This window comes from Puma concolor, chromosome D2 (assembly GCF_028749965.1).
Source record: "Puma concolor isolate L17-30 chromosome D2, mPumCon1.1.hap2, whole genome shotgun sequence".
NCBI classification, from domain to species: domain Eukaryota; kingdom Metazoa; phylum Chordata; class Mammalia; order Carnivora; family Felidae; genus Puma; species Puma concolor.
The window spans coordinates 63,415,735-64,569,167 of record NC_141677.1 but is presented as its reverse complement, the minus strand read 5'-3'; the positions used below and the strand labels follow the sequence as shown (position 1 = coordinate 64,569,167).

Below are 1,153,433 nucleotides of genomic sequence, written 5' to 3'. Positions count from 1 at the left end.
AGATGATTAAAGGTTAGGTATCTTCTGTGCAAGGTCATTTTCTATATTTAACAATATTGCATTGTGCACTTAAACATTCAAGAGGGTAGATCTCATCTTAAGTGTTCCTGCCACAATTTAAAGATCTAAAAGCAGCTTGATTCAAACAGAAAATTAAAATGTTCATTTTTATTAAGAAAATACATTTATAAGAAATTGGTGAAATACGAACACAGTGTAGATATTAGTGGAAATCTTTTCCAGTAAAAATAGTAATAATAACACTTAGTCAATATTAACAATTAGCTAATGGCTTTGGATTATTAGGGATTATTGTCTCTTAGAACGATAAAAAGTTACATATCTGTATGATAAACACAATATATAATTTAAGAGAGAGAAAATAAGATTAGCTCTATATTGCTAATTGGAAAACCTGGATGATAAACACATGAGGGTTTAATATATTAATATCTATTTTTGAAATTTTTATAATAAAATGTTAAACAAAAATGAACACCAATTTCAAGAAAAAAAGGCACAAGTTGCCACCTCAGTAATAGATCAATAAATTCACCAACACTCAGCCAAATATAATTTGCAGGTCCTAAGACGACTCAGGATGGAGACCAGAAAGATATATAGATAAGTATAGATATACAAATATATCTATATATCTTATTACTGAAGTAATAAACTACCTTTGTGACTGAAAACAAAGGTGGTAATGGCAGCAGAGTTGAGAGTTTTGGGAATCAAAGTTAATCAGAGAAAGTGCTTCGAAGAAATAAAATTGCAAATAGCCAAATGTATAGTCTTATAATTAACAGTGCATAGACAGTTTGGAAATTAACCATAAATTGTTTGAAGGGTTTTTTTTTTAAGTCCTTTTTCTCCCCAAGAGTGATTGATCTTCCATGCTTTATTAAAATTACTCTCTATAGCTTCTCTGTACCCTTTAAGTGGTAACTTCGGTAGACAAGTCTCAGATTTTGCCCACTGTACCAAGAAATGAAAGCCATGATGTGGAAATGGAGCCAGCAGCCATGATGCTGGGACAGGTTCAGATGAAGCCCATCACTTGAGTCAAAATTGATAGCCCTGCCTGTGCTGTGCTGTGCATTTCAGTTCATTGCCAAGAAGAGATTTGTCAAAGGAACGTAACAAGATGTATGGAAGCAGCAGGTTAAGAGTTTTGAAAGCCTTTATAAACTAGAGTAAATCTTGAAACTTTGGGCTTAATCTCTGAAAGTTGGGCTTCTAGGTGTGAGTACAGGTTGGGGGAAATGAAAGTAAGGCAAGTACTTAGGAAAGCAGGTCTCTAATAAAAACAAGAAGTTGCTATCACACGGCACGTGAATAGAGACACGCTTGGGAACCAGACGAGTACCATTACTGGCATGGCAATCAGCATTGGGGATTGAAAGAAACAGATCACGTGTTTTTTTTGTTTTTTGTTTTTTGCTTTTTCCTCTAAGAAAGTGCCCCCTGTGGCTCGTTCCCAGCCCATGGTGACTGTGCTAAAACCCAAGATTTTGTGTACAGTTTTTTTTTTTTTTCTAGGAAGAGCCAGAGATTTAGATCAGCGTGTGAAATCTTCTGTTTATATAATGTTGGCAGGATGTCCAAATTTATTAAGTCTTTGTGGGCATGCCTACCAAACAAAACCCAACTACAGGTCATGTTCCACCTGAAGTTGGCAGGTGTGCAAACTCAGGTCCATGTTCATTCACTGTTTATCCCTGTCTTCCTATATCCCCCCATCTTTAACTTGGTTCAGGACCAGCTATAATATTTTTCCCACATTGAATTTGTTTTCTTGGACCTTTACTGTTGTTTCAGACTTAAAAAAAATGTTATGTCTGAACCCTTCTGCATTTTCTTTGTTGACTATTGTTCCAGAGAACATAAAAGAATGGAAACAAATGGAGAAAGAGTTAATGGTAGAAATTGTGGGGCTAATCTGTAAGCTTCCTTCTCTTGGGCAGGTTAGAGCCTGGTGCTAATGAAACCCACATGAACAGTCCCACTTTTGTGTGACCTTTCAAAGAATAAACAATGTGTTTCTGTAACCAGAGTCAAAACAACTGTGAATCACTGTGTATAACCTATACTTCAACAAAAAATAAGCCAAAATGACCTTACCACTGGTCAGGTAATGCTATACTCACGTAAGATGGCAACACATGTATCTCTGATTTTGAACTTTGGCCTAGCTCAGCACCTAAGGGAAACATTTGGGAGTGAACCTGGCAATGCCATGGTGATTATTTATTGAGTCTTCCAGACCACAAGGATGTAAAGTGGGAGACCCACAGTTACCTGGGGAAAACAGGATGCTATGGAGAGAGGGTTGGGCTTGGAGTTGGAAAGTAGGATCCAGTCTCATTTCTGCTGCCAAGAAGCTGTAAAAACCTCTCTGCTCCTTGGCTCATTATTTATTTACTATTTATACCTTGCCTATTTCCAAAACAGATTGGAGGTGGCTTTCAGTAAAAACCACTAATGTATCAGAACTCTTTTACAAGGTAATAACCTGATATTAAAAAAAAAAAAAAAAAAAAAAAAAGATACTTACAGCAGCAAATCTAAGCTAAGGGAATATACTGTATTGAGCACCAAATGCTGCCGTGAGCTCTGTGGTTACAGAGCAAAGCAGGAAACAAATCCCTATCCTCATCTGTGGGTCTCAGTTTTCTTATTTATAAAATGGGTGGCAAATGAGAGCCGGATGAAATCACTTTTTAGGTCTTTCGAGGGTTAACTGTTTCTGTTACAAAGTGATACATATGTTTCCAAAAAGAACTAAGCACTAGCAGGGCTTATGGGAGAATTGGGGGTCAGGTACTTCACTCATAACCTATGTAACTTTGTAACCAGAGAACCATAAGAATAACAATGCTAATGAAAATGCTGGCACAGTTTAAAAAGAAATTTAAAATCCCAAGTGAACAGATAGAATGATATTTAGAAGGCTTTACCAGGCAGAGTCCTTCAGATCCGGCAATATAAGCCCATGTAAAGAAAAGTTGAGACTTATGGGTTCAAGGACAAAATGCACACAGATCAGGTGAAACGTACAATTAGAATTTCAAGATGGAGCAGAGGCCATGGTGTTCACACCTCAGCAGACTTCTTGTGGACTTTGAGTTCGGCCACAGAGGAATCTGTGACCAGGAATTGATCAGGCTCACACGACCTGTGTTTCTCAAAAGACATCTGAGAGTTTCTATATTCTAGACACTCCTGGCAGCTTTAGTTACACAGAATATTGATTTGGCTATTAGTGGGAAGAGAAGGTCTGTAAGGCTCATAAGTTGTAATAAAACAAAAGCCACAGTAAGGATATGGCCACAAGGAGGTTATAATCTAAAATGATGGTTGGGAGAGAGAATGTAGGGTAACTTTGAGAAAGAAGGGAGGAAGCATGAAAGGGCATTAGGAAATGGAGAAGATAATGAATAAGTTCACAGTGGGTGTTGCGACAAACTGAATAAAGAAATCTTTTGGTTTGACCAAAAGAGAATTCATGGAATCATTGAAAAAAAAATATGGAAGGAATTATCTAGCCACTCCCACATTAGGGGATAAAATCCCTTGATATCAGTGTTTCTCAACCAGGGACAATTTTGCTCCCCGGAGGATTTTGGGAATGCCTGAAGTGGTTTTGGCTCTTGCAACTGGAGAGGTGCTACCAGCACATAAGAAAACAAGACAAAACAAAACAAAACAAAGTTACACAACACACAGGTGAGACCCCACAAGAGTGAATTATCTGACCCAAAATGTTAGTACTGCTGTGGTTGAGAATTGCTTCTTTAATTTTTTAATGTTTATTTTTATGTTTATTTATTATTTGGAGAGAGAGAGTGTGCAAGAGAACGTGCATGTGCATTGGGGAGCGGCAGAGAGAGAGGGCGAGAGAAAGGCTCCTCACTGTGAGTGCAGAGCCCGACTTGGGGGCTTGAACTCAGGAACCTCTGAGATCATGACCTGGACTGAAATCAAGAGTCAGATGTTTAAGTGACTGAGCCACCCAGGCACCCCAAGAATCCCTGCTTTCAATAAAGATAGGGCCACTTTTGCAGTCTGGAATCAATGCTTTAAACATGATTAATAAGTTCTTTTATCAAAGGCAATTTTCCATGGCTCATTCTGCTTTCCATGGAAGTTGTACAGATTTTTTTCAATCCCTTATGTGATGGTGTTGAGGCACATCTACTCTCACCAGCTTGATCTTTGAAGCCTTAAAATGCAGCTTGGTTCAACCCTAATCCATGTGTAAATGTCTTTAAAACTGTTCCCATTTAGATTATTTTCTGTCCTTTTCTATGATTTAGATTTTTTGACCTTGTGCAGATTGGTGTTTTGACTTCTAGAGAAATGAGCTTCTAGTCCTGCTTATGAGTCTTTCTCTTCCTTCAGTTTGAGCTTTTTCTGATGCCCTGAGTTTTATCACTCTCAAGTGGTATTCATGGCAGTCCATTAAATGAGGGAAAACCCTCTAATTTTGGTATTTTCAGTGTGCAATCAGGTTTCTGAATATTTGATGGCCCCTGTGTACATCTTCAGGTATTAACTTCATGCCATAGTTTTAACTGCTAAAATTATGAAAATAGCCCTTAGATTACTAACACTTGGCTTGAAGATGAAGTGAATCAGAAGAAAACAAGAGAATTGGAATCAAAAGCATTGTTTCTAAGAAAGCAGAAGAAATAACGTTCTTACTGTCATATCAGGGGAAAGATATCGGCACAGTCGACATTGGCATCTCATTTTCTCTGGGATTTAGAATAAGTCGCTGCATACTTGAAGTTTACTTAACCTTGAATCTTTAGTTTGGAAATCAGTTGAGAACTCAGTTGAACCTTTTGGGTGACCCTGTGTGCCCATCGTGGATCTGATTTGAATGGAACATTATTACGGAAAAATCTGCCCTTTTCCAACTGTTTCAAATGCCAGTGGCATCTGAGACTTCTTCTATAAGGGGACATTAATGTCTTTTTCTGACATTTTTCCTCATGACTGACATTCACCAGAAATTTCTCCTCAGCCATTGGTTTCATTAACATTATTATTGCTTTTGCTTGGCGCTCTTCCCTCTCTCTAATCCTGTAAAAATCAGATGGTGTTTTTTTTTTTTTTTAAAGATAAAATTCTCTTTCTCAGGCACATGCTTACCACACAAGAAACCCACAGGAACACAGGGTATTGTAGATGGAGCAGATAAGAGAATGTGCTCCCAAACTCCAGGCAGAGGAAGATGTTTACAGTGATAGCCTATACTTCTCACTAATGTTCCAGAACAGGAGAGAAAGAGAACATGCTTCCACCTCTGTACAGTATCTGTCCCTTGTTCTGAGGATGACAAAGGGCCATCTCATGGACATCACATCCACCCTTTCTATAGCCTATAAGGAAAGCAGCAATACACAGTTAACTAAAGGTACGTCTAGAAAGGTTCACGAGAGCACAACGAAAGGATATTGTAGTGCTTTCTTCACTGGTCTCTTCAAGTACAGGCATATGTGAGCAATTTTATGCAAGCCTGTCTGCATACAGAAATGAGTGCATCTCACTTTTTTGTTCTTCACAGTGGATCCTGAATTTTAGGATTTATGAGCTGTCAGAATTTCAATAAGTGAAAATGTCATCTTATCTCTAATGATATATTTGATTAAGCTGTGCGGATATGTAATAGAGATTCTTCAAAAGTTTATTGAGACCAATGAGTATGTAAAATTCTTTCTGTATTGGTAACCAGCATTTATGGAATCCCTCCTACAGACATCAGACACTATGCTGAGGGTTCTACATATGTTATTTAATTCTCCTGTGTCTTAGAATTACATGTTCACCCAATCACTCCTTTCAAGACAAACCTATTTTCCAGTCCTCTTGAGGTTAGGTGGGACCATGGGACTGTTCTGGTCAATAAAATGTGGGCAGAACTAATACATGCCATTTTCAGAGCTTGCCTTTAATATCTGTCACATGCTCCTTTGCACATGTGCTCTTTTTTTTTTTTTTCCTTCCTTGGTTGACTGGATAGAGAAGATCCAGGGGAGGATTCTAAGGCCCATGAGGGGACTGGACTCTGTGAAGCCACTCAAGGAAGGTGGTGGTGATGATACTAACTGATGAGTTTTTACGAGAAATAAATAATGCTAGGCTACAGAGATATCATTGCCGTGTCTACAGAAGCTAAATTATTTAACCTGATACAGCAAAGTTAACTGTAAAAAGGGTGCCGCTGTAAAACAAGACTGAAATATGTGATTGTTGCCTTGTAGGTTGGGTGATAGGCAGGAAGGAGAGCGATGATAGAGGTTGAAGGGATGGGAACTCATGTCATTCAATGGCAAAATATTTGGTGTAACTATCTCCTGTAGTAGCATAGGAGGTAAACCACACACCTAACGAGCCAACAGCTAGTACGCGTCCAATTCTAAAGGCTGATCTGATAAGGCTTTGCGAGGAAGAGATGAATGTGGGAAAGATCTGGCTGGTTTGTGAGTAGAAATGAAAGGGAATCAAGAGTCAGAAAGCAGCTGCCTTGTTTCCAGAAAACCATCCGCTTTAGACACAATAAGAGGTGGAAATTAAAAGGGGGCAAGTGTCAGTGGTCCACTAAGACTCAGATGAGTAAAACGTGTAAGGAGAACTATTAAATTAGGAGTGTGGCTTCTCATTCAAGTCTGGCAGCCACCATTATCTTGAAAGAGAAGGGGACAATAATAAAGGAAAAATAAAGGAAAATAAATACTAAGGGAAAGGATAAAATAAAAGAGACATGAAACTTAGTTTAAAAGAAATAGGAGGGGGAGTTTGGCATGTGGAATTGGCTGTAATCAAAAGATCACGTGCACATAACTAACAACCACAATGAGATCAACACCTATTAGAAAGGGTGCAATGAAAAAGACTGAGTATACTAAGTGCTACAAGGATGTGCAGGGCCTGGGACTCTCATATACTGCTGCTGGTAATTTAAGAGGAGGTAACCACCTTGGCAATCACTTTGGAATTTCTTAAAAAGTTAAACATACACCTACAATCTGATCCAACCATTCTGCCCGTAGGCATTTATCTAAGAGAAAAGGAGGCATGTGGCCATCCCATGGCTTCTAACAAAAGTTCATAAAATGGAAATAACCTAAAATGTCTATCAGTGGATGAATAAACAAGTATCAGAGAAGTATGCTCAATACAGAAGATAGATAATAAACAGTATATATATATATATATATATATATATATATATACATATATATATGTATATATATACACACATATATGCAGTGTTATGAGTTGAAGTGTGTCCTCCAAAATTCATCAGTTGTAGTGAAAATGAAGGAAGACAGTAACTCAGAATGTGACCTTATTTGATATGGAATATACACAGAGGTTAACAAATTAAAGTAAGGTCATTAGGATGGGTCCTAACCCAATTGGGCTGGTATCCTTATAGTAAGGAAACACTTGGACACAGACATGTATGGAACAGAGACCACATGAAGACAAAGAGAAGATGGCAAAGAAACCAGTGAATTCTCTGCTTTCCCTTTTTAATTTTCCAAATGACAGTATCCCTCTGGTTAGTTTGTCCCTACTCTTCTATCATATATTAGGTGTGTGAAGAGAAAGGAAACAGGTTGTCTTTGAGAATCAGAGGTATTGGGGTGCTTGGGTGGCTCAGTCGGTTAAGCATCTGACTTTGGCTCAGGTCATGATCTCACAGCTCATGAGGTGGAGCCCCATGTCGGGCTCTGTGCTCACAGCTCAGAGCCTGGAGCCTGCTTCGAATTCTGTGTCTCCCTCTCTCTCTGCCCCTAACCCACTCACATTCTGTCTCTGTCTCTCTCAAAAATAAACAAACAAGAAAGAAAGAAAGAAAGAAAGAAAGAAAGAAAGAAAGAAAGAAAGAAAGAAAGAAAGAAAGAAGAAAGAAAGAAAGAAAGAAAGAAAGAAAGAAAGAAAGAAAGAAAGTCAGAGGTATTAAACCAAGAAGAGCTACATCTATGAGCAGAAGGATGTCACTCATTACCCAGATATGCTGCTGGACACAATGCCTGGATGGAGCTTTGAGGTGGCAGTAAGAATGATCTATGCATGGGAAGAGCATAGCTGAGTCATTGTTCTAATCTCTCCACACCTTTTATCTCCTCTTGGGCTATACTGCCTTTGCATGTTGCCTTACAGGTGGTGAGACAATGTAACTCAGGTATGGGTTAAGGAATATCAGTAAAATAATAAATGACACTTCTAATAATGCACTCCAAAAATCTCTTTCAGATCCCTTACAGCATTTCTCTCTTCTCTCCTGCCTTCTCCTGTCCTTTCCTCTCCTCCACTTTGTCTAGACAGATAGAGGGGATAGAAGGGATCCAGTGAAGAATTGCAGGACTTTGGGAGGAGAAGAATTTCTAGAGTAGATGGAAGGAGCCCAAATCCAGAGCCACTGCTTCCAAGAGCCAAGAAAAACTGTCCATTCTAAGACACTCCTAATGGAATTTATGGGAACTATAAGTAAAATATATATATATATATATATATATATATATATATATATATATATATATATATATATATATCTGACTCATATGCTTTCCAATAATCTAGAAAATTAACAATAGCAGCAGCCTTATAGGATAGTCTCTGAAAGATTATAAAATTGCTCGTTTGTACAGTAAATTAGTTAACATGTGGTGGATTAATCATGTCTTGGTGGTTTAGTTTTAGCCCCAGAATAAAGACTGAAGAAATTTTGATATTATGTCATTGTGCAAACACATGGAAAGGGGATCTTCCTGAGCCATGACAGGAGTATACATTTGATCGGTCAATACTGTGTGCACACATGCATGTGCGTGTGCACACACACACACATACACACACACACAATTCATATGAAATTATTTCTGCAACCATGTGACCAATCACAGTGATTCAAATGAGTTAACAATGAGGGGAAATCACCAACGTCAGAAAAACATTAGTTGACTTGTATCCACGCCCATTATACAGCAAGTATAATGGACTGTGAACATGAAGAAAAAAAGGGGGGGGGGGAGTCACTGCAGTGTTAAATGGCAGTTGCTATAGAATATGTCTGAACAGAAAAATTACTAATGAGGTGGCCCAGGTCTCAAACCAGCTACCAAATGCCAAGTATAAGTGAAATAGCACTGCAGAGCTGGGATGCAGTGACAACACAACCCCAGCCAACAGACTCACAAGACCATAAAGACAGCTGAATGGGCAAAGTGGGTTACCCAGGGGTGGAAGTGTTAGAAGACCATAGTTTACAACGTGCATTAGCGTCCTAATGAAAAACCTAATCCCAAACTACTTGCCTTGTGATTATTTCCCAGGATGACTAATCACAGAGGAAATTAAGAAATGAAATGCATTAGAATTAGCATCATCATAGAAATCAAAGTGTACTTGTTTAAGGGGCGGAAAGTAACAACCAAAAGAGATTTTTTACCAGGAGTGTGCATAGATTCACTACTTTTTTTTTTCTTTTGAATGTTGGAGTTATATTCAATTTTACTGACAGTATATTATGATCAGACAGAATTGGATCTTTCCTTTCTATTCAGTCATGATTAGATGCTGACCATAGACGTGAGCAATGGGCCACTGGTAACAAATGGCCCCAACATCACAGGAGAGAAGAAAACAGAGATCTATGATTCTACTCAGGAGGTATTCAACAAAGCCTGATTTTAGTCATTGCAGAAGGACCAGTGGGTATATGTATGGTCTGTGCTTGCCTTTACAAGGTAATTCAGCCATAATTACGAGATCATGAACAACCTGTTAGGGTTTTATTGGGCCTTCCTCTCCCTCCCTCCCTGCTTTCTTTCCTTCTTAATAGATGTGGCATATATTGCAGTTAATCTTAAAAATACCTTAAATGATCAGAGGCGTTGTTGTTTTACAAAAATGAAAATGCTTTATATAGTTCCAGAACAAGAAGAAACAACCTAAGACACTCAGATAGTACAAGAAACAAACAAACAAAATTAGAGACTTTCTCCCTCCCCTCCACAGCGTCTTCCTCCCTTCCCATTCTCCTCCTCCATTCTTCTTACTTTTCTCCACTCTCCCCTCACGTGGCTTTGTTACTTCCACTCTCTGTTCTTGTGGTGGTTCCAGAGACTAACCTAGGCAGTTTCTACTTCTTAGCAAGGGGTTTTATCCCCTTTTAATTTAACTCCTTTTTGGGGGGTAAGCTTTCCTCAAATTCCCCCCAGACTAGGTCTTTTTTTTTTTTTTTTTTTTGCCTTTAAATGGTCTTTTGATTATACCTTCTTAAGATGCAGAGAATGTCTCCCCTTAGACCCAGTGTTGCTCTTTCTGCCCTCCTGGCACTGCAAAGGCAGCTGGTGGGGTGAGATGGGCTGTGTTTTATGCAAATCTGGGGTAAGTCCCAACTCTGCCATGAATTCCCTGTCCTTAGGCAAATTTCTTCACCTCTGAACCTCTACTTTCTCAGCTATAAAACCAGGTCAATGACATCTGCTCCTCAACTGAATATTACAGAATATAAGTGAATGACCTAAACACATGCTGTGGCATATTGTAGCGCCCCCCCCCCCCAATAGATACTAACTTCTCGGCAACCTGAGCCTTTCTTCTCAACTTTGCTATTAAGAGCCAGCATACAGGTTTTTAAAACATTTTCCTTTTTCTTCTCTTCACATCCTAGTTAATCAGTTGGGGATTCTTCTCTCTATGTTGCCTTAGATTTAGATTAAGACTCTTCCAGGCCCAGGATGGTTGGTAAAAACAACTTCCCTCTATTTGCCTGCCTAACAAGGATGAATGACTCTATCTCTGTGGTTTATGTTGAATGCCCGATAATGCATCTCCAAGAGAAGCACTTAGCAAGAATACCCATAAATATAGCTATAATGTTTATTCAAACTACTCTATTTGCAAGGCCAAGTATACAAATGAATGATGAAAACAGACAAAATGTGTCACTAAAATTAGCCTGCACTGTTTGTGAGGTGGGTAATAGTAATACAGTGTGTTGTCTCTTAACAGCCTGTGTTCCAAAGAGCTTTAGTTACGTAAGAAAGATTTATTATAAGAACAAGAAATTTATTCTCTTCTATCCTAATGTGATGTCTGCTGGTTGGGGAATGCAGGTCACAAAGATATATTGCTCAAAGAGCGCTCTGGGGAAGGCCCTTTGCCTCCAAAACCTTGACATTTGAATATTACATAAAGTCGATTTATATTCCTTAATCATACAAAAACATAGAATCTCTTTCCTTTAGCACCATCACAATCATGTCCTATAGAAATGGAATAGAACTCAGAAGTTATTTACCATTAACAAGAGAAAATGAAAGGGAAGAGAATCGTTGTCTGATCATGAAAGAGCAACTCAACTTAATCCATATCGATTCCAGAGCTGGATGGAGGATAAATGCTTGAGACACAAGAACGCTGATTTTTGCCTCAACAGAAGGAAGGAAGGAAAGGAACAGACTAAAAATATTAACTACCCATTATGTATGAACAGCTGTACCTAAAATATTCATATTTTATCTCATTCATTTATCTTTACAAGTTGTCATTTTACACTTGAGGAAAAGAACAGACCAGAGATATTTATGGGGTTTGTGGTGGCCACTCAGCTAGTGAAGAGCCTAACTGACATTCATCTCCATTTATGATTGATTCTAAAACACTTCCCATTCTACCATTCTGTGTCTATAACCTCAGAGAACACTTCCATACCTCAAGCTGCTGAAAAGTGCAATCAGTGACCAAATGGGTAAACACTCTCAATCACCAGAAATGGGTGTCCAGAGCCTGTAGGAGCAGAGCATCAAGGAGAAGTTCCTACAATGGGTGGGGGTTGGACTTCCACTTTAGTTTACTATCTTTCTTTTTATGTCCCTCTCTCTTCCTGCCACCATTCGTGTGGTCAACCTATTGGAAGTTACAGCTGCATCCTTTTTTTAAGACAGCAACAAGAGCAGTTGCTTCTACTCTCTGTCCTGGTTAGCGATTAGTCCTTCACATTTAGGATATTGATACTTGCATATCATTCATGGCTGCATTTAATCCTTAACACTTACCTCAAAGGTTGTTTCCTTGTCCCATTTTTTTCTAGGTAAGGAAAGCTCATTTCACGAAGGAAAGACTCTTGTGTGGGGACAAATAGCTGAGACATTTGTAAGCTGGGATTCCAATCCGGATCTGTCAGACTCAGCCTCCAAGATCTCAACATTCTTTGGAAGGAAATTTATAGTAGAAACAAGAAAATCAACCCTTTCTATGTGAGGGATTTACCTCAACATTTTTCTTGCACAAGTTAGCTTAGAGGATGATAGAAGTGCTGAACCTAGCCCTGGTTTTTAGGCATGAGATTAGTCTTATTCATTCTCTTCTTGCTTAACTATCCACAAGAACTCTCCTTTTTCATTCATCAACTTGTCAAGCTTCCTCTTTGTCTACCAGGGGAAATATGACAGGGAGTTAACACCTTGTATCTGTCCATCAAGCTAAACAAATTGGCTGCAACTATTGAAGGAAAACAATGGACTTGTCCACCCCTATACAAATCCTTATCACCCTCTTTATCTTTGAGGGGATGGGCATCACTGCTGCATGCAACTTCATTTATATTTGGTTCCTCAATGCCTAAGCAAATGCATAAACACATGAATAAGTAAATGAACAAATAAGTAAATAATCATAACCTCAGAACATTTTCTTTGTTTTTATCCCCAAACTTGCCTTGCTGAAAGGAAAGCCACAGGACAACTTGCAAATGCATGGAAACTTCTGTTTGATCCTCACACTCCCTAAGATTGCAGAGAGAGGTAAGCCAATGCACCACAACTCGGGCTCACGTAGACCCACTTAGAGGAGAGCAACGTTTAAACAGGGGGTCTTTTTTATGGGGGTCTTCGTAGTCTCTTTCAACCCTCTTGCTGCCTTCCTCTCATTTCAAACAGAGAGGTCTGGGAAGGGATCTCTCACCTGCTCTTCTGGCTTTAGAGTAGAGTGGAGGTTGGTTCAAATCTAACAAAACTGTGCATCTGAAACACTTTTATGACCTCATACTGAATGATGTTTACCTCTAACTTGTTTGCCTTCAAGTTAACTATTAACTTTCTATATAGAAATGGGCTAGGACCCTATACTAAATAAACTTGCTATAAATTAAATGTATCTTCTCCGTTATTCTAATATGTCTTCCCTCTCACCTCTTAGTCTATGTGTCTTAGCTAGTAACCCAAAAGGTAGCAGATGATACTCCTGCATTAGAATAATTCAATGAGAATTTACTAAAGAGACTAATTACAAATATGTGGGCAGAGTTTAGGGAAATCACAGGGAACAGTAACATTCTGTGCCACCTCGGTAACTTCTAGGCAAAAGGGGAGAAGGGAGGAAGTGGTAATGAATGCCAAAAGGAGAGAGAGTGGGAAGCGGGTCCATAAGAGAAGCTGTGCTCTCTGCCAGAGGAAAGCTACCAATTACAGTCTCAAAAGGAGAAGGAAGATTCTTCTCCAATTTACTCTTCTTCCTTCTGGTCTCTTCCTGGAGCTCCTCTTTGGACAAAAGCCATAAGAGGCTGGAAGGCAAAGGAGCTCATTAGTGTAATCCAAACAAATCAGCCTCTTGGAGTAGAGTGGTAGATTAAAAAAGGGTGGAGAGTGAATCTGGAGGGGCCAACAAGATGTCCATCACACTCATCTTCAAACTATACCCAGCGGCTCCACACTTACCCTGGAACCCTGACTGTACTACTGGAACAAAGACCTGTCTCTCCCCTCTACTGCAGATTAAGTGTGATTTCACCGCCTAATTGCTTTTGTTTCATATTTGGCTGATTTTCCTATTAGATTATGCCCTCCTGGAAGGGCTGGGACTACATCTAATTTCTCAGGAAGTCTGGTGTTGGCCAATCAGGGAGCAGACTGTTGAGGTCTAATGTAATGTGAAATCATCAAAACCTGTATAAACTTTACTTAGAGTGTATAAATGAAATGTCAATGGATTTAAGCAAATTGACCAAAGTCTCTCACAGGGAATGAAGTTGATAAAACACTTAGACTTATTCCAGATTTAATGCATTTAGGTTTTGTGGCTTTAGTTTGCAACTGGGACATCTCTCTCTCTCTCTCTCTCTCTCTCTCTCTCTCTCTCTCTCTCTCCCTCCCTCCCTCCCTCCCTCCCTCTCTCTCTCTCTCTCTCTCTCTTTCTCTCTCTCAAAAACACACACACAATTTGGGCATTATCTCTCTGGGTTAAGATAATTTTTGGAAAGGCAATGTTCTTCTTCTCCAAGAATTCACGTGGGAGAGGTTGATATTCTACATGAATGTAGCAGGAAATAATAATATCCTGCCTTTTATTTTGAGTCTCCCTACCGTCTCACTCCCTCTAAATCACCGTGTAATCAATCTGAAGCAGCAACATGCAACAGCATTAAAATTAGGGATGTTTGGAGAGGGAATTAGTCTACTCACTCATTATTCTTGATTAATAGAAAATTATCCTGCTAACATTTACTGTGCTATTCATTTGTTATTTGGAAGTGATTAGCTACAAATAGCAGTTAAGAACAAGCCAGTTTTGGAGTTTCAGCTACAGCTGTAATTACCTCTGCAGTACCTCTTCCTTCAAACACGCCTTCTTCCCTAGAGCATAGCTCATACCCTTCCCTACACACCACCTCCTCTCAGATATTAGCCTTTTCTGTATCTCAGCCAGTGTGAAATCAGTTATGCCCACATTCTCCCCCTTTATGAAGACCTGAAAATCATCAGGGAAGGTTAGATTATGGCCCAGAGCTGGGAAAGCTCGGGGTGCAGATGATTCTGTTTCCCAGATTTCCCCATGACCTGCTTACATCTTCAGTCTTCAGCACATTTCTCATTTACCAGTGTTTCTCCAAGAAGGAAACTGAGGGCCCCAGGTCAGCCAGGGACCTAGCCCCACTGGTAGGCTCTGTGATCTCTGCACTCCTTCCTTACTTTCCCTTTTAAACACCCCACACCTGGACATTTCTTTTCTGTTCCTCAGGGTGTGCTCATGATTACCAGTGTTCCCCTGGGCTTTTCTGGTTGTTCACTTTGAATTCTCCCGTTTAAATTTCCACTTTTTTGCATTTTGCTTCTGGTGGGGAACTATCACCACACTGGTGGTTACTTAAGAGCAAATGAATAATTTACCCTCAGGTATTAACAATGACTGAAAATGGGCTTGCTAAGGTGTTAATCATCCTGAGATATATACATTTTGTCACTTTTAGGGCCCTAACTAGTAATTCTCAGCCCAAACTACTCATTATTATCATCTCAGGAGCTTTTTGAAACTTTCAAAGCCTGGGCCTCATGTCAGAGTCTCTCCCAATAAGTCAGGTGGAGGCTAAAGCTAAGAGTTGGCTCTTGTTGGGATTTCAGGAATTTCTAACAAGATACTGAGGGAATTGTTATTATCCAGTTCATCCGGCCAATATAGTGCACTTAAATTCATAGTTTGTTAGGTGCTAGGTCTTTCTTCTAAGTCTAAACCTTTTGCCTACTTTTACCATTCGACACATTTTTAGAGCCTGTTCTAAATCATTCAGAGTGAAGGTATCCCACTCCAGAACTCTGCATTAGATTCTGCAGAGATCCACATTTTAACAAATTCTTGTGACAGACGAACACACACTCAAGTTGAGAACCACTCCTGGTGTTAGGCAGAGCCAAGGCCCAGATCTACCAAAATTACAAGCCGATTTGATTGTGAGTTTCCCTTTCCTTTCTTTTTTCTTTTCTTTTTTTTTTTTAGTTATCTTTCAGTGGACCATTGGTCCCAGCCATAAAAATATACACTCCAAGTGCACCTTTGACTTATGTTAGAGAATATGATTTAATAGGACACAATCAATGAATTGTTTGATATGACATTTACATTGCCTTATGTTCAGGTATGTTTATTCAACCCGTCATTGAATTCAACATGCATCTGGCGCCATCCAGCATGAGTCACTGCATGGCAATGAACACAGACAGACTCAGTTCCCTCAGGGAGCTTAGAGCTTAGTCTCCTCAGGGAGGATGTTGTGCACTCAACTAGCACAAGGCAGAAGACAACAGGTGATAAAGTCAAGATCTGAAACAAGAATAAGCAGGAGTATATTCTTTTCATTTTTTAATTTTTCATATTTGAGAGACAGAGAGAGACACAGCATGAGCCAGGGATGGGCAGAGAGGTTGGAGACAGAATCTGAAGCAGGCTCCAGGCTCTGAGCTGTCAGCACAGAGCCTGATGTGGGGCTTGAACTCACAAGCAGTGAGATCATGACCTGAGCTGAAGTCGGGTGCCTAACCGACTGAGCCACCCAGGCGCCCCAAAGCAGGAGTATATTCTAAAAGACCTCCTGTAAAGGAGATAATAGATGAGTTGAAAGTGGCAGAATGGGCTAGTTTACACTGGGGGCTTAGCACCCAAAGCAGATTGATATTAACCAGGATGAGCCTTGGCTTGTATTATTCCCCCTCCTCAAGGGGCTTTCACACAGCAGGTCTCTCTGGTGAATTCTTGTTTATCCTCCAAAGCCTTGCTCTCCCTCCATCTCCTCCATGAGGTCTCCTTGCTGCCCTTAGGGCTGAGATCATCATCTCTCCTTTGTTCCACTACTTCGTTTGTGACTGCTGCTATGCTAGAAGCATCATGCCAATCATTTGTAGGAATGATTTATTTAAATAACTGACTCCACTAGATTGTGACCAACTTGGTAGCAGAAAACATGACGTATTCATCTTTGAGTGTCCAATGCTTAGCAGACCATCTGGCAGATAGAAGGTGTATAATACATGTTTGCTGATTTAACAATTATATTGCAATGATTAATAGCCTAACTGACCAGTTTGTATCCTGACTCTACAGCTTGATATCTATGTGACATTCATACAGTTATTTAATCTTTCAGTGTCTCCGTTTCCTTATCAATTAAATGGGGACAAAAGAACATTCTGATACTATTTAAAATACTATTTTGAAATAACAAATGTCACTACTGCTGATACAAGGATACAATGATTTAGTACAGCAAAGTGTACAGGTGTGGGCCTGGGGCATTACAAGTGTTCAATAAATATTTACTAATATTTTTATTAGTACTAAAATTGGATAGATCTTTCTTCCCTACATCATTCTCCTTGGAATTCATTTTATTCCACTATGGCAGGGGAAGTGCTTGGGCAAGTGGCTGGTCATAAATGCATCTGTGACATCTTATTTTGATATAGGACTCCCATTCTCAGCACTTAAACCTTTTATGGATATTGCCTTGCATCACTACATGGCATTAGCAACTGACATAGAGAGGTCTCAGGTATTGTCACAAGTCACCCAGTGAGAAAGCAGAACAGACAGATCAGACGTTACACGTTTAGGTCAATGCCTCCCGCTCCCCTACTAAGGACTGAGAGTTTTGCACAACAGGTCCTACCTTCTAAACTACATGCTTCCCAAACCCTGAGGTCAATTTCAACTTTCTACCCTAAATAATGGAGTTTCTCTCAGCCTGAGATATTGTGCAGGTTTTAAAAAATTTCCTCTTCTACTGCTGAAGAAGAGCTTTCAAGCAAACTGTCATAAGCTCTCTTACAGATGGCACTGATCAGTCCACCAGCTTCCACCTCCAAAGCAGTGACTCTCTACCTGGAGTGTTTTTGCCCCTACTTGGGGACTTTTGGCAAAATCTGGAGATGTGTTTGGTTATCACAGCTGGTGGGTGCAACTGGCAGCTAGTGTGTACAAGCCAGGGATGCTAAACATCCTTCACAGGCAGTACAGCCCTGACAACAAATAATTATGCTGACAAAATATCAATAATGCCAAGGTCAAGAAATTATGCTCTAGAGGCAGGTTCCCACCTGAGCATGAGTTTAAAGAAATGGTATAAATTTTAAACATCTCATATGCTGGCTCAGCTTGGGGTAGTAAAACCCACAAGAGGAAAAGACTAAACAAAGTGAAAGGTGAGGACAACACAGAAGGGCACAAAGACCTGCTTTGGACAATAGCGTGGACTCCAGTTTGATGCACTGAGCTTTCTTTGTTCCAGCAACCCAATTTACTGCCTTTCTCTGACAACAGACATGCTGCACAGTCATATGACCATTGGCTCCTATGGTGATGATACCCAGCAAGAGGAGTGAGCCTTAAGAGCAGCTCTGTGGATTCTGTGGTCTGACCCACTGCCCTTCAATGAGGCTAAATTCCCTTTGTGACTCTCAGTTGGCAAGGATTGGGGTACTGGGAGCAGAAGCCTCATTTTATTCATTTTACCTTCCAGTTTTCTTTAAAATTGCACACGTCATATTGGAGGGCCCCAGGTGAGAAGAAAAGAAGCAGGCATCAAATTGGATAAAATAATAAAGCAACTGGAGTCACAACCCCTCTCCTCCCCAGCTGCCTTCCTGCAATATTCACTTGGTTTTCTGCCTATAAAGCAAAATCATCTGATGGTCCCTGAACCATTCCAACTTAACATGCATGTCACACTTTAGTAATTATTGGCCATAATTGCAAATAAGCCATACTATATTTTTATAGGGAGATTATTTCAGCCTTCTAATCCCAAAGCCAATGAGTTGCCCTAGAGTTATGTAGATAGTTTGTGTTCATGCATTGGTATTTCTAAGGAATTTGTTAAGAGGAAAGGATAGAATGTTTTGTTTTTGCAACTAACTCCTTCTTAATACCCCAATTTTATAATATTTAAGATTTACTCCATTTAAAAACTTATTCAATCGAAAATGAATTATTACTTCTCAGATATATCCAAATTTGATTCTGGAATTTTGGTTTTAATAGATAAGTGAAGGTATGAATTTCCAAAAATAAATGATGATCTTTCTCTATCGAGATATATCTTCCTCGTTAACTTACCTAGTGTTTTGTAATTCAGTTTCATGGCTACATTTTTGGAGGTTTCATCTGCTGAAAGGTTTGCAGATGTTTAAATGTATTCCCTTCCTAAGAAATTGTTTTCCTGCTGGGTTACTGGGAGCAGTCTCAGTGGAGAGAGCCATGAGCCAGTGGAGTCCAGAGGCCATTGCAAATATTGTATTTCCCACTGTTATTAAAGGTTAACTCATTTGCTCCTCAATGCCTTTCAAATCCCAGCACCAAAAGCCTGTGCTGCTGAGTACAGAGACACAAGACAAACAACCCTGCAACACACCAATTAAAAAAGAAAAGCATTAAAAAAAACATTGTTTAAAACATGGAGATAACCTCTCTTTAGCAACGATTTGCTTTTTGGTTCAAACATATAGACAAAGGGTGTCTTAGTTAAGAATTTTTTATGTACCGTAAGTGGAAAAGACCAGCTCATATTTTCCTAATCAAAGAAATGGAAAATGATGACTTCTAAAAGTGACCGCGTTAAAACTTAAACAGTTCATGCCATTCCTTTGCTCAAAATGATCCAATGGCTTCCTAACACTTTCAGAATAAGACAGACCAGGAGAGCTTGTTGTAACCATCATCTCTCTGATCTCACCACCTCTTAACCCCTTTCCTCACTTACTCTCTTCCACGCCTGTAGGGAAGCTCCTGCACTGGTTCCCTCTGCCTGGAAGGCCCTTCCTCATTACTTCAAGTCCATTCCCTTCACTGCACTGAAATGTCATCTTCTCACTGAGATTTTAACTAGTCAGCTAATCATAATTGAACTTCCAGCCATGACGCTTCCTACCACACTTTATTTTTCTCTTAGCACTTATCACTATCTATCATACCGTGTACTTTAAACACCTATTCTCCTTATTTTGTATTTACCCCACTTGCATATAAGCTTTGTTAGGGCAGAGGTCTGGGGGAAGAGTTGGCAGAATATTCCAAAGGCAGAGGAGAGGGTGAGTAGCCTCCAATTGCCTGGGTGCAGCTCGTGGGTCCACTGATGGTCAAGTCCTTTTGATGAAAGAGGTTAATCTAGGATTCACAAAGGGCTCGGAAGCTATTAGAAACTTTGAGATCTTCTATCGATTCATAGGTCTTCTTTTTGTGTCATTCATCTTACCATTTCCGTAGATTCACTTTCATTGATTCAATTTGTAACCACTGAGTTCCATTACCACAATTCCAGACAAGAACTCCACTAGTTCTCTAAATCTCAAAATTTCTGGAAGAGAGAATTTGATTGGCCAATACTGGGTTAAGGTGTACCCCACCTCTTAGTGGCCAATGAATGGTAGTCAAAAGAAGGGGACCACGTAAGGCAACAACAGAACTAGAAGAGGTTCATACCTATGGATGTGGGGCAGGGTTTATTTCTTAGATTTTGAGGTATTTTCCAAACTCATACTTGTATCCTTTCATTAATATATAAAAACACAAAGAACAAATAAAGATAAGTGCAACAGGAAATGGAGATGGCTGTCTCTATTCTGGCCTTATTTAAATGAACAGAACCTGTTTTGGGAAAAAAAAATCCAACTCTGTATAGACACACCTGATATGGTTACAATCTCACAGAACCATAGCTATTACTGCCCACAGTAGTAACTCTACTCTTAAGAGAGTATTTTTCAGCTTTCTATGTGTGTGTGTGTGTGTGCGCACGCCCTTTCTCCCTTAATGCTCAGGAACTTCATGGACACTTCCCATGACCTTCTCATAACCATATTAGCCACTTAATGGAAAAATAAATGACAAGGAACTATTAAGATTTAAGTAAAACCTTCAAGAAATGTTATGCTTTCGAAATCACAACAGTATCTATATACAGTTAAACAACAGTATGTCCATGAATGAGAATAACTTCTTTTGTTAGCAGACATTATTTTGCAGATTTCCGACAATAGATATGCTAGTCCTTGGGGTCAATGATGAATGGGTTAGGGGCACCTGGGTGGCGCAGTCGGTTAAGCGTCCGACTTCAGCCAGGTCACGCTCTCGCGGTCCGGGAGCTCGAGCCCCGTGTCAGGCTCTGGGCTGATGGCTCAGAGCCTGGAGCCTGTTTCCGATTCTGTGTCTCCCTCTCTCTCTGCCCCTCCCCCGTTCATGCTCTGTCTCTCTCTGTCCCAAAAATAAATAAACGTTCAAAAAAAAATTAAAAAAAAAATGATGATGGGGCGCCTGGGTGGCGCAGTCGGTTAAGCGTCCGACTTCAGCCAGGTCACGATCTCGCGGTCCGTGAGTTCGAGCCCCGCGTCGGACTCTGGGCTGATAGCCTGGAGCCTGCTTCCGATTCTGTGACTCCCTCTCTCTCTGCCCCTCCCCCCTTCATGCTCTGTCTCTCTCTGTCCCAAAATAAATAAACGTTGAAAAAAATTAAAAAAAAAAAAAATGATGAATGGGTTGGGAACTATAGGGCTATACCTACAGCCTTCAGACCTTAAAAAGTTTGTTCTCCCCTTCATTGAACCAATATATATTTACATACGTATTCTTTGCTGCGTACTATGCTAGTAGTGGTACACTAGAGAGACACGATCTCTGCCTACAGTGTCATACATGATTTCCCATCATTTGCTGGTACTCTTAGGTCCTTGGATGATAATAATAAATAAGTATTTGAGCACTTATTGAATAGCAAGTTCCGTCATCTCATTTAATTATTCACAAAATGTCATGAAGAGGAAATAATTATATTTATGTTCCATAGAGAAGAATGTGTCCAAATGATTTGACCAAATTTTAAAGCTCATAAATGATGCAGCCAGAACTTAGAGCTCCAACACTCTCAAAGGAAGCAGGCAACTAGGTAAAGAGAATATTAAAATACAAAGCAATAAATTTTCTAATATAGGATTTGACAAAGTTTTATGGGAGATCATAGAATACAGTGACAATCTGTCAGTCCCTGCAATAGATAGGACCAGGGATGGGAGAACATTGGGAGGCAGAATTGGGTTCAGGCTCAGTCTCTTCACTAATAATTTATGCCATTTACTCAATCACTGAACTTTCTGTTGTTTTCATCAGAAAACTGGAAATAGCAGCACATACATTCCATCTTTTGTTCTGGTAAATACCTGATAAATGATGAATGCCAAATATATGCCAGATACATACTATAAGACCACACATGGAAATTATGCATTATGTATACATTCAATGTTATTAATCTCCTTCCTTATTTTTTGTCTTTCCTAACCACCTCTGAATGTGTAAAAGTAAGAATTGGGTAAAAACTGTCTTTTCTATTTCAAGAACATGTGTTTCATTTCGGTGTCTGTGAGACAAAAAGCAGTTTTGACTCATTTCTGTGCCATGGCTGTCTTTAGTTCGCTGGTCTATAACAGTCATAAATATCACTTTGGCTGGGTGCCCTGGAGTCATAAGAAGTGAGGGGCTAATTTTAGGTCTTGACTACTCTGTTGGTAACAAATGCCTTAATTGGCAATCAATGTGTGTAAGGCCATTTAGGAAAGAATGAATGGGCTATACGTGGACACCAGCAGCTCATACATTGGGATCATAGAGAACTCTAAGAATCTGGTGTTAGAGTATGTTTTACACTTCCTGCTCACCTTGCTGAAAGGAGAGCTACATTTTTACAGAATAGGTGAATAACTCTGCCAGTTTTGACACTGACATCATCCCCAACTTAGTTATTTCTTACTAAAGACATAGTGGGTCGTACCTGAAAGAGTTCTGGGGTGCTGGCTAAGCTCTATGTGATTGGGTAATTCATTAGCATCTCTGGGCTTCATTTTCTCCCTTCACAAATGGACGAGATGTGTATTGTGGCATACTTGGTCTGTGCTAGTTGAGAAAGCTTGTGTACAAAAATGAATCAGGACATTCATACATGGACGATTTTCTACATGTGGAAGACATGCTGGATCTAGGCATATATTTATATTGGCATTTTCTTGTTAATTAATTTTCTCTTATTTTCTATTTTTGGTCAGGGGGAGCTGCACTGTACTAAAGAAGAAGGGAAGCAGTTTTAAACAAAAGGGGACAGGTATAACTTGGTATGAAAATCTTTTAAGTTTTAGAGAAAAGGAGAGGAGGGTACAAGATTTCAAGAGAACTAGGAATTTTGATAATTGTGTTAATGTTTTTGTCCCTGTCTATAATTAATTGGCAAGTCTTCAAGGAATGTATCTTGGGCTCTAGGCTAGGTGTTATGAGGAGAAAAACAGATCTCTGTCCCTTTCTCTCCTCAAGGGACTCAGATTCTATCTAGCTTGAGAAGTGGAACAGAGCTGCCAAGGTAAACAAATCATTTCCCCCATGAGGCAGTGTATTCTCAAACTTGGTAAGTGACATGGACATTGGGCTCAGATGTAGGAGATATGGGGTGACAAGGAAAAGAGTCTGAGCAAATCTAGGCATTGGAGAAAAGTAAGTATGATTTAGCTTGTCAACAGTTGAGGAGAGGGAAACTGCCTTCCAAGTTGAGGAGTAAGGTGAGCCAAAATGCACGATTAGATAATCACGGTTGGATAAATTCTTGTTATGAAATAGTAGACAATGAAATGAAAAGGTGTGTATTAGTTACCTTGGAGATGTTTTTCAACATCAGATTGTAAGACATCCAACTGGGAATCAATGAGAGTTACTTATGATTGGGGCTGCAACAGGTGAGCCCTAGGTGTGAAGCACCCAGTGATGTGGCCTTCAGCACTATTCCTCCAACCCACCCTCTTCTTTCCTCTCTATCTTCATTTAGACAAGGCTAATGAACTTGGCCAGAACTTGCCTTTAGGAGAATTTGAAAGTAGGCCATTTGCCATTGGCCCATTTACCAGGTCTACCGGGTCTACCAGGTTTATAGGGGCCTTTGAGCACTACCCCATATCCCTACCCTTTTTCACCTATTGAATTTCAACCAAGCTGATCTGTCCTGAAGCTCCCATTTGGCCTCCCACTCTGCTCCCTAAGACTCTAGTTGGCTAACCTGATAAAATGATAAGAGTTCATGGCTAGTAATACATTCAAAAGCAAAAGATCTCACACTTTTTAGACACTGGATGTCACGTATGATTCTGGTCACTAGAAGTAGTCCCTCTGCACATGTCCAAAGGAGTGATCCTAATAGTAAGAAATGGCTGGAAGGGACGGAGGACCTGAGAGAGTATGCCATCTTTCAGCTTTACCTGAGGCTGAACACAACTGGTGCTGTGCTCATGCTACATCAGCTTGGACATCTTTCCCACAACTGTCTCCCTATCAAAAACACTACTCCCTTTCAAAGGTCAACTAAAATATCACCACCCCTGAAAAGCCTTCTCCAATCCTCCTTTATAAGGGCAACACCTAAAATTAATTGGCTACTCGTTCTTCATATCATCCTTAATAAAAGTGCTTTTCTTATCATCTTCAATTTATAAGGGAGAAAGCCAAGGGTTAGAGAAGTTAAGGACTTGTTCAAAGTTGCAGAAATTAGTGAGTGATTAGAGATGTTAGCTCAAAAGTCTCAACCAACTAATCCACTAAAATTTAATTTCTTCCTCCTCTATTCCCTCTTAAAGCATGTTGTTGTGTCTTTATTGTGATAGCAACTAGCAGTGTGTGCTTTGTACCATGGTAAGGTGTATATACGTCACAGTCTTCTTCAATAAATTATTAATTCTTTGAGTTTAAAGGCCATATATGACTCATCATTTTATCATCCATAGCACCCAGCGCGTGTCTGACGAGAATAATGTGCTTAACAAATTTTATTTGAATTATAGAAAACAAGAGACAAGAAAGTGTGTTAAAATTAATTTTGTTTTTTAATTTTTTCCACTTTTACCTGGTGTGTGTGTGTGTGTGTGTGTGTGTGTGTGTGTGTGTATTTATGTGAAGTTCAAGGAAAACTTACCAGACTAAGTTCATGTTGGATGCCTATTGTTTTGCTCCTTATGAATGGTGTAAAGGTAGGAAATATAACAGAAATGGGTACGGAAAGCCACTGTTATTATTTTCCAGAGGGAAAAACCTCAAAATATCTATAGGCTATGTCCACAGAACTCCCAGAGAACAAAGCCAATGAAATTTCTAATATGCATTCCTAACAGAATCCCCTCCACATTTATTATTTGGTGTAAATTGTTTGGTAATGTTTTTTTTTTTTTTTGTTTTTTTTTTCCAGCTTTATCCCTTCTGGCTTCAGCTTTTAGATAAAAAGCATTTCATATTCCTGGCTGCAATAGCTCCCAGCAAGTGGTAGGGATTTTAGAGGGGTTTTATCTTCCCTTTCTCTTTCTCTAGCAGTGTAGACTATGCAGATGGGCTTTTTATGATCAAAAACTTCCTAGTCCAGGACCAAGGGAGTGGTGGCCTTCTTCAGAACTCAATGAAGAAAAACAACCTTCAAAGGAGGTGTTAGGTCTTTTCTTGGTCCAAAGTGCCAATACAGACAAATAGTTACCTTGTAGGAGAAAACCCAGAGCTAGACACTATTTAAGAGCCTCTTTGCTGAATATTAGGGTGATGCAATAACATCCTCCAGTTGGAAAAGTTGTTCTGAATTTGCTTCTAGAAGTATAATTTCCCCGCTTTCCTCAATAATTCTCTCTCTCTCTATTCCTTAAAAAGTATAATATTTGTCCATAGCCCATTGGAGATTCTTAGATTAGTTGTAGCCACAGTTTGTTTCTCCTTAGCAGGTAACCTATGCACCCAACATGTGTCATCTTCCAGAGAGAGTAAAATGGAGTCCCAAATCAGCTTTTTATTTGTAGTACACTCTGTCTCTGTCAAATTCACAACTTATGCATCCTTGGCTCATGTATCACAGGCTAATAAACAACAGGGAGATGGTTTAGTGTACAGAATCTGAGGTCAAACAACTTGAATAAAATCCTAGCTCTGCAGTGTTGGCTTCATAAGATTAGACGAGTGCCCTGACCTCATTGAGTCCAATTTTATAAAATCGGTACAATAGTGCCTACCTCATGCAGTTTTTGTGAGGATTAAATGAAATGATGGCTATGAAGGCACTTAGCATAATACTGAGATAAATGTGAGCTATCTCACAGTGTTTTTATTATAACAATCAAGTTCTTTCCATCACCAGGTCAAAGTGAAGAAGCAGCATGGGTTGGGTTCAGTTCCTCAACTTACCACATATCAGATAAACGGGCTCAGACAAGTTTGTCAATATCAACAAAACTCAGTCTCTTATCTTTCCATCTGTAAAGTTAGGCTAACAATAGTAATTATTTCATTGGGCAGTTGTAAGCATTACATACTAATGTGTTGTAGACTCTAAATCTAAAGTTCTGGATTGAAAGCAAGAGATGGCTAATGTCCGGGAAAAGACAAGAGCCCTGAATAAGGGTCTTTGCCCCATATTTATTTATTAGGCTCAGAAGGCTTACAAAGATGGTGATGGACATGCACAAAGGGACTATGAATCTGTGAACATTAACTTGTGGATGTGAGGGAAAGGGAGTCTTGAGGATATTTGTGGCTAGGGGTTTGGGTTAATACAAAACAAAATCCAGGCGCCAGGCAGTTGGGAGGCAGGTTGTTTACCACGGACATGAGGCAGCACCGCTGTTTACCTTAGCTAGCCTAGGGGATGAGACAGGTAGGGGAAATAACCTCAGGGTTGACAAGACACCTTTTTTTTGTTAACCATCTCCACTCTGGGCTGCTTTGCCTGCAGTGCAGCGGTCTGTGGTCCAATGTCACCAATTTACCCAACCTGGCCCTATTCTCCTATGAAAGCAACTTTTCTGCCATCATACTAAATTGGGGGTGCTTCCATCCCAAATATCTAAACTTGTTTATTTCATATACCTGAGTATTGGGTACCTTTGCGCCGTACCTATTTTAGGCCTTTGCCTCTCCCTATTTTGGGGACTCTGCACTCCGTCTCTATTTTGGGGTGCCTGTGCACCTCCATAATCCTGGCACCTTTGTACCTCCCTATTCTTGGGGTGTCTTTGCACCTCCCTATTCTTGGAGTGCCAATCTGGTTTACCCAAACTCAGGTGTGAGCATTTTATGACTTTGTATTTCTTTATGCCTTGTCAACCCATTGGTGTAAGCCCTGGGGATTCCTAAGCTTATCCCCCACACTAATGAAAATAAAATCCTTAGCATAGAATTTGGCTATAGTAATACACTTAATAAATAAATATTATCATTAAAAATATAGTAAGATATGAGCATTATTATTATTACCAGTCAATTGTATGCTTTTTGAAACAAGAACAAACTTCCTTAGAGCATCTATTCTCAGTTCTCCTTAACCATTCAAGCAATTTCAGCCAACCCAGATGCCAAGTTTCTAAAGCAGCAAACCAGGTGGCATTATTTTGCCATAGGGAACAAGATGCCAGTGTGCCAACAGAGTGGCCAGCCATTTGGCTGAGAAGAGTATTATCATAGAAATTCACAACTGTGCTTCTCAGTCCTGGGACTTGTTCTCTCTCCTCCCTTCCTCACTCACTGGGTCCATGAGCATTCATTATTAATAGCAAGAACTTTGATCCTAGGTTTAAATAATCCCCATTAGGGGCGCCTGGGTGGCGCAGTCGGTTAAGCGTCCGACTTCAGCCAGGTCACGATCTCGCGGTCCGTGAGTTCGAGCCCCGCGTCAGGCTCTGGGCTGATGGCTCAGAGCCTGGAGCCTGTTTCCAATTCTGTGTCTCCCTCTCTCTCTGCCCCTCCCCTGTTCATGCTCTGTCTCTCTCTGTCCCAAAAATAAAATAAAAAACGTTGAAAAAAAAAAATTTAAAAAAAAAAATAAAAAAAAAAAAATAATCCCCATTAGACTTTCTTCCCCAGAGTTTTTAGTTTCTCTTGGTCTCTCTCTCTCTCTTTCTCTCTCTCTCTCTCTCTCTCTCTCTCTCTCTCTCTCTCTCTCTCTCCATGAGATTTATTGGGGAGGACAGGTACCCTACTCTGACAACAACCCTGTAGTAGGCACCTCTTGTGTGTTCCATGCCACAAATCAGAATAAGAGAGAGAAAAGACATTTGTACTCACTCTCTCTCTTCCCCCTCCTATCCTATTCTCTTGTCAACAAACATCTGACCACCTCCAATACAATGTGTACAAACCTATGTAATTCTTTTTTCTCAAATCCCCTCTTCCCTGGATGCTGTGACAGGAAGTTCTTCTGCTTAACCTCCTTCCTCTTTGGCTATTCCTTCTCAGTTTTTCTTACAAGCTCCTCTGTCCCATCCTAGGGAGATTTCCTCAAAGCTCTACTTTTTCTTCACAAATATATGCTTTCCCCAGGGCACCTTATCTCTACAAGTAGGTCCACCCATTTTCTCAAGCCAGTAATCTGGGCAGCATCACTGAATTCTTATGCTTGTTCATCAAGATGAACCTCCCCACAAGAAATCATAAAGTTCTGCTGAGTTTTCTGCCTTATCATTTCTTGAATCCACATGCTTTTCTTTTCCGTACTCCCGTTACCCCAATTCAAACCCCATACCACTTACTTGAATTACTACAGTAGCTTCTGAACGTGTCCCACCATTGCCAAACTTGTTCCACATCCTTCATATTCATTGCTGTACAGCCAAGGTGATTTTTCTACAATGTAATTGTGATCATGTCAGAGCACCATTTAAGACCTGCCGATACTTTCCTTGCCTCTCTAACCTTTGTCTATTTCAGCCCCATTCTCTACCCATAATGGATGGTGTCCATGTCCCAGCAAGCTAGGTCAACTTTTTCATACATACCAACTTTTGTTTTGAGAGAAAGACAGAGAGAGCTGGGGAGAGTGGCGGGGGGGGGGGGGGGGGTGGAGGGAGAGAGACAGTCTTAAGAGGGTTCCACATTCATGCAGAGCCCAGTGTGGGACTCAATCCCATGACCCTGGGATCATGACCTGAGCCAAAATCAAGAGTCAGACACTTAACCAACTGAGCCACCCAGGCACCCCTTGCTCTTCTTTAAAAATCTCCATTTCCTTACCTCCACACACAGCATAATTACTCAACCTCTAAGTTTGGGTGGAAGAGTGACTTTCTCCAGAAAGCCATCCCCATGCACCCAAGTTTGGATCTGGTAACTTTCCTATGTGTTCACTGACTTGCCTCCTGAGAGCATTATATTGTAATTGCCAATATACTTTCTGTGTCCTTCCCTATGTAATCATTCATGGCCGACAGACAAAGAGCAACTGTATCGCTCATATTCATCCACTTGTCCCCCACATTGTGACTGGTTCCTGCTCAGTAAAGGAAGGAAAGAGGGAGGAAGAAAATGAAGTGGCAGAAGAAATGTAAAAATTTCACAAGTAGGAAGAAGAGAGGGAGGCTCTAACAACCTGCCAGCACAGAATACCTCCAAAGACATAATTTATTGGTATCTAAGTGAGTTTTATGCCTGGAAATTCACTGTTGCTTGCTTTACTTTATCACTGCCATCTTTTGATTTTTTTTTTTTCCCTGTGTGTGTTTAATTGCCTACTGGCTTCTTTACTCCAAACAGGTAAATAGATTTGCAGTTGAAAAAAAAAAATGAAATTTCAAGCATACCTGTAAACAACCATTAAATGCACTTTTGTTTACAGAAAATAGCCTGAGCCTTCCCCCACTCACAGTATTTGTATTCTTGGATGCTTTATTCAACACGAGCACTGTCCAAACTCTAAACAAAATGTTCTAATTATCCTGTGCTTATGTCTCAAAAAGCACTAACTCCTACCTGTTAAAGGGCAATTATATCCTATTAGCATGAGTGTCTTCACTTTGAATCACTGTTTTTTTTTTTTTTTTAGTCCCTAATTACGAAATTGGGGAGGAAAAAAATCTACCTCACAAAAAGCTGACAACAAAATGAATGAGAATATAGCCATCCTCCAGAAATGAAAACAGATCGTCATAAAGATGATCACTGACCAAAGTCAGCTGCTTTGGTGTATTTAATTTGACAAAGGTTCTGATGAAGAGTGACAATCCTGATGATAATTATGGTGACAATAAGGATGATGAGATCAGTGTCCAGGTGGCAGGCTCCTGTAGCATGTGAGGCAGGTTGACAGGCCTTTTCAGATGGATCATCTTTAACTAACCACTGTCATAGGCTCAGAAGGTAGATACCATTACGTTCGCATTATCATTTCTATTTTATAGGTAAGAAGGTTAAATTTCAAAAATGTTAACTAATTTGCCAAAGACCCTGCAGTTAATTGAGTGGGTGGGCCAGAATTCAAGTTCGGGCTCCTTAACGCAAAAGACCTGTGACTGACCCCACACCAAAGAAATTCTGTCAGAGTGAGATTAATAATCCTGAGGCTTTATCATCTTTTGTTTAGGTTTGCCCACCTTGGCAGGTCATCCTACTCACTTTCTATCTGGTATTTTCCTCACTGTGAGGAAAGAAATTAGCAGTTTCCACTGACTGCTTTCTTAGCTCAAGTATTCTTCGTTTAAAAATCCAAACACGATTTTTTCAGAAGTCATTTTATCAGATGGCATTTTTAATACATAATAAACATTTGGACTTTTCTAATATACTTAAGTATAATTTAGTTTTACATGCAGTTTCTTAATTTGTATCAGAAGGTCATGATTTCTCATCAGTCTTCTGCAAATCACATAACCTCTTTATTCTGCCATATTCTGATGTATGCCATACAATAATAATATCAAACCCATTGGGTTATGGTGAATGTTAACCAGTATAACAAGTAAAGCATTTAGCACAGCGCCTGGAACACAGGAGGCCCTCAGTAAAGGCCAACTGTTATTATTATTAGAGTTTACAGACTAGAAACTCCTGTTGGTATTTACCCTGTATAGATTCAAATACTCTATAAAGTGGTTGCAAAGCTAGAAAGCAGCCTGTTGAAATGATTCCTTGTGGCGGCTTATCGTGTATCTCAACAAGCCACTGCAGTTGTCTCCCTGAAAGATTCAGAAATTTAAATAAAGGCTAAGTCTGGCTTTGCTTTCCTAGTTTCTAATTAACTATAAAGGTCTACCTTTCTTTCCGCCCACCTTGCTTATTCACCCACATAGCAAAGAACAGAAAGCTACGTGTAGACAAAAGCGGCACGAATTCCATGACGATTTTTAAAACTGAGTTTCTTGGTCATTTCTTTTTTTTTCTTTTACATTTTCATGCCTCGTCTGCCAGAGGGTGCATGTCTATTTCTTATGCTTCGTTTGCATAGGACCCACTAACGTGCACAGAAAGACACAAGCTTCTGCCTTTTTGGACGCCTGTGGGAGCCAGAGTGTGTCGAGGCTTCAGCCTGGCTGGGTCCTGGCTTTAACTGTTTTTATCAGAAATTTTCCTCTGTAACTCGTGATTTTGCTAGCTGATATTTAGCTTCCCTGTGATACTGTTTTCACATGGATGTTTGATGCCTACAAAAATTCAGAGGTGGTAATACTCTTGTACCTTTTTCTTATGCTTAGGCAGGTCAGTCACACTTGACAGTGTGCAGCAAGAAGAGGTGACGTGTCACTTCCAGGCTGACACAGTGAGAAGCACACACTCATAGCTCCCCGGCCTTGGCGTACCTGCAACGTTGACAAAAGAGGCCATGTATCCCAGATGGTACAGCTCTTCCTTTGGATGTTTAATCAGATTGGATCCATGACTCTCCACATGGAGAACTGCTTGAAACGACAGTAGACTGTGGGTGAGAGATGAATACAGGATAAAATGTTTGATGTGTTATTCTAGTGATTTGGAAGATCTGATCACTGTAACATAACCTATCCTATCCTGACTCGAAGGAAGACTATAGGTCTTGCCGTTTACAAACCTTAGAGCAAGAGAGTGTTTCTCTTAGTATTTTTGGCAACATCTTAGATAGGATTCCCACAGTCCCTTTTGAGTCAGTCACATGACCATTCTTGAAGCATCACTGTGACCATGTGACGGAGTGATCTTGTTGGCTCGTCCTCTGTCATGACCCACACCCTAGGTGGAGAAGAAAAGAACAGAATATACATACTATCATCACCTGGGCTGAACAGGGCTACTGTGGAGTGATAGAGGAAGTGTTCTCTAATGCATGCTCTAGCTACAAAATGGGGCACAGATAGCTTCTGAGACCCAGCTCGTGCTGACATACAATCATTTTGCCATGATAATGTCGTGAAGGGAGTGGAACATTTGCTTTTCCTAAAATGCTTACAGGACAGTTTGGCTTTTTACTCTTGTTTTCAAACACTTTACTAAAAAGGTAAATACACACAAGTTGACAGTGGAAAAGCTAAGTCATAGGAGTTAGACCTAATCTTTCATTTCCTTCTATCAGCTATCTAATGTGTCACTAATGTGTGCTTCAGTCAACAAAACTATACAGAGAACTTGCTGAGTAAAATATCCCGTGTTAATGCTCTGGGAGGGCGCAGGCCAGTGGGACAATCTGCCTAATAGAACTCAAGTGGGACAAGGGGTTCTGATTTTCAAAAGCAGGAAGAAGTGCAAGAATAAAGAATAAAGAATAGATCAGAATGAGCCTTGCATGATTAGAAGAATGTCTATAATTAGAAAACGGATAAAATGGCATTGCCATCTCAGAGACCAACTGGAGGAAAGAAGCAAAAGTTTGTGTTGTGGCTGGGATAAGGCATTCACAGTTCCAGAGGATACAGGCATGGTCCTAACCATCCACATGTGGATGATTAAAGAGAGTCTAATAAGAACTTTTGCAAGGCACTGGCAAGGGCTACTGAAATTCAGCAAAGGCTTATACAACATGTCATGGCCATCAAGAGCAGGAAGCAGTTAAGACATGAAAAGACTGTTGCAAAACCTAGGAAAATCTGTAGCTCTGGGAGGAGGCCACCCGCCAGGAGTTGTGGATTTTTGTAGAAGAATGACCCCATCACCAACATGAGAGAGAGAGAGAGAGAGAGAGAGAGAGAGAGAAGGGGGGGGGGGCAGGGGAAGGGAGGAAGAAAAATAGAAACAGGAAGCCAAGGGAGCACATGCCCAGGAAATAATTAGGCCAGACTCCAGGCCTCTTACCCTCTGATATTTTTCTGCTTTCTCCCATTGGCCAAACCCAGCTGGAGGCTCAGTTGAAATCAGCCTCTTGGGTCACACAACAAGATGGACAAGATGCAGATATGCAGGGACAAACAGTGAATTGCAGTGCAGATGCACATGGGGTAGAGTCATAGGTGAACCTGGAAAGGTAGCTGGTAATAAGAATAGGGAAGGCAGTGGACTGAAAGAAGGGGGGCAGCCTGCATATTTGGGGAAATAAGCATCCTAGGTTTTATAACTCTGGAGAAAGTACAAGAGATATATTCCACATGGCATTTCTGAAAAGCTCTCTTGGGTGAGTAGTCACTTTCTGGAATATTATCAGGTATAACACATTGAAAAAGACCCCAGCATCAGAAAGTCTGCAGCAACACTGGCACTCATCAAGCTAAATTAGTGATTATAAGACAGAGTTGCTCAGGTCTTTTAATATGCTAATGTACACCAGGAATCTGAAAAAGTGAAATACAATAGTGTAGTATTTCCAAAATGCATTTGATTATGTAACTTTTTTTAAAAAAATTAGTGTCAAGTTAGCTCACATACAGTGTATACAGTGTGCTCTTGGTTTTGGGGGTAGATTCCTGTGACTAATCACTTACATACAACACCCAGTGCTCATCCCAACAAGTGCCCTCCTCAATGCCCATCACCCATTTCCTCCATCCCCTGCCTCCCCCCATCAACCCTCAGTTTGTTCTCAGCATTCACGGGTCTCTTATGCTTTGCCTCCCTCTCTGTTTGAAGTTATTTTTTCTCCTTCTCTTCCCCCATGGTCCTCCATTTTCTCAAGTTCCACACATGAGTGAAAACATATGATATCTGTCTTTCTCTGACTGACTCATTCCACTTAGCATAATACCCTCCAGTTCCATCCATGTTGTTGCAAATGACAGGATTTCATTCTTTCTCATTGCCAAGTAATATTCCATTGTATATATAAACCACATTTTCCTTATGATTGCATAACTTTTTTTTTTTTTTCAACATTTATTTATTTTTGGGACAGAGAGAGACAGAGCATGAACAGGGGAGGGTCAGAGAGAGAGGGAGACACAGAATCGGAAACAGGCTCCAGGCTCTGAGCCATCAGCCCAGAGCCCGACGCGGGGCTCGAACTCACGGACCGCGAGATCGTGACCTGGCTGAAGTCGGCCGCTTAACCGACTGCGCCACCCAGGCGCCCCAATTGCATAACTTTTTTAATAGAACATCTCTTGGTACTATATAGAGTTCAGTGGTGCTAATTCAAGAATTATGACCCGGAATAAATTTGCTTATTCTGTTTTCTCCATGATGTATTTTATACTTATCTAACTATATTTTAAGTTACTGGAGAACAGTAATTCTTTTCTCTTCTACATCAAATTTCTTATTGCTAGCAAACTGGAGATGAATAGAGAAAAGAATCAAAGAGTCACCATGGGAGGGGTGCTTGGTTGGCTCAGTGGCTATAGTGTGCAACTCTTGATCTCAAGGGTCAGCAGTTTGAGCACCACAGTGGGGATAGAGGCTACTTTTTCAAAAAAGAACCCACATACATATACTGTATAAGAATGTAGAGTTACTCCAGGTAACTCTGGAGTGTAAGTAGGGGTGTTATGGAACAGCCTCATGGAGGAATCAAGTTGGGAATGAAAGTGGTAAAGACCTCCAGAATGGCATGATAGCCACACAGAGAGGAAATGTGACCAATCTGCCAAAGATGTAAGCAGTTCAATGGGACAGAGAAAAAGAAAAAAAAAATCCATAAGGATGAATGGAATGTATTCCCCCAAAGCATGTGCCTTTTCGTGTTCCAGGCTCTTCCTCCCCTGGTCATTTATTTTTTATTCTAAATATATATAGGTTGAGTGTTATGCTTAGGGCATAGTTCCTGAAAACAAAACAAAACAAAACAAACATTTTATCTGATGGAGATTCAATAATCATTTTCCATTGATTGAGGAAAGACATAACAGTTTATCAGTCTGTCACTCAATGATTCAATGAAGACAATATTTACTAAGTTCCTACTATTTACACAGAACTGTGTTATCTACTCCCTTCCCCTGTGTTTTGTAAGTGAAAAGAGTAAAACAGAATCTACAGAAAGCCAGAAAAGTTTGCGAATGAGTGATCCAGAAAGGCAGAGAAAAAAAAATACTTTTTGGCATATATGTGGTTAGAACAGGACATCCATCGTTTGTCTGTCTGTGGCCCATGTACAGAGTACACGAGAGTGCACACAGTGTGCACAGAGCCAGCCAATATCTTCTGCCTTCTCATCCCTCAGAGGTCCCACCCCAGCTCAGGGAACCTGCCACAGGCCACAGTCAACAGCTAACCCAAAGGAGTCACAGAGGTCTAGAACTGCAGTTTTAAGGGCAAAGCGGCAATGCATTTGGATTGTGGTCAAAGTAAAATCCAGATTTGGAGAAACTTTCTTGTGGAAACAGTGTAAGACAGGATATTGCCTGGTGATCATACAAGTTAAAAAATCATGTCAATTTCACTAAAATTGCTTACAACCTCAACTCTGGTGAACTGCAGGTGAGAGTATTTTAAACTACACCGTTAACATTAGAGGGACTTCGGCAGAAACGGCACTGACCCTGAGATGACTGAAAATTTGGAGTAAGAGCTTTGATGTAGTTCATAAAATTGGATTCAAATGAGAAAGCTAATGTGGGGCCACATGAGTACAACACAAAGAGCTTATCCTTGAATTCAGAAAATAAAGCAGGTGAAACGTGCCAGACTCAGTAAGAACGAGGGTTATCGGTGGGAAAAGTGAAGAGGAAAGTGTTTTGTCTTTGTTTTTCTCCTTACTAAGGAATAGAAGGTGGATGGCTTTATGTCTCAGGTAATGAAGTATTTCATCAATTTGGAAATGGTCATCTGTTCATATTTTAAATATGAACATCTCAGAAATCAGTGTGAAACCTCACAATTCTGTAAGTAATGGAAATGCACAAAGTGGTGGTCGTCATTGCTTGGGCACGTATGAACTTGGGTATAATTCCTGATGCCCTAACTAGACTCCTTGACACTTTGGTTAAAAAACCATTTAAGGATCATTTGAAGAAGGAATACGAGGTTGTTATCTTTCTAACAACTTGTTATTATCCAAAAACCTTCCACTGCCACTTTCTGGTAATCAGCAGCATTTGAATTTACTGATTGGGCATTAGCATCATAGAGAAATTCTGGAAGAGAATAATGGAGTACTGTTAAGAAAAGCTGTATCATCCCCGGGGGCGCTTGGGTGGCTCAGTCCACTGAACATCTGACTTCAGCTCAGGCATGATGTCAAGGTCTGTGAATTCTAGCCCTGTGTGGGGCTCTATGCTGACAGCTCAGAGCCTGGAGCCTGCTTTGGATTCTGTGTCTCCCTCTCTCTCTGCCCCTCCCCCTCTCATGCTCTGTCTCTCTCTGTCTGTCAAAAATAAATGAACATTAAAAAAAAAGCCGTATCATTAACATGCTTATCACATTTAATGGCATAAAGGAACATACTGTATAGAAAAAAATATGGATATTGAGGAATCTGAATCAGAGTGATTCCTGGAGAGCTGGCAAAAATGGACAGGCTTGCAACAATGAGTCAATTTTGTTGTTATGTGAAAGGTTTCAGGAAAAACATGTTGGTATCTAGAAAGGAAGGCAAGAGTCTGACATTAACAGTGCTTACTGCTTTTGATAAAAAGGGGAAATTAAGCTGTTTAAAGTTATATCACTGGCAATATTGAGCTTCAGACACTTTGTGATAGGCAACTTTTATGTGTTTGTTTATTTCTGCAACAAGTCAGCAATCTATCTTTTATTGCATGTCTCTTAGGGTAGAGTGATCTGAATAATTAAGCCTTTACATAAAAGAAAAACTAGTAAATATAGATGACCAATGAGAACTTAATTAAAATGTATTAATATGTCCCTAACTTAGTTAAGAGTATAAATGGATCATATTTCACTTTTCAAAGATGACAGCATCATTATATACATAAATTATTGTATATCCTTTGAGAAACCGCTCCCCATGTCTGGTTGTCAGTTTCCTGGTCAGGGAAGTAAGGAGAGGAAGGATTAAGTGGGCAATTTTAAAGTCATTTTATGTTTTGAGTATCTATGCTTTTATTGTGTTAAGAACATTAACACGTTAGACTGGGATAAAGCCATTACTCTTCTCCCTCTACATGGAAACTCCAACCTAAAGTGTATTTATAGGCACACCAGAAAAAAACATCATTAACTAAGTCCGGCACCTATATGACTTTGGGCAATTCACCATTTCTGGGTCATGATTTCCTTATCTGTAGGAAGAGCATCCATATGAAGGGCCCCAAGCTCTCAGCACACAGGGTTTAGCAAACAATTGGAATCTCAGAAACTTTGGCTTACTCATATGGAAAGCAATTCTCAAGTCAAATCTCTAGTGCTTTTCTGAGCAAACTTCAACCGTAGCATATCCGTAGAGAGTAAAACTTTTGCTGCCGTGTTCTCTCCTGCCCTTTCAATGGCTGCCCAACTAACAGACCTCTCCTACTTCCTGCATCAATAATCTGATCCATTGGTAAATATATACCAAGTGCTTATTTTATGCATGGTATAGTTTTAGAAGCTGGTTTTCCTAATGTAGAGGGACACGGTCTGATCAATGTGTTCAAACTAAGGGACTTCTACAAAATGTTGCAGGTTACTTTCTGTAGGGAAACCATTAGAAACAGAGATGACCCTTCTGGTAGTCTGAACTCTGCTTCCTCTATGATTAACAGGCTAATTAACAAGGCTAGTTTAGCAGTTCGAGTAGAATTACTTGCAGGTGCAAGTATTTGTGAAGATAATTATAAGCTGGCTTAGTTTTTGCCTAGTCAGTAATAATCATGTATAAGTATTTTTAAGTTCCTCTTGTGGGACCATTTGAGGCACAAAAATGCTACCTAAGTTCCCAGGATATTTAAAACCAACAAACAAAAAAAGATTAAAAAAAAAGAAGTACAACCCAAACTTTCTATTGTTTTCAGATCAAAGGAATACTTAGAGAAGTTCCACCAATTATCATTTGGGCACTTTAAATTTCTTCTTCTTCAACCATATGTAAGTATTCTAAGTTATAAATCCCTTAAATACCAATATTCCTGCTTCCATTTTTCAGTTTAATCATTTAGTATTCATGTGGCACATAGGATTTGTAAATCACTTTACAATAATTAATTGGTTGAAGAAAAACACAGATGGATATTTTGGTATTCAAATTATATTGCACCCTGGTATTTCCTTTAAATATGTATAAATATATATATATAACCAAAATGTTTTTATAATTATGAAAATTACAGTGAATTATTTTTTTCAAACTGACTTTCTATTTCTGTCTTCCAAAACTCTATCATTCTTCTCTTCCAGTTGTGATTTATTTTGGCAAATAAATATCTACAGTTCCTACTGTATAAATTTGTTATTATCACAGACTTTGGTCTAAAAGCATTTTCATACAACCCTCCATCAAAGGGTTTAGTGAATATTTAAGTAGACTCTCTTGAACCAAAAAATTAATAAATGAATGCATTATTTTTTCCAACACTTTCATTTCTATATTGCTTCATGTTCCTATGGGCTCTCCCTTCACACCCCTAAACCAGCTTTCCTGATTGGTAATAATGTTACGTCTCCATCTATTTTTGTCCCCTCCATCTGTTCTCTTTTCTTTAGATACAGATCTTTACAACAAGAGAAAATAAATACTACATAACATTAGTTGATTAGACATATAGAGTAAGAGAAAGTACGTACACAAAAAAATGTTTGTTAAAAGACACACAAGATTTTAAAAATGGAAGTAGAAATTAGTGATGTGGATTATATATTTCAAAATAAAGCCAGTAAATTTGATCAAACCTCCAAAAAAAATGGCTGAGAAAAAGGGAAAGGGAATGCAAAATATAAACATTAGGAAAAGAAAAACAATATGACTACTGACACATAAGCTACTTGAACAATTATAAGTGAATACTGAATGGTATCTTATAAGTCTAAGCTAGAAAATCCAGCAGATCTATTCGCAATAGGAGTTAGAAATCTAAATGGATAAGTGTGAGATAGAGATAGTCCTACATTTAGTACCTTCCCCCAAAAGGAGCTAAACCTAGTTTGTTTTACCAGAGACCTACAGCATATCACCAAAGGTGACCTAATTCTTAGATATTTAAATTATAATAACAAGTAAAATACAAAAAGTATCTCAATCAAAAACAAAATAAGCCTGAAAACAAAATTAAATAGACAGCATGGGCATGCACACACACACTATATATTGCACAAAGTTTCTCACATTTTAGTAATATGTGAATTACTTTCAATAAAAAAAATAAATCCTAGGGTGCATGGGTGGCTCAGTGGGTTAAGCTTCTGACTTCGGCTCAGGTCGTGATCTCATAGTTTGTGAGTTCAAGTCCCTCACCTGGCTCTGTGCTGACAGCTCAGAGCTGGGAGCCTGCTTGAGATTCTGTGTCTCCCTTTCTCTCTGCCCCTCACCTGCTCCCACTCTCTCTCTCTCTCAAAAATAAATAAATAAATAAATAAATTAATTAATTAATTAAAATATGCATAAAAAAAAGGAAAAAATCTTACAGAACCGCATTTTGATTTACATATTTATTATGTTCCTTATATATGTATAGGCAAAAAGTAACTTAAAATTCCATATCAGTTATAGTTGTTTTATCTAAAACCCCAAAACAAATGCACATAAATTACATGCGTACTTAAAAATGATACAGTATAAAGTAATATATTCTTAGCCACTCAATCTCAACCGTTACATTAAGTAAGTGGGAGAGTATTTGAAAGAAGAAAGGTCTATTTTTTTCTGTTTTTAAGTTTAATAAAACTGATAATGAGTATGCTTGTTCACATAAATATATTTTTTAAAGAATTACTAATTTCAGGGTTTGATTTAGTAGTTACAAATCATCACAACTCATAATTTTCCAAAAACTGCTAATGAGCAATCTTGTACTCTTTAAACATGAATTTTAATGTTAATCAGGTGCCATATAACAAATCTGTTGCTATGCCTAGTTCACCTGAAAATAAATCAGCATTGTGGAAATATTAAAGCAGGCATTAAATGGCTATTTTACCTTTTATTGCTAGAATAGGAGCAGACAAAAATCTTCATTACTTATTTATAATTTCATTTATTTTTACAAATTAATATATATTGGGGAAAAATTTACATCTGTTCTCATTTCTGGCTGCATATTAGAATTATTTGTAAAGATTAAAAATATATATTAATGTCCATACCCCGACGTTATAGATTCTAATTCATTTAATACAGAGTGAGCCCAGAAATGTGTTGGAAGTGCCAAGGACTTCTGATCCACACAGTGCACACAAAAGTAACTTTAATAAATTATTAACTGCCACAATTAAATTTTTCTGAGCTTGGTTTTCCCATATTAATATGTTCTTCAAGGTGTTGGGTGGGAGCATGGGCTAAATGGGTGATGGACATTAAGGAGGGCACTTGTTGGGATGAGCAATAGGTGTTATATGTAAGTGATGAATCACTAAACTCTATTCCTGAAACCATTATTACACTATATGTTAACTAACTTGGAATATATATATATATATATATATATATATATATATATGCGCTTATATGTTGGTATTACATATGATGTATCTGGAACTATATAGAAAATGACCATAGCAGTTTCTGTGGGAGAGAAATTAGGTGGCCAGAGGACACAGATGGGAGACAGACTTGTTTATAACCATATATATTTTGAGCCTTGGGGAAAAAAAAAAAAAAGAATGACCCAAGTCTCTCACTTTTTCCTACCCCTTGTTGTCTGTGTACCTTGTGATTTTTTTGGAGCCAAATGCCCTACACTGAGCTATCCCCTGAAACCTTATTTTTTTAATCTATCCTTGGTGAGAAATCCATCTTAAGCACAAAGGCAAAGTAGGACATTGGACTCACATATAAGTTCTCAGTTGTAGGGTGGTGACCCACATTTTCACGATTATGCTTAGATGTGTATAAATTTAGAATATCAGCAAACTAGGACACAATATGAGACTAAATGTACGGAATACTTGGTCCATGGATCTCAGTTTGAGAAATACAGTTGGCAACCAAAATAATTCATAAATATGCAAATATTCTAGGTAACTAATATAAAATTGAATCCAACTATACTTTAAAATATGAATGGGGGTGCCTGGGTGGCTCAGTTGGTGAAGCATCTGACTCTCGATTTCAGTTCAGTTGAGGAGACTGAGTCCCACATTGCACTCTGTGCTGACAGCATGGAGCCTGCTTGGGATTCTCTGTCTCTTCTCTCTCTCTCTCTGCCCCTCCCCACTGCTTGCACTCTCTCTCTCTCAGCGTAAATAAACATTTTAAAAATAAGCATGAATGGTATATTATAATTAATGAAGATTTTCATCAGGAAGGTTATATAGCTTACCATTAGGAAATCTACTAATATAATTCACAGTATTGATGATTAAAAAAGAAGGAACATAAGACAATCCAAATAATTTTTAAACACTTTGATGAAATTCATCCATTCCTAGAAAGTAGGAATAGATAAATTCCATTAACTTGATACAAAGTTTATTCTAGAAACTAATCTAACTAACCTAGAGCAAACCTTGTATTTAATGGTGAAATACTAGAATCATTGGAATTTAAACCAAATACAATATTTTACTTGCTTTAAACTACTATTAATTCAATGGTAAAAATATTGTCAGTGAAATAAAAAGGAAATAAGATTTTTGGAAATTAAGTAACAATGTTTGTGTTCTGCAAGTGATATTAACTATCACCCTAGAAAATCTAAGAGGATCATTTGAAAAATTCTATGAATAATAAAAGACTTTCATTTGGTAAGTTATCCAAACATAAAGGTAACATATGAAAATTAATAGTCTTCCTATATGCCAGTAATAACAAATCAAGGAGCATAATGGGAAAAAAAGGAGTCCTTATTCATAATAAAACAAGAGCTATAAAATAAGTAGACAGCTATCAAATAACTACTTAAAGAAAGGTTTAAGGTATTTAAAAGAAAACAACAAAAATGTAATTCTGGTTTCTGGCCAAGATGAAGTGGAACTGAATTTACTCAATTGCCTTAGCCAAATAGAAAAAAACTAGAAAACATACATAAAACAGAGATTTTTTAAGTACTGGAAAACAGTGCAAGACAGAGACCCCAAAGTGATGAACAACAGATGAGATGAGACCTATAATTGCCTCTCATCTTACACCTGGACTGTGTCTCTAGGCTGTGGTGCAGAGAAAGAGAACCCAGGAGACTACTGGTGTCTTGGAGTTAAATATGGAGCTTGAGTTTCCAGGGAGACCTGTATAGTTACATTTATAAGGAAGAGTATCAAAAAGAAGAGAGAGAGAGCACTCTGGCAACATGCAGAGGCCTCACTCTTAAGTCTTCAGGTGAATATGGATCAAAGCATGTACATGAAGCAACTACTTAATGCTGGGGAAAGAACAATCAGTAAAAAGCAGGCAATCAGTATTTGACACACAGATTGTTAGACACATGGTCTGCATTGACACTGATGCTCATGATCCCCTGTTAGAGTAGGGAGCACATGTGATGCAGGTAACAAGTGAAGATCTAACCTAAATCTGGTTCACAACGGACACACTGGGTCCACAGACAAACCTGGTAATCATTTTCTTGGTCTGTTAATGCATATTTGGAATGGACATACTTGAAGTTTTAAGAATCCTAATATTGGTTCTTAGACCTAGAATAAGAGCTACTATATTGGGGTAGATTAAATACATACCTTTGAAATTCCCTCTCCCCAAGGATAATAAATAAATTAAAAAAAAAACAACAATAATGCATCCTAAGTGAAAGGATATATAGTGTCACCTTCAAAAAACAAAGAATGAAGGGAGATACTTCCTGTCAAATCTTCATTTATTTCACCGCTCCGGTTCCTAAAATACAATACGGATCACACTATGGGAAAGAATGTTACTATGGAATCCATCCAAGTATTAGTGAATGCCTATTTCCCATTCCTATCAGGAAGAAGAATCAGAAGCAGTTTATGTGGGGCATTATATATTTGTGATGCTAACAGGATTATGTTAACACTCCCAACCTTTGTCATAACATTGTCAAAGATAGTTGGATCATCTGCACATTCTGCAGAGCAGTGCATTGAAACACTGTATCAGGAATATGACTACAGGAAGCCTACATAGGCAAGAAGTGGCAAATTGGAGACTGTGGAAAACATGCATGCTCTAGAGGCTGACATCAGTGCAGTTCTTAGGAATCTAGTGCTCTGGGACATGTGAGGACATTCCCTTCACAGTAAGAGACAAGTTTTTATATTTAGAACTCCCATTAGTAAGAAAAAAACCAAAATATTTTATAGGTTTCTTCAGATTTTGAAGGTAGCATATTCCACACTTGGAAACATCCTTCTTATTCATTTGCTAGATAACATGTTCTTTCCAGTAGTAATGAGACTTAAAAATAAATAAATAAAGGGCCCCATATACCTGGCCCAAGTTATCATACAGACAATCCTGCCACAAGGGCTATATTACCAACACCTTGATGTATTAGGGGCAAAGACACCACGTGGAGTTTATGGAAAGCCCAAAAAGAATAATCACAACATAGACATCCATGGTTTGGGAACAGGTCCATCTGCAACAGAGATGTACACACTGTTGGAAAAGCATGAGGCATGATACAAGGTCCCTATAGGCAATGAGCTTTTGGACATGAGACATCAAAGGACAAGATGGTCAGAGCTGCCCAAGAACTGGATTCTTTCAGACCAACAAGTCACAGATCATGTGGGCCACACAGCAGTCTATTGTAATATGGAAGTGGTGTAGATTTCCTAGAAATCAATGAAAATAAAACTCCTACAGCTCATAAGGTCACAGGATGTGATATCAATATACAAAAATGGTTTATTTTTTATTATTTTATTTTACTTTTTAAGTTTACATCCAAGTTACTTAGCATATAGTGCAACAATGATTTCAGGAGTAGATTCGTTGATGTTCCTTACCCATTTAGCCCATCCCCCCTCCCACAACCCCTCCAGTAACCCTCTGTTTGTTGTCTGTACTTGAGAGTCTCTTCTGTCTTGTCCCTGTCCCTGTTTTTATATTATTTTTGCTTCCCTTCCCTTATGTTCATCTGTTTTGTATCTTAAAGTCCTCATGAAGTCGTATATTTGTATTTTTTTGATTGACTAATTTTGTTTAGCATAATAGTCTCTAGTTCCATCCACGTAGTTGCAAGTGGCAAGATTTCATTCTATTTTTTTAATTAAAAAAATAATGTTTATTCATTTTTGAGAGACAGAGACACAGTGTGAGTGGAGGAGGGGCAGAGAGAGGGAAGCACAGAATCGGAAGCAGACTCCAGGTTCTGAGCTGTCAGCACAGAGCCTGACATGGGGCTTGAACCCATAAACCATGAGATCGTGACCTGAGCCAAAGTTGGAGGCTCAACTGACTGAGTGACTCAGGCACCCCCAAAAGTGTTTGTTTCTCTGTTTCTAAAAATGAACATGTAAAGACTGAAAATTAAACATATTACCAATTATAATCACACAAAAAAATGAAATATTTTGGTATAGATCTAACAAAATATGTACCTGTACGGTGAACACACAAAAAAATGATGAAATGAATCAAAGATAAATAAATGGACAGACATACTGTCTATATATATATATATATATATATATATATATATATATATATATGCAACTTCTGGGTTGAGAACTGCTGACTTCTTGTTGCATTCTCATGTGGCAGAAAGAAAGTTTACTAGCTTTCTGGCCTCCTCTCAGTACAGTACTAATCCCACTCATGAGGGCTGCACCCTCATGACCTAATTACCTCCTAGAGACCCCACCCCAAATCCCATCATATAGGGTTTGAACATAAATTGCGCGGGGGAGGGGGACTCAAACATTCAATTTATGGCATGCCTGCATATAAAACCACTTATACTCATTTCAATCATAAAACTTTTGTTTGTGCATATATCTGAAAAAGGATGCTAATTTGCAGAATAGTTTATATCCATTCACATTTGGAACTTTTCTTCTGCCCCTGGGTCTGGTTTTCTGGGTATTTGGCAGGAAATCAGCTTTTAATGGACCAACTTTCTATGACATACACAGCACTGAATGCAAGGTTTTACCAAAAGGAAAATAAAGATGGGGCAGAGAGGAAATCACTGTCTCATTAAGCAGATGATAATTGCAATTATTCACCAAGAATTATGAATCACAAATGAGGATTGCTAAGTCAATTGGGAAACAATTTGGCTATAAATACTCATATTAAACAGCCTAATGAAATCCGCTTTGCTTTAGAAACTTCCACTCTTGTTTTCATCAAGTGCTTTGCAGAAGTGCAAATCTTGATAAATTATTCCTGTCTTTTGAAATGCAGGAAAAAGCAGCAATGTACTATAATAATCATGTTGGTTGTTGCAAGATCTTCTGATGGTAATAATATCACCTATAGTTCAAATGCACAGGGTTTGTAGTTCTCTCACTCCTCACCCTTACTTCATGTGGTCTCACGACACCATGTAATATCAGTTAAGGACAATATTTCATTGCAAATGTACAGCTAAGGAAAATGTAGTATAGAAAGGCATAATGACTAACCTGAGGTCATACAGTCAGTTGCTGGAGTAGAATCTGGGTTTGTGTACTTCTTCTAAGTCTTGTCCCTAAATCGCATTGCCTCCACTATCAGTTTCGAAGCCTTTAGTTTTCACATAACTGAAAATTGAGCTGAAATTGACTTGAACATTAACAGAATGTATTGGCTTATGTAAATAATAATTTCAAAAGTAGGTGGGTAGATATGGCAATTGGTTTGATCTAGTAGTTCAGAAATGTCACCTGATTTTTTCTCTCTTCACTCTTTTTCCTGCAGTGCCCCCCACCCTTTTTGTCTTAAGAACAAAGCTCACACTGTCACAGCATAACTCTTAGCAGCTTCTAGGTGAGAAAGATAGTGGCAGGGAAAGAGGGAGGGGGAAAATGATGGAGAGAGAAGGAAACCCTACTACAAACATAAGGGCAGGGCCCTTATAATTTACATGGGCCAATGTAATTTAAATGCTCTTTCCATATCCAAGCAATATGACTAAGGCAATTCCATGAACTGATTGGTTTCAGCCAGTGTTTATGTCCATTTCTTTAACTATCACCATGGCAGAGAGTTGAATTAATGCTGATTGCAGAACAATCACAGCCCCATTCTAGAGTCAGTGTAGAGTAAATCACACCCAAATTCAAACCACACAGACGCTTACAACGATGTGTGGAGAGCATTCCCCAAAGGAAAATCTGAAGGCTAATATACACAGATCTAAACCATGGAAGATACAGGCTACAGGTGGGGATTAAGAGGGCTGTGAGCATACATTAGTTCTCATATAAACTCAAGATTTGAAATGGGGTGGAGAATGGGAATTTAGGCAAGAGGTGGTTTGAAATAAATCTATGAGGCCAGTGATGCATCTTCATTGATGTTCCATGGTTTACCTACACCCACTTCCTCCTTATTTTGCTCCATTTTTGTGTCTCACGGCTTTCTCCTAATACTAGGTTGTGTTGATAATTACAGTGCTGACTATTAAACTTATCCAAAGCCATCTAGCTGCACCCCCAGCTGTGTGATCTTATAAAAATGATTTGACTTCTCTGGGCCTCACCTTCCTCTTTCATAAAATCAGTGGTTTTCTAAAGTTAGTTATAAACCACTTCATCATCTCTAAGGTCCCTTCCAGTTTTAATATTCTAATAACTCCCCTGCTCTAGAGATGGGTTCATTTAGCTTGAACATTGTATTTGATTCTGCAAATATGAAGAAGTTCAACAAGACTTGGGATGGATGCCTGTATTTTCCGTTTCATCATACATCACACTGACTTGCTTGGCTGGGGGACAACTTAAAAGACTCCTTGAGCTTTCAAATTGACCTGGGTCTTTCTACCTCCATCTGCTGGCAGAAGGAAGGTTACATACAAATAGGCTCCCACTTTCTTGGGCAGGACTTAGTTTAGTTTTTACAGTAGCATGTGGTAGCCTAAACCAACGATACCCGCTGTTTTGACCAAAAATGCTTCTGGACTGATACCTGAGGTTCACTTTCAAAAACTATTTATTAACAACTAACTCAGCAGCTCCAACCTTGGATCTAATTTTTTGTTGTTCCCAATTCTTCAATAAATATGATTTGTATTTCTGTGCATGTAATCTTTGCAATAGATTCCTAAAAGTGGGATCCATACTGTGACCATGAAGATGAAACAGACATGTTATTTTGCTAGATGTTACCAAATTTTTTACCATAAGTATTCTATCACTTTGCACCCTCAGCAGCAAAGTATGAGAGTACCTGTTTCCTCAGAGCTCACAGAGTATGCTAAAACAAAACAAAACAAAAACAAAAACAAAAAAAAAACAAAAAAGAAAAACTTGGAATTCTGGTCCATAGGCAAGAAATTATATTGCATTGAAGTTTTAATTTACATTTCCCTTATATATGTGAGGGTGAGACTAGCTTCCTATGATTAAGAGTCATTTGTAACTTTTCCTATGAATTCTATTCATTTCTGTAATCTGTCATCCTATGGAATAATTGGAATTTTTCTTCTTCTCGTGTTTTAAAGTTTATTTATTTATTTTGAGAGAGAGAGAGCACTAGCAGGGGAGGGGCAGAGAGACAGGATCCTAAGTAGGTTCCTCACTGTCAGTGCAGAGCCCCATGGGGGGCTGGAACTCACAAACCATGAGATCATGACCTGAGCTGAAACCAATCCAATCACTCAGGCACCCCTCTTTTGTCTTTTTTGAAGTTCTTTAAATATTAACTTTTGTCAGCGACATCAGATGCACGTTTTCCCCCAGGACACCATTTGTCCTTTTGCTTTGATCATAGTGTATTTTTCTTGGAGATATTTTTCTTTATGATATAATCAAATTTATAGTTACTTATTCAAAGAATCCTATAAACAAAGTGCTGAGAGAATGTCTCTCTTCAGAGGAGACATTAAATCCCAGAAACCTGAAGGTAGGGTGACAACACATCCAGGTTTACCCAGGACCAAGGGGCTGCTTGGCAATGGGACTTTAAGTGCTAAAGCCAGGATAGTCCCAGACAAACCAGGCTATGTTTATCACTCTGTACAAAAGTTGAGGTTTTCCATCTGGGGAGGCCAGGAAAGAGTATTTGGGATACAGTGAAAATCAAGGACAAACTTTAAAGCAGAAAAAAACACGTTTCTTAAGAAGTGCCATAAGACCATTGTAGAGGGAGTCCAGAAGAGGGAGAAGACAGTATCCTAATGAATGGTTAGATAGAAGAGTCCAATCTTGAAAGATCATTACACCATGGGTGAAGTGGGGGTAACTTGCATTTGTTCTAAAAGGTTTGGGATGTTATTGACAGCCTTTACTACAAGAGTGGCATGACCCATTCATACCATTTGGAACTTGGTCATCTGTCACTGATTGAGTGTTGTCTTTTGGTTCAGTTTTTAATCTTTGCACTCTGATCTCTCCATAGGGTATAGGGGAACCTTTATATGCTATACTGAATCTTTCCTCTTCACTTCAACACACATGGTGTCTCAAGCCAGGGCTTGCACAAAGAGTGATGACAAATTCTTGCTGGATAAACAAATGGCATTGAAGATTGAAAAGTGGCCCATGTTCCCCTCATATCAATCCTACAAAGTGCCTTCTCAAGGGAAACGAGATAGGAAAGATTTTAAAGGCCAGAAATGCCCTCCAATGTAATACATTCCCTTTAAATTTACAGCACCTTTCTTTTTCTAGGTCTCTTTTCTTAAGGCTCAAGGGGAAGTATTTTTAGGTTTACCTGATAACTGGATATTTCCTGTTTTATTGAACATTGTGAACTTTAAGTATAAAAATAGAATGGTTTAATTATCCTTTTTTCAATTCCTGTGTTCAAACATATTCTGTCAAACCACACTTTTTTGATCCCCTAGGTAGATTCTGTGGCTTTACAGTCACTTTAGGTCATTAGAAAATGCACACAGCCCAGACTGATTTAAGACTCTGGCTTCAAATACAATTCAAACACCAACTCCTCCCTTCCGTGCAACAGCCCCACTGCAGGGGATGTGGGATGTGAATGGGATGTATGGTTTTATCTTAGATCCTCACATCCCAAAACCTTAGAGGGGTGGGGGTTGCACGGTCTGATTATGGAATACCTCGCCTCTCCTCCCACCTCTGTGTCAAGTCCCTCTATGTAGAGGCAGAAGAGAGAGGGAGTAGGAAAGAAGGAAGAGTGTCAGTGGCAGGAAGGTATCTACAGACTTACCATGAGTCAGGCTAATTCCATTTGTTACTGATGCTATCTACCAATATGGTGATTTTCTGCAAACATAGGAGTTGTTTTCATGAGGCTGAAATTAAGTCACACTCTGGTCTCTGGTCCATTCAATGCTAAGGACTCTGAGAGAAATAGCTGTATCTCCTTACAACCCCGAGATTTCCGCACACTTAGTCCTCTCTCTCAGAAGCCACGTGGGCAACCACATGGCTCTTGCCCTTGCTCTACTCAAGGTTTTTTTACTTCACTTGAAAGCACAAGTGACTGCTGAGATGTTGTTTCACACCCTACAAGTACAGAACTCTGGCATTCTCTCTGTCATCCATGGTCACCCACATCCATTTGCTAATATCACTCAAGTTTTCCTTTGGAGAATGACTGCTCCTCCGTTGTGGTAACACCTGTGTGGTTGGCTTCAGTTTGGTAGGTTTTGCTCTACCTCTGCTCCAGAACTGAGATCTGATTGATCTAATGTAATCACCCTTAATGTAACTCTTTGCCATATGAAATAGGTTGGGTGTGAGTCCTACCCCCTTCATCCTAAGCATACTATCAAATGATTCCAGCTTGTTCTATTAACCTGAACAATTCTGCCTTCAAATATCTCCAGGTGAGAAGCAGTTCCTTGTCTCTTTGGGAACGTCTCCCAAGTCTAGGGAAGAAATTTTGGCCTCCAGCAAGACCAGAAAACATATTTCTACTCCTTTGCAGTGCCTACACATTCCGTAACTGAACAATACCAGGAAGGAGTGACACGCCAGTGTACCCTTATTGTTGATACTCCAAGCACTCTTCCTTTGTATAGTTTGGAGCCCCTCTCACTTAGCTTTGATGAAGAAAAATGTCCCCAGCCTCCACAGGGAAGAAAAGTCTTGCAGATTCTCTCTCCTCTCCTTAGTTCAGGGATAGGTATGGACTAAAAAGAGATGAGAAGGAACTGGGGTACAAAGGGATGGGGTGAAGTGAGACACTAATAGAGATACTGCTGGTCCATATGGCTCCTTCTTATGAATTAGAGCAAGGCATTTCCATTGTGAGAGGGTGTAGCCCATGTGCACACAGCCAGGTTAGCAGGGTGTGGGCTGGATTTCAGTCCTCATTACCTTCTTGGCTGTGCACATTTGAACAATGAACAACCTATACAAAACAACTATGGGATGTGGTCCCGACACTGCAGTGATAATCAGGGATAGCATGGCTGGTTTGGCTATTGCTTAATAAATACTGAAGAAGGGGGTCTGGCCTCAACTGCTATTTGCTCTGTGTCAGCTGTGACATGAAAATGAAAGGCCAAAGACAATTACCACCCAACTTCCTTCTGAATAAGTATAATTAAATAGTATTGGACATTGTGCTCAGTGACTTGTACAGCTGCTGGAAAAATTGTAAAATCATATCCAAGGGCAATTTGAAAGAGAAGCTATTGCTTATAACCATTGAGAGGAACTAAGCACTTAAGGAAACTAAACTATACTATAAGGTTAAGTCACATTATCTTCACATAACATACTCAAAATAGCAGGAACATATTTCAATTAAGAGAACTAAACTCTGGAACCAAATATGAAATGCATTAAGAAAATCATGAAAAGAAAGAGTAGCTAGTCTGAAGCCTAATGAGAATTGAGATATGGCCAAAATTCCCTTCATATTTTTTGTTTTTTCATTTAAAGGCTTTTTTTCTTCTTTTTCCCTTAAAATAGTACAGATGGAAAGTTACTCATAGTCCTTAATTCAGGACACCATCTTTATTGGTTCCTCCATTGTCTACTTGTTTATTTATGTATTCTCCCCCTGTGTCCCGATTGTAACTAGCATTCTTCTGCTCACAGGTCACTATTTTAATGGGTTCTAAATATACCTGGGAATTTCTTTATTTTATTGTATTTTTTTTTTAATTTTAGAGAGAGAGAGAAACCATGAGCAGGGAAGAGGGGCAGAAGGAGAGAGAGAGAGAATCCCAAGCAGGCTCCACACTGAGCATGAAGCCTGACACAGGACTCGATCCCCAATTCTGGGATCATGACCTGAACCAAAACCAAGAATTGGGCACTGAAAAGACTAAGTCACCTAGCCACCCCTATCTGTGAATTTCTATATATTGTTGTAGAGTGCATGCATTTGGGGGGGGTATTTTTAAGCTTTTAATTTTGAAAATTTTTGAAATATTTTAAACTATTCTTCTATTTATATACTTAATTTTTACATTTTTCATTACATATATTTTTTTAATTTTAATATACTATAGAATTCTATGTATCTTTTTTACTCTTAACACCATTTTAAGATCTTTAAAAAAGATCATTTTTATTGTGTATGCATGATTGTGTGTGATTTTTGCTTCTACTTGGAACACAATATCCCACACTTTGCATTTACTACATTATAATTGTCCTGTCTTTAAATAATGGGCTGCCTGCATCTCTAAATATTGTGATCCATGTTTCCTTATGAACCTGCGTAAGACTTGGATCTCTGTGTCGTAGGGTTCTGCACACTTAATTTGACTCAGTACTACCATGATGTTCTCTAGAATGGCCACCCTAGTGGCCCTAGTGAATTATGGGCTCTCTACTTTGCCAACAAATATCACCTTTACAACTGGTTTGCCTCGATTTTGTTGAGGGGATATGAAGAAGACTGAATCTACTTAATGAATCTACTTAATGAATCTACTTACATGCATATTCTCAGCAATCAGAGAGAAGAAACTGGGGCGGAGATGGCTGTAGGGTGTGTTGATGGATACAGAGAGAATATTATAATTATTAATGAAGCTGTTGCAAATTGAATAGACTAAATAGATTGACAGCATGAAGACAGACTCATTCCCTTTCTCTCTCTTTTTAGATTAAACGTTAGTTTATGACTAAACATTTGAGAAGAAAATGTCTCAAATGACTGTGGGGAAAGCATTTTTATAATAACACCAAAAAATAACCCCCTCTGGAAAACATCTATTTTATATTTCTCTTCAGGTTCAAAAAAATGTTTGTTTATTTATTTATTGGGGGGGGGGGAGAGGCAGAGAGAGAGAGAGAATCCCAAGATGTGGGGCTCAAACTCATGAAGTGTGAGATCATGAACTGAACCAAAACCAAGAGTTGGACACTTAACCAACTAAGCTACCCAGGTGCCTCTGTCTTCAGTTTGCTTTTATATTATTTTTAATATACATATATGCATCTTTATGCAGCATTTCTTAAATTTTTTATGATTGTGGTAAGAAAACATGTAACATGGGATCTCCCCTCTTCAACAATTTTTAAGTGTAGAGTATGGTATTGTTAACTGTAAGCACAATGTTGTACAGCATCTCTCTAGAACTTTGTCAACTGCATGTCTAAAATTTTATGCCCATTGAACTCCCCATTTCCTATCACCCCAAGCCCTAGCAACCAGAATTCTAATTTCTGCTTCTCTCTTACTCTTTTAAAACTATTTTCCGATTATCACAGTTGTATGTACCCAGACTTCTTAATCTCAAAATCACTTTTGAATTTATAATCCTAAATTTTGATTGAGATTAGAAGTCCCTGAAAATAGATAATATATTATAGTAAAATTAAAAAAAAAAAAAAGGAGACAGTCCTCTCATATCACTTCCTGACATCTCCTTTGATCCAAGAATACAAACAACATGAATTCTTAACCTACATTCTAGCAATCCAGCTCAAATACTTGGTATTGAGATGGAACTTTTGTTTGTTTTCTTCTAGGGAGAATATAACTTAAAATGGAAGATCAGGGAATCATGACAGGTCTTGGGAAGGAATCCCTAAAATTTTACCTTACTGGATTATTAGGAAAAAGTCATTACAGAGGGGTGGAGGGCAATTGAAGGAAACTACAAGGACTTGTACGTTTTCTCTTTGGCATTGCAAAAAGAAGAGCAACGTAAGCTAGTTTTAATTTGATCTTCTCACTGAGAAAAACGGAATTATTGGAACAAAAAAAATCATTTTAGCTTTTTGAAGTCAGGGAACTACCAAGACAGTGAGAATTTTTAGGGCCAATGTTCCAGAAAGCAGAAAAGCCCAAAATGGTGAACCCAACATTTGGTATAGTTTTTCCCTTTGAGCATTTGCTGGTTTGAAAACACCAAGTGAGAGGTTAAAAATCTGAGCATAAAATAGAAGCTAATATGATGGGCAGTCTCATAGGTCTGGATCTAAAACTGGAATTGAGAAGCCATCCAAACAGAGGGGCTCTTGTTCACAAATGAAACTTTACTGGGGGACTTGAAAAGCTATATTGTAAACCTAAGTGTGAATTAGATAGAAACTGGCTCCTACTGCAAGTTAGCTTTGAATTAGCTCAAATCCCAATTAAAATACCTCCCTAGCAAAAGGCCTCCTTGGACTTTTGTTTGTAAATGGTATAATGCAAAATATCTAGCATCCATTAAGAAAACAACAGTTTCACTGAGGGTCCATTCAAGAAGCAGAGACCATACAATGAATTTCAGTAGAAATGATTTCATATAAAAAATTTTTCAGTGGAAATTGAAGAACTGAAAGGCAAAAGATAGGACTCTCAATGTCATAAGTTAAAATGTGCAGAAGCAGCTACCTTATTTACAACTGGAAGAACAAGAGAAAGAAGCTGGAAATATTTCAAGGAAGTTTGGAAGAGAGGTCTCTCAAATAAAAATTAAGATATTAAGAAGGGATTAATATTGGCCAGTCATGTCTCTAATCTTGGAAGAGGATTCTTTGGGGACTGAGACCCAGGCTTTTCAGGCCATAATCCTGCCTGGCTGATGCTGGACTCTCCAAGCAATTGTATTAAGGCTGGTTCTTTGTCTGAAGAACTGGAAACTGGATTCAATTGCTGCTACCTAAACCAACATCTGCTCTCTAGTGAAGAATCACGAGGAAAATGATAGTGATAGAAAAAGAGAACAGATAGGAAGCAAATTTGCAAGACAAATTCCCTTCTTCTCCCTCCAACCTTCCAATCTCCCTCTAGTGCCTTTATGGGCAGATATTAATAGGAAGTTAGAAGGCATTTCAGAATTTTTTTTTCTTTTTTTTTTGCAGATTCCCACCCTTGGAGCATAATACAGAATGGTGGGTTTCAGGCTGAGAGATAATAGCTTGATAACTGTCATAGCAAGCATGTAAAAGAACGTGACTGACCAAGAGCAAGTGAAAAGCAGACAAAACAACAGAGTCAGAGGGGATCCAGATATTGGAGTTGTCAAACAATCATTTAAAAATAATTGTGATTAATAACATGCTCACAAAGTTAAATGACAAGATGGGGAGAATTTTGGCAAAGAACTGGCAACTATAAAACCAAATCAGATGGAAACTGAAAAGCGTAATAATTGAAATTAAGAATTCAATGAAAGTTCAACTTATGATTAGCAAATATAAGAATATTAAAGACCTTTACTCCCACCAAACTGTCAAGAAATAACAGGGGGGGAAATCACATTTTTTAAAAAGCCATTGAGATCTGAGGTTAAAAAGCATCTAAACTCTAGACTGACAAACCCTTCTTAGTGTTACCTACGTGGTAGATTCTTTCCTTACTCAATACCATTCACCAAATAGACAAATAACAAAACAGTATTTGATGGTAAGCAGGTAATTTATTCAATGGCTAGACAATGGAGAAGGGGATGTCATGCTCTAAAGGCACCTTCTCTCCATTAGGTCTCATGGGCAGTGTTTTATGGAGTTAGGGCAATTAAGGGGCTAGTAAGCAAGCTGATGTCAGGGTTTTTCATGAAATGGAAAGGAGTTTTCTTCAAATTAGAGCTATTTCTTTTCTTCCCTTAAAGGAGCACAGTTGGTTCTGTCATGGGCTGGTAGGTGTGTGGGTTTTTTGTTGTTGATGTTGTTGTTATTACAATTAGATGGTAATGATCTTGAGCTCATCTGGAGGGTTAGCAAATGGGTCAAAAACTGGGTCAGAAGGGCTTATTTGGAGCTTTGGGCTTCTGACATCTGGTCTTACGTTCTGGTGGTAAGCAGCACCTATAAAACATGGCTGGAAAACCGGGTTCTTTGGAGCTTGTTGTTGAGTCCCTGGTGATACTAGGTGAGTAATACAAAAGAGATTTTCAAGCTTGGCCAGTTGCTAATTTTGGAGAAGGGCAGGGGAAAGACGAATTTATAACCAAATGAATGGTTGATGAACATGTATGTGTATTGGGTTGTAGAATTTGAATCAAATGCAAAAATAATCTGTCAAGTAATTTTCTTATAAGGAAACTTTTCAGGTGTAAATAGATGTGGAGGCAAGGCTGAAAATTAGAAGTATATCTCTTAAAAGTAGAAGTAAAGTTTCAAATTCTCATAATCTCAAAATCTCACTGTCATGTGGATTTACACTCACATCATCTCAGAATCTCATGGTTCTGCAGTCCCAGACTCCACAGTATTGCAACATTAAAGTTTCCAGGAATCATAGTCTTATGGTCTTACAATCTCCAAGCTTGGAAACTCATGGTCTCAAAATCAAAAAGTCTCCCTAAAAATCTATCAGTTTTACAGTTTTGAAGTCTACCAACCTTGAAGTCTCACAGTCTTGAGGTCTAGAAATCTTACAGTCTTTGGTCCTAAGGTCCTTCTAGAAGAAGTCTGAAACAAATTCAAAGCACTTAATTTGGGGATAAAATTCGTCCAACCAAAACTGTAATCAAACCTCATTCAAATTCAATGATTTATAAGACTAACATTATCAGTCTATGGCAGTGTAAGAAATTCAGAGTTGTACTGTTAAAAAAAGAGAGAGAGAGAGAGAGATTTAAAAACTCCCAGCGCTCAACTTATAAGACCATGCAAAGACAACTAAATGTTGAATGTAAAGGTAAAAGGAATAAGAGTGTATTATGGAGCTGATAACATATGGAATTTAAATATATAAAGATAAGAGCATGAAGCACAGGGACGCTGCTATAGTATTATAATGTTGTTTGCATATAATTTAAATGTAGGCTGAGAAAAGAAAAATATATATATATATATACATATAATATAAACTCTAGAGCAAACACTAAAACTTAATGGGAACTGTAGAATTAAAATGTCAATACATGAGATAAAGTGGTATTCCAAAAGCACACAAAAGTAGCCAAAAATTGACAGGGAAGATACATAGAACATAAATAGGACAATAGAAAACTAATAGCAAAATGGTAAACTTGAATACAATCATATCACTAATTATGTCAAATCCAAACAGACTAAATATTTTATTTGAAAGGCAGGGATTGTAAGACTGGAAGGAAAAGACCAGCTATAAAGGCAAATATTCTTACACTGCATAAAAATCAGATATACATAAAATAGGACAGAAGTTGAAAGTATGTAAAAGAAAAAACTTAAACTGTGAAAGTACTAAGCTTAAGAAATTGGATATACTTGGGGCACCTGGGTTAAGCATCCGACTTCAGCTCACATCATGATCTCGCGGTTCTTGGGTTCAAGACCCATATCAGGTTCTCTGCTGTCAGCGAGGAGCCTGGAGCCTGCTTCAGATTCTGTGTGTGTCTCTCTCTCTGCCCCTCCCCTGCTTACACTCCATCTCTCTCTCTCTCAAAACACACACACACACACACACACACACACACACACACACACGAAAAAGAAATTGGATATACTTCAAGACAAAGAGTATTACCAGAGACAAAATGGAACATTCCAGAAAGAAGCGTCAATTGATCAAGAAGGAATAACCAATTGAAGTGTGTATGCATTTTTTTACAAAAAGTAAAAGTGGATAAAACCAACAAGAGAACAGACAAATTTATGTTATAGAGCTGTAATATCTTTTCCTTTGTAATAGATAGGATAATAACTTAGTGAGAATATTGAAGGGTTTTTTTAATTCTTTTAATGTTTTTATTTATTTTTGAGAGAGACAGAGCGTGAGTGGGGTAGGGGCAGAGAGAAAGGGAGACAGAATCCAAAGCAGCCTCCAGGCTCTGAGCTGTCAGTAAAGAGCCTGAAGCAGGGCTCAAACTCAGATCGTGACCTAAGCCGAAGTCCGATGCTTAACTGACTGAGCCACTGAGGCATCCCATGAGAATATGGAAGTTTTGAACAATCCTATTAACTGACATGAACTAATTGGCATTCATAGATTACTACACCTAACTCCTGGAAAATAAACACTCTTTATACATGCACATGAAATATTCACCTATAAAGAGCAATAAAGAGTCATGTAACAAGTCTTAAAAGTTTTCAAAAATTGAACTACAGTACCGAACATTCTTTGACTATGGTGAGATTAAAACACAAGAACAAAAAGATCTCTAGCACATCTCCAAAACTAGAGCAAAGCAAAAAATTCCTACATGGTCCATGAATGAAAGAAGAAATAAAAAAGAAAATTACAAAGTGTTTTTAACTGAGTGATGATTCACAATATATCAAAATTTGGGAGATTAATTTGTAGTCCTTCTTAGAGGAAAATAATAGTTGTGATGATTATATCAGGAAATGGAAAAGAGCTACAGTCAATGCTCTAAACTTCCACCTTGAGATGAGGGAACAAAGAAAAACAATTTAAACGTAAAATGAATCAATGAAGGGAAATACATTTTAGAGCAGAAATCAATGTTATGAGAGACAAACACAAGATAAAATTAAAAAGCCAAGTTGTTCCTGTAAGAAGGTGAATGAAATTGCTATCCTGTAGCTAACTTGGTCAACATAAAATAGAAAATACAAGTTAGTAAAAATGAGGAATAAAAGATACATTGCTACCTATTTTACAGTCATTTAAAGGAAAACAAGGTACTATTAAGAACAGTATTATTCCAGAGGTGCCTGGGTGGCTCGATTGGTTAAGCAACTGACTCGTGATTTTGGCTTAAGTCATCATCTCACAGTTTGTGAGATGGAGTCCTGTGTCTCTCTCTGCCACTCCCCCACTCATCACCCTCTCTTTGTCTCTCTCTCTCTCTCTCTCTCAAAATAAACTTAAAAAAAAAGAAAGAAAGAACAGAGTATGCCAGTAAGGTTGACAACTCAGATATGAGATGAAAAATTTCTCTTTTAAAAGCAACTTTGAAGTATAATTGATATACAAAAAAAAACTGTACACATTAAATGGATACGATTTGATGAGTTTGGACACAGGCAAATCCATGTGAAACCATCTCAACAATCAAGGTAACAGACATACCATATGCCTCACTAAAAGTTTTCTTGTGCCTCCTTGGGTATTTTGTTTTTGTTTTATAAGAATACAACATGAGATTTTCCTTTTAAAAAAGTTCTAAGTACACAATACAGTAATGTTAACTATAAGCACTACGTTGTACAAGAGATCTCTAGAATTTATTCATTTGGTATAACTGAACCTTTATATCCATCGTTTATAGATTTTTAACATATTTTGCTTAATTTTTTTAAAAAAATCTTTATTTTTGAGAGAGAGAGTGCGAGCAGGGGAGGAACAGAGAGAAAGGGAGACACATAATCTACAGAAGGCTCCAGGCTCTGAGCTGTCAGCACAGAGCCTGATGTGGGGCTTGAACTCATGAACCATGAGATCATGACCTAAGCCAAAGTTGGATACTTAACTGACTGAGCCACCCAGGTGCCCCTGACATATTTTGCTTAGATTGTCAGGAAGTTTTTATAGTGTTTTAGGTCTCCTCATATATTGACAGAAATGCTGAAATAGTAAGCAAGCTTATTAATTTTTGTCTACGGTCTCTCATTTGTTCCTACTGCAAAAAAACAAGTTTTGGTTCAAGAAAGCATTCAATAAAGATTTGAACTGAGTACTATTTGAAATAGAATGGTATTTAAATTTGTAGACTGGTCAAAAGAGAGTTAACATTTTTGAGGACCCAGAAAACATCTGGCACTGGGCAAGGTCATTAGGTATATTATGTGTTTGGGAGTTTTACATGCACTGAATGACAACTTATTACTCACATCTGAAGTCAAGTGAGGAGTATAAACAATCCCAGGACACTTACATTGTAAAATGGTATGTAGCTGCATCTATGCCTTTAAATGGCTTTTCTTGTATCCCCTTTTTCCTCTGACAGAACAGTAACAACATGATGATATAAACGGTATCAACATAACCTTCTGAGACTTTCCTTCATCTGAGTACCAGTCTCAGCATGGACTAATGATGTAACCTCTACCTCTACTTCCTCCTCTGTAAAACAAATACATAACAGAGTGACAGGAAAAATTGAGATAACATAGGTAAAGTGCTTTCCACTGTGCTTGGCATCTAACATATACTCAAAATATGTTACATATTTTAGTATTAGTCTTAGACAAGTATTAGTATTAGAATAACAGGTAAAGCAGCAGAGGATACTAACAGTGTGATCTGTAGCAAAGCATGTGGCCCTCTGAGGACATTAGCTCCCAGATAGGTAAAGATAATGCCTTGGCTTTGACTTCTTAAGGCCCATCCAGTGCCAAAACTTATACAATGCATGTTTTTACACCAAGGTGCATACATATATACATCACTGGTCTTTATCTGAAACAATTCTATTTTCCATTTTCATGTATTTGATTGTTTTCAAGGCACCTTGTCAGTAGCCCAGCATAGTAAGTTTTAGAAAAAAAAAGATGTATATTAGAAGAGACATGGCTTATTTTCTACCTACCTACTTACTTACCTATCATCATCATGATCTGTCTACAGAATGTATAATCATTAAACAATATTTGCCTTCTCATGTAGTTCACAAGCTCAACCTCAGTAAAAAAAAAAAAAAAAAAAAAAAAAAAATGTCTACAGTGTTCTCCAAAGCACATTCCTACAAAATTTTACTTTTCAATCTATGGGCTCCCAGTAGCTTTGTACAATTACCACTTAATCCTATTTTTGCAGGGAAGATGGCAAAGTAGGAGGATCCTAGGCTCATCTTGTCCCATGAATACACATAGATAACAGCCATATCAGTGTAAATAACCCCAAAAGACTGGAAGAACAGACTCTCCACAGCTGAATGCAGAGAAGAGTCCACATTAAAGAGGTTAGGAAGGGTAGAGACATGGTTGGGAGGCAAACTGACCCATAAGACTGTCGCTGGGAGGGAGGGATGCCACAGGCATGAAGAAGGGAGAGGAATAGACCCCAAACCAGGTACTCTAGGCACAGCGGACCCTCAAGAGGAAGAAAATACCCATAATATTTGACTTTGAAAATCAGAGGTGCCTAATTTTGTGAGTTCTTACAATTACTGGGCTTTAGCACGTGGAACTTTAAAAAATCAGTGGGCTCAGCTCTGGGAGAGCCAGGAGGGTGAGGAAAATGAGTCCTTGCCCTTTTAAAGAGACAGCACAACAAAGAGCCCCAGTGAGATACAGCACAGAAACAGCAGTTTGAAAAATGATAGGGGTATACAGGAAGGAAATTTAATTTACTCATCTCAGAGCATGTGCAGGAGGAGCAGACATCTTTGGGAGACTTCTCCAAGAACAAAGGAGCTGCCAGCACCATTTCCCTCCCCGACCTCTGAGCTAGATATACAATCACCTGCTGAAACTAGCAGAGGTATGTGGGTGATGGGTGAAACAGGTGAAGGGGACTAAGAGTACATTTATCATGATGAGCACTGAGTAATGTATAGAATTGTGGAATCAATAAACTGTATGTCTGAAACTAATATGACACTGTGCATTAACTTCACTGGAATTAAAATTATATATCTCTATGTAATAATAATTATATTAGAATGAAATTATGTATAGAGAGATCTCTATGCTGGGTGTGGAGTCTGCCTAAGATTCTCTTTTCTCCTCTCCCCCTCTGTCCCTCGCCCACGTTCATGTTCTCTCTCTTTGTCTCAAAAAAAAAAAAAAAGATTGTAAAACTTCAGTATTTACTAAGTTATAAATTACTTGTGGTGTATATTCTAATTGGAGATGAAAGACCAGGATTTAAAACACCAACGGTAAGAATGATTAATCTAATCAAGGCAAATCATGCTGGCACAAGCTTGAAAAATAAATTTCTTATATTCAAGTCCTGGATTCAATACTAATTATTTGACCCTGTACATGCAACGCAACTTCTTTACTACGCCATTTTTATATATGTAAAACGGGAATTATTGAAATTGGTCAATATCAGCCTAAAGCTCATCGTGATTTCCATGGCAAATTCTGATTAAATACAAGATTTTCCTTTTTTAAAAAATTTTTTCATGTTTGTTTTATTTTTGAAAGGGAGATTGACAGAGCATGAGCCAAGGAGGAGCAGAGGGAGAGGAAGACACAGAATCCAAAGCAGGCTCCAGGCTCCGCACTGTCAGCACAGAGCTGAACAGGGGCTCAAACCCACGAACCATGAGATCATGAGATCATGACCTGAGATGAAGTCAGGGGCTTAACCGACTGAGTCACCCAGGTGCCCCAAATACAAGATTTTCTTTTCGTAATATATCAATCACTGTAATTTGAAATAATTTGTGTGATTTGTGAAGTATGAAAGAAGACATTGGGAACAGAAGTTGGGAGAGTCCTGAAGGATTCTTATCTGTACTAACAGAGGGTTTACTACTTCTACACAGTTAACCAGCCAATATCTTTTCTAGCCCTGATTTCTAAGCTTTTTGTTTTGGAGACTCATCCCTAGCCATTTCTCATTTCTTATGCTCCCAGGTGAAGGTAGCTAAACTTGATTTCACCCTATCATTGCAGTTTGTTCAAATCCCAACTACTATGTATATTCTGATTATTTTCTTACAGATTGTTTCCCAGGCAAACTGAATGCATCAAACATAAGGATCACTACTTAGCATTTTTCTATCAGTTCCATTAAAAACATGGATTGTGTTTGTTTATTTATTGCTATATTCCCAGTGTTTAGCACAGTGCCTGCCATATGATATTTGTGGATTAATAAACTTATGATTTCAATGTGTAATACTTTCTCCCAGAAAACTTTTGGGGAACGTGTGAGTGACAGAGGAAAGGGGATGAAGAGAGACAGATGGTTCAATTGAGTCAAAGCTTATACACGGAGAGAAAAATGCCTCATCCAAATCTGTATAGAAAAGTTAAAAATATCCCAGAGGTTACAAAAAGCAGCATACGATCCCTGGGATGGTTTAAATAATATCAATCAAGTCTCTGGTTTCATTTAGGTTATTATTTTATGATATAGAATCCAGATTTCTATGTATTGCATTAAAATCATTTACTCATTTCTTAGCTACACGGACATAGAGGATTTGCCTTTTCTTTTAGCTTGGTACATGTTAAATCAAGCAGTTTCAGAATGGCATTATACACAACTTTAGAAATAAGAACTCCCTAAAAACAACTAATAAGCATCATATTGTCTATGTTTGCTTTATTTTGGACATTATGTAAGTCTTAGTAGGGTCAGTGCCAAATATTCTTAACATTTTGCTTAGTACATTATAGATTATTGATAAATATATGTTGAACAAACACTACAGGAAAAAGTGAAAGCCACAGATATTTTGATTTAGCAAAGCAGAAAAACACAGAGCATATATTTTGAAAATAAGTGTGATATTTTAAGAAAAATGCATGTATAATCCCATTAAGATATATGGGGCAATAGGACCAGGCTAATAGGGAAAATTCAAGAGTAATCATAACTGAGATTTCCACTAACATGATCTGATAGACTCAACTCAGAAAGTTGAGTCCCAGATTAACACACAAGACAAGAAAGGCCAAATATTTAGAAGTTTCCACTGTCCAGGTCATTAATATACATTGTAAAGTTTGGGTCACAAACCAAGATACTACTTTCTATCTATGCCCATATTGTCTAGTGGGTTAAAGTAGCTTGGGTCAAGGGGTATCCATCCATCCATCCATCCATCCAACCATTAATCCATTTGTTGAGTAAGTATTTAGTGAATATTTACTAAAGACACAGGCAATAGACACTCAGGGGTTGGTATCTATCTATCTACCTTTCTATCTATCTTCCGTCCATACTTGCAAACATGCACACACACACACACACACACACACACACACACACACACACACACACCTGCCTTCAGGATCTTAAAGGTTAGAAGTATATCAAATTATCAGTAATAGTAAAATTTGATAAATGCTATAATAGGTACATCATATGGAAGAAAGAAAAGGAACATGTTACATATTCTAGAGAGAATCAAAAAGTGGTCCCTGGAGAAAATGATGTCTGAGTTGAGAACTAGAAGATAAGTAGCTTGTGAGAAATTGTTTCAGATACAGAGAATAGCACCTGATGGCATCAGGAAGACAGTCGTCAGCCTGAAGATGAAGGCTTTCTCTTATTTGGTAGATAGAGAGGGACTGTGGTCACCTCAAGACCATCAACAAATGGAAAAATGGATACGGCAGGTTGGAAACTATTTCATCTTCCTATTAGTTATTATTACCAAAAAGTCAGAGAAGTTCACTGTAAGCATGAATATTGATATCAGCATTCTATCAAGGAAGGCAAGTGAAAATCTGTGAAATGATTGAATACCACTTGTCAACCAAGAAGTGAAAAAAAATTGAAACAAATTTTAGACAGGTACATAGGTTCTTTTATGCAGAGGAGGATTATAAGACAAAAAAGTCAAGTTACATAAAATTCAAACTCAGGGATAGGTGGAATTTATTTTTAGATACTCTGTATAATTGAACTTCCTGATTCTTTTAAGTGTCTGAGCCAGTGAATTCACTGTAGACAGCATTTGTACAGGGAGGCATAAATGTATTGGCCACCGACTATTCTTTGGTGCCCCAAGTATGTCTGTCTCAAACATATGGGTCAGGAAAAATGCTTTATTCTGAGATATCTTCCAGTCCTACTGATTTCAATGACAACATCAGAACTCTATAAAATTGTTATTCTCAGGGGTTCACAGGTACTCTTGGCCCTCATAGATAAAATAATCCAGCAACCCAAGATTTCTGCCTGCCTCAAAGCTCTTCCATTATCTCTGAAGACTTTCTTTGTAAGCACAAGAATTATGGTATCATGTCAGGAATTACTTTCTCAAATTGGTTCAGAATAAGTCTATGCAATTGCCCTGGGCTCTATGTTTTGCTAGTATTGATGAAATTCCAGGAAAGATTTTCTCTAGAATAGACTTTAAGCCACCTTTTTGTACTCATTGTATTTATTAACCTATTTGGGTCTTTAATATTTCCAGATTAAAAGATACTCTTACCCAGAGGTATCTGCTGAAGAGAAGATAGTGCCATAAAATTCTTTATAAATGTGTAGCTGATTCTGGCCTTGCATACTTGGTTTTATCACTTTAAAAAAAAAGTTTTCCCTTAACTTTATAAATGTGTAGCTGATTCTGGCCTTGCATACTTGGTTTTATCACTTAAAAAAAAAAGTTTTGCCTTAACTTAAGTTTTATTAAAAAATAACTATTGTCCAAAAAAAAATAGGTAAGAAGAGTAGCATTGCTTTACATTTTTGCCAATTTCTTTTGTGACCTGCTTAATAGAAGACAGCTGGATTCTCATAATAACTGCTTCTGCATTCAATCTATTGTGGTTACTGTTGTTTTGGCTGAAGTATATGAAGAAATTATAGCTTCACACAGATAAGTAGTTGAGGACTAGAAGACCGTATAGATCCTCCAAAAGATTTGAGGGACCTTAGGGTCCTCAGAGCACACTTGAAAGATGTTCATCTAACCCACAGTGGGCAGTGAGTCTTTACCAAGTTCAAAGATGAATTAAATAAACTCTGGATAGGGAGGGAGAGGAGTCAGAGATATTTAATTGTAAAATTTCATTAAAGTTAAACACGGTTTCCTCTTTATGGTGCTGTTTGTGTTTTATCTGGGAGGAAACTGATGCCTCCATCTTGCCCCCTTTGTCTACCCAATTGGTGGTTTTCCTATGCTTGCGTGGGCAAAGGTGTCAGTGAACGCACAGCATCATTATTGGACAACAACACGTTCTGGGGCAGTTTCCATAATACCGTTTATAACACCATTTCCTCAGAGAATGGCATGTCTGCTCTTTGATTATTTAGAGTGAAATATAATTTGTTCATATTCTAAGACGTATAGGAAACATTTTATCTGTTGGTTAGTACATTTGTGTATATGATACTTTATTTTTTTAATTAAAACTTTTTGCTTTCTTTCATTAAGAATATAATTGGCATACAACATTTTTCTTTTTTTTTTTAACGTTTATTTATTTTGAGACAGAGAGAGACAGAGCATGAACGGGGGAGGGTCAGAGAGAGGGAGACACAGAATCTGAAACAGGCTCCAGGCTCTGAGCTGTCAGCACAGAGCCCGACGCGGGGCTCGAACTCACTGACCGCGAGATCATGACCTGAGCCCAAGACGGACGCTCAACCAACTGAGCCACCCAGGCACCCCAACATTTTTTTAAGTTTAGGGCGTATAACATGTTGATTTGATATATTCATATATTTCAATATGATTACCACCATGGTGTTAGCTAACACCTCTATCATTTCACATAATTATTATTACATTTTTGTGGTGAGAAGAATTTGCATCTGTGAATAAGCTTGAAATTTATAATACAGTATCATTGACTATTATCACTTTGCTGTGTATTAAATCTGCAAAACTTATTTATCTACCAGTTGCACGTTTGTAACCTTAAGCATCTTCCCAGTTCCCCCGCCTCCTAGCCTCTGGTAACTACCATTCTACTCTTTGTTTCAATGAATTCAGCTTTTTTAAACTCCATGTAAGTGGTATCACTAATATTTGTCTTTCTCTGTAGGACTTATATCACTTAGCATAATGCCTTCAAGTTATATTCGTGTTGTCAAAAATGGCAAGATTTCCTTTTTTTTCTAATGGCTGAATAAAATTTCATAATATATGTAAATATATACACATACACCCCATATTTTTATCCATTTATTTGTTGATAGGCACTCAGGTTGTTTATGTACATCTTGGCTATTGTGAATAATGCTGCAAGAAACATGAGAATGCAGTTATCTTTTTGATATCCTGTTTTCATTTCCTTTGGGTATACACCCAGAAGTGGGATTGCTGGATCCTACTGTAGTTGAATTTTTAATTTGATGTGGAACCTCCATACTGTTTTCCATGGTGGCTGAACAAATCTACATCCCTACCAACAGTGCATAAGGGTTCCCTTTTGTCTACATTCCCACCAATATTAGCTCTCATATTCTTAAAGGTAGCCATTCTAACAGCTATGAGGTTATATCTCATTGTAGTTTTGATCTGCATTTTACCAATGATTAGTGATGTTAAGCATCTTTCAATGTATCTGTTGGTCATTTGCATCTGTCTTCTTTGGGAAAAATGACTATTCAGTTCCTCTTCTCATTTTTTAAAATGATTATTTTTATATGAATTATAGGAGTTCTTTATATATTTTGGATATTAACCCCTAATTGGATATATGGTTTGCAAATATTTTCTTCCATTCTTTAGGTTGCCTTTTTATTTTCGTGTTTCTTTTGCTGCTCAGAAGCTTTTTAGTTTGATATAATAGCATTTGTTGATCTTTGCTTTTGTTGCTTGTGCTTTTGGTATCATATCCATAAAATCATTGTCAAGACCAAAGTCAGGCAGCTTCTGTATGTTTTCCTCTAGTATTTTAATTTATTTTTTTATTTTTTAAAAATTTACATCCAAATTAGTTAGCATATAGTGAAACAATGATTTCAGGAGTAGGTTCCTTAATGCCCCTTACCCATTTAGCCCACCTCCCTCCCACAACCCCTCCAGTAACCCTCAGTTTGTTCTCCCTATTTATGAGTCTCTTCTGTTTTGTCCCCATCCCTGTTTTTATATTATTTTTATTTCCCTTCCCTTATGTTCATCTGTTTTGTCTCTTAAAGTCCTCATATGAGTGAAGTCATATGATTTTTGTCTTTGTCTGAGTGACTAATTTCACTTAGCATAATACCATCCAGTTCCATCCACATAGTTGCAAATGGCAAGATTTCATTCTTTTTGATTGCTGAGTAATACTCCATTATACACACACACACACACACACACACACACACACACACACACACACCACACCTTCTTTATCCATTCATCCATCAATGGACATTTGGGCTCTTTCCACACTTTGGCTATTGTTGATAATACTGATATAAACATGGGGGTGCATGTGTCCCTTTGAAACAGCACACCTGTATCCCATGGATAAATGCCTAGTAGTGCAATTTCTGGGTCATAGGATAGTTCTATTTTTAGTTTTTTGAGGAACCTCCATACTGTTTTCCAGAGTGGCTGCACCAGCTTGCATTGCCACCAACAATGAAAAAGAGATCCTCTCTCTCTGCATCCTCACCAAGGTCTGTTGTTGCCTGAGTTGTTAATGTTAGCCATTCTTACAGGTGTAAGGTGGTATCTCATTGTGGTTTTGATTTGTATTTCCCTAATGATGAGTGATGTGGAGCATTTTTTCATGTGTCGGTTGGCCATCTGGATGTCTTCTTTGGAGAAGTGTCTATTCATGTCTTTTGCCCATTTCTTCACTGGATTATTTGTTTTTTGGGTGTTGAGTTTGATAAGTTCTTTGTAGATTTTGGATACTAACCCTTTGTCTGATATGTCATTTGCAAATATCTTCTACCATTCTGTCGGTTGCCTTTTAGTTTTGCTGATTGTTTCCTTCACTGTGCAGAAGCTTTTTATTTTGATGAGGTCCCAGTAGTTCATTTTTGCTTTTCTTTCCCTTGCTTCCAGAGATGTGTTGAGTAAGAAGTTGCTGAGGACAAGATCAAAGAGGTTTTGTCTGCTTTCTCCTTGAGGATTTTGATGGCTTCCTGTCTTACATTGAGGTCTTTCATCCATTTTGAGTTTATTTTTATGTATGGTGTAAGAAAGTGGTCCAGGTTCATTCTTCAGCATGTCGCTGTCCAGTTTTCCCAGCACCACTTGCTGAAGAGACTGTCTTTATTCCATTGGATATTCTTTCCTGCTTTGTCAAGGATTAGTTGGCCATACGTTTGTGGGTCCATTTCTGGGTTCTCTATTCTGTTCCATTGATCTGAGTGTCTGTTCTTGTGCCATCTTCTAATAATTTTATGGTATCAGGTCTTAGGTCTACGATTTTAATACATTTTGAGTTAACTTCCATAAGTTTTAGGAGATAGGGATTCAATTTGATTTTTCTGCATGTGGTTATCCCAATTTTCCCAACACCTTTTGTGAAGAATTTAGTATATTAGTATATATTTTTTCATTACTTGTTGACATGCATGGAATAGGGATGGTCTGTACTTTTCCTCTACCTTCTGTTGCTACACCAAGTCAGAAGTTAGCTCGGTAGAAATAAGCATAGTATTCAATAAATATTGGTTAAATCAGAAGGTTAAAGGGTTGGTTTGAGGATGAATTGCTCTACCCAAATGTTCTTCCATGCCTAGTTTTTTTATTGCTTGTTTTGATTCATTTTTATTTATATTCTGAAAGAGATAGAGAGCTAGTGGATAAGAAGCATAAGGGGAGGGAGACAGAATACCAAGCAGGTTTCACACTGTCAGCACAGAACCTGATGTGGGCCTCAAACTCATGAACCATGAGATCATGATCTGAGCTGAAATCAGGAGTTGAACACTTAACCGACTAAGCCACCCAGGTGCCCCATTCTTCTAAGCCTAGTTTAAGCTTCAACTTTTGTCTGGAATTTTCTTGTTATCTCAGAATGAGTCTGAATAATGTGGTATCCTATCCTGTAGCAGGGGTGAATACTTCAGACTCTGGTTCTTCTCCTTGCCAGTCTCAAGTGCTGTGATACTTGTTCTCTTTATTTCCAGCAGCTTCAGGTTTGCTGATATAAAATAAATATCATAATAATTCCCTAAGGATGTTGGGAGCCAGAAATTTAATATTTTGAAAATATTTGAAGGAGTTTTTTTAAGATAGAAGCAGAAAATAATATTAATAATGAAATTTAAAAGAGATGAAACATTTATAAATAACACAGCTCCTTTGATCATGTTAGATCAAACCCACTTCATTTGAAAATATATTTACTCCTTATTTTCATAGCACTTAATGGTACAAGTGCTACTTTCTTTATATAAAAGTAAAAATGTTAAAGCAATTTCACTACATTTGAGGAGACCAAAGGACACTGATCAGTGCTACCAACTTGACTACAGGTAAAACAATATGATTTGGGATGTGGGGCTCCAAAATATACCTGAAGAATTTTTTGGGTAAATATATAAAAAGATGTTAGTCTAAGGTCAGACTTATTTTTTAGCTTGTTAACTTGCTTATTTGTTAAATATCCATTTATTGTTTTAAATTCACTGTTTCACTTAAACTCCTTGAATATATATATATGTGTGTGTGTGTGTATATATATATGTGTATATACATATATATATATATACATATATATATATGTGTGTGTGTGTATATATATATGTGTATACACATATATATATATATATTAAGTGTCTCATTTATTGAATATTTGGACTATTCCAATAATGATATTCTCACTACCCACTATTATGGATTGAAGTTATAGCCTTTTCAGCTTCTTCAGCCACATAAAATCATTCCAATGCATTTATTTACCTCCAGTAATAACATTCAGCTACTCCCACAGCATTACTGTCTTTGAAGGCAGAGGAATTGACAAATATTTGGGTACATAAAATCTGGTTAAAAAAATATAAGGAGGGGAGCCTGGGTGGTTCCAACAGTTGGGCATCCAACTTAAGCCCAGGTCATGATCTCATGGTTCGTGGGTTCAAGCCCCATGTCAGGCTCTGTGCTGACAGCTCAGAGCCTGGAGCCTGCTTTGAATTCTGTGTCTCCCTCTCTCTCTGACCCTTCCCTACTCACACTCTGTGTCTCTCTGTCTCTCAAAAATAAATAAACATTGAAAAAAATTTTTAAGTATATAAGGAAATATCTGTCCACCCACAATGCCCAAAAAGGCTTAGAATATAGGTAAATACAAGTTTGGTTAGGAATAATGTTCCAGATTTTCTAGGAATCTTGACATAAAATATGGAATTAGCCTACTTAATCAACCATCAACTATTCGCTGGGTTCCTATTCTAGGTATGGTACTATATTTAAAGTTGTGGAAATTATAAGAAATCATAAGACTCTGTCCTAGAGGGACCTACAATAAAGTAGAAGGAGAAAGAACATAAGTGTTTTAAAAGCTAAGAAAACAAGGCAAAATAAAAACCTAGAGTTACAAGGCTACATTGTTTAAAGTAGAAATTAGAAAAGATGATATATTCCTTCCAAATCTTATCTCAATGATTAAAAATGAACAAGTGCAATAGAAGATGCTTATTTTAGAGCTTTTAATTTTTACTGATATTGTGTTTCCTTGGACATTCATCTTCTCTATTTGCACAAATTGAATAGATTCAATTACTACCTGTATGCTAACAAATAATAAATATATATATTAACGTATATTTCAGTCTTAATGCTAGTCTCATCTCTTATCCACTTACGAAGTGCCAGCGCCCCAGTGGAAGTACTTGGTGAATAAATTATTTTATAAATAAATCCATCAACTGTCACTTCCTTCACAATTTTGACCAAAAAGGAAAAACTAGCTGATGATTCAGGAGAAGGTATGATATTTTGAAGAAGTACCATAGAAGATCAAGAAATAAACAAAAGAAGGGGATAGATCCATGTTCAACGTTTGGGAAAAACAGATTCATGGAAAAGGTTAATAGTACGCTATAGCAGATACCATTAAAGGAAAGGATTCTAAGGAATCATTCAGCAGTATTTACTGAGCGACTTTCATGTGCCATTGTACTAGGTGTGGAGACAATTTCTGAAGAATGAACTGTCCTAAAAATGAAGTTCTGATGAAAAACTGATCATGAGAAAGCTGATTTCTCAGACATCTTTCCAACCCTAACATTATGTCCTTGAATAAGAAGTCCCAAGTAAATGGAGGAACCGCTGTAGATCTCCAAGAACTAGAAATTTCACAACCCATCCTCCCTCGATAACCTTTGACCTATATCAGAACAATGTCTCAAACAAAACATCAGTGTTAGACGTGGTATCACTAAATTCGAGATAAAAGTTATCTTACTGTAAGATTATTCACAATCAATTCTTTCTTATCTGCATGTAGCTTCTCTGGAACAAGATATTATTGCTATCATTTTAATAATATTTTTATCATTTTACATCATATCATATTTTGAATAAAATGAATGTTTATTGAGTAAAATTTGGAAAGTATAAAGAATGTAAACAATAAAAAGAAAAAAAAAGTATAAAGCATGTATATTGAAAGGGTACCAGTAATTTTACTATCTTACTACAAGCAGAATTATGTATTTTATTCATGATATAAAATGGTAATGTTGCATGTATGTCATTTATTTTTGTGTAACAGTATGATTTGTGTATTGTTTAATAATTTTTAGAAGTATAACTAAATATTATAAACACTTTTCTACTACTCTATTAGGATTATTTACAAAATTGTATCACATAGATATTAACTTATTGATTTAAGATATAATATGACTTATTGACTGGTTATTCTACTGTTGAACATTTAGGCTGTCTCATTTTCATAATCGAGAATAATGCTTAGGTAATATCTTAAGCCTTTGGATAGATCTCTGATGACGTTCTTACGATTAATTTCTAGATGGAGTATTATAGGGTTAAAGGGTATGAATACTTCTGAGGATTTTGACATATCTTAGCAAATTGCTCTGGAAAAGGATAGTTCTACAATCCTTTCCACCCTTTTTAAGATTACTTCCTTCTTCATACCCCAAAAACGACCCTTTCAAATGTATAGGTAAAATGTTATTTCAGAATTTGCATTTGTCTAATTAACCTATAAGGCCGACTACATTTAAGTATTGGCTATCCTATGAAGGTTTTGGTTTGTGATTTGTTTGTGAATTGTCTGTGATGTTCTTTGCCAATTTCTTAAAAATTTTAGAGAGGCAGAGATGTGGTTGGCAGGGGAGAGAGGCAGAGGGAAAAGGGTAGCGGGAGAGAGGGAATGTTAAGCAGGTTCCATGTTCAATGTGGAGCTGGAGGCAGGACTTGATCCCACCCCCCTGGGATCATGACCTGAGCTGAAAGCAAGAGTCAGTCACTCAACTGACTGAGTCACCCAGGTACCCCACCATCTATGATCATTTTAAATCAAAGAACATTTCTCTTGCTTATTTATAATAGATATTGGAGGTTAAAGATATTAACTCTTTGCCTATTATGTAGACTTGAATTTTCCTTTGTTGGCATTTACTTTTCAATTTTATTCATAGCAATTTTAGATATACTGACTTGTCATTTTATGAAGTATGGTGAAGATAACAATATTTATTAATATTTACTATATGTGGGAAATGTATGAGTTTACTATATGCTTTATCTCTTTCCCTCTTAAGTACATGAAATAAGTATTAGTAATTCAGAAACTAAGGTTTATAAGGATTAAATAATCCAAATGTCCAGTGGGTAAGAGGCAGATGGGACATGCTGAAGAAGATATGTCTGAAGCCAGAACCCTTATTCTTGGACTCTCCCTTCCAACATCTCCCCTTATACATTATTGCAAAGACTTTACCCACCCAGATATCAGATAAACACTGATCTATACTTTCTTTTCATTGTTTGATAGCTTTATTTTTAACTTTTAAAAATAAACCCAGAATATGTTGTGAGTTAGAGATCTCCCTATGATAATGTGTTTATAACTTGATAATCGTCTTCTAAATAGTTATTACTTAGTTCTCCATTGATATGAAATGATTTGCCATCTTTTATTAGCAGATCAGATACCCTCCTTTTAGGATCCGCTGCCTGGATACAGGTCTATGTTCTGGGAAAATAGATTTTATTCAAAACGTGAACTAACAACTATAATGACAATGAAATCTATTTGTGCGTTAAAGTCCAAATCCAAAGAGAAATCAGTCAGACACAGTCTGTTCTTTCAGAGTCTGATGCCAGTAACCAAGGATTGACTCTGTTGTTTTGGCCTCTGTAAGGGTGAGTATGAGCCCAGCTTTCATTCACTGAGCAGTTATTAGGTGCCTGGCATGGCAGTGAGCATAATGCATGTTCTGCATAGTTATATTCCTGAGTTCTAAAAAAACTGACACCCAATTTAACACACTGATGGGGATATGGGGATTAGGGGAGCATGTGTTAGAGAGCCTCTGATCTAGGAAGATGAGGTAAATGGAGACAGAGGAGGCTTTTCCATATTAACTGAATTCTCTCCAGGGCAATTCTCACATGCCTAGAGAAATCATTTATTTCTTTTTTAAAAATGTTCCAATGTTTGTTTATTTTGAGAGAGAGGAGAGCACAAGCAGGAGAGTAGCAGAGAGAGAGAGAGAGAGAGAGAGAGAGAGAGAGAGAGGAAGAGAGAGAATTCCCAAGCAGGCTCTGAACTGTTAGCACAGAGCTCAATGCAGGGCTCGATCCCACAAACTGAGATCATGATATGAGCTGAGATCAAGAGTCAGATGCTTAGCTGACTGAGCCACCCAGGCGCTCCAGAAATCATTCATTTCTAAGGCAAGATCAAATTTAACTGCTGTAACCAGAAGAGGCTGAGTCAAGCCAGGCTCATCAAATGGAAGGCCAGAGTGTAAAGGATGGGGCTCTGAGACAGCCTAACCCATACCCTGACCCCTGTAAACAGCTCTTTTGCTGTCCCCTCACTTCCAGGCCCTCCTTCAGGGATTGCTAACATAGAATGTGTTTATTCCTTTTTAAAAAATTACTGATTACTCCAAAAAAGAGGTAGATTTCAGAGGGAAAGCATGTTAATCTCAAAGGATGAAGAACATGTTTCATTGACTGTGGTCTAGAGACATGCCTAGCTGGACAACCATTTAACTTGCAAGTGTTCTTTTATTCAATGGCTAAAATATTTCATGGATAAAACTGAAAGCTTATGGATGCAGATAAAACACGTTTAAGAGATTTAAATCGTCATCCTAATGATAGAGGCAATCATTGAGTAGACAGACAGAAGAGAGAGATGGATCTAGAGAAGGGCAGTCCTTTTTATAAGTGTAGGGCAAGTAAAGGTGATAAAAGAGAGCTGCAAATGAGGTGACATTTATATAGCTAAGGGTCACAATACGGAACTGGTCAAGCGGAGTCAGGAGAGCAAAAAGAAGGCTTGGTGCCTGTTGAATGGACACCACTGCCTTGGCTAATTCCTCCTCACTCTTGTGTCTCAGCTTACTCGACATGTTTCTGGAAAGCTTGAGTTATGAGTTATTTGTACCTTCAACATGTTTCTGGAAAGTTTGAGTTATGAGTTATTTGTCCCTTCAGTGATCTCTTATGGAAGCCTGACTGCTTACTTCTAGAAATTGCCATAAGAATGTAGCATTTTAGGGGGTAACTCTGCAACCCACTGATCCTCAGTTCAAATCTTAACATCATCATTTACTAACTGCGACTTTGACTCAAATACAATTGTTGTTTCTCAATTTCTTCATCTATACAATGAAGATAGTAGCACTATAGTTCTAGTTCATCATGAGGACTAGATGAATTAGCATCATTAACACACATTAACACTTGGGAAAGGGTATGATAATTAATCATTGCTCAATAAATGTTGGCCACTATTGTGGCCATTCTTATAGCTCATTTTCTTGTTTATATTCTGCACTAGATAGTAAATTCATGAAAGCCTGGTTTAAATGTTCATTACTGAAGATCTTCTGAAACCTTAACATGCATAAAAATCTCTTGAGAATTTGTAAATGCAGATTCTATTTTAGAAGTTGGTTGGAATCCAAGTTTCTGTATTTCTAATATTTCTAATAAGCTTTCAGGCAATGAGCTATCCATCTACTTTGATTAAGAGCAGTGAAAAACAAAACCACTTGGGAGAAAATAATCCAATTCCTGAATGATTTGGTCAGCACCACAACCCACTACTCCTTTTTGCTTTGGTTCCCTGGAATAACTATCTCTGTGAAGATGGTTGGATTGCCCATGTTACTTTCTCTCTCCTCATCAGACATGGGCTCCATATATAGGTAAAGTTAGTTTCACTAGCAGAATACAATCTTAAATCAGTTTCTCTGTGCAGTGGGTTTCCTAAGCTCCTGTTTCAGCATCTACTTCAGGCAATCAGGTTACCAGAGACCTTGGGGGAGAGTGAGTTCGTTCTATGAGGTGAAGCCAGCTTGTTTTTTTTTCTCATTTTCTTCTGGTCCAGCAAATATATGGAGATCTGAGCAGTAGCTGAGAAGCTAGTTCTCTACCAGGAAAGTGGGATCCCTGATGGCCATAGGTGAGGTCCTTTATGGCCTTTATGGTCCTTTACATCTGTCTAGAGTCCATGTTTCTAGAGGCTCCCATTTGATGGCCTAGATTTCCATCTATTGGTGTCTGCTTTGTGGGAGTAGGCAATACTGATTCTTCAATGGTAGTGATACAAACAGGTGTTCACAGTACCTTGCACAAATAGATAATAGTAGTACCTTGCATAAATAGATAAATAGTACTTAAAAGTGTCTGATTGATTGCAATGATACTGTACTATATAAGAACAGGAATGAGTATGGCTGTGTTTGCAAAAGTCCGTCGGGAATGTTTCCTTGATTGCTAGAATCCTTAGCATCTTCTTTCCCTTAACTCATACTACAAAAATAATCCAAGTAATTAAAATTTGGCATTTGATTACCTTTTGTTTCCCTCATTGCTGCTTCATACTGTTATTTTCATTCTATTGAAATCTTGTTTCCATGGCTGGACTATATTTTCTTTGAGTGAATAAGAGAGTCTTTGCCTGTATCACCCATCTATCCAAGTGTTCAACAAAGTGCTGGACACCCAAGGCCTACAGTGAAGAGCTGCTCAATCTTTGAAAGTAGTTACTATCTTCCTTCTGGAAATTAGCAGCAACTAGTTGATAAAGCAACTGAGACTGGAATCTTCAAACTTTTCTCTCTTTAAATGAAAAGAAAGGCCTTCTAGAGTGTGAGATATAAATATTGAATTAGACCAACCTCAAAGGGAGCTTTGCTGCTTAGGAAAGCCCAGCTACCTCAGGCTTCTTTCTCCAGGAATTTAGGACTCTTTCTTGACATACAAGACATGTATAACATGAGTGATGAAAAAGGAGTTCTGTGGCTTGGACAATGCCATCTGATAATTTGGTAAAACATACTGAATACATTGCATGTTACTTTTGTGTGTGTGTGTGTGTGTGTGTGTGTGTGTGTGAGAGAGAGAGAGAGAGAGAGAGAGAGAGAGAGGGAAAGAGAGAAAGGAGTGAAATACAGTGGAAGAGACAAACAGAAAGTAACAGGAGTGGAAACTATTAACTATATAAACTATATAACATGTATGGAAACTATTATTACATACATATAGGACATAAATATACATTACATATATTTAATATATATTACGTGTGTATATATAATATATGTATATCACTTTTTTTCCCTAGTCCAAAGGGACCATATGTAAAAGTAGTAATATGACTAATAGGTTTATTGGTAAGAAGATTAGCCTGTACTTAGAGCAGGAATACCAAGCGAGTAAAACAAAGGAAACAATATGATAATTAATACTTTCAAACATCAAAATTGTCCTGGGGAAGCTTAGGTCTATATTGTCCTTTTTTCAGTTTATTTTACGGTTTAATTTTATTTTTGTTTTGAGTTACAGATGGCCGCATACCCCTCTCTGTTATTGGGAGCCTGAAGATCTAAACAGAGTCCTAAGAAGGTGAGGAATTATAAATTAGCAGATGAGAGATGAAAGCGGGATAAATATTTGTTTGGAGTTTTCAGGTTGGATCCCAATTTCTGAACTAGTACTATCACATGTGATATGGGACAAATCAGTTCACATTTCAAAGCATTATTATTTTTTTCATCAGATGTTAAATGACAATAGCGATAATGACCTTCTATTTGTGGCAAAGTTTTGAGAAAAAAAACAGGTTAAAGGTTGTCAAAGAAAATGATTTGAAAAGGAGAAGGTTCTGTACAAACAAAAGCTCTTGATCATTGATGGCATGTGAGAGACAAGGGGAAGAGAATGTGAAAAGAACTTTGAAGTTTCCCACTTCAATCACTGGAGGAGGACAATATCATGACAGTAAACAAAATAAGGGGTTCGCTCCAGACAATTTAGAGAACTGTAATAGGCATCAGGTAATAGGTTCTACCCAAGTAATATTCTGAGCGCTCTACACAACACAATTCTTATAGATTTCTTTTCCTAGAAAATAGCCAATGCTTACATACCATCTCTACTACATTATAAAGCCTTTTGATGGCAAAGATTGTCTTATATGTTTGTTTATTTGTTTCTTTGTTTTGTACTTTTTTAGGGACAAGTTCTCAAAATGAGCAAGATTTGTTGGGTTTGAGTAGTTTTTCATCATCTCAGATGCTAGCCTATTTTGAAATTTCTTTCTTCTTGATTCACTGTCTTGACATAGTTCTTGGGCATCTGGTGTAGCCAAGAAGACAGCTGTAGTCTCCTTTCCTAAAGGAGATCCTGTCTGTTAAACATTTACATAGTGCATAGTATATAGTAAGGGATGTAAGTACTAAACATTATTACTCTTTTTAGAAAGAAGTGCTAAAATTATAGGACTATGAATTTTCCTCTGAATAAGTGTTTGGCTGCTTATTGTTTGGCTGCATTTTGAATCACATAATTTTTAATTTTTAGTCATCAGAGATTATATGAACCACCATGCTCACTTTTTAAAAGAAAAAAAACCATAAAATGGAAATGGATTAACCAATATCACACAATATCACCGTGTGTGTGTGTGTGTGTGTGTGTGTGTGTGTGTGTGTGTGTGTATACTTGGTGCAAATCAACCAGGAAAAAATAAATAAATCTTCTTTAAATTGTCCTATGACTATATTTTGCAGGATCTTATGTGTAAATGTCTGAAATTATAAACAACTTTACTATTGCTATTTTTAAGGAAGCTCTTCTTTAACCAAATAAAAATGAAAAATCATGTAAATGAAAAAGCAAATAAAAATGGAAAATCTCACTTCCATGATGTCCAAATGGGTATTAATTTTATAGATTATCCTAACAAAAGCCAAGATGTTTTTGATTACCTGGATAATTATTGAATTTTCAAAACTATTTTGGAAGTGCCAGATCTAAGCCTTCCTATGTTACATAAGCAAGGAAGACTTGGACAATATTAGCTCCTTAATTTCATTCTTAAATGTCAGTTATGAGAAGAAACTGCTACCTGGTTGTAGATTCATATTTTTAGCTATTTGAAAATCTTCAGCCACTCTGTGGCAATTCATTCCTTTTTTTGTTATATAATCATTATCATTATTATGGGCATAGGCTGGTTTTCCCTTTGGAAATCTAAAAGAAATCACAGAGACTAGCTATGTAGAGTTGATATGCCCTTCACAAAGTCTCCATTAGGTGTCTCATTTGGAAAATGTGAACCAAGTGAACAAAGTATAGATTTAATTTTGTTTCATTAGATTGTGAAGAGACCAACAGGAACTAATTAGTGTTAACTACAACACGCTTCACTAATATCCTGCCAAAACAAAGATTTCCTACAGTGCCAAGATGAGAGACATGTTCAGGATGATAAGAGAGAAATGTAAGCGGGTTAGCGCAATTATTATTACAATTATAGCTGCAAAGAGTTCTAACTGAAAGGGGATTTTGCTCTGGGTGGGGGGAGATTGGTAATAAGCTCCCTTAAGATCCTGGGCTAGACATTTAATTTCGATTTAATGGCATAATTTTATATGAAATGGATGCAAATTAATTATTAAGCCATATTTATTGTGATTATTCATACAGGCAACATCTTAAAATGACACACAGGGGTTTATGAAGGGTAACCCAGCTACTCAGCCCCCCTTGGGTGATGGTAAACTGAGAGGTTTTGGACGTAAGTGTCCCTTAATGTGGTGAAGGAGAGGTTCTGTCCATATCAGAGATATGCCATTGGTAAAGTGTTGCCTTCAGGTTATAGCTCTGGCCATTTAACTTGAGTGCCTCTTGTTATTAGAACACCTGTTGTATAAATGATGAAAAATTTTAACCATCTGAAAGTTGTTCTTACTCTCCATATTGCAACATAAATCACAACAATGTTAGCAAATTAGTGGTAACATTTTGTCCTCCAGGCCTCCTGGAAAGCAAAATACAGGAACCAATGGCACAAAGGCAGGATGCAAACCACCAGGGGTGCTAGATAATGTATACTTATGTGTATGCACATACAAAAATTACACATTACAGTGATTTCTAATGATTATCCTGTGCATTAAAACTATATCCCACAAAGTAATGTAATTCACCTCTTATGTCTAGCAAGTGTTTTCTGTGATACTTCTAGCTGTCACTCAGAGGTTGTAATGACTTAAAATATTTAAGGTTTTAGAAAGACTTTGTGCACACCCCACCCCATACATCCCACACAAGTATACTATACACACAAAGTTGGTAAATATTTCCTGATCATTTTAGTATTTTCCTAACACATAACTCTTTGGGAGACACGGAAGATCTCTGTGGCTTGGCCTCTGCTCTTGACTTTCTAATGATCAATTTAGGGACACTTGAACACATTATTATAAAAAAAAATAATTATATGCTAAGCATTTCCATGATGTGAGATAACAGTCGCCATTGACTTAGGCAGTTTGGAAAGTGGTTAATGGAGGATTAAATTATAGGTATAGGAATTAGATAGGCAGAGAGATCACAGAATGTTCCGGGACAGGAAATGATAGCAGGATTAGAGGAGACTTGGACTTGTTAATGAGACAGTGAATAGAAACAAACCTTCATACGGGGAAGTAAGAGATAATAATGTCAGATGGGGGGGGGGTTTAGACTTTGGTTTATTTTGCTGGCAGATAGGAGGACTAATGTATGAGGGATGATATGCGTACTATGACATTTTAATATAAGCCTTTGCCTAATATCTCAAATGCAGGCACAGCCACTTCCCAGGAGAATTGAAGCTTTACTAAAGGCAAGCCATTGCTCAGACAGGTTTCCCAGGCACTGAGATCTCTTAAAGTAAAATATCCAAGAGTAATATATCCAAGTAAAATCCAATATATCCAAGTCATATCCAAGTAAAATATCCAAGCTTAGGAGTAAATTTCCAAATCTGATTTCCCTAAAGAAGCGTGGCGTAGAGCTCTCGGAAGTTATACACAACAAAAAGATTTTTATGAAGAATGAGCTGCAAACCAATATGGTTTGTACTTCATTATAGAAAGAATTTGAAAAGATCTGGCTTGATGATGCTTGTATAACGGTAGGGGACTTCCAACATCACCCCACACCACCACTTCCCTCACTTTACAAGATAATTATAAACATTGTAATTCTCACAATTCTATCATTTGGACAATGGCCAACCGCATGAAACCATTTATGCCCATGGATGCCTAGAATAATGAAACAAGTCTTCAGCACTAAAATCCTAAAAATTCTAAAAGAGGAGATGGCTGCACTATGGAAATCGAACTTTATCTCCACAGCTGTGCACACTTCAGAAAACTTTACAGAATGCGAAAACACTTTTGTTTTCCTCCTTTGGAATTATGAAAAAAAAATTAAACATTTATGGACATTTTAAATTCAGGGAAAAGTTGAAACATGTTCAAAATAAATTTTGACAACATCTGTTCTTTTTGTGTGTGAAAACTCACTTTTACTTCTTTAATTGAAGTAATGGTTGTTGCTCTTACTTGCTCTTACCCCTACAAGAAAAGAGTCAATACTAGACCGGTATTAGACGCCAAATATTATCTGACCTCTGACATAACTTTGACAAACTTCAAGACTGTTTCCTTGTTCCAGGACTATCTTCTCTCTCAACTTCAACTCTGTCTTCTATCTTCTTTGATAGAAAGAAGTTGCTCATATGTTAGAAAAATGTATATCTATTGTTTTCTTTCTAAATAAATAAATGTTTACATTCCTTACTGTATGTTTGAAACTCATGATGAAGTAGTTAATTTTTTATGATATCAAACGCAAAATAATTTGCTCTTTACCCCCGGAGCTACCCACTCATCCACACCCCCAACTGTTCTGTCCCAGTTTTTCCCTGCTTGCTTGTTTAGTTCTTAGTAGAAAAGATATTTGTTTCTGCCACTCTTATAACTAGCTTTTTAACCAAATGAATCATGGTAAGTGTGTGCACCCTTATGTGATTTGTAAGCACATTTCATATCCTAGTCTTAAAACAGAAATGGACTTCTACACACAGAAGAGGTACCTGCCTAGAATCAATTCATTTTTATTATTTATTATCACCCTTACAAAGAGGGGAAAATGGTTTTCCTATCCTCTGTGTTTGCAAAGTCTAAGCTGACAGAGTCAGGAAATGGATATGAATTCCCAGAATTGCCATATGGAGGGCAGACAGGGGACAGTTTCCACGTCTGCTGCTGTCCACTTTCATTCAGGCTGTGAACTTCCTTTGGCTGTTTGCAGCCACAGAGGGTCAGAAGCTTAAGTTAGCTTCTGAGTGTAATGTCTGTTTACAACATTTCACTCACCATGACAAATGGGACCCGGTCAGGTTCACTGTATTTGGAGCCCATTCCTGGTGGGTTTCATCATTTTGTTCTTTGACCGCAAGTACAACTCTGAATATATATCTGTCAGGATACAATTCTACAGAGATGCTGAACATTTAACCCTGAGTTAGGCAGTGCTAGAAATGGAACTGTAAGATAAATTAACAAAGTGCATTTTCTGATGTTAAATCTTGATTTTTCTCCTTTCAGAGAAATCATTGACTTGTCAGTTCATAAAAATAGATTTATGCCTAAAACCTCATGGCACTCAGATTGCCCTGGTCTCTTCAACAATAGTCCTCAGTCCACAATCCACTAATTTATACATGTTTCTTCCTTCTCTGTGTTCACCATCTTTCTGCCTGTATTAGAAGATATTCCAGGGTAAGTAGTCTCTTAATTCACCGCCACATGCCTTCTAATTCCCTCATCCTTAACTCATCCCCTTCTTTCAACTTGTGAAAGATTTTTTTTTAAATTCTCCATTCAGTAAACATTAATTGACCAACTCATTTCTTTTGTTTTCAAGTGACAGTATTTCTAGTTATTTATTTGCTTACATAACTGAAATTGGGGGTATGGAATAATCTCATATGTGGCTGCAGCCCAGGTGTTGGAGAGAGGGACAAAATAATCTCTTCTCTTCTCTCTCAATTCCATCCTTCCCTGTGAGTGCAGTCTCTGCTTATGTTGAAGCATTGCCCTCAGTGTCTTATTAAAAATGGCTTTCTCCATTCAGAAAAGGAAATAAACCTAAGATGTTCAGCTCGGATATTCTTACAGCTTCAGACTCTAGAAGAAGAGAACTTCTTTCCCAAAGCTCTTTCTCAACAGTTTGGGGGAGGCCTCTGATTAACCTAGCCTGGTTTTATGCCCATCGCTAGATTTAAAAGGTCCAAGGTCAGACATACCAGAATCACATACAATGATGCCCACATGATTTCTGAAAGGATTCTAGTCAGTGCTCTGCAAATGAACCCATCATTGTATCAGTCACTGGGCTTGCAGAGGTGAAAGACAGGACTGTAAGAAACTTGTAGCGGGTGAAGGAAGCAGACTAACACAACAAAACAGGACAAACAGTTCTAATTTGATGCGATAATTATTGAATATCCTTATGCTCAAGATGTTCTTGAAGCACAGATGTAGGCAAATCAGAAGAGGTGTTACCTGAGGATTCCTGGAGGAGCTAAATCTTGCAGAATGCTAGGAGCTGGGAAAATCTGATGATGTGCATTTGCAAACAATTGTGAAAGCATGAGGAAAATATTATAGGCAAGACTGCCTGTCATAGTCTACAATATGTAAGAAGTCCTGGAAATGAAGAGGAAGGAGCAGGAGGAAAGAGGGAAACAATTAAAAGTTGTAACATAATCCTATTCATATATTAGTAAATTTAAGTCTAGGAACAGTAGGAAGAATGAACCCAGAGGTAGGAGAGAAGCGGGGGCAGGGAGACATGTCCCAGGGCAACTGCACTGAACTCAGTGCAGGTCCATAGGAAAGAACAGCAATACAGAGGATACCTCAACTGAAGAACTATGGAGAGGCTCAAAGGGACAAATCTGAGTGACAAATTAGATAGGCTGGAAGAATGTCCACACTGGTTTCCAAGTTTCTGACCTCGATGCATAGAATAGAATCAAGCTCTGGAAGGCTAGAAAAGGAATAATATTACCCTGTCATTTACTGTACATCTACTCTACCAGCCAGCTAGTCTTCAAGCATTGCAGAGTTTCAAGGATCATGTACTTGAGGTTAGTTACCACATTCTTTTTCTCCGTCCTCTGTTTTTGACCCACAAAACTCTCAATTTCACTAGACCTCATCTAAAACGGAGGCCCAAAATGCCATATGAAAAGGTATGATCTACAAGTGGATTGAATCATGGGTCTGAGGGAGAATTCTGACTGAGGGAGCCTGGTCAGGGGTTGCTGTAGACATGGAACAAGCACTGGTATATAGGAGCTTTAGGGGTGGCCAGAAGACCCCAACAGTATCAGTCAGCTCATAACCAAAGATCAGAATGGCGCTACTTGGCTACAAAAGCAGTTAGAACAATCTGGTTTCCCTTTAGATTATATAAATATTTTGACTTTTATACAAGCAATTAGAAAATGTGAAGTGATCTACCTTTGAATTGTGTATTTACTTGTTAATCCACTTTACCCTCTTTAATATACATTTATCTTTTGTTTCTTTGAAAACTCTTCTTTCCATCTCAAAACTTCTCAAAGCTTCAGGTTTCTGAATAAAAAGTGAGTATGAGATATCCACCTCTAATTCAATTTTCTTTAAGAAATAAACATGCTTGAAATAAATATGCCAAGAGTCTGTCAGACTTTTCTTTTTCTCATTGTTTTTATCTCCGCCTCTCCCATTCTTTTCTTTCAATCACCCTCTTGTTTTTCTATATCAAGACATTTTCTTTCTTTACAGAATAAACAAACTGAAATGCTCATAGTCTAACATCTTTCTGACATTCTATAGAAAAAGCAGGCTGTAAATCACCGTGCTGAGTTACCTTAAGGTGAGAAAGAGGAAAAGGGAAAATTTATAGGATGATAGATCATTGTCACTGATTTCTGTCCATGGGGCCAAAGAATCGTACAGTTCACATGAAATACCATGTGAGCAAAGGCTGCACAGATAAGGCTAATCTTCAGGTGATATTCTCAGAGCTAAAACTAAGAACCTTATGGCAAATCAGCATCCTTAGACTCTATGTCTAGATAAACTCTCCCTCCAGACCTGTGACTCCCTGATCCTCATTCTGACCTCCATTCCATCCATACTTAGTTCTTGAGGTACCCATATACGAAGCTCCTCACCTTTCTCCACTGATTCCATCAACTGGTCCCTTTCTTCTTCCCATATTCCCTTTCAACACCAGGCTCCATATGCACTCCCTCCAGGCAAAAATTTCAGATTAACTCCACCTTATAAAAACATTTCCAATCAAGAATACTCTGAGCTTTTATATATAAAACTGCAACTTTCTATGCACAGCTATTTGTTAATTGTTCCGCATTCTTATTCTAGCTCATTCATCCACCAGCCATTAGATCAAGTATTTGTATAAACATACAAGCCCTGGGTGTACCACTGGTGACATAGAATATATTAAAAGAGATATGCTCCCAGGCTTCACGGAATTTTAAGTAAATTGACAATGTCTATTCAGTAAGTTAAGTTCTAGCTGGAGACATGAAGAGAATGTTATGGGAACACAGAAGAGATGCAGGGCTTTCAGGCTTGGCGGGGCGGGGACAAGAGGCTTGCTGGAAGATAAGGGGCCTCAGCTGAGTTTGACAGAGACAGGAAGTATTACCTGGTTGGGGGATATGGTGGGACATTCCAGAAGAGTTGGAAACACCTCAGATACTGAGGGAATTTTAAACAGGTTTGTGTGGTTGCCGCAGAGAATGCCATCAGTGGTGGGAAACAGGATGGAGAAAGTCTCAAGTACAAAGTCTCAAATGTTGATACACATCAAATCACCCTGGGAACTAACTAAGGGATCAATTCTTGACAGGATCCAGGAAATCTGATTCAGTGGGCCAAGTAATCTACATTTTAACCATCTCTTTTCCCATGGTGTTATTCTGGATCATGAAGAGTCTTGAATGTTGAACAAAGACATTTGAAGGGGAGCTTAAAAGATTCAGGGAGCCCTGTAGGGTCTTAAGTAGGAGGACAGATCCAACTGATTTAGCAGTTGATTAATTGAGGACTGTTTGAAAGACCATTGCAGTGATTCACTTATTAGATTTATACACAATGGAGATATATGTCATATTGTTTTGTTTTGTGTTTTTCCAATACTCCAAAGCAGTGTGTCTAAACTACATCAAGTCATGGTGGCCTGTTATATTGAAAAACAAAAACAAAAACAAAACTCCTGGGCTTTATTCCTTACATACTAGATTAAATCCCTGGGTTGGGACCAGTGGTCCCATTTTAATAAGTTCCTCAAGCAAGTCCTATGTGCCACACATAGCATCCCTAGAGCATCTTAGACTAAACTTGTCAGTACCTTTCAGACCAACCCTTTAGGTGACCATGGTGGGCTGTGTCTAATCTGAATGCTTTCTAGCATCTCAAACACAGAAATAATAATAGACTGCATCATTCTTAAACTAATATTTTGTCAGAGCAGGGGTTTAGTCTGTTTAATTCAAAACAAAACACAAAGTCCTGTAAACTTTTCAGGCTCATACTGGAGGAACGGCAGCTTCTGAAAGTCACATGGAAATAACCACATATTAAGACGTATCTTTGAAAAGAGCTGCCAATGCTTCTGTGAAGCTTAAGGAGCTTTTCCTTAAAAGAAATCAGGTAATTCATTTTGAATTAAAGTTAAGCACTTGGCTTAGTTCTCTTTCATTTTTCTTCTTGCAAATCTCTGACTAAATTAATTAATCTGGTGTTTAAAACTGGCAGCCAACCTGACACAGGGGGCCGTGTAGCAAGCTGGGTGCCGACAGTGAAATTAGAACAAATGTTAGAATCAGCTCCTTGGGAAGAGGGGCCTGCTTTTGCCCTGACCCTCTCCGCCCACCCATGACAACCCATGACACACATGACTGACTGCCATGATCTCCCATGCTGAATGCTTCAACCCTGAGTCCCACAGTTGACTTTCTTGCCTATTATACAGAAGGGATGACAAATGCATGAACAATAAAAAGAAAACTCAAATTTTCCACTCACAAACTTAACAGCATGAACAGTTGCTGCTAATCCCATAATCCCAAACTGGATTAAGTCAGAGCATTCAGGCCAATGAAAACAGAGAAACCCACCAGTAGTGGAAGCAGAGGTGGTCCTGAGATTATTTTTCACACCAGGTATGATGGTTAATTTGATGTGTCAGCCTGACTGGGACAGGGACTGCCCAGAGAGATGGTAAACATTATTTCTGAGTGTGTATGGGGGGGTGTTCCAGGAAGAGATTAACATTTGGATCAGTAGACTGTGTAAAGAAGATTGCCCTCAGCAATGTGGGGTGGGCATCATCTAATCTGTTGAAGGTTTGAATAGAATAAAAAGGTAGAAAATGGCAAATTTGCTCTTTTTGATTGAGATGGGACCTCTATCTTCTCCTACCCATAGGCCTCCGCGCTCCTGGTTCTAGGATCTTCAGACTGGACCTGGGACTACACTCTCCACTCCCCTGGTTCTCAGGCCTTTGGACTTGGACTGAATTACACCACTGGCTTTTCTGGTTCTCCAGCTCATGCAAGAAAAATTGTGGAACTTCTGAGTCCCTGTTACACATGATCGTGCAAGCCAATTCTTATAAGAAATCTCCTCTTGTAGATTTCTATATATAACCTTTAAGTTTTTTAATTTTTTAATGTTTATTTGTTTTTGAAAGAGAGAGAGTGGGGGAGGGGTAGTGAAGGAGGGAGACACAGAATCTGAAGCAGGCTCCAGGCTCTGAACTGTCAGCACAGAGCCCAACGTGGGGCATGAACTCATGAACTGTGAGGTCATGACCTGAGCTGAAGTTGGACGCTTAACTGACTGAGCCACCCAGGAGCCCCATAACCTTTACGTTTTTATTTAAATTTCAATTATGTACAGTCTAATGTTAGTTTCAGGTGTCCAATTTAGTGATTCAACACTTCTATACAGCAGGCGGTGCTCATCATAACCAGTGCCCTCCTTAATCCCCATCACTCATTTAACCCATCCCTCCACCTCCCCTCTGGTAACCGTCAGTTTGTTCTCCATAGTTAACAGTCTGTTTCTTGGTTTGCCTCTCTTTTTCCCTGTGCTGGTTTGTTGTCTTTCTTAAATTCCACATGAGTGAAATTATATGGAATTTGTCTTTCTCTGACTTATTTTACTTAGCATAATACTCTCTTGTTCCACCCACTTCATTGCAAATGCCAAGATTTCTTGCCATTCTTTTCGTGGCTGAGTAAATAACATAGCTGACAAATGGTTAGTATCCAAAATATATGAAGCACATATAAACTCAATTTTCCAAAAATAAATAATCCAATTAAAAATGGGCAGAAGACATGAGTAGATATTTTTCCAAAGAAGACCTACAGATGCCCAACAAACACGTGAAACAAGGTTCAACATTACTCATCATCAGGGAAATACAAATCAAAATTACAATTAGCTATCACCTGACACCTGTCAGAATGACTAAAATCAACAACACAAGAAACAACAAGTGTTGGTGAGGATGCAGGGAAAAGGGAACCCTCTTGCACTGTTTGTGGAAATGCTAACTGGTACAACCACTCTGGAAAACAGTATCGAGGCTTCTCACAAAGTTAAAAATAAGACTTCCCTATGATCCAGCAATTGCACTGCTAGGTATTTACCCAAAGAATACAAAAATATTAATTCAAAGGGATACCTGCACCCTGATGTTTACAGCACCATTATCTATAATAGCCAAATTGTAGAAACAGTCTAAATGTTCACTGACTGAATGGGAAAGATGTGTCTATACACACACACACACACACATACACACACAATATTCTATATATATGTCCTGTTGGTTTTCAAGTTAATTTCTCTTTATACTTCCTCCCTTCTCATTGTCTTTCATCTTTCTTTTCTCTCCCTCCTTTACTCACTCTTGTCCTGCCTTCTTTTTCTCCTTTCTTCCTCTTTACTTAACTTAATCAAGCACCTACCATGCAGGTGGCATGATAAATCAGTGGTGACAATAGAGGCCAAGTCCCTGCCCCCTTAGGGATCTTGCATTCTAGTGGAGAAAACATATCAGATTCAATTAGAAAATTAATGAATACAGGGGCGCCTGGATGGCGCAGTCGGTTAAGCGTCCGACTTCAGCCAGGTCACGATCTCGCGGTCCGTGAGTTCGAGCCCCGCGTCGGGCTCTGGGCTGATGGCTCGGAGCCTGGAGCCTGTTTCCGATTCTGTGTCTCCCTCTCTCTCTGCCCCGTTCATGCTCTGTCTCTCTCTGTCCCAAAAATAAATAAACGTTGAAAAAAAAATGTTTAAAAAAAAAAAAAGAAAATTAATGAATACAAATAATTAAAGATCAGGACACCGCTAGAAAGTAACAACAAAATGCTATGGGAGAGGATAACAGAGGCGACATTCAATATGGTGGAGTTGGTGATAAGTATTTTTGAATGTTGACATGCAGTGTGGGAAGGAGCCCAGAAAATGGGAGGAGGTGTTCCTGGCAGGAAGAGGCAGTAGTGAAGGATCGAGGGATGATGCTCTGAAGATTTGAGTGGAACTTGTTTGTTTCTTGGAGGCCACTGTCTCTGTCTCTGTCTCTCTTTCTTTCCATTTCTTTTCAATGAGAAATCACATTTTTCTAAGAGTTCTAAGTGGAAATTTCACAGGGCTCTGTAAGGGAGAGGTTGCTTTCAAAGCAAATTGTTTACCCTCTTTCCTTGTAAGTTTCAGACATGAGTAGCTTGAGTGCCGAGGATCAAGGTACTCAACAAAAAAATTGTCACTGGAAAAGGAATCAGTGTGAGCAAAGCTGTTCTCTTGTCATAAATAACCTTCATCACAAGCTCAACATTCAGCACAAGATCCTCCTAGAGCTGACTGCGGGAGAGAGGAAGGTATCTCATCATCTGCAGTAATTATATAGGTTCAGTTATGTGAGTCCTGAAATTTGTTTGACCTGAAAATTAAGGCAACTTAAAGAAAAATTTGTTTTGGTTCTAGAATGGGACAGGTGGTGGGGGTGGGGGTGCAAGGGTCCTAAATGCTAAATTGTGGCAGTTTTGAAATGCCAGCTGGGCCCTGGTGGGGCAGATACTGGGACAACCCTTTGCCTGTCTGATTTGTGCCTGTCTCTGCAATGCAGGTGATGTGATTCGACACCAATTAGCTGCCATGCACAGAAGTCATCCGTTTCCCCAGTTAGTGGTAACCGTGGACTATCATGCACCTCTTCAAACATGACAAGCGGCACACAAGTCATTGCCTTCGTTAATGCTCATCAGAGCTGACAGGCAGTGAGTTACAGAGAGATTCTGGAGAGGCAGAAAATGTGATTGGCCACACACAGTATCAGGGAGGACAAACCTCCTGATGTTTTGATCAGGAGAAATAACCAGGCAAAATTTAAGTTTATTACTACCCTAAAGCATAAACTCAGAAGGTTTCTATAAACATCCTGTGCATCTCAGGGGACTTGGACCAGGAGGAAATAAGATGCTTCCCAGAAGACTCCTGGACTCAACTCTCTTGTGTAAGTCTGACATGTTAACTAACTTCCAGAGAACATGGAAGTTTGTAACATTCCAATGTTTTACAAAATTGTGAGCATTCTCACAAACAAGAAACAAACAAAAACTTAAGTGTGGCTTTGATGGGCATCATTTAAGAATTCAAACCTATGTTTACTTATTTTATTTAAAAAATTTCATGTTTATTTATTTTTGAGAGACAGAAAAAAAAAGACAAAGCATGAGCAGGAGAAGAGCAGAGAGAGGGCGACAGAATCCGAAGCAGGCTCCAGACTCTGAGCTGTCAGCACAGATCCCAACACAGGGCCGGAACCCACCAACTGTGAGATCATGATCTGAACTGAAGTCGCCTGACTAATCCACCCAGGCACCCCTATGTTTATTTATTTTAAATCATGACCCTCCAAGCATAAAAAGATGAACTTGCCTTGTAACAAATGTACATTGTGCCTCTCACTGCCAGAACTGGCCTAAAATTCTGCTGTCTCATGATTTTGCCAGTATAGGAACCATAGTGCTCCCCATTTCCTATAAGATCCCCCAAAACCTCAACCCAGAATTCTATAAATTTCTTATCTCTCTGCAAATTTCTCTTTATATATCACATTTTGTAGTTACAGTGGTCCTCTTTGTGTCTATGATCCAAACAGAGAAGAGACAAAGAAATTTTTTTTTAAGATACAGAAGCCAGGAATGAATATATATATATATCATATGATCCTGTTTTTTAAAAAAAAATTTAATGTTTATTTATTTTTGAGAGAGAGAGGGCACACCAGCAAGCAGGGGAGGGGCAGAGAGAGAGGGAGACACAGAATCCGAAGCACGTACCAGGCTCTGAGCTGTCAGCACAGAGCTCGACGCGGGGCTCAAACTCACAAACTGAGATCATGACCTGAGCCGAAGTCAGACACTTAACTGACTGAGTTACCCCAGTGCCCCGATCCTGTTTTTTAAACCTACTTATTTGTACAGTCAGTCAAAGAAATCCGCAGAGAAATTATAGGCTTGATGAAAATGAATTTTTTCTTTGTATACTTTAGAATTTTGGACTTTGTACAATTAACATGGATATGAATGTACTGATGTATCAACTTGTACTGATGAACATCAGTGTTATGGAGCAGGAATGGTACCTGGAAGTTGTTTAAGACTCCACCCAAATCCCACAGAACAAACACTCAGGAGAAAAAATAGTGACTTACATATATAACCAAAACCAGTTTGTTGGTTTACCATGATATAAATGAGTCAATGAATGTCTTCCTCAGTCCCTTCAATATTTACAGGAGAAAGTCTATCCCCTCTTCCAACTAGGCTGAGAAATAACACGATTCACTCAAGTCAGACCACAGATGTGCTCAAACTCTAAATTAAAACTCAAAAACTCAGTTGATAGCAACAATATTTATGACCAGTTGTCTGGAGGAAGTGTGATTCTGTCACCTCCCTCAATCAGCATTTCCTAAGTGTGTCTTTTGGGACATAAATTCTACAAGATGTCCTGTCCAATGAAGAAAGAATCCTTTGGTCAACCAAGTTTGGCAAATGCTGCATATTATTGCCCTCTCCGGAAATTCAGAATACACAACAGGGCACAAAGAGCTCTGATAATTCATGAAGTCAAAAAAAGCCTTCCATTTATTAAACTGGAATTTTCCAAACCTATTCTGTGCAAAATCCAGTGTAACATACACAAGGGAAATGTTTTGTGCACTATGCCCAAATGGACTTCCCATTTACACACAAAACCTTCTCTAGTCCTTGTTGCATGCTCCAACCTCCCACTCATCTGTAGAATTGCAGGTAGGAAACTGAAATCCTTCTTGATGTTTTCTATCACTATCTATCTATACATTTCAAAACGTTATTTTGACTAATGGGGAAATTACTGTGACTATTTTTTTCTTACATCAAAGATCGAAAGTCACTAAATTTGAGCTATTGTTATGAACAAGCAGAATGCTGAATTCTTTCATAGACTACCTAAGATCATCCTCAGAATGATCCTATGTGGTGAGCACTGCTGTGCCCAATTAGTGATAAGGAAAAGAGCCGGAAGGATCTCGCGCAGTCTTGCCCAAGATGACGCAGAGGGTAAATTTTAGAGCTGGGATTCAAACTCAAGCACCTCGGTCCCTCAGCTCACGCTTGTAACGTCCATCTGAATGCAGTGTCTAAGAAAACCCATGAGGATTAGTATCCTGTTCTTTGTATTTTCTCTACCAGAAATATTTGACTCCTCAACACTTGCTTTTTTTTTTTTTTTTGGTAAATATTTTGTTCACAATCTGTTATGAAATGGGTGTGTTTCCCTTTTCCCATTGGTGCCTAAATATCTTCAGTGCCAAGTGTGACATAGCAGATGTACAGAACTTCAAGGTACGTGCGTGGTGGACCAAAATTATATTGGCACCATATGACATTTCTAATCTTATTTTCCCTTTGCCTCATTTTACCTCATGTTGTTTCTCATCAGCTTTAATTCCTGTTTTTATTGTTATACCGTGCCTAGGCTATACAAATATAAGGTGGCAAGAGAGAAACATATTGCATCTCTAGCATTTCCTAAACATCTAACTGCCACAGACCTTTTCTCTCCAGCTGCATTGTCATAAAGTATCATTATGAAAATGAGCCAGGATTGAGTTTCACTCATAAACATACTTTCTTTACCAGAGAGCTTTCACCCAGCCAATTAGCATCCAGTGCATCACACAGGAGAAAATTTGTCAAGAGCCCAGTTTGTCATCGATAGCTAAGTGAAAGGTAGCTAACGCGAACTGCATTTCTAAAATTCATTCCACTTACGGTTCAGGAAGGACCTTGAGACTGCAATCTCAAGATCGCAGTAAGAGTAGTAACTCTCCATTTACGTGAGCATCTTTCTCCAGAGAGCACTTTGGCGTTGTCCTATTTACTCCTCCTCGTTACACTTGTTTGGTTGCTCTGGTGTGTTACAAGAGCACTGAAACCCGACCAAACATTAGTGGCGGTCCCCCAGAGCACTTGCTTAAACTGTGTTAAGAGATCTGGTCAAACCAAGCTCATAGAAGTACTGATTGCCCTGTGTGGGGAAAGGCCTTCATTTCAAAGATGGCTGACCACGTGAGGAGCTGATTTAATGCACCTGGGTAGTCGTAGGCCCCACGACCACCACATGGCCCATCTGTTTTCAGTTGCCAGGGTAATGGAACTAAAGATCAGACTTAGAGTGCAAATATTTAACCAGCTGTTTTAAAACAACAGCAAAATAATGTTTTGTTGTTGTTGAAAACAATAAAGTTTCGTTGTAGAAAATTTAAAAATAGATATACAAAGAGAAGAAAATACACAGCACCAAAACGGTCCTCTGGGCCATGGGAATGTGAGTGACTTATTTCCAGACCTGGATTCATACACAAATAAACATACACACACATGAAGGCACACACAGTGTAGGTATGTATGTGTGTATGTATGCATGTGTTTGAATGTGTGTGTGTGTGTGTGTGTGTGTGTACGTTTGTAGTTTCACAAGTCAAGCTCAGAAGTCAGGAATGTAAACTTCCACTTAATTAACTGGTTGACCATATTCCTCTTCACCATTACCTAGTTCCTCATCCTGCAGGAAGATTTTACTTGCCTGCCACCCTGAAGTCAGACATGACTGTGTCACTTCTTACCTTAGCCAATGAAACATAAGGAAACTGACACGGAGAAAGGTAACAGCCGGCGCAAAATTCACCACATTGTCTCTTTTCTCTCTTTCATGACAGCTCCCTGCCAGCCTGCACTTCAATGTGATGACAGTGACAACACTGTAGTAGAGTGCCTGGCTGACCCTCTGTGGACGTGTCATGTGGCTGGGAAATAAACCTTCTATGTAGAACCGCTATGGTTTGGGGATTGTTTGTTACCACAGCATAATCCAGCCTGTCCTGGCTGCCACACTGCCTTCAGAGAAACCAGTTGCAATCACTTTCAAATGCCTATCTCAAAGCTATAAAAGTTAGCACTTCTTAAGAAGATAACACTAAAGAGCCACAAATATCTATACCAGAAGTGGGACTCACCAGTGCTTTCCATGGTTCTCTTAGAAGGACATGGGTTTAAGGTAGGACCTTGGTTTTTGCTTCACCTGTGACATACCTTCAGGTGAGGCAAAGGTGATTCATTCTTATCAATACAGTAACATTCTGCCATACATTAATAAATGGTATCCCAAAAATTCAAATAAAATGTGGTATTGCGTTCTTGCAAGAGTAACTGAAATGATCAGGCCTCAGTCCCACCTCCATGTTCCCCCTCCTCCACTCCAAAATAAGAGAGTATTTGACATTTCTTGTTTGGGAATGGGCTAGGCAGCAGTTAGGACCTACATGCCAGTTAAATCTGATATTGTGCTATCACAAAGTTTGTGGGATTTCTTGTTTACTGACATGCACTCAAGTTTATTCCAGATTGGGTTGTCTGGACTTATTTTTCCGTGTTTCCCATTTTCTACCGTTCTACAATATTGTCACTGGGAAAATTTATTAAGAGGCTCTCTGGGTATTCACATGATGAAACCCTCCTAAGTAGTTAGATAGTTTCCTTGATGTGTTTGTTTTAGAGAAAGAGAGAGCATGAGTAGGGGAGAAAGGCAGAGGGAGGAAGGGAGAATCCTAAGCAGGCTCTATGCCAAGCTCAGAGCTGATGCAGGAATCGATCTCACTAGAGGGAGATAATGTCCTGAGCCAAAATCAAGAATCAGACACTTAACTGACTGAGCCACTCAGGCACCCCAAAATTAGATACTTTTATAGTGGATTTGATAACTGTTGTTATAATAAAATTTGACTGTAATCCACACCAAGTAGTTATATGAATAAAAGTAACCCCACATAAACTAATTATGTCAACCATTACCTGAAATCATTTTAAAATAAAAGCTGTAATACCAAAAATAATAGTGATAATATAATAATAGAATTTATTATGATGTCTTATATTTACTGTTAACCATTATGTTCTGGTGAATAAGCCCAGATGATGTTTTAGCAACTAACTCAAAATCATACAGCTAGCACAGGCTTTGAACACAACCTGTGTGACCCAGACTTGTCATCCCATCTTAAACTGGCCTTCGGCTATCCAAAGCAAGGTGAAATAACTTATAAATAAAAGAGGTATAATTTCTATGGTTTCAGAAAGCTTGTGGTATCTCCAAGCATAATAGTCCTTTTTTTTAAGCTTATTTATTTATTTTGAGAGAGTAAGAGAGAGAGAGAGAGAAAGCAAGCTCAAGTGGGGAAAGGGCAGAGAAAGAGGGAGAGAGAGAGAGAATCCCAAGCAGGCTCCACATAGTCAGTGCAGAGCCCGATTCAGGGCTCGAACCCATGAACATTGAGGTCACGGCCTGAGACGATACCAAGAGTCGGACGCTTAACCAACTGAGCTACTCAGCATAAGAATCTCTAACAAACTGTTGATGAGATGGAAGAGAAGGGAAAGAATGTTTTATTCACTTGCTTTATCAGTTAGTCGGGAAATCATTAAGTCTAAAACATTTATTGAACACATAGTATATGCTAAAGATGATGCTAGGAACTGCAGATAAAATAACATCCCTACCCTAAGAGAATTTAGTCTCATGAACTAGAGGCTAAATTTAAATAAATAAATGAACAAGCACATAAATGAGTACTGTTTCTAAGTCTGTAAAGGGAGTAAGCAAAGTGGTGCCCTGGGGACATCACATCGGGATGGATAGATATGGCTGAAGGCACAGTTTAGAGAAGGTAATGGCAAAACCTTGATATCGGACAAGATATCACCTGAACAGAGGGTGAAGCACACTTGAACAGAGGACTGAGGGATAAAGGGCTAACCACGAAGAACCAGGTGAAATAAAACTTTGTGCAAAAGAAACAGCCAGGACCTGAAACAGGGGAAACCTTGAATAAGCATGAACCAGGGGGAGCAGGGCGGGGTGGGAATGAAAGGGCATCACATGAGTCAGAAAGGTCAATGGGACCACATGATGTGGGGACTTCAGGCTGGTGTTATGAAGCTTGATTTCCATTCTAAGGGCTCTGGGAATCCCCTGACGTCTTCAGTGAATGTTTCTCAAGTTGTGAGGACAGCACCCAGAAGCATGGGAAGAACCTTCAGAAATATTTGACACAGGCATGCAGAAGCTAGTTATGGCCAATGAATTCAACCTCATGATATATGTCAGGTGTGTAGACATAGCCCAGAGTTTCGAAGCTGCTTGTTTTATGCAAATCCTCTTCCCTTTCCCCATCCCTTCCAACCGAGCAAATCTATCTGCTGTTTGCTAAACGCTCGCATCCGAGGCATCTGCTCCTTACCCCAGCCTTCAAATGTATCCCAAACACCCCAGAATGCTATCTTTGGATTCCTTGCTGGTCTAGTTTGCAATTAATTTAAGCCACGGTGTTTGCATGCATCTTGCCTAGATCAGTAATCTTTCATACAAACTAAACCGTGTTAAATATTTAACAGTTGCACAAAAAAATATTTATAAGGAATCATCCCCCTTAGCATAACTATTTACATCTCTCTATACACACATAAAATTTCACATCGTTGTAATCAGTGTTTACATAAAGTTGTGTGGCATTTTTATATTTACATCTTTTGTAGGCATTTTTCATGCTTCTATAATTTTCATATTCATCATTTTTATGGGTGCATACTACTAACAGGTTCATGTATCATAGTTTAATTAATTCTTACTTAAGAAACAGATATATTATCCATGCACTTTCCTAGTCCAAATTGGTTCCTAGACCCTTCTTACTATGTTTCATGGATCTTCCATGTTTCTGGAACACTTACGACCTTTTAAAAAACAAGCAATAATTAAGGGAAAATGATCTTTTAAAACGACTATATATTCATGACATTTAAAGAGGTTTTTTCTCCTCAACTTTTAAAATGTTTTTACAAAGTGTGTCTTCCTCCATTAGCTTTTCTGACTTTTTTCCTACAAACTCCTACCATGTCTTTGTCTTTCTCTTTAATCTTAGCTTTTTCTCTGGTTCCATTTCCTTTACACCGAAGGCCTGGAGCCAATACACCCCATTGTATTCCCTCGTGCTTCTGTTCGAATATTTTCCTCCAGGGCCTGAAGCTTGCTTACACTTTCTCCTCCTGCTCCTCCCTCCTCCTCCTCCGCCTCCTCATTCTTCTTCTTCTTCTTCTTCTTCTTCTTCTTCTTTTAAGTTTATTTATTTTTAGAGAGGGCACGGGAGGGGCAGAGAGAGAGAGAAAGAGAGAATCCCAAAGAGGCTCTGCACTGTCAGTGCCCCATAGACTTCTTCCTTCTAAAAAGTAAACATGGTTTTTGGTTTTGGGGGTTTTGCTTTGTTTTGTTTTGGGAGGTAGCTTGTATTTTAAAGAAAATGTAGGAGCGCCTGGGTAGCTTAGTTGGTTGAGCGTCTGACTCTTGATTTCAGCTCAGGTCATGATCCCAGAGCCAAGGGATCGAGCCCCATGTCAGGCTTCCCACTGAACACGGAGCCAGCTTAAGAATCTCTCTCTCTCCCTATGCCCCTCTCTCCCACTCATACGTGCTCTATCTCTTAAAAAAATAATTTTTAAAATGTGGAAAATATGGAAAATCATAAAGAGGAAATATATATGAAGTTCTACCACTTAGCTGCACTAGATTATTTATTTATTTTAATGTTTATTTATTTTGGGGAGAGAAACAGAACACAAGTGGGGGAGGGGCAGAGAGAGAGGGAGACACAGAATCAGAAGCAGGCTCCAGGATCTGAGCCTTCAGCACAGAGCCCAACGCAGGGTTCGAACCCAAGAACTGCAAGGTCATGACCTGAGCCAAAGTCAGACTCTTAACCGACTGAGCCACCCAGGTGCCTAGAGATTTAACATACTGGCAGATATTCATCCTTTCCTCTAGGCACAAGTCTGACCCAGCTGTAATCATTCTGCTTTTCAACTTTTGCATCCTTCTCCCGCTCATCATGTGCTAATAAGCATTTTTCATACTATCACAATTTTTTCACAGCCAACATTTTATTTTTTTTTAATGTTTTATTTATTTTTGAGACAGAGCATGAGCAGAGGAGGGGCAGAGAGAGAGGCAGACACAGAATCCGAAGCAGGCTCCAGGCTCCAAGCTGTCAGCACAGAGCCCCACGCAGGGCCCCAACTCACAAACCGTGAGATCATGACCTGAGCCCAAGTCAGACGCTTAACCGACTGAGCCACCCAGGTGCCCTACAGCCAACATTTAAATGGATACATCAACTTCCTTTGATTGGTGATCTCACAGTCAACATTTTCCTATTTTGTATCTTTTAAATTTGCTCAGCGCTCTTGTTGAAAATCGGTTTGCCACGAAGCAGAGAAGATCCTGTAGGAGCTTGGAGCAGTGTTTCTACTGTTTCCATCAACTGATGCTGCCTTTCAGGTGTTTGCATTTCATTTATCAGACTGAATTTTGTCCTTCTCCCAGCTCTTCTTTTTCTCCCATGCCCGTTCTGCCTTCCCACCTAGCTTGGAATTCCCTATGACAAGCACTTGATTTGATTTCCCCCTGGTCACAAAGCACCTTCTAATCTGTCAGGAAAGCTCATGCTGTACATTGCTCACCCCGTGAGCCGACGCCTAGCAAGGCATCAATGATCATCAGACACATCACACACACAGGCCAGAGGGTGTTAATTCAGAGAGAGAGATGGGGTGGGGGGGAGGAAGGCACACCTCCTCTGTGACAGAGGGAAAGAGCAATGGTAAAGAGACGTGGAAGGGGAGCTTTGGCTTCCAGGAGAAACATTCTGCAGTGAGAAATGTTGAGGAGGGAAATGGACTTCCATGATGGATCTTCCCACTTTGGTGAGGGAGACCTGGAAATGGCATTGGCTAAACACCACTATCCATTCAGTGCATTAATGAGACAGCTTTCAGAATTCCCTTGTATAAAGAGGGCCATCAATACTGGAGAAGTCCAGAGGTACTGCAGCAGATTACAGCAAGATGGATGTTTGCTGAGGGGATGGGGGTTTTTCATGCTGTTCCTCCCTTTCCCGCACATTACCGTCAAAACGCGGCAGCGCCCAGACATCAGAAGCCTCACCGCACACTTGTAAATAATCGTATGATAATTCCATTGTATTCAATGTGAAAAACATCAGTGGATCATTTACACCGGTCAGCTTTCAAAGCTAACCTGACATTCTGGTGATGCAGCCTCCACAAAGCCCTTAAAGTCAAAACATTTCATTGCTCAAACAGCTGTCTAAAGACCACAACTGTATTTGATGGGAATTTTTTGTTGTCGTTGCTCTACTATGTTAATAAACATCAGGCATTCATTTATTGTTCATTTATTCATTCATTTCTATATACCCTACTACATATTCCACAAAGGATTTGAGGCATTTACTACCATTATTAGAAAATCTTAGAAGGTGAAAAAATTCAGTTTACTAGTAGTGAAATTGTATGTCCTGTGATCACTTTAATTTTATTGGTAGTGGCTACAGCACTCTTCCTACTGACTGAAAATGTATCCTGTTACATAGGATATAATTAACATCTCCTATAAGAATGGTGCACATGTGGCTCTATAATTATGTAAAAGCTGACAATTTATGTATTTGTTTTAATTTTTTTTAATGTTTATTTCTGAGAGAGAGACAGAGAGCGAGCGGGGAAGGGGCAGAGAGAGAGGGAGACACAGAATCCAAAGTAGGCTCCAGGCTCTGAGCTGTCAGCACAGATCCTGACATGAGGACCAAATCTACAAACTGTGAGATCACAACCTGAGCCAAAATTTGATGCTTAACCGACTGAGCCACCTAGGTGCCCCAAATCTGACAATTTAGAAGAAAATTTTAAAGATTTCCAAAAGTACATTGCCAATGTCACATATGAATTAATCTTTGTACCCTCATGAAATCTCATTAAAATATAATAAAATAAATAAAAATAAGCTATACATGTATAAAAGGAGCAGGCCAGGAGATGAGATTTCAAGAATACATTTTCAGAAATGCTAGGCCTCCAGATTCCCTCTCGTGTATCATTCTGAGGAAACCACTTAAAGTTTTACCTCTCCAAAATGACGGAGTAAACCAAGAAAGACAAAACAGACCATTTCATCCAGGAAACATCAGATCGACCACAAAATGAGTGAAAAAAAAAAGTCTCAAGAGGCTAGATACACAGTTTAGAACACAACATTCTAGTTTAGGCTAGAGTGGGAGGGGAGGGTGGAGGGCCCGGGGAGGAGGACTGTTTCAGAGGAAAAAAAACTGCATAAAATTAGCTCATTCTGCGGAAGAAGGTACTCCAAAGTATTTTCCGCTTATGTAGAGTTTGGGGAAAATGATTTTATATTGAAAATTAAGCACATTTGTTTATAAAGGCGATCATTAACTCCAATATAAAAAGTGGTACCAGAAAGGAAAAGGTAGTCATAGTACCCTACTAGTGAATAATACCTATGTAGTCATATAATGTAACAAGTAATATGTGTTTAACCAAAAGTGGATTACAATTGTATTGTGCTAATGGCAGGACAAGAAGGGTGTATGGAGAGGACTCAGCTAGAGCTAAGGGCTAAATCCTCATTTCTCACACTATGAAATAAAGGTCTGATGCTCAACAGCACAAATCAACAATTGTTAATAGTATCAGATTACTTAGAAATATGGAAGAGGTCAAACCAATATATATCAATATAGATAGATAGATAGATAGATAGATAGATAGATGATAGATAGATAGTAACTGACTCTGAGGACCAAGGTATTCAGGAACAAAGTGAAGTCGGGAAGGCAAAGAGAAACTGGTGGAAGCTTTATAGTACTGATTGATTCTTTTCTCTCCTTTTTCTTCTTCTTTTTTTTTTTTTTTTTGTACTGCTTGATTCTTAATTTGCATGTTCTACTTTCATAAATAATTTCTGGGGGAAGAACACTTTTTTTAAAAGGGGGAAAAACAGTAGACACCTTCATGTCCTGAAGGTTAAGATATTTACATGGGGGACTGGAAAAAAAGAGACATGTCTGTTGGTCACACTATTCCTGTGCATTTTTGTGTGTTTGAATTGTTTTGTAATTAAATCCTTAAGAGTTATAAGGGAGGTCGATTCTACAGAACTTGTTGACTTCTTGATGAATGGTTGGTGAGAGAAAGGAATAAATCAGTCCCTTGCTGTGAGGATGGAGGCAGTGCTGTTTGAAGAATCAAACACATGAAAAAAGAATTCAAGTGGTAAATCTGTTATTATTTTTCCCCAAATTCCTTCCTACTTTAAGGTTTCATCTTGTCCATTTGACCTAAGAAGCATTCCTGAGCCACTGTAACTCAGAACTCTCAATCTTTCTTGAAATAATAGGTCCTTTGTCCCCATCTTTGGAGCTTAACATTATCTATCTATCATCTCTCTCTCTCTCTCTCTCTCTCTCTCTCTCTCTCTCTCTACCTATCAGTATATCTATCTGGCTCTCCCTCATTCTCTGTGTTAGTTATACACACAAGTGTGTTACAAACACGCGCGCGCGCACAAACACACACAGGCCCTCTGATGCTTTTACATTCACCCTCAGGCACACAATTAGACACACGATGTGTTCCATTTCAGCTCTCTTCCCCGAAATTCCAGACACCAGGACTGGGAGTCTTATTGTTCTCAATAGACTATTCAAAATAGTAACAGCAAAACTAGCCCTGACATCTAGGAACTGCTCTGACACAGCTGGGCCTCAGTGTTTTTAGAAGCTGGTCTGTTGAACACCACAAGGCCTTTACTGTTCTGGACATAAACAATCTTACAAAACACCAACACCAGACAAAGCCACTGTGACACCAAGATAAAGTGAGACAAAACAGGGTCACTTCATAACCTTGCATAAGCAGAGACAAGACAAGGTGAAGTGCAACCCACTAAATGCCAAACCTCCCCCTCCCCGCCTGTGTGAGTGACAGATGCTTCTGTTGACTACAGCTTTATCCTAGCTCTAGGTTGCTTCCGGCAAAAATGCAACTGAGTTACCAGATCAAGGGATTGTCTCCCCTTCCTAAAAACATCCTACTCAGAGTAAATTCTTGCTTCCTTAAACTTAAAAAAAAAAAAAAATCTCCCAACCAAAGTCCAAATCTCATACAAAGTTCTTTTTAGCACTGTCTTACTGAGATATTTCCTAGTCCCCGTGGCATATGACCTCCCTTGTTGCAATGAGTAATAAATAAGACTCCTCAACTCCCAGGGTGTTCAGGCTGAGCTTTGGCTGCAGGGCACTGATATGATGGAGTTCTTTTCTCCATGGAAGCTTCCTGGACTGAGCAGAGATGATTCTTCATGGGAACAAGAATCACTTTCCTCGGGGCACCTGGGGGGCTCAGCTGTTTAAGTGCCTGACTCTTGATTTTTGCTCAGGTCATGACCCCACAGTTGGTGAGATAGAGCCAGAGTTGGAGTCTGCTTCCTGCTTCCGAGCTTCTCTCTCCTTCTTCCTCTGCCCGTCCCCCACTCTCTCTCTTTCAAAACAAAATAAATGAAAACACTGAAGAAAATAACCACTTTTCTCCTACAATAGGCATAGTGTGCCTTCGATGAGGAGTTCTTCAGTTCACACAACACATCCCGCACATTTCAGGTACACTTGCTTCCTCCATCATGACTAAGAAGTGGGGTTTGGATTCAGATATCCAGATTTCAAATGCCGGTCACACTGCTTACTGTTTCTTTAGTCACGTAACATGTTGGGTCTCAGTTGCCACATCCTGACACTCGGGTAATACCAGTTCTACCCACACTGGGTTGCTATGAACACGAGGAGACAAGGTTATACATAAAAAGCCAAGCAAACCACCCACCACATGTTAGTTCTCACCAACTATTCATCATTACTCATGTCATCTTTTTCCACCACCAAAACTGTTTTGCGCAAAGGAATTGAAGATTAAATTGTCGACGAGAGGATTATTTTAAGATCTTTTAAAACCGTCTAGCACGTACTAGCCATTCGAAAATGTTTTTGAACAAAGGGGTTACAACTTATTTTGTCTTTTTGTTTTTTGTTTTTTCCTCCTGCTGAACGGAGTATCATTTTTACAAAGTGAAAGCTAGGCATGTTCAAAGTTTCCTTCTGGTGTATTTTTAGTTAGTGTGAAGGAACACAACCACGAAACTGATTTTAGGTTCGGGATTTCCTTCACATTAAGGGCATATCTGGAGTATGGTCAAATACTGAAATTTTTAGAGAAATGATGTATCATTTAATACTTTTTTATTGAAAAAATATTGCTTCTGCCTAAAACTGGAAAAAACTCCCACCCTGATGACATCCTACAATCATTTTAAATGAGGGAACTCCCAATGAGATTTTTCCCAAGTCTTACCAGCAGGTGGAATATTTTCACACGAGCCCACCCACTCAAGTATCACTTGTTTCTAAGTATATTTCTTGTTTATACTTTGAAAGGAACACATCCATCTATCATTCTGTTGAGATTTGGGGAGGAAGATGCAAAAGTCAGCAAGATCCACCCCTGGCAGCCATGATTTAGAACATATTGCAACAATCACATTTGACATTGCTAACAGTTTATCTGGCTCAACCTTAATTCTGATGTATTGACAAGTGCAAATCTGGCAATGCGGAAGCACGGTGTGCAGACTCCCTAATGTTTCAAGTGCTCAGCGAAGCTTCTTTCCAAATGATTTCAGCTTCAGTCTTTGCCTTAACTCTCTCTTGGAACTGTGTATTTCACAGGCTTTCAACTTTGTTTTGTTATTGTTACGCAAGACCAAGTCAGGAGTTAAAAGGATTTAAACGGATCTGTATGTCTGTGTTTGTGTACATGTGTGTGTTTACCTTTTTATCCGTCAATATAGCTCTAGTAAAATCTCAATGCTGGATTTTTTTTTGAATCATGATCTACGTAATAATCTCTTGATAGAAACGCTAATTTTGATTTATGTATGAAAAAAAAATCCCAAGTTAATACATAGCAGTGGTTCTCAAACTTTTCCGCATATTAGAATAAGCTAATTTTAGAAGTTCTGATGCTGAGGCTGCAGCCCATTCCAATGAAATATCTGAGAGTGGAAAGCAGTCACCCATATTTTCTGAAACCCCCTGCCAAGTTGATTCCAACGCACAGCCAAGTTTGGGACCAGGGATCCACACTGGCTATTCATAGTGCTAACTATGGGTTAGGTTAGCAGCACAGGTGCTATCTGGGAGTTTGTTAGAAATGCATTGTCCTGGGTCCCTTCCTAGTCCTACTTGTTCAGAATATGATCTAGACCAGTGCTTCCCAAACTTTAAGGTGCCTTCCAATCATCTAGGCGTCTTTGTCAAAATGTAGATTTGGATTCAGTTGTTAAGTCCTAGAGCCTGAGACCCTGCATTTCAAATAAGCTATAGCTATTCATCTGACAAATATTATTTATAATTACAAACAGAATAATTATTTATGGTTATGGCTTTTAAGTAACTACTGCATACCAGACAATGAGCTGAGAGGTTTGTTCTTTTTTCTTTTTTTTCACAAGCTCTATGTAGAACGATGATAATTTGCATTCAAAAAATAAGTTTGAGGTTCAGAGAGCTAAAAAACATGGCTCAAAGCTGCTCACCTTACCTCGTGTCAAAGACGCTCATCCTTCAGAGTGGTAACGAACCACCCAATGTGTTCATCATATACATAAATTATGAAATACTCTGTTTCAGTGCAGTTGGGGGAGGAGACCCAAAATCTATTATCACCCAAGGAGATGGCCCTAGTCTCTTCCTAAGTTTCAAATAATGGCATCGAGGCAACAGGATAGAACTGTAAAGTGATTCTCAAAGAACATGCCAAACTAATCCAGAAGGATTTCTACTTAGCAACGCTTTATTAGTATTGGTAATATACAGTTAACAGTATGTACTTAAAGTAACAAGGCATACTATTGAAATGAATTTTTCAAGGGATGAGATTCTTAGATTTTTAACAAATGGCAAGATACCATCACTGTGCTTACCACTCTGGGACATTCAAAATAAGTGTAATACTCAGCACATCCATGAAAACCACTTTTATAGGAGACAACTATAAACCCATAAAGTAGTTCAATAATAACACAAAGTGGCATATGGTAGATGCCAATTGAGCAACAGAGGCAGTACTCATAATGATAGTAGCTACCACTTATTGAATGACTATTATGTAGCAGATGTTTTATATAAATTGCCTCGTTCAATCACTACAATCTGTGTAAGGTTATAATTAATATTCCTATTTTACAGATAAGGAAAAGGAAGCTCAAGGAGTTACGTGATTTTTCCCAAGGACTTACCGATACTAAATGCCAAACTGGGATTGCAAGCCCAGGTCTGTGCGACTCCAAATGAAATTCTATTTCTAGAAGGCCTTATTGCCTCTCCTACATCATACTGCCTCCTCCATATTCTTGGAGGTCAGTGAAGGAAAATACGCAGCAACAGAGAAAGCTTTGAGGGGAGATTTTACATGAGCTGTTTTCATAAAGACTGCTGGGATTTAGGTAAACAGAGAAGGGGCAGGAAGAGAAATTGAGCCAGGAAAAGAATGGTCAGGAAGCAAGGGGCTGTTCAAGTTTAATATGAATAGCTTGTTTGGGGAAAAAGTGTTGGGGTTCATTTTGAAGGACCTTAAAAATCAATCTTAAGGATATTGGTCTAAGGACAATGTGGTCTCAGAAGTTTTTAGGTGAGGGAGAGAAATGACTGGGGAGTTTACATAAAATGAATAAAACTCCAATGTGATGGTTTATAGGGTGAGAAAGGAAGGAATTTGTGAAGTACTCTAATAAACCACATTGAAGCTTTGAGGGAATAGTAAGACAATCAAATTTTCAGAGCAGAGGGTTTCTTTATGGAAACTGGAAATATAAAGCAGTAATGTCTTGATAGTTCCAAGTTGTAGAGATCTAAGGGATTTGGAATTTGCTCTAGGCAGTGGGAAGCTGTTATGAAAGTCAGTTTAGGAGAAAGAGGAAACGGAGAGACATCCTAGAAAACAATGAAATTTTAAATTGAGGTGTTGGCCATGGAAATGGGAAGGAAAAGTATAAATAATAGGAACTAAGAATCTTTAGGAGATCAGGAGGCAAAGGGTGACTGATTGGAACTTTGGTTTTCAGAGAGAGGTCAGAATGGCCAGGAGATGGTAATGCCTGGAAGATTGTGAGTTGCTTATCTATTTACTTGGACTTGAAATCTAGACTTGGAAATGTAGTGTGAAGGAAACTCAATACCAAGTAGAATGTATTTTTCTTTCAAAACATCCAGAGCAATAATAATAGTTTGTACAATTTCTTAATTTTTATTTATATGTCTTATTTGTTGTCTTATTCAAATGACTCTCACATAAATCACCCCACTGAAATCTTACTTCTCCATAGAGTCAGGGTGGAACTTGTCACCCACATTGTATTTGTGAGGAAAGTGAGACAGAGAGAGGTTCAGGCACTCTCTTGAGCTTACTCGGTATGTGAGTGTCCGAGCCCAGCGTGTTGTGTCTCCAAGTCCGAGATCAGCTTCCTACAGCATAGACAGCACGTGTCAGGCAGGAGGAGGCTGGGCCGGATGGGATGAGCACACGCATCTCTGTAGTGATGTGTCATTTCTTCAATTAATCCATAAAACAGAAGACAATTCAATAAAAGTACGTAATGGCTTTGCACTTTAATTGTCATTAGGTTTAAATTATAGAGGTACTTCTCGTCAGTTCCAGAAAAAGTAAAAGGGCAAGAGAAGTGGAACTTGAATTAAGGTGTGAGGGTGTTTTTTTTCTCTTTTCTTGTTGAAGTGCAAATGACATGTATCTAAATGTGGATACATTCCTGCTTTGCGTGAATCACTGACCCTTTCATTACTGAGCTTCAAAGCTATTTATCTGCCTGTTCAAAAAAGTCCACTCCAAATGAAGGCTGTTGGGGTCAGCAACTCTCAGATCCTCGTCAGGACCTATCTATGGCACCCAGGCATGGAGGTCACTGTCACTCAACACTTGAATTGTATTTAAGCTTTCTCTGACTACAACTGGGCAGGGAGATGATGAACCTTAAGGTTGCATAAGCCTCTGCTTACATCCCACACTGTTTTCAGAAAGGAAACAAATACATAAATGAAACGATGGAATTCTGGAGACAGGGATACACCATCTGTAAATTGCATCCACCTGAGCACATCATTGGATCATTCTGTGCTTCAGGTTCTTACCTCAATGGACAAGAAAAGGCAATAATTTCTCAATCTATTTACTGATTTATTTCATGCATTGAAGATCTTACTGTATGCCAAAGATTGAATTTGGTGCTGAAGGACAGCATGGAATAACACAAATTCTAACCTAAATGAATCTTAGAGATTATCAAGAGAGACTATTATTATCCAGAAAATTATAAAAATAATTCTCTTCAATAAAAGTAAGACCTCAATGCTTTAGTGAGCTTTTCTAGAGTGAAGAGTCTCTAAAAATAAGACATGATGGGGGCGCCTGGGTGGCTTAGTCGGTTGAGCATCCAACTTCGACCCAGGTCATGATCTCACAGCTCATGAGTTTGAGCCCTGCGTCGGGCTCTGTGCTGACAGCTCAGAGCCTGTAGCCTGCTTCAGATTCTGTGTCTCCCTCTCTCTCTGCCCTCCCCAACTCATGCTCTGTCTCTCTCTGTCTCTTAAAAATGAATAAATGTGGGGCACCTGGGTGGCTCAGTCGGTTAAGCGGCCGACTTCGGCTCAGGTCATGTTCTCACGGTCCGTGAGTTCGAGCCCCGCATCGGGCTCTGTGCTGACAGCTCAGAGCCCGGAGCCTGTTTCAGATTCTGTGTCTCCCTCTCTCTCTGACCCTCCCCCGTTCATGCTCTGTCTCTTTCTGTCTCAAAAATAAATAAACGTTAAAAAAAAATTAAAAAAAAAATGAATAAATGTTAAAAAAAATTAAAAAAAAACATGATTAAAACAAGCAATTTTAAGGTCAGGGGAAGAAGGATACATTTTATTTATTTTTATTATTTTTAAGTTTTTATTTATTTATTTTGAGAGAGAGAGTGCAAACCAGTGGTAGAGGGGCAGAGAGAGAAAGAGAATCCCAAATAGGCTCCATGCTGTCAGTATAAGCCCAATGCAGGGCTTGAACTCAGGAACCGTGAGATCATGACCTGAGCCAAAGTCAAGAGTCAGATGCTTAATCAACTGAGCCACACAGATGCCCTAAATGCTACATGTTATTGAGCACCTGCTATCTATTAGGTACTTTACTATGATCTTTATATGCATATTCTAATTTAATTGTTCCCTCAAACCACACATTATTTGCTATTATATATATTTTCCCATAAAACAGTAAAATCTCAGGAAAATTAATTAATTTGCCCAAATTCATCATATTTTGATACTAAAGAACCCAAATTCTGGAGTTAGACTATATGGGTTCAAATTCTAGCTCTGTCTCTTACTCTGTGAATTTGGAAAGTTACTTACCTTTCTTATATCTTAGTTTTCTCACCCATAAATTGAGAATAATAATATTATCTATATAAAATGGTTGTTGTGAGAATTAGATGAGTTCAGTGTACCTGACAAATATAACGTGTTCTATAAATATTAACTAATATAATATTTTCAATATTAGCTGCTTTGACAGTCAATTTCAGGCATTACCTTGGCAAGGCCATGGTGCCCATTTGCTTCACCAAACATAAATAAGACTAGAGGGGTGCCTGTTGGCTCAGTTAAATATCTGACTGTGTCCCAGGTCATGATCTCATGGTTTGTGAGTTCAAGCCCCACATTGGACTCTGTGCTGACAGCTCAGAGCCTGGAGCCTGCTTCAGATTCTGTGTCTCCCTCTCTCTTTGCCCCTCCCCTGCTCTCTCTCTCGCTCTCTCAAAAATAAATAAACATTGAAAAAATACATCAGACTAGATGTTGCCGCCTTGGTATTTTTAAGATGTAATTAACATCTAAGTCAGTAGACTTTCAGGAATGCAGATTACTTTCCATAATGTGGGTGGGTATCATCCAATCAGTTGAAGGCCTTAATAAGAAATATTGAGTTTTCATGAAGGCAAAGAAATTCAGGCTCAAGACGAACATACAAACCCATTTGAGTTACTAGCCTGCCTGGCTTACTCCATGGATTTTGGACTTACCAGTCCCTATAATAGAGACTATCTTCTTGGTTTGGTTTCTCTGGAGACCCTGATGAATACAGCCATACAGCCTGAATGTGAATCCCACTCTGATTGCCAAAGCTGGTTTTAAAGTTTCAATGGACTTTCCTATAGTTATACTTGAAGCTGTTCAATTTGTGCTGCTCTCCCTAACCAATCTGGTTTTCAAAAAACAAACAAAAGATTTTGATGAATTTTTCCTGAAAAAGGCAGTGGCAGTCATGTCGAAAGAGACCTAACTACAGGTCTTTTCTCTTCATAGTCCAGAACGTTCCTTCCCCAAGGGCTTTGTCACGGTGAATGGGGGCACATGTGACAAGTCATATTTCTTTCATAATAGAGAGAAAACTTTAAAATGAGATTCTAGACTTTCATTAGTTTTTGTGCTGCCCTAATTTCTTTTTCTCCTTTGCTTTCACACCAGCTGCAGACTTTAATTAAACTGTGGCAAGTCTCCTAAACTTGGCATGCTTTTCCAGAGAAAACAAGGGCACCTCCTCCCAGGGCAGATCTTTCCCTGAGCCTTCCAGCTTGCATTTATTTTCTCAACTGTCTGGATTCGTGGCTAGAAACCTTATGCGACCTCACATCTCATTTCTTCCTCCCTTTGCTCTCTTCCATTTAGTGGATTTTGCTAGAAGTTCCTGAGCTGTGTATTACTGCCATGACTGACTCAAAGTAGTATTTCATTGCTGTAATTATGGTAAATTACTACACCGGTTTATCATTTTGGTTCTTTATTTTAAAGCACCATTCACAGCCACAGGATAAAACCATCATATCTTGTATTTATGGATTAAATTAATGCATCCCTTTATTATGGACAATGATAAAATGAAAGATGAAAAGGAAGCATAATCTTATTAGGCTGTAGACAATGACAAATATGTGAGAGACCATCTCAGAGTGCTCCTGGAACCCAGTGGCTGAGTACGTGGGGCTCTCTTTTCCACACCTGTTTTGTGATCATCAAACTGTGTAGCATAGGAAGCTGAAACTGACAGGAAGCTCAGCACTGCTTATGTGGTAAGGTTATTTAAATAAACCAGTATATTTTTTACTTTAAAAGGCCATTTTCTTTTTTAGAGAGAGAGAACAAGCAGGGGAAAGGGGCAGAGGGAGAGAGAGACAGTCCCAAGTAGGCTCCGTGCTCAGTGTGGAGCCTGACACAGGGCTTGATCTCATGACCCTGGGATCATGACCTGAGCCAAAATTAAGAATTGGGTACTCAATACACTGAGCCACCCAGGCGCCCCTAAGAGACCATACTTTTCTGCAAAGCTTATTTTGTAATCTGCCTCACTGGACAAACTCCTCTCTTCCACCTTTAAATAATAGCAGACAGTTTATAGGAAAATTCTACAAAACAATGATGTAAAGATACTATCAACTGAATAAATGAGGAGGTTCAGTACCTGCACAAATGGCAGGGGGAAGGAAGGAAGCTAGAAGCAAAGACTGGGAAGAAAGACATGTATGTGCCCTGTGCTCAAGAGTGGTAATCCAGGGAACTGGGGCACAGGACACTACAAAATGAGAAGAAAAGGTTTCCACACCCAAACAGGTGAGATCAGAAGGTCCAGGAGAGCAAGAAGTGAAAGAAACCTGAAACCAGTCTTGTTCTAACACCTAACCAGGATTTGCCTACATTAAAGGGCATCTTTTACCAGACAATAATCTCAAGTGATCGGGCATCAGCCTATACATCTCGGTTAGACACTGGATACAAGTAATTTAATTAATAGTCCCCAAGATTCTACCATGCGTCTGGCTCTCAACTAGGCACCAGAATGGAGATATGAACAAGAGAGATACAAAGATTGTATACATGATGCTAACAGTTTAATTAGAAAGAGGCACATCAATAATCTTTAAAGAGCTGATTATATTTAGAATTGTTAGAAGTGCTATTTACCAAAAAAAGCACACGTGAGCGCACGCGCACACACACACACATACACACACACACACACACACACACACACACACACACACACACAGGATATACTCACCTGACAGGGGAGATGCCATGATCACAAAGGTGGTTTTCCCAGGGCAAGTCTTATACACTGCACTCCCAATGTGCTGAGCCCTGTGATTTCCCCAAATGTGGGAAACTCGACTGTATAATTTGGAGGTGGGGTGGAGGTGGGAATGAGTTCCTGCTTTCTCATGTTTTGTTCTGGCCAGAGAAAGAGAGCTTCATTTCCTGCTTTGGTGTGGGTTTTCTTTTTAAGCGTGAGCCCTTTTTGGCTCATTTTTGAAGGAAACAAATTTGTTTCAGAAGATGAAAAACAAAAACAAAATCAAACACAAGATTTTATAAAAACACATCACATGGGATGCCTAAGTGGCTCAGTTGGTTCAGTGTCTGATTCTTGATTTTGGCTCAGGCCATAATCACAGGTTCAAGCCCTGCATGGGGCTCCACAGCACAAAGCCTGCTTGGGATTCTCTCTCTTCCTCTCTCTCTGCCCCTTCCCTGTTCATGGGTGCTTTCTCCCTCCCCCATCTCAAAATAAATAAATAAAACTTCAAAAAAAATGAAGAAAGCACATCATAGATGGGGGTTGTTTTGGCTGGTCAAAAATCTCAAAGAAAACCCTCCTAAGTGAATTTTCAAACTTACAAATGAGTAAGGCTTTGCACAGTCTGTTCCCTCTGCCTGGAACTCCTCTTTTCCCTGAAGACGGCCAAGGACCTAAGGTGAGAGCAAGCCTGATAAAAGAGAATGGCAGTGAGCCTGAGGATAGTGACGGAAGAGGAAAGGGGACACAGGTAAGGGGTCAGGCGGCCCTTAGAAGAGTGTGACAAGGATTCACCGACCACATGAAGTTTGGACTTGATTTTCAGAACAGAGAAGCAACTTAAACATTTTAAGGTGAATCACATGCTTGAATTTGCAATGTAAAAAGATGCCCTCTTTGGAGAATGGTGCCTGTAAAAGAGCAGGTTTGGGACAATTTGAAGATCATCTCAGCAACTACTTTGCATCAAGAGCCTGTTATATGACAGGCAGTGCACTCTGTGTATATTAACTCTCTTAACCTTTGTCTCCATTCTGTGTGGAGAGATTCAGGGCTGGGTTCATGGGCATGCTGCAAAGGGCCCCCCACTTAGCTCAGTCAGAAAAGTGCCTGACACCCAGAAGGGCTCTGTACTGAGGGTTTAAGGCTCTGTGGTGTCTGACTTGAAATTCCTAGTAATTTGTTCATGGATTATCTAATTTAAAATTTAATGTTATTCATTTTTGAGAGAGAGAGAGAGCATGAGTTGGAGAGGAGCAGAGAGAGAGGGAGACACAGAATCCAAAGCAGGCTCCAGGCTCTGAGCTGTCAGCACAGAGCCCGACATGGGGCTCGAACCCACGAACTATGAGATCATGACCTGAGCTGAAATCAGATGCTTAAACGACTGAGCCACCCAGGCACCCCAAGTCATGGACTGTATTTTGTAAGAGGAGTTCAGTGGGAAAATGGAGCATGCACAGGGGCTAAGAGCCTCAGCTCACACAAGGTCCTGCTACCCCCAGGCTGTCTGCCTCGCTGGGTTGGGTTGTCAGCACCTTCTCCCAGCACCCTGGGCCCCACCAGACCTACCCCACTCTTTCCCAGCCCCATGACCACTGACACTCTCCCACCAGGCAGTGACCAAGAAGTACAGGCCTGGAAAGACTTGCACCCCCCATCATCCTTTGTCCTAAGCAGAGGCCATCCCTCCTCTGGAGTGTCAGATGGAGCTCAGGCACTTGGTGGCCACTGTCCCTGCTCACTGCCTGGGGCTGGCAGCACCGCAGGGTGTTTGGCAGGCAACCTGTCAAAGACAATCTTCTCACCTACCCCAATCCAAGTACCCAGACATAACTGAGATTTAGAACTCCCTCTATGTCTGTTTATGAAATTCTGACATATAGACAGATAAATAGATAGATAATAGATAATAGATAATAGATAGATAGATGAGTTCTAAATCTCAACTATGTCTCATAAGAAAATTATGGGAGCCAATTCACATGTGAACGACCTTGGGGATCTTTCAAATGGGGATGATCGTATTAATAATGAGCATATTGAACACTTTATATGACTGACCTAAATCTAAGCTCATTGCATGCATTATTTCTATTTACTTTTATAACTAACCTTAAAATCTGTTACCTCCATTTGGCAGATAAAGGACCAAGTCCTAGATAGTTAAGTAACTTGCCTGAGAAAACACAGCTTCATTTGCAGAAATAAGATTTAACACCAATCTAGCTAAATTCCAGGCCACATCTCATAACCAGCTTGGGTACCAGTTCTAATCGGTCCAGCCTGCCCTTTTAACCAGTCAGGAAGACCAGAGGCAGAGAGCCTAGAAATTTTCCTACAGGTCTTACAGGGTAATAATTGGACAATCAATACTAGAACCCTGTCTGCTTCTTAATGCAAAACCTTTTGCTTTATAAATGATAACATCCCCAAGCCCTGCAGAGCCATTAACCTCAGCTTTACCTGAGAGCATTTCTGCTAACAGGCATTAAGGACCTACTTTGTCTGTGTCCACAGATAGCAAAGGAGTGAGATGGAGCCCCTCTTCACTAGTTCACCTTGGGAGGAACAAGAACGAGAGCCGGAGTTAAACTAGCCAATGTGTGGCACTTCCCAGAGTGCTCTGGGTCCAGAGCAGATCCCCTGATGAGTGGGACAGCTGGGGTCTCCAGTATACTCCAGCACTGCCCTAGCCCAGAAACTGATGGTTTTGCTTTTGTCTTTTCTCTCTTGATATGGATGAGTGTGATACAGCTTTCCTTTCAAGGGCCATGTTGAGCTGACTACACTGACAAGGAGTCTTGAACTCCCATGTCCTCATGTTGACCCTGCCTCCATGTAAACAAGCAAGAATAAACACAAAGCAAACAAACATACAAACAAATACAAAGGGTATAGATCGGTGCTTGTGGACCTGTAATGACTTCCAAAAAATCTTCATGGATAAACTAACTCAACTAGTAATAATCATTCATTCGTACATTCATTGATTTTTTAAAAATATGTATTTATTGCCTTTCTACTAGGTACCACACCTTGTTCTGGGTGCTGAGGATTGTAGCAGGGAACAGAACAGAAAATGGAATGCTCTCCTGGATCTGATATTCTGGGTAAGAGGCGACATGATAGTTAAATATATAATATGTTGAATGGTGATCAATGCTATGGAGAAAAGTAAGCAGGTAAGTGCAGAAAGGAATGCCGGGGAGCATGGCAAAGGGCTATTTGTATTTATCTATCTACCTATCTATTTATTTATTTTAGAGAGAGATAAAGAACAGGAGAGAGGGGCAGAAGGAGATAGAATCTCCACTGAGCACGGATCCTGACACAGGGCTCAATCCCATGACCCTGGGATCATTACCTGAGCCAAACTCAAGTGTGGACCACTCAAACGACTGAGCCACCCCGGTACCCCTAGTGTTATTCTAATGGGGGATCAGAGAAAGCTTATCTCTGTTGTATTTGGGAAGAAACCTGAAAGCAGTGAGGGCTAAGCTACATACTGACTCAAGGGAAAACAATTCCAAAAAGCATTCCAGCAAGTGCAAAGCTCTGGGATAAAAGCTCACTTGTCATGTGCAAGGAAGCCTAAGGAAGCCAGGGTGACTGGTGCAGAGTGAGCAAGTGCAGGAAGAATAAGACCACAGAGGTGATGGTAGAAGGGAAGGGCAGGGACATCACCTAAAGCTTTATAGGCCAAGGCAAAGACTTTGCCTGTATCTTTTTTTTTTTTTTTAATTTTAACATTTATTCATTTTTTTGAGAGACAGAGAGACAGCATGAGCAGGAGAGGGGCATAGAGAGAGGGAGACACAGGACCTGAAGCAGGCTCCATGGTCCAAGCTGTCAGCACAGAGCCAGACCTGGGGCTCAAACCCACCAACTGCGAGATCATACCTGAGCCAGTCGGACGCTTAACCAACCAAGCCACCCAGGCACCCCTGCCTGTGTCTTTGAGATGGGAAGCCACCAGAGGGTTTTGAACACAATGGTCACGTGATCTGAATAGACTCACTCTGGCCATGGTGTTGCCAGGGTGGGAATGGTGAAGACAGAAACAGGGTAGCCAGTTGAGAAATGATGGTGATGATCCACGTGAGAGCTGATGGCCCCAGTGGCACCGATAGGAGACTTGAAAAGGAGGTATGTTCAGGGTCTGTTTGAAGAGATAGCCCATAGAATTTTCTCTGAGGGTTGGCTGTGAGGAGTAGGAGGAAAAAGATGATTTCCTGAGTTTGGGCCTGAGCCATCAGCAGTGATGGGGAATAGGATGTGAGAGCTGTGTCGGACGTGTTCAGTGTGAAGTGCCTATTAGAGATCAAAAGGAGATGTTGAGTAGACAAGGTTATTTATAGTCTGCGGTTCAGGAGGGATGTCCTGGCTAGGAATAAAAATTTGTAGTTTTTAGCATATCGATTGTATTTAAAGCTATACCACTGAATATAACCACACAGGAAAAAATGTACTCAGAAAAAAAAAAACCCATAATTAAAATGTGAATAACATGCTATATATATATATATATATATATATATATATAACACATTAGGATATATATTACAGGTATAATGTATATAATAGTTTATGAATCTTATAATAACTGCAAGATAGGAAGTATTCATCTCATTTCACAAATGGGAAGCGCAGGAAGGTTAAATGGTTTACCTGAATTAATTCAAGGAGCAAATGACAAAATGGGGCTCTGATTCAGGATACTACACTCCCTGAGTACAACTGCCTTGATTACCATATGCTCTGGACACCGCAGTTTTTCCTAAGTGTAAGTTATTTTCTTGCCCGAGGTTGGGATCTGTCTTAGGCACCAATCCCCAAGTGCAAAGCATCTAAGAGAGGGTGCTGAGGATAGTGATCATTGTTTTAACATCCTTGACCCTCTTTACAGGCACAATCTCCCTCACATTCAGCCTCCCACCTCGCCAAGTATCCAGGAGGGATCTCAAGAAAGGAGGCCACCGGAATTAAATGATTTTGTTGCAGAAGAAAAGGACCACAGAGTTTTATGCACCTCCCAAACCTGAGTGTTCCTGAAGTTTATAGCTGATGCAGAAAGGACAGGCTTGCCCTAGAGGCTGCTGTGAGCACAGGGAAGCAGGGCTGGTAGGAGAATGCATCTGACTCCCTGGGGGCTATGTCTGCGTGCAGCGGGGTGGCCACCAGCCCGCCCTCCCCAGGGGCGGCTCCCTCTGCTTCCTAACCTGGACAGCCTTATGGGATTCTTGTGTTCGGCTAATTGTAACTGCCCCTGTCTCGTTCCTGAATGCACCAGTTTTTACAGTGTTCACAGCTGTTAATTAATGTAGAGCTCTCTTCCTGAACAGCCGCTGGCGTCTTTAGTGAAGTTATGGATTTTCTTTCTCAATTGCTCTAGAGTCACCCCGAGGCTATTAATTTGGGCTATTAGCCGTGGGTGATTTCAAAATCCATATTGATAATGCTGGGGCTGTGGTGGCTGCCTGCTACATGGGCTGTAAGTAAACAAGCAGTAGCCTCCTCAGTTATTTCTGCAGCAGCCAGAGTTTTCTGGGATTCTTTCTGGGAGCTAAGCTGGTCAGGTCACTGCAGTAGGAGTCCTGTGCCGTGGATGACTCAGAGACAATAGCTGGCTTTCATAATATTAAAAAATGTATCAATAGTCATAATGACAATAACAATACGTTAATATAATAAAGCAATAATACTATATGGCTAATAATATTAATTTTCATTGACTAATAATTTGTTATTTATATCAATAATTTTAAGAAACAAAGATGACAGCTGTTACCATGATAATTCGCTTATTGAGTAACTACTACTTGTAAGGGATTGCACTAAGCAATATTTTTTTTCATCAAATCTTCCTACTTCCTTTTTAAGAGTTTATTAGTACCACCATTCTGCAGATGAGAAATCTGAAGTTAGAAAGTTTATGCAAATTGTCCCAACACACAGTGAGTGGCCAGAGCTCAGAGTCCCAAGTATTCTTGGGTTTAAACATTAGTCCTGCAGATTGGCCACTCCCCAAGTACTTGAAGGCACTTGTTAACACACAGATTACCATACTCCTCTCTAGATTCATTCGGTCAGGACCTCTGTGGCAGACCCCCAAAGCTACAGTAGTAACAAGGTCTCCAAACAATAATGCCCATCTGGTAACCTCTGTTTAATGACTTTTGGCCAACACATTATATAAGTGTGAGCTCTTGACCCCGACTGCTTGACTATGAATCCCAAATGCACCACTTATTTGGTGTACATCATTGAAAAAGTTACTTAATCTGAACTGTGCCTCAGTTTCTTCATTTTTAAATGTATATTTTTGAGAGAGAGAGAGAGAGAGAGAGAGCAAGCACACAAGCCAGGAAGGGGCAGAGAGACAGATGGAGACACAGAATCCAAAGCAGGTTCCAGGCTCTGAGCTGTCAGCACAGAGCCTAATGTGGGGCTTGAACTCACAAACTGACAGATCATGACCTGAGTCAAAGTCAGACACTTAACTGACTGAGACACCCTGGCGCCCCCCCCCCCCCTTTTTTTTGTTTGCTTGTTTCTTTTTTAGTTTCTTTATTTTTTAAAGGAAGGATAATAATAGTACATACTTAACATATTTTTCAATACCCATGTTTTGAACATGTACTGTGTATCAGGCTGAATGTGGTCGGGAGGAGGTGAATTAACACATATGGTTTTCTGTCAGTTCCAGACAGACAGTGAGTGTTTTTTATCATCAATACACCAGTCTAGTATTGTGGATCAGAGGCCACAGCTGCCTATGCGCTCAAAGCAAATGCCCTTGTGCTTTTAATTCTTGAAGATAAAACTGGAGTTTAAGTGTGGGCAGACTAGATGCCTCTCACATTGAAAACTGAGAAGGATTTGCAATCCAGGGACCTGAGTCAGAACTTTATTCTGCCTCTTTCTATCCTGTGACTATAATAAAGTCAGTCACAGAATGCTTTTTAACTCAGCTGTAAATGGGTTAATAGCACTTACCATGCGCTACTGTGAAAAGACAAACATCAAAGTGCCTATCCTGATTTTGATGGTGGCAAAAGGTGGCGCATGAACAATTGTTGACTTCCAGAAGCACTGTTAAGGGCTCTGCCTATGGTAAACCTGAGCTCCCCACCATGCAAGCTTGCTCCCCTGCCTTTGGAATCCAGCAGGAAGAATTTATTATTTGGGGTTAACGTGTTATTTCAGGTTAGACTGTAAATAAAGCATATATTTTACACGAGAGGGCCTCCCAACTGAAATGAGCCAATAATCAGACATGGATTGCTGGAAGGATCAGACATAGATTCCACCCAATCTAGTTAACTAACATTACAGAGGAATATCAGTGCAGACAGCATGCACAGCAGAGTTAGCATAAACATGCTCCAATGGGGGTCACTCAGCACATAAACCTGCTGAAAGTTTTTTTTTTTGTAGTTTTATAGTTTGTTTGTTTTTTCAGAGAGAGAGAGAGAGAGAGCATGAGTGGGAGTGGGGAAGAGAGGGAGGGGGATAAAGGATCTGAAGCAGGCTCTGTGCTGACAGCAGCAAGCCCAATGCAGGACTTGAACCCATGAACCTGGGGCTTGAGCCCATAAACCATGACCTGAGCTGAAGTCGGAAGCTCAACTGACTGAGCCACCCAGGCTCCCCCTGCTGAAAGTTTTTACATCAGTGAGTAAAATGTCCCACTTTTTCCCTCCTTTGCTTCTTGAAATTATCATTTGTATGGTTTTTGGTGGTATCTTCAAGAGACGTTTTAAGTGTTTATGTTTTTCCTTTTGGTTTCTGTTTTCAAGCTGGGCATGGCTGGTGTGGTGTTGACAAGTGAGACTAGAAAATCTAAAAGGAGGAAGTCAAAACCACCTCTAAACTCTCCACACACAGATACCAGACTGTTTTCTTCTGATTATTTTCTATGATTGTATTATCTTTGTAATGCCAAGGTCTCTCTGATGTATAATGTTGCTTTCTTCTTTTTTCACATATCTGTATCATGAGCTTTCCTCATCTTTGCAAATTATTTAAACACATCATTTTATTGACAGCCACAGGGTAGATGTGTCATAATTGACTCAAACAACCTACTGTTGTTTGACGTTTCAGTGGTTTCAAATTTATATTCTTTGTAAAAATGGTTGCATTCAACATGATAATGTGTAAATCTTTGTCCTCATCTGCATTTCTAAATATAATATTTACTTAGGAAAGCTTTCTTAAAATAGGGCTCTAAGGTCCCTTTGTTTAAGGCTACTGATACCCCAACCTACTTTCCAAGAAGATGGTACCAATCTCTGCTCCCACCAGCAGTATATTAAAGTGCCCAATTAATAAAACTTTCCAGGAAACAATCTTTTTACAAATGGCGAAACGGTTGAGAGTATCATAAGACTCGAACTGGCAAAAATGAAGTTAACCCAGCTTTACTATATATTTATTTGCTGATTATTAACCACATGCATTAACCTGTCTAATTCTAATCCTGCCCACAAGATTTGGGACAGAAATAAATGACTGAGAATCAGACTGGAATAATCTAAGTTTACCTATTAGGAGAATATCCAACCAACCTGATTGTGTATGTGTGTGTGTGTGTGTGTGTGATTCTCTGCTTCTCTCCCCACACTCTATTCTATTCACTTATTCCACAATTATTTATTGAGCACCTACCAGAATCACCTTTTGATTCATTAAGTACTTTCTAGAATCTTATTATGATACCAACCAGATTTTAAGGCATCACAGGAGCAAATAAGGCAAATATGTCCTCGAGGAGCTTCCATCTAATTGAACAAATAATTACAAGTCTGATACATCTTAGGCGAGATAAAGACAGAATGCCAATTCTCTCTGGGATATGAAGGATGATTAGTGATGGGTTAGCTGCAATGTAGATAGGAAGAAGGAACAGTACATACAAAGAACTTGAAAAGGGAAAGCAGGTGACCTACTTGAGGAAAAGAGAGAGTCCTGGTGTGGCTACAGCACTGGGAGAAGGGATGATGCAGAGTGCCAGGTTTGGATGAAGAGGACGTTGGCATAGGTCACACTTTGCAGGCCATTTAAAACTCAACATTTGGCTCAAACACAAACACGATGGGACGCTTGAAGTATTTTAAGAAGAATGAAATGATCAGATTTGAATTTCAAAAGACAGCTCCACCTTCTGTTTAGAGAATAAGTCAAAGACAGAAGACTGCAGAGATAGTGGTCCTCTACCAGGTTCATGCAATCCAGGAGAGAGGTGGTGATTGTTTGGACCCAGGAGGCGACAGCGATGATGGAGACAGATGGGTGATCTTAGTATTAATAATCGTGGTGGCAAAGCTTTTTGCTATTAAATCCATTACACAGCTGCTGAAAAATCTTCCTTCTTGTCCCTTCTTCCTTGCTCAGTGAGGATAAAGGATTGCTGATCACCATTCATTCTGTAAGATCTTTTTTCCACATAAGATCTATATTATAAAATTTCTCTTGCTCTTTCTTTTCCTCAGGTCACATAATTGCATTTCCTTTTATCTTCACTCTCAGGGTATACCAATTCTAATGCTTTAAACTGTTGGTTTTTTTTTTTTTTTAATTCCTTTAGGGGATGGTGGAGGGAAAGCCTCAAGCTTTAAAAGGTGCATGTGAATTTGTTATTTTCCTATTATGCAAGGTACTTGCACGCTATTTTCCTTGGTTATCGTAGAAACACTGTGTATGTTTACTAACCTAGTCATGAAATACTAGAATTTTATAGTTTGTAAAGCAATATTTCTATTCTGTTTGCTTCAATGTGATGAAAATGTGATAGGACAGGACAAAGTTGTCTGCAAGTGCATTTCTTTTAAGGCATGAATATAGGACTTTCCTCTGTTGGGCGAGGGGGGAAGCTCAGAATTGTCACTTCTCTGGGACGTATCCAGTTATTGCTATGGAGGTAGGAACAATATTGATTCCTCAGACACTTCCACTGGCTTGATCTTCAATTTTTTGCCCCATTTCTGCTGATCACCTCATCTCACAGGCAGAGAAGTAAGGATTAAGGAGATACCTTGTGTGACTTTATATAGCTCCTCAGAATAAAAGGGCTATATATATTCAATGCATTATGAATCTGATTGTGTTTGTATTCATGATTTTTGCAGACATTGACTCAGCCCCAGAAACTTCTTGTTTTCTAATTCAGCATGAGGAGAGGAATCCAGAATTAACCCTCCTAGCAAGATATTTTTGTTACATAAGGAGAAACAGGCAGGGAGCCTCCATCGTGGTTTGTCTTTTCAACAGTCAATCCCTTTCTTTTACCAAACGGTCAGTCTTTGAATCCTTTCTCGCACCTCATGCAGCCACAGCCCTACTTCTAAATGACTTCACAAAAGAAGTATGTACCCCTTAGTCACTGCTTTTTACTCTTCCATGGTCTCCATCCAACAGTTATGTTTGCTTCTGTTAATTGTATGCTGGCTCTGGGGAATTAAGAGAGAAGAATACCACAGGAAAGTCAAAGAGAGTGATATATTTTCTGCTGTTTGCCTCATGGCCTCGTACGCTGACCTCTCACTGAGGGCTTCTGTATTGTATCTGATGTTGCCGGTTATGTTACTTTTGATGGAAGTGCCAGGCTGAGAGTGACATTTCGCCTAAGTGTGTCAGGCAGCCAAGAGTAGCAAGAGGTTGCTTCCAGTGATTCATGAAGACACCTCAACCCTGACCTTTAATTGTTTTTACAGTCCTCAGCCGTATCTCCCGTGACTTAAAACAATGAGACGGGTCCACGTTCAAGGTGGTTTTGTCAAGCTCAAGGAGTACCCAGACAAGTCTCACGTTCCCGTTTCTTTACTCTTTGCCATCTTTTCAGTGCTGAGCTATATGGGATAGTAGAGCAGGAGTCAGATGGGGGTGGAAGGGGGGATGAGAACTGAGCTTCCCCAATATTCCTGCCTGGAGCATTGTTTATACCTGTAACAATGAGGGCTCTACAAACCTGTAGCCATTTGTATCACCTCCCATGGCCTGCACTAAAGCTTGAACTCCGCCCGTTCAGCCTCCCGGATGAAACTCCTGCGTTTACTTGTTTGTGATTTATAAAATTGTACCCTTGGCAAACCGCTGGCTGTGGGGGGCAAGCACACAGTTGAAACCAGCCACTAAGTCCCATAAAGACCAGTATAGCAATCAACAGCCTCTGTCAGCAGGAACTGACTTAAGGATCCCACTTCGTTCCCAGCAATCAGGGCAGCTTATTTACAAAGATGGGGCCTTCTCTGAGTCCCCAGAGGAGGGAGGTCAGGTTTTCTTCTCTTACGACTCATAAATCCTCTTAGAGCAATTCTGTGTTCTTTTTCCTCCTGAGACTTGATTCCTGATAGCCAAGAGAGAAATTCCACTCCTAAGAAGTCTGGGGAAATCTCAGCAAAACCAGTTTGATAGAGCCCCCTGCGCCTAACCTAGGGTGGTGCATGGGGCCGGTGAACACTCTTGAACCTTTTATTGAATGAGGGTCTTCTGTGCAAAGATAGACATTATATCTCCTTTTGATCCTTATCTCAAGGACTTTAAAAGGGCATTTCCCATGGCCTCTTTCCCTGACAAGATGAGCAGGGGAACCAGCCCCAATCAGGCTGTTGGCTTTGCGAATGAAGGAAAATAGCAAAGAGCTTGCCAAAGAAAGGGTGGTTGGGGAATCTGTGACATTTTTAAAGGGTGTCATGCTGTGCCCTTTGTCTAAAAGACACTACGCAAAAGCTGCCTGAGGATAAGTCCTCTTTGTGCGTAGTTTTCATTGACTGTCATTAGGGCTGAAGAAGGGGAATGGAACTGGCTGCTTCAGCCTCCCCACCCTCAGCGTTCCCACCAGCCACAAACACATCTCTTCCCTTTCATTCTCCTCGTCAAAGGAGAGAATGAGGGGATCAAATGTGTATTCATTTAGAATCAGGCACACAGTTCACGGAAATCTGGACTTTCTACTTTATTGACTTTGTGACTTTTGGCATTTCATTGACAGATGTCTTGGGCATGATGATTAAGGAATGGTGGCTAGCTTTCTTCGGTATTATAATTACGGATGCTATATTCTCTGAGCCTGTTTCTTCATCTGTAAAACAGGTTAAAATTTTACCAAGCAAAACTAGTGTGAAGACTAAGCGAAATAATGCAATATGACTCTCTCTGACATCCCCACAGCTACATGACAAAGCACCCATTTCCTGTCCCTTCATGAATCCCTCTGCCCCAATGGTAGCTCTTTCCAATTTGATCATAGTTGTCTGTATACTTGTGACCACAGCCATGAGACTAATCTCTTGAGGACATGTGTATTAGTCAGTTTGGGCTTCTATAACAAAAACACCATAGACTGGGTGGCTTAAACAATATTTATCTCTCATAGTTCCAGAGGCTGAAAAATCCAAGATCATGGCACCAGTAACTATGGTGTCTGGTAAGAGCCCACTTCCTGTTTGCAATAACCATCATGTCATTATATCCCCACATGGCAGAGAGGAAAGCTCAGATCCCTCTATCTCCCTGTAAAAGTACTAATCCCATTATGAAGGCTCCATCCTCAGGACTTAATCTAACTCTGATTGCCCCCCAAAGGCCCCACTTCCAAATACAATCACATTGGGTATTAGGACTTCAACATATGAATTCAGGGGGAACAACCATTCAGTCTATAGCAGCGGGGAAAATGGTTTCTAGATTGGACCCTCAGGGATCAACATAGTAATTAACAAGTATTCAAAAATATATATTGCATGGATGGGTGGATGGATGGGCAGATGGACAGATGGACAGATAGAAGAACCAATAAGTTTTCTGGCACTTAATATAATCTGAATAAACACAGTGATATCCTTCCTCCTAATATTGCCCCCAGCATACTCTATTAGTATGCTCCCAACAGTGCTTCTCAGATAAGGCTCAATTTCTAGTCTTTCTCTTTCTCTCTCCTGTAGTCATCAGACCCAATATGTGTCTTATTCCTAACAGAGAGCTAATGGCAACTGGCTGTCTAGGTAAGAAAAAAAAAAAAAGCAATCTCACAGCCATACTAGCACTAAATTGCTAATGACCAACACAGTTTAATATATTTTCCCATTTAGAGATATTTGCATTTTAATCAGTGACAGTGCCTTAACCAAAGGATGAGTTTAGAAAGTGGCTTTTCAGGACTCAACATTTATAAGCTGGAACTTTCTATAGTATCCAAAAGTTAAAACTACCACCCACCTACCTATCCCAAGACTTTTAAGTAAAAAGTTAGTTATGAACCAGAATACCCATGAATCTGCTTTATTCCTCCCTTGCTCAAAAAGAAGCCTGTCACCCAGCTGTAGCATACTCCTGACAACTTGAAATACACACTTATGAAATGTATTTGGATTTTTTTCCCATATAAAATGAGGGCTGGAAGGAAAGCTCTTTCTGGTTCTTTTATTCCTGCAACCAAACACCTGGTCCCCGTCCAACCAGGGCCAGCCCACCATCACTACAACCATGTGGGTAGCCAGACCAGAATCACTCCACCTGGACTAACAATTAGAAGAGGACTTATAGGACGTAGGGGTGGGATCACTGAAATCTAGACTTTCCTGGAAAATGTTGGACATGGAATCTCCTGCACCTGTGTATAGCTAACGAGGCTGCCTTTGCTCTAGAGTAGTATCCCCTCAATAGACAAGTCTGGTCATGTGCAACCAGCCCTACATGCAGCTTAGGACACAAAGGCACTGTCCCATGTCAACAAACATCTCAGCAAAATCCGTTTAACAAAGGGATGTTCTTGCTCCCGATGATGTTGAATAAGGGAAACAGAGGTTTATTTTTGTGGTCACTAAAGTGATTTGCCCAAGGTCACCCATCTATTAAAATGGAACAGCCCCATGTTCATGCCTTTAAAAATGGTACACAAGACTTTTAAAATACTTTTTAAAAATGACATTTGATTACAACCAACTGATGTGGCAAGCAGGGCAGAGTCATCACTTCCATTACAGTGATGATGAAAAGGAAGATCATAGTAGCTTAATCACATAGAAACTTCTAGATGACCTAGCACAAGAACTCCATTATACCAGCTCATACTCCCGTGGATTTCTTATGTTTTTGTATTTTCTTTGTTTTGTTGGCTATTTTTTTTTATAAAATACCCTCTTATCCCCTTTTTGCAGTATGCATAGGAGATCAGCACAAGTCCTGAGCCATCTCAGCAGAACCTGTCCTTCCCTGCCAGAATTTAGCAGGTGACCTTGGGCATTCCAGGTGGTGACTTTGGGCCATTGATTCTCCATCTTACATAGGGGGAAGGGATGCACCATGTGGTGTCTAAGAGACTTCCCAGCTGCCTTTAAAAAACTATCACAATCTTTGTTCATATTTCTTCCTGGGCAATGTCCCGGCAGCAAATTCATACAGGGTCTGTCTACAGTCTTCTCCTTGCCCCTATCTGCATTTCTATTCTCAGTGGTGAGGAGGATGGCTCACTATCACCATCACAATTCTGATCTCCTAATGCTAATTACCTTTGTGTTTGCATTGGATGCTCACAAGTGTCCTGTCAAGAAAGTAGCACTAATGTCACTGTCTGTACCTGCAGGTCCTCTGGCATAATAATTTAGGATATGGGGTCTTGAGTGAGACAGACCTGGGACCTGAGTCCAAGGTTCACTAAAATCTCAGCAGTGGCCTATAAAGAGTAGTACTAGAGTAATATGAGTATTAGTATTCAGAAATTGAGACCTGCGGGGATTTTCTGCTTTTCACAGTGGGCCAGCACTCAGCTTGGTATAACAGGTCTCCAGCACAGGGAGCCCTAACATAGAGGTAATGGGAAGAGGAAAGGGAGGGACCATATTCAATATTATAATTATTAGATTCTATTATAATTTACATTTGCAAATGTACATTTCGTCTTTGCAAGTATACATTTTCAAGTATACATTTGTCTTTGTAACATACAAAACAAGAAAAATTCTGCCAAGTTGTTATGGCTTCTGAGGACACTTTGCACAAGCCAGACTTTGCAAGGGAAAAGGGGTTTTCTGTTTCTCAGACGCAGATGTAGGGTTTCAAAACTGAAAAATCCAAGTGTAACTTTGGCACTGTGAGATCTTTGCAAGTCACTGAACTACTCATGGCTTTAGTTTCCTCCCTTTTGAAATAAAAACTTGTCTTTCAGTTTTGCAGAACAGAGCATGGGGAGGAAGATGGGGGTCAGGGGGAAAGGGACAGGCAGTGGTAGGGCCTGCTGACTTGTCCCTCCTCCCCAGCCAGATTCCCCATCCAGCCCTCTCACTGTCTTCACATCCATCCATGCCCAGTGAAGCCGCCCTACTCCCCCCTCTCTTTTAGGCTGGGTGTTTGCTGCCCTGACAGAGGGAGCGTTGATAACTGCTACCTGTGTTACTTCTTTCTGGAAGGCAGGCACCAGGGATGCCAGCCACCGAGCCTTGACCTGGCTGTCTTAGCCAGAAAATGTTTCTCTAGGCCTGGCTGAGAATAGCACACCTCATCTTCGAGATTTTTGACCTTTTCTCAATGTCTCCTTGCTGGTTGCCTCTGTCCTTTCTAAAAGCTTCATATTGATGTTTGGCCCTAATAGAGGAACGTAAACAAGAGATAGATAAAGGTTAACAATACCCAATCAATGCTGCAGAGAGAGGCTGCACAGGGAGGGATGTATTGAAAGGCCAAATGTAAGGAGAGCTCTATTGACAATTTAATTGCATTTATTCTTTCCCCTTCTATGTTGAACTAATAACAGAGCTGCCTGATACCTTTTCATTTTAGTGACTTCTTTTTGTTTTAACAGAAGAAAAGCTGACATGCAAATAGATACGGGATCATTTCATTAATTTTTAAAAACTCTTTCTCAAGTGTACTCACCGATTGCCTGTTTCCCGTGGCATTCTAAGGACAGTATTCTAAGTTACTCTCAACTCCTGAAGTAAGCTTTCCTATCTCTCTCTTCCTTGTTTTCTGGTAAACCTGATCTACCTAGGGAAGCCCAGCTCTCCTGCTGGCCTTCCTGGGAAGCATTTCCTGAGGCCCACATTATTAGTGATGCCCCTTCCTCTGCCAAGGCGCCCCTATCTTGGCCCCATTGGCATCTGTGCTCCCTCAGACCAGAACTTTCACCCAAACTCAAGGTGAGCAAGGCAGATGTTAAACCATTGATAGAGGAGTAGAGTAAGGCTCAAAAGGGTAATTTGCATTTCTTGGGATCATACAAAATGTCACAAGATTTGGGGTGAGAAATTCATCTTAAGATTTAATTTCTATTATATTTGTCTACTGCGTTATGTACTTCATTTAGTTTCTTATACAAACAGCACGCAATGAACTAGTCAATAGTCGATACCTTATCTATACCTAGAACACACACACACACAGGAAGTAAAAAGGAAGGAAGGAAGGGACAGAGGGAGAGAAAAAGGGAACCCTACCATGACAGAAAATGAACCATTCATTGGCAGAATCCTAAGGATGAGGACAAACCTCTCTAATTCCAATATTACTTTTTCTTTATAATAATTTCTTTTGTCTTACTCCTGGTTTCCCACACCTCTGGATCTCTATTACCCAGCTTACAGTGTTCCAAGAGTGAAAAATAAATATTCTCTTTTTTCAGAAGAGTCTAGTAGGTAAGAACCTGGAATTGAAGAAGAAAACACGAAGACAGTAGGAGTGTGGCTTAAGAAAAACAACAAACTCTACAATGATAATTGTTCCTTTACTGCATGTTTATATGATTGGGATTCCCAGCACTTGGCTTACCAATTTCAAATTATGAAATTGACAAAATATCAGGATGACTTGGACAGAAAGCCTGTGCTTTTTATACATCATCCATTATGAAGCTTGTGGCTTGTAAATAGCATAAGTCATGTCTAACAACCTTATATCCCAGGACATGTGTACAGAATAAAGGTTGTGTTTGAGCAGAGACCCTGCAATCCAATAATTGCATGGCTGTTTCCAAAAGTACAGAGAAGGAAACCCGGGTCTCTGCTCCCTCCAGAGTAGGAAAGGAGGGCAGAGGAGCCAACAACTGGGAACCGATCTCTTTTCTGTGTTCTTCTCCATTTATATGCTGCAGGAAGAGAAATAGCAAAATACTGTTGCATCAAAGAAAATTGCATCAATTTTTAATTATGCACTTAATCATCCTCTTCTAGAAGGGTAAGCTGTCTTTCATGACATTTTTTACATATTTGAAGGCAGCACTGAGTGAGCACAGGGCAGGATGTTGGGTTTATTAGATGTCACAGACAATTTCAACTGACACTGATGGGTTGATTCAAGGGACAAGAGCCTTTCAAGGGGTATGAGTGCCAGACACTGAAGAGACATGTAGTGCCTGGCCTCAGAGTTTTTCTTCTTTTGTTTATTCACTCAGCTAATTTGTTAAGACTAATTCTAGGAGGTATAATACTGTAAACGTTAGCAATGTAGGGATGAAAGACAGTACCTGCTCTGAAAGAGCTCACAGTAAAATTTACTGATGCAAACATCAATAAGTAAGTTAAAAGTAAGAGCGATATTAATGGAGCCATAGGGATTGTCTGAGATTGTCTAGATTCAGGGCAAGTAGCCGTGTATGTTGCTGGCTTCCCAGAAAAGATTTGGAAGGTTCTTAGCAGGGTTTTGAGGGACAGATAGGAGTTTGGAAAGCAGGCAATGCAGTATTGTGGTTTGTCTGTGTGTCTCTTTAATGCATGCTTTGGAAGAAATGGGGGTAACCTCCAGTTAGAGGGAATGATACCTGCAAAGGCCTATAGATATTTTTTTAAAGGTAACCTTATACCTTTCCTGCTAGGGCTGACCAAAGTCAGGTATAGTATAAAGATGCTGAATTATTGTCCATAGATCTTTCAACATACAACCATTGTTTCTGTAATGCAATTGAATGCAATCAAGGTAAAATATCAGGATAAAGCTGGGATCCTTGTGATTGACTGTATTCTGACTCTTAAACGTGTCATTTTTTAAAAGTGCCCTAAACTTTTGTTGTTGTTATTGTTCATAGGTTGGCTTTTTTTTTCCATTGTGGCAAAATACATATAACACCAAATCTGCCATCTTGACTTTTCTAAATTGTACAGTTCAGTGGAATTAAGTACTTTCATGGTATTGGGATACCATCAGAACCACCCATCCGCTAAACTCTTTTCATATTTCAAAACTTAAACTCTGCCCATTAAACAGTAACCTCCACGTCCCTGGCAACCACCATTCTAATCTCTTGCCTTTATGAATTTGACTGTTTGACCACTCTAATCACTTCACGTAAGTGGATCATACACTAGCTGTCCTTTTGTGACTGACTTCTTTCACTTAGAAAATGTCCTTAAGTTTCATCCATGTTGTAGTACACATCAGCATCTCCTTCCTTATTAAGGCAGAATAATGTTTCATTGTAAGTGTACGTCACATTCTGTTTATCCATTCGTCCATCAGTGGACAGGTGCATTGCTTCCATGTTTCAGGATCGCAGATAATGCTGCTATAAACATGGGCGAACAAGTATTTCTTTGAGACCATGCTTTCAATTGTTTGCATATACATACAGAAGTGGAATTTGTGGATCATACGGATTTTTGTTTTCACAGTGAAGTTTGGGGTGTAGCTAGGATACCTGTTTCTGTCCTGTGGGGATCTCTGAACTCCAAGTGAGAAAACATGGACCATCATCAAATTTGTACCATTAACTTGACATGTAACCTTGAGTAAGTCACCCTACCTTTTCGGACCTTAGTTTCCTCATTTATTAAAAAAAGGAGGTTGAATTAAATATTACCTGAGCTCATTTTAGCTCTAACATTCCATGGTTCTACACTTGTGGCTGTGGCTCCAGTCTAACTGATGAAGACCATGAACTTGGTTTATCCATTATGACAAAGGCACACCCTACCTTGTTCGAGATAGGGAGGAATGACACACAATGACTACTTGTAAGGGTAGGGAGAGTGAGCAGACTACTTAGGAAAGCCAATTTAAATGTGCATCAATTAAATCACACTGCATTTTGTTGTCTGGTTATGGGCTAATACTATCTTATGCACATGAGGTCCTTGGACAGAAGCAGTTATTAATTTGGAGTGAAGTTTCTGGAGCAAGACCACCTGGGTTTGAATCCTGGGCTTCCACTTACTAGCTATATGATTTAGGAAAGTCGTGTAATATCCCGTGCCTCAGGTTCCAGGATGTAAGAATAATATACACAGCACAACACTGTTGTGTTAAATAAATAAAACACCCTGAACAGAGCCTTCTCCTTGCCCATGTTCTTCTCGGCCTTGTTCATATTTATCTCCCTCCTTGATAAAGCCTCCTTCTCTTTGGCAAATGTAAGTGTTGGGGATTTATTCTGGAGCTCTCAGATTCTTTGCTCTCACCTTTATTTTGACCCCTGTTTCTCATTCCCTTGCTCCCATACACACACCCTTCATTCCTCCCAGCCATGTTATTTTTCTTGATTTTATTCTTTTGTCTCCTCACTTCTTCATTCATCCTTCTCATTTATCCAAATACCTTCTGATCTTTCTCTCATTTTCTTTATCTTTCTCTGGCTCCTAAACAGAGATAAGCTCCTCTCTGCAGGTAAAGCACTTAAGATTCTCAAATAAAATGAGGTCGTGGATAAGATTCTAGCTCCCATAAAGGTCCAGGATACTCCATGGGGCTCCTCTGGGGTCTTGAGGAAAAGAGACAAGAAGCTTCATTTTATTTATTTATTTTTTTAACATTTATTTATTTTTGGGACAGAGAGAGACAGAGCATGAACGGGGGAGGGGCAGAGAGAGAGGGAGACACAGAATCGGAAACAGGCTCCAGGCTCTGAGCCATCAGCCCAGAGCCTGACGCGGGGCTCGAACTCACGGACCGCGAGATCGTGACCTGGCTGAAGTCGGACGCTTAACCGACTGCGCCACCCAGGCGCCCCAAGAAGCTTCATTTTAAATGGTTCTACCTGCTTCTCAAATCTGGTATCAGACAATTTTGCTTAATCAATTTATTCTCTTGAGTAAAAAATGTTTTATTCAAGACTTTTTCTCTCAAAAAGAAAGATTTTATTACATAACAGCAAGACCATTTTCAAACCTAAGAGCATTAGCTGTATTTTTTAAATAGCATCTGATACCTATGATTATCCATGATCATCCACAGGAGGCCTTTTTACAAGTAGTTTCTTCAGTTGGTGTGTAAAGAAAATGTGTAAAGAAAATGCCCATTGTGACATTTGATAGCTGTCTCTTAAATTTCTTTTCAGTCACTTTCAACCTAAAACAGAACCTCTTTTCCTTTCCTTTGTTTCTTTCTTTTTTTTTTTTTTTTTTTTTTTTTTTTTTGTCACACTTCTTATATTTTGAATAAACTGGGTTAATTGTCTTGGCAAAACTTCCACGTTCTGAATTTGGCTAATTATTTCCTCATAGTGTCATTTACCTGTCCCTCTATCCCCTGTGTTTCCTCCATTGCCTGCAGACTGTACATTATTCCTAAAGGCTTCGTTAGATCCAGGTTAGGCCATTTTGGCAAGAATGCCTCACAGGTGGCGCTATATGGTTTAGACTGCAACACCCCAGTAGGCACGTAATGTCTGTCTCACTTTTGGTGATACAAAGATTGATTGGTGGGTTCAGGTGGTGACAGCTGTATCTCTGCATTGTTCTGTGATTTTCCAGCAGAGCCTAGATTAGGTAATTTGTTTCAACTATCATGGGCAGTGCCTGTCTAGCCTTCATGGAGACTCAATAAATAGTAAATGACCTGCATGGATAAACAAACGCTTCCCTCCTGCCTGGAGCCCACTCTCTCCTTAGATATTAACAACGATGCTGTCATTTCCTGAGTGTGTGCCATTGCCAGGGACTATTCTAGACACTTTATAAATCTGAACCCATTTATTCTCACAGCAGTCATCCACATTTTACAGATGAGAAACCTGAGGTACAAAGAAGTTAATTAACTTGCCAAGTTCACATGGCTGAAACATGAAAGCTCAAACTCAGGTAGGCTTCAAAAGCCCGCTCTTAACCCTCCCCCCCACAATTCCTGTCCAGGTCACCTCAAATCTCACTTGTTCCAGGAAGCCAACCTTGACTATTCCAGTCTTTTCTATATTCCATGTGACACAATGTAGCACCGACATTACAGAATGTTCTGTAGTCTGTATTGCTATGCAGCAGAGAGTATAACCCACCTGAAAACATGAGATGTGGAACCAGGAGGGAAAATCTTATTTTGGGTTGCCACTTTGTAGCTGTTTGTCTTGGGGAAATTTAACTTCTGTGGGTCTAGTTTTCTGCCATAGCAGTATTTTTCTCTTGAAATTCTTACGAAGGTCCAGTCAAGAGCTTTGTAACTTTGAGGCATTGTCCCAATATTTCACTCCTCTCATTCATTCATTCATTCATTCATTCTCTCTCTCATACACAGCCTCCCTATAATTAAACTCTAAGTTATCAAACTCAGGGGCCACCTTGCCTCTTCCTTTTTTCTCTCCAATAACTTTCACAATTTTTCGTTGCTTATGACCTTTGCTAGGACACCAGTAGCTATGTAGACTGTCTTTACTAACCATCAAAGCCTTATTTCCCAATGGATCCCCATACCAAAGACAACTCAACATCCCAACAGGTCTTCCAGCCCTGGAGAGCTGCCAGGCCTACCACTCTGACCGTATCTAATAGCAAACAAAGAACACCCTTTATATCAAAGTCACATTGATTAAGATTCTACCGAGTTACATCATTCAGACATGGGAAATGTGCTTCTCATTCAGAACCAGCCTTGAGCAGCATGATGAGGTTGGCAAGACCTTCTTTGGAGTCTGATATTTTCAGTCCTCTCCCTTCCAAGTCTGAGTATAGAATTCCCTGATTCCTGGATCTTCTTTAGGGTAAAACAATCTTTCATTTGTGTGTGTGCATGTGTGTTTCTATAAAATGAGGTTTATATTTTATTTATCTCTAGTGCAGATAAGGAATTTAATTGAGATCTTTAGCTGACTATAATTTTACACAAGGAATTAGCTCTAAGAGGTGGAAACTTTAGGCATGCCTATTAGTGTTAAGGTCATATGTGAAGAGAATTTGAGACAGAGAGACATTCTAGAACTCATTGAAATGACTAAGAAACAGATAATGCCTATTCTACCTATCTATAAGTCAAGTCCATTCTTAATGTACAGACTGAGAAGTTCTGAATAATTATTTCTGAATCTTCAGGGATTGTTATTCTAGTTTGAAGTTTATTTACTTCATTGCAATTTGAATAAGGCTTCTAAAGTTTATTAGTTGGGTCTTCAACTTACAAAATGACACAACTATTAGGTGTTCATTAGAGTCAATGTAATAACATTTTATTGAGCACCTAGGTACAGTAGGTCATTAAAGCCAAGAGAGACATAAGCTGCCTTTCTCTAGATGTTGCATATGCAGAGCCATGAAATGGGTACAGATAAATGGGAACAGATAAATCAGAGTTCAAATCTTGGCACTGAAACTTACTAATTATGAAATTATTTAACCTTTCATACCTCAACTGTTCTCTCCATAAAATGGAAATAATGAGTCTAATATACCAAATATTCTATTTTTTGAGTAACTTAAAAGACAATATAAGAATCACTGTATTGTTAACCTGAAACCAATGTAAGATTGTGTGTCAAATATGCTGAGAGAGAGAGAAAGAGAGAGACAGTGTAAGAAAGTGCATGACATATAATCACCTCTCAAGAAATACAAATTTCCTTTTTTTCCATAATATACTGTACCTTGTGATAAGTTTCATAACATTAACATAAGTGCAAAGTGTCACAAGCCTATGGGAGGAGATTAATTCTGACTGAGAGATATTCAATTGTCAGTATGTATCATTATGTCCAATGGGGACCCTTATATATGATGCTTTTTAAAAATATCACTTAACTTTATTTCCTAGAGTCCATTAATCTCTCAGTTTCAAATATGGATAGAGGTTGGTTTTAGAAAAATGCCTTCAAAGAAGAAAGTTTCTAATTGAGACTCTGCACCAAGTCAGAGAATCTGAATGTTTGCCCTTGAGATGGAGTTTTTCACTCTTGATTCTCTTTACCATTTTCTCAACCAGACAGCCAGCTGGTTGGGATCCTTGGGCATTATTCCTAAGCATTACTATGTATCCCCCACAATCAAAACCTATGCAACTTTGAAGGCTACCCGTGTTTCAAAGGAAATCTCTCTCTCTCTCTCTCTCTCTCTCTCTCTTCTCACACACACACGCACACACACACACACACACACACACACAGTTTTTAGTAAAGTTTTTGTGGGGTGGCTTTGTTTCATTCGGGAGGAGTGACCATTAACTCACATTCCTGGGCTTGCAGTTTATGTTTTCTATTTAGAAGAAAACATAGATCACGCCATATTTCCTCACTCATTCCTTCTTGTGTTTGTTTTCTTTTTGTTGTTATTATTGCTTGATTTTTTTTCTCTCTTCTGTTTTTCCTGTTACTTTTCAGTTAAATTCACTCTCACTGAATACTTAAGTGTTCACTGTATGCTCTTAAGTGCTCAGACATAACCAGATACTTTCCACATTCTCTGGTGTTTCAGATGAGTGAATGAATGGCTGGTTGATGCACATTGGAATCTATACATCCAAGAAGAGGTTTCCATAAAGTGCACATGGATTCTCAGAGTCAAAACCACATTGCCAGAAAATACCCACCCTCACTTTGTCATGTGCACAGATGTTTATTTGTTCCTTATAAAAAAACAAGGTAAGTGACTGAGTGAATATTTAGGTTCCCAGCAAATGCAAACATTCACTGGCCTACCCTGCATGAAGAGAGATCCAAGCATATGCAATGGACAGGCTTATACCATTTTGAAAAGTTTTGTTGGGCAGACCCCAATTGACACCTAAAATTGTGTGCATTGAAGAATATATCTGTGTCTGAAGTAGGGTGACTTTACTCCTGTCTCTAGCTTCATTGCTTATCCAGCACGTAACCTGTGCTGCCTTGTGTGTTTTGTTATTTTTATGACTATAAAACTTGCTTTCTGCACACAAGACCTTGTGCCAAATAATAGAAACCACAAGTTTCTATGTTTTCCATTTTATATAGTCTGTGATTAGTTTTTGGTTTACAAACAGATATGCATTACAGATTTAAAAATCCACCCTTGGGGCGCCTGGGTGGCGCAGTCGGTTAAGCATCCGACTTCAGCCAGGTCACGATCTCGCGGTCCGTGAGTTCGAGCCCCGCGTCAGGCTCTGGGCTGATGGCTCAGAGCCTGGAGCCTGTTTCTGATTCTGTGTCTCCCTCTCTCTCTGCCCCTCCCCCGTTCATGCTCTCTCTCTGTCCCAAAAATAAATAAACGTTGAAAAAAAAAATTAAAAAAAAAAAATCCACCCTTGCTACTTTTTATATTGCTTGCAACTACCTGACTCTCATCCAATAAGACCCTTAATATGGTCATCTTACCCCACACAACAGAAGAAGGAACAAAGAACATAATTACAGAATGCTGTACATTTGCTTATCATATGTTGGTCTTCTCTCTGTGTCCAACCTTACCCCATACAAAGACAGCTCTGATAAAGTAGGATTTTCTTGACATTCTTGACCAGTAGTATTCTGCTCTGTAATTATTAGAATAATTATTTTCAAACCTCATGGTTATAATGAGGACTGAAGGAGGAGGTTTTTTTGTGAGCTATAGATAGCAATGTTGGATTGCTGTCATTTTATTTTCCCACCTATTTTTATCAAACTTGTGTCTTTTTTTCTTTCAAAGGCTAAGATCCTTAAGATTTACCCAATTCACTTATGAATCCCTATAACCACTGTTATAGGCTTTGTGGTCTAACAGATAAAATGTAGAAACTCTCAGGGAAGATAGCAGAGTAGGTGGAACCTAGGCTCACCTTGTCCCACAGATACAACTAGATAATACTCACATCAGTGTAAATAACTCAGAAAACTACCTGAAGATTGACAGAATAAACTCCACAGCTAAATGTATAGAAGAGGCCACATCAAAATCAGTCCAGGGATTCACAAAATGAAAGGATATATTTCTGACACCATATACCTAAAATGTGGGGAGGAGAGGAGTAAAGAATGGGTTCAAACTTAAGTGATCATCAACTGAAGACATACTGCTATATGCAGAAGATGTTATGTGCAAAATGAATGATAATCCCATATCAAAAACCAGTAATAACTATTAAAAAAATAAAGAAAAAGGAATCAAAGTATATCACTAAAAAAAGACAACTTATCGTGAGAGAAGAGAGTAAAAGAAGAAAGGAACAGAAAAAAAACATAAAATAAATTAAAAATGACAGTAAATACATACCCATCAATAATTACTTCAAATATAAATGGACTAAATGCTCCAATCAAAACACATAGAGTGACAGAATGGATAAAAAAATCAAGACGTATCTATGTGCTGCCTACAAGAGACTCATTTCAGACCTAAAGACACATACAGATTGAAAGTGAAGGGATGGAGAAGAATTTATCATGCAAACGGATGTGAAAAGAAAGCCAGAGTAGCACATTTATATGGAACAGAATAGACCTTACAACAAAGACTGTAACAATAGACAAAAAAGGACACTATCTAATTATTCAGGTGACAAGCCAATAAGAAGATATAACAATTGGAAATATTTATGCACCCAACATGAAAACACCCAAACACTTACATCAATTAATAACAAATGCAAAGGAAATAATCAATAGTAATACAATAATAGCAGGGGACTTTAACACCCCACTTACATCAATGGACAGATCATCCAAAGAGAAAATCAACAAGGAAACAGTGGCTTTGAATGATAGATACATTGAGCCAGATGGATCTAACAAATATATTTAGAACAGTCAATCCTAAAACAGCAGAGTACATTTTTTTCAAGTGCACATGGAATATTCTCCAGAATAGATCACATATTAGGCCATAAGACAAGACTCAACATATTCAGAAAGATTGAAGTGATTTCATGCATATTTTCTGACCATAATGCTATGAAACTAGAAATCAACCACAAGAAAAACTCTGGAAAGAGCACAAATACATGGAGGTTAAACAACATGCCAATAAATAATGAATGGGTCAACCAAGAAATCAAAGAGGAAATAAAAAATACATGGAAACAAATGAAAATGAAAACATAATGGCCCCAAATCTTTGGGATGTAACAAAAGCATTCATAGAGCAATAAGGCCTACCTCAAGAAGAAAAATCTCATATAAACAACCTAACTTTATATCTAAAGGAACTAGAAGAAGAAGAACAAACAAAACCCAAAACCAGCATAAGGAAGGAAATAATAAAGATTAGAGCAGAAATAAATGAAATAGAAACTAACAAAAAAAACAAAGCAAAAACAATAGAACAGGTCAATGGAACCGAGAATCTAGTATACATAAGTGGCATTAATTACCTCAAAAGTTGCCTTGTACAATTACATTCTCTTCTGTTGTATTTCATAATTACTCTACCTTCCAGAAAGATTCTAAGTGTGTACAGCACCATGTATGATGAGTCAATAAACCAAGAAGGCATATCCCTTTCTTACACATACTCCACAACCACCATAAATGCAGTGCTTATACTTGAGAAATATTTGAATGCTTAATCAAACCCAAGCATGCTGAAAAGACACACTGACATAGACTATATACAGGAAAAACAAAAAAATATAAATATATATTGAATATTTTCATATTAGGAAAATATGTAACGTATATTGAATATAGCTATAATACACACACACACACACACACACACACACACAATTTTAAACTTTTAATTTAAGCCAAGATCTCAGTGGAAGTAAACCATGAATTATCTACAATTCAGTACATTGGGAAGAGGCCATAAGGCTGAGATGAGTGTCCTTTGGGTCAGATGAAAAGGACAAGGGAAACTCAGCTGATGACTGTCCATCTTTCCTATGGGCCATATCTGAAAGCCCTCACTTAATATGTTTCATCATAAAAAGTCCATAGACTGGGGAGAATGTAAGATGAATGGAAGCCTCCCTATGAACATCTAAGATTGCTTCTCCCTGCAAAAATGAGAAATCCTGAACTTAGGCAAAAAGGAAAGGACTTGGAGAGAGTATTGTCCTTCTTCCTTAGATCACCCTTCCAAAGGGCAAGTGTGCACATTTCAGTTTTGCTATCCATTTCCTTTGACTTCTGAATCTCTGTCATGGTGGATTTATGAGACTTTAAATATTTACCATTATAATACATGCCATAAAGATGCATTATTATTTTTTAACCAACATTAAAGTTTAAAAACTGAATAAAAGCTTTGCTCCACTATCGACCAGATTCTCTCTCAGAACAAAGAAATGGAAGAACAAATCATACAGCAAGATTTAGAGTCCATGGGGGACACATTTGACACTGTTTCTTTTGAGGGTATCTGTATGCTTCGCTGCACAGAAAGTTCGGAAAAGAAAGTGCTGCTGTAGGTTTTATAGTTAATTGGGTTTAGGACATTTAAGTTTCCAAACTGGGAAAATGACAAACTAAATCAGATTGCTAGTTAGTTGTCTTTGGATACGATCCAGTTTGTACAGTATTGGCCTATTCGGGGACTTTAAAAATTAGAATTGATTGTCAACATTTAAAATCTGTCATTGTTACATAAGTATTTGGATTTGTAGTTTCATCTTAAAAATTCAAGAGATCTCTAATCCTGTGCAACAGGTTGGTGAGTTGAGAAGAGGCTGCTTCCTTTAGCTCTCCTACGTTCTATGTTTATCATAGTGCCTCTGTTGTCTCATGGGAGCTGAGATTTGCATGTCAATGGTCATTTAACATAGAAGAAGGTGGTTGGGTTCTTTTCCCAGGATTCTATTCAAAGAAAAAAACAGAACAAAAAAGAACTGAATGACCATATGTTTCAAGAAAAGTTGGAGACAGCATATGTCTTTGTGGAGATATAGAACATTCTTCCATTTGTCTAGGCAGATAATCATGTAATATAATTTAAGTCATCATTATAAAATAAATCTGGCCTGCTTTACTCATTTATTGAATGGCAATAGGGACCAGGTATTTGATTCATGGATTTATTGGACATCTGCTGTTATTCTACAGTATGTTCTAGGCGTGCTTTACCATTTTGACAGACGTAACAAAATAATTTCCCTGTGGGTTTATGGAAATGAATAGTGGAAGAAGAGATAATGGTGTTCTATAAAGAAAAGGACACAAAACTAGAAATAGGAACCATATGCTAGAACTCAAGATCCCCTAGGTCGCAGCCCAAGACTATTTCTGCTATTTCTACTGTTTCTACTGTTTCTGGATACATTAATTAATAGCAAAGGCATTACTGAGTTCTGCATGTCTCCAAACCTCCTTTCACTTAAGAAAAAAAAAGTACAAATTCTTAAACTTCACAGGAACTTCTTTTTCATTCTCTCAATGGCTTTACATTTTGCAATGATGGTGTATATTTTTTCTCTCTTCTCCATAATCCCTTCTCAGATCCCTTTGGAACAGCCTTCTCTCTTCTGAGCTCTTAGAGTATTTAGTTTTTACTGTCACTTAAACTAGAATTGAACATTTTCTTAGCTTAACAATAGGATAGGCTTGTTTCCCAAGACATGTAGTAAATTGTGTTTGGTGCAAAACTGCCTACTGAATTTTTACCATTAATGATTCATGATGCTTTCCATTCTACTTGCAAATGTTGAGTTTTATACATCCCAGGGAAATCCAGAGTTTCTCCATTTTTCCAACCTGGAGAAGTTACTTGATCAGAACCCACAAGGGCTAGCGGTTCATGAATTTCATTAAAGAGCAGAGAAGAGTACATTTTAGGAAAGCAATATTTCAAGGAGCTCAAGGAAGACCCTCCAGAAAACATGTACCCCCACTCAAACACAGAGCAGAGCTAAGGCTCAGAAAGAGGCTCCCTTAAGAGAAGAAAACACTGAAAAGTTTAGTGCTACTGGAACCAATTCTCAACTTCTTACTGTGTGTTTTAAAGTGAAGTAATGCTGTATGAAACTAGGTAGAAGAATTTTTGCTACAAGAAGACTTGTCTAAAGAAATCCTGACCCATAGACTCACTAGATGATCTGACTGCAATTTTCCACAAATCTCTCAAAACCTAACACTAGGAAATGCATTAATGAATGCAAAATAGCCAGATTCATATCTGAATCTGCTAAAAGTCTGCCTGCATTTGGAAGAAGTCTGCAAGGTCAAATGAAACCCCAAATGTTGGGGTTTCTAAATAACAGAAAACACACATTATCTTTTCTAGGAGAGGGAAATTAGTACAAGACCTGTGATTTCATTTACAATTTAAGGGGACAATTTTTGTTTCTTAAAATGAATATATTACCTAAGTTAAGTGAATGATATATTTCAAAGGCTATGTGGAACAAAAAGAATGACTCCAATTATATGCAATGTATTTGGTAAATAAAAACCCATTAGTCCATAATAATAATAAAAGGAAAAAATCAATCATTTAGTACTACTGGAGGTGACTATTATGCCAATTCCACACTCTGAAAATGGGCAATGAAGAATGTAGAATAATTCTTTCAACAATCATATAAAGGAAACAAGATAATAATAAAATTGTTAGATAAAAAGCTGACGGGGAATGGAATATTTGTGCAGTTTTTAAGTATCACCCCAGAGATGTATTTGATTAATGCGACTGCACCACAAATTACCACAAACTTAGTGGCTTTAAATGACACACAATATACACCATAGGGTCTCACAAGGCTGCAGTCAAGGTGACAGCTGGGCTGGGTTCCTTTGGAAGCCACCTGTAGTTCACTCCCAGGTGACCTTCTCAAAGACCTCTCACAACCAGGCAGCTTATTTCTTCAGAGACAGCAAAGGACTGCGGGGAGAGGGAGCCGGGGAGTTGTTGTTCAATGGGTATAGTTTCAGCTTTGAAAGATGAAAAGATTCTAAAGACCTGTCATACAACAATGTGGATACAGTTAACACTACTGAATTGGACCCATCAAAATGTTTAAGATGGTGAATTTATATCATGTTTTTTTAGCCTAATTTTTTTTTTTTTTTTTTAGCATTTCTTTATTTTTGAGACAGAGAGAGACAGAGCGTGGGCAGGAGAGGGGCAGAAAGAGAGGGGGATATAGAATCTGAAGCAGGCTCCAGGCTCTGAGCTGTCAGCACAGAGCCCAATGCGGGGTTCCAACTCACGAACTGCTAGATCATGACCTGGGCCGAAGTCGGACGCTTAACCGACTGAGCCACCCAGGCGCCCCTAGCCTAATTTTTTAAACCCATAAAAAGGAAAACATAAAACAACTTTTGATTTTTGAGGATTAATATTGTAGAAGTAAGTTAACACCTACCTTTATTAGATGACCTGGCATTGTTAGCTCTTACCAGTCTGTGTCACAATCAATGGCTCAGATCCTAAAATACTCTCAATGGTGTTGACTCCGTAGGGAGGGTTTTCAGTTTTGGTTTTGGTTTCGGCTTTTTTGGCTCCTATATTTTAAGTAGTTAGAAGCACTAAGAGATAGATAGTTTCTAGGGAGAGAGCTTTCCGGGCCTCCAAATGTCCAAGAATAGGTGAGGAGGTTTTAAACTGGTGCTTCTTGACATTTCATATGCATAAGAATCACCTGGAGTCTTGTTAAGGTACAGACTGCTGTGCAGTTAAGTTTGCAGTGGGATCCGAGGTTCTGCAATTCTAACACTCTCCCAGGTGATCTTGATGCTGCTGTTTTGAGTCGTGAGAGCTTAAAGAGATTTAAATAATTAGCAAAGGTTGAACTATGCAGCATTTACCAATTTCATGTAGTCATTAAAATCACCTGGTACTTTGTTAATACCAATGTCTAGGCCCCTACCCTGGAGAATATGCCTTAGTTGCTCTTCAGTGGAAGTCTGGTATTTGTGGTTTTAACCTCATGATTTTTACGATCAGTCAGTTTGGCGAAATGCTAAATGATCTTTAAAATTTCTTTCAACGTTTTTATTTATTTTTGAGAGACGGAGAGAGACAGAGCATGAGTGGGGGAGGGGCAGAGACTGAGAGGAAGACACTGAATCTGAAGCAGGCTCTAGGTCTCATCTGTCAGCACAGAGCCCGACTTGGGGCTTGAACCCACAAACCACAAGATCATGACCTGACCCAAAGTCAGACGCTTAACCGACTAAGCCACCAAGACTCCCCTAAATAATCTTTAAAACAGTTTTTGGTATTGACTTCCCACAATTCTGCTTCTCGATATTTCTCCTAAGGGCTAGCTATAGACGAGGTTTTCGACAGATGCCTATGTCCACTATTGGCCTGGTATGTTGTTTCATCCCAGGGACATTAGAACACCTATTACATGGAATCACCTTTTACTGCTCATAACCAAGAGTAAGCACTCTACATGTGAACCTGCTTTCATCACTTGGCTAGATGATTTCGTTAAGTGATAGACTTTCATTTTTATAACAACTCTGTGAGATTTTCATTATTTCTCTCATTGTGTGGATTAGAAGACAGAAGTCTATAGAAGTCAAGCGACTTGCTAAAGGTCGTACAGACGGACAAAGTTGGGGGGTATGGATATGACTCTTAACTCAGTCCTGAGCCTGGTCCCTCAGACAACAGATGCCCCATCACCTGTTCCACCTCCCCCTCTGTGTGCCTGGGAGGCACAGGGCCTGCAGGCTCTTCGCGTCTTCTGCTCTTCTCTACTTGATGTCTCCATTTACTTCGGCTTTCTGCCTCGTGGTAGGACTTCACTCTCTGACTTTTGCATCTGCTCTCCTCAGGCCCTCCAGCAGGGGACCTCAACCCAGATTCACTCTTCCAGTATCTTCCTCTGGTCTTCTTGAACATGCACACTCATCTCAGTCTGGAGGAAAAGTCAGTTGTGATATAATGAGGCTCCTGACATTAGGCTCTTCAGAACAGCAATCAAATACACTTCCTGAATTATTCTTCAGTCAGAACCAGCTGCTCTGTGCAAAGCCACGTGGTGGGATTGGTAGGGTGGGGAAATCTGTACTCATAGGCGATTAATAGAAACTTGCTGATTCTTTTCTGTTCCTTGGTTATCATTAGTACAAATTGCATGGAAGTCCTTTTGCCTAACAAATATGCATTGAGCACCAGCCCAGAATTGTTCAGGGTACTTGGAGGATGCAGGGCTGAGCACAAGTGGCCATGAATTGTGTTCTGATGGAGCTTCTGGGTCAATGAAGAAGATAATTTTAATTAAATAATCATAACAATCCATGTGTGATTACAAATAGAGATCAGTGCTGTGAAGGGAAAAAACACAAATATTAGAATAAAGTCTCAAATGTGTGGTAGAAATCAGCAAAGATCTGGTCAGGTTAATCTCATTTTTCCTTTTATTTTCTTTAGTGGAGTTGTGATGTTTATAGTTGTAAAAAGAGCTCACATTTATTGAGTTCTTATTATGGACAAGTGGTTTCTTGTAAGTGCTTGATATGCTTTATCATATTGTATCTGCCCAGAAACTACATTAGCCCTATAAAACAGCTATTCTCAATCCCCTTGAGTTTCTTCCTTTGAGAGTTTGGGACAGAGTGCTTAACAAACCTTAAGCATCATACAGCTAAGGAGAAATGGGTGCAGAATTGAACACAAGTCTATCTGACTCCACTGCTCAAGCTTTTAACAATTGTTGATTGCTCACTGCCTCAGGGAAATACAGTAGACATTGTGTACTGAGAGCCAGTTGTCATAACTGGGCCCAGGATGGAGAGACAGTGGCAAGAACAATGTAAGAACAATTAGGTAGACTGGTAATTGGTTGAACAAATAGACCCAAAGGAGATATTTTGATGGATGACAAACAGGAGGAGGGTTCATAATAGCATCTGCCTGAGGCTCTGTCCTTGGCCCTGTCTGAAACAGTTTGTCAGTGGACCTAGGTAAATGCATGAAAGGGAAGGGTTCATCCCATGTGTGGACAAAAACTGCTGAGAAGAGGAGCAAATATGTTGGATGACAAAATTAGTATTCACAAAACTCCCACTGAGGTCTGCTTCTCTTAATTTGAAATTTAAAGCAAATGAAAGTGAAGACTTGCCCTTTGAGTCCAGGGCATCAACAGTATAGCTATTGACCTGGGGACATGGAACTCCACATTTTGACATAAAAATTTTCGTGGGTGGGATATTTCATGTGGCAATAGCATGAGGTGACAGGTAAAACACTTAATGAGATCTGTGTTTCACTCTGGGATTATAAAATCTGGGTAAAAAATATAAAACAAAGGAAAGAAGAGACAGCATTTGCTTTATCTGAGTAGACCATTTATGGAAAGAAGCATTCCACATAGTCTGGCACCTTATAGTGAGGTTATATAGAGAGCAATTAAGTCATCTGGAGGAAAGAAGCAGGATTGTAAAACGTTGGAAATATTTCATGTGAAGAGCAGTCAAAATGTAAATAAACAGCTAAAACTAGGTTGTGGAGGTGCCCAGGTGGCTCAGTTGGTTAAGCATCTTACTCTTGGTTTAGGCTCAGGTCATGATCTCACGGTCTGTGGGTTTGAGCCCCGTGTCGGGCTCCATGCTGACAGCAGGGAGCCTGCTTGGGATTGTCTCTCTCCCTCTTCCTCTGCTTCCCTGCTCCTCCCAAAATAAATAAATAAACATTAAAAAAACCTAGGTTGTTGACTGTAGGGCAGATGAAACTCAGGACAGCTGACAAGCTGTCACTAGCACTTGGACTCTCCTGCAGAGGTAGCATGACATCATGTTGGGGGTTCCCATGGGGAGTGTCGATGAGGCCACTGAGCACAGGAAGATGAAACTATGGGAGAATAATTCTTAGTCTCTACTTTACAGATGAGAAAACAGAGGTCTAGAGAGCTTCAGTAACTTTAGCTCAAGTTAAGGGTTTGCCAAATAAATCAGGAGATAGGGAGGGCAGAGTGGGTGAAAGATTTTAGGACAACCTTCAAAAAGCAAATCAGAATTCATTACAAATAGGTACTCATTGACAAAAATAGTTATAGGTAAAAAATGTATTGCTGGTATTTTACTCTGTTACATGCTTTCCATACTTGGTCTCATTTCATATCCCTAGCAATCCTTTCTCCATTTTAAAGATGATAAAACTGGGGCGGCTGGGTGGCGCAGTCGGTTAAGCGTCCGACTTCAGCCAGGTCATGATCTCGCGGTCCGTGAGTTCAAGCCCCGCGTCAGGCTCTGGGCTGATGGCTCAGAGCCTGGAGCCTGTTTCTGATTCTGTGTCTCCCTCTCTCTCTGCCCCTCCCCCGTTCATGCTCTGTCTTTCTCTGTCCCAAAAATAAATAAACGTTGGAAAAAAAATTTTTTAAAGATGATAAAACTGAGGGTAGGTGACACTAAGTAATTGTGTGTGCATGGCTGAGACCCAGCCATATCTGAGTTAGACTCCAGAGCCCATGCTAATAGACAACACCTTGATGATTCTAATAGTGTAGAACAGGAGTAAATCAGGAGTTTGGGGCAGAAGGAGAAGAGAGATTGGGGCCAAGAAAAGAGAGGTCTTTGCTCAAGGGGAGGAACTGGCAGCCTCTAGTAAGAACTGGACTGAAGACACAAGTAGCCTGGATGGGAGAGTGATAATGTGGGGAATCACAAGTCCCTAGAATAATTAGGAGTGTGGCAGTTTCTGGAAAGCAATGGCTGTAACCAACTGCAGCTAATATTAGCCTTCCCTGTGGTGGGATCGTTAGCCACAGCCTGTCAAATATCCTTAGACAAATGCCTTCTGGACAACCTCATATCCATGCCCTTTCAGGGCAATATCACTCTGCTTGAGTGGTGTTTTCACCTTCATCTGCCGAGACAGGTTGTCTACACTCAGTCTTTAATGTAAAGAAAAAAAAAATTGTTAAGGACTAACAGAACACATACAAAGTGCTTCTGACAACAGGGCTATCATACCAATATGTAATTTGTATTGGTGTAATGTCTCCCTGCCCAAGCTTTACATAGTTTCTCTCTTGTAGACTTCACACATTTAGCTCGATAGACATTATCTTTCTCCCTAGCTGATGGGGAAAGAAAAATCACCATGCGTTCTAATGTTGGACTTTGTTCTAGAGCAACTGAGGCTGATAGGATATGATCTGAGTCCTCAACATCAAAGACCAAGTCTAGACTAGACTAGACTCGACTCTGCTCCTCAAAACTTATATTCCACACCTTAACCTCCAGCTTGCTGCCTCTGCTTCTTAAACTAGAGGAATCATTTTGTTTTCCAAGTTCTTCATCCAGAAGGTAATAAGGCCGCTTCTGGAATGGGGTAGGGGCTGTGGTGGAACAAATGCCCCAAGCCTACCCTGCTGGGTTCTGGCAGCAGAGGTCTCTCCCGAGCACCAACTGCCGCATGAGCTCATTTCTTGCTCCCTGGCATCTTGCTGTGCACTGCTTTATTAAGAGGAATTTACTCTTCAATTTCCTGTAGTGATTTCAAATTCCCAAGGTTACTGCAGCGCCTTGCTTTATAGCAACAATTACACACCACTCCCTAAGGTCGTAAAGGATTTGGAAATACATCCTCAGAGGAGCCTTTGGATGTCAGATGCCACCAGCTTGCAACAACATTAACTCTGTCATTAGAATCTTGGGTGTGAGATGCTTGGAGGTGGGAGAAGAGAAGGAGCCCAAAGAGAACAAGGAGAGGGTTCTTTAAATATCCTGGCCTCGTCTCAACACTCAGGGAGTGCTGTAAGAAGGGGGGATCACAGCGATGGTAAGGAGCATTGGTTTTCTCTTGCAGAGAGCAGTTTCATGTCTGCAGGGGGTGGGGTTTCTCTTCTCCAGCCTCTGATCACAGAGCCACATAACTCTCTTCACAGAGTAGTTATTTTAAATGTGTACCATTTTCAAAGAAACTTACTGCTGAGGCTCTTTTAATCCTCAGAGCCAGTTGGCGGGGGGCCTGCACAGAGCTTATTTTATGGCATCCTAACAATGCATACAGGGCAGCATCTCAAGGAATCACACTCTCCAAATGTGAGTTGAGGATAATGCTACAGACCATCAAATGCAGGTCCTACATTTCATAAAGAGGAAAACTGATACTCAGAGTAATTCAGCTCACATGGTGTCACTCTGCAAGTAAACTGGAGATATTTTTCTTATACTTTTATTGCTCATAAATCCCACATTCATCACAGAAATAAGAGCAATGCATTGACTGCCTCACAGGTTCCTTTTTCTTAAAACTGATACATCCATTAATTCAGTTCGGTTTGCTAACAACCCAAATTTGGGAGATTTACGAATAAAATAAATCAGGAGGGAGCAGCCTCTGGTACTTGAGTTAATTTAATTTGTTTAAGAGGAAAACAAGATGTGTAATCCCCATTTATGACAATAGTTGGGGAAAGGCCAAGACTTTGTTGAAGGGTATAGTGGCAGCATCAGCAGGAAACCTGAGATGAGAAAGTCACACCGTGAAATTATAACCTCCCACTGGCCTTTCCCAGGCAAGAGAGAAAGAGGGAACCCCCAGATGACATGACTCAAAATTCCCACATCTGTCTCATTTGTTATGACCAGTCCCTTGCCTCACTTTGATGATGAAATAGTGGTTTGTAGAAATATCTATTCGTAGGTGAATAAGTTTGTATTGCACACGACTACTTTGTAAACAAAGAATATAATACTTGGTTTCTCCCTCGAGCTCTGTTGGTAATAGGGAACAAAGGAGGCTCGGGAATAAGTTGAGGTGTATAGATAGGTGACTTTGGTTTAAAAAATAGTCCCTGCTGGAATTCAGATTAGGAAACTTGGAATCTGCATCCTGGTCAGAAACTTTGCCAAAAAATTCACACATTTATTTATCCAACAAGCAGCTTTAGAGTAAGTACTCTTTGCATGGTGTATATATGTCGCAGTCTTTACGTTCGGATGGGAAATGCAGAGACCCAAATTTGCCAATGGTCATGAAAATGCACATGGGACACAGTCACAGCACAGCAGCATACTAAGAAATCAAAGAAGAAAAGTTTAGGGGAAGATATGAAAAAATGAACATCTGCTGAGCCCCTGCTCTGACCAAGGCATTGAACTGGATGTTCTATTAACATCACAATATTTTCATTCTGAAAGGAATTTAAACTCTGCATGCCCTTTGATGCAGAAAAGTTTAATCACATGAAGTAACGTTCCCATGGTCTCATCTCTATAAGGTGGGTCTGGGGTGGGAATCCAAGCTTGTCTGATTCCGAAGCCCAATATTTTCCATTTTTCTGCATGAAGTGCTCACCGGTACAAGATTTATATATACGTGAGGCCTAATACATTCCCCAGAATGTTAAAGTTACTTTCATAAAGTCCATCAGAGCAGAGTTTAGTCTGTAAGAGACCAGTTAAACTGAGCTCCGCATCAAGTATGTAGTCACAGATTTTATAGGGCAGTGTAACATAGTGCTTACCAGCCTGGGCTCTGAAATCCATCCTTGTGATTTTGAGGCCTGCTTTATTTAACCCCTTGGCAGTTGTGTGCTGTAAGCATGCCATTTCATCACTCTGAGTCTCCATTGCCCTGTTGTATTAGTCAGAGTCCCGCTCGGAAAAAGACTGGGGGATTTAATGGGAGTTTAATAACGGTATTGTTTTACAAAGGTGTGGGCAGGTTCCTGGAAACCACCAGCAAAGACTCAGTATCTTCAGCAAGTAACAGTACCAGGAGCTGCTACCTCCCCAAGGCTGCAGAGGCTAATGGAGTGAGAATGTTGGAACCCACAGGACGAGGGAGGGCTGCATGGAGAGGGCTGCCTGGCAGAAGATGCAACCTTCTGTCGAGACATGCTTCCATCCAAAGGCTAGACAGGAAGTACCCCAACCTCACTCTCACCCTTTCCTCCAGTAATTCCCTGCTCCCCGTCGGCGGAACCGAAATGGAAGCCAGAGAAAAAGAATAGCATTCACACTGGATGCCCTCCAAAATCTTGCGGCAGGACACGGAATAATGGGAAAATGCAAAAACAAGCACACATCCGTCAAATGGGGGTGGTAGTCGTAGAACCCACTCTGAGAGTCGTCGCAAGGATTACATGAATTAAAGTATATTAAGTACTGAGATTGATGCCAGTCGTGTGATAAGCTCCTGTATAAATCCAGAGCTGAAGTAGACTGAGAATGAGCTACTCCAACATCTTTATTTGACCAATGAGCACACAGAGGTCCAGAGAGAAGTGATTCGTCTCAAGTTACATAAATAACTTGCCCCAAGTTGTATATAAAGACTAAAATTTGTCCTTCCATCTAGTTGCTAGAGATCTATATCTGTAACTTGCCTGCCTTAAAGGAAGGCACAGTCCCAATTTCAAGTCCAAAAAGGTGAACAAAATGGGTTCTATTACCTGCAGAACTTACATCTCTCTGAGACTTCCAGCATGTTCCCTCTAATGGTCTGCATTCTACAAAGTGGACTGTGATTTCTTGAAATAATTTGTGCACTGGCTGACTTGCATTTTTCTCTCTCATGGGTTTTTCTGTGTAAAAATAAGAATCTGACATGGTAAATCTTAAAGGACCAATAAGCAAAGTGCAGGGACTCCTCATTTCAAACCGAGCAGTTTAAAGAACAGATCTCTTCTGGTCCACAATGACCATCCTGGAGCAAGAAGCAGAGCCAGGATGTTTTTAAAATCAGCCTCCCCTTTCCAGGAAAGATAAATGCTATGCAGGAGCAGCTCTAGCCAAGGGTACCTCATGATAACTGCAGCCAAATAGGTGATGACCAACCATCCCAGTTTGCCTGGGATTATCCGGTTTTATCACAGAAAGTCCCTCATCCTGCAAAAACCCCCACCCATGCATCCCACCCCATCCTGCCCAGTCCAGGGCAAACCAGGATGCTTGGTCACCCTAGATGATTTACAGAGTTCAGACCAGACAAGTGCCCTGTCCCTAGGTTCTTGCCTGGTGCTTAATTGCATCATTTTGGAATTTAAACAGTTGCATTTCTAAGCAATACTCTGCATTTACCCCTGGGAATTCTAATAAGCATATGCTAATAAATCAAAGAGTGGTCACAAAGATAGAAACAAAAATTAAGAGGCAGCTTAAAAACAAAACAGAGAGCAGATGCTATGACTACTTTTAATTATAAAGCACTAAATTCCTTCACAAGACTGTTCAAAGCACCAATCTATCTGGTGAGCAAAGACTGAGGTAGCAGTCACCAGAAAAGTAGATGGGAAATACAGAAGATTTCAGACCCACTACTGACTGGGGCCAGTGACATCAAGGACTGGATATAATCGCTTAAGGTAACCTCTGTGGTATCTCATAAAGAACTTAGGCTGCTAAAGTGTATATTAACTCCTGGTGAATACATGAATAAGGAATAAAGGAAAAAGAAAAGTGCATCCAATGGTACATTTTGCGAAGGGTCTTTGGAGTCATTATTTCTAGATGTTTCTGAACTTAAATTTAAGTCAGTCTCCTTGGCCAGTCTGCTTGCATCTGCAGCATCAGGACGCATCACGTCCGCAACGAGGAGCGTTGTACATCCAACGTAAGCTCGGTGAGGCTCCAGTTTGTACTTATGACGGGGGAAAAACTCCAAAACAATCTATGATGACCTAAGCCTTTCCCCTTTCCTGAATTAGGTAGTATTATTCTTAGCCTTTATTTTTTGAATTTCACCATCTGAAGGTGAACTCTGTTGTGCCAGATCAACTGTTGAGATCTTTGTGGTAGAAAATCAGGTGGGAACTAGGAGGGGTGGTTTTTGGAGAGTGATTCAGTATAAGAGTGAAATGGGGAGTTTTTAGAGACGTGAAAGAAAGTATGATTCACCTTCATAATATTCTAGAAATATGAATTAGAAAACTGAATTAATTCATGATTAATATTGTTGTATGAAATATGTTCTCCTAAACATGGCACATTATGGGATAGAAGAATGTGGGTCATGATCTGTAAGTTTAAGATAATATTCTATGCGGTACTATTTTATACTACTGATAGAGTATGGAAAATAGGCTACTCTGGTATTTCCACATCAATGCAAGCGGTTACTTTACATCTGCAAACATAACCTGCCCTCACATAGTCTCACATCTACATAACAGCATACTATTCTGTTATATATTCTGTTCACGAGCTAGCACCTAAAATTTTATATGCAATTATTGCATTTCTAAGCAAGGTTACAGTATCAGCTAGTCTGAATCATAAAACAGTCTCATTCATTTAAAGTAAATAATGACAATTTTGTTTAGTAGGAAGTACATAGAATCAAAAATCAAAAAGTCTGTGTGGCACTCCCAGTGGGGCCACTAATTTGCTGTGTGAATTTGAGAACCTTCATTCACTGCTTAGGCCATAGCGAGTGAGAATTACAATACATAGAGTCTACTCACAGATTTGGGGGATGAGACTGGACCCAAATACATCCATTGACAAAAACTCAAAATCCTACATAAATGAGAAGCTACTATTATATGCACTGCATGAATGGAGACTTGCTAAACAATCAGAAAAATATCAAGCGTACCTACTATTAAACGGGCTCTACTTTTTGTCTTCTCATGATAGTACAGAAAGGATAAGGTAAAACAGCCCGACAAACTGTAACAGGGCACTTTGGTTCAACGGTAGTGTTTCTATTTTGGATTTGACCATCAACGTGTTACACATTTTTAATTTGCATTTAAATTTCCTTGAGACCATTTCTCGTGGCCCAATGATTTAGAGACCATTTCCCATGGCCTCTGTCAGCTCCTCTATACACACTGCTCCAACTTTACTGGCCCCAGAATACATTTACTAGAGCAACCACTGCATGCAGTCTCGAGCCAGGCATGCCTTGGGCTCCTTATTTTTTTGTACCTTTAGCCTCAGTGTTAGCCGGCACATGGGAACCCTGGCAGAAAACCCCTGCTTGTATGAGGACCCAGCAGTAGCTTCTGCATTAAATCCATGATTGCAGGATTTGTTGCTACCATGACAAGACAAAGGAGTCGCCAGGAGGAAGCTTAGGTGGTCCATGGGTGCACGTTCTGGGATTAGACATTAGCTTCTTGAGCCTCAGTTTTCTCACCTATAACAGGAGGTAACTTTCTTGTATGGCTGTTTTGAGGACACCACAAAATGACTCATGTTTGGCATTTAGTACAAAGTGGGATACATAGTAAAGCACCTGGTACGTATATTTTATCTATTATTATTTCCTTATCATTTAGATTAAGTCGGTTTCCACAGTTCTACAGCTCTGAGAGAACCGGATCCCTTTCCTCCATGACCCTGATAACGGCTCACAGTTATACCTTGGTTATTTGATTACTTGCTTAAAAACGTGCTCATCACCTTCTGGGCCCAGCATCCTCATTTGCATTTGCTCGGTTTTATAACTCCTGCTACCAGCACACTGGCGCATGGGATGCATTCAATGCATACCTATTAAATAAATACATGAGATCCATAGAATTTAAACTAATGACCACTGAGGAGCAGAAAAGAAAATCAGCAAAAGCCATTATTAATCATCTACAAGGCCTACGTTTCCTATCCCAACATCCCCACCAACCCCACCATGTGACTCTGCACAGTATGGCCGATTCTGACTAAAGAATAGTTCAGGGAATATATTTTATCTGGTCCAAAGAGCCTGTCCTCGGGAACCTCAGGCATCAGGATGTGCTTTTCCTCCAGACCAAGATGGATGTGGATGTTCCTAAAGATCACAGAGAGATACTGAAGTGAGCAAGTCTGACCTGACACTGATCACAATGTCTGCTCTTCCCTTGATAGCTTAATGTCTTTGTGTATCTTGGTTTCATGTCTCCTGACCAGGACTTTACTTTTGCTTCTGCTCCGCCAAATCTTCTAGCACCGAGCATCAACCCTGATCCTCACCAGGGTGCTGTACAGGTATACACATGGATACCAGTGGGATTGTAAGTCTAGTGTCTGAGTGACCAGGATTCAGACAGAGATGGGAATCCACTACTGACCCCACAACTTCTTCCATCTGTGTGACCTTGAGCAAGTCACTTGAATTCAACTACCAAAACCAAAACAGGAAGAAATAGAAAATTTGAACAGACTCATAACCAGTACAGGAATTGAATCAGTAATTAACAATGTCCCAACAAACAAGAGTCCAGGGCTGGATGGATTTCCAGGGGAATTCTAGCAAACATTTAAAGAAGAGTCAATGCCTATTCTTTTGAAACTGTTCCGAAATATAGAAATGGAAGGAAAACTTCCAAACTCATTCTACGAGGCTGGTGTTACCTTGATTCCACAACCAGACAAAGACCCCACTAAAAACGAGAACTACAGACCAATTTCACTGATGAACATGGATGCAAAAAATCTCAACAAGATACTAGTCAACCAGATCCAACAATACATTAAAAGAATTATTCACCAGGATCAAGTGGGATTTATTCCTGGATGCAGGGCTGGTTCAATATCCACAAATCAACCAATGTGATACATCACATTAATAAAAGAAAGGATAAGAATCATATGATCCTCTCCATAGATGCTGGTTTCTGATCCACATGATGAGGGAAATAATATAAACCTCACAGAGTTGTTATGCAAATAAAATTTTTAGTTCACAAAATTGCTTAACCACTAAATGATCATAGCGGGTTCATGTATTGAGTGCTGATTTTTGATTATTAATAATATGTAGGAATCTTACTGTCACTGAGATTTAAAAAAAAGACAAAAGAATAAGGCAAAAATTAAAAACAATATTTTCAGGAAAAAATATAATCAATCGTTAGTTCTATGGGAAAAAAATAAACAGAGAAATAGTATCATGGAAAGCTTATGAAGATCATCTAGTTAGTGTTTCCCAAATTTACCTGATCATAAATAGTTCCTTGTTAAACACACAGCTTCTAGACTTCCACCCAAAATCAACTAAGTCACAGTGTCTAAAGGAAAATGATAGAAAGTTAGATTAAACAGGATATCAGGGGGTTCTTACAACCAAAAACAATTGGGAAACCCAGCTTTACTGAGTTCAACCTTTCCTAACTCTTTGAGAACCCTTACATGTGTTCCACAGACCAGCAGTATCAATACTACCTGGGGACTTGATCGAAAAAATATCGAGCCCCATCTCAGACCTACTGAATCAGAATCTTCATTTGAAGAAGATCCTCAGGTGATTCTCAGGGTCATTAATAGTTGAGAAGCATTGGTCTAGGGTATCACACCAACTCTGGGACACCTTCAGTGACAGAAAACACCCTATCTCTCAGGAAAGCCTTTTCCACCGTTTGGAACCTCTGGCTGTTTGAAATATAAGAGCCACTCCCTTCTCTAAAAGTTTGCTTGCAGACAACACATTAGGACTTAAGTCAAAGGTTTTAACACACACTGGGTGGCAGCTGACATTTCCAGGATACCTAATGACAGTTGGCTATTTTTCCCCTTCTTGTGTTGTTTCCTGTTATATTTAATGAGCAGGGCAAGATATTCCTGTATCATTTAATTATAAGTTAAATGTATATTTCTTATCTCGACATTATGACTTTACACCGATTTTAAAAGCTACATGATAAACACATCAGTTTTATTTTGCATAATTAAAAAAACGACTAAGAAATTCTTCAAGAGCTGCCTGGTGGCTCAATCAGTTAAGCGACTGACTCTTGGTTCCGGCTCAGGTCATGATCTCACGATTCATGAATTCAAGCCCCACATCAGGCTCAGTGCTGACAGCATGGAGCCTGCTTAGGATCCTCTCTCTTCCTCTCTGCCCCTCATCCACTCACTCTCTCTCAAAATAAATAAACTTAAAAAAAAAGAAATTGTTCAAAAATACAGGTAAGTTGAAGAGTAGGACAGAGTAGGAAACACTTCTATACTTGTACTCACTTATCTTAAAGTAAGTTATATTCATCAGGCTAGTTAGCCCTTGTACACTTTATTATGCACTCCCCCAAAAAGTACCCTTTTCTACAATAATCATACTTAAGAAAATTAAAGATAATTCCCTAATACCATCATCTAATACTGGACAAATATTTAAATTTTCTTAATTTCCACAAAAACAAGTTTTTGTATCTGGATATCTCTAACATCCAATAAAGTTTCACACATTACACGTAGTTGTTTTATATCTTTGGTCACATTTAATATAGAATAGTTGTTCACAAAATTTTAAATCTAAAGACCCCTTTATACTCTTAAAAATTATTGAGGACTCAAAGAGCCTTTTGTTTTAATGTTGGTAATACTTACCATTGGTTAACATATTACAAATTAGAACTGAGGATTTTTAAATATTAGTGCATTAATCCCTATAAAATAGCAATAATTATCCTGTTATACATTAACACAAAGAACACTTTTTAATGAAAATTACTATATATTTTTTCCAAAACAAAACATAATATAGTAAGAAGGGTGATATTGCCTTACAGTTTACAAATCACTAACATTTGGTTAAACAGAAGAGAGCTAGATTCTCATCTGTTTCTGTGTGCTTCTGATTCAATATATTGTTTGGTTGAAATATAAAGAAGAAAATATGGCCTCATACAGATAATCATTTAGAAAATTGAGAAGTCTTAAAAAAAATAATGTTTATTTTATTTTTGAGACAACAAGAGGGACAGAGTGTGAGTGGGGGAGGGACAGAGAGAGAGGGAGACACAGAATCCAAAGCAGGCTTCAGGCTCTGAGCTGTCAGCACAGAGCCCGACGTAGGGCTCAAACCCACAAACCATGAGAGCATGACCCGAGCCAAAGTAAATGCTTAACCAGCTGAGCCACCCAGGTGCCCTGAGAAGTCTTTCAATAGCCTTTTGAATAATTGTGGATATTCTTTTTTGATACTACACTCGAACCAGAAAAGTGGTAGTTTATCACATATTAGTTACAATGTAGAATCTGAAACCATATCAATGAAATTTTACTGCTCTCTTACATTATAATTGATTAGTCTATCTTGCATTTTATACCTTTGAATAAAAATATAGGTTCACTGGGTTATGCAGATATTGCAAATATTGACACATTTCCTTATAAAATATCAAACAAGTCACACATATTAATATCACCACTGATCTCATCAGGAAAGTCTTCAAATTGTGTTACTGTGTCAAGGCCACAGTGGCTTGCCCATGATTTCCAGATTTCAATATTCTTAAATTTTTTCATTGGTGACAAATATGTTCAGTTGTTTTCCATGAAGTGACATTCTTATAACATTTATTTTTGAAAAGATGTCTGCCAAATACTTGAGCTAAATAATCTTAGTTTTCTTCTGCCAGTCATTCTTTCAAGGAAAATCAGTGTTCTAGGAAACAAGAGGCTAATTCAGCTTGCAAAACAATTGTACAAGTGATTTTTCCTGGAGGCAACCGCAGTCTCTCACATGGCGGCAGACATGCTTTATGCATACCTAATATTTATTTATTTTTATTTTTTAACGTTTATTTATTTTTGAGAGACAGAGAGACCAAGTGTGAGTAGGGGAGGGGCAGAGAGAGATGGGGGACACAGAATCCAAATCAGGCTCCAGGCTCCAAGCTGTCAGCACAGAGCCCGACGCGGGGCTTGAACTCCTGAACCACGAGTCATGACCTGAGCCGAAGTCAGTTGCTCAACCGACTGAGCCACCCAGGTGCCCCACATACCTAATATTTAGAAGTCAAGTACTCAAGTTCTGATTTAATAAATGTATTTTTTTCTGTTTTATCAGGATATTTTTAAGTGGATCCCCATCTTTTTTTTTTTTTACTATAATTGTATAGTAGTGAAGCACGATTATTCTGAGTGCAGTTTGGCGCCATTGCCTTGATTTGTATTTTAGAGTTTTATCCACCATTGCATTTTGCACCATGAGTGCAACTATCAACAGAGTAAAAAAAAAAAAGCAAATAATGTCTTAGTAAAGTTGTGAAGATAGTTTTGACTTTGTGGACCCCAAGGCCACTCCTTGAAAACTGCTGTAGTAATTTGTTCTCTGAGGAAATATTTTCTCCTTCCCTGCCTCTCCCTCTCTCTCATCTACTGATATATCTATCAATCAATCTACCTATGTATCATCTATTTATCTATCAGTCTTTTCATGTAGTATACTTGCCTTGCTTTGATTTTCTGCCATTCCTCCCTTCCTTCATAATTTGACCATTATAGAGTTTACTGAAAATATAGATGAGGGGTGACTCATCTCTGTAACAACCTGTAAAATCTCAGTAATTCATTACACTTACATCTGCTCTAAAGTATTTTTACCTACAGTGATTCAGTAGTAGGAAGTTTCTACCAGTAACCTAAAATGAAAGACATGTTTGGAAACATAAAGTTTATACATTTTTATTATCCTTGTGTATCAGATAGTGTTCTTCTAAGATAACAAAAGTCATTACAGGTATTGAGAATGTTATTTTAATTTAATAAAAGCAGATGGTGACAAAGGTTATGGAAAAACTGGGGAAAAAATGTATAAATCAGTAGGGAAATCCAGATTTAGCCACATTAAAAAGCCATCACCATCCCTAGACCCAAGGGAAGAAAGAAGCATACAGTGTTGTTCTATCCCAGGGGCTAGAATAAGTTTAATTCTTAAAAGTTAACAACCTAAAGCAGAAAGTGCCTATATAATCACAAAGAGTTGATGTTCAATAGATTGAATGGATCTGAGAGAAAACAGGTCAAGGATTGGCACACCTTGGCTTTGTTGTGATATTGCCATAGAAGAGTTTTATTTGTTTCTTTTCAAATCATTTTGTAGTAATTGAGTAACTACTATGTGCTGGCCCCTACTGTGGGCAATGGGAGATTAGTAGCGCATAAGAGAAAGACATGGCATGAAACTGATGTGCTAATGAGAAAAGACAAATAACAACCCCACAAATAAAAAGTAATATTAGCTATGTAGAAATTTAAAATAAGATGATGTGACAGAGAGTGATTATGTTACTCTTGTAGATCAGGCATGGGACAAGGAGGGTCACTGAGGAGGTGATATTTAAACTGTAATATTGACGTGAGGGACAAGGCCTTGAAGACCTGAGGACATCATTTTTCAGGTCTTAAAGGCAGAAATAAGCTGGGCATATCAGAGAAACAGAAAGAAGGCCAATGTAGCTGTGATTCATGGATAGAATGGAAAGTAAGAATGTGAGTTAGGCAGAAGCCAGACTGGGTAGGGATTTATCAGTCTACAAACCTTTCCACTGTAAGGCTGTAGAATTTCTTTTTATTCTAAATGCACTGAAAAGTCATTGGAGGATTTTAACCGTGGCCATGACATGATATGGCTTATTTTAAAAAGTTCTCTGGAGGGCAAGAATGGAAAGGGGTAGCTAAGCTGCTGAGGGATCCAAGAGGAAATCCTACACTGAATTTAAGTGACTTGAATTTAAATTTAAAAAATGATTTTAAAAAGGAAGTTAATGAATGTGGCACTTGCTGTGTTCTAAAATGTTATAACTTACTGATTGAGAAGAGAAAATTCTGCGAAGTATGCTGCATACTTGAGTATTTTCCTTTTCAGAAATAATCCTGTAATAATAACCTGAGATGGTTTTAAATAAGAGTGGCAGGTAGCTACCCCACTTTGATGCAAATACAGGTTTTGGGACATTTTTTTTTTTCTTTTATAGTTGCTTCTACTCCAATGTATCATACATGTAAGTCTTAATATCTTTACAGTAAAAGAAGAATAGCTTATATTAAAAAAAAAAAAATGGTCCCAAGAATCAAGATGGAAAAGAAGACAATGAGACAGCCATAAAGAAGTTTGTCAAGGCATGAAGGAATAAGGTAATTAGAGAAGGGTATAGGGCAAGTCTGATGGCATGAATTTCACAGAAACAATGGTTGTGAAGGAAGACTAAAGAAGTGGTTTATAAGTTGCTTTGAGGTTCTTGGGTAAATGCATTGCTTTCCGTGAAGATTTCTCTAGAGAAGATTATTGTTGCTATTTATTTCTTTAATGTTTTATTTTATTTTTGGGAAAAGAGAGAGAGAACGAGTGGGGGAGATAGAGACAGAATCTGAAGCAGGCTCCAAGCTCCGAGCTGTCAGCACAGAGCCCAACAGGGGGCTTGAACCCACAAACTGTGAGACCATGACCTGAGCTGAAGTTGGCCGCTCAAGTGACTGAGCCACCCAGGCACCCCTATTATTGCTATTTTTTTATAAGCGGACATCCATATTTCTATTAGGGCAAGAAAGTGAGGAGAAAGTTTAGGGAACGGGGGATGGTATAGGGTATTTCACAGCTAATAGATCATAAATTCAAAAAGAACAACAGAAAGTTCTGGGGGAAATAAGAATTAATTAGTAACTACAGAGAGTAGTCTGAGGATTAAAGTCCTGGCAATGAATAGTTTAGGTGCTGTGAGGACCAAAGAGAACAGGGATATGAGACATGATTGCATTAACCCCAGAAATGTTCCAAGTCAAGCTGGACATCTAGTACTCCCACGCTCAGGGGGCGTGGCAAACCAACAGTGAGCCAATGGCCTGTCAGGGTTGCTGTTGGTGACTGTGATATGGCAGGCAGCACAGGATGGACTGTGGGGGCTGGTCTTAAGTCTGAAGCCCTCTCAGCTGTGACAGCACATGTGGCCTTTGTCCCTGTCTCTTCTCACCAAGGCACGTTCATGGTGCATGAGACACTGAACAAGAATGAGTGTCTCAAACTTCTCAGCTGTAGGACCCTTTCTTTAAAAAAAAAAAAATTAATGTTTATTTATTTTTGACAGAGAGAGACAGACAGAGCATGAGCGGGGAAGGGTCATAGAGAGAGGGAGACACAGAATCTGAAATCGTCTCCAGGCCCTGAGCTGTCAGCACAGAGCCCGACGGGGTCTCGAACTCACAGACTACGAGATCATGACCTGAGCCAAAGTCAGCCGCTCAACTGACTGAGCCACCCAGGTGTCCCTGTAGGACCCTTTCTTAATGAAAGTGAAAGGCCCGACATGAGGAGTTGAAACCAGACTCACCCTACACTCTCAGCTCTAAGACTCCAGGAGCGCTTAGGTCCACTGGGGTCCGTGAGGCATGCTCAGCACACCCCTAAACAGTGCGAATTCCAAACAAGCTACAAATTTCAGATTCGGTGTTGGTGTTATTCACAGTATTCTGGCTGACGTCTGCAGCCACGACATACGTGGTAAAGCCTCACTAATTTTGAATAATGAGACTAATATGACTCACTAACAAAACTAAATTACAGTCGTTTTGTTAACAAAATGCAATTTTATTACTCTCAAGTAGAGAATGTGTTATAAACTGAGCTATAAATGGATATTATTAAGCTAAATGGAATAAGTTTATGTAAAATTACAACTCACAACAGGCCGACATAAAGTGGTGATGTATCACAAGCGTGTAAATCCTTTGGCATAAGGGAAATCATTGCTGTGGTTGAGAAATTGAAGGCAGAGCAAAGAGACTTTGATTTATTGAGTCCTTGGTTTTCAAAGGTAGTACTTATAGTTTGAATTCTCCCTTATATATAAGACCCTGAAGAATCAAAGGCAAAGAAATTATTTCAATATTTACTTGGAAAAACTAAAGTGTAAAAATTATTGGAAATCTCAAGTGAGTCCTCTTGGCGATAACAAAATGCCATTGTATATTTAGGTCTGGGTCTTTGATGATATTTGAAGACAGATACTAACTTAAACAAGATCAAATAATTTATATGGGTGCAGGACTCCTCAAAAATTTAATATGCTAGCACAGGGTGTCTCAAACTTGAATGTGATTACAAATAACCTGGGGATCAGGCTAAGATCCAGATTCTGATTCTTTGGGTCTGAGATGGAACCTGGATTCTGACTTTTCCATGCAGATTCATGTACCACACTTTGAGTAGAAAAGTGCGATAGTTCATCCAGACTTTATGTGTGAGAATTTACAGCTATAGTGTAGCATTTTTGCTATGGCATATCTTTTGTGGGAAGAGAGATTAGTGAGAAGTTTAAAGATTTTTGTTTAACCACAAATTTTTGTACATTTGATTTGCCTTTACTGTGTAGGATCATCTTCTAATTTCAGCTCCTTGACTGTTTTGTCATCTACACTCTCCCAAAAGCACTTAGAAGGGGCCTTTCATTACAAAGCACTAAGCTCCATAGTTGACATAAGAAAATCGAATACAGAATTCTCTAACCCACGTACTCTGCTGTTGGCACAGGTGTCCTGTAATTGGCTTGTTTTACATTATTTTTTAATAGTGCATTTACTTTAGGTCAATTAATTTTATTTCACTAATGTTGTTTATTTAGCGGCTCCACCTAAACATGCTTTTACAAAATGAGAATTTGCTTCACTTAAGAGTAAAGCCAGAAATTGCTCTTTGGGTTCACAGACTTACAGAATTTTTGGGTGAGCAGGTTATTAGAGTGTGTGTCATCTGAAACTCTTGCTTTTCAGATGAGGAGATAGAGGCATCGTGTAGCCTGGTAGAGCCACATTTAGTTCCCCTACCTCCAGTCTTTTTTTTTTTTTTTTAATTTTTAAGGAAAACGCGAGCCTCGGTGGCTCTTGATTTTAAACTCCAATATTACTTATCTTGTGTATTTCTGGATTATTAAAATAGTTATACTATGTTTTAAGTATATCAATATAGAATACATGACTTTCATGCTCCTACTTGTGACCTTTTCTTTACTGTTTTTCAGAGGCTAAAAAAAAAAAATGTGTGCCTTGAACTGTGTCAGGATGAGTAGCTTGAATATTGAGTGTCCAATTGCCTCATCTTTCCTGTCCATGTCATGTTTGGGTCTATATGAGCCTTCCTTCCCAGATAGGTTTAACAGAATGGTCATATTGTTCTAGAAAGAGATGTGTTCAGGGAAGATGTACCACAGGTTCAGGACCACAGACTTATGTAGCCTCTGATTATTGTCCATACAGGGTGCTGACCATCCCCAGTAATCTGTGAAATATGCAGAAGGCACGCTCTCTAGTTCCAGTCGCTTGCCACTTAGCCCCGGTGAGCTGGCTGGGCTCCAATTCAGGTAATTGCATCCTGTCTGCTCAAATTTCCTCTGCAATTTCAATCAGATATGTTATCCTCTTTAGCATGGCTGCCCAGAATGATAGTTCAGGATTCCCTTACAGCTGCTAAACAGCTGTTGTGTTCAACCCAAGAGGTGACTACGTTTCAGTAGTGGGTAAAATGATTCTTTGTTATTTCCTTTTGCCATCACAGAGGCATTCTGAGGCTTAATTAATTAAGATGTGCACAGCTTCCAAGGTGCAAGTTATGGTAAAGATGGCAGACATTCATTATTAAGCATTTTTAAACAGTTCTGCACCTGCCCTCATCCTAAAGTGGAGTCTGGGGATGATGTGTTTCTTGTACTACAATACCTCCTGCTTACATTTAATAAGAAAATTGTTATCAGAAACTGGCTTTGGCTGAATTTGGAATTATGCAACCTATTACCTCTTTTGATCACTTTAAATGATCTCTGGTTCTAATGAAGCAAACATCTTACTTAGAACTGCATTAATAAACTTTCCACTGATGGTTTCACATTACTAATTACAGATTCTACAAAAGTATTGATTTTTTTTGCCCATAATTCCCCCAATTTTGACACATGGCTTTCTGTGCATGCACCTTGTTCATGAGAATACACTGTATTTAAAAAAAACTATCCCAAAACTTAATGGCTTAAAACAACCATCATTTTATTACATCTCATGATTTTGTTGATCAGGACTTTGGGAACAGCTAAACTGGGAAATTCTTCTGTGCCACATGATATTGACAAGAATCGCTTGTTAGTATTCAGCTGGACTGTGCTGGATGTCCAAGATTGCTTTATTTACATGCCCCGGGCCTTGTCAGAGTCAGATGAAAGGCTGGGTTTCACTGAGTCGCTCTCCACTTAGTCTCCAGGCCACTTCATTGGTCTTTCTAGCAGGATAGTCAAACTATTACATGGAGACAAAGGACCTCAAGAGACTGAGACAGAGGCTGACAGTTCTCTCAAAGGGTCTCAAAGGTTGGATCCAGAAAAGATAGTGTCACTTTAATTATTCTTTTTAGATCAAAGCAGTTACAGTACAGCCCAGATTCAAAAGGAGGGAAAATAGATTTACCTCTCAATAGAGGAATGTCAAAGAATTAAGAACATCTTTAATCTACCACATTGATCACATTGACAATGTCCTTATCCATGGTAGTTTCAACAAAGAGATCTGAGGTTTCACAAGGAACACCTCTACAATTCAACATCCAGATATAAGGACAAATTGGATACCAACATCTTAGCTGTAACATTCACCTAAAATACCTTTGGAAACATAGCAAGAGCAGGTATGTTTTATGCCAGCATTGGCACCTAATGAAAGGTGATAGCCACAATAATTCCTGTTTCTGCTCTCTAAAGGATACAGGACTGTTCCCCCTGCACTATTATTTCAAATAAAATTGCAAATAGTTTTAATTATATCAAGTGAATTTACACCTAGAATTCTCAAAAAGACTTGCAGTGGAGACAGCTCAGATACAATCCCTTCTATTTTGAGGCTAAAGAGCTTGAAATAGAGAGATGTAATTGTTTTGCTGAAAAGTCTGCATATAATGAGTATAGGACCACTTACCTACTTTACTCCACATTCCTTATCTCCATTAAGATGTGACTCACAAACTCACAACCTAAAAATCTTTGATGAGGTTCAAAGTTCCTGACTTCACTATAATGGAGATGTTTTTGCAAGAGGGTAAAGCAGTTCTCAAGCTAGACCCACATATTCATTGAGAAAGTTCTCAGTTGGAGCTTCTGCTGTTGTACCAAGTTTATTCCTTTCTCTGGGCGTGGAAAGGAGAGTCTTCCATGGTTTGATGATGTATGGTTTGCTCCAATTGGTCACAATGCCACCAAAGATGTAAGACCATTCCAGTCCTCTGGGTTTTCTCTTCCTTAAGGAAAATACATCATGTGCATTATTCTTGCCCTTTTCTCTAACTCCTGAGGTCATTCTCAGTCTTGAAGACTCAACTCAGTTTTCCCAACTGTTCTAGGAAGACTTCTCCCACTATTTGAGTCACTCTTTCCCCTGAACTCAAAGAATTTTACAATCCAACACGTGTATTATCAGAAATTAATCACATTCATTCTTTCACTCATCAACATGTTCTAAGCACCTTCCCTGCGTATATCTCTAGGAGAGCTACTTTCCTAATATAAACCAATCATATGTGTGTCTTGCTTTAAAGAGCTAACAGCATTTCAGAAGAGAGTGCTGAAGAATCACTATGTACCACTTACTATGGTATAAGGGCATCACTTATGTTATCTTATGGATAGCTCATGACAATCCCCAAGAGTTTTATAAATAATGAAACTGCAGCTCTGCAGTCTAAGGTCACATTCCTAGTAAGTGACAAAGACAGTACTTAAGCTCAGAACTGTCTAACTCCAGAAACAAAGCTCTTGGCCATTTGTCTATAATGCTCTTAGGTAATTGTATCATATGCCTACACCCCCATGTATCTGTATGTTTGTGTAGATATAATTATTCAAGGAAATGTATGGTGACATTTATATTTCAGATGTCATACGTAGCATAAAAAAAGACATAGTAAAGTTGCTAGGAGACCTCGGATGGAAGCAAAATAATTTGACCTGAAATAAAATGTATGGAACTTGACATGAGCCTTATCAGGACAATAGTGAGTAGTTTGGTTTAACATGAAAAATGGGTTGGTAAACATGGTGAGTAAGAACACAGCAGGACAAACACGTGAAAAATATGTTAAGAAGCTTGAACTTTGTCATATGGTCATTGTTAAGTTTTTAAAGGTGTTTAATATAGGTTGACAAGACCAGAAATTAACTCTTAGAGGATTAATCTGCCAGCCTAGGCAACAGGATATATTGGAGTAAGACCATGTCAGTGATATAAATTAAGCCTCGCCCTTTTAATTTCTTCCAAAAGTAATTATAAGTCTATTACAAAAGTCCAAGTGAAGTAAAATGATAGCAGTCTGACTTCATCATATACCTAATCTTGGCTTGTTTGTTGATGGTTTTAAAAGTGCATTTCTTGAATTGTTGACTATTAATAATAAAAACAGTAACTGACATTTTTTTCAGATACTTTCCTCTTTTCATTAAATTTCCACATAGATGATCCACTGAATTTTAAATGGGCTACCAACTCCATAAAGTTCAGGACTATAGGCTAAAAAAGTGCTAAGGACACAATTGACATTCAAAATGTTTGGTTAATTTACTAATTAATCTATAAGCAGCCATTGTTCCTCTATTCTCAGAGCTGTTCTCCAAGGTGCCTCTAATCATAGTTATTAAAGCACAAATAATGATCACAAAAATGATAATAGTATCCAATAAACAAAGTAATATTAAGATTCAACATGAACCAAATAACTTAAGCACAATCATATAAGACATATATTATTATGTGCAGTTTATACCCTAAAACTGGGAGCAGATAAGGTTAAATAATTGCCTGGGGTTATCTATCTATTGGGGATGAGTCTGGAATTTAAATGCAGGCATGATGATTCTAGTATAATTACTCACCAAGCTCCCAAATCCAGATTTTCTAGTCTCAGTTCCCAAGTTTGCAGGAGACAAGAGATCTTTTACTAAGGGCACAAAAAAGAAAGCTATATGCTTTTTAAAAGTATTTTTGGACTCTCTAATCTAAATAGAAATTGGCCATGCACATCTATATTTAGGATATAATTTAAGGACTGTCTACATTGCAAATCACGAGTTTCAACTTAACTGTTCTCCCGAGTTTAACATGTCTAATGGCAAAAAGGGGAACTTGAAAACCAGTAGGTGGAAAGAATCCAAGCTCCCTTATCCAAAATGAGACTCAATTTCTAAATCCCCAACAGGTTTCCCTCCTCCTAGCAGCTGGCTGCCAGGAACAGAGTGAGTTCACCACAGCCCTGCACAAGATTTAATGGGGTAATTAAAAAGTGTGCTGAGAATTTGGCCCAGGCCTTGGTTCTGTTTTTGCTCTGCACATTTTGTGTTGGTGGAAACAGTTCAGGCAATTCATCATTTGTGCTTGGCAATGCCAGTGACATAAGTCAGTTCTTGGAATGCAGTAGGGGACAATGGTATGGTACCAAATGGGGAGCCAAGGTTTGACAGCATCCTATGGAAGCTTTAGGGACCTTTTGGCTGTGGCTAGTGTTCCTCTCAGATAACTGTTAGCAGCAAGTGGTGGGGAAAAATTGGACTGCCATTCCCCAATCTGCCTAGACTTTGGGGTTTTGTTGTTGTTTTTGAGGAGGTTTTCTTGGCTTATTTTGCTTTTATATCCAAATGCCGACTCTCACTTCAATAAGAAAGCTTCATATGATATCACTAATCTGATGTAAATAAGAAATGCTATCTTTATGTACATGAATGAATAATTACGAACGTGATAGATCATCTTTTCAAATGTTGGAGAGCCATTTCCTTTTCCATGAACCGTCTATTCATGCCATTGAGCAGAGATCCACAAACTTCCGTGATGAGTTATGAAATGGGTGTCCACATATGATGATTGTGGAATTATAAATGGGTTCAGCAATTTGTTAAGATGTGGTGAAAAGTTTATAGCGTCTGTTCCCGGCAATTACACTTTAATGTGTTTACCTTATAGATAAACTCATATATGTGGAACATGACATACTTATAACACCTTTCTTGTAGCATTTTGGGTAAAAATAAGATAGAAAACAACATGAATATTTATTAATAGATGCCTAATTGAATAAAGTATGGGAGGACTATTTGTAACCATGATAGTTGTAACTAGTATATGCTAGTTCCCCAGCCTAACTTAGAAGACTGGATGAAATATATGAGGCAATATTCCTCATCACTAGACAACAAACAGCACAAGATTATGACTCCTGAGGGAAGAGAGAGTGAAAAGTGAGGCCCACAGTGGTCCAGGCTTCTACTTCAGGATAATTTCCTGGCCACGGTACAGATAGGTGGCCTCTATGCAGACTGTGGAAGTCCTTCTGAGTTGAGGGGACAGTGATCAGAATTTGGGGAGCTGAGATGGCTGGGATTTGTGGTGTGGGGTATCAGATAAAAGGGTAACTATGTTCACAGAAGGTTCCAAATAATCTACACAAAAGTTACATTTATATTTATAAAGGCAAAGAAAAATTGGGGATCAAAATTAAAATCAGTACTATTTACAACAGCACACACACAAGAAAAACTTGTGAAATACTGAGGTATTTCAATATGCCAAATACATATAATATTTTTAATCTGAAAACTACAAAACATTGTTGATACAAATCAGAGACTACTTTAAAAACATAGGCATCTACCACATTAATGGATTGGGAGTAATAGTGTTAAGGTGTCAATTCTATAACTCATAAATAGATTGTCACTCCAATTATGTGAATGTAAACATGATAAAATTTATGTGGAAAAGCAAAGCAACTAAAATACCTTAGTTTTTATAATGAAGAACAAAGTTGCAAGTCCCACATTATCTATTTTCATTATTATAAAGATAATAAAAATCAAGACATAGATTAAAAGAACACAAAAGAGTCTAGAAACAGACCTTTATATATGGTCAGCCGATTTATTACAAAGGGGCTAAGACGATTTGATCAAAAGTGGTTAAGTTTTTCAACAAAGGATGCTGGAATAATCTGGTATCCATATTAAAAAAAAAGAAAAGAAAAGAAAAACTGATTCTGTAGCTCACACTACCATAAAACTTGACCTAAAGTAGATTCTAGGCCTAAATACAAAACCTAAATCCATAAAACTTTTCACAATAACACAGGAGAAAATCTTTGTTACCCTATATTAGACAAATATTTCTTGAATGAGACACAAAGAGCATAAACCATAAGAGGAAAAAAAAAAATATATATATATATATATATTTTACTTCATAAAAATTAAAATTGAAGCTCCTTGAAAGACACTGTGAAGACAATTAAAAGATAAGCTGTAGACTGGGAGAAAAGTATTTGAGAAACATACCTGTATCCAGTATATATAAAGAATGATCACAACTCAATAAACAGGCAAACAATTCAATTCAGTTCAATGGGCAAAGGGAAGAATTTTCAACAAATGGTGCTAGGTCAATAGTACATTCATGATATAACAAGAGGGGAGTGGAATGGAATTGACTGCCATACCATATGCAAAAGTTAACTTGAAATGACTCACAGACTTAATATATAACTTAAACCTATAAAGCTTCTCGAAGAAAATACAGGAGAACCTCTTTGCAACTTGAAATAGGCAGAGATTTCAAACAAACACAAAACATTTTGAGAGATTGAACTTCATCAAAATCAACATCCTTTGGTCTTTGAAATACACTGTGGTAGACAGAATTATGACACCCACCCCCAATAAAAAGAGATCCCATTTCCAAATCCCCAGGAAGACTGAATATGTTACTCCATGACAAAAGGAATTTTGCAGTTGCTAAGTTATATTACTAACCAGCTAACCTTAAAATAAGTAGATTATCCTGGATTTCTGAGTAGGCCCCAATGTAATCACATGAGCCCCTTAAAGCTGAAGAGGAAGACAAGAAGGAAAGATAAGGAAATGTGAAGCATGAGAATGATTTAATGTTGCTGGCTGGAGCATGGAGGGAGCCACATGTCAAGAAACAGGGACCCCAGTCCTGCAACAAGAAACTGAATTCTGACAACAACCTTAATGAGCTCAGAAGCACATACTTCCCCTGAAGTTTCTAGAAACAAACACAGACAACCCCACCAACACTTGAGTTTTGTCCTCGTGAGACCCTGTGCAGAGAATCCAGTCACATGGTGCCAGAATTATGCACTAGAGAACAGTAAGATAATAAGAGTGTTCCTTTAAGAGACTCTGTACGTGGTATTTTCTTACACAGCAACAGAAGACTAACCCAGACAGCATTACAAAAATGAAAAGGTAAGCCACAGATTGGGAGAAAATATTTGCAGCACATACACAAAACAGAGAACTTGTAGCAAGAATATAGAAAGAAATCCTGCAATTATATATAAAAAAAAACCCAATATTAAACTTAGACAAAAGATTGGAACAGATAGTTCACAAAAGAATATATGTAAATGCCCAATGAAACTACGAAAACATATTCAACATCATGAGTCATTAAGATTCAAGTTAAACACACATTAAGGCATTTTTGAATGATGATTAGAAGGGCTTCAATTTAAAAGATTAGCTATACCTGGAGTTGGAGATCATGGTGGCAGTGGAATAATTATACATTATTGGTAGAAAAACAAAAAGTACACTTTGGAAATTGCTTAGCAGTTTCTTAAAAATGTGAACAGACAATGACCACGCAATCCTGCTATTTCATTCTTCGATATTTACCCCAGACAAGTAAAAACGTAGGTCTATGTATGAAAGTATTCATGGCAGATTTATTTGTGACAAACTTGGGGTGGGGGGGAGCCTGAACGCCTACCAACAGTTGAATGGATTTCAATTTTGAAATTATGGTGTATCTATACAATGGAGCACTACTAAGCAATTAAAAGGAACGGACTACTGACGCGTACAGCAAAATGATTTAGTCTCAGAGGCATGATGCTAAGTGAAAAAAAGCCAGACAAAACATAGTATATAATGTAAGATTGTAATTATGTAAAATGCAAACAAAACCTTAGTGACAGAAGGACAGTGGTTGCCTGAGCATGGCAGTGGAGGGAGAGAGAGATTACAAATCGGCATGCGGAAACTCTTGAGGTGACGGAAAATTTATTATCTTCATTGTGATGATGGTTTCATAGGTGTATACATATGTAAAAACGTATCAAATTGTACACTTTAAAATTCGCAATTATTGTACTTCAATTATGGCTCTATAAAGCCGTTTAAACAATTATATGGCCCACAAAGCACATCTTCCAGCAGGGCGGTCTGGCTGTGCTCCAACGGTCTGAATTCTCAGATGTCATGATTATCATAAAAGTCAGAAGGACAGTCAGATAATTAGGATTCTGTCCCAGAACCATCCAAGTCAGGGTACTTACGAGAGGCAGGTGGGAAAAGGAGGAATTTTCCTTCTCCATCTCCATTGCTGATTCGAGGGAAATTAGCCTCCTGAAGAACCATGTTGCTGTGCTCACTCTCTTAATCCACCTTGTTACAAGCCACTGAATTATAATGAGTTTGCCAGCACTGGGTCCTGCAAAACCAGAGGGATTTCTCAAGGACAGGACTCAGTTCTGGGGATTCTGGGAGATTTTATATCTGGGCCCCCATTGTTATCCCACATTGCATTTGAGATCATTAGTGGTGGCCAACAGGATTAACTACTGACAAATCTCAGGGACTCCTTTGGTTTAAAAGATAAAGGAAAACCCCTGAGAAACGTTTTTAGCGTGACTGGATCACATCTGTGAAAGAAAGAAAATTGTTCTAATCACATATTTTGAATTTTTTATTCCAGAGCCCACTTGGAGGCCTGTCTATCTGGTGTATGTGCCTTGCAGGGCCAGTTTCCCAGCTCAGGGCCCTCATGAAGCATAGCTGATTGCAGAGCAGAAATCTAGGAACTGCCAGCACAGGGGAGAATCTGGCTCCTCCCCATGGAGGCACCCACAGCATAGCGGAGCAGACTGACCTCCATCCCTCCTGCAACGTGCTTCAGCCCGGGCACAGGCAACAGCCAGCTGCAGAGGCTCTGACCTTGTCTCCATTAACAGAGTCAGTGCCAGTTTGGGAAACAAAAGAGGATTTAATCTCTTCACTGTCACGGGCAGCCAGATCAGTGAGTACCTCCGATCAGGGTCTTCACGTGACAATATTCCTGTCAGCCTCAAGACCTCCTCCTCCCAATCCTTATTGTCCAGGAAAAGCATTTTGTTGCGTCTTGAGTAGGACAAGTCGTTCAACCTTCCTCACCATGCAAGTTAGACATTACAAGAAGCATTATGTAATTGACAATACAAAGGTTGAGGAATTCACCCAAGCCACCAGTTTAATAATTGTCCAATCTGTAATTTGAACACAGTTTAGGAAATATCTCAAACCCATGTGCTTTCCACTTTAGCAGGCACCTTAGTAGATTACATAGCCTGTTTTAAGTGATTTTTTATATGGTGATGCTTCCTTATTTTAGAACTTCAACAAACGTATTCACACTATTATCTCTGGCACATGTGTAAGGCATCATACCTGTAAGATGGCACCTGGCTTCACAGGCCCTTGGTGGATTCCCATAGTCTAGTTTGGGGTTCTCAGTCTATTTTTTTTTTAGTTTATTTATTTATTTTGAGAGAGAGAATGAGCAGGAAATGAGCAGAGAGAGAGGGAGAAAGACAGAATCCCAAGCAGGCTCCAGACTGTCAGCACAGAGTCTGATGCGGGGCTTAAACTCACCAACCCATGAGATCATGACCTGAGCCAAAATCAACAGTCAGGCACTTAACTGAGAACTGAGTTCTCAGTCTTTAGATTCAGAACTCAATGTTTTCCATTATCATATAAACTAATTTACTAGCTTCACAGGAATCTGATTTGTAAAGAGTTCTAATTCATTCCAAGTCTAAGTAGGCCCAGAAAACAGACTGGAATGTTGGTATACCATCTCATCCATTCTACATATATTGATTTCACACTAGGTGCCAGCAGAGCTCTAGGTGCTTGGGGTAAGACAGTGAATATGAGCAAGGTCCACACTTTCATGGCGATTACCCTATGAGTCCTGATCACTTAAATTGCCAGTTGAGGGGGAAATAGTCACGTGAGCCATGGGATGTTCAGCTTTGTGTAGAATTTGAAGGGTCTATGGGTTAATCAAGAAGACACTTCCAGCAGAGGCAATGGTGTGCTGGAGTTGGCTCATGCCAGCTCTGGGGAGCCAACTGTTAAATTTTCAGCTATTTTGTGAGCTAGTTGATGCCATGGTCAGGATATTTATGTTGCAGGGATTGGCAAACCTCAAATCAGAGCTTTTCTTTCCTTTTTCCATGAGAGACAATTGTTAAACAGTAACTAGCACATTACTGGATAGAGCAGCAGAGGAATGCGTATGCAGACCAGGAGAAAGACTTTAACCTCCTTGGATTCTAGAGCCTGTAATTAAGTTTAGGGATTATTAAATACTACATATGGTACTAAAAGCCTTAGGATAGACACACTGGCCCAGGGAAGAGTGATAAAAGCAGAAGACTGAGAAAAGAAATTAAAACACAACAAGTAATTTTAGGGGTGGAGCGCAGGAGACAAATGGCCCCCAAAGAGATTAGTTAGGTTTGAAGTATCAGGAAGGAGATTCACAAGGGAAAGTATACTGAGACATTTGCAGAAGGAAGTGTTCCACTTTGTTTTGTTAATCTTTTTAAACTATTATCTGAAGTGTATCAAGTGCCCAAGAGTTTCAGTGTCTGGGGTGAGGTGAATTGGTGATACACTTGGACAAGGCATTTTCAAGGAGTTGTGGGGAATGAAGTCAGGTGCATGAAGTGAATGTAGGTGGGGACCGAAGTGAAGGTAACAAGGAGACAGAACCAGAGAGCCCGCATCTGGTGGTGAGGAGGCCCTCTCTCCTTGAAGAAGGGGATCTGGGTATTCTCTTCCAAGTCTCAGCTCTTGGATCTCCATTTTCTTTTCCTCATGCAGGAAATACCCTTCTGTTAACACATTCCTTCTTCACATGGAGGATGAAGAAGGTGACAGCTTTAGCTCTGCTAAGCAACCATACTCTCCTGAGATTGATGACACCCAAATCACTGAACCTGGAAGTTTACTCCTTATCATTTAGGATTGCTTTTTCTACAGATGGCTAATTTCATTTCCCGCATGTTGAATTTTTCTTAGCTCTCTGCTCAGAAGGTAATCTAAATTTCATGCTTAGGGAGTACCTTTCTCTTATCCATGAACATATGCTCCAAGAGGGAGTATTTCCTCTGCTCATTTTTAACTCATAAAAGATTCAGGAGGCTTGTGGCAAAGGAGGAAGAAGAAAGGAGCCTGAGACTTACATTGCCTGTTTAGAAGCCACCACACCATCCCCATCTCTGAGAAGCTGCCTTATGTGCATGTGCACTGAGAGGGATGGTCAAGCCCTGTACCATAATACCCCATATCCAGGTCTCAGCTGACAGGCCTTGGATGGACAACTGTTCAACAGATGGTCATTTCAAAATCTGGACAGAGACAGTGACTTGCTGGCTCAGAAAGACAAGCTGCTGTAATTAGATTCCCTATCTCTGAAACTTCCCTGTAGGAGTCTTAGTTTGAATCCTGTCAGTTGCAACAGCACAGGCTGGAAGAGAAAGTAAACAGAGAGAGGAGTAAGTACAGGCAGGCAGAGGAAACCAGAGGTGAGAGAAGATGCACTTCCTGAGAGACAGAAAGAGTGAGGTTATCACTGACCCTCATGAGAACTGGAAAGTCAGAAATCAAGAACAAGGTCTTAACCAGAGATAATTTACTCAGTATCTTAGCTCATGACAAGAGCCCCGATTGACACAGAACATGTGTTTTATCCAAGATACTATTTTTCTCATGATTGCAACTTGATGTCCTCAACACAAGTTTATTAAGAACTTACTCTGTTGTTAATTTTTTAAACTTTCTGAGGAGGCTTCATGCTGTTTTCCACAGTGGCTGCACCAGTTTACGTTCCCACCAACAATGCAAAAGAGATCCTCTTTCTCCGCATCCTCGCCAACTCTTGTTATTTCTTGTGCTTTTGATTTTAGCCATTCTGGCAAGTGTGAGGTGATATCTCATGGTGGTTTGGATTTGCATTTCCCTGCTGATGAGTGATGTGGAGCATCTTTTCATGTATCACTCACATGTGGAATTTAAGAAACAAAACAAATGAACAAAGAAAAAAGAGACAAACAAACAAACAAAAAGAGAGACTCTTAAATACACAGAACAAACTGACAGTCACCAGAGGAGTGGTAGGTGGCAGGTGCGTGAAATAGATAAGGGGATTAAGAGGACACTTATCATGATGAGCACTGAGTAATGAGTACGATTGTTGAATCACTATATCGTATACCTGAAACTAACATAACACTGTATGTTAGCTATACTTGAATAATAAAAAAAAAGAACTTACTCTATATCAGACATATAGAGCATTAGGCCTTAACTTCACTGTCCTCCAGTAGTTGTCAATAGTGGGAAAAAGGAAAGAAAAGCTTCTGTGTTATGAGTTCTTTGGGAAAAGTAGAAAAGGAAAATCTGAAACAACAGCTAAAGTCACAATGTAGGGGTGGAATATTTCTGCAATAATTTAAGGACATCCTGATTTTCTATCCACAAATTGAGGGCAGCTCAGATTCTAAAAGCCAACCACAGGGTACTTGGAGCTTCTATGTGTGTATAACCATCGGTTCATCATTTCAGATAGTATAGACCATTTAGTCCACTTGATAGACCGGATGGTTTCTCTCTGCTAAAAAAAAACCATAGTCTGAACACAGCCAAGAGGAATATGTTGATTTGGGTTGGCTAATTCCTATAAAATTCAAACACATTTTTCTTCATTGAGAGCCCCAAACAAGACACAAGAATAATGTACAGGCCAGAGGCACCCGGATTAGCATTTGATAAATGGGACGTAAGTGGGATGCAAGAACTAACTGTCTCATAAAATCCTCAAATACTACCATGAAGTGCACAGTATTATTACTTGCAATTTAAGATGAAACAAAATAAAGGGCTTAGTGATGTTAAGTCACTTGCTAAAGGTGACAGAGAAGACCCAGTTTTGTTTCTGCGTTTTTCTTTATTACGCAATGCAGAAGACGTTCTCCATACTTCTCACCCAGACTAACCTATACTTTGGCAATAGCAAGATGACCACAGTCTAAGTTACACATTCACCAGTCACCCTCAGAGTAGCTATGGCTTAGGGGAAGGACAGTTGTAAAGAACAACCTAGAAAGCCTGGGCTCCATAAGTAAAAGATAATGTATGAATAACATGGGGAATGTAGTCAATACTAAGTGTGGTAATGTTGTATAGTGACAGATGGTAACTACACTTATTGTGATGCACAGTCTAATGTAAAGAATGGAATGACTATGTTTGTACACCTGAAACTAATATAATATTGTATGTCAACTATACTCCAATGCTTGTCAATAAAAAAGACAATGTATGAGTGGATATTCAATTGTGTGAATGTGTGTGTGAAGACGTATTCAAAGCTACTGAAGCAAAACAAAAACAAAAACAAAAAACACAGAACTTAAAGCAACTGCTGGGAATGGTGAGCTGGTCTTAATTAGCAATATTTGAACAAGGTAATATGGCAGTGTTTGCCCTGGCAAACAGAGTTGCTGGAAACTTTTAATTAGCAGGAAAATCTCGCAAGATATGGCTTGTATCCCTTCCAGCCAGGCAAGGGCAGTGTGAAAACAGTTTGTGCAGTGACGAAAGCACAGAGTTAAATAATAAAGCAGTTCTCCAGTCCTTGGAAGGGAAGGAGGGCCGACTTTTTAAAGTATTCACTTAGTGTTGACTGGAGGGAGAGAAGAGAAAAATAATATATAAGCCATTCACACACCAGATGTTCCCACTCAACAATCAGTTTCAAGGAAGTTCTGTATAGATGGCAATCACTCTTGAGTTTGGGGGCTCCGTGGCCACAGAAGAAAATTCCTGGTAGAGGCAGGATTGCCCTCTAAGGCCCACTGCTCTTACAGGCCATGGTAGTCTAGTCTTGGGGCAGGAGGGCTCCACCATGCTGTGAATCCCATCGCCCCCCCCCCCCCCCACCATCTTTCACAGGTCCTCTGTGTTGGCTCAGGGCTGGAGACCGGGACTGCAGCACTCAGCTAGCTGTGTTGGGGGTTGGTCAAAGAACTCAGTTCTCCTGCTCCCTGAGATATTATATCGAAGAAAGTGTAGCTGTCCTACATATCTTTTATCTGTGTGGACACTTTCAATCACAGGAATGGGGATGTCTTGTTTTGTGATCTGACCACCATAGGATGGTGTCTTCGGTTGGCTTTCCAAGAAGGAGAGCCTGAGACAGAGACTTGGGGCAGGTAACTTATTAAGAGGGTGAAATCTAAGGGTAGGAAGGAAAAAGGATGAAAAGGGAACAAGAGTCGAGCAAGGATGTAGTTTCAGGTTAAGTTTCATTTTGCCTCGAACCCCAAGGGGCTCAACAGCATAAATGATACCACAGACGTGGCCCATCAAAGAGTGGGGTCAGGGTGTTGTGTCCAGGAGAAACGAGGATCCCTCTGGGGCAGGAGCAGCTGTGAGACGTTAGCAGCCAACACTCACAGACGCCGGTGCCGGGTGCACTGCTGCAGGCAAAGACGAGCAAATACAGGTGTAGGGAAAAGCCAGGAAATTGCCTTCCAACTCAACTCATCGTGGTGGCAGCTCTGAGCCAGTATATTAAATTCATTACAGGATGGGGTGTCTCATTTGATACACACAATGACCTGATAAGATAGGCAGGGCAAACACAATTTCTCTTCAATACTGACTCCTATTTCACAGAAGAGGAAATGTGTGCAGATAGACTGAATTACTAGCCTCAAGAAGCCAGATAATATGAGAAGAGTTGGGACTAGAATCTAGGACATCTGCATTCAAGTTCTGTGTGCTTTCTGCTACATCTGTCTCTTAGCTCTCATGGTTAAAGGTGAGAAAAGTCAAACAGTGACAGCAAGCATGCAGGAGGTGGAGCGAGCAAGTGCCACGGGAAGCAGGGGCAGATGAGCGGAATTGAGCTGGCCTCATCAGGAAGCCTTGTTGAGAGGTTACATCGGTGCTGAGCCTCTTCTATGGTGGTTAGGATTTAGATGATCAAGGGACAAAGGCCTTCCAGGCTCAGGTAGTCCAGAAACTAGAACGACCCAGGGTGCATCTGGAGTAGAGCGTGTGGGTCCTTCTGGCAAGGGGCTGGATCTGCACAAGCAATGTTGGCCTGTGTGCGTATGTTAGAAAGAGGGTCCCTCCATCTCTGAAGGCTGTCTGTGTTCTCGGGCATCTCACATAGTCCCTCCACGTACCCACTGCACATCCTTTGCCAGCTTGTAAATCAGCTGTGGTTTCTGAAGTGTTAACTCCTGAAAAACTGGCCCCAGACTGTGGAGAGCTGCATGAAATTGCTTTCCATGATCAGATGAAGAGGAACAAAGCCCTTTAAACTGAATATGCAGTTTCTATCAAGTCAGGGTAGGATTTTATAGAATTAAGATGGCTTAGGTGAGGTCCAAGTATTCAAATGCCCCACTCTTATCTCAAACACTCCTACCCCAGGGGCTCAAGGAAAAAGACAAAGGAAAACAGGTCTTGTTCCTAAGACCTGGGCCACAAACTCTAATGTAGAATGTTTTGAGAAATCTGAACGTTACATGTGGCCCAGCCTAGACACTGATGAGGCCTCTCCCTTCTCCTTCAAGCTCCAGTGAAATCCCAGGATAGTATGGCTCATTCCATTTCATGAAAATATGGAAAGCTGCAAGAATGCAAGAAACGAAAACTCTTTTTTTTTCTGCAGGATGGCCTTATTATAGTGGCACAGTGACCCCGACAAGTAGCCAAGGAGGCCTGATTTGTATCCTAGAACCTGAGCAATTGGGTCAGTCTCTCCCCCTTCAGACACAAGTGGGGGTGCAGGTATTAATGGGAACTGTCTTGTTGATAATAGACCATGAGGCTTATGGGATTAAAGGACTTATAAAAGTTATGGTGTCCAATAATAGTAATAGCTTATAAAATGCAGACCAGAGCAACAAAGTCATAGTAGACAACCCAGATTCACTTTAGAGAGCAAAAAACTGGACCACTGGCCTGATAAACTTTGATGGGAAGGATCATGGGGCTTGGCCTTGGATGCTGAGAGCTAAGGTGGATCACCTTAGCTGGATGATGATCCCAACTTTTATTTCTTTGCCTAAATCTTTATCTTTTTTTCAGGAATAGGCCTATGGTATGAGCTGAACTGATGGCCCTCCAAAAGATATATCCACTCAGAACCTGTGAATGTGATGGGTTTCTTACTTGGAAAAGGGATCTTCCTGGATATAATTAAGGATCTTTGGATGAGATCATCTTGGATGAACTGGGTGTACCCCCTAAATGTGACACATTTAAAGGATATGACACATATCCTTTACGAAATAAGGAGAGGGGTGCCTGGGTGGCTCAGTCAGTTAAGCGACTGATTCTTTATTTCAGCTTGGGTCATGATCCCAGCATCGTGGGATCCAGCCCTGCACTGGGCTCCATGCTGAGCATAGAGCTTACTTGAGATTCTCTCTTCTTCTGCGCCACCCCTTCGCTCACGTTCTCTCTCTAAAATGAAGGAAAAATGTGGGGAGACAGCACACAGAGGAGCCATATGAAGTTGGAAGCCGGGGTCAGAGTGAAAGAGCTATAAGCCAAGGATGAACAGCAGCCACCAGAGTCTAGGAGAGAGGTGGGATATGAGTCTTCACTAGGTCCTTCAGGAGGAACCCATGCTACTGACACCTTGATTTTGAACCTCTGGCCCTAGAACTATGAAGGAAAAAATTTCTGTGGTTTTTAGCCACCTGGTTTGTGGCTCTAGGAGACTGTAGCCTGTTAGGTGCTAAGCCTCGGGAACCCTCTTAGTAACAACAATGTAGATGGATGAACCACCAGACTGCCCCCAACCCAGGTACTTCAGCTACCAGGGCACGAGCATATGAACCTGCATTCTAATCTCCACTCACATATGGAGGCTTCCATACTCTCCTGGGGCCAGTGACCCCACACAGAAGCTTCTGTCTTTGGCCTGTGCACCAGCATCACCGCTCAGAAACATTCCATTACACCAGGCTTAAGCACATCTCAGGGCCCCTGGGAAATATGTTCAAATGACAAAGCTGTTCTCCTTTTTGGCAAAGGTCTTTCATCAAGTGATACAGAGTATATTTTCAATCCTTCCCATATCACAATGAAGAGACAAACCCTGTTAGCGTGTGTTCACTGAGAAAGAAGAAACAAAACAAAACAAAACAAACGTAAAATGCCGCAGCTTGGTACACCCAGGGACTAGCTGGCTTTGAACCTCCATGAATCTTAGCGGTAGCTTGTGAAGTGTAATTTGATCTTTTTAACTTCATGATATATATTCATGTCAGTGGCTTTCAGATAAGGAAAAGACTTTAGTGAAAAATGAAACTTCTGATGAATAACTTGGAGGGCGGTGAATAATATACAAATATTTTTTGCCCCTCAGTCAGAGAGATTCCAAATCCTGCTGAACTTCCATCCCTGCCACTGCTTTTCTCTTACAGGGAAAAGAATTTGGGAGGAGGAAAGAAAAGAAATTGGGGCACTCGGGGTAGGAAGAGGGTGGGTGGAGAGACCAGGGAAAAGAAGGGGAGGAAGAACTCAGCATGTAGTAATTGAAAGATCTTAAAAGATGCAGGAAAATTGGCACATTGTTGATAATCACCATAATAACGAAGCTAATGATAGGCTCTCAGAAGGACCTCCTTGGTCTCGGATTTGTTATAAAGAAAAAGAGCTGTTCAGCAGGCAAGCGTGGCTGAGTTTAGCAATGTGGCGTTCATCAACCAACAGCCCAGTAGCCTGGTCTGGGGCTGGCTACTTGTCTCCTGCACCGTCCCAGCCTCATTTTGCTCCTACAAACTTAGTATCTAGCCTCTTCTCTGAGACTTGACAAAAGAACAGGTGTAAGAACATTCATGGGATGGTGGGGATGGTTTAGAAGAGAGGAGAGGCAGCACTGGGCTTGTTAGAGTAGTGCACACATGGCCTAGGGGGACGAGGAACACGCTTTGGAGGGATGGGGATGGTCTGAGCCTTCCCCTGTTTCTGTCCTGGTGAGGAGTCACCTCCCTTTGCCACGCAGGTGTCCTAGGGAAGCACAGAGGAAAGTTGGGGGCAGAGGGAATGCTCCTTTATGGTGAACCTGTGATGCGCTAGATGTTTTCTATTTAGCATTTTACTTTCCTCATAAGAATACGAGAGAAAATGATGTTTAGGGAGGTTAGAGACTTACCCAAGACCACACAGCTAATAAATGCAGAAGCTGCCACTGAACCCGGGTCCATAGCTCTTCAAATGCAAAATCCCTGTGACAACATGGTGAGCCTGCCTCCACAGGTGGAGGCGGTTCCCTAGATGAGTCTGGGATGGGAAGTGAGCCCTTATTTCTGAGAGCTGAGTGGGAGAGACTCCATTCAAAGGCAGGAAGTTTGCATGAGACATCGATAAACACTCATAAAAAGCATATACTCTAAACAGAAAAACATTTGGAGAACATGCTCTTTCCCAAAGCTGGAGGCGCTAGTTTGAACCTGCTCACCTTCCATTTCATGTCTTCCACAGGTGATCTCATCCAGGCCTGTGGCTTCCAGAATTCCAGTTCGGAACCTTTAGCTATTCCCCTGTCTCAGAGCATCAGGTGGGTCCTAAAGCTTAGGCAAGAAACCGGGTCCTAGTTTCCCTTCTGTTTAGCATGTTTTCCAGAAGCAGGCAATGCCTTCCTCAAGCTAACTTCTTCATCTCACAGTTCATGCACAATCTCTTGCCACGTCTGATAACCACTTAAAACCTTAATTGGTGGTGTTTTGTTCCAACATTTATTAACAACAGCAAATTACTTATGGATGGGACATTGCCAGTAAAACTGCTAAGCAGAGAAGTTTCTCCACTTTTGTGAAAGAAATAAAGAGTAGCAGAGAGCAACACAATCTCCATTTCCTTTGCCAAGAATCTTGAGTAATGATTTCCTGTATCTTTAATACTCATTGTGAAAGACCTAAGTAATTACAGTTTCTTTTTCCATTTATAAAGACCAATAAACCATTCTCTAGCAGATATTATGCTACCACAGTCTCTTTTGAAGTTATTGTTCATCTTTGACCTATGGATGTTCTTATTTTAACTATGCTTAATAATCAGTATAACAGAACAATCTCACTACAATTTTTTTTTTAAGTTTATTTAAAAGAACTTGAACGAAGTACCGCAAAACCTGCTACATCTGGAAAACCATTATGGACATTTGATGTGATTCTTACTTTCTTCTTCTTTTTTTTTTTTGTCTTTATGAAATGAACATATGCTCATCATAAAAAATTTGGAATAACACGGAAAATACAAACTTTGTTGTATGCAGATTAGAAGGTCGACATTTTTTGTAAATCCAAATCTCTGATTTTTTTAATGACTTTTTTAATTTAATTTTTTAAAAATTTACATCCAAATTAGTTAGCATATAGTGCAACAATGATTTCAGAAGTAGATTCCTTAGAGCCCCTTACCCATTTAGCCCATCCCCCCTCCCACCCCCCTCCAGTAACCCTCAGTTTGTTCTCCATGTTTATGAATCTCTTCTGTTTTCTCCCCCTCCCTATTTTTATATTATTTTTGTTTCCCTTCCCTTATATTCATGTGTCTTGTCTCTTAAAGTCCTCATATGAGTGAAGTCATATGATTTTTGTCTTTCTCTAATTTCACTTAGCATAATACCCTCTAGTTCAATCCACATAGTTGCAAATGGCAAGATTTCATTCTTTTTGATTGCCGAGTAATACTCCACTATATATATATACATATATACACACATATACATATATATATATATATATATATATATATATATATATATATATATAACACACACACACAAACCCCACATCTTCTTTATCCATTCATCCATCGATGGACATTTGGGCTGTTTCCATACTTTGGCTATCGTCAATAGTGCTGCTATAAACATGGGGGTGCATGTGTCCCTTTGAAATAGCACACCTGTATCCCATGGATAAATGCCCATGCAATTGCTGGGTCATAGGGTAGTTCTATTTTTAGTTTTTTGAGGAACCTCCATACTCTTTTCCAGAGTGGCTGCACCAGCTTGCATTCCCACCAAATCTTTGATTTTTTAAATTTATTTTATGCTTGTTTTCAGAGTCCATTTCTCACCATTCCCCTGTTCCTACTCATCCTCTAGTTCTGCCACTTCCTCCACATTCAGGGTTCTAGGACTGTGCCAGGAGAGAAGGGAAAGGAAGATTCTAGGTGGAAAGAAAAGTGTAAGCCCCAACATTTGTAAATGTCCTTTCCTTTGACAGTCCGTCCTTCTGGTCACCACCTTTCCTCTGGGTGGGGTGGGGTGGGGGCCCATCTCTCTGTTGGGTAACTCCAACAGAGTAGGAGGGTAACTCCAACAGGGTAACTCCACCTCTCTGTTACCTTTCTAGAAATGATCCAAGTACTTTGTCTCCCCATCCCCCAAAGCGTGATTTAAAAAATGAATAAATACTCACAAGACTTCTCCTTAAATTATAAGTTCCACCAGGACAGGACATGGGCCACAAATTCTTATCTCAAATTTCACCACCTATAACACCAGGTACTTCGTTTCTTGGTTTATGCTCAATAAATATTGAAAGAATCGTGATTTTTAAAATGACTTGAAAGCTTGTCCTCTGTCCACTATCCATTCTGCCTTCATTACCACTCACTTCTGTTCACTGGTGGTGGAGGAGGGAGGACTTGTCTCCTCGTGTAGGGACTCCCCACAGGGTAGTAGATCCAAATGCCTCTAAATCTTACTTCAAAAGCCAGAGCAATACTTACAGGTTTATTTCCCCAGATAGTTTTCCTCACCTTTAGTTTTGGAAGGCTGTTGTAATAAGTACCACAGGTGAGGTGGCTTAGACAACAGAAATGTATTTTATCATAACTGTGGAGGCTAGAAGTCAGAGATCAAGGGGTCAGCTCTGCTGGATTCTTCTGAGGCCCATCTTCTTGACTTACAGATGACTGCCTACGTCTGTGTCTTCACGTGGTCTCCTCTCTGTAACTGCATGTGTCCTCATTTCTTCTTAAAAGGATATTAATCAGGTTGGATTTGTATTCACCCTAAGACCCTCGCTGTAGCAGCCTCAGTGTAACACACTGTAATCACTTCTTTAAAGGCCCTCTTTCCTAATAGGGTCACATTCTGAGGTGCTAGATGTTAGGGCTTCAACCTATGAATTTTAGGATGACCACAATTCAGTCCATGTATCATGCAGTGAGCATGTGACCCACACTTTACCAACTGGGAAATTTATCTGAAACTTTGAATTTTCAGTAACATGAAGATAGGAGAGATAATTAGAGTTCATTCCCTCCTGAGGAGACAGACCCCTGGTGAGATACAATCTACCCAGAAAACATCCCTGTACTTCTTGATCCCCATCCCTCCAAAGCTGCCCTAGCTCCTGCCTCTTTCCAAGGTTTGTTCCTCAAACTTGAGTTGATTCTGTGGGCTTCTGATCGCCTCTCCTTAAATTCCTTTTTGCTTGAATTAGCCAGGAGAAGTGACGGCCCTCTGAATTTTAAGTTAGGGCAACCACACATCCTGGTTTGCTTGAGACAGTCCCGCATCATGCTTGTTTTCCCAGAGTAATTATGAATAGTGCTCCATTCACCCCCAACTGTGTAAAATGATATGGTCACCCTCTATTAAGTGTGTTCCGATCATTATTCTCTGTATCCAAAAAGAGTCTGGTGGAAAGCAAGTTCTCAATAAATACTTTTTATTTATTTTTTTTAAAGTTTTTATTTAAATTCTAGTTAGTTAACATACAGAGTACTATTGGTTTCAGAATTCAGTGATTCATCAGTTACATGTAATACCCAGTGCTGATCATAACAAGTGCCTCCTTAACAGCCATCACCCACATAGCCCGTCCCCCACCCACCTCCCCTCCAGCAATCCTAAGAGACTATTAGCTATAGAGCTTAATAAATACTTTTTAAATGAAGAATGAACAAAAGGGATCTTGCCCCATTATCATCTACAGATGCACATTTAATTATTTATTTTCTTGTCCCCGATGTCACTTGCTGTGTCTGTATCATTAAGCCAAGAGGTTTTGGAAGGACAGCATCTTGCTAGGAGAGCTCTTAAGCAGAGAGAGACACGTGTTTGGAAACCTGCCATATTTCTGTTAGCACCCATGGTAGTGGTGGCTGCTTCTTTAACAGGGATGCATTTCAAGGCAAGGTGTGAAGCCCACCTGTTGTTAGAAAGTCTGCCAAGATCTAAGCTCCATTGGGCTCAGAGTTCTTTCTCCCCCTACCTTCCCTCCCTGCTGCCTGGATGAGGCTCCAACTTGATCAGTAGGCAACCAACATGCCACTAATTAGGAGGCACAAGGCATAGCAGAGGATGATTAGCTCATGATGAGCACACACTGCCTAGAGTTGTCTTGTTACTATTATAAATAGATTAGAAATCTGGGGAGCATCTGCATTTTCCCCTCACAGAGGAGAATCTGAAATTGACAGGTTGAAATGAGAATGTGTCAAGTAAAGCTTTGTAATTGACAAAGATTAACTTTATTTCTCTAGGCTCATTTCTCTCCTCTTCCTCCCTCACTGGCCCTCCCACAAAGTGTCCCAGCTGCCAATGGAAGAAGCCCAGAAATTCTCTAATTGAACCATAAGATTTTGGAAGGTCAGTGCAAGAAAACCATTCTGGCGCTCCAAGGACCAGGTGTGTGTTTATGGAGACAATTAAGTGCTTCCCAGGTGATTCTGCCCAGAAACCAAGGAAGATAGATTAGTGACAAGAAAAACAATTCTGTTCTCTGTTGCTTCTGGGTGGCCTCCTTTCTCTTTCCATCCACCATGCTTGGACATACTCTTAATTGCAACCAGTTCCTGGAATGCTGACAGCAATAACCCTCTGCAAGGGAGAAGCAACAAAGGACTTTGCATCATAAGAAGAGGCTTCTGGGAGAGGCTTTAGGAAGAAGTGGGGCCTGCTTAGTGGTGAGAAATTCCTGGAGCCTAGCAGCCTTCAGCTCATGGGACACTTTGGGCACAGACATTTCATCTTAAGAAGTCTCTGTTCTTCAGGGACTAGACTGCATACTTTCCCAGGAGCAAATCACTAAAGGCCCCACTTTATCTGGTGCATTTCTAGTGGCTGCAAACAGTGCTGTTCCCCAGATACTGAGCCGTAATGACAGACAGCATGTGTGCCTGTCATCATCTATTTTCCTCTGTCTTTGGTGACATTTTGTAAAGAATCTGCATCTTGAGCTCCCTCTCTGAAAGAGCTCTCTTTGAGCTGTGACCAGGGTTGAAGGCAAGAAAGGTGTCCTTGGTACCTGCGGATATAGAAAATGTGTGTTTTTACAAATAATTGTTTTCTCTGATTATTTTTCAAGGTATGGTGATGAAGGAACTCACGTCAGTGAGCCTCAGAGGAGCTTTGAGGGACCTCAGGACCTGAACTGCACACATCCTCACAAAAGCTTTGTACAAGAAGGGAGAATAAACAAGAAGCAAGTTACTTATAAATTCTGAAGACAAAAAACCATAAACAAGCAAGGCCGAACTGTTTTGAACCCTGAGCGTCAACACATTTGGGAAGAGCATATTTCAGAACCCAGAAGCCTCTAGTTGTTAATTTTATGAGGCATTTTAGCCACCCTGATTCGAAGTATCCATTTCTCGCAAATTTTATATAGTTCAAGTGTTATCGGAATCAGGTTCTTGGGCCCACAGTAATAGCAACAAGGCCAGACCCCAAAATCAAAGATACAGGAAAGGCTTTACTGGAGCTACAGCTCCAGGTGACAGGAGACACAGCAAGAATGAACACTTAGATCAACCTCCCCAAACGCAGTGGAAGGTCCTGCTTATATAGAGAAAGTCCCTGTCCAAGTTCCCGTTCCGGTCCATTATGCTAATAAGTGGAAAAGAAAAACAAACAAACACCTCATCCCGATTGGTTGGAAGGGTCTTGTCCTGACTGGCTGATATTGGCAGGCAACACCGGCGGCTCATTAGTGATTTTTGGAGCCACGGTCCTTTAAGTCTGGCTTGTATTTGGAGCCACATCCTGGTTCTGCTCTGTAGAAGCGTTTTGACAATAACAGCCAATAGAAAGTGCCCCAGGTGCATATTTTTCACTTGGGGCTCGTTCCCGTGGTCCCTGTCTCACAAGGAAAATTAGATATGTTATATATTTTTAAACAAGCAATAAAAGTAGCTGTGACTTTTGGCATCAGGTATAAATAGCTGATTTTTACCAAAATTCTCTTCCTTCTGAGGGGTAATGGAGGGGGATGGTATATTTCCCCAGGTAATTCTGATTCTTTCCCTGAAAGTACAGCCCTAGGTGAGAGTAGGTAAGTTGTCAGATAGTTTTTACAACTGGAGGGCAGGGAGGACAGAGAAAGGAGACCCAGCACAAAAGAACTCAGGCCTCTCAGGTTCAATTCATTATTTGTCAAGCCCTAGTTATTTTGTCTGTTTTTACCCAAATTATCTCATTTGATCTGGGTTCCAACATTGTGAGGTAGACAGATGTCATTATTGTCAATTTATAGATAGGGAAATTGGAACCTGATTATGTGATTATATCCCTCTGGGCCTCAGACAATGAAAAAGTAATGGAGTTTTATTGAGACTTTTTAGTTTCTGAATAAATTGAACTCTAGCTGAGGTTCTCCTCCCATTTTTGTATACAACGTGCCATTGATTCCGCTCTGAATGAACCTATATCTCATCATGATATATGGTCTAAGAACACAGAGGCGAAGAGCATTTTAAAGGGAACTCTGCTACTGTAAAGTTAATGGTAATTAAACTAAGTTTAAGGGACATCAAGACGCAGTACTCTGGAGGTAATTGGGCTACATCTGGTCCCCCTTGGCAGTAATGTTGGAGTAGACGAGAATTTGGCAGGGTCTGGTGTGTGTGTCAGGATGAGGCATTCCCATTGCTTATGTTTGCTCTCTGGCCTTCTTCCCTCTGAACAAGGCCAACTGCTTTAAAAGGCAAGCAGCCTAGCATGTGAAGCTGGGGCCTGGCAGCTGTCTATTGAGTAGCCGTATTTCAGTCCAGTGAGGGAAGCAAGGGAGGGCATCGGGCCATGGGCTGCTAAACAAGTGGGTCAGGAGGGCAATGACAAGTGGAGGGCTGTGAGCCACTAAATGATGAACATACTTGGGAAGTTAGATGCTAAACCATTCTGGACACTATAAATACAGGAGCCATATTGGCATAACCCTTAGGCTTTCCACTGAAGCTCAGTCATGTGCAGTTCAACCAAGTTTGCTTTTGTCAGGAAGGGATGTGGTGGAAAGAACACTGCCCCGTTATAAAGAAGACATGGGTTCTGTCTCCAGCTCCACACTAACTTGTTATATAACCATAGGGAAGTCACTTTCCTCTCTCAGTTTATCCCCCTACACAAGAGAGTTTTCCTAAGTACGCCCGTACTAGTCATCTATCAACTTTGGAATTGGCAATGTGTTCTTCACACCTCTGTAAATCAGAAGTAGCCAGTGAGGCAGGCCATAAAGTGTTCTCCTTTTACAAATAAGAAATCATGGTCCAGAATGACTTGCTGAAAGTCAGAGATCTCCTAATTCCTGGCTTAATATTCTTTCCAACGTCCAATCCATCACCACCTTGACTCGCAGTGTGTTTTTTGTCCCAGATAACTCAATTGGGTGACTCTCTCGGAGCTGCAGCTGTTGCCCAGGAGGAAATGAGCCAATTTGGAAGTGGTTCTCACTTCTGCAGATTAAGGTGCCTTGTATCATGGTAACAGGAACCAAGGGAGGTGACTTTTCCCCAGTAACTCTCCCTGAGCTATTTTAGTGGCAGACAGAGCAGTTATTCTCAAACTTCAACAGACAGGAGAATCCTCAGAAACTCCAGGCTCCAGCCTGAGCACTTCTGCAGGCTTATCAGGTTTCAAATCTCCTGAGAGAAGACAATTCTGGTGCAAAGAGTGTCCCCACCACTTGTGAGAAACCCCGCATAGAAATAGCTACAAAGCCAATCACATTCTCCGCCATCTGCCTTTGGCTGTCTGCTAGGAGAAATCTGGCAGGCCCATGTGCTGGTTGCACAGGCTATATTCCTAGCAGGGCTTAGCCCAAATGAACCAACTGACTCATTCTGTTTTACCACTTGATTTCACTGTCATCCTTTCTTAATCTGGTGGAGTTTTATCAACCCCAACATAAATTAATATGGGAAGAATTCAGATCCCCTTGGAAAGCAAAAACGACTTCATTTAGAAAAATCACTTTTGACGTGGGATAAGGATATTAGACACTTTACACTACTGGGGAAGCTTAAAACTATTAAAAATACCTTAAAGATGTACAGGCACCTTATATTATGAACCACTAGTTAGACCAAAAAACACTTCATTATTTCTTTTAGAGGCACTATAAATGGCATCCCCCATTGAAGAAGTTACTCCGACAGTATGAATTTTTTAAAAGGTGAGCATAACTCATCTGATGCCAAGAATAATAATTTTTAAATACATTCACCAATCAAAAGAAAACTACCTTTGTTTCATCCTACATCTTTCGTTTGAGTTACAAAAAATAAGATTCTGGAATGGTCAGCTAGTATCCAAAATATAGGAACAAATTATTGACCAAAGTTTTAGGGTTTCCTTGGCTTCTGGGATCCGTGGAAATTTATTACCTATTTTGAACACTAAAAAAATAATTAAAACATCTAACTTACAGCCCTTATTGTAAGTACTTAGCTCACCTAAGTACTAATGTTAGGGAAGAGCCACTCATTCATCCCTCCAATTCCTTACTCAGCAGTGGACAGAAGATCTATTGCTGGTTTGATGCATCAAACAGCATTAAAAAAGGTTAAAATAGGGGTGCCTGGGTGGCTCAGTCAATTAAGTGTCTGACTCAGTTTTGGCTCAGGTCGTGATCTTGCGGGTCATGAGAAAGGGCCCCACATCAGACTCCACACTGATAGTGTGGATCCTGCTTGGGATTCTCTCTCTTCCTCTTTCTCTGCCCCTCCCCTGATCATTCTCTTTCTCTTTCTCTCTCTCAAATACATTTTTTAAAAAACTTAAAAAAATAAAAAGGTTAAAATAATAATAATTAATAATAATAATAATAACAATAAAGAAAATACATCTCCTTGCTTCCTTCTCATTTCCTCTGCTAAAATCTTCAAGGCCCGAGTTGGAGTTCTATCTACCACCCACTGGGATCTGATGCCAGCCTCAAAGGCCTTGTGGTTACCAAGCCTTCTGCTCAGAAGTCCTGGCCACAAATATTGGGATCGAAACTTGGAAATGGGCCATCTAATGAAAGTTCCCCACAGGACCATAGAAAATGAATAAGTATGGTAAGTTGAACTGTTGTTAACTACTGTTCTCAATTCTTTGTGCCCTCCCCTAAATTGAAATTATATACCCACACCTTTGCCATGTGACTTAGTGGTGCCTTACACCAGAGGAGGCAGAGACTGTTTCTGGCCACTGATGCTGGATGTGGCTATGCGGTTTTCTTTAGACAACAGAATGTAGATGATGGTAAAGAGAGTGACCATTTTGAGCCAAGGCCTTAGAGGCATAGAGTATTCCGCTGGCCTCACTTGGAGTTCTGTAATCCACCATGAAATGCCATGCCATGGGTAGCTTCTGGTCTCAGAAGATGACAACGCATGAAGACGACCTGGACCGAACTGAAGCCTGCATCTGAACTAGTTCAGGAGAGATCGGGCCGTCCCAACTGAGTTCAGCCAAACCACAGCCAACCTGGAGATTCACGAATAAAACATAAATATCTGTGTTGTAAGCTATTTGTTTTTGTTTGTTTTGTCTGGCCATGTAGCATTGGTGCAGGAACAGTTGACTGATAACAATAATGAGAACTGCCCAAAGAGAAAAATGTCAGCCAAGTATGTAGCTTTGATGTACAAAAATACATTTATTTTCAACAATTTCAAAACCACTGTCTTTTTTTTTTACAGTAGAAATATTCAAATGGAACAATAAAATCAAGAACAGTATATATACATATACTGTATATATAGACATGACTCATGCATTTGTATTCCAGTATTTAGTACAAGTATTGCAATTGTCTGCCCCATTTAACCCTTGAAACAAAAAAGCAGGATCTTTAGAAACGCTCCTTATCCTCATCTATGCTGTAGCCAGTCAGATCTCTCTAGGTCACATTCTCTCGGGGTCTCACAGAGAAGAATGTGAACAATAGCTCACAAAAATCAACAGGTACAAACTCCAGCCTTTCCTCGTGTATATATACAGTATATCATTTTTTAAAACAAGTAGACTCAGGCTGAGCCCGAAAAGAAAACAATGCTTACGGCATGGCTTAAAGTGACCCTATGGAAAAGAAGTAGTGTGTGTGAATGCATGAAGGGGCCGGGGTGCTGGAAAGGAGAAGCTGGCTTTGAAAGCCACTCGCCCCAGAGGCAAGAACTATCTTAAGGGAACTGAAGGCAGACATTTGACTTTAAGGAAGTTGTGTACATCTGACAAGCAAATAGCACAGCTTTGCTAAAATCATCTTTGACTAATATCATTAAAGGCTAGCCCCCTATTTGGCCTGCAGGGCTTACATGGACTCATGATGCCACAAATGCCACATCCCTCCCAGCCTCTTGGACTCCTGTGCCAAGACGCGCTCGCTAGGCCTAACCTAGTGCTCAGGGGCTTTTCTGAGCTAAAAATAGCCCAGGAATTCTCCATAAGCATTATACATTTCCATGGAATCTGACCAGAAAGCACAAAGACTGTTCCTCTTAGATGTGTGGCCTAGCTTCTTCAGGGAAAACCACCTTCTCCGGCTGGTAAGTACCCTCAATGCTTTCCTTTTGGAGGGGAAGCCTTGTTTCCCCACCTGGGTCTCAGTTAGAAGTCTCTGGTGGGCTTCATCGTGCAACTTCTTCCACGTCACTGATGGAACAGAAAGACCCTCGTTGTTCTAGGATGTCACTCTAGTCCTTCCTTTACTAATTGTCCCAAAGAAGCCCTCCCCGTCCCGCCCTCCCCCCCTTTATATACATAGGTAGAAACCAGCTATGCATGGACACAGAGATTCAAGAGTTAAGTGTGACAGACAACTGGAGAGCATCCAGAACCCAACACATCTAGCAGGCCTGGGGGTTGGTCAGCTCGGACGGTGAGTGCATAAGCCAACACACGCATCTTTCTTTTTTCGGTTTTCTTTTTTACTAAACATTAAATTATTTCTTAGGAAATAAAAAGCTATTTACACTGTAATTATATACAAGAAGCCACCTGTAGCCTCGCTATCGACATGCACGAGGCAGGGCCTCTTTCATAAAGATGTGCACGCTTTCTGCAGCTACTTTCACTCCCCACCAACCCACCTCCTGCAGATCTAACTGGGGAATGGTTTGTGTTCTAGGGGTGTGTGCTGGGGGTGGGGGGAGGGTGTTGGTGATTGTGGGGGTGGGAAGCAAGACATGGGAGGTTAATGAAAAGCCAACCCAACTTAACAAAAACCAAAACAAAAAACCCAAAAAACAAATAAACGACAAAGGAGACCACAGTAAAAAGAGTCCTCACACTGTCAGCGGCAGAGTAAAGCCAAGGAGGCCACGGGAAGATGCATCCTTTGCCCTCCGCACAAATACGGCCATTTATTCTTTTTGTCTCATTTTAATCAGCTAAGAACGCCTTTGCCTCCCACAGCTAATAAGCATCTGCCTGCTCTTTATGAAGGGGCCCTTGGTAAACAAAAGGTAAAAAAGCCATTTTCATTTTTCCATAACAAGAGTAATAGTAATCATCAAAAATAAGGTCAGAAAGATGGTTGACCACGTGACTTGTGGATATTAAACACTAGTGCAGTTGGGGATCTCCTTTGTGCTTTCGCTGTTTGCAATGGTGGCAATGCCTCCTGCAGGGAAGAGAACACAGAAGGAGAGAGGATGTCAATTTCACAAGGGCAGGAACCTGTGTCTATTTTATTTACTGCTAAATACCAAGCCACCTTGAACAGGTACCTACTATGTATTTATTAAAAAGGACACCTGGACAGGCTATCCTACTAGCTCATTGGCTTATGCCGTCTATGTGAAGGTGCGCTATCTCCCACATCAGCACGCAAGGTAGGAGCAATGCCTTGCCCTCTTCCACGCCACTAATGACAACGGTCATAGTCAACGTGCACTGAACACGTACTATGTGGCAGGCACTGTGCTAATGATACACCATCATTTCATTATCACAACAATTTTGGAAGGTAGGTACAATTATTCCCATTTCACAGATGAGGAATGTGAGGTACAGAGGGGTCACAGAGCAAGCAGATTGATAAAGCAAGAAAATGCACCCAGGGCCCTCTGATACCAGAGCCAATATTCATGTGGTTATGAATTACGATATCCACTTTCGCTTCAGAGAAAGAAAGACAAATCCCAACAGTAATGCATAGGTGGCCTTATCCCTCCCCTACTCCAACCCCAGCACTTTCTATCCTGGTCTACTTTTAAGGGGGAAAAAATAATCTACCAATTTCATGTGGCCAGAGGTGGCAGACAAATTTTAAAACATGAGTATGTTTCTGTAGCCAGCTGTTTCCCACCCTGCTCCAGTCTGGTACTAGCTGAGGGACAGGCCACACAAGCCAGCTGACCTCGGGTTTGGAGGACAGAGGACACAGGAGCTTGGTGGTACCAGCACACATACCTATGACCCGGGTGTCCAGCTCTTTGTCCAGCAGTTCCTCAGGCTCGGTGAAGTCACTGAGTGTGATTTTGGGGGCGTTTTCACTTTGGCTCACTGACCCAATCATCTCCTGCTCCTTGTCGTGTTGGACTTGAGCATAGATGTTAATCCAGGGGATTTTCCTATAAAAATCAGATTATGATCACAGGGTACGCCAAACTTGGGCAACTGGGAGATCCTGGGTCATAAGGGGGTGGAAGAAGCTATTTATAGTACAGGCCCATGTCAGGGAAAGGGGCTGGTCATGCCGACACTGCAGCCAGGAGGCCAAGAAGCAGAAGGCCAGAGAGCAGATGGCCCAGTGGAGATGTAAACCGCAGAACTCCGTGAGGGCTGCACCTTCTTCTGGGGTCAAAAAAAACCCAAAAAACAAAAACAAAAACAAAAACAAAACAAAACAGGTGTAAACAGAAGGGCAATGCTGTCGATCAGGTTGCACTAAAACCCTTAATGTACTTATCTGCCATGAATCTTTTCAAGGAGCTGGACTTTGAGACTCAGAAGGTTCTACCACAGTGAAAAGACAGCTTTTCTCTAAGGTTGCATCTACTGCATCAATTTACATTGGTTTCTTTATGAGTAGCCAAGAGAGAAAAGGCTTCCAGCCATTGCTACCATATTCAGAACACCATCCATGGGCCAAATATCTTAAACAGTTGGACAGTTTCCTCATCTGCTTGATGGGAATAACAATAGCTTCCTTTCAGGATTGTGGAGAGGATTAAGAGAAGCGAAATAACTTCCTTCAAAGTCACAAAGGTTGTAGGTTTGGAAGCCAGGCAGAAAGACTTGAGGTTGGAAGAGTGGCTGGTTCAGATTGAAATCTTCTTGGACTCATCTCCTGACCCATCTCCATTATCCCCTGACCCACTGTGTTCCAGTCCTGTGGCCTCCTCTGAATTCCTCTAAGCCAGGGCTTCTCCAACTTTAATGTACTTTTTATCACCCGAGTTCTTGCTAAAATGCATTTGTGACTCTATAGGTCTGTACGCGATGGGGTGAAATTTCTGCATTTCTGCCAAGCTCCCAGGAGATTCTGAGGCTGCTGCTCTGAGCCCCAAACTGTGAGGTGTAAGAATCTAGGACATCAAACTGGTCCCCACCATGGGCACTTTGAACCAGCTGTTCCCTCTAGAACACTCCTTCTATTCTTCTCATGATGGTGTGTCCTTTCTGCCCTTCAGAACTTGGCTCTGAGAGGCCTCTCCTGACCATCCAACCTCTCCTGTTAAAATGATATAATTATGGGATAGTGTTTATGAAAGAAATGGATAGGGTCCTGGGTTTAGGGTAGTGGAATAGTCAACTTTGCCAACTCGTTTTCTGTCTTTGTCTCCATTGCCTAAAAGTCCCATGCGTTCTGGGTCTATGTTCTCTGTCTTCACAGCTACACACACAACTTAGCACAGTGCTTGGCACATGGTTTATCTTCAGGAAGTATTTGTTAAATGAATGAACAGATGACCTCAAAGCATGTGCTCTTTCTACCTTCATATATTATGTTCTCAAACAAAAAGACCACATTTTCACCTTGGAATATTATATCTAGAAGAGACCCCTCATAACCCATTGAATGACGGGGAGATTGGATTAAAGTCCAGACATTTCACGAAGCTGATCCCTGGCAATGATATTATTAAAACTTAAGGCATCAGGCGCCCATCCTAATCTAGAATGTTCTGTGCCTTTCTAAAGGAGAATCACTCTGTTGCCCTGGTATCAAGCAGCGGTATTTTCAAGCTTCTGTATTCCCTTCCCCACTCCAACCCCAATGAAGTAGAGTGTGGGGATTTAATAAGATTTACTTGTAGCTAATTTGTTAGAAAAGACCCAAAAATGGGGATGAAACATGGGTGGTTTCTACCACTCCTTTTCATTCAATTCTCATTTCCTCCATGGTTGTTTTACATACATTAAGAGAGGTGTCCTTGTGATTCCTACTGGTCTAACCCAGCTTAACATAATTTACAAGAACCTGAAATAAATAGATTCTATGTGAGGCAGCAAACCACAGGCTCTCTAAATACGTATAATTAAAAATTCATGCTGGCCCTTACTTTCTTCTTATCTAAATAGACATGCAGCTAACAACTTAGATTTCTTCTAATCATAAAAGTACATATTACTCATGAACGCTGGGATCAACTGTAATATTTATTAGGTGCTGGAGGCGGTCACACTGTTCCTCATCACACAAGTTTGCAGACTTCAGAGCTGCAGCCAGAGTTCACTGCCTCCCCTTTTCCTGCATTCCTAGTGATACCAGTGAGGATTTGGAAAAATTTTCCCTTATAAAGAATGTTCACTTTCTTGCAATCTCTAAACAACAGGCAGATTTTTTTCAACATTTTCAACAGATGGGTGGAAAGAATTTTATATCATAATGGGCACATTTAAAAAAAACTGTCAGGGGCGCCTGGGTGGCTCATGATCTCGCAGTTTGTGAGTTCGAGCCCCGCATTGGGCTCTGTGCTGACAGCTCAGAGCCTGGATCCTGTTTCGGATTCCGTGTCTCCCCCCTCTCTCTAACCCTCCCCTGCTCATGCTCTGTGTCTCTCTGTCTCTCAATAATAAATAAACATAGAAACAATTTTTAAAAATTGTCAAATTGTTTTTCATTTCTTAACACATGCACTTCAAGGACTGTTGAGAATATCAGACTAAGGCCCATTTTTGCAGGTAAAAAGGTTAACAATTAAGACATTTAGGGGCATGTCTTCACCTCCACATTCATATAGGTTTTAATAAGAGAAGGACGATGGATCAACCCAAGTCACCCATAAAAAATCCAGTTTTTGGGGCGCCTGGGTGGCGCAGTCGGTTAAGCGTCCGACTTCAGCCAGGTCACGATCTCGCGGTCCGGGAGTTCGAGCCCCGCGTCAGGCTCTGGGCTGATGGCTCAGAGCCTGGAGCCTGTTTCCGATTCTGTGTCTCCCTCTCTCTCTGCCCCTCCCCCGTTCATGCTCTGTCTCTCTCTGTCCCAAAAATAAATAAACGTTGAAAAAAAAATTAAAAAAAAAAAATTCAGTTTTTGTTTGCTCCAACTGTAAGTGTTAGGAGCCTGTGGGAGAAGCTCAAAAGTATTCTTGGATAACCAGAAAAAACAAAAACAAAAAACAGATTTACCGTATAGAAAGAAAGTCTTGTTAGGTAGAATTTTCAGAAAATAAAAGCCAGGTCATAATGATTTCTAATTACTGTCTAAAACATTGTCTAAAACTTCAGAAAACAGCTACCCAAGAATAAGATCATATGTGAGAAACAGGGTGATATTTATTTAAAGGAAGCTTGAGGCTGATGGTAGCTGTCTTCTCCTTCCCCTGGTAAGTGACCACTTGGGGCACCGAGATTGTTTTCACTGCCTGGCACACAGTGAACCCTCAGTAAATGTCTGTGGAATGAAAAGGTGGTTTGGTGAGCTAATGCTGATGATTACACAGAGAAAGTTTTGTGTCTGAAAACTCACCATGGCCAGTGATCTGGAAACAGAAACAGAACTGCCCTTTCTCTAGATGTGCTCAATGTTTGCAAACCAGGTGCAGACACTTAAATTTAAATTAATCAAAGTTAAATAAAATTTAAAGTTCAGTTTCTCAGTCATACTAGTGGTTACCATATTGGACAGTACAGGTTACGGTGCATTTAAATCATTAATACCAAAAGTTCTATTGGACAGTAATTAGAGAAACAAAGGAGCCTCTGGGAATAACGGATAAGAACCTGGCCTTTACTTGATAGGAAGCCAGCCACCTCCCATACAGCCATCACTGGAGTTCCAGGTGATGTGGAGGGAAAAAGAGACCAAAGAAATAAAAGAAAATCCAACAGGCCCTCAGCCAAAGAGCTAGAGCATTGAGAAACAAACTTCCAGAAAAGGTAGCTAGAAAAGAAAAGATAACTGATGATTGGTTACCTTAACTGACTCTACTGCTTATCCAGTTTGAGTGGTGTTTGCTTCCTGTAGCTTTAGGTTCATGATTCACTGTCAGGGACACAGAAAGAGTTGGCTGATATTTGGGGACTATAGAGGTAGAGTAATTCAGAGATGTCATTACCTGGCAGAGATTCAAGAATTCTAATGTACACATTTAGAGATGCCTATTTTAATAAGCTGACTGTCTAGGGAGTTTAGTAGAATTTATAAGAGAACAGAAAACTTCCTAAGTCATGAGATGTCTTGCCTTAGTTTGGAGATGCCTGACACAAATACGTTTTGCAGGACTTCTACCTGGCCCTTGTCCTCAGCAAGCATGGAGCTCTAGAAGCCAGATGGTGATAAATTTGGTTTAGTTGATCTTCCAGCTCTAGCAAACATCAGGTTTCCCCATAATCAAATCCTTGGATGAATAAAAGTGGGCTTTGCATGTAAGTGAAGTACATCCACAAATGGGTGTTTCCCTGACTAGTCTGTTTCTATATGGAATCTTTGCTCTCTACTTGTTCCTTTTTAATTTTTTTTTTATGTTTATTGTTGAGAGAGAGAGAGCGAGAGAGAGAGAGCGAGAGCAGGGGAGGGGCAGAGAGAGAGGGAGACACAGAATCCAAGCAGGCTCCAGGCTCTGAGCTGTCAGCACAGAGCCCAACACGGGGCTTGAACTCACGAACTGCGGGATCTTGACCTAAGCCGAAGTCGGACGCTTAACCGACTGAGCCACCCAGGCACCCCGCTCTTTACTTGTGATATGAAGGTTTGTGCCCTTCTTCAAAGGAAACATGGGCAGGTGGGTTGACATGTCTTGATCCAAGAGGACATACTGGTCTATTAATTGGGTAGGAAGGTAAACCTCCTTCAGAAGGAGGACAGTGTTGAAGGATTCCTGCTGAGATGTGTACTGAGTAAAACTGGTGTTTTTAAGCCTGAGGAATCCACTAGAGAGCAGCTAAAGAGGGTTGGGGGAAAGGGTGGAGCCAAGCACCTTTCCTGCTGATTTCTTTCAAAATCTAAAAGCATTACCTTCAGGGGCCAGGAAGACTCTCAGGACTAAATTTTGCTTTCAGAATAATTAATGATGTTTTCACTTTAACCAGTATTTCTATGAAGCACTTCTCTATGCCACTGATACAATCTTTTGCGAGCCGACCATGCGCCAGTTGGTGACACAGAAGGGACCTTTGGAAGGCATGTTATCTGTTATCTATCATAGGTTAGCGTTTTTGATTATTTAGTATGTACCAGCTATCAATATTATTACATTTGAACTGTAGAGCAAGCCTATTAAGTATCGTTGTTTTTTCCACTTTACAGATAAAGAGACTAAGGCTTAGGGAGGCAAATCCAATTGCTCAAGGCTACAAATACTAAGTAAAACTTGGGTCTATCTGATTTTCAGAGTTCATGCTCTTAACCAGGACACCTCTTGGTAGAAGTATTATACTATTCAAATAATGGTACAGCATTATTGATTTCAAGTTCATGTTTTAATAAGTATCCTGTTATGTCACCTCTCCTGTGGCCTTCAAAAGTAATATCTGAATACATGTGAAGTTTGGTTTGCCTGATCAACTGCCCTTCAGACACAGGAAAAAGAGGGAGAGGGGTAAAGGTTGAATATTTTTAGCATGCAAATTTACACAGAAAGACCAGGTGGCTGCAACGCAAGGTAAGAAAGCATGTGTGTGTGTGTGCGTGCATGCATGTGTGTGTGTGTCCATGTGTGCACCAGATTTCTGCTGCATTTTGTCTGCTTAATCACCCTCAATGGGTGTTAAGAGGCAGAAAATATCTGAATATCCAAGACTTTACTTAAGAAATTTAGGTGAGGTCTGAAAAATCTTTCCACTTCTCTTGAAGAGAAAAAAAGAATTGATTTCATAGGCTACCCCTTACCTTCCTAACTCTTTATATCTATAAATTGGATAGAGTTCAGATTCTTAAACCCATTTATTCCTTCCTGGACCTTCCACCATTCCTGCTGTCCCCCAGTGCCAAACAAAACTTCAAAGAGAATCAATTTCACATATTTAGGATTGGTGTAGGAACTCTGGTTATAGGAAGAACCAGATCCCATGAATCTAGCCCCAGTATCAAAACTGAGTGATAGTAGAGCATACCTTTTAAACTTGTAGATCAAAAATACAGCCAGGCCGACAAACACCACTGACAAGAGCATAAGCATGGCTGAGCTGCTGTGCCCGGCACTGGAGTCCACCAATGGAGCTAGGAGGAAAAAGAAGATGGCTCACTTGGAAGCTACCACATGGAGGGAGATCCCACTGGAGAAAGGAGGCCAGCTGATGTTCATCCTCATATCCAATCTCCAACTGCCCTGCCCTGCGTGCTATCCGGGCATGGGAAGCTTGGCTTCCATGATGAAAATAGTATCCTCAATCACAGCTTCTTGGGACAAGTCAACTCTTCTACTCTTCCTGGGGACATTTACTGTTCTTGGTATGAGGTGAGCAATGTGTGTCTAGCTAAGGGGAGTAGAAGGAGGGTTTGAATGTTCTTTCTCTTAGCCTGAGTGCCTGTTGACATAATGATGGGTGGCCCATCGGGAACCTTCGATTGAATACTGATGCAGTGTTTCATTCCCCTCCTCTACACTCCTTTTGCTAAAACACTGCAGAGTGGGCACATCTGGAACCTCCACATCTGCAAAGTCTTATATTAATAAGAGCTATAATAGGCTCTCCCAGAGAGCCAGTAGTGGATGCCCAATGGGACATGCCTTTTCAAATTTCTTTTACAAATCAATCACTAGAGCTTGTCTCTGTATCAACTTAGACTTACCAGATGTAAACCAAAGGGTTTTTTTTTTTTTTTTTTACATTACCTGATCTGACCTCCCAACCAAGATTCATGGAATTTGAGAATCATAGAAATTAAGAAACCTTGAGGACTATATATAATTTTGACCATGGCAGATTAAAAATCAATCAACCAACCAACCAACCAAGTCAAAGCCTAAGAACATTGTAGGTATTCCCCAAGGTCACACAGGGATTTAATAGCAAAGCCACTTCTAATGAAGTCTTCTTGCCACCTTGACAGGAAGCCCCAAGAAAGATGTGATTAATCTTTCTTGTAACCATCACTACACAAAAGAGCCCTGCCCTCAAAGCTATTTTCAGGGATTTGTGGAGAAGTGTCTGCTGATTATCTCCTCCCTTTTCTTCCCATTTCCCCCTGGATTCCAGCAGGCACTCACCTAATGTCAGTTGCGTGACATACACAATGACTTGAACCCCTGGCTTCAGCTCAAACTGAACCAAGTTTTGGTTTAGAGCATTAAACAGCATCTCTACAATCTGAAAGAGAGAGAGAGAGAGTTTCACAGGAAGACATGAAATGAAATAATGCTTCCTCGTGGAGTAAGAAACCAGGGTCAATAAGCAAACAGTGACCACATTCAATCAGAAGACAGGATATTGGGACATTTTCATCAATTTGGTTCTCACAGCCCTTGGGAGCCCTCTGTGCCCAGGGAAGTAGTTGGTGGTATTTGCTTGGGCTGGAGAGGAAAGTGAGACAGAGAGAGTATGTCCAGAGTTACTTAGTGAATTACAGTTGATAACAGACATGGATATCTCCTTCAATTCCTGGTTCAGTAATTGTTCATCCATGCCTTTCTAATTCACCATAGCACAACCTATTATGAAATGAAAGAACATCAACCCATTATTAGTTCTTTAATCTAATGAAGTAACACACACAGGGCAGAGACACCCCTGCCAGGACTAAAGCAGGCATATATGTCCCCAGCCCATTCCTCTATTTTTTTTTTTCTTTTGGAGACAATTGAAGGCAGACATCAAAGCAGAAGCTGCCTTCTTTTTATGTGATAATTTTTCCTCTTTACTTTTCCCTAGCAAGTCTCGGAACACATAACATCGATTTAATCACTCTGTAATTCCCACATGAAAGCCGAGGCCGACTTGGGCTGTTGTCCCTAACTCTTATCTGGCTGTACGCGCCTTAATATCACAGCTGCTATTCATCACCGTAATTACCTATTTATCTAAATGGATGGATATTGTAGCTTCCAAATATAGTTCACACATGCCACTTGCTATTTCAGAATAAAGAGGTCTTGTAAAAGTGATGTATGCTTTGAGAAGCTGAATTTATTTCTGGCCAACTTCGATATGCAGCCCTACAAGGCAAGGATCTGCTGCATTTTCCAGAGAAATGGACTGTGCTGGTACCTGTGCAGCTGGAGGATGACTGTGGATGGCCGTATGGAGGAGGGGATGGCCAGGTGAGTAGTATAGGGACAGAGAAGATGTCCTCAGGTGGGAGCAAATGCATGATTTGTGCTGATGTTTAGAAGCCCATTCTTACTTTAAAAAATTATTTATTTTTGAGAGAGAGCATGAGCGGTGTGGGGAGCAGAGAAAGAGAATCTTAAGCAGGCTCCGCATTGTCAGTGCAGAGCCCGACCTAGGGCTCGATCTCACCAATGATGACCTGAGCTGGAACCAAGAGTTGGACGCTTAACCCACTGAGCCACCCGGGCACCCCCTATTCTCACTTTCATTTACTTCTCCTGACTTAGCATCACAGGAGGGCGGGGGCAGTAGGTTAGTGAGGGAAAACCGGCCCCTTCACTTCAAGAATGGTGTGCCCATCACAGGAGCCACACGCCCATTTGATGAGGACAGTAAATCACCATCCCTTCGGACACGCTGCTGCCTTAGTCAAGGCAAGATGAAGCAATCCATCTCTCACCAAAGAAACATGGTTAGAAGCAGTTCATTTTCTCTCCTGAAGCAGAACTGAGGTTGACCGGGATGTTTAAGGACAAGAAGCACATTTTCCTAGAAATAGAAAAGGAAACTCAAATTCCTCCCTCCCCCTCCTGAGTCTCCCCCAGGCCAGGTCACCGGGCGGGAGAACCGAGTAAGTTTGCAGGGATGCCAACTGTTGGAATGAGTGCTGCCAGGGACGCTTTCCCTTCTTGCGCACTGAATGTTCCAGTCTGTGCACTCGCGCTAATTCTGGGCCAGGCTGGCTGCTGGCACCGCCCTGGGGGCTGTGCAGACCCACAGGCTGCTGGGCCTATGGGAGAAAGCTCCCCTCCCTTCGTGGCTGGAAAGATCACTGTGTGCCTTCAGACTGTGGGGGGCAGGCAAGTGTCCTGGCCAAGTGTTCTGTCACTTACTTGTTCCAGGTCCTCTTCATTGCCTTTCCTCCTCTCCGTCAAGTTCTTGGGGGGAAGGATGAAGAGCTCTGCCGAAGTGGGGAGACCAGGGAACACGGCAACTAGGATCTGGTCTTCCGGGACACCGGTTACCTGCAGGGACGTTCAGACCACAGAGTGGAGCCCCGGAGCAACTGGCCTCCCCGAGTCAACCACAAGGAGCAGGGTGCACATGGGTGTAAGGCTCACGTTTGTTTTTTAAACACAGCATTTTAGGCACACATTCCAATATTCCTCTAGGCTTTCTTTCTGTTTCCCCTTAGAAGTGCTATTATTAGTTTCACTACCTCCTTTGGCTCTTACATACATTTATCCTGAAACTAAAATACTATGATGATTTTCAAAATATTAGTTGCTGGGAACAGTGGCTAAAGCTCCTCCCCTCTTTTCCATTTTTCTGCACTAAGAGGACTAGAGCTTCTGGCAAAAACATGGATATGCAATGCAAACAAGGAATAAGAGGTTACAAGCAAATGTGGGGAAACGCAAATAAAAAATTAAAAAAAAAAAAACCAAGAAACCCTATTTCACTTACAAAAGCAGGATTTTTTTTTTAAGTTAAAATCACTAATGTCGGGGAGGCTTAAGAGGCTCCCTCATTTGTTGCTGCCAGCCCTACAAATCAATTCACTTTGCCGATTTGCTTTTCAAAAGACTACTTTAAGGCCATAAAAATATTCAGACCCTTCATTTAGTAACTGTAATTTGGAGTGTTTGTCCTAAGGAAATGATCCAAAATATAGAAAAAGCCACACACAGGAAGAAAAACATTATTTGTAATAGCAAATAAATAGAGAAAAACTCGAATTTTCAAAAAAATAAGTAAATAATGGTATAATCATCCAACAGAACGTTATTTTACCATTACGATGATAATTAGTATAGTCAGCCAACATGGAAAAACACTTATGATAGCTGCATTCTGATCTATTTCCTTATATTTCTTTGGTTACAACCCTATAAAAATAAAAATGTATAGGAGTAAAAAAGCAAAATAAAATACTAAAAGTTGTGTTAAGATGCTGAGATCGTGAGTGAAACTTTTTTTATTCCTGAATGTTTAGTAAAAGGATTATATTACTTTTTGATAAAAACTTAAAATTAAGTGCCTCTCTGGAGGCAAATTCCTGAAGAGAACAAAACTCTGAGCTCCCCCTACCCTGGAAAAGAGTATGGTTATTCTTTCCTATGTGTCCCCTGAAGGTCTTTTATCCAGAACACCTCCTCTTCTGCTGCCAATCCAAATAGGGTAGTTTTTGATTTGTCAGAAATACCTGCCTCCTCCAAGAAGTCTCCCCTGACTATATCCACTGGCAGTGACCTCCTCCATGTTAGTCTCTCATGCCAACACTTCCAGATACCATGTCTACCAAGTTTCAGGGACTTAGATCATCTCACCTGTGACATGAATATATCTGGCTGGTATAAGCTTTTCCCTGAGAGGTTCTTATGAATGCTAACCCAGACATTCCTGGGAGTCTTTGTAGTTAGCTCACTGTTCTGATGATGTTTGCAGAGTACAGACTCAATAAACAGTCGCTAGACTGAATAGAAGTGGAGGGGTTGTATTCCATTTGCTCAGCTCTGATTCCTATTTGGGACTAGGCTCACAGATTGGAGTTAATTCCCAGGGATGTGATAAAAGTGAGAGCACCAACTTGCAGAGAACTAACAAGCAGCAATCAGAAACCAGAAGAGTCTACCAGACACAGAGGATCCCTTGGAACTGGCCAGACATCTCCGTTTCCTGTTGGGACGCATGACCCGAAGTAGCTGAAAGTCTTGGTGTCCAAGTCTATGGGGCAAGAAGGCCTCATACTAACCAGCCAGGGGAAGCAAGTCTCCAGAGACCATTCTGGAGGGCAAAGCACAGAGGATCACCCAATGGTTGGGCTGACCCTTTGTCCCAGTGAATAGTGGTCTCAGGGGGTATCAGTCAATTAGCAACCTTGGAGAGACTCTGGACCCATCTGTCTAGATTCACTTAATCCCATCCAAAGGGACACTGAGGGACAGATCCTCCTGAGATTTAAGACCCAGGCATCAATCAACATGTCTGATTATTATTTACTAGTATTATTATTACAATTACCAAGTCATTTGTTAAAAAGTTAGTATGTTTTTAATAAACACAATCATATAAAATACAACAGAATTGTGGATGTTTCTGTGAATAGGCACATAAGATCAGGGGCATTTTCATCCCTTTCTATGAAAAATGTTTTTGTAAAAAGATTTCAGATGAAGAGCATCTGGTAGACAACTCCCCATAGGAATGCTCTCTTAAATCACTCTCTTTTTTTCCTCCTCCTCCTTCTCCTCCCCCTCCCCCTGCTTCTTCTTCTTTCTCCTTCTTCCCCTCCCCCCTCCCCTCCTCCTCCTTCTTCTTCTTCTTCTTCTTCTTCTTCGTCTTCGTCTTCGTCTTCGTCTTCGTCTTCTCCTTCTCCTTCTTCTCCTTCTTCTTTTTCTTCTCTTGCTGGCTCCTTCTCCAGGTCCTTCCCTAGATTGTCCTCCTCTGCCTTGGGGAGCATTGGCATTCATGTCTGCCCTGCATCCCAGTCACCTGGGGGGCCTAATCACCTCCACAGTCACTGCTCCACATTTCTGCCTTCAGGGGGAATATGCACTTGACCTTCAGATCCATAGTTTCAACTCCCCTTGTTATCTCACCCAACTGCTCCTCATGTGCTCCAAACTCACATACAAGATCATAATATTACCGTTCCTCAAGCATGTTTCTCCTACATGGCCTAAGGGCAAGGCCATCACCCCTCTCCTCTTGGAATCAAAAAGCTTCTCTCTCCCTCTCATTCACACTATATTCTATTAGTCATCAATTCTACTGTTCAACTTCCTAAGTGGCTTTTGAATCTTTCCTCTTCAAGATCTTGTTATCTCTGGTCTAGAGAACTATAGCACTCTTTTAACTGGTCATCTTTTGTGAAATTTACTCCCTACCTTATTCACTTCCTACCTCAGCAGCCCAACCTCTGCACTGTTACCAAAATGAGGGTCTGAATATAAATGAATCTATTCTCAGTATTTTTTGCTTAAATAAAATCCAGTTCCCACTGCCTACCAGATGTATGTCAGACCCCTTTTAGCTTCTGTGATGCTTCACAAGCTGCCCTAACCATTCTAGCTCAAGTCTAGTCATACTTGCCTTAGAACCTATAGACTGGCTACACTAAACTCTATCATTTCCCCAATATGCTCCACTCTTTCAATAGTCCATGGCCTGCACATACTGTTCATTCTACCTGAAAGACACCACAAACTCTGTTAACCATTATGTGCTCTTTAAAACAGAGTTCAAGTATTCCCTACAAAGACCATCCTAATAGCTCACAAGTATTTATCAAATCACAAATAATGTGCTAATCCTGCATTTGTCTGGGTAGAGCGAATCCTACTTTTCGTCATGCTCTTTTGTAATGCTGACCATGCCTCTGCCATAGAACTAATCATGTTAGACTTATCTCTGCATTTGAAAACCTATGTTGTACTCATCATTATGTTCTAGTGCCTAGTTCTGAGAAAAGGGTTAACAGAACTGTTTCAAAGCTCTCTAAGGCCAGTATGACCTTGGGTTAACTCTAGAACTCTATTACCCTGAAGGTATGTTCTTTATTCTGGCTTGTAGCCTTCTGATCGTCACGTATAGCCAATGGTAGTCTTGTGAGTCCACATATGTGGTTAAGAAACCCCTTTGGTGGGCAAAGAACAAGCCTAGTGAATGATAATATCTGTATAGATTCAATGAGTGCCCCCATCCATTAGTTCATTAAAGGGGTCAAGCTCTTGTCTTAGAAAAATTTGGTATACAGACAGGGCCAATTCCCATCCTCAAACACTGGTTCCCATCTCTCTCTCTGTGTGTGTCTCTCCTCCACTGTCCCCACTTCCCTCCATCCTTGCTTTACCCTCCTGATTCTTGTCTCTCTTTTTACAGAGAATTCTCATATAACTGTAGAATGGTGGTTTTAACCCATGAAAATTTATTCTAGACCAGACACTCTTTTTTTTTCGTTATACACTAACATGTAAGCAAAGATAAAACCAACTTACTTTAACCAGAGCTCTCTTGATGACATTGCCAATATCTTGCCTCCACTCAGGAATGTCAGGGTTGTGGTAATCCAGGTTTGGAGAGAAGGACAACAGTTGGGACTGGAAGTATTCTGCAAGGAGAGAGGGTGTGTGAGTGGGGCTGAGAGAGGGGTGGTGGATTAGCAGATGGCATGATCACTGTGCTTTAGGGAAAGGGTCCAGTCTTCTACGTGGCCTCAACTAAAATTCCTTCTTATCAGTGTGTTTCTTGGCTTCTGAAAAGAAGGTGGAGCTTGGTGACTGGAAGTGGATTTGTGCTCCTACCAGGTAAGAGTTCCTAGCATCTTAACTGAAATGAAAGATAAATATGAAACTCCAGAAGAAGGAGGCATTTGTTACCGTCGGTGGTATCATGTAGAGCCAACGATAAAGTATTTACAACCTGTGCTTGTTTGAATGGAAACTTGTCACTTGCCCTCCCTCATTTCCTGTGACCTTCCTCCTAGAAACTGTCAGGGGATTAGATTGAAACCCTGTGTGTAGGGTGTGGGCCATGTTCAGTTTCTTGATTTGGCTGATGGATACAGAGGTCTGTTTATGTTGTGGCAAGTCATGAAACTAAACACTTATGATCTGTGTACTCTTCTGCATTAAATCTACACTTCAATAGAGGCACCTGGGTGGCTCTGTCAGTTGGGCATCTGACTCTTGATTTCAGCTCAGGTCATGATCCCAGGATCATGGGATTGAGCCCTGTGTTGGGCTCTGTACTGGGTATGAAGCCTGCTTGGAATTCTCTCTCCCTTCCTCTGCCCTTCTCCCTGGCTCACACTTGCGCGCGCTCTCTCTCTCTCTCTCTCTCTCTCTCTCTAAAATAAAAAATTTTTAAAAATGTACACTTCAATAACAATGTTTGCTTAAAAAAGGCTTCCAGCTGCCTGATGAGAGAGCCAGAGTATCAAATTTGCAGAGATGTAGGAAAAGGCACCCACCTGAAGTGAGGCTGAAGAAATATGGTCTGAGTCAGAGGATCACATACCTTAGTACAACCTTTTAGAAAACCCCAGGTATAGTAGTAGTCTTTAGGTGCCTGGGGGAGGTTGTGTGGGATGGTGCTAGAAGAAAATGTGATTAAAATAAATTCAATAGCTAGGAATGGTTCTCCAGGATTGAGAACAGTATGGTAGCCCTATTTACCACTCTTCTTTCTAGCTCTGCCCTCATATTCTTAGTCTTGTTTTTGAGCCTTTGCAGCCAAGGATGTTAGAATTTCCAACAATTGGTTATGTGTAGTTAATCTCAGTAATTTATCTATGAGTTCTGCAAGGTCAGGGGCCATGACTCCTCTTTTGAGATCACTGGTGCCCATGGCCACAAATGGTAGGTGATGCATACATGTTGTAGATACTTCAGCAGGACATCAGGTATAGATGGTTCTATGATAGTCTTTCTAGCTTGGTGTCCTTCCACTTATGATATGTCTTTGTCTAATGAGAACCCTGTCAGGATGTGATGCAGTTACTTCTAGGGGAGTAATAAGGGCTTTTCTATGCCATTCTGTGCCGGTTTCTCTTAACCTCAGTGTCTATTCAGGAACAAGGTAGAAAGTGTGTTTGGAAAACTTGTTGACCTATGTAATTTTTTCCCAGCCTGCGGAATTTCCAAAGCAGTCAGGGATTGCCATCAGGGTGAGCAGAGAGGACTGGTTGAGCAGGAGGGGGCATCACAGAACAATTTTTAGGGCTTACCATGAACAGCGATATCTTTTGTGTCCTGAATAAGGGCATTTCCAGCAGCCACCTGGACAGTGATGCTGTTGGTTCCCTCTGCCAGGAAGGTGAAGGAAATGCTGCTATCCAGGGTGATGAGGGGCTGAAAGACAAGAGTAGGAATACCCACTTAGTCCTCTGTGGGATATCAGATTTTCTTCCTTTCTTATAAATCTCAGACTGTCACAAATCTGCATAGTATTTGTGTATCCCCAAGGGATCCTCACTTGAAAAGGGGAAGAAGAAAATGACTTTTCATAGCTTCCAAAAACTGTGATTATAGCCGGTATCCAGGAAGAGTACTAATATCCTTGAAATGGACTGTAACATGTAATCTTGAAAGATGAAGATAAGATTGGACACTCTGGATTTTGCACATCACTCTGGTCCTTCTCCAGGGGCCAAGTAGAAGCAACATTAGTAACATATTCCAGCTGGCTCTGGAAACAGATCATTTATTTCTCTTCTCCAATATTCTGTGTCAACTGCATTTTCTCCTATATGCCACTGGACTATAAGACCTTTCAGGGAGGTGATCACACTTTATTTACTTCTGTATCTCCATCCTTCTGTATCTCCATCATTGGCACACTGCCCTCATATAGTAGAATATATATGTAAGTTGGATGCATGGTCAGATCACTGGCTTTTTGTTTTATTCTGTGTTTTCCATTGCCAGGCACTCCTAGCATTTTAAGTAGGTTGGAAAACATATAAACATACACATCTATGACCATTTTAGTTATTCTCTTCTGCTTTATTTTCATAACATATGGAGCTTCCCAAGGATAGAAACAGAATAATTATATTATTTTCCTGAGAATTAGGATCTTGATATAATTAGGTGCTTATCAAAGAGAAGAATGAAGATCCCGAGGTTGAAGAGTCATTATTCAGTGGTCATCTTAAGCCTGTGCCTGTCCAAGTTCCTGTTGTTTATGAGATAAGACATAACAGGAGAAGGCTGCTGTAAGGCAGCTCTTAAAGAGAGGTCACAAACACAGATGAGCAGACTCCCTCTCCTCTCTGTATGTCAGGACAACAATGGGATGGAGACCAAGAATGTAGTCAGTTGGGGATGCATAGAGCAGCTCTTTAAGGGGGTGAGTATGGGTCAGCACTTACATAGCACACACATGCACTCTAAACTAGACATGGCCTAGATATGTGTGTCAGAGCCCTGCAGAGGCTCAAAGATGCAGCTTTCAGGCAGTGTCTCTGCAGCAAGACTGGAATTCCTTTCTAGCTCACAATTTTCAAGTGGGCTTCTGAAACATAATTTGATTTCTTCTGCTTTAAAATTCTGGACTCAGACAGACTACCACTGCACCACAAGTATTATGCTAAGTAAAATAAGTCAGTCAGAGAATGACAAATAACATATGATTTCATTCATCTGTGGAATGTAAGAAATAAAACAAATGAGCACAGGGGGGACAAAAGAGAGAGGCATGCCAAGACACAGACTCTTAACTACAGAGAACCAATTGATGGTTTACCAGAAGGGAGGTGGTGGTGGGTTAAATAGGTGATGGGGATTAAGGAGTGCACTTGTTGTGATGGCAGCGAGTAACACACGGAGGTGTTGAGTCACTGTATTGTACACTTGAAGTAATATTACACTGTATGTTACCTAACTGGAATTTAAATTAACAATTTATTTAATTGTATGCTTGAAACTAATATTTTGCTGTATGTTAGGTAACTAGAATTTAAATTAAAACTTAAAAAATAAAATAATAAAATAGAATAGAATAAAATAAAATAAAATAAAATAATAAAGTATAAAATAAAATAAAAATAAAATTCCGTAACTCCATTATTTTATGGCCAGGCAGATAGCTGGAGTTGGGCAAGATTAGAGATATTGCCCTAAGCTTGTGACACACTTTCTTTTTTGTTTGCTACATGAAAGAAGTGAGTGTAGAAATAGATACACTCTTTCCTTTAAGGACAGATCCCAGAGTTCAAGTATTAAGACTCAGCAACAATATACACAAAGGTACAGCCTTCCGAATAAAACAGTGAATCAGTTGCAAGTAGGTTCTGTGATGTATGTCAACTCCCATGGGCAGATGGTTGGTGTTTAGTGTCCTGTGTTGAGAAGGAAGCTGAAGTCAAGTTGGGTTCAGTACACCAGTGTTGGCCATGACCATGGAATAACAATATGTACACCACAGAACTGCCATCTCTAGTGTAAGAAGAACAAAGATTTGAAACTCTGGCTTTATTAAATTAATGTTGTAATAAATTACCTTGGGCAAAGTTTGTCCCCATTATGGGCCTTCGTACTTTATCTGTTAAACGAAAGCTTTGGGTCAGAAGAGCTGTGAGAACTTATTCAACAATCAGAATACAGAGGATTGATGAATGGCTTTTGGCAAACTTTCTAGTCCCTACTGGTCAACCCATTCCATCTTATCTGTTAGGAGACTTTCAACTGCTTCATTACCTAGTCATATTTTGTGGACATACCCAACTGAATGGCTAAATTTTCTTTAAAAATGATAATATAAAACATTAATAAGGATGCAGAGCCACTGGAACTCTCATACATTTTTTGGTGGGCTGTGAAATGACACAACAACTTAGGAAAAAGTTTAGTTTTATAAGAAACTGCAACAATTTTTCCAAAGTAATTGTACCATTTTCTGTTTTATGACTTAGCAATTTCAGTCCTGAGAATTTAGTCAAGAGAAAAAACGTATGTCCACAAGTAAACAAAAATGTTCATGGAAGCTTATTCATAATAGCCCCAAGATGGAAACAGCCCAGGAACTCCCCAATAGGAAAATAATAAAAAAGCCATAGTGTATTCACACAATGAACATAAAGGAAAAAAATACTGATATATACAACAGCCTAGATAAATCCCAAACCTATAAGAAAGAAACCTTACATAAAAGAATTCATATGGATGAAGTTCTAGAACAGGCAAATCTAATCTATGATGGAAAACAAAGCAGCGGTTGGTTTTGGGGATTGGGGGTGAGTATTGACTAAGAAACGGAATGAGACAACTTTTTGGAGTGATGGTAATACTATGTATTTTGACAGGAGTTTGGGTTACATGTGAATGTGTTTGTCAAAACCTAGAAAGTGCACACTTCAGATTTGTGCATTTCATTATTGATACATTTTACACTGTCATGGGGAAGCAAATACTGCACTCTAGTTAATGACTTGCAAGCTTAAGCATCGAGGACAAAGTATATGGGTGTCTAAATTTGAAATAAGTCAAAAATTAAGATCGATTGATGGATGGACAGAACAGAAAGAAAGACAGACAGGTGATAAAACAAGCATAGTAAATGTTAATGGTAGCTACAGCTGGTGGGTATATGGATGTTCCCTGTAAAATTATTTCAACTTTAGTGTATATTTGAAGTTTTCCATAATAAAATGTTGGGAGAGAAAACATGAAAGGAACAATCAATATGATTTTACTTTTCCTGATTCCATGAATGACTCTCTCTGATCGTGGCTATATTCTATTGTCCTCCATTTTGGTTCTCTACCCTCAGCTATCATCTTCCCACCTCTCATCACCAGGCATTTTTCTACCTTAACAGTGTTCTCTTCATGAAACGTTCACTACTTCCTTGTCATCTTCCTTAGCTGTCAGCGGTCTATTTGTGCCCCCTTCCTTTCTCTACACACTCCTGTAACCTTAGACTTGGGTAGCTGCAATCTGTCAGGCAAAGGCACCTCTTTTGAGAGTGGTGAAATTCCTCTTGTCCCTGAATATTTGATCTTCTCTCCATCTGGCTGTTTCCCTAGGAGATCCAGGGACCAAACAAGGGTGCAGGGCTGCAGGACAAAGGGAATGCCATCTGTGGTGGGAGAGAGTGTGCTATCCTACCAGCCAGTCAGGGCTCTGAGTCACAGCAAATAGTGCTGAATGGGAACACTTGGTCCCCAGATGGCAGACCACAAGCTTCCATACTAGGGAAGAGGCAGGAGCTAATTTTGTTTTCCAAATTGCTTTTGTTTTTCATCAATTGATATGGCATCATGGCTGATTTCACCTTCCTTGCAAACCTGGAACACTCAACAGGATTCCTGAATTCTTTGTTGGCTACTGATATCTAGTGCGCAATGCTAAATTAAATCAAGTATTTTAAGGTTCATTTACTAAATCTATTAGGCAAGCAGACACATTTATTAAGCCAGACCTCTGTTAATCCCAGCAAATTGGCCTTTCAGAGCCCTACAAATCTAACAGGCAGCCGATTGACTTCTCTATCTCTGTGCCTTGTCCAAGCTGCAGTGGCAGCCCACAGTGAGACCCTTTGGAATAATACCTCATTCCTGCCTGGGTTGTGGGATACATCCCTGCCCACAGAGAATCCCTCATGTGTGACAGGTCACATATTATCCACTGAGCCCAGAAAGATATTGACAAAACTCTGAGTGACTATTTAGTTATGACATTTCCACTTGACTAATGGAACAAGGAGTTTCAGGGAAACCTTTGGATGCAGCCTATACCAGTTTCCCAGATGCTGTAAGTCAAGTTAATATTGAACATAATAAAACCTCTACAATTTAAATATATACTTTTATAAAAGCTACCATTCCCAAATTGGAAAGACTATGCAATGACTATGCCTGCCTTACTTAAAACTTCAGCAGATTATATAGTTACATGTAAAATGTGTTCATCATATGAAGTTGAAAAGGTAGAATACATAATTGAGGATATACTATGATTCGACCTATGTAAAAAAAAAAAAACCCTAAAATATACACAAAGACCAGCAAAATAGCATCTATACAGGTGTTAGGACTAAGGAATTAATGTGAAAATTCATAGGGGAAAAAATTCACTCAAACACACAACACACAAACACATCAAAAAGCTCATCAAAAGTATCACTGTCCATGAATCTGATTCTATCTTCTGTCATCCTATCGTAAATCTGAATTTCTATGACAAAAAACAAAAAACAAAAAAACATCCATTTGTGCCATTGAAAGCCACCTGTCACCTATCTTCCCTACCTTTCAGTGTCTTGTCTCATTTCTACCAAAATGGACCCTCTGTTTTGTCTGAATCAGTCTACACAGAATACAACCATTCCTTACTTTTCCATACAAATCTCTTTCCCCTTCTCTGCCTCAATTCTGTTTCTTCAATGCCAGGTTAAGACCAACTTCATACGTGACTCACTCCATGACCAACAAGGTGTACATCCATCACCACCTAGGCTGCTTGACTGGGCCAATAATATTACATCCCTACCACCTTCCCTTATAGTACCTATGCCTTCATATTCTCCAAAAGATCGCTTCTTAAAGATAAAAAATGGAATTTACACAGATTTGTATTCCTCAAAACATCTAGCACAAAATATGGGCTCTTGAATAAGATCTATGGAGCTACTGATGCAATTTCACGTCTCCTGTGATAGGTTTGTGGGTATATGAGACTATTGTTGGATTTGAGGAATGTTTATTCTCTTCTATTTACTTGTACATCACATGGGCTCGCCAATCATTGCATCTGTGTTCATCATGCCTTCTCATTTGAACTTTGATCTCCTTGAAGGTAGGGACAATGTTGTATGTGTTCCTCTATTCCTGACACCACCGAGTGAAGGGCTAGGTATAAAGGCAGGGGTGAACTGATTCTTGATTTAATTCGACCATCTGGGTAAACTTGCGTAATTCACTCAGTCACAACTCTCTCTCTCTCTCTCTCTCTCTCTCTCTCTCTCTCTCTCTCACACACACACACACACAGACACACCCATAAAACATTACTTTACAAGGTTATTAGCCTAAGTGTTTTCTCTGAAAAATGGGATAATTTTCTCCATCAGTAATGTTCTAATGATTAAATAAAATGATGTGTATCAACAGCTCCTACAAAGCTGTAGTAGAAATAAATGCCTGAAATTAGTACTAGCTCCTGGGGCGCCTGGGTGGCTCAGTCAGTTAAGTGTCCAACTTCAGCTCAGGCCATGATCTCATGGTTCATGAGTTTGAATCCTGCATCAGGCTCTGTGCTGACAGCTCAGAGCCTGGAGCATGCTTTGGATTCCGTGTCTCCCTCTTTCTCTGCCCCTCCCCTGCTTGTGCTCTGTCTCTCTCTCTCAAAAATAAACATTAAAAAAATTAGCATTATCTCCTTTTACAGATAAGTTTGCTAGTTAATGGGAACCAAATAGCACCAAGTCAGAGCCCTCACCAAAACATTCAAAGACACTCATTAACTTGCCAAATATAATGCTCACTGGATCAATTGGGCGATGAGGCCCCCTTGATATGCTTCTGGTATGGTGCTAGCAAAAACAAAACAAAACAAAACAAAATAAAACAAAACAAAACTGAAAATATATCTCTTTCACCTGGACCAAATAACCATTCTTAGATGGGGGAGAGAAATCTAGGAAACCAAGTCAGATACACCATTGAAATGTACATGCCGTTGATGCAAATGACAAGCACCACCCTGACTGATATTTTCAAGGGCTATTAGATATATTCTAAGTACATCTAAGTTACTAATATTAATTATTACTGGTTACTACTTGTTCACTATTAGTTACTAGTAGTTACTACTATTATTACTCTGATGTTACAAAGACCAAAACTGAGGTTCAGAGAAATTGCATGATTGACTATACACATACAGCCAAGAAGAATCTGATTCTGGACTGCAACCCAGATTTATTATTTTAAAACTGCTCTATTCTGGGCATTTGTGTAGCACTTCATGCTCAAGCTTATAGGTGGAAATTCCTAACCAAAGAAGACCTCAGGTTACCATCAACCCAAACCAAAACAAAACTGTAATGCCATTCTGTAATTTAAAATTTCCCTTTTCCTAATATGGCAAAATATAGATTAGCTAGATGTATATTTCAAATAATAACTCAGTGATGTCTGTGGATTAGATATTAGTATCCTTGCTCTACAGAGAGAAAAAGCACTGATATTTAGATCAGGTGATTTGTTTAAGCAAACAAAGAGAATCATTAGAGAAACAGAAACCTGACTCCCCAGTCACTTTGCCCACTTCTGTGTTTATTTACCAAAATTTAAGAAACTAGATTAAGTAACTGCATTAAGTAGATTAGATTAACTACTAGTCTAGATTAACTAGACTAGATTAAGTAACTAGTAAAAGCCTTAGAATTCAGGTCTTAGAATACTCAAAGGAAAAAAAAAAAAAACATATTCAAAGGGGAAAAATGGTGCTGTAGAGAAACACTGTGTCTCCAGCTCCTTGTGGGCTGCTGAGTAAATCACTGTGTTGACAACTGCGAAGAACTTCCCTCCTTGAGCACAGCAGCCTCAGTAAAGATCACCTGGTAAATGAACACTAACAGCAAAGAATTCCCTGGCCTGACAGCCAAAAGTTCTCAGCAGATAAAGGCACTTAAAATCCTCTGTTTCTAATTTTCTCCTCCCAAATGATTCTCTTTCCTCTTTCACTATATATGCCTGCTGGTGATTGAAGAAAGATTTTAGGGTCTGTAACCTCTAGAAGACAAACAGAGCGATGCAGCTAATGCATCCTGGGGCTGGGGTGGTGCATGGTAGATGGGAGTTAGGAGACCTGGCTCCACAATTAACCAGATGTTTGACCTTGGGATGCTCATCTCACGCAGGAAACTTCACTTCTCTAATGTACCAAATGGGGATCTTAATAACTAACTTCTGTATCTCTTGTCCTGGTGAATAATCTTTCCAGAAATGCAAAAGCATCACAACCTATATTAAGAAACTGACTTGAAAGTATATAGCATGAACAATGCAAACAGAAAAGGGTCCCTTGGGTCCATAAGTCTGTCTTTTATCAACCCATCCTAACTCCAAGTTTTTATAAAAAGCATCCATTTAGTGAGTACCTAGCATGTACTAGGGAGATACATAGCATCTTACTTAATTTTCACAACAATTAAGATGATATAGGCATTATTCTCTCCAATTTGCGCTGACTGAATTAAATTTTAGGTCAAGTGACCTCATCAGGCTCACACAGCTGGCACTGTCACTGTGACTCCAAGGTCTATGTTTTCATCACAATGTCATGCCGCCTCCCTAAAAAAGAGCAGGGTGAATCATCTCCCACTCTTACCATGCAGGGACTGAAGTTCTTTTTGGTCATCTTGAAACAAACAAAGCCATCATTGTTCATTTCTTTTTTAAAGGAATTACTACATAGAACTGAATATTTGCTTCCCCTTTCTTGAGATATCCAGCATTACCAAGTATGATACGATATCTTTCTTACTTTTTAAAAATGAAAGGTCTAAGATGGTTAATGCCAATCACATCAAGAATGACCAAGCAAAATGTAGACAAAATCAGGAATGGAGAAAAACATGAAGCCCTTACATTTAGAGACCCTCAGCCTAACTGCTCCCAGCTCCTATCATACAAGTGTAGTCACTGTTGACACAGGTATCACCATCACCAGTTGCGGGGAGTAGGGAGGATGTGCCAAGTTCAGAGTTTAGCCCTCTTAGTCCTCTTCTTAGAGGCTTGGCATCATCAGTCTAAAAAAGAACCTAAAGAAAACCCTGGGCTTCATAGAACATCTAGCAGGTCTTGGAGAAGGGTTCTTTACGTGCATTATTTGATTTGATTTTCACATCTCTGTATTTAGAGATAGAATTCACATTTCCAGATGGAATCACGGGATCTCAGAGATGCTAAGTGGCTTCCTTTACATAGCTAGTGAGTGGAGAGCCCAGGATTAAAAAAAAAAATAGAGCAAATGAAGTTTTAGAATACTGATTATGGAAGTAGGTTTGTATAGCTTCTCAGAGTACTCTTTCTTCCTCAGGATTGTTTGAACTTTCCCTACTATAATAATGAATCTGATATAGAGACATATGTGATATTCAATTATGTGGATTCATAGATTCAGGAAATACTCCCTATTGCCCACATCTCTGATGTCCCCAACGTCAACATGGACGCTGGAAGATAGAAGAATTCAGCACAGATCTACTCAGACATGGATCAGAAAGGGCCGAACCTTTGTGCTATTGCCAAACCACCAGAAATAGGTGAGGGTCCCCAGTTGACTGGGCCACACAACTGCACTGATGTTGACCTCCTTATTTCTTATAGCAACAAATGGAACTCGGAGATGAACATGCTCCACGGGACCTGTGGGAACAAGGAAAACAATATGAGTGTTTATATCCTGGGAATAAACGAACTTCATCGCACTCCCAGATTCTTAATCTTAACCCCTATTACCATAAACTATAGTAAAACAAGGATCACAAACTCACAAATATTGAGATGTGGGCGTGTGCTTGAAATAAAGCACCTTGTATAAAAGGGAACATAAATCAGACTTCAGACTTTTTGAATGACATCCGAAATACATTTACATCTGATGTGCCTAACCATGAATACTTATGAACCTCCAATCCAAGGACAAAGCCAGTTTATTAGACACTTAGCCAATAAATAGGAAGATAAACAGCAGTCTCTTTCATTTCTGACAATTAGCCTGTATTGTCATGTGGGGTCAGCGCATCATATGGAGGGCTCTTCCATTATCCTTGATTGTTAATTGGTTCCATCCTCTTCAACAATCCGCCATTGTGCCCATCATCTGCAATACTCAGTGGGCATCATTCAGAAGCTGGCAAGGCTGTTTTACAAAAAGGAAAATGTGTATCTCCCTAAATCAAAGGAGAAACAAATTCCAGGTTCCCAAATAATAAAAAAGCTGCTTGCAAAAAGGTGAGCAAATTTCTCTTTTTTTCCTGCAGAAAACTGATATAAGCAGCAAGTCAGAGAAAAATATATGAACACATCAATGAGGATTTTAATTTAATTCATTTCCAAAATAAAATGAGAAGAGGAAAAGCTGCTGGAAAACATTAACAGGTCAGTGTTGCACTGTGGGGTGGATATGTTATCTTTTTTAACTCTGTGGGGTTTTCCTCTCCCCCCCCACTTCCACTCCTTCCTCTTTTCCTTTCCTTTTTCTTTCTTTTCCTTCCTTCCCTTTTCTTCCTTTCCCTTCTTTATATCTTTGCTACTTAACCAAACCCAATTAAAGTATTCCATTATCTGTTCACACTATGCTAGCACAAATATTCCTGGTTTCCATCATGATAGTGTCAAGAATAACTAAAAGTCAAGACTGCAGTCCACACATCTTTTTATTGGGGGCCTTGAGTTCTTCTCATAGGTGGGACATTTTTCAGGCCACTCAACCTTCGCTATTTACATCTTGGGTTATTTTGGAGGCAGCTCGGTTTAAAGGGAAGAAAACAGATGGCTTTTTCTCATTTCTGGTCTGGTTTAAATTTAGCTGTATGATCTTTTCCTCTTTCTTACAGAGCCTTGACCTTACACAGTCCCTTACCATTATGTCGTCCCGCATCTTCCTTATAGGAATCAGAACATGTGAATGTGATATCTGGATGTTAAAAGTACCATCCCGTTAATTCTGGGTGGGCACTATTTCTACCACCACTATCGCTGTCTCTGTGTACCATTGCATAGAAGTCCCTCTAAGACAGCAGAAGTTCTTCTGAGTCTCACTGGGCATCGCCGGTATTGTAGGTAGATTTATGCTGAGGGAGAAGGTGTTTGGGTAAAGACAAATGCTGAAACTAGGAGAGGAGTCAGGCCTGCCTGCCACTGTCCATGCTGTACTTTCCTGAACAGTCAACACGTGTTCGAGGACCTGCGTATCTACAGCTTGAAACTACTCATTGATTACAGCTCTCTGACCTGACCACAGACATACAACCCTCAAGGTTTCTTCCAGCAAATAGTCTCTTCTAGCAAATAATTTCAACCTTGTCACTTCAGATACACATTTGGCTAAAGGTTTAATTATTTTCCTTAAAATTTTTTTAAATGTTTATTTATTTTTGAGAGAGATAGAGAGAGAGAGCACGAGCAGAGAAAGAGGGAGACAGAGAATCCGAAGAAGGCTCCATGCTCTGAGCTGTCAGCACAGAGTCCGACATGGGGCTCGAACTCACAAACCACGAGATCATGACCTGAGCTGAAGCTGGATGCTTAACTGACTGAACCAGGCACCCCCGAAGGTTTAACTATTTTCAATAAGAAATTCTGCTCAATTATTTTTGTATGGTTTAATTGTTGGTGAAAATACAAATACCCACAAGTTATGAGAAAGCACTGGCTACTTTTGTGACTTAATTACTCATTTTTAGGACCTTATATGATTTACCTTTCTTTGTTGTTTGTGTTTTACTGATTCATGGGGAGGAGAATGAGACAGTGGGAAGGAGCCCCTAGCCAGCCATGTCCTAGGAGGGAGATGAGAACTCTATGTTTACAATAACACCCCAGAGTCTTTCTCTGTGCCCAGATACAGAGCTCATTCCTCCCCTGCTGGGAAAGGGACCATTTACCCTTAAAGTCAATTCTCCTGTTATATCCCTCCCTCATAATGCAGGAAGCTTATTCCCCTGGCCAGCTCATCAGAATCCCAGGCCTTTCCACAGTTAAGTGATGATACTGCTAATGGCTTGTGGCCCTGGCACTTCTTCTCAGCTTCCTGTCACTCAAGGGCCTTGGCCCAGCTACACACTGTCAGGTACTTTGATGCCCAAAAAGATAAAAGGAGATATCCTTCTCCCTAAACTCATTGCAAACAAAGGGATACAGTTTCCATGAATTGGCACACCATCAAACATAATCACATTTTTTCCAAATTCAAGACAAGCATGTTTGGGTAAACAGAATCTCAAGGAACAACAACACATAATAGTTTTTTTTAATGTTTATTTATTTTTGAGAGAGAGAGAGAGAGAGAGAGAGAGAGAGAGAGAATGGGGGAGGGGCTGAGAGAGAGAGGGAGACACAGAATCCAAAGCAGGCTCCGGGCTCCAAGCTGTCAGCACAGAGCCCTATGTGGGGCTCAAACTCGTAAACCGTGAGATCATGACCTGAGCCGAAGTCGGATGTTTAACCGACTGAGCCACCCAGGCACCCCAACATGTAATAGCTTTGTAGGGCAAAGAACCTGAACCAGATGCTCCGGGCTTCAACCTAGGGATATACCAATGACCAGAGAGAAGGGAGAGGAAGGATTCAGGAGGGAGCACAGCCAACTCATAAAATCCTCACTGTCAAACAGTGCTCTTTTTGATAAAAATCTAATAATTTGTGCGAGATTGGTTATTATGGGTGGCTAACAACTACTTTTGTTAGCTAATGGCCCAAGGTGAGGCCAAGAGCAGTTTCCACTATAATAACTGTCTGGTAAATGCAGCCATGATTGATTTGGAGGGAATTACGAGCATGATAAAAGTTTCAAGGAACATTTCCTCCTTCATGCACATAACCCACAGTATAAATCAGTTCCTTGCTGTTGTGATTTTTGCCACTAAGATACACTGGTCTTTGCACCCTTCGGGCAAGGTCCGCTATTGTTAGAATTAGGAACATGGGTGGGAGAGAGGAAAGTAAATTTTCCCTCTTTGTCTTCATTTTTAAATGCAGCAGAAGTGTCAGGCAGAAAGTTAGTAGGTAGTACTTAGTAATTACTATAACAGGTAACATTCATCATGTGCCAAGCTGGGTGGTTAAGTGGCATTTTGCATACTGTGCAGAAAAATGTTAACATAGACCTGAAATTGCCATCCTTGGAAAGACTTGTGTGCAAGATTGGCTCTTGATAACATCTGGAAACTTGGCTTTGAGAGTATTTCCACCCAACAGTTAACTGCTAAGAGTGGTTCACTATGTCTAGATAGTTTATGCCAACAATATGGTTTATTCTGAGAATGTATTTTCCTTAGGGTGTCTGGAATTCTGGCATACACTAGGCAGGAGATGCCTACCTGACCAGTCCTTCCCAAAAAATCATGGGTACTGAATTTCTAAGCAGCTTCTCTGGTAAAGAGCCCTTCTCATGTGCTTCTAGAACTCCTTGCTGGAGGAATTATCCATGTTGGGTGACACCATGATAGGGGCTGACTCTTTGGAGATCACGACTGGCTTCCTCCAGATTTTGCCCTCTGGCCCTTTTCCTTTGCTCATCTTATTTTGTCACCTTTCACTGTAATAAATCACAGTCTTGGGTATGACAATATGTTGAGTCCTGTGAGTCCTTTTAATGAATCAACAAACCCAAGGGGGTGGTCCTGGGGACCCGTGAACCATATTCATAATCCAATTTGATTCTCATAGCTTCCCTAAAGCCTAACTATTAAAGATGAGCAATCAGAAGTTTGTAAAGTAAGAAGGTTGATCAGTATTAGATGTTTAACAAAGGGATATAATCAGATTTCAAACAGAGGTCCCTTTGTTCTAAACCCTGACTCATGAACACCCTGCATGCCACCTACCTGGGTTTTGGATCTGGTGCTTCTGGCACAGAATGAGTATAATTGGTGTAGTATGGTTATTACCACTAGGGCTATTGATGGCCCATTTCTAGCAGCACCTGCCCTCACCCACCAGAATGTAAAGTCTTCAAGACTCAGGCCATATCTGTATTGTTACTTCCCCGGTGCCTTGCTGAATGCCTTACATATATTCAGATCCAACAAACATTTGTTGAATAAATTAGTAAATAATTGGGTGTTTTATTTACATTTCCTATTTGTTACAAGAGCCATGTGAGGCAAAGTACCAGTTAGAATTAAGCCATTTTGAAATTGGAGTTCAGAAGATCCAGAGAAGAAATAATTTATCTTGTGGCCAAGTATCCTGGCATCTTTAGGGATGTAACTGATCTATCATCCAGGTGTCCCCCAGTGCTCTTCCCCTATCACTGGTGGCCCTTGTGCTACCACTATGATTAAAATGCTAGACGACTAGATAGCTTACTGTTTTCCAGAAACCTTTTAAATGTAGGCAGCTTATAAAGTGGAGTTTACGTCATCACTGAGGTGGAGATACTTCTTGCATTCACCTAGACTCTTTGGGGACATATAATTTTTACCATATATAGCATATTACTCCCCAAACATCATGGGGTATATAAATTAGAACCACAGAATTCCTTAGGCCCATGAGTATCACTGAGAAAGGCATAGGAAATCAATACCAGCCCCATAACATGTCTTGACCCAACATGCTAAAATCATAATATTTAAGTTTCATTTTACATGAATTAAGTCCCAGGATAGCAAATACACAAAACATATCCATTACACACAAAGTACTTTGGAACTTCAGCTGTTGTTTTGATTTGGGCCAAGCGACAGTCAATAGTAATGCAATACATTCCAGGTCAACAAAAACATTTTGGAGAGTCCTTAGAATTGTTTACGATAGGAGTGAACTTACAATAACCTTGGACATAAGAATTAGGTTCTTTTGTGTGCTCAGTTCTACATTTTCAAAAACCCATACATGTTTCTTTAACCCTTCTTTGGTTCTTCCAACAGAGATTAGAAATTTACTTTGATTCGAGCTGCCTTCACTCATAGTAGCTTGGAAGTGACCATGTGGCCACGAACCAGGTGAGCTTCCTCTTCCTATATTCTTAGGACTCTCCAAAGCAAAGTGAAATGACTTTCACCTGAATGTGTGTCTGCATATGCATACGTCCATCAGGACGTAGTGGGACTGAAAAGGAGGGGCCGATTGGTAATGCTCTCCAAACTTTCAAGATATGTAAACTACTTCGGTGTCAGAAAACTGAAACACAAATGAGCACACATCTCAGTCTCTCCACTTGGGCCATTACAAAAGGGTGGCAGTCATACCAAAGCTAGTCTCAGCTCTGCATCCCAGAAGTCTTGACACCAGTTGTCAATTGGGAGGAACATAAGAAAGGAGAAGGCTCATGCTACTTACAAACCACGTGCAGGAAGAGGACAGCTGTGTCTGAGCCCAGGTTGTTCTCTGCATAGGCCGTCACCTGGAAGATGCCCGCACTCTTGTACACGTGCTTGATGCCATCCTCGATGGGGCTGAAGTTAGCATAGGACACTGCAATCCCATCCCCAAAGTCAAGCTGGATGTTTGTCCTTTGGAGATCACCCTGCACAGGGGGAATAGCAGTGGGCCTGGGCTCACTCACATGTCCAGTCTGACTCCTATTGGATGCTTGGTCCTGTGCCTTCTGCATCACCCTCTTGAGGACCTAGAGACTCTCTCAGGGCTGAAGCATCCTCCACACAACCATCAGACTCTTATATGATATCCACTGGGCATCACGGGGAGGTCCTATGGATCTGTTGTCCCTGTAAGCCCAAGCTCAGGGCAGCCTCTGACATGGGCCCAAGGGGACAAGGTAAAGCCTCTAGGGAGTTCTAGGCACACACATGCTTTATTATTCCTCTCCTGTGTCATAAGAATAACAGCAATAGTAGTAACAGCTAATACTTACAAAGTTTCTTTTCAGTTCCAAGCAATTGATCTCCTCACAACTTTCTAATGCAGAAAGTATTACTTTCCCCATTTTATAAATGGGGACAAAAATAAATAAGTAGACCAAAGACTCACAGCTAGTAGTGGAAGAGACCAATTTTGAACCCAGCCAGTCTGGTTTCAACACTAATGCTCTCAACTACAATGCTAGAACTATATACAATTATTCCTATGTTTTAATATTTATTATTATGTTCCAAGCATTATGTTTATCACCTAACACATATTCTATACCACACCTTCAAAATAACTCTGTGAGGTAGGATGATTATTCCCAGGCTACACATGGATACTACATACCAGTTAAAATTACATCCGTGCTCTGCTGACCTTGGGTTTCCCTAAACCTGCCTAAGCCCCTCTTCCCTGAAGCCTTTTCCAATCATCCCAGCTCACAGATCCCTCTGCCTCTTGGAAGGCCAAGAGCCCCCTGGGAGACACCTAGAGGCATGATGCCATCAGTTCGGGTGAGGTCATCCGAACGCCCCAAGCCGATGCTCAGCTTCTTAAGAACGGATACTAAAGCTCACCCTCCCTTGTTCTTCCTCCCACTATATTGGGTCAGCGCTTTGGATAAATGCAATTGAACCTGACCACAAAACAAGGATCCTCGATGAAAAAGAAGAATTGGATCTCTCTGTTTACAAACATAGTTGATGAAATTTAAAAAAAGGATATACATCATTTTGGAATTATGAGCCAATCCTTCTGTCCAGTGAAGGTGCATTGATCACAGTTTCATGTTCCATCTCTTCCCCCATGGCAACCCAGATGTGAATGAAATATTGATAGGTGTTCCCTTGCCCCCTGCACAATGTTAACTACCCTTGGGTTTACGAATATAAATTGAAGTGGAAATGAACTAGAGGCAATTCAAATGGATAAGATCATGGCTCTTCACATCCATTCAGGAGAAGGTTTTTATAGTGCTGGTCCTGGAAACTCCCTAGTGGAAATATGATAGTGACCTCCTCTGAATCTTAAAGTCCTTTAATTCAAGTGCCCAGTGTGGGCGAAGGCTGAAGAATCTGTCAACCCAGGATAAGGAAACTTCACCATCCTGTTCAGTATGGCCCAGACTTTAAAGGTTTCTAAAGTATTCACATTTGGGGAAAACAAAAAACAAAAAAACAAAAAAACCCTCCTGGCCTGCTGTGGTCTCTTTCCAAGATCTGAAGAGCTCAGAGCAATTTGCATACACATTTAGAGGTCTTTGTAAATCAGGCAAGCTTTTTTGCCCCACCGCCTCAGCAAGGAGTGCCTGAAAAGCTCTCTGGTTTGGGAAAGGGATAAAGTAGTTCATGTAGGGAGCAAGAAGCATAAGACAGAGCTGTTTCCACCCTGGAATGAATGGATGCAGGCTGATTTTACTGCCTTAATTGCAAAAGACACTAAAAAGTGAAATAATGGAGCAGCCAGTTGATGGAAAAGCAACTAATGTGACCTTCTTTACACATATATGTTTAAAAGATTGCAATAATCTTCCCCCACACTCACACTCACTTTCAAGACTCTTTGAAAGCCTTGTGGGCTTTTTTTAATTAGGGGGGTTAAGTATGAGGAAAAAAGCAAAAGAGGCTCCTGGGAGCAACAGAAAAAATACGAATTCCCTTCTTCTGGCAAAGTTTAGAGCATATGGTCTTATGGTGATAAATATTCCTTCAACAAAGCAGGCCCTAAAGGGGAATCTCAAAGAACATATCCAGATCTGCATCTTCCCTGAGCCAAGTGGGTCTCCTGCAGCCCAGGTCTGTGCCAAGCGATGGAGGGAAGAGGGTCCCTAAATGTCCAAGCCTTCTTTTATCCCTTCTGTCTTCTGACCATTGACTCTGGTACAGGCACCTGGGGGGATACATCGTCTTTCTTTTCTTCCCTCCCTGGGAGCAGTGAGTTATGACCTCAGAGACCCAGGACAACACCTACCTCCTCCATGAGAATGATGAAAGTCGCATTATGCCCCTGCTCTGCTACTAGGCGCCCGTCGGTTGTCACCACATGCAGGCCTCGAGGGGCTTTTCCGGGACACATCTGGGCCTTGGCCGTGTACTTCTCCCTCAGCCCGTCCGTGCAGTTGTTAGATACAATTCTCCGGTACCTAAAGAGTATTGACAGCTGTTGGCAGTGTGGGGTGAGTGTGTGTGTGCATGTTAGAAAAGGATACCAGAAAGCTAGAGTGAGAGACGTTTTGCACAGCTGCTCCTAAAAACTGAGTCTCAAAGAAGACAGCCCTTTAAGAAGCCAAACAAATGCTGAGGAACTGCTATCCCTCCATCTGAGGAAGAGCAGCTCTTTAAACATTATTATTGATCCTACCTGGTGAGCCACGAATCAGATCAGTGTCTAAACTAGCCAAGAAAAATCAATGCGTGACTCACATGCAAGAGGGAAGGAGGCTGACCCACTGGACGAGGGAAGTAAGAAAAGCAAGTGCTCCTTTCTGTGAGGGAGGAAGGGACTTGTTCGGAGTTATCTAAGGTCATTTCCAGTTTTCTCTGTACCGAAAAGCATCTAGAAGATCAGACTTCTTTATTTTTAATATATGAAATTTATTGTCAAATTGGTTTCCATACAACACCCAGTGCTCATCCCAAAAGATGCCTTCTTCAATGCCCATCACCTAGAAGATCAGACTTCTAACTCTGATTCATCAGGAAGCCTCTTCCTGTCTTCCCTCGACCCGCAGGACATCATTCCATCCTTTAATACCTAATAGCCCTTGCTCTGAAGCCACGGGGCTCTTTCACAGCACATTTTCTCTCCTTACTAATATTCCACTTCCCACTCAACACAAATGCCAATTCCAAAGCACAAATTTGAAATGCCTGTTAAATCCTGCTGAGGAAAAATCAGCTCAGAGAAGAAGTGGGCATGGGGAAAACTCCTCACAAAGCAGTGTGGCCTTTCAGGACAAGAGCATCTTTGCACATAGTGATGCCACGTCATCTCACTTCATCAGTGATCCCAGCATATGAAGCCAAGAGCTTGTCCACAGTCCTGACCTGCACGGAAAATATTATTTCCACTATCTGTAAGACTGCATATAATCAACATTCTGGTAAAACCACAAAATATAAATGTGCCACCACCACCATCATTATATCATGTCTTCTTTCACCCTGTATGTCAGGAGTAATTAACCAAACCATCCATGCTGCCTTCTTCTGATTGCCTTTCAATTGAAAGCAGATGAGAGACAATTCTTTATGAATAATATTGATCCTCCACTATACCTGATATTTCCCCCGGTCCTCTCTCCATCCGTCACCCCCCAAACACTGCTGAACTACCAACCCTATCTCCACCCAAAGATCTCAGGAGGATGTTAAGCAAATGCTGTGTGTAGTTACTGCCTCAGATAGAATTACAATATACCCCTTTGTAGATACATAATATTTTTTTAATTGCCAACTGAGCTCATAATGGGTCTTCAGATGTGCTGTCCAATATGCTAATCACTCTACCTGTGCCTACTGTGCACTTAAAATGTGGTTAGCCTTGCATGTTAAAATGATACTATTTTGGATATATTAGGTTAAGTAAATTATCTTATTAAAATTAAGTTTTCATTTAAAATTATTTTTAATGTAGCTACTAGGAAATTTTAAATTATATATGTGGCTCATATTATAATTCTTTTGGTCAGCACCAGTCTACATCATCAAACTTTTGTAACCAATTTATACTTTCTTGCTGACTTTTAATCATTTACAAGATATTTAATTTTTACTTATGGCAGATATTTTGGTGGGTACCATATCCTAATGCAACCTTGATATCATCTACTCTTTCTCTTCAACCTCAACTGGCCAGCTGGTTGACCACCTATAATATAAGCCAACATTTAAGCAACACAGAGGTATGTGTACACAGTTGTAGTAAATCTTTTGGAAAAAATTGAATTATCTTTCCTTTTCAGCTTCCTAATTTATTTGGTTGGCTATCTGGGATTTTGGTATACCTAACTTGCTTTAAATTGGGTGTACATATACATGTCACGTGATCATATGTGGTGTTGTGATGTAATTCTCCTCCAGTTCCGTCCAAGGTATGCTCTGGCTTGGGATTTGGTGGCCCAGCTGATGACTTGTGCCTATCATATTCTTCTTCCTCAAACTTGATAGCACTGTGTTCTCTTCTACCATATCTCTGAAAGTTCATGCTTCTGGATCTGTATTTTGAATGGCTTAAATCCCTGAACTAGACACCCACAATAAAATTGCATCAAAAGTGCTTAAGCCCCAGCTCAGGACGCAGCAACAGCTCCCTAAGAACCAAGTATTTAGCTAAAAGTTCTTGTCTTTCAGTAGCTCAGACCACTCAACACATCTCTTCCATCATTTTCTCCCATCACTTAGGTAGATTGTACCTTTTCAGGATTTTACAATCAGAGAAGGTAAAAGTACTGAGGTGGTGAGTAACTTGCGTGAGATGGTAGAGGACCCATTGGAAGAGTTGAGACTGGAGTCCAGAACACCTAGTCCTCCACTACTCAAAGCCCTAGGACCAGTAATGGCAATGATGCCTGGGAACTTCTTAGAAATGAAGAATTTCAGCCCCACCCTACATCTACCAAATCACAAGCTGCATTTTAACAAGATCACCAGGCGATCTACAACACATTAAAATTGGAAAAGTGCTATCTTAGACCCCCAATCCACTTGCCAAATCCGTTCTGCACCATGGAGGTAGCAAAAGATGGGAAGATAAGTCTTCAAGGAAATATTTTTTTCCCCACAAATCTGAGTAACTGTAAGTGAGCAGAGAGAAACACACACATAGTGTGACAATTAGACAAAGTATGCCTTGACCTTCTTATTCCAGGAGGTTCTAGAATGGGACCTGTAAATTTTCATTTTAAGTTGCCAGCATCACAGTCTAGGAGAGCTTCTGTTCGTCTATCACTAGAGAGCACTGTAATATCTGCATACCACTTGTGTTATTTCCTTAGGGGCTCAAAAAATAAGGTGGCATCTCTTTCCAGCAAAGAAGACCCAACTGAAACAATAGCTATGGTCTGTCAGAGGCAAATGGAAAAAAGTATTGAAATCTGGTAGATTTCTGATGTTCCCCCTAAAGCTACTCTCAGCTAAAGAAAGCCTCAGCTTTCCTCAGAAGCCACCTATAAACAAACTATCCATACTCTCTCTTGCTTCAGAAGAAATGCTACCTTTGATCCCAATCTAGGGAAACAGGAGACTAGTGAATAGAGTTCCTTCAGGTGTTTTACTTACCCAGTGCTGTTAAGGTAGCTTTGACCAAGGCTGCAGTCCTTTGATGGGGATGCTGGGTTGTACCAGAAAGCTGGGACACACTGGCTCTCTCCGTGTCTCTCATAGCCATAGTCACTGTCCAGAAAATGAATATTGCACACTAGTACAGATGTACAAATGCCAAAACACCCACAGACACACACAAACACCAATACATCTCTACGGTCTTGCAAAAAGCTGCATTACATTCTTTCAAATATTCCCAGTGACAGCAAATATTCATATGAAGTTTTAGAGTTAGAAATAATCTCAAATCATTGGAAATCCAGTGCACAGAAGAAATAATGCATTGTCAAACAAATATTCCAGGTTAAAAAGAGGTATGGATATACATCATGTAGCAGGTACACTGGCTGGTGTTGGGTGTCAGGGATGCTATGAGCTGAAAAGCATATTCTGGATCACAGTGGAATTACTGACATAAGAAGGTGATAAGCAAGAGGATGATTTTAAAGGTCAAGATTCATTTCTGGATAAAATTCCACAGGTGTTATTCCAAAATTAATTTCATAGATTTTATTTTAATTTTTCCTACAAATTCCTTCCCAAGGAATATATATATATATATATATATATATATATATATATATATACATATATATATATATATATATATATATATATATATTTGCATCCACATATATACAAATTGTCATTCAATTTGTCCCCAATACATATAACACAGGTCTCCTGTTTCCCTACAAACAACAACAAATTGTGGTTCTTTTCCACATTTTCATAAAAGCCTAGCTGTAATAAAATAAAGAAAATCAGGTATGATTGCCTCCTGCATTCCTCCCATTCCAAAATGAAGTAAAAGACCAGTGTGTAGAGAGGAGGGCCCCCCTCTGAAATGTGACTGGTGTTTCCTTACTTCTTGGAGTTTCATAAGGCTCCCAGGTGCATAAATGTCAGGGTAGAAAAAGAGCAATAAAATAAGTATTATTGCTCTTGAAACCAACCAGAGGTCATTGAGGGTGTCTTCACTTGGCAGGAGAATTCATGCTTCTAAGTTAAGCACCCAAGGGTTTCCTGAAACCCACAGACTGGGCAGAACAATCTGGACATTTGAATATTGATCCACTGAGTGTTAATAAAACATAAAACAGCAAGGAAAGTCACTCTCTCCAGACCTACCCTTCCTTTCTTTTTCTGTTCCCATGTTCTTTGAGCCAAGATTTAATTAAAGTCCAATGAAAATAGAGGCAAACGGTCTGTGACTAGGGTAGGAATGAAAGGGAGGTAGGAATACAAGTTTAACTCTAGATTTATTTATGACTCAATATGTACACTGTCCTCAGGAAGAAGTATTACAATCCTTGCCTACAAGGACTTTTAGTCTTTGGAGAAAGAGACCTAACATGCCTCAAATCCAACCAAAGAACAGAATAATACAGCATGAGGCAGAACATGAAAACACAGTATGAAGCAGTACAGTTAGGAAGCACCGACTGATGGAGGAGATTATAGAAATTGTTCTCTCAGTTCCACATCACCTTACTTCCTCACCATATTCCTCTACACCAAACTCATACCTGAACAGTCCAGGCCAAATTTTCAACCCTTTGTCTCTGCATATGTTATTCCCTGGGCTTGAAGCACTCAACGTTGTCTGTGTTTGGTAGTTTGCTTAGTGTTCTTCTTCAGTATCTAATCAGAGGAGGCCTTCGCTGATCCCCAGACAGAATCTTTGTGACCACAGCATGTTGGAAACATTGAAGATACAGAGATCTCTGTTGGTTTTGTTTGGCAATATAATAGTTCAGAGCAGTACTTAGGACATTGTCGGTGTTGAATATTTACTGGGTGAATGAATACTCCAATTATGTTTTAAAAGTAATCACACTTATTATTCCATTACATTGGGTCTATCTCTGCAGGGAGATGTGAACCCATAGTTCACCTTCCAGTGTGGACCACAGAAAACATCCCAAGTGCTTGACAGATGCCTAAGCCAGAAAGGTGGGACTCAAGACCAGCTTTGATATGGCCATGTTTAAATGAAAATGGAAGAAAATAAGGAGCAAGGGACGTGTCTGTCAAACAAATCTTTTGCCATGCCTCCTGATCAATGATTAGAGATCTCCCAGCCCGCACGTTCAATGCAGACTCAGTATTGTGACAGTTGGTAACCACCAGTGGGAACAGACTTAAAATTTCAGGAATTTTCCAGCTAATTAATGGTTGTTAAACACAGCCAATATCAAAAAAATAAGTTATATCAAATTTCAATTAAATAAATATATTTTAAAAATAAATACATAAAGCACAGAGACCCCTTATATTTTGCTGCATTTGTTATAATAATAATAATAATAATAATAATAATAATATATTGTTATATATAAAATGTTAGGTATTATTATTTTATCTATGCTCCTGAGGTCATTTGCATCTATGTACCTGTATGGCAAAAATACTACATAATGTGCTTCTGTACATCTCTTCTCAATTCTATATTCACTGGCGTCATGCTGGTAGCTTGAAATTGGCCACATTTGGGGATATTTAAAGCAATCAGCAAATGCTACAAATGAGGGCTTATTTATTTATTTGTTTCAAGAGAGCCAGTAGTTAAATATTTACCAGCACAGCACTGAATATCTGATTTATTTAAAAAAATTTTTTTATGTTTATTCATTTTTGAGAGAGACAAAGAGAGAGACAAAGAGACAGAGAGACAGAGAGACAGAGAGCATGAGTGGGGCCAGGGCAGAGAGAGAAGGAGACACAGAATCCAAAGCAGGCTCCAGGCTCTGAACTGTCAGCACAGAGCCTGACATGGGGCTGGAACCCACAAACCATGAGATCATGACCTGAGCCGAACTTGGACACTTAACCAACTGAGCCACCCAGGCACCTCCAGAATATATGATTTCTAAGCATTGCTTATCATTAGAAACATTTGGGCTGTGGTGTGTCTGCAATGCTTCTAGACAATTCTCCAACTGCTGGATAAACTAAATCTACTGAATGTCCTGCCAACCCTAAGAAATATTAGTAATCTCTGCAGGAAGGGTGCTCTCCTTAATAGCTTTGGGAAGGAAAGGAATGTCTTAATGCTCTTTCCTAAATCTTTAACCATCTTTAGCAGTTCTGTTCAGCTCTGCTACCTGTTAGCAATGCAGTAATTAAAAAAGGTGCGTCAGGCATGCTCTTTTGCCCCAAAGAGAAAAAGCACCTCATTAATATTTAATAACATTAATGGAAACATCACTGGCTGCCTCCAAGCTGTGGACTTCTTCATTAACTTCTGTTAAATGTATATTAAAATCTCATTCTGCCCAACCTACCCCCCAGCTCTGGAGTTTGCATGATTTCAAAAAAAAAAAAAAAAAAAAAAAAAAACAAGCAGTTCCAGCTGCTGCTCCAACTTCCTGGGGAAGAGGTGTTTTTCTGTTGAATTGTGACATTTGGAGAGAATGTACCAGAAAGTCTGATTTGCCTCAGGGAAGTATGCTGCCACAGCTTCTGCAAACACACCAGCAGTTTCCTTCCAGAAATAAGTCACCTCTGCATCTTTCTTAACTATAAAAGGGTTTAGAACTTCTAAAAGTTTAGGAGGAAACTTCTCCATTTCCAGGAGACGTATGTCCTCCAAATCCCATTCAGGGAGAAGCCTTAGACCATCTAAAGAGGGAAGAGACAAGCTTCAGAAATCACAAAGCTTCTGCTTGTCAATGACACTTGTATTCCTTGGGTCTAATCCTCTCAACTGGTAGGTTGAAAGGGAGAAACAAAAGAGAAGTGACTTGTTCAAGACTGTACACAGCTGGAAATGGCAGATGGAAGTGATACTTGGGACTCCTGATCCATGGCTCAGATTTAGTAAATGAAGCACCCATTTAATCATCATAAGAGAGAGCCCCCTGGTCCCCAGGAATGACATTCTGAGACTCTGGGAGCCAGCCCAGAAGTCATGCTTTCTGTTGGCCCAGTTGCTGGGGCTTTTCTACTCTTAGACCATACAGAGCCCTATCACGGCCTCAGTGACCCCCAGGCCCTCCATTCTCCCATTTGGCGGTTGAGATTCCAGGAATAGTACTCCCCGGATGTCTCTGTCCCACTTAATGAGACAGGATCACATGCTGGTTTGAAATGGGCAGATAGAAGGTTTTGGCAGATGCAGAGTGAACACTCAACAAACAGAAGCAACTGCAACAAAAACGATGGAATAATAATTAACATCATTAACATTTTGCTAAGGCATAAGCCTAAATACAGGCAGAAAGAAAGGTGATTACATCCAAACTCTTTCAGAAATTGTATGAAAAACCCAACAAGCATCCGTCAAGTATTTCTTTTTATCAAGCCTCATGCCCTCTAACAACCTTTTCACACAACTGCATTCTCTGAAGTGCTGCCCTTTTCCCTTGTGCTTGGCAGCAAGTCTACACAGCTCCATCACAACCTTCCACAGTAAGCCTTCTGTCATTACTCCAGTCCTCAACACTCCTTGCTCTGATCATTTCTGGCACTTGCAGGTAGGAAGGACCAGGGCTGTCTGAAAGACCTTGCTGTTTTACAACTATGCTATCCAATATGGTAGCCACTAGCCACATGTGACTATGAACACCCAGAATATGGCTAGTACAATTGAAGAACGGAATGTGTAATTTAATTTCATTTTAATGCAAATAACCACATGTGACTAGTGACTACTATATTGGATAATATAGGTCTGGATTATAAAATTCAGCCCCTAGTTATGTTCCTTATTATTTGCTATTATGCCTTCTTTCAGTTCAAAACTCTGGTTTACACCTTTGCTTTTTCTACAATGCTAGTCTATAGAAAAATATACTTGATTGTACTCTAAATGCAGAATACTAATGGTTGGATAGATTTCAGACACCCCTGCACTTATGCACTGCGGCATCCCCATCTCTCTTCCCCTCTATGTTACCACTTGATAAACTCCCTCTATAGATGTGGAACCATACTGCACATGGAAGGAAGCACTAAAACACACCCAGACTTTGAACTCTCAGGTCAGAATATTATCATTTTGAATGAGTTACTTAACCTCTCTGTGTATCCATTTCTTCATCTATCAAACGCCTACAGTAACAGACTCTCCTTCCAGAAGCTAGCTGAGAAAAGTAAGATAATCCATCTAAAGGACTTAGTGAGTAGTAGGTGCTCAGCAAAAGGTATTGCTGAGTAAGTGGTTGGATGAATAAGAAAAGAGAATGACTAAACATAATTTCTGGTTCAACCTGGTTCTCCTTGAACAAAGGTACTTGCATCTCTCAGAGGGCCACTCCTTCCTAGAAGCCTCATTTGACTTCAAAAAAGGCCCTTATCCTCCCTTTTCTGACTATTCACTAGCCCTTGACAAACTTAATTCACAGGGATGATTCATGCCTGGCCCTTCACCAGTGCCACAATGGAAGTGGCTCTCTAGAATAAGCATGAGGCTAACTAAGTAGAAACATCAATATTTATGCAAAATTCATGCTTAATACTGATATGCGCTCCTGAGGAAAGGGTGAATATTATTCTACAAATAAATGCTTCTGAGAATCTGTAAAAGCTTCCCTCTTCAAACAAAGAAAAGATATAGGTTGAAAATACTCTCCCTTTGTGGATCTAGGCTATACTCCTAAACTTTTCAACCAAAATCAAGACGTTTAATGCATCCTCCCCAGCCCATAAACAACCTCCCCACACACACACTAATCTGATTAAAACTAGGTTATACCCTCTCCCTGCTGTCTCTGACACTTAAAAGTTGCTTGAACCAATCAGATGAACATGACCTGATTTGGCTTAGGCAAACAACTAGGTAGAATGCACATAATAATTACTTATACTAACTGAGCTGGGCTTTTCAGATTCTTTAGCTAATAACGCTTCCTGGTAGGAAGGACCATTGAGAAGGAGATAGGGCTATGAAACTCCTGCCATGCACTGATTTCCAGCACTGAAGACAAACAAACTGTATTTGATGGGAAAAAAAAAAATATTTTTAAATCAATACCTATGCTTACTGAAGACGCCTTAAAACAAAACAATTTTAAATACTCAGTAGTTGTTTATATAAAATATTGTAGAAAAACAACAGAAATTTCAGAAATGAAACTTTCTTCTCTACTCAAAAGTAGTGCAAAAATATTTTTAGGCCACACGATTTTTTTTTTGCTTTTGTTCTCAGATTCTGACCACTAACCCAGCCTCAAGTCCTGGGTGTTTGTTTGCTTATCCTATCTCTGACTCAAGTGGTTCATTTTTAAATTATTATTATTCAAGTATAATCAGCTTTCTTTGTTATATAAATTTTAGGTGTACAATAAAATGATTCAACAATTCCACATATTTCTCAGTACTTATCAAGATACATGTGCTCTTAATTCCCTTTATCTATTTTACTCATCCCCCTCACCACCCAGCTTCCCTCTTATTTTCTCTGTATTTAAGAATCTGTTATTTTTTGTGTTTGTTTCTTTGCTTTCTTTTTTAAATTCTACAAATTAGTGAAATCATATGGTATCTGTCTTTCTCTGACTCACTTATTTAAATTAGCATTACACCCTCTAGGTCATCCATGTTGTTGTAAAAGGCAAGATTTCATCCTTTTTTATGGTTGAGTAATATTCAACTGTGTGTGTGTGTGTGTGTGTGTGTGTGTGTGCACGCACATGCACACACACACACACACACACACACACACACACACACCACATCTTTATTCATTCAACTATAAATGGACACATTTGCGTTGCTTCCATATCTTGGCTATTTAAAATGCTGCAATTGGGGCACCTGGGTGGCTCCATCAGTTAAGTGCCCGACTTTGGCTCAGATCACGATATCACAGTTTGCAAGTTCGAGCCCTGCATCGGGCTATCTGCTATTAGCATAGAGTCTGCTATGTGTCTTCTGTCCCCCTTTCTCTGTCCTGCCCCCCTTCCTCCCTCCCTCTCAAAAATAAACATTACAAAAATTATAAAAATAAAATAAAATAAAATAAAATAAAATAAAATAAAATAAAATAATGCTGCAATAAATATAGGAGTGCATACGTATTTTCAAATTAGTGTTTCTGTTTTCTTCAGGTAAATTACCCAGTAGTGAAATTACTCAATCACTCAATCATTTGGTAACTCTATTTTTAATTATTTGAGGAACATCCATACTGTCTTCTGTATTATTTCTAATATGAGATACAATTGGCTGTAAAATATAATCACATAATGCTTCAAATACCATACTCCCCAAAATTCTATAAGGTCCTCTTGAACACCATACACCTATTACAATTCGAGTACCAATGGTCAAAACTACATCATCTGGAATTTTGTTAGAGTTAACGGAACATTCTAAATAAAAACATATCAACAGCAGTTCACCCAGGTTATTTGAGGATGTTTTAATTTTAGAATAACTAAACTTGGGGACCTGTTTCTTTCGAAACATAAAGTGACTCTAATAAGACTTGTTTGATTTCTTGAGAAATAGCATGATACAGAGAAGAACATAGGATTTAGCTAGACTTGTATTTGAGCTCCAAATTTCTCTGTTATGTGACCTTAGTCAAGTAGCTTACGTTCCACATGCTCGTTTTCGTCTCATTAAAAAGTCATAGTAACAATGCTGATGTTACAGAGCATTGGGTCCGGGTGGTACCTCTGTAAATTCAAGTGTGAGAACCAAAGGACACCTTGCAAAGGCTTTTTTCTTTTTAATTTCTTTTTTTTTTTTTTTTTTTTTTGCACTGCTTCACTTACAGATGGATTCTGATAGCAGTTCCCAAAGAAAGGCTCAGAAATATTTTAAGCAGTACCACCTACAATAAATGAATGAAAAACACCCAAAGGTATGACTTTGTAGACAGGGCTCATTTGGATGTATAAGCTCTGGTTTACTTGCTAAAAATACCATGGGGACTACTTAACTGTGGGGTACAAGATTAACAGCAGCAGCAGCAATAGCTACCATATGGATGCCTACACCACTAGGATGAATGCCTTACCTACATTAATGATGTAGATTAATTCATTTATTCCTCTCTAGCAACCAATGAGATACATGTTATATTATCTGTATTTTACTGCTAAGAAGGTTAAATCATAGAGATTAAGAAAATTTCCCAAGGTCAAAATCTGTGAATATCAGAGCTGAGATTTTTGTTTCCAGACTAGTAAATGTTAGCGGAATTACTGGAAAAAAATATTTATGCTATAATTCTTCTTCTTTCTCCATTGTGAGGTTTCCCAATAGCAGACAAGGGTCTATTACAGTTCAGAGAGACACAGGAGAGAATAGTATGACATGAAAGGGCAGTGTGCCTCCATGGAGTCAGTCTTCAGAGGGACCCAAGGAAGACTGAAATTCATATTCAGAATATTCAAGCTGACATCAATATGTCACGCAGCATAATCCTGAGGGGTCTATGACAATTTTTCTGGGTTGTGGTTAATAATTGAAAATTATTCTTCCCAAGTGTGAAAATATCCTCTGTTTCCAAAGGGTCAGAAGTGCCACAGGTAGGACCCTGACATTCAAATTAAATTCCATTCAGCATATCCCATTTTAATGATTCTCACTGAGGTCAAGCTTTCCAAGGCATGTGTTCAGGGATGCAGAGTAGCTAGGGAGCAGTCATAGCCATCTAGCTGGTTTGCAGTTACCAGTGATAATGCTAGCAGAAAGGGGGGAACAAAACATGGGTTCCAGCACAAAGCAAGCTTCAGGAAGAGGATGAAATGAGGCTGAATGAGGTTGCTGGGGAGGGGCAGCTGTTCTGCATCCATATGGATTTACTTCTGTTATGTGACACTAGAAAAGCCCAAATGCAACTCTGCTGCTGTCCTGCCAAGTTTAGAGGGTGATGCCTGAGCCCTTAGCTTTGTCTTTTAACCTGGAATGGGTTATGAAAATATCTAAATTGAACTTCACCTTTTGACTGTCCTGAGAAGGAGGAATTCATCTAATAGGGATCAGTGTGGGATCACTAGCAGGATCCCCCATCCCCAGAATTGAGATACTTTTTTGACTCTCCTAAAAGGGACAATGTTCAGGGAATATGGTGCAACCACTTAATTCTTACTATGGGATAGGCACTGAAGAAAGTCTAAAATTCCTGCCCTCATAGCACTTGTAGTCTACTGGGGAAAGACAGACAATAATAAAGCAATCAGAAAACATGATCACTCCATGTGGTGACTAATACTAAGACAATGAACTAGGGTGTCAGAGTGTCAGGGTGTAGGAGAGATCAGATGGCCTCAGAAAGCATTTCTGAAAAGCTGATGTTTTTGCTGAGATATGACTCATCCAGAGGTTCCAGCCATGCTGAGATTTGGAAGAAATTCTGCACTTGCTATTGTCTTTGATAGGCATAAGCCTAGATTAATTAAGGTACAGAAAGGAGACGGTAGTGTGGCTGCAAAACAGGGAATGAGGGCAGAATGGTAGGAAATTAGGGCACAATGGTAGCAGGCCAAATCGTGTAGAGTAGAATAAGCCAAGGAAGGAAGACTGCATTGTATTTTGTGGGAGAGAGGAAGCTACTGGAGTGTTTTAAGCATAGGAATAGTAATATATGATTTGAGTTTTCACAATCTCATTTTGGTTGCTGTCAGGAGGATAGGTTTTAGGGCAACAAGGGTGGAGGCAGAGAGAGTTTGTAGATTGTGGGAGTGATCCAAGTTGTGGTCAACATGGGCAGAGGTACTTTGGGTCAGAACGTGTTCTGGAGGTGAAGACTCACAAGGACTTGCAGACGGCCTGGGCCTTAAGGGAAGTGGAAGGGGAAGGGAAAATCAAGCTCTCCTGAGATTTTGACTTAAGCAACTATATTTTTTATTGAGTTTGGAAAAACTGGTCTGGGAAGAGGGGTTCAAGAAGAGCTGAAAAAATTGCTTTCTAAAGTAGAAGATTCAGGAAGAGCTCCACTTTGGCCACATTGGGTCTGAAATCCCTACTAGCAATTCAAGGGGAGATAGAGGCTGAATATGTACATGGACACACATGTCCCATCCTAGAGGATAGTGAGGCCAGAGCTGGAGGTATATATTGGAAATTTGTGAATTATTGGCTAATAGGTGAGACTTAAAGTTGTTCTTTGTGGTTGTCATTAGAGGGAGAAAAAAAATGATGAAAGGAGAGAGTACACATGGAAAATCACAGTTTGAGGTAATGTATCTGGAGGTAGCTGTCCAAGGTGGTAGCTCTCTGAGCTTTGTCACTGCTCAGACCAACCTCTCCGGTACTTGCCCAGGGATGCTAACTGAAGATGACAAGTTTCCTCAGACATATTGCTCTGACAGAACAGTGACCTCCCCTGTGAAAATATCTCCTCCTGTCCTCCTTCCAGGGGTACAGAGTTACCCTCGGGCCCAGGAACTGAAACAGGCCCATAGGCCAGCAAACACACCTCCCACCTGTGGGTCATGACTCCCCTTTCCCCAGCTCGATCTTCATCCTCACCCCCCAACAAGTAAATGTCTGGTTGAAACTGACAATGAGATGCCATGGGACTCACCATTCAAAGTCCCAGTCAGCACAGACACAGGGCTCTGAAACCACTGTCCCTGAGGAATCTCGACCCAGGGCACACTGAGCTCCTGGCTTGCGTTTCTTGAATATTTTTCTTTCTCCCATGACGCAAGGCTCCCCCTTAGAAAGAAAGTCCATGGTGAGAAAGGAAGAAAAACACAAAGAAGGTGAAATAAACCAGCTTCTCTATAGGAAGCACTGGTCTTTCCATTCTCTTTTGGTCACTCTGTCTACCAATCTCATCCCTAGTAACCATTCAGGAGTCTCAAGGGAAAAAGGGCCAGTCTTTTACTACGACACAAGAGGAACACCATGGAGGAGGTGCTGGCTCATCACTACCTCCCACCCAACTTAGCCAATGATGTCTATTTCATCTTGTTTCTCTTTCACCTCTGGAGAGAAGGCAAAAATTCCAAGTCATTGTCACAGACTTACAAATTGCCCAAATGACTTCAACAGAAATTGTGGTGGAAAAGAATCAAATTCTGGCATATTTTTCATATCATCTTCAGAGTAAAACTGAAGTTGGCCTGAAAAGTTCTCTCTCTATGATAAATAATCATGCCCAAGTCCTTATTTCCAGTCAAGGGCAAAGAAAAGCGGAGAAACTGGTATAAATCACATGATTGCAATGGTTCTGAAGAATGCAGAAGTCTTACCTATGCTGCAAAGCAACAAATATCTAGAGGCACTCACCCCAATCCCTCACCCTTTATCTGTGGCCCTGTTTCCAGGGCTCTTGGGGATCTCACTGCAGGCTGGCCTGACAAATATTCTCACCCTCCCCACTAACAGGTGAGATGATGAAACCACTGAAAGTCCTCCTGGCTGTCTGGGTTTATTTCTCCACAGATAGAGCAAAGGCCCGAGGTAATACTTGCCTCCCTCACCCCTCGACTATTCAATCATCTCAATGGGTTGATCAGGATCACAGGGTGAAAAATGGTCCTTAAATACCATCTTTGCATGCTTGACCTGTGTGTGTGGACTCCAACCCTTCCCCCAAATCCATCACTATCTTCAGATGCCCCACTACCTTCTTCCTCCAAATAGGAAGGCCCAGAGATGACCAAATAGCCCTGTGGTAGTTCCTTTTCCTAGAAGCCAGTATGCCCCTACCACATGGTATACCTGATTGAGCAGGTGCCAGGTCTGATAGTCTTCCTTGGTGCAGCGTCGGCTGAAGATAGATTTGTAGTCCACTTTCACCAACTGCCATTCAGAACGGAGGCTGAAGTGGCCGAAAACTCTAAGTGTTTAGGGGAGGCAGGGGAGAGACAAACAGAGAGGTCCCACTAGTCAGTCACTAATACACAAAGACTGGAGGGAGAGAGGACTAAATTGCAGCCTGGACTCAACAGGTTCTTCCAAATTGAGGTCTTGGAAGGTCACCAAGGAGAAAGTCCACCATTTACACAACTCTAGCCAACTGGCATGGTATTCATAGTGGGTTTAAAACTAACCATTTTTTAATTGCAAAAGTAATATATGTACTTTATAGTAAGCAATGAGAACACAGAAAGATATGAAGAAAAACATCACCCAATAGTTCAAAACCTTACACAGAAAGATATGAAGAAAGAAAAAAATCACCCAATAGTTCAAAATCTTACACTCAACAGGTAGAACTGTTGTTGATATTTTGACATGTAGCCTTCTTGTTTCTCCTTAATGCAAGCACAGGTATTTTATCTACTGATGTCTACTGACAGGGACTCAGTTTCCTCATCTGTAAAGTAAATGTGTATGTGTATGGTGGGAATGGGGGCAAATTAGCTAATCTGAAGTGTGGCTGCCAGTTCCAAAATTCTGACAGAATCTAAGTGTGCTTTAGTTGAAATTCCTATTGTTTAATTCACATGAATAACACCCTCCTTTCCTTTCCCTGAAAAATCACAGTAGCCCCATAAAAGGAACTCATATTTATGTATAGTAAAGAAACACACCATCTATGTGACTTAGATAATCAATACTGACCTTTTCAAAGCCCAGTAGTTGATGGCCCTATACATATGAATGACCAATGGTTTCTAGAAAAATGGAAAAAAAGACTGATCACCCATACTCTACTTGGGTGGCATGTCTTATAATTCCAATGCAAGATATCTATCATAGTGCTATAAAGAGGAGACCAATCACTCTGGGAACCTAAACCAACTGAAGTCTTTCAAGGCATTGGATGGATTACATTTCAGCAAGACTTAATCATTTTATCAGCCCCGGATTCTCATCTCCTTCCAGTCATATGTTCTTGTGGTGACACCTAAGAGACTACTCCTCAAGGGACAGTCCCTTCTTCTTTCTGAAGGATGAAGATGCTTTGCGAGTGGTGGAAGTTGACTAAAATTGTGAAATGGATGAAGAAATAGGACTGTTTAGTAGATCGTACAACTTATATATTACACCTTGAGAAATGCCTTTTAATGTTCTATCAATTTAAAAGTTAAATACAACTTTTTATAGTCTTTTCTAAAAGATCAAACAGACTTTGGGGTGCCTGGGTGGCTCAGTTGGTTAAGTGGCCGATTCTTGATTTTGGCTCCGGTCGTGATCTCGTGATTTGTGAATTAAAGCCCAGTGTCAGACTCTACACTGACAGTAAGGAGCCTGCTTGGGATTCTCTCTCTCCCCCTCTCTGTCTACCCCTCCCCGACTCATTCTCACTCTCTCTCTCTTCCCCCTTCCCTCCCTCTCAAAACAAATAAATAAATAAATAAAAACATATAAAATTAAAAAACCAGACTTTGAGGTGAATAAGTCATAGGGATAACAGGCACTGCATAGGAAATACAGTTGATGATACTGTAATAATTTTGTATGGTTACAGGTGGTAGTTGCACTTGTAGTGAGTGTAGCATAACGTATGGAGATGCTGAATCACTATATTGTACACCTGACACTAATGTACCATTGTGTGCCAACTATACTAAAAGAACAAAACTAAAAACGTATGATCTTTATAAGAATCTTAGCTCACCACTGAGTAGCAGAAGCCATGGGGCTAGAATATCTTGGGTTGTGTGGTCAATACCGTGTGGAGCAGAGTGAATGTAAGCATCCCTCCCCTAGGCTTACTCTGATCTCTTGCATTTTTGCTGTATTCATTGGTCTCCAAATCCCATACGTCCATGCCAGGTCACCATTGAGGTACTTTCTCCTTCTAATCCTGATTCATTTCATGGAGAGTTCACTAGTCAGTCCATTTAAAATCTCTAACAAAGCAGTTATGTCTTTTTTTTTTTTCAACGTTTATTTATTTATTTTTGGGACAGAGAGAGACAGAGCATGAACAGGGGAGGGGCAGAGAGAGAGGGAGACACAGAATCGGAAACAGGCTCCAGGCTCTGAGCCATCAGCCCAGAGCCTGACGCGGGGCTCGAACTCACGGACCGCGAGATCGTGACCTGGCTGAAGTCGGACGCTTAACCAACTGCGCCACCCAGGCGCCCCCAAAGCAGTTATGTCTTAAAAGTTTCTACTTATTTGAAGAGAGAAGAGTTAAACTGAAAGACTGTCAGGAGAAACAAACAAACAAAAACCACTGGGAGAAGACCTTGATGAATGTCTTCTTCTGTCTCTATCCAACCTTTCTAAATCTTTTCATATTCAAATATCACCTCCTCTAGTCTTCCCTAATTGGAATACTCTGAGTAGAAGAATAATAGTGATGCTAAACCAAACACTTCCACCTACTCCAAATAGTTTACAGTTATTTCATGGATCATAAAATACATCATGTCTGATTAATGCCATTCCTTTCCATGGAAGGATTACTGGACAGACAGAAGAGGGAAATATGAGGCACACAATTTACCTGGGTATCAGCAAGGCATCTGACAGTAAAATTATGTGACTGAACAGTACCTAATTAAGGCATTAAAATCGAAGAGGGGGGAGGGCATGAGTAGTCAGCTGCAAGGTTCTGCTGTCTGCTCTTTCTTGTTCATCATTTTTATTAATGACTTGAAGACATGAAAATAATGGTTATCATTGGAAATCACATTTTCTGATGACACAAAGCTGGAAGAAACAGTCAATATGCTTGATGGCAGAATCAGGACCCAAAAAGGTCTTGACAGACTGAAGGGAAAGGCTGAATCTAATAATGTGAAGTAACAGAAAGATATGTCAGGTCCTTCCCTGGCAACTACATAAGTATTGAATAAAGAAAATGATGCTTGATGCAGTTCAGGTTAAATAATAATAATAATAACAATAATAATAAAAAAATAATAATAATGTGGCATCTTAAGAGTTTTCATACACAATGTGATTAATGTAAGTAAATACTTCAGAGAAACCAAAAGTACTTGAGATGATCTTACAACACATTAATTAAGAATTCTATATATTATCAAGAATGAAAGAGGCAATATCCAGGCCTATTCTACATTAACTAGATCACAAAGAAAAAGGCAGCCAATTTTGGATGTCACCATTCAAAGATATACACTAAGTGTCTCAAACTAGAGTACATGTATGGGTTTTGGTGGTCATAGTAAAGTTTGAATCTCCAGAAATTTTAAATAAAAATAAGCATTTACTGGAACATGTGTATTTATTATGGAGAAATTACATATATTTTATCATATTTTTGAAGTGATTCACAGTTCCTAAACCTTAAGGACCATTGAAATAGACACTACATAAGATGGCATACTGTATTGAATAGTGACTCCCCCATGGGACATGAGCATGTTCTAGTCCCTGTAACCTGTGAATGTGACCTTATCTGGACCTTTGCAGACATAAGCAAATTAAAGATCTTGAGATGAAAACATCCCAGATTATCAAGGTGGGCCCTAAGTGCCATGACATGCATCCTTGTAAGAGAAACATGCAGAGAGGAGGAGGCCACGTGAAGAAAGGGCAAAGACTGGAGTTATGTGGCCACATGCCAGGGAACACCTGGAGCCCCTAGAAGATGTAATATGCATAGAAGGAATTCTTTCTCAGTGCACTAGAAGGAGTGCTACCCTGTTACCACTTTGATCTTGGACTCTAGCCTCCAGAACTGTTAGAGAACTAATTTCTGGGTTTTTGGCCCCCTAATTTGCAGCAATTTTTTATAGCAGCCACAGGAAATTAATACAGATGGTGATGTGATTCAAGACCAATTTTGGGGGTGCCTGGGTAGCTCAGTTGGTTAAGTGTCCAACTCTTGATTTCAGCTCAGGTCATGACTTCATCGTTCATGAGTTCGAGCCCCACATCAGGCTCTGTGCTGATGGTGTGGAACTTGCTTTGGACTCTCTCTCTCTCTCTCTCTCTCTCTCTCTCTCTCTCTCTCCCCCCCCCCCACTCATGTGCAGGCTCTATCAAAATAAATAAACTTAAAAAAAATCACTTTTCACCTCTCTATCCAAGAAGTGCTATAAAAACTATGGCTGGTTAACCGGGAGATGACTTAGGAAGGGCAGGGGAGGGGAAACCAAAAAGTGGGCCTTCTGGGGAGATCACGTGAGTATAAAAAAAACTAACAAGATAGAAAAACGTGAAAGTTTACAAAATATGAGAGAACTTTCTAATAGATAAACTTGCCCACAGAGGAAAGGAATGCTCAAGAGTTAGCAAACACAGAACCTCAAGCTCAGGCTTCACCATCTCCCAGGGCTGCTTTGGAGGAGGATGCAAGCATCACCCAAGTGCCCAGCCTAACTGACCCTGACCCTCTAAGGATGCCCATGTTGTTGGTCCTCCCAACTCACTGGGATACCTGTTTCCAGTCTCAGAGAGCTCATTTCAGAACTGACCACAAAAATAGGTGCCAAGTTAGGACTTGGGGACTAATTCAGCCTCTGTCTTCTGCAATCTTGCAAGGCATATCCTTTCATCTATATTTCTTTGGCTTCTAGCCCAGATGTCTTTACACTGTGTTTCCCAGGTCCTTCCTCAAACTGTAAATTGATACAAAAATATTTTTACTTGGGAGTGTGCTAGTCTAATCTCCCATGTGATCACTTACGTTTGCCAGATACAAAATTTTAAACACTGAATGTCAGGACTATAATCTTTGCTCATTTTCTCATTCAACCCCAACTAAGATCAGTGGACCCTAACTAAAACCCCTTAGCAACTTTCAGATAGTAATGTACTCCCCATCTCTCTATCCATTATTGGTTCTGGGAAGAAAAATGTTCAATATGGGCCCCCGCCTATGGGACATAAGTGACTGAAATGGTCTCTTGGATGTATCTGGCTTCCCTAATTCCATTCAATATTGCATTCATTCACAGTTCTTCTGATTGGAGCCCATGGAAGCCAAGGAAATGACAGAAATGCAGCAAACTTAGCAGGAGATAAAATAAGGACTAATTTAAATTTAAGCATTTATCATCCCTTTTCCTAACTACCCTTAGAACAGATGTTAAAATTCACAATAGGATTTGTAAAAGTGAGAAGCCAGCATAGAAAGCAGGATGACCATCATGAGAAACCATGTACCTTACTCTGGGATGATAATCACCCACAAGGTGGATTAGGAATAGAGAAAGCCCAGACTACTTCTGATTAACAAATAAAAAAACTTAATTTCCCAGATAAAAGTTTCTTATTCACTGGAAATGCTCCTCTAAAGTTACAGATCTCATCACCAGTAAGTAGGCACTGCATATTCATCCCATTTGTTGTAAATTTTGGGGGAAACAAAGTGGTTTACATATCAATTTAATATGAAAACCCAAGAGAGGTAGGGTGAAAGAACCCAAGACATGGAATATCTCTAAAAGGATAACGTGATTCCAAAATCAGGTGATACTTCTTTCAGAAAGACTTCTATGACTGTTCCAGCAACACTGAACTGTTTCCTCAGAAGCTCAAATGGTCCTATTATCTCTAGATAAGAGGTTCTCCACTGTCTCCATCAGAATCACAGAGGGCTTGTTAAATATAGATTGCCTTATTTTCTTACTTTCTTATTAGTATGTTTTGGGTGCCTCATTGCATTTCTTTCTTTCCTTTTTTAAATGTGTAGTTATTTATTTATTTATTTATTTTAATTTTTTTTTAACATTTATTTATTTTTGAGATAGAGAGAGACAGAGCATGAACGGGGGAGGGTCAGAGAGAGGGAGACACAGAATCCGAAACAGGCTTCAGGCTCTGAGCTGTCAGCACAGAGCCCGACGTGGGGCTCGAACTCACGGACCGCGAGATCATGACCTGAGCCGAAGTCAGACGTCCAACCAACTGAGCCACCCAGGCGCCCCTGTAGTTATTTATTTTGAGACAGAGAGAGAGAGAGTAGGTGCCACTTAGTGCAAGTGGGGGAGGGACTGAGAGAGAAGGAAAGAATCCTAGGCAGGCTCTAGTACTGTCAGCACAGAGTCCTCTGAGGGGCTCTGTCTCACCAACCACGAGACCGTGAGACCATGGGATCATTACCTGAGCCAAAATCAAGAGTGCTAATGACTGAACCACTCGGGTGCCCCTGATTATTTGCATTTCTAAAAGCTCCACAGATGATGCTGATGCTGGTCCCAAGACTATCCTTTAAGAAACATAGCTCTAGACCCCTTATCTAGAATTTAATTTTCCTACCTTTGGTCAAGTTTGTGTTAACCAATTAGAAAGCTCCTTATGGTTTGGAAAACTTCTTATGCTTCTTTTTCTTCTTTTTTTTTTTAAAGATAATTTATTGTCAACTTAGCTAACATAGTTTCTACAGTGTGCTCTTGGTTTCAGGGGTAGATTCATACGGTTCATCGCTTATATACAACACCCGATGCTCATCCTAATAAGTCCCCTCCTCAATTCCCATCACCCATTTCTCCTCTCCTTCACCCCCTCCCCATCAACCCTCAGTCTGTTCTCTGTATTTAAGAGTCTCTTATGGGTTTGTCTCCCTCTCTGTTTGAAACAATTTTTTCCTCTTCCCTTTTCCCATGGTCTTCTGTTAAGTTCCACATAGGAGTGAAAACATGTGGTATCTATCTTTCTCTGACTGACTTATTTCACTTAGCATAATACCCTCCAGTTCCATCCTCATTGTTGCAAATTGTGGGATTTCATTCTTTCTAATTGCTGAGCAGTACTCCATTGTGTACATAAACCACATCTTCTTTATACTTTTTGCATGCCATAAAGCCTTTCAATGGTAGGTGCTTGATAAAGAAACACTAATTGATTATTGAAGAACGAGGAATTCTAGAGTGTGGTTTCAATCTCAAGTCTTCGGCAAAAAAAAAAAAAAAAAAGATAATTTCTAGCATGCACAAATCCTCTATCATCCGTAGTCCCACTTCCTTGCAATTACCAAGGTAAACTATTTTGACCCTCTGCTGCAGAAATGTATTCCTAACCCCACTTCTTAACTTAAAGTGTATTTTCGCCAACATATAAAAAACCTATCATGTGAGATAAAGATGTGAAAATCCTGAAAATTCCACTGAACAACAAATGTTCATTACCATCACCATCACTCCTATTGCTGGAACCCCCAGAGATACACATCCAAGTCCCTGCTCATCAAGAGCTTTTGACAGGTTTGGCTCACTATCCCCTTTTTTAAGATACATACTAACCTCAAATTCAGGGCTTTGCCTTTTGTGTGTGTCTGTGTGTGTGTGACATTTTACACAGAGCCTTGGAGAAAGTAGATACCTCATACATAAATAGAAATGACTGGAAACAGGTAGCCTGCCCATTAGTTCCCTCGAAGAAGTTGCTCCTGACCAAAGCAAAATTAATGAATTCTCTAAGCCATTCCTCACTATATGGATTTTCAGGAAAAATCAATTAAAATTTATTACTTCTGTTTTTCTTTTTACCTTGTCACCTGGATTTTTTCACAAGCGTTTTTGGCTTAAGATTCACCCTCTTCTTTGGCTCTATCAACCTAAAAGACTGTCTCTTCTTTTTTTTTAAACTCCTCTGGTATCAAATGTCTAGATTACTAATGTGACTCTGGTCAGAGAGTGCCCTCATGTGCTCCTGTCCTGTTGCTTGATTTTTAACACGCAGATGGTTTAGTCATGGTGACAAGAGTATGAGGCAAAGAAATAGAAAATATCTTTCCCTATTCCTGGTCTGCCACTAAATTAGCTAAATAACCTTGAGCAAATAACTTCATCTTTTAAACCAGCAGCTTCCTTATAGAAGATGACTTTAATCAGTGACACATATACTCAAAAGATGGAATGCAGAAACAGTCTAGGTGGAATGTGGCCCTTTTAAGATAATTTCCAAGAGTTTATTTTCTTTCAATCCTTATGCCTACCTCCAGGTGTACAAGCAATCTATCTCTTGGTGACCCCATACACAAAAGATTTATCTTTTAGAGTCATTCGTCTTTATCTCCACTGGCACTTCTTCCATAAAACAGATGCTCATTAAAGAGTTCTGGGTTGATTAATGGATAGAATTAATCCATCAAAGTCATTCACTTCTTCAAAATTGGAGTAATAGCTTTATCTGCCCTTATTTCTGGGCCAAAGAACACGGTTGATCTGTGTGTCCTTTGGGGTTTAGAAAGACAAAAACAATCTTGAGAGAGAAATAGCAGCAGCTTCTCCGTCCTTTGTTATCCTGGACTTCCACAAACAATTGATTTTCTGGGACCCTAACATACCTTCTCTTACCCACCATCCAGACTTGAGTGAGACTTCTGGGGAGGGGAGTGATTAATCTGAGGGACGGAAGTGGTTCTCAAAAATAAAAAGAAACTTCATTAGAATTCCATACACATAAAGGTTTAGCTACTCATTAATTAAATGATTTCAAAGGGGATCTGGTTATATAATTGCTATAATTTAGGTGGAAACAATGCCACACTAAATGTAATTAGAGAAGCAGGCTCTGTGAAGATGTTTTTCTCCTTACAGGAGAGCAATTCTGGGTCACCTGATTCTCCCCTGCATAGTTCTTTTTCCTGACCTCCAATTATACCAAACTTTATACACAGTTGTAAAAGCTGAGAGAAGATTCTAGGAGAGAGTGGTTGATCACAGTCCTTCAGAGAGGAAAAGGACAAGGATTCAATACTAGAAAGAAAGGCACTAGAAATGTGCAAAAGAAAGAACAAATGATGCTTGGGGTGGTCCGATTAAGACTTTACTGTGGACTAATTTTTGAAAGAACATCTGATTGAACTCAAGTAAGATGATACAGTGTTATCATCGACCTGCCCCAGAACCTGCCCTTTCCCTTATCTTCCTCAGGGACTCTTACACCTGCATCTCGAGCTCTTCTAACCACGAATTCCCCCATTTATATCTGCCTAAGGAAAATTTTAAGAGAAGAAGGCCAAAGATGACTTGACAGGTCCTTCCTGACTCTCCTCTCTCTGTGGCTGACTTAGCCAAGTTCTCACTCATTAGGCTAGAAACCTGTGTGTCAGCAGAAACTCAGTCCTCGACTTGATCCTCTCTCTTAATCTCCTGCCTGACACTCATTCCTTTTCATTGCACTTCTAAATAATCTCTCATATTCACCAACTCAATGGGAATCCCATTTCCATACCCTGATAACAACAATGGCTACCACTGATGGCTATATTTGACAGCATGCTTATCATTTTCCAGGGACTCTGCTAAATGCTTCACGGTTTTTATAATCTGGAACCCCACACACATTCCCTGACAATCATGGGTATAGTCATTTCATGTAAAGAAACTGAGGCACTAGGTTCATTTTCAAGATCAAGGTTGAACTAGGATTCAAGTTGGCATCCATGTGAAGCCAACTCTTACTGGATGCTCATCCTCCTGCTGAAGAATGTAATCCAGGCTCTTGTACTTACTGCCTCCTCACTGGTTTCACTTGTTTATACCATATATCCATATTCATGAAACCAATTTTCCACCAGTTTCCACTAGTTGTCTTTGAGCATGATTCCAAAGACACTACATGGCTGCTCAGAAACTAGTTACAGAATAAAATAGAGATCACATTCCTAGAACTAGCATTCTATCCCAAATCTGGACCTCATAATTCTTTTCCAAACTGTTCTTCCTTCTTCCCTCTGTTCCAACCAAACTAGTCTACTTTATTTTCCACAAATGCCTACTCTACACAGATGCTTGCATACATGTGCATTATATAGATATGCTGATGGTAATTGCTGTGGAACACTTAGCAGAGTTCCTGGTGGTGCATGTGCATGTTCATGCATACACACACACACACACACACACACACACACACATTTTACTAATTCAACACCTTTTTTTGCCATGCTATTTGCTCCTTCATTCTCTGCCTGCCCCAATCCCATTCTAAGCCCCCACTGAAATGTCACCTCCTCTTAAAAACATTCCTTAGATATTGCAAGTGTAAGGGATCTCTCCCCTCTTCTAAGCCTTTGACGTCCTGTATGAGCAGATGCTGATCTTCTCCCCCAGAAACAGAGGCTTTTCCTCAGTTTCTCTAGCTTTCTGCTTCAGTGACACCATATTCTCCTTTCCTTACTGGTACTTCTGTAAGTGTACTTCTCACCTATCTCTTTTTCCCCTCATTTCTGACTGTGGTAACTTAAGTCTTTGTCTTCTTGGTTCTTACACTTGACCTTGGCAATCGTATTTATTTCTGCAATTTCAAACTCTTTGTAAAAAACTCCCAAGGTACCTACTCTTGTCCTTGAACTTTCATAAGCTCTAGTCATGACTATCAGGATAATACCTTTGAATTTGATTTAAAAGCCACCCTACAGTATCCTCCATCTATCTTTGTAATATTATCTCCTGCTCTCCTCCATGTTACTTGCACTCAAGCATAATTTTGTTCATTCCACCAAAAGCAGCATGATTTCCTAGTGCCTGATTTTCCTCTGCTTGGGGATGCTATTCCCCACATCTGATTTTGTACAATTCCCACTCATTCTGCAGGTCTCAAGTCAAACGGTAGAGGGGGTGATGGGAAATAATGCATTGGAGTGAAAGGAAAGGAGGGATAGTTTTTCAAATCTAAATATTTCATAGTGGCTGTTTAGATTTCTTCTTTAAAAAACAAAACTACCCCCAAATGACCCAGGCTTTTGTTTCCAAACATATGATGTCTTTTCCTTTATTTTCTTTATCATAATTCTATTTTAATATTTTGATCTAATTATAACATTTAGAGAGAATATGACCTCAATTATATCAGCTCTTTGGAATTAGTCCATAATTTCCATGGGGCCCAGTGTATGGTCAATTTAAAAAAAAAAAATTAAATGTTTGCTTAAAAAAATATATATTCTCTATTTGTTGAGTAGAAGTTGTATACAGGTCTTTTAAATAAAACTTACTAATAGTATTCACACCAAAATCATACTCCTTGATTTGACTCCTTGTTTGACTCCTTGTTCTATTGATTTCCATGTGAAAATTATTAAAATATTTCCTATGATACTGCAAATATTCCATATCTCCTCAAGTTTTTTGTACATTTTTGCATTATGTAATCATAACACTACAGATTTTGAGATTATTCTATCTTCTTGATAGATTATTCTATTAGGTTTAATTCAAATGCTAACTTTTCTATTATGTTTTCCTTGATATTTCCTCCTCTTCCACTCCTTTCCTTAAGGAGAAAAAAAATATCTTTCCTCTGAATTTTTGTAGCATTTTTTCTGTACTTTGGGTATTACCCTTAGTACTTCCAGAAGGTATCAAAATTAATACACTATGTACATAAGTGTGTTATCCTCCTTGCTAGATTTTAAACTCTTAAAAGTTTGCAACTTATGACAAGCCATCCTTGTCATATATTTATTGTCTGAGAGCCAGCAGAATGAACTAGTTAAACACACAGGTGTTATTATCAGATAGGGCAAGATGTGAGTGCCAATCCCAGACCCAATGAAAGTCTTTACACACATTAATTAGACTTCCGTTTTCTCATGTGCAAAATGAGGATAATAACAGTACCTAACTGAGTGCTGAGGTTTAAATGTGTCATATATTTATAGTGTTTTGTATAAACTAAGAACTAAATAATTTTAAATTATTAATATTTTTATGTAATAGCATCTAATTATGATAATTTGCTTTATGTCCTTTGTTGGATGACTGAGAACTTTGTTGGCAGATAGTGTACCTTATGCTTTTATATACCCATGATCTCTACAAGACTGCAAACAGTAGGCTCTCTAGTAGAAGTCAAATAACAATAATAATCAGGAATATCAATATTTGTGATTATTTATTGAACCCTTACAGTTCATTAACCACTTTGTATGGATTATGTCATTTCATTTATTATTCTCATTTAACAGATAGGGAAACTAAGGCTCAAGTTAAATAACTCATCCAAAAAGAATTATAGAGCAAGTAGGTGTGGCAGCCAGTCCGACTTAGGCAGTTGCTGCTAATATTATAACACAGTTTTCAGCACTGTGATTTTAGCAAGGCCCATATCTCTTTTAAGTATTTCATGATTCATTAGCAATCATGGACTGCACAGTTTGTCACTGAGGTTTGGGCATGGGGGTCCCCTTAACAACAGCTCATTATAGGCTGCTTGCACAAAAGACAAAAACCCCATGAAATATATAAAACTGAAAGTCCAATTGGAGGAAGAAAGAAAAATCTGCAGAGAAGATATATCCAGAGAGCTTCAATTATGACCCAATTTGTCTCAAGTTCTAAAGCATCAACTATGTGGATGATTATGTACTTGAACCTGAACTATGACAATCTTTATTGGTTCTGCCTCTATCTGGGAGTCCTTTGGGCATGAAAAAGGACAAATAGAATTATACAGTCTTAGTCATCCAAAGGTCATTAGGGACATATCATTGACCCAACCCCTTCATATGCTGGCTACAGAAAACAATGATGTACTGGTTTGCTCAAGAACACAAAGAACTAGGACCCAGGACTCCTGGAACCCAGCTCTTCCTCCCATGTTGACTACTTTTCACGGGAAGCCTTTGCAGCATGCAGGCTGAGCCATGATTTGCCAGGGGTGACAGTAGTGCATTACTGGAAGAATGAAGGGTACACCAGAGACCATATTCAGGGCTGTGGCAAACAAGGAAGTCTTCAGCCAAGACTTTCCTTCTACATTTTGCTTGCTTTTCCTTCAGGCTTCTGTGTCTAAAGGATGCTCCAGGTTTTCCAAACTCTAGCCTGCCAATCTGGAACTACAGATAAGTGCTCCAGGTTCTTTTAAGAGAGAGAATTTTTCTTTGATTTGTTAAGATATAGCATTCCTCTGTACACTCTACTGAATCAAATGAATCATCAGAATGACACAGACAATGATATACCCTGGTTTCTGAGGAAGTGAGCCTGCTTTCCTCCAAAGGCAGCTTAGCTCTTCTCACTAAGTTAGGTGAAGGTCAGAGATCCCATAGGTGAAGGTCAGAGATCCCAGAGTGATGGAGTCTAAGTTCAGCTTCACAGGTAGCTGGCAACCAGGCTGGAGGGTAGACACAGACCTTCAATTTATAAATGAGGGAGAAGGACTATGGTTACCAGGGAAAAAGAATTTTCCCACTGGTCCAGGTGTTACCTCCACATGGATATGCAGAAAAATGTTCCCTAAATAAAATATTCTGCAATAAGCTAGTCTGGCTACCTACAATTTCCCCTATTGACACACTGGATTTATTTCTCTAAGTAAACAGTTAAACCTGCTGTGGATTCCTGTGAGTCACACACCATCTTCGCTGCCAACCCCAACCAGGACTTAGAATTAGCCATTGCTAGGAAACCGCAAATCCCAACTCAATCCTTTTACTCAAGCTTGACTCCTTTCACTGGCTGGATGTCATTAATTTGAGAGCAAATTATTAGAAACCTGGAAAACAGTTCTGAAATGCCTGCAGATTTATGATGAAGTCATTTCACAAAAGGTCACAGGCAACCCTGCTATAATTAAATCTTTCATTAATTTTTAAAATACACAATAACTTACAAATGCATCATAAATTAACCAGATGACCTTGAAGAAATTATTTAGAGCACTGCTTCATCAGAAGCCACTATCTAGCAATTTCCTGAATTTTTATTTTATGAGTGGGGTTTGTCTATTTTCCATTCTTGTTTTTGATTGGGTTCCAGTAGCCTATTTATTTGAAATGTTTAGTATTAATTTACTCAGGGCACTAGTTAGCACTGAAAAGTGATGGTGGGTAGTTAAGACTCTCCCTTCCTTTAGGTCACAACCTCAAAAGTAGAGTGTGACCTACAAAATCACCAAAATATAATTAAATGCAGCTCCTTACATTATCCAGGAGATACTTTTTTCTCATATGTATATTTTGATAAATGATTTCCCTTTCCTCATTATCAAAAATTAGAAAACTATAAAAAATGTATAGATGAGAAAATAAAGGACCCATTGGAGGTAACCACTCTTAATAGTCTGTAATGTTCCTTTCAATTCATTCACAGTGTTGTTTTTTCTCAAACTAAGATACAAGTAATAATGAGAAACCACAGCCAGGGTCAGAATTGCTGAAAGTTAGAGGTGCCCTGAGGTTTATAGCAATCTCTCCTCTCTTCTCCTCTCCTCTCCCTCCCCTATCTCATGTGCGCCCACATCACCACTACCACCATTAAAAGCTCACAATCAGATTATAGAACAGATTCCATAGCATTAGACCTGAAATAAACCTCATACAAAACTGTTCTTTCTTCTGTAGGGTGTGGAAGAGGCTTTAGAACATAAACGTCCTATCAGAAGAGCCTTTGACTACCTTGTGTATGTCTTAGACCAGCTCCTGGAACTCTTAGAACAGTGCCTATCTTGTAGTGAGCATGCAATGCATCCTGTTGAATAAAGATCTAATAAGTTCTTGTAATAGAGGCTTGATACATGTGGTTCCCTGAGTCCTTTTCTAAATATCTAGTTCTCTGTGGAAGGCCCAGGCTCCCCAAGCCTTCTCCTGCTTCCTGCCCCATAAGCCTTCCTTTCTACTTCCATGGAGTAAGCTCCTGAGGACCTATTTCAAATCAAAGCGGAAAGAGCAGTGTTCTGAGAAGGCCAGCCATCAGCAGCCCGCAGTTGTTGGTCTCCAGAAATTTAGGCCACATCCTTGGCTACTGGTGTGTGTCCATGCCACCTGATTGTTTTCCCATTAGGGTGTAGATGGGCTTAGCACTAAAGGAGGTCAGCAGCTGCTTCAGAATTACACTGAGTGAAAGTGAGACAGGAACTAGACCTTAATAGAAATAGGCAGGGGATCAGCAGCAAGGGATCCTGCACACAGAGCCTGTATTAGCTGCATGATGCTCCAATCTGTGAGATGGCAGACAGAGGCAGGGATTAGCAGGCTTGGAAGTAAGTCCTGGAAGAGGCAGAGGGTGGAGGGGAAATTGAGAAAGAAACTGAAGGTTTAGCATTGGAACCGACAAGGCAAAGGGAAGAGAGTTGATTTTTTACAAGTATTTAAAGACTCTTTCTGTGTCCAAACAACATTGATTCCTTTCTCAAATCTTAGTTTTGACATTTTAAAGTTTTAACATTTGAAATTTTGAGTTTAATATTTGGAATTTTAAAGTCTGTATCAGTGGGTGAGAAACCAGTCATCTGTGGACCTGTGAAAGATGAGTCAGGAGTTGGTGGATGAAGGGGGACCTAAGAGATGCAAACAAGGAGATGATGGATGTTCAAGACAAGAGGGACTACATGGGAATAGAAAGAGCTGGAAGAAAGGAGAAGGAGTGCCACCTGGTTTTCCCATGGCATTATATTTCTCAGCCTCCAACTTTGTGTCAAATTCTCAACCAAGAGATAAAAAGAATCCTAAAGAGAATAAAATTCAACCCCTACCCTTAAATATTTGCCAGTCAGTCCAATGGTATCATTCAATCCCTATGTATCTGATGAGTACCAATCGTGCACAAGCCTCCATGTCCATGGCTCTGGGAGATGATGAGTAAGACAGTTGTAAACTCTATGACTCTGATGGACTAAAAAATCCCTCACACTCCCACCACCAAAATGACCAATGCGTAAAACAATTAGAAAACCGTGCAAAAGTAAAGATGATGATAACAATACGCCATGACCCAGCAATTCCACTTGTAGGTCTGTAGCTCTGACACTTCTATCTAGGCACTTGGAGGCATGCACAGAGATACAAGAATACTGTTTGAAATAGTGTAAAACACTGTTTGAAATAAGCTAAAGGTCCACTGATAGGAGAATGGAGACATAAGCAGCACATATTCATATCATGACAGAATGCCATACAACATTAAAAGTGTCTGGGCCAGATGGATATGCCCCAAGATAGATAATATTGAGTGACAGACTCATGTAGGAGAATGATAGCATTTAGATAAATTATGCACCTTAAAAACAAATAAAGCAATACTACATATATGTTTGTGGATAATTAAATATGTACTAAATGTGTCAACACGCACTGCAAGGATATATATCAAATTAATGGCAGTCACTGATCTGTGGAGGAAATAAAAAAACAGGGTCTGAAAATGGGCAATAATGAGAAGACAAACTCTACTGGGATGCCCTGTACATTGATTAAAACAAATCTGAAGCCAGAGTCATAGTGTGTTAACATAATATTAATTCCAAGGGGTTGGTACACAGGTGCTCATGAGATTATTCTTTGTATTACTGCATTTTTGAAACTTTCAAGGAGAACTTCAAGAAACAACACAGGTATGAAATTGTGGATGTAGAATCTATATTGGAAATCACAAATGGAAACTCTTAAAGGAGCCAGAAGGGCAGCTTGAATGGACCATGAGTGAGCTGAAGAATTGGAGCAGACACATGTACATCAGGAGACAGGTGGGGCAGGAAATAGCATGTCCAGTCCAAAGGGCAGCTGTCATACAGCTCTAGAAAACTTCTGGACTATGAGCATTCAGGTTCAATGCTGCCACATATTTCCAACTTTGCAAATTTTGACTCCATTAAAAATAGTGCAGACCACACTAAATACACCTGTGTGCCAAACCCTGCACCTTAAGAAAGGAAATTCAATGAAAGGAAACGAGTAAGAGCTGAAGGAGCTGAGGAGGGCTTCCTGAAAGAGATGAGCTGCCTATGTGGGTAGAATAAGAAATGAGGAAACTTCTAAGTCATTCCAAATGATTTGCCTATTCAATATTTCATAAAGGAACGCAATAGAGATAGAGTTTGTGGGAAGGGAAGGTTTGTAGAAACTGTGTCAAAGATTCACACTAGGTTTGTAACAAGCCACAGTAAATTAAGCTCCATGTGCCCTGTCCTTCAGAGTCAACAAATTACAACCTGTGGGATAAATCTGGCCTGCTATCTATTCTGGAAGGTCTACAAGCTAACAACAGTTTTTAAATGTTAGGGGAAGAAAAGCAAATGAATAATGGTATTTTATGACATGTAACAATTGCATGAAATTCAAATTTCAGTGCCTATGAGTGAAGGTTTATTGGAATACACTGAGGCCCATTCACTTGCATATTGTGAATGGCTCTGGCTGCTTTCACACTAGATTGGGGATCAAGTAGTTGCATCGAAGACCCTGTGGCCAGCAAAGTCTAAAATCATTAGGGAAAATCTTTGTGGACCCCTATCTGGTTGGCCAAAGTTCTTCCCTGCAAGTGACTCACATCTTGTTCATTAGACTAGAGAGATTACAAACATCTCTAACGTTCCTCTGTGGAGCTTATTTCCACTTAATTCTCACATCCATGTCAGGAAACCCAAACTCAGAGGGAGAGCAGATAAGGCTTCCAAGGTCACATGGATGCTAAGTGGAAACCTGAGCCCTGTCCCTGGAGTGTGGAGCTCTAAAACCCATGCTCTTGGCCATCACCCCATCACACACAGTCGTTTTTTGGTCAAAATAAATCTTTTCCTTCCAGGCTATTGCCAGCCTCCCGTACACCTAAAACCCCCTACAATCGGCATACATTCTGCTTCTGTGTTCCTTGGCACAAGGAGGAGTGTGCTTCTGAAATGATGGACGTCTGCTGACAACCTGAAGAATGTGAGCCTGGCAGCCAGCCTTAGAGGCAGTGACTTCAGAGTTCCACTGGATTTACCGATTACTCGAATGACTTACTTTGGGCAAAGTAAAATCGGGTTCTTCCAGCAAATAGCAGAGAACTGAAAAACAGATCAATGGAAGCAGCATTGGTTCATTTCCAACGACTTTATCAGATGCAGTTACCAGAGGCTAAACAATGCATTTATGCTCAGGGTTGGGTCTCTGCATGGCACTAAGGCTATATTTAAGGGCATGTTCCCTGCTAAGCATGTGGTCACAGTCTCATGAGTGGAAAGAAGGTCTTCATTTTTTTTAACCTCTGCAGTTTTGGGGTTTGTATAATTTTCTAGGTAAAATGTTCTTTCTCCCCCGTCACTATGGCTATTAGTTCCGCTAGTGGAACAATGGATCTGAGATTTATGCCAATTACAATTGGATTTATACAAGGAGTCAGTGAGGTAATTGGCCCTAGACAATTTGCTGCAAGTATCTCTACCTCTCACTGTCCCCTCTGCAGGACAGGCATGGTCTACTGCTCCATGTTTGCTCATAATGCTCCCTGTCTCCTTCTTGTCTGCAGAGTCACAAAACCTTTTCCAGCTATTCTATCTTCAATCTCTTCTTTGATGTCTCATAGCAACTACAATTTGCCCCATACCTTCCAATGTAATCCTTCTCCAGTTCTAGCACATGTTCACCATATCTTTTCAAACAGGTTGTGTTTGAATGGGTCTTCTGTGACTTGGTGCCTGGAGGACAGTGGACATCCATCAATACTTAGTGAATAGCTAGCATCCTGTCACTCTTGTTCCCACACACCACGGTCCTTTATTGAACAAACCTTGGAGAATTCTACTACCTTTCCTCAAATTTCAGCTCTTAGCCTGACATTTGAAATTCACAGTCCTTGCTCTCAATTTGCCTCCTATTGAACTTGTGAGGTGAGCAGTGAATTTCTCTGAGCCTCAGTGTCCTCATCTGCTGAGTGATGACAATCTGATCTACACAGCAGGGTTGTTGGGAGAAATCTATAAAATCCAATTTGAGAAAGTGCTCAGGTACCTAACAAAAAAGGTGTTGAACAGACACAGACAGGTAAGAAGGTACTTCTTACGCCTGGCAAGAAGCATCCACTTTCTTCCAGGGAAGCAGGACTTTCCTTTTGGTTTATTTTTTTTCCCCTGAGAGACTATCAGGTTCTCCCTTGCTCTTGTTAGAGATCAGCTAAATCACAGCCAATGGGCTCAAATATTTTATATCAAGAAAGAATTTCAAATGTAGCTTTGAGAATGTAGGAAAGCAGTGTTTCTCCATTTGATTCAACATCTGAGTCAAGCAAAAGAGAGTTCTCCTTAGCGTGCTAATCTGGGGGCAAATACTACACCAAAGAGGCCCAAGTACTCCAGCAGCTGCAGGCAACTCATCCCATCAGGTAGAGAGCCACTGTCTGAGGTGGCAGTAGGCCCTCTGCTTGTCAATCATCCAGTCCCATTCTTAGCCTTCAGTAATAAGAATGGTCACATTTCACAATGAATTAGGCTAGACTAGATGGTTCCTGTCAAGGTTACCAGGGAGATGCCGAAATAATAACATTTGAAAAGACGGTGGGAAAAAAGAGCAATGAAAGTAAGTAAACCCCATGCCTGCAAGCTGGGGACTGTCTCTCCCACACGAATTCCCTGTAGAGCTCATGTTCGAAGGTACCATGCTCCCCAAGCACTGGCCTTCAGGAGAAGTGGTAGCCGGGCAGACTCTTGTGAATGGTTGGGGAAATTCGGAATCACCCCCTTTTGGTTCTCGTTCTCCAGCTGCCTCTTGGTGGCCACACATCATTCCATCCCTTGTGTCATCATACTCCATACACACCTCTGCACACAGAATGCTGATTCCTACTCAACTCCCAGACCTTCATTACTTGCAACTAGTGGATTCTGATCATAGCACTTCAGAGTCCAGATAAGTCACTACAATCACAATAGTGGTGAGATTATTGGGGACCATAAAATGCATTTGTTAATTCATTCATTTATTCATTTAATCACTGACATATACACCATCATATCCTAAACACTGGTAAACATATAGCACTCAAAGAACAACATATACAAAGATCCTCCCTCACAGAACTTAAAGTCATATGTGTGTGTTTACACACACACACACACACACACACACACACACACACACACACACACGTGTCTGTGGATCAAGGGCAGATGAAGGTGGAGGAGGAAGCTACTGAAAAACAATGCCATTTTCATTAATATTTATTGTCCAAAGCATGGTGAAGGAAAACTACATAGGGCTAAGACAGCATGTGGCATGAGGGTCCTCAATGTGATCTGGTGGGCTAAAGAATGTGCCAGAAGAGCTGATACTTAAGCTGAGACCTGAAAGATATCCAGAAGTTTGGTTGTTCAAGTTCAGAAGGCAAGCACATTCCAGACAGATATACAAAAACCCAGGGGCAGGAAGGCACCAATGGATCAGAGAAAAGTAGTCAGTGTTGGGGACAGAAATGAGATCCCAGACGTGTGATCAAGTATAGACATTTATAGACTATTCAATGACTGAATCCTAAAGGCAATAGAGAGACTTCCATGGGCTTCGAGAAGAGGAATGGCATTACCATATTTTCAAATTCAAGAACATCACTCTGGATACAGGTCAAATTCTTAAACATAATTAAAGACCCTTCAAAATATCAATCCCTTGAGACCCAGCCATGTGCTCTTTTGTGGCACTTTGCTTTGTTTGGTTCTTTGTCTTGAAATCAGTCATTGTTTCAACAAATAATTACTGACCTTCTACAATGTGGCAATTCCTCTTTCAGGAGGAGTACTGAGGTTACAGTACTCAATAAAACTGAAAAAAATCTGTGCTTTCTTTGAGCTTATATTCCATTACCTATTAATTGGTTCTCCACTGGTGAACTGCTATGAAATTTCAAGACCAACTCAATCATCACTTTTTTTTTTTTGTATGTGTGAAGTTTTCACTTCCTTTTACTCATATCCTGGTTATACAACCAGGGTTCTTTGATGATTGGTATATCTCCTTCCCCAAACACATTGGTGTGAGTGTTCTTTGAAGATAAAAAGAATTGTATTTACCTCTTTAATACCCTCTAAGAGAGTCTGAAACATATTAGAAGCTCATTACACAATTTTCAATTATAAACTGTGTATTATTCAGAGCTCTCCAGAGAAACAGAACCAATAAGTTATACATATACAGTTGACCCTTACCCTTGAATAATGCAGGGGGGGTTAGGGGCATCAAGCCTCTGCAGAGTTAGAAATCTGTGTATTACTTTTGGCTCCCCCAAAAAACTTAATTTTTAATAGCCAAATGTTGACTGGAAGTCTTACTGATAACATAGTCACTTAGTACATATTGTGTATGTTATATGTATCACATAATGTATTCTTACAATAAAGTCAGCTAGAGAAAAGAAAATCACAAGGAAGAGAAAAAATACATTTATAGTACTGTACTGTATTCATTGAAAAAAAAATCCACATATATGTAGACCAGTGCAGTTCAAACCTATTGTTCAAGGGTCAGCTGTATATGTGTGTATATACATACATACAGAGAGAGAGACAGAGAGAGAGAGAGAGAGAGAGAGAGAGAGAGAGAGAGAGAGAGAGAGATTTACTTACTATAAGGAACTGGCTTACACAATTATGGAGGTTGACAAGTCCCAAGATCTGTAGGGTGAGTCAGCAAGCTGGAAACCCAAGAGAGCTGATAGAGTAGTTCAGGCTCGAAACCCAAGTGGATTTTTTAGTTGAAGTTCAAGGACAGAAAAAGCCATGTCCCTCAGTTCAAAGGCAGCCAGCCACTCAAGAGGAATTCTCTCTTGCTCAGGGAAAGCTCAGCCTTTTTGTTCCATTCAGACTTTTAACTGACCGGATAAGCCCCACAAACATTAGGGAGGGCAGTCTGCTTTATGATTGAAATATTAATCTTACCCAAACACATCCTCACAGAAATATGTGCGACCAAATATCTAGGCACCCAGAGGCCCCAGTCAAGCTGACACAAAATTAACCACTGTATCCTGATAAATATTTACATCCTCTAAATGAAGGTAGCAAGATAAAGCGATATAACCTCAGTGAGAATGAGCTAGCCTTTCTTTCTCCCTGACCAAAGCTGAGCTACAGTTAGGGTTAAGCCCGAGGAGAAAAATCCAGAATTCAAACAGCCTACATCATTAGTAAGTTTTTGGTTAAATGACAAGAGGAAGCACGTTTATCCCCAAATGGACTCCCTGCCCTCACAGTGCTTAGGGAGTATATCAATTTTTTTTGAGCTCCTGCTTCCCTCCATGTCCTTGTCATTCCATGAGGGGAAAGCACTGGTTAGCCAATTGGGCCACCTGGGTTTAAAGTCCTTTTCAAATCTGAGGGAGAGACAAAAATTGCCTCTTGGCAATCCTTCCAGGGCTCACACTTGTGGCTGTCTGAAGAACCCTGACAAAACCTCAATTATTTTCATACTAGAGAAACTCTGAATTTGATGAAAAGTTAAAAACAGGAAGCCTGAATTGTTCATACTTGGTTGGACAACTGCTTCCAAATGCATCTTAATTTCATGAAAATACCTGCCTGTCCCAAACCCCATGTAAGGCAATGATGCCCTCCCCTAGTTCCTGCTACTTACTAGCATTTAAAGTATCTTGATAAAGAAGGTAGAAGGGGCAGAAGCTGTGACCGCTCTTGCGGAGTCTTGGTGGGGAGGAAAGAAAAATAGGAGTGCTATCTCGTCTTTTCGGTAAATGGTTTGGCCCTGAGGTCAATCTCCTTCGTATCCATGTGATGAGCTAAACTCTATCTGAAGCTGAGAAAAAAATTATTACCATGTAAGATTAGATGAACACAGAATTTAAAATGTAGCCTTAAACTTCCTGGGGAATGCCAGGTCATGTAGAGACTGGTGTATATATGATATCGTTCAAAGCAATGCCCACGATAAGCATGCAATGCATTCAAAGAGGGCTCATACAAGAAAATGCAGGATCAATCACATTATGGGATGAGAGGAAAACAAAACAAAAGGGGGACTGGTATCTACCCTTGGTACAAAAGCAGGAAACACCTGACTTTAGGACCATGTATACCTTCACTGCCCAAGTTCTAGGACTATGTCAGGTTTGACTATGAAATGCAGCCATATCTGGCTTGATAAATTCAAGCAGAATCTACAACCTTCTTGAATGCACACTTGCCTTATGGAATTTAGAATTCAATACTTTAAATCCTTGATGGACATGTAAAGTCCTAGAAAAGGGGAAGGTTTTCTTTCTATAGCTAGTGATTAAGTGAAGGATAGGAAATAATTTGGAAAAGTTAGTTCATGTCAAAGATCTTCATGAAAAAAGATGACGGTATTCCCAGTATCCCATATGCTTCCCAGAATTCACAAGAAAACATTTTAATCTCTTGGCAGAGTATTCTGGGTAAAATGACAGAGTCATTATTTATGTCACATTTATTTAATGTACAATCAGGTAAACTTTATGAAGACAGGAATTTCTCTGATTTGTTCATCTAGAACAGTATCTACCACATAGGCACCAACGATGTTTTTAACTTCTATTACTATTTTTTTTTTTTTGCAGTATAACTATAAAGGTCATACCAGGCCCCTAGATCCTTGAGATTTCTCTCTACTTGTATCTGTTACCTATCTCTCTCTCTATACATACATGTATAGGTAAATGTGTATGTGTATGCGTCTGTATTTATATACACTTGCATATACATATTTGATAGATGTATATATATATATAGATTTACTAAATCATTTGTATCTTAGAAATACAACTTATATTATGATGCTTCCTTTGAACATCCAGAACTTACACTTCCACCATACATTATTGCTGCATATGCAACAAATGGTGAAGCTTTAGACTCTAAGCATCAATAATATACTGTATCTTAAATACTGTGTATGCTTATACAGCTACACTTGAATACAGAATTGTTAACTTTTAATAAAGTGATTTCTCAGCTTAGCAACAGAGTCTGTTTGTTTAGAAACTTTCATTAGAAATTTGGACAGTGAGACAGTTCTGTTTAGGGTGTATTTTAAGAAAATGGGAAGAAATTCCTGGACAAAACTCAGATTACAACCTTACATCCTGAACAACAAACTCTGCAGGAAATCCTTGCTCATCTTTTATGACAGAACTGTCCAGAGAAGTCTTACCATAACACAGGTTCGCATCTACAGACATCAGTTAGTAACATAATATACCCCATGGAGAATCAGAGCAGCTCTTCATAGGGTTTGACATCGTATCTTTCAGTTTTCAACCACAGAGCTCCAGGATCCAACCCAGCACCTAAGACATAGCAGAAGCTCAAAAATGAGCATTGAGTCTTTAAAAGACACAGTTCACCGCCCTTGGAGTTAAGAGATAATATTTTCCTGGCAATTTGGGAAATTCGGAGAGAATTAAAGAGAATTTAAAATCACTCTTTGTGGCACTTGTCCAAAACATTTTAAAGGTATTCTTGTGGAACCATTCAGATTTTCTATTATAAACCTTTTTTTTTTTCCCCCAGTAATGAGGATACTGGAAATCCTAGACTGTTTCTGTATACAGGTCCTGTAGACATGACACACTTACAGGGCTTCTGCTAAATTTGCTAAAAAGGCAAAGAGTTTTAGGATTTCAACATTTTTAAAAGAAGCAGGAGTGATTCAGTCTTAAAATGAAGAAATGAATATATAGCGTGGTTAGCTACCAGACAGTTAATCCACAGCCACAGGATTCTATAGAATTCTAACTCGGGTGCCCTAAACCTGGGATCAGATTTTGTCCATTTATTATATTTGTTTGTTTTCCCCCACTTGTGAACCATTTCTTCTGTCATTTTTTGTCAGTTTTTTTTTCTGTCACTCTGAAAGCCCAGTGTGCGTGTGCGTGCTGGTCAACACTTTGGGTGTGAGAATGGAAGTAGAGGGGTGGAACACGGCAGAGGAGTCAAGTTGGTGGCCAGTTTATGACCCCTGATCACAACTGCATAGCTGTAGTTAAGACCGATTTTTTAAATGATACCCTGGGAAAAAGATAAGACATGGAACTAGCCATTTGCTCCTGTATCTGCCTTCCCTTCAAAGCCGGTTAAGGAATACCGGAAGAGACTGATTCAAACCATAAAGACATTTGTAACACAAAGTTTCAAAGAACAGCAGTGTTCCCTAGAGGAGGAAGACCAGACTCTTCTCCCAAACCAGCAGAGAAGCATTCTGGGAGCCCTTCTGTGCCAACTCCACGACACGGCAGATTCCCCCTAATCTTACCCAGAAGACTCCCTCAATTCCATTCAGTGATAATTAAGGCATAGAGTGTTCTAGTCACTTGAAAGTGAAGGAGGCGAGGGTGGTATTGGCTGGTAGAACGTTACCATAACTATCTTCCCATATCCCTCACGTACACACATGCACACAAACGCACATAGGTGATCAACTTTTTAGGAATTAAAATTATATAGAGTTTTAAAAAATCGTAGCAACTTACTATTTTCTTTAACATTCAGAAAATATTTCAGGAATTGTTAAAGCCTTAAGATGATCTATTCTCAATGTAAAGGGATACACAAAAACGTTCACAGCAAATTAACTTGAAGTAGAACAACAACTCCGTGGTGTGTGTGTGTGTGCGCGCGCGCGCGCCACAGGCTCCAGGAGTACTTAAAATATTCTCTTATTTCAGTATGTGGGCTATTTTGTTTGCTCTGTCCCTGTGCCTCGCCCCCTACTGGACAGTTTTGGAAAGAAAACATGTCTAAAGACTGAAGTTTTCCATTTGCTTGGATTTTGGACACATGGAAATTTACAATATCTTAAATTCTGTTAGAAATCTTAACTGCTCAGTTAGAAGCCTAGCTTCTCAGACGCTGTCAGTAGCCTTCCCAATCGGTGGGGTATAAGGTTGCATATTTCCATTTTACAGAGGAGGAAACTATGGACCAGATTGAAATGCTTTGGTGTTGGATTCCCTGGGAAAACCCGTGGCCTCAGTGGAAACAGAACCCAGTTCTTGAACTCCTTTCGGCCACAGCAAAACAAGTACTCACGTCATGATTTGGGTCTCCACTCCCGCCTCCACCAGAGCCCCGTCAACAAAGAGAGGAACCGAAGTGAAACCATACTTGTCCCAGGAGTGGCCCTCGTCAAAACTCACCCTGGGTTGGAAACAAGTACATGGAAGAGACAGCTGAAAATAAAACCATACTCTTTTGCAACAATTTTTCAGGTTATTAAATTCTCCTCTGTATCTCACTTTCTGGCAGTTTGAATTATCAATAGGCATTAATCTTCAGCATCTCCCTATATTATTATGAGATTTGATCAAAACTGTAATTCCTGTCCCAGGCAGAGATAGCACCAGACTGCAGAAATATTTCAACATATTAGAATCAAAACACACACACACACACACACACACACACACACACACACACACACACCCCGACACCACCAACCAACCCAAGCAGGAGGACTTAGTGGATGGAGTGTAACGTTTCAAGTACTCAGAATAGAACTGAGGTTCAATTTACAGCACAATCAATTCAGTCCCTGGAGTTTCTGACACAGATAAATTGAGTAGTGTGGGGTGTAGCCTATGGGAGGGGAGGTGTGTGTCTTTCAGATCAAACCTTAAGAAAAGCAATTTCCTATTTGTTCAGAATGAAAGTTAGGATCATTTTCCCTCCCCAGTGCCACTTTAAGGAGCTGTTAGAGATGAGTGCTGAGTGTCAAAGACATTCTAGACAATACTATCCCTCTTTTGTCCAGTGCTAAGAGAAAGGTCTGGCCCTTTGTGGACACAGCACCTGAAACTCTTTAAAGAGAAGGTTACTAGTGGAGGAGACTGGGGCAATTCTGAGTGCTTGCTTCTTTTCCTTTCTTGATATTGTCAAGTACCTGACCCTCCTTCTTCCCCAAAGGAGCTTTATTTGCTTTATTCCCTGTGCTCCCTCCTCCTGGCCATATTAATTCTTAATTCTTCCCTGACTTCATAACTCAGGATTCTCTGAGTTCAACTATAGGAACTCTGTAGGCTTTTCCTCTCATAGTGCTGAGTGATAACTTCTTAATGGATCTTAAATCCACCAGTTCAAAACGATAATCTTCAGAGTTCAGGGGTCATGTATGTCTTGTTAATTGAATGCTTTCCTAACACCACCCACATATCTTTATTATAAGATTTCTTACATGATATTACATATACATTTAGATAAATACGTGTCTGATTTTTCCACTGAACTGTGAGCTTTTTGAGGTCAAAGTCCATATTATTCATTTTTGCATTCCTAGCACCTAGCAGAAAAACAGACACCTAGTTGGCACTATATAAATGTTAAATGAATAAGTTAATGAAAGAAATAAAGAATGATTAATGGCACTCTTCCAATCCATCCACTTTTTTCAAGCATGATTTATCTTGGCATTCATGTACTGGCTGCAGGAATCTCTCCATTACTGGTCAACCTACTCAGCCTGTTCTCTACATATCTACTTCTTTGTCTCTCTCCGACTCTCTGTCTCTGTCTCTTTCTCTTTGTCTTGTCCTTTCTTAACCAATTTCTGAATTTATGATATACCTAAGTCTATATTCACACAAAAAACGAAAAGCAGACAGCCCAAACTTAAGTTTTTATGAGTTCACAAATTGTGTCTCTCTTGACTTTTCTAAAATATTGAGTTATTTTTGACACGTAAAAATTATATACATTTAAAGTGTGCCATGTGATATTTTGATATATGTATATATTATGAAAAGATTACCACAATCAGGCTGGTTTCCAGGGGTAGTGGTGAGGAGGCAGGAGGGAGAAATGAGATGTTGCTCAATGGGTTCAAAGTCTCAGTTATGCAAGATAAATGAGTTCTGGCGATCTAACATGTAACATGATGATGATAGTTAACAATACTGCCTTGGGGCACCTGGGTGGCTCAGTCATTTAAGAGTCTGACTTCTGCTCAGGTCATGATCTCATGGTTATGATTCGTGAGTTTGAGCCCCATGTCAGGCTCTGTGCTGATGGCTCAGAGCCTGGAGCCTGCTTCAGATTCTGTCTCCCTCTCTCTCTGCCCCTCCCCCACTCACACTCCGTCTCCCAAAAATAAATAAACGTTAAAAAAAAAACCCAAAAAACAAAAAAACAATACCTCCTTAACTTTTAAGAATTTGGTCATTTCAGACTTTTTTTTTTTTTTTTTTAATAGGCTGAAAGCTACATAATCATCCAAGCTGACCTAGAGAAAGTTGGGTAGATATGAACTGCTTTTCTTAAAAATGAGTTTCTTATTTCGAAGGTGAAGATGAAAGCACAATTGGGAATGAACTTCATACCTTTCTTGCCATTGACCTGCTCAGTTCCTAAAATAATCATAGTTGTTTTCGAGTATGTCCTGGCCACTAACTAGTTAACTAGGCAATAGCTCTAGGAGATAAGTAAGCATTTCTTTAGTTATTTGTCTGGGTGACTTTGGATAAACTGGGTTTTATACTGATAGGAAGAAGCCAAAGTGAGATGAAGGCCTCTGTCCTATCTCGTTCTCTGAATTTCCTTACCAGTGAAGATCACTTATTAACACTAGCAGAGAAAATAATGGTGGGTGCTACCAATGTCCCAGGGAAGGAGGAGCCTTCCTACCACTGCCATTGAGAACAAGGCAGAAGATAGTCATTATTACTTTGTACCGTGGATGAGACACCACAGAGTAGACACGGAGGGACCATCCTAGCCTTCTAGCTCTGAGATGGAAGTTCCAAGGAAAAGCCAAGCCCAAGATGAAAAGAAAAACTGTTGTATGAACTGAGTTCATGTGGAAGGAGTGGAAGCATGGATTAGATGGAAGAATGAGATCAGAAGAAAGACTAAGAAATGCCAAAATCCACGTGGGAAAGCTAGCATATACAATAACCAAAATCCAAAGACTCCATTACAAACCATGCTTATAAACATAAGCAAGGAGACATCCCTATAGAATCAGGGTGAGGAATGGATCCCGTGATTCTCATTTATGGTCAGCCTACCACTTGGAAGGTCACGACTGTGCCATACTGGTGACTTCATGAGATCAGGAACTTCTAACACTTGAATATTGTGAACTGAGATAATTATTAAAAACAAAACAAAACAAAACAAAACTCCTGAACAAACTCCAAAAAATAGGACATTAGAAAATTTAATCTCTTGGGTATCAGAAATTTGGGTCTGGATGGCCTGCCATTTATGTGAGCTATTCTTTTTTGATTACAGGGAGGTTTTTTTAATGTTTTGAAGTAACTATAGTGAATGGTATCCCCAAGGGATGCACCTTCTTTTCCCTACTCAGTTCAATAACTCATTAATGGCCCAGACAAAGGAATTGGGAATTCTTTATTAGATCCACAGGTGAAACTGAAAATTGTTAGGGTCTCCAATACTTAGACAGGTGTAAAGTTCCAACTGACCTCTAAATAATGGCAAGACAAGAATACAAAATCAAAATAAAATACACTTCCTTTATAAATATATATGATGCTTAACTGTACCTGGTCTGGCAGTGGCCTCTGTTTAAAGGATCTAGGGGTGAACAAGAAAGGGAAGGCCCTAGTGTAAGTGGAACTTACATTCTAATTTGAGGACACAAACAATATTCAGACAAATGGATTAAAAATATGAGTTATAAAAAATATGAGTTACAAATAGGTGTCATGAAGACAATTAAAACAAAGTGATGTGGTAGAGAGTGACCACAATAGCTACTTTGTATTGAAAGTTTAAGAAAGTCCTCTTTGAAGAGGTTATATTTCAACTGAGGTCTGAATGATAATAAGGAACAAGCTGATTAGACCCTGGTAAGAGCCATTCCAGAGGTAAGACCTAGTGTGAAAGGAAGTTGCTTTCACAAGGGAGAGCAGAAAGATTGCCAATGGCTGTAGATCAGTGGGAAAGTAGATTATAGAAGGAAAACAGAGTCAGAAAACAAGACCAGAGAGACTATGAAGGACCTTGTTTCCATCTGCAAGGAGAGAGATATAATTTGCTTTAAATTTAAAACATAATTTTCATTTCTTTATAGTGAATGGATTGTCAGGACTCAAAGTGGATGCAAGGAGATGAGCTGAGGGAAAGTGTAACAATTGTAAGATACCAAGTAAGAACAGGGGCCTGGACAAAGGTTATAGTAGTGGAGAAAGAGATGGAAAAGATACTTTTAGAGGTGGAGTCAATATAATGTATACAGGTTGCTTCAGCAAAGGAAATAAATCATGGACAACAGATTTTTAGGGTTAAGCTGTTGAGATGGGGAAAGGGGATGGGGAAAAGGATGGGGAAAAGCTTTTTTTGTTTGTTTTTATTTGGTCCACATCAAGGTTTAGGTGCTTTTTGAACTTCCAGGTTGAGACATTGTCAAGGAGACTTTTGGATGGATGGATCTAAACTTCTGGGGAGTAATAAACGTTGGGAATGTAGATTTAGAAGTCACTTATAAGGTAGGACCAACTTAAAACAGAATGCTTAATTAGAAAAAAAAAAAAAAAAAAAAAAGCTCCACAGTCAGAGAAAGGAAAAGAAGAACTAATGGTAAGCTCAAGCTGAAAACAACTGGGGTCATTGTCAATCATACTTTCTAGAAATGATGCTATTATAAGAGGTAATCAAGCCACGGTGAGTCTATGTGAGTCTACTATGTGTTCACAGATAGCTAACATGCATAACAGAAAAAACTATCCTTCTATTAAATCCTAAATACTGTGTTTAGTTACAATCATTGTAGAGAAACTGACATTCAATGTGATTAAAGGTAAAAAAAAAAAACAGGTTGTTCTGAAAACAGTTTATATGAATTGAGGATAGCTTAGGGTAAAGAAGAGTAGAGCTGAATTAATTATCATGTCTTTTACTTTTTTTTTTTTTTAGTAAGAAAGGTTTAGTTAAACAAAACGCTATTTGTTGACTACTGAAAAGGGGCAATGTCTGTGAAAGAAATAAGTAGTTGAATGCATAAAAATATCAATTAAAATACAGATAAAAAAGAAAATATTTCCACTCTCATAATGGTTTTAAAGAGAATAGTCAAATATTTTTGCACAATAATTTAAGCTTCCAAGTATTTGTCTTGTTCATTTTTATAGCGCAGCCCTTAAACTAAAGCTGGATAGATAGTATATGCTCAAGGAATGCATGAGGAGTAAGTGCATAAATGCATAAAATCAGTCTTGAGCTGCATATCTGCTCATTTTCTAGAGCTGAGGAAGGTTAGACAAAGAGATCTCTTGAGGTCCTTTCCAGCTATATAATTCTTTAATTATGTGCAGTGCTGGATCCCACTTATTCAGTATAGCTCTGGGCAGCAGAACAGGTAATGATGGACATTAATTATAGTAGGTTCACTACTGCTCAACCTAAAAACATTGTTTTAACAGCTAAAGACATTATACAAGATGGGGAAATCTCTGTCTTGGGTATATGTGAGTTGCTTAGCACTGCGGTATTGTGGTGAAGTAGGGTGATCCTCTGGGGTGTCCAAGAGGTGTCTGCTACACTAGGTGTGAAACCAGACTACACATTCTCTAAGACCCTTCCTTATTCCAGCATCTATGACTTTATAATACTGAGATGAGAGCCACTAAAAGGAAGATACCTTCCAAGGACAACGAAGTCCTCCCCAGAGAATCAGTGTCCTCCCTTTGGTGAGGTACATTGTTCCATCTTATTTTGTCACAAACACATGAGGTGGTAACATTTTAGCCACCTGGAAGTTCTTCACAATAGCACACATACTTTCCCTTTTCAGAGGCATGTATGGTTGGAACTGTTGTTTTCATGTGAATGTTTTTCTGAACAAAATACTAACACTCACAGCCATTTATAGAAAAACAAAGGAACAAAAAAGGCCAGGTGATGTTTCATTTCCTGTTTCCAAGAACATCCTATTGAAAGGAGACACTGACAGCTTGTCAGGGCAAGCAAACAGTAGGACCCCAATCTACCTGCAGATTAGTAGCTCTGACTATTTTGAGTTTTCATTAGAGCACTGCATTCCATAGGGCTCCATTATTCACTTTACCCTAATGCATCTATGGTATAAAGATAATGCTGGATGCAGGGCTTACCTGAAATAGCACTTAGGTTCTAATCTCTATGCATCCAAGAGTACACGGTCACAAATAGATGGGTTCATTTGTATGCTGTTTTGTCTTCATGCATATCTAGCTACCTATCATTTCAATTTATGGGAAACAGCATGCCTTATTAGCCTAGCTAAAGTTTCCTCAGCTTTTCAATTATGACTCCTATTTTCTCTGAAAGGCAATGTAGCTATTATTTAAATTTGAGAACCACTATACCCTTGTGTGAGAGTGTGTAGGCTGGTGTTGTTGTTTTTTTCTATGTGAATATATATACATCTATGTACAAAATAATGTCAGTTTGAGGCCTACACAGAAAATGACAATGAACTGATTAGTTAACTTTTCTTCCACTTAAAATGAGCTACTTGTTTCCCTTGAAAGCTGTGACTTAATTAGAAGCTACTGGTGATGAAGAAACTGCTTGTGTTTCACAAGCTTGCAGTTCATAAGCAAGAGACAAATATCAGTCAAGAATTTCATAAGGGAACACTGATGATAATGACATGGTCAAGTCCTTACAAAATACTCACTTAGCCTTTGAAAGAGAAGTGCAAAGGAGAATTCTTGAATAAGGTATTTCTTATTGTGTTCTAACACATGACCCCAATAGCTGGTATTTAACCATTGCAGAGATGATTTCAGAGACTGGCATTCATAGGTAGGCAAGCAAGTAGAAATCATGGGTGGCGTCCAAGTTCAGGGAAATATTTGTAGCATTTATGACAAACAGCAGTGTCAACATCCTTTAAATGGAGAAAATGCTATCTCAAAAGTTTCATTTGAAAAATACTTTGTAACTTGGAGTAGGCAAGCAAATGGAAGGTAGTATTATCACTGTTACTGTAAGAGGAAGTTCAATGCGAATGCAGCTATTTTCTCCTGAGCTTTGAAAACATTTTCTAACAAAAAAACAGATATTTCACGGAACTAGGGAAAACTCAAACTTTGTATTGAGGATTTTGAGAGACATGATTTTGTCCTACTTACGTATCCCTGAAAGAATATTAAGAAGTTTTCCCAGCATGCATGATTTCCCTCCAAAAATTCCCAGATAAATGCTCCTTTGGGAAGTGATCAGGTCTTGGGTGGGAAAGAACTGCAGAACAGACTCAACAGTCAGACGTAAGGATGGTAAGATGAACCAAAACCAAAACTCTCTAGTTCATGCCAAATATCTTCTCCTTTTCTGTACCCCAAAGGAAACAACACCACCAAATTCCTCTTTTCCTTAGAATAAGGAAACTGTTGTGCAAAAGGGTCTAGAAATCAACCATTAAGTAAGTACTAGGTTCCTATCATAATGGAGAAAGAGCAGAAGGGTGATGGTCAGGTGTGAGATGGGGCTATCAGCCCCCTTCTCTCAAGACTTAAGTGGAGAAAATCTGCTCAGCTATATCTGTCTGCAGGGCATTTATCAATTCTCTTATTGAGACATAAATGCAATTTTTTGGTAGGGGCTAAAAATGTTGCCTTTCTTGGTGAAAAAAACAAATAAACAAATGAATGTGTTTTAAGAGTCAAGTAATCCTTTCTGAGAGTGCAAGTCCTACTCTATCCTCAGTGAAGAAACTCTTCCCTCCACAAAGAGGCAGGTCTTTGCAATAAAAGAGATTACTTACAGGTTCAACCTGGGATTTAAGCTCCAATGAGTCCTACCCACCCTAACTTACGCACATTCTTGATTCCGATCAGATATATTTTCTTAACACTCCCCAATTTTCCTGAATCCCAGGTTTTGGTAGGGGTTTCCCTTCCCTTGACTGCTTTCATCAGTCCTCTGACTCCTGGCATCTTTTTCTCAAAAATCAACTCTCCTGTCACCATCTGCACGAAGATCCCTTACACACTGGGCAGGACTCCATCCTGCACTAAGATCCCAACAACGCACCGGGCCAGCATGCTTTAGCAGGCATTGCTTGGATTTCTGGTGACATATAGACTGTCTAAGCTCCTTATCTTGACTATGATCTCCTAGAGGGCTAGGACCATGTGATAAGCCTCTGTACACTCAGTAAAGATCTGGAAAATTCAGTTAAAACAGAAGAGCATCCATAGCAGAGACCCAACCTAGCGCTGCCAGGTACTAGCTGTGTAGCCTTGAGCAAAGTATTTATTATGTCTGCATTTCAATGCTATTATAATTATGTGATAAAAAGAGTACCCACATACCTAGCATTGTGTCAAGAACTAACTTAGTTAACTTGCTAAAGGGTTTAGAATGCTGTCTGGAATGTAAGAATTCCTCAAAAAATTCTGTCATTAGTATAAGTAATTTCGGTCTTCTGATTGTACCCAAAAAGTATATAATCAGTAGTAACAGGGTGGTAAACAATTACAATGGGAACCTTTACACGTTCATTCATCAGTTAGTACTTTTCCTTACAAATGGCTCCATGTATCATTTCAAAATTCAATCTCATAATCTCATAGGAAAATATAGCAGTTGGTAAAACCATTGGACTTCATGCTAACTTCAGCTCTAAGAAACTGACAGTATTTGACTATTTTCACCCCCCAAAAATGGCAAGTTCATATGGTTTAACCCAATAAAAGGACAAACTGAGAGAAAACTTTTTAAGTCCTTCCAAGGTGGCTGAAGCCTAAATTTGGCACCTGGGAATCCTATGCCTCTTCCTGATTACAGTCTGATACTTCCCAGTAAAACTCTTACTTTAAAAGGGATAGTCTCCCAAAATCAAGGGTCTGGGAGTTAAGCCAGAGTCCATCCTCCAACTTGTGGTTCACCCCAACAACTGTACTCTGGATAGTACCCTCTACTCCCAAATATTCAGTCTCAAATATTCACTTTGCTGCATGTGAAGTCTGAAATCCTTTCCCTTCAGCATGTAAACGCACATGATACTTATTTATCTCCTGCCAAAAGCAAGAACAAACAACAGCATCAGTCGTCATCACCATCATCATCATCATCATCATCGTATATTCTCACAGATCTTTGTACTCACTGGAGGGTCTTGCATATATACACACAACCTCATTCCATAATCTACTTTACTGAGAAGAGTTATCTCCACTGTCTCCATTTTACTCCATTGCTTATCATTCATTCATTCATCACTCATTTCATTCATAAATCTATTACAATCTATCTTTCAACCCCACTTCTCTTTTGAATCTACTCTGACAGAGTTTGAACTCCTCTACTACTCTACATTGATTAATCCTACATTGTTTTTCATTCCATAACTAATTTGGTCCAATTATAGAATTTGGTGCTATTGATCACCCCTTTCTTCAGCATCCATGAAAACATTTCTCCTGGGTTTTTTTTTTTTTTTGGTTTTTTTTTTTTTTGCTTTTTTTTTTCTTTTTGGCTACTTCTTCTTTGTCTGTTCCATAATTTATTTCCCATTCTGTATGTTGATATTCAACCATGTCCATATAAATACCTGATTTCTCCTTGTTGTACCTATCCTCCTGAGCCATTGAGCCCACTGCCATGGCTTTACCTATCATCTAATGGCTAATGACTCCAAGTCTAGAGTGTCAGCCCAGACCTCTGTCCTGACCTTCAGATGAATATATCTGACAAATAATCATCATCTCTGCTTGAATATTCACAGACATCTCAAACCCAACTTATCTAGAACTGAAATTAGTATCTGCTACATGAACCTAAGTTCTTGCAGCAATTTCTATATCCTGTATTTTGGATTCTTAATCTTGGCTGCTTGAACCCACAGGTCCTTCCAGCTCTTTTCTGCCTTATCTGAGCACCATTTCTACCACTCTACTCTATTTATCATACCTCCCCATCTAAATTATCTGGTCTACTACTGCTACCTAAGAGTTAGATGATGGAATGTATATTAAATGGATGGATGGGTGAATAAATGGATGAGGAAATGGGTAGATGGGTACAAAGTCATGCAGAAAAACTTGTCCCAACACTTTCCACTAAAAGGAAAAAAAAAAGCTTATTAATAGGGTAGGGAGCTGTCCTTACCACAAATGCCTGACTGGCAGAGGTGTGTGTTTCATGGCCACGAGGGCGCCACCCCAGTCTAGGAACCAGACATTGTACTCTTCATCAAAGATCTGGAACAACAACAACAACAACAACAATCATAGCAATGCCTCACATTTGCACAGGGCTTGTTACAAAGTCTTTCACATACATCGTTTCCTCTAGGTTCTGAGTCTTCCAACAACCCTACCAGGGAGTTTGGCAAGTACTATCATCCTCACTCAATAGATAAGGAAATGGACTTGCAGAGAGCAAATAACTCTCCCTAGCTCACTGAAAAAGAATTTCCAGGGATCCTTCCATTAGTACTGTGTCCAGTGTGTAGTACAGTGTGCTACAAGAAGACGAGACAACAAGATGCATGCTCAACTAGGAAACCCAAAGGAAAATATGACTTAAAAATGCTTACCCATCTTTGCATTTTGAGTAACTTACTACTCAGTTCTCTCCTTTCTCAACTATTCAGGTTTTTGCTAACTTATAAATGGTCTGTCCCTTACAGTGTTGTTCATAAGTTATCTAGGAATGTATAGACAATTTCTCTAGACAGTCTCGTATACATGATGACTGAGTTCTTAGACTGAGACACTGCCTCCTAGGTTTCCGTGCAAGCTGGATGAAGGCCTAAGTTTGGCCCTTGCAGATTCTGAAGGTGTATTGGAATACAGTGCTTCCAGGGATGTAGAGTTATCCATTCTTCGATTCATCCTTTTGTCCATTACTCATTTCATGCAACCATTAATTCATTCAAGCATTCAGTGATCCATTCATCCATAGGCATTTCCTAAGCATCTACTATGATGCCAGGCTCTGAGCTATGAGAACTTCAAATGTAATCCCACACAACTCAATGCTTCTATTATATACAACTATCATATCTCCAACCTGAAACAGGAAAAAAAAAAAAAAAAAAAAAACATTTCTCTAGCAGAGAACCAACCTCCTACCATAGATCTTCTAGAGGAAACTAGAATTGGATAATCCCTCTAGCTCTTAACCACTGGTGGTGGCTCTTACAGCTTAGAAGGAGAGGTTGGGATGCTGGGTTAAGTGAGACATAGTAGAAAAAGTGAGGAGTCTAAACATATTTAAAAGGGAGAGAATAGGAGGGATGGGGTCTGCCTTAGGGAACACCATGGAGGAAAACCTAACCTCCCAACTGGTTTCCTTTCTCACATTTGTCTTTTAAGAAAATAAGAATGCCCATACTAATGGTAGTATTAATACAAAAAGGACCTCAGGGTGATTCATTTATATATCATATATAAACATGAACTTTGGGCTTACAATGACAGCATTTTCTTTCCCGAGCTCAAAGGTAGGCTCTGTGATAATCCACATAATGGAGATGCTGGATTTAAGTATGAGGCTGAGGAGTAGAAGAAGATTCTTGCCGTGGGGAAAAGAAAAAAGTCATTATCTACACTTTCCTCTCTATTATTTTGGCCAATGCTAACAAGTGTCCTGTACAGTAAGGGAGTGGAAACTGAAATCCTTAGCTATTTACAAAAAGAGAAAAGAAAACCAAAGTAGTGACAACACAAGGAAGGGATGTTGCGGTGGTCACCTGGCCAGGTGAGCTATTTCTTGAGTTGGAGGGACAATGGTTTGTTGTTGGGAGTTTATATACCAGAAGAGTTGATGTTCCAGTTTCCCTCCAAATTTGACACTTAAAAGAGTTTATCTTGGGGCTCCTGGGTGGCTCCATCAGTTAAGTGTCCATCTCTTGATTTTGATTCAGGTCATGATCTCGTGGTTCATGGGATCAAGCCCCGTGTCAGGTCCACACTTACAGCATGGAGCCTGCGTGGGATTCTCTCTCTCTCCTCCTCTCTCTCTCTGCCCCTCACCTGCTCACACTTTCTCTAAAAATAAATTCAAAAAATTATAAAAAGTGATTATCTTATATTCTGAAGGTATGTTCTTAATTATGTGTCCTCTCCTCATCTGCCTGATTCTGGCCTTGTGGGTAGGAACCTTAACTTATTCTTTGTCGTATGCCTTATAATACTTAAAATAGCTGGTTGTAAGTATTAGTCCTAGGTAAATTTTTCTCTTGATAGTGGTAGTGGTGACAGTGGTGGCAATGGGGGTGGTGATGATGATGCTGGTGATGGCGATGACATTTCACTAAGGGATCCAAACAGGAACTTGTCCAACTAGACTGCAGATGATGGCTTCCCCTTTGCCAAGACATTCAGTGCTCTTCCTTTGTCTTCCTCAGGTAAAAACCTTCTCATCTTTAAGACTTACTAAAATGTCAACTCTTCTTGTTAAGTCTTTCCCATTTTCCTCAAGTAGAATCAATTCTTCCCTTTACTCTGCAGGCTAAAAATGCCACAAAAATAATTCAATCACTCTGAACTACAGTTAGTTATTTATGAAGCTGTTTTATCTACTTAATTTTTAACTCATTGAGGAAAGGGACCCCAAAATATTCAACTACCTCCTCAGGTTTGTACTTGACACCTAGCTGACACTGTATAAATCTGTGTTGTTCAATACAGTAGCCACATGAGACGATTTAAATTTAAATTGATTAAAATAAATAAAATAAAAAAATTCAGTTCTTCTGTCACACTAGCCACATCTCAAGTGTTCAGTAGCCACTTGAGATGGCACAGACACAGAACATTTACATCACTGCTGAAAGTTCTATTGGACAGTGTGCTACAAATGTGTACACAATTGAGTTAACTTTTCATGTAGTCATGTATCTATTAAGCTGCTTCATACTTACTTAAGGCTGGGTCTACATATTATTTAAATCACCAGAGATTTCAACAGCCTTGGGTTTTTATTATCCTAACCTATTCATCTTGTAGATAAAGAAACAGACCCAGAAAGGTAAAGGGACCTATCTGGGCAGATAGGTCCCATGGCACATTAACGATAGAAACTATTTCACCGGTTGTATCCCCAGAAACTAGCACAGTACTTAGCGTCTGGTGGCTGTTCCATACTTATCATTGAATGAAAGAATGGAAAAAAATGGGAAAATTCCAGTTCTTCATATTCCTTACCCAATACTTCCATTTTACTCCCCTGTCCATCTGTCAGGAAAATGGACCAAACTGAACAGGTGCTTCAATATTTTTTGCAACCACAAAGTCATAATGAGCCCGAGAATCTATAGGAAAAAGAGATGTTGACAGAACTTGCCCTAAATGCCTCTTCCCTGTTCCCAATTCTCCCAGTTACCTGTCGCCATGTGTTGCCCCCATCAGAAGAGATGAACACACCAATATCAGTATATGAGAGCTCCGGGCCAATGTTGCCTGAAACATAAGCACATCATTTGTAATTACTTGCAGATTTGGGACTGAGGGTAAGGGTCGCAGAGGGTAACGATTTTCTAAGTATGTTTAGAGTTGATTTGTGCAGTGTCTTTATTGGTGTCATATCAAAAACACAGCAAGAAGAAAAAATGTAATATGGGAACATAAGTAAATAATATTACAGGAATTCATCTTTAAATGGTAAGACTCAAAGACCCAGTATTAATGAGCTTGGATCCCTTGAACTATTCATGCTTTTACCAATAGTCTCTTAAAATTTATCTTTATAGGCATTTTCTGAAGGTGGCAAAGAGTGGAACAATAGATATGCATGGAGAAGTTGGGCCTAAGGATACCTTCCTCCTCATGATAATTTTAGCCTAAGGAAAACTGGTGTGTGTGTGTGTGTGTGTGTGTGTGTGTGTGTGTGTGTGTGTGTGTTTACATGTGAGTGTATATCCAACTCAAACATGTCCACCTGCCTCTTGGGTGCCACACAGATGAATGACCCCATATTATCGACCACGTAACCAAATTTATAGGGTGGCCAGAATAAAATGACTATCCTCAGCATATCATGGCTATCGAGCACTGCAGGAGAAATCATCTGGTTTGTGCCACACTTACTGCCTCCTCCATCACTTCACAACTTCATGCTTTCTCACCTTCTTTTCCTTCCCTTGAGCATCATCACCCAGTGGTTATACTTATTAAAAGAGGAAATGATCAAGATTTTCTGGTTTACCTATGTTGCCCAAGGTTCCCCAATGGGCATCCCCCACCTCAGAGCCCAGAATAGTGCCCCAAATGCAGTAGTTAACTGCTCAATAAATAATTGTGGAATGGATGAATGAGTCAACAAATTATTAAATCACATTCTGATATTGATGTGTATTTGGGGACATATCAAGCACCAGGAGAGTACCCTAAAGATGTAAGAATTTATCATTTTGGCTGATATTTTTTTCTTTAAAAATAGCAGGAAAGGAATGTTAGCTCCCACACATCTGTAGTCTAAATAAGAGCACAATAAAAATGCAATAATGAAAATGTTAATTGAGCTCCTGACATTTAATGCTTCAAAATGAGAAATTAAAGCCAGGCTACAGCTTGTCAAGCTCCCATCAGCAACAGGGAGCACACAGCTAGCCAACTTGTTTTGACACTCTGGCTTCCAAAAATAACCCCAGGGCTCAGGGCTCAGGCAGTAGGTGTGAGTGGAGCGAAGAGAGGCACCATGAGCAGCTCTGTGGAGATCTGTCTGGAATCTGGAATTCAACTCTCTAGATACAGGTTTTAGAAGAAAGAAAGGAGGGATGGGGCAGACAATATCAACTCGTGTCATTTGGGGATGGCTGCCTGGAGCATTGTGACAAGAAGGATTCCGAAGTCATATTTAGTCTCAAGAGAACAGAGTATAGTGATCAATCAGGAATGTCTACCAAGGTGGCAAAGAGCTAGAGACAGGCACAGGAGCACAGTCACCCTTGAGCTGGAATCTGCTATTCCTGTAATGGCTTCTTAGGGTCTGTCTCATCACCTCGTACTCTCTGTAGGAGCTGGTTATGTCATCTTCCTAAGCCCCTCTCTTTCAAAGCTCCACCAGACTGACTTTGGAGGTTCTGTGGTGATGAGAATCCAAGGCTCACAGCAATGTCTTTTTCTGGAAATATCTTCCACCAACTGAAAGGAGCCCTTAAAAAATTGCTACTGAGCACAAGAACCAAAAAAGTTGGTTCCCAGATGAAGGGGCAGAAAAGATGTCTCCAAGACAACTGGATCTCAGAACACAGGCAGTCCCTAAGTGGCCCTATGGGGAATCCCTGACAGGAAGAATCTGGGTTATGGCGTCAGATAAAGAAGATTTGAATAAGGTGCCTTACTGGCTGACGTGGGACTGCGAAGCTCACCAAAGTGACCTCTGATCTGATTAGAAGAGGATGTAGCTGTTCCTCACTTAAGAGATGTGATGGCAAAGGGGAAGGGGAGAGACACAGAGAGGAACACGAAGCCTCTCTCACCAATGGCTTAGCTGGTCAGTCCTGGAGGCTCTACTGCCCTTTTGGCAGCTTTAAACAACTTGTAAAAATTCCCATTTCCTCTCAAAGCTACCTTTCTCTGCTCCTTAAACACTTGTGCTAAGAAAAAAAAAAAAAAGGAAGAAAGAAAGAAAGAGAGAGAGAGAGAGAGAAAGAAGAAAGAAAGAAAGAAAGAAAGAAAGAAAGAAAGAAAGAAAGAAAGAAAGAAAGAAAGAAAGATAATTTTGGGGTCTCGCTAGCACAGATACCCATTCAGGGGACTGAGGGCTCAGTGAAAAGTTAGAAAAGGAAGCAGACGGGGCACAACCCACTGCAGGGAGGAGAGCGCCCCCATGGAGCTTCAGTTCACAGGAAGCTTTGTAGGGAGCCCGGGATATCTTGCAACTGGCAGGTGAAGGGGCTCAGGACTAGACTTGGAACCAGACAGAGAGTTGGTGTGGGCACGATACCTCTTCCTCTTCCTCCTCCATCTCCTCATCTGTAAATGGAGGAGAGTCATCACCTCTTTCACATCCTAGCACTGTTGTGCAATGGAGGCATGGAGAACGCTTTGCACGCTGCAAGGCACTGTGAAGATGCAGGGTCTTGACACCTTGCTTGAAAACACAGTGGTAAGAATATTTAGAGCCCTAGTGTCCCCGCTCTGCTAAAAGCAACTGTCAAACTCTCCAGACTGGCATTCTATCTGCCCTCTGAGATGGACTCAACAGGAGTTGGAGACGAATCCTTTCCTCCATGCAGCTCCCCCAAGAATACACCTCAGGGCAAAGAGGAAGAGGCAGTGAGCACCAGGGGTGGAGGGAAGGGGGCCCAGGGTCACAGGCACCTGGAGGCAGGTGAAATGCCTGGACATGGAAAAGGGCCCTAGAGACAGGCTCCATGCAGGCCACTGAGGGCACCCGTGGCTGACTTCATAATTGTTTTCCTGATAACAAACAACCTCCCAGGGAGCGCTGGCAAGCAGGCTAAGCAGAAGCTGAGAACATGAAGGCATGTGCTAGACATCTAGCTCTGGCTTTTCGTCAGACTCTCCTCGGCTGTGTTATAGCCTTCCCAAAGTCCCAGGGACATTTGTATGGCAAAGAGCCATACAAAGTTATGAGAGTTACAAAGGGGAGAAAAAAAGGCATTAGTAAATTCTGGTACACAGTTGACCCTTGAATAACATGAATTTGAACTGCGCAGGTCCACTTATGTGTGTTTTTTTTTTTTTCCAGTAATACAGTACAGTGCTATAAGTGCATTTTCTCTTTCTCATGATTTTATTTTTTTAATATAAAATTTATTGTCAAATTGGCTTCCATACAACACCCAGTGCTCATTCCAACAGATGACCTCCTCAATACCCATCACCCACCCTCCCATCCCTACCACCCCCAATCAACCCTCAGTTTATTCTTTTCTTAATAACATTTTCTTTTCTCTAGCCTACTTTATTATAAGAATACAGTATGTAATATGTATGACACGCAAAATACATGCTAATCAACTGTTTGTTATTGGTAAGGCTTCTGGTCAACACTAGGTTATTAGTAGCTAAGTTTCAGGGACTCAAATGTTACATGTGGATTTTTGATGATGCAGGGATTGGTGCCCCCAACTCCTCCTGTTGTTCAAGGGTCAAGTGTCTACAAATAAAAACTTTCCAAAACAAATCTATAATGCCTCCATGTGTGTCAATTTATAAAGACTTAACATTTGACTAATTTAGAAACACATAATGGCCACAGGTAATAACTAATCCTACCTCACTGTATTCTGAGTACTCTGCTGGGGGTCTTGTGGACACTCTCTTCTAATTCTTACGAACCCCCCACAAGGTAGGGGGAAAAAGTCAGCTTTATAAATAGGAAAACGAAGCCCAGTGGTTGAAGAACTAAGCCAAATTCATAAGGCTAGTGAGTGTCAGAGCTCATCTCGGAAAGCAGGACAACAAGGAGTGTATTCATTCATTCAGTGCATGCATAGTGTATGCATATGATTTATGGGTTCTGTTGAAGGAGATGCCCAAATCATACATAGTCTTCTGATGCAAGATGAACAGGGGTAAACTTCTGTAATATTACTGATAATAACAGGTAACGTGTATTGAGTACTCGCTATGTCCTAGGCACTGTTCGAGTGCCTTAAATCCAGTTCTTCATTGAATCATTCAATTCTGTTATGTCAATACTGTTAATCCCACTTCACCAAGGAAAACACTGAAGTTCAGAGTGGTTAAGCCACATAGGACAATGCCTGGCTACATAGTTGACATGCTAAATAATATTACTTTGATTATTGATTACTGTTTTCCATGTTCCTCCTACTCCACCCCAGGATGTCCTGTAGGCCTTGAGGAAAAGTAGAGAGTATTGCAGTCCCTGAGTTGAGAGGTTCATCCCCCAAGGATTGGGGGTTTGGGGATCACTCCCCAAGCCAGAATGGTAACAGAGCCTGCCGTCATCACTCATTATCTTGGGTGGAAGCCAGTCCTGAAGCCAATGGTGTTAAATATGGGGATCCAATCCCTAAGGGGTTGAGAGAAATGGACTGGAATGCTAGAGGGCTACACTTGCTGCAAATGTGATCAGTGTGGTCAGTCATGGATGGTATTTAGAAGTTCATGCAGCTGGAGCCAAGGAGAAGGAAGTCCTGTCTAGGAGAGCAGTAATTCCAGGAACCAGAGCTTTGAGTTGATAAGACAGGACAGAATATACCATCTCAGGAAGTCACTGTGAATTTATCTTCTCTCATTAGAAAAGAGCCTAACACCAGAGCTCTAACTTCTGAGATTAGAAGCCTGCCTTGCTTTATGCCATCAATGTATTCCTGAAAAGGTACATGTAAATCAAATGCATGCTAATCAGAACACATTCCCCAGAGACTTTCATTTTTCATTTCAGAGTTGCTTTATCTTCATTTCTGATTGATGTTCAGTGGACAGTGGTTCCAACAATGCAACCTTAGGTTTTTCTGCCCTTTTCCCCAGGCTCTTAGCCAAGTGGTTAATCATGTGTAAACAAACCTTTACATGCACCAGAGACCTCCTGATTAAAAACAGCTCTGGGGTGAAACCCTTTGCAAAGAATCCTCTGTGTAAAGAGAAAATGACCTCAACTTATATTTGGTGAGCTGGAAAGTTCATATATCACGATGTCTTAAAGTGAGAATTCCCTATTACAAACAAGCCTTCTGATCAGTCAGTTTACTTTGAGAGGAACTCTGGTCTCTTTCTAAGCCCAGGGGACTGCTCTGTGACTGTGTGGGATGCTCATTAACCTAGAAGTGTCAAGTGTCTGGAGTTCTTTTCCTGGGTCATTAGACTGGCCCTGGGGTTCCGTAACCCTGCCTATTTTCTGGGGAGAGCACCCATTGCTTTCCCCCAACACTCAAATGATTCCAAAGAGGTGATAAACATATTCCAGAAGCCCTCAGAGAGGAAGAAGCCCCAGGAATGTCTTCCTTACCTGTAGCCACCACAATCCCCGGGGCTGTCTCCTTACTGGAGATTCTTCCTGAGGAATACGGATTTTCAGAGATCTCCAAGTGCAGGTGTAAGGAGCAGAAGGGCTACAACGGAGAAGAAAACAGCTTCATTCCAGCAAACTTCTGACACACACCCTGCCCGACCAGAGACGAGCCTTCCAGATGCTCAGCTTCCAGAAACAGCCACATATTCAGATTTGGGCAAGGAGACATTTCCCCCTGAGACAGCAGGTATGCTCACATCTGCAGCTGCCCCTCCGCCATCACAACTGTAGCCCCCGCCCCCTCTTCCTCATCACCCCTGCCCCATCCATCAAGGTCCAGTTCACAGTCAGCATTAGGAAGCCTCCCTGACCATTACTTCCCACAGGATGATCCCGACCTTCCTCTGTATCTGATCTTGACATTCACATCCTGCTTTTTACAGGTGTAGGTGGCCACTGGGAGGGAGGGAGAGAAGCTATGTGAAGCAGTCTCCACGCCCTCTACCCTCTTGTTCAACCAGATTGTTTCAGTTCCTCTTTTATTATGCAATTCCTGTATATGATGTTACTCGAATTTTACCTGAAATGTTTGAAGCCATTGTCTAAAACTCATATAAATGTATTTACTCATTTATTCATATTTAGGTGTTTTTAAAAAGGATTAGGCATTTATAGAGATATATCTTGTATAATAAGTAAAAACAAGAAAATGATGAAAATTGGGAAAGGAGAAAATGAGGTTAAGAAAATAAGAGAAAGCCTTGGGTAAGGCCTAGGGAAAAATAAAATTCATTCTGTGACCAGCTCCTAGAGGTGGGTGCACATTGGTCTCTGATCTTCCTGAGACCTCAAGCAGAAAACATGGGATTAGACTGTAATCCACAAAAGAGGAAAGGCCCTGTATGTCCCCACAGCCCCAGTCTTTGATATAATGTCTAGAATACAGTAAATGCCTAATAAACCTTTTTAATAAGTGGCAGAAGGCAACTTTTGGCTAAGGGGACACATAACCATTTCTGGGGCCTTAGAAGAGAGCATCCTCTCTAGGAGAGCATGAAGGTTGTGAATTTCACTGTTAATGATGGGTCTTCCCTCCCCACCAAGAGTTGTCACACCTGAGGGCAGAAAAAACTTCTTATACAGCATGTCGTCCTTAGTGCCAACCTCAATATTCCATACACTTGTTACCCTGGGAATGTTGCTAGATTAGCTCCTATCCCATGTAGACACACCTGACCTTTTCTGGGCTTCCAAGGCAACTTTTGCTTCCCTTGACATCTATCAAACATTTCTCAAACTGTATCACAGCGGTATCAGTTAACAAATGTGTTTCTATCCATGAGCTCTGTCTGGGGCCCTGGAACACAGGCACTTTCTCTTAAATGTTTCTTTATCTTAGGAGTTGGAGCACATAGTACATTTTCAGTAAAAGCCTGTGGGTTTCAACTCAACTTTCCATCCAGGTGGTATGGCAATCTGAGTCCATAGATCATCTCCCTGGGAGTTGTGGGAAATCCCTGCTCGGCATCACCCAAGTTCCTACGAAGCCCGTGCTGGAAGAAAGCCCCTGATGCAACATCCCAGGTGACCAGCTTGCCCATGGACCTCATGTGAGACTGAATGACTAACCAGCAGGCAGTGTACTGGACTTCCTTTCAGGTCCACATCTGGAGCTTGAAGTAGGCGCCAATCTCTGCCCTTGTTGTATGTGATGTATGTCTTCACTTGCTCATCCACCTTCTTGTTTGCCAAGAATATCCCTTTGATACCTGCTACCTAGGAAAAAGGGCAAGAGATGGAGAACCATGTTGGGCCAAATGCTGATACTCTTGGAGAAGACTAGCACTTTCCATGGGGTTTTGGGAGTACAAAAGAATAGAAGAGGAGGAACATGGTGAGAAATGCCATACGCCATGTGGTCTTTGGGAGAAGTATAAATTAATCTCTGTACTCTCCTCACCTGACACCAACCCAGATGTCCCATTGCCCTTTTACTGATATGCTTTTTCCCACTTTACATGTTTCTACACTTTGTTTATAGGATTTTATCCTTCCTTAACTATTAACATTCCCTCTGAGGTGGCAGTGGTTGATAATACCCGAAGGAGTTATCTCTTCTAGGGAACATGCACTTTTGCTCAGGAGGAGCTTGTAGGCAGATTTTGAAAGCATAAAGGTATAATCCCTAATGCTAGAAGTTTAGGCACCCTAATTAGTAGTGAGACATCTATTTGTAGGCAGATGACCCAGCTTGGTGACCTGGCATCCATCTTTGGCTGTGCACCGGCTCTCTGTGTGACTTTGCGTAACTTCCACATCATCTTTGGGTCTCAGCCAATGGCCACTTTGAAACAGACAGAATCAGACCTGCCCTTCCTATTTTCCTCAGTTGGCTAACAATGGATACATGAGATAATGCACAGCACTCTTGCCAAAGCTCCTGATGTATTGGAATTTGCATACCCTTGATATTTAGAAGATAGAAGAGCATCACCACAAAATTAAAAAAAAAAAAATTATGATCCAGAAAGGTTCTGGAGTAAGGACAGATTCAACTCAAACTTCTATTCCTTCTATGTCTACATTTTGGGCAATGAACTGATATTCAGAATAACAACACTCTATGTCAAAGAAAGATTCCCTAACTTCCTGTATAATCCCAGCATTTTCCAAAGCCAAAAGAGAAGTCAAATCATTTAAATACATATAAACATGAGGTTGAATGGTAGATTTTCTGGAAATAGATACCTCAGAATTTTAAGTGTATTTATTCCCCATTCTTTTAGGATCCTGGTTAACTTGCAGAATAACAGTGGGAAAGAATTTCACAGAAGTCAGGTCTTTTATTTGTTTAATTACATAATTCAGTTGATAGAAATAAGAAGTTTTGGGTTTTTTTTGTTTTTTGTTTTTTCTTTTAAAGTAACCTGACTGCCCTTGAAAAAGAATGCCAACCCAAATAAAAACAAAAACAAAACAAACAAAAAAACAAAACAAAATAATGGACAAAGAATGTCAAGCAGAGAATAGAATTTATCTGGGAAGGACACCACCAGGAGAATTTGACAAATGACCAACAGTGGAATTGATTAGATTCCTAACTTGAACAGAAGGTGGGTACAGACAGAAGCTGAAGTAGGGGGAGGGGCACTGGTGTCAGAATTCTGTCCTTCCCAAGACAAACCCACCCTGCCCTCACTGCTTAAACTCAGTGCCATTGCAGGAAGACTGGTGTCTTACATGCTCATCCAGGGGCTCTGAGTCTCTCAGACCACCTCAGTCTTTAAAATCAACTTCAAAAGTGTTTCTCTTAAACCTGACTATCAATCATTCTTCACAGAGAGTGGACTCTCTGTTTCTTTCTTTTTCTCTCTTTTTTTTTTAAATTTTTAAACATTTATCCATTTTTGAGAGGCAGAGAGAGCACAAGTGAGGGAGGCGCAGACAGAGAGGGAGACACAGAATCTGAAGCAAAATCTAGGCTCTGAGCTGTCAGCACAGAGCCTGACACGGGGCTCGAACCTACGAACCGTGAGATCATGACCTGAGCCGAAGTCAGATGCTCAACCGACTTAGCCACCTAGGCGCCCCGGACCCTGTGTTTCTTTAGAACCATCTGTGTGATGGAGGACTTTTGGTATTATCTTCAGACACAGAGCTGGTACCTTTTCTGTTGGACCACCAGATAATGATCTAGAGAACTGTCTCATCTAAGCCAGCTGGCCCCTTCCAACACAACACGTACCTAGGGCCTTGCTGTCTACTTCCTGGGACAAAATATACAGGTCTGATTTAGACATCTCATGTGGGGCTCCTGTCACCCCCATCTGCTGCCTCCTAGCTGGATGCCTTACAGCATGAATTACTAGCCATTCAGCTATGTCCAGTTCTTCTGGATGAGTGTCTTTGGCAAATGGAATGGTCACTACCATAGTTTCCCAATGAGCGCTCCACATTCAGATGAGCAATTTTTGCAATCCCGACATATTAGGAGAGAAAAATTAGGAGAATGGGGTCTGAAAAGATATAGGAAGGAGAGTTTTCCAAGGAACCCATCTGCAGCTCTGAAGGTGTTTCTCCTGCAGTTACAAAGGAGCCACAAGCAATCTCCCTCCAGTCTGAAAGAACAGAACACTGCCCACTTGCATTTGGATTGTTTAAAATCCTTACATTATTACTGAGTTGCTTCTTGGCTCTGTATCGTGTATAAAGGACTGTAAGTTTGGAGGGCCCTTTGCTTTTGCATGCCCTAGACCAACAGCTTTCAACCTTTCTGACTGCGGCCCAAGAATGAAATATGTTTATGCTGCAGTCTAGTCCTCACGCCCACATATACATGCATGAGTATACATGTAGATCCATATATGTCTCTGATGCAAAAGTATCATGAAACACTACTTACCCTCACTACATACAACATAAAGGGATTAGGGAAGGAAACATACATTTTAACTCTTCCATCCAAAGAGATATTTGGCATCTGATAAACTCTAACCATGTGACCTCCCACTGTTATTTGAAATCAGAAGCATGGCCGCAGCTGCTGGCCCCAGAGTTCAAAGAGAAGGGCAACAGCTTGTGATGGTGCCCACAGAAGAGGGTGGGACAAGTGCAGGCCTGCCTGGCCCACTTTCCTTCTGGGAATCAATTTGAGGTATGAAGGGAAACTGACAGCGGCCTCTTGGCAGAGTACTAAGTCCAGGTGGCATGATCATCTGTTGCTCACCTCCCTGGGCCCTTAGGACAAGGAAACCAGGGCTCTGCTGAGAAAAACAATTATCATGGTCTGCTGTGGGCTGTCCCTACAGTGGCACCTATGGTGAGGGGCGGGTCAAGGTGAGTTTGGGAAAGATGGCCCTGTGGAATCTAACAGCAGTTGATCATTTAGCCCAAGATGGGTCACTTAAAGTCATGATAAAGCAAAGGCGGGGCACAGACACAAGGGACGGGGAAAGCAAGGAAACATCAATAAGATGGGCAAAGAAAGCAAAATACTATGGATGACTCACAGGGTCTCATTTTATCCATCCTAGGGAGGTCAACATAGTCATTAAGAAATTCAAATTAAACACACAATAAGGTGCCATTAGGCCCCTTCACAGTAGCTACACACACACACATACACACACACACTCACTCAACTGATAATGCCAAGTGTTGGTGAAGATGTGAAGCAACCAGAACTCTCATACATCTCTGGTGGGGATGCCACTTTAGAAACACATTCAATCCCACAATCCTACTCCTAGGTGTATAACCATGAGAAATAAAAAAAAAAAACTTATGTTCTGGTGAATGTTTATAGAAGTTTTATTCATTAGCTCACAGAACTGGAAACAACTTAAATGTCCTTCAACTGCTGAATGAAGGGATAAACTAGGGCATATCCACAAATGGAATATTACTCAGCAATAAAAAAGGAATATCTACTGATATTCAACAACATGAATGGATCTCAAATGCATTATTATTTTTTTTTAATTTTTTAAAAATGTTCTTTTTTACATTTTATTTATTTTTGATAGAGAGAGACAGAGCACAAGTGGGGGAGGGGCAGAGAGAGACAGAGACACAGAATCTGAAGCAGGCTCCAGGCTCCGAGCTGTCAGCACAGAGCCCGACATGGGGCTCAAACTCAGGAAGGGTGGGATCATGACCTGGGCCGAAGTCGGACGCTTAACCAACTGAGCCACCCAGGCGCCCCTTAATTTTTTGAAGTTTACTTATTTATTTGAGAGACAGAGAAAGAGAGGGAGAGAGCGTGCGCACAAGTTGGAGAGGCACAGAAAGAGAAGGAGAGACAGAATCCCAAGCAGGCTCCACAGCATCAGCACAAGGCCCAATGTGGGGCTTGAACTCACAAACCGTGTTATAATGAACTGAGCTGAAATCAAGAGCTGGATGCTTAACCAATTGAGTCACCCAGGAGCCCCTCAAATGCATTATTCTAAGTAAAAGAAGCCAAATTCAAAAGGCTATCTACTGTATAATTCCAGTGACATGAAAATCTAGAAAAGGTGAATCAGGAGAGAGAAATAAATCAGTGATTTAGGGTAGGAGGATGGTTGACTACAAAAAGGAAATATTTTGGTGTGACAGAACTGTTCTCTATCTTGATAATGATGATAGTTACACAACTGTGTATCCCTGTCAAAACACATAGAACTGTATACCAAACAGGGTAAATTTTACTATACATAAATTATACTTCAATTAAAAAAAAAAAAACATAAATGTGAAAAATTGCATAGTGGAAAGAGCCTGGGCTTTTTAATCAAATAGACATGGAATGGTTTAAACACAGCTCCACCATTTTACTATCTATATGATCTCAGCCAAGTTACTAAATTCTCTGCATCTCTGTACTCTCATAGGCACAAGGGAGAATGATACCTGCCACAAAGAGATAGGGCAATTGATAAATAAGAAAAAGTATATACATTATTTAGGGTTATGCAATTCAGTACCATGGCCACTAACTACATATGATTACTGAGCACTTGAAATGTGGCCAGTGGGACTAAGGAAATGATTTTTAACTGTATTTGATTTTAAGCAATTTAAACTTCAATTTAAAAACTGACACCCAATTCTGTTATTGGCAAACTTTAAGTATGTTTGGAATAAATTGGGTATGTGAATCTTCTTTTTCTACTGTAAATTTTATGAAATGTAAATACTGATCAAGTATTTCTGATGAAAATTTAGCATAGGAATTGAGATGTGTGGGAAGTGTAAAATACACCCTGAATTTTGTAGACTCAGTATGGAAAAATATAAAATATCTCATTAGTATTTTTCAAATGGAACACATACTAAAATGATAATATTTTAGATAATTTTGTTACATAAAACATATTATTACAATTAATTTCACCTGTTTATTTTTACTTTTTAAAATGTGAGTAGTAGAAAATTTAGAACTGCATCTGTAGCCTGTATTATATATTTATTCAACAATGCCGGTCTAAGGCATTGTCTCATATGCTGTTGTTATTATTATGATGAGGTACAAGTTGGATGCTTAATATCCAGGAAAATATTGAAAAAAAAAAAACGCATCCGACTAGCAGCTCAGAGCATGTTTCTGTAATATAATTGAGGGCGTTGGAAAGGATATTTGTTTCTTGATTTATCTGTGGAAAGCAACTGAGAAGCAATGAAGTTTAGAGTTAGTAATGTGTGATGTAAAGAAACCACAACAAAGCTCTATGTGAAACGAGTATCACAGAAGAATGGTGAACACACATAATAGATTACATTCATTGTCAACACCAGACTTGTTTTGATGGAACAGGGTCTGACACCTTAAAAAACATTATTATTTGTCCTTCAAGAATTATTTTCTCACCTGATTATGTAATTACAGCCATGAAAATATTGTACTTTGAAGCAGGGATTAAAGAATGAGATGGGACTCTCTACAGTAGGAGACTGCTCCAACAGATCAGGAAACACACAATGTCTCTGCTCTACTTGGTTTTAGGACATTCAGTGGGGTGGATTCCCATTGGTTTCCAAGGTCTTTTAGAGACAAGACCTGTAAGGTGAATTCTCAAGTAAGTTCTCATTTTCTTTGTCTCCTTTCCGCGGTCAAGAAGAAGCTTGAGAGGGCCACATGCAAAATAGAGTGATACACTAGTAAGTAGATTTAAGTGGCTGTGCTCATTCTGAGCCACCTCACATTAATATTACCTAAAGGCATCCCTGACATTTCAGACAAGGTTAAACAGGTATAATACCCTATTACATTATAATATAAAGTTAGACATTAATGTGGCATAGGGGACTATGTCATGCATCTAAATATCATTTTTTAGGTATGTAAATGTAGGGGAAAAACACAGAGAAATGTTAGCCCATCAAATAAATGCGCAACTCTTCAATCCAGCTCTTTACTAGTATAGTCACAATATTTATCCCCAGTGTTTCCAAAAATCTCTCCACATTCCATGAAAATGGGCATCTACTCATCAGACTCTAGTTCTCGTCTCATGCTGGGATTCCACCAGACCTGTCTTTCTCTCAAGCTCCAGTAATTCATCCTTTAAGCCAACTCATTTAAAGGACTCCCCAAATTCCTCAAGTTAGAAGTAACCTTCCTCCTTATTGATCCTACAACATGGAAAATCATAGCCTTAATACAAGTTAGTCTATGATCACTACCCTAATAGAATCACATATCTTTCCAGTAGATTGTGAGTCTCATGCACTAGCCACATCTCATCAAACAAAATACACTCTATGAAAGTGTATTCAATTTAGTTGAATTGAATGTGAAAGCTTACTAGTTTTCCCAGCTGCACTACTCAAGGGCATTCAGAGTCCAGAAAAATTATAGTCTCTCTGCTAACTGGCCATATGGTACACTATCTCAGTTTCTGTGAGAATCTCCAGTGAAGAAGGTTAAAAACTAATGACCCCTAGAGACCAATTAAATTTAGCTTTATCTCCAAATCACAGAATGCATCTCCAGGTGCAAAACAGCATCACCCTCTAAAAACCTTAATATGGTCATAGTCTAGGTAGCGTGAGGATACAATTTATTCCCTTGGTATTAAATGCCTTATAGAATCTGAAATCCAACCATTTATCTGGCACTCATTCTCGTACCTGACAATAATCTATTCTATGCAATTAGATTGGCTAGTTCATGGTCTTGCAAATCTACACTATCCATCTAGTTCTTGGCTCCTGCCACTCTCAAAATATGGAATGCCTTCTACTTCTTCCTCCCCAGGGCAAAAAGACTTATAATAAGATTGGTAACATTGCAAAAGAATAACTGGGCATGTATGGCTCATCCCCATGTTCACTATTTTAGGGCTCTGCCTGCAAAGATCACATTCTCTATATCTCACTGCAATGATGTTACAGGAAGAGGCTTCCACAGAAGAGCATTTACTAATTGTGCATGTGACTGGATGGGTGTATCCAGTTCTGGGGTGCAGTATTAGCAAGCCCACTCCCTCCTACATAACTTTTAAAAAGAAGTAACACTGACATCTGATCTCCAATTCTCTCACCCTTTGTCTCTGTCTCAACTGATTCCAATCTGGGCAGGTAAAAAAGGAACTTCGTTCAGTGACTTCCTCAAAGTCCAACAAGCTACATGGCCAGCTTCCTGAGGGTACGAACTAGTATCTCTCCTCCCTTGCTCATGGGCTTTAACACAAAGTAGGGGCACAATGAACCTTGATAAAATTAAATGGAAAACGAGCTCAACAGAACTGGTTTTAGAGAAGTCGCCTTGCCTAGTATGTCTTGCTTCTCTATAGATAAAATGACACCATGCATTTTTCCCAATAAAACTGAAAATGCAAGACTGCCTTCAGCAAGACAAAAGAGATTACATGTATCTAGGCACATTCTTCACTTTAATCCTTGTTCTACTTCAGATCAGAGTGGCTCACTATTCACAATGACCAAGGGGTTTTAGGTGCCTTTATTAGAAAAGGAACAGCACAGTGCCAAACTCACCTGACTTATCAAAAGGACCAGAGACAAGACACAGGGAGTTCACAATTGAAAGATCATCTGCAGCAATGCCTACTCTGTCCTACTGGAGTCTAACTGCAGGAGTATGAGTAATCCTCTCACCTCGATAGCCTCACTTACGCAAATAGGAACTTGGTTTGGAATGTTGGTTGGAATGGCCTGAGTCCTGGGAACATTTCATCCAAACCTTCCCACTAGATGTGACTTACTGCCCAATAACAATGTATATTTCTTCTTCCAGGTATGAATAGAGGCATGCAAATGTAAGCTTCCCAAAGCCCTTTACACACCTTAGTCATCTTTGCCCATTTTCATGGGCAAGAACTCTGAGAAGAAATCTGGACAATTTTCCAAACTGGGACCTTGTTTGTTAAGGGAATTCTTTCAGTACTTGTCAACTACCTCCTAGGAAATCACAGTTATTTCTACTGATTTTGTTTTTTACACCCAATGACATTCACTTCACCCCAGACCTTTGTGTAATCCTGCCTAACAAAATAACTAGAATCGCATATGTTTCCACTGCTCTCAATAACTGAAGAGCCAACTTAGATACCAATACAGGGATGCTGGAAGTTTGACGGGCGCTGTTCAGAAGAGATCACTGCAAAGTAGAAGCCCCTGCACTGATCCGTCTCTTCTAAAAGCTGCTCCCACTCCCCAAAGATGAAAACTCCTAAGGGAGCAGCTCACGCATACCATCTGAAGCTACCACTCATGATAGACAACTTCCCCCTCCACAAATGAATGTCCTCAACCGGTGTAACACGTGTAGGTTGACCACTAGTTACGAGTGAATGCTGGATAATAAAATACATCCCTTTACTCAAATAAATCCATCATACCAAGGTGGGCACTGTGGCCAGGACCATCAAAGGTCATACACAGCCACTAGAGATATAAAAAAGTACCATAGTCTTAGGGGCACTGAAACAATTAGTTTTTTTTTTTTTCTCTAGTTCCTATGAGGAGTCACTTGTTTTCCTAGATAAATTATTCTTTAACTGGTGATCACATTTAAAAACAAACCTCAATATAACTGAAAACTCAGTAAGGTGATGCTGATATTAAACAACAATAACAACAACTCAACATAAGTCAAGGCCCGTTCTTCCCTCATGCGCAGAGGTTGGTATCTGGTGGCATTTTAGGGAAACCCTCATTCCAAGTGCTGATATTCACTTTTATTTTCCTATAAAATTTGTTCATAGGATGGAATTTTCCAAATAACATATATAAGTAGATACGTGCCTCCACTCTGAGTCCATAGAGTTGAAAGGGGAACTTAAGTGAGCCTATCTAGGTCAAATACCTGCATGTCTGGCTTGTAATCATGCTTATACACACAAGAATATCAACTTCAGCTACCATTTGTTAAAGCTCACTGAGTCAACCACCACACTGGATGATACATTATCTCTCCTTCTCACAACCACCTCATTAGGCAAATATTTTACAGGTGAGGAAGTTGAGGCACAGGTAAGTTAGTCCCTTGCCTCAAGTCACACAATTGCTAAAGGGTGCAGCTGAGGTCTGAACCCAGGACTAGTTGACTGCAATGGTTATGTTTATACCATTAAAATTCATGAAAAAGAGAGGCAGATCCAGGTGCAGGATAGTCTTGGCTACATACCTCATACAATTCAATAATAATGTTTCCCATTAGACCTCGGCTACTCTTAATGTTCTCCATGGCCAGGGTGAAGTAGATGCCACGCGTGTCTGAGATGTAGAGGTTGTACGTGTCATTCTGGTTCCATTCTTGGACGGCTGCAAACACTTGGTTCTCATCGGTACTGATGATGTGCATGTCCTGTAAGAAGATGGAAAACTTGTAAGGACTCAGATCTCCATATCTCTCTGCCCAGTGGGACCCAGAGTAATTACCATGACTTATTGAGAGGTTGAGAAAATGCCTGAGTTATAGGCAACGTTAAACAATTCTGTGTCGGACCAAGGCTATATATTAAGAGCTTTGCGATTTCTGTTCCTTGCTAAGTGACAGTAAGATGGGTGTAAGGGGCTTTGGTGGGTATCATTTTCTATGGCTCCAAGGGATTCATCCACTTTCATTTTTTAGTTTTATATCTGAGAGTTAGTGTTAGTGCTAACAGAAACATACAGCCCTGCAAGAGGAAACACACATGCAAAGAATACAGGGCTTATCCCTTCTTTAGATCTTCATTTATGTTTTCAAACTTTTATTGTAGTGGTTTTGAAACTTGTCATTGGAATCTTCAGAGTCATGGGGATTGCAAGAAGGATGGCATGGAGGCATAGCCAATGAGTGGGATTCTGGGCTTCCAACTCTGTTTCAACCAGAGCAATACCACCTGAATCTGTTTTATACTGGAGTCCCATGTAATATTTTGGGAGTAAAAGGTGAGGGAGGTTCTGCTGCTAATAGCATAATATTTGAAAATCACAGATATGGCAGAAAGGATACTCAACCTGGAATTTAGTGTTCTGGGTCATAATAGAAACTCTACTAAAAGTTAGCTATATGGTGTGGAATGTATCTGGGTCCCTGAGGTTTAATTTTCTCACCATAATACTGAAGAGGTTGGGCTACTGATAAAAAGAATAGCTAACACCTGAGCACTTATTCTAAGTCATCTAAATGTATTATTTTAGTGAAAAATCCAAATAATTCTACAGTGGAGGCAGTATTATTCCCATTTTACTGAGGAATAAACTAAGGTACACAGAGGTTTGCCAGCTTGCTTCATATTTATTACATAGCTAGTCAGAGGAAGAACCAAGTTTTGAACCTTTGTAATAGGAGTCTAACCTGTTAGCTTCTAAGCATTTGGACAGACAGCCTCCAGATCAGAAGTTGTAATCCAAAGACCCATGAGATGAATATGAATCACAAATATTTGGTTCAACCACAGTCTCTGTTCAATACCTGACTGCGCAGTCTTTTAGGTAAAGTCAGCACTCCCGAAGTCTCAGCCTCAAGTACCCAAATGTTCTTATGACCGGCCACTTACATATTAATATCAACTTCCTGATCTCTGAAGTCAATTTAGTCTGCATACCTGGACTAGATCATTTCTAAAATCAAATCTAATCAGTTCACAATTCAAAACAATTTATAAAAGCCAGTTTTCATATGTAGCTAGGCACTATACAAAGATTATCACAAACTCAAGTCCTCCTCTAGGGAATTTGCCCTGTCAGGAGGAGATGTTGACACAGATGAACACTTGACATAATGGAAGCAGTTAAAAAATGCATTAATATACAGATATATATTGCAAAGAGTAATGATATCCTGGGAAAGCAGGAGAGGACCCTTGTCACTGTGGTGGCAAGCACTCATAGTAGGGGCACAGGCAATTGGAGTTGACAGTAAGTAAATCACCAAGCTGGGTCTAGCTTTTACCTTATTTGGCCAACCTTTCCCAGAAATGATTTCAGCAGCAAAAGGAGGTAGCAATGTCTATAATGACACAACTATGGAAAGCTTCTCTCAGGATGATTTTAAAAAAGAGAAGCTCATTTGATTTGGACAACCAGGATGTGGGAAAGTGAGAAGAATTCTGGATCTTTTTATTGGTGAATCTGTCAGATCTCAGCCTCTGGCCTTGAACTCCCTAGGTCGCCTTGACTAAGACCTCAGTAGCTCATTTGTGCTTACGCACCTTATAGAATTACAGGTTCCCGCTGAGCTTCTTGAAAATGGAAATAAGGCTTCCTTTTAAAAACCATGTGATGAAATTGTGTTGTGTTGGTGTGGAATGAAAGCCCAAGAACCCGGTAGGAGGGGAAATAGCAGCTGCAGGAAATACGAATTAAATTCACTTACCCAGTTAAAAATGCAATAGAAGTGCCGGGCTTTTCCCAGATGTTTTGGTTATAAAAATGAATGAGCTAAGTTATTTTAGACTAAACTAATGTAAAATAAGTGGAAAAAAACAACTTAAAACACTGGGGCATGGTCAGGATTAAAGGCAGCCAGATTTGCTGTGAATGCATCTTAGTTTGGAGCTGTACTGGCGCGTATCACCTGGCCAACAGGTATTGCAGTCTCTGGGAGAGACAGACAGCGCTCTCTAGCACCTAGGATTCTGGGAAGTCTGCTTGTGAAATTCTTAATTCCCCTATGTCACTTAGCTAATAAATGATATTACTAAGATTTAAACCCAAGACTATCTGAATCAAGAAGCTAGCCTCCGTATCAGTGGGAGTATAACTCAATATGCATCAAAATTACCTGCAGATTTTAATAGCATGTAGACTCACATGTCCCACTGCCTACAGTTCTGATTCAGTACATCTGGCTTTGGAGCCTTAAATTCTACCATCTGAACCAGCCTTGCAGGCAATCCAGGTGCATGCAGTCTGGGGAATCAGTCTTTGAAAAAGCTCTAAACTATGTGTCCTCTCTCCAAATAGATCTTACAGTTGAATAGGGATCAACCAATAATAACCAGAATAGTAAATCTTCAAGAACAATAAAAGCATTATCAGGATTATTGGTCTAATAGGGATCTGATGATAATAAAGCATATTTCTTGAATCCTGTGATCTCAAGCTAACCCCAAAGCACGTGTCACCTCCTTCTAAGACAATGAAGACATTTTTGCTACTCCTGAGAACATGCAGGGAGAGATCTGATCAGTGATGAAGAGAGAAACCCAAGAGGGGAAAAATCAGTAAGTAAATTCTGATTGGGACTTTACTAAACTGGAATTTGGGCAGCATCAGATGTTACCACCTTCATGTTTTTATTTGGAAAACATGATAAGTAGCATTCCCTCTAAACCCTTCTACCATTAATTTGGAAGAATCATAGTTGCCTTTCACAAACCTAAACGTGCGACTTCATAGGTGAGCAGTGGTGGAAATACTTCCCCGTGACTGAAACATTTTCGTGTAATCTGGGCCGACTGTTACTTCATTCACTGTAAAAACACATATGATATTCAGCATCTGCCACGTGCCAAACGTTATAATAGGAATACAGAGAAGAAGGTGTAGAACCTGACCTCAAGCAGATGTCCAATGGTGGTGGGGACATCCCTCACTCCTGGCCTTTTTGTTTTTAAAAAATTTTTAGGGGCGCCTGGGTGGCGCAGTCGGTTAAGCGTCCGACTTCAGCCAGGTCACGATCTCGCGGTCCGTGAGTTCGAGCCCCGCGTCGGGCTCTGGGCTGATGGCTCAGAGCCTGGAGCCTGTTTCCGATTCTGTGTCTCCCTCTCTCTCTGCCCCTCCCCCGTTCATGCTCTGTCTCTCTCTGTCCCAAAAATAAATAAACGTTGAAAAAAAAAATTAAAAAAAAAAAATTTTTAATGTTTATTTTTGAGAGAGAGAGGCAGAGAGAGTGAGTGGGGGAGAGGCAGAGAGCGAGAGAGACACAGAATCCGAAGTAGGCTCCAGGTTCTGAGCTGTCACCACAAAGCTCAACATGAGGCTCAAACTCATGAACTGTGAGATCATGACCTGAGCTTAACCAACTGAGCCACCCAGGCGCCCCAACTCTTGGCCTTTTGTGAAACTGACGAAGGTCCCCCACACAAGTACTGACAGGAAGAGGGGCGGGGCATCCATGGAAATGTGTGGAACTTGAATGGCCTGAAGGCAGTTTTCCCCTGAGGGAGGTGAGGACAGACAGTGACTGCATCTTAAGGGGTTGTGTATGGCACACCTAAGTTTCGCCCAGAAAAGAAATCCAAAACTAGCACACGATTTTAAGCCCGAGAAAATAATTCGAGTTGATCAGTGCAGAGATTTGGCTGGGGAACACCAGCTGCATTGTGTGATCTCATTCTTTGTGGAGGCAGTGTGAAAGGTGAATTTCAGTGGGGCAGAGAGGAAGGCTTAAGAGGTCACTGCAACAAGCTCCAAAGTGACACATGGGGGCCTGAGCTAAGAAAGCAGGTATTCTATGAGAATCCTGTGAAATGGCTGGTGAGATATTAAGAAGGCAGAACCCACAGGGGGATGAAGGAAAAGGGCATATCTTTAATAATATATCAGATATCCAACTTACAAAATTCTCTGCTTCTTTTTAGCATGTTCACACAATCATAACTAAATACTCGTAATTAAATACTTGTGTAATCATTTAGTTTATGTCTGTCTGTCTCACTAGACTGTAACCTCCCAGAGGGCAGACACTGTGCCTTTCTTAGTTATCACTTCATTTCTAGCACTTACTAAGTATCTAGCACACGGTAGATAACCAATGAAAGTTTAGATGGACTAAGTAAACAGAGGAGAAGGATGAAATATTAGGGATATCATATAGAGACTCTGAGCTCAGTTCCAGATTTTTACAATGAGATCATTTAGGGGAGGTACTTCAAATAGGCAGTTGGAGATACAGTCTAGGGTTCAGTGGATATGGGATGGGGCTGTGTATACAGATGTCACCAATATGAAGAGAAGTGATGAGGTCACCAAGGAACCATGCAGAATACCAGGAGAACTTAGGATGATCAACATTTAATGGGTGGCAAGGGAAGGGGATCCAGAAAAGGAAATCAGAATAAAATATTCCAAAGGGAAGATTATCAGGTATGGATTTTTTTTTTTAACACTGTCAAATGCTCCAGAGTGGTTAAAAAAAAAAAAAAAAAAAAAAAAAGAGTTATACAAATGTCTATTGGATTTGGTGTGGAGGTGGTCTCTGGTAACAATGGCCAAAGGATTTTTGGTGGAATAGTGGAGAGAGGGCTGTGGGAGAGCACAGGGCATCTGGCAGTGGATGGAAGGGTGGATAAGAAGCAACCAAAGAGATAAGAATTACAGATAACATTTTAAGAAGTATGGCTGTGAGGGAGCAAAGAAGGATAAATCAGTATTTGGGGAAATGTAAACATTAAGGAAAACTGTCCTAAGGAAATTAAGGAAAAGGTTAATATCACCGTCATTATCATTATAATAAATTTTCTCAAGCATATTTCCCTCTCCTCTCTTTTATTATTCAAAATGGGATTAAACATATTCTACTGTCAACTAAAAGCAAACCCAGACTTAGGTAGGGAGAGACTTTACTTGCAAAGGCTATTGCAAAAGGGGGAACAGTCTGGCTGTCATATCTAAAGTCCCTCAAGAGTAAAGGCAGAAAAGAATTACTTTTATGAAGTGATTAGAAAATAAAACGAAGCTAGAGAGAACTGGGTGTGGGGAGAAGGGGGAGCAGGTGGCAGCAGAGAGGGCCATTAGACAGGAAACCACCTTCCTTAAGCTTTGTCACGTCAGGTGATTTTCAGAAGGGCTGTTAACGGGTTGTTCTGAGTTCCAGTGACTGCTTAAGCCCTCAATGCTTGCATCTGCTCAAGAGTGGGCAGAGTTCACGGGTTTGGGAGAAGGTGAAAGGCCAGACTAAATCTGATCGAGTGAAAATAGCCAGCATTTTGTCCAGATTGGTCAGTGGGGACAAAGAGTTCAGGTAATCATTTACGAGACAAAGAAGGGGAAGTTGGTCTTGTCAAAGGCAAATAGGCAGGCATCTGTGTCTTAGCGAGGCACACTGGGAAGAGTGGTTCTTTGCAGGGAGCCACTTCCAGCAACATAAAAGAGTGGGGGAATTTCTTAAACCTTATTGTTCTCCAGCAGCACCGGGCTCAGTAATGTTCAACGATATTATGATGCCCATTTCACAGATAAGAAGACCTGGGCTCATGGATAAGCAAGTGGTAGAGCTGGAAAGAAAGCTCAGGGCTTCCAGCTCAGAAGCTTCATTGCCTTTTCCCCAGTCAGGCATGGCCCCCTGTCTTCTGCCTCCCCACCTTGCTGGTGCATGCCTTCCTTGCCAAGCCGACACCCAGGAACTGGTTCTGGAGAACTCAGCACAAGGCTGCTGCTCCTAATAATGCCACTCGTTATTAATGGTGTTCATTTCATTCTCTGCAAAATACTCCAAGCCACGGAGTGCCCCAGGAGAGCGCGTTCTGAACAGACAGGCAGGGAGGAGAGGTGTGAGGGCAGTGACGACAGGAGCTTCTCCTTGTTTTTGTTTTTTAAGTAAGAGGCCCAGCAGCAGCCGCAGCTCATGGAACAGCAACAACTTGCTTAAAAGCCATTTCCACTTTTAAACACTTCCACCCCCTCTGTCCTCACCTCCTCAGCCTAGGCTATGAAAATCTGAGCCAACGCTGGCTAATAAAGGGGATCGATAACCATCCAGCTATTTTCACAGCAGCCCTCATATTAATGAAGCTGCTGTGGATGAAGTTCTATAAAAGGGGCCGCACGGACAGTACTCCACCACAATAAACTGCCATGGGGTTGCTGATCGTTAATGGAGTGTCCCAGCGTTCTGATCAATTCCAGGCTTCATTTGTCCCCACCTGCAGCCACACTGCCCAGGGGAGCGAACTGTTTGTTTTCCTCAGAAGGCTGAGAATACATAAAATATGCACACAATACAGAGATGAAACAGGCCTTACACTGGAGATATGGTTTGGAAAGTTCCCAAAATACTTCTCTCCTGCTCCAATACATAGAAATCATCAAGTGACTACAAGGGGTCTTTCTCCTTCAGAAAGAGCATGATTATGAACTTTCCCTTCCTCATCTTCTGCGAGCAGGGTACCACTTTCCTGCTTGGGTTTAGACCATCGGATGGGTACACCCTGCAACCACAAAGCTGTATAATGGTCCCACTCAAACCAATCACAGAGAGGGTAGAGAAAAATGAGAAATTGATTCCCATGGTTCTTCAGGCTACTTTATACAGTCCCTGTTCATCTCATTAGCCTCTCCACCTCTCTCTCTGCAACCCAGTCTCTTGAGATGGTGTTTTAGTTTGTTGAAAGAACGATATTATCTCTTTTAAAATAGGGCCTCTGCATATATGTTCTATTGGCTTCCCAACCCTTGCTTGCAGGGTTAACTCCTTAACCCTCTTAAATCAGCTTAGACATGACTGTCTTTAGGACACTTGTCCTCACTATCCATTTTAGGTAAGCTCCACTTATTATGTCACAATGGGGTTTGAGCTTCTATCCCCCTAACACTCCCTACACCTACAATTGCTTATTCAGTGTCTCTCTTCTCTCCCAGAATATAAGCTCCATGAAGGTAGGGACCATTTGCGGCTTACTTACTATTTTATCCACAGAGCTAATTTCGTGCCTGGCACAGAATAAAAGCTTAAATGGGAGAAACAACAGTTCAATGGGTGAATAAAAGAAGGATCAAATGAATGAATGGATGCAAGCATGCATATATGAATAAATGCATGAATAAAACAACCAGCGGGTAGACAATTACCCACCTTCTTATTCCATAATCCCTTCCACCTCTGTACTCACTTAGCTTTTTTCCCAGCACCAGCCTACAGACCCTTTACATCTGATATGTGTCCACCCAGAGACTTGGCTTTTTTGCAGCTACAGTAGGTGATGCAAGTGCATCCTGTCCATGTTCAGATTTAGGTTCCAAGATCCATCTTCTGCCAGAAGCCATCGTTCACAAGGGATGGAGCCCACAGGGTAAGTTTTATAATTTTTCAATAGAGGAGTTAAAATGCCATTATCTGAGATTAACATTATAGTAAACTATTCCTATTTTAACTACTCATAGTGGCAGAAGGGAGCAGAAAACAGGCAGTGCATTTATATTTAGCATTAAAATGCAGACAGAAGCAAGAACACCACAAGACTCACCTGTGTACCTTTATGCATGCATATATATATATATTATATATATAATATATATATATAATATATATATATATATTTTATATATATATATATATATATATATGGAGGAGGCAGAAAACGGGGCCATGCTGGACTGGGGAAAAGGCAATGGAGCTTCTGAGCTAGAAGCCCTGAGCTTTCTTTCCAGTTCCACCACTTGTATGTGTGTATACACACATACACACACCCACCCACCCCCCCACACACACACACACACTCCACATATCTGGGCTCCTGCCTAGGCCCTTCTGAGCCTGTCCCTCTATTTGGCAGTAAGGCCCTTGCAAGAGGGAGGAACCCCCAGAAGAGACTGAATACTAGCTCTCCTTTCCTTACGGCCCCTGGGAAATGGCTCCAGTCCCATACAGGATGTTTGAGACATAGGGAATCAAAGCTCTTGCCTGCATAACCTACTGAAAAGGGAATACAGAACCCATGTTCGGGGACATAAGCAGAGGCCAGACCCCAGCAGTGGTATGTCAGGCTGAATGCCAGCTGTCTCCCAGGCAGAAGTCAAACCTCCCCAGAGCCCAATATGGCAGCCTCTCCCTGCTGCTTTGTCTGGCAGGACCCAGGACAGAGGTTGTGCATACCTTGGGCAGTGAGTACTTGGGCAGCTTTATCTGGGCGAAGGCCTCTCTTCGATAGGACACGTAGTAGCTGGCTCTTCCACCAGTTGTTACCTGGATCACAGGGGAAACACAAAGAAGTCAGATGGGGCCAGGGGTCAGATGGGGCCAGGGGTCATGGCCAAGTTGAAAGTACTAGCTTCTCCATCAACAGCCACAATAGGTTTGTGATAACCTTTTAGAGAATAACCCTTGCTGGCAACACAGCACTGAGTTGCTCCCATGTCATAGCACGTAGACCACAAATGAGCAATTACAACAGACTTTCCCAATGGTTGACACTGTCTCTGAGAGCAGGGACTCTATTTGGTCACTGTGCTCTGCATATATACACACCCAATAAGTATTTTTAGAAAACAGAAGCCATGACATGGGATGTACCCATGATCTATTTATTCTGCCTTAAAAAACAAGTTTCTAATCCAATGCAGTCATGACATGATTGTGAAATGAATTTTTTTCTGATTCTAAATAATCACTATTGCTCAAAAACTCTTGTTACTTTGAAATTTCACTTCTGATCTGAGCACATTTTTTTCCTTCCTATTGACAAATCTATGCACTAAGCAGATATGTTTTGGTCCGTTTCACATGCAAGTTATTTAAAGGAATCAAGGCTCAGAGGAAGAACTCTAGATTGCAAAGTGGGAAATCCTGGGTTTGAGTCCCAGCTCTGCTACCTGATGGCTGGGGGAGTCAAAATCTGTAATCATCTCACTTGGGAAGGATGGATTCTTAGAAGAGTCTGGAAACCACTTCAAGAAATGGTCTGGCCTGGGCTTGTTGAAAAGTCCTGCCAACATGGCACAGTTCTGCAGATGGCTGCTGTCAGCCCAATCGTCCTAACTTGGGGGGAATTAATATTCACAAGAAAAGATACCATAGACTGTTCAGAGAAAATAGCAGGACGACAATAGCAACCAGGCCGCTGTGCTGAGGAGGCAATTACTGGAGGCACCCACTCTGTTCTCACCAAGCACTTGCTGGAGACGGGCCAGCCCTCCCAATCCAGTCGGAACCTGGCGCCCATCCACAGCGGGAGGTGCAGGGAGCAGAAATGTCACGTCCCTATTGAAAGCCGCCCATCGCTCCCCATCCAAGAGAGGGCATCTCCCACAGCTCCCCCTTGCTCTGCACAGATTGGGAGCCCACAAAGCAGACAGTGCAAGCTGCCAGGTGGAGCAAATGTTAGAGTCTGTGGGGAGGCAGAACCTTGTAAAAAACTCGGTGCAAAGACAGGCTGTGAATCAAGAGGAGAGACTGATTTTGTCCCCACTGTTCAATGCTATCCCTACATCTCTATTTCCTCATTAGAGCCATTCATGTTTTGTATTCCAGGACTTTGGGGTTTTGTTGTTGTTGTTTAATTTGGGTTTTTGTTTGTTGATAAAGACATCCGTTCTCAGTCTATATTGTGCTGCACTGGCTTAGAGATGGGGTGTTCACATATTAAGATCAATGAGTTGTTGAGTAGTCTTTTCCTTTTTAAATCTCAACTGCATAGAACAGATTAAAATATAATCTTTGGTACTAAACACACAGTCACCACTAGTCCTTGCTTGATCCTATTTGTGCGTTTCATTTCATTTATTTATGTTTTAAATTCCAGTCCAGTTAAAATGAGGTGTTATGTTAATTCCAGGTGTACAATATAGTGATTCACCAATTCTATATATTCCTCAGTGTTCATTATAAGTGTCCTCTTAATCCCCTTCACCTATTTTTTTTTTAATTTTTTTAATGTTTATTTATTTTTGAGACAGAGAAAGATACAGCATGAACAGGGGAGGGTCAGAGAGAGGGAGACACAGAATCTGAAGCAGGCTCCAGGCTCCGAGCTGTCAGCACACAGCCTGACACGGGGCTCGAACTCATGGAGTGTGGGATCATGACCTGAGCCGGAGTTGGATGCTTAACACAGTGAGCCACCCAGGCGCCCCTCCCCTTCACCTATTTTACCTGTCCGCCCAGCCACCTCTCCTCTGGCAAATATCTGTTTGTTCTCTATAGTTTGTTCTGTTTTATGGTTTGTCTCTTTCTTTCCTCTTCATTTGTTTTGTTTCTTAAATTCCACATAGAGTGAAATCATATGCTGTTTATTTTTCTCTGACTTATTTCATTTAGCATTAAATCCTGTGGATCCATCCATGTTGTTGCAAATGGCTAGATATCATTATTTTTATGGCTGAGTAATATTCCATTATATATGTATATATATAATTATATATATTTTAGATAAATATAGATATACATTATATATATATATATATCTCACTTATTTATTCATCTACTGATGGACACTTGGGCTACTTCCAGAATTTGGCTGTAGTAAACAGAGGGGTGCATATTATCTTTTTGAATTCGTGTTTTAATTATAAATTATAAAACCATCATATGTATACCTGTCAACCCCAGAATTGGAATAGTAGTGTTTGAACTTTAGCTGCATCAGAATCACCTAGAAAGCTGCTTAAAACTCAGACTCCTGGGTCCCACCTATAGAGTCTTTGAGTTCATCAGCCTGGGGTAAGGTCCAAGAATTGTCTTTTCTAATGAGTTTCCAGATGATGCAAATGCTGCTGGTTTAGGGGACTCACTCTAAGCAGGTCAGATCCAGAACTTCAAATGACAACTGACATACACCTCTGTGACTCTGTGCCTTGCACCTGTCCTGAGACCCTTGTCTCCCTCTTAGATGTAGCTACTGTCCTCATTTTGTGTTGACAATGATGATAAAGTTTTATTTTAGGGGAAATTCCTGTTACATGAAATTAGTCATTTTAAAGTGTACAATTCTTGGGGCACCTGGGTGGCTCGGTCAAGCATCCGACTCTTGATTTTGGCTCAGTTCATAATCTCAGGGTCATGGGATTGAGCCCTAAGTCTGGCTCCACACTACACATGGAGCCTGCTTAAGATTCTTCCTCTCTCCCTCTGCCCCTCTCCCCAGCTTGTGTTCTCTCTCTTTCTCAAATTAAAAAAATAAAAAATAAAGTGTACAATTCAGTAGCATTTAGCACATTTGCAATGTTATATAACCACTATCTAGTTCTACAAGTCTTCCATAACCCCAAAGGAGACTTGATACACAACGATGAAGTTTCTAAACCACAAAATACATGTTCTGGTCACTTATCATATGCTTAAAAAACAATTCTCTCTGGGACACCCTGAACATCACCAAACTTGCCTTGGGGAAGGAAACTGGCATCAGAGTAGGCTAGTCCTGTCAGTGAATGCCAGCCAGAGCTCAGCAATGAAAAGAAGTTTCTCCTAAAAAGACCCAGTGGGCTCCCGAGGGAACAAGATGAGAGCATTGCCAAGCCTCTGATAAGCACCATAGAACTGCAATGGGTCCCTTGTGGTTTCCAAATCACCAAGAGCCAAAGGAGAACAGAGTGGTCCCCTCGTTAGGGTGATCAACCCCACCAACTCGGGAACTCAGTCTAGCCATTCCTGATACAGCCCTGCACAAGTACAGATTCTCTCTCTCACAAGCTCACACATACAACCTGGGAGACACTGTGCTCGAGTAATCAAAGATGGAGATTACACTTCAGATACACAGTGGGATGATCCAAACTACTAAGGGGCTGATAAAGCCCCAGGAGCCCAGAGGTTCTCCCACTTCCAAGGACATCAGAAAATCTTCCAGTGATACCAAGACGACTCCCGCAGTTATGCTTTTGTCCTGGTGATATCCTTCTCTGTACCTACTGAGAGCCGACTGATGGTTTCACGTCACTGTACCACCTATGAGATCATGGAAGGATTTTGGATGCCACCAGTTCATTACAATTTCTCTCCTCTCAACTTTTCAACCCTATTCTTCCTATTTCTACAGCCCTTTCAACATTTTTTTTCTTATGGTACACATATTCCTATAATCTTCCCTCCATGTCTTATTATACAGTTGCAACCTCCCTGATTCCTAGGCAGTGCTGGTCTTGTGGCAAATGATTAGTGAATATGTGATAATAAGAGTAATGATACAACGGTCATTGATTGAGTTCATCTACCATGTTCCAGAACTGCATGTAGCCATTATATAAATTATCTAATTCAATTCTCATGACAACCTTTCAGAGACTATAAGGTACTGACTGACTTGCCCAAGATAAGACAAATTGGAACCTAGCAAAGTTTGGCTCTAAACCTGTTCTCCTCCTCCTGTGATTGAGAAGGGTCTCCATTCATCTCACCTCCCTATAACAATACATTTTCCTGACTCCAAGGAAACATATTTTCATTTTTTAAGAAACATATAAAAATCTCTGTAATTGGCACATGTATATATGTTTATTATTCTTCATATTCCCAGAAAATCTGTGATGACATTGATGATGTATGTTAAAAATGATGTCTTCATAGAAGAGAAGGGGTGAGGTAATAAAAACAAGATTGATAATTACTACCATGAAATGAAACCTTATTACATAGAAAATGGTACAATAAGCAGTTGAAACACCATCCCTCATTTGAGTCTAATTACATACTATATAATGTATAGAGCCTCCACAGGTCAGGACAAGATTGTTACAATCTATGACTCCAGCCTATGCCCGAGCCCTTAATTATGAATAAGTGTATCCCCACAATGTCAGGCACAGAGCAGGGCTCAATACCTATTGACTAACGGAATAACAAATTGTGGGGATTAAGCAGCTCAACCAGAGATGCTTTGAGTTTGATTTCCTCCATTATTTAGTGACTAAACCATGCATGTAGAGAACTGTCCATTCCCACCCAGCTTCTAGATGGTTGCAGGAACTTATCTCTAGCACTCCTCCTTGGGAGCAAAATCCTCACAATGTTGGGATGATACAAGCTGATGCACTTGCTGCCTCTCCAATACTATTTGCACAGCTCTCTGGCAACCACACAAGAAAAGAATAAAGTTTAGCGACTATTAATCTATTTTGATGAACTTTTCTCTTCCTTACAAGCAAATATGCTGGCATTGTAAATCCCAGAGATTATTACAACTTTCCTTTTCAGTGACACCTTTTATTTTACATATGATGAATGTCATCCAATTATTTGCTCTGGGCCCATCCGTCATGCTAAACACTGAATTAGCTGGGTCTTTTCCTCACTAATGACTGGCTCGTTAATCTGATTTTCTGGATTTCCATTTTACAGGTTTAATTGGGCTCCTGGCCAGTGAAAATGATTCCTTTGGACAAATGCACTGGCCATTAAATACATCTATCTCTTCTGACTTATTCCCATTCTTGCTGTAACCAAGTCTAACCTGACATATCCTTTATTATTTTTTTTCATTTCTCCTTGCCTTTAGATGATGGCTTGCCCTGGAGGAGAGGAAGAAATCTGCCAAAAAAAAAAAAAAAAAAAAAAAAAAAAAAAGAAAAAGGAACCAAAGGGCCTTGAGTATGTTGAGCCTGTTTCTGCCATAGATAGAAGAAAACTTGTAATATCTCTAGAACTCATAAATGGGCATGGTAATCTAAAAAGAGAAGCAAAAATGAACATTTTTGAGTGTTTACTATGTTGGATGCTTTACATTCATGATATTATTTAATATCCACACTATTAATTACTACTATTATTATTGTTAGTGAAACTATTAGTACCCTACAAGGCATAAATATTCATAGCATAACATTCTCTGAGTCTTTACTACATGCCAAGCACTGTCCCTATGTACATACTGGCCTTCTCTCTTATGTTCAGGTGAGAAATTGACAGGTGCAGAAGTTATGCAACATACTCAAAGACACACAGCAAGTAAATGGTGAAGCTGGAATTTGAACTCAAATTTATCTGACTGCCAAGCCCATGCTGGTCCTTCAGGCTGTGTCAGGTTTCCAAACTTCTGGGTTGGGGAATGGATCCCGTGTCACCTGACTTCCAATTTCCCAGGTAAGATGCCTGCCAACAAAGCAGATCCTTTTATGTGAGGGATCGTAATAGTTTCCCAGCCTTGAGACATCACTGCTCTGTTGTTGGACTGGAGTGAACAGTGCTGCTCCTGGAACTTGTGAATAGGAGGGGCCACAGTGGAAACAAACTGGGCTTGCACAAGAAATGAAGGAAATGGCACTTAGAAGGTTTGTCGACTAGAGGACCTTGCTGGCCCCACGCAATGTGAATAACCAGCCTAAGCAAGAGGAGTGACCACCTCTCCAGGTACATGTTAGTGACTTCCCACACAGCCTCTGCAGTGCTTCTTCCTCCTTAAAGAAACAAAAGTGAACCACACAGTTGTTAGGATGCACAATTAACTTTTCCAATTTCTTTGCTCATTAATTCTATTCAGATTATTTGAAATAAATCTTGACATTGTTAGGCCTTTCTCTTCCTCTCCACCTACATACTTCCTTCAAAGATCACATTTCTCTTTCAAGAACAAAGAAGCAGGATGCTGACTGCTGGACCACAAGAGTTGATAAAGAGCCGTAAGTCTCATCAGGAAGTTGCTCTAAGCATCGGGATGGCCCTGAGGGCTCCTGCATGGCAGGTTATGTTGACTTTGCCATCTTAAGCTCATTTTCCAAAAATGTTTTGCTAAGGCACCACACTACGTGTCTGAATCAAAACTGTGAGATGGCACTTGGAATAACACGGCATCTTACCAGCAAGTTGTCTCCTCTGCTAGACCATTTGATGTTGAATTTAGTGTTTGTCAAACTGGTGTTTGCTCATTTTATGTCCTGGAGGCTGTGTGATATTAATGTAATATGCAGTTTTATCTGCCTGTTTCTAGAAAGAGTGGGTCTATTACCTACTACACATACACTGTGCTGAGGTTGAACTCCTTTGAAACAGATTTGCACATAAAATATTTTATTGGGCCCCTAACATAATAAAATCTTTTACTAGGACCCTAACATAACAGCCCCAAAATAACCTCACTGAGAACAGATTTCGAGTAAGATAGTTGACATTGAAGCCAATATTGTTCTCTCAATTTGGTGTGTGTGTGTGTGTGTGTGTGTGTGTGTGTGTGTGTGTGTGTGTGGTGTAGGGGAGGTGTTGGAGGGGAGATGTATACTGAGGTTGCCAGCACACTTGTCAGCCAAAACATATTGATAAACAATTGCCACCTTCTCCAACCCTACTAAGAAACTCCCTGGAAACTTCACTGCCCATTTGGAATGATAGTAAGGGAGAGAAAAGGTGGTGAGTTAGAAAAGCATGGGATAAAGACCTTGTGTCTACACCACACACAGCACTAGAAGAGGAATCAGCATGCCTGACTCTGAGCCTGTTTGTCAAATACAGTAAAGGATCTGGACTTGATAAGTTTCCGATTACATATTTTCAAAGAGGACTCTTCCTCTTATTTTTTAGCATTTTACCAGTTTGGTTGGGATCCTAGACCTGTGTTTAAATTCTGCTTCTGCCACTTGCTGGCTTGGTAACTTTGGACAGGTAATTAATTTAACCTTCCTAATTTTTCTGTCTAGAAAATGGAGACATCAGTACAACCTATTAACATGTTATTTTGAGGAGTAAACACAGAACACCATGTAAAGAGCTTTAGCCCCAAAGCTGGCACATAGTAAATGCTCATTGTATATGACTTGTCCCTGCTGAGCTAGAGGTACAGAGACCTGCACCAGTATAACATCATGGGGGCCTAATGGGGATTGACCATGACCATAGTGGCAGTTTATATATACAAACTGGAGGCTTCAGGAAGTGCTGGGCTAGCCACATCGTGCACCTGGTCAGGGATACAGGACTGAAATTCTTCTTGTTGCCCTCAGGCAGGATGACTTTATGGAGAAGACACCTATGGAGACCACATAGCCAACATGGTCTATGCCAGAGATTGAACCATTAAAGGTTGCAAGCTTTATCTTTGTGTTTGGGCTTTCATGACTTAGAGGGAGGACAAGAAGTTCTTGGAATTCCCCTAAGACCCTTCAGGATGAAAGTCCTTTGCCTTCCCTCTTTTTTTTTTTTTTTTTTTTTTTTTTTTTTTTTTTTGCAGGGGGTGGGGATATAAAAAGGCAAAGGTAAGTGTAGAAATAAAAAAGAACAGATATGAACTTGAATTGTTGTCTTGGAGAACAAAAGTTGGGAGTATCAAGATGCTCAAGATCAATATAATAACAGCTAAAAGCTAAAACCCAGTCCATCTACTTTGTCCCAGAGCTTCATTAAAAAAGAAAAAAATCACTACTCATGGAACCTCTAAAGAAACATGTTAAAACTCATTACCAAAACATCTGCTCCTTCATCTCTAGGGAATGGTCCTGTTCCTTGTGGACTGTGAGTTTAATATGATTTTGTAAAAGATGGGACTGAGGAGGCTAGAGCAGATATTACAAGGAGACTTGCTTCTACCATCTTCCTACCCTTATGTAAGTTTTCTCTTCAACTTGAGACCTCACGTCACCTGTTTCCTTTGCACAGGTAGATGCTATGAGGCCAATTAATTGGCTGAAATCTTCCCAGGCCAACACCAGCCTCTGTCTTTTTTTCTACTATTCCAGAATTTTAGAAAATAAAAACAAAATAGTGGGAAAGGAGAAGAAGGAAGAAGGGTGTAAGGTGCTGGTGTATAGAACATCTGTCTTTCTAGTTTCAGCTTAGCCAGGTATCACACAGGCAATTCTGGCATGGTAACTAATCTCTTGGAGTTTCAGGGTTATTGTTTTATAAAAAGGGAGAAAATAATTACCCTTTTCTTAGGGAGAAGTAAATGAGATAACAAAATGCTTTCATGTAACTGTAAAGTGTTCTACAGCTGTAACGATGAGAATGTTATAAGTGACCTGTGGTATGTACCTAAAAACCCAAAGATCTTAGAAGTATTTGCACTGGGAAATTGCTATAGACTGAATGTTTGTTTTCCCCTAAAATTCCTATGTTGAAACCTAATCCTAGGTGTGATGGTCTTTGGAGGTGGGGTCTTTGGGAGGTGATTGGGTCATTAGGGTGGAACCCTCATGAATGGGATTAGTGCCTTTATAAGAGACCCCAGCAAGCTCCATTTGCCCTTTCTACTATGTGTCTATGAACTAGGAGATGGGTTCTCTTTAGCCACCAAATCTGCTGGTTGCTTGAGTTTGGACTTCCCAGCATCCAGACCTGTGGGAAATACTCTGTTATCTGTACATAAGATTCTATTATATGCTATATCTGCTGTAGCGGTCTGAACAGACTAAGACCGAAATCAAAATGATGATCCAAATACCCAATCTATTGATTGTGTGGGGGCACTGAAATTTCCCAATTAGGCTATAGCTATCCACAAACCAATGGGGAATAAGGAATGTGAGAAGAGAAGCAAGAAATGGATGGGCAGAGATATAGAACAGAAGTGTATTCAGCCACACAAGATGAATGGCAGGCATATAGAGCCACTTAAAGAATGATTAATTTTATTGATATGCTCAAGATATTTTACATAACATAAAAGGGCATGACAAACAAAGTCATTAATTTTCTAGAGAAGCAGGGATGCTTCTTTGGGACGTGGGATTTCCAGACGGTCTTGGAAATATGTGTGGGCTGCTAGATATGACGGCAAAACTTCGCCAACATGGGATTTGTGTGCCTCATGAGTGAAGTTTGGGACAGCAGTGGACAGATTTAAGCCATCTGTCAAGCTTTTTCTCAAGAAACACTGCCACCTCCCCAAGAGAGCCATGAATATTTGTGAAATGCCACCTGCTACTTGGAGCCTCACCATTGCACTCCGCATGTCGTGCTGCTCTCGTCCTCCAGCAGAAGCACCACCACTGGAGAGTCAAGCTCTGTGCTCACACTTTGGATGCACTGCGTGCTCTCATGCACAATGACCACACAGAGAAGATACTATACAGCCTCTCTCAGTACTTAGCATCCATGCCATAACAATTAATATTTGTAGGGTATGCTCTTCTATGCATTAGTTTTATTATTTGACTGAACCTCATTTGGTCAGAGCACAACCCTTTGAGGAAGGTCTCAGTATATTCCCATTTTAGAATTAAGGGGTCTTACTTAACTTACTTAATTAAGGGGTCACCTTGTTACTAAATGGTGAGTCTCAAAGCCAACCACAGAACTTCTGACTTTAAACCCCAGGCCTTTTTCACATTGCCAGGCTGCTTCAGACTGTGTCTGCTGAGTCAAGATCAGAAAAACACAAAGTGGAGATAATTGCATGGGTTTTTACAAGTGGGTCGTGATTTTACATTAAATAATCCTTTGAGTGTTTGGCAACACCACAACATGGAAAACCAGAGGCGATAAGAGAGTGTGCTTCCCTGTGGGAAATAGAGAAGCAGATTACAAGATGTTCTTCCCCACCTACTGCTGACTCCACATACTAATTAAAGGTCTGGCCAAACTCACATTATTCCTCGAACATTGCTCATGTTTACACATCTCATTACGGATACTGGCCCCAATTCTACCATATGTTACATTTATCAAAACTTATTCAGCACTTTTGTGCCCAGGCTGTATCAGGTACCATGGGAGTCATAGGACTGTGACCTCATGGAGTTCACCATTTCTCTGTAAAAACAAGCCTAGCATAGAAGATGTACAAATGGCCATAGAACACCATAATGCTATGGTACCCTGAGCAGGGTGAAGGCTATGTGCCACAGAAGAGAGAAACACCAGCTCAGAACCACAGTAATTTACTCCACTTGTTTTCATGCTCTGTACAGAAGTACTAACAAATCAGTGCACATACAACATGCACACACACATACATAGAGTATATACATATATATGCACATAAACTATATACATATATATAGAGTATATACATATATATGTACATAAGTGTATAGTGAATACAAATGTAATATATATATAAAATATATGTTATATATATGCATATATATACATATATATACATATATATGCATATATATATACACATATATATATATATACACACACACACATATATATATATACTATGCAGCTCCACTTTACTCGTAAGTAAAGTGACATGCACAGGAACACACAGCTCCAAAGCGGCAGAGCCTGAATTTGAACTTGGCTCACATATATTACACACACACACACACACACACACACACACACACAGGATTTGAACTTGGCATATATACATACACACACACACACACACACACACACATATATGTTTTCTGTTTGTTGAATGGGATGATAGATTTGAGGATGGAACACTAGAGAAACCAGGATATAGCTGAAGTGTTCTATTTAATCAAGGGAGGGATGGAAAGAAACGGTGGGGATAAGGTGGGGATGGATCTTGAAGGAAGAAAAAGATCACAGCAAATCTGAAGGGGTTGCAGGAGGTGAAATCTAAGAAGGTGGGTCACTGGTGGTCAGTTCCAGAAGAGGTGCTTTGGAGGAATGCCAAGAAACAGTGGGTGTGTGTAGGTTTTATTAAGTGTTTTTTCTGTGCAGTATCTGACACAAACACTCTGCTTCATTTTTGCTTGACATTTCCAATAAAAAGTCTACACCACACTGCTCAATAATCTTATTAAGATTTTATTTATTTATTTGTTTCTCTTTGCAGAGGTGGTTCATATCAAGAACATAGTTCTGCTTCAAGAAAATACTCAAGACTTATAGCGGGGTTACCAGAAATTCATTTTTCTGAAACTTTTCAGCCCTTTGTTTAGTTCTTTGTTGGGAAAATTAACAAAGAGCCTTGCATCAGGAGCCTAGACATGGATTCCAAACCTCCCTCAGCCCTACTGGCTATTATGGATCTTTGGGAAAAGCACTGAGCTGCTTCTGGACCTCAGTTTCATCCTCAAACAGGTAAGGCACACTCACAACATACAGGCCCAACACATGCCAGACACAAAGCAGGGACTCAAAACTGTCACACCTCTGTGTTCTTCATTCCTTCACATCCTAGGTCCTGGCGTCCTCGGCATAAGGATCTTCTTCAACTCTTATATCCTAAGATTCTATGCTGCCAGTTTATTTTGCGCTCATTAAATGACCCCACAAACACGTTGTAGGCTGCTACTTTGTGTTAAAGGTTTCTGCTCTTACTTACTGCCCCTTACATTGTTCTTGACCCAATTGCCTCAAAATGTAAGAACATTTAGGTTGTGACTCTCATTTAAAAAGCAGAACAAGTGTACTGGTATCAGACAGCCTGGGTCAAAATCTCTGCTCCACTCCTTACTAGCTGTGTGGTCTTAGGAAAATGACTTCACCTCTCTGTGCCTCCTGAGAGAAATGGAGGTAAGAGTAGGATTTACCTCATAGGATGTCATAATGCCCAAATGCATTAATACTGTGCCTAGCTCACACTAGCCACTCAATAAGTGTTAGCTCTTACTATTATATGAAATTGACTCCCCAAGAACTACAGATTATTCAGTAAGAAAATTAGCCAGGAGGTAAAAATCACGGAAGAATGTTAAAGGACAAATCTTAAGTAAGGAAATGCTGAGAATCACAGTATTTCTTATACAGAAAGTCTCCATATAAGGTTCAATCAACTCCACAAGGACTCATACCAGACATTTCAAAGGAAGTAAGGAAGCCACCACTTCCACGCCTTCCCTCCCACGCACACACAGAATACCTAAGAAGCAATTACACAGCAGAACGAAATAATAAACACAATTGTATTAACAGCACTTTGATTATTTCTCCATCCTGCAATCTGGAAGCAATCGCCACCTGGGGCAGGCAGTTAAACCGCAGGCATTTATTCCAGAGAATCGGACAGAAGGCCTGGGGTACGGCAAGCAGATTCTCCACTCTAATTGGGTTCGGTAGGGTGGTGGAATCACCACTGCGCATTACAACAAGGTGTGCCTCCCTTCCCAAAACATTTTTCAGAGGAGGAGGTGGAAGCGATTCTGCCTGGCCTCTAGAGGTTGCAAGGCTCCAGGGAGAGGGGAAGTGGCTAAATTCATGGTCCCATCACACACACGCTGGATTAGAGAAAAACAAGGAAGGAGAGAATGGAGATTAAAGACAGACCATTTTAAAGCCCAAGAGCCCGGAGAGGGAAAAGCCAATCAATTTCTTTTTTTTTTTTTTTTTTCTTTTTTCTAGTTCACAACAGATGTTTCACTTGCAGTTCCAAATCTAATAGCAGTTGGTGTAGTAAAGATGAAATAGTTGGAGGAAGAAAAAGAGAGAGCTAAAAAGGAAAGGAGGGAGGGAGTCAGGCTGTAGAGGAGAAGTGAATCTCCAGCGCCTCCCTGTCCTTGCAGGCTTCCTGTCTCTGGCTTCTGCCCACTGGGGACAGGCAGCGTGTGTCCCTGTCTCCCCTGCCCTATGGTTCTCCTGGGCTCCTGCAAACGCAGCCCCCTGCCTGCAGGCATCTCTCACCAGGAAGGCAGGGGTAATCAGGCCCATCCTTCAAACATCTTCATTCTATTACGTTCATAATCGGCTTCTAATGTTCTGTTCGATAGATGTGGGGCCGACCAGACCAAGCGCTTGAACAGCTGCTCAGGCCATGGAGCTATTCTCTGTGCCATTGATCACAAAGACAAAAATCAATCCTGGCTAAGGAGAAAGAAGTTAAAAATAAATTGCTGGGATTGATTTCTGTTCAGACCTTCTGACTCCCAGTTTAGAAAGGGGGAGGGAAGAGTGCATGTGGATGCACCTGTCATGAAATCACTTCATATGTCCCAATCTCAAAAGCAAAATCTGGAGATATTTTACACACACACACACACACACACACAAACACACACACACACACACACACACACACACACACAGGCATGTATGCACATAGTTTTCTTCTAATTTATGCTCTTATTTTTGCCTCCCAATAACTATCAGAGATGAGAATCCATGTAAATCATAAACTCCCAGGAGAAGAGGGCTGGGTTTGTCTCCTTCGCTACAAAATCTCCAAAGTGGGGTCCCATGCTTTGTGGACTGTAGTAACTCCAGAGATATTTATTGAGGGACTGAGAGAATAGATGAATTAATGAAGTGTCTTTTCTATGATTGGCTCTTGCAATTATGTTTATTTCATCAATTTATCACAGCATGTAATTATTTTTCTTCTTCACTGTTTTGCATAGGTATTATCTCTCTCACTAGACTACAAACCCTCTTATGGCAGGAATTTTACTTGTTTGCTTTTTAATTTTTGACCTATTGTACCGCTTCTACCTTGTGCCCTCAGTAGATGTATGTGAAAGGAAAGGAGGAAAGGATAGTTCAGCAACTCTGTTAAGGGACGGGCTGCAACCTAAATATTTTTTGTTTTGATTCCAACACTGAAGAAATAACTTGGGAAATACTCCTGAATAACAGTCACCAGCCCATGTTTAACTAAATGAAGCATCCTGTAGAGTGAGCAGACTTCTGGAACTGCAGCATTAGAAGGGAACTCTGGAATCATATACTCCACTGCCTTCCCAACTGGATTCTATGGAGTTTGGGAATCCTACAGTGATGCCTTGGGAGTGTCCAAAATGGATGAAGAAGAGGCTGAGTGGGTAGGAGAGCTCCTATAGCCCCCTGACCCTCTTTAAACTAGATCATTCCCTTGTATCTGTTTCGCATCTTGGAATTCCTTGGAAAGGTTGTATGAAAAGCAGTTCCCACTGTTAAGAACCACAACAACAAAAGGTTAAGAGCTCTTCTTGGACGCAATTCTTTCTTTTTGTGACAAGGAAACTGAGCTCTAGGGAGGAAGGTGGTGGCCCAATGTCACTGAGTGAGTTAATGATGAGAACAGACTTACATCTAGCAATGCTGTACTGCCCACCCCCACATCCCCCACCAACCTGCACCCCCATCTGGTGGCAAACTGCTTCCTGCCATGGAAGGGTCTCTTCCTTAGAGCATTTGCTGTTCTGAAAATTAGACTCCTCAAGTCAATTCTCTGCTTGGAAACCTAGCCTGAGCCTTGCCTTCTCCAGGAAAGTATCTCTGATCATATCATGCCTCGTGGATCTCCCTCATTCTGAGAAATTGCCTAGCACTTTCTCAAGAGCTTTTGAACATTGCTTAGAGAGAGTGTCAGGCCTTGTAGTCCCACCACCGCACCTAGTCTGAAACAGAACGAGGACAACATTGTCAGTCTTGTTTACCAATATATTCCCTTCGTTGAGAATAACAGGAACATATCAAGTGCTTAACAAATGGTTGTTGAATGAATGAATGAATGAATGATCAACACTTCTGTCTCAGACAGAACCTCTCACAGCCCTGGGTACATAGTAGGTGCTCAATCAAATTAAGCTATGATCAGCCAATGGCTCCGCCACTTTTAAACTCCAAAAAGACCTTGTTCTGACTGACCATGAGGGCTTTTGGAATCAGATCCTTAAAAGTTGCTTGCAGAAATCCAAAGCATTTGTTTACCCCATTAGCTAGCTATGGAGTTAAAGGCAGAGCTATTAAAAATTGTAAAAGCTGAAACTCTGAAATAAATAGATATGTATCCTCGTTATAATGGTAATGGGGAGAGGACTGAGTTTAATAGTCTGCTTCTCAGTCCACAGCCCAACTGTCTTCATTATCGGCACTGTTGTTTTTACAATACAATTATCTTTAATAGGAGAAGGCCCCAGAAAAGAGATCCTCCTGGGAGCTGTGCTTTAGAAGAGGGGGTATTGGGAAATTGCTGGGACTTAGAAAGGGAAGGACAATGGGGAGACCCAGCTGGGTCATGACTCAGTAGCTCCTCTGTACCCCAGAATGGAACTCAAGAGAAGCTGTGCCCAGAAACACACAATGGAAACTGGATAATCCATGGCAAGAGGTACATGGTAAGTGGGGAAGGCTGGAGAAAGTGGAGCTGGGGATGGTAACTATGATTAACCATGCTGCCACTCCCCCTCCTCTGCACCCTAGTGACGAGTGTTTGAATAATCCTCTAAGTGCATGTGAGGGACGACTCTCAGAGGTGCGGGCATGATTACATTGTACTGAATCCCATTAAGCCCTTCTTTGGTTAATGGTGCAGAAAGTTTCTGATCTGAAACAAAATAGAAACAGATCCTGACAAACAGTCCACTGAACAAGGAGGGAGTAAGGCTTTCCTGCCCCTTGTGTCCACCAAGAATGGGACAACAGCTGCCTCTTTTTTACCTGTACAGTCATCCGGAAAAGTTCTGGGAACACCAGCTATTCGGTGCTAATGCAAACATCTTCCGATTGGGAAAATGAAATGAGAAATAGATCACTGTCCTCTTTTGTTATCCCTTATGAAGCCAGACAGCTCTGATGTCATATCCTGACCCTGCCATCTACTGAGCTATAGGACAAAGGGGGACTCTCTAACCCTCTCTGAAATTCAGTTTCCACCCTTAAAAACTAAAGAGAATAATATCCATCACACCAAGATCCTGGGAAGATTAAAGTAGAATTAAAGAAAAGAAAATGCACACATAGCAGACATGCATTTGGCATGAAATAAACATGAGACACAACAAATAAACTGTGACAACAGTTTCACTTTGCTGACTGGTGGGTAATAACTGGTGGTGTGGCGAGGTGGAAACCGCATTCTGAAGCATCACTGCTTTGGAAACAGGAAATTACAGATTTTCCAATAGTGGAGGAGACTGAGAGGTGTGTGGCCGATCTCATTCTTTTGGGCTGAATTACAGAAACACTTGTGGTCCCCTGGACAACATATCCACTTTCCAGGCCAGCATTCACAGGCTGCACCTAATCATATGAGGCTCCCGGATAATTAAACACCATGAGTGCCACCTTTCCTATAAAATACACTGCACAGCATACACGCCACGCCACGACTCTTCCTTCTCATGCCCATGGAGACACTACTAATTAACGGCAACAGTCTTTCCTACTGAAGCACGACAACACAGCCTTCTATGCAGCTATTAGTAATTACTCAAAGGTGATACACAAAATGGAAACAATTCGACACCCTGGGGCCAGACATATCCCCATGTACTACTAGAAAAGCAAATACCTGTGTTATAATATGGGGCAAATTACAGAACAATTCGCTGAGATTAAGGGAAAACATTCCTTGCTATGCTGGCCTAGTAAATAACAGTATGTAACTTTCACAGAGCCTCAGCAGATCTCCTGGGAAATAAACAAGTCGTCACCATTTATTAGGGACATGCACAGCAAAGCTCTGAAAGGAGCAAAAAGACACCAAGCCAAAAGGATTGATGGGCATTCTGTAAATAAAGAGCCCCTCCTGGAGCCTCTCTGTCTCAGCAGGAGACACTGGGGAATCATCAGCATCTGGATGGTAATTGATGCCACGCTGTAAGAATCAATGAGACAGGATTGCTCAGAGAGCACAGGAAGTGAACAGAGAAGAGGAACCTATGAAAAGCTCTGAGAACAACCCATATTTCAAGGGTAGACAGAGGAAGAGGCACCTGTTTAGGAGAGGAAGAAGATGCTAGATACTGGAGAAGTAGGAGTAGCTGAAGCACACATTGTCAAAGAAGCAAGGGTGAATGTGCTTCCAGAACGAAGCAGCAGCCAAGAGACCCCAGTGCCGCAGATGGGTCAACTAAGTTAATTATAGAGAGGTGTTGTCTAGATATAATTCAGAGACATCTTTGATGAACTTGGCAAAAGTAATTTCAATGGAGTGGACAAGGAGCAAGTCAGTCTCAAGTGGGTTAAAGAGAAGGAAATGAAAAAACGGGACAATGAATATAGATAGCTCTTAAGAAATCTGCTTGCAAATGAAAGATGGGACATTTATAGACAGGAACATGGGATTCAAAGAAAGTTTTCTTGTTTTTTTTTAATTTAAGGATAGTATATATTTAAAAATATTTAAATACTGATGGTAAGTCTGAAACAGGAAGGAATATTGAAGAGATAGGGGAAGAAGGATAATGGGTAAAGCCAGGTGCCTGAGAAGTCAGAAGGGATGGGATTGGGCATTTGGATTGAGAAATTTTATATAGCCATGAAGATGATTCTTTTTACTTTTCTTGGATAGTTCAATCTATCCACATCCTGGATACATAGTAAGGACTCCATAAATTTGAGGGGTTTTTTTTGGTTTTTTTTGTTTTTTTTTTTAGTTTCTTTGAGTTGGGTTCCATCTGCCTTGAAATGTAGAGCCTGAGACCAGGGCTTTTATGCAGGTAGTGCTTGTTGTTGTTTTCTGTGGGAGGCTCTTTTGTCTGTTTGTTTGCTTGAGTTTGAGAAATGATCCTAGGGAACAGAAGTGGCAGAACTAGAGAGTGGAAAACAAGGAGGGAGAAAAAGCCATCCCAGGGAGTGTCACTCAACTGGTTATTACTATGAGTAACTGGGGCCCAACCCCACTGGGGACACTCTAAAGACCCCTAGAGAACGAGGCTCAGTATCGCCCTCCTGACACAGGAAGAGAGGAGTGAGTATCCACTGGCTCCTGACTCCTATCAGTCCAATTGTCCAGGAGGGTCTTGACACCTTTGCACCTCAAGGTTTGTACCTGCATCAGGATGGCTAAGGGGTCTCTCATAAGTATCCCATTTAGGGAGGAATCAGCCCATAACAAAAAGCAAGAGGTTCACAGTGCAGCTGAGGCAAGGTGACATCAGGCCACCTGTGTGCACAGCTAGCTGCGGAGCAAATAGGAGCCAGAAGGACGTGAGATAGGACCTTTGCGATGCCCAGCACAAAGATCAACTAAGCATCATGACCTTCACAATCAGGTTGCTCATTTGTTTTTGTACACTGAGGCATTTGAAATACTAACAGCAACTTTTACATCAAGCCACTAAAATCATTGCCTGTACAGGAGACACATCCCAGTAACATGCTATTTAAGGATCTTCCATTAGCGCTGGCTGTTGAAAACAACTCACTTAAGATTCTGAAAGCGCTTCAAGAATATTCACCTGAAGATGTCTTTATTGAATTTCTTTTGAAGATGGTGTCTGCAACTCTTTCATTTTCCTTTAAACTCCTGTGTTGTAAATGTGTCCCTAATGATGAGATTGCTATTTATTTAACATTCAAATCTCTCCCATTAAGGCCAAATTAACATCACTTAAAATATTGCCAAATAGTTTTTCTTTGAATAATTACACTCTATTAATTTCTGCCTCAGGGCTTTTTTTTTTTCTTTCAGAAAGATAACTCTAGAGTGGCCATGCCAGAGAGGCTTTACTACCTCCCACAGTCGTGCCTAAACCAGGTTCTTAAACAACTATCAAAACCCAGGGGAGCTGGGGGCAAACATGCTACAAGAAGGTACTCAAGAGTCTGGCAAGGGGGCGCCTGGGTGGCGCAGTCGGTTGGGCGTCCGACTTCAGCCAGGTCACGATCTCACGGTCCGTGAGTTCGAGCCCCGCGTCAGGCTCTGGGCTGATGGCTCGGAGCCTGGAGCCTGTTTCCGATTCTGTGTCTCCCTCTCTCTCTGCCCCTCCCCCGTTCATGCTCTGTCTCTCTCTGTCCCAAAAATAAATAAAAAAAAAAAAAAAAAAAAAAAAAAGTTGAAAAAAAAAAGAGTCTGGCAAGATAATTAAACCCCAGAATATCTACAGTTACATAGCTGTCATTAGAAGCTGGTTTCTTTGAAGCACTATGGAAGGTATGTGGGAAGATTCTATCACGCACGTATGTTGATACATGAGTTGAATCCATGAATAATTACCAAATGAATTTGGGGAAAAGATTTAGGAATCTCCTATATGACAGGCTTATAAAAACTCTTAAATGAGAATGTGCATACACAAATGTTGCGAGTCTGATTTTTGCATGCGGATTAATCTCTTGATCCTTGCGTTTTATAGGGTTCCGTAGTTTTCAAAGCATTTCAAAGCCATTATTATCTCCCTTGATCCTCACAAAAACCTTCCAATTCAGGCAGGGCCAGGGGCATCGTTCCATTCTCCAGAAATGAGAAGATGAGCGTTCTGAAAGTCCAAATGAGTTGCCCAGTGTTCCCTGGCTGGTAAGGTGGCGGAGCCCCGACTACAACCCAGGTGTTCAAGTTCAGGATCCTCTGCCCCACATCAAACCACAGGCTACTTGAATCATAAACTGTCTGAGAGCAGGAACAATGCCTTCTTCCTCTGCCACGCTCCAGTGTACCTGGCATACATCAAGGACCTCAAGAAGCATCTGTTACCTAGCTACTAGTACTTGTTAATTGCTAATACTTCTAGAACATCTTTCCAACTCTTCACAACAGCAACTTGTGTCAAAATTGCTGACTGGCTTCACTGTAGCCCTGGAGTTATCCTAGGACTTCTTTTCTGCATGCCATTGATCCGCACACAGAATTCCTTGCTGTAGGGGGGCCTTCTCTCCTGACTACACCCACACATTACCAGGAGTTGAAAGTGTGGATCTCCACACTGACACTGGTCTAGTTGTGGACGTTGAGAAGGATTTGGCAGAGTTGGGATGACCTTCCCTTTGAATTTTCTGCTTTATCTACACCTCTAGAAGATGTAGTGTGTGTATATGTTAATTATGGATCGGTCAGTGTTTTCTCTTGTGTTTTAGATATCTGTATTAGAACTGTTTTTTTCCCCCCACAACTGCACTCACAATAAAACTTTATTCAATGAGTAAATGAATCCTCATTACACTGAAGGCCACCTCCCATGCCATGAAGGGAGGATGAGGCCAGGCTTTGCATAGTTCAGTGAAGACACACAAATCTCTTACGATGGCTTATTAGGGCTCTGTTCCTGTTTCTTCATCATACCTCCTAATAGCCAGGGTATCAATCCTATCACTGAAGGGATTTTACTGCTATCACCGCTGAAATACCTATTTTCCAGGATAATCATTAGAAAAGCTACTCCATAAGGAGAAAAGACAGGATTTCCAACCTTCTTGGCTCGGAACACAGAAACCAACTTATCTCTCTCCCCTTGCCCCTACAGAGGAAAGCCGATTTCTCTTTTATCCATGTGGAACGGAGGCATTTCAGGCAGACGCTTTCCCATTAAAACAAGGGCTCTTCTGGGAAGGATTAGCTCCTTTTGATTTCACTATGAAACCCCAGGCCCCCAGGCCCCCTGCACAGAAAAGGCATTGACAGATTAACAAATTTCACAGTGTTCTGTACATCTTCAGCTCGGCTGAAAGCTGGAGATCAAACACTAGGCCCCCTCAAGCAAAACCATCAAGATGACTATCTTTACCTCTTTGTCAATGGAAAAATAAAAGGTGAGGCAGAACCTTCGGGGTCTCTTCTGAACTGTAGGAGCCACATGAGTAGTATAGGGACCCTTCAACGACACACAAGATACAGATCAAAAATAATCATGTTGAAAAAAAAAAGAAAGAAAGAAATGACTGGGCATGAGGAGCTTTCCTTTAGGAGGGCAAAGGTTTTTTTTAAATTTTTTTTTTTTTCAATGTTTATTTATTTTTGGGACAGGGAGAGACAGAGCATGAACGGGGGAGGGGCAGAGAGAGAGGGAGACACAGAATCGGAAACAGGCTCCAGGCTCTGAGCCATCAGCCCAGAGCCCGACGCGGGGCTCGAACTCACGGACCGCGAGATCGTGACCTGGCTGAAGTCGGACGCTTAACCGACTGCACCACCCAGGCGCCCCAGGAGGGCAAAGTTTTTTAAGGGTGAATTTTTTAATGCAAAATTAATGGGAAGTTTATTATGAAGTAGTTACCTGGGTTTTTCATTATTAACTTTACTCTCGAATGTGTGCATATACATTTGTATATGACTCACTAATGGGTAAACAATTATGCCTTAAACACACACATAACATTTATTAATCTGCAGAGAAAGGAAATGGATCCATGTCACATGAATCCCGAATGGTTTGGTTGTCCACACCCAAAAAGCCTGACCTGTGACCCATGGAACCAACAGTGCCACAAAAAGTTGGCAGTTTCAAACATTTCTTAGCAGCAGATTGCTTTCGTCAGATGCAAAAAGTATTAAGAACCCTGACATACAGAACAAACAAAAGCTGAGGTGTGCTATTTAAGGAGGGGGTAAGAGGGCCAGATACCCTCTTCCATTTTTCCATAGCTCCTGTTACAAGTTACCTAAGACTCCATGTAAAAACTGCCAAGAACCACATTTAGCAGGGCGGCGGGGGCGGGGTGGGGGGGTGGGCGGGGAGCCAGAAAGAGTGAAGGGGATGGACTGGCGATGGACTGGTGTCCTTTTCTGTAAGATTCTTCCTCAGGTGTATGTCTCTGGTGGCACTAAAACGAAATAAAAGATACCAATACTCTACAAAACTAGAAAATTCAAGTGAATAGACCCCTTAAAGTTATGAAAAACCAAACCCATCAAAGTCCTTTATGCTCCTCCTATTGTTATGTAGCTGCTCCAACTGCAGGCAAAGAAAATAATGTGGCTGTACAAGGCTCCCCTTTGAGACCCCAACTATGGAGTGACAGCAAGCATCTTTCAGAAAAGACACAGTTCTCAATGTCCAGCTCTACCTTAGCGGTACTCCCCAGAGAGGTCACCCATGAGGGGGCGTGCTGGACCCAAGCCTCTCTGCACTACAGCTTTTGAGATCATTCTTTTCAGTAGCTTGCTGGTAGGGTCGGCAGAATGCCATCTACCCTGATGGCCTGATGTCCTGCTGACATATAAACCTGTGGGTTTAAGCCCTGGAGTGAGAAGCTACCGTTGCTCTGAGGAGTTTCTGCCCTCCCAAAAGCCTTCTGCGGCAGCTTTACTTCCATGAACAGAATGAGGCGTCTTTGCCTTTTCCTTGCTTCTGAGATAGACATTAGGCACTGCAGTGCAAATCTCGCCTTCCCCACAAAGCCTTTCCTGATGCCCATTTCAATTTTCAAAACCCATCCCCTCCAAGAAAGATTCAAAACTCGCACTGATTTCAGACATTTCTCCGAGGTGGCTTCCAATAATTAAAACAAAAGCAATAAGCCACAACAACAAATCAACAGATAAAGGAAAGCAGCCACATAAACACAAATGGCCAGCAGTCGAGGAGAAAAGGAAGAATAATAACACACAATGTGATGCAGGGAAGCTGCTATAATTGACACAAAACTTAGTTGTGAGCTTTTTAGCACTACAAAGAGGGAAACGCGCAATCACCTAGATTTAAAGAAAGGAAACAGAAAAGGTTCACCTCCCCAGGACTGTCCTACCTGACAGTCCTGCCACTTCACTCCCTCCCACAACTATACCTAACCTTGGACAAAGAGATCCCCGGGCATTGTTTTCTCTTACTTTCTTAACTTCATCCCTGCCTCCCTTCTGCCTGGAATGCTCTTTTGCCTTCACTTACCCAGCTGGTACTCCTAGTCTCCCTTGCTGGAAAGCTTGCACAGACCCTCCTTCCGAAGCTCCCCCCACTTGCTTTAAGAGCAACATGTGCTTTGCGCTAACACAGCTCTCATCATGCTACATAATAATTGTTTAGCTGTCTGTGTTCCCCACTGGGCTGACTGTATTTTAATATATTTAAATGAATGAATATGAAAAGGGTACTGAATAACATAATGGATAATTGTTGGACAGCAGTTTTATAAAAATGCAGAGACATCCTACATACGGTCATTTCTCGTGCAGTGAACAATTGGCAATTACCCAAAGTTGTCTCATATTGTTAGCTGGGGAAACAAGATTCCCTTGCTTTAAAAAGATAACTAACCGCATTCCCTGAGAATAAGGACGGTGTCTTATCTTCTCAGTTCAGTTCAGTTCAATAAACATTTATTGAGTACCAGTCATTATGCTAAGTGCAGGAGAAACAGTGATGAATAAGACATAGTCTTGTTCCTCTTAAAGTTTACAGACCTGGCTGGGGAGACATAACACACGTGGATAAGTAGTCAGCAAAGGGGCTTGGTCCAATCCTGATCAAGGATGCCAGGGAAGACTTTCTACAGGCAGCAATGCCTAAGATGAATCTAAGGATAAGTTTGTCCAGTAAAGGGACATTCCAAGCAGGTGGGAAAATGCAAGAAAGGCATGTTAGGCAACAAATGACATGATGTGTGTATGGAGACCAAACAGGTTTATCGTTTATGGGAGTGTAAAATATAACCAGGAAGGTATATGGGGATTCCCATGAAGCTAATGGAGTATGCAGGATCCAAATCGTACAGGGCCTTGTAGGCAATGTTAAGGAAATTAGATTTTAACCTATAGGTGATGAGCAGCCACTGAAGACAGGAACATTGATTTTTGTTGTAAATAAATTACTTTGAAAGTAGTGTTGTGAATGGATTGGGGGTGGGGGTTGCTGGTCTCGGAATGAGAAAATCAGTTTGTAAGCTTTTGTGACATTTCAGAAAATACATGATTAAGGTTTATAAATGGTTTTAAATAGCCAAGTAATAATGGTGCTTCCCTTTTCCTCTCATAAATCACCCTAGAGCAACAAGGAAAACAAGAAATAAAAATACAAACTCAATACTCAATGAAAATATAACCCTGAAACACAATATATGTGGAAGCCAAATTCAGTGAAGAACAAACAGAGTACCGACAGGCACCAGGGCAAAAAATGCCTACAGCTACAAATCTTAGATCAAGCTAGAGAAATAGCATTCTCCAAAGATGACATTTCCCAAGGAGCAAAACTAACAATCAATTATTTGGAACCTAGGGACTGTGGCCCAGGAATTGGCAGTTTATTTATTCTTAGAGCTGACTAATGACAAGAAGTTGGAGAGGTGTGGCTGGATGAAGAAGCAGCCAGGTGGTTTTACCTTTTGTAAAGAACTCATTCACAGACAAACTATCTTTAGTTATATGGAACCTCACTGAGAAACAAAGAAGATTCTTGTTAAGCTGAAAGAGTTCTGGTCTGTCACCAAGAAGAATCTCCTCAAATAGTCCAGAAGAGCTCATGTCATAAAAAAAATGAATAATGGTTAAGAACCTAAAGATAAAAGAAAATATTGCAGGGATTATAAAATACTATGGCAAAATGAGAGAGAAAGGGACAGAAAAAACAGCAGACTCAGAAAATAAATCTGCTTCCAGGAAGCAAATGAAAATTGTGCCCATACTGCTATGATTAAAAATAGCCTGTATGATGAGGAGATTACCTCTGTAAGAGAAGACTTCAAAGTAGAAATACAAGAGCTAAGAATAGATACGCTGGGACAACAAAAGTGATAAAATATAAGCTGGCAAAGTTCAGAAAATAAGTTCAACAAGAGCAGCAAAAAAATATAAAAAAGAGCCTGGACACTGCCAAATACTTGTTCAGGGATAATGTGGGTAAGACTTTCCAGTATTTTTTTTTTAATGTTTATTTATTATTGAGAGACAGAGAGAGACAGAGCATGAGCAGGGGAGGGGCAGAGTGAGAGAAGGAGACACAATCTGAAGCAGGTTCTAGGCTCTGAGCTGGCAGCACAGAGCTTGATGCAGGGCTCAAACTCACAAACTGTGAGATCATGACCTGAGCCAAAGCCAGACACTTAACTGACTGAGCCACCCAGGCACCCTTTTGTTTTGTTTTGTTTTGTTTTGTTTTGTTTTGTTTTGTTTTAATATCACTTTGCTCAGTGAGTTAAAACTGATTAGAAGGGAAAAAAAAAATAATGACTCTCCTTTGATTTTCCTGTCTACTGCACACATCCTAAATGTCCTGGAGAAAGAGAACCAAAATAATTAAACTGAAATAAAATATATGTTTCAAAATATAAGCAACAGAAAGTTCTGAGATATTAAAAAGGAAGGAGAAATTGAACCAACTGAATGAGACTTACATTTCAGGAAAAGAAACTCACACAGTATGATCAACCACAGAACATACATTAACAAAGCAAATAGTATTAAAAATAAATATTTTTAAAAAGGACTTTTAGGTATCAAGGGGGAAAAAATTAAGATACCCAAAAGGGAAATATCAGACTAACCTGACACAGTAACATTCAGTAAGTTAATGGAGCAAAGTTATCATGGAAAGCAAATAATACATGCATTTTATAGCTTAAAAAAGGAAATTAAACCTAAAGAGGGAAACTGTTTACAACATTCAAGAATTCACCTTTTTTGTGGGATGCCTGGGTGGCTAAGTCAGTTAAGCATCTGACTCTTGATTTTGTCTCAGGTTATGGTCTCACTGTTCATGAGATGGAGCCCCACATTGGGCTCTATGTTGTCAGCTGCTTGGAATTCTCTTTTTCCCTCTCTCTCTGCCCCTCCCCTTCTCACACTTTCTCTCTCTCTCCCTCTTTCTCTCTCTCTCTTTCTCTCTCACAAAATAAATAAACATTTTTTTAAAAGAATTTACCTTTTTTGAAGACATTACTAAAAGACAAATTTCAGGGGCACCTGGGTGGCTCAGTCAATTAAGTGTCCGACTTCAGCTCAGGTTTGAGTTGGAGCCCCACATTGGGCTCTGTGCTGACAGCTAAGAGCCTGGAGCCTGTTTCAGATTTTGTGTGTGTCTCTCTCTCTCTGCCAGTGCCTTTCTCATGCTCGCTCTCTCTCTCTCTCTCTCTCTCTCTCTCTCTCGCTCTCTCTCTCAAAAATTAATTTAAAAAATTAAAAAAAAAAAGAAAAACTGAAGGACAAACTTCAGACAACCAAGAAAAAAATGCAAAAACTACAGAAAGGAACTAGATTTACCCATATAACTAAGATCAAAATAAATGCAGGAATGATCATTCACAGCAGAATGTAAATGTTCTGAATGATTTAATTAACAAAACTAGAATTGGATACAGGTCATAAACACAGGCTAGTTTTTTCTACCTTTGTTCAACAGTACTTCGTAAAATATTTAAGTCTAAGAGAATTATATTTGAAGATAGAAAAGCAAACAAAGAGATAATATGACCAACCCAAAACAGGTGGTGAAGGAATCTAAGAGAGAGGGGAGGAAAGAGAAATGTATGGAAATTGTATCACGGCTCACAAAAGGAAATCAATAGATATTATCCAGAAATAGAAGATTTGCTGTTATATTCATAAAGCTAAGTAGCTAGAACAAATATTCAAAATTATCAAAGAAACCCAGAGGCAGGAAAGCAGGAAAAGAGATCATATAATGACTTTTTTAAAAAAGAAGCAATTTTAACTAAAAGCTAAGCGTACACTGTCAGAAATAAGACACATCTATCATACTGATCAACGCATAAGGCCAAACTCACCTATGAGAAGGAAAGGACTCATTAAATACTGATGGCCAAACAACACACAACTATACCTTCAGTATGAGCAGCGGTTCATATGTAACCCACTCACAGTCTTTTACCTTATTTTAAATTTAGCCAATTGAGGGGCGCCTGGGTGGCGCAGTCGGTTAAGCGTCCGACTTCAGCCAGGTCACGATCTCGCGGTCCGGGAGTTCGAGCCCCGCGTCAGGCTCTGGGCTGATGGCTCAGAGCCTGGAGCCTGTTTCCGATTCTGTGTCTCCCTCTCTCTCTGCCCCTCCCCCGTTCATGCTCTGTCTCTCTCTGTCACAAAAATAAATAAATGTTGAAAAAAAAAAAATTTAAAAAAAAAAAAAAAAAAAAAAAATTTAGCCAATTGATAGTTGCAAATAATAGCATTTAATCTGTGTTTGGTGGTTGATGAAATTCCATGCTTTTCTCAAGAGTATTGGCCTTTTGCATTATTTGGGGCATTGTTATTCCATTGCTTCCCATCTCTCTCATAGTTTTCTTTTTAAAAATCTGAAAACGGGGGCACCTGGGTGGCTCAGTCGGTTGAGCATCCGACTTCGGCTCAGGTCATGATCTCGCGGTTCGTGAGTTCGAGCCCCGCGTCGGGCTCTATGCTGACAGCTCAGAGGCTGGAGCCTGTTTCAGATTCTGTGTCTCCCTCTCTCTCTCTGACCCTCCCCCGTTCATGCTGTCTCTCCCTGTCTCAAAAATAAATAAACGTTAAAAAAAAAAAAATTTAAAAATCTGAAAACAGCCTTCAAGGTCCTGGAATCTAATACCCTTGGTCTTTCTGTGGTTATCTCTAAACTCTGTTTCTAGGTCTCATTTACTCCCTCTTTCTCATCTCCCTAATATTAGAGTGCCCTCTGCCCTAGTCTATGAATTCCTTCTCTTTTCTGTCTATATTTATTCCCTTGATGACTTCAATTTTGCAACTCAAAAGTGACATCAACATGCTGACATGCTTCCAACTTATATCTTCAGCCCTGGTTTTCCCAACACCTCTGCTCCTAAAGCCAGCCTCAAATCTCTACCTGTTCCTGACACATCGCCATGTGGGGCTCAAGAAAGTACAGGGCCTAACACACCTGGCTCCACGTGCCCATCTGACTGCTGACTCCTGCCACCCTCTTCTGGTTCACCACTCACCGAATGAGACTTTTTCAGGTCATCTTAAAAAAAAAAAATAGTAGTATCTACAGATGTCTAACATTCACATTCCTCATTAATTTTCATCTAAAACATTATCATCATCTGATATATTTGGTAGATAGATGAATAGATGATAGCGCAAGATAGAAAGATAGAGAGCAACATTTACAGAGCACTGTATTTGTGTTTTACAAATGTAATTAACAAACAGAATCTGCCCAGCAACTAATAAACTAAGTACTCAATTATCCTCTTTTTACAGATAAGTCAAATGAAGTATAGCTCAAGACCACCCAGCTAAAGTGTGGCCTGCCAAGGCTGGGATAAATGCTGGCCATTGGACTCAAAACCGCAGCATCTCAACCACTAATGTTTCACAGGCTTTTCATACCTATGTATATATGGATGTATATACTATATACATATTTTCCCATGTCTTCCACTGGAATATAAATACCACTTGGGCAGGAATTTTATTATGTTCACTGTCTTAACCCCAGCTTCTAGAACAGGGGCCTGAAACATAGCAGGCTGTCAATAAAATTTTATTGACTAACGGGAACTCCTATCTCTTTCAAACAAAATAAAAATTGATGCTTATCAAAGAAAAAACTTTTGCTGGCTTGCAGTACAATAATAATAAAAAGACACTTCAGAATAGTTAGGGAAAAAATCTGGATGTCTGCTGGCAGAGTTACAGAAAACTTTATGCAATAAAAGGAAAAATGAATTTTAAAAAATCTGAACATTTAAAATTCTAAGTCATGTTTCCCAGAAACGGTCCTGTCATGTTCATCATTATATGCAGTATTAGCATTAAGGAAAGGGCAATAAGATTGGTAAATTCATAAATCATCTCTGTGCTTCTACCTTGAAAAAATTAAATAGAGATAAAGAAATAATAAAGCCTTAAACTGGGACCATGGGAATGGAATGAAAAACAAAAAACCATCTGAGACTAAGGGTGATATTAGCAGGGACCTGGATTCACTGAATTTGTTGTCATAGACAGATTTCCAGGTTTCTACCTTGAGTGACCAGGTAGAGGGTAATGCCACCAATGCATCAGGATCAAGGTGGACATGTTGATTTTATTCTAGCTGTGGAACATGCAAGTTGAGATATCAAGATGACTATTAGACAAGAAGGTCTGCTTTCCAGGGCAGAGGTTATAGCTCCCTGGCTTGAGATTCATCAGAATATGGAGATAATACTTAAGACCCAAGACGGTATATACTGGGTGCAAAGAGTTAGGGAGAGTTAGGGAGAGCCAGAGTCATGCCTAATACTTTGTTGACTTTACTTTGCATTGTATGTGTTCAATAAATATTCATGAATAAGGCAATAATAGTGCTAATGACCTGCCAAGATTTAGACAAAAATATTCTTAGATTCTGGCTTTTACGCAAACTTAGACACAGGGATTTTCTGGAGCCACACAGACCTCTCTTTCCCTCCCTTTTTCAAGCTGGTTTTTGAGTGGATGGCTACATGTCATGTGTTTCAGACCTCAAAAGTCTACACAACTGATTTTTAAAAAGAAGTGACTCCTACATCTACAATCTATCAGTAACACAAGTAGTCACTGAGTACCGTGGATTTTCAAAGGCTTTCTGTTAGGGCCAAGGATGAGGAGAAAAATTTGTGTATAAAGTATTGTCCCTATCCTCAGATAGTATAAAATGCAATTTGGAAAGACGAAGACAAATCCACTAATATTTAAGTAACAATTCCTAATAGCCCATGTGCTAAGGGAATAGCAGACAAGAACAGCTGCAGTGGTTCAGAGGAAGAGAGGCATACCCAGCTCCCGGGAAACGGGGCTAATCTGGACCAAAGAAACAGGAGTGAGGCAGAGAAAGTCATTCAGGTGCATAGGTCTGAGTAAACTCAGGAGAGTCTAAAGATCAAGGTTCCTATAGGAAACAGCCTACAAACACAACTGGCAGCAGAAGGGTGGGAAAGCAGAGTGGGAGAAATCAAAGCTGCTCTCAAAGGTCAAGTATGATTACACACACTCATAGACACACACACACACACACACACACACACACACACACACACACACTGTAAGTCACTCTGGAGCAGAAGCATCACCTTTTCTTTTTCCTCATTTTTGTTCTTCTTTGCATCTCCTTCGAGGGAAACTCAACACCTAAAACAGGGCTTCCTGTTCCTGCCTAAAAATGTGAGTCACACCTAGTTTTCTCCGTGAGTCAGAGCTCTTGGGAGTGAAGGATTTCTGGACTCAGGACATATCAGGGAGTGGTCAGCACTGTAAAGGGAGGGCAAGATTTAGGGAGCTCTACATTTTTCTAGAAAGAAAATCCTAGAGATGCTTCATTTCTTGGGGATTCTCACTCCCAAATGAGACCGGTCACTTTGGACAGCAATGGATCATGGCTTTGATAAACTACTGAAAGTCAGATCCAATGGAGATGTGGCTCTAAGAAACTTCCAAGCCCTAGTCTAAATCCTGGTCATTTTAAGACCCTTTTGGTATAATAAAACAGCAACGAGCTGAGGATTCAGTGGGCCACTAAAGACCCCATCCGTGATACTGACCCATAACATCTTCATCTTTCACCAGAAGTCCTGGATCCCCCAGAGAATGGGTCACCAAAGCAGAGACTCACCCCAGCTCCACGTGTTCACAACCTCGGGAATGCTGCCCTCATTTTCCTGACTTCACCTAAGCACCCCCACCTCTACCACTGAATGCATTTTCTGGACTCACCTGAATGAAGATATATTCATCCTGAACAACCAGGGAACTGATGTCAATGGAGCGGACAAAAGGCCCACTCCGAGTGGTCTCAGCACATTCCTGGATCCTGCAGGTGAGGTAGTGAGCATCTGAAATGGGAGAGCGACACTTAGACGCAAAGAGAAATGGTGACAAAGCTCTCATCAGTACACAAGGCTCTACCCCATGGGAAATCAGTGATACAGTTCAAAGCAATGAGATTTCATTCTTCACAAAATTTGTAATAATTATTAAACAATGGCAATATCTAGATGAGGCAAAGGAGTGGAAGAAAGAGTTAATCTTACATCCTACTGACAAAAGGGTAAACTGGTATAGATTTTTGGAAGAACCAATTTGAAATATCAGAATTTTAAATGTGCATATATTATACCAGCAATTCTAACGCAAGGAATGTCTTCTGGAGAAACACTCGTATATTTTCCCAAAGAGTCAGGAGCAAAGATGCTCACTGGGGTATTGTTCATAGCAGTGAAAAATCAGAAACAGGCTAAAGGTCCCTGAACATGTCAATGAACTAAGGTACACATATTACAGAATGCTATGCTATAATTAAAAAAATTAACTAGAGGGGTGCCTGGGTGGCTCAGTCACTTAAGCAACCAATTCTTGATTTCGGCTTAGGTCATGAGCTTATAGTTCATGAGTTCAAGTCCTAAATGGGGCTCTGTGCTGTCAGCACAGAGCCTGCTTCAGATCCTCTGTCTTCTCTCTCTAACCCTCCCCCCATCATGTGCACACACTCTCTCTCTCAAAACTAAACATTAAAAAATAATAAGTAGATATGGACACATCCACATCCTGATTTCTCTAGAATCCTTGTTCCTTTTCAAATAACCTTTGAAAAAATTACTTGGCAGTATGGTAGTATGATACAATTATGTCCCCCCAAAACCTTGCCTTTATAAATGTATAGGTTTGTGCCACAGTGCAAAGAAAAAGTTTTAAAGGAACCCATAAAAATTAGCTATGATTACTTTTGGGTGAAAAGAATGGAAATAGTGTTGAAGTGAGACCTTTCCTTTCCATATTATATACATTTTTATTATTTTTACAATAAGAATGTATTCACCTATTACTTATATAAAACCTATAAATCCTCTATAATTACTTGTAAAATCTTCGAAAGATCTCAGCAGGTCAAGAGCCCCTCAAGCAAACCAGGAACATGACAGCAGAAGCTGTTGCTGAATGGGAAAATCTCTGACTCTAAAATGCATCCCAATTATGACTATAGGGTCATCCAAGAAAGATAACTTATTCAGTTATTTGTTACTGGGGAAAAACTACAGGTAAGTCTCTGTAAAGAAACCTGTGTATATATGTGCTTTTATTTTTTTTTTAAACGTTTATTTATTTATTTTTGAGATGGTGGGGAGGGGCAACGAGGGCAGGAAAGAGAGAGAATCCCAGGTAGGCTCCGTGCTGTGAGCACAGAGCCCAATGCAGGGCCCAAATCCACAAACCATGAGATCATGACCTGAGCCAAAACCAAGAGTCAGACACTTAACTGACTGAGCCACCCAGGGGTCCCCGTACATTTGCTTTTAAAATGGTTATAATTGGGGGACCTGGGTGGCTCAGTCGGTTAAGCAACCGACTCAGAACATGATCTTGTGATTTGTGAGTTGGAGCCCTGCATTGGGCTCTGTGCTGACAGCTCAGAGCCTGGAGCCTGCTTTGGATTCCATGTCTCCCTCTCTCTCTCTACCCCTCCCCTGCTCACACACTGTCTCTGTCTCCCAAAAATAAATAAACATTAAAAAAAACTAACTAAATAATAAAGTGGTTATAACTGAATAGTACTTAAAAGTAGTAAGTGGGAAAAATGAGAAGTAGGAGTCATTTCAGTATTAAAAGTAGAGAAGTCTTTGTTATCACCTAAAACCATGTTTATTACTACATGTATCTAATGCAATTGCTCCCTTGAATGTGTGCACAGGTGTCACGGGTGACAGGGAAGGGGAGCCTGCAGGCAGCCGAGATAAAGGCAAACAGGTTAAATAAGAAAAAAGCTAATTGAGTTAAAACATGAATACATTTAATTATCCCTGTTTATCTTTTTTTTTTTTTTTTTTTTTAGTTTATTTATTTACTTTGAGAGAAGGAGTGCATGAGCAGAGGAGGAGCAGAGAGAGAGGGTGACCAAGAATCCCAAGCAGGCTCTGCACGGTCATACAGAGCCTGACATGGGGCTCAGTCTCATGAAGCATGAGATCATGACCTGAGCCGCGATCAAAAGTTGGACGCTTAACAGACTGAGCCACCCAGGCACCCCTCCCTGTTTATCGTTAATTAACTAATTTACTGATGGCTTCAACAAGTTTTTCTGGTGTGTGAACAAAATACTGGGTATTGCTTAGGTACAAGGAATACAACAGTGAATGAGACAGAGGTTTTTGAATCAAAAGGACCTGCTGACTAGGAAGGGGCTTACTCATATTATTTGCAGCTAGCTATTCCACACATTTATGTATAAACATGATGCTAATGTAACAAACACATGTGGGTAAGAAATGAATTCATTATGTGCTACATCCCTACTTCCCGAACGTCCATAGCTGAACAAAGCCTATTTGCGTTGGTATTCTTAATCCAAACATGTCAAACATGGATCTCATTCTTTCTGTCAGCAGTCTTTTCACCCGCCCGTGAGCACATGCCTCTTAACTTTTCTTTCCTCCATACGCCATGTAATCCAGTTGGTTCCCAGCCCCGACCATTCTGCCTCTGACATGCTTAGTCTCTCCTCTTCTCTCCACAAGCCCTGCCACTTGCCTGGGACAAGTCCTTCTCATCGGTGTGGCCTGTTGCATCCATTTCATGACTAGCCTGCATGTACATGATGGACTGGGAACTGGATGGACCCGAGGCAGGGAGCCAGAGTCATCTCTAAAACCTAAACCTGACCTAGTCTCTCCCAGCTTCAAAACAGTTCTGAGTGCCCTGGGACAAAGCCCAAACGTCGTTCTATAGAACGGAAGGCTTTTTACAAGAAGCCGAATAAAATCAAGTGCCTAGGGAGGCAGACAAGTAATGTGTAAGAATAAAATGAGCTGGGTGAAAATGACAAACAGCAGTTGGCACACGGCCTCGGCGGCTGGGATCACTCGGGAGCGGTGGGGACTGCAGTGAAATGGCCAACACTTGACTCTTCATGGAGGAGAAGCTCCTCAGTGTCTGTTCATCATTGGCACACAGGAGTAAGATGTTCTGTGTCTTATAATAAATCTAACTGTCTCTATTTTTTAAATGTGAAAATGCCTGATTTAAAAAAAAAAAAAGGACAGCTATTCTACATTTAAAATAGGGTGCGGGCCAAATACCGTAAAGCCAAACAAAACAAGCCTACATCCAAACATGTCACCTGTTCTGTAATTTGGTCCCTATCTTCCTCTCCAGAGAAGAGACCTTCTTCCCCCTCTTCCCTGCCCCATTAGCAAACCCAGCTTGTTCACCGTTCTGTACGTACAGCCTGCCCTTGACTTCCTCTTTGTCTCTGCGCACACAGAAAGCTAAGAATGGCCTGGCTTTCCACTTCTGGGTGTGAGAGCGAGGGAAGGCCGAGAGCACAGGCTGTGCCGAGCAGCACATGGCCTGCCCACCAGGAATACTCTTGGACCCACAAAGCCTTAGTAATTTTCTCCTAGAATAAGGCACTAAAAGCCAGTGAAAAGCTGCAGTAAATACACATAAAGAAACCACAAGTGTTGACATGACAACCTGCTTCCTTCTTGCCAGCCAGTGTCTCAGAAAGCTCCTTATACTGCTAATCAAAGGTACGCACAGGAGGACATCTGCTTATCCCCCGCCCCCCCACAGGCTCATTTTCTACTGTCTGTTTACTATTCACTCTCCCATTTGGACACTTTGGGGGAAAAAAAAAAGAATCAAGTGTATTCAAGGCCACCCCAAACAAAATCAAAACCTACCTAAACCTTGGCCCACAGCAGGTGAGCTCTTGTGCCAAACTCATCCTACTTCTTGGCTCTCCCCCTGCTTGCTACTGCCCAGCATGGAACGAAAGGTCCAATTTAACAGGAAAGCAGCACTGAAATGAGTTTTTCAAATCCACTTAAAATTCAGGGGACTTGCAGTCTTCAGCTGGACTCATATATTGGAAGTCTCAACACTCTTTTTTTTCAAACATACAGAGACATGATAGTAAGTGCTAAGCTACCCACTGCCTGGTGAAAACTCAGAATAGAGAAAAAGGGGAGACTCAATTACCGGGCAGGCCTGGCTACCAGATGGAAGTGACCGAGGGTGACGAGGGACTCAGGGTGTCAAAAGTGAGCAGGGGACACCAAGAGCCTCACATTTGCAAAAGTTCTCAGATTCGGGCTTTGGACGTTATCCTGAAATGAAGCTGGGTACAGTCATGGAGATTTAAAGATGAAACGGAAGGATATTCATCATTTAACTTGAATCCCAAACTAGGCTTCTAATACCTGTGGCCTTTTTGTTTGCTTTTAGTAACACCAAACGCCTGATAAGATGGCAGGGGTCCAGAGCTCTTGAGCATAGTGTGGTATTTGAAAGCAAGGCCTCTGAGGTCACGATCTCGCGGTCCGTGAGTTCGAGCCCCGCGTCAGGCTCTGGGCGGATGGCTCAGAGCCTGGAGCCTGTTTCCGATTCTGTGTCTCCCTCTCTCTCTGCCCCTCCCCCGTTCATGCTCTGTCTCTCTCTGTCCCAAAAATAAATAAAAACGAAAAAAAAAAAAAAAAAAAAATGAAAGCAAGGCCTCTGAAGCCAGACTGGGCTGTGTTCAAGTCCTGGACCTGTTACTTGCTTATCACCCTTGAGTAAGTAGCACGGCTCTTCATCTGTGAAATACCCGCAAGTTAGTATCTGCCTCCAGGGACTGTCATCAGTATTGAATAAGATTATGTATGAAAAATGCTTAGCATATCATTGGATACATTTTAACAGACTAATAGATGGTACCTCTTTCTTAATATGGAACGAGAAGGAAGGGAATTTAACACTCGGCATCTCTCAGACCCTCCATTAATAACAAGTAATGTTTGTCTGTGGAGAGTCAAAAGACCATATCACAGGTCCTACTAGTAAAGTCATAGTCCAAATTTATACCCCTGTTTAATTTCTTCAAGTGCTTTGGGTGTGCAGATAACAAAAAAAAAAAAAAAAATCTGAGCCTGAATAAAAAAAAAAAAAAAAAAAAAAAAAAAATCTGAGCCTGAATAACCAAGGAGGACTTGAAGGAGAAGGCAGCCTTTGTGTGTAGACAAGATGGAGAAGTATATTATGTGAGAAGGAAATTCCTAAAAAGGGAGTGAAAACTGAACATGGCCTTTTAGGTAGGCAAAGCTCATGGAAGGCACTATATAATCACATGTTAATGGATTAGCTTTGATTAATCCATATTCTTAATCTTTTATTTACTATCCTTTCCTTTGAAATGAAAAATCAGAAAGACCAGATTGAATGAAGAACTCATTTGGATATCCCTGTAAGAAAATTAGAGAGTGATTTCCCTAGGGGTTGAGAGTCAATCATTACCCTGATGATTAACGTATTTCTAAATGTCAAATGTCTTCCTAATGTATTTTGAAGAGCTGGTGTAGTCACTGTTCCACTTACAAAAGCTAAAAGTCAAAGGCTTTGTTCCCTGCACTGTCAATAGAGGGATCTACTCATTAACGTTAGAAATATCTGGCTCAATTTAACTAGTTCTACTGCTGGAAGACCCTTTAGGGAAGATAAGAACATCTCCCTAGTGAGTCCGGCCTTCACGCCTTCTCACCTAGCAGATATTGGGCTAAAGGTCTCATATAGCAAGAAGGGGTGGTCTCAGACTGACTGATTCGTTCCTTTTTGCACTGGGTCAAGGAGTATAGTGAAGCTTCAAGTGTCAGGCACTCAGAGAACTTCCAGGAACCAGAGAACATTCTCAGAAGAATCACAGACCAGTGAGGAAAATGGGATATTCACAAGTGAACATGCCTTGGGGTTTGCGCTAGACAGAGGAAGATCTGAGAACTGGAGAATATAGACAGAGAGTATGAAGGAGATTATCTGACATCCTTAGCATTCTTTTATTCCTAAGGAGATATATTTTTGCCAGGAATTCTGTAAGGCTTAGGGAGGCAGTCTCTAACTTCCCCATCCAGGAAGGCAAGTTTCTCATCCATTTATATCCAGTGTTTCTTTCTCTGTCAAACCTTTCCAAAAGGGTCACCTCCTCAGAAGTAGGAATGAAGTCTTAGTTATCTTTGCTTGTCTCCTAAGCTAACTTTATAAAGTCCCAGTAAATGCTAGTTAAATTGAATTGAATGACATTAAAAAACCTAAACACTTTTGTTATGTTGAGTGATATTGTGACTTGTGGCAATGGTTTGCCTTTGAGATTACTAAATATTCAAACTATCCTAGCCATCATGCCTCTTACCACCTTGGAGAAAGAAACTTTCCCTGGATTCATTCAACTTCCATCCCTTTGGGTAATATACATGTTGTCAAAGTTTGAAAAAGTGAATTAAATTGTGAACAAAAAGCAAATCAGCTCCTCAGGTCCTCTCTTAGAGAAATACCCAGGAGCTATTTATTTTGAATAATAGCATTAACTCTCAGATGCAAACAAGTAAAAACCAGCAGATCCAAGAAACTATGAAAAGTTATTTAGTTTCCACAAGCCTCCTTTTCCTTGATTGAGGAGTGGGGCTAAGCTGTGTGCAGGGCACCCACATGCTGGAAATGCCTACACAACCCTCCAGACATGGTAGGTACTGAAAACAAAATCAACGAATTGAAAAAGGTAGCTTACCTACCTTATTCCATTCCTGCCTACTGTGCTTATGGATTTAGAGTTTTTGTGAAACTTCTAATTACCCGAAGAATTCTAGTGTCTCCTATTTTCTTATGGCATAGGGGGAATATGGCAGTTATAGAGATTTAGAAATCACAATGTCCTTGAATATCTTAGGACTCCTGGTACTGCATCCAGAGCTCTTTCCACTCCAATTGCCAAATAAACTGAGCCTGATTGAATATGATGACTAGATGATAACAATAGTGATGATGACAGTGATGATGACAATGATGACGATGACAGTGGTGATAATGATGATGGTGATAATGATGATGATGACAATGATGACGATAAAAATGATGACAATGACGATGACAATGACAATAATGATAATGACAATGATGACAGTGACAGTGATGACTAGATGATGATGATGATTATGACAATAACAAGAAGTAACATTGTTTAAAATGTTTTTTTAAACATTTATTTATTTTTGAGAGAGAGAGACAGTGTGTAAGCAGGGGAGGAGCAGAGAGAGAGATGAAGACACAGAATCCAAAGTGGGCTCTAGGCTCTGAGCTGTCGACAAAGAGCTCAATGCGGGGCTTGAATTCACAGACCACGACGTCATGACCTGATCCGAAGTCAGGGGCTTAATCGACTGAGCCACCGAGATGCCCCAAGAAGTAGTATTTTTGAATGCTCACTCTATGTCTTCCGGTGTTGCAGAAGCTGTATGTATTAACTTATTTAGTTCCTGCAACAATCCAATAAGGAGTTGCAATTACTAGCATCCCCATTTCATAGATGAGGAACCTGAGGCACAACAATTAAGTGATGTGCCTGAGTTCCACAGCTTCTGGGAAATGACAGAACCAGGATTAGAACACAGGCATATTAACAGCAGGACCAATGATCCCAACTATTATTTTTTTTAATCATGGAAGGACAATCAGTCTGAGAATTAGACAAGAATCCATGTTCTGGTTCAGTCCTCATCCACAGCTATCTACGTGGCCTTGAGAAAGTTATTATATATTTTAGTACTTTTTTGAAAGTGATGCAATTTCAAAGTACCTTTTCTATTTCAACTTATAAAAAAAAAAAAAAAACTTCAGAATGCTTTTAGCAAAGAAGATCCTATCTTCTCAATATAGAAAGTGAACTTTAGTGTACCATTTCTAGTTGAATGTAAGTCAAGAATTCAGCAGTCCCATTGGCTTAACTCCACACCCCATCCCCATCTTACCTCTGAGTTCTTAGAACACTGCTAGAGCTCAGAGTTACACAGTTTAAAATTACTGAACTAGTCAATAATCCAAGGTTCTTTAAGAGCCAATATTCTATGTATCTAGAACCTGAAGTTTAGGCTATAGGATTAACAGTTTTGCATTGGGTGCCAAGACCATTTGATTAGTTAGGATTCCCTCAGGTCTGTTAAGAAGTACTACGCTTGGAGCACCTGGGTGGCTCAGTTGGTTAAGCATCTTTGCAGTTCACGAATTTGAGCCCCATGTCAGGCTCTGCGCTGTCAGTACTGAATTTGCTTGGGATTCTCTCTCCTCTCTTTCTGCCCCTCCCCCCCCACTCCCCGGCTCACTCTTGCAAATGCACTTTCTCTCTCTCTCTCTCTCTCTTTCTCTCTCAAAATAAATAAACTTAAACATTTTTTTAAAAAAGTACTAGGCTTCATCTTGGCTTAGTGAGAAGGTGCGGTGATAGATTGATGGCAGGTGATGATGGCACCAGGACAAGAAATGGTGGCATATATGCTACAGATTTTTATTCTAGAAATTTCAAATGTGTCTAGATGCTAAAGAACTTCTGCCTGTATCCAGGTTCACTTACTATGGTATCCCTATGATACATCCAAATGGCTTATGCTTGAGAATTTCTAATGAAGAGAAACTCAGTACTTCACAAAATAGCCTTAGCCATTTTTGGATACACTTAATTATTACTTTTCTGTTCACCAAACTGAAATCCTCCCCACTATAAATTTTACTCTGTAATAACACCTTTTTTAGTCCATTGATGAAAAAATGTTATAAAAATACTTCTTATATTTGTTAGTCATATATTATGATTATAATATGTATAGTTATATAACTATATATATACAGTTATATATTTTTTATAATATATAAAGCACTGGAAGAGAAGGGATCTAAGGTCAAACAGCTTATAAATGGCAGAATTAATTCTCCAACTCAACTCTGAACTCTTATGGCATCAAGGTGATGAACTTTCTATTGATACCCAAATGTCTTTTGGATGGAGGATATGGGTGTGTATATGTGTGTATCTGAATATGTGTTGGGTCGGGTGTAGGGAGGATCACAGGGGACATTCTGAGAAAAATTATTTCTAGAAGACAATGGGAGAAAAAGTCATTTGAATCCTGAATTGTATGGAAGAAATGGGTTCACAATGATTTTAACCAAACTGGTTGGCTTTGCCCTGTTTAAACCCTGCCAGGGAAAGAGATAATTCAATGGCTTCAGCTTAATCTGGAAGTCTGACTCCCAAAAAGAAGGGCCAGGACTGGACTGGAGTGGAGATTCCTACATCAAAACAAGAACAGGGACCGGCTTACACTGGGTTCGCTCCCACGTGTGGGAGCCAGGTTGAGAAAGAGGGTGTTTAGTGTCACATACAGTATAGAAAAGCGATGCTCTGTGCTGATGTACCTGCTGTTCCTCCAGTCTAGAAGAGTGCCGTCCAATGGACATACAAGGTAAGCCACAAGTAACCTTTACGGATTTTCAGTAGCTACACTAAAAAGTCTATAGAAAAGTGAAACGGATTGTCACACATTTTATTGAACCCCAAATATCCAAAGTATTATCATTTCATCATGTAGTCAACATAAAAATTATTAGTGAGCTATTTTCCATCATTTAATTCATAGTACATCTTTGAAACCTGGTGTATGTTTTGCACACATGGCATACCTCAATCTGGACAGCATATTTCAAGTGCTCAGCAACCCCATGTGATGATGCAGCTACCACACTGGACAGTACCACTCTAGCATGACTTTCCTGACCCCCTTTCTACCATCCTCCCGGGAGAATCCAACTCATCTCCCAAGATGAAGCTTAACTATGGCCTCTTCTGTGCAGCCCTCAGTTACTCCTCAGCACTAGGGGTACCCTTCTCTTCTGTATAGAAGTTGTTTGTGTGACTTGTCAGGCATTTCTGCCCAGAGCCCACACACACACAATCATGGAAAGCTTAGTTGGCTTGTGCTCCATATCTGGCCTTGGAATCAGAACTGGCCCTTCTGTTCCTGATGGGATTAATTTGCCTCACCTACTTGAGCCAGACCAGGCTGGCCCCATGGAATAGACCAGGGAGGGAAGAGGTATATGCGGATGCCCAGGCTCTTAAGATTGTCAGATACAATAAGAGAAACAGAAAAAACAGCTCCCTCAGGACTGCACTTAGGCAAACTTGGCGACTAGCCCTAAATCACACGAGTCATATATGCATCGCCCTGGTGGGAAGTTAGTTGGAAGTCTCATCTGAGTGCTGGGGGGACACTCTGCCCAGGACCCTCAAGTGGCACTCCAACTGGGCTGTTCACCACGGGGCTTCCCCAGCCAAGAGGTTGGCTGTTGTGAGTATGTGATTTGACACAGTAAGCCTTCTTTGTTCTTCTCTATACTCTCTCCTTCTTATTGTTACTACAACTGTTTAATTCTTCATATTCTCTTTCCTTTATAATTACTTTTTTTCCTCCATGGAACTGAAAGTATGGCTATCATGAATTACTATTATTCAGAACACCTTCCTTTTGGTTCCAACAGCACTTTTTGGGAAGACTTAAATCAGACAATCGTGGGCTTTAGGCACATTATATCAAAATAACAATCTGCGTGTATATCTGCCTCTCCCCTAAAACTGTGGGCTGGCTAGTCAGGGCTGGCTGTGTCCTATTTATCTGTAAATCCCCCACAGCTTAGCATAGTGCAGTGCTGATCGGATTGGGGTCCGCAAACCAGCAGCGTCACCTGTGAGCTTGTCAGAAATATGGAATGTGTGTTTTAACAAGCTCTCCAGATGGTTCATATGCATGTTCCATTTGGGAAGGCTCAGATCTAGTGCAGTGGTTTTTAGTATTGCATGTACTTTAGAATCATGAGGACAATTTCATAAAGGGCCAATGCCCAGGACCTTCTGTGTGTGTGTGTGTGTGTGTGTGTGTGTGTGTGTGTGTGTGTGTGTGTGTGTGTGTGTGTAAGTTCTCCAGGTGATTATAATTAATGCTAAGCTTTGAGAACCACTGTCTTCACACATGGAAACTCTCCCATTTCTGTGGAGTGAATGTGAGAGGGTAAATAAACAAGAAATACAAATTTCTTTATTGACATTAGTACGAATGCCCACACATCCCTGTCTTGTTCTGGGAACTACATAGAACATTTAATTGTTGTTTCATAGCCATATCTTGTTTCTATTCTCTGAACATCCTTACAGGTTTCAAACAATTTTTACTACTCCTTATGAATCTCTCCTTCTCACCCCAACAAGTAACACAGTGAACGTTATCTTGACTTGGAAAGCACTCTGATGCTACAATTTATTGTGATTTTGTCTTGAAAGTCAAAAGGGGAAGAAAAAAGGTGCCTGGGTGGCTCAGTTGGTTAAGTGTCTGACTTCGGTTCAGGTCATGATCTCATGGTTCGTGGGTTCGAGCCCTGTGTCGGGCTCTGTGCTGACAGCTCAGAGCCTGGAGCCTGCTTCGGATTCTGTGTCTCCCCCTCTCTTCCCCTTCCCTGCTCATGCTCTGTCCCTGTCTCTCTCAAAACATAAATAAACATTAAAATTTTTTTTTACTTTTAAAAAAGGGGAAGAAAGAAGGGAAAGACACGTTTGCCCTACTTGTATGTTCTTGTTTCCAACCCTATGACAGCCCAGCTGCCGTGATCATCACATATTGTTTACAACAGGGTAATTCCAGACCCCAACACCAAGGTTCTTTCTTCATGCCTATGAGGATATAACTGCTGGCTATAATCCCAGCACCATCTGAGGTTAGGGATCCTCAAAGTGTTCTTGAAGGGGCCATCTGGATCAGAATCATGTCATGAGCATGTTTAACAATATGTCGACTCCCAGGCCCTACAGGAGACAATCTAAACCAAAACCTCTGGGGTGGATCCCAGGAATCTGCAATAGAACCAGCTTGCCAGAGGGTCATGGATGTTAAAGGTTGATAGAAACGGCCATAAGAACTGTGCTGCTAGAAGAAGCAGAGAATGGAATTTTACTGCACAAGGTGCTTTTGAGGATAATTTACAAAATAGTAATTGGCAAATCCACAACATGGGGTAAGTGGTCTGAAATGGGCTGATTAAGGAACAGACTCTCCAACATGGAAAAAAAAAAAGTGGAATAACAAAGGAAAGTCAGGGGAAGGAAAAATAACTATTATCCAAGATCTACTAGTTCTTTTAAGATGTTCAGAGAATTGTTATTTTCCTTTTAGACATGTGAATGACCAAACAAAAGGGCTAGAAAAACTGAGGTTTCAATTGACTTCAAATACACCAAATATAAAGAAGTCCTCTTTCCTGTGGGTTCCTAGCATGTCCTGTGTGTGACTATAAGAAGGCTATCAGCTATTCAGGAGCTGCTGGTTTATTTGTCTGCCCATTCCCTTTTAGAATACAGACTGGGGGGGGGGGGCGGCAGAGACCATGTCTCATTCCCTCTTTATATCTCTAAAAATGCAGATCATGACTGCCATCCAGGGGACACCCAGTAAATATCCTATAAGAGAATTAGAAAAAAAAGTGAATAAATTATTAATTGTTTCATTTAACAGTGAGGGAACAGGAACCCCAAGAATTTTAGTTGCTGTCCTGGAAACACAGCCTCTCCATGGAAAAACTGAAATTAAGATCTAGGTTTCTACTCTCCCAGTCTGTTTGCCTATAAATATCTGAAGACCATTTCTCCCTGCTCCTTGAAAGGATAAACCCAAATTGCAAACATGGTCCCCAGCGGAGACAGAGCTGGAGGGATGGTGGGTGCTTCTGGTGCCTCCTCCCGGTCCAGGACTGTCCAACCCTCTGCCAGAACTTGGGGAGTGTGCTCGTTCCAGCACTCTGCCCAGGTCCACCTGCCTCTCTTGGCAAGTAGAATGCACAGGATATATTAGCAAGCACAGTCTGGCCAGGCAAGAAAAGACCTGGACACAGAGCTGGGAGTGACTAATAAGCCTCTCTGATGCACGATCCTTAAGAAGCAGGGTTCAGGATGTTACCTGGCCTCATCACAGAGTTAATTCTGTGTTCTACTCCCCTGTCCCCGTCAAGGATGTCAGACATAGGCCAGTTGCCTTCTCTATCTCTCAGCACCATTCCTGAGTTAGAAGCTAAGTTAGGCAGGATGGGGGACTAGGGAAACATAACAAGGCTGCCTTATGCCTCAGAGATGGGGGCACAGCAGCATTGCAAGTAACTGCCCAGAGCTAGAGTCTAAATGAGGTAGAATGGGTGCTAACTTTCCATCCACCAGCTGCTATAATTTAAACATACAACATGCAAACAGAAGAAGCAGAAATAAAGGAACTTGAAACAACCAGGCAGGACTGTCTAGTATAATCAATGTTTAAGGTCACAGCTAGGGAAATCACAATTCTATCATGAAAGCTTTTTTATGATAAAGGTAAAAATGGCCTCAATGCTTGGTGTTCAGTGTGGATCACAGATCAGAAAGCTACCTACCCGTTTCTTCCCACAACCTCTCCAGCCTGCCTTTACTGGCCTTATCTCCCTTCATCTTTGCCAGCCACAAACCACAGCCCACAGCCTTGCACACACCACTTTTCATGGGTGAACTCTGGGAATGTGTGAGGTTCTCCTCTCTATCCAAAATGTTCTGATAAAATCCTACTAATCTCTCAAGGGCCAGATCAAAAACTTCATCTAAGAAGCTTCCCCCAACTTTCTTTTACACACACACACACACACACACACACACACACACACACGCACACACACACATGCGCACACACAGTGCGTGTGTGTGTGTGTAATCTATTGTTAAATTGGCTAACATACGGTGTGTAAAGTGTAAAGTGTGGTCTTGATTTTTGGGGTAGATTCCCATGATTCATCGCTTACATACAATACCCAGTGTTCATCCCAATGATTGTCCTCCTCATTGCCCATCACCCATTTTCCCCTCTCCCCCACCCCCTCCATCAACTCTCAGTTTTTTCCCTGTATTTAAGAGTCTCTTGGGGCGCCTGGGTGGCTCAGTCGGTTAAGCGTCCGACTTCGGCTCAGGTCATGATCTCACGGTTCGTGGGTTCGAGCCCCGCATCAGGCTCTGTGCTGACAGCTCAGAGCCTGGAGCCTGTTTCAGATTCTGTGTCTCCCTCTCTCTCTGCCCCTCCCCTGTTCATGCTCTGTCTCTCTCTGTCCCAAAAATAAATAAAAAAAAAAAAAACGTTGAAAAAAAAATTAAAAGAAAAAAGAGTCTCTTATGGTTTGCCTCCCTCCCTCTCTGTGTCTATTTTTTCCCCTTCCCTTCCTTTATGGTCTTCTGTTAAGTTTCTCAAGATCTACGTATCAGTGAAAACATATGATATCTGTCCTTCTCTGACTTATTTCACTCAGCATAATACCTTCCAGTTCCAACCATGTTGCTGCAAATGGCATGATTTCATTCTTTCTCAATGCCAAGTAGTATCCTATTGTGTATATACACCACATCTTCTTTATCCATTCATCAGCTGATGGGCATTTAGGCTCTTTCCATAATTTGGCTATTGTTTAAAGCGCTGCTATAAACATTGGGGTGCATATGCCCCTATGAACCCCCAACTTCCTTAGACTATTAGCAATACTCCCACTTATAACTCAACATAATATATGTTCAACCCGATGAACCCTGTGAGATTGTGCTAGAATTACTCAAATCCTTGTCTATTTCCCCAACAAGCCCACAAGCTCTCTGAGGTGGAGATAATATCATATTCACCTCTACATCCCCTCAGTGACCAGAATATGCAGATTTTAATTTTTTTGATATTTATTTATTTTTGACAGAGAGACAAAATGATCAGGGGAGGGGCAGAGACAGAGGGAGACACAGAATCTGGAGCAGGCTCCAGGCTCTGAACTGTCAGCACAGAGCCTGGAGCCTGTTTCAGATTCTGTGTCTCCCTCTCTCTCTGACCTTTGCCCATTCATGCTGTCTCTCTCTGTCTCAAAAATAAACGTTAATTTTTTTTTAATTTAAATAAACACCAGTTGAATAAAAGAACTAAGTGATCAATTAACTAATTAATTAATTAATCATAAATGGTAGCAAGTTCTATAGAACTAGAAGCTAAGAACTGTGTGTTCTAGTTTTTCCTCACTATAGGTTTTATTTTAGTATTATTATCATTATTTTTTTTAATATTTATAAAACCTCTAGACCCACTGTGGGGCTTGTACTCATGACCTCGAGATCAAGAGTTATAAGAACTCGTGACCCTGAGACCAAGAGTTGCATGCTGTTCCAAATCAGTGAGCCAGGTACCCCCCCTCCTTTCTTTAAATACTTATTTTAGTATTATTTTTATTTTTTTATTTTTTTAGGTTTTATTTATTTATTTCAAGAGAAACAGTGAGCAGGGGAAGGGCAGAGAGAGAGATCCCAAGCAGGCTCCACACTGCTAGTGTGGAGCCCAATGCACAGCTTAAACTCACCAACCTTGAGATCATGACCTGAGCTGATACCAAGAGTCAGTGGCTTAACCTTAATACACAGCTACCCAGGTGCCCATTTAGTATTATTTTTAAATACAAATTTTTTAAAATTTATGTACAGTAATTTTTTTGACATACAGTTCTAAATTTTTAACAGATATATGGATTTATGTAACAACCACCACAGGTTGCCAAACATTTACAATACCCTGAATGATTCCTCGTGCTGCTTTCTTGTCAACCACCCTGGAAACCACTGATATATTTCTCCATTGTTAGTTTTTCCTTTTCCATAGGATCATATAAACGGAATCCTACAGTATGTAACCTTTTGAGACCAACTTATTTCACTCAGTATAATGCCTATGAAATTCATCCATGTTCTTTACAGATGTGCCACAGCTTTGCTTACCCATCCATCCGTTCAAGGATATTTAGGGTATTTCCATTTTGGGGTGATTATTAATAAATCTGCTACAGACATTTGTGTATAAGTTTCAGTGTGAATTTCTGTATGGTAAATATGTAGGAGTGGGATTTCTGAATCATACGGGTGTGTGTAAATTTATAAGAAGCTGCCAAAATGTTTTTCCAGAGTGGTTGTAACATTTTGTGTCCCCACCAGGAAAGTATGAGAGTTCCAATGGCTTTACACTCTTGTCAGCATTTAGTATTATCAGTTTTGTTTATTTTAGTCATTCCAATAGGTATGTAATAATACCTCATTATGACTTTAATTTTCATTTCCCTAATGTATAATGATGTTGAGCATCATTTCATGTGCTTATTTGTCATCCTTATATCTTCTCTGGTAAATGGTCTACTCAAATTTTCGCCTGTTTTAAAAAAAAAATTGCATTGTTTCTTATTGTTATGCTCTCAAAGTCCCTGGTCACAAGTCCTTTAATAAATACATAACTTGCAAATATTTTTCCTAGTATCTTCACTGTTTTCTTTGGCAAAGCAAATACATGCTTTTTTAATTTTGAAATCCATTTATCAATTCTTTGTACTTTTTGTTCTTGGTGCCAACCCACAGTCATGGAGATTTTCTCTTATGTGTTTTTCTATATTTTTTTATAATTTTATATTTTACATTTAAAAATATCCATTTTTGAGTTGCATTTTGTGGAAGTTGTGAATCATAGGTTGAAGTTCAGTTTTCCCCATACGGCTTTCCAATATTTTCCACCACCATTTGTTAAAAATAACATCCTTTCTTGGGGCGCCTGGGTGGCGCAGTCGGTTGAGCGTCCAACTTCAGCCAGGTCACAATCTCGCGGTCCGTGAGTTCGAGCCCCGCGTCAGGCTCTGGGCTGATGGCTCAGAGCCTGGAGCCTGTTTCCGATTCTGTGTCTCCCTCTCTCTCTGCCCCTCCCCCGTTCATGCTCTGTCTCTCTCTGTCCCAAAAATAAATAAATGTTGAAAAAAAAAAAAAAAAAACATCCTTTCTTGACTGAATTCACTGTCCCTTGCAACTGTGCTCAATTTACTTATTAGTTGTAGGAACTTTTTATTTTTGTAGATTTCTTGGGATACTCTACATAGACAATTATGTCAATGAGAATAATAATAGTTTTAATTTTTCCTTTGCAATCTATATGAATTACATTTAATTTTTCTTGCTTTATTGCACAGGCTAGGACTTTCAGCATGATGTTGAATATGTGTGTTAAGGATAAACATCCTTTTCTCTTTCCTGCTCTTATGGGGAAAGCATTCAGTATCTCATCATGAAATATAATGTTAACTGTAGGTCTTTTGTAGATGTCCTTTGTTGGAAGTTCCCTTTCATTTCTAGTGAGTTGAGAGTTTTGTGCTTTAGTTTTCATTCTATCACTAGCTAGCTGTGTGAATTTGGGCAAACTTTAGTCCAGATTACCACATCAGAAAAAAGGAAATAAATGTTTTGCCTTTTTGTGACGATTAAAAGATAGAGATGTGTGTGTATGTGTAAATGTATGAGTAAGAAGGCCCTCACCACACAGCATGAAAGAAAAGTATCATGCATTTCATTAGGATATACAAAATACAACATCTCTAGGTTAATGCAGTCTTGTTATATACATTTTCTAAGTAAATATGGGTTAGAGGCAATCAGAATATTAACTACTGAAAAACTGATTTTGGAAACCTAAAAAATATAACAGGATTAATATATACCATATTTAACCTAAGTGTGGCACATAACATTTATTCCTGTTGTACTTGCTTGTTTTCTTCAATTCTTGACAATAGGCCAGAAACTATTATGTTTTTTTGCATTTTTAATCTCATAAAATTTTGTGGCAGTCCTGCACCATAGGCCTTATCCAAATTTGGATCAGAATTGTTAAACTTTTGGAAAGTAGGTTTAAACTTAATGTGAGAAATTACCTTAAATAGACAAACAAACAAACAAACGTGGGCGCTGTCCAGGAGTAGAAAAGGATGTTTCTAATTAAGCCTAAATCTGGGAACCTGAGGATACACTGTCAGAAGTTTTCAGGGATGGTATTCCTACATAGACAGGAGGTTAGATGGTCATACAAAGTTTTTCCAACTCTAAAATACTACAACCAGCACAGATCACATCTAAGGCATAAAAATGTTGACATGGAGGGACACCTGGGTGGCTCAGTTGGTTAAGGGTCCAACTCTTGATTTTCGGCTCAGGTCATGATCTCATGGTTTGTGAGTTCAAGCCCAATGTTGGGCTCAGTGCTAACAAAGTGCAGCCTGCTTAGGAGTCTGTATCTCTCTCTCTCTCTCTCTCTCTCTCTCTCCTTTGTTTTTAATTTTTTTTTAACGTTTATTCATTTTTTGACAGAGAGACAGAGTGCCAATGGGGGAGGGGCAGAGAGGGGGGAGACAGAATCCGAAGCAGGCTCCTGGCTCCGAACCGACAGCACAGAGTCCGACGTGGGGCTCAAACCCACGGACCGTGAGATCATGACCTGAGCTAAAGTCGGACGCTCAACCGACTGAGCCACCCAGACACCCCATCTCTCTCTCTCTCCTTTCTGCTTCTATCCCAGTGGCTGACTCATTCTTTCTCTCTTTCTCTCAAAACAAATAAATAAACATTAAAAAAAAAAGTTGATATGGGAAGCAAAGCCAAGATAGGAACTGTACCAAAAACTGGCCTCTAGATCATCTGTGGCTACTGTCTGCTCTTGTCCTGCTGCCCTATTCCTCCTTCACACCCCTACATCTCATTCTTCCCCCAGTTTCTATCTCAGCAATAAGAGTCAGATAATATCATTTTGAATCCATTACTCTTATGATCAGTGCATTTGAATGTGTGGCATTATTTTCTTAAATCTTAAATAGCTTTTCTGTTAAAAAAATACTTTTTTTGTTTAAAGAGTATGTGAACCATCCCTCATCCTTGCCTGCTTCAGAGACTTACATTTATTCAAGGACCAAATGCAACCAAATTACAAGGAAAGGAAAAGGAAAAGGAAAAGGAAAAGGAAAAGGAAAAGGAAAAGGAAAAGGAAAAGGAAAAGGAAAAGGAAAAGGAAAAGGAAAAGGAAAAGGAAAAGGAAGGAAAGGAAGAGAAGAGAAGAGAAGAGAAGAGAAGAGAAGAGAAGAGAAGAGAAGAGAAGAGAAGAGAGAAAGGAAAGGAAAGGAAAGGAAAGGAAAGGAAAGGAAAGGAAAGGAAAGGAAAGGAAAGGAAAGGAAAGGAAAGGAAAGGAAAGGAAGAAAAAAATCAAGTACTCAGCAGAATATAGTAACAAACGCTGGTCATCTTCTAAAACTTTTAAAAAGAAAAAGAAAACAAATAAAATATTCCCCAAAATGCATGTTTCTGGCATGCACCTGTGTTTGGCATCAAAAACAGATTTATCAGGGACAAAGCGCATGCAGTTTTACTTAATGTATTCTAAATGACAATCCAACGCCCACAGCCAGGTCAAAACTGACCCTCCTTACATCTGTACCTTTTACAATTTCCATAAAATGTCTCTCCACTTGGTCAGCCTATAACCCCATGAGGTGGGGAGAGCAAGGATGAGTGTTCTCAGATAATGGAAGGACTTAGCACTGAGATCAGAGGGTGTTTCCCCAGGCCTTAGGGCTAGTGCATGGAACAACCCAGGACCCCAACTCACAGGCTGGGGCCTGTTCCACAGCATTCCTCCATCACTACTATTTCCACAGATTATTTGGCTCTATTGTTGACCTAGGCTATTTTCATCTCTTTCATTTATATCATATATTTTCACACATTTCATGTGTTTTTAAGTTGATTTTATTGGGTAGGGAAGAGCCTTATACGATCAACTCTGGGAAGAGTAAAATGCTTAAGTGGTGCAAAATGATATGTTATCGATTTCCGTGTAAGACATGCGCAGGTGCATACCGTGCAAAGGGGTCACGTATTCAGGATCCTGGGATTCCACTGCTTGTTTGCAGGGACAAGAAACAGAAAGGGTTTGCTCACCACTGTATCTCCAGGGCCTAACACAGCACAGAGTAGCCTGACCCTACATATTTGTAGAATGAATGAATAAACAGTTTTGAAAAAATTGCCCAGTGACTTTTTTGGGTAAGCTTGACTATATGAAGGGTTCATTTTTAAAGCTGGCAGTCCCTGTAATTCACCATGTGAATGCAAAATAGCCTGATGAGCTATGGACATTCCTATTCGAATTACACTGAAGATGCCAGGAAATTACTAACAGGAGCCTCAAAATTCATCACATTAACTCACATCCCCAGAAAATTCATTCCTGAGGGTGTATTTCAGTGAAACATCTCCCTTGGGACCAGAGGCCTCTCCCCCTACTCTGAAAAATAGGATGGATATGGCAGCAATGGAGCTCAGGGCTTTTCATTTTCCCAAACCATTAAAATGCAAATTAGGGGAGGAGGGAGCCTTGCAGGCAGACCCCCCCTGGCCTAGCCTCCAGGCCTCAGCACTCACATCCATCTGCAGTCCGCACCTCCATGTGCACCAGGTCCGCCTCCTTATCCAATCCGGCCACCGACCTGGGGAAGGAAGGAGAGACAGTGACCACACGGAAGGCAGACGACAAAGTGCAAAAAAGAATTCAGGGCTGACTATTACTTGGAAAGCCACTTTCTCAAGAGGGCCTAGCCTGCATTGTGGGGACCCACAGAGGATGGCTACTGGTGAGCCTGGCAGATACAGCTGTCACCTGCAATGGTCACAACTCATGAGTCCTGGAATGGCATTAGGGAGTCGGTGGCTCTCTAAAAAACCATAAAAGAGTACAAAGTCCACAGTAATACAGGTCTAAATCTCTGTCCTTGCCTCTTCACCACCTGGCACCTAAGAAGTTCTCTCTTCCCCACCTCCTTCCTTCTCCCCTCACACCCAGTCTTGCCACACAGGATTCCTTCCAGCACTTTCTCCCCCTTGTCTTCCCATTGGGAGTGTTCTGTTTCCTACCCTGATCTGTCCTCTGGATGAGGGTGGTTAACCTCCACTCAAGCTGTTTACTTCAAGACACTGTTGCCCTCCTGAGTTTGAGGCTATCTGCCCTTCTTTCCTCCTGCCCCGGAAACAATAAGTGGTGACACACATTAAAATCTAGTCTGACAAGAACAAAATTCTCATAGTGATCAGAGTGGGAAACCTTAAAGGTCTATGGCCAACAGCCAAAAGCAGGCAAGCTGAGAATCCTGACAAACTAATCCTTGTGGGCCTCCGACCTTCCACACATAAAGCCCCAGTCAGCCATCTCCCACATGAGGTATCCAGGCCAGAGGATGACACAGAAAGTCAGCTAAAAGAGGCAACACAGACATTAAAACATTCATGCACTAAAGAGATCACATAATCCACTCTCCAGCAAGTTCTTGCTTGGTCTATTTACTCTTATTTTAAATATCATTCTAAGATGGGCTTTCTGGTTTTCCAGTCTTCAACAGGTAATAAGTGGCAAGTTAGAAAGAAAAGGTAGAATTTAAAATTGTGAGAGGGGTGCCTGGGTGGCTCAGTTGGTTGAGCATCTGACTCTAGATTTCAGTTCAGGTCATGATCCCAGGGTCATGGGGTCAAGCTCTGCATTGAGCAGGGAACCTGCTTGTATTCTCTCTCCCTTTCCCTCTACCCCTCTCCCTTGCTTATTCTCTCTCTCTCTCTCTCTCTCTCTCAAAAAAAAAAAAAAAAAAAAAACTAAACTAAATAAATAAAATAGAAATTTCAAAGAGTGAGCATCAATAGCTGATACCCAGATACCAAGAAAAATAGAAAAAACCTATGAAAAACAGACTTAAGAACTTAAAACCCAATGCTTTTCCCTGGCCCTTGGGCCATTCATTACTCTATTAGAGGGCCATTCATTACTCTATTGACATCTACGCTAAAGGGAGAACAGAAAATAGGAATCAGGGGGGGGAAATGGCATCAGTGCACTCTGTTTAATAAAGTAGGTTGCAAATGCTATATGTTAGGAAAAATAAAATGATTTTTATTTGTTCAAATGAAATGATTATGTTTTGAATGCCCAAAGCTGTTACTTAAAAATCTCACTTATGATCATCAAAATACTGTATTTTAGTTTTTGCTCACCTCAGTTGATCCTAAGGCAAACTTCTTTTTTTTTTTTTTTTAATTTTTTTTGACGTTTATTTATTTTTGAGACAGAGAGAGACAGAGCATGAACGGGGGAGGGGCAGAGAGAGAGGGAGACACAGAATCGGAAACAGGCTCCAGGCTCTGAGCCATCAGCCCAGAGCCTGACGCGGGGCTCGAACTCACAGACTGCGAGATCGTGACCTGAGCTGAAGTCGGACGCTCAACCGACTGAGCCACCCAGGCGCCCCTCCTAAGGCAAACTTCTAAGGTAAAGAGAGCAGGTATCATTAGCTGCTTTGACCAAAGGGAAACTGAGGCACAGCAAAGTTGATGTTTGTTTAAGATCACAAAGGGATGAGGCCAGAACTAGAAAGACTTATTGATTCCTCAGCCAAGAGCAAGTCATGTCTTTTTGGCTCTTCTCCCTTTTGCTTTCCATGTCCTTCGTATCCAATGGTCTCCTTGTCCCCTTTCTTCTCCAGCTAACTCTCACCCTTCCTTCAAAGCTCACTTGGCTCACCCCTCTGGCAGCCCTTCCACTCTTCATGTTGCTTAAGAGTCCTCTATCTGCTTCCATAGCATCTGTACATTGGTGGTTCTCAATGTTGGCTGCTCATGAGAGCCACTGGAAGAGCTTTAAATATCTGGATGTCCGGGCCCCTCCCCAGACCAATGAAATAAAAATCCTTTGGAGATAATGAGGAAAAGGCTAATAAAAACAAGATAAAAGGGGCCAGGCAGATGTCCAAGGCTGGATACTCCCTTTGCATACTTTTGGCTTCTGTAATCTTGCTTGCCTCCTGTGTCCACCAACTGCCCAGATAGCAACACTGATAAGAGCCCCTTCCCCTTTTTCTTTTTTCTCTCAACGCTCTACCATCTCAGCCATAAAAGAAGGCCGATGCCAAGGTTCGGGGCTCAGCCTTTGGAGGTGACTCCGCTGGGTCAACACTGGTGTGCAATAAATAGTCTTTTCCTGATTTCCCTAGTGTGTGTGGCTTGTCTCTTCCTGGGCACCGAGCATTTGCTGTAACAATAAGATGATGGCATCGGTAGTTTTTTTTAAAGCTCCCAAGTGACTTCTATGTATAGCCAAGTGTTAGAACCACTGCTTTGCATGGCTCAGTCATATCACTTATGTCATTGCACTTGCTTGCTGTACTTGGATATAAATTTTAACAAAGTAGGACCCTATCTATTTATCTTGGAATCCTTGGCACTTTTGTGCTGAGTATATATCAGGGGCTACCAATGTGTTTATTAAATTAATATATTATTCATTTAATAAGCAATCCAGTCTACTATGATAATGCCAAAATTACAATGTGAAACTCACATTGAGTCATACAAACAGAGGGCTGAGGTCATACAAACAGAGGGCTGAAGGTATCAGAATGGACTTTATGGACACCTGCTCTGTTTTACAGTCTCCCTTTCTGTTTATAAGCAAGTTGGTATTGTCAGGATAAGAGGATTCTCAGGTATTCTTCTATCATTCCCCCAAGGTCAAGGGCAGGGTAGAACGGACAGAATTGGAACCTGGTTCCAATGACCAAGCCTAACTGGTTATCAAGTGCTATTCTATAACAAAAGAAAAGCGCTTGTCTCTTAGGAGCTTAAAACAATGCAAACACCACCAATAAAAAACCAGAAACCATTCCCTAATTCAGGATTTCTCACTCCCTCCTATCTATCTAAAACCTTATCTTTTAAGGTTGAAATTGAATCACCTCCTGGAAGCTTTCCCTGGTCACTCTAGCTCACATTGATTTAACTCCTTTGGACTTGTACAGAATTCAGAATCTGGATCATATATTCTCTAGCATTTGTATTTTGATTAAGTTTTTGCTTCCCTAGAGCAGACCTCTGCAGTCTTGGCTATCTTAGTACCCCTACAACCTTTCCATCTTTTATAGAACTATTCTACCCAACTCAAGCCATGTGCTTTGTCCAGGGTCATCAATTACAGCAGCCCACCCATCTGAACCCCCAGGATGGTATATGATCCAGCATGACCATGAGGCATCTTGGCTGTGGTGATTGGAACATGTCAGGACAACTTAGAGGACTTCCTCAGAATTTCTCTAACTGGAGCTCATTAGAAAGAATTGCTTTTCTTCTCTACTCACCAAGTCAAGACTGTTGAGAGAAAATTTTCTAGTCTGATAGGGAGAATAGGTCTAAAGGGATGATGTGGATATAATACAGAAAGATTGGCATTGTGACAAGGAGTCTCATAGAGAGATAGGGAGAGAAAGGATGATAAGAGGACAGTGGTTGAGACAAAGACAGACAGAGGTTCAGAAAGAGACAGAGTAGACCAAAATGGCAGCACAGGAGACTCCTGAGTGCCCTTCCTCCCAGGTACACACTGGGTATAGCTATATATGGAGCAATTCTCTCTGAAAGATATCCAGAAACTAGCTGAGTGACTCCCACACACTGGATGAATGAGAAAACACCCACACTGAAATGGGGAGAAAAGGCTAAGATACACTCTCACCATGAACCCCACCTCTGGCACAGTGACACATAATCAGGAGCAAAGGGTTTGGCCTCCATATTTAGCATCACAACTTTTAAGGCTTGCATCAGAGGGATGGGACCCCAAAATGCCTAGCTCTGAAAGCCAGTGGGGCTTGTGTCCAGGAGACTATACCAAACAAAGAAGCAATTCTTCCTGTGTGCAAGAGCAATCACTGAAGCTATTGCCCTAGGGCTCAGTGCACCTTCCCCCCAGTCTTTCCCTGAAAGTGGTTTATCTGCATACTTTAAAAGCTGCTGCCTGAGGGCTAGGCTTCTAATTTATCAGGCTTTGAGGGGCTGTGACCCTCCTCACAGACTGAGGAAGCCCACTGATACCTCTCCCATCTTCTCCCTACAGCCCATTCCAAGTTGCCAGTAGCTCCCTGGAAGGAGCTGTGCTACTGGAAGGACCACACCCCAGCTTTTAGGGTTGCTGCCCAAGGGATGGGTCCCCAGATCACCTGGCTCTGATAGCCAACAGGGCTTCATTCATGAGTCCCAGAGGAATATAGCAAACAAAGAATCCATTCTTAACCATCTACTTCCCCAAGGTTCAGTGCAGAGGAAACAGGTCCAAAACACCCATCTTCTACTCTTTCTGTGAAAGGGATTTATCTGCCTACCTTAAAGGCTACCGCCTGAGGGCCAGGCTTCTAATTTAGCAGGCATCTGGGAACTATCTGCAATCTTCCAAAGACTGGGGAAGCTGGCAGATACTTCTCCTACCACCTCCCTCAAACCTACTCCAATAATAAAACCAAGTCACCAGTATCTCTATGAAAGGAAGTTGTACACATATGTGGCACCTCAGCTCTTGCAGTTGTCACATGAGGGATGGGACCCTGGATCACCTGATGCTAGTAGTAAATGGGTCTTGCATTCCTGAGGCACTAAGGACTGTAGCAAGCAAAGAAATAGTTATTAATGGGCACAGCAGCACCCTTACCCCTTGCAGCTACACACCTGGACCTAGCACTGAGGGAGATGGCAAAAAGGCCCACCTCCCAGTTTCTCCCTGGAAGTGGCTTATCTACATACTTTCCCAACTTGTGCCTCAGGAACCAGCTTCTCATAAGCCTGTATCTAGACAATGACTGTAATCCTCAAGTTTGAGATACTGACAGGACTTGGGACACTCATGACTACTAAAAGCCACTAAGAACAAAGGAGGCCTGGACAAACACAAAGTTGAGAGACAGCTAAGAGCTCAAGTCAGGCTGGTCAATGAGGTTCATCTCCTACATGAGGTCACTCTGTCAAGACTGGAAAAGGTGGCTGTTTTATCTAATGCTCAGAAACCAACACAAAGAGTCAAGGAAAATGAAAAACAAACAACAACAACAACAAAAACAGAAATATATGTTTCAAACAAAAGAACAAGATAAACCTCTGGAAATTGATCTTAAAGAAATGGAGATAATAATCTACCTAATAGAGAGCTTAAAATAATGGTCATAAAAATGCTTAACTGAGGTCAGAAGAACAATGCATAAAAACAGTGACAATTTCAACAGATAGAAATATTAAAAATTACCAAACAGAAATCATGGATCTGAAGAATACAATAATTGAATTAAACAACTGAATAGAAGGGTTCAATAAGAGACAAGATCAAGTACAAGAAAAAAAAAAAATCAGTGAACTCTAAGATAGAAGTGGACTTCCTCCAAAGGAGCAAAAAAGAAAAAAGAATTAAAAAGAGTGAATACAGTTTAAGGGACTTATGAGAAAACATACAATGGACAAATGTTCTTGTTATAGGGTTCCAGAAGATTTGAAGAAATGCTGGCTGAAAACTTCCCTAACTTGGTGAAGGTAACAGGCACCCAGACCTAGGAAGCCCAGAGAGTTCCAAAAACAATGAAACCAAGGAGAACCACATAAGATACATTACAATTAATGAAACCAAGGAGAACCACATAAGACACATTACAATTAAATTATCAAAATTTAAACACAAGTAGAGAATCTTAAAACCATCAAGAGAAAAACAACTTGTTATACCCAAGGGAATCCTGGTAGGACTATCAACAGATTTTCAGCAGAAGTTAGCAGGGCAGAAGGGTGTGGGATGATATATTCAAAGCACTAAACAAACAAAAACCTTGTCAACCAACCAAGAATACCCAGCAAAACTGTACTGCAGAATTAATGGAGACATAAAGAGTTTTCTAGACAAACAAAAGATGAAGGAAGAAATCCCCATAGATTAGTCTTACAAGAAATGTTAAAAGAGGTTCTTCAAGCTGAAATAAAAGGATGCTAATTAGTAACAGGAAAACAAACAAACGAAAAGTATAAAACTCACTGGTAAAGGTAAATGTATAGTTAAATTCAGAATACTTTAATGGTGGTAGATAAATCACTGATAAGTCTAGTAGGAAGTTTAAAGGACAAAAATATTAAATTGACTATAATTAACTTTTTAATGGATATACATGTAAATAAATGCAAATTGTGATATCAAATATAAAATGTAGAGGCCAGGGATTCACACAAATAGAGAAATGCACTGAGAGACAAATGGCAGTTAGATGCATCTGAAGGTACTTCAATCTGAATCCATTTGTGTGATGGTTAATTTTGTGTGTCAACTTGATTGGGCCATGAAGTGCCCAGACACTTTGGCTAAATATTATTATTAATGTGTCTTCTAGGATGTTTCTGATAAAACTAACATCTGAATCAGTAGACTGAGGAAAACAGATTGCCCTCCCTATATGAGTGGGCCTCCTCCAATCTGTTGGAGGCCTGAATAGAACAAAAGAAGGAGTAAAGGAGAATTCACTTACCCTACCTGAATGTTTTCTAGCCCCAAAATTGGTCTTCTTCTGAACTCAGATAGGAATTTAGAGCATTAACTCTGCTGGTCCTTAGGCTTTCAGACTTATACTGGAACTACACCACTAACTCTGGGAATCTACACTTGCAGGTGGCAGACTCTGGGACTTCTCAGCCTCCATAATCACATGAGCCAATTACTTCTAATAAATCTCTTTCTCCCTGTCTTCTCCCCCCATCCTCCTGTTGGTCTATTTGCACATACTATTGTCTCTTCTATATCCTATTGGTCTGTTTCTCTGGACAGCCCTGACTAATAAAATGTTTCTTAGTCCCATTCCAGCACTGCAGCCTGTTTATCCACATAAGCCCATAGCATACCCGTGTGAATGTATTTCTATATTCGCTTAAGGCATCAATTTCAAAGAGAATGATTCTTAATATACAACCTATCAGACACTGAGTTTCCCAAGGACAGGGACCTTAATTATCTTTCTCTAATATTTACCACCACACACAGCTCAGGATTAGGCATACATTCCGATTAAATGATGGGGATACAAAATTTGTACTTCAGAGCTGCTTTGTCTCTGGATCCACAAGAGAAGAGATTAAGCTGCTCAGCAGGCCAGAGATGGAGCAGAGAAGCTTGGGTGCTGAGGATAAGGAGAACACACCTGCCCTTTTCCAGCACACAGAGGAATGCTACCGCCCACCTTCTGTAGTACTGTTGGCATTAGCCTGGGGTTTCTCCACACTAACACTGTTGATATTTTCGGCTGGATAATTCTTCATTGTGGGGCCGTCTTATGCACTGCAGGAAATTTAGCAGAATCCCTGGCCTCTACTAGATGCAGTAGCATATCCCTACCGGCCTGAAAACCAGAATTGTCTCTAGACACTGCCTACTATCCCCTGGGGTCAAAACTGCCCCGAGTTGAGAACGAGAACCAGTGTCTTACCTGGACTCACTCAACTGATGCCTGGACTCTATCTCCCCTGCTAAAAAGGCAGCAAACAAACAAAACAAAGAAACCAACCAACCACGCAGAGATCTCCCTTCCGCACTTAGACCTAACACTGCTGATATACCCATGAACTATCACTATTCTGGGCTACACCACTTTATCAGGAAATTCTCTGACAGTCATCAAGTGGAAACAATCAAGTTCCTAATCTTAAAGTCCCCCCCTCCACCAAAGCCCCCATTTTTAAAAACCAAATGTAAGAAAAGTGCAAACAAATACAGCAAGCAAAGAAATAAAAGATGCAGATATTTGATAATTTTTCTGGGGGGTAGGCAGAAGTTGTAAGGGATAAACCTGTGGAAATTTGGGGGAAAGCGCATACAGTAATAAGGATAAATGCTAATGGACATTGAGACCATTCACATGTCAGTCATTGTGTTCGGTGTTTTACATGCATTGTCGTAATTAATCCTCAAGATGATCTTTAAGGAAGGTACCATTCATTGAATTTCCATCCTTGGTAGGATGGGGATAATAAGAGAGATTAAATAACATACTTAAAGTCACACGACAGATAGTCACAATTGATAGACACTGAGAGTACTGTGTGTCAGGTTCTGTTTTAAATGTAAATGCTGATCTTTAATCCTCACACCATTCCTATGAGTCTTGAACCATTCTTCTCCATATTTTCCATATTAAAAGGGTACCTTTAGGCATTGAGAGATTAAGCAACTTGCCAAAAGGCACACAGTTTAGTAAACTGCAAAACCAGGGCTCAGTCAGGCAAGTAGCTTTGAGCCAGGAGTTTAACCTCTCCTGTAAGCTGCCTCTCCTGGCTGGTGAGAGGTTTACATGCAGCCATCTCTCCTAGAATCAAGGACCAGAAAGAATCATCTTGCCCCATTGTCTCCACACCTCCCATATGGAGGTCCTCAGTAGCAGCTTTGTAGGAAATAGAAATGCACTCTATACATTTTCAATACAGCATCTCAGAAAATGTTCATTCTAGACTACATGAACCTGAAGCCCCCCCACCCCCCCACAATGGTGATAATCAGTAAGAAGGAAATGTTGGGAACAGAACAAGGAGGCTGGGCCAATAACAGAGAAGTAATAAATGGAGATCTTTGCAGAAGCCTGAGAAAGATAAACACAGTTGAGGAAAAGAAAATTTGGTGTTTGGGTCTGAGTCTCCTGTAGGTCTATGCAAATGGAACGAGCCAAGACATATATAAAAGGGACCGTGAAATTGCCATGAGTACAGGGGAGAGGATGAGAGGCATGCTTGCTCAGGTAGGCCAAGAGGGTTAGTGATTGCCCCTGACCCCTCTTCCATCACAAACACACAAGCCCCTTCACATTTCCAGGACCAACATGAGGCCAGGATGGATAGAAAGGCCAGGACCCATATCCAATGCAGAACCAGCCATAGGACACATCAAGTTCCCTGTGCTGAATGGCTACAACAAAGTAAAAATGAATTTTCAAGTATGCCATTGAAGTTACATGGAAGGAAACTACCAAAAATTTCTAAAATGTATCAGATAGTAAAGAGAAATTACATATGGGTGGATTACTATTAATGCTAAGTCATCAATAGTGCCTTTATTTAGTGATATGTATTCCTGGTTTTAATGAGGTGACTATAAAACAATTAAAAATTTTTTTTTACATTTATTTATTTTTGAGAGACAGAGCGTGAGCATGGGAGGGGCAGAGAGAGAGGGAAACACAGAATCAGAAGCTCCAGGTTCCGAGCTGTCAGCACAGAGCCCAACATGGGGCTCTAACCCACAAACTGTGAGATCATGACCTGAGCCAAAGTCAGATGTTTAACTGACTGAGCCACCTAGCCACCCCTATAAAACAGAATTTAAAAGAACAAAACAGAGTTAAGGTATCAAGAACATGTGTGAGTCTATGAAAACCCTTATAAATATTTAAAAATTCCCTAATGGTTAATTCTCTTTTCACAAGGTTTTCCTGAAACTTAACACCCATGATTGGGGAAAAACTAATCTTTTCCAGGGGATTTTCCCATTCTTCCTCAAAAGGGAAATAATATCAGGCCCTTTTCCACAAGCTCCCCACCCCATTTTGCACAGATGTGCCAATAATGACTTTTAGTTTCTACATCTGTGAAATGGGAAGATCATAATGCTGACTTCACACAGTTACAGGATTAAATGAGCTAAGTGGTAAACACTTAGAACAGTGTCTGGCACAAAAAGCATTCTTTGCAGTTTGAAGGGCAGGATAAACTAATATGCTTTCCTGCCTACCTTCTTCCTTCCCTTGGACTTCAGTTCTACATCTGTTGAGCGCTTAATAATGCAACATTGTGCCAGGCACTGGATATGAGAAGTCGCTGCTATGGAGTTCAGTTTAAGCACCTTTCCCCCTCTTCAGATGGATTATACACCACAAACCTGGGGACCAACCCTTGATTGAGGTTCTTTGAACAGCACGTTCTCCTCTCCGGTGTAGAAACCATCATAAAGAACTGCAATTGTTTTGTTCTAGCTGTGGGACACAATCCTTGACCTCTCAGGCTTCTGTAGGATCTTCTATTGGCATTTTCCATCACAGTGTTTGACAAATGGTAAATCATCAATATGTATTTGATGAATGGATGATTACAACACTTTTATTCAGTCAGACAAATTATATACGGCCCTCCGTAAGCCTGGAGCTCACGTTTGGGTCTCAAAGACAAACCTTCCTTAAGGCCAAAAGAGATCTCATTTTCTTGCCTGTGCCCCAGATAATGTTTATCAAGTGGATTGCTCAACTGGTGTTAAAAAGGAGAAAAAAATCTATACAGATGTGAATAATGTGGGAGGTGATTTCCTCCCGGGGCTATTCAGCCCAGCCTCTCATAACATAGCTGCTGTCATGGGGAAGTGGGAGCACTAGACTTCTGTGCATTTTTCTCTCCTTGTGGATGAGAATCCCACAGCAAAATCTTCACCAGAAAAAAAAAACAAAAACAAACAAAAACTGGACACTGGGGATGCATGAGGGAGATATTAAGGGTAAAACAGTGATCTGGTTGATGAGGGACCAATAATGCAAGCTGGGAGCCAAGCACAAACTAGCATACCCCCTCCCCCCACCCACCCCAGGGGAGGGGGGGGATATGTGTGATATTCCTCAAGAGCAACTGGCTGTGCAAGGACAGAGGGAAGAAAACAAATGGTTAAACTGGTAAGAGTCTCCATCAGTTTACAAATGCCTTAGTACAATTACAAGAAAAGGACAATCTTATCAATCACCTTATTTCCAGGAACTCCCTACTGTCTTAATGTTAATGCTTTGCTAGAGGGAAAAACAACCTTAGTTTGACAACAGCCATGCCTCCAATAATCTATGAATCTTCTTTAGCATATAGAAATACCTTTAAGAAATTTCCTAGACTTTACCTCCCCCAACTCCATAGTACATAAGCAGTCACTCTTCACAATCCCAGTGCAGCTCTTTCTGCCCATGGGTCCTGTCTCCATGTTTTAACAAAATCACTTTTTAGCACCAAAGACGTCTTCAATAATTCTTTCTTGGCTGTTGGCCCTGAACCCCACCATCACTACAAAACCCCATCAAGTCAAAGTACAAATGCTTTATGAACTGATCAGCTAGCCACTTAAATTTACAGAACACTCTTATCTCAACAGATTTCTCCAATTCACACCACATTCTCTCCCTTTGTCTTTGCTCAAGCCACCTCTCCAGTGAAATGTTTCTTCCATTCCACTCTGGGCCCTGTGGATGGCCCACCTCAATACCTCTTTCCAGGAAAGCTCCTGACCCTGGCTGAATATTATAACCCCTTGGGAAACTTTCTAAAAATACTAGACACCAATGCACAGGCCCTACCCCAAGAATTCTGGCTTAACTGGTCTGAAGCAATGAACTTCTCACAATTCAACAACATCAGAACCTTTTCCTTAAAACAGATGTTGGGACTCCACCCTCAGAACTTCTGATTCGAGAGTGGGGCCCAAGAATCTGTATTTTTAGGAAATACATCGATGATATCATAATATGGCCAGGCATCACACTATGAGAACCACTAGCCTGGAGAACAGTGCAGGATCAATAGCTTCTAGAATCAATAGCTTTTAGATATTCCCAGGTGATAAGAATGTGCACTCAGAGCTGAGAATCATTCATTAGAGCTCAAAACACCGCCTCCATGAACTCAGCCTGAAACAGTCGCTTCCTTTGACGTGTCAGAGCAGGAATTTGGAATCAGACTGTGAGGTGCTATTTTTACAAGAACCACAGTTAGTACATGTACTAACTGTGGAATCATAGACCATTTACTTAACCTTTCTGTGCCTCAATTTTCTCATCTGCACAACAGGGAGATAATAATAGCACCCGTCTCATTATTTTTACAAGAACCAAATGAATTAAATGCATGTAGAACATTTTTAAGAGACAGAGGCATGTATTAACATTTAACATTATATATAATGCTTACTATTATGGTGCTCCCATTATCTTAAGTACAATTAATATTTATTGAGTGCCTAATGGACCAAGAATTTTACTACCAATTTAATGTTATCTCACTTAATCCTTAAACAAACTTTTGTGACTGGTCATATAATTTTTTTTTTTTTTTTTCAGATGAGGAAATGGAAGATTTTGAGATGTGAAATTACCCAACTGTTGGTACAGGGTGAGAAAGAGATAGAGCCTGGATTCAAACATGGTCTGTCTTACTCCATCTTCAGTTATTCGTGGGCCTGAATTTTTTCTTTCTTGACTGTACTAACCTCAAAGACAGGCTCTAGATATGATCAAATCATGCTTTCCATTGGTGCCTAGCACTGTGCCTTGCTCTTCGCTTATTAAATATAAGTAGAGTAGATGAATAAATACACAAATTACAACAACAATAACCCTAGCAGTGTGTTTAGGATAAATGTTTAAAATAGCTCCATAATATGGTGAAGCAGATTCCATTCATTTAATTAATCTCTAGGCAATTAAATGAATAAAGTCTTCATTTTACATTATTATGCTGCTATTTTCACCATTTATCCTCAAAGCAATATTGGACCTGTCAAACACAGTCATCTGTGATTTGCCTGACAAATGTGATCTGGCTGTGAAAATGCCAGAGCTGCAAAAACAGGGATCTCATCCAGCTCAAATGAACATGGCTCCCTAGTGGGCACATTGGGAGCTTGCCTTCTAAATCAGCAATAATCCCCGTCTCCTCCCAGATTCACAGATTTCTAGGGGTACACTCCCATGTCCAAACTATATGGGTCCATCCCTTGTCTATAGCTGATTAGACTAGGGATAGACAGCACCCCTCAACCCAAGCTGGGTCAAAGACATTTGTTTCCCAAACTCTGGGATTGATTGGAGAGAGTACACATAAGACTTAGGAACAATTCATCTTGGACATTTCTAGCTGCTCTGCAAGAAAGAACAGAGGAACAGAGATAAGAGAAAAGGAGGATATCTGGAATAGACTCCCTTCTAAGATCTGAATGCATTTATTTTCTTGGATCCTAATGATTCATTTATTGCCCTTCATTCGCTCTCTCTCTCTCTCTCTCTCTCTCTCCCTCCCTCCCTCCCTCCTTCCCTCCCCATCTCTCTCTCATTAAACTAGCTCAAGGTAGTTACTGTTTCTTGCAACCAGAGAGTCATTACGAATATACTTGTTAAAAGCTGTTCAGTGTACATTGAGCCTTCTCATTATGCTTGGATTCACTACTATCTCCTCAGGATTCTGGTCCTCCCAGCAGAAAAGGCCACTGACCACTAGATCAGCATCTTTCAACCTAGGGGTTGTGACCCATTAGTGGGTCACTTTAATACACTTTATGGAGTGTATTTAGTGGATCACAAGTCCTTTTTTTTTTTAATCAAATAGAATGAAATGGGATAGAAAATATCAGACAGCATCTCATGTGGGAGACTAAGTATTTTTCATGTCAATTTAAGATGCAATAAAAAGACTTAGGTTTATAATGGGTCATAAGCATAACATTGCCTACTAGATAAGCAGTTAAAAAATAAGGAAAAACAATACGGTCTAATTCAATATATTTTTTAAGTTCTAGATGTTTGGAACTGAATATAGCAGTCACATGAATAGTTTCAGGACAAGGCATATGCACACCAAGAGGTCACTCCAATCAAACAAAGAGGTTGAACATAACTGAAGAATTTCAGTGAAGCATAGCCAACACCATGCTACACGCTGGCAGTGGTAATGTGAGGCTGAGCTTTGGTCATTGGTGATTCTGTTAACACAGTGACAATGCATGAGGCTTTATCTAAATACAACTGAACAACTGGCCTACTCAAAATATGACCAGTAATCCCTTGGCAAGTACTTCCTAAATACCTACTATGTGTGAGCACTCAGTGAGTTACCAGACAGCCTACCACATGGCTGTTTGTGTGGCCACAGTCTGGCAGAGCTCTAGGGAACAGCCATATATTGCCAAACAAGATGATGTCACATGACAGCTCAAAAAAGACAAATGTTGGGGTGCCTGGGTGGCTCATGTGGTTAAGCGTCCGACTTCAGCTCAGGTCATGATCTCATGGTTTGTGGGTTCATGCCCTGCATCGGGCTCTGTGCTGACAGCTCGGAGCCTGGAGCCTGTTTCCGATTCTGTGTCCCCCTCTCTCTCTGCCCCTAACCTACTCGCATTCTGTCTCTGTCTCTCTCAAAAATAAATAAACATTAAAAAATTTTAAAAAAATGTTCATCATATATTAATCCATAAAACAGACCAAGCACATTGCAACACTTGCAGAGTGGTTAGAGAGAATGGGTCAAGTCCTTTATCCTAGACATCTGATTTTGGAACTGCCATTCTCAGACCCCACTACCTATTTCCTGAGAGTATACTATTCCTTTAATAGGTATTTATGGAATGATATATAAAGGAAACTTTGGAAAGGCATGCTAGATCACAAAGGGTTTCACAGAGATGGGAAGACAAAGGCTAGGCTTGAAGAATGTGTGGGATTGAAAAGTCAAGGAGAAGAAAGAGGTAAAATGCATGATGCAAGGTACAGTGGGGCAAATGGACATGCTGTAGGGGTGGAATGTTGGCCAGAGGTCACAAGAGATCACTTTGGAGACAGAATAAGAAGGACCTTGAAGGCCATGAAAAGCCACCATCCCACGAATTACGGATCGGGTCCTGGAAACTCAGGTCTGGAATATTCCCTCCATTCAGGTTGCATCAGTGAAAAAAAAAAAAATCCTGTTTCTGAAAGTATATCCATTCTATTTCTTCAGAAATAAAGCATATAAATGTAACTTCTGTAAACTGGTTTATTTATAAAAGTCCAGGCTTTTTAAAATTTTGCTTTCTCCTTTTGTTGTGTTGTTGTTTTGGGGATGTGCTTAAAACACTATAACTTGGAGCAAGTGTGAGCCCCAAATCGCAGTATTTGTGGAGACCCTCTCACTCCGTCCTTCACCAATGGCCTGAGTCAACACCCAGGGCCACTCAGGTGGGATGCAAACCAAAGCACAAGAAATGCAAACTCTGAATGAGAGTAGTGCACACCAACTGTGCCAAGCCACCCAAACTCTGCCATGAGAGAAGAGTGAAGGAAGACATCCTGGTTGGCAGGAATTTTATAAACACTTGGATTAAGAAGGAACACCTGCCTATCATCCCCATGGTCACATGACAGGGTTGCTTCTCGGCAAAGCACCACACCAAGTAACTCGTCCCACTATTCCCACACAAGTACTGAGCACCAGCTACGAGTCCAGTACTAAAATCATAATGGCAGAAGATGCCAAGCTGAGTAAGATGAGGCTCCATGGCTGATACGGGAAAAGAGGCAGGCAGATATTTATATGAAAATGTAGCAGGGTGGTATGGGAATCCACAAAGGGGTGGGCTTTTAAAAGTGAGTAGAAGAGAGAGATACAAATAGATCCTATTGGTCCACCAGGGTAGCCCTGTGGTTCTTTCTCAAATCAAGTCTTTCTCAAGGGCTTCCTGTGTGTTCAGCACGAAGACTGAAGATAAGACGAGTGTCAGGGGGCCAGAGGAAGTGGAGGGGTTGGTAAAGTGGGGCAGGACATAATTTCAGAGAAATACATTCATGAAGGTATAGAGATCAGTTAAACAAAAACAATTAGGGACGAACATAACCCTCAATGCTCCCATCTTCCCCAAACTGGAGTTTGGAATGACAGAGTTAGTGCTTATTGGGGGTTCTGCTGATCACACTGAGTATTATTTTTAACATATAATGTGTTTTGGGGACATGAACTTGTCTCAATAGTCCAGTGGTTAAGACAGGAGCTTTGGAATCACAGGTTCTAGATCATAATCCTGGCTCCATACCTTGGGCAAGTTAGTTCCCTTCCCTAAACCTCCAATTCTCCGAAACCATCAAAACTTCCCCTTCTAGTCTTGAAGAGGGTGAAATAAAATGACATAAGCACACATTTAGTGAATGTGTGCACTAGGTTCCAGGCATCTTAAGAAGCATCCAGGAATGGACACTTATGTGTGCACATATGTGCACAACACAGATGCACATACACACTCATTTCAACACGTACTACGTAGAAAGTGTCTAATAAAAATTTCCATCAGAACGCAGCAGAAAGACCCCTGGACTGAAGCGAATATAAAGGCTTCAGTTCTGGTCCTAGTCTATTCAGTGACCTGATCCCAAAGTGCACCACTCCTTGCTCTGTGGATTGAAGGGCTGCCAGGGCTGTGGGGCACCCACGGATCCCCTCCGTCTCTGGTCCCTCCTGTGGGGTTCACGCCAGCGCTGAGGAGGACTCCAGTATGCAAGCTCCTTCTTTGCACAGACAGATCTTCCACCCCTGACTGTCAGGTTCCTCCCTGCTCCACCCCGCCCTGACCCCCTTCTCTGACCACCCCGCCCAGACCCCCTTCTCTGAGGGAGAACTTTCCTAACCAGGAGAGGGCACCACAAGGCAGAGGAGCCTCCTGCTGGGAGGTTCCAGAGCTGTCATTCACTGGCAGCAGGGCCCACACCCAGCTGGCAAAGGCTCCTCTGAACATCCTCCTGCTTCCAGAAACAGCCTGCACCCGCACCTCCGTGCGGACCGAAAGGCCAAGCCGGGCACCGGCAGGTGGAGAACCTGCTGGACGGACAAGCCGGAGGGGTTCCCCACACCTGACACATCGCACAGCCCTTTCACATCACCATCTAATTTTAATGCCTCAGTCTGGAGAGGTAGGTGTCGCTGTTCCCACTCCACAGGTGAGCAAACTCAGAAAGCTGAGGTCACTGAAGGTCACCAACCAGAGCTGGGGTTCCCACCAGGCTCTGCTGACTCTGAACCCAGGGCTCCGGGCGCGGCGGGTGCGGCCTCTCGAGGCCACAAGACCTCACAGAATTAGATGCAAGATTACGTGGTGCCCATGGGAAGTGCTGGAGGAACTCAGAGTTCATTAAAAAAAGGCAAAGGGCATCAAGGAGACAGCCTCGGAGGATGTGCTGTGGAAGTTCTAGAGAAGAAAGAGAAAGGAACCAGGTGTATTTATAGACTAATAATGTGCAGAAGAGGGGAACTGTGTGCCGCCTCTGGTGATTCTCATCAAGTTAATGGACGTTGCCAATAATTGTGGTAACATTTTTAATTGTGTCTTAGCTCTGAAGAGAATAAAAACAGAACTTCCTCGTCTTTGCCTTGGGACAGTTAGGGGCACACATTCTGGCACATTACACCAGCACACACATGCCCGCCTGGAGTCTGCACAGCAAGGCCTTACTCACAGCTGTCCCAGACCTGACTGGGGTCAAAAGCAGTTAGGAAAAGGGCATCTGCTGTATGAGTTCATGAGTGCACATGGGTGTGGAAGACAACAGGCACGGGTGCGAGGGGACGGGTTGGAATCTCGTGCAGACCCTGTGAAGAATTCGGTAAGCACCCAGCACCCCCAATGACCACGTAATGGTAGCTAATATTTGCACACTAAGCTGGCTGACGGTGGGCTGGTCCCTGTTATATAATGCTTTGCGTGTGTGATCTTATTTAATATTTTATAAGTAATTGGTGTGTTTATTTGGGTAATGTCCACCTCCCTTCTGGCTTAGAAGCTTCTTGAAGGAAGGGGGTCTTGCCTACCCGCTACGGTAACTTTACTTCCTACCACAAAGTTGGTGCTCAATCATGTTGCTAAACAAAGGATCAAAACTCCTATAGGGAGGTACAATTTTTTTAAATGATTTTTTTAATGTTTATTTTTGAGAGAGAGGGGGGTGGGGAAAGAGAGAGAGAGGGAGGAAGAGCAAGCAAGCAGGGGAGGGGCAGAGCGAGGGAGAGACAGAACCCAAAGCAGGCTCCAAGCTCAGAGCTGTCAGCACAGAGACCTATGCGGGGCTCAAACCCACGAACCATGAGATCATGACCTGAGCCAAAGTTGGAAGCTCAACCAACTGAGCCACCCAGGCATCCCCAGGGGAGGTACAACTTTTACCTGCATTTTACTAACAAGGGACTACTGGCTTGTCTAAGTCACATAGCTAATAAATGGCAGTTGCTGGATTCAAACTAAGGTCAGATGGACCCAGCTCTGGAACAACATCTTGTGATGCACCATGAAGGCCGCCTCTGGCGACCGGAGAAAGAGGGAGGAAGGCAAGAATATGACCAACATGTGTTAATCAGCTACTCTGCACCAGCCACCTTATTTCTTTATATCATTTAATCCTGAGAAGGAGTCTATGAAGCATGCAGTGCCCATAAATTGTAAGTGCAGGAACAGAGGTCCTGACAATTTAAGTGACTTGCCCAAGATTACTCAGGTAGCAACGGAGAAGAGGGAGGATTCAAATGACTCCATAACTTAACCTCTATAGAGCTTCCCTTTACTTCACGCCTTCCCAGAAACTGACACCACACAGATGAAATTACATCCTGAAAACACAAGGCATTGAGGTGAAGAAAATAAAAGTATAAGGTTTCCTGTTTCTTCAAACAAATCCTTTAGGGACAACTTGGGGACAAACTGTGATGCAGATGATTCTCTGATGACCGCCCTCCCCCAATCCCTGACTCCACCCCTCTTTCAGTTCTTCTCTTATTTCTACAGCCACTAGCCACATGCTCCTTACCCACAGGCATCCCTGTCCTACCCTAGGACCTAAGACATTCCCTTCTTAGGCCTGCCCTTCCTGGATAATATTCTGGGCTCTAAAATCAGCCACCAGTAGCCCACGGATATGCCCAGGCTCTCAAAGGAAAATAATGAATGAATGTAAAGATACCCTTCGGTAACAAGCAAGGACATCTTGGGGCAGCAGAACAAACCAAAAATAACCAGTTATATTTTCTATGCTGGTTCCAGATGTTGAATACCTCCTGTGCAGCATCACTCTTTAAGCAGGGGATACATGAGTGAAATTCCCCCTTTGCCTATGCCTGGAAAGGATCAGTCTAGGTGCACACACCCCAAGGTCTCCAAACCTGGGACTTGCACAGAGAACTCATGCCACAGATTTAGAAAACTAAGCCTGGGTAATCTGAGGATCACCTATCTTCAATTCAAAGTAAGCACTGGTCCCTTCCTGCCTCTGTCTCATTTTCACTCCATTTTACTATGAGGCAGTGACAGAGGGAACTGGGGTAACACATGCCCTTCACATTCAGAGAGACCTGGGTTCAAACCCAGCCCCAGTGCCTACCAGCTAAGTGACCCTGACATGCCCTTGCTTTCTCTGAGCCTCAGAATCCTTATCTCTGAAGAGGGAATAATAATACTCACCTCACAGTGTTGTCATAAGAATTTAACTAGATGATAGTAGGACACTTCTAGTACAGGCTTAGGAATACCCCATACATGCCGGCCATTAGTGTCTCTGGTCTCTGTAATAGATTATCAACCTTTGACCCCCCGACCCCCGACTGTACTCAGGAACCTCCATCCCCACATTATACCTGCATAGACACTGCTGTAGGCACATCTCCTGGCTAAAAGAAGAAGCAGGTGAAATCAGCAGAAATTGTCTACAGTAGAGCTATTTAATTTGTCCCCAGAAAAGAATTCTTCCTAGGGCCCAGCACACTTCAGGGGCAACATGTGAAAACTCTCAGGCCGTGGAAAACTGAGTCCAAGATGACAATGCACAACCCTGGCAGCATCGTCCTCTGAGATATCGCTCACACCTGTATCCTTCTGCCTAGAGAAGGGCTGCCCAGGGGAAGAGCAAGAAGTCAGAGCCCTGGGACAATTAAAATTAAACTGAACCAGACACTCTGGAATCCTCTCCTGGGAGTCATTCTGCCAAGGCAGGGGCAGGGGCGAGATCACTTAATAGGCCCTTTTTCATCTTTAATTTCTCTGATTCAGAAAGTTTACAAGATCAATTGCTAAGAAGGCTAATGTGAGGAGATGACGCAGCAGGTTGCGCTGGGCCCAGCGTCAGCTAATTCCTTAGCTTCTAACTAGAGCCCACAGGGACCCACTTATATAAAGCCTGAGAACTTGCCTCGCTCAATCACCCCCCCCATTCCAAATCCTCCTCTATATAAAGAATTTGAACTGCAACCCAGCAAGAATAGCAGATCAACCCCAAGCCAGCCTGCACATCCTAGGAAGTTCGGGAAGATCCCACTTCATACACTTAGGCTTCTGCCTAGAGTGGGGTCCATGAGTCCAGAGTCTGCCTCACTCAGTCTTCATGCCCCAAATCCCAGGGACTTGCACCTTCAAAGGCTCTGTGAAGCAATGTAACATCATGATCTAGTCACCGAGCTCTCAAAACGCACGCATTTAAATCCCATTGCTACTCTCTCTAAGCCGTGGTCTCCTCGTCTGTAGATGGGAGTCCCAACAGAGCTTTGTGGGCACACAACTCAATAATGCCAGTCAGGTGCTTAGCATGGCACCTGAACTTAATAAATGCTAGCCATCGTGCACTGTCCATTATGCTGGGGCCACCTGGTGCCAACGTACTGTGCTTATTTGGAGATTCAGTAAAAGTGGACCAGCACTAGGAAGCTCCTGTGTTTCACAAGAGAAACTGGACCATAATCAGACTTGATGTTAGCTAGTTCCCTAGTAGCTGCTGCATCCCTGGAGAGAAGTGACTGCCTTTTTATTCCTTTTATTATTTTCCCTTTCTCCTTTATTCCTGTAGTAAGTTAAACCCTCCCCTCCTCCCATCCCTCCCCACAGGAAGCCACATGTAGGAACAATGCTGGCTGATGACAGTGTTGCTAAATGGTGCCTGGAAACAGCATGGATGAAGCAATAGCTGCCTCCCATTCAAAAGACCTACATTCTCCGAAAAGAAACAACCCAGAAGGGGAACAGCTCGTACCAATCATTCTGGAAGATCCATCCTCCAGGACCCTTCAATTTCCCTAACAGGACACTTGCTTCTCTTCTCCCATCATTGTCTGCATATTTTCCTTAATGATAGCAGAATTAAACTGAACTTTTTCTGCACAACTGGCTCTGGGGGATTCTAGAAAGCCTAGGAAGGAAGTTTCAATTTGTTCACTTGCTGAGAATGAATTCTGCCTCATATAACTCCTGACAAATTGCCATTTTTAAAGGGTTTGTTAATTTCCAATGAGCAAATGGCACATCAGATATCTTGTTTATTCAACAGATGCTCCTGAGCTAAACAAATGGTTCTTGTTTAACAAACATGGAAACATCTTGTCAGCTTCGCCGAGATCATCCTGCTTAACTATCAAGGGAGGGTCTCATGGCTTGTGGAGAAAATATGAGCTGCCTCCCTCCCATGTAGGGTTCACAAAAGGGTTGGGGACAGTGGTTCCACTGAAGGAGATGATGTGAATCTCCTTGATCACAGGCTGGGAAGTGGCTCTTTGACAAAAGACCTGGGATCTCTCCCTTTCTCTAAAGATGTTGGGTATTTCTGATTCAGTGTATTTAATCCAGCCATCTCCTTGGTGCTGAAATGAAAGCAGCATTGAAGGAGATCCTCACCTGACATACAGAGGTTGTATAACATTGTGGGTAGATCTCAGCTTTGGGGTAAGCCTAGGTTGGATCCCAGCCCCGTCACTTACTAATTATGTGTGAACTGGGATTACTATCGTAACCTCTGTCAACACCAATTTCCTCATCTGTGAAATAGGTCTAACAACAACATGAAAACCAAAGATGTTGACAATACTGATAAATGTTCACATTATTAATCCTAATTCCATTTTTGAGAAATTTTTAAATGAAATCGAACCCAGGAATGAGTGTGACAGGCAGAGAGAAGGTTGGGAAGCACCAGATTCCTATTCCAATGTTTGGAAGGAGTAAATGTGGAATGTTTGACAATGTGATGACTCCAGTCAGAAATGAAATCTAAACAGACAGTGGAGTCTTTCCAAGCCTCCAAACTCCAGACTGATATCATAATTACGTTCAGCCAGTGAGCTAAGGATCTGGCTAGACTAGGAGGCGGGCTGAGATGGGGAGGGCTAGAAAAGAAGGGAAAGAAAGGAAGAGGCCAGCTTGCCAGGGGCACATGGGGACACATGGAGAGAGCTGACGGCTGACCTCTGTCAAGTCCGAATGTGCAAGAAGAAATCCGTCTGCTGATGGGTGCAGCACAGTACAACATATTAATTATACAAGGGATGGCATTTCAAAGCCTCCCTGCTGGAAAGTATCACAGAGAATTACCTTGGGACGACATCTAACTTGCTGAAAATTAATTTACTCCACAGTTTAGATGCTTTGGAGAGATGCAAAGTGAGGTTGACCCCAGCTGAGCGTGGCAATACCATGTACTGTCTAAATGAGCTGCAGATATTAACCAATCTGAATGCGTGGAAGGGGTGCAAAAAAAGCCCCCAGGCACGGTTCATTGCCTGCAGAATCTCCACAGTAACTGTCTGAGGTAGACAGCATTATCATCAGCATGATGCTGATGAAGAAACTGAGGCTTAGAAAACTGGCCCAAAATATGAGAGCTCCTAATGAAGGAGTGAAGACGTCTATCTCAGGAAATGTGTTCTTAACAACTCAGTGTGAGGGAGGCGGGGGCTCAGGTCATTTCAAAAGTAAGGTAACTTCAGAACAGAACTTTGCAAGAATTAAGTAGTTTGCCTAGAGCTGCGTGTCCTGTCTTCACTGTCCTGGCAAAGGGGAGGCCTGACCGAAGACCCCCACGGAAAGAGCAGAGCGCACACGCAGACCAGCAACTGGTGTGGACAGCGGGTGGGGGTGAGGAGCAGTTAAGTGACTGTGAATTTGGAAAGATGTCTGGAAAGTGTCTGGTGTGAGAAGGCATGCTAGGGCACGCTAAAGGTTTTGGAATTCAACGTCTAGGGTAGTTCTTGTCAATCTTGTTCCCTGACAAATCTTTGGCAGATGGCGTTCACCTAGGACACAATCGGGTGAGCATAGCAGGATTTTGAGAAAATCTCTTTTCTCTCAAATCTTCTTTAGTGAAATCCTGCGCAGTCATAATGCACATTCACTACATCTCTTTAAGGTCCATCCAGAAAGGCAGCTTTACTACGGTCAGTAAGAGAGACAGAAGAGGCCGGGGACACATTTGCTGTCTTTCAATTGATTTCTATTCATTTAGGAATGCAAAGAGGTAAGGATGACATAATTTTATTGACAACCTTGAATTGCCTCGAATTTACCCCCCAAAAAAAATTAGAGGGGAGAGAACTCATCAACATCAGTTATTTATTACTGGCCACAAAAATTTTGTGATACACTTCACAAGTAATCATGACTCACCAGTGTGTCATTACACTTTTATTTAAAATTCTTTTATAGTTCTCTCTTGACTTCAACAGAAGGTTTTAACCAAAAGAGAACATCATTTAGTCTGATTCTTAACAAACTTACAAGGCAATGTAAAGGATCAATTCAAGTGGTAGCAAAGCTAATGGCAGAGAAGAAGGTGTTCTGGACAAAAGACGATGTGTTCATCATCTGGTATAAAAAAATGCCAGAAGGGACAAAAAAAAAGTTGCATTTGGGAAAAAGGTCTTGCACATGTCATAAAATGGCACGGGGATCAAGTGGGTGGGATGGCTGAGAGAATTAATGAAGGGGGTCCAAGGTGATTTGAGATTTCTAGGTTAGACAGGTAGATGGAGGGACAATCTGTGAAATTAGGAGGAATAATTTAACCAAACTGGGGGAAGGAAGAGACTTTTGTGCCTTTGGGGAATGCAGTATGTTCTGTTATGGAGAGTGTGGGCATGGAGATATATGAGAAATATCACAGTAGAACTTTCCAGTAGTGTCTGAGTGATGTCAGGGTAGAAATGTCTAGCGAAGCATGGGAAGTGTGTGTCTGAAATTCTAGAGAGAGTAGAGTGGGGGAAGGGTTTGGTGGTCTTTATAGGAACGAACAGGTGTGATGATAGTGGATATACTGGGGGAAAATGGACCCTTTCAAGAACAACAAGACAATGATGTGAGTGTCCTGGAAACACTGACATGTACAGGGTACCCAAATCAGGAGGAGCCAATGACGGATGCAGCAACGAAATGAGCAGGAAGACAGAAAGGAAACAAGAAAATTACAGTGATCAAGGAAGTACGAGGACTCTGGAAGGAAGCAGACAATGTGAGAATGCAAGCTGAAGTCAGGCAGAGTGAGAAATAAAGGGAAAGTACAGGATTTGGCATTAGAAGGTCCCTGATGATCACAGTCAAGGAAGCAGCAGTGCAGAGACCAGATGGAGGGGGTTTAAAGGTGGTTTGGAGGGAAGGAAACCTATTTATTCTAATAATTTCATAAAATCTGGCAATGGAAAAAAGGAGACAAATAGCGAAGTCACTTGGGTGGAAAACCAGACAGTTCATTTTATTTTTTCCTCTCATTTTTAGGGTAGAAGAGAACTAGCAATGTGTTTAGGTGGAAGAGAATAAAGAATTTGAATTTACTGGACTAAAGAATAACTGAAGAAGAAGCAAAGCCCCTAAAAGGGGAGAAGAGACAGGACAACAGTGTAACTGGAAATTTAAGTTGACTGGCAAGGTACAGCTAGTCTTCCAGTGGGGCAGAGATATAGGGCCAAGCAGACAGAACTTTGGGGAGGGAGGGACAAAGGAAAGTAGGGTGTACTTAAATGCTGTAGCCTCTTGTTTGGGTGAAACAGAAGGCTCAGTGATTGCTGGAAAGAAGGCACAGGGGAGAGAGGGGCACAGGTGAGTGGTGAAGGGCTGCAAAGACTGGGACGAGCCCGAGTAAGGACAGGAGGTGAGCCAATTAGAGAAAAACACTGTGGCAAGAGCAAGGGCCATTTGGCTCATCAAATAAGTGGAAGGAAGCAGGTTATGGCTGGTATTGGACAATATATTACAATTCTCTTTCTTCAAGCATGGAGTGACATTCAGTGGCTGCCCATAAAATAAATGGTAGAGAATGATGACAAATTCAATTAGGTCTTTGGATGTAATGATCCAAATCCAATGTGGCAAATCCCCAATCCCATACCGGCTCTGTTCCCCACAAGCAGCCTTTTGTGGCCAGTGAGGTGGCAGCCCCAGTCTGTCTCTAATTTATTTCCAGCTCTTCCAACCTCTAAACCCAGATCCTTCTCCTCCAGGTGATCTCCACTTACTGAAATCTAGATCAAGTCTAGAATAGATCCTCCTTCTTTGAACACTGAAGAAGGGGAAGCCAAGGAATTGCTCACAGGGAAAGATTTCAGCAGGGACAGGATACAGGGAAGGGCTTCTTCTTAGTAATAACGCAGGTCTTTTGTATAACACAGTCACAAAATGTCAGCTGTGGATTGTTCGACCGGATGAGCCCATGAATGAATATTAATTTTTAAAAAACCCTTTTTGACTATTAGCTTTTTATAAAGCACAATGTTTACCCAGGGGACCATCCATAACAGCAGTTAAACAGAGACACTCTAATTTATTGTATTGTGGGGTCTTGGGAAACAGAAATCCTTTAAGTACCTTTACTCTGCTTCATGGGAACTACTTTTCAAAGTTTAAATTGCTTACATTGCACACTACTCCCTTCCTAAATTCCATTTATAAATCAAAGTAGCTTTTGAGCAATTTGATGGGAGTGTAGTGGATTAAGAAGAACAACCAACAAATATATATACGTGTGGTCATTTGAGTTTATCAGATTTTTCTTTTGTCTTCTCTGGAAGACATCTCCTCTTTTATAGAGATGCTCTGAGCTAGGCTTGGTGTATTCGTCTTTGACCTGGAAATCAAGTGTTTGGCCAGAAAAGGACATGAGCTGTCTTCTTAGAATGACCAACCTTTGACTCCGATGATGTCCTGACTTCTGTGTTCTATCAGTGCACCAGAGTTGACCTGCCTAAGGTCTCAGAGCCTCAGGATGAAGCAGAGTTCGTTCCAGAATATCATCTTGCCATTCATAATCACTCAACGCCAGGCTCTAGATCTAACCTTGGGTATTTTATAATGCTGACCTAAAAGTTTCTATCCCACCCAATTAGAATCAAAGTCTCTTAGTCCTGGAAGAGTCCTCAGAGGTCATCTTGTGTGGTTGGTTTTCAAACCACTTGGGATGAATATATCTCCCCAAACTACTGCAAACTGATATTTTTGTAAATGCAATAAAAATATCACAGAATGTCAAATGGCTATACAAGTTCCTAAAAACTCTCAATGGATGTACTCATCCATACTTTTCTCATCGCAGGCCGGAGGCAGTGTGTGGTTCGGCACTGGTCCCTGGGCCGCACTTTGAGTAGCAATGATGCTTGTACAAACTCCTCATGCTTCACGACAGGAGACTGACGTGCAAGGGGAGGAGGCAATTAACCACAAACACACAATTTCTTAGCTGGAGAATTAGGTTTGTACCAGGACTACTGATGCCAGCCACAACTACTGAACCTCCTACTGAATACTCACTCACATATAGATTGAGACAGATGGACCCAGCAGGAAGACTTCTTACTTGCACCCTGCATATTTTGATTTTGTTAAGTTTATTTGTATTTCTGCCTCGTTTAGGTTCTACACACACACACACACACACACACACACACACACACACACATATATGGCAGGTTCCATTTATATGGCAGGTCTTTCAGACTCCGAGGTTATGCTGAGTCATTTTACATTCATATGACAATCTTTAATTGTCCCTTATTGTTTTTAGCACAGTTAGCAATCACATCTTCAATCGTCTGATTATTTGGTTACCGTCTGTTTTTCCTACTGGACTGTGAGTACTTAAGGGAGCAGAGACCATGTGGGTTTGGCCCACCATTATATCCTGGTGCCTAGTATAGTGGCTGGCTCCTAGTAGATGTTGAAGGCAAGGCATGTTTGTTGAAAGAACCAGTGAGTGGAGAAGTAACGTGGGGTAGCACTCTGGGGCCATCTGTAGGCATTGTGGAAGCTAGCAGCCTGCCTACAGCTGCCATCCATTGTGAGGACACCAGCCAAGTCAAGGAGCACAGTCTGGCTCCACAGGCTACTGCCTGACTTGCTAAGTTTTCTCCAGGGCCGCTCCTCAACTCTAGCAACTTCTCCAGGCTTATTTCATGTGGCCTTTCATCAATACAACAAGCAAGACAGCACTTCCCTCCTCCCTCCATTCCCTGCCTCTAGTCCTGCCTCCTCCTACGTCCTTCCTTCTGTCCTTCTCTCCTCTCTGTAACTATTCCTGTATCTAACACTGGGGGAGGCAATGTATACAGAGACAACCTAGCAGGACTGCCTCCTAGAGAAGGTTTATAACTGAGCTGGGGAGACAGAGAAGTACTGTGGGTAGATAAGGAGAGAAGCCAGCAAACATGAACACTGAGACAACACAAGCTCTGGGACTTTTAACCCCTCTGCCTGGATTGTAAACCCTTCACAATCAGATCACATCTGGTCAAGGCTTACCCGGCGCGCTTCAGAAAACCCTGAACTTCTCAGCACCTCCAAACATCACAGTGATTTCAGTCTCTGAACCTCGGGCTCCTGCTGCTGCCCTGCCTGAAACGTTCCTCTCTCTTCCTTTGGCTTTGCTAGGTCTCCCCCTGCCAGACTTCACTGCCACCTATGAGACATACACTAACTACCCTTCTGTCTCCTATAGCACCTGGATCACACAGGTGAACACTGGGGTATCTGACACTTATCATCAGGGCTCCCCGCTGGAGCATAAGCACTTTGAAGGAAGGGACCGTGGCTGGAACATATGCAGTGTTCCCACCGTGCTCCAAGTGTGAAACTGTGAACACTTCAGTGGAAACATACTGCAGGGCCAAAACAACTTCATTTTAGGTCATTTTCCTGGTCTACACCACCTAGAACACCTAAAAGCAAATTCACGGCAACCAATACAGAATAGGGTCATTGAAAGGCATTGCACATCACCTCAAAAGTGGTTACGTTGGAGGTAACATACAAAAGAGGTTTCCAAGATTTGCTTCATCTTTTACAAAATGAGGACAGTAAAAATAAATAAAAATTAAAAAATAAAATGGGGACAGTAAGGACAGCTGGAAATAAGAGGAAAACTACATAATTACCAGGGACAGCAGCACACTGGATACAGTGTGCCACCAGTGTCTACACAGTGACTCTGGGGAGTTACTTTACCTCCTGGCCTCAGTTTCCTTATCTGAGAAATGAGGGTGCTGGGCCTGTTTCTCTAGAATCCCTTCCCTCTAATCATTCAGGTGTCTTTTAGAAACCAGCCTGTCTCTCCTGGGCTCCCAAGGTCAGTGCCTGTTCCAGAAATGGCAGCTGGTTTCCTCTGAGCAGCCGGAAGGAAAAGGTTCCTATTCATTACACAGCCCCATAAATCATCTGGAGTCCATAGGATGTTTAATATGGAATCACTTAATTTAACAGTCATTTTGACATAAGGAATTGTTTTCTTAAAGCTAGAACTGGCTGTAAAATCTCAAGTGATATTTTATGGCTGCCATATAATAAAATCATTCAGCAATTAGTGATTAATGACATACAACAGTAAGTTTCTCTGTGGTCACCTCCCCCACAGCTGTTTCTCTCTGGTCTTACCCATTTCGCAGTGCGGCGATCGTACCTGGAGCAGCGAGCGTCTTTTTATAATCAGGGTAGATTTCTGAGCCTAGAAGACCATCATCACCCTCAGAAAGTGTCCAACAGAGCCTGACATTGTGATGGGGTGGAATGGAACCACCTATATAGACATAGTCCATGGCATGGAGGAAAGTCAAAAAGCACAAGGGCTTCCCTGCACAAACCACCAAGGGCAGTGTTCAGTAGCAGGTGTTGATTTCTTAGGTTCTGTTGTTTTGATGACAGAGTTACCCTTGCCAGGGAAAGGCATGCTGACACTATGAGCCTTTTTTTAAATGTTTGTTTATTTTTGAGAGAGAGAGAGAGGGAGAGAAAGAGTGTGTGTGTGTGAGTGGCAAAGGGGCAGAGAGGGAGACACAAAATCTGATGCAGGCTGCAGGCTCTGAGCTGCCAGCACAGAGCCCGACACGGGACTCAAACTCACAAACTTTGAGATCTTGACATGAGTTGAAGATGGATGCTTAACTGATTGAGCCACCCAGGTGCCCCCATCACTGTGAGCTTGATAGTCTTCTGTACCCTCTTGTCTATCACACTTCTGCCTTTACCGCACTTTTAGCCCTGACTCTCCCCAACCCCAAAGTACCCATCGCTAAGCAGGACCCCGTTACAGCACGCTTCTCTGGCCTAACCTCCTGCAAACACCCAAAACCAAACTTGACGGTATCAGCTCCAAACTAGGAAAGACCAGCCCCACTATGCTCTGGTCCACATTAACACACAATCCCATGGAGCAGACTATTGGTGTTAATCCCATTTTATGAACAAAGAAACTGAGGCCCTGGGCCCAAGATCACACAGCTAATAAGCAGTACAGCTCTGATTCACACCTAAGCGGTCTGTGGCCAGTCCAACACACTCGGCCACCACGACGTTCTGCCCGTGTGCTTGTTAAAAAGAGTTGCAATAACGGGCGCCATGAACTTACCACGTTGTTAAATGGTAACTAGTTATGGGCCATGGCCACATAAATATTTATTAACATTTTACATGGCTTTTTATTATTGCACTGTTATTTATTACTATTATTATCAAAGCTCATTTGCCTCTTAGAAACAAGAAGGATGAACAGTATACCTCCCTCTCCCTGCTGCAGTGGACACGGTAGCATGTGGTCTGCACCCTGCTCTGCCCCAGACATTCCTTCCCCAGTGCTGGAAATCTATGTGTGCCTGGTAACTCCCAGCTGAGCTGCTCATCGGGAATTTGCTACAGCTGATGACAGCCACCTCACTAAGGTCACCCTCTTTGGGTGTGGAGGGTCACTGTGGAGGTATGAAGGTCCAATCCTTTGGCTCGAGACTGGATGTGTGGAAGGGCCATCCCAGCTACATGGCCCCCTGGAATCAGCTACTGCAAATACATGGCAGGCCCACCTCATCCTGCCTGCCATGTTCCCTCACCCCTCAAAGGGTAAGTCTGAGCTCCCAACAAACCTCCTACACATAAAATACTTCTGTTTTAAAGTATACTTGCCAAGGAAACACCACCTACAACATCCATGCACCCCACAAAAAACAAACAACAAACACAGAAACAAACAAAAGCATTCAGAGAACAGTTTTAGTGCCCTTTTAATTTTTAAGTTTCTTTACTTTGAGTTAGAGAGAGAGAGAGAGAGAGAGAGAGCAGGGGAGGGGCAGAGAGAGAGAAAGAGAGAGAATCCCAAGTAGACTCCGCACTGCCAGTGCAGAGCCAGGTGCGGGGCTCAAACTCACAAACAGCAAGATCATGACCTGAGCTGAAATCTAGAATCTGATGCTTAACTCACTGAGCCACCCAGCCCCTCCGTCCCACCACCATTGGTGCTCTTTTATTTTTTATTTTATTTTATTTTATTTTATTTTATTTTATTTTATTTTATTTATTTATTTATTTATTTATTTATTTATTTATTTATTTATTTATTTTAGAGAGAGGAACATCATGAGTGGGTAAGAGGGGTGGAGGGAGAGAGAGAGAGAGAGAGAGAGAGAATTTTAAGCAGGCTCCAAGCTTAGAACAGAGCCCAACATGGGGCTTGATCCCACCACCCTAGGATCATGACCTGAGCTGAAATCAAGATTTGGACACAACCGACTGAGCCCCCCAGGCACCCCTGGCCCTTTTACACTAGGAAAAATCACACCTAAGTCCAGAGTGTGGCTTTCCACAAAGTGTGTAAATATCATGCTGAATTTGAACATGTATTAAAAGGTTAATTTGTACATCTATAAATCTGTGGTCAGTATACTTTGTTCATTTATTTCGAAGTACAATTTGAGCTTTTAGATATTATGAAAACATAAAACGATATTCTAGGACCAAAGAAGGATGTGGATTTATTTTCTACTCTTCAGGAGTCTTTCTCTTTTGTTTATTTTTTCCTTTCTTTCCCTTTCGTTTCCTCTTTTCATGGCAAAGCGCATTTTCTGGAATTCCCTAGAGTTCTGTCTCTTTCCAGTTCTCACTGCCCCTAGTAATAGCCTTTTAACAGGCCACTTGCTCTCCAGCTCTTCCTTCTATGATTTGCCCTTAATTCCTCTGCAAGAACGACCTTCCCAAGGGCCAGTCCTGAGCGCATCCTGGCCCTGAGCAGAAGCCCACAATGTGCACGGCATTACCTGCAAAATCTTCAACCTGGCCTTCAGGACCGCTCAGAAATCACTTTAATCCTCTTTCCAGCCTTATCAGCATCTCTTCTCCCATAAGAACAGAACCTGAACTTCCGGAAAGCCTGAACCATTCACAATTTTCTAAACACACCCCATGCTCCCCCACTTTCAAAGCTCTCCCCCTGCTTCTTCCTCTGCCTGGAATTTCTGCCATCACATATCACCAGAAGGCACGGGAATACACACATATGCTCAGCCCCATGTAAATGAACCCATCTTTCCAGATTCTATCCAAATGCCACCTCCTCCATGAAGACGTGACTGATGCCACCTCCCAGGGCCCCTCTATCACAGGCTGCACCTCCCTCACTCAGCCACTTCGCCATGGTCCTTCGTATCAGATATGTGTCCATTCGTCTCAGCTTTCCTTCACCTTACTGTATCAGCTAGCTTTCGCTGCATAATAACGCATCCCCAAATTCAGTGGCTCGCAACAGCAATTATATATTTTGCTTATACATCTAGGGGCCCGCTGAGGATCGGTTTATCTGGGATGGGTTCCATGGGAGGCTTTGTTCCATGATAGGAATACAGCAGAACTTGGTTCCTCTCAGAGATGTGTGCTTACGCACGCACCATGTGTTCGCTGTGGAGCCTGGGGGCGGGGGGCGGGGGGGAGCCCCAGCTACTATGCCGTGGCCCAGGTAAAAGAGACACACTCAACTTGGCAGGTACTTTAAAAGACTCTGCTTGTGTCACATCTGCTAAACTTGGAGAAAGTAAGTCACATGGATGAACCCACAGTCAAGGGGGTGAGGAAGTACCTTCAATGGATAGTCAAAAGGCCCCACAAATTTACATGGCGACAGGTTTGGATGTACAATTCTATCGCTTAAGAGAGCTCAGGATTGGAACAACCCACATCTACTGTCCTTTATATCCCTTTATAGGGATACACAGTTCACAGAGTGGGCACTCAAAACCATCTCTTGGATGGAATTGCTCAGTAAGTACATCTAAATGGACATAAAGAAAAAATCAATAACTTCATTCATGCCATAGTGTTCATAAAAACTACAGGTGTTATTTTTATAATGACTAACATCTAGACAGCATTTTGCAGCTACAAAGCATTTTAATAATGTCTTATGCTTTCAAAGCACACTTAAATATATTATCTCATTTAGCATGGAATGCGTACATTTCAAAAGATGCCTGGAGGTGGTCATGTCTTTGCTAGTTAACTACTCTCTAACTATGGATGTCAAGTGCTGCAGAGAAAAGGGAAGGTTTTGGTAAGGGGGCCCAGTCTGTATGACTCAAAGCACAAAACCTGATAGTTCGCTAACATGCCTCCCTGGTTTTCAAAACCACTTCCTAACCACCTCCTCTGGTTTCCAAAACCTAAGGTGCAAAGGAGTTGCCAGGAAACAGTGCTAATGCTGAGGCCTAGATCTAGAGATTCCGATCGAGAGTTTTGAGGTGAGACCCAAGAATCTGCATCTTTAACAAGCATCTCAAGTCAATCCACTGCAGGTTCTCCCTTGACCATCAACCAAGAAACAAAATCCTCCCGAACCGTCAGAGAAGTACACAGAATTTCCTCTTATGCCATCACGTAATGCTGGAAACCAACACCCAGGCCGTAAGAGGATTATGGACACCTGGGAGGAAAGCACTGGGCCTCCAAGACTGAGCCTTCAAAACCTTCTTGCCATCCCTTTGTGCCGAAGACACAGAGAGCCAGAAATTTCTGAGTGCCCCAAGGCCTGGTGCCATTCCAGTGGCAGAAGCAGAATCTATACCCAGAAGTCCTGATCCTACTCAAACTCTCCTCCTGCTTATATCGCAGGTCACAGATTTTTCTCTACCCAATTTACTGAGTTTCCCTGAGCTATGGAAAAATCCTAACAAATCTCACATTAGGGAAGGAAGAAGGGAAGGAAGGAAGGAAGGAAGGAAGGAAGGAAGGAAGGAAGGAAGGAAGGGAGGAAGGAAGGGAGGAAAGAAGAAAGGGAGCAAGAAAGGGAGGAAGGAAAGAAGGGAGGGAGGGAGAGAGGAAGAAAGGGAGGGAGGAAGGGAGGGAGGGAGGGAGGAAAGCACGGCTCCCCCAATTATGTAATCCATGTTCCAAGTCTCCTCTTGCGCAGAGAAAATAGTCATAAAACTTAACTCCATTTGTTCTATTTCACTGTTGCTTCTTTTGATGAGACTTGTTAAACAGGGGGCAATAATGCTGAAAAATGTATGTAGCAGGATTTTGGACCTCTCCTTCCCAGAGTCACATGGACAAGTGTATGGCCACCCCATTTTAAACCACCCCCCCGCAGCCCCAGGCTTTTGGCCTGCTCCTTGGCAACTATTGCATACTTTGGCGCCTTTTATAGATCAGCCTGGTTCCAGGGTCTGACCTTTTCAATACTTCAGTCTCCTTACATCCATCCAAAACGCTGAGTGGGCAGAGCAGGGATTCCCTCAGGGGCACTCTCTCTGCCTCCAATGTGCGCAGTTCTGCCCAAATTACTTGACAGCTTCTCTTCAACACCGCTAGAGGAAAAGGTTGGAGAATGTCTCAATAGGACACCACTCGCCAGTGGGGAGATGAGAAGGGGCGGGGCATGCCCCTAATCCATCATCCAGGCTGTCTTCCCAAAGAGCAAACGTGAGTGAGATGCCTAAAGCAGGATAATGTATCTTGACAGGGGAGCAGGAGCGGGGGGATTGAAAGAGAAACAACATAGATTCTTGAACCCTGATGTAAGCAACAGGGATCAAGGTGGTAGAATATCCCAGTTGCTAGATTCACAAACCATGTACACAGGCAGAAAACTGCCGTCTTTGAAAGGCAATATGCTGACAATTGAAAAAAAGTCTAATCACCTAAAGGAATTCCCTGTTTTAGGCATCCCTTTGAGAACAAAACAAATTAGGGAGTGACTGAATGAATGATCCTCGGTGGCATTTGCCACCAAGTAAATGAAGGGGTCCATTTCTTCCAATCCAGTCACCACAGCCTTCCATCCTATCCTGCCACACCTATCACTCTGAATTAGCACTTCACTTGCCAAAACCACGTTTTGGTGAGTGTGGACAACTGTCTTCTCACCAAACATGGTGAGCCTATTGACAGAGAAGAGAGTCCACTTCTCACTTCTCAATGTCCTCACTTAACACAATGGCTTATATAGTTTGGCAACCATTTAAACAGGGTCTACGCTATGAAGTTGTACATTTCGGGGTATTGTAATACCAGTATGTATTACAATATGTAATACCAGTATGCAGCCTGTGTAAAATGAAAAGACCAGTTTAAATCAATGATTTGTAAACATTTTTGTTTAATAAATGGGGTTCTATCTTCAAAAGAAATTGTAGGCAGAAGCCTAATATATACAACTAATTAAGAAGCTGAGTAGTTCTGGCTGAGGCAACAATGAGAGGGCCAAGGACCTGATCACTAGGCACCTCACAGGCTTTTCTGTGAACCATGTAGTCCCTGGGGCAAATTAGCTGAACCCCTGTAGAGCTTTCGAGGGCGCTGTCAGAGAAATCATCAGACCAAGTAACATGACAGAGCCCTTTCCACTCTAATGTTTCCATAATTGTTCAGTCTAAATGAGAATGTATCAATTTAGTGGAATATTCTGCCACCATCAAAATGATCTTTATGAAATTATGTACATGTACAGAAAACTGTTCATGTTAGGTGTAAGTAAAAATGTTTAAAAAGATCTAAAATGAGCAAATATAATTCTATGAGAAACGGCTTTCGTGTGTCCAAAAATTATTACAAGACTAAAGTTATGTTAAAATGATTAAATCCTTAGTTTAATAAGAAAATTTTAATGCCATTGTATCAATTAAAATGCACATAAGAATGTGTCGCTTTAAAAAATCATATACTAGATATGTACTTTAAAAATTTTTTTTAATGTTTTATTTCTTTTTAAGAGAGAGAGAGACAGAGTATGATCAGGAGAGGGGCAGAGACAGAGTGAGGCACAGAATCCGAAGCAGGCTCCAAGTTCAGAGCTGTCAGTACAAGAGCCTAACACGGGGCTTGAACTCACAAGGGTGACATCATGGCCTGAGCCAAAGTTGGACGTTTAACCAACTGAGCCACCCAGGCGCCCCGATATGTACTTTTTAAAAGTCTACAATTCCATAATTTGTCATTGGAGAATGGAACTTAGGATCAAGATACTAGAGAAGATTTGCATCTGTCCTCAGAAAAACCAATAGCTTATCTACTGACAGTGAGTTGCACAGAAATGCACTTAAGCATCTCACAAAAAATGTCCATATGTTAATAAATCTTCATAAAACATGTATATCATGTCATTCACCTACACAAAAGATGAATGCCCTCCATTAGCCAGAGTGACAAATCTAAATCACTTTGCCGGCATGTGAGGCCCTACACAATCCGAGTCAAGTCTACTTCTACTCTATTCCTCACTGCCCTTCAACGCAAATCCGATTGTTCTGGCACAGTAGTTCTCTTCAGTGGTAGGGGCCAGCCAGGGAAGACTATTTTGCTTCTCAGAGAACATTTGGCAATTTGGGAATAGCTGAAGACATTTCTGGGTGTCACAAGTTGGGGAGGGATGCCGTGGCTATTTATGGAGTGGAAAGCAGGGATCGAGGTAAACCTCTTGCAAAGCACAGGAGACTCATCCAGACCAAAATATCAAAAATGGTGAGGTTGAGAAATCCTCTTCCAGCAGATCCTCCAATGTCTCTCCAAACGTATCATGACCTTAGCTTCATTCCGATTATTCTCCCTTCCCAGGAAAACCGGTCTCTCCCTTCCTTCCTCACCAATTCAACCCACTCTTCAAAATTCTTCAATCCCAACTCCTCCAAGAAGCCTCTGCTGAGCAGTGATAACACTTCCTCCAATACTCTTTCAGTGTTTCCTACTTCTGGCCATGGACCCTCAGCGATTCACATGGACTTATCTCAACATCTACATCAAATCTGTTAAAGCACTTACGATCCGATAGAGAACAATCTTTAATTGATGGTCTTGTAAATTTTATTGAATTTTGTTAACATTATGCCAGAAATAATTTTCTCTAAAAATAGTTTTAACAAGTATAATAATAGACATATGCTGAGAGCCGGAAAAACAGATCAGAAATGCAAACACCGACCATTAGGCAATGGGATTTGGATGGGGGGAAGAAAGATTCAGACACACCCAACCTTGTTTGGTTTCAAAGAAGATGCTAAGTGCTATTTTGCCACCTAATTAATGAGAACAGTCATTTCTTTCAATTGTCTGCTTATCTTATAAGTCATTATATTATTAATTTTATAGCTAGTATTTATGAAGTACTTATTATGTGTCAGGCTGAGAAGACTGGCATTCAGCCAGGAGGCAGCGGTAGTGAGTACTAGCTGGTGTCCTTTCTGACTCAAGGGGCTTTGGTCAGAGATCTAGTACAAACGTCACATGGTTGTTAAGGGCAGAGCTCTCCTCCTATTTAGATCCCCAACCCCCTTGCCACAAGAATAAATCCCTAGTCACATCCCACTCTCCCAATCACTTAAAATTTAAGAGATATTTTCATTGTAGTGCGAAGAATCTAATGACACCAACTCTACCTGCATGCAGGCACATTACAGACACACATCATGTTTACCCAGCTCAATCATGCCAATCTGAAGAGAGATGCTGTGTGCAAAACAGCTTTGCTTAGTACCAGAAGTGAAAATTCCTAGAAAAAAAAACATTACCTAGAAATGTGTAGGACCCACATGAAGGAAACTGTACAATTCTACGGAAGAACGCCCAGAAATGGAATAGAAGAAGAGAAACCATGTGGTCCAAAATGAAAACCAGATTATTGAAAAAGATTGAGTTCCCTCCAGATGAACTCAGAGCTTTATTGCAACTCTAATCAACAGTCTACTTAGTTGCTTCAGTGGGGCGGTGGGGGGGGGGGGAGTGGGAGATTTTGGAACATAACAAAGTGATTCCAAATTCATTTGGATGGATAAATGAGGAACACAAGCCAAGAATATTTTGAAAAAGAAGTAGGGGTTCTATTTTTGTTTTATTTTCTTATGTAGCACAGGAGAGAAGACTAGGCATGATCATGTATTATCAACAATAGTTAAACACAGTAAGATCTAGCTCAGGAAACAGAGGACCAACCAATCCAGTAGAATAAAAGCTGACTGATGCCACCAACATCAAGGGTACCTAACATGACCAGAGCTTCCTTTGCAGGAGATCATCAGATGAGACAGTCCATAGGAACAGAATTAAGTGGGAACACACTCATTAGATTTTGTTTTACTTAAAAAAATAAAGTAAATATCCATCAGTATGAATAAAGTTATTACTTTATTAAACTGATTATAATATGGTCAAAGGATGATATGGACAACTATTAATATGAGATTTTTGAAGCACAGTGTCAGAGAATGATCAGTATTTTTCTGCCATATTTTACCTAATTTATGCATAGTATATACTATATTCAATATATATCTAATATATAAAAATATATTATGTATTTATATGTATTTATAAAGCTGCATTACAAATCATAAAACTTCATATAATATTTACATGATCACACATTGAGGGCACTATCTGAACATGAAGTAATAAAAGACATTACAATGGGAAAAAGAAAAAGATCTGTACAAATTTTTTTAACTAAAAAGTATGTTAAAAATCATAAGGCAATTAAAACCCAAAGAACAAACTGGGTACAATATTGAAACAAAATGAGAGACCATATAAAGAACTCATAATAAAGAAAAAGAAAAAACAGATGGCCACATAAAAGAAACACAATGGCTAATAAATATATGAAAACATGTCTAAACTCACCGGTCTGATAAGAAATGCAAACGAAGACAAGAAAAATTCATTTTTGCCTACTGAATTAGATTACTTTTTTAAATTAAATTTTTATGAGGTGTAGTGAAGTGGTATTTTACTAGTTGGAGTGGAAACTGGCATAAACTTTCTGGAGAACAATCTGGCATGACAATACTATATATATATATATATATATATATTGTTTTGGTACTCTATCCTTAAAAATTATAATAATCAGACTTAGGACAAATAATACTTAAAGGTTTTCAAAACAACATTCCAATGCTTTTTTTAATAATAAAAGTTTAGAAGCAAGAATCAATGTTAAATGATGAATGAATGATTAAGTTATATATCCACCAATCAGAATAAAATGCAAATGATATAAGTTCTAAATTATGTTTGGAAAGTGTATAGGATGGTACAGGAAAATGTTAATGTATGTTTTTTATTAAAAAAAATTTTTTTTAACGTTTATTTTTGAGACAGAGAGAGACAGAGCATGAACAGGGGAGGGGCAGAGAGAGAGGGAGACACAGAATCTGAAACAGGTTCCAGGCTCTGAGCTGTCAGCACAGAGCCCGACGCGGGGCACAAACTCACGGACTGCAAGATTGTGACCTGAGCCGAAGTGGGACGCTTAACCAACCAAGCCACCCAGGCGCCCCATAAAGTATGTTTTTTAAAAGAGACATTTTATACACAACATGATCTCAATTATGATGAAACTGAAACATTCATGTTTAAAATTATACTAGGGAAAAATTTATGAAGTACTTGATTTTTTTAAGTGATGTTCTCTGGGCAGTGAAATTATAGGTAATTATTTCTTTTTATTTTTCTGCTTTTCCTTAAATATCTACAACAGACTTCCATTGTGTCTAAAATCAGGAAAAAAAGTAAAATGTGTTTGTTTCTTTTTAAATTATTTTTTTGTAGTTTTGGCATTACCTCTCCCCCTTTCCCCACATGCCTGACCATTTCTGTTCCAGAACTCTTGTTGGTAAGAGGTTCTCTAGAAAGTCTGCATTCCTTTCCAAGTTCTTCCCTGCTTTATATCCCGCCATGTACTGATTTCTATCTCCTCTCGTTGCCCAAATTCACACGTTGAAGCTGTAACCCCTAAGTGTCCTTATAAGAAGAGACCAGAGCTTGCTCCCGCCTCCACCATGTGAGGACATGGCAAGAAGGTGACCATCTACAAGCCAGGAAGGGAGCTCTCACCAGAAACCAAGCATATTGGCACCCCGATCTCAGACATCCAGCCTGAGATCCAGAAACATGAGAAAATAAATTTCTGTTGTTTATACTGCCCAGTCTATGGTTTCTCATTATGGCAACCCAAGCAGACTAATACATACCTTTGGCCTAGGCTGTAACAGAACATTCTTACATGTTGCTCAATGAGAAAAAGGGTGACTCCTTTCACAATCCTGCATCCAACCTGCATTTTAAACAGCCTCCATGTGTTCAATGTGGCGTTTTCTCCTTGGGTTCCTCTGTTCAACATTCTATTCTTTTTTCTCTCCCTAGTCCTCTTCCTGACCCACCAAATTCTCATACTTCCTACTCATGAGGGTGCAGAACAATTTATTACTATCCACATTTCTTCATGGAAGGAGCAAGCCCTCCATGAACAATCTGGCCTTCAAGAAGAGGGCAGCAGTCAAAATGTTCTATTCTACCTGGAGGGGTCTCCCGACCCAGCCCTCATAGGACTCTAACCAACTCAAATCTCTCCCACTGTAAGGACAGTCAAACTTGCTCTCCTCTGAAAGTTTATTTATCAGTGAGATTCCACTGTCTCTAAGCTGAAAGAATGTTCTCATGTCTTCCTCATAATCATCTGTGTGGTATACGCATTTGGAAGTCATGTGTCTCTAATTCCAGAGACACTAGCAGCCAAGGCTAGATAGAGAAAGGAGGAGGAATGGTATTTCCATTTGTGTCCTGGAATTTGCCTTACATTGGATTAGGTGAGTATTGTGGCTATCTGTGAATGCCATGTTGAACATACACAAGTATTTTCAGATATCCTGAGGCCTTGTCAAAGCATTGTGTCTTCCTCAGTGCTGACTACCATGTATGGCTTTTGAGCACTGCGTTTGCTCTTAGCATTAACATAGCTCTTCCAAGGCCAAGATGTAACCAGACAGACAGCATGGGCAGCCCCCACCAGCAAAGTAGAAACTGATTTCTGCTTGCAAGCTGAATTTTCACATCTCCCCTCCTGACCTTGCATGTATTATTTTGAATGTAATGCATTTTTAAATTGCCATACCATTTTAAAAATGTAAGGGAGAGCTGAATTAAATATTATTTGTGGCATACCCTGGTTTGCAAAGGGCCTCTAAATCTGATCTCTTATATCGGGTCGATGCCTAAATCCCATTACTTGAGATTGCAAATGACTGTGTTTGCAAAATTGTAGATGCACATTTAGAGGCAGCTTCAAAAATTCAACCCATAATGTTCACTTTGTTTGAAAAGACCTTGATTTTCCAGGAAGCAATCTCAAGCCATTCAGCCCGTTCCTTAACTGTCTCTGTCGTGGCTAATGTATTAATAGCCTAAATGACTTGCCATGTAGTTCTTCAGGAATCATAGTTTAGGGTCTAAATGAGTTCCTGGATGAAGAGGAGCCCATATTGGAAGCAAAACATAGCATACATAGCAAAACATAGCATACAAAACATAGCATACCTGATCTACAGAGTTTAAATGTAAAGGTACAAGAGGGTTCATGCCAACCACATTATCTCAAGGTAATTATTCCCCATGTTTACCTCCTGCTTCTCTGCCCAATATCTTCTACACCCATAGCTGCTAGTATGCTGACAGGGGTAGGTCTAGGATTCAAAAACATGAGATTTTTTTGTCTGAAGTGAAATTAACACTTCTCTGAAAGGACAGGTGCACACTTGCTATGTGACAGATTACCATAAAACTTAGCAGCTAAAAACAGCAAATGTTTATTATCTTACTATTTCTATGGGTCAGGAATGAAGACATGACTCAAGTGGGTGTCTCTGCCTCAAGGTCTCTGACAAGGCAAACAACCAATGTGTTGGCTGGGGCTGCAATCTCAGCTAAAGGATGAGCAGAGAAGAAGCTGCTTCCAAGCACACCCATGTGACTGTTGGCAGGGGTTCAGTTGTTCCTTGTTGGAACTGAGTTGTTGGACTGAGGCTCTAAGTTCCTCACTGAATACTGGCTGGAGACCTCCCTCAGTTCCTTGACATATAGGTCTATTCACAGTGCAATTCCCAACATGGCAGCTTGCTTTGACCAAGCAAGCAAGAGCATACCTAAGATGAAAACCACTATCTTTTTGAATCCAGGTGTCTCAAGTGACATTCTCATTACCTCTGCCACATTCTATTCACTAGCAACAAGTCACTACATTCAGCCCAAACTCAAAAGGAGGGGACTACACAATGGAAGGGTCCCCAGAAGACAGACACCACTGGAAGCCATTTTGGAGGCTGCCTGCCACAAGGAGGAAGTAAATATTATGTCTACAAATAGACTTATATTTGCCTATGTTGTAGGCAGGAATATACATTAGCACACAACTTTGATAATATTTTCAATGACAGGTATTAAAGATATTCAAAACGTATGTATTTGAATGTAACGATTCCCCTTCTGGTGGTGATCCAACCAAAAATATTAAGCCCTAAAAATTACCAACTCCCCCTCCTCCATGTTCTAAGAGATGTGCACCTAACAAGTATTACATTGATTTGCTGGAGGCATGGGGTGTGAACAATAGACGGAGAAGTAAAGGACAGAGGGTAGGTCCACATGTAAGAAAAGCCTGTGATACCTGGGGAGGAAGGTGTAAGTGTAGCAGGGCTCTGAAAGCAGACTTCTGGGACAATAAGCCTCTGTGACTGGGAGCCCATAGAAAGAGAAGGAAAAGGTAAAGTAACTACCATTATGATCAGGACTTCTAGAGACAAACAGGGTCAAAGGAGTTTTAGAAAGACTTACTGTGTGCTGTGTGATGAAATGCTTATTTGCAACCCATTTAAGAAAATGTTCAGTAAAAATTGGCATTGCTCTGAAATGCTTTCAATATGGAAATCGGGTCATAATCACTGAAATGTGACACTCTGCTGAGACTTGGAGAAACACAGTCAAAGTTTTTGCTTGGGCTACCTAGACACTGGTCCAAGAAAACAATCTCAGATATTGAAGACATATGCATAAAACATTAATGAAACTGTTATTTATGGTAATGAAAGATGTAGAAATTTCCAATATCCAATAAACATAAAACACAGTAATAAAGTATGTATCTTTATATAATGAAGTGTTGCATAGACAATTAAAAATGATGGTTATAAAGGTCTTATAATAACATAAAAATTGTTATCACAGAACATTAAGAGGAGAAAAATCAGACTGCAGAAACTCACATTTAATGTGTATAGGTTATGTATAAATGAGCATATGCAGACAAGAAGAGACTAGGGAAAAAAAGAACAATAAAAGCTTGGAAAGGCAAGATTGCAATGAGAAGACTTTTAGTCTGTTGTTTGTTTTCCATCCCATCCCTTTCTCTTTTAAAAGACATTTTCCTAGGACCTCCTATCTACACACACCTGGAGGGACAGCTCTGCTTTTCCATTTTTCTTACTCTCCCTTATGGTCTTTCTGAAAAAGCAAAAGAAAAGATGCTGGCACAACCATCATCATGAACCTACAGTGACTACACTGATCTTAATCAAAGTACAATAGAGACATGGAGCCCATCCTGACTGTCCCTACACAGCAGCCACTGGTCCGCCAGCAACTAGGCATCATAAACAGCTCAAAAGAACAGTCCTTAAGGAACCATCTTCCTGGACCCTCTAAAGTGGGTTGATCTAAAACCAGTACTACATCTATTGACTTCCTGTGGGCTTTCTTACTCTCAACAGCAGTCCACACTGCAATCCAAACAGCCCAGAAAAGAAGTAAGAGTTTAAAGTCTGGGATACCTTAGGGTGTATACTTTATTAGAACACCCTCCTGCAGTGATGGCAAGAAATAGGAACAAAAGGACTGTGATCTTTCAGGAGACACAATAATTAAGGGAAGTTAATAAGGAAGAGATATTGGAGATATTCTTTCTCTCTTTCACAACACTATATAAGCAAATGCCATCAGAGACCAGAGGCACTTAGAGGCCAGCCCAGCTACACCAGAAGAAGGTAAACACCTAGGGAGGGTGAGGGGCCACAAAGGCAAAGATGGGAACCACAACAAGTATTCACACTGCATGTGCAAAGAAAACAATCTTCTCAGTGCAGAATGTGCCTGCCTGTTAAATATCTCCCAACGGAAGAGTGGAAATACTATTCATTTGCAGCTCAGTAGGATATTAAAACAAAAACAAAAACAAAAATTAAAAAAATAAAAAAAAAAAGAAATACATACTTTTCCCCCATGATAGCTCGGCTCAAGCAGACTAGAAAGGGATTGTGTTAAGACACATATTCCACTTTTGTGCTCTGCTTGCAAATTATAATTGCTGAAGCAGTTGGAGTGATAAATGGGAACACAAGACAGGCCTGTTGATCTTCCTGTTAATGAGGTATCAAAGGAGTGAAAGGGTCACATACAAAGAAGGAGTTTTCATGTCAGTCGGTCCTATTCTTTACACATGTATCGGATAGCTGAATCAATCCATAACGTAAGATTCCTAGGTGACCTGTCTTGATGGGGTGACAAATCTGGAATTCACAGAGAAAATTTTACCTCCAGATGAAGCTTTTCTTATTACTGCTAACCAATATTGTGCCCCATTCCTGGCCTAACTCAAAGGCACTGTGGGGCACTAAGGATGAAATGGATAAAATGGCAGCCCCTTACTACACCTAACTCATCCATTTCACAGCCATTACAGCAACGATGAGGTATGTGTGTGGTCGGTTCTTCCTCCAGGAGCCTTGGCAAAAATCACCCTGGATCACAGTGTTCTTCCCAAGAATCCTCTCCAGGGGGATTCCATCTCTCCATCAACTGAAGGTGGCATGGGGGAAGAAATCTTATGAAGGATCTTTCTCTAGACAATTGCAAATCTCCAAATTATAGATAACAATATTTGGGCAATATTATCTGTGAATTGCACACTCACTCTATTTGTCTACATGCAAGATAAAAGTATTAACATCATCCTTCATCTCAATATCTTGTTTTAAGCATGACTACACTCCCTCCAATGTGTCCCCACTGTCCCCAGTACCACTTCACTCTGTACCATCCCTCCCAGAGAAGTAGTTTTAGGGATTTTTATTGTTGATTTGTTTTTGTTTTACCATTTCATAAGAATTATGAAGAGTATTATAAAGAACAGAGAGCAGTGGAAGTTAGGCTGAGAAGTGAATCTGTGATAGTAAATCAGATCCAAACAATTGTTATCAGATGACCATAGGTATACAAACTTATCACGCGTGGGATACAAATTTGTGTCCCAGAAAAATAGCAAAGCACTTAGGTGCCATGGTCTTTGGAAGTGCTAATAAGCATAATTCTCAATGACTTATAATGCACAAATTATAAATCTGATATGAAACTGAAGACGTGAAATTGCCAAATGTCCAATTGATCATATCTGTTCCTGTCAATAACCTTACAGAATTGACAAGAATATTGTTCCCATTACAGAGATGAGGGAACCAGAGCTCGAAGAGTCCCTGTGTCAGCCAAAGCAGAGCTCCACGACACACTCTTTGTCTTTTCTCAAGGAGGTGCCTAGTGAATGTTTCTATTCCTAACCCACACAGGCCGTGTCTCTTCAACATAAATGGATTAGAGCTTGAGACAGACATGGATTCTGTCACTGGGGGAAAAAAAAAGTCTGTGTAACGTGAGCACTTCCACTGCAACTTCTGTGACACCTAGAAGAATAATCATGGCAATTATACATCAGAAATGAAGAAGTGATAATTACAAAGATGGAATTTCCAGCTACCACTTGGCTAGCCAGCACGGGCACTAACTTTTATATTTCCCCATGGGGGCATATATGAATCTCAAAGTGCAGGAGAGATGAAACACAATTATCAGGACCTGGGGATTTATTCTTTCTGCTACACAAAGGAAGGGGGAGGGCAGACCACAGCTGGAACCTTCTCTTCTTGCTCTTTGCAAAACATAGGAAAATGCTGCCCCTCATCCACTTAATTTAATTTCCTTCAGAAATGATGACAAGGCTTATCCAGTCTATTGTACTTTCCTTTTCCATCAACTTGACTTCCTAGTCAGCCAACAGCCTCACCATCTCAAGAGTTTGTTCCAGAAATAGCAGAGGATTTTTTTTTTCTTTTTGATGGAACTCTGCATGATGGTACAGAGAAACAGGTCCTTCTGAGATGAGCAAAAGGCTGTAGTCACATGGCTGGAATATCAGAGAAACAAATATTTCCTTTTGTGCTTTAGTCTATTAAAAAATCTTAGTAGTCCTAAATACAGATCAAATATTAAGTGTAATAATAGTACAGACCAAATAGTAGTCGGTCTGAAAAGGCCAAATTAACTTGGGATAGTCCAGCTGTTGAGCCAAGAGCACTTCCCGGTCCTCACTGCTTTCTCCCAATTATCTTCACTGTGTACAATCAATACACAGTACACAGTGTGTTTTCACAACATGCTTCTACAATCATCCTTTTTAATTCTGGTCATAGTTTTGTGGGTTCAGAGGGAACTGTAGGGAGCCACTGTTTTCAAAAATGTTGGTGTGAATATATATATGTACAAAGTACTCATCACCATCTCCCACTACATACACATGCACGTGCGCGCGCACACACACACACACACACACACACACACACACACATGCCACCCCCACCTTGTATAAGACACAAATGGACATTTGATTATTATTTTTTTAACTTTAGAGGTTGGTGGAGAGGAGCAGACAGAGAGAGAGAGAGAGAGAGAGAGAATCTTAATCCGACAGGGGGCTCGATGCCATGACCCCTGGGATCATGACCCGAGCCGAAATCAAAAGTCAGATGCTCAGCTGACTGAGCCACCCAAGCATCCCCCATTTCATGATTTTTTAGGGGCATTGAACTAAGGTAGTTAGAAAGAAATATGGAATATAGACTACTTTCAAAGATTAACTTTGCTTTTGTTTTAATTAAGCACAGAATTACACATATTGACCACTTTGATGCATGCTTCCTATTCTCTATTCCTTTGGCCACACCTCTGCTGAAATGAAAGTGAGATACAAATAAGAAGCATTTTCATATTGCAGCAGGGAAAAAGAAAATATAGAATTATACCAAACCAAGTTTTCTTTGCTACAACCAAGGTAAAAATAGTATGCACGTATAAAGGAACACCAATTTAAAAAAACACTTTCTGATGAGGGGGAGCTAATTTTCCATTTGGAACACATATGTACTCTTTAAAAAGGCTTCTCAAAATGTGCTCCATGGAAGTTCTTCTGAAGGAGTTATCATTTGTGACACGAGAAAACGATTCTGTAGTGAAATAAGTTTGGAAATCAGTGACTGAATGCTTGGTAGACTTCTTCAGTCAGGGCTTCCCCAGAGTCTTAAATATCCTAACACGAACCCCGCATCTTCAGTAAGGCAGACTTAAATAATTATTATTTAAAATCATTTGACCATAGAAATGCTTATCAAATTTTGTGGAACTAGTGTTCTTCAGAGTACATTTTAGGAAATACCACTTTTAGAATGGGTACATAAAATAGATACTCCCCCCCACAAAAAAGGGGGGATAAGTATATAGCTAAGAGCACCTGCTCATGACCTTCTCATGGAACACCCTAGCCCAGGGCTTCTCAACCTCTAATGTACACACTAAATCACTAGGGACCACGTTACATGCAGATTGTTGCCCAGGAAGTCTTGCCTGAGGTTCTGCATTTCTAACAAGTTCCCAGGTGATACTGATGCTGCTAGTCAGCGAACCACACTGAATAGCCAAGGGCTAGAACAATCCGTCTTCAGGTGCTGAAGGTGGCCAGGATTGTCCAGAGAGCTAGGCTGTCTGATGGTTCTTTATCCAAGAGGGCAGTGAGTGTGCAGATGGGGCTTACCAGTAAAACCTGTTGGGTGTGATGCGTTCATGCACGAGTTGCCACCGTCTTCCAAAGTCCATGGAGCTGTACAGCTGCAAAACAATGACGTGAGGAAAGCATAAGCATCGAGGGAACTGTTCAACATAAATACATGTGGTATGCCCCTGGATAAGGACCTTCCAACACACCCAAGTAGACACCCATTTTATCGAGATGAAAATATGAATATGATGTGCTGGGCTTATCATGGTGCCTTCTAGCACCAGGTAGGTGCTCCACATATATCCGATCGGCTGGTGTTTTTGAGCTGAGTTGATGTCATCTATCATTCTCTCCTTCAGGGACAAAATCTTTTGTAAAATTCTATCTTATTTTTCTTCAAATTCCCTGAAGTCTTTTTAAAAGAATTTTTAAAGATTATTTATTTATCTTTAAGAGATTGAGAGAGAAAGAGAGAGAAAGAGAGAGAGAGAGTCAGGATCCCAAATAGGCTCTGCACCATCAGAGCAGAGCCCTGACACAGGGCTCAAACTCACAAACCGCAGGATCATGACCTGAGCAGAAATCAAGCATCAGATGCTTAACTGAGCCACCCAGGCACACCCGTAAATTCCTTGAGGTCTTTAGCTACATTGAAAACAATTCAGCAAAATTCGCTAAGAATTTACTTATTGGATATCTCCTATGCATCAGGCACTCTGGTGGATGTGAAGATAAAAAAGAGGTAGATTCTGTGCTCTCAGAGAAATGAAACACACGTAAAAATACTCATCAGCTGGTATCTGAGCCAATATTATATGCAAAATATTGTGCTAGTGAAGTTTTATCTCCTACTGCTCCAATACATAATCCAAATGAAATGGACTCTTCAGTGTCAATCGAGATACCACCCTTATTTATACTCCCATGTCTTCACAGAGATAAGGCCACGCTTATGCCTAAGTAAACATTACTCAGCCATGCACCCACAAATGTGGCTTCCTCCCCGGATCCTTTTCTACCCACTTCAACCCACTCCTCTTTCTTGCTTCTCAACTCACTGCACCCAACTTTGGTTTCCTCTGAGCACTTGCCATAAGGTAATATGTGGTTATGTCTTTCAGATTTGTCTGTATTATTTAGTTGCATTTATACTCCTTAAATACATAGGAGGTGTTCACTAAATAAATACCTGTTGCATAAATCAGTAATTAAACAGACAAGTCAGTATAGATAGTAACATAGAGAGATGAAAGGAGAAAAAATTCTGGAGGAGGCTCAAGACTTGGGAAAAATGAAGAACTCTCAGTGTAGCTAATAAAGTCAGATTCCACATTCACTTACTTTATGGATGTAGAGTGTGACCCTTTTTGAACACATAAAGGAAAGGCCAACATTCCTATAAGAGACTAGCCAAGAGTATGGGGTTTATTTTTAAGTGTATGTCTGGAAGTACAATATCTGCAGCTAATTGATAATGGTGATAATAATAATAATAATAATAATAATAATAATAGATGGACCACATTGCACTTTCACATACTTTTGAGACTTACAAGGACAATGACAGTAAGGCAAGGCAGTTATAACTCACTTGAATCTTTGCTCTCAAATATTTTCTTTTTTTTAAGTTTGTTTATTCATTTACCTATTTATTTACTTACTTATTTTGAGTGAGAAAGAGAGAATCCCAAGCAGGCTCCATACCATCAGTGCAGAGCCCAATGCAGGACTCGATCTCACAACCTTGAGATCATGATCTGAGCTGATGTCAAGAGTCAGATGCTTAACCTACTGAACCACACAGGTGCCCCAAGCATTTTCTAATCTATAAGCAGAGTCAACCACTCCCAGCCAGTACCATCACTATTTTTACTGTCTGCCTCTAAGAAGCAGTTCACACCAAGCCAATAATGGTTGGCATGTCCCTCCCTCCATCAGAGTATGAGTCATAAGAGGAGCATAGATCATGCCCAATTAACCCTTATGTATCAGCAGTTACACAATGCCTGATACATAACAGGTGAGCACACAAACCTATTTCGAAGTTAATGAAACTTGGTCTTGGAGAAGTTAAGTTTTGGTCAACGTAACTAGGATTTAAGTTTTTTGATGCCTAGCTCACATCTCCTTCCATGGAATCATGGTACCTAGTTTATAATGAGAATTCTATTATGTTTATGTTCTCCACACTTTTACAGGTGGGGAGACTAAGAAAGGCAGAAGCAGATGGGCCTCAAGTTTATAGAAATGGGGTCAGGTGAAGTATCTCCCCATTATCACATCCCTGGTAGTGTTCACCTATAGGAATGTGCTGCCTGGCACGCCACACCCAGGTAACACTGCCATCTGTAAAGTTCTGAGTCCGCAGTCATGCAACTCAAACAGAAATAATTTTTTGTATGAACATCTGGTAATCTCAAATAAGCTTTGTGGGGCTTGAGGAAGTTTTAGACCATTTCAATTTAATTCCAATATTTATTGGACATTGGCACCATAAACTACATAACAATGTTTCTTTTTGTCCAGTAAATAACATAGATGTGTGCATGTGTGTGTTGGGATATAACATATGCATACATACATATATACACGTAAATACGTATCTGTATACTCAAAATATCCTATATGGTAGTTAAGGAGATATATTAGCATCCCCATTTTATAGATGAAGATACTGATGCTTGATTCTTTAAAGTGGCTATAACAACTATATGAAAACCAGGATGCCAATACTGATTTAGCTGATCACAGTTTATACTATACTTCACCAACTCTACCAACTCTCACCCAAACCGGATTCCCATTCCATCGGTAAGTACTAACTACTGTGTGTATTCAACTCTGCATATGGGAAAATCAGGCAAAATTATTCCCCATCACCCTTTGTCCTTTCTCTATTCACGAGCCTAGTGAAGACAGCAACTAATTCTAGACCATTATACTGTAGAACACACAGAGCCACATCCAATTCTTCAGAAACCAAAATGACAACCCCTTCCTGAACCTCAAATACACATAAAAAATCTCTATCTGCCTCCCGTCCCATCCACACCACCTATCTCTATTTCTCCAGGAAGCCTCACTCTTCCATTTCCACCCATGTTAATCTTGCCCGTCTCTCAACTTATACATAGATGACTCCCAAATACACATACACGACACCAAAGGCTAAAGCTCTAGAAGTTGAGAAATGGGCAAGAAATGGAACAATTAGCCTTCCTGGAGCTACACAGCTTGACCTAGGCCTCTGGAGATGAGTGGTATGGACAGGACAAAAGATGGATACAGATTTTACTGGGTGGAGGAAACAATAAGAACAAAGTGTCAATATGGCCAAGGTCTTGAGCCTGGCTTATGGGGAAGCTTTTTTTTTTTTTTTTAATTACTTATTTATTTATTTGGAGAGAGAGAGAGAGAGAGAGAGAGAGAGAGAGAGAGAGAACTGGGGAGAGACGGAGAGAGAGGGAAAGAAAGAATCCAAAGCAGCCTCCATGCTGTCAGCACAGAGTCTGAAGTGGGGCTTGAACTCGTGAACTGTGAGATCATGACCTGAGCCAAAGTTGGACACTTAACCTACTGAGCCACTCAGGCATCCCATGGAGAAGCTTTTAAGAGGAAGGAGAAATGTGACGCCTGTCATTGGCTAAAAGGAGGTGGAGGTTGTCTGTCCATTTTTCTGTCTCTCTTCCTATCCATCCAACTATTTGTGGTTGATCTTATATTTATCTGTATGTATATTTCTATCGGGGAGGGGATTGGGAGGAGGGAGAGAGTTGGTGAGGACCAGACCACTGCATTGGAAAGGATATATTCTTATATTTTATTTCAAGGACTGAGATTTCCTGCAGAGTGTTAAGAAATGGATCACTCTCCTTCCCATGGCAGGTGTCTGAGGGACAGATGCTCAGACTTAAGACACATGTTTCCTAATTAAATATAGAAGAGACTTTGGTTGGAGCCTTCTATAGCCCAAAGATATCAGACTGTCAGCCCAGATTCCAATCATAGAATCAGAGCCCCAAATTCCTTCAAATAAAACCCAGCATGATCGTGTCTTTCTCTGCTGCAAACTCTAAAGACAAGCCAGGGAAGAACCATGAGGGTCACACTGACATTGCTGGCGTCTCAATCCTCTGGGGGAAATTATCAGTCCTTCCATCATGCAGGATCCAGTAGTGGCTAAATGCATCCACCACAGCTCCTGCTGGGGCTCACTCTCAGGGTAAGCATGGCTCCTCTCATCTCATGCTATTTCTAACAGAGAAAGAACAAGAGATCAGCTGCTGATCTCCTCATCCAAGTCTGTTCCACCTCCTGCCTCCCTTGTCTCTGGTTTTGCTTTTTCAGCTCTTCTGTTTGACTGATGGGAGAAAAATTAAATTGAATTCTCTGCCTAGAGGCTGATTCAGATGAACAGAAAGAGCAGGCTCCTATTCATTAGGAGTCTTTGGTTAGCTACCTTGTCTCTCTATCCACAGTAAGTTGCTGAGTCTGAAATGAACTTTATTTTACCACGAGCTGGATCTTTGCAGCCTCTCCATTCATATAAGTGTTCATCCATTTCTTCCTTCCTTCACTCATTGACTAAAATTGTATCAAGCAACCAATATGATTTAAGCACGGAACTAAGTGCTGGAATTATAAAGGTTAAAAATGCCATGAACAGTGGAAGACAGAAACTCAGACAATTATACTGTCATGCAAAGTATGTCATAATATTATCACTAGCTATCTGTGCAAGGGTAAGATTGTAGGCCATTGGTATTTTTTCTTTTGGTTATGTGGGTTTTTAAATTATTAAGAACATATATTACTTTAGTAATTAAAAAGTTAAAGCTCTAACACTCAAAGAATTTAGGCAACCATTGAATAGTGTTAGAAGGTATTTAATGATATGAAAATGCTTATGATACATTATTTACTTTAAAATATACTATAAAACATGCATACATTCACACCAATTTTATTTAAAGTATTGTAAAAACTTGAAACATATCAGAAGGAAATATGCCAAAATATTAGCAGTGGTTATTTCTGAATTGTGGGATTATGGATAATATGTACTTTTTTTTTAATTTGAGAGAGAGAGAGACAGCATGAGTGGGGGAGAGGGGCAGGAGGAGAGAGAGACACAGAGAGAGAGAGAAAGGCGAGAGAAGAGAGATACAGAGCGAGAATCCTAAGCAGGATTCCATGCTCAGCAGGGAATCCAATGCAGAGCTTGATCCCACTATCCTGGAATCATGACCCAAGCCAAAATCAAGAGTCAAATGTCCAATGGACCGAGCCACCCAGTATATATTTTAACATATACTTTTAAAACTTTCCTGGGGCGCCTGGGTGGCTCAGTTGGTTAAGCTCCAACTTCTGCTCAGGTCATGATCTCAGAGTTTGTGAGTTCAAGCCCCAAGGCGGGCTCTGTGCTGACAGCTTGGAGCCTAGAGCCTGCTTTGGATTCTGTGTCTCCTTCTCTCTCTGCCCCTCCCCAACTTCTGCTCTTTCTATGTCTCAAAAAATAAACGTAAAAAAAAAAATTTTAATAAAACTTTTCTATATCTTTCAAATTTCTTTACAATGAATATAATATTCCAACGTTTTACTGGAATATTATATACATTATATATATAATATATTTTGGAATATAAGCCAATGTTTTATTCTATTTATATTTTTATAATAATTTCTAACCATAATGTATACACTACATTTATCTTTAAAACTACCTTTTAAAAGGCCAAAAATTAAAATTCCAACTTTTATATGAGGGACCTTGAATTAGGCAAAGCAATATGGGATTTTCCACAAAATGGTATTGCATAGACATTATCATGGATAGCAGTGAATCCTTCTTAGGACAAGCAGTGTATTAGCTCCCATGCTGTTTAAACAGTCCTGCATGACCTCAGCCTAACGTGTTTCATGCAACACTAAAATAAAGTATATTTTCCAGACAGCAAATATCTTTAAGAACATTTCTTATTCATATAAAGTTATATATATGAGATTGTTCTTCATATCCTGCCTTATGATGCCCCCTCCCTGCAAGGATGACATTCCTGGACTTTTACCAGAGAATAATCCAGATCCTCTCCCTTCCCTTCTTCTCCTATATATCATGGTCTCATATCTCTTAACAAGCACGTATTCAGTGGCAACACACACACAGAAAGCCCTAAATGAATCATTGGAACAGATGGAAAATATGAAAGAACATGCTCTTTTCCTTATTGATCCAGTTATTAGTTCCCTAATTACATCAGCCTGCCAGGGAAAAGCATCTGATGGCTAGAGAACTAGAGGCAATTTAATCAATGTAATATTCCACAGGAGGAACAACAAGTTATACCTGGAAAGCTTAAGTCCAAAGAATGATATGATTGCATTAGGAGGTTATAGCTTGAACCGTGTCCACCGCCCCCCCCCCAAAAAAAAAGATATGTTGAAGTCCTAACCTCTAGTATTATCAGAATGTGAGCTTATTTGAAAATAAGGTCTTTGCAGATGAAACCAAGTTAAAATGAGGTCAGGGTGGGTCCTAATCCAATATGAGGGATACCCTCATAAGGATAAATTAGGACTCACAGAAAGGCACAGAGGGAAGACACTGTGAGGACACATGACACAGAGAGAAGGCCACGTGAAGACAAAAGACTGAAGGGGTATATCCACAAGCCAAGGGATGTCAAAGACTAATGGCAAAATACCAAAAGTCAGGAAGAAGCAAAGAAGGACTTCCTTTTAAATTTCAGAGGGAACATGGCCCTGCCAACACCTTGATTTTGGACTTCTAGCCTCCATAATTGTAGGACAATGAATTTCTATTGTTTTAAGTCACCTGATTTGAGGTAGTCTGTTACAGCAGCCCATGGAAAGCTAATATAGTTGATGCTTGAACAACATGGGTTTGAACTGCATGCCTTCACTTATACACAGATTTTTTTTTATAAATGCAGTCTAGTACTATCAATGTATTTTCTCTTCCTTATTATTTTCTTAATATTTTCTTTTCTCTAGATTATTATAATAATACAGTATATAATACAGTATATAGTACTGTTCATGTCATAAGTAAAGCTCCCGGTCTATAATAGGCTATTAGCAGTTAAGTTTTTAAGGAGTCAAAAGTTATACATGGATTTCCAACCGCACAGGGGGTCAGTGCCCCTAACCTTTATGTTGTTCAAGGGTCGACTGTACAGGGATCTAACACCTACCTCCAAGAATAATAATGACAAATCTTGCTACATTTCTTTTTGTTTGTTTCCACTCCTAGGCTAGAAGTCTGATGTATGACCAGATTGTTGAATCTGTGATTAAAAGCCAAAATCTCATTTGCCTATATTTTTCTCTGCTATGTATTTTCACCACACCCTTAAGGATAATATTTTCTAAGATTAAATATGAATTAATAATGACCATATGGCGGTAACCAGACATATTCAGAAGAAACAACAAACTATGCATTTTATGTGAGCTTTTGGTGATTCAGCCAGATTCCCTAGAGCCAGAATACTGTCCATGAAGAGGGAAGAATGGTTTGGAACACATTTATAAAAAATCTCTCCCTTGTAGCAAATTCAAATTTAATATACATCTGTCCCGATTTTTTTTTCTCAAAACCTATGGAATTTAGGTAGTATTCTGCTGAATTGTAGTCATGATGGTCTTTGTCATTCAAATAAAATGAGGCTGTTTCTGATAAAAAAAAAAAATAATAAGGTGTCTGCACTTGTTTCCTTGGTAGCCACAGAGGGAGTGGTAGGAACTGTCTGGGCTCTTTAGGACTACAGGAAGAATCCCCTGGGTTGTGGCAGTATTTACGGTAGGCAGGAGAGAAACCAGGTCACATAGTAGCAGAGAGTCCTTTCCAACATGTGCCTCTGGTTCCTTCCTCAAATATTCTCCAAAAAATCCTTCCCTTGATAACGGGTGGAGACAATACCCATCCAATGTCCCTCTAAGCTCTGGGTAGTTAGACAAGGGCTTCTGTCCTCAGCAGCCCTTTTCCTTTGCCCTTGACAGATATCAGGCATCTATAGCATAGATATATTTATTTTAAAAACAGGCATTCACCCAGTCATGTCATTCTTTTGTAGAAGGCAACATTTTCTTTTCTTCTTGAAGATTTCTAACCATAAAGGTATTCTCTCTCTCAGATGGCTTACATCAGTCATTCCTTTGTTTAATAAATATTGATCAAATGTCTATTAACAACCAAGCACTGCTCTACGGGTTTAGGATACATCAATGAACCAGACAAAAGTTTCTGCCCTCAGGGATCTTACTTTCTTGTGGAGATCAGGAACTCAAATGCCCTCAAGTCTGTAAGTGTGAATATGTGAGGGAGGTATAAGAGAAACAGTACCACTGTTTGTGTTCTTTAGACACATGATCATTTTGCTAGCACTTAACACACTAAGAAACTTCCTTTACTTACTCAAGATGATTTTCCCCATTTTTATTGAAACATTTGCCACTTTTGGTTATCTTTTGTTTTCCTGCTTTTGATGGAGACATGGGCTCAAAAAAGGTTTCACTTTCCTCTCAACCCTAAGGAAAACAGGTGCAAGGTGTGATAAACTTTGGCAGACTACATTTCCCCATAATACTGGGGAGAAGCAGGGAATACACAAAGCTCATGCTCCATCTAAAAATGGGCTTAGCTGTTCCTTATCTGGACAAAGACAGCTGATCTAGTGTGGTCAGGCTTTATAGTTTTTCAAGGGAACTGAAATTTCAGATTTTTATGAGAAATCTCCATATTTTTTAGTGTTAGCAAAAATTTTAAAAATTTAAAATGTACTAAGGGTGCCTGGGTGGCTCAGTCGATTGGGCGTCCAACTTCAGATCAGGTCATGATCTCACAGCTTATGGGTTCGAGCCCCGCATCAGGCTCTGTGCTGACAGCTCAGAGCCTGGAGCCTTCTTCGGATTCTGTGTCTCCGTCTCTCTCTGCTCCTCTCCTGCTCACACTCTGTGACTCCCTCTCTCTCTCAAAAATAAATAAACATTATTTTTTTAATTTTAAATGTACTGCGGGGCAAATAAGGTGTATTGATCCTGCCGGCCAGAGGTTGCCTGAGGGCCACCAATTTGTGGCCTGAATCTTAGCAAAGACATAAAATGCCTGAAGAAGAGAATGGGACTATTTGACCTTGAAGTAAGATTAGCAAATTTAACAAATACAATACAGAATGCCCAGCTAATTTGATTTCAGATGAAAAATAAATGTGTGTGTGTGTATGTCAGATGTAACAGTAGGAATATGATTATGTTTTTTGAAACACTGTTATTTATCTGAAACTCAAATTTAGCTGTATTTTATCCACATGTCCTGTATTTTATCTGGCAACCCTGCCTTGAAGTCTCTCCCATTCCATTTCTAAGCAGCTGGATCATAAGATACATCCCCTTATACCATGTGCCTTTATTCTTTGACATTGGATTTCCCCAAGTGAATAAAAGAATTTCACAATCATTGTAAATACTCCCTGTACTCAATTAACTCACATCACTTTATTCAACTTATTTAGTATTCGTTAAGCACCTAGCATGTGCTAGGCTCAATGCCAGGTGTGATGATGCAAAGATTAATAATACAAGTTCCCTGATCTCTAGAAACTGAAAACTTAGGTGGGAAGACAGACATGTCAACAGGTAAGTGCAACACAACACAATGAGGCGCATGCCCACAGAGGTAGAGGAGGGCTGGAAGAACTCACGGAAGTAGCGGTCAGTGCTGCGGGGTTGGGCAGTGTGCCATGAGCTGAGTCATAATGAATGAGTAGGAGCTGGCCTGAAGGATAAGTTCCCCCCAAACACTGCAGCTAACAAAGGTGAAAAATTACAGTCATTAGGGAAGACACTGGAAATAAAACAGAAACATCACCTCATCCTCCTCCAAAAGTATCATTTCCTTGGCCCCGGATGAGTGCACATTGGTCTAAGTGCCACATCAAAAAAGAGAAAGAACAGAAAAGGAAAAGGAGTCAAACAAGGTCATCTAAAGTGTTTAGGATGAAGAGGAAGAAACAAGTGCATGAGAGGGTGGGCATATGGGTAAAAGGAAGACCCTGAGAGCAATAGCAAGACGGCAAGAGTAAAATTTGTAAGAAGTGGAGGCAGATACACACTCGTATTCATCGAATTTGGAAATACCGTCCCTTGAAACTTAAAAGAGGAAAGATTAACACACTGAATATGAAGAACTGCCTCTAAAAATGAGCTCATAAAGCTCATTTCTAGAGGAAGTTGGTGAGAAAGGCACAGGCTATCCTATAAACAGCATCAAACACAAATTAAGACTCCATGCCTCTCAAAGTTGTTCATCAAAACATCTCCCACAGCCAAAGGGAATAAATCATCCACCAGGAATCTGGGGGTGTGGCCTTAAGTATTCTGAAAGAAGGACAAATATCTTCAAATCTCTAACTCTTACCTTAACCTTCCATGGATATTTTGTAGTGTATGCTACCATATCTCTGTGCTTAGAATGCAAGATAAATTTTTTCACGTTATCTTCAAGTGAATTGGACCCTCCAGAAAGACACTATCTACCATACTTACTCTCTTTCACCACTGTTCCCCTCTCAAGTGGTTCATTTTTGAGCTAAGTTTGAAGAAGAGGAAGAAGTTACACAAAGAATGTCTGGTGCATAATGAGGGCCCAGGTGCTATTGATTGGGGTGACTCACTTACCTGTCTCAAGCTGACCAGAGAGGGGCTATGGTCATTTTTTGGTGCCTATGACAAGTAGAATCCTGGACTTGATATGAGAAGACACTCTATGGGCAGGGTTTCCATTAAGTCTCCTTAATTATAATGAACAAGGGAGAGGAAAACACGCAGTCTGGTGACGCCATACTTGCAAGAAAGAAATGCCATGTGACCCTATAAGCTAACACAGCAAGTCTCATTTTCGCCATGGCTTTTGTATGACTCCTCAGACTTATCCTCCTAGTTGGCTCCAATTTCAGAGGTCATGTGTATATTGGAATAACCAAAGCCTTCTATTTCCCAAGTCAGTATCCTACTCCCTAATGGAGGTGCTGGTGCCTTAAAGGCCCATTTGAGAACACAAAGCACAGATGATACTCGTCCCCATTCTCCCAGTGCCCACCTCTCAGTATAGCATGCTTTCCTCCAGATGGGCACACAGAAATAATGGTACTGATGTCTATACTCTGTCAAAGGGTGACCCGTGCTCATTTCCCACGTGTCTTTTTCTCCAGGATTCTCCTCTCTGCTCCCTGCACCACCTTATTTTCCAGCCACATCAGTTTTTTGGCTTCTCAAACATATCATGGGCTCTCCAGTCCGAGGGCTTTTGCACATGCTGTCCCCTCTACCTAAAATGCCCTCCATCCACTCTGCACTTCTCCCTCTTTGTATTCATGTACTGAACTGCTGCTCAAATGTCAGATATCAGCAGAAGTAACACTTCCTAAGAGAAGCCCTCTTTGGTTACTTCCTACCCTTATGGTTCTCTAGTCTCTCTTATTTCATAACATTCATCAAAATATGAAATTACACATTCATGTAATTATATGTCTGATATCTGTCTTCATTTCTAGGTAGTGGGGATTGCTACCTTAATAATCCCAAGTGTTTAACACCATGTCAAGTACAGGAGAAGAGATGCTCACATAAATATTCACTGAGTGAATACATAAATATTCCTTTCCAAGTCTTGTAAAGTTCTGTGTCTTCCACCCAAAAAGCCCCCCACTTTCCTTCCCAAATTTGTCATAAGTTTACCCTTTTTTCCATGTCTTCCTTCAATGATGCCATCTATGGCCATGCTTGGTCAAAAGAGGCAAAATTACAATAGTAAAAGTAAAGAACTACTTTAAAAGCAAATTCATACAACTCATTACTAGACGATGTTGGGGATAAGGTAAGAATACCTTATAAACAGCATCTCTTTTCCCATATTTAACATTCGGTGTCCAACCAGATTCTACTAACATGTTTCTCTTATAAGTTCTCAAATTGTTTTTATTTAATTCAATCAAACAGTGATCTATTCACCCATTTACTTATGCATTGAAACTTCAGGTAATCTCTTCAAATTGACTAGAGACTCTCGGATGACAGGAATCCCCTCTGCAATCTTGACACTCTCCCCCTTAAAGAAACTTCCCCTGGGCTGCTTAACAACATAGAATTAGAGAATAATAAGCTTTTGTAGCTGAGATTGGAAGTAGGAATCATCTGGACAATTCTTCTTACACATGGCAAGCTCAGAGAACCTCACTGTCCTGCCTGAGGTCCCACACCTAGTCAGCTGTGGAGCTGGAATTCAAACCTAGGGTCCTGACTCTCATCTCAACGTTCTTTTTACTGCATGTGCTGTCTTTGTTAAATTAAGTGCATGACTTTAAAAGAAAAACAAGTTACCATCACCTCACAGAACAATGGCTCATTTGGGTATGCCATGCATGAACGACACTGTACCTTGAATCTAATGCTTTTATTTACAATTCATTCTCACAATTCACTTTATCCTCTTTTACACTGAAGAGTATTTTCTAAGCCAACAGTCACATAAGACAATCTTATAAACAATTTACATAGTATCTACCCAAATCCATTCTTTTGTCTCCACACTCCTATTCTATTGACCATTTTCCTTTGCAATCAGATTCTATTCATTTTTATATATTATGATTCAGCAATATCTCATATTAAGCAGTACTCTTTGCACACAAATGCTGGTATTCCTCTGTGAGCTGACTTTTTTGTTCCGACTCATATCCCTCCCTTTACCTGTGTTTTCTCGCTCCTTAATGATTTTGGTGTCGCACCACAGCCTGCTATTAAATCCACTTGATCACCTATTTTCCTGGCCTTTTCACTGCATCCAATTTGTCCCTAACTCTTTCCAACTTCAGATTTGTTTTTCTTCCCAAAAGCCTGGATCTAAAAGAGGCATGAAGTACTCAAATCTCTTAGTTTCAGGTCATTTATGTAATTTAAATTACTACCTCTAAGTATCAAAACAATAATACCTCCCTTCAATTTGGAAGAAATGAAGATTTCACTAACCCTAACATATGAAACACCATTTGAAACATATCTCCAGATACAGACATTTAAACACGCACATGATTTTAGTATTAATATACAGCCAGAAAAAAAATTTAAGTTTGTTTATTTATTTTTAAGAGAGAGAGACAGAGAGAGAGAGAGAGAGGCAGGGGCAGAGAGAGAGGGGCATAAATGATCTGAAGCAGGCTCTGTGCTGACAGCAGAGAGCCCAATATGGGGCTCAAACACACAAACCGTGAAATCATGACCTGAGCCAAAGGCAGAAGCCTAATCCACTGAGCCACCCAGGTACTCCTATAGTCAGAAAATTTAAAAGTTCATTCAAACTCAAGATATTAAAGGAAAAACTATGTACTTCAAAGGCTACTCTTTCAGAAAAACAAGAGGGAAAAAAGAAACTAACATTTATAGAGGATTTTCCCTGACAGGCATTTTTGTATATGCTTTATAGTTTAAATGACACAAAATAAACAGTTTGAGGGTTATTTCTGCCCACACATTCAGGAGGAGAACTTGGTGGCCTCATGGGTTTTATAAATTTGATCAAGATCTCAAGGCAAGTTCCAGAAAACCTGATTCCAAAACCACTCTGCATTCTAAAATACCTGGCTGCCGCTGAGAAATGAATGTTTGCAAGGAAATTTCCTGAAGTCTGATGCAGCTCAAACAATGTCCTAGGAAAAGTTGTAGAAACTTGGGATTGTTGGCACAGAAAATTGGCCAGTGAGCAAAGAGGTTTGTAACGGTGTTCAAATGTGGGAAAACATTCTCTCATGGAAGGGGCAATGGAACTTTCTTCTGTGTTGCATCAGACGGCAGAAGTAGGACTGAAAGGTCAAATCTAAATGGAAGTAAATATTGGCTTGATGTAATAAATAATATTCTAATGGAATGAACTCTCTGAGTGTGGAAAAGCTGCCTCATAGGGCAGCAAGTTCTCCAGGGACTTTTGGGATGTGTTTGCATAGAAGATGGATGAGCATTTTGATTAAGGTGATACTATCAGGAAATTAAAGTGTCAGATGGGGTTTCAACCAATGACTTCTTAGGTCCCTTAAGATACAGGATTTTTAATTGTTCTTCTAAGAACAGTAATCCTAGGTACAGCATGCAAAAGAATACTACTATGGATGTTCCGTAAACATTTGTAAAAGCTAGGAGATAAATTTTCTTCTAAAGGCACTCAAATGTTGTGGGAAAAACCCAGAACTCTGGCAGGCATTGGTGGATTCATTCAGCCTCCCTGTATCTACCACCTTTGGAAAGCAATTCTCAGCCCTTCCCCCAAGAGCTAGAATTTTCTCACCCCTTGAATCAAGGATGTCCTTACTCCTCATTTTGGCATTAGAATGAGAAGACGTGACAGTGTCCCAATTGTGAGTGTGGTCTCTAAGAAGCCATGAATATTTTCAATCTTTCAGGGTTCTGTCACCTCCAGGTGACACTAGCCTGATGGGGGAAGAAAGATCACACAGAAGAGAATTTAGGTATCCCAGAGGAGGCCACCTCAAATCACCATACAGCCATCTGACCTCTAAATGTAAGAGAGACCCTGCCAACATCAGTACAGCTGCATACTCAAACACTGATGACCACAGACACATGAATTCATCCTAGTTGAGATCACAGAAACTACCCACTAAACCACAGAGCTATGAACAGTAATGAATGTGTATTGTTTTAAGCCTGTAAGTTTAGGGAGAAGCCTGTAAGTTTGGTTACACAGCATTAGCTACCTGACACACAGACTGAGATTCAAGTCTTACTTTTATGACCTCACTGGGCTGTTTTGAGGAAGACTTTAAATTCCTCAATCTCAGTCTTACATAAGTATGATGAAAGGCTTTCTCCAGAATAGTGGCTCTCAAATTTCAGTTATCCAGATACCTTGTTAAAAATGCATAATCCAAGGACCCCTCCAGAAATTCTGGAATCAGGAGGTCAAGAGTGTTATTTTAACAAGATAACAGATGACCCTATTGTAAATGCTAAGGGGCAATTCTCAGGAAAGCTTCGACATTTATAACTAAGCTCACCCCCAGCCTTCAGCCAAACTCCACCCCATCACAGGTAAACAACGTCCAAATGAAAATTGAGAGCTCCTTAGAGACTTCTAGAAGTATCACAAGCTTGCTCCAGGGCCCATTAGAGAAGAGTGGCTTCACCTTAAGTCAGACACCTTTTGACTGACTACTGGGAACCCACTCCTAGCTCCATTACAGAAGTCACAGCCTTGACAAAGGAAATGGGCAGAGTGTTTCCACTCAAAACCATTCTGTTCAGCTGCCAATGCTGGAATACAATTAAATAGCAAAAAGCATAGCTTCAGCTAAAATGCACAGTAACAGCTGGACTGTGTTCCCTGAAAGTACAATTCATTTATTACATAGATAATTAGACTTCCCTCTAGATACAAAAACGATATGGTCTGTGCACTAAGCAAAAGGGACTTACCATAGCCTGGCCAGCCTTTGCCCAAAGCTCTCAAACAGCATGGATCCCTGGGTTCTAAAATCGGAGAATGATGGAGTAGGAGCTAGAAGACAGCAACTGCTCTGAGGGTCTTCTGCTCATGGCGTTAATCGTTGGTTCTAATCTCTGCAATACAGTCACCTGGCAGTCTGAAGCAATACTGATGCCTGCGCCCTATCTCAGAAAAATAAAATCAGAATCTCTGGGGATATACTACCTGGGCATAGATATTTTTAAAGCTCCCCAGGTGATTCTAGTGTGCAGATAGGGTTCAGTACTCTCTGTCTAAAGCACAGGTTGGCAAACTATGATCCACTGGTTTTTGTAAACAGAAATGTTGATTGGAACACTCATTTATTTAGAATTGAGTTGTTGCAACAGAGATCCTATGGCTGGCAAAGCCTAAAACATTTACTATTCAGCCCTTTACAGAAAGTTTGCCAACCTTGCTCTTAGGTACTGATCTTTAATACTGGTTAAGGGGTCCTTACAGGATTTTTTTCCTGATTGGCTCGTGGCTTGGTTTCATATCCCTTTGACCTATTTTTCCAACATCAGGAGTTCAATGTATATAATAATTTTAACAGGCATTTATTTTTTTTTAATTTTTTTTCAATGTTTTTTATTTATTTTTGGGACAGAGAGAGACAGAGCATGAATGGGGTAGGGGCAGAGAGAGAGGGAGACACAGAATCGGAAACAGGCTCCAGGCTCCGAGCCATCAGCCCAGAGCCCGACGCGGGGCTCGAACTCACGGACCGCAAGATCGTGACCTGGCTGAAGTCGGACGCTCAACCGACTGCGCCACCCAGGCGCCCCTTAACAGGCATTTATTATTGATCAGATACTACATTAAGAAGTTTGCATCATCCCATTTAATCCCTATACGCACTAAAAAATTCTGGTTATCTTCACACAAAAAAAAAACAAAACTCAGAAAACAAAGATTTGGACAAAACTAAGTCACTTGCCTGAAAACAGAGCAATTTTGAAGGTTTTATTCAGGTCAAGTTGTCTGATTCTCTGGCCTGTGTGCTCAGTAACCATATAAGCCAAGATTCACAACCTGGAAATGGAGCTTCTGAGCCACACTGGAGTGTGAACTTGGGCAGGTTACTTCAAGGGGCAGGGAAGGGGGCTTCTAAGATGCCTACATTATAGGGCTAGGGGAAGATCAGAGATAGCATGATGCCTAAAAAAATGAAAACGCTGGCACAGTGAAACTGTAATCTTGTCAGATTTTTGTCTTGAGATGTTCCTGACTATATTTCACTCATTTTTTGCATCCATTTAATCAACTTAGTAATTTAGTGAGCTCCTTCCATTAACCAGGCGTGATTTTAGGTGCTAAACATAGAGAACAAGATGCTGGAAAACACAGTTTACTGATCCCTGACTTCATGGAGTTTACATGGAAGTGGGGAAAAGGAACAATAAGCAAACAGATATTTATATGTACATAAATAAGCAATATATATGTTTCTCATTATCTGCGGTGGTTATGCTCTTTTAAAGTCACCGCAGACACTGATGTAGCAAATACTAAACCATTGTCCCTATGGGAAATACAAGGTTAGGTCCCTGTGAATCTCTTGTCACAGTTTCATCACACATAATGTGTTTCACACACATAAGCTTGTTTTAGGTATGTTAATATTTTTTAAAAAATTATTCAACGTACATTGTTAATAACACTAACATTGAACTAATGGCCATCACATCACAGCAAGGCACATCATAGCCACCTTATGCTTAAAAATACCAGCCAGACACTCAGTACTACATTTGGGGACCATTTTAGACAATGGAACCACTAAAGAAAAGCACAAAAATTACAAAAACCATGGCACAAAAAAGACTACAGAAAGAACAATTGCTTGGGGTATAAGAACTAGAAGATGCTAGAGTGTCTCCTCATTCAACCTCAGCTGAGAACATGTACATCAGGCAACTCAACTCTTTTTTGCCACTCTCCTCATGTCCACAGGTGACACTGACAAAACTCTGAGTGTTGATTTGGGGATTACAAGTAAATTTTAATGAGTAGGTAAATTCACAAACACAGAATGTGCACATCATGAGGATTTGCCTAATATTGTCATGCAGAGATAAAGCTTGGAAGAAAATTAAAGCAGGGTAAGGGGATACAGTATGACAAGCTGTGCCATTTTTTTTGTTCAGGTGGTCAGAGAAAGGCTCTCTGCACACCTAACCTTTGAGCAGAAACCCAAATGAAGGGACAGAGCAGGGGAGGTGAACGTCTGACCAAGAGTGGCCTGAGACAGCAGAAGAGCAATGGTGAAGGCCGTGACATGGAGGTGTGGGTGGGTGTCTCTGAGGAGTCGCCACACCAGGGTAGCTGGACTGTGGACGAGAGAGAGGCGATGGGGAGGTGAAGTGAGAGAGAAAATCAGGGACAACATCATGTTAAAAGACATGTGTGCCGGGGCACCTGGGTGGCTTAGACGGTTAAGCCTCTGACTTTGGTTCAGGTCATGATCTCACAGTTGGGGAGTTCGAGCCCCAGGTCGGGCTCTGTGCTGACAGCTCAGAGCCTGGAGCCTGCTTTGGATTCTGTGTCTTCCTCTCTCTCTGTCCCTCCCCTGCTTGCACTCTGTCTCTATCTCTCTCTCAGAAATAAACGGTAAAAAATAAATAAATAAAAAGCATGTGTGCCTTTGATAGGACCCAGGGCATCCTGCTCATGATGGAAACGTACAAGGTGTCTGAGGGGAGGCTGCCATGATCTGGTACAGGTTTTAAAGCTCACTGACGGTTCAGTGGAGAACAGAAAGTGGGGAGGCAATGGAACAGCAGGGAAACTAGGGAAGAGATGGCTGTGGTGGTCCAGGGAGGAGACGTGGCCTGGGATAGTGCGTTAGCGGTAGAGCTGGGGAAGCAGAGGTGATGCCAGGCAGGTCTGGTCACAGACTGGCTGTGAAGTCTGAGAGTAACATAAGAGTCACAAATAATTGAGATACTGGACTCTGTCCACCGAGGTGTAGAGGAAGGTGAGGCAAATGATCATATTCAGGATCTATTTTGAAAGTAGGAGTGACAAGATCTGCTGCTGTATTGAATGTGGGTTTGAGAGAAAGAGACGACTCCAAGAACTGGAGTCCGTGGAAAGTGGTATCATTTACTGCAATTCAAATCTGAGAAAGAACTGAGTCTGTGGGGGCGTCAAGAGTTGTACGCGTTAATATATTCTTCTGGTTTTGTGTGTATGTGAGACAAAGAGAGAATATTATAAAGACGTAATAGGTACTCACCAAATATTTATAAATTACCTATTGCACATGTTCTGCTAAGTGCTCAGGATTAGGCACAAAACCCAGCTACCCCAGAGAAGCCTGAAGTTTAATGGGAGAAACAGACAAGTCAACAGGTGATTATTAAAAAAAAAAAAAAAATCTCAATACAGGTTTTGAAACCAGAGAATGTCAGGCAATGCCCACTGCTGTACAGAAGGAACACTGGACAGAGATCCCCAAATCCTAATCTGCATAAACTCCAATTTCTCCAGAGGAAGACCTGAAGAAGGATGGTTTTCTTGGTCTTGGAAACACACTGTTTGAAGTTTTCAGCCTAGGTAGCTCAGCAGATGAGTAAAGTCCTTCTGGGATCTCCTCGGGAAAAGCTTATGAGAAACCCAGACAGGCAGCCAAGAGCCAATGTAACAATAAGTGTCACAGAAATGTCTCCTTGCTCAGATGACAAGCAAGAGCCATGAAGACCGGCATCTCCACATTCCTTCATTCAACCTGCTGATCTTGCCTCCAGATGTGCTTGTTGCTTTTAACATGTAACCAAGAACAATTCTTGGGGAGAGCAGAGAGCCATCAACAAAACCAAAAGCCTCTAAGCCAGGGAACCACCTCCACAAACAAACAAAACACAAATTCCTCCAAGGTTTGAGCAAGGGAGACATAGCTCTCTTGAGGAAAATCTCTGCTGAAGGCAGGATACTTTTTGCTCTGAGTCTGCTTCTACCTTTCTCTCCAGCCCCAGCACTGAGGGAGACAACACGGAAAAATAAGACAATCCTCTTCCTTAGTCCCCCCAGGACAGCTGTTGAAGACCAGCATTTTCAAAAAGGACTTACTCTAGAAATCCAAAGGGGAAATACATAAAGAATATATGAAAACTGTAAAATCATTTCAGTCACAAAGCAGAGGGTCTTGACCCTACAATAGCTAAGAATGTTACTTACCAGGTGCACAGGCCCTGTTTTATAGAACATTTTGTCTGAAAGCTCCAGGTTCAGAAAATGCCTGTTGAATTCTTAAGAAGGCAGTTCATGCACACATTCACAGACACACTCCTTGGCTGCGTCTTTTCTAGATAAATCCCTGGAGTGGAAACTCCAGGCCAGGGACAGTTTTAGGGGAGAAACATATGGGTGTTGGGGTTATCAAAGTCCAATTGGGCAAACAAAGCAAAACTCACATTCCTTCAGGCATAGGACAGCAGAGACATGGGTTGGGCCAAGATCTGATCTCTTCTCCACTTCCCCTGCCCCTACTGTATCCCTGTTTCATGAAAACTTTGCATTTCAGGGCTGGGAGGGTCCGTGAGATCAATCCCAATATCCCCTTTGAAGTCAGTAACCTTGACAGAGGGGTTTCTATCTTTATCTGATTGTAAAGTTGCCCTACAACCCTTCCATGTTGGCATTTCACACTCCAACAACAGTGAAAGACAACGGTCAAACGCACTCCTGTCTATGTCAATGGTTACAAGAACAGAAAAGTGTGCAAAGCCCTTTGAGAAAAACCAGGAAGATGACCCACAAAATCACACAGGGTCTATCCAATATGCGCTCACACCAAGCTTAGTCTGTACTATTGCAGATCACCTTGGAGTGTGAGTCCCATACAGATATACATGCCCCTTCTGCCATTTTGCTTTCCGTTTGCATTTTAATGTTATTGCACAAAGAACACTGCGTTCTCACAGTGTTGCCATGACAGAGTCAAATAACAAAGATGAAAGTAATTAGGCTGGGAAAGGAGCGGCTGGCTTGTCCTAGAAACAGAGCCTCCCAGCTCCTTGCCCGGCCGGGTAGGTGCATGAACCACTCTGCCATGTGGACTTGCCCTCCCATTTTCAACTGAATTCCATGGTTTGATAACCTCTTGCTGTTTCTCTTCCTCCAGCCTATCCTTGTGCACAGCTCGTAATTTGCCAGGAAACGTAGAATTTATTTTCCACTTCTTCCTCGCTGCATTGCTCACAACTACAGAGGTGCCTGAGCCGGATTTTCCAACAACCCCCACCACCACCACTGTCCCCAGGCAAGGGACAAAAGTTCCTGTTGGACTCATCACTTGGACGTGTTCACCCTCTGTGACATGATTTATAGAAAGGCAGCCTCAATTACAATTTCTCTTACTCCTTGCATTGACAAAATGCTGAAAATACAGAATTGCCAAGATGGCACGGTACACAGCCTCCAGCTCAAACAGTTTTCTGCCGACAGCCCCAGGCACAAAACAAAGCTGCTGTGCCAAAAACAATGGCTTAATCCATCAGTGCCAAAGAAGGCAACACTGGGAGCTGTTTTCCTAACTCCAGATAGCGGCCCCCACACCGCCACTTTCCTCTCCAACCAACACTGGGAACTCTCTGCTCCCTTCCTTCTAAGGCTGGTAGCCGAGAGGCAGCCACTGCTATGGGCCAAGCAATTTCAGGAAAAGCAGCCAGCAGACAGGAATTGAGAGATTAAAAATTAAATTCACATATGTGCTTCCATTTCCAGCCCTGTTTACCCAGAGTAAAAACACAAAACCAGTAACTGAAATGAAAACAAACAGACCCATGTATCTACTGGCCTTGGTTTCACTTTTATTCCATTGCTTTGAGACTGGTGGGAACGCCAAAATAGTGTTTCACCAAGTAGGGGGTTGTCTGTGGGAAGAGCTTACCCTAAAACGCCAATCAGGAGTGAGCCTGGGGACCTCACGCATGTCATTGGTTGGTAGAAGAGAGAGCAAGTTAAAAACCAGGTCATCTTGGACAATCTTCCACAGACATTCCGATCTTTTTTTTTTTTTTTAATCCTGTCTCTTCTAAAGTCTCTTTATTACAGACTTAATGATCTTCATGGCACCCTAGAAATTATTGTTTTAAAAGCTTCTTGTTTGGAAAAATTGCTCAGAGGCACGAGCTGCCATTTCTGGCTTGCCTGGTATACTTTCAATCCACTTAACCCTATAGTCAGACTTGCCATGGCCTTTCACCAACCTCCCAAAATGTCCAATGTTTTCTAGGTAAAATACCTAAAAAATCATTTCTTGACAACTGGGATGTATATTATTGTCTTAATTATTTAAATAAAAAGATTTTTAATTAATACACTTTCTTTGGGGGGAGCAGTTTTTTTGTTTACATAGCAATGGTGAAAAGTACGAGAAATTGCCATATATTCTGTCACCTCCCCTTATTATTAACGTCTTGCATTGGTGTGATACTTTGTTACAATTTGTGAGCCAATATTGATACGTTATTAATAACTAAAGCCCATAGTTTACATTAGGGCTCACACTCTGTATACATTCTATGGGTTTGGACAAATGACAAATGTATGCCATTTATATGATACTAACGACATGAATCCACCATTGTGGTATGATACTCAATAATTTCACTGCCCTTAACACATCCTGTGTTCCCCATCTATCCACTCTTCCTTTTTCCCCAGCCCCTGGTAACCACTGATATTTTTACTGTCCCCATAGTTTTGCCTTTTCTAGAATGTCATGTCGTTGGAAGCATATATTATGTAGCTTTTACAAACTGTCCTCTTGCACTCAGCAACATCCAAGTTAAGTTTCTTCCATATCTTTTTGTGGAAAAATTAATTTTTATTTTTGACTGATTGCTTGCTAGAACTAGTAACTTGTAAATACAGGCCTGGAACTGGTAGCTTATAAAATATCTCCCAAGTTTCTCCTCTCTTAACTGTAATCTCTGAAGCAGACTGGGGACACCATAAAAAAAAAAAAAAAAGTCAAACAAAAGCTTGGTACTTTTTAATACTTATAAGGGCAAAACCACTAAAATTAATTTTATACTCTCCAGTGGATATTTATAAATATGTCAAGTGAGTTAACCAAAATTATCCCATCTCAGGGAACATTATTATAATTACTAGTTATTAGAATTATTCATTATTAAAATGAGAATGTGCCAGAGTTCAGGTAGGAAAAAAAAAAAAGAGTGTTTGAATTCTATAAAACAGCACAGAAGAGATATTCATTCAACTGATTGGTTAATCCCATTTAAGTGTATATACATGCTGACGGATCAAGTACCAGCCAGTGGATGGTAAGAACATACTAACGACAAGGCTTTGTACAATGCACTTTGGGTATGAGGATATCTCGGATACGTGCCCTGTGCATCAGCAGCATATGATCTGAAGGAGTGTGATGCTTGCAATAATTACTACAATGTTAGACATCATGTGCTGGAGGTGGGGCAGGTACAGATACCCAGTGTCAAGGGAGCACAGAGAAGGAAACCCTTTCTGATTAGGTGATATGGGAGCTCACAGCCCTTCAGGAAGTGCTAAAAGTCATACATAAATAATGTCCCAGTAACAAAACACCATAAGGAAGATGAGGGTGATGGTGAAAGTCAGGGGCCTTGCTTTTTGTTTGTTTGTTTGTTTTGTTTTATGGGTTTTTTTTTTTCCAAGAGTCTCAAGTTTATGATTTAAATCCAGCTTTTGTTACTTGTCTTTTCTTTTTCAGAGGCATTGCTTTGGCTTTCTTCTTTTTCTTTCTTTCTTCTTTTTGTTTTCTTTTGTTTTGATTTTTTGCTAAAATATTTTTGATATTTGATATTTTTGATAAAATAGTTTGATATTTCTAGGCAGGGCAGGTGCACACCAATTTACTAGTCTAAAACCATTCTTATATATAATCTGCCCCTCCCTAATATGCATCTGAGATAAACCTAGGGTATAGGGTTTGCACAGAGAATCAGAGAGTGATGGCATCTGTGATACAAACTGTAGAAAGGATGAATTTTATGTCTATAAGCTTGTAGTTGACCCTGACAGCAAGGGAGAGGCACTGAAGATGTGGCACCTTTGGAAGAAGCTATTTATATGGTCAATATTTATGGGGCCTTTGTCTCAGAAGATTCTCTTTCCATAAAGATATCCAGTAACAGGTAAGTATGGACAACCCCATGGATGCCAATGACAGAGCCAGGAAGCTTTCTGATGCAGCAAAAGGGCATGCTACATGGTCTTAGAAACAAGACACTGAAATTCTCACAGGGCAAACGTGGCTCTGGTTTAAGTCAGTTTAATTAAGTGAAATTGTAAAATATTAGAGTTTCAAGGCCTCAAAATTCAAATATTAGTAGTTGGTGCTTCTGCAAAATTCAGGGAAGAAAAGGAAAGAGAAAAGAATACATTTCTATGGAAACCAGTATCCTCCTGACATAGAACAAAAAGAAAAAAAAATCAGCTGCCACTTTAAGTCAGGAAAAGTGGGCCATTGTACCCAGCTGATCTTTAATTCAGAAATAAGTACACCCCTTCATTTATTCAATTTTTCACCCATTCAAAAAAAGCTATCGATGGTCTTCTTGTGCAGGGTATTGTTCTAGGTGCTGGAAGAATAAAAAAGATCATGAGACAGATTCATTCCAACCATTCATGGCTCCTAGATACAAAAAGGGAGTGCACATCACTGAGCAAGGTAGAATAAGTGCTAAGCATAGGATGTGCCACATAGTACACACTTGATAAACAGCTACTCTCGGTATTAGGTGAAAGGAAGAAAGCAATGTCAAGGCTCAAAGGAATTGAGATCACTTGTTGTTGAATGCCTATGGAAAACTTCATGGAAAAGTAGTAAGACCATGGAAGTACATTAGCATGTGGATCAGAGAGGAAAGAGAAGTGCGGGAAAGAGGCAGAACAATAAATGTTTACAGAAATGAACACGACTCAAACATGTCTAGAGCCTGAAGTATATAAAGAGGAAAAGTAGAAATGGCGGGGGGGGGGGGGGGGGGGGTGTCCAGAACGGAAGACCCAAATGCTAACTCTGAGTATGAGCAATGGAGAACAACTGGTCATTCTCCTGTGTGTGTGTGTGGGGGGGGGGGGGGGGGGTGACACACTACATCACATAGAACACCAAAGACGGACCTAATGACATTTAGCAGTTATGTCAATCTCTCTTCAGTTTTATTATCTGCAAAATGAGGAAAGGGGTGACATCTGAAGAATAATCAAATACGTCATCATTAGGGATTTTAACTTGGCATAAGAAGCATAGAAGGAAAAGACAGAGGGACATCGGAAGCAAGCCAATACAAGTGTTGTAAAACAAACACAAAAACTGAGGTAGTAACAGTGGGGATGGAAAGGAGGTGAAGTCAGTGACAGTACACCAAGGTAAGACAATTTCAACACAAGTGACAAGAGAAAGGAGAAGGTAACGCTTAAGTGTCAAGAAGAATGGACAGATCACTGGTAGAACTAGGGAAGGCGAGGGAAAATTCACGCTGGAGTTTGACACATGGGGTGAAAGATTCTTAATATTTCTTCCATGCCCCCATGAACAGAAGTCTGAGAGAGAGAGAGAGAGAAGCTGACGTTAGAGTGAGTTACTATAATTAATCAAAGGAGAATTTGGATGAGCAGCTACAGCTTCTTCTAAACTCTCCTGAGAGAAACAATTCATTCGATCATGTTGAGTCTGTCTCAAATCATTACTGTATATTCTGTTTTAAAAGTTAGGAGAGAAAAAAATGAAAATATAGCCTCACATGTAATAACCTTAAAATGCAGCTGAGAAAAATGTCAAATCCATGTTTCCACATAAGGCAACATGAGACATCTCTGCTGAACATCTGTTGGTTTCCCACTCCCTGTTCATTTTGATGTTTTCCAGTAACTTCAAACTTCCCTGGGACCACTCCTCCTCCAACCAGTTCATGAGATTTGTGTGGGACCTCCCCCGCTCTTACCATCATATCAGGGTCAGCATGTGACCCAGGTCTATGCCACCTGCAGTGGTCTTGGTAATTTTAGCTGAAAGGTGGGCAGGTGGCACAATCAAAAACAATCAGAAGCAATCCCATTCATTTCTGCTAAAGGATCCTTCCTTCCACCAAGACACTAGGACCGAAGCCTGGAGTTACCAGCCGCCACCCTGCCATTCTGAGGGGGAAGTTTCCTGAGAACAAAGACAATGTCTGAACAAAAACAGAGCTGAAAGATACCAAAAAAAGAAACAACTGCTGGCATAGTCTGAGACCCAACCATGCTTGAAGCCAGGTCTTCCCTTAAATGCCACAGCTATCTTAACCCCAAAACTCCCTTTCACTTACTGCTACTTTGAGATGGAATTTTTGTCACTTCCATTCCAAATATTCCTACCATAAGCACATAATCACATGCAACATGCTAACTAAATCCAGAGAGAGCCATGCATTGTACAGGCTACCTTAGCCAATGGAAGGTCCATGTAAGAGGCCAGTTCTTGGAGGTTGGTTCATTGTGCTTTGAATAATATAGTTTTTTTATTGGATACTGCAGGGACTATAAAAAATTATCTCAATGTAGCTCCTGCTAGTCAGGAACCTCATGATTTCATGTAGGAAACAGCTGCACGCCAAATTCAACAAAAGAGTGAACCAAGTTTAAGGAGATGAAGAGTGGAGCCTAACAAAGAAGGATCCATCCTCATAACAAATGACATTAAGAAGGACTGCTTTTTTTGGGGGGGGGGGGCGCCTGGGTGGCGCAGTCAGTTAAGCGTCCGACTTCAGCCAGGTCACGATCTCGCGGTCCGTGAGTTCGAGCCCCGCGTCGGGCTCTGGGCTGATGGCTCAGAGCTTCGAGCCTGTTTCCGATTCTGTGTCTCCCTCTCTCTGACCCTCCCCCATTCATGCTCTGTCTCCCTCTGTCTCAAAAATAAATAAAGGTTAAAAAAAAAAAATTTAAAAAAAAAAAAAAAAAGGACTGCTTTTTAAAAAAAAAAAAAAAGTGTGCATTTATTGAGCAACATTCTGTGCTAGAACTTCTCACATTTACTACCTCTGTAGTTATGTTCTCAAAAGCAACGGTAACAATGATAATAAAAGCCATAAAGCCCATGACTGCTTCTTCCATTTTTTTTAGACTGGACTCTATAATTTAAAAGTCTATGCCTCAACCCCTTTACTAGACAACCTAGCAACCTCTTGCTGCCTGACTGATCCAAATGGACTTTCTGATTAATTGATCTTATTACTCATCCCTGAATATGCAGAGAAAATTCTTTATTTGCTCAACACCAGTTGGAAATAGAAAACTACCTTCCCATTCTTTGACTGCCTTTTGGAGTCTTATGAATCAGTTGAACAGGACTGCCCACCAAAGATAAGACCTTTCTACCACAGCCACCAGAACTGCCTTTGTGTTGGGCTCCCCCAACCTGCCCCTGACCTACACATCCCCTAACAGTCAACCATTTCATGCAGAGACCTGCAGAAGAAGCAGATGGCTCCCTCAAAAAAAAAAAAAAAAAAAAAAATCCCCTTCATTACACCAAAAAATAACCTTCATAATTACCCAGAAGTGGCAGAAAAAAAATATTAGTAGCATGGGAAAACAAGCAAAACTTAATCTTTAAATGAGACATAATGGAGTCTCTTGCACTGCATCAAAGTCATTGTTAAAAATGCTGTCCTCCAAATGAAAACACTGCTCTCCTGATTCCAAGAGTCAAATCAGCTTAAACATATCTTTCCCCTGAGGCAGTTTTCAAGATTAATAATATTGTGTATGTTGTTTTAGGAAACTTTTTTCCCTGCAACTCAGAATAACATTAATTTTGTGAGCTTTGCCAGCCAGCCATTCTCCACAGATATGCTGAGTGGAGAGACGAGGCAACTTTGCCAGGGATGGCAAGAAATTGGAGTGGCAGGCGGGAGTAACGCTGACTGCCATCAGGGTCCACCTTCCAGCCAACATGACAGAGCCCTCAGCAGCCTTCATCCTTTATGGTAACAATTTATACAAAGGGAGAACAGAAAAAAACATAATCCCTGCTTGAAAAGAGTTACAGCTATAATAGCAATTGCTATTTTTTTGTTATTCAGTGACTGGATGGTAGACATGGTGTTGAGCTTTTTTAGTTCTACGGTTTCTCCAGTGCTATGGTCTAGCTTTTTAAAAAGCCTGTAATATTTTATTCCTACAGTATATATGTAATACTTGTAATATGTAACATCTAACATAAATTCATGAAGTACAGCAAAATGAACACCTAATCCTGGCACCGAAAGTTAAGAAGTAGAAGCTTACCTGTTCATTCCACTGAAGCTCTCTGTGCACTCTCCCTGAACCCCTAAGGCAAGCATTCACCAGAATTGGCCTTTTATTGACCCCTTGCTTTTAAAAATAATTCTGCTCCAGAGGTATGTAATTCTAAATGCAATATTGTTAGGCCTTGCTTGTTTCTGAAATCTATAAAAATGCCATACTGGTATAAAGCCTACTTGATGTTTTTTTTTTTTTTTTTTTCCCACCCAGAATTATTTTTCCAAGATCCATCCATGCTCAATGCAATTTTAGTTTGTTAATTTTCATGACTGAATAATATTCTACTATGTCAGTATAACACAATTTATTCATCCATTTACCTATTTACTTACAGCTTTTTTGACATAACAAGAAATCATGTATGAACATCCATGCATATGTCTCCCAGCAAATGTTTTCCCAGGATTTATACCCAGGAGTAGACTTTTCAATCATAGGATTTGCACTTACCTAGTTGGACTCAAAGGTACTGCCAGATAGCTTTCCAAAGTGATTTGTTCACGTTTATATTGCTATCCAGGATAAAATAGATTCCCATTAAACCTCAATTTCCCTCATACTTGAAATTGTGAGATGTCTTAACTTTGTCAGTCTGATGGGTACTGAATGCTATCTTATTGTCATTTTAATTTGCATTGAATTGATGACTAATGAGGCTAAGCATTTTTCTCATGTTGTGTTGCTAGTATTTCATGTTTTCTCTTAAATGTTATGCCTTTTCGGGGCGCCTGGGTGGCGCAGTCGGTTAAGCGTCCGGCTTCAGCCAGGTCACGATCTCGCGGTCTGTGAGTTCGAGCCCCGCGTCGGGCTCTGGGCTGATGGCTCAGAGCCTGGAGCCTGTTTCCGATTCTGTGTCTCCCTCTCTCTCTGCCCCTCCCCCGTTCATGCTCTGTCTCTCTCTGTCCCAAAAATAAACGTTGAAAAAAAAAAAAAAAAAATTAAAAAAAAAAAAAAAAAAAAAATGTTATGCCTTTTCATTTATTTTGACAATTATATTGCTAATTTGACTGCATTTTATTTATAAGTTTGCAATATTTCTTTATATACAATAGATCCTTATCCTTTGATAGAGATGTGTGTTACAAATATCTTCTCCAGGTCTATGGCTTATATTTGCACATGCCATTTGGGGTATCCTTTAACGAACAACTATTCTTTATTGTTATGAACTTTAATTAATGTAAATTGAACTTATTCAATTTATGGTTAGCATTTCTTGTGTCATAACTAAGAAAACCTTCCTATCACAGGGTATAAGAGACAGTTTCCAAAATTTTCTTCTTAAAGGTAGTATGTTTCTTTCACACTTAAGTCTTAAAATACATCTGGAATTTTACCTTTATGTGTCTTGAATGTATTTTGTCCCTATACATAAATATCTCAACATAATAATTAAGTAGCCCATTCTTTGCCCACTATTCATGCCAATTTTGTTATTATCATATATGTGATGTCTGGATCTCTTCTGAGCTTGCTATTCTGTACCAATTGCCAATCAGCCTCAGTCTGTGTGTGTATGTGTGTGTGTGTGTGTGTGTGTGTGTGTGTGTGTGTGTGTGTGTGTGCATGTGCACGCATACAAATTGAACTACAACTTTTGACATCTGGTAAGTTCTCCACCCAGCCCAACAACACACACTTTCTCTATTCAGATAAGTCTGCATTATTCTGGGACCTTTGCTATCTTTTATGCATTAGAATAATTAGCTTGGTTAAGTTCCTATAAGCACCTGTTGTTATTTGATTGAATTGTATTGAAACACAGCAACTGATATTTTTATGCTATTGAGGCTTCCAGTAAACATGCATGGTACATTCCTCCACTTAGTTTGGTTTCTTTTTATGTCTTTTTAAAACATTTTAAAGTTTTCTCCATAAAGGCCTTATGCATTTCAATCCTTTTGGATAGAAAAAGTTATATTGTGTGAATTACATTTTGAATTATGTTTTCTAACTCATTATTGCTGGGGAATAAAACTCCATTTGATTTTTCCAGACTTTGTTAAGTTTAATAATTTGCAGGGGTTTTTTGAGTCTTATATAGAGAGAATCATACTATCTACATAGAATGATTTTTTTCTTTTTCTTTTCTTATTATGATGGTTGATCTCCAAGTACAATGCTGACTTGATGCTATAGTAGATAACCTTCTCTCATTCCTGGTCTTAAAAGAAATGCTTCTAATATTTTATAATTAAAAAGAATGTTTGTTGGGCCATCTGGGTGGCTCAGTCGGTTAAGTGTCTGACTGCGGCTCAGGTTATGATCTCACGGTTTGTGAGTTCGAGCCCCACGTCGGGCTCTGTGCTGACAGCTCAGAGCCTGGAACCTGCTTCAGATTCTGTGTCTCCCTCTCTCTGCCCCTCCCCTGCTCATGCTCTGTCTCTCTCAAATAAATAAATATTAATTTTTTTTTAAAGTTTGTTGTAGTTTTATTAATAATATTTATAAGTTTAAAGAAGCACTCATTTTTCACTTGTTGGTTAAGGTTTATTTGTTTGTTTTCTTTTCTTGGTTTTGTTTTGTAAATCACTAATGGGTGCTGAATTCTATTCAAGAATCTTTATGAATCAATTGAGTTGTTAATGTAGCTTTTCTCCTGGAGCCTTTAAAAGAGAAAATTACATTTTTAGATTTTTCTATCATTAAGTGATCTGTATTCTAGAAATAAACCAAACTCGGGGCGCCTGGGTGGCGCAGTCGGTTAAGCGTCCGACTTCAGCCAGGTCACGATCTCGCGGTCCGTGAGTTCGAGCCCCGCGTCAGGCTCTGGGCTGATGGCTCAGAGCCTGGAGCCTGCTTCCGATTCTGTGTCTCCCTCTCTCTCTGCCCCTCCCCCGTTCATGCTCTGTCTCTCTCTGTCTCAAAAATAAATAAACATTAAAAAAAAAAATTTTAAAGAAATAAACCAAACTCAATCTTATTATATTCCCTTTTGCATACATGGCTGGATTCGGTTTATCTCTCTGAATCTTCACATTATGAAGTAGGTGCTTTATAATCTCTTTACAGAGTATCATTTACTAGTGGTGTGACCTGGGCCTGACTCCAAACTCCAAGATTTTAACCATCTTCCATAGCTCTCCGGGTGCTTTGAAGTTGACAACTCAGGGTAACACCTCAATGGATGTTTTTTATAATGTCCACTAGGTGTCCAGTTCTTTGCTCTTAGAAGAATAAAATCCCCACAGGTTAATTTAATTACACTTGACTAGTGGACCTCAAAAGTCAACGCTGTAGGTGTGTGTGTGTGTGTGTGTGTGTGTGTGTGTGTGTGTGTGTGTGTAGAAAAGAAAAGAGGGATAGATCTGCTGACATTAAAATATTCAAAGACCACAGGGGATGGGTGTAAATGAAGGCTGAAATGTCTTTTAGCGCTATTAGGGGACTGGCTAGAAGTTTTCAGATTACAATGTTTAAATTTTTTAATGTGTATTTATTCATGAGATAGAGAGAGAGCGGTGCAGAGAAAGAGGGAGACACAGAATCCAAAGTAGGCTCCAGGCTCTGAGCTGTCAGCACAGAGCCCAATGCAAGGCTCCAACTCACGGACCGCGAGATCATGACCTGAGCCAAAGTTGAAAACTTAACCAACTGAGCCACCCAGGTGGCCCGAGGTTACAGGTTACAATCTTAATGGAAATGGGCCTTCTTATTTCCTTTCCATCTAGACTTATGAATTTATCAAATCTGTTTACCCAGCCCCACCTCTGCATAAGTTCACACTTGCTCATTAGAACTTTCACTGTTGTCAATCTCAACTTTAGGTTGCAAGGACATTCACCAGAAAATATTGGCAAGCTCTCACCAAACCATCCAATATCCAATGGTCCATTTGGACTGCATCCCAAGTATGTTTTTCACTTTGAATATGTATGTTTTCTCAGCCTGCTTCAGTTTCTCTACATCCGTTTCTAAGTTTAGCTACCAGAACCAAACACCAGAGAGAGTTCAAATGAACTAGGAAGAATGCTTAGCTCTAGAGAGGCAAAAGCCTCAGGAAACTCAAGAAAGGGTGTCATGAGGTTTCATCCCTACATGCTGTTAAAAAGTCTGTCCACCTTCAAAAGATCATGTGCTGAACATTCATGTTATGCTGTACTGGCTGGAGCCTCTGCTCTGGATCTTTGGTTGTCTCAGATAGCAGTCTAGATGAGTCCTTCTCTGGCCACCCTAAGCTGCTGCTCTCCCATCCTGGCTCTCCCCACTCCCTTCTGTGTGTTATTACCTTACAGCACTTATAACCAACTAACAATATATGTTATTTCTAGACCGACTACAGCAAGAGTTGGCCAACTATATAAAACCAACTATAATAATCAATGTTATCATATATCTATATCTATATCTAATTTGACAGATACAGCAAGCTTCATAATGGGAGAAATTCTGTGTTTTTGTTTGGTTTGTTTCACAGTATATCCAGGTGCCTTGAGCAGTGTTTGGGACACAGTCAGGGTGCAATAAATACTGACAGAAAAAGGAAGGGAAATTGGAAGGGAGGGAGGGAAGGAAGGGATGCCGTCCTCACTCACTCACTGTGCAACCCAGACTGGAAAATGATGATCACCATGGTTGGTCACTCAAGCAGACCCCTAAATGTGATGACAAATGACCTCAGCTCAGATATGCATAGAGGATTTTCCATGTATGGAACATGTAATCAAGGTAAGAACTGTGTTATCCTCAAAACACCATAGTCAATAGGAAGGAGTGAACGACAAATATGCACCACATGAGGGATGTGAGAATCCTTGTGCTTAGCGAGAGAAGCCAGGTGCACAAAATGGCGTATTGTATGACTCCATTTGTATAAAGTGCAAGCTAATCAATGGTGATAAAAAGCAGAGGAGGGCTGGCCTGAGCCCAGAGGTGGAGGGAAGGGTGGTCTGCAAAGAGGTATGAGAAATCTTTGGTGGAGGCGACAGATATGTTCTGTATCTTGGTGGTAGTTTTGCAAGAGCTTACAACTGTTAAAACTCATTGAAGTATATAATTTAAATAAAGGTGGTGTACTAGACATAAATTATTTTTTAATAAAGTTGATAAGGAAAAGATACCATAACAGGCACAGGGAGAGGCAGATGGCTCTTTTGCTCAGTCTCCTATCCAGGAGCAAAAGCATTCAGACTCTGTAGAGTCATCAGGCCAGACATCTACAATATGTGATGTCAATTCTGTGGTTTTCTCTCACTCACCCCCCCCCAACCCCGCTTTCTTGAGCCATGACGCCTCCTCCTGAAACTAAGAAATCCTCTAACAGGATCTCATGCATGCATCAGTTCTGCCCAACCATCCCATTAACTGTGTGGTCACAATAGACATTGTTTGCACCATCTTTCACTACATAAATCTAACAATATCTGGGCAAAGACAGCCAAAACCCCCAACACCCCCATAGAGAATCTCACCTTGACCCTAGCTTGCCCTTCCTGTTCTCTTAGAAGTGTTTAAACATCAGAAAGGTGCCACAGAAAGAAAGAAAAAAATAGAAAGTGTACTTCCAACAGAAAGATTTTTCATTTAAATGTACTTTATTGTGTGATGTATTCCTTTAATTAAAGTGTGTGTCTGGGTGCATTGGTTGCTATTACAGTGCAATCCCTCATGTTTATTGAATGCAAGAGTAGCTGGGGCAATGCAGTGGAAACTCACATATTAGCCAGAGTGGAACTTAAAGTGGTAGTTCCCTGCTCTTTTGAGCCTCTTAAGAAGTAGATAATCTTCAAGGTGATTTTGGTTAATGGCTGAGTATGATGAGATGCCCTCTATCAATTTGAACAGGTCTTCTCTGAAAAAAAAATTTCTATTTCCAAATACCTTGCTCGGTTCTGTCTTGTTGTCTATCCCAGAATGCATCCTTCACCTCCAGAGACAAATACTGAACCAGTGTTCAGGCAGCAGAACAGCAGATGCTAGACTGTTTCTACAAAAGTTTCCTTTCAAAAGGTGGTGTAGGGCAATAAAATTATTAATAATCACTGTCATTCATATGACACTTTATGGTTTACAGAGCACTTTCATGTTTCTTCTTGGATTCCCCTTAAGGAACTTGTGTAGTTAGTATCAGAGCCCCTCCCACAGTGACTTAGGAACAAAGACATAGAGGATAAATAAGGCACCCAGTTGCAGAGAAAAACCACAGAGATGAGCCAGATGCACATCTCCGACTCTGCGTCTGGTCATCTCTTCACCACCACGGAGCTGGCACATGGTTTTGTTCTGCCTCTGCCGTGAGTTATGACTGACTTCGGGAACAATCTCAGGGCTTTAGTCTCCTTGAGTGTAAACAGAGCTGATATTTCAACATCGCTTCAATTCTTTAATTCCAAGAGTCTTGTACATATGCTTCCCTAAAGTGACAAATGGGAAACTGGAGGAAAGGGGGTCTCATTTCCTGATCACCTGGAAAGCCGGTTAATTTTCTTCCTAGCCAGGGCCCTGTTATATCATGAAAAGTTCCCCTTTCCTTTGGTATCACTCCTGGTTTTTCTCTCAAACTTACTGAGAAAAAAAAAAATGCCGTCATAAAAATATCAGACGTTCAAAAAAAATCAATCACTAATCAATAGCTCCAATGGATCGCTCTTTTCATGTCCCCGTGATCTTTGTCAGGCCTTGCAAACTTCCATCTATACATTTACATGTATATGTAAATGACATAGGTAATATGTCATCTCACTGCTGTTTCCCAAGGATAAGATACATCTCTTTGTTTTTCTTCCCTCTGGTTAAAACTGTATCTCTTGCAAATTTTTTTCCCTTCAACAGGATTGTAAGCTTAAGGACAGAGACCCTAAATGTCACCTCTTTGTTTGTGCCTCAGCATTTACTATTTACTGACAGAAGCATAGAAGGCTTCAATACACATTTACAGTATGTTTCTTTCCTTCTTGAATTTATCCTTCCACAATTAAAACTCTGCTTCCTTTTTCAGATTCTCCTAATAAAATTAGTTTCTCATTTACACTCTGGCATTTACTAGCTCTCAGTATAGAGGCAAATTACTTATTTCTCCATGTTATATATTTAATTATTCAGTGTCCAAATACTGATAACAACTACATCAATAATAATAACCAAGCTTACCATGTTATTGTGAGATACAAAGCACATAGAAACACTTAACACAGTATCTGGAATATAGAAGATGCTCAATAAATATGTGCCAGATCTGAGAATATGAACAATACATGTCTGTGTTCATTGTCTCCCTTAGAGTTAAAGGAGAAAGGAAAGGAGGAAAAAATGTGCATTTAAAACTTGATTCACTGCTACCTTCTCAAAACTACTCAACACTGTTCTGTCAGTAACATTCAGTAGGATAGGTAGCATCCTCTAAAAATACCCTAGCTATGAAGTATCTCAGCACTCCCTCTTCTGATGGCACAGATGCAACAAAAACCATAGATCGAGCATCAAATCTAGCTTAAAGCCACATCAGAGGGCTAGATGCATCTGGAAAAGTGCTATAGCCTTCACATTCAAGCAGGTTTGAATATATTTCCTTGATCGGGGGCTGCAGACAGAAAGAAGAAGATCCATCCCTTCACGGAGAATCTACTAGACATCAGTGAAGTGGAGACCTTTGTCCGAGAGCTATTTACCGGGTATTTACAATGTTCTGGGCACTAGAGATTCACACAAGACAAGGCAAGGGGTCTTCTCCACTGTCACTCACAGAGCAAAAAGCAGTGGCTATTGGTAGATGCTAACATGGACATGGCTGTGTTCAACAATTGGAAGGGAGGGAGGACAGCCTGGCAGAGATCAAATGGCTTCCCAGACACTTAAACTGAGAGAGCATTTGCTAAACAGAAACCAAACTATCCAACGAGATTCATGTTTTTCTAGAGACTTCTCTGTTCTTTCTTCCCCATCCCTCTCCAGCTACGCAGTTTTGTTTGTTTTTTTTCTGTTTTCTAGGCCAACCTAAAACTCCTCCTTCTCTGTAACACAGCCTCTCATCCCAGCCCAGAAGGACTTCTCTCCTGGAAGAAGATTTCCATACTTCCAGATTTCTAGCTGCTATCCTAATTTCAAATTTATGTCCTTCTACCTTCAGAGCCCTTTGGGCAAGGTCCATGCCTGGGGTTGCTCATAATTTTATGGCCTGTGCAAAGCACCTGTCTGGTACCACTCCTACAAATAGATAATTAATGAAAAATCATCCCAACAATTGTTCTTGCTGGGAACTGATCTTATGCCTTGATTTGTGGGTTCAGAAAACATGTTTGCAATTTATGCCACTGAGAGTCAGGCAGGTGGTTTTGAACCCAGCTTCTGCTGCTTCACTCAGTGCCCCTACCTCACAAATTACACTCCAACACTCACCTTGGAAAAGTGACTCCTGCTTTCTAGGGTTGTTTTTTTCTTTCTTTCTTGGGGGGGGGGGTGGGATGGAGTGGCAGGGGTAGGGATACAGTGGCAGGGATAGGGACAACATGGGTAGGGATAACCTAGGTACTGCCTGGTGTGGTTAATTACTGCTATTTGTGTGTGTGGATGTGTGTGTGGATGTGAGTGTACTTCACCTCAATTAGACTACAAAGATCCTTGAGAACAGAAATTATACCACATATATTTTGGTATCTCTCATCACCCAACAAAAGGCTGCACAGAAAGTTGATTACTAATAATTATTTTTTAAAGTTTATTTATTTATTTTTGAGGAAGAGAGAGGCAGAGAGAGAGAGGGAGAAAGAGAATCCCAAGCAGGCTCTGCACTATCAGCGCAGAGTCCAACATGGGCTTGAATTCATGAACCGTGAGATCATGACCTGAGCTGAAATCAAGAGCCAGACACGCAACCAAATGAGACACCCCGGTGCCCCTGATTACCAATAATTGTTAACTGACCTAATGGTTTAAAAGCCCAGCCCCTAGTTAGGACTTCAGGATGAATGCGAACCCTCAATTTGATACTGGAGTAACTTGCCTTCCATCCTTGTCTCCAAGGAACAAGCTGTCAAGGATGGATCCTCACTATAGTAAGGAACTTGTGTAGGACGACTTTCTCAGACTCACTCACACAGCCAGTCAACAGCTGAGTCTAAGGCACCTTTCCTATGCCCGGCCTTGTTTGAAGTACTGAAGTCCCATCGCAGGACTAAAGAGCCCAAGTCCCCAGTTTCCTAGAACTTTAATTTTAGTGGGAGAGACAGACATGCTGCCCAAGAATTAACATACTGAATGGTGACAACTTGTCACGAAGAAAAACAAAGCAGGATAAATGGTGCCCAGAGGGGGTCAGAATGAACTTGAACTTTACACAAGGTGGTTGAAGGAGGCATTGTTAAAAAGATGGGGTTTGAGCGGAGACGGGAAGGTGGTGAGAACACAAGGCAAGTGAGTAAGTGCATCCCAATGAGGGTGCTGGAGAAGACAACAGGGACAGGGCTGTGCTTGGTAATTGGAGCCAGGATGGTCAGGGCACCTGGCGAGTACACAGGAGGGCAGAGGGAGACGGAGTCCTAGCAGCACTATGGCAGGCACACGGGGGAGGGGACAGATGACTTCATGAGCCAGGGCAAAGACTGAAGGTTTTACTCTCGGTGAGATGGCATCTACTGGAGGCTTTTAAATAGGAATGGCATAATCCTCACCCTTTAGTAGATCACTGGGCTGCTTTGTGGACAGTGGACAGCAGGTGGACAGGGAAGATGTTGTTACCCTCACCCATGCAAGAGAGGGTTGACAGTGTCAGGACCCCATGAAGCAGTGGGGGAGGGGATGAGAAGCGGTGGGATTCTAGGTGTGTTTTAAAAATGGAGCCAAAATGAGGGCACCTGGGTGGTTCCGTGACTTCGGCTCAGATCATGATCTCACTGTCCTTGAGTTCGAGCCCCGCATCAAGCTCTGTGCTGCAGCTCAGAGCCTGGAGCCTGCTTCGGAGTCTGTGTCTCCCTCTCTCTGTGCCCCTCCCCTGTTCACGCTCTGTCTCTCTCTTTCTCTCAAAAATAATAATAAATAAACATTAAAAAATGGGGCCAAAATGATTTGCTGAGGGACTGACAGTAGAGTGTGAAATAGAAGAGGAGCCAAGACTCCAAAGTATTTTTCCTGAAAACCTGGAAGAACGAATCTGTGAGGGAGGTAAATCTGGAGAGGAAAATGAACAGAAACCAGGTGTTTGATTTCAGGATGGAATATTTGGCATATTTAGGAGATATCCATGTCGAGAAGTCGAGTAGGCACTTGGAGATGAACAAGTCTGGGGTGCAGAGGAGAGATACTGGATAATAATTAGGACAAATAAATGGCACTGAAAACCACAAGCCTGGACGAGAAAATAACAGGAATGCATGAGGAAGGACAGAGATGGAAGGAGTCCAAGAACCATGCCCATGGGCTCTTCAATATTCAGAGAGGCCAGAAAGACGAGGCAGAGGCACGAGAGGCTTCTGAGAAGGAGCACCCAGTGAGGGGGAGATACAAAGGAGAGCAGGGTTCCCTCTTTCACATAATTCTCCCTTTCCCCCTCTCCCCCTCTCCCCACCTCCCCTTCCCCTTCCCTTGCTCCCCCTCCTCCTCCCCCTCCCGAACACATTTCATTGCCTTTACTGGACAATTTCTATTCATCTTCCAAATCTCAGCCTTTGTACTAATTTTTCAGAGGACTTCCCCAAACCTCCCTTGTCATATCGCATTGGTCTTTGCCACCTTAGCACTTGGGGTAAGAGTCTATGCAATATTGCCATATGAAGCATGATCATTTGTATCACTGCATGTTTGTTTACACGTACAAGCACCAAATACCTGCCTTTAACCAGGTTTTCACCTGCAGGCAAGGGTCACATGTGCTTCCATTCACCCAGGGTGCACCTGGCCCTGGGCTGCATGCCCTGTGTTCATTACCTAATTCCAACTGAAGAGCCATACTGTGATGTCTATAGAATTTGTCCACTTTACAGACATGAAAAGAGAAGATGAGAAAGGTGAGGGAGTGGTCAAAAGAAAACCCAAGTCCAAGTTAAAGCAGATGGCCCTTTCCAACTTTGCTGTTAATCACTCAGTGAATATTTGATGCTGGACTGTTGAAGGGCAAGCTGATTGCAAATGGGGCACCAAGGAGGAGACTTGATAAGCTGGAGCCTCGCAATCCCAGCCACTCCCCTGTCTCTCGGCTCTCTCCCTACCCATTCCTGCACTTCACATTCACACTACACAGCTGTCCACGGGTGTCTATGCCGATTATTCTCCGTGTGTCCTCACTCCGTGGCCATCATCTGCCCTTCTCCGGCCCCCTCCCCACCCCTGCAGGGCTCACCCTCGTTGGCAGCACTGACCCACCTGGTTTCCTTGCCTCCCAGATGGGTTCAAAAAAGGGAGGCAATGGACAGAGCTTGGCCGGTGAGACGAAAGAGAGGTTACAGTCTGCCTTTCCACCTCCCTGCTTCTGTCCTGTCTGCCATGGGCTCCCTCTGCCACAACTTCAGTTTCAGCTGCTGGATGCCCCCACCTCCACTCAGCCACTTGGGCTCACTCCAGGAATCATGGTGCAGTTTCCCACATGCTCGGTTCTTCAGGTGCAGGGGGCTCTCATGTTCCTCCCACTGCTTTCTACTGCTGCTGTCTGCTGCTTGGCCATGCTGTGTGGGGACCCTTATCCCTGCACATCCCTCTGAAAAAGAGTCAGTTCTCCCCCAAATTCCACCAAGGCCAATCTTCTTCTCTGGATACCAGGTCGAAGCGCATCCCTTTTCCGTGTCATCCTGTTCTGGCCCCAACCCTTCCCGGCTTCCTGCACAGTCCTGGCTATTGGGCAGACTGCTGCATCACGCCTGCTCGGATTTTACAGCCATCCACAGTCCCATAAAAATCAATGGAACAAAAAAACCCCGAGAATCTTTATCACACCTGAGAAATTTCCCGTAACTGCCCTGGAATCATCCTGGATCTCCTGTGGTAAAACTTAAAGAAGATGCGGGGGCGGGGGCAGATTTGACATCTACGCGTAAACTGGTGGTAAGTCCCATCTTTTCCCCTGACGGGATGAAAAATGAAGTGCCCACAAGGAGCTCAGCCTGTCTGAAGACAGAGATAACACCTCATGCGCTTCCAATTCTGAGGGCTGCACTGTTTGCATAAACATTTTCAAAACCCCAGCTCCCAAGTGCGCAGGAGGGAACCCGCAGCGTAAATCAGAGCCTGGTCAGAATGAAAAGGTAGGGGACAGGAGCCCCTGCCAAGCTCCCTGCCTCGACACACTCACACTAGGACTCTAGATAAGCACAATTAATGACAAAGTGGTTTGTACAGTGTATGTAAACACACTAAACACCTTGCTCTGCACATTTATCTGACATTAAATGATTAACCAGTGGCATAAGCTAATATTTATACATGACTTGCAATTGTGCCATGCAAATTAGTCCCCATTTATCATGGAATCGAAGAATTTGGAAAAGGAAACATAGTCCAGGGACCTTCTAGTTCAACCCCCACATATTAAGGATGAAGAAACCAAAGCAGAGAAAGGAGGGGGCATGTCCAAGACAGAAAAGAGCAAGGGCTATGGGCTCGTCTCCCATTACAGTCCTTTTTCTGCCACATTTTGCTATTTTCTACTCCCAAGGGGAACAAGGTGTCCACCTCTCCTAGAATCTTGAAGAAAATAAGAGTTTCAAGTTTCTCTGACTTCTCTGAAGGCCAGAATAATAACAGCTAACATTTCTGGAGCTCTCACTCTAGGCCAGGAAGATACTAAGATCTTAATGGAGTAAATGATTTAATTCTCCCAACATCACATGATTGATCCCATTATTAGGAATTGTGATAAAAGACTGAGAGCATGGATTCTGGATCCTGACTGTTTGGGTTCATATCCCACTCCATGGTCAACGAGCTGCATGGGTTTCCTGCTCCTGTCTCTACATCTAAAATGAAGATAACAACAGCCTTTCTCTCATGGGGGTGGGTTGTATAGATTACACTAATTAATACACTTAATGCAGTTATAATGGTGCCCAGAACACAGTGAGTGCTCAATAAGATATTCCCTAGTTTACTGTTTCTACTATGTTTCCTATTTTGCAGGTAAGGGAAGAAAGGCAGACAGATTACTTTTTAAACCTATTCAAGAACTCTCTCTGTCTCTCTCTCTCTCTCTCTCTCTCTCTCTCTCTCTCTCTCTCACACACACACACACACACACACACACACACACACACACACACAATCCAGGCCTTCTGATTCTAGAATTAAGGCTTATTCTCACTGATGCCATCCAATAGAACTTTCTATAATGATGGACATGGTCTATAGCTGTTCTAACCAGTATAGTAGACATCAGCCACATGTGGCTACTGAGCACTTGAAATGTGGCTTGTGCAACTATGAAATAGAATTTTTAAATTTATTTTTAATTAGTGGAATTTCATTTACAGCCGCATGTGGTTAGCAGTTAATACATTAGACAGCTTGTCTCTTCACTACCTTATTCATTTTGCTGTCCTTACACCCTAGCTCAGTGCCTGACATATGGTAGGCATTCTTGTGTCACTCTGCAGGATAGAAACTCTTATTCCCATCTTTCCGATTTTACTGCCTTCCCAAGTCTATCCTCAATAAACAGTTATTCACCTCAAATGAACTCCTAAGTGCTTGGAGGATGAATGAATAGATGAATGAAAGTCTCACCTCAGCTCGGTTGAGAAATGGCTCCATGTGAAGCAGGTGGCTCTCCAATCTCCCTTCCTCTAACATGATGCAGACACCCCTCCTGAGCCTGCAGCCTTTGGCTTCTGTCTACTCTTAAGGAGAGACTGGTGAGTCAAACTCAGAGCCCATAAAGGTCCTGAATCACCCACCTGGGCCCACATCTTACACATTTAAGTGTCTAGAAGATAATTTGGAGCATGCTGATCTCTCATTTTGATTCTGGGAGTCACATCCCCCCAACGTGCCCATGGAAATTTCAAGAACCACTTGAAACAGATCCTACTCTGGGACCTGAAGCATTAAGATGCCTCACCATGGAGTCCAACCAGCCCCTGTTTGAACACCATCTCTGTCATTTCTGGCTCTCATACCTTGCACACATCAAAATTCTAAACCCTAAGTTACCTCATCTTTAAAGTGGGAATAACAGTGCCATTTTCCAAAAGGTTGAGACACTGAGTATGAAGAGCTTAGGGAAGTGCACAGTGTGTTGTATGTGTTTGTGAAAGAATGTTCTGCCTCTCCCTACGAGGCTACAGTGACCACATCTACATCCTCCAACTGGCCTGTCCTAACTGATCCTTCCTTTCTGTGATTTTCCCCTGAGGGGGTTCTATAGGCAGCTTCCCAAAGAAAAAGTGTATTCAAAGGGTGAGCATAAAGCTGGACCTGATCCCACATTTTTGCATAAATTTTTCAAATGGGAAGAGCAATTTCAAGGAAAATTTTGGATAATTACCATCACCATCAAAAAGCGCTTAAGTGCCTATTTGCAAGTAGTGTTGAAGGAAGAGAACAGAACTCAGTCCCTGCCCTCCAGGCCCACTTCAAACAGTCACTTACACACAATCTGTTCCCTTTAGAAAATTGCTAAACCCAATGATTTTCTCAGTCCTTACCCCTCAAATAGCATTTGATTCTTCGCCGAACCTTGAGACACTTTCCTTCCCTAAATTCCATGGCACTGCTCACTCCTACTTTTCTTCCTTCTTCTACCAACATCCTTCTTTTGTCTCCTTTGCTAGCTGCTGTCCATCTCTGTTATGCCACTTATTGGCTCTGTGACCTCTAAAACTTACCTAACCATCCTGAACATTAGTATCATCCATGAGATCAAGGTAATGATATTAGGTTAGCTTGAAGATTATACAGGAGAGTGAGGCCACAACTGAATGGGACCTAATCTCTTAACAAACATTCTGACACAGTAAACATAGAAAAATATAAAATCTTAAATAATTTCTGAGCTTGAAAGTAAAATTCCTGCATGTCAAAATCGAACTGAGAACTCAAACCAAAGTGGCAAGCAGGAGCTGACTCCCTTTGTGACCCATGGTGTTTTGTGGGACAAATATAGGCTCTGGGAACATTCTAATGGGTGCATTCTAATATTTGTACAAGGGAAAGATTCTTGTCCTTATGCTCTACAAGGCAAATAGCTGGAAACAGTGCATATATAGTTTGATGTGTTATCAGACACATAACATGGAGCCTTGAAATATGTCAGCCACTATCTAGGGAAGCAGAAACAAACTGCCTTCTGATCAGAGCCTTGAATTAGAGTGGAGGAGATGGGAACAGTCACTTGAGAGAGAACAAAACCCAAGGCTAGCTGCAGCTATGAATCTGAAGTTTGACTTCACACGGTCTGCATGATGCAGAAATCTACCATAGACAAATACATAAAAATTTGTCTATGTCCGCTGATACTCCTAGACCTCAAGCAGAAACAAAAGAAAACCACCCATGGAGGATATTTTAAAATCCAGGGCATCCTGTGAAAAAACAGACTCAGCAAGATGAACCAACAGTTAAAAGACATACATAATCACACACACACACACACACACACACACACACACACACACACCACCACGAGGTTTGAAATTCATGGAATTAATGAATGAATCAGAAAGAGGCTAGAAGAGCAAAACTAGCCTAAATAAAACATTTAGCACCTTAGCACAATGTGTAGTACATATTAGGTATTCACTAGTTCCTATTTCCCAGTCTCTTTTCTTTCATATCCTAAATAATTGGTTTTTAGACTCTATTGTTGGTTTTAGACACTTATTTTTGGCTTTGTTATATTTCATTCATTCATTCATTCAGCAGGGGAGTGCATGTCCAGAGCTGAGGTTTAGGAAGACTTTACTTTATGCTACCCCACATTGATACATTCACTACTGCCAAAAAAAAAAAAAAAAAAAAAAAAAAAAAAAAAAAAAAAAAAAAAAAAAATTAAAAGAATCAGAAGCAGTAACAAAGGACCAGGGACCAAGCAAGAGACAAGTGGTCCAAGAGAAAGGTAATTCTTCTGCCTACCACAAGAGGGTAGCCATGTGGTTAAAAAAAAAAAAAAAAAAAAAAAAAAAAAAAAAAAGCATGAGAGAAGGAGCTAAGTGGGAAAGAGCAGGGAAGCACTTAGGAGTGTTTAGCTCTACCTGTAGACTTTAATGGGCTGGATCCATGACATGAACCCAAAGTTTAGGCATATAAAGTATTCTTCAAACTTTCTCTGTGTGCTTAAAAGGCCAACAGTTGGACCACTGGAGCATGGACCCTCCAGCCTCCCCCTGACACAACCAGGGCCCCAATTCAGCATTTTTGGACCTTAACTTGTGGAGCAAAAGAGGATGGTTCTGGAGAGGACAGAGTAGGACAACAAGTACTAAGGTATGTTACCTACCTGAAGGGTTTCTTAAGGAGAGACAGCAGGGATTGGGGGGTGGGGCGCGTGGAACTTGTGGGTTTCAATGAACAGAGTGTTTGAACAAGGTAGCACATAAAGAGAAACCAACTTCCAGTGGAAAACTGAAAGAGAGAAAAATTTAATTTTATGTGTAAGGCTTTAACTTGTAATTAGAATACTCCAAGAGCAGAAGTGGCTTTGAGGGACTGAGATCCCTGAAATTGGAAGTGTGTAAACAGAAACTGTGCTCAGAGATAAAATATAGAGGTTTGGGGAGATGGACTAAAGACCTGTCCAGCTCAAAGATTCTATAAGTATTAATTAATAAAATAAAAAGCAGAGAGGTTAACAGAAGCAAAAACAACTACAAAAACATTCACTGGTGAGATTCTGTACAATGAACTCCATGCCTAGAAGTGTTAATAAAAACAGAAGAGTTTAATTAAATGAACGATAGTATGGTTTTTATTCTCTCCTCCTCTCATTTTATAGCAGAGTATAGAGAGTGCATGCGCACACACACAGGCGATCCAAAGGAACACCACCTAGAGATTCTGGCACAATTGAAATGCTAAAAAGGTCATAGTTCGCACGTTGTTATAAATTGCCTCCTCTGTGTATGTTTCCATGATAAAGAGAAAGAGCTGGATAATCTGAGCACTGCTGTCTTCAGCTCTGTAATTAGAGAACATGGACCCTGATGAATTGCAAATGGAGTCAGAAGCCCAGCTTGTGACTTAATGAGCAAAGACAGCCCAGTCACAGACGTCCACACTCCATATTAATCAATGGCTGACGATTTTCTGCTGGGAAATTGTCCTCAATGATATATGGTCCTATTAGCCAACTATTACCCAGTCGGCCTCCTTTGCCTGAGACCTCTGGCCTTAGTTCTGAGTCTGGACAACAAGGCGTTAAGGAGACTGAAGTTCCAAAGAATCTTGACAGATAACTTCACCCAAGAGAAAATACCCCCTGAAGTCCTAGAAAAGTTAAAATTCAAAGTAGCAAAAGAGGAAGAGATTAAAAGAGAAGACAATAACTGCCCTGAGAAGAAAATCCAAATTACCTCAGCTACTTCGGACCCCCAATCATATGAAAAGTGACGTCATCTACTTAGCTGTGGTGCCTGGTGGCAGGCAGAGCTAAACACATCTTGAAAGGGAGAAACACAGCATGAAATCTAGGATTTTTGAGTCTAAGTCATATTCGCTTTCCAGAGCCTAGTACTATGTCCCTCAGTGAGATCCATTTTCAGCTGCATATAAACTATGAGGTTACCTCTAAAGTATTGATTCTTCTTAACTGAGCCCCTTTCTTCATAACTGACCCATCCCCAAGTATGCATCGGGCACTTAACAGGTACACTTAGTAGGTTTCTTTCTTTGGTAAAATCCCCCTCATCCTCTAAAATTCAGCTCACTCTCTCCCCCAATATTCTGTAGACCCTTCACTGCCAGTAGTTTAAGAAAGTCACTGGTTCCTAAGGTTCTAATGGCACCACACATGATTAATAGGTCATTACCTTTTACTTCCCACCCAACTGAGCTACTTCAGGGAAGGTCTGAGCCTGACTCATCATTATATCCACACAAGCACTGTATACAATTATTTACACCCTTCTAGTCCTCAGTAAAGTTTTGCAAAATGGAAAAGTAGGCTTTGGTATGAGGAGATTGGGGTCTTGTTACAGAGCCAAGACGTACACATGAAACAAACATTGAAGAAAGCAGAAATGATTAAATGCTAAACTGTGTCCTGAATTTTAATTGCCATAGAGCTAATCCCCAAGAGAGAGTTCCCAGGTGGGGGTCGGGGAGGGGAGGCAGGGAAGCACACATCTATATCTCCCCGATCCTCAATCCCTGATGTGCCTTCTTCTTTCAAGAACTGGAAACATCCACAAAGGGCTGTTTCCCATGATTACAACAGTGAAGTGTTAAGAGGTTATCGCCCAATCTAGAATGGATTTAATTGGGATTAAACCATTGATGGAAAGGTCAAGTCTCATACCAAAGAAACGGAGTTGGAGAAAAACCTTCACATCTGGAAGTCTGAAACAAATTGGAGGTTCATATGAAATTAATTAATGACAAAATTGGAAGATTCTTTTTAGTTTTTGAATTGTTAGTTTATAGTAAATAAATGACTTACTCCAATAGCCTTTGTTATTTAAAGAGAGAGTTCCCAAACTTCCTGTGGACTATGTTAAAAACAAAAGAAATAATTTCCCATCTCTACACAGTAAAGCACAAATTCACTAGATTAATGCCAAATCCACCCCCCCCCAGGCTGACCACACTTCTACTGCTCCCCATTATGCACTCTGTGCCCCAGTGAAATGAAAGTAGTTGCTAATCTTAACTATACTTCTCCTTCCCTGCCTTCAGAAATTTACTTAGGCTATTGTTTGCACTGTGCAGAATATCTTCTCCATGTGCTAATCTGATACTTTTTCCAAAAACCAAAAAAACCACATTTTCATCCTCCACTGCACTGTCTTGATCTCTCTCCACTAAACTAACATATACAATGGGATGTGAGGGTGGAGGTTTGTACTTAACATTTTAAAGTCACATTTTAGTAGTAAGGATTTTTTTTTTTCTATTATTAATTCTTGATTCTCAAAGTCTCTCTAATGGCTTCAAAATACTTATTCACACATTAGGTAATTTTCATATTTCTCTGAAACTAGTCAAAATAGTTCCATTTTACAAGTGAAAAGTTACAATAAGTGTAGTGAGTCACAAAGGACCAGAATATGGCCGATCTTGGTAAGTATTCCATATACACTTAAGAAGAATGTGTTTTCTGCTTTTGTTGGCTGAAGTGTTTTATCAAAATCAATTAAGTCAAGTTAGTTGATTGTGTTGTTCAATTCTTCTATATCCTTACTAATTTTTCTCTCTACTTGTTCTATAAAGTACCAGCAAAAATTAAAGCATTGAATTTTTAATATCATTTTTTAAATCACATTTATTAAATGTTTAGGTATATCTAATAAAAGAGATACAAGATCTATAAACTAAAAACCATAAAATACAGCTGAGTTAAATTAAAAGAAACCTAAATAAATGGAGAGATATAATGTGGCCATGAATCAGAAAACTTGATATTTGTAAAATGTCCATTCTCCTCTAACTGATCTGTGGCTTTACATAAGCTCAAAATCAAAATTCCAGAAGGCTTTTCTGGAGGGTAGAAATTGACAACTTGATTCCAAAATTCATATGAAAATACAAAATACCTAGAATGACAAAGACAACTTTGATAAAAATGAACAACTTGGGGGGGCACCTGAGTGGCTCAGTTATTTGAGCGTCAGACATGATTTTGGCTCAGGTCATGATCTCACAGTTCATGGGATTGAGCCTCACATCAGGCTCTGTGGAGCCTCCTTGGGATTCTCTCTCTCTCTCTCTCTCTCTCTCTCTCTCTCTCTCTCTCTCCCCTTCCCTCGCTCATGTGCATGTACACATGGTCTCTCTCCTCTCTCTCTTTCTCTCTCTCTCTCTCAAAACAACAACAACAACTTGGAAGACTTACACTCCTGGACTTGAAGACTTTTATAAAACTATGATACTCACGGTAACATAGTATTGGTGTCAAGACAGAAAACTAGATGAATGGAATAGAACAGAGTCCAGGAAAAGACCTAAATATATGTGGACAATTGATTTCTGATGAAAGCGCAAAGCCAATTCAGTGGAGATTTGCAATAATAATCTTTGACTCATACCTCACACCATATACAAATTAAACTCAAAATAGATCATGGGCCTGAGTATAAAACATAAAGCTACAAAACATCTACAAAAAAGCTGAAGAAACAAATCCTTGTGACCTTGACTTTAGCAAAGATTTCTTATGACACCTTAAGCATGGTCCAAAATAAATAATTGACAAATTACATTTCATCAAAATTATGAACTTCTCTTCACTGAAAGTCACTGTTGAGAGAATTAAAAGATAAACTATGGTGGGGTGCCTGGGTGGCTTGGTCGGTTAAGCGTCTGACTTCGGCTCAGGTCATGATCTCACGGTCCGTGAGTTCGAGCCCCGCGTCGGGCTCTGTGCTGACAGCTCAGAGCCTGGGGCCTGTTTCGGATTCTGTGTCTCCCTCTCTCTCTGACCCTCCCCCATTCATGCTCTGTCTCTCTCTGTCTCAAAAATAAATAAACGTTAAAAAATAAAATTTAAAAAAATAAGCTATGGAGAAAATATCTGCAAACCACATACAGTAAAACCTTGGTTTGTGAGCATAATTCATTCCAGAAACATGCTTGTAATCCAAAGCACTTATATATCAAAGTGAATTTCCCCATAAGAAATAATGGAAAATCAGATGATTCAAACCACAACCCAAAAATATTCATAGAAAAATGATTACAGGGGTGCCTGAGTGGCTCAGTCGGTTAAGCGTCCGACTTTGGCTCAGGTCATGATCTCATGGTTCGTGAGTTTGAGCCCTGCGTCGAGCTCTAGGCTGACAGCTCAGAGCCTGGAGCCCACTTATGATTCTGTGTCTCCCTCTGTCTGCCCCTCCATGGCTTGCACTCTGTATCTCACATTGTCTCAAAAATAATTAAGCATTAAAAAAAAAAATGATTACAATCCTGTCATATAATACAAAATAATTAAAAAAATATAAAATATAAAGAAAAATAAACAAATTAACCTGCACCTACCTTTGAAAACCTTCCTGGCTGGTGTGAAGGAGACAAGAGAGAGGAGGTATGTTGTGTAGGACCACTTTCACTATCACTAACAGAATCAGTGCCATCTATTGGCTCAATGGAATCTTCTTTTTGTACAACTTTAACAAGGAACCTATCCAATGACACTTGCTTTTGCCTCCTTTTGAGGATTTCGTGGTATTGTCATTAAACAGATTCATCGTCCCCACTGCTACAGCCTCATTCAGGTGGTGCTTTTCTACAAAATTTTGCACTGTTTCCAAAATTTTACACATCTCCCTAATCTCATTTGAAGTGAAGGATTCCTCTGCCTTTTCCTCCTCCCCCTCTGCAGCAAAAGAAAGCTCGGTTGTGATCTTGTGACATTCAGCATCCTGTACCACTCGTATTGCAAGACATCACTCCTTTATCAAGTAAAAATTTATTAGAAATGTTCGCACATTTTGCGGAACACTCACAGAACAAGTTACTTGCAATCCAAGGTTTTACTATGATAAAGGACTTTCATCCAGAATGCAGAAGGGCTTTCAACACTCAAAAAAAAACAAAAGCGACCCAATTTTTTAATGGGCAACATATTTTTGCCAGAGACTTCACCAAAGAAAATATACAGATAGTAAACAAGCACGTGGAAAGATGTCACAACAGCAAAGTTACCAACAGAATGAAAACTACTGTCACAGAGAGATACCACGACGCGCCTCGTAGAACCTAGGCTGAAACTGAAAAGACCGACAACCATAACAAGTGTTAATAAGCATATGAAGCAACTGCAAGTCTCACGTGCTCCTCATGGAAATGTAAAATGGTACAACAACTTTAGAATATCGTTTGTCATTTTCTTAAAAATGCGAAGCCACATCTACCGTATGATTCAGCCATTTTGCCACTAGGTATCTACCCAACAGAAATAAAAGCATATATCCATGTGAAAGCTTGTACAGGAATGGCCCCGGCAGCTCTATTTGTAGTAGCCAAAACTCAGATTCAAACCAAATGTCCATTCATGGGCAAATGAATAAACCGATTTTGGTATATCCATAAAATGGAATGCCACACCCAGCAAATAGGTAAATAGATACATAGATAAATCAATAACGACTCATACACACAACAATATGGATGCACCTCAAAATAACTATGAGAAATTAAAAAAGCCACTCAAAAAACTGAGGATATAAGATGCCTTTTTACAAAAATGCTACAGAATGCCAACTATTGTATAGTGACAGTAAGCAAATCCCCAACTGTGACTATGGTGACAGTGGGGAAATGAAGAAAGGAGGGAGGAAGGAATTATAAAGGAGGACAAGGAAACTTTGGAGTGGGGGGGGGGGTAATGGATATGCAAATTTTCTTGACTATCATTATGGCTGTGTGGGTATATTTATGTCAACACTTATCCAATGTGTATGCTTTAACCTGAGTAGTTCCTGAATGCCAATTATACCTCGATAAGGTTTTTACAGAAATCTGAAGGCAACTCATACAGTGACCTTAGATTATTTTAAATAATGTTTATGAGCACTTAAAAATGTTTAATTTCCAAAGTATATCTTAACTCTTTGAACACAGTAATTATATCAAACATTTTGAGGACAGGTCAGACTTTCTCCCCAATGTATGCTCTCATAGTTACCAATACTTCCATTTTGTAGCACTTATCATAATTGCCATCAATTACTTATATGATCAGTGCTTCTCTTTCCATGACAGCAGAACTCGTATCAGTAGCCTTCATTAGTGAATCCCTCAGCCCTGGTACATTCTAAGTTCTCAGTAAATATTTGTTGAATATAATATCCTTGACCTAGTATCTGTGTGGCAAAGCACAGGTTATTGACACTTTTAATGACATACACTTCAAGCAAAGAAATCCTTTTTGCTCTCTATGCTTTTCATTTTTCCGTTTATTTTATCAATATTCACCTGGGAAAAAAATGGTTTCCAATAGTTTAAAACATGAATCTGTCAGGATTTGTTAGACTCTGGTCTGCTAATAAGATACTTGGGAGGAAAAAAGACAAACACCATGGCATACTTTTCAGTTATTTTTAAACGACTGATGGTGTGATACCACTAGTAGACATTACACGAGTATCAGCTTTCTATCTGATTATTAAAATGGCATATTCAGCATCAAAAAAAGGGAAAGAGATTGTATAAACCTAAGGGCAGACAGATCATATCACAAGTAATGATCTACCAGTGAAACTCAAAAGCTCCCTTTGGGAGTTGGAACCTCTGGGCTAGAAGGTTTCAGAGACCATCCAGGCTGATAGACGCGGGAGAGTGGATTCCTCAGCCACCTTCCCACATCTTCATTATGAAAACATTCAAGCTCAATATTAGTACAACAGTATTTGAAGAAAGGAAAGTTAATATATCCTTTTTTTTTTTCCCCTCGCTCATTCCCCAGCTGCCTATTACAAAGCTTCTAGATTACAACCTCTGGTATCTCTACCACGCACTTTAAATTAAAAAGTCTCCATTTTAAAAAGCCTTGTTTCAATAACTTAGCTACAGCTGGCTACTGCCTCAGGCACTCAGAGCAGCCAAGGGAGACAATGGGGCAAAATGTCAGAAAAGCAGCTAACAGGAAAAGCGACCACAAAGTAAGGTCATTATCCCCTCCATGGTACACCTTGGCGGCAATGCCAACCAGGACCTCCCCTCTACCACTCTGCGCTTTTGAGAAACTGGCATTTTCTTTGTCAGGAAAGAAATATGCTATGGGCACAGCCCTTGGCCTTAGATATTTTTTCAGGCAATCAGACTATCAGATCAATAGTGTCCTTTTGGCTCTTGTCATGGTCAGAGTTATCAGGCACTCTTCCTTCCTGTGACTTTACACAGTCACAAAGTCTACTTCTATTGTCAAATCACTCTATAATTGGTCCCCTTTCTTTTCAATGCCACAATTATTACCTTAATCCAAATCTTACTTATCTCTTGTCCAGGGACAATTTAAGATCACTCGCTGTCGTAAACACGGAGAAAAACGTTGGTCCTCCCATCCCTTAGGTGCTTATAAAATAAAAAATTATAAAATAAAAAGCTTTCCATATGCTAAAATGAATTGCTTCTTTCCAGATTTTTCTAAAAAATCTAGATAACTTGAGTTATGTTTCCACAGATAATCTTGCCCAGGGAAAGCTTTCTCTAGAAAGCCATATTTGCACTGAGTTTTAGGACTAGCTAGATGAAAAGGGGGGAAAGGACTCCCAGAGATAAGTGCCAGAGTTTCACACTCTGGTGTGAAACAGGAGGATACGTTCTCTGTTGCATGAATTAAGGGAGTGCATAGAAAGGGGGGGGGGGGGGGGTAGGAAGTTAGACAGGATCCAAACTACCATGGTCTATGTGCTAAGTTAAATTTATCCTCCAAACTATAGGGAAGCCAAAGATAAATTTTAAGAACAAACTGGTGCCAGAGGGGAGGGGGTAGGGAGTTGGGTAAAATACGTGAAGAGGAGAGGGAGATACAGGCCTCCAGTTATGAAACAAGTAAGTAATGGAAATAAAAACACAGCATAAAGAATACGGTCAATGACATTGTAATAGCTATGTGATAGGACAGATGGTAGCTACAGTTGTGGTGAACATGGCATAATATATAAATCTGTCAAATCACTAAGTTGTACACCTGAGATGAATGCAATATTGTATGTCAACTGTACTCAAAGAAGAAGGAGGAGGAGGAGGAGGAAGAGGAGGAGGAAGAGGAGGAGGAAGAAGAGGAGGAGGAGGAGGAGGAGGAGGAGGAGGAAGAGGAGGAGGAAGAGGAAGAGGAAGATTAAGGTCAACCAAACCTCTTTCTATAACTTCTGGCACATCTGAGATCTACTGACATTTTAATGTGCAAAGAAAGAACAAAAATAAAATACCAAAATAAAACCAAACTAAACAAATCTAGCTTATACAAGCACATAGCCATGATTCTAAAGAATAAGTTTCCATCTCTGACTTCTTTCAGACTCTATTCCCTCAAAGTTCTCCTCAGTGGTCTCCTTGGCCTGGGCACCATATTTTCTGTTGTGCCTCCATGATTTCCTAACCTTATCTAGGGTCAAGGCCAAAGATCAGTTTGAAACCTTCCTGACCAACGTCAGGACCTCTCATGAGGATCTGATTTACATCTTAGGGATAAGTCCCACCCTCACTTCTTACCTCCCACCCCCATTGTAAAATCTTCCTGGTGGTTGTTAGTTCCATTCCATACACCTCAGGAACATCTCAGGCTACAAAGTAGGAAGAGACTCCTACTCTCCCCTCCACAGGGCCATAGAGACCCATATCTCAATAAGACGTCCATCACTCAGCAACCTTGACATGAATATAAGTTATGGGCTGACTATGTCCCCTCCAAATCCATATGCTGAAGTCCTCACCCCAGTACCTCAGGATGTAACTGAATTTGAGACAGGGTATTTAAAGAGTTAGTTAAGTTAAAATGAGGTCATCAGAGTGGGCCTTAATGCACTATGACTAGTCTCATTTTAAGCAGAGGAGATTAGGACATAGATACACACAGAGGGAAGACCATGTGAAGATACCGGGAGAAGATGGCCATCTATAAGCCAAGGAGAAGTCCCTCAGAAGAAACAAATCCTACTGACATCTTGATCTCAGACTTCTACCTTCCAGAACTGTGAGACAGTTTCTATTGGGACAGGCCTAGCAAAATAATAATATGTGACAAGACAGAGAACTTTATTTTTCACCAGAATTCCTCTCAGGAGGATCTCTTAATTACTTCATGACTTCACAGATCAATGTAAAGAGGAGTCAAAAGTATAGCCTGGATGGCCTGAGTCTGGGTGGAGGTGCAGACAAGCTGAGGATTTTGTCTGCTGTGGGGACAGAAGACCTGTAAATGCCACAGGAAGGGTTAGTGAGGATATTAGTTTCCTATCAATGCTGTAACGAATTACTGCAAATTTAGTGGCTAAAGACAACACAAATTTATTATTTTTTATACAATTAATAGAACACAAATTTAATTTATAAATGTAAATATAATTTATGGAATTTGTAGAATATAAATTAGAATATTTCCTGGAAATCTGAAATTTGAAATCAGTCTTGGGTGAAAAATCAAGGTATCCACATGACTGCAATTCCTTTCAGAGGCTTTAGGGGAGAATCCATTTCCTTGTCTTTTCCAGCTTCTAGAGGCCACCTGCATTCCCTGCCCTCGTGATGCCATGTTCAAAGAGTATCATTCCAACTTCTGTTTCCATTGTCATATTTCTTCAACTCTTCTTTTCTTCTTCCCCCTTATAAGAACCCATGTGATTTTACTGGACTCACCTGGGTAATCCAGGATATTGTCTCCATCTCAGGATCTTTAACTGAATCGCATCTGCCCAGTCCCTCTTGCCCGGTAGGAAAACAAATTCACAGGTTCTAGGGATTCGGAGGTAGACATCTTTGGGGGAGGGAACATTAATGAGCTTACAAGAGTGAGGAAAACCAGAGGGTGGCATGACCCAGGAGAGACTAGGGACACAGAGATGTTAAAGGGGCTTTCCCAAGTGAAAACCTATGAGTTACGACTCCTGTCCTTGACACCGTAATTCAGCTACCACCACCTAATCACAAAATGCTTGGCATAGTTGGTTACTGTTCCCCAGGAGCAGTCACTGACACAAGAATTAAGTAGTTTCCTTGGGAGATGGTGTAGGAATAGAGAAGCAACCCAGGCAATGGAAGGCACTTAATATACGGTATATTATAAAGCCAGCTAACTCTGTGGGCAACCACAACTTAACTACAATGGGAAATTCTGGGGGAAAAGTATATAATAAATACATGCCTCAGAGTTGTCCCACAGGAGAAATGAGGGAACCGGAGTACATATATATCAAATTCTGTTGGTCACTGGCTGAGGACTGCTCCCACATGTTACCTCCCTGGCACTTCTACTGGGTCCTGTGCAGAGGAGTGGGGTAGCCTCTAAAGGGTTTGGAGAGTGACTTCCAACAAAGAAATGCAAATCCTAGCCCTAGGAAGTCAGCAGGAGCACACTACAGTGGAAATACCAAATGCATATGGGCAGGACATCAACCGAGTCTGTGAAAATTATATTTCTCATGGAAACCAGTGACATGGCTGAGTTTTGCATCCTCACGGATGTGGGGTTGAAACAGTCCAGAAACATTAGGTAACAGCTGACATCTGGAACACACAGAGAATAAACATCAACAGCACAGTGGCTTCTGTGCTTGTCATATACCTTATGCATCCAGAACCGCCATTATTGCAACTCACTCTGTTAACTTCTACACAAAAACCAGTCTCGAACTCTTTGCTAACTGGCTCCAGCTCAGGACTTTCTATAGAGTCCCTGTTTCTAGCATTTCCCTGGTCTGGAGCCAGTTTCCCCCTCCTCCCCCACTCCCACCACATTTGGCTTAGACAGAACATCAATCTGCACTGCCACACATCTCTATTGCTCTTTTGAGCAGATGAAAATATATTGGATAGAGTTTCTCTCCACCTACTACTTCCTCCCTTGATTAAAAAAGAAAATTAAAAAAGAAATGACAAAAAGAAAAATCTCCAACTGTTATTTGCTCCTTCCATTTCACTCCCAGTCCTCAGCCCTTCTTCTCCATTCCCAGCCAGAAGTCAGGCACTTCTGGGGCTTCCACATCCACATGCATGAGGACAATACGCATGTGGGTACTTTTAAGTAAGAAGTCAATGTTCTAGAATTTAATTTTCTCCTCTCACATTAAACCTGCCATTCTTCACATAATCGGAGTGATAAATGCAGAGTCAGACCTCGTCTCCCTGACATTAATACCCATCAGGACTTCAAATGCAAACAATTGTGACATTCGACTTTATAAAAATTACCAAGTGCACCAACTCCGCTTAATTAAACCATTTAAAAGTTGCTTTTGTTACATTTAATGAATGATATATTATACTGCAATGAAACATGCAGCAATACAAATACTTCACAATGCTTCCAATTAAGACTCACTTCACTTATGCCAATTGACAACACAAGTGTTCCACACTTCATTCAGTTTGTGCATTTTAAATGAACTGGTTAGTGAGAAGGGTGCTTCTGTGCTAATGAGTTTTGTAATCAAGGCATCTATTTTAATTTCAAATTGGCTAGATTGGGGGAAATTGCTAGACTAAATGACTGGTACTAATTAGGATTATAAAAATATTCATCATGCCATGGAATTAACATGGGGGTCTGATTTTCCTACATTTGCATATTGCTTGAGTTTTGGGGAAAAAAATCTTGACAAATTGTCTTCTCTTTAGTAAATTGAACAAACACTATATCTGTTTTAGCCCTTCTTTTCATTTAAAGCATAATACATATTCATGATTTGTAAATGAAGTTAAATGATTTCAACTTCTATCTTCATTACCATATTAAAGATGTTGTCTTCATAAACTTCCTTAAAAAACTTCAAATCATAGTATTACCTATTTAAATGGCAAACTCTTTGGTTTAATCTACATATTAACCCACATGGTGGAACAAATTAACAGGAAAAGTGAGTAAAAATGGACAAAACCTGAAAAAAACCACTACTGCCTTGTTTATTTTCTGCTTGAGACAAAATTAATTAGTCCTATGGCCTAACATCAGTAAGCGGGTTTGATGGCTTCCGGCCTCAGGATCTCATCTTGGAAAGTGCCATCAGCTGAGGGATGTGACAGAGGAACCACTGGATGCTTCCAAACGTCTGGTCTTGGCATGGCCAATTGTGTTGTCTCATTATTACAGTGCTCTCTGGGACTGGGATTCAGTACGAAGTGGCCCATATGAATTTCTGCCCAGATGTGGTAGTTAAGTCTGTCTATCCACTAGGGAGAGTGAGGTGCGGTGGTGGGTCCTAATGGGAGATCTCAGGAAGGCCTAGAATAGAGAGAGGGCCAGGCCCCTCACTGGCTATGTGACCTTGAGCAAATTAACACTGCTTGCTCTTAAGAGACATACGCTCACCTATAACTTGGAATTAACACTATCCACCTTGCAGACTCCTATGAGAATTCAATATAATGTACATAAAAGCACCTGTCACTGCCCATACACAGAAGATATTTAAAGACATATATCTCCATTTCTGAGAAGAACCTATATGTCCAATATTAAATAACACAGCATGGGCATGTAAGAGTTACTCAGCACAAACCTTAATTCACTGCATATGTCTACACCCCTTGGCTCCAGAGTATTTGTTTCCATTACAGCTGTCAAATCAAATAACCAAACACTAATTCAATTTTCGGGTATAGTCACAAAATTCATCTGAAAAACTACCAGAATAAATCACTTCCTTAACATCTATCTGTAGTGGATGCTTCTAAATAATAAGACCTATATCTATCACTGAGTTGTAAATAATATAGATTGAGGTTATATCCAACAAGAGTATACTTTCTGTTAGGAGAAAAAAACATAATTTCTAGAGTTTCACAGTTTAAAAGGGACCAGAGTGAAAAGCAACGCTGAAGAAAAGAGAAACCTTAGACTCAATGTACTCCTAGTTCAAGGAAATTTTCCTCTATACCACCCTGCCTCTTCAAAAGGTATTTAAATAATGATTTGAAATATTTTATCTAAAATGACCATTTTCAGACCTAAAATGTTTCTTAAGAGCACTGCTTTAGAACTAGGACTTAACATAAGCTATTTAAGAATAGCTTCAAAAATTTTTCTTAATTAGAAAAGTAATCTAACAAAATAATGGAAAATTTAAAAGACAAACGGCATGGAAAACAGAATTCCATCATCTTGAGAGACCCCAGGAAATATTTGGGAATATTTCCTTCCTTCCTTTAAAAATGTTTCTTCTCCCCTCCCTCTTTGCTTCCTTTCTTCTTCCCTTTATCTTATTTTATCTTTGGCCTATCTGCATTCAAATAACACAACTTTACTTAACATTTCTTATGCATGAATGCATATGTATATGAATTCATTTGACATGTAGACGTATTAAATAGGAATTAATGCATATCCATGCTGCTACATGGTCATCAGAACCACCATTTTGATGGCTGTGTAATATTCTGTCAAATGTATGGACCATGATGTAAAGTCTCTTAATGTTGGCCATTGAATGAGTTTCCATGCAGTTTTCCCCATTATGAATGACTCTGATAAACCATCATACCTAAAGCTTTGTGGTATTTAGTGTTACTCTCTTGGTAGTCTCAGAACTGGAATAAGTTAATCGTTGGATTATAATTATGAATAGGTGTACATCTTCTGATACACATCACCAAGATGTCTTCCAGGAAGGCAAACTCATTCACATGACCATCAATATCATGTCAGAATATGGGTTTCATCACAACTTTGCCAACACAGGGTATTGTTCTTATGGCATAGAAAGACACACATTTTTAAAAATGAAACCTGTGAAATTAATTGTAAACGGGCATTTTTTGAAAGTTTCCTTACAAATGCTCTGGATGGATCAGGCTCATTCAACATCAATGAATTATTGCCTTTGGTTTAAAGTTTAAGTTTTTTAAATTCTCCTTCTCTATCACTTCCCTCACCTGCTGTCTTCTAACTTTCCTTCCAAGGAATTTATCTGTGTCTATTCCTTCACCACCTTATCCAGAAATCATCTGCATGACATTAAAAACAACCCTGATCGATGGTGACCCCACTGGGGGTGGAACATAATGATTGCACAGAGCACAAAGGGGATTCTGGAAAGCCAGTCATGTGCTCCTTAATCAGGGTGCTAGTTTCATAGGTGAATTCAGTTTATGAAAATTCATCAAGCTCATGAGATGTAAACTTTCCTATATATACGCTATAACTTGAGTGAAAAGGATTAAAGACTGACTCTGACTTTATTTTAATTCTTTTAATGCTTATTTATTTTTGAGAGAGAGAGTGAGAGAGAGAGAGAATGTGAGTGGGCAAGGGGCAGAGAGAGAAGGAGACACAGAATCCGAAGCAGGCTCCAGGCTCTGAGCTGTGAGCACAGACATGGGGCCCAAACTCACAAACTGCAATATCATGACTTGAGCTCAAGTTGGACACTTAACCAACTGAGCTACCCAGGAACCCCAAGACTGACTCTGACTTTAAAAGGCCAGGTGCATACACAAAAATAACTCAAAATTGATGAAAGACCTAAATGTAAGACAGGAAGCCATCAAAATCCTCGAGGAGAAAGCAGGGATCAGCCTCTTTGACCTTGACCACAGCAACTTCTTACTCAGTATGTCTCCGGAGGCAAGGGAAACAAAAGCAAAAATGAACTATTGGGACCTCATCAAAATAGAAAGCTTCTTCACAGCAAAGAAAACAATCAGCAAAACTAAAAGGCAACTGACAGAATGGGAGAAGATATTTGCAAATGACATATCAGACAAAGGGTTAGTATCCAAAATCTACAAAGAACTTATCAAACTCAACACCCAAAAGACAAATAATCCAGTGAAGAAATGGGCAAAAGACATGAATAGACACTTCTCCAAAGAAGACATCCAGATGGCTGACACATGAAAAAATGTTCAACATCACTTATCATCAGAGAAATACAAATCAAAATCACAGTGAGATATCACCGCACACCTGTCAGAATGGCTAACATTAACAACTTAGGCAACAACAGATGTTGGCGAGGATGAGGAGAAAGAGGATCTCTTTTACCCTGCTGGTGGGAATGCAAACTGATGCAGCCACTCCAGAAAACAGTATGGAGGTTCCTGAAAAAATTAAAAATAGAACTACCCTATGACCCAGCAATTTCATTACTAGATATTTACCCAAGGGATACAAGTGTGCTGTTTCAAAGGGGCACATGCATCCCAATGTTTATAGCAGCGCTAGCAACAATAGCCAAAGTATGGAAAGAGCCCAAATGTCCATCGACAGATGAATGGATAAAGAAGATGTGGTATGTGTGTGTGTGTGTATGTGTGTGTGTGTGTGTGTGTGTATACATATATATATATGTGTGTGTGTGTATACATACATACATGTACATACATACGTATGTACGTACATATGTACATACAGTGGAGTATTACTTGGCAATCAAAAAGAATGAAATCTTGCCATTTGCAACTACATGGATAGAACTAGAGGGTATTAAGCTAAGCGAAATTAGAGAAAGACAAGATCATATGACTTCACTCATAAGAGGAATTTAAGATACTAAACAGATGAACATCAGGGAAGGGCAGCAAAAAAAAATAGAAAAACAAGGAAGGGGACAAAACGTAAGAGACTCTTAAATATAGAGAAGAAACAGAAGGTTGCTGGAGTGGGGGGGTGGGCTAAATGGACAAGGGGCATTAAGGAATCTACTCCTGAAATCATTGTTGCACTATATGCTCACCTAGATGTAAATTAAACAATAAATACATTTAAAAATCATTAAAAATAAACAAATAAATAAATGAATGAATGAATGAATGAATGAAAGAAAGGCCAGGCACTGTCATACCAGTATGACTGGTCAAGATGGCGGCAGAGAATGGAAGCAGGATAGAAGGTATGGTCAGGTCAGGTAGATAAGTTCCTAAGTCTAGAGAGGCTTGCCAAGGAAGGGGCAAGCTAAAGAATTCCTGAGTCCAACTGGAATACTGGAGACCTAGGGTCAGAATTAGGCAAAGGGTCAGAGTTGGGGACACTAGGCAGCAGTGTGAACACAAAGGACCAGTGCGTGCATGAAGACATGGTCACTGCATACAGGAAACGGGTGGAAGAATCCAGAGAAGGCTGTGAGCTGCTCTACCTCCTTTCCACCTGTGGCTGCAGTCACCTCCTTTGCCAAGATACTGTCTTGGCTGAATTTCTACCATGAGAGCAGAACTGCTTTAGGAAGATGTTGGGAAAAGGTCCCTGAGTACCCTACTTAATACACATATATGCTGCATCTCCCATCAATTATTTTGGCAAATATTCATGTTCTCTTCCCTGACAGAAATGTGTCAGCTTACCAAAATGGACACCTAGAATGTAGAGGCAAAGCATAGAAACTCTGGAACTTGATACAGAAAAGCAGGTTTGGGAAGACAAAGGCCATGAGATCCATAATTTTATGGTATATTGTTCTTTTGAGCTAATGTTCTCATGAGCAAAGTTGCCATGGGTAGAGATTTTTACTGTGTGACCCTCACCGGATGCAAGTTAATATTGTACACTCAACCAGTTGTGTCATTCAGAGCTCAGTTCAGATAGATTAGTGGTAATATTTGAATAACACACAGGTTGTTCCATCTTCTTAATAAAAAAAAAAAAATAGGGCCATTCTTGGTCCACTGTTTTGTTTTCACCTACATGAAATAGCCTCATGGAAACTGGTGTTTCTATGGCGATGGAGACAGCACCTCCCCACTATACCCACAAGATATCTCCAAGAGCACGATCAGCTTGCCATAGGTGAGTGGAGCTCTGGACTGTTGTTCTCTTAAATGATACACAAATGGTTTTCTAGGCATGGAAGAGACCTAATGAAATTGCAATGTTTTTCTTGAAATAGAAGGTGCCCTTCAGTAGTACTCTCGTTCCCTGGAGGATACGCTTCAAAACCATGGTCATCCCTAGTTAATCCCCAGCAGCTTTATCCCCACCAGGTGGGAAGATATAAAGCCTTTTTCTGCCAATGGCTACTGAGGAAAGTTGTCATCACCTGCTAATCCTGGAGCTCTGAATACAATTACATTTCTAATCTGAGGGTTTACAGGAGAATACAAATGAAAGGAACAGCATCATTTGTATCCAGCATTCCAGAAGTACAGGTTTAAACTTCCTTTTTGAATTTTCAGTTCCTCCACACACCAGATGCTCTAATTCACCAGTGCCCTGTTCATGCAGCCCCAGATAGAGTCCACCAACCAGTAAAGCCTGCATGGAACAACCATCACCTCTTCAACTGTGGACTCTGTTTTGCCAGTGACCATGACCAAAACTGCATCAGCTCCTTAACCAGCTTGTCAATCTGTCAGCTACTATTGAACTTGTCTGGTAGCAGGTGATCAAAAAAAACCCAAAACAAACAAACAAACAAAAAAACATAGCAGTCCACACCCCCCAACTACTATAACAGCAAGCCTGCATTATGTGTGCTAGCGTTTCAGAAAGTGGTTTTTAAATGGAAATGACTGGCAATTCTAGACCAGTCTAGCTCAGAAGTGTCTGAAAAACAACAGAGTCTGAAATCCCATGGAGCTCCTCATCTCTGGTCTCCAAAGCCAGTTGTATTTGTTAATGTTTCATTTTGCCAAGTAGATAAATGATAATAGAGAGTTGTGTAACTCTGCCTCTCCCGCAGAAAAAAAAAATAGCTGTTTTCAACTCTGTCTCTTGTGGAAGACCCCTGTGCCAGGATGTATGCATCTGTAAATACATGAGCATGTGCCCATTAAAAACAAAACAAAACAAATAACAAAAAAAAAAAAAAAAAAACTACACCAAGTCTCTTGTCAAAATGAGGAATGTTTAAAAATCCAGATTTCTACAGCAATGAGAACATCTATCCATTCAGAGGGCTGCAATATCCTCAAAACCTGTCTTCAAGTCTTTTTTTAAAATCTGTTTTAATAATATTATTGAGCCCTTCAGCTAATCCAAAACATCACAATGTAGTTTCAGTCATCAATGAGGACATAGCCTGGTGGAAACAAAAGAGAATCCTGACTCCTAAATACACAGCCCTCAAAAGACATTCTAGGGCTTTGATTTGGGGAGGGGAAGGGAAAAGGGAGGGGACAGGGGAGGGGAGAGGAGAGGAGAGGAGAGGGGAGGGGAGGAGAGGAGAGAGGAGAGAGGAGGGGAGGGGAGGGGAGGGGAAAAGAGAGGAGAGGAGAGGAGAGGAGAGGAGAGGAGAGGAGAGGAGAGGAGAGGAGAGGAGAGGAGAGGGGAGGAGAGAGGAGGGGAGGGGAGGAGAGGAGAGAGGAGGGGAGGGGAGGAGAGGAGAGAGGAGGGGAGGGGAGGAGAGAGGAGGGGAGGGGAGGGGAGGGGAGGAGAGGAGAGAGGAGAGAGGAGGGGAGGGGAGGGGAGGGGAAAAGAGAGGAGAGGAGAGGAGAGGAGAGGAGAGGAGAGGAGAGGAGAGGAGAGGAGAGGAGAGGAGAGGGGAGGAGAGAGGAGGGGAGGGGAGGAGAGGAGAGAGGAGGGGAGGGGAGGAGAGAGGAGGGGAGGAGAGGAGAGAGGAGGGGAGGGGAGGGGAGGGGAGGGGAGGGGAGGGGAGAGGAGAGGAAAGGAAATACTGGGGAGGGGAAGGGAGGAGAGAGTAGCTGTTCTCTTATTATTCCAGTTTAATCAGCCATAACCTGTCATGTTTGCTGGTTGTTTTTTAATCACGGGATTCTTATAAAGTCATCTCCATTTATAAGAATCTCCATTCTTATAAAGTCATCTCTTCTTTTGTCTGTGGGGCAAAAGAAGAGCTGCCATAGGAACTGGGAAGCTCCTGGGATGGCCAGAACGGAAGAAATTGGTCAAAAGTCCAGGTCCAGCTGAACAGGAAACAGAAATAACTCTGCTACATCATGACACATCAAAATTGGAGAGTCATGGCCCATGTACAGGGTCAAGTACAAGGTGCATTTGTCGCTACCTCGCCACCCCTTTGCAACTTTGGAAGTGGGTGATCTCCCACAACCTGGCCTTGAACCAGTACAGTTCCTAGTACAACATTTCCTAGCTGGCTCACAACCTACCATCCAGCATCTCAACTAACATGTTTTTATATTCATGTCTCAATTTCTAGCTACAATTTTGTCCTATCCGGAAGGTATTTCCTTAATTCTCCTGCAGTGCCTTTACTGAATAAGATCTCCTGGCAAGTCTCCTGCAGCTTTGAGGTAGCAATTTGGAAGGTGAAGCAACTGGATATTATCCCTTTAAAATATCATTCAATTAGGTCTTTTGTAATACATACAACGTAACGAGATAGCCTTACCGATTCTAAAGAAATTGCCAGTGCATTTCATCAAAGGCACAATAATGAAAACATCGATTCAATCCTCACCACAAACATCTCCCTTTGATGCTGCAGTTACCTTAATACTAACACTTTTCATTTTCTCTAGAAGAAACCAGCTGCCTCAATGCATGCACATCACAGAAGGCTCCAGTCTGAAATAAGACATTTGTATATCAATCTCAACACCCTTGCCTCTTCATCCGCTGCTGCATAGCATCACTGTCCTTGACTCTAAACCAATAAATTATTCCAAAATAAAGAAAAACTCTTCTGCACCCTGGATGACTGAGACTACATGTTTTATGCCAGCTCTGCAAATGTTGCCAGGGGCATCATCTGCCTCCTCACACCATTTATTTAAAAGAATGGCAGGGTACCAGTTAGAAACTTTATGGGCCTGAAGAACATCCAGCCACTTTATGCAAAAGATGTCAACAAGAAAGAGTACCTAAGGAATAATACATCCAGAAATGTGCAGCGTGATTAGGAAAATCCATCAACACCCACTGCCACATTTCCAAATATTTTTACTAAGTGAAAAAGCAGCCACCAAGCCTGAAAGTATTTTGAACACATTATATCCACAAGAGTACTTCCTGAGCAATGGCCCAGATGTTCACAGCGCTATGGAGATGGAGTTAAAGGATATTCCTTCTAGATACACACAAGGCACACTGCATTTGGTTTATTAATCTTTTGGCATGAGAGGTCTAATCTAGTTTGTCTTTGTATAAATAAAAACATAGTTTCGGATTTCTGAGCATCATCTAGATAAATTACTATTCAGCCTTTAACAAAGCCAAATAAATTATTATTTTTTCAATACAGCTTCGAAATTCCTAGCAACACTAAGCATCTAAACTCACAGACTACCTGACATTTGGCTAAGTCTTTCATACAATATCCACTTGATGCCATGAAAGAAATGTATTTGCAGTGGCTTTTGCTCTGCAAATGTCATATGGGTGTCCTTAGGGGATTGCATTAAGCACCTGGAACCCACCATGAGGCTCCATTAATGAGACATATAAAGGTTATGTTGAAATTATTGTTTAAAGGTGCTGACATCTCTCTCTCCCTCTCTCACACACACACACTCATATTTACAATCCCATATTTAAATATATACAGAGAAGCAACTGTTTCAGGATTTAAGAGAGAACAGAAAAAGCTATTTCAGTTAAGGTTAATCTGTAGATATCTCTCCGCTAGACAGTGCTGATAATTATCTATTTTCTTTCACTGATTGATTTCACAACATTATTACATAACAGTTTGTCATCAAGCATTGTACCTAGGTTCTGTACTAAGGCAATACAAAGAAGCATAATCTAAAGTCTCTTAAGTGTAAGTTGATCAGTTACAGCGGGCTCATTACCATAGCATTTATGCATTCATCCACTAATTTGTTCACCTCACAAAAATTACTGAGCACTTATTAAGTACCAGGCACTGTGTCAGCACTGGTGTTAAATCGGAGAGTAAAACCAAACCTGGCCCTGCCCTCCTGGAGCTTATAGTCTAGTGAGGAATATAGATAATCCTAATATCACATAAATCAATGTAAAATTTCAACAGTGACAGGCATTCTGAAGGGGGGTATACAGCATTATGGTAAACAACACCAAGGAGCATTTAACTTTGTCAGGGAGTTTAGGGAAGAGGTCCTGAGAAAGTGATGCTAGAACTGAGATCTGACAGTGACAAAGTTGATTTCGGGGAAAAAGATTCCAGGCCCAGGAAATGGAGCCAGGGAAACAGCTGGGGTGACAAACTGAAAGAAAGCCATTCAAGGGAAAGTGATAACCTTGAGTCAAGACAGAGGAGGGACCAGCTAAGGAAATCTTAACAGATCCTACAAAGGACTTCGGTCTTTTTTCTGTGAGCAATGAGGAAATGATGAAATCCTAAGATCTACATTTGGAAAATAGGTTGTTCAGGTTATAGTGTAAACACACTGGAAGAGGCTCTGGTCACAGCTCAAATGACAGATATAACCCATGTTTGAGTGGTGGTGGTAATCGAAGGGTCCATGGAATTAAGAGATAGAGATAAGAATGACAGATTACAGACACCAGGTTTGCAACAAGGAAGTATGAAGGATAACTCCCAGGTTTCTACCTTTTGCCAACAAATGGATACAATCAGGGAACACTGGAAGAGAATCAGCTATGTTGGAGGGAGAGCAAAGTTCATTTTTGGAATATGTTGAATCAAGAGGCATCCGAGACACATGAGAGTCAAGGTCAAGTACACACATGGGTAAATGGATCTTGAGCTCGAAGAGGAGGATTTATCGAGTCATTATATCTTGAAGGTACTTATAGAAAACAACAAAATGGACATGTTTGGGACTTCCCTTCCTTTGCTAAACTACAAGCAATGGTATATTCACATTTTACCAAATCAACACCACATGGTATGCTGGAATATGCCCTAGACTCGGAATCTGACAATACGCATTTGAGCTCCGGCTCTTCCAATGACTAGCTCGGCAGGCTTGAACAAACACCTCAGCCCTTCTGCACCTTTGTTTACTATAGTCACTAGCAAATTATTATGAATACACATTCCCTACTTACTTCACAGGGTTGTTTTAAAGGTCAAATGAGTAAAATTATAGAGAAAATCATCTTCAGCCTATGAAATGATAAACAGCACTGCCAATACGTGAAATGCACCTGCCTGCATATTTTGATACTGAAGAGTAGAAAAGAAAGTTCGTTGCTGCAGACAAAATCAACCCAGATGGATGATGAAATGTCATTGAATCCCTTCCAAAATTTGGACTGAGTAAACAAGCGTTTTTCCCCAGGTGGTACCTGGGTGACAAGATGCAAATAAAAACAGTGTTTGTTCACCTTTTGATCCAGACTGTAGGCCAGCACCCAGTCTTCCTGCTTGGGATGGAAGAGCAGACTCTGGATGTAGAAGGTGAGCCGGTACTTCTGATAGGTGGCCCCCTCATCTGAGCTGATCAGTAAGCTGCTCTCCATTTCAGGATCACTAAGAAGCATGATCTAAAGGAGAGGGGAGAAAATACTGACAGAGTTAGCATAAGAGAACTACTACAAGAAATTAAAGCATAAATATAAAGTCATCTGTACTTGCATATCACAGCACAGGAAGGGGCACGTGGGTCTCTCTATGAAATATTGGCATTTCCCCCCTGATTTAGTCCTTCATTGCTGAAGGGAGCTGGAATATTGTGCATGGTTAGGTCTGCATACAAATGAGGCTTTGTTTTGTGATGTCCATCTTATAAGTACTTTCATTTTTGATGTCCAGCCTTTAAGTAGTGGGAGCATATTCTTATGGCCCTCTGTCCCCTGACCTTGAGACGGTCACAAATTTCTCTCCCTCCCTCAATTCCTGTCATTCTTCATCACGCTATTGTTCCTACTGCCCTTTAATCATGAAAAGGATCCCCTTATTATCCCACTGTTTGTTTTGTTCTTTCTGAATGAATTGTTTCAGTGATTTAATTGACTTAAGTGGTCTCAATGATCCCTTTGTTTTCGAGATTTTCCAAAGCACCTATCCCCAAAGGCCCCTGGGGCAAAGACTGCTGCTCAGGAAAGTGTGTCTTCCCCAAGCCAGATGGACAGAATGGTATAGACTAAAAACACTTTGGCATCAGAAGGAGCAGATTCAAACTCAACACTTCTCTGTTCACAATGGGTCACTTGGAAACCTACTTAACTCTAGAGGCCTCAGTTGCCACAACAATAATTGAGTATCACAAGAAGCCAAAATGGCCTTGAACACATAGTCTTGACAAGGGATAGCTATAATTATTATTTATCTTCCAGTATGTATGTAAAAGCTCCCTCCAATCAGTGCACTTTGACTTCTACTTACAGTACCTCAGTGACATTGGCCTCACTGCACGTGTGACTGACTTTCCAGTATTTAATCCAACAGACATTTAGACACTCAGACCTTTCCCATCATGGAACTCCTAACAGTCTTTGATACCACCGCAATTCCATCCTCCCTGAAGCGTTCTCTTCCAGGGCTTCCGTAACATCACACTCATCTAGCCTTCCTTTTCATCTCTTTTGAGTACTCAACTTTCTCTGATCTCTATAATATGACCACTCCTTGGGGCGCCTGGGTGGCTTAGTTGGTTGAGCCTCTGACTTTGGCTCAGCTCATGATCTCACAGTTCATGAGTTCGGGCCCCTCATTGGGCTCTGTTGCTGACAGCTCAGAGCCTGGAGCCTGCTTCGGATTCTGTCTCCCTCTCTCTCTGCTTCTCCCCTGCTCACACTCCCTTTCTCTCTGTCAGAAATGAATAAACGTTAAAAAAAAATTTATAATATGACCACTCCTCAACCCTCAGTTGAGGGTTTTTATTCAACACACCGTTCCTCAGGGACTTCTTCCAAGCTTTTTTTTTTTTTTTTTTTTTTTTATTATTGCTATCTTTCTGGGGACAACTCATAAATTAAATCTCAACCTGAGGTCTCCTTTCATCTCAGCCTCAGCTTCCTGGCAGATTGTTCTATCTGAAGGTCCACAAACACCTCAAATTCAACATTCCTCACACTGTACCTCCTCCCAGCCCTACCCATCTCCCACTGTGTCCTGACTCAGTTACTGTTTCTACCAATGATTCAGTATAAAGCCAAAAACCCAAGATTCAGCCTTGACTCTGCTTTTCTACTCACCTCCTAACATTAACTTGTGTTTGAGCCCTGTATATTTTACCTACTAATTAACTCTAAAATCAGATCTAGTCTCTCTCTCTCTCTTTGCCCATTATAACAGCCTTAGCCCAAAATGTGATAATTTCTGCACTGCATCACTGTAAGACCTTCTAGACAACCTCACTGATGTCACATAGACCTTTCCACCCCCACCCCCCCACCAGCAATCTACTTTGTACACTGTGACCCCAATAATTGTACTATATAAAACTTATTTGATTCTGACATTCCCCTACTTAAAACCATTCGATGAACTTATCACTGATCTTCCCATATATCCTAAAATCTTTAAAATAGCCTGACAAACTCTCCCCTGCTTATGTCTCTGGCTTCAGCAGCAGCAGCATAGCCCTTTTGACCTTTATTATCCAGCTACACCTAGCTTCTTTGAGTTCCTAATGTTTGCTGAGTGACTGAATGAGCAAACAGGTTTATTTCCTCTTACAGATTTTCCTGCCTTTGGCTATAGTTTCACCAGTTGTTGGGGCTACCTCTTACCACGGTCTGAACCACAGGGCCCAGAGTACAAAATAAAGCCAAAACCCGTATCCATACCTCATCAAATAAAACTATTAATGGCAGGATTTTTTAAATGCTACTTATAGTACATATCACTATTACAAAGTAAGCTTTAAAATAGATTCAATCCCTTCAGCTGCTAAGATTCATAGTCCTTTTCCTCTTTTATTCTTTTACAGCTTCCAAGACAAGCTTACTTTCTTTTCCCCAAATATTTGCTTTGGTTTCATTGAAATAAGTTATTACTAGTTATCAGCAAATTTTTAGGGAATGGATGCTGTATAATATTTTTTCCATTCTTATATGAATAATCCAGGGGAAATGATCTGAGATGGGTTTTTCATAGACAGAAGAGAGTCTCTGCCCTTGGGGCTATGAAGGGGGAGGGGCAACTGAGAAAAGCACCCCTCCGCTGCCCTTGAGGAAACCTCAGAGGACATATCTATCCTCCTCACAAAGTCTAAGAGGACAAACACTGAGGAAGAATGAGGCTTTCATCCCAGCCCTGCCCTGCTCCCACCATGTGCTGACGGGCTACATAACAGGCAATGAAATCATTTTTCCCCTGGTGCAGAGAAATTAAACTGCTTATTTTATGCAGGTATAAAGAAGCTTCATGCCTATGATTTTAATTAGAAGATAAGACCAACATCATAAATGGACTTTATTTTATATACCATGAGTTACTATGTACTGAATAATGGTTACCATCAAATATCTAGTGCAATGTATTCTCTTCCCCTAGCAGTTTCCTTCTGGGCACATGTGCGCGCGCACACACACACACACACACACACACACACATCAACACGCATCCACACACAAATGCTGCATATGTGTGCACACATACCTGTTCACACATACATCAATGCTACATATGTATGGGCACACACACATACACACATGCACACACACATCAACCCATACACAAATGCTGCATGTATGTGTGCACATACACACTCACACATACATCAATGCTGCATATATAGGTGCACACACATGTACACATACACACACATTAATCCGTAAACGCTGCATATATATGTACACATACACCCTCACACATACATTGATGCTGCATACATGGATGCACACACATGCACTAATGAATTCATATATAAGGCATATTGACACTGTGTGGTGGTCTTAGAGAGCTTTTACTGGCAGGCGTACATTTTTATTGCAACCTTTCTCTGACATTCTCATCAGAATCGCTTTCATATACTTTGATATCACTGCCAGTGTCTGTATTCAGTCCTAGCCTCTGAGAAGAATGAGATGAAGGGAAACAGAGCTCTGTATGTTCTGGATTTCAAGTCTGCACTGGCCACACTACCAGATACTTTATCAAAATCTCACACAAATCAAGTGACAAAAGTATCATCAGTTGCATTGATAAGGAAACAGAGCCTCAGAGGAGGAAAGCAACTTTCCCACTGCCTCCTCTGATCGGCTCAAATGCCACCACCTGCACCCAATACTAACACGTTCCTGGACCTTGAAACCACAGCAAGTTAGTATCTTTATCAGCGGAAGAGCAGAAGTCAGAGGAGCAAGTCTTCATTCATCCTTTTCTTAAGCATCTCTACGAAAGTCACCAAAACAAACAAACAAACAATGTAGCTTCAAGAAAGCCCTTTTCTTCCTGTGACTCATATCCACCTCTGGCCAAGAAGCCAAGAAGAATTAAATGAGTAGAAATACAAAGAGGAAATATATGTCAGTGCAGAGGAGGCGGAGGAGGAGGAGGAGGAGAAAAAGAAGGGAAAGAGGAAGAAGAAGAGGAAGAAGAAGAAGAAAAAGGAGACCATAATAGTAACATAAATATAACGTGAGAGCAAATACCTTGCCAGAAGTTGTCTCAAGGTAAAATATGGGTATTGTATATTAATATATGACATATGTAAAGAAAATCATCCCATATCCACCCAAATTTTGACTGCTAAGCAAGGATTTCAAATGCAAATGCATAAGAGGGCAAAATCAGGTAAAATAAGTGAGTGAAGCAAAAAAAGCAAGACAAGGAGTGGTGTGGAATGTGCCAACTTGGAAGGTGCATACGTTTTCTTAAAATATTTAGAGTTTTAAAAAAATGTACCCAAATTAAATATGTCTGCAGTCTGAATTTCTGAACTAGGCATGTGATTCTTGGCCAAGTTACAATACTACTGAAATCAAGAAATGTAAAACCCTTGCCCCTTAATTTTTAATTACATGTATAGAGGTATAAAAATCAATGTCTGTGAGCTCTGCATTTGTGAGATTTTGACAATATGAGCAGAGAAGAGCTTCCCTTGGAGATTTTTGTTTTGCTTTATTTTGCTTTTGCTTCCTTTTTGCTTTGATTTTTTATCCAGCTTGTCCTAACATAAGATCTGCAGTGGGTGTATGTGTGTACTGGAAGGGGAAAAGGGTATTTCAACTATGGTTTAGCAGAGTTATTAATAGTATAGGCTCTGGGGACAGGTGGTTTGAGTTCAGATTCTCATTCTACTACTTTGCATGTAAACATGAGGATATTACTCAATTTTTTCAAGTCTTTACCTCATCTGTTAACAGGAGATAGGGGCACCTATGCAGCTCAGTCAGTTAAGCATCAGACTCTTGACTTTAGCTCATGATTTCGCGGTTGTGGGATCGAGTCCCACTTTGGGCTCCACGCTCGGTGTGGAGCCTACTTGAGATTCTCTCTTGCTGCTCTAAATAAATACATTGCTCTCTAAATGAATAAATAAATAAATAAATAAATAAATAAATAAATAAATAAATTCTTAAAATAAAAGGAGATAATAATCATATCTAACTCACAATGCTGTTGAGAGGATTACATGAGATAATGATTCCAAGAGCTTAGCACAGGCCCATAACTGCTAAATAAACATTAACCTTCATCTTTAAATCACCCAGGGTAAGAGCACAACTTAAGTCAGAAGCGATGCCAAGCAGGTTGGAGACAAATTGAAGCAATTTGGGGATTATGTGCCTCCCTCTTGGCTCCCATGATTCCTGAGCTTTGTGGATGAAGATGAAACGGATAGGTGGTAGGGAGAGAGGGGAGTTGCTGTTCGGTGAAAAGAGTTTCAGATGTGCAAGATGATAAAGTTCTAAAAAGCTGCTGTACAACATCCGTGCTTACAGTTAATAACAGTGTATTGTACAATTTGAAGAGTTTGATAAGAGAGCAGATCTCACGTTAGGTGTATTTTTTTTTTTTTTAACCACAATTAGGAATACCATGAAAGGGTAAAAGAGAAAAAAAAAACAACTATTTTACATGCGCTTTACACTGCTGGTAATATTTTAAGAAAAACACTTTATTAGCAAATATCAACACTGCCAAAATGAACACCAATCAGTAGGTAATTGGGAATTTGCTAAATCTGTGGCTTTGAATGAATGACCACTCTCCTCTCTTCAGTGCAAAGCTCCAGCACATGAAAGATTAAACACATCACTGCCTTAGGGGTGAAAACCTCATATAACTGTCTCTGTGGATCTGGCTGTTTACTGTATGTGAATTGTCTATATCTCAGATTAGAAATGGACAAGGTTTAGAGTTCACCAACATTTGGAATTTTTTTTTTTTTTTTTAGTCTGTAATGTTTTTTGCAGGGAATTCCTCAGGAATTTGAGTAACAGCACCCCTAATTTTAATGGGGTTTTGCAAATCACAAAGGACACAGGTGAAGGTCAGGAATCAGGCGGGGGCTGTGCTTAGTCTTATGCTTTCACAAGCCTGTCAAGTTTATTTATGCCTAAACCAGTCAAAATTAGTATTGAAGAGGTCACAGTCCTCCCCACAACTCTTTCCAGAATGCACCCTTTCCTGTTGTTTGGCAAGTCTTACAATATCACCAAAGAATATGTCATTTCATTCAGTTGGATCCCCTCTGGTCTGTGTGCCATCTATAAAATGGGTGAAAGCTAAAGGTTTCTCAGTTTCTCGCTCTGCCAGAGAACCCAGGAGTGCAAAGGAACAGATTGTTGGTCAATGCTTTGAACATGGTCTCAGAAGACAAGTAGATTCTCCTCTGAATGGAAAAGGAGAAATGCTATAATTTACTATATAATTGAGTCTTAATGGGAGATGCTTAGCACAGTTAGTGTTCAATAAGAAATAACAAGAGTATCAATACAAGCTCACAAAGAATATAAGAAAGATGTTCTTTAAGCTGACCCCTAAACCAGTGACGTAATTGATATATTGTTGAGTATTGACTTATACACAAATAGAGCCTGTTATAGATAAGGCTTTTAATCATGATATAACGATATACCAGCATTCCCCTCCACTGCCATCCATCTACCCATCTCTCTTTCTGTCTATCCATCCATCCATCCATCCAACACCTCCTCTTGTATCAGTGGCTCTCAACGGGGGCAGGGTGGGGGACATGATGCCCCCATGGACATTTACCAATGTATAAAGACACTGTAATTACCACAAATGGGGGCAGCAGAGGGAGTTACTGGCATCTAGTGATTAAGGCCAGAGGTGTTGCTAAACACATCACAATGTACAGGACAGCATCCTACAACAAATAATTATCCAACATAAAATGTCAACAGTACTGTTGAGAAACCTTAATCATAATACATGCATAATGTATATAGACATATACATACATATAAATCCTATATTGAAAAAAATATAAACTACATATACATTTTACAGATGCACATCAATGCATATTTATGCATATACATGTCTCTTTCACCTATTACCATTTATGCATGCCATTCACTTTGCCAAGATTAGACTCCCCATCTTTCTACCCAACCCATTGTATTAAGCATATTTCTACTTGTCCTTAAGAATTTAACATAAGCACCACCAATAAAGCAACAGCCATCAAGGCCAATCAGGGAGGAAAAAGCACAAAAACAACTCAACTACATAAAACAAACAACTGGATTTAAAAAAATGGGCAAAGTACTTGAATAGACATTCCCCCCAAATATGTATATGTATGTATGAATATATATGTATGTGTGTGTGTGTGTGTGTGTGTATAATTGGCCAAAAATACATGAAAAGATGCTGACCATCACTAATCATTAGGGAAATGCAAATAAAAACCACAAATGAGATACCACACCTCACACCCAGTGGGATAGCTATGATCAAAAAAGACAGAAAATAAAACTAGAAAATAACAGGTGTTGGTGAGGATGTGGAGAAAAGGGAACCCTTGCACACTGTGGGCATGTGGGAATGTAAAATGGTACAGCCGCCATGATAAACAGTATGGTGGTTCTTCATAAAATTAAAAGTGGAGTTTCAGATGAACTAGCATTTTCACCTCTGGATATATACCCAAAAGGACTGAAGCAAGGTCTCAAAGAGATGCTTGTACACCCATGTTCATAAAAGCATTATTCACAACAGCCTAAAGCTGGGAGCAACCCAAATGTCCATTGATGGAGGAATGGATAAACAGAACGTGGCATATACACACAATCAAATATTATCCAGTCGTAAGAAGGAAAGCAGTTCTGACATACACTACATCATTATGAAACACAAGGATGTTACGTTAAGTGAAATAAGCCAGTCACAAATAGACAAATACTATATGATTCCACTTACATGTGGTATCTAGAGTAGTCAAATTCACGGAGACTGGGAGTACAATGATGGCTGCCAGGAGCTGGGGGAAATGGAGAATGAGGAGTTGCTTAATGAGTAGAGACTTTTAGTTTTGCAAGATGAAAGGAGTCTGGACACTGGCTGCACAACAATGTGAATGCATTTAACAGCACTGAACTGTACCCTTAAAAATGGTTTAAGATGGTAAATTTTATGTTATGTGCCTCTTACCACATTAAAAAAAAAAACCAACACAGAAGTAAAAATATACAGGGGTACTTTGGTGGCTCAGTCAGTTAAGTGTCTGACTCTTGATTTTGGCTCCGGTCATGATCTGACAGTTCACAGATCTTGTGATTCTGAGACCAGCATCAGGCTCTGCACTGATAGCAGGGAGCCTGTTTGGGATTCTCCCTCTCTCTCTGCCCCTCCCCAGCTCATGCTCCCTCTGTCTCTCTCAAAATAAATAAATACACTTTAAAATAAATAAATAAATAAATAAATAAATAAATAAATAAATAAATAAATAAAATACACAATTAGGCACGAAATGACACAGAACAATGTGCTGAGGAAAATTTAAAACCAATCAAACAAACACATAAACACTATTTACTGAGTCTTTATGCCAGGCTCGATTATAAAGACTGGAATTAGAGCAATAATCAAACCAAATGAGAATCCCTGCCCTCAGGGAGCATACATGCTAGGGGGAGAAGAATAGATAGTAAACAAACAAATAAGTAAAATCTGTAGCTTATCAGATGGTTGACAAGTCTTTCAGAGCCAAATAAAGCGGGAAAGGAGACAGAAAGTGCAGAAGAAATGAGGCTGCACTTTTGGCAGAGGGTCAGGAAAGCCTCCCTGGGAAGGTGCCATTCAAAAAAGGCTGTAGGAGTTCAGTGAGCTAGCGAAGAGGGAAGGAGGCCCAGTGTTGGAAAGGGGGTCTGTGGGTGATAGAAGCACCCTGGCTTTACCGCAAGTGATCTGGAAAGCACTGGTGGGCTCGGAGCAAGGCACTGATAGGCCAGGGTTTATATTTTGATCTTTTCACTGTGACTGCCATGCTGGTTGCATAGAGGATCCCAGGAGGTGGGGACCAGCAACATTATCAGAGTCCAGGTGGAGGCCACCATAACGACCCAGAGGGAGCGGCTGTTGGCCCGGGCTAAGGCGAGCGCTGAGGTACTGAGATGTGGTCCATTTCCGGGTACATTTTATTTTATTTTTCTAAATGTTTATTTATTTATTTAGGGAGAGAGAGAGAGAGAGCACGTGAGAGCAGGGGAGGGGCAAAGAGAAAGGGTGAGAAAGAATCCCAAGCAGGTTCCGCCCTGCCAGCGCAGAGCCTAACCCAGGACCTGATCTCACAAATAGTGAGATCATGACCCGAGCCCAAACCAAGAGCCAGATGCTTTAACCCACTGAGCCATCCAGGCACCCCTGGGTATATTTTAAAGGAAAAGTCAAAAGGGTCCATTTACAGATGACATGCACAGTATAAGAGAAAGTGAGGAGAGCCATTAAAAAGTTTTCTACCTTAGGGGCACCTGGGTGGCTCAGTCAGTTAAGCGTCTGACTTCAGCCTGGTCATGATCTCACAGTTTGTGGGTTTGAGCCCTACATCGCGCTCTGTGCTGACAGCTCAGAGCCTGGATCCCACTTTGGATTCTGTGTCTCCCTCTCTCTCTGCCCGCCCCCCCCCCCCACTTACACTCTGTCTGTCTCTCTCTCTCTCTCTCAAAAATAAACATTAAAAAAATTTTTTTTAAGTTTTCTACTTTCTGTGCATCTTGATGTTGCTTATCATAATCAAAAACTGGAAATAATTCAAATTGCCTGATAGGATTTTGGCCTGAAAAACTGGGAAAACAAAATCAGTGTTTATAAGGAAAGCCTGTGGAAGGGTAGGCTGGGGGCCTTGGAAATAAAAGACATGACGGTAGAAAGGCTAAGTTTAAGACAGCTAATAGGCATCCAAAAAAGGTTAAGTAGACAAGTGGTAGACAAGGCTTATTTTCAGAGTGGGCTGGACTACAGGTAAGAATTTAGGGGATATCACTGTTTGATACCATTTAAAGATGTGAATCTGGGGGTGCCTGGGTGGCTCAGTCAGTTAAGCATCCAACTTCGGTTCAGGTCATGATCTCATGGTCCATGAGTTCGAGCCCCACATCAGGCTCTGTGCTGACAGCTCAGAGCCTGGAGCCTGCTTTGGATTCTGTGCCTCCCTCTCTCTATGCCCCTCCCCTGCTCATTCTCTGTCTCTCTCTGTCTCAAAAGTAAATAAAAACATTTAAAAAAATTTAAAAAAATAGATGTGATCTGGAGGCAACAAGACAGTAAATATAAAACTGAACCCTCTGCCCCGCTTAAGGGTCAAAGAGAAAAGAGGGCACCAGAAAAGGAGTGTAAGATGGCAAGGAAAACCCAGAGAGTGCAGTGTCCTCAAAACCTTGAAACCAAGGTAAGAGAGAGTCCCAGAGAAAAGAATATTCAACAGTGACAAATGCAGCTGAGACTTAAGTAGGATGAGCACTGAGAATTGACCACTGAATCCGGCAACATAGAGGATATTGGTGACCATGGCAAAGGCAGTGGGGTGAAGGAGGCAGACACTCAGTGTTGAAGCAAGGATAAATTGGCAGGACCGTTCTGGAAACCAATGTGGCAATATGGAACCAGACTCATAAATATTCATAACTTTGATCCTGTCATTTCTCTTCTAGGAATCTGTCCAAAGAAACCATCAGGGACCCAATAAAAGGCTAATGCACCTATATGATCATCTTAGTGTTATTTATAATAATAAACAATTGGAAACAACACAAATATCTGATAGAATGATTAAATAAAGTAGGCTAAACCCATTCAATGGAATATTATGCAGCCATTCAGTATGGATTCAAATAGTTTTATGACACGTGAAAAATAATCATGCTCAAGCAGTATACATAAGAACAGGCTGAAAACACATAAAGCATAATCTCAATTTTGTTAAAAATTGTTTATATCTCATGCCTATATTTATGCATAGATAAAACAACTTGAAGGAAAAACTCAGTACTTGTCAGTAAATACTATTATGTGGCAAGATCATGAGTAATTTTCTTTGTTTTTTCTTTACACGCTGCTATTTTCCCCATTCTGCAATGAACTGACATTACCTTTATAATAAGGTTTTCCCCTCTCTCTCCATGCACACACATGCACACACACACTTTTTGTCGTTAGCCCTTCCAAGAATATCAACAGGATTATGCTACCCATCGCCTACCCTTAAAAAAACTGGAAAGATGGGTAATTATCTGTGTACACTGTGAAGCACTCCTCTGAGCACAGGGAAAGGATGCAGTGAAGGCAGGACAGCGAGAGGACCTCAATAGAGATAGCAGCAAGAGGACCTCCCAACTCAGGACTGGGATTCCTGACCTGCCCTCTGGAGCAGGACCCTCTGGTGCCCACCTACCCTCCATACTTTACCCAACCCACCTTGCACTGCGTGACGGATCTCTCCAAGGCATCTCTGAATACGGTGTTTCCTCCCGAGAAGAAACTCCCGTATCCTCTACATGTCATGGAAACCAAGCCTGGCACCTCAGACCCTTCACAGTTGGGTCCCCCTGTTGCTCTCAGGCGTGACCACTATGACACAATCAAGCATTCCCCAAAAAAGTGTTGTTCAAATCACTGTCTTACCCTAACACTCCTATCTTTGCTAATGCTATTCTCCAACCTGGAAAGTCCCAGCATCCGCCCTTCCCACACTTCCCTCCAAGGCCCATTTTAATTCCTTCCCTTCCCCGAAGCCTCCAGAATACTCCAACAGAATTATCTCTGCCTTCTACAAACTCCATTGGCAAATTAGTTATCACACTGAACTATGGTTTTATGTTTAAAATAGTTGAAAATTTCTAAGTAGCATTTTTGTATATTTACAAATATTAGTTATATTTTGTTTCACTTCTATTCATCTCACTTGACCACCCAGATGCTAAGCCTCAAAGGCAGAGAGCTTCACTCATATCACACTCTGGTTTTCTCTGCGGGGCTCAGTAAAGTACATGTTCAGTAAACATCTGAAGCGTGGCTGAGGGAAGCTCACACAAGGGTTTCTGAGTTGGCTCGGCCAACTACTCAGTCCACCGTATTAGTGGCTTACCAGTGCCCTAGCCAGAGAAGACCACACCGTCTGAATAAAAGTGGTCGGCAAAACTTTTCCCTGAAGCACTGCTGGTGGCCCAGGCAATACCAGCTCCAACTGCAATATCACTACTCAGTCCCTCTGCCAATCCAGTTCCTCTCTTGTGGAAATACAAAGTTAACAAATCAATAGCCATATTATATTTTTCAGTAAGATTCCATTTCCAGTATTTTAAAAAAGCAAGTCCACCCCTGAGAGAGAAGGAAATGGAAGTTTCATAATTACAAAAAATAATGATAAAACTGAAGTCTACAGGATTTGAGTTAGAAGTAATTTTGATTACTTTTGTTGAATTTCTTTTCTTTCTTTCCGTCTTTCTTTCTTTCTTTCTTTCTTTCTTTCTTTCTTTCTTTCTTTCTCTTTCCTTCTTTCCTTCCTTCCTTCCTTCCTTCCTTCCTTCCTTCCTTCCTTCCTTGCTTCTTTCCTTCCTTCCATCCATCCATCTGTCCTTCCTTATTTGAGAGAGAGTGAGTGAGTGGGGGAAAGGGGCAGAGGGAAAGAGAGACAGGCTCCATGCTCAGCATGGAGCCTGACATGGGGTTTGATCCCATGACCCTAAGATCATTACCTGAGCCGAGATCAAGAGTGGATGCTCAACCAACAGAGCCACCCAGGAGCCCTTGTTGAATTATTTTTTTTAATTTTTTTAATGTTTATTTATTTTTGAGAGACAGAGACAGAGCATGAGCGGCAGAGGAGGACAGAAAGAGAGAGGGAGACACAGAACTCATAGCAGCCTCCAGGCTCTGTGCTATCAGCACAGAGCCTGACGCAGGGCTCGAACTCATGAACTGTGAGACCATGACCTGAGCCGAAGTAGGACATTTAACCAACTGAGCCACCCAGGTGCCCCTGAATTATTTTTAATGTTTTGTTCTGGTTTGACATAGGGGCTTTGATTTGTTCATTTTGTCTTTGGCCACATTAGGGGCACTAAAGAAAGATGCAAACCCCACCATGGACTCCCGACATCAGATCGAGTATGCTGCGACACGGGTTAGATGGGTATGAGGCATGGGATTTGGCATAACGTTGTCACAGGCATAGATAATAACCGGGTGCTTTGGGAAAGGTTTTGACAAATATCAAATCAGTTGCATCAAGATCATCCAAGGTTTTGCTATTTCAAGCATCCAAGTTGCGACTGTGCATGTCTGGGAACACGGCAGAGCCCCAGAGTTAAGAATCCCTGCTTCAAATCATAAAATGAGAAAGCCAATGGCTACATGAAGAGACAGAGAAAAAATGCTCACCAGTATGCATACCACCTACTACAAAACAAATCCTAATTTATAAGCATTTAAATCTGTGTGGGAAGAAGATCCTCAAAAGATTCCAGTGCACAGGGATGGTAAATAGAAATTAATTGCACAGTACCCACTATGACTAATTTAAGAATTGCAGATTGTCACGGATACAGTATTTATTTAGTGTGCTATCTTTAGTGTTTAATTCACTGAACATTAAAAAAAAAAAGGACAAGGGTTTTCGTAAGTTCACCTGCTAATCTTATTTTTCCTTTTGGGTCTTATTTGTTATGTGAGAAACCCCTGACTGAGGCAACTTTCAGAGCCCTAACCCTACATATTTGGGAAAGATTCTTTCAGTCAGGAGAGGGAAGACAAGCTTTAGGTTATCATGAGGAAAACAATCAGGGGAGCAAATATGCTTAGAAATACCCCATGTTGTGGTCAGGTTGGAAGACACTGTTCAGTCAAGAGATTCATTGGCACTGGTAGCAAGGTCACTGCATTCAGGAAGCACCACGCTGACCACTGAGAATGTTGATACGTTAGAACTCAACTCACCACCCCCCAGTCACTGTCCCCACTTCTTTGGAGGGGCAGGAAGGAGCTCACATACAGCCAAATGTTAGATGTGATTAACAATGAACAGACAATTTTCCAAGGCAACAACCCCTTGGGGTTGAACCATGTAAGAGTCAAACAATAATAAGTGATGGTAGCTTCAGTCTTTCACCAGTACAGTAGCTGGACTGAGGAAAGGGAAAGGGGGCACCAATCCCATTCTTCCAGGGGACAAATATTCAGCTACCAGAAAGAGGATAAACAAAATGGAGCCAGACCACGCAAGGAGTTGGGAGATCCTTGAAGCAGTTGGTCTGTGCTTTCTAAATGCAGCTCAAGATACCTTCTCTGCACACCTTCACTTTCAAGCAGTGCTAAACAATATCACAAGCTTTGCATTGAGTTTCACAGTTTGCTAAGTCTTTCCACAGATATTCTCTCCCTGATTCTCTCTCTCTACTCCCTGGGAAAGCCAGGGCAGGTATTATTGCCTACTGTATTTGTTTCTGGTTGCAGGGAACAGATTACCACAAACTTAGTGGCTTGAAACAATATAATCTCATATCTTACAATTTAGATGTCAAAAGCCCAAAATGCTGGGCTTTTATCTTGCTGGGATAAAATCAAGGTAGAAGCAAGGCTCAGCCCTTTTCTGAAGGCTCTGGGTGAGAATCTGTTTTCTTGCCTGGCCCAGCCCCTAGAGACTGGCTGCCTACATTCGTCAGCTCATGGCCCCTTTCCATCTTCAAAGCGAGCCATGGCCAGGCCAGTCTTGCTCCTATGGATTCACTCTGACTGCTCCCTCCTTCTTCCCATTTGAAAGATTCCTGTGATGACAGTGGTCTATCTAGAGGATCCAGAGTACTCTCCTTATTTTAACATCAGATGATGAACAGCCGTGATTCCATCCAGACTTTAATCCCCCCTTTGCCATGTGACCTAACACATTCTCAGATTCTGGGGATCAGGACATCTTTGGGAGGCCAGGATCCTGCCCGTCACACCCCATTCTACAGGCCAGGACCCACCACAGCCAGGGCTGAGCAACTTGCTGGCAGTCACAGCTAGTCACCAAGTGTGAAAACTGTGCTCAAACTCAGAACTTTACCTCCCGAGGTGAGTGCTCTCCTTCTTGCTCGGCTGCCCTGTGCTGGCCACACAGTAAAAATGAGCAAGATGACACAGCAAGGGAATGACAAAGAGTGCATGGGAATAAAGGCAGCAAACAATCAAACTGAAGCATTTCCCAGAAAGGTCTTTGTCCACCATCCTCCCCTTTTTGTGTCCGTTCCTGCAGCTGCAAATCTGACCCCGTGATCCCCAAACAAAAGAGAATGTGGCTGCATGTGTCTGTATTTCTTTTTCCTGCAGGGTTTTTAAGCGTTCCTGTTAGCTGTTTGGTGATGCTTCCTCTCTTTCCCAACGTGAAGCAGGACAGGAGGGGACAGAGAGGTGGCAATTTTGCCATGCAGGTACTCTCTGTAATGACCCCTCATCCTGAGCCAGGTGGTCCCCAGGCAGGCAGGAAAGAGAAAGCCACAATAACAATCACAGACAAGCAGAGGGCCTTGTAGGGAACAACATAATGATGAGCCCCAGCTGCCTCAGTCGGGGAGGGCGGGCAGAGACAGGAGAGGGGAGGCTGCGGGTGAGAGACGGAGGTGCCTAAGGGGGGTAGTTTTCTACTTTGTGCCATGACTGCTCTGAGCCTGTGTGTGTGTGTGTGTGTGTGTGTGTGTGTGTGTGTGTGTGTGTGTGTGTGTATTTTCTTTCCTTCCTCATCACTCAGAGGAAGAAAACACACACCACACATCCCCTTGGAAACTTTCTGTTGTGGTTAAGGACCGAGCAGCACATTTGTCAAAAGGTCCAACTGCCACTTTGGATTCCAAAGCTCGGCAAAGGATCCACCCCTATGGTGATTTAGATTAATTGCTTCTCATTAAGGGCCAATAAACAAACTGCATTCAGTAGCTCCTCTCCTTCATGGCCCACTGTGGCAGAGTATAATTGCCGAGAGGGGAAGCAGAGACACGCCGGAGAGTTGTCAAATGTAATTTATAGGTTTTTAAGATCTAATCATTTTCTATAATATTAGATTAAATGACAGCCTATATTAAAGAGGAAATTACATTTCACCTTGCTTTCTTCACTTTTCCCTCCTTTTCTAGCTATGGTTTTCACAAAGCTCTAATCCCACAGCAAAGGGCCAGAAAACGTCCTTGACAATGTACTTGAAAAGGATCAGCCAACGGATTTTCCTGCACCCAGCAGTCTGTCCAGAGAAGCAGGACAAGAGATAAATGGGAACATACTCTTAGCTAAGCCAACTCTATCCAGGAACCTGCAGAGTCCCTTCCTCCTTAACTTAAGCCAGAGCTGTGTCATTTTAGCCCCTGACCACATTCACCACAGCTCAGGAGCATTTATTTTGGTGTTTGTGAGGGAGAGAGTCCTGGAACCAAATCTTACAAAATATCACCCCCTTTAGATTTGGAATCAAACAGAGTCAAATCCCACCTCTGTTGGTCTATTGGTCAGCTGATTTATTAGCTCCCTGACATCAAAGCTTCAGATTTTCTCTGTGAAAAAAAAAGATGGAATCGTGCCCAACCCCAACATCATGGTGGGTTTAGAGGAGAGAATGAGAGACAGAAGCAATGTCTGGAAACCTCCTGACATATATTGGCATTTGGCAAATGTCAGGGCCTTTCTTTCCCACCTGCTCCCCAAGGCCGTTGAGAACAGATGTTCTCAGCCAAGATGGGGGATAAAAGCAGACAATGAGTTTGTGGAAGAAGGGTGGAGGGGGTCACTCAATTTGCACAGCTGAGATGAAGCAAAACCCCAAAATGTAAAGATTGATAGCTGCTGTTGTAGAAGGAGGTATCCAACCTCCAAAGCACAAGGAAGGAGCAGGTGACAGCCATTCGTGACTGTACCATGCCTGGCATATTCAATGGCAGATTACAGAGAACCAGCTCTTTGGCCTGGAGGTCACAGTGCTTCACTCACAGGTGCCAACAGAACTTTCCAACCCGAACCCCCAGAATGCTTATACTCTTTAAAAGAATCACCCAATTCACTTTTTCCATAAGCATCCTGCTTCCCTGTCTTGAAGCCATTGCTGAGGCCGTTCCTCTTTCTGGAATGCCCTTCATTGCACTCTGTACACCCAAACCCGATATGTCACTTAAGGCCATACCAAAAGTCGTCTAAGAAAGCTCCATGGATTCCTCCCTCTTCACTCTGTTGTGCTTTATAGAGCTTACAACTAGCTGCTTAAGTTATAGTAAAACTGTAAGATTTTTCATGGCAGAGAGATTTCCCCTCATCTACTTATTCCCCCACACAGTCCAATTTGGTATCTTACAGAGGGAGCTCAAAAGACCTACTGCTCTGCTCCCCGTGGCTGCATTCATGAGCCCTGCCTGAGGGAGCAGCCCCTGTCATACTAAAGAACTCCCATATGAAGAGGGAAAGGAGTCTGGCAGAGCCTCGAAATGGCTCATTTTTTTTTTTCACAAGAGGTGCTAGTTACCTCTGCTCTCACCACATTCATTGACCAAAGCCAAGTCATTGGGCCGAGCCTACCCCCATTGAGAGATGGTGTACGATCCTCCCAGGGGACAGCCCTGTGGCAGGGGGGAGGCAAGAAATATTCTGTACAAATAATAGACTCAAATTCAACTCCTTGATATACATTCAAATGAGTCAAAAACAGATACTCAAATAAATAGATGTGCATTCATGTTCACAGTAGCACTATTTATAAAATGTGGCCAAAACATGTGTAAACAGCCCAAATACCCATCAACAGATGAATGGATAAACCAATTACGGGACCTATGCATAGAACATTTTTCAGCCGTGAACAAGAAGGAAATATGGATACATGCTACAGTATGGATGAACTTCAAAAACATGCTAAGAGAAAGAAGCCAGTCACAAAGGTCACATATTAATGACTCAGTTTACATAAAATTCCTAAAACAGGTGAAATCCATAGAGACGGAAAGCAGATGGGTGGTCGAGGTGATGACTGCTTGCTGGTTCCGGGGTTTCTTTTTAGGGTGATGAAAATGTTTTGGGACTAGACACAGGTCATGGTTGTACGATACAGTTAATGTACTCAATGCCGCTGAATTATTCCCTTAAAATGATTAATTTTATATTATGCAAATTAAACCTGGATAAAAAATTACAAGAGTTGAGGCCAGTGCCGGTCAGCTTCTGGCTCTCTCCTGCTTGCCAAGAAAAAAGAGGATGACAATATCAAGCTAAAGATACTACTAAGCACCAAACTAATTCCCACCTAGCTTGTAAAGTGATTCTACTAACTCCTCTGCTTAATGGAAAATAATAAATGGGTACAACCATCAGGAGAGCATGAACAGCTGTACAAACCTCACAACCAGCTACTGGCTAGTGAGTCTTGTTACAGACCTGCTTGGCTCCCACGATGCCCAATTCCAGCGTGGCTGCAGCCTGTGAAGACTTCAAATGTCCTGCTGAGCAATCCACAGTTCCAGGTGGATTACCCTTCCCAGCAACAAATCCTATTCTAATTGCCTGAAGCCTTCTCTTCTTATTTCTTAAAAATTAACATTACCAACAGGTTTAATCCACAACCAGAGGCCTCCTCATGCCTAAATGCCATGCTTGAATGCTCTCATTTTAAAGGATGGTATACAGGCACTTGCTTTATTCAGCTTTATGAAGCATGTGTTATAAAAGTACCTCACCCATACGGCTTTTTAATACCATGGCAGTCCATTCAATTCAATCTCATAAAATCCAAGCAATATTTAAGTGTTAAAGGTGACTTTCACTATGATATTTATTATTGGATAATGAAAAATGGGACACATAGCCTTCAAAACTCCAGGCAATGAAGTGAACCACATCTCTTCTAAGCTTTTAATAATAGGACCACCATATTTTTTGGAAATGGCACAAATCCCCAAAGTCCCTTTTGAGATTCCCTCTCAGCAGCATGAATTTTCTTAACAGTTTTTTGTTTGTTTGTTTGTTTTTGCTTCTTAGTGACCAAACCTTTTATCAGTCAGAGGAAAATCAGTGAGTTAAATATTCGGATCTGCCTTCTCTATGAGACTGGAAATTCTTAAGGGCAACCTTGCCCTTCCCACATGACCATGTGAAACATTGCCCAAGATTATTTTCTCCCTTTGTGGTAGATATCTCTAGAGAACCCAATATAGAAAGCTATTGAACACAGTAGAAACTTACTCTATGGCACTATTCCCAACTCTGGGTCTTCTTGGATCTAATATCCTATCGCTTCTATCCAGCCAGTATGCTTAGTGCCATTCACTGCTCTGTATATTTGTGTCCTTAGAAGAATGTGACATCTCTGAGAACACTGACTATCGATGATTTATCTTTCTTATCCCCGGCATTCAGCACAATATCTGGTACACTGCAGATGTCAACAGATATGTCTAAGTGAAGTCATAGTTAACTAACTCTGAGAAAACTATTACAGAGCAAGCAGCTCATCCATCCCAACCATTTCAATATACATTTGATAGAACATGAGAAATGTAGCCATCTTCTTAAAATCCCACAGATATCCATGATATAGTTATTGGCCAATAGTGGCACTTTGGAAAAGACCATCAGCATCACCCATAATGCTTCCTAAACACTCTGTCTTCCTGGGTCCTACTTCAGACATCTTGAGTTAAAATTTCTGACTCAGGGAGAAGGAATTTCTGCTTTTAACAAGTAGTGAGATTATTCTAACAAATACACAAATGTGAGCATCATGCCTGTAAAGTGTTTGCAGCAAGAAAACAAATCTTCTTGGGTTTCTTGCAGAATGGAAATAAACTGCTGGTGCCTGATATTCCTCCATCAAGGATGTGGCCATGGAGAGTTTGAAGGACTCATACAAGCAAAAATGGAGTGTGAAATGTAGATGCAGCCCTCATCATGAGGGGGTCAGTCTCCTTGGACTCAATAGGGAATCAAGGACTGCAGGAGAGAATGATGTGTCCCTAGTGCCACAGGGACAAAAGTAATTACAACAAGGGAATCAGGGCACCATTCGTTAATATCTTTCTCTGAATAACCTTTAATCCCCACTACTACCAGAGATGGGGGTCCCCAAATACTCCTTTTGTGACTTCTATAACTGCACACTAAGCTCCCAAAAGGTGTGTGTCTTTCCCCCTAAAGAGCCTACATTTTAGGCTTTCTAAACATCACGTATTTACTTATAACATGGTTGGAAAGTAATTAGCATCAACTGTGGAGCAATGAGCTTTCAGATTCTACATTTAGTTTCCAGAATAGAAATGAGCAGGAATTAGTCATTCTCCTTCCTCATTAATAGGCAAACACTGCCATTCCTGCTAGTTTACAACATGTTAACACAACTCTAGCTACTCCCTGGCTATTGTGCCTAGCTTAAGGTGATATCAAAGGGAAACAAATAAAAGTATTCAGTATCAGTGTGTGCATGCATTTAGACTAGAGAGGCAAGCATGTGTGGAAAGAAGCTAGAATTGGATTAGAAAAAATTAGCACAACCCTCAACTGAGTCCCATGGTGGAAAATGGAAGGCTCCTCAGCATTTGGTTCTGTACCATGAATGAATGCAAAGCCCAAGATCCTAGACATCCAAGCCAGGATGGGTTCATTTAAGACTGAGAGGAGAAAATATAGTTGAGAGCAATGTGTTTCAAACTCCAATATGCTCATGAATCACCAAAAATCTTTCTAAATTACAGATTCTGATCCCGTAGGTGTGGTGAGAGGTGTAACATCCGCATTTTTAACAAGCTCCTAAATTAAGCCAATGCTGTGGTCTGTAGATCTTAGAGTAACAGGGACTGTTAGAAAAATCTGGTGTAGTGCTGTGGTTCCCAAACTTTATCATGCATGAAATCCACCACTGGGAGGGCTTATTTAACCACAGATTTCTGTGCCCCACCCCCACAGTGTCTGAATTCAAGAGTTCTGGGGTGGGTCTGAGATTTTATATTTTTAATGAGTTATCAAGTGATGTATGAGCTAGCTGCTGGTTCAGGAACCCCATCTGAGAACCACTGCTGTAGTAGAAGGACACCAGACCTGGAATCAGGCAGAACTTGATTCAAATCTCACCATGGGGCTAACTTGCTCAGCTCTCTGAACCTGGTGTAAATGGGGATAATAAAATCTACTGATTGGTTGGTTGGTTGTTTGGTTTGGATGAGGATTAAATAAACAATGTACATAAAGTATTTAGCACAATTTGTTAGGACCTCAGAAATGAACAATGATGAAGAATGCCTGAATTACAAGAATATGTGTCCAGGATTCAAGATAATCATGACTCTGTGTGTTGTGTCTGCTATGATTTGCCCATCTCTGACCTTCCATCTTCGACACATAGACTTGTAGGTAAACCTGAGTGATCAGTACTTATTCAGTCGAGTCTTACACGTGCAAGGCAGTGTGGAAGGTGCATCTGGAACTGGGAACAAAGCAAGATGGTTTCCGCCTTCAAGAAACTTACAATCTCAAAAGGAAGAGGAGATTCAGGACTAAGCATGCACTTGTTATATGCTAGACACTTCACAGGGAACATATAAACAACATTAGTAAGATTAAGAAAGAAACTCTCTATTAATAGTAAAGATAACCAGAAAATGTAAATATATTGCAACTACCCACTAGAGATGTCTGAAGGGCTCTACAATAGGAATAACAGTCCCCTATGGATGGGCAGTTCAAAAAGTAGTCTTCCTTAAAAAAAAAAAAAATATTCAACTTAAGATGGTCCTGTTATAACACCAATTTGCTGAAACCATTTACAGTTAGGACTCAGCTTTTAAGTTGTAAGACAGCTGAGAGAATAGCATTTACATACCAAGTTTGTGGGTTTCACCTTTAGTGTGCATAAGATCACCTGGAAAACTTGATAGAACATTCCAAATCCATGTTCCTTGCTCTGGAGATGCTCCTCCTGGAGTTCTGTGGTGCAGATATATACCGCTCCCCTCTCCCCCCTTTTCTTCCAAGACAGCATATCCCCAGTCTGAGCCAGAGGAAAATGTTGCTTTTCCCCAATCCACTTGGACTAGCCTTTCTATTCAAATGGAAATTTCCAGCAGGTTTTCTCCAAAACCAATTTATAAAACATGTCTGTAACTAAACCAGATCTATAAAAATAGCCTTAAAATCATAATTAAACTATTAATAGCTAATATTTCTAGCTCTTGTTATGCACCAAGCTGTATGCTAAGAATTGTTTACATGCAGTGCTTTATTCAAATCCTCGCAAGGGCCCTGTGCATTAGGATCCTTTATTTTAACCAGTAGTTAAGAGAAAGATCCAGTGAGGTAAAAGGAACATAGCCCAAGATCTAGTAGGTAATATTGCAAGAACTAAAATCCAATATTTCTAACACCGAAATTCACTATTGTGTATTGTCCTAAAGTTAGCCTTTTTTTTTTTTTTTTGGTGAAAAAAGGCAATAGGCAGTATCTCATTGGTTGTGAGTAGCGATCACACATGGCTTCATTCCAGAGGATGACATTTTGAAAAGGACCTTGAATGGGGTAGAAGGTTCACAGGAAATAAGCAGAAGGATGTGGAAGGAGGAGAACAGAGGTGTAAAGGCGGGCATGCTCAGAGGAGTCCTACTCTGATTTTTGTTCAACCTCCACCTGATCCTGGCTTCTGCCTCTGCATGTTAGATGGATTCTTCCTATGACTCACCTGACACCTGTACAGGTGGACTCGTGCCGTTTAAACAAAAACTGAACAAACCGAACTTGTGTAAATCGAATCTTATTCCTCCACTGACTCATTACCGTTTCACTTCAAATTGATATTCAATGTGCAATTTAAAGTTTCTCTGCTCTCAGTTCTCAGGCAAGTAGCTAATGATCTGCAAATGAACAGTGAAATACACCAAGGAACTGACCAATAAATTCACCATTCTTTCCACACTTCCCTCCTCAGTACAGACAGAAATTCAAAGCCTACCTACTTTACAATTCAAATGTTTATGTAGTGGGTTTTCTTAAAGAGAACACAAATTTAAACATGCACTTAGTTCTATTCAAGAAGCCACAATGAATGAAGATCAAAAACCTAGACCAAGCCAGATTGCTGCTCTAAGATCTCTCGATTACCTACCTACGTGAAGGAAAATGGAATATATTTATGAAATGCTACAAAGAGGTTCCAAGAGACAGCACTGAATTTCCTAAGAGGGAAAAGATGGAAGTCATATTTAGCTTTTTTCTTAATACTCTACACCTTGAAACTGTAAGAGAAAGCCTTCTCTGTTAATGTGTTTCACTCTCTTACTGAAATAATTGTGTCTATAATTCTCCTGAACTGCCAAATTACACTAAAAGTCTAACTTGCCAGGCCTCAGCTACATTCAAAACTACTTTGCTTTCCCTATGGTATATAAGCAAAAAGCTCCTTCCACCACCCATGTGTCCCCACTGATGCCCAAACACAAGCATAGTATCTGTGGAAAACATAGCAATTTAAAGACAAAGTGAACATAGCAATTTTAAATAAAGCCAACTTTCAATTTTCTGCCTCTGGAGTGAGGCAAAGATTATATGTGCTAGAGGGATCTACTGATTTTTGTAAACACATAAGAAAAAACAAACTGGGCTTTTACCGTCAAAGCTTGGTTACTCATACCATAGAGAAGACCTGGATGGATGTGTAATCGCAAATAGTGACTAATGAAAGCATTTTCCCCCCTTTATATCCTGGATGGTGGTCTTTTCTGAAACAAATTAGCTTGAATTAGCTTGGGCTACTATTAACATGATTTCACATTGCTTGACAAAGTAAGTAATATTAGTGGGTGGCTGAGAGGAGTGAGGGTGGTAGCAAATGGGGCTGGGAGAACAGTGGCCAATAACTAAATCCTTCCCATAGAGACACCACTGGCATGCTGGCTTTGGAGCTGTCTGCCCAGTTTGATAACCCCTAAGAAGAGGAACATCCCATCTTTACTCATTCACTTCTTGTGCATTCTTCCTCTTGAGGATGTTCCTTTTATTTAAGACTCTTCCTTTGAACCCGTAAGACACATGAGGATCAAAGAAAAGGGAGCCACTTATAGACTTCAAACTGGAAAGTCAACAAAATGGGGGCAGGGCTATCTTTCGTTTTTAGCTACTGTGTCCCCAGAGTTGACGCCTGGTACCCTGAAGATGCTGTGAAATGAACTACTCCATGTGGTTCCCAGCTAGACCATTTCTATCATGAGAAGTTCATCCCATTCCACTTACCTCCACACTGCCCATTTCTCTATCATCACCCCCATACCCACTTGGTCTTTAAGGTTTTCAGGCCCAGCTAGATGCCTATGTGATGTCTGAGGCTGTTTTCCCAGTTACTTGATGTTGGTTTCTCCATCTTGCATAAAGCGCCCATATCAGAATTTATTGGTAATAACTAATTTAGTAAAGCCCTCATTCCTGTGCTTTGTATGTCATTCTTTGCAACTTCTATCAGCCACAGCAGAATGCTGTGGCTGAGGTGCCACACAGCTACCAACCCTTTGGAGGAAAGCAAAACTCAGGGGCATTCAAGACAGGGCCAGGCAGGAATCAGTATCCTGAATCAGTCTGAGCGGTAGACAATGTAGCTGGAAAAGCATAAAGGTTGTATATGTGTTATCTGTTCTTCAATGCCAAGCCCATTCTTAGTCCTGCTGGAAGTCCTCTATAAAGAGTCCCTTAAACATTCTCATTCATTTTTACAATCACAAAAATAGCTCTGGTGTCCTGACAAAGGCAGTTTTGTTTTTCAGGTGCTTATGTCCAAGGTCGATAAAAAACCATACAACCCAGTGTTGGGTCAGGAAGTTGGTCCTGGGAAGCACTGCCAATCTCTAGGCCCATGAGGATGGTGTATTACTGCCACATAGGTCAGCTTCACCATCCATGAAGGGACAGCACCTGTGTGTTTGCAGAGTCTTCATGCTTTTGAACGTATTGAGTGTCCCTCAAAAAAAAAAAAAAAAAAAAGAGAGAGAGAGAGAGAGAGAGAGAGAGAGAATGAGACTCTTCTCTCTAAATCCCAGAATTTTCTAAGCTTCCCTCTGTCCCAGATGGTGTATGGGATTCCTAATGGTATCAGTCCTTCTTTCTAGTATCTGCAGGGAAGAGCAAATTTTTCCCCAATCTGCACACACTATGGTAGCCATGGATCTTACTGCTGATCTCTGCCATAGAACCTTCTTTTTTCAAAGCACACCTCTTTCCAACAGAGTCCTTCCTTGGCCAAGTACATTTTCCCTCCCAAAAGGAGAAATAGGAAAAGTGATGCGGCAATGAGAATGGGGGAAGAAGGTTAAAACACGTAGCAGTGCTAATTTTTAAAGGCCACACTATTGCTTTTTCTGGGATGGGAGCTGCCATGCTGGGGATTGCAAACAACCCCAACTTGTTACTCCCAGAAGTTAAGTTTGGCTTTAACACAGACTTGTCCCCTGCTGTCCTTACAGCTGCTACATACGTCCACCCCAAGGAACAGGCTGAGAGCTCAGAGGGAGAGAGGGCTCCTGGGTTTTTTGTTTTTGTTTGCTTTGGTTGGGTTGTTTTGTTTTGTTTTTGGTAGGACTTATAAATTCGTTCTCATGCAGAAGGAGAGGAGGAAGGAGAATATCTCAGTTAACTTGGACCCATGATGGGAGGGTGGGGAGCAGATGAGGAGAAGCACAGGGCTGAGCAGTCCCTGAATGTGGGAACACTTTCAACCAGTGGGAATGGAACTCCTGGTTTCTTTTGAAACCATCGAGTCAGTCAGCAAGGCTACTGACCTAGAGGCCACTTCATGCCAAAGCAGGAGATGGGTCCATGCATTTACAGAGTTTTGAGTGGCCTGTCTCCACATCAAAGCCCCTGCAATGGTCTGATGATGACAGAGCATTTATCAAATAATTTGGGTATCTGCTGCTAAAGTGGATACAACTACCTCCACAGTAACCACACACAGAACTGGGGGAGAGAGAGAGAGGCAGAATGAGCCAGGCAAGGAGCAGTGTGGCTGAAGCTCACTGAAAGACTGTGAAAATGGGGCCCCCAAGGAAGAGGTAGGTAGCAGAGCACCACAAGAAGGAAGTTCTGTATTTGTGACTCCAATTCTCAGTCCCCTACAGGTATCTTCAACACCCTCACAGCCCCTCCTTAGCTAGTACTCATAGTTGTTACCACTACCACCAAACATGTCATTTATGAAATACCCCATGTGCCTGTCACTGTGCAAAGCACTTTCATGGGTTATCTTGTTTGATACTCAGCAATACCCAAGAAAGAAAGATTAATATTATTCCCATTTTGCAAATAAGAAAATTTCAGGGGCCAAGGGCAGGCACCCAAGATAAGCCACTTTGGCACGCAGATTATGCTGAGCTGAAAACAATCAAGTCCCTAAAGACTCAGGAAGAAAGCTTGACACCCCCACCCACCCACCAAATGCCTGAAAGAACTTAGAGAACTTGTTCCAGGAAGAGAGCTATCACCACAGATAACTACATTGTAATATGAACTAGGTGTGGTAGGGAGGAACCTAGGAAGGACTGCTTGATCAAAGTCCTCCCTATGTCTCATTGTTTGAGTGGTGCAACCAACATTCATTACCATACATTTACTCTTTTTCATCTTCCTGTAAATTGTATTCCTTCTCTTTCAAGTCCAAGACCCCTATCCCCTTCTTAGTTCAAAATGATACATACTTCATTATGCCTGTCTTTGGAATCTCATGTCTATGTGGATTCTCCCTATATACAAAATTAAATTTTATTTTATTTTGTTAATCTGTCTCACGTTAATTTCATTCTTAGTCTAGTTATAAGAACCTCAAAGGCAGAGTAAAATTATTTCCTCCCCCACAACACTGAAGTTTTAAGAACTCAACCCACTCACTGTAACTAAATAGCACTGTTAATAACTAGTAGAGCCTAGAACTCAGGTCTGCCTAAAGCCGATGTGGGGGCTCTTAACCACACAAATGGCCACAAGATGGCAACCACTTAATTCAAAACCCATTCCCATAGCACTTTGAAGGGTAAACTATGCCACTGCCACTTCTCCAAAATGATTGAGGTCATACTAGTGTGAAGACAGAGTACAGAATGGAGCAAATACTTTTTTTTTTTTTTTGGTATGTGTACATGTGTGTGGTTACTTTTGTGGGAAAAAAGTGTGAGCTGCTGAACAGAGAAGCCATGGCCCCCTTCTAAAATGAAGGTACCTCCTTATCTTTACAACATAATTTAATGTAAACAATGTATTAAAGTCAAAACACATAAAGTTCACAAATCATAAATGTATAGCCTTATGAATTTTTACAGGTGAGTGTGCCTGTGTATTACACACTTTGGACATTAAGAAAAAGGACATTAGTAGCACCTTGGAAATACAACTTGTGTCCTTTTTCTCCCAAAAGTAACCATTATTCTTTCTTCTATCAACATTGACTAGTTCTGACCATTCTAAAATGTGATAGCAACAGAGCCATAAAGTGTGTATTATTTTTTGTCTTGCCTATATAGCTCCACATTCTATGAGATTAATCCATCTTGTCACTTGCTTATAGCAGTGATTCATTCTTTCTCTTTAATGTATGGTATTCCATTGTATGAATAGTCTACAATTTATTTATCCATTCTACTACTGATAGACTTTTGGGTTGCTTCTAAAGTGTGGCTTCTATTGCTATGAACATTCTTCTGTATGCCAAATGATGCAAGTATGCATGCATTTCTATATGACATATACCTAAGAGTAGAACCAGTGACTCAAAGGCTATGTGTATATTCAGCTCTAGAACATGTTGCCAGATTTCCAAAGTGGTTGTAATAGTTTACATCTAATTCAGGAGTGTATGAAAGTTCCAGTTGCTTCATATCCTTGCCAACACTCAATGTTGTCTTTTTTCATTTTAGTGAATATGTTGGTTAAATAAAGGCATCTCAGAGTGGTTTTATTTTGCATTTCCCAAAGACTGATCAACAAGTTTTCATGTGTTTATGGGACATTTAGATATCTTTTTTTAGTGCAAAGTCAGTTCAAATATTTTGCCTATTTTTTCTGTTAAGTTGTCAGTCTTTTTTAAATTACTTTAAGAGTTCTTTATATATTCTAGATATGAGTCCTTTGTCATATATATGTATTACAAATATCTTCTCTTATTCAGTAGCTTGCCTTTTTACTCTCTTATAATGCTTTTGTTGAATAGAAGCTATGCGTTTTATTAAAGTTCAATTTAGCAATATTTACTTTATGGTCAAAACTCTTGTGGCTTATGTAAGAAATCTCTGTCAGTCCAGAAGCCATGAAGACAATCTCTTATGTTCTTGTTGGGGTGCTTTATGATTTTAACTTTCACATTTCTATCTGTAATCCATCAGGAATGATTCTGTGTAGAGAGTGAAATAGAAGAATATTTTTTAAAAATATATTAAGATATTCAGTAGATCAAGCTATGTTTTTTAAAAGATCACCTTTCTATCACCAAGAAAGTATCAAGAGCATGCGCACGCGCACGCGCACACACACATGCACACACACACGTGCACACACACACGTGCACACACACACACTTCTGGGCTTTATTCCACTGCTCTTGTGCTAATAGCATACTGTCTTAATTACTGCAGCTTGAAATAAGTACAGATATTTGGTGTAATTCTTCCTTTTTTCCCTAAGATTGTCTTATACATTCTTGGCCCTTCACATTATTGCATAAATTTTAAAATTGGTTTATCAAATTCCACAAAAAATGTCCACTGAAATTTTTATTGGTATTGTTTTGACTTAGTAGATGAGTGTGGGAGAGAATTAACATGTTTACAATATTGTCCCTATCCTAATTTACTTAGACCTTTTCTGATTTCTCTCAGCAATGTTTTGTAGTCTTCTGTACTGAGGACTTCTTCATGGTTTAATTACTTTGTCTGTTATGTTATTATATTATCTATATATTTATCACATATTATTTGATACTATTATAAACAGAACCATTTTATATTTTTAATTTGATATTTGCTCGTTACAACCATATAGACATAATTTTTTTATATATTCGCATTGTATCCAGTGACCTTGTTATAATCACTTACTAATTCTAGTGGTTTGTTCATACTCTCTTGAATTTTCCACATAATTATGTTATCATTTCTTTCTCTCCAATCCTTGTACATTTTATTTCTTTCTTTCTCACCTTTTGCACTGCCTAGAACCTTCATTATAATGCTGAAAAAAAGATATGATAGATATTTTCATCCAATTCCCAATCATAGAGAAAAACATTCAAAATTTCACCATTAAGTGTGACATCTGCTGTAGGGTTTTTTTTTAAATATATTTTATCATATTTAGGAAGTTATTTTCTGATTGGCTAAGTATTATTACCATAAGAGATGTTGAGTGTTATCAAATATTTGTTCTGCATCAGTTGAGATCATATGATTTCTCCTTTATTATATAATTATATTAAATTACATTTGTTTTTAATATTAAAGTAACCTTGCAGTAACCTTCCTGAAATAAGCCAAATTTAGTCGTGATGTACTATTCTTTTTATATTATGCTGGCTTGAATTAGGTAATGTTTTGTTAAGGATTTCAGCATCCATGTTCATGAGAGGAATTAATAGGTAATTTTTATTCCTTTTAATGCCATGCTCAGACTTTGGTATCAAGGTTACGCTGTCCTCATAGTGAGTTGGAAAGTCTTCCCTCTTTTTTTTTATTCTCTGAAGAATTTCTCTAAGATGTGCGTTATTATTATTATTATTATTATTAATTATTTTGTCCATAACATTTGGAAGAATTCACTAGTAAGGCCATCTGGGCCTGGTGACTTCTTGGTGGGAAGAATGTTAAATACAGGTTCAGTTTCTCTAATAGATAATGTATGCTTCAAATTTTCAGTATTCCAAAATATTTCAATGGCTGCTCTAGAAGCTACGGTGTTAGCCTCTTGGTCCTCAGGAAATGCTGCACACATCCTACTGGGCAGGTTCCAGCCATGATTATCCTTCCACAGTCCTGATCTTTTAGACAGATCTCAGTAATCCTCATCCTAAATCAGCATTGCCTCTCTGATGAATACGAGATGTTTTTATCATTAGAAAAAAATATATATATATGACCCTTGTCCCTATAGCAGGTTGATTTATTGAGAAATAAACACAGCAGAATAAACTATGAAGACATAAAATTGTGTCTTCCTTCTCAATGCTTCAGACTAATCAGCCTGAAACAAAAGTGAAGTCCCAATTCCCCAAATAAACCCTTCCAGACAGGCAGCTAGGCCTTTGTTTGCAAGGACTAGACTCTCTTCTCCACTACTGGGAATGTCAGAGCTTTTTTTCTACTTTGTTTCAGAGCCAGAGCAAGAAGAGAAAGAAGCTTGTGCTTGGAAGCCAACCTTAAAATCATCCCTGCTTTCTTCTCCAAGGTCTGGACCAGTCCAGGGAAATTAGCCAGATTGTCTAAGTTTTGGTGCCCTGGTTGAAAAGAACAGAGCCCAAGTCCTTAGAGTCTTATTCACAGCAGTAAGAATGGCTGAGGTTCTCTGAATCTGACAAGTATCATCTGGAGTGGCAGAAATTCAAATGAAGGTGGCTATGAGTGCCCATGTAGACTGTGAACAATTTGGTGACCTTAAGAACCCTGGAGAAGGTGTGTACAGCCCACTCAACATGGAGTAAAGATGGTTTCAGAGTTGGACACTTCTACACGGACAAGACAGACACTTTTCCAGGGCCAAGTAGAGTGAAGAGCATCACTGTATGATGTCAAAGATGTTCCCATTCTTCCCTGGATTGTCTAAATTCCAGCATTTTTACAGGAACCAAGAGAGAGAGCCAGAAAGAATAACTGCTATGTACTGAATCAATAAGTCCAGTGATGAAGGGCTTGATCTCCAGTGTATTTTTTTTTCATTTTTCAATAGGAAAAAAATAACATTTTTTAAAAAATGGCTTACCTTCTACCCTCTGAGTTTTGTGGACCAAGAGAAACTCATGTCCACATCTCTTTCACATTATAGAACAGCATCAAGGTGAAAAACAATTAGGAAATTAGTTTTTTGGGTAGGTGAGGACAGTCACTTCACAGAGCCTTGAAGATAGTTTGGCTTAGACCTCCCTCTGCCCCTATGATACTTCCACCCAGAGGACAGAAAATGCCCCTTAAAACTCCAGTATGCAGGAGCGTCAAGTCCAAAGGGATACTCTTGGGATACTACCCTTGGAAAGGGATTGGATAGGAACAGGAGTAGCAGGAACATAGTATGGAGTTCAAATGGTTCACCAGCTTGGATTGGGCACTTTCTGGGCCATTGCCAGTTAATAATTGTTTACTGATTTCAGCTTCATTGAAATGAATATCAACCCAGTGCCAAGCACTGTGTTAGGTACCAGGAAGCCTGAACAGGTAATGCATGGTTCTAGCCTTAGGGCATCCAATGTTTAGCTGGGGACACAGAAACATAAATGGCTGAGCTGCAGGAAGATACATGCTAGACAGAAGATAAACAGAATGTTGTAAAAGCACCAAGGAGGGAGCAATCAATTCTACCATAAATGTCCCCTTTACTCAGCTCTCTCCCCCTAGCAGAAGGTGCTAGGCTCTGAATTCTGGCAGAGGATGCTAGAGGAAGACTATAAGCTATTACAGCTGGAAGCCATTAGTCCTGTTGAAATGACAGGAGAGGCCAGCAGAATGCTGAACACAGAAGGTGAGTCCAGGATGGAGCAGCCAAACTCAGGTGCCATCTGGACCAGGAAAGCAGATCTGGGAGCTGGGATAAAACCTGAAGCAAAATCCCTCTTCATTAGTTAGCCCTCCACAGGCCTTGCCCAGGGACAGACTGAGAACCATTGACAGGTGGCTGAGATCCAGCTACCCTGGAACTGCCTTGAACACCTGCACCATGGTTTCCCTCCAAAAAAGCAACAAGAATAGTGTGCTCTGAGAACCTGTAAGACATTGCATCAGGCACTACAATGGGTACAAGAACGGGAAAAACTCAGTACCTTCTCCAAGAGAGCTAACCATATTTCTACAGACAGAATGTTAAAATATATTATGCAAGGTGGAAATGACAATCAATGTGGGAGGAAATACAGGGAGAGGTGATCAATAAATGCCTCTTACAGGAGATGACTTCTTCATGGAGCCCCAAAGATGGTTAGAATTCAGGAAGTGGAGAGAGAATGGGAAGGATCATTCCAAGAAGACACTGTGAGCAACAGCGCAGGAGCAGCCAGAGAAGATGAAAGGGAACATGGCCTGTATGAATCCTATAAAGATATGAAAGTACAAGGGTGATGAAGCAGGAGAAAACACTTGGGGACATTTGTCAGGGGAGATTTAGTCTCCTGCTACGGAGTTTGGCCTGAATCCTGAAGACAGTGGGCAATCACTAGCAGATTTTGAGCAGGCTAGAGACTGCATAAAAGCAAATTATCTCATGTAACACTCCTCCCCGCAAAAGATTCATCCCTGACCAATAAAGGCCATTCAACTGGAAGATGTCAAAGCACAGACTAGTCTCAGGTTATAAATTCACCTGCCAACTGAGGACCATATCAGCCTGGGAAGGTTTGGGTCTCTGCACTGTATTTATATCCCAGTCACAAATTGAAGGCACTAACAACAGTGGAGAAAGAGGCAGGCTGAGGCTGAACGGGCTCCCGATGAACAGAGAGCCCTGGAAGTACACAAAACACATTAAACTTCAGCAAAATGGAACGGTAAGACTGGAGTCCAAACTCTGCTAATCAGTCATCTTTCACCAGGTCAAGCGTCTACCACTTGGCTGGCTTCCATCCCCACTGGCGCCCGCATGCAAACCACTACTCGCTGCTGTGTCTTGTAATTAAAGGTAAAAGTACACACAAGCACTGCCAAAGGAGAGCAGCCAACATGTGGGGAAGTATCATTTGGAAGTGCCCGATGGTGTGGCAAGGTGCATACAGCAGTGGGATTCTGCCACCACTTTGCTGTGTGACCTTCAATAAGGCCCTTTGAGGTGAGTAAGAACTGGTTCACCAGTTCCTATTTAAGCAGCCATGGGGAATGGGCATCTGCCGGGAGCTTGGGGAAGGGTTGTCCTTCCAAGACCCAAGCTTGACTTGGCTAGTATGGACTGGAGGAAAACATATCAGATATTCAATGTCACTTTTCTTCGTGGTGAGTAAAAATGACATGAGCTTTCAGCCAACCTGCGAGAAAACTTAAAATGGCTTGCAAAACACAACTGGTGTTCTCTATTCTCTCAGAAAAGAACTTCTTGAATTTTATAGAAGACTCTTCTGGTGGATTTAATATTCTGTTTCCTGGCATTCAAATTGAGACCAATTTTTTCTGAAATATGCTTAATTTCTAAAGTGAAATTCAACTGCAGTGGCAATGCATAAAACATTGATCCAGTTGGCAAACTCCACCTCATCTCTTTAGTCCTAGTCAAATGTGACCTCTGCTCTGTTTCCTCCTCTAACTACCCTTGGTAGAATTAATCACTTTCTCTTCTTTGTTACCAATGCATTTGCTACATCTCTCTATTATAATATGTTTCCTTGGGCAGAAAAAGTCCCATTCATCTTGGTGATCCCAGTGCCTGGCATTGTGCTGAGCAGAGAGTAAGTTTTTAATAAATGTTTGCTGAATTGATGGCAAGCTGGGCTATATGCACTCAATCCTATGTTCAACAATAAGAATCACAAACAGACCGCATTGTTGAATTTATCTTTGTTTGCCAAGACTTATGTGAGCTCTTAAGCATAAGCCTGTCTCCTAGGATCTGGACCCTTCAATACAACTGACTAAAAGCCTTCTAACCTGGATGTCCCAGAGTGTCAAACTCAACATGTCCCGACCAAACTGATTATCTGTTGTCCAAAGCCTCTTGCTCTGTGGTCCGTGCATGGCTTATGAATACCACCACACCCTATGCATTTACCCAGCCACTCAAATGAAACCCTGAGACCTACACTACAATCTTCTTTGGAAGCTCCACATCCAGGCATGCATTAGGCTGGGCTTACTTTACTTCTCTAGCACTTCTCATAGCCAACTTCCACAGCATCCTTCCAACACTGCAAAAGTCCATGCCTGTGTCAGCCCTTGCCTAGAGCACCATGGCAGCCATTTTCTTCTTTTTCTTTCCTTTTCTTTCTTTTCTTTTTTTTTTTTGCACAGCTTGCTTTATTTCTAATACACAATTCTATATCATTTTTTGAAAGTTTATTTATTTATTTTGAGAGAGATAGAGTGTGAGCAGGGGAGGGGCAGAGTGAGAGAGAGAGAAAGAGAGAGGGTGAGAGAGGGAGAGAACCCCAAGCAGGCTCCACACTTAGTGCAGAGCTAAAGGCAGGGCTCCATCCTATGACCCTGAGATCATGAGCTGTGCCAAAATCACAACTTGGACACTTAACCAACTGAGCCACGCAGGCACTCCTCAATTCTGTAACATTTTTCAAATTTATATGTAACAAATAGCCTCCTAGATCAACAAATACAATGTTTAATACCTACAGAGTATTCCATCATACTAATGTTTTTAATTTACTAATAAATCTCTTATGGTTGGGTATTCAGGTGGCCTCTAATCTTTTTTGCTTGTGTAAGGCAATGTCATACTAGACTCTTGCTGTCAGGCTCACCAACCTCTTGAGTCAATCTCCACCCTGTTCTGCTAGTGATCTTTCTTTTTTGGGGGGGCATTTTAAAAATACTTTTTTATTTTGAGAGAGAGAGAGACAGAGAGACAGAGAGAGAGAGAAAACGTGTGAGCAGAGGAAGGGCAGAGAGAGAAGAAGAGAGAGAGGCTCCACGCTGTCACTGCAGAGCCGGACGCAGGGCTCAATCCAACTAACGGTGAGATCATGACCTGAGTCGAAATCAAGAGCTGGACATTCAACAGACTGAGTCACCAGGCGCCCCCTCCATCCCAGTAATCTTTCTAAGACACAGATCAGATCCAGTAACTCCCTATTCCATCAAGAAAAACAAAAATACAACTCACTAGCCTGATACAGGAGACCCTTAATCATGCGGCCCTTTACCACCTCTCTTTCCCCTGCCACCTTTTCACATGTGCTTTCACCCTACCTCACCGAAGTTCCTGGGCATTCCTGAACACATGTCTATGCCACTGCACATGCTATCTTCTCTGCCCAGAAAACCCTCCCTGCCCAAACCTACCATCAGTCCTCAACAAAGCCCTACTCACCTATTCACACAGCTTAAATACTAGCTTCATGCAGAGCCTTCCTGGCCCTGTTAGGCAGGATCAGTGTCTCTTTCCTCTGTGCATTTATCACCCTCCTGGGAAAGCCTCCATGAAAGCAAAGGCCCAGAGCATGAGACACATTCAAAAATAGTCAATGGATTCATTTTTCTTGACTCTAACTAAACCAGTGCTTCTTGATGCTTGAAGCACACTGGAATTATCTAGAAAACTTTATATAATCCAGGCCTCATGCTAGATACATTAAAACAGTCCCAAGGGTGTTGCCTGGGCACGGGTAGCTTTCTAGCTCCTCAGGAAGTCTGAAGGGCAGCCAGAGCTGAGAATAAATGGCAGTGGCTCCAGACCCTTAGAAAGCAGTGATGCGTGTTTTCTAGAACTCAGTAGAGTCGGTGGGTCACAGAATGGAATGTGGAGTCGAGCAAACCTGAGTTTAAAACTTAGGTCATCAACTCCTTAGCGAGGCAAATTTCTCAACCTCTCAGCCTCAGTTTCCACAGCTGCCAAATGGGGATAATAACAGTGCCTAACTCACAAGCGTCAAGGGCTGTTTTAAGGATTAATCATATAATGCATATAAAAACTTAGTCCTGACCCCAGCACATAGTGAGTATGCTATAGGCTGGTATTTGCTATTCCTTCACAGCGCCCCCCCCCCTCGGGGCCCAAAACAAGCCAACACTCGCAACAGTCATTTGGAGGAAGTTCATGGACCAGATGACTGTTCTGCTGCTCAGTATCTCCATCAGCTCCCTGAAACTCCAACTGGCGATGCTGTCACTTGCTGTGGAGATCGTTACCAGTAAAAAGAAAGCAGCGTAAAAGTGCCCCTTCCCAGCCTTGGCTGTTTTCAGAGATAATGTTAAGTCAATTCCGACTTCTTCTGCCTCTGCAGTTGTAAAGGTAACCACAGTCAGACCTTCTAAATTGGTTATAATTCTGAAAGGAGAGAGAGAAACGCTGAGTGGCAACACTGGAACTGAGCATGAGCCGACATATCTGTCTATCCCTCTGGCAGGAAGTGCCAGAGGAATAAACCAGCCAACCTCTTTTGGTTGTAAGTCTTAGAGTACTAGAGGTCGGCATGAATGAGTACACTTACCCACACATGTAGAGAAACTCTGGAATTTTTTTTTAACCCTCTCCAAAGACTCCATGAAAACACACCTTAAAAAACTACTGATGGCACACTTGTGCCCAGGCTGTGTGTTAAGCAACACACAAAAAATATGAGATGTGGTTTCCTGCTCTCCAGCCAAGGACAGGACTTGAAAAGCTATCCACCATCTTTGCAGTAGCTAATGAAGCTTTAATGTTAGGTTCCAGAAATTACTTCTAAACCTAGCTTGACATCAGGCATGCCTAGGAGACTTTTTGTTTAATATCTAGCCCGAACATTCTCCAGACCTATAAAGTCAGAATCTCCAGGGGGTAAATGAGGTCTGGGTTCCAGTATTTTTCAACGTTCTTCAGGTTATCTGATGCAGACTATCCATAGACTGCCTATACTATTTCAGGAATTGGGGGCAGAAGTTCCATCTGGGAGAAAAACAATGGATATGAGATACTGGGGTGTCAGGGAAAACTTCAAGAGGAAGGAAGGTACAAACTCATCTTTTTAAGGGGAGTAAGATTTTTCAGGTGGAGTGGACACATGTCAGTGAGAGCCAGGACATAAAGACAGGAAGGATGGTGAACAGGAAAAGTGCTAACATCTATATGATCTACTGGCTTATCTCATTTGATTCTCAAAAGGTCCCCATGAGGCAAGTGGCAGGCATTGTTGGTTGCCCACACAATATCCACCCATGCCTCTCCTTCTTACTTCCTAACAAATTCTGTCGAGGTACCCCCTCTGTGTGGACATGTGCCTGGAGGAGGCCGGCCCCACGAAGCCTCCCCTGGTCGGCCCAGTCCTAGCACCAGCACGCCCGAGGGATGCTGGGAGCTGGGATTGTCTGGCAACAGTTCCCTCATTCGGGAAACATGTTGTCTCCTATTCTGGATATTTTCGTGTCTGGATGTGATACGAGAACTGTGACCATCTTTCTTCCTCATCATGATGAAACCAGCTCGAGGACAAAGACCAACACTCTGATGGCAAAGTACAAAATGTGAAAGAAACTGGCCCTTGACAATGTCATGGAAGCAGTGAATGAATAACCCAGAAGCACCCTACCCTTAGATGTCACCGTATGAAGCAATAAATGCCCCATGCTTTAGAGGGGCAAGGCAGGGCTTTCTGTGACTCATAGAGCCAAAGCATCCTAACTGATATAGGCAGGGGTTATGACTTCCATTGTAGGGATAATGTCTTGAGGTATGGAGCACTTAAAAAGTGTCCAAGGTCACAGAAGTGACACTGCTGAGGGGGACACAGGGAAGAGTAGACAGTTAAGCTCAGAACCACTTGCTGTAACACACGTAATGTACAGATTTTCTCCCATGGACAGTGGGGAGCTCGTGAAGGTTTCTGAGTAAGGATTGGCATGATCAAAGTGGTGATGTCTGACAATAAATGAAGGTCTCAAGTTCTGTATCACTTTTTGAGAGAATGACTTTGATAACGGCCTACCTCCTCCCCACCTCCTCCTACCTTCCTTCCAGGGGTTGATGGTCAGGCCCCAAGCACCTGCCCTAAGACTTCACAGAAAACTCAGCATGCACAAGTTCATAAGCATCTGTGAGACCCAGATAAATGATTTTTATAGCTGCTCAAGAGAAGAGGGCGACAAGGAGTACTTCAAACCATTTACACTTGGCTTAGGGTCCAGCTGAGGCAAGACAGCTCCCCCAGACAGCCACGTCACACAGCCATTAATGCTGAGGAAATCTTCTCAGAGAAATAACTTTTTACAACCTTGCGTCTAGGAGGCTGGTCTGCTCTGAGCTACCGAATGCTGATGCTCTGTGATTTGGGATCAAGGTGGGGTGGCTGAGACCAAGAAGCCAGCAGTTTATTATTCTAAGCCACCTTTGCAGAGCTAACCTGTGTGCTAAGATTCTGCTCTGACATCAACCCACTCCTCTCCAAAGGTCCAGAGCAGAGTCAGGAAATCTTCCATGCATATATATGCTGTCACTGCCTCCCCAGGGATGATTAAAGATTGGAGGTTCAGGCCAAAGACCACTTTGGATAATTGCATCCTATCTCCCTGCTACTCTTCTTGTGTGACTGTCCTTGTCTGGCCCAGGCTGACTGCTTTAATCAGTCAAGTGCCTCCCCCTGTTACCATCCCCCCGACAAGCGAGAGGTGCCCTATACAAATGGGCTGCCAATAACCTCACAATCTCAGTTTGTGTCCCCATGCCCAAGGCTTCCTTGTACTCCATGGCCTAACTTCCTGCCTTCTTCCCTTCTTCCTCATCCTTCCATTTCGGGCCTTTTCTCACCATTTGGACTTTAGAAGACCTTGTCCAATTTCAACCTTTAGTCTCCTCGTTCAACTTTGACTCAAATTCTTCTTTCATGTTGCTGCCTCTGACTGCTCTGGGTCCAACTTACCCTTGGGGGCCTTATCCATGATACATAGCTCCCCACTGGTCTGAAACACTGACTTGGCTCCTTCTTTTTTTTTTTTTTTTTTTTTTTTTAATTTTTTTTTTCAACGTTTATTTATTTTGGGGACAGAGAGAGACAGAGCATGAACGGGTGAAGAGCAGAGAGAGAGGGAGACACAGAATCGGAAACAGGCTCCAGGCTCTGAGCCATCAGCCCAGAGCCTGACGCGGGGCTCGAACTCACGGACCGCGAGACCGTGACCTGGCTGAAGTCGGACGCTTAACCGACTGCGCCACCCAGGCGCCCCTGACTTGGCTCCTTCTAATCCCAGTGCCCTGGAAACTCTGGGTTTACTGGACAAAGACAAAGAGCATCTTAAAGCTCCTAGTTGTCAGTGTCCTCCTCAACCCCATGTCTTTCCAGGTCTGCCTGCATGGTGAAGTGTCTTTCTGTGTAACTTCATAAGAAGAGCACTGGGCTCAAAGCCAGAAATCTGATTTAAAAAACCATAGTTCCGCCATTAAGTGTCCGTATTACCTTGAATAAATGGCTTCCCTAACTGGGACTCAGTTTCTTTATCAGTTTAATGAAAGGCTTGAACCAGACAACCTTTGAGTTACCAATCAGCCTCATCTCCAAACGGAGAACCAAATTCCTGAGAGAGAGAAGCCAAGAGTGCCCCAGTTAGGCTGAGTATCCATTCATAAATGGGCAGACCCGACATGGGACTATCCCACAGAAGCCAGTTGTCTCAAAATTAGAACAATGATAATAATAATAAACAGTAGTACTGTTTGGTTTGTCACTGGATAAGCATTTGCAAACATTTCTCAATTAATACTTCTATCAGCCTATGAGGCAGGTACTAGTATTATCCTGATTATATTAGCAAGGAAACAAAAGCTTGTAATATTTAATAATGTGCCCAAGCCACCAGCTGCTAAGAGGTAGAGCCAGGATCTGAAGAAAATGGCTTCTTACCCAAGTGGAAAGAGACCCTCCAGAACCCAGCCAGCCCCAGCCCTGTTGGGGGGAGGGGGGGGGGGCGGGCTTCCAAATGGGAATGCCAGAGCTTGGTCCTGTTGCTTGCTCTTTTTAGTTACTGAATGCTACGGCATTTTCCACAGGCTGGTTACTACCCCCATCCACCCCAGTCTATTGTTTGTCTTATGTTTAAGAAAACACAGCAACTCTACACTCCTCTGACTTCTCCCCTCAGCAGGGAACATTCTTCTGAACTTCTTAACACAGGACCAAGGCATTGTTGAACTAGAAGGAAACACATCCCTCTGCATACCTATACTCCTTTTAGATAGCAGAGAGCCTCTGGAAGGTCATGGTGCCCATCCAAGCCAAGAAAGACCAAAATAATCACTGTCTTAAGACCTTATGTTTGAAAGGTGGACAATCTGAGTTTGAAACCTGGCGTGACCACTGCCCAGCTAGAACTTAGTGGTTTTGTCTCAATGTGCTCTTTCTCTCTCCCTCTGGACCTCTCTCCTCTGCCCCTCCCCCATCACTTCCTCCCTCTCTGTCTCTGTCCCTCTACTTCCCTCATGCAGTAGTCATTCTCAGCCTCCCCTGTACCCTCCTCAGAACACAGATAACAACAGTAGTACCTTACATATTTTTGCATGTGAGAAAAATGTCACGTAAAACCATCAGCATGGCACATGCTCATTCAATATTAGCTTTTTTTTTTTTTTTTTTTTTTTGTCTTTCTAATACCCAAGCCAGAGCAAGGCACGTTCCTGAGTTCCTGACATCTAGCAGCAGGCTGAGCGTCCATGGGGGTGTCTCCCGGCATTTAGCACGCTGCTATAACTGCAGTCGCTGAGGTGGTGGCCACCAGCTCCTCTCCCAGCTCAGTCCCAAAGGAAAGTCCCATTTAAATACAACATCTGCCTGTGTGGGATCCAGGCCGGAAGTGCCTGCATGTTTCCTGGGCCTGGCGCCACACAGAAGGAGATCCGAAATGGTCAAGAAGGATAACCTGTACACCACCAAGAGGGAGCAATGCACCTGAATGTGCATCTACACAGATGGAGGTGGTCATGGGGGAATGATGCTGGGGCTCTGAAGCCAGACAGACCTGGATACGAATCCCTGCTCCACCAGCTCCATCTGCCTAATGGGGCTTGGGTGATAACTGGTAGAAACTTGGTTTACACACACTGCCCAGGGCTGGCAAACATCACTTTTAATTTAGACTTCATTAAGTGAGATAGAAGCAATCAATGCATCAGTCAGAAGACACACAAGGCAGGTGGCTGGGGAGAGAAAAATGGAAGGGATGCCAAGGGGGCAATTCTTTGTTTTAGAAGTTGAAAGGACATTGCCTAATGCTAGTTTGAGAGAAATAGATGCCTTTTTGCAGGACAGCAAAGTCAGCTGCGTGGACATGGGGTGCCTGGGAAGCTGGAAGCATCGCTGAGCAGAGGGGGAAAAGCCAAAGAGAAGTTCATTTAACCAGGAGAAGGACAGCATCTACTCTGTGCACTGTGCGTGCATATGCTATTTAATGCTTAAAATTGTCTTCTTAATCCAATCGGAAGCCCCATCTACAGTTGAGAAAACGAAGGCTCAGAGAAGTGAAATGACACATTAAGGGCACACAGCCAGTAGGGCACAGGCTGTGCCATGAAACTCTTCCCTCCGCAGTCACACACCTTGCTGGGCACTAGGAGGGAATCAGGAACAGGTGGCAAGTTTCTAAACTGGATGCACCTTCCCTCTGGAAGCCAGGCAAAACTCTTGTGTATTTCTCATAGCTCCTTCCTCTCTGGTTCATTTCTTTCCTCCATGTGGTCATCGTAAGACAGCCTGAGCCATTTCTCAGAGTTAGACTCATGCTGTGAAATGGCAGGGCTGACTGTCCGCATCTGCTCCCGGGGGGCCCTCCACATGGACCTGCCAGCACCAAGCTAGGCCTCCATTTGTCACTGAGGTCAGCATCTCACTCTGCGCTGCCGGCTCAGACCCCCCCGTGTGCAAGGGACAGACACTTACTTGCCGCAAACCTGCCCCTGAGCCATTTGGCAGACCTGAGGATCCCAGGACGCTGGCCCCTCATTACCCGGACACGCTCACCAGCAGAGTGTGTGCTGAGTGCTGACGTCTATCATTCTGACCTTGAGCCCGTGATGGGGGGGATGGGCTGGGGGCGAGCCATGCGTGCCAACAGCAATCCCTCTGCTTGGTTGAGCCCACCAAGGAAGAAAAAAAATAGAGTCATTTCTTTCACTGGTGGTGGTGGTTGTTTTTGTAACAGATCTCTCTACCTCAGGGGCAGTGAGATCCATTTGCTATATAACTGTGCATCGGAACATTAGCAAGAACACATCACCCTGCCATCTCAAGCTCTTTGTTAAAACTGCTCTTGCCTGTGACGCTCAAAAACAAAGACCCAGAGGTCTAGGGAGGGCAGGGCAAGGACGGAGGGCTGGTGTACAACGCTTAACATGGGCACCTTATCAGTGCATCGGCTCTCGTCAGCCCTCCCCTACACGGCTCCCACGCTGCCAGTCCCCGCTCAAAAGCCTGCTGTGGCTCCCCATGCCCCTGCCCTGAGTCCTACTTCCATCCCTGAGATTGGGGGGAGGAGGTTCTACAGTATTTAATCTCACTCTGCCACTCTCCTGATCTGCAACTGCTAAACCCAGTATGTCTGGTAAAACCTCCACACACCCTGCCTCCCCTATCAGATTGTCTTTGTCCTTCCTTTCTTCTCCAAATCGCAAGCTTTCTTCCACAGCCCAATCTTCTCCTCTCCTTTTCACTGGTTCTGATTATGCCACAGGGTGACATCTTCCTCCAAGCTTGGTGCTTTATTAAATCCTTCACACCGGGATACATTGTTTTTTAACTGCCTTTAATGTGCCAAATTCCCACGATCTCAGACAGCATAACAGAACCCGCATCTCATATGACCACCCAGAAACATAGGCTTTCCTTTACTCCTTAGTTCATTCCAAACCAGAGTACGCACAGAAAGAGAAGGGTTTTGGTTTCCGGGTTTTTTTCCCCCCTTAACCCTGAAGTTTCCATAATGCTCTTTGTTGAGATCTCTGTACACACAGATGCACAAGTACACACACATACATACAAACACATAAAACCCAAATCCAATAAAAATCAAATTAAAAAAAAAAATAGGTTAGGCAAACACAAGCCACTAAAAAGTGCAGGAAGTGGCCAGTTTTTATTATTCCTTTTAAATGCCTGAAGAATCTTACTGCAAATCATATCTTTATTTAAAAAAATGTGATCTACTCAATGCAAAGCCCAAAGGGCACTTTGGAGAGAAGCCAGGCTATAGGTTTATATTCTTCCCATTTTCAAATAAAATGCAAAAGAAAAAAACTAGTAATCATTTTAATGAGCCTTTAAATAAATTATTGGCTAGAGCACACTGCAGTAATTTATACAGGGAACCAAATACATATATTTGCTGAGAAAGGGACTTTGTGACTAAAGAGTGAATTTCCAAGAATTACTTTAGATTCTTTTTCCTTTAAGTGATTAATTTGAGTTGAACCACACTTCATATCCGTTCCATCACTGGTCACACTTGCAAAGGCAGGTGGAAATCTGTAAAGCAGGGTCTCTCCCCTCACTGGTCTACCCCCTTCTGGTTTCTTAGTTCTCCTTTATTTGGATTCCATGGCCCCCAACAAAGTTTGACGCTTTCATTCTTGGAAGGTTACTTTCTGGATCACTTTTTGTATATACTAAGAGGAAAAAGGTTTGGACATGGAATCAGTAAATGAAGAAGGTTTGGTCCAAGATCTGTTTTTCCTTTTTTCACTCCTTCTTTTCACACATTTCCCCATAAACGCTGCTCTAGCCTCTTGATAACTGTTAACTGATGAGGCAAGAAAAACGAGGTGGTTGTGAATTAACAAGAGTGGGACCATTTCTCTCCATCAGCAGAATAATCCATCTCCCACAGGCTGTCAGCAAGTTTGGTTTTAAGAGACAAGGAAGAAGATTGGCAGGGGAAAGAAGGTGGCAGTGTGCCTCCTGGACAGGGCAGGATGTGAGGCCCTCGAAAACCCAGGGTTCTGGGAGGTGCAGCCTCCCCTCCCCTCAAGGAAACTGAGAAGCACGCAGCCCAGCAGGGGAGGCTTGGCAGCCCCAATGGTCAGCACAGAGGCACAGCCAAGGAGCCAGTGCACAGGGAGCCCAGATTCCAGTCTGTGATCATAATGCCAGCTCCGCCTCAATAGATACAACCCTCCCTTCGCTTTCTGAAGCTTATTTCCTCCAATACAGTATTATGTTTCTCATTTTATCCTAATTTTGCTCCCAAAGGAAGGGATAGGTAAATGATCCTTTATGCCCATTTTACAGATGGGATAACAGAGGCTTAGAGAATTTAAATGGTTTTTCCCTATCCCCATAGCTAGTTAAGAGAAAGGCCTAGACCAGAAATCCTAGTTCCTTCCCCAGGGAAGCATCTCTTCCCCATGGGAGCCAGCCTCTTGTTTCTTGGATACCCATTTAGCCTGGAGCACAGTACTCAGCCATTCTGTATTCCAACATGCAAATGGCAGTTTGGATTTCAAGCCCTGGGTTTCTCATCCAGCTTCATCTGAAACAGGATCCCAGTGGTAATGTCCTCTGGACTTTGGGCCAAAGAACTGAGAAGCTATGGATGTTTGTATGACCCTGCAGCTAACACACACATCAGTGAGACAGGTGGAGAGTACATATCCCCAGCTGTTCCCTGCTTGCATTCGCTTGCAGCTGGGGTTTTCTATCACATCTGAGTGCTCCAGCTGTCAACAGCCTGTGCATCTGTAGACAACACTGGATTAGCGGTCAGTAGACCCTGTCCCAGCCCTGGCTCTGCTGCAAATGATGTCATGACCTGGGGCAAGTCCCCAAGTGGTCCCTTCTGCTAAATGAGAGCTGGCAAAGATGATCTCTGGGGGCCCTTTTAGCTCCAATGTGCAGCTAGTCTAAAATTAAATATGAGTAAAAGTGAGTTAGGTGAGCACATTAGACCACGGCAAGTGACCAGGAGCAACTAGACCTCAGCAGGTCACTGGCCTCTCGGTGCCAAACTTTCATCATTTGTGAATGGAATGATGACAGTACCAACATCACAGGGTGGCTGATGAAGTATGCAATGAGTTCACATAAAACATTTAGAATAATTTGGGCACATAGTTAACTCTCAAAAAATGCTAGCTGCTTGTCACTGTTATTATATTATCATCACCACTGTCATTAATACCACAGACACTTGTTACCTTTGGAAACAGAAAGGACCCTCAGGAGGGACCTGTCTCACTTGCTCTTTAACACATGGCTTATTATACACATTCTGTGAAGGGACAAAGCAGGGTCCATGGCGACGAGATGCCTGGTTGAGGGTGCACCAAGCAGGTGGCCATGAAGGAGGAAGTGGGATGCAGCAGAGCCTGTCCACTGGCTGCTATCATGAGAGTATCCTCACGCCTGGGTGCTCCAGAGAGAGAATCTCTAGTTCCCTCCCTTACAAGAGGAGAGCTGCACATGCCTACACGGGATAGGGACATTCATGTGACACTGCATCAGCTCATGCTCATGGAAGCCCTCTGTTGTGCCACTGAGGATGCTGCTACTCTGGGTCACAGCAGCAGAGCCAGTGAGTTATAGGAAAGCATCCACCTTCTGACCAAGGAACTGTAACTTCAGAAAAGAACTTTCTAGCCTGGAAAGAAGGGCTTAGCTGGCCAACATGCATCCCTAAAACCAAGAGCTATGGGGATCGCACCTTCCAAGGACTACTCAACTGGCTGTGCATTAAGCCCAATGTCCACCGATCATCACATACCACCATGCAGCCCTCTGAGAGGCACCGTCCAAATGGTGACCATCCAGACAACCCAAGCTGGAAGGAACCTCAGAAAGTATAGGAGCTGATCTTGCCATTATACAGATAGGGAAATGGAGGTTCTGAGTAGGGACTGGCTTATTGAAGAACACAGGTACCCAGGGGCAGAAAGGAAACAGAGGTCGTCTTCTATTCCTACTCTAAAGGTCTTGCCCTTCAAAGACACAAAATACTACATGATTCCTTTGAGTCAAAGGGAAGTCTCTGTGAGCCACACTCAGCTGATCTCTCCCACAGGTCATCAAGGCATCACTGGAGGCCTCAGTAAGAACACCTACTAAGTGCTATCCTTACCCTGTGGCCCCAAAGGCCGCTTTGCAAATACCAGCTTTTCATCTGGAGAATCACTTCGAACTCAGAATATGGCACACGACACCACCTGGATGCAAGGAATTGAAATGGATTTTGGACCGATTCCCAGGCCCCAAACTCCCAACTCCACATCCTAGCCTATCTAAAACACTTCAAAATGCAAAAGTCTCACAGGAAAATATGCAGAAAGAATCAATGGGAAGGATGTCGTAGCTGCACTGGGCCCTCATCCTCGCAAGCAAGCAGTGATCTGGAGCTCCTGAGTGCAAGGCCCTTTGTGGAGTGGCTGCTGAAGTCCCCACCTGGCCCCTGCTACTCACTGGTACCCCCTCCCTGGCCCTGGTATGCATTTGAGTTTGAGACCCCAACTCTATACACGCAGCCATTTTTTCTGTGCATGCTGTCTGCCCAAACTGCACACTATTTTTTTTAAGTTTATTTATTTTGAGAGAGACAGAGACAGTGTGAGCAAAGGAGGGATAGAGAGAAAGAGAGAATCTCAAGCAGGTTCTGCACTGCCAGCACAGAGCCCAACGCGAGGCTCAAAGTCACAAAACCATGAGATCGTGACCTGAGCCAAAACAAAGAGTTGGAAGCTTAACTGACTGAGCCACCAAGTGCCCCAGACTGCACACCTCTTTTTCGTTAATTTTTTATTAAGGTTATTTAATTTTGAGAGAGAGGATGAGAGGGGCGGGGAGGAGCAGAGAGTGAGACACAGAATCTGAAGCAGGCTCCAGGCTCTGAGCTGTCAGCACAGAGCCCAATGTGGGGCTTGAACTCAGGAACCATGAGATCATGAGCTGAGCCAAAGTCGGACGCTTACCCAACTGAGCCACCAAGACGCCCCTGGACTGCACACTTCTAAAAGCGGGAAATTCCCCTCCAAAACACTTTGCTCAGAGCTAGATATTTAACAGATTGCTGAACAGCCTGAAATTATCTTTCTACATTCTCCTTTTTATGATTCTGACTGCTTTGCTTTAGTGTAAGAGATTTTAATATCTGTGAATGGAAAGTGTTCTGCCCCAAAGCCAACTCTCCCTGATCCTCCAACAATCTCAGGAGACATGGTCAGGGAAAGCAGGAGGCCAATAGTTTAAAATTCTGTGTTTTGCTTTTCTTAGAGGTTTTCCCACGTGTCAGAGAGCTCAGGGTTATGCTGCTGTATTAAGAGAATGATATGGGAATAACCAACACCCGACCACGTTCACAATGCCTCTTTAGTACCCTGACAGAAATGGCTTGCTTGTCAGAGAAATCTGACTGGTAATTCCCACTATATTTCTGCAGGGTAGCCTGGAAGCAATTATCCTTCCCCATGGTAAATCAATTAAGAAAGAACGGTCTAACACTCCCCTCTTCTTCTAAGAAACTGCTAATTCTCTCACAATAATGGACAGAAAACCCCTAGAAGCAGAGTTAGTCCTATGAGGGTGCTGACTGTACTCTCCTGGTCTTTATATCTGTGCAAGGGCAGTCAACTTCCAGGTCAGAGTAGACAGCGTGGCCCATGTGGTAAGACAGAGGTGAATGGGGATCCACATTTTTTTTTACAAAAAACAAGGGGCTCACCTGCCTGAGCTTCAGTTTTCTCACTTGCCAAATTGGAATAAAAGTGCCAGGGTCTAGGGATTAAGAGCAAAACTTAGGATAGGGTGTAGAAGTGAACTCAGCCCAGGGCTTGGAACTTACAAGGAGCTCGTAAGAAGTAATTATCCTGTTCTGATAACAGACCTTACAGCCTCCCCACACCCCACACATCTACAGAGGCATACCCACCTCTACCCTGCAGTGATTTAGTCACATTCCCTGGCAGTCAGACCTTCCTATGCTCTCTGCCATTTCCAAAACACTGTTTCCAAATCTGCAGGTGGCAGTCACTTTTGAGCCAGAGCAATTAGACCATAGCAGGCCTACATTTCCCTATCCACTTAAAGGTTTGTTCTCAAATAGGCACCCGTAGGAGCCAAACCCCTCTCTTGTGGAGGCACAAAGCCTTCAGCATGTGTGTGTTGTACAAAACACATGTCTGTTAAATGCAAGCTTGACCTTGGCACATGCCATTCTGCATGGACCAGAGGACAAGAATCAGCTGACAGTAATGAGTTCTAGAAACCCAGGGACACTTGTCTCCTGCGAGCAGCAGAAGCTATGAGAAGGAACTCAGACCCCACCAGAGCCCCTCCTCTGGGAGGCAAACCTCACATGTGCCTGTTTCTAGAACTAACACACTGCCAGGCTCAGACATCACGCAGGCAATGAGCTATTTGGCCAATGGCTGGAGAAAGGCAAACAGGGAGGAATATGGAATTCACATCAAAAACAGTCAGGACAGGTCAAGGTCATTAAAATAATGCTGATGCCACCATGTCATATGACAGCCTGGAACAACTTCAACTGGAGTAGCTCCCAGCATTTCATACCAATACTCCCATTTAGGAAAGACTAGTAAATATGGCTAGTGTAAATCTCAACTTCCTTAGGGAGTCCACCATTGCTAGATGTGTCCTGATGAATCTGTCATTCCTTGTCCTTATCAATGGGAAAGTCGTTGCAGACCCACCAATTACAAGTAACACAGCCTTGGCGTAATTGACATAGAGCTATTTCCTTATCTCACCTGCCTCCTAAAGTGGCTGGGAGGACTGGAGGTTATACAGATGAAGTTATTAAAATGCAACTTAGCTCAGTAGGTACTCAATTAAGGCTAAGATGATTACTGGTAGAAGGAGACTGTACACATGTTAACACTTCTCCTTTCAATCTAATGGCTTATTGGCTATCTGCATTTGGAGATTTTATGTCATCACCAAAAGCGTTAGAAAATCAGCAGCTATATAAATACAAGCACAATTTACTGTTTTGCCAGGGGCCACAGATCTCTGATGTTCTCACAGCCTCCAAGGAAAGCAAGCCATCTGTTAAATAAATAACTCACTAAGTAAAGAGCAAGTGTTTCCACAAGATTAACCGAAAATCTGCTGGATTTTTCACTGGCTGTCAGGGAACATGGGCAGCTACAGATAATTCAGGCACTGGAGAATCAGAAGATCTTGCATAATGTGAGCTTAGATGAGAATCCAGAGACCACAAGTTTAAACTTTAAGACATATTTAAGAAGGAAGCAAAACCAAAACTTGAATTACAAGGTCATAATGATTCAGAGCACTAGAGCAATAAAGAAACAAATCAGAGAATTTTCATCTGAGTATTTATGTCTAATTGTCATTTTGCCTAAGTGGCTGCTTAACAGTAGTTCTGGTAAACTGAATATTCTGGTTAAAAGAAAGCCACCATGTAAGATTTGAATTGTTGGCATCTAGAGGCTCAGAAGACAATCAAAAACACAATAAAATGAAACAAAATCTAATTTCATCTTCCCTTGGATGATTCAGAAAGCACTTCAGGATCACATAGTCTCCTTATGAATTAATTCCTACTGCCATTTTAAAAAAAAGTAAATAAATCCATGGCAATAGCCAGTCATTTGTTTTTCCCCAATCTGTGTGAAGAAAATATCTATGCTTTTAACTTTCTGGGCAACAGTACCTCTTAAGTGGGAATTAATTGTGCTTTAATGGCGTTTCTCAGAGAAGACATACAAAATAGGTCCAACTTTTTTAAGTGGGAATGAATTCCCATGAGAAACTGCTCCAGAGAGCCTGTGGGGTAGACGGCATCTCTAGCATGAAGAAGTGGAGACAGCATATCTACTCCAGTAGTCTCTCAATCCTAGCTCTCTGTTCTTTCTGACCCCAGCATCTGCTTTTACCAACTTTGTTCCCTGCAGGTCTAAGCACATCTAGGCTATAGCAGGGAGAGAGAAAGAAGTCAGAGGTCAAGAAAAACAGCAAAAGACTAAAGAAGACATTAATAGAAACCCAACAGGAAACAGACATGACAGATGACCACCAAAATGGATGCAAACAGGTGTGACCCTCCATATCCCACTTGGGAGAATCCTCATGAGAGGGCTGACCCAACATCTACGTGAAAATATGATTAATTCTGTTGTGGTCATAGGTCAGAGATCAGTGCTGAAGGGCATCTGCTACATGATAAATGACAAACCAGTTCCTGTTTCTCCCAGAGTGCACACACCCTGAGATGTGATTCCATCTGACCCCACGTCACTTGTGGGAAGCTTTATACTGCAAGTCATGAGACCAACTGGCAACGGAGCCACCAACCAGCTGAGTGACCTGGGTGGACATTTATCGTCTGTGGGCTCCAGCTTCCTTCTTAATGAAGGGAGAAGGGCAGAGACAGAATTGAGACACATCACTTCTGAATTGATTGGGTCCAGTTTTATCATGTGTCCATCATGGACAGGGCACCAGCTTTAATCAAAGTCACGAAGCAACTGCCCCAAGCTTCCAAGACAAGACTAGACTGTAAATTTTAAAATACTAGGCTGTGACTGCATAGAAAGAAAAGGTGCAAAGTGTGGTCTGGAGAAAAGAAATCCGGACTGAGAATCATGAGTCCTGGCCTCTAACTTGGCTCCTTTTTTCACCCAGTTATGTGGGCTTTTTGGCTCCTGTCTTCCTGTAAACGTCATCTGTAAAATGATTACAGATAAACGATTCTTAACTGAGACTCCATGGACATCTTTGGTCCAGGGATGAGATTCCAGCTGTTCATAAACTGCTAAAAACTGTTTTCCAGTTTTATGTCAGGGGCAGGTTTTAAGAAAAGAGATCTAGAGTTTTGATCACTTTCACAGAAGCACTGAAGTTCAACAACTATTAATAACTCTTTGTATAAATAAAATCTATGATCCCTTCAGCTCTAACGTTCAAGAAGTCACATGACAATACTGAAAACTGTGTAAAAGACAGACTTTGGGAAAAAGGAAAGACAAACTGCTCCACTAAAGCCAGCAACGGGTATCTAAACAGCCCTCCTGATGATCATCTGAGTTCTGGCACTTGACTGGTGGGCACAGTCTCAGGTCTGGGGCTCTCTAGCTAGACCGTTGGGTATCCATCACCAATGCTGAACCAGGTGTCACCCATTCTGCTTCCTCCCTTTTCTGGGGCTGTGGAGGCAAAAGTGAGGAGAAGAGGGGGCTATGAGTTCTCGTGCTAAGGGTTTGAGTCAAAGCTGTTCTGCTTTGAGTAGCATAAACAATCATCACCCCCGCTTGGCCTCCACCAGGTTGGAATCAGAGATCAGGGACATCGGCACAATGGGTTCAAGCTCACCCCTGCACTTATTCTCACTAAAGAAAAGGCTAGAAAACCACTGGGGGAATGCAAATCGGATCACAAGAGGAGATCTTGGCAGTGCCATTTTTGTTGGGAAAATGAATAAAGTTTTACACCATTAGATAGCCAATGGGACTAAGACAAGCTCTGTTCTCTAGCTCGGAGACCCCTCTTCTGGGTTCCTCTTGCCCTGTTTGCTACGCATGCAAAAACCCCCACAGATAGAGAAGCTGACAACTATAAATTACCCTTCCCGCTTGCATTCGGCACTCAGATCTTTGGAGAAACGGACCACCGGTATTAAATAAATCTCTGATCTACCAAGATCTCTGAGCACCGCTTGGTTTTTCCGCCAGCGTTCCAGCCTGGTTCTGTAACATATTTGGTTCCCTGACCAGGAAACCCAACTGTGCTGACCCATTGTTGCCACCGGTTTGGGAGAACAGCGAGGCGGTGACGGCACAAGGAATCGCAAGGGAGAAGACACGCCCTGCTTGAATTTTGGCAGTGTCCCGCTCAGTTGCCTCAGGCTGGCCCTGCTCTGCCGTTCCGACTCAAGGAGACTTGGCAGGTGAGGATCTGGACCCGACATCGGAACTGGTAAGACTGGGGCCCAATCTAGTGAGGCCCACTCACAAGAGTGGAAGGGGGACCTGATCAGTCCCCAGACACTTCAGTAGTCTCACAGGTAGAAATTCCGTGGGAGGGAATGTAATAACCTCTGGTGTGTATGTGAGTGTGAATGTGCAACTCGGTCTAGCTTGCCTGCCAAGTTCGATTCTGTGGCTCCGTGGGTGGGTACCCTTAAGGTCCCCAAAGCCCACAGAGTCTGAATGGGCCCGTCTGCGATTCTGTGGTGAATGGCACAAAGTCTATGGTGGCATCAGAATAGTTTCTGATCATAAGTCACAAAGCTGAGACCGTTACGGCTAAGCATCACCTAAGTTCCTTCGGGACACGGCCAGACAGGCATCTGACTGATCTCCTCATTAAAGGAAGGACCCCTATCCCTCTGTCTTTGTGACTCTGCCTCACAGGAACATTATGGGGTCAGGACAGAGCAAAGAAGGAGTTTTTGGGAGACTATGGAATTAAGATAACCCCTGGCATGTTAAGGACCCTATGTGAGTTAGAATGGCCCACTTTTGGTGTAGGAGGGCCCTGTGAAGGAACCTTGGATGTCCCAATGGTCTGCTGCATCTAGCATGTTGTCTCCAGAGACCCTGGTCACCCTGATCAATTTCCATACATCGACTGGTTGAAATTGCCTGAAATCCTCTGCCTTGGGTGCGATTCATCCATAGCAAGCGGAGTCAGGCAAAGGTTTTAGCCACTTTATCCGGAGACTCACCCAGAGAGCCAAAGAAGCAACCCACTGCTCCCCTAGTGTTTGCAGGAGACACGAAGGAAGATCTCATCCTTCTGCCACCTTATGACTCACAGGGCTCCCTCCCCTGACTGTCTCTCCTCCACCACCAATACCACCCATTTCTCATCCCCTCAGGGACCCGGAGAACCCTCCTCCACAGGGACCAGTGACCAGACTGCATCCTCAGCCAGGTGCAGGCGCTCTCCAGATGTAGGTCCATATCCACGGGTACCAAGAGTCTGTACTCCTGGGGATCAGAGCAGGGGCTGAGAAGCCCATGAATATGCCCAGCAGCAAGGGGATTCCCCCGGGGATTATTATAAGAGAATATGCGAGGCTTACACCCTGTTTGCTCCAGAGGCACAAAAGAGCCAAAACGAAAGGACGGGGAAGGTCTAGCCACCAAAAGCGGGGAGGCCCAGAACCTCCTTAGCAAGGGGTCAATGAGCCTACTGTAAGGGGAAAGGACATTAAAAGATTAAGTGTCCCAACCAGGGAAAGTCCCAGAAACCCAGCCGGTATCAGGAGGAACCTCAAGGGGACCTTATTGGTCTGGCCGAAATAGAATCAGACTAAAAGGGACACTGACTCCCTCTCCCTGTTCCTCTGCCTAATAGATGTGAGGGATTCTCCCTCATTTCCCAGGTTAACAGCTGTAATTGGAGCCAACTGTGGTTAGTCTACCTGGGGATGGAGACTTGAAGGAATATTCCCAAGCAGTTGCTTCTTCTGCCTTCCCCTCCCCCTCATGTTTCTGCACCAACTTGGGTGTGGTCCTAGACCACCCTCAGTGCCTCTGGCACCATTGGTTCCTCCTCCCACCCTCCAGGTCAAGGAGCGAAGTGCACCCTCTAGGACCACCCATTTCAGATACCTCCACTGGTGCCCCAGGTTAAAATTGACAATGGGGAAAAATTGATGGACTTTTTAGTGGACGCAGGTGAAATATATTCAGTGTTGAAACTAATTTAAGTTTGTTGGCCCTGTCTTTAAAGTTATCAGCAAAGGTCAAATAAGCTCATGTTATCTCTGTTGCAATTTATTAATGATAGTTAATTTTGTCTGTCTCAAAGTTTTCATGGGTAATTGTTGAGATAACTTTCAAGGTCCTTAGTAACCTGAAACTTTCCAAATAGGATGGAAATGCTAAAGCTTTGATTACTGAACATAGGTTTGTTTTTTTAACTTCATTTTGCTGAGAAATTAAGGCTCTTTGGACCTATTGGAAAACATGCTTTGTACTTAATTGGTTCATGAATTTACCATCTAAAAAAATTCTCATTGCAAACACCTCTCAGTTGGTCACTAAGTCCTCAATTGGAGACTAAAGTTTCCTAAGAGTTAAAATTCTGCTAAGTGTACTTAAGACTGATGGAAATAAGGAAAGCAACCCTGTATGTAGGAAAGTAGTAGACATGTAAGAAAGATATCAGGAATGGATATACAGTTTTGTTGAGGGTAGAAGAAAGTAATTTTGTCCTAAATGAGACTGGTTATTTGGAGAGAAATAGCTTTAGGACAAAGTCTGAAGCCAAAGGAAAGTTGTAGAAGGTTGAGATAAATGGAATTTTAAAAGTACACTGGTATAAGGTTAAAATTCTGCTTTTCTCTTTCCTCAAATGACAAAGTTTTCTTGGACTGTTGATCTGCTCTTGGTAAGACAATGCAAACAAAGGTTTATTTTCCAGGAAAACCAAAGTTTTATGTTTCATCTTTATCAGGTCTTTGATTACTTAGTTAAAACTTTTCAATGTTAAAGGAGCTAGGTTTCGGTAACAACTATATAATGCCATACACTCACCTTTAGAATCTTTTACTGCCACCTTGGTTAAATAAAGTTTTAAGGTTTGTAATGATCTGTAATCCTATTTAGGATGGACTTATAACTTCCTAAGGTTTTACCAAACTTCCCAGGATTTGAATGGCAAATAAAGTCTTTTGACCAATTAGGCCCTTTTATTTGGGATACTAAGTTACTTGGAAAGGCACTGTCATACGATGGTAAACCTTAGGTTGTACTGCACAGGTAATGCTGTAACTGCCCAAATATATATGCAATTCCTAAAGTTTTAATGTTTTGGTATAAGGTCATCACTTAATATTCTGATTACTTGAAGTGTTATGTGTCACAGAAATAACCGAATTTCTTTGTCAATTGCATCATAACGAACTCTCATCAGATCTTTAACAATGTCTATTTCTGAGATTTTGTCATTCATAATTGTTCTTATTCTCCCACAAAACGTGTTTCTTCTTCAAGGAGATTTATAAAAAGGACTTCAGGGACAAATACAGGTATTTGACGTCTTTAAGAATAATACTAAAATGGGTAAGAATTTCCAGAACTAAAAAGCTGCATTCAAATTGAACAAGAATTAGGAACATGGGATTAAATGAACTAAGGAAGATTATAGTTTTGTGATTCTTGTTGAAAATACTGCTTGTTCTCTGATGTTTTCTCTTCCAGATTAAGGAAACTTTCTCTTAAGATATCTATGATATACAGAAATGTCATAAAATATTCATTTGTAAACTGAAGCATTTATCTTTTCTCTCTACATAACTCCCCTGAAATTCAAAAACTCTCAGTGAGTATTCTTTCTTTCATGGCAATTACAGTTGTTTGCATAAGTTCAATAAGAATCTGTTCATCTTGTAACAGATGACCATTGGAAATACTGGTTATTTTATCAAGGCTTTGACTGGAATGTCATATTTGAGAGTGACATTCATAGACTCAGATATGACCAGACAGCTTTAAGGAACTAAGGTTGGCTTTATGAAACATGGGGCCATAGAGCCCCTTGGAAATTTGGCCTGATACCTTGCTTACAGAGTTCCCAGCAGCCTCACAAGGTGATGAAAGAAGGTCACTTCCTGGCAGGTGCAGGAACCTCAGGATATCTTGGGGACCTCATAAAGAGGAATTTTCCCAATTGTACAGGTATCGCAGGCCTGTCTGATGGCAAGTATTTGGCTTGGCTTCTGGCCTGGAGAGGCTACTAAAAGTTCAACCAAGAGATTCCTGATAAAAGGTTCCAGCAAAGCAAACTTTAAAAGATCCTCATGATCAATCGCTATTGGTGAGCTTGCATAAATAATTAGGCCAGGATTCTTAAGACTGGACTTGTTCTACAAATGCATTGGTCTCAATTTGGCTATCTCTAGAAAGGTTGGGGGGGGGCTGGTTTAGAGAAAATAAAAAGACTATGTTTCAACAATGCACCGTTAAGGATGTTAAATTCTAGTTCTGTCTTTAAATGTTTGTTGTTTGCCTAAACTAGACAACTTGAGGTAAACTTCAGAAAAATTGTCACAGTATTTCGTGTATAGACAATCTTCTGTGCTTGTTATTCTGTGGGGATAGTACTAAGACCCTATGGGCATATGATTATTTAAACAGCTAGAAAACAGGATGGATCTCTACATATGCAAACCATATCTTCCCTAAACCTGATCTGACAGTTACCAGAAACCCACCCCTTTCGAAGACTTGGAGGTGGACTTTACAGACACACAACCAAATAGAGGACTCAGTTTCGGGTATCACCCCATGGTGATCACTCCAGAGCTAAGAAGGCCAACTCAGAGGAACCCTCAACATGGCAAAGTGATCCAGATCCAGTCAACCCGCCTAAACTGACCCTCAAAAAGACACTGGCCCCTGAGATCTCCAGCGCTGCTCCAGCCACACCCCGGAAGCTGGCTGGCCTGCGCATGGCAAAAGCCTGAGGAATCAACTTGTGGACTCAGCCCAGGGATTTGGACGCAACTCGGCCAGCCCTTGCCCCTTACTGGTGTCATAACCCTAATCTTGCTTCTTGCTGTTGGGCTAATAGGGACTGCACCAACAGGCTGGATGTGGAACGGATGGCAGACTCCCTGGTAACCTGACAAAGCCAAACAAACTCCCTGGCAGCAGTGTCCCTCCAAAATAGGCAAGCCCTCCACCCCCTCACTTCAGAAAAAGGAGGGACTTGTGTCTTTCTGGGGGGAGGAATGTTGCCATTTTGTAAACCAATCAGGAATCGTCAGGACTAAGGTTAAGGAACTCGAGGAAAGAATTCAATGTAGACAACAGGAAAATATCAGTCAATGGAGAGGATGGGATCTCACAGACTGGGCATCCTGGCTCCCTGCCCTGGAAGGGGCCCCTCCTTTCCTTAATTTTACTTGTGACCATCGGCCCCCATATACTAAATACCCTGGTATGTTTTATTGATACCATAAAATGGCCAATGGGACTAAAATAAGCTCTCGTCTCTAGCTTGGAGACCCCTCTTCTGGGTTCTTCTTGCCCTGTTTGCTGCATGCACAAAAACCCCCACAGATATGGAAGCTGACAACTATAAATTACCCTTCCCACTTGCATTCGGGCTCAGATCTTTGGAGAAACGGTCTCCTCTGTGCCCACCGGTGTTAAATACATATCTGATCCACCAAGATCTCCAAGTGCCACTTGGTTTTTCCGCCGGCGTTCCAGCCTGGTTCCATAACATTTTCAGCCTTTTAGAAACCCTGAAACAGCCTTTTAGAACGCTGGTATGTTTATAGGGGCTCGGCCTGCCTAAGTTTCTAAAGAGCAGTGCTTTCCTAGTTGCAGTAAGATCACCTCTTCCCAGAGCCAACATATTACACAGTATTTATTTTCTAAAACCATCCATTATTCCATGGAATCCAGGACCCTTCCTCCCAATGGGTCTCCATGACCAAGGTCTGGCCTTATATGATCTCCTCCACATCCTGGCTATTGAGTCCATTGGAAAGTCAGAGAGCGGAGGGGAGGGGCCACCGGAACCAGGTCTGCTCTCTCCTGCCTCAGCAGCTGTTCTAGATCAAGTCGGTGAATCCAGGAACTGCCTCTCCTTCCCTCGGCAGAAACAGACTCCCCGTTTCCAAGGCGCTGTCTGAAAACAGACCAGCAACAGGGCAACTGTGGAAGAAGCCAATTCAAGAAACAAGCATATCCATCCTCAAATCACAAAGCTGTTACTCACCGCTGTCTGACTTTAGGCTAGAAAATTCATATCTTTGAGCTTCAGTTTCTTCATCTGTAAAATGGGGACAATAATAATGTCTAGCGCATAGATCTGCTGTGAGCATAAACAAGATAAGGCATTCCTGGCACAGAGGAACACCTTACTAGTTATATAATTTTACTGTTGTTGTTGAAATTACTAGTATTGAGGCAGTTGTTAGAATTATAAGCAGCGTTTGTGATGTTCTCCTTGGTATATCAAGCAGGCCCTCTCTGATTCCACGGCTGTGGGTTTTCTTCACTCCTGGTCCCAGGCAGCCCTACTACAACTCCCCATCCCCAGGGAGAGGTCAGGACCCCTGACCCCTAGTCTTACCTTCCTTTTGTTGGTGGGATTGACGTAGAGATAACTGAGGACAGTCTTCAAACCTACTTTGTCATTCAGCTTTTCATAGGTGGTGCCATAGTCTGTTGATCTGCAGGTAAGAGAGAAACAAAGGGAGAGATGTTTCACCAAATGGGAGAGTGTATTCAAAGGGAAGCCAGGCTCTCCTTCAACTCGTACCTTTGTTCCCAAATCACAGGTGTGATTCAGAGATAAAAGGCCCCATTAATTTTAGAAGAGCAATTAGACCACTGCATCTACCTAAACTCAGTCCCCTTTGCTCCCAGCCTTTCTCAGAGACCTCCTTTTCTGCCCTCTGTGAGACTGTGGGTACAGGTTGCTGCTGGGGACTTCCTGCTCCACCTTCAGCCCAGGTGTCCCTCTTGGTGCTGTGCAGGGGCACAAGGAGCTGTGTGCAAGGCCAGACAGCCTCCTGAGGTCACTCGAGTCCAGCCAACCTCATGCCCCCTCCACTGAGCCTGAGGCTCGGGACCCTCTGGTGGAAAGAAGCCCATTAGGGTCCAGTGGCCAAATCAGGCCGCAGCAGGCAGAGGGTGTGAGCCTTCACAGAGGAGCAATGGTGTGTCAGGGTGAAAAGTCAATGTTGTTGAACTACTGCCAACAGTTCATTATTCCAATTACCCTGTTTGTCCTTTGGGCCTCATTTCCAGGGTTTTGACCTTATACCAAAGCCACAAGTCAGGTCTCAGAGAACAAAGGCAGGCTCCTTCCTCTCCACCCCACCTTTCCATAGTGGAGGAAGGAGAAGAGGTGCCAAACAGGGAGGCCCCAGGAGCTAGGCTCGCTATCACGCTTTTTACCTCACTTTCCAACTCCACCCCTCACTTGCCCCCCTCCCTCTTCAAACAACCGGTATCATCAGCTCCCCAACTCGTCTTTCCCTCATTGCCTTCCCTGGCTAGATCACGAAACTTCTCCCACCCAGGCTTTAGAAAATCAGAGGTCAGTTTATTTCCTCTATGGTCACCCAACCTCATGGGTGCCTGCATTCTGTCTCAAGTCTCAGATCCCAGCTCTAGCTGGGTGCCTCCCCTAGTAACTGCCTTTTCCTGGATTCTTCATCCACCTTCTCACCAGAATCTGCTCCTGTCCTGGCCTACATCTTATTTTTACAAGCCTAGTAGCCAAGGCTTGTACTATTTGATGACCTTTAAGAATTATCCCCACCCCCATCTAATCTAGCAAATTCCATGTCCCCACACCCAGCTTGGATGCCCACCTTCACCTCTGTTAAGGCTTCACTAGCCCTCTTACCAGTCACTTTCATCTCTCTGCACAAGAACAAGCTTCCCCACCCATTACATGCCCAAAGTCCACTGTCCATGCCTCCTTTCGGCTCTTTTGATATTGTTATGTTGAATTTCTTTAAGTTCTGTTTCCCCTAGCACCACATAAGCTCCCGGTGGGCAAGGAACCACAGAGAATGCTATGGTGAGATGAAAGAACATGAACTTTGGGCATAGCAAAATCTCTATTTCATTGCTAGATCCACGGCTCTCTGGTTGCATGACCATGTGCAAGTTACTTAGTCTGCTAGAGCCTCAGGTTTCTCAAATAAAAGAATCAGAGTAATTTAGTCTTACAAGATCTTTGTAAATATGCAAAAATAGAACACATGGGAAACCTCCCAAAAGGATGTAGGTATAATGAAATGTTAAAAAAATAAAATAAAAACAAAAAGGACATTCACTTCTCCTTTCCCCAAAATGTACAGAACCAGGCTTCACACATCATATACCCTCAGCATGCTTACTGAATAAACAAACATCAGCATTTCAAATCCCTCCCTAGGCTACTGGCTCCACATGGTCAGTGGCTATGGTAACTTTTATAACCAGCCCCCACCTCAAAATGACTTATTTTCTGTCTCCTGTCTACCTTTAAGCACAGGGAATCACGCCTAATCTTTCTCCTTGCCTTTATCTCTTAAACCCAGCTCAGTCTCCAAGTCTTAATGATCCTATCTCCTAAATAACTTGGACCCTTGGTCTTTTCATCCTCACCCTGATGCTGTGGCTCATGCATCATTATTTTTGCAATAGTTCCCCAATTGGATGCTCTTCTTCTAGCCTTCTCCCCTGCCCCACCATCCTCCATGCTGTCATCAGGCTATATTTCAACCTCCCAACTCTGTCCATCTCATCCCTCGTAGTAATTACCCACTGCCTACGCACAATGAGTTTGTAGCTTCCAAGCTTAGTCTTGTCAAATTTGGCTTTAATCTTCCTTACTAGACTCATTTTCAGCCATCTGCTCCCTGTCCCTTTCTCTCCAGCCTCACTAAACTTTCCTGAATGTCTTGCATTTTCACTTCCCTCCATTTCTACACATATCATTCCCTTTGCCTGAACGATTCCTGCTCTATTTCTTCTTCTTGGTGCATTCATCTCCAACCCTCAACACCAATATCACCCTCCTTCCAGCTTCCCCACTGGGAAATTAATCAAGATTTCCTTTGTGTTCTCATATCACCTTGTATATAATTCTATTTTGGCACTTATCCTATGGTTTCAGTCATACTATTTTTATTCTGGGATCTCTTCCTTGACTACAAGTCCCTAAGGGAAAAAGCCATTTCTTATAACAGCCCCAATGCCTTGCACCACTTCTGGTGCAAAGCAAGTGCTGAATGTACTGATTTGTGTATTGTTTTGCTTTGCTTTGTCTTTATTTGCAAGAATGAATGCGTGGTCACAAGTTCTTGCCCAACTGCTAACATCTGGGAGCAAGTCAAAACATAGCCTTACCTAGAAAAATTCATAAAGTTGGATGCTGGCACAACTGGAAAGGTCTAGCAGCATCTGGTGCCAGGGAAGGACCTACAGTTCACATGCACTAGCATCAAGGTTAAATGATCTATCACTCCAAGCTCCCTTCCTCTCCACAGCAGGGAGGAGACACCTTAATCTCTAGAGGCAGTCAGGTGCATACTTTTATTAACCCAAATAAAATATTTTGTAGGATGAATCACTTCTTGATTCTGTACTCTTAAAGGCCTAAAGATAACATGGTGTGGAGAAAGAACATTGAATCTGGAGTCTGGAAATCTAGACTCTAAAGCATACACAAGTGTTACCCTGGACAAACCAATTCTCTATGCCTGTTAAAGAAAAAAAATTACCCAGACACTTGTTAAAATGGTAAGGCAGACTTCATTCAGGGAAATGGCAATAAGTATAGAGACCACTGTGATGGGGTTCTGCAATAGGAAAGAGAGACTGGGATCAACTCTAAAAACAACAAAAAGCAAGGAATTTACAGCCAAAGAGAGGGTGGGAGTCAGTGAATGGATCATTACTAGAAGGTAGAGTAATTCTTTTCTAAACTGACCTGAGAGGATTCTTACTGAAGGCATGCCAGGGTAATCAGACATCACCTAGGGCCTGGTAGGGGATGAGGAATTCAATCAAATATTGAGGGTGGGGGATTCTAGCTAAACGGGCTTAGCAGGATTCATGGTGAAACTGGGTAAAAGTTGAACACACCCAAGGACAGGGCCTTGTTGACAAAGCACTCAGAGGGTCCTGACTAGAGTTTGGCAGAGAAGAGGGTCTGTCAAGCCCCATTTTCTCATCATCAAATACAAGAGGTTTTACTCCAATAATCATAAGGCCCCACTTGGACCTTAAATATCTTTATGCCACCAACACAGTGCTTAGCTGTTTTCCAACCAGCAAACTTTCCTCACTCTATACATAGCAAACATCTTACTTTTGTAAAGAGCTGAATTCTCAGGTCCCCCTGCATGACTGACGTCACAACAAACTTCCTTCCAGAATCCAAATAAATCTCATCAAAGGTAGTATGCTTAGCACCACATAGTCCTCTCTTTCTGCCGGCTGCACCACAGATTCACAGGGACTCTGCTCTTCTCCGAGTAGCTGCTTCTCCAAGAGTCGGGACTTTCCAACAAAAGATACTCCATAGATCAGCTTCCTCTGTGCCTTGGGCATTTTCTGCTCAAGGTGACAGACAGGTGTCTTCACTGAAGACACCTTAAGAAGCCAGGCCGCCTGTGGGACTAAAGGTGCCCTGGACTCTGTCCTTTCCAGCGTGGACACTGCACACCACATTAACCACAGAGCTATGGGGACCCCCTTTGCCTGGGGTGAGGAGCGGCTGGGAGAGAGGCCTCCACCCCATTGCCAGAGACCGCTGCACCTGAGGAACTTACTTTTCCAAGAAAGCAGACCATCCTCCACCTTGTCACTTGAGACACCTGCCAGTGGGGCCACGTGGAGGAAACAGGCTCCCTTCTCTCCTATTTCAAAGCTAATTTCCCAAATCTTGACACTGTGCTCCCAACACTGAAATGTCCAGAAATCTGGAAACATCACACCTGCCATTGACCATTCTGGAGATCAGAATGCATAGCTACCCTGGAAGGCGACATGTGAGAGGTATAAAGCCACAGGCTATGGGTTTCTGTGCTTCCGCTCAGGTTACTGCAGCCTAGCAGACCATTCCATGTTCTCTCGTTCTTTCTTCCTGCCTTTTTAATGAATTATTTCCAGCACACGGGAAAACACAATGAGATGCCAATGATATGCCCACTACTAGATTTAACAAGTATCTGTGTTCATAAACAACATATAATCTTTTGGAGTATTTTACTTTTACGTAAGCCTTATACAGGATGTATGTTCTGCAGTTTGCTTACTTTGCCCAACATTCAAGTTTTGAGATTTACCCATGGTGGCACATCTAGCCCTAATTCATCCATTTTTCATTGCTGTAGAGCACTGCAGCTTATGAAGAAACCACTGTCTATCTTTCCAACCACTAATAAATATTTCTGAATTTTTTTCTTTTAAAATTTGCGATAGTAAGCAATGTTTCAGTGAACGTTCTTATACATGGCTTCTCACGCATTTATGAAGAAAGGGAAGAAAATGACATATCCTGATGTGCAGTTACTGCTTCATACTCTATGCATAACTTCTACTTTGCTGGTTATTGACAAATTTTCTCCAAGAAGCCTGTATACACTCCCTTACTCTCCAGTTCCAGCAGCTAAGTCCTTCTTTATTTCCAGGGCCTAAGTCTATAGATCTTGACCAGTCTTGTCCCAGGTATCTCTAATTCTACAGTCCTGAATTCCAGACCATCTGAACTCAGTTAGCATCTGGGGCCCTGGATCCTGGCCACATGGACGCTGATCCTGGTTTTCCAATTTGCACTGCTGTGGGTCACCTGCTCCATGATGCCCAAGACTGCCCAGGGACCTGCTTGTTGTCTAGCTGGGCCTCCCAGCTGCCAAGCACTCACACTACTCCCTAGGTACCCGAAGATGACTGGTAGGCTGGATACCCTCCGTCTTCAACTTCCCAGACACAGACAGTTCTGTGCCAGGACCTGACTCCTAGTGAGCCCCTCAACAACTCAGGAGTTCTTGTCCTATGCTGATAGGCCTTCAGAAGATCTCCATGTGGGCCAGCACATTCCAGGAGAGCATGGCAGCCTGACCTGCCATAACCCTGGGTGTTCACCAGGGATACTCTCTCCATGACAACGTCCAGAGTGCAGTTGAGAATATCATATACTTTTATCCATCCAGCAAGCTCCCACTCCTCTAGTAAGCTTCTGGGGGAGAGGCTGGTGGCAACAAGCATATGGGCTGCTATTTTAAAAGTAAAAGAACATAAAAGAAAAACTTTCAGGCAACGCAGCCAAGTCAGCCTCCCGGTAGAGTGGAACTGTAACTCCACGCCCCCGTTCCAATGCCACGTTCCTGCCAGAGGTGAGAGGACTCTGGAAGGCACTCTGCCAGTTCTCACTGGCCCACCAGATGTTCGGGATCAGGTGAGTGCACTGCTTCCCTCGTCCAGGCAGCTGCCTTCCTCCAGTTTACCACCCAGCTCACTAATCAGCCTCCTGCTCCTTCCCTTTCCAAACTTTGCCCCTGACTTCTGCAAAGCAAAGGAGCTGGGAGACCACAAGTCTTTCCCTCCTGGATTCTCTTATCAGTCTCTCTTCCCCTCCATGGGCTCCATTCTCTGGGAGGTCATCTAAATTCAGCAAACAATCACAGGCTCGATTGTTCTCTTTCCTGTTATCAAGTTTAGTTTGTTCTGTTCATTTCTTAACAATATACCTACCTATTACCTATTAGGGCACATACTGTGTGCCAGTCAATGGGCTTCGCTTCTCCTTTTGGACACTTACAAGTAGCCCCAGCTCAGGTTAAAACTTTTTTTTTTTTTGTAAAAGGGCCAGAGAGTAAATATTTTAGGTTTCCTTGATCTCTTTCCCAACCACTCAACTCTGTACTTTAGCTCCAAAACAGCCAAACACAGCATGTCACCGACTGGGTGTGGTGGTCACAATACAACTGTATTTACAAAAGCAGGGAGCCCATAATGAGGAGGCCCCTGCTCCAGACTATCAAACCATCAGCTTGTACTATACCCACCACCAGCCTGACTCACTGTCTGTGCTCTAAGACAACTTTCCAAGATTCCCACCAGGGTCACTGATGCCCTAACTCACCCTCCCAGCCCAGCTGCCACATTGGGTCAAAATGCCTACCTGAGCTGGGCATTCATGGTCCACCCCATCTATGTCCCATCCCCCACTCTCCCAGTGATCTGAAGGCTGGCAACTGCCCAGACTTCCCCCTTCTTTGACTCCCAGCTTTTGCACTGATTACATCGTGGAGACTTTCCTACAACTTCAGCCCACACTCTCCTATTCATTTGTATCAAAGGCACCTTGGAGTTCCCTAGTTATTCTCTGAATGTGAAAATTTGCTTTTTGGCAATTGCTAAGAGCTCCTTAAAAGAAAAATAACATTGGGCGCCTGGGTGGCGCAGTCGGTTAAGCGTCCGACTTCAGCCAGGTCACGATCTCGCGGTCCGTGAGTTCCAGCCTCGCGTCAGGCTCTGGGCTGATGGCTCGGAGCCTGGAGCCTGTTTCCGATTCTGTGTCTCCCTCTCTCTCTGCCCCTCCCCCGTTCATGCTCTGTCTCTCTCTCTGTCCCAAAAATAAATAAAAAAAAAAAAAACGTTGAAAAAAAATTAAAAAAAAAAAAAAAAAAAAAAAGAAAAATAACAAATGAAATGCCTTTCAAATCTCCGGAAGTGTGGAGCACAGCTCTAAGCAGAGAAAACAAGGAAGGTGGGATCATGGCAAAGACAACTAGATGCAGAGCTTGAAGAACTAGCTGTGTGAACTCTTTGCTCCTCTAAACCTCAGCTCAGATAATACTGTTGTGGTGTCAATGAAGAGTAGTGAGACAATACTGTTGTGGTGTCAATGAAGAGTAGTGAGATACCTAGTCTAGGAGCTGATAAAAGCCCTCGTTCCATAAATGCTTATGGCTGTCATTTTTATGAATGCCCCAGATTGTATTTTCCTCAAGGGCAATCACCTTGTTTTCTTTTCCTTGATTTACACTCCTTACACTTAATAGGGGTGGGAAAGCCTATGAACACCCAATAAATCATTAAAGAATCTTTGGCCACTGTTTCAATTTGCTACCATGAAAGTACAATATGGCCCAGCTGCCTGGAAAATCAGAAGTCAGAACCAGGCTTCAAAGTGGCATGCCTTGGGGTGGACCCTCCAGCCATTCCCCAAGTATGTCCCAATGAACTAACACTGAGGAGAGTCAACAATCAAAACCCACAGGCAATTAGGGGCTCTCAAGTGTGGTGAACCACAGATCATTCCAGGGTCAGGGTCAGGAGTTTCCACAGCATAGCTCCAGACCAAGCGCTGCCCAGACAGTCTTTATGATTGAAATGGAAAAACCATTGATGCTCCCCTCTGGCCGGCCCCACTTCTCCTCTTAGGGCCAGTGCCCAAAGCCATATTAATTTGTATCTTTGCAATGGCAGAAACCCAGCCTGACCACAAACAGATAACTCACTTGAGACCTCAGCCAAAAGCAAGTGATTTAAATAGCTTCATTCTCCAAGTGGGTATTGGTCCCACCCTCTATTTAAAAAAAAAACACAGGCTGATGCCAAGGCAGAAGCTCACAAAGCTCCCAGTGACCTCTTTGTGTTATCTGACTCCTCAGCTGCATTATCTAGTCTCAAAAAGAGAGACACAATGATACAGGATAATTAATCCATCTCTGTGTCCTCCTGCCCTAGCTATTTGAATGAGAACCACCACTGGGTTTCAAATGCAGAGAATTGGGGGTTAGCTGACCCTAAAGACCAGATCCTGCATAATCCATGGTTTATATCAGATAAAATGGAGATCCACCAGCAGCACCCGCCCAGCACAGATCTGGGAGGGAAGGTTGGGGTGGGTGGGGTTGGCCAAACATTCAGATCTTTGTTCTTTCCCATTGTGTGAACACTTTGGTTCCCACTGAAGAATCTCAGTCCAGACAATAAGGTTGTTGGGTTGTTATTCTGAGGATTCAAAAGGACAGTCTCAATTCTATCATCCAAGAGATATGTTTATATCATACAGGTAAGGGGAGGAAAGAAGCCCTCCAAAGAAAAAGCCTCTAAAAGAACCCACATGGGTGCAGCATCCCATAATTCACTGCACCTTTATTCATGTGACCTTAATGAAATGGCTATCATTAAGGGAAAGACTAAGTGTATTTTATCACACACACACACACACACACACACACACACACACACACACACACACACATACGTATGTATACTATATAACAACATCAAAAAATAAGGTAGATATGAAGGTTATTTATCTGGAAAAGTCCCTAACACACATACTGAATAATGATATATTAAATACACAAACAGTACACCCAGACAAAATAAAATAATATATTGCCATTAAGCTTATAAGTGTGTACACAATGCATTTTAAAAATTCTAGAAGAAAACACAAATAACTGGTAATAAAAGTTAACTCGGGGTAAGAGACTGGGGTGGGGTCCATTGGCTACTGGGACTTGAGCTCTTTGTAATGTTATAGTGTTTTAAAATGAAAAGATATCCATGTATCACTCACACAGTTAAAAATAATAGCTGGAGGGGCCTGAGTGGCTCAGTCAGTTAAGCTCAGGGATGTTGGCTCAGGTCATGATCTTGTGGTTTATGAGTTTCAGTCCCATGTCAGGCTCTGTGCTGACAGCTCAGAGCCTGGAGCCTGCTTCAGATTCTGTGCCTCCCTCTCTCTCTCTCTCTTCCCCTCCCCACTTACTCTGTCTCTCCCTCTCTCTCACAAATAAATAAACATCCAAAAAAAATTTTTTTTAATAATAGCAACATGGGGCACCTGGGTGGCTCAGCTGGTTAAGCGTCTGACTCTTGATCTCAGCTCAGATCATGATCTCACGGTTCTGCGCTGGGTGCAGAGCCGTCTGGGGATTCTCTCTCTCCACCCCCTCTCTCCCTCTCAAAATAAATAAATAAACTTTAAAAAATAATAGCAATAAAGTGATTTGTTACTGAGCAGCTACAATGCATATAGTAAAATGACACATCTGTAGAGGAACCCTATTATAGATAAGCATTTGCATTCAAACAGACAGCCCAACATAATCATAAGAGGATTCGTTTCAGAGTCAAGCAGATTTGGTTTCAAATCCAGCCTGTGGAACCTTAGGCTAATTACATAAGTCTCGTGTTTCATATCCACTCAATGAGAATATAAATATTGCCTTCATAGGATTACTGTGAAGCTTAAATAGCCCTAATATCACAGAGCTCACTTCACTGTCAGTTGTTGGGAGACCCCATGGTAGAATAATAATCACTGGAGGAGAAATTGTCCCGTCCATTTCTGGGCAAACAGCGGCTGAGTTATAGTTACATAACCACCAGTGGACAGACGAATGCCATCCCATCCCCACCAAATCAGCAGTAAGCTACCAAAAGGCACACGGAAGATGGAGGGGTTGCTACACATAATCAGAGATAGCCTCCAGCAGGTGGCCAACGCTTGCAAATTAAAGTCGAGGGAAAACAGAATCAACTTTTTTTTTACTAAGTTTTCCTGGGGTAAAAAATAATGAGGCATGAACTAGAAGGTGCTGGACAGTTTTAGCAAGGCATCTCTGTCTTGGGAGCAGATGTTTACCATTTCCCTTTAAAATTACATGCAGCCAGTTGGGTCCCTATGCCATACAAGCAATTATGTCTGTTTGTGCACATCCAGAAACCCCCAGGATAAAATGTGTAGCTGCCTAATGGAGAAATGTGAACTGATGGCTAGCCTTCAGACCATCCCACTACCCTAGAGAAGTTAAATTCTGTGTCCCATTCATCTGTAAATCTTTTTCTTCTCAGAGATAAGCACAATGCCTTTTATGTGGTGGGCACTCAGTGCAGTAATTAATTACTGTCAATTAATGTGAATCTGTTCTTCCCAGGAACAGCCAGCCCTGTAAAGAGAGCATGTACCTGTGCTGTATCCTCTTCCAAGAAGCTTCTCATCTCTCCTGCCTCTGGTTTCCTAGCACCCAGCATTGGTGTCATTGTCAGGGACGATTGTACCTGCTCTCTGGGGACATACATCTCTTCTCCTCTGTTGTCGTTTTATGTCATCATTTAACTTTTTCTGCATGAGGCTTCTTTGTCCAGACAGAATAAGTTCTCTGAGGTCAAGGAAGTATCTTGGATGTCTCTTTTAAACCCTAAAGCATGCTGAATATTGCCACACAGGGTAGATAGTCAAACTGAGCAAATATGTTCCAGGAACTGAAACAGTCACATTCAAACAGATTCCATTTTGACTGTGAAAGTGTTCTGCTGTCAGAGACTTACAACAAAGCAGATGTTCCCTCATGCAGAACTCAGACTATCAGTTATCCTACTGGTCATTCAGGGAAGAAGGAAGACTAAAGTTTTCCAACACCTGACATTTCCCAACACAGGAAAGAGGAAGAAATTTCCAGATACAAAAGGAGTGAATTGCAGCTCTTCTATTTGAAGCTATTATGCCATAGTCACCTCATCTCCATGGGCTGAGAAACCTCTTCCTGTAGAAGAATCATACATCGGGGCACCTGGGTGGCTCATTTCGTTGAGCGTCCAACTTCGGCTCAGGTCACGACCTCGTGGTTCATGAGTTCGAGCCCCACATCAGGCTCACTGCTATCACTGCAGAGCCCACATCAGATCCTCTGCCCTCCTCTCTCTGCCCTTCCCCCATTTGCACTCTCTCGAAATAAATAAAACGTTTAAAAGAAGTTATTTTAAAAGAATTATATACTGATTTCCATGCTCTCTCTACACTGTGCCAGCTGCACAACATTATTTAAACATTTGCCCTGTTGGGCCCTGCATTCTACACTCCAAATGCTCAAAATGATAGACCAGAGCACTGTAGGGAATGAAAATGAATCCTAGTTTTCTTAAGCTTTTTTGAAAGTCTAAGTAAAAAAAGACAACCAGCTAGAAGTTGAGTTTATCCTCAAATCACAGACTACTTAAACCATCACCCTTGCGAAATCCCCCTTCACGATCTGAAGTAGCCCTCACCTAAACCCCCAGTGGCATGGGCTGACTTGGTAGATGGGTTCCCATAGCCTCACATAAAAGAAGATAAAAGGACTGAAAATTTATGGTAGAATACAGAATACAGAAAAGAATAATGCAAAACACAGACATCAATTATAGCTACGCCATGCAGAGAAAAGCTCAGTTAACATCTGGTGTGCTTTTTTTCTCTAATCCGTGTGCATGTGTATGTTTATGAAAATTGGGGTCATTCTTTGTATACAGTTTAATGTCCTCCTTTTTCACTTAACATAATATTTTAAGCTGTTCCCCGTGTTGTTAAATATTCTTCCAAAATCATTTTAAAAGCCTTACAACATTCGAATATATAAATGTATTATAATTTACATTAACTCTCTTCTTGGACAATTGGTCGGTTTCTGGCCAAACTTTTACAATTTTATACCTTTAGTGTGTATCCTTGTACATAAATCCTTGTGTGCATCTTTATTTGTTTCCTTAGAATAGATTCATGGAAGTGCAATTATTGGTTCAAAGGGTAAAAATTATCATTAAAGTTCTTGTTATAAACTGCCCTACAGAACTATTCTGGTCAATCTGCACTTCTAGTAATGTATGGCAGTCACCAGCTTCACTGCTTAGTTGTCAACACTGGGCTTTACCTTTCGAAGTTTTCCAGACATACCAGACAACATTTTAAGTTTTCCATACGAGAACACAGTTGTTCTAACATACCAAGAGGACACCCATCTTGACGCCAAAGCATTGTAAAAAACATGAGATCTTAATTGTGTCTTCACACCAGAATGCCACGTCTTCAACAATGCTTCTCAAATGTTTGTGACTCAGGATTCCTTCATACTTCTAAAAACTGGTGGGGACTGGACCCTAGGAGATTTAATTCACCCCACGTACTACATGAGAAATTACAGCTGATAAAATTTTCCATTTATGAATTCATTTTAAAATAACAAAAATAAATAAATATTACGCTTTTGTGAAAACCAGCTGGTTTCCAGAATGAAAACAATTTAGTGAGAAAGAGTGGCATTTTATGCTTTTTTGCAAAACTCTAATATTTGGCTTCATGGGAGACCATGAGATTCTTCTATCTATGTCTGCATTTAATCTGATATATCGCATAGATCATGTAGCTTCTAAGAAACTCCACAATGAGAAAATGAGCATAAAAAAAAGGGAAAATCACATTTTATGATTAGAAAATAATTCAATGTCATCAATCCTCTGAAAGGGTCATGGACATCCCCCAGGGATGGAAGGGCCACCCTTGGAGAACCACTGCCCTATGCCAAACAACTACTAGGTCCCAAGAGGGCCGCGGCACACAAAAAGATGACTTTTTTTTTTTTTATTATTAAATCTCTGGACTTCTTGAAAATCTCCTCTTCAAGCATTCCTCTTATCCAGTTCCTTTAAAGTTCAGCTCCAGCCTCCCACATAAAGCTTTCTCATCCATGCTGCCCTGTGATCTTTCCCGTCTCTGCTTTTCTCCTGCTTTTCTATAACTACAGCACCACTTGGCCTGTACTCTCTGATTTTCACAGTAACTTGCCCCCACCCAAACTATAAGCTTCTTGAGGTCGTGGGTCAAGCCTCTGGCACACACTCGGGCTCAGTAATTGATTTCTCGGAAGACTGCTACCCTAAATCACCAGCATTTAAGTAACATGCACATAGAGCCTTATGCACAACACTTTCTCTTGAAATATTTTATTTAATTCTCACGAACTTCCTTTGACATAGGTTTTCTATCTTTGTCATAAAAATGAGCAAATAGAGACTCAGAGAGGTTAAGTGTCTGAGTAAACAACAGTGTTGGACCTGGAATCAAGGTCAACGGATTCCAAATCCCTTATACTCTACTCCAGTGTTTGGCTAGTTATTTAAGCAGTGGTAAATGGAGCACGTGCTTCACAAAGTATCACATGTTTCACTGACTCATCCTTTCAGGGGATCTCCAAAGGCATTGCTTACTAGGATGCATTACAGGTATCAAAAAGGAGGGTGTTTAGAATCAACATTAGACTAAAATCCCTGCTCTCCCACTCACTAGCATAGGATACTGGGAATGCTGCCTTATTTTTCTGGACCTCAGTTTCCCCATCTCTAATATCGTCATAACAACTTCCACCAGGCAGAGTTGTTTGGGATACTCTCTATAAAGTGAGAAACCTGCATTAAGCATAGAGTAAGAATCAGCTTAGGTCCCTGAAATACTTCCATTCCTTCCTGAGGCCATCTTTCTACCATTTCCTATTTCCCCTCTATAAAACAAGAATGACTTAATGAAATGAAAGCAGGTACTTCCTATAGTCTGAGCAATTTACTGAACAGAAGTATATTTTATACCAAACACCTGGATCTGGGGGTCTTTGGAACACAGAGGCTGCAGAAGCCTGGGCCAAAGGTATTGCTGGGAAGAGAGGACAGTGGTTTTTACCAAGACATTCACTGCCAATTCACGTGAAAGCCTGCAGGGGGCTTGGCTCTGGAAGCTAGCCACCATAGCCCACCTCCCTCAACATGCACAGACATTTGTCAGGCCCATGTCCTCTCTGAATCACTGGAACTCAACATCCTTCCTGACATGGTGGGTTGCTCCCATAGGAGGGTGGTAGTACTCAACTGGGCAAGATAAGGTGCTGAGAGGAGCCAGAGCCCTGATTAGGAATAGAGTGTCTCTCAACACGTTAACAAACACCAGGACTGGCAGAAACATGATGCTATTGACTGTCTCCAGTGGCTTAAACTTAAGCATTCAGCCAGCACCATAAGTTCTGGTCTACTGGGTTTCCAGAATCTTGTTGTTACAGATACTCCTTGTTTCCAACCCAAAACAACGCTTCACAGTTTGATTACTCTTCTCTTTTGTAAAATGAGAGGGACTGGAATCAATGATCTCAAAAGCCCCTGCCATCTCCAACCTTCTGTGCATCTGATCAAGCTCCAAATGCCTTCTGGTTGCTTCCAAAATGCAGATCGATGCTCTAAGGATGCAAATGTGCCACTGAGGTCCTGCAAAAACTGCCTGAGTTAAGGCATGTGCCTAAAACAAGTGCTCAGCTTCCCAAAGGTCTACCAGCATATGGATCACGTAATCTAGGCACCTACAGGACTGTGGTCCAAAAGAACCATATGGTCTTGGGGCAATAAGACCATCTCTCGTTAAATAACTAGAAATCAGGGTATGTGTGAGTCTTGAATGCCAAGGGATGACACCCAACACCTGAACCACCTGAAAATGATAGACAAAATGACTTGAACATAGGTAAAATTCCAATATACTCCTCTCCTGGAGAGATCAAAGGAGAAAAAGAAGTTTGGGGAGGGAGACAGTGATTAGGAAAAAGGCTCAAGAATCCAATTAGATAAAACTCTGGGAGGACAAGGGGTCTACCAAGTCCCTAGTGTCCTCTCCCTGGCACCCAATCACCCTTTTAACAAATAAATACTATGAGACACATGAGTAGGAAAGAGTTAGAACAAATGCAATAGGATAGCAGTATGTTTAAGAGCACAAGTTTTGGAGTCAGAGACAGGATGGGATCAAGGGCTGGTTCCACACCTGTTACTGATTATGTGATCATGGGCAGGTCACTTCATCTCTTTGAACTTCAGTTTTCTCATCTATAAAATAGGCAAAACCACCTATTCCAACTACCTTACAGGGTGGTTTGAGAGCTCACCGAGTAAAGACACTTAAAGCATTTATCACAATGTCAAGGTTACAGGTTCTTAATAAAAGGTAGCCATTATTAACATGATGACAATGGCTACAATGTTGAAGACAGTGACATTCGTTAGTGCTAAAGGATCTCAGAGAAAAGGAAGGAAGACTTCATAGAAGAGGTAGGCCTTGAGGAAAAGATGGAGGATGAGGAGCCAAAGCAAGACAAAGAGCATGTCCAAAGGCTTGGAACCTGAAACATGCAAATATTTTCAGAAGATAATTAGGAGATGGGCCAGACCTGAAAGCAATGTTCCACATGGGCATAAAGGGGAGTATGTTTAGATTAGTAGAATAAGATAAAGGGTCTTGGATATCTGCTAAAGAGTCTGAATTTTATCTACAATCAGTGGGGGCTGCAAAGGCTTTTGAATAGGGCAGGGACATGATAGATGCCTGTTTGGAAAGACTAATCTTTTGGTGATGTATATGATGGATCAGTGAAGCATGTCCTCCTGGAGGCAGAAATACTTATTAGCAATCTGTCTCACTAGCTTGATGGCAGTAGGTTGTAAGAGATGAAATAGGAACACGGGGAAGAAGCATAATCTGTTTCCCAGACAGGGGGCAGAGATGAAGGAGAAGGGGCTGGTGATGGTAACTTAAAGATTCCAAGCCATTCGAGAGCCTAAGAGAATAGTGTTGCCATTGGCAGAAATAAGAGTGGAGCTAACGCCTCTGGCATAGGTTATAAATTGACTCTGAGAAAAAAGAAAAACATCCCAGGCTGAGTTCCTTAAAAGCAGAGCCTGCATCTGGGATCTGGAAGCTCAAGAATTACTGAAGGAGTGCTCTTAGGCAAAACTTACCAGAAGAGAGGAAGGCAAGATAGGCAAGGGGAGACAGACAAGCAATAATGTGGATCCAGAGAAAGCCTGATACAGATAAAGCCTTCCCCCTGCACATGGCCACCACCTCTCTTGCAGCAACTGACAGATGGGTAAAGGGAATGTCAACTTAAGGTATGGCACATAACATTCAACAAATGTCTTTTAATGTTATAACAACTTTAGCATGAAGAAGATGGCAAGATGTCCAACATATCTGATGGATGAAGGAGAACAACTCTGGGCAACTCCAGTTCTCTTCCCCTGTACAACCTCTATCCAGTAGTGTAATTCACTTCCCCTCCAATTCTTGACATGCTTTGTGTAAGCAGAAGAATGCTAGGTAGCTGTCATTTTCTGGGTTTTCACCACTAGCCATGTAATTCATCAGAGGTGCAAAAGCAAAGTTAGGTGAGCCTTTCTAAAAAGGTGGAAAAGATAAGCTGTCTCTATTTAAAACAGCTGAATATGCATGGAAAAATCTGGCATGGATACCCTATGTCTTTGGGCCACTAACATGCACTGCCAGTTCATATATTCTGGTCTAGGAGTCTGTCTCCTGGTTGGAGCCTATCTGCAAGGCTACTCTAACACTTCCAGGATTCCCTAGGGCTATATTTTCCTTTTATACGGCAGGAATCTCCCAGAAAGGGTTGTGTAACTTTACTGTTAGTTTTAATGTTCTAAGTAAGCTGAACTCTGTTTAAAAGCTGCACACAAAATCCCACAGTAGAGAATCACATCCAAACGCATATTTCCTGTGAAATATCAGATCTATCTAACATAAAACATGCTTGCATTTTATAGGAAGCTGCTGTTTCATTCTTTGACCCAGAAATCAATCAGCAGGTGTTTATTACTGAATGCCTATGGTGTGAAGGGCACTATGCTAGATGCTGGAAAAGCACAGAATATCTTGGGAATAGTAAATAGACATTCTGGCTAGAGAACAAAGTTAATGTAGGAGTGAAAGGGCTAGATACGCATTTCAGAGACTGCATGCATCGAGGTAGCTAACTGCAGTAGCAAACGGCAGCATTTAGTCACATTTCAGTGACTTAATACAGTGTTAGTGCATTTCTGGTTCACATTATAGTGCAACATGGACTGGCAGAGAGGTAAGGGGCAGGAGGGGACTCTGATGTGGGCAATGCTTCACAGACCCAGCCTCCTTCCATATCAAGGTTCTGCTATCTCACAGATCTTAGGAATCCTCAACTGAATAGGTGGAAGGAGAAATGAGTGAGCAGAGAGAATGGTGTAAGAAGCATTTTTTACCAGGTATGGAAGTGGCATCTATTAGTTCTAGCCTCTTTCTACTGGCCAGAATTCAGTCCTATGGCTATATTTAAATGAAAGAAGGTAGTCTAGTTGTTTGCCCTGGATGAAGATAAAATTAGTGTAGTAAATATCTATTCAGTCTCTGCCATGGAAACATGATGGTGAAGTTTCAGAATTTGGAAATTACAATTTTGTCTTTTTATATAAAAGACTGACCAGTTAATGACTCCTTGCTCCTAAGGAGATTCTGAGCTCATAAAACACCCAGAAACACATCCTACTCACCAAAAGAACAGGAACATAATTTGTTGATTACCCATTTATTTGCCATATATTTATGCAGTGCCTATGGCTTGCCTGACACTATTTTAGGTGCTCAAAACACCACATTAAAGGGAAAACAAACCAGTCAAGTGCTGGGCACTTTATATTAAGACAGGAATTTTCACTTTTATCCCAATATTCCAAATAAAGAAACTAGGTCCTTTCAACATCCTTTGATGATTAAAAAAAAAAAAAAAAAAACTGCCAACAAATTGAGTATAGAAGGAATGTACCTCAACTTACTAAAGGCCATATGTGACTAGCTAATGAAATTACAGATTACTACTCAATGGTAAAAAGCTAAAAGCTTTTCCTTTAAGATCAGAAACAAGACAAAAATGGCCATTCTCACAACTCTTACTCAAAATGGCATTGGAAGCCCTAGCCAGAGCACTAGGGCAAGGAGAAGTAAAAGGCATCCAAATTGGAGAAGAAAAATCTTCTGTGTTTGCAGACGACATCATCTTATATAGAAAATTCTAAACACTCCACCAAAACACTGTTAGAGCTAATAAATGAATTCAGTAAAGTTGCTGGATACAAAATCTATACACAAAAATCAGGTGTGTTTCTATAAGCCAAAAACTAACTATCAGAAGAATAAATTAAGAAAGCAACCCATTATATCAAAAAGAATAAAATTAACTAAGGAAGTAAAAGATTTGTGTACTGAAAACTATAATACATTGATGAAAGATAATGAAGACACAGAATAGAAGGATATTCTTTGTTCATAGATCAAAAGAACTAATATTCTTAAAAAGTCCACCCTACCCAAAGAAATCTACAGATTCAATGCAATCCCTATCAAAATTCCAATAGCATTTGACAACAGAAATAGAAAAAAATAATCCTAAAATTTGTACTAAAACACAAAAGAATCTAGATGGCTCAAGCAATCTTAAGAAAAACAAAGATGGAGGCATCACAGTTCCTGCTTTCAAACTATATTACAAAGCTATGGTAAACAAAATAGCATGGTATTGGCATAAAATCAGACACATAGATCCATGGAACAGAATAGACAGTCCACAAGTCTGTGCATATATGGTCAGTAAATTTTCAACACAGGAACCAAGAATATACAATGGTGGAAAGAACAGTCTTCAGTAAATGGTGCTGAGGAAATTGGATATCCACATGTAAAAGAAAGAAACGAGATTCCTATCTTACAATATACACACAAAAAAGCAAATACAAATGGATTAAAGACTTAAATGTAGGGCCTAAAACCATAAAATTCCTAAAAGAAAATATAGGGTGTAAGCTTCTTGACAATGTCATTGGCAATGATGTTTTGACACCCAAAGTGAAGTCAACAAAAGCAAAAAAAAAAAAAAAAAACCAAGTAGGACTACATCAAGCTAAAAAAATGTCTGCATAGCCACAGAAACCAAGAATGAAATGAAAAGGAAATTTATGAAATGGGGAAAATATATGTAAATGATAAGGGGTTAATATCCAAATAGATACAGGGAACTCATACAACTCATTTGCAAATAAATAAATAAATAACCCAATAAAAATTAAGCAAAGGAGGGGTGCCTGGGTGGCTCGGTCGGTTAAGCATCTGACTCTTGGTTTCGGCTCAGGTCATAATCTCATGGTTTCATGAGTTTGAGCCCTGCCTTGGGCTCTGCACAGCTGGCAGTGCAGAGCCTGCTTAGAATTCTCTCTCTCTCCCTCCTCCCTCTCTGTCCCTCCCCAACTCATACTGTCTCTGTCTCTTTCAAAAGAAAGAAATAAACTTAAAAAAAATTAAGCAAAGGACCTGAATAAACCTTTTTCCAAATAAGACATACAAATGGCCAATAGGTCCGCAAAAAGGTACCAAATATCATTAATCATCAAATGCAAATCAGAACCACAATGAGGTATCTGCTGACACCTGCTAGGACGTCTATTATCAAAATGACAAGAGATAACAAATACTGGTGAGGATGTAGAGAAAAGGAAACCCTTGAATGCTGCTGGTGGGAATGCAAACTGGTGCAGCCACTCTGGAAAACAGTACAGAGATTCCTTAAATAGTTAAAAATAGAACTACCCTATGATCTGGCAATTCCACTTCTGGATATTTACCCAAACGAATTGAAAACAGGATCCCAAAGAGGTATCTACACTCCCATATTCATTGCAGCACTATTCACATAGCCAAGAAATGGAAATAATCCAAATACACAATGAGCAGATTTTTAAGAATGTGGTCTTTGTATATAGTGGAATATTACTGAGCTTAAAAAAGGAGGGGTGCCTGGGTGGCTCAGTTGGCTAAGCATCCAACTCTTGATTTTGGCTCAGGTCATGATCCCATGATCCATGCTCAGCGTGGAGACTGCTTGGGATTCTCTCTCTCCCTCTGTCCCCCTATCCCTCTCCCACCCCCTCTCTAAAATAAAAGTAAATAAATAAATAAATATTTAAAAGATAAAAAAGAAGGAAATTCTGCCATGTGTGGCAACAAGGATGAGCCTGGAGGACATCAAGCTAAGTGAAATAAGCTAGTCAGAGAAAAGACAAATATTGCATGCTATCACTTACATTTGGAAAATGAAAGAAAGAAAGAAAGAAAGAAAGAAAGAAAGAAAGAAAGAAAGAAAGAAAGAAAGAAAGTCAAACTCATAGAAACAGAAGAGTGGTTGCCAGGGGCTATAGGATGAAGGAAATAGGGAGAAGCTGGTAAAAGGATACAAACTCCCAGTTTTTTAAGATGAATAAAGTATTAAGATCTAATATATATATAACGGTGACTATAGTTGATAATACTGTGTTGTATAATTGAAACTTGCTAAAAGAGTACAATTTAATAATTCTCACCACGAAATTAAAAATTAAAAAATGATAAAAGTGTCGAAGAAATTTAATCACCCAAGTAGAAATTAAAAACCTCTACCCTAAAATCTAAACACATTTGAGAAATGGACAGTGGTGATTATTGCACATTGCGAATGCACTTAAAGCCACTGATTTATACCCTTAAATGGTTAAAATGACAAATTCAGTATTATGTATATTTTACCACAATAAAAAAATGTTTGTTATAAAGAAGAAACAGAACGAGAAAGAGAAAAAGAATGAGAAAGAGGAAGAGGAAGAGGAAGAGGAAAAGGAAGAGGAAGAGGAAGGAAGGAAGGGAGGGAGGGAGCACTTGAGAGGGAGGTAGAAAGGAAGAGAAGAAGGGAGGGAGGGAACACTTGAGAGGGAGGTAGAAAGGAAGAGAAGAATGAAGGAAGGAAGAAAGGAGGAGAGAATGAGGGAGGGAGCGGGGGAAAGAAGGAAGAAAGGAAGGAACAGAACAAACGAATGTAGGCTCAGAGAGGCCAAGTGACCTGCTAAAGTTCACATACCTGGTAAGTAGCAAAGTTCGTGTTTGAAACCAGGTCTACTTTACTTCAGAAGTCAAGTTCTTCTCCATATGCCATACTAGCTCCCATAAAACACTTCTCTGAGCCAAAGAGATACATAGATGCCTTCATTACAGGCCACTATAACCCAACTCTAAATCAGCTTCTCAGTGGTGCTAAGGAAGAGATGTGCAGACTAGATCTAGCCCTCTATTTTCTTCCTCCACTATAACGAACCAGCTGGACAGAATATGAGAAGTCAGTATGGGCTACAGATATCTTGGTGTGGGTTAAAGGCTGGCTGGCAGGCATGAGTGGGATTATCCCAGGCAACCGATTCCAACTCATGGGGACCAGAGCAGGACTCACTCAAAGCATCCCATTCCCAGAACCATGCAACAATTGCTTCACTCACAAGGAAGACTATGTTCTGCACTTACAAGAGAGATATGAAATTCTTTTCTCTCTAGCTTCCATCACTGACCCCTAAAGTTACTATATCATCCCATAGTTTATCAAACTATAAAATAATGGGTAAGAGAGCTATTAAGTCAGTTGTATGGGAACAATAGCAAAGAAATTAAAATCTTGGAATTTAATACAGCTTTCCAGAGTGAAGAATACATTTCCCTTAAAGAAAAGTGAATTACTAACTTCATCTTTCTATTAATTGCCCTTTGAAGAATCTTTCAGGTTTTAGTAGAACTGATTTTAATGGCTGGACATGTTGTGATACATGAAGTCTCCCCATCTCAAAAACATTCCACAACAGTGTTTTTTCAGTGCCTCCAATTTCATGTTTTGATGTTCATTTGTTTGGATTAAGCAAAATGTATTCATCAAGATCAGTGTTGGAAAAGACAAAATTCTGGGCAAGATACTGAATATTCATTGCCTTTATGGGAATTATTTTATTTGAAATCATTTGGTATGAGCACAAGGACCTAATATGAAATGAAATATGATAGATTCACAGATCTTTACCCCTTAGACAAACTCTTTCTGAAAGACTAACCTAGTCTCCCGAAGCCCAACAAAGCTGACGTTATGTTGACATCTTTATGGTATGGGCCGTTGTCTCAGGTCTGCATGGAAAATAAGCTGATCTGCGTCTAATCAACATGTTGTATAGCAGCACCTAGTGCCTCCCCTAAACGTGTTCTCCACCATTATGATCATAATTCCTAATGCCTTAGGCCAGGGGACAATAGACTTTTTCTATACAGAGTCAGAGAGCAAGTATTTTACACTTAGTGGGGTTGCTATTCAACTCTGTCACTGTAGCACCAAAGCAGTCTTAGGCAATACATAAACAATGGGCATGGTTAAGTTCCAATAATACTTTGTTTAGAGAGACTAATATTTGAATTCCTCTTGTTTTTAAGGTATCACAATGTAGTATTATTTTTATTTGTTTTTCAACCATTTAAAAATGGTTTTAGCACACGGGCTATACAAGTACAGGGGGCAGTACTGGATTTGCACTGGATTTACACTGGATTTGGTGTATGGGTCACAGTCTGCTGCCCCCTGCCCAATGGCCACTGCCTACCTGCCCCCTCCCAACTATAAGCTCCCATTACCTTTTGCTGACCTAGCTGCACCAACACTCAGCTTTCCCCCTAGACCAAAATCCACACTCACACTTTGAGTCATGCTTCCATGAGCTGCCCCTTGCCTGAACCACCCCAGTCCCAGGATGCCATCCCGGCATCTGTCCTTGGTGGTTGGCATGCTCATGTGATTCCCTGTAGCTTCAGTAGTAGGAAAGCAAACTAAAGGGCTGCCAAATATTGTGATTCTTCATGTCTTAAAAAGATCTGCAGTTTAAGAGTGGCCAAGCTACAGCTTGCCCAATGGACAGACATGCAAGATGCCCAAGCTGGGCTTCTTCCAGAAGAGAATGCAAAAGAATCCACCATTTCACTTTTTTTTGCCACAAGACCAGTGAGGGAGCATGTGTCCCGTAAAGAAGGAAACTGACATTTCCAGCAGGGAAAAAGATGCACCAAACCCATCTGGTCAGTGCAATCTGGCCAGGCCCATGTGGCTATATTCATGTTGCCTAAAGCAACAGTTTACCTCCGGGTTGGAAAATGGCAGCAATAAAAAATAAATGGAATCCAGCCAAAAAGATGACTCTCAGTAAAAAGAGACTCTGCATAAGAAGAAATGGGGTGGGGGGAATATTTATATACCTAGAGAGAGAGAAAGACATTATCTTCTTCTCCAACACATTTTTCTGAAGTTACACATCTATGGTTTCTATTTATTCCCATTGGAGGGAAAAACAAAAACCCTGAGATTTATGAGCAATGTTGTTTATTTATAATCCAAAAACTCTCCTCATACCATATGGTTGGGAAATTTACAGAGAGACAAAGTGAGAGGAAATTGCCTGCTTAATTCAATGGCCTTGGCAAAGCTTGCAGGCAGAGACGGCATCCCAAAGTCTACCTCCAACACATGGGTAAGCATGTTCAGGCATGGAGGCATGCATGCAGAGAGCAGAGGGAACCCTTGGCTTGCCAGCAAAGCCACGAGTCGGTGCAGTGGGAATGAGAAGAGCCGACGAGGCCAGCCGCGGAAGGGGACTCATTTCTCAATTCTACAGACTGAGACACAGATACACAGAATGAGACAGGAAAGGAGGGTGAGGGCAGAGAGACGCTGGAGCAAGCAGTTCTCTGGACAAAGAAAAAGGACACATGGTGTCTGAGCATTCTTATGAAGGCAAAGTGTACCCAGGCCTCTGCAACACTTTTGTCCAATTATCCTCCTTCTCAGTGTTAGTGGGAAATAAGTAGGAATTTCTGATTTCGTTTCTGCCGCCCAGCAAGCTTTGCAAAGAAAGGCAATCACTCACTGCCTTTGAGGAAAAGACACAAGTTCACCCCTGATGTTTTTCCTTTACGCTCTACCTCCTTCCACTTTCAGACTTAATGACAAACAGAAAGCCACGCCTGGGTGACTCAGTCGGTTAAGCACCCGACTCTGGATTTTGGCTTGGGTCAGGATCTCACGGTTCGTGGGTTGGAGCCCTCAATTGGGCTCTCTGCTGTCAGCACACAGCCTGCTTCGGATCCTCTGTCCTCCTCTCACTCTCTGACCCTCCCCCACTCAAGTGCACTGCTCTCTCAAAAATCAACATTTTTTTTAAACAACAAATGGAAAGAAAGGAAACATTGAGGTTGAAGACATTAATGCAAATGAAAATAGTGTGCAGATATGGAAAAGCACTGAAAAGGAAGAAAATAGTAAATATAAATGGCATGAGAAGCAAGGACAGACGGAAGCTCAGCTCTTTGAGAAGGTGTTTGCTAACAACTGGCCACAGTGCTCCCTCCACTTGATGCCCACAGCCCACAGGACCTGTCCATACCACACTGGGGTCCCACACCTGCTGCCTGTGGTGTTAGCTGCCTCTTAATATGCACACAGCTCCTCCTCAGGTTCCCCTCCCACTTCCCTTTGGATGACTCCCAAAACTTAGTCCCCACCAGTCTCTCCTGTGAGCTCCAGTCCCACATTCCAAATGCTGCATGATGAACCAGGGCCATTGCAATCCCAGGATGCTAACACTGAGCTGGGCACCTCCCCCATCAGAGCACTCCTGCACCTCTCCACCCCTACCTCCTCCTCCTCTGCCATTCCCCATTTCTGTAATGGGACCCAACCCTCTAACTTGCCCAGGTCAGAAGCATTACAACCATCATGAGTATTCTCTCCCTCACCTCTAATCACAGCCAGGTCCTGCCCCCACTTTGCTTCAGAAATATGTCTTGCTGGGAACCTGGGTGGCTCAGTGGATTAAGTGTCAGACTTCAGCTCAGGTCATGATCTCAGGGTTCATGGGTTCATGTCCTGCTTTGAATTTTGGGATGACAGCTCAGAGCCTGGAGCCTGCTTCAGATTCTGTGTCTCCCTCTCTCTCTGCTTCTCCCCACTCATCTCTCTCTCTCTCTCTCTCTCTCTCTCTCTCTCTCTCTCTCTCTCTCTCTCAAAAATCAATAAATATTAAAAAAATTTTAACAAGGAATACCTCTTGCATTGGTCCATCCTCCCTCCCTCCCTCCCTCCCTCCCTCCCTTCCTTCTTTCCTTCCTTCCTTCTTTCTAAACAACCCAAGTTCCACATCATGGGCTGCCTGGGCTACTGTAATACTCCCTGACCTTACTGTCCACCTCCAGACATCTTCCCTCCTCAGTCCAGGGATCAAAGTGGTGTCAAATCCACCTTCCTGAAGCATAGCTGTGAGCACAAAGTCATTTTCCAGTTCAAGAATCTGCACGGTCCCATATTTACTATAAAAGAGAATTCTGGTATTCCATACCCTGTCTGCACTCACCATCACCACCGCTCACACCCAACCCAGGGGAAGCACACAGTTGAATCTCAGTAATTGCTTGATGATGGAGTGGCTGGTGACTGAAGAATACTGAGAAGAGCTATATGCTCCTCCTCCTCCTCCTCCTCCTCCTCCTCCTCCTTCTTCTTCTTTCCCTCTATGGCTATTTGGGAGGAATGCTGCCATTGAGAGAACCCGTGAGCTTATAAAACTGAACTGATTTGACAGTTACAAGTGTGTAAAACAATGATAAGAATGCAGAGGGTAGAGAGAAGAAAGGAGATTACACCGGAGTTCATGACAAATAACAGGGAGGAAGCCCAGTCAGTGAGCAGCCAGAATAATTAAGAGGATGACCCCGAAAGGAAGTGAATAAAACCTGGGTGAGCCAGGGAAAAGTAATTTATTGACAAGGAGTAGAGACGTAGCTAAACAATGAAATGAATTTGTCAGGTAGGAGTGCTGTGGAAAGGTAGCAGGGAACAGGTGCTGGAGAGAGGCATAAATTTGCCACAGGAGAAAACTTGAGGTCCTTATCAGAATGGGTGAAGGAGAGTCTCAGAAGAGCAGAAGGCTGACCAGACTACTAAGTGTAACAGGGTTTGCCTGAGAAGGAAATAATTGGAAAAGCAAGGAGCTGCTGTTCATCCTGCCATTGAGACTGCTGGCTTCCTTTCAACATACAGAACAGGGCCGGTAAGGAATCTCTAGCACCTAGAAGGAAATGAGCCCTAATTCATTGACACAGACTCTACAGAAGCTTCAGTTAAAGGTCTCCATACCAGGGGACTGGGTGACCAGAAGTCAGACAAGGCACAAAGGAAGGACAAAAGGTCTGTTGTATGTCAGAAGCATTGAAAACAACCAGTACCTATCACTAATAGACTTTGAAAGCCAGGAAATCACACTACAAGTGACATCAAACCATGGTGAACTATGCCCTCTCTTGTTCTGAATGCCAAAGCTGACAAAGCAGACAGCATGGGGACTGGATGGAAGAGACCATTGTCATCAGTTGCTCTAGACTCTGAATGAGGTTATACTTTGTGTCTGGCAATGCCCAGGAGACTGGCTCACTGCCCTTGGAGATTCAACTCCCAAGTACCTACTGAGTATCTACATCGGCTTTCAATCATGATCCTACTTCACAGACACAAATCCCAACAAGCGTGAGCTGTATACCTTCCCACAATTCTTGGCCCAAATCAGCCATTCCATGAGTGATAAAGCAAACAAAATCACAGCTCAGGTGAAGCTCACAATCTACAGTGGAAAAAAAAAAAAACCCTGCAAACTAGTATTCTAATAAGCAAATTCAAAAATGGAAATTATTGAGCATGCCGAAGGAAATAAAGAGGAAGTATGGCAGAGACTATTGGTGGCAAGTGTCTTTTAAGAGGAGATGCCACTGAGGCTGGACCTAAAGAGCAAAGGCGTAGGATGCCTGAGCACTGCAGTTGGAAAAACATCTGTAAGGGCTCTGGAGCAGGAAAGAGGTTGACCAATATAAGAAAGTGAACGAGGGAGAGAAAGACATGTGGAAAGAACACACAAGTGGTAAGGACACACTATGTGGCCCAGCCTCCTCTCTCTCACCAAGGACACAAAGTGGAAGAAAGGAACATAGACTGAGTGTGTCCTATGTCTCAAACACTGGAAGAGGTATTTTTTCAACCACAGCCTCTGCTTTTGCCTGTAGAAACCTACAGAGAGAACTAGCATACATGGAACAGAATGGTCAATCATGGGGGTGCCTGGATGGCTCAGTTGGTAGAGCATGCAACTTTGGACCTCAGTGTTGTAAGTTTGAGCCCCATACTGGGTGTAGAGAATGGTCAGTCATGTTGGATAAAAATAATGATCAGTCATGTTGGATATATTTGTGTTGATCTTGATTTGGCAAGTTTGTGTGTGACACATGTCATTTTGCACTGTTCCTCAACCAAATTAACACCTGATTCCAATTAGCCAAATGCATCTCCCCAAATATAGCATGAGCTAGTCCATTATTACTAGGTTTTTCTACACTTAAAACCCAGGTTTCCTAACACTAGAGATGGACAGAATCCCAAATGGACATCTTAACCACCAAACCAGAATTTTAAAGGGACACACCAACCCAGTACATATTTTTACACTATCAAACAATAAGAATTGTAAAACTTAAAACGAGAGTCTTCACAAAATACGCATGCCGACACACAGTCTACATCATCTTCCCAGGGGTCACAACCTTGTCTACAGAAAAATGCATTTAACAAATAAGGAGCAAAGAAGAGGCAGGAAGACTCTAGGACCTTCCCTCTGTTTGTGATTTAAATCTTATCATGAAAGATCCAGAAGCCAAACCATTGCCTGTGGAGTCAGCAGTTGCAGGGTGTGAAATGACTAAAAGAGCACAAACATGGAAGAAAGAAGTCTGGGGACCAGCACCGGTCCTGCCTCTAAACTGGCTGAGTAAGCCTTAGGTAAACACACACCTCTTTTGACCTCAGTTCTGAAAGATATAAAATAAGGTATAGATACTTCTGATTCTGGACATGACAAAGTAACCAGGACTGGATAACCCCCCCCACCCCCCACCCCCAACGAAACAACTAAAAAATAAATAAATAAAATATATAAAAACAATTATTTTGAAATCATTGGACATCAGGCAATGAAGACCAGTGATCCCTGACAGACAAGAAGCAAATGAGGCAAGTGTTCCAGTCATCCCAGACCAATGCAGAAGGAAGGCCTCTAGGCCACATGCAGGGAAGGAAACTGAGGCAAAGCCCAGTGATCTCCCAGAGTTGAGCTGATGCCATGGCGAGCGTGAGCAGGCCAAGGTGGGTCGAGTTGGCAAGAAACAGTACGGGAGAAGAGACAGCTACATAAGTAGACAGAACTCCAGAGGAATGCAGAAGATCCTACTCAAGTCTTCAGCTGAGTATTAATCAGTTCACCCATGTGAAGAAACCACCCAAGGCTGGAGAAAAAAACACCTGAAAAGATTAGACAACAATCCCAGAAGCTCACACAGGGTCACTAATAGTTACTCTTCCCACCAGCCAGAGTGGTGACCCTCACGGAGCATCAGGTAGAACACTTCAGAAATGCTCTGCCTCAGTCACAGGGCAAAATTAGCCCTAAACAAAATGCTACCTGATCCTACCTTCTAAAGATTAAAATCAACACCGGAAAGAATTCAACCATTTCTAAGTGACTTAAGTGTGTATCAGAAAAAAGCTCAACAATATTTGTCGGAATTCAAAGAACATCTACCACCCAGTAAGATAAAAATCATAATAGTTGGCATCAAATAAAAAATTATTTGGCATGACAAAAGCAGAAAAATACAACCCATAATGAGAAGAAAAAAAATCAATCTAAACTACTAGGTCTCAGCTAGGAGTGATTTCTCACCCCCTCCAACCTGAGACCAGTAGTCAAGGTCCGGAGAAATTTCTAACTGTCATGACTGAAGATGCTACTGGCAATGTAGTGGGTGGTGAACAAGGATTCTGCTAAATATCCTACAATGCACAGAAAATCCCCCCATAACTAAAAATTAGCCAAACCAAGATTTAATATTACCACTGTTGAGAAATCTTTCTCAGAAATGACACAAATGAGAGAATTAGTAAAAAAGGACATTAAAACAGCTATTATAACTTTATTCCATATGTTCAAGAAGCCAGAAAAAATGTACATGTTAATTATATATTTGAAAGATATGAAAATCAGACACAAATCAAACTTCCAGAGACAAAAACTACCATTTCTGAGTTTAATGAGATTTATGGCAAATTTGACACTGAAGAAGGCACGCGAAATTAAAACCATGATAATATCAACAGTACAAACGAAATACAGAAAAAAAACTGGAAAAACATACATAGAACATCAGCATGCTGCAGGACATCAGGTGTAATTAGAGTCCCCAAAGAAAATTGGCAGTGGGGGTTGGGGTGGGAGGCAAACATATTTGAAAATGTAATAGCTGAAAATTTTGAAAATTTGATGAAAACTATAAACCAACATCCAAAAGGCACAAAAATTCTTAAGCAGAAGAATCATGAATAAAACAACATCAAAGCACATCATAATCAAATTGCTTAATACTGGTAATAAAGACATAAAAATACAGAAAGAAAAAGATATATCATAAAGAGTGGAGCAAAGACATGTATGACAGCAGACAAGAAAGTGAAGCAGTATTTTTAAAGTATGAATGAAAAACAAAAACAAACAAACAACAACAACAACAACAAAAAACCTCTAAATGATGCCAGATGGAAATCTGGATCTACACAGAGGAATGAAGATCAAAGAAATGGCAACTATAGGAATAAATGTAAGTCTTTCTTCTTATTTAAATCTCTTTTTAAAAAATATCTTTGTTAAAGCAAAAATAACAACAACATGTTGTGAGGTTTATAACACACATAGAAATAAAATGCATGGTGACAATGGTTCAAAGGTTAGAAGGGGAGAAATAGAAATACACTGCCATAAGGTTCTCACACCATATGTGAGATGGTAAAATGTCACTTGATTCTAGACTGTGAACATTTTGAGGTACATGCTATAAACCAAAAAGCAACCATAAAATAACACAATTAAAGTTATGTCCAATAGGCCAAAAAAAAAAAAAAAAAAAAAAGGTACAACGAAATAACAATACTCAATCCAAAGGAGGAAGAAAAAGAAAAAATGGAATGAGGGAACTATGAGACAAGTAGAAAACAAAGAGAAAAGTGATAGACTTAAACCCAAACCTATCCATAATCGCATTAAAAGTAAATGGTCAAACATTCTAAAAGGCAGAGACTGTCAGACTGGATAAAAAAGCAAGACCCAAAGATGATGTCTACAAGAAATGTGATTTACATTAAAGACACAAATAGATTAAAAGTAAAATGATGGGAAAAGATGTACCAATCAAGAGAAATCTGGAGTGGCTATACTAACATCAGGAAATGTGAGTTTCAGAGCAAAGTATATTACCATGGATTAAGAAGACCATTGCATAATGATAAAGTACTCAATCTTTCCAGAAGACAGAACTCTCTTAATGCTTATGCATCTGATAATAGAATTGCAAAATATATGAAATATAATAAGGTACAGGCAGGGCTAATATTCAACCATAATAATTTTAAAATAATGGAATTTGGTAAATTGCTGTTGCTCCAGACTCCCAACATCTCCCAGCCATCTCTCCTCTCCCCCAGGATCTTCCCCAACTCAGAAACTAAAAAGGTAATTATCTGTACACCATGCTGTCTCCTTACTCGGTTCCAACCCTGTAACCTCTACCTACCCTGACAGATTGATAGCAATTGCTTAGTATTTTGAATACAACCTCTAGGCTTGGATAAAAGTGATCTCTAAATCTCTTGCCATTTATAAGGTTTTATCATTTCATTTATTCAAGCTGGCTTGACACTGAGAAAATGTTGAGTGGTGGAGAGGTATTTAAGAGCAAAGAAACAAGAGTGGACAACATCCTCACTTTGCATGGGCAGTACGTGCAGAGCACCCATTTGTAAAACACAGAAAACAAAGGCTTCTTCCACTGGGCCCTTTTGCATTTCTCACTGAACACCACGAAGTCTGATGGCCTACAGCAAAATACAAGCAAGTACAATCCTTGGGATCAACCGGCCCATGAGTCTCTTGGCCCAACCACTCGGCCTGTCACTTTGCTCTGGTGGTAGCTAGGGATTTATGGATTTGATTTCAACGTTTAATTTTCAGTTTTATTCCCAGTACCAGGGGAATAAAAGTCAGAGCAAAATCGTTTAAAAGAGGTTAACTGTTACAATTGTCTGAGACTCTAAAAAGTGAAAGGAAGGGGAACGGTTTTACAATGCTCACTAAAAGAAATCTATGATGTCTCAATGCCGTGAGCAAGAGGAAAAGAGGTCCTGGGGGAAAGCACAGCTTCCCAGCCACCTTCAAAAAAGCAGACCATAAACCCAAACTCTGAGAAGCACTCTCATTGGTCTCATGCTGCGTCCATGGGCTTGCCACTCCCCCATGCTGCTGGGAAGGTGCAGGAGATAAGGGAAGTGACTTGCCTTGCACTAAATGTGCGAGCATCTGTACTTGGACAGTCCGTGCAGGTCTGGCCACTGCACATCATGCCAGATGCAGCAGAACTTAAAACATTCACAGAAACATGGGTAGAACAATTAAGTAACAAAGATGTGGAAGAGGGAAGCATGATTCTCAAAGCTTGTACTGTTTGAACACAATCCAGTTCATGTGGGATCTAATAAAATTCAGGACAGGAGCCACACACCGTGAATATCACTGCCTAGAGATCTTGGGGCAGAGAGAAAATCCTCAGGTAAGCACCCCACAACCTGACCCAGAGCAGCAATTCTACCCCTTCCCATAACTGAACTCCTGTCTAGGAGCTGCATTCTATGTAACAAACACGCAGGAGCATACTAACCCATCAGTGGAAATTTGAAAGCCCTCTAAAATCTCCATCTTCCCACCCTCCATGTCTGTGACTCTATCTCTGATTATTCCTCTGCACTCTCACTCCACACCAGTAGAACTGAATGGGCCCAAGTCTCTCACAAAGCCATGTTCATTTCTGACCCAAGCCCTTGTTCATGCCATACCTCTTTCTAGAATGTTCTCTATGACTCCTCCCTGCACAGCTCTTTCCTAACCAGCCTTTCAGCCTTGGCCCAAGCTGTTCCCACCCAGGGAGACTTTCCCAATCAGTCCACAATGTTTTGTTTGTTTTTATTCTGAACTCCTTTGGCATTTATAAACAGTGAAGTGTCTATGCCATTTGCTCAAATAGGGCTTTAAATTCTCATATAATTACTGCTTATGTGAATCCTTTATCTCCCCAACTAAATCATAAATTCCTATAAAACGGACACTCTAGAATAAATACTTTCCCTACTATGCTTAGTAGGGTATTCATTAAATTACTTGCTAAATAAAGAAATTTGAATTGCTACGATAACCCAGATCCTGCCACCCAAATGTTCCCTTTGGATAACTTTGTCAACCCTCACTGCCACTGAGCTCACAGACAGGAAAGTGGGTAACTCGCATGTGTTCCAGTCAGATTACTTAAAAAATTGGATGAAGAAGATGGTGAGTAAACTGGGGGCGGGGGGGAAGGGAACCCTCTAAATAAGGCTGAAAGGTGTCATCATAGATAAAAGTAAACATTTTATTCAGGAAATCTAGGAATAAAAATTTTCTCCACTGTGTTGCAAATTTTACATATCAGTTTAAACAAATAGCACAATGGCAAAGAGGCTGTATCTGACATGCCATTTCCAGTCAACACCTAGTGACTATCTTGGACTCTTACCTAAAGGATTATAATTCTAAATGTATGTTTAGGGAAAAATACATAATATATACAGATAGATATCTATATCTATAGCTCTACACATCTTTCTAGAATGTTCTCCATGACAGTATTTTTGTATATTATATACATTATTATATATAATGTATATTAGACATATATATATATATAATTTATTTCTTATGGCCTCAAAGCATATTCTATGTATGTGCCTATTCTAAACAAAAGGAAATACATATAAAATTAAGTATCTAAAGTAAATGGAATGAATTCATGAATTATCATTTTAACAAAGGTATTCAAATTCAATTTCCAAGAATTTTGAAAAGAGAGAAGCAGGACTTGAATAAGAATTTTGGAGCTGTTGATGAGAAAGGAATCCAAATACATTTTGCTGCCCCCAAATAAAAGCTTCCATCCCAACTCCATTGGATCATGTTACTTTTACTGGAAAAAAAATTATTAAAGATACATTTAAAGACTATGGAACAGGGAACCAAAAGATAAATTTTACCCCTCACCACTGCTATCTAGCTGGGGTATCTGTGAGACCATCACCTGATACTTCCGGACCCTCCGCTGTCCAATCTGTTCAATGGGAGGAATGCCTAGTTTGTCTTTTTGGCTCTGAGATTCTTGCTTTACTTTGAACATCACCAAATAACCTGTCACAGAGAACAGGTAAACCTATATTCTCTCTCTCTCTCTCTCTCTCTCTCTCTCTCTCTGCTCTCTCTTTGCTCTCTCTTTTCTAACCATTCTGTTGACATTGCTATCTTTGCTCTTCGGCTTCAGATCATATGAACCAAGAGAAATTCTTAGAACAATTAAGGAAGAAAGTAGAAATCCTACAAAGTTCAGAGAACGCTAAAGTATACCCAAAACTTTCCCAGGATAATGGGATATTCATCCTTCCTATGCTCCAGCTAGTCTGATGCAGCTATCTGACTTACATCATACACCTCGTGTAAGGAGGATGGCATGGGAATGGGAGAGAAGCAAAAAGAAACAAAAAAATTATTTCTTGGTTATAAATTTTATATTTGAAGGAGAACCTTTTTCTCCTGAGCCTTAATACCCTGCAAGTATTTTAAAAGATTGGTAGCCATTAACATTTTTCTAATCCTAACAAAATTAAAATGCAGAAAGATATACATTAAAAGCTGTATATATTGAAATTGAAATACAAAAGAAATACAAATTTGCATTTGTATACATTAAAAGCTCTATATATTGAAATTGAAATACAAAAGAAATACAAATACAAATTTCTATATATTGAAATTGAAATACAAAATTAAAACCCATAAAGATACACTTTAAAAGTCCTACTATATTGCCACAAGGAGCACCTACACAGCAGAGTCTGTGGAATAGAAAGGAATGTTTTGAACATCTTTAACGTGCTTCTTGTGCACTTAAAACTCAAGTGTATATGCCCTCATGAAGCTACTAAGTCTCCCTGACAGCATAAACTGGAATCTGCTGTCCTTGAGATCTTTGTTAACATGACCCTGAAAAAGGCCAAAACACATGATTCCAAAATGTGCAGTAAAGAGATATTGCTGACATGGGAGACTGCAGCCACTTGGCTGTAACTATGAGCATCAGTAAGGGGACGTGGAGAAGATACTTCCTGCATGGGTGAGCAGCACTTCAGTCTCCCTTTTGTCAGCCTGGCTTTGGAGCAGAGATCAGCCTGGTCACTATATTCCAGCCCCTGGCATGGTGCCCAGCACTTAGTGGATTCTCGGGAACTCTTTGTCGAAATACTGACTTAGAAATTTACTACTAGTCTACTCACAATTTCCTGACCTCCTACCAACTTCAATGAAGCAGAAGAAATGGTGTGAGAAAACAATCTATAAGCAAGAAACGCAAGGGATGCTCTGGGCAAAGACACTAGTCTAGGTCTACTTTGATTGGTAGCAAGCATGCCTGGAGGAAGATGGAAGAAAGCAAAGCTAGAAAGGTATGTGGGACCAGATTATGAAGAGCTTTGCTGATAGGCACCATTTTTTTTTTTTTACCCAAATTACTACTTTTGGGAGTTCAATACTTCATTTTGAAAATGTCTACTTTTCCTTACACCAAGATGTTCTATGAAATGTGATGGATTCTGTATCCACATTACGTCTTGAAAAGGTCACCTTCTGTCTATACCCAATAGAAACCCATCCCTCTTTTCTAAGACCAACGCATCACATACATCTCATACAGTATCACCTGATTATGCTTCCTAGTTTCCACATCTAATCTCATAATAACCAGCTCAAAACCTTTGCTGGCTCCCCAAAGTCTGCTGACTGCTTCCTTAACCTGGGATCCAAAGTCCACTATCCTATCTTCTCTCTGGATTTTACAGTATTATACTTAAAGATCTCTCATAGAACATACTGATTTTTACCTAACAGATCCTGAATGTTGAATTGCTTTAGATCATTTGTTATGTCTTATTTTTTATTTCCTCTGACATAACCCAGTAGGTGGTAATCCCTCCATGTATGAGGAATGGATGAATGAATGAATGAAGTGATCAAAGCATACTTATGCTAACTTATCTCTTCTCATCTCTAAAGATCTACATCATCTGTGTGAGCTAAGTCCTCCTGAATATGTTTGATTTAGCCTGCCATGAATACTTAAAAATATGAACTTGAATGACTTCAGAGGGCATATAAATGCTTTTGTTGACCATAGGCCCCACCCACCTCTACTACCTGTCCTTCTTTACTCATTTGTTCTTCTCTGTATACCTGGCTCTATAATCCTCAACATCAAATTTATAAACATTTGCATCATAATAGTAACTAACACTTATTGAGTATTGACTTGAGCGAGAACTTGTTCTAGGCACTTTTCATGTATTACTGCATTTTACACAATTCAGCAGCCAACAGTAAAGGTCTGATGCTATGCATTACATAGTTTAGTAGTGTTAGCCAGTATCCCCAACTGGACAGTAGAATCTACAAAAGAAGAGAGGCTGGCCCCCACTGTGGTTCACACACAGAAAGAACTGAAGGTATAGTTACTGCCTGCCTGAAGAAAAGGTACAATGTCTTCTTTAGGAAGTCCCTAAACTCCTGGAAAAGGTGGCGTATCAGTCTCAGGGGCCACTCTAACAAACTTACTTCCCAGCCTCCTCTGAATAAAAGAAGCTGAGTTGCCCCAATCTGGCTCCCCAAAATTTAACAGGCTCCAATTAAGAAGACTCTCACCTCCTTTCAGAGCCCTGAAATACTTACTAGGATCACCACTAAGAAATAGGGCATCCCCCACAGATATTAGCCCCAGTTGACTGTTTTGAACAACATCTTGGAAAGACTTGACCCAAAGAGCCATTTTTCTTAGCTCAGACTCTCCACCAAGCTTTTCATGATGCTAATAAATGAGGTAAAGTCTAAGGTTCTGCCTTTAAAAACACATATTTCAGAATTGTCTTTATCTTCCCTTCATTGCCAGTGAATCACTCACAGTGTCCTCATAGCCTTTGTGTAAAGGCACTTAATCTTCTCGTCTAATGACACCATCTACGGAAAGAAGCCGCAGTGTCTCCATTCACCAATAGCCAGATCAATCATGTGTCTCTAAGAAAATGAAGTCATACCAAGCTGGTTTTTAACATTACTGAGGGGTGTCGTTAAGACCTCAGAGAGTCCTTCTGTGGATGGGCTCTGATAGCTTGTGATTAATTAGGTAGCTCTTTCCCGGAGACGCCTTCCCCGCCTCTGCTGTCAAACCTACTCACCCCAATGTGGAGACTCCTGAGCTCCCCATACCTTGTGGCAACCAGAATGAGTGAGGTCCAGGAAAGTTCCTTACACCCACTGTCCTGCTCTGGAATAGAAAAATGGAGCCCTTACCCTGTCTATGGAGAACTGATGGGACAGATGGGACAGCCACCTGTAACTTTAAAATGTACACCCTTCCTCCCTGTGATTCTGTGATGTTGGTCTCCTGAGGACCAGGACACCTTCTAGACTTCACTAGAAATCAGCAGGATTCCCTTTTAAGTAGAAGAGAGGGGTCAAGAGGAGAAACATCGTGCGACAATGAAATAGTGAATTAGTATTCTTTCTTCTAGTCCAAATGTTTACTAGCTCTTGTGATATCTGCAAAGATTCTCTCATCCCCAGCTGTGGACGGGAGAGGGCAGTGGATGGGGAGACTGGAACTGGCAGCTGTAATATGGAATGCGGCAGCACCAAATTGGAAGGCTGTCCAAAGAAATATAAAATCACAGTGTATGTTATGAACAAGGGAGTGGCCCTATGGATGCTTCTTCCCTAAACAGAATGTGCTTTATTTGGGCCCCAGTTTCTTTATTTGTAAAATGATTCTGTAGAATTCTACAGTTCTAGGAGATCATGTTCCTTCCCCATCACAAATGAGACCATATTTACTAGCATTTCCTTTCAAAACCATAAGCATTCTGATGAAGATACTTGTCGTCATAAGCTAATGCTCTACTAGTCATTCTTATCTTTCTCATTCCAAATAATAGGTTCCGTTCTAATAGTGGTCGAAAGCCAGGAGATTTCTTTTGACCAAGGAGATAGTCCTACTTTTGATAATGCATTGAAGCCAAACAAAAAAAAAGTGACTTGAGAACCACTTTTATAATAAATCTGGACATTTTATAAACAGTTGGGTTGAGGACAAAGCAGAGGTAGAAAGTCAATCAGGTGGATCTCTACCCACAATTTGTTACAAAAGAAAATTCATATTTTTTCCCTACTCTAAAAAACTGGTATGCTGATCAGTAAGGGCGATCTGTTAAAACTCTTTGAAGGAGAATCTACAATTTTCAAAGGAGAATCTTCCTTCTAAATTTCACTGTGCATCCACTGAGCAGCTCAGCACCTCTAGCTTCCGATCCCATTTGGGGACAGACCTTTTCCCATCAGGGAATACAGATGCTTGCTGGCTGCTGAGGATGCAACAGCTTTTATATCCCATCCGCTCCATATGAAAACCATGTGAATTCCTTAGGGTAAGTATTGTTGTTCCCATTTTACCAGTGAGAAAAACTGAGCCCAGACAGGGAGGTGGCTTGCCTGACACTACATAGCTCTTTGGAATGGAGGCGAAGCAAGCATCCAAGTCTGATAACACACCACATTCCTGGGCCTCTCTGCTCAGTCAGTCTGCTTGGTTTTTGATAAAACTACCATAGACTTCTTCAATCATCAGTAAATCAAAGACTTTGCCTTTATACCTTCCAATGTGGGTACTTATGTGTATTCGAATATAAGCAATTGAAAAATGAACACTGCCCACCCTTCTATTCTTTTTTTTTTAATGTTTATTTATTTTGAGAGAGAGAGAGAGAGACAGAGACAGAGATTGAGAGGGGAAGGGCCAGAGAGAGAGGGAGACACAGAATCTGAAGTAGGCTCCAGGCTCCAAGCTGTCAGCACAAAGCCCGATGTAGGGCTCGAACTCACAAACCGCAAGATCATGATCGGAGCCGAAGCCGGACGCTTAACCAACTGAGCCACCCCGGTGCCTGCCCACCCTTCTATTCTTAATATGAAGCTCCTTACATTGTTACTCTTTTTTTTTTTATTAAAAGAATTCTCTGTAATCAAGAAAAAAGGCCCAGACTCTGCGTGTTGTAGGTTCCCTCCCAAGTTTGATCTTTGCAATCGAATATTTCCATCTAAATGCTCCATCAATTCAATCAAAATGTTAATATTCTGATTACAAAGTATTGCTCTATGCATTGCTAACACATTTCTTTCCCACTTCTTTCCCCCAGCAAAGCACAGAGCTGGAGTTCACAAATAGGCAAGCCATTTTGGTTTAAGGGAGGCAACTGCACACCCCTATTGCCACGGTAATTGATCAGTAGAAATATTTCAGGTTATTAGACTACAATCTATACACACTCCCCCATATTAGGATCTCTTTTGTACTCTGCACAGAGCTACTGCACAGCTGCTAAACCTCTGTGTGTTTGTAATGATCACGGGGACCAGGAAACTAGCAGTTGTCCTTTAAAACCTACATTAACCCTGGGTTTAGTGATGTTATCAAAGAGTGTAACTCTTTTTTCATACTTTGCTGCATCAGTGATACTGAAGTTGAAGCAAATAAATAATTATGGTTTCAACTTTGAGGCATTATCTTCCACGCTACAGAGATGATATATTTTAACGAGTCAGATTCAGAGAACCATCGTGGGAATTTTGAAAAATTAATCTCTTTCTCCCCTGCATGTACAGTGACAAACATGCGGTTTTGAAGGCCAATTGTGGCTCAAATCATGGCATTCCCACTGCAGAGTGAATTGTCTATGATGAGGATCTTTTCAGTAATGACACCATCGATACGGGCCACCTCCTTACTTATCTGCATCTATAACGTTATAGGGAAAGGCAAGGGAGGACAGATTTCTGCAAGGGAAAGCAGAGATTTCTAATCTGGGTTTAGAGAATGTGCTCGAATGTTTGGCAAGAATGCCTCCTGCCCACAGATGGGCAGTGGAGGGTAGCCACTAGAGGCAACTGTGGAAGAGGTGACAACCTATGTGAGGATGTTCGAGGCACCAAGGAAGACCCTGACCTCAAAACGTTTCTCCCACCTGCTCTGACAACTATTTTAACACAAAGGTAAAGACTTGCATTCTGTAATGAGGCATCAAAGGCATGTATCGCTGAAAGGCAGACCACAGTGATAAATTCAGTCATACTTGAGTCAATACCAGCCAGCAGATTTGGACAGAGGAAAGGAAAGGCAGAGAGCCAGCAGCAGCCTTATGGGAGAGAGCAGTCCCAAGGAAGAAGGGAGCGCTCAGGGAAGGAAGATAAACCTTGATGTCTGATACTCTTTGTCTGTATCACTGTAGCAAGAAGAGCATGGCAGCACGTGTTGGGAAGCCTCGAAGATCTTTTATAACCCCTATCACATTTTACTTCAGTCACTGGCTCATTTAGGCCACACATGTCATTAAGCATCTAATAATCAGGTTAGGCTCTAAGGAATGTAAGGAGAAGACAAGGTAGGCTTTCCGTCCCCCAAGAACTTACAGCCTGGCTGAGGAGGCAACTTATAATTATTTAAATGTATTTATGAAAGAAAAAGGAAGTGAATCTAGGGTGGCCTGGGTCCTGGGGAGAGGGATTTGAGCCGTGGCATGTTCACCTGCCCCAGGGTATCAGCCAGGTTTACCACCATCACCTCCACCACCCTGAGAAAGAGGTGGCAGGTAAAATTCAATAGACTTCAATACCCTTCTTCTCGATGTTTCCACTCCTTGACCTTGCCCAGGGCCTCTGAACCGCATTCTACAAGTTAAGGACATCCTGCTATGGGGAAAAAAAAAAAAGGTGTGAAACCCAGTCTGTGCTCTGCTAGGCAGGCTGGGAGGCTCCGCTCAAGTCCACATTTGTTCAACAGAAGGGGTAAATTCTCAAATTCACATGCAGGCTCCATCTTATCACCAATGGGCCATGTCCAACTAGAGACAGTGCCTTTGTACAATTTAGACACATGCATGTGTTAGACAATGGGCTGGTGGTGGCCTGGGCCCACCGTCTTTTCCAAGTAAATTGCGACAGGCAGAATAATGGTCCCCAAAGATGTCCATGCCCTAATCCCTAGGATCTGAGAATATGCCACCTGTACAAGGGACTTGGTAGATGCAGTTCACTACAGATCTTGAGATGGGGATATTATCCTGGATTACAAGGTGGGCCCAATCTAATCACAGGAGTCCTTGAAAGTGGAAAACTTTCCCCAGCCATGGTGGATTCAGCGATACAACATGGGGCTGCCACTGCTGCCTTTAAAACCGAGGGAAGGGAATCATAAGCCAAGGAATACAATCAGCCATGGAGCTGGAAACGGCAAGGCAACAGATTCCTCCAGAGCCCCCAGAAAAGAACTCGGCCTACTATCACCTTGATTTTAGCCCCATGAGACCTGTAACTTCTCACACATGGAACTGTAAAATAATAAACTAAATGTGTGGTAATTCATTACAGAAGCAATAGGAAATTGACATGACGGATATGATGACTATCCATCATAATCTGCTCCTCCTAAAACTCTCCAAAACGTAATCCTCATATGCAGCGGACGTCTCAGGAAAAACACATTCTGAACAGTCTCTCATAACATGAAGCCATCCTTAAAAACCACCGATTCTGCTCATGGAAACTGATGGAATAGGTTGGCGCTTCCCAGAGGCTCCTGGAGATTTGTCATAGCTTCAGGCTGAGTCCATAAAAGCAATCCATTAGGACACTGCAGGCTGCAGTCAGTGGTGGCATCCCTGACCTATGTCCCTGGCTCTTCCAGTAGATTATGCAGTTCTCTCTAATCCGTTTATTAAAACCCTCCATATTTGGAATACATAAGAGTGTATTCCCCAGACACTGAAGCATGACTGATGATGGTACAATTCTATGTACTTACATGCTAACCTACGTAATTGTACTACCTTTTTCACGCAAGTATTTCATCATGTTAGTTTAAAACCTCTATAAAATCATTTGTATGGTAACATAGTATTTCATCCTAGGAGACAAACTACTTAACCATTCTCTGAATTAAGTTCATTTTTTTCTCTTATGAACATCTTCTACTAGTATATACATGTATATACATGTGTGCACGCAAACACACATACATTTATAGTTGAAGACAGAACCACCAGAGGCAAGAGTTCAAACTCCTTACAGGTTTTGAGTAAATCTTCTTGAACACCAAATACTTTCCATGACAAATCAAGCCCTTTGCCCAAAATGCTTATATAATGGAATTCTCCATAGCCCAGCCCTACCATTCTCCTTTCCCTATCACAGCACCTTTTTGTTTCCTTTGCAGCATTTATTACCAGCTATAATTATACTGCTAATTAATTAATGTGGTTGTTATCTGCTTCTCTCACTAGCAGGTCAGCTCACCAATGGCAGAAACTATGCATGTCTTGTCCACACATGTACCCCCAAGGGCGTAGCACAGTTCCTGGAACAGAGTATAGGCACAGCATCTTTGTTGAATGGACATAGTCCTCCATGAAGATCTCCATGGACTATATACCCTTGTCCCTGAGTTAATGCTTAATAAAGACAAATGAATTTCATGAACAAATGCAACTGAAAAAAATCTGTGTATATTTCCTAAAAGCTGGAGTTAACACAGACACTGGGATGACAGTAGAGATACATACTATCAGACTACCTGAAATCCTTTCTGGAAAACAGTAAGGCATGTGTGCATAAATAAGTAAAAATTGTTCAAAATAGAAGTGTTATTACCAAAAAGACCTCTTAAGAAAACAAACTTTATAACACAGACATTATAGAAGATTTTCAAAGTCAAAATATTAAAAATACACTTCGTATGTGTTTTGAAAATTACAGGTAACAACACAGCAAGGACATGCTCTGTGGTATCTGATTCCTTCCCTGGGAACTTCCTTCTTATCACCCCATATAAGTAGCCTTCCTTTCCTCTCTTGGCTAATTTTCTGTCTCTCATGTGGCATTCCTTTAGAAGACCTTGCCTTGAAATTATTAATGAACATCTTTCTCTTTTAGATTCCAGGCCCCTTGAGAGGGTGGCCAGTTTCTACACTGTTGATCCCCCATGCCTCGTCCAGGTCTCTACACACAGGCTTGAAGGGAAAAATGATGATATGCTAAATTAATCATGGCAGGACATTATATTTCTTGAACATCTTATATGGGTCAAATACTTTTGCACTAACTACTGACTTAGTTCATCCTCGTAGGACATATGATATACTTGTATCCATTTTATAGATGAGGAAACAGGTTCTGAGGGGTAGATAAAATCTCACATAGATCGCTGTGGGCTGAAATTGCTGGGGCTGCACTTTGAATAATAGAAAGTAGAAAAAGCAAAGAAAGAAATGGGGAGAGAGATATCTCAAGGGAAACAAATAATGTGGGGAACTTCAGGGCATGGAAACAGACCTTTAACTGCTATACAATTTCTATGCTTCTACAGATTAATTTGAAGGTCGCTTAACTATAAAATACTTTTGGAACCTGACTTGTTTTGTTAACATCTAAAATAAAGGAAAGAAGTCCAAAGATAAAGGATAACAATATTAAAATAAGCACCACCCTCCGAGAGCCAGAAAAATCAAAGCAAGTAATTAACATCTGATGGCATAGTTATCCCAGACAAACTGGCTGCAAAAGGAGACGACTACAATCCTTAGAACACAGTCCCTTTCAGGAATGTTTACTGCCCTTAGTGACTTACAACTGAAGTCATAGACCCCCTTTGTCAGCAGGCTTTGCTGTTTTTCTCAAGAAATAGCAAGTCTAACAACCAGGCCAAGGCAAGAAATACGATTTGCTACTTATTGGCATCTAACCTTGACATACAGAGTAACACTAACTAGAGAGAAAAGGCATGGTTCAAAACTCCCAAATACACCTTAGGAGCCTGCAGGCTTATGTTTATAGGGTCATATGAATATAAAAAAAGTCACCTCATTTTAGCCATTCTAAGGCTTTCCCGTCAGTGTTATGGTGTCTAGAGATTCAAAAACACTAATAATTATGTCCATTGTAAAGCTCTGCATTGACCATCAGCCTAGCACTTATTCATTCAGACAGGCGTGCAGGTTTTACAATTTAGAAACATTTCTAATATGCACCATTGAGCCCGTGAGACCATCTATTTTCTCATGGACATGGGTAGGCCAGCGGCAATAACTAACTAGGAATTTCATTAGAGCAACTGGGTCTCAACCACAATTTATAGACTCAAATTTCTTCAACACTGAACCAGAAATTCCAGAGGTTCATCTTAAGCAAACACAGGCTTGAAACCTTGGTGGGTCTATGACTCCTAGTAATAATAATTGTAGTTTTTTAGGAGTTCACTAAATCCAGGAACTAGGTTAGCCATTTTATAAACATCAATTAATGTAATTATCACAGTGACATTATAAGGTAGACCCTCTCATTATGCCCCATTTTGCAGATGAAAAAATTTAAGAGAAGTAACTTGCCCAAGGTCACACAACAATGAGAGCAAGAACTTGAACTCAGAATTGACTATCCATGTAAAACCACTATCATGAAACGGAAGTGCAAATAATGGTATTGTACCATGATGGCATCCTTGATCCAATGCATATCCCAAAACAGAAGTCAGAGCGTAATTTTCTTATTGATTGGTCAAACACTCTTGACTTGAAAAGATCTACCAACTGGCAACTATTCACTGAGCATCTATTCCAAGGAAAGCACGATGTCTGTAGCAGGCTTGATCCCTGCCTTTGAAGAAGATAGTCTTTGAAGGAAGAGGAGACATGTGATTTCAGAACTTGGAGGTAAGGAGCAGTTGAGAAAACGGAAGACATCGTATTCAAAAACAAATCGACTCAAAAACAAATTCAGCAGACATAAGCGTGTCAGAAATTTGGAGAAATAGGAGAATGTGATCAGACAGAGAAATTTCAAGGTTCAAGTTATTATCAATCAGGCAGTAAAAATGACGACAGGACCAAGATTTAATGATGCTAGTAGGTGGCTGAAGAAGACGGCTGAAGACTATGAGGTCAGACTAGTGAAGGTGTCTTCTAACACAGATGGAGAAGACATCACAGAGGGTGTTAAAGGACATGATGATGGAGACAGGTTTAAGTTAGGGACACGGTAACCAACAGGATGCAGTATACTTGAGGTTAGGCACTACGACAGCAGGCAGGATGGTAGTCACCTTCAGTGACGACACCGTCCCAGAGCTAGAAAATACAGGAAAGCCATTCCTAATGTCACCCATCCCAATTACATGTAAGGCTTACTTCCATTTATTTAGAAAATTTGTCTTGAGAGTTTTCAGAAGGCCCCCATCTTTTGACGTCCTGAAACCTTGGTGAACTTGTCAGTCTACAAACATGAGGAAGTGTCAGTGGTAAAAATGCTGGAAAGGGAACAGCACACACAATTCAGGGGACAGTAAGGCCTTTTAAAATGTTTCTCGTAGCAGTTCGAATAGCTCTCGGGGGCAGATATTCCTAATGTCGACCAGAACGGCAGTGTGAGCTAGAGACAAGATAGCAAGGGAGAAAGGAAGGGAAAGAGAAACCCAGCTGAATGTATGTGCCTGTTGGTGGCAGATCTGAATGGCAGATATCGCCAACCAAGCACTCTCTGAAAATGCCTGGTATTTTTGTCATTTATCAAAATTTGTCAGCATGACCAAACCCTCTCAGTCAAACAAAGAACGGGGCCATGAAGGAAGCAAACAAGATAAGCACGCTGCATTGTCACCCCTATTAATGTGATTTCTGTACTTGGCCATGTTCAGGATAAACTCCCTTTACTGTGTTAGCCTCACCGTGGCAGTGAATTTTTAATGCAAATCAACTGTCTAACAGTGTTTGTATTACAATAATAACCTGGAAGAACTTGTTTAATATCAGAGGACTTAGTGGAGCAGATGAATAGTTCCAACATGATATCCATGGGATAGAAATTCAATTAAAACCTGCAAGCGGAGTTGGAGAGAGGTAGTTATTGTTCAACACATACCACAGGGCCCTTTGCCGAAGCACAGCTATTAGCTGAACTGGTTGAGAAATTCTGTTTTCCTTTATGGCAATCTGTTAGCTTGTATCAAGTTAAATTAATAAAAACACCAAGCTGCCTCTGCGGTGGGAGAGCAGAATGAGGCCAAGGGCTAGCTGCATATTTTATAATTCTGGATTAAGTGCATTAGGCCACGCAAATTAAAGATATGCCACAATTATAATTAAAATGAAAGATCACGCGTCTGCAAACGGTGATTGTATGACTTGTGCATCCAAAAGAGAATACGGGGGGTTCTACCCACAAATGGCAATTGTTTCTGCTACAAAAAGAGGAGGAGGAAATTACCTTGCATTAACACTTTCCTTCGGAATAGGTAGAACAGAGCTTCTTCTGAAGATGTTCAGGTAAAGCCAAAGGGGGCTGTTGACTGGCTCTGCTCTTTGCTCAGAACTAGCCCCTCCCTAGAACCTGCATGCTGCTGCGGGGAGCACTGTGGGGTGAGTACAGGCTCCCCACCCCATTTAGGGATGAATGGTTTCCCAGTCAGGAGGAATCTGGCCAGCAACTAAGGAAAAGCAAAGAACCAGGGGTCTCATCCCACTGAGGGAAAGCGGGGCCAGAACCAGGAAATCCGGCACTCCACATCCGACTGCGTTTCTGTCTCAGAAGCCCTCACTCTGTTTCTATTTTCTGCTAGTTTTGAAAACAAGAAGCGAAAGCTTCTTCTTGTGAGAATGACTGACACACTGGCGTCCCCTGCCCTCTGCTACAGAGAGGGCAAGGTCTCTCTGGATCTTTCTTTGCTCTTTTCTTAACACATTTGTTGTGTGGGAGCATACTCAAGTCTACGTGTCTGTGTGTCTGTGTGTGCGCACGTCATTATAAATCACATTCTGCAAATGGAGTATCAGTCCTTCTAGCCATAAGCTTTCACGCATGGCAAATGATAATGCTTTCAGCACGTAACATAATTTTCCTTCTGCCAAGACTCCAGCATATTGTGCTTTTCAGAAAACAAACTTTTCAACCCATATTGTTTGTGATGGCGTGTGGAGTGGGCGTGCCTGTGCACATTTGGGGGAGCACATGAAACACACGCATGAGGAATTGGGGCTCAAGAAAAGAAATTCACCGGAAACCCAGATACCCCAAAAGTAGGGTCAGTACAGTTTGCTATCTCCCCCACTCTCTCTTGTTTTCCCTTCCTGTACTGTAGGAATTATCCAAAGATGGCTTATGGAATAACTACATCACAATCCTTTGGGATGTCAGCAAAAAATAAAAAAGGATCCCATACTCCTATCCCTCATTACCAGAGTCCCAGGAGGGTGGGACCCAAAGCTGGCATTTCAGCAGGACTGCATTCTGTCGTGGCCAGATACCCCTGATGCACACTCAGTTTGAGAGTGCAACCTCTATTCGCTCCCCTAGGTCAAAGGCCCTGCATGCAAATAGATTCTCAAAAATACTCAATCAGGAGTATCATCCGTCACCACCCCCTCATTTCCCTGAGAATGAAACAAAGGTACAGGAAGGAAAACCAACTTGCCAAGGGTCACACAGGAGTTGATGCTGGAATTCAGTCCAGTCTGGCAACAATACCTGCTATTTATAATTTAACATATAATTTAAAAGCGCTTTGCCAATTTCCTCACAGCATCTTATGAGTTTCATGCGGCAGTTATTATTATATCTATATTACAGACATGGGTACAGAGGATTGGAGTAGCATTTGGTTGGCTAGGATGTAAATTCTGTGTGCTTTATTCAGCCAAATAGCCCAGTGCGGCGTAAACCCGTGAATCAACGGGTCAGAGTGAGCAGAAAAGACTGAGAGAGAGCAGAAGTCACCTCCTTGCATCAAGTACAACGGTTCCAATCAGTTGAGACTATAATCAGAACTACAAGGGAAAGGGGCAAAACGAAGACCTCTCAGCAGGGTTTGAGAGTGCTAAGCAAGCATATCCCACAGAGCAGGGTCTGCCCATCGCCCCAGGGACTCCTGCCCTCCCTCTGCAGGCTTCCAGGAAGGGCAGAAACAAGATCACCGTTAAGCTGTGTCTCAGAGGCAGGAGCGCCTTGGCCTCACCTCACAAACAGTGAGAGAGAGGATTCCAGCAAGGCGGCTCAAATAAAAATGGATCTAGGATTCAAAACCAATTACCAAAGCATCATCTCACTCAGATGGGCACGCTAAGAATAATTAGTCTCTATAAGGAAAATGTCTGTTGTAGACACATTGCAGAAGTCTGCATAATTAAATACAGCTGCCAATTCTCATTTATCTTCCTGGAAATTTGCATTTGAGGGTCCACCTGGATTGCCAAAGTCCCAGAGCTGGTACGCACAGTGGGGCTGAGGGCCGGGGCTCCAGATTTCTAAAGTAGAACTCTAAGCACAACACTGGACCACTGATAACTCCTGATCCTTAAAGAATTGGTTTGCACATGGGGCGCTTGTGTGGCTCAGTCAGTTGGGTTTCCGACTTCGGGCCACGATCTCACGGTTCGTGTGATCAAACCCCACGTTGGGCTCTCTGCTCTCGGCACGGAGCCTGCTTCAAATCCCCCATCTCCCTCTCTTGGCCCCTCCCCGGCTCATGCTCTCTCTCTCTCCCTCTCTGTCTCTCTCTCAAAAATAAACACGTATTTTTTTAAATTGGCTTGCACCAATTAGTTATACAGGCCCTGTAGATAAAAGTGCATACCTTTCCTCTTCCCTTCCTGGAAACTTCCCTCCTTTCTCTTTGCATAATTAAACCATAGCCATCCTTTAAGGCCTAATCCACAATGGATTTCTCTGTGAAGCCTTCTCTGTGCTTCTATCTCTTCGTCTGCAAAATGGGGATCATTGTAGCGTCTAACTCCTCGGACTGCTGTGAGAATTTAAAAAGTTAATTTTTGTGTAATTTTTGAACAGTGCCTGGCACGTAGTGACCTCTCAATATATATGACCATGACTTTATCATCTGGTTCCTCTCACCTACACATGCTTGTTTCTTCTCTGACTTGGCCTATCCTCATACCCCAGCACACAGGGTCACACACGAGGATGCACAGCTGTTTTGCCCACTGTGATTTCTGCCCACTCCTGTTCTTGGTGTTGGTTTCTGTGCTCCCTGACAGCCAGCAGCCTTAAAGCCTCTGGCCTCCCTCTACAAAACATGTTCAGGAGACTGGTGGACCTCAGAGCTGGGCTCACTGCAAGATACTTCCAAGAAAGATGACCAGGTGAAGGGAGAGGACCAATGGTCAGAGAAGAGGGGAGTGTGAGGCAGGCCTGTCCCACCCAAACCAAGGTGGGCACACTCTCAACAGGGCAAAACACTGCCTTTACCACGGCCAGCTTCTCCCCATCCTGGGTAAACTTGTTTCTCATTCCTTCTTTCCCTTGGTCACCCAGGGGTCTACTCTCATGGCCAGCTCCCTATGCCCTTTGTTGTCCTTGGGCCCAAGGCACCCTAATCCACACGCTGTCCCCAGACCTCTGTCAAAAGTCTCTCTCAAAACCTTCCTCACACTGGTGTGCCAGGAACTCATGACAGTTCTAGGTGTTACTTTTCTTTGAAGTGTTATAACAGAGTCTAACAAGAATAAAAACATTGATTACATATAATAATGATCTGTCAGCTTCACTGAGGGGCTGGCCTGGAGCCTGGCACACAGTGGGGCTGAAGAAATGCCTGTTGAATAAATGCATGCATGAATGAATGAATAAATGAATGATTCCCACTCAGTGCCACTGGCTAAAGGGGTCTCAATGCCTCTTTTTCCCAAGGATTTAGATTGGCCAAGAAGGACAGTTCCAGAAGATAGGATCAATGATAGAAAAAGTAAGTATTAATTTAATTGTGTGTTTTTTTGTTTATATGTTTCATATGCAACATAAAAATAGGGTAGAGTACACCATCCTTGGAGAGCTATTGACACTCAGAATATGCATCAACTTTGTGATGAAGTAATAATAATAATAATAATAATAATAATAATAATAATAAAGAGCATTTTTAGAGCTCTTACAATATGCTGGCACTCTTTCCAGAACTATGTATCAACTCATTTTCTCCACACAAGTCTATGTAGTATATGCCATCATTGTTATGCCCATTCTGCAGCTGAGGACATGGAGGTACAACAAACGTGAATGATTTGCAGCTAATAATGATGAAGCCAGCAAGAGAACACAAGCAGTCAGCACCACACAATGTGTGCAATGACCATGCTTCCTGACGTTCCAACTGAGTGCTGAGTTCAAACAATCAATCCAACACATTTCAACAGGGCATAGGGTGGGTTCTGCTTTGGGTTTGAGAAGAGATGGTTGGCTGTAGTGCCTACAGGGTTCCATCTGAGAGATACCATCAGGAAAGCAGAGCGAGTGGAAAGATCACTGCACAGGTAGGCGGTCCCCTGGGAACACAGCTTTGCAATAGTGGGAGGGTCTTGTCAGGGTTAGAGTTAGCTCCTGCAGACCACATTAGAAAGAGCAACACATCAGACGTGGCTCAGAAGTTAGAACTTTCCTCGCAGTTTTGGAACTTTGCAATGTGGCGTTTCTCAGTGATGTGTTGATATCATGGATGTGCTTTTAATTAATGATCTCTACTTGTGCGTGTTAGCTATAAAGAGACATTTCCCGCAAGAAGGCAGCCAAGACACTCTCCCTCAGTCAGAGAACAAACCCCTAAAGCACTGTGAAGTCAGAGAAAAGGAAGAAATGGATAGAGCCACCTGGGCTGAGCCACAAGGCTCCTCAGCAATTAAAAACAACTGTACATGAAAATATGAAGCAAGGATGGGGGCACGTGTTTCTAAGAACCACACGCAGCCAGATTCCTGTGTGCTAATGAATACAGAGAAGCTCGGGGTTGTAAAACAAGATGAATACCACCCCTCATTAGTGCTGCATTTGATGGCTGTGTAAAAGGAAGAAAATGATCCACTTAAAAAGGGTCTTTAACATTGATGGGTCAATTTTGGCAATTAGGATTTACGTGGCTATCTTTGCACCACTTTGAAATGAGCCACAGCAAAGGCAATCTTCACTCTCTTGTTTAGCTGATGACCACACAGCTCTCTGAAGGCCTAGATCCTCATTATCTTTTAGGTACCAGCTCAGATGTCACCTCCTGGGCAGAGCTGGGACTAGCATGAGACAGGTGAGCAGGGCGCCTAGGGCCCTGCACCATTTTGCACCCTGGACATCTCACCTGCCTCACTGGCCTCCTGCCAGGCCCTGCACCCAGGTGTGGTCTCCCCTGACCATGCTAACGGATGAGCCCCTCACCTCTCCTCTCCCATGCCCACCTAGTGCCTGTCACACAACGCTGTGGCACTCTCCATATTGGTTACCACCTGGTTGGCTGTTTATTCATCTACTGTCTATTATAGTCCGTCAGCTGCATGAGAGCAGGAACATGATCTATCTCCCCACCACCCCCGCCTGCAGTCCCTCATTGCCTCACAGGGTGTGGGGCACACAGCCAGTCCCCAGGAGATCGTGTGCTGAATGGCAATAAAACAAGGGTATGAAAACCTCCTACAAGAATGATGTCTAGTGACCCCAGACAACCCAACAAAATCCTCCTAAGCCCTCATCCGTCCTACTTACCTTAAAGTATACAGAGAGAACCAGTGTCATGGGTACATGTTCAAGACTGAGATACTCCAAAATAAGTTTGGGGCCAAAGAAAGCACCTGATTTGGTAAAGAGCAAGTCAGAAAGTATGAACTCCACAAGCATTAAGACCACCTTTTCCAAATCATTGAGAGAGAAAATGGAAAACAACAACAACAACAAAACAATGAACAAATACCTCTTCCAAAGGGACTTCAAGATTATTTCAGTTAATGTTCACATTAACTCTCGGAAGTAAACTCTGCACACTTTCCACATGAGGACATCAATGTGAAGACTGAAGAGGTTCTAGAATCTGTCACTGATTTTACAGCGAATAACCGAGGCAGCTCACGTTCAAACTCGGGTTGCTGCCAGCACCAAAGTTATCCTCTCAAATGACCTAACAAAGCACTGAGGTTGATTTCATGTCAAGGGCTCAGGTTAGAAACATGACATTTACTGGTGGTCATAACTAATTGTTCCCAACTCTGGCTTTTTGAAAGAATTCCTAGATCAATAAACCCAACAAACCTATCCTCAAAGAGCAGTCAACACAATTAGACAATTGGGTTTTCAGAAATACATGTCTTTTTTACAGATTTTACATAACTACCCCGCTCCTTTCACACCATAGGAGTCCTTGTGTTACATAAGCCCTTAGTTCCTTTGCCTGAACCTATTCCTTCTTGTTCAGACCTTGACACCTCAAGCACCTGATTGTGAACAGGAAGTCAGGTTTCAGCACACTTCCCCAAAAGGAACCACCACCACTGGGTCCCTTTTCCCTAACTCACTGTTTACTGGTGCAGCTATGTTCTAAGTAGATTTCCTTGCTCCTTCCCTTCTGACATTTCAGGGATGAACCACAGAAAGCGTCAACCACAGGCTGATAAGTGTGTGAAGCGAACAGAGAACCACTGTCTGATCCCTTGCACATCTTCCCCCCGGGTGGCCGAGGACAGAAGCACTGCAGTCAGCCTCCAAGCGGGAAGCACTGCCCTGCAAAGAAGGCAAAAGATGGACAAGCCTCCCACCCCCGGGGGACTGTTCTGAGGCAGCGCCTGACTCATTGTGGAGTGCATTGTGCTCAGCTTGTAGGTTCCGCTTCAGGGAAAAGGAAAAAACCCTGTTCTTTCAAGGTCCCTCTTAGAGAAAGGCTTTTCAGACTCAAGAGATTGCTCCTGGGTAAAAGCCCAGCATTTGATTGTCTTCATGTCTTACGTTTCCCACTATTTCTATTGTTCCTCTAGAAAGCAAAAGGTTTAGTCACAAATCCCAAAAGACAGGGCTCCCAAGATCTTTCAGGGATGCCTGCCTTCCTGTCTGAAGTGTGCTGGTTTGACTTTGGGTCCAACCTCCCGTTAACTAAATGCTACGGAGCAAGGCTTTTCCCTTCTGTGAGCTCACTGTCCCCCTCCCTACAATCGGTAGGGAAGCGTTGATGATAGGTGTTTCTCCTGACATAAAATATCAGCAATCTAAGTGAAAGCATTCATAAAGGAAGGGATCTACAAGGGGTGAATTCAAGAACCGCCATCCAGGGGACTGGAAAGCACACGTCTACCTGTCTTCCCTGGCTTCTGTCTGTGGATTGCTGCCTGCCCTTCTGCTTCCCTATCTTTCCCCCTCCCTCCTCCCCTTCCAACGAGCGGCTCCTATCACGTGCCAAGCAGTGCCTGGTGGTGAGAAAAGTTCGTATGAGCCAAACACGATCCCTGAGCTCAGTGAATGTGTTTAGTGGAGAAGGTGGAACAGTAGTGAAAAAAATAATAATAAATAGCTCCAACGTAAGACATAAAGTGAAATAACTGCAGGTTGTAGAAGATGTCATGCTTTGAGAGACTGAGAGACAGACCAGCTCAGAAACCTCACTTAGACAGCATGGCTGGACAACACCTTTCTGGAGAAGAGACGCTTAGATTGAAGCAATCTTTAAAATAAGAGAACAAAATTAAAAAGAATGAGGTTTGTGAAAAGGTAAGACTGGGGGCAGGTGGAACGGGGAGGTAGGGAGACAATGAGAATGTTCCAGATAGACGTGAAGTTCCCCCGGGAGTTTAAACAGTGTGGTTTGTTCTAAAGAGAATGAAAGAACACCAGCTTGCCTTTGGTGACTTGGGGTGGCATGCATGATCACCCCACAATTTGCTTCTACAGGCCTATGTGCATTTGGTGCATTCGCCTTATCAGATACTTTAACAGAGGACAATAGGGAGAATCATGGCATGTATCATAGACACGTACTGATACCTCTGATGCAAAAATGTGGGGTGCACTCTGGTCCAGCACCCATTGGCAGATGCCAAAGGGCCACGAAAGGAAGACAGTATCACCCAGGGAGACTCTTATGGACAAACGTTCTGAACCTCAATACTAGGAACCACTCCAGGGGTGTACTGGTGACAGGAATGAGTGGAACCCTAAAAGGAGAGTATGGCTTTGGTGCCAGTGCATACAAAGACATCAGTGAGGCTTCCTAAGGTGTCCAAGGCTGGACAGATCCCTCTGTGACTGCATTCATCCAGTGATCCCAAGGAGGCTAAACTCTGGGCTCTGGGGCTGTGGTTGCAATGACCCTAAGCCATCCCCCACTCCTATGGGTTCCTAGCACAGCAAAATCTTTTAAAGTTTGTTTAAATCTTAAGACTTTTATAACCATGTAACAATTCCTGACATCTCTGGGCAAGACAGCAAAGCCAGAAGGCCAGGCAATAACCCCACACACGTAGCATCCTGTTAAACTCGTACTATACTCAGCACTTCCCTAAACATCTTGCCATCAGGGTGTTTAGATTAGAGATAATATCAGAAATTCTCCATTCCTGGCACACAGTAACCATTCAGTATATGCTAACAATTATAACTGCCCCCAAGCACATATTGCCCCCACTTACCCCCCATCTCTTGGCAATGTTCCTTTTGTCAACCCTGATAAGCAATCTGGCAAATGCCTCAAAACAGCCAGTGAATTTTGATAACTGTGGCATTCTGTGTGCGATTCTCAGTTATCAGCTGGCTGCCTTCCAACACAGGCTGTCACTCCAAAATATCCATTTATCCCATCCTACACCATCTGACTGTGACAGAGGACAAGCTACCGAGCAGAAAACACTGCCACTGCAAGGCTGGTGACGGGTGCAGGAGGGCTATCAAGAACCAAGTGGCCATAAGAGGCTGCCTGGCCTTTGGCAGCATCCACGGGACCCAAGTCTGCCGGAGCCGGGGAGGCCTTCCGCACACTCCCAATATCGAGACCAAAGACACTCAGGTGGCTCCTGCTCTTCCTCTGCCCAGAAATCACTTATGGAGCACACGGGACACCCCAATCACACAGCCAGGTGCTGGGGGAGATCTTGAGAGGCCGTACATGTGTGGTAAGACCACGTAGCCGAGGAGTGTGTGGAAAAACAGATTCTAAGGGACTCCAAAGAAAGAAGAGAGAGGGTGTTCAAGACCGTCCCTGGGAGAAAGAAAAACATAAATCCCAAAAGTGAATAGGAGGGAAGAGGAGTGAATTCCAGAATGGGAAGTGGCATAAGGAGAGGTGGGGGAGTCGGAAAGGGAGGCACCGGCCTAGACGCAACAAATCCATGGAAGCATTTGCTCTGCTGGAACTTCCTCATTTCCACGTGCGGAGTAGGTACTAAAGTGCAAAGTGATAGGGTAGAGGCCACCCCAGAAACGACTGACAGCTCCTAGCTGAGAAATTCCAGGTGGTGAAGGAGTCAGGAGTCGGCTCATCTGAGGGTAACAGCCCCAAATCCACCTGTGTGAACTTCAGCACACTACTGGTTACACTGAAACTCAGCTTTCCCATCCTCAAAAAGGAAAAGTACAGTAGTTCCTACATCCTAAGGTTTGGGGGAGGATTTTCTGAGATAATAGAGCACAAAACAAGCAGGTGTTTCCTCTAATGAATGTCACAGCTTATTCAACAATTTTAGCACCCATTCCCCACCTAAGGGACAGATTTGCAGCCACATAAAAATGCACGAAAAAGTGGGAGCCCTTCAATCCTAACAAACACAAGTAAGAAGAAATGTGATTTTAAATAAAGATCAGCAGATGTGATTATTTACAAATTGTGAAACTCCGGCTTTATGAAAACGAAAACTAAGATAACAGGAAAAAATAGAATGGGGGAATGTTGGCATCAGATTCCACGTTTTCAGTTTATATATTATATTAAAAAACCATGTACAGAATGATAAGGAAAAGAAGTCACCAGTAGATAACCATGCAAAATGTGTGGAAAGAAAATGTGCTGTGGAGCTACAAGTAGATAACAAACAAGAAAAAAAAAAATGTTCCATTCACAATAATACAGAATCAGTAATAAAAATTTACATGAAAGTTCAATAATAATAAATCTTTAAAACATTCATTACATGATGGAAAACCCCTGCTTAAAGCCTTTTAATTGTCCCCCATATGCCCCAAGTAAAACCTAAACTATTTATTTTTTTTTTTTAATTTTTTTTTCAACGTTTATTTATTTTTGGGACAGAGAGAGACAGAGCATGAACAGGGGAGGAGCAGAGAGAGAGGGAGACACAGAATCAGAAACAGGCTCCAGGCTCTGAGCCATCAGCCCAGAGCCCGACGCGGGGCTCGAACCCACGGACCGCGAGATCGTGACCTGGCTGAAGTCGGACGCTTAACCGACTGCGCCACCCAGGCGCCCCAAAACCTAAACTATTTAAAATGGTTAAGACACCACAGGGCATGCCCCCTGCCATCACCGCACATCTTACAGACCACTCACCACACATGTTGGCTTACTCTGGCTCCTTGGAAACGCAAACCCCCTCCTCCCGCCCCCCACCACAGTATCTTTGCACAGACTTGCCTGGAACTTGCCTTTGCAAAGGAACTTGCCTTTGCAAAGACTCCCCTCTCTCTTTCCTAACCCCTCAGCTCTTGATTAATTCTGCCTCATCTTTCACCCCCAGTGTGAGGGGGTAAATTGCATCCCGTCCCCTCAAAATTTATATCTTGAAGTCCTCACTCCAGGACCTCACAGTATGACCTGTTTTAGAAACAAGGTTTTGCAGGAGCACCTGCGTGGCTCAGTTGGTTAAACGTCTGACTTTGGCTCAGGTCGTGATCTCATGGTTCATGAGTTTGAGCCTCAAGTTGGGCTCTGTGCTGACAGCTCAGAGCCTGGAGCCTGCTTCAGATACTGTGTCTCCCTCTCTCCTGTTCTGTCTCTCTCTCTCTCTCGAAAATAAATAAACATTAAAAAAATTAAAAAAAAAAGAAACAAGGTTTTGCAGAGGTAATTAGTTAAGATGAAGTCCCACTGGAGTAGAGCGGGCCCCTAACTCAATACAACCGGAGGCCTTATAAAACGGGTAAATTAGAACACAGCCACACACACAGGAGAACATCATGTGAACATGAAGGCAGAGGATGCCACGGATTGCCAGCAAACCAGCAGGAGTTAGGAGAGAGGCGTGGACCAGATCCTTTCGCACAGCAAGAAGGACCCACCCCACTGGCACCCTGGTCTTGGACCTCCAGCTTCCAGAGCAGTGAGGCAATATATTCCTGTGGCCAAAGCCCCGTAGTTTGTGGTACTTGGTTACAGAAGCCCCAGGAAACTCGTGCATCCAGGAAAGCGCTCCCTGATCCTTCCCCTCAATACGTTCCTGCAGCCTCAGTGTCTTGGGGACACTGTGCTTTCCTTGGACTACCTCACAGATTACTTGACATCTGCCTCCACACTGGAGGGAAGCATTAAGGTGCAGGCAGTTTGCTTGCTTTCTTGCAATCCCTGTGACATCGAGCAGGTGGGAGCGCTCCATGAGCGTGTGCTGGTTATGTCTGGGGAACGTGGGAATCAGCCCTGGCCGGCACAAGCTCTCACTGGAGCCTTGAGGGATTATTAGGACAAGAGGCAGAGCGGTCTTGACAGGAACTGAGGCAAATACAGACAGAGCGCATGCTTACTGTGAGCCAGCACCGTTCCAAACACTTTACCATCATGAACTCATGGTGTCCTCTCAGCTGCCCAGTGGGTATGTTATTACTCTTCCTTTAGAGATGAAAAAGTGGGGCCCAGAGACGTGCCTGGAGCTCAGAGCTGGGAACTGGCAGAGCTGGGATCTGAACCCAGCTAGGAGGTGCCAGAGTCCGTGCTTTTTAACCTTTCTGTGTGGTGACTCTCAGGAGTGTGCAGGTAAGCAGGTACAGGTAACAGGTAAGACAGGTATGAACAGGTAAGCTGTGTTCAACAAGTCCTTTATGGCTTATTAAGAGAAGAAGTTCAGGGCTATTCCAAACCTTTATAGAAGGAAAAGACTAGACCCTCCCCATCCCCTCCTCTGACAATTCCATAAAAGACAGTGCCTTGGGTCTAACCCAGGAGGAATTTTCTCCGTGTCTCCTTCCTTCACATGAGACTTGCACTAGGTGAGTCGTAAACCTAGGCTGTCGAGAACCCCCAAAACAACTTCCAACCTTGGTCAGGTCTAAATTAATGACTATCCACAGTGAGGTTAAGTGCACAGGCTCTACAATCTGAGGGCCTGGATCCAAATCCCTGCATATCCACTTCCTAAGAGAGCATGGCCTGGGGGAAAGTTACTTGAACTCCCTGACTCTGGGGTTCCTCAGCTGCAAAATGGGGATGACAGCAGTATTTACCTAGCTGGTTTATTAGAAGGCTAGCTTAAACATATGGGAAGCACTCGAGTCAGTGCCTGGCACATAATTAGTGCTCAGTAAGTGTGAGCAGCTGTTATTATTGATGTGGTTATTACTGTTTTCATTTTACCAGTTCAGATGAGCCTGGATATGTTCAGTTAGCAGGAGACATGCATGTTCTTTGTGGCATCTAGGGATACATCATTTTCACGGATCTTACTACCCAAGTCTTATTCCAATGATCTTACAGTAACTCTAAGCACACAGATTACCCTAAAGCATGGAAACACACGTGTGAGCTATGAGCAGCCCACACACGTACACGCATGCACTCTGCAGTGTGTTAACTTCTCTTTCAATTCCAAGGTTTTCTTTCCCCAGCATAAGACTTTCAGAAAAGCAACTTTCTCATCACCCATTTGACAATATATACTACAGCCTCAAAAATTCTCCTCCAGAAATCTCTCCTAAGGAAATAATACAAAATGCAGATGAAAATAAAGATTTATGTATCTAGATATTCATTACAACATTTTTAAAATAGTGGGAAACTGTTAAAACAATCCGAGTCTCCAAAAATAGATGAATATAGTTAAGCAAATTACAGAACAGCAATACAATACACTATTATGCAAACATTAAAATTATGTTTGCAAAACATTTTGAGTCACACAAAAAATGCTTACTCAAATGTTATACAAAAATAAGAAACAAAACTGTTGACACAAGAGGATCTCAATTATGCAAAAATGGATAGGTAAAACATGGATAAGTATACATATCCTGAAACAATGGTTATGAGCAGGATTATAGATGGTGACTATTTTTTTATAGTACTCTTCATTTTTCACGTTTTGGAAAATTATCTTTACTAGTGAAATTATGGTATAAAAATTTAAATACGCAAAAATGAGAAGTAAAATAGAAGCTTAGGAAACTCATTGTTACTTCCTTGTTGGCCAGAGGCAATCTTGTGTAACATTTCAATTCTCAAATCTTAGGGAATCCAGGCAGATGAGTTTAAAGAGAATGCCAATATAAGGTATCAAAGTATCAAAGGAAATCAGAATTAGGTGCAATTCTAAATTCTACACAGGCTGCCTTGTTACTCCCCCCCCCCTCCTCTATCCCCACAGCGAGCACATGTTGAGGAACGAAATGGAATAATTTTATGAAGTCAGGCCACCTTCTTTATCCTCTGCCCCATGCTTTCAGAATACTGAAGTCTGACCTTAGTCTGAGTTCAGGAAGCCAGAGAAACATGCCATGTCCCTGATGGCCTCTCACCAGGTCCAACGCATAAGCCAGTCACCACACGTTAACCCCAAAGGTATAGAATCCATGTGTATACATCTGAAAGGTGGGGAGCAAATTTCTGGTCTCCCTCAAGCAAGGGGGCTTCGAGCTTAGGCTTCCTGAATTCCTCATTCCTGACCTATTGAACAGACTACTCAGATCTCTAGAGGATCTACAAGGGTAGGAAGATAAACACACAAGCAAACACATACATACATTTATGAATTCATAAATAAAGAGAAAAAAATACAAATATCCAACCATATCAATCCTGATCCTTCCAGACTACAACTTTTTCCACACTAAATCACCCTTTCTAAAGCACAGCTATCATTTACAGCTGCTGTTCACAAACCTGTGCTCTTTCCTCTCTATCCCACAGAAAACGTTCCAAACTGCTCAATCAGGCCCCAAAGTCTTCCCCAATGTGAATTTCACTTCCTGTCCCACCTCTTCCTCAGTCACTTTCCCTGCCCTGAACCAATATTTCAACTCCCCAGTCTCGTGAACATTCTCCAAACCTGTCCTCGTCATTTTCTACCCCTTGATTTTCATCTGTTTTTTTAATCTAGCATGCCCGTCACCTCACATTACCCATCAAAGTCCTTCTCTTCCTTCAAGACCCACCTCATGTCTGCTCTCCACATTAAGCTTCCCCTGATCTCCCAAAGCTGGAATTAGCATCTTCTTTTCTCAGGCCTCTGTTTTAAACTTCTATTATATTTCCTTCTAACAATAAATAATATGAAAGGTTTGTATTCTCTATCTCTACCTTTCTCTGTCTCTCTCGACTAGGGATTTCTAAGAGAGAAGATCTCTTTTACATCTTTGCATGGTCCACAGTGCTTAGCACAGATACTGCACATAGCTAAGTCTTATTAAATGAACTGACCTAATGCACGGTCATAGAAGAGCCAAATCTCCTGGACTTAGAGCTCTCACTGGGGAACTTCACTCTATCCCATAATATATTTATTCCATGATTAACAAAAGGCACCTAGCAGAACAGAGTCCACGATGAGCATTCACAAACAATAAATGAGTTGATCAAGGTCACAGGATACGAGACCAACAGACAAAACATAAATGCATTTCTGTTTCTGTTCACTAATACATATGTGGAAACTGACATCAAAAACACAATACCTTTTATAATCACTCCAAAGAAAATAAAATACTTAAGTACACACTTGAACATAACATATAGGTGAAAATGCTTAAATGCTGATAAAAACAGAAACTTAAATAAATGAAGAGGTATACCATGTTCAGGTATTAAAAGATTCAACGTACAAAAGCTTTCATAAATATGAAAGTATAAATCTCACTGGCAAAAGTACATATATACAAAATAATTCAAGACTGTAACAGTGGTGTATGAATCGCTTTTAACCCTAGTATAAAAGGTAAAAGATAATAGTATTTTGTTAATGCATAAATAATATGTAAAAAAGGTAAACTCTGGCATCAGTGACCTAACATGTTGTGGGAAGAAAGTAAAAGTGTGGAGTTTTTGTATACAATTTAAGTTAAGCTGTTATGAGCTTAAAATAGGCTATTATAACTTTAAAAAGTTTTTTAAAGAACTTTTTAATGTTTATTTTTGACAGAAAGAGAGAGAGAGAGAGAGAGAGAGAGAGAGAGCGAGCGAGCAGGAGACACAGAATCTGATTCAGGCTCCAGGCTCTGAGCTGTCAGCACAGAGCCCGACATGGGGCTCGAACCCACGAACCATGAGATCATGACCTGAGCTGAAGTTGGACACTTAAATGACTGAGCCACCCAGGTGCCCCATTAAAAAAAAGTTTTATGCAAGCCTCATAGTAACCACAAAGAAAAAAACCTTAGGTAAATACAAAAAATAAATAAATAAAGGAATCAAAGTATATCACTACATATAATCATCAGGAAGACAGAGGACGAAAAAGAACTACAAAACAGAAGACATTAACAAAATGGCAATGGTAAGTCCTTACTTATCAATAGTTACTTTAAATTTAAATGTTTTAAACTCACCAATTAAAATATAAAGAGTAGCTGAATGTATTTTTTTCTAAAAAAGATCTAATTATATGCGGCCTAGGAGAGACTGACTTCACATTTAAGAACACTAAATGTGGAGGATGGAAAATGATATTCCATATACATGGTAGCCAAAGAGCAGAAGGGTGCCTATATTTATGGCAATCAAAACTGTCACAAGAAAAAAAGAATGTCATTACATAATTTTAAATGGGTTAATTCAATAGGAAGATACAGAAATTATAAATATATATGCATCCAACATTAGAGCACTTAAATATATGAAGCAAACACTGACATAACTGAAGGAATAAATAGACAAGAACCCAATACTAGGAAGAACCTTCAATATCCCAGTTTCAATAGTTGATAGATCATCCAGAAAGAAAATCAATAAAGAAACAGACTTGAACAACACTACAGACCAAGTAAATCTAACGGACATAGATGAAACATTCCATCCAACAGCAGCACCCAGAACATTCTCCAGAACAAATCATAGACTAGGTCACAAAACAAGGATTAACAAGTGTAAGAAGATAAAACTTATTCCAAGTATCTTTTCTGACCACAGTGGAATTAAATTAGCAATCAGTAACAAAAGGAAAAGTAAAAATAAAAAAATCACAAATACATGGAAATTAAATATACGCTCTTAATCAATGGGTCAAAACAAAAAGGCAAATTAGAAAATATCTTGAGACAAGCCAAAACAGAACATACCAAAACTTCTGGAGTGAAGCAAAAGCAGCAGTGAGAGAGAAGTTTATAGCCATAAGCACATGGATTAAAAAAGATCATCTTAAAAAAGTTAACATTACACCCCAAGGAACTAGGAAAAGAAAAAGAAACTAAGCCCAAAGTTGGCAGAAGGAAGAAAATAATAAAGTTAAGAGCAGAAATCAATAAAATAGAAACTAAAAAATAATTAAATAACTGGCAAAACTAAGAGTTGGTTTTTTGAAGATATAAAAAACCAAAAGGTCTTCAGTTAGACTAAGAAACAAAGAAAAGGCTCAAATATATAAATTCTAAAATATTAGCGGAACCATTACAGATGTCACAGAAATAAAAAAAAAAAGATTATAAGAGACCATTATGAACAACTGCATGCCAAGACACTGGAAAAACTAGAAGGAATGGATAAATGCCTAAAACATATGACATACCAAGACTGAACCCCCCTCCCCAATAGAAAATTTGAACAGACCAATAACAAACAGAGAGACTGAAATAATCAGAAAACTCCCAATAACAACAAAAAAAGCCCAGAACCAGATGGCTTCATAGGTGAGCCCTACCAAACATTTAAAGAATCAAAACTAATCCTTCTTGAACTTTTCCAAAAAACAGAAAAAGAAGAAATTCTTCCAAACTCATTTTCTGAAGCCAGCATCACTCTGATACCAAACCCAGGCAGAGATACCACAAGAAAAGAAAACTACAGGCCAATATCTCTGATGAACATATATGCAAAAATCACCAACAAGATATGAACAAAAACCTAATTTACAACACATTTAAAGGATCATATACCATAACCAAGTGGGATTTATCCCTGGCATGCAAGGAAGGTTCAATATATGCAAATCAATCAATGTGGTACACCACATTAACAGAATAAAAGATAAAAATTGCATGATCATCCCAAGGAGTGCAGAAAAAGCATCTGATAAAATTCAATATCCTTTCACACCCACCAAAAAAGTTTCAACAACTGAGTCATAGAAGGAACTTAGTCATCACAATAGAGGCCATGTATGAAAAATCCATAGCTAATCTCTCACTCAATGGGAAAAAACCATGCTCACCACTGCTATTCAACATGGCACCAGAAGACCTAGCCAGAACAATTAAGGGGGGAATAAGGAATAAAAGGCAATCAAATCCAAGGAAAAAGTAAAATTATCTGTTTGCAGACAACATGTTATTATAACATTACATATATATGTGTGTGTGTGTGTGTGTGTGTGTGTGTGTGTGTGTATGAACCCTAAAGACTCAAGAAAAAAACCATTAGAACTGATACACAAATTCAACAAAGTTGAAGGATACAAAGTCAACATACAAAAATGAGTTGTATTTCTCTCTTCTTTGTTGAGATAAAATGGACATATAACATCTTCCTGGTGTGCAAAATGGTGATTTGATATTGTACATACTGTGAAATGATCACCATAATAAGTCTAGTAAATATCCATCATCACTACACATAGTTATAAACTGTGTTTCTTGTGATGACAACTTTTAAGATGTATACTCTTAGTAACTTTCAAATATGCAGTACAGTATTATTAACTACAGTCATCATGCTGTACATTATGTCCCCAGTTCCTATTAATTTTATAACTACCAGACTGTATCTTTGAACACCTTCACCCATTCTGCGCACCCCCTTCCACCCCAGCCTCTGGCAACCACCAATCTGTTTTCTACATCTGTGAATTTGCTTTCTTTGTTTGTTATTAAACTCCACATATAAGAAGGCTCCTATGGCATTTGTCTTTCTCTGTCTCTTACTTCACTTAGCATAATGCTCTCAAGGTCCATCCACACACTAACAATGAACTATCCACAAAGGAAATTAACAAAATCTCATTTATAATAACATCAAAATGAATACTTAGGAATAAACTTGGCCAAAGAGGTAAAAGACCCATACGCTGAAAACTATAAAACATTGATGAAAGAAATGAAAGCAAATACCAATAAATGGAAAGACAGATGTGTTGAGATTAGACAAATTATTATTATTAAAATGTCATACCACTCAAAGTGATCTATAGATTCAATGTAATCTCTATCAAAGTCCCAATGAAATTTTACACAGAAATAGAAAAAAATAATCCTAAAATTATTCATGTGAAACCACAAAAGACCCAAAATAGCCAAAGCAATTTTGAGAAAAAAAAATAGCTGGGGGCATCACACTTCCTAATTTCAAAATATATTACAGAGCCAAAGTATTCAAAACAATATAGCATTGGCATAAAAATTGACCTCTAGAGACCAGAAATAGATCAACTCATATACGGTCAACTAATCTTCAACAAAAATGCCAAAATATAGAATTAACAAAGAAAAGGCTTTTTAAGAAACAGTATATGGGAAATTTGGTAACCACCCCTAAAAGAATGAAACTAGACCCTTATCTTACACCATACATGAAAATCAACTCAAAATGAATTGAAGACTTAAGCATATGACCTAACACCATAGAACTGCTAAAAAAAATTGCTAGAAGAAAAAAATAGGCGAAAAGTTTCTTGCCATTGGCTTTGGCAATGATTTATTGCATATGGCACCAAAAGCACAGGCAACAAAAGCAAAACTAAGCAAGTAGGATTACATCAAACTAAAAAGCTTCTGCACAGCAAAGGTAACCATCAACAAAATGAAAAGGCAACCTACGGAATGAGAGATATTACTTGCAAATCATATAACATTGTGATAAATGGTTAATATTCAAAACATATAAAGAATCCCTATAACTCAATACCAAAAAAAAAATAGACCAATTAAAATATGAACTAAAAACTGAATAGACATTTAGATATTTCTCCAAAGAAAACATACAAAATGGCCAACAGGTATATGAATAGGTCCTCAACATCACTAATTATCAGGGAAATGCGAATCAAAACCACAATGAGATATCACTTCCTACCTATTAGTATGTAGATTCACAAGGAAACAAGAGATAATACACGCTGGTGATTATGTGGTGGGACGGGAACCCCCACACACTGTTGGTGGGTATGTAAACTAGTACGGCCACTATGGAAAACAGTATGGCAGTTTTACTATCATATGCTCCAACAATACCACTTCTGACTGTATATCCATTTGAATTTAAATATGAATCTGAAAGGGATATCTGTACTCCATTGCATCATTTTTCACAAGAGCCAAGACATGGAAGCAACATAAATGTCCACTGATGGAGAATCAATAAAGAAAATGTAGTATACGCATACAATGGAACATTAAGTCTTAAAAAAAGGACATCCTGCCATTTGCAACAACATAAATGATACTGGAGGACATTACGCTAAGTGAAATAAACCAGACACAGAAGTACAAATACATGATACTGCTTGAATAAGGAATCTAAAATAATCAAATTCATAGAAGCAGGGAATGTTATGGTGGTGGCCAGGGACTGGAAGAAGAAATGGGGAGGTATTAATCAAATGGTACAAAGTTCTAAATTATACAAGATAATCATGTCTTAGACATCTGCCGTATAGCATAAAGCTATAGTTAACAATACTGTATTGCAGACTTAAAAATGTGTTAATATGGTAAGAACTTGTGTTAAGAGTTCTTATCACAAAAAATAATAATGAATAAAGAAGGCAGCAGGAAACTTTACAGGTGATGGATATGTTTATGACAGAGGTTGGGGTGACAGCTTCACTTACCTCCAAATTCACCAAGTTTTATATATATATATATATATATATATATATATATATATATATATACACACACACACACACACACATACATATATATTAAATATGTACAGCTTCTTGTATTTCAATAATATATCTAAAGTGTATTTTTAAGTGGGCAAAAGAAATGAACAAACATTTCACCAAAGACAATATACAGATGCTAAGTAGGCACATGAAAAGATGTTCAACATCATCAGCTATCAAGGATGCAAATTCAAACCACAATGAGATATTACTGCCTCCCTCTTACCATGGCTAAAATTAAAAGTAGTGAAAAAGCCTTGCTGACAAGGCTATAAAAAACTGGATCATTCAGACATTGTTGGTAGGAATATAAAATGGAACAGCGACTCTGAAAAGGTTTGTCAGTTTCTTCTAAAACTAAACACACAACTACGACATGACCCAGAAATCACACTCCCAAGCAGCTGTCCCAGAGGAATGAAAACTTATCTCTGCACAAAGACCTGTACTCATATGTTCATAACAGCATTATCTGCAACAACAAAAAACTGGGAAATAGCCAAATGTCCTTCAACAGGTAAAAAGTTAAACCACCTGCAGTACATACATACGTGGAATACTCCTCAACAATAAGTACAAACTATTGATACACCGCAATCTGGGTGAGTCTCCAGGGAATTACACTAAGTGAAAATGGTAACGCCCAAAGGTTACATACTGTATGATTCCATTTCTTTAACCATTTTGAAAGAAAACATTTTATTTTTTTTTTTCAACGTTTATTTATTTTTGGGACAGAGAGAGACAGAGCATGAACGGGGGAGGGGCAGAGAGAGAGGGAGACACAGAATCGGAAACAGGCTCCAGGCTCTGAGCCATCAGCCCAGAGCCTGACGCGGGGCTCGAACTCACGGACCGCGAGATCGTGACCTGGCTGAAGTCGGACGCTTAACCGACTGCGCCACCCAGGCGCCCCAAAAGAAAACATTTTATAAACGGAGAACAGATCAGAGGTTGCCGAGGTTTAGTGATGAAGGGTCTGGGGAAAGAGAGGTAGATGTGATTATAAAAGGGGAACACGAGAGATTCTTGTAATGCAACTGTTCAGTACCTTCACTACAGTGGTGGATAGACAAACCTACACACACACACACACACACACACACGAGAACAACAAATTTGTGTAAGATTGATGATTGTATCAATGTCAATGCACTGTTGTGATATTATAGTTTGATAAAATATTACCATTAGAGAGACTGGGTAGAGAGTACACAAGCTCAATCTGTATCATTTCTTAAAGCTGTATGTGTATCTTCATTTGTCTCACAAAAATTTCAATTGAAAGTGTATATGATCACAAATGTCACACTCATCCCATAGAACACTCTGTACTCAACAACCATAAATGGAATGAGTGAGAATTTGCAGATGATTAAGAGCATTTTACCTGCTGCATCTCTGGGTGAGGTGGTGGGAAGGAGGTATGCCAAAAATTGAGAATTTTTGGCAACATGTCTAATTAATCACAATGCCATCATTTATGGAGACTATTGGGACTATGGTACGTTGTCTAAAGTTCAGGAGAACAGATATGGCAATGCAGCATCCAAAACTGAGAAGGTGCTCACTAACTAGACCCCGAACTGAAAATTATTTGGGGAGGCAGTATGACAAAGTCAGACAAGCATGTATTTTTGTTTTACAGGGGTGAGGTCAAACTTAATCTCCATTACTTGCTGATTATAAAAACCTCAGATTCATCTCTACCAAAATGGAATAAAATCCTTGCAAGGTTGTTATAAGTGGTATCTTTACAAGTAAAGCTCCTAGACATTCCCTAACACATTCTAAATTAGTCTTTTAAATTAATAGTACAAGTGAAGGGATGCTCTTTAAAATGTAGTGTATTTTAAGTCTCCTTTATATTAGAATACCTCAGAAAACATTTGATACCCTTGAAGGTTATTGGTCTAGTATTCCCAAAACTCTTCCCTAGTTTTTTTTTTTCTAGTGGTCCCAGTCTCCCTATGCACAGGAATGAATAAGAAAGCCAGCCTAGACTGGGAATTTCTCACCCCCAAACATAAAGTTTTGCATGCTTGACTCAAGGGGGCCTTCCAATTCTCTATTGGGAATTTAAATCACGGAGAAGGTTGTTGTCATATTATGGCAGCTCACTAGAGAGTAGAACCATGGCATTCAGATGCTGTGGTCCCTGGAGATGCAGAGAATAGAGTCATGACATACCATGGTCCCGAGAGAGGCCTAGGATTTTGGTCCTTCCTGGAGTCTTCCTGTTACCTGTTCCTCCAAACGCTGAGTGATCCCAGTATCCTTCCAACAAATCCTACATCTCGCCTAAATTAGTGATTACTTCTATTGCTTGCAACCAAGTATTATGAATAGAAAGCCTTCCAAAATCACCTGGAAACTATTTCCCATTTGTTGGCCCTTCCAAACCCCCAGGGAACCTGGATTCCCAGCTGCCAACTCAGCCTCACAGGGTTCATCTCAAGCACAACTCCACAGATAGCAGCACCTTGTAACCATTCTCTTGTGGTACCACTCTCTAAAATCAATGTTAATTGCCAATTAAACAAGTTTGATGCTGACAGAATGTGAGCTAATTAGTAAGTGCCAGAGCTCATTCCAATTATTAACCTTTATGGTTGTCATTTATAAAGATGAGGGCATGAATGACTGTGCTTCTCATTGTGAACCAGACATAAGGATAATAGATACAAGGGAAAGGTGCTACGCTAAGGGGGAATTCCCCACAACAAGTTTTTATGCACTTTTCAGAAGTAAAGATGGCCATGACCTCTCTTAGGTCGACAGTTATATCAGAATCAAGAGGGGAGCTCTTTAAAAACTATAAACAACTTGGGGAGCCTGGGTGGTTCAGTCGGTTAAGCATCTGACTCTTGGTTTCAGTTCAGGTCATGATCTCACGGTTTGTGGTTTCAAGCCCTGCATCTGGCTCTGTGTTGACAGTACAAAGCCTGCTTGGGATTCTCTCTCTCTGCCCCTCCTCCACTCTCATTTTTTTCTTCCTCTCTCTCAAAATAAATAAACTTAAAACTATAAACAACTAGATCTTCACCCCCAGAAACTGGCTCAATAGGTTTGGAATGAGGCCCAGGAGACTGGCTTGTCTTATATTTCCCAGGTGATTTTCATGATCCACCAGAATTGAAAATCACTTAGACAAACATCCAAGAAACCCATTCCTAGTCCCCAGTGCAACCCCATGGCTATAGATCTCTTATGAAATATGAATGGTGGCTGAGCTAGAAAAGCCAGGAAAGAGTGATTACTAATGTAACAGCAAGAGCAGGGGGCTACTAAGAATGGAGAGACCTAGATTTGGGTCCCAGATCTGAATCAGTGAGCACCAACCCATTCGGGACCTTAGTTCATCCATCCGTAAAATGGAATGTTCAATGCACAGGCTTCACATTCCTCCCAGAAACAGGAGACGTGCCAGGCATTCATGTGGGCAGTGACTACAAATAGTATACCAGTTTAAGAGATAAGTACCACTGAAAGGGGGAGCTTTTAAAGATAAACCCTATCTACGTATTGCATTTTAAGACTTAACTTTAGCTCTAATTTGGGTACAAAGCATTTAGACAGCAAGGTGTGAAACGCCTCCTTTGTAAGTTCAGCAATTCTTGAAAAGAAACCTCACAGACATGTGAAGGAGAAAACAGAACATGTCTTTTTACCAGTTTATTGCTTCCCAAATAATATCGAGGGCAGTGGTCTTTGTGGGGAAGCTGCCAAAGGCCTCCAGAAGACATTTACGGTGGACGTCCAATAAAGTAATTGACCACCAAATGATGAGAAAGTAACCATGAAAGCTTGACTACCTTATCTTTATAGGCGTTGTATATACATAAGCAGGAATAGGGTTGGTAAAAATCCACTCTCCTATAAACTTGGTAATAGATAGGCTCTATGTGAGTTGAAAATTTTCCTCTTTTTTTTTTCCCTTGGGTTTTAAACCAAATTCCAAGGATCCACCTATCATAGTGTTACACACGTGGACATCTGGCAGGGAAATAAATTATGGCTTACCTTAGAGAGTAGGGAAATGCATCCATTTATAAATGTTATTTTAGAAGGGACTGTCTGATCCTGTTTACTTATTAACTTCATTAGAAAGCTAATGAATCTCCTGCTGGGAAAATGAGAGGGAGCACAGGCTGGGGAAAGGGATGGGCAGAATTTCACACCCCTTCTCCAAATGGTGAGGTTATTTATGATTGCGATAAAATGGCACTGCATTTGGATGAAAGCGAAAACAACATAAAATAACAATCAACAGACATGATCCATACAAAAGTGTTACATTCTCTCAGCCACTGGACAAAAATCAAGATTTATACATGTCTGGGTCCTGCCTCATGGAAGACAAAAAGACTAGGCCATAAAAAGAACCCCTCTTTCCCATAATAAATAGGAAAACAACAAATCTGCAATCCAGACCCCATTCTCCAGTATTCTCATTTCTCTATTCTCTAACAAAGTAAGATATTTGAGGGCTCAATATTTAGGGCAAACCCCTTTCTCATTCTGTTTTTTGGAACAAAGACTTTCACAAGTTGAGTGATGCTCCCTTCGTTTAATGAATTTAAATTAAGTAGTTTGGAGAGGTGTTCTAGCTAATACCTGCCAACTGGCCACTATCCATCAGTGAGCGGCATGGCATGTCAGCAGCGTTGTGTATGTGTTGTTAACAATACCTGATTTTTTAAGGAAGGTGGCTATGCTCGGGAGTGAGGGCGTTATCCGTTGCGCATCATAAATCCCACTGTGTGGGCTTCTTGTTTGATTTCCCAAGGTGGAAGAATCTGTGGACTTGGGAGTTGAAAGAGACTTGAGAGATCATTTCACCTCATACCTTTGTTTATGAGGAAGCAGAAGGATGGCAAGAGTAATCCAATTTTCTGGTAACTGAGATGGGCCAGAACCAGGCTTTCTCCTAGATCACTGGTTCCTGGTCCTACATGATGTTAAGAGGCCACTAGGGCACTTCGAAAATTATACATCCGGAGTAATCCTCAGCCTTACTAAATTGGAATCTCTTGGGTAGGACCCAGCAATTTAGATTTTTAGCACATTCCACAAGAAATTGTGAGGATATGCCAAATTTGAAAAACATGCATGATCTCACTCTGACTTCCATGTTAAGTACTTGGACGGTAACAAACCTCTTCAATGTGCTTAGATTCCCTTATGGTTGCATTAAAAAGAAAATAACCAGTAACAGATGAGTTAACTCAACACTATGTTAGGGGAACTTAAATCAGATTGTGGTTTGTATCCTATACTCCAAATCATTATCAGCATCTGGTGTAGAAAAACCAAGAAATATATTCACCTTGCACTTTTGCTAAGCACAGATTAGTATGCAAAGAGGAAGACTCCACAGTGTTCTCTCAAAAGAAGTGTATCATGTCCAGGCCTTACATGCTTAGGATTCTAGATGTGCTCTGCACCCTGCCCTCCTAAAGTTACCAGCACAACTGTCATGTGGAACCAGGTGGAAGCTGCTGAGCTAGGCAGATGTGGACCTATCAACAGATGTTACTGTTTATATTAAGTAATGACTAGATTACAGGCATTTTGCATTACATGTACCATCTCAGTGACTTATCACAAAGCTCTCACAAGACAGGTCTTACTGTCATCCCATTATATTGGTACGTAAATGAGGCTGAGAGAAATTAAAACATTGCTCAAGGTGGTATAACTAATAAGCAGTAGAGCTGGGATTCACATCCAGGCAGTCTGAATCCAGGACCGACTCCTTATCCACTACTCATATTCAATCCCACCAATTACCCGGTGTTTCCGAGAACCATGGGAACCAATGGTACAGGAGAGAGGCTTTCCTATTAAGAGTTTCACACCCTAACAGAGAAATAAATGTTTTATATTAAACAGCAAAACAAAAAAATAGGTGCCATATTGATCACTTCTCTAAGTCCTTCCTTGAATTATTTTGCATCCTTTATAGAATGAGACGGGTGGTAATAAAAATATAAGTATTTCTATAGCAGGGCAACTTCTAGCAGAATGCACTGTATTTTGTATATACACATTATTCGTGCATATGCCTGATGTTGGTTCCTAGTACATCAATCTTACCTCTCAACAAAACGAAACATTCCTCGAGAATAACAAGCATGACATAATTATCCTGCATCCCCCAGCAATGAGCACAGGGTTGCTTATATAATTGATGCTCAATTAATATCTGTTCAATTGAATGCTCTGTGACCCATTCAGGAGCTTTCACCAGATTTATTACTACTGAAAGCAAATAGAAGGAGGCCCCAGTTCTAGGGAGAGGATTTCACAGCCTGTATCATCAGCCCAGCCTTCGGGACTTCACATATGAAGAGCCTAGCGAATAGGACGGGAAGTTTTTAATTAACAGCCTAACAAAAAAATGTCATTCCAATCTGCAGTTTTGTTTCCATTAATTCACTCAGATTCAGCAGCAATTCCACTAAGGAATTGGGGTGAGCAGCTGCAGAGGGAGGGAAACACATAAATAAATCATGAGTGTCATTAAAATTTGTAAACTAATAACTTCTGGGAAGTCTTAGCAATTATTATCAGGGTTTTCTTGGCAAACAAAAAATTAATAAATCCAAAGGTCTCCATTTGCTATTAAAAAAAATACAGCATCCCCCAGAAAGGTCACTGACAGAACAATTAGGGGAGGAAATAAATGGTCCAGCCAACAGCTTGCAAACCGGATGAAAAGTCACTGGATTCCCCAGTGGCAGGAGGATGAGACAACTCAATATAAGGAAAGCGACAGGCCAAGGCAAGGCTGATGCTGCAACCGATTTGGGGCCACTGGTACTTCAGTTCAGCTCTCCAAGCCCTTCTTTAGTGTAGCCCAAGTGCTATGTGTTATAGATCCAGAAACATGAAAGGCACATGGTCCCTGATCTTGGGAAGCTCACAGGCTGGAAACAAATCACAACACAGTGTAAGTGGTGCCAGTGGTAAGCAGAACAGGGGCACCCCACTCGGGGAGGAGGGGCAGGGAAGCTTCCCAGGAGGATGAGCCCAGGAGGTGGTATGCTCCACAAACACCTTACCCAGGAACTCCTCTCTCTGCTCTCTGGGCCCTAGGAAAAACGGCTGAGCAACCTGGTTGCTTTTCTAAGGGCACAACGTGTCTCACACTGTTGTCAGGAAGAGGAGCCAGCACCAAGAAGCAGATCAATTACCAGATTCCATAGGATTACCAACCCTCCCTGAGCGTTTTCCACGGGTGGGCACTGTATACCAGGCACTATGCTAGGCAGTTCACACATTGTATTTCATGTGAAACATCATAACCACACTATGAGGTGGGCACCCGTATAATCCTCATTGTACAGTAAGGAAATGGAGGCACAGAGAGGTGAAGAAACTTGTTCAAAGTCACTCCGTGGCTAAGTGGAGGAGTGTGGACTTGAACCCAGGCCACCAGTCTCCGAGCTTCTATTCTTAATTACATCGATGAGCAGGAAACAGATCAACTAATGCTCAGCCTTTAGATCTGAACTTATTTCTCCTTTTTTGGGTCAGGCTTCTATCAAATCTAACAGTACTGGGGGCCAGCATCACTCTTGACTGATGGGCAACCTCCAGATTTGACACATTATGGACTGAAAACACCCCGAAAGTGAAGCCCTGGGTCTTTTAAAAAAATATCAGTCCCCAACCTCCTTAAGTCTATAAGCATGAATTCTCTATGGAAAATGTCCATTGACTAAAGGATACAAACAGATGGTTGTGCTAATAACCAGTTATTAATATACAGACATCCTTGCATTGGTAGAGAAAAAATTAGACCCTCCCCCCAGGATAACAGCACCGAGGAGTTTCAGAAAGAATGTCGTGAGGGCTTAAGACACCCCTACCCTACTGAATGCTTTTCAACAGTCTTTTGTCTATTTAGAAGTAGATGGCCTCTGAATTATTAATCCGGTGAGGCGAATAATTATATCCCACTGTAACCTGGCAGGGAGTGTCATCTTGTCATGACAGCTGCTGCTCCAGGCTCCTCTGCTGTACAGAAAATTGAAGAAGAATCCCCTAAATTCAATTTCAACTTGGTTAAGCATGTTGGGCCAAATCACAAAACTGAAAGGGTGCGTGTTTAATTTAGTTTCTTTTTCTCTGTACACTGTGTTAGTAAGGAAGATCACAGTGCTCTAGGCTTTAACTGCAAAATACATCATCATTATCGGGACAGAAAAGAGGATGGGAGACACAGATCTCTAGGGGATGAGCAGGAAAGACAATGCAAGGTTTGAAGAAATGCTGTGAGGCCCCAGCACATTGGAAAATTCCCCCCGAAGGATAGAAACAGCCCCTTTTCTCTCTCTAGCTCTATGCAGGGGTTGCTAAGCAGGGCTTTATCAGACCCATGAACCCTTGGAAACAGAGCACAAAAACACATTCATATGTAACAATTATCCAGAGGGAAAGCCTACAATATCTACCAGCATTCCAAATCCTTATAAGGTCACACCATATGAATCTGTTATCTGCAAACCATCCTTAGGGTAACACTCTTTGGTTTGGCCCCTTCTGTGAACATGAAGAGACCCACCCAAACGTTCCCTCCCTGGTCCAAGACCAGCTGCTCTCTCTTCCTGCTGCTTGGCTCCCTTTTCTCCTGCAGCTCAGGCTTACCTGCCCTTTTCCCTTGTAGTAAGGATGTTTTTCCACTTCTCACTTGCCAAGTCACATCCCACCCATAAGTCCAACCCCCAGCTCATAGAATCCTGTCTACAGAGGAACATCCTCTTGTTGCTAGAAACCGATACTTCAATTCCCTCTAATCAGCACAAGGAACAACCATCTAAATCACTCTTCTCCCCTCCCTAATCCCCTGAAGATCTCTGCTAATTCATCCATATCACAGAATACATGCCTTGGTGCCCTATAATTTCCATCACATGGACCCCGACATCATTGGATCCTTATAAACAAAGTCAATAATGGGATGAACACTATACAAACACAGAGGGTTATAATAATCAATCATTACAATTAAGTGAACACTTCCTATGTGTGAGCCACTCTTAAGGGTTTTTACATTTATTATTTCATTCAGTCCTTGCAAATCATCCACTAATTCATTGAGCAAACATTTATTAAGTATCTCCTATGTGCCAGATACTGTCCTAGGTGCAGAGAGTATAGCCCTGAATTAAAATGGAAAAAAGTCTCTCTCTACAAGCTTAGATGTTAGTGGTTATAGGCAGACAATAAATCATTCAATAAGTAAAATATTTAGCATGCCAGATGGGGGTAAGTACTAAGGAGGAAAATGCAAGTTGAGTGATGGAATGTGAAGTCCTGGAAAAAGGCCTCCCTGATTAGAGGAACTGAGACGGTAAGGAACAGAGGCACTGCCCGCCCCCCTTGGAGAGGAGCAGGAAAAGGTGGCGGGGGTAAGGGCCGTGGAGGGGACAAGGTGATGTGTCTCAGGGAAGGCAAGAACAATGTGGTTGCAGCAAAGGGGTTTCTGTGCTATCTCCAACTCACATCCAGGGAAGGAGAAATGCACTGAATGGTGACCACCCAGAAAAATATGTTCAACATCCTTACCCCCAGAACCTGTCATGGAGCTTGTTTGACAAAAAAAGGATCTTTCCAGATGCATTTAAGGATCTCAAGATGAGATCGTGCTGGATTATCCTGGGGCCTAACTCCAATGGCAACCTTCCTTATAAGGGACAGGAGAGGAGTGGGCCAAGGAGATGATGTAGGCAGAGAAGGAGGACCATAGCCTTAGCTACAAGGAATGCCAGCAGCCGCCAAGGCTGGAAGGATTCTCTCTAGAGCCTTCAGAGGGAGTGCGGCCCTACAGACACCTTGATTTCAGACTTCCACATTCCAGAACTGAGAGAGAGTACATTTCTGCTGCTTTAGACCAGGCAGTTAGTGGTACGGTGTCACAGCAGCCCCAGAAAACTGATACAAAGAGGTTAAAAAGTTACAGAGCTCTTTGGGTGGGTGAGGTGGGATCTGAATCCTGGCCAGTGCACATCAGGGTGCCCTTAGGCTGCCTATGGTCTCTGGTACACACCAGTGAATATACTGGCTCTTATGACCACAGGCCACACACTTCATTACTTAAGGGCCTCTAGCAATAAGCATGGCCTGGGCCTGGGCATGGGCCCCTGGCTGTGCCTGGCCCACCCCTAGACCTAGCCAAACCTTTCTTGAAATATGGGCTGCCAGGTAGAGCTTCTCCCATTGTAAGGGCAGGATCTTCTGGCTTGTTTTTATTATCCGCCCTCCGAAGGCAGTGCGCGAGTCAGGCTTCAGGTATCACCATAGTATCACTGCGATTGGGCCTGAGAGGAAGTTTTCTGAGGCTCTACTTCCCCGGGAGTCCTGTGTGAGTGGAAATAGGCATGCTCTCATCTATTAGAGAAACAGTGCTTTCTTATATCTCTGCCAATTTTCACTGAGCAGCAAAGTTAGGTTGTGGACATCCTGGGCGAATGGAGGCAGGCCTGAGTCGATATGAGCAATTAACCCCTAAATATTTAATAGATGCTGTGACTGTTCCCCCTTCCTGGGAAACAAACTCTGGCCAGTCCTCTGCAAACAAACAGGTCGGATGAAGAAGAAGCAAGGCACACAGATATTCATGCCCCAGACCACTTCTGCTCCAAGATCCCAGGAAACCCTCAGGACAGAGGTCTGGGATGATGACGCAGCCCAGTGAAGAGTCTTTTGTGACAGTGCCCCCTCCCCAGTGTTTACAAATGAAAAGCAAATGGGACAGACAACACAACCTTCCCAGAGCCTGAAGTGCTGACTCAGAGGGACTGATGGAATTTGCTGTTGCCCCGTCACTGCCCGCAGTGTGCACATGTGCTGTGTAGAGCCGGGCACCAAAGCGCCCCGTGCAGAGAAAGTCCTCAGGCCTCTGCTTCAGTCAAGCTCTCCCGGATCTAACCACCTGCATCCTTCTCTCTGTCCCGTGACCCGCGTCCCGTCAGAGCGGACTTATCCAGCAGGCACAATGGGCACAGTGCCCAGGGCTTACCATACTTTTAAGGATCCACAAACATGTTTCATTTCTTTTAAAGTCCAAACAAAAAATGAACTTTGAGGCTGAAAAAAGTTTCCATATACTATATTAACACACTTATCTTTATGCCATTGCAGCCATAAAATACATATTTCGATATATATTAAAATATATGTATTACCAATATATATTTTAACGTATATTAAATTTATTAAATATATAGTAAATGTTTATTAAATATATAGACGTTAATATACAGTAAGCATTTATAAATATGTATAGTGAATATACTAAAATACATGTATCAAGAAGCCCATGAAGGTCCCCATCTGGACCTGATCCCCACGTGTATCTATTCCCACAAGGACAGGTAAGAACCACAGCATCTCACAGATGCACAGGGCCGGAAATGGTCCTTGGGCCAAGACTCACGCCCAAGGCAAGACTCTCCCCTCAGCAGACTCCCTGACCCACGGCTCTTCTCATTCCGGGCATGCTCCCCTGATCTCTCTAACCAGACGTGTGTCCCTCAAGCAGAACAAAACAGCGCAGGAACGCAGAACCAACAATGGTGCCAAGCAGGCAGAGCTGTGACAGGCCCCCAGAGAGATAAGCAGAGTGCTACGGGAGTTCACAGGTGGGGCTGTCCATTCCACCTGGGGGGCTAAGGGGCTCTTCCACGAGGAGGATTGCTTCCTGCCTCTTCCAAAACGTGCCCCCCAGCCGCGTGGCTGGCATTCTTCAAGTGAGCCAAGCCACAGAAGCTTGTTAAGAACCTCCAATCCACTTACCTCCAGAGTGAGCTCTCAGTCACGCTCCCCAGGTTGAAGTCGTACAGCTTCGTCAGGATAAGTATAACCTGTGATGGGGATGGGGAGGAGGGCAGAGAAGAGGAACAAAAGGGGAGGAAAAAAAAGCAAGCTTACTTTAGTTTGTGTAACAACATACAGTGCATCTCAAATCACCCAGAGGAGGGTTTAGTATTTATCCGTTGAGTGGAGGGGTATTATAGGATCAAGCAAGGGAAAACAATTATTAATTTAATGCATTCCTGTAACTGGTAGCATTTATTTTAATCCTGACGATGCTTTGCATTTGAAGTAAAACATGCCAACAGGAATTAACTGGGTATCGACAGTGGTTTCTCTACATCTGTCCTCCTTCAAGGTGAGGTGCTGCCCGGCTGGCTCTGATCACTCGTACAGCCACCCAGGGATCAGACGATGGGCTTGCTTTTGATCTGGAGATGACTCTGACTTACAGACTTGGACCCAATGGTAAGAAGCAACCGAGCCTAATTCTCTCCACCTACAGATGGGTTCAAAGAGATTCTGTGTTTCCATTACTAGCACCTCAGCAGCCACATCTACTTGAATGGCAGGCAGGCCCAGTCCCCAACATCCCCTGATGCCATCTGCCATCTATCATTTGGCATCTGTCCTCATCATGGAGTAAGAAGCAGGTCATTAGACTCCACTGGACCCCGGGACCACTTTCCTGACATCAGCTGAAATTCAGAAACCCAAAAGGAAGCTGTACATGAAAGAGAGCTGGAGCTTTCTCTAATAGAGTTAGCAGTTTCCTGAAATGGTCTTGGGCCGGTCTGGTCCTCGGCCCTTTAAACTTCTCCAGCTGGGGACCTGGATATCAGACGTTTCCCTGCCTGCCCACTGTGTGCCTGGACAGCGGCTTAGGCACAACTCCGAATCACAAGGATGCCAAGTGCATGCACCTGAATCGATTTTAATCAAAACACAGGTGCCTAATATACAGTGCCTGCCTGCACACGTGATAATCCAGTTACACATAATTGTGTTTATCTAAATTTAATGCACAACTGATTTCACTTTTTTCAGTTCCTTCCCATTCCACGATTTAACTTCCTCCAGTTCATTTGCACAGCAGCCATTAAACTCTTTCCAAGATAATGAATTTCTGCTACCAAGATGGGACTTTCCCATTCTAGGTATCTATTTAAGATTAAAGAAAAATAATCAGCCATTATATTGAACATTTTTATGGCATCTCACTGACAACAGAACACTCACTTTGAGATTTACTAACATCCAACACCCCATGAGGTCTGTCCACACCATTTCCATTACTTTTATGTAAACTAAGAAAAAATTAGAGGCAAGGATGTGACCCATTATAGGTCAGAGAGAGTCCATGGCGAAGTTGGTTTGGGATGTTCAACTTCTCTGCAGGGCCACAATGGAAGGGCTCTTCCCAAGCGTGCATTCTTTGATGGAGAGTGGTGAATGGGCAAGAAACAGCCAAGCCAAGAAAAATATCAATGGCATGGCTATTTGCACAACAGTAAAAGCTACCAAGCTACCTGTCTTATTGACATAGCACAACAGTAAGGAGTGTATATCCATTGCAGAGAACTGCTCCCCAAAGCCACTCAGTGGTTCTTGCCTCTCCCATTCATGGAGTTTTCCTCATTTGTTAAATTCAGGGGCTGATGAAAACAAGGGATTTATCCCCACCTTCCCCAACCAAATGCCTAGGAATGCACCAATAATCCTGTTTGCTGGATAACCCGCACAACAGACTTCACCTCCCCTTTATTTTATCCTCTCTCATCTACAAAGTCGTTCCCACAGTCACTATGTAAAAAACAGGGGTTGGCTATGCGCTGGCCATCCCAAATTCTGGACAAACAAACTCAAAACTATGCTTTTCTAGAAATAGGTCAGAACACCCATCCAGAGCTCTGCAGGAGCAAATTAGGTCATTTCACTTTCTCCCAATATCAAGCCTTCAGGGACATCAAAAAACCTCCAAAAAGTGCAAAGTCCACACAGAGAGAAGAAAGAAGTGTAGGGGGTAAGAGTTCCACTTAACCAATAGGGAGCTTCTAACAAACAACTGGGTCTGGAAAGCCCTGGAAAGAGCCCAGAGCTGTTCTCATTCTATCAGTGTCCTGGTTCCCTCTGCCTCAGGATGAACTTGACTCCTTAGCCTGGTATGTAACACACTACACACACACATATGCACTACCCACACACACGTACTACACACACTCCTCCAACCACTTTTCCCCAGTTCTCAAGACGCTGTCTTCTGCTTTAGCAATCCAAGTTTCTCAAGGCTCTGCAAATAAGCCAAACCTGTTCTCACACCTCTGCTTTCTTTCTTCCATGCTATGTTGTATCAACTGTGCCTCAGCCTTTTATTACCACCTGCACCTGCCTGCCTGTTGTTCAAGAAACAACTTGAAGCCCACCTTCTCTAGGCAGCCTCCTAGGACCATACCAGCCATCAGAGTTATCCCTCTTCTCAAGTCCTATCGCACTTAAAATGGAATTACATAACTTGGCACTTAGTCAAACACTATCCTGTTACCTTCCGGATGTCACAGGATTTGCGTTCCCAGCTAGATTGAGGCGGGGTTCGTATTTTGTACTTCTGTCTCCCTAACAGGCAAGCTCAACATGTCAAAGGTTCCTAAAAATAATCATTTTGAGTCAATAGAAGATAATGGTGTTTTGGTGATGAATCATAGTCTTCAGATGGGAATGGTATTAATCTAGTCTCTTTCCCTCACTGTACAGATGGGGAAACTGATGCACAGAGAAAGGAAGGGACTGGTTAAAGTCTCAATAATGTGTGACCTCGACCAAGTGCCCAGGGCACTGTTCTTCCATGCCATGAGTACAGCTGGAGCTAACAGTCACCAGAAAGCCTTTTAAATGCAGATTCTAAGGTCCCACTCCCAGCAGGTTTGACTTGGTGGGTCCTGAGTGGGGCCTGGAAATCTTCCTGTGGTAACTGGAGAACTACACTTGGGAAAGACTCCATCCCACTATGATTCCTCTCCCAACACTGTTGCTGCAGTGACACCGCCCTTGCACCGTGCTGAGATCCTAACCTAGAAAAGCATCCCGTCCTTTAAATGTAGCTGAACTTCAGAAAGCATGCAGAAAGAGACGTATGAGGAAAATGCCTCCGCAAAATCACCCCTGCATTTCCCAGAGGAAAGGGGTGAATTAGGGCCTGGAAGCTTCCACTCCCCTGGTGCCAGCACAGAAGGGCAGTAATAGAGCGATGAAGAGATGATAATGTAACCTTTAGCCTTGAGATACTCTGTGCCAAGCAAACAAAACCAAGAGGGAAACAAGGCCTGCCCATCCCTGGCTTCTCTCACCACTCAGAGCCTTCCGAACGCCACCAGAGAGGAGGGAATTAGGGAAGAAAACTGAAAGCAGAAGCAATAAAGCCACTAAGCCCCAGACCACGAGGCAAGGACTCAGATCAGAAAGAGAAGATGCGAGTGTGCCTCAGGAATCACCAGCGGGTGGGATGTGGGGTGCGGGAAGGCTAAAGGGCTAATCCTGGATCCACAGCAAAGCCTGACTTGACTCGTCTTCAGAAGACGCCCCCAGATGAGGGCTGGCAGTCAAATCCAGCAAAAGAAAAGCAGAGAGTAAACGTTAACTGAACCCTTACCAGGCAATAAACACTACATGGAGTGCTTCTCAATCCTCACAACAAATTCTTGAGACTAAGCAAGTGTAATATAATATCCCCATTTTACAGATGAGAAAACTGAATCCCAAGCGCTAAGCTAATTGTACCCCCACCCCAGGCACACAACTAGCAGGAGACAGAACCAGCGCTTCCACCCCTGGCTATATGACACACTGTGCTCACTCTGCTCTAATGTGATGCTACTCCAGGCAGCAAGTGTTTATGTGAGCCAGTTGTGTGCAAGACAAGAAGCAGGCACACAGAGAGGAGAAAAGCACACCCTGGCCCTCAAGGAGTTGCACATTCTCTCCTGAAGTTCACAGATACTTACTGGGCTCCTCTTAGGTGAATTGGGAAGGCACCAGCTAAACTCTGGGACTCAGGGAGAGATCCAGAGTTCAAGGCCCAAGGATGAAGGGAACTTCTGTTTTCTTTGTTCTTGGAGAAGGAAATAGGAAACAGAGTTATGGAAGGAGAAAAGACCCAGACAAACTGCTGAGATACCCAGGTTTGCTGAGAGACAAACTGCTGAGAGACCCCCAGGCAGCAGGATTGCTGCCTAAAATGTGAAAATACATTGGAATAATTCATGAGTAAATAGCATTTCTCTCTTAATATAAGCTATACACACACACACACACACACACACACACACACACACACACACACACACAGTATAAAGAGAAATCCGCAGACATGTATGTGTGTGTATATACAAACATAGTTAGAAAGATCTATATAGAGAGAAATGTGTAAACACACACACACACACCCTTAAATTGGTATCTGACATCTCTGGAATTATACTGTGGTCATTTATCTCTTATAGCTTCTATCACATTGGGTCAGTATGACTTTTCCGTATGTCTGACTAGTCTGTTAGATTGTGGCCTCTTTGAGGTTAGAAATCAGGTCTCATTCAATTCTGCATCCTCAATGCACAGCACATCACCTGACACTTGGCAGGCACTACAAGTGAATTATGGATGCAGAACAATAAAAGAAGAGATGAGATGATAAATGTATTTGAGAGGTACAGATAATGTGCTATAAGAGTTGAAAAGAAGAAGCAATTAAGTCCATAGAGTGTGATCAGAAAGGTCTCCATGAAGGAAAGATTACATGAACTGGGACTTAAAGTATGCTAAGAATATGCATAAATTGAAATGGAGCTCATTCACTTTTTTTCTTTTTTTTAATTGAACTGAGATCGATAGAAAAAAAGGAGGGTAGGGGAGGAAGCCATTCCAGTAACAAGAAAAGGTATGGAGGTAGAGTGGCACGGGCCATTAGGGGCAAGAGCAGTCATGTGTTGAATGCAATGTCATGTGTACATGAGCCACTCAGAGACATAGGCCATGTCAAGTTGGGAAAGAAGGCACAAAGGACAATGGGATCATGCAGGAAAGACAGAGGAAGCCCAACCTATGGCCAACTATGGGTAGATAAAAAGTTTTATGAGTGAAGAGGGCGATAACAAGGAGGGACCATATTTACCAAGAGACTTATTATGTGTCTATATGTAATGTATACATAAATATCTAATAAGTAATATATCAGAGGACTAATTATAACAGGAGACATATATAATGCATACATTATATAATAAATAATTCATATACTAAGAGACTATATTAAAATAAGGGACTTATTTAGTAAGTGACAATAAAGGGCAGGACTAGCCTCTTACGAAATCAGTTGCTGCTGTCTTTGTTGACCATCCACCACCAATTTTCTTGGCCCCAGGCATCTAATGTCTTCTAATGCCCCCAGATGTTCAAGCCATCCCTGTGCCTGCTCTTTACACACACTCAGAGCCAGTAACTAGTGTCTTTATTTCACATGTCCCCTCTTCTCTTTCATTCATCTGTTCTTGACTTATGTTAAGCACAGCATAAGCTTCTTGGTGAAGTGATCAAAAGAGAAATGGTGGCTGTCCTCATGAAAGGGATAGTCCTCCTCAACCTGCTGCCTCCAGGATTATGCATTTGAACAAAGGAGTCCAAGTCTCTGGCAGAGTTAGGGAAAGTGATATGTGAGGACAAGGGAGCTTTCTATCCTCTTCCTACCCACTTCCTATGTGAGAGGAGGTACCCACAATGCAGAACTGCAAAGAAGTCTCCATCGCTATCCCACCTGAGAACCCTTCTAAATGTGCCTGTCTCTAGACTCACTTACCCATTGGATCCAGCCGTCTGCCTCCTGGACAGGGCTTGCATGGCAGCATGGAAATAACGGAACACTTGCAACCAGAGCACTGCCTCAAAACCCAGTCTCACCATATGCTACTGTGTGAGCCTGAGCAACTTATTTATGTTTTCAGAATCTGCTCCAATTTCCTTAAATGGGGATAATGATACACTTGCCCCTGCCAACCTCACAGGGTTGTTGATTCAAATCAAATAAGGAAAGCTGACCTGCTTTATAAACTGTACTAGGGAAATGGGCGTTATTAGTATGATAATTATTCTTCAGGAGATAAGGGTTCCAAATGATTTTCATTTGGTCGGGGGCTGGGGGAGGGGAATTCAGATTCTAGAGTTTATGCTAAGCTCCTCCTAACAAACTCATCCATTCTCAACCCCAACTTCAGTACAGGAGGCTGCAGATCAGAGTCAGTGCATTCACCTGGCTCCCCCCACTCAGCTTCAGAAAGAGGCAGGAACCCCGGGGGGATTCCTGTCCTCTGAAAGGATAATGCATAATCTGCAAATTCATAAATCACTGCGACGCTCTCGCCCGTGAGCACATTCAGTGAAGGGAGGGCCTTTCATGCCTGTAAAATTTTACTCTGAAGGAAAATTAATTTAGTTCATTAAACCTTCCTGAAATCTTGGTGCCTTTAAATCCACGGGGTCCTCTGTGCATCCCACTCACAGGCTACCACTTCATTCCTGCCCCTACTTGATAGTTCTTGGTTTCCAGCCAGTTGGAATAAGGACCGCAGCTTTCTTTACCAGAAATGGTTGATAACTGTCACACGACAAAGATGCTACCCCTCTGAGACAGCCTATAAGGCTGCATTTTCCAGTTCCAGCAGAGTCTGAATCCCAGGGTCCTTCTCACACCTCAGGGAGATCCCCTCACCAAGGAACAGAAACTGAACATTTACAACCCAAAGCCCAACAGATCCCCAATACAAGGATGTCTGGGCACCAACTGGGCGTCTTGAACTGTGGTAGGTGTGTGCCAAATTCAGAGTGACACAAACAGTGCTCCCTGCCTGCTATGATTTTACAATCTAGTTAAGAGGACAAGGAAATAGTACAAACTATAGCAACTTGTCATGTACAATGCACAGATTTTCACAAAGCTTTTATCCCCTTTCCTGCTTTTTATAAGGGCATCTCATCAACTCTGTGGCTCACAACTGAACCTTAGCATGATCCTTGATTCCTTCCTCGTCCCACACAAATCAAAGCAAACACGGAGTCTTTGAAATACACTGTAGTCCACTGTATCACACAATTACAGGTTCTCATAATTTTTTTTTTCATTCATTAACTACAAATATGTATGGAACACTTCCTGTTTGCCAAGTAATCTGGATTCAGCACTGAAAATAATACAGCAGTTTCTTTGCCCTCATGAAGCTGACATTCTGGCAGGGAAGATAAATAAGTAAGTAAGTAAGTAAGTAAGTAAGTAAGTAAGTAAATGACATAGTTAGATGATGGTGAGTGCTATGGGGGCGGGGGTGGAATTAAGGAAAAGGAGACGATGAAGGAGCCCAGGTACATCTTCTATGAAAAATGGACACTCCTGCAAAACCCTGAATGAGGTGAGATGAAGTCATGGGGTTATCTGGGTAAGCAACATTATAGGCAGAGGAGCAGTGAATACAAAGATCCTGAGGCAGGAGTGTCCCTGGCATATTCAAGGGAGAGCAAGGAGACCAATGAAGCTGGTGTGGAAAGTAGGGGGAGATGAAGTCGGGGAGATATTCGGAGACTCAGATCTTGCTGGAACTTGTGAACCGTTGTAAGGACTCCAGTGAGATGCGGAGTGAGTGAGTGAGATGGGGAGCTGCTGAGGATTTTAATAGAGAAGTTTACTTTTAACAGGATCACTCTGGCTGCTGTGTTGAGAAAGGCAGTAAGGGCACAAAAGTGAATTAGGATCCTGTTGTAATCATCCAGGTGAAACATGGTATGTGTTACAGCAGAGCAACAGCAATGCACAGGAAAAGGGACATGATGTTTATGTATTTTGAAGGTAGTGTCAGGCAAACTGGATATGGAGTGTGAATGAAAGAGAACAGTTGAGGATGACCTTCAGAGTTCAGGGCTAAGCAACTGGAGGCAGAGTTGCTGGTTTATGAGATGAAGACTACAGATGAAGGAGGTATGGAGGAAAAATTAGAAATTAGCTTTGAACATGAAGTTTGAGATACCTAAGAGAATTCAAATGAACAAGTCCAATAGTGAGCTGGATAAATGAGTCTGGAGTTGAGGGAAGAGAATCTAGGACAGAAATATCCATTTGGGAATTGTCTCTAATTAGATGGTATTTAAAGACACAAGACTAGATTAGATCACCAAGAGACAGAGTGTGAAGATGGAGTAAATATATGAGGATTGAGAGCTGAGGTGTTCCAGCATCTAGAGGTCAGGGGAGTGAGAAAATCCTCTCAAAATTGCCACAGTGGATATGTATGTCCTGTGTGAATGCTCACCAAATGGTATTTACTACAAGGAAGAACCTCAGTAATCAAATGAACAAGATGGCCTTTGGTTGAGTCCAGTAAGCCCAATTCCCCAGAGCCCCCCCAGTTTGCTCTGGGGGGTCCTCTGTGGTCACTGCTATGACAGAGATGGAGACTTTGCCTAGGCTTCACATGGACTTCCTTTCACCAAGGTTGTTGTGCATATTATCACTGCTACATTCCCGACCTGCCAACATCAGAAACCAATGTTGAGCCTCACTATGGCACCTGGTGACAGTTTGATCACATTGCACCACCGCGCCCCACCCCCTCCCCCATCACATACAGGGAGCAATTTCTTCTCATTATGATTGCTTTCCCTACCTGCAGTGCTTATGCTAGAGTCAAAATCTTTCCATTTCAGAACCCCTTATTCACTGTCATGGTATCCCACACAACATTACTTCCAACAAAGAAACTCATTTCACAGCAAATGAAGTGCAGTAATGGGCATATCCATGGAATTCACTGGTCTTACCACAAACTTAATCACCCAGAAGCAGCTGGCCTGATACAATGGTTGAATGGATTTTCAAAGATTCAATGACAACACTAGCTGGGAGTCAACACTGTGAGGTTGTGGCACTGTCTTCCATAAAGTGCATTTGACCAACATATGGTCAAAATACAATGGTCTGAGAATCAAGGGGCAAAAGAGGTAGTGGTCCTCTCATTATTGTCCCCAATAAGCCATTTCACAGTATCTGCTTCATGTCCCCATACATTTTGGCTCTGTTGAGAGAGAACTCTTGGTTCCTAAAGAGGGAATTGTCAAAAAAAAAAAAAAAAAAAAAAAAAAAAGACAAAACTCTTGTTCTGTTGAACTGGAAGCAGAAACTAATACCCAGCTATTTTCAGCTTCTCACACTATCACTGAACCTACAGGAAAAGAAGGAGTTATTTATGAATTGGGGATGGAAATGGATGCTCACAGTAGCCAGAGAGAGGGGTTGTGCTGTCTGTTTACTCCAAGTTCTCTTTCCTGTCTATGTATTGCAGGTAATCAGGACCCTGAGAATTGTATTTCTAAGACTCTCACATTACCTGCCTTCCAGTCTGACCCAATGCAGGAGGCAGTATGCCAGTAGGGACCAGTAGGGACCAGTAGGAAAGAAAAAAGCTACTCTTCCCACTTGTATTTTGAAGTCACAAAACAACAGCAGCAACAGAGCTGGCGGGAACAACAGCAGTGACGGTGGACCTCAGTGACAGGAAGCACAGACTTCTGGGTCCCCTGCATGCGAAGCCCGGCACACACAGTAGGAATCTAGGTAGGAGAGATCCTCAGCCTCTTGCACTGTTTCTTCTCCTCCTATGCAGAGGCCTGAAAAGGTTTCTATAGTTACCAATCTTTGGGCAACTTTGCCTTTTCTCTTCCTCACTCCTCCAGCCTTGTAAACAATTCCTGCATTCAATTCCTGTCTTCTCTTAGAAATACTAGAGTCAGAGACCCTCACTGACATAGAAGAGTCTGTGAGATCAGAGGAAACCCAGGAAAGCATGTGTGCTGGAAGCCAAGTAAAGAAAGTGCTTCAAAGAGGAGGAGGGATCAGCTGTGTGAAATGCTGCTGACAGTTCATGTACAAGGAAGATTAAGAACAGACCAATGGATTTAGCTAATAGATGACTACAGAGGCCTTCAAAATAACTAGTTTACTTAATTTCTGATCTTCACCCCTCTTCTACATTACACCAGAATGACCCTTCTACAGCACAGGCCAAATCCCATTACCTACTGCCAAAAAAAAATCTCTCCTGGCTTCATACTGTCTTTAAAATCAAATCCAAATTCCTCAACATGTCATGAAAGGTCTTTCTCAACTTGGCCCCTCTAGACATTTTAACCCTCTTCTAGAGCCACTTTCCCAAATGATAGCTAAATTCTAGACACACTGGAATACCTATTTCTTCCCTGTTCCAGGATCCCACGCTTTTTCAAAAGCTCCCTCCTCTCCTTGAAAGTCCTTCCCCCATTTTCCACCTGCTGATCTCCTCCTCATTCCTCAAGGCCCAGCTCAAACGTCATCAACACTCTGATGTCTCACTTGTCCTCTGAGACAGAATGGATTCTCTTTTAATCCATGTTCCCCTAACTTGTTGCACATACATCCAATTATGCTATTCACCAGATTATATTATAATTATCTACTTGCATATGCATATCCACCATTAGGCTATGTGTACCTTCAAGATAGAGACCCTGCTTTTCTCATTATACTGTAAGAGTACTTTATGCTCTTCCTTGACATGGTGCCTATAACCAACAGAAATACACACATTCTTGAATAGAAAGTGTTGCCATAGGTGTTCAAAGGAGGAGAAGATGAGTCTGGACTGGGGTAATCAAGGTTCTCAGAAAGGATGAGAGCTCTAAGTGAAGATCTTAAGAGATGGGAGGAAAATGGAAATTTCCAGCCCTCTTCTTCTGGAGTATTTTGTAAACTCCTTCAAATGTGTCTTTTCCTTAGATAAACTAGTCTGCCAATTCTCTCCAGAAGTGAGAACCCAAGGTGGTTTAGGAGAGAACTTCATGAATTTCCACGAGAGGGTAAGAGAAAGGGGACACAAGGGCAAGAAGGGAAGACAGTGAAAACAATCTTCTAAATATGACCATATTAAGTATTAGAGGGTTGTTATTCTCTAGATACTTCTAGAAAAGACAAAGGTATATCCCTATATCTGATGGGATGTAGGTTAATGAAAACACTAGATCTATAGACAAAAGCATGACCTGATCAAGTAGAGTAGCTTAGACCAGAACTGAACAAATACAGAAAAAGCAGAGGTGGGACACTAATATATACTGAGCACCTACTAAGTGTCTAGCACCACGTTTGGTGCTTTATGTGCATTACACATATAATGGAAATAACCACAGTGAAAAGCAGATATCATTATCCCCACTGTCCAAATGAGGAAACTGTCCAGTCAGGGCCCAAGACAGGTTTATCTATTCCTTCTTGATCCAAGCAAGGGATATGAGATACAAAAATTAATAAGCATTAGTCATCCCTATTTAAAGCAGAGCTATTGGGGCGCCTGGGTGGCGCAGTCGGTTGAGCGTCCGACTTCAGCCAGGTCACGATCTCGCGGTCCGTGGGTTTGAGCCCCACGTCGGGCTCTGGGCTGATGGCTCAGAGCCTGGAGCCTGTTTCCGATTCTGTGTCTCCCTCTCTCTCTGCCCCTCCCCCGTTCATGCTCTGTCTCTCTCTGTCCCAAAAATAAATAAACGTTGAAAAAAAAAATTTTAAAGCAGAGCTATTGTTAAGAAAGTACTGTGCAGAATTTGGTTGCTGAATAAGGTAAGAGACAGATGTAGGAAATGGAAATACAGTATTGTTGAAACAAGGAGCTTATGAAAAATGGCTCTTGAATAGTAGGGGGTTGTTCTGGCTTTGTATAACGAGCCATTAAAAATTAATTAAAAATCCATTCACTCTCATTCCCTAAGGGACTTTGAAAATGAGAAAGAGAGTCATCTCTTGGAAATGATTTAGGTAGCTTGCAGCCCCCTAACAGGGGTGGGGCCAAATGACCCCAGAATTCCCTGCCAGTGTCTATATCCCATGATGATAGCTCACCAGAACTAGAGTTAATTAGCTCAAGGTATACCAGTAACTAGGAGTCTGAGTTCATATCTTCCTATGTGCCCATAACACCTTCCATCCAACCACCACCAGCACCCCCTGAGGAGGAGGCTGAGGGCAGGAACAGATGTGAGCAGACGAAAGATGAAAAGCTGGCTCCAAAGCCACTGGAGTGAAGCTTTCGGAGATAATCACCAACGTAAAGGAAAATGTAAGCAATCTGTTTCCTTGGGAAAGGAAAAAAAGCTCTAAACCAGATAGTCTTAGTGTGGAATCTATGCTCTGCCACTCACTCTCTGTGTGACCTTAGACAAGAAGCTGATCCTATAAAGCCTAAGTTTCCTCATCTGGAAAACTAAGCCAATTTCATTTCTTTCATTGGATTGTTGTGAGGATTAGATGAAAGTTGTCTTCTGTCAGGTGCACAAGAAGCCCTCAGCATATATCAGGTCCCTTCCACCCTGGTTTGTCTCTGAGCAAACCAGGTCATTTGCCACCAGAATAGAAAAATGCCATGTCCCAAGAGGGAGCATGTCACTTCTTTAGTGATGACAACTTGAAGCTAACAAAATAAAGAGCAACCTCGCCAGGCCTCTCACTGATGTAGAGATGAAAGCTCAGAGATTTCCTGAGTGCTGGTGCTCACTTTATGTGGACATGCATTGACAGCCTCAGCAATGGAAAGATCACAGGTCCATCAAGTCCATTTTGCCTGGCGTGTGATCCTATCCACTTGTCTCTTTCATTTCACCTGCAGGCACACACATTCCCCTTCCTTCTACCACTCCTGTCAGGGGCATCATTCCCTCTTGGGTCTCAGGAGCTGAAAGAGCTGTCAGCCAAACAATTTTAGCTGCTGACCCCAGTGGATTTTCTGGGGATCAGCAATTCCCCAGATTGGAAGTAGCTACCAGCCCAAGGTGCTTCCAATGAGACCAAGAGCAGAGACTTGACTAGATTGTAAGATGACCTCATGGCAAATCCAAGAGCTATCTTATTTGTTACTGTATCTTCAGCACCTGGGACAGTACCCAGACACCCCCGCCCCAAGATCTCACATACACAAAGGAGGAGAAAAATGATCTATCACCCAATCCATGATCTGTCATTTATCACAACTTGTCTCCTATCCAACCCTACAAATTGGGCTCTGCACTGTGCTAAATATCATTTAAAAAAGGAGAAACATGAGACACAAAGTATCTGACCTAAGGCACTTTCAGTGTGAGAAGAGAGGTAAATATCTATACAACTACCTTTGGTGAAAATTGAAATTGGTCTGACACGAGGCTGCTCATATTATACCTAATGTTTCACGTGAGTCTTGCAGTAACTATGAAAGATAGACATATAACAGTAATCAGTGATTCCCAAACTGGGATGAAGTAGAGAATTACCCTTTGTGAAAATTTGAGCTGGCTTATTTTACCAGGTGAAGAAAGCAAATGGCTTTTTTGGCTATGGAGGCATTACAAGAAAACACAAGGAGGCTAGACTTGTCAGTCATGTTTCAGGACCAGAGGTGGTCTGCTTAGGCTAGAGTCAGGTGCATGGAGAAAGAGATGAAGTCCCAGACTGGAGTTTGATAATGATGGTTTTAAACATCAGGTATGTTTGTGGAAGGTCCAAAACATCACTACAAGTAGGGAGATAAAGTAACCAAAGTCACAACAACAGAGAGCAAGTAACACCCTCCAAAAAAACACCTCCTGACGGGCCAGGCCCTGGACAGTGTATGACTCCTCTTTAATACAGTAGTGCTCATAGGTGCAGGGCTCATAACAAGCTTTTAAAATACACAAGGGGCAGAAAACTAGCCAAAATGACAAAACAGAATTCTCAAAAGAAATTCGAGGAAGAAATGGCAGCTAAAGAATTTATCAAAACAAATATAAACAATATAACTGAACAAGAATTTAGAATAATAGTCATAAGATTAATCGCTGGGCTTGAAAAAAGCATAGAAGACTGCAGAGAATCTATTGCTGCAGAGATCAAGGAACTAAAAAATAGTAATGATAAATTTGAAAAAATGCTATCAATGAGGTGCAAAATAAAACAGAGGCGGTCACAGAGAAGACTGAAGAGTCAGAAGGGAGAGGCAGAAATAGAAGATAAAATTATGGAAAAATAGGAAGCTGAGAAAAAGATTTAAAAAAATTCTGGATCATGAGGGGATAATTAAAGAGCTAAATGATTCAATGAAATGGAACAATATCCATATGATAGGAGTTCCAGAAGAAGAAGAAGAGAGAGAAAAAGACCAAAGGTGTACTTGAACAAGTCACACAGCTGAGAACTTCCCCAAGCTGGGGAAGGAAACAAACACTGAAATCCAGGAGGCACAGAGAACTCCCTTCAGACATAACTTGAATCAATCTTCTGCATGACTTATCATAGTGAAACTGGCAAAATTCAAAGATAAAGAAAGAATTCTGAAAGCAGCTAGGGATAAATGGGCCTTAACATACAAAGGTAGACACACAAGGGTAGTATCAGACCTATCTACTAAAACTTGGCAGGCCAGAGGAGTGGCAGGAAATTTTCAATGTGATGAACAGGAAAAATATGTGGCCAATAATCCTTTATCCAGCAAGCCTGTCATTCAGAATAGAAGGAGAGATAAAGGCTTTCCCAAACACACAAAAACTGAAGGAATTCATCACCAATAAACCAGCCCTACAAGAGATCCTAGGGGTATTCTGTGAGTGAAATGTTGCAAAGACCACAAAGGACCAGAGACATCACTACAAGCATGAAACCTACACATAACACAATGACTCTAAACCCATATCTTTCAATAATAACACTGAATGTAAATGGACTAAATGCTCCAATCAAAATACACAGGGTATCAGAATGGATAAAAAAAAAAAAAAAAGACCCATCTATCTGCTATCTATAAGAGACCCATTTAGACCTGAGGACACCTTCAGATTGAAAGTGAGGGGATGGAAAACAATCTATCATGCTACTGGAAGTCAAAAGAAAGCTGGAGTAACAATACTTATATCAGAAAGACTAGATTTTAAACTAAAGGCTGGTAACAAGAGATGAATAAGGGCATTATATAATAATTACAGCATCTATCCTCAAGAAGAGCTAACAATTATAAATGTCTATGCACCAAATTCAGGAGCACCCAAATATATAAAACAATCACAATCATAAGCAATCTTATTGGTAAGAATGTGGTAATTACAGAGGACTTTAATACTCCACTTACAGCAATGAACATATCATCCAGAAAGAAAATCAATACATAAACAATGGCCCTGAATGATACACTGGACTAGATGGAGTTGACAGATATAGTTAGATCTTTTCATCCTAAAGCAGAAGAATATACATTCTTCTCAAGTGTACATGGAACATTCTCCAAGACAGATCACATACTGGGTCACAACACAGCCCTTCATAAGTATAAAAGAATTGAGATCAGGGGCGCCTGGGTGGCGCAGTCGGTTAAGCGGCCGACTTCAGCCAGGTCACGATCTCGCGGTCCGTGAGTTCGAGCCCCGCGTCAGGCTCTGGGCTGATGGCTCAGAGCCTGGAGCCTGTTTCCGATTCTGTGTCTCCCTCTCTCTCTGCCCCTCCCCCGTTCATGCTCTGTCTCTCTCTGTCCCAAAAATAAATAAACGTTGAAAAAAAAAATTTAAAAAAAAAAAAAAAAAAAAAAAGAATTGAGATCATACCATGCATGCTTTGAGACCACAATGCTATGAAACTTGACATCAACCAAAGGAAAAAGTCTGGAAAACCTCCAAAAGCATGGAGGTTAAAGAACATCCTACTAAAGAATGAATGGGTCAACCAGGCAATTAAAGAAGAAATTAAAAAATATGTGGAAACAAATGAAAATGAAAACACAACAATCCAAAACCTTTGGGATGCAGCAAAGGCAGTCCTAAGGGGAAAACACATTGCAATCCAGGCCTATCTCAAGAAACGAGAAAAATCCCAAATACAAAATCTAACAGCACACCTAAAGGAAATAGAAGCAGAACAGCAAAGAAACCCCAAACACAGCATAAGAAGAGAAATAATAAAGATCAGAGCAGAAATAAACAATATAGAACCTAAAAAAAACCCAGAAGAACAGATCAATGAAATTAAGAGTTGGTTTTTTGAAAAAATAAACAAAATCGATAAAGCTCTAGCCAGGCTTCTCAAAAAGAAAAGAGAGAGGACCCAAATGGATAAAATCACAAATGAAAATGGATTTATTACAACCAATCCCTCAGAAATACAAGCAATTATCAGAAAATACAAGGCAAAACTATATGCCAACAAACTGGACAACCTGGAAGAAATGGACAAATTTCTAAACACCCACACACTAACCAAAATTCAAATGAAAAGAAATAGAAAACTTGAACAGACCCATAAATAGTAAAAAAATTGAATCAGTTATCAAAAATCGTCCAACAAATAGGAGACCTGGGCCATATGGCTTCCCTGGAGAATTCTACCAGACATTTAAAGTAGAGTTAATACCTATCCTTCTCAAGCTGTTCCAAAAAATAAAAATGGAAGGAAAACTTCCAGACTCATTCTATGAAGCCAGCATTACTTTGATTCCCAAACCAGTCAGAGACTCCACAAAAAAAGGAGAACTACAGGCCAATATCCCTGATGAACATGGATGCAAAAATTCTCAACAAGATACTAGCATATTGAATTCAATAACATATAAAAAGAACTATTCACCATGATCAAGTGGGATTCATCCCTGGGCTGCAGGGCTGGTTCAATATTCACAAATCAATCAATGTGATACATCACATTAATAAAAGAAAGGATAAGAACCATATGATCCTGTCGATTGATGCAGAAAAGGCATTTGACAAAATTCAGCAACCTTTCTTAATAAAAACCCTCGAGAGAGTTGGGATAGAAGGAACATACCTTACTATCATAAGAGCCATATATTAAAAGCCCACAGCTAATATAATCCTCAATGGGGAAAAACTGAGAGCTCTCCCCCTGAGATCAGGAACACGACAGGGATGTCCTCTCTCACCACTGTTGTTTATCATAGTGTTGGAAGTCCTAGCATCAGCAATCAGAAAACAAAATGAAATAAAAGGCATCCAAATTTGCAAAGAAGTCTAACTTTCACTTTTCACAGACAACATGACACTCCACATGGAAAACCCAAAAGACTGCTAGAACTGATACATGAATTCAGCAAAGTTGCAGGATACAAAATCTATGTACGGAAATTGGTTTTATTTTTATATACCAATAATGAAGCAACAGAAAGAGAAATAAGGGAACTGATCCCATTTACAATTGCACCAAGAACCATAAAATACCTAGGAATAAACCTAACCAAAGATGTAAAAGATCTGTATGCTGAAAACTATAGAAAACTTATGAAGGAAATTGAAGAAGACACAAAGAAATGGAAAAACATCCCATTCTCAAGGATTGGAAGAATAAATATTGTTAAAATGTCAATACTACCCAAAGCAATCTACACATTCAATGCAATCCTAATCAAAATTGCACCAGCATTGTTCTCAAAGCTAGAACAAACAATCCTAAAATTTTTATGGAACCTCAAAAGACCCTGAATAGCCAAAGTAATATTGAAGAAGAAAAACAAGGCAGGACTCATCACAATCGCAGACTTTACCCTCTACTACAAAGCTATAATCATCAAGACAGTATGGTATTGGCACAAAAACAGACACATACACCAATGGAATAGAATACAAAACCCAGAATTGGACCCACAAATGTATGGCCAACTAATCTTTGACAAAGCAGGAAAGAGTATCCAATGGGAAAAAGACAGTCTCTTTAGCAAATGGGTGCTGGGAGAACTGGACAGCAACACGCAGAAGAATGAGAAACTGAACCACTTTCTTACACCATACACAAAAATAAACTCAAAATGGACAAATGGCCTAAATGTGAGACAGGAAACCATCAAAACCCTAGAGGAGAAAGCAGGCAACAACCTCTTTGACTTCAGCAGCAATTTCTTACTCGACACATCTCCAAAGGCAAGGGAATTAAAAGCAAAAATGAACTATTGGGACCTCATCAAGATAAAAAGCTTCTGCACAGCAAAGGAAACAATCAACAAAACTAAAAGGCAACTGACAGAATGGGAAAAGGTATTTGCAAATGACATATCAGATAAAGGGTTAGTATCTAAAATCTATAAAGAACTCACCAAACTCCACACCCAAAAAACAAATAATCCAGTGAAGAAATGGGCAGAAGACATGAATAGACACTTTTCCAAAGAAGACATCCAGATGGCCAACAGACACATGAAACGATGCTCAGCATCACTTATCATCAGGGAAATAACAAATCAAAGCCTCACTGAAATACCACCTCACACTGGTCAGAGTGGCTAAAATGAACAAATCAGGAAACTATAGATGCTGGCAAGGATGTGGAGAAATAGGAACCTTCTTGCACTGTTGGTGGGAATGCAAACTGGTACAGCTGCTCTGAAAAACAGTGTGGAGGTTCCTCAAAAAAATAAAAAAGAACTACCCTATGACCCAGCAATAGCACTGCTAGGAATTAATCCAAGGGATACAGGAGTGCTTATGCATAGGGGCACAGGTACCCCAATGTTTATAGAGGTGCTTTCAACAATAGCCAAATTATGGAAAGAACCTAAATGTCCATCAAATGATGAATGGATAAAGAAGATGTGGTTTATATATATAATGGAATACTACTTGGCAAAGAGAAAGAATAAAATCCTGCCATTTGCAGCAATTTGGATGGAACTGGAAGGTATTATGCTAAGTGAAATAAGTCAGTCAGAGAAAGAAAGGTGTCATATGTTTTCACTCTTATGTGGATCCTGAGAAACTTAACAGAAGACCATGGGGGAAGGGAAGGGGGAAAAAAAGCAGTTACAAACAGAGAGGGTGGGAGGCAAACCATAAGAGTCTCTTAAATACAGAGAACAAACTGAGGATTGATGGGGGTGGGGGAGAGGGGAAAGTGGGTGATGGGCACTGAGGAGGGCACTGGTTGGGATGAGCACTGGGTGTTGCATGTAAGCCAATTTGACAACAAATTATATTAAAAAATAAAATAAAAATGTAGAGCTAAAAAAACACCATGTATGTAAATTTCCTATTGTTTCTGTAGGGAAAGATCACCATACAACTATATTATCTTACAATTTTGGAAAACAGAAGTCCAAAATAGGTTTCAGTAGCTAAAATCAAGCTGCCAGTAGGGCTGTGTTTCTACATCCTTTCTTGGGCTCCAGGGGAGAAACCATTTTCTTGCCTTTCCCAACTTCTAGATGCTGCACCCATTCCTTTCTTGTGGTTCCATTCCATATTCAAAGCCACAAATGGCTAATCAACACTCTTTCTCACACTGTATCAGTCTCCTACTCTTCTGCCTTCCTCTTCCCCATTTAAGGATCCTCTGATTACACCGGGTCCAGCCAGATAACCCAAGATAATCTCTTCATCTTCAGCTCAAATGATTACAACCTTATTTCCATTTACTATCTTAATTCCCCTGCATCTTATAACCTAACATATTCAAAGGCTGCAGGCATTAATTGTGGACATCTTTGGGAGGCCACTATTATGCCTACCATGTCAGGTTAAGGAGATTCTACTCTACTCAGTAAATAGCACAGAGATGTCTAAGTGCTTGAGGTGAATGATTTGTTGGCACCTATGTTTTGGAAACAAAACTGTCCAGAGTATGAAGGATAGATCAGTGAAGATGAAAAACAAGGAGGCTAATGAGGATATTGCAATAATCCAAATTTAAGAGACTAAAGATCTGAACTGACATAATGATAATTGGAAAGAAAAGGAGAAAAAAATCTATGAAAATTGTTGCTAAAAATTGCAAATGATGCATAATAGAAAAGAAAGGAGTCGAAGATGCCTCAGAGATTTCTAGGAAGTTAGTGGGTTTCATTATAATTCGAAGGCCTGCACTTGAATCCAGCTCCAACACTTACAGGAGGAGCATCTTGTATGTTTGCATAATCTAACACTCATTTCACGCCCCAGCTTGGTTAGATGGGATTCCAGCCTAACTCCCTGAATCTATGCATTCTCCCTTTCTTTGGAAACATGTTCATGGCCAAAGCTCTCCCTCTTTCCCCTCTTGTTCTTGTTCATATACCTAAGAGATGGATGGGCATATTTGTTATTACCTGCCCAACTGCCTGAACTTCTAAGGATTTCCCTCCCTAGGTTAATATGCTTAGCCTCACCCACATATCTGGTCACCTCTTGAGCACATTCACAAACCACTTGCCTGGATCTCACTTGCAGATTGCCCAGATTTCCATGTTCTTTCTGAGTTGGCCTTGTTCTAGATCTTGATCCAGAATAACTGAGAATTGGGCCATAGAAGCCATATCTCAGGACATAACAGATGAAGGGCTGTCCTATTCATGTGATAGGAGGTGGGGAGGGGATGTAGATTTTAATCTGTTCAAACTCTTGGACAAGCACTTAGTCAAAACCCCAGAGGTCTGTCCCATATATTCTAGTAAAAGGACCATCCTTTCAAGCAAGACAGTGCTCATAAATCCCAGACATTAGAGGTAAAAATATTTAGTGTGTAATCAGGGCCATGCCATACCTAGAGAAGAATTGTTCCCCTCTGGTCTTCTGCAGTGGCCAGCATTCCCCTAGCAACCAAATCAGTGTCCACACTAGAAAGTTATCTAGATTGCCTAAAATAACACAAGCCTAGACTTTGTCTCCATATAACTCCTCAGAAAGGAGCAGAACCTCCAGCGGCTGATGGTGGATGATTTAAGAACCCTCTCTCATGTAGCCTAGGACATAATAACAAAGAACACATAATTTATTTGTATTGATTCACCAGCACACATTTGATCATATCTCCTTGTCCTTTCTTTTGCTAAGAATCCATGGCCACAGTCCTGAGAAATTTATCTTTTGCAGAATATCTCTGTAAAAAATAAGTTCCTCACATATCTTAGGTACAGAAAAAGAGTACAGCCAAGGAGATTTGCCAAGGAAAAGGGGAAAGGGGGTCGGCAGCCCTTCTTGTATACTGACTCTCATCTAAACAATCTCCCTCCGTGATATGAAGCAGAAAAGTGTGCATGGGAATCAGGTTTGGGGCAGGGACTGTCAGATACAGAAACAGAAAGTGGAGACAGATCAGATTCCTGCTCTAGAGAAACAAGGAGCACAGAAGAGCTGGTCGCAGTCTGAGTCAAAGAGAAGGAATAAAAGTGAGGAACAGAAACAAGTTTGGACCTCACGATAGATTGAGTTGGCATAAAAATGCCCAGGTGTTCAGCTCTGTTTCCATTTAACCTTGAATGACTAACTTTCTTGTACTGAGCATCTACTGTGTATTTGGCTCTGCTCCAGAAGCCAGAGTAGGTTAGACATAGTTTCTTCTCTCCAGAAATTCTCAATCTAATGAGGGGAGGGGAAATAGATAAGTAAACAAATACATAATGTGATTCCTGCACTAACAAGGGTACTGAACTGCACTAACTCAAGGACTCTGGTGATGCTTATAATTCCATGGTGTAGAGGCTCCCCCCACTCCAAAACAGAACACAAAACAGTAGGGAAAATCAAAAGAAACGGCTTTGCATTTTGACAAGCCTGATCAACTTTGGTCAGCACAGGGAACTTTAGACCTGATGTTGAATGTCATCACGTAGAAAGGAGCCATTTGTTTTGAACCCGCTGTATTCCTTGGTGTCCCACAGAGATGTGGCAGTAACAGGGCCCCACCATTAGTTGCCCTTGGCACTAAGAAGACTGGTCTAGAAGACCTCAAAAGGAACATAAACCCTCCCCTCTGTCACATGTTCTCCTCTCCCTGTTTCTCTCTGCCTGCCAGAATCTTCCCACCCACTCTTCAAGTATCAGCTCAAGCCCGCCACCCCCAGCAAGATCATCCATTACCCTCATCCACATACATCTCTCCATCTGTGGCCAACTTATTTCTCACTGTCTCCCATGTCACATGCTTATCATCTTACAAATTTGACCATGATACTCTTTCCATTGAGTGGTGGAGTTCACATCCCTCCTTTTGAAAGTGGACAGATCTTTGTTATGGTCCAGACCAATGGCACAGAGGGGAAATGGTATTAAGTGACTTCAAAGGCGACACTGTGTGCCCTTAGAATGACCACTCTCGGGGTCCAAATGCCATGTGTGAGGAAGTAAAAAACCAGCCCACAACAGGATAGACCACAGACAGGGGCCACAGAGTTTCAGCCCATGGCCCAGTTGAGGAGCCAGCTGAGAATGACAGTCAGTCACCAGACATGAGGGAATACATACCCTCCAATAAGGCCACTGAGTCAGTCTCAGCTTTGATTCATTCAGCTGAGGCACCAGACATGGCATACCTCATGCCCTATCAAAATCCTTGACCCACAAAATGTATGTACATAATAAAATGTTGTTCTTTTGCATCACTAAGTTTCAGGGTGGTTCGTTACACTGAAAAGGTACCTAGAACACCATTCAAAAAACACATGCAGCATTTAAGGCAGACAGCATTAGGCACATGGAATAATTTTTAATGATTTGATTCATAAAGACCTAATCTCCATACCTAGAACGTACACCCCTTGAGAGAACACATTAGAACCTAACAGGCGTATTCCTACAGGTATACTAAATACCACATGCCCTGAAGAGTATTCATCAAGGAACCCCTCAGACCTATCCCTTCCTTGAGGAATGCTACATCTCAAAGAGAGCACAATCATCCCCTTAGTTGTCCAGGTCAAACATCCAGGAATCCTGCTATATGCAGCACATGCAACCCCACCCTACTCTTCTGTCTCTGATGTTCACATCTCACCCTTCTATGTAGCCCCACCCCTCCACCCCAATTTCAAACTGTCATCCTCTCTCATGAGCACTTCTGCGACTGCCTCCTTCTGGTATCCCCACCTCTAGTTGCACAAGCCTCTGGTTCTGCAAAGTGCCATGCTACCTTCCCAACACCCAAATATGATCAGGTCATTCTCAAAATCCTCCCTGACTCCCTACTGCCTACAGGGGACAATCTAAAGTAACTGACAAGGCACAAGGGCTTTGTCAACCTGGTCCTGGCCTAGGTCTCTATGTCTCTATCCATATTTCCTGCCACCTTGGGTTCTATTTTCTGGGTCACTCATCTGAACCAAAGAATGAAGAAGATGATTTGAGTGACTTTTTTCGATTCTCCTCACAATAGTACATAACCAAAGCATTCAGGATTAATTTATTCATTCTCATATTCTCTGTTTCTGTCCTGTCTCCTGGCTTAATTATATTGCAGAACCCTCTCTAGAGTCTAGAACTGTGCTCTCCAATACCATATCCATTAGCTACACATGCCTATTTAAATTTAATGAAAATTAAGTAAATAAATAAAATTAAGTAAATAAAAATTAATAATTCAGTTCCTCAGTCACACGAGTCACATTCAAGCACTCAGCAGTCACATGTGGCTAGTGGCTAATATACGGGACACAGAAGATCATAGAACACTCCCATCACTGCACAAAGTTCTGTTGAATAGTGCTGATCTAGATATTCTCAACTAAGTGTTGTCCTAGAAATACAGTTCCCTATTTTCTCACCTAAAATGCAGACTTTAAAAAAAATTTTTATGATTTATTTATTTTGAAAGAGAGAGAACAAGGGAGGGATTGGTGGGGGCGTGGAACTCAAGCAGGTTCCACACTGCCAGTGCAGAGCCTGATGTGGAGCTTGAACCCACCAACCATGAGATCATGGCCTGAGCCAAAATCAAGAGTTTGATGCTTAACGAAGCCACCCAGGCACCCCTAAAATGCAGACTTTAAATACCCATTATTGTGTAGTGGAGAGCTAGCTTTGCCATGTCTCTCCATGCCCTCTCCTTCTGGGAACAATATCCCTTTGGGGAACAGTTTCTCCCCATAATGAGTCATATGGTTCAGGTGGCATGGGCCATGGTACTGAGTCTATCCTCAGCTTGAAGAGCTGGCTCTATTTATCCCAAGTCAGTCTTCCACCCCAGCCCTATGGTATAGTGATTGATTCCAAGAAAAACATGTTACCAAACTGGAGCCAATAATATCCAAGATGAGTCCTGCTGGGACTTTTGCGAAATAGAAGCATCCCCTTCCTTCCTCAAGAAACATCAGAAGAGACTTTTGTCTTCTAAATAATATGGAATGAAGGTATGAGTTCTAGAATACTATGACCATTTTGCTGTCTTGCAAGGAAAGCCTGACATTGCTGGGGGAAAAGAAAGTGAAACCTGAGGATGTGGCCAACACTGCATAAGCCAGAGTAGAAATACTACAGGAATGTAAGTACTGATGTTATCATTTGAGCTGCTGTATCAAACCTGACCTGAAGCTGTTAACCTCTAGTATTTTATGTCAAATCAGCCAATAAATCCTTCTTGTCTCAGTTCATCCATATTCTAATTACACCTGAAATACTCTAGCCATCCTTTGAGCCTCAGGTCAAAGTTACCTCCTCCACAAGGCCTACCCTGTCTTTTCCAGACAGACAATTATTCCGTCTTTTATATGACCCTTGCTACACCCTAGCATTATAACAACTTCTTACTGAATTGTGATGTTAACATTTTATCTTCTTACTACACTGTGAGATATTTGAGAGTGAGTTTCGAGCCTCTTGATCTTTCTGAAAAATAAGGAAATACACAAACATAACCCTACCTGATCCATAATAGATGCTTCCAAGCATCTGTTAATAAGTGAATATCCACAGGATAAATGATAGCCAACTGACAAATTTCAGTTCACAACAGTAATGGTAGTAGGACTACAAGTCAACATCTATATCCACTACTTCATTTAACCCTTACAGCAATCCTATGAAATGTGACCACCATTATTCCCCTCCCCCACTTTTTTATTTTTTTTTTAATTTTTTTTCAACGTTTATTTATTTTTGGGACAGAGAGAGACAGAGCATGAACAGGCGAGAGGCAAAGAGAAAGGGAGACACAGAATCGGAAACAGGCTCCAGGCTCTGAGCCATCAGTCCAGAGCCCGATGCGGGGCTCGAACTCACGGACCGCGAGATCGTGACCTGGCTGAAGTCGGACGCCCAACCGACTGCGCCACCCAGGCGCCCCCCCCCCCCACTTTTTTAAAACAGGATCAACCAGAGTCTTGAAAAGATTATGTAACTAAACAAAGTCCCATGACACATAAATGACAGCACTTGACATATTCTAACGAAAAAATATGACTGTTCCCTCCCAAGGTTTCATATCCTACCTCCCTCCTTGTTATTAATGTTTATTCATTTTGAGAGAGGAAGAGACAGAGACAGAGCATGAGTAGAGGAGGGGCAGAGAGAGGGAGAGGGAGAGGGAGAGGGAGAGGGAGAGGGAGAGGGAGAGGGAGAGGGAGAGGGAGAGGGATTGAGAGAGAGAGAGGGAGAGGGATTGAGAGAGAGAGAGAGAGAGAGAGAGAGAGAGAGAATCCCAAGCAGGCCCCACACTATCAGCACAGAGCTTGCCATGGGGCTCAGTCAGAAACCCTGAGATCATGACCTGAGCCAAAATCAAGAGTCAGATGTTTAACCAACTGAGCTGCCCAGGGCCTCCCCACCACCTCCCTCCTGATTAAGGGGGTCAACGAACTCAGCAACTTTGGCACCACAGAAATTATCATGCCAGCTTGGTGTATACTAGAACCTCTGCTGGCTAAGCCTCTCTCTCAAGGCTAAGTTCAAAATCAACCAAACAAAATCTTCAAGATGGAACCACAAACTCAATCTCAAGCCAACCGTTTACTCTAAGCTCAGAGGTTAAAGAAGACCTGGGGGACTGCAGGTCGGGCATGAAGGCTGCATGAGTGACGTCAGCTCTCTGGAAGCAAGGACAGGGCACTTCTTTTTTTTTTTCTTTTTTTTCAATATATGAAATTTATTGTCAAATTGGTTTCCATATAACACCCAGTGCTCATCCCAAAAGGTGCCCTCCTCAATACCCATCACCCACCCTCCCCTCCCTCCCACCCCCCATCAACCCTCAGTTTGTTCTCAGTTTTTAAGAGTCTCTTATGCTTTGGCTCTCTCCCACTCTAACCTCTTTTTTTTTTTTCCTTCCCCTCCCCCATGGGTTTCTGTTAAGTTTCTCAGGATCCACATAAGAGTGAAAACATATGGTATCTGTCTTTCTCTGTATGGCTTATTTCACTTAGCATCACACTCTTCAGTTCCATCCACGTTGCTACAAAAGGCCATATTTCATTCTTTCTCATTGCCACGTAGTATTCCATTGTGTATATAAACCACAATTTCTTTATCCATTCATCAGTTGATGGACATTTAGGCTCTTTCCATAATTTGGCTATTGTTGAGAGTGCTGCTATAAACATTGGGGTACAAGTGTCCCTATGCATCAGTACTCCTGTATCCCTTGGGTAAATTCCTAGCAGTGCTATTGCTGGGCCATAGGGTAGGTGTATTTTTAATTTTCTGAGGAACTTCCACACAATTTTCCTCCAAACTGGCTGCACCAATTTGCATTCCCACCAACAGTGCAAGAGGGTTCCCGTTTCTCCACATCCTCTCCAGCATCTATAGTCTCCTGATTTGTTCATTTTGGCCACTCTGACTGGCGTGAGGTGATATCTGAGTGTGGTTTTGACTTGTATTTCCCAGATAAGGAGCGACGTTGAGCATCTTTTCATGTGCCTGTTGGCCATCCGGATGTCTTCTTTAGAGAAGTGTCTATTCATGTTTTCTGCCCATTTCTTCACTGGGTTATTTGTTTTTCGGGTGTGGAGTTTGGTGAGCTCTTTATAGATTTTGGATACTAGCCCTTTGTCTGATAATGTCATTTGCAAATATCTTTTCCCATTCCGTTGGTTGCCTTTTAGTTTTTTTGGTTGTTTCCTTTGCTGTGCAGAAGCTTTTTATCTTCATAAGGTCCCAGTAATTCATTTTTGCTTTTAATTCCCTTGCCTTTGGGGATGTGTCGAGGAAGAGATTGCTACGGCTGAGGTCAGAGAGGTCTTTTCCTGCTTTCTCCTCTAGGGTTTTGATGGTTTCCTGTCTCACATTCAGGTCCTTTATCCATTTTGAGTTTGAGGACAGGGCACTTCTATGGTTCCCTCCCACCTCTCTGCTCTCCCGACCCCCAGGCTCCACCTCCACATCTTGAGTCACACTCCACCTTCAGTTTCTGCTTCCAGGCCACCTACCTCACAGTGCTCGGATGGCAGGCTCTAGTTTTTCTCCTAAACTTGGAACTTTGATTCAAAAGAGCAGGTTTTGGGTCACAGGTGATCCGGGGAAAGGGAAGAAACACACACCTGTCTCCTACCATCCAGGACACTGAGGGGTTTAGGTGGACAGTACAGGACTTCAAAGAAAAGTGAAGCCCAGAATCACAGGAAAGGGATCATTCAATCAGCCAGCATGTGCCCAATACCTAAAATGTGCCAAGGGATTCTCAGGTATTGTGGGCACGTGAGGGAAAGACGGGGCACCTACTGAGACAGGTTAGTGGGTGGGAGGCTGTGAGTGGGAGATTACGGTGGAGAGGGAGAGTCAGAGAGAGAAAGTGAGATGGAGATACAGTTTATATATAGCATGTGTGTTTTTCCACATAAACACAACATACGCATCCAAAAGGTGAGAACTTCTTTCAGTGTGGGTAGTGGACCAGAGGAATCAGACCCGCTTAAGGAACTTATTTAAAAAAATGCAGATTCTGTTTTCTACCCCTCATGCACTGAGATCTGTGCCCAGAGGTGTCACCCCTTCCATAACTGTGCTGGGGCCACCGGCTGCTCAGGGCTCTGTTCCTAAGCAGACCTGAGTCATCTGCAAGAACCTCCAGAGGAGGCCAGATGGCACAACGCCTCTTGGAAAGCTAGATTTATTTCCAGACCTCCAGTGACTCAAGATAATCAAGAGCTACATGAGCAGCCCCTCCAGTAGTTATTGTCTGGGGGAAGGTGACAGGGGTGGGGGGGAGGGGGGCACAAGAAACACAGGAGCAGGGCCAAGGGCAGCCACATAGCATCTGCTAATGGCTCCCAAGTGTTGACTCCCAGCCACCCCAGCACAAGAAGAACGAACCCCCACTTAAAGGGCCTTTTGCTTTGAGATCTATGGCTCAGCAGGGGCCCAGCTTCTTTTCCACTTATGAGCATCACTCAAATCTTCCAGTAGCCTCTACGGAACCCAGCCCTGAGCAGCATGAGTGCGACATGAAAAAAACCCCACCCAAGGGTGGGACACATCCTGCCAGATACCCAATACAGCACAGCACAGGCACTGGGGCCTACAAGCCACCTCCAGTAGTACATTCCTGTGCTGCAAGGTGGCCCCACCTCATGGAGCCCATCTCCTCCAGACAGCAGTGCCTGCATAGGAGAGCGCCCACTGGATGCTGAGGACGATGGGCCTCCTGGCACATAGGAGGTTCTCAACAAACCTCTGTTGGCTGGACGCATGCAAGAGCAAAGCAACCCTGAGCTCCCGGTATATATACCAGTGGATACAGCAATCCCCTAAAGACTAAGTGTTATAGTAGTTAAAGCCCAAATCCTGAAAGCAGACAGCCCTGGGTTCACATTCCAGCACCACCACTTCTGTGTAGCCCCCAGAGCCTCCCCGTCTCCCTCCACACAGGCACATCGATCTCATAGGCCTGCGGTGAGGAACAAAGAGGAAAACCGTGAATCAACTCAGTGTCTGGCACACAGAAAGAAACTGGGCAATGGTAGCTGGTATGCAGAATTAGCTCCGGAAGGTTCCATTTCTCTTACAAGGTAGAGGCGAGAAGGATAAGAGGTGAGTGGCAGGAGGTGGGAAGTGGAGAGAGACCACTCTAAGTAGTACCAATCTGATGCAAACCGGGTTAGGTTTTCCCCAGCATCCCGCTGTGAAAGCTCAAGCTCACAGAGCCAAGAAACCTCCAAAGGTCACACAGTGCAGAGCTGGGATTCAAGTCCAGCCGGTCCTCAAAGCCTTGCTCTTTCCTTAACAAAAGTTGATGTGTAAAAGCCTCTGGTGGGTCTGGAAGGTGACTGAGCAGAAGCCAATCCCTTCCTGGCCCTGTGGGCACAGCTAAGAATGCACTGAGCTCACAAACTGCCTGCACACAGGAGGACCCGGGATGGATATTATTAGTGTAGTGTGGAGATGAGCCGGGAAGGAAAGGATAAATATAAGAAAAACAATTAGCAAACTGATGTAGCTCAGTTCTGTTTTTCCTCATACCGGAAAGGATAACCATCTGGGTGTAAGACCCAAGGCTGTGCTTGAAGGCACCAAAGCAAGGATATCTGGAAGCAAAAGACAGTAGTTCATACACAAAGAAATGCAGAGAAAACCAAAGCAGGACACCTGCCTAGCAGCCCACGTTCAACAGAAGACAGAAAAGCAAATTAACTCATTTCTGAAATGCATCTGAATTAGTGAAAATTAATTCTAAAGTTATGAAGTATGCAGATACCCCAAAGAAACCAGGACCCTCTATCCTGTATGCTGGCCCAGGCCTGCCAGGGAACATTCTAGCAGAATGACAAAGCTATTTATGCCCATTACCCTGCTAATTCCACTTTCGGTAATATACTTTTATATCCCAAAGAAATCACTCAAAAGTAAAAAAGAAAAAAGCTATTTGTATGGAAATGTTCATAACACTGCCGTCCCTCACAGGGGGAAAAAAAAAAACAATTAAACAACCTAAATACCCAACAGCACAGACATATTCAAGCAATTAATAGCATATTCTATGATGGATTCCACATTGTTACTACAAATTGAGAACTGAAACTACATGCCTGTATTAATACAGGGGGAAAATGTAGAAACATACCTAAGTTACAAACTAGAGCAAAAGAATGTTGTGCTTATTATAGCTATGTATAAATATGTATATCCACTTGATAACCCTGTGTTTGGTATTAATGAGATTATATTCTACAAAGTTAGATACATAATGAAAAACTATTTTTGTTTTATGTATTGACTTAGCCTAAAGTCTACCTTTAAAAAATGTGTGTCTATTTAATATGTAATTGTGGAAATGCAAATATACACCCCTGTATAGATGGTCATAAATGACAATCAGGATGGAATACTATTTTTAAGTGAACTGGGATCATGATGAATCTACTTTGTATACCAACTTCAAATCTTTATTTGTTTATATTTAAATGTTTCCAAGAACATTATATTACAGGATGCCCAGTGACTGACTTCCACATTGTTCTTCACTACGGTGGTTAGCCGTTATTTACCGCTAAGGTTAAGCTGACATATCAGTGATCGCCATGCACATACATTCTTCTGTTAAAACTGTTTGTCTGTCCTGCCTCTTCCTTTTAGACTGCCAGCTTTTTGAAAAGCGAGATTGTGTCTTCCCTCTTCTTCCAAGTGCCTCCACAGAGAGCATCTTTGAACTGATTCACAGACTGGGGCTCCGTTAGGATTTAATGATGAAGGTTAAGAGAAAAGGCAGGATAATTATCAACTATATTTATAAGATAGAATAATGCTGAAAGACTTACAAATCGGAGCTAGGTACAAATAATTAACTTGCTATGTTTTATTTTGGCAAAGGTCTTGAAACAAATAAAATATTCTCCATGTTCATTCATTGATAAGCCATATCTAATATGTGTTAGTGATACAAAGATAAATTAGACCTGGTCCTGCCCTTCCTACAGAGTATTTCACATTTAGTGAGTTAGACACATGAACATACAATAGCAACATAAAGAGAGTGACTCTGATAGACATCAGCACAAAGTGCTGTCAGTAAGGAGAAAAGGCTGTCTCGGCAGGCTTCCAGGAGGAGGATTACTAGCTGAGCTGAATCCTAAGAGGATGAATAAGGTGTAGCCATAAGGAGACCGCAGTCAGTGAAGGGCTAGGAAGGGGGCAGAATTCCAGGCGAAGGGAACAAAACCTACAAAGGCAGAGGTATGATGAGCCGGAACAGCCAGCAGATCTCAAACACAGGATCTGAGTTAGGGACAGCTGAGGCTGGGTCAACATAAAAGCCTGGATTTTGAGAAGGGTCTCGCTCCATTATTTTGGGTGGTGTGTGCCCTTAGACTAAGATCAGGGGAGGAAGATGGGAGGGAAGAAATATACAAAAGGCCAGCGACACATGTCACTGCAGGTCAGGAGAGACAGCAGAAAGCATCTGAACACCGTGTCCAACATAAAAGGAAAGCTGATTTCACTTCCTCAACATGTCTTGACCCTCAAAACACCACCTCTCGGGCTGCACTGAGTGACAAACAACTTGGAAGCTATTCAAACGAGGGATATTCTAGCAGAACGTTACGTGATTAAGAGAGAACACATACCAATTTCTATTTGGTAAATGCAAAGTTACTCTGGAACGGGGTGAAAAAAATTACACATTTTCCTAAACTATTCATAGAACCCCCCCAAAAAAGTGACTCCCCCAGATATACTTTATCAATAAAAGATTTTTTTCCTACTTGAAGAAACAGGTTTTAGAATGTCAAAATGTGGACAATGATAAAATACCCTCTTTCTCTTTTCTTCCACAAACCCATGAAAACTTTGTTGTCCTGCTTACAAATTTTGTTTCATGGAAGAAATGGAGTATTTTCCTTTAACATATTTTTTTTTGCCAGCCCAGAGGAATGTTCTCATGTGGGGCCATCACTGCCACCCACCCTTGAAGAGAGACCAAGGGGTACAGGAAGGACCAGCCCAATGTGCTCAACCTTGAAGAAAGGAAAGCCTTCCTGCTCTGAGGACGTGCGATATACTCTCACCCAGTCACACTCGAAATGAGCTGATATAGCCACAGAAATGAAAGGTCTCAGGTTCAGTCATTAGACAAATATTAATGAAGCCTCTTCTATGTTCCAGCTCCTGAGCCAGGTACACACACACACACACACACACACACACACACACGTATATATATATCAGTGCATAAAATAAGCTGTCCCTGCTCTCAGGAAGTATTAAATCTATAGTAAAGATGAGACTTTTAAACTAGACAAAGAAATGAATGTATAACTACAAATTGCAAAGAAATTTTCTGAATTAACGAATAGCAAAAGGGATTATCTGTCACATCCAGAGATCAGAAATGCCCTTTCTAAACAGTGAATGGATCATGAGAAGTAGCTGGCCACTTAAAGAACAGCAGAAGGGAAGCCACAGCCCTCACAAGAAACAGTAGTGGTGAAGGCCCTCAGGCTGAAAAGACTTTGGCACACTTAACAAACAAAAAGTCAGAGAGGCTGGAGGGTGGCAGATCAGCAGGAGATGAAGCTGGGTAGGGAGTGAAGCACGCAGAGGCCTTGTAGGACATGGAAAAAGAAAACTATCCTGAGGATAATTTTGGAGCTAAAGGTCGCATTGCTGGTGTCCTGGAGTTGGAGGTGGGGGCAAGCCACGGCACTAGAGAAAATAAAGAGGTGGGTTCTTCCTTCCACTGCTTACAAAAAAAAAAAAAAAAAAAAAAAAGACTTAAAATTCAGATTCCCACTACCTAACTATAACACCCCCATCAACAGGGGTGTTCATACAGTTTTTTCTACTGTTCTGACTAAATTGATAAGAGAATTTCCATAGCAAACAAAATCCTGGAATAACTAAGGATGTGCCCAAGTAGGTGGGGACCGATCTCGGGCTAGGATGCACCACCGTCCCCCACTAACACGTGTCTGTGGACGGCTCTCCAAGAGAGATCCGAGTCTCCCCTAGCCCTCATCTAACCCTCGAGGGTGCTACTGCCAGATTCATCTTTCCTGATGCACCTGTCTCGGCAGACGACTTCCTTGTTCTCACAGTATCAATCACTTTCCTACCTACTAAGGCCTGTGGCCCTCAGCCTAGAATGCAAGCCCCTCTGATGTCTGGCTGCCCCATCACCTCCCCGCTCTACTCCCCTAAATGAACCTCTGCTCTCCACTGACTCCACTTCTGACCCCCTTCCAGGTCTCTTTCTTCCCTGTTCCATGTTAGGCTCATCCTAAACCCCAGCTCCTCCCTAGGGACCCAGTGACTAGGACAGACAGTACAGATCTAGGTGGAATTCGTGACTCTGCCACTTTCAGCGGGTGACTTTGGACCAGTCACTTAACCTCTGCGATAAGCCTCGGTTTCTTCCTCTGTGAACCAAGTAGGAGGCCCCTGCCTTCCAGGCAATTGTGAGGAAGAAACAAGGCAAAGCACTATTCTTCCTTTTTGTCTCCTATCAAACCCCCTGGCTTCTCAGAAGCCAGCCACAGCTGCCCCAGGCCGACTCTTTCCTCTTCCATGCACGCCTGCTACAGCAACTACCCTGTCCTGCTCGTGATGGTTTGCAGGTCTGATTCTCAGAAGCTGCGGCCTCTGAAAGCACGCACTCTGGCTTTCCATCTTCCTATTCCCAGGAAATGAGCAAAGAAAGGAATGCGTCAAACACCTGTCCCAGTCCCTGGCACACAAAATGTGCCAAGAAATGTTTTCCCTTCTATGGCATTTTAATATGTCATCCTGTGTTGGAATTGTGGTGCGCGTGTCTTCTCCTCCTCACTGCCTTTCAAGTTCCTTGGAGCTATGGACATGTCTTAGTCATTTTTTAAATTTATTTTTTAAATGTATATATAGTAAAACTTACTTTGGCGTACAGTTTTTTGAGTTTTGACAAATGCATGAAGTTGGGTGACTATCCATTTTAGACATTTTTAGTTCTCTCTACATACTTTATCTCTCTATAAATGTTTGATGAACAAATGAGTGAAAAACTGAAGGAAGGAAACAATAAACAAACAAATACTTGCTGGCAAGTTTCCACAATGTCCACCTTAGAGAGTTCTTGAGTCAAAGGAAGTTCAGAGGATGAGACAGTAACTGTTCTGTCACCTTTCTACAAAGCCATTTCTCACTATCTCTCCACAATCTTTAAAACTTGCATGTACCCTCTGTCCTTGTGCAGCAAATTCTAAGACAATGTCTGGACAAAACAATCAGATGCCCGCAATGATTTAGGTTCCAGGAAGGACACAAGAGCATAATTTATAACAGCAAACTACCAGAAACAACATAAATGCCAATAATCTAGGGAAGGTTAATTAAGCTGTGGTACTTCCATATGATGGATTAAAATCATAATCTCACATTCTTATTTTGTAATATTGAATATAAGGTATAATCATGCAATGTCAAGGGTAAAATACAATCCATAAAACACTATACATAATACTAACAAATGTTTTTTAAAAATACATCATATGGATATATGCATATTCTGTATAAAGACAATGTTAAACACAAAAATTTAATATAACTTTTATATTATTACAAAATAAATGTTCATGTGTGTTGACATAATCCTCAGTGCATGACAGTGGAATTTTTATTTTCTTCATTACAAGTTTCCATATTTTCTAATTTCTTATGATAGATACTCCTATTTCTTTTATAGTCAGAAATGCTATAAAAATAGAATTGAAGGGCCTTTATCTCTGCTTTAAAAATCTCATAACCTTTATTTCATCTCTAGATGATTCAGTGGTGGCTAAATTTTAACATTCAAGATGTGGCATATGGCTCTGCTTAAATGAGAGCATGCTTTCTGTCTGAAGCATGTTCAGAAATAACCCATCCCACTGGTGGGTGACACATTTCCTGCACACCTACAGGAAGCAGACCCTTCTCCAGGGGGCCGGGGCTGCCACCTTGGTGACATTGAGGGAGTGTCAGATAAAGGACACTGGGTAGGGTCTGGGATGTGCAGAGTGGCCTCGCCTTCACCACTAACAGGTACATGACTTCCCTCAGCCTAAGTGCCAAGCCTCTGATGCATTCCCTTCTGTATCCCCAGCAACTAGCAGAGGGCCAACCCACACAGCAGACAACCACAAGATGCTTATTAAACGAGTATGGGTAAGACATGAGTAAGAGCTGGGAGGTGGAAGGCAGAAGACGTACTCTAGAAGCACAGAGGGGCCTTGTTCTCTTGGGTGGCCGACCGCCTGCACCCACAGCCCTGGCTGTCATACCTCCCGGTACCTGCATTTCAAGTTGTGACCTGCAGCTTCTCTCATCAAGAGCCAGAAACCGTTATCCCACCCTTTGAATCTGAGTTGGTGTTGACTCGTTTTCCTCCAAAGAATATGGCAGAAGCAATGGTGCCCCAGTTCTGGGCCTAGGCTCCCAGAGATGCCGTGTTTCCACTTGCTTTTTAAGAGCCCTACCCAGCCTCCAGGAGCACAATTTGAGGTTAGTCTGCTGGAAGGAGAGACACGCGGCCGGCCACCCCCCAGTAGCCCCGCCACCGGCTGATGTGTGCGGGAGAGCAGGTGCATGAGGAAGACTGGCCAAGACCAGAACAACTGACCAACTGGGCCCAGCCCGAATTGCTGACTCACACAGTTCTAAGCCAATTTAATGTGTTTTTTTAAGCCACTGAGTCATGGGAGATGTGTGACAAATGGACCTTTATTTCAGCTTTTAAATCTCCATTTATATATCTTAAAGGTATCTAAAACCCAGCACACTTAAAATGGAACTCTTGTTCTCCCTCCCAGAACCTCCAGTAGTCTGTGAGTGACAGGATTATCCTTCCCACTGCATGTGACAAAAAATTAGAAATCATCCTCAAATCCTCCCTTGTCTTCTCCTACATGTTTCTATATCCAATGCATCAAGTTCTGTTGACTTTTCCACCTAAATATTTCCCAAATCCATTTACTTCTCAGTCTTTATCACCAACACTTCTCTAAGTTACCATCAACCCATTTCTGCTGTGTGACCTTTAACAGGTTACTTTACTTCTGAGTTTCCATTTCCTTGACTATAAAATAGAGACAATACCAGTACCTACTTCACAGAATTGTTATTTACATTAATGACATGATGCATCTGAAGTACTCAATAGAAGATATGGTACAGAGTAAGCATTCAGCAAATGTTAGTTTGTTTTCCTTAATAATAACAGCACATGATGCCAATTTATAATGGGTGCCAGTCTTCCCATATACCAACAGTTCCTACCCTCTCACTTACCTGAAGACAATGCAAACCACCTTCACCCATGCCCCTTTCCCTCTCTTGCCTCCAGGCCTTTACATATGTTTTTTCCTCCATTTGGAATGTCCTTCCCAGCCATCCATTACAGATGAACTCCTATCCATCCTTCAAGACACAAGTCATATCTTTACCTCCAAACTTCCACCTCTCCCTGAGGCCCCTCCATACGGAACTAATAACTCCCCTAATCAGTCCCTCTTTTACCCTATTCATATTGCATGCATGCTTCCACTGATTTGCACATTATTGTAACTTACTTATTTATATCCATCTCAGTTTTACTGTTAGCTACTTGAAGGCAGAAGCCATGTCCTTACAACCCCAGCATGTAAAATCGTGCCAAGTACCCAGCATGTGCTAAGTAAATGCTTGGTGAATGACTAAATAAATGACGGTCCACCTTTATGTCCTCCATCAACTCATAAAAGTAGAACGTACCCTGAATCAATGGAACCAACTTTGTCTAGAAGCTCTGGGAATCTTCGTTCCGTCAGTGCTAAAGTAACTGGCACCCATGTGGAAAATATTTGCTGTCACTCCCCCACCCAGATCCCAAATTCTAGTTCAAAGCCAAGTGCCTGTCTCCCCGCCAGGGCAGCCCACAGCTTTACTGCAAATGTTTCCCTCAGCTCTCCTCTGTGCATAACCTTAGCTATATTATTTACTACCGTGAACACCATAATATGTATTTAAATATGCTGTAAAGGTCAGACAACTGAGCCATACCCCTTCCCGGGAATCCATTTCACACCATGGCAGAATCAGGCCTCCCAGCACTCACTCAAACCCAGACTTGAAGGTAAATTATGAAGGCTTTTTTTTTTTTTTTCTGGTGTGAGGACGACCTCATCATGCATCATATTCTATGGAATAATAGCGATAAATCCATCTGTTACAAGCTGGGAGAACAGCAAGTGTTGGAAGCCACAGAATGATTTTAACTTCTGGGCTGTCACCCTCATATTCACAAAGTTCAGCTATAAAAACCAAACTCAGGTTAAAAAAAAAATAAGGAGAAGAGAGATGGAGAAAGCACTTGGGAGGAGACAAACTGCCTCCCCGCCCCCCCCCCCCCCACCATCAGCAGGAGATGCTCCCAACAGGGGATTCTTAAACTTTTACAAGGCCACTCATGTCCCCTTCTGGTCTAGGTATCTCTTCATTTGTCCTCGCATTGAGCCTTCAGTGCAGTTCTCCTTAATTTAGAGGCTCAAAGAGCTCTTACAGAAGATGATGAAATGATAGATCCTCTCTCCACAGAAGCATACACTTAACACACAATTTTCCACTCAATCTCAGGGTATTCGTGGATCCCCTAAAGCCTCTCCATGGATCAAGAAATCAAAAAAAAAAAAAAAACCTAATTTGTTCTACAGTATCCCTCAGCTAAGACTGAAAATATAAACGGTGGAAGGCTGATGCCTCCAAAAACAAAATAGAGCCCTCTCTGCCCCATCCCCAACCACACACACAACCTGTACAGGGAACTTAGTGAAGAGATTTTAGAATGAGAGAGTTTCTTAAGATGAATATTCAGATTGTGTGTCAACTAAACTTCAGTTAAAAATTTAAAAGTTTGTAACAAGAGCAACAGTCCAGAAGTGTCTGTAAATGTAGCCTGGGGGTGCACATCCTAGGATGTTTTCCCGGAAGCACTCAGAATGCAGGAAGAGTTGGGTTGCAGGCTCTGTGGAACCTGGCTCTGCCCCTAAAGCCCAGGGACCCAGGGAGTTTCCCAGAGTTTGTCATAAACTGAAGTAGAAGGGTCTCAACAGCTCAGAGCAAACCCTACCCTGGCACACATCCCTTAGTTCTCTTCCATATGCTTTCATTATAAAAACCATAGAACACCAGAGACAATTCTGGGAAGAAAAAAAATACATAATCACATTAGCCTCTTATAACTGTTCCCATATTTAGGATTCCTTTCTGACTGGATGAAATGTAGACCTTTGTAAAGATCTGTGATCAAGGACATATGCCCTTTTGGGCTATCTTTTTGTTTTCACCTAACCTATCATAAATGTATTCTCATTTTTCCTTAAAGACTTCATAATGATCATTACTTCTATCATGGAATGTACCTTATTATGTTTCCTTTTTGGTTTAAATGTGATTGTTTTCATGCCCCTAGCATCTTTTCATTTGAGGGCAAGTTCTTAGGATAAATTCCAAGATGTGGTATTACTTAATCAAAAGCCATGCTCAATGCTATAGCTTTGGGTACAACCTGTCATGCTGCTTTCCAAAATAGTTGTTCTGATTTGAAATTCCACCAGAATGATTATTCCAACTGAAGAGAGCTCAAGGGCTTCATCATTAGTCACAATCAAATGTTGTGCTGCTGTTCTTGGAGGGCACTAGCCATACTCCTACTGGGTCACCTGTAACTATGCTCCCTATCTCTCTATGCCTAGACTTAACCTCTGGGCACACAGAAAATCAACTGAGGATTACAACCTAGAATGGTGGAATGACCTGGACTTAGTCATAAATATTCTGTTTAGAATCCTAGCTCTACTCCTCTTCTATTCAAGAGTACAAAACTGAAGCACAAAGATCACGGTTTATAGCCACCCCCCCCCCCCCATGATTCAAACAGAACAGGTGCTCATTAGATTGGGGTGGACTGTATTAGAAAACTAAATGACTCCCATGCAGCACCTAAGATTTGGCTAAGGGTGACAACTCATGATTTGTCTTCCCCTATTTATATGCTTATCTAAACCCTACTTGTTTGAAAGAATTAATGAAACTTTGGAGTGTCTAGAGTTGAAGCCTTCCTAAGGCACAGGAAGCTCATTCCTACCAGCCAGTCCACCTCTGGTAGAAATCAAGTAAGTTGCCCAATTCATATGAAGTGGCATCTATTCTGGTTTCTTGAATGATACCAGTTTTCCAAATCTTATCCTATCTCAATGAGGAGCTTTGTTAACTTCTGAATATTGAATATAACTGCATTAGGATCCCACTTCCACAATGCAGCCAAGCTCATGGAAAGGAACCACAACTAAGCTTCAGTTGGTGGATTTTGCTGCTAATTATGTGACAATGGTAGAGCCATTTCATCTGTTTTACCCTCTGTATCTGTACCTGGATTATTGACTTAATCATGCCCACCTTGCCTATTTCCAGGGCTATAAGAATAGACGAAAGTTATAAAGGTGGAAATGAGGCACTTTACAAAAGTACCAGGTATGATAAAGAAGGAAACTAATATTTACTTTGTGCCCCTCCCATGAAGTAAGGACCATTAAATAAACTTTTAATAACCTATTTCATCCTCTCTACAGTCCATATAAGCAAGATTTTATGTAGATGAAAGGAGAGCCTGGACGACCTAAGTCCAAATCCTGATTCTGCCACCTAGTAGTTGTGCTGACTCGGACCAACTTCCTTAACCTTTGATTATCACCTGTCTCCTCAACCCTAAAATAGGAATGATTAAAATTCCTACTCTCAGGTGCTTGTTAGAATCAAATGAGATGCTCCATAAGATAGCTCCATGAGAACTATAAAGCACTAAACAATAGAATGTTTTATACCCCAATATGGTTATTACATAACTGGAGGTAAATGGGAAATGTATACCCACCAACCTGGGAACTGACATCCAAGAACTATTCCTCAGGGTTGATCTGGGTCCCAGCATTGTGTGGTTAAGTGATGACAGAATGGCTCTTTCCCTGGGGTTTGAAACCGGTTTTAGGAGACAGTGAAAGATCTCTGTGACAGCTGTAAATTTAGTCAAAGACAGAGACCTTGAGCCCTGGAGGAGGGCCCTCCAAGAAAGAGCTAGAGGAGAAAACGATCAAGAACAAAATACTGCCTTTCATGAGAATTCAGAAGCAATAATGGGGTCACTCACCTGCAGTAAGAGCCTGAGTGAGTTAAATGAGCCTGGGAACTCACGCAGGAGCATTAAATGCATTCCTTATAAACAGCAACCCAGAGATACCCAGAAAGGGAGAAAGGTGATAAGGTAGAAGGAAAAAAAAGTGCCAGTGATGGGTAATATAGAGGATTATAGAAAGTGCTTACAGCAGTGGTTTTTAAAAATATTTTACACATTCTTTCTTTAAAGGAAATCAATGTGAAAATCCAATGCATATAACAAGTAAAATCAAGGTGAGCTAGTTGAGGAAAGGTCTGGAGCCTGAATGCTCAGCCCTACAGCCCCTCCATCCCCCAAAGGCAGCCTCACTGAGGAAAGTGAGGCACTATGGGATCTGACAGTAGATTCAGAAGGCCACCAACTCAAAAAGGGATTGGATCTGTGACAAAGACAACCAACTCTATTACCCACTTCTCTCTCTTCCTTTGAGAGCTGAAACCCCTCGTAGAGATTTCATTTCAAAGCCTCCCTTGCAGCTAGAAGTGACCTTGAGATGACTCAGCTCTTGCCAGTAGAATGTGAGTGAAAGTGGTGTGTCCAGCTTCTGCATCACTTCCTTCAAAAGAAATGGACTGTTCCCTTTCTCGCTCACTACAGGCATGGATAAGACAATGGCTAGCTTCAACCATGTGAAAAGGACAAAGTTAGAGGCTAATAGGGCAACAAAATGGAAGGGGCCTGGGCCTCTAGGATGAGATTGTGGAGCAGAGCCACCTCCCCTCCCTGGGCCACCCACCTACACCAGACATGGGAGAGAAAGAAATCTCCATCCTGTTCAAGCCTCGGCACCATGAGTGTCACTGTTACAGATCCCCTGTGACCTAGCTAATGACATATGTAGGAAGAAAAGAGAAAAAGTAGGGGGAAACCCTCAATTCGGTGCCTCCTACACTACCTCCAAATCTTCTCTGAGCCCATGACTTGGCCCCAATGCCAGAATGATGACCTCTTTCAATGACCAGAAGTTGTTCATAGCTTTGAATGGAAACAGATTCTGTTTATGCTTCACTTCTTAGGAAAAGTGATTCTGTAGATGCTCCATAGTTCCCAAATGGATCCTGGGACTACACTATGGCAGCACAGAGTTCCTTCCCTTTGTTTTCTTTTGCTACATCTGGGCTTCAGACTTGGAGCTGGGATGTCACAGTTCTACACATTCTCCACTTCCCAGCACTGCTGCCTCCAGGATATTCCCAGAATGAGCCCGTTGCTTTCTGGGGGAAACCTCAGCCTAGTATCTTGTTCTTTAAATCCCAAAGAGGTCCATCAGCTCAGGCTGCAAAGTACTATCTCAATGCCAAGAACTATTACAAAATGTTGAAAAACAATTTTGTATAAACCCCATAAATCCTAATGGTGTTGCAAGTGCTACTGAGTTTCTATTCTCTTCTATTCTCCCATCTTAGATGATTCAATTGTTAAATATAGCCAGAATAAGGAGGGTTTTGGTCCTCCTTTCCCATCACCTGACAGGCTCACTTTCTCTTGGCTTCACAGATCCAGTATCGTGAAACCACTGTTAAATACTAGATCATTACTGAAAATGATGATGTTGAGGTGTACAAAAGAAACTAAATGCCTTGGAATATAAAAGCTATTCTAATCACCACATCTAATTACCAAGAAGAATGACTCACCAAAATATTTAAAATGTCTTAAAATATAATAAAGTGAAAAGAAAGAATGTGAGCAATTGCTTAGTGAGCTGGCAATGGAAGTAGATCTCAGAGAATACAAATCCCATTTTAGCATCAAAGAAGCCAGGATCTTTCAAAATCATTGTAAGTTCTATTCTTATCCATGTTTAAACTTAAGACCTTCAGAAGTGAAACTTTCGAATTTTAAACAGGATCTTCTGAAGCTTGCCCTTGCCATATACTACAATGACACTGTGAGCTTTTACATATCTGTAAATTTATGTACAGTTCCGGTCTCAGAACTAAATGTATGCCTCAATGCTTTAGTTTCTCTTTTCAGGCTCTGCTTCCAAACATATATACCCAGATGAAAGTCCTAAGTTGTAAAAATTATGTTCACAGCAGATTCGTATCTTACCCTCAAAGATTCCATTTGCACTATGCACAATACATAATTCATTTATTCACACACTCACTGTGTTTACGGCAGCATGAGTGACAGGCACAAAAGAGACATTAGCACAGACCGAGCTGATCGCAGGGCTGGACCTTTTACAGGTGTATTTTTCACCATCAAAAAAATAGCCACAGGTAGGCATTTTTATTTCCATTTTACAAATGAGGAAATTATGGTCTGAAAAGGTTAAAGAATTTTTCCAAGGTCAAATTCAAAGATCTGTCTGGCTATAGAGCCTGTCCAATCCCCCACACTATTTCTCTCCAGGGGAGACAGGAAAGTCAAAAACAAATAATAAAAGCTATGGTGCCTTAACCTAGTAGCCCTAAGCTTCAAATGAGACAGGTCCTTTTAATTTCCCCCTGCTTACAGATGAGGAAGCATGGGTATGGACAGATTAAGTGACTTCTCCAGGTGACACCAACTATAAGTGGTAAGAACAGGATTTGAACCCAGGACCATCTGGCTATATGTCCCTTACCACTCTCTCTATTAAAAGAAGTGAAAATCCATGGATTGAAAATGAGCAATACAATAGCCACCAATTTCTACAAATTTAGGAGACGGAAGAATCAGTCCCGGCTAGCTGAATCAGGGAATACTTCATAGCACAGGTGCTTTCTGAAACTAGTAGCTTAAGGTGGGGGGTAATCTCAACATCAGAGTAACCAGGAGTAGAAGGAAATTGATATGCACAGGGTCTTTCAGTGACTGACTTAGTATAACCCAAAAGCCCATGGTTTACATTCACTCTTGGTGTTGTGTAGTCAGTGGGTTTTGACAGGTGCATAATGATGTGTGCGCACCATTACAGTATCAGACAGGATCTTTCCACTGCCCTAAGCATCCCTTGTGTTCTACCTATTCCCTTCTCCACTAACCCCTGGTGAACACTGATCTTTTTCCTGTCTCCATTAGTTTTGCCTTTTCTGGAAATGCCATAGAGCTGAAATCATACAGTGTATATAGCTGCTTCAGATTGGATTCTTTTACTTAATAATATGCATTTGAGGTTCCTCCATGTATTTTCACAGCCTGGTAGCTCATTTCTTTTTAACACCAAATACTATTCCATTGTATGGATGTACCACTGTTTATTTTTCCATTCACCTACTGAAGGACATTTTGGTTGCTTCCGAGTTGTGGCAATTATGAACAAAGCTGCTATAAACATCCATATGCAGGTTTTTGTGTGGACATATGTTTTCAACTCATTTGGTTAAATACCAAATTTTGCTAAATCGGATGGTGAGAGTACATTTAGTTTTCTAAGAAACTGGCACGCCGTCTTTCAAAGTGGCGGCACCATTTTGCATTCCCAGCGGCAGTGAACGGGAGTTCCTGTTGCTTCCCACCTTCGTCAGCATTTGGTGTTGTCAGCGTTTTGGATTTGCACCATTCTAATAGGTGTGTTATCATAGCAGAGTTGCATTTTTTAAAAGAGCTTCCCTGTGATTCTCCTGCAGATGGCTTGAGGTTGAGAAATTTTAGGAAACTTAAAGAAAAAGGCTTTACCACCAGCTTGCAGTCTCTCATGTGAGGGTTGAGGATCAGGGCTGATTCTCAACTGGTGCTCACTTGGTACAGACTTGTCAGTTAAATACTGACACAGTCCTAGGCCCATTAGTAAAAAGCTGTTACTGCAAGCCCTCTCTGTGTCCCACTACCACCCACAGAGCCCCAGACCCACTGCTTAGACTTTCCAGCGTGTTTCGCATCCTGTACCCAAGGAGCTAAGGCTTGGCCCTGAGAAGACCTCTGGAACTGTGCTCCAGCTACAGCCAGGGTCCTTCCAGACTAGTCAGAGCCCAGACCTTTCCTGGCTATTAAATATTTTAAATATCACCCATGGGTTTATACTATGAGATTATGTACTGCTTCCCAACCTTTCCTGATGACTGTATACACCTGCTGGGCTTGTTAGATAATGGGGCCCCACCCTCAAAATCACTGATTCAGTAGATCTGGGCTGGGGCCCAGAAACATGTATATGTGTGGTTTTTCCTTTTTCTTTTGTTCAAACATTCAAGGTTTTGGGTTTTTGGTTGTTGCTGTTGTTGTTGTTTTCCAATCTCCCAGGGTTTTTTTTTTTAATGTTTATTTATTTTTGAGAGAGAGAGAGACAGAGTACAAGTGGGGGAGGGAGAGGGAGAGGGAGAGGGAGAGGGAGAGGGAGAGGGAGAGGGAGAGAGAGAGAGAATACCCAAAGAAGCTCCAGGCTCCCCCGAGCTGTCAGCATGAAGCCCAACACAGGGCTCAAACTCAAGAACTTTGAGTTCATGACCTGAGCTGAAGTCGAATACTTAACATACTGGGCGCCCCAGGGTGGTTCTTATCTTTGGGAGAGTTTTGCAATTAAAAACAAGAGAGTGGGAAGAACTATTTCCACCCAGGCTAGAAAAATTCTTCTAAGAAAAAGCCAGGTAAGTCCCAAAAATATGGATTTGGGATGTTGAGACATAGGTGAGAGATGTGAAATTCAAATCTTAGTCCTACCTTGCCAGCTCTGTGACTTGGGGCAATTGACTTAACCTGTATGAAACTACATTTGCTGTAAAGATTAGGTGAAATAAATGTATGTGGTGCATAGGAGTTAGACATACAATTTCAGCCAACATTTTAAGTACCCAGCATACTTGTGGACTGTCTCTCATTAAATATATATATATTAAATATATTAGCCCTGGGGCACCTGGGTGGGCTCAGTTGGCTGAATCAGCTCAGGTCATGATCTTGCAGTTTGTGAGTTGAACCCCACATCGGGCTCACTGCTGTCAGCCTGTCAGTACAGAGCCCACTTCAGATCCTCTGTCCCCCTCTCTCTGCCCCTGCCCTGCTTGCACTCTCTCAAAAAATAAATAAATGTTTAAAAATAAAAATAAATAAATAAATAAAATATATCAGCCTTGATTCAGACTCAAGGTTTTGCTACCTTTTTCAGAGCAGCAAAATTGGCCAAGGTTGGCCTAGCAAACAGTATGGTGCCATCAAGCCAATGTCAAATGGGGCTCCTTTAATCTTATTTATTTGGTGGACATCCAGCCTACGTCAATGTTTGCTTTAAAACATGCATTTAGTAGGGAAAAAAAACCTTTCGCTCCATCTTGAGTTAGAAAACATTTAACTCAAGCACTGTCATTAGTCACTAAAAGTTTCATTTTGCAGCCCTCTTTACCTATGCTATTTTTCTATTTTTGCAGCAGCAAATATTCTTGGACCAGCTTCTTAATTTGTTCTAAACTGAGTAGTAAAAAAAAAAAAAAAAAAAAAAAAAAAAGAGGGGGAATGCCTTCTTTCAAAGAATTTCACCCTCCTAAAGACAGAATGATTCCTGGGAATCCCAGCCCAGCCCAAGTCATTAGGGATGAATGCCACCTTGTCATAAGTGCTAGGCTGCAAAGAGTAGAGAAATGGGCAGATAATGAAATTACTGAACACTCAAAGTGTCAGAGACTGACAGGCTGGGGCCATCCATCACCAATTATATGAGGCATTAACATGCTGCTTTCCTATCCAGGGACAAAGACAGCAACAAGAATAGTAAATAGTCTGGAGTGGGTCTGTGCAAAAAAGCAATAATTTAATGACCTGACAACCAGCCAATACCCTGAAATTGTGGCCTTCCTCTGCCCCAGAACTTGTTTTACACCCAGCACCTGATCCTTGAATGATGCAAAATGTCAATGTTCCCTAAACTTCAATCTTTGCTGCACTACCTTCTTTGCAAGCTGCTTCTGTGAAACAGCTGTACTAAATGCGGTGTATTTCTTAAATTGGCTCTTCTTTTTACTAAAATTAATTGATTTTGAAAGAAAACTTGGTATTACTACCAAAATGGAAAATCTACATCACCTGCCATAAATGCAGAGGGATCATGAAAATAATAGCAAAGCAAGGAAAACAAGGCCATTAAAGTCTTAATACTGTCCCCTGCTGTGGGCTCTGAGACAGAAGCCACCTTTTTTTTGTTAAAATGGGAGATTATCAAGTGTTAGAAAGGTATTAAAGACACACTAGCCCCAAACGGAGATTCTCCCTTGATGTTCTAAAGGGATCAAAAGCAAACTGAAGAGAATTAAGCATCTCACCAAATGAGCCAATACTACTCACAGCCACATCCATGCTTGAGATGAACTGCCACAAGTCCCAACGCTTCGGAAAATACTACGAAGAGTTCTGGCTACAGAAGGTATGGCACCAACAGGCTTTTCACAAATACAGAACAAGCTATGAACATCCAAATGTGAGAAAACAACAATGCTCTTCCCAGCCAAAAGGTAGATAACTTATGGAATCCCTCCTCAAGGCTATTCTTATGAAATATCTTAGTTTGTTATCCCTTCTATCTTTGGATCCAACCAAGAAGGTTCAGCCAAAGCCATACCACCACCCAGGATGTTCTCAGTCTGAAGCAGGGCATGGAGGCCTGACTGGTGCCCTGGCCAATGGCACATAACTCACATTATGGAGAAAGCTAAAGCTGGTAACTAGAGCCTTTAATCAGGAAGGCAGGATCACAATGGTGTCGTGGTGGCCGGTAGGACTTAGAACTGGTCCAAGTTGAAGGAATGAAATTAGCTTGTACCAAAATCTAAGCAGAACCAGGGACAGCTCCTTGTGGTCCCAAGAATTGATTACAGAATATAACTGGAGCTCTTCAGTTCCCAGCAGAATTGGTCTTTTCTGGCCACCACCAAGACTTTTTATATACATACACACACACATACACATATATGTGTTCTATTGGACACCTTACATGTGTTATCAGTAGGACAGCTACTGGCCCTTAGGGAGCATTTTGAAAATTTAGGGCAACAAGGCAATCAATACTGGATTTAGTGGGCAGAGGCAGGAATGCTGATCATTCTATATTGTGTTGTACCATGGAAAGTCACTTCACATCTCACACAGCTTGAAACAGTCACCAGACATTCTTTTATTTTTTTAATGTTTATTTATTTTTGAGAGAGACGGGGTGGGGGGGGGTGGCAGAAAGAGATAGAAACACAGAACCCAAAGCAGGCTCCAGGCTCTGAGCTGTCAGCACAGAGCCCAGTGTAGAGCCCAAAGCCATGGACCATGAGATCATGACCTGAGCTGAAGTCGGACACTTAACCAACTGAGCCACCCAGGTGCCCCACCAGACATTCTTATAGAGAAGAATCTATTTGTCATTAACCACACCTAGAACCTAAACTCATTCTACATATAAGCAGAAAGTCTTTTTTGCATAGCATCAATAGACTGAATTTTTAAGCACATAACTACCATGTAGATTATAAGACTGACTTTTGTAAAGGATCTTACAAAAAAGTATTCACCATTTTTAAAAAAATCACATAATAAATGGCAATACCATTTGTAATGTTTGTATTGCCAACACACACCTGTATCAGTCTGCTTTTGTAGCTGCCTCTCAGTGATTCTATGTACGGAAGCAAGCATCCAATGACTTCATTATAACTCTAGTGTAGTCGTACCCGAGCATTTATTGAAATACATGCTATTTTGTTATAAATTACTCTCCATTTATTTCTTCTTTATATTAGAGTCAGAGCATTATGTTGATTTTAATTATGTGTGTAGGCAGGTTGCATTATCTCTGAATTTCATTTCAGTACAGTAAAGTGAGTGTTTCAAAATATTTGTTGTAAAAATGGGAAGCGGGTCTGAAATGCCTGAAAATACCGTTCTCAGAGATCAGCCCCATGGTGGTTTGTCTTCCTAGTCTCTGTAACCCCAACCCCCACCGAGTCCATGGAGGGCCTTCCGTAGGGCAGGGAAACACAGGCTCCTCATCCTCTCCAAGCTCCATGTGGGTGTTAGGCTGTGAAATCCAGAGGCACGGGGTGTTTAGCCAAGGACTTCAACTCCAATGTGGTCCCTGCTGCCTCCACAGCAACCTACTTGTTTTGGCAACAAAACTTGTAAGAAGGGGAGTAGGCAGGTATTGCCTATTGAAGTAACTTTCCAAATCCCCTCTTCAACTATATGCTAGATAATAATCTCTCTCTCTCTCCTCTCTCTCTCTCTCTCTCCTGTGTGTGTGTGCGCGCACACACACACACACACACACACACACACACACACACACACACTATCTACCTTGAAATCCTTCCTTGATCTCTTGTTTAAATCCTTCCAACAGAGGTTCATTTGGTTCATTTCCCCTAGATTCCTGTAGCTTTTTTCCCCTCAAGGCTCCCAAGACGCCCCACCCCCTACCATAGCATCTGTTCTGAGCCCCAGAGCCCCCTTTATCACTGTTTATCTTTCCCACCTACAGCAGTCATCTGGCTCCTAGCACTTTGGCCTCATGATAGAAAATGTCCCAACCATCAACCCTTGAAGGAAAACAGGTGCACAGGAGAAGACCCCATACTCCCGAAGGCTGATAAGCAGTATATGTATGACATTTTCCAAATCAAAAACCTGGACACAAAATCTGATGAAACATATGGGCTTGGGGTCTGACCCAGAACAAAGTGTTGGAAATCATGACTGTCCCAGAAATTCAGGGATGAATAATCCAGACAGGGTGATCTTAGAACTCTTGTGAGGTAGCTGCCAAGAATAGCAGCAGCTGCATATTCCTTTTCTCTGGCCTGGAAACTGAGGCAAAAGGTCCAGTCCTGACCCTCTCCTAACACTCTGCCAGCATCTTCTCCACCTCTGCCATTGCTGTCCTGTCTCACTCTACCCCTTAAATTTTGGTCATTGCCAGTGTTCCACTGTCAGCTCCCTTCTCTCTCTACATTCCACTCCTGGGAAATTTAATCCACTCTGACAGTTCCATTACCACCTAAGTGCCAGTGGATCCAAACCTTCCTGATCCCATCCTGACCTCCCTCCTGATCTTTAGTCCTATAAATCCAACGACCTCCTAGAAAAATCCAACCTTTGAACTTCCAGTACTTCAACGATAATATGTCAAAATCATACACATTCTCCTCCCCTCCCTCCCCTGCTAAGGTAAATCCCTGCTCCTGTCTGTATTCCTGTCTCGGTTAATGGTCATCACTGCCTTCCCAGCACCCACAACAGAAACCTGAAGGCCATATTATTGACCTAACTGTTCCCCAAACGCATGGCTGAGCCCTAAGAACTCTATCTTTGCAATGATAGCATGCTATCACATCCTCCATTCCCAGGGCATCAGCCAGATTTTCATCATCTTTCACCTGGAATATCGTAATACCAAGGACTTGCACTGATTTCTCTTCCTCCTCAGAGCCGCCCACTCATCTCCCAACCCCTTAGCAGTATGATCTTATTAAAGCATACAGTCAAATCTGACACTTAGCTCCGCACCAAGCTTTCAGCATGACCCATGGTACAGAATTCTGGTTCCTCAACACAGCCTTCCATTATTGTTTCCTTTCAATCAGGAAGGACTAGAAGCATTTGAATCAGGCAGACCTGAGGTTGAATTATAGGTTCACAGATTTCTGACTGTGTGACCTTGGACAAGAACAAGAGTGCAGACTCATTATTTTAATTACCCTAATTGTAGAGTCTGTATTTATCGTACATAGAGTTCAACTTCCTATTCAGCCACTTTAGGTAAAAAAATGCATCCACAGGAGATGGGGTTATGTTATCTGACATTCAAAATAACTCACTTCTGAAGAGGTAAAAATCTCTTCTTTTATCAAAAATGGGGGATAATAATGATGCTTTTCCATTTTATTGCAAGGATTAAAAAGAGAAAAAATATATGCATGCACATATACAAATACATTTATATATAATTATATACACATATTACATATATACACATACACATGTATATATAATTATATACATATTGCACACACATATACATATGTGTACATATAATTATAGATACATATTATGTATGTACACATACATTTATATACACATATACATATGCATTTCTATCTATACACATACTATATATGTATCTTTATATATAATTATATATACACATATACATTTTATGTGTGTGCATATTTGTATATGTATATGTATCCCAGCACCAATTCCAAGGTTCCTCTCCTCCTTTGCCCAACCATAGTAAAACTCCTTATTAAGAGATAAACTTGGGAAATAAATGACCCAAAAATCACTCAGTCTCAAAGTAGGGACACAGCTGTTGTGAAAGACCCAAGGAAATCCCACAGTCAACCTGAGGCTACAAGAACAACAACAACAAAAAGGATAACACACAACCTACAAAAATGTGGGACTTTTGACAGGTAGGGCGTGTAAGTCACAGTCATTCAAAGTTTCATGAAGGCGGCTGCTTCTAAGTCTTCTTTAGAAGGAAATGATAACTGTGAAGAACTGTAGCCACCTTGATACCAAGGATACTTAGAAATTCACTTTCTAAAGCAGGAAATGTTGCAAAGACCATAAGGATAAATGTTCCCTGCATTTCTTCTCTCCACCAGGAACAGCACAAATGTTGTAAGCAACCCACAGGGAATAAAACACTCACTGCCTTCAAGGACCAAATGGTCTTACAAAGTTGTTAACATGTTTAACTGGTGAAGCAAAGCAGAATGGAACATGGTCAAAAAGAGGAAACAACCACGTGCCACAGGAGGATGAGGCTCAAAGTGGCATCAAAGCCACACCTGATAAACAGGTGGCAGCCAGCAGGGTCAGTGTGGAAGTGCCATCATGCGTTCTCCATCTTCTTCCCGCCGAGACCTGTTGCCACATACCTATAACGGGATAGGTCTGTGATGTTTTAGGATAACTCTGACTTTCTTGGGCCCTGTATTTTGAATTCAGACCAGAACTATCCCCAAAACATAAGCTTCTCTTTGCAGGGAATGTAGACACTGGTCCAGGTTTCTCTCTACATTTATGCCTCTAACCTATTCTCCTTCCTTCTTTCTGAATTGATTCCAAAGCAGAAATATAACAACTCTACAGAAGATTATAATCACCAGCTTTGTTATGGAAAGGTGTAGAAAATATAAATATCTTCTCTGATCACAGCCACCTAAAGAGTACCAATTTGGAGAGCTCCAATTTCCCCAGAGTTGCAGAGAACTCTAGATGATCCACAGCACATAACAGAATAACAGAAGAGCTCCTCTGCTTATGAATGAGAGAAGGGCCAAAGGAGACACCCCGGCCTGAGATCCTGTGTGTCTGCTGCTGCCCTAGCTCCCGACCACACCAGAGCCACACAAACGCCCTTGCAAGCCTTCCTATGTCACCAAAGCACAGCAGCCACAATGCAAAATCTGAGATTCCAGGGCTCCCATGCTCCAAGTTAAGGGCCAAAGAGGCAGCTTTAGAGTCAGTCCTTGAGGAGCCTGGATTTCAGATGAGTGCAGTGCCTTATTCCACCAAAATCCAACTCAAAAAAATGTTCATGAAATGGCCACTCCACATACCATGTATCACCACTGGGTTGCCACTGGGCACCCTTCCTGAGTGGTTTAAGACCCTTAAGCACCACTGAGCCTCTTTTAAGTCATCTGTTAAATGGAGCCAATATCTTAACCCACATAAAGGCAGGGAGCTGAATCAGACGGCTTCTGGAGTTATCGCCCGGCTCCAACTTGCCTGCATAGCAACCAGGAAAAGGGAAAGCTGTTTTCCAAGTTTGACAATGGACTGTTGTATGCCAAGCTTGGATAGATATATATTTGTTTGTAGGGCTCTAAGTCTATATTGCCTCTAGGACTCTATAAACACCTGCAAAGTGACCAATGAAAGAGGAAGGTGTCTGCATTACTGACCTCACTAGTCTCTGAGCTCAGGGTCTGCTGCCTCAAGGCAAGCCCTCCTATCCATCAAAGTCTCCTCCTCACTTCAGGAAGTCCTGTTTTAGCCTTTCTCAGACACACCCACTACTCCACTGGCCTTGCTTCGAATAGCTCATGCATATCGGTTTTTAGATCTCAGTGTGTCCTGCGAGTTTTATTCCCAGCTGTGGGGGGCTAGGGCTACTGCCAGACTCTCCCAGTCCTACCTTTCATGTATCAGACAGCTGGCCAGGAGAATGATGCTGTTTGTAGACTATAAAACAGAGCAAGAACAGAGTTTCCTGAGTGTCCATCTTTATGCAAACCAGAAGTGCCATCTTCTGAAGATCAAGGAACCATGGACTTCAATTTCCTCATTTCCTTAAAACAGGGAAGAGAGGTCCAAGTTTGGTTCATTCAGGAGAGATCACACATGCATCATGCAAAGAACCCTATTGATTCTGCTAAAGGCAACTGGGATTAATGCTAAGACCACATTGTGTTCATCTAAGTATCCCCTTCTAGCACAGAGAGAAATATATATAAGCAATCAGCAAAATAGCTGCTAAATTGGCAACCATCAAGTTATAATCTCTGCCTTCAAAGTACATATACATTTGTAGAAAAACAAAACGGGCACAAGTAACCATCCCAAAAGGTAGAAAGTCAGCACTGAGAGAGATGAGCAATGAAAACAGGTTAAGTTCTAAAAGGGAAAGCTGTTTTCATCTGGAACCTCAGGGAAAGCTTCAGGGAGGAGGTGGCCACTAGACAGGTAAAGAGACAGGTAAAGCCTGTCCCAACAGTGAGGGGACCTTCCAAGGGTAATCAGTCCACCTGGGGATTCCAACTCAAGGCCATAGATTTTTCTCTCCCACTATCTTAAAAAAAGAACCTCTGTCCCTTTTTCCTTTCCTTTTCTCTGGCCTCCTTGCCAATGTGGTTTATTTTTTGTTCCCCCTTCACTTACTTCCCCAGCCACTGCAAACTCCTACCGGGAAGTGGTTTGTTAATGTTCTTCCCTTCTTTTTGTCAGCCCCAAGTTAATGGGCTTCTGGCTAAATACTTGAATTTATGCACCCTACATTGTCTTTTCAGCATGATTTCCAGTAATTTATGGGAGCCGCTGTCTGCTGCATTGTGTTATTTAGTACTGTGGATGGCTTTTGAATATAGTCTGCACAGTGGTGCTTCGGTGGAGGACAGAAGCAGTGTTATATGGCAACTGGATAGGCTCTCACTCTCCTCTTCTGGGGAAGAAACTCCTGTTTGGGCGAGTTATCGAGGAGAGTTATGGCAGCGTTGGCACAGAATCCCCTGAGTCATGCCAACCCCATTAAGAAGAGACAGGATGAGGGAGAAAGTCCTGAATTATCCAACAAAGTTAGGCACTGGGATAGCCAAGACCCCTGTGAGCCAGAGAAAGCCAGACAGAAGAACCATCACCCCAAAAGTCACACAGCCATATATTCTTTTTATGGTGGTGGCAGCAGAGGGCTCGGAGAGGGACCGACCAAGTGTTCACTTCCACATACAGCTACGCATTCAAAGGGCAACCATTTTCCTCTTAATCCTGATCAAGTTGTTGTTCTGAATTCACAGTGTGCTAAGAATGATACCACTCATTTATTTAATTTTCTCAGCAAATCTGTTCTAGTTTCTACCTTTCCCAGCAGTGAGATATATCCTGGGAAGAGAGCCTCCCAGGTGCAACACTATAAACCAATAACACCCTGCAAGACCCAGGTTTTCGAAGAAAAGCCCAAGGCAAGATGTGTTAGCCTATGCTCTGTGTGAAATGAACAAGTCCTCACCCTCCAAGAACCTGATGCGCAAGAGAAAAGAGAAGATGCATTTTTTAATAACTTGGGGCAGAATGCATGGAAATGCAAAGAATCAGGCTGGCTCTAAGCTATCTGGTCACCCTTCCCCCCATCCACTCTCAACATTGACACCCAGGAGGATGTTTTCTGACTACCAAGGCTGCTATCAAACGTGCAGACCTGGGCATTACTGAAGGAGGAAGATGGGACATGAGAGAAAGTTCAATAAAGCGACTGTAGAACCCCCCAGACCTTGAACAAGATACAACCTACAGGTTGTTTTCAAGATGAATTTAATGTTTTTCCCAAGTGGGGCATGCCACTCTGGTTGCCAGAACCCTGACCACTTTTACTTCCTCCTTTACTTGGCCATTTCAAACACTTGCATTACCTCTCTGATCCCTGGGATTCACAGGAAATCCCAAGAGCCCCAAGAAACAGACTGTCCATGCCAACCTTGCTGAAGAATAACAAGACATTGGCAGAAAAGGCAGGGCGCCTGGGTGGTGGAAACAATGATGTCATTAGGAGGGATGTTTGAGCCTCCAATAGATGGCACGTAACAAATAGGTGTGGTATAAATGCAATTTATGTGGGCCATAATGTACTCAATTCATCCCCATAAATGAAGGTAAAATCGTACCTCACCTGACAGATTCTAGCTCCTACTTATCATTAGCCATGATAAATCCCACACAATAATGGGAGTTCCTGGAGACAACTTTTCATTTCTGGGTAGCTTCGGTTAGTCACATTCAAACCACAATTTGCTCATCCTTCCAAAAGCAAACCTTGCTAGGCATTATTAGATTTCAAATTCATTTTTTAGCCTTAAGTGATTTTTGAGAAAGTAATACAAGCACATAGAAAAAAAAATCTAGAAGCACGAAAGGTCTTCTACAAAAAAAAAAAACAAACTTTCCCGCCTCTTGTGTCCCTCAATCAAGTCCTTCCCTAGTAGCAAATAGTGTTACATATTTCTTGTGAGTCCTCCCAGAGATCTCCAACATAGACATATCTATAGATCACTCATACTTTTATACAAATAGAAGCACACTATGTATACTGCATTGCACTTTGTTTTTCTCATTTCACATTATACCATGGAGATCAGTCCTTTCCCATGGAAATAAATCCTCCTCACTCCTTTTAACAGCTGCATTGTATTCTATTTTCTGGATGGACCATAATTAATTTCACCAGTTCCCAGCTGATGGGTATTACGGTTACTGTTTCAGGCTTCTGTTCCCACAATGGAGCAATAAGTGGTCCTTTGGCTCCATTTTCATTTTCTTTCAGTGCAGCCACTGCCTGATTCAATTTCCCCACCTTCTTCACCTAGATTCAGGAGCCCATCCTGAGAGACAGAACAAACGTCTCTGCAGAGCTGTGGTTCTCAGCAAAATGAAATAAAATAAAATCCTGCCTCCATCGGCCCATCTGGAGGGCGCTGCTGTGAGCAGAGTCTGTAAGCATAATAAATCTCTCCTGACGCCAGAGCCGGGAGGGGGCTGCCCAGGCCGAAGCGATGGGCTTCTTAGTTGGAGATGTCAACAGGCTATATTGAAAGCTGAGAACGGAGCCATATAAATCTGTAATTGCAACCCCATTCTCACGACGGAGAGCTGCCTGCTTGTAGTTGCTTCTCATTACCTGCTTACAACTGTAATTTCTGTGTGGTCTTTTTCCTTTCCTATGTTGCAGTTTTCTGGGGATTCAGAACCGGGGAGTGGTGCTAGGCATTTTAAAAAGAGAACAGAAGGTACCAATTACAGAAAAGTGATTTCTTCTTTTGAATCCAACTGCTACGAACGTCATTGTCCCTCTTCAGGTGAGAACATCACAACCTGATGCAAGCATAAATTTGTTTGGGAAAAAGAAATCCCATCTGCCCATCCTGCCCAGGAGCATCCACTGGTGAGGCTGGATCATTCAAAGTCCTCGCCAGCTCAAACAAACAGACCAACTTGTCCTCCTCCCAGGCTGCCGAAAGTATGTGTCCTAGCCAGAAGTGAGGAGTCTAGTTGTTTTATTGGATTCTTTACAATTCATTACGAAGCCCAAACAATGGAGACCAGAGACAACCGCGGCATTAACATGATTCATTCCAAAGGTGTTCATCATTCTGCAAAGTTCTTTCTCTACAGAGACTCCCACATCAGTAAGCTCTGCCAAAAAGGATACTGTGATCAGAAAAGTCAGCCTTATTCCCTGTCATGCTACAGGAGCTGTGGAGGCTATGGACCATAACTGGTAAGACAAGTCCTAAAACCCCAACGTGGAGCTTCTGTGTCCTCTGTTCTTGCCCATAACAACCAGGTAAAGCTACAAAAATGGCCCCAGCTCTGCAGAGGGCACTGAAAAGGGGAAATGGGCAGTGCTTCATTGGAACACTGGAAAGTTCTGGTTGACTTCTTAGTGTTTCTCAGGCCAAGCCTGAGTCCAGGGATAAGTGCCAGGCACCAGAGCAGATCCTGCTTGATGTTGCACAATTCTTCAATCCCAGCAGGTGGCTCTTAGACTAGGGGAGCCATGCGCATTGAATGGAAGCCCCGGTCTCATATGGCTTGCTCTCACCCAGCTCACACTCTGCTTCTGAACTTGAGGCCACTCCTCTCGGCTTCTGCCTTCAAGTTTCAATTTTCTTTTCTTTTCTTCTTTTTTTTTTTTTTTTTTTTTTGGCTCTCTTTCAATTCCTGTATCTTTTATTATTGAGGGAAAGAAGATCGTTTTTTCATCGTCTTTGACTCTCCAGTAGTTCATACTATACTTAACATACAGGAACTAAAAAACATGTGCTGAACGAATGAGTGAATGAGCTAAAATACAAGCAGTTATTAACTTGCTGGGGTAATTTTGATTCCCCAAGACCAGCAGCTCTTTGGGGTCCGGAACTGAGGTGGCTCCTTCCCTGTCCTCCCCAATGATAATGCTCGATGTAGAGCCACAAAGCAGCCACAGTCTCCAAGAAGTACCCCTTAAATTAGGCATGTCAAATTCTGAGTTCACAAACACAAAAGTAAATGCACCACCTCAAATCACGTGCAAAATTGTGTGAGTGCATCTGTATGCACTTTTCTGCAAGAAGATCCTTTACTTCCTTCAGACTCTCAAAGGGATCCATGGCCTCCCAAGAGCTCTATGTTCACAGACTTAGAGAATCAGAAAATCTGAGACCTGGAATGGTCTCTTCTGCCCTCCCTGATGCCAAGTGGGACTGAGTGGGGCGGGGACGCTGCAGGTGTGAGTTCTGCTGACTAACAAGCATCATTGCTCTGCTTTATGGGAACAGATAAATCACCAGGATTTAAAGAATCCCAGTCCCCGGAACGCTCTTGTGCTTGACAGCAGACACATTTTTTCCACCAAGTCAACATCTCCAGAAGGAGCAGCCAAGCCCTGTCAAAGAAAAAAAAGAAAAGAGGCTTGGAGAAAGATTAAAGAAATAAATAAAGCACGATCTGCAAGCTGGGAAAACAGGCTTGCCCTACAGTGGTGCTAAACTGCTTGATTCTGAGAAGGAAGGAAAAGAACGAGGTGATGCACCTTGTCAGCCCTTATCCCAGATGCCCTGCTGTCAGTACCACCCACATAGGGGGATTCGGGGCAACTGGGTGCTGCCTCTGAGCCTGAAGGAACAGACACTCTGCTCTGGATTTGTGTGCAGGGAAACACCACCTGCAGGCATCTCCTTCAGCACTGTTCAGAAAATACTCAGAAAAGGCCTGATTTGGCAGGGACTTGCCCCACATTTAAACAGACCCTGCCCCTGCCTGTCTCCAGAACAGGATTTCTCTACCCCCAGCATTACTGACATTTGGAGCCAGATAATTCTCTGTTGTGGGTGACTATCTGATGCATTTAGGAAACGTAGCAGCATCCTTTAAATAAAGCAGCCTTTATTCACCATCTGCCAGGACCACTCCCTGTCCCACACCAAGTTGTGACAACAAAAATGTCTCTGGGCTTTGTCAAGTGTCCCCTAGAGAGCAAAACTTCCCCCTGAGAACGAGTGCAGTAGGATCTGCCAACTGTGTCTAAGGGAACACCAGTACTTAGGGATGCTAAAAGTTGTTACTTAGGGAAAAACAGGATACTGTCAATAGTTTGGGAAACACTGTATTAAACAAAGATAAACAGGACTCTTCCCTGACAGATTTCTCAGAGTCTGAAATAGATCAGGGTGCGCTATGAATCTCTAAGAGGTAAACATAATACCCAGCATTCCCCCCAAAGGCACTTGGCTGCACAGTCCTTTTATCTCAGTGCATTTAGGATTAGTATTCGGAGGGATTGACTTCTGGAAACACTTCTGTAAGGCAAAACTGGAAACATACCTGTGAGGCAAATACACCCGGAGGAAGGGATGGAAGAAGCTGATGGGTGCCAGGAGCAGCCTCCAGACACACAACTGCCCACAATACAATTTATCTTAAAACCCCAGACTTCATCATTAGAGATTCATTTTTTGAGAACAGATTTAGACTTTCTGTCTTCAAAAGTCCAAATATTTTGGAAGATATTTTGGAAGATATTAAAACTTCAAATCATCACCAGCTAACACTTCATAACTAGGGTAAAGTTATCAGAGAATTTCTCCCACAGTGACAGCTGACCAGGTCTGACACTCTATGGAGAATGGGAAACCACACAGGCTGGAAAGAAAGTAACAGAGGAAAGAGAGCACCAAAAGAAATCTCTCCCAATTTCTTGCTTTGGCCAGGGCTGCCCCTGAGGTAATACTCACATTCACAGCCTGCATGTACAGACTTTAGAAAGGTCAGAGATAGTAGGAAGGCGGTCTTGTAAGAGGGGTTAGAATTGTTCTGTGTAAAATGGATTTAAAATAGTATTATTCTACTAAAAAGACTTCCTTGTGATTTCCTTATGATTTCAAAGATCATAAAACATTAGAACTGAAAAGGACCCTGAATTATCCAGCCCTGTTCTTTTTTAAACTTGTTTATCCAGAGTCTATGAGAGTCGTTTACTCAAAACCCAATACATAAAACACAAAATCATAAATAGTCTCATTTAGTATCGGCTGGAGTCCCACTCAACACTTAACCCCCACTTCAACCTCCTTTGAAGAACCTTCCAGAAAGCCCAAGCTTCTCAGAGCAAACATGCGAAACACAGTCCCCACATTCCACAGGCAGGGGAATCTGAGACCCAGACAGATGATGTGACTTGCCTGGGACCCCACACCTTCTCAGTAAGAATCAGGAGAAGAACCTAGGGCAGTGCCTAACTCTTAGCCCAGTACTCTCCTCATCTTACCACATGTTGACTAAATATCAGAAAAAGGGTGCTAACCCTACAGAATGAGTTGCCTTGGAGTGGAGTGATCTCCTCATTTCTGCAGGTATCCAAGAACAGGCTGGTGGTCATTAGAAGATCTGGTGACTGCAATGATGAGTGACCTAGACACCTGTACAGTCTCTTCTCGAAGGCTCACTAGCACTGCTGCATCCTGCCTGACCGTAGCCACAGGATGCTCAGGGAAGCCCACTCTGCTGAAGCGACACAGCCCCAGATAAAGGATAACCACTGCCCATTCTCTCTGGTCCCCAAGCCCCTGCCTTGTCCTAATGGAAGCAGGCGAGCCGAAATGAACAGCGGGTGCGGCGTGAGTGAGCGATGGTAGACGACCAGGTGACACATCCCTAAAGCCAAGTCAACAATTCGAGGCTCAGTGTGCATCAGGCAGAAATATGACAGCGACTGTCAGTCACAGGAAATGTCATAAGGGGGGTTTAAAATAATAAAGCTGCCTCAGAACTGGTAATACAAATGATCCATGAGCAAGATGGCAGATTCCACGCTGGATTACTGAGCTTCGGGAGGGAAGTTCAGCCCAGGCATGCCTGTGAGGGTGTTCGTGGGTGTGCGTGCAGGCCACGACATGCGGGCACCCCAGTCAACTTGCAAAAACAAAACCAGCAGTGTGTCTCTTTTGTCTGAAGGAGACCCCCCCTGTGCAAATGATGGCAGAGGAAGTGGGTGGACCCAGAAGATCCAGGGAAGACGAGCAGGAAGATCTGCCCTGACCCCAAAGACCAGCACAAACTACCAATGCCAAAACCAGACCTGAAGGTCAGCAGGAGGAAATGGGGGGCACCGGATGGACCCTACCCATCCTTTGCAGTTGCCTCTCTGGGACGAAGGAAAGGGTACCTGATATTTGGCAATTAGCAAGGAACAGTGACACAGCCAAATGTTCTTTGTGGTTATAGCTTCTTATTACCATTATTTGTTCGCTCTGTGTGTTTGTCTTCTTTTTTTCTTGGGCTGTGTGCGTGTGTGTGTGTGTGTGTGTGTGTGTGTGTGTGAGTTTTGTGTCTTTTCTCCTAACAGAAGCTAGTGGGCTACTCAAAGCCATGTCCTCCAACAAGCCCCCCCAGAACACACCCACCCCTACCTCATGCACTCCTGCTCTGTGACTCTCAGAGGTGGCTGATGGGAAAGGACTTGGAAACGTAAAGCGCTGTGACCCACATACCACATACAAACCCACAACATTCAGTGGGGTGGGCAGCTGTGGTGCAGTGGGACAAGTCCTGGCCCCGGTGTCACAAGGGGCCCAAACCCCAGCTCTCCCACTTAGTAGCTGTGTGGTATAAGCAAGCTACTTAACATCCCTGGGCTTCCGCTGACTTCCAGCTGACTGTTGTGAAGATCCCCATGACCTGCGAAGGGGAGTGTGAGCTACAGAACATTCTGCAGATGTTGGATGTCAGTATTACTGCTGCACAGAGTTTTCTACTACCTGTAATCTCCAGTGATACTCATTTTCTGTGCAAAAAACCATCCACGTTGGTACAATAGTGCTCTCCATTTATTACTACTAGGAGCAGTACGTACAGCTAATAAAGCTACATAACGTATCTCATAACAATTATATTGCTCTCTGATACTAGAGGATGATATTTTGTCTGGCAACAGTACTAATAAAAATATTCTGTAGCAACTGCCTTATGTTGTTATTCTCTCCCCAAGAAGACAGTGAGCTCCTGAGGAGGGATCTTATCTGACACTTTCGTGTCCCCTGTAAGATGAGGATCATCTGACAGACACTCAGCAAACGTGTGCTTGACAAAAGACCCAGCTAACTCCTGGTGGATGCCACCTGACTGACCCCCTGCAAAGGGAATTGGTTTGACAGCCTCGGTTCAGCACATTCCAGCAGAGTCCTCATCTCCCATCCCACCCGGAGACCCAGTTTCAAACCCCATTATCCCAAAAGAGGAACATTTGCTTTTGGATCAGAAGGCCCTCCAGATCCAAACAGGGACAGAACCAGCACTGGCCTTCCCATCAAACCACACAGTCCATCTGGAAATAACAGCAGCTACCCACTGACACTACGCTGACACTAGATGGCATGGGCTCCTATGTCATTAAGGTTTGGGCAAAGCACAGCACCGACGGGTTCAGGGGAAGGGGTGAGAGAGCTGAGGGTCATGTCCAAGGTTATTAATACTTTCCCGCTCCACCTCTTCCTCGTCACCTTGTCATCTCAGGGTGACCTCCACAAGTCACAGCACGAGACAACATTTATTACTGTCATTACAGGGATCACATGGGCATGCGTGCTCACAGATGCCCCTGGATGTGTGAGGTGCTGGTCCCCTTGCAAGTGCAGTTCAGTTTCTTGAGCCAAAAACACTTCCGCTATCAAATTGCACCCAGCTCTTTTTGCTCTGCCTCTTTACTCAGGGCAACCCCTCCCAGTCCTCCACAGCTCAGCCAGTTCTTTGCACCACCTCACCCCCAACCCACCACCCACCCACCCCCCCCTTCCCACAAGCAAAACAGCAATGTGCTTAAGGTTAATACGCCCGCCAAGCCTCCCTCTGATGAATGACAGGTTAATGATGCAATATCTCCCTAAATAATTCCTACTTCTAATAAGCATGTTAGTCAGCACCTACACCGCCCTCATCAACCGGCTCAGGGTAGTGCAGGGTGAGGCTAAGAGAAGAGACCTTTGTACGTGGAAAAGAAGGGGGATGCAGAGGGGCCTCCCCTGCCATCCTCTCTAATCAGAGTCACCCGAGAGCCAAAGGCTGTTCTGGAATCTGTCAACCAGCAGCAGGGGCCACTGTGCCATGTAAGACAGGAGAGGGCAGAAGACCAGACTGAAGGGCCAGCACCAACGGAATAGGCTGATCACATGGCAAGAGAGAAGTCATTCCCAAGATCCCAAAATGCCTTTACAAGACATCAGCCACACGCTGCAGGAGCAGGAAGTGTCCCAACACCCTTGGGGGAGCTACCTTGGTTTAACAGTACCACTTACGAGGGTCCTGACTCTCAACTTCTCTCAGATGTTTTCATTTGCTCCTTGATGCAAATTCTCCCAACTTTTTCAGCTCTGGGTGTGGGTGTGTGGGTGTGTGTGTATCCTCTCACTGGTTAGACAACAGATATCTGGCCACTCCCCCCACCCCCTTCTATCACTCAGAATTTCTGGATATGAGACCTCAGTAAGTATATTAACGTCTGATGGCTTCTCTAACCAATGACCACCTGGTGGTTAACTTGGTGGCTTAAAAACAACACAAACTTATTTTCTTACAGTTCTGAAAGTCAGAGGTACAAAATGGGTCTTACAGAGCTAAGGTCAAGGTGTCAGCAGGAGCATGCTCCTTCTGGAGGGTCTAGGGGAGAATCCGAGTCCTTGCCTACTTGACCTTCTGGAGGCTGGTGGCATTCTGTAGTTGGTGACCCCTTCCTCAAATCACTCCAACCTCTGGCCTCCCCTGTCCCATCTCCTACTTCCTCCCTGTTAAAAGGACCCCTGTGATGATGTCAGGCTCATCTGGATAATCCAGGATAATCTCCCCATTTCAAGACCCTTAACTAAATCACATCTGTAAAGTCCCTTATGCCATGTAGGATAACCTAAACACGTTCCAGAAATTAGGATGTGGACATCTTGGGGGGCCATTATTCACCCCACCACAGTCAGAGAACTAAACTGTGCCCCAGCTATAAAACAAGGTCACTGTGAGCTAAGTGGAAAGGATACTGTAAAAGCACTTCACAGGGCCCTGGCATACAAGTGGTTAATGACCGGTAGCTCTCCTTACTACCAAACACAGGTATGAACATCTATTGTTGCCCAGGAGCTCTGAAGCAGGTTATCTCACTGTCTGCTCACCGCAAACCATGAGATGGATGTGGCCGTCCCTCTTTGGAGGATGAGAAAATACAGGCCCAGAGAATACGTCCAAGGTCACAAGTTGACAAAGGGCAAAGCTGAAATTAAAGTCCAGATTTAACTGAATGGGCAAATAAATGTTCAGCCAGCACTGTGACCTAACCCATTATTTTACCAAAACAGGCTCCGTGTTAGAATCACCTTTGGAGCCAAGTCGCAATACAGATTCCTGGGCCCACCGCTTGGGATCCTGATTCCATATATAGGGAGTGAGGTCTGGAAATACAGCTGACCTCTGACCAATGTGGGGGTGCCAATGCCCCATGCAGTCAAAAATCCGCATCTAACTTCTGACTCCCCCAAAGCTAATAGCCCTCTCTAAACTGGAAGCCTTACCAATAACATAGTTGAGTAGCACAGATCTTGTCTGCTACATGTATCATATACTATATTCTTACAACAGAGTAAGCTGGAGAAAAGAAAAAGTTATTAAAGAAATCGTAAGGAAGGGGCGTCTGGGTGGCTTGGTTGGTTAAGTGTCCGACTTCAGCTCAGGTCATGATCTCACAGTCTGTGGGTTTGAGCCCCATGTCAGGCTCTGTGCTGATAGCTCATAGCCTAGAGCCTGCTTCAGATTTTGTATTTCCCTCTCTCTCTGTCCCTCCTCTGCTTGTGCTCTCTCTCTGTCTCTCAAAAGAAAATAAATAAACATTAATTTTTTTTTCAGGAAATCATAAGGAAAAGGAAATAGGTTTATTTATAGCACTATACTGTATTTATCAAAAAAAAAAAAAAAAAATGGACCCACACAGTTCAAACCTGTGTTGTTCATCCATCAACTCGTGTTTTGTAACAAGCTAAACGTGTTCATTCAGATGCTTGGGCAAATTTGTAAAACAGAAGCCCCCTAAATAATAACAGTATCCTCTCTGCAGTCACACTCAACTCTCATCTCTTTGAAACACACACACACACACACACACACACACACTCACAATCAGATAGGCAGTTTCTCAACAGCAGCACTATCAACATTTGGGGCCTGATGACCCTTCCTTGTGAGGGGCTCTCCTGCGCATCACAGGATACGTAACAGCCTCCTTGGTCTCCACCCTCTATAGGTGCCAAGAGCACCCTCCCCACCTCCAGCTGTGACAAAAGGCTCCAGATATTGCTGGAGGCAAAACTGCCCCTGGTTGAAAAACCACTGAGATAGGGGATCAGAAAGACCAGGTCATAAAAGCAAAGTCACTGCCTGAGAGACGTCCGGTCTCTGGTCAGTTCGTACCTGTCCCTGAACAAGCGGGAAGGCGGCAGCGGGAAGGGCACAGCCTGGGAATCGAGAGCGCAGGGTTCTCGTCCCACCTGCCTGCCCTGCAGCGCAGCACGTAACTGAGGAGCCACTCCTTGAGGGCAGCCTCAGACTCTCCCGCATCCCATCACTTGCACTTGGCAGACGTGAGAAGCTGCTGAATTTCCTTTGTCTGGGTCTCAGTTTCCCCATTCGCAAAATGAACAAGTTGAGCAACAATCTGTCTAGGGTCACGTCGTGTTCTGAGTTCCCCAAAGTGAGCCCATTCTCAGCCAGCTCTCCGAACCGTGGGCAGGTGGGGCCAGAGGGAAGCCCCTCGTGGGGCTGCCAGAAGGAGGGCACGGCCACAGACATCTACAAGGCCACAGTTCCACGGAGGCCTGGGTGTGTGCAATGAGCCGGACGTCTCTGTTTCCCAACACTCCCATTTCTCCCCTTCAGTCCATGAGCACTCTATCTCTCCCTATAGGTTTTTCTTTATTTCTGTCTCTCTGTTGTCATATAACAAAGAGGAACTCTGCAGGGCTTCCTGAGGCTTTTTTTCTTTCTTTTTTTTTCCCCCACTGCCGAATAAGCCCAGGTACTTTTATTTTGATTAAAGCTGATACCTTCAGTGAAGACAGTACAGAAAAGTTCTCTGAGTCCTGAGATATAAGATTATTACAATTTTGCCTAACCCGGGTTCTGGGACAGGGATGAGCTGATACGGCGATCTTAGGTAAAGACCCAAGAACATGCTGGTTCTCAGAGGCAGGCCTGCTGTGTGTTTGCATTCTGGACTGCCCTTTATGAAAAGATAAAAAAGACAACCTTCCTTGCAAACTATATTTGACGTAATTATTTGGCAAGGGTGTCTTACACGGAACAGGCACTTAATTCCATTTCAAATTAATCTTGTTTCACTAGCAGAGTGTGACCTGAGAAAGAAAATGTTTTAAAAAGCCAACAACACAACTACCCAAATATTAAGCATAAATGTCTTGTCCCGTTTTCAAAAGGCAGATGCAATTGACTTTCAGATGAGGGCTTCACGCCAACTCTTAACTACCCTTGCTACGCCTGGCAACACTCAAGCAGGCCTAGCAGATAGAACTCAAATCAGACCTAAGAATTCCCCAGCCCTGGGGAGTGTCAGAGAACTCCACAGAGTGTGAGGGCTCCATGGCCTGCAGAAGATCTGAGTAAGAAGCGCAGACCTAGAAAACCTCCCTGGCCGCCACGGGCTCCCACGAACCCCTTCTTCACATGCCTTGGTGCAACCACATGCCCTCACATCCAGGTAGACTCCTGCCTTACACCCTCCTCCCCTGGCCCCCAACTCTGTCCCAACATTCGAGCACCTATAATACTCTGCTGAGCACACTTGTTTATGTGCCTATCTCCCAGTCAGACTGGAATCTTCCAGAGACAAACACTAGGTTTGCTTACTCCAAGATCCTTAGCACTTGGCACCAACAAGCGTTCAATATCTGCTTATTTAATGCAAGAAAAAGGAAAAGAGGGCAGGAGGGGAAGGATTACACGATCATGCACTTGCCAGGGTCAGAAGCACCGAGTTCGCTCTGCCTCCAGCTTCTGGCTATTCAAGCGAGCACACCTCGTCCCCAAGCTAAGTAATAATTCTTGGCTTCGGGGCTGTGTCTTTTAATCTGTAGAATCCCATCCTGCCCCCATGGTATTAGTCCAGCGCTGGAAACATAAATGCCAATGCCCTTCTGTCTGGAAGACAGTGGCACCAAGAGGGAGGCAGTCTAAATGCCATGCCCAAGGCCAAGGCAGCACTGAAGTCTGTCATTCTGTCTTTACAGAACTGATCCCAGCTGCACTGGGTTTGTATCTCCTCACTGCAACCAGGAGCACAGTGACCACTGGCTTGCTAGGTCATGACTCTACAGCTGAACATCTCTGTGACCATGATCATGGCATTCCCACCTCAAGTGCTGATGGATGCCTCATCACAGACTGATGGTGTCTGTCTGCCTGAAGTTCAGTGGGAGCCTCGCAGAATCCCCTGACTTCCTTGTATCATTGTACTCCAAACACCTAATCAAGGCCTTGCACCTGACAGGGAAAGAAGGAACATATATCAAGCAGTTCCATGCCTCACGCATTGGGCTATATACTCTAGACACATTCTCACATTTATTTTCAGGGAGGAAAGGGCTCTTGCTATCCCCATTTTACAGATGGAAACACTGAGACTCAGAGAGTTCAAGGCCACAGCTAACAAACAGCAAATCACAGATCAAATCCCAAGCTTTCAGCCTTAAATCCTATGTTGTTTCCAGGGCACCATACTTCATCCCCAGCGTTGACACTCAATAAATGCTGGTTGAGTTCAACTGAATGCCCAGAACACTCTACAACTGAATACACGCACACACCAGGCTCCTCATAGCTTACTGCTGCTCGTTAAAATTATTCTTGGCTAACAAGAAATAATTAGAGTCTCTGGAGTACAGTCCACTAGAAATATGTCCTTGGGAATTAGAACATAAAACAAGCCTAAATGGGAATGTCTCTGCTGGTTGGTGAAGTCCGTAAAATCATACACTCTCCATGCCGAGAGGGATACTGGAGATCATGTAGTTCATGTCCGTGCTTCCCAGAGAGGTTAAATAAAGCACAGATGGGCAATGACTTGCTCAAGGTCGCACATCAAGTTGCAGCCGTGACAGGACCAGAATCCATGATGGTCCCTCCTTGTTTCCTCTGTGTTCTGGGATCCCACTTCTGAATGTCCCGGTTGTTATTTCTCCCTGCCCACAGCCCTCTGAACCAAGCCTCGCCAATGGACGGCTGGCCAAATCTCTCTTTCTTGTCAGGTAACTGGGACTCGTGGTCACAGACAGAAGCTGCCACATCATCTCGGCATGTAATCACCCACAAAAGCCATTTCCCACCTCATTGGCTCTCACTGCCAGAAATATTGTCCTTAAGTAATCAATACACAGCAGCCCTCACCCTCCAACCCCACGAGGAACAACACTGTCTTCCCTTTTCCTGGGGAAACAGTGAAATCAGCACAGGCTGCAGAAACAGAGGGGGAGTTTGCTCAGCCTCTGACGCGTGGGGGTTAACAATGCAGCCTCGCAAAATCGAATCATAAATTTCAGGGACCCTCTGAGCCTGAGGAGAGTCTCCTTCCTGCTGTCAGGGGAAGGGCCGGGAAGGTCCATTCAGCCCAAAGTAAAGGCTGACCTCCCACTGATGCTGTGAGCACAGGGGTAGGAAGAGGGGTAGCAGAGGGGCTGCGGGCCACTGTAAGGGAACAGAACAGTTATTCCCAGAGTTTGGGCTTTACAGGGAGGCACAGTTCCCACTTTCTCCCAAGAAGGATGAGAAATGGCTTGCGAAATTAAACACGACATAGAATATTTGATAAGGTAAAACTTAAAACTATACTCGAAAAACAATTCAAAAGGAGCAGAGAACAGGCATTTCCAGTTCTTGCGAACACTCAGATAATTGAGAGATGGAGGAAATGAGCTCGGTCTGGTTTGTGTGACCTGAACTGGGGCCTGTAGTTTGAACAGCTTTTCTCGCTTATTCCTCAAATCTGTCTTAATATCCTCATTTGAAAAATGAGGAACCTGAGAATCGGAAAGGCTAAAGACCCTGACCGGCAACACACAGCCAGTATCTGTCTCCCAATTCTGTGCTCCTTCTCCCGGCCTCTGCCTCCTGCTCTGTAGACCCAGCACTGTGTCAGCTGGCAGCAACGTGCTGGTAAATGTTTAAACACCAGCTCGCTGAAAGAGAAGATAAAAGAGGCCTGATTTATAGCATTCGCCAATTTCCATAGTGTAAATATTGTCATCATGGCCAATTTCAAGCAACTCATGTGCATTACCCGGTTCAAAAAATTCCTCGAAATGGATCAGTTGGTTCTCAAAGTCACAAGGCATCAGCACACCACTGCTGGGGAGGAATAGAAGGTTTCTCAATGCACTGCCTACCTGCCAGGAGCTCATAGCCTGATGATGCACTGCGAGAGAATGGCATGCTGGGATGAAGGGCCATGGCTCAGTCATCCTGAGGGGTCTGACCCCCTGCCAACCACTTCTCCAGCCTCCTGACCTGCTCCGGAAGCCTCAGGACTCACATCTATGCTGTTCCACTGCTGAGATACCTATTCCTTCATTTCTCATCCTAAACATCACTTCTTTTTTTTTTTTTTCAACGTTTATTTATTTTTGGGACAGAGAGAGACAGAGCATGAACGGGGGAGGGGCAGAGAGAGAGGGAGACACAGAATCGGAAACAGGCTCCAGACTCTGAGCCATCAGCCCAGAGCCCGACGCGGGGCTCGAACTCACGGACCGCGAGATCGTGACCTGGCTGAAGTCGGACGCTTAACCGACTGCGCCACCCAGGCGCCCCTAAACATCGCTTCTTTAGGGAAGTCTTCTCTGCGGTTAAGTCTCTCTGTAAGACACTCCTATGACACCAAGATTGAGACTGCAACAGTTCAGTATTATGTGATGTGTCCATTCTCCATCCAGGGATCCCAGGAACCCAAACATTTACACATGGGAGCTCCCAATTTCTCATGTGAGCTATACTTATTAGTTAAACACATCCCCATGGAATCTGAAGAACGGAAAACCTTGGAATTGGAAGAGAGGTCATCTAACACACCTTCTCAAACTTGAAGGTGCACAGAATCCTGAGATAGTGCTAAATGCAAATTCCAATTCAGTAGATCAGGTGTGGGGCCAAAGAGTCTGCATTTCTATCAAGCTCCCAGGTGGCGCTGATGCTGCTGATGTTTGGACCACACGGTGAGTAGCAAAGATCTCACAGATCAGCACTGTCCAGTACAGTACCCACCAGCCACCTGTGGTTACTAAGCACTTGGATCATGGCCAATCGCAAGTCAAATGGGCTGTGAGTATAAAATCTGTACCAGATCTCAAAGGCTTAGTAGAAAAAGAAGAATGCGAACTACCACATTCATCATTTTAGGTACTGAAATGACAATATTTTGAATATATTCAGTTAAATAAATAAATCATGAAAAATAATTTCATGGGTTTTCCTTTTGTACTTTTTTAAATATGGTCATGAGACAATTTTAAATTTCATATGGATCTCATGTTGTATTTCTGTTGGACAGCACTGTCATAGAACTTCCCATGAAATACCGTAAGCCCCACAAAAGTAGCATCCTCACAGAGTCCCATGGAACAGCACTGTACCTTCATAGTAGGAGTCCCGGCTCCTCTCATATACAATGAGGATGCTTTATCTGGCTCCTGCACCTTATGAACTTCCAACAAAAGCTACAGTGCACAGGGTTTCCCAAATTAATTTGGCCTCTCTATAGCAGCACCATGTCCCAGACTCACTTTTCAGGCAAATTCCCATGTCCCATCCCAAGCTTGCCAAATTGGGAGTTTCGGGCGGGGGGGGGGGGGTCCAGGAATCTAATTTTTTTTTTTTTTTTTATAATCAGATGATTCTGATGATGTTATCTTGGAAACACTCGAGCGTATTCTTTGACTGCTGCTTGAATACCGCTAGTGACAAGGAGTTCATTACCTTGTGAGGCAGACTGTTTCACTACTGGGCAGCACTGTTGTAACAGCTATTATCCACTGGTGAAATTATATCACCATCATCATTACCCTAAATGGGCCCCAGAAGAAGAGTCATTCGACCAAAGGTTATAACTTATAAGATCAAGTCAGGACGTAGGGCTCCCCAAGCCAAATCCTTCGTTTTATAGCTAAGGAGCTAAGACACACAGAAGGGCAGGCCCTACTCAAGGTCACACAAGCATACAGAGGTAGACATCAGACTCCAAGTCAGTGCTCACCCCTGACAGTCCTGCCTCAGACCTTGGCAGCAAAATACCCCTCCAGCTCTGCCCAGCCATCTTAGATCGCCCAGGGGCCTGGTGCCAACTCCTAGTGGGCATCCATTAGCTCTAAGAAGTCATCTTGAAGACCCCCCTCCACCTCTACCAGAATGAGACCCTGGTAACACCTCACAGCCTCCTCCATCTGATGCTGAATCTTGCATGGGGGGCCCCCATTCCCAACAGGCATCTCACCTACCTGGGCACATTCCCCTGAGCTAGGACAGAAGCTGGCCTCCCTCCAAGGGGTAGAAATGTCCACTGGTCATGCCAAATACCTCACCAGATACTTACGTTCTAAAACTGTTTCCAGAAATGCAAACAGCCAGCAGCACCCCTGTGGGCACAGTGCCTGGGGCAGCCTCCAGAACCAACTTCTGTGAACTGGCTTCACCCTGGCTTTGCCTCTGGCTATAAGCTAACAGAAGCCCAACACCCAGCAACCTAGAAGCCCCCTGGGGGGTGCACTAGTTCTCCCTCTCTGCATTCTCCCTGGGGAGTTGTGAGGAGCCCACGGTCTGTGATTCCCTCACATACAGATCCGCTTCCTTAGGTATAAATAAATTGGTGGTTCTCTGACCCTCTCTTCTATAGATCACAGAAACAGGAGAGGCAGAGGGTTTGGAAGACAGAGGGCCAGGAGAAGAGACACAGCAGCAGGGAAGGAACAGAGTGAAGCCTGATGTCACTACTGTGCAGAGAGGGCACTCAAGGGTGCAGCTACCCTCTCCAGCCATTTGGATTCCATCAGCACAGGGAGTACGGCTCTGCGAGCTGCCCTTGACCCTGTACCTCCTTCCATGTCCAGGCCTTTACACGCTTGTCCGTGTGCTCTGTGAACTCAACAGTGCACCTCCAACGTCAGGTCACTACGGTGTCACTCGAGAGGAGGAAGGCCTCCAATTAGGCAGAGAAACAGATGCTTCTTGCATAGAAAATTGGGCCGGAGGGAGCAAGTGGTGACTTGTGGAGCTCTGAAGAGCAAATTCTCCATCGGGAGAAGCCCAACAAGCCCTGAATGGCTAATAAGCACCACGGAGAAGTACACTTCACCACTGCCTTCAAGCGCCTTGGTGGCTTATTATAGGTGTTCTGCGTGGTGGCCATGGATACCACACTGTCAAGGAAAATAAAACATCAGATTAGCAAAGTGATGGGTTTTTTTTTCTTTCCTATGTATCAAGAGTTCCCTCTCCTCCACCCACTTTCCCTGGCCGCATCTCAAGCACAACCTCTCTTTAAATATTCCTTGCATCACAGAATACAATTTACAGATAGAAAAAGTAGGGCCCTGGATTTTTTTTTTTTTTTTTTTTACTATAACAAATCTCAGATTTCTCAAAAAGATGCCTGGTCTCCACCTACTCCTTACTGAACTCCAATCAAGGTGCCTACTTATCTCTGCCTGAAGAAGGGAGAGTGCCTACATCAAATGATTCTCAAACTTCCATGCACCTAAGAATCACCTGACAGCTCACAAAACAGCAGATGGACGTCTTCCCTGCAGACTCTGATTCTGTGCATCTACTGTGGAGCTCAGTAAACCGTCATCATAACCAGTCAGGCACACCTTGAGAAGCTCTGCTCTAACAGTTTTAAACAACCCCGATCACATATTTAGCTATTTCTTTGCAGAAAATATTTGGTTCAAGGACTAATTCTGCTTTATCCAGTTAAACCCCTGGGTCCTCCTTCCCTGAAACTGTCCAGTCTTGGAAAGCCATGAGCTTTGATGCCACTTCACCTGTCGTAAAACAATTCGGCACCTACTGGCCATCTTTTATATTACAACCAAGCTCTAACAGACTTGTAAATCATGAAGAATCAAAGGAAAGAGGGAGGGTCACAATTCTAAAGAAAGGGGTGACATTTAACTTTCAGAGTAGAACCTAAGGGCTTTCCACATTCAAGTCCTCTGGAGCAGCATGACAAAAAGCATTAATTCCACAGGCCTGGGAGCTAGGGTTGCACCTGTAACTTCAGGTGAAACTTCATCAAGCATGTAGGCCAGAGATTCCAGGCCTACTTAGAGCTTTTCATTTATTCAGTGTTCAGAAAGCAGACCTTGCCACTTTCTTGAGAAAATCATTTTCTCAGCGGTTCCAGCATAGATTATGTGTACCAACACTTACCACTAACTCAACAAGTATTGACTGATCATTTTCTCTATGGAAATCACACACTATATCAGAACAAGTCACAGAACCAGCTTTTGGAGGGCTTACACTTGAGATGGGAAAGTAAGACATTTAGAATCAGAACCACATTTAATGGGGGGTGAGGAGGACCTGGGGACATGAAGCTACCCACCAAAAAACCTGGAGGAGGGGCACCTGGTGGCTCAGTTGGTTAAGCATCCGACTTTGACTAAGTCATGATCTCAGTTTATGAGTTCGAGCCCTGTGTCGGGCTCTGTGCAGACAGCTCAGAGCTTGGAGCCTGCTTCAGATTCTCTGTCTCCCTCTCTCTCTGCTCCTCTCCTGCTCATGCTCTGTCTCTCTCTGTCTCTCAAAAATAACCAAACTTTTAAAAAAAATTTTAAAAACCTGGAGGAATGTGAACCCAAAGAATGACCACTTTTTGTATCCCTCTGCTAAGCCCAGAAAAACTAGGAACCTGACCTGTATTATCTGGGAAATAATGAGTCTTTCCCATCACAGTGGAATACAGGTAATATTTATGTTAAATCAAACCTCTCAGAGGTCATGGTGGAGAAAATGATGGAAGAACACGTCACAGAAGGCCAATATGCACAACTGGGGAGGGTACATCCAAGTTATAATGGAGAGTTATGCTCTTTATGTATTATGGCCCCATTATCTCCTTGAGCCCAGGGGGAAACATCTGTTCCTCCTTCTACTTATGACTTCCCCAAATCTTATCTTTGTCATGGTCCCTACACTAGCAGCAAGAGACAGCCAAGGTGAAGGCCCAACTTGCGACACCATGTTGGAAGCCAGCCTCCTCCAACCATCCACAATATGAAGGGCCCTTCTTTTAAAAAGTCATCCATCCATCCATGGTTCATCTACCAACAGTGTGGCCAGCATTGTGCCTGTGCTTAAGACACAAGAGTGACAAGAAGACACAGCCCCTACTCCTCCCACAGAGCTCACACAGGACACAGACAAGTAAACAAGCCCTGTGAATGCAATGTTCTAGGAGAAGGGTATGCAAGGATGTCACTTGACTCACTTCCCCCAGTGCTCCTCTCACTCGACACATGGGAGTCAGGGTGGGACTCCCGCACTGGGACAAGGAGGCAAATATCAACCAGATCTAGTGACAGCCTCCACTCCATAGTTCTCTGTGACCCACCTTCTCAGCTACTCATGGATACCATAGCCAATCAGACAATGGCCTGACCCCCTGGTTCTCTCTAGCCTGACTGTATAGCTTCAGTAGGTCTGCTCCAGGCTTTGTCTCACTGCCCTCTATCCCATTCTGACTTTCTCCTGGGCCATTTCTCCTGAAGCAGAAGGAGAATAGCAGAGTCAAAGATAAGAGCTCCTTCCAGAAAATCTAGAAGATAAGGAATTCTACAGAAAACAAAGCAAATCTCTATCATGTCCGGCTCCAAAAGGCAAGTTGGTAGCTGTGGATGCTAGGATGTCCCCCACCCCAGGCCTAGACGAAGTACCATGTGCAGTAGTTGAAAGCACAGACTCTGAGCCAGACTCCCTGTGGGAACCCCAGCCCTGACTTACTGATTGGCTGGGTGGCCTTGAACAACGTATTTAATTTCTCAGGGGCTTGGTTTCCTCATCTGTGAAATAGATAGATTCCAACATTATTATGAAAATTAAATGAGTTAATACATAATTCACATTATACCTGAAACAGAGCAAGAGCCTTGGAAATTTTAGTTATAAATAAAATAACTGTCCCTCTTTCTCCCCATCCAACAGCATAGGTCATCTAGATTCTGTGCCAAGTCAGGTCACAATTCCTACCCTATCTCGACATTGTTGAAACACTGCACACCATGTGCAGAGGACCAACTGGAAGAGGGAACCAACACTGACTGACCAACTAACTGCTGTACACGAGCCACTGGTGTGGGTATTTTCATATACATTATATATCACTTAATCTCTCAGCAAATCTGGGATGTCAAAATCATTATCTCCATTATACAGATAAGAAGACAGAGGTCCAGAAATTCCTCTGACCTGGTTAGGTACTAGTGTCTAGCTCCATGACTATAAAGCTTTGTAAAGGTCCATAAACTTCTTAAAGTCTTCATGTTGGTATCTGTCTGTTTCCACAGATGGAACAGGAATTGAGCCCAAAAGGGAATGGGGTTTGTAAGGAAGAGTAGAGCTGGAAAGACATCCTTCTTTTCTGTTCTCTGATCTGTGGACAGAGAAACAGCAGGGGACAGAGGGTGTGTGTGTGTGTGTGTGTGTGTGTGTGTGTGTGTGTGTGTAGTAGTAGTAGTAGTAGTAGTAGAAAGAAAAAAATAAGGTTCCATCGGGTCAGAAGAAAGGTAAAGCATGGTTGCTGACATGGACCTAGAAAGAGGTCATAGAGTTTAACAAGAGGAGTTTCTGGCATGGTCTGATTCTTGGAAGAGATTCAAACCTAAGTCAATCTGGTTCTAACGACCAGCTCATCACTTCTCCTGTCCTCTGTCAAAGGCAGCCATCAATAATCGATCATCGCACTTATGCCTTCAGGCCTGGAGGCAATCCTAGCCTTCAGACTCCAGAAAGCCCTGCCAATCAACCAGAGTTAACTACTAGATAAAATCTATTTGCCATCCCTTCTTTTCACCATGCTGTCAAAAGGAGATTAAGAAGCCCCTAGTCTTCAAAGGATAGGTAATCTACTTCAGGAAATGATTAGGACACAGGAAACAAGTGATAATATATATTCTTAGAACTTCCTGGGTGAATCTTAGTTAAGAATTCCGAAAAAAAAAATCAATGGACTAGGCAATGCAGTACAATTAACTATGCTTTCAGAAACTAATGATTCATTACCTTCTTAGCTTAAACTTCTAGAACACTTGATGATTTACAAATTACCATCACTTGACTCTCACAACTACCTCACCAGGCAGGCAAGCACCTTGTAATGTGTAAAGCATAAAACTCTTATTAGTTTTAGTGGTTTGTCAAGTTTTTAAGTAGGCAATCACCTCTGCAAATAATTTCCTTTGCAATTATCATCCCCCTCATTTCTTTTTCCTATTGTTGCATCAGCCAGAACCTCAGAGCCTTGCTACTCAGTGTACTGTCTATGAAGCAGGAGCACTGGAATTCCAGCCCTCTAGGAATCTGCATTTTAACAGGATCCCCAGGTGATTCGCATGCACATTAAAGATTGAGAAACACTACTCAACTGACTATTGAGAAATTAAAAGAGTAAAAAGTGTCCTGATTTTTGTTCTAACTAAAAAGAGAGTGTGTCTCTATTTTCAACATTATTTACGATGCTGATAAGTTTTTTTTGAAAGCTATCCTATGTCAGTTAAAGCAGAAAGTTCTACATACATACTAATCACTCTGAAAAAATTAAAGGTCTAAAGAAGTTCAATGTCTGCCACCACATCACCCAGCTTGTAAAGAACAGATCAAGCACAACAGTCCATGCATGTGCAGCTCTAATGCTGACCGGTCATCACAGGTGGATATGGACTGATAACAAATTGTTCATGCCTAGCATGAGGCCCCCAGCCATATACATATTGGATGAATGAGTGAGTAAACGAATGAATGAATGCATTTCATTGTACTTTCCATGAGGTTCCCACCATCAATACATATTTGGTAAATGAACAAATGAATGAATGTCATTGTACTTTGTTTTATGTAATAGGTTTGTTTCTGCACAGCTGAATGAACATTAAATTTTAGGTTCTTGACTATTTGTGAACCACATGATTCACTGTGCAAGAAGAAATCTCTATTTTAAGGTACCCTATACTAAATCCTTTCACAAAGAGACGGGGGGGGGGGGGGGGGGGGAAAGCTTGCTTCATGAAAATGTACTCCTTGATAGGTTTTAATCAACAAGTGCTGACTGGGCACAGCTGTGTGCCTGTAACTGTCTTAGGTTCTAATAAGGATTCAGAAGACATAAGACAGTACTTTTCAGTAGTTTTCATATTTAGCGTGCACCAGAATCACCTGGAGGGTTTATGAAACCACAGATTGTGAATCTAACCCTCATTCCCCAAGTCTCTCAGCCAGTAGGTCTGGGGAATGGACCAAAAATTAGCATTTCTAACAAGTCCCAGGATGATGTGTCCAGGGATCACACTTTGAGAAGAACTGACATAAAGTATTCCCCCTGCATCAAGGACAGTGGTTCCCACCTCAGCTGTATATTTGAGTCATCTGGGAAGCTCTTACAACTACTGATGCCTGGTTCCTTCCAACCACCAGGGAAATCAATCTCTGGGGGTGGAGCCCAGGCACTGGAATTTGTTGTAGGTTCCCCTGTCGTTTCTAACATGAAGTCAGAGTTGAGCACCAGTGAGCTCAGGAGGTAAGATAGATATGCAAGAGGAGTCCCAGGGCACTGGGTGCCGGAAGCAGCTGGTGCCAGCAGGAGAAAGCCAATGGTACACACCTCTTCCCAACTGTGAATTGAGTCACATCATGTCATTAGTCTGAAACTGGCCACCGCAGGGGTATATTTTCACTACAGAAATTGGCAAGTGCTATGGATCAGGGCTCTCCCCGCTCTCCCAAGAGAAGCTTTATTAAACATCAACCAGCACACCACTGATTAGAAGGTATGTGTGATAGGGACCAAATGAACAGTCAGGCAACAAATACTAGAAATATGAGAAGAAATCTCACTGGGCTGCAGTGGACATGGAGAATTTCATGGAGGTGGTGAGGCTGAGATGGACGATAAAGGATGGCTAAGATCTGTATGGAAAGAAGGTCATCTGCCTGGGAGAACAATAAGTGTTATGTGTTTGGAGGTGGGACAGGTCAAGGTGTCTCTGGACAGAGTGAGGGTTCTTGTCACATAAAAGTGCTTCTCTGAAAATCTGACTTCAGAAGTTTAGAATTTCATACAATGGGCTTCCATAGAAGAGTGCGCACGTGCAGTATGGGATCATATACTGGCCAAACTTTCTGTAAGGACCATTAAGACAAAGGCAGGCCACAGAGTAATCATCCAACCCCACCAGTGCTTCCGGGGGGCCTCCTGACTTCCTACCAGTCAACAGCTTGCAGGCAGTGCCCAAGAACCACTGTGGACCAGGCTGTTAGCTTCCATCTCCTCCCACCGACGATACTGATCTATTTGATCCCACACACCTCCCAGAAACCTCTAGGGGTAAAATCCTAACCTCATTCCCAAGAGGAGACGGAACTGTCAATATCCATTCAGGGCCCTAGAGCCTCTGTAAGAAGCAGATGCATCTCTGTGTATCGGAAAACCAAGATGGCAGAAATGAGAAAAAAGAAAGTTGGCATCAGAGAGGAAGAGCTTTGTCTCTCCCTCCCTTCCCCAAAAGGTCAAAGATAGGCCTGCGGGAGTCACTTCTACATGCTTCCGGTACTCAGAACTTTTGCCCTGGATGCTTTTCACTCCTGCATCTGGGGAGGGAGGAGGCGAGAAAAAGAATAATACCTATGAATATTTCATGCAGCGCCTCTGCTGACTTTTTAGTTCCCTGAACATCCATGAAAGTGCCACTGTAATAATGTCATTGCTTGCTCGTCATTTTCTACCTGGCTCTTCGGGAGGAAAAAAACAGAAATGATAATTCCTTGCTCTGATTGGGAGGTCACAGGAAATCATCTACCACTTGTACTAAGGTTTTTGAAGATCAAAAGGCTAAACAATCACATTTTCATTTATTTGGCATCATTCAAAGACGTAGAATTGCACAGACATACATTTTCCAGATAAATGAAGCTTACCCTTAAGCACCTGATTTGTTTTTGAATTTTAGCCATTTCAAATGGAAATTACTCTAGAATGGTACTCACTTCCCTATTTTGTTAGACAAAATACATGGAGCAAAATGTAACCTTTTTTGTGGCACTTCAGAACTCTCATTGTGAACAGCCTGTATTTTTACCATGCTAGAATATACAGGATGTCTCAGCTTATTGTGATGCGTAAGGCTGCCTTCCCTGAATTAGTAGTCTTACCCCAGTGAGCATTCTGCATTCCTGGTTCTTCTTTTTTTCTTCACACCTGTCCACCTTCTTGTTGCCAGTCTGCCCACCATCACGTCATGCCTACATCATGCCGTTTGCCCCTAATGTCCATTCTCCACCCCCGCTTGCTTCCCAATTATAATTTGTTGCTCTAAATTTGCTAGGACTTGGGAAACTTAAGGACCAACATCATGAGAACAGTATGTAGAAAGAGAATTAATAGACTCTGAACAAGGGCCAAAGGCAGTGTCTGCTAAGTAAACTCTGTGACCTTGAGCACATTAAAACTCTCAACATTTTGCCTTCGTATCTCCGAACCGTGTTTACTTATTTATTGTCTCTTGATGCATCCTGGACAGCAGAGTTTGCCCAAGAAGCAATCCTTGATAAATGTCTAGTGACGTCTAGCATTTAGTGATTTTTAATTAGCATGTGTGCATACTAACGTATGTACTAATTATGGGTCTTCATAAATATATGTATATTTGCACTGACAGTGTGCTAGGTGCTCTGGTGACGAAGGCTGTGAAATCCTTTACACAATCAGCTCGGTCTGGCGGGGAGGCAAAGCTCACACCACCCCACTCCCATTCATCTCTTCAACCCCATCCCCGCTCTCCACTGAGCCACCATTCGCCAGCCACTCCAGCAAGCGTGTGCCAGGACCACCACCCCCTCTGGGGCTTCGCACTTCGCACTCCCCGCAGCCCAGAACTCTCCCTGCAGATCTTCGTGTAGCTGGCTCCTTCTGCTCTTTCAGGTCTCGGCTCACCTATACCCCCCTCTGAGAAGCCTCCCTGACTTCACTGTATCCAGCGGCCTTTCTACTCTATTACTTTGGTTTACTCTCTCTATGTAACCCTCCATGGTGACATTATTCTGATCCATTCACATACTTATCGTCTGCTCCCCCTGCTGCTGATGAGCAACCTGAACACTGAGTCGACCACCATCCCAGCACCCTCAGGACTACACCAGGCCCTCTGCGGAGCACCTGCTGAGCCGGCAAAGCAGCACAATGGTTAGAACATGACGTAAGTTGTGGGGAAGGAGGGCAGAAAACACACACCCAAGCCTGGGAGTAGAAAAATATCTCAAGAAGGGGAGTTCTGGGCTGGATCTCACACAGTGCATGTAGCACATGGGCAAGGGAAGTCCACTGGTATTCCAGATAAAAGGCCACATATAACAGACAAAAGATTATACACGAAAATAACCCCTACACAAAATCTCAGCCTAATTTATTGTCCAAGAATCCCCACACTGCTGGGATGGCAATAAGAAGACAGAAGTTCCTCCACTGCCTCCGTCCTCCCCAGGTGATGACTTCCCCTTCCACAAGGGAAGACACTCTCACTTCATTTGAAGCCTGTTAGTTTCTAAGGCTACTGTGACCAAGTACCACAAACTGGATGGCTTTAACAACAGAAAGTTTTTGTGTCAGAGTTCTGGGGGTTGGAATTTAAGGTCAAGGTGTGGACATGTTGGTTCCTTCTAAGGGCCGTGAGAGAGAAGCTGTTCTAGACCTCTCTCCCGTGGTGTCTGTGGTCTGCTGGCAATCTTTGGTGTTTCCTGGCTGAAAGATGCATCACCCTGATCTCTGCCTGTATCTTTAGACAGTGTCCTCTCTGTGTGTGTCTGTATGTGAATATCCCTCTAATAGGGATCCTGGTCATATTGCTCTAGGTGCCCACCTGACTCTAATATCAACTCAAATAATCATATCCGCAATGACTGTATGTATTTCCAAATAAGGCCACATTCTGAAGTCCTGGGCATTACAACTTCAACATATGAATTTTAGGGGGACACAACTCAGCCCACAACAGAGCCTCAGATTTAAAATCATTTTCCTGGGGTGCCTGGGTGGCTCAGTCAGTTGAGCATCTGACTCTTGATTTTGGCTCAGGTCATGATCCTACAGTTGTGGGATCAAGCCCTACACTGGGCTCCATGTTGAGTGTGGAGCTTACTTGGGATTCTTTCTCTCCCTCTCTCTGCCCCTGTCCCCTGATCACTTGCTCTCTCTCTCTCTCTCTCTCTCTCTCTCAAATAAAAGAATAAAATAAAATAAAATAAAATAAAATAAAATAAAATAAAATAAAATAAAATAAAATCAGTTCCCTAACAGGGGCTGCCTCAGCAGGATGAAGGCATGTCAGAGGTCAAACTGGGAAGCCCATAGAGGCAGACTGACTTTCTCAAGCCACTAAATGGGAAATTCAAAAAGGACAGGCCCCCTGGATCTGAGACGCAGCCTGGAAGAAGAACACGGAAGGGATGGGATCTCTCCTTGCATTCGTGGAGGGCCACGAGACCAGAGAACCAGCTGGATCACCTTATCAGCTCTCAAGTCTCACAACGTCCTAGCTGTCATTTTTAAGTGATGAGGCACAGGGCATTTGGAAAACAAGACATCCTGGAGCCCAAGTCTTGAAGAGAGACTGGACAGATGGGAATATGGAGATTAAGTTTCTCGCCTGCAGAATGAGAGGCTGGATTATGTTACCTCCGGACCCATCTTGTCATTGTGATCTACACCACTGGTTCCTAGGTGGGACACAGTTTATAGCTGGTGGCCCCATGACAAACAGCATCAAATGCTTCCTTAATCTCCACAGCCACAAGAATAAAATGCAGTAACCCTCATTCTATTTAACAACCCTAAAAAGAAAAGGAAAAAAAAAGAGTAGGGATGAATCTGGGTTAAAGATCACTGCCCTCTGGAAATAGTTAAAATCGAATAATATTGTAGCCACTGCAACAGAGTAGTGCAAACACACCCAGGGCCTAATTAGATTTCTGAATACATTTGCACACAGACTCCATCAGAATTTTCTTTGCCTCCAACACAGATCTCAGACGTTTTCTCCCCACCCGGAACCTATGGGTTGCTGGGGCCCGTCTAAATCCGCTCTTGGGCAGGAGGGTCCCCAAGCCATCTGCTCTGAGAAGCATCTATTTCTGGGGCTGAGAATTCTCCTGTTTCCACGTCCGCCTGATGAAGTTCCTCCCGCAAAGGGCTGAGAGGCTACAGCCAAGAATACAATCAAGAGAAGGACAACCTGGGGGCGCCTGGGTGGCTCAGTCGGTTAAGCGTCCGACTTCAGCTCAGGTCACGATCTCACGGTCCGTGAGTTCGAGCCCCGCGTCGGGCTCTGGGCTGATGATGGCCCAGAGCCTGGAGCCTGCTTCCGATTCTGTGTCTCCCTCTCTCTCTGACCCTCCCCCGTTCATGCTCTGCCTCTCTCTGTCTCAAAAATAAATAAACGTTAAAAAAAAAAAATTAAAAAAAAAAAAAAAAAAGAGAAGGACAACCTGTAATCTTGACTTTCCCTTTGTACTTCAGACAAGCGCGATCAACATCGAGGCAGCGGGGGAAAAACAGCTGCGTGTAGAAGAATGAAGCACACACCTGTGCAGTGAGACTTCTCCTGGAGAAAATGAAAACGCCTCCCTTTAATGTCAGGGTTTAAGAAGAGAAATCTCTTCAGAAATGAGAACTCAGAAGAAAGAAAGGGGAAGAGAAAGAGATGAGGAGAGAAAGTTCACGCCCCCCCAAACTGAATTTCCAACCGCTCCCACAAAGCAATATCCAGCCGAGAAAAAGCCAGAGGAAAGCCTATTCCCCTGACAATAAAACCACAGTCCGCCAAACAAACAGGAACACAGACACACAGGTGGGGGACCCGGAGCTGAAGCATGAAGGCGAGCATAAAACTCGGGGCACCATCGCTAAGAGCAAAACGCAGCCCAAGCAAAGGGGCCCCTGGGGGCAAGCTCTGCTGCTGCACCTGCCCACTGTCTGAAGGACCAGCATCCCCTGCCCTGCATCTGAGAGCTTTGCAAATGAGATGAAAATCAGCCCGCACTGAGACTTGGGATGAACTGAGGACAAGCGCTAATGGCAATTATCTACTTTTAATAACTGGGTAATTGCTGACCAGACCAGGAGAGGCCAAAAGGCCAATGCCTTTGCTTTGCCAAGGAAACCAAGGGTTAGGTGTTAACTGCATAAAATTAAGTGCACTGCTGCCCTGGTCACTTGTAATTGGGCTGTGCTGCCACATGATGTGGGGACAGACCATTTGGGTCAGGGGGCCTCTGGCAGACCCACCTGGACAAAGCAGGCACAGACTTTTATGAGCTCTAATGGGGCCAAAAAAAGACCCACCAAAAAACAAAACAAAAAAAAAAAAAAAAAAAAAAAAAAACCTTAACTTGGACAACAGCAGTTATTAAGCGCTGGAGTGGGTCTGAAAATAATGGTTGATCTTGAACATGGATACAGATGTTCCAGCTTCAGGAGAAGTCAAGTGACTATCTCAGGAGGGTTCCTAAAAGCACATGGAACTGTTAAGAGGTCAAATCCTTAGCATTCAGTCCCAGAAATCACTAATCTGAAAGTCGGGAAGATTTCCCCAGGCACCAACCAGCACAGAGCGTGAACACCCAGGATCTCAGCCAGTGCACTGCCGGCAACTTGTGAAGGGAGGTATTTAACCTCCTAAGAGATTCATATTCAAAGCATCACCCTCGCCAGTCTCAGAGGGTCCATGCCGTATGAGGTCCACTGATACCACAGGCAGTCTCCACTCTGCATGCTTGCTCCAGCGTCCAACACTTCACTCGGGCTTTCTCCATCTCTGGATGATTTCTCCTCTCCCACTCAAACTTCACCTGGTACCTTCCAAGTTCCACCTGACCCCACCCTTACCCTGCCAAGAAAGGCTGTTTATGAAGAAGGTGCTGAATAAGCAACACCTGCCCTGTACACTTATTTACCCCTGCTGCACCCTTTGAGCCCTTGATCAATTTCAAGCTCAAAGGGTACTTAGAGATCATCCAGTGCAACTTCATAGACAAAAATAAACCAAGGCCTAGGCAGGTTGCTTGGCTTATGCAGACATTCTTTTGTTAATTTGTTTCATGTACTGGACTTTCATCTGTCTAATATGCTACATGTTTCCAAAGACAGAGTCCCTATATTATCCTATATGTTAATCTTTCATATACCCCCATAGTAGTTAACATGGGACCAGACATAAGTAGATCCTTAATAAATAGATGTCCATCATTGGACACTTTCCTCTGTGGTTTATTAATGACCTCACTCCAATAATAGTACTGTAGGGCTCAGAATAACCTCAACTTCCCCAAACCACATTGATGACAAGCCATATAATAACCTAATAATTTTATACAAGAGTAAACCCCTCTGGCTGGTGCCCTGCATGTAGCAGGCAATAAGGAAGGGAGAAGGGATTGGCCCTTCACCCTTATCCAGATACATCATAATTTAGTCCCTACACCCTTAACTGGGTGCATATTATTTGCCAGTTTTGTGTCAGTGATGGCACTTGAAAGTCAAAAGAGATAGATAGTCCTTGATCAAGAGGAGTTTCAATCTAATGGGACAGACAGACAAGATCACAGAACATTATGACCCCATGTGACAAGTGTGATGACAGAGGAAGGCAAAGTAGAATCATTCTAGATCATTAAAGGATATTCCATTTCTCTTTCTTTGACTCACCAACATGTTCCCCATGAACACAATATGGCCGGCTTGACTATTTGCCAAAGCTCCCAGCACACCTCAGCACACACTCTCCTCGGCCAAAATGCCCTCATTTCCATGTAAATCTAACTCATTTTTGGAACTCAAATTTCAAGTTCAATTCTAAATCATTTAGGATTATTCCTTTCATCCAGGCTCTCCTTAACTACTTTACCACTCACTTTCTGCAACAACATTTACTTGGTTTGTTATGATATTTCTCATCCAATTCTTATGCCCTTACTTAACTTTCATGCAGTTTTATTATTGATCTAATTTTTAAAATTTTTTAACTTTTTTTAGAAAGAGAGAGAGAGAGTGAGTGTGTGCTCGCACAAGCAGGGCAGACACAGAGGGAGAGAGAATCTGGAGCAGGCTACATGCTCAGCATGGAGCCCTACACAGGGCTCAATCCCATAACCCTGGGATCATGACCTGACCCAAAGTCAGAATCCAACACTCAACCAACTAAACCACCCAGTTGCCCCATTCATCTAAATTTTAAATTCTTTAATGGTGGATCCCAAGTTCTCTTATATAAAAAATTCACACATGGACAAGTCTCAAGTACACAGCAGGTGGTCAATATTTCTCCTTGCAGAAAGAATGCATGAATGAGTGAATGAATGAATGTGCCTTTTCATTAGTCAGGTTTCAGTTGTTGTTCAACAATTCCAGACAAATCTATCCTCTCTTCTCCTCCCCATTATACACTAACACAGAGACACATGACACTATTTTCAAACAAAATGAGTTCACCTGGAATGCATTAGCCACAGATCTCTGCTAAGATTAGCCAGGTTATTTCAATAGCACCTTCTCTAATTTAATTTTTTCTCTGGCATCCCCCTCCAACCCGCCCTGACTCCATCTGGACTTTTTTAGTGCTTGGGGAAAAGGAGAAAATGAGTAAACGAGCTGGCAGGAATGGGGTATAATTCTGTGGTTCAAATTGCCATCCACTAATGAGTGGAATAACTCTTTATTGATGCTAATAAACAAGATGCTGATACATGGGCATGGGGGTCAGGCCCTGCCTGGTGGGGCCCCAGCAGGGACTGACTTCTGCAATCAGTTTTCATTCCTCTATGAATATCCCAAGCTACAGGCAGGCTGGACAGGAATCATTTTCTGGGTAAATTTCCATGTCATAGCACAGCAAGCAAGGCCATGAGCCCAAAGATTGTTCTCAACCACCAAGCCCAAGGAAGCTTATATTTCAATAACTCTCTTGACTTCTCTGATTACAGCACCTAAAACCAGAAATGCTAGGGGATAAAGGGTTTTCTCCCAGTGTTTTGGACTTTGTCTCTACCATCTGCTGGTAGGTGTAAATGCATAGCAAAAATCCTGCCCTCTACAAGGTTATAGTCTAAGACAAGCATTAACGCAGAAGAGCCCATGACCCATGGGCTACAGAGCTGGCCAACAACAGCTAGAGAGATTATGACTTAGTAGGTCTTTGGAGGAGTCTGACAGTCTGATTTTTAACAAGGGCCCCAGATGATCTTGATGTAGCCAGCCCTTATGACAGACTGATAAACAACATGGAAACACCGTGTCATGTGAAGTGCATGTGCTTTTTTTTAAAATTTTTTTAATGTTTATTTATTTTTGAGACAGAGAGAGAGAGCATGAACAGGGAAGGGTCAGAGAGAGAGGGAGATACAGAATCCAAAGCAGGCTCCAGGCTCTGAGCTGTCAGCACAGAGGCCGACGCGGGGCTCAAACTCACAGACCATGAGATCATGACCTTAGCCAAAGTTGCAAGCTCAACAGATTGAGCCACCCAGATGCCCCTGATGTGCTCTTAAGTGAGACAGGCCTAGGTGGAAATCCCAGCTGTATTATATACTGCAAACTGGGGCAAGTTACCTCACCTCTGGGTAAGAGTAAGAATAGCTTCTTCAGAGAGTTGTAGGAATTTAAGCTTGTAACATAAAATTAGTAGTGCAGGGTCTAGCGCGTGGTAGAATTTTACTAAACAGAAACTGTCCACAAATAGAGGCTTTGAACTCCTACCTCTCAGACTGCCTGGCCCAGTCCAAATGTCTCTAAATCATATTAGGTCTATCAAATTAAGGCTCTATTTCAGGATGCAAATATGATTCAGTCATTCCACATACATAAATACTAGGAAAAAAACATTCTTGGGGTTTCTGAAAACATGGTCACCATAATGATGGCACAGAATTCCCTAGTTCCCGGTCAGCTTTGGACTTTTAGGTCACTGACCTCTGGAGAATATCATGATAATGCTGTCTTATCCATAGCATGGTGCAAACATAAAGCCCAAGGACAATGTCATGCCAGAAAATAAGATCACTGATGAGGAAGTCCTCTGAAAAGTCTACCCTAGAATAGTAAAAGTATATTTTTTAAAACCACATTTACTGGGAACAGAGGGAAAAACTATCAACAAAGTCACACATTAGGATCCTTCTTATCCTTCTATTACCAAAGGTAATCAGTATCAGGAAATGAGCTTTGGATTAAAGTGTTGCCATCAGCAAATACTTGCATTCTTCCTGTTCTTGTTTTTACACACACTTTATAGTCACTGCATCCTTCAGAAGCCAGACTTAATGGAAGCCTATGCAGGACTTAAGCACATATGTTCTCCTCCTGACATGACCTGGCCCATCACTCTACATGAATGTAGACCGCTTTTCCTTTTATATTTCTTGGCAAGAAAATTTGCTGGTAAATATCATTTAACCTTTCTCAAATAGTGAAGGCGGCCCCAGTTCCATCCATCAAATGGATTCCTCACTCTTAATTTAATATATTAGAAGGTGCCCTAAACCTTTTTCTGTGGGGGGAGACCTAAGCAAATCTTATTTGGATAGATTCCCTATGGTTGTGTAAAGTCAATGCCAGATTCTTAAAAGATACCTAGCCAGGTACAGCATTTAATTAAAAGAAGGTCAGTCAATAGAGTAGACATACTCCTACTTGAGTGGTTAATTGCTAGAAAGAGTTTAATAAATTATTTTTCAAGCCAAAGTCCCTGTTTCCATGAAGGTTTTTTTTTTTTTCTTAAAACTCTCACTGAATTCCACCAGCAAACTCTTTCCAAGGTTGTTAAATAGACAGAAACAAACAGCTGCCTACAGACATTCAAGATACATGGAAAATATGTAAACTTTCTCTTTTAAGTCCACATTAACTATCTGAAACCCAACAGTAACTTCATTATTATACACTGTCTCAGACCACTCAGGAAATAATTCAGATGAAAGTAATTAATTCCATCTCACAAAGTGCTGGGGAAAGATGGTTATATTTCAATCACTGAGCAGACAGAACAACAATCACAATGGAGCATGCCTAACATCCTCGAGATCTCGCTCTCAAGAAAATGGAAGAGAAGGAGCTAAATGAACCTGGGACCCAACCAGAGAGCTGGTGAGCCCAGAGCACAGCTGAAATGACTGAAGCGTGCCCTTGAAGCCCGTATACTTGTTCTACCCCCAATGGTGATCCCCCCCCCCCCACTGCGTTTGTCAACTGCGGAATTATACTCAACTCTGCAATCCAAATATTGCCCCACCCTCCACAATGGTCTTTCCTTAAGAGCCTGTGTTTCACTGGAGCTTTTAGAGAAAAACAACCAAAAACCTAATTCCTGCTAGAATTAAACCATTAACTATGGTTTAACGTGTGCATCGTTTAGCGTCTATTCAGCTTTTAAGAGAGAGAATGAGGTCTTAATTCAATTGAATAAAACCTGAATGGTGAAATTCCAGCCACTATAGAAGTCATTGCTGGAAAATATGAGAAAATATATCTGGGTAGGAGCCACCTCCACGTCCCTCCTCATATATTAAATAAGTGGGCAGCCACACAGCCATAAATGTACTTTTCAAAAATGTGATTCTTACAGCTTGTTTTTTTTTTCCCCCCAGAATGCCAGTAATGAAAGGGATCCTGATTCTAGCCTCCAGAGATGAGGAAGCTAAAGACCACCACCATTTAATGATTTGGCCCAGATCACACAGCAAGCCACAGCCACATCAGATTCACTCACTGTGCTTTACAAGGGCTTTGTAATGATAGATAATCCTAGACTCTTCTGCACCTTTACACCCAAACAGTTGCCAATCTTCATTTCACCTAGAAAATAGCAATAGCCTCTAACTAGTCTTCCTGACTGTGGGCTTGCTTACCTCTTGCAGAATGGTGAGAGCCCATGTCACTCAGAAGCTTAGTTCCCCTATTGAAGAATATACCAGCAATCTACAGGAATGTCTGTTAAGATTCACCCTACTTGGTCTTCTAGCCTAGGATTAACTTCCCATAATAGAAACTTCCATACCTCTTATTAAGAAGACTCATCTCATGACCAGGCATTGCTGTTAGGAATTCATTCCTTATTTTGAATCCCAATCTGTCCCCCTGTGACTGCCACAGATTAGCACCAATGCGATACTATATTAAGCAGTCATAATATCTCTTGTACCTGACACCCCTTCCTGTATCTAAAGGCTGCTATCATGTCTCTTCTCTGCCTTCTCTTTCTCTTTTCATTTTAGTAAGGTCCCCATTTCTTCAAACATCCCCTATATGACAGGACTTGAAATCTTCTGGCCATCAGGTTCTCTTTCTCCTACATGTCTTCCAATGTGTCCACATCCTACTAAGCATATACCAGAACAGAAGAAAATTATTCCCAACTAAAATACTACAACCACAATATTCCAAACTAAGAAGTGCAAAGTATAAAGAAATCATCCCCGTTCTCATTCTATACTATACATCTATCAACATAGGTTACGGGTTTGCGAATTTTGTGGCTTATTATATCAGAGTTGACTCATAGGGATCCTTGAGCTTACTGTTTCCTCAACCATTTAATAATATTTCACTCATGATACTAATTCTCTGGAACAGGAGGGCGCTCATCCGATTTTGGGCAGTTTAATTTTGGGATTTATAGAACTTTACATTTATCCCTGCTACATTTTGTTCTGTTAGACTTGGCCCAGATCTCTGGTCTATAAATATCATTTTATATCCTGTTTCTGTCTTCGTATTCACTGTCCCTCCTGTCTTTGTATTATTTGCACACTGGATGAACTGGGGGATATCGTCCCCAAACCGAGGGAAACGATGCTGGCATCTCTTAGGTAGACAGGAGGGCGGAGCCAAGGGCAGCATCAGCCAGCAGGCTACTAGACTACCTCCAGATTCACTTTCAAGCATGGGTCGGTACCCTTTGAGAATGATTTGTGACCCGTTATTAATCCATCCAGTTTCCCTTACCTACAAATATACGTCCCTATTGATGATCACAAAGATTTCACAAGGAGGTTGTTCAGATATGTTGTTGAGATTGTTTTGCTTGTGTTATTTTCTTTTTCTCAACTAATAGTGACCCTTACAAACAAGGCAAGATTTGCGCTAGCATAAATTGCTTGCATCAAATTCTCACAACATCCCCAGTGATCATCACCACCTCCTCATTAAGCCCACTGCTCCAGGGTTGCGACACCCATCATCTGACATCTGTCTATCTCATTCTTGAGATTCCTTAGAGTCTTTAACAGTGATCTCCTACGTAATGCCTTCCAGAGCCATGGCATAAATCTCCTGTGTGATAGAAGACTCGAATTTATTTAGATCAATACGATATTCTGTCTCTTCACACACCTTGTGGCTCTTCTCATGTATTCATGTTCATTTACACATGTTCATTCTACACTGTTGAGTCCAGAGAACATTTTCCTTGACATAGAAGACCAAACTGAAGTGGGAACTGAAGAGCCCTACTTCCTTCCTTTCATCCATCATTCTAGAGGATCTTCCCCAATATCCTTGTCCCAAATATTTCCAAAAACCTCATTCTTGTCCTTGGGATTTTTTTTTGAAAAATATAAAATATTATAAATTTTTCCCTTCCAAACTATTCTTTTAGGTCAATGCCACCTACTAGTTTATATTAGCACACCTTGCCTTTGAACATATTTCCAGACTGCTTAAAAAATCATGTGTGATGCTGATTTGGACAAAATAAATTTAATAACTTTTTTATGTGTTTATTTTTAAAAATTTTTTTTTACATCTTATTTATTTTTGAGAGAGAGACAGAGCACAAGTGGGGGAGGGGCAGAGAGAGAGACACACACACATTATCCGAAGCAGGCTCCAGGCTCTGAGCTGTCAGCACAGAACCTGACGTGGGGCTTGAACTCACAAACCGTGAGATCATGACCTGAGCTAGAGTCGGACGCTTAACCAACTTAGCCATCCAGGCGCCCCACTATGTGTTGATTTTCAAAGAACAATATTCAATTCCATTATTTTGCAAGGGACCTATGATTACACGGTGCAGGCTTAGGAAATACCAATGAGATTATGGTTTTAAAAAAAAATGAAAATCTTTCCATGTGGAAACGTAAGGGAAAAAATGGAAAATATGAAACATGAAAAGTAAGCCAAAAAATTTACTACATCTTATAAAAGGTAAAAGCTAAGAGAGTATAGTAGTGAGGAGTCCTGGCTTTGTGTTTTGCAAAGTTGAAACTTGTTCAAATGCTTTCATTCAGCTCACACTTGAGGTGCATAATCTTGAGACGGCTACTTCCTCTTTCTAAGGTCCCATCTCCTCATTTGTGAAATATGCATAATCCTAGTGCCTGCTGCTTAGGGGGCTGAGAGAATTCTAGAGAAAAGGGAAATAATGAAATTGTACAGTTATTGACATACAGTAAGCACTCACTAAACTCTACACTATTTTTTTAAGTTTATTTATTTAATTTGAGAGAGAGGGAGAGAGGACACAAGAAAGTAGGGGAGGGGCAGAGAGCAAGGGAGAGAGAGAATCCCAAGCAGGCTCCAAGCTGCCAGCGCAGAGCCTGACGTAGGGCTCCATCTCACAAACCACGAGACCATGACCTGAGCCAAAATCTAGAGTTGGACATCCAACTGACTGGGCCACCCAGGCACCTCAACTGTACAGTATTTTTTATGCTCTCATTTGAGATCCACCCTCAATACTGAATACTTGGGCCAAAAATGCCCCAATTTGGAAGAAGTATGAAATACAAGGTAGATATAAATAGCTGAGGAGAAAAAGGAACGAGGAAACAACTGATAAAGAGGTCACATTCATGTCCAAACTAATAAAACCATCTCAACCTGGTGCTGGCCTTGTGCTATAACCTCCTTAAGGACGAAGTCCCCAAGGCATGCTTCTTTTTGGCCACCACGTGCACACACATGCACACACGTGCACATATTCACATAAACACCATTCCCAGCAGAGTGAGGCACATGGTAAGTGCTCAGTAACCATGCCTGACTGAGCAGTGATCTCCTCAGAGCTGAAAGCAAGAAGTAAATTCACAATTCTCCAGGCTACACACAAATTAACTGCAGTAAATACACTGTATACCTTTCCCTGGGAACTGCCTGACCCAGGCCTCCACACACTCTTGTCTTTGCTTCGCGACTCTGGCCCCCCTTGGCTATAGCACATTGGTTTCACGGTGGACACCCAGCCACATCTGGGAAAACTGGATACCTTCTCCCAGGGATCTGTTAAGAATCTAGTCACAGGATTGGTGGAGATCTGTAAGAAAGGTCTACAAACTCCTGTCCCTGAGGCTGTGGAATTTCCCTGGTCCCCACCTTTTTTTGAGGCCTGGTTGTTTCCGGAAATGCCTGTAGTACTACAGTATCTTCTCAATAAGTTTCCTTTTCTTGCTTAAGGGAATTCCAGCTGGTTTCTGTTGCCTTCAAATTCAAACAAACAAACAAACAAAAAAACTGAACTAATACGCGAATTAAAATAAAGAGAGAGACCAGTGGTTTCAACAGCCCGGCCATGCACATGATTGCATAAGCTTTGGCTGATACAAACAACCAAAACAAGGTCTCTTCATTTACTATTTGTCAAGTCAGACTCAATGGGACTCAGTAAAGCTATTTAGGAAAGAAATCATGGAATCTTGTCATCAAAAGTATCATCAAACTCTGCGAGATTATAGACTGTACAATCAGACCACATGATAGCAGAGAAAAGCTGGAATTTGCCAAGAGAGAGATTTGTCTGAGAAGATTAATCAATGTGTCATAGAAAACTGAAGAGCCAATAATGACTGAGTACTCACTATGCGCTAGCTACTGCTCTAAGCGCTTTTTCACACATCAGCACACAACCATGTGATTTGGAGTTATTATCAGTCATATAACCATGGGATTTGGAGTTATTATCAGTCATACAACCATGGGATTTGAAGTTATTATGAGTCATAACCATGTGATTTGGGGATATTATCAGTCCCATTTAAAGATGAGGAGGGGCACTGGGGTGGCTCAGTCAGATAAGTGACCAACTCTTGATTTCAGCTCAGGTCATGATCTCACGGTTCATGAGATCGAGCCCCGCGGTGGGCTCTGAGCTGACAGCGCAGAGCCTGCCTGGGATTCTCTTTCCCTCTTGCTCTGCCCCTTCTGCACTTGCACATGCACGGGCATGAGCTCCTTGTCTCTCTAAATAAACATTAAAAAAAATAAATAAAGATGAGGACACTCAGGGACTGAGAAGTGAGGTACCTCCCTAAGGTCTCATGGCTTGCAGGCAGCAGATCCAGCCTTCAAACCCACTACTCTTAACAATGTACAGTAAGCTGTGTCCCTCCAGATGCTGGCATATTCAGGGCAGAAGTGAAAAGATGAAGAGAGGAAAGTGTCTTGGCGAAGGCAATTTGCAAACTCTACATGAACTTATTCATTCATTCAACAGACATTGAGGCCTCCTACTATCAGCACTGTGCTAGGCACTGAGAACGGTCCCTGAAGTGGCCCTCTTATAGCCCAAGAATCCCCATCCATAGGATTCAGAGAGTGGAGCCCAGTATCTTATACCAAGTAGGCATTTGATAATCTTCAAGGCTCAACCTACATACCACATATGGGAAGTGTTTCTTGCCTCCCTACAATCTATAGATTAGGTTAGCACTCCTCACTGATTCTCCAGAAACCTCAGGTATCTATCATAGACTTATCATGTTCCTTTGGAATCATCTGTGTGTCTACTTACTCCCCTATAATATAAGCTATTTGCATACGTGTGACTGTGCTGTTCATCTGTCTCACTAGGGCTGGTAAGAATTCCCAGCATATGTAGGTGCTCAACAAATGTTTGTTAAACAGATTCCTCCATATGACATACTTCTACAAAAGCTCATCCTTTGAAAACAAGTGACAGTACAACACTTTGAGCAGCTGATCCATTGACAGAGTTGGGTTTGTCCCAAGTGAACCATTCTCTTTCATCCTGTCTTCTTTATGACCAGCTCTACCCATCTGGAAGGTCTTCCACCAGAGGAGGGGTGCAGAGGGAGGGGGCCTGTCACTTGGGAGGAAGTACACCACTCTTAGTGGAGCAAGCATGGATTTGAACTCACACTTTGATACCTAGCGTCAAATCCCCGTTTCTCCACGCAGCAGTCATGTCACTGGGAGCTGGTCAACTCCTCCTAGCCGTAGTTTTCGCATTTTAACCTCTGCCTCAGTGTCATTCTGAGGATTAAATGGGGTCATACAAATGAAGGTGGCAAAAACATCACAGATGTCCATGAATATGAATAGCCCACCTAGCTAACACAGCATATGTCTTTTAAAAGTATACACCAATCCAAGGGCGCCTGAGTGGCCCCATTGGTTAAGCATCTGACCCTTGATCTTGACCCTGGTCGGGATCTCTTGGTTCGTGAGATTCAGCCCCTGCCATGAGCCACCATATCAAGCCCTGTGTTGAGTCCCTGCATCAGGCTACCATGGAGCCTGCTTGGGATTCTCTCCCTGCCCTTCCCCCACTCATGCTATCTCTCTCAAAATAAAAGCATAAACTGATCCTTTTCGATGTTTTATAGGCTACTTTTGTATCTCTTCCATTTACATCTTTCTGAATTGGTAGGCTTTTTAATATAGGTATGACAATAGGGAACAGCTGTGAGATACAAATGATTCAAAAGGAAAACCACACCATTAATTGAGGATGATAGCCTCATTACCTCAATTTTCTGTAAAATCTCGCATGGGGAGCCCACCTGAAACCTCCCATGACGCAAAAACCCAAGGCTTACAGCCATGTTTGCCGTGAAAATGAAACATCACTCCTCAAACCTCAACTAATTCTATGTTTAACTTTTTTAAACAAACCGTAACAAATACTAAGTGTAGCTAATCATTCCCTGATTCCTTTGGTATTCATTGTAATAGCATTAATTACGATAAACACATTTGGAATTAATGTGCATGTCATATGCATATATCAATTCCATTCTAATTTGCCATTGATTAACGCCCGTGAAGTGAACAATGAGTCTCCAGTTTTAATACACCACTCACGTCTTGGGCAGCACAGCCTTAAAATGGGTCCCAGGCACGCGACACCAAACCGGCAGCCTGCAGAGAGGCAAAAGGCAAGAGAGAAAGTGCAGGGAGAATATTCTGCTTGCCCTTCACTTGGCAGTACTCCTGATGCATTCTGGGGCTGCAGGCAGGGTCCAGATTCTGCAAACCCAGCATTAGAAAACATTCATGAGGGAGAAAATAAGGCTTGGAAGCACAAGCGTGAGCTTCAGAATCAGGCAGACCTGGTTCAGATCCTGGCTTTGCCCCTTCCTAGCCACACTGTTGTAGCCAAGTTATACCATTTCTCTAACCTTCAACTCCTTCATCTGGAACAGTGGAGGTAATCATATGTTCCTCACAGGACTGCTGAGAGGAGTATGTAAGAAAAAGCAAACGCTTCACTATTTTCGGCACATGCTTTGTGTTTTAATAAAATACAGCACTAGTGTAATTAATCATCATTATCATTATTGCAATAGAAAAATTACTACTACAAGCTAGGACTCTCATCCAACAGGCAGCACTGTATAAATACCACCCAATAAGGTCCAGTATGTCCAGGGGCCCAAGGTTGGAGGAGGAGAGGGAAGGCAAAGATAACTCTGACAGTCTATTCATTTTCAATTTTTTGTTTTGGATTTTTTTGAAAGACTGTTGAGGAAGATTGCATATAAAGGGCAGAGCGATGACAGGATCAGGGAGAGCTCTGAGGTGACAGGCAGACCCCATGCATACACTCAGCAACCTTTCAAAAATGGGTTTCTCCACTTGCAACATGGAGATGATAATACCCATCTCACAGCACCACGAGGGTCAAATGAGCTGATGAACTGGGTAAAATGGGAGGCATCATTATCAGAGCTTACCGCTATTATTATTAGCATGATTAGAAGCAGCAGCATTGTTACTAATGAATGAAGGTTTAGGGAAGCTCATTCTGAAATCCTTTCCTTGGAGCCCTAGCCTTTAAACGGATGCCTGAATAAAGGATGCTTTTCATTTTCCTGTTCTGAACCTCTCTTTCATGTCCACATCTGTACAGACCAGGCAGATGTCCTGTGTCTTCTGGCCCCAGCCCTCTATCTCAAAGAATCGTACTCACGCACACAGAGAGGCTTAGGAGAACACGCAGATGGCCCAAAACAAACTCATCCCTTCCCCAGGAGAAAGAACTCAATCCACAGGCTGTCCCGAGAGCCCGCTCTCAGTAACACCGATTTACAGAGAAAATTTCTTGGACACGGTTATAGGATACCCAGGTCTTAACACCCCTCATCCCCATGATGATTCATCTGGTCAAGGACCTCTAACACAGGGTGAATGCCTGTCACAGCACCTCTCCCACCCTGCCTTCTACTACACCATTCCAGCATTAACATTAACCTCCCTGGAGCTTCCATTAAGCCTAAACCTGGACCATGAGACCCTTGGGTGAGAAGATCATTTGAACAAAGAAGATTTTTGCATCACCAACATGTTATTAGCATATGATGGATGCTCAGTTAAAAAACAAATAAAAACCAAAGGTCTGGATACATAACAAAGTAAATATGCCCTCTAGGACTCCGGAAGGCAAGTGCACCACTATGATGGCTGGGTGGGAATATTGGCATTGCCTTCTAATAATTAAAAAAAGAAAAAAAGAAAAGGATTTAACTGACTTTATGAAACCAAGACTGTCAAGATGAGAAGCTAATATTATTGTGTGGATGGAAAGGTAAATCTTGTTCTGACTTAATGAGGCCAAGCAGTTGACAAGATCCAGGAAGAAAATTAAGCCCTCAGAATCACAGAACCTCACCTCTTTTACACCATCATTTCTCCATACAAACCACTTCCTTGCCTTGAGACACACAGAAACCATGAAATAAGAAAACAGGAGGTATCCTTCCTTTATAAACATTCTGTGTGATACACATTAATCCACTGATCTTCAGGGAGCAATGCACCTGTGTGACCTTGATGCAGGCATCCATTCGGGATAAGGAAACGGGGGTCCGCACCGTTATGAAAGTTATCTGGAAGACAGTCACTAAGCAGGTAACAAGAGGAGCATTGTTGTAAAAAAACAAAACAAACAAACAAACAAAACAGGGGCACTTGGGTGGCTCAGTCAGTTAAGCATCTAACTTCATCTCAGGTCATGATCTCACGGTCCTTGAGTTCAAGCCCCCATGTCAGGCACTGTGCTGACAGCTCAGATCCAGGAGCCTGCTTTGGCATTCTGTGTCCCCCTCTTTCTCTGCCCTTCTTCTGCTTGTGTTCTGTCTCCTTCTCTCTCAAAAATAAATAAATATTAAAGAATAAAAAAAAAAAAAAAACAGGCCCAGGTTGTGAGAACATAAACAAGGGGACTCTGAATCTGGGAGATCAGCTAACACTTCCTGGAGCAGGTGGCATCAAAGCAAAAAGAAGATGAGACAAAGCAGACGGTCAGTATTCAATGTGTTTTGACCACTGTCTGATCTGGGGAATCTTCTGCTCTTACGAAGCCTTCATTTTATCAAGGGACACAAACTTAGGAAATAAGTATTTGCTTCAATGATATAAAAATGAGGAAAAAAAGGTCCCACAGATTTCTAGGACTATTTGGTACAGGCAGATATTTTTTTAAGGAATTCGCTATAATTAATGTTGACTGTTTCAGTTTTATGTAATGAAAATGCTGCCCAGTATGTCTTTGTTCGCCTATGTTGCAAAATTTTAAATATGTACCTTTTAATATTTTTTTACTATGCTAAGAAAGAAATTCTATACACAAATTAAAAGAAATACTTTCAAAAGTAATACTAACTTGTCAAAAGTAATACTAACTACCATTGTGTGGTCCAAGTTTTTCCTCCTCACCATTAAACACACTGCATCTCCTTACTTACTTCCTACACAAAGGAGGTACCAAGTGGAACACTGTTTGATAGCTGAATAAACACAAAACCTTCAAATTACCATCCAGGAATCCTGGAGTCCTACACAGATGGGTGAAGCCCATGTTTTATTCGGATTGGCTTTTAATGGAAATACAATCAAAGGAGAGATAATGGGTGTGGCAGGATGCAGGAGGAAGGTGTGATCTCACCTGTTCCAATAAAAGGAAAGCAGTGAGTCCAGATCCCTCCAGATGCACTAGGAGCCTTCAGCATTGATGCCAGAGGAGAGACAACAATGGCTGTGAAGAGCATCTATGGCTGTGACTCCAGAAAGCACTGACCTCCCTCTGTTTCTGCTACAACTCTGAGAGCTCTCGTCTATGAAGTTCAGACACTGTGTACCTCTAAGGTGCCTTCTCTTTTTGGTTATGGACACTGATAAAAAGGCTTTTCATCTGCCCAGAGTCCTAGAAGAAGCAAATTCAGGAAAACCTGGCACTGGGCAATTTTGTCAGCCTCTTCAGAGTGGAGCCAGTAATAGGCACAGGCCTGAGAATTCACCCTGGTACAGTGAATTCCCATGGGACCATGGCAACAAAACTCAACGAGAATTCCATCCATTGCTTGAACTATTGTGAAGACCGCTGCTGGCTGTGCTGCAAACACAGCCTCAGCTTCACCTGTCTCAGGCGTTCGGGGAGAGAACCACAAGGTTCTTTTCACTTGTCCCAAGTGTTCTGACATCTCTCAGTTAGAGAGGATCCAGGTCAACAAGACCCTGCGGTGGTTGGGAGCAGAGATTATGTCTGTACTGAACATCTCTTCCTGGATGCTCAACTTTTCTATGAAGTCTGGACCTATTCATGGCCAATAGCTTCCTCCTATTTTCTAATAACTTTTGGAGGGTCAGATGTGCAAATGCCCAGCCGAGCCCACTTCCACCAGAGAAGCCCCAGACACCCAGCATGTGTCTGCAGCACGTGTCTTGGGTTCCCTTTGCTTCACCTCCGGCTGCCACTGTTGAAAGGCAGAAGCAGGAGAGTCGGCTGAATAGGCTGTGGGTGTTTGCAGAACACCTGCATACTGTCAGGGAACTCCCTCTGAATCTTCAGACCATGGGAGCTGGGCTGTGAGTCTCAGGGGAAACCATGAAGTTGCTGCTGGTTCTCAGCTGTACACTAACCCAAAATGTACACAAAGTGAGCATTTTCCTGGACTGTGACCTAAAAGCCATTTTAGTTTTTAATGCCTCTGATAGTTCTCATCAATGTGCACTCACAAATGTGTCTGCCTCACATTCTTCTGCTTTGGGATCCCAAAAGATAGCAACGAACCCCATCAAAATCTGTCACGAGAAAGCACAAATTACCATTTGGCCACAGTCCCCTCAAGAAGATCAGTTACTTCTGTCCAGAAATAAAGAGCAAGCCTGGGGGGGGGGGGGGGGAATACCAGTTCAAATATTCCCAGGTTGTTCTGATATTACCAGGTGTTTATGAGAAGCTACATCTGTGAATTGCTGCTTCGAGATGAATTGAGAACCTGTTTCAGGCGATTGCCTGGGTTGGATCACTGTAAAATGTCATGACGAGTGGGTGAATTGTGAACAAAGAAAAAGTCACCATGTTAAAAGTCTGAACACCAAGCAAGAAAGAGGACAAATAACTGAATCAAGTTTCCAACTGAAAAAGTCAGAGGACTCAGACATGGAAACATTTTGAAAAGAAAAGGTTCACTTGCAAAGGGTGCAAGAGAAACAGACTTCAGAAGGACTCATTCTCCAAGCAGAGAACGTAATAACTAATCAAATAAACTGCAAAATTATCAAAGGCATTGAAACTGACTACCGTGCCACAGCGTGTTGTGCCTGGCATAGTCTATCAATGAGGAATGCTGTGGTGGGACTGATCCTACTGGTTAAGACTGTAAGACGCCCTTCAGTATCAACCATCAGAACACTTTAAAAAAAATAAAAATTTCTTACAAGACCTGGAAATTACACAACACACCTGGGGCCACAGAGCGAGATCGCAAGTAGAGACAGAGGGAGCACGCTGGGGAGGGGAGCAGGGGGCAGGACAGGGGGATTGTATTGGGGTTAGAGGTGGGGGCTCACCCCTTATTGGTGAATTTAAAACACGAAGAGTGGGAAGAAAAAGCAAGGGGCCCAAATGATCAGTTATGGAAATCATCCAGGATCTCTAAAACAGAGGAGCCTCAGGGAGACGAGGTGGCCTGTGGCCTGTGACCTGCAATGTATTTATTCCAGAGGGATATGCCTCTTTAAGTGGTTGCCTCTTTAAGTGAATGCCTCTTTAAGTGGTTGCCTGGCACTAGCATTACAAAAAAAAAAAAAAAAAAACTATCAGGGTTCACACTACACGTAGCTCTCTGGGGATGCCAACAATATCCAAAACCATGAATGTGAAATTCATCAATGTCAATTTAAAACCTATTTCTAAACCTTGACAGAATAACGAAGTGTCACTGTGCTCTCTAAAACACAGCCCTTTCGGGGCCCCTGGGTGGCTCAAGTTGGTTGAGCAACCAACTTTTGATTTCGGCTCAGGTCATGATCTCAAGGTTCATGAGTCTGAGCCTCTCATCAGGGTCAGAGCCTGCTTGGAACTCTGTCTCCCTCTCTGCCCCTCCCCCACTCATACTTGCACTCTCTCCAAAAAAACTTAAAAAAATTTTTTAAATAAATAAAACACAGCCCTTTCATGCAACAGAACACACATGTACCTGCACCATAACATACCCTGATCAGGTGGACACGTGATCCCCCAGAGTGTCCTTTCCACTCGAGTGTTTATTTCTCTTGGGAAGATAATGGAACGTTAAGAAGAAAGCATCCCTCGCACAGGAACAAGAGATCGCTTTGTTTTTAACAAGCTCACACCCTTTATTCCTTTTTAGCCTTCCGTGTTTGAAGTCAGACCCCAGCCACCAGGCTTCTGCACTCCATCCACTCGATTCACAAAAGGGTCTGGCTGAGCACAAAAGATGGACCGTGTTCAGCAATGACACCCATCGGCCTGAGGCCCAGGAACTCAAGCATTCAAAAATTAGGAAGACAAATTTAGTCGGGTCACAGGAGGACAATTCAGAAGGCTGGCTGGTTTGTTTCCTAAGTGGGTTCCTGGGCAGCCCAAGTATGACAGCTGTTTAACACAGGCCCCGAGGGCATGAGCTGAGATTTTGAAAGGGAAAGTGGATCCCACCAACCCTTGTCATTCTGCTCTCAAAAGGAGGAAACAGAAGAAGAAAGAGAGATGCACCTTGAGTTACTACTATACTGTGTTTCCAGGGCTGCATGTTTTCCTGGGGGAGGTGGTGGTCAGAGGAGAGGGGGGAAAGGTTACATTTTGAAAGAAAAGGAAACCGGTGATTAGTGAGCAAAACAGAACTAGTTCCAAGAAACCTGAAGCCTGGCTGGAGCCCACGGCATGTGTAATAACCGTATCCCAAACAGAAATCCTTATCGTAGGGCTCATCCCCAAAGCCGGCTTCCACGGCTGCCTTTTCATCTCGGCAGCCTCCAACAGGCCAGTGGCTCAGCAGCGGCTTTCATTAATTTCTCCTATCACCGCTGATCTTGAAGCTTTAGCCAGGAAGGGAGCCAAGGGCTTTGTCTTTTTCATAGGTAATTTACAATTACAAGGGCCAGTTTCCTTGAACCCTACCACTGGGCAGAGGGGATTGAGGAGCAAGCTTCTTTCTCTCCCAGAGAAACAAAGGGATTGGTTAAAAAAAAAAAAAAAAAAAAAAAAAAAGCCAGGCGGCTAGAGCTCATGAATACCCCAGCTCTGGCTCCAGCCAGAAACAAACACGAGAAATAATGAAAGTCCTCAAAGTGCACAGCTGAGGATGCATCTCCGGCTGCATTTGGGGGCAGAGCTCAAAAGCCACCTGGAGTTTCCTGAATCCCAAGTAATAACTTTCAAACTATTTCCTAAGCCAATTTTTTGAGAGCCCTGAACGGCTGGCGTAAGTGCCAAGAACAATGCAGCGGCAGAGCTCTGGAGGAGGGGCAGCCCGGCCCCCTGCCCGCAGACATTCACCAGGCAGGAGAACCACTTGAAAGGGGACCGGTAGGGGGGAAGCCCCCTCCCGGAGCCCTTCTCTTTCTTGATGTTCTTCACCAACTCTTGAATGTGTACTCCACCCCTTCCAGGGAAAGAATTTCTAAGCTGAACACCTTAAAGTGTACATTCTTTTATTAACTATAGAAAAGAGTTTTTTCTTGGAAGGAAAAGAAACCTAACTTGCCAGCTCTATTGAAACTAAGTTAGTAACCAGTCCTGCACACGTCATGTCATTCAATACACCCAACACAAGGTCAGTGTTGTTTTTATCCCTGGTGACCAGAGGGGTTAAATCATTCAGTCAAGGTCACAAAGGTCCGATGTGCCCGAGGTGGGGTCAAACCCAGCTCCCTCAAAAGCTTGCAGAAAAGTCTCTCCTGTTACGCGGTCCTGAGCATCACCAACACAGGCTATGAAGGAGGATATCAGAGGTAAGCCTCTCTGCCCACATGTGGACCCCTCGTGATTCATTCTCACTGACAGTTGCTAAGGCCATCATGCCTGTGTGATCCATTATGCTGCAATCCACCTTTCCTGAGGTCCTGTGCACAGGCACAGCAGCGTCTGTGATCTGACTGCTTAGTAAATGCTTCTTAGGGACAAACGCAAACTCTGCTCCCGAAGCTCTTTCCACCTCCATGGGAAGACAGGGCCAATGTGAGCTCTCAGCTAGATGATAAGAGCAGCAGTTTGTGTTTGGTGCCTAGGCTCTGGCTACCTCCTCTGCCCTTTGCCCTTGCTGGTCTCCTCTTCATCTCCAGAAGCTCCAGGCCACCTCCCACTACTATAATTTCTCCTACAGCTGAAAGAAACGACCAGTGACTCATTCATACTAAAGTGTACAGGACTATAAATATTCATCCTTATAATAAAGAAGTACATCTCATGATAAAAATTACTAGTGTACCCTAGACTAGGAACTGGGACTTATTTCTAGGCAAGAGATTTTTCTTGCATCCCTAAAAACAAACCACAGAAGTAGACCATTTTTGTCACACTTCAGATTAAAGCAACCTGACATGCTCACAACACACATGCACACAGGCACGTGGGCATGCAGACAGAGGAACAACTTAGAAATAGTAGTATCTCCACTAACCCAGTTATTATATGCTGAGTGCCTACTATTGTAGTGAGGGCGTGAGGGCGGGTTGGGAAGGTAAAGAGCACACCAGGACCCTTAAGAAGCTTATGATCTCTTTTGGGACACACAGGTATCCAAAGACACTGCTGGGGAATAGCACCGCCTCAGTTGTTTGGTTTCCAGGAGATGCTTAACGAAGACCAACTCCATGGCAATGAGGTTCCGTTCACAAGCCTGCTCAACATGGGGTCTGTCCTATCTTCCTCCGCCCTCCCCCCCTCCACCACCAAGCAGGGATTGAGAAAAAAATTTTTTTAAAAGTGAAACCTTTGGACTTTACAGCGAAGCATCCAACCTGGTACTTGCCAAGAGAAACTGAAGGGGAAACACCGAAGAGCTGCTCTACTGAATCACACAAGCTATTGGGATTATTTGCAGGCATGTCTCTGGATCTCCTTATTTTTTTTTTCAGCCAAGCCCAATGTGTGATACAAAAACTGCGCCCAAGGAGTTGGAGAATAAATGAATAAATGAATGAACGCATGAACAAGTTATAGAACTTAGGGTAGGCATCAGGTCGAGCTCTTTTGGGTCTACCTGGTGTCCGTGTACAGGTCCTGAGGCCCGTCCGCATCTCTGCCCAGGGGAGAGCAAAGCCCACCCTCCCTTCCCCACCTCTCAGGACCGCCGGGAGCATCCCAGAAGCTCATGAACTCCAGAGCATTTTCAGAAGCATAAAGCACTTTCCGAGTTCAAGGGTTGTTATTATTCTTTTGGAGACACCATGACAATCCGCAATAGTTCTTGTAGGGAAATTGAATCCATCCCTGATTAATCAGCCTGTTTACTGCAAGCTGATTGCAGCCTGACTTGCCCCCACTCTGGCTCTCAGGCTCCCTCCTCCACTGTCTGCTGCTCAGCCCCTCAACTTTCAGATGCCAGGGCCAGGAATGAGGCCTGGAGGAGGGGCTCCTTCTCCCCTGCCGCCTCCACCTGCACGCAGTCTCATCACCCCCATCCCTATACTCACCTCCATTCTGGGTACTCCCGGCTGCCCCCAGAACACCCACACAAACCTCCCCAGCAAAATAGCCCCTCTAGATGACAAAGCACTGCTGCGACCCCGCCGCCCTCCTCACCAATCCTGCTTGTTAGCGTGGCTATTTCTTTTCAGGGAGGGGTGACACATCTCTGCTCCACAATATGCATGTGAGCCCACAACAAAGGCTTCTTAAGAGCAGTGGCAGCCACACGTATGCAGAAGCAGAGGCTGCTCCGAGCTAAGGGGACTGAGACTGGAGTTCATCCTTCTAATAATTCCATACTGACACCCCCAGCCGCCCCCTTTGGGGGACAGAAGAGCAAAGGCACTTGGCATTTTTAACTTCCTGCAGCAGAGCCTGGTTCTGAGTGTTCCTCTCTCGGCAGTATCTATCATAATCTCTAAAAGCAGTGTCGTGCTGGCGTGAGTCACCTCTCAAATACAAGCGCCATGGTTTAGGAACATCCTGTCCGGAGACAATAGAGAACACTGATGTAACAATGGCACTGACCTCATGACCCTCTATTTCTCTCTTTGTTCCCATAATGTCTGCTATTCAGCCTCCGAGCTAGCACAATTCTGTTCAAGGAAAACAATATTGTGTTTTATTATAAACGTGTCAGACTCCTCTGCTGAGTCCTTTCTTGCTTTCTTTGTAGATGTTGGGGTCCTTACCCAATAAGCACTCCAGATAGATTTATTGAGAGCCAGATGAACACCAAGTCAACCGGAGTAATAAAAGGTTGTTGTCCTGCCCTCCTGATACAGCTACAGCCAGCTAGGGTTTCTTGAGCACTTGTGGTGGCTAATAAGAATATTGCATCCATAATCTCATTTCAACTTCCCAACAACCCTGTATCTTGCCGTGTAGAAGAAAGTGAGGTTTAGGGGTGCCTGGGTGGCGCAGTCGGTTAAGCATCCGACTTCAGCCAGGTCACGATCTCGCAGTCCGTGAGTTCGAGCCCCGCGTCAGGCTCTGGGCTGATGGCTCAGAGCCTGGAGCCTGTTTCCGATTCTGTGTCTCCCTCTCTCTCTGCCCCTCCCCCGTTCATGCTCTGTCTCTCTCTGTCCCAAAAATAAATAAACGTTGAAAAAAAAAAAAAGAAAGTGAGGTTTAGAGAATTCAACGAATGTGCCCAAGTCAGCGGAAAGGCTGAGATTTGAACGCAAACCTCTGACTTTTGAGACCATAGCTTGAAGGAAGTGTCATTTAACCACCTGCATCAAAACAAGCAGAGACCACTGAAGGGCTAAATGGGGCTGGCTGGTGTTCCTCCCTTCCTTTGTTCTCGCTCATTCTTTTAACAGGTCTACTGAGCATCTTCAGAGGGCCAGGAACTTTCTAGGCACAGGGATCCTTGTCCCTGCCCTTCAGTTCCTCAGTCTAGTTCATCTGTGAGGCCTTAATAACTTGGGTCAAGTCATGGAGGGGGCAGAATGCAGGGTAAGAGTTGGAAAAACACACAGGGCACAAGGGACACATCACAGTGGGAGCCAAGTTTAGAGCCTGGGGTTTGGAGTCAAGGTGACTAGAAAACTGAGGCTCCCAGAATCAGAGTGGAGGAAGAGTCAGGAATTAGGCAGCCCTTTCTGGAGGAATCCTGAGCAAGGACGCCTGGGAGGGAGATGATTTACAATTAGCCCCCAAGACCAACTCTTTGTTACAGAAGGAACATGACTCAATAAATGAAGATGCAGACTAAGAAGACACATCAATTTGCATCTCTGCCTCTGGCTGGGACCCAGGAAAACCCTTTGAAAAGGTCACCATGATATTCCCATGGATCATTTGTTATGCTCCAACCCAGAGAAGTAGCTCTCTGTCGCAGATGTGAATGTATGGAGGGTGATGGGGTCTCTCAAAGTGCACCCCCACACACAAGGCCTCCCTACTGGGCAGTCAGCTCAGCAGGAGTGGGGGCCAGGGGGGAGATCAGATAAACAGGCAGTTTCCGGTTGTCTTAGAAATTCATTCATTCACAAACCCCACCAAGTCTCTGCCCTCCCAACCACGGCCCTGAGTCATCCACAGGCAACGTGGACTCCCCACTTCTTTCACTCCGGGATTGCTGGCAATCACCCAGCAAAATGCCCAAAAGACCCAACTGAGGAAAACATGGTGGAAAAGTGCGGGACGGCAATGTGGTTGCTCTTCAACTCAGACTTTCTTGGTGCCCAATCTAGATGGATCCCTCCATTTACCCTAAAATCCTTTCACTTAATACCCTGCCAATTTTCAGTATTCTAGAATGCAAGAGATGTGGCACAGTAATTTCGACAGGGAGGCAAAAGACGAGGGTGGATCCTGCCCCAGCTCGGTCCATGACTAGCCGCGGGGCCTTGGTCTAAACACATCTTGCCTGATCCTCACTTTCCTGGTCTATAAAACGACAACAAAACAGTGTCTACTTCACAGGCCTACCCAGAAAGGCAAATGAAATACTCCAAGCAAAGCACTCAAACAACGCCTGGCGGAAAGTACACATCCGTCTCGCAGGCCTCCAAGTCGACTCTTCTCCAGACTGCGTACCTTCACTTGACATGACTTTCAACTCTTCTTAGAATTGTGTTCACTCTGTTAGCAGGGATGACAGAAATAAATCCAAGATTTGCTGAGCACCGTGTCTGGACAAGGGCCTGTTCTAAGGGATGTTCACAAATTATATCATCCTCACAAGACTTAATAAGGTAACTATTGTTCCATTTGACTGACAAGGAAACTGAGGCTCAGAGACATTCAGCATATCCTCAAGGTACACACTGCCTGTCACTGGCAGATTTGGAGGACACCATGCTTTTTCCCTCTAGTGCACCGTCTGCCTTTTGTTGTGTCCTCTCAACGTGCTGTGCCCAGAACAAGTCACCTGGCTCCAGGTGTAACAGAAGCAGTGCCGAGGGAGAAGGACTTTCTCCAGCCTCCCCACGGGCCCTACACTTCAACTCAAGTAAGCTGACACACACCGAACTTGACATTTCCTATCTTCTGATATATTAGTCCACCCAGCCTCTCCATCCTGTACTTGAGCAGGTGTTTTACTTTTTTAATGCAAGGATAAAACCTAACATATGACCCTATTAACCATCATTTTGATAAATTAAGTTCGTTTTTTCAAGCCTGAACTAATCATTTTGGATCTGAATCTTTTCATCCGACATATCCATTATCTCTCCCATCTTCATGTCACCTACATATTTCTTTTCTCTGTCATTGATTAAAGGAAATGTTAACAATGCAAGATCAAGAGTAGAACCCTGTAGCTCTAAAACCTGTCTGTGTCTTAAGAATGCTTCGTTAAAAAGCACTCTTGAGTATATTCCATGAATAACTGATCCAGCCCAAAGCCCTCCACCTTGAGCCCAAGGTTATCCTGAGAGGCTTTTCCAATACCTTGCAAAAATTAGGATACACCATGCCTACTACAAAGAAGGGTTTGAGGTTAGCTAAACAATACTTGCTCCTTGCTTAGCATACGATGATTCCTAGCGATTACTATTTGCTTTACCAAGGTTACACAAACCATCTTTTGAATACTCTTATTTTAGAATCTTGCCCAGGATCTTAAACCAGCTCACACATCTGTAAACTAGCTCCTACAGACCAGTTTGAAAACAGGAATACTTAGTGCCTGTCTCCAACCTTCCGGAACATTCTGACTCTGCAAAGTTGTCCTCAAATATTGCCAGCAATATTATATTACACCAAAGTTTGACATCTAACCTGGGATGTAATTGTCGAGATCAAGAGACTTGAGCCCATTTAAGGCAGATGGAGCTCTCTTCTAATTGGAACACCAGAGCTGGTCATCCACACTTATTAGTGCTGATCACCCCAGGCTTGTGACCTGCAGGACTAATCTCCCAGTGAGCCTGGACTTCCACTGTCACTTGCTAAGCTCAGACAAGCTGGGGCTAGGAAAGATCAGCCAGATAGTACTTTCTAAGGCTTACACTGAAATGTTCTTTGAGTCTGCAGGCCCCAGGAGAGCCCCATCACAGAAATTAGTCCTTGATTTTCAGTAGGACAGGAGTAAAAGGCTTCCCGCCTGAAGCAGGATTCACTGCAGAAAGAAGGTCCTCTGGTTTAGTGTAGTACATCTAGTGTACAAATCCCCAAATTCAAGGGTCTCTCACCTGATTTGACCTAATCTGCCCACATGCACTGCCCTAACCTAGTTCCCAAACTCTTTCCTGGCTTCCACCATCTTCCTATTACTGCCTCAGCCACACCCAGACTCCTGGAATCCTGACCCACCATGAACACACCTCATTCTCGGCCTTGCCCCGGGTTTTTTCAGCCCTGCAGTAGAATTAAGTTTCCTCAAACCTCCAGGGCTCAGGTCTTCGAACAGCACTGAAGGGCAAGGTCACTGTCAGAGTTGAGATCTACGCAAGGCTTAACCTCTAGAGCTCATTTCTTCTATCGGGGGTAACCTGCAAACTATACAGCACACCCTGACTGAATTTAAAAATCACTCAGAAGGCTCTGACCTAGAAATTCTACCTCTAAGAATTTACCCTTAAGGAAATAATCAGGAACGGTAAAAAAAAAAAAAAAAAAAAAAAAAAGCCACAAGAGCAGAATTTCTGAAACAATCCTAATGTCCAGGAGTGGGGAGTTGGTTAAAAAAGAAGAAGAAAAAAAAAAAATGGTCCGTGAGTTCGAGCCCCGCATCGGGCTCTGTGCTGACAGCTCAGAGCCTGGAGCCTGCTTTGGATTCTGTGTCTCCCTCTCTCTCTGCCCCTCCCCCTCTCATGCTCTGTCTCTCTCTCTCTGTGTCAAAAATAAATAAAACATTAAAAAATATATTTAAAAAAAAGGGGGGGGCGCCTGCGTGGCTCAGTCAGTTGAGCGTCCGACTTCAGCTCAGGTCATGATCTCGCAGTCTGTGAGTTCGAGCCCCACATCAGGCTCTGTGCTGACAGCTCAGAGCCTGGAGCCTGTTTCAGATTCCTTGTCTCCTTCTCCCTCTGCCCCTCCCCCATTCATGCCCTGTCTCTCTCTCTCTATGTCAAAAATAAATAAAACATTAAAAAATATATATTTAAAAAAAAAGAAGAAAACTGGCACAGCCACAAATGGAATGGCAGGTAAACAGATAGATTGATTGACAAAATAAATAGATGATCTACAATGACAAACATATGTATGACATTGAGGATATATATATGTATCCTTTAAGAATTATAACAGAATATTTAGTTACATAAGACAAACATTCATGATACATTGTTCAAGGAAACAACAGGTTACAAAATAATCCGTATGATACGACCCAAAAACTTTTAATTTTGTTAAGAGAGAGAGAGAGAGCAGGGTACAGGCAGAGAGAGAGGGAGAGAGAGAGAATCCCAAGCAGGCTCTGCACTGTCAGCACAGAGCCAACACGGGGCTCAAATTCTTGAACCGCAAGATCATGACCTGAGCCAAAATCAAGATCCAGACGCCTCCAATGACTTGAGCCACCCAGTCGCCACAAGACCCAAGCATTTTTAAAAAGATATATAGACAGATAGATGATGATTAGATAAAGAGATGAAAAGGAAGAAGGGAAAATATTAGAGATAGACAAAGATATTAATAGTAGTCATTTCTGGGTAGTAGATTTTCAAGCGATATGCGTGCTTTTCTATTTTATCCAGTTTCTGTGAAAACACAATGAATATGTATTATTTTGTAATTGATAAGAATAAAAATCAATGTGGGTATACTACAGTTTCTCACTGCAAGGATAGAATTCATTCTCCATTCATTCACGCATCAAGATAAAATCTAAACACCTATCACACAAAAGACCGTGTGCCATGTGCTCCAAAGGGTGGAGAGAATGAGATATGAATGATCTTGTCCTCGAATTACTTACACTTATACAGGGAGACGATAAGAGAGCACAAACACCTATGACCAAAGACAACAGAAACAGGGCTGTGTAAATGGACAGGTAACGAGTGCCCAAGCTCAGAGGCCCAGCAAGGAACAGATGATCAGCACCCTGGAAGTGGGTAGAATTTCAATAGGTGGACAGGATGTGGGAAGAGGGTGACCCATTTGTCCTGGTTCACCTAAGACTTTACCAGCTTGAGCCCTGAAAGTCCTGCACCCCAGGAATCCCCAGTCTCTAGTAAACCATGACTACTGGCTACCCTCTTGGGGAAGTGCTCTCTGGCTGAGAAAAGGTAAAGGCATGAAGACAGGGCCAGGCAAACCTTGTTCCCTGGAAGGAAGGCAGTCCAGCTTGAGAAAAGGTAACAAGGAACCAAACCACAGATGACTCTGAAGTCTAGCCACAGGGAATGGATTTAACCCAGTGGCAACAGAGAGCTATCGAAGATTTTAGAGGAGAGGCAACTCTGAAAGAATAACCTGGAGGCAGTCTACCTAGCAAACCAGAGGAGGAGACCAGGAATGAAGGTGAGATCCCAGAACAGTACCCAGGAGACTCCCTCTCGGGAAGTGGTATGGCAGGAGGGCACTAATGCCATTTACATGCAAACATGCAAAACAGATGGGGGGGGCGGGGAACAGGCCCCACAGGTTTGCACCCTGGCGCTGGGCTCCAACCACCACCTCAGCAGCCACTTAATCCACCTAAAAGCAAGAGCTCAAATGAATATGCCCAGTGGGAATGCCAAGCAAAAACACACTAACAAAGTAAAACACCCTTTGCAAGCAAGTGCCTCCACGGTGATGAAGAAATGTCAGGCTCCAGTGCTTGGGAGAGGACACAACCCGATGTTTGCAGCGTCTCCTGAGAGCGAGGTGTTCTTTTTTTTTTTTTTTTTTTTTTAAATTTTTTTTCAACGTTTATTTATTTTTGGGACAGAGAGAGACAGAGCATGAACGGGGGAGGGGCAGAGAGAGAAAGGGAGACACAGAGTCGGAAACAGGCTCCAGGCTCTGAGCCATCAGCCCAGGGCCTGACGCGGGGCTCGAACTCACGGACCGCGAGATCGTGACCTGGCTGAAGTCGGACGCTTAACCGACTGCGCCACCCAGGCGCCCCGAGAGCGAGGTGTTCTTAAGTACAGTATGGTAAACCAATGCAGGGGGTCCCTGGAATCCAGAGCCACTGAACGCTAAGGTAAATTTGCCTCTGCTGGCTTAAAGTTGCCCACCTTGTTTACTTTCGAGACCTCCCTGAGCAGAAAAAGCTCAGCTGGCTGGTTAGCTTCCTGACATGGTCTTACAGACAAGAAAGAGAGCAAGCTCTTTTCAGCTGCGGCTTCCCCAATCCTCAATTCCGATTCCATTTATTTCCCTCACCCCAACGCATACAAACAAACTGCTCCAATATCAACCCGAGTATAATTCCCATGGTTTCTTGCTGCCGACAAGGTTACCTTCACGCAAAGACAGCGAGAGGACCTAGCTAATTTCAATCACCTTAAAATAAAAAAAAATAAATAAAAAATAAAAAAAAACACCCTGTCTTACATGCAGGTGATGTTTTTACCTCCTCGAGGGTCCTCTACTCTGGTGTTCTCTGATCCTCAGCACAATCCTGGAGCCAGGCATGAATGACTCCACCCTCCCCACTTTATGGGGAAGGAAACAGAGAAATGGAGAGGTGACGTGAGTCGCCTAAGATCAGACAGTGACACATAATCACGTCTCCCTCTGTGCTACGTCCACCATCCATTCTCCACAGCATCCCTGTTCCCTTAGGGCCTGAGTCAGGAAGTACAGAGGTGAAGGGAGAGGGCTCCATCATCTCGCATTCCATCCTGACGTTCAGTTACACTAACAAAACCTAAAGACCTGAACCAACCCAACCCACTGGTGAGCACATCTACAATAGACACTCCCGTACGAAGCACAAGCAAAACCAGGGAATGTTTGCAATGATGAAGAAATCAAAGAACGGAGATTTTAGAGAAAGAAAAAGGATTTTCTAGATCTGTGTGGTCTAACACAGTAGCCATCAGCCGCGTGTAACCATTGAGCTGGTCAGAACGGACATGGGCTGTAGGCATCTTGTACACCCCTGATTTCAAATACTTCATGTGGAAAAAAATAATAAAACAGCATTAATATTTTATATTGATTACCTGTTGCAATTCTAATTTTTGGAGGTATTGGGTAAAAATGAAACCTATTACTAAAATCAATTTCACCTCATTTTTACTTTTTCAACCTGGCTATTAGAAAATTTTAAATTATATGGGGTGCCTGGCTGGCTCAGTTGATAGAGCATGCAACCCTTGATCTCGGGTCCTGAGTTCGAGATCCCACACTGGGCATGTAGCCTACTTTAATGAAAAAAAAAAAAAAAAAGAAGAAGAAGAAGAAGGAATATATAAAATTTTTAAGTTATATATGTGGCTCACATTATATTTCTATGGGGCACCACTATTCTAGAAAGTTTTCTTCTTTGTTTTTATGGAATAAAACCAGAATGTCTTTTTTTCCCAATATTCTTAATAGCATGTAAAAAAAAAAGATGTTTTCATACTGGCATATTCCTGACATTTGTCCCACTTTCCTGGAGCGCTCCCAGCCCCGTTGGCCTAGTTTGTCCGTCATGCTGACTCACTTCTCAGGAACAATCAGAATTTTCTGTGTTATGGTCTTTGATGAACCTGCCACACTCAACAAACCCAATTCCTCAGAACTGGGGTCCATTGCTGAAGTGTCCCTCCCTTGCTGGCCTCCAGATTTCTTTCCCAGAGTCCAAGTCACTGGGCGAAGGTCAGGACACAATCAGATCTGGGAGGCTCTAATTGTACTTCACAGGCACCTCCCAAACTTTTCTTCTATGGTAACAAAATTCACTGTCCCAAGGCTCTGTGTGCCTTACATTTTATCAGGCTGCCCAGCTGGCCTTCTTTTTTCCTGCTGAAATTGCTTCCAGTTTATGATGTGACCATCTCACAAGCATAATATGTAGGTGGTGCCCTCAGGGGCTTCCTAATTGTCACTGTCCCTGGGTTTTATTTGTGATCATCAAAGAGAAGATGCTCATAAGCAGAGGCAGCAACCGAAAGGGAAGAAGATAAAGAAAGACACCAGAACTCAGCCACAAAAACTCAGAGGAAAGAACCAGATCATAGACAGCAGGCAACAAAGCAGTGTTGGTGACAGACTGGAAGGGAAGAAACGAGGCTCCGGGTAAGAACAGCAGAAGAGGGGCGCCTGGGTGGCGCAGTCGGTTAAGCGTCCGACTTCAGCCAGGTCACGATCTCGCGGTCCGTGAGTTCGAGCCCCGCGTCGGGCTCTGGGCTGATGGCTCAGAGCCTGGAGCCTGTTTCCGATTCTGTGTCTCCGTCTCTCTCTGCCCCTCCCCCGTTCATGCTCTGTCTCTCTCTGTCCCAAAAATAAATAAACGTTGAAAAAAAAAAAATTAAAAAAAAAAAAAAAGAACAGCAGAAGAGATGGAAACAGACCTCTATTTCCTTTAGTTTTACTGTGTGCTGCCACTTTTGATGCTAGAACGTACTTCTTTTTTGGTGGGGAAGGGGATCAGGATGATGGTTCCTCTTCCAATGGCAGAGAAGTCAAGTGCCTTTTCTCCCTTCCTCAGTCAGACAGAACTCCAGTGTCAGCTGGCACCCTCCTCACCTAAGAACAACCCTGCAAATAACGATGACAATGAGGGGTGCCTGGGTGGCTCAGTGGGTTAAGCATCTGACTCTTGGTTTTGGCTCACATCATGATCTCATGGTGCATGAGACTGAGCCCCACATCAGGCTCTGCACTGACAGCACAGAGCCTGCTTGGGATTCTCTCTCTCCCTCTCTCTCTCTCTCTCTCTCTCTCTCTCTCTGCCCCTTGCCAGCTCATGTTCGTTCTCTCTGTCTCTGTCTCTCTCTCTCAAAATAAAAATAAATACTTTTAAAAATAAATAAATAAAGATGACAATGGTCCATCCTTGTGGGCAGAGGGAGAACCAGGGTATCTGGCCCCACTGACCTGAGACTCAACTTCAGAGGACTCAGGTAAGATAAAAGAACCACATTCCCACTCCAAAAATATTCCAGAGGCCAGACATCAAGGTCCTGGAGGAATGAAGATGATTTCTTATCCTAAAAAACTGCCTGGATGTGGCTAATACTTGCTCTCTTTGGTTCTGATCATTTCTGTTATTTATGTTCAGTTCTCATTCTCGCTCTCCCTCTCTCCTTTCCTCTTTCCCTTCCTCCATTACTCTCTCTCTCTCTCTCTCTCTGTATCTGTCTCTGTCTCTCTCTCTCTTTCTGCCCCTGTCCTCTCTTCCTGAAAAGCAACTTGGGGAAGTGTGGGCTTTGGCATCAGAAAACCCTGGATTCAAAACTCAGCTCTGCTTCCCTCCCTTCTCTGAGGATATACGTTTTCACTCTGTACCCCAACAGTCAACAAGATTTAACACCCCCTGAAATACTGTTTCATGTATTCAACAGGTATTTACTGAGAACCTTCTATGTATGTGCTGAAACTAGAAGACAGAGCATTACCAAAATGGACCAAAACCTTGACCTTGTACATTTTAAATCCTAGCTGGAGGAAGATTATCAGTAAACAAATGAACAAATAAATTATACACCTGACAATTATAAATTTGGGGAAGGGAAAATAAAGCAGAGAGGAGGACTAAGAAATGCAGTGAGTGCAAATTTAAAGGACTTGAAACCGAGAAAGCAGGTCAAGCAGGCTTGGGGAAGAGCACCCAGCCAGAGGGCACAGCACAGCAAAAGCCGTGAGGCAGGAGCACAAGAACCTTGTACCTGGGTGGCTGTGAGTGAGATGAGCAACAGGGGACAAGGTCCACGGTAAGGGCTTTGGAGTTGGCTTGAAATGAGACAGAGCTGGGGATGCTGGGTGAGGCAGGGGGACACTGACTTATGTGTAAGAGTGTTACCTGGTGTGAACACACAGTGGGAAGGGCAGAAATTAGAACACTGGATCTGAGGCTACTGAAATAATCCTAACCAGAGATCACGATCGCTCAGACCAGGGTTTCAGCCGTGGCAGTGGTGAGAGCCAGTCTCCATCTACTTCGTAGCCCTGCACTGGTGTGTGACATACATTTAAAAATACACCCCAAAGCAGAAATAGTAAAAGGAAGAGGTTCAAAAATAAAAACAGAGGATCTACTATTTTCTTCCAAACACTCAATGGAATCAACCTTGTCCACTCCCTGGATATACCCCACTTTCAAGAGCACTGGTGTAGACTGCACCAAATAATGTGTGTAAAGTACCAAGCATAAGTGTAAGAACACAGGACGAGCTTCATTATACTGGTCTCTCCTGCCCTGACCCCTATTTAACTTAGCCTATGATCCCTTGCTCTCCCATCGTATCGCCTCTGGCCCTCCTCATGCTGCCTATGACCTGGCCGCTTGCCTGACTAAGGTTACCCTAGTATAACTCTCAGCTATTCCAAAAGCTTCCCTTCTGGAAAGGCACCATCTTCTGGGCTGGGAGGAAAAGGTGAAGAATCCTGGAGTTTTGGCTTACGTCTAAAACAGAAATCACACTCCATCTAACAGCAGAATGCCCATCCTTCCCAAGGTGGCAAGGAATTTGACCAAGAGGAATCACATTCTGAACAAGCACATCTTATCAAGTTTAAAAAAACAGAAATCCTACAAAGTATATTCTTAGACGACAATGGAATTAGACTAGAAATCAAAAACAAAAAGATGAGCTGTGAAATACCCCAGTATTTGGAAATTAAACAATACCTTTCTATGTTAAATAACACTGGATAAAAATGAAGCTTCAAGGGAATTTTTTTAATATTTTGAACACCATCAAAATTAAAAGGCAACTTATCAAAAGTCATCAGATGCAGCAAAAGCAGTGCTCAAAAGTATATAACATTTACAGCATATTAAATGCATATTATCAAAAAATAATAAAGATCTAAGATTAATAACCTAAGCTTCCACCATAGGAAACTAGAGGAAGAAGAGAAATTCAAGCCAGAAGCAAAGAAATAAGAAAAATAAAAGCAGAAGTCAATGAACTTGAAGCCAGGAAAACAACAGAGAAAAATGAACTAAAATTAATGCTGGTTCTTTGAAAAGATCAATAAATTGACAAACTTCCAGTGAGGAGAGCCAAGAAAAAAAGAAAAGACACAAACACCAATATTAGAAATGAAAGAGTAATTATCACTAGTGACCCCATTTTGGTATTAAAAAGATAATAAATAAATATCCATAAATTTAACACTTTAGATAATACGGACCAGTTCCTTGAAAGGCACAAACTACCAAAACTGACACCAGGAGAAAGAGATACCCTAAAGAGCTCTGTATCTATTAAAGAAACAGAATCAATAATCTCAAAAAAAGAGAGAGAGAAATCACCAGGTCCATATGTTTCATCCCTGAGTCCTACCATCATTTAGGGCAGAAATAACACCAGAAGGCAGAAGCAGAGAGCACATTTGCTAACTCATTCTATGGGACCAAAATTTATCCTAATACCAAAACCAGAAAAAAAATTTTCAAGAAAACCACAGACAAATATCTCTCGTGAACATAGATGTAAAAATCCTCAACAAATATTAGCAAATCAACAATATATAAAAAGAATTATACAACAAGACCAAATGGGATTGTCGCCAGTATGCAAGGCTGGTTCAACATTTGAAAATCAATGGACCTAAGTCATCATCACATTAATAGACTTAAAAAGTCAAACCACACGATAGTATCCATCAGTGCAGAAAACCCAACTCCCATTTATGATAAAAACAGCAAACTGGACATAGTGGGGAATGTCCAGAAGAATATCTACCCAACAAACCTACTGCTAACAGGAAGCCAGGAGCTATGGAAAAAATAGGAAGCAATCCCATGGAAAAGGACCCACAGTGAAAGTGGATAGTTTTTCCTGAGATTTGGGGAAGGCTGAGGAGGGCTGGGGTTCCTTCCTTGTCCCCATCACCCCACCTGCAATTGGGATGATGATGACCACGTTGTGTGGGGAGGGGGCTGAGCTGAGACGAGGGGACACAGCTGTTCCACCCACAGCACGTCCTACACTCTGCTCTCCACAGCACTTAGCACTTGCTAACGTGTTGTGTAATCTATTTTCTTGACTCTCCCCCACTAGAAAGTAAGCTCCGGGAGGCAGGGACTTCACTGTTTTATTAACTGCCACATCACCACCACACATTGGCGTGTGCGTATTTTTGTTGCGTGAATAAACCAGTTCAGGCCTTTGTGATCTTTTAGATTATTCAGGGGCCAAGACCACGGGAAAGAGGGTCGCAGGGTCGGGAAGAATAAGGCAGCAAGCCATCCTTCAGCTATGGGCATCTTCTCAGACAGAGGGGGGCACCACAAACACCACGGAAGCTTCTCGGTCTCCTTCCTCCCCCTGGACCCACCCACCGTGCAGGGAGATATCTGCCAGGTTCACAATCGCTAACTGGCTCACCTGTGACAAGGAGGGTGTCCTGTCCCTCCTCAGCCACCACAGCCCGCCCCAAACCTGCACTGGCTTCCTGAGCCAAGAGAACCATATGTGAGGATGGCCTAGAAAACAGCATCGTGCAAATGTTTTCATTCAGCGGTAAAATCATTTGATTTCATTCAGGCTTGTCTTTGCAAGGGCAACTGAAGCCAGCTTGACAGAGAGCCGTTAAATAGACTAATTAGGAAATGATCTGGAGAGGCGGCATGGCAGAGTGGGGAAGAGTCAAGCAACTAGGATTGGATTCGGGCACAGTTACTGGCTATGTGGCTTCTGGCAAGACGAGAACCTCTCTGAAGCCGGGTTTCTTCCTCTTTGGTAAGTGGGAAGTACTACTGAAATCTGTTACTCTTGTTTCATTGTTGCTACTGTGGGAAGAATCACAAAAGAAGGAAGGTTGGAGGAACTTCCAGGAGCTGGAGATGCATCTCAGGAAGGATGAAAACCTACCAATGGCAGCTGGGCTACTTGAGCTGCACCACAGGAGCATCATAGGCAGCATGGGAAAGCGGGGTAAGCCAGTGTGGCTGGCAACCTCCTGCTTCCCTTGGCACCTGCTGCCCACAGAACTCGCAGGGTCCCCCCTCAGCTCAAACACCCCCATCTGTGAACTATCCTCGAGATGTCCCAGAGCCAAACCTAGAGGCCCAGGCTGAAAAGAGAGTCCCTGAACTCAGTAGCCGGTGATGCTTCCCAAACTCCTTCCAGTGCAACTCCACCATCATCTCCAGATGCTGGTTCTCTCCCGGATCCTAACTCCTGAGGAAATGCCAGGCTGAAGCAGGGGCACAGCTCGGTGCTGGCAAACTACACCAGGCTGGCACCAGCCTTGATCCTTTCTGCTCCCCAGAAAGTGAGTGTGGCCATGGGAGGGGCAGCTGGGCCGAGGCATTAACAGCACAGCCTTGGGGTCAGAAAGACCCATGTTAGATTCTGGCCTCTACACGATGACACAACTATGTAACCTTGAGTAAGATGTGTTATCTCTCTGGGCCTGTTTTCTCATATGAGGATGATAGGAGCATTTAGCTTACAGCCCTTACCACAGCGTCTGGCCCACAGTTAGCTAGATATGTCCACTCAGACTAGCCAGGTTTGAAACCTGGACAAGATACTTAGGCACTGGGAAACCCCAGGAAAATTACCAACTTCTCTGTGCTTCTGGTTTCTCAATCATAAAATGTGGACAATAAAAAGAACCTATTTCTTAGGCTTATTGTGATGATTAGTTAATCCTTTTGAAGTATTTAGAAAAGCATCTACCATATTGTAAGTGCCCAATAATGACAGCTAGTCTTTGTTTAAAAAATTAATAATAATAACAATAGAAAATTATTGCTGAAGGAACATGAAAACCAAAGCAGTCCCACCCCATCCCACAGGCTCTTGCACATAATAGAAAATGACAAACATGTGCAGTGAATGATCCTGGTGATCATTCCACCTAATTTCCCATCATTGCCAGGTTCCATCTCCCCATAAATCGTGTTTCTTAGCCAAGAGAGGCAGAAAGTGTGAACCCATGTTACCGTCACCACAGCCTTATGCTTCACATATATATACAGCCTTTTTGTGGTGATGCTATTTACTTCTTCAACAGACTTCCCAACAAATGAGAGACACAGGTGTTATAAGCAATCTCCAAAGGAGCTGCCCTGGAAGAGGCCTCTAGGAGCCACAAGAAAGAGGTGCTACACAAGATCCAATTCAGGTCAAATCACTGCTCTCAATAGGGTAGGGCATGGTAATTTGGTCTAGCGACAAACATAAACTCTCAGATTTGCTGTTCCCCCTGGCTGCAATGCCCTTCCTCACTTCATTCCCTGGTCTCCTGAGGGGTGTCCTCTGGAACAGCTCCCTCAACATTATGTATCCGTTATCCTGTTTTGCTTTTCTTCATAGGATGATTTGGGATGCTTGTTCATTAGTTTATCATCTGCTTCCTCCCCCCAAAAAATGGCAGAGATACTTGTCTGTTCTGTTCACCACTGAGCCTAGAACAGTGTCTGTTACATACATTAATAAGCACTCAAGAAATAACTGATCAATGAATGAAGTAAAGGTCTTCCCCCAGCAGAGGTGACCGCCAGCCATGTGGCTGGATTACAGAGCTGACACCCTTCTGCCAAAAGGCTTTTCTCAAGCCCGGAGGATGGGCTGGTCTGGTCTGGGCTGTCAGGCAAAGGAAAACTGTAAACCCAGGTCCCAACCCTGTTCCTTCTGGTGGATGGTAAGACTTTGACGGCCTTTTATCTGGAAAACACACTCAGAAACATTCCATCATTCAATTAGAATGTTAAAGAGTTGCAACAAAATTAATTTGCTTATCACCAGGGAAATTAAAACATCTGCAAATAAATTCTACCCCTGCAGCCCAGTTTCAGGTGGTTGATGCATCTGATGTGTTGGCAGCAGTGAGAACCCAGAGGAGAGTATTGGGAAAACTAGTTTCTAGCTGGAAGGGAAAATTCAGCCAAGGTATAAGACACACACAAACACACACACACACACACACTCACACACCATCACCAAGCACTGCTGCCTGAGTCTGTTTTTAATGTCTTCTCCCAAATGGACAAATGATTTAAGGAACTAAAATGCAGACTATACAGTTCACATCTCTCTGTCAAGCAGAGAATTCACACATTAACTGTAGCCCCAAAGGACTTGAGTCCTGCCATCAACACAGTGTTTGAGAATAGGGGCTTTGAAATTAGATGCACCTGGGTTTCGATTCCTCCCTGCCACTTCCTAGCTGTGTGACCTTGAGACGTTTACTAACCTCTCTGAACTCTCAGTTGCTCATCTATAAAATAGGGTTAATAAAATTAATCTCACGATTGTGGAAATAACATATAATCATACGTAAAGCAGGGTAGGCGCTCCACACGGGAAATAGCTTTCGTCATTATATTAATGATGTCAAATATTGGCCATGTGAAGAAAACCGTGGCAAAAATAAGCATAGAAGACAGAGAATGTGCCCCAAGTTTATAAAGGAGGATGGTACACATGAAAACGCAGAGCAGGGCTGGCAAGAAGTCTCGCCAGGACTGCTGCTTCCCCCAGGGCTTTCCTCCCAGCCGTTCTGTTCAAGACCCATATGGCATTCCTGTTCTAAGCTGGGACAGAGTGAGATGGCCTGGAATGATCCCCAGGAGATGAATGAATTCCACGTGACTCATTCATAGGCCCAGACACCCAGCCCAAATCTCCCCACTACCCTGCTATCTCCAAATCCCACAGCAGCCGCCTCCTTCTAAACACGCAGAAGGTGTATGCATACACAAGGAAAGCAGTGACTTGGGAAAGCATGGGGGTGGGAGGTGCTAGCCTGCAGAACAAGAATGAGAGACTGGAGGTCTAGACAGCATTGCTCTCAAACCCAAAGCAAAAGCGAGGCGGCAGACGAGACAAGGCCGGACAGAGGAGGGTGAGGGGGTGAGCTCCACTGGGCTGGAATGAGCCTCATCAGAGTGATAAGACGCGATGGTGAAGTCGTCTTGCCACTCTCCCTTTTGTAACGTTACTGTGTCCCTGGAGTCGCTAGCAATTAAAAATACGTTAAAAATTTTAAAAAGATTAGCTACCTCAAAAGGGCTATGTGATTGCCCGAGGGGCAGGAGTAAAGAATGCGCTAGAAAAGGCATCCGGTTCAGCCTAGGAGGAATAGAATCTCAAGGGAAGAGACAGGAAAATATGACCTGCTGAAAGGAAACCCAAATCAATGTCAGAGTCCCAAACAATGATGGGGTGGGAAAAAATGACCAGCTCAAAGCTTCAAGTTTGGGGAGATTTACAGAAAGACAGGAGTTACAACCCAACTTCCTTTCTCCCCAGCCCAGAACGCAAGCATGAATTTTTGTTGTCTGCATGCAGCAAACAAGTTACCACCAGCAATTTACCAGTCAAGCGAAGATAAATGAACCTACTTTTTTTTTTTTAACTAAGTCTCTAGCATCTACTCTTTCATTGTACAGTGATTCACATGGACAATGAGGAACCTCCCTTATTTTGCTACCTTGGGTCTCTCAGGAGGAAGGAGGGCCAGGACACGGGCTGGTAAACGTCTATACTTAATTGCAAGGCTGTGGTGGCATGCAGTGCCATCAGGAAGCCGTACCAGGTGACACTGGTACAGTCCATATTCATTCACAGCTGCGGGTGGGTTTATCCAGGGCACCAATTATCTAATTGCTGCTAATGTTCCGTATATTTACTCAGCTGCAAATTTGCAAGATGGGGCCTGACTCACAAGAAGGGGATAATAATGGGAGATATATTTCCATTTGAAAATTCATGAATAAGCAGCAAGAGCCCTGTTTATTAAAATTCAGATGCAGATAAACAATGAGTATAGTTCCAGGAATAATTGCAGGTTTTCCACAGTTACAGAAAACCAGCTCCTTTGTCAACACTCCATTGTTCTATTTATACCTTGGGAGATATTGCACTGAGTTTCTATAAATACAATGGAAACTCATTCATCTCAACCTCTCTCACGTGTAAAGTCCCAATCTTCTCAGCAATAAAAGAACTGCATCCCGAGTGTATCTGACATTAGGTCTCAAGATGGTCATAGGTGAATCTTTCCTGATATAAGGGATAAAGAACAGGCTTGCATCGGACTGGGGGAGGGGGAGGGGAAGCAACAGGCATTCTATTCTGGTTTCTGAAATAGACATGAAGCAGATACATTCTTGCCAGCTCTCAGCCCCTGCCTGAGTTAAGAATATCAGAGATTAAAAGCAGAGGAAACAAACTGACCAAGGTATCTTGACCCTGGCATGGGATGGCAGCTCATCAGTGATACTCATTTATATATTTTCTTTGAATGCAATTCTGTCCTTCTCTATGGATATTATTAGCTCTCCTATTATATTGAAAATCTGTATCATGCAATCTTGAAATCTATTTATTTGACCTTCCACCTTCAAAATGTCTAGATTATACTCTGTACTACACAGTGTTCATCAGAGAGGGTCTAGTTCATTAAAGGTCTCCTGATCCCAAGTAGCCCAAAAAAGTGCCCTGATAGCAGGACAAAATTGTCCTGTCTCCAGATACAACTAATTTTTTTTTAATTTTTTTTTCAACGTTTATTTATTTTTGGTACAGAGAGAGACAGAGCATGAACGGGGGAGGGGCAGAGAGAGAGGGAGACACAGAATCAGAAACAGGCTCCAGGCTCTGAGCCATCAGCCCAGAGCTCGACGCGGGGCTCGAACTCACAGACCGTGAGATCGTGACCTGGCTGAAGTCGGACACTTAACCGACTGCGCCACCCAGGCGCCCCAGATACAACTAATTTTTATAAGAATATCACATTTTTAAGTGTTTTACTGTGGAGCAGACATTGTGTGAATTACTTTCCATATAAAAATCCAATCATCCCACCAGTTCTGTGAAGAGCGATCATTCTCTTTTCGATAGACTAAAACGCAAAGCTATAAGCTAAATGACCTAGCCACATAGCGAGCAAGCAGAGAGCTAGAGATTGAACCCAGAACTCTCTGAAACTATGAGATACACCCTTAGCCACCACATCCCCACATTTTTCTGCTTCTTGGATCTAACTCATTCCACTCCATTTTGTGGATAAGCCACAGAGTGTCCTACCTATGCTATGACTCAGACAGATTTTGCTTCTATTAATTTAACCACTACACACACACACACACACACACACACACACACACACACACACACACTAAAAGCTTCAGTCTGTGTCTCTCCATGATCCTTGGTTTTCAAGAGGTGACCCTATATCTATACCAATCCTCCATGTACTCAGACTTACCTGTTTCATGTTTAGGGGGAAAATAATTTTATGTGGGGGGTGTGTGTGTGTGTGGTGTATCACACATATACATAAGCTTCTTATCAGTGTCTCCTTACAGGTAAGGTAAAACATCCACAGGGAAGTGGGACTATATCAGAAATGGGGCCCTGATGTGTACACAGCCTCCCTCGCCAGCTCATGTTCCATACGCTGCAGTGAAACCAGATTCATTAAAAGGGTTTACAACACAGAGAATTTTAATACAAATGGTTTCCTTTGGTGGTATATCTCTCTAGAAACTCCAGTCCCTGAACATTTCACAGGTTTCAGAGCCAAAGTAGAAGGGGCTGAAATAAGAAGTAAGGGCAGACACAGTATCCAGGGACCATGGGAGACACTTAATTCATCAGCAAGACAGCAGTTGTGTTAAAAGGTGGGGCAGGGGCTTGGGGAGCCAGCTTGCAGGCTCCCCCCAAAATCTGTGCCTTGTTTGTTGGAGAGAAATTTCTCTTCACCTCTTCATTTCAAAGATAGTGGGAAAAGTTCTAGCCTTTTGATATGGGTTCAGCACTCCTTATAAGATAGAGATGGCCAATTATGAGTTCAAATACCAGTGGCCTATAAAAGTGGTATCCCCAAAAATTCCCTCCTTCACTTACTGGATCGTTCATGTATCCATTTAACAAATTATTGAACACCTGCTTGATCAGGTACCATACTAGCTCAATCAAGAACATGCTCTCTAAACGGAGCTTTGCTTAACCGACCTGCTGGATTAACTGATTCTCTCCTTGCTTCTGATGCCCACCTCGCTCAAGTCCTACCAACTGAGTCACATGTTACCCCAGTCGCGTACACCCAAGCATTACTTCTCCCCCCAGCTGCATTATGTGTTAATGACAGCTAATTGCATTTATTCTCCAAACTATGTATAGCTGTCATACTTGTTATGATAATTAAATTAAACAGTGTGTAAATCAACAGAAGATGAAGACACAAAAAATCCATGTTTCTATAAAAGCTTACTTGAATGTTTTGCAAAGAGCTGATAAAGGTGAGTCATTAAAACATGTGGTTAAGTTAGCTGTGAACAGGAAAAGTATAAAATACTGGGTGTAGGGAAGACCCAGAATCTTTTGTTTTCCCAATGTCTTCTTACTCCATGAAAAAAAAAATCAGGAACTGGAAAGTAGAGATGATGTGTTACAGGTGTGATTTAAACAAGCCCCAAGACCTAGAAGGCTAATCAGTAGACCAACATGCAAAGAAAAGACCTAGAGCCTGTCTGTATTTTAAATATAGACTGCGCGTGGGTGGCTCAGTCGCTGAGCATCCGACTTCGGCTCAGGTCATGATGTCACAGTTCATGGGTTTGAGCACCACCTTAGGCTCTGTGCTGACAGCTCAGAGCCTGAATCCTGCTTTGGATTCTGTGTCTCCCTCTCTCTCTGCCCCTCCCTCACTTGCACTCAGTCTCCATCTCTCTCAAAAATAAATAAACATTAATTTTTTTTTTTTAATGGGTAAACAGGGGCACCTGCGTGGCTCAGTTAAGCATCTGACTTCTGCTCAGGTCATGATCTCACAGTTCATGAGTTCAAACCCTGCATCAGGCTCTCTGCTGTCAGTGTAGAGCCTGCTTTGGATCCTGTGTCCCCCTCTCTCTGCCCCTCCCCCACTTGCTCTCTCTCTCTCTCTCTCTCTCTCTCTCTCTCTCTCAAAAATAAACATTTAAAAAAATAAAAAATGGGTAAATAAACATACATCTCTCGGTGTTACGTTAAAATAATATGTTCAGGCTCTGTGTGTACTTTTTTAACGACTCTGCAAATTTCACACACATTTTTCAAGTACCAGTAACTGGTCTCCACTGTAAGATACTAACAACCACAATCCAGTGAGTCACAGGCTATAACAGAGGCACGTGGAATGGGAAGATAGAGGCAGAGGGGGTAAGAATATCTGAACCAGGCTTGTGGTGGAGGAGGCAGGAAAGGGAAAGAGAAAAGAAACCTTCAGGGAGAAGGAATGTGCACAGAGTCTTGAAGAAGAAGAAAGAGCTAGCATGGCAAAGTTGGGGTGAAGGGTATTCCAAGCACACAGAGCCACGACTATAAAGGCACAAGGTGCATCTGTGAGTCTCCAAATGAGTTGCTGTGACTGAACACCAAACATACGGTGGCATTCTTTCCACAATGATTTGCACACCCGTGGTTTGCCAGATACCATGCTGAGATCGGCGCTCATGAGACATACTTCCTTGCTGCTTTAGGTGGAAGGTGGCCCATCACGCTTTCCATAGCCTCTTCGCACACACTCTCCAGAAAGCAGATCCTCAGAAGGCTAAAACCAGGGTCTGCCTGTGCTTTGGTACCTACCCCCATCTCTACCCCACCCCCATTTTCCAACCCCATGCAGGGCCCAAAGTTATTTCTCAGAAAATCTCACAACAGTGAACTGGAACAGGCTATCAGATCTGATTGACAAGAAATCCATGCTGCCCAAGATGACCCAGAGTTGAAAATAACCATGTTCTTTTCTCTCTTGTTTGGTGCTATTTCCTTCTAAACTGAAATGCTTATCCAACCACCCGAATGCCACTGAAATGGGTGACAGATTAGATTACCTGATAAACACCTCTACACCTTCCAAGAAATTTCCTAGTAATCACAGTAACTGCTATTTTTTTCCAGCTGGTTGCTGACAACGTTTCAAAATGAATCCTCCTACACTCTTATTTTTACCCTCCACTAGCTGACTTTAATGGTAATCTCCTTAGGTTTAGAGCCCAGATGGAGTTGAAAAATCTCTTTGATTTCTTTCAGAAGGGAACTCTGGTAGGAAGCAGCTCCATCAGGCCACTCTAACACATTTTGTTTTCATTTTCTCCCTGCCCTCACCCCCAATCCTTATCATTCTACCTTAACTACCCTCCCACTGGCTTTCATTACGGTTCACCTTCTAAATAAGGAACCAAATATCTCCCTTGGTCTTTGGCATAATTTTGGTTTAAAAGGATCAGGAAAATTTTAATCTTTGTATTATCAATCAATTCGAAGTTTTATCTCCTTTAATATTAATTTGAACCCTTGAAGGTAACCTTGGTAAGTGTTTTGTTCACCAGTACATCCCCAGTGCCTAGCCAAAGCAACAGCAGAAAGTAGGTGCTTAATAAAGAAAAATGGGATGAATGGGTAATCCTTACATCAGCCCCATGAGGAGAGAAAGGTGGATATTCTTACGGTTGACAATAAACTCATTAAGGTTAGGTAGTTTGCTCAGGGTCATTCAGCCTAGGACTCGTCAACATTTGTTGAGTGTCATTTTGCTAGAGGATGTATCCGAACTCCAGCATTAAGCAGAAAGATTTTTCTTTGCTTCTGCAGAGCTAAGATCAGGCCCCTGAGTCCAGTCCAAGGTCCAGTGCCCTTAAGATGGAAACGCAGCCACTAGAAAAGGGGCTTTTGGAAACACCACTTGAAATTGAATCCTATAACACACTTGCGCAGGAAACAGGAAGCGAGAAGGATGGAGACTGCAGGAACACTGTGAAAACACAATTGTGCTTCAGGTGTGCTCAGGTAGAGGAACCCACGTAGACTCCAGCAGACCATGCACACCAATGGTCTACAAACTACTGTCCATGGGCCAAATCTGGCCCTCCATCTGTTCTTGTAAATAAAGCTTTATTAGAGCATAGGTTCACCCGTCCATGTACATATTTGCACATGGCAGCTTTACACTATAACAGCAGAATCGAGCAATTCACCCTATGGCCCACAAAAGCACCCTATGTCCCTTTACAAAAAGAGTTTGCCAACTCCTGGCATATTAGATTCACTCAGCTCACTTAACAACAACAAGGGTAGCAGCAGTGGAAATGAAACAAAGTACTACTGATGTTCAATGAGGTGGGAAAGATCATTTTCCACCCAACACACACACACACACAAAAAAAAAAAAAAAAAAAAAAAATATATATATATATATATATATATATATATATATATATATATATATCTCACAAACCAATTACTTCAGCATTTGATACCTGCTTAGAAGCCTGTTGTCAATAACATCTACTCTTGCCTGAACTTTTGAACTAGATATCCACTCCCTTCATTACCAGTGCATTTAGAATTAGCAATCATTAGAAAAACTACAGAAAACAAACTTTTTTTCACTTTATTTTAAAAGAAAATTCAGAGAAGTGCATATTGAATGCAGCGCTACAAATAAATGGAAACTCAGCATGCCTTATAAAATGGTCCAGATCTCATTAAATGATTTCTTGGCTATTATCTTTTGGGCTCACCAATGGATCTGAAAGGACTCTCCCGTGAAACTGAATGCTCAAGGTGCTACTCTTTTGAAAGGAAACAGCATATTGAAATCAGAAAAGACAGCACCCGATTGTTAGGAAAACGGATTTCAAATGAGGAGTGCCATGTTCTATCTTTAGGCTTTGCCACTAATATTCCCTTGCAAATTTCTTAACCCTCCCTATGTTTTACTTTCCTAACCAAATGGAGAAAATCATATCCATCTCCTACCCCTTATCTCCCTCCTCCAAACCAGTGATGTGAAAAGGATGCACAAAACAGCATTTGCTGTGAGCTTTTTAAGAGCCCCTCACAGGGACAGGCTAAACATTACATGTACATTCTCCAAGCTCAGACTGTTCTCCAGGGAGGTGGGGCTCAGTAAATATAAACATGACACAGGAGAACAAAACCAGGGTGTCACAAGCAAATGACCTATTAACTCATCTACTACAAAGCCTTATTCCAAATATGGCAACACACGATGGAAAACTCTTCATAGATTAAATTTTGGTAATCTCTAAGAGAAAACCTTCAAATCTTCATCCTCTAAGCAATTATTACTTTCTATCAGTATGAGTAGCTTTTTCTACAATTTCAGGTGGAAATTCAAAGTAAAGTTTAGTCACTTTGTCCAGCAAAAAAGCTTGGATTGCAGTTGACTATGTGATCCAATGGGTCCCTGCCTCTGAAACCCACATCCTTCACTGCAGTTCAGGCTAAGAAAAGTCCAGGCTTTTGTTCCAGGTATGGGGCTGATGGTGTGGATCAGAGAGCATCTAAGGCCGTAGGACCACAGGGCCCCACCCCATGACAGCAAGCATCAGCTGGTATCACCCTGATCCGAGCCGCTCTCTCTCTCACTCTCTCTCTGATCTGGTCTATACCCACACCTTTGGGAAACTGCTTCTTCATTTTATCCCCTCCATTTTATCCTGCTGAGCAGGGCTCTCAATCAGAGAGTGCTGTCTCCTCAAGCTGACCGGTAATTAGCCCAGTGTTGGGGTGAATACAGGAATCAAGTAGGAACAACTTTTTCAGAAAGAAAAATAATGAAAGGGAGAGGAGGATGAGAAGGGAAAGGAGAAGAGAGACTGACTCTCTTGTCATCAGTGCAAGCTCTGAATGGCCATCTTACCCACCACATGGAGAGTGCCTGCTTGAAAAGGAAGCTGACCAGGAGGAAAGTAGAGTTGGAAGCAGGAGAGAAAAAGACAGACTCTTAACCACACTGAGCCTCTAGGTCCTGCCACAACTGAAGCTACATCCACTCCAGATATCTTAATTGAGTTTTGGTTAATTTTTTTAGTTTGGTTAAACATTTGGGCTTAAACCAGTTTGAGTTTAGCTTCTGTCACTTGCCACCCAAAGCTTCCTTACCAGTACAGTGAATGCACATCTCAAGCCATCTCATTTAGCTTCACGGAGTGGTCAAGTGACAGAATGTGGGAGGCTCATGGTAACCCATCCCACCCCTAAAATCACAGCTCAGCACCTGCCCAAGCACTCATTCATCTGAAGCATGGCCTTAGGCAGTGCTCTGACTCCGTTCTGTTCCGTGACATGTTATGTTTGCAATATGTCAACAGCCTCTTGAATGGTTATTTATTACATTTTTATTTAGCACTGGGTGAGAAAATAATTTCTAAGAATCTTGGAATATATTATTTCTAGAATAAAGCTCACATTGCATCCAGATGCAATTATCCTAATGAGTAACTGTAAATCATCCATCTTTTAAAATCTGGCATATTTTAAAAATCTGTTAGCTCCTATTATGTTTTGCCAAGCAAGAGTTTCCTGGTTATCTTTTTATCTATTTTTCCTGATTATACCTTTTAATACTTTGTACCCAAATTCTTAAATCTTTTAAAATGATATTAAAGACTCCCATATTACAGTGACTTTCTCCTCCTCCTAAGATCCCACAAGTACCCTACCCTCCAGAAACACTGGCTCGCTCTTTCCCAGAAAGACCAGAACATTGCTGCCCCAGGATTTGTTCAGGTGGTTCTCTTGGCCCAGAATGGTCTTCCCACCCATATCCCATTCATATATCCAGCCATCCAATCCCAGCCTGTCTCCAGGGGCCCAATTCCCACCTCTTACTTGAAACAAAACTAGGCATCCTAGCCTAGGGCTAACTCTCCTCTAGAGTTTGTACCTGTTTGCTACCTGGCATATACTTGGTAGAACAGGGATCCATATGCATGATTAGTTTTATATTCTTGAGGAGGAGCCCTGAGGACTAGTCTTCCCTACACAAGCATGATGTCCCTTCCTGAGCTCTGCCCACACATCCAAGGATGGTAATGATAAAGTGGGGACATAGGGGTGATGACCCAGTAATCAGGGACACCAAAGCCAAAGCCCAGAGTAATCAGCTGCAAAATATTTTGGTGGTACAGGCCTTCATTCTTTTACATATATACCCTTGGGCCTTTTCTGTCCAAAAAAGTCCTAGAAATCAGTGATTTAGGCACTCTGTAAGTTGCCTTGGAAGCTAACAAACGTGATCCAAAGCCACGCGAGGCATCACCTCTGCTTATGAGTATCTGACATTTCCTCACTGAGCCTCAAATTCATGGAGCTCATAGGGTCCTAGAATGCACTTCCTTTCTCCATTCCTTTCATCTAAGTGTTATCCCATTCTCTTCATCTAAGTGTTACGTAGCCTCTAAGACCTTTCTGTTGGGAGACTAAAGGGACCCATGCTGCTTCCCTGACTCCTGCACCCCACAGGGACCCCACGTCCTCCAAAATCCTAGGGAAAGAGAGAACTCCATGGCTCATGATGGGCAACTGGTTACATGCTTCCCTGTGTCACTTAATCATCTTCTCATCTCTTCAACTGGATCACAAGGTCCTCAGTATAGGAACACTTCTTTGCACAGCTGGGTTTCCTTCCCTGTGTCCAGGCCAGAGTCATGCAGGGTGAGCATTCAACAGCCATTTGTTTGGTAAGGGGTCTAATTAAGTCTCCTTAGAATGAAATCACTCCTCTTTCCTCCTAAATGACTTTCTATTTAATTTGTGAGAGCTGATACACATGTGTATGCACCTGTGCTAAAGAGAACAGTCAGCAATAGACTGAACCATGAGAGTGGCAGCAAGAGGGCTGTTGAATACCAAAAGCGAATTAAAACCCTAGAAATTCTCACCAAGGAATCTGAACACATGGAATTCATTTTGGGCTTCAAGTAGTGTGTTTCAATGTACACGGTCTATGTACACAACTTACATATGTCCAAATGGTTGTTATTTGCAGGAGTCCAAGGACTTCAAAACAGGAAACTTGGTCCTAGGTTTCCTATCACTTATCCAATGGGACCTTGCATAAGCCAGTAAACTCTGACTCTCAGGTTCCGCATCTGTCCTGATCCACAAGAATGCTGTGCAAAGGAAATGAGGGAGGGTTCAGACAAAATGATAGTGTTGCATAGTGGGTTGGCATGGCCCATGATTTCCTGGAGAGATGCTCCAATTAGTGGCCTTCATGAAAACCTCTTTGCTGAACTTGAGGTTAATACAGTACAAAACACCTTAAAAAGTTGCCCTGTGCTAAAGCACAATGGGGGCAGGCAGCATCAGGTGCACTGGGCTTGCGTGGGCTCCTGGCTGACATAATTAAACCCCAGACAGGACTATGAATATGCTAAATGGCATCACTAAACCTAGACCCTTCACTTAGATGCATTAATGGGGCTATAGATCAACTATTATGTCACAGAGTGTGTTCTGGATGCATTTTAAAATTAACTATTCATAGGGGATCATTTTCAAAGAGTATTTACATGTTGGAGGCTCAGCACCCGCGTGATGCACCTGTTCCCTTTGAACAGCCCTCTCATCTGTAAAGCCTGGAACACCTGTGAACATTTAAACTGGCTTGGGTGACAGCCGTGTGATCGTCAGCATATGTGCTCAGATCAAAGCCCATACCCTCAAACTGTAAAGGAAGAAAACACCAGATATCCTAATGCCATGATACAGGCAAAGCCCACCATACAGGAAAGGTTCTTTGTGACATCAAAGTGAACGTCTAGCAGGACCAGGGCCTGGACAATCAGACCAAAACAAACTTTCACCAAGAAAGACTTCAGTGCACCAGACTCTTTCTTGTCCAAATCTATCCCTGATGGTCAATGTCTCCTGAACACTCAGTGCCTGGTTGTGTACTAAGCACAGCTAGGCCTTTTAATCTCTCCTCAAGCTGCACCGAGCCTTGAAATCAATTCAACAATTATTGATTCGGTGCCTATTGTGCATCCAGCCCTCTGTGAGCTGGGGGTCATTTATTTAAATGGTATAATGGATGTAGGAACAAGGATCTTTCACTGCAGCTTGGTTCACTATATTGAAAATATGGAAACAACTTTGATCCCCACCAATGGTAGTCTTAAATAAATTTGGGTGCAGCCACTCAATGGAGTATTGTGCACAGACATCAAAAAGAATGAAGGAGATTTACATATACAGATCTGGAAAGATGTCCGATTAGAGTATGTGGAAAAAAGTTACACAGTAGAGTTTATGATGGAACCTCATTAAAAAATATATATACACACACACATACATATATGCACATACATATGCACACACATATATCATTAATCTATATGAATATAATCATACATATAGAGAAAATCTGAGGAATACATATGCTAAATTTATGATAGTGGTTACTTCTAGGACACCAAATTTGTGTTGAGAGGCATTACACATTCCAGTAATGCATGAATTTCTTTCCATTTATTTCTACTTCTGTTATGATCACCTACAAAAGGTTATGTCAAAACGATATACTAGACCTTCTTCTCTCAATGGAGCCTCCAATATCCTAACCACTCCCACTGATGACCATCAGCTAAGTTCCCTAATGTTCCAGCAAATAAGAAACCACAAATACTCTCTTAGAGATACACACGTAGACACGCACATTTGGAGGATTGAAAGAGCAGATGCAGATGATAACACATTCCCACTTCCCCCACTGGATTTATAGCACTTCCTTTCCTCATTAATTCCCCACTTCCTAAAAGCAAAGATATCTTTGGGAAGATCCTTCAGAGAACATATGGTTTCTAGTAAAATGTTTTTTAAAAATTACCCCAATAATATTCCATTACACAGAGCTGATCCAAATGTCCCAAACATTTCTTACAATGAAGTTTGACATGAATCAATAGGAAAGCTTCCTTCATAGCTCCAAAGAATTCCTACTTTCACTGAAATTTATTGAGCCCTGATCATGACTGCATATTCAATATTTTTCCAAAATACAGAAAAGTGGCTTCAAATTTCATAGCTATAAATTTTATGAAATGTTAAAGCTAACAACATGAAAGGGACATTTACAGAGGTCCTACTGCTTTTCAAGCGCTACACTAGGCACTTGAATCAGTGATCTCATTTAATGATCACAAAACAGAAGTGTCTTAGGTTGGGTACCCAGAACTCTGAAACAGAGATTTGCATATGGGAGGGTGTTTTCAGGGGAGAGGCTCAGGCAAGTGGCCAAGGAGAAGTGAAGCCTGGGGCCTGGGCAGAAGGACATGAAGTCTCCCCCTCTGGGAAGACAGAGGGGTGATGCAGCCACAACAGAGGCCTCTACCCATCCACAGGAGTTCTGGAATTGTCCGGCCTCAGGTCAAGATGGCCAAGCCATTATACCTTTGATGTGGACACAGGCTACCCCCAGGGAATAGGTGTGACCTTGGGTGAGGCAGCTGTCTTAGGCTGAGGGTGATTCCTGGAGAAAGACTCAGCGGCTGGCGCTCACGGCAGCTGGGGAAAAGAAAGGCTCATCCTGCATCCACCGCATTCACTAGTAATAACCATGGTGAACAAGGAAATTAGCCCAAGGTAAACAGAGAGGCAGGATTTGAATATCTACTTCCAAAAGTCTTCCCCTAATGCCATGCTGCACCCCAAACCAAGTACCCACTTAGGGCACCTGACTCAGAGAAGGGTAGCTTTTGGTACTGGACCTCACACTTGCAATTTGGACCTTTATGCTGATAAGCATATCCATCTGCCCACCAAGACAAAACGGGCGAGGGGAGTCCTGAATCTGACACTAGAAGGAATCTATCAAGCCAAAGAGATCTGTCACAAACACAGAAGAAGGGCTTTGCTAACAACCACATGGATAATCAAGGCCCCATTATTCTGTGATCACCTCTGCCATGAAGGACCTTACACAGAACCCTGTGCTCATCCTATTTGCACTGTGTGTTTACTGAAAGGTTTTGCTTCACATGCATGCTTAAAAGATCCATTTATTCCACTCCATTTCCACTATCCATGTTCCATAGTAAGACTAGAAGCTATACAGGATAAACTGGGTGGAGGAGAACGCACATTTTGGCTCACGGGAGAAGATAATAAGAGAGGAGAGAAGGAAGCTGAATCAGTCTCCATGCATAATGCTTCCAACAAAGGGACTGTAATCAAACCTCAGATCCATCCATCACCAGCTGTAAATCGCTATTCTGGAAGCCTCAGTTTCCTCCAGTGTTAAGTGGGAAGTGAAAAAGCACAGACCTCCCAGGGTCAATGTGAAGATTAAATGAGATGATGAACATTAAGTGCTTACCACTGTGCATGTACAGAAAGCATTTAGTAAGTGTAAGCTCTTGATTATTACTATCAGGGTGGTTAATATAATCGTCAGCACCCTCCCAATAACCCAACTGCAGCAGGAAAAGTCAGAATGAATGAAAGTGTGGTAGATGGGTTGGGTTTTTCTGAACCTTCTGTGAAGTAGGTTGACTTATAAATGGTTTTCCTTCCCTATTTAGAGACAACCCCTAAAACAGCAAATCCTCCCCCGAAATTCCCTATCCTGTCCTGCATTTCACAGCTCCCACAGTGTGGCCCCTGTGAAACGACAGGCGCTCACCCTCCCCGCCTGTGAGGCTCACACACCCAGCGAGGGCTTCCCAATCCACACACTGGAGCTCAGCCACCTGCCGTTACCTCCTGGCTTCACCAATTAAACATAAAGACGACATTGGTGCTTTCTCCTCTACCAGAGAAGGCAAGGCTCCCAGATCTGCCAGTCCCACAGATGCTATCTTTCTGTTATTAAACTTATCTGTGAATCCCCTAAGAAGAGCAAGTCTTGAAGCTCATGTGGCTCACAGAGGCTTTGCTGTATGAGGAGTGCCCTGTTTCTAAGTGTTTCTAAGTGTGTGGTCCCCAGCTGACCTCCAGCAGAGTCACCTAGGTAGCTCGTTTAAAATGCATTCCCAGGACTCCTGAGCCAGAATCTTGGAAGCAGGGCCCTAGAAGCTGCATATTTAAACAGATTTCTAGATGAATCTGACCCAACTGAAGTTTGAGGTCCCCTAGGATACAGGCATGCTTTTCTTCACAGCCTAGAGCACCAGGGTTGGTTTTCACGATCTCTTTCTTTTTTCTTAACTTCCCCAATCTCCAAATCTCTAATGCCTGCCCCCATATGTTCCAAACATTCATTCATGCAGTAGCCAGCAAATCCTTATTTTACACTGGAAAACATGTAGTCTATTAATGTCCCTGGGAGTAAGTAATCCATGGAGAGATGCTCCATTTTCTTAGGTAGAGTGTAAGCTTGACAAGGACAAGAACAGTATCATTCAACAAATACAAGGCATCCAAATATGGGGGCCCATCCCTGTGCAGATGGCATGGGGGATAGAGAAGTGTAAGCCATGGCCTAACTTTACAGGATCTCCTTGTGTATACGCAGAAAACCGGATCCATCATGCCCAAAGGCCTCAAAGACACTTTGCATCTTGACCGCTGAGGTGTCTATAATCCAAACTTACGGCTGGAAAGTCAAAGACCACATTTCTTTTCTCTGCTGATATAGGCACAGACCTCCCTGCTGTAGTCCATGCTTCCCTCTGTTTTTTCTCCCCAGGGCTTCCCATATCTTCCATTCTCCCTACCCTTCCACAACTGATGAGAAAGAAGAATGAAGGCTCAGATCCATGCTGAGACGGTCCCATCTCAGAAAGACTGCAAGGCTGCTAAAAGACACCTTTCAATTTTTTTTTAATGTTTATTTTATTATTGAGAGACAGAGAGAGACAGAGCACAAGCAGGGAAGGGGCAGAGAGACAGGGAGACACAGAATCCGAAGCAGGCTCCAGGCGCCAAGCTGTTAGCACAGAGCCCGACGCGGGGCTCGAACTCACAAACCGCGAGATCACGACCTGAGCCAAAGTCGGACACTTAACCGACTGAGCCACCCAGGCGCCCCTAAAAGATACCTTTTACATTAAAGCCTGTACCCAATCACCTGACCCCAAACTGGGTCCTGGTCAACTCACAAATATCTGCATGTGTCCACGCTGCCCAGTAAAAACCAGACAATGGGGTAAGGGATCAAGTACCACAGTCCATTTAGTTAGCCAAAACAGACACACGTTGAAACATCACAGGCCATACAGTGCGGACATATACGGTGAGGGACAGAATGGCCAATGACTGCTACTGTAACACCTCCTGCCATGTCTTGAGTAAACAAAAGGAACAGAGAATAATGTTAGGAGAGAGAGGAGGAAAACTAGCAATGAGTGTTGTCTCCAAGGTAAAATGTTCCAGACCAGGCATGAAACGGGGAAAACTCAATGCCCCAAGCGAGGAGGGAGATGAACCAACACACATTTCCTAGGGTATGCAATACAAAGCCAGGCCTGATTCCTTTCTCTTTTATTGGTACTTATCCCACAGAGCCTTCTTTATTTGTTTCTCTTAATAATTTTTTTTCTTTTTTTTAGTTTTCTAAACCCACACACAAAACAACTTCTTCCAACCTTCGCACCCTCCTCCCACCCAACTCTCATCATAGGAGGCCACAGCCTGGTTGCTAATGCAGTGGGCCAGCTGAGTCTGATAGGTCCAGGGGTCCCCCTGTCACTATGTGGATAGAATTCCTCTATTTGGTTGCTATGACACCATGGCGCTAGGGCTCTCCAGCCTTGTTGCCATGGAATCCTTCCTTCCCCATCCCTCACTGCATGTCAGGAGGGCAACAGCCCTGCAGGCAAGCTGCCCACAGGCTTCTGGCCAGGCCGGTCCCCTGGACAGTGTCCTGGAACGATGCAGTGGTCAGAGCCAGCTGCAATCACACACCTGAACCAAAACAGCCTGCAGAAGAGTCTTCTAGCAGACCCCTCCAAAAGGTTAACTACATAGAAACAGCCTTTTGTAATCTGTACCTGAAAACCAAAGTGCTCTGAACACACGTAGCTGCTCTCTTCCATAAGGAAACCATCAGATGGTTGCTGACAGAGGGGGGCCCTCCGTACAGTCTGTCTGGTCCCAAGAGGAGCAGCCAGGGCTCCACGGTACTCGTTTGGATCGTGGATCACTAGGAAACAACTGTTGCCTACCCACTACGCTCGAACCCAAGACTTTGCCTTCATCTGCTGAGTGTTCTCATGCTGCTGAAGAGGAGGGAGAGGAGGAATGTGGAAGAAGAAAAGGTTTAGTTTTGTACAATGAAAATAAACATAAAGCGTCCTGCGGCACTGAAGTGTGCACCTCTGAACTAACATCCTGCATCACATGAGGGTCTCGCTAGATGAGGGTGAGGCACCCAGAGGAGGTGACACAAAACCTGGGTTCTGGTCCTGCTTCAACCCTGTGACTCTGGGCAAAGTACTTCTTCTCTGTGAGCCATGGTTTCCCCCTGTAAAAAGGCATGGGGCTCTGAGCAGATAATCTCTCAGGGCCCTTTCCCAGGTGGCTGGCCTACCCTCTTAGCAGGGGCTCCAGGGACTAGACTTCTGAGTCAATGCTCGGATCCTCAAATCCACACCCGATCCCCTTACCTGGAGGGGTTCCAGGGTCCAGAGAAGGGCTTCACCACCAAGAACGGGCCTTTTTGAGTGCTCCCACATTTAGAAGGGAATCTCCCACCTGCAGGCAAGGGACAAAGGACACTCCAGCCCTTTGGTGTACAAATGCCAGAGCTGACCCAGACACTCTAGCCGCTGTTCATCAAACACCTTACATATTTGCAGAACAAGGACGTTCCTGTTGGTTAGACAGTAACCAAATGGAAGAATTCCAAGGAAACGTATTAAAACTAAAATGTACAAAGGGAAAGAAATGACAATGGTACACACTGGAGGTGTGTGCTCCAATCAGACAAGATGGGAAGGTACAGTTACAGAGAAATCAGCCCCACATCCCTTCTCTGTTAACCACCTCTAGGGAATCCTGATCTGGAATTCCTTTTCTCCTGGCCTTCAGTGTTTCTGCTGCACATGCCTCTCTCCACAAATGCCTCTCTCCAGCTTATCCACAAATGGCTCTGGGCCAAGACATGGGGACACGATGGTGAACCACCCAACAGGGGCTTGCCTTCATTGGTGCCATCCTCCAGTGGTGAAGACGGACAAAATAGAAATAAATTTCAAGTACGAATAAACTATTGTAAGAGAAAACAGGGTATTGTAATAAATAATCATCTGGGGTAAGGTGAGTCAGGGCAGGCATCTCTGACAAGGTGACATCTAAGCTGAGATCTGAGGGTTGATACGGGGCCTATTTCATGAACAGTGACAGGATGATGGTGTTCCATGAAAATCCAATAGCACATGCAAAGGCCCTGCGGCAGGGATAATTAAAAGACATGATTCGAGGAACTGCCAATGGGGATAAAGAGGCATATATACAAACAAACAATCACAATTTCACAAGGCAATTTCAACAAGGGCTTCATTGGCACTACGGACAAAGCTGACTATAGGAGAAAGAGCCCTGAAGGTCAAGCCTGCCAGGGGCTGGTCAAGAGGACTTCTCAGAAGAGGAGGTATCTGAGCCGAATTTTGAAGGATGAGTAGATCTTGCAAAGACAGAAGAAATACAACGCACAAAGGCCTGAAAGTATGAGGGGCACAGAGCTTTCTCAGAATGAAAAGCGCTTCCATTTACCTGGGACTTCATGTGGGAGGAGGAGTGATGGGAGAAACAGCAAGAAAAAATTTAGACCAAAAAAAAAAGTAAAAAATTAAATGGACAAGACATGAAGGGCCTTTTACGCCAAGGCAAAAAGAATGGGCGCAAGAGTTTAGAGCCCCCAAAATAGATGGAACAACAGAATGTTAACCCAATGAAAGGACACCCCCAGCTGTACTAAAAACGATGGCACCTATGCACATCACATCCTCGCTTCCCCGGCAGGCTTGTGCACCTGGAGGGGTGTGGAAGCAGCTCATCTCCCCCAGGTCACACAGAACCTGCCCTCAGATGTTCCCTTGCTGCTGGGGGCTCGGGCCATGCTGCCAAGGGAGGGTCCTGGACTCAGCACGTGGAGGGGCAGAAGCCTGTGGGCTTGGAACAGCAGGTAACCAGGAATGTGTCAGAATCCCTCCCACACCAGCTCTCTCAAAAAGGCTGGTGGGGGGGGGAGGGGGAGGCAGGTAGAGAGGAAGAGATGGGGGGGGAGGACAGGAGGACAGAGAAGAAGGAAATGAGCAGGAACTGGAGAAAACTGGAGGGAGGTGCCCTACACACCCACCAGGGTGAGAAAACGCAGAGCTCCGCTGGCTGCTTCTCTCTAGAAGAAAACAGAAGCGGTCCCCACTGCTGTGCCGCTGCCACTGGGAACTGGCGTGGAGCACCTCCCCTCGGGCTGCTAGTCTCCGTGCCCACGGCCTGCTGGCAGGTGCTGGCGTCTACGCGCTCTGATTCACAACGCCCTCCGCATCCACGGAGCACTCAGCTCTGCTGAGTCCCCCCCACGCACACAGCCACTCACCCCAGCCACCCCTCCTGCCCCCGCCTCCTCCCCATCCCCCGCTCCTCCCCGACCCCTCCCCTCGTGGCCATCCTAGTTAGGATCAAGCTGGGGGAGGAGATCCAGACCTGGCTTCTGAGAGGCTTGATTGATGAGGCTTCCCAGATAAAATACAGGACATTCAGTGGAATGTGGATTTCAGATAAATAATGAGTAAATGTGCTTATATTTTTATTTGCTAAACCTGGCACTGCTGTGGCTGATGGTTCAGGTACGCAGATGCCTCCTACTTTTGCTCCAGATTCCTCTCCCAAAGCTATGGATGAGGGTGATGATGAGGATGGCGATGATGACGGTGACGATGATGACGGTGACTCATGTTTTGAACCATGATGTGCCAGGCACTCTGCAAAGCGAAGTGCACGCCTTATGTCATCAAACCCTTAGGATGACCCTATGAGGACAGTATTACTACTATCTCCATGGTACAGACGAAGAATCTCAGGCTTAGAACTTATCTGAGGGCACACAGCTAGGACGTGGGAACCAAGATTGGAACCAGGACAGACAGGCTCCAAAGCTATGACCTCTAGCGCTAAGCTCCCCACCACTCTCTCCAGACGCATGGTGGATTCAGAGCTACCAGTGAGCCAAAGCTTTGATACGCTGAAATTACCACCTTTCAGTTTGAAACCACTGGCCCAGGAGAGTCCAGAAGGGCTTCTCCTCCTGTACTTACTCCTGCGTGGCACCCTTCCAGCCACACCCCTGTACCTTACTCCTGCATGGTACCCTTCCAGCCACACCCCTGTACTTACTCCTGCGTGGTACCCTTCCAGCCACACCCCTGTACTTACTCCTGCGTGGTACCCTTCCAGCCACACCCCTGTACTTTATTCCTGCGTGGTACCCTTCCAGCCACACCCCTGTACTTACTCCTGTGTGGTACCCTTCCAGCCACACCTCTGTACCTTACTCCTGCATGGTACCCTTCCAGCCACACCCCTGGACTTTATTCCTGCGTGGTACCCTTCCAGCCACACCCCTGTACTTACTTCTGCATGGTACCCTTCCAGCCACACCTCTGTACCTTACTCCTGGGTGGTACCCTTCCAGCCACACCTCTGTACCTTACTCCTGGGTGGTACCCTTCCAGCCACACCCCTGTACCTTACTCCTGCATGGTACCCTTCCAGCCACACCCCTGTACTTACTACTGCGTGGTACCCTTCCAGCCACACCTCTGTACCTTACTCCTGCGTGGTACCCTTCCAGCCACACCTCTGTACCTTACTCCTGAGTGGTACCCTTCCAGCCACACCCCTGTACCTTACTCCTGCATGGTACCATTCCAGCCACACCCCTGTACCTTACTCCTGCGCGGTTCCAGCCACACCTCATGCTTTCCCAGCCCCTGCTCTGAGCGCACCCTCACACTCGAAGGACAACTTCACATCAGTCATTTACACCTTAATGTGTATTTGTGTTCGGTATGACCTCTCCCAGACATCTGAACATGGGGCTGTCTCATAATAGAGAATACAGATATTCACCATTAAAGAAAAGCTCAGTCACTAGTGACATTTTGTATCAAGAAAGGGCTTTTCCACTCACTCAGCCCCACTCCTTACCTGGAGGCAGCAGGAAAGGGGAAGAGACCCAGAGGGCTCCTAAGTGTCTCAAACAGCACTTCCCCAGAAAGGAAGAGGGATGGGAACAGAATAGCTAGGAAATGGTAGGGAGGGCGAAAGCGAGGCAGGAAAACAGGTCAGAAGGAAGAGTGGTGTGGCATTCCCCAGGCCAGACAGGTTGGGTGATTTTTAAGTATCAGTTACATGCTCTGATTGATGGAGCTTACTATCCAGCTGGGAAAGACAGGCCACCTTGATGGAGGGAGGATGTTAAGCAGGGTTGGGGTGGGTGGATGGATGGACGGACGGACAGAAGGGTGGGTGGGTGGGTGGCTGGATAGATGAATGAAGAGCCTGAGAGAGGGATGGATTTGTGGTTCTGAGAGAGACCACCGAGTACATGAGGCTCGTCCCAGGAGCCTGGGTCCTTTCCATCAGGTACGCGAAAGGTTCTAAACACAAGGAGAAAGGAAGAGGGATGGGAACAGAATACCTAGGAAATGGTAGGGAGGGTGAAAGCGAGGAGGAAAACAGGTCAGAAGGAAGAGTGGTGTGGCATTCTGAATTCATCGGGCTCCCTCCCAAGGTTCCTGAACCTTCCAGGCTTGTTATACCAGGGTAGAGCCAGCCCCATGGAGACCCCAGATTTTCATCTCTGTAGTTTACTGAGTGTGGGTGTTCTAGAGCTCACGACAATCAGTTATTCATCACTTTATTTGTCCAGAATGCTGGCTGCAGGGGTGAGTAAAGCAGATGTTTCTGCAGCCTGAGTCTGTGGCAATTGGCAGTTCCTGTGCCTCCCCACCCCAGCCCCAAGCTGGTCACCGCTGGTCCTGTCGCCCCTTCCCGGGAGATGCCTTCCCCCACAAAACTGAGACCTGGAGAGCACTCCTACAGAATCCCTGTTGCCTCCGGGAATGCCAGACCCCTGCTCAGAGCTTCACTTCCAGAGACACAATGCCCTCCTCCCTGGCCTCCTCTCACCACAGACAAGCTGACAAGCAGGGTCTGCAAGAGAATCAGAGCCAGACGCCCCTCCAGGAACACCCCGTGCCACGGGCCACCTGTCCTTGCCCACTTTCATTCCGTCTCCATTCACTCCGCTGCCACAGCTGTGCTTCTCCCCAGGACTGCCTACCCACCCCCACCAGCACTGTAGGACCTCACTGCCACCAGGCAATGAGGAGCAAAGTGTCAGGAGGGGGGTCAGCCAACCCCAAAGAGAAAGCAGAGTCAGCAAAGAAACCCACAAGAGGAGAAGCAAACATCCATGCCACCTCAGCTCTAGCAGGTCTCAATGGGGTAGTTGCCAGCCCCCGAGGACATCTGGAAGAGGGTGGGGACAATGCCAGTGATGCCGGCTGGGAGCAGGGGTGCTAAGTCCTTCAGTGCTCATGACAGTCAGCACCAGAAAGAATTTCTCTGCCCAAAAAGTCAATGTGCCCCCTATTAAAAAAAAAAAAAACAAAAAAAAAAAAAACAACCTTGCATGTAGTCATGTCTTCTTTCTAGGCATTTATAAGTTTTGTGAGGGTGCAGAGGTGGGGAGGGTGGGCCAGGGATGGAGTCAGCAGGTAAGGAATTCCAATAAACTGGGGGAACAGTGTTGGGCCCAGGGGCTCAGGACATGCAGGTCAAACAGAAGGAAGAATGTCCCCTGGGTCTGGATGTGCAGGATGCCAGGTGCAGGTGACCCTCGCAGCTGCTGCCTCCCCATCCTGGCTGGGCAGGGAGGGTGCATTAAAGGCCCACGGCCCTGTGATCTCACTCAAGAAAGGCACTGGTGGATGGCCCTCACAGCCTCTGCCACTAAAGGATTCCCTTGGGGCCAGGGAGCAGCAGACGTGTTGTCAAAGGCGACACCAGGGATGACCAGTGCGCCCACGCTTGGACTCGAGTTGTGGCTCCCTTTCTCTCTGCCTCGCAGACACAGGCTGTGTGCTGCCTCCGCATTCCTGCAACACTCAGTGTGGTCCTCCTCCACAGCTGGCCTCTCACGGCACGACCACTATCCATTCACTACCCACCTCTCTACTCATCAACACCAACATTTCCTGAGTTACTCTCTAAACAAATGCCTGGTGCCATGTATGTTCGTGGAATGGCCCACTGAATCTCCACAAAAACCTCCTACGATAAGCATCATTACCATCATCCCCATTTTACAGATGAGCTGCCCGAGCAGCAGAGTGAGTCCAAGGCTGTCCAGAGGTCCCACAAGCAGCCAGCATCGAGCGGGGCTGACCAGCTCTAAAGTCTAGTGAGGGACCACTGTGCCACTCTGCCACACGGCGGTCTGTGCCAATGCACAGGGGCCAGGACTCCCAGCCTACACTATCTCTCATGGCAGCCAAGCTGACTGAGGTAGGCCCATCCCAGGCCTTGCCGGGCGCTGAGCCAGACCCTGTGAATCCCAAGGCTAATCCACCCCAGAATTACCAGTCTTATATAACTGGCTTCCCCATCTCTTCCCAGCTTGGATGGTTTGGCTCGGATAAGAGTCAGGCAAACATCAGCTGGCACCAAAAGTTACCCACAGCATAAACACAAGGAGCCATCACAACAGCACCAAGGCAAAAGAATAAAAATACCTTTCTCTCCCATTTTCAGGCATCCTGTCCTCAGGGCTTCATGTTGGGAGCAAAATCATCCTGGAAGCTTCCCTGAAGCACCAGGTAGGTCTTGGCTGCCTCTTCTCTTCTACTTCTCCATAAACAAGCAAGTGGGAGGGCCAGCAGGGGTCAGACAATTGGGGCTCCCTTCTAAGCATCCGTTATTTCTGAAGGAAAGGCATGGAGACTCTCAGGAACTCTCACCCTTAGAAGTACATGCTGTCTCTAAGACCAAGGGGCAAACAGAAGCCCAAACTTACGCTTCCTATTTGATGACTATGCCCAAACAAGAAAGGCTTTCTCTTTCCAAGACTTCCTCAGCTTTCTGAACCCTTCAAGACTCAGCTCCAAGGTCACCTTGATTTGACTAGTCTATTGCGGGGAATGTGTGGGCAGGGTGAGAGTAACTGTCCCTACCAATGGGACCTTCGGGGTCTTCCTCTGAGCTCTGTAAGGACCTGAGCTGAAGCATGCTTAGATGTCCTGGGTAAGCAGATTCCCTAGAATACTGGCTAAAAGCCAGTGACCCCCAGACTGGTGGTGATGCCAGGGAGGATCTGAATAGGTAAGATCCTGGGCCAAGACTAAGCAAGATCTGGAGCGGAGAGAAGACCAGAGGCTGCCTGCATCCACCCTCAAGATTGGCACCCAGCTTGCTTCAGGGCCCAGAGCCAGGTCCCTTCATCCCAAGCTCCCTCCGGGTACTGAACCCAGGGCATCTGAATTTCCTAACTAGGGGTCAATTTAGAATTCTCCTCTGCCTCGCTGTCCAGTCTCCTAAGACTTTAGCAACATGAAAGCACTGGATGAAGTTGCGCCCCCTACAATCTGTCCAGCAGCCCCCACCCTCCTCTCAGGCAGCATCAGAGGCAGGATGCATGAACCATATTAGTGCCTATGGGAGTCATTTCTTGAGGGCTCAACCCAAGATCCTTAACCCTCTGTCTGTAAGTAGAATATGAGAACTGAAAGTACTTTTCAAAATAATAGCTAACCTGCTGAGCACCTCCAAGATGCAGGCTTTCTTCAGCCTTGCGTGGACAGCTCCCAACAACCCCACAAGGTAGTTACACATTTACCCCCTTTTGATAAGGAAGGAAACTAAAGTCACTGAGTCTAAGGAGCTGGCTCAGGTTCACAGAGCTGATAAGAGGAGCAGTCCAGGCCATGCGGCCCCGGGCTTGGCCTTGTATTCTTTCCTTCAGCAAGTATCTATTAGGCACCGAGCAGAATCAGCATGCAGATTTTGTTTTCCAAGTAAACAAACTGCTTTCTGGGGAGGCCATTTCTTCTCACAGTTCAGGAGATAAAGAACCAGAAAGCTTACGATCACAAAGTGTCTCCACCACCTTGCTTTGCTGAATTTCCCCATCTCTGTCACACTCCCCACCACAGGCTGCACCATGTGGGAGCTGGAAACAAAATGGACCAATGCTCTGTCCTCGTGGAGCCTGCATGCCCATGGGAGGGACAGCCAATAAGTAACAGGCAGTACTAAAATGGGTAATATGCAAGAGGGTTCCTGAGGAAAATGAAAGCAGGGAAAGAAGGTGAATGTGAGGAGAGATACACAATTGTAAATTGGGGGTCAAAGGCAGGCCTCACTCAAAGGCAATTTTCAGTAAAAAAAAAAAAAAAATTCTCATCTCCTTTCAGAAGGAGGTGAGAAAATGAAACATGCAGCTAGGTAGGGACAGAGCATTTCAGAGAGAGAGAGAGAGAGAGAGAGAGAGAGAGAGAGAGAGAGAAGAGTCAGTGCAAAGGTCCTGAGGCAGGAGCATTTGGGATCTATAGGGGAACAGAGATGCCAGTGCAGCTGGACCAAGTAAACCAGGGGAGCAAGCAAGAGGTAAGGTGAGCATAGTGACAAGGGCCAATCATGAGGCCTGGACAGTTACATTTAGGACTCTGCCTTTACATTCTGATCAATCCTATCATTATGGATGAAGAAACTAGGATCAGAGAGGGCCGATGGTGTATTAAAAACCACACAGAGCTCGTGTTTAAACCAAGGCTACGAAACAAAATCAACCCTAATGGGTCATCCTATCAGACAGTGACCCCAAGTCCTTTTCCTCATGACCACAACCTCTTCCATTGGCAACCCCATCCACCTCTGACTTGAAACAGCTACAGTATGGACTGACACAAAAAGGCAAGCTGGGTGGTACTCAGTGGGAGGGCTGACACTGCAGGCGGGGGTGGGGGAGGATGGCAGAGATGGGCCTCTCGGAGCCAGGAAGGGACATCAAGGTGCTAGAAACTGGCAGTGGTGAGCTTTCTGGGGCTACTTTATCTCTGGGGCTGTAAAAAGAAACCGCCTCTCCAGAAAGTGGGTTTGTTTACTTGGAGAACATCCCCAGGCTGGTTCATGAGCATCTCACCATGCATGTGCTACAAATAAATAACTCACATTTCCCATTTTAAAGCAGGAAAACACGACCCACGGAGTACAGCATGTGTTACACCCACATGTGAGTGCGTCTTCCTCCCCACAGAGCGCAGGGATCCAAGGTGGCATTCACGGGAAGGTGTGCTATTTTCCCCTCGCGCTGTCCCTCCTGCTCTCTGCTCCCCAAGGTGCCCAACCCAGGCTCCCGCCCCATCTCTGAGGGGGCCTTCTGGAAGGTATTTGTTAAGGCCCTGCCTTTGCCTTCCTCTCGCTGGCTCCCGAGGCCAGCTCTCAGCAGTATTCTGGAACTCTCAACAATAGCTCACCTGCCTTTTGCCTGCCTCCTCATGGAGCCAAACCTCACAAGAGGTCTCTAGAGAACCGAGAAGTCCACAGCAGGAGAGAAGCCACAAGAATTCATGGACTAAGGCCTCAGAGCAAACAGCAATGGTGGCTGGCATGTCTATAGTTGAGCACATTCTGTGCGCCAGGCACCATTCTGGAAACCTCACATGCATCGGCTAGTGTAGCCCTTACCACAGTCCTGTGAGGTAGGTTCTGTGATAATCCCCATATTACAGATAAGAAAACTGAGGCTCAGGGTTGGTTAACATTGCACTGGGTCATATTCACCCACTGTAAGCATCAGAACTGAGATGAGCCCAAGCAGTCCAACTTCTGAGTCCACAGCCTCCGCAGACTCTCTAGGGAAAGGGAGATGAGACTCAGTGGGCTGAAGAAAGAAGCACTGTACACGGGACCAACTAATAAGTCCTGACGGGGCTTACGCCACCCCTATGCCACTTCATCAACCACCCGGGGAAGTTACCCTCTGCTCCTCTGGGAACACTCTATTTCATGCTTTACCTATGCTCACCAAGCAGTTCCGACATGGCTGATTTGTGTGCCTATCTCTTCCAGGACTAAATCGTGAGCTCCTCAGGTCCTGTTCTAGTCTATTTGTAGCCCACTAAGAGGCACTGTGAGGGCTCATGGTAGTAAATATGTGCTGAGTGAATTAATGAAAAAAATGTGTGAATGAATGAATGAACCTGGCCAGGTCCAGATATTTTAGGTGTCTCCTTTAGAAACTCTAAGACAGAACATCACAACATCCAGGTCAGAGCTTCCGATCTGCCTCCCACACAGTCCCACAGCAGGACTGAAATAGATACGTACATATGCTCTCTCTTTTTTTTCCCTTTTATTGCATTTAATTCCATGTTTCAGTTTAATTAAAAAAACACAATAGCTTAAAGTGTTGGATCCTGATGCACTGTGCTATTCATGAATATTTATCACTCTGGGCTACATAAAATTGAATAATTATTAGCAATTAAAGGAAGGTCAACAGAAAGCTTTCTGGAACTCTCCACCAAGGGGAAGGGGGAGAAATGGGACACTTCAATTGAGAGCCTTGGGCAAGGACTCCGCAGGAAAGAGGAAAGTCTTGGCTGACAAGGCAAAAACCCATCCAAGCCCCTGAAGAAAGTTCCAGAAGAGTTTGAAGCAGGTCTGTTCTACCTGCAAATCATTTATTTAGATGAGGAAAAAGTGGGTGTGGTATTAAAAATGTATCAACATGACAGCACAGGGTCCCAGGAGATGACTGGAAAGGATGTGAGCCTTGGCCAACTGACTCCACCTGAGTGCTTCTTTCTCTACTACTCACCTTAACGTGTTCCAAGACAAGTAAGTCTGGTAAAGAAAGCACCCAGCAACGCTCCCGATACAGAGACAGTGCTCAGGAAATGGTGGGTTCCTTCATCTCTCGTTCAAGATGGATAAGGTTCTCACCAACCCTGATTGACTCAACAGCTTTCACTTCTCCACAAGCAAGAGAAGCCTGTTCTCATCCCATTTAACTTCTACTTTGGAAGGAAGTCTGAAGGTGGATTCCAAAGTCCTCTGCACACCCCAGGACAGCCACCTAAAAAGCTCCCCTGAGACTCTGCTAACCACTTCTCCCCAGGGTAAAGTCCCTCCTTACAGCACAACAAAAACAGCTTCTGCAATTTCTCATCTCCCATCAAACTTTTATCCAGAAGGCTATAAAGAACAATTCTTGCCTTCTTCTGCCCAGAAGCTCTTCAAATACTAAGAGCTCTGGACCCCCAGGTTTCTCTTCTCCAGGCTAAACAAACCTATCTTTTTTAATAGTTTATTTTACAGTAGGGTTCCAATGTCCTTCCCTGGCTTGGTCTCTCAGAGAAAGATAATCTGATTTGCCTTGAGCCCTCAGATCTGAGGGTACCCAGTGCAGCTGTGCCCTCGGTGGGAGAGCAGAGCAGGACCTCACTGTGGGCACGATGCTGTTAGTTCAGAGAATATAAACTTAGGGAAATACCAGAGCTCACTGTCGAAGCATTTTGAGCACATCACCCATTTTTTCAATAACATATTTTTGAGCACACGCTCCAGGCCAGAGACTGCTGAGGTAGACATGGTCCCTGCCCTCAGGAGGCTGTGGGAGGCACAACTCCAGAGCACACGTGACCCAACTAGGTTAAACCCAGCAGAAGGGTCAGAGGCAGGTAAAGCACTAAGTCTCCTGTACTCTCCAGCACTGAATACTCTCTCTCATCCTAAATGGTGCTCTTGTCCCCAAGCACTGACTCTACCCTACTTTTACCAGGTCCTGATGGCTGTTAATCATCACCTCTTTTTCAGCAATAGCATTCACGTTCACTAACACTGATGGAGGGCTTACTATGTGCCAGATACAGCCAAGCACTTTACACGTATGAACTCATTAACAGCTGCTTCTGCAGGTCTGAACTTGGCCTCTGAAAGTCACTAGTGTGGACCAGGTCTAGTCAACCCAACTAGTCAACCCCACATAACAGAGTCACCTCACTTCAACAGGGTCCACTATTACTAAAGTACCATTACTATTAAGCATGCCACGGTCATGCACCACCATCCGGAAGGCCACCTGAGGTCAGAACGTAGGAAGACGTGAAATGTTGAGACCTATCCTTGTTGATTCTCAAAGTATGCTCAAGGGGGTCTATCAATGCCCAGTTAAGGAATTTAATTTTGGCATCCTCACGTTTTTCTAAGACCAGGCACATGTGTCTACAAGTGACATCAATTACATCACTACTAGAATGTTACTAGGAACTAAGAGCACCTACTGCTTTAAACAAATGTCTGGTCACGCAGCACCCCTCCTACTTTAAAATGTTGCATACAACAGAAAAAGTTAGAAAATCTCAGAGCTGCAAGCAATTTCAATGGTCCTCTTTGCTAAACATGCACATGCACGTGGGCACACACATGCGCGCGCACACACACACACACACACACACACACACACACACTGAATGCTTTGTCTCCAGGAATGGGGATTGGATAGTGCTGACTCATCCACACTCTTCTCCAGAAGGTCATACTCAGAGGACATGAGCTGTAGTCCTGGGGTGGGATAAAGGTTACTGCCTGTACAGAACAACAGGAAAATGTCAGATAATGACCTCATTCCCACCACACCTCGCTCCCTGAACCACCCCTCCAAGGGCCAGTCCTAGGGACCAGCAGGTAGTTTAATGCTTCAGTAATGAATCTGATGACTCATGGGCCTTCAGGCAGGCACCTTCTCACCCTACCCTTCAGCCTCTTCCTCAAAAAAACTTTCCTGCAACATAATAAATACACCAGGTTCCCGGGCAGGCTATGATAGATTGGCTAATGTTAGGGAAGCATCTCGAATGTATTAAAACACTGCAAAAACACATTTGCATTCATCTTTCAAAGACTAAAAAACACTTCTTTATTCTGTTTCTTCTTTGGCGCTTTTTTTGTGGTTTTTTATATTGTTTTCACCTTAAATGGAACCATCCTAATTCAGTCAGGACTAGAAAACTAAACAATAGCCTCAGGATAGACTTTGCAAAAGAAAAAGCAAAACCGACAGGAGAACGGATCCAGCTGTGGAAAGCTCAGGCAGCACGGCAGCAGCAAGGCTTGCAAACACACCTAGGCCTGGTCCAGGATAGAGGCCTTAGTCGCCACAGATAAGCTTGGCTTGTCACCACAAAAGGTTGGGCTTGTCTAGGGTGAGGAGTGGTGGGTGCGCACCCTTCACTCCAGGCTGAAGCTTGCTCATCCCTCTTATTCCATGTGTACCAGTGACTGTTGACTGGTCATTATTTGTAGAGCATGGACACCAAGACACCAAGGAGGCACCGACCATGCCCATTAATCTCATTCCCTAGCCATTGTGATCTGACTGACCGTGTCAACCGGCATTATGTAAAAACTGAATTAAAATTAGAGGTGGCCCACAGCAGAGAAGCCTCATATGATCTGGATAGAAGGAAAAAGAAGATACCTCTACCACCATTCCCCCCTGTAGAGAGCATCATGAGACTGAGCTCGAGTCCATGATTAAGATTATGACTGAATTAGAAACAGAGATTGAAAAAGAGACAGGAAGAAAGAAACAAGAGATGGGGAGACATAGGAAAGAACAGGGTCCTAAAATCCATAAGAGGACTTTACAATAGCTGCTCCCTTCCTTTCAGGTCTTCCTTTATTTACTCTCCTTCTGAGTACAGCAGAAAGAATAAGCTCTGGTTCCCCTCTTGCACTGTTGGTGGGAATGCAAATTGGTGCAGCCGCTCTGGAAAGCAGTGTGGAGGTTCCTCAGAAAATTAAAAATAGACCTACCCTATGACCCAGCAATAGCACTGCTAGGAATTTATCCAAGGGACACAGGAGTACTGATGCATAGGGGCACTTGTACCCCAATGTTCATAGCAGCATTCTCAACAATAGCCAAATTATGGAAAGAGCCTAAATGTCCATCAACTGATGAATGGATAAAGAAATTGTGGTTTATATACACAATGGAATACTACGTGGCAATGAGAAAAAATGAAATATGGCCTTTTGTAGCCACGTGGATGGAACTGGAGAGTGTGATGCTAAGTGAAATAAGCCATACAGAGAAAGACAGATACCATATGGTTTCACTCTTATGTGGATCCTGAGAAACTTAACAGGAACCCATGGGGGAGGGGAAGGAAAAAAAAAAAAAAAGAGGTTAGAGTGGGAGAGAGCCAAAGCATAAGAGACTGTTGAGAACTGAGAACAAACTAAGGGTTGATGGGGGGTGGGAGGGAGGAGAGGGTGGGTGATGGGTATTGAGGAGGGCACCTTTTGGGATGAGCACTGGGTGTTGTATGGAAACCAATTTGACAATAAATTTCATATATAAATAAAAAAAAAAAAAAAAAGAATAAGCTCTGGTTCCAGAAGACCTGGGTTCTCACCCAACCTCCAGCCCTCATTAGCCATGTGACCTATTGATCACAACCTACCTCAGCTCTCAGGGTGCCCGAAACATAGGAAGCACTTAGGAAATTCCTCTTGTATTCTTTTTTTAGCATACTTCATCTCCTTCTCTCTCTTGCCTCTCTGATTCTTACTCATGTTATCATCATTATTCCTCCCTCCTATAGATTAGCTTTTACTTTTTCCATACAATCAGAGATAATCATCAAATGTCAGACTTGAAAAAGAGACTTTTATCCCTAACCTGGTAAAGATATCTATAACCACCTACAGCAAACATGATGATTCACTGTGAACTATTAAATGTTTTCCACCGGACTCAGGAACAAGCAAAAGATGTCTGCCATCATTGCTTCCACTCAACACTGTAGGGAGGCTATAACCTGTGTAATAAGGCAAGAAAATGAAATAAAAGGTACAAATAAAAGAAATAAAACATCCTTTCATTATTCATAGATGATACGACAGTATGCAAAGAAAATTTAGAAGAACCTAACATAATACTAGCATCAAACAATTAGAAAATTAACTTTTGAAAATTTCACTTAAAATAGCATCAAAAAAGCATCAAACTCCTAGAAATGAACATATTAAAAGATTTCTAAAATCTTTCCACTAAAAATTGTGGTACACTGCTGAAAGAAATTAAGAAAAACCAGTGTCAATATTCTCCAAACCGATCATTGATATAATGTAATCCTAGCCAAAAATCCTAGCAGGCATTTTTTGCATGAAAATTGGCAAGCTGATTCTAAAACATATATGGATTTTACATATACATATAATGTAAAGGGCCAAGAGCCAAGACAGTCATGAAGAAAACACAAAAAGCTGATGAACTTAAATTACCAAATAATAAAATAGATTATAAAGCTATAGTATGAAGACAGCACCGGTGTTAGGATAGCAGAAAAAAAAAATGGAACCAAATAGAGAACTCAAAACCTGCCATACACAAGACCCCTGATTTGCAATAAACATACCCTTTCAGTGAATGACAGTGGGTCATTTGGAGTTACATATGAGAAAAGGAAATAAATTTGACCCCCTTCTTCACATCAGACACTCAGCACACACAAAAAAAGAAATTCCAGGTGAATCACTGGCCTCAATGTAAAACGTAAAACAAAGCATGTCTGAAGAAAACATAGGAAAGCATCTTCCTGACACAGGAACGAGCAAAGATTTTATAACCTTAAAAGAAAAAACTGAAAAATTTAACTTCATTAAAATTAAGAGCATCCCATTAATAACAAAGCAAGCCACAAACTGGAAAAAGGTCTCAATAATAAATATAGCAAAGCACTTTAATCCAGAATATAAAGAACGCCTACAAATCCACGTGAAAAACAGATAATATAAAATGGGCGAAATATCTGAATAGGTGTTTCACTAAAGATTATATCCAAATGACCACTAAACATGAAAAATGGTACACATCCATAGTCATCAGATTAAAACCCACATGGCATATACCACTACACATCCACCAGAATGGCTAAAATAATTTTTTTTAATTACAATATCAGGCCTTGGCAAGGAAGTGGCAAAGCGGGAAGTATCATACATTGCTAAAGGGAGTGTAATCAGTGTAACCATTTGAAAAATTGGAAGTATCCACTAAAGTCTATGTTATGATCCAGTTATTCTACCCTTGGATATATATCAAGAGGAAGTAGAGCATATAGCCACACACACACACACACACACACACACACACACACACACACACACACAAAATGTAAAAAAAGTTGTGATGTAGCCAAAAACTGAAACAATCCAGATATCCCAAACTTTAGAATGGATGAATAATTTGGGTATATTCCTACACTGTAATACTTTACAGAAATAAAAGAAAGCAAACTGAAGCTATATACATCAATATAGCTAAATATCAATATACTTGTATCACTAGGGATAGATCTCACATAGACTTCAGTGAAAAAGGCCAGACACAAAACAGAACATACTATACATATTAGTTGTCTATTACTATTGAATTACACCAACACTTAGTGGCTTAAAACAATAGACATTTATTGTCTCAACCATTTCTGTGGGTCAGGAATTCTGGTGCACCTTAGCTGAGTCCTCCAGCTCAGGGTGGCTCCCAAGGCTCTGATCAAGGTGTCAGCCAGACTACAGTGATCTCAAGGCTTAGCCAGGGGAAGATTTGCTTCCAGGATCACCCATATGGTTGTCAGGCCAAAGGCCTCAGTTCACCAGATGTTCCCCAGAAGGCACCTCCCAACATGGCAACTTGCTTCACCAGAACAAGAGCCAGAGAAGGACCAGAGAGAATGTAAGGAAAATTCAAGTTAGAGTCTTTTGTAACCTAATCATGGAAGCGATATTCCATCATGTGTATCATACCTTATTCATTAGAAACAGGTTACACAGGCCAGTCCACATCCAAAGGGAAGATATTATACAAGCGCATGGGTATCAGGAGGCAGAGATTGTTGGGAGCCATCTAAGAAGCTGCCTACAACACTGTATTATTCCATTTATGTGAATTTCAAGAACAGGCAAAATTTGATAGAAATCAAAATACTGATTACTTCCAGGGAGAAAGGCCATACGATGTGAAGGGGTAATGAAGGAGCTTTCTGGAATGCAATGAATACATAGTTGACCTCATTTATATGGTGGAGTGACATCAGCGTACTCATATGTAAAAAACTGAGATGAAAATCTGCGGACTCGTGGGGCGCCTGGGTGGCTCAGTTGGTTAAGCATCTGACTTCGGCTCAGGTCCCGATCTCATGGCTCATGAGTTTGAGCCCCACATCAGGCTCTGTGCTGACAGCTCAGAGCCTGGAGCCTGCATCAGATTCTATGTCTCCCTCTCTCTCTGCTCCTTACCCGCTCATGTTCTGTCTCTGTCTCTCAAAAATAAATAAACGTTAAAAAAAAAACTGTGTACTCAGTGCATGTATTTTACACATCAATAAACACATGGGGAGAAAAGTATCTAGCAGCCCCTACCTTCTGCACTTTTATATCTGAGGATACAGAAATATGAACTGAATTCCTAAAGGTCAGAGTAACCTCCCTCACCTGGTCTGTATGTGCCTGTCAACTCACATACACATCTGACTGAATCTCCCCTCTGGTAGTACCGTGTGAAGAGAACTGTTTGCTCTTGGAGGCAGAGGACCACACCTGTTTAATTTGCTCTTATAGCCATAAGATCAGGGTCACACTTGGGAAACCATCTCTAGGACTTGAGACAGTTCTCAGAAATCAGTTCTATGCTAGGAGTTACACATCCTGGGCCCTGTTCACCTATGGAGACTGCAAATGATGAATAAAAATGCCAATTATCTTGATCCTTCTAATTCAAACTTTGAAACACCTAGATGTGATCTAGGGCATAGTCAAAGTTTTACACTGAGTTCAAAAAGTGTTAACAAATTATTGGAGGAAATACAAACAGTACATTTAACCCACTAAATTATAGTTAACTTTGACAAGATAGGCACGTGGTTAAGATTTTACAGGTGTTAAAAAAAAAAAAGGTTAGAGAGGGAGGGATCCAAAACATAAGAGACTCTTAAAAACTGAGAACAAACTGAGGGTTGATGGGGGGTGGGAGGGAATGGGGGGTGGGTGATAGGTATTGAGGAGAGCACCTGTTGGAATGAGCACTGGGTGCTGTATGGAAACCAATTTGACAATAAATTTCGTATTTAAAAAAAAAAGACTTTACAGGTGTATCTCAGTGAATCTAAACATCCATGCCATGAAATAGGCAACAAGATTCATGCCCATTTTGTAAATGAAGGCATTTACACCTAGAGAATCTAAGTCAATTGCTCAAGATCAGTTAGCAAGTAAGAGGCCCAACCAGGATCCAAAACTGTCTCGATCTCACTCCTAAGCCTGGGGTTTTAACTAATTCATTATATGACTCCTCATGCATCCCTTAAAAAAATAAGCCACTTACTAGTTCTGTAATGTGCCAGTCATAAATGGTCCTGATGGAATCAATAAACGGCCCCCTTATCAGTCAGATTGAGACACTCTAGGTCCTAGAAAGAACAAGCTTAGATTGTAAGTGCATTTAATATGGTTTACTAATTAAGAACTGTACCTGTGTGCACACACATGCATACCACATGCACGTGCACATGCGCGCACACACTCACACACACACACACACACACACACACACACACACACACACACACACACCTGTCACAGTAAAGTATAATAGCAGAGCTCCAATCAGTATGATGCTCACCTGAGATGGGTAACCTGGACTTTGGAAGCCAAGTAGGGACTCGTCTACCCTATATCCTAGGAAAGCAATGATGAGAACTGAACTCAAGCAGGAAATACTCCTAAAAGCTCGGCAAGGTGGCACAAATGAAGAGCAGTAGGCTTCACTAGACCCATCTATTGCCCAAGTGAGGCACAAGGATAGGAATGCCCAGAGGTGGCCCATGGCACAGCACCTACAGCTCATAGAAACCTGAAGAGCATTAAGTTACCTGCCACCATCTGACACACTAGGACCAAACAGAAAATGTTGTTGGACCACATAAATACAATAGGAAATCGCAATCAGCATGAACCACACCAACAACAGCAAACAAGCTACTCAACTAAACATGACTGGTCATTTCACTTGCAAGGGGAATTCTCTCCTAATGCACACTTGTTACTTATTCGTTTATTTAGGAGCCAAAATCTGATAAGTCTATAAGAATATTTTTTAACGGTATAAAATCCAGCCAATTTTTTTTCCTATAAAACGAGCCACTGCATTAATTTTTGCAACAGATCTTCTAGCCTTCTTGGGCAAACCAAGGATGTTTTATACCAGATGAGAGTATCTTCTCTCTCTTGAGGAGTTTACAGTCCAGAGAGAGAGAAGGAGGGGGGATTGGTAGGAAAAAACAGGATCAAGGGAGGAGGACTGGCAGGAATATTTCAGAAAAAGGGAGCAGACAAATGGAGAAGCAGGGTACAGGCACAGGAAAGCAGCTAGGGAAGAGGGTCACAGTCACAGGGCCCAGCAGACAAGATCAGGCAGGTTAGAGCCTCTATGAGCACAGTGCGTTTTGTGTTTAAGCACACACAACTAGATGCAGAGCCGTGTCCCAAATTTAATAATACACAAAAGTCAGTTCCCACTCACTCTCCAATGCCTCCTCGCTGAAGCACCATGTTTATTCTCTCCATATCTACCACAATCTTAACTATATTTTATTTGCTTAATAACTGTGTGCACACACAAAACTGTAAGCCACGTGAGGGCACAGACTTGGATGCTCCTACCTCCAACTCTCAGCTCTGCCTTTCCAGCTTTGTAACCTTAGGGAGGTTATTTAACCTCTCTGCTCTAATAGTTCATGAACATTTTATGAGAATCAAATGAGAAATACGTATAAAATCTAAGATAGGTCTCATTAAAAGTATTTTCCCTAATACTCAGCAAGAACAAAGAGGCCAGAACCCACATTCCATAACCACTCGTCCTCCTTCTCTTAGGTGAGGTTCATTCTGGCAAGCCATGGTCAGACTCTCCATTCAAGGATCCAAACAGAAAAATCCTACATTCCTGCCACCAAATGGTATTTTGTTGGAATTTCATCCCCCTGGGCAGTCTCATTCCTCTTCTCTCCTCTCTCCCTCCTCCTGCCTGATGCTATGATGCCACAATCCAGTCTCTGTGACTCGGGGGGATGTTTCCATGGCGACAAGCAATGATGTCATAAAGGGGGGATTGTTACAGGGTTGAATGAAATCTGGCGCCAGATGCATCCTACCCCCTTATATAAGGCGGGGGGTGGGGTGGGAGACAAACCCTGTGGACACATCCCAGAAAATGGGAAACCGAATCACCCAAGGGATGGCGAGGGCTGACCAGAGGGAGAGAAAGTTCCAATCCCCTCCATACACCAACAGCCCCATTTGGAAAAGAACGGATTTAACAGACCTCACCAAGACAAGAGTCATTTTTCACCAAAGAAAATCAAAGGAACGAACAAGAAGCAATGGCTACCAGAGACTCCACCTTCTGGTCTAGGAAGACCCAAGCAGACAGTGGCTTCATCCATCAAAGCCCCAAGTGTATCAAATATTTACTGAGGCCACAGACTCTTTCCTACCAGAGCCTTAGACTGTCGTGTGCATCTGACTGCCCCAAAGACAGACCACTGGGACCTTCAGTGCAGCATGCCTTTTATCATAAAAAGTCTTAGCCAGAAAAATAGCCACCCCCAGCTTAATTCCTAGAGGAATTCAAACCACTTTGTTAAGAAAATTCCCAGAGGAGATTTTATACTAAGGAGCATCCCACAATGCTGCCTGCCATCTCTAGGTTCTCTAAAAGCAAGCCCAGCCTTGATGAAAAAAGAGTGCCTGACATCAGGGGTGTTTGGCTGGATGGCTGAAGAAAGGAGAACTTTACCCCGAAGCGCAATGCTCAGATGTACAGAAGCTCCTGTTTAACTGGAAGAACCTGATCGGGTGATCATCGTCCACAGCCAGTTCCTTCTCTATCTCCTGAAATTGCAGATTGAGTGAGTGCCACCAATTGTGAGTGTCAAGGAACGGGTCCTTCTCAATAAAATGTTTCCCTTGGTCCCACAGGAGGCTCTGGGTACCAATGGTTTTGACAGTGCATAGTTATTTCTTTCTCTAGGCAGCTGCTTTTCCTGAACACTCTGCTCCTGGAGAGTTTGGTCCACAGCAGTAGCTAAATACGTGTGCAGCGTGTACGTCTTCTCATGGCCTTCATCGTTATTTATGAACTAACTTCGAAGGGAAGTCATTTCCATCCAGAAAACCTGACATACGCTTTTCCATACCCACCCATGCATAGAGATAAGAAAACTGTGCTCTTTTACTATTCTGGCAAGCAGGAGGCAACGTTTTCCAGATGCCGTTATGGGCAGCCCCGAGCCATCCACTGCGTATCCCAGAAAGCCAAATGGCCCAAAGCCTCCATTCCTAAGCCACTCTCCAGTCCCCAAACATGTCACAATCTCTCATACCTCCTGACCTTGGCCCAGGCTGCCTCTTGGTAGAATGGCCCCACCCCCACCCTACCCTCACAGCCCCTTCAACCACAAGACCTGGGTCCAGGTCAAATGGCCCAGATCCTCCTCTCTAAATGCTTCCTTCTAAGAAGGAGCCCCTCCCCCTCTACTATCCATCCCGTCCAGTATTGTGGGGGCTCCCTGAGGGCGAGGACCAGCCCCTATTCACAGTGAATACTGGACTGCATCACATGCCCTGGCATCTGCAGTAGACAGAAGCCAAGACCCTTGTGCCCTGCAAATCTTCACTGCCAGCTTCAGCTCTTCCAAAATAAAAGCTGACTTTTATTTTATTTTTTTTTTTTAATTTTTTTTTTTCAACGTTTATTTATTTTTGGGACAGAGAGAGACAGAGCATGAACGGGGGAGGGTCAGAGAGAGAGGGAGACAGAGAATTGGAAACAGGCTCCAGGCTCTGAGCCATCAGCCCAGAGCCTGACGCGGGGCTCGAACTCACAGACCGCAAGACCGTGACCTGGCTGAAGTCGGACGCTTAACCGACTGCGCCACCCAGGCGCCCCAAAAGCTGACTTTTAAAAGTAAGTGTCGGTGACTCAAGTGACTCATTTTATGGACAAGGGGCCCTTAATAAGATGAAACAGAAGCAGTGTGGTCAACTGAGAAGGCCTGGGACCCTGGAGACCCAAACGCTGGCTATGAGCAAACTGTTTATCCTCCCAAAGCTCCAATTTTCTCATCTGTAAAAGCAAGGAACGGTGGAAGTTTGGGCTCAAAGTCCAGTTCTAACACTCTAACTCATTGAAGCAGGATGTGGCATTTTCACATCCCGAAATAGGAGCAAGTTATACTTCAAGGATGATTCCTCAAGGCACTTCCCCGCCCTCCTAGGTTGATATTGTCCCTTTCGGCTGCCCTTAAAACCCCTGTCCTGTTTACTGCTCACAGTGCACTCCTGGCTGGGGACGGATGACAATTCCCCATGAAGGACAGACTTTAAAACAAATGGAACTGCAGCCTAGTCAAGCTACCCTTGTTTATGCCTGGTCCCTTAAAGAGAGTCTGCCCCTCCTCTTCCCAAACGCCTCTGAGCCTAACCTTGGCCAGGGTCCCCTCCCCCCAGCCCCCAGGCACCAGCAAAGCTTTTCCTGGGTCCACCTGAGCCTGGCTCATTCCGTTATTTTGCAAACGCATCTCTGTGTACCTGTATATTCTGTCATTCTCCTTGTCCATGACAAATGCCTGGTATAAAAATTACCTTCAGAGATGTGTTAAGTCAGGCAGCAAACACATCCAGAGGCCTGGGGAAGGTGAGAAGGCTGGAGATTGGTGGAGATGGTCTTCATTACTGTGCATCAGGAAAATAAAAGGAGAAAGGGGAGGGGGTGGGCGAGGGGTGTCAGGGTGAAGAAAAAACTACTGGTTCATTCACCAGCAGCGTGCATGTGTTGAAAGTCTATCCTGGTTGCTCAGCAACCAAGAAAAAGCATTTCAGAGAGCAAGGGGCTAATTGGATAAATGAATTAATTAGACATTTCCGGAGTCAGGCGGTAAATGACAGCAGGCGTGGGTGGCCAGATTTTTGGGTTTTTTGTTTGTTTGTTTGTTTGTTTGTTCCCTAAAGTGTCTTCCTATCCCTACCTGAGCTTGGGTCCAGCAAATTAGGGAGCTGGAGAGTGTGGGAGCTAGGTAACAATGTGTCAGAGATGCTGTCTGGGAGGGGCAAAGCATGGAGGGCAGGTTGCCTTGGGAAGGAAGTTGCAATAAATGACCTTAGAGGTCTCTTTCAACACTAACATTGGATTGGTTTTGCCAATGCAGGGTAGGGAGGGGGGGAAAAAGGAGTAAATCCCCACCCTGGCAGCCTGATGGTAACTAACAGCCGGCTTTCCCACATCGTCCTGTGGGGTTTCCCTTTGCTGTATTTAAAGCAAGCAGGTTCCCATGAAAGCCAATAGACGCGGGTTGTAGGGAGTGTGCGTGGGAAATAAGATGTTTTGTTGGTGATTGTTTTTTCCCCTTGCTCTGCTTTGCTCCCTCCCGTTGGCTTCCTTTAATTACAGCAGAACCCCACTGGTTGCTCTAATGATGGAGAGGGCCTGTGCAGAGCTCACCGTGGAAGGGAGGGAGTGGGCAGGAGGCCCTCCTGCTGGAGGGGAGGGAGGGCAAGGAGGGAGGGGAAGGCAGCCAGCAGCTGCCAGCGCCCCATCTCTGGGAAGGAGAGAGCTTCTGGTTTTGCTGCTGGAAACAATCTACTGGGAGCCTCCAGGGGAGCTGCCACACCTCTCTGAGCCTTTGTTTTCCCTCCCACCAAGAAGGGAGACCCCGTTTCCTGGTGGTTGGAGAAGGATTGATGCCTCTGCTAACTGTATCTCACCCTTGCCCACAATTCCTAAGGGGTGCCCACTGCCAACAAAAATAAAGCCAGCGGGATATGCAATGCCTCCATAATCTGGCCTCACCTCATCCCTCTCTCTCCTGGTTCCCACACACACACACACTGTTACTTCTCACCTCTGACTCTTTATTCCTCCTGCTCCAGGCCTGGAAACACCAGAACTTCAGAACAAATGCTCAGTGAGGGCTTCTAGAGAACAGGATGGTCTCACTGGGGAAAGGTCCAGGGGTTGGAAATCCATCTCAGCCCTGGTGGGATCAGGAGGTGAACCTCATAATCCTGGGGCCTCACCCTCCTTGCTGGGAGCAGGTGGGGAAGCAGATTGAAGAGAGGCTCTCTGGCCCTGCCTGTAAGGAGCTCTGAAGTCAGCCCAGCCCACATGGGAGTTGTGGCTCTGTCAGTCAGCCGCTCTGTGACCTGAGCCAGGAATGCAACACCTCAGTGCCTTTGTTTCCTCACCCTTACAATGAGGCTCTTAATAGCAGATACTTAAGAAAGGTTAGGATTAAACGAGATGCTGGATGCAGAGGTAACAGGTCAGCCCCTGGCACACAGGGAGAATACACTAAATGTTGTCCATGGTTTTTACAAAATTGCATCATTCTAGAATGAAATAAAAGCCTATCTCCTCACCTCGACCCAGCCATTCGCTCTGGTTCTCTCAGCCCATCCCCACACCCAAACTCTACAACCCCATGATTTTCTAGGTCCTGAATATAGCAGACTCAGCGACCTGACATTTCCAAAGGGCATGTTGTTCTAGTTCATTACCTACTCTGTAGCTTATTAGCCATGTGACCCTGGCAATCTGCAACCTCTCTTCATCACGGTTTCCTCACCTGTAAGCCCCAACTTGTAGCTTATTGGCAGAGGGAAATGAGACGGCAGGTACAACCCACCGAACACTCCCTCCTGACATACAGTAGACCCTCGGTGAATTAGATCGCCTCCCCCAAAGGCTTCATTTTGGGTGCCAATGTTGGTTTAACATTTCCATCTCTCTCTATTTACATGTACTTATCTCAGATTTCAAGTTCCCAAAAGACCAGATCAAATCTGAATTGCTCTTTACTCAGCATATGCCACAGCACTGAAGCACAGTTTGGAAGTTGCTCACAATATGTTCTGAACTACTGCAGGATGATATATATTATTTGTAAACACATAAAAGTGCCCACACCACAATGCATAGCTCATCATCATTCACCACGTATAATGACAAAGATAATAATGAATATAGGCGATAACCACTCAACTATGGAGTATGTTTGTTTCCTATCTCAGCTGCATAGAAACAAGTCTGCCATTAAAAAAAAAAGGCTTGGGGCGCCTGGGTGGCGCAGTCGGTTAAGCGTCCGACTTCAGCCAGGTCACGATCTCGCGGTCCGTGAGTTCGAGCCCCGCGTCAGGCTCTGGGCTGATGGCTCGGAGCCTGGAGCCTGTTTCCGATTCTGTGTCTCCCTCTCTCTCTGCCCCTCCCCCGTTCATGCTCTGTCTCTCTCTGGCCCAAAAATAAATAAAAAAAAAAAAAACGTTGAAAAAAAAAATTTTTTTAAAAATAAAAAAAAATGCTTAGCAGAGGCAAAGTCCCAAGTACAAGACTGCAATGGACATACCCGGCCAGCCTGTCAGTGATCTGGCCTACGGGCCCCATGCCAAGAGAACAAGTTGAGGGTAGAAGAAGGCACAGATCTCTGGGTGCAAGAAGCGTGATTATTTTCATAAATGAAGAACATGGAATGTGAAGGGGGGATTGAAATGCAGCCCATTTCTCAGCTCTGAATATGATAAGCCTTCTCCTCACCCCCAACACCACAGCCCCCTATGGGGGAGGAAAGGAGAAGAGGGGGAGAGGTTAGGGATGGGGCAGGAGAAGGCAGGATCGAGGAACAAACTGGAAGCCCCCTTACCTGCTCAGAGGCTGACAAAGAGAATTGAGAGCAATGGGAAGTTACTGACACATAAACAGAGTTTCTGTTTGGTCAGTGAGAAAGCTCAGGAGAGGGACAGTGGTGACGGTTCTCAGCAATGTGAGTGTAATCAATGCCACTTCAAAGTGGTTCAAACGGCAAATGTTATGTGTTATACACACACACACATACATACATACGTGTGTGTGTGTGTGTGTATGTGTGTGTGTATTTTAGAGAAAGAGAGCATGCAAGCAGGGAAAGCAGCAGAGGGGGAGAAAGACGGAATCCTAAGCAGGCTCCACACTCAGGGAGAAACCTGAACTATGGCTCAATCCCATGACCCTGGGATCATGACCCGAGCCAAAATCAGGAATCAGACACTCACCTGACTGAGCCACCCAGGTGCCCCATCCCCCACTATGTTATATATATATATTTTTTTTAATTTTTTTTCAACGTTTTTATTTATTTTTGGGACAGAGAGAGACAGAGCATGAACGGGGGAGGGGCAGAGAGAGAGGGAGACACAGAATCGGAAACAGGCTCCAGGCTCCGAGCCATCGGCCCAGAGCCTGACGCGGGGCTCGAACTCACGGACCGCGAGATCGTGACCTGGCTGAAGCCGGACGCTTAACCGACTGCGCCACCCAGGCGCCCCTATATATATTTTTAAATCAATACATAAGATTTAAGGAGGGACAGGGGAGACAGTAGAGCTCTCCCCAATTCCCTGCCTCCTTAACCGAAGAAAACCCAGTATTAGAAGCATGGCCACCAGAGACATAGAAGCCAGCCTTTGGTCACGGCCCTCACTCTCACATCCCAGTGGTGTTCCGAGGCTTAGGGAGGGGTCAGAAAGGAAACAAGCATCTCTGGCTAGAGGGTACCCTCCTCCTGCTGCCGCCCTCTTCCTGCTGCCAGCCCTGAAGGTGGACAAGTTAGACAAATGGGACTGGCTGAGATTTCCGGAGTCCCTACCCCTAAAATGCCTTCTGGGTGTACCATGGAAATGAAATCAGTACCTCAAAGAGCTATCTGCACTCCTATGTTCTTTGCAGCATTATCCACAACATGATATTTCATCAACCTAAGTGTCCATCAAAGGACGAATGCATAAAGGAAACGTGGTATATATATATACCCACAATGAAATACTGTCCAGCCTTAAAAAGGAAGGAAATCCTGTCATTTGTGAGGACGTGGATGAACCTGGAGGACATGATGCTAAGTAAGGCGGGGGCAGAAAGACAAATACTGCGCGATCTCACGTGCAGTATTTCAAAAAGTCAAATTCATACAAGACGAGAGTAGGAAGGTTGTCAGGGGCTAGGAGGTAGGAGAAAGGGGAGAGGTTGGTCAAAGAGTGCAAAGTTTCAATTATGCAGGATGAATAAGGTCTGGATATCTAATGCCCATCAGTGTGACTGTAGTTAATGATACTATATTACATACTCAAAATCTGCTAAGAGAATAGATCTTAAATGCTCTCTCCACCAAAAAAAGAAAAAGAAAGAAAAAAAGATGGTAACTCTATGAGGTGATATGCTGGCTTGATTGTGGTAATCATTCCACAATGTATATATGTGTCAAAACATCACATTGTACACATTAAATATATGCAATTTGTATTCTTCAATTATACCTCAGTAAAGCTGGCAGGGGTGGGGGGGGAAGGAAATAAAATGCAAGGCCTCAGGAAAGGGAACTGAAGCACTACAGGACTGATGTTAGAACATTTTCCCAGGGTGGGGAGAAGGAAGACAGTAGAGGGTGCTGGGCAGAGAGGAGGCAAAGAACCAGAAAGGGGAACTGAACACACTTCCCTGGTCCCTTCCTTTTCTTTACTTCACTTTGAGGCAAACACTAGCCCAGCCCCAGGCCTGAGAGTTGACACAGACTCTGGGGTGTTTCAGGTGTCCTTCTGTCTCAGAAAATTTCATCCTCTCGCCAATTGCTAAAGCCCTGCCTTATTTGCCATAAATTCACAAGAAGCAGTGGGTCCCACCCAGTTCACAAGGGATTCAGGGTGGACCTGTTAAAAGCAAGATAAACTCTCAGTTAAACACACACACACACACACACACACACACACACACACACACACACACACACACACACACACACACACACACACACACCCACCCCTGAAGCTCGTTTCCCGGAAACCACACTGGTAACTTAAACCCAGAACAGGAGCCCCATAAGAACACAGAACTGAGCAGTATGGGTATGCAAGCACTTTTGCAGCCTCTTCAGAGTCACCTGCTGTTCTTCAAAGATGCTCATTCTCACCTCTTGTCATCCACACCCTTTTGGAGGGACATTTAAATAGGGGCTGGATCTGTGCTGAGATTAAAGAGAAAGGGAGGGCCATTGGTAAGTCTTGGCTCATCCCTCTGGACATTGCAGGGCTTTCCTCCTCTGGACACCTTACGGGCCCCTCCTCCCCCACCCCGGAGAAGGGAAATGGTGGTGTTGGATGGTGCAACTTCCCTCTGTCTGCCCTTCACACACACCCTCAGAGTAGGAAAAATGGGTCTCAGGAGGAGACCTACTATGAGATAAACAAACCACGCTTGTCTTCACGACCGCTTACCATCTACAAATCACTTTCCAGTACCCTTCACCGGCAGGGTGGGAACCTTGCCAAACCTTTCAAGTTCACTAAATCCTCACAACAGCCATGTAAAATAGGGATTATAACCCCAGTTTATAAAGGAGAGAGCTGGGTTTCAGAAAAGTAACCCACCCAACGTGACAGAGCCAGTCAGAGGAGGAGTGAGGTCCACCTGACTGACCCAAGCACAACTATGCCACCCAGAACATCCCCTCCCCTATGTCTCCCCAAAGTCACCAAATGTATTCATTCTGCCCAAGGCTCCCTTCTGGGAAAGAAACCCTTAGACTGTATTGAGAACTTAATGGAAACGGAGGAGCCTCAGGGTGTTGCAGGAAGAGCACTGGACTAGGAGTCAGGGACATGGACAATGGTGTGGGTGCTGCCGCCATCTTGGTGAATTTGATCATGCCACAACCTCACCTGGCCACACTTTTCCACATCTGAAAAAGGACCTGGTTAGATCATTATTTGTTCTTTCCAGCTCCAAATACCATCTCTCCATTATTGATACTTTAAGAGGATCTTGGAGAGGATAATGTTTAACCCAAAGGGATACCTCTTGAATTGTGAAGTTTCTAGCAAAAGTAAAAACAAAAATCAGGCAGAGAATACTTCCTGCTTCCCCTCAAAAAAATCACACCACAAGTACAAGCGACTTCGCCTATGATTTAATAGCAAAGGCATTCCCCTAAATATGTTTAGAAATGTATAGTTTATAACACCCTTTCAAATATATGATTGCATTCTGATTCCTGCAACCATGAAACAGATAAGGAAACTTGAGTCTCAGTTATGGACTGACTTGGGCCATTTCATAAAGCTGGTAGATGGTGGTATGAAGGCTGGTCTTCCAATGTCCATTTAATCACAACCAAAAGGATACTCCTACATGTGCTTTGTGCATGGATCTGGAGTCCTACCACAGCATGAGCCCATCCACACACCTAAGCTTTCATCAGCATCATCATCATTACCATCATCATCCACAATGATCTTATCTGAGGACACAACAGACACTAAGCAGTGGTTGCCGAGAACAATTACTAAGGGACGCTAGTGTCATTTCAACACATACACCCAAATACCTGCCAACTCCACCTACTGGAAAGATCAGTGCTGTGTGCTCGGAGACGTGCACACACATGGCCTCCCCACCATTTTCTCTCCTCATCTCAGCTCCTGAAGAGGCACATTGATGAGTCCTTTCTTCCCAAACACGCCCCTTTTCAGCATCCCTCAGTCTGGTACCGCAACAGTCTCTTGGCTGAGACAAGAGACCATCAAGGAACCACAGGTTTTCTCTCCTGCCCACCTATGTTCAGTTACAAGGGTGTGACAATGGTGTTTCACACCATATAATCAACCCTGCCCCTCCAACTCCATTTCTTAAAAAATTCATAAGTGCACACGAAAGAGAAGAAAACACAAAACAGAACCAGAGGGGCAAAAGGCAATCTTGAAATGAATTTGACTGCAAAAGCTTATGTTCCTGCAGGCATAGTAGATATTAATAATTCAACAAAATATTACAGTAATTACTATACTTTGCAAAATCACAACAGTGCACTTCAGCGCAACTCCTACCAATCTCCCTCCAACTGCAATTAATAAATAAAACACAATTCCCTATATTAAATTTGTTGTTTAAAAGCTAAATATTTTATCAGAACTAATATATTTTAAATAATCAGTCAAGACCAGAAAAATCCCTGGCCCCGCATGTCTCCCCACTTGCAGTGAAATCCCATCTTCACAGCTAGAGCAGAAACGGACTTCAACTAACAAGAATGCACTGAGTGTTAAGGGCTTGAAGACCCCCCCCACTGAGGGACCTGAGAACTGCTAGGCCCCAACACTCTGCTGCAATCTGAGCAGGCTGCTGGAAAGAGTGAGAAGGAAAAAAAGGGGGAAGATTAATTCTTTTGGACCATGAATTCTGACCTGCCTCACTGGGTTCCGGGAAAAGCCATGAATTACAAAGAGAGGTGAGGGACAGGAAACCACCACAGACACACCTAAGTATAGCCCTGAGCATGTATGAGGCTAATGACCTTGAAATACAGGTGAGCCTCCCTTTATACTCTAGTTATGTTCCCACAAATTTGTTACACCCAATCTATCAAGTTCTGTTGACTTTACCTGCTGTATCAGTTAACTTCTGCTGCAAAAATGCTGGGGAACAAACCACTCAAATCTCAACCACTTATTCTCACAAGAATCATTTATGCTCATAAATATATAGGGCAGCTGGAGGTTGGCTGACTCAACTGCGCTCAGCTGGGCAGGGCTGCTCTTGGCTGGGCCAGGCTGGTGTAGGCTAGGCTTGGCTGCACATGACCTGTCCTCTCTCCCAGGACCAGCAAGTTGGCCGGGGCATGTTTCCTCATGCAGAGGCACAAGAAAGCAGGTGGATACCTGATGCCTCTTGCTAACTAAGCTTAGAACTGGCACTTCTTCTATTGACCAAAGTGCGTCACAAGGCCAAACCCAAAGTTAGGAGGTGGAGAAGAAATGCCCCACCCCCAGAGAAAGGGTACTACCAGGGCCCAGTACAAAAGGGGTTATAGAGAGGGGCGAGGAATTATATAGAGAAACCAACAATACAGTCAACTACACCTGCTAAGTACTTCTTCAGCTGGCTTCTCCTCACCCACCTCCACTGCCACCACCCAAGCCATCACTCTCTCTAGCTACAGCGACAGTCTGGTCTCCTTTCCCCCATCTAACCCATAGGGTGATCAGAGTGGTTTTGTTTAATGCACATTTAATTAAATGACTCTCCTACTTTAAACCCTCCCAATAGCTTACCCCTTTGCTCTTAAGATGGAGAATAAACTCCTCCCCCCTGGATCCATAAGGCCCTGCCCATCCCTGCCTGTCCAGCTTTATCTCTTGCCAGCCTCCAGCCCACAAACCCTCTTCTCTCTGTCCTTCTCTCTGTCCCTTTCAGATACTTTCTTCCCTCATGTCTCAGAAGCTATGTGCCCAGAACACTCTGCCCTCTCCTCTTCACCTAATTAACCCTGTGCATATTTGAGATCTCAGCTCATCTGCTTCTGCCTCTCTGCCCTCTCCAAGTTAAATGTGCCTAGTGTAATCTTTGATAATGTCATGAACCTCTCTTTCAGAGCACTGATCACCATTATATACTCAGAGCCCAGCAGGGCCTGGCATCTAGCAGGTACTCCAAAAATATTTGTTGAATATTGATGACATTTTCAAAAGCTATCTTACATTTTTTAAAATGACAAATAGCTAAAACTACTCTTTTTTTGGCTGAGTTTTATATTAAAAGTATTCAGATAATAAGCATCTATGGCAAACTGCTCTGTAGAGTTTAATCCCTCACACCATGCTGCTGATTTTGTATAAATCTGGTTGTAATGCATCAGGTCTCCTTAAAGGGTTGTGCATCAGTGACCTGAGCAAAGCCAAGGTGGCCCATGCTAGACACCTCCTTCCCTTACTCTCATTAGTCCTGAGTAGGAGAGGGATACATATAATCCCCAAATAGCAAAGATGCAAAACGAGCAAGTACGCTAAGTACTTCAAGACCCAAGGGAAATTTTTTTGACCCTAGACTTCCATGTCCAGATGAACCACAAGCCAATGCAAAAGGAAAATAAATTTTAGAAATAAATTTATCATAATTTTAGACCATATAATTTATCATCCAAGCCAGGATTTCTTGAGAATTAAAAGCAATATATCAATATTTATGTCAGGACACAGAAATAATCCAGGACATTCTCATGCCCTCTCTACAAAAAAAAAACTGGAGGATAAACCACAGAAAAATGAAAATCATCCCAAAAAAGAGGAATGGAGCCACTCCCCATCCCCCCAAAAACCCAGAAGTACGAACCCAGGAGTAGAATACATAGAAATAGTAAGATAAGAACAGGAAGACAGACCTAGAAAGAAATCAGTACAAATAAGAATATCCAATAATACAGTTAAGAAGCTGGAGTATCTTGGCACAATGGTGAAGAAACAGATGTTTCTTCTCTCTGTGAGGATGATAAAACAATTAGAAACTCAAGAAAAAAAACCAAAGAGCAGTACAAGAAGGTTACAGCCCAAACTACTATGGCAGAATTCTGAGCAACTGTCACAGCATAAAATGATCTACCCAATCTTTACTTCTTATCATGTCACACAGATTTAGTCATGAGTATTGTCAACCATACTACTTTGTTGTAGATAATAAAAACAAGCGTAATATTCTGAACATTTTATTAGTTTCATTCACTGTGCTCTAGGTTACATCCAATGTATTTCCTAAGCACCTTCCGTTGTTCTCTGTTCCTAACATTTTCCTAATGTGTGTTTCCCACACACAAGACTATACACTTTGGGGTGTCCAGTCTGCACCACTAGGCAGTATAGCAGATGCTCCCCAAATACTTCATATTATCTAAAAAGAATGAGGCCAGGCAATCAATACAGGTCAAGTCCTGGAACAAATGTTTTTTTAAACTCCCAAATTACACTCCCATCTGAGAATTTTATTATATCAGATGTGACTTGAAATAAATTGTACATCGTGCCTGGAATAAGAAGCATGAGGTTTTTAACGCCATGGTATGTGTGCTAATGGAAGGGTTTCGTTTGTGATGGGCGAAGGCAAAACAAGGCGGCTGTTGGACATGGTCTCAAATCTATTGTGGAAGGACCTCCAGCCACTTAAAGCATAAAAGGAGAGGTAAGGTAAACTAACACCATGAGTTCATACCGCCCCTGTTCACATTGCTTTGAGAACCATTCTTTTTAAAATGCTTCCAGGTGTGTTATGTCCTTACTTAACTGTGACATAAAGGGAGCCAATGGGATTGTCCCCATTTCACACATAAGGAAATGACTGACCTATTATCACATCTAGTTTATGCTGAGATGGGCCTGTATCAATTTATGCAGCTCATCCATTCTATAGATAAAGAAATTGAATCCAAGAATATTCAATAACTTAAGGAGCATCACACTAAGCAAAGAAATGAATGAAAAAATGAATGAACAAATGAATGCACCTCTGCTTGGGGAAGACCAAATTTATGCATGCTTGAAAGAAGCGTTTTTCAGTATTTTTACCAGCATCCTAGACACTCTCCTTACTAATGTACCCATTAAAAAACAACAACTCTCATTCATAGACATATACTGAAGAGTTTTCATTCCCTTACACCTAAGAATGGTGGCCGGCTAAAAGCAGTTACTGTACGTGAGTCAGAAACCCAAATCCACAGATCTCAGCTCCCAGGCCAATATTCTTCCCATCCTATTATGATGCTTCTCACTGATGAGATCTTAGAAAGAAATATACTAATGGGAAGCTAACTGCTCCCTGCCCAAATCCTGACAAAGTCTAAGAAAAAGAGGAATTGCACCCACTCCCAGGTAGGACATCATCTGCCAGCAGGTAGAGGTCAAAATTTTAGGGAGCCTCTGTTTTATGTATTATGAAGAACCACCACAGGTCCTAAGTGAGGTGGGGCTGCTTAGCCTTGAGAAATGACAGTGCACACTAATTTGGAGGTGTGTGTCCCCTTCTCAAATCCCCAGCACCATGTTCCTGCTACTCAGTATAAACCTGGAGTGGGATCCTTTCTTTTGGAAGGTGCCAACTCCAAGGAGGACCTCTCAGAAGTGGGGGCAGTGACTTCATCCCCCTCCCCACACCCAATATGGACCACGGGAGGCCCCAGAACAGGTTTTTAAAAGAGTAGGAGGGAAATTCCTGGCTTGGTGTGATGGTTAATTTTATGTGTCAATTTGACTGGGCCACAGGGTACCCAGATATTTGGTCAAACATTACTCTGTGTATGTCTGCGAGGATGTTTCTGGATGAGATTAATATTTGAATCAGTGGACTGAGTAAAGCACATTGTCCTCCCAGTGTGAGTGCCCTCATCCAAGCCAGGAAGGGCGGATTAGAACAAAAAGGCTGAGTGAGAAATAATTCTTTCTCTTTGCCTGACTATCTTCAAGCTGGGACACTGGTCTTCTCTTGCCCTCAGACTCAGACTGGAACTACAGCTGGGTCTCCAGCTTCACAACTACAGATTTAAGACTTCTCAGCCCCATTTATAGTGTCTGTCTATTCCTCATAATAACTTCCTTTAGATACACATACATATGCACATAGACACACATACATATGTACATATACATACACATACGTAGATATAGACATACATGCACGTACATTCACATGCACATACACACATACATATATATGTACATACAAATGTATACGTATACATATATATGTAGGTAGGTATGTATACATATACATATACATGTATGTATGTACATATACTTATATACACACAAAGAGATTTACAATGAGGGGTGTGTGTATGCACACACACATACTGGATATATATCGGATGTATATATCCTATTGCTTCTCTTTCTCTAGAGAGCCCAGACTAACACACTAAGTCAGGCCAGCATGCAGAGAAACAACAAGTGCCAAGGGGATATGGGCAGAGAACCAACAGATCTGCCTAAATGGACAGATACTCAACCTACCCCATTTCCTGCCTAGGCGAATAATAACATTCTTAACCAACATGATAGCCTTCAATGCTAGACCCTTTATACTATAGCATACTTTAGACCCACGCCGTCTCTAAGATTACCAACAACCTGTAGGTTCACTATTATCCATCCCACTTTTACAGCCAGTGAAACTGAGGCTCAGACGTCCGTTCAAAGTCGCTGCTGCTTGGGCATCTTCTCATAACCCAATAGACATTTCAGAGTTTTGAGAAACCTTCCAGTCAAAACTTCGCTTTCAAGTATGAGTAACACTGACAGCAGCACAGTGATATGAGCAACTCTTTTGCCTCTAAAAATAGCTTCCTCTACCTACCACCACCCTGGAAAACAAATTTCTCTGCATCTCCAGTTTTATGGTCTCGAAACTCTTATTGTAGCAAGTTCCTCCACTACATGTAATCACATTCAGATATGGCAGCTTGAGCTACTTTTCTAGCCCTGAAAAAAAATGTTCAATTCAGTAATTGTTCCCCATCTCCCACTGAGAACAGATTTTAAGAAGAAAAAGTTCATTTCTGATGCAGCAGTGTAATCTTTAACCTGACTCTAACCATCTGGAAGAGAAACTGCATACCTCACCATAGATGCCAAAAAGACTTGGAAAGCCCTGAATCAGGCATGTGGGATCTCAGCACCAGTGAGAGGGAACAGAGATGTTCAGGGGTGAGCCTAGGCCCAGGGGCAACAAGAAGAGGCCTTCCCTCAGCCCCAAGACACTCATTCTTTACCCAGGCAGTTCTAAGTATTTAAGAAAGTGTTTATTACATTCAACTCAGTAAGCTTCTACTGACCATGCACCATGCACAGGAAGTGAAGGGACACAAAGGCAGAAAATGCAAAAGAGATAGGGCAACCGAGCCTAAGTATCACTTCCTGCTGATTTTTACTTCTAGAGTCTTAGCTGGGTCATTAATGGGTTGAATGGACTGCAGAACGGATGTAATGTATTTGAACAAAACACCCATTTCCTTTTTCTGCAGGAAGAGGCTGATCAACCTCCCTGCCCCCCACTCCCCCAGGACTGAAGTGCCCTGTTGCCAATCAATATCCATCTAGGGGTCACCAAACATCCCCACACACAATTCACCTGCAGGGTGCTGTTTCTCCTCTTCTCTCCTTTGGAACGATTCCTTGTGCAGCATTTTTTTTTATTATTTCATCCTATTTATTTTCACTTCTTTCCCAGGGCAACACTCCCTCTAGTGTCTGTGTAGGGATCTCAGGTTCCACTCTTGGTGCAGAGGGTGCAAGCAAAAAGGGAATACAAGCCTGTATCTCGATGAGGATAAATCACTACAAAATTAATAGTGGGTTTGGCCAGGGTGATAATTCTTGGAAAGAGGCTGCGGATATTCTGCAGATAGTTCTAGTCATGGATATTCCCATTTTACACTAGGCACGAAGCAGAGAGAGCTGGGAGATCAAGAGGAGAAGCACAGCTGGAATCTCAATGTCCATCCCATGGCTTCCATGTAGAAAAGTCTTCGGCACTACATTACAGGTTCCACTTGCCGCCCAGCCCCAGCAGTCCACTGTTCTCCTACTCCCCTGAATGACACATTCCACTAACTCACTTCCTTCAAGAAGTCTTCCGAGATTAGCTGTGAAGCATAATTATGGGTGCCCAAGCCAAGAGAAGCTATTCTCTACCTTGCTGGATGCCTTCCTTAAGGCTTCAATGGAATCCCCCCCAAAAAAATGTGCCACATAAAAGCTGTTAATTAGTGTAATCTTTAACCTGGTTCTAACTATCTGATTCTAACCACTTCTATCACAAATTCTGAGTAGGAATTTCAAGGTCCCCAGTCATTCCCTCCTGTCTTTTTCACTATCTCAGCACAACACAAAAGAGAGATATCGCAAAGGCTCATCTGGCCAAGGATAGGAGGTGCCTGGCAGGAGCATCTCCCTGAGGGTTCTGGCCAAAGCTTTTGCCATTAGCTCATTGGAAAACTTGGAGCAAGTACGTCCTTCCTCTGCTTCAATGTTTCCATCTGAAAGCGAAGGGAAAGCCCTTTCCAATATAAAAATAACAACTGAAGCAACTAAGGTATCCGCAGGGCTTGCCACAGGTCCAGCACTTCTTTTAAGCACTTTGCCACGTACGTTATCTCATTAATCCCTACAGCAGCCCAGTGTGAACGGTACTATTTTCACCACTCTCTTCTAATAAATGTACAAATTGCGAAGAAAGTATAACAACTTGTCCAAGGTCACAAGGCTATTAAGGACAGAGGCACGATTTAAAGCCAGGCACCCGGTTCCAGAACCCATGCTCCTAACTATTTACTATACGGCTGTCCCCAATAATCTCTGAAGAAGACTATGTTCAGGATAGATACACTCCACAAGCATGAATTCACACCCAGACCAAACAGTCCCACAATCCACACCCTAACAGGATCCTTGATTTCCCTATATGGCTCTATTTCCAGTTTTTCCCCTAAACTAGGTCCCAATGTGTGCCAAGTGACAGGCCCCTACTTAGCAGCGGGCAGTTTTACTGGCCAACCGTCCTGTATGGCTGGCCCCACTGTGCTCCAGGGCCCTCTCATCTCAACCCACTAGGGATGCTTTCCTCCGCTCCCCAACAAGGAGTTAATAGCAGAAAGCTGTCTGTGCAATCCTGAAGTTCTTAGACTCCATTACTTTTTCCAAATTTACTACAACACATTTATTAGCGTACTATAAAGAAAAGCATTTCCATAAATAATTAAACCCAAACTACACTGATCAAAATAAATGAGCAAAATGTTCCTGGTGATGCAACCAGGCCTGATTCACTAACTCGAATAATGAGGTGACTCACAAGAGGCCCCCATTAACAATGGTTAGTAAGACACAGATTGTCCAACATTGAGGAGGTTGGTATTTATCGTCTGCAGATACCTCACTGGGTGGGCAGGGTGGATGTAGAACACAGCCAGGGAACCAGAAGAGGAACCAGAGGAGCCTCTTTGGTTAGCCTCATGTATATTCATCCTAGGCCTCAGTCTGTCCTACCTATAAAATGGGCAGCATCCTACCTCCCCTGAGTGAAAATGCATAATCCTCTTGGACACAAAATGGTCTGTAAACCCAAGGAGAAACCTGGGAATGAGTAGGGGACAGCTACACAGAGAAAAGGAACAGGAGAGAGTCCAGATCATAGGATGCCACGTTTCTGTCTGAGCCTCACATCCCTCATCTCTATGCTGAGCGATACGATGAAAACAGTTGCCACGTGCCCTTCCTGCCTTGACATCCTAGGAGTCTCAATGCCGTAGTATCTCTCACAGTGACCCTCTCTCCCCTGAGCTCGCAGCCTGAAACAACTGCTTAACGATTAACCACGTATCATCCCCATGGCTTCTATCTTGCTGTCATGTGTTATTTAACTTTACAGAACAGCAGTCTCATATCCAAAGCATGTTGGAAGGACCTTGAGGCAAATGCTGTCTTATCCTTATTTGGCTCTCCCTCCATCTCACCCCTACCAATCCCACGGTGCCCAGAACACTGCCACACACACAGGAAACACACAGCAAGCAGTCGACTACCTTCCGTGAGTCCATCTGATCTCTGAAGTCCAAAAGGAAGAAGCCAGGTTGTTGCCTAGCTCCTATCTCCATCTTCTTACTAAGTGGGGTAGAGATGCCTCCAAATCTGGTGTCAAAAGTCACATATGAAGTAATAAAGCAGCTATATTAACTCAGTGCTATTAAGAGTGTCAGCCCGTCCTCCCCACACAGCTAAGGCACCTTGCAGCTCTGGGTGTAAGTTCAGTAAGTATGTACTGAGCTGTGTGACAAGCACTGTATGCCACACAACACAAGAAGAAAAACAACACTCACGCTGAGGGGTGGGGGAGGTGCTGTTGTAATTATTTCCTCCTTCATCTCTTACCTTGAAATCACTTACAAAACCATACAAGATTAAAATAAATGAGTACTAAACCCGTGATCAAATGTGTGATGCAGTCTTTGACATTCTATAAACAATTAGGAAAAAGGGAAACAAATGTTTTCAAGGAAAGTCACTGCATTTGAATCTTGAGCAGAGCTGTAAATAACAGGTGCATTTCAACGGAGGAAGAAGGGTACCATAAGTGGAGAAGACCTCAAGAGCAAAGGCTCAGAGTCGAGAAGGGGCTTGGGGCAATGAAGGGGCTCCCTTGGCTAGAGTGAAGGAATCCATCAGGGAACAGAGAAGTGGAAAAGTAGAGCCAGGACATACGCAGTGAAGGGCCCCAAATGCCAGGTTAAAGGGCTCTGGATCTGAATGCAAGCAGGTGAAGGCATTTGAGCCAGAATGTAGACATACTGGATGAAATACCCCTGGTTACCATCACTGTCAAGTTTGAAAAACCTGGGAAAGAAATCACTGATATCCCAAAGGACAAGGACTTCTAATTCCTTCATAGCTTCTGCTCAATAAGACTTGAGGCTGAGTCCCTCCTGCATGTGAGACGGAGCTCTCCCATCTCCACTCACTGCCAGCAAAACCAGAGCACCATCCAGACCCTTCTCTCGGTCACTCCCCATACCTGGGGGTAAGGATAGTTTCCAACTTCCATCCTTCCCCCAGTGTGCATTCCACTTACCCAAGGTGGCCCGCTGACACTACACTCTCTCTTCTCTGCCTGCAACTTCATTAGATCGCTTTCCTCCCAAACTCTCTGAAAAATCATCCTTCGACATTTTCCCTCTATAAGAAAAGTGTCTCAAGCCTGCCAAGAGGCCAGAGAAAGCAGGAAATCAACAGGTGAGTCAAGCCAGCAGGCCTCAGGTGCACCTAGCCTTGGATAAACCCGGCCTTCAGAGGTATCTTCCTATCTCAGCCTGTCTGGGGTTGTCGCACCCCCTCTGCTCCTTATGGGATGAATCAGAGCCCACATATCATCCAGTTCCAAAATTCCCCAGTGACAATAATAGATTTACACAGGCCAAGGAAAAAGCAGTTCTCCCTTCTGCCCTGAGCCTTCTTGCCATTGGAGCTACAACCCTCCACTACCCCCCCCACCCCCACCCCCACCCCCACCTCCATGGCTGCTTCTCTTAAATCCAACACAATTGGAGAAGCCACTTCCCAGCACTTCTTTGCCAACTACAAAGCAAGTTCCAACCACTGCATTTCTGCAATCATTAAATCAGGCCTCCCAATTAAGGAGTTTGCAAATTCTGCTCACCTTGGAAATCACTGCAGGATCTGAGAAGCAAATCACACCCTGTAACCCAGCCATCAGAGGAAACGCAGAGCAGACAAATAGAGACAAACAGCCTGTGTCCAGCCCCTTCCTCTCTCCACCCCACCCCCCAACCCCAGGCAGACAATGACCAGGAGCAATTAGGGCTGTGATGTCCCACAGCACTTCCCAGCTGCAGCTCAAAGGAGAGGCTCCCCTTGTAATATTAATTAAAAACAGATTCTTTTTGGCAACCCCCTGAGGAACAGCTTCTGTGGCAGGCTTCTTTATTAAGCCTCTGAGAAGGCAAAATGCATTAAGATATTGTGACACAAGGTTCGTGAGCAGGGACGATGAAGGCAAGACAATCCAGCCAAAAGCTATTTGAAAAATCTGTTTGAGAGCCACAATTAGCTGCTCCAGTGAGTGAAATACAATTAATCTGATCAAAGCTGTCACTATTTTGCACATTAGGAGTAAATATTTTAGAACACAGTCCAGCTGAATTAGTTAAAGGTATGAAATCCCGCCTGGAAAACATCTGTGTGTTCCACCTCCTCGTGGGCTCAGGGATGGGTTATCTGGAGGCACCTGGAGTTACCAGCATCCCCTGCTTCTCGACACCCCTGCTTCTGCACCAATGTGCAGTGTTGGGCACATTAACTGAAAACTATCTGACAAGTCATTTCAACCAGACACGCTGCAGGGGCAGCAGGCTGCAAGTCCCTGCCACTGCCAGTGAGCTGCTGGAAAGGAATGGGGGGCATCCAAGGGAGAATGCAAGGTTCCCACCTTGGCAACACGCACGGGGGATCCCCATGCGGGGTTACTCCAAAGAGGAGGGGGCACAGAGAAGTGAACTGTCGCCTTTACAACCTTCCAGTCTCCAGAGCCTTTTGCCAATCCAATGAGCAAGCAGGAGGCACCTTCCTGCATTTGAAGGAGAAGGGCAGAATGATGTGTTTTTCTGTTTCCCTGCAAGCTGTGGGGAGGGAGCTCCCTCCGGGTGTTTGTGACACACTGTCTTAGCCATTAATCACCAGGAATCCAGTTGGAGACCGCCGGAGATAGGGTGGCAAATGTCCCTCCAGTGTGGAGGCTCCAAGTCCAAGTCCACTCACCTCTCGCTAGGAACACCTGGCAGGGTAGTAAGGGTCAGAGGGAGACCCAGACTCCAGCCCTTCTTGACACCTTCTAGCTTAAGCCTGCTGGGCACTTCCTCCTTTGTCCCCCAAGCCAACTGAGCACAGTCCTTGAACCAAAGTGGACACATGATCCAAGCCCTGGACAGGGATCTCCTCTGCCCCCGAGTCCCTGGGCACGCCTGGAAAAATGGAGTGGAGCATGTCCAGTTATGCCTGCCTGACATCCTGCCAAGTGTCAGACTGGAGTTTGATCTCAGTTACATGGGGTGACTGAAAACCCTCCCCAAAAGGGAATTCATATCAAGTAATGAGGTCCACCAAAGGCACTTGCAAGGAGAGCAGAAACCCCAGTTCACACTTAAACTGCTGGTCTTCCCAGAAAAGAAGTGTTTAATACTTCGGGTATCAGAGGCAAGATGGAACTCTCTTTTCACGTCAAAAGAGCCTAGTGCTAGGATATCTCCCTCCACTTTGAAACCAATGATGAGGGAAGCTTCCAGAAACTTCCATCATCCCACTCATCCCTCACCCTGGCTTTTATGTAGAGCATCTTCTTTTATTGCCTTCAGGAATGGGGGGGGGGGTAGTTGAAGAAACCAGCCTGGTAATGTTGCAGAAGCTAGTTTCCCAGTTTCTCTTAGAGGGCTTGTTTCCTTAGAGTCTCTCAAAGAGAGGGCCATGTTAACATACTTCCCCTCTTCCCTCAGAGCAGCATAGATCTGATACTCAGTGAAGCCTTTCTCACTAATACTGCCTACACAGCATGGTCAGAATAGGCAGGTCCAGCCCAGGAGCTAAAGAGGCAGTCCCCCTCTCCACTAGAAAGAAAGGACAGGATGGGGTCCCTGCACCCACGTGTGTTGCCTCATCCTTTCTTGGACAGTTAAGACTGGCCAAGAACACAACCAACAAGCATCCCGTGGGCTCTTTGTGGACTGCCTGAATCTCATTGCTGTCACTAAGGGCTCCAAGGCCAACTGGTCCATTCCCCAGGTGCTTCTGCCCCTCCTTCAACTATGAGCCATTTGCCCAGAGGGCACAGGGCTAGACTTGCCCCCTCACTTCCTCTGCTGCACAACGGCATTGAAGACAGGCAGATGTAACTACCATTTGCAAAAAAGTGGTCGCTCTCAAATTCCATCTTCGGGGGACAAGTCAACACACACAAAAAAACGATCCTTCAAGTAAAAGCAGAGACATAAGAAACGCTTTAGGCATTGTGAATTTATACCGTCCAAATGTGGCAGTAATATAGTCATAGATAATGTGAGGACAGCACCTCCTCCTTCTCCCAGAGATACATTTACTTCCACACATCCTGTTCATCCTCCTCACTGAGTGTGAACATGAACGAACACACACACACACACACACACACACACACACACACACACTTCCTCATTATCAAACTAAAATGAAGTTGAGAGTCACACTCCCTGCTGTCAGAGAATTACCTCTCTCTCCCCCTCTCCCCCTCTCCCTCTGGAGATTTCCAAGTCTTCAATCACCCAGCCCTGACAAGGCCTGCTGTGCCCACCCCCTATGCCCAGAGTTGCACACTCCGAAGCTACGGGGGTCTTCACCGGAGGCAGATTAAGCCAGACACCGCGCCGCTGGGGAGTCGGACCGCTCAAATCCTTCCAACCCAGCATCCGTACCCAGGCTGGGCTGCGCGTGTCATGGAGAACCAGGAAACCTGTTTTGGGCAGCGTGGACATGCTGCACTCTGCGGACTCCTCGCTTTCCTGTTCCTTCTCACCCCTGTGACACCCTAGAGCCCCTTTAAAATAAGACGAAAATTTCCCAGGAAATCTTGAATGCCAGCCGTAAAGAGAGGCATGAAGGGGAGGGGAGGAGCTTTCCCATCAGATGAGTTCCCCAAAGCTGCCTATACAGACATTCATCACCCTCCAGACTCTGCCCAACGCCGGGTTCTGATTTTATCCGGAGAGCCAGAGAAGCGGAAAGGATTTTTCCCAAACTGGCTGAAAGTGGGGGCCGTGGACAGGAGGGGAGGGGGGGTAGATCGCGGGAAGCCGCCCCCCATCCACCGGAGAGCGCGTCCCCCTCCGTTTCCTGGCTTGGCCGCAAGGCGCTGGGCCCGGGAGGGCGGCGGGGATCGGGAGCCCCTCCGAGCGCGCTCTGTGGGCTGCAGCAGCTGCCCGGGGCCGCTCGAGCTCCAAGCCCTACGCAGGGCCGTCAGCGCCCGGGCCGCTGGAGTGGAAACTCAAGGGCGCCACCTGTCGGTGCCGCTGCTCTCAGGGGAACCTGGCAGCGGGGAGAAAGAGGTGCGCTGAAAGCACCGGGTCCCAACTCCACTCCGGGGGCCGACTGTGATGCGGGACGCAGCAGCCGAGGCGAGTGTTTTGCTCAGAGACTTAGGTGTGCCTGTGCATGCGTAAGGGTGAGGGGTGCGGAAAGGGTGTTGAATTTCACTGCACGCTTTAAACTTTTTTACTGCCTCTCCTATAGCTTTCCAGGCAGCTGCCTGGGTTTTGGAGGGGGACTCTGTGACGTGAAGGCCGGGGCTTGGGTGGACTCGGCGCAGCCCCCTCGCCGGGGCTGGGAGAAAGTGCGCCTGGAGCGGAGAGCAGCGGCCCCAAGACCGGCAGGGGTCTGGGAGGGAGTGTGAGTGGCCTCCAGCTCCCGGGTTCTTTTTCGCGTGACTGGAGAGGGGAGGCTCGGCAGTTGCAGGAATCCGTCAGTCTGCCCAGCGGGTCCTTCGCCAATTCAGACCGCGGGAAACTGACTCTCCAAGCCGTTTACCAGGGAAAGGGACCACAGATCCATCCCCTGCTCATCTTTAGGACACTTCTTTCCCCCCTCTCTTCCCTCCGGGCTGCCCCAAATCTAGGGTCTCCAGCAAACAAACGTACACACCATCTTACAACAAACTCCGCTAACCTGTTGGGGGCGTGGGGGGAGCCGAATGAACCTGTTCTCTCTACAAGCCAGGGCGCCCCCGCCTCTGCCTCGACCCTCCAGCAACTATCTGTCCCTCGTTCCCGCCCCCACCCCCTTCTGCCCTGCTGTCAGGAGACAGCGGTCCGGCGGGTACTCACGCTGCTGTTGTGTCCGGACCAGTGCACCATGGCTTGATTGTGGGCCGAGTCCCCGGTCAGTGCAAACGAGGTGCTGGGCAGCCGGAGCTCCTCGGCCGCCGCCCCCCCGGCCCGCGGCGCCTTCACCTCCTCCCGGAGACCCTTGGCCGGAGGGCGGCTTCCTTTGGCACCATCGGACAAGGCAGAGGCCCGGGCGTCCCCGCGTTCCAGGGCACTGGGGGGCTGCGCCCGGCGACTCCTCCTCGCGCCGGCAGGCTTGCCCGGAGCCGGGGTGCCTTGTCCCCACCGCGCGCCTGCAGGCGACGGTCCCCCGCCTTCTCCCTGCTTCTTTCCGCCGCTGCCGCCGCCTGGCTGGGACAGCGGCTCCGGGCCGGGCCGGCGCCCCAGTGCGGCGCCTCTCCGCGCCGTCGCCAGCTCCTCTGGCCACTGGCTTGCCACTGCCCGCGGGAAGAGAGGAAGCAGCGCCGGCGGCCGCGACGCAGGGGCCTCAGGGCGCCCGGGACCGCCCGTCGCGCCCCAAGTGATCTCGGCGCCGGCCAGGACCCACGTCGACAGGAGCAGGAGCCCCGTCCGGGCGAGAGGCGCCCCGGGCCAGCCTGCGGGGCGCTCGGTGCGCGCTGCCTCCATCCCGCTGCGGCTGCCGCGGCTCGGGCTGCCGAGAGTGTGGCGCCCGCCGAGGTGCGGGTCCGGCGCGGGGGGTGTGCGCGCGCCGGCGAGCCAGCGAGCGAGTGTGTGTCGGGGGGAGTGGGGAGGGGGCGGCCGGGAAGGAGGTGGCTCGGGCTGGCGCGCCTCGCGGGTCCTCTCCACTCTTCCCTCCTCGCTCTCGACCGCTCGCTCTCTCGAAAGGGCGAGTCCAAAACCAAAGAAAAATTAATATATGCCCCCTCCGTGCTTTTTCCCCCTTAAAATAAGATCCCTCACAATCTTCCTCACCGAGCTCCTCCAGAAATTTTGTTAAAAGGGGTGTTCAAAGGTAATGAGAAAAATCCTCTTTTAAAATATGAAAATCAAGCCGGATCCAGGAGGAGGGGCTGGCGACGGACCCCAATCCAGAGTCTCTCCGAAACCCAGCCTCCAACCTGCTCCCGCCGAAGAGTTCGGAGTCGCTTCTGGCCGCCTTTAGGGGGTTACTCTTCGGGCCTGTTGTGGGGGGCGGGAGGTGGCGTGCAGGGAGGATGTGGGGGGGGGGGGGTCTCGAGGGAGGGGGAGGAGGAGGAAGAGGAGGAGGAGTAAAGTGTTTTCAGCGCCAACTGTTCGGGTTCGGAAGCCAAGGGGCAGACCGGAGCCTTCGCGTGCGGAGGCGGCGCGCGGAAGCAGAGCGCGGGATGGACCCGGGACTCCGCTCGCGGCTCCCGGGCCCGCCCCTCCCACCGCCCCCCGCCCCTCTCGGCCTGCGCCTCCGCCGGGTGCGGGGGCACGGGGACTGCGTGCGTGCGCGTGCGTGCGCGCAGGCGGGAGAGGGTGAGGCGAGGGGTGCGCCGGGGGCTGGCGGGCTAGCGGGCGGGCGCCGCCGGGTGGGGGCACCTGGCGGAGCCCAGGGCTGGCTCGGTGTGCGGGGGCGCGCGCCTCCGTGCGTGCGCGTTTGCACGCATTTGTGTGCGTGTCAGTGTGAGCCGTGGGGTGTGGGGCGGGGAGGGGTCCGCTCGGACCGTGGGCGCTCTCGGATCACGCGCGGGCTATGTTTGCATTTCCTGAGCCTGCGAGTCTTCAGAAAGGCAATATTGAGAGCTAGGCAGGCCGCCCTGGACAACCCCCTCCTCCTGGCGCCCCGCTCACCCATGCTCCCCCACAGCCGGCGGACGGAACCTGGTGATTCATTAAGCCTCCTGGAAGGCGAGGGGAGAGATCCAGGAGGAGCCGGCGGCGGGGTCAGGTGTTTGCCGGCTCTCCCCCCTCCACGGTTCTCTTTCTCGGGACCCCTGGTCGGAGCTGAGGAAAGACAGTGGAGACCGTTCGCTCCCACGGGGGGATCCAGCCCCCATCTTCTAGCCTGGGATTGAGGTCGCTCACTCTTCCTAGATTCGTTTCTGAACCGGCTCAGTTGTTCCTTCGAAGTGTAGGCTGCCAGTGAGAGGGCCCTCGGCCCAGCCCAGCGCCGGCCTACCAGGCCCCCCTGGACCCCGCTGCAGAAGCGCAGCCTGAGCGCGTGGGACGCAGTCCGGGCTAGGGCCCTTGGAGCCCCCTAGGAAAAGGGAGACTTCGGAGAGAGGGAAGCTAAACTTGAACGAGGAGGAGATGTGGTTTACAGGCCCGGGCACGTAGTGCAGCCCACCGCCTCCGCGAAGCCCCCCGTGATTTCTAGGGGTTGGAAAGGCGAGCAGCGCAGAGCTGGAGGAGGGGTTGTTAAGAAAGGAATAGGATGAAGGGAGGGGGCTTGGAGAGCGTGGCCGCCTCCAGGCCCTTCCCCTCCTCCTCGGGATTAGAGGAAGGGTTCCTTTGTGGGTGATGTTTAAAGCATAGCCAGAGGGAGGGAAACGCCGGAAGAGGGAAGAGGAGAAATGTGGAGAGAAGGGACAAGAAGGGAACGGAGGGGAAGAAAGAAAGGGGAAAGGGAGAAGAGAGGAGAAATGGGATGGAGGAGGAAAGTCGAGATAACGGTGCGAAAGGAAAGGCCAGAGAAAAGAAGAGGCGAAAGCGCCAGCTAAGGGCCAAGAGGGATGGAGGAGGCAGAGGTGGCCTGGGAATCAGCCGGTCACAGAGGGCGGCAACCGGCGGTATCCGGGAGCCCCCACCCTGGCGAACAGGCTTTTCCAACCGGAGCTAAACTGGAAATTGGGAACCCAGGAGACTGGGCTGGAGAGCCAAGTCGATGACAACGTCCAGCCCAGGATGAGGCGTGTCTTGGACTCCAGGGGTTTCCAAAGACCGTTGGCAGCGGAACGCCCCAAAAAAGTTGCAGCGCGGAAGGCTGAGGTGGGCGCGGGATCGGGTGCTGGACGCGAGCCGGCCATTCGCAGGTTCCCAGCGCCCCTGCCGGGGAAAGCCGGGCGCTGCAGCCCGAGCCAAGCTCGGGGTGCAGGAAGGATGCGAGGCCTCTCTTCTGCTTGGGCTGTGGGCAGAGGTGCTAGTTGCCAGAGTAGAAGTGATCTTGGCTTTCAGGCTGGCCTCCCGGAGTGGACGTTCACAGAGCCCGGGGGCGGGGCGGGGGGGAGCTGGGGGTAGGCCTCCCAAGTCCAGACCCACAGGGGGAGGTATGCTGTCCAATCCCCAAAGTTCCCGTGCAGTACTCCATGGGGGGGGGGGGGGGGGCAGTTGTCTGCAAGAGCAATGCTGGAAACTCCCTGCTCCCACTCCCATCTGACCTGACCTGAACGTAGCCGGTGGAAAGGTCGGATCCTCGAGGGGGACTCTGGGAGATGTGGCTATTAAGTGTTTGGGGGAAAAAAAGGGATAAAAGACTCTAGCAGATGTGATAATTTCACACGTCTCCTGCCCACATTCATCCTCTTGGCCTTGCTCTAGCAGTTATTGGCCCCCATTTTATCTTCAGGCTCTCCCTCCTTCACCCTTTGCCTAACAATCCTTGTCCTCGGCCCTGTGCCCACTCTCCCTCTGCAGCCTCCGAGTCCCCACCAACCTTCTAGAGTTCAGCCTCTTCACAGTTCTCTCTTGTACCTGTAGTCCCCTTCCTCACCTGCCGCTCTCTACTGGACTTTCTGCAAGCGGACATTTGCCTTAAGGTGACTCATCAAAGGCTTATTCCCAGCAAACACCTCTTGGTGGCTTCCTTGACACAGCCTGGTCAACAGCTTCCACTTCCTGCATTTGTAGTGTTCCATCTGGAAAGATCTCCCTTGGTCTATGTGGTACCAGGGTCTCCTGGGCCCTCCCTGACCAGCCTCAGTCAAGCTCATCAGCCTCTCTTCTCCTGTCCACAAATTAAATTCTGAGCCCTAAACCTCCATCAACACCCCGTTCTCTATGCTTCATGCTCACTCCCCCCTCCCTGTGTGAGTGAGCTAAACCCTCTCACCCATTTCTGTGCCTCAGCTGTCACCTCTTGCTTGTTGACTCCTGAATCGACAAGCCCACTCTGATCTCTCTTGAGCTTCACATCTGAGTTCCCCACTGCTCCAGACACGTGGAGGTCCACACTGAAACCCATATGCATCAAGTTCTAAAAACCATCCTCCTTATCTTCTGTCACCCAGACTAGATACTTAACAGGCAACCTTGTCTCCTCCCTTTTTCTCATCCCCACATCCAGAAAAATCATTGTCAAGTCCTCTTTTAAATTCTGTTAAGTTAGTTTATTTTGAGAGAGAGAGAGAAAGCACAAGGGGAGGAGGGGCAGAGAGAGAAAGGAGAAAGAGAGAATCCCAAGCAGGTTCTGCACCACCAGCATGCAGGCCCACACAGGGCTTGAACCCACCAAGCCACTAACCAGGAGTTCCTGACCCAAGCTGAAGTTAGATGCTCAACCAACTGAGCCACCCAGGTGCCCTGTCAAATCCTGTTTTAAAAGCCTTTTTCACTTGTTGTCTCCTGTTTATTCCCAGAGTCACTGCCTTAGATCTGACCCTCATCCTCCCTCGTCTAGGGTTTTGCTGTAACTTCCTATCTTCTCTTGGTCTTCAGTTCTTTCCTTCCCCAACCCAGCCTCCACACCAGCCTGTCCAATAAAAGTATAAATTTAAATTTTTCTAGTAGCCTCATGAAAAATCAAAAAGAAATTAATGAAATTAATTGTACTAATATACCTCCTTAAATACATGCAAAATATCATCATTTTAGCTCATTAAATAAAAATTATTGAGGTATTTTTACATATTTTTGCTCTAAGTATTCAAGATCCAGTGTATATTTTACACTTACATCTCAACTCAGACTGACTACATTTCAAGGCTCATAACCACATGTGGCTGGTGGCTACAGTTTTAGACAGCACAGTTCCATAGTTGCCTTTTAAAACATAAGGGAGATCAGTCATGGAATGCCCTCCTCAAAACTCTGCATCACCAACCATTGTCCATAAAGTCCAAACTTCTCAAAATAGTATGAAGGCTCCATGTACTGCCTTCCCTCCTTGAACTTTCTTACCATATTCCTTAAGTCTTCATCTGCCCTCTGCCACAATTTCCATCAGGGTCTGCTCTCAGTGCCAGTTCTCCCGTGAAGTCTGCCCCCACTATACCATACTACCTGACACTGTCCATTATCGTCACCACTACCGTCTCCATCATCACCATCTCCAAATTTTTGTCTTCCTGCTGTAAGATGGGAGCTGTCCAACATCTATTTGGAATTGGAAAGACAGGTGAGGGTTAGATGGACTCCAATCTCCCTTGCTGGCATAATGCTCAGTTCAGCTGGAAAAGTCATGTTGGGAGCCAAGACTAGCCCTCACCCAGGTACAATGGGGAGATCAAAGAAGGCCCTACTGAGAATGCATTTTCCCTCCAGGCTTCTGTCCCTGTTGCAAACAATGGAAAAAGCACACTGTATGCTGTAAATTATCCATGAGATTACACGACTGCCACCCTAATGTGACTTCTTTCACGTTTTTTTAAAAAAAATTTTTAATGTTTATTATTGAGAGACAGAATGTGAGCATGGGAGGGGCAGAGAGAGGGGGAAACACAGAATCCGAAGCAGGTTCCAGGCTCTGAGCTGTCAGCACAGAGCCTGACCGGGGCTCCAACTCACAAACCGTGAGATCATGACCCGAGGCGAAGTCAGACGCCCAACCAACTGAGCCACCCAGGCACCCCTCACGTTTTATTTTTTTAATCATCACGGTGAAATAACACTTTGGGACACTATTCTTCCTGACATCAAAAATGCATTCTTATTCATATCCTCTCTATCCCCCCCTTTCTTTATCTCCCCACCCCAAACCCTTAATATTTTAATAGATCTTGCCATCAACACCCATGGCCAGCACATATGGAGAAGCATTCCAATTAAGCCTGTTTCTCATATTTTATAACATGTTCAGCACTCCTCATATGAGGATCTAAAGACATATTCCTCATAAAACTTAGAGCCGGAAAAAGTGGCTTTCTCCTGTGAAACTGACATCCTTTTTTAAAGGCGTTCTTAAAGTGGCTTTGTCTTCTCACTTTGTCTTCCTCTTGTCTCGACAGTCAAGCTGAGTACCAGGTTCACTTGCTCCAACTGTCTTCAGAACAAGATCTTTATCCTCTGCTCCCCTTTTACTAAATACTGTTTGTTTTTGTTGTTTGATACTCTTCAGTCTTACAATAGCTGTGCAGTGTTGATAAGCCACTTCACATCCTTTTTGGAACTAAATAGGAAATTAATTAATCGATTAACATCAAAACAGCAGTTCACATTGTAACTCTGAATTTCTACAGAGGTAAATGCTTATAAAACAACCCATGAAATGCAGATGAAAGTAGTCAGAAGACCACTAGAATCAGGACTTCCTACCACTGTGTGTCCACGAAGGCAAGAAGCGTCTGGTTTGCTCCACTCTATAACCTCAGCACCTGGCCCCATCTGTGACATAGCACTGAGCCTCGATAACTGTGCAATCACGAGTGAAACAGATGAGTTTAAATAATAACACTTCTGCTGCACTTCTAGTCCTCTGTTCTTTTTAGCGTATGTATACTTTCTAAAGAGGCAAAAGCTCTATGATTTGATGCTCTTCCCTATCACAGGTGACCATCTGCCCAGCATAGTTGCACGTAGTGACATTACAAAGCTTGGCCATTGTTAAAAATAAAAGCAAAACAAAACAAAAAGAAGAAGAAGCTTGGTCATAAAGTCACCAAAGATGTTATGGTGAAGAAAAGCAGAAGAAGAAAGAAGGAGGAGAAAAGAACAGCATGAACACTGACATTTAATAAGGGCTTTAAGTCCCACTCTGTGTCTTCTATGCCATTGCTTTACTTATTTCTGCCAGAGTAGGTTTCCTTGGTTCCAATCGGTAGACTGAGAAACGAAAATGTATGTGGTGAAGCAGTGATGATAAAAGCGATTCCATTGGCATTAATGAGTGTTCACACACCCCGAGCACTAACTTGGGACCCGATGTGTGGTAATGATCCATCATCGTTCTAGCAGAGCAATTAAGAACCCAAACGTTGGAGCTAAATTACCTGTATCCAAATGCCTACCATACCAACCCCAGCTGTGTGACCTTGGACAAATTCTTAACCTCTCTGTGGTTCCATTCCTCATCTGTAAATGGGGATGGTGAAAGTACCATACAGAGTCATAGTAAAGATTAAATAATTAATGCACATAAAAGCAGTTGAATGAAGTGTAGCACAGATAAATTGCTAAAGGTAAATTTGGCTGTAAAGGTTCTTACTCTTCTTAATGGTCCCGGGGAGGTCAGCACTTTGGCCCATTTTATAGCTGAGGAAATCTTGATTCAGAGAGGTTGGATTGCACAGCTTGTGAGTGACAGAATTCAGGGTTTGAATCCAGATCTGTATGACATTAGAGCTAAGTTCTTACACAGCGGTTTATAGCATCTTCCTCTAGATCACACAACAGGCCTTAGGCAATATTTACATTCAGGTCTCCTTGGCTCTAAAGCCAGTGTTCTTTCTGCAGTGCCACCTGTCTCCCCACACAAGGACACACCATGAGGACTGACGCTGGTAGCTGATCAGGCACATGGTTCCTGCAACATGCCTAGCAGTTGAGTAGAGGTTGCTGATTTAGTTGTTGACATTCTTATCTTTAAATGACACCCCTAGAAAGGAAGAGAAAATTATGGTCAATGAATTCCAGGCCTGTGTTCAAGTAGCAAGTTCAGGCTGAAGAAGACAAGTCAACAACAGAAACATAACCTCCAGGAAAAGAACACACTCGTTAAGCTGCTGAAAGCCATCACCAACATTGTCAACATCTGCCCCCTACTCATGTCTCCAAAAACAAAAGGCATCGACCTAATGAGGTGGGTGCAATGGGAAAGAAGGTTGGAGGAAACAGGTTTTTGTTTTACTCTTCTCCCTGACGACTCTAAAAGCAATGCTACATTCCTAGAGATAAGGTGGTCTCTTCAAGACAACGTGGGAAATGAAAGAATTCAGTTGAAACCCTTAATGTTGGTAAGAGGGTGGGCCAGGAGGACACACTGATGAGCCTGGGAAGAGGCAGCTTGAGCAGTAGAAGGGGAACCCATAGATAGTGGTATCTCAGAAGCAAGGGAAACGAGTGTTTCATAATTGTTCAGAGTCATAGCATTGAGGTCAACCAACAAGGCCATTGCCTCGAGATGATTTACTCTTTAATTCTGCAGTCTCACCTTGGGGAATAAAAGCTTTGACTTCTCATGAAGGAAATCCAGGCATCATGGAGCAGATGGAGCACATTTGGTGGCAGGGGGTGGGTGGGTGTAGAGGGAGATTAGAGAGGAGAGGTAAAGAGGTCTAGTAATGATTTATTCAGTGCTTATATGCCAGGCACTATTCAGAGATTATGTCATTGGATCCTAAAAAACAAGAACAAAAACAAAACAAAACAAAACAAACTTTGAGATAGGAACTGCTGATATCTCCATTTTACAGATGGGGAAGCAGAAGTGCATTTAATCTTCCCAGAGTCCTGAGAGGTCGGCAGGCCAGGCCAGTATCTGTATTTATAGATGGAGTCCCTGGTGCTCAGAGAACTTGGTGGACGGGGAGGGGGTGCAGATTTCCTGAGTCCAAGTTTGGATACCAGACAAGCAAGAATGAGGAGCCTGGGTGGAGGAAGAGGGGGCAAGGATTAGCTTCTAGATGGGTAAGAACAGCCAAGTAAAGACAGAGTTGAAGCTCCGAAGAAGCATCCCGCTGAGGACAAGATGGACACCCCCAAGAAGAGCCAGAGGCCATTTAGCTACAGCCAGAGGAGAAGATGTATCATGGATGCTCTGTGGCCCTCCCACCCCCGCACTTGGACCATGACTCTTTCACCGATCCACACTCAGAAATCAGGAGCATCACGGGGGACCTAAGAGAGCTGGAAGTTCTTGGAAAATTGTTCAAGCGTAGCAAAGAAGAGCAAAGCAAGGAACTAAATATAGCCTGAAAACAAACATGTGGTTTACACCCAAGTTCAGCATCAGGAAGGCAGAAGGAAGGGAGAGTGCTACTCAGGTCACAGGAACCAGAGCCCAGATGAGGCTTCTCCCACCAAAAACCATGCAGGGATTTCCCCGAGCTCCTGGGAGCACCCTGGGTGCTCCTGCTCCCTCAAGGACAGGCTCTCTCCTGCTGTGGGGTTTTTGCCTGTGTTGCCTTTCCCCTCCCTACCTGCCTGATTCATTCTCAATCTTTCTTCAGATCTTGGGTCTAGCTTCATTTCCCTATGGGAGCCTCCCCCGACCTCAGGACCCCTGCCCCATTATTAGGGTGACCAGTGCCCCAATTTAGGACTCCTTTTTCAGCCTAATTAATAATAGCACCTTCTTTCACTCTCAAAGTGTCCCAGTTTGAGCAATAAATTATATGGTCACACCCTACCTATTACATGTTCTCCTGAGACTAAATATCTTTTCCTCAAAGCATTATTACAGTTGAATTTTTATGTGTTTATATAGAGATTTAATTAACGACTCCTCCAAAGTACTGTAAACCTTAGCAGCAAAGGGTTCATAACTATTTTTTATTAAACTTTTAATTTTGAGGTAATTGTAGATTCACATGCAGTTGTAACAAATAACACAAAGATGGGGCGCCTGGGTGGCTCAGTCAGCTAAGTGTCTGACTTTGGCTCAGGCCATGATCTCATGGTTCATGAGTTGGACCACTGCAATGGGCTCTCTGCTGTCAGCACAGAGCCCCCTTCAGATCCTCTGTCCCCCTCTCTCTCTCTGCCCATTCCCTGCTTGTGTTCTGTCTCTCAAAAATAAATAAACATTAAAAAAAATTTTTTTTTAAGGGAGCCTAGGTGGCTCAGTCGGTTAAGCATCAGACCTCAGCTCAGGTATCTCATTGTTCGTGGTTCAAGCCCCACACCAGGGTCTGTGCTGACAGCTTGGAGTCTGGGACCTGCTTCAGATTCTGTGTCTCTCTCTCCTCTCTTTACCCCATTCTCCACTTGTGCTCTGTCTCTCTCTTTCTCAAAAAAAGTTTTAAAAAAAATTGTAAAGAAATAACACAAAGACATCCCATGTACCCTTTACCCAGTACGTGCCCCCTGCCCTCTCACCTCCTGGCAAAGGTAACATCTTACAGAATTACAATACCATATCAACAGTATGTTGACATTGAAACAGTCACATTTCGGGACATTTCCATCACCTCAAGGATCTTCATGTTGTCATTTTTATAGCCACACCCAGTTTCATCCTGTCTCCAACCTCTCCTTAACCCCTGGCAATCACTAATCTGTTCTCCATTACTGTAACTTTATCATTTCAAGAATGTTTTAAGTGGAATCATATAGTATATAACCCATCAGGATTGGCTTTTCTCACTCAACCTAATTCTCTGGAGATTCATCCAGCTTGTAACTTGTATCAACAGTTACTCTTTTTTATTGCTATGTTATATTCCATAGAATGGATGTACCACTGTCTGTTTAACCCATTGAAGGACATTTGAATTGTTTCCAGTTTGGGACTATAATGAATAAAACTTCCATACACATACAGGTTTTTCTGTGAATGTAAGTTTTTATCTTCCTGGGATAAATGCCTAGGAGTGCCATTGCTTGGTTCCATAGTAGTTGCATATTTCGTATTTAACAAATTGCTACACTGTTTTTAAGTGGCTGTACTGTTTTACATTCCCACCAGCAATGTGTGAATGATCCAATTTCTCTAAATCCCCTCCAGTATTTAGTGTTATCAATATTTTTTTATTTTAGTCAATTTGGTAGATACATAATAAAATATCATTGTGGCTTTAATTTGCATTTCCCTGATGGCTAAGGACATTGAACATATTTTTTTTTCTATTTTTCCTACATTTATGTTTATTAAAAACTGACATAAACAAACAAAACCTGTACAAGAATATCCCAAATCACATATCACTTTGAAACAGTAATCCTGATGGGGCACCTGGGTGGCGCAGTCGGTTAAGCATCCGACTTCAGCCAGGTCACGATCTCGCAGTCCGTGAGTTCGAGCCCCGCGTCAGGCTCTGGGCTGATGGCTCAGAGCCTGGAGCCTGTTTCAGATTCTGTGTCTCCCTCTCTCTCTGACCCTCCCCCGTTCATGCTCTGTCTCTCTCTGTCCCAAAAATAAATAAACGTTGAAAAAAAATTAAAAAAAAAAAAAGAAAGAAACAGTAATCCTGAGAGACATTATTGCCTAGGGCCCCCTCTTCCTCTACCTGGACCACTTCCTCTTCCTCTTCCTCTTCCTCTTCCTCTTCCTTGGCCTCAGCTTCTTCTGGCAACAGCTCCCCTTAGATTTCACCCTTGGCTCAACATCCATGAGTAGTGTATCCAGAGGAAAGCCATCTGGCAGAATAAAATATCGAATATTTTTTTCTTTGAATACTCATTGCTTTCAGCTGTACCTGTTCTTCAAGGTCATTTTGACAGTTTTAAGATGCATGTTCATGCTGATATTTACACCTGTGATTGTTCCATGGACCTATGTTCCATTTTTTTAATTCAATGATTATGGTTTTGTGACTCAATTTCATCAAAAGTCTCAGGAGTTTCATCCTAGCAACACCATCACTCTTTCAATCAGATAGTGCACAAAACCCAACAACCCGGGTCCCAAAGACTATGAGTATGAATGACTGGAAACTGAACATTTGCCAACCGTGTGTCCAGTTAGGTGAAATATCTCTTCAAGTCTTAGATCCATTTTCTCATTGGGTTGGTTTGTTTCTCTGCTGAGTTTTAAGAGTTCTTTCTGTATTCTAGATACTGGTTCTTGTTGACTATATGGTTTCAAAATATCTTTTCTCAGTCTGTAGCATGTCTTTGCATCCTCTTAACAGGATTGCCCACAGAGCAGAATTTTTAAATTGTGATGAAGTCCAGTTTATCAATTTTTTTAATGAATCGTGTTTTGGGTGTCATTAACACTTTTTTGCCTAGCGCTGAATCTCGAAGATCTTTTTTTATAAGTGTTATAGTTTACATTTTGCACTTACCCCATGATCCATTTTTATTTCATTTTTTGTATAAAGTATGAAACAAGTTCACTTTTATGGCTATAGATGTCCTGTTGCTCCAGCACCATTTGTTGAAAAACTATCTTTCCTCCATTGAATTGCTTTTGTGCCTTCATCAAAAATAAGTTTGGGGAGCACCTGGGTGGCTCAGTCAGTTGAGCATCTGACTCTTGATTTCAGCTCAGGTCATGATCTAATGGGTTCGTGGGTTTGAGCCCCACATCAGGCCCTGTGCTGACAATGCAGAGCCTGCTTGGGATTCTCTTTCTCCTCTCTCTCTTCCCCTCCGCTGCTCACTCTCTCTGTCTCTCAAAATAAATAAACTTAAAAAAAAATAATAAGTTGGGTCTATTAGTCTATGTCTGAGTTCTCTGTTCTGTGCCAGTGATCCATCAAATGTGCCTATTCCTCTGCCAAAACCATACAGATTTCATTATTGTTGTTACATATTAAGTCTTGAAATCAGGTAGATTGATTTCTTCTACTTTATTCCTCTTTTCAAAATTGTTTTAGCTATTTTAATACTTTTGATAAGAAGGCTTTGCCTTTTGGTATAAATTTTAGAATACTCTTATCCCTATTTAAAAAATCTTGCTGCAATTTTCATAGAAATTATATTGAGCCCATACATCAGTTTGGGGAGAACTTTTTACTATGTTGAGTCTTCCAATCCATGAACACAGTAGGTCTTTTGATTATTTGTATTGTCTTTGATTTTTTTGTCAGTATTTTATAGTTTTTAGCACATAATTCCCATATATGTTTTGTTAGATTTTCACATAAGTATTTCATTTTTTGAGTGAATAAAAATGGTATTATATTTTAAATTTTGGTATCCATGAATTAATTACTAGCACATAGAAATACAGTTGATTTTTTTATGTTTACCTTGTATCCTGTGACCTTGGTGAACTCATTTACTCTAGGATTATTTTTGTAAATTCCTTGGCATTTTCTATGTAAACAATTGTGTCTTTTGCAATCAGCAACAGTTTTGTTTCTTCCTTTCCAGTCTGTGTGCCATTTTTTTTTCTTGCCTTACTGCACCGGTTTGAACTTCCAGTTGAATTCAACTGTATTGAATAAACATGATAAGAGTGGACATCCTTGCCTTGTTGCTAATCTTGGAGGAAAAGATTCAGTATTTCACCATTAAGTATGACGTTCTCTACTGGTTTTTTATAGTACTCTTTATCCATAAAGTTTCCCTCTATTCTTATTATCCTGAGTTTTTATCATAAATAGGTATTAAATTTGAAATGCTTTTTCTGCATCAATTGATACGATCAGTTGATTTTTCTCCTTTAGCCTATTAATGTGGATTGATGTTCTTACATTAAACCAATTTTGCATCCCAGCAATAAACCCCATTTTTTCATGGTATAAAATTCATTTTATATGTTGCTGGATTTTATTTGCTAATATTTTGTTACCCATTGTTGTGTCTATATTTATGAATGATATTGGACTGTGGGTTTGTTTGTTGTTTTGTTTGTTTGTTTGTTTTTGGACTGTATGGTTTTGTTATCAGGGTAATATTAACTTCATAAAATGAATTAGGAAGTGTTCCCTCCTCTTCTATTATTTGGAAAAGAGTATGTAGAATTGATTTTAATTCTTTAAACCTGATAGAATTTTCCAGTAAAACCATCTGGGCCCAGGGGCGCCTGGGTGGCGCAGTCGGTTAAGCGTCCGACTTCAGCCAGGTCACGATCTCACGGTCCGTGAGTTCAAGCCCCGCGTCAGGCTCTGGGCTGATGGCTCAGAGCCTGGAGCCTGTTTCTAATTCTGTGTCTCCCTCTCTCTCTGCCCCTCCCCCGTTCATGCTCTGTCTCTCTCTGTCCCAAAAATAAATAAAAACGTTGAAAAAAAAATTTAAAAACCATCTGGGCCTGGAAATTTATTTGGGGGAGTTTTTGAAATTATGAATTCAATTTCCTTAATAGTTACAGAGTTTTTCAAACAATCTATTTCATAAGTTGTGGTGGTTGGTGTCTCTCAAAAATTTGCTCCATTTTGAGTTGTCAAATTTGTATGCATAGAATTGTTAGTAGTATTTTTTTATTATCCTTTGATGTTTGCAGAATCAGTAGTGATATTCTCCCTTTCTGATATTGCTAACTTCTTTCTTTTTACTGTGTCAGTCTTCCTAGAAGTTTGTCAATTTTATTGCCCTTTTCAAAGAAACAGCTCTTGGTTTCACTGATTTTCTTCTATCTTCTGTTTTCAGTCTCAATGACTTCTGCTATTTTCTTTATTATTCCCTTCTTTCTGCTTGCATTGGGTTTATTTTGCTCTTCTTTTCCTAGGTTCTTAAAGTGGAAGGTTAAATTACTGACTTGAGGCTTTTCTACTTCTCTAATATGTGCATTTGGTGCTATAAACTGCCCTCTCTGCATTACTCTAGCTGTATTCCACAAATCTTGATATGTTGTGCTTTTATTTTCATTAAGTTCATTATTCTTTTTATTTCTCTTGAGACATCTTATTTGATCCATGGATTATTTGGGAGTATGATCTTTTATTTTCATGTTTTTTGGAGATCTTTCTATTATCTTTCTATTATTGATTTCTAGTGTGATTCCATTATGGTAAGGGTACACATTCTATATGATTTCAATTTTTAAAAAAATATTAAAATATTAAATAATTTTATTAAAATATAAAACTATAAAAATATTAATGTTTGGCTCCAGAGAGTCCATTCTGCTAGTCTAACCTCATTGACCTCAGCTACAGCAATTTCTTACTTAACACATCTCCAAAGGCAAGGGAATTCAAAGCAAAAATGGACTATTGGGACCTCATCAAGATAAAAAGCTTCTGCACAGCAAAGGAAACAATCAACAAAACTAAAAGGCAACCAACAGATTGGGAAAAGATATTTGCAAATGACATATCAGACAAAGGGCTAGTATCCAAAATCTATAAAGAACTCACCAAACTCCACACCCAAAAAACAAATAATCCAGTGAAGAAATGCGCAGAAAACATGAATAGACACTTCTCTAAAGAAGACATCCAGATGGCCAACAGGCACATGAAAACATGCTCAACGTCGCTCCTCATCAGGGAAATACAAATCAAAACCACACTGAGATATCACCTCACGCAGTCAGAGTGGCCAAAATGAACAAATCAGGAGACTATAGATGCTGGAGAGGATGTGGAGAAACTGGAACCCTCTTGCACTGTTGGTGGGAATGCAAACTGGTGCAGCTGCTCTGGAAAACAGTGTGGAGGTTCCTCAAAAAACTAAAAATAGATCTACCCTATGACCCAGCAATAGCACTGCTAGGAATTTACCCAAAGGATACAGGAGTGCTAATGTGTAGGGGCACTTGTACCGCAATGTTTATAGCAGGACTTTCAACAATAGCCAAATTATGGAAAGAGCCTAAATGTCCATCAACTGATGAACGGATAAAGAAGATGTGGTTTATATACACAATGGAATACTACTTGGCAATGAGAAAGAATGAAATATGGCCTTTTGTAGCAATGTGGATGGAACTGGAGAGTGTTATGCTAAGTGAAACAAGTCATACAGAGAAAGACAGATACCATATGTTTTCACTCTTATGTGGATCCTGAGAAACTTAACAGAAGACCATGGGGGAGGGGAAGGAAAAAAAAAGTTAGAGAGAGAGGGAGCCAAACCATAAGAGACTCTTAAAAACTGAGAATAAACTGAGGGTTGAAGGGGGGTGGAAGGGAGAGGAGGGTGGGTGATGGGCATTGTGGAGGGCACCTGTTGGGATGAGCACTGGGTGTTGTATGGAAACAAACTTGACAATAAATTTCATATTTAAAAAAATATTAATGTTTGTTTTATAGCCCAGGATATGCCCTGTCTTATCTATGTTCTGTTTTTACTTGAAAACAATGTATATTCTACTGTGGAGTGTTCTATAAATATTGGCTAGATCTCATTGGTTGATGATGTTGTTTAGTTTTTCTATGTTCTTGCTGAGTTTCTATCTAGTTCTATCAATTGGACAATTGAAATGAGTGCTGAATTCTCTAATTCTAATTGTGCACATGTCTATTTCTCCCTTCAGTTCTGTCAGTTTGTGCTTCATACATTTTGCAGCTTTATTGTTTGATATTTACACATTTAAGATTGCTGTATCTTCCTGACAGACTGACCCTTTTGTCATTACATAATGTCTCCGTCTCTGATAATTTTCTGAGTCCTGAAGTTTACTATATCCGACATTAATATAGCTAGTCCTGCTCTCTTTTGATTAATGTTTTCCAAGATATATCTTTTCCATCCTTTCATAGTTATATTTTAAGTATGCTTCTTGTAGACAGAATATATTTGGGTCATGTTTGTTAATCCTCGCTGCCTAACTGCCTTCTCTTTTGTATATTTCAATCATTTACAGGTCCTGTAATTAGTGATATATTAGTGCTTAACCCTGCCATTTTATTTTTTGTTTTCTGTTTGTTCTGTTTTTAATTTATCTGTCTGGTTTTCCCTGCCTTCCTGTGAGTTACTTGAACATTTTTCAAGTTCCAGTTTGATTTCATCTATAACATTTTTGAATATATCTCTGTACAACTTTTTTAGTGCTTGCTCTAGGTATTGCATTAAACATATACAATTTATCATAGCCTGTAGGTTTTTCTTTTTACCAGTGTGAGTGAAGTATAAAAATCTTATTTTTTCTTTATGTCCCTTTACCTTCCCCTATTTATAATTGCCTTAAATATTTCCTATACACACATTTAGAACTATATGGAACAGTATTATAATTGTTGCTTCAACCACTAAAATTTTTTAGAAAACTCAAGAGAAAAAGGAAAGTCAATTTTATTTACCAAGATTTTAGCTTCCCACATTCTTTCTTCATTCCTGATGTTTCAAAGATCCTTCCTTTATCATTTCCTTCCTTTCTTTTTTAGGCTACCTCCTGTTGTCAGTCATTCATTTAGGGTAGGTCTGCTGGTGACAAGACCTGTTAGTTTTTCTTCATCTGAGAAGGTCTTCATTTCCCCTTCATTCTTGAAGGATATTTTCACTGGCTGTGGGATTCTGAGTTGATATTTCTTTATTTTCAGCATTGGAAATGCTGAAAATATTTTGAAAAATGTTGTGTCACTTATTTCTGACCTCCATAGTTTCCGATGAGAAATACATCGTCATTTGAATTGTTTTCCCTTTAGGTAATGTGTGTCATTTCTCTCTTGCTGCTTTCAAGATTTTTCTTTGTCTCTAGTTTTCAGAAGTTTGATTGTAATGCGTCTTGCTGTAGATTTCTTTCTTTCTTTCTTTCTTTCTTTCTTTCTTTCTTTCTTTCTTTCTTTCTTTCTTTCTTTCTGCTTGAGGCTCACTCAGCTTCTTGGATATGTAGGTATGTCTTTTGACAAATTTGAGAAGTTTTCAGCCATTATCTCCTTCAGCACTTTTCTATCCTTGTCTTTTTTCTCCTCTCCTTCTTTGAGTCCCAGGACATGAATGTTAGATCTTTTGTTATAGTCCCACAAACCCCTGAGACTTTGTTCTTTCTTATTTTTTCAATCTATTTTCTGTTGTTCAGATTGGGTGATTTCTACTTTTGTACTTTCAAGTTAAATTATTGTTTTCTGTCCCTTTATTCTGCTGTTGAATTGATCCTTTGGGATTTTTATTCTTGGTTATTATGTTTTTCAATTCTAGAATTTCCACTTGGTTCTTCTTTTTATCTTTCATTTCCTTGCTGAAACTTGCTATACTTCCATTTGTTTCCAGCTTGTTTTTAATTGATTGTTGAAGTATTTTTTTATAATAACAGCTTTAAAATCTTTATCAGATAATTCTAACTTATCTGTCATCTCTATGCTGGCATCAGTAGATGAGATTTTCTTTTTACATTCAGTATGAGACTTCCTGGTTCTTATTGTGGGTATTATGTTTTGGGACTCTGGATCTTAACTTGCTTCTGATATAGCCCTGACAGAGGAACAGGAGGGGGTGCCACCTTGGTACTGCCAGGAGGAGTATAAATTCATACTCCCTACTTAGCCTCCATTGACACCTGGGGGACAGGGCTGGGCAAAGGTGGGAGTTTCCTGTTCCTCCCAAACCTTCACTGATACCTCTCTGGCTGGAAGGTATAGGAATTTGCTTCATTACTATTTCCCATGTGGCTTCCACTGATACAAAAGCATGGGGAAAGGGGCTGGCTTCATTACCACTGGGCACTGGGTGGATGTGAGGCCACAGATTTTTCTGTAGTGTTTAGCTAGAGTTAAGTTGTTATTGTCTAAAAGTTCCTATCTTGCCAAACTGCCCCTTTTCTAGTTCTTTGGCTAGGGACAACAGGATTTGCATTGTCTGTGCCCATGGGTATTTCCAAGTTGCTGGCTTCTTCATCTCTGAGTCTGGGATTCATGAGGTAAAAACAAACAAACAAGCAAACAAATAAAGCCCAAAAACCAAGAACCAAAAACAAAAGCAGAGAACTCACGTGTCATTCCTTGGTTCCCCAAATATCTTACTGACCTGCCATCTTCTTTCCACCTTTCAGAGTCTTCTTATGTTTGCTCTACACACAATGCTTAAGGAGATTTGTTGTACACAGCAGCAGGAAGTGTAAGGAAAAGTTCGTCTACTCCATCTTCTCAGAAGCTGATCACACCTACTTTTGTTCATCATTATATCTTCAACACAAAACTCAGTTCCTAGCACCTTGTAGTAGAGCCTATAATAACTTGTTTAATGATTGTACGAATACAAGTACATCCACATTGTCTGGAGTTTAAGTAAGCCCCTCCCACATGTAAGCTTCTGGTGCATCTACACTCTCCCAGGCTGTAAAAGAACCTCTTTAAGAAGTAAGCGACCTTTCGTTTTCTGCAGTAAGCACATCCCTAAAGGGTGATGTGTCTGTAAAACTGAGATAATCATAGAACCAACCTTATACGTTATGGTAAAGATTAAATAAGGAATCCACATTAATGCCTCTGTCAAACTGTAAGCTCTCAATAAATACTATCATTGTGTGAAGAACAGAATTTTTGTCAGATTGCATTTTTTTTACTGATTTGCCTAATCATTTTAGAGGTGATGTCATTTCATTTCTGATTCATTTTCAACCTGACAGTGGTCCCCAATGCTTAGTTTCTCAGCCTCCCTCCCAGCCTTTGTGATATGCCATGGGTAATCTACAGATGGACTGATCCTATTGCAGCCAAGGGGCTTTAGAATTCATTGAATTCTGGTGTTCCTTCTTCTGTCCAGCCCTTATATCACCACCTAATTGTTCCATTTTATAACCTCACATATTGGTGTTTCTAAATTCTGCATGTTTGGAGTTGAGCACAATTATCTCCTCACATGCCACCCTTTATAAAAGCTTTCCATTGGGTCATCATAGGTGGCACAGTTATGATAATACCCAGTTTTACTGTCGATAACAATAATAACAATGGTCGCTGCTTATGGAGCATTGATTATATCCCAGGACCTTTTTTTTAGAGCTTTGCCAGCATTTTCTCAATTAATCCTCATGAAAGAATGGGAATATAAGCTGTCTTCCCATCTTCACTTTTAAAATGAGAAAACTAAGGTTCAGAAAGTTAAATAATTTGCCTAAGGTTATAGGGCCACTAGGTGTTGGAGCCAGCACTCCAGCCCAAGCCTGCCTGAGGCCCAGACCAAGCGCTCTTGCTTGGGAAGCGGTGCCACCTTCTCTAGCAACAACCACCATCGCACAAATCAATGATGTTTCCCTAGAGGCTCGCTTTTCCAGAGGTAAAGCAGTTTAAATCCTGAACAAACCTGACTCAAGGAAATAAAAAATTCAAACAGGCTAACAGGAGGAGGTGTGAGTTCTGCTTAATTGACCCAGTATAATTATTTCCATTGAATTGCTCTATACCTACGGATGGGTATTTACTGAGCAGACTGGCCCAGTGGTTCACTTCGGCACCTGCTTTGGTATGGAACAAGTTAATTGCATGGAAAGTTCTCATCTAAATCACTGAGCTCCTTATTCCCACCATTGCCAAAAATACACATGCACGTGTGAGCGTGCGCACGCGCACACACACACACACACACACACACACACACACACACACACACAGAGTGTCTTGTGCCAAAAGGATTTTTCTAGAACATGGACTTGCTCTTTAGCCCAGATGCTGCTTCCGAATGACACAGCTCAGCCCACTTTGAGGTTTTCAGTAGCAGTTATCCAAAAGAACTAGAACAGGGCCCTCTGCACTGCAGAGAGAAGAGACCAGTGAGCAGTATGGCCTTTGGACGCCCCCCAAACCAAAGACATCCCCCCTTCCCCACCACCAAACCAGCAATATGATGCAGGGAAAATGTGCTTGGCCAAAGTTGCCTTTTTTCCTCTTTGTAAACACAGGGAGAAGATAAATTACAGCTTCTGTTAGTAACATAATTACTTTAATTAAAATTTAGGAGGTTGGAAAAGCCAATTCTGAATGTCAGATTTCCAGTGATGTGTGTTAAGCCAGGGAGAATAGAAATACAGCCCTGTAAATAACTAGTATATTATAACTGGAGCAGTATGTGCTATATTCACTTAGGAGTTGGAACAGCAATTAGATGATAACCAGGATTTTGTTCCTTTGCCTCTCCCTCACACACAAAAGTAACAATTATAAGCCTTTGACTATGGTGGCTTTTACCTTCCTTCAACCAAGCAATAGTCAACCTCCAAGACCTTTCTCAAATTCTTCCTTGAACCCTTTCCTGAAGACTGTCCCACAGAAATCCACCCATCCTAATCAGCTACTGTGATTGTTTTCTGCACTATTCCTTTTCCCTTTTAATTGGACTGATTTTAGATTTGTACTACAGCCTGTCATGTACAGTCCTCTAATTGTGTCATGTTTTCCTAACAAGATTATAAGCTTTGGGGAGGCATCGAACATGTCATGTGAAAGCACAGACATTTAGAGCTGGAGGGATCTCAGAGACTACATTGCGGTGGAGAAAACAGGGCACACAGCTAGTTGGGAGCTGAGCTAGGCACAAGAAGTCTAACTCTTAGTTCTATGTGGGTTCCAACCCCTCCCTGGATCAGTGGCACATCAGTTCCATCAAGTATCACCCTGGTCAGGTATAACGGAAAGAGTGGTGGAGAAGCTTTTCCTTAGACTACCATCACCCCTTTAAGCTCCATTCTAGGGGGCTTGTCCCATTGAGTGGGATGTGAGAAGGCAGGTTAGACAGGGGTGTTGAGGAGAGACTCCTGGTCCAGAACACTGTGCTTGTGGCTGTCAGCACAGCTGGTGTCATTTGGGTCAGCGGGAGGGTCTACTTTCTGAAGGACAATGAAACAGGCCAGGCTGGTCCAACCTCCCTGTAGCTCTCTGATCTGGCAAAGGACTGGACTTGTTCTGAAGAAGTTTCTCTAACTCCTTCCCCTTCTCCTTTCCCATTAGAGACATCAGGTTCCCCAGAAACAGACTGAGTGGTTTTCAAAGGTGGTGTTTTCAGAGAAGTGGGGAAAACAGGAGACGAATGGGAAGAAGCAAAGAGTGCGATTTCATGAAAAGTCCCACCCTGATCCCTCCAGGGTGCTCTGGAGTGTAAGTTACCCCTGAAGGCTCTCCCAACCAGAGGACAGAGGGTTGGGCCCTCACTCTCCCAACTCTTCAGGCATTGGCCAAGGACCAACTTGGGGAGACATAAGTTCTCTTTCCTCCCCTCATATAACTGGGCAGAGTAGGCTCCAGGTGCACAAGGGCAGGTCTATGAAAAGAAGCACAGGTGCTGACTGTTAGAGGCTCAAGAACACTAACAGGGAACATAAATAGGGAGAAGAGTTCCAGGGAGATCTGGGCAGAGCACCAACATCGTCAGTAGCACTGGGACATTTTTCTTCCATCAACAAAAACCTGAAAACTTAATAACATGGCCTTTGTTTTCTGGTTCCATTAAGGGATGACCAGAGGTGGTGGGGAGCAGGTAGGGGTTCCATGAGGGAAAGACCCTCAGGCCACAAGGAATATGGTGGTTTAAGGAAGAGAGCTTTCTGATCAACACCTTGAAATGTTCTCCCACCACACTTAGCATGTGTAGTGAGGTGGGAGCCACTAGGAAGGCTGGGTGACAGACTGCCAGGAACTTCCCAGGTGGCATTTACCTTGGTTCACCAGGCGGTGGAGCATATTGTTTAAGAGCACACACTGGTTTTCAAAACCCAACCCTACGACTAACCACCTATTAGTCCCTGGACAAATTACTTAACCTCTGTAAAAATGGGGAATTATAAGAATGATCTCATAGATTTGTTGTGAGAAATAAATAAAGGGTGTGTATGTGTGTGTGTGTGTGTGTGTGTGTGTCTGTGCATGAGAGAGAGAGGGGGAGAGAGAAAGACAGAGAGAGGGAGAGAGAGAGGAAGAGAGATTTAGCAAAGGCACTGAATACAGTAAGTGCTTGCATCAGGTTGTATCTTCCAAAGAAAACTACATTACCCCCATCCCACATGCTCTTTAAAACAGTGCCATTTTCTCAGCAACAGGTGGAGTCTATTTTCTCTCTGAATCTGGATGGGCCTGTAACTCTCCTGTAACAAATAGCAGGTAAGTGACATTGATGTGATTCCTGAGGCAAGATCAGAAAAGTTGATAGCGCTTCCTTGTTCACTGAGAATCTTGCTTTTGGAGCCCTGAGGATGCCATATTGTGAGGAAGCTCCTAGCAGCTCACATGGAAAGAACAAACGGAGAGGTCCTGAGTCTACATGAAGTCAGAGAGATTCCAGTCAAGTCCCAGCTATTGTAGTCACTGTCTGACCACAATCTAAGCGAAAACTGTTCAGCTAAGTCTTCCCAAATTCCTGATCCACAGGAAAAAAAAATGATGATTGTTTCTGATTTAAGCTACTAAGTGTGTATTTGTTACACAGAAACAGATAACTGCAATGGTGCCTCATAAGTGCTAGGTATTGACGTTGTCCTTCACCACAGCACTAGGATATCATCCACAGCCTTGCAGGTTCTGAAATGTGATTTTGTTCTATTCCAGAGAGAGTGAATCACTATCTCAGGGATGGACTGTCACTAATCAAGGTTACAAGGGACTGATGGCCAATCTAGAACGCCAATTTACTACCATAACAGAACTGCAAGGGGGTTACATGCTCTGTCCTTGGGCCAGATTATTTTTTTCATGTAAGAAATTTACGTTGGAAACTAAACTATAGCCAGATTTTCTGGCGAGCATAGATTGAGAATAAGGGAAATTAGTTGTCCAACTCAAATAATCCTATGGTATCAGGTCAAGGGAACACATGGTGTTATCTCCCTGGAAAGGACCCACCACCTGCAGAACACAGCAGCCCAGATCTCCTCCAAATACCCTTGGATAGACACTGACAACATTTGTCCTTCTGTTTTTGTTTTCCAGATTCAATATAGACCAGTCCTCCTTCTGAGTGGTATATCATTTCTTTAGTCCAGCAGATAGTAATAATATTCTATGAAAAAATAATGTTTCACATGTTGTATGCAAAACATGAGTCATATAAATTCAATAAATAATAGATTCAACAAAGTGAAAATGGATTCATTACTATAGAACTTCTCAGAACCTTAACAAATATGCTAATTCATGATGTAAACCACACAGAGGAAGATATAATAAGACAATGGATTCTCCCATGTGCACATACCTCTCCACCAGCCCCAGATTACAGTTTAATGCTATATAAAAATAGCTTCAGGGCACCTGGGTATCTCAGTCAGTTAAGCATCCCAACTCTTGATTTAAGCTCAGGTCATGATCTCAAGGTCGTAAAATGGTACCCTGCATCATCCATGCTGGTCGTAGAGCCTGCTTAAGAGTCTCTGTCTTCCTCTCTTCTAGTCTCCTCTCCTCTCCTCTCCTCCTCTCTCCTCCCCTCCCCTCCCTTCCCCTCTCCTCTCTTCTCTTCTCTCTCTCTCGCCCTCAAAAATAAAAAATAAAAACAGCTTCAATCAAGTTATGCTCTGAACCAGGAATAATTTTGACCACTTAAGTTGTTTCTATAAATGACTTTGCTGGACCATTAAGTTGATCTTATAATTGAATTATCAGAAGATTCTTCTCTTTTGCCTTTTGTCATAATTCTCTTGAGAGGTACTAATCTGCTGCTCTTAAAGAGTTCTCAGATCTGGGGTGGAAAGGGGATCAGAAGGAGGAGGACATACACATAGTTGTTTAGGGAAGGCGCTAGGATAGAGATCCAAAGTATTGTGATGCCTACTAGAAATAACAGAAATGACTTGAGAGAGAGGCAGAATTCAAGGTGGGCTTTGAAGATAGGAGTTTGACAGGAGTTCAACCAGTAGAGGTGAAGAAAAGGACACCTCAGGCTGAAGGGGAAGGTTGAGCTGAGGTCTAGAGAGAGAAGCAGGGAATGGAGTGTTGGGGAAGTTGGGCGGAGCATGTGATGGTGGAGGGATGAAGCTGGTAATGCAGGAGGGCTCTATAAAGCTATATCAAAGACAGAGGGCTTTAAATGAAGGTATAGGGGTCCAGAGATGGGCTGTAAAAGAGGATGAACAGATTAATCTCAGGATCTGGGAAAAGAACTCTGAGACTAGTATATGGAATGTACTGGGAAAGTAAAATATGGGAAGTCACTTAAGAAGTTTCCACAATATCCCACAGGAACATCAGTTGATACTCAGATATATGTGGTGGCTCCATAATTTTCTTTGTATTTCTCTGTGCAACAGGAGACAGACTATTAGAACATCTGCTGTTAAGAAAAAAAAAGTACTGAGCTCTGTGCTTGGGGCTTTTTGAAAAATCATCGCCAGATCATTCCAGGCATGCAACTTCACAATGACAAAACAAAGAGAAAGTGCTCCTTGGTGACAGCGCATAAGCAAACCACATAAATCCAGCCCTGCAGGTAGAAGAATGGGATTCATCCCATCTCTCAATACAGGGAGACATGAAGATACAGCCAAACATCCCTAAGGCTAATATATAACAGTTGATGTCTTGTTTCTTAATCAATACCCTGTTCTGAACTCTTTCCTATATCACCAGAGGATACTTAGTTCTGTAATCCTGTGGGCCTTCCTTGAAGTGCTGTTCAGAAGTCCCAGGGTTCTTGTAAATCTTAAATTTTCAGAGGAAAATCCCCTTGTCTTCAGTCCTCACAATTACAACTGGGTGATCCTTGTCTAAGCTAGCCTAGTGACCTATGGGGATAGATCCAAGCCTGAGCCCAGAGGTCTTCCAACACCATGATGGAGGGCACAGTCTCCAGTCTCCTAGACATTCACAAGCCATGTCACATCAGCACTACTATGGGGAGTTAGTGTCTTCCCCTCACAAAACCCAGAGAAGCCAGTCTTCTGCAAGGCTCAGGGAATCTCAACTCTGCTTCCCTTCCACAAGCCCTGACTCCAAAAGCCCAGGAGTCAGAAACTCAACTACCTAAGAAACTCAACAGGTAATGCAAATGAGTGGTACCTGCCAGATGGAAGATGACAAAATGGCAAAGGACTCATGTCTGGGTCAGGAAGACAAAAAGGAGTGGCAGAGACCATGGCTAACCAGAAATGCGTGCCTTCTAAAGAGGACAGAGCCATTGCTGGCACTGCAAATGTGGAGCTAATACTGACTAAACACTCAAATTTCTGGGAAATGCCTGAAATCTGGGTTCATATGTAGAATCTCTCCATTTAAAAAATTTAACAAGAATCAAACTTAAAACTCTGTACTGACTACGACTATTCAGACTATACTAGGCACATCTCTTTACTGACTTTGGCCCAGGGCTGTGCTTATGTGAGACACAACTGGTCTGGCATTCCCTTTCAGAAAGCCTGGGCTTTCAGAAGCAAAGGAAAATTCTGCTGTAGCCTGGCAACACAGAAGTTCCTAAGGCAAAGGAGTTCAAAGGTTTGTCTATGTTCTATGTTCTTGGACAAGTTTTTGGAACCTACATTGTAGCTTGTAACTACCACATAAAGCACGAATTGAAATCTCAGTATGGAGCCCCACCACATCTGCCTTTGCAGAGCAGTTATGGATCTGGAAGAGTGCCTATGGGTGGCCATAATGTCCCAAGGCTTCCTGGAGGAGGGAGGATTATGACCAGAGCTGATATTCAATTAGAACACACTAGTTTGATTATGCCAACTGTTAAAATATTGAAATACAGGATTCCCTCACTGTCCAAACTCTCACTACCCAAAACCACAGACATTCAGACAATTCAGTTCTCTGTTGTTATCTGCACCTACTACCTAAATGCACCCTGTTCAAACTCTGTACCCAAATTAAGTACTCAGAGCTATAGCTTTGAGCTTTATTTTCTTGGGCTTTCCCATCAGGTATCTATGCCCACAAAGGGTGAGTGAAAAGGAAAGCAATGTTTCGTGATATTCTCCAGCAGCTCCCCTATACAGTAACCCTAGGTGAGGGGCCAATCCAGTGGAATCCTTAAGAGAATAATAGAAAAGTCAGCTACTACGATCTGCCTTTGAGTTTACTGAGAATGACTCCAACCCCTCCAAATATTCCCTCTTGGTTGTCTTCTGTTAATCTCATGCCATTCTTGGGGCTCAGGCCCTTTTGTAAGGCACTCTGTGGCCCCAACAGTACAGATATACAACACAGCTCTTTAGTCTCCAGGCAGAAATGCTGGTAAGTAGCAAGCAGGACTCATCTGAAAAAGGAACCATTCACAGTACTCTCTTTCTCTCCCTACCTTTCCAGTTTGGAGAGAACTCCACTCTCCCCATTTCTTCTCCGAGATACGTCACACCAGTGAATCACCTCATTTTCTTTTAGTTGTTCCTCTGTAAAACTCCTGCTACCTGCTCCCTGCCCCCAACTCTTTGGTCCCTCATAGTCTAATAGACCCATGGTCAGAATCAGCAAATAGGAGTTTCCTTTTCTTCAAAGCATAAGGGCTTCAAACCCACTTAACTGCAACAAAGAAAAGGACTAATAAGAAAGCTGTTAATTTTCCATGTGAAAACAGCCCCAGTCTTCACATCTTGCTACAGACAATGTGTCACTCATTTGCCACTTTGGTTTCAGATACATTCCTCTCCTTTGTCCTGAAAACTACACTTCCCCAACTTCCTTGCTAGCTGCCTTCTGGTTTAGCCAATGAAAGACCATGTTGGGAGATCGGAGGGCAAAACAGGGAGAAATGAAGGTAGTTCTCCCCTTCTTTCTGCTTTGATTGGCAACTGCTCTGTGGTTCCAGCTTATATCACACAGCCTTTTTCATAGATCTAGTTCCTACCTGGAAGCCCCTGGTGTTCTCAGTCCTGCTAGATGGCCCCAGCATTCTGAATCTGACAGCACCATCTCCTCCCTTAATTCCCTGCACCTTAGGGCTTGTAGAGGCTTTCTGCTTCCTTAATATCTGGGTTGCCTTGTGGTTCATTTGGCTCTTGAGTTATCCCAATGCCTTTATAATCAATTCTTCATATTAAATTCCTTCTATCGGACTACTAGCATGTGCTCTGTTCCTCTGACTGGATACTGGCTGTTTAAAATAGGTCATCTCAACATCAGAGCACCAGCCTCTAGATTCCTATTCTTGGTTGCACTTTAGGAAGGCAGAATCAAACCACTGAGAGATGGGCAGCAATGCATTAGCGGGATGTCATCCTTAAGATCCCAAGTCTGCTGAGGCTGCCACAACTCAGGAGCCTTTATTTCCTAATGTATATAGTAGTCCTATTGTAATACACTTTATTTTAGTGGAAAGTGAGAAATCTTTTGTTTAAAGGGCAGATGATAGGAAGTGTTGCATTTGCTTCCAGGAAATTCACAAAATGAAAAATAAACTCACATGTTCTGGAGGAAAAGAAATTGGTCAAATAATAAAACCCAATTCCTATCCTTTACCATTCACGAATATACAGGCTGGACCTAAAGGTCTTCATCCTGAGGTATCTTTCACTTTGGAGATTAAAAATAAATTTCTTAGGACTAGGTTTTTTGTCATTGCTGTTTCTCTTTGTCAATCACTGGTGAGAATGATGGAACTAATAAATTTCTTCAAAAAATATTTAATTAAAAACTTGTCATGATTATGTGTTGTTTTTTTTCCCATCCAGCATCCTTCCTTAATTATCCTGATACCGATACTCAGACTTGTCTCTGGAGGAAGCACCAGTGGTCCTCTCTCCCACTGCCACTTCGGTAGACCTGATTATATCCCAGACACAATGGGTAATCATGTGACTGAGCTCAGGCCAATGGAAGCCTCAGATGGCCATGGCTATGGTGATTGATTGGCTCAGGAATGACCTAATCCAAACCAAACAGGTCAAACAGAGCTAACCCTGAGACTTGTTTGAGCAGTCAAGACAGGTATTTCATTTTTCTCACAGCTCAGAGCTGTGAAGATAGAGACCTTGGGATCCCATGTGCAGGGCGACTGCCTCAGAGTAAAATCAGAGAGAAACGCACTGAGGAGAGATAGAATCTAGGTCCTGATGGCAAATTTTGAATCTTTGATCTAGCTGTATCTGAAGCTTGTCAGCTGTTGGATCGTCTACATACATTTTACGGTTTTTGGTATAAGGATGTTTGAGTTGGGTTTGTATCCCTCGCAACCAAAAGTGTTCTGATTAATATACCTATAACAAGTAAAGCATTGCATTAGGCAGTGTGGAGAATCTTAAGATGAGCAGGCTCTCAGGTAGTTTAGAAAGGAAGGAAATGGATCCATTACTTGAAGCAGAAGATGTAATGAGAATAGCAAATAGAAAGCACAACTACTCCACTTCTCTTTTGCCTCCATTATTTCAGGAAAAATAATCTTCGCATGGAGAGGGTAGAACAAATGTTTTTTCAGGATTAAGAAATCAGAGATAAGTGAGGAGAAAGAAAAAAGCTCATCACTGCTTTCATGAGTCCAAATCACTTTTCCCAACTGAGACACAGTGAAGTGTGCCTCTAGGACTTAAATATGAAAGTGCTGAGCCACTGGGGCTACTCTCTGAAGGACTGAGGGGAACTGGGAAATAATCTGGATTTTTTTTTTACAAATGGATTGTATTATTTAAAGTCTAATGAGTTGTGTTTAATCCTTAGAAAATTAAATAGTTGGTTTTTGAACACAGAAAAATGTGTTCATTTTTCAATTAAATATTTTTTGAAAGAACTAATTACTCTCATCTTCCCCCATCAGCAATTGTATATGACAAAGAGAAACAACAATAACAAAAAAACTTAATCTAAAAAAAAATTATTTTTACTCTCCAAATTAAGAGATATCTCAAGATGAAGACCTTTATGTACCACCTATATATTCATGAATGATAAGAGATTTGAATTGGATTTTAGTATTTGATGAATTTCTTTTCCTCCAAAACAATAGCATGGGTTCAAAAAGAACAAGTTTCACCAAACCATTCCAATCTCCTTTCTTTAATAAAATGATAATATAGGCATAAAAGGAAATGTAACAGATATAATTAATCCAAATGGTAAAGTGGTTGGCAGTCTTTTTTTTTTTCCTGTTTTCAAAAATTCTTGTTTTCAAATGAAGAAACAAGCCATATATCTCTGATAGTACAGATAAAATTATTAATTATCAGAGCCAAAGAGTATTTGATCAATGGAGTAATGAAACGTACAGAGTGGCCCCCAAAGGAATGTTATGAGGGTTTATCCTATTTAAAATGATATATCAGTAATTTTCATATTATTGATTTTAAAATCATATAAACCTGGGAGAGATTGACTGTGAAATCAAGACTTTAAAGATTGTAACAGGATACAATAATCTACCCTAAAAGAAACAAGATAATATTTAATAAGAATGTACTCCTACATTTAAGTTTAAAAACAAACGAACAAACAAGAATTACACAAGTACAGAATGGAGAAGACCTGGTTTGACTGTATTTCATTCATTCAAACAAAAAAAAAAAGATGCAGGTGATTTACTGGACCACAAAGTACAGTTATGTGGCCATCACTACAGATGATAATAAAGAAGGAATTTCCTGACATGGAGAAAATCCCCAGAACATTTTCCTAAGTGTATAAAAACCAGTTTACTGAAAATACACACACACATATAGATATTAATAGAAAAAAAGACTCAAAAGGTAGCAGCAGTTAACTTTCAGTGGTGAGAATATAGACAATCTTATTTTCTTCTTTGTGTTGTTCCATATTTTATACATTTGCTGCAATTACTTTTTATAATAAAAATGTCATTGCAGTTCAATATGCATCAAAAATGTAACGGCTGATAAAAAAACAAAAAGGAATTCAGTCTTAAGCTGCATACATAGAATTACGTTTCCCAGAAAAAGAGATATTGATCAGTTCACTATGCTCTGTACTGGGACAGCCATATCTGGAATAATGAATCAAGTCCTGGATGTCATGCCTTAAAGAATCACTTTGACCATTTAGACTCATACAGGGGTGGGGAAGGGTGGAGGGTGATCTGAAGCTTAAAGAAACTTGTAAGCAGGGCCTGTAAAGAAAAAGAGTTAATGGAGACATATTTGCTTTCTTTATGAATGTTTAGTGTTCTCACATAGAAAGGGCAGTAGATTGGGGCACCTGGGTGGCTCAGTAGGTTAAGCATCTGACTTTGGCTCAGGTCATGATCTCGCAGTTCGTGAGTTCGAGCCCTGCATCAGGCTCTGTGCTGACAGCTCAGAGCCTGGAGCCTGCTTTGGATTCTGTGTCTCCCTCTCTCTCTGCCCCTCCCCTGCTCATGCTCTGTCTCTCTCTGTCTCAAAAATAAATAAAACATTAAAAAAAAAGGGCAGTAGATTTCTGGCAGATTAAAGATGGCCGCAAATTCTACAATTCTTACACCATTCAGAGATGGGAATCTATGTCCCCTCCCTTTAAATGTGGATGGTCTCTGTGACTGCTTTGATCAATAGAAAATTGCAGAAGTGACACTATGGCAGTTTCTAGGCCCAGGCCTTAAGAGATTGGCAGCTTCCTCTTCCTGTCTTCTGGGGAAGCCAGTAGCCTTGTGAGAAGTACACTGTGACCATCAGGCATGAGGATGCCCAAGCTAGCCATATGGAGAGGCCACGCAAAGGGAGAGATGTCTAAGCAGACCCCAGTGGATCCAGCCATCCCAGCCCAGGCACCAGCCATGTGAGTGAAGAAGCCTTTGGACAACTTCTGACTGCAACCAAATGAGGGATGCCAAAGAAGAATTGCCCCACCGAGCCCATCAATCCCAGAATCATGGGAGATAATAATAGTTATTTTAAGTTACTGTGTCTGGGGATAGTTTGTTACAGAGCAATAGAAAGTCAGAATGCTTATTATATCCAACTTGATCTCAGTATTGAACAGGAGAAGATTGAGGATTTTTGACCAAGAGAAGATACCTTGCCCTTTATGGTAAGTGCTGTGACCAAACAGCAAAGGATGGAGGGATGTGTGGCCCCTGAGACAAGTTCAGGGATGATACATCAGGCTCTGGAACAAGCTGCTAGATAACTGCTAGCTGTAAGGAAGACTAAACCACAAAGATAACCAAAGTGGGCTCCACCCTCAGGAATTTCCATGTGGAAAGGGGACCAGAGGCAGGAAGAGAGGGCCCTGTTTTTCCCTCCAATTCCTTCTTGGCATGAGCCCCCTGGATTTTGGATCTAACAGACTTTAGGTCCAGAGTGTAGGGACCTCCTCTGCTCAGTGCATGGGCATGAACTTCACTACAAGAATTCTGAGTTAGTGTCTGGGAGGAGAGGGAAGAACTCATTCTTCCACAGCATCCAGACCTTATCAATGTGCAAAACAGGAATACCAGAATGCCTTCTAGCATTTCCCCGGAAATAACTGTATATACACATAGGTCTTTGAAACAAATCCTCCTAGAAAATTCACCATAAGAAGATGGAGCATTTCCCACACAGATCCAATAGTCCCCATCCAAGAGGCAGTAGCCCCCTTGGCTGTGGGTCTGCCAGAAATATTTGTATAGGATGGGGGGGGGGGAATCACTCATTCCTGACTTTTCTCATCTGCAAAATGAGGTCTTTGGGTTGGGTGATCAGAAAGCACTCCCTTCCTGGGTTTTCCCTTCCATGATTGTCTTTCACAATACCCATACTTGCTTCACTCTAAGAATTTATCACAATGTGCAAAATGTCTATTTGCTCTTTCATTGGCTTGTGTGCCACTAGATAGTAAGTTCGTGAGGACAGATGCTGACCTTGTTCATCGCCATGTCCCCAGCTCCTCATACAGTACCTGACACAATAAAGACCTGTCATAAATATTCACTAAATAAATAAGGTCTTATTTTACTTTATTTCACTGTGCCTATCTTTATATATAGGTTTCATTTATCGGATGCATACTTCAGAAACTTTCCATACACATCAGACTCGGAGGAAAAGGAGAAATAATGGAACTGTAAGAAACCAAATTATCAAATTTTCAAAGTTTGGGCTTGATACGTATTCACAAATAATGAGGGGCCAGCCTGCAGTGTGGTGGATTAAAAATAAATCACTTCCATGTGCTTAATTTTGCTATCTTTCCAAACATTGTCATTTAGATTCCTTCGGCAGGACATCAGCAAGCAGAAAAGAAGAAGACAACTGTTGTGAAGGAGCAAAATTTAACAAAGTTACAGCTCTTCTGAGTGCTGGGTGTTTGTGCTGGATGGATTCACATTTAAGTTAGATTCTGAGCAGATGAAAGGAAGTGCCCTCAGTGGACTTGAAGAGATGGACCTGTGCCCCCATGGAAGACAACCGGCCCTTCAGCAGATGACAGGATTTGGGATGGGGGTACAGATTGGGAGGGAAGAAGCTGCTGTCTCTGCCCCACTTTCAGTCACCGGCAGACACAGCTCTGTAGGTAGATCACAGCTGTAGAGGGAGGTGTTGTACCTCCAGGTAAAGATTTCCATATGGAGATGCAAATTAGGACCCCTCTGCAGGGATGTCTGAAAAGAGCCAATAACCCGGAGAAATGCTGGGAAGCAGCTTGGAGAAAGGAAAAGTGTGGTGGAGGAAGGAGGCAGAATGTCTTTGGCTTCTTAGAGAACAGTTTTATTGCTGTCATTGATGACGATGCTTAATTAGCATCAGGTTCTTGACCCAGGGACCCAGGTGACAAGGGCCAGACTGTTGGCTTCACCACTCAGCACCAGAAGAGAAATGCTCTGCTTTTCCACCCCAGCTGGTCTTAAGATCTGTTCATACCTCACACCTATACTGCTCGACCTCCTCACTGCAAATGTGTGGGTCTCTTTTCGGCAGCCTCTGCCTGAGGCTCCCTGAACACAAGGTGAGTTTTTCCCTGTTTGCCCTCTAGTCCCCAGACCTAGTGGACAAATGGTAGCCAGTGTGATGCTTTACAGTTGTCTAAACACACCCACCTACCCTGTCTCATTTGATCTTCATGACAATGCTTTTAAGGAACCCAATTCCGAAAGAGGAAAAGCATTAGTAACAGTAGAGGGTACTCTCTCTGGAGCTGGTCAAAGGTGAATTTGAGTCCTGCTCTCACTTCCTAGCTGTGTGACTTCAGCAAGTTATCTAACCTTTCTGTGCCCCAATTTCCTAATCCCAGGCTGACTTTCAGCCCAGGAAGTGATATAGAGTTTGGTTAAGAGCTTAGACTCTGAAGCCTGGCTGCCTGGGTAGAGTCTCTGTCACTGGCTGGCCATTTGACCTTGGGAAATTTACTTAACATCTCGGCCTCAGTTGCCACATCTGGAAACTGGGAACAATGAGAGCATCTCCAAGTCAGAGGTTGTGAGGATTAAATAAATGCAGTAATCACTATTCAGTCTTTACTGTGAGTCTTATTACTCTTTATAAAATGTATTTTTGTTGTGGTACTAAAAGTAGCACATCAACATTGTAGAAATCCAGGGACATCTCTATTTTGCTTTCTACTTAATTATGTTTTAATAAGAGTCTTCGTAAAGACCGTTCCAAAATATTTAGCCAATGCCTCCTCCCTCTGGGTACCATCTCCTCCCTCCAGGCTGTCATAATCACTGAGCTAGGACACAGGGGTGAGGACACAGGGGCCACGGCCCACTGTTCACCAACCACCCTCCCCCTTCCCAGTGACAACAGTAACAAACAACTGAGAAAGAACAGGATTCAAACTGAGGCCCAAAGTGTCCTCCTCCAAGCTGGTTGCTTGTTTGTTTTCCTGGAGTTCTGTTGTTCGGTTGCCATTTTAATTTGGCCTGTCTGCACTGTCTCCCTCTGGCAAGTAGCCACTCCCTTGCAGAACCTAGCAAGATGACAAAGTTCCTATAGTGTGCACTGACCTGGCAACAGAGAGAAAAAAGAAAAAAATCCACAACTTTTCCAGGAGAGGTAAGATGTGTTCTCTGAGCACACCAGAGAAGCCCCCTCGTCTTTTCTATCCTTCCCAAACGCCAGAGGTTGACCAAGGGGCACTTCCGAGCACATTCTTTAGAGCCACGTGGAGGTGTTTTTCTTAAGGAGGTCAAGAAGCGAGATGGTTTTAAGGTGAAAAAGAGCACAGTTAATAAGAACATTGGGAAGGCAGTCAGAGACCAGGATGGGTGGCCACCCCAGAAGTACCCACATCCACTTTTGCCATCAGTTCCCATCCCAGGTCCCGGGGGGTGTACCTGGTTTGTAACTGGGGTCTCCTCATGAGAACCCCAACTCTTTGAGCCAAGGCACCCTTTGGGGATTCAAGTAGCCCTACCTTAGTTTTTTTATACAATATTCCAGTGTTCTAACTAGGGTGGAGGAAGTAAATATTCCTCCAAAACAGAAAAGATGTGCATGCTTCCTCATTAGGGAAGGAGCTTTATTCCAGTACCAAGCCCACACTGAGCACTATCTTTACTAATATTTGTTGAATGAATAGTGTTAAATCAGGGTAGTTCTCAAGATTATAAAATAGAAAACATGGATGGTGATTTCTCTACGACAGGCACAGTGCTAACTAAGCATTACGTCTTGTCTCGTTTGATGTCTGTGATAACCCCAGGACATAAAAGAAACCCCCAGATAAAAGGGGAGGACATAGGGGCTTAGGGAGGTTGAACAATTATCCAAGGTCACAGAGCTGATAAGTGGCAGAGCCAAGACCCAAACCCAAATCTTCCTGCCACTGAAATCCACTCTTTTAACCATTTAACTCTTTTAATATTATTATTAACAATAATAATGAAGATGATGATAATACTGACAAACACTGTGTGTGCCAGGCACACTCAGAGTTTTACATGTATTAATATTATATGTATACATACATGATCACTAGGACAGTAGTATTATTGTGTCCTTTTTTTAATTAATTTATTTTGAGAGAGAGAGAGAGAGAGAGTGAGCACAAGCAGGGGAGGGGCAGAAAGGGAGAGGGAGAGAGAGAATCCCAAGCAGGTTCCGTGCCAGCAGCACAGAACTCCACATAGGGCTCCAACTCACAAACTGTGAAATCATGACCTGGGCTGAAATCAAGAGTTGGGCGCTTAACCAATTGCATCACCCAGATGCCCCTTTTTGGGTCCTTCTAACAGGCAAAGAGATTGAGGCACAGAGAGGCTAAATGACACATGCAAAGTCACACAGCTCTTAAAGCGCCGGAGCTGAGACTCAAACCCAAAGAGTGGAGCTGGAAAGGCCCTGACCACCCCTTGGCTCTCCCCCCACCTTGCCGCTCTATCACTTACAATGACCCAAGACAACGTTGTTTGAGTCAAAACTTTCCTCTGGCAGGACTCTGATAAAATAAAGACCCAGGCAGACACTTGCATCCAATGTAATAAATCCGTATTATATTATTATTTATTTGGCCCAGAACTTCATAGGAACTGTCAGGGACACAGCAGAAGACACATACATTTGCCCTTCAGAAACTTAAAGTTCATTCAAGGTTGAGATTCTGGAAGTAGTGAGTATGTACTGAGTACTGAAACAGTAGCCATGTGCTAGGTCCTTTTACATCCCCTGCTTCCTTTTATCTGCACAACCATCCCAAGGGGGAGGTTTTATTCTCCCCCAATTTACAGGTAACCGAACAGTGGCTTTCAGGAGAGAAAGAGGTCCCTCAGCTGTCGACTCTTGGCTCTACCTGCCCGGGAATCCTGCCAGGCCCATCTTTAAGTCAGCCAGCTTCACACACAGCAGCAGTCAGTACTCATAATTTTTTTCTTTATATTCAGCACGCACACATACCCACACACATACACACACACACACACACACACACACACACACACACACACACACACACGAAAATCCTAGCTGTTTAAGAACTAAATATAGAACTGACTGCTGGCTTCAGTGTTTATTCTAATCCGTGCAGGTTCATAAAGTCCACTTAAGACCAAAATAAGGCTGACTCACATATGTAAAAGAAAATCAGTTCATATTTACAAGCTTCATAAAACCTGCTGCAAATACTTAGGTAGAAAGATACAGTGAATGCATTTACAACTTTACCCAAATGTCTCACTAGCAGTGGTCTGGAGGAGGCTGAGAGAGGGCTGAAAGGAAGTATAAGGTTCAAATAATCTATAAGAGTAATATATTCTAATTACTAAATGAACCAGGCAATCTAAGAATATTGGATTCAAATGGATTTTCTTGTGTTTGCAAAAACACTACAGAACACACCATAAATGGGGTTTATGGCACATACAGAGGACCCGGCTCATGGACAAGGACGGATGGATGGACACACACACACACACACACACACACACACACACACACACACACACTATGGGGGGAGCAGAGTGATACCTTTCTGAATGAAAGGTTCAGAAAATTGTTGATATTTCCAGGGGCAAACACACTCCCTGTACCCAGCCTAGTGCTACCCAGGCTCATTATTCATCAAACCAACAACGAATATGCCTCCAGCATCTCTTACTTGCCCTGCCCTGTATTGTGCGTTGAGGGAAAGATAAGAAGACAAATGCCCTCAAGAAACCTACTATGTGACTTCCATGGATTATTTAGAGAAGAAATTAGTTGGGGTCCATTTGTTGAGGGGCATCAAAGCCCAAGTGACCCAAGGAAATGAGCCAAGTTGCAAAGGGAGATTTGTAGGCAGGAAGAGCAGTATGGTGAGGAAGTGGGCACAGGGAGCATAGCCAAGTTCCCGTCTGTTTCTCCTCCCTGGGCTCCCCCTGGTTTGCTTTCTCATCTCCATTCTCCAGGCTCTTCTCACCTCATCTTTCTCTGCCAGCCGCTCTGTCTCCACATCACCAGCCATTTGGACAGTGGTGGACCTGATGACTAAACCCTGATACGAGGGAATCAGGAGACTGCTCCAGGGCTAAGAAACTCAGAGCCACTCAAAATCATGGCCTCCGAGGGGAAGGGGTGCTGCCTTGAAGACTCTGTGCCCACGGGCAAGGAGCAGGCAAGCTCATTTCACTTGGGCTTTGCAGCTGTGTCTCCCTGAACCTGATTCTGTCTTGGGAGAAGGACTCTCTGCAATGGAGCCACTTTGCAAAGAGGAGTCATAACTTATTGAGGATGTATGAGGTCCAGTAACTGCATCTCCTAGGATACAGAGAAGAGGAAAAGGCATGTGTCCCTGAGCCTGTGGGTGACAACACAGCCATTTCAAGCTGCCTCAAACCAGAATGTATTGACTTACAATATTCTCCATGCTGCAAGCATTAATGGAGAGCTGTAGCAAGCCTACACTTGACACAGTGGACCCAGAATTAGGAAACACAGTCACCACCTCAAGAACTCTGGATCCTACCAAAGAGCACAGACATGGCCTTAATCAGCCATAATCTAAGGTAAAGGTGGAATGTGTCTCATAGTACTGGGAGGAAACTAGGCATTGTTAAAAGACAACTCTATGCAGGCATTTAGGCCTCACATTCTGCCTGAAAGACACTAGGGGTAACCCAAAGAGGCTAAGCAACTTTCCCACAGTCACACTGTTTCTTGCAGGATTTGGGCCCATGATGCTAGGCAGCTTCCTTCTGGAACAGTGCCTTGCCCTAGAGAGTCCAGGGGACCCAGGGAATGGAGAGGAGGAGGAAGTAGACAAGATTGCATTGCTGAGAATTCAACCCGCCATTTGGGGAGAATAATTATGCAAAATTAAATTACTAATGTATTTTCACAGTCTACAGTGTGTGGGGAAATAGATTTTAGAAGATTTGTTTGAAGCAGGCACAGTAAGAGATTTACAATGATGAAGACAGACCTGAGAAGTACCAGGAGCAAACACCAAAATAACATTAAATGAGCCTATGGAGTGTGGGAGCAAACAGACCTACACACCTCAGCCAGCCTTGTACTGCAACATTATATGATAATTAATGTGCCTGATGATACCCCTGGGTTATCAAGAAATGGGCAAATTACATTGACATGCTGTCTCTAGTAAATAGAAGGTACAGTCAGGACCCTACTGACTTTGCATCAGTCTTCAGCTACTGGCGTGATCTCGGAAACACCAGTCCACTCTTTTGGACCTCAGTCCTCTCACTGGTGAAATGGGGGTTATGGCAACTCTGAAAGTCTGAAAAGCAAAGTCTATAAGCAAACAAAGGGATCCGGGAGAGAGAAATTTTTCCAGCACTCCACAGTGCCGCCAGCCCTTGCGGAGGATGGCCATGTTCTCCCTCTGGACCATCCAATCCATACATAGATGCTTATTCCCTCTCTGCTCCATTTCCCCAAAAACTCCATTTCACAGCAATTCTACTTTTGCCCAGGTTGTCACTGGTGGTAGCGTGACCATAATTGTTCCAAAATCAGGGTCACTTTGCTACTGATAAGAAAGGAAAAACATATTCATATGGCAAAATTATTTTCACTTATGGCACGAGTCATGCTGTCTAGATGCTAAGTGACTTTGGCCATCTACAGGCAAAAATGAAAATGTGTGGCAGAGAAACCATTGGCAACTCCAGCTTCTACACTAGAGGATGCTGAGCCTGAATGTAGATGCTCTGCCGGAAGCCTTCTCAGTACTGAGGGCTTGAGGTATTTTCTGTTGTCTGTTCCTTGTGCCCTAGCTTGTGTTCAAGGGTGGGAGCTAGTCAGGGCATGAGATTTGAAACCCCTGCTTCTATCCAAGTCCAGTAAAGGAAGGAACAGCCTTAGAGGTCAAGTCCTAGGAGCGTTTCTCTTTAACTCCCAGAGCACATTGTTTGAAACCAAATAAACCAAATACCCTTGGGGGACATAAGACCTTAATGCATGGATGGTAAATAAGTTTAATCTAAACTACCCATTGATCAATTGGTAATGACTGCCTGGAGCATCTTACTGAGAAAACTTTTTAAACTGTTCCCCAGGGTGATATTCAAAAGATTTAACAACCCACCAACTGCTGAGCTAGAGCAAGCTCTACCAGCCCACCAACCTAACCCTAATCCTAAACCCTCTGGGCTCTTCTAGGTTCCAGGCTGGTTTGGATGTTAACTCTTTGGCTGCTGGCTCAGTGTGAGCCCTCCAGGCAGCAGCTATTGACCAATTGCTGAAGATGTTTAAATGACCTGATCACAGGTCCTGTATCAGCTTTGTCTGTCCCCCCAGGTTCACAGGAAGTGGACAACAGTTGGTTAGCCTCCTCAGCCTTACATGGAGACAGAGGAGAGTACAGCAGCACGTCAAGCATTTTCTCTCCCTGCCTGCCGACTTGACCTACATTTTCCTCCGTGGGTCATCTCTTGTAGGTACTGTCAATTTTGCCTGAATACAAATAGAAATTGAGACTGTGCACCTCAGACACATCCATACTGGATATGCTTACACCGATATGCTTTGCATTGTTACATTGCATGTAACCTGTTGACGTGAACCAGAGTACTCATTGGTCATTTTACTGGCATTAGCCTTAGATAGCAAAAAATGACAGAATTGCTTCTGTTCAGCTTCGATTTAAATTATGGGTGGGTCAAGGCTATTAGTCTGACACAGACGATGGCTTTCAGACCCTGGGAGTCCCAGGAAGGTGGCTGAGTTCTCCTGGCCCTTCTTGTGTGCTAATTACAAGCTATTGCTAAAAATATTAGGCAGAGGAGAGCTCAGGGTTAGCTTGCCTGTTGGACACCCAGCCTGGCAGGCAGAGCAGATCACCGTCTACCCTTGAAGAACATCTGGGGCCAAAGACCTAAGTCTCTCATACCCCCGTGTGCATGACTAGGAGTGTGTTAAAGTGACTCAAGGGCCTGCCCTAAAAGATTCTAGTTCAGTAGAAATCTGCCTTTTAACAACTTTCCAGACTGGCTCTGTTGCAAGTTATGGATCACATTTTGAGAACCTTGAGACAGCAGGGATGAGAAGCCAAGAGGCTTCTGGGCAGATAGAAGCAGATAGTAAAATGGAAGAAGATAATGCAGTGGGGACATGGGGCCACTGACATAAACTCCACCCACTCTGGCTTTCCTAATGAGTGGCGGGATTCTGCCTTCATCAGAATAATAAATTAGGTTCGTTTATTGACGCAGAGTAATAGGTGCTTGGTGTGCATTCATTGACTCATACAGCTCACAGCCACAAACACCTAGAAGAGGACACTCATTCTTCAGTGAAGAAACTGAGGCCAACACCAGAACTTGAAGGTGATAAAATCAGGACTTGAAACCAGGCAGCCTGACTCCAGAGCCTGAACACTCACCACCGTGGGCTTCCCACATCTGAGAACTATTCCAATATACCTGAGATAATAGCTCTTAATATCCTCATGTATTAGCTAGAATATAAATACAACTATCAGCTTTTCTCAACTTATAATGAATATTTCTGGTAGAAAATGCAGAATGGAAAATAGAGCTGAAAGTGGCTAAAACGGTACATAATAAATTCATTATAATTAGAATATAACTAAAGAATCTTATCTCCTTGACAAAATTTAGATTTGCAAAATTAAGCCTAAGAAAACTGGACCTGAAAAAGGTTAAATCGGTCATTGTGGCAAAAGCTATAATGGTCAAAAAATGAAAAATAAAAACCCTGAGTGACAAATCAAATATTCATTGTATGGTGTATATGGAATAAAATTCCTCATAATAAAAATGGAAATGAAAACCAAAATGATTAGAAATTTTTAGATTCATCACATAGCAGAAGATCATCAAGAAATTAAATGTACTTAATAGAGTTTGCTCTATAAAATCATTTTTTGACACAAATTATTGTTTTTGTTATTCCAGTTAAAATGACTTTATTTATACACATGGAATCAAAATTCCCTTAGGGGGTCAAAACAGGAACAAGCTTTCAGGTCACACTGGGTTGTATTTATAAATGTTATCCATCACTTGGGCAGTGACCCTAGGCCTCCCTCACAGTTCAGATTTATGTAATAATCAGGACATAAAATCATGTGGCAGTTGGTGAGATATTGGAGTAGGGCGTCCCACCATGTTCCTCCAACAACAATGTGCTCCTTATGGATTCCATGGGAATCCCAGTAGAGAATCACTGCTGAATTGACACAGTGGTTTTTTTTGTTTGTTTGTTTGTTTTTATGTTTGTTTAAGTAGGCTCCATGCCGGGTGTGGGGCTTGAACTTAAACCCTGAGATCAAGACTTGCATGCTCTACTGATTGAGCTAGCCAGGAGCCCCAGATATACTGTGTTTTTAAAAAAAATTTTTAACGTTTATTTATTATTGAGAGACAGAAAGAGAGCATGAGCATGGGAGAGGCAGAGAGAGGGGGAGACACAGAATCCAAAGCAGGCTCCAGGCTCTGAGCTGTCAGCACAAAGCCCTACGTGGGGCTCGAACTCAACAACCGCGAGATCATGACCTGAGCCGAAGTCAGACGCCTAACCAACTGAGCCACCCAGGCGCCCCCAGATGTACTGTTTTTGATACAAGTATACAACATTCCCTACATGGGCAGGAAAAAGATGTTTGAGAAACATTGCTTTAAATATTGAGAACTTGCCCTACCTCCTTGTGTCTCCCTATCCCACCCTCTCTGCCCTGGGTATTTAAATATCTGTACACTGTTTGTCCAAACCATCATCTACACCATCATCATTGCTGATCTGGACCACTGCAATTACCTCAGAAGGCATCCTGTTTCCACTCTGCCTCCTTAGAATCATTCTTCATTCTGAAGCCAGAGAGATCTCTCAAAAACATAAGTCAAATTATGTTCCTCTGCTTAAAGCCATTCAATGGTTCCCTATTGCCCTTAGAATAAAGCATGAAATCCTTATCCTGGTTTATAAAACCCTTTACATTCTGACCCCTGCCTACTTCACCAGATATATCGTGTACCAAACTCCCAACTTTCACCTCACTCCTCCTGCAGTGCCTTTTTTTTGTTCCTGTTAATTCCCACCTTAGATCCTTTGCACCAAGAGTTCCCTCTGCCTAAAGTACTCTGTCCTCATCTTGTCCTGTTTGGGTCCTTGACTTTTATATCTCACCTTGCATGTCCTCAGAGAGGCCTTTTCGACCCCTGTCTCAATCCAAGAAACCATGTAGTCATTATTATCTCATACTGTGTTAATTCTCTGCAAAACACTACATCTCATATTTTGATTAATTTGTGTGTTCGTTTCTTACCTGATCCCTCCTTTATATTGTTAGCCTCCATAAGGGCAGACACTAATTTTATCTTGTTTACTGTATGTAAGCACCCAAGATATGTTTATGGATATAATGAATAGATAGATGGATGGATGGATGGGCAAATGAATGAATGAAATAAATACCTCAAGACTGTTGAAATTTTAGGAGCCAGTGTGCTGGGAATATCAAAGAGAAATAAAGGTAAAGCAAGCTTTACCTTAAAAAGGTAAAGCCAAGACCCTCCCCAAAGTCCCCCTTTCCAATAGGAAGCCTACCCCATCCACCATGCCTTCCCCTCCTCTGAACTTATAGCAGTGATTTACAGTTGCAATTAGCCCTTTGTTCCCTGGATTGGATCTCCCCAACTAAAGTAACCTCCTTGCAGGTTTGAGCTGTGTTATTTGGTGACCTTCAGCTCCTAGGGGGCACCTAATAAATATTTCATAAGCCACAGGAGTTCAGGGTTGGAAGTGATCTGAGAGCTCACCTTCTGGAAGCTCCCATCATGGAAGTAAGACAGCAGAGACCTACAGAGAGAAAGTGACTTGCTCAAGTTTGCATGGTCAGCCAGACATAGGATGCTCCCTGACCTGTGTCCTATTTCCCAATCTAATATTCTTTCCACTGCTTCAGTGGAGACCTTATTAGAAGGACAGACTCATGGGCAACCCCCACCAGACCTGGGACAGGCTCCAGCATCAGGTGTTCAGCATGCTGGTGGTGACTGTGGTTGTAGGGCCCCAAAGACGGTGCTGTTTGGGTAACCCACTATTAGGATGAACCATATGAAATCCCCAGCATTCAGCAGCTTTTGACATACAAAGTGACAATTTCATATGATTCAACCTAATGATATTTAGGTTTAAAGGTGTTAAGGGTAACAGGGGAAAAGACCCAGAGAAGAAATGATAGCTCTATGAAAAAAATAAATAAAAACAAATGAAAGCCTAAGAAGGATAATAAATAGACTCCCAAGTGGAAATTTCATGAAGACAGGAGAGCTCCCTTTGCTGGACACAAAACTGTCCAAAGTGCCAGGAAGGATATGGGGTACAAATGGCCATAGCAAGTTCCTTATCACCGAGAAGATTATGCACAATAAGGAAAGCTTTTGTTTGTTTTTTTTTATTTTTTAAAGATTTCTTTATTTTAGGGGGCACATAGGTGGCTTAGTTGGTTAAACATCTGACTCTTGATTTTGGCTCAGGTCATTATCCTAAGGTCATAGAATCAAGCCCCATGTTGGGCTCTACGGTGAGCATGGAGCCTGTTTAAGATTCTCTCTTAAATCAATAAATTTTAAGAAGACTTTTTTATTTTTAAGTAATCTCTACACCCACAGTTGGGCTCAAACTCACAGCTTCAAGATTAAGAGTTGCATGCCCCACTGACTGAGCCAGCTAGGTGCCCCATGGAAAGCTTTTAAAGTTGGCATTTACTGAGTGGTTTCTCTTGCCAAGGACTGTTTTAAGCACTTTACCTCTGTTGTGTCCTCCATACAACAATCTTACTAGATCAGTACTATGATTATTATTAATCTTACTAGTGTCCCACTTTACAGATGAGGAAACTGAGGCAGAGAGAGGTAAGGAACTAGCCCAAGGTTGTGGATTAAAAGTAACAAAGGGGCACATGGGTGGCCCAGTCGGTTAAGCGTCCGACTTCGGCTCAGGTCATGATCTCGCAGTTCATCAGTTCAAGTCATGTCAGGCTCTGTGCTGACAGATTGGAGCCTGGTGCCTGCTTCAGATACTGTGTCTTCCTCTCTCTCTCTGCCCCTCCTCCACTCACACTCTGTCTCTCTGTCTCAAAAAAAATAAACATGAAAAAAAAATTTTTAAATAAAAAAGGATCCGACTTTTGATTTTGGCTCAGGTCATGATCTCACGGCTTGTGAGATGGAGCCCTGCATTAGGCACTGCGCTGACAAAGCAGAGCCTGCTTGGGATTCTCTCTCCCCCCTCACTCACCCCTCCCCCCCCTTCAAAATAAATAATCTTTTTTTTTTTTTTTTTTAATTTTTTTTTTTCAACGTTTATTTATTTTTGGGACAGAGAGAGACAGAGCATGAACGGGGGAGGGGCAGAGAGAGAGGGAGACACAGAATCGGAAACAGGCTCCAGGCTCCGAGCCATCAGCCCAGAGCCTGACGCGGGGCTTGAACTCACGGACCGCGAGATCGTGACCTGGCTGAAGTCGGACGCTTAACCGACTGCGCCACCCAGGCGCCCCAATAATCTTTAAAAAAAAAAAAAGGAAGTGACAGAGACCATGTCCTCACCCACTGTGTTATTTTGAAGCTGTTCCAGGGGAAGTCAGATGACCACTAAGCACAGGCTTTGGAAAGCCATCTCCAGCATTGGGGGGACAGCTGGATAAAATACCCCTAAGGAAAGCTCTGGACCTGGGGTTTCAGGGTTCTAGAATGCTGAGTAGTTCTGGTAGAGGAGTGTCTCACCACAGCGTCTTTTCCCCCCAGTACAGCCCTCCCCACCTCCCTCCTCCCCATCTTGGTGAGGCACACACTGTTGCCTGGAGGGATGTGTAGGGCAGGTCCAAGAATTTAGGGTCATGAACTCCTACTGATTATACACCTGATATGCGCCAGGCAGTGGTCAGTCTATCCAAAAATGACATTGTGTCTTGTGGGCTCCTCTTAACACCATCAAAGCAGATATTTCATTTTACAGACAAGAAGACTAAGTCACCAGAGAGGGCCCTGGCCTTAGCTGGTTAGCTGGTCAGTAACACAGCCAGTATTGGCACCTGGGTGTGTCTGATTCTAGAATCTTGTGCTCCTTCTGCGAAACCACAGCTTACCTTGGGAATATTTCCAGATAGTAGTGGGCCTGAGCGCCGAGTGGCGCTAAAGGGACGAAAAGGAATTCTGAAATTCTTGGTTCTGACTGCAAATGCCCTGTGCCTCCTGCCACCTCAGCCCCTGCTTCAGAGAAGCTGGCAACCCGGATAAGCTCGTCCCAGGCCGTTTCCACATATGACGCCCCGTCCAAAGGCATGAAGTGGGATAGGCAACGTGCAATTTCCAACTTCGGCGGATCAACACACTTGGAAAGTCACAAGAGCCTGTCAAGACAATCTGACAGTGAACAAGAGGAAGTGAAGTCGTTCATCAAACATTTAAAATCGAGACTCACCCAGACTCCCAAGCCGGGAGCTCCCAAAGTTCTTCCCTTCAGGTGAGCTCTATAGGAGCACGTGCTGAGGAGTCAGCGCCCTTGTTCCTGGGTGAGAAGTGCCTCCCCGCACGGCCCCCGGGAAGCCGCCAGCTCCCCAGCACCCCAGCTCCAGCCAGCCACAGCGGGGACAGATGCTGTTTCCTTTACATGCCTGATTCTGATATCATTTACCTTGCGGGTTCCTCTGGCTGGCTTTTGTCTTATATGCTCCACGAGTTGCAAGTAGCCTCCCCTCCACCATCTGCTGGTGAGGGTGATGGCATGCATGGCAGCAACTGCTGAGCTCCTGTCCCTCTTTTCTCAGAGCCAATGAGACGAGACACAGAGCCTGGCCCCTGGGGAGAGTCACAGTCTCCCCACCGCGGGCAGATTGGAGACAGCAGAGAACATGGTCAAGGTCTGAGTTTACGACCACGTGAGAGAAGATGCCACACTTCCGAGGCTCATTCACCATGCGTAGCTCAAGGGCCCTGTGCCCGGCGAGCTCTGCCTGGCAAATCCAGTGTCACCCATTCACCAGCCTGTCTGCCGAGCAGGGGCCCTGGCCCTAGTAACCTCGGCTCTGCCCGTGGACGTGAGGCGGGCAGCCTCGATCGCGTTGACAGGCCCCACATTCGAGCGAGCGTGAGCCGTGTTTCTGAAACTGTTCTGCAGAACATTTATTAACGGGTGTTCAGTTTAAATGCCCCTTGATCAAGTACAAAGAAACAAGTTCACTCCGAGGTGTTTACCCAAGAGAAATGGAAATACGTGTCCACATAAACACTTCCACACAAATATCCATAGCAGTTTTATTCTTAAGCACCTAACATCCGTCAGCTGGCAGGTGGATTAACAAACAGGATGCATCCGTACAATGGACTACAACTTCCTAATAATAAGGAACCAACTGCCAATACACACAGCATGACTGAACCCCAGGAAACATGAAGTAAGGGAAAGAAACCGGAGACACAAAAGATTACTTGCTGTAGGATTCCATTTATGCGAAATTCTAGAAAAGGCAAAACTATATATAGCCACGGAAAACAGATCAGTGTTGTCAACGGTGGGGAGTTTGAGAAGAAGGATAGCTGTAAAGATCTTTTGGGGCTGAGGGAAACATCCTATATCTTTTTCTTAAATTTTTTTAAATGTTTATTTTTGAGAGAGAGAGACAGAGTGCGAGCAGGGGAGGGGCAGAGAGAGAGAATCTGAAGCAGGCTCCAGACTCCGAGCTGTCAGCACAGAGCCCGACATGGAACTCGAACCCACGAACCGTGAGATCAAGACCTGAGCCAAAGTCGAACGCTTAACCAACTGAGCCACCCAGGCGCCCAGAAACATCCTATATCTTAATTGTGAGGTTAATTGCCTGACTGTATATATTGGTCAAAACTCATTGAACTGCACTCTTAAAATGAGTGAATTCTATTGTTTGTAAACCATACCTCAGTAAGGTTAATTATTGTTTTAAAAAAGTAAAACAGCTTGTTTTTAAACCACAGGACTTTTCAGAGCCTTGAATATGTCAATGTGCATTTTAAACCTTCAAGATGACGCTACAATGTCCAAGGTTTGGCAAATTCGCTTGACCAAGGATTTAATAAGAAGTTTTACATAATACCACATAAAGCCTTGAAGAAACAGGAAGAGAAGATCGCATTAAGGAATTACCAGTCTGGATAAATCATTGCCCTTTCATCGTTTCCTTTTAAACCTCAGACCCTCTTGGGGCGCCTGGGTGGCGCAGTCGGTTAAGCGTCCGACTTCAGCCAGGTCACCATCTCGCGGTCCGTGAGTTCGAGCCCCGCGTCGGGCTCTGGGCTGATGGCTCGGAGCCTGGAGCCTGTTTCCGATTCTGTGTCTCCCTCTCTCTCTGCCCCTCCCCCGTTCATGCTCTGTCTCTCTCTCTGTCCCAAAAATAAATAAACCTTGAAAAAAAAAATTAAAAAAAAAACCTCAGACCCTCTTGAGAAAGGCAGCACATTGAGCAGGACATCTTCCTGGGGGTGGTGGAGCAGGCGGGGCCAGGGCTCAGCAGGGGCGCAACGAGTGTGAGGAGAGGGTGTTGGGCACCGAAGCAGGCATCAGGATCCTGAATGGGCCCCCTGCAAGCTTTGGCCATTTATCCCTCCATCCAACTGTCTTGTGCAAGGCACTCTGCCCAGAGCCAGGGGAACAAATCACCTATGGAGCCTGCCATCCAGGACTGCTCACAGCCTCACTCACTCTCATAAAGAGCTGCTTCCCTGGACCCCCCTGCCCACCCTCTCCTCCATGATTTTCTTCTCTGGCTTCTCACTGTCTTTTCCCGGAGGGAAAATGGGATGGGTCTCTACCACTTGGATTGGCACATTCCCGAGTACCTCCAGCCAACGTGGTCATCAGCTGTAACCAGCGGATCATCCCAGACGCACGGACCACCTGAAGGAGCTCAGCACAAGCCGGGGCGTTCTATCAGACGGCAGCAGAGGGAGAGAGTTTTCCACCTCATTTCACCTCCAGCCACATCCAACTTCTCCCCACCCCTCACCCGGCCTGCCTGTTGCTCTGAGTCAGGGAGGGGTGGGGGGAACCAGACAAGAGACAGCATCACAGAGATGGCTGTGTGGAACACACCTGCTTTGTTACATGGAGGAGACCCATCCATCCAGCTTTGCTCTCTCTGCCTGTTTTTTCTTCTTCCTCTCTCGTGTCCCCCTGACTCAGTCACCTGGCTCCTTTCCAAAAACAGCCGAATCCAGGGAAGCAAAGCACATATCCAAGTTGGGACCCTAGTCTGTTCCCAGAAACTGACTCTTAACTCCTGCACTATACTGCTAAATTCCTCGCCTGCCCTGTACCTAGGAAAGGAGGCAGACCCAGGAGTGTAACAGGCTCTCCTCACCCCTTTCTGTATTCCATGCACCTCACCCAGCATCCAGCCACAGAAGATCTCCAGCCTCCAAAGCTCAGGAACAGAAGTGTCCAGGAGGCAGAGCCAGAAGTGGTGACACACGACTGCCCTTATCTGTCCTCCTGGGATTTCCCAACGGAGGTTTAGAGAGGGCGTTTCAAACCCCAGAATTTCTCTGAAATGCTCTGGGGCTGTCGCAATGGAAACCACTCTGGAGTTCTGGCTGCCCATCACTTCCTGCTCTGGGTTCTCGGCTTCAGGCAGTGGCATGTCCTCTGCATAAGCCCACACCATCCTACACACTCCCCAGGCTCTGAGGCTGCCCCAGGCCTTGGACCTGTGTGTGAGCTACGCTCAGCTGTGACACACACCCACCCCAGACCTCACAGAGGATCTGGGAACCTAAGAAATCCAGAAATGCAGCCCCTTAGCACAGCTGGGAAGAGCGGGACGGGCAGCAGCAAACCAGCATCGCTAGAAGCAGGCACAGTCGCCACCACCTCCCAGCCAGGATAGAAGTTCATGGGGACCATGTGTTGACTCTACTTCGTTCACTGTTCTGTCCCCAGATCCCAGAAGCCCTAGTAGGCACTCAAGAAACATGTGCTGAATGAATGGATTGATAAAATGTATGTGTGTACACATACATTTTAAAGAAGCTATTTAAAATTTTTAAGATTTTTTGAAAGGAAGAAAGGAATTCAAAAGGAAGGCACAGATGCCTTGAGTGATAAACCACATACTGGGACTCTCCTGGCAGAAGATTTCTCTAAGCAGCAGAATACACGAGGAAGCCAAGGAATGATGTAGCCCAGTCATTTTCAATTTCTTTCTTCACAACAGAATCGTTATTCCAAATGGAATCTTCCACCACACAGCCCAAGAGAAAGTGGGGTTGCTCCAGATGAGGCTGGAAGAAAGCTCCTGGCCAGAGCTCCATGCAATCAACCTCTTCAGCTATCCTCCAGCCACCTTCCATCCCCCTCCCCACTTGGCCCCCATTCCAAGAGCAGCCAGTGGCCATGGCCCACCACAGGACTTGCCCAGGAGACAGGGCATCCCACCCACATGGCATGCTCAGGAGACAGGAGTGTCGGCAGCATGGAGCCTCCATTTCCAGGTGGACAAAAGCCCCACCTCATTCCCATCCCTGGGCTCTGTGAGCCCTTCCCCTGTGTATGTCAAGATTTCTTGCTATGTTGCATTAGCCAGTTTGAGGAAGGTTTTGGTCACTGGAGATTAAAGTGGCTTTAATGAATTTAGGTGATCGGTTGTGAGCACTCTCACAGGTGCCCCTAAGCCTTTGTTTTTCCCAGCATTTGCCCAGAGGAGCCCTGATGGGAGCCCATGGGCTGAGGGTGGAGAAGCAGCCAGCATAATAACCCATGACCTTCCAGCTGACCAGCACGTTTCCAGCCCGCAGGGCAGAGCCCCTTCACACTCATGAAATCAAAGTTAACCCCCTTACCTCTCTTTCTAGCAAGGGAGGGAGGGAGGGAGGGAGGGAGGGAGGGAGGGAAGGAAGGAAGGAAGGAAGGAAGGAAGGAAGGAAGGAAGGAAAGAAGGGAGGGAGGGAGGGAGGGAGGAAGGGAGGGAGGGAGGGAGGGAGGGAGGAAGGAAGGAAGGAAGGAAGGAAAGGAGGGAGGAAGGGAGGGAGGGAGGAAGGGAGGGAGGGAGGAAGGGAGGGAGGAAGGAAGGAAAGAAGGGAGGGAGGGAGGGAGGGAGGGAGGGAGGGAGGAAGGAAGGAAGGAAGGAAGGAAGGAAGGAAGGAAGGAAAGAAGGGAGGGAGGGAGGGAGGGAGGGAGGGAGGGAGGGAGTAAGGAAGGGAGAGAGGGAGGGAGGGAGGGAGGAAGGGAGAGATTAGGGGGGAAACCCCTCATTTTTGGCAAGATCTAAATGCAATTCTAACTCGGTAGATCCACGAGAAAATTGACAAGAGCCAATCCTTTGCACAAGGCATGCTCTGATTTCATGCCGACAAATTATTTTTTAAAGGGCATTAATATCACAAGCTGATGACTTTTAGCCCTGAGCAAATGATGCATCTTAATGTTTCTTTACACATAGCTCTCAGCCCAAGTGAAGCTGTCTTCAGCAAAGCATTAGCAAACATTTACATTTCAAAATTCAACAGAGGGTTGTTGTTGGGCGTTTCTTTCTTTTCCTATATGCCCAGACAGAGAAATCATATTTCACATGTTAAGTGGTGTGGAGCATCCGTTTCTAACCCCTGGCATACCATCAGAAGACAGTGGCACCTGGCTTTCAGGCCTACAACATAAAGACTGATTTTGAAAGGGAGACAGAAATGCAGTGGCTCCATCAAACACCGTTACCGTGGTGGCAGGCAGGCTGTTTGTGAAATGGCCGTGTATTTGCAGGTTCCTTTATTCCTCAGCACAGGGGAAGGCACCGGATATTTGATGCAGGGTCGCCAGAGAGCAAACAGACTCAGTAGTTAGTGCTTATTTCTCCAGATGGAGTCAAAGCCAAAGGGACAGCGAACCCAGGGCTGGGTGAGAATCAGAATCAATCAGGGCTAGGGATTCATTTTCCATTTTAATAAACTCAAATCGGTTAAGAGTCATACAATTAGAGGTCTGCAGCATGCCTTCAAATCTGTCACATTTAAAGTCATCCTACTGTAGATGAAGAGGTCCTTGCTCTAGACCAGGGCTTCCAGATGCCCCCTAATGGTTTGGGCATGCAGACTCTGTAGGCAGAGAGGTGTGGGTTCAAATCCCACCTCGGCCACTTTCTAGCAGTGAGACCTTGTACAAGAGACTCAACCTGTGTTATCTTTAGTTCCTCCATCTTTAAAATGGAAATAACAAGGTTGCCCATCTCCCTGGCTCCTGTTAGAAGCAAATGTGATAATTCGTGTGACAAAGCCAGCATGGTCCCTGACTCACTGTACATACACCATAGGAACTGCCCGTTCTTGTCATCAGGCAAGGAAACTTGCCATTCAGCCAATCCAACATCTCTCCAACATGTCCTCTCCTCCCAAGATTGGCTGGGCGTCCTCCTCCCGTACTTTGCAACCCGCTCCCAACTCTCTGAATCATTCAGAGAAACAGGATAATAAAAACATATCTTGTTCTAAAATGGGATTGCTGTGATGGTTGTACAACTCTACACTTACGAAAGCCTGCTGAACATGCATAGTGAGGGAATTTCATGGTATGTGAATGAAAACTTCAATAAAAATAAAGAAACAACCAAGACAGGAAAGTTACCAAGGTTCTGAAAGGTTGGTTGACAGTGATTCACAACAAGGTGGAAATCTCCCAAATGTCTCAGAGTCAGGGTCTGGGCCAAACATTCTAGACTCCTCCTCTCACGTCCTTCAATCCAGAAGGCCACCTGATATGCTCGTTTACCTCCATTTACCCCCCTGCTCTGTGTTTCAAGGTCAGGACAACTGATTGTGACATCTGAAGGCAGGGGTGCCCAGAAGGAAATCTGCCTTCCTGCTCTGGGCCCACTTTTCCTTCCCCAGGTGACACCGATTAGAAGGAACTCAATGAATATGAATGGCACAGGGTGGGAGGATGATTCCCAGGAAACCCAGACCTAGGAGTCATCTCCATCCCATTACTGAGCTAGGGGAAAGCTACCAAGACAACACCATCCGTTCTACCTAAAGTTCCCTCGCCCTGACAGCACATCTCTCCCACACACTCATTCCCCCGAATAGGAATCTATCTTGCTTCCTCCCTGGGTACACAACGGGTCCTGGCTGGCTGTAATGGAGATGACACTCTCCTGGAAAATGCCTTTTGCTGTGATGTGTGCACTCTGTTATTTGGGGAGAGGCAAACGGCTGGACAGGGCTGCAGGATGGCTATCTAGAGTCCCCAGGGCGTCTGGCAGGTACAGAATGCCTCGTCGTCTTCTTCATTCTCCATCTCTGTCCCACTGAGGTGAGTGAAATCCAGCCTGCATCGATATGTGACCATGAAAGGAGGGAGGGGACAGCCCTCCCAGATGCCTGCAGAAGACACACCAGCTCATCCACCTCTTTGGAAGCTGCTGGTGGCTCTGCTTTCTTCTCGGGACCACCTACCCCAGTCCCTCTTGCCTGCCACTGAAATTGCACCTGGTTCTCTATTTCCCATTTTCTGAGGGGTTTTCCTCCTTGCCTGCATTCTACTGAGTGTGTTCTCAAAATAAACAAAGTACGGTTCCTGGCTATGGTTCGTCCAACAGCCTCTCGGCACATTTAACACAAGGCAAAGGAAGAACACAGGTGAGAATCCCGACAGCCCCAGGAGAGGATGTAAGATGGGCAGACTGGAACTGCCTGTGCTCCAGTCAGGCCAGCCTTGGGCCGGAGCCACCAACATGGGTGACCAAGCCAGCTAAGTGCTCAGAGGGTAGCAGGCTTCCACAGAAGTGAAGAGCAACAAGGAGTCTACTCAGGACAGGGCAATGGACACAGATGATGAGCCCAGGACAGCCTGCGGACGTGTGCTATCCACTGATTGCATAAGTCTTAGCAGAGCTCAGTTTAAAGATGCTCTGACTTGCTCGTGCCCAGAAACCCTGCTACCCTATGTTCTTTTCAGAACTTTTCTCTGAACACAACAGTCCTGGACCTCAGTTTTCTGAAGCCACTCTGAAAATCCCAAGGCCCAGAAACGACTTGAGGCTTCCTGCTTTCAAGCCTCAGATGTTCTCACGTCCTGTTCTTCTGAAGTACATGCAAGTTCGTGCTCTTTAGCACCTCCCTGAGCTTCCCTGCCAGCAAAGAGGATCCCTCATCCTTCAGAAGCTGTCTGGTTGGCTGTCCAAGATGAATCAGATGCAGGTGCAAGCCTTGGCTTCCTCACTCCCCATCAAGTGCTCACGCACTGTATTATTCTGCCCCATAAGGACCAGTCTTTGAAGAAGACAGAGAAGGGAGCTTATGACATTGCAAACAGAAAGGACCCAGGAAGCTTTCTCTAGATTCCACATAGCTATGCTTTCCTTCCTGAGGTGACTTCTCTGTAAGTCAACACTTCTTCCAGCTAGGTGTTTCCTCTCAATAAAACCCCTCACTCATTCTCCTGATTGTCACCCTTAATGAGATTTAGCAACTAATGTGTCTCTCTGATCAGGTCTGTCTTGCCTTTATTGACATCCCACCCCACACCCCTGCACCCTCACCACCCTGAATCCTCTCATCAGGAAACATGACAGCCGACTCTGGAATCCCACCCATATGCCTCCTGCTTTCTCCTAACTGGTGAAGATCCCCACCTGGCATCCAGGCATTTAGCCGTAACCCTTGATTGTGAGTATGCCAATTATCCCATTCATCAAGTGTCTCTCCCAGGTGGAAATCCAACTGCCTGCTGACTATTTCCATATGAGAATATGGTCACATTACACATTCTCCATGGCCAAAGAGAACACAGGTCCCTCTCTTCCTGGCTCTCCCAAAGCCATTTTCCCCAATAAATCTCTCCAGCACCCACCCAGGGCCCAGACCTTTCTCTCTCACACCTCAGGTGGCAAACCACCAGTAAATCCTACCAGTCCTAACTCCAAAAGGTACCCTGGGTCCATTTGCTTTTCTCCATCGTCATCAATGCCACCCTGGTGTCTCTGGACCATGCAACAGCCTCCCCCATGTGTCCATGGGGTATGCTCCACCATCTGTACCTTGCAGAGCAGCCAGAGGTATAACGGGCCACAGCACTCCCTGACTTGGAAGTCTCCAAAGACCCCCCCCCCCCATAGCATTTGGAATAAAATCCAGACTCCCTTCCATGATCCGCATGGTCTTACTAATCTGCAGCCAACTTTTCAGACCTAATGTCCTACCCACACTCAGTGAATGACTGACTGAACAAATGTCTGCTTCATAGACATCATCTTCCTTTGCTTATTAAGGAGAAATTAAAACATTCATAAGGCACCTCCGTAGTTCTGACGGTCCTAGAACCCTACCCGACCCAGTAACATTCCCCCACCTCTCCAACCAAAGTAAGAATTAGAGGCATCGGCTCAGCTGTATCATCACAGTTTTCTAGCTGGGGCTTAAGCTTTACCTTCCAACATCATCCCTTCTGAGTTCACACTATTTTCTTTTGTGTTCCTATTCACTAAGGCGGGGCGGGGTGGGGGGTGGCGGGGGGAGGGAGGTGGAGAACCCATAGAAAAGTAAGGAATGAAGAAGTAATGGAGACTCTTTGGTGCCCCCTTGTGGTCATGTTCAGTTAGCCGGCTGAGGAGTGCCCACAGGCATGTTGGCTTTTCTTGTAGTTTTGGAGGTGGATGAGAGGGCTGTGCTGGGGCCTAGGCAAAGGGGAGCCTGAAGTTGGAGAGGGAAGTACTTCCAGGGACCGATGCTAGAGATACATGTCCGCCACTCACAGCGGGAGGAATCCAGAATAAGATGCTTGCCAGTAGGGATGCTTGGGTGGCTCAGTCGTTAAGCATCCAACTCTTGATTTCAGCTCAGGTCTTGATATCACAGTTCGTGAGATGGAGCCCTGCATCAGCTGCGTGACAGTGTGGCACCTGTTTGGGATTCTCTCTCTCTGCCTCTCCTCCGCTTTCTCTCTCTCTCTCTCTCTCTCTCTCTCTCTCTCAAAATGAATAAACTTTAAAAAGAAAAAAGAAAATAGATGCTTGCCAGTCAATTTCTCTACCTCTCAGATTCCTGTTTGGTAAAATAGATGTAATTAATTCCTGCCCAACATTCTACTAAGGTTGTTGAAGCTGCCATGAGACCATCTGTACTTTTTTGTTGCTTAAAAAGACAAATATATATAGATATTATATATATTTATATATTCTAGTACTCAATCTTGATAAATTCTAAACCACTCCTCCTGCCCCTGCACACTTGCATGTTCACATAAACTTTCTGTAATCACCAAATGAATCAGGCAGGATGGGAACAAGGATGTACTTAAGATAATGTGTGCCTGACAAAGAAGTGCCCAAATGCCACTCATCCTCATATACAAAAATGTCCTGGAGAAAATGCCGATGGCAAGACTTCACAAATGGTGAAGCAGAGAAGGGGGGGGTGGTATTATGTCCCCCAGGAAAACCCAAGGGCAAATGTGGACTTCCAGCATTTGCAAAGGAACAACGGAAGCCAGGTGAAAAGCCAAATATCTATGATTAAGGAAATTAACCCTAATCTCTTGTGCTTCTAACCCTTTTAGAGCTCTTATCTTAAAGATATTATTCATCTTTGCAGCCTAAAGCCTATTAAAGTGTTTGACACTAACCAGCACCTACCAAGTAGACAGTGCATGCAAGAGTGAATGAATGCATGAATGGAATAATTTGAGGAAATATTTGAAACATGTATAGCCTCTAGCTTTGAAACTGCCTACTTTCTAGTCCTATCCAAGTCCTAAGGAGCCTTTTCATAGCTTTTTTGGATCTCCTATTTTGAGTATAGTGAAAAGGGTACACGGCTAATTTTGTCATGAATGCCCGGAGTCTCTAATTCCCTCTCTGAACAACTAATTTTGCATTGTCTGCCTACCACATTGTCTTAGTCTGATGAAAGAAAATCTTCCTAATTCTAACAGTGAAAATGGATAACGTTTTCTTCCAAACCAGTAGTTCTTAACACTGGCTGAATATTAGAATAAGCTAAGAAGTGAGCGCGCGCGCACACACACACACACACACACACACTCACACATATACACACACACCCCAATATCCAGGTGCCATCCCAGACCAATTAAATCAAAATCTCTAGAGGTCAGCGCATGGGCATCAGTGTTTTTCCAAGCTGGGACAACTTGTTCTAACATGCCTCCAGCATTAAGAACCACTATGAATGAGCTGGCCTTTGCCCAGAGAGCAGGGTCTCACTAATTATGCATGAAGCAAAGCAGGCTTTAATGTTGCCTTCCACACAACCTTAGACCTAGGCCAGGAAGAAAGAATCCAGAGCCCAGAGCTGGTAAAGAGTTCCAGCCTTCACTCTTCCTTGGGCACCTCTCTTGTTGATGGCAGAAGGAAATGGGACTCCAAGCTTGATCTGCGTCATCCAGGTTGGGTGGGGGCAGCAACTCAGGACCAGGTTCCCTCAGGTGTAATGGCATCAGCAGACTCTAGTCTGGTCCTGCCCATTCAAGCAAGCCCAGGGAGCAAGCCATGGTCACAGTGACTGCGGTGGGGAGATGCTCCTTCTATGGCACTGAATGGAAACTGGGTTTCCAATGCAAATAGCCAGATAACCAAGGGGATTCTGCATAAGGAGCCCACCATTCATTTAAAATGAGGTCTCAGACAGCCACTCATATATTTCGAACACAGTGCATGAACCTAAATTCAATCTGCTACATTGTACTTTCTTACTTTTAACTTATGGCTTCGGGCTTCTACTAATTTAACGGACAATCTGTTACAAAAAGGAGACCACCCTCTTACAAAAATTGACATTAGCATAAGGCACTGCTTCCCAAATTTGGAGCATAATTGAGACTATCCAAATCTTACCTATAGGTCAGGAGTTATTTTAAGCTATACACCTGAGCCATATAAAATAAAGTTTGTCTATTAAGGAACAAATCATGACTGTGTCCATTTCTTCTACTCGCCACCAAACCTTCTGTTCATTTAATGTTTGCATGCTCTTAAACATTAGGCAGCTGTGTTCAAAAGCATGGAATAAATATGAGCATGATTCATCACTTTGCCATGTTCAAACAGTGATTTGACCGTGTCCTGCTGACTCTCAGTGAGAACAGCAGTCATCAGGTCTCAACAAGCCCCAAGCTGAGATCAGAAGTCGCACCCCAGACCTAGGGTACCAACTGCTTGTCACTGATGGACGGGAGCGTCGCCTGAAGGGCCCTTTGTGTCTAGATGGAAACACGGGGGAGAGGGCCATGTGTTAGGGCTCTCTGCAGGCAGCTCTTACTGGCAGGCCAGAGAAAGGGGAAGTGCTGGCTCAAAGGGCAGAAGGCAGACTGGCATTTATCTTGATGGCATCAGCTAGATGCAAGCAGGTACTCTGAGCTTGCTATCCTGGGGTGTCCTGCACAGGGCAGAGGCCTTCAAGAGGCGCTTTTGCCCATAGTGGATCTAGGGAAGGAAAAATTCTTCCTCTAGTCTTGAAGATCTTCCAGCTGGACTAAGAATTAAAGTTACAAGTGCAGACGAACAGGACAAAGAATCCTAAAGTTTTCTTACAGGCACACGGAGGCCCAATAATGACATGGACACCGAAACGAGCGACCCAGGCAGGCTGTTGTTATACTTTGTAGACAAAGAGACAATAAATCTTTGAGGAGTTGATGACAAAGAAAGCTTAAGTTTGGGAGCTTCAGTTAGTAAGAAACTTTAAACAGAATTTGGGCTGAGGTAGTCAATTAGTAGGACGTAACAAGAGTTGTTTATATAGTCTTCTGGGCCCTGAATTGCCCATCTCTGGTGATAAGGACATCTATCCCCCTGTTACAAGAAGGGGCCCTTTCACATGGGAGATTTATTTCCTGCTCCCAGGGGGACTGAGGAAGGTTTGTGAACCCTTCATGCACAGACTGTAACTTTTACTAAAATAATAAATTAGAAGTAACTTATTTAAAATAATCAATACACCAAAGTGGCACATTTTGGGGTGGCCTGCCCTTGGCCCTGACATGGAAAATAAGTTAGAACGACTAATTTTTAGTTTCAGAGGGCTCGTCCCCTGGGATCTGTAGGAAACTAGTCTATGTTTCAAAAAACTATGTTTTTTGAAAGCCTGGACTTCCCCTTGCCTAAGCCTCATCCTCACTCCCCCTCTGTCCTCAAAAAGTGCTTGCCACACACAGAACATTCAATAATTATTTGTAATAAAATTCCCCAACACCAAAGAAGCCATCCTCCGTTTAAGAGATAGGAGAGAAGGAAGTCCAGGATAGATTCTCCTCTGTTACAGAATTTTTGTTCAGAGATCTCATTCATTACAAGCTCACGATCTGAAACATCACTGTCTTGATGAGGCTTTTCCTGCTTCCTGAAGAATAAGCAAAAGGTCACAGAAGGTGTTATGGGAAGGAGTCTCAGAGATTTCTTAAATGGACCCCATTCTTTGGTGGAAGAGGGAGTGGAAAGTCAGAGAACTACAGAGACTTACACATAGAAAGCTTTTGATAAATGTTGTTCAGTGAATAACACAACAGTTTGCTGCATGGAATGTGCCAAGACCTCGGTCTTCAGGCCTCCACCTCCAGTGCCCCATGCATGGCACCACCCACAGGGAAGCAGGTCAGAACACAGCCTAAACTATCCTCCTGCTTATTTGAGCCTGTAGGTTTCCCCTGAAGCCCCTCCAGCCAGTGCACCCCATCTTAATAAGGTCATGTTTCCCAGGAGCTGGAAAGACAGTAAATCCAATCAAGTCAGTTTTGGAATAGATCACACATTCTTTGGACCCCCGGATTATGTAGTTGCCTGTGGTTAGGGGAAATGTTATGAGAAGTTAGATAAGATATGGCTAAAGAGAGAGGGATTGTAGAGATAGAGAGATGGAAAGACAGATAACTTTAAATACTTGCTTTACATCAAGCATGAGGAGATGCTCACTCTTGGAAGCTTGAGAAATTGAGCCAGGACAGGGGACAGCAGATTCACACCTGTGACCTCACACTCCCTCCAGGGCACTCTCACAGTGAGTGTATCAGTCTGCTTAGGTTGTTATAACACAATGCCATGGATTGGGTGGCTTAAAAGAAATTTATTTTCTCAAAATTTTGGAAGCTGTAAGTCCAAAATCAAGGTGATGGCAGAAGCCTGAGGCCAGTCTCCTTGATTTACAGATGTCTGCCTTCTTGCTGTGTCCTCACATGGTCTTTCTTCTGTGTGTGCACATCTCTGGTGTCCCTTTATGAATCTTAATGTCCTCTTATAAAGACACCAGTCAGACTGGATTACAGCCCACCCTGGCAGACTCATTTTAACTTAATCATCCCTTTAAGGGCCCTATCTCATGTTAAAAAGCAAAATTCAACCAAGTAAGTTTGAAGATCTAATTGATTTTATTAAACAATTCATGAATCCGGCAATATCTTATTAGCTAGTAGAGAGGAGCTCTGCTGAGCTAAACAAAGGAAACGTTTTTAAAAGCAGAGAGGGGTCATGAAAGAAAAGAAAAAAGAGAAAAGAAAAGAAAAGAAAAGAAAAGAAAAGAAAAGAAAAGAAAAGAAAAGAAAAGAAAAGAAAAGAAAAGAAAAGAAAAGAAAAGAAAAGAAAAGAAAAGAAAAGGAAGGGAAGGGAAGGGAAGGGAAGGGAAGGAAGAGGGGAGGGGAGGGGAGGGGAGGGGAGGGGAGGGGAGGGGAGGGGAGGGGAGGGGAGGGGAGGGGAGAGGAGAGGAGAGGAGAGGAGAGGAGAGGAGAGGAGAGGAGAGGAGAGGAGAGGAGAGGAGAGGAGAGGAGAGGAGAGGAGAAGAGAAGAGAAGAGAAGAGAAGAGAAGAGAAGAGAAGAGAAGAGAAGAGAAGAGAAGAGAAGAGAAAAAAGAGGGGCACCTGGGTGGCTTGGTCGGTTGAGCGTCCGACTTCGGCTCAGGTCATGATCTCACGGTCCGTGGGTTTGAGCCCCACGTCGGGCTCTGTGCTGACCGCTCAGAGCCTGGAGCCTGTTTCAGATTCTGTGTCTCCCTCTCTCTCTGTGACCCGCCCCCGTTCATGCTCTGTCTCTCTCTGTCTCAAAAATAAATAAACGTTAAAAAAAAAAATTTTTTAAAGAAAAGGAAAGAAAAGAAAAGAAAAGAAAAGGAACATAGTGCCTGGGTGGCTCAGTTGGTTAAACATCTCTTTATTTTGATTGGAACCATGGTCTCATGGTTCTCAAAATCGAGCCCCACATCAGGCTCTGTGCTCACAGTGCAGAGCCTCCTTGGGATTCTCTCTCTCCTCTCTCTCTGCCCCCTCCCCTGCTCATGCTGCACTCTCTCTCTCGCTCTCTCTCTCTCTCTCTCAAAATAAATAAACTTTTAAAAAAGAAAAAGAAGAAAGGAATTTATTAGCAAGACATTTATTGTTTAGGCAAGGTTGCCCTCATAAGGGGAGTGGAAGGGGTCTATCAATAAACTTGCTAGTATTGACCAGGAAATTCCATGTTGACTGGTTGAATTTTACATTCCTGAATGGTTGAAAGTTCAGTTAGGTTAGGTATCAACTCTTAGTTTGCTAACTTGGGGCCTTAACCTATCTGACACCATTCTGGGACTGTGGTTTTCTTTTTAACATTCCAAATAGAGTCACATTCTGCAGTACTGGAGATTAGGGTTTCAACATATGAATTTGATGGTGGGGGGTGAGGGCGGGGGGTTGGGGGGTGGTGGGGGCAGATAAAATCTCTTTCCCCCTTCCCTCTCCTGCAGGTAGAGTTGAATTTTCATAAGGTCAATGAACATGCCATCAACAGCAGTGATTTCTAGGTACAAGATTCATGTTGAATGGATGGCAGGTAGAGTAAATATACCAAGTTCAGAAGATAGTGAACTCATGGAGAACTGAGAACGTCCACAGGTGGGCAAGATGGGGGACGTAACTTCTGAGAATACCTTTGGACAGATACTTGGGAAAGGAATAGACATTCTAACAGAGGGGACAGGGCAATGGAAAGCACTAATTCTGGAGTGGTCAGGACATGTGCAGATGGTGCTGAGTAGCTGGAGGGATTGAAAGGTGGCAGAGGGTTCACACCATGGATGCAGGAGAGAGAACAGTCCAGAAGTAAAGTCAAATTGTGTCAGATCTTGGAGGAACATGAATGCTAGAACAATGAGTATAGAATTTACCTGTAAGTTCCATTACCTGAAAGTTCCATTCAGAACTTTATAGTCTAGGAATGTCCAGTGAGGGATAGGAAGGGCCTGCTTGATACAAAAGACCAATCAAAAAGATATCATAAGGTCACAAGTAGCTGGAGCTCTTGGGTGACATAAGACTTCCCGCAATATTCCACTCAAAGTCAAGGTTAGAAATAGCTATTATGATCTCAGTCTGAATACCCTCCCCCCAAATACCAGAACCATCACATGACTCATCAGCTTCAAGCCACTAATCAAAGTACAAAAACCAACCTCATGCCAACAAAAATCAATTTCTGTTTTGCCCTTTGCTTTGCAAAATGATCTAGATTTTCCAAGTACAGTAGAAGAAATAAGGTAACTTTTCCAATAAGATTATTTCATGCAAGAAACAGTCTCCTTTTCAATAAATAGTTTTAAACCATTCTCCCTGGTTTCTGAATTACACTACTCTCTGAAGATATATAAATATCAGGTAGCAGTTTTATTTCCTGTGAGTGGGGAGCTTTGGTTTAATAAGGAGGAGAGAGGCAGGGTGATAGACTTTTGGAGATGAAGCAAGATCTATTAGATCATCTCGGCCATTTCACTGGGCCTGCCGAGATTGCTCCCAGCTGCACTGGCATATTCACTGCTGCTCGGGCTAGTCCAGTTTTAAATGATTTAAGGGTAATATATTAAAGGCTCATGACCAGCCATAAAGAGTTGCTTCTTCCTGAGACACTAGCAGAGGCTTGGCTGTAATTGTAGATGGATGCTCATCCTACAGAGGTCTGAGGGCACCTTGCTGCCCTTCAGGCAGTACCACACAAGAGCCGTAGAAGTCACACCCATCCGGGCCGTGGTCATCATCCAAGGAAAAAGTACAAATGCCATGTGCATTTGTCACAACCTGAGAGAAACCATGGGCTGTGCTGCTGACATAAACAACTGTATTCTTACAATCCATGGCAAGGAGATATGGTCATTGAGTTCCTTTCTGAACCTGATTTGTACACAGGGTGGGATACATACCTCAAGCAGCTGGTCTTGGAATATAGGATGGGATGGGATACATAGTCACCTCCTCCTCTTCCTCATCAAGAGTTACAATTGCCTTCACTGAGTCCTGAGACTGACCCATCGCAGGACTGGGAGGTCCATAACTAGGAATATCCTGACTTGTATATCCTCACCACACCTTAGGTCCAGAGGATCCAAATGCTCTGAGTATAGTTTAACCATTTGAAAGCCTTGGTGGCATGGTCCAGGACTCAGAAATAGAGGAGAAGATAAAAAGAAATGGGGTGACTCAACCAAGGAACTAGGGGCCATCAGTAGTATAATAATCATTACTAGATTTAGCAAGTGCATACTACATACCAGACACATATATAATTTCTCCTTTTATGGTCTATCCTTGGATACTATTATTATTATTTTACAGCTAGGGAAACTGAGGCGTAGGGAAGTTAATTCAACTATCCTTATTTTCATAGCACTCTCCCCCACCCACCGAATCAGCAGCATTTGGGCCCCTCATAGGCTTACTGTCCTTACTCTTCACTTGGGTCACTGTGGTGTTAGCATTCCTTGCTGTTCACACATAGGAAGGCCTGGGATTCATGACGTGGGATTTATTTACTAAAGGAGATATTAGAAGTCACACATCTGACTGAATCCATCAAAGTCTTCTTAATGTAACTTCAGGAGAAATTTCTTCCAGCCTCAGTACCTGATACAGCTGCAGATCTATTGAGCAACTAGTTGGCTTTTACCTTTGGACAATGCAAAAACTAGAAGTGATGATATTTCGTTTTCTGCATTACCAACTAGGAAACTCAGGGACAAATTTCTATCCCACCTCTACTGAGTATGTAAGACATTATTCCGTGTACTTGGATAATCATTTTACTCCTGGTTTTGTTTTCCTTCTACATTACTTCTCTCCCCACTTTCCTCACTTAAAATTATTTTTGCTCTCATTGACACTATATACATCTTTGTAAGTTACCATAAATAATTTTTGAAATGAGAGGATACACAGATATGTTTTAAAACACAAAAAGATCTGAAGGGTGAATATAGAGGTATATATGTCTTGTGAAAATTCAACACATCATCTAGCTGTATACTTACGAATTTGTTTACTAAGAAGCAAAATGGTAGAATAGGTAGCTCTAAGAACTGATCCTTCCACAGAAATATAAAAAAATATCAAGGAAACGCTGTCAGAATCAACGTTGTCAGAACACTTGAAAGAAGTCCAAAGTTCACAGCAATCAAGTGAATTCTGAACCAACAAAAGTCAACTTTAAAATGGTAGGAATCGGGCACCTGGGTGGCTCAGTCGGTTAAGCGGCCAACTTCCACTCAGGTCACAATCTCGCGGTCTGTGAGTTCAAGCCCCGCGTCGGGCTCTGTGCTGACAGCTTGGAGCCTGGAGCCTGTTTCAGATTCTGTGTCTCCCTCTCTCTCTGACCCTCCCCCGTTCATGCTCTGTCTCTCTCTGTCTCAAAAATAAATAAATATTAAAAAAAATTAACAAAATAAAATAAAATAAATAAAATGGTAGGAAGGCTTTGTGACTTTTTAGTTACATTTGACCCAGCCCCTCTTTAGCTTGACAGTGGTCTTGAAGACATTAGCCTATATTACCCATAGGGGTCCCTGGTTCTGAGGGAGGGGAGGAACAAGACTTGTTCACATGGAAGTCTGTCTGTTGCAACCTATAGAAAGCTACCAGCAGGGTTTTTTGCAAACTGCATGTCCTTCATTAGCCTAACTCAGAACTCACTCAGGGTGGAAAAGACAGTGTGCATTCCCCAGAAATATCATGAGGCAAATTAAAAAACCTAAAGCCACCTAAGACAAAAGATTATAATTGAGGCATACAATACCATGCCTAAAGCCTGGGAACCAAAGCTGGGGAGGAAGTTTCTTTGGGAAATTAGAGCATTCAAAAGTCCCCATGTATACTGGGGATTTAAGAAAGCCACACACATGCTCAGGGTAGAATGCATGCCCAGAAAAGACCTGAGAAGACCTTACACTTTCACCTGTAGCTGATCCTTAAGCTCAGTGCAGGTAGAAATTGAAGGCTAAGGCAAAAGTTTAAATGATCTAATTGAGCATTGAAGGAGCACTCCTGTACAGAACCAATCTCCATAGACTGAAATTTTAGTCTTTGGTTCTAAATACAAATTTTAGTATTTGGTTCTTTAAGGGTTTTTTTTTTCCTTTTTCCTCTCTATCTCTCCCTCTCTCCTTTTGGCTTGGGATTCAGGGAAAACTTTGTCAAAACACTAGCTGAGGGGCGCCTGGGTGGCTTAGTCAGTTAAGTATCTGATTCCTGATTTTGGCTCAGGTCATGATCTCATGGTTCATGAGTTCAAGCCCCGCATTAGGCTCTGTACTAACAGCACGGAGCCTGCTTAGGATTCTCTCTCTCCCTCTCCCTCTGCCCTTCCCCCAGTTGTGCATTCTCTCTCTCCCAGAAGTAAACTTAAAAATATATATTAAAAAAATAAAACATTAGCTGAACACAAAAGGAACGGAAACTTCAGAGACCACACATAAAAAGAATGCAAAAATAGTTTAGAAAAATGTTTTTTAATTTAATGTTTATTTATTTTTGAGAGAGAGAGCAAATGACAGAGCTTGAGTGGGGGAGGGGCAGAGAGCGAGGGAGACACAGAATCCAAAGCAGGTTCCAGGCTCTGAGCTGTCAGCACAGAGCCTGATGTGGGGCTCAAACCCATGAACTGTGAGATCATGACCTGAGTGGAAGTTGGACGCTTAACCAACTGAGCCATCCAGGTGCCCTGAAAAATTTCTAAGCAAATAACTGAAGTCTACAGCAAGCAATAAAAATAAACTCTGAAGAAGATGAATATGATTTACAGAGTTACCACATCACAATATTCAATGTCCATTTTTCAACAAAAAAATTATGAGGCATGCTAAGAAAGAAACATGGCCCATTCACACAAATATACACACAAAATTAACAGAAACTGTTCCTAAGGAAGCATAGACATTGGACTTACTAGACAAAGACTTTAAATCAACCGTCTTAAATATGTTAAAAGAGTTAAAGGAAACCAGGAAAATAACATATGAACAAATAGAGAATATAAATTAAGAGAAGTAATAAAAAAGAGCCAAACAAATTCTGGAACTGAAAAAATAACAAATGAAAAACTTACTGGAGGGTTTCAGTAGCATATTTTAGCAGGAAAAAAGAAAAATCAGTGAACCTGAAGAAAAGTCAATTGAAATTATACAGTCTTAGGAAACAGGGGAGAGGGAAAGAATGAAGAAAAATGAACTGAGCCAGAAATTTAAAACTCTTAGAAGAAAATTTAGGAGCAAAACTTTATGACCTTGGATTTAGAAATGGATTCTTAGATATGACAACAAAAGCATGATCAACAAAATAATAGATTAGACTTCATCAAAATTACAAACCTTTGTACCTCAAAGAACATTATCAAGATAAAGACAATCTACATATGGGAAAAAATATTTGCAAATCATATATATGATAGCAGTCTGCTGGCCAGAAGACACAAAGAACTGTTGAGCTCAATAACAAAAAGGAAACCCAATTTTAACATTGGCAAAGGACTTGAACAGACACTTCTCTAAAGAAGATTTACAAATGGCCAACACACACATGAAAGGATGATCAATATTATTAGTCTTTAGAGAAATACAAATAAAAGCCACAAGATACTATTTCGTATCCACTTAGGATGGTTATTAAAAAAAAACAGGGGTGCCTGGGTGGCTCAGTTGGTTAAGCATCCAACTTTGGCTAAGGTCATGATCTCATGGTTCATGGGTTCAAGCCCTGTGTCGGACTCTGTGTTGACAGCTCACAGCCTGGAGCCTGCTTCAGATTCTGTGTCTCCCTCTCCATCTGCCCTTCCCTCACTCATTCTCTGTCTCCCACTCTCTCTCAAAAATAAATATTAAAAAATAATAAAATAAAATAAAATTTTTTAATTAAAAAACTAAAACAGAAATTTGCTAGTAGTTTCGTAAAACATTCAGCTGCTGTGGTGGTTCCTCAAACCATTAACTATAGCTACAATATTTACCAGCAATTAACCAAATTACCAAAATTTACCAAAAATACGATCCTAGGTATATCTCCAAAATAATTGAAAATAGGTATTGAAACAAATATATTTACACATGTTCACAGCATCAAAATATCCAAAAGATGGAGCTCCAAATGTTCTTCCATGGATGAATGGATTCAAAAAATTGTATATAATAAAATGGACTTAAAATATATATATAAAATAGAAAATTAGGAATTCCATGTAAGGGAATGGAGTACTGACACATGGTGCAATCAAGGTGGATCTTGAAAGTAGTATGCTAAGTGAAAGAAGCCAGACAAAGAAAATCATATTGTATAATTTCATTTATATGAAATAGAAGAGGTAGTTAATCCACAGAAACAGAAGGCAGCTTGGTGGATGCCGTGGGCTGGAGGGGAGAAGAGAATGAGAGGTAACTACCTTCTTTTTGGGATGACGAAAAATTTTTAGAGGTGGTAGTTGCACAACATCGTAAATGTACTAAACGCCACTGAATTATTTGCTTTAAAATGGTTAATTTTAGGAGCGCCTGGGTGGTTCAGTCAGTTAAGCGTCCGACTTCGGCTCAGGTCATGATCTCGCAGTGTGTGAGTTCAAGCCTCCCATATTGGGCTCTGTCTTGATGGCTTGGAGCCTGAAGCCTGCTTCAGATTCTGTGTCTCCCTCTCTCTCTGCCCCTCCCCCACTCACACTCTGTGTCTCTGTCTCTCTTAAAAAATAAATACACATCAAAAATTTTTTGAATGGTTAATTTTATGTGATGTGACTTTCACCTCATTTAAAGAGGGAATAGTGCAGATAAGCCAATAAAAACTGTTTGTTGAAAAACAAAGCTACTGAGGAGTGCCTGGGTGACTGTCAGTTAACATTAAGCATCTGACTCTTGATTTCGGCTCGGGTCATGATCTCACAGTGAGTTTGAACCCCACATCAGGCTCTGTACTGACAATGAGGAGTCTGCTTGGGATTTTCTCTCTCTCTCTCTCTTTCTCTATCTCTTTCTCTCTCTCTCCACCCCTCCCCCTCCCTCCCTCCAAATAAACTTAAAAAAAAAAAAAAAACATGAAACAAAACTACCAAAAGTAGAAATCAAATCCATTCATCTTTATGTGCCCTCATCCCTGTGACCTTTAGCACGGGCTGGCACATAAAGACAATGAACAGTGTCTGCTTGGATGAAGGAATAATTTGAAGAAAAGCTATAAACTTTGGGGGCTCAGAAGTCCCATAAGATCTTCCTCACCTTTCATTCACCATTTTTATTTGTTTGTTTAAATTTTTTTTTTCAACGTTTATTTATTTTTGGGACAGAGAGAGACAGAGCATGAACGAGGGAGGGGCAGAGAGAGAGGGAGACACAGAATCGGAAACAGGCTCCAGGCTCTGAGCCATCAGCCCAGAGCCTGACGCGGGGCTCGAACTCACGGACCGCGAAATCGTGACCTGGCTGAAGTCGGACGCTTAACCGACTGCGCCACCCAGGCGCCCCTTATTTGTTTGTTTAAATGTTCCCTTAGATTTTTTTTCAACTACAAAAGCAGTACTCACTTGTTAATATAAGCTAAAACCAAAACCAGACAGCTATACTGAGTGGTGGTGGTTGCACTATTCCTACCCCCTAGCCACCCCACTCCCCAACACTGCCATCCTGCACTTTCCAAAAACACCAGGGTCCTGATATTAGCAGATTAACAGACTGGTATGTATCTTTTCACTGCTTTCTTCACGCTCATTCAAATATCTTCCAATTGATGCGTGCAACCCATCTCTCAGCTATTATCCTGGTATTAGTATTCCAAGGACAAATTACTCCTGGTGCTTTTATTCCTTCATCTTCTCCCCTGAGATGTGGCCAAGAGGGAATGATTAGGACGCATTTTCCCAGGTCAAAGGAATGACACTTCCAACTGCTGCATGGATGGTCTAATTACACAAACTCAGAGTTTGATTTGAAACTGGAAGCAAGAAAGCTTAAGTGGGTGAGACATTTGGCAACACCCATTCTCCCACCCCTAAAATAAGCTATTCATTATTTTATGACCATTCCCATTTGTCAGCTGAGACCATCTGCCTCCCAGCATGGATTTTATCCAAAAGTGTTTTGACTTTTATTAATTCAAAGATGGATTTTCATCATCTTCTAATATTTACTTATTTATTTTGCTTATGGTCTGCCTCCCCCATGATCATGTTACCTCCACAGAGCAGAGATTTTAGTCCGTCCTGCTCATTCACATATGCCCAGCACCTAGCATACCTACCCGGCACACAGATGATCAAAAATATTCATTGAATGAAAGTCTACAATCTCCTCATTGGGGCCTCTTATAAAGGTTACATCCTTTTAGAAGAAGTTGAGGGTTTACATCTGGAACATTTCCTCTTCTCTCCTTCCTGGTTTCCCCACAAAGACTACAGCTAACAAGGAGGGTGCGGGAGCTGATTGGCTGACACACCTCCACATTTCTCACTTTGCTGGGTCCCCACTAAAGTTTAGAGATGATAAGACCCTTGACATGCATCATCCCTTAAGAATCAGTAAGCCCCTCCACATGATCGCACTGGGTTCTGAAGCCATCCTTTGGGAGAGGTATCACCATTTCACAAGACATCTGGGAGGCATCTGACTGTCAGGAGAAAGCCAAGAAAGAATCCATGGCTTCAACCATTTGTCCAGGATTATCTTATCACCCAAGAGAAGACTCACTGCTCCCTCACAAGGTTTCATGCTAAAACTCCAAATGAGTATCCTATTTTTCTACTTCAGAGAGCAATGTCCCCCAACCCTATTTTGAGACCAACAGAATATAAAAGCAGAGGCTTGACTTTTTTTTCAAAAAGCATCCATTGACTAGCTATTCTACTGAGTGCCCCTCAACACGGGTTCATCTGATGTTTTCTCTTATCAGGCGGAGGTTATGCATTTGGGGCAAAAATACCATAGAAGTGGCATTTTTCCACTGAAGTGAAGTTGTGCCCTCAGTGCTATACTCTTTGAAAGGGTCAAGGCCATAAAAGGCAAAGACAGACTAAGGAATTGTTAGAGGCTGAAGATGAAATTCCATGTGGGATGCTGGAGAGGGTCCTGGGACAGACAAAGGGCAGAAGTAGAAGAACATCCAAAGCCTGTAGTTAATAGTATCAGACCAACATTAATTTCCTCATCGTGTTCATTGTTCTCTGGTTATGGAAATTCTTAAAATTAGATGAAGCTCAAAAAAGGGTACAGGGAAACTCTGTACTATTCTGCAACTTCTTCTGTAAGTGTAAAATTAATTCAAAATAAAAGATTTTTAAAAGTGGTTGTTCCCTGTTCGCCCCACTTCCACTTAACTGGAAGGAGAGAGAGCTCCTCGCTCCTTTAGAGTCACTGAGGTAGGAGCACCCGACCCCAAGCAAAAGGAGAACTAGACAGCTCCAAGTAGCTTCTGGACTCAGAGTTGGATGACTAGCAGACAGTGAGTTCTTCCTGGAATTCCAAGATATTCCACCTTGAATAATTTGCTGAAATTTTTATTTCCACATACAGGAACCTGGATGGTTGGTCTCATTGGCCAAACTCTCTACTCTTGTTTTCACCTCTGTCTGCATGACCACCCACTAATCTTCTCTGCATGCTAGGGCCCTACCTAGGCTGGCAGTTGTTAATGCTGCAGAAGATTTTCCCCCTCCCCTTTCCATACTCTGCTTGACATTTTCTGCCATCATCTTAGACAGCAGTGGCGTGTTCTGTGTAGTGTATGTATGTGTGTGTATGTGCACTAAAACAAGTAATTTCCCATCTATCTTGCATAATTTTCATGCCATCAAACAATACTAAATATTTTATTAGTATTTGTGAAGTTGAAGTCAAGTCACTATCAATTGTGGGTAGCAAAACAAAACAAAACAAAACAAAACAACAAAGGACTTACAAGACCTCCTCTACCACATGTTGCTCATTCAGTAAGTATGGATTAGAAACCTTTGGAGTGTCCCATACCATGGAGCAACAGGGAGTGACTCACTTCCAATCCTGCCAGCACAAGTGAATTCTCCATGATGAGCCCAGACCAACCCAGGACTCCTCAAGAAGCTAGTTTTATCTTGACCCACACGATATGTGCACACCTACAGACACCCAAAGAGCAAAAGTTAGCAGGGACGTGAGAGACATTCTAAAGGAATGAGAAGGGACACTGGTTATTAGTTGGACATGGAGGTGTCTGAAAGGAGAAAAGGAAAGAATCCTGGAGCCCTCCTCTCTTCCTGTTTCCAAGTGCCAGATTCTATGCAGCAGGAGGCCTCTATAGGTCCTATGGCAAGGAGGCCTTTTCACCACTGTCTTAGTGTTTTTGGGCTACTGGAACAAAAATACCAGACTGGGTAGCTTATAAGCCACAGAAATTTGTCTGTCACAATTCTGGAGGCCAAGTCTGAAGTCCAAGTGCTTGCATTGTCAGGTTCTCTGTCTGGTTCATCAACTGCCATCTTGGCCATGTAACCTCACATGGTAGAAGTGGGGGGGGGGGTGCGGTGAGGGAGCTTTCTCAGGTGTCTCTTATTAAGGCACTAATCACATTCATGTGGCTCTGCCCTAATGATCTAATCACTTCCTAAAAGCCCCACCTCCTAATACCATGACCTCAGAATTAGGATTTCAACATATGAATTTTGAAGCATTCAGACCACAGCACCAACAGCCTCAGTCCCTATTTCTTCCTGTAATAAATTAAACCCTGGACTCATCCTTATCGGTGGAAATGGGGAAAAAAGAAAAAAGGAATGATTTGGGTCCAACCTGACATGAACTTGACTTTTGAGGTTCTGGACAATTGTAGGGGAGTGGATTGAGGAACTACATTGGTTTTGGGAATAGACCCAAGGATCCAGACAAAGTTTTCCACCTCCATCTCACTTCTGTGCATATAATGATATCACCATGGGTTTCAGAAGCCACTGAGCACAACTTTTAGTCCCCACTCCTTATAGTGTCCAGGCTGTTTGGGTCTCTGAGGTAGGAAGGTACTTAGTGCACAGTGCTCAGAGCCACCTCCCCTCAGAGCTGAGAAGGGCTGTTTCTCATTTAGTCCCTTAAATGTCTATGTGAGATACAGCCAGCTACCTTGTTGCCCAACATAACCAGGGAAATGTGGTTGTCCCACATCTGCTTAGCCCATATTTTTAATTGCTTAATAATAGCAAGTGGGCTTCCCCCTCCCCTCCAGCATAGCAGCGTGGGGGGCTTTGACATTCAGGGCCCAGTGTGTGGGCAGGAAACACAGATGAGGCTGGGAAATGTCAACCTCCTACAGCTTCCCTCACAATTAATCACAGCGTCATATGACAAGGCACACCTCCAGTGAGGAGCCCTAGGCTGGCAGTCCCCAGAGCTCAGCCCCAGCCCTGGCTCTGACTCCACTGCTAAATTAGCTGCATGACGTGGAATAAGTGGCTCACTCTCTGGGATAGTGATTAAAAGCACAGACTCAGGATCTAGACCACCTGAACCCACCTCCAATTCCTTTACTAGCCAATAGTGGGATCCCAAGTAAATGACTTAACCATCCACACCACAATTCTTTCAACTACAAAACAGGCACGAGAATACCTATGCGGCCGGGTGCTTAGAAAGACTCAGATTTAATAAGTGTTAGTTGCTGTTATTATCCCAATTCTAGTCACCTGATTTGATTAACTCTATCCAAAGTTCCACGGGACCTATTTTCAAAGATGAGTAACATATGGAATTTGCCCCCAGATACTCAGTCTTAAGGGGAAGATGAACATGTGCATAAAACATTTGGGAGTGGGGGAGGTGGGTTGCCTGGGGCCCGCCCTGTACCAGAAGCAGGTGTGGGGACTGGGCTCTGCCTGCATCCTCCCATTTAACCCTCACAGCTGTCTGGTCAGCCTGATCCCCCTGTATAAAGTGGGAAGCAGTCTCAGAAAAGTTACAGAATTTGCCTTAGATCACATAGCTTGTACCTGTCAAAGACAGGATTCAAACTCAAGTCTTAAGTCCCTTGCTCTTAAACTCCACATGACTAGGGGATTGGGTGGGATTTGGGGAATGCCTCACAAAGGAAGTGACATCCGAGTGAACTAAGCCTCCACATTTTTGTTATGAAAAGGCAGGATTTCTGGAGCATCTTCCAGCAATGCCTTTTAGCTAGATGGGTGAGTTTTTAACCTCTCTGAGCCCTGGTTTTTTTGTTTCTGAATAATCATTGTGTCCACCATGGAGCTGACAGAAGGAATGAGTTTACGGATGTGATGCTGTTAATAGCACCTGGCAGGCACTTAATAGATGTTAATTTGCCATCATCACCATGGTCACCGGGTGTGTTCAGTTGCCCCTCAGCTGACAGGGCCACCTGTTAGTAAAAAGGGAACCTCTGTGTTCACAAGGGCTCTCAAGATAATTTCCCACCAGTTCTCTGAAATGTGACAATCAGCCATTTGTTCCTTAGGTTAAGCATTTGTCCTGTGTCTGGGGTCTCCATGTGAACATGAAAGCCACCAAGAGGAATGAGTAACACATACAATTCTTAAGAGCATTAAGTTAGTTATTCGGGAAGGGAGTCCATGCCCTAGGCAGGATAAATGAACTGGCCAAGGTGAAATGGAGGTAGAGAGGAAAAAGGCCCCTATAGGTGGAGACTGACTAAAAAGTAGGAAGGATACAGCGAGGTGCTGCCTTTCTCACAATTCCAAGGGCTGCCCTTTCTAGGTCCACCAAGAGGCCAAGCCCCCTCTCCACCCCCAGCCTTCGGGCAGGGATGTTACAGGAGCTGGGCCCTCATTAGCATGTGCCGCGAGAGTTCAGAGAGGTGAGTGATGGCTCCCCCAGAACAGAGGCGTGTTTGATGTAGGCTTGTCAGCCCCGCCATCCTTCACAGGGACCTGGAGCCAAGATTCATATCCCCTGTCAGAGGCTCATCCAACACCCCGTGCTGGCCACCACTGGAGTCCAATTTGTATACTCTCTCCCTGAGAATGGCAGGCAATTTTTCAGGGCCTAGAGATGAGGAGACACACAGTAATGCTACATTTTTCCTAGAAATAGCTTAGGGGCTGGAGTCAGGATAAACTAAGAAAAGGGAAAAGGAGAGGAGGATTCAGAAGGAATGTAATTAACTGTGGATTTTTGCCTGTTTTCTGCCATTGCTGTGTCCCTCCGCCAGCCCCATCTCAGGTTTTCTGGGCAATATCACTTAAATAATGGTATATTATTCTTTATCAGTTCACAATACTAGTCTGTCACAACAGGCTGTCGTTCACCAAAAGAAAATAATGCTAGGATGTGCAAGATCAGATTCATGAGAAATAAAATCCCCAAATCAAGATGAAACAGTTTGACGACTTCCGTCCGACGTTCTGCTTTGCCTTCCTCCATTTTGTGTCTCACAGGGGTTGCCTGGTCTTTAATTCATTAAGTCCCCATTATGTGCTAAGGCCTGGGAAACATGCAGTGAGGAGTGTGGCCAAGTTCTGTGACTAGAAGCTTACCAAGGGCAGGAACAAGGTCTGGGAGGCTCACTCTGCCCTGTGGCTTCCCAGTCTTTGGTCCACAGTAGGTACTTCCATAGTGCCTCTTCAGCGCTCAATTTCAATAGCACCTTTCCCACAAAAAAAAAAAAAAAATAGCGCAGAAACCAACAGAAGCAAAGTCTTATTTTCTCTAATCCATTCCAGGGGAGAAAGCATTTTCCTCATTTTTTATTAAAATTGGACAAGAATAAAAAATGTTACAAAAATTGACACCACATGTCAGAGAACATCACCATGCATTTTGTGTGGTACTGGAAGAAGGGAATCTGGACTTGAGACCACCAGCTAATGCTAGCTCTGTCCTCAGCTCCCTGTGTGACTGTGGAGTCCCTACAAGAGCACGCAGAATTGGCTTTTCTGCCCAATCTGTCAGGATACCAGAGGCAGCTGGAGCTCAAAGATGCTTTAAAACAGAGGTTCTGTGAGTTATGCTCTCAAAGCCTGAAGCTGAGGAAACAAAATGGTGGCCCCCAGTTGTGTGTTTGGGGCCCACATAGGGTTTTAAAGAAAATTAAATTCGGGGCACCTGGGTGGCTCAGTCGGTAAAGTGGCCGACTTCAGCTCAGGTCATGATCTCTTGGTCTGTGAGTTCGAGCCCCGTGTCGGGCTCTATGCTGACAGCTCAGAGCCTGGAGCCTGTTTCAGATTCTGTGTCTCCCTCTCTCTCTGACCCTCCCCTGTTCATGCTTTGTCTCTCTCTGTCTCAAAAATAAATAAATGTTTTAAAAAAAATAAAGAAAATTAAATTCATTGAATGTTTTAAAATAAGGAGATTTTACATTTTAAAATCAGGATTCTCAGCTGCTCTTAGAAAATCTGACAACACCAGACCAGAAGCTCAACCTGAAAATAGTGTTTTGTAATTGAAAAGTGGTTTGTGTCCATTAGACTGAATCTGGCCTCTGCAGGTCACCACACTTGTCACTACCATCAGCTTCCTCTTGGAAGCTGCCTCCCTGGACCCTGTAGGTGTCTGAGTGGGTAAAAGAGTCTGAGCAGGTTACAGCACCATGTGCCCAACATCATCTAGGAATTTACACTGACAGGCAGAAGCTGGCTCCCATGAATTTAGAGGAAAGGGAGCTCCAGGGGGTGGAGAGGACCAAGGAAGTTAAGGGAGTTAAGGGAAGGAATTAGAAACGTGTGTGTGGCCCTACTTGCAGCCCAGGCGTAAACCTTTATTTGCCAGTGCAGGGGAGTTGGGGGAGTGGTAAGTTGAGCTCATACTGTTGGAACAAGGGCCCCGAAATGCCAAGTACTATTATTCTCAGCTGTTCATGCCACAAACCCCAGATAGGAGACGTGGGATTTAGGGACTAAGGCTGCCAAGCTCACCCCCACATACATTTCCACCCCTTACCTTCACAAGAGTAGAAGTAGGGGTCTAGGCCTCAGGAAATACAAGGTTAGTACCAAGTTCTGGAAACCACCCTCCACCTTCACAAAGTCCTCATCTGTAGGTTTCCTCAAGCAGCCAGAGGCATCCCACAAAGACCCAGTGGCAGCAGCAGGCAAACTTCTGGGTTGAATTCTCCGAAAGCACCTCAGGGGAAATAACAGGAGAAAGAAGGGAATAAACCTCCTTTGTGCTTCATTAGAGCTCTTGCTTAACCGAGCTAAAAATAAAACTAATTGCTTTTGCTATTCTAATGTGAAAAATCAGTTTTTAAAGGATCAAAATTCTCTCCCTGGCTGGAGAAATCATTGAATCGGTAATAGAATGACTGCCAATGAATTATGAATGTCGTAATCAAGCCTTCTTGGAAGGCCACAGTCTTGGTTACAAATGGGCACTATAATTAGAAATACATTGAAGCGGCCTAAAGCAGACCCCCTTTTGTCTTTTTTTTTTTTTAAGAGTCAAGAGGCGTGGGCTGCTCTTCAGGTATCTGGCTTGTTCCAAACAATGCCTTGTTCTTATCATTAGGGGAGACATAGAAGAGCACAGAATACCATCCCTTCCCCCTCTAAAAAGCCCAACTAATCTCCCCCGAAGATAATGGGGAAGTGCTTCAGTTCTCTACATCTAATGCCTGGAATTCTATAAACTGAAGATATTCTAGGACAGCAAGCAGCCTCTTCAAATCCAAGAGAGCTGGGGTATGGGTAGGGCTCAGTCACCGACACGTTAGTGGGATCCAATCCTTGCACTTGAACAGATAGCTCAGCTCTGCAGGATTTGGAGGACATGGGTATTCATATCAGGGAGGAAAATGAGAGAAGGGCAACCCTGACGTGAGGATGATGGGAATAAAGCTGCCTCCCAGCACCACACCCCAGCCAGGAAGAAGGGGTCCCCCCACAACACTTAGACAACAAGAAAAGCCCATCCAGATTAGCAGGGCCAATAATAACAACATCTGCTCCAAAAATAAATTTTAAAAAATCATCTCAGAAGGGATTACCTTACCCCATGTTTTCTTGAGGATAGATCCATTTTAAGAAAAAAAAAATCCTCAAATCCTTTACCTTTGAGTTGGCCTCTAGAGATGGATCCATACTAACCAGAAAGCCTGCTGAACCAGAACTCCTTCCAAGAGCTTATTTTAAAGCAGCTCTGGAAATGGCTAGTTGGGGAAAGGAGGTCAGGGCTCTGCTCCTCTCAAGCCCAGAGTGAAGATTGAGCCCAGCTCCTCAATCTCTTGCCACTTGCTGAGCACAACCATATGGGCTTAATCAGTGGTTCTCAGCCCTGATTGTACATTAGATTCACCTGGGAGATTTTTCCATGTTGCTGCCCAGGTCATGTCCCAGACCGATTAAATATAATATCTAGGAATGGATCCAAGCATCATTATTTGTTAAGGTTTTCTTAGTGATTCTAATGTTCAGTCATGGTTGAGAACCACTGACTTAATCATCCCCTTCCAGCACCCATTCTCTGTCTTGCTGAACCTCCTCTCACTTCCCAGACCTGTGCAGAGGTGCTTTTCTAGCATGAGAGATCCCAAAAGCAGCAATGCCTTCATCTCTCAGGGTGGGCCAGGTCCTGAGCCATCTCTGTATGGTCAGGACAGCTTCCCCACATACCTCAAATCATTCCATGAGAAAAGACCTGAAAGCACATCTTATTGGGGGTTTTGTGAATAGATTCATCCTCAAGCCAAATTTGTTGGATCAAAAGTCACTCCCTAGGGAAAATCTTTCTCAACAGGACATGTTGAGAAAGAATACCATCTTCAATGATCAATGCTACCTAAGAGAGCAAAGAGAAATGGCAGTACTGAAACCAAGCACTTGTCGAACTTGGCAAAATTTTTGTCAACAAATTTCCTCATCTGGCATATAGGAAAAAGAGAGCCAGAGAAAGGAAGTGATATGTCCATTAGCCAGTTCAGTAAATCAACAGGTTAGCTCTAAAGGTATTTGGTCTAATACCGTGGAACTTTGCAACTGAAAGTGAGGTCCATAGAGCATCAGGATCAGCTGGGAACTCGTTAGAAACACAGAATCTCAAGCTCCACACAAGACTTATTGGATCCAAACCAACATTTTAACAAGTTCCTCGGGTGATTCTACTTGACAATGAATTTTGAAATGTCCTGTTGGATAGTGGACAGAAGATGAGAATAACAGCATGGTCTTCCATGGTCCAGATGAGGACTGCAAGGCAAACTCAAGAAAAGAACAATGTCAAGCAGTGTAAGAGAACAGAAATGCTGTCTGGTCCCAGAAGGGAGGGAGACCCACGTAAATACAAAAGCCTAGAAGCTTCAGAGAGAAGGAGGCCTTAGGGCTGGGTGCTAAAGGATGGATGGAGTTTGAACAGACAGAAAGGGCCCCTGCCACTGTCAAGGAGCTCTCCTCCCCTTGCCTCTGGGAGCCCTCTATCACCCTCTCCCCCACCTTATGTAGAGCAGGTGTTTCCAGTGGGAGTCCTCTACCCAGTGGGCTTGGGCACTCCTTGAGGCCAGGGACAGTTTCCTTTCCCTGCCCCATCTCCACATATCCACCATATCCACACAGGACTAGGCTCAGAATGACCACTCAAAATATTTTTGAATGAATAAAGAAGTGATTGAATGAACAAGGGAGGACTGAAGCCAGACCTGTAAAACCAGAGTCCAGCTCCATTCTGCCCCTCTTCATCACCACCACCTGAAACTGACTCAGTGAAATTTAGGCTGGTGCCTACAATTACCAGGTCTATGACTTTTAAAACAAAGAAAACTTAATCTAGTGCCCCAAAATTCACCCAAGTCTCATTGGCTACTAACCAGCTGGGGTTCCTTTATTCTGAAGAGAACCCCATGCTCTGTGATCCAGCATGCATGGCTGAATCCCAAGGGGAGAAGCAGAGACTAAGGCTTGAAGAGAGGATGTGGAAGGCCTGCCTAAAATTTTATGGGGCAGAGGTAATAATCACTCTGGAAGGTAGGCTCCCCCTTAGTCAAGATGTTCCCTCTTATGCAGCAGCAACCAGCCTGCAGACCCACCCCACAAAATTAATGTACGTGGAAGTACTTTGTAGAGAGTAAAGAAATGTGCAGCATAAAATATTGTCATTGCGTATTATAAAAAAAAACTCAAAAAGAATATGAAAGTCATAGATATTTTCCATGTATTTATTCTTTCACAGTCTTGTATTTGTGAACTCTGTAGAGAGAGAGAGAGAAAGAGAGAGAAAGATCAGGTACAGGGGTGATACTATCTGTTTTCAGATCCTGACTCTGGCACTTCTTAGTTGTGTGACCTTAAGCACACTTATTTAACTTCTCTATGCCTTAGGATCCCTGTCAATAAAAGAAAGCTCATAATAATAACACCTATGTCACAAGATGCTCCAAGGATAAAAGAGCTAATGCATATGTAAGTTCCTGGAACGTACTACATATTTGATAAATGTTAGGAATAAGTATCTGCTTTTGGCTCCTGCCTAACGTACCTTCCAGAGCCCACCCAACTATATACATCTCATTCAATGCCCACTCTGTGAATGCTGCCCCTGGTTGCCCAGATCCTCCCATGGACATCAACTAGACTTGCATAAGGCAGCATCTCATGCTTCAAAGAAAGCAGTGCCCTCTGACATTTCACTCTTTACATCTACCATTCTCTCTGGGTTTATTCTCAGCAAACTGAAGAGTATTTGATAATCTAATTCATATGGAGGTGTTACAGAACTTATAGATGTCTATATTCTTTTAAAGGCACAGAACATCTGCTCTTTAAAAAGGAACCGAAAGATAGTAATGCCTCAACAAAAAAGGGACTAAGAATTAGCACTGAAATTTCTGAAACAGTCCCAGATCAGGTAGGTAGGTGCTTTTAAGACAAAGAAGGAGAGAAAGGAACCTGAATGCCCAACTTGGGGAAAACTCTCCTGCTGCAATACCAGAGGACAAGGAGATTCAAGAAGGAATTTCAAGGCAGATGTATGATTTTGTTAGTTCCCTATTCCTGAACTTGGAGTTTTCCTTTGAGTAACAACATAAAGGAGCATCTCTGTCTTCATCATTCCACCAACAAGTAGTCCTCCTATGGTTATAGACTGCGAGTGCCACCTCTGCCACTAAGGGTAAAATCCCCATTGGCAAAGTGAGCTCCATGAGCTGACCCTCCCTGAGAACTCTTTAAGCATCAACCAGCCAAAATCTCCACCATTTCCTCACCTCTATCCAAGGAAATAATGCTTCCCCTTTGTGCAAGAGAACACAGTAGGAGGAGAAGGAAGGCTTAACAGTGCTGGCCCTACTTTGTTTAGGGCAGAGCACATGTGAAGGGGAAAGCTTTGGGGGAGAGAAAGCGATACAGGTATGGCTGGGGCAGTGGGAGGCTGCCTCTCAGCCACATCTCAGATCCTACTCAAGGCAGGTTCAGGAGTCCAGAAAGAAGAGATGGAATTTTATTTTCTATCTCTCCCCACTCATTTGGCACCTGAAGTTCTGGCATCATCCCTCAGCCCTCATCATGTCATGCAACTGCACATACATTTGCCACATACAACAAAGACAATCACAGTAGACACAGCAAGTATACCAGAGGGCAGCATAAGCCGCTCTGTCCCCTGAGTGGTATGGATGTCACTTTTATGGTGAAGAAGTATGAGCAGGAAAGGACCAACTGGCTCAACTCCCTTTTTTTTTCACAAGCAAAAGACTGTAGAAGGACCGCTCTTGCCCTAGATCAAAGTGAGCCTACAGCTGAGTTAGGACCAGACCCCCGATTCTTTTTTACTATCTCTTGCTTAGAACTCCTCTACTGGGTGACTTCACACAGATAATTTTTGGTGGTGGCTGACAATAGATACCAGAAGGATAGAGGAGCCTACAGTTTGAGGGTTCTTCATTCCCCATCTTGCCTTTATGCTGAGCCTCTGGAGCAATGAAGCCTTGATTATGTGCATGTTCCCCATCTGTATGGATACCATAACCGTATGGTTCCTGTATAATGCAGCCTTTGCCTCCTCCTCTGACAATGGGTAGGTGTCACAGACTATGAGTCTGGAGTTCTCTCTTGTCCAGCAAGAGAGCCAAAGCAGAATTGAATATAAGAGAGGCTGATGTCCAGAAGGAGACACGAGCCCCAAACAGGGGTTTCATCTCTGTATTTATTGAGCTCTCAAGGTAGTACCCACGTGGTGAACGTGAAGAAAGCACAAGATATTGCCCATGTGGTGAATGTGAAGAAAACAAGATCTTATACACGTGAACATGGAGAAAACAATCAGACAGTAATCATTAACTTGTGTGTGTAAGAAGCAAAGATTCTGGGCGGCAAGTGGTCTTTGTTATCAAAGTACAATAGTACATTGGCACCAAATGGAAAGTAATGTCCTGCGGGTGATATAATAAATTACTCATGATCCCATTGCAATATCTCGCTAGCTAACCTCAGGCGCTTTTGCCCCGTGGTGGCGGCTTGCCACTCTAAGTGTTTTTCTAGCCAATTTATGTAAGTAGAACCTATTTTCCCACAGGTAGGTCTTCATGGCTGGATCTTCTCCCCAGAAGCAAAGGCTTGTTTGCCATCTGGAGATGTGCCTGGTTGAAGAGCCTCTATTCCAGTATCAATACCACCTGAAACCTCTAGCCAGAATAGGGCTAGCAATTCTTAGGGAAGGGCCTCAGTAGAGTCATACCTACCTTCAGAGAAGAACTGGTATATAGGAAAGGGGACAGATCTCTAGGCCCTCACCCTACCCACAGAGAGCAGACAAAAGCCTCTCTGTCTCTCCATTCTTAAGCACTCATTCCCTCTCCACACTTTACAAAAAATGCAAAACTGTTCAGGGGAAAGAAGCGGTGATGTTTGAAGAAAAACAATGAATTCTTATCTCAAAATAGTGTCTCATTCATATCCTCTATTAGCATCAGCTACATTCTTGATGAATGTGTCACTTCCACATGCTGCTCATTTTCTTTTCTACAGAACAGGAGAGTCTTGTACTCAAGAGGGAGATGAGGATAGAGGGGGTGGGGCTGAGAGGGGGAACTGCCACAGTCCAGCTTTTAAATGCTGCCTAGGAAACAAAATGAGGGGTCTTCTTCAGACTAGAGGAACATGACGTGTAATCATCGATCGTGTAGGAAGGCTGGAATATCACCTGGGAGCTGGCTGTGGAAGAAGCTGGATGACATGAAAGCTGGGGGTAATGAGGAAGAATGTATCTTAGAATCAGAAAGACCTCAGTCTGAAATCCAATTCCTCCACTTACTTGCTGTGTATCTCATACAAGAGTCTTAAATTGTAGTACTTAGACTCCCCACTTAAAATAGGATCATAATATTTGCCTCATGGGAATGTTATTAAACTTAAATGAGCCACTGAGTGTCAAGTACCTGGAACACAATAGACATTCAGTAAATGGAAGCCAATTGTATAATGACTTTTCAGTTTTCCTTTAAGGGTTTTTAATCTCCCAGACCAAGAGTCAGCATATTTTTCTGCAGTGACTTTCAAATCGTTTTAGGGAGCAAAATATTTTCCTCAAAATAAATCAAACAGACAAAATTGGTCCCATCATCCCCTTCTCTCCTGAAGGGTCCCTGAGACACTGCCTCTGAACCCTTAGGAAACTATTGGTGCAGGATGAATTGGAAGACCTGAGTTCTAACATCAATGATGCCAGTACCTCCCAGGGAGACCTTGGACAAGTTACTTCTGCTCTCTAAATCTCAGCTCTCACTGTTAAAATAAGGAGCATGGAGTAAGTGACCACTAACAACGTTCTGACTTCTAAACTGCAATGTAACTAAATGCATTGCATTTATTTACTAAAATGCAATGTAACTCAAGAAAGATTCTGGTTACTGGATCTGATTATTAGTTTTCTTGTCTTTTCCCAGGCCTACCCCAATCTATTATGCTGAATAACGATTGCTACTCTATGAGGGAGCTATAACCCCACCACTAGGGTGCAAATGCTTCTATTAAATGAAGCCATATCATCATGTACTGTCTTGGTCCACACCAGGGCCCTTGCATGCAGCAAAATGTCACATGCTACAGTCAAACTCAGGGTAAGCCAAGGGTCCTGGGAATGAAGCTGTGGCTTTGGTCAGAGGGTGAAAGAAACAGAAAGTGACATATCTACCTTAGTGCAAAGACCCTGAGGTATCCTCCAAAATGAGAAGTCAAGAGTGGAGTTTCATGGTATTTTAGTCAAGAGCAGAGTTTCATGGTATTTTAAAGAACACATCATTTCTCTTTGAAAGTCAGTATCATTAACCTCAGTACTAGGTTAAGAAGATGAACACTTACCAAGTACCTGAAGGCTTTCATTAGTGTCCAGAGAATGTATTAGTAGGGGGCAAGTTGTCTGATACTGAGTTAATGGCAGGAACTTGAGCAGAAAGCACAAGAAGGCAAATTCTTGAGGAGGGCACAGAGAGGGGGAGAGATAGTGAAGGGGCCTGACCCAGGACTTAATGAGTTCAAGGAGTCAAGTGTAGGTCTGGGCAAGATGAATGCTGAAGTAAAAGCCAAAAGATGAATACCAAAACCTATCTGTTAAGATCTGAGGCAAGGCAGAATGAGGCTCAATGAGAGATTGAAAATGAAGATTTAATTGTGAAAATTTAGCTAAGGCATGGTGCAGAAAGAATCCAAACTCTTCCAGGTTCTACCATTAGCATACACAAAACTCTGTTTTGCATACCTCTCAGAAACAATAGCAGAATCAAGTGAAAACACATTTTAGAGTCCTTTGAAGACAAATAAGTCCCTAATAAACTTAAGATCCTACTTATTAAGGTATTGGACTCAATCAGTGCTTGACATCAGCATCAAGGACAGCTGGCCACTGAGCTAACTGCTTTCTGGGTCTTCCTTCAGCAGGTAGGTCTTCCAGAATGGGCCTTACCCCTGAAATGAATCTCGAGATTTAAAGAATTTGTCAGGATAAGTCCAATTTGCCTAAAATGCATAGTCAACATGTACGTCATGTGGCATGCATGCCACATATATGTATTGGGTAGAAGCAATGTTTTCCCAGTAAATGGCTGGCTCAGCTGGAGAGCTTACCTAGTGGACTGCATGGAGTTAATTCCTCAGTGTCCCCTTGGAGCTGAGGCAGGAGTCTTGAAACATATCAGCAGATGATCTAGGATAGGGGTTGGCAAAATTTTTCTGTAAATAAAGATTTTAGGCTTTGCAGGCTATAAGGTGTCTGCTCAGTGTTGTCACTGTAGTGTAAAAACACAGTCAATTATAAACAAATGAGTACGGCTGTGTTCCAATAAAATGTTATTTATAAAAACAGATGGTGGAATGGATTTGTCCCATAGGCTGTTGTTCACTGACCCCTGATTTAATGAGTCAGTTGCAAATCATTTTAGGCAGGACTGGGCAATGCTTCACTATTATATATCCAAATACATAACCCCATTTGGTTGTATCTAAGGGATGTTTAAAAAGTATGAACCATCGTTTCATTATCCTGAACCTCAACTTTGGCCTTTATTCCAGATATCCATTTGGGAGAGCTCAGGTAGCCCAAGCCAACAAATGGAGAGTGTAAAAACTATCAACAGAAGGCAATAAAAAATTTTTTTAAACAGTTCCAAAACATTTATGGAAAAGAGAACTATGGACATGTGGTGTCTTAGCATTGGCTTTGCAAGAGTCATAGTGCTTCAACTGGTGGAAGTATTTCCAATAATAATTAACAAGAGTGGTCCACTGAGAACTGAAGGAGAGGGGAAAACTATGACTGCCCAGAAGCAACTTCACTCCAGTACAAGAAGGAGAGGCCCCACAGCAGTCACACATCTACTTCATGTTCAGACCAACACTGGGAGATCTGTTATTGTGCTCACTCCTCAGCTTCCCCTCCAATGGCATATTACTCCTCCTGAAACAGGAGAAGTCCAAGGAGCAGAGAAATGAAGTCCTTGCCCGAGTACATGAAGCTCATAAATGGAAAAGTCAGGATGAAAACACAGAAGAGTTGAGGGGTGCCTGGTGGGCTCAGTGGATAAAGCTTCCAATTCTTGATCTCAGGGTCATGAGCTCAAGCCCCATGCTGGGTGTGGAGCCTAGTTAAAAAAAGAAAAAAAAAAAAGGAAAATACAGAAGAGTTGAATGTCAGAGCTGGGGCTCCCCATCCAACTCTCTGGCTGTCATCATATTTAGTGTCTGAGTCACTTAGCAGGGGTCTGGGGACTTGTTCCCATGAGACTCAAGTCCAAAGAGTGGCCCTGCTTCTCCTGACAATTTCCATTTCAGCTGGGGCCACTCTGGCAAGTCTCTAAGTCTCTCTAGTGTTTTCTCCTTGCAGCTACCCAAGTTGGGAACCACTAGGAATCATTCGCCCACCCTGAGGACGCTCTCTCCTTCCATGCAGGTGGCACCACGACCTTCCTGCAAGACCCTGGATGCAGCAAGGCTCAGCCAAGTGGGAACTCCGGAGTGAGTGAGCCTGGAGCAGATGAGTCTGTCTGAGGGGCTTGCAGAGTGATTCCCTGCCACCCTGCTTGCTCAAATGGTGCCTGAATGGCAGCTGCAAATTGCCTATGAAATCCATCCTTTAGTGCTGCCAAGCGTAGGGGGAGGAGGCAGTGTTTTGAAGTAAAGCTATAATATGCCTGCAATAAAAGTTTACCGGCTTTTATATAGGTTCCCAATAATGAGGGGAGATATTTCAAGCAGCTTGGAGAATGCCGTGAGAGGAAAAGCAATTCCTGGCACCACCTCTTTAAGGCAAGAATCTGTCTCCCCCACATGGTTCATAACTGGGAGTTTTTCCCATTTAAAGGGGATTGCATCAAGTTCTGTGTCTCTTTCATTCCTCATCAGGGCTTGTAATGATTCCTAAGGCTTCTGAATGAAGAGTCATAAAGTGTAACTTTGCACTGGAGATGGGTGGTGAATTTTTATGCCCACAAATCTTGGAAGAGTCAAGAGTTACAGATACAGAGAGGTAAGGAGGTGGGGAATTCTGGAGTGTTCTAGGAGTTCAGATCTGGAGCCAGGGGTGTGAAGAGAAAGTAGGACCCAGGTTGTAGACCTTGAGAAATAAACCAGGGCTGGATCAAAATGTTGCTGCCTTAGATAAGGACTCTAAGAGGTGAGGCTTCCGTGAGCTGGTCAGAAACCTAAGAGAAAGTATGGAGAAGAAAATACCTGGAAAGGGGGTATTGCCGATGGGCAGCCAGAGAGAATGACTGGCCACCTGGAAGCAGAGGGAATGCCCTTGGAGATGCTGGTGAGGGGGCAGAAGAGGGGTGGAGGCCAAGGTAAGGGGATGGCAGGGGGAAGCCAGGCCGAAGGCAAGGGAACCCACTGTGTCACTAGGAGGGAAGCCTGCTCTTGACCACCACTCTCCTACACTACCCAGAGAGCTAACAGGGAACTGATTTCAGTCTGTGCTGAGATGCCCTTGAGATGAGATACAGACCTGCGGGGCCAGTGGTATTCATGGGCTAATGCACATCATGTCAAACCTCATTAACAGAAACATGCCTGATTTCAAATTTGTGATCATTTAGACACAGACAAGACTTGAGTTGACACATGAGCTTTCAATGAAAATAGAGTTTGTTACACAAATAGAGAGTGTGAAAGGATTATGGGCAACAGGGATAATTAACCTACTTGGAAAAAACCCACTGATTTCAAGAACTTGAAATGACATTAGTTCCTCTCTCTTTGCATCCAAATGATGTCACTAACAAATGACTGCTGTCTCACCTCAGCATAGACCCAGCAGACCCTCTGCCTTGTAACACTTTGTTAATCACTAATCAGTGCTGTTACACATGCTTAACATAGCAATGGCACCTCTCTCCCTTCCACGGTCCAGCCCAAATCACCTCCTCCCTTTGCATGGAGCCTTCCAAGATTTTTCAGCCCACTCAACTTCTAAATCATCTAGTGCCCGTGCCACCTGTGTGCCATGTAAAGGCTCCCTTGTACTGAGTTCCATCCTGTGCCCACTCTTATCAGCACTAGCTAGACTAGAAGTACTTGGAGACCAAAAACGAGTCTTATTTATAGCGATTTGACCCATTAGGTCACCAAGAACTTTATGTTAGCTAATTGAAAGAGAAGTGTAATTTTCTAGAAAAATCTTTATATATGGGTATAATGAAATATTAGGAAGCGATTTAAAAAGATGAGTTGGGACTATATATATTGATTTATCTACAAATATATCCATTTCAGTTTTAGTGGGAAAAAAATGATTGTAGGGCTATGCACACTGTGTGATCTCACATTTGAAGAAAAATACTTGGGTATTTTGTAAACATTTAAATGTGTTGAGCATAGAGAAGAGGATAGACACAAAACCCTTAATGTTTGTTTTCTTGGCTTAGGGGATGAGATGGGGGATGAAGGAAGGAGTCAGACTTTCCCTTTGCAGGTCTCTGTGCTGTCTGGCTTGCTGAAATGAGCGTTCATGAAAATCTACTTTGGGTGGGGGGAGGGTCAGTAAGCATTACAAATAGTACAAAGTTCAGCTGTGTTAGACTTTGCTGCCGCTTCATGTGGCATCCACACACAGTCTCCCCCAGGGAGCTTTACAAGAGATCTTCATGAACTCCACACCCCAGTGCATTCCTACCTTTGAGGTTCCGTCCCATCACTGGCTTCTCCCGGGGGGGGGGGGTGACCATGAGTGGATCTGCTTCTTGTATCCAGAAAGCCCTGTAGGACACAGGAGATAGCACTCGAGAGCTGTCTGTTTTTCCTTCCAGATCCACTCTCCACCCCTTCCAGTTTGCTCAGTGCGGAAGAGATGCTTCTTCTGCACACTAACATCCATGGACTGCGTCAGTAAGACTTCCTCCCCCACTGAGTTGGGTTCAGCCAGCAGGAGACCAGAGCAGACAGGGCCTTCACTCCCCAACTCTGTCACAGCCCAGCCCCAGCTCAACCATGGCTGTACTGCTCTACTAGAAACCACAGGTCCTGTGGGCCAGCCCTTCTGCACCCATCACTTTCCCTGGATGTGCTTTGTGTCTTTTGTCAGGAGAGAGACAAATGTGGGAACAGTTTCTTGCTGTCCTTTGTCCCAAGGCATTTTACCTCCCCTGCTGGTTCCTTCAAACCTGCGCCCTTGTGAACTGTCCCTTCACTAAGCTGTCTTCAATGCCCTTCTTGTGCCGTCTGTTTCCTGACTGGACCCTGAGCAGCCACTAGCAAAGGGCTGTGGGGTGCTTCAATGGAGAGCAAGGGCTGTCTTCAAACCCTGTCTCTGCTGTGAGAAGCTTCTCAAGCCAGAGACACAGGCACTTTGGAAACACCCCTCTCTAGCAGACCATCCTGAACATAGCGGGAGTTCTAAGAGCAAAGCTTCTTGTTTCTCTCATCCACCAGCCATGGACAGGTGACAAATCAGCCCAGTTTACCTCCTGGAAGTCCATTTGAACAAAAGAATTGAGGCGAGCTAAAAGAGATGGAAATCTCCATGCCCCCTCCCAGGCTAGAAACAGGGGTGCTGTGAAGCCACTTCAGCCAAATCGCTCCCATAGCAAAATTATGCTCCTGTGCCTCTCACCCAGTGGGTGTCAATCAGACAGGGAACAGGGAGAGAACAGATGCAAACAAGCCGACTAAAAATACACCGGTTGCAGACTTCGTTAAGTGTGCGGGAACATCTCAGTCCCTGGGGCAATGATGGGACCTCGGGATCTCAAGAGGCAGAAGAGGGGTGGAACTAAAGTAAAACCGAGTATAAAAACAATAGCAGCAATGACAAAAAATATATACCCAGTACAAAAAAGAAAAGAAAAAAGAAAAAAAAACTGTTCATGTTTAAATCCCGTGGTGTACTAACACCTAATTATTAATCAAGCTGAACTAGAGCGAGCGATGGTCTCTGGATCCACTTGCTTCCACTGTCCAGAGCCCATCATTCATTCTGTGTGCTTCTGATCTCATGCACTCCAGGAGATGTGAGAAGGACCCATGTCAGGCCCGCTTCTAGACAAAGCAGAAGGCTCCAACCAAGTGTGGCCTGGAGGCCAGGCACCATGATACAGACAAGCAAACAACCCCTCCACCAGCACTCTCTGCACTCCTGCCTGCAAGAAAGCAAAGGATATTCTATACCCAGGTTTAGAACAACCAGGAGAAAAAAGGACTGTTTTTCAAACACATGAATGCCGATATATTACCTTTATTTTAATGAAAGCACTGGTTGCATGTTGTAGAAGAGTCCGAACTAAACTGGCTGATGCAGGAGAGGGCACTGGTTGGCTCCTATAATGGAAAAGTCTAGGAATACTTCAGGCATAGCTGGATCTAGGTACTCAATGGATGTCACCAGGAGTCTCCAGCTCTCTGCCTTTCAGATCTGCTTTTCTTGGTGGGACTTGATTTTCGCTGCTCATGAGTGGCCTCCAGAAGCTCCAGGCTGACACCTGTTATTAAGCAACTTTAGAATAGAGTACATGCTTCTCCAAGAGCACCCACAAAAGTATTAGATTTGAATTTCAATGGTGTGACTTGTAGCACCGGCCCATCTGTATGTAACTTATCTCTGTGAGTAGGAGAATGGAATGCTCTGATGGGCTAGGTCTGGGTCATGTGCTCACCCCTGAGTCTTTGAAATGGAATAGTCCATCATGCAGTAGGCACTCCAAAAATTGTTGAACACATGAATGAATGAAGGCCCCGGAGATGTGAAAGTTCATGGTACATTGGGAATCAGTGAGGGGCTACTGTGGGTGAAAGAATGTGATGGGAGGGGCGCCTGGGTGGCGCAGTCGGTTAAGCGTCCGACTTCAGCCAGGTCACGATCTCGCGGTCCGTGAGTTCGAGCCCCGCGTCGGGCTCTGGGCTGATGGCTCGGAGCCTGGAGCCTGGAGCCTGTTTCCGATTCTGTGTCTCCCTCTCTCTCTGCCCCTCCCCTGTTCATGCTCTGTCTCTCTCTGTCCCAAAAATAAATAAACGTTGAAAAAAAAAAAAAAAAGAATGTGATGGGAAAGCTAAGAACGAACACACAGTATGTGATGTGGTGGCCACAGGCAAGGTACTTGGCCAACTGGACACAGAGAAGCCCAAATGCGCCATCTGCCTTCTGAAGCTTACAACCTGGTAAGAGTCTTGTTACAACCACCCACATGCCATGACACAGAGAGATATTCCTGCAGGAGCAGAGGATGTCTTGGCACCTGGGGAGGAGTAGGGCATCAGAGACCTTGCGTGGGAGGAGTACACAAACGTTGTGTTCCACTTGGAGTTGGTGAGCGGGAAGAGTTTGGACAGGTGAAAGCAAGGACAAGGGCTTGAGGCAGAAATGCTGCACTGTAGGCCGGGATTGGAGTGGGTTGGTCCTGTGAGGACAGGCCAGTGAGGGCGCCCAGGAAGTCGAACTCTACGAGGGCTCAGGATGCCCCCAGGGGAGAAGGGTGAGGCTTCTGGGCCAAGGATTTAGAGCTTTACTCAGTTGGCCGTGGGGCATTGCAGTGGCTTCTTGAGCGGATTCCTCTCAGTCATTATCCTGAAAATAGACAGCATCTGCCTTTTCTTGGGGCGTAGCATCTCAAATTCATGGTTTCAGGAAATCAGCAGGATCTCTCCGCCCTGGTTGCTGCTAAAGGAGCTGTGATTCCTCTCCGAGGGGCAGCGTCTTCAGGCTGCAAATCGCCCTCCCTCTGACTTTCAACCACTTCTAGCGACAACGGCATAGCTCATCTTAAAGAGCCAGGTTTCGCGGCATGCGTGATAAACTCAGCTTTAACTGACTATTGAAATCTACAAGCTGTTAATCCAGTGGCTGCCAGCAAAGCCCCATTCTCTCCAGTGTTTAATCTTCACTTACAATGACAGAATTCACATGTTCTCTCAGCTGCTCTCAGCAGCCCCCACCGAGCCTCCTTCCCTAGACCTCTCCTGAAGTCACTCACACAGCAAATACATTCACAACCTCCTCTCTCCCCCTCCCCTCCCCGTCTATCTATCACTCTCTCTAATGGAGGCACACTGGAAATTCTTGGTCAAAGCAAGTAAGAAACTCTCTTGGCATGGGTAAATTCTGTGCAGGGGAAAGTATGGATTCTCCAGGACCCTTATCAGGATTTGCCCACTCTGCCAGCGATTGGCCTAGCAGGCTCAGAGGAATGCTCAGTTTGATGAGTGACCTTTGCCAGCCATCTGGGTGGGGCCCCTGAGCAGTGCAGAACCTTGTCAAGGGCTTCCTGGGGGTAACCTAGGAGCATCACTGGAGTCCGTGTTGCCTCCTCCCCCATTGAGCAGCTTTACCTGGGACTCCCAGGGCCTCTACTCACTTGGCTGAGTTAGAGCTGCCAACCTGTTCCTCACACCAGAGGAACCACAAGCACCGGGGCAGACCGGGTCCTCATTGTCCCCTACTCATAGGGGACGTCTTCAGTGGCACCTGAGATCCTACCCAGACTGGTCCCTCTTCTTCACCCTTCTCTGCCCTCCTCACACACCCTCACTTCCAGCCATGCTGAACTGCCTTCTGTTTCCCCAGATCCCTCCACCCTTCCTCATTCCTCTGCCTTTGCTCCCCCCCCCCACCCCGTCTCCTCACCAGGTCACCTCCCCCCTGCAACCATCCCCCACTGAGAAGCTCTCCAGATCCTCCCTAACTTTCAAGCTCAAATGCCACTCTTCCACAAAGCCTTCCCACATTCCTGAGCTCACCTGGAGCCCTGCCTCCAGACTCCTGTGGCACTGTTTGTGCATTTGTGGACATTCCTCCTATTCTACTTTATCTTTGCAACAGCATGGCATAGAATTTTGAATATAAAGTTTTCTGTGTGGCCCTGAGAAAACGACTTAACCTCTCTGTGCCTCGATTTCCCAATCCGTAGGAATAGTATTCCTAACTCATAGAGTTGAAAAAATTGAATGAGCCAATATCTTCAAGTGTCTACGGCAATATCTGGCATACAGTGACTGTTTAAAAACCAGCAGGTGTATTAGCATTGCTAGGATGGCTGCTGCTGTAAATATTTCCTTTCTCTTACTGTGTTATGAGTTCCTCCAGGACAGGACAATGTCTTGTTCATACCGGAAACCCTCTCGTTGCCCAGCATATGTCCTGGAAGGCAGTATGCACTTATCAGTTGAAAAATGAATGAACAAGCAAGCAAAAGAACAAATTGCATAGGACTGGCTTTTTGGCTTGGATTAACTAATATTTTAACTTCTTTTCCTACTGGCCCTTCTTTACTCACATTCACACATACTGCTCCTCTCCACCCCCTGCCCCCACCACATCCCCTCACACACATATACAGTCTAGGCACATCAGATGCCTTAGTAATAGAAGCAGGGAAGAAATAAGCCTCTGGGGAGGTCGGCAAAGCCTGCCTTTCTGGATACACGTGGCACAGAGCATTACGACTGGTTCTTCTCATTGTCAGTCATTTCACTCATTTCATCAGTCAACAAACCTTTGCTCAGCACTTACTCTGCACCAGACACTAGGCTAGGTGCCAAGGCAAGATCAGCCTAGTCCTGCCCTCATGGCGCTTGAATCTAGTAGCAAAGATGGACCTTAGTGAATATTAACTCAAATAGCTGTAAAATCCTGTGACATCGGCCACAACAGTGGCATTTAATAGGAGCAGCTGGTCTGTCTGGGAAGGGCAAGCAAGCAGCAGTACACAGCTCAGAGGCCCTTATTTATCACACTTCCTATGGGATTGTACCCCAAGGGGTGCCACTCATGTAAAAGACTGTCCAAATGATGCCTCCCACCAGAACTGTGTGATGCAAAAGCCTGAGAAAGACTTCTCATGGGAGGTCCCCTGAGACCAACAGAAGAGCTGTGACCAACAGAAACAGAAGGATTGCACTAGAAGATGGGTCAGAAGAGAGTATTCCAGGCTGTGCCATGGCCCTAAGGCAGAAGGAAGCAAGGTGCCTTATAGGACTGGAAGGAAGACTACTATGGTTGAACCATAGGATGCCAGGGACAGGAGGAGCACGAGGAGGCTGGAAGGGACGAAGGTGCCAGACAATGTGGGTTTTTTCTGGTCATGCAAAGGATCTGTGCCTTACCCTGCAAGTGGAGGGAATGTGGATGGGGTCCTTCAGAGACACCTCAAAGCCCAGTTTCCCCAGTACGGAACCTTCTCCACAGAGGCACCCATCATAAAACTGGCCCAGCTGGGAGGGGTCTGCAGCCCCACTTGTCCTGACTCTCTTTCCATTTCCCTTTGGTCCCCTGATCTACACACCCTTTTCCTGCGGCCAGAATACTTTATAGCACACCTGGCCATTAGGGGCCCATAGGTCCCCACCTGCTCCAAATCCACTTCTGGAAACCTCTTTGAAGTCCATCATTCAGCAAACACAGATGAGATTTGTTACAGGAATTCTTTTCTGGAAATTAAAGCCAATACAGAGTGAGAGAGAGCACAGTTGCAAAAAAGGATGGGAATGACTGAGCCTGTCTTCTGCTGGACAGAGCTTCCCAGATTCCTGAACTGACCTTCAACCTCCACCATCCTGGCTCCCCACTGCTTGGGAAGCCATGGTTTGTCCTCCCTACTTCATGGGGGACTCACAGAGTCAAAAGTGTTACCCCTGAACTGGCTCAGCCAGAACAAAGTACAGGGGCCTGTCTCCTCCGTGGACTCACTTCCCTTCTGTAGTGCAGCCTCAGAGCAAGCAGCCTCTTGGCAACTCACGCTGAATTTGACTAGCTTAGCCTTCTGAATTTCTTTGAAGCTTGGCTTTCTCTGAGCCAGTGGTTCTTAAATTTTTGAGCCCTCTGAAGGGCTCTACTCTTCATTAGGTGAACCCTTATATCATTTCATGGGATTTATGGTCTCCCTAAACCCACCTATGGACACGCTGCCCTAAGCCTCCACTTGTAAGGCCAGAGCAGGCTTTGGATACCTGGAAACCCTCTAAGACAGCTTCTTCCATCCTATCCCTAAGCCCTCCTCACTTCCTAGAACCCAGACCTACCTTTTCAAGTCTATAACCAGAGATTCCAATGTAGAAGTCTTAGGAAAATCCCAACTGTGGAAATCCCAGAAGTTCCCCCAACGCTAATCTTTGCTACATTTCTGGCCTTTGCCCAAGCCAACATACAAAAATCCTTTTGTAGGATTTTAACACAGACTATGCAAGAAAAGAAAAAGAGGGGAGAACTTTGTGAAATAGGTGTGAAAAACACTGGATTTCACAAAGTTAATTCTGTTTCTTTGCTTTTATACTTCTCAGAGCCTTTAATATGCTAATGTGTTCCTCAGGCCTGTTTGACCACAGAACACTTTTCACAGAGCTTCTCAGTGGTGCACAGAAATGACTTTAGAAATGCCATCCTAAACCCCTTCCAATGTCAGCATAGCATTAGGTAGCTCCTCAAAAGTGCCCCTGCCCTCCCTTTGGGGAGGTGGGAACAGATATTTGGAACAAATGCATTGCTTGCCAGTGGGGAAATAAGTTCAAGAATGCCTATACTTACAAAATGGCTTAAGAAAGCTTAGGGTGGAAAGCCACCACCACGGGGCAAAAGCGCCCAAGGTTAGCTAGTGAGATATTGTAATGGGGTCATGAGTAACTTGTTACTTTCCTTATGGTGCCAATGTAGTATTGTACTTTGATCACAAACACCACTTGCCCCCCAGACCCTTTGCTTCTTACACACACAAGTTAATGATTACTGTCTGATTGTTTTCTTTACGTTCACCACGTGTGTAAGATCTTGAGCACTCAATAAATACGGAGACGAAAGTCCTGTTGGGGGCTCTTGTCTCCTCCCAGACATTAGCCTCTCCCATATTCATTTCTGCATCCACTGTCTTGCTGGATAAGAGAGAATTCCAGACTCATAGTCTGCAACACTGGATGGAGACCAGTGATTTTCAACCTTGGCTACATATTAGAATTGTCTGGGGAATTGTGAAACTTACTTCTGCCCAGACCCTATCTCCAGAAGTTCCAGGTCTTTTGGTCTGGGATGGGGATTTTCTTTTTTACTATCTTCCAGGTGATTAAGATATGTAGCTAGGGTAAGAATGTGTTGCGTTTCTTAATGGATTGGTTTTTACTAGGTTCAGTTATGAGGCTAAGATGAGATGAGATGGCTTAAATAAGAGTTTATTTCTCCCTTATATAAAAGTCATAAGGCTGGTATGCTGGTTCTACCCCATAAAATCCTCAGAAACTAAAGCTCCTTCCATCTCACTGCTCCACCATCCCTAGAGTGTGGTCCTCATCCTCATGGCACAATGTGGCAGCTAGCGCTCCAGCCATCACATCTATGTCTTCCAGGCAGCAAGAAAGGGAAAGAAAAAAGAAGGGACAATGAGCATGTGCCCACTTCCTTAATGAAGGTGCTTCTACAATGACAAACGGCACTTTGATTTATATCTCATTGACCAGAACTTTGTCATATGGTCATACCTATCCACACAGAAGGCTGGGAAATACGATCTTTATTTGGTTGGCATTGTGCCCAGATAAAAATCAGATGTTCTCTAAAAGACAGAAAAAAAAAAAAAAACAGGACAATCTGTCACCTCTGCCATGAGTTATGAGAAGTTTAATTAGACAATGCATTTACACTTGCCAAGCATCCTATCTGGCTATGCACGGGTGCCCACAAAGAGGCTAGGCTAGTGCTAGAGAGTGGCAGAGGAAAGGACTCACTTGGCAAGAAGGATCATCTAGGAATAAGTCTTTCCTAGGATCCTGGTTTCACAAATGGCCAGAATGCACCACCATGGAGGCTGTGCCACAGGTCAGAAGCGACAGAGCCAGGATTCAAACTCAGGGCTGTCTGGGTATGATATCTAATATCATACCCAGGGGGAGGGGAGGGGAAAGTGTGACAACCTTTGCCTGGATCAAAAAGCCCCCAGACATGCATAACCCATAGCCTCCCAAGGTCTTGTTTTGGTGTGAAGATGTAGCCCCTGCATGGAAAGGACCTCCAGGTGCTGAGTGCCTCCTCCCATGTCTGTCCTGCTGGGTTAAGGGTTTGCCCTCTGAAGGCCTCTGGGAACAACATCAAGAGGCTGACACCTGTGCTACTCAGTACATGGCAGTTTCTTCACCTTCTTCCTTAGTAGGGAAGTGGGGGGTGAGGGGAGGGCTAGAGAACCTAGAAATGAAGTTATCACATGGAGTGGAATGGAGAGAAGTGGCATAGAAAGGGATCCCCAGGGTAGGGCTCCTTGTGGGAGTGGAGTGAGAGTGGGCGGGTCCCTGCTTTCTTTCTTTGTCAAATTTGATCCATTTGTTCTCAGCACTGGGCTCTCTTCACTCAGAGGGTCCCCAGGATGAATGCTCAGCCGGGTTCAAAACATGTCAGTGGGTGATATCTGCTTTCATCAGCCAAGCAATCAACCACCTGTGGAGTCTTGCAGAGTGATGACATCCAGAGCCCTGGGCTTGACCCTGAGTGGGACAGAGGGGGCATGGCATAGCAGAGGTATTCCCTGCCCTGAGAGCTACTAACTCATTAGACAGACAGAAGTAATTCCTAACAAACCTCCCAGACAATTGAATTACAACCAAGGCCATGTGCCAGCTGCCTTGAGGAGGGTCCCTAGAAACCAACATGAGACACCTCTGCCTACCTCTCATCTGTCAGATACAAATATGTCTGCCTTGAGCTGGGTCAGCTGGGCTGGAGCGCAGGGTGGAGATGGGTGGTCCAAGAAGTCTTCATAAAACACCCAGACCAGGCAAGTATGTGCATGCATGGGTGTGTGTGCATGCAAGTGCCTGATCACATGCATGGGTACATGAGTGCACATGCGGACATATGCGTGAGCATCTTCAGACTGGCCTTTGCCAAAACTGTCAAGCTTCAGGTGTATCCCTGCTTCCATTTGAAGTGACTTTCTCCTCCTTTCCTCAACACCCCTTGCCTCCCTACCCTCGCCTCCTCTACTGCCCACTCACAACACACAGAAGAACCAGTGGCCCCCTTCCAGCCCCAGAGATAAGTAATTAATTATGATTAAAGGCATAACATCTTACCTTACAGGGGCATCTGTCTCTATATTTTGAAAAGGGGCAATGCTTAACCCCTAGGACTGGATCTCTAAAGGAGGTAACAGCTGGGGGACAGGTTTTCTAACAATTGTTAAGTTTCCTTGAGGTCATGCACAGTGCTGGGCAAATCATGTCCATCATCTCATTCTGCCCTCATAATAATTCTGCAAAAGACACAGTCTCTGTCTTGTTTCTCAGAAAGAGAAACTGAGGCATGGAGGCAGGAACAGGGCTTGCCCAAAGTGGTCCAGTGGGTGGCACAGAGTGACCCTTTTTCAGTACCCTGTGCCTGGATGGGGACAAAATATCGGAGTGGGGATTGGGATGGATGGCAAGACATGAACTACTCCTCTGTCCAGGCTGACCCCACATCTGTGAGGCCCAAGGTCCTTCTAGAGCCCCACAGCCCTCTTCCCTCCCACTTTCCCCTCCATCCTCCCTCCCTCTCTCCTCTCCTCTGTCACTTTGGGAAGTAATTGACAAGGTGGGATTATTCGCCCTTGCATTCACACCTCCCAAAATGAGGTGGTGGTTTGGGGCTATCCCTGAGCAGTTTTTAAGAAAGCAATCTAAACGGAATCAAGTGTACTTCCCTGCCTGAGAATTTAGCTACGGAGTCATTTCTCTGGGTAATAATGATAATGAAAAATGGCTTCCAATTATTCAAAGCCTGTTTCCATGAATAATTCAGGAGCAAAGAAGCTGGGGCTCCTTACCTGCTTTTGCCACAGCTCCCCTCCTCCACTCCCACACTTTCCTCACTCCTGGGCTGCCTCTTAATTTCCAAAACAAAGACAGTAACTCTCTCCACCCTGAGGTACCCAGAAACTCGTTACCTGGAAATGCCAGTTAAGGTAACCACCATTGGAACTCATGCCATGTGCCCGACCCTGGGCTAAGTATGCTGTATGCATTCCCTCCTGAATCCTCACAGGAGCTGGTCCACATTGTACAGGTAAGGAAGCAGAGGCTCAGAAAATGAAAGGAATTCTTCCAAGGTCATACAACAAAAAAGTGATAGTGCAAGGATCCAACCCCAGGAAATGCCAAAGCCTGGGCTCCACACCACCACTGTCCATTTGCACTGAGGGGACAGGGCCATTTCCTGGGTCATCTACCTGACCGTCCCTCTTCTTGCCCCCACTCTCAAGTCCAAAGCTGGAGAGCTTTCTCAGCCCATTCCAGTGCTTTAAGATTTGTGCAGAATCATCCCTCCTCCTGGAATGTTGCTGGACTCCCCAGTTTACAGCACTGGCTTCTTGCAAGACCTGTTTGGTGGACAGAAACCTGGGAGATCTTTTCAAGCCCTGTGACACCTGGGGGCAGGCTTTGCTTTATCCTAAGTCCAACTCCTCAGAGAAAACTTTTACAAAGTTTTATGTGTAGGTGAAAGCACCCACAACCCCCTCCCTCACCTTCCCATTACTTTAGCAATCCATATCCCATCATAACTAAGAGGACAGGTGGGAGGAGCAAGTTTGAAATAGCACTTTTAGCTTCCTGGCCTAAGACGGCTGTGCTTGGTTCTGCTCTGGTTCTCTGCCATCTCCCTGTGACACTGGGCACATGGCCCCTTGCTCTACACTCAACACAGAGAAGGGGCCAAGTCGGCCAAAGACCGATGTCTAGACACCTGATACTGGGAGAAGAAAGAAGGCACAGGTGACTCATTCACCCCAGTCCCAAAGGGTCTTTAATCGGCCCCACAGCAGAGGCAGCCAATGCACCTCCTGTATCCATTCACCCTTCTTCTTTAGAAACAGAACCCTGGGATTTATTCCCACACTCTGTCTCCAAGAGTAAAGACTACTTACGCAGCTGGTCTCCTCAGGCAGTTGGGCTCTTACCACAGGAAATATAGCAGAAGAGTGTGGGAAACTTCCAGTAAGCCTTCCTTTTCCTTCTCTTCCTCCCATTGCTGCCTAGTATGAGATGTGGTGGCAGGAGAGGGCCAGAGCCATTGCCAAACAGGCAGGAAGAGGATCCCTGACCTCATTCTTCTCTTGCCCGCCTACCACCTGCGCACACCTCCCATTGGCCAGACCCACCTGGAAGACAGAGGAGTTGAGCTGAGGGTTCCTTAGTGGTCAGCCTCTAGGAATCAGATAGGGAGCCTTCTGCCAGGGCAGGCATGACTCCAGAAGACCCTCTCACCCACTTCCCCCCAAAAGCTCATAACATGTCTGCTAGAACCCCCACCCTCTGCCTTTGAAACCCACCTCAGCACTCACAACAAAAGACGATTGAGTCTGCAACCAGTTTATACCATTATTTGTACTTGCTGATTCTTTCTCTTGTTGTCTCCTTGTTTTATTGTGCATAACATAAAATGTACCTATTTAACCACTTCTAAGTGTACAGTTAGCGGCATTAAGTACATTTACATTGTTGTGTAACCATCACCACCATCCATCTCCAGAACTTTTTCCTCTTCCCAAACTGACACTCTGGCCCCATTAAACACTAGCCCCACTAACGCTCCTCTAGCCCCTCCCCATTTCTCCTCCCTCCAGCCCCTGGAGACCACCAAGCTACTTTCTGTTTCTATTAGTTTGACAACTCCAGGTACCTCATATAAGTGGGATCAAAGAATATTCTCCTTTTGTGACTAACTTATTTCACTTAGCACAAAGTCTTCAAGATACATATAGCTCGCAGTGCATATCAGAATTTCCTTCTTTTCAAAGACTGACTATATTCTACTGTAAGTGTATACCCCATTTTGGTTTTGCATTCATCCACAGATGGACACCTGGCTGGCTGGCTTCCACCTTTTGGTTATTATGAGTCATGCTGCTGTGGACATGGGTATAGGACATAGTTCAAGTCTCTGCTTTCAGTTCCTTTGGATATACGCCCATATGATAATTCTATGTTTAATTTTTGAGGAATTGCCAGACTGTTCTCCATAGTGGCTATACCGTTTTACATTCCCACCACTGCTGACTCATTTTCAGCATTGTTTTCATGACATTTTATGTTCCTATGTTGTTTCCTCATCCAGACAATCAGTACCTCCAGGGCAAGGACAATACCTTCTCTTGCCTATGGATTTGACAGCAATAAATATTTATGGAGGACCCCCTGTAGAAAGACACTACAAATCACCAAGCACATTAATACAAATGACCAACAGCCTTTCCTAGACCTCAAGGAATCAAGGTTTTCAACGTAGAAAGAAAAGCATCCCAGCAAATAAATGCAGTGGTATCGGCTACAACACAGAAACAACATGCTTATTCCCATCGGGGTATTTACAGAAGTCTTCCTAGTAAAGACAACATTTGAATCAGGCTGTGAATGGAAAGAAGAAGGTCTCCAGCCAGCACCAAGAAAGGGAACCCTAAGTGAGAGAAACAGGGAGAGCAAAAGCACAGCAGTATGAAAGCTTCCAGTGTGTTCAGGGAGTAACAGGGGCTCAGGGGTCTGGCACCACGACTGCAGGGCCAGTGAACTGAGGCAAAGTCGGTGGGGTGAGTTGGGGGGTGAAGACCGTCTTAGCTGCCATGTTGAAGAGTTTGGGCTTAATTGGGACCAATTCATCTTAATTGCTGAAAGTTTTTGAGCAGGAGATGTTATAACCAGAGCTTTGTTTTATGATAAGGAAAGCAACAGCAGAGCAGAGGACTGGGTTAGGAGGAGGAGATTAGAAGCAGCAAGCCAGCTCATGAGACCATTGCAAGTTAGACACAAACCATGTTAGGACCTTGAAAGCAATGCCACGGACAGAGCGGGCTTGTGTTGGGGATGCTGGTAAGAGAGCACTGTGCAGGGAACCCTGTGGAATGCAGGCTCATTCTCTCTGAGCTGAGGGAACCCGTGCTGTGTGCTGCCTTTCCCAAGCCTCCTCTCTCAATTTGCATGTGGTATGGACTCCAACTCAAGGATTAGTTGGCCTTCTGTGGGGCCCACTGAGGCAGAGGTGAAAGGCTGCAAAGGCTGGGAATGGGCCAGCTGGGCCAGCACCAGGTTGAGGACACGGCATAGACACAGGATGCCCCTGGGAGGAAGAGCTAAGGGGAGGCCGAGTCAGGATGTCTACTGACTCCAGAGCCCGGGAACTCTACTGGCCTCTGCCCTCCCCCTCCTGGAGTGCCAGCAAGGTGAGCCATGATCAGACAGGGAAGTGGCATCACTGCAGAAACCATGCAGGTCTGAAAACTCCTGGACCCTGATGTTTTGAGGGAGCTCCCCATACTTCCCAGCATCCATTTGGACAGGGCCAGAATAAGAGAAATGAGCAATAGCCTGGATCAGACAATGCAAAGTATGTTTTCCACTCATCAGAAGGCTGGATCTGTTATAGTCAGAATGGAAAAGCTTCAAGTTCTGTACCAGAGAAGATGATGCTCTTACAATGTTAACTTTTATTCCCTGCACTTGGGATAGAACTCCACCACAGGTGCCTAACACACGGGGCTCAGCACGCCCTGGCCATGCAATAGGGAGGCAGGCCCAGACCCGCATCTCCAAGCTATGGGAGCACGGCTGTGGGTTGAGGACAAACAGAAGGCTGTGGAGCTGAGTGGCAGGACCACCGTGCACACTTCTGCAGGTCACTGATCACGCAAGGGCTTCTGGGAGCTGGGACAGCTTTTCCAAATTTGCACAAAGGCTTCATGTGGAGTAGCTAGGGCCTTGGTGATACAAAGATTTTTAAACTGCTTCAGAAATCATCTCCCAGCTCTGATGTTCCAAAGCCAAATACTTCTATTATTAGCTCTCATAGCCCAAGTAGCTCCCTTGTGTAGCACCTGTCACATTTACAGATTTACATTTATTTGTATGAATATTTATCAATGTCTGTCTTCCCTCTGGATCCTAATCTCCAAGAGAGCAGGGAGCAAAAGGTTGCTTGGGTGCCCGGCAATACTTGGCACATAGTAGAGGTTTATTAAGTGAAAACTGCTGTCCCAGCTGTGGGTCACCACAAAGCTCTGCAGGATGACTTTTGCGCCCCAATCCCTGTCTCCAACACCAGGATCCAGTTCCCTGGAGACCTGCCGTGGCTTGGAAGTGGGTGAGAAATTTGGCTGCACTTATGCTTCAGAAGCTCCAGATTTTGAAGAAAGCACACTGTGTGAAAACCCTCAAGCCACAGGCAAGGGTGGAAACCGAATTAGGGTCCCTCACCTCCCGTGTCCCATCCCTTATGCCACCAGTAATGCAATGAGCCAGCCAGGGAACCCCATGGCAGAATGACGGAGAAGTCCAATTTTCTAAAAGGCATCTAAAGCCAGACTTTGTCTGAAATCCACACACCCTCGTGCACACACATAGACATTATTTTAGGCTGCAGAGTTACTCACAGAAGTCAGCAATGGTAAACAACGCCTTTTGTCACCATGGGAGAATGGGTCGCTTCTCAAAGAAGCCCCGTTTCTTTTTTTTCCACCCACCAAAGCCGTCATCGTTCAGGTTTTAACAGCAACAGGCTTGGCTTAGACAGGAAGATGCTGGGGGGGGGGGGGGCGGAATTCGACACCTCCTCCTCCTCCCTTCAGTCTTCCATCGGGAAAACAACCAACTAGTTCTTCAAGTCACTCCTCCATGTTCCCTTTTTTCCTAAAAAGTAGATGCCATCCCTTAAAAACAACTAACACTTCAAGGCCTTCTATGTTTCTTAGCCCACATTTTAGGTCAACAGCGGTATTTAAAAACTATTGCTGCATGGCAAACACCCTCCAAATCGCAACAGTAAGCACTTATTTTTCACTCACAGGTTTGCAGATTGGCCGGGCAGCTCTGCTCCGTGTGTTTCTCATCCTCATCTTGGGGCCAGGGTGAGTCGGGTGATGATAAAAGCACAAGAGGGCAACAGTACTGCACCAGCACGTCTCAAGCCTCCACTTCCTTCATGTCTGTTGGCATCCCCCTGGCAAAGCACGTCCAATGGCCAGACCTCATGTCAAAGGGCAAGGACGTGCTATCCACCTTTGTGAAAGGAACAGCAAAGTGACACAGCACGGGCATGGATCTAGAGAGGGGTAAGTCCATCCTTCATAATAAAAAACTATCTGCTTTCTTGCTGTTCACCAAGTCCCTCATTTGCTGAGTTTCCGCTACATGCAAAGCACTATGGGATACCAAGTTGAATTGGATCCAGTCTCCACCCTCCAGGAATTTACAATAAAGGAAACACAAGAGTCCCTAAAAAGGTGACATTTGAATGTGAAGCAAAGAGCTTGGGAACAGGGGAGGAAGTAACACATTCTGCCGGTGCCAATGGAGGAATACTTTGCGAGGGAGGGAACATTTTAGGTACAAGAATGCTTTTGATGGGTAAAAAAGGAAAGAACCCTTGGCTTTCAAGCCAAGGGCAAGAAATTCAAGATCAGTGGTGATGTATGATGTTGTATTCTTTCGTATTGTAAACTGCTTTCATAATCCTGGATACTAAAGACACAGAGGGTGCTGGATTCCCAGCATGATAGTGCTGTAGAGGATTCAAGAGCTCACCTAAACCAGAAGCCTGTATCAGGACCCCCACATTGTGAAGCCCAAGGGGACCCCAAGGTGAACAAGCCATAGCTCTCTGCCTTCAGATTGGGCGGTTCTCACCTCAGAACAGAGGTAGACAGGTGCATGGCTTGTGATCGTGGGAAACAACAGGACCAATTTGTAACACCAAACCATGCAAAGCAAGGAGGGAGAAAATGTGGCAATCTTGAGGACAAGAGAAATGTCGAGAGACTTCTGGTCAAGAAAGACTTCCGCACTCTGAGACCTTTCCTGGGAGAGGAATTCTCTCTCCCTGCATGCAGGTGTCTGGAGTGGAATTTCTCTTAAGGCCCCTGGGCTCCAAAGCATTTGGGTGAACCCTGTTTATCTTCCTAAAACTTAGAAATTAAAAGTAATATTGCCTCTTCAGATCCACCTGTTCTATGTTACATTGGGGAAATCAAGGTGGCCCAGTAGACCCTTCTCTCACTGATGGTCCAAACTAACAAATGCCCAAGGACACCTAGAGGTTAACATGGCCAGGAATTCTTCCTGTGGAGTCTCAGGATGGCCATGAGTGAGTCTGTGAGCACTGTGAAATGACATATAAGATGTGTGTTTTCATGACTATCATTTTGGAGTAAGAATTCATACCTTTCATTATATTTACATCCTCAATACAATTAGGAACACCCCCAAGAAGTTAAAAACTTGGTCCACTCCTTCTTTCATTTCTTCAGCAAACACTTACTGATGCTGACCTCCCAGAGACCACGTGCCCAGCACTGGGGACACAAGGAAGGTGAGGCATCACGCAGCCTCCAGATAGGACAATCCATACGTCACCTAGCTCTTGCAAGGAGTCTGTTAGATCAGCCTCATTTTATATCCTTTCATAATGTGAGACAATATGCCCAACATTCCTCACTGCTCCCCAAATCCTTCCACACACACCCCCCTGCACACCCCTCTCCCCACCTCCATCCCTTCATGCCTTTAACGAATGTTTAAGGAGCACACACACGTTTTGCGCCTGGCCCGGCCTGTGTCTTGTTTAATTACTGAAAACACAGATCGGACTGAGCCAATTTTGAGGCAATTCATCTCTATGACAAGAAAAAAAAATGTTAAGTCTCTACATCTCTCCGCCCCTCTCCCGGCCCCCCTGCCCTGCCCCAGTCAGGGAAAGCTTTGTTTTCTCCTTGAAGAAGCCGTGTTGGAGACTCCCCCCTATGTTTATGGTTTATGGAAGGAGAACATTAGAGAATTGCCATGGTTACAGGCCCCATTCTGCTGGCATCTGAGGACCAGAGGGAGCTGGAGGAAAGCACCGAGCAGCGGCCCCTGGTGCCACTCAGCCCAGAATCATCATTAAAAAAAAAAAAAAAAAAAATGTTTACATCAGAGGAGAAATTGCTTCCCTAACAGCAAAGAGAAAATGCCAGGTTTGATGAGATTGTTACACAGACTCTTGGCTGGGTTGTTTCTTCCTCACCAGCTCCCCCCTTCCCCCGGCCCCATTATTATTGAAGGTGGTATTAGGCAAAGGGAGCGGACGACAAAATGCTACTGGGTGTTGGCAGCTCTGGCGGGACGCCCAGGCTCCGTGCTGGCCCCACGCCACGCCCCGTCCCCTCCGTCTTCAGCCGCGGCAGCCTGGGCCTCCAGGGTCGCTGTCTGCCTGCAGGCCCCGCGCGAGGCCAGCCCGGAGCCGGGCCGATGGACCCCACTCCATCTCCCCTGGGGCTCGTGGACTCCAGCAGAGCGTTCTGATTCTGAACCAGAAGCCGGCCAGGCTACAGACGGGCAACCAGTGTGCTTGGAAAGGTGTCTTTGCCTCTCCGAACTATGACTTCCCTTCCTGAAAAACAAGGGCGTGGGTGACCGTCCCGAAAGCAGAGCCGCGGAACACTGTGGTGGAGGGTCCCGCTGCCTGGGCCCAAATCCTGCCTCTGCCTTTGGCTGCTTGGATGACCCTGGCCAGGTGCTTAATCTCCCTGAGCTTCAGCTCCCTCACCTGAAAACCGGGAAGGACGGCAGCGCTGACCACGTGGAGCTGTGGGGACAAACACCCACTCAGAGGGGTGTGGCTGTGCACACACTCGGGCAAAGGAGCGCCTCGTTCCTGTGCCCACAGCCTGTGGAGTCTCCTTTCTTCCAGAAAGCCCAGAAACTAATGCATTTCTTCAATAAGGGGTGTTGTTTGGGCTACCAGATGGCAGGCCAAGCTGTTGGCATTCTGATGGAATGATCTTGCACCTGTCTTTCTTCCCCTTCTCCCACGCCCCTGCCCCTCCCTCGGAATGAACCCACGGTGGGTGCGTGAGGGGGCTCATCGTAAGGACATCTGCGGGGGCCTGAGGGAAGGCTCACCTGCTGCCAGTTACAGAGCAGGGGACCTGGGTTTTTGCACTCCAAGCTCATGAGGCACACCTGGCTTTGGGTGGGGTTCCTTGGTGAGGTAAAGTGGGAGCTAACTAAAGAGGTCCCGGTCCGGGGAGCCATAGTGAAGGGAGTAACCAGATCTCACTTGTTAAGGACAACAGATGCATTCCTATCTGTGGCGCCCTTTGGCCGGGCACCATGTTAAGCCGGCACTGCACTTGTAGTTGTGATCACACACGTGTGACAACACGTGGCACCTTGCTCAAGCTCATACAGCTTCCATGGGGCCGAGCCTGGCTTCCACACTGGGATAGTTGAGGCCGGACCCTCAGCCTCTCCACACAGTTTCCAAACATGAGACCCACTAGGAAAAGGACTCTAGCCAGCATACAAAGTGCTGAAGGCCCCCGACCTCAAACCTTTTGCTCTTTCTTATCACTACTCTGTTCCCTGAGGTCTTGTTGACATGCCTGAGAACTTAATAAGGTATAATGTGAAAATCCGAGTGCCTCTACTGTGCAGAAACCAGGAAGGAGAATTTGGAAGACAAAAGGCAGCTGTGGGAGTGGGAGGCCCAGCAGCCCCATCCCACACAAAGACTCTCCACCCAGAGATGGCCCTGGAAGAACCAGACTCTGTTCTTTCAAGAGGGGAGATTCCTTTACCCAGGTGTGTGGGTGCATTAGTCAGTGGTACTGATCGGTTCGAGCAGCACCGTGCCAGCCCCCAGGGCAGGCAGGAAGGACCCTGCTGATCAGAGACCATCCCCCCTTTCCTCCTAAGCCTCATACTCTGTGCCAGGTGCTGTATTACTTAATTCAGCTCCTCATAGCTACCTGATTAGATAATCACTATAGTTATTCCCATTATGTGGAAGGAAAAGGAGCTTTAGAGAGGCTAACTGCCCCCTCCACGTTCCTGAAGTGGAAAGTGACAGAACTGAGATTTAAACTCAGAGCTATCCAAAATCAGAATCCAAAGCCCTTGCTTTGTGCTCACTGAATATCTCCTCAAGGCAGAAAGAACTGTCCTAGAAGCCCAAGGCAGGTCTGTCTAACCCCACAGCCCATGCCCTTAGCCCATAAGACACATTCCTTCTCCTCAGGGAAGGACAAACTAGTTAAAGGACAGGGCAGCCACCAAACCCACTAAGTAGCATGCTGCGAATGTCCATCACTGAGGAATGTAGCAGGAGGTATAGACATTCACCAAAGAAGATGTGGGTTCCCGGATGGACACCTGGGACAGGGTGAGCTGGCAGGACAGAACGGCCATAGCAGAAGGGACCAACCCAAGCAAAGGCAGAGAGAGGAGGGTAAGTTCAGCAGAGAAGGCATCCTGAGAGCCAAGTAAGAGGAAGCCCCCTCCAGTGAGTTAATGAGGAATAGTGGGGTCTCCATGTTGAGTTATGACGGGCTTCAGGGCTCCAAGTTGGCCGCGGGCACTGAGCCCAGGCCTCCCCACCTGTTCCTCTGCTCAATCCAGGAAGCCTGAGCCCTTGTACCCCACCCACCCCCTGTCCCCCACTCGGAAGGAAAAGCAATTTTCCATATTAATGTATCTGAGTCCCAAACCTGCTGACCTGTGGAAAACCCTTCCTAGTGATTTGTCTCTTCTAAGACGACTGCCATTATTTTAAGTCACATATGTAGTGGAGACACTCGCTCCTCTCTGGGGTCAGATTGGGCTTGCCCTGGAGGCCAGAGAAAGTCCAGAGGCATCTCAAGGGGTTCCTGGCCCCAGGGTGGCATCACCTGGCAGGGCCACTTATACCACTCTGGGACCACATGGAACTCCTCAGAGACCCTTGTTGCCAGGGACTTGGCCAGGAGGGACCAGACAGAGAGAAAATCTGGGCTCAGGCCAACAGCCAGCAAAATAACTTTTAGAAGAATTAGTTTACCTACCTATGAAACCAGGGCAACTGTGTCATGGCAGACATCTTAGAAGAGCTTTCACGGATCCCACAGTGGACTCAGGATGACAATCTTGTACTTAAATGACCCTGCTTTTTCTCAGATAGCAAGAGAAATAATAATACTCCAAACATTTCCACCCCACCTCATTTTTTCTTTGCTACAAAAGGGGGGAAGGTATTGGGAAATGGATGCTAGAGATTGGTCAGACCAAAAACAACTCAGAAATTGCAACTTAGTTCACAGGGGGACAACATTTATTCATCACCTGATGCATGGCTGTAGGGCCTTTCAATGTTCACAAAAAGGGTGGGAATTGCCAGGGGTAATGGCAAGACCATACCAGGCACCCTTGACAGAGAGGCAGAATAATGGGGGGAAAAAGGAGCTCTGTGGTCTGGGTATCTGGGTTTAAAACCAGCCCCCTGTGGCATTAGGCATGGTGTTTAAGCTCTGTGTGCCTCCACGTCCTTATTTGTAAAATGGGGATATTAACAACCGCAGCAGATATTTAAGTAACATTATTTCTCTTCCTTCTTATATCTCACTTATTCCACTCTGAATCTTTCAAAGCTCACTTCTCCCTTGAAATCTGAGCTGTCTACCCCTCTACCTCCTACAGCCTGCTAGTACTGTTTACTGTGTGCAAACCTCTACTATGCCATCAAATATTTTTATGTGCTGTGTTTGCATATTGTTTTCAGAGTGGAGGTGCTGTCTCCCCAATTATAGGCATAGTGTGTTGAGGTACAGCTGCCTTAATACTTACTGTTGATGCCCTCTGGGATCTGCTACAGGACTGGCACAGGGTGGGAACTCAAGCAAGAGGTGTTAGCCAGGTGACTGTGGAGACAGAAGGGGCTTGTGGATCAGAAAAGTCAGTCCACTGGACTGGCCAGGTAAGGACTTGCTCAATGTATACTGAGGATGTAGCCTGCCATTGCCTACACATACAGGGGATGATGGATGGATGATGGGTGGATGGATGGGTGAATGGATGGGTGAATGGATACTGGAAGATGAATGGATGGAGAATGAATGGATGGCTGGAATGATGACTGGATGCATGCTTAGACACATGGATGCATGGACAGAATGACCTTATTCTGGGGAGATTTCTCTGGCCGCCTAGTCCCTTCAAGTTTACCCTGAATATTTACCTCCTTTCCTCCTCCACAGGCTGTTATTTTAGCCAGGCCACACCCAAATTCTCAAAGGGAAGGTTGGATAGTTTTCTCACTTGCTTGTGTTGTGTAACTAAATAATATAAAAGTAAATCAGTGTGGGGGCACCTGGGTGGCTCAGTCAGTTAAGCATTGGACTTCAGCTCAGGTCATGATCTCACAGCTCGTGAGTTCAAGCCCCACATCCGGCTCTCTGCTGTCAGTGCAGAGCCTACTTTTGATTCTCTATCTCCTTCTCTTTCTGTTCCTCCCCTGTGCTTTCTCTCTCTCTCTCAAAAATAAACATTTTTTAAAACATTAGTGCCATGTCCCAAGCATTTCTGCCAGTTCTGTCAGCCTCCTAATTAATGCCGTTGACTGGCAGGCACTCAGTAGCCTGTTCCCCTGAGCTTGGCCGGAGCCCCCAACAGGTCATACCAGGCCTGGTGCAGCCTGCATTGAGCCCCAGCCGGTGACCTCCTCTCCTGCCCACCCTGGAGACACAAACACTTCTGCCAAGTTCAGTGTGAGGCAGTCCAATGCCACCACATGCCCAGGAATGTGGTTACCAGGATCATGTAGGAAACAGGCTTTGTCTTTGAAGAAATCCCTTTAGAGTTTCCTTCCACAGCCTTAGCTCTGCTCAACCCACAACTCACCCTCCAGGGCTGATTCCTCAGCCCTCCTCCATCAGTTCCCTTCTCTGGCCTTTGAAACCTTCTATTTACTCTGTGGGGAAGGTGAAACTGTCTCTTCCCTCCACTCATATTTCTTTTTTTTAATATTTATTGTGAAAGAGAGGAAAAGAGCACGTGGGAGAGGGGCAGAGAGAGAGGGAGAGAGAGAGAATCCCAAGCAGGCTCCATGCTATCAGCGCAGAACTCAATGTGGGGCTCAATCCCATGAACCATGAGATCATGACCTGAGCTGAGATCAAGAGTCAGACGCTTAACCAACTGAGTCACCCAGGCACCCCCCTCCCAGCCATATTTCAACCTCAGCCCACCAGAGAAGAGCACCTTTCATGAGTTTCCCCCCAAAGCACATTCTACAAAGCACCTAGATGGTACCCCTCAAAACTGTCAAAGTCATCAAAAACAACGAAAGTCTGAAAAACTGTCACAACCAAGAGAAGCTAAGGAGTCAAGATGACTAAATGGGATGAGGTGTCCTGAATGGGATCCTGGCTCATCAAAAGGACACGAGGTAAAAAATAAGGAAATCTGAACCAAGTATGGGCTTTAGTTATTAATAATGTACAAATGCTGGTTCATTGCTTAGGACAAACGCACCGTACTAATGTTAAGATGTAACAACAGGAAAACTGTGTGGGGTCTCGTTCTTAGTATCTTTGCGATTGTTGTATTTTTTTTTAATCTAAAACTGTTCTAAAATCAGATTATTTTTTAAAAGTTAATGGAAGAATTTGAGTCCCCAACCCCACCCATCCTGAAGCACTGACACATATATCCCCCAGGGTAATACCTGTTCACCTGGCAGTGAGACATTTGGGGCCCCAGTAAGCGCAGGTTCCTTAAAGACAAGAATCAAGTCTTTTCTTTCTCTTACTTCATGGATAGATTCTTCACACAGAGCCAAGCAAGTAGTAGGTGCTTAATAAATGCCTGATAATTGTTTAAAACACCTCAGGACTTCAGGAAGCTATGGAGATGGGAGGAGATGGTAAGTGGCCCAATTTTGCACCTTACATAATATATATTTTCCGCAAGGAAACCAGCTAAGGCTGATCCATTAAATGAAGCAAATTATCGCAAGTTCACAATTAGCCGACTGGTACAAATAATAAGTCACTCATAATACTTAATGTGTAATCCTACTAGTTCCTACTGAAAGCATGAAATACTCATAATAGGCCAGGTGGTGTGCACGATCTCATATAATCCTCAAAACAACCCTAAGTAGCAGATAGTTAGAGTCGCTATAATCCCCATTGTATAGATGAGCAAAGTGGAGCACAGGGAGATAATGGGACTGACTCAAGGTCATAGGGCTAGTCATCAGTGGAGTTAGATTTTACCCGAGGCAGAGCAGTCTGGCTCTGAATCCACTTTAAGCCAGTACATTCTTCTTGTGCCAATGACCTACCAACCTGTGTTACTTATTTCAATCTGTTTCTCAACAAGGCCTGTGCGCTCTGTGTCCAAATCATGGCAAATCACCAACAAATAAGGTCAAAATAAGCAAGGGCATCTAAAGGTGTCTGTCCAAGGGCACCTAGGTGGCTCAGTCCGTTAAGCATCTGACTCTTGACTTCAACTTAGGTCATGATCTCGTGTTCGTGAGTTCGAGGCCCACATTGGACTCTGTGCTGATGGTGCAGAGCCTGCTTGGGATTCTGTCTCCCTCCCTCTCCCCCCTCCCCCCCACCCCTGCTTGCTCTCTATCTCTCTCTCAAAATATATAAAAAGAAACTTAAACTGCGTTTTAAAAAATCCCTTAAAAGTGTCTGTCCAGACTAACAGAGAGGGGTGGTCCAGACCTTCCAGAATGGCAGCTTCTCCTCCACAGCACATTCCCTGTCCTCCTCCTGCTACTACGTGCTCGGCTCTGGTCCTGGCTTGGCCATCAGGTGGCTGGGTCAGCTCAGTCAGCCTCAGTTTCCTGCTTGTGCAATGATAGGGCTGGACCAGCAGACCGCTGAGGGCCTTTCCAACTCGAACAGTCCAGGGCTCTTCAGACATGATGGGGTCCCCCAGGGGTAGGCCTGCCTGCATCAGAACCCTGTGGTATGGGCACAGTGGGACCAGGGTCTGGGGGGGACAGCCCTGCCTTTGTCTTTTCCCTCCAGGTCCTCCTAGCTTAATTCCTCAAAGCCCAGTCCTGTCATCTCTTCTCCAGGACCGGGATCTCAGAAACAACCCAGCCCTTAGCACAGGTCTTCCTGAACTTCTGCCCTTCCACATCGTAAGGGAAAAGGCCAGCCACAGCAATCCTACTCAGACGCTCTTCTTTGTTTTGTTTTAAATTACGAGGACATTCTACTACACAGATTTTTAAAACTGAATCACAGAATCTCCAGGTTGGCAGTCACTTAAAAAATAAATCAGTTCAGTGGTGCCTGGGTGGCTTAGTCGGTTGGGCGTCCCACTTTGGCTCAGGTCGTGATCTCACAGTTTGTGAATTGGAGCCCCGTGTCAGGCTCTGTGCTGACAGCTTAGAGTCTGGAGCCTGCTTTGGATTCTGTGTCTCCTCCCTCTCTCTTTATCCCTCTCCCATTTGCACTTTGTCTCTCTCTCTCTGTCTCTCAAAAATAAATAAACAAAAAAAAATTTAAATCAAATAAAATAATGATGCACAAGAATAAAATATTTCGGTTCAAACCATCACCACCACAAGTAGTTCACCCCACTCCACAGCATCCTTTCTAAGAGGTCTACTCCATCAACACTACGGACTCTCGCTTCATGTGTGCTCTGACCTGGGCACTGGGGTGGAGGCAGGTGGCGCTGGGGAAGGGGGAAGACTGGGCACAGAGCAAGGGAAACAGACCTGGATTATTCTCACCTCCCTGTAACTGTGTACTGGGGAAACGGTAGAGGCTTATATTTTAAACACACACACACACACACACACACACACACACACACACACACACACTCCCAGGCCAGTCCTCGCCCCTCCCCTGCTCTGTTCTCTGTAACAGGAGACCTTGGAGGAGCTGCTCCCAGGCTCCTCATCAGCTGGCTTCTGGCTGGGTTGGCTCAACCAGAAGCATCAGTAGGAGACTGGAGGGTGGGAAAAAGGGAGAAATCAGAGTATCTTTCCCCCTCCTTCTCTCTCCCCGGAAGTGTCTATGGCAACAGATGCCTAACTGACTCCTGCTCCCATCAGAAACACCTGCTCCATGGCTCCAGTTTCCACTGGATAACACTCCTGGGCTCTGCTAACACCACTCCCTCCCTCTGACTCTCCAGCCTAGAAGGGGACAACTACTTCCTTCTGTTGCTAAGCTCTGAGTTGCCTCACTATCCCTTTGGGCTTTAAGCTTCTCCATCACATTGTGTTAAATGTCCGGCATTGTGAAAATTCACAGTGACGTCTGTTTTCCTGGTTGTACCCTGCCTCTGTAACCAGCTCTTTGGTTATGTAAGAACGTCAAGCTGGAGGGCAAAGCCCCTTTAGTCTATTACTTTCCACGCAACTCATCAACGGGACTGTGCCCCAGAGGAAGAACCCTGAGCGGCTAAGGAAGGTGCTCAAATATCCTGCGATCCCAGGGATTTGAACTGCCAGCTCTAACGCCCCCCACCTGTGGCTCAGGGGACCTACCACTCAACTCCAGATGTTTTTGCCCCCCCCACCCCCGGCCAGATGTGCTCAGAGACCACAGAGAGCAGTGCATACCTTTGGTGGAAGAAGGGGTCTGAAGCAGTTCAGGGAGGCCTTGAGAGATGCCAATGACCTCCATTCTCCCCCCCCCCACCCCCAGTGGACACATGTAAACCCTTATAAGATGTTCAGGGGTTCTGCAGGGCAGCGTCTGGGGCTCATTCCCTTCTAATCAGGAGTGATCTTGCTCATACACCGTCACTGTCCACAGTGGTGACCTGTATCCACAGGTGGCTTTTTCTAATTTTAATTTAATTAAAATTAAATAAAGTTTAAAATTCAGCTCTTCAGTCGCACAAGCCCGATTTCAAGTGCTCACCTGTGGCCAGCAGCTGCCGTATTAGTGCAGACACAGAACATTTCCATGTTTGGGGCAGCGCCGTTATAAACCAAACTGCCGTTTGTCAACAGAGAAAGAAATGGAAACTGCATAATACAAATTAACCAATTACATTTTAACAAGCAAACATTCTCCCAGCTACATGTGTGACCAAAGGATGATTGCATTTTTATGCAGAAATGGCTTCTAGTTGTACCAGCCGAGGGTTCGGGCAGAGTGGAAGAGGCAGAGATTATTTTCTAATGCCTCTTCCAAAGATCCGTGAATCAAGAGCTGATAGGATTAATGTAAGGATGCAAACCCACCAGAGCGAGGAGCTTTTCAGAAATGAAAGAGAGATATTTACTTAAATGGAAAAAAAAAAAAAAAGAAGAAACAACTTGTTTACTCCTTGCTTGGTTCTTTTATGAAAAGAAACAAAAGAGCACCAGCTAAAACGTATTTAACTACCACACAAGTGTAACAGGCCAGGGCTCTGAAGGCGATGCTGGCGGTGGGAGAATGAGATAGGATATTTAAACTGTCTGCTCTGACAAGAAAATTAAAGACAATTGAGCACAGCACCAAGCCTGGAGAAACCGAGACGGTTTCTTTGCATTATACCTTCTCTTGCCGCAGCTCCTAGCTAGAAAGAGCTCTAATAGAAAGCTCTACTTCCAGTTCATTCAGAATCTAGAGCAGCCCCCCTCCCTTATCCACAGAAGATACCTCCCAAGACGCCCAGTGGGCGTCTGAGACCGCAGACCGTACAGAACGCTGTCTGTGCCACAAGTGTGCCTTGTTGTATTGCACTTTCCTTTACTGCACTTCACAGATGCTGCACTTTTTGCAAAATGAAGGTGTGCGGCAATCCTGCATGGAGGATGTGTCCTCCATCGGCGCCACTTTCCCAAAAGCGTCTGCTCACTTTGTGTCTCTGTGTCCTGAAATATTTCAAACATTTCCTCATTGTTATATTGGTCATGGTGATATGAGATCAGCGATTTCTGCTGTTACTGTTGTAATTCTTCCTGGGGCACCATGAACCGCACCCACGCAAGATGGAGATCTTGATTGATAAAAGTGTGTGGTCTGGCTCCAGCCATTCCCCTGTCTCTCCCTCTCCTGAGGCCTCCCTCTTCCCTGAGACACAACAATATTGAAATTAGGACAATTAATAGCCCTTCAAGGCCCTCTAAGTGCTCAGGTGAAAGGAAACGTCACCAGTCTCTCGCTTTAAATCAAAAGCTAGAAATAATTAGGCTCAGTGAGGATGGCATGTCGAAAGCTGAGATCGACTGGAAGCCAGGCCTCTTGTGCCAAACAGTTAGCCAAGTCATGAATGCAAAGGAAAAGTTCTTGAAGGAAATTACAAGTGCTATCCCCATGAACACGCAAATGGTAAGAAAGTGAAACAGCCTTATTACCGATATAGACAAAGTTTGAGTGGTCTGGATAAAAAATCAAACTGACCGCAACGTTCCCTTAAACCAAAGCCTCATCCAGAGAAAGGTCCTAACTCTCTTCAGTTCTATGAATGCTGAGAGAGGTGAGGAAGCTTCAAAAGAAATGTGTGAAACTAGCAGAAGTTGGTTCATGAGGTTTGAGGAAAGAAGCCGTCTCCACAACAAAAAAGTGTAAGGCGAAGCAGCGAGTGCTAATGTAGAATCTGCAGCAAGTTCTCAAGATCTAGCTGAGATACTTCATGAAGGCGGATACACTAAACAGATTTTCAGTGTAGATGAAACTGTCTTGTATTAGAGAAGATGTCATCTAGGATTTTCATAACTGGAGAGCAATCAATGCCTGGTTTCAAAGCTCCAAAGGACAGACGGACTCTATTAAGGGCTAATGCAGCTGCTGACTTTAAGTTGAGGCCAATGTTCATCAACCATTCCAAAAATCCTAGGGCCCAAAAGAATTATGCGACATCTACTTTGCCCATGCACTATAAATGGAAAAACAAAGCTTGGATGACAGCATATCTGTTTACAATATGGTTTGCAGAATACTTTAAGTCTACTGTTGCGAACTACTGCTCAGAAAAGAAGATTTGTTTCAAAGTATTACTGTTCATTGACAATGCACCTGGTCACCCAAGAACTCTGATTGAGATACACAACAAAATTAATGTTGTTTTTCATGCCCACTAACACAACATCCATTCTGTAGCCCATGGATCAAGGAGTCATTTGTACTTTCACGTTTTATTATTTAGGAAATATATTTTGTAAGGCGTAGCTGCCATATATAATGACTCTCCTGATGGCTCTGGGCAAAGTCAATTGAAAACCTTCTGGAAAGGATTTACCATTCTAGATGCTGTTGAGAATACTCGTGATTTATAGGAAGAGGTCAAAATGTCAACATTAATAGGAGTTTGGAAGAAGTTGATGAATCTCAACAAAAAACTCCTAGAACCAAGGAAAATGAACGGCTAACATTAATTAACATTCACCATTTGCTAGGCATACTCTGCCCACATCATCTCATTTAATCTTTGTATCAAATCTAGGGAAGGAGGCACTGCTGGCCTTTTCATTTCACAGATGAGAAACACTGGGTACAAAAAGGCCTATCTGTCTAAAGTCACAAAGCTAGTAAAGGGGAGATCCCAGATTCTGACTTGGACAGCCTGCTTCCAGAGGCTGAACTCACCATCACTACACCACACAGGAGAGGAGAAATGTCCTAGATTTAGCAGATGCTCACAACACCTCTATTAATTACATATGCCACACAAAGACGTTTCCAATTCAGCCAACTCCTGATTGCACACCTACTGTGCATGGCCACTGGACAAGATTTAGATTCTTTGTTTGCAGTTCTAACCCTTCAGGATTTTACATATTTGCCTCTTTCAGGCACACAGAGAGCCTGGTCCTTTGTGGATAATGCCCAGATCATTTGTCTTTCAAAAAAGCATAGGAAAAAAAAATAATGACACATTTTTAGCAAGAAAGGAGATGCCAGAAGGTAATTGCTTTCCAAATTACTGTAAGTTATAAATGGATCAATGATTTTCTCTGGAGTTGGAATCAACTGTAATTAGCAATATGCAAATCCCACCCTGAGCCCTTTGCTGTCCACAATGAAGGGGGAGGCACCCTAAGCAGTCATTTACATTCATCTGGAAGAGGCCCAGATGGGCTCACACCAAATGGGGTTTGCGGACTGTGAACTGAAGGAAAGTGGAGGGGAGCAAAGGAAACCTGTGTCCTCTTGACGTTGGGGGCCAGGTCTGGGGATGCTCCTCAGAGCCCTTGTAGCAAAAGTCCTGCCCCTGTCCCCAGGTTGGGCTTGAGTGGGGATAGCACAGAGGAATCTGGATCACATGTGACTTTCCTTCCACACTGTACAGCGAGATTGTGAGAAGGGTGGGGCAACTGTCAGGATTTAATTTCTTTTTTTTTTAATGTTTTTATTTATTTTTGAGACAGCATGTGTGTGCCAGTGGGGGAGGGGCAGAGAGAAAGGGGGACAGAGGATCCAAAGCAGGCTCTGCGCTGCCAGCAGTGAGCCTGACACAGGGCTCAAACTCACGAACTGGACGCTCAACCAACTGAGCCACCCAGGTGCCCCCAGGATTTAATTTCTAAGTGGAACTGATATGTCTGTCACCTGAAGGAAGAAGCCGGCCTGGGTGGGAGAACTGGGCACCTGATGAGAAGTCTGGAAGCCTAAGCACTAGTCCTCACCCTGCACTACTAGCCTTGTGGCTTGGAGCCAGTTGCCTCACTTCTTAGGTACTTGTAAGAGGAGAGGATTGGACCAGGTTTTCCTTAGGGCTCCCTCCATTCATTTACTCATTCAAGCACTTACTCTACCTACTGTGTGCCACACACTGTGCCAAGCACTAAGGACAGAAACCCAAATAAAATTTGTTCCCGCCATCAGGAGTGCGCAGTTTGCCAAAAGCAAAGGATTTGTAACCAGATCATCTTAATGATGTATACTAAGTGCCCCCAAACATACGGGACCAGGTTCATCCCAAGGGAATCCAGTAGGCTTCTTGGAGGAGGGGACATTTGAGCTGGACCTCAAAGAATGATTCTATACTTCATTTCCAAGCAATTCACTTGTAACCTCATTCTGGGGCTACAGAAGTTTTAAGGTAGTGCTTCTTGAGCTTTTATGAACACATGAATCTTTGGGGAGCACCTATAAAATGTCCATTCCTGGGGCCATCTCTCACAGATTCCTGTCAGCCCATCTGGGCCTGGGACTGAGAATCTGCATTTTAGCAAGCTCACCAGTGATGCTGGAGCAGTTGGTCTGCCGACCACATTCTGAGAAATGACTGGTTCAATCCTTGTTGATTCTATTTGTATTGTTACAAAAAAAAAAAAAAATCCTAAGGTTTGTTTTCAGATACTTAAGACACTTGACATTGACAACTCCTGAAACTTCCACATAGGTGTCCCTTCCCAAGAAGTAAACCAAGCAGTGGTGCCACCACGAGGATACAGGGAACCTCTGTAGAGGTGAAGCCCCATATTCCATTCATTCTCTGTAAAGGGCCAGTGGCTCGGCATCTGTCCTTCAGAGGTGCCCATGAAGCAGTCTGGGAAAATGTCCCCAAGCTCTTCTCCTGGTCCCTCCCTGCTGACTGCTGACTGGCTCCTGAGCCAGAGGCACATGGTTTCCTTCCGTCCAGTTTCCTGTTTCCCCTGTCCCTATCAAACAGGGGGTCTACATCCAGCTCCAGCCTGGGAAGCAGGAAGTAAGGAGGACATTATGGTAGAGAAAGCCATACTGCCCTGAATAGAAGGCTCGTCCCCCAGATCTTCCCCTAGCTGGCTCCATAGTCAGCCAGGCCTCGGCTCAGATGTCATTTCTTCAGAGACACCTTCCCCAACCAGCCCACCTAACACACACACCCTGCCTCATTAGTCTAGCCACCACCTAGTCTAGTGTACCTGGGATGGCCCTTTAAATGGTGACCCCCAATCCGTCATGCCTCTACATCTTTCTGCCTCACACAGTCTTATCTCCTTGGTTCTAGGCTGCTCCTGGGACCTGTTTTAACCTTAGAATATGGCAGGGGTAAGGCCATGCCTTAGGAAGTACTGGCAGCTTCCACTTCTGTGTTTGTGGAAGCCCGGGGCCCAATTTAAGGTGTCCACCTCCCTTCCTGGAGAGAGTAAGTGCAGGGCCATATAAAGAGTGAGAGGCCCCAAGACTACATGGAGAGGGAGAGGGAGACGGAGACAGAAAGAGGGGCCCGGCGGACCTGGCTGATCCCAGACCCTGCCAGCCACCAACCAAATGCAGCCACACAGGGGACCCTCAGCAAGATCTGCAAAAGAGTTCATCCTGTTGAGTCCAGCCCTGATTGTAGAATTGTAAACAAATTGAATAGGTGGTTTTCTTTTTTTTTAATTTTTTAATGTTTTCATTTCATTCATTTTTTAAGAGAGAGAGAGAGTAGGAGAAGGGCAGAGACAGAGGGAGACACAGAATCCGAAGCAGGCTCCAGGCTCCGAGCTGTCAGCACAGAGCCTGACGTGGGGCTCGAACCCACAAACTGTGAGATCATGACCCGAGCCCAAGTTGGCCGCTTAACCGACTGAGCCGCCCAGGTGCCCCTGAATCGGTGGTGTTCTAAACCACTGAGTTTTAGGATGGTGTCTTATGCAGCGGCTGGAACCTGATACCACATCGCTCAGTTTCACTTCTTCATACCATTATCACAAAGAACCAAAAAGTCTCTGTCTGCCGCCTCTAAAAGGTAAGCTGGTGAGGGAAGGGGCTGTCTGCTCGTTGCCATACCCCCACCACCTACAGAGCAAGAGCTCCCAATACTGGCTGCATGAATTCACCACCGCCCACATCTGCACCTCAGGCTGGACCAGGAGAAAAATGTAAGATGGTAATCCAGTGCCCAGAAGCCTCTGACTCTGCCAGAGCCAGAGTCAAAAAGACATGTTGATTTTCCATTAACAAACTTCACGCTAATCAGAGCAAACTTTAAAGAATAAAGGAAAACAGTTAGTGAGGAATTTTATGCCTGTTCAGAGGCACCATAAACAGCTGGCTTGCAAGCAGCAGCCGCGGAGTTTCCCTGCGGTCACAGCACGCAGCAGCCGAGACCAAATGGCACCGGCACCAGTCTCCGCAAAGTCCCAGAGCCAACAGCTGGCCTTCTGCGCTCCCCTCCGCCACGCCATGCTCGGAGCTCGCCCGCTCACAGTAATGACACTTCCCAAACAGACCTTCGTCTGCCACCTCCCGCAGAGCGCAGCCAGCTGCTGATGCCAGAGGAAGTCAAGGGTCCCCTCCAGGGTGGGCGAGCTGGCTACATACGGGACAAAGGGAGACAGTGCATAAAGATGCTTCCTTGCTGCCTGTTACACAAATGGCCCCCTGACACCAAGCCCCTGACTCCCGTTTGCAGGATCTGGCCTCTTGGTTCTTCCCTCCCTGTCTGTGTTTGCAAAGGCCTGAGGAAACTTTCTCTACAGGCAGCAACTGGCTGCAAAAAAGCAAAGAAGTGCACAAGAGGGCCGTCCACCAGGACCTTGGGAGCCACTAGATCAGCTTGACAATGGTATGGGTGGGGGGGAACCTGGTCCATCCCCTTAGCTTTAACTTTTCTAAGTTCCCTTGTCTTCTCTTTTTAGGGATTCTCTCAGCACTTTGTGAAAGTTAAATCCGGCAACGTATTTAAAGTAGCGGTTCTCACACCTTGCTACACAACAGAAGCATTTGGAGGACTTGCTACATCACAGATTTCTGGGGCTCATCCCAGATTTTCAGTAGGTCAGGAATGAGGTCCCCCAAATTCTGCTTCTAGCAGCTAACAAGTACCCAGACGATACTGTGCTGCTGACCCAGGCACCACACTTTGAGAACCACTCACTTCACACAGTAGAAATATAAATGTGAACATCTATATACACACACATGCACATAAGAAGCTCAGGTTTTTCTGGAACTGTCCCAATTTTTAGTCAATGGAAATACATAAATCATTTTAAACTGTCCCTACGACAGTCCTCAAGGGGCTGGCAAAAAAGCAGCCTTGCAGCAGAGAGATTGTAAAGGAATCAGAGAGGAGAGGATAAATATTTCAAAGGCCCAGAAAGTGGTGTTCCTTACATGTCCAGAAGGAAGCCGGGGAGTGTCTGGAGAAAAGGAGAAATTACACATCTTCTGAATCTATTAGCCCGGGAGCATCGCTTCACTACTGATCAGTCAAGGAGTCTCAGTGGAGGTGGGCTCTAAGATCCGCGGCCCCCCTGGCCCATCATCACAGCAGCTCGGACTCCCAGGCCTCCCTCCACTCCTGCGCACTCAGGGTCTACGAAGGGGAGCTCCACGCCTCTGTTTCAACACGATCCTAGGTCAGACTTCTATGCCCCTGAGGAGTTCTTTCCCAGGGTGACTCGAGTGTCCTGAAGGACACAAGGGGCAGGAAAGGGCAAATGGGCAGTCAGAGTTTCCTGCAGTTTCAGTCTGGGAAGATGGGAACGTTCGGGAGATAAATGCAGAGCAATGTAAATGTACTCAGGGTGGTACCCTTGAGTGTGGTTGAAATGGAAGTTTTCTGTTATGTGTATTTTACCACAATAAAAAGTAAGGACCCATCAAGGAGATAAATATGATCGGGGCCCCTGGGTGGCTCAGTTGGTTAAACGTCTCACTTCGGCTCAGGTCATGATCTCCCTGTTCGTGGGCTCGAGTCCCACGTTGGGTTCCGTGCTAACAGCTCAGAGCCTGGAGCCGGCTTCGAATTCTGTGTCTCCCTCTCTCTCTGCCCCTCCCCCACTCACACTCTGTCTCTCTCTCTCTCTCTCTCTCTCTCTCTCTCTCAAATATAAACATTTAAAAAAGGACATAAACATGATCAATAAGTTGTATCTGATTAATTACAAACTACCTTGATACAGTTGTCATAATGTATTGGATAGAATGAAGAAAGACAAAAGAGAGAATGTTTTGAGGTATCCCTGCCTAACTGAACCGGGTGGTCTGATTCTAATAACAAACATTTCTGAATAAGGCAAAAAGATCTTCGGGATAAACAGGAAACAATAGTCCTGGTGAATATCCAAACTCCTTTGCTTCTCTTCTGGGCTCTGAGGCAATATTCTGAGCTACAACGGGGGCTTTCTCAAGCACCACCCTTCACCTCCACCCCCCAACCCCCAAGAGGCAATCTCCCCGGCAGATACATGTGGCTGCGGAGGGTTCTGTTGTAAATTTCCACACAGACATTCCACACTCCACTACAGGTGCATTCTTCTGGGAGCAGAGTCCTGTTTGACCACCACAAATCCATTCCCCCAGAACCTCAGTCAGTGCCAAGCCAATGGAAAAAGCTGAAGTTCTAAGCCTGCAAAGTAGGAGATGCAAAGGACCCTCTAGAGGGTCACAAATTCCAGAGGCCCAGCCTGGGAAGTGAACTGTCAACTCCATCGACCTCCTTCCCCCAACACACACCTGCTTATAATGAAAATGCAAGTCAAACATAGGAAATGCTCTCATTTTGCCCAGTAATGGAGGAAGCATTGTCTGCTTTCGCTTTCCAAGCTCACCGAGGGGATCTGTCAAGGTCCCACTTTAACCTCCTCAACAGAATAATGGCTGAGTTTTCCAAATGCCGCACATCTCGCCCTCTCCCTTCTACATGCCTACTGGACCTACTGAGTCAAGGAGTCAGCACTAAATTATGCATGGTCTTGTGTCTTTTCCTAGCATAAATCACCTGATAAGGTGGGTGCAAAAGGTGTGGGTTTTGTAACCAGAGAGCTTCCTATCGGAGATTAACCCTGCACCTGCAGGCTGTCTAACTTTGATTCTGAGTCTTGGAATCAGCATCTATGCTTAGAATTTAAGAAACAAGAAATTAAAGCAAAGAACCGAGGAGGTGAGCTAACATGGCTGCAAGAAGGCCAGACCCTGCACAGGCACACGGCAGCTACTTCTGAACACACTGCTGAGCTTCCGGGGGGTGACGAGCACCTACTCTCCCCCGTTCTCAAGCTTGACTGCACTGGAGAGTCTGGTGGAGAGCTTCGGATGCCCAGAGGTCCTGGAGCAAGGCTCGAGAATCTATTCTTCTAAAGCTCCCCCAGCCACTTCCCAGGAGCAAACAGCACAACACTGAGTTCAACAAATGTTCAAGACGGACTTAATCAATTGATGGAGATGCAGAGTTCTGTGATCGATATGATTGACAGGGAGGGACTATTCCTTGCAGGCATCATTATTATTAGGTTCCATTTTAATAGTGAGAAAACTCCATAGAATATTAGATGCCTCCAGATGGGCATTAACTGAGCTGCCAAACACTCCGTCTTAAGGCCAAGGATTTCAACAAAGTTTTTGTTAATTATTCACATTCGACAGCAGTGTCTCTTCACGTACTGAGACTCCTTGTTAGAGAAATAACCATCTTCTCTGAGACATACCTTGTTTGCTGCAGTTGTGAAAAAAATACAGGGGTCATGGAAGAATTGGGGGAGGAAGAGCTGAGAAGCCCATTGGTGTATAAATAGATAGCTGGATGGTTACTAAAGTTGATGGCAGAGTCATGTAAGTAGAGAACGGCGGGGGGAAGAGGGACCTCATTAACTACAAAAATCATTAGCAAAGAAAGAAAGAAAGGGGCGGGCTGACATTAGAGGTGTTGAGCTGCCAAGGGAAGACTGTTCTGGAGGAGAGCAGGATTGCATCTGGAACAGGTGCTGTGGGTCAGGTCACAAGGAAGGAGCAGAGAGCTGGGCATGTCCCACATCCATCTGTGGTTTTCCACAAGAATAAGAAGGTGAAATGTTCAGGGCCATGGTCTCTGTCTTCCAACACCTACGCTCCAGGTTGTGTGGCAGCAGCCCCCACAGGCACAGAGGCCTGCAGAGGTGACCCAGACCCTCTCCATGCCATGCATGGACATGAGGGGTCATCCATGATCTGAACAGTAGTCAAGGCGAGACTCAGAATGGAGCCAAGGATCCCGATGAGCACAGACTCCGGATAGCAAGTCCCATCTGATGCCTGCTCCCCAAATCCCAGCTCCTTCTTCAACTCTCCAAGTTCTCCTGGGTCCTGCCTTCGCCCTAAGCAGGGAGAGCGCTCACTCCTACGATGTCCCATGGCCTAAGGAGGAATTCATTCACTTTGACTTGAGTCATTCTGCTCACACATGCTGTGCTCCTACTCCGTGTCAGCAAACAGGGATGTACAGCCACAGAGGATAATGACAGATGAATGAATGGATGTTAAATATTTAAAACAACACTAAAAATAACTAGCATTTACTAAACCCATGTCATATACTAGACTCTGTGTTAAGTGCCCTATATTACCATTTTATCCTTAGCCCATAAAGAAGGCATTACTATTCCAGTTTTACAGATCAGGAAACTGAAGTTCGGAGAATTTAAACAGCCAGGTCATAGAGCCAGGAATTGGTGGAGCAGAAATTTAAGGCCACGGCTACCTGCTCCAGCATTTGAAGAGCTCGAACCTGATTGAACAATGAGATGAGGGTGTCGGATAATAGGGTGAAAGAACCAGAACCCTGGGGACACCAGCACAAAGGGAGCAAAGAAGGAAGAGCTCACGGGCAGAGGCCAGGAGTGCCCTGCAGTGGGGCGAGGTGAGGGTCCATGAGTGTAGCATTTCGCGCTCAGAAGAACCTGTACACATTTTGGCAAGCAGTTTTTAAGGTTTGATTCTAACTTTAGATGTGGAATGCGTACCATCCCTAATGTCTTATCACAGTCTGATTCATACAATAGTCAAATGCCCAACTCCTGTTGATTTGGGGACCCTGGGAAAAGATTATGGGCCCCCAGATGAAATTCAAGCCCATAGCAAAGTTACATGACAACATTATGCTTTATTTAAAAAGCACAAAGGAACCACTTTTTCTTATCTATTTGAAGATGGGTGTGCATGCTCATGTGTGTATTTGTGTAAAAATTTGCCTAAATATCAAGCCCCACGCACAGGATGTGTAGAAGTTCTATATTCTCCCTCAAAGAAGATAGGCACATAACTTATAGGATGCAGTGGCCGTGGCCTACCTTGTTTAATAACAATGGCAATAATTTATTAGTATATTCTGTACCCTTTAGAAAGGGGAAAATCCATCACATGGCCGTTCCCAAGGATTTCAAATCCTTTATAGGATTTTCCCAAGGATCCTTCATAACATCTACCCATGTGCTTCTCTGAGTAGCAGAGAAGGAGTAGAAGGACATGTAATATCAAGAGAATTGGGTACATGCCATAGCCCATCAGATCTAGAATGTCTATAGGGGAGTATCAAGCAGCCATACATCACCAATCAGGTGTGGAAAAGGGGCTGGGAAATGTGTTATAGAAGACATGATCACTTCTCTGGACCAGTCCTCACTCAGATCAGACTTCACTTAGAACTGTCAGCCTCTGCAGGTAGAATAGCACCTGAAATTCAGGCAAGGATGAGCAGAAGGTATAAGGAGAGATTCAAGGGAGAGTTTACTTCCCATACCCAAGCACTGCTGAAGATTCCAAAACACACGTAACCCCAAGAGATACCCAAATCCCATACCCCAAACCCATCTGGGTTTATTATTAACCTAAGAAGATTTCCTTCAATAGCAACATAGGACATTTAGATGGTAGAACGTTCTGTCATATGACAGAGGAGGTGAGGGATGGAAGGAAAGAGCCTGTACTCATTGCCAGGAAAGTTGGAGCCAAGTGGGTCTGCTGGAGACTCCTGCTTTCAGAGAACATCAGTGTATTCACAGTGGCTCTTGCAGGTTGCTCTGGAAAACTTCTGTCTTCCAAGATGCAATATCATGCCTTTGTTATCAGATGAGGCCTTCCATGAGGCAAGTCCATGTCTTCTGATGTCCCATTCAGATAAGTCTTCTTGAGCACAGGGGAACCAAATTCATCACTGCCCTCTTCTCATAGAGCAGAGCCTAGTAAACAATTCTGCTCACAGGGGAGATTTTCAAGCCATAACATCAAAGAACTGAGTAGCTGTAATTAAGTGTGTGTGTGTGTGTGTGTGTGTGTGTGTGTGTGTGTGTGTGTGTAGCAATTTGCTGTACACACACACATAAATACAGCCAATGGCAACATATAAATACCCATTTGCTTAAATGCATAGATAGATACAATCAGACGATAAGGGAGTGTGGACCTATGTTGAGCCTAAGCTGTATCACCTGTGGGACTCAAACATGTTTTAGAATGTCTGATGAATTGGTGATCCCCTTTAGGAAATTGTTATAAGGACTGAGGAGCTTCCAGCAGTGAAATTCCTAAGGAAAGAAGGAGATGAGGAAAAGTTGGACCCAATGTCGCGTCCTCAAGGTGAGAGAGGAGGCATGGTTCTGTGGATAGTGCAGAATCTGTCACTTGGCCCTGTCCTGTGCGGTATCACTTGGGCCCTATTAGCTAATTAAAATCAGCTAACATTATAGAGCATTACAACGTAAGTGTAGTTTCGCATGCATTAGCTCATTTAGCCTCTAAACCTGAATTGGGTACTGCTGTTTTAGTTCTATTTCACAAATAAACATGTTAAAGTTCAAAGAAGCAAAGAACTTTCTCTAGCACAGACAACTACTGAGCAGGAGAACCAGGCTTCAAACCCTAATCAGTTTGAACCCATTACCCAGATTCTAACCTCACACTATCCTGTTCCCCCAGGGAAAGAGGACCTTAAATAAAAAATGAAAGAACCTTCTGCCTGCAACTGAAGGTGGGGAGGCTTGAGGAAGCACAAAGACAGCTATTCCCTCTAGCTGTGCTGCTAACTGCAATGTGTTAGCACCTCAAAGGTTCCAGGGTATCAGTGGTGCCTCAGTGGGAAGGCAGGTGTTCACGGAGAGAGACTATGGTGCTCTGTGGTGGAAGGTGGTGGAGGTGGAGAGAAGGCACAGTGCCCTGTGGCCGTGGCAATGTCCAGCACAGGTAGAAATGCACAGCTGGCCCATGGACAGCAGTGCCCAGCAGAAACCTGTAGCAGCTGACCAGATTTGCCCATGGGCTTCACGGGAAACTCCCTGGGTACATGCACGAATGCTTGAGGGGCTGTGGCAAGGATCAGGGTCCTGCATTCCCAAGAAGGAGCATGAGCTAAGAAAGCATGGGAGATTACTGGTGACATGACCCACCTTTAATCTCAGGCTGCAACAGCCTGAGGAAACATATAGTAAATCTAAGAGAGAGGAAGAAAGAACTATGTGATCCTCAGCCTGACCTTTTTTTTTTTTTTTTTTTTACTGATCCAGATCTCTTTCAAACCAAAAGGCCAAGCCAGATGGCAAAAAATTAAATTAAATTAAATTAAAAATTAAAAAATTAAAAATTAAAAAAAATTAAAAATGAAAAAAGGTTGTAAAATTTGCATCAAAATGAGGATAATAGTTTCAGTTACCTGATTCCACTCTTCCCCTAAATTATCCTCAATAATGGTGAGAATTTCTACCTTCGATCTGTCCCGTGTTCTGACAATCTGTGACCATCCAGAGAAAGATCTACCGGCTCTTAGAGCAGAACTCACAACCCCTAGCCCTCAAGTTCATGGGGGTAGACCCCCATATCCATCTCCATGCGAGCTCATAAGTACCCACACAACGTAGACGGGATAGGGTTAAAGGCTCAGCCCTGCATTCTCTTAGCAGATGCCATGTGGAAAAGTGCTGCCCTGGCAGTGCCCTGTGGCTTCAGCAATCAGGCAGGGTAGGCTAATTAGTCAGTCTGAGAACCATGGGGGAAATGCTGACAAACTCAATAAGCAGCCAGTGCCTGGCCCCGAGGGGTGGGGGTAGAACCACAGCAAAACAGAGGGGCAGCAGGTCTGGGGGCAAACAGGTGTTCTCCAAAGAGCCCTTGATCTACTGACCTCTTCAGCCTTTATTCCAGAGACTATATTCAAGCCACATTAAAGAGGTCTTACCCAGAAACAGACCCATACGTACAGAGAGCACACTGGTGTTTGCCAGTGGGGAGGGGGTGGAGGGATGGGCAAAAGGGAGTGAAGGCAAGTGGGAGGCGCAGGCTCTCGGCTATGGAATGAATACGCCAGGGGGATGAAAGGCGCAGCATGGGGAACACGGTCAAATGTCTTGGCGATAGCGCCGTATGGTGACGGATGGCAGCCACATGGTACTCAGCTACATGGCATAACATACGGAACTGTCTAATCATTATGTTGTACACCTGCAACTAATGCAACATTGTGGGTCGACTGTACTTCAATTTAAAAAAAAGAAGCACAATTAAAAAACTTGAATTAGGGGCGCCTGGGTGGCTCAATCGGGGCTAAACCTCTGGCTCTTGACTTTGGCTCAGCTCATGATCTCACAGTTTGTGAGTTCGAGCCCGACGTTGTGGCCTCTGCACGCACAGTGCAGAACCTCCCTTGGATCCTCTCTCTCTGCCCATCCGCCACTTGCTCTCTCTCTCTCTCTCTCTCTCTCAAAAGTAAATATTTAAAAACTTGAACTATGTGATTTAAAAAAGAACTGAAAAATAAAGAGGTCTTGCTAAGGCACCAGGCCCTGTGGTCATGCCCTTGAAATGGAAGCAGAGTGGGGACAGGCAGATGATACCAAAGGTCCTTGAGTGTTGCAGGAGGCACAGGATACGCTACCATCCTGAAATGGTGATTCTCTATCCAGAGATGTGGGAGCAGAGAGCACCGTTTTATATCAAACCGAGCATGGGCATATTAAGGTATACGATACAAACTCTGCAGGAATGTTTAAAATAGAGCACAAGGCTTTAGGATTAGAACTACACTCGCAAACACCATCCCCCAGCACCAGGTACATGCTCAGTATCTGCTACAGTTGGAGTTCAGCCATGGAAAAGCAGAATATATTTTTACTCTGTCTTTTTTTTTTTAATGTTTATTTATTTTTGAGAGAGAGAGAGAGAGAGAGAGACAGCAGGGGAGGGGCAGCAAGAGAGGGAGACACAGAATCCGAAGCAGGCTCCAGGCTCTGAGCTGTCAGCACAGAGCCTGACATGGGGCTCAAACCCATGACCGGTGAGATCATGACCTGAGGCAACGTCAAACACTCATCTGCTTGTCTGACTGAGCCACCCAGGGGCCCCGATTTTCTCTTTGTCTTTATCTAGCAATTCTAAGGGTTAGATTTCAGGATCTTCTTCTCAGTTTTAAATAATAATGGCTTAATGACTTGCCCAAGCTCACCTAGCTGTGACTGAGCTAGAAGTATAAACCAAGAGTGTCTGATTCCACCACCCCATTCGAGAAGACAGCTGAAAGAACCTAATACCCTGCTCAGGTCACAAGGAGAGCATTTAAGCTCCTCAGTTATTTCCCAGATTTGCCAAGAGCACAGAGAATATGCCGGCAGGCAGAGAGAGATGGCTGTTGGAAACAAAGAACTGGAGCAGGTCCCCCAATGTCCAAACAGCCACTAACAGAGCATCAGGGACCCCTGAAACAAACAACAATGTCCCTTTTCCTACAGGTAGGGTGTGGTGGACACCAGTGATTCAGAGAACAAAATGTTTCTTTTTCATTTCATATAATACACCTTTCTTTTGATGTGTTGTGACTGAGGACATCACAGAAGCCTACCAGTGGTGGAAAACTGATTTCAATTTGATATATTCGCACAGTTTCTGGACCCTGGTGGAAACGTTAAATTATAGTGGTTTCTGGGGCTCCTGGGTGGCTCAATCAGTTAAGTGTCCGACTTCAGCTCAGGTCATGATGTCAAGGTTCGTGAGTTCGAACTCGACACTGGGCTCTGTGCTGACAGCTCAGAGCCTGGAGCCTGCTTCAGACTCTGTCTCCCTCTCTCTCTGCCCCTCCCCCGCTCATGCTCACGCAAGCACACACACTCTCTCTCTCTCTCTCTCTCTCTCTCTCTCTCTCTCTCTCAAAACCAAATTAAAAAAAAATTATAGTGGTTTCCATGTATTTCCGAAAGCTAAAATTCATAGGCAGTGAAAGGCAGGTCTGGAAGCTGCCCCGTGAGGAGAATCTTGGAGGACACAGAGCCTTCCTGCCTGAACAGCTCTGCCCACAGATTACAATCTGTGCAAGGAGAAGCAGAAAGGAGGCGGTTGTGGAGTTCACCTATTCCACAGGTAGTTGTTCAGCCAAGCAACTGCTTTTGGCACTGAGGACACAACAGTGAACCAAACAGTCACAATGGTGCTTTCACTGAGTAGCTGAAACTAAAGCAAATTCCCAGTCTTCAGTGAGTATGGATATTACCTTAGTAACAGCAGCAGGAGCCTGCAGTAACTGTATTCTCTACCTGCTACTGATAGAGTTCACCTTCCTGGACCTTACCGAGTTTCCTAGCCTGTAAATGAAGATGGGGGTGACAGCCTTCAGTATGAGGTCTAGGACAACTAACCTGTTTAAAATACATAAAACAGCAAACACAGTATAGCAGGTGATAATGACATGGGCTTGGATCAGAGACCTGAGTTCAGGACACGACTCTGAGTCCATTATCCTGTGCACTGCAGAGGATATAAACATAAGCGAAAGAAAAGGAACTTAGAACAACACCCTGTCAATATTAACTTCTATTATGAACAATAATACAAACAGGAAGATAGAGAACTCACTGCTCCCTGAATGGTACCGAATAAGCATTCAATATAGGCGCCTCAGTTACTTTTCCTCTCGCCTCCTCTTTCTGTCCTCAGGGGGGTGCCGGAAGGGGGCTGGGGACTCCCTGAAGGTTGATGAACCTGCGTCCCATCTCTGACTTCACTACAGACCAAAGAAACAAATGACTTCAAACTTCCTTGGGTTTTTACATCAGCTGTCCCTGAGAGGAGCTGAGTGATGCTTTCATCAGAATGAACTATGCTGGCTTCAGTTACCCAAGTACAGGAGGGATTTTGTCCAAATTTTATATCGCTTATCACCCTTAATAATTCAGACCATGGCCTTGAGTTCCCCATTGGATGGGGCAGTAGAAGCAGCTCTCCTTACATGATAAAAATAAATGAAGGCAGGGGAGGAGGAGGGATAGAGGAAATCGTGTCAACTGAGGTCAAAGGAAATCAGGTCTGTATGCTATCTTCAATTGGAAATGGGAGAAACTCCATCAAAGGTCAACGTTAGGTAAAAGCCCGGCCCTGGAAAGCACTCACAGGAAAAAATCTCTCATCATTGTTTCCCTGACTGCCCTCCCTATGTCCCTCCCACTGGTCTTCAGCTGGGAGGAGGGGCCCATTCTTATAAAGAAGGAACCAGTTGATGATCAGAGGGGAACAGATGTCTTCACTTCTTCCCTGGCACCTTCATGCTGCTTTCAGCTTAATTAGCCAACTGTGCTCCCCTCGCACCTGGATGGGAATATGGACGGGATTCTGGAAGGGAATCTGGATGGGAAATTGGAAGGCTGAGCAAACACCCACTGGGCCGGTGAAGGGCAGTCCACACCCTCTCCACCCTCTCCGTGCTCCACCTGAGCCCCAAGAGCCAGCCGCCTCTTCTAGGACTCTGGCCTATAGCTGGGACCCTCGATCAACTGAAGGGTCTGAAGGGAAGCAGGCTCCAGAGAAAGGCCCTTACTCCCCAGCTGCCCCCTCAGCACCCAACCTACGTCGGTCCTTGGGAGGAGATGAGCAGATCTCAAAGCACCAGATACCTTTCTCAGTATCTTACACGTATGAATTCATTCACTCCCGGCAAGAATGCTAAAAAGTGAGAATGTTGCTATTGTTTTTTTTTTTTTTAACTGATGAAGGAACAGAAGCACAAAGAGATTAAATAATATGCCTCAGGTCATACAGCTATTGAGTAGCAGAACTGGGATTAAGATCCAGACATTCCAACTCTAGAATCTGGGTTCCTCATCATGACACTAGAAGCCTGATGGGTGAGCTCACCGGCGAGCAGAGCTGAGTGAATATATTTGAGGTCTGGAGACCAACATGTGGACGTCCTTCAGCCCATCAAGCCAGAGAGCCCATGCAGAGCCAAGCTGCCCTAGAGAGATCAGCTGAGGAAAGAGACGTGGTTTCTGCTCTGGTGAGGTTTAGTGGTTAATAACAATGGCAGGTGTTTGCCGTGCACTTACCAAGTACCCCAACCTTATGTTACTATTTCCATTTTACACATGAGGAAAACAGACTTGGAGGAGAACATGCACAAGGTCATGTAGATAATTCAGAGGTAGAGCTGAGGTTTGAGGGTAGCTCTGTCCCCAAAGGAGCTATGCTTATCCTTCCTTGCGCCGGTTGAAAAGGCCATACTGATTCAGGTACAGGAGCGATCAGGAATGGGATGCCCTCTCCCCCGACCCCTGCCCTGTGCTACAGAAACCCCTGGGTCAGAAGAGCTAAACTTGGCCCCTGTCCCCTTCAGGCCCACCTGTGACTCCCTGCGAACAAAGCAGAACCTTGGGCTCAGCCCCTAACCCTGCCCCTACAGCCCTTCTCAACCAGGGAAAGGAGGTTCCCAGAAGCATGTCTTCCTGAAGGAGTCTGTCTTCTCCAAGATCCCAGGAGAGTGGGCAGATGCCCGGAAGGATATGATCCTCCTGGTCTGGAATACCCCTGAGCCTTCCATGGAGCCTTGTCCAACCTGCTCAGTCCCCACACCCACCTGCCCTATCGCCCCAAGAGACGGAAAACTTGGCCTGATGGCCTCCTGGGGATGCTCTCTGTGATTTCAGGTTTTTGTAAAATGGCCATTTTGGATTTTTTGAGAAGGCTTTTCTGAAGTTCTGCATTTGGAGACACATTGACAGTTTTCGAACTCACCATCATCATTACCCATCATTATCCTTGGTAACCTTAGTTTGAAATCTGCTCTGAGATTAATGTAGCTTTTCTTGCTTTCTTTTGATTATTGTTAGCATGGTGTATTTTCCTCTATCCATTTTTTAAAATTTATTTATCTTGAGAGAGAGAGAGGGTGTGTGCGTGTGCATGTGAGCAGGGGAGGAGCAGAGAGAGAGGGAGAGAGAGAACCCAAGCAGGCTCCATGCTACCAGTGCAGAGCCAGACATGGGGCTCAATCTCTCAAAGCATGAGATCATGACCTGAGCCGCAATCAAGGGTCTGACACTTAACAGGCTGAGCTGCCCAGGTGCCCCTCCTCTATCCATTTTTAATCAATATGCATCTTTATATCTAAAGTAAGTTTCTTGTAGACAACAAATAGTTGGGTCTTGATTTTGCATTACTGCAACAATCTCTGTCTTTTCATTGGTTCTTTGAGCCCACTGATGTCCAAAGTGATTATTGACATAGGTGGATTAATATTTATCGCATCTGTTACTGTCTCCTATTTGTTCCCCTTGTTCTTTGTTCCTCTTTTTATCTTCCACTCTTTTTCTGTCTCTTGTGGTTTGAATTGAGCATTTCATACGATTCCATTTTCTCTCCTTCCTTAGCATATCCATTATACGTCTCTCACTAGTGTTTTTGAAGAGCTACCATGGTCATTCCTTTCCAACTTTCTGCCAATCCAGATTGTCTCTCTGTTATTCACCAAGGCCATTCCGTGCAAGCCACTTTCTGCTCTCAGTGGGCCACGGTGGGTTATCAGTTATTCCGTTAACAACTTTATTTTGCATTCAGTCCTATGTAAATGCTGGGCTCTGCCTCCAGGAGTTGATGGTCACAGTTCCCATTTACTGAACATCTATTATGTGCCAGTCGCTTTCCTGGATGTTCTTGCTCCTTCAGAATGGGGATATTACTATTCCAGTTTCAGTGACTGGCTGCAGAAATGTCCCTCACTGTACATTGTTATCATTTTCTCCCCCCCCCCCAAAAAAATTTGGACAGTCCAGAATCTGAGTGGACATCTAACCCCTGATATCATCTGTTCTTGACAGGTTAGAAATCTGACTTCCTGCCCTCTGATTTCCTCCTGTGTTCATTTTTTTACCCCATGGAGGAAGGATCACTTGGCTTTAGTACCAGCAAGTACATATTGTGATTTTTTTTTAATTAAATGTTTTTTAATTTTAAAAATTTACAGCACAGGCATTTGAGGATGAGTATTAAAAGGGATGACTTCACCCCTTCTGGGCATTCTGATCTAATCTTAGCTGTAATAATAATATTGCAGTAAAATGATAGGGGGCACAAAACATTTTGGGAGCACCCTGTCCATGGCTGATTCAATCAGTAATGGCCATCTTGCCCATGTGATGCCCTTTGTTTTGCCACTTCTGGGAATTTGAAATGGAAACTTTGAGATGGAGCCACCGATGAGAGTAGGTCAGAGTGGAGCTTAGCTGAATCACATTAATGGCGAAGCACTAATGCAAGGTCAGGGCACGCTGCTGCTACCGTTGGCCTGGGAGCAGCCTGGTCCCACCTCTCCTGTGGCCTCATTGTCCAGATTTTACTTGGATTCCAGCAGGCCCGTAGACTTATTCTTACCCTTTCTTAAGCCAACTGCAGGGACTTATGTTCCTAGCAAATATATGATCTGTAAGATAAATTGATTTTGCTTTAAAAAAAATGTACCTCACTCACAGAAATATAAAAGATATTCTCTTCTGAGTTTCAGATCATACACTGACTCTAACCAAACTCCCAGGCAAGTGGGTGTGAAGTTCCCAGCATGCACCTGACCCTGTGGCCGAAGTTGAAGAAGGGACAGAGAGCGGGGTGGGGGGTGGGGTAGAGGGGAAGGGCAGGTGCAGTGGGCCAGTCCTATTCCATCCTGGAGGGAAGGGACAGGAGTGAGAGCAGAAAGCCTGGCTTAGGGCCAAAGGGAACAGGAAGAAAGGAAAAGGAGCCGACTTCTGTTCAGTGCTTGCTTCTCTCCTGCTGCAAGCTTGCTGGCTGCCACAGAGACAGGCTGGGTTGTTTCCCGGGCCGAGCACTTTTCCAAGAGCTGGGAAATAAACCACAACCAAACCTTCACTGACACCTTTGCCAAGCCAATAAACTGAAGTTCATGGGAAAGGTGAGCTCATCCAAAGGCAGTTTTCACTAATGAAAAACTGTGCAAGATATGAAAGTCACTTTTTTAATAGGAGCCTGGGGATAAATTTCTAAATCTTATGTATCTTTCTGTAGAGTCGGGGTGCTTATGTGCATGTATGCATGTGCCTTAGGGGGTAACTCTTTGGAAAGGAAAGCACAGTGTTAGAGAAATCCACTTACTGAGCATCCTTGGGCAAGTTACTTAACCTCTCTGAGCTTCAATTTCTTCATCTATTAAAAAAAAAAAAAAAGATAAATCACCCCATATGGTCATTTTGAGGATCAGATGGCCTGACATGTAATGCCTGGCACACGGTAAGCATTCAGTGGCAGGGTTTTTTTTTTATTATTATTATTCAACTGGACTTGGGATTCTGTCAGTTCCTACAGCAAGATCCTTCCTCAGCCCTTGCTGTCTGCATAGGAGAGAAAGTTCCACCAGTATGAATCTTAGCCCTCCACTCTTAAAACAGAAACTCCGCAGCATTCTCCTGGTACAATTTCTTTCCCTTTATAAGGAAGCTGTTCGAGGAAAGCAGCAGGAAACCGACTGAGCCCCCCAGGAGCCCTGAGATCAAGCTATCCTTAGGTGGACCAAGTGCAGCCTCTCCTCTAGGCACGTCTACCAATCTGGGTGGGGGTGGTGGGGTGGTGGTTGGCAGCGGACAGAGTGGTAGAGATAAAGGGTGCAAAGTGCTGAGATGGTCACTGATGAACAACAGCCCGCTCCCTAGCTCAGGTCATGATCTCACCGTTCGCGAGTTTAAGCCCCGCATCCAGCTCTACGCTGACAGCACAGAGCCTGCTTGGGACTTCTCTCTCTCTCTCTCTCTTCTCCCCTCCCCAACTCTTGCTGTCTCTGTCTCTCTCAAAATAAATAAATAAGTGCTAGCAAGTGCTGGGGAGCAGGCTGATGTTCATCAGTGACCATCTCAGCACTTTGCATGTTTTATCTCTACCACTCTGTCCACTGCCAACCCCCCAGATCGGTCGACGTGCCTAGAGGAGAGGCTGCACTTGGTTCATATAAGGATAGCCTCATCTCAGGGCGCCCAGGGGGGACTCAGTCGGTTAACTGTCTGACTCGTGGGTTCGGCTCAGGTCATGATCTCACCATTTGTGAGTTCAAGCCCCACATCGGGCTCTGTGCTGACAGCTTGGAGCATGCTTGGGAGTCTTTCTCTCTCCTTCTCTCTCTGCCCCTCCCCCACTTGCTTGTGCAGTCTGTCTCTCTCAATAAATAAATAAATAAGCAAAAAAAAAAAAAAAAAAAAAAGAATAGCCTGAACTCAGGTCACACAAGAATCTTTGTCTGACCCACTCAGGGTTTCATATTTTAATATAGCCAATCAGATTTTAAGAAGTCTAGAATTCTAGTGCCTCTTGAAAAGTCAGACATCAGGCCACACTGGGCTCTCCTTCCTCTGGATCAACAAGACGCTGGCACTCTGTAGCCACTGCCTCTTTCAGTTGAGGTGAGCAGTCTCCAGTCAACCAAAGTCCTGACCATTCCTTATTGCTTTGCACTACGGGCCTGGCCCTGCGGTGTCTGCAACATCTAGGCCAGGGCCATTCATTTACCCCTGCATCAGCCTTATATTCTGTGAGAAGACAAATAGCAAGGGATCCCACGAAGTCCCCAGCATGGGGCCACAAGAAAAAGGACGGGTGCTTTGCCCTGCAGGCTTTTCCAGTAGGAAAAGAGCCCTGGGTCAGGAGTCTGGCACCTGGGGTGTGTGAATTCATCCTCCCCTCTCACCTCTCTGGACTTCAGTTTCTCCTCTTGTGACTCGGGACAGTTGGAGGAGCGGGACTCAGAGATTCGCTTTGGCATGACTTTGTCATAATGCAGAGTCACGACTGTCTGGCTCAGCTGGGAGTAGAGCTGCCTGATGACCCCAGGCACCTGGGCCATAGTTCAGAGCTAGTCCACCAGAAACAGGCTGAGCTCCTTGTGGGAATGCCAACTGGTGCAGCCACTCTGGGAAACAGTATGGAGGGGCCTCAGAAAGTTAAAAATAGAACTACCCTACGACCCAGCAATTGCACTACTAGGTATTTACCCAAAGAATACAAAAACACTAATTCAAAGGGATACGTGCACCTCGATATTTACAGCACCATTATCTACAACAGCCAAACTATGGAAGCAGCCCAGGTATCTCTCAACTGGTGAACAGATAAAGAAGATGTGGCATATATATATACAATGGAATATTACTCAGCCAAAAAAAAAAAAGAACGAAATCTTGCCATTTGCAGTGACATTTTTTGCTAAGCTAAATAAGTCAGTCAGAGAAAGATAAATATCATATGATTTCCCTCCTATGGGGAATTTAAGTAACAAAACAAATGAGCAAAAGGAAACAAAAGAGAGACAAACCAAGACTCATAACTATAGAGAACAAAGCGATGGTGACCAGAGGGGAGGCAGGGGGATGGGTGAAATAGGTGAAGGGTTTAACGAGGGCACTTGTGATGGGCACCCGGTGTTGTTATGGAAGTGTGGAATCACTATATTGCACACCTGAAACCAATACTACACTGTATGTTAACTAACTGGAATTTATATAAAAACTTAAAAAAAAAAACCAGGCTGAGCTGAAAACTCCCAGCCCCCGGGCCTCAGCAGGAAGAAGGAGAAGAGCTAGAAGTCTCTGTCTCCTGCTGGGGCTGTTCATTTACCACCCAAAGTCGCATGGTGGGTGGGTGTCAGAGGAAGTGGAGGCCCTGGCTGGGGCCAGGCATGCAGTAAAAACTTGAAGTAGAGGGAGAAACACTAAAAGCAGGAGGGATGGGAAGATAAAAGGAGATAGGGAGAGAGGCTTCTGGCTAAAGAGCTGCATAATTCTGGACTAAAATAAAAATTCTATCCCAGGGGGCTACAACCACTAAAAAGGGTCATCAATTTGTGTTGTGACTTATGCCGGTGCCACCCCAGCTCCTGGAGACATTTCTACCCTTAGATCCCACCCCCCCACCGCCCTGCGGAGAATATGCTGTCTGCTTCCCCCTCCCCACCTGCCCCTCCAAGCCCTGGTCGCTTCCAAATGAGCCCTCCGTTCTGTAAGCTGTTTTCTTAGATTGCATCTAACGTAAAATGTTCCACTAGAATAATTTTGTTTTTGTTTCACCAAGCAAGAGAAAAGACCTGGGATGATTTGAAAAAGCAACCAAGCCCAGGCAGTTTTAATAGCCTAGGGGGTGGGGTGCTAAGAGTACTTTAACACAGATTTAAAACAAAGTAGAAGCTCCAGAAATGCAGAGAGAGAGAAAGAGAATGAGAGAGAGATGGAGAGACAAGAGAGCAACACAGAGGAGCGAGTTTGAGGGCATCCTTCTCAAACCCCCACACCTCACCTGAAACCCAAGACAGGCCCTGGGAAAATGCCCGCAGCCAGAACCTCCCCATCAAAGAGCCCTGGCCTGGCACACTGTCCCTGCAGCTGGAGCCTTAGGCCAGTCTCATCAAACACAGCCTCGGTCTTTTACTCATTCAATACACATTTGCAGGGTTCTAAAGACTGGGGAAACCTTCAAGGTCAGAACTATGTCCCTTTTGTCCACTAACGTAAGTCCAGTGTCCGACATGCTCCTGGCACAATGGGTTGCTAATAAGCATTTGTTGATCAAATGATTACTTTGTGCCAGGCACTGATCTAGGCACAAGAGGATATGATGCAGAGTAAAAAAGACACAGCCTCTGTCCCATAGAGCTAACAATCTAGCTGGAGAGATAAAGACCTTAAGAGACTATTACACTACAGCATGCTAAGTGGGGGTTGGGGGGGGGGGTCAGGGTGCTATGAATATACACAGGCGGAGCATCTGGAAGGCTTCCTGGAGGAAGAGACATTCAATCTTTAACCCTTAGACACGAAGGATGACAAAGAGTCATCCAGGAGAAGTGGAGGGGGGTGGTGTGGGGAGACTGCAGGCAGAGGAAACAGTGTTGTGACGACTCAGTGACCAGACGGAATGGGACATCCAAGGAACAGAGAGAGATCTGGGGCAACCGGATGGTTGGAGACAAGAAGGTGAAGGTTTGGAGAGAGTTTGGTGAGGGAGAACATACCGCTTTACACAGGGCCTGAGAAGCCAGGGTAAGGCATGTCTGTACTTCATCCTAAAGCAGTGGGGGGCATTCAACAGACGTTTATTAAGCAACTTCTTTATGTCAAGACTGGCCTGGGCATTGTGAATTCAGAGGAAAGCAAATCAGTGGTGACCCTTGCCCTCATGGACTTCAGTGTAGTGCGGGGACCAGACACGAATCAAAAAATAACTGAACAAACCAATGTGTAACCATGAAGGGAGATAAACAGTCCAGAAGAGCCCTGCCAGACCTTCCTGTGTTGATGGACATATGTAAATACAGCATAGCCACATAGGCTAGTGTGCACTTAGGACGTCACTAACGTGACTGAAAAACCAAGTGTTTCATTTTATTCAATTTTTATTATCTTAAATTCAAATTGAAATAACCATAGGTGGCTAGTAGCTACCTTATTGGACGGTATAGAAAAAAATGAAGCCAGATCTGAGAACACATAACAAAGGAAGCTGGTCTTATCTAGGGGAGCAGGACATTCTTGGGGATGTGACATGACCTAGCATCTCAATTATGAGGTGGCAGATACTGCTGATGGTCCTGTGTCCAAATTCCTAATATGTAGCGGAAAGAACTCGACAGCCAGAATACAAGAGATCGGGGTTCAAACCCCGGTTCAGTGACTTACGTGCTGGACAATGCATTATTCAAGCCCTCGATTTGCTCTGAGCCTCAGTTTCCTCATCCGTAAAACAGAAATAAACTGTTCCACCGAATTCACAGAACTGTTATGAGGATCCAATGAAAGTGCGTATGCAAAAAAAAACTTTGAAAACTATAAATACTACACGAGTGTAATACATGATTTTAGTATCTCTTTTGCTGATTACAGGAGAAACACATGCCCATTGTAGAAAAATCGGAAAATGTAGAAAGACTCAAAAGGCAAACAAACAAACAAATTTAAATAACATAATATCTCAGCTGTCTCTTCAGTCATCTTTCTTTGCATATGTGTGCCTATCTGTAATTTTTAAAACAAATACCTAGAGCACACCTGCGTGCTGTTTTGTGGTCTACTTTTTTCCCTTAGCAATATATCACGAACCTTCCTCCGAGTCGTTAGTTTTCTACAACATGGTTTTGAATGGCTGCAGAGTGCTCCATAAGAAGTTGTGATTTTACCTTCAGAGCCCATTACTTCCTTCATTAGCAGGGTGAGAGTGAGTCGAGGGACTCTGCTCCCTCCCCATCTCGGGGCTGGCATTGGGCCCAAGGACGCTGCCCACACGTTCAAATTCAGTGCCCAGTTCCTAGAATCCATTGCCCCGATGCCTCCGAGCAAACCGAATCACGAAGGAGGAAGTCTCCCAAGGCGCTCGGCTCACCCCACCCATCTCTTCCCAGTGGTTTCTCCTCTCCCTGGAAGCCAGCCAAGCCCAGAGAGCAGCAAGAGTTGCAGATTCAGCGGTAATTAACACTTCGGCACCTGGCACCTGGTGCTGTGTGGGTGGCACTCTCCAGGGTGACCATCCAGCTGCCCTCACCCGCCGCCTCTACACCAGGCTACTTGGGGAAAGTGTGTTTTGTGTGTGTGTGTGTGTGTGTGTGTGTGTGTGTGTGTGTGACTGGTCAACTTCCCTGGACTTTAATATTTTCAAAGTTCAGGTGGCCCCGGGGGCCCCCTGAGCAGCCCTCCTGCTGAATTGGTTTTCAGACTGTGCCACTTTAAACATGATTCAAGAAAAATTACCGGAGCCTCCACTCCATCTGTCTCTGGAAATGGTCTTTGTGCTTAGATCATTTGCCAGTGACACTCCATCTCCACAATTACCTCGGCTATTTTATCTTTATCTGTCCGGAACACTGAAGGGGAAGCAGCAGATAACGCCATTATTTAAGTGACTCGTTCAGCCTAAATACTTTTGCACCTCAGACTGGGAAATACCGCCCGCTGCACTGGCCTCTCCCCCGGGGGAGCAGCCCCTGCGTTGCCTTTAGGTTTCAGGCATGGTAAAGAGGGGCTGCTAACGGAACAGTGTCGCCACAGCCCGGCTGCATCCTTAGGAGCCCAGGGACGGAACCGAACCCCTAGTCCCAGCTAGAACTGCTTCTCCACGCTCCCTAACCCCCAGGTGGCCCCATGGCAGAGGCGGGTACTCTAACAAGCCTCCAAGACCAGCGTGTCTTCTATGTAACTGGAAGTTTCTGCAGTGGATGAAGCATGAGAGGTTAGGAGAAAAAGGCAAGGATCAGAGGGTTCGGATGTTACCCTACCTGGTCCCCACCCATGCATCTTTTTACATATTTACTATATGCACATATGTTAGCCACCAAGAGGAAGAAAGAGGCTACCACATGCCTCCCTCCTGCCGGGAGATAAAACATCAAAAGATAATGAACGAAACCAGGCAGTACGGGCCAGGTTAATACGAACAGCTAGCACTTACGGAGCTCTCACTACGTGCCAGGCAACCTGCTAAGCACTTCATCACATTTTCTTATTTACTCCTTGCAACTACCCTATGAGGTGTGCCTGAGGAACCTCATTTTTCAGGAAGACACGGAGCTATGGTGAGCTTAAATGACTCGCCCAACGTCACACACAAGCAGTGGTTGCAGCCAGGACTTGCCGCTTTGCAAGCAAGATGCTGCTGCTTCCAAAGGAAGCAGTTACGGGAAAGGAAAGGGAGGGCACAGTCCCACTTCTACTAAAGCCGATCCACCTGCCATTTCAAGTGTTGGGACCAGAGACTGACATGCCCAGTGGGTGGTGAACGCAGCTCCCCATCCACCCGGTTCTTCTCCCAGAGACGCATTCTCCACATTTCATACCCGAGGTGTGGCCCTTTCGGGATTTCTTTCTTTCTATTCTTTTCTCCCCTAAAAACGAGATTCCATTCTTTCCACTCAAGGACGGGGTCAAAACCAGGAGAAATACCAGCCACATGGAACAGGGGAGCATCCTGGTAGTCGAGCCAGGTCATGGAGCAGAGGTGCCTAGGACAGATACGACCTGAGAAGTTAAATGAATTCCAGGTAAGTAAGGGAGCAAGAAAAGCCCATGACACCATGGGACAAGCCACGCCAGATCTTGGACCCAAGGTAAGAGTCAGAGCAGACAGGAAATGAGGCAGGAGGTCTGGCTTAGGGTGCAAGCCCCAGTTGTAGGCTCTGAGACAAGGCTGGGTGTGAGAATTTTTTGGGGAGTGGCTCTGAGAATCAGCAATAGTGGGGTGGGGGCTGAGATAAGGAGAGGAAGGAAGCAAATAAGAAGGTGTTAATAAGAAGTTTACCATTTGGGGGATGCCTGGGTGGCTCCATCGATTAAGCGTCTGACTTCAGCTCAGGTCATGATCTCATGGTTCATAAGTTCGAGCCCCACATCGGGCTCTGTATTGACAGCTTACAACCTGGAGCCTGTTTCAGATTCTGTGTCTCCCTCTCTCAGATCCTCCCCCATTCACTCTCTCTCTCTCTCTCTCAGAAATAAACATTAAAAAAAGAAATTTACCATTTGGGGCAGTTGGGGCTTGTTGTACCAGGAATCCCAGGAGAAGATGTGGGGCACATCTCAGAGCGGTCCCACCTCAGGGGTTAGGAAACTAGGTTATTTGTCCAGCAACACCTTCACATGAATAGCTGGGGGCTGCTCCCGAGTGAGGTAGCGCCCAGCATGTGCACTGCCCCACCTGCTCAGGCTAAGCGGGCTTCTACAGCCAGAGGGAGCCTGCAGGCAGAGGATCGCAGGGGCTTGCAGAAAAGAGGCCTGGTTGGGTGGGCCTCAGCACGTGACAAGGTCAGAGCCAGAATAAGTAGTAACTGGGAGGGAAAGAGAACAAGAACACAGGGCAAGTCCTTCAGCTATAGGGGACAGAAGGGTTGTGCGCTCCTGCGTGCAGCCTGGGTAAGGACCATCTGACACAGAGACAGGCAGGGGCAGAGTCTCCGCGGGGAGGGCTGGATTGATGGGGAGGTCCTCTGGCCCTCAAGGACCTGCTCCCATGCCCCTTCCCTGTCCTAGGGATGAGCTGGCCACCCAACCTGCAGATCAGACTCTGAGCAATGGAAGGACACCCTGCCAGTCCCTGGTCCTCTGTCACCTTCTATGTCTCTCTCTCTTCTCCCACTCTGCTCTTCAGGGTCTGCTTCCCCCAAGCACTTGATCCCCAGGCCAGGGCGAGGTGATCCTACTGAGATGGCTTCTCCTTTCCTTCAGCCCAGATCTACAGCCTGACCCTGTGACAGTGGCCCCAGAACTGTCATTCTGCAAATAACTGTGGCCAGGGCAAAGAGGGGCAGAAGCCAATGTGAGGATCTGAGACAGACATCTGTAAGTGCACATTTGGAAAAACCCAGACCTCTGAGCAGAAACTCTATTTCAACTTTCTCACTTTATTCTTCCTTAACCTCAGACTGAGGGGGAATAAACCTTCTTTGATTTGTAGACTGAAGTCTTTAAAGAGCTAGCTTGTCTCTTTTAAATTTATTTTTTCCTTTTGCTTGGGGCAGTTGCCAGGGGTCCCAAATGGGAATTTGGTACCTTGGTCAGTTGGCTCAAAATGTCAAAAGTTACTGTAGGGGATATCATGCCACCAATCCATCTTTCCTGCTAATCCAAAAGTCAAATAAGTTCATGGAGGGCTTTTTTTTCCCCTAGAATTTCAGGCTCCCTGAGGACTAATTTCTCTGAAAGCTGCATTAAACTAATAGCACCATAAAAGGCCCATTGTGAGATGTAATTGGTTTGCAGGACTTTCCAATAAAAATAATAAAAAGACTGACAAAGGCAGTTTCCAAAGGTCAATTATCTTTGTGTTGCTTGAGTTGAGTGGAGGTCAGTCCCAGAATCCCATTTTATAGGCATATTAATCAAAACCGGGCCTGCCCTGCCCATCTGACCCCATCAGCTGTCAGAGAAATCACAGGCTCCACCTCATGTGGATTACCAAAAGGATGCTTTGGGCTCCTCTTTTCCCCAGAAGAGATTGGCCCATCATCACCGTGGATGCACAGTTGGAAGCTGAAGTTTTCAAGGCAGAAAAACTATACCCTGAACACAAGAAAGAAAAGATAACTCAGTGATCTGGGCAGGTGTATGACAGGCAGTGTGCTCAGAGATAAGGCCACCATCCCCAAGGAGCTGAAGAAGTATGTTAGTCTTGGCTCTTGGTTATATTTAACCAAAACTAACTAAAAACTAGCTTAAGTAAAAGTAAAAATTATTTAGCTTAAATAATGGAATTTTAAGGTTGGCTGGATCCAAGGGCTCAAAGAAATTCAACTCACTGATGACAGAAAGTTCTCATTATTCTCTCTCTCATTTATCTATCATCTATCTCTATCTATCTATCTATCTATCTATCTATCTATCTATCTATCTACCTATCACCTTTCTCTGTCTATATCTGCACTGCTGGTCCCTGCTCTCAGACAGGCTGTCTGCCACATGGCAGGCAAGAAGACATGAGGCAGCCTTATCGCCCATTTTCCCCAGTGAGTTACTTCACCATAAAGAGACTTTTTCTCCTAATATTCACATATCAATTCCAGGAAAACCAAAATAAAACAAAACAAACACAAAACCTCTCATTAGCCCTGTTTGGATCACATGCCCACCCCTGGACCAATCACTATATCCACAGGGTTGCAAGAATATGATTTCTCAGATTGGGTCACATGCTCAGCCCTGTGGCTAGGAGGTCTAGAGACAGGGCATAACAACATGTTTGACAATCAACCAGATCATACCAAGTAGGGAGAAAAGAGGCTCCCCCAAGGGCAGGATACTGGCAGACAAAATCGTACCCACCCAAAGACAATTACCCAACTTAAAAATGCACTCTACCAAATAAGAATACTATCTGGGGTCGAAAATAGATTAGAATCCCTCTCTATGGAGATAAAAGAAGAAAAGCTAGTCAGGATGAAATAAAAAATGCTATAACTGAGCTGCAATCTCGAATGGATGCCACGGTGGCAAGGATGAATGAGCTGTGAATCAGCGATATAGAGAACAAATTTATGGAGAATAATGAAGCAGAAAAAAAGAGGGAGACTAAGGCAAAAGAGCACAATTTAAGAATTAGAGAAATCTGGGCACCTGGGTGGCTTAGTCAGTTAAGCGTCCAACTTTGGCTCAGATCACAATCTCGCAGTTTGTGAGTCTGAGCCCCACATCGGGCTCTGTGCCGAGAGTTCAGACCCTGAAGCCTGCTTCAGGTTCTGTGTCTCTTCCTCTCTTGCCCCCTCCCATGCTCATCCTCTGTCTCTCTCTCTCTCTCTCTCTCTCTCTCTCTCTCTCTCTCTCTCAGTAATAAATAAACATTTAAAAGTTAAAAAAAAAAAGAATTAGAGAAATCAGTGACTCATTAAAAAGGAACAACATCAAAATCATAGGGGTCCCAGAAGATGGAGAGAGAGAAAAAGGGGTAGAAGGGTTACGTGAGCAAATCATAGCAGAAAACTTTCCTAACCTGGGGAAAGACACAGACATCAAAATCCAAGAAGCACAGAGGACTCCCATAAGATTCAACAAAAACTGACCATCAACAGGTATATCATAGTCAAATTCACAAAATACTCAGGTAAGGAAAGAATCATGAAAGCAACAAGGGAAAAAAGTCCTTGGCCTACAAGAGAGGACAGATCAGGTTTGCAGCAGACCTATCCACAGAAACTTGGCAGGCCAGGAAGGAGGGGCAGGACATATTCCATGTGCTGAATTGGAAAAACATGCACCCAAGAATTCTTTATCCAGCAATGCTGTCATTCAAAATAGAAGGAAAGATTAAAAGTTTCCCAGACAAACAATAACCACAGGAGTTTGTGACCACTAAACCAGCCTTGCAAGAAATTTTAAGGGGGAATCTCTGAGGGGAGAAAAGATGAAGAAAAAAAAGAGACCAAAAGCAACAAAGACTAGAAAGGACCAGAGAACACCACCAGAAACTCCAACTCTACAAGAAACATAAAGGTAATAAACTCATATCTGTCAGCACTCACTCTAAACATCAATGGACTAAATGTTCTAATCAAAAGACATAGGGTAACAGAATGGATAAGAAAACAAGATCCATCTATATGCTGTTTACAAGAGACCCACTTTAGACCTAAAGACAACTTCAGATTGAAAGTAAGGGGATGAAGAACCATCTATCATGCTAATGGTTGACAAAAGAAAGCCGGAGTAGCCATATTTATATCAGACAATCTAGACTATAAAATAAAGACTGTAACAAGAGATGAAGAAGGGCATTACATCATAATTAAGGGTCTATCCACCAAGAAGACCTAACAATTTTACACATTTATGCTCCAAATGTGGAGCATCCAAATATATAAATCAATTAATCACAAACATAAACTCATTGATAATAATACCATAATTAATAGCAGGGGACTTCAACACCACACTTACAACAATGGACACATCATCTAAACAGAAAATCAACAAGGAAACAGTGGCTTTGAATGACACACTGAGCCAGATGGACTTAACAGATATATTCAGAACATTTCATCCTATAGCGGCGGAATATACATTCTTCTCCAGTGCACATGGAACGGTCTCTAGAATAGATCACATGCTGGGACACAAATCAGCCCTCAATAAGTACAAAAACACTGAGATCATACCATGCATATTTTCAGACCACAATGCTATGAAACTCGAAATCAACCACAAGAAAAAAATTAGAAACATAACAAATATTTGGAGACTAAAGAACATCTTACTAAAGAATGAATTGGCTTCTCAAGAAGTTAAAGAAGAACTTAAAACGTATATGGAAGCCAATGAAAATGATAACATGAAAACCTCTGGGATACAGCAAAGGCAGTTATAAGAGAGAGGTATATAGCAATCCAGGCCTTCCTAAAGAAGGAAGAAAGGTCTCAAATACATAACCTAACCTTACACCTTAAAGAGCTGGAGAAAGAACAGCAAGTAAACCCAAAGCCAGCAGAAGACAGGAAATAATAAAGATTAGAGCAGAAATCAATACTATCGAAACCAAAAAAACAAAAACAAAAACAAAACAAAACAAAACCCAGCAGAAGAGATCAATGAAACCAGAAGCTGTTTCTTTGAAAGAATTAACAAAATTGATAAACCACCAGCCAGTTTGATCAAAAAGAAAAAGGAAAGGACCCAAATAAATAAAATGAAGAATGAAAGAGGAGAGATCACAACCAACACAGCAGAAATAAAAACAATAATAAGAGAATAGTATGAGCAATTATACACCAATAAATGGGCAATCTGGAAGAAATGGATAAATTCCTAGAAACAGATAAACTACCACGACTGAAACAGGAAGAAAGAGAAAATTTGAACAGACACATAACTAGTAAAGAAATCAAATTAGTAATCAAAAATCTCCCAAAAAACAAGAGTCCAGGGCCAGATGGCTTTCCAGGGGAATTCTACCAAACATTTAAGTAAAAGTTAACACCTATTCTCTTGAAGCTGTTCCAAAAAATAGAAATGGAATGAAAACTTCCAAATTCTTTCTATGAAGCCAATATTACCTTGATTCTAAAACCAGACAAAGACCCTACTAAAAAGGAGAACTATAGACCAATTTCCCTGATGAACATGGATGCAAAAATCCTCAACAAGATATTAGCCAACTGGATCCAACAATACATTAAAAAAAATTATTCACCACGGCCAAGTGGGATTTATACCTGGGATGCAGGGCTGGTTCAATATCCACAAAACAATCAATGTGATTCATCACATCAATAAAAGAAGGGACAAGAACCACATGACCATCTCAATAGATGCTGAGAAAGCCTTTGACCAAATACAGCATCTTTCTTAATAAAAACCCTTAAGAAAGTAGGAATAGAAGGATCATACCTCAAGATCATAAAAACCATATGTGAACGACCCACCACTAATATTATCCTCAATGGGGAAAAACTGAGAGCTTTCCCCCTAAGGTCAGGAACAAGACAGGGATGTCCACTCTCACCACTGTTATTCAACATGCTATTGGAAGTCTTAGCCTCAGCAATCAGACAACAAAAAGCAATAAAAGGCATCCAAATCGGCCAAGAGGAGGTCAAACTTTCACTCTTTACAGATGACATGATACTCTATATGGAAAACCCAAAAGATTCCACCAAAAAACTGCTAGAACTGATCAATGAATTCAGCAAAGTGGCAGTATATAAAATCAATGCACAGAAATCGGTTGCATTCCTATTCACCAATAATGAAGCAATAGAAAGAGAAATCAAGGAATCGACACCATTTACAATTGCACCAAAAACCATAAAATACCTAGGAATAAATCTAACCAAAGAGGTGAAAAATCTATACACTGAAAACTACAGAAAGCTTATGAAAGAAATTGAAGAAGACACCAAAAAATGGAAAAAGATTCCATGCTCCTGGATAGGAAGAACAAATATTGTTAAAATGTCAATACTACCTAAAGCAATCTACATATTCAATGGAATCTCTATCAAAGTAACACCAGCATTCTTCACAGAGCTATAACAAACAAACAAACAACCCTAAAATTTGTATGGAACCAGAAAAGACCCTGGATAGCCAAAGCAATCTTGAAAAAGAAAACCAAAGCAGGAGACATCACAATCCCAGACTTCAATCTGTATTACAAAGCTGTAATCATCAAAACAGTATGGTACTGGCACAAGAACAGAAACTCAGATCAATGGAACAGAATAGAGAACCCAGAAATGGACTCACAAATGTATGGCCAACTAATCTTTGACAAAGCAGTAAAGAATAACCAATGGAATAAAGACAGTCTCTTTATCAAGGGGTGCTGGGAAAACTGGACAGTGACATGTAGAAAAATGAACCTGGACCACTTTCTTACACCGAAACAAACTCAAAATGGATGAAAGACCTAAATGTCAGACAGGAAGCCATCAAAATCCTCAAGGAGAAAGCAGGCAACAACCTCTTTGACCTTGGCCGCAGCAACTTCTTACTCAACGCATCTCCAGAGGCAAGGGAAACAAAAGCAAAAATGAACTATTGGGACCTCATCAAAATAAAAAGCTTCCACACAGCAAAGGAAGCAATCAGCAAAACCTAAAGGCAACCGACAGAATGGGAGAAGATATTTGCAAATGACATATCAGATAAAGGGTTAGTATCCAAAATCTATAAAGAACTTATCAAACTCAACACCCAAAAAACAAATAATCCAGTGAAGAAATGGGCCAAAGGCATGAATAGACACTTTTCCAAAGAAAACATAGAGATGGCCAACTGACACATGAAAAAATGCTCAACATCACTCATCATCTGGGAAATACAAACCAAAACCACAATGAGATACCACCTCACACCTGTCAGAATGGCTAACATTAACAACTCAGGCAATGACAGATGTTGGTGAGGATGCAGAGAAAGAGGATCTCTTTTGCACTACTGGTAGGAATGCAAACTGGTGCGGCTACTCTGGAAAACGGTATGGAGTTTCCTCAAAAAAATTAAAAATAGAACTACTCTATGACCCAGCAACTGCACTACTAGGTATCTATCTAAGGGATATAAGTATGCTGTTTTGAATAGGCACATGCACCCCAAGTTTATAGCAGCACTATCAACAATAATCAAAGTATGGAAAGAGTCCAAATGTCCACCAATGGATGAATGGATAAAGAAGATGTAGTATATATATATATATATATATATATATATATATATATATATATACACACACATATACACAATGGGGTATTACTCGGCAATCAAAAAGAATGAAATCTTGCTATTTGCAACTACGAGGATGCAACTAGAGGGTATTATGCTAAGCGAAATTAGTCAGTCAGAGAAAGACAAATATCGTATGACTTCACTCATATGAGGACTGTAAGAGACAAAACAGTTGAACAGAAGGGAAGGGAAGCAAAAATAATATAAAAACAAGGAGGGGGACAAAACATAAGAGACTCTTAAATACGGAGAACAAACAGAGGGTTGCTGGAGGGGTTGTGGAAGGGGGGAACGGGTTAAATGGGTAAGGAGCATCAAGGAATCTACTCCTGAAATCATTGTTGCACTATATGCTAACTAATTAGGATGTAAATTTAAAAAATAAATTAAATAAAAAATTTAAAAAAGAAATAAACTTTATAAATAAATAAATAAATAAATACTTTTTTAAATAAAAAAAAAAAAGCACTCTACCAGTTAGTGAAAGGTGTTCTTCATTCCAAATATTCCACTGATTATTCATCCCTCGTTTCTCTCACCCATCCATCCATTTATCTGGCAAAAGAGTTGGTTTTACAGGAATAAGATCTTTTACTTCTTGCCCCTGCTCAAAATAAAATTAAAAAAAATAAAAATAAATAATTGCTATTTCAGGGGTCTAAGTCTCTCCAAAATGATGAATTACCCTCAAGTCCTATATTGTACAAAACTCAATAAGGATGCACAAGAAAGAATGGAAGACTGTACAACAGAATGCTAACATTGGTTATCCCTAAGTAGTGTGGGTGGCTCCTTCTTTTTCTTTATTGTGTTTTGTGTTCTTTATATATATATATATATGTATATGTATATGTATATACATATATATATGTATATATATATACACATATATATATGTATGTATATATATACACACACACACATATATATATATACACATATATATATTGTGTTTTGTATTCTTTATTGTGTATTTTATTCTTGTGTTCTTTATATATATATATATTGTTTTGTATTCTTTATATTATATAAAAAATATATATATATATTGTGTTTTGTATTCTTTATTGTGTATTGTGTTTTCCAATCTTACTATAATGAAAATGTATTGCTCATATCATTTTAAAAAGGGAAAAGTAGGGACAACTGAGTGGCTCAGTCAGTTAACCATCCGACTTCAGCTCAGGTCATGATCTCACGGTCTGTGAGTTCAAGCCCCACATCAGGCTCTGTGCTAACAGCTCAGAGCCTAGAGCCTGCTTCAGATTCTGTGTCTCCCTCTCTCTCTAGTCCTCCTCCACTCACGTTCTGCCTGTCTCTCTCTCTCTCTCTCTCTCTCTCTCTCTCTCACACTCTCACTCTTTCCCTCTCAAAACTAAATAAACATTAATTTTCTTTTTTTAATAGGGGCACCTAGGTGGCTCGGTCAGTTGAGCGTCCGACTTCAGCTCAGGTCATGATCTCACAGTTTGTGAGTTCGAGTCCCTCATCGTGTTCTGTGCTGACAGCTCAGAGCCTGGAGCTGGCTTCGGATTCTGTGTCTTTCTCCTTCTGCCCCTCCCCCACTCGTGCTCTGTCTCTGTCTCTCTCAAAAATAAACGTTAAAAATTAAAAAAAAAAAATTTTAAGTAAATAAAAATAAAAAGGAAAAAGTAATGCTAAAAACCTCTTAATCTCATTCTTCTGATTCTATATGCACCAAGCAACCATTTCGAACTTAGACTAGTTTCCCAAGTCAACTTTGCTACAAAAGAGAGAACAGACCATCCAGAGTACTCAGTACATCTTTCCATAATGATAGTACTCAGTCATGCTAATTCAAGTGTTTCCTGAGTCTCGGACTGCTCACAAGATGCTAACCCAACACCCAGCTTCTTCTTGACAAAACTTGAAGGCAGCACCCAAGACCCTGGAGGATAAAAGTTTTTGCCTCCTCACAATAGCCCTCCAGTGGCCAGCCACATTTGCTGCCAGCCACAAAGCCATGACTCATTAGCAGCTAAGTAAAGGACTGTACATTTTCTATCATCTACATGAGGGGTAGTCTTTTGAAGCAATCAGCGATTGTCCACTCTGAGCATGAAAGGAATGTGCCCTTCCTGCGAACAGCAGCAGGAATGTTCCAGCTGGAGTCTGGGGCTCCATAAAGAGTCATTCCAGCATTGAGAATAAAAGTGGAAATTATCAGACCTTTGAAATAGCTTCAGCTTAGATCTTACTATTTTGAATAGGATCAAAGTGCCTTCGTATAGTACAGTACTTTTCATGGAGTGCTTTGTCACACAGGTATGGAAATACACATATATGCCAATCAAAAGTACTTTAAACTCTTATACCCGGATCCATCTTGGTAGAAGTAGGATTGCTGATCAAATAGGAAATACAGTTTTTAAAGGATGTTTGTGCTTCTCCGAGGTGAAACCATTGAATGACTGAACACGAAGCTACATATGTAATATTCACATGGACTCTGAATCTGATAATTTCCAAGGAAAGCAACTATCAATCAGAAATCAACTAACATTTACTATTCATCGCCTGTGATTTATACATTCTTTTCAAGAAGTGCCTTACAATAAACCTACAAGGTTTTGAAGTTGGGAAACCAGTGAATAAATCTAGTAACAGGAACAACCAGAGTTTCATCCAAGTCTGTCTTGACTCTGTCCCCTACTTCTTTCTATGACACCTGTGTGACCTTCCCAGCAACCCCCAACTATATCTGCACATAGCATTGCACATCCATGGGCATCACATGTAGAACTCGTGCAATGCTCAAGTGCCACATTTTCTGCATTGACTACATATTAATATGCAGGCAATGGAAAAGGATGCCAAGTCAGAATAACTCAAATGAAAAAGGAAAATAGAAGGGAGAGTTAACTCTGAACAAATAAAATCAATTCAACTTAGAGTCCCTCTTCTACTCATAGAAAGTAGCAGCTGAGCAGTGGGTTCTGGATGAGCTTGGCCATTTCTGGCTTAAATACAACCTCTTCAGAGGAAATTTCCTGAAGTGTCAGGTGGGCATAATTCTAAAATGTAATGCTAAACGTCAGGAGGGAAATAAACCTACTGGTTATAAATCCCATGAGGAAATAATAAAAAGGTCTCTGACTAGATAACAGCATGACATGCCAATGTTCCAGAAAGACAAACATAAACATAAGTTGCTGCCTACTTTAAAAAAAAAGAAGGAGAAGAACTAGTGACAAATTCACTTTAGCTACTTTGCTGAGTCCTTGCTATTAGTGCCTGCAAAGTTACAGGGCCCGAGGGTCTGTTCTCAGATACTGCTTTCTGGGAGGGGTGCCGTCCAGACTGGGTTTATTTCTTCTAAAGCTAAGACTGGGGAGAGTACAAATCTTTCTTTAGAGGTTTATAGAAAACAAGACTGGCTATTCAGAGTATGGCTGTTTTGTTGTTGTTCTTTATAATAACAACAGGATTTGGATACACACTTGGGTTCATGAAGTATAAATCCTGCTTAAATCTATAGAAGTTAAGAAGATGTGTGGTGGCTCCGTGGAGCAGGAAGCAGCATCTGTGTCAAATTGTACTGAGCAATGTTCTTTGTTGTTGTGAGGTATTGATAAATCCCCAGGTCTTCAACAAGGGGAGTCAGGAATAGGAAACTCATTTCAAATCATATCTCAGGTAGGCGTCTGAGCCAAAATAAGATGAAAGTCATTAATTTTTTTTCCTATTAAGCCACCAAGCACAAGTGGAATAGTTCTCTCTTTCCTTATTTCGACCTGAATTCTGTTAAGAACGAGGACCAAGATTCCTGTTCTAAATCTTCGGAGAATGGCACAGAATTGTTCTTTTCCTTTTTCCTTAGCAAAACAACAATGTGTGAACAAAACTGTCACTTAACATGGTAATTAATACAGGGAGGTATAATTAGCTGCCACAAGCATTTCTTTCCCATCTCAAACACTACTGATGCCAAGGAGATGAATGTCTATATCACTGTTAGGGTAACAAGCCCACCTGATAGATAGGTATGCTCCGCTTGTCTTGATTTGGTAACACCATGCCCGAAATTAATTTCTGAGTGATTTCTTTATAGATGAAAAGAGTCGCAGAGGCAAAATGCTTCCTCAGGCAAATCTTCACATCTGTAAACATACACAGCCTTATAACAAACCACATAACTTTCTGGAACAACATAGATATAAGCAACTAGAACTCAAGGCAAAGCTGGAATGATCTCTAATGGTAACAAACTGGATAGTGAGCACCCCAGTATTTAGCCACCTAAACCAAAACCCGCTCTGCCATCAGTCTGCATAAGACCTTACAACAAAAAAAGACTGAAACACTATCTTTGGCAGGCTGTGTTTAGAAGAGGTTGTACAAATTATTTATACTACATCTGGCTTTCCCTTTATTTCAAGAAAGCCAAAGCTGTTCAATCAGAAAATAAAATCCAGCATGCAGTTTGCCTAGCGATAAGCATGCTGCTTCTTTAACTAGATCATTCCATCACATCCTCGACCCTCTTTCTCCATGTACAACAAAACACAAACTTCCGCCAGTCCCTTCACCTTGTACCACTGCCCAATTTTCTCCCTACATCTCTGTCCTGCTCACCATCCCCTGTAGCTCAGACACTTGAGTCAGCTCACTGTAGCCTTTGCTTCCCATATTTTTTAAAGTAAGCTCTATGCTCAATGTGGGGCTTGAATTCATGACCTGAGATCAAGAGTCACGTGCTCTACTGACTGAGCCAGGCAGGTGACCCCATTTGTCTTATAATTGGGAGCATTAATGCAGTCTGCCCTGTATAATCAGTTACAAGGTACAATACTTCTTCATGAGTAGAACTGCCATTCCATCAAGTTTATTAATTCTTCAGGAAAACAGGGCTGCATAATATTTCCGTTGTGAGTGCTTCTTTCAGTGTGCCTGTCCCAAACTTTCTCCAGTGCACAAATCCTGTCTTCTATAGTCCTGAGTCATGATCCTCTCTCCTTTGCTTAAACACTTCTGGTGAAAAGAAAGTCAGCATGTTTGGGGAAACCTGCTGCTTTGCCAGACTGCAAACATCTGCAGACCATCCTGCCGTAAGCAGGAAACTGGAGGCTGTCTCCTACAGCTTGGGTGGTTGATTCTGGTTCCCCTCTCAGGAGTTCTGCAGAATATGTCAAGTCCTCTTCTATCTTGGTAACCCTTCACTCAACTGGAAACTATGATTTGGTCTCTCTTAGCATGAGTGTTGGGCTCAGACAGCTGCAAAAGCCAGTCACTCCAGATAGCTACATGGGACCCTTGGAGAGAATCATTCAAGAGGACCGGCAGTGGCTTGGCACCACAGGGACCCCTGCCATAAGTAAATGAAGATACATTGCTGCCATATCTTTCAAATTTCCAAGAGAAGTTTGAGATCTTTATTTGTGTGGGAAACTTCCCAGTTTTCCCAATGTTTGTAAATTGACAACCAAGAAAGAAAATCATTTTTTTGACAGAGGCAGGGAGGGAGAGAGAGAGAGAAAGAGAATGAATCTGAAGCAGGCTCTACACTCTCAATGTAGAGTCCAATGCAGGGCTCAAACTCCCAAACCACGAGATGGTGACCTGAGCCGAAATCAAGAGTTAGACGCTTAACCAACCGAGCCACCCAGGTGCCCTCAGAGAAAGTAATTTTAAATACCATGCAGGTCAAATAAAACACATATGCAAGCTGGATCCAAACCACAGAACACAAGTTGCGATCACTTCTCTAAAACGTTCTCCTCTCTGAATTAGAGGTATGGAGGCACAGATGATAATAGCAAATGTTTGGTATCTCTTTTTATTTTTGTTGTACACATTGGCCTGCAAAAATGATTAAGTGTCTCGCTGAGTGCATTCATTTGCAATTACCTGGAGGTTTTTGGGTTTTTTTAAACCCTTTCAACCGAACTAATCCCTCATGCAAGTCTGTCTGCATAAGTACAGGTTGGATGGCTGCAAGTTATTTAAATAATTAGCCAACATTATTCATCATCCATCCATGTGTGACCTTAGGACATTCATTTAACCTCCCTGTGCCTCAATTTCCTAGGATAAATGTATCTTTCTTAGTGGAACTTAATTATTACCAATCCCTTCACAGGTTGAGGTTGCATTACAATTAGTGACTCTCTTCCAAAGTACAGAGTGTGGAAAGGGAAAAATAGTAATTTTACAGCAGAAAAGCCTGGCAAACACTACCGTAACCAAATGATAAAGATGAACATTACCTGTGATGCCCTGTGGCTATCATGTACCAGCTGGTATGAAGGAATTAGAAGGGCACTTCACCTCTGTGGTGAGCCATGCTGGTAAACATAAGTTATTAAGAATGACCCTACAGAGTAGGACAGACCTATGATGCAGGAGAGAGGTAATAAAACTTCCTGAAACAGCAAGTCCTTGAGGTAGTAAGGAGATGTGATCCAGAGCACAAGAAGAGAGATTGGCCTTGGGTAAAGTGGAAACACTTCTCACCTCTTAATAGGAGAGATTTGAAGACAGGCAAAACTCCAAGCAGATGTCTAGGTTTGTTGGTGGAAAGATCATAGATTCTATGGTCTCACTTAAGTATGAAGCAATCCGTGAGTTTAAAGTAAGAAGGTAAAGGGTGAGGATGGATGGTAAAAGAGGCAGGGGGTGGACACTTGCATTAGGATACTTGCCAATCCATTGCAGCAGAGAGAGAGGGTCAAGGGATCTGAAAGTGTTTGCAAGGAAACAATGGTAACTGTGGGCCATAAAATCTAAGACACATATGGAGGGAAAGGAAGAAAAGAGATGAATAGTGACAAAGCAGTAGAGTCTAAGTTTGAAAGGGTTCAGTGATGTTGGAAAACTGTTGTATTGGCTATTCTAAAGCATATTATCAAGAAGAATAAGAAGCTGCTGTCAGGGAACAGAATATTTAAAATCAAGATTTCAAGGGGTGCCAGGGTGGTTCAGTTGGTTAAGCGTCCAACTCTTGATTTCGGCTCAGGTTACAATCTCACAGTCGTGAGATCAAGTCACCCTAGGCGTGGAGCCTGCTTAAAATTCTCTCTTTCCCTCTCCACCCCTCCCCATCTTGCATGTGCTCTCACTCTCTGCCCAGAAAATAAAATAAAAAAATAAATAAAATTTTTTAAAAAAATAATTAAAATAAAATAAAATAATTGGATAGTGACCCAAGGTGGAAGGGAGGGAAAGTTGCTGGAAGTGAGGAACTCAAGGAACTGAGAGCCCAGGGCACTGTGTGGATCATGCATATGGTTATGGAAGTCACCAGAACCAATGAGAGGAGTAGGCACTAAAATACCACACAATGAGACTTGAGTCAAGGCCTTTGGGGCACAAGGAGAGTGCCTAGAAGGTGGACAGGTAGAGAATGGAATTTGAAGGGTTGGTGGGTAATATAGTATGATGGCCCAACTTCAAACAGTCTGATATTTTTAAGGAGAAAAAAATCGGAATTAAAGTAGAAATGCAGAGCAAATATGACACCTACTCCATATCCTTAGTCTGAAGAGCACAGACTTCCGTGAGATTTAAGAAAATTGTCTCTACTTAAGAGGGCTGCAAAGGAGGCAAGGGTGAGCCAGGACAAGGGAAAGAAGAAGGGAATTTCCATTCAGAATAAAAGATTAAGATGTAGGAAGCTTGCAGATCATAGGTCAGAGTTTAGAGGGCACAATAAAGGAGAGAAGGGATAGGGGATTGGGTCACTTGAGCAGTATGAGAATGGGATGGCCAGGAGCTTGTGCTTTCATCAGAGATGGAGGAAAACCTCAATGTCATAATGTGGGGCATGATAGGATTAGTCAAACTTGCCAGTTCAAGCCTTGCCTCTGAAATCAAGTGCCACATTCCAGCAGGCTGCTTCTTCTTTCATGAGAGAGGCTGCATGAATCTGAAGACAGGCTTCCCTCAGGGAGGAGATACTATGTGTAAATCAGCTGTTCTCAAGTCTGGCTGTGCATCAGAACCACCTTGGAGCTTTAAAAAATTCTATGTCCACATTACACCTGAGCCAGTGAAATCAGAGTCTCTGGAGAAGCATCCAGATAGAAGTATTTCTGTAAGTTCCCCAAGTGATTCCCATGTGCAACCAGGTTTGAGAATATGGGTTCCTCTCCCAAAGACTCTGGGGTGTGGCCTGAGCATTATTAAGGCCACACTCTGGGGTGTGGCCTGAGTTATTAAAAGCCTTTGTGATGGCAGCTATTACAATTATTGTATTGTAATAAGTTCCCATGCATCATCACAATGGGAAGGAGAAAAAGAAATTGTCTTTGTTTAACTAGAAAAGAACAGTGTTATTATGGAACTAGAGGAAAGACTTCCTGGCATTCTGTCTCAGATTAAGTGTGAGAAAGACTAATCACTTAAATGAAAGAGACAGAATTGGCACAATATACTTTTATAGCCATTCAGTCTTCTAATGCCTATTTAAAGAACATAATAGAAGACTTCAAAATCCAGGGAGGATTCTTGACCATACCCATTCAGACAGCAGTTAAGCAGTTTTCACGATGTTTATTATCCATTCACCTGACCACATAGAACAATATTTTAAAACTTTCTAGGCCATTATTAATAGCAAGGAGATAATTTTTAGATAATAATAATTAAAGCTGACATTTATTGAGCACTTACTATGTGCCAGGCACTATGGAAATATCACATGTGGTCTTCTGTAATCCTCATAACAATTCTGAGATGGGTTATTATCCCCATTTTGCAAATGAGAGTCTGAAGCCTGGGGAGGCTACATAACCTGCCTGTGATCAAAAAGCTATACTTGGAAGAATATGGATTCAAATTAAAAAGTCTGTCTGGTTCCAAAACCTGTGTGGTTTTAACCACTATGCCATCTCGTCTACTTACAAGATTCCACAAGACGTAAAAGCGTACAAGGTTGTGGGAAAAAATGGAGGAATCAGCCTTAAAGAAAAAGTAGAGGCATACTCTCTTGCTTGATAGAATAAAAGAATAAGTGGTCTGGGGAGCAGGATGTAAAGGAATTTGGAAGTGAAGAGGAGAAAACTCAAAAGTTCTAAAATTTACAAGGACAGTTTTACATTTCCTAAAGCACTTAGTATAATAAGTTATATACAGTAGAAACTCAAAACATACTGTTGACTGAATATTCTTTCATTTGTCATTGTTTCATTAAATGAGAAATCTTAATGGAAATAGTTGGTTTTCCAAAGGACTCATATTATGAAAGCTTTTGTTCCTTTTAAAAATTCTTGTGTTTATTACAATCATATTGTTTGTATAAATAGTTTAGAAAATCTAAATACAGGAAGGAAGGAAGGAAGGAAGGAAGGAAGGAAGGAAGGAAGGAAGGAAGGAAGGAAGAAAAGGGAAGAGAAGGGAAGGGAAGGGAAGAAGAAAGGAAGGAAACATTCTTCCTACCAGTAAAAAGCAAGCTAATAAGTGGAGAAGGAATGAGAAAATATCACCATTTGGCAAAATGTTATAATTGCTGTTGATTAAGGAAAGAATCATCACTGGTGCTAAAACTAGTGGGTACCAATAAGGAGGAATAGAATATTAACACAGTCTCAAATTTACCTGCTAGATATTTATTAGTCACAGAGCTGCAAATTAAATTTACAGTGGAGAAATATGGTGATAGCATCTTAAACAAACTGTCAAACTTAACATGATCAGTAATGAGACCAACCATCTGCCTCCTGATATGATGCATTGAGAAGAACTCAACATCACTTCTGTGATATTCTGGTCAAAAGTGTATAACATAAATAGCCATAAGAAAACACTAAAAAAAATGAAATTTGAGTTTGAAAATAACCTTCAGTGCCATGAAATACAAAGAAAGACTAAAGATCTCTTCTATATAAAAGTAATTTAAAGAGATGTGGTATTGAATTTTCATTTGCTATAAAGAACATAAATGGGACAACTTGTAAAATCTTCATAAAGTCTAGAGATTAGAAAGTAGTGTTATATCAGTGTTAATTTTTTGAGGTTCATTTTTATTAGAGTTATTTAACAGAGTTCTTCATCTTTAGGAAATACACTCTGACATATTTAGGAATAAAGAGACATTGGTTCAGAAAAAAAAATTAATAGATAAATGAATAAAGCAAATAAAATGGTAAATATTGGATAATCTAGGTGAGTGATATCAATGAATTCTTTGCACTATTCTCCGACTTTTCTGTAAGTCTAAAAATAAGTCAGAATAAAAAATTGTTTGAAAAACTAAGGTAATCCACAAGCAATTTATCTAGCAAAAGGAGGACAACAAACTCTAGACACTCAATGTTGAAATATGCACAATATTTAGCATCTAATTAAAAAATATATACCATATATGCAAAGATGCAGGTAAATGTGACCCAAACCAGAAGGAAATTTAGTCAATAGAAACAGCTACAGGGGAGCGTGGGTGGCTCAGCTGGTTGAGCGTCTGACTCTTGATTTCAACTCTGGTCATGATCTTGCGGTGTGGGATCAAGCCCCATGTCAGGCTGCACACTAAACATGGAGCCTGCTTGGGATTCTCTCTCTCTACCTCTCTCTCTGCCCTTCCCTGCTCATGCTCTCTCCCTCTCTCTCTCAAAATAATAGATAAAGTTAAAAAAATAAATAGCCACAAATTACAGTAGATAGGAATTTAAAAATATCCATGGTAAATATGTTCATATTTGTAAAGGAAGCATGAAAATAAAGGAGAGGGAAGATATAAAAATAACCAAATGAAACTGCTAAAGCTGAAATATACAATATTTAAGATAAGAAATTTAGTAAATGTGGTTTAAACATAGCACTGCACAAGGAAATATTAAGTAATATTTAATTTAAATAATAAGTAATATTAGTAAAACCTTAAGACATTGCAAAAGAAAGTACCCAAAGTGAATAACCAAAAAAGGAGGAAAAATAGAAAATGTAATGCCTACTCAACACTATCAAACTGTCCAACATAAAAATAATAGTAATCTGGATGCTTGGGTGGCTCACTCGGTTAAGTGTCCAATTTCAGCTCAGGTCCTGATCTCATGGTTTGTGAGTTCAAACCCCACATTGGGCTCTCTGCTGTCAGCACAGAGCCCACTTTGGATCCTCTGTCTCCCTCTCTCTCTGCCCCTACCCCCATTTTCATGCATGCTCTCTCTCTCTCTCAAAAATAAATATTTTTTAAAAATAGCAATCCCAGAAAAAGAGTGTGCACAAAAAAAGTCTAATAAATAATGGCTAAATTTTTTCCTAATTTTATGAAAACTATAACCAAGATCCAACAATCTCAATACCCCACAAGCAGGATAAACATAAAGAAAACCACAAAAAAGCACATTATAATCAAATCAATTATAAAGATAAATTTTATAAAGCAAAAGACATACTACATTCAGGGGAACAAAGATAAGAATATTTGCAGTCTTCTAATAAAAAATAATACAAACCAGGGGTGCCTAAGTGGCTCAGTTGGTTAAATGTCTGACTCTTGATCTCAGCTCAGGTCTTGATCTCAGGGTTGTGAGTTCAGGTTGTGTGCTCTGTCTGCACTGTGTGTAAAGCCTAATTTAAAATAATAATAATTAATAATAATAATAATAATAGCACAAACCAGAAAACAATATAACAACAAGCATAGGAATAAGTTGGCAAACGGGAACAAACTTGCAGTTATAAGGTGAATAAGGTCTAATGTATAATATGGTGAGTGTTAACTGATAACACTGCATTGTATAACTGAAATTTGTTTAGAGTAGAACTTAAATAAAATTACAAAAAGGTAAATGTATGAAATGATGGATATGTGTCAATTGACTCAATGGGGGAATCCTTTCATAATGTATACATATATCAAATAATCATGCTGTATATTTTACTTTAAATATCTTACAATTTTATTTGTCAATTATACCTCAATAAAGCTGAAAAGAAAATTCAGTACAAAAGCAAACAGGAAAAGAGAAACAGTGAAAAGATGGAACAAATACAAGACAAACAGTAAAATGGTAGACCTAAAAATATTGATAATTACATTAAATGTAATGGGTCTAATTCCTCCAATTAAAAGGGCAAGACTGGGGCTCCTGGGTGGCTCAGTCGGGTAAGTGTCCGACTTTGGCTCAGGTCATGATCTCACGGTTGGTGGTTTGAGCCCCGCATTGGGATCTGTGCTGGCAGCTCGAAGCCTGGAGCCTGCTTCGGATTCTGTGTCTCCTTCTCTCTCTGCCCCTCCCCCACTCATGCTCTGTCTGTCTGTCTCTCTCTCTCTCTCTCACTCAAAAATAAATAAACATTAAAAAAATTTTAAAAAGAGCAATACTGCCACATTGAACTTGAAAAGAAAGCAATACCCCACTATATTCTATCCACAGTGAGTATATTTTAATATAAGGATACAAATACCTTAAAAGTAGGGGTGCCTAGGTGGCTCATGCTGTTAAGTGTCTGACTCTTGATTTCAGCTCAGGTCATGATCTCACAGTTCATGAGTTCAGCCCCACATCAGGCTCCATACTGACAATGAAAAGCCTGCTTGGGATTCTCTCCCTCTCCCTCTCTCTCTGCCTCTCCCCAACCCCTCTCTCAAAGTAAATAAATGAAAACTTAAAAAAAAAAAAAACATACACATTAAAGGTAAAAGGATATAAAAAGATATGAAAACTCTACAAATAATAAGGCTGGAGTGACTATATTAATGTTAGACAAGGCAGACTTCTAGACAAGCAGTATTCCCAGAAATAGAGAGAGATATTTCATAATAAAAAGGTCAATATTTCAAGAAGACACAATCCTAAGTATTTATACACTAATTTTAAATCTTCAAAATCCACACAGCATAAACTAACAGAGGACAGACAAAGCCGCAATCACATTTGGAGATTTGACACTCCACTCACAGTAATCAATAAAACAAGAAAATCAGCAACAATTTACACTACTGCCTAACTTGACCTAATTGACATTTATACAATACTCCACCAAAGAGAAGGAAAATACGTATTCTTTTCAAGTGCACAAAGAACAAAAACTAAGTCCATATTCTGGCCCAAAGGAAGGTGGGGGGATGGGTGAAACAGATGATGGGGTTTAAGGAGTGCACTTGTTGTGAGGAGCATTGGGTGATGTATGGAATTTTGAATCACTATATTATACACCTGAAACTAATGTAACACTGTATGTTAAATATACTGAAATGAAAGGAAATGAAATGAAATGAAGTGAAATGAAATAAAAATTAAATTAAATTAAAATTAAATAAAATATACAGGTTGTGTTCTCTGATGACAACAGAATTAAATTAAAAATCAATAACAAAAAGCTATCTGGAAAAGCACTAAAATGTTTGTAAATTTAAAAACATGATTCTAAACAGCCCATGAGTAAAAGAAATAGTCATAAAAGAAGGTAGAAACTAATTAAACTGAATAATAATGAAAACACAGCATATTAAAATGGGTGGGATGCATTTAAAACAGAGTTTAGAGTAAAATGTGTAGCTTTAAAGGCTATTTAAAAAAAAGAAGGAAAGGGCTAAAATCAATTACCTTAAGAAGCTATAAGAACAAGAGAAAATTAAACCCAAAGTAACTAGAAGAAAATACTAAGTATAGAGCAGAAGTCATTGAAATAAAAAACTGACAATAGAGACTAATTAAAGAAATAAAGAGCTGGTTTTATGGAAATATCAATAAAATTTTGTTGATAAACTCTAGACTCTCATAAAGAAAAAAGGAGAGAAAATGCAAATTACCAAAATCCAGAATGAAACATTTGTTCAGATCTTAGCCATGTTAAGAGTAGTAAAAGAATATTCTGAAAAATTGTATGTCAATAAATTCAAAAACTTATATGAAATACACAAATTCCTTGAAAGACACAAAGTATAAAAAGTGACGCAAGATAAAACAGAAAAACTGAATAACCTTATATCTATTTCAAACTGCCACACAAGAAAAATTGTAATTTCAGATGGCTTTACTGGAAAATTATGTCAAATATATAAGGAAGAAATAATACCAATTCCACACATAGTATTTCAGGAAGTAGAGGAGAAGGAGCTTTCCCAATTCAGCTTTTGAGGCCAGCAAACTCTTAATACCAAAATCAGAGAAAGATATTACAATAAAACTATAGCCCAATAAAACTCATAAACATATTTGTAAAAAGTCCTTAACAAAATATTAGTAAGTCTAATTCAATAATATATAAATACATAAAAATGATAATATGACAAAGTACAGTTTACCCCCAAAAAAAGCAAAATTGGTTTAACATTTGAAAATCAAAGTGATTTATCAACAAAAGCCAAGTTATGGAAAGAGCCCAAATGTCCATCGACTGATGAATGGATAACGAAGATGTATATACACACAATGGAATATTACTCAGTGATCAAAAAGAATTAAATCTTGCCATTTGCATCAACATGGATGGAACTAGAGTGTGTTATACTAAGCAAAGTCAGTCAGTCATGGAAAGATAAATATCATATGATTTCACTCATATGGGGAATTTAAGAAAAAAAACAGATGAACACAGGGGAAGGGAAGGAAAAACAAGATAAAAAGAGAGAGGGAGGCAAACCATAAAAGACTCAAATACAGAGAACTGAGGGCTTCTGGAGGGGTGCTGGGCAGGGGGATGGGCTAAATGGGTGATGGGCATTAAGGAGGATACTTGTTAGGATGAGCACTGGGTGTTACATGTAAGTGATGAATCACTAAATTCTACTCCTGAAACCATTACTATACTACATGTTAACTAATGTGGATTTAAATAAAATTTAAAAATTAAAAAAAAAGAAAATCAAAGTGATTTACCATGTTAACAACAGAGGAAAAAACATGATCATCTCAACATGCAAAAAAAGGGTTGATGAAATTCAATATACATGCCTGATTAAAACCTCTTAGCAAACAAGAAATAAACCCAATAAAAGGCATCTGTGAAAATCCTACAGCTAACAGTATACTTCATGTTGAAGTATACTACAGCTAACATCAAGAACAACACAAGATACTGCTCTCACCATTTCAACTTAACATTGTACTAAAAGTCCTGGCTAATACAAGTATGGCAATTATGAGCAAAGAAACAAATAATAAAAAGAATACTGACTGGAAACAAAGAGAAATGGTCCTTATTTGTAGAAAATATGTTTATGTTCATAGAATAACTTACATAATCCCAAAAAGCTATAAAAAAATTAATTTAGTAACATCTTAGAATGTAAACAATTACAGAAAAATCAGTTGCATTTCTACATATCAATGACAAATGGAAAGTAAAAACTAAAATACCATTTATAGTAGCATCAGAAAATCAAAACACTTAGACATAAATTTAACAAAATATGTGCAATATCTATTTTTAAAGAAACTTAAAACTATCTACATAGGGGCACCTGGGTGGCTCAGTCGGTTGGGCATCCAACTTTGGCGCAGGTCATGATCGTGTGTTCTCTGTGCTGACAGCTCGGAGCCGGGAGTCTGCTTCAAATTTCTGTCTCCCTCTCTCTCTGCCCCTCCCCCACTTAAGTTCTGTCTCTTTCAAAAAATTAAAGAAAATTAAAGAAAAAATTAAGAAAATTAAAACTAAATAAATGAGAACATATACTATATTCATGGATTAAGTCTGAATATTGTTAAAATGACAATTCTCCCCAAATCAATCTATAAATTCAGGGCAATTCCAACCAAATTCCCAGCAGGCTTTGTTGTAGAAATTGACAAGCTGATTCTAAGCTGTATATAGATATGCAAAAGATCTAGAATAATAAAAATAATCCTACAGAAGAAAAAAGTTGAAGATTTTATACCATCTAATTTTAAGACTTACTATAAAGCTATTGTTACCAAGAGAAATAGATATGGAACTACAGAACAGAACAGAGAGTTCATAAATAGAACTAGTTGAATAGTCAATTGGTTTTCTACAAGTATGCCAAGGCAATTCAATGGGAAAATGACAGTCTTTTCAGTAAATGGTACTGACCAACTGGATATCCATATGGAAGAAAGATGAACTTCTACTCTAACCTCACACCATACATAAAATTAACTATAAATGGATTATAAATATAAACATAAAAGCTAAAACTTCTAGAGGAAAACAGATTAAAAAAATCATTACTATCTTGGAATAGGCACAAATTACTTAGGACAAGAAAAGTACAAACCACATAAGAAAATAAAAATAAGTTGGATCTTATTAAATTTTAAATGTCTGCTCCTCAAGATACACCGTTAAGAAGGTGGAAAAATAAGTCACAAGCTGAGTGAAAATATTAATAATTCATATATCTGAATAAGGTTTTGTATCCAGAATATACAAAAAACTTCTACAATCTAATATGATAAAAAGTGAATAAATGATTGAAGATACATCACATACGAATGACCAAAAGCACATGAAAAATGCTTAATATTATTATCAGGAAATACAAATTTAAACCGCAATAAGATATCACTACATATCCAAAAGAATGGCTCAAAACTACTGACAATACTGAATATTGACAAGGATTAGAGTAATTACAGTTGATACACAATATTAGTAGGGATGTAAAATGATCCAATCAAGTTAGGAAAACAGTTCAGCAGTTTCTTATCATGTTAAATGTACACTTACCTTTTGATCCAGCAATTTCATTCCTCAACATTTACCCAAGGCAAATGAAAATATTTTTTCATGTAAAGACTTGTACATAAATGTTCATAGCAACTTGGTTCATAATAACTAAACACTAGAAACAATCTGAATTCCCATCAACAGGTAAATCAATGGACAAATTGTATTATATCAATATAAGAGAATATTACTCAATGATAAAAATGAATGAATTATTGATATACACAACAACATGGCTGAATCTCAAAAAACACACCACACGAAAAAAAGCCAGGTACAAAAGAGTGTATAGTGTATGATTCCATTTATATGAAACTCTAAGAAAGATATAACAAATATATAATGATGAAAAACAGATCCATTGTTGCTTAGGCAGGGTGGCAGCTGTGAATATTGACTGCGAAGGGACACAAAGGCATTCTTGGAAGGTGATGATTGTGGCAGCAGTTGTTTGGGTATATGCACTTGTCAAAACCACTAAACTTCACACTTGAACCAAATGCTTTTATTATATGTAAATTATATATCTCAATTACATCTTCAGTTTTAAAAACAAAATATATATTTATGTAACTTATTTTAAAAGTCCAGAAAGGTACACTCAAGATCCTAAAATAGTAGTATTTCAGAGGTAATATTCAAAACATTTAATGGTTGGGAATGATAAGTACCAACCAATCAGAACAAATGGTGGGCATGAACAAATGCAACAGCCAACCCATGTAAATGATGCTCCCTGAGTGGAGCATTGGCCCCAGGAAACAACAGATATCAATAGATGGTGGGATTATTGATGCTCTTTTCTTCTTTTTGCTCATTAGTATCTTCTAATTTTCTACCCATATTTTCAATCAGGTACTTTAAAATAAAGGGGAAAAATCTATCTTTCCTTATAAAAAAGAAAAATGGTACCCTGTTGATACCACATTTAACACTGTTATAAAATTCTAATGGGTCTCAAAATCCTAATGGAACTTTTAAATAATAGATATGAGAAATGGTATACTAAAACAGCATTGAATTAGGAGTTAAAAATGGATAATGCCATAAAAATACTTCTTATCCACCACAAAGAAAATAGTGACATATATTTTTAAACTATTTTACCATTTTAATATTTTAAAATGCCCTCCCTTTGATCCTATTCCAGCCAGATCTCCGTATAATTGATTATGTTTACTAAGAGACCTAGTATCTTTCCTCAAATAGCCCAGGCTCTGAAATGCCACATTGCTCAAAATTCATTATATAGTGTTTTCCTATGGGTATCTTGGCCTAGGTCAACCTTCAGAATCTGGCTAAGCAAGCCAAGAGATCAAACGATAATTATCAACCCTGGATAAATTTTTACAGCAAAATTACAGCCCATGATTGGAGAGTTGCTGCTGCCTTCTCTTAGCATAACTACCTCCATCTCTATGGCTTATCACAGCAACAACCCTTTGCTCTGGGCAATTTCTTTAGAGGTAAGCACAATAAAAACCTGTCTATAAGAGCAGTCGTTGAGATGCTATGATCAGCAAATAATGACCAGGGAGTCCATTTTATCATGTCTCTCTCTATCCACAGAGAAACCCTACCAGTTCCCCCATCAGCCCAGTAGAGAGTCAATAGCTGGTTTAGCAACATGACTCCTTTCTGATACTCTGAAAACCCCAGGATAAAATGATGCTACTGTACAATCTCCTAATGTTGTTTTACAATGCAGTTCAAATTTGTGATTTTAAAAGCACCTCAGCCCACTGTGAGTTCACAGTTATCTTTAATGATTTGCAAATCTCAGTGTTTTTAATGACTCATTTTTGTACTGTGGCTATGCTGGTAATACCTGCACCTAAGTAGTTATGGCTTATAATACCCTGGGCTGTCAGGGTGTGCAGTAAATGAGAAGCAGCAGCAGTATCTTCCACCTTTTCAAGTCTTAATTTACTCCTCCTCCATTTGAACATAAGCCTATGGAGCCTATAGAGTTGCTGTGTCATCTCTTGGAGCACACGCCATCTTGGCTCATGGGACCTCGGTCATCCATAGAGGCTGACCACCCTTCTCCTCCCCATGGAGAAAAACAAGAAGATGGCAGCTAGAGGCCACCAGGGTCTTTCCTTCTGGAAGCTCTGACTTCTGAAGGTGAAAGATCTGTCCCCAAATCACAGTTACAAAAATATATATATATACAGAACTTTTCATGAGGTACTCAATGTGGCATTTCCACAAGATATCCAACTATAAATCACATTACCAAATCTAACTTTATCCCAATATTATAGTGTTATCTGTTATTATTAGTATCATGTGACAATTCTTATTAATTTCAAAACATAAGTTATCACCATGTAATAATAATAATGGCAGATATTTACTGAACAGTTACTATGTGCCTGACATTGTTCTAATCTTATCCATGCATTAATTCATTTAATCCTTAAAACAAATTATTGTTATGATGAGCCAGAACTTGAACCCATCTATACCATAATACGATACATCAAGAATCACAGATCCCTTTTCCCTAGGGAAGTGAATTTCTCATAGGGTCACCAGGGTGGCTCAGTTGGTTAAGCGTCCAACTTCAGCTCAGGTCATGATCTCATGGTTTGTGAGTTCGAGCCCTGTGTCAGGCTCTGTACTGACAGCTCAGAGCTTGGAGTCTGCTTTGGATTCTGTGTCTCCCTCTCTTTCTGCCACTCCCCCACTCGTGTTCTTTCCCTCTCAAAAATAAATAAATATTTAAAAATTTTTATAAAAAAAAATGTGAACCTCTCATAGCCACCCAAGGACTCAGTAGGAGGTTGACAATAGATATATTTCAAAAGTCCCTGAATGGACTGGAAAATCTCCAGTGTTGTACATGTGTAATAACTGCCTTGCTTTACCTTACCTGCAGAAGTCTTTTGTCTAAACAAAATATGGCCCTGAGGTAAGATAACATCAGTGATTTTAAAAATGGAAATGGTCCCACCATGATTCTTTAGGTCTAAGGTGCTCTTGGCAAATTCTCTGGGGTACATTCTCATCCTCAACACTCCTATATGGTACACAAAGAGTTGATGACCACACCTCATCATAGAGTCACCATCTACAGTGGAGGGTGATTTCCATCTGCCATTTTTCTCTTGGGACCCTGTGGGAAAAGCAAGAGAGGATGGCACTGCCTCACCCACTCCCACTTCCCACCCCCAGCCCTTAGCATTTTCACTGCTGATAGTCAGCAACTGCCCTTTCTGTCTCAGGGCTGCCCCCAGGCTGCTGGACCCTGCTGTGCTGCAGGCAGAAGAACCCTTCCAAAGCAGTCCTTGACCAAAGACTGACAGCATAAGGGTTATAAATACTCAGCTGCCTTCCCCTGAAGGGGACAACTCTGAGATCTCTTTACATTGTCTCCAGAGCCCCCTGTGAAATGTAGCCAGTCTCCCACCATGGAACCTGACTTCAAATTGCACCTAGCTTGATTCCCTTCCCTTCTCAGACCCACTTCCCCACTATTAGTGGATTTCCTGGGATCACTTCGTGATAAATCACTTCATGGCCATAACTGCCTTGGGTCTGCTTCTGGTGGTGAACTGAGGACATGTAGACAATCCCTCTAAAATCCCACCTCTCTGTATAATCTGAACAAGCATCCTGGAGTCATTAAGTTTCCTGCTCCCTGCAGTGGGGACCTTGGTCCCATAGCACAAATGGAATGATCCACTTGTAATGTCCTTGCTTAACCCTGATCTGCTTACTCCTCTATAATTTCAAAGATCACGGAGGTCAAGTTCTTGTGAGGGGGATGACCACAATGTCCTCACATAATATTACTGAATCAGCACCCTTAATGAGGAGACTTTGAACTGACGTCCAAGTAATTGAGGCTTCAACAGAAAGAAAACACAATGGATTCAATGACTCCAAATGTTGGCATGCAGCCTGAAAGCCAAACAGATCCCGGTCCTATATAATTCTGTTCTCCAAGTAGGAGGTCTAAGAAACGCAAGGTCTTCAGAGGATACCAGCCCAAACCCCTCATTTTAAAGTCTTGGTTCCTCTGAATCAAATCCTATGTTAAACATTTCTCACAGTAGTTTTAAACTTTAATTACATACTCTACCAAAGCAAAGATCAAAATCTCTACAAAGGTTCTTTTTTATTTTTTATGATGAAGTATTTATTAGTATGTCTCTTGAATAGATTTTCATACCCCAGGCCTGAAAAGAAATTCCACATAGAAATCATTCTCAAAACACTTTTTAAATACTTGAGAGTTTGTCCTTGTTTCTCACCTCATGCAATGACTTGTTAATGAGGAATAATTAAAATAGATTCTTATTAAAAAGAAATGCACTGCATTTCAAAAATATTTTTTAAATGTAAAACCTATACAGCAATGTTTATAATAGAGAAATTCAGATCCAAAGTTTCATCTATACAGAGTGTCTAGACATAGGGTGCATTTCAAATCAATCAACAAAAGATCTGCTTTATGCAATGTGTCAGCCTAATTGAATGATATAATTACAATCTGTTAATATCCATGTGGACCAAGAAGAATGTCACCACTCTTTTATGTACATGACGATGATGGTTTTGCATTTCTTTCCATCCTGGAATTTGAACACTGATTTCTCTAAATATTTGTGATCCAAGGGATTTGAAAAAGATTCCTCCAAAACGTTTCAAAGAGAATTTCATGAGCTGCTCTACTGGACCCAGGCAGGAGCTTCAGGTTAGGACTTCACTTTGGATGGCCTGTAGAGGGGAAATCCACCCCCAGTAAAACGAGGGCCGGTTGGCTTGGCCATTGAGAGGGTGTTATCCATGGATATTCTGTCCTTATTTCTGTAAGAGAGGAGGTGAAAGTTAACTTCCTTACCATCTTTTTTCCTCTTTCTAAGTTTGGTGTTCTCTAAGTTCCCTGGGTGAGTTAGCCATTGAAATCTGCTTTGATTAAAGCTTCCAGTTTTAGACAAAGTGGTTGTTTAAATCTAATTAGGTGTTCGCTGATAACACATAAAATTAGGGAAAGACACAATTAAACGTGCCCTCCTAATGTTGATCTAAATGTGGACATAAGACCTCATTATAACTCAATTATGGACTTGAGACTTCCGACTTGTAATCATCTTCCTGTTTTATAAAACATCTGTTTAGTTCCAAAGATTCATCAGAAGAATCTTTCTCTTGGCTCAGTTATAATGACGAATTCATCATTTATCAACTTTTCTATTTCAAATTTTCAGTGGAAACATAAATATTTACCACACGCGTAAGGTATCTTCATCAAACTTGGACATTTATAAAATACAAATTTTACTATAACTTTAGACAAGTAGAAGTTATTATTAGAAATAGTTTAAGATACAAGAAAATCTGAGAAAGATAAATAAGATAGTACATTGGGCAACAGATAAAGGGAGTCCTGCCCTAAAATCTATAATGTATCTTCTACATAGATATCCTTTAAATACACACACATACACACACATTCACACGTGTACACACACACACACACACACACACACACACACACTCAAGTTTCCTGCAGAGGTACCTTAAATTTATACAAATTCCCTATTGTGAATTCAGGGGTCTTACAGAAAACATCTTTGGAACCCCTTTTTAAAAATAAAAGTTAAGCTAATAACTAAGACCAAAACCAATTAGATTTGACAACTGGAAGTGATTTACCTCAGAGGAGAGAATTCCACCTTTTGGGAGAGAATCTGACTAGTTCTACAAACTCTAGACCAGCCTGGGGTTCCAGGACAGGAGAGTCAGAGGCAGGTGGGTGGGGGTGCAGGTCAGGATGGAAACATGATGAAAAGGGTGTTTGAGAAAAATGAAAGAAGGCATAAATGCAAAAGTGGCATGAGTTGCTATTTTATAAAGAGCAAGTGTGGGGAGAACGTCCACAGAGATTATTCTAAATTATTCCATTTGGAAAGAACCTGAAGAAGATTGGCTAATCAATCCAGCAGTTTCTTAGCAGAATTGATTTCATTATTATTAAAAAAAAAAAAAACCATCCTCCATAAATAGGACAAAAGCTTTAGCCTTGAATGGATCCAGTTAAGAGGATTCCTTCAAGTGCTTGGCAACTTGTCTACCCCCTGACTACCGGTAGATGCAGCAAGCACCACCTCCTCCAGCCCTCTCTTGCCTTAAATAACCTAAGTTTTCCTCTCTGAAGTAACTTAAGCATAATGCTTCTGGCTTGCTCTAAGCTGACTGATGGGAATGATGTCTCCTTTATATTGCCTTTGTAATGCATTTACAGACCACCACAATGGCTCCCTCAGCCTTCTCCCTTCCAGTCCACACCATCTCAGCACTCTTGTTCTTGCCTCAGTAAACTTTAATTCAGCCCTTGAATCCTTTTGCTCTTCTCCTATGAACCCCTCTCTCTGTCTACTTCCAGTTTATGGATCCCCAACTAAATGTAATTGCCAATGGCACCCTAACCAGGGCAGAATGGCTACAAGTGAGCAATTTAGGGAAAGGAGAGGACAGGTAAAGACAAAGATTCTACAGCCGTGCTACCCAATAGAAGTTTCCACCATGATGGAAAAACTCTCTATCTAGAGCCTGATGTGGCATCCACTACCTCCATGTGGCTATTTAGCAGTTGAAATGTGACTAGTGCAACTAAGGAACTGAATTTTTAATTTGATTTAACTGTAGTTCATTTTTAATTAAATACCTACAAAAGACCTATGGCTGGGGGCCATGCAATTTTAGTAGATGTGCCAATGGGAGGGACTGAGCCAACAGAATGGCATTTCCATGGGCTCAACACACTGTCAGTGTCCAGAAAACTATGGGTGGAAGGGGATCAATAAGGTCAAAGGTGACTAGGCCAAACTGCAGGACCAAGGTAGGGAAGTTGGTCAGCTCTAGAAAGATAACTAACTGTTTAGCTAAGTGAGCTATTTGTAACTGTGTATACTAGACTGCTGGTCTCCAAAATAGATGCATGTACTCTCAAAAATGAGTAAGATGACCCACTGGGAAGTGCCAAGAAGGTATTTCAGATTCTGCCCATATTTTGTCTTTAAAAATTAAAAACAAAATCTCAGTTTACTAATATTTACTCACAATGTCATAATAGTATTTTGCATGTGATATACAAATGAAGGACTCCTGGGTGGCTCAGTCAGTTAAGCGTCTGACTCTTGACTTCAGCTCAGGTCATGATCTCACAGTTCATGAGACGGAGTCCCCCACGTCAGGCTCTGTGTTGACAGAGCGGAGTCTGCTTGGGATTCTCTCTCTCCCTCTATCTCTGCCCCTCCCTCACTCACACTTTCTCCCTCCCTCTCTCTCTCCTCTCTCTCTCTAAAGTAAATAAATAAACACTTTTTAAAAATTAAAATAATAGGGGTGCCTGCGTGGCTCAGTTGGCTAAGCGTCCAATTCTTGGATTTCAGCTCAGGTCATACTCTCTCAGTTCATGGGTCCCAAGCCCTGCTTGGGATTCTCTGTCTCCCCTCTCTCTGCCTCTCTCTCAAAATTAAATAAATAAACATTAAAAATTAAAATATATTGGAGATATAAAACTATTCTAAAATAAAACTTAACATAAATATATATTTTGTTTTAAAACTTAACATAAATATATATTTAATATATATGCATATATTGGGGGGGTGCTACGAGTTCAAAAGTGTTTTACTGATAAGAGTGTGCACTAGAAATGCTTGAAGACCACTGAGCTGGATGCATGCCTCACACAGGAACTAGCCATGTTGACATCTTACCAGCTCAACCTTGCTGTCCTAAAATAAAACCAGTGTCTCCACTCCAACATTGAGTCACATCATTAATATCAGTGCTTCTCCAGCTTAGATGTGCATGGACATCACCTGAGGACTGATGTTACTGCACATTTCTAAGGCTCATCCAGAGCCTGCTGAATCCAAACATCAGGAAATGGGGCCTGGGAACCTGAATGTTTAATAAATCCCACCAGTGATCCTGTATCGGGTAGTTGCTAGACCCTACATTAAGACAGACCCATAGGAATTAGCTCAAATTTTTAGCAGGATTTTATTCTACCAAGGAGTTGGCATCTGAATGTGGAACAGGGGAATATTCTGATTTACCAGAAGGGCAAATTTTTACTGGCAAATCAATTTGCATCCAGTTACTTTAAATAGCTGCCACTAATGAATCATAGGCGGATGTACCTCTTTCCCCACGTCCCTGCAATGCCCACGTGAATGAAACACCAAACTTGGCTTAAACCCACAATGTGAGTACTACAGAATTAACTAGATGAATTGGGTAATGCCACTCAGCCAAACCAAGGTTCAAATCTATTGATTCATCCAAGTCCACTCTCTCACCCTAGCATTAGGCAAATGATGAAAACAAAGTGAAAAGAACATTTACTCTTCCACATGCAGGCATCCTGAAACCCAAAATGTTAACCTGAGATCGCATTATCATCTCCTAGAAAAATAAGAGCTCACGTCAATACCCCCAGCAGATAATGAAGTCAGTTATTAGACATAAAGATGGTTCAGAGCTAGATTATCTAAAACATAGGTAAAAGTTATTCGTGGGCTCATCATTACCATGGCACAAAATGCATTATTGAAAAGTACAGCTTTACCAAGCCTAAACCCCTTAGCAAAATCACCTGTGGTTTTAAGTGTGGACATGCTTTTAGTTTGTACAAGCCTGGCCGTGAACCTCATTTGCAAACATTGTCATGGCATAATTATCTCCAAACCATAAGAACAGTGGGGCAGTGGGGGGGGGGGGTGCAGGGAAGACTACATACATTTCCTCTGCTCCATGTTCGGTCCATCGGTGAGCAGATATTAATGGATCCCTGTTAGGGTCCTAAGGAGAGGCCTCAGTATCAAATGAGACATGCATCTTGCCCTGACACAAACCAGGGGGGGACCTGTAAAATGTCATTTGTTCACCCTGTGACCGACTTTAGACCAGTGGATTCTGTGACTCCATGACCGTCTGCCAATTATTTTCTTAGCAGGTAATAGGCACAACAAAATTAGAATAACATTTGACTAATTCTTACTTCTGAGTGTATTCTTTACGTTTCTGAGCTAGGTATTTCTTCTTTAAGTTCATCAGTTCATTGGTAAGTTTCTCGATTTCATATTTATATTCTTGGCTCTGTGATTCGTACATATTCAGCTCTGAAGACAAAACCTAATGTGACAAATGACAGCAGCATTAACAAAAGATATGCAGTGAGACAATATCCTTTCCTGAACATTTTTCCTAATCTGCTGCCATTTACCTCACTGAGGCTAGTGTTACAAAACCATGCCCAAGTCTAACAGCTAATCCTCGCACTTCCGCCAGCTCTCAAGATCTGCACCAAGGTAAAAATCCGACTGAGGTCTGAAGTCTCATAATCCAGTGACAAACTTAACAAAACCTCTGCTTAAGAGAAGTATCAGGCCACATTCAATGAGGCTCACACATGAATGGTGTAATGTGTTTCAAGAATATGGTGAGTAGAGACAGAAAAACTCCCAGGCATACAGGATAAAATTGCTTTTAAAGCCTTTTTAAAAAGCATTCAGAGAAGTCATCACTAGGGACAGTGATTCATTTGAGGATTATGGTAAAAAATTATTCTGGAATCATCCTGCCACCACCACCACTAAGTAGGCATTCAATTTCTGTGTTTTCCTAGGTTGCTGTTCTGCTAAATGTCTATCACCTCTTTACTGTGCTCTTTGGGACTCTTCACAGGTTCCTTCTTTCTCCAGGCACAGTAACGCTTTCCCCTGATAAGCAGGGAGCTATGATATGAACGCAAGAGAGTCCAGGGAATGTGTAATAGGAACCCTGATTACCTGCCTCTTCCACTGTGGTGTTCAATAGATGCTGCTGGTCTTGGCTAGGCAAGAAGGGTGGGCATTTACTCACCTGACCAGAATATGTAAAGCATTCCCAAGCTAGGGGCACACCTCACAGAAATCAAACGGAAGAAAGGAAGGTTACCATTCTAAGGGGCGTGCAACAGACTTAGACCTACTTTTTCCTCTTGCTCACTATTTTAAAAATTTGCACAAAAGGAGGATCTTTGTCCTTTGAGTGTTTACCTGCTTCTGAACTCTTTCCTTTAATCTCTATGAAAATGATTCTGATTATGTTATCATGAGCTAAAGAGTAAGACTTTCATGTTGGGAGAAAATCTGCCTAATAGTTAAGCAATTAGGAACCAAGGTTCTGTTTCCAAACAATGAATAATAGCATTTCCTAAAAGAGTCCAGATAATGAGGACAAACTAGCAGACAGGCTCAGTACCACCACCTCTGAACCTCTTCCACCAGGGGTCATATTTCCTCAGAGCAAAAAAAATCTAGATTTCCTGAGTTAAATGGTTAAAAATACCAAAAAGCTCCTGTGAGTCATAAATGCTACCCAGTGCTAAGTGTGGCTATCTGACAGTGGCATAAAGACAGACCTGTGAGAAAATGAGCTTTTATTTTATTTGGAATACTCAATTGTTGAGAAGGGTGAAAATGATCAAAAGATTATGCCTCATGCAAAACTCAAACTACGTCTCGGGATACTCGTGTGAAATACTGTGAGTGAGAAGTTGAAAATTAATGTTCTAATTACACTTCTGTTTCATCTGCCTTTTTAAAGAAGAAGGATGTGCTTGTAAAACGTGCTACTTGTGAAGGGATTAGCACTATAGTAGTCGATTTTACCCCAGGCAGAAAGGCAACGATCATCGCCCTTGTCACGCAGGTAAGTTCCAGAATTCAGCTGGTGTGTGCTACATTCTGTGCATGCGTGTGTATAAGACTTCCCTGACGTGCCAAGAATATCTAAGTACTTGTTTGGGAGGTAAAGCTCCAAATATAATGGGAACACACAGTTTCTGAGAAAACTTTTTAAAAAGCACGTGTAATAATAAAACATTCCATCTCCCCAGCTGACATTCTTAAGTCGCCGAGAAGGGAAATTATGCTAACAGAATTCTAAAATGATTTTACTTTCCTTTCATAGCAACTTATTTGAGAGATGGTCATGAAGGAGGGCCCTGGGGGCTGGGCAGTAACCCGTGCTTTCTGTACATTTATTTCAGGTGGAATGGAATTGCAAAAACCTGCTTTGGCACAGTGGTCTGCTTCGGTGGATGATGGTGTTAAAATATTTCCTCTGCTCTTCCCCACCAACCACATCCTCTACCTCATCTTGAGGTGGTCCCTACACACCCCATCCCCCGAATTTCCATTCTGTCACCATCACCCTCTCTCCAGCTCTTTCCTTACTCGCTCACCACCCCCCTTCAGGAAACAGAGAATTGTGAGGTCTATTAGTCTACATGCTGGGTGGGGGGGTAGCTCTGAGATGTGCCCTGCTCCTCCTGGGACTGGAATTCTAAAAGAAAAAAAACAAAAACAAAAAACAGGCCAACCTCCGTGGAGTGTGGCATTTGGGAGCTGGGCTCCTTGTACTGAGGGCTTGTCGGGTCCCCAGCAGGTGACCGTCCTCTGGCCAGGAAAGCACTGAGGCTCCCACTTACTTTCAGCTGCTTGGTCTTCTCCCGCAGCGTGTGACGGTAGATCTGTAGCTGTTCCGCAGCCTCGGGGCCGGGCTGCCGTGCCAGGATGTGCTTGAGTTCCACATACAGTTTCTCTTTTTCCTGGTGGAGAGCACACCCATAAGGGAGAGAATCAGCCCCGTCAAGACAGGGAAAGAGCCTTTGCCAGCACGGTCAGGAGAACGTGGGGCCACCTAGGTGACTTCAGAGTGCCCCACCGAGTACATCCACCATACATTCTATCAAGAGAGCATCAAGCCAGCCCTGGTCAAGGGCTTAGGATGTGCCCAGCATTTGGATACAAATAATAAGGCAAATGAGGAAGGGAAAGTCTCTGCTACCTAAGCTTATGATCCCATGACCAAGAGACAAGGGCAATGATACAAGATTGGGGCATGTGCTGTGGCCAGTAAAAGTAGGGAGTGGGGAAGGTTTCACAAAAATGTCATTTGACTTGTTGCTTGAAGAATGAGTAGTAGTTTTCCCAAAGCGAAGGGAGAAAAGAAAAGCTTTTTAGGCCAAAGTCCAGAGTTAGGACAGGGGAGAAGTGAGTCTAGTTCAGTAGGTGCACAGGAGGAAGTAGTGGAGAGAATAGGCTGGGCTCAGGTACGTTCCAGGCTGTATGGTCTGGGAAAGGATAAGCCATGCCTGGGTTTGTCTTCAGAGGAAGAGCTCCAGCAGGAAGGCAGAGAACAAAGTGAAGAGACTGCTCAGTGTACCAGGATAAGCAGAAGATGAAAACAGATGGACCTAAGGCAACTAGGTTGGAAAGGAAGTAGATATGAAGACATTCCCGAAGTAGAATCAGTGGGATTTGGTGAAAAATCAGACAAGTGAGGAAGGAAGGAGCAGGGCCAAGAAGACTCCAAGGCTTCTAACATGGATACTTTGGGGGCTGGAGGGTGATGGTGATGGAGGCAGGGAGGCTAGGAAAGAAGGAGTGGGGAAGGAGGGAGGGAATTGTCCCCACATTGTCTCCTGATTATCAGTGGGGTCCGGATATATTGAGTTTGAGATACAGTGGGATATCAACAAGAGGAGCTGAAAATGAGGTCCCAGTGTTTGAACTGAAGAGCAAATTGGAACTGGTGGTGGGTTATGGCTACCCATAATTTTTGTGAGCAAATTTCTATAATTTCGCCAGGGGGAAAGGAAAATCCAAAGCAAATGGTAACAATGAGTAGTTAATGAATTTTCTTTTACCGATTTTTTTTTAATGACTCTCATGTTCTCTGTCAAAAACAGATTATTTGATGGCAATGCTAAGAAGACTTACCTCCAGGCTATGCCATGAAAGCAGCTCCACCAACCAAGGATGGCTTCTGGGGTGGCCAGGAACTTGAGGTCTTTGGGAAATCCAGCATATCAGGGGAGGTAAGGAAGAAAGACACAGAGAAAAGGAACAAAGGAGAGTAACCAAATGTCCCCCAAGCAAGAAATGGCAGCCTTTAAAAAGGGAGGCATGATTTGATGGGTCAATGATATCAGATGGGCTAAAAGAAGAAACCTGAGAGGGACTGAAAAGGGCCTTGGGGGAGGGCTGTTAGGATGATACCACTGACCTTAGAGAGGTTGCAAGAACATTTGGGGAGCAAAAGTCACAGAGGCTGGAAAAAAAATCAGAAGGAGGAAGTAAGGAAACTGAGTCTTTTAAGCAATATAACATCGGAAGAACAGAACCCTGGAAGTGGCTTGAGAGAATAGGTAAAAAGCCATGAAAACTAGGATGTGCACATTTGTAGAAAGAACGGGCTTCCTAGGAACCCAAAGCAAATCATAATTTTGTAATTAAATTTAACCAACAAACAATATAGAATTCCCATTTGTACCCTAAAGTTTAATTGCTTGTAATGTGTTTTCAGATTCTTGAACTAAAGATACTACATACAAGAAAGATTTATTTCCTAGGCATCTCAGTTCCAGAATCCCATTTCTCTAAACTGCAATAATTTGAACAAACATTGATAAAGACTAGTGTGTCTACTCATTTGTCTCTGTACATATTTATTTCCCTAAGGTAATTGTGTTAAAGGAAAAAAATATAAGTAAAAGCCCTCTCAATAAATGACACATCCAGGCAAATGGAAACTAATTTCTACCTGGAGGTAAGTCTTCTTAGCATTGCCATCAAATAATCTGTTTTTGACAGAGAACATGAGAGTCATTAAAAAAAAATCGGTAAAAGAAAATTCATTAACTACTCATTGTTACCATTTGCTTTGGATTTTCCTTTCCCCCTGGCGAAATTATAGAAATTTGCTCACAAAAAAAACATGACTCTACTTTCAAAAGAACGTATGTAACTTAAGAATTAGTTGGTGGGGCGCCTGGGTGGCGCAGTCGGTTAAGCGTCCGACTTCAGCCAGGTCACGATCTCGCTGTCCGTGAGTTCGAGCCCCGCCTCAGGCTCTGGGCTGATGGCTCGGAGCCTGGAGCCTGTTTCCGATTCTGTGTCTCCCTCTCTCTCTGCCCCTCCCCCGTTCATGCTCTGTCTCTCTCTGTCCCAAATAAATAAATAAATGTTGGAAAAAAAATTAAAAAAAAAAAAAAAAGAATTAGTTGGATGGTGGGGCACCTGGGTGGCTCAGTCAGTGAAGCATCCCACTTTGGCTCAGATGGATTCTGTGTCTCCCTCTCTCTCTGCCCCTCCCCCACTCATGCCCTATCTCTCTCTCCTTCAAAAATAAACAAATAAATAAACATTAAAAAAAAAAAAGAATTAGTTGGATGGAATCAATTGTTGGATGGAATCAATTCTGGAGAAACATGTATCGAAATATAATACTCACCATTTAAAAAATAATTCCAGAAATGACAAGTAAATCCAAAATCCCACGCAAAAGAAAAAAACTTGAACAAATAGAATTACAAAGTGGTGATTTTCCTTTGTTGAACAACACCTCCCATCACACCTTACAATATAATCTTCCCAGTAAATGGATGTAGCAAGCAATGGGAAAGATGTCAGGAGGTGAGTTTATTTGTTATAGCCACTTAATGTGTGTTCTGTTGGAAAAATAACACTTCTGACAAGGCTTCAAGATTCAATTTGGAGAGGGTAATAAATATGTGGAGAAGCCCATGAAACTGTTTCGTCCATTTGTTTCAGCTCCCCTTCCTCTATACCAAATTACAGGTAGACTTGAAAAGAACCCCACAATGACAAGGAGGAAGCAATCTGGTTTGGGATATAATAGCATCTTAAACTGAAAAGATAGTCTTACTCCAAGAACCTTAGAATGTTTCCCAGGTGTAACACTTTTCAACTGCTCTTGGCAGGGAGGACAGAGACACAGAGGAGAAAGGCTGGAAGAAGCAAATATTGTTCTCTAGTCTCCTAAGTGAGCATCCCAAGGTGAACAGGAATGAATGGTGTATCCTTAAGACCAAAGTGTGATAAATCAAAAATCTACTCATGATATACTCATGAATCACTTTTTCCATGTGACACCTCCTGTGGGGCTTCAAGATATGTTATAACGCTGAAAGAATTTGGATGAAATCATGCTGCATAATTCCTAAGGGCTACATGATACTATCAGTAGACGAATGGAGCCAGAAGGTGAAATCAGGTTCAGAGCCAAGTTAGAGCACATAGAGGTAAGAGCCTGACTCAGCTCCCTGCTCTCTGGACCTACACCAGCTGAATGGGCTCTGCCCACACCCTCTAATAGGTGTGTAATCTTCACATACAGAGTGAATGATGCTGCCATTTATCCTGCCTTCTCCTACCACCACTTCCTGGGGTTTTTTCAAGGCTGCAAAAGGAATTGAAATGGATTTATTCTAAAGAAATAACTCAGTGACTGAACAGTGAGAACCCATAAGTGTGTAGAAAACTGAAGAAGCAGAGTGAATTACCATTATAACTGTTGGCGTATTCAAAGTCGAAAAGTTCTAAGAGTTAAATAACCCAGGCCAAGTGATGCATGTGTGTTCATGGTGGGTGGAGAGAATCCCAAATGAAACTTCAGGGACCAAGAGAGTGGAACTAGGAAGAGCAGAGGGAAAAGGAGTGGGGGGTACTGGCTAAAATGCATTACCAGGCTTCAACGTGCATGAATTTTGGTCTGTGTTTACAATGGAAAACCTAACTGATGAAAGCAGAGTGAAGGCTGGTCAGCATTAACATTCTAGCTGTGTGTATCATACGGATTTGTATTTTGGGAGAGCATGCTGGTAATTTAGATAAATATGGAGTGTTTGATGGATTGAAGGTCTTAAGTACGATTGTTTTCCAATTTATTTCTCTCCTAACCCTCTACAAGGGCCAACCAAGCTCTTCAAACATTGTGCAATGGTGTGTATAATAACCCCATTTAGAGACAAAGCGTGCAATTCTATTATAAAGAGAATCTATCTTATGCAACAGAGAGACTCATTAGCTGTCCCATGTATATTGTCTCCATAAGCCAGCAGTGGCAGAACCAGCTGCCTTGTGATACATATCCTGTCCTTCTTCGTTAAGCTGCATCCATTTCTTTTTAAACCAAGTCAATTAATTTGTCACTGGGTTAGAAGCACCATATGTCAGTGAAACGTCATAAGAAAATCATAAATAGTTTATTATTTCCCCACCAACAAAAGATTGCATCTTCAGGTTGGCATTTCTTTATACATACAGAGTTTGTTCATAATGTACATCAATATTACTTTGTAGCATGCCTCACTCTCTAAATTATTTTGTGAACAGCTATACTGGAAAAAGCCAGACTATTAACATCAGGAGACTAGCTTTCTCTCTGGCTGAGCACAACTTGCAAGCATAAACCATATTATGTCCATCCCTGAAATATTCCCTTGCTAGACATCCAATTCTCCCAGTTGGACAGACTGTCAGACACGGTTATGGGTTCTTTTGCTACAAGAACTCTCTGCTAAGGTGTGCCAGATAACAGTATGGTTCATTGTTAATATTGGCTGAGTAGAGTGGTAAGAAATTAATTACAGTATTAGCTTCAAATAATGCTGTCATTACATGGTGACAGTCTGTAACCCCAGATTGGAAACTCCAGACACGAAGTCACTCAGACTTCAGGTCTTTGTATTTTATCTGACAATGAATTAAAAGTCTGCATTCTGAACAGTCTATGCAAATAGGAGTCAGCGCTATTCTGGGTACAATTCAGAGGAAGAAATTGAGTTGCTCACAGAACTCCTTTCCCTACCGAGCTACAATTTCATATTCATTGTCTGTTTACATTCCCTGTCTTTGGCTCTGCATCTTCAGCTGAAAACAGAAGGTAGTTCACATTCAATGTGCACCTTAACACCTCTTTTTCCTCAGCTCGCCTACTTGAGGCAATAACTGACTAAGAGGAACTAATTTATTCTGTTTTTATCTGAATCTGTGCTTGGCAAATGCCAGTGCATTGATTCTGTTCACCCTGGATTCATCAATTTGTTTGGGCGAGCATTGCAAATAATCGCTTCACCCCATGAACTGGCTAATTCGTGTGAATCAGGCAGCTTTGCTCCTGATCCAAAGTCACATGCTCATCTATACCCACCAGGGTGAAAGCCACTCACTGAGATGCTTGAATACCATGTACTCCAAAGAAAGAGACACTACCACCTTGTCTTCACTCTAGCTCACCCAATGGGTTCAAGATGAAGTTGATTCTTTTTTCTTTAAATGCCCCACTCACTACTTCTGAGAGAACCAACTTCAGAGAATATACAGAAAATCTCTTTTCCAAAATGTCAAGATATCAGTTCTATTACTTCAGTATTTAATCCATGTGAATCCATTCTTTCTCTCCAGTTGCATTATGAGCCTTTAAGGTCAGAACTATGATGGATCTTTCTATATGTCCCTCATACCTGCTATTGTGTTCTACTCATTCTAGATGCTCAATAATTTTGTTGCTTGTCAGCAAAGTATATTGTCAGCAAACTATATCCATCATATTTTAGTAATACACATCAACAGAGGTGAGATATATTTATGTTGAGAACTTTTACTTGAATTAGATCAGTGGGTAACAACTCCCAGGTAGCTAAGCTTGTATAATTCACCTTAATGAGCTAGCTGGTCCTATAAACCACATACCTTTGAGTGAAATGTTTTCATCATGTATATTGTGTATTAACTCAGGAAAATACTTGATATACAACCTCAATCTCTTAGTAAAATGTTTATAGTGGCTTTCTGATAGTGCAAGTGGTTTCAAATACTTTTTTGAATTCATAAGGCTCGCAAATGTATTCATATTAATTGACTCTGAAGCTCTGTTTGTATGTGCATGTGCACACAGACACATGAAAATGCAAGCATAACTCTTAAACTATGTGTGGACTTTTTAAACAGCCTCCTTAAACACAAGAATTCTAATTGCACACATAACTCTTTTCTACAATTAAAATAATGCATTATTTTTGCCTGTTTGTTTGCCTTTAGTTCTTTTTCCATCTTCCCACCCACATCCATAAAGTTTAACAAAAGACTAACGCCAAATTTCAAATCTTAAGCAAACCTGTTTTCCTCTTTGTATAAAGACAACTCCAGAACACTGCCTAATTTATCTAGAAATGCCTCTTTTTGTTAGTAGGAAAATAAATTAGAAACTCTGTATACATATTACATTTCTATCTAGCTTTAGGAAAGGAAAAAACAATGGCTGATACCTTGGGGCTTTCTTGTTTATTAGCTTTATAACGAAAGTGTCAGCTAAACTGAACTCTGGACCTATCTTGTTTATGATGTCATGAAGTGGTAAAGCCCCCTAGACAGGATGGGAGATGCTGGATCTGGGGATGAAACAGAATTACACAGCTGAGTTCCTTATAAGCAGGAAACTACTTGGTTACACAGTGGTTCTTGGCTCCGGATTTAGATGATTAAGTGTTTTATGAGGCATATGAGAAATCTGCATGCACTAACCTTCACCATTTTGGTAATAATAGGAAAAATGCTTCTGGGGCTTTCTGATATAAGCAACACAAACTTTCTTGAAAGATTTCTTTAGAACAGGTTTTGTTCTCAAATGCAAATATATGTTTGTGAAGTCCTGGACAGAGTATATAATTGCCTAGACCAGCCTGAATTTCATCAGCAAGAATGCTGGCTTGTTTTACCCTTCACCTTACCTCACAATGTAATGTATGTGAAAATTTTGCACTTATTAAGAAATGATGGTATTGACTTCTCTTAACCCCTATAGTGTAACATGTCTAGAAAAATTCAAGTTCACTAAATTTTTATTTAGTGCCAGTACTATGCATATGATTGCTAGTTTCATACAAAGATAAATAAGGTCTAAACTTCAAGGAGCTCACTTTTCAGCACAGGAAAACGAATAACTAAGTCACAAAATAAGACAGAGTTTTGCCAGGTCCCCAAAGAGGTGCTAGGAATAGAGTGTGGTGTGTGGGTAGTTCAAAACTAGAGACAATATTTATTTGGTGGACTGTAGAGAGGGAAATATTTCAGATGGATCTTAGTGGGAATAATAGTTGTAGAAATAATATTTACATTCATGAATTAGAGAAGGGCCTCACTACCAAAGAACAAATTTAATAGATAAAGCCACTTAAAGTCCATCCATTGAAAATGTGACCAATTTTCATAATAAATACTAAGGGGAAAAGTTTGAGATTTTTTTCCTTGAAAAAAATGATCTAAAATTCGTTTTAAGAATTTCTTTAGGGGTGCCTGACTGGCTCAGTTGGTTAAATTCCTGACTCTTGATTTCAGCTCAAGACATGATCTCGCAGTTGGTGGGTTCAAGTCCCACATAAGGACTGTACTGATGGTACAGAGCCTGCTTGGGATTCTATCTATCTATCTATCTATCTATCTATCTATCTATCTATCTATCTTTGTCCCTCCCCCCATCTCTCTCTCTCAAAATAAATAAACTTTAATTTTTTATTTAGTATTTTGTCTTATAATTTAAAAATTTGTATTTTAATGTTTATCCATTTTTGACAGAGAGAGAGACAGAACATGAGTGGGGGATACATAATTTGAAACAGGCTCCAGGCTCTGAGCTGTCATCACAGAGCCCAATGCAGGGCTTGAACCCACCAACTGCAAGATCATGACCTGAGCCAAAGTTGGATGCCCAACTGACTGAGCCACCCAGGCACCCCTAAAATTTGCATTTTAATTATAACACTGTACACTTACTGGATCAATTAAAATTATTAGGTTTTGGGGGGCACCTGGCTGGTCAGTCAGAAGAGCATGCAATTCTTGAGTTCACGAGTTCGAGCCCCATGTTGGTTATAGAGATTACTCACATAAACTTTTAAAAAATTATTAGATTTCTTTCACATAGCTAACAACATTATAGTACAATTTGACTTCCCTCATATATCTGACTTCTGCAGTACAACATTTAAAAATTTTTTTATTATGTAACAAAAGAACACATAGCATATATAACTATAAAGCGTATTAATAAAATGAATGCTCATGATGAACCCATCACCCAATTTATGAAATAGAACATCATCAATGTACTCTCTTCTCCATCCCATCCCTGTACCTACACAACTGCCACCATCAGCCAACATAAGCACCTTCTGAATTCTGTTTTTGTCATTCCCTAGACTTTTTTCACATAGTTTTATTATACATCTATCGCTTAATTTTGCTTTGCTTTGAGCTTTATAAAAATACGTCCCAGCACACCTAGTTTTCTTTGACGTACTTGTTTTATTCAACATGATGGGTCTAAGATTACTGATGTCATTGTGCGTTTCTGTACATGTATTTCATCTGATATTCTGTTGGGTGAGAATTCCACAATTCTCCTTCAGTGGGCATTTGGGTTGTGTCCAGGATTTTGTTTTTATCAACAGTGTTGCCATGAACATTCTCACACGTGTTCCCAAGTCCCCAAATACAAGTCTTCCTGGCATCCAGAACTATAGGTGGGATTGCTGCACCTTGAAGATATATACATGTTCAGCTTTGTAAGAGAACGTAAAATGATTTTCCAAAGATCAGTTTCCACTGCTCTACATCCTCACCATTGCTTCATGTCACCAGGCATCCCTGATCAGAGGCCCCAAACAAGCTATTCCTAGATTCCTATCCACTGAAATCATGAAATAATGTGTATTAAGCTCCCAGATTGGTGGTAATTTATAAGGAAGCAATAGATAAGTAATACAAACATCTTAACATTTGTCCCTCTAGAAATAGAAAAACAATGTCTCAAGGTGGCAATACATTTAATTTCCCTGCTTATAAAATAAGATTGAGCATTTTTTTCAAGTTTAGTCATCATTTGTGTTTCCCCTTCTGAGAAAGGCCTGTTCGCATACACTATTTTCCTATTTTTCTACTGTTGCCTTTTTCTTATTGATTTGTAATTCTTTATATATTCTGGGTAAAGATACATAAAGTTTGTGCCTTGCTTTCTTTATGACTTCTTTTGAGGAGCTCTTAATTTTAATGTAGTGAGATTTATCCATAATTTCTTTTATGGTTAATGCTTTTGTATCTTAGTTAAGTACTCAGGACCAATTATTTTTAAAAGACTTCCTTTAGCAGAAATATTCAAAGCCCTCATTAATTTCTCCCAAATCCCCTCTTAATCCTTTGATATTTAAAACATTCTGTTTTGAGGTACCTACACTTATAATTGTTCAATTTTCTTTTTTCCTACCAGATGCTGATTTAACATTGCCTTTGATATGATTCCAGCATTTTTCTAAGTCACTTGCATTGACTTCAAGTGATCTGGCATCTTTTGTAAAGCTTACAACTGCTCTGCATAGTATTTGCATTTCTTGTTGACTGTTAATAACATTGGACAATCTTGGGGCACCTGGGTGGCTCAGTTTAAGTGTCTGACTCTTGATTTTGACTCAGGTCATGATCTCATGATTCATGAGTTCGAGCCCCACATCAGGCTCTGTGCTGACAGTGAGGAGCCTGCTTCAGATTCTCTCCCTCTTTCTCTCTTCCCCTCCCCCTCTGTCTCTCTCTCTCTCTCTCTCTCTCTCTCTCTCTCTCTCTGTCAAAAATATGTAAATAAGTAAACATTTTTTAAAAATAACATTGGGCAATCCTATTGAAAAAGAGACCAATGATATCAAGATGAGCAAGTTAGTCACATGATGCTGGTAGGGATATCTGAGTAGGTGATAGTCATATAAATGGCAAGCTCATTAATGACTATATTTATATTATGAAAATATTCACTTTCATGAACAATCTCACAATTTGGGAGAATTGGACCAAAAAATACCTGAAAAGAGTAATAACAGAAGCAGTCACAGCAGCTCTTATCTACTGAACAGGTACATTGGATGTACCAGGCCAGGTGCTCAGCTCATTGTGGTATTTCAATAACTCACCACAACAAACATGAGAACTGATTGCTATTATTCCTATTTTCCAGATGAGAAAGTTGAGGCTCAGAAGTGTCAGTGACTTACCTAAATAAAACAAGAAAGTGGCAGAACCAAGATTTGAACCTATATGAAATAGAACATTTCAAAGATTGAGATAAGCATATATCTATACCACCATGTGTGCATATATAGATACATAAATAGATATAGATAGATATGTGTAAATATGTGTGTATGTATATATGTATGCATGTGTGTATATATCTTCATTCTTGCTCTTAAGCTTATTCACACTGCTTCCTAGAGCAGGTGGAAAGTAAAAGAAGGGAAAAATACAAACAAAAGTATAAAGGTAAGGAGATGAGAGCATAAAAACATCCAGTAAGTCTGCAGTATATACAAGAAAAGTTGTAAGTGACTATCTGACTAGAGTAGAAAAGAAGACTACATGTGTTTTGAACGATAGTTGAGTTTGTTTTCAACATGATAGGCAGCAGGAAACAAAGGAGGTGTTGGTGGTAGATAATATATTAATAACAGTAATTTATAAGACACGTATAAAATAGAATATATATATAATATTATATTCAAATATATAATATAATAATATTATAATATAATTAATATATATAATATGATATATAATATATATAATATAATAATATAATACAACATAATATAATATAATATTAAAATATATTATATTATATTATGTTGTATTATATTATATTATATTATATTATATTATATTATATTATATTAAAATGTGTGTGTGTGTGTGTGTGTGTATATTCTAATATTTTCTTCCAATGCTCAGTAGATAGCCTTAAGTACTCTACATTGGAGAACGCTGGTCTAAGAAAATAGAATGAGGACCTACAATAGAAGAGTGGCTTGGGGAAAACTTACAAGGTTAGAAATAGATGCAAGAGCATGGGAGATGGAATTTATTTGACTCAGCAACTGACCTGGCAAGAGGTGGAGGAATCAGAAGTGACTCTGGCATTTCAAGCTTCTGGGTGCCTGGAGATACTGCCACACCATGAATGTGTATACCCAAGCCAGGGAAGCAGCTGGCTGTTCAGGAAGAAAATGGTGAGTTCCATTTTAAGGAGTCAACAAGACGTCCTTTGGTAAACATGTATTAAGGAAACTGAGGCTCAGCAAAGCTAAATAATTGGTCCACGCTCACACACCTACAAACTGCAGAGCCAGGATTGTAACCCAGGCCAGTATAACTCCAAGCCTGGACCAGCACACTTTCGGTTTCTTCCAACCCCTTATAAAGCACCCTGCCTCCACCATTCTCAGTTACCAGCCAAACCACAGGGATGGCCAAAGTAGTGATGGATCAGGAAATAATATAGCAGTGGTGTAACTATACATCAACAATGACAGTTGCATAAAGAAAGGACCTTACACAATCAGGTTATTAACACATGCAGAGGGGCCAATGAAAGGTAGTTCAGGGAAATCTTGCTAAATTGGAAAATTCTTTGGAGTAGTACATAGTTTTAAATAAGCCAAATGAAGTTTTATAACAAGAAATACTCTGATGGAATTACATACTCAAAGCAAATGAACTTTTTGGCTACAGAGGCATCACAAGAAAATACAAGGAGGCTAGACTTGTCAGTTGCGTTTCAGGACCAGAGATGGTCTGCTTAGGCTAGAGTCAGGTGCATGGAGAAAGAGATGAAGTCCCAGACTGGAGTCTGACAATGATGGTTTTAAACATCAGGTATGTTGGTGGAAGGCCCAAAACATCACTACCAGTAGGGAGATAAAGTAACCAAAGTCACAACAGCAGAGAGCAAGTAACACCCTCCAAAAAACACCTCCTGAAAGGCCAGGCCCAGGACAGCGTATGACCCCTTATTAATATAGAAGAAATGCTTGCAGGTGTAGGACACGTAACAAGCTATTAAAACATATAAGGGACAGAAAACTAGCCAAAATGATGAAACAGAAGAATTCTCCTCAAAAGAAATTCCAGGAAGAAATGACAGCTAGAGAATTGCTAAAAACAGATATAAACAATATATCTGAGCAAGAATTTAGAATAATAGTTAAGATTAATAGCTGCACTTGAAAAAAGCATAGGAGACAGCAGAGAATCTATTGCTTCAGAGATCAAGGAACTAAAAAATAGTCACAACAAATTAAGAAATGTTGTAATGAGATGTAAAATAAACTAGATGCACTGACAGCAAGGGTGGAGGAAGCGGAAGGGAAAATAAGTGAAACAGAAGATAAAATTATGAAAAATAACAAAACTGAGAAAAAGAGAGATAAGAAAATACTAGACCATGAGGGGAGAATTAAAGAACTAAATCATAGGAGTTCCAGAAGAAGAAGACAGAGAGAAAGGGGCAAAGGGTTTACTTGAACAAATTATAGCTGGGAACTTCCCTAATCTGGGGAAGGAAGCAGACATCCAAATCTAGGAAGCACAGAGAACTCCCTTAAGATTTAGTAGGAATAGGTCCTCTCCACAGCATATCATAGTTGAAACTGGCAAAATACAAAGATAAAGAGAGAATTCTGAAAATGGCTAGCGACAAACAGGCTTTAACCTACAAGGGTAGACACATAAGGGTAGTAGCAGACCTGTCCATTGAAACTTGGCAGGCCAGAGGGAGTGGCAGGAAATATTGAATGTGCTGAATAGGAAAAATATGCAGCCAAGAATCCTTTATCCAGCAAGGCTGTCATTCAGAATAGAAGGAGAGGTAAAGGCTTTCCAAAACAAACAAAAACTGAAGGAGTTCATGACCACTAAACCAGCCCTGCAAGAGATCCTAAGGGGAACTCTGTGAGTGGAAGGACCAGAGACATTACCACAAGCATGAAACCTATAGATAACACAATGCCACTAAATCCATATCTTTCAATAATAACTCTGAAAGTAAATGGACTAAATGCTCCAATAAAAAGACATAGGGTATCAGAATGGATTAAAAGAAAAACAACCATCTATATGCTGTCTACAAGAGACCCATTTTAGACCTGAGGACATCTTCAGATTGAAAGTGAGGGGATGGAGAACCATCCATCATGCTACTGGAAGCCAAAAGAAAGCTAGAGTAGCCATACTTATATCAGACAAACTAGATTTTACTAAAGGCCATAACAAGAGATGAAGATGGGCATTATATCATAATTACAGGGTCTATCCATCAAGAAGAGCTAAAAATTGTAAATGTTTATGCCCCCAACTTGAAAGTACCCAAATATATAAATAAATTAATCACAAACATAAGCAATCTTATTGTTAAGAATAGGGTAATTGCAGGGGACTTTAAAACTCCACTTACAACAATGAACAGATCATATAGGCAGAAAACCAATAAAGAATCAATGACCTTGAATGATACACTGGACCAGATGGACTTGACAGGTATATTCAGGACTTTTAATCCAAAAGCAGCAAAATGCACATTCTTCTTGAGTGTACATGGAACATTCTCCAATATAGATCACATACTGGGTCGCAAAACATCCCTCAATAAATACAAAAGAATTGATATTATACCACACATATTTTTATATTACAGTACTATGAAACTTGAAATCAATCACAAGAAAAAATTTGGAAAGCCTCCAAATGCATGCAGGTTAAAGAACATCCTACTAAAGAATGAATGGGTCAATCGAGCAATTAAAGAAGAAATTTTAAAAGATATGGAAGCAAATGAAAATGAAAACATGACAGTCCAAACCCTTTGGGATGCAGCAAATGCAGTCCTAAAAGGAATATACATTGCAATCCAGGCCTATCTCAAGAAACAAGAAAAATCCCAAATACAAAACCTAACCACACACCCAAAGGAACTAGACACAGAATAGCAAAGAAACCCCAAAGCCAGCAGAAGAAAAGAAATAATAAGGATTATCACAGAAATAAACAATATAGAATCAAAAAAAAAAAACAAGTACAACAGATCAATTAATCTAAGAGCTGGTTTTTTGAAAAAATAAACAAAATTGATAAACCCCTAGCCAGACTTCTCAAAAAGAAGAAAGAGCACCCAAATACAAAAAATCATGAATGAAAGAGGACATATCAAAACCAACACCACCGAAATACAATTATTAGAGAATGCTATGAAAAATTATATTCCAACAAACTGGACAACCTGGAAGAAATGGACAAATTCCTAGACACCCACACACTACCAAAACTCAAACGGGAAGAAATAGAATATTTGAAAAGACCCATAGTCAGTGAAGAAATTGAATCAGTTATCAAAAAACCTCCCAATAAAAAAGAGTCCTGGGCCAGATGGCTTCCCAGGGGAATTCTACCAGACATTTAAAGCAGAGTTAATACCTATCCTTCAAGCTGATCCAAAAAATAGAAATGGAAGGAAAGCTTCCAGACTCATACTATGAAGCCAGCATTACCTTGATTCCCAAAACAGAGATCCCACTAAAAAGGAGAATTACAAGCCAATATCCCTGATGAATATGGATGCAAAAATTCTCAACAAGATACTAGCAAATCAAATTTAACAATATATTAAAAGAATTATTCACCATGATCAACTGGGATTCACTCCTAGGCTGTAAGGCTGGTTCAATATTCACAAATCAATCAGTGTGATACATCACATTAATAGAAGAAAGGATAAGAACCATATGATCCTGTCAATAGATGTAGAAAAAGCATTTGACAAAGTAAAGCATCCTTTCTTAATAAAAACCCTCAAGAAAGTCAGGATAGAAGGAACATACCTTAACATCATAAAAGCCATATATGAAAAGCCCACAGCTAATATCATCCTCAATGGGGGAAAACTGAGAGCTTTTCCCCTGAGATCAGAAACACTACAGGGATGTCCACTCTCACCACTGTTGTTTACCATAGTGTTGGAAGTCCTAGCATCAGCAATCAGAAAACAAAATGAAATAAAAGCCATACAAATTGGCAAAGAAGTCAAACTTTCATTATTCACAGATGACATGATACTCTACATGTATGATGTAGAAAACCCATAAGACTCCACCAAAAAGCTGCTAGAACTGATACATGAATTCAGCAAAGTCGCAGGATACAAAATCAATGTAGAGACATCGGTTGCACTTCTATACACCAATAATGAAGCAACAGAAAGAGAAGTCAAGAAATTGATCCCATTTACAATTGTACCAAGAACCATAAAATACCTAGGAATAAACCTAACCAAAGATGTAAAAGATCTGTGTGCTGAAAACTATAGAAAACTTATGAAAGAAATTTAAGAAGACATAAAGAAATGGAAAACCATTCCATGCTCATGGATGGAAAGAATAAATAATGTTAAAATGTCAATACTACCCAAATAAGTCTACACATTAAATGCAATTCAAATCAAAATTGCACCGCATTCTTCTCAAAGCTAGAACAAACAACCCTAAAATTTGTATGGAGCCACAAAAGACCCCAAATAGCCAAAGTAATGTTGAAAAAGAAAACCAAAGTGGGAGTCATCATAATCCGAGACTTTAGCTTTTACTGCAAAGCTGTAATCATCAAGATAGTATGGTACTGGCACAAAAACAGACACATAGACGAATGGAATAGAATAGAGAACCCAGAATTGGACCCACAAATGTATGGCCAACTAATCTTTGACAAAGCAGGAAAGAGTATCCAATGGAAAAAAGACAGTCTCTTTAACAAATGGTACTGGAAGAACCAGACAGCAATGTGCAGAAGAATGAAACTGGACCACTTTCTTACACCATACACAAAAATAAACTCAAATTGGATGAAAGACCTAAATGTGAGACAGGAAACAATCAAAACCCTAGAGGAGAAAACAGACAACAACCTCTTTGACCTCAGCTGCAGCAACTTCTTACTCGACACATCTCCAAAGGCAAGGGAAATAACAGCAAAAATGAACCATTGGGACCTCATCAAGATAAAAAGCTTCTGCACTACAAAAGAAACAATCAACAAAACAATCAACAAAGGCAAGTTATGGAATGGGAGAAGATATTTGCAAATGACATATCAGATAAAGGGTTAGTATCCAAAATCTATAAAGAACTCACCAAACTCAACACCCAAAAAACTAATAATCCAGTGAAGAAATGGGCAGAAGATATGAAAAGATACTTTTCTAAAGAAGACATCCAAATGGCCAACAGGCACATGAAAATATGCTCAACATCACTCATCATTAAGGAAATACAAGTCAAAACCACATTGAGATACCACCTCACACCAGTCAGAGTGGCTAAAATGAACAACTCAGGAAACAACAGATGTTGGTGAGGATGTGGAGAAACAGGAATCCTCTTGCACTGTTGGTGGGAATGCAAACTAGTGCAGCCACTCTAGAAAACAGAGTGGAGGTTCCTCAAAAAATTAAAAATAGAATTACCCTACAACCCAGCAATAGCACTACTAGGAATTTATGCAAAGGCCACAGGAGTGCTGATTCATAGGGGCACATGTTCCCCTATGTTTACGGCAGCACTTTGAACAATTGCCAAATTATGGACAGAGCCCAAATGTCCATGGACTGATGAATGGATAAAGAATATGTGGTTTGTATATAAAATGGAATACTACTTGGCAATGAGAAAGGATGAAATCCTGCCATTTGCAACAACATGGATGAAACTGGAGAGTATTATGCTAAGTGAAATAAGTCAGTCAGAGAAAGACAAATATCATACATTTTCATTCATATGTGGAACTTGAGAAACTTAACAGAAGACCATGGGGGAAGGGAAGGGGAAAAAATAGTTTCAAACAGAGAGGGAGGCAAACCGTAAGAGACTCTTAAATACAGAGAACAAACTGAAGGTTGGTGGGGGGGGGGGAGAGATAGGGGAGAGGGGAAAATGGGTGACAGGCATTGAGGAGGCACTTGTTGGGATGAGCATTGGGTGTTGTATGTAAGCAATGAATCATGGGAATCTACCCCCAAAAGCACAAGCACACTGTGTACACTGTATGTTAACTACCTTGACAATAAATTATTTTTAAAAAAAACCTTTATATATAGCATAAATAACACTACAATAAGCACCTTCAATATGGCAGAGTTATGCACAACTGAGTTTTTTCTGGATTAATTTCTAATGTAGAATTTTCAAGTCAAAGTTTACACATTAGGAGGCCTTTAATATTTGCTACCAAACTCTCTTCTAGAAAGTTGACATCAATGCAAACTCTACCCACAGTATATAAAAGTGCCTACTGCCCCCATGTTCTCACCAGATGGGTATCATCATTGGTTTTCATCTTTGCCAATTCAATAGGCCAAAAAAAGGGATAATTATTCTTTTAGTTTTCATTCCTTTGGTTACTAATAACATGAATCACATTTGTATATGCTTATAAGCTGTTCATATTTTTCCTTCGTGAGTTGTTTACTTATGACCTCTACCAATTTATTCACAGGGGTGATCATCTTTTTTAAGTTGGTTTACAAAATTTTTTGTATATTAAGGAAATTAACCCTTTCTCTGTCATATTTGTTGCAAGTATTTTTTTTTTTTGCCTTTCCATTTTTAAAGTACTTCCTACTATACTGATGATACTTTCAACTTTTTCTGAGAGAGAGAGAGAGAGAGAGAGAGAGGAAGAGAAAGAGAGAGAGTGGGGTAGGGACAGAAAGAGAGGGAGAGGGAATTTCAAGCAGACCCCATGTTGTCAGTGCAGAGCATGACCTGGGGTTCAAATTCACAAACCATGAGAACATGACCTGAGCCCAGATCAAGAGTCGGACACTTAACTGACTGAGCTAACCAGGCGCCCTGATGCTCTCAACATTTTATGCAGACAAAGCTATCACTCTCTTCCTTTGTGATTTCTGCCTTTGATATTATACCTAGAAAATCTTCACCCTTCCTCTAGGTACCTAACCTAGAAACATGCTCACATATGTATACAAGGAAACTTGTACAGGAATGCCCACTGAAATACTTCTACAATAGTGAAAGTTTGGGGGGGAAATACCTAAATGTCTATCACTTAAATTATAGATAAATACAGTAGAAATATACAATAGAATTATCCACAGCATCTATGTGTATCATCATGGATAGTCTCAAAAATATAATGTTGATGGGCACCTGGGTGGCTCAGTTAGTTAAGCGTCCGGCTCTTGATTTCAGCTCAGGTCATAATCTTGCGGTTCATGGGATTGAGCCCTAAATCAGGCTCTGCACTGACAGCAGAGAGCCTGCTTCGTATTCTTTCTCTCTATCCCTCCCCCCACTCATGCACGTTCTCTCTCTCTCTCTCAAAATAAATAGATAAATATTATATATATACATATATATGCATATATATATGTATATATATTGAGTGTGGGGAGAAAAGAACAAAATAAATAATAATACATGTACTATAATACCATGTGTGTAAATGTAAAGTACACCAAGTAGTCTCTATGTTGTCTGTACATGCAACAATTTGCAGTAAAAGGATAAGAAGGAATACACACCAAATTCATGATAGTTATTGTTGCCCCTAGGAAAGGCAGGAAAGAAAGAGGACTTTGAACGTGGCCACCCAAACCGAAAGAGGTACTCTAGTAATTTTTTTCTTCTAAAACAAATGTGACAACACATTAGTATTCACCATTCTAGATGAATATCAGGTGTATTTGTCCTATTATACTTTACTTTTCTGCATTATCATCTTTCCCCAAATGAAAAAGAGAGGGCTTCCTCCACCCTTCAAGAATATACAGAAATTCACTTTTATTTCTATAACATTTGCAATATGTCTTAAAATTTAGCAGATGGTATGAAGTAGAACTCTAAGCTAATGAATGAATAAGTGAATGAAAAGGAATGAGTGCATGAGTAAATTAATGAAAAGAGGAACGAATGAATGATTCTTAATAACTAAATAATTCTGTCACTTCCATGAGTGCCATCATTCAGATTACATAAACATACTCAGCAAATCAGAGAGAATTTAGTAGCCAAGCTGATATTCAAGTAATCATGGCCAAAGAGTAGATCTGTGCCAGTCAGTATTGTAGCCATTGCCATATGTGCCTAGTAAGCCCTTGAAATGCAGATAGTCTGAACTGATATGTGTTCCAAGTGTAAAATACATACCGATATTACAGACTTAGTACAAAAACAGAATCTGAAATATCATCTTACTAACTTAAAGTTCATCTTATGTGAAAATGACAATTATTTTTGGATAAATCGGGTTAAACAATGTATATTATTAAAGTTAATTTCACTTGGGGCGCCTGGGTGGCTCAGTTGGTTAAGCGTCCGACTTCGGCTCAGGTCATGATCTCGCGGTCCGTGAGTTCAAGCCCCGAGTCGGGCTCTGCACTGACTGCTCAGAGCCTGGAGCCTGTTTCAGATTCTGTGTCTCCCTCTCTCTCTGGCCCTCCCCGATTCATGCTCTGTCTCTCTCTGTCTCAAAAATAAATAAACGTTAAAGAAAAATTAAAAAAATAAATAAAGTTAATTTCATTTAATTCTTTGTACCTTGTTATTGTGACAGCTAGAAAATTTACAATTACAGATACAGCTTTTTATTTATTTTTTTATTGGATGGCACTAAAATAGAACAACAGTGTTGCTTTAGATCTAAAATTGTTGAAGAAAAAACACATGTCCAGTTTTCACATTTGCCTAATCTGAATGCAGACCAACCACCTCTTTAAATAAATAACGGTATGAAACTAGATGAGAAAGTATGAGGTCATTACGTTGCACAGCCGACAACTTGGAAAATTAGACCTTACACAAATTGTTCCATAAGGCACTTAATAAAACTTTAGGGAAGTGGAAAATTTTGTATTAAGTTCTGTAATACAAAATAGATTCACTTCCAGAAGTAGACCATAAGGTGAGAAGGCTACATGAAATACAACAACCAGAAAGGAATGACATTTTGTTGTCAGTCTCCTGAAGTTTCTGTTCCCCCGTAGAACACCACTGAATTAGCTCATGTTATTCATAGTCCTGGGCTTGCTTTCTTTTTAATGCAGTCTACTCTGGACTGGACAGTGATGATTCTAGTGTAGACCTATTGACAGGAGGATCCAGATGTGGCCCAGGCACAGAGGAGTATCATGGTCAAACAAAGCTACCAAAAAGTAATTTCAGACTAACTTCAGTACTTCATTGGTATCAGTGACTGGGAAGGAGGCGTATTATCCACATCAATACTAAAACCCCCACAGCTACTCTTACATCCTCAACTCCAAAATTCCTAGAAAAACTTCTTTCATGTGCTGCCCATCTATTCCTTCTTTCACTGTTACCATGACCGTGTATCTCAAAAGCGAGAACTGTTCTGAGAAGGGAAGACCCCTTCCCCTGAGTGGGGAGGAGGGGTTGCCAGTAAGAAAGTACAAAGCCAGAACCCTCTCTAGTAGACAGAAGAGGAAAATGTGGTGGGGAAAAAAAAATGACGTTTGCATTTGGTGTCCTGTCCAAACCAGCCAAAGCTAGGAGTTATAAGTCTACACATAGCATTGGAATTCAACATGGGGAACTCAACTGATTAAAAGATCAGATTTTACAGAGCAAAAGTGAGGGGAGGTACAAAAATGTACCTTGAGTCGTGTTTCACTGGAGAGTAATTTAGTAAATTACTGAATGGAAGGATTTCACAAGTCAGAGAGCATCAGTAATAGTCTATATTAAAGAGGAATTAAGTCTTCTCTAAATAGGTGCCATTTGGAGACATATTGATTTTCAGAAGTGACACCTACAAAGGGACCATAAATAACAAGGAAATTTTTTATAAGTCTTAGAAATAGAGACAGATATATTACAATAGGCACTGACTCTTTTTTTTTTTTTTTTTTTTTTTTTTTTTTGGCTTTTATCTGGTTGAAATAGTCTACCTGAAATTCCATGACCAGTTTAATACGAATGACACTAATTCAAGAGCTAGCTTTAAAATGCTCTAAGTTTGGGGCACCTGGGTGGCTCAGTCAGTCAAGCCTCTGACTTTGGCTCAGGACATGATCTCGCATTCCAGGAGTTCAAGCCCCACGTGGGGCTCTGTGCTGACAGCTCAGAGCTTGGTGCCTGTTTCAGGTTCTGTCTTTCCCTCTCTCTCTTGTCCCTCCCCTGCTTGCACTCTGTCTCTCTCTCTCATTCTCAAAAATGAACACAAAATAAAATAAAATAAAATAAAATAAAATAAAATAAAATAAAATAAAATAAAATAAAATACTCTAAGTCTATGTCCCCCCTCTCTGAGTGCTGGCTCCTAACCTGCCATTTCTCCCCCTCCTTCACTCTGCCCTTGCAGGGACCTGCAATCACTCAACCCTTCCACTCTGCTCAGCCCACTAGCCTCCTCCTGGCTTTATGGTTCTGCTTCCCCCACCTTACCCCAGAGTCAAGTACTCCTGAGTGCCCTCCACAACACTTTCAACCCTCTTCCCCGACCTCCTATTCACCTGTGGCTCACGATCCCAGTGCTACCTCTCTCCTGCTGTCCATTTCTCAGCTTCCAGGACACCCAATGCTGCTGGAGGGCAATGCAGAAGTATGGAGCAGGGACATTACAAGTTCAAGTTAGACACATTGACTCATTCCTTCCCTCCTCTCAGAAATTCTCATTTTAGGGGGTGCCTGGGTGGCTCAGTCAGTTAAGCCTCTGACTTCAGCTCAGGTCAAGATCTCACGGTTTGTGAGTTCAAGTCCCACATTGGACTCTGTGCTGACAGGTCAGATCCTGGATCCTACTTTGGATTCTGTGTCTCCCTCTCTCTCTGCCCCTCCCCAGCTTGCACACTCCTCTCTCTCTCTGTCTCTCAAAAAGTAAATAAACATTTAAAAAAAAAACTTTTTAAAGAAATTCTCATTTTAATTTCTTGTGGAGACCCAGATATCACTGGCGCAGCTTCTTCAGGCCTCTCTTCTCTGGACCACAGTTTCACCATGGTCACACTCACACTCAGCAGATGACCTGATCTGAACAGACAGAAGGCATCTCAAGAGACCCCAGTCTTCATCACAAGACACCAGTGCTACATAAATCTTTTTCCTTCCTGTCCATATCAGATGAAGAGCTGGTGGCCTTCATCTTCTCTCCTGGTATGTGCATGTGAATAAACGTATGTGGACATATACCCATGCATATAAATCCACACACTCTATAACTCTGCACACACGCAAACACACATGCCTACCTTGAATCTCATCCTCTCCCTTCTGTGCATCCTCTTTGTGCTTATGCCTGACACCAACATGAATTTCACCCTATCTCTAAAATGTTTACTAAGGATTGGAAGAGCACCTCTCACCCCATTACACTCGGGGAGTGGGGCTGCAACTAAAAGGAACAGAGGTCTTGCCTAGTTTATTCCATGTCTCTAAATACTTTGAATTTTTTATAACAAAGACATATTTATATTATGTGTACGTTGAATCATTTTCCTCCAGTCTTTCGGAGCCATAAGTCTTATACATATGACCTAAGTCTACTGCCTCCATTCTCTCACCATCTCTTCCCTTCTGAGCCCGTGGCGGTCAGGTTTCCATGCCCAACAACCTCCCAGAACTGGACTCTCAAAGGGCACTGGTGAGTGACTTCCTTGTGGCCACATCCCTCCCCGAGTTCCACTTCTCCTGGCAGATGCTAACAGTGATAACCTATTCCCTCCATGAAATTCTCTTTCCTTGGCCTCTGTGAGACTGCCCTCTGAGTTCCACTGCAAAATTGGACACATTTCACTAAAAGATCCTGCAAACAGCCAAATGAGCTTCTTTTCACTTCCTGATAAAATCAGGGGAATGGACAGGCTCCGCAGAATGGGGAGCCTCTAAATGTGTGTAGGAGTGTTTGCTTATGAAATGTCACCCTCTAAACAGCACACTCCACACCCTCACACAGCCACATTCGCCACTCTCTTCACTTTGAGAAAAAGCCAAATACGATAAGATCACTTCAAAGTTCTCATAACCCTCAGAGCTGCCAAGGGGACTTCCCATCAGCCATCTCTACATACACCCCCACCACACGGGCCACAGGGCTGGGTGCTCCCTTCCTGAGCTGCTTCACTCAGCTTCTCTCCACTCCATCTCAGTCTCTTAACTGTCTCTTGTGAGGAGAGGGAAAAAAATAATCTCCTACCTGAACAGGATTTTAAAAAATGAAGAGGGTTTCAGTGCATGGACAAAGCAAGGATGGATATTCTCTGGGGAATTTTGTTTTCCAAAACAGAAAAGAAAGGGTGCCTGGGTGGTTCAGCAGGTTGAGCGTCCAACTCTTAATTTTCGCTCAAGTCACGATCTTACAGTTCGTGAGTTCAAGCTCCACGTTGGGCTCTGCGCTAACAGTGAGGAGCTTGCTTGGGATTCTCTCTCCCTCTCTCGCTGCCCCTGCCCCCCTCAAAACAAATAAATAAACATTTTTAAAGAAAATAAAATAAAATCTGTGCATGGAGAACTACAATTAGACAAACTTTTTTAGTGTATGTTAAAAACCAAAGAGTGTAAGCATTAAATGAAGCGATGTAGGCGGAAGCACTTTGCAAAACGTAACTTGTAAGAGAAATGTTCGATACTTCCATCATCATCCATCTCAGAGACATTGAATACCAAATGAGACGATATATGTAAAATTGCTTTGTCAACTGGAAAAAACATTTTTGAATTGTATTTATTATGTGATGTTTTGCCTTGGGTTGGATTAAGAGTCAGATCATGGCAATGTTGAACAAAATTAAAATACCTGCTAATTTCTTTTAAATCTACATTCCTGGAGCTGTTTATAAACTGAAAATTCTAATTAATTTCCATTTTCTCACCTCTTTTCAGACGAATTGATCACAATAAACTTCAAACTCTATTAACAACAGAGTCAAAGTTCCTGGTGACTACTAACTAGAACACAGACTTTGGAGTTGAGGTCTGAAAGTCATCTCTTGTGCTCCACCCACCATAACATGGCAAGTCTTTTTTCTCTTGTGACTATTTCAGCTTTTTTTTCATTTCCATCTCCTTGGGCATCAAGGAGCCCAAATTATGGTTCTACTGAAGTAGCTTCCAGGACTTTCACTATATCTGAGCCTCTCTGATTTCCAATCCACCCTTCCTTCAGGTGCCCAACAACCCAACATCATTTTTGCTATTGCAACTAATTTCTTAAAATAACTAATATTATAAACAAAGTGATGAGTCAGAAAATAAAAACAAATAGAATACTTATTGGAAAGGAAGAGGAAAACCATCATTTACTAGAGAAGGCATGATTATATAACGAGAAACCCTAGAAAATTAACTAAGAAGCTATGTAGTGGGATGGGTTGGTTACAAATAAGCATGCAAAGATCAACAGTTTTCCAATATGGCAGCAGTAACCAAGTGGAATACATAATGGGGGAAAGAGTTCTTTCGCCTTAACGTCTAATCCCTACCAGAGGTACACTCACCTTGATGAGTGAAATGGTGTTAAAAGATTACTGAAGTCTTTAGTTTTTCTATGATAGTAACTATTTGCAGCCTTTATGTGACATGGGTTTTCTTCCCTATTTTTGTTTTAGTTTCATCTTATGTTCCATGTTTAAAGAGCTTCCTGTTCCAAGTTTCAGCCTGGGTAACCTTGCAGGGGTGGGGAACAGGAGCGAGAGGAAGGGTATGGTGTAGTTACTGGGCCCCAAGGCAGTGGGTCAGCTGCAGCACCCTGGGAGTTATCACTGACCAGGATGAAAACTGCAAAACACTTCTGACTCTTCTCCCTTGACCTTCACAGACATTCAATTCTCAAATCCTTTAAGTTGGTCTCTTTAAAGATCTCATGGATTTACTCCTTTCTCCTCATCCCCAGTGCCTGTCTCTTACCAATATCCTCAGGAACTTGGGCCCAAATAGCAACTGTCTCTTGGCTGCTCCTTTAGCCCAGACCCTGACCGCTTGTCTGTTTCATTTTTTCTTCCTGGTCACATTTACTGTGCCACTCCTCTGATAGTTAATATCCTGCAGAACATAGGCTTGGAAGGCTAACAAAGCCAGGTTAGAATACAGATTCACCTCTAACCATAGACTGCATGGGTCTGAGACCCAGTTCTGCCACTGATTATCTCTGTGACTTTGACCATATTACTTAATCATTCTGAGCCTCAGTTTCCTCATTTGTAAAACAGGCCTAATACATAAACAGGAAAAAATTACTATGAGAATTAAAAATAATACATAACATAAAAGACCTATCACAGGATTGGACACATAATGACACAATAGGCATTCAAAACTTGTGACCTCTACCATGGGAGTTGTGGTCATTATCACAATTAGTCTATACCATCTACTGGAGCAAGTTGAATGCCTACGTTTGGTCTCTAAGACCAGGTAATTGGTCCCCACTTAACATATTCAAAGGTATTCTCCAATACCAAATAGCCAGCTGTGTGTCCCTGCTGGCCAGCTCCGTCTCCGCACCCAAACATACCCCATCTCAGAACTTTTGACTCTTCATTTTCTCTCAGCCTAAAATGTTCTTTTCACTTGTTTCCAAATATGCCCCCTTCAAGAAAACTTTCCATTACCCCATCCATGTGCTTCCACAAGCCTTTTCTATATCAATACCATCAACGTCACATGCAGTTAGCTCTTACGACCCTGCGTGACTAGCTCTGTCCTAGACAGTTTAAATGACGTATCTCACTGAGTCCTCACAACAGCCCTATGAGCCAGGTACTATTACTCTGACCATTCTACAATTCTACAGTTGGGCTCTGAGAGGGTGAGTTGCTTGCTCAAAGTCACAAAGTTGGACATTGGGAAAACCAGGACTCAAAACTAGATCTCAGCTCTCAACTGCCACACCATTCTTCCACACATGTTTTTAGGAAATGGCTGGATAAGTAATTTTAACACATCAAAGTCCAGCCCAATCACATCTTCTTTGTCAGTGAGGAAGCCAGTTCTTATTCATCTCCCCTACTCTTACCCCTTTGGCACTTACAGCTGTTTTAAACAACAAACACCATATTATATTCTCTCCTAGACAGTGTCTCTTCTGCATAATTGGACCCTCACTATTGTCAGTGGCCAGTATAATGTAATGATGCATAATTGGGTATTGTTCACTAAGTGGAACCGCAAAGTGATAGTCTGGATTTTTTTATACACTGCTCATAGAGACCAGTCTCATTTTTTCCCAGATATACCTCAGAAACCTTCTGAAACAGAAAATAAATTTAGTGAAGGTAAGGACCATGTCTTATATTCCTTTATGTCTCAGAAACTTCTGCACACACTAGAGATACCCCAAAATAACTTTTGGTTCATAATTGGTCTTCCAACCAGGCTCTCTACCAGGTGGGGATGGTAGATCCTTGGACATATTCAGGACAAAAGGATTTAAGAGATAATGATCTTCTATTATCATCTCAGAACAGATAGCACACTCGGTCCCTATACACACTGGGAAAAATATTTCCAATTGTCAGAAGCCAAAAGCAAACTTAGTTTGATGGCATCAATATGATGCTTAATATGCTACATATTTGGCATCTGTTCCAGAGGAGGCTGTGTGTCAGGAACTCAGAAAAGGTCTCCTGGGCATATAGGCAGCTCTCAGTCTGTCTCCTACACATTAAATACGCTCAGGCTAGGGAATATACATTTTTAAATGCATGAAACATGAGCCAGACTTGACACCCATCTATCAGGGCTGCTTTAAGGATAATAAAATCAGTGCTGCCATTATAAGGGGAGGAAACTTGATGACCCACTGGAGATTTCTTCCAATCTAAACGATTCTATAAATTCCCCTAAAATCATAAAAAAGCAGATTAAGGATTCATGTAGGTGTTTGGACTATAAATACAAATTAATTTCTGCTCCAGCTGCAATTTTTCTCATCCTTGCAAGAGGCACCTCTATCTCTGAGGTATTTCTGGGTGAAACACCAACAGAGCAGCTAAAGATAGATAGGTCTCCCCCCAGTTGACACCTATTTTCTTCTAATTTCACAAATAAATCTGCAACTTGCAATGAACTGAATTGAATCTTGCTGCTGTCCAAAAACATTTATCACTGAAAATCTGTTTTGTTTAGGGAGTAAGATATAATTGTGTACAGATTCAATAAGAATCTAAATGTTCCACTGAGAAATTCTTCATTGAAAATGTTTTGTTTGGACTCTAAGTAATCTATTTATTTCCATTTTCAGTTACTAGTCATATTATTGTATTTGGTTTTCTTAAAAAAAAAATTTCCTGCTTAAACACTCCTCTAATGAAAAAAATTGAATAGTTTCTGACATCAAAAACTCATATTATTCTCCTTCTCAATTGGTTTTGTGAAACTTCCAACAGACCTTTATAAAAGAAAGAAAATTAATTATTTTTTAATATTCCTTCAGCTATTAGAGCTCAATAACTAGAAATCAAAAGAAAATAGTAAATAACATTCTTTAAAGATTAATTTATCACCTAATATATTTTTGGCTCTTGTATTTGCTCTGATTCAATGTGAAGTCAGACACCAAAATAGAAATGAACAAACGGATTGTGGATCATTTCTCCAAATGCATGGGGATAAATGCATAACCCTAAGGAAATGTGCTCGGTTATGACATCACAGCTGTTTCTCCTATAAAAAGAACCATGTCCTGCAGCAAACTATAATTTCCCAAATAAAGGGAATAAAAGATTAAAGAAAAGAAAAACATGTCAGCAATAAAATCCAAGGAGTGCAACCAGATGCCAGACACATTAAAATACCATATCTGACAAAGGATTAAAAAAAGAAATCTTGTACCACTTGAATGCCTAACTGCAAAGTATTTCCATTCGAACTCATGAAAGGTAAGAAATTGGGGTATGTTTTTGCAATAATGGCTGCATGTATCCATGAGCCTACATGGTCCTCTCCCACATTTACCTTGGCCATGTGACTTGCTTTGGTCGATGGGACATTAGTAAGTATGACACAAATGGAGGCTCCAACCCCACACGGGGGCTTATCCTTTCTTGCTGTTCTTAAAAAGCTGAGACTGTCAGCATGAGAATCAACCTGGGCCAGCCTAGTGGAGACGTAGTTCATTTGTTGCCATCACCCCAGCCAATTGCCAGAATCAACCACACTGTACAAGTGAATGACGCCACTTAGATCAACCAGCTGCTAGCAACATGCCAGCTGCCTGCAGAAACATGAGTGAGGACAGGCAAGCCCAACAGAAGAACTGGCTAGCTGAGCCCAGCCCAAATTGCCAACTGATAGGATTGTGGCCTCATAAATGATTATTGTTTCAAGCTATTAAGTTTTAGATTGGTTTGTTACATAGCAAAAGCTAACTGATACCAAGGTCATCACAGAACCTATTCCATGAGCACACCAGTTTATGGGCCAGCCACACATAAAGTGAAAGGGAAAGGCTTCCCTAAGGATGGATGAGTCTAGTAACTATTCCACAAAGTGAGTTTAGATATGTAATGCTGAGTTGCTACACTAAGCCACTTACAAATAAGCTTTGTTTTGGAGATGCTTCTAAAGTCTACATCCAAAGTGCGATGTCAAGGCAATAACAGCTAACATTTATTAAGTGCGTGTGTTGAGCTGTGAGCTTGGTAAAGACAATCTCATTTAATCTACACAAAACCACATATGAAAGGTATTACTATTTTCTGTATTTTACAAGTCAAGAACTGAAGCTCAGTGAAGTTAAGTAACTTGCTTGGGATCACACAGTGTTAGGAGTGAGCTTGAACTCGAATGTGATTTGCTCAACAGTCATGGCTCTTTTTTTTTTTCAACGTTTATTTATTTTTGGGACAGAGAGAGACAGAGCATGAATGGGGGAGGGACAGAGAGAGAGGGAGACACAGAATCGGAAACAGGCTCCAGGCTCCGAGCCATCAGCCCAGAGCCCGACGCGGGGCTCGAACTCACGGACCGCGAGATCGTGACCTGGCTGAAGTCGGACGCTTAACCGACTGCGCCACCCAGGCGCCCCAACAGTCATGGCTCTTAATCACTAGGCTTTTATGGGTGACACCCCCCAAACTATCCCCCATTGAAAGGCTTCTTTAGTCCATTGGACTGGGAAATTATCTGCACCAAGAGACTTACTCTCCCTTTCTTAAAGCCCAGATGGCCAGGCAGAACAGATCTAGTCAAAGATAGAGAGGAGTTTGAATGGACAGTGGACGTGGTGGGTCTTTCCCTCACCCCCTGACCTCTGACCCAGTGACTAGGAGAGCAAGGGAGCTTCAGGACACCGGCAGGGGCTATGTAACATGTAAGGGCCTGGCCCACCCACAATATGGGGCCCAAGCCTCTTGTGATTATGTGCTAATCAGGTTAGCAATGATTCCCTTTGATTGCCTTTCCCATTTGATTCCCAAGGATTGCCTTTCCAGGGGGCATGCAGGTGGGGAGGAAAAAGGAGTCATGGAAGGGCTGGAAAATAGGTGAAAAGCTGGGCAGAAATCCTTTCTTCTTGGGGGCAGGGAAAGTGTTCCCATGAGGAAAGGGAAGAGGTTCACTGCTGCACATTTAACACCTGTCTGTCCTTTGTTAACAAAACCTCTGGAATCAGGCCTGCTGTTTCTTGGGATTCCTGACAATTTTAACTGCCCCAACCCTAACTCTTAATATTGAGAGGAAAACAAGAGTGAGGAGAAGGGAGTCCATCAAGATAACCCCTTTTGAAAGACACTTGTTTCCAAATAAGTAAAATGAACAAAACCCTTGCTAAGCAAATCAAAGATCTAGTACACCAGTCAGCTGAGTATCTCCCTGGGTTAGCTGAAGTTACAAGTGTTTAGGGTACTCACGGCTGAAGGTATAAACTTGTTTTTAACCTCTGCCTGCCTAATGGAGCCTACCAGTTCTCTTTAAGGAACTCCTAATGTGTGCAGGACTCTAACGCCTCAGGAAGTTATTCCCAGCACATTTATAGAGAACTAGTGAGAAGGAATAGAAGAAGGTATGTGATAATTGAGCACATTAAGCACATGTAAGCAAGTGTGAAGGGACACAGGTTGAGAAACTTACTCATTTTAAATGAAGCTGAACACAATCTTAAGAAAAGCCCCAACATCTGCATATTAAAAGCCTGCTCCTGCAAAGGAGACCAGTGGGTCCTGCACCACCCTCCACAGTCACCCTCTTTCTCGAGGCCAGCAGACATTTTCTAAAGGCACACAAACCACCCTGAACGTTAGCTCCTTCACCTGTTAAATGGGGCCGTTGTGAGGATGAAAAGTAAAGTAGTGGCTCCTACATTCTAGATTCCTTAGATTTGAATAACCCCTCCCCGAGATCTTGAAAGCACCAGCATAGTCTTAGTAATTTCTTCTTTTGCTAAGTTTTAACACAAAATAGAAAAAGACTAATAGATAATAATAATGTAGTGCTTGCTCTGGTCCAGGGGTCTATTTCTAAATGTTTTACATATATTAATATAATCTCTCCAACAACCCTATGAGATAGCTATGATTATCCCTACTTAACAAATGAGGAAACCGAGTTACCACAGACAGGTTAAGTAAGCCACCCAGGGGCTCAGATCTCATGGCAGAGACAAGATTCAAATGGTAGTAATCTAGCAATAGGATCCACGCTCTCAACAGAGAGCACATTGTCAGGAGCTCTCAGCAAGCACTTCATAAAGGAAAGGAATGCACAAAAAATAAAAGAGAATGCCATTTCAAAAAATAAATAACATTTTACATCTCCAAAAGCAAGGAAGAAGAACACAGTGGGGGGAAACTGCAGTCCCCCAAAATAAAAAAAAATAAAATGAACCTTATGCTACACAGCCATTGTGCTCATTACGTTACAAACCAAGGAAATACTTCTTTGGGAACATATACATCCCCCGCAGTCCCCAGATCAGCATTTGGGAACCAGTGAGATATGACGATGCACGGAAAGCACTTTGACAACATTCCCATCAGACATAATTGGTTGCTGGGGTGCTGTAAGATCATGAACCAGCTGTCCTGGAACCCACCCTCTTACAGTGTTCACACTACGCAAACCAGATGCAGACAGGCAAGTAGCCCCCCACAGGCAGGCCACATGGATGTACACAAGACTTGTTTATGGCCAGCATTAGCACTCTGTTTTCTGAATGACCCCTCTCCAGTTGCTGCTTCATCCTCCCTGACACTCAAGGAGCAGGTGCAGGAAAGCAGACATCCCCCGGGAAGTCACAGGACGAGGTGGCAGTGGAGAAGCTGCCCACAAGGAGCATGCTGGGGAAGAAACCTCAACCATTCCCAATGCTTTCAATACTCTTTGCTGAGGACAGCAAGAAGGCTTAAGGTATTTCCCCCTCTCAATTCGTTCTTCTTCCCCTTGATTTTGGAACAGAACAAAAACCTGCAGATGGGTTTCTAGCCAGCAGCTTTCGCCGTAACTTTCTGTCCCTCGATCTCTGTGGTGAGGGAGCATCTCCAACAATTCCAGCCCAGCTTTGGGGAGGATGACCACTTAGTTATCTGTGAGTGGAGCAGGCAAGAATGATGTTTGGCACAGGCTACACTCCCAGCGACTGAGATGCAATATTGGAATTCTGCCTTCCACATCTTAAAACAGTTCTTTAATAATTGAACAATTCCTTTGGAATTAGGGAAGTTGGAAGTAGTCATAGAAATGAAATGTTCAGTGGCTTTACTGGGAGGCACCACAAAACAGTGGTGAATGGTTCCAGTCTGGCTTCCAGTGACTAAGGTCTACGAGTGGGGTCGGTGAGTGTTTTCTGTAAAAGGCCAGATAGTTACCTTTGCAGACTTTGTGGGCCATACAGTCTCTGTCACAACTACTCAGCTCTACTGCTGTCTCATGAAAGGAGCATAGGCAATACATAAATGGGAGAGTATGACAGTGTGCCAATAAAACTTGATTCGTGGACACAGAAATTTGAGGTACGTTTCATCTTCTTTTTATGTCATGAGATATGATCATTCTTTTACATTTTTTTCTAACCACTTAAATACATAAAGCCCATTCTTGGTGTGGGCCATGTTGGGTCATCACTTACCAAACCCTGCTTTATAACTGTAGCTCTGGCATATCTTAGCTGTAAACTCTTGGGCAAGTTTTGTTTTGAAGCCTCAGTTCTCTTCTCTGTAAAACAGAAACAATAGCACTGGCCTCATCTGGGTTTCCCGTGGATACAGTGAAAGCAAAATGCTTTAGCACAGGGCGTCTGGGCACGTACTCAGTATGCTATAAATGTGAGCTGTGACTGCCATTTCCCTCCACTCTTCAAAACTCTTGGCAGCTTCTGCCAAATCCATCCAGGCTACCATCAAACAGGACAGAGGTTTCTCATGTCTCTAACAACAAAGAAACATTCTAGACTTTTCATAACAACAGCACTAGCCTTTGAGAGTTTATGGGGCCCTAAAACATGCCTCAAACCCTGGATGCGCTCATCTGTCCATTTCCTGCTAGATCTCAGTCTCTGGAGTTCAGGAGCTGAGGACAAGAGTATGAGGTAGTTTCTCATGCTCTAAGCCAGAAATAATGATTTTTTGAGCAGTGGCCAATTCTCATGGCCACTGGCATTCCTGTAAGGGCTTTATGCAATTCTTTCCCTTCATCTTCACAATAACTGAAGGATGCTGATAAGATGGTGAGCTCCAAGTGTCAGACAAGTGTTTCAGGCTTCAGAGAAGATCTGAAGTGTTGGAAGGTCAGGCAACTAGCAAGACGGCAGGCCTAGTAACCAGGAGGTGTGATGTTCCTTCTTGAACCATAGCTCTTGCTTTGGAGTAAAGAAAGGATGACCATCTTTTAGAGCCCCAGGACTCTTCCAACTGAACCCATATACTGCACCCCTGGGTAACTTGTTTAAATGCAGATTCTGATTCATTAGGCCTGGGAAGGTCCTGAGATTCTGCATTTCTAAAAAGTTTTCAGGTGATGCCAATGGCATAGGTTCTGGAACCGGGCTTAGTGTGGACAGGCTCAAGACACAGTGAGAAGCTTGAGTTCTGCCTGTTGATGACCAAAGTGGCCTACATGAGATGAATCAATGGCCATGGTTTTCCACAGTCAAGAGCCTTTGGAGCCAGACTGCCAAAGTTAGATTCATAACTCCACCAGGTGCTAGATGTGTGGCCTTGGGGGAAAGTCTCTCAGCTTTTCTGTGCTTTATGTTCCCTGCCTATAAAGGGGAACAGTGGTGGCTCTCATCTCATAGGGTTGTGAAGATGAATTAAATAATCCACATATAAAACATTTAGAGGAATGTCTAATGCATGGTAAGTATCCGATAAATGTAAGATAATCAAAAGATTGGGAAAAATGAAGATTTATCTAAAAGTGTGCCATAAGAGGTTTGTTCCTCTGCACAACTAATGACTTGTGCTGATCCATTCAAACCCTCCTCTCACTCAAGCCATTTTATAGTTAAGTAAACCAGACCTGCAACTAGTCAGTTATAAAATTAAATTAGGGAGAAAATTTACCCTGAAAGGGCAGGACCCAGATGCCAACAAAGAAGCAGTGATTTCCAGTTCAGTTCATTATTTATTCATCTAAGGGACATGTCCATTCCCTAGACATCTAGGCACAAGAAACGATCAAGAATGCATATAGCGATTTCCTGAGCAGCATAAACCTGAACTTCACCAGAGTTCTTTTCTCACTGGAGTCATTTAGTCTGTCACTCTGGTAGGTGGTATACTCCCATGGGTATGGCAGTTCAGTGTTAATGTTGTGGGGTCAAGCTTGTTTCCTGTCCCCCAAATTATACCATCTCCTCAGGGGAATCGTGCATCATTTCACCCTCCCATCCAGCCAGCTATCATTCATTGTGTGCTCACCATAACCCCTGAGGTCTTTGTGTGGGTAAAGCACAGGTCCCAGTACACAGGCTTCATGCAGTAAAAGATGATTGTGATTAGAGCAAATTCGGGGTGCCATCTTTTAAACAAACCACAGTCTGACCATGGCATCTGGTTACTGGATATCAACTAGATACCAGGAGGCTGGAATGGGGGAAGGCCAAGCGGAAACTTGGTAGGAAAATGCCCACTGCCTTTTCTAAAGTTGGACTGGCAATTTATCACTCAAGTGAGAAACTAAGTGAGCAAGGGCCTGAGAGGAAGAGGGTCTCCTGGTTGCTGGTCTTCATGACCTGTTGGGAAACCTCATCTCCTTCAACAGTGCTGAGTCTCATCCTCTCGGTCAGTCCATCTAGAAATTTCAGCTGTGGCTGACATTCCTGGCGCACTTGATATGGCCATCATTTCCTGGAATAGTCTGGCAGCTTCAGCCTCAGGTCACATGGAGTCAGCTTTTCTGCCTCAGGCCAGGGCTTCCTCAGATGTGGGCATGGATACAACTAAAGTATCTCAATCTTCTTTAGAAGCAACCCAATGACCCTGGGGACAGCTTTCAACCAGTGGGGAATGGGAGTCAATGAACAATGTCCCAGCCTCCCCTCCTTTGGCAGGACAATTCTGCAGTGGTTTCAGTGGATCCTCAAAGAAATTCCAGTGGCACTGGAACTGAGATCTCCACAGGGCATCCAGCTGTCTCCCTCCCTTTACTGGCTTTTCCTCCTTCCCAGTCTCACTGTTCTGCTCCCTCACTCCAACTTCCTGAGACAACCTCCCAAACTACCGAAACCCAAGCCCTGTCTCAGTCTCTGATTTGGGGAATCCACACTGAGATCCCTGACCACACCAAAGGTTTTTTCCCAGAGTCCCATAGCATCCTGTACAGAATCACAGCCCTTTTCACACTGCACTGTGGTTGCAGGGCCACAGGGTCTTCCAAGACCAAGATAAAGAGGAACCCTGGAACCCCAGGTGCCCTGGCACGTAGACGGCTCTCAGTAACTGTTAGTTGAATGGATGCCAGAAATACATCTGCCGCCTGTGCATCGGGAGGTCAGGAGGCAACCCTTTGTCTTTTTAACAATTCACAGAATACCTTTTCTGTTTTAGAAAAGCTTGTAAAAAAAAAATTGAGAGACATTAGCAGCAGGGGAAAAGACATCTTAAGGAGGTCCATCTTCATTAATCCCACCCATGACTGCCCCACAAACACACCCCAGGTTTCTCCACCTTTTTGTTTGCCTCCTTGGAAGAAACCCAGCATCATTCACCTCTGACTGTCCATCACTGCAAACTACCTGGAGACTCTCCTCCTCCCTCCTCATCTCCGCTTTACCTTTTGATTCTTATGCTCTGTACTTCCATCAGGGAATCATAACAAAGGACTAAATCAAAGATACTGAAGCAAGTCAAGTTGATTGTGCTGCTGCTGTTCCTTTAAATCTCTATCTCCCCTGGGCCTTGAAGCTAGAGGTTGCAAACCAGCCTCCTGTGGGTCAAGGGTGGTTGGCAGATGCATTTCTGGGAAGACCATACAATGTTCTAAAGTTTCCAATATTTGAAACTCAGTATAGGGAGCATAAAAATCTACATTTCAAGTTATTCTTGAAAAATTAAAGATCTGATGACATGAGAGCGCAACTAACTAGGGTGGGGTGAGGCTGCTTCCTAGAGATGGCACCCGCAGCCCCTCATGCACTGCAGTCCCCACCACTCCCTTTTGCCTCTGATTCTGAGGCCCTTGTCCATTTCATGTTGCCATTTCTGATCACGACACACAGTTTTACTTTGCTCTTTCTTGTTACTGGCCCTAAGGGTGGGTATATTTGAGCTTGCTACTCGATCTTTAAACACTTGGAAAAAACAAGTCCCAAATGCTGTGTATGTTTCTTGTGTGTTTAAGTGCCTCTGGCAAGAGGTTAGAGCTTCCTACTGTAATGCTGTCATGCTGTATACCGTTAATTGGAATCCCATCTTGATGATGATGATGGTGGTGATGATGATACACTAATACTTGGGTAATGGATAGCAGTTACTCATGACATGGATGCCTGCCTAAGCCTCCAGATGCTTTTCTTGTTTTTTAAAGAAGTCATTAACACAAGGGATTCAGAATAAATGAGGAATAAATGCATTAAAAACAGAAAGAAGAGGCCACCAGGAGGCGGCACATCTCAGGTATGCTTGCATTGCCCTTGCTTTGTTGAAGGGGAGAGTAGACTGGTGGGCAAAAGAAAAGAAATTCCTCACATTCACATCTTGGACTCCAATTCTGGAAAGAATACAGACTTCTTCATCTTATCACTGAAGCTGTAAAGTCAAGCTCAAGAACCATTTTCACCTTAACCCTGAGCAAGGGGAGAACTTCGAGCACACCCCATGAATCAGCATGCCTTGGCACACAGAAAGGACATTGACAGTTTGCATCAAGTGTATAGATCCATAAACCCAGAGTAAATACTAGGCTCCTCCAAAGTTAGAAGTTAGTAACAAAAATGCAAAGGCAAATAAGAAGAATAATTCCTATAACCTGTCAGAGCTCAAAGACAGAACTTAAATGGCTACAAGACATACCACTTACTGAAGGACCACCATTCTTCCAACATTTAATCAGTCACTAAACAAATATTTATCTGTGGGCAAGGAACTAGGAATGAAATGATCGTCAAGACAGACACAGGCACTGCCTTTGTGAATCTTACGGTCCAGCAGGAGTCATTAAACACAAAATTATAATTATTTTGTTAATTACAAATGTAACGAGGGCATGAAAGAGAAGTCAAAATATGGTAACCTGTACCAGGAGACATAATCTAGGAAAAGGGCCCCCCCTGAAGAAACACCATTTAAATTGAGGCCTAAAGGCTGAGTAGGACTTGCCCAGGCAGCAGGCATGTCCATCATTATTGAGCACTTCTTGTGTGTCCTGCTACCATATCAGGCATTGGGTTAAAGAGATAAATTACCAAGTGACTTTCCTCAAAGAACTCACAGTCTATTGGGGGTAAGTAGGCTTCTATCTTATCTGCTGCTGGTAAATGATGGGGTCTCTTCATCACCATGCAACACATTAAATAGTCATTTAACAAATGTTCTGAGACTCAGAAGAATTCAACCAAAAATCTTTCTAATTGTAAAATGTTCTAAGTGCAGAGAATTTCTCAAATAATTTAATAAAACAGATGAAACTGAGCAACTGTCAAATCCGGTGGAGCACCTGGGGCTTCCCCAAGATAATAAAGCATGTTGTCTGGAGATGTGCAAGCCCCAGAAGGAAACTTGCAGCAGGCACAGAACAACCCAACCATCCAAAAGAAAGATTAAATGAGGAACTGAATAAAAAGCAGTGAGGCTGGATGTTAAACTTTGGAGAACTGTAAAAAACTATTTTGTGATTAATAATATTAATAGTACTAATACTACTACCAATAATAATGTTAATGAGAACATTGTTCAGGATAACCAAGCATACTGGCAAATCTTTTTATGTACTTAACACATTCAATTCTGTGGGTAAGTACTGGGATAAAATGGGGTAAAAGTCCCCATTTTATGGCTAAAAAACTAGGGATTAGAGAAAACAAGAAACTTCTATTTATGACAATACAGCAGACTGAAAGCTAAAGTCCACAAAGCATTAGACCTGAGTAAAACAACACATTCTTTTTGATCACCAAATGGAGTTTACAAGTAGTCTGATCCTCGGGTGTCAAATTCAGAGGGTGAACTGCATATAAGGGCAGCTACCTCTTGGGGGTTGAGTGGGACAAGTGGCTGGACTCACTGAACAATGGGCTTGGGTTTTAATGGCCATAAAAGTATAAAAGATGTGGTGCTAGGCCTGTGTGAAGTGGGTAACTGGTACTGAGACATCTCCACATAAAGTTAGGGACTTAACAGCATTACACCCTCAGTGAAAAGAGACAATAGACAAAAATCCACCCACTGGCACAGTAAGACCACAAAGAACCCAACAATCTCTCCTGGGCTTTGAGCGGGGAAAAAAATGTTGGCTGTCTCAAGAACTTATATCCATGGCTCTTCCATCACAAGAGTTTGGGGTTCTAATATACATGAACCAAATAGTCCAGGAAGTTCCAAGGTGAGATTTTAACATAAAAATATATCTTAAGCAACTCATCACTCCTAGGGTACCTGGCAGAAACAAATGAAAGGGCATACCCTTCACCTGAACCATTCCTGAATCCTATAAAGCTTTTCTGAAAATGAGTCCACAATCCAAAATTACAACACAAAGAGAAAAAGATCCATCATGAATGAAAGTCAGCAGTTATAATACACAATAGCAAAGATCTCCAAGGCCTTAAAATTATAGAACAATCAGATAAAGACTATAAAATAAATGTTTAAATTATTTGAAGACATAAAGGAAGGAACAAAAAACATAAGAAAAATCAAGACACTATCAACAAAGACCAGTCATATGGGAAAAAAACCTCTAGAAAATAAAAATAAATTTAGGGAAAACAAGTCTTGTTCAATTGGCTATTAGCAGGGAAGCACACCTTAGTGCATAATAAGATAAAGCTGAGAAAAAGTAACGTAAGAGATAAAGAGAAGAAAAATATCAAAGAGGCCAGTAGATAAGGAAGAAAGAATGAGAAACCCAACCTATATGTGGTAAGAGTTCCAGAAGGAGTGAATAAAGAAGATAAAGGAGACACTATTCAAAGACAGATTCAGATTCAGGAAATAGAGCAAGTCCTAAGCACTGTCATCAAAACCAAATTCATACCAAATGCATTGTGCAAAACTCCAGGACACCAAAGACAACGGGAAGCACTAGCAACCAAACAGAAGCAAAGACAAAATGCCTGAAGAGGATTGAGAATAATGAGACTAATAGCAGACTTCTCAATGCCATTGCTAGAAACCAACACAAAGGCTGTCCAGCTTCAAAGTACACACAGAAAACAGAATTTTGACTCCATCAGTTATAAGTATGGCCAAAATAAAAACATTTTCAGATAAGCAAAGGAGAGTGTTCACCTCTGAAGAATTTATCACTGAAATAACTATGAAAGGCTCCAAAAGGAGATGGAACCTTGAAGAAAGGAACTGAGGATATGAAGAAATAGAAAACAAAAGAACAGGGGGTGCCTGACTGGCTCAGTGAGTAGGGCATGTGGCTCTTAATCTTGGGGTCCTGAGTCTAAGCCCTGTATTGGGCAAAGAGCTTACTTAAATTTTTTTTTTTTAAAAGGGTGGGTGACTCAGTCAGTTAAGCATCCGATTTTTGATTTTGGTTCAGGTCATGATTTCACAGTTCATGAGATCGAACCCCACATCGGGCTCTGCACTGCTTGGGATTCTCTCTTGCTTCCTCTCACTCTGCCCCTCCTCACCCGCCCCTCTCTCAAAATAAATAAATACTTTTTAAAAATTAAAAAAACCAAACTGGTAAACACCTTGGTAAATCTGAATAAGTATTCATTGACTCTATAAAATCATGATGCTGGCTAGTGCTGGCAGAACTGGAGTGAGTATTTAGCATTAAAGCACTCCAGGTCCTTGTATTGTTAGGAATAAGCATATGGATCAACTGTAGATTAGATTTGACGTCCACTACGCATGCTCAATTTTTGAGGAAATTCATGAAACAGAAAATGAGAATTACATTGAGTGGTGGCAGCAATTCAGAAAAAATAAATAGATAAACCAGGAAAAGGAGAGTAGGGAGTAATGAGGAGAGAGAAGTAACCAGCAGAGGGAAAAAAGAGGGGATAAAGAAAACTCAATCCAATAGAAAGCAGGAAGAGACCTTTTTCAAACCAAAAAAATAATAATAATAATCAGGGTAAATAATAGAAAATAAGTAGGTACAAATAAACGTAAAATTATCAATAATTATCTGGATTAAATGTACCAATCAAAAGACAAATATAGTAAAACTTTGGATTGTAACTTGTTCTGCTAGTATTCCGCAAATTTAAAACTTTTTAATTTAAAAAAAAAAAAACTTTTTAATTTTAACTTGATAAACAAGTGATGTCTTGCAATGTGAGCAGTATGTGACACCGAATGTCACATGATCACAATGGTTCTTCTGAGCCAATGGCTCTTCTCTCTCTCTCTCTCTCTCTCTCTCTCTCTCTCTCTGCAGGATTGTGGGTGATCATCTCCCATACTCAGATGCTCAGTCTTAGGCTGTGGTGTTTTTCCAAAATCAGTGATTTTTCAAAATATTGGAAGGTGCCCACAACTGGCACTAGTGTATTTTTTGCCACTTCAAAGCACCTATGGACAGTCCTTTGCTTGTCCATCCAAGAGTAAGCTTAGGAATGCTTTCTTCATTCTAGGTCAGGCTTCCAGCACATAGTGCCCCTTTCCTCTGCTGCCTTATTGCCAGTTACGTTAAATACGGTATATGACAAGGGTTTATTAATACTGTACTATTGTTGACATTCGTGTAAGTGTGTATACGATGGCCCCCATGCAGAAAAAGATTCCATTGAGCCAACAGTGATTCCGTTAGTGACAGTGAAAGTTGTCCTACACAATAACCCTCCTCTCTCTTGTTTCCCTCACACCAGCCACGAAGGCTTTCAAGGTTAAGTGCGGGTTAATTTGTTTATTTTTCTTTATATTATGTATTTTCATTATTATTTTATATTATATTACAGTATTGTAATCATTTTTATATGAATATTTTCGGGTTGTAGAATGAATCATCTGTGTTTCCATTATTTCTTATGGGGAAATCTGCTTTGCTATACGAGTGCTTTGGGTTATAAGCATGTTTCCAGAACGAATTATGCTCCAAGGTTTTACTGTAGATCAGATTGAATTTTTTTAATTACAAGAGGGGCCCCTGGGTAGCTCAGTCAATTAAGCACGGGACTTCAGCTTAGGTCATGATTTCACAGTTCATGGGTTCAAGCCTCACATCGGGCTCTGTGCTGACAGTTCAGAGCCTGGAGCCTGCTTCAGATTCTTTGTCTCCCTCTCTCTCTGCCCCTCCTCCACTCCCATTTGCTCTCTTGCGCTCTCTCTCTCAAAAACACATAAACATTTAAAAAAATGTTTTTTAATTACAACAGACTCACCTAAAATATAAAGACACCAAAAGTTTAAAAGTATAGAGACCGTATGCACAAACACCCCAGGTAGAGCTAAATTAATATCAGACAATTCTTTAAGTAAAAGTATTAAGGATTGAGGAAGGTTCTTGCACAATATTAAAGGAACAATTCACCAGGGAGCAATAACAATTGCAACCTTTTACTCAACTTATGAACATAATGTAAAATATACTTAAAGCAAAGAAAAAAAGTGAGAAATAGACAAATCTCTAAACTTTCTTTCATTGATTATGCAAACAAAAAAAATTAGGAAAGATACAGATCTGGACAATGCAATTAAGAAGGCTGATCTGGGGAGCCTGGGTGGCTCAGTTGGTTGAGCATCCAGCTTCAGCTCAGGTCATGATCTCACGGTTTGTGAGTTCGAGCCCCGTGTCAGGCTCTCTGCTGACAGCTCAGAGCCTGGAGCCTGTTTGGGATTCTGTGTCTCCCTCTCTCTCTGCTCCTCCCCTGCTCGTGCTCTGTCTCTCTCTCTCAAAAATAAATAAATAAACATTTAAAAAATAAAAAAAATAAAAAGAAGGGTGATCTGATAAACATCATAGAGACTCCTGAATCTTGAACCTTTAGACAGTACATCACCCTTTCAAGCACACAGGCTTCAGTTACAAAAACTGACCACCTTAGCTGGTCACAAAAGCAAGTTTCAACAAATTCCAAAGAATCAGTAGAATACAGACCACAATGCAAAAAAAGTGAGAAATGAGTAACTAAAAGATAGCTTAACTGTATGTATATCTGGAAATTTAAAGTTGTACTTTTCATTACCACAGGAGGAATAGTGTCTACTTTTTAAGACTACTCTCGAAGGAGAAATAATTCTGAAATAATTCTGAAAACAGAAAATATTTAGAACTAAATGAAAATGAAAATTCCGTATCTCAAAACCTGTGGGGAGGAACTCAAGAAATCATTTAGAAGACGTATTATAGCTGTAAATGCTTCTAAAAGAAAAGTAGATTTAACATTAGCGAGCTGAGCATCAGTCTTCAGAAGGTAGAAAAAGAACAGAATAAATCCAAAGCCCATAGAAGGAAAGAAATAATAAAATTAGAGCAGTCAATGAAATACGAAACAAGCTTACAACACAGAGGTTTGGCAAACACAAAATCTTTTTAAAGCCAACAAGGCAGTAATAAGAGAGGCAAAGTAATGCAGTGGTAGAAAGTGTGGGCTCTGGAGGTGACTGTCTAGTTTGAGTCCCCACTTTGCCACTTCCCAGTTGTGTGGCCTTGGGATGGGACTGTGGCTTCATTGGTGGAGTCACAGCTTAGAGCCCGGACTGCCTGCCAGACCCCAGTGCCCATGCACTAAGTGGTTACCCTCACAACAGGATTTCTAAGTTGTATACTCTAATGAGAGTATCTTCCTCCCATAATGAAATTCAGTATTATTGTCCCCATTTAACAGATGGAGAAACTGAGGTTTGGAGAATTTATGTAAGTCTCCCAAGTCATGTGATACAAAGCACTGGAGCTGATTCAAGACCAGATCTTTCTGACTCCAAAGTCTCATCTATAAAAAAGAGGACTGTCTCCCATGGGCCACTCAGCATAGCTATGTTCTGGAAAGCTACTTACCATATACCCAACTTCAGGGAAAATGTCTTTTTTAAGGTAAAGTGTAAAAGAGAAGAGGCAAACACCCTTGCTCACGTACAGAAGTTCCTGCTCTTACTAATGGTAACCCAGCAGTTAAGATTACAGGCTTTGGAATTAGAAATAATAAGAAAAATTGCCAATGTCCATTAGACATTATGTGCCAAGCAGAATACTAAGCTCTTTCCGTCTTCACAACGTCCCTTTCCACAGGTTCTGTTATTGTCCCATAATACAGGTTAAGAATCCCAGGTGCAGAGAGGTTACCCTCATGCAGCTGCAAATTGGCAAAGACAGGATTCAACTCAGTCCACCAAACACCGGAGCTAACATTCTTGTCCACACTGAATTCTGGGAGCCCGGCTTCCTCATCTGCTGATTGGGGGTGATAAGACCCACTCCCACGCCCCCAAACTGTGAAAAGGAACCGAGACCAGTAGGGAAAGCCACCCGCACGGTATTTGGCATGGTGGTGATAATGGTGGTGATGGCTTATTCTCGCAAAGACACAGGCCTGAAAGGATGCTACCATTCCTGATTGCTCCAGAATAACTGATTGCATACAATTCACAAAAAGAAGTCTTTCCTTCCAGTGCATCTCACAAATCTTCAAGAGAACAGATCATCTGCGCTCTATGTGAAAGCTTATTTTCAAAATCAAAATCATAGCATTTTCCATTATATGAAGATATAAAGAAAAGTATTTAAAAGAATCTGACAAATAAAACTGTAGAGAAGTGAGGGATAAAAGCTCACATTACCCAACTTAATTTTCCAGAATTCTTGAAATATCAGTGATGGCAGCATAAAAGAGCAATTAATCATGTTGTTTGTTCTCTGTGTGTGAGTCACTGTTGCCATCTACAGTTAAAAATGGGGCATGCCATGCTGCCAGCTAGCTAATTCGAAAAACAGTCCTGGAGATGGTGATGCCCAGAAAACATGCTTGCTCAGTGAGTACAGAAAACGAAAGTACTACCTGCAGGAGCAGCTCTTTTTCAACCACCTCCTCTGTCTTGCTGATGAGACGCTTCTGCAGGGTATGAATTTTCTGTATCAGCTCATAGGTACTGGGGTCACTGGCCTGTTCAAAGGGAACAAAATAAAGCAGCTGAGCTATCATTAGTTCAAAGCACTGAGGTCCCTGTGTAAAGTAATTATTGTTTTGTTAAAATTTATTGCAAACCTGCAGACCCAACTCAGAGAGAATTAGAACCAAAAAACTAAGAAAGCATAACAGATGGCAACGGCCATCAAAAAAGATTGAAGCTTGGCTAATGTCTTATCTACTGGCTCTAGCTAGCCAATAAGTGGACAGCAAATATGTTTATTCCACCAGTGGGATAATACTAATAATAACAATAATGATAGCTACCGTGCATTTTACCTGATTCTTTGCCACCATCCAGACACCATGCTAAGTGCTTTTTGTACAGTATCAAATTTTAGGCACATGACAGTCCTAAGAGACAGTATTAGTCTTCCCCTTTTACAGATAAGGGAACTGAGGCTCAGAGGATTAAGTCATTTACCCATACCGATGAGGGTCAGAGCTGGATTCAAGCCCAGACATGCCTGGCTCTAAAGCCTGTGGTTCTTCATTACCATGTTCTGAGGCTTTTCTTCCTATGCCCTCTGTTTCCAAATGAATGAGACAGGGTTCCCTAATGTATTCAAACTCAGGATTCTCCTTTGGTAATTGCCAACAAGAAGATTCATTATAGCCTAAGATGGGGAATGTTTCTAGGACGTAGACTTCTGCTAATCATTGGCTGCAAAACACGACCAGGGCATTTAGCTCTCAAATGGGGTTATCAATCCGTAAAGGTTTGATGCACCTTTGAATTGTACAAATTCGAACAAACTCTACAATTATAAATTGATAATCTGTCCTCTCGACTTTGAGCCAAAGCTCTGCTTTCAACTGTACTGACATTTTGAATTAATCTAGCAGCTAAATATTTTCATCTGCCTCCCCAATATTTTCTAATTTTTAAATAGAAATTGACATGGAATTGGAAACTTTAAAGATCTGCTTGAAAACACATGGAATAAACTAATGTGACAGTAAATGAATTTTAAGTCTTTAGCTCTACTTCCCCAGACACATCCATATTATTGTTAGTTTAGTAAATGACACCACTCTTGGCATTTAAAGAGGAATAAATGAGGGTCGAGAAGAGGTGGGGAGAAAACATTTCACTGACTTTGACTTTGCTTAAGAAATACTAAGCAGTGCCAACTGATATCCACAAACTGGGACTAGATTTGGCACACATTCATCTGGCAAGACTAGATGTTGTTAAAATTCAGGCCTCATGTTTACCTAACAATTTATAATGCATTATCTTTAATGGTTTCTTCATTAAAAGGAAAAAAAAATAGAAATGAAAACCAAAAACTGACTTGGCTGATTGCTCTTTCTTACATCGTGTACTTGTATCCTTCCAAAACCCTAATTGTTCGTGTAGCCCAAGCCCCTCCTGGCACCCACGTGGCTGGGCACAACCATCAGAGATGGCCGTCTTTTCCTTGAATAAAGCAGAGCTTGTCTTTAACTGTTATCTGCAGGGCTGGTGGGAACATCTATCAGGAAATCATAAAATAAAATATGAGGTTTGTTATCCATCACCTGACAGTGAGACTTCGGCTATGTCCCCAGATCCTAAGAGAAAGGGTTTGGCTAACACAATGCTAGTCCTTCAAAAAAAAAAGGGGGGGCCTTATTTCCTGCAGGAAATCAAAGAATGCAAAGACCAACTGAAAGACAGCATAGACGCTTGTGGCCAATATAGCTAAAGGCAATTACCAATCCAAGACAGGCAGCCTCAGGATAACTGGTTGACCAAAACTACTTTAACAAGAAAAATATCAATTGGTGAGGCAAGTTCACATCTTTCCCTGCGTTTTCTTTAAGCAGAAGGGATTTTGTCCAAGACTTTTTTTTTTTTTTTTTGAGATAGGGTCGGGGAAAGAGGGAGAAGGGGAGAGAGAGAATCTTAAGCAGACTCCATGTTCAGTGTGGAGGCTGACACAACACTAGATTCCACAACCCCCAGGATCAAGAGCTGAGTGTTCAACTGACTGAGCCACACAGACCCCCTTGTCCAAGACTTTTTAAACAAAACCCAAGTAAACTATCTGGGTTCGGAACAACCCAACTGACATTCGATCCAACCTTACATGTTAGGTAACAATTTGCATAGGATTAAATAAAACCAAGCTTCTTACTGTGCTTTAGCTAGCACACCGTGCAGGGCAGAAGAAGAGATTCAGGGAAGAGAGGAAAGCTCTGCCAGGTGTTACCTGAAGCTTCCTCCATCTGTGCACGTTCATGGGGTTCTCCAGTTCCTCCTCCAGGGCTCGGCATCGCATCCTCTCCTTCAAGAATTCTCTTTGCATGTGAAAAAACTCCTGCCTAAAAAAGATGAACTTTCTTTTGCAGAGAAATTCTCCTCCCATTTGAAAATCATGTCTTTATGTGGCTATCTACACACTACATCTTACATAAAAAGTTGGAATGAGGGAGACTTCTGTGAACCAAGACCAGCCCCCAATCTGAGCCAGACACAGATGTTACCAATCCCTACAGAGAGCAGACTCCAGCTTTCTCTTTAATGAAAGGACCAGAGCTTCAGAATCATGATTCTGAATACCCAAGGAATTTAGAAGTGTATGGAAAGAACAGGGAGGAAGTAAATTATGAGAATTTTAATATACCTTTCAATGCTTCTAAATATCTCCATATAAAGAACAATATATCTTTTATGTTCTGCTTCAAAATACAGCACCTGACTGCAAGACACTGAGGCTCCGGTGTTAACCTGACACCAATCAGGGCGGTGCATTGTACCCGCCTGCACCCTGGAATCACCTGGGGGAGCCTTACAACCTACCTTTGCCTAGACCAAATCCCACAGGAATTCTGCCTTAATTCATCTAGCATGTTACTTGGGTTTCATAGTTGTTGTTGTGTTTTTTTTTAATTTTTTTAGTGTTTATTTATTTTTGAGAGAGACAGAGTGCAAGCAGGGGAGGGGCATAGAGAGGGAGACACAGAATCCAAAGCAGGCTCCAAGCTGGCAACACAGAGTCCGACGCGGAGCTCGAACCTACGAACCATGAGGTCATGGCCTGAGCCAGTCAGACGCTTAACCGACTGAGCCACCCAGGCACCCCAGGTTTCATAGGTTTTAAAGTCCTCCTGGTAATTCTAAGGTACAGCCAGGATTGAGAAACACCGAGTTGGGAGTGATATTTTATTTCATGTTCCACAACTACACAGATGGCTGCAACGGTCCTGAAGAGCTAGCTCTGGCTCAAACCTACTTCTCCAAACTGCGGAAATCTCCAGCTAATAGGTACTGTGCGATAGCCATTCGCAGTACCCTGTGAGCTGGCTGCCACCCTATTGAACAAGACGCTTTGCTGGGGGGCGGAGAAGAAGCAAACACTCACACTGATACGGGCAACAAGGATATTATTATCTGTCCTCGTCTGCTGTGGGTGTGCACATTACTAATACCAAGCCATCTCTTTTACTTAATTGCTTCATTTAAACCAATAATACAACTTCCCCTCATTAGCAAGACAAACCATTAGAATTTACTGCACGATGTTCACTCAACAGGGAGCTCAGAACAAGCTGCTTAGAATTAAAAGCATATTTTTAACACTTTGATTATCTAGAGCGCCGTCAGACAGGAGGGCAGGAGTATTAGCTACTGTCACTGACAGCTTATTTTGTACTAGACTCTGTGCTAGGCACATTGTGTTTGTTTCCGTATTTAATTTTAGCTACAAGCCTAAAGCTCAGAGAAGTGTGATGATTTGCCCAAGGTCACACAGCTTGTGGGTGGCAAGTCTGAGATTGGAATTCATGCCTGCTTGCCTCCAATATCTTTCCTAAGTTGTCCTCCCATTGAAAAGAAAAATAAAATCTATTACCAACAAACCAGTCATACTGACAAGGAATGGGTAGAATTTGGTCCTTTGTGTATATAACAAAAATAACTCATGGCTGGCAAGTTTAGTGATGATCTTTGAGATCATTCAATAGCTACTTAGAATGAATCCATTTGTCTTCGAAATGTCAACGGTTGGTATCTCTGGTTAGTAAACTTATGAGTGATTTTCTAATCCCTTCTTTATATTTTTTCTTCATTTCCCACATTTTCTACAATGAATTTGTACTACTTTCATCACCTGAAATACGAGCGACTCTAAAAAAAAAAATAAAAAGTACTGATCCATCCTGGATAGTGGCAACTTCTCTTGCTATTCCTGAATATATTCACTGCATCTAAATATCAAAACTATCTTCTAACTTAATTCATTTAAGAAGCAGATGCAAACCATGTCCTTGTCCCAAGGTGGTCAAGGATACTGTTCATCTACAAGTCTGGGGGGAATAAGGATAGCTACTGAAACAACACCAGTCCTCTTATTTGGTTTCCTGCAATTGCCTATATAAAACATGGTGATGTTTTCCCAAAGGGGAAGTAGATCTTGTATAATGTAAGATTTAAGGCAAGAAGAAGGCACACTAAGCTAAAGTAAAAGCTGCGGAAGATAAATCAAGAGTGAGACATAAAATTTGGCCGCCTTCTAAGGAAACAGAGTTTTTCAAATCGTGATAAAATTAAATTTTTCTCTTCTGTTCATTCTGTATATAATTCCAAGAAAAAAGATGTGCAAATGTTCCCAGGACCGAATGTAAATGTTGCTGATCCATTGCTTGCACACTGCCTTCTTAAAGGAAGTCTAAACAGCTCATTGGGGGAAATTATTTTCTGCATTGTAACTAGTTTGTCTGTGGTCTGTTTTCAAATTTCTTTTTTTTAAATCCAGAATACATTTCTAAAAAAATCTTTTTGCCCTCACTTATATTTCCCTGAGAGGAAATGAGTCCATTCTTTTGTGACATAGAATGGGCACAACATAGATTCTGAATTACGGAAAAGTTGTTCTCATTATTCGTTAATAATTTCATCATATAAAAAATTACTTTGTACAACTTGAGAAAGACTTTCCATGACACACAAGCATGAACATAAGGTCATTTCAGGAGCTCCCCTCAGGCTACTGTGACCTCAGCTCTGAAAGGTCTTCTATTACCTGAGTTCATCAACATTTGCCACACTCCTGGCAAGAATCCCCTTTTCCCGGCGAAGTTTCTTAATCTCAAGTTTGAGAATTCTCATGTCCTCCACCTTCTGGTTGTACTGGCTCTCGCCTTTATTCAGCACGGACTGTTGGATCTTGATCTTCTCATAGAGCAAAGCCAATTCGTCATTGCGCCGGACAAGCTGAGACCCGAGAATATCTCTCTCGCTGATGACCTAGAAAAATCAGGAAAGGCATGGCTGTCAGGGAACAAAAAGTCTCACTTTACATTATGGCAGCCTCTTTCATTCTGTCAAAGATGTCTCAAATGCCCCTGTATGCTAGGTACCCAGTGGGCAGGGCACTGGAAAGACCCTGCTAGACAGTCAACACTGGGCTCCTTCCATGCATTTGCAGTCCCTTTGGAAAGAGAAAGGGTACAACAAATCATCAATCATCATCATCATCATCATCATCATCATCATCATCATCATCCAATAATTCTTGGTCCATCAGTTTGGTTTTTTCCCAACCCATTATTTTATAAATATTAAATTTTTAAGTGTATTTGTTTATGTTGACAGAGAGAGAGAGAGAGAGAGAGAACGCGCGTGTGCACACATGAATGCGGGAGGGGCAGAAAGAGAGGGATAAAGAGAATCCCAAACAGGCTCTGCATTGTCAGTGAAGAGCCCAACTCAGGGCTCAAACTCACAAACCGTGAGATCGATACCTGAGCCAAAATCAAGAGTCAGATGCTTAACTGACTGAGCCACCCAGGCGCCCCTATAAATGTTAAAATTTGAATGACTTAATGATGGGCTAGCTCTTACCAGTTTCCACCACTCCTTACTGTCTTACACCGGTCAACTTCTTTTTTCACTCTCCCAAATCTCTGAAAGCTTATTTAAGTTTCTTTCTTTCTTTTTTTTTTCTGTTTATTTATTTTGAGAGAGAGAAAGAACGAGTTGGGGAGGGGCAGAGACAGAGAGGCAGAGAGAGAATCAAAAGCAGACTTCTCTGAGTTGTCAGTGCAAAGCCCAACCCAGGGCCCTATCTCACAAACTGTGAGATCATGACCAAGTCAAAATCAAGAGTCAGATGGTTAACTGACTAAGCCACCCAGGTGCCCCTGACAGTATGTAAGTTTCTAACCCCCTAATTATGCATTTGAGTTTCTAGCCCTGGAATCATGCCATTTTTAATTACAATTATATGTGAGCATTTATATTATACTAGAATGTAAACTCCCTGAGAATAAGGACCTTATTTTCTTGTTGGTCAGTGTATCCCCAGTGCCTGGAGGACAGTAAATGCTCATAAATATGACTTGAATAATGAACAAATATTTCATAATTAATCAACAGAAGACGGATCTTCTGCTGCTGCTGTTCTTCCAATAAATAGAATGTAAGAGCATAAAGAATGAGGATTCATGAAAAGCGGAATCACACAGTTGTGCTTGCTGATGAGGTCTGGTGAGGAGATGTTCCTACCTGGTCTAATTCCTTCTTCTGTCTCAGCCTCTCCCCATCGGCCTCAGCGATGATCCGCAGGAGCTTTCTCTCCTCCACTTCCTGCTTTTCAATGAAGTGCTTGGTCTCCAGAGCTTGTTGTCTGAGCTTCTGCAGCTCGGCCTGACAAAGAGCAAAAGGTACAGACAAAGTTCACTCTGTGGCAATACCAGCCTGGACTGCAGGGCCCAGGATCAGATGTAGAGTTGTTCTTCTTATACTTTCCTCTGATGGTTTGCTTAATATGGCCTGATCACTCTCACAAGCAAAACAAGCTTCACACACACACACACACACACACACACACACACACACAGGCCTGTAAAGAAACAGCAGTGAACATTACAGTGGTCATGTTTATTCTATGAGTTGTGCCCTTGAGGGATTTCCATCATTTTTCTATATATGTGTAGCAGAGGCTTCATTGGTATTCAGCAGCACTTCTCTCACCGGCTAAACAAGGTGAGAATTCACAAAGAATGGTGCAGAGGAGGATGTAGGGGTACGGAGGGGTGAGGGAGGGTCTTTGCATGCATCAGCTCCTGTAATGGTCCGAACACCACGGGCATATCAACTGTAAAGATAAAGCCTACTGCAAGCAAAAATTAAATTAACAAAGATAACAACCAAGTGTCTGTCTTATAAAATGTCTTGATGGAACAGAAGAGATGTCATGGTGCAAAAAGATACATAGATCCTATCCCTAAGATGCTGCCAATCTAGATGAGAAGATAAGATATACAAGTATTATATGAACATTAACAAGTCCAGGCAGCGATTTTTCAGTATCTTTATTAGCACACAGACAGTGAATGGATGTTATAGGAGGTTAGAGGACTATGGTTGTCAGGGAGACTTCCGGGGAGAGCTCAGATCTTGAGGCTCTTGAGGTCACATGGAAATCATAAGAGTGATGGAGAAAGGGTGCCGTGGACTAGTCAGTTTCAGAAAGAAAATACCTCTCATCAAAGGACACATTCACTCCAATTCCACAAATATGTTTGTGACCTACAATATCTCAGGCATTTTGATACCAGGCATCTTGCATAGCTACTCTTATCCCCAGTTTACAAATGTGATCCGTAAGACTCTCTGTCTCAAAAATAAATAAACGTTAAAAAATAAAAATAAAAAAGGGCATCTGAGTGGCTCAGTTGGTTAAGCGTCCGACTTCAGCTCAGGTCATGATCTCACGGTCCGTGAGTTCAAGCCCCGCGTCAGGCTCTGGGCTGACGGTTCAGAGCCTGGAGCCTGCTTCCGATTCTGTGTCTCCCTCTCTCTCTGCCCCTCCCCCGTTCATGCTCTCTCTCTGTCTCAAAAATAAATAAACATTAAAAAAAAACAAATGTGATCCATAAGAGACAAAGAAAAGCAAATTAACTTGCACATGGTCACACAGCTAGTAAGTAGCAGAGTTTGGATTCCAACCCAGATTTTCTGATTCCAAACCCTGTACCCCCACTGCTATCACCACCCAATTGTTATAAGTGAAATACAAGAATAAAACTTGAAAGATTCATCATCTGTTAGAAATGACAAATAAAACCACACCACAATGTGCAAATGCTATCTACTGAGAGAAAAAGGACATGGGAGTTTCTAATTCCTGCCTGCCCAGGGGTTAGAGGGAAGAACCAGTTGGAGCCTTGGCAACTGACAGGTAAGTTCCTAAATGCAGAGAATTGTGTTGGGGGAAGGCATTAAACAGCCAAGCATGCAAATTGTAAAGTACCTGGTGTGTTCACCACACAGCCAACATCCAGTGTAGCTGGATTAGTGTTAGGTAGGGAACAGCAGGAGGTAAAGCTGAACCAGACTGGGAAAGGTTTTGTGTGCCACACACTGGACAGAGTCTACAATGGGGAGTCACAGAGGGATTCATATTAAAGGAAACAAAAGTATGTCTTTGAGAGGTTCCACTTCCACATGGGAAGGACAGGTTTTTATCACAGACGGGCTCAGCACAAAAAGTAACAAATAAGAATAGAGCTCTGTTATTACGCATGCCTGGAAACACAAGGGGGATGACAAGATGATAGTAAGGCTCCAACTTTTCCATGGTTTGCTGGCTGGCAAATGACAGTGAGAAAGTAATAAATTTTTCCTTCAAGGAAGTATTGGGAGCCCCACCACCACCACCACCACTACCACCTCCACCCATCCAGAAAGTTCACTGGGATGACAGAAAGCCCCATATTTGCAAATGCCTGTGACCCAACCCAACCCTAGTTAGGTTGGACTCACGGAGGCTAAGAGTCATTAACTCCATACCTCAAGCTTATCCAAACAGTAGAAGATACTGCGCACCTAGTAATAGACGTGTAATGTCACAAACTAAAGGCATCCGGCTACTGTGAAACCAAAGGTTTCTTTTATGACATTTCGTTTGTTCATTCACGAATATGTTTTTGGTACAGAGATAAGCAAAAGCAAATACTTATTGAGAAAAGATCTGGTCTAATACCACTTTGGCAATCCTGTTGGGAAAGAAAGCAAAGAACCAGCCTCTCTCTTTCTTTAATCAGTTAAGGTGACAGTGAAGGCAGCCATAAATACCTGTTTGGCTCATGTTTTCTTTAATAAAACTTTTATTTTCCCAGATGTGCAACATTCACTTCCCTGTTCCTAAGTGCCAAGAGCTGATCGGAATCCATCAGCAGAACAAAATGAAACCCCTGTTATATTAAAATGCAATCAACGGTGTGTAAAAGTATCTGTCTGAAATGTAAAACCGTTCACGCGTTTGGCATTGCTGTGTGTTTTTTTTTCCCATAATATATCAAAATTCTGAGTGGTCTCCTTATGTCATAAATTTATGGGCTGTAAACAAGATGTGGCATTAGACTATGGCAGCAAATGTTAACATCAACAAAACACCTTGAGCCTAATGCATTTAGCAGCTATAAATCTGAGCTGTCTCACCCAGGAAAGATGGTAACAATTGCTAGGCTCCTAAAAGCCCATCAAGCAATGTTCTAGGTGGCACCTGAGGTATCCACATCTCTGAAAGTGTTACCAGTGGTATGAAGTTGTAATTGTAATGCAATGATGGGACACACCCTTTAGTCACTGCCTCCACAATCATACAGTTTTGTGATAGGTGTTTACGGAATATATATCATCCAATTTGGCTGCAGGTATAAATCATATCTCAAGAACCATACTCACAGGTGTTTCACCCATTCGTACATGATCCCAACATTCACTGGGCTTCACAGAAATCATCTGTTTACATCTAAGACTAATAGGACCACCTAAAGTTTTCTAGTCGTGAGAATAATTAGGCTTTCTTTCCCTCCCCCTCTCTGTCTCTGTGGCAGCTCCCATCCAGGTCACCCTAGAAAGTCCACTAAGTAAAAGGATAAGGTGCCCTGAAGCCAGTTGTTAATGTGATGCTGGGCTCTGGACATAGAGAACCTGCTGCTGAATTATTCACCAGGAATCAAAGTGCTGTCAGACTGATGTGGGATGATTTGAAGGTGATGAGGCAGAATCAGGGGATTGTTAGGACACTCCAAATGAGATGGCTCCGTCAGCACTGATGAAACAAGACTGGGACAGAATGGGCAGATGAACGCACATGCAGCAATGTCTCAGAGGACTATTGACATTCTGTCATAACCATAATGTGCTGACAATGTCTAGAATCCTGAGAAGTCAGTAAGACCTGGGAGCAACTGAAAAAGGAAAAGAAATATGGAAGGAGCAAGATGTTTCTTTTGAGGGGGGATGAACGGGGACAAGGGTGATCCATTATGGACAACTCTTTGTCATCTTGGAGAAGTAGTAAATTGGGTTGTCCTGTCAAAAGGCGTATCATGGGAGTTGTAGGGAAGATGGCGGCGTAGGAGGACGCTGGGCTCACCGCGCGTCCTGCTGATCACTTAGATTCCACCTACACCTGCCTAAATAACCCAGAAAACCACCAGAGGATTAGCAGAACGGAGTCGCCGGAGCCAAGCGCAGACGAGAGGCCCACGGAAGAGGGTAGGAAGGGCGGCGAGGCGGTGCGCGCTCCACGGACTGGCGGGAGGGAGCCGGGGCGGAGGGGCGGCTCACCGGCCAAGCAGAGCCCCCGAGTCTGGCTTGCAAAAAGCGGAGGGGCCTGACGGACTGTGTTCCGACAGCAAGCGCGACTTAGCGTCTGGGAGGTCATAAGCTAACAGCTCTGCTCAGAAAGCGGGAAGGCTGGAGGACAAAGGGAAGGAGAGCTGCTGAGCCCCTGGACGACAGAGCTCAGTTTGGTGGGGAACAAAGGCGCTCGCCAGCGCCATCTTCCCCGCCCATCCCCCAGCCAAAATCCCAAAGAGAACCAGTTCCTGCCAGGGAACTTGCTCGCTCCGCGCAAACACCCAACTCTGCGCTTCTGCGGAGCCAAACCTCCGGCAGCGGATCTGACTCCCTCCTGCTGCCACAGGGCCCCTCCTGAAGTGGATCACCTAAGGAGAAGCAAGCTAAGCCTGCCCCTCCTGCCCCTGTGCACCTTGCCTACCCACCCCAGCTAAGACGCCAGATCCCCAGCATCACAAGCCTGGCAGTGTGCAAGTAGCCCAGACAGACCACCCCACCCCACAGTGAATCCCGCCCCTAGGAGAGGGGAAGAGAAGGCACGCACCAGTCTGACTGTGGCCCCAGAGGTGGGCTCGGGGCAGACATCAGGTCTGACTGCGGCTCCGCCCACCAACTCCAGTTATACACCACAGCACAGGGGAAGTGCCCTGCAGGTCCTCACCACGCCAGGGACTATCCAAAATGACCAAGCGGAAGAATTCCCCTCAGAAGAATCTCCAGGAAATAACAACAGCTAATGAGCTGATCAAAAAGGATTTAAATAATATAACAGAAAGTGAATTTAGAATAATAGTCATAAAATTAATCGCTGGGCTTGAAAACAGTATAGCTGACAGCAGAGAATCTCTTGCTACAGAGATCAAGGGACTAAGGAACAGTCACGAGGAGCTGAAAAACGCTTTAAACGAAATGCATAACAAAATGGAAACCACCACGGCTCGGATTGAAGAGGCAGAGGAGAGAATAGGTGAACTAGAAGATAAAGTTATGGAAAAAGAGGAAGCTGAGAAAAAGAGAGATAAAAAAATCCAGGAATATGAGGGGAAAATTAGAGAACTAAGTGATACACTAAAAAGAAATAATATACGCATAATTGGTATCCCAGAGGAGGAAGAGAGAGGGAAAGGTGCTGAAGGGGTACTTGAAGAAATAATAGCTGAGAACTTCCCTGAACTGGGGAAGGAAAAAGGCATTGAAATCCAAGAGGCACAGAGAACTCCTTTCAGACGTAACTTGAATCGATCTTCTGCACGACATATCATAGTGAAACTGGCAAAATACAAGGATAAAGAGAAAATTCTGAAAGCAGCAAGGGGTAAACGTGCCCTCACATATAAAGGGAGACCTATAAGACTCGTGACTGATCTCTCTTTTGAAACTTGGCAGGCCAGAAAGAATTGGCACGAGATTTTCAGTGTGCTAGACAGAAAAAATATGCAGCCGAGAATCCTTTATCCAGCAAGTCTGTCATTTAGAATAGAAGGAGAGATAAAGGTCTTCCCAAACAAACAAAAACTGAAGGAATTTGTCACCACTAAACCAGCCCTACAAGAGATCCTAAGGGGGACCCTGTGAGACAAAGTACCAGAGACATCACTACAAGCATAAAACATACAGACATCACAATGACTCTAAACCCATATCTTTCTATAATAACACTGAATGTAAATGGATTAAATGCGCCAACCAAAAGACATAGGGTATCAGAATGGATAAAAAAACAAGACCCATCTATTTGCTGTCTACAAGAGACTCATTTTAGACCTGAGGACACCTTTAGATTGAGAGTGAGGGGATGGAGATCTATTTATCATGCTACTGGAAGCCAAAAGAAAGCTGGAGTAGCCATCCTTATATCAGACAAACTAGACTTTAAATTAAAGGCTGTAACAAGACATGAAGAAGGACATTATATAATAGTGACAGGGTCTATCCATCAGGAAGAGCTAACAATTATAAATGTCTATGTGCCGAATACCGGAGCGCCCAAATATATAAAACAATTACTCATAAACACAAGCAACCTTATTGAGAAGAATGTGGTAATTGCAGGGGACTTTAACACCCCACTTACAGAAATGGATAGATCATCTAGACACACGGTCAATAAAGAAACAAGGGCCCTGAATGACACATTGGATCAGATGGACTTGACAGATATATTTAGAACTCTGCATCCCAAAGCAACAGAATATACTTTCTTCTCGAGTGCACATGGAACATTCTCCAAGATAGATCATATACTGGGTCACAAAACAGCCCTTCATAAGTTTACAAGAATTGAAATCATACCATGCATACTTTCAGACCACAATGCTATGAAGCTTGAAATCAACCACAGAAAAAAGTCTGGAAAACCTCCAAAAGCATGGAGGTTAAAGAACACCCTACTAACGAATGAGTGGGTCAACCAGGCAATTAGAGAAGAAATTAAAAAATATATGGAAACAAACGAAAATGAAAATACAACAATCCAAACGCTTTGGGACGCAGCGAAGGCAGTCCTGAGAGGAAAATACATTGCAATCCAGGCCTATCTCAAGAAACAAGAAAAATCCCAAATACAAAATCTAACAGCACACCTAAAGGAAATAGAAGCAGAACAGCAAAGGCAGCCCAAACCCAGCAGAAGAAGAGAAATAATAAAGATCAGAGCAGAAATAAACAATATAGAATCTAAAAAAACTGTAGAGCAGATCAATGAAACCAAGAGTTGGTTTTTTGAAAAAATAAACAAAATTGACAAACCTCTAGCCAGGCTTCTCAAAAAGAAAAGGGAGATGACCCAAATAGATAAAATCATGAATGAAAATGGAATTATTACAACCAATCCCTCAGAGATACAAACAATTATCAGGGAATACTATGAAAAATTATATGCCAACAAATTGGACAACCTGGAAGAAATGGACAAATTCCTGAACACCCACACTCTTCCAAAACTCAATCAGGAGGAAATAGAAAGCTTGAACAGACCCATAACCAGCGAAGAAATTGAATCGGTTATCAAAAATCTCCCAACAAGTAAGAGTCCAGGACCAGATGGCTTCCCAGGGGAGTTCTACCAGACGTTTAAAGCAGAGAGAATACCTATCCTTCTCAAGCTATTCCAAGAAATAGAAAGGGAAGGAAAACTTCCAGACTCATTCTATGAAGCCAGTATTACTTTGATTCCTAAACCAGACAGAGACCCAGTAAAAAAAGAGAACTACAGGCCAATATCCCTGATGAATATGGATGCAAAAATTCTCAATAAGATACTAGCAAATCGAATTCAACGGCATATAAAAAGAATTATTCACCATGATCAAGTGGGATTCATTCCTGGGATGCAGGGCTGGTTCAACATTCGCAAATCAATCAACGTGATACATCACATTAACAAAAAAAAAGAGAAAAACCATATGATCCTGTCAATCGATGCAGAAAAGGCCTTTGACAAAATCCAGCACCCTTTCTTAATAAAAACTCTTGAGAAAGTCGGGATAGAAGGAACATACTTAAAGATCATAAAAGCCATTTATGAAAAGCCCACAGCTAACATCATCCTCAACGGGGAAAAACTGAGAGCTTTTTCCCTGAGATCAGGAACACGACAGGGATGCCCACTCTCACCGCTGTTGTTTAACATAGTGCTGGAAGTTCTAGCATCAGCAATCAGACAACAAAAGGAAATCAAAGGCGTCAAAATTGGCAAAGATGAAGTTAAGCTTTCGCTCTTTGCAGATGACATGATATTATACATGGAAAATCCGATAGACTCCACCAAAAGTCTGCTAGAACTGATACATGAATTCAGCAAAGTTGCAGGATACAAAATCAATGTACAGAAATCAGTTGCATTCTTATACACTAACAATGAAGCAACAGAAAGACAAATAAAGAAACTGATCCCATTCACAATTGCACCAAGAAGCATAAAATACCTAGGAATAAATCTAACCAAAGATGTAAAGGATCTGTATGCTGAAAACTATAGAAAGCTTATGAAGGTAATTGAAGAAGATTTAAAGAAATGGAAAGACATTCCCTGCTCATGGATTGGAAGAATAAATATTATCAAAATGTCAATACTACCCAAAGCTATCTACACATTCAATGCAATCCCAATCAAAATTGCACCAGCATTCTTCTTGAAACTAGAACAAGCAATCCTAAAATTCATATGGAACCACAAAAGGCCCCGAATAGCCAAAGTAATTTTGAAGAAGAAGACCAAAGCAGGAGGCATCACAATCCCAGACTTTAGCCTCTACTACAAAGCTGTCATCATCAAGACAGCATGGTATTGGCACCAAAACAGACACATAGACCAATGGAATAGAATAGAAACCCCGGAACTAGACCCACAAACGTACGGCCAACTAATCTTTGACAAAGCAGGAAAGAACATCCAATGGAAAAAAGACAGTCTCTTTAACAAATGGTGCTGGGAGAACTGGACAGCAACATGCAGAAGGTTGAAACTAGACCACTTTCTCACACCATTCACAAAAATAAACTCAAAATGGATAAAGGACCTGAATGTGAGACAGGAAACCATCAAAACCTTAGAGGAGAAAGCAGGAAAAGACCTCTCTGACCTCAGCCGTAGCAATCTCTTACTCGACACATCCCCAAAGGCAAGGGAATTAAAAGCAAAAGTGAATTACTGGGACCTTATGAAGATAAAAAGCTTCTGCACAGCAAAGGAAACAACCAACAAAACTAAAAGGCAACCAACGGAATGGGAAAAGATATTTGCAAATGACATATCGGACAAAGGGCTAGTATCCAAAATCTGTAAAGAGCTCACCAAACTCCACACCCGAAAAGCAAATAACCCAGTGAAGAAATGGGCAGAAAACATGAATAGACACTTCTCTAAAGAAGACATCCGGATGGCCAACAGGCACATGAAAAGATGTTCAGCGTCGCTCCTTATCAGGGAAATACAAATCAAAACCACACTCAGATATCACCTCACGCCAGTCAGAGTGGCCAAAATGAACAAATCAGGAGACTATAGATGCTGGAGAGGATGTGGAGAAACGGGAACCCTCTTGCACTGTTGGTGGGAATGCAAATTGGTGCAGCCGCTCTGGAAAGCAGTGTGGAGGTTCCTCAGAAAATTAAAAATAGACCTACCCTATGACCCAGCAATAGCACTGCTAGGAATTTATCCAAGGGACACAGGAGTACTGATGCATAGGGGCACTTGTACCCCAATGTTCATAGCAGCACTCTCAACAATAGCCAAATTATGGAAAGAGCCTAAATGTCCATCAACTGATGAATGGATAAAGAAATTGTGGTTTATATACACAATGGAGTACTACGTGGCAATGAGAAAAAATGAAATATGGCCTTTTGTAGCAACGTGGATGGAACTGGAGAGTGTGATGCTAAGTGAAATAAGCCATACAGAGAAAGACAGATACCATATGGTTTCACTCTTATGTGGATCCTGAGAAACTTAAGAGAAACCCATGGGGGAGGGGAACAAAAAAAAAAAAAAAAAAGAGGTTAGAGTGGGAGAGAGCCAAAGCATAAGAGGCTGTTGAGAACCCAGAACAAACTAAGGGTTGATGGGGGGTGGGAGGGAGGAGAGGGTGGGTGATGGGTACTGAGGAGGGCACCTTTTGGGATGAGCACTGGGTGTTGTATGGAAACCAATTTGACAATAAATTTCATATATAAATAAAAAAAAAAAAAGTCGTATCATGGTCTAAAACACAGGCTGGGGCTTGCCCTTCCAGGAGGAATTAGGTGCCCACGAAGCTTTGTAGAGCCCCACAATAATAGGCTAAATGTCTCTTGGAGCAAAGGTACTAGAAAATCTGCCCTTCCCTCCAGGGTTTTGGTTTGCGAACTTCAGATGCATGAAATCCAGAGACCTGTGTGAAACGTGATTCAAATATGAGGCTAAAAAGGCAAGAGGCTGAAACTCCACATTTGAGCTGTCGTATTTTTCTAAAGAATGTCAAGCAGGCCTAATGATAGGCCAAAATTATCCAGCCAAGGCACCATTGGATAACCTCAAATAGATTAAGCAGACATCCTTTTTCTGTTCCTCATTCTTGCCTCAATGGCAAATGCCAGGGAAAAAAAGTCACCCTGGTTTCATAGGAAGTCCAAAGCAACCAATCACCTTTCTATAATCAATGGTCCAAAGCTATCCAGACTTGGGATTCCCCGTTTAGAGCAGACTCTCTAGGGTAGAAGCCCTTTAATCACCTTTCATGTTCGCCAGCTTCCAGCTGTGCTGGTACAGGACCAAATACCAGCTCTATTGCCCTTCATTTTATTATGACGCTTCTTTGGAGCTGTACATGTATGATGATGGAGGGCATAATTGAAACAAATAATAACCAAGTCAAACTCTAGGGAATTAGGAACAATTGATCTTTTGCATAGGACATTGCTTTATCTAAAGCAGAATTTTATAGAAGGCAGTTTAGCTCCACCTTGGACCCCACTCATAGGGTCATAATCTTTTGATGAGGATCAATGTCATGATGTACCAAATAGAGCTACACTGAAGCCTTGCTAACATGGGTCCATGAGGCCAATGGGTGAAGCACTGTTTATAAAAAGATTCTTCCGATTCATTCAATGATTAATAAACCCGTCCCAATACAGGCTCCAGGGTGAAACAAGCTACCATCTACAAAACTATTCCTTCGAACAAGGAGAACAGGAGCAAAGATGAAGGATATTTTCCAATTTAAAAATATATATTTATATTTCTTTATATGGAAATGCATTTAAATGCAGATTTGTTACAATTTTTTAAATTAATTTATTTTTTATTTGGATTCAAGTTAGTTAACTTATAGTATAGTATTGGTTTCAGGAGTAGAATTTAGTGATTGATCATTTATCTATAACATCCAGTTCTCAGCCCAGCAAGTGCCCTTTTTAACGCCCATCACCCTGATTCAACTCACCCCTCCATCAACCGTCAGTGTTTACTCTATAGTGAAGAGTCCCTCATGGTTTGCCTCCCTATTTTTATCTTATTTTTCCTCCCCTGCCCCTATGTTTTGTTCCTTAAATTCCACATATGAGTGAAATCAAATGATATTTGTCTTTCTCTGACTGACTTATTTCACTTAGCATAATACACTCTACTTTCATCCATGTTGTTGCAAGTGGTAGAATTTCATTCTATTTGACCGCCGAGTAATTTCCATTGTATATGTATCTCACATCTTCTTATCGATTCATTAGTTGATGGACATCTGGGCTCTTTCCATAATTTGGCTATTGCTGATAGTGCTGCTATAAACATTGGGGTGCATGTGCCCCTTGGAATCAGCATTTTTGTATCTTTTGGATAAATACCTAGTAGTGCAATTGCTGGGTCATGAGTAGTTCTATTTTTAACTTTTTGAGGAACCTCCATACTGTTTTCCAGAGCGGCTGCACCAGTTTGCATTCCCACCAACAGTGCAAAAGGGTTCCCCTTTCTTCACATCCTCATCAACATCTGTTGCTTCCTGAGTTGTTAATGTTAGCCGTTCTGTCAGATGTGAGGTGGTATTTCATTGTGGTTTTGGTTTGTATTTCCCTGATGATGAGTGATGTTGAGCATCTTTTCATGTGTCTCTTAGCCATCTGGATGTCTTCTTTGGAAAAGTGTATATTCATGTCCTCTGCCCATTTCTTCACCGGATTATTCTGGTTTTTTGGGTGTTGGGTTTGATAAGTTCCTTATAGATTTTGGATACTAACCCTTTATCTGATATGTCATTTGCAAATATCTTCTCCCATTCCGTCGGTTGCCTTTTAGTTTTGTTGATTGTTTCCTTTGCTGTGCAGAAGATCTTTATCTTGACTAGGTCCCAGTAGTTCATATTTGCTTTTCTTGTCTCCAGAGACATGTCTAGTAAGAAGTTGCTGCAGTCGAGGTCAAAGAGGTTGCCGTTTTCTCCTCTAGGATTTTAATGGTTTCCTGTCTTACATCTTCCATCTTCCATCCGTTTTGAATTTATTTTTATGTATGGTATAAAGAAGTGGTCCAGGTTCATTCTTCTGCAAGTCGCTGTCCAGTTTTCCCAAAACTGTTTGCTGAGAGACTTTTTTCCATTGGATATTCTTTCATGCTTTGTTGAAGATTAGTTGGCCATACATCTGTGGGTCCATTCCTGGGTTCTCTATCCTGTTCCACTGATCTATGTGTCTTTTTGTGCCAGTACCATACCATCTTGATGACTACAGCTTTGTAATAACAGCTTGAAGTCCGGAATTGTGATGCCTCCAGCTCTGGTTTTCTTTTCAACATTATTTTGGGTATTCAGGGTCTTTTCTGGTTCCATAAACATTTTAGAATTGTTTGCTCTACCTCTGTGAAGAATGCTGGTGTCATTTTGATAGGGATTGCCTTGAATGTGTAGATTCCTTTGGGTAGCGTAGACATTTTAACAATGTTTGGTCTTCCAAAGCATGGAATGTTCTTCCATTTCTTTGTGTCTTCTTCAATTTCTTTCATTAGCATTCTATAGTTTTCAGCATACAGATATTTTACCTCTTTAGTTAGGTTTATTCCTAGGTATCTTATGGTTTTTAGTGCAATTGTAAATGGGATCAATTCCTTGATTTCTCTTTATGTTGCTTCATTATTGGTGTATAGAAATGCAACAGATTTCTGTACATTAATTTTATATCCTGCAACTTTGCTGAATTCATGTTCAAGCGATTTTTTTGGTGGAATCTTTTGGGTTTTCTACATAGAGAATCATGTCATCTGCAAAGAGTGAAAGTTTGACGTCTTCCTTGCCAATTTGGATGCCTTTTATTTCTTTTTGTTGCCTGATTGCTGAGGCTAGGACTTCCAGTACTATGTTGAACAATAGTGGTGAGAGTGGACATGCCTGTCATGTTCTTGACCTTAACGGGAAAACTCTCAGTTTTTTTCCCACTGAGGATGACATTAGCTGTGGGTTTTTAGTATATGGCCTTTATGACGTTGAGGTATGTTCATTCTATCCCTACTTTCTTGAAGGTTTTTGTCAAGAAAGGATGCTGTACTTTATCAAATGCTTTTTCTTCATCTACAGAAATGATCATATGGTTTTTACCCTTTCTTTTATTAATGTGGTATATCACATTGATTGATTTGCAGATATTGAACCACTCCTCCAATCCAGGAATAAATCCCACTTGGTCATAGTGAATAATTCTTTTAATGTATTGTTGGATTTGGTTTGCTAGTATTTTGTTGAAACTTTTTGCATCCATGTTCATCAGAGAAGCAGACACTCAACCGACTGAGCCACCCAGGCGCCCCAAGAAAAAATATTTTTAAAAAGAAATTATAAATTCAAAAAAGGTTTAACAATAAAGAAAATAAAATAGAACAACAAATTTTCTCTTTCTGTACCCAAGAAAGAAAAAGAAAACAACACAAACAAAAAGAGAAGCAAAGAAAATGAACAAACAAAAAGAAACCCAAATGAAGCTAGATCCAGTTTCCCCTTAGAGCTGAAACATTGCAGCACACTATAAAATGTAGACAAAGCAGGTGGAAGGGATTTGTGCTGGTCTTCTGTACAAGGGTCCTGCTACTCTGGTTCAGGCCAACTTGCCCTAGTGGAGATATGCCTGGAAGGTGTAGGTGGGCAGGGCTTGGTGGAAGCAATTTCGGCCTCTACTAGATGGTGCTGTGTTTCGCTCTGAAGTCTGATACTGCTGGTATGCAGGGGGGTGGGTGGAAGATGGCATCATCCCATCCTCTCCTCCCCTGAGATGGGAACCCACAGCCTCTGCTGTTCAGGAGGAACTCACAGAAAAATGTCCCAGGCTTTCATCAGATCTCTATCCTTAACCTGTCTTCCCAGTGCCACAGTTCTGTGTTTTATTTCTGGCCAATGGCTGGGTTTCGAAACACCAAATCTTAAAAGGCCCAGCAAAACTCAGACCACTCCCCTCCTCTGGAGGAGAGACTCACAGCAAGCCCTTCACTGTTCTGTCCCAGAAAAGTAGTCACACAGTGCACACCCAGTGGCTGGAGTCTATTGTGGCACAGAGCAAAAAGCTGGGACCAGGATATCATCCATCTGAGGGCACCTCTGTTCCCTGAAGTTGAATTGGCCACTCAACAGCTCCTGGTGGGCCTTTTGTCCTTGGAAAGGCAAAAAAAAAAAACAAAAAAAAAACCCTCTTCAAAATGTACAGTAGGAAGTGGGGGGCAATCTCTCCCAGTGCAACCCAGGGGATCCCTGCATCACAGGATCTCCCACAAATCCTACACTAATTCAATCCCCACCACTCTTTCTCTCTCTTCCTGACCACTCCCTGCCAAAGGGTTCCCTTCCCTACGCAGCACCACTGCTTTCCTCTCCCCCAGTTCACAGCTCCAATCCTTGCTTCTGTCACATTCTCTCCCTCCAATTGTGCAGATTGTTTTCATAATCCTCAGACTGATATCCTAGTTGTTTAAAATGATTTCATGTTGATCTAGCTGTATTCGAGGGACAAGGCAAGCTCAGGGTCCCCTTACTATTCCACCATCTTAAGTCCCTCCTCCTATTCCTTTTGTATCATAATCTAGAGTGGGAAGATCAAGTCTTAGGTAAATATCAATTATCATATCTTTTTGTAAAGGCAGTTTTGTTATATTTTAATCTTTCTCAAACCAAACGTGCCTTGATTTAATATAGTAGTCTTATTTACATGAAGACCCATCATTAAGTTGACAAAACCCATTATGAAATTCAGAGTGTATGTTCAATCTATGGCATCTTGGAATCAAGGAAATTTGGCATTAAAGCTACACATTTTCAATATAGAAACTATCTTTGAAAACAAATATGTGCAGAAACCAAGACACCCAGTCTCTCATTTGCTATAGATAGTTCCTGCAAGTGGCTTATAGACATCCATGAGTATTCTGCGTATACATTTTCAAATGAAAGTGATACTTTCATACTCTTAGCAGTTCCTTTTTAATTCTTCGGTCAAATGGATTAGAAGGGAAATCTACTGGATTGGATAGGAAAAGGAAAATACATTAGGTTTAGTGAATGTGTATACTAAAACATATTTGGTTCATGGATTTGAAAGGGCATAATTATTTGGTCTGTATTCTTGGGGAAAGTCTTTATGTTATATTGGTAGACATATAATGTTCGAAGTTAGTAGATTTAAAAGGATATGTCTTAGTAGTATATATAAAGACAGAGGTGATGCTCTGGAGGAGTGGCTAATGCTAATGCAGGTAGAAAAGTCAGGTGCACATAAAGCAAACAACTATTAGGAGCAGAGGGACAAAGTCTTGCCAGCACCACCTTATGGAAGGTCCGGGGAAGAGTTTGGGAGGGCTGGGTATGGGTGTTGGACTGAGGTTATAAATGCAAAGGGATTGTAGCAAGCCTGCAAGCTCCAGGACTTCCTAGGCACTGCTGACCTGCTAGTTTCTCTTCCACTGATGTGATAATAGCAGTATAGGTGAAAGGGGTGCTTATGCATCTCCACTGGCTTCCTCCTCTGCTCTACCTGGGAGCACTACCCATACAGAAGCCTGACCTGAAGGTGTTAGAGTTCATCCTCCTGGTTCCTCGGTTGTTCTCCCTGCACCTTGTTGCCTTCAATGAGCATGGAGCCTGCCTCAAGTGGGCCAAAGAGGTAGTCTATTGGTCCATCACTTTTATTATATGATCTGTACCTTCAAAGTTTCCTTCTCCTTTTCTATCCGCTGCTGTTCCAGATGTAACTTCACAAGTGCTGACTCTTTGGCTGAGATTTCTTCTTTCAGCTGATCTACCTGATGGGTCATAATCTTTAATTTTCTCTTCATTTCTGTTATTTCATCCTAACAAAATTAAAGGAGAAATGTTTGAAAGTGAATTAAATAGACATCACCCTCTGTATAGAAGCTCAATAAATAGTCAAGAGCTTTTAAGGGAGGTTCTCTCAAAACAAGGGTCTCCTGGACAATCACCACCAGGTTGCTGTTCCTTTGTACCTTGTGTCCATCAACCTGAAAGTACTTTGTAGCATTAACTCTCAAAATAGTCTCATGAGATATATACAAAGTATGCATAATGAACAGTTCACACACACATACACACACAACACATACATACAACACACATACAACAAACATATACACAACACACACATTTTATTCTTCATTTTACAAGGGAAGAATTGGCCCAACAACAAACATCATAACTAAGAGATTACAAAGCAAAGATGTGCAATTAAATGACAACAGAATGCTGCTCCCCTCTCAGCCATGGTAGCTATTAGCAGTTTGAAAAATTAGAAACAAGAGAATGGCAATTCTACATAATAATTAAAAGCAGGACCATGATCTTCCCATTGTATCAAGTTGTGTCATTTCTATTTCAAATAATCTGATAGTTCTGCACAAACTGATCCTTCTCTCTCAGGTGAATTCCATGAGATTTCTTGCATCCCTTGTTCTAAATCCTGCCATTAGGATAACAGAAACTGCTTTGAACCCAGGAAGGGGAGGAGTCAAAACATAAAGACAAAAACATATTCTTTACCTGAGCCTCAACTAGATTTTTGCTATACAGATTCCTGTCTGACCTCACTGCTTCATACAGGTTCTGTTGCTGTTTTAATTTAGTTTCTGATTCAGCGATTTTTTTCCTGTAGTCAAAAATCTGCATTTCACGGATTTTTATGTCTTCCATGTTTATGAGAACCTGGGGGAAAAAGAAGTATAGAAAAATGGTTACATACTTTTGGGATGAGCACTGGGTGTTGTATGGAAACCAATTTGACAATAAATTTCATATATAAAGAAAAAAAAAAAAAAAAAAGAAAAATGGTTACATAGCCAATCTGTAATTATCAGTTCAGGACAAACAGAGATTTTGATCTAAGAGTAGCTGGTAGAAATGTTAGCAATCAGGAAATCTGAATGCAGTTCTGATCACTGCAGTGCAACACAGAAGTTCAGCCCAGCTGATTAGGGGCAAACATACATTTTATCTACACCAGAGTTCTGCTCAAGCACGAAGGCTTTAGCAGTTATTTTGTGATCACAAGAGGAAAAAAATTCTTTCAATTCTGAAAACCTCTCCTGAACACCCACCCACCGAAAAAAAAAAAAAAAAGAAAAGGTGCAGGTTTAAACAGATCTTCACATGGAGCACTAAGAAAGATAAGAGATAACTTAGCTGTTTGGCCACACTCACAGCTTTATAAATTTAACCACGAAAAAGAAAAGTGGCCTTTGGACATCGATAGCAATCAAAGCACTGTCTTGCCAATGTCAAACTCGCTCCATCAGGGAAACTCAAAGGATTTCATAAAAATGCATTCTATTGTGCACAAAACACTTCTAGGAAAGATGAGATACAAGATAACTGCCTCTTTTTTGCAACTATGAAAAACCAAGGCACAAAATTCCACCGTGAGCCAATGCTTCTCAACAAGCAATCCATACAATTGAAATTATATAATCATGACTCTTAGCTGCAATGTCCACAGAAATTGATTTTTTAAGGACAAACTTCTTCAAAAATTCCTTCAGAAGAAAAACTTTAGCAAGAAAGACTGAATCAATGGAATGATGGTCTAGACAAAAGCTAGAATATGTAAGGGGAAAATTCTTCAGAAGATTTTTACTGCATTTCAGTGGCGTTATTTTAATTAATGGTTATAACTAAAGGAAAGAAACAGCAATGTGACAGAGAATAGAAAGAAGGGCATGTCCATGCAGTAACATGGCCAGAGAAGGTTTCTCTGAAAAGGAGGTATTTTACCTAGAACCTAAAGGTCAAAAAGTACTTACACCTTTGACATACTCATATTCATTACGACTCAGGTGTGGGTTACTTGTGAGCAACATGTTCCCCAGTCATTGCACTACAGAAGCCTTTTATTCCCCCATGTGGAGTTAGTATTCCAGAAAACACACTCCAAGAAACAGTTCTAATGTTTTCCCATCAGAGTTAATGATGCCTAGTGTTTAATATATTTATCCTTTATATCTTTAAATAAACACCTTTCAAAGTTTTCTTAGAAATATTTAAGGAAAGGGCCACCTGGTTGGCTCCGTCAGTTAAGCCTCCAACTCTTGATTTCAGCTCAGGTCAGGATCTCCCAGTTTGTGAGTTCGAGCTCGGCATTGGGCTCTGCACTGACAGCACGGGGCCTGCTTGGGATTCTCTCTTTTCCTCTCTCTCTCTGCCTCTCCCCAACTCTCTGTCTCTCTGTCTCTCTGTCTCTCTCTCAAAATAAATAAATAAACATTTAAAAAATATTTAAGGAAGGATGGAGTTAAATTTTAGTAAAAGCCTTTTCAGCGTATATTATTTTAGACTATTTTTTTCTTATTGGTTCTATTTATTTGATATACTTACTAATAAATGTTTCCTTTTACAAGTATTTTAATTTTATGTGTTTATAAGTAGTCCCATGTGCCATAATTTTAAATAAATGCATCAACGTGAATTTTTTTTTTCTTTTACTTATTTACTTGGATCTTCCTTCTCTCTTCTACCTATATCAACCCCTCATTGACACATAAAGTAACCAGGTTAACAATTTAGTATGTGTTCTTCCACATTTTTCTTTGAATTCTACACATATTCAAGTCTTCTAGCATAATAATAATAACAGCCAATATTTCTCAGGTACATTCTATCATTTAATCTTTACAAAAAATCCTATGAGATATGCATTATTAATCACCCTCATTTTACAAGGAAAGAAATTTAAGTAAAAAAAAAAAAGTAATATCACCCACAGCTCTTCAACTAGTAAATATACAGACACAGGGATTTGTTTGTCTTCCTTTGTCTTGCTTTTTTGGGTTTTGTTTTTATTTTTTAGCAAAATGTGATCTCCTTATACACATTTTATGCACCTTGCTTTTTAATCTCTCAATAATATTTTGGGGAATCATGTGGAGTAGCTCTAATTCATTCTCTTTAAAGGTGGTTTAATGCCCTCCAGTGGGAGTGAGACACTATACACTCAGCTCTTCCCCTCTGAGGGGCCTTAGTTTGGTTTCCACTTTTTTGCTGCTCTGAACCCTGCTGAAATAATCATTTCTGTACATGTGTCCTTATGCTCCTGTGTTTTTACTTCTGTTGGGAAGGAGTCCCAGGAGTGAAATATCTGGTTCAAAAGACATATATGTTTTTAACTTTAATAGATATTGATAGATTGCTTTCCAAAATGGCTGTAACACTTTCCATTTCCATAGTGCCAGCAACAGTTTTCTTAACAGAAAACTATCCTTGCAGTTTCAGGACAGACCCTCTTTGGTCATACTGGATGATGCTTTTAATGTACTGTTGAATTTGGTTCGCCAGAATTTCATTTAGGATTCTGCATAAGTATTCACAAGTGATCTAAGTCTCTAACTTCCTTTTTCGTTCTATTTCAGTATCAAGGTTTCTGCTAGTTTCGTAAAGTGAACAGAGTACCTTTCTGTTCACTCTTTCATTCACTCACCCATTTATTCGTTCACTCAATAAACATGTATTGAGGACTTATCTATGGCAGGCACTGTAAAAGCACTAGTGATGTAAAGAACCAGAAGACACATTCCCTACCCTCAAGTTCACCTCTACTGAGTGACTCCACCACAAAATGGATAACCAAGGTACAAATATAACCAGGACATGTATAGGGTGTTATGACAGGTTCAAACACTGGAAGGTTAATGGATAGTTTCTAAGAATGGTCCTACATATATTTTCTAAGCAGTTAATATTTGGGATTTACACAATTTGTGGGAACTACCTCTTCCTCAACCATCCCAACCAAGGACTCACCTCAGACCCCAAGCTCTGTCCTTGGCCTGGCGTCTTTACTCATTATCACTGCAGAAGGCATGGGTTATACATCAGTAGAGCAGTGCCAATCAGTATTACCCCAAAAGATACAAAGTGCATGAGCAGCACTTTTTCGAAAGTTATAGAGCCTGAGAACTATTTGATTCTTAAAAGTTTGAAGAAACTCAATTATAAAGTTATTAGGTCCTCTGTGAGTGTTGGAGCTTATTCTCCCTCATTTTTTTTTTTTTTTTGGTGGCCATAGCTATTGATTTTTCTGTTTTCTACTTCTCCTCAAGTCAAACCTTGATGTAGGTATGTATTTTTGAGAGAATTGACCATTTCGGCCATTTTTTTAAATTTATGCCACTAGATTTGTACAAAGTATTTCCATATGCTCTTATAGTTTTATTATTATTAATTGCTATCATCCACTCTGTGTGGAAAGAAAGTATCCCAAAGTAAGAATGTATACAGACAGTGGTGAATGGTTGGATGGTTGGTTGAGGATCTAGAAGGAAATAAACTAGAAAATCTGAGACAAGGAGGTCTGGGGAAAAGGCATGTGGATACACCTGAAATGAATGGAAACCCCATTCCTTCTCCCCTCATTTCTTTGATCCACATCTGTAGAATCTATAGCAGGCAGTGTTTTAAGGTACCGCCACAGTAACGAAAATGTGTAAGTTAAAAATAAATGTAAAAACCTAAATAAGATATCCATTAGTTGATCAGTTATTTGTTTGATTTAAAAAAAAAAGAAAAAGCACTACTTTAGACTAAAATTTAGCCTTTCTATGGACATGATTACCCTCTTTGGGGTCAGTGAAACGAATGGATTGAAAATACTTTGAACAGCATCATCAGCATTCAGAATATCAAGCTGCACATCAGAGAAAAGAAAAAAATTGCTTGTTCAATCACTTTGAGATATAACAAGAATAATCCTTTGCACAGACAGAAGAACACTCCAGAAAAAGGATACAGCCAAGGGCATTTCTTTTGGAGGCATCCGGCTGGCAGGGTCCATCTTTCTGCACAAAACAGTGCACAAAATCACAGTGCACATGCTTCTGGATTGTTAAAGCTGGGAGTAATAAGAACCCATCGTGATACCAAGATCAAAGATATTTTAGTTAAGTGACAATGGAAAAAAAAAAGGAAAAAGGAAAAGACAATTTACAAAGCAATTTAGTTCTGAGGGTTGGAACTCGATTTTTTTCTATGGAAATCATTCAAACTGATGTCAAATCCTGAAAATTCATAAAATGTGTGGAGTGTTAAGTAGGAGCAAAACCTTTAGTCAGCAGATTGTCCCCTGTTGAAAATGGCATATCAGGGAATATGGGATGCCAGCTGTGGGACTGGAGTTTAATTAATTGATTACACTTTTAGATACCTCAAACCAACTCATGAGATAAATCCCACACAAATATAGAAAGCTTTGTTACAGCCAGAGACTTGGAGATCCTGGCCCTCATAAGCCTACTTCAGACTAGCCCAGAAAATGCTTACAGTGCACTATGAGGGTACAATTCCAGTTTATAACCTACTACCTTTTCTTTTTCTGTTAAAACAACCTGCCAATAGAAATAAGAGTGAGATAAAAATCAATAATGCATGCTGGAAATCTGCAGCATAGTCAAAACATCATATAGACTAAGGCAGGATAAGAAAGTAGGTCATTGAATTTGGAACCCTTTAACTTACATTTGATGAAATATCAGTATAATAAACTTCTCCAATAAGTTTTTCTGACTCAATGTCAATGGTTTGAATGCTGACAATGTCTTTACCTTCATAATGAAACTAAAAAACTCACTCTCTAAAAAAAGCAAACAAACCAAAAAAAACAAACAAACAAAAACCCTATGTGGCCAGGCACGTGAGATTTTAAGTCTCCTCTATTTTTCTTGCTTTCTTATTTTTTATTTATTTTATTTTTTTTTTTAATGTTTATTCATTTTTGAGACAGAGAGAGACAGAGCATGAATGGGGGAAGGTCAGAGAGAGAGGGAGACACAGAATCTGAAGCAGGCTCCAGGCTCTGAGCTGTCAGCACAGAGCCCGACGCGGGGCTCAAACTCACGGACCGCGAGATCATGACCTGAGCTGAAGTCGGACGCCCAACCGACTGAGCCACCCAGGCGTCCCTCTTGCTTTCTTATTTTATCTTCTACCTTAAATTTTAGAGAGGCATATCTATGTGTCTGTTTTTAATAACATATTACATATGTTTAATAACATATTACATTATGTAATAACATATTACAATAACATATTACAAAATGAGGGATATAATAGTATCTACCTCAGATGGCTATTATGAGGATTTAAGTGAGAAGATACATATATTTGCACCATCATCTAAGTACCTAGCATATCATAATTTCATCATTTAATAAATAATAGATTTTTGTGACAGGTTAACATTATGTCCTATTCTATAATATTAGTACTTAACAAATTTGATGTTTCTATGGATCAAATTCTGTTCTGCAGGAAAGCAGTAATCCCTTGTACACTAATTTTATTACAACAGAAAAAGCTTATAATTTGTGTATGTCCGGGGTTCTATCCTATGGAAGATGCTCTGTATAAAACTTCAAATTAATATCAAAGAAACAGGAGCTTCATTTCATCATGAAGTACCTATTCAGTCAACAATATTTCTTTGATCAACCTTTGCTTTCCTCATTTACTGCTAAGCCCTTGAAAGCACATTATTATTCATGCCTTGGAACTTTGTGCAGGAGGGTTTTGCGTGAGCGACACTGTTACAGGCAAATAAGCAGAGCATTAAGGGACATGTAGGTAAGCATCCATTGTGAAAGAATGCTTTCTGGCATATAAAATGTCTGGGAGAGGAATGGCCAGAAGTTTAATATTTAAAATGAAAAGGGAGGGGTTCTAAAATGAGTTAAGTGCATAATGTGCAAGATGGGTCACAGATTTAACTATTAACCAGGAATGGTTTTACCCAGAATTTACAAAAGTTCAGTAAATATGGTGGACCACAACTCACAATGCCATTCCTAGTGCCTCTCGACTTATCTGAATAGTAAAATTTGGGAGTGCAGCAGAGGAGAAACCATGAGGATAAAAAGTGCTGAAACGTTGGACTAGGTTATCTTATGGTTCTGCAAATATTCACTCCCTCTCCCTGTCCCCACCACCTCAGTGGGAAGAGTCTATCTCCCCTTGCTGTTTGAGATAAGACATGTGACTTGCCACAGCCAATGGGATGTCAAAGGACATTAGGCAAGTAGAGAGCTGTGAATTGTGCTTGTGTGGGTGGGTTTGTCCTTTGCTTTCCTTTCTTTCTCCATGAGGACACCATGCATCCTGAGAATCAGAAACATGTAGAGCAAAACCAGACCCAATTCACAGCCTCAAGCCAAGTACAGGCAAGCCTAGCCTCGATCACCTGACTCCCACTCAACTGCAGATGTGTGCGAAATAAGTGCTTGTTTTTGCACTCCAGGGAGATTTGGTGGTTCTGTATTATGCAGCATTATTATGGCAAGTGTTGACTGAGACAGGCACATAAGAAAAGGTTTGGGATTCTGAGCCATCCAATTCTGGCACAGAAAAGGATCTTCTGCCTTGTTTGCAAATGCCAAGTAAAATTAATAAAATGTAATGTAGGCCTTTTAGTATCTAAGATTTCACCTTTTTTTCTCTAAATGGAAAGAAGCAGAAGGCAAATATCGACACTGTTTTTGCAGCCCAGAAGGTAGAAGAGACCGTGCCATAAGTCGCTCACAGCTAAAACTGCCAAGGATAGTTCAGGTAAGATTGTCCATTATGGCAACATGTTCCAAATGAATTTGAAGTGAGGGAAGGCCCATAATGATAAATATGTTATTGAAGAAGAATTTAATGTAAGTACCTATAAGTAAGTCTTTGAGTAGTTAATTCAGATATCTAATTATACTTTCCATCCATCTTTCAAAAAATATTTGGTACCTATTTAGAAAATAAGTAATATGAAGAGTTCAAAATCAAATATCAACCCTTCTCCTATGCACACGGATAAAACTAGGTCAAACCATATAAGTAATTTTGCATTCTGTTTTTGTCAGATTCATATTGTGAACATGTTCCCTATTTTTAAAACTACTTTTCAAACACGTGGTTTTCATGGTACATAATATTGTCTCATATAAATGTAGCAGAATTTATTTCAAAGAATGTTCTTTTGTAAAACTCTTTGCATTTTTATTTTTCCATAGATTGAGTTCTTACAAAAGAAATTGCTGGGTCAAAACTTGGAACAACATACACTCACTCCAGAAATAGATAAAAACATCAGTTTTGTGACATTATCCCCAGCCCCTGATATCAGTCCTCAACTCCCTATCAATAGAATGCATGAAAGGGAGTTTTCTGTTTGTCTGAATGAGTGAGGTATGTGTGTGCGAGTGTGTGTGTGTGTGTGTGTGTGTGTGTGTGTGTGTGTGTGTGTAACAGTAAACAAAGAAAGAAATATGGGGAGGAGCATATTTCTTATATGTATTAAGGACACACGGGACCTTAAGAAGAAGTCTAGAGATGACTGGAGTTGCCATAGCAACATATATAAGGCTATCAGGGGTTAAGTAAGAGACAGAAAAATTGCAGTTAATAAATAATATTTTAAGAACTGTGCTCAGATGATTTAGTGATACATTATATAAGCTTATGCGATTAAACATCAGAAATTGTGAAAAACAGTTACCAGCAAAACTTGGCACTTTCAGAGGCAAACCATAAGAGATTTCTAAATACAGAGAACAAGCTGAGGGTTGCTGGAGGGGAGTTGGGTGGGGGGATGGGCTAAATGGGTGATGGGCATTAAGGAGGACACTTGGGATGAGCATTGGGTGTTGTATGTAAGTGATGAATCACTAAATTCTGCTCCTGAAACCAATACTATCCTATACATTAACTAACTTGGATTTAAGTTAAAGAAAAGAAAGAAAAGAAAAGAGAAAAAATAAACAACAACAAAAAACTTGGTACCCTTACCTTTTACAAGGAAACAGAAAAATATATAATCCTGTATTAAAATCAGTGGCAGCATTCTTTTTATCACTTGTCATCTATCCATCTGTTTAACACACACTTTATTGGTGCCTAGTATTTACCAGCACACTGCAGGTGAAGAAATGAATGAGATAAAGACCCTATTCTCAAGAGCTCTCTGTAAAGTAAGAAAAGCAAATGTGCAAAGAAAATACTCGAGAAGATGATAAGTGCCATTCCAGAGATATCAATAAATCCACAAAGTAGAGGTCAGAGCAGGCATGACCCCAGAGATGAGCACTTGAGCTGGGTATTGAAGGATGAAGAGGAGTTTTCCATACAGAGAAGGGAAGGAAGGATTTTCCAGGAAGAACAAAGAGCTTGGACTCTGTCTCATAAATCACAGCACACCAATTACTTTGTCTTGCATGCGTTATAGATATGTGTCCAAATACTGACTCACTCTACCAGGGGGGACCAAGGCATCCCTGGGTTAGTCCACTGCAGCCCTGAGCAGTTTCCCCCTAATTCCCACTAGCTATAGACATATTATTTTCTACATGTGCTAAAGATGCACTGCCCCAGTTGCTGAGAAGTGACAGAGGTTTGTAAGGCTGGGGGTGATACTAAGATCACATCGGAATTTTTAACAGCTAGTTTTGATAGTGTGATGGCAGCCAGGAGTGGAGAGAGATTGATCATCAAGAAGGTGAAGTAGGAAGCTGCGACAGATTATATGTTCAGATATATTTACTGTCTCACCAGACAGTGCCTCTCTCTTAGAAGGATTTATACTCCTATCCAGGGATGTTGGGCTTGGCCACGTGACTAGCTTTGGCCAAGGGAATATGAATGGACAAGCCCTGCGCCCTTCCCTTACCAGCAGAAGCTCTGAGAGCATCACAAGGTTCACTATTACTCTGTTTTCCCTCTGTACGAGGCCAGCCTGAAGTGAAGATGGCATGAAACAGGGCTGCAGCTGACCCTCAAAGGCCATTGATTTGAGCAAAAGATAAATCTTTTGTTGCTATAAACCACTGAAATTTGAGGGTTATTTGTTACAGCTTAAGCTGACGGATGCAGAGCCTAATGGGCCAGCCCAGGCTGGAGAATACAAGTTCCTGAACTGACAGCTGGTCGTCTCCGAGTCAGGAAATCAATCAATGGCGCTTGTAAGATGATTAAGTCAGAAGAGAAATGCTGTATACCAACGGCTCCCAGTCAGGGGTATGAGAATCACCGGGGGGATCTTTTACAAGGAAGACACGTCCAGCCAGGGCTTGACAGAGCATATGCATTTGTGTTCCTCCAAACTTACATTCTACAAACATCTGCTCGGCATTTATTTAGTCTAAGCGGGAAGAAGCTGATTTCCTAACAGTAATGCTTGTTTCCCACTTTCTTAATGTTTATAATTCAAATGTTGGCTGTCCTCCTTGTCATCTTCTCTGAGATCCCACTCCAAAAAAACACAAAACAAATGTAAACATTCAAGCGCACTGGTAAACACTGTAGAACGCACTGAAGATTTCATTGAGGAGATGATAAAGAGGGCTTATGCTGCAGAGTAGAGAACACTTTTCGAGGCAGCCGGGGGTGGTTGGGAACCTCATTAAATGAGTCTTTTCTCCCAAACTCTCTTCTCTCAGCCTCATACTTAAAACTTTCCCCCATTTCCCAACCCCACCTCCTGACACCATGAAACCCCCTCATGAAGCCCCCTGCTCTATGCAGGTGTGAATGCACTGAAGGTGGATAGTCTGACCAGTCATGCTTAATGCTGGCAATGTGCTAAGACAACTGGTTAAAGTAGAATCCAAATCCCCGAAGTCATTCTTCAAGACACTGCCTTGAGCATTCTCTCTCCCCAGCAGCGTACAAGAGGTAGAGATGTGGGACTTAGCTACACAACGTGTGAATTTCTGCCAGAGGTGAGGTTTCAGGTTGCCCATAGTTGTGTGAACATTTGCCTGATGCCAGTAGTTACTCACGTCTTAATCTGAGGTTATTTAATTCGATGCCTTGCTCCTAACTACTAGCTGCAATCCTCCGTCTGAAGAGACAAGGGTTTCAGGGCCAGACGTGGGGGGTGTGAACAAAGGGTGCAGAGATAACGATGCCAAGAGCTCCCCCACCATCCCATCCTACCCCCATGCATCCAGCTCTGGGAAGCTGCACGGCATGACAACAGGTGAAGGGGACCCCTAAGCACTGGCCTTGTCCATTTCGCAGTTTGGCCCAGATCAGCTCTGGGACAGCTTTTACTCTGCTGACGTCATTTCTCTTAAATTCTCACGCAAACCACAAGCGCACATCTGAATAAATCCTCTTTGCTACAGTGTGTGACAATCAGAAAGAACGTGCTTGTGCTCATCCACATCATCAAGGAGTGACTTACCTTTTGGGTAAGGTCACTGGCTTCATTGATGTACCGATCTCGCTCCTTTTCCAGCTGAAAGATGATCTTTCTCTGCTTCTGAGCCTCATCCTTGTAGTTCTGGATTTCTTCTTCCAGGTTCCTCTTGGATTGTTCATGGAGCTTTACCAGGTCTATCTGTTTCTGGGTCGCATGGACTGCCTTAAGCATGTTCTAAAAATAAAGGCAAGAGAGCAGTCACGTTACTCAAAATGTGTGTGTGGCGGGGGCGGGGGGGGTAAATTTACCCTGTTTCACCCCTAAAATAATTAGATACATTGTTTTTTGGGTGAATAAAAATAATCATATTCTCTACATCTTATTTAGAGATTATGTTAATTTTGCACAAGACACACACATACGTAAGTGCACTAAGTGACCACAACATCCAAGGGAAATGAGTACTTCCTTTTAAAAAAAAAATAGTCTGTATTTTAAAATACAACAAATATAATGTGGTATCATCATAAAATGTATATGTATATGACAGCATATGCAAAAATAATTTTTAAGGGAGATTTTCTTTTTCTTTTTTTTTTCCAATATATGAAATTTATTGTCAAATTGGTTTCCATACAACACCCAGTGCTCATCCCAAAAGGTGCCCTCCTCAATACCCATCTCCCACCCTCCCCTCCCTCCCACCCCCCATCAACCCTCAGTTTGTTCTCAGTTTTTAACACTCTTATGCTTTGGCTCTCTCCCACTCTAACCTCTTTTTTTTTTTTTTCCTTCCCCTCCCCCATGGGTTTCTGTTAAGTTTCTCAGGATCCACATAAGAGTGAAACCATATGGTATCTGTCTTTCTCTGTATGGCTTATTTCACTTAGCATAACACTCTCCAGTTCCATCCACGTTGCTGCAAAGGGCCATATTTCATTCTTTCTCATTGCCAGGTAGTACTGCGTTGTGTATACAAACCACAATTTCTTTATCCATTCATCAGTTGATGGACATTTAGGCTCTTTCCATAATTTGGCTATTGTTGAGAGTGCTGCTATAAACATTGGGGTACAAGTGCCCCTATGCATCAGTACTCCTGTATCCCTTGGGTAAATTCCTAGCAGTGCTATTGCTGGGTCATAGGGTAGGTCTATTTTTAATTTTCTGAGGAACCTCCACACTGGTTTCCAGAATGGCTGCACCAGTTTGCATTCCCACCAACAGTGCAAGAGGGCTCCCGTTTCTCCACATCCTCTCCAGCATCTATAGTCTCCTGATTTGTTCATTTTGGCCACTCTGACTGGCGTGAGGTGATATCTGAGTGTGGTTTTGATTTGTATTTCCCTGATGAGGAGCGACGTTGAGCATCTTTTCATGTGCCTGTTGGCCATCCGGATGTCTTCTTTAGAGAAGTGTCTATTCATGTTTTCTGCCCATTTCTTCACTGGGTTATTTGTTTTTCGGGTGTGGAGTTTGGTGAGCTCTTTATAGATTTTGGATACCAGCCCTTTGTCCGATATGTCATTTGCAAATATCTTTTCCCATTCCGTTGGTTGCCTTTTAGTTTTGTTGGTTGTTTCCTTTGCTGTGCAGAAGCTTTTTATCTTCATAAGGTCCCAGTAGTTCATTTTTGCTTTTACTTCCCTTGCCTTTGGGGATGTGTCAAGTAAGAAATTGCTACGGCTGAGGTCAGAGAGGTCTTTTCCTGCTTTCTCCTCTAGGGTTGGAAATGAGTACTTTCTTGCTCCCATTTTAAGGGTAGGAAACTAAGACTCAGAAGTTAAGCTGCTTGCCTATAGGTTCATACAACAGGATTGGGGCAGAGCCAGGATTTGAGTCCAGGGCTGGCTGACCCCAAAGATAACCTCAATCCTAGCTCTACTCTTGTTCTTGTGAGCTTAGAACATTTAAACCTAATCACGTAACAGGGCTTTGACTACACAGTAAAATAAAACCAGCTCATTCAAAATGCAAATATCTAGAATTAGCATATGAGCCAACAATTTCACTCCTGGGTATGCACCCAAAAGAACTGAAAACAGGTGTCCAACCAAGAATTTGTACATGAATGTTCACAGCAGCACTAGTCACAAAAACCAAAAGGTGGAAACAACCCAAATGTCCATCATCTAATAAACAGGTCATCAAAATGTGGTATATCCACACAGTGGAATATTATTCATCCATAAAAATGAATGAAGTCCTGCAGTGCCTGGGTGGCTCAGTCGGTTAAGTGTCCGACTTCCGCTCAGGTCATGATCTCACGGTTTGTGATTTCCAGTCCCGCTTCGGGCTCTGTGCTGACAGCTCAGAGCCTGGAGCCTGCTTTGGATTCTGTGACTCCTCCTCTTTCTGCCCCTCCCATGCTCATGGTCTGTCTCTCTCTGTCTCTCAATAATAAATAAACGTTTAAAAAAAATTGTTTTTAATGCTACACCACAGTTTCAGCCTGAAAACATCATTCTGAGTGAAAGATGCCAGACATAAACAGTCATGTATGAGTCCAGCTACATAAATATCCAGAATAGTCAAATCCATAGAAGAAAAAAGTAGACTAGTAGTTGCCAGGGGTGGTGGAAACAACTGTTTTACAGGTGTAGGGGTTCCTTTGGGAGTGATGAGAATGTTCTGGAACTAGATAGTGGTGATGGTTGCACAAACTGTGAAGGTACTAAATGTCACTAATGGTAAATATTGTCTTATGTGTATTTTACTACAATAAAATAACTAACGCAGTTTCTTAAGGAAATGCAGATGCCTGTGTCTCAGATCCAGAGATTCTGATTCTGGGATGGGACGCAGCCTCCGATATTTTTTTTTTAAGCTGCACTAGTGATTTCTGATGCTGAAGCAGAAAGTCCTTGGATTGGCTGCCTGAGAAGCCAGATTGTTCCCTGAAAACATGGAGGCAACAACAGTGTCACCCTGACAGCCACACTCATGCAAGAGGGTTCACTTCTCTGGCCATAGCTGAAGGGACCAGGGATTTTTGAAATAGGGCCTTTAGCTTTTTGAAGGTCAACAGAGGATGTAAACTGGGAGCTGTTGATGATAGCCTTTTTTTTTCCCCAAACAGACTGGGAAACAGGGAGGCAATCTTCTGTGAAAGAGAGAAACAAAAGCAAAAACTCAGCAGGAAATCCAGTGGTGGTGAGACAGGGCTTTCGTGTATCCCAAGATGTCAGGTCAGGTTCCCATCAGTTCCACCTGGATCCTTGGGTTCCACAAGGCACCTGGTGGCCCCTTCCTAAATCTCCTACCAATACAGACTTGCAGCCAAGGGTCTGAAAACCACGGAATATAAAGACAGTAAACCTTGGTTGGGTGATGATGCAGAAAATAAAAAAGGTCAACTTTATTTTCAAGTATTGAATTAAACTTTCACTCCAGAAAAGACAAAGCCACTTTAACATGACACTGAAAGAGCCAAAATATATTAACATTGCTGCCTGTCAAAACCATGTCACTCATTCATTCAGTGAAGGTGGCATTTCAAGTCGTTGGGGAAAGAATGTATTACCAGTAAAGGTTGATTGCATACCTGCGGAGAGCTGGATGCTGTGCTAGGCACTAAGGATGTGCCGACCAGAAAAGAAAAAAGAAAGTATACCCTGCCCTAGAGGAGGAACTGACATCAGTCAAATTAAACAAATAAATGTAAAAGTAATGATGCTCTAGATGTCCTATTGTGGCAGAAAAATCTACTGGTTGTTTACCAGAATACATAAAATATAAATGAATTAAATGCATATGTTTAAAATAAATTTGGGGCGCCTGGGTGGCGCAGTCGGTTAAGCGTCCGACTTCAGCCAGGTCACGATCTCGCGGTCCGTGAGTTCGAGCCCCGCGTCGGGCTCTGGGCTGATGGCTCGGAGCCTGGAGCCTGTTTCTGATTCTGTGTCTCCCTCTCTCTCTGCCCCTCCCCCGTTCATGCTCTGTCTCTCTCTGTCCCAAAAATAAATAAACATTGAAAAAAAAAATTTAAAAAAAATAAAAAATAAAAAAAAAATAAATTAAAAGGGGGCGCCTGGGTGGCTCAGTCAGTTGAGCATCCAACTCTTGATTTCGGTTCAGATCATGATCTCAGGGTGGTGAGATGGAGCCTTGCATCAGGCTCTGCACTAGACATGGAGCCTGCTTAGGATTCTCTCCTCCCACCCTTTTCCCCTCTCCCCAATTTGTGCGTGGTCTCTCTCTAAACTAAAAAAAAATTTTAATTACAAATCTAAATCCAACAACATTGTTTGCATGTGCAAATTTATAGAATAAAGGAACAGTTTCCAGCATTATGCAAAAAAAAAAAAAAAAAAAACCACAATGATTTTCTAAGGAGAGCTCATCATGTAAAGATATGTAATTTCCTACTACTTCCTGAGATCCCTAGTCTCAGTTAAGCTTACAGAGTGATCTATTTTGTCAATATTTGTTCATCTCTGAAAAATCGAAAGAAATCATAAAAGTTGGAATGAAAAAATATAGGCTGTTTCTACTTGATGAGACGAAGCTCTCTAGGACAAAAGCCATCAGACTAGACTGTTCTGCAAGCAGCCTCCCCCCTCTATAACTGGCCCTTTGATTTTTTCTCCCTGGAGGAAATCCTTGAGCAAGAAATTTACCCTAAATCCTTGAAAGTAGTTAATCTCCTAAGAGTGATTATCACTGGAAGGAATCCTCTGGAAGGGTTTGGAGAGGAAAGGGGTGGGGGTAAGGGTCCCTCCCTTGAATGGAGGCTTTCCAGGCCTCAAGCCTCCCCCAACCCCTTCCTCAGCTTTGGACCAGATTGAGCTCCAAAGACTAGGAGATGTGAGGGCTAAAAGCAAAACCGAAAACCTACATCCCGAAAAGGTACAGGGAAGGTTTTTGTCATCAACCGGCTGTTCTTTCAGCGAACACCTCAAAGTTAGAATTTTATTCGCGTTCACTTGTATCTTCTGGATTAGCAAAAGTTGCAGATTACAGATATTAAATTCAGAAATTTTGATCAACTGCTTAGGATGCCAAATAACACACCAGCAATAAAATCAGAATCCACACAGCGCTCTGAAATCCGCTCCTCGTTTATATGATAATTCCCAAGTCCCTTTGTGTTCCCTGGTGATAATGCAGTTTCAATTCTCAGCCAGTGAATGGTGGACTGTGCACAGCAGCTTGGAAGAAAACTGAGCACGATTATTTATTTCTAATCTACTTTTGTTTGCCTCAGAGTTTTCTATCCCCTAATAGGCAGATATCATAGCACTAAGGAAAGACATTTGTTTACCAGTGCTACAGAAAACAAACTCACCTTATTTAATATGTCCCTTTCTCTCAGAAGCTCATCCATTGCTTTCTTATCAAGTTCTGCTTGTTTCTTTGAAGTCTCCACCTCTAAATGACCAAGGAGAAGAAGAAGAAGAAATATGAAGCCAACCTAAGAAAGAATCTGCCAAAGCCAATGTAACAGAGAAACTGCTTTATAGATTTATCTGCAGCTATAAAACTACTATTTATTGAGGGTTACATGATCTTCACCATAATGCCATGAAGGAGGTCCCCTGTCCTCAGATGGAAACTGAGGCTTAGAGGAATTAAGCCACATGCCAACAGTCTGCAGCCAAGAGGTGAGGGGCTGAGGCTGGGAGCATGGTTTCTCTGACTCCAAGAGTCCTTGCTCTTTCTAAATCTTTCTAATTATACAAATAATTAGGAATACAGACAGAAATGAGACATCCAAATAACAAAAGGGAAAAAATTTCAAGTCAACCAGAATCTACTTAGGATTTTCATATGTCTCTTTCCAGACTTTTTCCTATGCAAATATGTGTGTGCATAAAAATATAAATATATACACATTCATATACATACACCAAAATGAATTATACTACACATACTGTTTTGTAGCTTGCTTTCGTAATTAACTAACATAAAATAAATGCCTCTCTATATTATAAATGTGCAACTACGACAGAATTTTAATGACTCTGTGATATTTCACTATATGAAAATGCGTAATTTATTTAGCCAATCCCCTACCTTAACATTTAAATTGCTTCCATTTTTACTTATTTATTTGCAATTATAAGCCATAATTCTGTGAAAGTTCTCATTCATTTGTTACTCTAGAAGAGGAAGTCCTGGATTGAAGGTGATAAAAAAAAAAAGACATTTCTCTCCTACTGCCAAATTTCTCTCCAGAAAACTAATAGCAGCTTAAATCCACACCCAGACCATCACTGGATATTATCACTCTTTGATCTTTAACAAGCCAATAGAGTATCAAAGCCAGTATGTCTGTATTTCATTTACATTTCCTTGATTAGTAGTGAAATCAACTACTTTTTCATGTTTAATGACCACTTACTTGTATTTCTGCTTTTTTTTAACAGTGAGTTTTTTAAGTTTATTTATTTATTTTGAGGGGGGAAATGGGGGGAGAGAGAGAGGAGAGAGAGAGAGAGAGAGAGAGAGAGAGAGAGAGAGAGAGAGAGAAACCCAAGTAGGCTCCACACCATCAGCACAGAGCCTAATGAGGGACTCCAACTCACAAACCATGAGATCAAGACCTGAGCCCACTGAGGCACCCAGGTGCCCCCTGTATTTGTTTTTAAATTTGCCCACACTTGCCCTATGCCCATTTTTCTCATGAATTGTTTACCCCTTTTATGGATTTGTAAGAACTCTTTCATTAAATCTCTCAATCTTTGCTTTATGGTTTCCACATTTGGTGTTAACTTTTTTTTCCCAAAAAGTAACTTACTGTTCTGCTACCATTTTCTTAATAGTCCATACAGAACACTGGTATGAAACACCTTTATCTTAATGATAATCTTGGGTATTTTTTGTTTTTTCCAATCTCTTCCATTGATCTGTTTATCAGGCATTTTCACTACACTACTTGATGACTATTGAAGCTTTATAATATTAAAAACCTAACCCAGTAAGGCAAATACTCCATCATCACCCCTTTTTCCAGAATTTTATGGCTATTGTCACCTGTTTATTCTTAAGGAAGAACTCTAGAATCAGTTTTCAAGTCCCAACAATATAACTTACTGAAATTTTTATTGGAAATATCAAATATACAGATTAATTTAGGCAGATTTATATCTTTATCATATTGAGCTTTCTCATTCAGGAACTTTGTATATCTCTCCATTTTTCAAGTCTTCGTTTATACCCCTCAATAGAATTCTGGAGTGTGTTTTATATACATGTCTTGCAGATATCCGGGTAACTTTATTTATAGGTATTTTATTACTTGAGTTGCTATTGTGAAAAGGGGTTTTTCCATCATATATTCTAACTGATTCTGTGTATGAAAGGAAGCTATTGATACCTATATATTTATTTTATAACCTGCCACCCCAGTGAACTCTCATTAGTTCTGGCAGTTTATCAGTTTTTTGGGTTTTGTGATAGAAAAATCACAACCCATGGAGGACTCATGCTTCTAACTCTTATGTCCAGTGCCACTGTTTGATCAGACATTCAAAAGGAAGAAGTCCCCAAGAAAAAATAATGTTAACGATACCTATAAAATAACCAAAAGAGAGCATGATGACTTCTATAAATATGACTTAAGGATGAAGAATTGGGTTCAACACAGAATGAATAATTTTTTTTTCAAAACTTTGAACTACTGCAAGTAAAAAATACACCGATTTAAATATGGGAGTGTTTTGAAAGTCACTAAACCAATTACAAAATATGATCTAGTAGTTTTATTTTTCTTCCTAACTATCACTGAAAACATTAGATTATAAACTCATGCAAGACTGTAAGCATCCCGAGGGCAGGGACCTCCATGCAGCCAATGCCTACCTTGGTGACTACACATAGTAGGCACTCAGTGTATTGAATGAAAGAACGGAGAAATTTTCAAGGTAAGCTCTAGCTGTACCTCGATAAAAGATTATTTCCTGATGTCTTAGAGGGAAAAATACCTGTACTTTTCAAACGCTTACATAACAAATACAGCTCACTGTTGAACAACACCAGACTTAGGAATGCCGATCCCCTGTGAAGATGAAAATTCATGTATAACTTTTGACTCCCCAAAAACTTAACTACTAACAGCCTACTGTTGACCAGAAGCCTTACTGATAATATAAACAGTTCGATTAACACATATTTAGCATGTTATATGTATTATATACTGCATTTTTACCCTACAGTAAGCTGCGGAAAAGAAAATGTTACTAAAAATATCATAAGGAAGAGAAAATACATTCATAGTGATGTACTGTATTTACCGAAAAAAAAAATCCACAGGTAAGTGGACCCATGCAGTTCAAACCCATGTTGTTCAAGGGTCAGATGTATTTCTAATAACCTTGCCTAGAGATTTAGATTTTACCTTTTAGGGGGGCAATGTCTGCTTTTATGCTGGTATGCATGTTATCTCATTCAGTGATCTACAACCCATATGAGTTCAACGAGGTGTTCCTGCCTCACATACTCTGGTATAGTCAAAGTCAAACCCAGATCCTCTGTGTCCAAGTTCAGGGCTGTTTCTGCCACACCAAATTTGACTAGCATATCCTATTTTCAATTATATTCTTTTTCAGAATGAGATGGCATTCTCTCTTACTGCTTATATAAATAGTAATACGCCCAGATGATAATAGATGCCATTTAGTAAGCATTTACTGTGTTAGGTACTGTCCACAAGTGCTTTATATGTATCAGCTCATTTCATCCCCTAACAATAAATACGATGAAGGTGAGATCTTTACCCAGGTAGACATGACTCCATAGTTTGTATCCTTAATGATTTTTCTGTGCTATGTGACCTTCCATAGCACTTAAATTTTCCCTCCATGGGGCAATGTGATAGCTGGTAAAAACAAGGTTCATCACATGGTAAAGTAATAACAGAGAAAAGAAGTTAGGAGCCATTGTGATGCCTGGTGGCTCAGTCAGTTAAATGTCTGACTCTTGGTTTCAGCTCAGATCATGATCTCACAGGTCATGAGTTCAAGCCCCATGTAGGGCTCTGCACTTACAGCTGCAGAGCCTCCTTGGGATTCTCTGTCTCCCTCTTTCTCTGCCTCTCCCCTGCTCACTCTCTATCCCTCTCTCTCAAAATAAATAAATAAACATTTTTTTAAAGGAAGTTAGGAACCACTAATTTTTGTCTCACTGATTCTTGGTACAACATTGTCCCAAATATTGCTAGTGGGGGAACATTTGTTTTAATTTATCCCCTATCTTCTCTGAGAAAAGGAACTAAAGCATAAAGTCATGTAGAACCCAGACTTAACAGTATAGATGCTATTTATTCCAGCGACAAATACTGAGCAATACTTTTGGCTGGATTTACATTGCACCAATATAGTCTGTTGAAGAATTTTTTAAGGTAGGATAGTTCAAGGTATTCAAAATGATGTCCCCTGCATATTGGCTGCTTACCAGTTTGGAAGTTGTTTTACTGATTACATCTGGCATGGTTTGTGTTTGGACGCACAGAGCCCTGGGTTGCCAAATCACAGTCACCAATAAAATGTTTACAAAGGAATATGACAAAGCACGAAATGTTTCTTGGATTACCTCTCTCTAATCCCAAGATCTGATTTTTTAGAGTTTCCTTGTGCTGTTCCACCTCTGACTTTTGATCTTCGATCTGATGCAATTTCTTATGGATTTGTTCTCTGATTTTATTGAGCTTCCCAATGTCAAGCCGCATCTGATGGACTTCTTCCTCTTTGGCCTGTAATTAGTGAGAGAATTAACCAGGGATATTCAGTAAATAAAGTGCCAGTGACTAGGTGATGGTGAACTCAGAACCCATAAAAGGAAATTATTCCCATGTTAGTGTAAAGTTGTTGTATGGGTTAAACAAAAACACACATTGTTTGGTTTTGAGAGAAATTGAAAAACTATTCTCTGAATAAAATGTTGCTATATAAGCTAAAAAATAATGGAAAGACTGATTAGACCTGATGTCTCAAGGTACCACTGAATTGTTGAATCAAACAGGGTAAGAATGCTGAGTTGTACATATCACAAATGTGTGAATTTTGTATACGAATGCTGTATTTGATTACCAATTTTTATGGACTCACAGAGTGATCTCTTTCAGAAGGTTATTGAAATTTTTTTAATGTTTATTTTTGAGAGAGAGAAAGAGTGTGAGCAGGGGAGGGGCAGAGAGAGGGGGAGACACAGAATCCGAAGCAGTCTCCAGGCTCTGAGCTGTCAGCACAGAGCCCAAAGCAGGGCTTGAACCCACCAACTGTGAGATCATGACCTGAGCCAAAGTCAGACGCTTAACCGACTGAGCCACCCAGGCACCCCTCTCTCAGAAGGTTGTTGACATGCTATTAACATATTCAGATACTCTTTTGAACCCACATGGCCACTGGAGTACAACTACACACACTAGAGAAAGGGCCCTACTTCCTCAGAGGATGTTAGTCAGTGGGTGTACATACAGATACATGGACAGGGCATCATCAATAGTCAAGTCTACATATTGGCAAAAGACACCAAAATAATAATTCTAGCACAAGAAAGCACCAGATTTTTGCCAATGGACCTCAAGTTTTATTAATTTTTTAAAATTCAAATTCATTTTTTAAATCTGCCATTCTTAGGGGCACCTGGGTGGCGCAGTCGGTTAAGCGTCTGACTTCAGCCAGGTCACAATCTCGCGGTCCGTGGGTTCGAGCCCCGCGTCGGGCTCTGGGCTGATGGCTCAGAGCCTGGAGCCTGTTTCCGATTCTGTGTCTCCCTCTCTCTCTGCCCCTCCCCCGTTCATGCTCTGTCTCTCTCTGTCGCAAAAATAAATAAATGTTGGAAAAAAATTTTTTTTAAAAATAAAATAAAATAAATCTGCCATTCTTAGAAATTACTGGAAAAGCAACGAGAGCAAATAAACATTAGCAGTTATCCCCAGCTCTTGACAAGGAAGAAACTGCACTCAGCTGGGCATGTCATTCTCAGATTACTGCTAGAAGTAGAATCCCATAGGTTCAGGATCTGATAACAAAAATTTTCCATCTTTCAAGGTGCCCCATTCATGTTACCAAAGAAGAGAATTAATGGCATAAGTATTTTTACTTTAATTTTACCTTAGAGGCTAATATATTATGTTGCTTTAAGAAGCCATTTCATTTCTGCTTCAATTTACAGCTTTCTCATAAAGAATGGTTTCAAGTCAAACCACTCTGGACTGTTTTAAATACTCCTCGGCCTCAGATTTACATGGTCGAAATTAGCTGAACTAGGGCCTTTTCCAATTAGAACAATAGAATGTTGTAATTCAGTAGTTATTAATCCAGACCCCGTGGTTAGACTTCAGAAAAATCTTGGAAACCTGAGACTGCATTCAAAACAAGATAGAAGATGTGCAAATAAGTGTGTGTGTGTGTGCGTGTGCGTGTGTGTGTGTGTGTGTGTGTGTGTGTGTGTGTGTGTGTGAGCACGTACACCCATGTTCTCATCAGATTTTCAAAAGGGCATAAGAAGCAAAAACTGTTATGACTCACTGATCAAATCTATGTATCATTCTTGATAGGTCACTCATTTTATGCTTAGTATCCTAACATAACCAGAGAAGGGTTTATGGATTTTTTTCAGAATCAGTGATAAACATAAAGTCGCTCTGTTAAACACGTAGGTATACAATATGTACCCAAGTATAAAACTGTTACCCAAACATAATTTGCAAACACTCTTCATTGAGGACAGGGAGAAGAATGGGAAGCCTGTCTTGAAATTTACAGTGTATAGAAGAAAAAATCATGGTTCTACAATCCTGGAAGTAGATACTCAATAGTACCAGTCCATCCCCCAACCCTCCTATTCTACCTTCTCCATATAAAAGTAGTAAAATATAATCTAACTTCTTTGCTACTCACTCATGTAAATGGTTTCTAGCTCAGGGCAACTAGTTGCTTACAAGGCTAAGTTACAGAGATGAGTATCTGAGCTTGCTCTCAAAAATACTTGCATAATCATATGATCAATATTCAGGTTTGTGGTTTTATGAGAATGGAAGTCATCAAACTATCTACTTCCAAGCAGAAAGCAATCACTGTAGGCTTGAGCCTGCCTCTGACATATCAAGGCTAATACAGGTTATCCAACCAACAGCTCCAACCACTACAGCAAATCTGTATTAATAGGGAATGAGTGAGGGGGCCTGGGTGGCTCAGTTGGTTAAGTGTCTGACTTCAGCTCAGGTCATGATCTCAAGATCCTTGAGTTCAAGCCCCGCATCAGGCTCTGTGCTGACAGCTCCGAGCCTGGAGCCTGCTTCAGATTCTGTGTCTCCCTCTCTCTGTTCCTCCCCCGCTTGCAATCTGTTTCTTTCTCTCTCTCTTTCTCTCTCTCTCTCTCTCTCAAAAATTCAAAAAACATTAAAAAATTTTAATAAAATAGGGAATAAGGGAGGGAGTGCTAGGCAACAAATCAGTCACTTGGTGTTTACTTTGAGCTCCAATGCCTTCTGCTGGTTTTCCTGGGATAGCTGCTCACAAACCAAACTGTGTTGTTCATTCTCTTGCTGAAGTTTAGAATTTCGCATCTGAAACTGCTCCAGTTCCTTTGCAGCTCTTTCGTTCAATATCTGAAAGATGCATAATGAGCTGGTTAATGCTTTTAATCTGATTACAATATCTGCATATCCACACAGGAGGCCCTGCAAACCTCCTGGGATGATCACAGCAACCACACTTTTTTTTGTCTTTGTAGAAATTGTTCTTTATCCCCGGTGAAAGCACTAATGCACTCAAATATGATGAATGTTAAATGGCTGAGGAAAATGACGCCTTCTAATGAATAACACAGAGCGCATAATTTTTTTTTTCTGAGAGCCTTGGGAAGTCTTGTTCACAGGTGGTGGATAAATATTTTAATGCCTGTTTGCCGTTTGGCAAGCTTCACATATGCAACAATTGCTATAATCATTGCAAATGAGCTAGAGATTCAAACGGGTTTTATCAGTTGTGGGGCTGGGAAGCCACATCTTCAGAAGCAAATCCTGCATTAACATGCCTACAACATTTTCTTGGACAGAACCATTCACTAACACCAGCACAGAGACAATTCCCCTTAAATCCAACTCAAGTCAAAACCGTGGAATGGCAGAGGAATGATTTCTATCTGCCTGACTTCAGTGTCAGTGGAGTTTCCTCTTCCCTACCTTGCCTATCCTCAGCAGACACAGTTTTATAAAAACAGGATTATATTTTTTGGCAGGGCAGGGAGTCATCATTTCTATTGGCAGACTAGTGAGAGGATGGAGGGGGAGAAAATGCGCTGAAGGGAAAAGAGAGAGAAGATAGTTTAGACAGTTATCCCAAAATATAACTTGATGCAATCAAAGGTTAAACATGGAAAGACTTCATCCAATTTCCCATCAATAGGGACCAAACAAAATACAGCCAGCTATGCTAAAAATGAAATTGTGTTTTACGTGAGTCCTGGATATTGCTAAACAAAGCACTATAATTTAATCGTGATGTTCAAAAACCTCTCAAATTTCATGCTCAAAGAAGTCTCGTTTTTCTTGTGGATACTTGCACAATGTGTATTACCCATCTGATTTCTGCCTTTATACAATATTAATAAGGCAATTGACAAAGAAATGTGTTCTAACATCTATTTTTTAAGTGGAAAAATGCTGTATGTCTTGGCAATTCTTTGAAAACTTCCTAAGAGAAACTATTTTCAAGAAACGACTTTTCTCAATTATATGAATTGCCTCTTTAAGAAATGAGAAAAGACAGAGCACAATTATTACTATTTGAGTTACCTTCAACTGCTGTTATAGGGAAAATATTAAAAATAGCACCATATTTAAAATGCAGATAGACTGAATATGGGTTCCTAAACTTGAAACCTAAAAATAAGCCGCTTAAAAATAAACCATGTTATGGTCACACAAGGAACACTATGACGGTGAATGTTCTATTGAGCTCTGTCCAACAGAACTTTCTGCAATGATGTGAATGTTGTCTATCTGTTCTGTCCAATAGGTTATCTACTAGCCCTGTGGCTATTAAGCACTTGAAATGGTACTAGCTCAACTGAGCACTTGAGGTTTTATTTTATTTTGTTTCATTTTATTTAAAATAACTTAAATTTAAATAGCAATGCATGGCCATACTGGATAGTGCCATTCTATAACCATGTGGCAACACAAATGAATCTCACAAACAGACAAAATACTGAGCAAGTTAGTACAAAAGAGCATTGTATGACTGTATGAGTGCATTTCTGTGAAGTGCAAAAACAGACAAAACTAAACTCTGCTTAGGTTTCAGAATAGAAGTGACCTTTAAGGGAGAGAGTGACTGGGAGGGGGCACAAAGGGACATTTGGCGTACTGTTCCTTGGGCCTGGTGCAGGTGACCAAGATATGTTCAGGTGGAGAAAATTCATCAAGCTGTACACTGTTGACTTACACACTTTTCTATGTATATATTACACATCAACAGAATGTTAAAAAGAAATTAACCTGTTGGAGCTGGGGGAAAAAAGGTCATAGATACCCATACGAGCTCTTCAAAGAGCAATGCAGTGCCCAGTGCTGTGTTACCAACATCTCTAGTGCAGAAAGTCTGCTCCTTTCCAGAGAAAACTCAAAGTGTTCCAAAGGCCCCCTTCTTGTTTTTGCGAGGACCGAGGTGCAGCCCACACCCAGCGCACCTTCTGTTCCTTCAGCTGCTGCTCCAGCTTCTGAAGCTCCTCCTTGCTCTTCTGCACATACTGCTGCAGGGCCCTAATTTCCGTCTGCCTGGTGTCCATGTCTGTCTGAATCTGCCTGAGCTCTTTCTCCAGTTTTTCCTTCTTCCGAGACTCCCGTGATGCTTCATTCTGACGTTGCTGTATCTCTTGCCGGAACTAGGGCACAGAAAGGATAGGGGAGGAAAGGGATGAAGCCCTCCCCAGGACAGATCTCAACCAGCTGAGCTGCTCCTCATCTCAACTCTTCTAACTTCGGGGCAGTCACCTCGTGGTAGCCTTTCCCCTGCAGGACAGTCATCTTTGAACCCCAACGTTCAAACTTTTCGAGAATGTTCTGTGTTGTTTTCCAGAGCCTTAACACCAGACATCCACCCTAACGGTGGGAACAAATCCACAAAGAATGGTATAAGATCCAATTAAATAGGGAAACCCAGAATTCTAGAGAGTTAAACATTGAAAGAATTCACCCAATTCTCTATCAATAGGATCTAAATAAAATGTCGCCAGTTACCCTAAACATTAAATTATGTTTCACATGAGTCCTGGATGTTATTACATAAAGCATTATAGCTTTATCATGATGGTCAAAAATCTATGAAAAATCTGTTATCTCATGCTCAAAGGAATCTCCTAGGGGTTGCATGTGTGTATCATCTATTTGACTCCTGGGTTATTATAAAAAGTGTTCAAAAGAAGTCCTTACAAAGGAGAAGGGCCAAGGGAACTACTTGCACCATCTCCAGATGCAGAGCATTCTCGCCTTTGCCGGGGACACATTCTTAAGCCAAAACTGTAAGCAGTGCCCTGTCTTAGTGACTTCTCAGACACAGAATGTTGAGAAGAAATGAACAAGTAAAACTGTTCTTGTAAGAACAAACCAGACAAGTAAGCAGACCTGTGGATGCTTCATTTGGGCACCAGGGGGTAAATCTGAGAGAGGAACAATATGGGAAGGACTTCTAGAAGGTAATGTTCTTTCATCTTGCCCTCCACGACAAAGCAGACCTGACTGATGGTCTGCTCTGCCTCTTCTCTGCATCGCTCCGTTTCCTGCTGCTGTTCAGTAGTCTGAGCTAAGGACTCTCGTAATTTCACCACTTCTGACAAGAGCTGGTCTCGCTCCTTTATCACTTCTTCTTTGAACTTCAGTAAATCTCGGATACTAAAAAAGAAGAACACAGGAGTCAGACTAAAAGGCCATCTTCTCAGGAGCCCTTCCTATCACCCTCTGAGCACATTTTCATGGGAAAGACTTTAGGTCAAGGACTAACACCATTCAAGTGTGAAAGAGAAGGACCTTTATGCCCTGACATGGACATGGTAGCTGCTTGTGAGTTGTTAACTGAAAAAGACATTCCAATAATAATATATATAACATGATCCCTTTTCTGATGTTTAAATAATTACAGTGTCTGCATATAGGTGTATGTGTTTTATAGACATTTTTATAGAAGTCCAAGAAAATAGATCCAAACTGGTAATTGGTAACTGGTTATCTCTGAAAAGTAGAATATAGGGTTGGAAGAGTTGGAGGGGTAATTCTTACTCCTTAGTTGCCACACCTCTGTATTATTTGAATTTGTTACAATAAGACTATACAGCTACTGTCAACTCTTGTAATTCATCCTAAAGAAAATGTTAATTTAAGAAATTATTTGTTTAATATACCCAGGGGAGGGCTATGATCACAACTATAAAGTCTAAAATAAAGCATAAAAATAAGCAAATAATACACATCGCCAGTTTTCTAATCATTCACCCATAGAGATTAGTTTCCACCAAAGGGATGCAACTCTGATAAAATGTTCCCAAGAACAAAATTTGGAAATCATTCATGTTGCCAGCTTTTGGAGAGTATGTGATGATATTTGTTGATTTGAATTGTTAACCAGTTACTTCCACATTAAAAAAAAACATTATTTATGATTTGGCATGACTTTCTGCAGAATTAGTGTTCTTGAAATAGAAAGACTGTGTCTGATCTGATCTGTGCAGCAGAATGAAAGTCTAGAACAAGGCAGCCACATGAGAGTTGAGAAAATAGAGAACTTGAGGTACTCACTACTGAGTCATCAAATGGCCATTGGAAGCACCTCTGACAATGTTTATTTACCAACAACTTTGGTAGAACATAAGTATTTAATAAGGAACTTTCAGAACTGCATTCAACTTCTTCTCCAGAAACAAAACTTCAAATTCTGAGGTTACTCTGAAGACAGCTACACCTAAGCACATTGTTAGGGCTAGTTTATTCAGTTCTCCTCCTCACTGTGCTCCAACTCTCATTAAAACTCCTAACTGATCAGTTCCCTCACATTGCTCTTCAGTAGTTGCTCTGATGGTGTTTGACTCCTTTAATGAAAAAATAGAGTCCATTATGACAGATATCACGTCTTCTTTTTGTTTTTCCTGTTCCTTCCTCCAACCCTGGCACCTAGAACTATCTCTCAACATTGGATAAATGCATCTAGAAAACATAAGAAACCTAGGCAGCAGTTAGAGTTGGTGAAAAATGCCTAAGGAAGGGGCACCCCGGTGGCTTGGTCAGTTGAGTGTCCGACTCTTGATTTCAGCTCAGGTCTTGATGTCAAGGTCATGAGTTCAAGCCCTACATTGGGCTCCACACTGGATATGGAGCCAACTTAAAAAAAAAATGCCTAAGGAAGTGTGTGATCATTCCTGACTCATAAACTAATGCAAGGTTTTGCATGCCTTGCACAGTGCTAGACACCTAGAGGGAAGGTAAAAGTGTCTTCCTTCAAGAGTTTGTAGCCTAACAGATAGTGAAGTATTTCAACAAATAATTTCAATACAATGTGATCAATGCCACACTTGAGATACATGTTGGGTTCTACAGAAACAGAGAACACAGTGACTCTCACTGAGGCTAGGGGTAGGGAGGAGGTTGAAATAGAGGTGCCAACAGTGATGAAATTAAGATGGTGTTTGAGATGGGTCATGAAGGGTGCATAGTTGTTTACTGTGTGGAGAAATAAAGAAAAAGCATTCCTGGAATAAAAACAGCATGATCAAAGGTATTGAGGCATCAGCAAGCATGGTGTTTCGGGACATGAGTCTAGCAAGGCTGGCGGACAGATCTATGTAGGGCCCTAAAAGACATGTTCATGACTGGGCTGCATTCTTTGGGAGTGGGGAACTATTGAAGGTGTTTGGAACATGTGCTGGAGATGGGAGCACTCAGATACACATTTCAGAAGCCTAAATCTGGTGTGTGGAAGATGGTGAAGAAGGGATATGTCTCCTTGAAGGCAGGTAGAACAGTTAGCAGTCCATCGCCAAATCCAGCCAAGAATGGGGAGCCCGAAGCAAGGCATTAGCACTGCTGATAAGGAGCAGGGAAAGACACAAGTGATGATCAGAAGACAGAATCAACAAGACGAAGCTTTCATGGTTAAAAGAGCGGTCTAGAATCTGTTTTCTGGCCTAGAACCAGAGAAGTTAGAAGAATGGTGATGGGACTAATGGGGGTTCAGAGCATGGGAAGGGGCTGGAAATCAGAGCAGAAAGGCAGCGAGTTCCATTTCACACAAGTTTGAGAGAAAGAAATCTAAAATATTTACTCATTTTGAAATTATAGTACATATTCCTGCAGAGCCAAAAGTTTAATATAATCACAAATTATGAGTTCTTGGGTATGGAGAAAGGGAGCATTAAAAACAAAAAATAGCAATAGATGGAAAACAATCTCTGGGAAACTACCAAAGAAGAAGACTGTTGTATCATAAAGAATGTTCAAGGTGACACGGCAAACCCCAGGCCAACTGCTGAATAAGGGGGCCTCCACAAAAGCAAGTTCAACATACATTAACAAGTCTATGACCTACTTGCTATCCTGGTCCAGTGACAATCCAGACCCCTGCTCGACTAGTTTGGTTAAGTTCACTATTTCCTCTTTCAGGGCAAGGATCGTCTCCTTTGCCTTCTGCTCTTTGTCATAGGCTGAGTCCACCATCTTCCAGGCCTTTTCGATTTCCTATATGGGCCACGGCACATCAGTGAGAAAAACCAAACTAGGATCCAGATGCAAGATAAACTGAGTAAATAGAATAATAAAACAACTCCAATATAGTTGTCATTTATGGGGAAGAAGATTATATATTATACATTATGCATTCCATTTATATTGACTTACTAAATTGTTCAACATGAGCTAGTCGATACTGAACAGCAGTGTTAGAAGGGGTCCTGGCAAATGGTATTTTTCCTTGTGTAGGTGAGTGGGGTTACAAGGCTCACATCTTGCAAGGGCCACTATAAGTAGGAGGATATTTCTAATAAAAATGTTAAGATAGGTTTACAAAATTAAAAAACGAAAGCCTATGTGTTTTCCAAGCCCAAGTATTATGGAGAAAAAAAAATAAGGAGTGGCCTTGGATCCAAGCCCTAAATTTGAAGCTCTTGATCGATCACAAATTTTTAAAAAATCTATTTTGTAGTCAGGTCTCAAGTAAGGGGTCCTGGATGGCTATGTCAGCTTTAGAACAATTCATAGCAAGGTAGTCTTTGCTGTCACCTAATTGTACATAACAGCCTTGGTAATTCCCATTCCAGAAATCCACTCCCAGATCTTCTCATCAGATGCTCACAGGGGAAAAGCAAAGCCCTAGCTGGGAATGGGAACAAGGACTCATGCAGTTTTGGCTTCCTTACTATTATTAAATCCAATGTGGAATATTAACATAAATACTTAAAAGTGAATTACATCCATTCAAATAAGTGAACAAAGCATAGTAAATGTTGTAACAGCCTTCAGTTTTACCCCACCACTCCATTTTCTTGCTAAGTTCTGTCAAGTGCAATGTGAGTCCTTCGTAAAGGTAAGAACCTATAAGCTTAAGGTGAAAACATTCCGCTTTTATGTTGACAAGGAATAAAATGAGTGGAAGAGAGTATTTACACAAATTCGTGCTCACCATTACATGAAGGAGAGAGAGATAGATGAGTCTTGGGTAACTTCACATAATTTAGTGATTCAAAATAATTACAGGGTATATTTTTCTGTAACAACGATATGTACTATTTTCAGCAAAACAAATGAAGGATATTTAAATGAAAATACAATTATACGAAGTTTTGTCCAAATCAACTTCACCAATTATATTTTAACCAGCTCATGACTTCCATTTACAGTTTTTTAATTTGCAATAAAAAATGGGTTTTTTTCCTCATCATACAATGATTTAAAGCCTTCTTTTAAAGGCTTTGCTGGTTTTCCAGCAAAGAGAAGAAAATGACAATAGAAAATAGCACTTTAAAAAAAGTAAATTCTAAGATAACAGATGTCATAATTTGCACTGGTCTTGGAAATTCATTTAAATTGCCTGATGTTTCATTGTATGATATCAAGGGAATTATCTAAAAATTTTATGAGTTATTTTTTACCACTCGGGTTTTAATTATAAATTAAAATCTCTCAACTTCTTATCACCCTGAGAGCAACAAGGAACATTTACATTTTACCCTCAAAATAATGCAACACACTTGAGGATGAAAAACTCCATGGTAAAGTAGAACCATGCTTCCTCAGTAGCCCCCAGACTGAATCCCTGATCTCCCATTATGAGGAATTGGGAGGATCAAGGAGGAAACAAGATCATGAAAATTACCATCTAGGAATTCTCAAGGCAATTTCTTCTAAAACAGTAGGAAAAGCAGAAACATGAAAATATCCTTCAAAAAATATCCTTCACAAGCTATCATCATGAGATATTTAATTACTCATCTTCTATCAAACAAGACATACCAAGGTCAGGTCCCTAATATTACATTTCCTTACTTCTCATTCTTTCTGCTAACCCAGTACTTCTTAGAAAGCAAGCCAGCAAGGTTCTATATTATTCTCTGCCCAGTGAAATTCACCAGGCTAATTATTTCCTTTGAAAATAACATTATTCCCTAGGCTTAATGAATATATAAATCATGTAGATTTTTACTTAATAACTCACTTACTACCAGCCTAGAGCTGCCAATATAAGGAAAGAATGACGTTTTAAATATAGGATGCATTTATGGCAGCTCTCCGTAGGCTCTGTTTCTATGAGATCACTGACCTTCTTCAGGGATGCAATGGTGGTCTGATCATCCTGGGAGAGCTTCAGGGCAGTGGCGACCTTTGCAGAATTAACCACAATCTCTGCGTTTAGCTCTCTGCATTTGGCCATCAGACGCTTTTCATTGTCATAAGACTTTTTCATGACAGCATGAAGCTTCTCATATTCAATTCTAAATTTCTCCAGACTTTTATCTCCTGAAAGTTCATTGAGAACCTCCTGAAAATCCCTTTCGATTTCTTCAAATGCAGTTTCTTCCAACACTAGTTTCTCACTCTTTTCCTGTACAAAAGAGCAGGAAGGGGAATGAGTATTACAATATGTCTATGTTACTATTCAGGGGTTGCTATTATTATCTATGAATACAAGACCTTCATAGAAGCAAAATAAACATCACTGAAAAAACAGAAACATTAAGACTATATGATGGAAAGACATCTTGTTCATCCCCTGATGCATGTATATATGTACACATATGCATTAGGATAGTAATATTTCCTACCACATGGTATCAAAGATCAGATTAAATAGTATCATTCATTAGGCGTGCTTGGTCGGTTAAGTGCATGACTTGATTTCAGCTTAGGTCATGATCTCATGGTGTGAGACTGAGCCCTGAATTGGGCGCCATGATGACAGCACGGAGCCTGCTTAGGATTGTCTCTCTCCCTCTCTCTCTGCCTCTCCCCCCTCCAAAATAAATAAATAAACTTCAAAAAAATAAACAAACAGGATCATTCATGTTAAACACTTGGCCAAGTGCCTGGCAAAGAGGAGGCACTCAATAAATTTTGATATCTGTTATGATTATTCCAAGCCCTGATTTGTTTTCACTTCATCCTGCAGAAGAAAGCCAAGGGATATTATGGTCAGATATATGGAATCTTGGTGTGGATACCATGAAATCACACGTACTCACAATGAACCCCATCCGAAATATGGAATCTTCTCCTAAACGCTATTCCATCATTTCTATCTCTTAAAATGATAAGACAAGGTCATCTTCACAGGTGTATTGAGATGCCCTTTGTGCAATGCTCACAGGTCTTCTCTAGATTTGCTTTCCATGATCAGCTGGACAACAAATTATTTTTTTTAAAAAAAAGCCTGGACATACAGATACAATTCAAACACATCTGGCTATGACTTAGATGAGAACCCGGAGTTAGTTAAATAAGATTTTTTTTTCCAGTGTATTTTATTTATTTTGGGGGTGGGGGGAGAGGATGCAGGGGAGAGACACAGAAGGAGAGGGAGAGAGAGAATCCCAAGCAGAATCTGCACCAATAGCACAATGTCACCAACCGCGAGATCATGACCTGAGCTGAAATCAAGAGTCAGACGTTCAACTGACTGAGCCACCCAGGCACCCCAAGAATTCTTATTTCCCTAGTGTTAAGGGTTGAATTTGTCTCCCAGAAAGGTATGTTGAAGTTCTAACACCCAGTACCTATAAATGTGACTTGTTTGGAAGTAGAGTCATTGCATATATAATCAGTTAACTTGAGGTCACACTGGAGTAGAGTGGGCCCTCATCCAATAAGACTGGTGTCCTTATAAAAAGAGGGAAGACTGTAACTATGTGTAGTGATGGATGTTAAACTTATTGTAGTAATCATTTTGCAATATATATATATATAATCATTATGTTGTACAACTAAAACTAATACAATGTCACATGTCAATTCTATCTCAATGCAAAAAAAGTAGAGAATGGGATTTGGACAGCGACACAAACACAGGAAGGAAGAAACACCACGAGGGGCGCCTGGGTGGCTCAGTTGGCTAAGCATCTGACTTCGGCTTAGGTCATGATCTCACAGTTCATGGGTTTGAGCACTGCATTAGGCTCTCTGATGTCAGCCTGGAGCCCACTTTGGATCCTCTGTTTCCCTTTCACTGCCCCTCCTCCACTTGTTCTCTCTCTTGCTCTCTCTCAAAAATAAATAAACATTAAAATAAAAATAAAGAAAGAAAGAAATACCACGTGAAGACAGAAACAGGGTGTAAGCCAAGGAAAGCTAAGGATCACTGGCTGCCATCAGAAGCTAGGAAGAGGTAAGGAAGAATTTTACTTAGAGTCTCAGAGGAAGCATGGTCCTGCCAACATCCTGATTGCAGACTTCAACCTCCGAAAGTGTGAGACAAGAAGTGTCTACTGTTTAAACCACCATGTTTGCAGTACTCTGTTATGGCTGAGTAACAGCCTAGTAAACTAATACACCTTCTCCTTGTTAGACACAGCACAATAATGACAAAGAATGGGGGTGGTTAATAAATTTCTTCATTTATTCAGCAAATATTTATTGAACATCTGCTATTTGTAAGTTGGAATGAGGGAGCCTTCGTAGGAGGTACCAAGGTAAGGAATAAACAGCCCTCCCACAGGGAATTTATACATTAATAGTTGATGGAGTATGTTTTCAGATAGTGGAAGTATAGAATTTGATACATGCCATAAAATGGATTCAAAATTCTACAAGGACCTATAGGAAGATGGAACTACTCCCAGGAGTAAGAATGAAAGCAAATTTCCTAAAGGAGGTGGTATTTGAGTATGTCCAGATGGGAGAGTGAAATATTCACAGGTGAATATGGAGGGAAAAGGTATGCCTGGCCCATGGCAAAGCTTGAACAAAGGCTCAGGCCCAGAAAGTATCCAGGATTTGAGATTGATTAAGAAGCTCAAGTTGGGGGTGTTGTATGTAAGTGATGAATCATGAGAATCTACTTCCGAGCGCGTTCTATACACTGTATGTTAGCTAACTTGACAATAAATTATATTTAAAAAAAATAAAATAAAGCTCGGGGCACCTGGGTGGCTCAGTCTTCGGCTCAGGTCATGATCTCACAGCTCATGAGTTCGAGCCCCACGTCAGACTCTGTGCTGACAGCTTGGAGCCTGGAGCCTGCTTCAGATTCTGCGCCTCCCTCTCTCTCTGCCCCAACGCACTCGCATTCTGTCTCTCTCTCTCTCTCTTTCTCAAAAATAAATTTAAAAAAAATATATTTAAAAAATTTAAAAAAACTCAAGTTGGCTAAAGAGTAAGAAGTATGACAGGGAGAAGGAAAGAGAAGACTAGACAGGAAGTTAAAGACAGACTGGAGGCCGTGAATGGCATTCTAAGGAACATGGAGTGAATTAATCTGTAGGCCACACAGACCCACTCAAAACTTCTGATCTGATAAAGTTTGAGAGGACTTATTTATGTATGCAACATTACACTTTGATATTCTACATGAAAAAGAGCTCCAAGATCGACACTGTATTGCTAATCAAAGAAATCAACTGAGATGCTCTCCAATCCCAAAAATAAAGTAAAATTTAAATTCACCCTGCAGAATCGGGGTAAGCAGTCTAGTTTACCTTCTGCCTTAACAAGCCTCACTTGCCCAATACGGAGAAAGTCTATGTATTTTTGTTTTTCAAAAACACTTGTACTATTGATTTCTAAAGATTACATGCAAGCAAAAAGAATCCACATCTTAAAGTAGATGTGGAGTACCAAGCCTACCTATAACATTTTGTATAACATTAGCACAATGTTAAACTCAACAGAGATTTTCTTCCCAATGAGAAGCAGCTTACTGTAAACATCACAACACAGCAATTCCACAAAGAAGAAAAAAATCGTATTAAGGAAATATGGTGGTGCTGCCGCCCTGTGTTTTCCCCTTGTTGATGCTAAACATGAGCACACACAAAAATTTATCATAGCAATGTTCTCAGTTCCATCCGTGTAAATGGTATTAATGCCAACACTTGATCACTAGCCTGATGATTTGTTTGCAGACCAGGTTTTCCCTGCACACCTGGCACTTAGCATAGGAATGGAAAAATGTCAAAGAAAGAAAAGGTTTTTAAAAACATTCACGAACAGATTTGTTCATATTGTCATTTTAAAAATATACTACTATTGGGGCACCTGGGTGGCTCAGTCGGTTAAGTGTCAGACTCCAGATTTCCACTCAGGTCATGATCTCATGGTTCATGGGATGCAGTCCCATGATGGGCTTTGTAGAGCCTGCTTGGCATTCTCTCTCTCCCTCTCTCTCTTCCCCTCTCCTGCTTGCTTACTCTCTCCTTCTCTCAAAATAAATAAATATCCATATATGTGTGTTGTGTATATGTATGTATATATACACAACACACATGGATACATATGTGTGTGTGTGTATGCTACTAAAAGCACAGCAAAAATCATCTCTGAGCTGTGACCCATAACCAGTTGGTGTGTACATTGTTAGAGCATATAATGATACCTACTTTAGAAGCATGATTTCAACATGAACTGGTCAGAAAGGAACTATGATGTTCCTTCATTCAACACCTGTCTATTAAGTGCTTACTATCTGCCGGGCACTGTTGTAGGTGTTGGGAATATCATTCAGTGGGGAGAACAACAAGGAAAAAGGACAAGAGAGTTGCAGTGACAAAGGAGGCCAGAGTGGAAATGGAGACTTGTGGAAGTAGAGGTGAGGAAAACCCAGCTGAGATCAAGTGAGAAGAAAAACAAAAGAAGGCAAGAAATGAGGGGAGATAATGCAAGGGAAGGGAGACTGGGAAATAAATTGTTAATGGTATTGGTATCTGGGCTTATGTGTGGAAAATGAAGAATGAAATGAACCAAGATGACTGGTGAGGGAGAAAAGGAAGGTATGCTAAAAATCAAATAAAGGAGAAACTAAAGGAGAGCTAGAAGGAATGGGAGGAAGAGATGGGAAGGAAAGAGACACGAGTGAGTGTAGGTAATGGGGTGAGTATTGTGGCCACCACAGTATGGATGTGTGAGGCACCTACCTGAGAGTGAGGAAGATGAGGGTGGGAGAGGGATTGTATGATAAGAGAAGGAGGGATCTTTGCCCACAGGAAGGAGGGACCAAATATGGAGGAGACGGAATGGTGAGGGATGTGAGGAGATATGAGAAGGAACTGGAATAAGAGTGGGGGCATGATGGTGATGAGAGAAGCGGGGACCAGTATGGTTCCCTAGACATAAAACCTTGAGAGTGTCCAGGGCCCCTTGTTCAGATAAGCCCCCACCTTTGGTTTAATGCTCTGCTGTCTCACTTTGGAATTCTTAATAATTTGTTGACAAGGGGCTCTGCATCTTCATTGAGCCTCACAAACTATATGGCTGACCCTGGCTGGGACTGATCCTGTGATGTGTGAGATGAGGGAGGGATCTGAAGGGATGATGGAGGAATAGGGTATGGCCATGGTGAACGGGGACTGTGACTGACAAGTGATGACAGGGACATGAGGTTGTCCAAATTACAAATGAAGGTGCTAATGGACAAAGGATCAATAAAGAGCTACAGAAATGGTCCCTCATTGGTGAGCCTGAAGATGGAGTGTGCTACAAAGTGAGCTAGAAGATTTTACACAGTGGTCAATGACAACACGGGGCATTGGTGATAGGTGAAGAGCTTAATGAAGATGTGTCACAGCAGGTGATGATAGGGAATCGTGGAGTGACAGGTGGACAAGGGTCAGTGAATAGGGGTGACAGTGGGTATCTATGAAGCCTTCCTCCAAGTCCCACCAATCAGTGAGACATCAATATTTCTACGTACCTCTCCTGGGCTCAAAACCTTATGGCTCAAAATCTAGGGGTGGGTGCCTGTCATGTGTGAATCTGGGAAATCATGAATTTCATACTATGTTGAACACAGCGCCAGTTTTAAGAGTGGGGTTGGGGTGTGTCCACCCAGTTGAAGGAGGGACAGGAGGTAAACACTGAGGGGTGGGGTGAGGCTGCGGGTGCGGGGAATAGGATGTTGATGGGAGGAATGTAGGAATCAGCGGATGTGACAGCGGAGAAGTCGACAGAAGAGGGTTGATGGGGAGGGGACGAGCGAGAGACGACAGAGAGAGGGGCACTAACTCCTGACCTCGGCCATCCTGACGCTCTCTGGGGGGTGGCCTCAGAGGCTTCTGCGGTGATCGCGGAAACCGGGCCGGAGCTGCGGATGGGGCTGTGCACTACCCCCGGCGTCTAAAACAGCGCCACGTTATTGGTATCCCCCGCAGGGGGCCGAAACCCGGCGCTCGGCGCGTCCTCCCGTCGCCAGGCAACCGCCACGCCCTCTGAGGAAACTGGAGGACTTCCGAAAGGGGAGGAGCCTCTGGGGAGGGCACCCGGGAGGCGTCTTAAGAGGCATAGGCAAACTGCCCTGTGTGGGGCGGGACCAAGGGTGTGAGGGGCGGGGCCCATGAGAGGCTGGGCGGAGTCCCAAGGTGCCCTCGGAAGTTGGAAACTCCAAGGAACGAGAAGGCGCAGCGCTGGGAGGTCGCTAAGGCCAGAGGAGAACTAACGCCTAGATGGAAAGGTGGATCAAAGGCTTCTGGAAGGGCCGGAAGCCACCCTCTGCTCTCCGTGACAAAGAGACTCCGTCGCGGGAACAAGAAATAATCTCCGTTCGAGTCAACTCAACCCTCATGAAGCAGCTACTGTGTGCAAGATAACGGAAGGGAAAGTAAGGTGGAGAAAACACAGACCCTGCTTTCAAAGGGTTTAGTCACCAGTGGTAAGAATAATAGGGCGCAGCGCTCGAAGCACCCTGGGAAAACGTATGTGGAGCCACATCATGGAAAGTTGCCTTTCACCTAGGGCTCCTCTCAAGATCATTTCGTCTCCCTCTCCCCCTCCTCCTCCACACTCTTTAACCTTCAGGTACAGAGGGTAAACAACTTGGCTCATGAAATATGCAAAACCCCTCTTGTTTTTTTTCCCTTTAACCCCATCCTTACTCCCATCCCTCCTCAGCCCCATAAACATTCATGCTACTGTGCTTGAATATGCATTTTTGAAAAGTGTATGCATTTTTATTAGTGTATTTTTTAATGATATGGGACTTTAGGATGATCTTATTTTCTACTTTTTTTCACTCAATATTCTTTTTATGAATCTATTCTTTTGCAGTTGGTATTGTAATCCTAGTTTATCGCTTCTGATTGCTGCACAGTATTCCATATTGGACAGCAACACATGTGACTTCCATTCCCCAAATGGATACCAAGGCTACCCCTACCTCTCAGCGATAATCATCCTCGTCCATGGTCTCTTGTGGACCTATGTGCAATTCCTCGGCAACATATGCCTAAAAATGAGGTTGGTAAGTTATAGTGGATGTACAGGGCAATTCACATTTGGTTATGCAACTTGTCCTGCACAAAGACATCCAGCCATGCACCAGTGGGAGCTGGAAAACAGCTTTCCTATGTCATGTGCCCTGCTGAAGGAAGATCTGCCCTTTTCTTCCCCCAAAAGCTCTGTTCCCTAGTCAAGTCACGAACCTGAGAGGCTATTACTATTGAGAGGGTTTTCCTCTTTCAAATTCATTTGCCCAGTGGTAGACACTGTTTTCCAATGGCACAAAGGTGCCCAGTAGCCTGCTAGGAGCCCTGGGTACTTAACTTCAAGTACTGCTAGATGGCACACCAGAATTATTGCTCTACACTATCCTCCAGTGCACAGTGTGAGGGTTTCTGGCCCTACTCTCATCCTTACCAGCACATTGTAGTTTGTTTATTCATAAACACTCACATAGTGTTTACCAAGTGTCAAATACTATTCTAAGTGCCTTACAAATACTGACTCATCTAATTAGCCAATTTTCTAAATTCTGTCAATTATCATGGAAGTAGTGTCAACATATTTTGGCTTTATTCTGCGTTTCTCTGACTCCTAGTGAAATTGAACATTTCTTCATACATCTGTAAGCCACTTGGGATTCCCTTCTGTGAATTGTCTATTTATAGCCTTTACCTATATTTCAGTTGCTCTTTTTCTTTTTCATTTGATTTGCAAGAGGTTTTTGTACATTAATCTGGACATTAATCTGCTTTCAAAGACTGAAACCTTTGCTTGCCATGTCCTTTGTAAAACAATAATCCTTCATTTTGTAGCCCTTCATTGTGTGTGTGTGTGTGTGTGTGTGTGTGTGTGTGTGTGTGTGTTTTACTTTTTACATGCTTTTCCAGTATGATTTAAGAAGTCCTTCTCAACCCCAAGGTCATAAAGGTATTGTCTATCATTTTCTTACATTAGTGTCATAGTTTTACTTGTTAGCATTCAGTTCTTGAGCCCATCTTACTTTTGCGTATGGTGTGAGGTAAGGATCCAATTTTTTTTTCTCAGAGGAGTGAGCCCATTTTCAACATCTTGGTTCCCAAATATAGACAGTTCTGCACTGAGCTCTGTGGTTTGCTCCTGTGCTAGTACCACAAGGTTTTATCATGATGGTTTTATAGCCAGACATCATGATTGAGGGCAAGTCCCCCACTCCTACTTCTTCTGTCAAAACGTCACTGGCTAATCATGAACCTCCATCAACCCATATAATTTTCAGGATGTTTTCAAGTTCCTCATGAGAAATCTTAACTGGGACATTAATGAATTTATGATTTAACTTGGGGAAAATTCACATTTGTATAATTGTATCTCATTCATGAACAGAGACTGTATATCTGGTAGACAAAAAAGGACATAATATGGCAGAGGCATAATGCACTATGGAGGCAATAGGAGAAGTGGCAGCTGAAGCTGGAGGATCAGGCTGAACCAAACTGCAAGCCAAGCTAATGGAAATGAGAACACAGGGTAGGCAACAGGGCTCAGGCTACTTTGTGTGTTTACAGGAGATCCAATCACACGCTGGGACTAACAGGTGGTGATACCATCATGATCCAGAGAGACTCCATAACATTCCTGAAGGTACATAACAGAGAAAGACCTAGAGGGCCCTGGCCACCCATATCTTGTATTGGTATCAGTTGTAGTGCTATATGTCTTCCCATTTCCCAAGAATCTTCTGAAGGATTATTTTACAAGCAGATGGCCTGCCAAGGTGACAGAAATTCAATCCAGAAAACACTTCTTTAAAGCACCTGCTGCATTGTAAGTACAAGGCTGGCCAGAGGAACCACAGAGCCAACTAAGACAGAGTCACTGCCCTTTGCATTCACAATCTGGCTTTGGGGGAAAGAGAAAAGACCATCTACAAGTAATCCCAACACAATATGATGGCATAATTTAGAACATGCCATGCCAACAGCGAGCACTATGGGTGCTGGGTCAGTCTAGACACTGATACCTGAGAGCATTATTTAGAATATGAGGACAAAAAGACCTTAACAAAGGAAATCAGGGAACCACAGGAGGTGGAAAGGAACATGACACGTTCAACTCACAGGAAAGAGATGCAAGTGACATCGACTTGGATGGATTAATGGATGAGAGGATGGGTGGTTGGACAAATTAATGTATGCTGATAAAAGAAAGTGCTTCATTTCCAATTTTCCAGATTCCTGAAGACCCTTTTCCCCTTTGTTGTTGTAATAAAAAGGAACACTAGGTGGCATCACACTACCAAAAGTTCTCACCTTTTAAAGCCTCCAGGAGACGCTCATCCACCAAGATTGGGTCAGCCCCTAATTTAGACAAGTAAGAGTGCTTCTATCAATTTCATTACTCATTACATCCACTTAATTTATTTACTGAGCCTCTACTATGTGCCCAGCCTTGTGCTGCCTAGTGTGGAGAATATAAAAGGAGTTGAATCGAGGATCTCCTCCCAAGGGAGCATAAGGAGAAGCAAAACACGCATGGCACCCCCTCCCCCACACAAAAAAATTGTAAAACACTCCAAGGCGGGATGTGGTAAGCACTGAAATGAGGATGTCGGAATATAATATCCAGTGTCATCTGACCCCTTTGACCTTCTGGTGCCTTCTCCCACCGCTCACTTCTTGCCCCAATGGCTTCTTTCAGTTCCCTGTGTATGTCATGTTCTTTCCCACCGCTTGGAGTTCACAGAGGTTGATCTTTCTGTCTGGAATACTCAACCATCCCTCTTCACCTGGCTAACTCCCGTCCACCCCTCCTGCAGATTTCACTTCCTCGGGGAGAGATTTCCTGACCATCCTTCAACACCAGATTACCTTTGCAAGTACCATGTATTCGACTTCTTGGACCCTCTCACAATGGTAGTTAATCATGTGTTCATGGAAATGGTTGCTTAAGATCTGTCTTCTCTACAAGCTATCAAACAAGAAGGCAAGGTACATGTATGTCTTGTTCAGCCCTGTCTCCATTGGTATTGTAGGCTGAACTGTGTCCCCCTAAAACTCATATGTTGAAGCTATAGCCTCACTACCTCAGAATGTCACTGTATCTGGAGATGAGGGCTTTGTGAGTTAAAATAAGGCCATTAGGGTGGGCCTAATACAGTCTGAATTGTGTCCTTACAAGAAGAAGAAATTTGGACACACAAAGAGACACCAAGGACGCATGTACACAAAGGAAAGACATAGTGAAAAGAAGGGCATCTGCAAGCCAAGCAGAGAGGCCACAGGAGAAACCAAACCCACTGACACCTTGACCTTGGTCTCCTAGCCTCCAGAACAGTGAGCAAATAAATTTCTCTTTAAGCCACGCTAGTCAGTGGTACTTTATTATGGCAGACGAAAAAACCAATATAAATGGCCATCACTCCTCTCAGTTTACAACTATTAAGTAAGTGTCTATTGAATGAGCTCTAAAATAAGGAAGAACAGTGAAGAATAGCATATTAGGAAAAGCTACATGGTAGACATGGCCCTTGACCTTGACCTTAAATGATACAGATGGCTCAGAGAGTCATGGAAGAAAATAGAAGGAATCCCAAGTATGGGAAGTAGCATTGGGCACATACCAAGGCAAGAATGTAAAAGTCCTGCTATAGGGATGGTGCAGTCCCTCTCAGGGGCCAGTGGACACTAATGTTGAGAAAAGGGTAGGTGAATGGTGGAGGTTTGGAAGAATAACAGAGGCATGGCTGCAAACTCAAAGACCAGGGACAGCCAAGAACACATCCATTCACTCTGCCAGATAACTTGAATATATGATCATGAACTGTAATACCTCTGCAAAGCTCTTTGTTTAAACCTGGATATAAGTGCTTCCTATGGCACCCTGCTAGGATTTCTAAGCTGTGTGTTGTGACTCATAATAAGAACAGCTTTCTGTATATAACACTCACTTCTTTAGTAGCACCCAGTGAAGATACATCGCAGAACTCCAGAAAAGCAGAAAGAAACACTGAGATGTGGCTCTGCATGGAAAGTCCCTGCCTACGATGCAAAGCGACTGTGCCCTAAAGGAAACCTGCTCCTGCAAGGGATCAGAGAGGTCCTGTAGCCAATTTGGAGGGAGTCCACACAGCCCACAATTCCTTTCTCTGAGACTAGTAACTCCCCCCAGGAAGTATGTTCCTTCCTGATGCCAAAATGTTATAGATGGCCCTATCTGACTCCCTGGGGCCATAGCTGAAGGGTCGGGTAGAGACCTGATCCACCTGAGGTCAATCCCATTATTTTTCCTGGGGATTTATAAATGGGGTCAAGAGTTGCAAGCCACTCATTGCTGGGGCCTGGAACTGAGTATGTGAATCCCAGGAGAGGCAGAGAAAGGTAGGCTGAACAAAGGGAAGAATAAAGCAAATGAACGTGGGGAAGAATCCACAGGCCCAAGAGAAGGGAGCGTTGGGGGAAGGAGCCTCCCTGGTTGTTGGTGCCTCTTCAGAGCCTGGTAACTCCCTGGGGAGGCCTGGGAATACCCACACTCTTGAGTCCTGCTAGATACAACCTCCTAACAAACTGACTTCATTTGTTTAAACTAGACAGAGTTAGTTTCCATTGCTTATATCCCCAAAAACCCAAAAGTCCCGATCAACACAAATCCTGTTTATGCAGGCATTCTTGCGATGTCGCTTGAATTTAGTATCAAAACTGCATTTGGGGCCCCAAACAACATGGCAAAAACTGCCCCTGTCATCATATCTAACATTTCTCCCCCGGTCTGTTGGGAAGATTAAAAGCCCACGTGTTACAGAAAATTGTTGACATTTATCAGCCGACCCCCTGCTCACCTTAGATGACAGAACAGAGTCCCAGCTGGCTGGTGCTCTCCAAGACTGTGCGGGCCATATTTTATTCCTTTAATCTGCTCCTTTTCCAGCCTGCTGCAGACCAAACTTAACAGAACATTTGTTGAGCATTTGACATCGGTTCCCGAAGGATCTCCATACAAACTCCACTCTTGATACTGGAGGAGGCTACAAAGCTGGGGCACATTTATCAGGAAGATTGAAAGATTGGCCATGAAGTGGAAGCAGTGGGCGATCTGCCATTGCAGGCGATGATTTTTACCAGAAGGGGATGACAGTGTCACAACCACGCAGTTATCCAACCTGCCTTGCATTTCACTGGCTTAACAGCAACTGCGCTTCTCCCAGTCGGATTACTTTTGGGTATGACTGGTTCATTCAGTTGGTGCTCTTGCTGGAGAGGCCAGGCCAAGACTGCAGTTTGGTGTTCTTCCTAGAACAAGGGAGGACTTACACAAAGTCACCAGCTAACCGGATTATTCAAAAAGACTGAGTAGCTCCACACAACCTGTTCCCACTACAAATGAATAAATGAAATAAATTAATGAGTGAATAAGTAAATAAATAATTCCTTTAAAACATCAAAGCACAAATCCCTTGTCTTATTTCTGCTCTTCCCTGAAAACACCATATTTTCAAACATCTCTAGACTTTACCCATTGTCATGGGTAAAGTCTCCACTCCCATGTCAGGAATATCCTATGTCTCCTTCTTTGTCCAGTTAGCCTGTTCTTTTTTTTTTTTGCCTTTTTTTTTCAATATTTATTTTTGAGAAAAAGAGAGAGAGAGCACAAGCCACGGAGGGGCAGAGAGACAGGGAGATGAAGAATCTGAAGCAGGCTCTGCTCTGACAGCGCAAAGCCCTACGTGGGGCTTGAACCCACCAACCATGAGATCATGACCTGAGTCAAAGTTGGACACTCAACCGACTGAGCTACCCAGCCGCCCCCAGTTAGCCTTTTTAAAACTCAGCTCGGTGTCACCTCCTCCAGGAAGTCTTCCCTAGTTAGGTACTCCTCCTCTGTGTTGCTAGAAGACCTGTGTGTCATTCTGTCAATACACAATAGTGTAACCATGTGTTTATTTGTCTTTCCCACCAGACTAGAAGGACCAGTCTTCAAGTATATCTATGGTACTGACCCATAAGAGACAGTCAAAATAGAAAGTTTGATGAAGGAAGGAATTAAAAATAGGATTAGCTTATCCACTCAGGCATAGAGCAATTACTCTTGGGAGTAACTAGTGACTAAGCGAAGTTAAAAGGTATTGGAATACAAACATTTGCGATTCTAAGGTAGTAAACCAAAATCATCTTCAGGTATGCACCAGGTCCCCAAACAGAAGTATTAAGGATTACAATAAAATACATTTATCTCCTTTATCTCCCTATCCTTAACACAAGGGCCAAAGTTTGAACCAAATCTGTTTTCTTCTCCAGAGGGCCAAATGCACAGTAGATACTCAATAAAAGTTGACGACTAGCTTCTCATAGCTGCAGATAGGCATCTATAAAATGAAACTATTTGTTATGTTAAAGGAATAAACTCTCCTTTCTACCCTGGGGGTATGTTTCTTTCTTTCCAATATTTGCTGCCAAATCTACTGAATAATTTCAGCAGTAGAAAATGACTATGGAGCATCTACTGTGAACAGGTGTTCTCAGAGGCAGCAATGGGAGGGAGGCAGAAAGCCTCAAATCCCTCCCCACCCCCCCGCCCCAAGGTGACTGAAACCCAGCTGAAGTCAAGCAGGACAATTCAAACCTCCAGGACAGCAGAGACCAGTCTAAAATAACACTGTATTTTAGAATCTAGCAACAGAGTCTGTGTACTTTTTCTGTAAAGGACCAGATTAAGAAATATTGTGGACTTCATAGGCCACATGATCTCCATATCCAACTGTGCTTTTGTAGTGCAAAAGCAGCCACAGACAATACAAAAATGAATGGGCATGGTTTTGAACCAGTAAAACTTTATTTACAGAAACAGGTGGCACTCTGGAGTTGGCCTGCCAGCCAGTATTGCCAAGTCCTGATTTAGCACAATGCCTGGCATATAGTACGTGCTCAAATATTTATTGAATGAATGAATGGATAAATGAATGAATGAAGACAGGTTTTCCTAAGGTTATATAGCCTGGTGATTTGTTTTAAAGTCCCAGTGTACCATCTTTAGACATTAACTACAGGAAGCTCAATGAATACCTACTGACCAGAAATAAGTCTGATAGAAATTATCTGACAGTTTTCCTTACTCCAAGTGCTATGTGTGGTTGGAAATTTAACATGTATAAACCACCACCAGCTTTCATGACATAGGGGCACCTGGCTGGCTCAGTCGGTGGGGCGTGCAACTCTTGATGTCAGGGTTGTGAGTTCAAGCCCCACACTGAGTGTAGAGATTACTTAAGAATAAAAATCTTTTTTAAAAAAGAAAGAAAGAAGCATTTCTTTTCTTACTGTGGATCATGACTCATTAGTAATTTGTGGCCTGCCTTTTCATTTTCAAATAAGGGTAAGAGATGGGTAGAGAACGAAGAGGGAATACACCAGTTTGTCACATGTAGTAAGCATATTGTTTTTAAGGAATTTGCCTTTCAATTATAACACACTTTTATGTGTGAATATATTGGGTTCTAAGGGAAAATGTGTTTTCAAAAAAGCTTGAAAAATGTTTAAACACTATTGTAATCTCATTCTTGGGGAAATTCAGTGTAGTGATGAGGGAGCATAAGGCAAGCTGAGGGCAAAGTACAGACTAACAGCACCTCCCTACCCCCACCCCCACCCCCACAGGTGGGATATGTGTGATATTCCTCCCGCACTCCTGGCTGCCCAAGAACAAGGAAAAGAAAAGAAAGCAAATGGTTGACTGGCAGAGATCACAGTCATGCAGGATAGGAGTCTCCTTCAGTTTAGTTAGTAAACTTAGAAAAGTGCAAGATAACTTAGTAAACTGCAAGAAAAAGGCAATCTTATCCATAGCCTAATCTCCAGAAGCATATAGACTCCATTTTCTGGAGCCCTAATATCACCTTCATCAAGATGTAAGGGGGTTTAAGTGCTTGCCATGATGACGTGAGAAACAAAGGCAAATGAAAAATTAAATTCCCTTACTGCCTACAGCCCATTGACTAGTCCTTGAAACAGGCAGAGTGACCTCCCTCTAGGGGCGCAGCTGCCTCAAAGATGACCCGTTGCTAGGGGCAAAAGGGAATCTTGGCTTAACATTATCCTGACTCCCCAGGATCCTGTACATCTACTTTAACATATAAGAATTCCTTTGGATACTTCCTATATCTCAACTTCCCCAAGATATATGCTGGCAATCATACTCCAAGCTTATGGCCCCCTGATACACATCTGAAGGGTCTCAGGACTGAGATTTTACTAAGCAATAATAAATGACATTTTCCTAACAACAGCTAGCCCCTCAAGGTCCTGTAAACCTTGCTTCCAAAATTCCTTAGACTTACGCTGTCCCTAATCCCCTCCCAACCTGAAGGTATACAATCATTCACCCTCCACAACCCCAGTGCAGCTCTTTCTGCCCACAGGTCCTGTCCCCATGCTTTTTTTTTTTTTTTTTTTTTTTAATTTTTTTTTTCAACGTTTATTTATTTTTGGGACAGAGAGAGACAGAGCATGAACGGGGGAGGGGCAGAGAGAGAGGGAGACACAGAATCGGAAACAGGCTCCAGGCTCTGAGCCATCAGCCCAGAGCCTGACACGGGGCTCGAACTCCCAGACCGCGAGATCGTGACCTGGCTGAAGTCGGACGCTTAACCGACTACGCCACCCAGGCGCCCCCTCATGCTTTAATAAAATCACCTTTTTTTGCACCAAACACATCTTCAAGAATTCTTTCTTGGCCATTGGCTCCCAACCCCACCATCACCCCAAAACCCCATCAGTTGTACATTTGAAGGGGATTTACTTCGAACAGAAAGATACAAGGTAGTAGTTTAGGTCAAGATTCTGGAGCCATAGTGCCTGATTTAAATCCCGGCTCTGCCACTTACTAGCTGTGTGACCTCAAGCAAGTTGCTTAGCCTCTTTGGGCTTCAATTTCTTCTTCTGTTAAATGGGAATGCTAATGATACCTTCTGTGTGTGGTTATTATGAGAACTAAATGAGGTGTTATATGTAAAGTGCTTAAAGCAATAGTATAACCACATAGTATGAGTTTTACCTATTATTATACTGTCACTAAACAATAATGTGACCTTGAGTATATGACCCAGTTTCTCTGGGCTTCACTTTTTTTGACAGATAATCTTTAACCTGCTGTTTCCAACACTCCTAGAAGAGTGGGGGCATTCCCAGAACAAGGAAATTTCCTCTTTTCTCTGGGAAAGAAATAGCCAGATGTAAATCATCCTGTTCAATGGACACTCCTGAGGTCTCATCTCAGCAAAGCAGCCTATTCCAGTGAAATGCTCTGTAAACCAACTTGTTATTATCTCTTGAAACTGCACGCAAAGGTGAATTTATGATGGCAAGAGATCGACCAAATCAAGGAAAATGCTGGGTTTTTTTACCATCCATCACTCCGTCCGTGACTAGCGTTTGGCTTCCTGTCTCTCCCATTGTTGTGTATGTTATTCCACATACTGGGATAATCACAGCTGGGGGTGAATAGGAAATCTGTCCCCATATTTGCCTGGATTTTTTTTTCAATGTTCTTGACTGTGAAGTACAGTATGTGCCCAGCAGTTGGCCTGGTGTTGGTCACAAGTCACCTATAAATGCAGAATTTGAAGCCACATGTACGACCTGAGATTATGAAAACAGTTCCATTTACCTTCACACACACACATACACACACACACACACACACACACACACACACACACACACGAAAAACAGACCAGCAGAAAAATGGGTAAAGTTATAACTGACTATTTACAAATGAAGAAATAAAAATGGCCAATAACGCTGTTCTGTTCAGCCTCACTCCTAATTAAAGAAATGCACATCAACACATTCAGATATCTTTTTCACCCATAAAAGAAGCACACTAATGTAAGTTAGGAAAGTGCCAGTGCTGGAAAGGATGTGGGGCAACCATCATTCTCACACTTTATCATTGAGAGTCTAAATTGGGGAAAGCGGCCTTGGAGGATGGTTTTCCAATATGTACCTTACTTTTGACCCGACCCTAAACTATCAAAGCGTTCAACCAAAGCAGCCACCCACATACAGACTTCTTGTTTGAAAAAAAATACCCCCCCTATTTGTTTAAACCTCTAGTAATCTCAAACACATACAAAATCATAGTCAGGATTTTAATACCTGAAACCAATCACACTCCAAATTGACAAGTTAAAAAAAGAGAGAGATGAAAGAAGACATCCTTATCTTGCACTGACTTGAACATGAAGGTTTCTAGTGTTTCCCCTTGAAGCATGGCATTTGTTTTGGGGCCAAACTTCACCCTTCGTTTTTATCACGCTACAGAAGTGTTTAATTGTATTCCGATGCACTGCTAGAATTCTGTATTAACTTTTTCATTAGGATTTCTGAAAAAGTATTCATAAACGAGATGATGTGGGGAATAAAAGCAAAAGAAAAAAATCAAATTAAATTTCCTTACTACTTACAGCCCATTGACAAGTCCTTGAGATAAGTGGAGTGACCTTGCCCTTAGATCTCAACTGCCCCAATGTTGATACTTCGCTAAGGGCAAAAGGCAATCTTAGTTTAACACTATCCAGACCTCCAGGATCCTAGAAGTCTCCTTTAACTTCTAAAAATTCCTTTGGAAACCTCCTTAATCTCTACCCCCCCCCAAATACATGTTAGCAATTATCCTCCAAGCATAGGGCCCACTGATCTACATCTGAAGCATCTCATGACTAAGGTTTTATTAGGCAGTGATAAATGACCTTTTCCTGGGGCACCTGGGTGGCTCAGTCGGTTAAGCATCTAACTTCAGCTCAGGTCATGATCTCACAGTTCATGAGTTCGAGCCCTGACAGCTCAGAGCCTGGAGCTGCTTCAGATTCTGTCCCTCCCTGTTCATGCTCTGCCCCTCTCTCTCTCTCAAAAATAAATAATAAATCATTAAAAAAAGTTTTTAAAAATAAATAAACAAACAAATAAATAGCCTTTTCCTAACAATAGCTAGCCCCCCTCCAGGTTCTGGAAACCTTGCTTCCAAAATTCCTTAGAGACTTATATTATACCTAACCCCCTCCCTACCTGACGGTATATGCTCAATTTCTCCTCACAATCCCAGTACAGCTTTTTCTGTCCACAGGTCCTGTCCTTGTGCTTTAATAAAACCACCTATTTGCAGGGTGCCTGGGTGGCTCAGTCAGTTAAGTGTCCACTCTTGATTTCAGCTTAGGTCATGATCTCATGGGTTCACGAGTTCGAGCCACATTTTGGCTCTGTGCTGACAGTGCGGAGCCTGCTTAAGATTCTCTCTCTCCCTCTCTTTCTGCCTTTCCCCTGCTCATGCACTCTCTCTCTTTCTCTCTGTGTCTCAAAATAATAAATAAACTTTAAAAAATAAATAAAATAAAATAAAACCACCTATTTGCACCAAAGACATCTCAAGAATTCTTTTTAATTTTTAATTTTTTTTTTTTTTTTTTTTTTAGACAGAGCAAGAGCATGAGCAGGGGAAAGGGGCAGAGGGAGAGAGAATTCCAAGCAGGCTCCCGGCTCAGAGTGCAGCCCAACTCAGGGCTTTATCCCACGACCTTGGGATCACTACCTGAACCAAAATCAAGAATTGGACGCTTAACTGACTGAGCCATGCAGGCACCCCTCAAGAACTCTTTCTTGACTGTTCGCTCTGAACCCCAACATTTTCACGTCAATTATTATGTCCCTTTTCTTTATTTTCCCCTTTTTAATGAGGTATTATTATTGGAGTTTTGACTGATATATTATTACTGCCTAAGAAAAGAATACCAATCACTGAGTTTTTAAAAATGTAAACGACTATGCTTTTATTTCTATATATTGTATTTGTATCTTTTTTAAAAGTTTATTTATTTTTGAGAGAAACAAACACAGTGCAAGTGGGAGAGGGGCAGAGAGAGAGAGGGAGAGAGAAAGAGAATACCAAGCAGGCTCCGTGCTGTGCTGCCAGTGCAGAGCCCCATGTGGGATTCAAACCCACAAACCATGAGATCATGGGTTGAGCTGAAACCAGGGGCACCTGGGTGGCTCAGCTGCCACGGCCGACTTTGCAGTTTGTGAGTTTGAGCCCTGCGTCGGACTCTGTGCTGACAGCTCAGAGCCTGGAGCCTGCTTCAGATTCTGTGTCTTCCTTTCTCTCTGCCCCTCCTCCGCGCGTGCTCTCTCTCTCTCTCTCTCTCTCTCTCTCTCTTTCTCTCTCTCTCTCTCCCAAAAATAAATATTTTTTAAAAAATGTAAACAACTAAGCTTTTATTTCTATATATTGTATTTGTACCTTTTTTAAAAGCTTATATATTTTTGAGAGAAACAAACACAGTGCAAGTGGGAGAGGGGCAGAGAGAGAGAGGGAGAGAGAAAGAGAATACCAAGCAGGCTCCGTGCTGTGCTGCCAGTGTAGAGCCCCATGTGGGATTTGAACCCACAAACCGTGAGATCAAGGGTTGAGCTGAAACCAATAGTCGGACGCTCAACTGACTGATTCACCCAGGTGCCCCTGTGTCTCAAGTCCTTAAGGGGCTAATTCTCTTGTTTATTATACCTACCAATCTCATCCCTCATTGGTTCACTTACTAGTTTGTAATTTCTTATTATAAGCTCATTTTCCATGGGGGATTGTTTATTCCCTGAGGGATCAGAAGAAACAACCGGGTTTTGCATTCACTTCTGACAGGGACTAAGGAGATTCATCACTTTGGAACCAACTTTTATGTTTTGTATTGACTTCAAGATTCCCTCACCACATGGGTTGTGTAAAGTGGGGCCTCACACCTATGCTGCCATAGCTGGGCTAGTGGTTTCGATTTCTATGGCAGACAACATCAGTTCATCCAGAGCGCCAAACCACAAACTTCCTTGCTGTGACCGTGAACAAGTGGGAAAAATTTTTCTCCATTCTCTAGTCACTAAGATCTTCTGCACAGTCCCAGCTGTGAGCAGGGGTCTCTAGTCCAGATCTCTGCCTTGCTAGAACCCAAGGCCTGAGTGAGTACTCACCTCCAGTCAGCCATTTGGGCTTATTTTCACATCAAACACAGATGGGTGCTTCTGGATTCTCTCTTCTCATCTCACCCCCCGAGCTCCTCCTTTCTTCCTTTCATGCATTGCTATCTTTTTTTCAGCAGTTCTGTTAGAAGCAGATGGTCCCGTACTTCTTAGTCCCTCGTGGTCCCAGAAGTTGAATCTTTGTACTTTCCTGTCTTTTAAAAACTTTGTAGAGTAACCACAGGTGCTATGGAAACCACATGGCATAGATGGGGGTTCCAATGAAGGCATGGCGGTTCAAGGAAAACTTCCTGAAAGAGAAATTGCTTATTCTAAAGACTGAGCACACCTTAGCCAGGCCCCCCACCTCCCTAAAAAAGTGTGTGCGAACTGGGGGTGACAGGTTGGAGAACAAGGTGGGAGAAGGTTGCATGCAGAAGACAGAGCACATGTGACTATCTAAGTGTGGGGGTGGGGACAAACCCTATATCACATTCTGAGAAGCACAAGTTCCAGGAACTGCAAGGAGTTTGGGGTGGCATATGGAGTGAGACGTGAGGTTAGTGAGATAAGCAGAGGCCAATTCATGAACCGCCTGTGTGCCAGCTTAGAATAGTGGACTCTGTTTTGAGAGCAGAGGGAAACCAGTGCAGGTGACCATCAGGTCTCAGAGAGTGAAACGGACTGGTTTAAAAGAAAGACAAATCTAATAAATCTTCCTTCTATAAAGAAATACACACAGCGAACTTTGCAGACTGGATGGCAATCCCAGAGGGTGTTTCAGTACTAACCTTCACATTCCAGCATACATAACCCTGAACTCTTACTCCAAGGATTATAAGGCAATGTAGGGGTGCTCAGGCCAGTGTTCCTACCCCCCCCCCCCCCCCCGCCAAGAATTTCTTCTGCCTGCCTCAGAGAGAATGAGTGCCCTATCCATCCGCCTCACAAACATTTTGGAAATACACAGCTCTTTCACAAAAGTTTCCCCAGATCACTCTGTCAAGGAGGAAGAATTTTCTCTGCCCTTTAAGGTCCTTCTACTAGTCATTTGATTCTACTAAGAGTCAAACCGACAGCTGACAGATTTTTTTTACAGGAGAAAATCAGATTTAGGTTCCTATGTAAGGGGGATCCATGCAGACACGCAAATTCCAAAGGCAGTGAGGCAACAGGAGCTTAGGGGAGCAGAGGAGAGGGGTAGGGGCCTAAGGAGACAAAGGGGAGAAAGACTCTTAGCAGGGAGGTAAAAGGAGAAGTTTGGAAAAGAAAGCTTGCCTTATTATGCAGAGAAACCTCTTAGGTAAAGAGAAATCTCTGGTAATAGCTCTCTTCCTGGTGGGGCAGGCAATTGGAGGGGGAGATGAGCTCTTCCCAAATCTGCTGCGGTTTCGTTGCTTTTAATTCAAAATAATGTTCAGACCAAACTGGCCCCTCTTGGTGCAGCCTGCCCTTGGCCCCTACAAGCCCATTCCCCATGCCTCCCCACCAGCCCCCAAAACTCTTTCATAATTGTCCCTGACGTAAGGAAAGAGCTATGAGCAAAACAGCAAAATTTGAAAACAAGAGTAACCTGGGCCAAGGGCCAGGGGGTCTATTTTTAGGACTTTGTCTCACTGCCTGTTTCTCTTTCCGACTCTCCCTAATGTCTTCCAGGCGAGTGTTAAAGTTATTTGGCTGGCGCGAAGAGGGAAGGAAGTAGGTGATCTAAGACTCGACAGCAGTAGCAGTGGTGATAATCATTTGGACAGTGTGTTCTCATAATTTCCCCCAAGGTGCCCTCGGTGGCGTTTGACTCCCCCAAAGCCACTTAATGCAGGATTTATTCAAGCCGTTGCCGGCCACTTCCACTGGCTGTGGCACTGGAGCAGGTCACAAAGGGAAAATAAGAGGTTATGGATTTCATAACCCATTAAGCGCCACCAGGGTGCTGCTGCTGCTGTCCCTCCCGGCCTCAGTTCCTTCAAGGCTAACTCCACAAGGGTAAACAGGCTCTGGACATGAAAGCGCCCTTTACGGATAGACCCGGGTGGTCATCATTCTCCTTTGTGCAGGGTTACTCAGGGAGAAAGACTACGATGCTTTCGCTTCTCGTTTAGTTTGGTGAGTTCTTCTAATACATTCAAGCCGCAAAAAGAAAAAGAAAAAAGAAAAAAGAAAGAAAAGGGCCGGCGTGGCGGCTCAATTTATATTTCCCTCCCGGTGACAAAAGAGGTGGCCCCCGGAGTTCCGCCGCCCGTGAAACGCGCCGCGGGAAAACGCTCGGCCCACTAGCAGTGATTTAACCCCTTCCACTCCGCCGGCCCAGACCGACTTTTAAGGGCGTCCTGCCCGACATCCTGTCCACCCGCCCCAGTTTACTCCGGTGGCCAAAGCCCGGCTCGGCCGGTCACCTTACAGTCCTGCTGGCCTCTCTGAAATTTCTGGGGGTCAACGGGCCGACCTCTACGGGGACCCCGGGGCCGGCCGCCGCAACCCGCGTGGTCCTCCTTAAGAAGTTTCCGCTGCCGCGAGTAGAGGCGGGTGTTTTGTTCTTATAAGGAGGAAAAAGTTTCTGGGACGTCCAGGAAATGAGTAACTCCGCCGCCTTTAGGGCCGCGCTGATGGAGGCCAGCAGGCGGGAGCCGGCTGGGGTGTCGCGCCCCCAGTCCTTCTAAGTGCCGAGCGGGACGCTCGACGGAAGCCGCCCGAGAACAGCGGCCTCCGGGCCCTGGACCCGCGCGCGCGCCGCGGGGCTGGCGCGGTCCGTGCAGCGACGGGGCGTGGGACTAAGGGCAGCGTAAGTCCGACGCGTCCACCTCGCGGGGTGGGGGTGGGGGGCCGCGGGCCGACGGCGCTGCACCCGAGGTGGCGGCGTGGAGTGCGGGCGGCGGGAGTGCGGGCGGCGGGAGTGTGGGCGGTGCGCGGCCCCAGGCTGGGTGCCTGGGGGAGACCAGGCTGCGGCGCCCGTGCAGAGGCGGACGCGTGGTCTCCGGCGCCGCACGTCCCGCGCGCCCCAGGCCCCGCTCCAGCCCCCGCGGCGGACCCCGTGGCCCTGTTACTTATCACCGTCTGAGCAGAGTGCTCTGGCAGAAAGACAGGCCCGGCCACTCCTAGAAGGGGGCAGTAGGCGTGCAGCTTGTTTTTTCTCGGTGTAAGGTTTGTAGTGGTGAGATTGCTGGGGTCGGGCGAAGCCTTCCCCGGCTTCCTCTTTCGGGGCTATTAGTGGAGGGGACCTCACACAGCGCCGAACTTTCTCTTGTGGCTGCAGATAGTTTTCTGCCGCCTGACCCTTACTCCCATCCCCCTCCCCCTCTCAGTGTCTCCAGCTTTCTGGCTGCCAGGTGAAGGGACTCCGAAGCCCCAGGGCCAGGCATCCCTTCCGAAATGCTCTTTAAAAACCAAAAGGCTGCCAGCCAGGAAGGGAAAATATTTCAGTGAACCACTCAGGGACGGCACATTGCCTTTTGCATCCTCTGCCTGGTGTGAAAAGCCCCTCGCCCCCCTTTCAAAACTGGAAGAGCCCCAGATACTGGCAGATCCTGGACCCTGGTCTTTGGGATCTAAATCCGTTTAGGAATCCCAATTTCTTGTTACTCTTTTGGATATGACCCAGGGCCCTTCCCTTTTACAAACCAGTTCTACCTCGAAGAGGCTGCTGAGTGAAGCTGGTCTGAGCCTGGTGTAGTTACAGATCCAGGTTGGCTGTGAAAAACGCCTCGGCAGCCACAGATGGAATTGCCGCCATTCATCTCTTTATTAATAACATAATAGGCTGTGCTTTTGAGTCCTCCTTCCAGCCTACGTGCCTAAGTGGCTTTCATTGTTTGCTAATTCCCTGTGCCGGCTGCTGCTCCAGGCCATTCTGCCCTCATATTTTCCACTTGTGGGTAACCATAAAGTGGTTACTCGGAGTCTCTTCTCTGCTGTCTCGCAGTGGATGGAAAGGCTTTTGTTCAGATGCCATCCTCTTACTCCATAATTTTCAAAGACGCATCCATTTCAGGCTCTGGCTTTCAGTGGGCGAGGATCTGACCTCTTAACCTGATGCCATCATCCTAGAAGTTGTCACCTTACTGGGAATGGCTCCCAGCTCCTGCAGTGCTCAAAGGGAAACAAAGAAGAGGGTGTGGGGGTGAACTTTTTACCTGAGAGCAAGACCTGGGGAAGAACGTCCAGGTAGAGGCTTCTGGCAAAATTGCCCACCAAAGAAAGTACTGCCTGGGAGAAAGCTGGTTTTGTATTTTTAACTTCCGGAACCCCTGGGATGAAGAAGAGAAAGAAAGTGGGAAATTCCATCCGATGGAGGGGGTACATGCCTCAGTGGGAGGCAGTGACCAGCGGAGCCCATGGAAGGGTGGGGGTCGGGCTGCTGGAGCCCCTGAGCTCAGTTCTCCATGCTGCCTCTTGCCAGGGACAGCAGCACTGCCAAAGGGAACTGGTCCAGAGGAGAGGGGAAGGCATGGTGAGGGGCGTCTGCAGAGCGCATCTTGTGAGGGAGAAGGGAGAGAACTGGTGATTTTACCTCCAGGAGGAGAAGCTGAGGGGGATGAGGCTGTGGCCTTCAGGACTCTCTAGCACTGTCACTTGAGGAAAGGGGAAGACTTCCTCTGTCTGACCTCAAAGACTCACTGACTAGGAGAGGCGGGGAGATGGATCTTATAAAAAGTAAGGAGTAACCTGCCAGCAACTGGAAGTTCTCAGTGTCAGCAGAGACAAGTGGCCGTCAGCAATTATGAAGGAGAGAGTTGCTTCAGAATCCAAAACTGTGGGAGGATTAGTAGGGATGAAGTAGTAGGGCACGCTGCGGGACTTCAACCGAGAAGCGTCCCAAGGGAGGGGCGAGTGCTCCAAGAGTGCTGGGCAGCTGAGGAGTGGGACCTTAATGGCTGAGACCAGTCTATCCCAGACCCCCCTCTAATCCGGTCTTGTTCTGGAGGGAGATCTATCTGAGAATGCCAGCGATTGACAATAACTGCCAGGGCTGTTGCTAGCCTATTCCATCCCTTGTGTGAATTAGAGTAAGATACACCTCTCAGCAAGGGGGTGGCACCTCGGTGACATTTAGGATGCCACCTTGGGGCCTCGTCTTGATGGACATGGCCAAGGCTCATAGCTGGGCAATTGGCGTGTGAACTGGATTCATCCTCACCGCACCCTGACCAGGTTCTTGAGCAGTACACCACCTGTGCAACCATACCCAGCAGTCCTGATAACCAACAATTATTGAGGGCTTAGCATTTATTTGTCAAGCTTTTTTTTTTTCCCAAAACCATTTTCTTTGCATTAATTCATTTACTCTTCATAGTAGTCCTATGAGGGAGGTATTGTTATCCTCATATAGATGAGGAAACAAAGGCACAGAGAAGTAAAGTGTTCAGGAGACTGGAAGCTGAGCCCCAGTCATTGAACATTCACAGAGCAAGAAGCAGGTTAAACTTAAAAAGCTGGTTTGGTTGGGGGTCCTTGTGGGAAGGAGGAAAGAGCAGTTGCTTTTTTCTTTGTCAAAGGAAGAAATACCCACTCAGCTCACATGGAGGAAAAATGGAAAACTCATCTGGTGGCAGAAAGGCGAGGAAAAAAAGAGCAAGCTCAGTCTTGATGGCTGACAGGAGGCCTGGCCCCAGCATCAAATGACTTTCCTTCTTAATCACTGGGCATTGTGAGGTGGCAAATCCAGTTTGGGACCCGATGGGAGGGTGATGAGTAAGTGCCACCTGGGTGTGGTGCAGAGGGAGAAGGCCACAGCTACCCGGGGCCCCTGGCCTAGGCAGAGACTGCCCCCAGGAGTGGCCAGAGGTGGCGAGTGTCCAAACATGCTGATCCAGCCCTCCCCACCCCACCCCCAATCCCCATCTCTTCCCTCTTTCCTTCTTGTCCAGGTCCTACTCGCCTGCAAATGCCCTTCCCAAACTTGTTCAGGAAATCTTTCCCAGAACTCCATTTCACAGCTCCATATATGTCATCCTTTATTTTCCACAGGATACATGTTAGCACTTACTTAGCTGGAATGGAGCATTTTACTACATACTGTCTCTAGACAGTATTTTAAACAAACGAGTCTCTTGGCCCATGAGGATGCCTCCAACTCTGTTGGGAAGGACCAGCCAGTGCCTTCACAGATTTGCCATAAAGGGTGGTGTTTACCTGGATCTTGTCACTTGGCCCAAGGTCTAGCTCTTAGCTGTGCCCGTGCAGAAACCCCATCTCCACAGTTTTCAGAGTGGTTTGGACCTGGACTACTGTGTCACCTCCAGAGGCTCCCAGGAGTGGGTGTACAAATTAGAATGCTAGTTTATTAATTTGGAAGACGTGTGACCATCATGCAGACTAGATGGTCTCTGGTCCCTGCGTCCCGGGCGAGCCACATGGGAAACCAAAGATCCGGGCAGCTCGTGCTTGGCAAAGCAGGGCAGGGAGAGGGGTGTCCAATAGCATGGGCCCCTCTTCACTCCTGTGGCCCTCTCAGCAGTGGAGAGATACCTGCCTGGTAGAGCAGTACTCCAGTCAGCTTGGCTGTGTAGGTCTCCTTGGCCAGTGCCTCGGGGACAGTGTTTACCTGATACATTTCTCCATTCCCTCTTGCATAATTTAGCTACTTTTATTTTACTTACTTAATTTGTTTAGTGCTTTATAAGCATTAACTCCCAGCTACATAGTTTCATTTGCATAAGCTAACCACTGTACATTTCAGGGTTGGAAGGCCAGGCCATGGATATGAATGCTAGATGCAAATTAAGACGATTTGGTCCGGCGGCCTGGTTGGGTTAACAGGAAGCCAAGCACAGAGCAAAGAAACGTGGTCCTGATCAGCGCAGATGCTCAGGGAAGTGAAAGGCCCCAGGCTGGCCACTTAGAGCATCCCCTGCATGCGCACGGGCGTGAAGCAGTACTAAGGCACCTTGCCTTGGCTGGCTCGGGTCAGCTTGGCCTGCCCAAATGGCCTCTTTGGATTTAAAGGGCTCTCTGTGATCTCTGTCCAGGTCCCCTCATGGCTCATCTTTAGTAAGCCACAGCCTCCAGGGTGCCCCAGCACCAAGAAGGTGTGACCCTCCTGAGCCTTCGTAGGGTGGACTAGGGTTGAGTCCTGGCTCCCCTGCTCAGTGTATGGACGTTCTCTGTATTGGGGCAAGTGTTTTGACTATTTCAAGCCTCAGTTTCATCGTTGGTAAGATGGGGACAACCACTCCTAGGACACGCATAGAAATCACTCAGCACTGTGCCTGGCACAGACTTTTAGTTTGGCTAGTATGAGATCTTAAAGACAGTAGAGGTTGTTCGAGGATCCACATTCTCTGCTGAATTGGGCCCTCAGCTTCCCCATTAGTGCCACTGATGTCTGGCTGAAGGACAAGGCTGTGGAGACCCAGACTGTCCCAGATGCATATAAGGAAGGAGCTCATTGGTGCCCTAGCTGTGGTTTGTTCAGAGCTGAGGACAAAGCTTCTAGTCCTGACCTTTTATCCAGCTCTGGGAGAGGGAGAATCAGGTTTGAGTCTTGGCCTGAATAGGCATCCAGATGGGAGAGACGGGTTAGGTTTTCTGGGAGAGGACAAGGGTCATTTGGGAGTGCCCAAGAGGTCTGTAGGGTCCTCCTCAGCAGTTTGGGACCTGTGATATTTTCCCAAAGAAAGTGTATTCCCCCTCCATCCATCCAGGTGGCCCACCCCTTGACATCAGCAGAATGGAAGTAACTGGTAGGTGACATCACTGTTACCCATGGCAACACCTCCACCTTAAGGTAGAGAGAGGAATAAGAGCCATCCTAACTGTAAGACACATGTTGAAAGGAGAGACCATAGAAGGTGTGACCTCCACAGGTGTGTTTCTCAGGGGCTGGGCGAGGGGATGCAGGAGGGGCTGCAGTTCAGAGGTCTGAGCCAGCTGGTGGTAGGTCTCTGGGTCTTGGTTTGGCCTGAGTGAATAGATATCTGAGCTGTGACTTGGACCAAAGAGCATGACTCCTTACAGGGGTTTCTGGCAGCTTCCGCGGTTCTGGGTTTCCCTTCTACAACCTGAATTTGGAAGGGGAGCTTGGGGGCTAGGGGTGCAGTGATGGGGAGATCAGGAAAGTGGCTTTCCCTTCTTCACCCTCACCCCCAAAGGAAAGTAGGGAACAAGGATGCCCACGTCCTCACTACAGGGACTGATTTAAGAGAGAGCCTTCATTCATTGCTTGAGCAAGAATTTACTGTGCACCTACGATGTGCAAGGCAGTGTGCTAGGGATTCATTGGCCTCATGGGGCTTTATCATGAAATGCACACAGAGAGGAGGAATGTCTGGGATCCGCTGCACCAGGAACTGGTACCAGCTGGGAACAGAAGCAAGGTCTCCCAGCTCACCTCTTACCAGCTCTAGCATGCCCCATAGGATTTCAGATGACTTAGAGGGTGCCTGGGTGGCTCAGTTGGTTAAGCGTTCGACTCTTGATTTCAGCTCAGGTCATGATCTCATGGTTCCTGAGTTCGAGCACCCGCTGATGGTGCAGAGCCTGCTTGGGATTCTCTCTCTCCCTCTCTCTCTGCCCCGCCCTCTCTCTCTGCCCCTCCCTCTCTCTCTGTTTCTCTCCTTCTCTCAAAATAAATAAGCTTTTTTTAAAAAAAATGCAGAGACTTTCAAGTGGCTTAAACTAAAGCCATGGAAAGTCCCTTCCTCCCCAGTAGTTCACGCAGGCAGTTGAAGTATACCCGAGATCTGGGGAGTGACGGGCATGGGTATCAACTATGTCCTGCCAGAGGGCTGAATCCCTCAAAGTCAGAGTGTCCAAGGCTAGAAGACAGTAGGCTGACCGCCCACTCCTGGTTCCCTCCTGCTGTGTGACTCACTCAGTTTCTCTGCCTGTTTAATGGAAACAGTAGCAGCCAGGACCAGAGAACATACAGAGCACTTTAAGATCCTCAGATGGAAGTCCTGGAAAAAGTACCAAGGCCACAATTTTCAAATGACTCACTTCCAGGTGAATGACCTGGTGGGACGCTCACTGCCTGGGAGGGGGCTGCGCTTTGGAGCTATCCTGGGCTGCTCCTGTTTCTCCTCCATGTCATTCCCCTGTGGTGGATACAGGAAAGTCTCCTTCCAACCTGCACCAAACCATAGGGAGGGTGTTGTCATAATTTGAGTCCTGCTTGTTGGCACAAAACCATGTGCTGTTAACAGACTATTCTCCTGGGAGCCTGTTTCAATAACCTTAGAAGTAGTCATGGGACCCGCCTGAAGTTCATGAAAAGGTCCTTTGTTCACTGAGACTTTGTTCCAGAGGGGCAGGACCACAGCCAGGCGAGCCTGGGCTGGAGAGGAAGAGAATGAGGGATCCCTCAGCTCCCCCACTGCGTGCTACCCCCAAAATGCCACTTTCTCCGTGACGCCTCCCACCAAAACACACTACCCAGTGCCAGGAGGGCCATCACCCCCTTTTCCCAATGCACCGTCCTTTTGGGTGAATGGTGGTCTCAGACATCCCAAGTCACACTCCCAGAATCTCTGGGTGGGAGGAGCTTTGAAAGCTCATTAAGTCTGATTCCCTGCTTCATGCCCAGAGTTCACCTAAACTGTCACCTTCTTTCCCAAAACAGTACAGGAAAGCCCGTAGGTGCACTGTAATATTTCACAGATACCAGGTCACTGAGCAGCACAGCATCATGGGAAGACCAGAAGCTTAAGTCAGTCCTGAGTTCAAATCCCAGCCCCAATCCTGAGCGAGTGGCCTCACCACTCTGTGCCTCAGTTTCCTTGTCTGTAAAATGAGGATAGTGCCTCTTTTGGAAGTTTATTATGAAGATGATTCACGTAAAGCCTCTTGCACAATGCTAAAATGTCAATAAATGTTACACATTGGTCACTATTTTCTAAATCCCCCCATGGGGTGTCAGGGCCATGGGGCTTGCTTGTCTTTTTTTCCAGAAAGGGAGAACGGCTTGCCACTCTTCAAGGGTTGCTCCTCTGCTACTTCTCTTACTTAATTTGCTTTGAACCCTATAATCCTCCATTTATCTTACATTTCTATAAGAGTCTGAAGCAAGGAAGTGGGTGTCAAGGGCAGAGGCAGCTGAGGGTCAGATAAACGGTTCACTCCTGGGTTGGGTCATCTTCTCGGTAAACATCGGTGGTGAGTCAGCCTGCAGTTAGATGCAGGCCGTCCAGACCTGAGGCCGCTGAGGTCTGTCTCCAGGGCTGCATCTGCAAGGGGTTTTGCTCACATTTCCCAAGGCGCTTGACAACTGTTAGCACTTTGCTAACTTTCTGACTGCAGAGTGCCTCCCAAGGAAAAAAACAAAAACAAAAACTTACAAGTTACTTCATCAGGGATCTTCCACTCCACTCCCATTTCAGATTCCTGCTCCTGGGAGTAAACGCAGTGAGGGTTTTCCCCGGTCCTGACTTCATCCATTCAGCAGGTGTTTGTGGATGGCCTGCACCTCTCTTTAATGCCCAGGCATCAGGGACCAGCATTGGTTTCTCCTTCTAGGTGCTCAGAAGGGGTGGAGGTGCTGTCTCTATTGATGCTGCCAGATTGGGGTGGCAGTGGGGAGTGAGCTGCAGTCTCCCCAGGGGCCAAGCTTCCTGCTGTCCCTCTGTGGCAGCCTCTGGGGTCTTTCAAAGAAACAGGGAGGTTAGGAGACAACCAGACTAAGTCCCCAGGCTTCTGGAGTGTTGCAGGGATGTTGACCAACACCCCCCACCCCCCCCCCCCACCCCGCACCGTCCCTAGAGGACTCCCTAAGATGCAGGACTTAACAAATCAAAAGAGACAGACCCATACCAACACCAAGATAATAACGTCCTTTATGGAGCATGACCATGTATGTGACTACCATGCCGAGGAAGTACTATTGTCATCACAAGTGAGAGACTTGAGATTCAAACCCAGGCCTTCTGATTCTAGACCTTGGCTCCATTGCCCCTGTACACTAAGCCTCTACAAAGCGTTAGGCTCTTCTGAACTGAAGAGCCTTGGGCTGTTTCTCTCTGGGTGGCCTCGGGGTGGAGTGTGTCCTGTGAACTTGGCATTGTCAGTGTCTGCTTGCTGCCTGCCCCAGCCTGACCCGCACGTACCTGCTGTACCTGTTTGGGGACACTTACTACGTGCCAGGCACAGCCCCGGGCAGAAACCAGGGCAGGGCTTAGGCTTCAGTCCATCCCTGTGGCTGGATGTCGTTTTGTGTAATTCACAGGGAAGAGGACCCTGTGCAGTCCTAGATGATTCTGGGGGTGATTTTGCCAACTGTTCCTGGCCTTATGGTCTCGGCCCTCTGCTTTCCGGGACGGGGAGAACTGGTTGGCCCTGACTGTGGCGGCCCTGGTGGGGGAAGGCAGGCTAACTCTGGCTCTGGTGTTCAGCCCGGGTTCCTGCAGCAGCACAGAGGCCTGCCACAGACTCAAGTTTTTTACGACTGGGTTGGCCTCCGTCTTCTCTTTGTGTCTCTTGCTGTTCCCCTTTATTAAGATGAAAGGGGTTTTAGATCTTTGCAGGCACAGAGTGTGTGTGTGTGTGTGTGTGTGTGTGTGTGTGTGTGTGTGTGTGTGTACACACATACGTACAGGAGGCCCAGCGCTCTTCCCTTCCTCCCCACCCCTCTCCCCCTCTCTCCAGCCCAGCTGGGGCCCAGGCATTGTGTCAGGTACCGCCCAAGCCACAGAGGACCCGGGTGGGAGAACGGCCTGTTCACTGTGTGGGGGCCAGAATCCCTCAAGCCAGGACGTGAGTAAGAGGCGGCAGGATGGGGAGGGTGGGACGGGGAACTGGCCTTTCTGTGGCCATGGAAAAGTCCTGGGGGCCATTGCCCTTGCCTGCAAGGCCAGGTTGTCTTTGTGAGCAGGTCTCTCTTTGTTCTCATCCAGGGATCACAAGGGAGGTGGCGCCCAGCAGTCTGTTTCATTCCACCCATCCCCAGCTCATCTGTGAGAGGGGAGGCAGGGTGGCCAAGGGAGGGCTTTGTCTCCACTTTGTTTTCCTTTGTATTTTCTCTCTGGTTCCTGCTCAGCCCCCTTGAATACCCTCTGCATTGAGCCAGCATGTTTGCTGTTGTCCGGAGCCTGCTTTCTGTCCCTGCAGCCTGCCTTCCCCCCATCCCTGCCCCACAGCCAAAGTGTCTGAGCATTCACTGCCTGGGGGCAGGGGGTGTAGAGGACACGGGTAGAGGGAGAGGAGGGGGACAAGTCTGGGGAGCTGTGGCATCATGGCATCGCTGCCCGAGGTGGGTGTTCATGCTCCCTCCCAGCCAGTGCTCTTGTGGGCGAGATGGGGCCCCGAGGCAGAGGGAAATTCTGAGAAATTCTAGCTCAAGCCAAGTCAGCATCTGACGGTGTATGAAGGCTGCTTCACTGTGAGAGATGGTTTGCTCTGTGTTCCCATTGTTCATGTGCCCCTATGATTTCAGGGCCAGAAGTCTGAGATGGGAATCCAGGATCAAGGGACATGCTTTGGTGCACATCTGCTTGCTGTAGGAAATGCATCCTTCCTAAGAATGGAGGGTGCATGTGGTGCCTTCTTTTGAAAGCGGGGGTCTCTAGAGTGCAGGATGTGAGCACGCTGGTGGGTCCCCAGGATCGCACGTGTCCTTGGCGCATGAGCAGGCAGGGCTGGAAGCAGTGGGATAAGACCAGAGCTCAGGGAGCTCACTACGACAGAGATGCGGGTGGGGTAAACTGGGGAGACGGCGGTGCCTGGCCCCTCTGCTCTTAGCCTGTGAGACTTTGAGCGACTGCCCTACCTCTCAGCACCTTGGGCTCCTGCCTGTGCAGTGGGGCCGCTGCACCGATGAGCCGAACTAAGAGGCAGGGGAGCAGGCGTTGTGGGGTACCCGCCATGGGACGTCTCTGGAGATGCCTTGCACCAGACACAAGGCACCAGACTTGCTTGTGCTCAGAGGGACTTAATAAATATGCCATCTCCCGCCTCCCCCAACTTTGTTCTGTGTCCCTTTCAAGAAAGAAGATTTCTCTCAGGAGTTGAGGGTGGAGAGAATTCAGGAAGGCTCTTGGAAGCAGTTTCTGAGATGGACTCGTGTGAGGACTGTCCGGCAGGGTTTTGGTTGCATGGTGTGGAAGCGGTGTAGGGAATTTGGGGCAGCGCAGGAGGTGTTTGGGGGACAGTCAGTAATCTGAACCAGCCAGAGCCAGTAGGAAGGGAACTGAGGCGTCCCCCAAGGCTGAGTGGGGCCAGGCCCTGAACGTCATCTCAAAGCTCTGACCTGTGTCACATGGAAACTGGAACCCACTGAAATGGGGGAAGGGAGACCTCCAGGGAGGCAGAGGCCACCGAGGGTGGCTGGGAATTAGAGAGAGCTCAGAGGAGCTGTTTGCAAAGGTCCGTGCCAGCTGGGGTGGGGAGCCCCGAGTTTAGGCGAGGAGCAAAGGCTGCGTCAGAGCTGGGTGGGGCAAGGAGGCTGCACTGTGCATTGAGACTCTGTTCATCTCCCAAGACTGCTTTGACAGAACACCACAAACTAGGTGGTGAAACAACAGAAATGATCCTCTCACAGCCTTGGAGGCCCAAAGTCTGAAATCAAGGTCGCCGCAGGGCCACCCTGCCTCCGGATGCTGCAAGAGGGGATACCTCCTTGCCCCGCCCAGCGTCCAGTGGTTCCAGGCCATCCGGGCCTGGCAGCTTCCCTTCAGCTTCTACCTCTGCCTTCTGTTACCTTCTCCTGTGTCCTTTTGCTCGTTTTCTGTTTTAAGAGACACTTGTCACTGGATTGTAGGCCCACCTGGGTAATCCCGGGCCAGCTCGTCTCCGTGATCCTTAATTTAATTACATCTGTAAAGACCCTTCCTTCCAACTAAAGTCACATTCACAAGGTCTCGGTGTTAGCACATGGATTTATGTTTTTGAGGGCCACCATTCAAGACACTGCAGCAAATGTTGGATTCGAGATGCCCTGGGGAGCACAGTCTAGAGAAAGCTGGATGTGGGCCCAGACTCACGGCTGCTGGGGGAGCCCCTTCCTGTCTCTGTGGCCTGCAAGCCTCACTGCCATGCCTTAGCCTGTGAGATGCTGAGCCTCGGCCTGTCTGTCCCAGGACGCTGTGATTTCCCATGACGTGCTGTGGGGGCATCGGCATCAGGCAGCATGGCTGGGCGGAAGGACACCGTGTCCTTCCTGGGAGATTGATGGCTTCCCCGCCGTCCCCGTCCATTGCGTGCCAAGGGATGCACATGAGCTGCCGATGGAGGAGCGGGAACAGGAAGGATGTGGGCTCTCCCACCCACATCCGCGGAGTCCAGGCCCCTGTCCCTCCTGCACTCGGGCTGGCCAGCTGCATGTCCCAGGACCAGGGAATGGGGTTGGCATCCTGGTGACTTTTTGGAAACCCCTTCCTCTTCCAGAAGTAGGCCTTGAGGAAACTTAGCGCTTTGGCCAGTGTGATTGGGCACCCACTGTGAGTCTGGCCAATGTGGCCATGGGGCAAAGACAGCAGACCTTACCTTGGGGAGAATACCTCTCCCCTCACAGTGTAAACTTTGCCATGGGCTCTCCACTGGGCATGGAGGGGTGGGGGGTACCTCTCCTCTCTGCCCTCTCCCCTACCCCTACCAGGACCCAGTGTTGACCCCTGCTTCTTCCTAGCCCAGATCTCTGCTCAGTCAGTATGGGTCTCCCCTGGATTGGCAGGGGGTTTGGGGGGGACAGTGGGGATCCGGTTCTCCAGTCCAGGAGACCACAGACCTCAGACAGTAATACCAGGTGCTACTTAGTGCATACCCATTAAGCTACAGAGTCTCTATTTTCTTCTAGTTCCTGGAGAGGCTGTGGGGAAGCCCTTTATGTAAATCCCTCGCACAGGCTTGGCACACAGCCAACCCGCATAAATGCCGGGTATGATTATTCAGAGGGTGGCTGCTGGGATGACTGGGAGACACTGGGGACAAAGATTGAGCCGAGGGGGCTATTTCAGGGAGTCCTGTTCACAGAGGAAATAGTAGGTGCTGGTACTGCTGAGAGGGAAGAGTAAGGAGTCCCAAGGTCAAGGGCAGCCTTGAGGGATGCTTAATGGGGGGGGGGGGGGGGAACTGGACAGGAGAAAGGGGCCTGTGGACCAGGGCCCACAGGCTTTAGGTGGCCTGCTGACATTTTATTTGGCTTCCATGGTTTTCAAAGAATTTTTGAAATAGCACCCGACAAGTGTAAAATTGAGGGATATTGATAAAATCCAGATCTCAGATTTATCTTGGGATAAAATCCCAAAATCTCTTGGGGAAAAAAACAAAAAAACGAGATCACGCCATTCTTGGCACACAGAACATGGAATGTAACGGCTCTGGCCTTTAGATAAAGCTTGTGCTTTATCCACTCCATCCCCATCCCTTAGATGTGCAGCCTCTGCAGCCTGCCCATTTTCTGTGGGGGTCTTTCTCCACCCCCGTCCCCCACATGTGGTCTTACAACCCCTGCCTTCAGGAAGGGTGACTGAAAGGTGATAAGGGAGGGGACCCAGGGGCCATGAGGGTGGCAGGCGGGAGGAAGGTGAGCCTGGTTAGAGGCCAAGGCAAAGGTCCTGCTGTGGGGGAGGGGTGGGTGGAAGGTGATGGGTGTGGCTGGGAGGACACTGAGAAGAGGAGGCACTGGGGCCTAGAACCTCACCCCCCCCACCCACTTTCTCAATGATGCTTTGTTGGGTGCTTCCTTCCTCTTTCCTCACTTCCTTTCTTTGCCTGCCGCTCCCTGTCTTATCCAGGCCTGAGGCCACCTTGGCCCAGCCCCTTGCTCAGCCCTTCCCCTGTCCGCACCACCATAGAGGTGCAGGCAAAGAGGGACCGAAGCAAGAGATGCTCTTGGTGAGGCCGTTCTCCTCTCCTGCAGAGGACTCTTCTCCTGGAAGGGTGGGGGCCATCTCTGCTGAGTCTGTCTGTGCCCCTCTCCCCGGCCCTGAGTTAGGTGACGAGGAAAGAGGTTGTGGAGATATGTCGCTCCCGCAGCGGCCGTCTCCTCCCTAATACGTGATCAAGTCCGCTCCAACATATCGGGCACCTGCAATGGGTGCTGAAGGAGGCAGGAGGACATTCAGTTTCGGAACTTCCTGAAACTAGCCAGGAAGGCAGGGCCTGGTAGGTGAAGTGACACAAGGGAAGAGCAGGAAGGTGGCTTGCACCAAGGGGCAGGCTCCCGAAGGAGGGGCCCCTGAGCTGGCCCTGAATGAAGATGCCCCTGGGCTGGGCAGGGAAGCTTGTCTGACACCAGTGTGCGGTGTGGGCTCTGCTAGAGGGAGGCGTGCAGTCACAGGTGAGACAGGCCAGACCACGGGAGGAGAACCCCCCAGGGCTTCAGACAGACTGCGTGCTCATGGGGCCCAAACCACCACAAAGACTCAGGGTCAAATTCGTGCTCTGCATTCAGCCTTACAGTCCTGTTTCCTCAAGGTCTGGGAAACTCGGGGCACAGCCAACCTGGATGATTTGGGCAGTGGTCCTTGGCAGTGGTGCCTGGCAGGTGGTAGGGCTCATGCCCTGGGAGGTTGGAGGGAGAGCAGAAGGAGGGGGACAGGCTCACTGCAGACAGGGAATCTTAGAAGTCACGCAGTGGACCTTTCTGTCGTCAGTCTCTTCACAAAATAGGATGTTGCAGCTACCTGACTAATGTTCTGAAAATCAAATGACAAAATGCATGCAGAGTGCTCAGCCTTGTAAATTTTGGCAGAAGTAGAAGCACCACTTCTCTCCGGTCTGTGCGGGAACCCCTGTGAGGGTCAACAGGGTGATGCCTACGGGGACCACCTCCACCCTCCCCTCCTCGTCGGGCATGCCTCCTCTCTAGGTCTCAGTTTCCTCATCTATAAAATGGGGCTTAGATGAGTACAACATTGAATTCTGACTTTATTAAATTTGTGGCTTTATTTCTCCCAAACAACTGTGTACCTTGTACCTGCACAAGACCAGGCACACAGTAGGGGTTCAGCCCAAACTTACCAACAGCTTGGTCTCCCTTGGCCCCTGCCTCCTCAGAGGGTGCAGAGCCTAAGCAGTGGGATAGGGCCCAGTAACCCCACGGGGCCTGGACTGCAGGTGGCTTCTCCTGCCACCAACCCACCTCCTTCATTTTGTTTCATAAAGAAACTACCTCAGCTGTTCCTTTCAGCTCTGAAGATGACGCCAGGGACGGGGCCACTTTTGCTGTTGTAATTAGCACAGCTAATTGCACCTGACAGGCTGGGCGTGGGGCAAGGCCTTGGCGAGCTGCAGGTCGGGGCTGCCGTGACACTGCAGGAGCCACACCTTCCTCTTCCCTGGAGACCTGCCTGGCTTGGGCAGGGCTGGTTCTCAGACTTGAGTGGGCACTGGAACCCGCCCCCCGCGAAGGGCTTGTTAAGACACCAGGTGCTGGGCCCCAGCCTTGGAATTTCTGATCAGCAGGTCTGAGATTGCACCTGAACATTTGCATCTCTAACAAGTCCCCAGGTGATTGCAGTGCTGCTTAGTGGGGACCATATTTTGAGAACCACTGTCCCGGGGGACTGCTGGCTGCTGAGAAATGGGTCCTGGGCACCCCTGCTGCTGAGGCCACAGCCAGCTAGCTCTGGGTGGGGGTAGGCGGCTGGTGGGGCAGAAGGGGTGTTGATGAACACATGGGGCCGGACACAGGCTCTCACTGCTTCAGGTTTGTTGTAGGAATTTGTCTGGAAGGAGGGTACTGGGTGGATATGGAGCCAAGGGCTTGCACACCCACATCTCCCCAGCCAGTGAGCACAGGGAAGGTCCACAGACAAGGAGGAGCCCCCAAAGAACAGAAACGAAACTCTCTCCCTCTGTGTTTTAGTGGTCTACTGCTCATGTACCATTTATGCCCACAGCTCATTCTGTTCTGTGACAGTCCCGGGTGGCTGTCTGCCTCCGCTCATGAACTGTGGTGTTCTTCCCGCCTGGGATCATGCTGCCCTCATCTGTGAGGGCTCTGCAGCATCCAGCATGGTCCTTGCACGTAGTAGGTGCTTTGTAAACATAGCAAGGTGGAAAGAACTTGGGCTGTGCAAGTGGAAGCACACAGAACAGACTGCATCTCAACCTGGCTGCGCCTTTTCTCGTAGTGTGGCTAGAAAATTTCTTTGTCTCTTGGGCTTGGTTAATCCATCTGTGAAACCAGGAGAATACCCACCATGTAGAAGGTTATGGGGGGCAGGGGCACTGTGCACCCAGCACATCCTAGTGAGGGCTTGATAAACAGAAGCATATATCTATTAGACAATTCTTAGTGGCATTCATTGGATTAAGCTGTGATTGTGGGGGTGGGGGGATGCAGGAGTGACAGACCCCAGGGAATAGAGACGGCATCTGGGGTTTCTCCCCCAGAGTCTGAGGCTTCCGGCCAGGCTCAGAATAAGGGTCTGAGAAAACCATTAGTCTGGGCTGACCACCTGCAGCCTTCTGCCCAGCCCCTGCTGCCTCGTGACCCTGGCCCTTTGCCAGGCTAAGTTTAGTCGTGACCTGCATGGGCCACTGCACTCTGTAGGCAAGGGCAGCGGTGGAGAGGAACTCAGCAGGTTTCCTGCTGGCTTCCTGGCAAGCAGACAGACAAAAGCCCTCAGAAGAACCCAAGTTAATTTTCAAGCCAAACCCAATCGATGTCTTGGACCACATGCCTGGGGCAGCCTTGTAGAGCTGAGAGCCTTGGGCCAATGCAGAGGTGGACAGTTTTCAAATTGGGGGAAAGGGGCCCTTTGGGGAGGGTGGGGGAGGCGCACATATATATCCATGGCTCTGGGAGAGGCTCCCAGATACCTGTCTGTCCCTCTGGTCTCCAAGAAGACTCACACCACTCTGGTTCCTTCTCATTCTTCTGGCCCAGTGGCCCCAGGGCAGTGTTCCCTTTGGTTTGTTTTGGGGAGGAAAAGTAGAGGATCCACCCCGGCCCCATCTAGTGAGCACTGAGTGGCCACGGCCTGTTCGCCATCCCTTAGGGTGCCATAGGCAGAGCCGGCCTATCCACACGTTAAAAGCAAAATTATACCTCATCTGATCCCTGGGAGGGAGTTGCGGTTTAAGTAAGGACTGAGTCAGAACTCCACCTCCAGGAGGATCCAGGCCTCCAGAGGCTTCTCCCCTTTGCTGGAGGGCAGGGTGGGCAGAGTGGCATGCCAAGGGACAGCAATACTGGGGGAGCATTTTATGCTTTCACAGCACTTTTGAGCGTGCTTTGCTCCGCACTCCTAGGACTTGGCAGGGTGTGCTTAGCAGGTGAGAAAACAGAGGCCTGCAGAGGCCTAAGGGGAAGGCCCTGATGTTGTAGGGCATCTACTCCGTGCCAAGCACCTGAGATGAATTATCTCCCTTAACTCAACCTCCTTGTGAAGGAGGGTCTGCTGTTAGCCCCATCTCACGGGTAAAGCAGTGGAGTCCTGGAGAAGCAAGACCACTCAGCAAGGAGTAAAGTTTCAAACCCAAGCCTGTCTGCTTCTATAGCCCAGGCTCTTTCCACTTTGTCACCCTCTCCCTCAGGGTCCCAGCAAGTCTTGTAACCCTACAGCTGTCCACCTGTCCGTGGTACTGTGGGCCGCTTGCATCCTCCTGAGTACCTTGTAGAGGCATCTGTGTGGCCCATCAGGAACCCCTGCAGGCAGGTTCACTGTGTTTGCCCATCCCATCACTTCACAGCTACACTTTTATAAGAAAACTTGCTCTGAGGAAAGCTAAGAGCTTTTTTTTTTTTTTTTTTTTTTTTTGGTTAAGTGCTTTATATGCATTACCTCGTTCAAGCTTTGCAACGGCAGATATTATTGCTATTTTATGGATGAAGAGACTGAGGGTCTAAGAAGTTGAGTTGTTTGTCCAAGGTCACATAGCATGTGCTGGGCTCTGTCTTGTCTACTCTGGAATCCATCCTCTTAACCCCTTGCACACAGAGTCGATGGCTCCAGTTCATTTGGAGCTTTGAACCTTGCCTGTCGCAGTGCAAGGAGGCCATTACAGCCCTTGAACAGGGCCCAAGGATGCACACAGGTAGCCCTGTGGAAGCTGTTGGGGAGGGAGGAGGAAGACTTCCCAGTCTTAAGGTTTGACAATGGTTTCATTGTCCACTCGGTAGCAGCCTATCCTGAGTTCACATGAAAACTAACCTCCCGGGTCAGGGGTTGCCCAGGATTATTACTGTGACTTGTCAGGGCCTGCCATGCCCAAGGTGGCCTGTAGTACAGGGGCCCTCAAGGTCCTCAACACCCCCAAATTACCTGCTAACTGGCTGTTGCCTGGTGCTCTGCCTGTTAGCACACCTTTATCTTAAAACCCTGACCCGTGTTAATAAGCCAGGCTTGGACCACCCTGGCAAAACTTTCCATTGATGTGTCTCTAATGTGGAAACCAGGGCTGACCTGTTCCTGCAGTTCTCTGGCACACTGCTCCTGGTCTTGGGGAAGAAAAGCTGGCTAGCTGCCCCCTGTACTTTTTCCTCAGCCCGCCCACCTTCCGGTCTGACTTCCTCCACTTTCTCCTGTCCTCCGTCTCCTCAAGTGCACCCCTGAGGCCTGAGTGTGTGTGCACACTGAATTCGGCTGCAGGCGGACCCCTCTTTTGGTTCCTGCTTGCGTGTCCAGCTGCGTCTAGGATGGAGTCACATCTGAGCAGCGGGCTTTACCCAAGTGTGGCAACTCAGGTCGTGTACATCCTGGCACTGCTGGCCAGAATCTGCAGAGGGTTCTTTACCTGATGACACATACCTGTTCCTTGGCACCATTAGGGTAAGAACCCGAACAAGTGGTTTTAAGGGTGCAAGTTGAAGGTTAAGAAATGGGGCTCAAGCAAAATGGAAAAGCTCCTATCAGCATGTGTTGGCATACGGGGGCCAGGGGAGCCCTCTGTGTTTTTTGTTGTCTGACAACGTCCTCATTTGGCCATTTGCCCTCCTAGCTCAGGTCCCAGGCAGGGGGAGCAGGGCAAGTATGGAAAAGGCCCGTTGTTACTTCTCAAGCTTCCTGCCTAGGAGAGGAGAGGGTGTAATAGAAGGCTCAGACTTTAATGTGGATGGTATTAAAATGCAGATTCTGGTTCAGTAGGTCTGGGATGGGGCCAAGGTATTGCGTGTCTAACAAACTCCCAGGATCGAATGGGGTTAGCTCTTCCCTAAAAGTCACTTGAGATCTAAAACTCCATTTGTCCTGGAGGAATGGAGTATTGCCCTTCACACTAAGAAGTCAGATTTAAAGTTTAGAAGATTCATGAGAGCAAATCCAATGGCTCAGTCACTCTGGTTGTCTCCAAGATGGCCCTGGGGAGAGCTCTACCAAGGAGAAGGCCAGGAGGTCAGTGTCTGTATTTGGAGTGAGGCCTCACATATCAGGAGAGGTTTACGGCGGGGGAAGACAAGGGCCCAAAACTGCTTCAAAAGCACTTGCTATTGGATGAATATATGCTGTTCACCATCCACTGCTGTGTACCCACTTTTCACGGGTCACGGCATCCATCAGTACTGTGACCCTGTGGCTATCGTGGCTTTCCTCTTGTACAGTAAGGACACTGGGTCTCAGAGAGATGTGTTGACATGCCCAAGGTCACACAGCTAATTGCTTGGGACTCAGCCTTCTTGTTCTCAACCACTAGGCTTTACTGCATTGAGGAAAGACACCTTTGCCACAAGGAATTCAGTGGGGGGAGATGGGTTGAAGTGATAGAAAAGTGACTCAAACTGATTGAAACAAAGCAATGAAATCATTGATTTATATGATTTTAAAAGTCCAGAGGCAATGGATCCAGAGAGTCTGCTTTTGTCTATGTTGGCATCTTTCTCAAGCAGTCCCCCCTTTGAGGCAGCTGGAGAGCCACCGGCAGCTATAATCTTGTTCCCTGGCAAACGAAGGCCACAGGGCAAGTCTTTCTTCCCATCGGCCCCAACAAATCCTACCTGGGCCTCCCTCCCATTGGCCCCAGTGAGGTCCTCTGCTCCTCACTGAATCCACACTGTCGGGGCAGGGAGTAGCTTGGGCCTGAGTTGTATGTTCCTCCCTGGAGCCGGGGTGGAATTATCCACCCAACCCATAGGACAGGGAGCAGAAAATGGTTGACTGCTGGGGAAAGTGGGTTGCTCCTGCCAGAGAGAGGAAAACCTGGGCAGACAGAAACAGGGCCGTCTCTGTGGGTTGCTCAGCCAGGATTGCTGGTGTGGGACTCTTTGCAGTTCTTTCTTCCAAGGCTACACGGAAGCACACAAGGAGACCGCGGGTTGGGTGGGAGAAGAGCCATAAAACATTCACCAGCTCCATGGGGCCGGGGTTGGTGTGAGGGTCCGGGGAAGAAGCCTCACGGAGAGACGCTGGGTGTGACCGTTGATCTGTGTCTCTGTGTGACAGGAAAGTTGCAGCCATGGCTCTGGGGCTCTTCCGGGTGTGTCTGGTGGTGGTGACGGCCATCATCAACCACCCGCTGCTGTTCCCGCGGGAGAACGCCACGGTCCCCGAGAACGAGGAGGAGATCATCCGCAAGATGCAGGCGCACCAGGAGAAGCTGCAGCTCGAGCAGCTGCGGCTGGAGGAGGAGGTGGCCCGGCTGGCGGCCGAGAAGGAGGCGCTGGAGCGGGTGGCGGAGGAAGGCCAGCAGCAGAATGAGAGCCGCACGGCCTGGGACATGTGGAGCACCCTGTGCATGATCCTCTTCCTGGTGATCGAGGTGTGGCGGCAGGACCACCAGGACGCGCCTTCACCCGAGTGCCCGGGCGGGGACGAGGACGAGCTGCCCAGCCTGGAGGGTGCCCCGCTCCGGGGCCTCACCCTGCCCAACAAGGGCACGCTCGACCACTTCTATGAGCGCTGCATCCGGGGGGCCACGGCCGACGCGGCCCGCACCCGGGAGTTTGTGGAAGGCTTTGTGGATGACCTGCTGGAGGCCCTGAGGAGCCTCTGCAACCGCGACACGGACATGGAGGTGGAGGACTTCATTGGCGTGGACAGCATGTATGAGAACTGGCAGGTGGACAGGCCGCTGCTGTGCGACCTCTTCGTGCCCTTCATGCCCCCCGAGCCCTACCACTTCCACGCAGAGCTCTGCTGCTCCCGCCACCCCGTGCCCTTGGATCGCCAGGGCTACGGCCAGATCAAGGTGGTCCGGGCCGACGAGGATCCCCTGGGCTGCATCTGCGACAAGACCAAGCTCGGGGAAGACATGCTGTGTCTCCTCCACGGCAAGAAGAGCCTGGCACGGCCAGGCAGCGAGGTGGAAACCCTGCTGTGTGCCAGAGGCGCCCCATACCTGGACACGATGCAGGTCATGAAATGGTTCCAGACGGCCCTCACCAGAGCCTGGCACCGCATTGCCCACAAATACGAGTTCGACCTGGCATTTGGTCAGCTGGACTCCCCTGGGTCCCTCAAGATCAGGTTCCGCTCAGGGAAGTTCATGCCCTTCAACCTGATTCCTGTGATCCAGTGTGACGACTCGGACCTGTACTTTGTCTCACACCTTCCCAGGGAGCCCTCTGGGGATGCCCCGGCGTCCAGCACTGACTGGCTCCTGTCCTTTGCCGTCTACGAGCGACAGTTCCTCAGGATGACGTCTAAGGCGCTGCCTGAGGGTGCCTGTCACCTCAGCTGCTTGCAGATCGCCTCCTTCCTGCTGTCCAAGCAGAGCCGCCTGACTGGCCCCAGTGGGCTCAGCAACTACCACCTCAAGACAGCCCTCCTGCACCTGCTGGTCTCCCGGCGGCCCGCCGACTGGGAGGCCGGGCAGCTCGATGCTCGCCTGCACGAGCTGCTCCGATTCCTGGAGAAGAGCCTGCTGGAGAAGAAGCTCCATCACTTCTTCATTGGCAACTGCAAGGTGCCCAATGCCATGGGACTCCCTGAGGCCGTTCGCAGGGCCGAGCCTCTCAACCTCTTCCGGCCCTTCGTCCTGCAGCGAAGTCTCTACCGGAAGACGGTGGACTCCTTCTATGAGATGCTGAAGAACGCCCCAGTGCTCATTAGCGAGTATTCCCTACATATCCCCTCAGACCATGCCAGCCTGCCCCCAAAAGCTGTTGTCTTGTAAAGTATCCAGGACCCAGAGGGCCGGGGTGCAGGACACCCCACATGTCCACACCTCTGGGGGTGTCTACAGGGCCTGTCCTGGGAAAACAGTGGGCTTTGTTGGGAGCCTCAGCCCGCCAGGGAATCCAGGCCCTACAGCCCGGAGGAAAGAATCCCACACTGGAAGCTGGTTTGCTTTCATGCCAACTGGGGCCTACTGGTGAGGTTACAGTCTGGGTTTGGTGGACGCCCTGCAGCTTACTTTTGGATCACCACAAATGGCCAAGAGGATGATGAAGTACTCCAGGGACACTAAGTTAAAGACAACACAAACATCGATTTGAGTGCAGTTTTTACCTCCTAGGTCCAGTCTTTACTTGGATATCAATAGACGATCTCTAGGAGGGCTGACAGGGTAGCATGTTAAGACCCTGCACCCTGTTTCCAGTCACTCTTGGCCCCGGCCATCTGCACCCAAGGCACTAATAGGGACAGCCGTGGGAATTTGCAACCTTCTGTCCACAGCCTGCAAAACAGGAATCTAACTGCAGCTGCCATTTTTTAAGCTATTTGGAAAAAAGACCAGGTAGAGATTTGAGGCCCCAAGAGGCCAGTGTCTCTGTTGCACAGAAGTGGGTACTTGGTGGCAGAGAGAAGTTTAATGTGGCCGCTTTTTCAGCTACACGTCTCAGGGTGCACCCCCTCACCCTACCCCTTCCCCCAGTGTGCTGAACTCTGTGGGTGCCACACACCGTGCAGGGTACAAGCTCCACGGCCCCTCACCCCTCTGTATTCTCTCCACAGCCGGTCTCTACGTGGTGGGGGAGGGCAGATACCGAAGGTGGAAGCTCCAAGAGACACAGGGTGAGTGGGATAAAGGATAGCACCTACACCCAGGGTACTCTGGTCTGGTTCACAGCCTGGCCTCTGATGCCCGGTTTAGAGAAAGTTGCAGAGCTGAGAAGTGACAGATGCTGTAGCCCTGAGTTTTCTTCAGCAGGGTCTCGGTCCCAAAGCAGGAGCGCCTGGAGGCCAGGGGAGACCCAGCTCCATCTGTTGGCCCCAAGACTTGCTCTCTCTAGTGGGGCTCCCTCACTGCACAGAACCCTCTTTTCTGGAAGGGGCCTTGCCAGCCACACAGATGACCAAGACCCGGAGAGGCTCAGCTGACTGGGAGCACACAGGGACGGTAGTGCAGACCCAGCCCCCAAACCCCAGAGAGGTCACCTCAGTGCGGCCGGGGGCCCCGGTCACTGGGCAGGTGCCAGAGCCTGTGGTGGGCACTGGCCTGTCTCCAGGCCTGTTTAGGGGGGTTGGGAAGCCACTCCTCCTCCACTTGTGGCTTCACTGGCCCTTTGGGAGTTCCTCTCATGGCATTGCCTCAGTAACCCTTACAGCAAGCCGAGGGGGAGGCAAGAATGAGGGCGCCTGCACCAGCACCTGGGTTCCCATCCAGGGTTTAAGCCGGCCATGCCTGCTGAACAGCCTACCCGGTCCACCAGGCTGTCAGGCTCACCATGAGCTGCAGAGGATCCTGTCCTGACCCCAGAGGTTCTCTCACCTGGCCCCAGGGGCTCTGGAAGATGGACAACCGGTTTGCCTGACAGGGTTTACTCGCAGCAGGCTGGGCTGTGATGGAACACTGAAACCTGTAGGAACCCTTCCGTGTGAGCTGGAGTCAGACTGCACAGACTGGCGGCTGGGGCTGCAGGGAAGGGGCGTGCCCACGTGGTCCCCAACAGTAGCCCCAGGCCCCCCATTCAGTTGGGACTTGTTTCCAGAGTCGGGTTGAATTTCCATATTTATTATTGCCTGTGCCTTGCATTCCCCCCTCCTTCATCCGTATCTTATTGTGCTTGGAGGAGACCCCACAGCCAGGAACCAGCCTCCAGAAGCCAGGACCAAGCCTGAACCTCCCTTGGCTCCCAGAAGAAAGTTCACTGAAAAATAACCTTCTGGCCTCTTGTTTATTCAGAGATGCCAACTCAGTGGGGAAATGGGGGTCTTTATGCAGCAAAGCTGCTTCTGAAGCAGAGAGCAGCAGGGCTCTCGGTGTTTCATGCTGCCTTATTTATATTAAAGGAAGAATTAAATTCTTACAAGAAGTAGAAACTGGTCACGGTGTTTGTTTTTACTTCAGGAAGTCTGTGAGGTTCCCAGAGCAGAGTTGGGGAGTGGGGAGGGTTTCCTGTTGACCATCGGAAGCTTTCACTCCCTTTTGATTCTTACACTTTCGGGAAACTTTTACAAATAATGCAGTAGAACATTTCTAGCCCATCTTTGAAGCAGCCTACAGAGTTCCAGAAGGGGAACATGGTGGATACCAGCACAAGACCTTATGTCACAGAGCATGATGTGCAATCAACTGTGGGAGAGAGAAGGAACACGAAGCTTTTGGTTTTTGAGGAAAGACATGATCTTTTAAGTGGAAGCTTTAGTCCCTCAGGGCACTTCTGAGGCATTTCCACTGAGGACCCCCAGGCCTCTTTCTCTGAGGAAGCTCTTCCCTTGGCCAAGCCTATTTGACTTCACCGGGCGTCCGCTCACTGGTTGTGTGACATAATCCAGAACCACATTTTGCTGCACCTCTTGACAACATGGAAAGGAGTAAGGCGGCCTGAGGCCAAGACGCTGGTTAGGTTGGGAAGGGCCACAAGAATGATGGAAACGGGGCACCCAGGGGGGTTCAGTCGGTTAAGTGTCGACTTCGGCTCAGGTCATGATCTCACGGCTCATGAGTTCGAGCCCGGTGTCAGGCTCTGTGCTGACAGCTCGGAGCCTAGAGCCTGCTTCAGATTCTGTATTTCCCTCTCTCTCTGCCCCCCCGCCCCCCTTAAATATAAATAAACTTTTTTTTTTAATTTAAAAAAAACGAATGATGGAAATACTGGTGAATCCACAGGAGAAATCCAGTTCTGGCTGTTTTACCAGGTGTGGCCCCAAAAGACACATTATGGGTGTCCCCTGGGTGCAGGTTTCTGGGCCACGCTGCAGACGGCAGTGGAGTCTCTAGGAGTCTGGCCCAGGAATTTGCATTTTGCCAAGTTCCCCAAGTGATTCTGAAAGTCCAAGAACCACTGATTACCCTGGGGGGATAAGGGGATAGGCACTGCCTGATACGGCTTCTGAAAGATGGGTAGGACTGACCAGGAAGAGTGTTCCAGCCAGAACCATGGAATGAGGCTAGGAAAGCATAATAGATACAGGCAACATTTAAGTACCATCTGCCTTGTGCCAGTCACCCTCCTACGTGCATTTCTGTGTATTAATGCATTTAATTCCCATGTCAACCCCGTGATGTGGGTGCTGTTATTATTCTCCCGTTTTCCAGATGAGGAAGCCAAGGCACAGAAGGGTGAGCAGCAAAGCCAGGATTTGAACCCAGGCAGGGCTGGTATATATGCTGATAGATACAGAGAAATCATAGCAAATGAGTCTGAAAATGTTGGGGCTGATCACAGAAAAGCCTTGAAGGCAAAGTAAACCAAGGTAAGTTTGAACTTCATACAATGAGCAGTGGTAAGCCATTGTTGATTTTTGAGTGAGACAGTAACTTCATCTGCCCCAAACCATGAAGCCCCTAACTATGTGGTCAGCGCCGTGCTAGGTGCTGCAGGGTGTTACGGCCAACTTCCAGGGTGGGATAGGTGGCAACTGGCAGGGTCAGTGAATGTCCTGGAAGTTCTTTTTTTTAATGTTTTATTTTTGAGAAAAAGCGTGAGTGGGGGAGGGGCAGAGAGGGAGACACAGAATCCGAAGCAGGTTCCAGGCTCCCAGTTGTCAGCACAGAGCCCAACGTGGGGATTGAACTCACAAATCGTGAGATCATGACCTGAGCTGAAGTCCGAGGCTTAACCAACTGAGCCAGGTACCCCTGTCCTGGAAGTTTTAACTGAAGTCACTCCATAGGCTGTGATTCAGAACATTCTCATGCTCCATCTTTCTCCACCTCCTGGGATAGAGCTGGAAGGTTGTTTGGTTTGGCCAGCAGATCAGTAGCGGACAGCACCAATAACCACTCAGTGTGGGAAACACGCGCCCTCCGCTTGCCTGGTGCCCACCCCGCTCACCCTCCTCTGCCTTGCCCTCAACCCCCCACACTGGAAAGAGCATCCTTTAGATGGCATCCAAAGATCGCTTATTTTTCTAACTAGTTGGTTTTTTTTTTAATAAAAACAATACAGTCATGATAAAATTCATTGCCAGAAAAATTAAGTAATAAAAGTACCCACCCCGTCTCCATCCATTCCCCTGCCATAACCAATATGAAATTTCTTGTGTAGCCTTCCAAAATTTTTCTATGTATGTATCACATGTGTGCATGCACCCCATTTCTTTTTACATAAATTGCATCATACCATCTAACTTTCCTTGGATACCATTTTGAACATTTGGTTCTACTCTCTTCTTCAGAATAGCTGCTGGCTTACTACCTCCCTGTATGTATGCATGTACCCTAATTTACCCAGCCTCTCCTCCTAAGGAACAGTTACGGTGGCTCCACTTTTTTTGCTATTATAAACAGCACTGCAGTGGACATCTCCAGGCATAAAGCCCGCTTTGAAGTGATCTGCCCTTCTGGTAATTGCTATAATATGTACTCATCAATTTGGTATATATGGGTTCACCACCAGGTATCTTACCATAAAAATCAACTATTGCCTGAGATTTATTCCATCATCTTAACTCCAGAGTGAGGAAAAGGCATTTTTAACCAAGTACTGAGCAACATAACTTGTGTTCTATCCTGAGTCAGGCACTATGTGGGAAATAGAAGTCTAAGACCAGGGCTCTGTCCCCAGGGATGTGGGTCTATTAAGAAGACAAAACTGATGGCCAAAATATAAGCCAGAGAATAGCAAAGAGCATTAAGGAATTGTAAGTGAACTGATGTGGCTCTGAGGCCTGCATGGCCAGAGGGAATTTGAGAACTCCCAGATCAGCTTTGGGCTTGGGCTGTAACAGCTTTAAGCTCCCTTATACCCAGGAAAATGGGAAGGGCCTCCCCAAAGAAAATCAAATCAAAATGATTGTCGTTCTGTTCCCAAATGCTTGTGTTCTGCTCATCTGGGCCCAGGGCTGGTTTATTTCCTTCTGCACAATGTAGGACCCTGCTTTCACTATGTAAGTGGCATTTTCTATTCCTTTGATGTTCCTCTACAGCCCCACAAAGAAACCAGAAAATAAAACTGTCAACAACAAATTCTCTTCCAGCAAGATGGAACCACATAAATCTCCATGATGTTCAAAGACATTGCTTCTTTTCTTCCTGGGAAAAGGTAGGTCTTAAAAGTGCCAGGTGAGATTTGCAGGACAAGGGTGGGGTAGGGGATTGGGAAGAATTTGGTCCCATCTGTTTCTTTAAAACCCACTGATCAGTGATCTTTTAAATTTCTCTTAAGATAACTTTATTTAAGATAGAAACAAAGCAAAGACCCACTTCCCACCCCTTTCTACAAGCCGCCCTTGGGCCTGTCTTCCTACCTGGCCAGAGGTGACTTACGCAGCCCCCAAGCCCTCTCTGTTCACTTATTTCTGGAGAGTAGACTGAACTATGTTGGGTCAGATATCTCTTGAGACAGTAGTTGGACCTCCAGTGGCTGACTATTGTCTTGAGGCTCCTTCAAACAGCATGACTAGTGCTGAATCAGCCCCAGGATCTCCCAGCCAAGGACCATAAGTCAGCCCATACCGACCCCCTACCCCAAGAATCTGGGCCAACCAAGACGACAGCAGAGGCCTTAAGTAGAGCCTGATGCAGGGGGGAGGTTGGTGGCATTCCGCCCTCTTGAGACCCATAGCTTTGCTGGGACCAATTCCCAAGAAGCCCTCTCCACACATTTGTGTCCTGCAACATTTTATAACCTGGCCAGGCAGGGAAGCTACCAAAGCTCCACCCATCCAGAACCAGACTTGGAGCAACAAGATCACTCAGCCTGAATGTTTAGCGATCCAGAGAGAGACAAGGAAGTGCAGACCCCTGCCCTGTCTCCATGTGCCCACTCAAAATGGAGGCCCCCATGTAAGGTGCTGCCCACTAGATACCCAGCTTCTCTCATGACAAAGCCGTGCAAAGACCAATGAGTTCGATTCCAGACCATGTAAGTGGCACAGGGACTAAGAGCTTGGGTTCTGTGTTCAAATCCCAGCTATGCCAGCAAGTCTCAGCAAGTCTCTTAGTTTCTACGAGCCTTGGTTTTGCCTGTTTCTTCTATAAAATGGGATCACGCTGTCCACCTCATACAGCCATTGAGAAGATTGGGTAAAAAGGTAGGATTTAGCTTTAGGACTTGAGTGATAAAGTCAAGGACAACAAAAACAAAAATAGTGAGCTCTCCATAAACGGAAGGTTGTCTGTTCTGACTCCACCTTGGGTTCCTTCCTCCATAAACCTGAGGCCTAGGTTTTAGGTTAGCAGAGCCCCAGCTAGCTCTTCCTCTGGCAGCCTCTGCAGGTGGAATGTGTGTTCCCCACCACACCTCTGCTACCATCAGATGGTCCCAGATAAAGTCTCCAAAGGGGACCTTGCTCTTTAGCAAATGAATGGCCAATTACCATTTATTTTAGGATGGACTTTTAAAAAACAATTCCTGACCTTCCCATCTGTACAGTTTCTAATTATTTATCCTGGTACCTTCCTCCTATGGCAGAAATGCACAGAAACATGCAAATACACACACACACACACACACACACACACACACACACACACACATCCTTTGAGAGACTTTCTAAATCCCTAAGCATAATAACCCAAATATTGCATGGCTTTGGAAACAGATTTATCTGTTTTTATCAAAGGCTGCTCCTGCTAACAGATAGCCATCCTAGGTTCAGAAACCTGTCTTGTGCTCCCAGGAGAGGGTCCGCTTAGGCTCCCTTGGGTGGGCTGCACAGTCAGAGCCTGCCTCAGTTGCTTTGGGCTTGCAAATGCTCTTTCTAGCCTGCCCCGTATGCCAGGGAGCTGATTTTTGCTTTTCAGCCACGCCCTGCAGGCCATTTGCTACTGACAAAGTAGGCCGCCTGGACCCCTGCTGTCTACAAGGGGAGTCTTGGTGCAGTGGATCCTTGGGAGAAAGTGACAAGACAGTATTCCACAGCTCTTGCCTGGAGCACGTGTGTGATCATCCTTTCCATGAGCAGCATGCTCCTGGGGTGCTGGTGTGTTCCATGCGGCACCCAAGCTGCCTAACTGCGGCACCCAAGCTGCCTAACAGCTGCACAGGCCCTTGGTCATTTCAAATCCATTCCCTTAAGTGTGCTCCAAGCAGGCCAAGAAGTGAGAATCTGAGTACTTCTTCGCAACGTGGGAAAGGGTATTTATTTTACTATCATCAACAATGTGGCAAGATCTGGGGACTCAGTATTAAACTAGGCTTGGGGTGCTAGGAAGAGGAGGAGGAGAGAGAAAAGTCCCAGCTTCCAAGGGCTCACAGGTCATTTGAGATCAAACCCACACACAGAACCAGGAAACACTCCAAACCATGAACCAAGCCATGTACAATGTAGGACACCATGTCCCACAAAGTCATGGGAGAATGAACACAGCGGTCAAGTCTGATCTTTCACAGAAGTCTCACCATGATGATAGGGTTTCCTACCATTCACTGAGCATTTACCTGGCAAGTGTTGAGGCCTTACGTGGATGATCCCAGTATTCTTCAACAACCCTATGAAATAAACACAATGGTCTCATTTTACAGATAAGAAACTGATGCTCAGAAAGGTTAAGCAACAGAATTTAATGAGTGGCAGAGCTAGGACATGAGCTCAGAATATCTGACCGAACAGCCCTATTCTTATCCACACTGGTATGCTATCTCTTTACACAAAGAAGAATTTTTATCTGAACTTTGCCAGAGAAAAGGCTGGTTGAAAAAAACAAAACACAAAACAAAACAAAACAACAGGCTGCTCTGAGGAAGACTGGGAGAGTGGAGGAAACAGTATTCGCAAAGGCTCAAGAGCTCTGACAAGCCAGATGGGAGCAAAATGTTTGAAAATGCCAATGGCCAGGCTTCCAGGGACTCACAGAAGAAGATGAATGGGAAATGAGTCTCCTGGGCGGGTACAGTGTTCTGTGTGGGAGGGAAAGGGAGAGAGAGGCTGGAGGCTAATCAACAAGAGCCCCCTTGGGCTGGATATTTGGTTATTTGTGAAGATTTTAGGTAACAAATGGAAACAGGCCAACATAAACCACCCAAGAGTCAAGCTTGGTTCTGAAGGCAAAGGAGCGCATTCCCCCTGCGTCAAGAAGGCCTTCGACTTTGACAAAGGAAAGGTGGACCAGGCAACACATGAAACTGAGGAATCAAAGGAGAGAGACACACACACACACACACCTGCACCCAGAGCTCCAAAGGGCAATGTGGAGGGCACACACAGAAGAAACACTCCAGCTCGGGCCTTATAATTCAGATTTAAGCCACTCGCACGCTCAACCGCTGCTTTGTCTGAGATCAGAGAGATTTTGAGCTAGAAGGAACTTCAAGTAACAGTCACCATCTCCCCCTACCCCCACCATCACTTCCAGCTGTCCCAGCCACCCAGCCTACCCCCAACCAAGCCAGGATGTCACTGGACTCGGTCCAGATGGGCTCCAGTTCAGAACCACTAGGGACGGGAGCTTCACAGGACCTCCTCTGGTCAAGGATTCGGATGTTAACCTCATGTGTGACAATGAGGCTCTTTCAAACTATTTTTCTCTTTTTCCACACCGCAGGACATAGAGAACAGCTTTCAGCTTAAATCTGTAAGTTCGACGTGCTTTTATAAGATATACACTGATTGTTAAAAGCGGTTATCTCTGCAACACGAGATGGTGGAAGAATTCCTATTTTCATTGTTGCATTTTTTAAAAAGCCCTAATATGTTATTTCTGCCCTCTCCTGCAATGAAAGACATGGTATTTTAAAAGCTCCTTGTGGAGCATTATTTAATTGCCTCTCTTCTCCAGGCTAAATCCTTACACTTTTATCCAGAGGTTAACAACGGATTCCTCTGTGGGGCAGACGGGTGGCATAAAGGAGAAGGAAGACGTGGAAGGCAGTGCAGGTGACCCCAGCAAACTGCAGAGAGCATGCCTGGCCGAAAAGCATTCACCTCCCAAACTGGGCTGTGGGCCACCAGCCTGCAACCTCTCCCCACGAGCACTTTTCTCATTCTGTGTTTCTTGGTTTTGCAAGCTTCCTAAATTAGTATGCAGAGCCCCAAAGAGAACATCTTTGGTTTTGGTCATCCAAAGACATGCCATTATCTGTTGTGTCAACAGCAATTTTGGTCTCACGCCAAATACTTGCCAACACACAGGATTTTACACCTGCAAAGTCCGATCAGTCCCCGAGTCCTAGGAGAGGCCACAGGGGCCAAGCAAAGATCCAGGAAAATGTGACTCGCAGACTGCTCTGCTCTGGCTCAGGTGCCATGGCAACAGGGCGCCCCATCCTGAGCACACTGCCCCCGTCACGTGGCGCCCGTTCTGGCAGATCGGGCCACCTCACCAAAGCAGGCTTGCGTCTGTCCAGCTGGCTCAGAGCCACACCGGTAGCTATTGACATGAGTCAAAATCCACCCAGAGGCAGCAGATGGCCGGGCTGGGCTGAGACGTGGGGAGAAACAGGGCTGGCTGGGCTGAGTCAGAGGCAGGGGCTGCAGACAGCTCAGTGGGCACTGACAAGTCACAACATCACTCCCACTACTGCCTGGTCTTTCGCCACGGCTGGGAAGCTAAGAAGAGGTTCAGCATGAACAGAGCTGAAATGATGACAGGCTGATCCCCAGACCTGGACATAAGATGGCATTGGACAGCCCTGGCCCACTCCTATGGGGTAAGTGATAGAAGCTGCCAGCATCCGGTTCCTGCCAGCACCCCCGGTCACCCTCGGTCGTGAGCAGTGCTGGGCAGAGCCAGTCGAGGTGCCATATGGGGCCAAGACAAGCGTTCCCACTGGCAGAGAACCAGCTCCAAAGCACGAAGTCTACAGCCTCCACCAAGATGAATGGAATGACCAGGGGCTCCTGTGTTTTTGTCATCTTTCGCCCCCACATGGCCCAGGGCTTGGTACACAGCAGGCAACCAGAGGTATCTGTTGAGACCAAGTGAAAGTGTGTGTGACGCAAATGCAACCAAGTGACCTTTGCCTGTGACTGGGTTTGGGGCGTTGTTTATTTTTTCAAGGCAGGATGTTGGCTATAGAACATTCTGTGAGCCATCCTGAACCCTGACAGTACCGGTGAAATTCTGACGTAGTCGGTCTAGGGGAACAGCGGGTGTTTCATTTCCTGCTTCAGGATTTTTTTAGTCACAAGACCCTCGGTGTCTCCCAGGCCAGTGCCAAAGTGTGAACAAGAATGATACACATGCATGCCCATGTGGATAGCAGCTTTCAGTTGCCAAATGGAGAGTATTTGGGCCTGGAGTGTTTCCCTCTTCCTCTTCTCCAGCTTTCCTCTCTCCAGGGAGGTTGTGGAGGGGCCCGATCCGTAGTGATGAACATCATTGATGGGCAGGCCTTGAACCTCCACATCAGCCTGAGCACCAGTGATCTGGAGGTCAAACTGGGCCAAAGGCCAAGGAGCCAGGAGGCACACAGGCTCCCAAAATGTGCTTGGACATTGGCTCTGGGCACTTGAGATTTCTTGAGAATCATCAGAAGGTAGAGGCCTGAGGAGTCATACAAACGGATTGTGAGAAAGAATACATTTTCTGTCTCCACGTTTATTGAGAACCTCAAAGAAAATGAACAGAGATTGATTGACCCACCAAAACAATCCCTGATGTAGAGTCACGACGTGCTTGGGAATTCTGGATGTGAAGGGGGAGACTGAGACTCAGCAAGTTAGCCCATAATCAAAAGCATCAGGGTTGTTCTGAAAATAAAGATTCAAGAAGCCCAGGAAAATGCTCCTATCTATGAGAAGGGCGCACACTGTGGGGTCCTGCTTCATGGCTGCTGTCCAGAGCCGGAGAGCTGGCGTGTGGTTCAAACAGCTGCAGGACAGGAAAGAACGGTTAGCTTGTCTGAAAGGGAAGCCATGGGTAAAGGTGGCAGGCGTGCTTCTTAGATTGACAAGATACAAAAGACTGGTTTGTTTGGGCAATGAAGTTATCTTGGTTACCTTATTATCAACTGGTCATGATCATTGACTGGAGGAAAAGCTCATTTGGGGAACAGCTGTGCATGTTTGGAATTTACAGAAGTTGTTGTTGTTGCTTTTCACAAGTTAAAATGCTTGTGGACTGATTGTTCCAGGAAGTAAGGTGTCTGGGCTTCACTGTTTACCAACAAAAGGACACCCCCCCTCCCCACCCGCCACAAAAAGAAACATTCTTCTGTCATTGTTAGATTTTACTTTAGGGAGTTTGAAACAAGACAAGTCGTTTCCAAAAACACTTTTTAAAAATCAGTAAAACCATCATCAAACCTTGAAATAATGGAGCTGACCCAGCCCTTTCAAAGATGGATCAGGAAATTTAGGTCTAGGATATGGAAGTGATTTGCTCAAAATAGTACCACTGGTGAGTGGGAAATCCAGGAAGAGGTGAGGGTTCCCGATCCGTGGTTCAGTACTCCATCTCCAGAGGAGACATAGTTTAAAATATCTAACTATGTTTTATGTGATCTTCCTTTGGAGACAGCCAAAGTGGGAGGTGCAGGAGAGCATGGCTGGGTAGGTGTGAGCCCGCGCATCGTGAGGGTACAGATGCACTTGTACCGGAGCAGGACCTGGTTCCCCAACACCATAATTGTCCAGCGCCCAATTATGCGCTGGACTGGGAGTACAGCAGGTCCCAATACAAGTTCAACGTCTCTGAGCAACGAAACAAAGAACATGTTCTGGCTGCGGACCCCTACACGGTCTCCCCAGGTCCACCGGGCAACTTCATCTATTTTAAATATCCCTAACTTTCCATGCTGTGTGACTGGTCATTCTGCTTGTTACCCAGTGCAACCCCACAGTCAAATGTCTTACTCAGCTATTCCATACACATCCAGCCGCTCAAACCAGGGCCAAAAGAGGTAATCGATCATGGATATACAGTCTCCACCAAAGAAGACGGTGTTCTGATAGCCAAGAATCTAAAAGTTTAAATAGAACAAAAGCAAGTTAATTTACCTACCTGCTTCCATGTTTATAGATGCTAAATACAAATATCAAATTTACTCCCAAAGAGAGAGAACCAAGGCTCTGATTCTCCTTGCAATTTGTTAGGCATTCAGTCTTCCCTTTTCCTGAGGTTTTGTCCACTTCCTTTATGGTCAAACTCCCAGCCACATTCAGCCCTTCCCCCCTTTCAACACTGGAGCACTGGGGTGGCTCATGTGACTTGGGAACTTGGAGGAAAACCCAAGCAGAGGGAGCCCAGCTCTGCCCTCTTAGCCTAGAACACGTTCCTCCGTGTGCTAAACTTTCCATGGATGAGCTCAGTTCCTGGAGACAGGGGCCCTGCCCCAAGACAGCGCTGCCCATTACTGAGAGGCAGGGGACCACATTAGGAACCCTGCTCCCTCATTTTCCAGGACCCACTTTCTCTGTAATTAAGGGAATACTGTAGTCTCCATATGTCTTCCTCTTTAGACATTTCTCAATCAATGTATAACGAAAGCAGGAAAGAGCAAATGGTCTTCGTGGACTCCCTCAAATCCCAACACTGTCTTTATATCATCTTTTCTTTTTTTTATTTGAGCTCTTTGAACTATACACTTCTGGCCACTCGTCACTGTCAACTTTTTACATTAAAATAGAATGTCTCATTTCCCAATGGGACAAATTTACCCAGATAGGTAGACTGTAAACCAAACAGATAAACTCTTAACAGACAGATAACCAAAAGCCAGTTAAAAAAAAAAAGTACCTGAAAATTTTAAAAGCAAAAATGTCTAACACAGGTTACTTTTGGACCAGGTCTTTCCAAAGAGAAAAGTATGGGGCCAGTTACCTAGGTAAATCAAGCAAACAACTCTCTTTGACCCATATAAGTCATAATCAACTGCTTACTCCCCTACAGCTATAGATCCAGATTCCTACATCCTTTAGATACATTTCTATCTTCCTATCTCTACCACTCAGGCTTGATTTTTCATACTCCAGACCAGCTTATGGATTCTGTGATGTAGTCTAGGGTTGTCATTAAGAAGGTGAGCTCAGGAGCAGTCAGACCTGATCCTATCCTGGGCTCTACCTCCTATTCAACATGGAACCCAGGGCAACTTGCCTCAATTTGCTCATCTGTACATGGTGGTAAGTTAGCGCCCACCTCAGAAGTTATGGTGAGGAGTTACGTAATCATGCATAAATAAACATAAGCTCTTATGATGAGAAAGCATAGAGATGTCCAGAGTCTACCTCTACAGAAAGCAGATCCGTCCCTGACAGAAAAGATGAACGGGATCCCCCCACCTGCCACCCTTCTCAGAGGAAAAAGCAAATCTAAGTTTTCATTATCCCCCAATATGGTAAAGAGGAGTTTATGTGACTGGTGTCCTGGAAGTCTAAAAAAACGTTAGGTAGCATGACTTTGTTCAAGAAAACTAACAGGATGGAACTAAACCAGTAGAATCTGGCCAATGAAAACTCAAGACAGAGGCTATTTTAAGGCATAAGGAAAACAGATCTGACTTACAGCAGAAAAGAACAAATTGTTCAGTTTTCATGGGTTCTAGATAGCACCAAATCTTTGTGTTCAGGAATAGATCGTAATTATCCAAACTTTCATCTCTGGCTTTGAAACATATTTCTCCAACTTACTGTTGGCTTCATGGCACAAATCAGAACCAAATCTAAATCGATCAACCCCAGAACATCTGTATAATTCTTCTGTTTACAGAGCAGCGGTGCTCTTGGGAAAGTCCTTGTCAAAACAAATCATATATGGACATTTATTAGAACCCATGATGGGTCCTTTGGTAAAGTGATATTTCAAAAATGAATAACTGCTTAGTAATTGATATTTATTTAGTATATATTTTAAAGCTTTTTATTTACTCGAAGTAGGAGTATGTCTTTGATATACATGATGTTACATATGTAATTAATTCTTATATAAACACTCAAAGTAATTCAAGCCCTATCAAAGTACTTGATACAGTAAAAAGTCAAAATGAGCATATGGATGAAATAGATGAAGTATTATTCTCAGCCAATCTCTCCCACCCCCAAAATACATTTACACATTCCCTCGGGCTCCCTTCCTTCCTTCCTTCCTTCCTTCCTTCCTTCCTTCCTTCCTTCCTTCCTTCCTTCCTTCCTCTCTCTCTCTCTCTTTTATTTTTCCTTAAGTTGGCTTCACACCCAGCCCAGAACCCAACGTGGGGCCTGGGCTCAGGACCCTAAGATCATGACCTGAGCTGAGATCAAGAGTCAGACACTTAACCAACTGAGCCACCAAGGCACCCCTCCCTTGGGCTTTCTTAAATTCAAGTGTAACATCAAAACTCCTTGGAGTTTTTGATACAGCTTCTGATTCTTGACTCCTGCCTCAGACAGGCATTTCTCCCCCCAGATTTCTCACAGGGCAAGTCTAAAAGTCCCAAGAGAGGGGTGTCTGGGTGGCTCAGTCAGTTGAGCATCCGACTTTGGCTCAGGTCATGATCTTGCAGTTCTTGAGTTCAAGCCCTGCATCAGGCTTTGAGCTGTGCTTGACAGCTCAGAGCTCAGAGCCTGGAGCCTGCTTCAGATTCTGTGTCTCCCTCTATCTCTGCCCCTCCCCCATTTGCACTCTGTCTCTCTCTCTGTCTCTTCCAAAAATAAATAAACATTAAACAAACAATTTTTTAAATAATAAAAGTCCCAAGAGAATAGCCATCTTCCTATAAAGTAGCACAAAGTGCTGGCTCCTTTGCAGACATGTGCCAGTGATGTAGAACATCCTGGCCAGCCCTCCTTACAGGTTTATTGAAACCTTTAAGACCCTCAGTAAGCGAGCTCCCTTCCACGCAAATCTGATACCTTCAGATATGTGCAGTGGCTTTTCCCTTAAGAATCACAGAACATCAGTGTTGTAAGGGTCACTGGAACTCCTCTACTGGGACCCCCCCTCCCACTTTACCATTTTTTTACACCATGCTCATTACACACAGGATTAGAGATGCAGTGTAAAAAATCTGTGCAATAAAAAAACATGAAAGGGGCGCCTGGGTGGCTCAGTCGGTTAAGCATCCTACTTCAGCTCAGGTCATGATCTCACGGTTTGTGGGTTCAAGCCCTGCATCAGGCTCTGTGCTGATAGCTCAGAGCCTGGAGCCTGCTTCAGGTTCTGTGTCTCCCTCTCTCTCTGCCCCTCCCCCACTCATGCTCTGTCTCTCAAAAATAAACATTAAAAATTTTTTAAAAAACCACTAAGATCAGAAAAAAACAAAAGTTAGAACAGAAGGTCAAAACAAGGAAGGAAATATCAAGCCCAGGGGCCTGAAGAGTTCCTTAAATCTTTGAATCTTACTTGAGTTTCCTGGCAGCAGAGGAGGAGAGGAAAACTCGCCGGGTGAGCCAATTCTTGCCTCTCACATGGAAGCACAAAGAGACTCTCACTTTTCAGGGGAGGAAACTCACTCCTAGGGAGGTGAAGGAGCTCTCTGGGTAGTGCAGGAGCTCAGACGAAAACAGCATTCTCCTTATTCCCATACTAGAGTCAGCCCTTGTGTTGTTGAACTTCAGATATCTAAGTATGACAACTGTAGTCACAGTCTCTTGTGAATTCTTTGTTCTTTAAATTTAAGTATCAGCAAAAACCTTAGAATCAGCAAACTCTGAAAGCCTCCACCCCTCTCTGGCCAAGGCTGGTCCAACTGTGAGCTTCCCCGTGAGAACGCCCTCCCCAGTCCTGTTTTCTCTCTCTCAAACATGGGCTCTGCCAGAGCACCAGCCCACTGGGAGATGAGACACAATCACAGTAAAAAACAAAACAAAAACAAAACAAAAAAAACTTTATCAAAATTCTCTTCTGGGGCACCTGGCTGGCTCAGTGGGCACAGCATGTGAGTTTGTGAGTTTGAGCTCCACATTGGGTGTAGATTACTTAAAAATAAAATCTTTACAAAATTCTCTCCTTCTTGTTCTATTCCATTGATAAGAGGGTCTTTGGTTACTAAGATAGTTCTCCTGTGTTCTCAGTTTAAACTTAGTCCCTTGCCTATAGCCAATTAGCTCCTCTGAAAGATTTTAGGATAGTCAGAAGTAAAACAGGATAGTAGGATAGTGAGTACACAGATAGTCTTAATCTTCAGTGGCTTATCCTCACTAAGTGTTTTATTGTCACAAATGGAATAGGAAGCTGTGCTCCCTCAACCCCACTTAGCAGTGGTTATGCTAATATCCATTTTATAAAACTCTATTTTGAGTTCTTTTTGTCACCCACCTGTCACATATAGAATCCCTCACTTTCAGAACTATTGTCTCTGGTATGCCAAGCAAGGCAAAATAGCCTGCTTACAGAGGTGTTTTTATTCCAAGGCCCCAGACATCGCCCCCCAGGCCACACACGGGCAGCTGAGAGAAGCGAGGCTCCAGCTTCTAGCTCTCCACTTTCCTAAAAGTATCAACACATCTCCAATCCAAGCTTAAGAACTAGGATATTGGGGAAAAGACATTTGATGTCCTGAAATATATATATGTATTTTAAAAATCTACTTTTTTCACTGAAAATTGACTGCTAGACTTCCCTTGCTTGTGGATGTCAAAAGAGGTAAGGAGTGAACATGCAAATGAAGAGGGAGGGACCGTTGGGTACAATGTTTCCAGCCCCCCCTCGACGTGAAAAAGCCCGGATGAAAGGGCTCCTTGTCCTCTGCGAGGGCCTCTCGGGCTCCCCCAGGAGGACCCAAAAGAGGTTCGCCCTAGAGCGCGGGTGGAAGGAAGAAGCGCGGAGCATCCCCTTGTGGCCATAGGTGGTAAGGCGCCCTGGCCTTTGCTTGCCCTGGAAGTTTACCAAGGAGGTAAAAGAAATCTGTACCGTTTTTGTGAGAGAAGCAAGATCTTAAAGAGAAGCAAATCCCAGACTTCCTCAGACTAGACACTAAAAAGCTTCCGTCTATAGTCTTGGTTAGTAAAGCTTGGGATCAGCTTCACTAATGCTTCACTGTGCTTAACTTGAGGAGGTCGCTGCCCTGCACCACTGTCATTGCCTCCAAAGAGGGCAGACAGAGCAGTGGCTTGAGGGAGCGCTGCTGTCCTCGCTGGAGAACAAAGAGAGCGTTTTTTTCTTGAAGGAAACAGTTCCTGAGAAGCAGAACCTCGCTCCCCTCCCGCCCCAAAATTCACAAAACCACTTGCCAATACATCAGCAAGGCAGGCCCTTCTCCAGAAGTAGCAGAAAAGTACTCGGCTAGGGGAAAGAAATCTGAGTCCATAAAAGATAAGAGAAGGTTCTCAAAGGCCCCCTGGGGGGCTCAGTCGGGTAAGCCCCAGCTTCAGCTCAGGTCATGATCTCACAGCCCTTGAGTTCAAGCCCCACATCGGGCTCTGTGCAGAGAGTTCAGAGCCTGGAGCCTGCTTCAGATTCTGTGTCTCCCTCTCTCTCTGCCCCACCCTGCTCGCTCGCTCTCTCTCTCTCTCAATCTCCCTAAAAATAAATAAACATTAAAAAAAGAGAGAGAGAGAGAAGATTCTCAAGATTTCACATTTCTGACATTTCTGGTCCCTGTTACACTAAAGCACTGCTGAGGCTGAGCCAGCGAGAAAGAACTGATTCCCTGTAAAATGAACCAAGGGTATAGAAACAAACTATGAGGACAAACTGGAGTACATATAAACCCATTTCTCCTCTGGAAAGAAGCCTCAGAAGTAGGTTCTGGGGCAGAACACACCCCCTCCTGCTGCTCAACAATTATGACCTGGAGTCCCCTATGAAGATTCAGAACGCAATTTGTCAACATTCAGGGATTAAAGGACCATCCTGAGAATTCTATGCTGGGATCCTTTTAATGGGCTCACTTCTTTTGCCAACGTGTATGAGCACGATAGTAGGAGGGGAAGCTACTAGGCCAAGGCTTGACAAGTCCAATACCTTTAAAGTGATGGATCGTGGGTGAAAAAAAAAAATGAATATTTTCCATTTCTCCTGAAGGGGTAGACGACTTCCTATTTGTAAAAGCTGTGGAAGAAATCACAACGGGAAAGACCTATAGCACAATATGGTTAAATGTTAGATTTCCATTTTAAATACACTTTTTCATATTTTTATTTATTTTTGAGAGAGAGCGAGCGCGAGCAGGGGAGGAGCAGAGAAAGAGGGACACAGAGGATCCAAAGCGGGCTCTGCACTGACAGCACAGAGCCCGATGCGAGGCTTAAACTCACAAACCGTGAGATCATGACCTGAGCCTAAGTCAGATGCTTAACCGACTGAGCCACCCAAGCACCCCTATATTTCTTTTTTTTTGTTTTAGTTTATTTTATTTTTGAGAGAAAGAGAGAGAGAGAATTCCAAGCAGTCTTAGTGCTGTCAGCACAGAGCCTGACAAGGGGCTCGATCTCAGGAACCGTGACAAGAGTCAGACACTTAACCAACTGAGCCACCCAGGTGCCCCTAAATGTTATATTTCTACATGTACAAAAAAAATAAATAAATAAGCCAAACTAAAAGTTAAAAAAAAAAACAAAAAAAAAAACGTTGTTAAAAACAGGCAAATATCCTTAATACATAAGGAACTCTTTAACATATAAGGAACTTTTACACTCAACAAGGAAAATCAGGAAGATCTTGATAGACGGGTAACAGACCATTTTCACAAAACCCAAAGAGATGGCACACTTTGGGGGAAAAAATCTTCCACTTCACTAGCAATCAAAGAAATACAAATTAAGGCAACCATGAAAAACTACTGCTTCTCTCCAAAGCAGGCAAATATCATCTTTAATGAAATCTCCCAACAGTGGAAAGGGGGAAGTGCAAAGAGAATTTTTATACACTGCTGGGGGCGGGGGGGGGGGGGGGGGGGGGGGGTAGGCAAAGAGCCCAAGTCTTTGGGGAAGCAATTTAGCAACACACTGCTCCAGCCTCTAAAGGTTCATACCCTTTGATCTGGTAATTCCATTCCTGGAAGTCTGGCCTAAGGACATATTCTAAAATACAGAATTTTTTTTTATATGCAAAAAAGAACAGCTGCCGTTTCTTACAGCACCGTTCAATGGTAAACAACCAGAAACAATCTAAAAACTCCTAATGGGTGTGCTGGATAAATAAGTATGGTTTATACACATGGCAAATTATGTAGAAAGAAAGTGATTTTTTTTCTGTTTTTAAATATTGTACATGTAATACAGAAACACTTTCTCATTATTTAAAAACAAGACAGCAGCCTAATTTTTTTAATGTTTACTTATTTTTGAGAGAAAGAGAGCATGAGTGAGGAGGGGCAGAGAGAGAGGGAGACACAGAATCTGAAGCAGGCTCCAGACTCTAAGCTGTCAGCACAGAGCCCTACACAGGGCTCGAACTTGGGAAAGATGAGATCATGACCTGAGCCAAATTTGGACGCTCAACCGACTGAACCACCCAGACGCCCCCCACAAAGAAAGCAGTATAAATAGCAAAGACCTGCCCTCCCCATCCCTGCTCTTACCAAGTTTTCTTTCTCATCCCAGTTCTAATCCCTTTCCCAGTAGCAACCTCTATTGGGAGTGTGATATCTATCTATAAAGGCATTTTTTCTGGACATTTATTTACATGCATATGTACACATATGTACATTTGTTTTCTTCTACAAAAATGGGATCATGCCATCTGTATAACTGTGTAATTCACTTAAATATTTCTAGGCAATTTTTTCATGGCAGTACTCATGGATCTACTTCATTCATTTTAAACTGCTATACAGGGGTACTTGGGAGGCTCAACTGGTTGAGCGTCTGACTTCAGCTCAGGTCATGATCTTGCGGTTCACAAGTTCAAGCCCCCAACCAGGCTCTGTGCCGACAGCTCAGAGACTGGAGCCTCCTTCAGATTCTGTGTCTCCCTCTCTCCTGCCCCTCCCCCACTAGTGCTTGCTCTCTCTCTCTCTCTGAAAAATAAATTTAAAAAACATTAAAAATAAACTACCATACAGAATTCCACAAGATGAACATAATTTTTTTATTTAAAAAAAAATTTTTTAACATTTATTTATTTTTGAGGAAGAAAGCACAAGTTGGGGAGGGGCAGAAAGAGGGAGACATAGAATCCGAAGCAGGCTCCACGCTGTCAGCACAAAGCCCAATGTGGGGCCTGAACTCACAGACTGTGAGATCATGACCTGAGCCAAAATCAAGAGTCAGCTGCTCAACTGAGTGAGCCATCCAGGCGCCCCAAGATGAACATAATTTAGCCATTTCCTGTCGAATGTACATTAAGGTTTATAATTTTTCACCCTCATAAATAATGCTTCTTTTAAAAATGCTCTTAGGGGCACCTGGGTGGCGCAGTCGGTTAAGCGTCCGACTTCAGCCAGGTCACGATCTCGCGGTCCGTGAGTTCGAGCCCCGCGTCGGGCTCTGGGCTGATGGCTCAGAGCCTGGAGCCTGTTTCCGATTCTGTGTCTCCCTCTCTCTCTGCCCCTCCCCCGTTCATGCTCTGTCTCTCTCTGTCCCAAAAATAAATTAAAAAAAATAAAAAATAAAAAAAATAAAAATAAAAATGCTCTTATACATATAAACAAGCATTCTAGAGTTTATAAAAATATGGGAAAATCTTTACATCATAACGATAACCGAGTTCTATATACAGTACAATTTCAACTACATAGCAGAAAAGGAAAACAAAAAAAGTCCAAAATAATACCAATAGTTGTTTCTGGGTAATGGGCTTATGGATTTTTTTTTCTTAGTTTCTATATTTTCCAAATTCTCTAATAAACAAATACTAATTTATAATTGGAGAAAAGTAAAATTAATTTCTACATGATGAGAATAATTATTATTCTATTATTTACATGGTGGTAGATGGTATAGCAGAAGGCTATTAACAGAAATATAGCAAATATTCATTTACATGGAAAGCAGCTGTCAGAACTGGACAGTGAATAAAGTTACCAAAGTAGCAACAGCACAAAAAACACTCAATTAGCCATTGTGAATAGAGGATAATCAGTTTCCTAGTGTGGAAGGATGGTGATTACAACTGAAATTAATGGCACATTAGTAGACATGCTAAATCAGTTAGCAAACCCAAGAGAACTGATAACATACATCCAACACAAAAACGCATGCATAAATGCTCACAGCAGCATTATTTGTCATAGCCAGAAAGGGGAAACAACCCACCTGTCCATTAACTGATGGATATGCAAAATATGGTATCTCCGTATAATGCAATACTTTTAAGCCATAAAAAAAAAAATAAAAGATGAACCTTGAAAACATTATGTTAAGTAAAAGAAGCTCATGAAAGGCTAACATTCTATGTTTCCACTTCTATGAAATGTCCAGAACAGGTAAATCCACAAAGACAAGTGAATTAGTGGGTGCTGATAGCTGGGAAGGTTTTGAAGAAATGGGAAGCTAATACTAATGACTAAGGAGTTCCCTTTTTGAGATGATGAAATGTTGTAGAATAACTAGCAGTGATGGTTGCACAACTCTGTAAATATTCTAAAAGCCACGGAACTGTACACTTGAAAAGGGTGAATTTATAGTATGTGAATTATATCTCAGTAAAGCTGTTATAAAAACATAGCTAGTAACAACTAATTTAGTTTGTAGACATGTTAAATTGTTGATAACAAAATAAATTTAGGTTATAGTTTGCCATACACAAAAGGCTATAGAAAATTATTTTCAGTGAACAATTAGCCAGATACAAACTTTCTTTCCTTCATGTCCTGCTGACATCAAAGGATAAATAAATAAGCAACATATAATTTCATTATTGAAATTAATAAAAATTAAGGAAAAATAGCAAAACTTAACCAAGAAAATATAATCTAATTGGGCGCAAATGTATTCTTTCTGGAGAGGAGAAAGGACAGATCAAAAATTAACGTTAGGGTAGGGGCGCCTGGGTGGCTCAGTCAGTTAAGCGTCCGACTTCGGCTCAGGTCACGATCTCAGGGTCCGTGAGTTCGAGCCCCGTGTCGGGCTCTGTGCTGACAGCTTGGAGCCTAGAGCCCGTTTCAGATTCTGTGTCTCCCTCTCTCTCTCTTTGCCCCTCCCCTGTTCATGCTCTGTCTCTCTCTGTCTCAAAAATAAATAAACGTTAAAAAAAATTTAAAAAAAATTAACATTAGGGGAGAAATTTGGAATCACAAAAATACTTAACTAGAGATGTTCCTGGGTGATGTCAATACAGCTTATACAAATCTGACCTCACTAAAAACACAAGACATGTAACCAAATTTGGCGACATGGGAAGCTTTGCGTGGAGACATCACAAGGCAGGTTGGGGAATACCAAGAATTAAAAACATGGGCGCCTGGGTGGCTCAGTCAGCTGAGTGTCTGACTTTGGCTCTGGTCTTGATCTCCAGGTTTGTGAGTTGGAGCCCCGCATCAGGCTAGCTGCTGTCAGTGCAGAGCCCGCTTCAGACCCTCTCTGTCCCCCTCTCTCTCTGCCCTTTCCCTGCTCTTTCTCTCTCCCTCTCCCTCTCAAAAATAAATAAACATTTATTAATAAAAAAAAAAAAAAAGAATTAAAAACAACATAAGGTGTCCTGTGGCCCCCGGAAGCTGAAGGCCTCAAGTTACTAGGCAGGTTGTCATTCCCTCCTAGGCAGATTGTGTTTTCCAGAGTTATCTGTTACTACCCTTCTCATTCCCTTTTATTGAGTTCCATGATGATTGGCAAGAAACCAAGCAACAGCCAGAATACAGAATTCATAACACAGAAACGCTGAATCAGAGCAAAATTCCGCAGCATCAGAGAAATCTGGCCGAATCCTGTCTTTCACTGCCTTTGGGCTGACTGCTTCCACAATGAAAATATTTAGAATGAAGGCACTAGCCCCGCCCCCCCAAAAAAAGGAACCTCTGAAAGTTCTGCCACATTCAAATCCACAAAGATAAAACGAAAGTGGGCTCAAGTGCTATTCTGACACGGCGAAGTCAAGCACAAACATTAAAAAAAGAATAAAGCTAAAAAGACGTGTGCCACTGAGATTGATTCAGCAGAGGCTAGAAAATCGGTTTGACAACAGAAAGTGTGATTAGGGAAGGGCATCCCTGTCATTTTAAAGCTCATGCAAATGTTTGGAACAGGAAAGCAAGTGGGGACTCTGCCAGTTTGATAATGAAAGCAGCAGTAATGTATCTCAAAGAATTGTAAACATATTGCAGAAAAATGCGGCTAAATAACAAGCACAATGAATCTTTAATTTTGATGAAACTTTTTTAAGAACAAATTTAAAAGTCAGGGCATTACTTGAAAAAGAGAAACTGTCACAGTTTAAGGCTGCAAGCAGTAAACTGAGCAGAAGATTATGTATCGGTATCTTGCCTTACTTATCACTCAGAAAGACCATGTATATTTAATGTACTTTCAGCTCACACAAAATCCTGATTATATAAAACCATGCAAAAGAGTTGCACAAGTCAGGGAACATTCGCTATCAAAATTATTCTGACAAGTTTCTATCTCAGTAGAATCTCCTAGAGTCAATATACTGGTATTAAGAGTGGATCAAGCTAACTGGGCATGTTTCAGATTCTGATATTGCCTACATTGTATTTATAAGTCTTGCTAATAATGGGACAAAAACCATATTCAAGTCTGCTAGAACAATCCTGAATATTCAGTGGTCCTTAAATACCATCAGTATTTTGGTATATACCTACCTCAGCTAGTTTAACAAATTATTTCTAGGACTCAGCTACTGAAGATAAAGAGGAAATGTGTTATTCAGTGTTGTGCCGGAGCTGACCAATCACCAATCACATCTCTTTTCAACCCTGGGCACACAACATTGGTAGGTCAAATCAGCATTTGGTGGGAGTATTTACAGCACCGAAATCAGAAAATGCTATAAATCAGGGGGGCCTGAGTGGCTCAGTCGGTTAAGCGTCCCACTTCGGCTCAGGTCATGATCTCACAGTTCGTGAGTTCCAGCCCCGTGTCGGGCTCTGGGCTGACAGCTCAGAGCCTGGAGCCCGCTTCAGATTCCGTGTCTCCCTCTGTCTGCCCCTCCGCTGCTTGCACTCTGTCTCTCGCATTGTCTCAAAAATAAATAAACATTTAAAAAAATAGGGGCGCCTGGGTGGCGCAGTCGGTTAAGCGTCCGACTTCAGCCAGGTCACGATCTCGCGGTCCGTGAGTTTGAGCCCCGCGTCAGGCTCTGGGCTGATGGCTCAGAGCCTGGAGCCTGTTTCCGATTCTGTGTCTCCCTCTCTTTCTGCCCCTCCCCCGTTCATGCTCTGTCTCTCTCTGTCCCAAAAATAAATAAACGTTTGAAAAAAAAAAAAAAATAGAAAATGCTATAAATCAGAGCTTCTTCTTCTTTCAGAGTCCTTTCTTATAGATAATTATTCACCATCCATAAATACTGCAATTGTACAAATCTAAGATAGGTAGCTGGAAATGTAAATAAATGTAATCTACTTCCACTTGACAAAGGTCAAATGAAAGAGAATTAATAATCAGCCTTCCCTGAAGGAGATAAAAATAGCATTCTCTAGCTGCCAACAGAGTTACAACTCCCAGCCCCATAAAGGGAACATATCAGATTCTAGAACAAATTTAAAGGAAGTCATAGAACCACCTTTCAGATCATTCTAGAGGTAAGGGGTAAGTAGCTGTATTACTGCCAGGTTAGGGAACGATCTGCTGGCAGAGATTGCTCCTTTCCTACCCATAGCCACTCTCCCCTCTTTCTTGATTACAGAACCCTGATTTATTCAAGGTGTCCCCAGCTAAAAGACTACATTTCCCAGCTGGCTCTGCACATAGTTCTCACACAACAACTAAGTTGCGGCCAATGAGATTTAAGGAATCATTGAGTAGGGATTCTGGGAAAGCCTTTTAAAGGGGCATGGCCTTTCACCATTTTTCCCCCCTTGTTCTCCTTTCCTCAGCCTGGAACTTAGAAATGATGGCTGCAGTTCCAGCAGCTATCTTGTCATTTTGAGGATGAAAGACCTGCACTGAAGATGACAAGCAGATGGAAAGAGAGCCTCAGTCCCTAATAACTTTATAAAGAAGCCATCAAAATAGCCCTGAACTGCACTACCTCTGACTTTTTATGTGAGAGAGCAAACTGTTATAAAATAAGTTTACAGTAGTAAGGTCCCTTTTGCTAGCAGCCAAACAAAATCCCTAACGAATATAAATCTTAGCCTCATTGGCAGAAAGTACAGAAGCCATGCAGCAGTAAAGAATGTGGTGAGTTGGGGAAAGGAAGAAACTCATCACGTGTCCTTCCCCCTTCCTTGCCAGATTTTCAAGAATAGTTCCATAACAGGTTAGTGGGGAGCAAGCACCCACAAGTTAAAACCAGATGACTGGCACCTGAACTTATCAACTTCTGGCAGAAAGAATAAGTCTGTGAAAGCAAGGGGTCAGGCTCAGGACCCTGTATCACCTCTTCCACTGAATCTGACCAGGAGAGGGGCCCCCTTTTGTACCTCTTCAAGGTTGCAGAATTCCTGACGCAGGGCTAGCTTCAGATCAGCACATTCTCTCCCACATCTTATGGCCACCAGACACTCCTTGGTCAAATGTGGGACCTAATCAGAGAACACAGGTTCTTAGTGGAGAAGTCTAAGGAAACTCTGTGCTCCTGTTCTGCCTGAAAACACAGCCAAAGCTTTATCACTCCCAACTGAACAGGACAACACGCACATCCAGGTTCCCCACCTCCTGGGAGGGTCATGCCATCTCTGGGTTCCAGGAATCCACTGTCACAGCACCCTGGCAGAACAAGGCACTTTAAAGGGGGTCTCTAGTGCTCCTTACTCGCTCAGCTACTTCTTCGTTGTTCAATCTGCGGTGGGGCACTTAACCTCTCTAAGCCTCAGTGTTGTCATCTGAAGAATGGATACAATAACAGTGCCCGCCTTGCAGGGCTGTTGGGAGCGTTAAGCGAGTTGACCTTTATAACGCAGGTAGGGCCATGCTTGGCACAGCATAAATGCTCAAGATAGGTCAGCCATTAATGTTCTTGAGTTCCTTTTATTTCTTTTCAAAGAGAACTATCATTAAACTCCATTTTTTCTTATATTATCAACAGGTATCCCCTGTTCTCTCTTCTTCATGTTTCCTGGGTAGTTGGCACTGTTGCTCTGCATAAAGTCCAGTCCCCCTTCATGCATTACCTTCTTAACACCCGAATTTTTTTTTACCTGAAACCTTAGAAATATTCCCCTTAAAGCGCTACCAGTTTTCAGCTCTTTCAACCTTCCCACCTTGAGGCACATGGTCATGACCACACCGTAACCATACCTCTTGAGTCTCCTAGTTGAAATGGAAAAGAACCTATCAGTTAAGCCTTTCATCTTTAATTTTAGAGGTGAGAGCCCTACTATTACTCCATACTAGTTTTCCTTCTAAGATGCACGTAGTATTAACACAAAACAACCTCATCAATGATTTAGCTTTAAAAATGAACTGAGGTTTGGGAAAGACATACAAAGTATAATAGACTGTAAGTGGCTTTTTAAAATTTTGGATATACCTTATAGAATAGCTCCAATAACATCTTCTGGCGAGCCCGCTCATAAGGGTCATATGGATACAGCTTCCTTCCAGGATAAGCATCATCCAGGTACTCACAGGCGATGACAGATTCATAGATCAACTGACATTTGCTGTTCTCCAGGACAGGAATTTGGCCAAAAGGGTGCTTTGTATAGTACCATTCAGGCTTGTTTCTCAGGTTAATGTTGATTACTTCATGTCTTCAAAAGCAGAGGGAAAATAAGACAGAACAAAAATGAGAGGCTTATGCAGACAGACATTCATATGGAAAGCAGAAGCAATCAATTTATAAAATTTCAATTTGCAATAAGTTTTTCAAAGTTTAGGTTTCTACAAAGAAAAATACATAGCAACATCATTGTCTCCATTGCTATAGTTAAGACGAGCTAGGGGCGCCTGGGTGGCTCAGTCGGTTGAGTGTCTGACTTCGGCTCAGGTCATGATCTTGCAGTTTGTGGGTTCGAGCCCCACATCAGGCTCTGTGCTGACAGCTCAGAGCCTGGAGCCTGCTTTGGATTCTGTGTTTCCCTCTCTCTTCCCCTTCCCCGCTTATGCTCTCTCTCTCTCTCTCAAAGATGAATAAACTAAAAAAAAAAAAAAAAAAAGACGAGCTAAACATTTTTTCTGCCTTGTCTTGTTTGCTCTTTGTGATTCCTGCCTCCAAGAGGTTCAATCTCCTGCCCATTATCACTGCTAGGAAATAGTACAGCCAAGCTGAGAGTCAGGAAGTCTGACTCAGAGCTCACACTCTTAAGCACAGCATTACAGAGTTTCCTACGTTTTAAAGCTTGCAAATACAAATATGATATTAACAAGTCACAAAAGGATATGGTAAATATTAGTAGTTATGAGCTCAAACTCTGGCATCAGATTGCCTGTGGTTTGGACTGTCTAGCTTGTGATGCTGGACAAATTCCTTAACCTCTCTGTGTTCAGTGCCCTTAATTGTAAAATGGGAGGAATCATTGTGGCCATCTTGGCATTGTGGTGAGGATCAAATAAGTGTGTCTAAAGTGCTTGGGACAGTGCCTAGGTACATAAGCATGTAATAACTTTTTTATTCTTCCCATTATTATTATTAGAGGCTCAAGCCTATAAAGTTACCAGAAGTGCTCACATATGTTTAAAAGAGTAAAGGAAACAAATGAGTATATTCTTTGCTCAGTCAAGGAGAGTATCTTAAATCCTAAAGCAGTGGTTTTCAACCAGGAGTAATCCTGCTCCATTCTGCAGGGACATATGTCACTATGTGGAGCCACTTTTTGATTGTCATATCTAATGGGTAGAGACCAGGGATGCTGCTAAATGCCCAACAATGAAGAGGACAGCACCCCACCCCACCCCAAACACACACACACACACACACACACACACACACACACACCAAAGATCTACCTGGCCTAGAATGTCAATAGTGCCAAAGTTGAAAAACCCTGCCCTAAAGAAATACTTACATTGCTTCCTAAACTATCAATTTGTCACTTAAGGGTAAAACCTGGAGCTGTTGTTATTTTAAATAGGTAACCTTAGGGCCAACTAGACTCAAGCCATAAGGAAGAATCTGGAAGTGTATGCCATATACACTCAACAGAACAGAATTGCATAATAAAATGTCTCTCCATTATTATTTCTTGGTATTTCTCTGACATCGGTCTGAAACTCTGAAGTCATCCCTTAATGACTCCCTTAATCCCTTAATGACTCTCCAAGAGAGTCAAAAGCCTGGAATAACACAACCTCAACACTTTGGCTCTGGCTAGCTGCACTCCTCAGTCCGTATTCCAGCAAAGTTGCTCTACCTTCCATACCCAGACCTCCTCTGCAGGTGCTAGTTTTGCAAAATTCCTTCTGGAAGAAAATGTACCTATTTCTCAGGTATGTTAGAACCTTCAAGACACCTCTTGACTGCAGTTCTTTCTACCTACTTCATTGTTTGGAAATATTTGTTCATTCATTCAAAAAATATTTTTCAACACCTACCATGCACCAGGCTCTCTTCTAGCTCAGGAGTAAAACAGACAAAAGCCCTACCCTAAGAAATTACATTTGGCCACCGGGGGCGGGGTGGGGGGTGGCGGTGGTGGCAGTGGAGCCTAGGAGCGTGGAGGGGAGAGGAACAAACGGATAAAATGCTGGATGCGGTAAGCGCAATGAAGAAAGTGAACTGAAGTTGCCTGGTTGCCTGGGTGGGGGGCCCATTCGCTGGAGCAGTCAGAGAAGGCCTCGTAGCAGCCGCAGTGCCCTTCCTTCACAAGCATTACGGGAGGGAACCGGCTCGCCAGAGGCAAGGTTCAGTTTACCGCGAGATGTCCTGGAAGTTTCCGGCACAGACACCGCTACGAACAAGCCGTGCAGTTCAGGACCGCCTGCTAAAGAACCCGCCCTCTGCTAACCACTTACCGACTCTGCCTCAGAAGAAAGGGACACAAGGAGCGCCTCTGAAACCCGAGCAGGGCGCCCCAGATTTTGAGCACCCCGCTCGCCTCTGTGGCTCTGGCTTTCAGCTTCTCACCTGATGCCTTTGGCCCGGAGGACAAGGCGCGTCCTGTGCGCAAAGGGGCAGAACCTCATACTGTAGACGCGGATCAGGCCCTCTGGGACGGGCCCCGGGGGGCAGCTTCCTGCGGGGGGTGGGAGGGATCGAGGGACCGGTGAACCTACGGGGAGGTGGGCTCACTCACCTCCCGGGGATCCCAAGAGAACTGCTCGCACCCCGCCTCCCGAGTCCCAGAGAGGACACATTTCATTCGGCTTTTGTGCAGAGAAACCCCTCAAGTCCCTCCCCGCCGCGCTGGGGGCCATGGCCCGACAGCCCCATCTCCCAGAGCCAACATCCCCAGCCACGCGGAGCCCCCAGTCCGGGGACAGCTGTCGAGGGGGCTCACCTTTCCCAAAGGTCCTGGTCGCATCCTCCATGGTCTCCCGGCGTCTGCGCGGCGTGTTACCCTCGCCGCGGCCGCAGGCTCTAGGGACAGCTTCGCTCCAGCCTGCCCCTCCTAGCCCCAAATTCAATTTTTGAGTAACTGAGGTCGGGGTTGAAGGGGAGGCGGCGAGGGGACAGAAGGGAAGTGATCTGGGACGGGAGCTAGGACAACTTAACCGAAAGAGACATCTGCCCAGATCTGGAAGCCCAAAAGGCAGAGCGAGCAAGAGAACCCTGAAAAGAACCCCTTGCCTTACACGTGGTAGAGCATTCAGGGTGGGTCTCTCCTCCAGATCCAAAGTCCCTGAAGATTGGGCATTTAAACTCCAGCTTGTATTTCAAGGGAGTTCAGTAAAACTTGACCAGAGTAATGATACGTTTTCTTTCCCATCCTAAACCCTCCCTCCTGCATCTCTAAGACAATTGGACACAACCTCCCTATAATGAATAAGATTTGTTTGTTTTAAGTGAAGCCAGACTTCCTCTGGATATAGCAGATAAGGATGAAAACTTGTTAGTGTTGAAATCTTGCATGACCAGGAGAGTGAGTGCCTCCTTAAATTTTTTGCGGAACGAGGCCCCTCACTTGCTTCACCTTATTCTCGCCCTATTTGTGACATTTTATCCCAGCTACAGAAAACTAGTGATGAATAGGAACATTCTTTACCTAGAGGCAAGGACAAATTTGTAAATTCTTGCCACTCCCAGCACTCATTTCAGAGAAAACTCGAATTGCCAAGGAAAACATGGCCAACAACCCAGCAATACAGGGACCACTTGGATAGCTCTTCCGTCTACCTTACATAATGGAGGTAGCTGATCTTTGTTCTGACTCTGATAGGCTGAGATCATGAAATTTAGCAGGTGGTAAAATAATTCCTTTAACTTTACAGGACTTGGTTGAAATGGGAATTGCTTGTCAATGGATTGTATAAGATTGACAGGTAAAGAAGGAAAGAAAAGTATGATCTGTCTCACTCATACCAACTAATTTCCATTGACTACCTTGTTTGATTCCCATGACTACTCAGTTAGGCAGCTAGTATTATTCCTATCTTGCAAAACAGAAAAGAGCCTCGGAAAAATGAAATTACTTGCCCAACGTGACCAGTGAGTGGGGTTGAAGAACTTTAAAAGTTCAAAGCCTGACTTTATTGTCTTGGCCTCTAAAGTTGGTTAAGAGGGTAGGAATTTTAAGTCCATTCTTATAAGTATTGATTATGTGTGAGATATAACACATAACAGCTGCTCAGATGTCCACTAAATTTAAATATCTTTATTAAAATGGCAGAACCTAATTATGTAACTTATGAATGGGTATCTTTTGGCCTTTGGAATTTCAATCTATCCAGAAATCATTGGTTAATAGGTTGTTTTTTTTTTTCCACTGAATAAGAATCTTTAAAAATCTTCAGGATAGTGACTCGGTTACTACATTTTTTGCTAAGTCATTCAGAGTGAATTCATGTGGTTTTGAGTAGTTGTCGCTTTATAAGAATTGGAGAGTGGCAAAAATGTTTGAATAAGTGTTCTCTGGAAAGAAAATATTATATGTCAGTAGGACATCTGGTATTGCAAAAGGTAAACTGACTTGCCATGCTAACAATTTTGCATTTTGGAAGACGGATAAAGTAATAGGATAACTACTATTCTGGAGCTAATTTTGACCAAGAACAACAAATTAGTGGAGCGCCTGGCTGGTTCAGTTGGTAGAGTGTGCGACTCTTGATCTGGGGGTTGTGAGTTTGAGCCCGACTCTGGGTGTAGAGATTACTAAAATATTTTTTTAAAGGGGGGTTGGGGAAAGAACAAATTGGATGGTAAGATGAAAGCAATGAATATAGCCATATCACGTGAGAGCTTCTTGGTAGACAAGGAAGTGACTCCTCGGCAGACCAATGTATCCTCACATAAGAAAAGCAGATTCAAAGAGTTGGAAGAAAACATATCCAGATTTTAAAGGGGGGGGGGCATAAGAGGAATGTGAAATTATTACTAACACATATTTGGTGCTTTATGTGTATTCAATCATTTAATCCTTAAAATAGTTCTATAAGAATTCTATAATTTTAGTTTAAAAGAACCAAGCTGATGCTAGCAAGGTGAAGTCACTTGTCAAAAGCCTCACAACTAATAAGAGGTGGAGGGAGGATTCTGAAGCCTGGAAGTTCAACTCCTTGGCAGCAATCCAACCAGAATCTTATTCTATCCCAGAGTTGGGCAAACTTTTCTATAAAAGTTGAGATAATAAATACTTTAGGCTCTTCCAGCCAGCTTGTCTCAACTACTCTCTACATTTTAGGGTGAAAACAGCCAGAAATAATATACAAATGAATGGCTGTGGCTGTGTTTCAATAAAACATTGTGAATGCTGAATTTAAATTATATATATATTTTAACGATTTTATTTTTAGAGTAGTTTTCGATTCACAACAAAATTGAGAAGATACGATTTCCCATATACTCACTACCCCTACACATACACAGACTCCTCCACCATCAACATCCCCCATCAGAGGTACAGTTTTATAATCGATGACCCTGCATTGACACATCATTGTCCAATGCCCACAGTTTTCATTAGGGCTCACTTTTGGTGAATTTCATATAGTTTTCATGTGGCACAAATTATGATTATTCTCTTGATTTTTTTTTCAACCATTTACAAATGTAAAAACCAGGGTGCCTGGGTCACTCAGTTGGTTAAGCATTCACTCTTGGTTTGGGCTCAGGTCATGATCTCACGGTTCATGAGATGGAACCCTGCATTGGGCTCCGGGCAGACAGCACGGAGCCTGCTTGGGATTCTCTCTCCCTCTGCCTCTCTCTCTCTGACCCTCCCCTGCTTGTGCTCTCTCTCTCCCTCAAAATAAATGAATAAACTTGAAAAAAAAAAAAAAAAAGAAGTAAAAATGTAAAAACCATTCTTAGGTCTTGGACTGTAAAAAATCCAGCAGTGGAGGGGCACCTGGCTGTTTTAGTCAGTTAAGTCTTCGACTTTGGCTCAGGTCATGATCTCATGGTTTGTGGGTTCGAGCCCCGCCTCCGGCTCTGTGCTGACAGAAGCCTGGAGCCTGCTTCTGAGTCTGGGTCTCCCTCTCTCTCTCCCTCTCTCTCTCTCTCAAGAACAAATAAACATTAAAAACCAGCACTGGACTGGATTTGACCTGTTGGCCTTAGTTTGCCCATCCCTGCTCTATACTGACAATGACTGAATTAACAATAGACAAATTGGGAATTACATTAGCAAAGTAAAAGGTTCCTGAATCATCTTATTACTATGCCAGAAGAGAATGTATTTCCAACTTTTTTCTCTCATCCCCACTCATCAGGAAAATCAACTCTAAGAGTTGGAAGATATTATTTATTAAAAGTATACCTGTGTGTTGGAAGCCACATTCTAAAATGGGAGTGTAGTTGGTGAAGTTAGAAAAGATAGAATGATGGAAACATTTCTTTCTCCGAAAAGAAGTAATATATTGTCAAGATTCTTACTTGGCACTATATTTAAACCCTGGCTTTGGCTCTTGGGCAAGGTATCTAACCTCTTGGACCTTCATCTTCATCATCTGTAAAAAAAGAACACTAATCGTAGCTACTTGATAGGTTTTGAATATTGAATGAAATCGTGCACATCCTCAGTATAGCAAGAGCTCAGTGTGTTTGGAAATTAATGACTAATATTAGTGAATAAGAACACATGTCTAATAGCACAGTGCACTCCAATTTTGTATCTATAAAGATGAAATGTACTGCAATTCTGCTTTGCCAGGCACATTAGAATTAAAATTCAACTCAAAATACTTATTTCACCAGCTACCAATTTAATGCCAGTTGAACGGGTTGCAGGCTGCAGGCTACATTTCAGTAGTGTGGTTCTTAATCTTACCACTGAATGCTATGGTTTCCCTAGAAAGATTTTAATTATGACCTTTAAGCTTATCCCTACTTCCTTTCTAAGAACCAATATGTACCTCTTTGAAATCCTCTTTGCAAACGTTATTCTTATGTTATTATATCATGTTTATACCACTATTATACTGATTCACTCAAGCAAGAAACAAATAGTAATAGGGCTATATGAAACCTACTCTAAATCATTTCTAGCTATCTGAAACAGAACCGGATCAGTTTTGAAACTGGGGAACTTCAGTCATGGGTGATAATTATTCAAGCTTTCTAGGAAAAGAATGCCACCAGAGAAATAATTTCTTTAACTACACATGTCTCTGTTTTGAGAAACGGAGAGAAAGCAGAGTTTGCATTTTGCAGTTAAAAAACTTATTTATTTTTTTTTTGTTACACCAATCTCTGACAGTGGCAGAAACTGGAGGACATTTCAGAAGCCTAATTTACATGAAAAATTATGTTACCGGGTGTTCAAAACTTGTTCGCCAAGTTCAAAGAATGAGATAAGTAAGGGGAAAATCTCTATTTTCCCAGGACTGTTTCCAGCAAGTTGGGCTCATAGGGAATCCTGTGTTCTAATGCCTTTGGGACTTTTTTGTTTCAGTTTTATTGAGACATAATTGACATACAGCTCTGTATGAGTCTAAGATACAAAGTATAATGACTTATATAAATTGTATAATGATTACCTCAATGAGTTTAGTTACCATCCATCTCCTCATACAGTTTAAAAAAAAAAAATCTCCCCACGAGATCTTTTAGGATCTACTTTCTTAGCAACTTTCAAATATACCATACAGCGGTGTTACATATAGTCATCTTGTTGTACATTACATCCCCAGGACTTACCTATAACTGAAAGTATGTAACTTTCCACCACTTTATTTTAATCCCAATGCCCTCCTGAACTACACACACACACACACACACACACACACACACACACACACACCCCCAATCTGGGACACATCAAATAAGATTACTAAAGTTACCAGAGGAAGAACTTCATCATCCCACTATGGAATCCTGAGTCAAAGGAGAATTCCTTCCTAAGTACTGGATTCCACTTTCCTATTCCTATTTCTCCTTACAGCTTGGGGGATCAAAGAAAAAAAAATTAAACATTTTAATATGTTATCATTTGAAAGAGCAAAGGCAGATTTTCAAGATCCTGAAATTAGCCAAAGTCAAATATTTGTAAAATTTAACAGAACACACTAAATTTGAAAAAGGAACATCAACACTTCCTGTTAAATCCCAGACATAATAGTGGTGTGTCCAAAAGGTGGATACTATCCTCTCCTGGCTCAGCCTCTAAATGCTAGTGAATAGAGACTGGGGCAGAAGCAAATGTATGATCTTATCTCAAGAATGCTCTGAACGGCTGTAAGAGTTCAGGCTGGATTTAAATCACCTCTTTAGCATTTACTAGCTTGGTGACCTTGGGAAACACACAACTTTCTATGCCCCAATGTTCCCCCTCCCATAATTTAGAGCCAATAGTACCAACACATTCTGTAGCTTGGGGAGGATTAATTCAGATACTGGTTAAGAGACATTTAATACCTAGCAAGCACTCAACATTAGCTATTATTTTTATTAGTATTTGAACGTAGCAGGGGAGTCCCATAAATCCTCAAAACGTGAAGACTTTCGCGGGGACCAAATTTGCCTGCAGCCAATGCCCTGTAATGTAGCTAACCTAGTGGTGCCGGATGCAAGCCTGAGAATTCCTGATCTTCGGTCGTCTTTACCTACTCCAGCCAAACCAGAAAAATAAGAATAATTTAATGAGGTTTTTTTTCTTTAAGTTAAAGGGATTCGCTTTAAAGACCTGTTCTTTAAATTATAGAGCTTGTGCTTTTCTTGATGTTAAAATCTTTGATGAAACTTTGATGAAGATAAGTCGTTGGGTTTTCCTTTTAAAAGTGTTAGGCAAACCCGAAATTCGTGAAAAATCCAAAATCCATTATTGACCTCAAACCCCTCTCCCTTCCAATGCACCACAGACCGGACAGACCCACCCGGGGGAGGTAACAAGAGAAAGACACACCGAAGTGACCCACGCGCGCCCGGCGGACAGAATCGGAAGTAGAGCGGAGCCAGCAGTAGCTGGCAGTAGCAGCGGAGGGAGGTGGGGCCCAGGCGGAACCCGCCCCTTAGAACGCGATCCTACCCGCCGACTGGCCGCGGCGCCTGGAACTCCAGCCAATCTTTAAAGCCTTTGAGAGCCCTACGGCCAAGCAGTGCGGAGCTGAGCCAATGGGCGGCCGCGTTACAGGCTCCTGGATACCGAAGTCGGGAGTGCTTGCGGTGTCGTAGCTGGCAAAAGTAGAAGCCAGGTCGTGGCTGGCAATGGCAGCTCAGCGCCCCGGTCTACATCCGACTGAAGTGCCCGCAGCCGACCGGGGCCTGGAGGGTGGGGCAGGCGGACGGCGGCAGAGATGAGTCCACCCGGAGCTTGGGCGTGGGTGGCGGCCGAGGGTTTGCGGCCAGAGGCCTTTTGTGAAGTCAATCGGTTCTCACGGCTTCTCAGGGTGCGGTCCTTGGATCGCCTGCATCACCATGGGGTGGGGGTGGGGGAGAGCTCATTTCAAATGTGGACTTTGCAGCCCACCCTGGACCCACCGAATCGGAAATCCAGCGGTGAGCCTTAGGTGATTGTTATGCGCTCTTACGTTTAAGAATATGTACCGGAAACCAGACTGTAATGGGGTGGGTCGACAGCTCACTGATATTCACAGTGTGTTGGCTGTGTTCTCGATCTTTCTGCCAGCATCTTAAGGACTCATTTAGCCTCGGGATCTTAGTAAAACCATCTGTAGAATGAAATGATGCTCTTTGACCTAAGTTCTTCTTTTTTTTTATTTCTTTAAATTTTTATTTTTTTAACATTTGTTCATTTTTGAGAGGCACAGAGACACAGAGCATGAGCAGGGGAGGGGCGGAGAGAGAGGGAGACACAGAATCTGAAGCAGGCTCCATGCTCTGAGCTGTCAGCACAGAGCCCGAAGCGGGGCTTGCACTCAAGAGCAGAGAGATAATGACCTGAGCCCAAGTTGGACCCTTAACCAACAGAGGCACCCAGGTGCCCCTGACCTACTTTCTTCTAATGGAAGTAATGTGATGATAAAAATTAAATAGAAGCTCGGTGGGCTATGGAAGATAGCATTAATATTTCTGAATTACTCATCCAGACTTACATCGGAATTGATAGATGTGGTCTCCACATTATTTAAAAAAAAATTTTTTTTTTAATGTTTATCTTTGGAAGGGGGTAGGGCAGAGAGAGAAGGAGACACAGAATCCAAAGCAGGCTCCAGGCTCTGAGCTGTCAGCACAGAGCCCAACGCAGGGCTTGAACTCCTGAGATAGTGACTTGAGCTGAAGTCAGAAGCTTAACTGACTGAGCCACCCAGGCGCCCCTTCACAGTATTTAGTTACATTTATGGGATACCTGCCATGTGCCCAGCATGGGAGTTGGTACGAAGAATTTGAAGGGCATTGAGATTGAAGACGGGGAAACCAAATAGGAGGACACTTAGTCACCTAACTTTGAGGTGTTATTAGTCTGGTCTTAAGTGGTGACAATGGGAATAAAAAAGGTAGTGAAATTAAGTTGATGGAAAGAAAAGAATGAGGAATTGAAAACTTGAGAAGGCAGCTGTAGAAACAACAGAGTATCCAAGTGGAAATGTCCTATGGGCAGGAAGAAATCTAGATTGAAGTCCAGTTCTCACCAGAGATGATGATTTAGAGATTTTCAGCAGAAACTATGATAAAACCCTTAGAAGCATGTGAGCTTACATTTCTGTAGGAAGGCCTTAAGGGCCTTAAGCCACGATGTCAAATCAGAGAAGGTGATCCAATGAGACATGAGAGCATTTGGTAAAATGAAAGCATGTTTTCCTCATATTCGTGAAGGAAAATATCAGACATCTCTTCATGGCTGACTCCTGCCCCCATCAGAGCCCATAATCACAGGCCTCAGGGCTGTTCTGCAAGTAGAGATCTAAGAAACCTCGAAAGGCCTTCGCCTCAATGAGGAGGGAGGACACTGCAGGATCTTCCCTCATGGCTGCCATCCAGAGCTTAAGTTTTGGAGTGTGATCTACACACCTGTGGGAAGGGAAAAGAATGAACGTGTGAGCTAGATGAACTAGGAAGGCATTGCAAAGTCTCCTATACCATTATCACTCTACAGTTTCCTTTTGTTTTCCTCTAATCTTTTAAAATATTTCTTTACAATGTACATAATCAGAATATTAGATTTGGAAGATATTTTAGAGGTCTTTGTTTTGTGGAAGAGGAATCCTAGAGTCAAGTGACTTGCTCAGTTAGCACAAGAATGCATCCAGGCAGACTGATAACTTTGTTAAAATGAGAACATGAAAGACAGCCATGGATGTTATATAGTTATTATTCTATAGCAAGACTGACTAAAAGTAACCCTGAATAGCTCTAAGAATTGGGAGTAAGCCAAGGTGGCTGCCTAACTTCAAAACATGGAGTTTGGAAACTAGTGTGGGGATCCTGCTGGAAAATGGGAGGGAGCATTGGTCATACAATCCCACATGATAAAGCTTATAAAAATGCAATTACTTACGGATTTTTAGCCAGAAGGGAAGGAGTAAATTATTTTTAAAACATTTTGTTACATGTTGTAGTACTCTCTGCCCACCCCTGCACCGCACACTTCCAGGAATGGAGAACGGGGGTGAGTATATGCCCTGGATAGTCCAAGACACTCCTCCTGTCTGCTTGTGCCCATTCATACCAGTTGTATAAAACAGTTTCATTTTTGTTCAGGAAAAAAGGTCAACATATAATATGCCAGTCATCATTATCCTAAATTATGTACAAAATACTCAAATGTCTTACTCATTTAACTCCAGAACTTCGAGCCGTTCAAACCAGGGCCAGATGAGGTAATCAATCATAGAAAGAGAATTGCCACCAAAGAAGGTTGTCTTCTTATTGGTCAGAACCTGAATGTTAAACAGCATGAGAGTACTGCTTAAGTGTGCATTTCGTAAGATTCATCATCAGATATTAGGAAGACCAGGTAAGTAGAGCCAAGTGAGAGAAGTAGCTTTTATGCCGACATATTCAAGTTGGCTTTTTGTTTGAACTTTAGAATCTCCTGGTTTGGGATGAAGCAAACAATCAACAAAATAAACTGGAAAGTAGAGAAAAATAAAACAAGCCACAGACTACAAGATGTTTGTAATACACACACCCAACAGAGGACTGGCATTTAGAATATAGAGAGAAATCCAACACCCCTGGGGAATCAATAAGAAAAAAAGGCAAACAACTCATTAGAAATTTGGGCCAGACTTGAACTTCATAAAAGAGGATATCTCTATGACCAAAAACCATTTGAAAAGATATTCAACTGCATTAGTCATCAGGGAAATGCAAATTAGGGCCAGAATGTAATACTACCACACATCCATCAGAATGGCTAAAATGAACAAGACAAAGTTAGCAAGCATGCAGAACCACTGCTGGCAGGAGCAAAAACTGGCACAACCATGTTTTCACAGTATGTACTAAAGCTGCCTGAATGTTCATACACTCCAACCCCGTGATTCTCCTCTTTGGAAATGTGAACATCCATTCACCAAAAGATAGATATGAGAATGTTAATTGCAGCACTATTTGTAATAGCCCCAAGATAGAACTGTTCACTGTCCATCAGTAGTAAAACGGATAAACAAACTGCTATAGTCATAGGTTGAAACACTATACAAAGAACAGGAATGAACCATACACAATATAGATGAATCTCACAAACCTAATGTATGAAAGAAGCCAGACTCCGAAGAGTACGTATCCTAGGATTCCATATGTATAAAGAGCAAAAACAGCCAAAACTAATACTGTTTCTTGTTATGGGTGCTAATTCCATGACTATGTTTACTTTGTAAAAATTCATCAAGCTGTACTCATGCTTTGGGTACTTCTCTGCATGTAATACTTCAATTAAAATTTTACCTAAAATATGCTGGAAATAACTGGATTAACTATTTTTTTAAAGGTTTTTTTTTGTTTTTTTTTTTACATTTATTTATTTTTGAGAAACAGACAAAGCATGAGCGGGGGAGGGGCAGAGAGAGAAGGAGACACAGAATTGGAAGCAGGCTCCAGGCTCTGAGCAAGTGGTCAGCACAGAGCCTGATGCGGGGCTGGAAGCCACAAACTGTGAGATCATGACCTGAGCTGAAGTCAGATGCTCAACCGACTGAGCCACCCAGGCGCCCCTGGATTAACTATTAAACTGATGTCAAAATTAGTTGAAGGCCAAAACAAGTCGTATGTTCCTGAAATTCAAGAACGTGCCTTGGTATTAATGGTTTTGCCAAAGTAAAGAAACTGAGAATATTATCTGCCTAATAAACAAACCAACTTACCGTTTATAAAACTTCTGCAATTTTCCTCAGGGCCCATATAACAGTCTGCATTATAGATTGATGGCATATATCAACCATCTACTACCAAACTAAATATCTGAAGAGTATAGACAACGTCTTACTTTCTACCTCCCATACTTTCTAGCAGAGTACCTTGTAGTTATTAGGCACTCAGAATTGTACAATGAATCGATATTAACTGGGTCTGTCCTTAAACTATAGTGTCTGGTTATTATATTCTGCATAAATAAAATTTAGTATGACAGTTTAAGTCAGAAGGAAATAACCCTCTCAGCAACCTAAAGCATGGAAATGATACTACTCACTTTGAAGCATGAGTTCTTAATCTGGAGTCTGAACTTAGATGAGAAAAAAGTACATACCTTCTCCCAACTCCACTAACCCCACAGTTAGCAGGTATTTCCATTATGAAATAAACCACAGTAGAGTTAATCTTACATATTTTAATTTAAGCATTTATAAACATGGGCTTTACCAGGTTGCCAAACACAAAAGTCTTAATCTTCAAAGAAACAACATCCCACATGCATTCTCTGACCATAATGTAATTAAATTAGAAAACAGCAAAAGATGTAGTTTAGGAAACTTACAAGTACATGATCAATAATTGGTAGGCAATGAGAAAATCATGGAAACAGCAAAAAAAAAAAAAAAATTTAGAACTGAACAATGAAAGTCCTTCACAGTAAAACATACTGGATGCAGCTACAATGTTTAGAAGTAGTGTGTTAGTCATTAATGCATTAAACAATCAAGAAAGACTGAAAATAAATGCATTGAGCTACTGAACTCCTGGGCTAGTTAGTAAAAGCAGAAACAGCCAAACCCTATCAAATGGTTTCTGAGATTAGAAATACAGGGAAAGTAACCCAACTCATTTTATCAGGTTAGAATATCCTTGATATAAAAAATAAGGACACTATGAAAACAAAATAATAGCCCAATCTCATTAATATACAACACCTTTAAGTATTCACTAGTTCTATAGTATATAGAAAAATCCATTGAAAACAATGTTAGGATGGTTTCACACCAGAAAAATCTGTCAATAACACCATATTTATCAGATTAAGGTAAAAAATTCTATGAACATATCAATAGATGTAATAGATATAGACAAAACATTCAGTAAAATCTAACACTCATGCATGACTTTTTGTATTTTACAGACTAGAAACATTTTTCTTAAAAAAGTTAAGAAAGTCTATAGCAAACTTCAAACTGACAAAATATAGGATACATTCCCATACAAGACAGGAACTATGTCTAGTAAAAACCCAAGGCTGAGCAAGAAAATGGAGTGTTTCAAGGCCAAGGGAAAGACTTGATCTAAAGGCCCAAATGGCAGCTTTGCCCCAAGGGAGGTAAAAACTCAGCCGGGCTTCTCCAAGTGTCTTTACGATTCATGGCAAACTCTGTGGTGGGAAATGTTTATTATGTATTATTAAGTGGAAAAAACACAGAATAATATCTATGCCCTGATTAGTTATGTTAACCTTTCTTTCCTTTCTTTCTTTTTGTTGTTTTTTTGTTTTAATATATGGATGAGGACTAGAAACAGGCATGGAAAAATGAAAACAGGTGACAAATTGTGGAAATATCATTGCATTTCTCCCCCTTGTTAACATCAGTGCAACAAATTGTTTTAAAAGCAAGCCATGACAAAATATTTTTAGGTGTGTTGATTTCTATCTTAAATGCACCTGCTTATAGCAATCTGTTGTAACCTAAAATTCCTTAATTGATGTTATTACTAACTGTCACAAACTGATTTGGGAAACGGGAATAGAAAGAAAGAAGAGGGCAGGAACAGTGTATCATTTACTCTGATAAAAGCTAGGAGAAGAGATTACCTCCTCTAACTTGCTGAATTCTTTACGCAATTCTTCTTTTAGGCCAGAGCCGTCTTCGTTATTTTGTCTTCTAATGAAGCTTGTTACCAAAGGGGGAACCTAGACAGAGTAATTTCTTACTGTCAGTGTGAGACTAACTGTACCGGCCCCCTCACTGAACCCTCAGAGTCCCAGTTCAGGGTGTTTGAGAAACTTGAAAGGTGCACCCATTCCTGTGTTCACAGAGGTCAGGTATCAATCTTAGAAAAATTTTGCGGTGAAAGGTGCTGTTTGGTCAGGATTTTATAAGTTGCAAATAGTAGAACCCACTTTGGCGAGTTTGAGCCAAAAATACCTTTTAAAAAGTATTGAGTAGCCCATTGAATTATTGAGAGGCTGAAAAAAAAAAAAGGCTGAGAACTAAGCTGGAACATTCCAAAATCATGCTCCGAGCTGACCTCATGGCAAGCACCCACTGCTGCCAGTGAGCTGAGCACTAGGTGCTGCGGTTTGTACCTTTGCCAGAAGTGGGACTCGGAGGTAACTAAAGCCCGGAATTTAATCTTGCAACCGCCACTGCTCCCGAAAGCCTGAGGCTCTGCGCCACCCTCCCACCCCCTCCCCTGCCATTCCCACCAGCAGAATCAGTGCCCCGCCCCAAGTCTGTCTCCCCACATTGCTCGTTTCTCATTTTTTTTACCTTTAAAAAAAAATTTTTTTTTAATGTTTATTTTTGAGAGAGAGCCAGAGATAGAGGCAGAGACGGAGACACAGAATCCAAAGCAGGCTCCAGGCCCTGAGCTCTCAGCACAGAGCCTGTTGGGGGGCTCCAACTCCTGAACTGTGAGATCATGACCTGAGCCCAAGTTGGAGGCTTACCTGACTGCGCCCCCCCGCCACCGCCTTTTTTAAAAATATGGAACGCTTCGCAAATTTGCATGTCATCCTGGTGCAGGGGATGGATGGTTCCAATTTTCATACACGCGCTGCTGAAGCAAGCGCCACATGGCTCATTTCTGAGCCCAGCTCCACCATGTGTGTTTCTGACAGGAAGAGCCTAGGTCCCAGGCATTGGCCCCAGCTGCAAAGGGAGCTGGGGAAGAGAATTTTTCTGCTTTCCACCTCGGGGAGGACATGAGAAGGGTGTTCGAAGGGGCTGACTACCTGAAGACTCACAGGCGTAGTGCCAGATGCTGTAGGGCTCCTGCTGGAGGCATTTGTGTGTTTTCTCACTGCAAGAGCTTGAAGTCCACTTGTCTCAGTTTATCAACAGGTGCTTGTAAAAATCCAGGAGAATGTCCTGATATCCTGTCCGTATCAGTACAGCTTGCCCTCTTTGGAACTGAAAGTTTGCTGGCAGCACTTCTGTACACAGTTCCATCTGGGCATGCCTGCTTTATCTATCCGTGCCTTGCCTTAAATGTCTGCTCCATATGGTTTCCTGTATATCAAGATATCAAGTCCCTTTGCAATGCTCTTAATTTCTGCTTCTTTAAAAAATGTATTTTTTACATGCCTCTGGTTTAAGCCTCCAATTATATAAACACACACACACACATATATATACACACACACACACATTTATACACACACACACACACATCTCTAAAGCTTCAACACCTTTACTGTTAATCTCTGTGTCTCAGTTTCAAGTTCTCAGGAAAGAAGATGATTGGCTACAGGTACAGGTGGGGGCATTTCTGGTTTGCTGAGAGCTGTGGCCAGGAGGGAGGGGGCATATGGTACCTAAGGCCACCTTTTCCCTGAATGTGAGCTGGGAAGTAATGATGAACATCTCCAGCTTTTAGCTTATTTTCTTTCAAGACAATACAATGAATCTTTTTTTTTTTTTAAAGTAATCTCTACACCCAACATAGCGCTTGAACTCACAACCCTGAGGTCGAGTCTCATGCTCTACCAACTGAGCCAGTCAGATGCCTCTACAATGAATCTCTTGTTACTTTTTTTTTTTTGAATTCTCCAACATCTTTCTTCTAATTGCCATGTTCCCTGTCTATCACTTTTGACAGCAGGTATCTGCTATTTCCCTCTCCTTCTGCTAAGCCAGACAACTCCCTCTTCCTTCCCCATTGGCTTCCCTTTGCAATGTCTCCTTACATAATACATTCTCTCTGTAAGTTCCACCTTCGAGGTATTTCTTTAACCATTTAAAGAAGACAAGATATGCCGACATATATTCTGATAAATAACAGGGGTATAGAGATAACTTGACATAGCTATGCCTGTTGTCTACTATTGGGCATTTCTTTGTTAATATCAATTGTTTGAACTATCTACAACCTTGATGCTGACTAAAATAGTTCTTCTACAAGAATGTCATTTACTCAGCTAAGAGCTACTGCCAACACACAGTAGATGCCCGCTGCTAGACACTGTGGCTAGAACCACAAGAGCTAACACAGTATTTACCATGTGTCAGACTCTGCTCTAGGTGTTTTATATAAACTGATTTTTATCTGCAAGAAGGGAGCAGTTATTATACTAGTTATTATACGCCTTTTACAAGCGATGAGCTGAGGCACAGAAGTAAATGAGTAACTTTCTCAGAGTCACACAACTAGGAAGAGGCAGAGTGGGTCACAGACCTAGGCAGTGAGCCAACAGTGATGGGAACACGGCTTCACCTTCAAGGAGCTCACAGCCCTGGTGCAACACACAGGCAAGAAGGCAGGCAGTCACTGGCCCAGAGAAGTTAACACATGTGGGAACACAGCTGGCCACTAAGCCAGTGCGGACAACCTTCTGGAAGGCAGCAGAACCTGAGCAGATACATGAACGAGAACTTGGAGATAACCAGGCAAAGTGAGAAGGGGGAAGGAAGATTTAAGGAGGAGGTGGCAAGTCTGGGAAAGCTAAACATTCAGCGGCTGGAATACAGTGTCCAAAGAGTAAGGAGGGCTAACATTGGAGAGGCAAACAGGAACTGGATGGTGAAAGGACTTGCAGGACATGTCAGAGCAGATAAGAGCACTGCTTTCTTTTCCTTTCCCACATTCCTGAGTCATAAATGACAACACCGATTTAGCTTAAACAACAAAGTTTGTTCAAATAAGAGCTGAGATTTCTTATACACACACCTTAGAAAATAACTCAAAGACCATCTTTTGGCAAGCTTTCTCATAGGGGTCATCTGGCAACAGCTTCTTCCCTGGATATGCTTCATCCAGGTACTCACAAGTAATAGCAGATTCATAGATCAGTTGACCCTGACTGTTTTCCAGAACTGGCACCAGACCAAAGGGATTCTTCGTAAAGAACCACTCAGGCTTATTTTTCAGGTTGATGTTGATGATTTCATGCCTGAAAGACACACAGAAGACAATGAAGAGAGTGGAACTTTTTCTTTCTTTTTCTTTTTTTTCTTTTTCTTTTCTTTTTTTTTTTTTTTTTTTTTTTTTGGTACTTCTGAGTAGATCCTTACCAGCCCTACCATCCACTTAGCTGATTGGACCCCAAATTTAGGAGTCGAATCAGTCTTGATTCCTTCTCCCTTGTTCCCTCTGTCTCAAGTCAAATAAATGGATGGATCATCAAGACCTGTCAGCTAGACCTCAAAATCATATCCACTTTTCAGCTATACTGCTACCATCTGGTCCAAAACATCATCTGCCAGCTGGACCACTATAGTAGTCTCCCACTGGCGGCTGCTTCCACTGTGCCCTCCCTACAGTCCATTTTCCACACACAAGTAAATTGAATCAGGCCACCCTCCTGCTTGCAACCCCTTGATTGCTCCTCATTGCAATGAGCATAAACTCTAAGCCCCTCTGTGGCATGTGATCTGGCCTGTTCTTACCTGTCACACCTGTTTCCTATAACTTTCCCTTTGGTCATTACAATCTGGGCACACTGGCCTTTTTTATATTCCTTGAATTTGCCAAACATGTTCTCACCTTAGAACATTAACATTTATTGTTCCTCTGCCTTCTCTGCCTGTCTTCTCAGGTCAAACACCATTCCAAGAGGCCCTCCCTGACCACCCTCTCTGAAGCTGCTGAGAGCCTCTATTAACATGATCATCTTGTTTTCCTGATGACATGTATCTGAAATTACTTTGCTCACTTATTTACATGTTTATTATGTCACCTCCCTAGAATGTAAGCTCCTTGAAAGCAGGGATTTTGTGTATCTAGTTCATATTAATAAACAAACATGTAAGTGAGCAAAATTTTAAACAGATTTAAATGCTGTGAAAATAAAAGTGGTTTCAGATAGGGTACTCAGTAAATATTTATTGAATGAATAAGTGGAAAATGCTTCAAGATGGTCAATAAGATAATCCACTTTGGGGTATAAGGTATCATTGCAAATTATAGGAGGTACATAATTGAATTGTATCCATTACAATTATGGATACAATACTTACACTTACAATACTTGTACTATATGAGAATCAACATGATAAAATTCAATTCCTCTTCCTAAATTGAGTAGAAAGGTCCCCATTTTTTAAAAAAATATTAAGGAATGCAAAAAATCCACCCACAAAACCAAGTTTCAGATTAAATGTCCATGCATTGTTGTTGTTGTTTTTTTTTTTTTTAATGTTATGTGAGTAAGCTACGCTAAGCAAACCCAAAAGGAGGAAAACAAATGAAATCCAAGCTATATTCAGACTGTAATTAGATCTAACTTGTTTCTTGCCTGAGAGATTGTAGAGGAAATAAAAGAAAGGAAAGCTTCATATAATTGTTAAATCTGAGTAATCATTCAACAGAACAGGTTAGTTACTCAAAAATAATAACACACCAACACCTTTTGTTTCCTACTTCCCCATCCACCTCAGAAGTTAGAATAGTATTTAGTTTGAGGATTTAAACATGTAATCCCCCATGGAAACAGAAATGGCTACAATGAACCCTAGCATTTGTGTATCAAGAGGTTTGTGTGCGGACAGATTACTGGAACTCAGATACAAGCCATGGAAAGAAATACAAGGCCAGCTCCCTGCCAAGGAATTATCAACACTTCTGAAATTTTTATACCATGAAACAAAAGTTGTTTTATACCAACAACAACAATAACCACAACAACAAAATGGGGGGTTTTTTTGTGATAAAGAACACACTTAGAACACACTTGGATTTGTCAACCTGACATTATGAGCTAACAAGTCAACACATTGCCACGAGTTGGAAGATGCACTTTTTAGAGAAAACCATGCTTTGTCAGGTGATACCATATGAAAATGTAGCACCTGTCCAATAAAAGTCTTCTGGGTGTGAAACTGAAAACTGATTCAGAATGTAGAAGACCTCTGTTGTTTCCTGTTACCATTCTTCACCCCCATACACACACTATTTTGGTAAAATCAGTCCAGTTTTCCTTTGGAAAACTGTCCCAGTAAATAAGGTAGGTTGTTTTCAACCTAGTGTTCCAGCGGGGCACATAAACCAGGACTTTATGCCTCCCAATCCAGCTGTGCTTGCTCCTATCCTTTTATTTTTATTTTTATTTTTAATGTTTATTCATTTTTGACAGACAGAGACAGAGTGTGAGTGGGGAGGAGCAGAGAGAGAGAGGGAGACACAGGATCCAAAACAGGATCCAGGCACAGAGCCTGATGTGGGGCTTGAACTCACTGACTGCGAATCATGACCAGAGCTGAAGTCGGACACTTGACCGACTGAGCCACCCAGGAGCCCCGATACTTTCCAATTACATAAGCATAAGATACATCTTTTTTCAATCCAATTTGAATAAGATTAGGATAAAATACAAAGTTTGGAATGTTGAGCATTTTGCTATGTGTTCAGAATCAATTTCATCCAAATAAGATGCAAATTTTAGTGAAGTGATGGCTAATTCAAAAATATTTTTGGGGCGCCTGGGTGGCTCAGTTGGTTAGGCATCCCACTTCAGCTCAGGTCATGATCTCACCATTTGTGAGTTCAACCCCCACATCGGGCTCTGGGCTGACAGCTCAGAGCCTGGAGCCTGCTTCAGATTCTGTGTCTCCCTCTCTCTCTGCCCCTCCCCTGCTCACACACTGTCTGTCTCTCTCAAAAATAAACATTAAAGAAAAAATTAAAAGAAGAAACTATTTTTTTTCCTTCAGAAAAAGAATGCATCTTACATTCTTTTAGGTAAAATTATTGTCTGCCTAATTCTCCCCCTAGAAAACTAAAATTAGTTTATAAACCTTAAGCACATGGATGGAAAATTTCTTAAGAATGGGGGCTATGTTTTAAACTTCCACACCACAGGTATCTAATGTCTGCTCAACAAATTCCAAAGATCATTGGAAGGGAGGGGATTCCAATGGATATTTGGTATCAGGAGCCAACTGACTATCGCATACTCCCTATGCATAACCCATTGGTCAAAAAAACCATGCTAATTTCAAAGAGGCTTCGCAAAAGACTAAATTTTTAGGCATAGACACTTTGACTCAACCAACAACCCAACCTATAAGAATATGTCCAGTACAGTTAACTCAGCACTCTGCCAGGACGGTCAAGGCCTGGACTCTGTCCTGGGGTAAATTACCAACTATTAGGGAAGGGACTATATACTCAGAATAACAGCAAACAGTATTAGATAGCAGACATGAATGTAGAAGTGGGGTGAAAGCAAAAGGGCAGTGGACCAAGAATCGGGGATCTACCAGACCTAAAAGCGCTGCTGCAGGTCATTACCTGTCAAGTGATCTCCCGAATCACCAGCTTTACCAGAGCCTCAGCTTTTCTAATCCATAAAGTGGTTAGGTTGATCTAAACGGGGAGTCCTAGACTGGTGTAATCTGTGCCATTCCCCCTACCTCTCACCCTGGGAAGTGGGTTCATAATTTGCTCTGTCCCCCCAAAAGTCTGAGAATAGTTTATTTTGCAGGAAAGGAAGCCCTGGGGCCCAATCCGAGGTTCCCACCCGGCCGCCCCGCAGCAGCTGGTTCCCGGGCGGCTGGGGGAACGGCCCCTGCCTGGGTCCTCACCCAATTCCCTTGGCCTTCAGGACCAGGAGCGTCCTCTGGGCGAACGGGCAGAACCTCATGCTGTAGACGCGGATCAGGCCCTGGGGGACCGGCCCCGGGGGCGCGCTTCCTGCGGGGGAGACGCGGCAGTGGTCACGGCCCCGAGAGCGGCCGGGACTCCCATCCTCCCGCGACCCCCGGGCCAGGCCGCGGAGAGGTCCCGCGCGCTGCGGCCCCGGCCCGATCCCCGCGTGTGGGGGACCCCCCCGGGTGGCTCCGGAACAGCCACACCGGACACGCGGCAGGGGGTGGCCGAGATTCCCCCCTCCTCCCGCGGCCGGCCGGCCTCACCCTTCGCTAGGCTCCTGGCTGACCCTCCGGACATCGCGGCGCAGGGCAGGCCAAGCTCGCGACCCAGGGTGTGCCGGCGGTTCAGGAAGTACGTCGCCCCTCCCTCGGTCCTTGCTCCCTTCTCTTCTCCTCTCGGAAGTGCCTGCCGGGGGCGGCCACCAGCTGGGCGGGGGCTGTGCTCTCCCGGCCCCGCGTGGCCCCGGGCGCTTAATGAAAGCTGGCGTGCGGCGTCCAGAATCCCCTTCCCACCCTCTGCAAGCGGGAACGCGCCGCCCCTGCCGCCAAGAGCCTGAAGGGAAATCGCAGCCGCGGACCCACCCAACGCGCCCACCTAGGCCTGGCCTTCCCGGCTTTGCAGAGCTAGCGCTAAAACACCGCAGCCGCTGGTCGTGCCCGAGTGTACTCGCTGGCCAAGAGAGGTACCCACGTCCAGAGCCACAGAAGAAGCTCGACACCCTCAGAGACATCCCCCCATCCAGAAGGATGGTGGTCTCCAGGCCGGCCTCCACGTATGTCCACGCCTAACCCTGACCTGACCTCCCACACCCCGCACCTGGGCGAGGAGGCACAACGGCTGCTCTCAGGTGACATGGGCCTGGGTGCAGATCCCCTTCCGTCCCCAAACTCCCCTGACTTGAGGGCTTGTGGGCCCCAGCCTCCAGCTTGCTCACAGTTCTGGGATGTATTCTGCAAAGATACCTGTCCACTGCCGGTGTAAGGTCGCCCAGCCATCTGTGCAGCCTTTTCCTTTCCTTGTCGGTACTTAATACAACTACTATTGCATAGCTTAATATGGCTACTAGGAGGGCCATTGTTCTTACTGTCACCTGTAGGACACATCCT

At 42.3% G+C, this 1,153,433-nt stretch overlaps 6 protein-coding genes, 4 long non-coding RNA genes, 1 other non-coding gene and 2 pseudogenes across 20 annotated transcripts; 4 read left to right on the top strand and 9 right to left on the bottom strand.

Annotated features, from left to right (window-relative positions):
- The first annotated feature begins 111,178 nt into the window (after nt 1-111,178).
- LOC112854910 (U1 spliceosomal RNA) lies at nt 111,179-111,345 on the top strand. Its single transcript, XR_003222990.1, has one exon. It is a non-coding gene; the product is annotated as a U1 spliceosomal RNA (small nuclear RNA).
- A 30,825-nt stretch (nt 111,346-142,170) lies between these two features.
- Nucleotides 142,171-171,065, bottom strand: LOC147576146 (uncharacterized). The gene is made up of 3 exons (XM_086681312.1): nt 170,783-171,065; nt 170,190-170,344; nt 142,171-143,488 (listed from the first exon to the last, which is right to left on the bottom strand). Exons 1-3 carry the CDS (start codon nt 171,018-171,020, stop codon nt 143,483-143,485), a joined length of 399 nt encoding a protein of 132 aa, XP_086537438.1. The 5' UTR covers nt 171,021-171,065; the 3' UTR covers nt 142,171-143,482.
- Nucleotides 171,066-189,845: 18,780 nt separating this feature from the next.
- Nucleotides 189,846-785,994, bottom strand: SORCS3 (sortilin related VPS10 domain containing receptor 3). Of its 2 annotated transcripts, XM_086680814.1 has the most exons (27): nt 784,645-785,993; nt 604,569-604,636; nt 527,531-527,630; nt 469,668-469,826; nt 402,997-403,070; nt 355,592-355,656; nt 335,161-335,279; nt 304,281-304,370; nt 295,662-295,841; nt 286,160-286,306; nt 284,528-284,630; nt 278,963-279,039; nt 275,741-275,832; nt 265,718-265,825; nt 239,876-239,993; nt 238,731-238,864; nt 228,203-228,316; nt 224,895-225,066; nt 222,396-222,582; nt 216,619-216,752; nt 207,603-207,726; nt 205,873-205,985; nt 201,766-201,897; nt 199,813-199,912; nt 198,716-198,821; nt 192,626-192,786; nt 189,846-191,834 (listed from the first exon to the last, which is right to left on the bottom strand). In XM_086680814.1, exons 1-27 carry the CDS (start codon nt 785,269-785,271, stop codon nt 191,770-191,772), a joined length of 3,669 nt encoding a protein of 1,222 aa, XP_086536940.1. In that variant the 5' UTR covers nt 785,272-785,993; the 3' UTR covers nt 189,846-191,769. The 2 variants fall into 2 exon arrangements, with proteins under 2 accessions (XP_086536940.1, XP_086536941.1); XM_086680815.1 differs by lacking the exons at nt 189,846-191,834; nt 192,626-192,786; nt 198,716-198,821; nt 199,813-199,912 and adding an exon at nt 199,978-201,421 and having other exon boundaries at nt 784,645-785,994.
- On the bottom strand, nt 743,048-765,067 carry LOC147576144 (uncharacterized). The gene is made up of 3 exons (XR_015241808.1): nt 764,296-765,067; nt 763,040-763,129; nt 743,048-743,244 (listed from the first exon to the last, which is right to left on the bottom strand). It is a non-coding gene; the product is annotated as an uncharacterized LOC147576144 (long non-coding RNA).
- LOC147576145 (uncharacterized) lies at nt 760,535-762,111 on the top strand. Its single transcript, XR_015241809.1, has 2 exons — nt 760,535-761,320; nt 761,427-762,111. It is a non-coding gene; the product is annotated as an uncharacterized LOC147576145 (long non-coding RNA).
- A 9,864-nt stretch (nt 785,995-795,858) lies between the features above and the next one.
- LOC112854814 (small nuclear ribonucleoprotein Sm D1 pseudogene) lies at nt 795,859-796,226 on the bottom strand (annotated as a pseudogene).
- Nucleotides 796,227-953,931: 157,705 nt separating this feature from the next.
- CFAP58 (cilia and flagella associated protein 58) lies at nt 953,932-1,065,722 on the bottom strand. Its single transcript, XM_086680803.1, has 18 exons — nt 1,065,549-1,065,722; nt 1,059,654-1,059,935; nt 1,057,428-1,057,576; nt 1,054,588-1,054,744; nt 1,053,544-1,053,738; nt 1,051,322-1,051,459; nt 1,048,438-1,048,597; nt 1,044,194-1,044,276; nt 1,038,949-1,039,140; nt 1,028,295-1,028,456; nt 1,027,445-1,027,591; nt 1,011,709-1,011,849; nt 1,010,225-1,010,448; nt 1,007,414-1,007,525; nt 1,005,087-1,005,191; nt 961,325-961,444; nt 958,850-958,983; nt 953,932-954,642 (listed from the first exon to the last, which is right to left on the bottom strand). Exons 1-18 carry the CDS (start codon nt 1,065,555-1,065,557, stop codon nt 954,531-954,533), a joined length of 2,622 nt encoding a protein of 873 aa, XP_086536929.1. The 5' UTR covers nt 1,065,558-1,065,722; the 3' UTR covers nt 953,932-954,530.
- Nucleotides 1,065,723-1,065,822: 100 nt separating this feature from the next.
- On the top strand, nt 1,065,823-1,071,789 carry LOC147576143 (uncharacterized). Its single transcript, XR_015241806.1, has 6 exons — nt 1,065,823-1,066,184; nt 1,066,580-1,068,373; nt 1,068,963-1,069,102; nt 1,069,548-1,069,719; nt 1,070,687-1,070,902; nt 1,071,656-1,071,789. It is a non-coding gene; the product is annotated as an uncharacterized LOC147576143 (long non-coding RNA).
- Nucleotides 1,071,612-1,082,310, bottom strand: LOC147576142 (uncharacterized). The gene is made up of 4 exons (XR_015241807.1): nt 1,082,112-1,082,310; nt 1,079,731-1,080,029; nt 1,076,124-1,076,324; nt 1,071,612-1,072,101 (listed from the first exon to the last, which is right to left on the bottom strand). It is a non-coding gene; the product is annotated as an uncharacterized LOC147576142 (long non-coding RNA).
- Nucleotides 1,082,311-1,082,359: 49 nt separating this feature from the next.
- On the top strand, nt 1,082,360-1,105,727 carry ITPRIP (inositol 1,4,5-trisphosphate receptor interacting protein). 2 transcript variants are annotated; one of them, XM_086680804.1, is made up of 2 exons: nt 1,082,360-1,082,497; nt 1,101,966-1,105,727. In XM_086680804.1, the coding sequence occupies exon 2, from the start codon at nt 1,101,979-1,101,981 to the stop codon at nt 1,103,635-1,103,637; it is 1,659 nt and encodes a 552-aa protein (XP_086536930.1). In that variant the 5' UTR covers nt 1,082,360-1,082,497; nt 1,101,966-1,101,978; the 3' UTR covers nt 1,103,638-1,105,727. The 2 variants fall into 2 exon arrangements, with proteins under 2 accessions (XP_086536930.1, XP_086536931.1); XM_086680805.1 differs by lacking the exon at nt 1,082,360-1,082,497 and adding an exon at nt 1,083,076-1,091,397.
- Nucleotides 1,105,728-1,114,312: 8,585 nt separating this feature from the next.
- On the bottom strand, nt 1,114,313-1,139,774 carry LOC112854568 (glutathione S-transferase omega-2). 7 transcript variants are annotated; one of them, XM_086680807.1, is made up of 8 exons: nt 1,139,216-1,139,774; nt 1,133,093-1,133,203; nt 1,132,720-1,132,828; nt 1,130,185-1,130,407; nt 1,129,136-1,129,237; nt 1,121,617-1,121,703; nt 1,115,589-1,115,695; nt 1,114,313-1,114,605 (listed from the first exon to the last, which is right to left on the bottom strand). In XM_086680807.1, exons 2-8 carry the CDS (start codon nt 1,133,121-1,133,123, stop codon nt 1,114,446-1,114,448), a joined length of 819 nt encoding a protein of 272 aa, XP_086536933.1. In that variant the 5' UTR covers nt 1,133,124-1,133,203; nt 1,139,216-1,139,774; the 3' UTR covers nt 1,114,313-1,114,445. The 7 variants fall into 7 exon arrangements, with proteins under 7 accessions (XP_086536933.1, XP_086536934.1, XP_086536936.1 ...); XM_086680808.1 differs by lacking the exon at nt 1,139,216-1,139,774 and adding an exon at nt 1,139,093-1,139,203; XM_086680810.1 differs by lacking the exon at nt 1,139,216-1,139,774 and adding an exon at nt 1,138,032-1,139,038.
- A 136-nt stretch (nt 1,139,775-1,139,910) lies between these two features.
- Nucleotides 1,139,911-1,153,072, bottom strand: GSTO1 (glutathione S-transferase omega 1). 2 transcript variants are annotated; one of them, XM_025917909.2, is made up of 6 exons: nt 1,152,591-1,152,759; nt 1,152,261-1,152,369; nt 1,148,407-1,148,629; nt 1,145,330-1,145,428; nt 1,141,921-1,142,027; nt 1,139,911-1,141,158 (listed from the first exon to the last, which is right to left on the bottom strand). In XM_025917909.2, the coding sequence occupies exons 1-6, from the start codon at nt 1,152,622-1,152,624 to the stop codon at nt 1,141,005-1,141,007; spliced, it is 726 nt and encodes a 241-aa protein (XP_025773694.1). In that variant the 5' UTR covers nt 1,152,625-1,152,759; the 3' UTR covers nt 1,139,911-1,141,004. The 2 variants fall into 2 exon arrangements, with proteins under 2 accessions (XP_025773694.1, XP_086536932.1); XM_086680806.1 differs by lacking the exon at nt 1,152,261-1,152,369 and having other exon boundaries at nt 1,152,591-1,153,072.
- LOC112854898 (U6 spliceosomal RNA) lies at nt 1,146,219-1,146,310 on the bottom strand (annotated as a pseudogene).
- Nucleotides 1,153,073-1,153,433: the final 361 nt, after the last annotated feature.

What these genes read in the sequence shown, in the direction of transcription:
- LOC147576146 (XM_086681312.1), bottom strand. Translation starts at nt 171,020, where the DNA reads ATGCTTTTCCTGGACAATAAGGATTGGGAGGAGGAGGTCTTGAGGCTG. An exon ending in ACGTTGCAGGAGGGATGGAG is followed by an intron (nt 170,345 to 170,782) that starts GTCAGTCTGCTC and finishes CTGGTTTTGCAG; the next exon opens with GACCCAGTGCTGGCAAACTC.
- SORCS3 (XM_086680814.1), bottom strand. Translation starts at nt 785,271, where the DNA reads ATGGAGGCAGCGCGCACCGAGCGCCCCGCAGGCTGGCCCGGGGCGCCT. An exon ending in GTCCAGTACACTGCCTGCTG is followed by an intron (nt 284,631 to 286,159) that starts GTTAGTCATTCA and finishes TCTCCGTTGTAG; the next exon opens with CCCTTCTGCTCCTTACACCT. An exon ending in CTGCCAGTCAGGCATTTGTG is followed by an intron (nt 265,826 to 275,740) that starts GTAAGGACAGCT and finishes TTTCCAACCCAG; the next exon opens with GGTGAGTTTTGACGAGGGCC.
- CFAP58 (XM_086680803.1), bottom strand. An exon ending in CAGAGCAGACCATCAGTCAG is followed by an intron (nt 1,053,739 to 1,054,587) that starts GTCTGCTTTGTC and finishes TCTGTGCCCTAG; the next exon opens with TTCCGGCAAGAGATACAGCA. An exon ending in AGCAGCTGAAGGAACAGAAG is followed by an intron (nt 1,051,460 to 1,053,543) that starts GTGCGCTGGGTG and finishes TGCATCTTTCAG; the next exon opens with ATATTGAACGAAAGAGCTGC.
- ITPRIP (XM_086680804.1), top strand. Translation starts at nt 1,101,979, where the DNA reads ATGGCTCTGGGGCTCTTCCGGGTGTGTCTGGTGGTGGTGACGGCCATC.
- LOC112854568 (XM_086680807.1), bottom strand. Translation starts at nt 1,133,123, where the DNA reads ATGGAGGATGCGACCAGGACCTTTGGGAAAG. An exon ending in GACCAGGACCTTTGGGAAAG is followed by an intron (nt 1,132,829 to 1,133,092) that starts GTGAGCCCCCTC and finishes CACCCCCCGCAG; the next exon opens with GAAGCTGCCCCCCGGGGCCC. An exon ending in CACGATCCATCACTTTAAAG is followed by an intron (nt 1,115,696 to 1,121,616) that starts GTATTGGACTTG and finishes TTAAACTTTTAG; the next exon opens with ATTCTTGGCTATCAGAACAC.
- GSTO1 (XM_086680806.1), bottom strand. Translation starts at nt 1,153,057, where the DNA reads ATGTCTCTGAGGGTGTCGAGCTTCTTCTGTGGCTCTGGACGTGGGTAC. An exon ending in AGCCAGGAGCCTAGCGAAGG is followed by an intron (nt 1,148,630 to 1,152,590) that starts GTGAGGCCGGCC and finishes TGTGTCTTTCAG; the next exon opens with GCATGAAATCATCAACATCA. An exon ending in AATTCAGCAAGTTAGAGGAG is followed by an intron (nt 1,142,028 to 1,145,329) that starts GTAATCTCTTCT and finishes TTTAACATTCAG; the next exon opens with GTTCTGACCAATAAGAAGAC.